General features: G+C 47.0%; 30 protein-coding genes, 10 long non-coding RNA genes, 2 other non-coding genes and 8 pseudogenes across 305 annotated transcripts, besides 158 other annotated features; 29 read left to right on the top strand and 21 right to left on the bottom strand.

Annotated features, from left to right (window-relative positions):
- On the top strand, nt 12,730-24,173 carry CD3E (CD3 epsilon subunit of T-cell receptor complex). The gene is made up of 9 exons (NM_000733.4): nt 12,730-12,776; nt 12,894-13,001; nt 15,288-15,308; nt 16,427-16,441; nt 20,153-20,170; nt 20,618-20,866; nt 21,707-21,874; nt 22,448-22,494; nt 23,486-24,173. Exons 2-9 carry the CDS (start codon nt 12,953-12,955, stop codon nt 23,540-23,542), a joined length of 624 nt encoding a protein of 207 aa, NP_000724.1. The 5' UTR covers nt 12,730-12,776; nt 12,894-12,952; the 3' UTR covers nt 23,543-24,173.
- Nucleotides 24,537-24,776: an enhancer, noted in NCBI's record as "active region_5588". NCBI's record gives its function as "activates an Ori minimal core promoter by ATAC-STARR-seq in GM12878 lymphoblastoid cells {active_cell/tissue: GM12878}" and the evidence as "EXISTENCE:reporter gene assay evidence [ECO:0000049][PMID:35858748]".
- Nucleotides 46,620-46,769: an enhancer, noted in NCBI's record as "active region_5589". NCBI's record gives its function as "activates an Ori minimal core promoter by ATAC-STARR-seq in GM12878 lymphoblastoid cells {active_cell/tissue: GM12878}" and the evidence as "EXISTENCE:reporter gene assay evidence [ECO:0000049][PMID:35858748]".
- Nucleotides 46,954-50,705, bottom strand: CD3D (CD3 delta subunit of T-cell receptor complex). 2 transcript variants are annotated; one of them, NM_000732.6, is made up of 5 exons: nt 50,553-50,705; nt 48,375-48,593; nt 47,775-47,906; nt 47,451-47,494; nt 47,075-47,227 (listed from the first exon to the last, which is right to left on the bottom strand). In NM_000732.6, the coding sequence occupies exons 1-5, from the start codon at nt 50,605-50,607 to the stop codon at nt 47,162-47,164; spliced, it is 516 nt and encodes a 171-aa protein (NP_000723.1). In that variant the 5' UTR covers nt 50,608-50,705; the 3' UTR covers nt 47,075-47,161. The 2 variants fall into 2 exon arrangements, with proteins under 2 accessions (NP_001035741.1, NP_000723.1); NM_001040651.2 differs by lacking the exon at nt 47,775-47,906 and having other exon boundaries at nt 46,954-47,227.
- On the top strand, nt 52,344-63,161 carry CD3G (CD3 gamma subunit of T-cell receptor complex). Of its 3 annotated transcripts, none has more exons than NM_000073.3 (7): nt 52,344-52,478; nt 57,027-57,050; nt 57,743-57,970; nt 58,552-58,683; nt 59,628-59,671; nt 60,404-60,487; nt 61,119-63,161. In NM_000073.3, the coding sequence occupies exons 1-6, from the start codon at nt 52,424-52,426 to the stop codon at nt 60,467-60,469; spliced, it is 549 nt and encodes a 182-aa protein (NP_000064.1). In that variant the 5' UTR covers nt 52,344-52,423; the 3' UTR covers nt 60,470-60,487; nt 61,119-63,161. The 3 variants fall into 3 exon arrangements, with proteins under 3 accessions (NP_000064.1, NP_001427248.1, XP_005271781.1); NM_001440319.1 differs by having other exon boundaries at nt 61,124-63,161; XM_005271724.5 differs by lacking the exons at nt 59,628-59,671; nt 60,404-60,487; nt 61,119-63,161 and having other exon boundaries at nt 58,552-59,619.
- Nucleotides 57,497-58,696: an enhancer, noted in NCBI's record as "BRD4-independent group 4 enhancer chr11:118220212-118221411 (GRCh37/hg19 assembly coordinates)". NCBI's record gives its function as "activates an origin of replication core promoter dependent on BRD2, P300/CBP, MED14 and CDK7 cofactors, and independent of BRD4, by STARR-seq in HCT116 cells {active_cell/tissue: HCT116}" and the evidence as "EXISTENCE:reporter gene assay evidence [ECO:0000049][PMID:35650434]".
- Nucleotides 67,537-67,606: an enhancer, noted in NCBI's record as "active region_5590". NCBI's record gives its function as "activates an Ori minimal core promoter by ATAC-STARR-seq in GM12878 lymphoblastoid cells {active_cell/tissue: GM12878}" and the evidence as "EXISTENCE:reporter gene assay evidence [ECO:0000049][PMID:35858748]".
- UBE4A (ubiquitination factor E4A) lies at nt 67,600-107,211 on the top strand. Of its 2 annotated transcripts, none has more exons than NM_004788.4 (20): nt 67,600-67,674; nt 73,040-73,201; nt 76,631-76,804; nt 77,423-77,535; nt 79,514-79,666; nt 80,507-80,687; nt 81,086-81,288; nt 81,494-81,685; nt 82,896-83,229; nt 84,574-84,694; nt 87,446-87,750; nt 89,391-89,523; nt 90,589-90,776; nt 92,635-92,735; nt 92,832-92,945; nt 94,438-94,612; nt 97,725-97,905; nt 98,657-98,804; nt 100,738-100,895; nt 104,314-107,211. In NM_004788.4, the coding sequence occupies exons 2-20, from the start codon at nt 73,081-73,083 to the stop codon at nt 104,438-104,440; spliced, it is 3,222 nt and encodes a 1,073-aa protein (NP_004779.2). In that variant the 5' UTR covers nt 67,600-67,674; nt 73,040-73,080; the 3' UTR covers nt 104,441-107,211. The 2 variants fall into 2 exon arrangements, with proteins under 2 accessions (NP_004779.2, NP_001191006.1); NM_001204077.2 differs by having other exon boundaries at nt 80,507-80,666.
- On the bottom strand, nt 89,220-126,815 carry LOC100131626 (uncharacterized). Of its 2 annotated transcripts, none has more exons than NR_046370.1 (4): nt 126,777-126,815; nt 126,515-126,622; nt 125,341-125,424; nt 89,220-89,507 (listed from the first exon to the last, which is right to left on the bottom strand). It is a non-coding gene; the product is annotated as an uncharacterized LOC100131626 (long non-coding RNA). The 2 variants fall into 2 exon arrangements; NR_046369.1 differs by having other exon boundaries at nt 89,220-89,560.
- Nucleotides 109,267-109,346: an enhancer, noted in NCBI's record as "active region_5591". NCBI's record gives its function as "activates an Ori minimal core promoter by ATAC-STARR-seq in GM12878 lymphoblastoid cells {active_cell/tissue: GM12878}" and the evidence as "EXISTENCE:reporter gene assay evidence [ECO:0000049][PMID:35858748]".
- Nucleotides 109,467-110,330: an enhancer, noted in NCBI's record as "H3K27ac hESC enhancer chr11:118272182-118273045 (GRCh37/hg19 assembly coordinates)". NCBI's record gives its function as "activates a minimal SCP1, AML or CMV promoter by ChIP-STARR-seq in primed H9 embryonic stem cells {active_cell/tissue: H9 hESC(primed)}" and the evidence as "EXISTENCE:reporter gene assay evidence [ECO:0000049][PMID:30033119]".
- Nucleotides 109,606-117,847, top strand: ATP5MG (ATP synthase membrane subunit g). 2 transcript variants are annotated; one of them, NR_033759.2, is made up of 4 exons: nt 109,606-109,717; nt 113,657-113,709; nt 114,937-115,097; nt 117,000-117,847. NR_033759.2 is itself a non-coding variant. In NM_006476.5 (3 exons), exons 1-3 carry the CDS (start codon nt 109,666-109,668, stop codon nt 117,096-117,098), a joined length of 312 nt encoding a protein of 103 aa, NP_006467.4. In that variant the 5' UTR covers nt 109,606-109,665; the 3' UTR covers nt 117,099-117,847. The 2 variants fall into 2 exon arrangements, 1 of the variants encoding a protein (NP_006467.4); NM_006476.5 differs by lacking the exon at nt 113,657-113,709.
- Nucleotides 110,789-111,379: an enhancer, noted in NCBI's record as "H3K4me1 hESC enhancer chr11:118273504-118274094 (GRCh37/hg19 assembly coordinates)". NCBI's record gives its function as "activates a minimal SCP1, AML or CMV promoter by ChIP-STARR-seq in naive H9 embryonic stem cells {active_cell/tissue: H9 hESC(naive)}" and the evidence as "EXISTENCE:reporter gene assay evidence [ECO:0000049][PMID:30033119]".
- Nucleotides 143,464-144,461: an enhancer, noted in NCBI's record as "H3K27ac-H3K4me1 hESC enhancer chr11:118306179-118307176 (GRCh37/hg19 assembly coordinates)". NCBI's record gives its function as "activates a minimal SCP1, AML or CMV promoter by ChIP-STARR-seq in naive and primed H9 embryonic stem cells {active_cell/tissue: H9 hESC(naive and primed)}" and the evidence as "EXISTENCE:reporter gene assay evidence [ECO:0000049][PMID:30033119]".
- Nucleotides 143,464-145,460: a biological region, named in NCBI's record as "H3K27ac-H3K4me1 hESC enhancers GRCh37_chr11:118306179-118307176 and GRCh37_chr11:118307177-118308175".
- Nucleotides 143,661-143,800: an enhancer, noted in NCBI's record as "active region_5592". NCBI's record gives its function as "activates an Ori minimal core promoter by ATAC-STARR-seq in GM12878 lymphoblastoid cells {active_cell/tissue: GM12878}" and the evidence as "EXISTENCE:reporter gene assay evidence [ECO:0000049][PMID:35858748]".
- Nucleotides 144,111-144,590: a silencer, noted in NCBI's record as "silent region_3944". NCBI's record gives its function as "represses an Ori minimal core promoter by ATAC-STARR-seq in GM12878 lymphoblastoid cells {active_cell/tissue: GM12878}" and the evidence as "EXISTENCE:reporter gene assay evidence [ECO:0000049][PMID:35858748]".
- Nucleotides 144,462-145,460: an enhancer, noted in NCBI's record as "H3K27ac-H3K4me1 hESC enhancer chr11:118307177-118308175 (GRCh37/hg19 assembly coordinates)". NCBI's record gives its function as "activates a minimal SCP1, AML or CMV promoter by ChIP-STARR-seq in primed H9 embryonic stem cells {active_cell/tissue: H9 hESC(primed)}" and the evidence as "EXISTENCE:reporter gene assay evidence [ECO:0000049][PMID:30033119]".
- KMT2A (lysine methyltransferase 2A) lies at nt 144,492-234,832 on the top strand. 9 transcript variants are annotated; one of them, XM_011542829.3, is made up of 37 exons: nt 144,492-144,944; nt 147,024-147,122; nt 176,775-176,844; nt 179,662-182,315; nt 184,805-184,982; nt 185,967-186,201; nt 188,174-188,238; nt 189,715-190,092; nt 190,422-190,495; nt 192,183-192,314; nt 192,862-192,975; nt 196,614-196,760; nt 197,792-197,887; nt 198,129-198,249; nt 199,196-199,318; nt 199,744-199,928; nt 201,057-201,230; nt 202,288-202,398; nt 202,694-202,767; nt 203,700-203,893; nt 204,261-204,367; nt 205,936-206,073; nt 206,370-206,528; nt 207,303-207,420; nt 207,835-207,913; nt 208,987-209,147; nt 209,672-209,857; nt 210,398-214,646; nt 215,529-215,609; nt 217,136-217,200; nt 217,948-218,118; nt 219,951-220,025; nt 227,618-227,792; nt 227,957-228,064; nt 228,802-228,885; nt 229,288-229,417; nt 229,897-234,832. In XM_011542829.3, exons 1-37 carry the CDS (start codon nt 144,513-144,515, stop codon nt 230,170-230,172), a joined length of 12,018 nt encoding a protein of 4,005 aa, XP_011541131.1. In that variant the 5' UTR covers nt 144,492-144,512; the 3' UTR covers nt 230,173-234,832. The 9 variants fall into 9 exon arrangements, with proteins under 9 accessions (XP_011541131.1, NP_001399526.1, XP_011541132.1 ...); NM_001412597.1 differs by having other exon boundaries at nt 199,196-199,309; XM_011542830.3 differs by having other exon boundaries at nt 197,795-197,887.
- Nucleotides 145,461-146,458: an enhancer, noted in NCBI's record as "H3K27ac-H3K4me1 hESC enhancer chr11:118308176-118309173 (GRCh37/hg19 assembly coordinates)". NCBI's record gives its function as "activates a minimal SCP1, AML or CMV promoter by ChIP-STARR-seq in primed H9 embryonic stem cells {active_cell/tissue: H9 hESC(primed)}" and the evidence as "EXISTENCE:reporter gene assay evidence [ECO:0000049][PMID:30033119]".
- Nucleotides 158,574-158,868: a silencer, noted in NCBI's record as "tiled region #11577; HepG2 Repressive DNase matched - State 14:Gen5'". NCBI's record gives its function as "represses a minimal TATA promoter and a strong SV40 promoter by Sharpr-MPRA in HepG2 cells {active_cell/tissue: HepG2}" and the evidence as "EXISTENCE:reporter gene assay evidence [ECO:0000049][PMID:27701403]".
- Nucleotides 195,989-196,217: a silencer, noted in NCBI's record as "fragment chr11:118358704-118358932 (GRCh37/hg19 assembly coordinates)". NCBI's record gives its function as "represses an EF-1alpha promoter that drives an FKBP-Casp9 reporter gene in an ReSE screen in K562 erythroleukemia cells {active_cell/tissue: K562}" and the evidence as "EXISTENCE:reporter gene assay evidence [ECO:0000049][PMID:32094911]".
- Nucleotides 219,918-239,094, bottom strand: TTC36-AS1 (TTC36 and KMT2A antisense RNA 1). 5 transcript variants are annotated; one of them, NR_120572.1, is made up of 4 exons: nt 238,504-238,775; nt 235,469-235,575; nt 229,266-229,314; nt 227,385-227,696 (listed from the first exon to the last, which is right to left on the bottom strand). It is a non-coding gene; the product is annotated as a TTC36 and KMT2A antisense RNA 1 (long non-coding RNA). The 5 variants fall into 5 exon arrangements; NR_120574.1 differs by lacking the exons at nt 227,385-227,696; nt 235,469-235,575 and adding an exon at nt 219,918-220,100; NR_120576.1 differs by lacking the exons at nt 235,469-235,575; nt 238,504-238,775 and adding an exon at nt 238,991-239,094.
- Nucleotides 235,474-238,993, top strand: TTC36 (tetratricopeptide repeat domain 36). 4 transcript variants are annotated; one of them, NM_001346096.2, is made up of 4 exons: nt 235,474-235,612; nt 235,922-236,056; nt 236,603-236,791; nt 238,654-238,993. In NM_001346096.2, the coding sequence occupies exons 3-4, from the start codon at nt 236,662-236,664 to the stop codon at nt 238,914-238,916; spliced, it is 393 nt and encodes a 130-aa protein (NP_001333025.1). In that variant the 5' UTR covers nt 235,474-235,612; nt 235,922-236,056; nt 236,603-236,661; the 3' UTR covers nt 238,917-238,993. The 4 variants fall into 4 exon arrangements, with proteins under 4 accessions (NP_001333025.1, NP_001333026.1, NP_001073910.1 ...); NM_001346097.2 differs by having other exon boundaries at nt 236,626-236,791; NM_001080441.4 differs by lacking the exon at nt 235,922-236,056.
- Nucleotides 237,654-237,948: a silencer, noted in NCBI's record as "tiled region #12917; K562 Repressive DNase matched - State 8:EnhW". NCBI's record gives its function as "represses a minimal TATA promoter and a strong SV40 promoter by Sharpr-MPRA in K562 cells {active_cell/tissue: K562}" and the evidence as "EXISTENCE:reporter gene assay evidence [ECO:0000049][PMID:27701403]".
- Nucleotides 238,470-238,749: a silencer, noted in NCBI's record as "silent region_3945". NCBI's record gives its function as "represses an Ori minimal core promoter by ATAC-STARR-seq in GM12878 lymphoblastoid cells {active_cell/tissue: GM12878}" and the evidence as "EXISTENCE:reporter gene assay evidence [ECO:0000049][PMID:35858748]".
- Nucleotides 238,870-239,309: a silencer, noted in NCBI's record as "silent region_3946". NCBI's record gives its function as "represses an Ori minimal core promoter by ATAC-STARR-seq in GM12878 lymphoblastoid cells {active_cell/tissue: GM12878}" and the evidence as "EXISTENCE:reporter gene assay evidence [ECO:0000049][PMID:35858748]".
- Nucleotides 239,192-255,286, top strand: TMEM25 (transmembrane protein 25). 44 transcript variants are annotated; one of them, NM_001144037.2, is made up of 9 exons: nt 239,192-239,234; nt 239,775-239,871; nt 240,150-240,461; nt 240,917-241,207; nt 241,420-241,551; nt 241,857-241,887; nt 242,029-242,129; nt 242,266-242,355; nt 254,119-255,286. In NM_001144037.2, exons 2-9 carry the CDS (start codon nt 239,802-239,804, stop codon nt 254,145-254,147), a joined length of 1,056 nt encoding a protein of 351 aa, NP_001137509.1. In that variant the 5' UTR covers nt 239,192-239,234; nt 239,775-239,801; the 3' UTR covers nt 254,148-255,286. The 44 variants fall into 44 exon arrangements, 43 of the variants coding, with proteins under 43 accessions (NP_001137509.1, XP_047283683.1, XP_047283695.1 ...); XM_047427727.1 differs by having other exon boundaries at nt 242,269-242,355; XM_047427739.1 differs by having other exon boundaries at nt 240,246-240,461.
- Nucleotides 239,340-239,439: a silencer, noted in NCBI's record as "silent region_3947". NCBI's record gives its function as "represses an Ori minimal core promoter by ATAC-STARR-seq in GM12878 lymphoblastoid cells {active_cell/tissue: GM12878}" and the evidence as "EXISTENCE:reporter gene assay evidence [ECO:0000049][PMID:35858748]".
- Nucleotides 252,543-284,898, bottom strand: IFT46 (intraflagellar transport 46). 6 transcript variants are annotated; one of them, XM_011542905.4, is made up of 13 exons: nt 280,596-284,898; nt 272,965-273,061; nt 267,785-267,864; nt 265,738-265,890; nt 264,906-265,045; nt 263,248-263,322; nt 262,990-263,083; nt 262,459-262,587; nt 260,214-260,335; nt 259,786-259,852; nt 253,793-253,853; nt 253,409-253,494; nt 252,543-253,011 (listed from the first exon to the last, which is right to left on the bottom strand). In XM_011542905.4, exons 3-13 carry the CDS (start codon nt 267,827-267,829, stop codon nt 252,916-252,918), a joined length of 1,068 nt encoding a protein of 355 aa, XP_011541207.1. In that variant the 5' UTR covers nt 267,830-267,864; nt 272,965-273,061; nt 280,596-284,898; the 3' UTR covers nt 252,543-252,915. The 6 variants fall into 6 exon arrangements, with proteins under 6 accessions (XP_011541207.1, NP_064538.3, XP_011541208.1 ...); NM_020153.4 differs by lacking the exon at nt 280,596-284,898 and adding an exon at nt 273,790-273,931; XM_011542906.4 differs by lacking the exon at nt 265,738-265,890.
- Nucleotides 268,617-269,638, top strand: RPL5P30 (ribosomal protein L5 pseudogene 30; annotated as a pseudogene).
- LOC124902764 (uncharacterized) lies at nt 273,061-276,599 on the top strand. Of its 2 annotated transcripts, XR_007062907.1 has the most exons (4): nt 273,061-273,374; nt 273,612-273,705; nt 274,202-274,286; nt 276,078-276,599. It is a non-coding gene; the product is annotated as an uncharacterized LOC124902764 (long non-coding RNA). The 2 variants fall into 2 exon arrangements; XR_007062906.1 differs by lacking the exon at nt 273,061-273,374 and having other exon boundaries at nt 273,506-273,705.
- Nucleotides 273,974-274,203: an enhancer, noted in NCBI's record as "active region_5593". NCBI's record gives its function as "activates an Ori minimal core promoter by ATAC-STARR-seq in GM12878 lymphoblastoid cells {active_cell/tissue: GM12878}" and the evidence as "EXISTENCE:reporter gene assay evidence [ECO:0000049][PMID:35858748]".
- Nucleotides 280,071-280,200: an enhancer, noted in NCBI's record as "active region_5594". NCBI's record gives its function as "activates an Ori minimal core promoter by ATAC-STARR-seq in GM12878 lymphoblastoid cells {active_cell/tissue: GM12878}" and the evidence as "EXISTENCE:reporter gene assay evidence [ECO:0000049][PMID:35858748]".
- ARCN1 (archain 1 coat protein complex I subunit delta) lies at nt 280,409-311,033 on the top strand. 13 transcript variants are annotated; one of them, NM_001425076.1, is made up of 11 exons: nt 280,409-280,550; nt 281,620-281,783; nt 289,246-289,509; nt 291,179-291,358; nt 291,809-292,014; nt 292,480-292,644; nt 298,341-298,506; nt 300,709-300,856; nt 301,590-301,698; nt 305,707-305,911; nt 308,625-311,033. In NM_001425076.1, the coding sequence occupies exons 3-11, from the start codon at nt 289,312-289,314 to the stop codon at nt 308,712-308,714; spliced, it is 1,467 nt and encodes a 488-aa protein (NP_001412005.1). In that variant the 5' UTR covers nt 280,409-280,550; nt 281,620-281,783; nt 289,246-289,311; the 3' UTR covers nt 308,715-311,033. The 13 variants fall into 13 exon arrangements, 11 of the variants coding, with proteins under 11 accessions (NP_001412005.1, NP_001412002.1, NP_001646.2 ...); NM_001425073.1 differs by lacking the exon at nt 281,620-281,783 and adding an exon at nt 302,004-302,066; NR_189131.1 differs by lacking the exon at nt 281,620-281,783 and having other exon boundaries at nt 292,488-292,644.
- Nucleotides 280,711-280,790: an enhancer, noted in NCBI's record as "active region_5595". NCBI's record gives its function as "activates an Ori minimal core promoter by ATAC-STARR-seq in GM12878 lymphoblastoid cells {active_cell/tissue: GM12878}" and the evidence as "EXISTENCE:reporter gene assay evidence [ECO:0000049][PMID:35858748]".
- Nucleotides 298,826-299,036: a silencer, noted in NCBI's record as "fragment chr11:118461541-118461751 (GRCh37/hg19 assembly coordinates)". NCBI's record gives its function as "represses an EF-1alpha promoter that drives an FKBP-Casp9 reporter gene in an ReSE screen in K562 erythroleukemia cells {active_cell/tissue: K562}" and the evidence as "EXISTENCE:reporter gene assay evidence [ECO:0000049][PMID:32094911]".
- RNU6-1157P (RNA, U6 small nuclear 1157, pseudogene) lies at nt 301,988-302,093 on the top strand (annotated as a pseudogene).
- Nucleotides 310,899-316,511, bottom strand: LOC124902765 (uncharacterized). The gene is made up of 2 exons (XR_007062908.1): nt 316,123-316,511; nt 310,899-315,188 (listed from the first exon to the last, which is right to left on the bottom strand). It is a non-coding gene; the product is annotated as an uncharacterized LOC124902765 (long non-coding RNA).
- Nucleotides 312,652-312,847: a transcriptional cis regulatory region, noted in NCBI's record as "candidate enhancer chr11.5498 targeted for multiplex CRISPR interference". NCBI's record gives its function as "positively regulates PHLDB1 gene expression with high confidence in K562 cells {active_cell/tissue: K562}" and the evidence as "EXISTENCE:mutant phenotype evidence [ECO:0000015][PMID:30612741]".
- Nucleotides 314,436-366,028, top strand: PHLDB1 (pleckstrin homology like domain family B member 1). 53 transcript variants are annotated; one of them, XM_011542709.3, is made up of 27 exons: nt 314,436-314,672; nt 321,816-321,896; nt 322,559-322,682; nt 324,041-324,211; nt 332,934-333,059; nt 335,305-336,650; nt 339,207-339,479; nt 339,913-340,053; nt 340,159-340,296; nt 342,923-343,051; nt 343,393-343,548; nt 346,891-347,001; nt 347,162-347,251; nt 347,861-348,004; nt 349,614-349,784; nt 350,254-350,394; nt 351,800-351,940; nt 352,072-352,174; nt 352,647-352,691; nt 353,356-353,650; nt 353,735-353,825; nt 355,930-356,076; nt 358,077-358,193; nt 358,445-358,547; nt 363,605-363,690; nt 363,860-363,892; nt 364,683-366,028. In XM_011542709.3, the coding sequence occupies exons 2-27, from the start codon at nt 321,837-321,839 to the stop codon at nt 364,821-364,823; spliced, it is 4,623 nt and encodes a 1,540-aa protein (XP_011541011.1). In that variant the 5' UTR covers nt 314,436-314,672; nt 321,816-321,836; the 3' UTR covers nt 364,824-366,028. The 53 variants fall into 53 exon arrangements, 51 of the variants coding, with proteins under 51 accessions (XP_011541011.1, NP_055972.1, XP_011541010.1 ...); XM_011542708.4 differs by lacking the exon at nt 314,436-314,672 and adding an exon at nt 315,615-315,699; XM_011542703.3 differs by lacking the exon at nt 314,436-314,672 and adding an exon at nt 317,703-318,526.
- Nucleotides 316,107-316,196: a silencer, noted in NCBI's record as "silent region_3948". NCBI's record gives its function as "represses an Ori minimal core promoter by ATAC-STARR-seq in GM12878 lymphoblastoid cells {active_cell/tissue: GM12878}" and the evidence as "EXISTENCE:reporter gene assay evidence [ECO:0000049][PMID:35858748]".
- Nucleotides 316,257-316,326: a silencer, noted in NCBI's record as "silent region_3949". NCBI's record gives its function as "represses an Ori minimal core promoter by ATAC-STARR-seq in GM12878 lymphoblastoid cells {active_cell/tissue: GM12878}" and the evidence as "EXISTENCE:reporter gene assay evidence [ECO:0000049][PMID:35858748]".
- Nucleotides 316,454-316,748: an enhancer, noted in NCBI's record as "tiled region #10010; K562 Activating DNase unmatched - State 1:Tss". NCBI's record gives its function as "activates a minimal TATA promoter and a strong SV40 promoter by Sharpr-MPRA in K562 cells {active_cell/tissue: K562}" and the evidence as "EXISTENCE:reporter gene assay evidence [ECO:0000049][PMID:27701403]".
- Nucleotides 316,786-317,460: an enhancer, noted in NCBI's record as "H3K27ac-H3K4me1 hESC enhancer chr11:118479501-118480175 (GRCh37/hg19 assembly coordinates)". NCBI's record gives its function as "activates a minimal SCP1, AML or CMV promoter by ChIP-STARR-seq in primed H9 embryonic stem cells {active_cell/tissue: H9 hESC(primed)}" and the evidence as "EXISTENCE:reporter gene assay evidence [ECO:0000049][PMID:30033119]".
- Nucleotides 317,461-318,134: an enhancer, noted in NCBI's record as "H3K27ac-H3K4me1 hESC enhancer chr11:118480176-118480849 (GRCh37/hg19 assembly coordinates)". NCBI's record gives its function as "activates a minimal SCP1, AML or CMV promoter by ChIP-STARR-seq in primed H9 embryonic stem cells {active_cell/tissue: H9 hESC(primed)}" and the evidence as "EXISTENCE:reporter gene assay evidence [ECO:0000049][PMID:30033119]".
- Nucleotides 318,842-318,901: a silencer, noted in NCBI's record as "silent region_3950". NCBI's record gives its function as "represses an Ori minimal core promoter by ATAC-STARR-seq in GM12878 lymphoblastoid cells {active_cell/tissue: GM12878}" and the evidence as "EXISTENCE:reporter gene assay evidence [ECO:0000049][PMID:35858748]".
- Nucleotides 323,451-323,968: an enhancer, noted in NCBI's record as "H3K27ac-H3K4me1 hESC enhancer chr11:118486166-118486683 (GRCh37/hg19 assembly coordinates)". NCBI's record gives its function as "activates a minimal SCP1, AML or CMV promoter by ChIP-STARR-seq in naive H9 embryonic stem cells {active_cell/tissue: H9 hESC(naive)}" and the evidence as "EXISTENCE:reporter gene assay evidence [ECO:0000049][PMID:30033119]".
- Nucleotides 323,969-324,485: an enhancer, noted in NCBI's record as "H3K27ac-H3K4me1 hESC enhancer chr11:118486684-118487200 (GRCh37/hg19 assembly coordinates)". NCBI's record gives its function as "activates a minimal SCP1, AML or CMV promoter by ChIP-STARR-seq in primed H9 embryonic stem cells {active_cell/tissue: H9 hESC(primed)}" and the evidence as "EXISTENCE:reporter gene assay evidence [ECO:0000049][PMID:30033119]".
- Nucleotides 326,038-326,553: an enhancer, noted in NCBI's record as "H3K27ac-H3K4me1 hESC enhancer chr11:118488753-118489268 (GRCh37/hg19 assembly coordinates)". NCBI's record gives its function as "activates a minimal SCP1, AML or CMV promoter by ChIP-STARR-seq in naive H9 embryonic stem cells {active_cell/tissue: H9 hESC(naive)}" and the evidence as "EXISTENCE:reporter gene assay evidence [ECO:0000049][PMID:30033119]".
- Nucleotides 329,347-329,436: a silencer, noted in NCBI's record as "silent region_3951". NCBI's record gives its function as "represses an Ori minimal core promoter by ATAC-STARR-seq in GM12878 lymphoblastoid cells {active_cell/tissue: GM12878}" and the evidence as "EXISTENCE:reporter gene assay evidence [ECO:0000049][PMID:35858748]".
- Nucleotides 338,827-339,335: an enhancer, noted in NCBI's record as "H3K4me1 hESC enhancer chr11:118501544-118502052 (GRCh37/hg19 assembly coordinates)". NCBI's record gives its function as "activates a minimal SCP1, AML or CMV promoter by ChIP-STARR-seq in primed H9 embryonic stem cells {active_cell/tissue: H9 hESC(primed)}" and the evidence as "EXISTENCE:reporter gene assay evidence [ECO:0000049][PMID:30033119]".
- Nucleotides 339,336-339,843: an enhancer, noted in NCBI's record as "H3K4me1 hESC enhancer chr11:118502053-118502560 (GRCh37/hg19 assembly coordinates)". NCBI's record gives its function as "activates a minimal SCP1, AML or CMV promoter by ChIP-STARR-seq in primed H9 embryonic stem cells {active_cell/tissue: H9 hESC(primed)}" and the evidence as "EXISTENCE:reporter gene assay evidence [ECO:0000049][PMID:30033119]".
- Nucleotides 342,870-343,540: an enhancer, noted in NCBI's record as "H3K27ac-H3K4me1 hESC enhancer chr11:118505587-118506258 (GRCh37/hg19 assembly coordinates)". NCBI's record gives its function as "activates a minimal SCP1, AML or CMV promoter by ChIP-STARR-seq in naive H9 embryonic stem cells {active_cell/tissue: H9 hESC(naive)}" and the evidence as "EXISTENCE:reporter gene assay evidence [ECO:0000049][PMID:30033119]".
- Nucleotides 351,975-352,474: an enhancer, noted in NCBI's record as "H3K4me1 hESC enhancer chr11:118514693-118515192 (GRCh37/hg19 assembly coordinates)". NCBI's record gives its function as "activates a minimal SCP1, AML or CMV promoter by ChIP-STARR-seq in naive H9 embryonic stem cells {active_cell/tissue: H9 hESC(naive)}" and the evidence as "EXISTENCE:reporter gene assay evidence [ECO:0000049][PMID:30033119]".
- Nucleotides 352,000-352,079, top strand: MIR6716 (microRNA 6716). Its single transcript, NR_106773.1, has one exon. It is a non-coding gene; the product is annotated as a microRNA 6716 (primary transcript).
- TREH (trehalase) lies at nt 365,316-387,650 on the bottom strand. Of its 2 annotated transcripts, NM_007180.3 has the most exons (15): nt 387,539-387,650; nt 371,339-371,439; nt 371,052-371,196; nt 370,881-370,968; nt 369,890-369,990; nt 369,637-369,729; nt 369,393-369,509; nt 369,160-369,282; nt 368,866-368,915; nt 368,539-368,733; nt 367,747-367,964; nt 367,370-367,481; nt 366,905-367,017; nt 366,680-366,733; nt 365,316-366,441 (listed from the first exon to the last, which is right to left on the bottom strand). In NM_007180.3, the coding sequence occupies exons 1-15, from the start codon at nt 387,625-387,627 to the stop codon at nt 366,289-366,291; spliced, it is 1,752 nt and encodes a 583-aa protein (NP_009111.2). In that variant the 5' UTR covers nt 387,628-387,650; the 3' UTR covers nt 365,316-366,288. The 2 variants fall into 2 exon arrangements, with proteins under 2 accessions (NP_009111.2, NP_001287994.1); NM_001301065.2 differs by lacking the exon at nt 369,637-369,729.
- Nucleotides 366,432-366,981: an enhancer, noted in NCBI's record as "H3K4me1 hESC enhancer chr11:118529141-118529690 (GRCh37/hg19 assembly coordinates)". NCBI's record gives its function as "activates a minimal SCP1, AML or CMV promoter by ChIP-STARR-seq in naive H9 embryonic stem cells {active_cell/tissue: H9 hESC(naive)}" and the evidence as "EXISTENCE:reporter gene assay evidence [ECO:0000049][PMID:30033119]".
- Nucleotides 366,640-366,934: an enhancer, noted in NCBI's record as "tiled region #11464; K562 Activating non-DNase unmatched - State 8:EnhW". NCBI's record gives its function as "activates a minimal TATA promoter and a strong SV40 promoter by Sharpr-MPRA in K562 cells {active_cell/tissue: K562}" and the evidence as "EXISTENCE:reporter gene assay evidence [ECO:0000049][PMID:27701403]".
- Nucleotides 366,982-367,531: an enhancer, noted in NCBI's record as "H3K4me1 hESC enhancer chr11:118529691-118530240 (GRCh37/hg19 assembly coordinates)". NCBI's record gives its function as "activates a minimal SCP1, AML or CMV promoter by ChIP-STARR-seq in naive H9 embryonic stem cells {active_cell/tissue: H9 hESC(naive)}" and the evidence as "EXISTENCE:reporter gene assay evidence [ECO:0000049][PMID:30033119]".
- Nucleotides 386,880-387,541: an enhancer, noted in NCBI's record as "H3K4me1 hESC enhancer chr11:118549589-118550250 (GRCh37/hg19 assembly coordinates)". NCBI's record gives its function as "activates a minimal SCP1, AML or CMV promoter by ChIP-STARR-seq in naive H9 embryonic stem cells {active_cell/tissue: H9 hESC(naive)}" and the evidence as "EXISTENCE:reporter gene assay evidence [ECO:0000049][PMID:30033119]".
- Nucleotides 387,542-388,201: an enhancer, noted in NCBI's record as "H3K4me1 hESC enhancer chr11:118550251-118550910 (GRCh37/hg19 assembly coordinates)". NCBI's record gives its function as "activates a minimal SCP1, AML or CMV promoter by ChIP-STARR-seq in naive H9 embryonic stem cells {active_cell/tissue: H9 hESC(naive)}" and the evidence as "EXISTENCE:reporter gene assay evidence [ECO:0000049][PMID:30033119]".
- Nucleotides 395,563-396,078: an enhancer, noted in NCBI's record as "H3K4me1 hESC enhancer chr11:118558272-118558787 (GRCh37/hg19 assembly coordinates)". NCBI's record gives its function as "activates a minimal SCP1, AML or CMV promoter by ChIP-STARR-seq in naive H9 embryonic stem cells {active_cell/tissue: H9 hESC(naive)}" and the evidence as "EXISTENCE:reporter gene assay evidence [ECO:0000049][PMID:30033119]".
- Nucleotides 395,776-398,600, bottom strand: TREHP1 (trehalase pseudogene 1; annotated as a pseudogene).
- Nucleotides 396,079-396,593: an enhancer, noted in NCBI's record as "H3K4me1 hESC enhancer chr11:118558788-118559302 (GRCh37/hg19 assembly coordinates)". NCBI's record gives its function as "activates a minimal SCP1, AML or CMV promoter by ChIP-STARR-seq in naive H9 embryonic stem cells {active_cell/tissue: H9 hESC(naive)}" and the evidence as "EXISTENCE:reporter gene assay evidence [ECO:0000049][PMID:30033119]".
- LOC105369519 (uncharacterized) lies at nt 397,549-417,304 on the top strand. 7 transcript variants are annotated; one of them, XR_007062909.1, is made up of 4 exons: nt 397,549-397,635; nt 400,952-401,115; nt 412,608-412,838; nt 416,382-416,843. It is a non-coding gene; the product is annotated as an uncharacterized LOC105369519 (long non-coding RNA). The 7 variants fall into 7 exon arrangements; XR_007062910.1 differs by lacking the exon at nt 397,549-397,635 and adding an exon at nt 398,350-398,390; XR_948069.3 differs by lacking the exon at nt 397,549-397,635 and adding an exon at nt 400,133-400,221.
- Nucleotides 398,078-398,197: an enhancer, noted in NCBI's record as "active region_5596". NCBI's record gives its function as "activates an Ori minimal core promoter by ATAC-STARR-seq in GM12878 lymphoblastoid cells {active_cell/tissue: GM12878}" and the evidence as "EXISTENCE:reporter gene assay evidence [ECO:0000049][PMID:35858748]".
- Nucleotides 400,249-400,508: an enhancer, noted in NCBI's record as "active region_5597". NCBI's record gives its function as "activates an Ori minimal core promoter by ATAC-STARR-seq in GM12878 lymphoblastoid cells {active_cell/tissue: GM12878}" and the evidence as "EXISTENCE:reporter gene assay evidence [ECO:0000049][PMID:35858748]".
- Nucleotides 410,342-410,447, top strand: RNU6-376P (RNA, U6 small nuclear 376, pseudogene; annotated as a pseudogene).
- Nucleotides 412,714-413,215: an enhancer, noted in NCBI's record as "H3K4me1 hESC enhancer chr11:118575423-118575924 (GRCh37/hg19 assembly coordinates)". NCBI's record gives its function as "activates a minimal SCP1, AML or CMV promoter by ChIP-STARR-seq in naive H9 embryonic stem cells {active_cell/tissue: H9 hESC(naive)}" and the evidence as "EXISTENCE:reporter gene assay evidence [ECO:0000049][PMID:30033119]".
- A 31-nt stretch (nt 417,305-417,335) lies between the features above and the next one.
- LOC124902766 (endogenous retrovirus group K member 7 Env polyprotein-like) lies at nt 417,336-437,412 on the bottom strand. 4 transcript variants are annotated; one of them, XR_007062912.1, is made up of 3 exons: nt 431,695-437,352; nt 428,193-430,075; nt 417,337-418,719 (listed from the first exon to the last, which is right to left on the bottom strand). XR_007062912.1 is itself a non-coding variant. In XM_047428000.1 (2 exons), the coding sequence occupies exon 1, from the start codon at nt 431,446-431,448 to the stop codon at nt 430,381-430,383; it is 1,068 nt and encodes a 355-aa protein (XP_047283956.1). In that variant the 5' UTR covers nt 431,449-431,531; the 3' UTR covers nt 417,336-418,722; nt 428,193-430,380. The 4 variants fall into 4 exon arrangements, 2 of the variants coding, with proteins under 2 accessions (XP_047283956.1, XP_047283957.1); XM_047428000.1 differs by lacking the exon at nt 431,695-437,352 and having other exon boundaries at nt 417,336-418,722; nt 428,193-431,531; XM_047428001.1 differs by lacking the exon at nt 431,695-437,352 and having other exon boundaries at nt 428,193-431,531.
- Nucleotides 423,596-424,401: an enhancer, noted in NCBI's record as "OCT4-NANOG-H3K27ac-H3K4me1 hESC enhancer chr11:118586305-118587110 (GRCh37/hg19 assembly coordinates)". NCBI's record gives its function as "activates a minimal SCP1, AML or CMV promoter by ChIP-STARR-seq in naive H9 embryonic stem cells {active_cell/tissue: H9 hESC(naive)}" and the evidence as "EXISTENCE:reporter gene assay evidence [ECO:0000049][PMID:30033119]".
- Nucleotides 424,402-425,209: an enhancer, noted in NCBI's record as "OCT4-NANOG-H3K27ac-H3K4me1 hESC enhancer chr11:118587111-118587918 (GRCh37/hg19 assembly coordinates)". NCBI's record gives its function as "activates a minimal SCP1, AML or CMV promoter by ChIP-STARR-seq in primed H9 embryonic stem cells {active_cell/tissue: H9 hESC(primed)}" and the evidence as "EXISTENCE:reporter gene assay evidence [ECO:0000049][PMID:30033119]".
- Nucleotides 425,210-426,015: an enhancer, noted in NCBI's record as "OCT4-NANOG-H3K27ac hESC enhancer chr11:118587919-118588724 (GRCh37/hg19 assembly coordinates)". NCBI's record gives its function as "activates a minimal SCP1, AML or CMV promoter by ChIP-STARR-seq in naive and primed H9 embryonic stem cells {active_cell/tissue: H9 hESC(naive and primed)}" and the evidence as "EXISTENCE:reporter gene assay evidence [ECO:0000049][PMID:30033119]".
- Nucleotides 426,824-427,629: an enhancer, noted in NCBI's record as "NANOG-H3K27ac-H3K4me1 hESC enhancer chr11:118589533-118590338 (GRCh37/hg19 assembly coordinates)". NCBI's record gives its function as "activates a minimal SCP1, AML or CMV promoter by ChIP-STARR-seq in primed H9 embryonic stem cells {active_cell/tissue: H9 hESC(primed)}" and the evidence as "EXISTENCE:reporter gene assay evidence [ECO:0000049][PMID:30033119]".
- Nucleotides 427,668-428,409: an enhancer, noted in NCBI's record as "H3K27ac hESC enhancer chr11:118590377-118591118 (GRCh37/hg19 assembly coordinates)". NCBI's record gives its function as "activates a minimal SCP1, AML or CMV promoter by ChIP-STARR-seq in naive H9 embryonic stem cells {active_cell/tissue: H9 hESC(naive)}" and the evidence as "EXISTENCE:reporter gene assay evidence [ECO:0000049][PMID:30033119]".
- Nucleotides 429,150-429,890: an enhancer, noted in NCBI's record as "OCT4-NANOG-H3K27ac hESC enhancer chr11:118591859-118592599 (GRCh37/hg19 assembly coordinates)". NCBI's record gives its function as "activates a minimal SCP1, AML or CMV promoter by ChIP-STARR-seq in naive H9 embryonic stem cells {active_cell/tissue: H9 hESC(naive)}" and the evidence as "EXISTENCE:reporter gene assay evidence [ECO:0000049][PMID:30033119]".
- Nucleotides 434,401-434,902: an enhancer, noted in NCBI's record as "NANOG hESC enhancer chr11:118597110-118597611 (GRCh37/hg19 assembly coordinates)". NCBI's record gives its function as "activates a minimal SCP1, AML or CMV promoter by ChIP-STARR-seq in primed H9 embryonic stem cells {active_cell/tissue: H9 hESC(primed)}" and the evidence as "EXISTENCE:reporter gene assay evidence [ECO:0000049][PMID:30033119]".
- Nucleotides 442,800-443,094: a silencer, noted in NCBI's record as "tiled region #1830; K562 Repressive non-DNase unmatched - State 3:PromF". NCBI's record gives its function as "represses a minimal TATA promoter and a strong SV40 promoter by Sharpr-MPRA in K562 cells {active_cell/tissue: K562}" and the evidence as "EXISTENCE:reporter gene assay evidence [ECO:0000049][PMID:27701403]".
- Nucleotides 455,763-499,744, bottom strand: DDX6 (DEAD-box helicase 6). 13 transcript variants are annotated; one of them, NM_001425146.1, is made up of 14 exons: nt 499,620-499,744; nt 494,052-494,518; nt 489,121-489,184; nt 487,632-487,736; nt 476,223-476,352; nt 473,209-473,355; nt 471,212-471,306; nt 467,922-468,044; nt 466,774-466,902; nt 465,171-465,287; nt 464,260-464,323; nt 463,402-463,503; nt 462,705-462,887; nt 455,763-460,097 (listed from the first exon to the last, which is right to left on the bottom strand). In NM_001425146.1, the coding sequence occupies exons 2-13, from the start codon at nt 494,249-494,251 to the stop codon at nt 462,712-462,714; spliced, it is 1,452 nt and encodes a 483-aa protein (NP_001412075.1). In that variant the 5' UTR covers nt 494,252-494,518; nt 499,620-499,744; the 3' UTR covers nt 455,763-460,097; nt 462,705-462,711. The 13 variants fall into 13 exon arrangements, with proteins under 13 accessions (NP_001412075.1, NP_001412076.1, NP_004388.2 ...); NM_001425147.1 differs by lacking the exon at nt 499,620-499,744 and adding an exon at nt 499,098-499,164 and having other exon boundaries at nt 476,223-476,349; NM_004397.6 differs by lacking the exon at nt 499,620-499,744 and adding an exon at nt 499,098-499,164.
- Nucleotides 490,446-490,646: a silencer, noted in NCBI's record as "peak1491 fragment used in MPRA reporter construct". NCBI's record gives its function as "represses an SCP1 promoter by STARR-seq MPRAs in K562 erythroleukemia cells {active_cell/tissue: K562}" and the evidence as "EXISTENCE:reporter gene assay evidence [ECO:0000049][PMID:32103011]".
- Nucleotides 497,764-498,321: an enhancer, noted in NCBI's record as "NANOG-H3K27ac-H3K4me1 hESC enhancer chr11:118660473-118661030 (GRCh37/hg19 assembly coordinates)". NCBI's record gives its function as "activates a minimal SCP1, AML or CMV promoter by ChIP-STARR-seq in primed H9 embryonic stem cells {active_cell/tissue: H9 hESC(primed)}" and the evidence as "EXISTENCE:reporter gene assay evidence [ECO:0000049][PMID:30033119]".
- Nucleotides 497,780-497,959: an enhancer, noted in NCBI's record as "active region_5598". NCBI's record gives its function as "activates an Ori minimal core promoter by ATAC-STARR-seq in GM12878 lymphoblastoid cells {active_cell/tissue: GM12878}" and the evidence as "EXISTENCE:reporter gene assay evidence [ECO:0000049][PMID:35858748]".
- Nucleotides 498,160-498,239: a silencer, noted in NCBI's record as "silent region_3952". NCBI's record gives its function as "represses an Ori minimal core promoter by ATAC-STARR-seq in GM12878 lymphoblastoid cells {active_cell/tissue: GM12878}" and the evidence as "EXISTENCE:reporter gene assay evidence [ECO:0000049][PMID:35858748]".
- Nucleotides 498,870-499,199: a silencer, noted in NCBI's record as "silent region_3953". NCBI's record gives its function as "represses an Ori minimal core promoter by ATAC-STARR-seq in GM12878 lymphoblastoid cells {active_cell/tissue: GM12878}" and the evidence as "EXISTENCE:reporter gene assay evidence [ECO:0000049][PMID:35858748]".
- Nucleotides 499,270-499,379: an enhancer, noted in NCBI's record as "active region_5599". NCBI's record gives its function as "activates an Ori minimal core promoter by ATAC-STARR-seq in GM12878 lymphoblastoid cells {active_cell/tissue: GM12878}" and the evidence as "EXISTENCE:reporter gene assay evidence [ECO:0000049][PMID:35858748]".
- Nucleotides 499,650-499,939: a silencer, noted in NCBI's record as "silent region_3954". NCBI's record gives its function as "represses an Ori minimal core promoter by ATAC-STARR-seq in GM12878 lymphoblastoid cells {active_cell/tissue: GM12878}" and the evidence as "EXISTENCE:reporter gene assay evidence [ECO:0000049][PMID:35858748]".
- Nucleotides 499,996-500,551: an enhancer, noted in NCBI's record as "H3K27ac hESC enhancer chr11:118662705-118663260 (GRCh37/hg19 assembly coordinates)". NCBI's record gives its function as "activates a minimal SCP1, AML or CMV promoter by ChIP-STARR-seq in naive H9 embryonic stem cells {active_cell/tissue: H9 hESC(naive)}" and the evidence as "EXISTENCE:reporter gene assay evidence [ECO:0000049][PMID:30033119]".
- Nucleotides 500,940-501,049: an enhancer, noted in NCBI's record as "active region_5600". NCBI's record gives its function as "activates an Ori minimal core promoter by ATAC-STARR-seq in GM12878 lymphoblastoid cells {active_cell/tissue: GM12878}" and the evidence as "EXISTENCE:reporter gene assay evidence [ECO:0000049][PMID:35858748]".
- Nucleotides 507,060-507,354: a silencer, noted in NCBI's record as "tiled region #5837; HepG2 Repressive non-DNase unmatched - State 21:Repr". NCBI's record gives its function as "represses a minimal TATA promoter and a strong SV40 promoter by Sharpr-MPRA in HepG2 cells {active_cell/tissue: HepG2}" and the evidence as "EXISTENCE:reporter gene assay evidence [ECO:0000049][PMID:27701403]".
- Nucleotides 529,061-529,140: an enhancer, noted in NCBI's record as "active region_5601". NCBI's record gives its function as "activates an Ori minimal core promoter by ATAC-STARR-seq in GM12878 lymphoblastoid cells {active_cell/tissue: GM12878}" and the evidence as "EXISTENCE:reporter gene assay evidence [ECO:0000049][PMID:35858748]".
- COX7CP3 (COX7C pseudogene 3) lies at nt 529,895-530,084 on the top strand (annotated as a pseudogene).
- Nucleotides 541,607-542,612, bottom strand: SETP16 (SET pseudogene 16; annotated as a pseudogene).
- Nucleotides 547,289-547,398: an enhancer, noted in NCBI's record as "active region_5602". NCBI's record gives its function as "activates an Ori minimal core promoter by ATAC-STARR-seq in GM12878 lymphoblastoid cells {active_cell/tissue: GM12878}" and the evidence as "EXISTENCE:reporter gene assay evidence [ECO:0000049][PMID:35858748]".
- Nucleotides 549,492-549,541: an enhancer, noted in NCBI's record as "active region_5603". NCBI's record gives its function as "activates an Ori minimal core promoter by ATAC-STARR-seq in GM12878 lymphoblastoid cells {active_cell/tissue: GM12878}" and the evidence as "EXISTENCE:reporter gene assay evidence [ECO:0000049][PMID:35858748]".
- Nucleotides 564,425-564,514: an enhancer, noted in NCBI's record as "active region_5604". NCBI's record gives its function as "activates an Ori minimal core promoter by ATAC-STARR-seq in GM12878 lymphoblastoid cells {active_cell/tissue: GM12878}" and the evidence as "EXISTENCE:reporter gene assay evidence [ECO:0000049][PMID:35858748]".
- Nucleotides 578,061-578,110: a silencer, noted in NCBI's record as "silent region_3955". NCBI's record gives its function as "represses an Ori minimal core promoter by ATAC-STARR-seq in GM12878 lymphoblastoid cells {active_cell/tissue: GM12878}" and the evidence as "EXISTENCE:reporter gene assay evidence [ECO:0000049][PMID:35858748]".
- Nucleotides 578,121-578,210: a silencer, noted in NCBI's record as "silent region_3956". NCBI's record gives its function as "represses an Ori minimal core promoter by ATAC-STARR-seq in GM12878 lymphoblastoid cells {active_cell/tissue: GM12878}" and the evidence as "EXISTENCE:reporter gene assay evidence [ECO:0000049][PMID:35858748]".
- Nucleotides 578,641-578,720: an enhancer, noted in NCBI's record as "active region_5605". NCBI's record gives its function as "activates an Ori minimal core promoter by ATAC-STARR-seq in GM12878 lymphoblastoid cells {active_cell/tissue: GM12878}" and the evidence as "EXISTENCE:reporter gene assay evidence [ECO:0000049][PMID:35858748]".
- Nucleotides 580,583-580,772: an enhancer, noted in NCBI's record as "active region_5606". NCBI's record gives its function as "activates an Ori minimal core promoter by ATAC-STARR-seq in GM12878 lymphoblastoid cells {active_cell/tissue: GM12878}" and the evidence as "EXISTENCE:reporter gene assay evidence [ECO:0000049][PMID:35858748]".
- Nucleotides 591,455-591,604: an enhancer, noted in NCBI's record as "active region_5607". NCBI's record gives its function as "activates an Ori minimal core promoter by ATAC-STARR-seq in GM12878 lymphoblastoid cells {active_cell/tissue: GM12878}" and the evidence as "EXISTENCE:reporter gene assay evidence [ECO:0000049][PMID:35858748]".
- Nucleotides 591,892-605,787, top strand: CXCR5 (C-X-C motif chemokine receptor 5). Of its 2 annotated transcripts, NM_001716.5 has the most exons (2): nt 591,892-591,992; nt 601,596-605,787. In NM_001716.5, the coding sequence occupies exons 1-2, from the start codon at nt 591,942-591,944 to the stop codon at nt 602,661-602,663; spliced, it is 1,119 nt and encodes a 372-aa protein (NP_001707.1). In that variant the 5' UTR covers nt 591,892-591,941; the 3' UTR covers nt 602,664-605,787. The 2 variants fall into 2 exon arrangements, with proteins under 2 accessions (NP_001707.1, NP_116743.1); NM_032966.2 differs by lacking the exon at nt 591,892-591,992 and having other exon boundaries at nt 601,392-604,271.
- Nucleotides 594,127-596,103, bottom strand: LOC124902767 (uncharacterized). The gene is made up of 2 exons (XR_007062913.1): nt 595,351-596,103; nt 594,127-595,254 (listed from the first exon to the last, which is right to left on the bottom strand). It is a non-coding gene; the product is annotated as an uncharacterized LOC124902767 (long non-coding RNA).
- Nucleotides 596,139-596,756: an enhancer, noted in NCBI's record as "H3K27ac-H3K4me1 hESC enhancer chr11:118758848-118759465 (GRCh37/hg19 assembly coordinates)". NCBI's record gives its function as "activates a minimal SCP1, AML or CMV promoter by ChIP-STARR-seq in naive H9 embryonic stem cells {active_cell/tissue: H9 hESC(naive)}" and the evidence as "EXISTENCE:reporter gene assay evidence [ECO:0000049][PMID:30033119]".
- Nucleotides 603,764-604,522: an enhancer, noted in NCBI's record as "H3K27ac-H3K4me1 hESC enhancer chr11:118766473-118767231 (GRCh37/hg19 assembly coordinates)". NCBI's record gives its function as "activates a minimal SCP1, AML or CMV promoter by ChIP-STARR-seq in naive H9 embryonic stem cells {active_cell/tissue: H9 hESC(naive)}" and the evidence as "EXISTENCE:reporter gene assay evidence [ECO:0000049][PMID:30033119]".
- On the bottom strand, nt 604,136-633,926 carry BCL9L (BCL9 like). Of its 8 annotated transcripts, NM_001378213.1 has the most exons (10): nt 633,238-633,926; nt 626,826-626,879; nt 617,914-618,015; nt 616,270-616,655; nt 615,483-615,602; nt 611,236-611,452; nt 610,990-611,074; nt 608,619-610,908; nt 607,917-608,198; nt 604,136-607,508 (listed from the first exon to the last, which is right to left on the bottom strand). In NM_001378213.1, exons 3-10 carry the CDS (start codon nt 617,937-617,939, stop codon nt 606,415-606,417), a joined length of 4,500 nt encoding a protein of 1,499 aa, NP_001365142.1. In that variant the 5' UTR covers nt 617,940-618,015; nt 626,826-626,879; nt 633,238-633,926; the 3' UTR covers nt 604,136-606,414. The 8 variants fall into 8 exon arrangements, 7 of the variants coding, with proteins under 7 accessions (NP_001365142.1, XP_006718878.1, NP_001365143.1 ...); XM_006718815.4 differs by lacking the exon at nt 626,826-626,879; NM_001378214.1 differs by lacking the exon at nt 617,914-618,015.
- Nucleotides 606,142-606,649: an enhancer, noted in NCBI's record as "H3K27ac-H3K4me1 hESC enhancer chr11:118768851-118769358 (GRCh37/hg19 assembly coordinates)". NCBI's record gives its function as "activates a minimal SCP1, AML or CMV promoter by ChIP-STARR-seq in primed H9 embryonic stem cells {active_cell/tissue: H9 hESC(primed)}" and the evidence as "EXISTENCE:reporter gene assay evidence [ECO:0000049][PMID:30033119]".
- Nucleotides 615,463-615,532: an enhancer, noted in NCBI's record as "active region_5608". NCBI's record gives its function as "activates an Ori minimal core promoter by ATAC-STARR-seq in GM12878 lymphoblastoid cells {active_cell/tissue: GM12878}" and the evidence as "EXISTENCE:reporter gene assay evidence [ECO:0000049][PMID:35858748]".
- Nucleotides 617,261-617,802: an enhancer, noted in NCBI's record as "H3K27ac-H3K4me1 hESC enhancer chr11:118779970-118780511 (GRCh37/hg19 assembly coordinates)". NCBI's record gives its function as "activates a minimal SCP1, AML or CMV promoter by ChIP-STARR-seq in naive H9 embryonic stem cells {active_cell/tissue: H9 hESC(naive)}" and the evidence as "EXISTENCE:reporter gene assay evidence [ECO:0000049][PMID:30033119]".
- MIR4492 (microRNA 4492) lies at nt 618,708-618,787 on the top strand. Its single transcript, NR_039713.1, has one exon. It is a non-coding gene; the product is annotated as a microRNA 4492 (primary transcript).
- Nucleotides 618,886-619,425: an enhancer, noted in NCBI's record as "H3K27ac-H3K4me1 hESC enhancer chr11:118781595-118782134 (GRCh37/hg19 assembly coordinates)". NCBI's record gives its function as "activates a minimal SCP1, AML or CMV promoter by ChIP-STARR-seq in primed H9 embryonic stem cells {active_cell/tissue: H9 hESC(primed)}" and the evidence as "EXISTENCE:reporter gene assay evidence [ECO:0000049][PMID:30033119]".
- Nucleotides 619,693-620,892: an enhancer, noted in NCBI's record as "P300/CBP strongly-dependent group 1 enhancer chr11:118782402-118783601 (GRCh37/hg19 assembly coordinates)". NCBI's record gives its function as "activates an origin of replication core promoter dependent on BRD2, BRD4, P300/CBP, MED14 and CDK7 cofactors, with strong dependence on P300/CBP, by STARR-seq in HCT116 cells {active_cell/tissue: HCT116}" and the evidence as "EXISTENCE:reporter gene assay evidence [ECO:0000049][PMID:35650434]".
- Nucleotides 619,693-621,051: a biological region, named in NCBI's record as "P300/CBP strongly-dependent group 1 enhancer GRCh37_chr11:118782402-118783601".
- Nucleotides 619,968-620,509: an enhancer, noted in NCBI's record as "H3K27ac-H3K4me1 hESC enhancer chr11:118782677-118783218 (GRCh37/hg19 assembly coordinates)". NCBI's record gives its function as "activates a minimal SCP1, AML or CMV promoter by ChIP-STARR-seq in naive and primed H9 embryonic stem cells {active_cell/tissue: H9 hESC(naive and primed)}" and the evidence as "EXISTENCE:reporter gene assay evidence [ECO:0000049][PMID:30033119]".
- Nucleotides 620,510-621,051: an enhancer, noted in NCBI's record as "H3K27ac-H3K4me1 hESC enhancer chr11:118783219-118783760 (GRCh37/hg19 assembly coordinates)". NCBI's record gives its function as "activates a minimal SCP1, AML or CMV promoter by ChIP-STARR-seq in primed H9 embryonic stem cells {active_cell/tissue: H9 hESC(primed)}" and the evidence as "EXISTENCE:reporter gene assay evidence [ECO:0000049][PMID:30033119]".
- Nucleotides 621,730-621,839: an enhancer, noted in NCBI's record as "active region_5609". NCBI's record gives its function as "activates an Ori minimal core promoter by ATAC-STARR-seq in GM12878 lymphoblastoid cells {active_cell/tissue: GM12878}" and the evidence as "EXISTENCE:reporter gene assay evidence [ECO:0000049][PMID:35858748]".
- Nucleotides 622,134-622,673: an enhancer, noted in NCBI's record as "H3K27ac-H3K4me1 hESC enhancer chr11:118784843-118785382 (GRCh37/hg19 assembly coordinates)". NCBI's record gives its function as "activates a minimal SCP1, AML or CMV promoter by ChIP-STARR-seq in naive H9 embryonic stem cells {active_cell/tissue: H9 hESC(naive)}" and the evidence as "EXISTENCE:reporter gene assay evidence [ECO:0000049][PMID:30033119]".
- Nucleotides 622,674-623,215: an enhancer, noted in NCBI's record as "H3K27ac-H3K4me1 hESC enhancer chr11:118785383-118785924 (GRCh37/hg19 assembly coordinates)". NCBI's record gives its function as "activates a minimal SCP1, AML or CMV promoter by ChIP-STARR-seq in naive H9 embryonic stem cells {active_cell/tissue: H9 hESC(naive)}" and the evidence as "EXISTENCE:reporter gene assay evidence [ECO:0000049][PMID:30033119]".
- Nucleotides 624,840-625,381: an enhancer, noted in NCBI's record as "NANOG-H3K27ac-H3K4me1 hESC enhancer chr11:118787549-118788090 (GRCh37/hg19 assembly coordinates)". NCBI's record gives its function as "activates a minimal SCP1, AML or CMV promoter by ChIP-STARR-seq in naive and primed H9 embryonic stem cells {active_cell/tissue: H9 hESC(naive and primed)}" and the evidence as "EXISTENCE:reporter gene assay evidence [ECO:0000049][PMID:30033119]".
- Nucleotides 625,922-626,463: an enhancer, noted in NCBI's record as "H3K27ac-H3K4me1 hESC enhancer chr11:118788631-118789172 (GRCh37/hg19 assembly coordinates)". NCBI's record gives its function as "activates a minimal SCP1, AML or CMV promoter by ChIP-STARR-seq in primed H9 embryonic stem cells {active_cell/tissue: H9 hESC(primed)}" and the evidence as "EXISTENCE:reporter gene assay evidence [ECO:0000049][PMID:30033119]".
- Nucleotides 629,710-630,250: an enhancer, noted in NCBI's record as "H3K27ac-H3K4me1 hESC enhancer chr11:118792419-118792959 (GRCh37/hg19 assembly coordinates)". NCBI's record gives its function as "activates a minimal SCP1, AML or CMV promoter by ChIP-STARR-seq in naive H9 embryonic stem cells {active_cell/tissue: H9 hESC(naive)}" and the evidence as "EXISTENCE:reporter gene assay evidence [ECO:0000049][PMID:30033119]".
- Nucleotides 631,334-631,874: an enhancer, noted in NCBI's record as "H3K4me1 hESC enhancer chr11:118794043-118794583 (GRCh37/hg19 assembly coordinates)". NCBI's record gives its function as "activates a minimal SCP1, AML or CMV promoter by ChIP-STARR-seq in primed H9 embryonic stem cells {active_cell/tissue: H9 hESC(primed)}" and the evidence as "EXISTENCE:reporter gene assay evidence [ECO:0000049][PMID:30033119]".
- Nucleotides 631,875-632,414: an enhancer, noted in NCBI's record as "H3K4me1 hESC enhancer chr11:118794584-118795123 (GRCh37/hg19 assembly coordinates)". NCBI's record gives its function as "activates a minimal SCP1, AML or CMV promoter by ChIP-STARR-seq in primed H9 embryonic stem cells {active_cell/tissue: H9 hESC(primed)}" and the evidence as "EXISTENCE:reporter gene assay evidence [ECO:0000049][PMID:30033119]".
- Nucleotides 632,643-632,712: an enhancer, noted in NCBI's record as "active region_5610". NCBI's record gives its function as "activates an Ori minimal core promoter by ATAC-STARR-seq in GM12878 lymphoblastoid cells {active_cell/tissue: GM12878}" and the evidence as "EXISTENCE:reporter gene assay evidence [ECO:0000049][PMID:35858748]".
- Nucleotides 633,084-633,585: an enhancer, noted in NCBI's record as "H3K27ac hESC enhancer chr11:118795793-118796294 (GRCh37/hg19 assembly coordinates)". NCBI's record gives its function as "activates a minimal SCP1, AML or CMV promoter by ChIP-STARR-seq in primed H9 embryonic stem cells {active_cell/tissue: H9 hESC(primed)}" and the evidence as "EXISTENCE:reporter gene assay evidence [ECO:0000049][PMID:30033119]".
- Nucleotides 633,781-633,830: a silencer, noted in NCBI's record as "silent region_3957". NCBI's record gives its function as "represses an Ori minimal core promoter by ATAC-STARR-seq in GM12878 lymphoblastoid cells {active_cell/tissue: GM12878}" and the evidence as "EXISTENCE:reporter gene assay evidence [ECO:0000049][PMID:35858748]".
- Nucleotides 634,031-634,170: a silencer, noted in NCBI's record as "silent region_3958". NCBI's record gives its function as "represses an Ori minimal core promoter by ATAC-STARR-seq in GM12878 lymphoblastoid cells {active_cell/tissue: GM12878}" and the evidence as "EXISTENCE:reporter gene assay evidence [ECO:0000049][PMID:35858748]".
- Nucleotides 634,991-635,050: a silencer, noted in NCBI's record as "silent region_3959". NCBI's record gives its function as "represses an Ori minimal core promoter by ATAC-STARR-seq in GM12878 lymphoblastoid cells {active_cell/tissue: GM12878}" and the evidence as "EXISTENCE:reporter gene assay evidence [ECO:0000049][PMID:35858748]".
- Nucleotides 635,738-636,239: an enhancer, noted in NCBI's record as "H3K4me1 hESC enhancer chr11:118798447-118798948 (GRCh37/hg19 assembly coordinates)". NCBI's record gives its function as "activates a minimal SCP1, AML or CMV promoter by ChIP-STARR-seq in naive H9 embryonic stem cells {active_cell/tissue: H9 hESC(naive)}" and the evidence as "EXISTENCE:reporter gene assay evidence [ECO:0000049][PMID:30033119]".
- Nucleotides 636,589-636,708: an enhancer, noted in NCBI's record as "active region_5611". NCBI's record gives its function as "activates an Ori minimal core promoter by ATAC-STARR-seq in GM12878 lymphoblastoid cells {active_cell/tissue: GM12878}" and the evidence as "EXISTENCE:reporter gene assay evidence [ECO:0000049][PMID:35858748]".
- Nucleotides 636,719-636,998: an enhancer, noted in NCBI's record as "active region_5612". NCBI's record gives its function as "activates an Ori minimal core promoter by ATAC-STARR-seq in GM12878 lymphoblastoid cells {active_cell/tissue: GM12878}" and the evidence as "EXISTENCE:reporter gene assay evidence [ECO:0000049][PMID:35858748]".
- Nucleotides 637,009-637,058: an enhancer, noted in NCBI's record as "active region_5613". NCBI's record gives its function as "activates an Ori minimal core promoter by ATAC-STARR-seq in GM12878 lymphoblastoid cells {active_cell/tissue: GM12878}" and the evidence as "EXISTENCE:reporter gene assay evidence [ECO:0000049][PMID:35858748]".
- RN7SL688P (RNA, 7SL, cytoplasmic 688, pseudogene) lies at nt 639,216-639,490 on the top strand (annotated as a pseudogene).
- Nucleotides 647,634-648,415: an enhancer, noted in NCBI's record as "H3K4me1 hESC enhancer chr11:118810343-118811124 (GRCh37/hg19 assembly coordinates)". NCBI's record gives its function as "activates a minimal SCP1, AML or CMV promoter by ChIP-STARR-seq in naive H9 embryonic stem cells {active_cell/tissue: H9 hESC(naive)}" and the evidence as "EXISTENCE:reporter gene assay evidence [ECO:0000049][PMID:30033119]".
- Nucleotides 648,416-649,195: an enhancer, noted in NCBI's record as "H3K4me1 hESC enhancer chr11:118811125-118811904 (GRCh37/hg19 assembly coordinates)". NCBI's record gives its function as "activates a minimal SCP1, AML or CMV promoter by ChIP-STARR-seq in naive H9 embryonic stem cells {active_cell/tissue: H9 hESC(naive)}" and the evidence as "EXISTENCE:reporter gene assay evidence [ECO:0000049][PMID:30033119]".
- On the top strand, nt 664,298-666,559 carry UPK2 (uroplakin 2). The gene is made up of 5 exons (NM_006760.4): nt 664,298-664,426; nt 664,883-665,014; nt 665,208-665,346; nt 665,598-665,668; nt 666,097-666,559. The coding sequence occupies exons 1-5, from the start codon at nt 664,351-664,353 to the stop codon at nt 666,231-666,233; spliced, it is 555 nt and encodes a 184-aa protein (NP_006751.1). The 5' UTR covers nt 664,298-664,350; the 3' UTR covers nt 666,234-666,559.
- Nucleotides 679,761-689,287, top strand: FOXR1 (forkhead box R1). Of its 4 annotated transcripts, NM_181721.3 has the most exons (6): nt 679,761-679,992; nt 686,782-686,856; nt 686,957-687,204; nt 687,442-687,668; nt 688,490-688,728; nt 689,208-689,287. In NM_181721.3, exons 1-6 carry the CDS (start codon nt 679,932-679,934, stop codon nt 689,234-689,236), a joined length of 879 nt encoding a protein of 292 aa, NP_859072.1. In that variant the 5' UTR covers nt 679,761-679,931; the 3' UTR covers nt 689,237-689,287. The 4 variants fall into 4 exon arrangements, with proteins under 4 accessions (NP_859072.1, XP_016873064.1, XP_016873065.1 ...); XM_017017575.2 differs by lacking the exon at nt 689,208-689,287 and having other exon boundaries at nt 688,490-688,856; XM_017017576.2 differs by lacking the exon at nt 689,208-689,287 and having other exon boundaries at nt 688,568-688,856.
- Nucleotides 679,781-680,281: an enhancer, noted in NCBI's record as "H3K27ac hESC enhancer chr11:118842491-118842991 (GRCh37/hg19 assembly coordinates)". NCBI's record gives its function as "activates a minimal SCP1, AML or CMV promoter by ChIP-STARR-seq in naive H9 embryonic stem cells {active_cell/tissue: H9 hESC(naive)}" and the evidence as "EXISTENCE:reporter gene assay evidence [ECO:0000049][PMID:30033119]".
- Nucleotides 688,141-688,659: an enhancer, noted in NCBI's record as "H3K4me1 hESC enhancer chr11:118850851-118851369 (GRCh37/hg19 assembly coordinates)". NCBI's record gives its function as "activates a minimal SCP1, AML or CMV promoter by ChIP-STARR-seq in primed H9 embryonic stem cells {active_cell/tissue: H9 hESC(primed)}" and the evidence as "EXISTENCE:reporter gene assay evidence [ECO:0000049][PMID:30033119]".
- Nucleotides 688,660-689,177: an enhancer, noted in NCBI's record as "H3K4me1 hESC enhancer chr11:118851370-118851887 (GRCh37/hg19 assembly coordinates)". NCBI's record gives its function as "activates a minimal SCP1, AML or CMV promoter by ChIP-STARR-seq in naive and primed H9 embryonic stem cells {active_cell/tissue: H9 hESC(naive and primed)}" and the evidence as "EXISTENCE:reporter gene assay evidence [ECO:0000049][PMID:30033119]".
- LOC124902768 (uncharacterized) lies at nt 699,256-701,934 on the bottom strand. Its single transcript, XR_007062914.1, has 2 exons — nt 701,600-701,934; nt 699,256-700,218 (listed from the first exon to the last, which is right to left on the bottom strand). It is a non-coding gene; the product is annotated as an uncharacterized LOC124902768 (long non-coding RNA).
- CENATAC-DT (CENATAC divergent transcript) lies at nt 704,801-706,002 on the bottom strand. The gene is made up of 2 exons (NR_186355.1): nt 705,728-706,002; nt 704,801-705,276 (listed from the first exon to the last, which is right to left on the bottom strand). It is a non-coding gene; the product is annotated as a CENATAC divergent transcript (long non-coding RNA).
- Nucleotides 705,314-705,403: an enhancer, noted in NCBI's record as "active region_5614". NCBI's record gives its function as "activates an Ori minimal core promoter by ATAC-STARR-seq in GM12878 lymphoblastoid cells {active_cell/tissue: GM12878}" and the evidence as "EXISTENCE:reporter gene assay evidence [ECO:0000049][PMID:35858748]".
- Nucleotides 705,581-706,106: an enhancer, noted in NCBI's record as "H3K27ac hESC enhancer chr11:118868291-118868816 (GRCh37/hg19 assembly coordinates)". NCBI's record gives its function as "activates a minimal SCP1, AML or CMV promoter by ChIP-STARR-seq in primed H9 embryonic stem cells {active_cell/tissue: H9 hESC(primed)}" and the evidence as "EXISTENCE:reporter gene assay evidence [ECO:0000049][PMID:30033119]".
- Nucleotides 705,581-706,183: a biological region, named in NCBI's record as "H3K27ac hESC enhancer GRCh37_chr11:118868291-118868816".
- Nucleotides 705,994-706,183: a silencer, noted in NCBI's record as "silent region_3960". NCBI's record gives its function as "represses an Ori minimal core promoter by ATAC-STARR-seq in GM12878 lymphoblastoid cells {active_cell/tissue: GM12878}" and the evidence as "EXISTENCE:reporter gene assay evidence [ECO:0000049][PMID:35858748]".
- Nucleotides 706,107-706,632: an enhancer, noted in NCBI's record as "H3K27ac hESC enhancer chr11:118868817-118869342 (GRCh37/hg19 assembly coordinates)". NCBI's record gives its function as "activates a minimal SCP1, AML or CMV promoter by ChIP-STARR-seq in primed H9 embryonic stem cells {active_cell/tissue: H9 hESC(primed)}" and the evidence as "EXISTENCE:reporter gene assay evidence [ECO:0000049][PMID:30033119]".
- Nucleotides 706,107-707,702: a biological region, named in NCBI's record as "CDK7 strongly-dependent group 2 enhancer GRCh37_chr11:118869213-118870412".
- Nucleotides 706,138-723,793, top strand: CENATAC (centrosomal AT-AC splicing factor). Of its 4 annotated transcripts, none has more exons than NR_104051.2 (11): nt 706,138-706,317; nt 706,430-706,593; nt 707,011-707,109; nt 709,613-709,825; nt 718,764-718,830; nt 719,221-719,311; nt 719,939-720,003; nt 720,149-720,254; nt 722,994-723,083; nt 723,307-723,439; nt 723,538-723,793. NR_104051.2 is itself a non-coding variant. In NM_198489.3 (11 exons), the coding sequence occupies exons 1-11, from the start codon at nt 706,198-706,200 to the stop codon at nt 723,596-723,598; spliced, it is 999 nt and encodes a 332-aa protein (NP_940891.1). In that variant the 5' UTR covers nt 706,138-706,197; the 3' UTR covers nt 723,599-723,793. The 4 variants fall into 4 exon arrangements, 1 of the variants encoding a protein (NP_940891.1); NR_104050.2 differs by lacking the exon at nt 709,613-709,825 and adding an exon at nt 721,232-721,262 and having other exon boundaries at nt 723,288-723,439; NR_104049.2 differs by lacking the exon at nt 709,613-709,825 and adding an exon at nt 721,232-721,262.
- Nucleotides 706,503-707,702: an enhancer, noted in NCBI's record as "CDK7 strongly-dependent group 2 enhancer chr11:118869213-118870412 (GRCh37/hg19 assembly coordinates)". NCBI's record gives its function as "activates an origin of replication core promoter dependent on BRD2, BRD4, P300/CBP, MED14 and CDK7 cofactors, with strong dependence on CDK7, by STARR-seq in HCT116 cells {active_cell/tissue: HCT116}" and the evidence as "EXISTENCE:reporter gene assay evidence [ECO:0000049][PMID:35650434]".
- Nucleotides 706,633-707,158: an enhancer, noted in NCBI's record as "H3K27ac hESC enhancer chr11:118869343-118869868 (GRCh37/hg19 assembly coordinates)". NCBI's record gives its function as "activates a minimal SCP1, AML or CMV promoter by ChIP-STARR-seq in primed H9 embryonic stem cells {active_cell/tissue: H9 hESC(primed)}" and the evidence as "EXISTENCE:reporter gene assay evidence [ECO:0000049][PMID:30033119]".
- Nucleotides 706,979-707,273: an enhancer, noted in NCBI's record as "tiled region #14267; HepG2 Activating DNase unmatched - State 1:Tss". NCBI's record gives its function as "activates a minimal TATA promoter and a strong SV40 promoter by Sharpr-MPRA in HepG2 cells {active_cell/tissue: HepG2}" and the evidence as "EXISTENCE:reporter gene assay evidence [ECO:0000049][PMID:27701403]".
- On the bottom strand, nt 710,953-711,593 carry RPL23AP64 (ribosomal protein L23a pseudogene 64; annotated as a pseudogene). Its single transcript, NR_003040.2, has one exon. The product of NR_003040.2 is annotated as a ribosomal protein L23a pseudogene 64 (transcript).
- RPS25 (ribosomal protein S25) lies at nt 723,717-726,343 on the bottom strand. The gene is made up of 5 exons (NM_001028.3): nt 726,282-726,343; nt 725,958-726,053; nt 725,362-725,545; nt 723,841-723,939; nt 723,717-723,758 (listed from the first exon to the last, which is right to left on the bottom strand). The coding sequence occupies exons 1-4, from the start codon at nt 726,282-726,284 to the stop codon at nt 723,845-723,847; spliced, it is 378 nt and encodes a 125-aa protein (NP_001019.1). The 5' UTR covers nt 726,285-726,343; the 3' UTR covers nt 723,717-723,758; nt 723,841-723,844.
- Nucleotides 726,065-726,134: an enhancer, noted in NCBI's record as "active region_5615". NCBI's record gives its function as "activates an Ori minimal core promoter by ATAC-STARR-seq in GM12878 lymphoblastoid cells {active_cell/tissue: GM12878}" and the evidence as "EXISTENCE:reporter gene assay evidence [ECO:0000049][PMID:35858748]".
- Nucleotides 726,155-726,384: an enhancer, noted in NCBI's record as "active region_5616". NCBI's record gives its function as "activates an Ori minimal core promoter by ATAC-STARR-seq in GM12878 lymphoblastoid cells {active_cell/tissue: GM12878}" and the evidence as "EXISTENCE:reporter gene assay evidence [ECO:0000049][PMID:35858748]".
- Nucleotides 726,625-726,744: a silencer, noted in NCBI's record as "silent region_3961". NCBI's record gives its function as "represses an Ori minimal core promoter by ATAC-STARR-seq in GM12878 lymphoblastoid cells {active_cell/tissue: GM12878}" and the evidence as "EXISTENCE:reporter gene assay evidence [ECO:0000049][PMID:35858748]".
- Nucleotides 726,625-727,337: a biological region, named in NCBI's record as "NANOG-H3K27ac-H3K4me1 hESC enhancer GRCh37_chr11:118889349-118890047".
- Nucleotides 726,639-727,337: an enhancer, noted in NCBI's record as "NANOG-H3K27ac-H3K4me1 hESC enhancer chr11:118889349-118890047 (GRCh37/hg19 assembly coordinates)". NCBI's record gives its function as "activates a minimal SCP1, AML or CMV promoter by ChIP-STARR-seq in naive H9 embryonic stem cells {active_cell/tissue: H9 hESC(naive)}" and the evidence as "EXISTENCE:reporter gene assay evidence [ECO:0000049][PMID:30033119]".
- TRAPPC4 (trafficking protein particle complex subunit 4) lies at nt 726,766-732,134 on the top strand. Of its 8 annotated transcripts, none has more exons than NM_001318492.2 (5): nt 726,766-726,970; nt 727,143-727,424; nt 728,150-728,253; nt 729,760-729,886; nt 731,321-732,134. In NM_001318492.2, the coding sequence occupies exons 2-5, from the start codon at nt 727,390-727,392 to the stop codon at nt 731,397-731,399; spliced, it is 345 nt and encodes a 114-aa protein (NP_001305421.1). In that variant the 5' UTR covers nt 726,766-726,970; nt 727,143-727,389; the 3' UTR covers nt 731,400-732,134. The 8 variants fall into 8 exon arrangements, with proteins under 8 accessions (NP_001305421.1, NP_057230.1, NP_001305417.1 ...); NM_016146.6 differs by having other exon boundaries at nt 727,143-727,317; NM_001318488.2 differs by having other exon boundaries at nt 727,143-727,317; nt 729,874-729,886.
- Nucleotides 732,112-738,877, bottom strand: SLC37A4 (solute carrier family 37 member 4). 5 transcript variants are annotated; one of them, NM_001164278.2, is given in 12 exon segments: nt 732,112-733,076; nt 733,191-733,329; nt 733,692-733,757; nt 733,967-734,080; nt 734,603-734,688; nt 734,937-735,095; nt 735,628-735,725; nt 735,727-735,872; nt 736,194-736,426; nt 737,222-737,564; nt 738,548-738,735; nt 738,849-738,877. In NM_001164278.2, coding segments are annotated over 10 exon segments (1,356 nt in total). In that variant the 5' UTR covers nt 737,370-737,564; nt 738,548-738,735; nt 738,849-738,877; the 3' UTR covers nt 732,112-732,909.
- Nucleotides 738,332-738,491: a silencer, noted in NCBI's record as "silent region_3962". NCBI's record gives its function as "represses an Ori minimal core promoter by ATAC-STARR-seq in GM12878 lymphoblastoid cells {active_cell/tissue: GM12878}" and the evidence as "EXISTENCE:reporter gene assay evidence [ECO:0000049][PMID:35858748]".
- Nucleotides 743,997-744,151: a silencer, noted in NCBI's record as "fragment chr11:118906707-118906861 (GRCh37/hg19 assembly coordinates)". NCBI's record gives its function as "represses an EF-1alpha promoter that drives an FKBP-Casp9 reporter gene in an ReSE screen in HepG2 liver carcinoma cells {active_cell/tissue: HepG2}" and the evidence as "EXISTENCE:reporter gene assay evidence [ECO:0000049][PMID:32094911]".
- On the top strand, nt 752,188-753,493 carry HYOU1-AS1 (HYOU1 antisense RNA 1). Its single transcript, NR_186315.1, has 2 exons — nt 752,188-752,745; nt 753,385-753,493. It is a non-coding gene; the product is annotated as an HYOU1 antisense RNA 1 (long non-coding RNA).
- Nucleotides 752,188-765,205, bottom strand: HYOU1 (hypoxia up-regulated 1). Of its 9 annotated transcripts, none has more exons than NM_001130991.3 (26): nt 765,153-765,205; nt 764,070-764,167; nt 763,750-763,843; nt 763,493-763,571; nt 763,185-763,339; nt 762,984-763,060; nt 762,494-762,675; nt 762,121-762,236; nt 760,637-760,829; nt 760,295-760,429; nt 760,090-760,172; nt 759,819-759,951; nt 759,438-759,625; nt 759,035-759,173; nt 757,777-757,837; nt 757,556-757,635; nt 757,018-757,203; nt 756,714-756,886; nt 756,476-756,563; nt 756,248-756,370; nt 755,947-756,080; nt 755,734-755,818; nt 754,562-754,802; nt 754,417-754,467; nt 753,781-753,831; nt 752,188-753,654 (listed from the first exon to the last, which is right to left on the bottom strand). In NM_001130991.3, the coding sequence occupies exons 2-26, from the start codon at nt 764,158-764,160 to the stop codon at nt 753,593-753,595; spliced, it is 3,000 nt and encodes a 999-aa protein (NP_001124463.1). In that variant the 5' UTR covers nt 764,161-764,167; nt 765,153-765,205; the 3' UTR covers nt 752,188-753,592. The 9 variants fall into 9 exon arrangements, with proteins under 9 accessions (NP_001124463.1, XP_005271449.1, XP_016872586.1 ...); XM_005271392.5 differs by having other exon boundaries at nt 753,781-753,834; XM_017017097.2 differs by having other exon boundaries at nt 765,075-765,205.
- Nucleotides 759,749-760,178: an enhancer, noted in NCBI's record as "active region_5617". NCBI's record gives its function as "activates an Ori minimal core promoter by ATAC-STARR-seq in GM12878 lymphoblastoid cells {active_cell/tissue: GM12878}" and the evidence as "EXISTENCE:reporter gene assay evidence [ECO:0000049][PMID:35858748]".
- Nucleotides 764,303-764,803: an enhancer, noted in NCBI's record as "H3K27ac hESC enhancer chr11:118927013-118927514 (GRCh37/hg19 assembly coordinates)". NCBI's record gives its function as "activates a minimal SCP1, AML or CMV promoter by ChIP-STARR-seq in naive H9 embryonic stem cells {active_cell/tissue: H9 hESC(naive)}" and the evidence as "EXISTENCE:reporter gene assay evidence [ECO:0000049][PMID:30033119]".
- Nucleotides 764,783-765,062: a silencer, noted in NCBI's record as "silent region_3963". NCBI's record gives its function as "represses an Ori minimal core promoter by ATAC-STARR-seq in GM12878 lymphoblastoid cells {active_cell/tissue: GM12878}" and the evidence as "EXISTENCE:reporter gene assay evidence [ECO:0000049][PMID:35858748]".
- Nucleotides 764,783-765,432: a biological region, named in NCBI's record as "H3K27ac hESC enhancer GRCh37_chr11:118927515-118928014".
- Nucleotides 764,804-765,303: an enhancer, noted in NCBI's record as "H3K27ac hESC enhancer chr11:118927515-118928014 (GRCh37/hg19 assembly coordinates)". NCBI's record gives its function as "activates a minimal SCP1, AML or CMV promoter by ChIP-STARR-seq in naive H9 embryonic stem cells {active_cell/tissue: H9 hESC(naive)}" and the evidence as "EXISTENCE:reporter gene assay evidence [ECO:0000049][PMID:30033119]".
- Nucleotides 765,153-765,432: a silencer, noted in NCBI's record as "silent region_3964". NCBI's record gives its function as "represses an Ori minimal core promoter by ATAC-STARR-seq in GM12878 lymphoblastoid cells {active_cell/tissue: GM12878}" and the evidence as "EXISTENCE:reporter gene assay evidence [ECO:0000049][PMID:35858748]".
- Nucleotides 765,663-765,712: an enhancer, noted in NCBI's record as "active region_5618". NCBI's record gives its function as "activates an Ori minimal core promoter by ATAC-STARR-seq in GM12878 lymphoblastoid cells {active_cell/tissue: GM12878}" and the evidence as "EXISTENCE:reporter gene assay evidence [ECO:0000049][PMID:35858748]".
- LOC124902769 (uncharacterized) lies at nt 773,262-775,755 on the bottom strand. Of its 3 annotated transcripts, none has more exons than XR_007062917.1 (2): nt 775,497-775,755; nt 773,262-773,971 (listed from the first exon to the last, which is right to left on the bottom strand). It is a non-coding gene; the product is annotated as an uncharacterized LOC124902769 (long non-coding RNA). The 3 variants fall into 3 exon arrangements; XR_007062916.1 differs by having other exon boundaries at nt 773,262-774,557; nt 775,497-775,727; XR_007062915.1 differs by having other exon boundaries at nt 773,262-774,561; nt 775,497-775,727.
- Nucleotides 775,806-775,855: an enhancer, noted in NCBI's record as "active region_5619". NCBI's record gives its function as "activates an Ori minimal core promoter by ATAC-STARR-seq in GM12878 lymphoblastoid cells {active_cell/tissue: GM12878}" and the evidence as "EXISTENCE:reporter gene assay evidence [ECO:0000049][PMID:35858748]".
- On the top strand, nt 775,818-789,972 carry VPS11 (VPS11 core subunit of CORVET and HOPS complexes). 16 transcript variants are annotated; one of them, NR_165452.1, is made up of 16 exons: nt 775,818-776,010; nt 777,196-777,344; nt 777,442-777,577; nt 778,234-778,397; nt 779,596-779,843; nt 781,198-781,540; nt 781,800-781,951; nt 784,897-785,083; nt 785,501-785,647; nt 785,878-786,066; nt 786,145-786,334; nt 786,565-786,704; nt 786,795-786,997; nt 787,129-787,300; nt 789,092-789,314; nt 789,459-789,972. NR_165452.1 is itself a non-coding variant. In NM_001290185.2 (16 exons), the coding sequence occupies exons 1-16, from the start codon at nt 776,069-776,071 to the stop codon at nt 789,621-789,623; spliced, it is 2,796 nt and encodes a 931-aa protein (NP_001277114.1). In that variant the 5' UTR covers nt 775,818-776,068; the 3' UTR covers nt 789,624-789,972. The 16 variants fall into 16 exon arrangements, 7 of the variants coding, with proteins under 7 accessions (NP_001277114.1, NP_001365147.1, NP_001365148.1 ...); NR_165447.1 differs by having other exon boundaries at nt 786,173-786,334; XR_947859.3 differs by having other exon boundaries at nt 781,198-781,399; nt 786,173-786,334; nt 787,115-787,300.
- Nucleotides 775,916-775,965: an enhancer, noted in NCBI's record as "active region_5620". NCBI's record gives its function as "activates an Ori minimal core promoter by ATAC-STARR-seq in GM12878 lymphoblastoid cells {active_cell/tissue: GM12878}" and the evidence as "EXISTENCE:reporter gene assay evidence [ECO:0000049][PMID:35858748]".
- Nucleotides 792,482-793,179: an enhancer, noted in NCBI's record as "H3K27ac hESC enhancer chr11:118955192-118955889 (GRCh37/hg19 assembly coordinates)". NCBI's record gives its function as "activates a minimal SCP1, AML or CMV promoter by ChIP-STARR-seq in primed H9 embryonic stem cells {active_cell/tissue: H9 hESC(primed)}" and the evidence as "EXISTENCE:reporter gene assay evidence [ECO:0000049][PMID:30033119]".
- Nucleotides 792,881-801,549, top strand: HMBS (hydroxymethylbilane synthase). Of its 17 annotated transcripts, NM_001425054.1 has the most exons (15): nt 792,881-793,066; nt 793,811-793,893; nt 796,255-796,308; nt 796,635-796,707; nt 797,082-797,131; nt 797,217-797,272; nt 797,683-797,760; nt 797,990-798,067; nt 798,190-798,265; nt 799,413-799,526; nt 800,125-800,163; nt 800,404-800,523; nt 800,758-800,811; nt 800,935-801,021; nt 801,110-801,548. In NM_001425054.1, exons 3-15 carry the CDS (start codon nt 796,273-796,275, stop codon nt 801,281-801,283), a joined length of 1,035 nt encoding a protein of 344 aa, NP_001411983.1. In that variant the 5' UTR covers nt 792,881-793,066; nt 793,811-793,893; nt 796,255-796,272; the 3' UTR covers nt 801,284-801,548. The 17 variants fall into 17 exon arrangements, with proteins under 17 accessions (NP_001411983.1, NP_000181.2, NP_001411981.1 ...); NM_000190.4 differs by lacking the exon at nt 793,811-793,893 and having other exon boundaries at nt 801,110-801,549; NM_001425052.1 differs by lacking the exon at nt 793,811-793,893 and having other exon boundaries at nt 792,881-793,157.
- Nucleotides 793,109-793,158: an enhancer, noted in NCBI's record as "active region_5621". NCBI's record gives its function as "activates an Ori minimal core promoter by ATAC-STARR-seq in GM12878 lymphoblastoid cells {active_cell/tissue: GM12878}" and the evidence as "EXISTENCE:reporter gene assay evidence [ECO:0000049][PMID:35858748]".
- Nucleotides 800,748-801,260: an enhancer, noted in NCBI's record as "H3K4me1 hESC enhancer chr11:118963458-118963970 (GRCh37/hg19 assembly coordinates)". NCBI's record gives its function as "activates a minimal SCP1, AML or CMV promoter by ChIP-STARR-seq in primed H9 embryonic stem cells {active_cell/tissue: H9 hESC(primed)}" and the evidence as "EXISTENCE:reporter gene assay evidence [ECO:0000049][PMID:30033119]".
- On the bottom strand, nt 801,874-803,465 carry H2AX (H2A.X variant histone). The gene has a single exon (NM_002105.3). It carries the CDS (start codon nt 803,392-803,394, stop codon nt 802,963-802,965), a length of 432 nt encoding a protein of 143 aa, NP_002096.1. The 5' UTR covers nt 803,395-803,465; the 3' UTR covers nt 801,874-802,962.
- DPAGT1 (dolichyl-phosphate N-acetylglucosaminephosphotransferase 1) lies at nt 801,874-809,853 on the bottom strand. 8 transcript variants are annotated; one of them, XM_047426508.1, is made up of 10 exons: nt 809,495-809,853; nt 809,018-809,138; nt 808,630-808,843; nt 808,262-808,408; nt 806,403-806,487; nt 805,855-806,043; nt 805,464-805,551; nt 805,142-805,297; nt 802,460-805,063; nt 801,874-802,261 (listed from the first exon to the last, which is right to left on the bottom strand). In XM_047426508.1, exons 1-9 carry the CDS (start codon nt 809,653-809,655, stop codon nt 804,998-805,000), a joined length of 1,227 nt encoding a protein of 408 aa, XP_047282464.1. In that variant the 5' UTR covers nt 809,656-809,853; the 3' UTR covers nt 801,874-802,261; nt 802,460-804,997. The 8 variants fall into 8 exon arrangements, with proteins under 8 accessions (XP_047282464.1, NP_001373.2, XP_005271479.1 ...); NM_001382.4 differs by lacking the exon at nt 801,874-802,261 and having other exon boundaries at nt 804,510-805,063; XM_005271422.4 differs by lacking the exon at nt 801,874-802,261 and having other exon boundaries at nt 804,510-805,297.
- Nucleotides 802,262-802,481: an enhancer, noted in NCBI's record as "active region_5622". NCBI's record gives its function as "activates an Ori minimal core promoter by ATAC-STARR-seq in GM12878 lymphoblastoid cells {active_cell/tissue: GM12878}" and the evidence as "EXISTENCE:reporter gene assay evidence [ECO:0000049][PMID:35858748]".
- Nucleotides 802,262-802,958: a biological region, named in NCBI's record as "NANOG-H3K27ac-H3K4me1 hESC enhancer GRCh37_chr11:118965105-118965668".
- Nucleotides 802,395-802,958: an enhancer, noted in NCBI's record as "NANOG-H3K27ac-H3K4me1 hESC enhancer chr11:118965105-118965668 (GRCh37/hg19 assembly coordinates)". NCBI's record gives its function as "activates a minimal SCP1, AML or CMV promoter by ChIP-STARR-seq in primed H9 embryonic stem cells {active_cell/tissue: H9 hESC(primed)}" and the evidence as "EXISTENCE:reporter gene assay evidence [ECO:0000049][PMID:30033119]".
- Nucleotides 802,572-802,701: a silencer, noted in NCBI's record as "silent region_3965". NCBI's record gives its function as "represses an Ori minimal core promoter by ATAC-STARR-seq in GM12878 lymphoblastoid cells {active_cell/tissue: GM12878}" and the evidence as "EXISTENCE:reporter gene assay evidence [ECO:0000049][PMID:35858748]".
- Nucleotides 802,712-802,851: a silencer, noted in NCBI's record as "silent region_3966". NCBI's record gives its function as "represses an Ori minimal core promoter by ATAC-STARR-seq in GM12878 lymphoblastoid cells {active_cell/tissue: GM12878}" and the evidence as "EXISTENCE:reporter gene assay evidence [ECO:0000049][PMID:35858748]".
- Nucleotides 802,959-803,522: an enhancer, noted in NCBI's record as "NANOG-H3K27ac-H3K4me1 hESC enhancer chr11:118965669-118966232 (GRCh37/hg19 assembly coordinates)". NCBI's record gives its function as "activates a minimal SCP1, AML or CMV promoter by ChIP-STARR-seq in naive H9 embryonic stem cells {active_cell/tissue: H9 hESC(naive)}" and the evidence as "EXISTENCE:reporter gene assay evidence [ECO:0000049][PMID:30033119]".
- Nucleotides 802,972-803,401: an enhancer, noted in NCBI's record as "active region_5623". NCBI's record gives its function as "activates an Ori minimal core promoter by ATAC-STARR-seq in GM12878 lymphoblastoid cells {active_cell/tissue: GM12878}" and the evidence as "EXISTENCE:reporter gene assay evidence [ECO:0000049][PMID:35858748]".
- Nucleotides 803,523-804,086: an enhancer, noted in NCBI's record as "NANOG-H3K27ac-H3K4me1 hESC enhancer chr11:118966233-118966796 (GRCh37/hg19 assembly coordinates)". NCBI's record gives its function as "activates a minimal SCP1, AML or CMV promoter by ChIP-STARR-seq in primed H9 embryonic stem cells {active_cell/tissue: H9 hESC(primed)}" and the evidence as "EXISTENCE:reporter gene assay evidence [ECO:0000049][PMID:30033119]".
- Nucleotides 803,552-803,651: a silencer, noted in NCBI's record as "silent region_3967". NCBI's record gives its function as "represses an Ori minimal core promoter by ATAC-STARR-seq in GM12878 lymphoblastoid cells {active_cell/tissue: GM12878}" and the evidence as "EXISTENCE:reporter gene assay evidence [ECO:0000049][PMID:35858748]".
- Nucleotides 803,952-804,061: an enhancer, noted in NCBI's record as "active region_5624". NCBI's record gives its function as "activates an Ori minimal core promoter by ATAC-STARR-seq in GM12878 lymphoblastoid cells {active_cell/tissue: GM12878}" and the evidence as "EXISTENCE:reporter gene assay evidence [ECO:0000049][PMID:35858748]".
- Nucleotides 804,087-804,648: an enhancer, noted in NCBI's record as "H3K27ac hESC enhancer chr11:118966797-118967358 (GRCh37/hg19 assembly coordinates)". NCBI's record gives its function as "activates a minimal SCP1, AML or CMV promoter by ChIP-STARR-seq in primed H9 embryonic stem cells {active_cell/tissue: H9 hESC(primed)}" and the evidence as "EXISTENCE:reporter gene assay evidence [ECO:0000049][PMID:30033119]".
- Nucleotides 808,981-809,694: an enhancer, noted in NCBI's record as "H3K27ac-H3K4me1 hESC enhancer chr11:118971691-118972404 (GRCh37/hg19 assembly coordinates)". NCBI's record gives its function as "activates a minimal SCP1, AML or CMV promoter by ChIP-STARR-seq in primed H9 embryonic stem cells {active_cell/tissue: H9 hESC(primed)}" and the evidence as "EXISTENCE:reporter gene assay evidence [ECO:0000049][PMID:30033119]".
- Nucleotides 808,981-811,121: a biological region, named in NCBI's record as "BRD4-independent group 4 enhancer GRCh37_chr11:118972216-118973415".
- Nucleotides 809,506-810,705: an enhancer, noted in NCBI's record as "BRD4-independent group 4 enhancer chr11:118972216-118973415 (GRCh37/hg19 assembly coordinates)". NCBI's record gives its function as "activates an origin of replication core promoter dependent on BRD2, P300/CBP, MED14 and CDK7 cofactors, and independent of BRD4, by STARR-seq in HCT116 cells {active_cell/tissue: HCT116}" and the evidence as "EXISTENCE:reporter gene assay evidence [ECO:0000049][PMID:35650434]".
- Nucleotides 809,888-810,197: an enhancer, noted in NCBI's record as "active region_5625". NCBI's record gives its function as "activates an Ori minimal core promoter by ATAC-STARR-seq in GM12878 lymphoblastoid cells {active_cell/tissue: GM12878}" and the evidence as "EXISTENCE:reporter gene assay evidence [ECO:0000049][PMID:35858748]".
- On the top strand, nt 810,249-826,544 carry C2CD2L (C2CD2 like). 12 transcript variants are annotated; one of them, XM_047427937.1, is made up of 16 exons: nt 810,249-810,375; nt 815,071-815,126; nt 815,375-816,095; nt 818,104-818,199; nt 818,561-818,680; nt 818,847-818,957; nt 819,052-819,168; nt 819,263-819,374; nt 819,521-819,629; nt 820,328-820,392; nt 820,482-820,609; nt 820,700-820,874; nt 821,611-821,712; nt 821,852-821,988; nt 822,080-822,365; nt 824,045-826,544. In XM_047427937.1, the coding sequence occupies exons 3-16, from the start codon at nt 815,742-815,744 to the stop codon at nt 824,254-824,256; spliced, it is 2,124 nt and encodes a 707-aa protein (XP_047283893.1). In that variant the 5' UTR covers nt 810,249-810,375; nt 815,071-815,126; nt 815,375-815,741; the 3' UTR covers nt 824,257-826,544. The 12 variants fall into 12 exon arrangements, with proteins under 12 accessions (XP_047283893.1, NP_001369542.1, NP_001369541.1 ...); NM_001382613.1 differs by lacking the exon at nt 810,249-810,375 and having other exon boundaries at nt 814,750-815,126; nt 821,855-821,988; NM_001382612.1 differs by lacking the exons at nt 810,249-810,375; nt 815,071-815,126 and having other exon boundaries at nt 815,344-816,095; nt 824,025-826,544.
- Nucleotides 810,409-811,121: an enhancer, noted in NCBI's record as "H3K27ac hESC enhancer chr11:118973119-118973831 (GRCh37/hg19 assembly coordinates)". NCBI's record gives its function as "activates a minimal SCP1, AML or CMV promoter by ChIP-STARR-seq in primed H9 embryonic stem cells {active_cell/tissue: H9 hESC(primed)}" and the evidence as "EXISTENCE:reporter gene assay evidence [ECO:0000049][PMID:30033119]".
- Nucleotides 815,179-815,628: a silencer, noted in NCBI's record as "silent region_3968". NCBI's record gives its function as "represses an Ori minimal core promoter by ATAC-STARR-seq in GM12878 lymphoblastoid cells {active_cell/tissue: GM12878}" and the evidence as "EXISTENCE:reporter gene assay evidence [ECO:0000049][PMID:35858748]".
- Nucleotides 815,699-815,978: a silencer, noted in NCBI's record as "silent region_3969". NCBI's record gives its function as "represses an Ori minimal core promoter by ATAC-STARR-seq in GM12878 lymphoblastoid cells {active_cell/tissue: GM12878}" and the evidence as "EXISTENCE:reporter gene assay evidence [ECO:0000049][PMID:35858748]".
- Nucleotides 829,314-829,593: a silencer, noted in NCBI's record as "silent region_3970". NCBI's record gives its function as "represses an Ori minimal core promoter by ATAC-STARR-seq in GM12878 lymphoblastoid cells {active_cell/tissue: GM12878}" and the evidence as "EXISTENCE:reporter gene assay evidence [ECO:0000049][PMID:35858748]".
- Nucleotides 829,580-844,059, top strand: HINFP (histone H4 transcription factor). 19 transcript variants are annotated; one of them, NM_001351971.2, is made up of 13 exons: nt 829,580-829,639; nt 829,783-830,013; nt 831,568-831,684; nt 834,935-835,125; nt 838,725-838,954; nt 839,535-839,646; nt 839,830-839,982; nt 840,243-840,297; nt 840,496-840,573; nt 840,661-840,781; nt 840,864-841,002; nt 841,095-841,219; nt 842,084-844,059. In NM_001351971.2, exons 9-13 carry the CDS (start codon nt 840,561-840,563, stop codon nt 842,496-842,498), a joined length of 813 nt encoding a protein of 270 aa, NP_001338900.1. In that variant the 5' UTR covers nt 829,580-829,639; nt 829,783-830,013; nt 831,568-831,684; nt 834,935-835,125; nt 838,725-838,954; nt 839,535-839,646; nt 839,830-839,982; nt 840,243-840,297; nt 840,496-840,560; the 3' UTR covers nt 842,499-844,059. The 19 variants fall into 19 exon arrangements, with proteins under 19 accessions (NP_001338900.1, NP_001338894.1, NP_001338889.1 ...); NM_001351965.2 differs by lacking the exon at nt 829,783-830,013 and adding an exon at nt 836,351-836,448; NM_001351960.2 differs by lacking the exon at nt 840,243-840,297.
- Nucleotides 856,434-856,493: an enhancer, noted in NCBI's record as "active region_5626". NCBI's record gives its function as "activates an Ori minimal core promoter by ATAC-STARR-seq in GM12878 lymphoblastoid cells {active_cell/tissue: GM12878}" and the evidence as "EXISTENCE:reporter gene assay evidence [ECO:0000049][PMID:35858748]".
- ABCG4 (ATP binding cassette subfamily G member 4) lies at nt 857,052-870,666 on the top strand. Of its 5 annotated transcripts, NM_001348192.2 has the most exons (16): nt 857,052-857,280; nt 857,954-858,203; nt 861,203-861,257; nt 862,026-862,143; nt 862,260-862,392; nt 862,525-862,575; nt 862,770-862,915; nt 864,329-864,452; nt 864,564-864,678; nt 864,872-865,014; nt 866,234-866,332; nt 866,557-866,725; nt 866,829-866,929; nt 868,227-868,385; nt 868,538-868,656; nt 868,881-870,653. In NM_001348192.2, the coding sequence occupies exons 3-16, from the start codon at nt 861,203-861,205 to the stop codon at nt 869,104-869,106; spliced, it is 1,758 nt and encodes a 585-aa protein (NP_001335121.1). In that variant the 5' UTR covers nt 857,052-857,280; nt 857,954-858,203; the 3' UTR covers nt 869,107-870,653. The 5 variants fall into 5 exon arrangements, with proteins under 5 accessions (NP_001335121.1, NP_071452.2, NP_001335120.1 ...); NM_022169.5 differs by lacking the exon at nt 861,203-861,257 and having other exon boundaries at nt 857,052-857,363; NM_001348191.2 differs by lacking the exon at nt 861,203-861,257.
- Nucleotides 857,151-857,230: a silencer, noted in NCBI's record as "silent region_3971". NCBI's record gives its function as "represses an Ori minimal core promoter by ATAC-STARR-seq in GM12878 lymphoblastoid cells {active_cell/tissue: GM12878}" and the evidence as "EXISTENCE:reporter gene assay evidence [ECO:0000049][PMID:35858748]".
- Nucleotides 864,647-865,147: an enhancer, noted in NCBI's record as "H3K4me1 hESC enhancer chr11:119027357-119027857 (GRCh37/hg19 assembly coordinates)". NCBI's record gives its function as "activates a minimal SCP1, AML or CMV promoter by ChIP-STARR-seq in naive and primed H9 embryonic stem cells {active_cell/tissue: H9 hESC(naive and primed)}" and the evidence as "EXISTENCE:reporter gene assay evidence [ECO:0000049][PMID:30033119]".
- Nucleotides 866,571-867,070: an enhancer, noted in NCBI's record as "H3K4me1 hESC enhancer chr11:119029281-119029780 (GRCh37/hg19 assembly coordinates)". NCBI's record gives its function as "activates a minimal SCP1, AML or CMV promoter by ChIP-STARR-seq in primed H9 embryonic stem cells {active_cell/tissue: H9 hESC(primed)}" and the evidence as "EXISTENCE:reporter gene assay evidence [ECO:0000049][PMID:30033119]".

Raw genomic sequence — 875,299 nt, forward strand, 5'->3', positions numbered from 1 at the left:
CAGAAGCATGAATGATATGAGGACTGAGTCAGAAGAAGCAAAAATTAACAAATAAATGCATAAATAAGTAAGACACGTGAGCGCTAGGAAAAGCAGGATGGGTATGTCCACATGCTGATATCAAAAATACATGCACGTTAGGCAGGGTGCAGTGGCTCATTCCTGTAATCCCAGCACTTTGGGAGGCCAAGGCAGGAGGATCGCTTGAGCCCAGGAGTTCAAGACCAGCCTTGACCACATAGGGAGACTTCATCTTTACAAAAAATAAAAATAAAAATAGCTCGGTGTTGTAGCACACACCTGTGGTCCTACCTACTTGGGAAGCTGAGGCAGGAGGATCATTTGAGCTCAGAAGGATGAGGCTGCAGTGAGCCATGTTCTTGCCACTGCACCCCAGCTTGAGTGGCAGAGTGAGACTGTTTCAAAAATATATCTATATTTCACATTAGATTCATACCTATTTGAAAATTAGCATCAATTATTCTTTTCTTTTTTAAATGTTTATCTTTAGTTATATAAGTAATAAATATTCATTACAGAAAATTTCAAACGTAGAAAAGTATACGAAGAAAATTTAAATTGTTCTATTTATATTCATGTACCATCTTTGTAGGCATTTTGCTGTAGTTTTTTCCAGTCACTTTCATAAATATACATTTGCATTGTACATGGTAAAGATTATACTGTGCAATTCTGTCTTTTTTGTATGATTAAATTGAATTGGTTTTGAATTTTTTTAGATTTAACTTGTCAATTCCTTTTGGTTCTATAGTTGTATAAAAGATATAAGCATATTGAGTTCTTGCCTAGTTTTATGTATCTATCATTAAAAAAAGAATTCCCATGAAATCACATCCCCTCCAACCAAAGCCCCATTCTCTGCTCTCTTTCACTGAAAAACTTCTCAAAAGAGATGTCTACATTCTGACTCTACCTCTTTACCTCTCATTTATGCCTAATTTTTTTTAGTGAAGAAGTATAAGGACATTGTTTTAAAAAATCAGTTTGCTAGGCCGGGCACAGTGGCTCATGCCTGTAATCCCAGCACTTTGGGCGGCTGAGGCCGGTGGATTGCTTGAGCTCAGGCGTTTGAGACCAGCCTGGGCAACATAGCAAGACTCTATATAACATTACAAGAATTAGCTGGGCATGGTGCGTGCCTGTAGTCCCAGCTACCTGGGAGGCTCAGGAATGAGCCTCGACCGCGTCACTCTACTCCAGCCTGGGCGACAGAGCAAGACCCTGTCTTAGAAAAAAAAAAAAAATCAATTTGCTGAAGGCTTAGAATGAAAAAACAACCAACCAATCCTTGCCCCTCCCCTTTTACTCTATGATCTATTACTTTGACATTGTTCTGTAGTCTTTCTCCCATGTGTGTATAGGTGTCTATTTGTACATTCTTTTTTTGAGGCTTGATTTACATACCATAAAATGCACCCTTTTAAATATACAGTTCAAGAATTTTGACAAATGTATGCACTCGTGTACCACCACCCCAGTTAAGATACAAAACATTCCTGTCACCCCTAAAGGTTCCCTCAAGGCTCTTTGCAATCAATCTTCCACCTACCTCCAGCCCCAAACAGCCAATAATTTTCTTTCTGTCACTGTAAATTAAATATTACTGTTCTAAGCCAGGCATAGTGGCTCACACATGTAATCTCAGCATGTTGGGAGGCCGAGGCAAGAGGATCATTTGAGTCCAGGAGTCCAAAAAAGCCTGGGTAACCTGGTGAGATCCTGTCTCTACAAAAAAGAAAATAAATTAAAAAATAATAATAAATACACTTTACTGTTTTAGAATTTCATATAAAAGAAACCATACAGCAATACACTTTTGTGTCTGGATTCTTTGCTTAAAATAAAGTTTTTGAGATGTAGTTTGCTACATCAGTAGTTTGCTCCTTTTTATTGCTTTAGTAGTATGCTCTGAATGTACTGCAATTTATTTATTCATTCATCTCTTGTTGAACATTTGGGCTGTTTCCAGGTTTTTGCCATTATTATTTTTTTAAAACACTGCTGTGATCATCATATACATGTCTTTTTGTGGATACATGTTTTCGTTTATCTCATTAACCTGGGTATGGTATTGCTGAGTCGTAACATAAAAGTATATTAACTTCATAAACAAAACTGACAACCATTTTTCCATTGTTATTTCAAGTGGTTGTACCATTCCACACTCCCACCAGCAAAGTAAAAAAGTTCCAATTGTTCCACATCCTCTTCAACACTTACTATTGTCAGTCATCCTAATTTTAGCCATTTTAGAATGTGTATAGTAGTATCTCATTGTGATTTGAATTTGCATTTCCCTGACAACTAATGATGTTGAGAATATTTTCATGTGCTTCTTGGCTATTTGTATGTCTTCTTTTATGAAGTGCCTATTTATATCCTTTGCCCAATTTTTTATTGGGTTGCCTTCTTACTAAGTTGTAAGAGTTACTTATATATTTTGAATACAAGTCCCCTGTCAGATACACATATTGTGAATTATTTCTCCTAGTCTGTGACTTACCTCTTCATTTTAATAGAGTCTTTCAAAAAGCAGGAAAGTTTTTAATTTTGACAAGGTCTAACTTACTCTTTTTTACCTTTTATTATTTATTAAAAATTACTATTTTTGTATCCTAAAATATGTTTGCCTACTCCAAAGCTATAGTGATATTATCCTATGTTTTCTTCCACAAGTTTTATAGTTTTAGCTTTTACATTTAGGTCCTTATTTCAAGTTCTCTCTCTCTCTTTTTTTTTTTTTTTTTTTTTTTTTGCATAGTTTGAGGTAAGGATTGAAATTCATTATTTTCCTTATGGATTTCTATCTAGTTTTTCCTAGACCATTTGTTGAAAAGACTATCATTTCTCCCGTTGTTTACTTTCCTTGAAAATCAATTGTTTATATATGTTAGGGTCTTTTTCTGGGCTCTCTACTCTGTTTTATTGAATTATGTCTATTCTTAATGCCAATTCCAGCAATACACTTCAAAATACCCCATGAGTCAAAGATAAATCAATGGAAATTAGAATGTATTTTAACTGAATAAGTAAAATACAACATATTAAAATTTGCGGAACGCAGCCCAAGCAACAACATATAAGATTTTCAGAAACCCAATGTTAACCAAAAGACACCAAACACAAAGTATGAGTGATATGAGTGATTTCATTTACATAAAACTCATTAAAAGGAAATGGAAATTAGTGTTTAGAGATGCATGCTGTAGCAGGTGTTGCTGGTGCCCTGTCGCATCCCCTTCACCTGCTCAGTGCACCCATCCCCTGGCTTCTGTGAGTATTGACTGCTAATAGCTTCACAGCAGCACACTTCGCCTGAGAATTGCCCTCCACCTCCAGGAAGCTGCCTTACCTGGCATCCTGCAGCCAATGACTGACAGATAGGGGAATACAGAAGTTCAGTCTCCTGCCTCTAGACGGGACAACTCCGCGGGGGCATTCTTGCTCTAGAGCTCCCCTGGAGATCAGATTAAGGATAGACCTCAGCTGAACCCACATTTTGAACTAGCTTTTTCTCCTCTTCTAATGTGCCATCCAGTGCCATCCTTACTCCCTTACAGAACTCATCTGAAGGCACTCCCTCACCAAATCACTTGAACAAGAATTGCAATCTCAAGCTCTGCTCTTGGGGGATCAATCCTAAACTAGTTGGTTCTAGAAGTGGTCCTAAAAAGTAGATTTTAAAGATGGGATTCTGGAGTTGGATAACAGATGGCAATGAAGACCCCATCATCAATGGTAGGAGGAGCTACAGCCCCTGTGATGACCTGGGCCAAGATTAAGGTGGAAGGAATACACTGGCTTACGAATGCTCCTGGCATGTGAGAAGTTCAGGTAAATAGTAACTATGAAGATTGTGAAATTGGGTGGCTCTTGCTTAGAACCACTGATATGTTAAAGAAAGAAAATGACAAGCTCATATCAATTAATCACCGATTTAAAACAAAGTGAGTCAGAGGCTGGCTTCCTTAGCAGCATTTAAAGAGCACCTCATCTCCTGCAGCTAGAGGGCACCCTCTGTAAAACTGGAAGAATTTCAGAGGAGGAATTCTTAGCCTAGGTAAGTTGCTTATGCCAAAATCAGGGCCATGATAAGGAAGATATGGGACCCTGAGGCTGAGCAAATGTGATTGAGACCCCTGAACTTCCAGTTCCCCCTGAACCCACTGGGCCTAGGCTTCAAATAAGAAGGTACCTTACAAGACATCATTAGCCCATCTCAGAATCTGCCCTCACCTCCCCTCCTGGCCATCAGATCAATCACTACAGTCAAATCTCAAGATGACCCAACTGAGGAAGTGCTGGGGCTGCTGAGAGAAGAGAGAGATTGATATGCCAAGGCCGCTGCAGGACCCCACTGATGTGGACTGGCAAGACCTGGGGCATTTGCCTGTGGGAGGCATGTGGATCAAGTGGGGTGGAATGTAAAGCTGAATGGAAGAGGCTTTGTCAATGTGGGGGCACTCTCATGACACGAGATTTAATACCTGGTATGGGCCCTAGGAGACTGATTTAATCTGCTGCTAGGAAGGCTCTTGAAATTTTGGTAAGAGTGGTGGCCCACATTAAATGAAGTAGAGTGTCTGAACTGCTGTGGCAGACTAGGGAGAAAGGACCAAAAAGGATCAGAGAGTGAGCATGCTAGAATGAATCTACTCTCAAATACCAGAAAACCCACCAGTTGACTCTATCCCTCGGGGGGCCTAGAGGATTTGCCAACACATTCTAATAAATGAGCACCAGCATTATTTTTTTTAAGTTTTTTTTTTAAATTTTTGTGGGCACATAGTAAGTGTATATGTTTATGGGGCACATGAGATGTTTTGATAAAGGCATGCAGTGTGAAATAAACACAGCATAAAGAATGGGGTATCCATTCCCTCAAGCATTTATCCATGAGTTGCAAGCAGTTCAATTACACTCTTTACATTTTCATTTTTTGGTTTTTGGTTGTTTTGTTCTGTTTTGTTCTGTTTTTTGAGACAGAGTCTTGCTCAGTTGCCCAGGCTGGAGTACAATGGCGCGCTCTCAGCTCACCGCAATTTCTGCCACCCGGGCTCAAGCGATTCTCCTGCCTCAGCCTCCTGAGTAGCTGGGATTACAGGTGCCCACTGCCATGCCTGGCTAATTTTTGTATTTTTAGTAAGACAGGGTTTCGCCATGTTGGCCAGGCTGGTCTTGAACTCCTGACCTCAGGTGATCCACCCACCTCGGCCTCCCAAAGTGCTGGGATTACAGGCGTAAGCCACTGTGCCTGGCCTCTTTAAGTTACTTAAAAATGTACAGTTAAGTTATTATTGACTATAGTCACCCAGTTGTGCTATCAAACAGTAGGTCTTATGCATTCTAATTTTTTTTTAACCAGTTAACCATCCCCACCCCAGTCTTTCACTACCCTTCCCAGCCTCTGTTAACCATCTTTCTACTCTCTAAGTCCATGAGTTCAACTGTTGCACCAGCATTATTGAGACAGTTAATATTAGTCATTTTCTGTAGGCCTGGGCTAATGGTATCATAGACCTGGTTCCTAGGTAGTAATGAGAATGAGAAGGTCCCGGAGAAGCAGAGGCCAGCTGGCGGCATTTATCTTCCAAAGCAAGGTGGCTATAAGGTCAAAACTGCCAGTCAGGAGGCCTGATTCACAGAGATCTATGGCAATGACTGATGGAATATGTTTTTCCTAAGGTGAGTTTGCCAGATTTAGCAAATAAAAATATAGGCTGCCCAATTAAATTTAAATTTCAGATAAATAACAAAGAATTTTTTAGTGTCAGTATGTCCCATACACATCTGACAATATGTGTGTGTATTTTTATTTCCCCAAAATTGATCCAAGAATGAATGAACAGATGGCCAAGTTGAGCTTACTAATGGAAAGCCATAATTCCCTTCTGAGTTTCCAGATCTTAGCCGATTCTCATACCCAGAACCAATCAACTGAAAGAAAGGCCAAGTCCCCATAAGAAAGGACATTACAACACCATGGCAAGTATATAAATTAGTGATTCCCACAGTCCTTCCCCACAAGGACTCATTTATTCGTGGAAAGGGGAATACCTGGACCTTTCAAGGGCTGTTGGATACAGGGCCCAAGTTGATGATTATAACCAGGGTCCCAAAGTGCTGTTTATGGCTGTTAGAGGAGAGGCACATAAGAGTCAGGTGGTAAATGGGGTCCTTGCCCAGGTCCATCTCACTGACCCACCCAGTCACCATCTACCCAGTTCCCAAAAGTATGATAATGGATATAGCAGTTGGCAGAACCCTCACCTTGGCTCCTTAACGTGTAAATAAGAGCTATTGCTTTAGGAAAAGCCAGTGGAAGCCCTTGTAACTTTCCATGACTCCCTGCCAAGACAGTAAATAAAAAATAATATTGCATCCTAGAGAGAATGGTAGAGATTAGTGTCATTTTCAAAGACTTAAAGAATTGTGGTCCCATTATACACCCTATTTAATTCACTGATTTGGCCTTTGCAAAAATTGAGGAATCATTGTGGATGAGAGTGGACTACTGCAAATTTAAACAAGTAGTAGCTCCAACTGCAGCAGTTATGCCAAATGTAATATTTTTAATCAGAGCATTCACTCATAGCCAAGAGACAATATACTTTCCTGGTCTTGCCTGGGGCTGTGTCAACTTGCCAGCTCTCTATCATAACATAGTCTGAAGGGACCTGGACAATCTGGACGTTCTGCAGAACATCACATTGGTCCGCTATATCAATGACATTGTGTTAATCACATCAAATGAGCAAGAAATTGCGAGTATTTGGAGGCCTTGGAGAATAGGAGATAAACTCTATGAAGATTCTGGGGCCTGCCACGTAAGTGTGTTTTTGGTTTTTTTGGTTTTTTTTTTTTAGATGGAGTTTCGCTCTTGTCACCCAGGCTGGAGTGCAATGGCACTATCTCGGCTCACCGCAACCTCCACCTTCCGGGTTCAAGCAATTCTCCTGACTCAGCCTCCCAGGTAGCTGGGATTACAGGCATGCACCACCATGCCTGGCTAATTTTTTTTGTATTTTTAGTAGAGACGGGGTGTCTCCATGTTGGTCAGGCTGGTCTTGAACTCCCAACCTCAGGTGGTCCACCTACCTCAGCCTCCCAAAGTGTTGGGATTACAGGCATGAGCCACCGTGCCTGGCCAGGTGTCCTTTTTAAGAGTGCAAGGTCTTGGACCATCCAGGTCATTTCTTCCAAGTAGAGGCTATGTTATTTTACCTTGCACCATCCCCTCAGTTAAGAAAGGGAATACCTTATAGGCCTCTTCATTTCCAAGTGACATAAAACTCTTACAGCTTTGAGTGGAGCCCAGAGCAGTAAAGTGCTCTGCAGCAAGTCCATGCTGTGGTACAAGCAGCTCTGCAGCTTGGGCCACATACCAGCAACCCTGATGGCAGTTAGAAGTATCTGTGGTGGGAAAAGATGCCTTTTGGAGTCTATGGCAAGTTCCAGCAGGAGAATCAAAATGTTGATACCTAGGGTTCAGGAACAAAGCCATTCTACCTACAGCAGTGAATTATATACCATTTGAAAAGCAGCTCTTGGCATGCTACTAGAGTAGATACACAGGAAGAAGTTGAGTAACTGACAATGGGACATCAGCTGACCATTAAACTTGATCTGCCCATTATAAGCTAAGCAGTGTCAGACCCTCCAAGTCACAAGTTTGGGTGGGCGCAACAATCCACTGTAAGAAGGAAGGAATGCAGTCTGGCTGAGGCATGAATAGTGCCAGAGGACACAAGCAGCAACTGCAGGAGCACATGGCCTCCATCATCCACCGCTACTACACTAATAATTCACCTTCAGTTCAACCTGTGGCTACCTGATGGGCTATTCTTGAAGTCCAGCTGACAGAGGAGAATAAAGCCTGAGCTTCCTTGACAGATGTCATCTTAGTATGTGGATGCAAGCCAAAAATGGAATGCTGCAGTCCTGCAGTCCTGCATTCCCACTAGGGAACGAGCTTGAAAGAGTAGTAAAGGGAACCGGGTGTGGTGGCTCACACCTATAATCCCAGCACTTTTGGAGGCCAAGGCGGGTGGATTGCCTGAGCTTGGGAGTTCAAGACCACCCTTGGCAACATGGTGAAACCTTGTCTCTACTAAAATACAAAAAATTAGCTGGGAGTGTTAGCACGTGACTGTAGTCCCAGCTACTCGGGAGGCTGAGACACAAGCATCGCTTGAGCACCAGAAGCAGAGGTTGCAGTGAGCCGAGATGGTGCCACAGCACTCCAGCCTGGGCGACAGAGTGAGACTGTGTCTCAAAAAAAAAAAAGAAAAGAAAAGAAAAAGAAAGAGGAGTAAAGGGAAATCCTCTCAAAGGGCAGAGCTTCTGCCATTGTACGTGGTTATTCACTTTATGTGGAAAGAGAAGTGGCCTAATGTTAGAATATACAGAGATCCATGGGCAGTGGTGAGTGGCTTGATTTATTGATTAGGGGCCTGGAACAAGTAAGAGTAGAAGATTGGGGACAGAAAAGTCTGGGGAAGATGCACGTGTATGGGCCCACGGGAGTCGTTACCAGATGTGAAGATCTTTGTGTCACATGTGAACACCAAGCAGAGAACATCCGTCGTGGGAGAAGCACCACAACACAAAGTAGAAGAAAATGACTTGGCCCGTTAAAGTCAACTAGCCTCTGTCCATGGCCATCTCAAGACTCAAACAGTGGGGTTATGAATGTAGTAGCTATGGTGGCAATGGTAAATGCTAGACCTCGGCACAACAGGGTGAGCTGTCACTCACAAAGGTTGATCCAGCTACTGCCACTGCCAAAACAGAGTTCAGTGCAGAGCCTCCAATTTGGCATCATCGTTGAAGGAAACCAACCAGTCATTTCTTGACAAGAGGATTACATTGGACCCTTTTCAAACCAAAATCTGGAAAGGGCTCAATTCATTGACAGGACAAATCAATTCATTTGACATACTCTGGGTATGAGTTTGATTCTCTTACCTGCAGTGCCTGAGCTAGCCCTACTATCCAAGAGTTCACATACTGTCTGATCCGTCAGCATTAGATCTTCCATAGCATCACAACAGACCATGGGACCCACTTTAAAACAAGGATGTGTCCGTGGACATATGACCATGGGATCCACTGGCCCTATCATATACCACAACACCCAGAAGCTGCCAGCCTGATGGATCCATGGAATAGTCTTTTCAAGACATAGCTAAGGTATCAACTTAGAGATGACACCCTGCTAGGATTGGGCACTGTCCTTCAGGATGTGGTGTACATATTAAGCCAATGACTGTTATATGATACTATGTCTCCAAAAGGTAAAACGCATGTGTGCAAGAGCTAAAGGTTAGAAGTAGGGATATTCATGCTTACCATTACTTCCAGTGACCCACTTAGGAAATCTGTGCTTCCTGTCCCGCTAACTCTAGGCTCTGAGCTTCTAGGGGCCATGGTTTCCAGAGACAGAACACTTTCACCACAGCACCCATTAAACTTTAAGCTACACCACTGCCAAGAGACCAGCATGCCAAAAAAAAAAAAAAAATGATTTGCTCCCCCAGCAGAGTGAATCTTTCCATATCTGATGATAAGGAGGAGGCAGGGCTGCAGGGACAACTCAGATAGAATCCAAGGGCTCCCCTGGGGCATTTTTTAGTGCAATTTTGATGGTAAATGGGCAAGTGCAGCAGCCACAACCCGAAAAGACCACGACGGCCAGGGGCTCAGACTCCTCAAGCTATGTCTTCCCTGAGGTCAGCAGAGGTGCTAACTGAGGCTAGGAGCAATCCAGAAAAGGGAACAAGCATTGCCTATCAGATGCGCCCTGGGGCAACTGTGCTAATGGGGCTGTAATTTGTCCCATTAGGAAACTTTCCTTTTATAAGCTTCTCCAAAAAAAGAGATAACCAGAATCCCGAAAAGGCTGTTTAAGGACAGGATGAAATTATCACATGAAGCGAATGGCTCCAAGCAGTGCAAGTGTTAAACTGCATGGATGCTGTGGCTGCACCCAGGTCATCACTCCAGGGCTGCTCCCTCCCCCAACTGCTGGGATTCTTGTACTCAGAGGACTCACAGTTGAGCTCTTTCAAAGACATTGCCTTCAGCAGAAGCAGCTGCCTCACCCAACTTCGCAGCCCCCTCACCCAACTTCGCAGCCCCTCAATTCATAATACCTGTATTTTTCATGGCCCCTTTGCTCAATTCAGGATAACTCAGGATAACTTGGGAAGGTGATCCCAGGCTAAGAACTCCCCATGGCTCTGGCTGAGGCTCCTGATATGTCTCATCGCAGTTCACCTCTCTCTGCCAGATGCTGCCCCTCTCTCCCTTACAGATGATGCTCCTGTGCTTCCTCAGAGAGCCACCTGCCCAAATCTCCATCTTTTTTTCCCAGAAAACCCGATGGATAGCAATGCACATTTACAGACACGAAGGTAACCACCAGGAAAAAAAAAAAAAAGTTGAAAAACTTAAAAGTTGTTTTCTCTAGGGAGAAGTGTAGGGGTGAAGCAAGGTAGAACAGGGGCTATTGTTATACAGCCCTTCTATATGCATTGTTTTTAACATGCACGTATTACTTCCATCATTAAAACTTTTTTCATTTTGGCCAGGCATGGTGGCTCATGTCTGTAATCCCAGCACTTCAGGAGGCCAAGGTGGGCAGATCGCTTGAGCTCAGGAGTTCGAGACCAGCCTGGGCAACATGGTGAAACTCTATCTCTACCAAAAATACAAAAATTAGTTGGGCGTGGTGGCAGGCACATGCAATTCCAGCTACCTGGGAGGATGAGACAGGAGGATCCCTTGAGCCCAGGAGGGGGAGGTTGCAGTGAGCCAAGATCGCACGATTGCATTCCAGCCTGAGCAACAAAGTGAGACTTCATCTAAAAAAAACCCCAACTTTTTCCATTTGAATATTATAAGAATTTGATACTGTCACTCACCTTTTTAAAACTATTTGAATACTTCCTACAGCCCTAAGAAAATCCTTAAGAATCCCTAACATAGCTTGCAAATCCCTTCCCATCTGGCCCCTGCTGAGTTTCCTATCTCTTTTATTTTTTTCATTTTTATTTTTTGACAGGGTCTTGCTCTATTGCCCAGGCTGGAGCATAGTAGCACAATCATAGCTGACTGCAGCCTCAACCTCCTGAGCTCAAGTGATCCTCCCACCTCAGCCTCCCGAGTAGCTGGGACTACAGGTGAGCACCATCACATCCGGCTAATTTTTTGTATTTTTTTGTAGAGATAGGGTTTCACCATGTTGCTCAGGCTGGTCTTGAGCTCCTGGCCTCAAGCAATCTGCCTGCTTTGGCCTCCCAAAGTACCATATCTGGCGAATTTCTTATATTATTTCTTACACTCCTCGTTCTCCCTGTTACCTGCCGTGCTGGATTTTCCATTTCTCTTCCTCATCTCTGGACTTCAAACATGCTGCTGCCTCTATCTGGAATGCTTTCCACTCCACCTGGTTCATTGCTGTTCCTCCATCAAATTTCAGCTTAGATGTCACCTGCTCAGGGGGACCTTCTCTTCCCCATCCCACCCCAGACTATCTTAGATCCCTTCTATCACTCCCACAGCACCTGAACGTCTTTTTTCTTAGCATCAATCTCCTGAAGTTATCTGGGGGGTTTTTTAGAGATGGGATCTCACTATGTTGCCTAGGCTGGAGCGCAGTGGCTATTCACAGGCACAATCACACTCACTGCAGTCTCGAACCCCTGGGCTCAGTCAGTCCTCCTGCCTCAGCCTCCTGAGTAGCTGGGAATACAGGTGTACACCATCATGCGGGGCATGGTTATTGGTTATGAGGTTATCTGTTTAATCTCCACATTTCCTTTTTTATCCAAGAGGACTATTTATCTTGTTTCTCCTGTATTACTAGCACCCAGCATATAACTACAGTACAGTAGACAGAAAATATGTATTAAATAAGTGAATTTCATCAAAATGTTTTCTAGAGTCCCAGCTCTGTAATCTGCAACTTAGATAACCTGCCTGAGCCTTAGTTTGCTCAAGTATAAAATGGAAATAAAAATAAAAATAATACTTACCTTAGAGGGTCGTTTTGAGGATTAAATAAGATATATCAGAAAAGCTCTTAGAACGGTGCTTGGATATAGTAAGCATTTGATTAATGCATGCTTAAACATAAAGAAAGGTTACATCAATTCACACTCATACCAGCAGACTTTGACACTATCACTCTTTACCCTGTTCAACATTGAGTCTTGTGTTTTTAAATATTTTTGTAAAGAATATAGGTAAAAAGTGGCATTTTTTCTTTGGATTTAATTCTTATGGATTTAAGTCAACATGTATTTTCAAGCCAACAAGTTTTGTTAATAAGATGGCTGCACCCTGCTGCTCCATGCCAGATCCACCACACAGAAAGCAAATGTTCAGTGCATCTCCCTCTTCCTGTCAGAGCTTATAGAGGAAGGAAGACCCCGCAATGTGGAGGCATATTGTATTACAATTACTTTTAATGGCAAAAACTGCAGTTACTTTTGTGCCAACCTACTACATGGTCTGGACAGCTAAATGTCATGTATTTTTCATGGCCCCTCCAGGTATTGTCAGAGTCCTCTTGTTTGGCCTTCTAGGAAGGCTGTGGGACCCAGCTTTCTTCAACCAGTCCAGGTGGAGGCCTCTGCCTTGAACGTTTCCAAGTGAGGTAAAACCCGCAGGCCCAGAGGCCTCTCTACTTCCTGTGTGGGGTTCAGAAACCCTCCTCCCCTCCCAGCCTCAGGTGCCTGCTTCAGAAAATGGTGAGTCTCTCTCTTATAAAGCCCTCCTTTTTCATCCTAGCATTGGGAACAATGGCCCCAGGGTCCTTATCTCTAGCAGATGTTTTGAAAAAGTCATCTGTTTTGCTTTTTTTCCAGAAGTAGTAAGTCTGCTGGCCTCCGCCATCTTAGTAAAGTAACAGTCCCATGAAACAAAGATGCAGTCGGGCACTCACTGGAGAGTTCTGGGCCTCTGCCTCTTATCAGGTGAGTAGGATGGAGTGGAAAGGGTGGTGTGTCTCCAGACCGCTGGAAGGCTTACAGCCTTACCTGGCACTGCCTAGTGGCACCAAGGAGCCTCATTTACCAGATGTAAGGAACTGTTTGTGCTATGTTAGGGTGAGGGATTAGAGCTGGGGACTAAAGAAAAAGATAGGCCACGGGTGCCTGGGAGAGCGTTCGGGGAGCAGGCAAAGAAGAGCAGTTGGGGTGATCATAGCTATTGTGAGCAGAGAGGTCTCGCTACCTCTAAGTACGAGCTCATTCCAACTTACCCAGCCCTCCAGAACTAACCCAAAAGAGACTGGAAGAGCGAAGCTCCACTCCTTGTTTTGAAGAGACCAGATACTTGCGTCCAAACTCTGCACAGGGCATATATAGCAATTCACTATCTTTGAGACCATAAAACGCCTCGTAATTTTTAGTCCTTTTCAAGTGACCAACAACTTTCAGTTTATTTCATTTTTTTGAAGCAAGATGGATTATGAATTGATAAATAACCAAGAGCATTTCTGTATCTCATATGAGATAAATAATACCAAAAAAAGTTGCCATTTATTGTCAGATACTGTGTAAAGAAAAAATTATTTAGACGTGTTAACTGGTTTAATCCTACTTCTGCCTAGGAAGGAAGGTGTTATATCCTCTTTTTAAAATTCTTTTTAATTTTGACTATATAAACTGATAAGTCCTCTCTACTTCACAGATTAAGAAATTGATACTCAAAAAAGTTAAATAACTTGTTTTAAACCACATAGTAAGTGCCGAAGCCAATCTGTGAGACCAGGACTGTTTGTACTCTAAATGGCTGCACCACATGAGGCAAAATGGCTCGTGATGGTTTTATTTCAAAGACCTAGAAAACACTATCACAGCTGGTGCTCCCGTCTCAGACCCACAGCAACGATGTCTCCACTTCCTGCTTCATCTTGGGTTTCTCACGTCTTGAATGTGCACACAAATCACCTGGGGATCTTGTTAAAAATGCAGCTTCTGTTTCAAAAGACCCAGACTGGAAATGGAGATTCCGCATGTCTAGTACGCTCTCAAGTTTATTAATCTGCTGCTGGTCCTAGGAACATATTGAGTAGCGAGGGGCAGGATGTGACTCCTGTAAGGAGTGGCCAGGCATTTTCTTAGAGACCTGTGTTATAAAGTATGCTTTTCCTTAAAAAAAAGAAGAAGGAGGAGGAGGAGAAGGGCCAGGTGCAGTGGCTTACGCCTGTAAGCCCAGCATTTTGGGGGACCAAAGTGGGAAGATCACTTGAGCTCAGGAGTTCAAGACCAGCCTGGGCAAAGTAGTGAAACCCCATTTCTACAAAAAATTAAAAATTAGCCAGGCAAGGTGGCACACACCTATAGTTCCAGCTACTTGGGAGGCTGAGGTGGAAGGATCACTTGAGCCCAGGAGGTCGAGGCTGCAGTAAGCCATGATCAAGCCACTGCACTCCAGCCTGGAGTGTCTCAAAATAGATAAATAAATAAATAAATAAATAAATAAATAAATAAATAAAAGAGACAGTATCAAAGACCCAATCACCTCTAGACATCTGGCATCATAGGAATGTGCCCAGTCTGCTCTGGGGATAGGAAAGTGGGGATCCTGTCTCCCCCTGTGTAGAGGTTTCAGTAAAAGAAAGGCCTAGGTGTGCAGAAAGCTTTCAGGCAATGCCAGGGAAACTGATCATTGTAATGAATCCAGGGTATTGCTGAGTGAGGGCATCCTGGAGGGCCCGGTGGAAATGTGGTCAGGCTCTTCAATGCACAGGCCCTAGTTGATGAGTAATCAGGGTTTCAAATATTTCCATCTCTGTCTCAAGCAGAAAACAAATGGAAAAACTGAACCACCAGAAAAGCAGAGCCAGAGATGGAACAAGAATCCCAGTGTTTGTACCCAACCAAGAGCGTGTTTTTCTTCCACAGACACCAATGTTCAAAATGGAGGCTTGGGGGCAAAATTCTTTTGCTATGTCTCTAGTCGTCCAAAAAATGGTCCTAACTTTTTCTGACTCCTGCTTGTCAAAAATTGTGGGCTCATAGTTAATGCTAGATGCTTCCTTCCTCTATTTCCCCCCAAATTTCCTGGGAACCCCTGGTCAATACCAGCAGTAAGTTCCACTGTTCTAGGGTGTAGAAATGGCTGTGACCCAGCAGCAAGAGGGAAGGACATCAGATGTCATCAGTGGTCATACTGCAACACAGCCCTTTTTCTGTTTAGGAATGCAGGTACCCACAACATTTACTAACACTTTTTTTTTCTTATTTATTTTCTAGTTGGCGTTTGGGGGCAAGATGGTGAGATATGCTTTCTTTCTTTCTTTTTTATGAAATCACCCCATCATTCTTTGTAGTTATGAATGGAGCTTTCTCTTAGGCCTCCCACAGAACTTCCACAGAGGTCAGGAAAAGGAGTTTCTGCCATCTACCCCTTTGACTTTCCTCACAAGTCTGGAGATATTTCTAGCCCAGAAGAGGGAAGCAACAGAGGCAGGAAATAATGAGTCTTAACCATACAAAAGAAAAATTGAGACTTAAATGAAGTTGAAAGCACTAACAGTTTTCATTTGTTTGCATTTCATATTTGATGTGAGATTCTGCAGAGGAGACGTAGCCAGAATGCATGCACAGGGTTACTCTGGATAAGCTGCTGGGGCAACATTTGGATGTGTGTTCAGAATCACATGTCTGAATACTCTGAATATATGTGTGTACATGTGTATTTATGCAAGTGCACATGCATATGAGTGTGCCCGGCCTGAACTTACTCTCTCAACCACAGCGGTAGAGTCAGGAGTGTTCCAACATTGGAAGCCCCTCTATTCAATCAGCTCTTCCAAACTGAGTGAACCAATGTTGTATTTAATGGCAACCATGGCTGGACACCATGGCTCACACCTGTAATCCCAGCACTTTGGGAGGCCGAGGTGGGCAGATCACTTGAGGCCAGGAGTTCGAGACCAGCCTGGCCAACATGGCGAAACCCCGTCTCTACTAAAAATACCAAAATCAGCCAGACATGGTGGTGTACGCCTGTAGTCCTAGCTACTCGAGAAGCTGAGGCAGGAGAATCGCTTGAACCTGGGAGGCAGAGGTTGTAGTGAGCCGAGATCACACCACTGCACTCTAGCCTGGGTGACACATCGAGACTGTCTCAAAAATAAAATAAAGACAACCATTATGCCAGCCTAGATTCCGCCATGCTGCCTAATTTGTAGTGTCCTTAGGAGCCATTTTTGTAAATAGTCATCAGATAAGATGTAAGGCCCATAACAGCTTTTTCTATGCAGCTGAGGGAATTGGAAGATCCATTGTTTCCTAAGAGTTGAGGGAAGAGTCCCAACCCACGGGAGCAGGGTCTGATCTTCATTGCCGATAGAAACATTACTAATGGCTTCTTACTGTTTCCTTTTCAGGTAATGAAGAAATGGGTAAGAAGATTTCCACTCTATCTAGCAAAAGTTTTCAAATATGGAATGAAATGCTCATAGAGTACAATCACAGTAACAAACCCTGAGAACTAAAACTATTAAAGGGAAAATACAAGTATCTTTCAATGGGATCCGTATGAAACTTGCCTGTATTTGTTGCTAGCTGTCATGTCAGATTATAGCTGTGCATATATGTATCTCTGATCATACACATATGGATGTGGGTTGGAGCTACCATGTGTTTTTGTATAAGCCATGAAATCTTTGAAGGCAGACAGAGACAGTGTCTCATTTACCTAGCCCAGTGTCTGGCACATAGTAGGTGCTCAATGAATATTTTTTGAATGAATAAATGAACAAACATATGAACACATTGCTAATTACCTCCCCTCAAGAAGCTGATGGTCTTGTGTGAGAGACAAATAATTGAAAATATAGTGAGTTGCATGTTATAATATGGGTAGATACAGAGTAAAATGAAGTATAAAGAGGGGAGTGGTCAACTCTACTGAGTGTCGTTGGGAAAGGTTCCCTGGGGGAGGTGGTCCTTGAGCTGAATTTTAAAGGATAAGCTTATGTTTTAGGGAAGAAAAATATTTTATGCAGAAGAGATAAAGCTGTATAGTATGAGGATAAGAGTCTAACTGAGCTAGATCAGAATGTTTGAATCTTGGCTCAACTCTCTACTTGCTGGGTGTGTTTGAGTAATTTACCTAACTTTTCTGTGCCACAGCATCATCATGGTACAATGGAAATAATAGTGCTACCTAACTTGTAGGGTTATTATGAGGACCAAATGAGTAATTCATTTAAGGCACTTAGAACATTATCTGACATAAAAGGCAGTAGGAGGGCCGGGCATGGTGGCTCACACCTGTAATCCCAGCACTTTGAGAAGCCGAGGTGGGAGGATCACCTGAGGTCAGGAGTTCGAGACCGGCCTGGCCAACATGGTGAAACTCCATCTCTGCTAAAAATACAAAAATTAGCCAGGCATGGTGGCAGGTGCCTGTAATCTCAGCTACTCAGGAGGCTGAGGTAGGAGAATTGCTTGAACCTGGGAGGCGGAGGTTGGAGTGAGCTGAGATTGTGCCATTGCACTCCAGCCTGGGCGACAGAGCAAGACTCTGTCTCAAAACAAACAAACAAACAAACAGACAGTAGGTGAATTTTAGCTATTAATACATGGAAAGCATGCTGACTATAGATGATAAGCATTAAAGTTTACTGAGCATGTATGTTTTAGGCATTGCTCTAAATATTTTACTTGAATTTCCTCATTTAATTCTTCCAACACCCCTACTGTACAGTTAAGGAAACAAAGCCTCAAATAAATACAGAAATAAACAAAAATAAGTAAACAATCCAGTCCTGGGGATATAAATGCAGATTTAGGCCAAGTGCCATGGTTCATGCCTATAATCCCAACACTTTGGGAGGCCAAGGCAGGAGGCTCGCTTGAGCTCAGAAGGTTGAGGCTGCATTGAGCAAAGATTGTGCCACTGTACTCGAGCCTCTGTGGCAGAGAAAGACCCTGTCTCTGAAAAAATTAATAAATAGAAATTTAAAAATAAAAAAATTTTAATGCAGATTTATATGATACCGAAGTTCATTTTCTCAACCATTATGAAATACTGTTTCTGGATATGTATAAAATCTTTGTGAGCACACATATCTTTTTTTAACTTAACTTTCATTTTAAATTCAGGGGTACATGTGCAGGTTTGTTATATAGGTAAACTTGTGCCATGGGGGTTTGTTGTATAGATTATTTCATCACCCAGGCATTAAGCCTGGTACCTGTTAGTTATTTTTCCTGATCCTCTCCCTCCTCCCACCCTCCACCTTCTGAGAGGTCCCAGTGTGTGTCATTTCCCTCTGTGTTCATGTGTTCTCATCATTTAGCTCCCACTTCTAAATGAGAACATGTGGTATTTGGTTTTCTGTCACTGTGTTAGTTTGCTAAAGATAATGGCCTCCAGTCCCATCCATGTTCCTGCAAAGGACGTGATCTCATTCTTTTTTATGGCTGCGTAGTATTCCATGGTGTATATGCAGCACATTTTTTTATCCAGTCTACCACTGACAGGCATTTAGGTTGATTCCATGTCTTTGCTATTGTGAATAGTGCACAATGAACATACGTGGAGCACATTTCTGTCTAAGCACAGACATCTAGACCCTTGTGTGAGCATGAGTTAAGTCTAAGCTCTGCTACTGAATTTGTGCCAATAAAAGTTGTGAGCAATTTTCTTTACATTTTTTTCAAACAAACACACCCAGCAGAGTATAATGTCTATGTACTTTATTTATGATTTCTAGTTCATTTAACATGTCTAAGAAACATCCGTGTTGAAAAATTATTTATAAATTAAAATAATATAAACTATCTACTGTCCTTATACTCAACTCCCAATTATAAGCAGGTGGAAAAACCTGGAGAATGTTTTGTTTACATTCTGTGCAGTCTTTGTCAGAGGGCTGCCTGAGCAACTGGGTCAGAGTTTAGTTCTGCTCTGGGAGTAGCAGGACCTCAAGAAGGAAAGGAGGAAAGGAAGTAACTTTTTCTTGAGCACCTGCTATGTGTCATTCACTTTCACCTTCATAATCCATTTAATTTTCGCAAAAACTTTGTGAGGTTGGTGTTTTATCTCCATTTCCCTGATAAAGAAGTTGAGGTTCAGCAAAGTTAAATGACTTGCCCTCAGTCACACAGACTAGGGCAGATCCAGGATTCAAACTCAGGGCTTCTGACTCTTGAGTCCAGAGCTCTGTCCCTGACAGCAGCAGCACTGCCTCTCCTCTCTTCCAGCTGTTATGTCCAGACTGTAGCAGAACCCAGTGTTCCAGCCACAAGTTTTCCAGGAAATAATAAAGGACTCCTAGCTCCACCTCCCAGGGCAAAAATGGCTGCTGTGGGAAACACAGGCTGGACCTACGAATGGCATTAGTGGTTTATTAGTTGATTTCAGTTGTCCACACTAATAGGCCTCCCTCTAACAAAAATAATTGAGAGCTGATTATGCTCAGATATAATGTAAAGTGAAGCCACTTTTTATTGGAAGAAGCATTCCCTCAAAACGTGTAGAGTATTTCACATTATTTAAAGGCAAATAGAGAGAAAATTATATGGAATAAGAACAAAGATGTTTCTTCTCTATTATGAGGGACTCAGTTCTGAGAAAGGATTTTAAATTGTAAGAAATAGGTAAGTCCACGAATCAGTGATTCAGTGGTGTGGAGAGCTTTATTTCTGAGAAGGCCAGTAGCGCTCCCTTCTGACAAGCAAATCTAAGACCTGGATGACAGATGACTTCCTGCATTTGGTTGGTTCTTTTGTCATTCATATCTATCTGTAATACAGTTCTGGCTAATTTAAGAGGATAAGCTTGAAGACCTCTGGAATTTTTCGGCTTTAGGACTTTAAGGCTTTCTGAGCTTCAGTAGATCTAGATCTAGGAGCTCATGCTGGTATATTCTGAATCCGATGTATCTGAGTTACATCTATGAGCTACTTAATAAATATATCTATGAGCTAAATCTCATAGGCTAAGCATGAACCTCACCTCCAAGACTCGGGGTTCCTAAATGGATGAGACCCTCTTTGGGAAGTCTTGTGGGCAGTGTCTAATTCCACTAGAAAAGTTTTACCTACAATTTAAACTTAAACCATGATATTTTCTTACTGCTGTTTCCTTTTTTCATTTTCAGGTGGTATTACACAGACACGTGAGTTTATTGGTCTTTTATTTATGCCCTGTCTGAGGATGCAGATTGGTGGGTAGATGAGAAGGAACTGATTGAGAGAGATTAACCCCAAGAACTGATATCTTCCCAGCATTGCATTCTCAACTCCATTTTAGAAAGGTTCCAAATAGGGACTTCTGTGGGTTTTTCTTTACATCCATCTTACCCTTCCCAAGTCCCCATGTCCCTGCGTAAACCCTAAAGCCACCTCTCAAAAGGTTCTCTAGTTCCCTTCAAGGTTCTCTAGTTCCCTTCATTCCACATATCTCCTCTTCCACACCCTCTAGCCAGTAGAGCTCCCTTCTGACAAGCAAGTCTAAGATCTAGATGACAGATGACTTCCTGCATTTGGGTGGTTCTTTTGTCACTAATTTGCCTTTTCTAAAATTGTCCTGGTTTCTTCTGCCAATTTCCCTTCTTTCTCCCCAGCATATAAAGTCTCCATCTCTGGAACCACAGTAATATTGACATGCCCTCAGTATCCTGGATCTGAAATACTATGGCAACACAATGATAAAAACATAGGCGGTGATGAGGATGATAAAAACATAGGCAGTGATGAGGATCACCTGTCACTGAAGGAATTTTCAGAATTGGAGCAAAGTGGTTATTATGTCTGCTACCCCAGAGGAAGCAAACCAGAAGATGCGAACTTTTATCTCTACCTGAGGGCAAGAGGTAATCCAGGTCTCCAGAACAGGTACCACCGGCTCTTTAGGGAGGACCATTCAAAAGGGCATTCTCAGTGATTTTCCCTAACCCAGCTCACAGTGCCCAGGCGTCTTTGCGCTTCCTCCCACACTCAATCCTGGGACTCTCTGGTACCACACGGCATCAGTGTTTTCTGGAATATAGATTAAACACCAATATGAGGCTTCTGGGTAACCCCAGTCTGTGCGAGATCTAAAATAGCAACTCCCTAAGAGACAGGACTGGGTCATTTGCACCGCATCACACCCAGGTTCATAGCACACCAACATGAGTTTATCTAATGCTTCCTCCAGAGATAAATTTTTCAGAAAGGTTTGCAAAAAACACTCAAGGCCACTATAGTAAAATGGCATAAGCTAAGGTATAATAATAAAATAATAACAATACTTAACATTTATTGAGTGCTTATTAAGTCTCAAGCACTGTCTGTACCCAACACTTATCAAGGATTCTTTTTCATGTAATCCTCTCAACAACTATATGGGTTAAGTATCATTTTATTCCCATGAGTAAAGGGATGAGGAAACAGAGGGTTTGTGAGTTGAAAACACATTTCACGCTTCTCACAGCTAGTGAGTAATAAAGCTGGGACTCAAACCCAGGGCTGTTTGACTCCAGTGCCTCTACCCACGGCCACCACTCTTTGCTTGTCAATGTTGTTCTAAACATATTGAAGGGGGGGCTCTGACCGTGGCAAGCGTGTGAGTAGTAAGGGGAGAATGGCCTTCATGCACTCCCTCCTCACCTCCAGCGCCTTGTGTTTTCCTTGCTTAGTGATTTCCCCTCTCCCCACCCCACCCCCCACAGTGTGTGAGAACTGCATGGAGATGGATGTGATGTCGGTGGCCACAATTGTCATAGTGGACATCTGCATCACTGGGGGCTTGCTGCTGCTGGTTTACTACTGGAGCAAGAATAGAAAGGCCAAGGCCAAGCCTGTGACACGAGGAGCGGGTGCTGGCGGCAGGCAAAGGGGTAAGGCTGTGGAGTCCAGTCAGAGGAGATTCCTGCCAAGGGGGACGACCAGCCTGGGCCAGGGTGGGTGGCAAGTCCACAGCTAGGTCAGAACAGCTTCTCTAGAGCTTCTATGCACAGCTTCTATTACTGTGATGACAAGATCTCAACAGACGGTTTCAAATCTCACATCACTCCCCTCCTTCCCATCCTAGAAAAGTGCAAAAAAGTTTATGAAAGTGATGGGCTTCCTCACATACCTGTCAATGCCTGCAGTCATCCGATTCCGCCCCTAAGCTGTGGGAAGAGAGACTTTGATATATTAGCTCCTGCCTTTTCCTTTCCCTTCCCCTATGGAGAGAAACAATGGGAGGATCTTGAGCTGAGGAAAGTCACAAAATGATGAGAAGAGTGTAGGGTCCTTAGAGATGAATGAAAGAAAAAAAAAGAGAAAGGACGTCTGAACAGAAAAGGGAGCGGTAGAGGAGAGAACAATGGGGTTTGCCATTCTCTATCTGGGTCTCACTGGCACAGACAGTGCTGCAAGATTGGTTCCCTCATGGGAATGAAATGTTTCCCCTCCTTCCTCCGCAGGACAAAACAAGGAGAGGCCACCACCTGTTCCCAACCCAGACTATGAGGTAACGTGGGATAGAAATGGGCCAGGACGCTGGAGGGGATGTCCCTCCAGGGGGGAAGGAAACAGATGGGATGGCCCATCTTGTCTGCCAGATGCCTCAAAGCCCCTCACTCAGGGCTTCCATTACAACCCTCTATGTGCCACCTCTGCGTCCTTCATGGTAAAACAGGACTGTCTCAAAGGCTGCATGGCTTCCACAACCATGGAGAGGTGGAAGCTTGCAGGAGACATACTCCTCTTTCTCTGGCTTATTCATTGACTGGGATACAGCCATGGAGAATATTATATATGCAAATTCTAACACAATAAATTCTGGGCTGATATTCCACCAGCATGCACCAGTATAGCGAGTTATTGAAATATTAAAATTATATAAATATTATATAAAAGTTATTGAAATATTAAAATACTCATTGGGAAATAGCCCCAAACTTTGCTCACCCCAACCCACCCTTACACACACACATACACACACACACACACACACACACACACACACACACACACGTGACCAGACATCCCAGTCCCTCCCCTACCGGGCTGCCTCTTGAGTTGGGGTAACAAAGAGTTAATGCCTGGCATGGCAGAGGATCACCAGGATTGTTCTAGTTGATTGGTATGTGTGCACTCCTAGTTGTTAAATATTTTCACTATCACACCTGGATATACTCAACAAATATTTGTTGAGCCAAATACTCAACACCAGCCAAACACGTAGTATTTACTTTAGCTTAAGCGAATTATTTAGCCCTGACAGAAGCCCTGGAATGTGGGTCTTTAAGTTCCTATTTTTGAGATGGGAAAGCTGAGGCTCACGGAAGGAGGTGACCAGCTCAAGTCTCCTACCGTCCATGCCAAATTAGAATTCCAGCCTGCCTCCTGACTTCAAGTCCAAAGTTCTTCCCACGCACTAAAGCTAGCTCTTCAGTGTCCTTTCTTAGGAGGTACTTCCTCCCGCACCACTGACCGCCCCCTCTCTATTTCACCCCCAGCCCATCCGGAAAGGCCAGCGGGACCTGTATTCTGGCCTGAATCAGAGACGCATCTGACCCTCTGGAGAACACTGCCTCCCGCTGGCCCAGGTCTCCTCTCCAGTCCCCCTGCGACTCCCTGTTTCCTGGGCTAGTCTTGGACCCCACGAGAGAGAATCGTTCCTCAGCCTCATGGTGAACTCGCGCCCTCCAGCCTGATCCCCCGCTCCCTCCTCCCTGCCTTCTCTGCTGGTACCCAGTCCTAAAATATTGCTGCTTCCTCTTCCTTTGAAGCATCATCAGTAGTCACACCCTCACAGCTGGCCTGCCCTCTTGCCAGGATATTTATTTGTGCTATTCACTCCCTTCCCTTTGGATGTAACTTCTCCGTTCAGTTCCCTCCTTTTCTTGCATGTAAGTTGTCCCCCATCCCAAAGTATTCCATCTACTTTTCTATCGCCGTCCCCTTTTGCAGCCCTCTCTGGGGATGGACTGGGTAAATGTTGACAGAGGCCCTGCCCCGTTCACAGATCCTGGCCCTGAGCCAGCCCTGTGCTCCTCCCTCCCCCAACACTCCCTACCAACCCCCTAATCCCCTACTCCCTCCACCCCCCCTCCACTGTAGGCCACTGGATGGTCATTTGCATCTCCGTAAATGTGCTCTGCTCCTCAGCTGAGAGAGAAAAAAATAAACTGTATTTGGCTGCAAGAGTTGCTGTCCCTGTTTTCTGAGAGACCCTCAGAGGCTGCCTTAACTCCCAAGACCATTCAGGTTCTCACTATCTTTGACTAAATTCTCAGCTATGACCCCAGATGCGAGCACTCTCTGTTTCCACAGCTGGTAGGGCCGTTACCTGAAGCTCTCTTTAGAGAGGGCATAAGGGAATAAGAAAAAAAAGAGAGAGAGAGAGTGAAGGGAGGGGAAAGAAAAGAAAAAGAGAGAGAGAAAGAAAAATAAAAGGAAAGGGAAAGAAGGGAGGGATTGAGGAAGGGAAGAAAGAAAGAGGATGGGAGGGAGAGAAAGAAAGAAAGTTTCACCAACTTCTCTTGGAGGAAAACATCAAACGTGGCAGAGAAAGACTGATGGGTCCCTGATGGAGTGGTTGGTAGAAAATGGACAAGACAGAAATAGGCCTTGAAAGACAGATGAAGGTACGGAAGAGGACGGTGGCGGTGGAAGCCGGGCTTGGAGATGGGACACAGATTTCCACAAGCTGCCAGGAAAAGCTGCGAGCCAGGGCTGGGGAAGTGAAGGAGGGAGGTGTCTCAAGCAGGCACACCCCCACCCTGAGGCAGCCGCCTGCAGCCAGAGGCGGGCTGTGGTTAAGCAGTGCAGGATGTGGGCTGCACTGCTAAGCGTGGCTTCTGGGAGTGAGGGTGGGAGAGGTACAGCGGCAGCTGGGCGGAGGCCCGTGTGAGAGCGCTTTGTTCTCAGTCTCCCACAGCACACTCTGCTTGCAGAGAGAGGAGGCTGGAGCATCCAGGAACTGTCCTAATCCAGCTCAAACCAGTGGGCTCTCTTCTCTCCCTCCCTGCACTAATAATTCACCCTGCTGATTTATGAGTGCGACCACCACTAAAAAGGCCATTCGTGACCAGCAGCCTCCACATACTGCTCCCCCTCAGCCTTGGGCTGTAGCTACAGCTTCTATTTGTTTTTGGTCGCTGTTGAAGAGTCACTTCCTTCACTCTAAGCATCAACACTTAGGTTCAGAAGATGCCTCCATGATGTTGTCCATCACTAGCTGCTGGATGGCAGTTTTGTCCCAAGTATACTTGATTGTGCCCTGTCAAGGGGAGGCATGGCTCAGCGTAATACAGGCAATAACAGCTGACATGTGTTGAGCATTTACTCAATACATGCTTCAGAAATTGTACGTAGCACTTTACCTGCATTATCTCATTTAATCTTTATGTTGACACAAGAAGTTAGATGTCATCCTCATTTTACAGACGAGGATACTGAGGCTCAGAGAGGTCAAATCATTGCCCAAGTCACAGATGGGGTGGGGCAGAGCTGGAACTAGCAGCCAATTTTAATGGTCAGAGCATCTACTCATTACTGACTGTGATCATAAAGAATGTTCCCCATTGTCGCACACTGGGGCCTGTCGGGGGTGTGGGGGCCAAGGGCAGGAAGAGCATTAGGACAAATACCCAATGCATGAGGGGCTTAAAACCTAGACGATGGGTTGATAGGTGCAGCAGATCACCATGGCACATGTATACCTATGTAACAAACCTGCACGTTCTGCATATGCATCCCAGAACTTAAAGTAAAATTTAAAAATAAAAATTTTAAAAAAGAATGTGTCGGGCACGGTGGCTTACGCCTGTAATCCTAGCACTATGGGAGGCCGAGGCAGGCGGATCATGAGGTCAGGAGTTCGAGACCAGCCTGGCCAACATAGTGAAACCCTGTCTCTACTAAAAATACAAAAAATTAGCCAGGCATGGTGGTGGGTGCCTATAATCCCAGCTATTTGGGAGGCTGAGGCAGGAGAATCACTTGAACCCAGGAAGCAGAAGTTGCAGCAAGCGGAGATCGTGCCATTGCACTCCAGCCCAGGCAACAGTGCAAGACTCCGTCTCAAAAAAAAAAAAAAAAAAAAAAAGAATGTTTCTCATTGTCCTGACTTAAAAGCTCTGTATTTAATTGTTTATGCATTCCTTCAATGAGTGCTTTTCTAATCACTCATGTGGCTATCAGCACTATGCTAACTGCTAAGAGGATATCAATAAACAGTTCTTGTCTTCAAGGAGCTTGCAATTATATAAAAGCGGTCAAACATGCAAAAAGTTAAAGAGCAACACAAGAACAGATGATGTGATTAAGCACTCATGCGTGTTACAGAGTGTTGCAGGTGTTCAGAGGCAGAAAAAGCTCCACGGAGGAAAGACTTTATCTAGGCCTTGAAGGGAAGGATGAATAGAACTTGGAGATAAAGAAGGCACTCCAGGCCAGACACGGTGGCTCACACCTGCAATCCCAGCACTTTGGGAGGCCAAGGCAGGTGGATCATGAGGTCAGGAGTTCAAGACCAGCCTGACCAACATAGTGAAAACTCGTTTCTACTAAAAATACAAAAATTGGCCGGGCACGGTGGCATATGCCTGTAGTCCCAGTTACTTGGGAGGCTGAGGCAGGAGAATTGCTTGAACCCGGAAGGCGGGGGTTGTGTGGGTGAGCCGAGATTGTGCCACTGCACTCCAGCCTGGGCAATAGAGAGAGACTTCATCTTCGAAAAAAAAAAAAAGAAGAAGAAGGCACTCCAGATTGCAGAGAAGGTTATGAACAAAGACTTCCAGGCAACCAGCTCCGCACTAGAGAAGCAAATCGACTTAAGGAAAGAAGAAGGAAAGTGGCTATTTGAGGGCACATGCTATGCTCAGGTCCTTTCTCAAGTTCTAGCCACGCCTTACTTACTCACTCCTTAATGCATCATGCAAAGTAGGTATTATTTTATCAGTTTCGCAAAAGAGAAAACTGACTTTCAGCAATAATAGGTAACTTCCTTAAGTTCCCAGAGCAAGGAAGTGAAGGCCCTGGAACCTAAACCCAGATCCTCTAGCACACTCTCCCACAAATGTCTGATTCTGCTTTGCTGAAATACAGTGAATATGGCAGGTCCCCAAAGTACATCCTAGGACCTTGTGGTTCCTGGCTGTGCCTGGCCACATCAAAGCAGGGAGGCTGACAATCTCTGTCCCTTCTTGGCTCCCTCTTCCACTCCCCTGAGTGGTTGGGCCACACTTTCAGTGCTCCTGTCAAAAGGCCACCCAATCCCTGCTCTCCTCACCGTGAGCAGCTGAGGGCAACTCCAGCTTCACGGAGAACAGAGAATAGGCCCACGGGGCCTGCAGCCAACCCCTTACCTACTCCCTCATGTGCTTCCTCACCTGCCCTTCCTGCCCCAAGGATGGGACTTTTCCCACTCACCTAAAACCTTGATAGCCTCCCCTTTCTTCTGCTCCAGTGTCTCATGACATCACCTCTCCCTCTCCCCAGTATTACCCAACTGTCCCCTTTAACTTGATCTTTCCCCTCCACTGCATGCTCACATCTCTCCCATGCTAAGATAAGCTCTCCCTTGACCCTGCATGCCTCCTGCCCAGATACTTCCCTTTCTCTCTCTGCCTTTTTAAGTCCCAAAGAGAAGTCTACTAGGCCAACTTCCTCATTTCCCTCTGATCCTCAGCCCTTTACAGTCGGGCTTCCTCCTCTCCCACTCCAGAAACTCTCAAAAACATCACAGTGCCCTCCTCCTTGCCAAATCAAAGAAGCACTCCATGAGCCTTTCAAGAGCAGACCTCTTGGAAGTATGTGAAAGATTGACTGCTCACTTCCTTGGCTTCCATGACATCCTCTGCCCCTCCTTACCTCTCTTGAAATTCCTCCTCCCTGCTCCTTAAACACTGGTGTTCTTCGAGGTTCTGTTCTCATTCCAATACCCTTCACACTTCACCTATTTTTCTTACTTTCCCATATCTCTACCCCCAGACCTGACCAGATCAGATATCCTCTTAGGCTTTAGACATATTCTGGATGTATCCATTGGGAGCCCACAGACTTCACAGACATTTCAAATTTGAGATGTTCAAAACTGAAGTCACCATTCCACCCCCCACCCACCCCCAATCCCTCAAACCATCTCCTCAACCTGCATGTCCTTCCCCAGCGAAGGGTACCACCATCTACACAGTGCTACTGGATCAGAAACCCTGGAATTGGCCTGGATGCCTCCTGCACCCTCATTTTCCACATCCAAATGGCACTCCCTAAATAGCTCTTCAAACTGATTTCTCTCTGTTTCTGCCTCCAGAATTATGTGTGCCATATCACTTCCTGCTGGAAGCTCTTCAAGGATGCATTACCTCATACAGAAAAAGCCCATACCCCCTACTTAGCCTTACACTCCAGGTCTTCCGCCTTTGGACCCTTACCACCTCTCCCTTATTTCTAACACTCTGCAACTTGAACTTCATGCTCTAGTAAAACTAAACCTCTTGAAATTCTCCCTGCTCTCCACCTCCGTGGTGTCTCTCCCCATCTTTGCTCATGCTTTCTTCTCTGCCTAGACTGTTCTTTCCTTGTCTCCACTTTTCTTTTCTTTTTCTTTTTTCTTTTTTTTTAGTTAAGCAGACTTTATTTGAGCAAAGAAAATTTATGAATCGGGCAGCATCCTGAACCAGTAAACGTTCAAAGTGCTGCACCCAGCAACATGGGCAGGCCGAATTTATTGGAAGTAACACACAGAAACAGTTTGATGGGGTACAGTTCAGCATTTGCCTTATATGGACATGGTCTGATCAGCCTGTGACTGGTTAAAGCACAGTGGCTGTGACTTGCTGAGATTCAACTATTTGTTACAAGAATATAGTCTCAGTTGGGAGGCAGTTTACTTAAATACTAAGTTAGGTTGCAGTTCAACAGATATGCCAGCAGCTTTGGGCCAAATTTAATTTAAACATTTCTGCCTTTTGGTCAGCATCTCAATTTTGAGAGATTGAACAGAACCTTGGCCCCTGACCCCATTTTCTGTCACCATCATAATGGACTTGTTTTGTTTCAATATTGAATTCACAATTCACAACTTCACCTTAGTTGGATGATTCTTTATGCTTTCTTCATGTTTTTGTTATACTAACCCTAATAGACCAGTTGATGTATAAAGAATGGCTGCATAGGAGCACTTAAGACCTCCCAGGGGAAGCAACACGAGAGACAATTATTATTATTTTAATTTTTAAGATGGAGTCTCACCCTGTCACCCAGGCTGGAGTGCAGTGGCACAATCTTGGCTCCCTGCAACCTCCACCTCCTGGGTTCAAGCAATTCTCCTGCTTCAACCTCCTAAGTAGCTGGGATTACAGGCACCCGCCACCACAGCCAGCTAATTTTTGTATTTTTAGTAGAGATGGGGTTTCACCATGTTGGCCAATCTGATCTTGAACTCTAGTCCTCAAGTGATCTGCCTGCCTCGGCCTCCCAAAGTGCTAGAATTACAGGCATGAGCCACCGCGCCTGGCCAGGGAGACTATTATGATGACTATGAGTGGACAATGCCAAGAAACTGAAGTACACTCCTTATCAGGAGTTTCCACAAACAACTAGTCAAAATCAAACAACTCAAAGTCCGTGCAATAAAGATAGTTCAGTAGTATTTGAGTCCAGCTGGTCAGTCTTGGTTCAGGAGATGATGGTGATTAGGGCCACAGTTCACTACAAAAAGACCTGATTTAAACTCACTCCATTAAATGAGAGAGCTATATTAGAGATGTCTCAGAGACCTCCACCCAGCAACAGTGGACAGCCAGTGTTTATAAACAGAAAAAGGAAGTGGCATTGGATATAGCCTGATCGGTTACAGGTCACCCTTTGCCTAATTTAGACACATCTGATCAGTCTGCAGTCTGCCCCTGGCTGAAAGCTGGCTGCTATGGTTGGAGGAGACTTCCTTTCTTCTTACAAAAATATGCCCTCAAGTCAGGTTGTAGTTTGTTTACATATTAAATGAGGTTACATCCCAGTCAAATCCTCCCTACAAAGTATCCCCTATTCTGACCTCTATCACCATAGACTAGTTTTTCTGGTTTTTCAACTTTAAATAAATGGAATCACACAATAAAAAAAAAAAAAGAAGAAGAAGAAGAAGAGAAAAAAGGAGGTTGCAGTTCACTGAATTGCAGCATTTTGGAACAAATTTAATTTTTTTTTTTTTTTTTTTTTTTGACGCGGTCTTGCTCTGTCACCCAGGCTGGAGGAGTGCAGTGGCACAGTCTCGGCTCACTGCAACCTCCACCTCCTGGGTTCAAGTGATTCTCCCTCCTCAGCCTCCCAAGTAGCTAGGACTACAGGCGCCCGCCACCATGCCCAGCTAATTTTCGTATTTTCACTAGAGGCAGGGTTTCACCATGTTGGCCAGGCTGCTCTCGAACTCCCCACTTCAGATGATCTGCCCACCTCAGCCTCCCAAAGTGTTGGGATTACAGGCGTGAGCCACCGCGCCCGGCCTGGAACACATTTAATTTAATTTAGCAGAACTTACTCCCTGGGCCCAGAGGACGTAGAGGCAAGAGTTGCTTCCCATGATGAGTGCACCTGATGAGAAGGCACCTCCAGATGACTCAAAGGAAAACGAAGAATCAGGAGAGAAAGAGAAGCGCAGTTCTTGCCTGCTTCAGGGGAGGACCCCAAACTCCTGGTTAATAGTAGGGACCTGCTTCCCCGTGCACCCCAGCTCCCTCTCCACCGTACAGTCGCCTCCTAGGACTGGCGACCACAACTTGAGGCCTCCTCTGAGGCCCAGAGTTCGCGAAGTCAGAAGACAACCAGCTGAAGTGGTTTGGGCCTTGTGACAGCACCAGATCCAGGGCGAGGTCGTGCTGCTGGTCCTCAGAGTACACGGGCCGGTAGTTCTGCAGCTGCAGTGCGCCGCCGCACACCTCCTGCACACGCAAAGGGCAGCAGGTGGTGAAGACCTTGGTGAAGGGCAGCGCGTGGCGCTGGGCCTGGGAGACGTTGAGCTCATTCCTAGACAAAGTCTAGAAGGCCTCAAGTGGCCAGCCGATCCCTGACCCATGGGTGATGTTGTGGATCCAGGCCTCGAGCTGCGGCATGACTCACCTTGCCTCTACTTCTCACATGACTTCTATTCATGCATCAAAACTAAACAGATGATGATTTTCTCCAGGAAGCTTTCAAAATCCCTCCCAGATGAGGCTAAAAGCCGCTACTCCTTGGTACCAAACAACTCTATAACTCTGTCATATTCCTACCATCATATTAGATGTATCTGTATGTTTAATGAAAGGATGGATGATAAATGGATGGGTGGATGGGTGAACGGATGGATGGATGATGGGTGGATGAATGGATGAATAGATGATGGATGGATGAATTTTTTCACTACTAGATAAGAGGACAGAATCTGTATTTTTCTTTGATATACCAGCTCCTACACAGTTCAGACCCTAGTTCATAATATATCCTCAATAAATGTTGACATGAACTGACCTTGAAGATGATGCTGATGGAATTTCCACAGAAGACCAATAAGATACTGATGGGAAATCCAGATATTACTAACATAGATAGAAAAATAATCAAAATGAACATACTAAAAACTTGCAAGCACAGCGTCCCTACTCAAAGGAACTTGCTATTCCTCTAACTCTCTGGCTTGGATTGATGTCTAGGAACAGCCAGCTAAAATCAACCTCATCCTAGGCAAAGATACTTTGGTTGGCAGTAGGGAATAAGAGAAAAAGTTTGGTGTGGAATGAGAAAAGGTAAGAGCTTTCTTTACTGGGGGAACCCATAGTTATAGATTATTCAGAAAGGGAAGCTCTCTAAAAACCAAGAGCCCCTTTTCAGATATGTCGACTCTTAGTTCCTTCAGACATCCCTGGTACAAGTCTTGGCCCCATCCCAGAGCTGGGACATGATTAGGAGACAGAGATCTGCCCCCCTGGCATTTGCCCATTCCCTGGTCATGTAAAGTACAAGCAACTAGATATAATGACAAAAATATTTCCCAACTTTTTCCAATGAGTTCTTGAGCTATTTAACCCTGAGCACTTATTTTATTTAAGAATATCTCAAAATGGAAGAATTGGAGGTGAAGCTGAGAAGCCAGGGAAACCCTGATAACTCAGAGACAATTCCAACATTGCAGTGTAACTATCACTCCATCATCACACCCTGTTCACTCAGCAGGCTATGGACTCAGGGGTTCTATTTACCCTAATCCCATATTCCTCCTCCCAAATTTAAAGCCGACCAGAACAACAGGTCTCTTAATTCCCTCTTTAGCTAAGAATTTCTAGCCCTGAGAAATGCAAAGCAAAACCACAATGCGATACCACCTTACTCCTGCAAGAATGACCATAATCAAAAAATCAAAAAAAAAAAAAGATGTTGGCGTGGATGTGGTGAACAGGGAACACTTCTACACTGCTGATGGGAATGTAAACTAGTACAACCACTATGGAAAACAGCATGGAGATTCCTTATAGAACTAAAAGTAGAACTGCCATTTGATCCAGCAATCCCTCTACTGGGTATCTACCCAGAAGAAAAGAAGTCATTATATGAAAAAGATACTTGCACACACATGTTTATAGCCACACAATTTGCAATTGCAAAAATGTGGAGGCAACCCAAATGCCCATCAACTAACAAGTGGATAAAGAAAATGTGGGAGGGGTGTGTATATATGTATATATATACGGGGGTGTGTGTGTGTGTGTGTGTGTGTGTGTGTGTGTATACATATGATGGAATACTACTCAGCCTTAAAAAGGAATGAATTATGAATTAATGGCATTCACAGCGACCTAGATGAGATTGGAGACTATTATTCTAAGTGAAGTAACTCAGGAATGGAAAACCAAACATCACATGTTCTCACTCATAAGTGGGAGCTAAGCTATGAGGAAGCAAAGGCATAAGAATGACACAATGGACTTTGGGGACTCAGGGTTGGGGATAAAAGACAACAAATTGGGTACAGTGTATACTGCTCAGGTGATAGGTGCACCAAAATCTCACAAATCACCACTAAAGAACCTACTCATGGCCAGGCATGGTGGCTCAGGCCTGTAATCCCAGCACTTTGGGAGTCTGAGGTGGGTGGATCACGAGGTCAGGAGTTCAAAACCAGCCTGGTGAAAATGGTGAAACACCGTCTCTACTAAAAATACAAAAAATTAGCCAGGTGCGGTGGCAGGCGCCTATAATCCCAGCTACTCAGGAGGCTGAGGCAGGAGAATCGCTTGAATTTGGAGGGCGGAGGTTGCAGTGAGCTGAAATCGCGCCACTGCACTCCAGCCTGGGTGACAGAGTGAGAATCTGTCTCAAAAAAAAAAAAAAAGAACTTACTCATGTAACCAAACACCACCTGTTCCCCAATAACCTATGGAAATTAAAAAATTTTAAATAAAGAATTTCTAGCCCTGAACATTGGTTTTATTTGTGAAGTCTGATCCCACAGGTACCTGTTGCTTACTGACATCATGGGCAGAAATATCCTAGCAAATGTCCTTGGAATGACAGGTGGAAGAGTTGGAAGTGGAGTTGAAATCTTGAGTAGGTTTCCTACCTGGACAGAAGCAGAGTAGTGCAAGATAAATGTAGATGCTGAGGTGAGAAAAATAAGCAGGATGAGGAGGCTGTAGATTACATATGGGATGCAGAGGATAGGAGGGATACACATTATAGAAGGAACACCACGTTGCATTTGAATGCAGTGTATAGGTGGGAAACAGTGGAAAGGAGGAATACAGAATAAAGGAAAGATTAAGAGTGTAGAAGGCCCAAGTCAAACTTGTAGAGATGAAAACTATGATATCTGAGAGGGAAAAAAATGAATTGGCCATATCTGGCCAGGCACGGTGGCTCATGCCTGTAATCCCAGCACTTTGGGAGGCCAAGGCAGGCAGATCACCTGAGGTCAGGAGTTCAAGACCAGCCTGGCCAACATGGCGAAACCCTGTCTCTACTAAAAAATATAAAAACTAGCCGGGCGTGATGGTGGGCGCCTGTAATCCCAGCTACTCTGCAGGCTGAGGCAGGAGAATTGCTTGAACCTGGGAGGCGGATGTTGCAGTGAGCCAAGATTGCTCCACTGCACTCTAGCTTGGGCCAGAGAGGGAGACTCCATCTCAAAAAAAAAAAAAGAAAAGAAAAAAAATGCATTGCCCATATCTAACCAGCAGATTTGATATTACAGAAGAAAAGATTAGATTAGTGGGCTTGAAGACATAACAATAAAAACACAAAGAGAAAATGAAACGCAAAGAAAAAAATTAAAGAATAGAAAAGAATATATCATGCTAACACTAATGAAAAGAAAACCGTATATTAACATCAGCCAAAGACATACTTCAAAGACCAAAGAATGTTACCTGGAATACAGAGAGATATCACGTCATGTCACAATGACAAAGGAGTCAAGAGAATATAGCAATCCTAAATGTTTATGCACCTAGTAACAGGGATGCAAAATTGGCAGGCATGGTGGCTCACACCTGTAATCCCAACACTTTGGGAGGCCAAGGTAGGCAGATCACTTGAGGCCAGGAGTTCAAGACCAGCCTGACCAACATGGTGAAACCCTGTCTCTATAAAAAATACAAAAATTAGCCAGATGGAGTGGTGGACATCTGTAATCCCAGCTACTCAGGAGTCTGAGGCAGGAGAATCACTTGAGCCCAGGAGGTGGAGACTGCAGTAAGCCGAGATCACGCTACTGTACTCCAGCCTGAGCGATAGAGCGAGATTCTGTCTCCAAAAAAAAAAAAAATTGAAGCAACTCACCACAAATCAATGATAAGCATTTGAGGTAATGCATATATTAATTAGCTTGATCTAGCCACTCCACAAGATATACATATTTCAAAACATCATACTGCACACCATAAATGTATACAATTTATATTAGCTTATTAAAAGTAAATAAATAATAAATTTTTAAAATAAAAAAACCCCAATTACACAATTTAAAAATTGAAGCAATCCCAGCATTTTGGGAGGCTGAGGTGGGCAGATCACCTGAGGTCAGGAGTTTGAGACTAGCCTGGCCAACATGGTGAAACCCCATCCCTACTAAAAATACAAAAATTAGCAGAGCATGATGGCAGGTGCCTGTAATCCCAGCTACTCTGGAGGCTGAGGCAGGAGAATCGCTTCAACCCTAGAATCAGAGGTTGCAATGAGCTGAGATAACGCCATTGCACTCCAGTCTGGGCAACAAGAGCGAGACTCCCTCTCAAAAAAAAAAAAAAAAAATTGAAGCAAAAACTAATGAAACTTCAAGGAATAATATACAAATTCACAACTGTAGTTAGAGATTTCAACATCCCTTTTTCAAAAGGTAGTAAAACAAGTACAATCAGCCCTCCCTATCTGAGGGTTTCACATCCACGGATTTAATCAACCATCAATCAAAAATACTTAGAACAAAAGTGGATGGTTGCATCTGCACTGAATGTGTATGGACTTTTTTATCATTTTTTCCTAAACAATACAGTATAATAATTATTTACATGGCATTTACATTGTATTAGGTGTTATAAATAATGTAGAGACGATTTAAAGTATATTAGACAATGTGCATAGATTATATGCAAATACTATGGCATTTTGTATAAGAGACCTGAGCATCCATGGATTTTGGTATCTGAGGATTCTAGAACCAATCTCCTGTGAATACCAAGGTACCACCATAGACCAAAAATCAGTAAGATACGTAAACCAAATTCACTTGATTAACATTTATAAAACCCCACACCCACCACCAACAGAATACACAGCCTTTTGAAGTGCACACAGAACATTTATCAAAATTGACCATATTTGGGGTCATAAAACAAATCTCAATATATTTTAAAAGATTAGTCACATAATGGAATTAAATAAGAAATAAATAACAGAAAGATAAACTAGGGATGTTAGCCAGAATAATGCTTCCTTCAAGTATGTCCACATCCTAATTCCTAGACCTAACAAGAGGTCACCTCACATGACTGAAGGGACTTTACAGATGTAACTAAAGTTAGAGACTCCGTGATGGGAAGATTACCCTGGATTATCTGGGTGTGCCCAATCTAATCATATGAGTCTTTAAAAAGGAAGAGGAAGGCACAAGCATGAGTTGCAGAGAAGAAACAAAAGGAGAAAAAGAAAAGATACAAAGTGTAAGAGGGCGTCAACTCACCATTTCTGGCTTTGTAGATGGAGGAAGGAGGTCATGAGGCCAACGAATGTGGGTGACCTCTAGAAACTAAAAATGGCTCTCATTTTACAGCCATTGAGAAAACAGGGACTTCAGCCATACAACCACGATGAACAGAATTCTGCCAACAACTCAACTCGGCAGGAAACGGAGTCTCCCCTAAAGCCTCCAAAAAGGAATGCAAGCTGCTGACACCTGAGTTTTAGCTCAGTGAGATCCATACTCTACTTCTGACCTATAGAACGATAAGATAATAAATTTGTGTAGTTTTCAGCCACTAAACCTACGGTAATTCGTTACAGCAGTAATAGAAAACAAATACACTGGGAACTCTTGAAATATTTGGAAAGCAAATAACACACTTCTAAGTAGCCTATGAACAAAAAACAAATCAATGGAAAAATTAGAAAGTATTTAAACTGAATGATAATGAGAACAAAACATCAAAATCTTGGGGTTCCTGCTAAAGCAGTATTTAGAAGGAAACGTATAGACAGAATTAAATGTAGATTAGAAAAGAATAAAGGTCTTAAACAATGAGCACAGCTTCCACCTTGAGAAACTAGAAAAAGAAGAGCAAATTAACTCAAAGTAGACCCCAAAAAAAGAAAGAAAGAAAGAAATAGTGAAGATTACTATTCACAATAGCAAAGATGTGAAATCAACCTAAATGGCCATCAACAGTAGACTGGATAAAGAAAATGAGGTACATACACACCAGGGAATACCATGCAGCCATAAAAAAGAATGAGATCATGTACTTTGCAACAATATGGATGGAACTGGAGGCCATCATCCTTAGCAAACTAATAAAGAAAACCAAATACTTCATGTTCTCACTTATAAGTGGGAGCTAAATAATGAGAACACATGGACAGAAAGAGGGAAACAATAGGGGCCTACTTCAGGGTGGAGGGTGGGAGGAGGGAGAGGTTCAGAAAAAAAACTATTGGATACTATGCTTAGTACCTGGGTGATGAAATAATCTGTACACCAAATCCCCATGTCACAAGTTTACCTATATAACAAACCTGGACATGATCCCCTGAACCTAAAATAAAAGTTAAAATATTTTTTTAAATAAAACTAAACCACATATAAATGAAAAATAATTTAAACAATTATAAACAAAGTTTAAACAAAAATAAACAATATGAGAATAACCATGAAAAATAAAATAAAGATCAGAGCTGACATCAATAAAATAGGAAACAGAAAAACAACAGAAAAAGCAATGAAACATTTCAGAAATAAATAATCTGTAAGTAAAAACAAAAATCAATGTGACCAAACAATGGTCCAGAGACCAATAAAACTGATAAATTTCTAGCCAGATTGATCAGGAAAAAAATAGAGAAGATATAAATTATCAATATTAGGAATGAGAAATAACATCACAGGTCCTACAGGTATTAAAAGAATAAGAAGTCAGGCACTGTGGCTCACGCCTGTAATCCCAGCACTTTAGGAGGCTGAGGCAGGCAGATCTCCTGAGGTCAGGAGTTTGAGACCAGCCTGGCCAACAAGGCAAAACCCCATCTACTAAAATACAAAAATTAGCCCTACCTGGTGGCTCATGCCTGTGATCCCAGCTACTGAGGAGGCTGAGGCAGGGGAATAACTTGAACCCGGGAGGCGGAGGTTGCGGTGAGCTAAGATCACGCCATTGCACTCCAGCCCAGGCAACATAGTGAGACTCAGTCTCAAAAAAAAAAAAACAATAAGAAAGGAATGTTATTGTCTTAGTCCATTCACCTTGCTATAACAAAAATACAGAATGGGTGGCTTGAACAACATTTATTTCTCAGTTCTGGAGGCTGGGAAATCCAAGATTTCCCAGATTTAGTATCTGGTAAAGACCCACTTCCTGGTTCATATCTTCTTACCATATCCTCACATGGTAGAAGGGGCAAGGGGGCTCTCTGGGTCCTCTTTTGTGAGGGCACTAATGCCATTCATGAGGGCTCCACCCTCATGACCTAATCACCTCCCAAAGCCTCCACCTTCTTTTTTTTTTTTTTTTCAGTTTTTTTGTTTGTTTGTTTGTTTTATTTTTTATTTTTTTATTTTATTTATTTATTTATTTTTTTAATTTATTTTTTTATTGATAATTCTTGGGTGTTTCTCACAGAGGGGGATTTGGCAGGGTCATGGGACAATAGTGGAGGGAAGGTCAGCAGATAAACAAGTGAACAAAGGTCTCTGGTTTTCCTAGGCAGAGGACCCTGCGGCCTTCCGCAGTGTTTGTGTCCCTGATTACTTGAGATTAGGGATTGGTGATGACTCTTAACGAGCATGCTGCCTTCAAGCATCTGTTTAACAAAGCACATCTTGCACCGCCCTTAATCCATTTAACCCTGAGTGGACACAGCACATGTTTCAGAGAGCACAGGGTTGGGGGTAAGGTCACAGATCAACAGGATCCCAAGGCAGAAGAATTTTTCTTAGTGCAGAACAAAATGAAAAGTCTCCCATGTCTACTTCTTTCTACACAGACACGGCAACCATCCGATTTCTCAATCTTTTCCCCACCTTTCCCGCCCTTCTATTCCACAAAGCCGCCATTGTCATCCTGGCCCGTTCTCAATGAGCTGTTGGGTACACCTCCCAGACGGGGTGGTGGCCGGGCAGAGGGGCTCCTCACTTCCCAGTAGGGGCGGCCGGGCAGAGGCGCCCCTCACCTCCCGGACGGGGCGGCTGGCCGGGCGGGGGGCTGACCCCCCACCTCCCTCCCCGACGGGGCGGCTGGCCGGGTGGGGGGCTGACCCCCCCACCTCCCTCCCGGACAGGGCGGCTGGCCGGGCGGGGGGCTGACCCCCCCACCTCCCTCCCGGACGGGGCGGCTGGCCGGGCAGAGGGGCTCCTCACTTCCCAGTAGGGGCGGCCGGGCAGAGGCGCCCCTCACCTCCCGGACGGGGCGGCTGGCCGGGCGGAGGGCTGACCCCCCCACCTCCCTCCCGGACGGGGCGGCTGGCCGGGCGGGGGGCTGACCCCCCCACCTCCCTCCCGGACAGGGCGGCTGGCCGGGCAGAGGGGCTCCTCACTTCCCAGTAGGGGCGGCCGGGCAGAGGCTTCCCTCACCTCCCAGACGGGGCGGCTGGCCAGGAGGGGGGCTGACCCCCCCACCTCCCTCCCAGATGGGGCGGCTGGCCGGGCGGGGGGCTGACCCCCCCACCTCCCTCCCGGATGGGGCAGCTGGCCAGGCGGGGGGCTGACCCCCCCACCTCCCTCCCGGACAGGGCGGCTGGCCGGGCAGAGGGGCTCCTCACTTCCCAGTAAGGGCGGCCGGGCAGAGGCGCCCCTCACCTCCCGGACGGGGCGGCTGGCCGGGCGGAGGGCTGACCCCCCCACCTCCCTCCCGGACGGGGCGGCTGGCCGGGCGGGGGCTGACCCCCCCACCTCCCTCCCGGACAGGGCGGCTGGCCGGGCAGAGGGGCTCCTCACTTCCCAGTAGGGGCGGCCGGGCAGAGGCGCCCCTCACCTCCCGGACGGGGCGGCTGGCCGGGCGGGGGCTGACCCCCCCACCTCCCTCCCGGACGGCGCGGCTGGCCGGGCGGGGGGCTGACCCTCCCACCTCCCTCCCGGACGGGGCGGCTGGCCGGGCGGGGGGCTGACCCCCCACCTCCCTCCCGGATGGGGCGGCTGGCCGGGTGGGGGGCTGACCCCCCCCACCTCCCTCCCGGACGGGGTGGCTGCTGGGCGGAGACGCTCCTCACTTCCCAGCTGGGGTGGCTGCCGGGCGGAGAGGCTCCTCACTTCTCAGACGGGGCAGCTGCCAGGCGGAGGGGCTCCTCACTTCTCAGACGGGGTGGTTGCCAGGCAGAGGGTCTCCTCACTTCTCAGATGGGGCGGCCGGGCAGAGACGCTCCTCACCTCCCAGACGGGGTCGTGGCCGGGCAGAGGTGCTCCCCACATCTCAGACGATGGGCGGCCGGGCAGAGACGCTCCTCACTTCCTAGATGTGATGGCGGCTGGGAAGAGGCGCTCCTCACTTCCTAGATGGGATGGCGGCCGGGCAGAGATGCTCCTCACTTTCCAGACTGGGCAGCCAGGCAGAGGGGCTCCTCACATCCCAGACGATGGGCGGCCAGGCAGAGACACTCCTCACTTCCCAGACGGGGTGGCGGCCGGGCAGAGGCTGCAATCTCGGCACTTTGGGAGGCCAAGGCAGACGGCTGGGAGGTGGAGGTTGTAGCGAGCCGAGATCACGCCACTGCACTCCAGCCTGGGCACCATTGAGCACTGAGTGAACGAGACTCCGTCTGCAATCCCGGCACCTCAGGAGGCCGAGGCTGGCGGATCACTTGTGGTTAGGGGCTGGAGACTGGCCTGGCCAACACAGCGAAACCCCGTCTCCACCAAAAAAATACGAAAACCAGTCAGGCGTGGCGGCGCACGCCTGCAATTGCAGGCACTCCGCAGGCTGAGGCAGGAGAATCAGGCAGGGAGGTTGCAGTGAGCCGAGATGGCAGCAGTACAGTCCAGCTTCGGCTCCGCATGAGAGGGAGACCGTGGAAAGAGAGGGAGACCGTGGGGAGAGGGAGAGGGAGAGGGAGAGGGGGAGGGGTGTTTGTTTGTTTTTAAGACAAGGTCTTGCTCTGTTGCCTGTGTTGAAGTGCAGTGACTTGATCATAGCTCACTGCAGCTTCTAACTCCTGGGCGCAAGTCTTTTTTTTTTTTTTTTTTTGAGACTCTCTCTGTCACCCAGGCTGGAGTGCAGTGGTACGATCTCGGCTCACTACAATCCCTGCCTCCTGAGTTCAAGAGATTCTCCTGTCTCAGCATCCTGAATAGCTGGGATTACAAGTGCACACCACCACACTCAGCTAATTTTTGTATTTTTAGTAGAGATGGGGTTTCACCCTGTTGCCCAGGATAGTCTCAAATTCCTGACCTCAAGTGATCTGCCCACCTCGGCCTCCCAAAGTGCTGGGGTTACAGGCGTGAGCCACCACACCCCACCTTCTCCCAAAGTCCCCACCTTCTAATACCATCACATTCAAGGTTAGGAATTCAACACAGGAATTTCGGGGGAACACAAACATTCAGCCCATAACAGTTATGAACAATCGTGCCAATAAATTTCACAACTCGGGTAAAATGGACACAGTCCTTGAAAAAGCCCACTGATGATGAAATAGATAGCCCAAATAGCCCTTTATCTATTAAATAAATTGAATTTGTAGTTTAAAAAAAAATTCAGACCTAGGTAGCATCACTGGTGAAATCTACCAGACATTTAAAGAAGAAATAATACCAATTCTACACAAACACTTCAAGAAAATTGAAGAAGGAATTCTTCCAACTTGTTCTGTGGAGACCAGATTTACCCTGTGTTGATTACCCTGGTTAATTTTATGTGCCAACTTAGCTAGGCCCAGATATTTGGCCTAATACATCAGTATGTTGTTGTGAAAGTATTTTTATAGATGAGATTAACATTTAAATTAGTAGACTTTAAGTAAGGTAGATTATTCTCCATAACGTGAGTGGACCTCATCCAATCACTTGAAAGCTTTAAGAGAAAACAGACTGAGGTCCTGTGAGGAAGAGGAAAATCTGTCTCTAGATTGTCTATGGACAGTTGCAACAGCAACTCCCTTGGTCTCCAACCTGCCAAAATACCCTGCAGATTTTAGACATGTCAGCTACATGAGCCAACTTCTCTAGAGAAACAGAACCAATAGGGTACATACACAGTTGTCCCATCCCTCGGTGGGGGATTAGTTCCAAGACCTCCCCATGGCTACCAAAAGCCATGGATGCTCAAGTCCCTTATATAAAATGATGTAATATTTGCATGTAACCTGCACACATCCTCCTATATACTTTAAACCATCTCTAGATTACTTGTAATACCTAATACAACATAAATGCCATATAAATAGTTATTGTACTATATTGTTTAGGGGATAATGACAAGAAAAATTCTGTATCTGTTCAGTACAAGTGCAGTCATCCTTTTTTTTTTCCAAATATTTTTGATCTTCAGTTGGTTAAATCCACAAATGCAGAACCCATGGATTCAGAGAAACAGACAAACTGAACCAATGGGAGATATATATATATATATATGTGTGTGTGTGTGTGTATATATATATATATATATATAAAATTAAAGTAGACAAAGAAATAATAAAGATTACTATTCACAATAGCAAAGTGGGATACACGCACACAAACACACACACACACATACACACACACACACACACACACACACACACACATATATATATCACATTGGTTCTCTCTCTCTGGAGAACCCTAATATACTGATACCAAAAACAAAGACATTACAAGAAAAGAAAACTATAGACAAATCCTCTCATGACTTAGAGGCAAAAATTCTTAACAAAATTTTAATAAATTTAATCTAATAACATATCAAAAGAATAATACCAAATGACTAGAGTTTTTTTCAGGAATGAAAGGTTGGTTTAACATATCGTGCCATCAATGTAATGTACCATATTAACAGACTAAAAAAGTAAAACCATATTATCATCTCAATGGATGCAGGGTAAGCACTTGACGAGACCCAACATCTATTTTTGATAAAAATTCTCAGCAAACTAGAAAGAAAAGAACTAGCTCAATCTGTTAAAGGACATCTAAGAAAAACCCACAGCTAATGTACTTAAAGATGAAAGACAATGCTTTCCTCCTAAGATCATGAACAAGACAAGGATGTCCTCTCTCCACTTCTATTCAACATTGTACTGGAGGTTCTAGCCAGTGCAATAAGCCAAGAAACAGAAACAAAAAGCACCCAGATAGGAAAGAAAACAAACTGTTTTTGTTCACAGACAACATGATTGTCTATGTAGAATACTCAACGGTCTTACAAAAAGTTACTAGAATTAATAAGTGAGTGTAGCAGTTTTGCTTTTTGTTTTGATTAATATTCAAAAATTAATTGTATTTTTATATACTAGTAATAAACAATTGGAAATTTAAAAAATTTTAATACCATATATAGCCTGGTACAGTGGCTCACACCTATAGTCCCAGCACTTTGGGAGGTCAAGGTGGGAGGATCGCTTCAGTACAGGAGTCCAAGACCAGCCTAGGCAACATAGTGAGATCCCGTGTCTACACAAAAATAAAAATATTCAGGCATAGTGGCACATGTCTGTAGTGCCAGAGCTACTTGAGAAGCTGAGGTGGGAGGATCACTTAAGCCCAGAAGTTCGAGGCTGCAGTGAGCTATAATCATGCCACTGTACTTCAGCCTGAGTGACACAGCAAGACCTTGCCTCTAAAAAACCAAAAAAAAAAAACAAAGCACATACAATAGCATCAAAAATATAAAATATTTCGGAATAAATCTGGTAAAATATATGTTCATGTATGAAAAGACTCAATAGTGTTAAGATGTTAATTCTCCCCAAATTGATCTATAAATGCAATACAATCTTGATCAAAATCCCAGCAGGCATTTTTGTAGTAACTGAGGAGCCAATTCAAATGGAAGTGCAAAGGACTTAGAGTAGCTAAAACAACTTCCTTTAAAAGTTTTGGGCCAGGCATGGTGGCTCACGCCTGTAATCCCAGCAGTTTGGGAGGCCAAGGCTGGCAGATCACCTGAAGTCAGGGGTTTAAGACCAGCATGGCCAATGTGGTGGAACCCTGTCTCTACTAAAAATACAAAAATTAGCCAGGTATGGTGGTGGGCACCTGTAATCCCAGCTACTCAGGATGCTGAGGCAGGAGAATCACTTGAACCTGGGAGGCAGAGTTTGCAGTGATCCCAGATCAGGCCACTGCACTTCAGCCTGGGCAACAGAGTGAGACTCCATCAAAAAAAAAAAAAGTTTCACCTGGCCAGGGGTGATGGTTCATGACTGTAATCCCAGCATTTTAGGAGGCTGAGGAGGAAGGATCACTTCAGACTTAGGTAGCAACACTGGTGAAATCTATCAAACCCAGGAACTCAAGACCAGTCTGGGTAACAAAGCAAGACTCTGTTTCTACCAAAAAATTTTTAAAAATTTGCCAGGTGTGGAGATCACTACTCCATCCTTGAACTCCTGGGCTCAAACAATCCTCTGGCCTCAGCCTCCCGAGTAGCTAGGACTACAGGTGCACACCAGCACACCTAGCTAGCATGAGTGTTTTTTGTTTTTGTTTTGTTTTGTTGTTTTTTTGTTTGTTTTTTTATCATGTGACATAAGATTTATTGACTTCATATCAGCATTTAAGTATTGTTAACTTTTTTTTAATTTTATTATTATTATACTTTAAGTTTTAGGGTACATGTTTGTTTTGTTTTTTGAGACAGGGTCTCACTCTGTCGCCCAGGCTGGAGTGCAGTGGTGAAATCATGGCCCACTGTAGCCTTGACCTCCCCAGGCTCAGGTGATCCTCCCACCTCAAACTCCCAAGTATCTGGGACTACAGGTGCGCATCACCACACCAGCTAATTTTTTTGTGTATTTTTGTAAAGATGGAGTTTCTCCAATATTGCCCAGGCTGGTCTCGAACTCCTGAGCTCAAGTGATCCACCCACCTCAGCCTCCTAAAGTACTGGGATTACAGGCATAAGCCACTGCACCTGGCCAGGCACCAGTGTTTTTAAAGGTCCCAGAAGATTCCAATGTGCAGCCAATGTTGAGAACTGGGGAATGAGGGATGTAAATGAATCCGAGGAATACAAGGTATTATGAATGTGTGGAACGCGAGAAGGATCCAAAGTTTTGGTTAGATACAAGCCATGGAAGGGATGCCCAAGGTAGAGAATCCAGTGGGAAAGCAGGATCTTGGGTTAGGACGACTGCAGGAGTAGGGATAAAAAGGATAGGGATAACTCAGAACTATGAATGAAACATGTGAATTAGACATTTGTTCTGTCTCTCATGAAATTAGGGTCTGAATGTATCTTGAGAAGATGGTGGGCAGAATCATCCAATTTTCTGGCTATGTGGTTACTAATTCTTTTCTCCTTTGGGAACCCAGGTCTATGAAATTCTCAGTCATTAAACTTTCCAGAGGCTCTTTAAATTATTTGTGTAATCAGAGAACAAAAGAAGGAATCCCCTGCTCTGGGATCCAGGAACAGGCATAAAAGACATAAGAGAGAAAGTGGCCTCTATTCTCCCTCTAAACAAGAGACTCTGAATTTGGGCTGTTTCAGAATCAACTGGAAACACCCTGCCTAGAGTGCGTCTCTAGCACTTTTATTTTATTTTATTTTATTTTATTTTATTTTATTTTGAGACCAAGTCTCGCTCTGTCACCAGGCTGGAGTGCGGTGGCGCAATCTTGACTCACTGCAACCTCCGCCTCCCGGGTTCAAGCAATTCTCCTGCCTCAGCCTCCCGAGTAGCTGGGATTACAGGCGTGCACCACCATGCCCAGCTAATTTTTGTATTTTTAGTAGAAACGGGGTTTCACCATGTTGGCCAGGATGATCTCAATCTCCTGATCTTGTGATCTGCCCGCCTAAACCTCCCAAAGTGCTGGGATTACAGGTGTGAGCCACCATGCCTGGCTGCATTTATATTTTTAATAAATCCCTCAGGCCTCCAAAGTTTCAGAACCATAGCTATTTTTTTTTTAAGATAGGGTCTCACTCTGTAGCCCAGGCTGGAGTGCAGTGGCACAATCATAACTCACTGCAGCCTCCAATTCCCAGCCTCATGCAATCCTCCCACCTCAGCCTCCCAAATAGCTAGGACTACAGGTGCCCACCACTGCACTGAGCTGATTTTGTTTTTTTTTTTGGTCGAGACGGGATGTTGCTATGTTGCCCAGGCTGGTTTTGAACTCCTAGGCTCAAGTGATCCTCTTGCCTCTGCCTCCTAAAGTGCTGGGATTACATGCATGAGCCATTGTGCCCAGCCTAGAACCACTACCATTAGAAGTAATAGAAGATGACATCTATTGAAAATATCCCTGTCTCAGCCAGGTGCAGTGGCTCATGCCTCTAATCCCAGCACTTTTGGAGGCTGAGTGAGTGGATCATTTGAGGTCAAGAGTTCGAGACCAGCCTGGCCAACATGATGAAACCCTGTCTCTACTAAAAATACAAAAATTAGCTGAACTTGGTGACACATGCTTGCAATCCCAGCTACTCAGGAGGCTGAGGCAGGAGAATCACTTGACTCCAGGAGACAGAGGTTGCAGTAAGCCAAGATCATGCCACAGCACTCCAGCCTGAGCAACAGAGCAAGACTCCATCTCAAAAAAAAAAAAAATCCCTGTCTCAAACTCCTGCTTTCCAGGTAGATGGAGCGGGATAATGTGCTTTAATTGGTGAAGGGTTTCTGATCCCCATTTATCATGCAGAAGGCAGGAGCAAGCCAGAGACAGGTCCTGGCGAAAGGAAGCTAAAATGGTGCCTTTGATACAGGGGAAAGGGATACGAAAGGGGCTTAGGTGAGACCTCCTTACAGCTAGTGGCACCTGGTCAGCAGGGCCGTAGAGTTGAGGCCATCCCCTTAGCAGCAGTGGGACTTTGTTACACACACCCTCTGAGTCTTGGTGAGAAACTAGTCCCAGGGCCCCTTGTTGTCTCTGCCACTCCCATTCATGACATCATGGAAACTTCTGTGCGGCTGGGCTCCTGAACACAGCAGCCTGCCCTCGGCTGGATGAGGCAGCCAAAACCCTAAAAGGGTTGTGATAGGGACTGGAGTCAACAAGTAGCTGTGGGAACGTGGTGGCGCAGACCCTTCACCCAGGGAGCCCTGTGGGCTAGAAACACCAGACAGCCAGGATGTGGCGAGAGACTGCCCAACACACTGTCTGTGTGAGGCAGAGGAAGGAAGGAGATGAAGGAAGAAACAGGTAGGTAGGAGGGCGAGATCCCAAGCAAGTCAGGACAACTCCCACGCCTTGCCCAGGAGCCTTAAGAAGCCCAGGCACCTGCTGAGTGAAAGAGGATATATTTATTGGCTGAGCAAGAAGGGAAGGTACAGTTGGTAATGGCTGCTTCTAGAAGCCACCAGTCTCAGGTTCACTTGTTCCGAGCCCAGTTTCCTCCAAGGTGGCTGTACTGAGCATCATCTCGATCTCGGAGGGGCTAAGAGAGGAGAAGAGAAAACGGTCAGGAGGCAGGGTTAGAACTCTTCAAGGAAGGGCCCCAGCAGGCCCTGACGATGAGAGCTCCTGCCTGACCTCTCCAGTCACACCCAGCAATGAACTCCCCAGTAGGACCCTTCCCACGTGCAAACAGCATTCAGTGTGAGCCTCTCTATCCCCACTTACCCTCCCTTCATTCCTGCCTCCTTCCCCTCAACGCTCACCTGATAGACCTGGTCATTCCTCAACAGAGCTTGTGTGTCGGCAGCTAGAAGAACCAGAGAGAGACATCAATGGCCTAGCAGATGGGACTGTGAGATCCACCCTCCCACACCCTCAGAAGTCTGCATGAGTGATATGAACACACAAGTTCTTTCAACAGTCAAAGTTCTAGGAGTCTTTAGGAGATTGCAAGAGTAACTCCCAGCTGAGACTAAACCTACCACCAGCCCCATTCCTTAGCTGGTGCATAAGCTCACTGGTACACACACACACACACACACACACACACACACAAACACACTCTCATGCTCTGCTCTTCCACTAACCCCCAGACAGCCTTCCAGTCTCATGTCCAGCAAAGCAGAAGACTCCCAAAGCAAGGAGCAGAGTGGCAATGACATCAGTGACAATGATGCCAGCCACGGTGGCTGGATCCAGCTCCACACAGCTCTGGCACACTGTGGGGGAAGGGAGGAGAGAGGAGAGGTTGAGAGCCTTTAAGATCAGGGAACCATCCTCTGCCTCCTAGGGCAACCCTTAGATCTCTTATGCCAAAACCCAAACTTCAATAAGACCCTGGGAGAAAGGCCTGGTGATGGGCTTGCCACACCTTCCTCCACCCTGCATCCTAAGGAATCCCTGGGAAGAGCCAAGAAGTAATCTCAGCTTTTGGGACCTTGAACAAGGTGGTGGGCCAAACCTCTCACCCAACCAAGGCTGCAGTAACATGACCCCTACTGCTCTGTCTTGCTGAGTTAAGCTCTCTCTTCCACTTTGAAGGTCCCCAAATCTGGCTTGTACCATTACAATAGTGACCTCACTTTGTTTAGAGAACAGATGGGTTCACCATATCCCTCTCTAGCCAGAAAGTTCTCACATCCAGAAGCCCTATCCATTCCAACCCAAAGGGTTCAGGAAGCACGTACTTCGATAATGAACTTGCACGGTAGATTCTTTGTCCTTGTATATATCTGTCCCATTACACCTATATATTCCTCGTGGGTCCAGGATGCGTTTTCCCAGGTCCAGTCTTGTAATGTCTGAGAGCAGTGTTCCCACCGTTCCCTCTACCCATGTGATGCTGGTATTGCAATTCACAAACACTCTGTCCTCAAGTTCCTCTATAGGTATCTTGAAGGGGCTCACTAAAGGGGAAAAAATATCACAGTTGGAGACAGCTCTTTGATCTGCACCAAGCCCTTTGTTCTGCGGAAGCTCATACTTAACAGAGACCATTTTCCTGGTCCAGGACAGTTTATGGCTTCCATCAAGAGAGACAGAAGTCACAAGAAAAAGCCTTCAGAAAGTTCCCCACCAACTGCAGGGGTCAAGGGGGACATGAGGATGCCATTCAAGCAGAGGACAGGTCTTGGGGCCTTGGTGCAAAAGAGGACCCCTCAGAGCAGGATTGACCCAAGCACCTTCCTGGAAATGAATCCAGACCACTGATGAGGAGTAGGGGGAGCACGGACCACTGAAGCACCTGGAAGATGTGGAAAGACAGAAGAACATTCCTCGATTGGAAATGTCTGCATTTTTTCTTCAAGGAAACATCTAATTCCACTTCCCAGCCATCTACAACACTCCCACTTCAGCTTCTTATCCTCATCCTTCCTCATTGCCCCTGCTCCATTGACAACCAAGAAAGCGGGGCTCTCAACACTGAAGCCTTTCCCAGGGCCAGGGATGGCTGTGGGTGGAGACCAGCTGGTTTACCAGCCCCTGAATTATCAGCCAAGTGGTCCAGAACGGGACCAGGGCAAATCCCATGTACAGTTTTCCACCCTTGGTTAGAAGGAGGAGAACAGGAAAAAAATTTTATTGAATCCATCCCTAGAGCTCCTCACAAGTCAAGTCTTGTGGGAGACTTTTAGGGCTGGAGGTGAGTGCAGCAACATTCCAGATGCAGTGAGTTCCTCTGACAGCCTGAGCACATCTCCACAGGCCACAGAGGCACTACAGTCTATGCCTCCAAACACAGGGAAAAGTGGAGGCTACATTCATTCATCCTGGGCTTCACACTAAGTCCCAAATTTGGATACAAGAGCATCTTCTAGAAAACCCTGAAACAGCTGTTGCTCACACTTCTGAAGCAGGTTGGAAGTATATGCATGTATCCTCAGGGAGACACATGCACATCAAATGCTTCACGTCCTACAGTCGCGTCCTCTTCAGGGATCTGTCTCCAGTGGAAATCCTGAGTGCCCTAGTGCAGCCAACTATTAGGTGACCATTGGACCCAGTTTGCTTAGTGTTGAAGGGGTTCCTCGGACATGGGACTTTCCATTTTAAAACTGAAATTGGCAAACTGAGATGAGTTAAAATCCTACCATGTAACAACCCCTCAAATCTTCCCTCCGTCCTGCTCAACCTAAAGTTAACTTCTCTTAAAGCATTCACATAAGTGCTAGGACATGCCTCCAGGGATGACATAATCATGGCCAAACAAACAAGAGTCCTGATTCCAGAGGCCATCAGGCCTAAAAGGAGTAGTGCAGGAAGCTGTGCTCCCATGGCCAGTCCCAGATTCAGGTACATACGTACTGAGCTATTTTCTGCAGATCTCTGGCCTAAGGCCTTCTGAGAGACATTCTAGGCCCACATGCACCCATGGCTGGAGTCAGTCAAAGCCAAGAGCCTGTTTCCCAGACTCTATGCTACATCCTGCCCCTGCCCTCCTGACACCCCTGGGGTGCCTGGTGAACTGAAGCTAGCACCGAGAAGCACTTTTTTTTTTTTTTGAGATAAGGTCTCACAGGTTGCCTAGGTTGGAGGGCAGTGGCATGATCACAGCTCACTGAAGCCTTGAAATCCCGGGCTCAAGTGACCCTCCTGCCTCAGCCTCTCAAATAGCTGGGACTACAGTTGTGCACCACCATGCCTGGCTAATTCTTTTGTTTTTTGTAAAGATAGAGTCTCATCATGTTGCTCAGACTGGTCTCAAACTCCTGGCCTCAAAGGATCCTCCCACTTCGGCCTCCCAAAGCTCTGGGATTACTGGTGTGAGCCACCGTGCCTGGCAAGAAACACTTTCAAGTGGGCCTCACTCCCATCAGTAATGTCCCTCTCAGGTCCCTTCCCCCACCCACCTGGAGTAGCCTTACCTTGCGAGAGAAGGGTAGCCAGTACCAGGCCAGAGAGAAACGTGCTATGTTCCATCTCCCAGCGGAACTCATCCAGTAGATAAAGCCAGGTCACCGAACTATCAGCCTGGGTGAGAGCTGCCCTCCCCTAGCTGACTCACAGGTACCGGAAAGAGGAGAGTGGGGGAGGAACTAGAAGATGTCTGCTTCTCTGCTTTCTGCCGTTGATGGTGGGAAATTTTCAGAGTGGGGGTGGGCTAGGGGTAGGGTAGGAAGGAAGCGGTGTAAATTGCTCTATCTCTGAGCAGGGAGCTGGCAGAGAATATGGAAAAGGTGGCCTGAACTTTAGCGTCCCTATTGACAATGCAACCACATTTACACACAACCTAAACACTGCCACATCTCGAAGCCCCTTGAGAGAAGCCGTCGGCCCCATAGCGCAAGCCGTAGCAGCTAGATTTCTCATGGAGGCTGATCTTTCTCAGGACCCTTCACTAGGCAGCCAGGGACACCAGATCTAGCAGCTTCTTGTCAGTGGGAGGTTGGGCTTTAGAGACCCCAGCCAGAGATTTGAATCCTGGGTCCAATACTGCCTACCTGTGGGGCCTGGGCCAGCCATAAAATTTTTCAGAGTCTTATTCCATTAGTACCATTATTAGGATTCAAACAAGATATTTGCATGGTGCCTCACGCATCATATGTGCTCATTAAGGGGTAGTTATTAATAATAATATAATTGACTGACAGGCAATATTGAGCCTCCCGGTGAGACAAATGGACCTTTTTCCCCTGTGGCCTACGAGGATCTGAAACTCTTCACGCTGCTGCAGTTAGACTGTCACTTACCTGGGGACAGAGTCATGCCTGTCTTGCTCACTGCTGTATCTTGTGCCTGGCACATAACGGGAGCTCTGCACATTTTTGTTGGCTCACTGACTGACTGGCTGAGGGAGATAGGGGCCTGAGATCCTGGACATTCAGTCCGGGCTCTGGCCCCTGAAAATGTGCTGGCCTGTCCTCGGAATTGTTCCACCTATTGCCTTCCAGGCGCCTCTTTCATGATCTCAAAAGAATAGTGAAACCAGGTGCCGTGTCTCACGCCTGTAATCCCAACACTTTGGGAGGCTGAGGCAGGTGGATCACAAGGTCAGGAGTTCGAGACCAGCCTGACCAACAAGGTGAAACCCCGTCTCTACTAAAAATACAAAAATTAGCCGGGCTTGCTGGCACGCACCTGTAATCTCAGCTACTCAGGAGGCTGAGGCAGGAGAATCGCTTGAACCCCGGAGGTGGAGGTTGCAGTGAGCTGAGATAGCGCCACTGCACTCCAGCCTGGGCAACAAAGTGAGACTCTGTCTCAAAAAAGAAAAAGAAAAAAAAAGTGAAAAAAATTCCTGAATGAAGGCCTGGACTGAGGTGGCTTTCCATTTGGAGGTCCAGCCCCAAGCATCTGAGAGTCCCTCCTAAATTCATTACCTACAGCAACAACAACTAGCAACAAGTAACAACTGGCTACGATCCTAACAACTAATGACAGGGACATTTATCTCCCTCATGAAGAAACGGTCCCAGGACCATCTCCCACCCAGCATCCATTGCGGTTCCCTGTGCAAGATGAGTCTCTGAGTGGGAATCCAGCACTCTCTCCCTCTTCTTCCCCACCACCTTCACCCTCCTTAACGGAAAAACAAAAGGCATCTGCACCTGCAGCCCTGCTGAGGCCCCTGCTGCTCACACTTGCAGCAGAGGGTGGAGGCTCTGGGTTCTTGCCTTCTCTCAAAGGCCCCAGCCCCAACAGTGATGGGTGGAGCCAGTCTAGCTGCTGCACAGGCTGGCTGGCTGGCTGGCTGCTAAGGGCTGCTCCACGCTTTTGCCGGAGGACAGAGACTGACATGGAACAGGGGAAGGGCCTGGCTGTCCTCATCCTGGCTATCATTCTTCTTCAAGGTAAGGGCCTACTAGGGGTCTGGAAGCCTGGGGAAGGGCTCAAGGGAAGAGCCCATCACTAGTGAGACAGGAATATTGGTATCCCTAACCTTCAGCCTACCTCTGCTGTCACCTTAGAGTTCAAAGAAGGGCAAAATGGAGGCTCTTAACTGTTCTCTGCTAGAGAGAAACAGTGTCCCATGGAGGAGAAGGAATCCTTGTCTCTGAAAAATGCAAACAGAGTACTTAAATGGCTGAAGAGAGGACCCTGTTACCGCCATCTTAGATTTGAATGCAGCCCAAAAGGGCATAGGCCAAGAAACTAAAAGGAAAAAGTATATGTTCCCTACTTCAGAGCTGGGGGCTAGCAGTCGACCTAGGAAATGTCCATTCACTCAGTTGGGCAGTTGGCCAATTGGTCAACAAAGATGGGTGAGACCCTAATATGTGATATGCCATGAGGAAATAAAAATGAATAAAACACTTATGCTCTACAGAACTCATAGTCTCATTGGAGAGATTAGTTTTCATGGTGCCAGACTGAGTGTACAGTATAGTATGGGTGCCTGCATGAATACTCCATTGGACTATCCAATAGGAAGTGGATGAACTGGGTTGATGCCTGGAGTCTGGACATCCTGGGAAAGTTAAAACCATGGAATTTGCTGAAGTCACACAAGTACTATGTGAGGAAGAGGGAGCTGAAGATGGAACAGTGAGGGCACCAATTTTAAGGGGCAGTTAGAGAAAAAAAAACATTCCAGGAAAGAGATAAAAGGAGAATCAAAGAGCTGAAATAATCAAATGTATGCACTACCTTGGAAACCAAGAGAGTAGAGAGCTTCTAGAAGAAGAGAATTACCAAGAGTATAAAATGTTAAAGAGAGCCCACTAATATAAGAATATATTTAAAAGTTTAAGTCTGCGGGATGTGGCAGAATATGCATCATGGGTGATTTAGCACAGTTTCAGCAGGGTATTGTGAGTGGAAGCCAAGTGAAAATTGGTAGAAGGTGAAGGTCAGGTGATGAGGTCAGCAAGTGTAGACTATTCTTTAAAGACATTTGGATGAGGAGGGAGAAAAGACTGGGTGGTAGGTAGAGGAGGAAGTAGAGTCTAAGAATAAATGTTTTTGAGGGTGAGAGAAACTTGAGCACATTTCTAGGCTAAAGGAGAAGATGATGAGTAGAGCAAGGTCCTGGAGTTGATGGTGGAAGGACAGAGTCAAGAGTGGGGTCAAGAGCACAGAGAGGAAGGCAACGTTACCCTCTAAGACCAGGAGAAAGGAAGTGCAAACGGCACTGGCCACAAATAGGTTTATAAAGGGAAAGGAAGCTAAAGGAGAAAGGACAATAACAACTTCCGTGTTCTAAAAAATCCAGGTGGGAGGCAATGCCACCTGCTGAAACTGAGCTGGGTGATGACCGGTTGGGAGACTTGAAGAGGACAGTGAGAGTTTAGAATAGAATTATTTCTGAGAGAAATGCAAGGAAAAGTCAGGTAAAGACAACACAGGTTGAGGAGCAACTCTCAAGCCTGGGTGAGGTGGCTGCATATCATGGAAAGAGCATTTGAGTTCAGCAGTAGAAAACCTGAGCTCTGGATCCAGCTTGGACACCAATGAGCTATGTGTACTTGAACAACTCCTCCACTGTCTGGGAGTTCTCATGCCAGCCAATCCAGAAATGTGGCAGGGACGGGCATGGTGGCTCATGCCTGTAATCCCAGCACTTTGGGAGGTCGAGGCAGGTGGATCACCTGAGGTCAGGAGTTCGAGACCATCCTGGTCAACATGGTGAAACTCTATCTCTACTAAAAATATTTTAAAAATTAGTGGGGTGTGGTGGTGGGTGCCTGTAATCCCAGCTACTCAGGAGGCTGAGGCAGGAGAATTGCTTGAACCCAGGAGATGGAGGTTGCAGTGAGCCAACACGGTGCCACTGCACTCCAGCCTGGGCGACAGAGTGAGACTCCGTCTCAAAAAACAAAACAAAAAAAAAAGAAATGTGGCTATATGAACTCTTAAGTCCTAAAAGGAAACCTCACTCAGATATGCAACATTAAAAGATGTCAATCAGCCAGGCACAGTGGCTCATGGCTATAATCCCAACACTTTGGGAGGCTAGGGAGGGAGGATCATTTGAGCCCAGGAGTTCAAGACCAACCTGGGCAAAATAGGGATACCCTGTGTCTACAAAAACTACGAAAATTAGCCAGGCATGTTGGCATGCACTTATGCCAGCTACTTGGGAGGCTGAAGTGGGAGGATTGCTTGAGCCCAGGAGCTTGAGGCTGCAGTGAGCCATGATCACACCACTGCACTTCAGCCTGAGTGACAGAGCAAGAAAAAAAAAAAAAGATGTCTCAAAAAAAAAAAAAAAAACTATGTCAATGATCAGTGCAATCTCCTTCCCTGAATCCAATTTAGAATGAGGGGTCTCTGTCTTCTCTCGGTCTTCTGACCAGGTGGTCAGGAGAAAAACTAGTTAGAAACCTCTTTAACTGTTTGTCTTGCCTTTTCTCCCATTTGCTCATTTATTCATTTGCACATTCATTCAACAAATAAAGTTCCTACCATGTTCCAGACACTGCACTGGATACTGTTCAAAAATAATCCCGCCCTGCATGAGGTTCTAAGACAGTTCACTTCTTGTATTTCCATTATACTTTGACTCATGACCGCCTCTCCCTATCACACACACTCCACCTCTAGCCACACTACCTCTCTTGTCCTTTTCCAAAGCTGCATCTTATTCAGCTATTCTTTCTACTCAGAATGACTTTCTCTATCTGGTATATTCTTGCTTACTCTTCAAGGCCCAGACAAATGTCGTTTCCTCTATTAAGCTTTCCCTGATCCTCACCCTTGGACAAAATTAATAGCTTCTACCCTTTTTTCATATGCAGTCATATAAGCACTAAAAGATAATGTATACATTCTATTAAATTAATTGCATATATGTTTTAATTTTTTCACTTCATTCATAAACTTTGGAAGCAGCAGTTGATTCTTCATATCAGCACTCTTTTCTTTCATAATATCTAATTATTTTAGGTCATAATAGTCCTCGTTAAATGTTTGGATTAAATCTAATTGAATTGAATTCAAGTGCCAGATCTCTGTAATATGTCTACCATGCAACTCTACTACCCTAAGGTTTTGTTTGTCTGTTTGTTTGTTTTTATTTTTTTGAGACAGCTTTAACACCTAGGCTGGAGTGCAGTGGTGCAATCTTGGCTCACTGCAACCTCCACCTCCCAGGCTCAACCATTCCTCCCACCTCCTGAGTAGCTGGGACTACAGGTGCATACCACCATGCCCGGCTAATTTTTTTGTATTGTCTGTAGAGACAGGGTTTCGCCATGTTGTCCAGGCTGGTGTCTAACTCCTGGGCTCAGGCAATCTGCCCACCTCAGCATCCCAAAGTGCTGGGATTACAGGTGTGAGCCACTGCTGCCAGTCAACTCTGAGTTATGAGACAGATTTGAGGACTAATTGAAAAGCTAACTTCCCTGGGACATCCAGGGTTTTTATAATAAAAGGATCACCAAGGCTGAATATTTTATAAGGAACTCAGCCTAAAGGTTTTGGATAGTGCACACCCACTCCTTGCCAGGGCATTAGCTGCTCAAGAAGCAGAGTGTTCTGGACTGGATAGGCAATATCCTTACTTACATATACTACAATACAATTCTGATGCTAACCCCCCAAATTAGTGTCAGACCCTACAGGTTAAGAGCATGGTTCCCAACCAGATTGCCCTCACTTTAAATGCCAGCTACAAGTTCAGGGTACCCCAGACCACTCACATTTCTGACAAACTGCCTGCAATCTTAAGGATTCCCATGACCCTCCTCATTGATAATTTGCTAGAATAACTCACAGAATTTAAGAAAGTGCTGTACTTCCTATTTCAGTTTTATTAAAAAATAAAATAAAATCAGAACCAGCTAAATGAAAAGGGCAAGGTCTAGGAGGGTCCCGAACACAGAGCCTCCGTGCCCTCTCCCCGTGGAATTAGAACACATCGCCCCCAGCACTCTCCCACACTCTGCCAGCACATTGATGGGTTCACCAACCAGGAAGCTCCACCAAGTTTTTATTGAGGTATCTTTACATAGGCATGATTGATTGAATCATTGGCCGCTTGACTGATCTCAATCTCTAGGATCCCTTCCTGGGGCTGATACCACTAGTTTCAAAGCTGCAATCCTCTTACCATATGGTTGGTCTTGACCAGCACCATCCTGAGTCATTGCCATGCATAAACTCAGGTATGGTCTAAGGATCCACCACAGATAACAAAGCCACTCCTGTCACTCATGAAATTCCAACGGTTAGAAACACCCTCCCAGGATACCAGGACAAAGATGAGACAAATTGTTTATTATCACCTTGAATTCAATTGAGTGATTTAGTCTACAATCCGGAAAACTAAGTATAGATACTACCATTTTCATGGATTTGGATCTTTCTTCATCTTGGCCTCAAATAACCATGGAAATACTTCAGGGCATCTGAACAACTCCATGCCCAGCTAATACTCTATCTCTCTTCTGTCTTTACAGGTACTTTGGCCCAGTCAATCAAAGGTAGGAGAAATGGCTTCTTTCTATACTCAGACTCAGAATATTGACGGAAATTTGGCTTCCTACAACAGTAGTCCTACAGGAGCGAACAGTTTAGAATGAATGAAATGACGGGGATAGAGAGGTGATGTCTCTATTGTCAACCAAATCAGTGACCTGACATAACCTGTTCCGGGCAGCTTGCCTGTAGCTAAGCATTTAACTGGTCTCTTACAGGAGAAGCAGGACCCTAGTAGCTAGGGACACATCTCAAACTGTGACCCATGAACCAGTAGGTATTGGCGTCACCTGGGATCCTGACGTTAGTCTCTGTCAATCCTTCTCTTTAGTTCATCTATTCTACCCAAAGTGATCTCATCATCTGGTATGCTGTTAGCAGTTTCTTACCTGTATAGTATCTTCCAAATAACATGCCCCAAAATCCCAAAGTTTTACCCCTACTAATTACAGCAATGTCTCTTTTATTCTTCACCCCCTGACGCAGATATTGGCGTCACCCGAGAGCATGTTAGTAATGCAGAATCTCCCCTCCCCAGAACTACTAAATAGCACCTGAAATTTTAACAAGATCCCCATGTGATTCATGTGCACATCAAAGTTTGAGAAACACTACTCTAATGATCTCCTGGTATGCAGAAGCAGGGAGAATTTCAGAGGCAAGATCCTTAATAGAACCACGGCTTTTCTCATTTCAGGAAACCACTTGGTTAAGGTGTATGACTATCAAGAAGATGGTTCGGTACTTCTGACTTGTGATGCAGAAGCCAAAAATATCACATGGTTTAAAGATGGGAAGATGATCGGCTTCCTAACTGAAGATAAAAAAAAATGGAATCTGGGAAGTAATGCCAAGGACCCTCGAGGGATGTATCAGTGTAAAGGATCACAGAACAAGTCAAAACCACTCCAAGTGTATTACAGAAGTATGTAATCCCCTTTGGTCTGTTTGTTGTGAAATTAATCAGTATTTGCTGTTCTGGTGAGCTTTTTATCTGGGGTGAAAGTGGAAATAGATCCTCAACAGTAATATTATCGCCTGTTCTCTTAATTTCAGCTTGCCTCTTTTAAAATACTGTAAGATACTTCCCTCACCCTATTGAAAAACTACAGCCAGTCCTGTAAAATTTTGTTTACCTTTGGGTGGGCTCCATGGATTCAAGCAATTCAGCACTGAGTTGAATGAAGGGGTTGGGGAGACAGAGGTGATCATAAGGTGAGCAGCAGTGAGAACTGGAGCGCAGTGGAGCATGAAGAGTATCTAGTCTTCCTTCTGTTCCAGATACTTCCTGGTAGTTAGACTACATGGGCTTCCCCAGGAATCCTGGGGGACTTAAGAGCATCAAGATGCATTGAGTTTTGGCGCAAGGATCTTCCCTTGCCCTGCCACCCACAGAGGAAAAGCCTGCTGCCCTCCACAGCGGCATTATTGCAGACAGGCAGGAGAAAACGAACCAGGAAAAACAACTTTCGCAACCTGAAGGTTTGTCTCTCCTTTTCCCTACAGTGTGTCAGAACTGCATTGAACTAAATGCAGCCACCATATCTGGCTTTCTCTTTGCTGAAATCGTCAGCATTTTCGTCCTTGCTGTTGGGGTCTACTTCATTGCTGGACAGGATGGAGTTCGCCAGTCGAGAGGTAAAAGAATGCTCTTAGATGAGAGATGGGACCACCTGAGACCCTCAGCTTTCCTCCTACCATTATGTACCCAATGGAAGAGACTGAGTTGGTGCTTCTTGCTAGTGTGCATAGTTGGGTGAGGCTGTATTTCTCTGAGACAGGAGAAAGGATACTTGGTGTTATCACAGCATGTTCACCTGTCTCAAGATACAGCTCCCTCTGTGAAAAAAAAAAAAAACAAAAACAGGCGCAGTGGCTCACGCCTGTAATCACAACACTTTGGGAGGCCGAGGCGGGCAGATCACGAGGTCAGGAGATCGAGACCATCCTGGCTAGCACGGTGAAACCCCGTCTTTACTAAAAATACAAAAAATTAGCCGGGCGTGGTGGCGGGTGCCTGTAGTCCCAGCTACTCTGGAGGCTGAGGCAGGAGAATGGCATGAACCCGGGAGGCGGAGCTTGCGTGAGCCGAGATCGTGCCACTGCACTCCAGCCTGGGCGACAGAGCAAGACTCCGTCTCAAAAAAAAAAAAAAAAAAAACTATTTTAAGTAAACCCTTACATACAGAAAAGTGAATCACAAGCATACAGCTCAAAAAAAAAATTCACAGAGCAAATACACCCATGCAGCCAGCACATAATTTAAGAAAGACAATATTACCAATGCCATTGAAGCCCCTCTTGTGGTCACTTCCAGCCACTACCCATCCTCAAGAGTGAGCATTGTCCTGACTTCTAACAACAAGGATTAACTTTGCTTGTTTTTGTCCTTTATGTAAATGGACTCATATACTAAGTATTCTTGTGAGTAGCTTCTTTCACTCAACAACATGTTTATGTGCTTTATCCATACTCTTGTGTATATATAAAACTCTTATTGTTATTTAGTATTCCATTTTGTGAATATAACCCAATTTATTATGCATTCTACCTTGTGTGGATTCTGTTTCTTTTTTGTGCAGCTTCAGACAAGCAGACTCTGTTGCCCAATGACCAGCTCTACCAGGTAAGGGGATGAAGAATAAAAGAGACATTGCTGTAATTAGTGGGGGTAAATCTTTGGGATTGAGGGGCATGTTATTTGGAAGATCCTATACAGGTAAGAAACTGCTAACAGCATACCAGATGATGAGATCAGTTTGGGTAGAATAAATGAACTAAAGAGAAGGATTGACAGAGACTGAGGTCAGGATCTAGTGAGCACAAGTTGAAGAACACACTGAGAGGGACACACGAAGAAACTCTCGACAGGCTGGGCACTCACTATAGACAGGCCATGGCTCATGCCTGTAATCCCAGCACTTTGGGAAGCCAAAACAGGTGAATCACCTGAGGTCAGGAATTCGAGACAAGCCTGGCCAACATGATGAAACTCTGTCTCTACTAAAAATACAAAAAAAATTAACCAGGCGTGGAGGCGCGCGCCTGTAGTCCCAGCTACTCAGGAGGCTGAGGCAGGAGGACCACTTGAACCCAGGAGGTCGAGGTTGCAGTGAGCTGCGATTGTGCCACTGCACTCCAGCCTGGGCAACAGAGAAAGACTCCGTCTCAAAAAAAAAAAAGAGAGAGAGAGAAAAAGAAAAAAGACAGAGCCTCCATCTCCTTGTCCTCTTTCCATCCTCAGGACCATGAAGTACCCACTCCAAATTCTCACATATAAAAAACATTCAATAAACATGCATCAAATTAATTAATAGAGGATGGAAAAAATGACTTATGACTGTGCTGTCCTTTCCAGCCCCTCAAGGATCGAGAAGATGACCAGTACAGCCACCTTCAAGGAAACCAGTTGAGGAGGAATTGAACTCAGGACTCAGAGTAGGTGGGTTCTTCAATGCCAATTCTAATAAAGGACCCTTGCATCAACTGCCCTCGCAATTGCTTCTAAGTCTAGCTCCCTTCCCTAAGCGGCTATAAGCATCAGACTCTGGGGATCAGGGATTGGGACGTGGTTTGGGGTACTCTTTTCTAAAAATTCTGGGGCCATACTGATTGTCTTGGCCTAGGTAAATATGAATTTTATGTATCTGTAAATCCTGTCAGAGCAGGGCCTCAAGCCATAGAGATGCTGAATATTAATCTTAACCTACATTTGAATTTCTCATTATCTACACTATTAACATTTTGGGCTAATTAATTATTTGTGATGAGGGGCTAGCCTGTGCATTGTAGGAGTTATGGAAGCATCCCTGGCCTCTCTCCACCAGATGCTGGTAGATTGTCCAGTGTGACAATCAAAAATGTGTCCAGACATTACCAAATGTGTCCAAACATCACCTCCAGGGCAAAATCACCCTTAGTTAAGAACCACTAACCCATATTAACCTTCCAATCAATAAATCAATCAGTCAGAAGTTATGATTTAATTAATCTATCTGAAGTTTCTATCAGGAAGACAGGGTTGAAAGCATTATTTGTTTTTTTTGAACAAATTGCAATTTTTCTTTTTTCAGTCCAGGTGTTCTCCTCCTATTCAGTTCCCAGAATCAAAGCAATGCATTTTGGAAAGCTCCTAGCAGAGAGACTTTCAGCCCTAAATCTAGACTCAAGGTTCCCAGAGATGACAAATGGAGAAGAAAGGCCATCAGAGCAAATTTGGGGGTTTCTCAAATAAAATAAAAATAAAAACAAATACTGTGTTTCAGAAGCGCCACCTATTGGGGAAAATTGTAAAAGAAAAATGAAAAGATCAAATAACCCCCTGGATTTGAATATAATTTTTTGTGTTGTAATTTTTATTTCGTTTTTGTATAGGTTATAATTCACATGGCTCAAATATTCAGTGAAAGCTCTCCCTCCACCGCCATCCCCTGCTACCCAGTGACCCTGTTGCCCTCTTCAGAGACAAATTAGTTTCTCTTTTTTTTTTTTTTTTTTTTTTTTTTGAGACAGTCTGGCTCTGTCACCCAGGCTGAAATGCAGTGGCACCATCTCGGCTCACTGCAACCTCTGCCTCCTGGGTTCAAGCGATTCTCCTGCCTCAGCCTCCCGGGCAGCTGGGATTACAGGCACACACTACCACACCTGGCTAATTTTTGTATTTTTAGTAGAGACAGGGTTTTGCTCTGTTGGCCAAGCTGGTCTCGAACTCCTGACCTCAAGTGATCCGCCCGCCTCAGCCTCCCAAAGTGCTGGGATTACAGGTGTGAGCCACCATGCCTGGTCTTAAAACCAGTTTCTTATATATCTCTCTGGAGGTATTCTAGGCATATATGAGCACATTCTCAAGTACATATTATCCTCCCTTCCCCTATCTTTTAGACAAATGATATCAAACTATACATCTTGTGAGATTATTGCATACCATTATATGAAGATACCATTATATCCTTTTTAATGCAACCATATTGTACAAATAGACTATGATTTATTTAACCTGTTATCTATCAGTGGATATTTAAGTTGGTAGTTGGTTCCAATCTTTTGCTCTTACAACAATTCTGCAATGACTAACATTGTATAAATATCATTTTTAAAAATAATTGCATTGAAGCATAATGTACATGCCATAAAATCCACCCATCTTAAGTGATTTCACCTGTTCTCAGAAATTTTTAGTAAATTTAACTAATTGTACAGCCATTACCATAATCCAGCTTTAGGACATTTTCTTTTTTTTCTTTTCTTTTCTTTTTTTTCTTTTTTTTTTTTTTTTGAAGTGGAATCTTGCTCTGTGGCCCAGGCTGGAGTGCAGTGGCGCGATCTCAGCTCACTGCAACCTCCACCTCCTGGGTTCAAGCGATTCTCTTGCCTTGGCCTCCCGAGTAGCTGAGACTACAGGCACATGCCACCACGCCCAGCTCATTTTTTGTGTATTTAGTATTTGTGTATCTAGTATTTGTGTACTTAGTAGAGACAGGGTTTCACCATGTTGGCCAGGCTGGTCTCCAATTCCTGACCTCAGGCGATCCACCCGCCTTGACCTCCCAAAGTGCTGGGATTACAGGTGTGAGCCACCGCGCCAGGCCCGTAACTGTATTTTAATATAGCCATTCTATGGATTTAATATGGTATTTTATTATGGCCTTAATTTGCATTTCCCTAGATACTAACCATGCTGAGTGTCCTGTCTTGTGTTTATTAACCATTCATATATTTTTAGTGAAATGTGTATCAAATCTTTTGCCCATTTTTAAGTTGACTTATTTGTTTGTCTTCTTACTATTGGGTTGCATATGTTTTTGATATAAGTCCTTTATCAGATATATGATTTGGAAATATTTTCTACCAATCTGTGGTTTGTTTTTCTTAATGGTGTCTTTTGAAGTGCAAAAGGTTTGAATTTTGAAGTACATTTTATTGATTTTTTCTTCTATATATTGTGCTTTTGGTATCATGTCTAATAAATCTTTACCAAACCCACAGTTACAAAGATTTTCTCCTGTCTTCTTTTTATACTTTTTACAGCTTTATGGTTTTAGCTCTAACAATAAATGTGATTTTGAACATACATAAGACTATTTGTAACAAACACAAATAAATTGAATTGTTGGGCACTTGTATTTGCATTTGTAATTTTATTAACTATTGCCAAATAGCAGTTGTAAACACGTACACACACACAAGTGTATATACACATATACATATATATACATATACATGTATGCATATATGCATATATACATATATGCATATATACACATATATACATATATACACATATACATATATGCATATATACACATATATACACATATACATATATGCATATATACACATATATACATATATACACATATACATATATGTATATATACACATATACGTATATGTGTATATATACACATATACGTATATGTATATATACATATATGTATATGTATATATACACATATACACATGTATATATACACATATACACATGTATATATACACATATGTATATATACACATATACACATATGTATATATACACATATACACATATATACACATATGTATATATACACATATACATATATGTATATATACACATATGTATATATACACATATACATATATGTATATATACACATATACATATATGTATATATACACATATACATATATGTATATATACACATATACACATATACACATACATATATGTGTATCTACACATATACACATATACACATATACGTATACGTGTATATACGTAGATACACATATACATATATACACACGTGTGTATATACGTATATACACAAGTGTGTATATACGTATACACACATATATGTGTGTGTATACGCATACACACATATATGTGTGTGTATACGCATACACACATATACGTATATATGACAGGGTCTTGCTCTGTTGCTAAGGCTGGAGTGCAGTGGCACAACATTGGCTCACTGCAGCCTCGACTGCCCAGGCTCAAGCAATCCTCCCACCTCAGCCTCCTGAGTAGCTGAGATTTCAGGCGTGTGCCACAATATCCAGCTAATTGCTTAATTTTTTTTATAGAGAGAGGGTCTCACTATGTTGCCCAGGCCAGTCTCAAACTCTTGGGGTCAAGTGATCCTCCCATCTCATCCTCCCAAAGTGCTGGGATTACAGGTGTGAGCCACTGTGCCCAGCCAGGTTGTACCAATATACACTACCAATAACAACAAACAAAAGTGCCTGTTACTCCATACATGTTCCAACAGTGTATTATTAAACTTTTGAATCATGCCAAACTGAATGGCTTCTCACTATAATTTTAGTTTACATTTTTCTTATTAAAAATTGGAGGCTAGGTGTGGTGGCTCATACCTGTAATCCCAACACTTCGGGAGGCCAAGGCAGGTGGATCACCTGAGGCCAGTAGTTTGAGACCAGCCCAGCCAACATGGCAAAACCCTGTCTCTACTAAAAATACAAAAAATTAGCTGGGTGTGGTGGTGGGTGCCTGTAAACCCAGCTACTCAGGAGGCTGAGGCAGGAGAATTGCTTGAACCTGGGAGGTGGAGGCTGCAGTGAGCTAAGATTGCACCATTGCACTCTAGCCTGGACAACAAGAGTGAAACTCCGTCTCAAAAAAAAAAAAAAAAAAAAAAAACTGGAGTAAACCATTTGTTTTTCCTTCTCATGATACATAAGTTCACATCTTTGGTCTTTTTCTTATTGACTTACACTAACCCCTTACATATTTGGGAAACTAGGTCTTTTGTGATATTAGTTGCAAGTCTTTTTCCAACTTTATGTGTTTTTTAACTTTGCTTTAAAAAACACATTGGTTAGTTTTTCACGCACACTTTACAATTATTTGCATGTAGTATAATTCACTGGTCTCCTATGGTCTCTAGGTTACGTTTCATATTTAGAAAGTCTTTCTCCATTTTAAAATTATCCTTTTTTAAAAGTTCCCCCATGAATTCCTCTAGCATTTTTATGGTTTTATTTTATGCATTTATATCTTTGACCCATCTCGAATTGATTTTAGCATCAGATCTAATGTAGTAACCAACTTTAAATACAGATAGTTACCCAGCTATTCCAGAAATATTATTGAATGATTCATTTTGCGTCCATTAATTTTAAATGCTGTTACAACCCCACTCGCCAGATTATAAGCTCCAAGAAGGAAAACACTTACGTTTTTTCACTATGGTATCCTTAGGAACTAGAACAGTGGTAGGCACACAAAGATTGCCCAGGGCTTTTTGTGTGTGTGTGGTAAAAGATATGTAACCTAAAATTTACCATTTTAACCTTTTTTTTTTTTTTTTTTGAGACAGAGTCTCACTCTGTCATCCAGGCACTCTAGCGCAGTGGCACGATCTCGGCTCACTGCAACCTCTGCCTCCCAAGTTCAAGCGATTCTCCTGCCTCAGCCTCCCAAGTAGCTGAGATTACAGGCGCACATCCACATGATCAGCTAATTTTTGTATTCTTAGTAGAGACAGGGTTTCACCATGTTGACCAGGCTGGTCTTGAACTCCTGACTTCAAGTGATCTGTCCACCTCGGCTTCCCATAGTGCTGGAATTACAGGCATGAGCCACTGCACCCAACCCCATTTTAACTATTTTTAAGTGTACCATTCAATGGCATTAAATATATCCACAATGTGTAGCCATCATCACTACCCATTTCAGAAATTTTTCATCCTCCTAAACAGAAACTTGGTACCCATTAGACAATAACTCCCATTCGCCTCTCCCTCCAATCCCTGGTGACCTCTATTATACTTTCTCTCTCAAGGAATGTGCCTATTCTGTGTACCACATATAAACTGAATCATACACTATTTAGTCCTTTCTGTCTGGCTCGTTTCAGTTAGCATAACGTTTTCAAGGTTCATCAATGTTTCAGCGTGTATCAGAACTTCATTCTTTTTCAAGGCTGAATAAGTCATCTGTAGCTATATACCATATTTTGTTTATGCATTCATCTGTTAATGAACATTCTGGGTTATTTCTACCTTTTGGTTATTATGAATAGTGCTACTGTAAATATATGTATACAAGTATCTGAGTTCCTGCTTTCAGTTATTTTGAACATCTATATCAAAGCGGAATTGCTTGATCATGTGGTTATACTATGTTTAACTTTTTGAGGAATCATCAAACTGTTTTTCCAAAAAGTCTGGACTATTTAACATTGCCATCAGCAACGCATACGGTTTCAATTTCTCCACATCTGCCAACAATTACTTTCCTTTTTTTTTATAGTAGCCATCCTAGTAGGTATTAAGTGGTATCTCATGATTTTTTTTTTCATTTCCCTAAAGACTAGTGGTGTTGAGCACTCTTTCATATGCTTATCCACCATTTGTACAGTTGGCCTTCCATATCTGTGGGCTCTGCATCTGTGGCTTCAACCAACCATGAATTGGAAATATTCCAAAACAAATTTCATCTGTATTGAACATGTACAGACTTTTTGTCATTATTCCCTAAACAATACAACACTATTTAGATTTATGTTGTATTAGGTATTATAAGTGATCTAGAGATGACTTAGTCATCTCTAGGATGACACAGGAGGATGTGCATAGGTTATATGCAAATACTGCATCATTTTATGTAAGGAACTTGAGCATCCTTGGATTTTGGTACCCAAGGGGGTCCTGAAACAAATCCCCCACAGATACCAAGTGGATAGTCATTCTCTTGGAATGTATCTTCTTTGGAGAAATGTCTATTCAAGTCCTTTGCCCTTTTTTGAACTGAACTGTTTGGGGGTTTTTCGTTCTTGTAGTTCTTTACATATTCTAGAGATGAATCCTTTATCAGATATATGAGTTGCAACTATTTTCTCTCAATCTGTGAATTTTCACTTGCACAGCGCTTTTAACTCTTGAAAATTATGCTGCTTCTATTATTTATGTGTATCCCGATCTCTTGCCCTCGTGACCCGCCCGTCTCAGCCTCCCAAAGTGCTGGGACTACAAGGCGTGAGCCACTGTGCCTGGCCATCTATGTGTATCTCAAAACAACCTTGTAGGATGTATACTGTCTCCACTTTACAGATAAGAAAACTGAAATCCAATCAAAGATAGCACACTCCAAAGATTGCTCCAAAGACAGCACAACAATAACAAACTTGTAGTTGTTATTGCTGTTAGTGTTATCCCTTTGAATAATAGAGAGTAACAGAAGCTGCTTCAAAAAGGTCTAGGACTGGTGGGAAAATAAGAGAGCAGACCCCCAACAGAGGTTGCGAGCAGAGCCAGGGATCACAGAGTTTTATCTGCCCTCGGTACGCTGATTTCCAAAACCCAGCCTCATATTCTATACTCCAAAGCGCACTGCCAGGTGGGCCAACTCCAGCCCCCACAATCCGATGCCAAGGCCACTTCTTGCCACTTCCTGCCCGCCTCCAGCCCGCCCCTAACAAGCTAGCGCATGCGCTGTAGGACTATTTGCGCGCCGTTCCCCCCGGTGAGCCTGCACACCGTGCTTCCGGCGCGGAGATGAACTTCCACATGCCCCGGCGCTTGTTGATGACGTAACTTCCGGTTGCTGTGCTGAGTCGGAAGTGGGAACCCTTCGGCCGCTGAGATTCTGTCGTGTCGTCGCTGCTGGCACTTCAGGCTCTGGTAAGACAGGCAATAGCTTCAGGGGACGGGGTCGTTGACTTTGCGTTGTGATATTTTCTGCTGGTCCAATGCCACTTCAAGCCTGTTCACTCTTATCTTCTCCAAATTCCTTCTCCTATGCTTTGCTAACCAGGGACCTTCTCCTTCTTGAACTTCGACCCTGTCTGATTTGGAACCCCTTACAGTGCCCCAGCTTCTGATGTCTCTTTGTACATTTCTGTCCCCATCTTTGCCAAGCCCCTCCTGGAAGAGGCCGGAGCGCTATCATTGCATTATCTTTTGACTTAACTTTCTCTAGAACGTGCCCCGGGCGGGTGGATCTCCCTCCTTCCCGCGAATCCCTTATGGAGCATGGAAGGATAAAATATAAAGAGTAGATAACAAATAGGCAGATGCCAAGAAGATAAGATTAATCGTGAGTCGTAAGCAAACCAGTTCAATGCATACGTCAGGGTGTTGATAATTCTTAAGGCAGGTGATGAGTTCACCACAGATAACTCTTGGGGCACTCTGCTTCATGTTTCCTTGGGTTTAGAAGACACTTCTAAAATTGAGTGACCATGCCTCATGACCTTATATTTGATGAGCCTTCCTTTTAGGATCAGTTTTATGCCCTGACAGCAAGCATGTGTTTAGTCTCGCTGTCATTTACTGTTTTGGTCTCACGTGGAAGCCCACCTGCGATAAAATGGGATCCAAGAAGGACTGCTGTCTGCTTTTTGACTTGAGATCCTTCTAGGCTGCAGATAGATGTGTTGATGGAATTTGTTGCCACATTAGCATGGCCTGATAGTGTTAGGTGAAACATACGACAACGAAAATTGTTTCTTAATTTCTATTTTAAATTGATATTTTAATTTCTATTTTATATTGATATATGTATTATTTGCCAGGACACAGACCTTATGGGAGTATGATTTGATAGAGCTTGATTTTGACGATCCCAGTTTTACAAAGTGTTCCAGATATTTCTGTTGAAAAACAATACCAAGTCTGATGTTAACACACTTGTGTGTTCATGAGAGCTGACAGTGGTCTTAAAGGATTAGTGGTACTATTCATAAACAAAAGCTTGTATTAGGAGGAAGTGACAGAATTTTGTAGGACAGCTATTATAGATATAGATCTTTGCAGCAAGTGTATCAGAGTGAAACTTGTTTTCAAGGAGGATATATTTTAAAAGAATCAAATCCAAAAGCTTCTAAGGTTGGTAGCTGTACCATCCCAAAGTGTCTGACAACAGGATAGTGTTGTATCTCTGTATGGCAGTTGAAAATAGGAAAAAAAATACATACATATATGTATGTATATATGTGTGTGTGTGTGTGTGTGTATTTTTTTTTTTTTTTTTTTGAGACAGAGTCTGGCTCTGTCACCCAGGCTCTGCTCTGGAGTGCAGTGGCACGATCTCAGCTCACGGCAACCTCCATCTCCCAGTTTAAAAGTGATTCTCCTGCCTCAGCCTCCCAAGTAGTGGGATTACAGCCTGGCTAAGGTGTGGTGGTATGCGCCTGTAATCGCTTTTAGTGGAGACGGGGTTTCACCACATTGGCCAGGCTGGTCTCAAACTCCTGACTTCAAGTGATCTGTCTGCCTTGGCCTCCCAAAGTGCTGGGATTACAGGCATGACCTACTGCGCCCGGCGCTGAAAATAGGAGATTATAAATCCCGAATGACATTATTGAATATTAAACAAAATATTTAGGTTTCATTTTATCGGACCTTTAGAGTGGGTGATTATCTGGGTACTCTTACTTTGGTAAGTCCATTGAACAAATCTAAACTGGCATCTCCACAAAGGTTCTCATCAAGTGATCAGTCCTCCTTTTTCCTGTAAAATTTTTCTATAAGTGACTACACAGTTTTAGCCCTTTTTTAATGAAAAAAAGTTTGTGCACAGATTTGACATACGTGTGAAAAAGATGAGCTTAGTGAAAGATAGGTGAGAACCTTTTTGTTTTTTACAGATAGTAGAGATGACAACAGAGACTTATTTCCATCCACCATTCTACACATGCCAAGATACCAAAGAACCAGTGTCTAGCCTGGTAGCTTGACCTTCCACTGCAACCTAAGACAAGTAGTAAAGCCCTTACCTTGAAGTAGGGTCATGGGTGATGCTGTTGATTACAAGGAGTTCAGAAAGAACTACATGTAAGATTGAAGCCATTCAATAACTACTTATTTAGGATTTTGTGATTGTGATGTATAATGCCAGACACAGAAGAAAGAATAATCAGATATGAACATGTAATCAGAAGAGCTTACAGCCTAGCAATGTAGAAGATCTGCTTAGAAATACAATGCAGAAAGTTTAAAATCCTAGTAAAAATAGAGGTAAAATGTAGAAAGCTAGTTTCTTTATACAGTGCAACAGTATAGTATTGAGAAAGAAGGAAGTAATGCAGTTTATGGTGATAAATTCTTTTTGTTTCTCTTGATAGTCTTTTTGTTTGTTTGTTTGTTTGAGACAGTTTCCCTCTGTTGCCCAGGCTGGAGTGCAGTGGCAACGATCTTGTCTCACTGCAACCTCCGCCTCCCAGGTTCAAGCAATTCTCCTGCCTCAGCCTCCTGAGTAGCTGAGATTCCAGGTGCACGCCACCATGCCTGGCTAATTTTTTGTGTGTTTTAAGTAGAGATGGGGTTTCTCCATGTTGGTCAGGCTGGTCTTGAACTCCTGACCTCATGATCTGCCCGCCTTGGCCTCTCAAAGTGCTGGGATCATAAGCATGAACCACTGTGCCCGGCCTTCTTGATAGTCTTAAGAGCTTCTCTGTCATATGTCCTATATTCCTGGCTTTCAGCTTCCTTTCTGCTTACGTGTTGCAGGTGATGCATGTCCTTTGTAATAATCTGGACACTTTTCAGTTGTGTTTTAAAAAACATCAAACTGGTTTAGGCATTTAGGGAAATTTTATTGGTTTTTATAACTGAAAAGTCCAGACTTATCTTTCCATCTCTCAATTCTGTTTTCTAGTGTATGTTGGCTTGGTTTTAGGCTAGGCCTTTTCTAAATGGTGTAAAGATGGCAACTCTATCTTACTGGCTTATCAACTCAATCAGGAGAAAACTCACTTTTCCGTAGATTCAGCTGAAGTCCTGAAGCTGGTATTCATTGACTCTGTTAGGCCTCCATAGTGTCTTGTGCCCACTCCTGGATCAGTTGCTTTGGCTGGAAAATGCTGTATTCTTTTTAGCCTGGCCAGACTTGTATGTTCATTCCTGGGGCTAGTGGGTGAGGTCAACCCCTTCTGAACTGGTCAGCCTCTTCTGGATTGAGTGGAGTGGATACCCAAAGGAAAAAAATGAATGTGATGTTTTAGAGAGAGAAATAACAAGAGCTCAATATACTTTTTGCATTCCTCTGGAATTTGTGGTATTTTAGGATGGAAGTAGAATGGTGGTCAGCTAACAATAAGACAATTCTTGGTGTTTTTACATTAACTACAGGTAATAATTAAACTTGTGCGGTAATTACATGGGGAAAATCCCTCTCATTAATTTCAATACTAAATATGGTATCTTTCCCTTTTTTTGCATTATTAAGCTTACTGAAATATACATAGCAAAAAATAAAATACAGAAGGCCAGGCGCAGTGACTCATGCCTATAATTCCAGCACTTTGGGAGGCCGCGGTGGGAGGATCACTTGAGGTCAGGAGTTCGAGACCAGCCTGGCCAACATGGTGATACCCCGTCTCTACTAAAAATCCAAATAACAGTTCAATTCCTTGAAGCAGTAAAGCTTTGAGCTGCACTGAGAGGAGACTAGACTGCCTAAGTCATTACAGCTAATTAGCCGTTAGCTCTTGTGTGGAAAAAATGGCAGAGGAGCATGAAGCAAGTGCTGAAGATGCCTCAGAATTGTCAAGAAATGTTATAAATAATCTCTTTCTCTGGTAAATAAGGGTAACTTTTTCGACCACATTAGCTTTTTTTTTTTTTTTTTTTTTTTGAGACGAAGTCTCGCTCTGTCACCCAGGTTGAAGTGCAGTGGCACAATCTCAGCTCTCTGCAACCTCTGCCTCCCGAGTCCAAGCAATTCTCCTGCCTCAGCCTCCTGCCTCCCAAGTAGCTGGGATTACAGGCACCTGCCGCCATGCCTGGCTAATTTTCGTGTTTTAGTAGAGATGGGGTTTCACCATGTTGGCCAGGCTGGTCTTGAACTCCTGACCTCAGGTGATCCACCTGCCTCAGCCTCCCAGGGTGCTGGGATTGCAGGCATGAGCCACTGCACCTGGCCCACATTAGCTTTTGTTGATATGATCCTGTGAGGAGTCTTGCCTCAATAAACCAAAGGTAGACCAAATGTTCTTTTTTTCTTCCTTTATACCCCTACTCCCGCTATTTCTAAGGTCTCTGTCCTTATAGCAGTTCAAGATCCTTATGAACAAAACATTCATACCCTTTGTCTCTTCCCACCCTTTTCAGTGTTGTATTTAATATTTCTATGTCATGGCCTTAAAATTTCAGAAAGGGGAGAAAGCCTTTCAGGGAGCCCTGTTTATTCTGTTGTGCCACTGAGTTCACTTGGTCTTGAATGAGGAAATGTAATCAGAAGAGTGTGAATGCAGGCTCAGCCAGCTCTACTAAACACCTTTGAGGTATCTATATTTCATATTACACAGTAGACCTGACCGTTGGAATTCGTGTTTCTTCAGTATTATTTTAAGAAATCAGGTAAACAGTGAAGGTTAGATATAGCATGAAGCAAAGACCATTTAATTTTTAGTGGAAGAAATATCAGTATTTTTAAGCCTAGAAATAAATAGATTGCTTAATCTATGTTAAAAACCCACAACATACAGCTGAACTGCTTCCAGTCCTGATTTGCCAGAGTCCAAATCTAAGATATGGGCTTTTACTTAATTTATATGTAGCTGAGAAATATCCATCCCCAGCCCTAAGTCATAGAAGTCCCTTGTCCTCACCCCAGTGAATGAGAACTAGACTGCCAGCTTAATTCTTGGGAAATCCATAATTCTTGTCTTATTATTTTTCAGTGCCACATTGTTATTACAATTAGTAGGTGAGTTCTCTCTTTGACTTCAATAATTCTTTCTACTTAACCTGTTTTCTTAAAGGTATTGCAAATAAAAGTATATCAACAGATTAATGCATTCCAGCTGAACGTTTTAGCCTTTTTAGTTTCAGCTATCCACAAATCAAGCCACCGAGTCCAGCTGGTAGGTTTGTAACCATTTTGCCAAAAATGTCTTGAGTTTGGGGACAGGAATTGGAAAATCTTAACCCAAAGTATTTTAAAATGTATTGTATTTGAGAAATGGGAAAAGAAACAACCACAGGTATATTACAGCTATTGTGTCATCTGCCCTCTTGTGTCTAATACCTGTCCTTTGAACAGCCTCTCCCACTAGGTCTGGATGGAGGATACCTTAAAGTGAAATGACAGACCAGGAGAATAACAACAACATCTCAAGTAACCCCTTTGCTGCTCTTTTTGGCTCCCTGGCTGATGCCAAACAGTTTGCGGCAATCCAAAAAGAGCAGCTGAAGCAACAATCTGGTAAGTGGAGGAGCCAATAGCAGCAAATAAGATGACCTAGAATGGGGTCTTCCCAAATTAAGTATTCTTTGAGTCCTTAATTGCAATTGGAATTTAAGTTTGGAACAAAAGTTGGTTTTTGTTTGTTTGTTGAGAGCAGAAATTGGGGTTTTTTGTTTGTTTGCTTTTATTGTTGGTTTTGTTGTGAGTCCCTCCCCTCCGCTGTCCTCTCCACTGTACAAAAAGAGACCAGGTAACAGGTGGTTCCATAGTAACAGATGCCAGTCGTGATCCCAAAGCTGTCAGGCTGTTTTCTTTAAAAGAAAAAAAAAATCACCTAGTAAAAGCTATTTAAATAAATGTTTTTAACATGGGACACAGAGGTGGTAAGTGTAGGTGTAGAAAGCAAGTCATGTGCAGCTATAGAAAGCAGATGTAAAAGGAAGAACTATAAAAGCTTTTTGACCTGTAGGCAAATGAGACTTGTTCTTAAGCTCAGCACTTCAAAGGCCCTCCCAAGCAAAGTGCTTCTTCTGTTCCGATGAGTGGCATCATTTGTAGCTTAGTCCTGTTAGGACAGACTTTTTTAAAAAATCTGATCCTTAGCCTTACTATGAAAAACATCAGAATAACATCTCAGTAATCAGAAAAAATGGTTTTCTTTCAGGCACCGAATTTAAGATCAAGTCCAGCTTCCTCCTATAAGGAGACATATACACTAGAAGAATTAGGATTTTTCTCAAATATGTTAGTCTTCTGAAGATATTCACAATCTTTCAAACCAGAAATTGCTCCCCTTCTCCTCTCTCCGAAAAGAATAATAGTGTTTTTCTTTTGAGAGAAGGAGAAGTGTTTGCATTTTCCCTTTATTTTGTTTATTTAAAAAAAAAAAAAACACTCAGGTGCATAGCTGACTTTTGGCCTTTCAGTTAGAAAGGGCTGAAGAAAAAAGAGGTAAAGGCAAGACAGATAAGTGATTGATGCAAGGGAAAAACAAAATCAATGTTGATTTTTTTTAACATGGTATTTTCAGTCTCTGAAATCTCTCCCAGATTTCTATGATACGGGGCCAGAATGGGAAACTCTGGTTTAGAAGATTGTAGGGGAAAAAGCAGAGTGAAAAATAGGAAAAATAAGGAATGAGAAAGTATGATTTATGAGTATGTGGTTGAGGGAAATTTTGCTAAACAGATTCTTAGCTTCTGTCACCATTGGAGGTCAGAGAAAAACTCAACAGTATAGCAGCTGAGCAACAGAACGCTTGTCCTTCTGGCTATAAACAGACATAAATCTGGCTAGAGTTGGGAGCATTGCAGGCACATGCCCTTCTGTTACTATTTTGGCACCTCATCATCCTAGTTTGTTTACACTGAGTTTATCATGCCACCAGGTCCAACCTGTTTCCACTAGCAATTAGTACTTTGCCAAAACCTTTGGCTTCCTATGTTGAGCTTATACTCACCACACTGAAACAACTCTTACTTTGAGAGTTTTACCTGGACTTTCAGACTAGCCATTCTGTCAATAGAGAAAAGTACATATAGACTCATATGTGGCATATAGTGAATAACACTACTTTTATGTAGTCATTCAACATGAATGATGGGGCTGGGCGCAGTGGCTCGCGCCTGTAATCCCAGCTCCTTGGGAGGCCTAGGTGGGCAGATCACCGGAGGTCAGGAGTTCGAGACCAGCCTGGCCAACATGACAAAACCCCGTCTCTACTAAAAACACAAAAATTAGTCGGGCATGATGACAGGCGCCTATAATCCCAGCACTCTGGGAGGCCAAGGTGGGCGGATCACCTGAGGTCAGGAGTTTGAGACCAGCCTGGCCAACATGGTGAAACCCCATCTCTACTAAAAATACAAAAATTAGCCGGGCGTGGTGGTGGGCGCCTGTAGTCCCAGCTACTTGGCTGAGGCAGGAGAATCACTTGAACCTGGGAGGTAGAGGTTGCGGTGAGCCGAGATCACACCACTGCACTCCAGCCTGGGCGACAGAGTGAGAGTCCATCTCAAAAAAAAAAATCAAAGGATGGGAGCAGATTTTGAGGACAGAAGTTTAAAAAAAAAAAAATCGAAGGAATTTCATCAATAAGAAAAAAATAACAAGAAAGAATAAAAAGGTACAAAAGATGTGACATGCAACTTATAACCAAATGATTAAAAAATTTATTCTCATCAATCATTAGAGAAGTGCCAATTAAAACAACCATTAAATTGTTTTTTTACCTATGAAATTTGTGAAGATTCAAACAGGCACTCTCTCATATACTGTTGGGTTTGCATGTAAATCAGACAGTCTCTTTGAGGGTAACTTGGTAGTAAATGTTAACTTTTTTTTTTTTTTTTTTTTGAGACGAAGTCTTGCTCTGTCACCGAGGCTGGAGTGCAGTGCAACCTCTGCCTCCCGGGTTTAAGCAATTCTCCTGCCTCAGCCTCCCGAGTAGCTGGGACTACAGGTGTGTGCCACCACGCCTGGCTAATTTTTTGTATTAGTAGGGATGGGGTTTCACCATGTTAGCCAGGATGGTCTCAATCTCCTGACCTCGTGATCCGCCTGCCTCAGCCTCCCAAAGTGCTGGGATTACAGGTGTGAGCCACCGTGCCAGGCAGTAAATGTTAACTTTTTAAATGTTCAAGCTCTTTGATCCAGCAGTTCTGCTACTGTGAATTTATCCTATAGAAATACTCATACAAGTAAACAAAAAGAGTTAAGTTGTATTGTATTCAGTGCAGTATTTAAAATCATGAAATATTAGAAACAACCCTATTGTTCATCAGTTGAAAAGTAGCTACATAAACCACAGGGCATGCAAAAGATGTGATACAATACAGCTATTAAAAATAGTGAGGTAGGCCTCTAAATGGCCTAACAGGGAAAGGTGTTGGTGCTGATTAAAAGGCAAGCTGAAAAGAGCTATGTATAGTATCCCATTTTTTAAAAAAATTAAAAAGATAGTAATGAATATTAGCACCAGAAAAGAAAAAAATTCTTGAACACTGTTAAGTGTCTTTAGGGAATTGGTTCAGGAGACTTTCTATACTATATTTTTCTGTACAGTTAAGAACTATTAAAACAAATGTTATCTCTTAAAATCAGGGAGAAAAGCCATACATTTAAAATAATTAAAGGCATTTTGATCTATTAGGTAATTCTTTGTTCACTAGGATTCTGTAGAGAAGATAACTTTGCTATTTCTGGCAGTGTGGAGTATAATTATGGATAGAAATAAAACTTTTGCTTTGTAAAATGTGGTAGGATTTATAGCCAGGAATTTCAAAACCCTATATTTAACTTCCCTGACTTGAGATGTTCACTAATTAGATGATTAGCTTGTTTTACATCTGAAATTATCATCTTCTTGGTTACATTTATTATTTTTGGTAGCATGCTTGGTTCTCTCTTAAAGGGGTGTAACATTTAACAGTATACATTTTCTGGCAGATGAACTCCCAGCTAGCCCAGATGACTCGGATAATAGCGTGTCAGAGAGCCTGGATGAATTCGATTACTCTGTGGCTGAGATTAGCCGCTCATTCCGATCACAGCAGGAAATATGTGAGCAACTCAACATCAATCACATGATCCAAAGGATCTTCCTTATTACTCTGGACAACAGTGAGTTACAAACTTATAGCATTATTCTACCCTTCCTATTTGAGCTTGGGCTAGGGGCTTGCTCTTTGAAACTGGTTACAGCTAATGGTTAGATACAAACCTACTCACTGCACTCCCTGGAACTCAGGGTTTATATTTCAGTGAACCTTTTGGTATGACCTAAAAACAGTATTTAGATGCAGATCTAACTTTTGTTCCCATTTCAATACTGACTGCACTATATAGCTACTTGCCTTTACTACCTTAAAAAGGAAATGGGAAGGGTAGCCAAACCCATTTTCTTCTCAGAGGTAACCTAAATATTCAGATGGAAGCCTTCAGAGGCATCAGAGAGTGTTTGCCCTCTGTGCCCTGTCTGTGTTTAAACCCCAAGGTTGGTACTAATGTCTGGGATTTACTCTTTAAATGTCATGATGCTAGGTTTATAACAAATCCCATTCTCTGTGACTAGAGGGGGAAAAAAAAAGATTTGAATCTTTAGATGTTGCTTTGTGTATCAGGATCATTCTGGTATTACTTGAGTCAGATTTGCAGTTCAAGAGTGATGCTGTCAAGATCAGTTGTCTGTATAAAACAGAAGCATTATCCTTAACCTATCATATTAAAACCATTTCCCAGGTGATCCCAGCTTGAAAAGCGGGAATGGCATCCCTAGCCGTTGTGTGTATTTGGAAGAAATGGCAGTAGAGCTAGAAGATCAAGACTGGCTTGATATGAGCAATGTTGAGCAGGTAATATTCTTACGTTCCTAATGTGTGCCCTTAGCAAAAATTAGCTATGCGGCTGAATTCTGCTCACTGTTCTCCAACTTATGCTTGTGTCCATATGTCCATCCCTCTCTCTTTTTTTTTTTTTTTTTTTACCAGTAGAAGGCCAAGTAACCTGGATGTGCATCTCTAACATTGTGGTGTTCCTCTTTTGGAATCTTTTCATCTACCATGGCCACATGCCCAAATCTACCCATCCTCTAAGAACCAGTTAAAATGCCTTCTTAATTACAAAGCCTTGGCCAGGCACATTGACTCACGCCTGTAATCCCAGCACTTTGGGAGGCTGAGGCAGGTGGATCACGAGGTCAGGAGATCAAGACCATCTGGCTAACATGGTGAAACGCCGTCTCTACTAAAAATACAAAAAATTAGCTGGGCATGGTGGTGGGCGCCTGTAGTCCCAACTACTTGGGAGGCTGAGGCAGGAGAATGGTTTAAACCCAGGAGGCGGAGGTTGCAATGAGCCGAGATCATACCACTGCACTCCAGCCTGGACAACAGAGCAAGACTCCGTCTCAAAAAAAAAAAAGAAAAAATTACAAAGCCTTGCCAAATAAAAGTTGTTACTCCCTCCTCTGGGTACCTAGAATAATCAGCCTCTGAATCTCTTGTGGGAATTGTCACTTTCTGTCTCATGTTGCGGCTTTCTTATGTACCTGTCTTATCTCCCCTATTAGACTTAAGTTCTTAAGGGCAAGGCCCATCGCTTTTTCTTCTTTATATCCTTTCTATCTTAGTCTGTTTTGTGTTGCTATAAAAGAATACCTGTGACTAGGCACAGTGGCTCACATCTGTAATCCCAGCACTTTGGGAGGCCAAGTTGGGAGGATCTCCAGGCCAGGAGTTACCAGCCCTGGCAACATAACAAGACCATGTTTCTACAAAAAATACAAAGAATTAACTGGGTGTGATGGCATGTACCTGAAGTCCTAGCTACTCAGGAGGCTGAGGTGGGAGGATTGCTTGAGCCTGGGAGGCAGAGGCTGCAGTGAGCCATAGTCACACGACTGCACTCCAGCCTGGGCGACAGAGCAAGAAAGACCCATCTAAAAAAAAAAAAAAGAACACCCAAGCAGTAATTTATAAAGAAAAGTTTATTTAGCTCACAGTTCTGCAGGCTGAGAAGATTCAGGGTATGTCCTTGGCCTCTGGTGAGGGCTTTTGTGCTGCCTCACAATGTGGTGGAGGAAGTCACCAAAGGACACATACCATGAGGACGCATGCAAGGAGGAGAAAACCTGAGAGGTGTCCTGGCTTAATAAGAACCCGCTCTGGAGGGAATTTGTCCATTCCTATGAGAATTAATCCAGTCTTGTGAGAGCAAGAACTCATTCAGCACCTTGAGAAAAGCACCAAGCAATTCAGGAGGGATCCGCCTCCATACCCAGACACCTCCCACTAGCCCCACCTCCAACAGTGCCACATGGAGATCAAATTTCAACATGAATTTTGTTGGAGACAAACATATAAACCACAGCACTTTAAAAATCAAAACAGTGCGTTGTACCTTGCAGGTGCCTGAGTAACATTAAAAGAATAAAAGTTTGGTAGGAAAGACAGTTGACAGCTTGCAGTTTAACTTCACATTTGGAGTATCTTTATATAAGTCTGAATGAGATCAGCAATCACACAGAATAGTAGATTTCACATCTAAGTTTAATCACTGATCTCAGCACCATTCAACAAATAGTCTTTTAATGCCTACTCTATGCTGGGGCTATACTAGACACTTGAGGCTTGATTTAGGATAACTTTATATATGCCATAATTTTCTAAAATTTTCTAAAGTAAAAATATACAGGGCCCTTTTTTTCTCCTTCACTCTACATTCAAATCTGTGATTCTTGCTAATAACCTGTGTCAGAATTACCTTTTACATCTTAATGTTCTCAGATTAATTTTGCAATAGTTTAGTATTTTTGTTTGGTTTTCTTTATAGGCCCTCTTCGCTCGCTTATTACTTCAAGATCCAGGCAACCACTTAATTAACATGACTTCTTCTACAACGCTAAATCTCTCTGCTGATCGAGATGCAGGAGAGAGGCACATTTTTTGTTACCTTTACTCCTGCTTCCAGAGAGCCAAGGAAGAGGTAAAGGAATAATCCCCATTGAATACTGTATTGTCCTCTTGGGTATGACTTCAGCATGTGGGCCAGAGTTGGATCAGTCTTTATTTCAATTTATATATGTCATAGTATGTCTAGAAGTGAATATCAGGGACACTAAAGCTTTTATATCAATTTATATATGTCATAGTATGTTTAGAACACTGGATATCAGATGCACTAAAGCTTTAGTCTCCTTTCCGTATCTTGGGGTCCACCCTTCTCCCCAGTTAACCAATGCCTCCTATTCTCTCTAAAACCTCTTTAGAAATCACATCCTTAAAAAAATCTCATGAGGCTGGGCACAGTGGCTCACTCCTGTAATCCCAGCACTTTGGGAGGCCGATGCAGGCGGATCACATGAGGCCAGGAGTTCGAGACCAGCCTGGCCAACATGGCAAAACCTTTACTGAAAATACAAAAATTAGCCGGGCATGGTGGCACACATTTATAATCCCAGCTACTCAGGAGGCTGAGGCAGGAGAATCACTTGAACCTGGGAGGTGGAGGTTGCAGTGAGCTGAGATCACACCACTGCACTCCAGCCTGGGTGACAGAGCGAGACTCTGTCTCAAAAATCAGAAAAGGGCTCATGAATTCATTTCCACTGAGATGTAAATATTAGAGTAGGCTAAGCCGGATATTTCCAGGTTTGGAATTTTAAATAGGCAGATAGATGATTCCTTAAGCCAAGGAAGGAATCTCTAATTAATTTTCAAGCATCCACAGGAGACCAGTATGTCTCTTCTATTGTATTCACTATGTCTACTTTCGTTCCAGATTACAGAGTTAGACTATTCCCTCTTTTCTTCATGCTGTTTGCAGATTACCAAAGTTCCAGAGAACCTGCTACCCTTTGCAGTGCAGTGCAGAAACCTCACTGTGTCCAATACCCGAACAGTTCTTCTCACCCCAGAGATCTATGTTGACCAAAACATCCATGAGCAACTGGTAGATTTGATGTTAGAAGCCATCCAGGGAGCCCGTGAGTACATGAACAAGATCTGTAAGCTTCTACATTTTGATTTTCAGATTTAAAATTTCACTAATTGCATTAGAAAGTCTCAGAGCCATTATGGTTCTGGTATAAATTAAGGAGGAGGGCTCACATCTTGATCTTTGAGGTTGAGTACCAATAGAATAAAGCTGGGCATGGTAGCACACCCCTGTAGTCCCATCTACTCTGGAGGCTGAGGCAGAAGGATCCCTTGAGCCCAGGAGTTTGAGGCTGTAGTGTGCTATAATCACACCTGTGAATAGCCACTACACTCCAGGCTGAGCAAAAAAACAAGACCCCCAGCTCTAAAAAAAAAAAAAAAAGAATTATTGAAAGTAAAGAGCTAGTGTGTAAAGGCATATAAAAATTCTTGTGCCCTCCTTTCTCTCTCATTTGTCTTCTGTTAGATTTTGAAGATGTAACTGAGTTTCTGGAAGAGGTCATTGAAGCCTTGATATTGGATGAGGAAGTTAGAACATTTCCAGAAGTCATGATTCCAGTGTTTGATATTTTATTGGGCCGAATAAAAGATCTAGAGCTCTGTCAGATCCTTTTGTATGCATATCTGGATATTCTTCTCTATTTCACTAGGCAAAAAGATATGGCAAAGGTAGGTCTGAAAGATGATATGTATTCAGTTGAGCTAGATGTGTAATACATGATGCTTCCCTATCCTGAAGACACTATAATACTACCTATAAAATAAGAAAAAGATAGCTTGGTTGTTGTATCAACTTAACTGTTTTGAGGCCCTCCCACCCCATCACCTTATCTCACCATGAAGATGAATAAGCAGAACTTGTCTTCTCTTACAGGTTTTTGTAGAATACATTCAGCCCAAGGACCCTACCAATGGGCAAATGTACCAGAAGACCTTGCTGGGAGTAATTCTGAGTATCTCCTGCTTATTAAAGACTCCGGGTGTTGTAGAAAATCATGGCTACTTTTTGAATCCATCTCGTTCCAGCCCCCAGGAGATCAAAGTACAGGAGGCCAACATCCATCAGGTGGAACTGTTTACCAGGGTATCCCAGCCCCCTGATCTTAAAAGAGTTTTCTCAGAAAGCAGATACAGATAAGGCTGCTCAAGCCTCTCTGGGAAAGCAAATTGATCTAGTTGGCTTTTACATCACATAAATAAATTAAAACTGGGCATGGTAGCTCAAGCCTGTAATCCCGGCACTTTGGGAGGCCAAGGTGGGAGGATCGCTTGAGCCCAGGAGTTCAATTTGAAACCAGCCTAGGCAACACAGTGAGACCCCCATGTCTACAAAAAAATACAAAACTTAGGTGGGCATGGTGGCAAGCATCTGTAGTCCCACCTACTCGGGAGGCTGAGGTGGGAGGATCACTTGAGCCTGGGAGGTCAAGACTTCAGTAAGCCATGATTGCATCATCACGCTCCGGCCTGGATGACAGAAGAAGACTCTGTCTCAAAAAAAAAAAATCCCCTCTTTGTAGCATATGCTAAGAACAGCACGTGTGGGGTAAGAATGAGCTGCTGCTACTCATTACCCTTTGCTGTAGCACTGCTACAGCTACTTCTCCCCAACCCTCATTTTTCTCACTGAGCTATAACTTTAGCTCTGAAAATCTTTTGACTGAACTCTAGCTTATAAACCCAGTTTTTCTTCCTTTTCGTGTCTCCACCTATGCCCTCTCTTTGGGCTTCTTCACATAAATTATAGTAGAGGTCTGGCCAACATGAGGCATTGAATGATTGAATTGGGGATAGTTTAAGTCCCCTAATCATTAATCATTACAACTCTCTAAGGCAAGGCATGGCAAACTAGCAGTGGCCAAATCTGGCCTGCCACCTGTTTTTGTAAATAAAGGTTTATTGAACATAGCCATGCGCATTAGTATATGTATTGTTTCTGGTTTGAATTCATACTACAGTGATAGAGTTGAATAATTGCTACAGACACTGTATGGCAAGTAATGCCAGAAATCCTTATTGTCTAGCCCTTTGCAGAAAAAATTTACAGACCTGTGCTCTAATACCGTGTAATGCCATCTGCAGTTGGGCAGCTGATCAGAAAATCTCTTATAAGTGCCCAGAAATATATTTTAAAATCAAATTAGGGGATGAGGCACAGAGAGTGAGGGGAAAGATTAGGATTAGCATATTTTTGGAAACTGCCAGTTGCTAAGGTTTGGGAATAAAAACTATTAGGATTGTGAAACGTTCTGTGGTTGTGTTTTCTGGTTGAACAGTTCATGGCTCAGTTCCACGAAAAGATCTACCAGATGCTGAAGAACTTACTCCAGCTCTCTCCAGAAACCAAACACTGTATCTTGTCCTGGCTTGGAAACTGTTTGCATGCAAATGCAGGCCGCACCAAGATTTGGGCCAATCAGATGCCAGAAATCTTTTTCCAAATGTATGCCTCAGATGCTTTCTTTCTGAATCTGGGTGCTGCTCTCCTGAAGCTATGCCAGCCATTTTGCAAACCCAGATCCTCTCGGCTCCTCACCTTTAATCCCACATACTGTGCCCTCAAGGAGTTGAATGATGAAGAACGAAAAATTAAAAATGTACACATGAGAGGTAGGAGAGAACCAGGCTTCTCAAAACTGTGTGTGTGTGTGTGTGTAACGTGTAAAGCATTCACTCCCTTATCCTTTTTCACAGAGTTCCTTTCTCAAAAAAAGATGAGGCAGAAACGAGCTATTTCGATTTTTTTTTCTTTTTTTTTGAGATGGAGTCTTACTCTGTCACTCAGGCTGTAGTGCAGTGACGCTATCTTGGCTCACCGCAATCTCTGCCTCCCGTGTTCCAGCGATTCTCCTGCCTCAGCCTCCCGAGTAGCTGGGACTACAGGCACGCGCCACCACGCCCAGCTAATTTTGTGTATTTTTAATAGAGACGGAGTTTCACCATGTTGGCCAGGATAGTCTCGATCTCTTGACCTCATGATCCATCCGCCTCAGCCTCTCAAAGTGCTGGGATTACAGGCGTGAGCCACCACGCCCAGCCAGAATTTTTAAAAGACAGATGTTTGAGAGAAAAAAAAAAACACCTGGTAGCTTTTAAATGTTGTACTTTAGTGAGACCTTCTCTCTGGATTTGGCAGCCTTGCATATTCATTCATTCATAGTTTATAAAAATGAATAAAGCAGAGTCCTCATCCTTTTTGAACTCAGGCTCCAGAAGGCAGATATATTAACTGATAATTATAATATGGTATAGGGCTAAGCTATGGGAGCACAGAGGAGGGAGTAAATAATCAATTCTGCAGAAGTTGGAGGTCTTCATAGCTGAGTCTTGAGAGACAAGTTAGGTTTTACCAGGCAAAGAAGCAAGAGGGTCCCTTTATACAGAGAGAAAAGCAAGTGTAAAGGTACAAAGCTATGGAAAATCTTGACTAAGGAATGGTGAGAGGCTCAATGTGGCTAGGGCAAGGGGTAGATGGGGTTGAGTTGGGGAGGAAATGGATCAAGGGAGGAAGATAGGTGGGGCTGGATTGGAGAAAACAGTACAGAGAAATGAAGAGAAAATAAATGACTCACAGTCCTACCATTCAAAGTGAAATCACTCTTAATTTTGGTATATTTCATTCCAGTTTTATAATTCTAATTGTAAACATGATAACTGCTCAAAAGCAAATAATCAAATTCAGAAAAGCACAAAATAAATACAAATGATCTATTGCCTATCACTTGAAACAATCTATAGTAGTATTCCTTTTAATTTTTGGTGATTTCATGAAAAAGATTTAACTGTATTTCTGTAGACGGTGAGAAACCAAAAGATATATTCAGACAAAGAACTAATATGACAAGATATGTTTTTAAGAAGATATCACTGCTAACAGTATGGAAATTGAATGAGTGTAAGAGGAGACTGGAGACCAAGACATTTACCCTCTTTTTTTTTTTTAACTTCTTTGAGGTTTGGACAAAGAAACCTGTTTGATCCCAGCTGTGCAGGAGCCGAAGTTTCCACAGAACTACAACCTTGTAACAGAGAACCTTGCTCTGACAGAGTACACCTTGTACTTGGGATTTCACAGGTAACTCCTCTGATGTCATTAGGAAAAAACAGTTTAGTTGTGTTGATAACTAGAAGGTAGAAATTGAGTCTTTGGCCAGGCACAGTAGCTCACATCTTTAATCTCAGGATTTTGGGAGGCCAAGGCAGAAGGATTGCTTGAGGCCAGAAGTTTAAGACCACCAACCTGGGCAAGAAAGTGAGACCCCCATCTCTACCAAAAAAAAAAAATTAGCCAGGCATGGTGGCATATGCTTGTGGTCTTAGCTGCTTCAGAGGCTGAGGCAGGAGGATTGCTCTAGCCGAAGAGTTGGAGGCCACAGTGAGCTATGATTGTGCAACTGTACTCCATCCTGGGTGACAGAGTGATAACCTGTTTCTTAAAAAAAAAAGAGAGGAAGAGTCTTACAGATATAATCTGAGCTTATTCTAAAGGTTCACATTAGAATCTAATAGAAAAGGGGCATTGTATGAATTTACTTGTGTTTCATGAATCAGCTTTGTCCAGATTCCTTAAATTTGTTTTTAACTTTTATCGTTGTCGTTGTTGTTGAAATGGATTTTCGCTCTTGTCACCTTGGCTGGAGTACAGTGGCACATTCTCTGCTCACTGCAACCTCCGCCTCCTGGGTTCAAGCAATTCTTCTGCCTCATCCTCCCAAGTAGCTGGGATTACAGGCATGCACCACCATGCCCAGCTGATTTTGTATTTTTTTAGTAGAGATGGGGTTTCGCTGTGTTGGCCAGGCTGGTCTCGAACTCCTGACCTCAGGTGATCCACCACCTTGGCCTCCCAAAGTGCTGGGATTACAGGCATGAGCCACTGTGCCTGGCCTGTTTTTTAACTTTTGACCTGTTAAACTTTAAAAATTAAATCACTGTCTTCCTATTGTGATCTGGGAAAGTGGAATTGTTTTCATTTTATATTGCACTTTCTGCTCTTAAATTTTCATTACTGGCCGGGTGTGGTGGCTCATGCCTGTAATCCTTTGCACTTTGGGAGGCCGAGGCAGGCAGATCACTTGAGCCCAGGAGTTTGAGACCAGCCTGGGCAACATGGCAAAACCCCGTCTCTACAAAATATACAAAAATTAGCTGGGCATGGTGGCGTGTGCCTGTAGTGTCAGCTACTCACGAGGCTGAGGTGGGAGGATCTCTTGAGCCTGGGATGTTGAGACTGCAGTGAGCCGAGATTGCGCCACTGCACTCCAGCCTGGGCAACATAGTGAAACCCTGTCTCAAAAAAAAAAAAAAAAATTTCATTACTACTCCTGGTGATAAAAGATGAAGTTCAGCCGGGCGCAGTGGCTCATGCCTATAATCCCAGCACTTTGGGAGGCTGAGGCAGGCAGATCACAAGGTCAGGAGATCAAGACCGTCCTAGCTAACATGGTGAAACCCCGTCTCTACTAAAAATACAAAAAATTAGCCCAGCTTGGTGGTACGCGCCTGTAGTCCCAGCTACTCGGGAGGTTGAAGAAGGAGAATCGCTTGAACCTGGGAGGCGGAGGTTGCAGTGAGCCGAGATGGTGTCACTGCACTCCAGCCTAGGCGACAGGGCGAGAATCTGTCTCAAAAAAAAAAATTAATTAAAAAAAAGAAAAAGACCAAGTTCTACTCTACAGATAGAGACAAAAGTGGCAAATATTAAGGAAATGTTTATAAGGGAGCTAATGAGATCAATAGGACCACAAAAGACATTAGATAAAGAAGATTCTAGAAATGTTAAGATTTTAGAACTAGAATGTATGACTTCCAAAAACAGTTCTGGTTCTGGCTATTCATTATTCTGTAATTTGTTTTCCTCTGATTTAGCTGATTATGACAGGTATAAGTAGAGGAAGAAAACAGCAACTCAGTCATAGAAAGGGACACTAAGAATAGCAATTTTTAATGCCTTCTCAAGATACCTGAATTGATGCAGAGCATTTTTCAAAACTACTCAGTCAACACATTGCCGGAAGAAGGAAATTATGTCTTTAGAGAGAAATCTCCATCATAGACATTTTAAATAAGACAGTAGATAAAAGTTCAGCATGTGCTTAAGCTGCTCAGCTGCCTAGATTCAAACAAAAAATGAATATCATCTAGTTTCCCAATATTAGCTAGCTCAAGACATTATCTACAGGGCCAAAGGAAATGATTTTGGACTATTATCCATAACTTTGAATTATGTGTCTTCCTTTCAGTAGAGAATATTAGGCTGACCTTTTCTGAAGAATAATTTAATTTAATATTGAACAACAGAGAGCTGGAAGCTGCTCTTAGATTGCATCTCAGGTGGCTACTAGTTTATATGTGGTCATTACTAATCTAGAGTCCCTTTTCACCAGCTTAGTTTTCTACTAACCAAAGAAAGACTATCCATATAACCCCATCAAAGTATGATCATTGCATCAAAGTATGATCATTGCCCTTGTGTGATGTAAAACTATCCTGCTGGCCTTCTTGTACTTTGCCTAATAATTATTTTATGTAATAACAACCCATTCTACACCCTACTCAACCAAGCTGCCTTTCTTTGGATAGTGCATTTCAACTGAAGGCTGCTATTTGCAATTAGCTTCAATTATGTTGAATACTTGGCAGCATTTTCCCATTGCTGTGCACCCTGCCTGTGTCCTGTCAAAAACTTTTGTGAGTGCCTTCTGTGTCATTGCAACTGCAACTCCCTACTATCCTTAAAGAGAAGGCTAGATAAATAATTGAGGATTTGTTTTTTTGTGACTTTCTGTTTTCCCTGACCCAGTCTCTTCTGCTTTCTTGGGGGCAGGTTGCATGATCAGATGGTAAAAATCAACCAAAATCTGCATCGGCTGCAGGTTGCCTGGCGGGATGCTCAGCAAAGTTCTAGCCCTGCTGCTGACAATCTTCGTGAGCAGTTTGAACGACTGATGACCATCTATCTTTCTACCAAGACTGCCATGACAGAGCCACAAATGCTACAAAACTGCCTAAACTTGCAGGTGTCCATGGCTGTTCTACTGGTTCAACTGGCCATAGGCAATGAGGGCTCACAGCCAATAGAGCTAACCTTTCCTTTGCCAGATGGCTACAGCTCTTTGGCTTATGTGCCAGGTAAGCAGGCTCTCCCTTGGGAATGTCCTGTTTATAGCCTTCTGAGTTTAAGTGGGTCACTTTGGAAGTTTAATCCTCAAAATACCCTTTCTTCGTTATCATTCAGTTGTTTTTGGAGAAACAACTCAAACTTAGATAATATCTACTGGTCAAAGTATTAGGGGACTAACAGTTTGTTCCCTCAACCTTGTGTCCCCCTGCTATGCATATCAGAAAATCATCTTCAAAGGATTAAGTGTAATCAGAGTTTTCAGAGCTGTTAGTTTCTATCATTAATATTTGTTCAACTTACACATTCATCTAACTTTCCCTGTCCTTTTTGTAGAAAAAAAATTAGCTCCTGCTGGTTAACTCAGAAGGGAAAGAGTGTGTGTGTGTGTGTGCGTGTGTGTGTGTGTGTGTGTGTGTGTGTGTGTGTGTGTGTGTCAGTGAGTCATTGAGGGGTGGGCAGGTGTTGTCAATCTAATCAGGTTATGTGTTCTTAACCATTGTATTGGCCATATCATGCTGAGTAACAGATTACCCCAAAACATAGCAGCTTAAAACTACAGACTGGGTATGATGGTGCACGCCTGTAATCCCAGCACTTTGGGAGGCCGAAACAGGATGATTACTTGAGCCCAGGAGTTCAAGATTGGCCTGGGCAACATAGAGAGACCCTATCTCTACAAAAAATAAAAAATTAGCCAGGCATGGTGGTGCACACTTGTAGTTCCAGCTACTCAGGAGGCTGAAGTGAGAGAATCGCTTGAGCCCAGGAAGTTGAGGCCACAGTGAGCCATAATTGCACTACTGTACTCCAGCCTGGGTGACAGCAGGACCCTGTCTCAGAAAATAAATTAATTAATTAATAAAATAACAACAACAACTGCAAACAGCTCACTCACCTGCATTGTTCTGACTCAGAGTTCCTCAGGAAGTTATATAGCCAAGCTGTCAATCAGGGCCTTAGGAATCTGAGGACTCTGCTAGGGCTGGAGGATCCACTTACAAGCCCAGTCATGTGGTTGTTGACAGGCCTCAGTTGCTTGTGCTATTGGCCAGCAGCTTCTTTTCTAGGCCATGTATGTGTCTTCTAAATACTACTCATGATATGGCAGCTGGCTTCCCCCAGAGCAAGTGACCAAAATGGAGACTGTAAGCTTTTATACCCTAATCTTGGAAATGACATACTATCACATCTGCTGTATGCCTCAGAGTTTATCTTCTACTCTGAAAGAGTGAATGTGGGAGGGGACTGCATAAGGTCATGAATACCAAAAGGCAATGATCATTGGAGGACCATCCTGGAGTCTGGCTACCACAGTCACCTAACATATTAATCTTTATTAGAGAGTCCTCACACATCTGAAGGGTTTAAACCACAGTTAACCTTGAGAGTAAAAATGTATATATTAGTATACTGGTGTGTTAACATTTTGTGTCATTACTGTTCATATATTTACTTGAATAAAAATTTAAATTGACTTACATTTAAAGGAGATTTTACATTTATTGACTTAACGACCATCTCTAGTACCAACAAAACATTTAGGGTTTTTTTTAACCTTCATTAAGTAGGGTGAAAGGAATTTAAATGTTGTTTATTAGTACAGATATACAGATGTTTGGCTAATTCCAGTGAATATTTTCTTTTTCAGAATTTTTTGCAGATAACCTGGGTGATTTTCTCATTTTTCTCCGCCGCTTTGCCGATGACATTTTGGAGACATCAGCAGATTCCCTGGAGCATGTCCTTCACTTTATCACCATTTTCACTGGAAGCATAGAAAGGTGAAGTGCTGAAAGCTTGGTTCTGTCACTGTTTAGGCTGTAAAACATTCAGAAGACTTCTAAACCAAGAAATAAACAAGCCTGAATCATAAGGGGTTGCCTTCAGAAGTTATGGTAACATTAAGGAATCACCTGACCATCCATATGGGTAGCCAGAAATCCCACTGTTGAGAGGTATAATAAACAAAGGACTTTGTCCACAGAGAATTTAATCCTGCATATAAGTATCTTATGGGAAGTCCACTGCCAGTCCCTGGTTAAAGTAGTTAACCTAATGCCAGAAACTTAACAGTGGCAGCCAGGTGCTAATGATCTTCTAATAATTATATGATAATAAAGCTTATTCTTGCTATTCTGAGTTGGATGAGCAGTAAACTTAAGTCAATGTTATTTCTCATTTCAAGTTTTCTCACTCATAGCTTCTAGTCCTCTTTTCCAAAGGAAGATACTGTGACTTGTAGAATTGCTTCCCTGATTTTTTTGATGCATAGGCTAAAGGAAGTGGAAACTCTGTGTACAAAAGTGAAGATTTGCTGCACAATGAAGAGAATGACCCACAATTCCCTGAGCCGTATCAGTGATAAGTAGAGAGAAGCCATTTCTTCACTGAGCTGAGCATACCTAATGAGAAGTCATAAGTCAACAAGTATTATGCATACACTGTATGCGTCATGGGTAATGTAGCATAATTATATTCTAGTCTTTACCCTCAGAAAGCTTGAAAAGGCAAGTTTATTCCACATGAAACTGTCAGAGAATAGGAAGCAGTAAATAATGCATTATTACAGAGAAGTAAACAATGGCTAAGCATTCAATAGAAACTTAAGTGCTCACCGTCATATTTGGTAAGCTGTCAACTCAAGAGTTAAATGATGTACCCTGCATCACCACCCCACCCCCCGCCCAGCCGCACCAAGAAACTGACAAACTTAAAACTGCAGAAGTGGATCCTTTTTTTTCCTGTAATATGGTTTAGGGTGGATTTTGATTCTTATGTGGAGAGAACAGAGTCATAAATTTGGAGTTAAGCTTATCTGCTCATCTTGCTTTTTGCCCATTTTGCAGAATGAAGAATCCCCACCTGAGGGCCAAACTAGCAGAGGTGTTGGAAGCAGTGATGCCCCACCTGGATCAGACCCCAAATCCCTTGGTATCCAGTGTGTTCCACCGGAAACGTGTGTTCTGCAACTTTCAGTATGCACCCCAACTTGCAGAGGCTCTAATCAAGGTTTTTGTGGACATCGAATTTACAGGTAAAGCAGTCATGAAGCTGAGCCCAGAACTGGGAAGCTGATACCAGTGGAGTTTCATAGTTTGATCCGTATTTGGATATCAAAGAAATGTCAAGCCATTACTTATTGAATACCTACTATATGCCAGGCTTGATGATAAGTGCTTTTTTTTTTTTTTTAACATTATCCCATTGTCACCATTGGAAAAGTTTCACTCTATTATCCCTGTTTTATTTATTTTTTATTTTTTAATTATTCTTGTTTTACATATGAAGACATGACTGCCCAAAAGATCAGTTTGTCCATGTCATAACAAACTACCAAGTGGTAGAATCAGGTCTGTGTCACCTAAAGAAATCTACATATTCAACACCCTTATTATGTTGCATCATCAAATCAGACTCAAATTAGACTATTTGGGTCTTTATATTTCTCTGCCTTAAAATTACAGAATAGTGCATAAAGAGGCAGTGTATTGGTTGAGAGATTCTTTTATCTTAACCAGACTATCTAACTCTCCAACAGTCTAATGGTTCGATTAAAAATACCAGCAGGCGGACAGGCACAGTGGCTCATGCTTGTAATCCCAGCGTTTTGGGAGGCCAAAGTAGGCAGATCACTTGAGCTCCTGAGTTTGAGACCAGCCTGGCCAACATGGTGAAACCCATTCTCTACAAAAATACAAAAATTACCCAGGCATGGTGGCAGGTGCCTGTAATCCCAGCTACTTAGGAGGCAGAGGCACGAGAATTGCTTGAATTCGGGAGGCAGAGGTGGCAGTGAGCTGAGATCGCACCACTCCAGCCTGGATGACAGAGCAAGAAATCCCTCTCAAAAAAAAAAAAAAAAAAAAAAAACCAGCAGGCAACATTCCCTCTCTATCTAACCCTGAGCCCCTGTGTTTGTTTAAACAGTACCCTGTCTCAATCAGTAAATAAGATATGTTAAGAAGTTGTTGAAGACCATTTTTTAAAGGGATATCTACCATCCAATGATAAATACAACTAACATTTAAAGAGGCATTTAACATTTTACTGGCCGCCTTTCCATATTTGGATTCTGGTTTTTTTTAATTCGCTCACCTATCAACCTTAGTTTCCTCATCTATAAAATGGGTCAAAGTGATGATTAAGTGAAATAATGCATGTAAATCTTTATAATACATAAGAAATTGTATAATAAATCATTGCAGTTATCTCGTTATGTGACCATACAACCAAAGTGTTGTAATGGAGTACAATTTCTGTTTTATTTCTGAGGAAGTGGAAGCTGAAGAAGATTAAGAGACTTAGATTAAGCAGAGCCAGAATGAAAACGTAGGTCTTTTGACTCCAAATCCTACACTCTTCCTTTATTATGACCCAGCCTGTGGAGCTCTAGTAATACCTTTGGTATTTCAAAAGCAGTATAAGCCTCAGATTTTTAGCTCCTGACCTGATTTTTCAGAGTAATCAAGAACCTGTTGGCTACACAGTTTGGGATATTGTCTGTGAAGAATGTGGGAATTGCTTAGTGTCCCGTCCTGCACATGGCTTTCACTGCCATAATGGCCAGCCCTGAGCCCTCATTTAAAGCCTGAGAAGTACTCATGTTTGGATATGGAAACATTTGTTTCCCTTAACTTTTATTTTACAGCTTGGTACTTGTCTCTTGCAGAGTAAGGTATCCTTTATCTCTGTCTCCCCCTTACTTCATCAGTAAGGAAATGAGCAAACACTTGGCGATAACTCTAGGCCTTTAGAAACTCCAGGGCAGATTTTGTTAGTAGCCTTAACACACTCAAAAGCAAATGACTACAAAGCAAATGGCTACACATAAGCATAAACTCTTCCTCTTATGGCACCGCCTTTGCTGATATTTCGCTCTTGCCTTACTCCAGGAGACCCCCATCAATTTGAACAGAAGTTTAATTACCGCCGTCCCATGTATCCTATCCTAAGATACATGTGGGGGACAGATACCTATCGGGAGAGCATTAAGGTGAGAGAGTTTTTGATGAAACCTGTTGCTTTATATAAGCCCTAATGAGTTGTAATTCAGTACTAAAATGGTTTTCTTGTGGGCTGGGACTTACAGGATTTGGCTGACTATGCCTCTAAGAATTTAGAAGCCATGAATCCCCCACTTTTCCTCCGCTTTCTTAACCTGCTAATGAATGATGCCATCTTCCTTTTGGATGAAGCCATACAGGTAAAAAAAAAAAAAAAAAAAAAGATTTAACTTCTCCATACCATCAAATCATCAGCAGTACATACATTTTACCTTTTAATCATAATAGAGCAGTCCTTATGCCCCTAGTACCAGACTTGAACACCAAAAATTTGTGATTAGTAGTGTACCACCAAGCTTGTCATTATAGAGCTTTCTAGTTCATTCCATTAGAGACCAAGATCAAGGGTCATTGAAGCATCATGAGATGGACATTTTGGCAGAGTCAAAAATACCATATGGTGAAGCCAAACTAAGTTGTACTGGCAGGAGTAATTCATCAGGCCAGCACTACAGAAAGAAATCAGAGGAGCTTGCTTTTGGTCAGTGACTTTCAACCCTTTTAATCCCAACATGTCAGTAAAATATCTCACTAAGACAGTGATTTTTAACCCACTTTCCTAAAAGATTCTGATTTTTGCACCACTACTTGAAAGAAAATCTCTGATTTGGGTTATTTTTTCATATAAAGGCTCCAAGTTGTCAATACTTCTCATATTTCCACTGCCTTCTAAATTCTTAGCTATATGGTGAAACAAAGGTTTCACAAAGTATAAAATGCAGCTGGGTGCCTCTCAGCTCCTTCAGTGTATTATTTCCTTAACCTTCCCTGGTGGAACTGCTTACTTCTCCCATAAAAACTTGGCTGTCTGTAGAGCAAAACTTCCCTTACCTGTGATGGGTATAGGATGGACAAGGCACTGACCTAAAGGGAGATGAAGCAGGTAAATCCTGAGGGTAGCCTTTAGACAGTCATGAGCTCCTCCTTATGATCAGCAATCCCCTGAGTAGCTTGTGTTTAATTTGTGAGAAAGGTTTGATCTGATTTCTTCATAATCCTACGCTTTAGGATTTAAGATAGGTTTTCTTCAAAAGCGAGAATAGGTCCTGTTACAAACAGGCCCTTTTAAGCAAGAGGTGTGTGACACAAAGCATGAAGCAGATGGTATTTTCATGAGACTGTAAGTTTAACAAGTTGTTTGCTACAACAGGAAGGATGACGTGAGGTAGAGAGTTTTAAATAATTATGGTTCTTCCACGCATCTTGCATATGTGATAGAGCTTTGATTTTTTTGTAAGCAATTTGGCAGGGGGGATTTGTTTTCATCTTTCAGGAAGGATTCATTGTTTTTTCACTATAGTGTGGGGTTTTTTAGTTTTTTGTTTCTTGGCCTGGGTTTCATATATTAAACTATTCATCCTTCTTTGCATTTCACAATGCTATACTATTTCTAGGGGAATTACCTGTGAATCTACCCAAGCTGAAACAAATCTGTATGAAGCCACAATTTCTTTTTTTCCTGAAAGTTCTTTTGAGCTTCAGCCTTATGCTGAGAAATAAAGGCTCATGTCTTTTACATGGTCCCTCGTTTTCCCAGCTTAGTTGACTGGATTTTGAATAGGACCTCTTAAATGTCACGTCCCTTCAACTGCACCTTTCTTCTCTGATATATCCCATCTCTGGTTTCTGCAGTATTTGAGCAAGATAAAGATTCAGCAAATTGAGAAGGATCGAGGTGAATGGGATAGTCTGACTCCAGAAGCCCGCCGAGAAAAGGAGGCTGGCCTACAGATGTTTGGACAGCTGGCACGTTTCCATAACATCATGTCCAATGAAACAATCGGTACCCTTGCCTTTCTCACATCAGGTAAGGACATGAAGTACTGCTTCCCCCCAAAAAAGTAATGGCCAAGATCAGCTTCACTTGGGGGATCAGCCCAGCTGAAACTAAGAATTCAGACCCTGGTGACAGTATCCTCCACATCTGGAAGGGAAACGAATCACTTGAGAAGCTTCAAAAAGAATGATGATGCCCATTGTTGACATGGAAGTGAGGAAATGGTCACCCTCACACAGCTGCCAGAGAGCATAAGGTGGTAAAATCTTTCTTGAGGACAAGTTAGCCATATAAATATATGTGTGTCTGTACACACACATATATACATATATGTTTGTTAATCTGAGAAATACGCTTGAATCCTGGTTAAATATGGTGGATCTAACAGAAATTTATCTCTACTCCTTCTATAGCTCCACTGTCCAATTCAGTAGCCACTTGCAACGTGTGGCTTTCAAGGATTTAAAATGTAGCTGGTCTGAATTGAGATGTGCTATAAGTACAAGACTTAGTGTTAAAATGTGAAATCTGTCCATTTTTATACTGATTACATACTGAAATTATCATTTTTAATGTCTCAGCTAAATGTGATATGACAATCAGTAATCACCAGACATTTGAGGAAATCCTCTAATGTGAAAAACAAATAGGTGAAAACTTTGTAAAAACTTTTTAAAAAAACTTTTTAATCTCAGAGGGATAAGAGAAGATACAGCAGCCACAAAACAAGAACAAAGAGGCAATGAAAGAGATTATTTGAAGAATAAGAAAGAGCCCTTGGATATTGAAATTTTTACCTCGGAAATGTTAAATATTCAGTAAAGGAGTTAGAAGATATAAATTCAAGGAACTCTTCTATGAACGTAGAACAGAAGGAAAAAGATGGAAATTAGAAGAGAAAGGATAAGAAAACAAAAGGATGGATCTAGGAAGTCTCAAAAGCGAAAAATGGAGGGGAGGAAGTTATCAAAGATACCAAAAAATCCCCAAGACTCAAAGACAGCCTCTAAATTGAAAGGGCTTGCCAAGGCCCCTGCACAGAGAATTTTTTAAAACCCACAGTGAGGTATGACATTGTGAAATTTTAGGAAATCATGGTAAAAACAAGACCCTAAAATAGCCCAGAGAAGTCAGGTAATGTTACCATAGTTTAAGTATCAAAATGGCTTTGCACTTCCAACAGTGTCATTTGAAGCTGAGACACATTTCTGAGGGAAAGTAAACCTAGGAGGAGGAAGGTGGAATTCAACACAAGGGAGACGCAAAGGAGATTCCCAGGATGACGGTGAAAGGAGCTTGTGTGGCCACTACATAGCAGGCCTGTAGAGCAAGCAGTCCAGGTTGGAGCAAAGGATGGAAACATCCAGAAAGAATGTTTCCAAAAATTAATCAGCAGCTGGAAATGACCATGTTGAGAGTTTTAAATTCCAATGGAGAGTTTGGAAAGGATTTAGTGATAAGAGGCTCTGAAAATAAGCAAATAAGCAAAAAGTTATACTAAAAAGGAACTATATACTCATTAGGACAGCACATGGCTCTGCTGTGAATAATATTTACATAATCTTAATAACAAACTAAATTATTTAAGCAAAAATTTGACTATATATTGAGGGCATCTGTGATAATGACTAAAACTGAAAAATCAAGAACTATCAGTACCAACCAAACATAGCATTATGATACTGTCTGACTTGTTAAATTTGGCATGTATAAATTTTTTTTAATTTTTGGAATTCATGCCCTATAACATAGCAGTTCCTTACAGATTTGTTAAGAAGAAGCGATAGGCCAGGCACGGTGGCTCACGCCTGTAATCCCAGCACTTTGGGAGGTCGAGGCAAGCAGATCACAAGGTCAGGAGTTCGAGACCAGCCTGGCCAACATAGTGAAACCCCGTCTATACTAAAATTACAGAAATTAGCCAGGTGTGGTGGCATGTGCCTGTAGTCCCAGCTGCTTGAGAGACTGAGGTAGGAGAATCACTTGAACTTAGGAGGCGGAGGTTGCAGTGAGCAGAGATCACGCCACTGCGCTCCAGCCTAGGCAACAGAATGAGACTCTATCTCAAAAAAAAAAAAAAGAAGCGATGAGTCTACAAGATGTATCCACAATGAAGTTCATTGATAAGTGTAGGAAAAAACTGAAAATAGTAAAAATGTCCACCAGTAAAGACATTAAATAAATAACTTATGGTGCAGTTACAACTGGAAAAGTCAGCCATTAAAAATGATGTAAAACAGACTGGGTACAGTGGCTCACACCTGTAATCTCAGCACTTTGGGAGGCCAAGGCAGGAGGATCACTTGAGCCCAGGAAGTTGAGACTGCCTTGAACCATGATCGTGCCACTGCACTGCAGCCTAGGCACCAGCAAGACCCTGTCTCAAAAAAATAAAAAATAATTTTTTTAAAAAATGATGTAAAACAGCTGGGCACAGTGGCTCACGCCTGTAATCCTCTAACCCTTTGGAAGCCGAGGCAGGAGGATCACTTTGAGCCCAGGAGTTTGAGACCAGCCTGGGCAATATAGTGAGACCCCATCTCATTTTTTAAAAAGATTATGTGAATCACCCCTATTCTATAGAACTTTCTGTGATGGTGAAAATGTCCTATAAATCTGGGCTGTCCAGAACCATACTTAACTAGCCACATGTGGCTAGTGTGACTGAGGAATGGATTTTTTATTTTTTATTTTAATAGCCACATATGGCCAGTGGCTACTATGTTGGATAGCACAGGGACATACACTTACTAAAATGATAAAGTATTTGCAATATAGTTACTGAAAACAGTAAGTTTCAGAATATGTAAAATATGATCATTTTTGTTTAAAAAATGTCTGTGTGTGTGTAAATAAGGACAGAAAAGCTAGAAGGACAAAATGTTAAATTAGCAAGATGTTAACAGTGTTTATCTCTGGATGGTAGTTTTTGTCTTTTCTGTTTTTTGTTTGGTTTTGGTTTTTTGCTTGTCTATATTTTCTGCAGTGAAAATGAATTACTTAGTTTTTTAAAAAAGTAGTTCCTTCAAAATGTTTAGAAATAAAATAACAGTAGTTCCCAGAGGTCTCCAAATAAACTATACCTAATAAGGAAAAGAGTGCTAATGGATTGAGTTTTCAGAGACTTTGGATTCTTTTCCAGAGATCAAGTCACTCTTTGTGCATCCCTTCCTGGCTGAGCGCATCATCTCCATGTTGAACTACTTCCTGCAACACCTGGTTGGCCCCAAGATGGGTGCCTTAAAAGTCAAGGACTTCAGCGAATTTGACTTCAAACCCCAGCAGCTTGTATCAGATATCTGCACTATCTACTTAAATCTTGGGTACCTGAGATTGAAATCTGTCAAGCCAGAGGGGATGCTGTTTTGATTTAGGGTTTTGATAGTAGAATGACTGGTTGGTAATTATGTGAAAATAGAAAAGAAATGGTTAATTCCTAGTTGCTTGATGAAGGAATCTTCTGTAGTTTTAAATAAGGAGATTTTATCTGGGCAAGGTGTCGTGTGCCTGTGGTCCAAGCTACTTGGGAGGCTGAAGTGGGAGGATTGCTTAAGGCCAGGAGTTTGAGACCAGCCTGGGCAACACAGCAGGACTCTGTCTCTAAAAACTAGTAAGATTTTGTGTGACCCATGGGACATTGAGATTTCCAGTATTCTGCTTTGATCTGTGCAAAGAGAAACTTTACTGGTTGTACCACTGTTTAGAAAAGTAGCATTCTTTTAAGGTCACATGATACTTGATAGACTTCCTAGAAAGTCTTTCTGTATCAAAAAGTATATATATTAAATATATAATATATTTAATATATATTATTTATAATTTATTATTATATTTTATATAATATAATTTTATATAATTATAATAAAATATATATTATATTTTATTATTATAAATAATAAATAATAAAATAATATTTATATATTATAAATAATATATATTGAAATAAGTCTTTCTATATCAAAAGAATGTTCATGGCTTTTAAGTGGTGAGAATGCTTGTTCTGCAGCCTACCTATTGTCTCTTCCATTGACCAACCCTCTGGTGATCAGTTTTTTTCTGATGCTAATGTTCCAGGGATGAGGAGAATTTCTGTGCCACTGTGCCCAAGGATGGACGTTCCTATTCCCCAACTCTCTTTGCACAGACAGTTCGAGTCTTGAAGAAAATAAATAAGCCTGGGAATATGATTATGGCTTTCAGCAACTTGGCAGAGAGAATCAAGGTGAGGAAGAGGAGGAATTGTTTGCTGATTTCATTAAGAACCACGTTGTCAGCCAGGCATGATGGCTCAAGCCTGTAGTCCCAGCTACTTAAGAGCCTAAGGCTAGAGGATCACTTAAGCCCAGGAGTTTGAAGCTGCAGTGTGCTATGATCATGCCTGTGGATAGCCACTACACTCCAGCCTTGGCAAGATAGCAAGACCCCATCTCCTAAAAATCCATGCAAAAAAAATCAGATTGTCACCTCAGCTGTGCTGATTTTTACTCTATTTCAGGGAGAAAAAGAGCATTACCAAGAGAAAATATAAACAGATGGTTCTTTTTGGACAGTCACTTAGAACTACAATATTCTTAGTTTTATTCTTGTCAACATGAGAGTGAGAATAGAAATTTAAGAAATCGGCTGGGTACAGTAGTGGCTCATGCTTGTAATCCCAGCATTTTGGGAAGCCAGGGTGGGCAGATCACTTGAGGTCAGGAGTTCAACACCAGCCTGGCCAGCATGGTGAAACCCTGTCTCTACTAAAAATACAAAAATTAGCTGGGTGTGGTGGCAGGCGCCTGTAATCCCAGCTACTCGGGAGGCTGAGGCAGGAGAATCGCTTGAACCTGGGAGGCGGAGGTTGCAGTGATCGCAACCACTGCACTCCAGCCTGGGCAACAGAGCGAGATTCCATCTCAAAAAAAAAAAAAGAAAAAAGAAATTTAAGGGCCAGGCGCGGTGGCTCACGCCTGTAATCCTAGCACTTTGGGAGGTCGAGGCGGGCAGATCACAAGGTCAGGAGATAGCGACCATCCTGGCTAACACGGTGAAACCCCATCTCTACTAAAAATACAAAAAATTAGCCGGGCGTGGTGGCAGGCACCTGTAGTCCCAGCTACTCAGGAGACTGAGGCAGGAGAATGGCGTGAACCCAGGAAGCAGAGCTTGCAGTGAGCCAAGATAGTGCCACTGCACTCCCGCCTGGGCAAAAGAGCGAGACTCCATCTCAAAAAAGAAAAAAAAAAAAATTTAAGAAACCTCAACTAGAAGAGAAGAATGTGCACATTTATGTAAGATGTTTTTATGAAAACGTTTATGCACAGTGTTACCAATAGATTTTAAAAGCTAGGGTGTTAATGCAGAATAACTTTTTAGAAAAAAAAAAAGATGAGTAGTTTTCAGTCATTAATTTTTATTTGGATTGTCTCTATGTTTGTAGTTGGTAGTTGGCTTTTATTGGAATATGCATACATTTTAAAGATTAAAATACTATATTGTATTTAGCTAAATCCCTTTGGTTAGAGTATGACAGAGCTCTATTAGCAGGTAAGAAGAAGGAAGATCATGGCACAAAAGTCTAATAGAAAACCTTCCTTATTGCTGTCAGTCTTCCCTCTATTGAGTTTCTTTTTTATTGAGTTGGACTTCATCTTTGTTTAGAGCTTAGCCAGGTGGATCCCTGAGGAACTCAAGTTGTGAAGGAATTAAATGTCAAAATGACTTTAAAATTCCTATACCTGTTTGTATCAAAAATCAAAAACTGCTTTTCATACGCAGGCTGCATGAGTGACTCTAATTATGCAAATAATACCCTCCTCCATTCTCCCTTCTCCATCCACTTTTGAATTATGGCATTTACAACAGAACTGTTGCCAGATGGATGTTATATCTGATGTATTTCTTTTCCTCCTAACATTTAAACCCATTTCCAGTATGACTGCCAGCAGCTGAGCCAACCTAAAGGTCCAGAGTTGGGGCTCAATGCTTAATTTGTTCTTAGAATATCTTGGCTTGTTTTTGAGAAAATGAAGCTCACGTGTGTCACTGTCACTGTCAAGGGTTATTAATGACCTGTTTTTTTATTTTTGAGATGGAGTCTTGCTCTGTCATTGAGCACGCTGAATTCAGCTACACTGTGAATTCACTTTAACTACCAGATGTTGTATACTCAGTCTCTTGCAGACCTCCAACAACAGGAAGAGGAAACCTATGCAGATGCCTGTGATGAGTTCCTGGATCCCATTATGAGCACACTGATGTGTGACCCTGTGGTGCTGCCATCTTCCAGAGTCACTGTGGATAGATCCACCATTGCAAGACATTTGCTCAGGTAGGCCAGTCCCAAAAACAGACTCAAGAGCATATATATATATTAGTTTGCTATCTTTTTCTCCCAGGCACCTAAGACAGTACTTTGCACCCAACACATACCACATATTATTGATTTACTGATATGTTGGAAGACATTTTGGTTTCAATTGCTAGGATATAAACATTTCAAAACAAAACATTCTGTTGAGAAATGCTAACTCTAACCTCACCTCTTCCTGCCTTAAGAAAATAATTTCTGGCCGGGTGCAGTGGCTCATGCCTGTAATCCCAGCACTTTGGGAGGCCGAGGCAGGTGGATCACTTGAGGTCAGGAGTTTGAGACCAGCCTGGCCAACATGGTAAAACCCCGTCTCTACTAAAATACAAAAAATTAGAGGGGCATGGTGGTGCGCACATGTAGTCTGAGCTACTCAGGAGGCTGAGGCAGAAGAATTGCTTGAACCCAGGAGGCAGAGGTTGCAATGAGCCGAGATCGCACCACTGCACTCCAGCCTGGGCTCAGGTGATCCTCCTACCTCAGCCTCTGGAGTAACTGGGACTACAGGCATGCACTAACACGCCCAACTAATTTTTGTATTTTTTGTAGAGACAGGGTTTCACCATGTTGCCCAGGCTGGTCTTGAACTCCTGGGTTCAAGCGATCCAACCGCCTCAGCCTCCCAAAGTACTGGGATTACGGGTGTGAGCCACTGTGCCTGGCCTGTTTTTTTATTTTTGCGACAGAGTCTCGCTCTGTCACCAAGGCTAGAGTGCAGTGGCGCGATCTCAGCTCACTGCAAGCTCCGCCTCCCAGGATCAAGTGATTCTTCAGCCTCAGCCTCCCGAATAGCTGAGACTACAGGTGAGCACCACCACATCTGGCTAATTTTTGTATTTGTAATAGAGATGAGGTTTCACCATATTGGCCAGGCTGGTCTTAAACTCCTGATTTCAAGTGATCCTCCCACCTCAGCCTCCCAAAGTGCTGGGATTATAGGCATGAGCCACCTCACCCAGCCTGCTTTTTCTAATTCAGGTTTTACACTATATTCACCATGTGGATTAACTCACGTTCTGTTGCTGTTGTTGTATCAGCTGTGGTAACCATGAACTTTCCCCAGCCTGCCTATTCTTCGGACAGTCTGCCCCATTATAACTATAGAAAAGACAGGAATGAAGCAATAAATGGTAGCTTATTAGCTGCTTAATGGGCCCCTTAACTTTTTTTAGTCCGGCATTAGAAAGAAATGAGTACTGAGAGACTCTGCCTATTTATATATTTATTTATCTATTTTTTTGAGACAGGGTCTTGCTCTGTCACCAGGCTGGAGTGCAGTGGCATGATCTCAGCTTACTGTGGCCTCACCCTCCCAGGCTCAAGCAACCCTCCCATCTCAGCCTCACCAAGTAACTGGGACCACAGGCCATGCACCACTGTTCCTGGCTTATTTATTTTTGTATTTTTTGTAGAGAAGGGGTCTCTCCATGTTACCCAGGCCAGTCTCAAACTCCTGGGCTCAAGCAGTCCACTCACATCAGCCTCCCAAAGTGCTGGGATTACAGGCATAGCCACCTTGTTTGGCCTCTCCATATTTAAAATTAAGTTATATCGAGCCAGGCACAGTGGCTCACGTCTGTAATCCCAGCACTTTGGGAGGCTGAAGCAGGTGGATCACTTGAGATCAGGAGTTCGAGACCAGCCTGGCCAACATGGTGAAACCCCGTCTCTACTAAAAATACAAAAATTAGCCGGGAGTGGTGACACATGCCTGTTGTAATCCCAGCTATTTGGGAGGCTGAGGCAGGAGAATCACTGGAACCTGGGAGGCAGAGGTTGCAGTGAGCCAAGATCACACCACCGCACTCCAGTCTGGGTGACAGAGCGAGACTCGTCTCAAAAAAAAAAAAAAAATTAAGTTATATCTCTACAAAAAATTATTTTTAATTAGCCAAGTATAATGGCACATGCCTGTAGTCCTAGCTACTCAGGAGGCTGAGGCAGATCGCTTGAGCACAGGAATTCAAGGCTGCACTGAGTTATGATGGCAGCACTGCACTCCTGCCTGGGCAGCAGAGCAAGACACCGTCTCTAAATAAACAGATAGATACATGTGGTATACTTTGACCCAAAGTTAAGGAAATTTTTAAATATTAAAAAGATGAATTTTTGGCCAGGTGCAGTGGCTTACGCCTGTAATCCCAGCACTTTGGGAGGCCAAGGCAGGTGGATCACCCTGAGGTCAGGAGTTTAAGACCAGCCTGGTCAACATGGTGAAACCCCATCTCTACTAAAAATACAAAAATTAGCTGGGCATGATAGCACGTGCCTGTAGTCCCAGCTACTCGGGAGGCTGAGGCAGGAGAATCCCTTGATCCTGGGAGGCAAAGGTTGCAGTCAGCCAAGATCACGCCACTGCAACTCCAGCCAGGGCAACAGAACAAGACTCCATCTCAGAAAAAAAAAAAAAAAAGAATTTTCTACCTCTTGGTATTTGGTATTAAGCATTCACTATATCGCTCGAAATGTGGCCCAACAAAAATTCATAACGTTTCTTAAAACATTACAAGAACTTATGTATAGGCCAAGACAGTTCTTCCAATGTGGCCTGGGAAGCCAAAAGATTGACATCTGTCATAAACCTTCTTATGTTTCAAGAAACCATAATCTGCATGTACTTGCATAACAATCAGCTGACTAAATCAAATGTTGGTCTACAAGGCTTTATTCCTTAACATCTCATACTGTTCTAAGAATCTGTCACTATAATTACAAATAGTTCTTTACACTGACATGAATGTATAGTGTCTCTGCCTTAGAGAAATCTAAAGGTGACAGAAGCATAGCATTTTTTAAGCCACTGTAATTAAATATCATCTGAACAGCAGTGTTGAGACAAAGTTTATTAAGAAATAGAGGCCAGGTGGGTGGCTCACGCCTGTAATCCCAGCGCACTTTGGGAGGCCAAGGCTGGTGGATCACTTGAGGCCAGGAGTTTGAGAGCAGCCTGGCCAACATGGTGAAACTCTGTTTCTACTGAAAATACAAAAATTAGCTGAGTGTCATGGTGCAGGCCTGTAATCCCAGCTACTTGGGAGGCTGAGGTCAGAGAATAGCTTTCACCCAGGAGGCAGAGGTTGCAGTGAGCAGAGATAACGCCACTGCACTCCATCCTGGGTGCCACTGCACCAGCCTGGGCGACAGGGCAAGACTGTCTCCAAAAAAAAAAAAAAAAGAAAGAAAGAAATAGACAAAGTAGCTACAAAAACTCCTGAATCATCTTGTTCTCACTCTTTCTAACCCCAACTCGGCATTTGACTCAAAGTTATAATGCACTCTGGCTTCATTCTTAAGATGCGACGCCCAGGTGTTCTGTTTTTGGCTTAGAATGTTAGAACTTATGGAAATAACCCTATTTCCCTTTCTCTCTTTGTCCCAGTGACCAAACAGATCCCTTTAACCGTAGTCCCCTCACCATGGACCAGATCCGGCCAAACACAGAACTAAAAGAAAAAATCCAACGGTGGCTTGCAGAGAGGAAACAACAAAAGGAGCAACTTGAATAGATACTGTGAACTAACCAAACCAAAACCAACCCCAGAGTGCAGATAAACAATTGTTTGTGGTTTCTCTCTTTCTGGTTCTGTTCCTTTTCTTTCTTCTTTTCTTTTTCTTTTTTTTTTTTTTTTTTACTAAATTAGAGAACTGCTCTTGCTGAAATTATGATAGTTAAGATTCCTAAGAACTTGACAATGCTCCCCTGGCTTGCAGGAAATTATACTTATTATAGCATCACCAAGTTTAGAAATCATCACTAATTTTCACCCTCTGTTGTCTCTTCATATTCTTCTTCCTTTTCCTAAATGAAATTATATTATTTCAACTACTAAAACTTCCCGCCACCCTGCTATTTCTCTTCCAATTACTGTTCAAACATTTTTGGTGAGTGCTGCTTTTATAAATATGTGATGTCACATATTTCAGTGACAGCTGATGTTATCAGAAAAATCCTGTTATCCTGTGTATTTACTAGTCCTCATGATCTAGACTTAACCCCTTTTCTGTGTTACAGAGTAACTTCACATAAAAGCAGATACCTTTAAGTTTGTGTAGACTTCTGAATAAGATGATAGACGAGAATTTTTTTTAAAAAAGGAATTTAAAGGAATCTTGTGCAACTTCTGTTGATAGCTCTTAATTTTGTTATACAGTCTTTTTAATGAGGATTGGTAGGGCAATCCTACCAATTGATGGGGGTGAGGAGACTGTTGGGCCCTTATTCTCTTATGAAAATCTGTTTCTACAAGGACTAGGCCTAAGTAGATTTAGGCAACGGGTATCATATCCATGAAAAATGTCATTTTAAGACACTAATATCAACAGTATATCTCAGTGTGTGAGATATATAAATACACATACACCCCATGTGCTTTTTTGTTGGTTTAGTGTAAACTGAGTACCACTTTATATTTTCTCTTCCATAGTGAGATGTATGCAGTATGTGGCCATGTTTACTAACATACTCATTCTTCACAAAATTCTGAGATTATAAAATGTATATAGTTAATATTTGTTTGAGCTTGTGACCTGACTTCTAAGAGCTACTTCTAACACAGCCTTAGGTCTTCAATTAACAAAGTAGGAAGTTGAGCACAACCTTGTCCACAGCCATTTTAAATATCCACTTAGCCCTGTGTAGTTGGTAGGTGGACACCACTTTCATAAGTGAACTTGAGCTCACTACTCAATTGTGCAGCTTAATATGCTGACTAGGGACATTCCCCTATGGATTATCTTTATATCACTGTCTTTCTAAGCCCAGAGATGTCATAAGTGACAAGAAAAGTGATAGGATCAAGAAATGGGTGTCACTGCTTCATTTGGAACATGTTATTAACTATGGTCTCTTTCAAATAAATAGTAGTTTTATATTTCAACACAAGTTGCTATAAGCAGTCCTTGATGGGTTTTTGATTGCATCAGCTGGAAAGCCTCAAATCTAAGAGGGCTTCCCATCCTAGATATAAAATAGGTGTTGCCTATTGCTGTGCTTATAAAATGAAAAAGGAAATTGAGGACACTTTTGCAAATGCCAGAATGTAAGATTCATTCAGTGTGCTCCCTGGGCCTTTATGGCATGGGTTGACAGGATTTGTTTATTTTCTAAAATTAGCTTCATTCAATATTTATCATCCTCCTTTCCCTCTCTGAGAATGAACTATGTATAAAATAAGCTTCTGCCTATTTGCATTTATCTTCCAAACCCAATCTAGTAGGATGTTCTCATTTTAAAAACGAGGGGAAAAGACCAGAGTTTTTCAGGAGAAAACTGGAGGAAAATGGGCACAAAAACTCAGAAGGCAGCTATTCCCAGCAGCTTCCTAGTTAACAACCCCCATGCTGCCTCCAGTCTTTGTCTGTATTCTTCTGTATTTAACCTTCAGATTGTAAGCCTTTTCTGGCAAGCTTTTCTTCTTTTTTTAAACTCTTTTCCTGAAACTTTTTATGAATGGCTATGGCACCATTAATGCTGCTGAATATCTTTAAACTCTGCACAAGCAAGTGTGTAGCTTAAGGCCACTACTGGTAAGGAAACCAAGTGTCCTCTGTGCCTTTTTTCTTTCTGTGAAGTAATTTAAGAATATCCAAAAAAATTAGACTTTAAAAAGTTATCTTGGTACAACACCGTGTGTATATACACTTGGAAGCTTAAAAAGGTGTTTTGTCTGGAACTTAGAAGCAGCTCTAAATCTAGTAGAGCAGACTTTCTAACATACCTAGTTTTGTGTATTGGCTTTGCTGGAGTATGATAGCAAAATGAAGACTCTTTTACTCAGCTCTGGTATTGCTCATAACTTACCAAGAGGCTAATACTAAACTTGGAAAATTGTTTAAGTATGTTTTATCAAGCAGTCTGGGTTTTGTTTTTTAATATACTTTTTAATGGATATGTGAAAACTGAAGGAAATGTTAAAGGTTTTTTAATGGTGCAAGTGAAGGTGCCAGTTGCTATTTGATATCACACTCTACAAAAGCTTCATTACTTTATTTGATGGTGGTTGCTAAGCAGCCATTGCACAGAGCATAAGTCTACTGGGTGCCTTTACATGCCAGAGGCTGATGCTGCACTGTTGATGTCATGTGAGGAAATAATGCACATGCTCTAACTGCTCAACAGGAAATGAACCTAGAAACAGAAAATGAAAAGGTTGATTGAAATAAAACTTGATCAACGCGACTGTATTTTGAAACATTCCAGGAAGGTTACTTCTTGTCAAACTTGCCTGGCAGTGTTTGTTCAAAACTTGTATTTAATAAATGAACATCTGACTTACAACCTTTGTTATCACTTTATTCCAGTATTAAAAGCTAGTGGCAGTTTCAGAAATCCCCCTGAAAACTTAGAGGATTCTGACGTTTCACTTTTTTTTTAGGTAAGTAACATCAAATATGTGTGACCTGGCTGACCCAGCCTGCCTTACCAGGCCTCTGGAGGGGACCCTGGGGTTACCCTCAGGAGATGAATCTCACAGTATGGTTTTCCTAACCAGCTCTCTTTTGGCTTCACTGTTTTTCTTTATCTGGCCTGAACCCCAGGTCTTTGTAATCATTTGCTGTTATCTTCCCCTTTCTTGCTCCTTGTTTCCATACCCCTGCCATGCAAGATGTCAGCCTAGATTAACTCAGCCATTCCCCTCTGCTGTAATATCCAAACTGCAGACCATTGTTGGAGGAAAAACACAATTTTTAGAATGGTACAACCACAAACTTATCTCTAACGTTGCCCAACAACCCTTCTGTGTGTCCTTCAGCTATTCCAAACTTTGGCCTCCTTCCTCAAATTCCTTCTCATACCCCCCTCCCATTGACCCCTCACAGTCCGATGACTTTGCCTTCATTTTGCTGGGAAGATAAAGACTTCAGAGACTTTGAAGACTTTCAGACCTCTCTCCCATAATCACATCTGTGGAAAAGGCCCCATAGATCCCTGGCTAGTTCTCTTTTCCTGCCTCATCAGGGCTCTTGTCAATATCCCTTTTTATCAGGCAGGATGGCCTGTGCCTGTAATCCCAGAGCTAAGCAAGAGGCTGAAGTGGGATGATCTCTTGAGGCCAGGAGTTTCAGGCCAGCCTGGGCAATGTGGCAAGACCCCATCTCTAAATAAATAAATGACTGCCTCTTCTCTGTCTTCAATTTCTCCCCTGAGTTCCACATCCCCCTTTGGTTTTCTGACTTGTAATCCTTTACAGCCATATTTCTTCACCATTCACCCTGGATTCTATCCTAATTTTTTGAAAAGGCGCTAGTTAGTTAAAGATTGCCATATTGCTAAATTAACTTTCCCATCCTTAATTTGACTTTTCTGCAGTATCTAGGGCAGCAGAATCACTCCTTCATTGAAAAGTTCTTAGTTCCTTGATTACACTTCTAATTTTTCTTTCCATCTCTCTAACCATTCCAAAAATCGGAGATTTACTTCTGCTCAGACTTCCCCAGGTTACATTACTTATAGTTCTGTTCCTCTCATCAAATGCCACTTCCCTACATACATCTTTTCCTCCTCATATTAAACTATGAAGTTTCAGCCCTCTGTAGTATACAGCTGTTCTCTTACACATCGGCTCAAGGATCTTTTCTAGGAAGTATGCTGAAATCAGCACCATGCCTAATCTGATGGAATGCCCCCTCTCTGAGTATACATTGCAACTTCAGATCTCAACTCTGCCACTTCCAAACTGTGTGGCCATTTTTCAAGCCCAGTCTCAATGGGGACAATGCCTTACAGGCTTTCTTTAAATTCCAAAATGCCTGGCATAGTGTGGGCGTTCAATACAGGTGATTTTTTCCTCACATCTGCACAGCTCCTTGTGGTTAACTAGGGAATTAGGGGAAATGGATTCCAATCGTGATACAGCACTTTGGGGAGATTGGGATTACAAAAAATCAACTTTAAAAGGGCTATGGGGCCAGGCGCGGTGATTCACGCCTGTAATCCCAGCACCAAGGCGGGTGGATCACTTGAAGCTAGGAGTTCGAGACCAGCCTGGCCAACATGGTGAAACACCGTCTCTACTAAAAGTACAAAAATTAGCCAGGCGTGGTGGCGGGCGCCTGTAGTCCCATCTACTAGGGAGACTGAGGCACAACAATCGCTGGAACCCGGGGGACAGAGGTTGCAGTGAGCCGAAGTCGTGCCACTGCACTTCAGCCTGGGCGACAGAGCGAGACTGTCTCAAATAAAAAGGGCTATGGGTTGAGCCTGGTGACAGCCTGTGTGGTGATTGCTCGGCCCCTAACTTTATATGTTTGGCCTTGGACCCTCTCTACCTCTGTACAACGATCGTGTTGGACTAGAAGAATCTCAGCGAATCCTTCTCCAGTACTGACTTCAAAGGTTCTCAGAATCGCGGCGAAAGCACCCTACGCAAAATAGCGGAGGTCGGCGCCAAGAAAAGCACTGCAGGTTCAGGGCGCATGCGCATTTCCGCTCCTTGCCGGTTTTCCGGACCTCTACGAGTGGCTGCCCCACAAAATGCCTGCTTCTCTGCGGAATCCTACTGTTCTTCACATGCTCTCTAATACCATCTTTTCATATCCACTTTCTCTTCCATGTTGAAAAATTAAATTGACAGGCTGGATTCTGCAAAGATCTTTGGACATTTAAGTATCTTCGACCGGCGCGAAAAGAGGCGGCCTGACCTTGGAAGTGGGACGGGGTCCTGCAGCGGGTCCTTCCGGCGGGTGACATTCAGCCGGCGGTTCGGGGCGACGGACTCTCCATTCCAGAACCATGGCCCAATTTGTCCGTAACCTTGTGGAGAAGACCCCGGCGCTGGTGAACGGTGAGCGCGATGTGAGACCGCCGAGGCGGGCACACGGGCGGCAGGGAGGCCTGCGATGGCCTGAGAGGAAGAAGCGGGCTGCGAAGACCCGAGGGGCCTGCGGGTGCCGGGGCGGGATGGCCTGCAGGTGGAGGGAGCAGGAAGCAGGTTGGCGACTCTTTTCTAGCCTTCCACTCGTCTGACCTGCAGATTGGGTTCTCTACACAACCTAGAAGTTCCTGAATTCTAACCACGACTGGGAAGAGAGGTAGTGTGAAGGAAGCCCGGCGTTGCCCGGCAGCTGCAACCATTACGCCCCCTGAGATCGCTAAGAGCAGGGATCTAGAGGGGATGGTTCTGTTAGGAGAGCTAAGAAAAGGAAGGGCAGAAACGTGAAAGTAAATCAATTCGGCCTCATTACATGTGGTGTTGTTCTCAGTGGAGTATTTGGAAGTCAACAGAAATGTTTAAGGATGGGTGAGCTTTTTTGAACGTTGACTTTGCTTTCTGTCCTAGACGGATTCTAAGATACTTCCGCTTTAATCCGAGGGAAATTTTAGGTGGAAATGGACTTCATGGATGAGTATCCATGCCCCGAGAAGCATAGGACGGGATCCGTATAAACAATAATCTTTGTTACGAAGCTTAGCATTCGTGGAATTTTTTCAGCTTGAAGAGCCTCACTGGTAGACCGCTGTATTTCACAACAACCCTGAATAATCACAGCCTCTGAGTACTAGTTTATTTGGCCAGTAAATATTTCAGTTGTCTTCTCAGTGGCAAGCTATTCATTTTATTCCTGAAGTGAGATAAGCTAAATTGACGTAAGTTTTTCCTAGATGTGCTGTATTCCAGTAAGTGACTGAAGGTCGGATCTCTTAACTTTTGCCTACGTTTATGAAATGTGAATAGAAAGCAGAACTTCAAAAAAAATGTAATACTTTCTAGCCTATTTTGCTGTGTTTGAGTTTGGTTTGGGTATTTTCTTTTTCTTTCTTTCTTTTTTTTTTTTTTTTTTCCTAGAAGACAGGGACTCACTCTGTCGCCCAGGCTGGAGTGCAGTGCAGATCACAGCTCACTGCAGCCTCCACCTCCTAGGCTCAAGCGATCCTCCCACCTCAGCCTCCTGAGTAGCTGGGATCACAGGCACGCACCACCACACCCAGCTAATTTTTGTATGTTTTAAGAGACGGGATTTCACCATGTTGCCCAGGCTAGTCTCTTAACTCCTGGGCTCAAGGGATCCTCCCGCCTCGGTCTCCTAAAGTGCCAGAGTTACAGGTGTGAGCCACAGCGCCAGCCGGGTAATTTATCCATTCTCTCCTCCCTTCCCTCCATCACCAGCCAAACTATGAGTTATTGAAGGCTGTCCTGCAGAACCTCACAGCCTACTAGTGAAACATTTTACACATTTTCCCAAATAATTTCATAAGCTTGCAAGAAAATCTTTTACTTTACTAAGATTGTTAAGATACCTGTCATAGAGCTCTACAATTTTATATAAATCAAAAGAGATGGCCCTGCGGCGGTAGCTTACGCCTGTAATCTCAGCACTTTGGGAGGCCAAGGCGGGCAGATCACTTGAGGGCAGGAGTTCGAGACCAGCCTGGCCAACATAGTGAAACCCCATCTCTACAAAAAATACAAAAATTAGGCAGGCTTGGTGGTGCATGTCTGTAATCGCAGCTACTTGGGAGGCTGAGGCAGGAGAATCGCTTGAACCCCGGAGGCGGAGGTTGCAGTGAGTCAGGATTGCACCACTGCATTCCAGCCTGGGCGACGAAGCGAGGCTAGGTCTCAAAAAAAAAAAATAATAATGCTGGACACTGTGGCTCACGCCTGTAATCCCAGCACTTTGGGAGGCCAAGGCAGGTGGATTACCTGAGGTCAGGAGTTAGACACCAGCCTCACTAATATGGTGAAACCTCGTCTCTACTAAAACAGAAATTAGCCGGGCATGGTGGCAGGCGCCTATAATCCCAGCTACTCGGGAAGCTGAGGCAGGAAAATCTCTTTAACCCAGGAGGCGGAGGTTGCAGTGAGCCAAGATTGCGCCACTGCACTCCAGCCTGGCGACAGAGCGAGACTCCGTCTAAAAAAAAAAAAAAAAAAAACTAAAGAGAAAAAAGGATTAGAGGCTTCACTCTGGACTTTGTGGGTGATTTAAGGCACAATTCTTAATATTTCAAGTGGATTTTTTTTCTGGTGTGGCTTTCACATTTTTTAGGTGGCGCATATTAAGGAATTGCAAACTAATTTTTGTGATCTAAAAAGAAAAGTAACACCAAGGTAATTTTTTTGTTATGAAATATATAATATGAACCCTTCCCTCCGTTGTAAATAATTGAAAGATAACTTGTTATTCTTCCAAAAGTACTTAGAAAGGAGGACTCAACTGGGCTGGAATGTTAACGTGGAAATACATTTTGCTTTATAACATACATAGGCTAGTGTATTAAATGTGAATGTTAAATATTTAATAAAAATTACTGACTATATCTGTTAATTCCCCTGGGGGTCAAAAAAGCTTATGGAAATAAGTAAATTTATCATCAGGTTTGCCTAGGAAGATCATAGAATCTGATTTTTTTTTCCCTTAACTGTAGACTTTATTTGTATTTCAATAGTTTTTCCAATAATCTTTCAGTTCCGGGATCCAATCCAGTGTACCACATTGCATTTAGTTTCTATGTCTTCCCAATCTCCTCTGGTCTGGGACAGTTTCCCAGTCTTCCCTCATCTTTCCTGACCTTGACAGTTTTAAGGTATCTAGGTATCTTGTCTGTCTAGGTATCTGTCTTGTCAAAGTATCTGTCTAGGTATCCTGAAGAATTTCCTCAATCTGGATTTGTCTGGTGTTTTTCTCATGCTTAGTTTGGCACTATGGATTTTGAGGAAATACCACAGTGAAGAGATGCCCTAATCACATGTCAGGAGGTATATGATATTCCTGTGACATCTCTGGTGATACAAGCTTTCATCACTTGGTTATAGGTTCCTCTACTGTAAAGTTACTGTTTTTCTCTCCGTGTTCTATTCTATAGAAGCAAATAACTAAGCCTATCCCATAAAGGCAAGGTGTGATTACAGTGGGGGGATTCCATCCCCTGTAGGAGGGAATATCTACATAAATAGAATTTTTCTGTGAGAAAGATTTGTCTCTTCTCCATTTATTTATCCAGTCACTTATTGTATGGACTTGTACATTGATTTCATACTTTCTGTATCAAATACTGTATTATTGCTCAAATTATTTCAGCCTTGGCTATTTGGGAGCTCTTTCAGGTTAGCACCTCTGTCCCTTTGACATACCGCCTCCCTTTCTGATACTACAAGATGCTTCAGATTTATATTGTATTTTCCCTGTCCCAGCCCTAGAATCAGCCATTTCTCCAAGGAACCTTAGTTCCTTTTATTGGACAATAGAATTGAGAAACTAAGGTCTGGGTGCTGTTTATGTTCCTTGCTACCAGAATATCACTACTTCTAGGTCCTCTCATTTGACAGGAATATAGATATGTATCAGTATAGATGTGTGTATGTGTATATACATGCATACTAAGCCATGTATATACATGCATATATGTATATATAATTATTTCTGTGTCTGTCAGTCTGTGTATATATTAAGCTAAACCTGAGTCCAACTCTAACCCAGTACTGTGGGATTTATTCTTGCTGCTTTTCTTGTTTACCTGTAACATCACTCAACCTCCACTGAGAAATCTAGCTCCCATTATCTACCATTCATTATGTTTTATCTCTTGTATACATGTAAAGCAGTTTCAAACTCTAACCTGTATCCCCTAAGAAACAAATTTACCACCTAAAATATTGTTTATGTACAGTATACTGATTCATTTTTTTTTTAAGGATGAAATGTCTGTGTGTTGGAGATAATATTGACAATTGATTGACTTATACAAGATTGTGCTTTTTTTTTATTGTCCCATCTTTCAGGCATTGGCAGTTCTGTTTGGAACTATCTCTTAGAGCTTTGTGTCTGCTTAAAGGTATGCCCATATCCCCAAACACAGAAGATGAGGGAGATAGTAATTCAGAAATACTCAAATGGAGGCCGTTAATATGAGGAAAACACCAAGAGCCTTGGGTAATCTGTCTTTGAACAGTAGACACTTTATGGGCTTTCATGCTATTTTTATTACGTTTCTCTTGTAATTTTTGAAACAGAGTCTCATTCTGTCCCCCAGACTGGAATGTCATGGTGAGATCTTGGCTCACTGCAACCTCTGGCTCCCGTGTTCAAGCAATTCTTGTGCCTCGGCCTCCCGAGTAGCTGGGACTACCGGCACACACCACCATGCCCAGCTAATTTTTGTAGTTTTAGTAGAGACAGGGTTTCACCATGCTGGGCAGGCTGGTCTCAAATTCCTGGCCACAAGTGATCTGCCCGCCTCAGCCTCCCAAAGTGCTGGGTTTACAGGCATGACCACTGCACTTAGCCTCTCTTATAATTTTTTAAATAAAAAATGTCTTCCTCTTTCTGAAATCACTACTGCAGTCTCACAACTACCCTGGTTGTTAATGATCTCTTCTCTTGAAATAGTAAATACCTTGAGGAATTCCAGCTTGGTAATAGATTCTAGTTTTGGCTCTTCTTAACTATACATGTAGATTTTACTTTTATTATTTGTGGTGCCTTTAAAAGAGGAGCAGCTGTGCTTTTGTCAGAGAAACATTTAATCCAGCACATATTGATGAGGATACCAAAATGGGTACCAGTTGTTTTAATTCCATCTGGATTTGTGGATAATATTATGATAACTTTTCATCTTGTTCTTAAGAGTGCCATTCTAAATCCTTCATCCCTTTCTTCACCTCTTTCTTCAAATTTGCTGGTCTCTCTCCAAGAAAATATGAATAAATTGACTGTTCTCTTGTTTTTAAATCCAATTCCTAGCATCTTTACAGTTAGCTAGATTTGCCATTCATAAATGAAGTACAGTACTAGCTGGCCACTAGTGAAGTACTGGCATAATTGAATGTGCTTATAGCATCCTGCCTGATTGAACATCCCTGTGGCACAGGTGTTCTGCATCTTTAAAAGCCTCTTGTTACCAGGGAGCAGCTTTGACTTTTCACACCGGGTGCACATTTGGTACAAGCAGTGAATGAAGGTGATGCATGAATAAATATTTGTGTCCAGCCCACACATCTGCTTCTTTCGGTCTCTAGTGAGTTCATCCTGGTTTTTTGTTTTGTTTTGTTTTGTTTTCCAGCTGCTGTGACTTACTCGAAGCCTCGATTGGCCACATTTTGGTACTACGCCAAGGTTGAGCTGGTTCCTCCCACCCCTGCTGAGATCCCTAGAGCTATTCAGAGCCTGAAAAAAATAGTCAATAGTGCTCAGACTGGTAGCTTCAAACAGCTCACAGTTAAGGTAACCACGGGCTAAATGAAAACGGATGTGCATAACAGAAAATGTCTTCCCTTGGGATTTTTCTGATTGTTTTGATTAATATATATGTTTCCAATGAGGCTGAATCCAGCATAATGAGGAAAAAAATTTTGACTGCTGAGGAAGATACTTACTTTTCTAATTTTGTCACCTGGGTAGAAATAATTAGCCCATTTTATGTCTTAGTTTCCTAAGAGTCTTAAACCTAGCAAAAAAGTGACCATTTTTATTGGGAAATTTTTTTTCCTTTCCTATATTAGATAGTATACTAAAATATGATGGCTTGCTTTGCTGAGTCTGTACTTTTTTCATCTGGAGTCCTGAGATTGTCCCCAATTCAGCCAAAACATCTCTTGAACTATGTCACAGTCAGGAAGCTAACACTTCTTATATATAAGATAAAAATACCAAACTGGGTTATTGAATTGTGTGAAGATAAAATCTAAAAACTGTAAGAATTAGAACTTGCAGCCATACGCAGTCACTTCCTGCCTGTAATCCCAGTACTTTGGGAGGCCAAAGTAGGAGGATCGCTTGAGGCCAGAAGTTCAAGACCAGCCTGGACAACATAGCAAGGCCCTATCTCTATCCAAAAAAGTGAAAAAAAATTGCCAGGTGTGGTGGCATGTACCTGTAGTCCCAACTACTTGGGAGGCTGAGGCGAGAGGATCGCTTGAGCCCAGGAGTTAGAGGAGGCAGTGAGCTCTGATTGTGTCACTGCCTGGGTGACAGAGTAAGACCCTATCTCTTAAAAAAAGGAAAAAAGGCTGGGCGCAGTGGCTCACGCCTGTAATCCCAGCACTTTGGGAGGCCGAGGCGGGCAGATCACGAGGTCAGGAGATCAAGACCATCCTGGCTAACACGGTGAAACCCCATCTCTACTAAAAATACAAAAACTTAGCCGGGCGTGGTGGCGGAAGCCTGTAGTCCCAGCTACTTGGGAGGCTGAGGCAGGAGAATGGCAAGAACCTGGGAGGCGGAGCTTGCAGTGAGCCGAGATCGCGCCACTGCACTCCAGCCTGGGTGACAGAGCGAGACTCCATCTCAAAAAAAAGAAAAAGGAAAGAAAAGAACTGGAACTTGGATTTTATTTGCATGATCCAAGCACAGAGTACAAAAAGCCTAAACAATTGCTAGTTTTAGAGCCTACATCCTGGGAAGTGTGGTTGTTTTTCAGAAGACTTCCATAAATTTCTGGTCTAATTTGATGGGGAAAATTCACTTCCAGAAGTGCTAAAAGGAAAAGGTCCAGTTTTGTTATGGAAAGTTATTTTTTCAACTAGAATTTCAAGATCCATATTATTGCTCCATGTATTAATAACAGTGCTTTCCTGAGCCATATGTGCATATTTCTCTTTGGGACAACAAAATGTTGATATGAATACCAGATACTTAGTCAGAGTTAAGTCAAATACTGAATGAATAAAAATGAGGTCTAAAGGGGAAGACAGCACTTCATCTTTCAGCAGATTTTCTTTTGCCAGACAAAAATGTCTATTCAGAGACTCGGCCTTCCTATAGCCATCCTATCTAAATGCGCCAGCTATATCCAGGATGTGGATTGTTTTAGGGCTCATAAAGTGTCTCATAAACTTATAATGAAAGGGTTAAGTCAGTTCAGGTCTTTAAAGAATGCTTTGAAAGAATTTATATAAGCTTTGACTACTTACCTTACAAAATTGAAAGTTCAAGGGTTCTCAGCAGTTGAAGAGAAGTAATGTTAGTAATTCTCAACTTTGACTAAAACTGCCTTCTAGTTTGAATAGCATCTTTTATGTTCTTTGTCTCCTTAATTCTGGAAAAGAATAGTTTCAAATATATATATATATATATAATTATATATATATATAAAAGGTACCTTAAAATGTATGCTTCTTTTTTCAGGAAGCTGTGCTGAATGGTTTGGTGGCCACTGAGGTGTTGATGTGGTTTTATGTCGGAGAGATTATAGGCAAGCGGGGCATCATTGGCTATGATGTTTGAAGACCAATCTTTAACATCTGATTATATTTGATTTATTATTTGAGTGTTGTTGGACCATGTGTGATCAGACTGCTATCTGAATAAAATAAGATTTGTCAAAACTCAGTGTTTTCTCCATCAGATACTCCATGAAAGGTCACAATTTCTCTTGATATTAAGCTGGGTTGTCTTTAAACAACCCTAAATACACGTCTGTTTAGCCCGCAATTGGAAAGGATATATGTGGCAATATTAACCTGGTACATGAATATATGGGGATAACATTTTAATTTGAAGGTTTGGAATATATATATTTAAGCTTTATTTCCAGAACAGTGAGGGTTAGGTCTTGGGAAAACTATAACTTGCCAAAGTAGAAGAAATAGTAGTACCATATGCCAAAGTGATAGAGATGAATCATGTCAGTAGTTAGAATAACATTTCAACTGTTTTCTTTGCTAAAATCACAGAAAGACCCTATTGACAACATCTATGTCTGTAAAAATGTTAGAGTACTTGTCATCTTGAATATAGCCTCCCCAAGAGAGAACAGGGTGGTATTCTAAGTATGTTTCTTTGTAACATCTTTAGCAGTAGGACAGAGCCATACATGTGAAATCTGATTTTTATGTGTGTTATTCGTTTGTCTGGTTTTACTACCTTTGCAAAAACAAAATACCCCAAAGATATTTAAACAAGGTTATAATTTAGCATCTTCCCTGGATCTAAATAGTATATTATATCCTGAAATAAATGAAATGATTGCTATAGTCTGTCTTCTGGAGCGATTTTATTGGGTATATAGGAGAGATTGATCATTCCTTAGCTTTTCCCCGGGATCTTAGAATCCTTAATTGACTCATTGGTACTTTCCTAAATCCACTGTTATTCTTGCAGCCACAGCAAAACATGCAATACCAACTGATGATAACCAAAAGGTGGTTGCATATTTATTACAAAAGCATTATGGCTCACAATACAGTATTAATCCTTTAATAGTGTTGAACCTTTATCCGGTCAATCCCAAATTTACCCACTGCATTTAGAACACTGCTATTTTAGCCTAATAAACGTCACAGCTTATCTAAGTGATAGGCAAGAAAGTCTCCATAGAGACTGCCACGCTGCTAAAATGTGAAGTAATGCCTAACTTACTCCTGCAATAAACAGGTGGTCAAAACTGAAATGACCTCTTTTCAAAAAGTACTCAAAAAGACTGATATGAGAAAGGCAATCAGTTTCTTTTTCATACAGTGCATGATTATTCAAATTAACCAGAAAAAAACAAGGTAGGAGATCAGCTAGTACTAGTTAAAACCTACAGACACCTAGTTGATTAATGATATGTAATGTGATTGTTTTTAACGCCACGGTCACACCAGAAGGTCCTCAAAATAAACATTTACTACTCACTTCACTGCAACTTCCTCCTGCTTTGCCATACACAACACCTCTGGTCTCCCCTGTGGCTAATAGTGCATGTACGGAATTTTCTTAGGTTAAAATAGCAGTGAGCTCCTTGAAGTGGCCACTTGACTTCACCAGGCTTGTTTCTCTTTTTTTTTTTTTTTTTTTTTGTCCTCATCAACCCCAAATATCTTCTAACAGAACTGTTGAGGCTTTCAATGAATGTGTGCTGCCAAGTGTTTGGCATTGGCAAACTCGGTGTTTATTGTGCACCTCCTAAGTTCTAGGCACAATTAAAATGGCAGAAACATTCATGAACAAGACTGTTACCTGTTTCACAGAGTTTGATCTGGTAAGACAGGTAATTAGGCATGCAATTACTGTAATAAGATGTGAGAAGTACTATAATGAGGGAAGGGGAAGGTATACTTGAAAGGCTAACCCAGGGCAGGGTGCAGTGGCTCACACCTGTAATCCCAGCACTTTGGGAGGCCAAGGCGGGCAGATCATGAGGTCAGGAGTTTGAGACCAGCCTGGCCAATATAGTGAAACCCTGTCTCTACTAAAAACACAAAAATTAGCCAGGCGTGGTGGCACACACCTGTAGTCCCAGCTACTCGGGAGGCTGAGGCAGTAGAATCACTTGAACCTGGGAGGTGGAGGTTGCAGTGAGCCGAGATCACACCACTGCACTCCAGCCTGGGCGACAGAGGGAGACTCTGTCTCAAAAAAAAAAAAAAGAAAAAAGAAAAGCTAACCCAGACGAGAAGGACGTTCAAGGGAGGTTGTCAGAGAAAATAGTAGCTATATAAACAAGGAAAGTACATTAGCCAAGAAGAATGGAGCAAGGTATGCTGGCCAAGTGAAACAACCTGTGCAAAAGCTACTGTCAGAAAAAGTGTAGTACATTGAGGGTCTGAGAGTGTAAGTGTGGCCAAATTGCCAGGCAGAGGAGAGCACTGAGAGGTAAAGCCAGAGATGGTGGGGACCAGATTGTATTTTATGCCTGTTAAGGCTTGGACTTCTTTAAGGACATTGAATAGAAAGCCATTGAAAGATTTTGACAAGGCACAGTCCTGCCCTGAAGTAACTTGGGTAGTCTAACATCAGCAGGTAATTTCAATTCCATGTAACAAAAGCCAGAATAGAAACCTGCAAACTTGCATAGGGTTCATATAACAGTGCATGTGGTCCTACAATTTTCTCAGTATGTAAAAGTAGAAGTACTCATTTAGTAGTAGGCATCACGAGGAGAGAGAACATAATGGTTAAGTCAAAGCCAGTTATGCAAATATTTGTCACTGTGGTCCAAAGGTTTATTCCTAAGGAAACTGCTATCTATATATAAGTAAATGAGGCTTTTTGTTGAGGCTTTCATCATTTCAAAACTAATGTGGCCAAGTGCGGTGGCTCACGCCTATAATCCCAGCACTTTGGGAGGCCGAGGTGGGCGGATCACGAGGTCAAGAGATCAAGACCATCCTGGCCAACATGGTGAAACCCCATCTCTAATAAGAATACAAAAATTAGCTGGGCGTGGTGGCACATGCCTGTAGTCCCAGCTACTTGGGAGGCTGAGGCAGGAGAATCGCTTGAATCCAGGAGGCAGAGGTTGCAGTGAGCCGAGATGGCACCACTGCACTCCAGCCTGGCACAGAGCGAGACTCCGTCTCAAAAAAAAAAAAAAGCTAATGTGAGGCCGGGTGCGGTGGCTCACACCTGTAATCCCAGCACTTTGAGAGGCCAAGGCTGGCGGATCACCTGAGGTCAGGAGTTGGAGACCAGCCTGACCAACATAGTGAAACCCCATCTCTTCTAAAAATACAAAATTAGTCGGGCGTCGTGGCACATGCCTGTAATCCCAGCTACTTGGGAAGCTGAGGCAGGAGAATCTCTTGAACCTGGGAGGCGGAGGTTGCAGTGAGCCAAGATCATGCCATTGCACTCCAGCCTGGGCAACAAGAGCGAAACTTGGTCTCAAAAAAAAAAAAAAAAAAAAAAACTAATGTGAAACTGTCCACATTGCATATTCCATCCTTTTTTTTTTTTTTTTTTGAGACGGAGTCTCACTCTGTCGCCAGGCTGGAGTGCAGTGGTGCCATCTCGGCTCACTGTAACCTCTACCTCCTGGGTTCAAGAGATTCTCTTGCCTCAGCCTCCCAAGTAGCTGGGACTACAGGCGCGCACCAGCATGTCCAGCTCATTTTTTGTATTTTTAGTAGAGTCAGGGTTTCACCATGTTGGCCAGGATGGTCTCGATCTCTTGACCTCGTGATCTGCCCGCCTCAGCCTCCCGAAGTGCTGGAATTACAGGAGTGAGCCACCACGCCCGGCCTCATCCTTTGTTTTATACATCTCAGCATTGTTCTTAGATTAACAGTTTCTCCTCTTTTCCATTCATCTCTTACATACCTAAGTATTCTACCCTGATTTCTAAGGATAGCTCAATACTTTCTTTTTAAATATTTCATATTTGTATAACACTTTACCTTTTCAAAGCACTTGCACCAACTATCTCATTTAGCCCTCAACTTTCCTCTGAAGCACGTGCCATAAATGATATACCATTTAACAAGAGAGGAACTGAGCAGAAAACATAAAACAATTTGGCTAGGATCCCAAGAGCAATAAGTGGTGGCAGCATAAGCTGGGCCCAGGTCATGATCCTGTGTTGTAGTCTGTGCCCTGACTCTACCTGTGACCAGCTTGTGGATCCTGCTTTGTATTTCCACAGTTCCATTCTGTATTATATATTCTTGGTCCTGCTTTGCCCTACTATTAAGTTATTTAAGATTTCTTGTCTCATTAGATATCAACCTCCCTAATCTTATGTAAAGTGATAGGTAGTTTAGTAGGACTTACTATTTCCTAATTAGTGTGGTTTTTGTTTCTACTAGGACATAAGATTGTGATCACCCTTGTGATGAATTCAGTAACAGTTCCACCAGAGGTAATCCCTTAGCAGGGAACTTACACTAGACCTGTTTACCAAACAAAAGGCCCTGATATAATAAAATACTAACATGCAAAGCCCTTGGCAATCTCCCTTCTGCCTCATCTTAATCTCACTTAGCTGCCAACCATTGTTTCAGCCACCATTTCTAACCAATCCCCATAAAACCTAGCTTTAAATATCATGTTATTAGAGTGTGTATCCACTGTCCCTGATTGTTGCAATTTTCCACTAATCAGTTCATTCCCCTTTCTTTCTTTTTGTCTTTTGAGACAGGGTCTCGCTCTGTCGCCTGGGCTGGAGTATAGTGGCATGATCACAGCTTACTGCAGTCTCAACCTCCCAGGCTCAATCAAGATCCTCCCATCTCAGCTTCCCAAATAGCTGGAACTACAGGCGCATGCCACCACACACGGCTATTTTTTTGTAGAGACAGGGTAGCCACATTGCCCAAGCTGGTCTCAAACTCCTAGGCTGAAAGAATCCCCCACCTTGGCCTCCCAAAGTGCTGGGATTACAAGCGTGAGCCACCGCAGCTGGTCCCCTTTATTTCTTGCCAATTTTGTGTCCTGGCTCACTGTCACTTTATAACACTACTTCTATCTTAATTCTTGACAATTGCAATTTCAACATACACATGGGTCAGTAGTTTCCAAAGTACAGTCCCTGGACCACAGCAGCATCAGCATCACCAGGGAATTTAGAAATGAAAATTACCAGGCTCTACCCCAGAAACTAGGAGTGAGATCTTGCAATCTGTATTTTTTTTGTTGTGTTGTTTTGCATTTTTTTAGAGATGGTCTCACTGTGTTACCTGGACTGGTCTCAAACCCCTGAGCTCAAGCAATCTTCTTCCCTCAGCCTCCCAAGTAGCTAGGACTACAGGCATACGTCATTGCACCTAGCACAATCTGTGTTTTAATTATCTTTCCATATATAAGTCTAATGCATGCTAAAGTTTGAGAACTATTAACATAAATGATCCTTCAACCAACCTGGCCTTTTGATTCCCTAAAAACTTAACAGTTAATACCTTTCACCTTCCTTAAATACTGATTCCCATCTTTTTACCAAAAACATCAACCATCTTAGTTTCAATTTCATGCATCCCTCTCTCTGACCACCTATGACCTTCCTAGCCCATTCTGTCAAATAACTACACAAATTCAGAGTTTTCATGACCATCAATAAATTGATCCTACCATCTCCCTCACCCCCTTGATTTCAGCTTTTCTCTCCTGTTACAACTTAGGTTCCATGATCAATCATAAGCATTCTCTTGAATACACCTTCAACTTCCTTGCCTCTCACTCACTTCGTTGTACTCACTTACCAAAACCACCTCCTTGGCTTAATTCAGCTGTCTACCTGCTCTGCACCTATGCAGCCAAATGAAGTTGGAGAAAACAAAGTAACTAGTCTGGCCAGGTGCAGTGGCTCACGCCTGTAATCCCAACACTTTGGGTGGATCCCTTGAGGCCAGGAGTTTGAGACCAGCCTGGCCAACATGGTGAAACCCGCTCTCTACTAAAAATACAAAATTTAGCTGAGCATGGTGGCACGCACCTGTAGTCCCAGCTACTTGGGAGGCTGAGGCATAAGAATCGCTTGAACCTGGGAGGCAGAGGTTGCAATTAGCCGAGATTGCACCACTACACTCCTTCCTGTTTTGGCGACACAGCGAGACTCTGTCTCAAAAAAAAAAAAAAAAAAAGTAGTCTCACTTTATATTCATGATGGTCAGAACCTTAAGAGAGCACTTAATACTACCAGCCAATCATATTATGTTTCTTCAGACCGCAATTACATCCTTCAACAGACGACCTTACTTCCTACTTGACTGAGAAAATTTAAGCAATTGGAGAACTTCCAGTTACTCCCACAACATCATTATCTCATCTTACCATATCTCCACCTATATATATACACCACCTTGCCTGTACTATATGGTTCGTATCACATGCTGCAAGCACACAGAAGTCACTCAATGCAAATGTGATGAATAAAGTGAATGTATCCATTAATTAATCTATATAAATGTTTTCCCCTCTGCCTTCATTCCTGGCACTTTCTACCTAGCACATCCACTTTCAAAACCACTTCATCACCTTTTCAGAGAAGTTTTTTTCTGATTTTCCCGAATTGCTTCCCTTTACCCTCCTGTCGATGCTTCTTGTAGCACACATCATTGCACTCTAATGCTATATTTACATTTATTTCCTTACTAAACTGTAAGCTTCTTAAGGGAGATACTGTATCTAATACACTGTTGTAATACTATCCCATCATGTAATCTGGCTTCTGTGTTTTTGGGTTTGTTGAAAACAGTGAAACAGCAGACTCATCCTACTGTGTTTGGTACTGGGTTGATAAACAGCAGAGTTTAGTGGCAATTTGCCACAGAGGGAGATGCAGGCCTGGAGGACTTACTTCCTGAAGGCCTGCAGGCTGAGACTGCTACAGAGCTGATGCCAGCTGAGTCACTCTTGCATCTCAACCTCCAACTCTGAAACAGAGATGTGGATCTCTGATTAGCCTTCTCTACTGTGCTAGCTAATGCAAAGCTACCTTTGCATATGTAAGGTCTAGCAGGGGAGAACCAGGAGGTAGGCAGCAGAAGATCCTTTATAAAAGACCAAGCCTGAAATCTGAAAATCCCTGAAATTCCTTAGAAATTGATCATCTTAACTCTTTCTTTGCCAAGCCCGCATTTCCTGATTTATATCCTTGTTACAGCTGAAAGAAGCTCATCATGTAAAGGTTTATAGCACCACCATTTTCCTCAGAGGATTTTACATATGCAACCTATGGATGGATTTTTATAAGAACTATACCTTGGACTTCTTGCATGAAGTTAGGAAGGTTATCTTCAGAGGCTCCAAGTTTTAATGCATTCCAGTGTTGTCAAATCCAAAAGCAATTAAATACTGTTGTGTGGTTTTGAATTATAGCCTGCTTGTTAAAATAGCTACTGTTTCCCCTAAGGACAGCCTGCATTTTTACCTGATGTCATCTGACTCTGGGTCTCAAGAGAGTGGGGAACCTAATAGAACAACTGAATAAATGTAGTTCTAAGACAGTGAATTATAAGGTGATGGTGGAAGAGTGGTTACCAATTTTAGTGACCTCCAGGTAGAACAATGGAAAGGAAGTCATGTAAGCCCCAGATTGGGGAAAAAATGAAAGTAATAATGACCAAGTAAACATTAAGTCAGGGGTGATGTGGAAGACAGTGTGGCGATTCCTCAAAGACCTAGAACCAGAAATACCATTGGAACCAGCAGTCCTAGTACTGGGTATATACCCAAAGGAATATAAATCATTCTATTCTATTCTATTCTATAGAATATGAATCATTCTAACATAAATCATTCTGTTATATCATTATAAATTATATAAATCATTCTATTATACAATGATGTGTGCTACAAGAAGCATCAACAGGAGGGTAAAGGGAAGCAGTTTGGGAAAATCAGAAAAAAACTTCTCCAAAAAGGTGATTAAGTTGTTTTGAAAGTGGATGTACTAGGTACATATAAAGATACATACATATTGCAGCACTATTCACAATAGCAAAGACATGGAATCAACCCAAATGCCCATCAGTGATAGACTGGATAAAGAAAATGTGGTACATATACACCATGGAATACTATGCAGCCATAAAAAAGAATGAGATCATGTCCTTTGCAGGGTTGGGGATGGAGCTGGAAGCCATTATCCTCAGCAAACTAACACAGGAACAGAAAATCAAACACCACATGTTCTCACTTACAAGTGAGGGTGAACAATGTCAACACATGGACACAAGGAGGGGAACAACACCCAATGGAGCCTGTCAAGGGGAGGGCAGAGGGAGGGAGAACATCAGGAAATACAACTAATGCATGCTGGGCTTATTACCTAGGTGATGGGTTGATAGGTGCAGCAAACCACCATGGCACACGTTCACCTATGTAACAAACCTGCACATCCTGCACATGTACCCTGGAACGTAAAATGAAATTTTAAAAAGTCAGGGGTGATATTTTGCTCATTATAGCTTTACCTTAAACCCCTGTATAGTTTCATCTGCCTTTAGAATATGCTGGCAGAAATATACTTTATTATCTGATACCCAAGTTACTACTGCAACAGGGAAACTAATTTCTACCTCACCCTAGGCTCCAAATTTCACCCCCACTGCACTGAGGGTAAACACTGAAGCCAAATGGGCCTTGATTTGGGACCTTTGTGTTCCTTTGCTCTCCCATCACCATCTGACCCCACCGCACGCCTCATATCCACCCATCCCAGAAGGAAGCTGCCTCTAAGGACTAAGTAGTAAATCTCTCAAAGTTATTTGTGGAAAGTCCTAAGGACACAAATCAGCAACAAAATCCGTTGGGTTTTTTCCCACCTCTCTTAAAACAATCTATAGTTGCATATTTTCCTTATTTGTTCATCTCAACTTCAGCAAAAGCCTTACAGGTTAGTCCAACCCACTCACCTAAGAAAATTTGAAACAAAATGTTACTCTCCTCACTTTTCAGTACAAAATGAAATGAAGTGGAACCATTTGCCTGAGGTGAATGAGTCAGGGGTAGGGGACTGGAATGCAGGACTTGATTCCTCGGTGTCCTAACTCTAACCACATTCCCTCTATTCTGCGATATTTAAGTTGTTTATTGTACTGTGAGGAGCAGGAATAGGTAAGGGAGATGGTTGACTTTTTATGTTTTTATTCAGAAACTTGCATCTGAACTCTAACCCGCATGTAAGACACTCCATTTTAACTTTAGCAGGAGTAAGTGAAGATTCGTAACATATAATTTGCCTTGGAGACAGTGACTTTTCCTGGGCCTTAAGCAAGACTATTGGCTATATATTGACAGAGAGAGCTCTTACTAAAGAAGAGAATAAGGCAAATAGGTGTTAATACCTAATCCTAAACATTTTAAAAAGTGATCATTTAACTCCCTAATCTCTACCCATAATGTTTACAAATAAGTTCTCAGTTTTTAAACTCGACACCAGGAGCTTATATAGCTTTTCATATGAGAGACATTAAGAAATGTAGCTTTTAATTCAGGCTTACCTTTTTGCATCAGAGAGTATGAGGCCTTGAACAATGATGGCCATGTTCTCTTGGTTTTATCTGTTTTTACTGTAACTATTAGCAAAATATATACTGTTTTTTTTAAATCTAGGAATAAACAAATAAACACAATGAATGCATTATAATGTATATTCAAAAACATATCAAAACAGGCTTACCCAACTAGCCTTGAAAAAGATAACCTTTGGGAAATCTTCCAGGCCAGTCATGACTGCTGGAAAGAAAATAAGCAAATACTTACTAAAGGGCTTTCTCCAAGCGACATATTTCTCTTAGAATTTCCAGTCTTTGGATACTGACACCTTCACCTTCATCTCAGATGACGTAGAAATTCAGCTCGGAATTCAGAAATGGATAGCTTCCAGTTCCTCTGAGAATACTCCTCAATCAACAAGTTGTCTACCTAGCTGAGGCACAGCTTCCTGGAATTAAGACTGCATAACCTAGGTTATAATTAACTCAGACTTCCTCCTCCTCTTGTACCTTGGCCATGACCTTAATCCTCACCTAGATTTCCGTCCCATCTATGGATACAAATTTGTTCTAAATTAGATCAACTGAACTCTATTCCTTTTAGCCTAAGATAAGTTGGCACTGGTGGCCGAAAGGAATCCTAAACCAATTTTAGACCATATAGTTAGACTTTAAGCATGACTCAAAAAAAGCTAGACATCTCAGTGGAGAGATAATATTGCTCAGTTTTATCCATTTTCCCTCATTAAAAAAAAAAAAAAACTTGGGAGGACTTTGAGAATGGTCAGTAGGATTAGAATAACGAGAGCAATTGAAGCTGTGGGAAGACTAATAGTTGATAGTGGTTTATACCTGTAATCCCAACACTTTGGGAGGCTGAGATGGGAGGATCGCTTGAGGCCAGGAGTTCACGACCAGCCTGGTCAACACAGCGAGACTTCGTCTGTACAGAAAATTAAAAATAAAGCCAGGTGTGCCTCATGCCTGTAATCCCAACACTTTGGGAGGCTGAGGCGGGTGGATCCCTTGAGCTCAGGAGTTTGAGACCAGCCTGGGCAATATGGCAAAAGCCTGTCTCTACAAAAAAAATACCAAAATTAGCCAGGCATGGTGGTGTGCACCTGTAGTTCCAACTCCACAAGAGGCTGAAGCTAGAGGATTGCTTGAGCCTGGGAGGTACAGGCTGCAGTGAGCCATGATCGCACCACTGCACTCCAGCATGGGCAACAGAGCAAGACCCAGTCTCAAAAAATAATAAATAAAAACTAAATTAAAAACTTAGCCAAGGGTGATGGTGCACACCTGTAGTCCCAGCTGCTCAGAAGGCTGAGGCAGGATGATTGCTTGAGCCCAGAAGTTCATGGCTGCAGTGAGCTATAATCGTGCTACTGTACTCCAGCCTGGTGACAGAGTGAGACCTATGTCAAAAAAAGAAAGAAAGGCCAGGTTCGGTGGCTCACGCTTGTAATCCCAGCACTTTGGGAGGCCGAGGCAGGCAGAGGCGAGGCGAGGTCGGCAGTTCGAGACCAGCCAACATGGTGAAATCCCATCTCTACTAAAAATACAATTAGCCAGGCATGGTGATGTATACTTGCAATCCTAGCTGAGGCAGGAGAAGTGCTTGAACCCAGGAGGTGGAGGCTGCAGTGAGCCAAGATTGTGCCATTGCACTCCAGCCTGGGCAACAGAGTGAGACTCTGTCTCAAAAAAGAAAAACAGTAATACTAGGCTTAGTGAATTTTTTCAAAGTAATTTGGAGGCAAACAAAATGTTTACAATTCTGGGAGCTGCAGCATTGATAATACACAGAAATAAAAGGAATGATAAAATGGGAGGGACTTTGGAATTTAGCTGCTTTCAACTGCATGGATTTAAAGTTAGATTTAAGTGATGATCAGTAGGTCCATTGCTGCTTACCTAAAGAGCTCAAAGCCCTATCCTATATGATCTTGTTGGTTCTCACAACTTTACAAGAGATATGGGTCAAAGAGTAGAATCAAGAATTTTGCTGGTATGAAAGTTGAGATTTAAAGAAGCTGTTACGTAACTTCACTGACATGCAGTGTCTTCCAAAAAAGAGGAATGCCTTACCTATTACGTTAAAGAGAAAATAGAAACCATCCAGCATGAACTCCTTCAGTTTTCTCCCTTTCACTTCGAACTGATGTACTTTTTTTTTTTTTTTTTTTTTTTGAAACAGAGTCTTATTCTGTCATCCAGGCTGGAGTGCAGTGGCATGATCTCAGCTCACTGCCACCTCAACCTCCCAGGTCCAAGTGGTTCTCCTGTCTCAGCCTCCCAAGTAGCAGGGATTACAGGCATGTTTCACCATGCCTGGCTAATTTTTGTATTTTTAGTAGAGACAGGGTTTTCACCATGTTGGCCAGGCTGGTCTCGAACTCCTGACCTCAGGTGATCCACCCACCTCAGCCTCCCAAAGTGCTGGGATTACAGGTGTGAGCCACTGCACCTGGCCTGAACGGATCTACTTCTGATTACACCCTCTTTCTGCTGTCCCTTCCCTTCTTTCTCCTATCCCAGAGGAAAACAGGACATTCTTTCCAAAACTGTCTTTCTATGTTTGCTCTTGATTCTCTTCCATTTCACTCTTCAGTGGTCTCTCCCTATTTATTCCTCATTTTCATTTGTCCATTTATTTATTTGTTCAGCAAACATTTATTATATTCTTGTTATGCATCAGATTGTGCTTCTGAAATTTTAAAAGACATGTTTCCTACCTTCGAGGGGCTCACAGTCTAGTGGAAGAGGTAGTAAAACAACTACAAATCATTCAACTGTGATACTGTGATACAGTATTTAAAGAGCAACGATAAAAGTCTACACATGATGCTCTGGTTGTGCATGTAGCAGAGCTGGGTCTGGAGCTTAACCAAGAGGACAAGAGGGGAAAGGCATTTAAACAAAGGAAACATGCACCAAAACATGATCACACAAGAGAATTCAAATAAAATTAGTTCACTAAGGAAAGAACACAAATAATAGATGTGTTTTGAAGACAAGGGGTAAGGGAGAGTTACACCAGATAATAAAGAATCTCGAAGGTGATAAGGAATTATTAAAATATATTAAGGATGGAAGTAATATGGTCAGATTTGCATTTTAGGAAATTCAATCACATATCAGAGGAGAAGACTGGGAACTGGCAGGGCGTGGTGGCTCATGCCTGTAACCCTAGCACTTTGGGAGGCCGAGGCAGGCAGATCACCTGAGGTCAGGAGTTCCAGACTCTAGCCTGGGTGACAAGAGCGAAACTCCGTCTCAAAAAAAAAAAGTGTCCATTAATTTTGGCAAATAGCCATTGGTGTTTTTTTGTGACAGTAGTTTCAACGGAGATGGCAGTCAGATGATATGGGCCTAAAGACTATATGGGGCCAAGATCATGTCACTGCACTCCAGCCTGGGCGACAGAGTGAGACTCCATCTCAAAAAAAAAAAAAAAGGTACATGGAACATGGCAAGGAATGGAGACTGTGAATGTAGGTGACTCTTTTCAGAAATGTGGCTGTTTTTTGTGTGTGTGTGTGAGATGGAGTCTCGCTCTGTCACCCAGGCTAGAGTGCAATGGCGAGATCTCGGCTCACTGCAACCTCTGCCTCCCAGGTTCAAGTGATTCTCCTGCCTCAGCCACCTGAGTAGCTGGGATTACAGGCATGTGCCACCACGCCCAGCTAATTTTGTATTTTTAGTAGAGACGGGGTTTCTCCATGTTGGTCAGGCTGATCTCAAACTCCCGACCTCAGGTGACCTGCCTGCTTCAGCCTCCCAAAGTGCTGGGATTAAAGGTGTGAGCCACCACGCCTAACCTATTTTTTATATTAAATATGAAACATATATATATATATATATTTTTTTTTTTTTTTTTTGCAATGGAGTCTCGCTCTGTCGCCCAGGCTGGAGCACAATGGTGCAATCTCAGATCACTGCAACCTCCACTTCCCGGGTTCAAGCAATTCTCCTGCCTTAGCCTCCCGAGTACCTGAGACTGTAGGCATGTGCCAGCCACCATGCCTGGCTAATTTTTGTTTTTTTTTGTTTGTTTGTTTTTTGTTTTTTTGAGACGGAGTCTTGCTCTGTCGTCCAGGCTGGAGTGCAGTGGCACGATCTCAGTTCACTGCAAACTCTGCCTCCGTTCAAGCAATTCTCCTGACTCAGCCTCCCAAGTAGCTGGGATTACAGGTGCCCGCCACCACCACGCCCGGCTAATTTTTGTATTTTTAGTAGAGACAGGGTTTCACCAAGTTGGCCAGGCTAGTCTCGAACTCCTGACCTCAGGCAATCCACCTGCCTTGGCCTCCCGAAGTGTTGGGATTACAGGCGTGAGCCACCGTGCCCAGCCTAATTTTTGTATTTTTAGTAGGGACCGGGTTTCACCACGTTGACAGGCTAGTCTTGAAATCCTGACTTCAGGTGTTCCGCTCACCTCAGCCTCCTAAAGTACTGGGATTATAGTCATGAGCTGCCATGCCCAGCCCCAATATTTAAATTTTTAAAAAACATTGGCCGGGCATGGTGGCTCATGCCTGTAATCCCAGCACTTTGGGAGGCCGACGTTGGCAGATCACCTGAGGTCAGGAGTTCAAGACCAGCAAAACCCATCTCTACTAAAAATAAAAAAAAAAAAATTAGCTGGGCGAGGTGGCGGGGCCTGTAATCCCAGCTACTCTGGAGGCTGAGACAGGAGAATCACTTGAACTGGGAAGTGGATGTTGCAGTTAGCCGAGATCGTGCCACTGCACTCCAGCCCGGGCGACAGAATGAGACTATGTCTCAAAAAAAAAAAAAAAAGTCTTCCCTTTACTTCATTCTCAAGCTACTGACTTATCTTTCATTACTCTTCCCTATAAGTGAATGGTAGGGTATGTGAGCGTATTTTGAATCCTCTTTCTTCTGTTGGTTCTCCTAATGTTTCCCAACTATTTATATTCTGACCTAATCATTCATTACTTATCTCTGCCTCCTTGCCTTCTCTTTCACACCCTACATTTAATACAATCAGCAAATCAGCAAATCCTTACCCTTTTTTTTTTCATTTTTTTCTTTTTTTAGAGCCTACAGCTATTGTACCATCTATCTTCAAAATGTATCCTGAATCTGACAATTTTCCATCACCTCAACACTACCACCCAAGGCCCAGACACCATCTTCTCTCACCCAGACCACTGCAATAGCCTTCTGACTGGTCTCCCCACTTTCACCCTTGCCTTTCTATTGTTTATTCTTGTTTTGTTGTTGTTGAGTCAGAGTCTCACTCTGTTGTCCAGGCTAGAGTGCAGTGGCATGATCTCAGCTCACTGCAAACTCTGCCTCCTGGGTTCAAGCGATTCTCCTGCCGCAACCTCCTGAGTAGCTGGGATTACAGGCATGCCACCACGCCCGGCTAATTTTTATATTTTTAGTAGAGACGGGGTTTCACCATGTTGGTCAGGCTGGTCTCGAACTCCTGACCTTGTGATCCACCTGCCTTGGCCTCCCAAAGTGCTGGGATTACAGGCGTGAGCCACCGCGCCCGGCCTATTGTTTATTCTTAAACCAGCAGACAGAGTGATCCTTTCAAATATTAAGTCATATTTTGTCGGTCTTCAGAAACTTCCAATAGCTTCTCCTATCATTTTGCGTTCTCGTATGCTCTGAAACCATCACCACCACAGACGTCCCTCGTCTAGTTTCCTACCACTCTTCCTCCAGCCACACTGGCCTCGTCACCTCCAAACACACTTCACCTCGGGGCTTCTGCATTTGCTGTTTTATGCTTGGAATGCTTTTCCCTCAGACATCATTTGGTTTATTCACATTTCCTTCAACACTCTGTTCAAATAGCCCCTTAACCCAAAGTCTGGCCACATTTTATAAACTATTGTACCTCAGCCGCTCCTAAGTCTCTACTTTCTATCCTGCTTATATCGCACTACTCACCACCTGGCTTGTCCTAGTTATTTATTTATTGTCTGGTTCCCTTCACTATACTGTGAGCACCCACAAAGCATACCTACCAAGAGCACCTCGCCTAAAGGAGCAGAGATAAAGATAGCCAGAGGCCAGGCGCGGTGGCTCACGCCTGTAATCCCAGCACTTTGTGAGGCTGAGGCAGGCGGATCACGAGATCAAGAGATTGAGCCCATACTGGCCAACATGGTGAAACCCCATCTCTACTAAAAATACAAAAATTAGCCAGGTGTGGTGGCACGTACCTGTAGTCCCAGCTACTTGGGAGGCTGAGGCAGGAGAATCACTTGAACCCGGGAGGTGGAGGTTGCAGTGAGCCGAGATCGCGCCACTGCACTCCAGCCTGGTGACAGAGCGAGACTCCGTTAAAAAAAAAAAAAAAAAAGATAGCCAGGAAACTATTCCTGCCCTTGAGGAACCCACACCTCAGTGAGTCATATAACCTAACAAGTAATTAGAATGGAAATACTCAAAGCAGTTGGATGCCACAGGCTGAGGCCCTGGGGAACCATGTGGTTTGGGTGGCAGTTATGGCACTTTTCAGCCTGGGTGATAGTTAAAACTATGAGTTCACTCTAAGAGAATGTGAGAAATGAGAAACACTCAGGAGACACCAGTGTTTAAGAGGCGAAGGACAAAGAAAGGAGGCTGAGACAGAATAATCAAAGAGGGGAAGAAGAGCTGGACCAGTAGGTCCCCAGATGGCGGAGCTCCTAGATTGCCTTTATCGAATACTACCAATAATCATGGCAGTGGACATTTACTAACAATTCTCTACCCGTCAGTTACTGTTGTAAGCATGTTCCATATTTTCACACATGAAGCCTCACAACAACCCCAGGAGTTAGGCACTAGTATAACCTCATTATACAGATGAGGAAACTGATTCACTCACCCAAGTGCACACACCTAATAAGAAATAAAGATTTGGGCCAGTCAGGGTGTCTCATGCCTGTAATCCCAGCACTTTGGGAGTCCACGGCGGGTGGATCACTTGAGGTCAGGAGTTGGAGACCAGCCTGGCCAACATGGTGAAAACCCATCTCTACTAAAAATACAAAAAAAAAAAAATTAGCCAGGCATGGTGGTGCTTGCCTATAATCCCAGCTACTCAGGAGGCTGAGGCAAGAGAATCACTTGAACCCAGTAGGTAGAGGTTGCAGTGAGCCAAGATCACGCCCCTGCCCTCCAGCCTGGGTGACAGAGCAAGACTCTGTCTCAAAAGATAAATAAATAAATAAATAAATAAACAAACAAATAAAAATACAAAAATTACCTGGGCATGTTGGCGGGTGCCTGTAATCCCAGCTACTCCGGAGTCTGAGGCAGGAGAATCACTTGAACCTGGAAGGCAGAGGTTGCAGTGAGCTGAGATCGCACCACTGCACTCCAGCCTGGGTGACGGAGCGATACTTCATCTCAAAAAAAAAAAAAACAAAAGAAAGCTTTGAACGCAAGCAATTTGAGCTTGCTCTTAATCGTTACATTGTTATCCATAAGACCACACTCTGCCCACTCTCCATGCTTCTTCATATTTTCTTGACCCTCTTAAGGGTCATGTGCTGTTCTGGGCTATGGGTATACAGCAGTGAAGCAAAGCCCCCTCCCTTCATGGAGCTTATATCCTTGTAGGGGAGACCGACATTAAACAAGTAAACAAATCTACGGTAATAAGTGCTGTGAAGAAAAATGAAGTAGTATAAGGTATCGTGAATGATAAGTGGTGACCTCTGAGGAAGTGACATTTAAACAGAGATCTGAAGGAAAAGAGAGACTGAGCCAAGAGGTTATCTGGAGGAAGAACATTCCAGGCAGAAGGAACAGTAAGTGCAAAGGCCTTAAGGTATAAGTGTGCCTGACGTGTTCCAGGAACTCCAAGGAGGTCAAAGCAAAAAGGGATAGGACGAACTAGGGGGAGAGAGGCAGGAGGTAAGCTTTCAGAAAGCTATGAAAGGTTTCCAAGACGTGCTGCTAACTGAAAAGATTAAATTACTCGGCATAGTAGCTTGTGTGGTATAATCACATTGACTAAAAAGATATATATGTGTGTGTGCTTATGTGTATATGCATACATACACATATATAGATATGTATACATACATACTTATTTATAGTCTGAAATATCAGACAACAAAGTTAACAGTGATTACCTTGTAGGAGTTAGACTACAGTTGAAGAGAAGGAAGGGATATTTAGACTTTTTATTTCATTTTATTTAGTTTTTGAGAAGGAGTCTCCCTCTGTCACCCAGGCTGGAGTGCAGTGGTGCGATCTCAGCTCACTGCAACCTCCGCCTCCCAGGTTCAAGCGATTCTCCTGCCTCAGCCTCTCAAGTAACTGGGACTACAAGCGCCCACCACCATGCCTGGCTAATTTTTGTATTTTTAGTAGAGACGGGTTTTCACCATGTTGCTCAGGCTGGTCTCGAACTCCTGAGCCCAAGAGATCCGCCCGCCTCGGCTTCCTCGGCTGGGATTATAGGTATGAGCCACTGCACCCAGCCTAGATTTTCTGTCTTGTATTTTTCCATAGTATTTGTAACTTCTTGCATATCCTACTTTTATAGTAACCAAAAATTAGCTTACAAAAATCAACATTTTTTTTTTTTGAGATGGAGTCCCACTTTTGTCACCTAGGCTGGAGTGCAGTGGTGTGATCTTGGCTCACTGCAACCTCTGCCTCCCAGGTTCAAACGATTCTCCTGCCTCAGCCTCCCAAGTAGCTGGGATTACAGGTGCCCGCCACCACACCCGGCTAATTTTTGTCTTTTTAGTGGAGATGGGGTTTCACCATGTTGGCCAGGCTGGTCTCAAACTCCTGAACTCAGGTGATCCACCCACCTCGGCCCAAAATCAACTCTTAACCATGTGTTAAGGGACTCCAGCTAAAGCCCCTTCTCCTTCTTTTTGCAGCTGAGCTTCCTGAAACAGTTTCCTACACATGTTCCTCCTTGCCTTCCCCATTTTCTTCTTAACCAAATGCCATCTGATTTAGACTTCACCTTTCCCCTACGCCTACTCTTCCTGGGAACACCTGTGACTTCCCTCTGACTATAACGAACACTTGCAGTCCTCTTGCTTCTTGACCTCTCTGCCACATTTGACATTGTTTACAGCTCCTCTGAAACATTCTCCTTTGCTTTCCTTCTTGCCCCCTTTTACCTTCCTGAGCTGCTTTCTCAGTCTCCTTTCATTGGCTACTTTTTATAGCCCATCACACAGACCTGGGTTTCTTCTGGTTCCAGTCTTAATGCCTTTGCCTCTGTGTGCTACACATACTCTTTTGTGTGGTCCATGCCCATAGTTTCAACTACCATCTCCATGCTTCCAAGTCCCAGATCTGTATTTTTAGCATTTTTTCCTGAGCCCCTGTCCAGTGTACCAACCTGCTTGTTAGACAGCTCCACCTGCAGATCTCACAGACATCTCAACTCAACTGTTCCAAAACCAAAGTCATCATCTCTAATTAAAAACATCTGCTTCCTCTTGTTCTCTTTAACTTACTTCGTGGTACCACCATCTGCCCTATTGACCCCATCTAGCAACCTGAGAAAAGCCCTTTTTCTTTATTTCCTGTATCTAAATGGACAACAAAAGTGATTCTATTTGCTAAATATCTCAGCAATCTGTCTTCATTCCTACATCTTCACTGTCACTGCATTCATTACCAATGATCTGGACTACTGCATATGGATATATGAGTCTGAACCCCTAGGAAGAGACCAGAAATATCCTAACTACATTTTCTGCCTCTATTATCACTACCAGCCTTATACTCAGCTGCCGAGGGATGTGGTACAAATTCTATCATGTCGGTTCCTGCTCAAAATTTTTCAAATGTTTCCTAACCTTTATAGAATAAAATTCAAACTCTTTAATATGCTCTGGCCAGTCATCTTCTGACACTTTCCCACATGTATCTTTTTTTTTTTTTTTTTTTTCCCAGACAAAGTCTCACTCAGTCTCCCAGGCTGGAGTGCAATGGTGTGGTCACGGCTCACTGCAGCCTCAACTTTCCAGGCTCAAGGGATCTTCCCACCTCAGCCTCCCAAGTAGCTAGGACTAGAGGCACATAACATCACATCCGGCTAATTTTTTCATTTATTTTTTGTAGAAACGAGGTCTCACTGTGTTTCCCAGGCTGCTTTTGAACTCCTAGGCTCAAGCGATCCGCCTGACTCAGCCTCCCAAAGTGCTGGGATTACAGGCATGAGCCACCTGCCCAGCCACCCACATATATCTTTTTTGTTGTTGTTGAGGCAGAATCTCAACCTCAGCTAACTGCAACCTCCGCCTCCTAGGTTCAAGCAATTGTCGTGGAGCTGGAATTACAGGCGTGCACCACCACACTCAGCTAATTTTTTTATTTTTAGTAGAGACATGGTTTCGCCATTTTGGCCAGGCTGGTCTCGAACTCTAGCCTCAGGTGATCTGCCCGCCTCGGCCTCCTAAAGTGCTGGGATTACCGTCGTGAGCCACTGCGCCCCGCCACATATCTTATGTTTAAATAATACCGAAGTACTCTTTGTTTCTCAAAAACCCCATGCCTTTTCCTGCTTCTGTGAAAGTTTTATGACGTAGCACCTTTGTATCTCCAGCTCTAACGTAGTACCTGGTACAAAGTAGGTGCTCAACAAATGCTTGTTGAATAAATAAAAGGACAAAAGAAAATCAGAAAGCACAAAGGTTGAAAGTAAGGACACTGACCAGAAGACTACTATGAGAGTACAATTTGGAGTAATCAGGAAGAGAAGGAAAGAAAATGCTTTAGTGTAACATTTCCTTCAAGCTTCTACAAGGTGAAACAATCATAATCAAATAATAATTACTCCTGTAATTAGTCTCTTTGAAAAATATGAACTTTTGTCATTGGTACAATTTCAAATGGGGACTGCTTAAGTGATTTGAAATAAAATGTTTCTTAAAAACACACACACACACACAAAAACCCAAACAGCCCAGGACATGACATGTAACTGCCAAAATCCTGACAAAACATGACCCTTTGGGTATAAATCCCAAGGTCCAAGAGTGCATCTGGGAAGAGTCATTTATTTTGCAAACATTAATTGGGTGGTATAGACACCGTTCAGCACAGGGGATAAAATGATAAGTAATACACGGTTTCCTGTCCTCAAAGAGCTCATGGTCCAAGAAGCATCTAGCCCTTGCCTTTGCGCAGAACTCTACTGAATTCTTTTCTTTTTTTTCGAAATGGAGTCTCACTCTGTCGCCAAGTCTAGAGTGCAGTGGTGTGATCGCAGCTCACTGCAACCTCTGCCTCCCAGGTTCAAGCGATTCTCCTGCCTGGGCCTCCCGAGTAGCTGGGACTACAGGCATTCGCCACCATGCCTGGCTAATTTTTGTATATTTAGTAGAGACAGGGTTTTGTCATGTTGGCCAGGCTGGTCTCGAACTCCTGACCTCTTTACAGAAAGCCAGATGCCTATGCTAGGGTTGTATTTAAAGTCCTTTTAGGCTGGGCACGGTGGCTTATGCTTATAATCCCAGCACTTTGGAAGCCGAAGCCGAACTCCTGACCCGCACTTAAGGTCGGGAGTTCGAGACCAGCCTGGTCAAGGTGGCGAAACCTTATCTCTACTAAAAGTACAAAAATTAAGGCTGGGTGCAGTGGCTCACACCTGTAATCCCAGCATTTTGGGAGGCTGGGATGGATGGATCACTTGAGGTCAGGAGTTCAAGACCAGCCTGGCCAACATGGTGAAACCCTGTCTCTACTAAAAATACAAAAATTAGCTGGGCTTGGTGACACACACCTGTAATCCCAGCTACTAGGGAGGCTGAGGTGGGAGAATTCCTTGAGCCCGGAAGGTGGAGGTTGCAGTGAACTGAGATCACGCCACTGCACTCCAGCCTGGATGACAGAGCGAGACTCTGTCTCAAAAAAAAAAAAAAAAAAAAAAGTACAAAAATTAGCCGGGTGTCGTGGTGGGCGCCTGTAATCCCAGCTACTCAGGAGGCTGAGGCTGGAGAATCGCTTGAACTCTGGGGCGGAGGTTGCAGTGAGCCGAGTTTGCACCACTGCACCCCAGCCTGGACGAGAGTGAGACTCTGTCTCAAACAAACAAAAAAGTCCTTTTAGTCATAGGAATAGCTATATATAATTTATTTTTTTGAGATGAAGTTTTGCTCTTGTTGCCCAGGCTGGAGTGCAATGACGCAGTCTCGACTCACCGCAACCTCTGCCTCCCGGGTTCAAGCGATTCTCCTGCCTCAGCCTCCCAAGTAGCTGGGATTACAGGCATGCGCCACCACGCCCAGCTAATTTTGTATTTTTAGTAGAGACAGGGTTTTCTCCATGTTGGCCGGGCTGGTTTCGAATTCCCAACCTCAGGTCACCCACCCACCTTGGCCTCCCAAAGTGCTGGGATTACAGGCGTGAGCCACCACGCCCGGCCAATATATATAATTTTTTTTTTTTAAAGCTCAGAAATGGAAATTCACGGATTCAGGGTAAAATGCAGCCATTGCTTCCTTAATTAGAAGAGTGTTTTTGTGGAAGAGTAATGGACTGTACCCTTTTTTCCCCAGAAAAAAAGCAGCACCTGAGGATTCTGAACAGTTCTCTGCTCAGTGATGATCAAGCCTTCCTTTGGACAAGCTTAAATAACTCAGCCACTGTTCTTTGTTGGAGGACTTTGGGACTACTGATGCAATGTGTCCACTTGGGGGCCCTTTGGAGAAAAAATTGCTAATTTCAGAGGGGCAGCCGCACCAGTGGTTAAGGAAATCCCTGGGGAGAAAATGTTTCTGTCTGGATTAGAGAGAAGACATCTTATTTACTCATTCAATCTTCATGATAATCTTGTGAAGCTATAATTAATATCCTTATTTTTGCAGATTAGGAAACTAAGACGTACTGAGGCTGGGTGCCTGGTTCAAGATCATATAGCTAACATTATTGGACATGCAAATCAAGCCCAGATTTGTGACTCTGAGCTGATGTTAATTCTGTCACAATATTGGTTCTCAAGATAAATCTTTCCAGGTGAGGGGGAAAGGGAATAAATATCTAGAAGTCCCCTTAAACAGAAGTAATTAATTCGTTTGCAGAAATTGGCAAAATTTGGGGTTCCCTTCTTAAAAGTTTCCTTCTGTCACTTGGAAAAAATTTAAAATATGTGCATTAGGTTGACAAAGATCAAAAAAGTTAAAAAAAAAACCCTTTTTGGAATGCTGTGGAGAAAGGAGCACTTTTATTTATCTATTATTTATTTTATTTTATTTTATTTTATTAATTAATTATTTTTTTTCTTTTTCTGAGACAAGGTCTCATCTCACTCTCTTGCCCAGGCTAGAGTGCAGTGGCCTGATCTCAGCTCACTGCAGCCTCAGCCACCTCAGCTCCACTAGCAGCTGGGACTACAGGCACATGCCAAGTTTCCCAGGCTGGTCTCAAACTCCTGAGCTCAAGATCCTCCCATCTCAGCCTCCCGAAGTCCTGGAATTATGAAAGAGGCACTCTTTTTTTCTTCTTCTTTTTTTTTTTTTTTTTTGAGACACTCTTCTCCGTCTTCCAGGTTAGAGTGCAGTGGGGTGATTTTGGCTCATTGCAACCTCCACCTCCCCGGTTCAAGTGATTCTGGTGCCTCAGCCTCCTGAGTAGCTAGGACTACAGGTGTGTGCCACCACGCCAGGCTAATTTTTCTATTTTTAGTAGAGACGGAGTTTTGCCATGTTGGCCAGGTTGATCTCGAACCCCTGACCTCAGGTGATTTGCCCACCTCTGCCTCCCAGAAGTGTTGGAATTACAGTCATGAGCCACTGCACCCAGCCAAAAGGCACTCTAGAACATTGCTGGTGGGAGTATGAATTAGCATAACCTTTACCGGGGACAACTTGGCACTGTCTATTAAAACTACAAATGTACATACCTTTTGACTCAGCAACTGCTCTTCTAGAAATCTATACTACAGATACATTTGAACATTTGCAAAATGACGTATATTAAAGGTTATGCACTGCAGCATTGTGTGAAATACATGCAACAGATTGGAAACAACTCAAGTGCCCACCGATAGAGAACTGATTAAAGTAAGCTCTATCTCTATTCCATACAGCCCCAATAATGAGGAAACTGTCTACTTATAGTAATATTTCCAAGATATAAGTGAAATAAGCAAGATTCAGGAAATTGGTTTGATATGCTTTTATTTATGCAAAAACTTCTATATGTGTATGCTTTTGTAGGCATAGACTATGTATGGAAGAATATACAATAGACTGATAACAGTTACTCCTACTAAAGGGTAAGTAATATTACTGAGGTTGGGGAGAGGATGATTCAGAGCAAAAATAAAGTGAGGACTTTAAGGACTTTAATTCCTTTAATTTTTTTTTTTTTTTTTTTTTTTTGAGATGGAGTCTTGCTCTGTCGCCCAGGCTGGAGTGCAATGGTGGGATCTAAGCTCCCTGCAACCTCTGCCTCCCAGGTTCAAGCGATTCTCCTGCTTCAACCTCCCAAGTAGCTGGGATTACAGGCACTTGCCACCACACCCGGCTAATTTTTGTATTTTTCATAGAGATGGGGTTTCACCATGTTAGCCAGGCTGGTTTCAAACTCCTGACCTCATGATTCGCCCGCTTTGGCCTCCCAAATTACGGAGTGAGCCACCACGCCCGGCCTCCTTTTAAATTTTTTTTTTTAATTTTTTTTTTTTAGAGATGGAGTCTCACTCTGTCGCCCAGGCTGGAGTGCAGTGGTGCGATTTCGGCTCACTGCAACCTCCGCCCCCCGGGTTCAAGTGATTCCCCTGCCTCAGCCTCCCGAGTAGCTGATTACAGGCACCCGCCACCACACCCGCTAATTTTTGTATTTTTAGTCGAGACGGGGGTTTCACCATGTTGGCTAGGCTGTTCTTGAACTCCTGACCTCAGGTGATCTGCCCAGCTCAGCCTCCCAAAGTACTGGGATTACAGGCGTGAGCCACCGTGCCCGGCCTTAAATTTTTAACCATATGAATGTATTAGGTATTCAAGAAAAATATGTTGAATGAAAATTTAAAATAAAAAATAAGTAAAGCACATCGAATTTAAGGTACCTAATGTGTAAGGCACAGAATGTCTTTTTTTTTTTTTTTTTTTTTTTGAGACGGAGTCTTGCTGTCGCCCAGGCTGGAGTGCAGTGGCGCGATCTCGGCTCACTGCAGGCTCCACCCCCCGGGGTTCACGCCATTCTCCTGCCTCAGCCTCCCGAGAAGCTGGGAATACAGGCGCCCGCCACCTCGCCCAGCTAATTTTTTGTATTTTTAGTAGAGACGGGGTTTCAGTGTTAGCCAGAATGGTCTCGATCTCCTGACCTCATGATCCGCCTGCCTCGGCCTCCCAAAGTGCTGGGATTACAGGAGTCGTAATGTCTTTTTATGATCAGCAGGATGGTTAACGGATATTTGCTGTCAGACCCCAGTGAGTTTTAGCACTTCTACTTACTAGCTGTGTGACTTTAGACATTATTCTAAGCCTCAGTTTCCCCATATGTAAAATCAAACTTATAGAATTGGAGAGAATTGAGTGCACATAAAGCACTTAGGCTCACAGAAAGCACTGAAAAATGTTATTATTAATATTTTCGCCCTAAAATCTCCAACAATAAACCAAATTCTGACTTGCTCTGGCTCCTTTTGGACTAGTCTAGAGGCAAAGAGACAAACTATATGATTTCTCAAGGAGTTTTTCTGCTCAGAGGCTTGAGTCTGGGGACTCCACACAATATTCGAAGACATTCTTCCTTCTTTCTGCTGCCTTGCAACCTGCAGACCTCCCACCTGTGTTAAATGAAGAATGCTTGAAGTGAGGTTACTCAGAACCCACCCGGTTCATGTTTTCTCAAGGGTAGAAGGCGGGAAGAAATCTGTTGACACAGTTATATAAAGCCTGTCATTCAGTCCCCTGCCTATTACCTCTGCAGACCGTTATGCATATTAAAGAAGGGGGGGCGGCAAATACAAAAGAAAAATAAGAGAGACGAGAGAGAGAGAGAAAGAGAGAGAGAGAGAGAGAGAACGAACAAATCAGGATGCTTGAGGGAATCCACGTGGTCGCCAATCTGTAACTGATCAGAGCAGCTACACTGAAGCAAAAACCCCAGCGCCCAACGCTAAATATATTGCAATGGAGAAACCGTCCACAATGGGGTGTCTCTGTCCTTAGCAGAGCCTTGGGGCTGCCGTTTAAGACCCTCCTGCTACTCCCACCCTTTTAGCATCTAGTAAACCACGCGCTGTAACAACGGAATCTTGTTCTGTGTATTGCGTTGTGCGAGTGTGCGCTTTGCAAACCATCTGGGCCCCATCCTGCGCGGTTGGAACGAAGATCGATTCGGGACGAGTTGGGGGAGTTGAGGCTTGCCTGTGTCTCCTCCCTTTCATTGCTCCTCTCCAGCCCCCATCCCATCGTCCGCTCTGCACAAATGTTTCGCCAGTGGAGGGACGTAGGTTTTCAGCACCAGGAGGCTGTGGACCTTCTCTGGAGGCGTGAAGTGCACCCTCCGGAGGGCCAGAGCTGAGTGCAACCTGCTCACAACGACCCTCTCCCTCCTTCCCAAATTCGCCGCCCCAGGCTGTAATATTACATGCAGTGCGCTGTACCGGTGCGGGAGTCCAGGAAGGCTGCATGACCTTCCAGCGAACTCCCCCTCGGCTTGGGGGATGGAGGCTGCCCCGGGGCCTGCAGGCTGTGTATCGATCCCCCAGCCTCAGCCAACGCAAGTTCTCCCGACACAAACCCCTCCCTACCCTCTCGGCTTTCCCAGCCTTGCAGGCGTCTAACGCTATGCTCGAGGCGCCCTCCCCTCTTTCCCGCAATAAAGTAAACCCGGTGGATATTCATTCCCCTCCCTAACTCGCCTCCTTCTTTCCCCCTCCCCCCTCAGCTTACTAACCCCGCGCACAGAGCTCGCCGCCGGCGGGCCCCTTCCACCCAGTGTATCATAATGCCCAACGCTCTCCTCCTCCCCCTCTCTTAATCAGAAACGTGCTCGCGAGCCCCCCTCCCTCTGCGTGCATACATTAGGGTCTGCTTTGCATGCAGCGGCAGGCAGAGACCGGAGGAAGAAGGGGCGGGGGCGCTTTTGCCCGCCTCTTCCCTCCAGGCCCCGTTAGCCACCCAGCTTCAGCTTCGTTGTAACACCGCGTCGTTAGCGGAGCACGCCGTGGCCTCAGTGCCCGGGCTGGAGAAACACAACCCAACTCCCTGCAGAAGGGCACGAAAGCCAGACGAGTGCACAGTAGAGCGAGGAGGTGGCAGGAGACCTGCCACTCGGTGTGTGCTTTTTGGAAAGAGCTCCAGCATGAAAATGGGAGGGGCTCCTTTTTTATTTTTTAAAGTGCGTTCATTGAGGGCCTTTCTGTTTTGCATATAGTAAACTGGGCAGCGCTTCTGTTTTGCATGTAGTACAATAAGGGCTCTTTTATTCTAGAAGCGTTCAATTCGGGCTAACCCATCTTGTATCCGTGCCCTGGGGCGGAGGAGAAGGCTCACTGCTCCCCGACCCAGCCGCCGCGTTATACTGGAAGCTGCTCTCCCGGGCTGTTCGATTCCCAGCGCGTCCCGGGAACGTGTGTAATCGGCCTCTCGGCGCTCAAGGCTGCAGGCGGCCCGGCTCCCTACGCCTCCATCCTCCGCGTAGTCCTCGCCCCCTCCCCCTCTCTCCGGAACCCGCGCTCTGCTCCGGGCTCCCGGGCTTCCTTCCCCCCTCCTTTTCCCGAGCAATGCCTCTCCCGGAGGGCGGGGCATGCAGTTATCCAGGTTGCGGGGCCGGCGGGCGGGCAGGAGGCGGCGGCCCGGGCCTCGGGATGGAGTTGCAGCGCCCAGGCGTCAGAGGCGGAGGCCCGAGGCCGCTATACAGATTGCGGGGCTGGCGGGCGCGGCCCGGCGCTCTGCATAGCGGCCGGCAGGGTGCAGGCGGCCGGGCGGCGCAGAGCTGGTTAGGCAGGTTCCGGGGCCCCGTGCCCCCCCCTCCGCCTCCCCGCCCCCCTGTGTTGTCGCCTCTCCCTCTCGCTGCTTCACTTCACGGGGCGAACATGGCGCACAGCTGTCGGTGGCGCTTCCCCGCCCGACCCGGGACCACCGGGGGCGGCGGCGGCGGGGGGCGCCGGGGCCTAGGGGGCGCCCCGCGGCAACGCGTCCCGGCCCTGCTGCTTCCCCCCGGGCCCCCGGTCGGCGGTGGCGGCCCCGGGGCGCCCCCCTCCCCCCCGGCTGTGGCGGCCGCGGCGGCGGCGGCGGGAAGCAGCGGGGCTGGGGTTCCAGGGGGAGCGGCCGCCGCCTCAGCAGCCTCCTCGTCGTCCGCCTCGTCTTCGTCTTCGTCATCGTCCTCAGCCTCTTCAGGGCCGGCCCTGCTCCGGGTGGGCCCGGGCTTCGACGCGGCGCTGCAGGTCTCGGCCGCCATCGGCACCAACCTGCGCCGGTTCCGGGCCGTGTTTGGGGAGAGCGGCGGGGGAGGCGGCAGCGGAGAGGTAAGGGGGCGAGGAACCCCCAGGTCCGGGGTCTCGACCCTCTGCGGAGCCCCCTCCCCTCCCCCATCCGGGATTGAGGAGCATCCCAATTCTGGGACCATCTCGGGGTCCCTGACCCGGGGCGAATGGCTCTCCCATCTTGGGACCCCCATGCAGGGCTGCAGACCCCCAGGCGCCCCCACCCCGGGGTTTGGGCCCATCTGGCTGAGGGCGTTTGCCCCCCGCTCTCCTCCCCCTGACCCTTCCCCAAATCCCTTGGCACAGACCCCCTCGCCGGGGTTTCCCATCCCGGGACTGAACCCCTCCTCCCTTTCACAGATTACCTCATCCGAGCAAGATTCCTCCCTCCCTCCCTCCTAGAGACCTGATCCCGCCACATCCCCGCCTCCCTCTCTGGGCAGATGTGTTACTCCTAGGGCAGTTTTCCTCTCGGGCGTCTCTCGGGTGATGGCCTCATCCAGGGCCACGTTCTCCTGGCCCTTGGGGATCGTGTCCCTTCCAGCACCTTGCTTTCGAAAACCCGATGAACCCTCGCGCCATCCCCGGGCCAGGTCCCTATACTGCCAGCCACTCCCCCTTCCTTCACCTCCACCCTCTACCCCCACCCCAAGCAGACCGATCCTCCCCCATCCCGCCCTACCCCACCGGGGAAAATCTCTCCTCTGCACCTTGCCTGGTCTCACCTCCTTTCCCTCTGAAGATAACGGTGATTCCTCATACAGCAGTCTCTTCCCCCCCCCGCCCCGTCTTACAGGGCTACAGTTTCTAGCCTATTGGTAGCCGGGAATTACTCTACCTTCACTCCACCCTTTCCCTCCTTTAGAATGAAGGATTAGTGGCATCTTGGAGGGGAAAATAGTCCACTGTCCCCTAGGCTTAGAGAAGAGCAGCTTTCCACCACTCCCCTTGGAGAGGAGGCAGGCTTTCCCTCCAGCTCTGGGGAAGGGGGCCCCTGTGAGGGGAGGTGTTTGTTGGGGGACTGAGGCAGCATCCTCCCAGGGGAAGCAGCTGCTCTCCTACCCCACCCACTGCGCCTGAGAGCACGCAGTCTCCAACCCGAGCTCCCTCCCGCCCTTCTCTTCTCGTCATTTCATTATTGATCCACCTTTTCCTAGGCCAATCCTGGGGCTTGGAAGGGGTGGGGGAAGCCAGGTTGGGGTGAGGAGAGTAGATAAGGGACAGTTATACTTTAGTGTGGTGGCGGTGGTTGCTTTGGGATGGGAGAAAAAGGATTATCAAGCAAAGTTATTCCTTAGAAAGGACTTGGGGTTGTCTCTGATTCTTGTAAGGGGACCCAAGGTGGATGAAGGGTCAGAGCGTTGCCCCTTCCCCATTAGTACTGGGGCAAGAACGGAGTTGCTTCTATAAACATTATTCGGCCCCCTTCAGCAAAAAGGAAAGTTGCCCAAGGAAGGGAAGTTGAGTTCAGGTTCAGCCAGTGGCGTTGCGCATTTGTTTTCCATTGGATGCAGAAGGGGGGAGTTCGAATTGTAGAGGGGGGAGGATGGCATGGGGGATGCTAGGAGGAGGAAGAGCAGCTGCTAGGGGCTGAAGCGAAGGGGGGTAGGGGGTTGCTGCTCTGGAGTGCTCTTGATTGAAACAGAAAGGGAAAGATAACAACCAGCCGTTTCCTGCGTGCTCTGCCGTTGGTGCACACAAAATATCCTGGGCAAACCCCTTGTCCCCTATTGTGCCCCGCACCCCTTTAGATTTACGGAAAGATCCTGGGAAGAAGGGGAGGGAGGAGATCCCAAGGACCCTGGCCCCTCCTTTCAAGGAGCTGGCATTTTTTAGTTGTTAGTCTTCCTGCCTCCTTTTTTTTAATCGTTTCTAAGGCAGCCTGATCAGGAGACTGACAACAACCCGCCTTCTGACAGAGCAAGGAGGACATGATGGGGGCGTGTTCCTTGCTATGTAGCTAGCTGCAGCGTCCCCTTTCCCTGCCTCTTTCTGCTCTATCTCCACCTCCTTTTCCCAGCCTTCAGAAGGCAGCTGCAGTCAGCAGGGTTGTTTGAGACTATTTATTGGTTGCTGTAGATTATTATTTTTTTTTGAAAGGCCAATTCTGTATTTTTTAAGCTAACAACACAGATCCCATGTAGTTGGAGAACCAAAGGCCACATACATGACAAAAAGACTGAACCGTTCAGGTTACTTGCATGGAGTTGGTGCTTAAATGTGAGTTGATTTTGCTTTTTTAAAAGATACAGCAGCAAAAAAAAAAAAAAAGAAAAAAAAGAAAAAACTGACATTTCATTTACCTGCTTATTTTCAAAATTGAGACTTGCCTGGTTATATGTAGCATTTTAGCCCCATGTATATTTGAGTTTAATAAGAAAGTCTCTATTAGGAGAAGTTAGTCCATTTTAAGGGGATCCTAAGAAGCATTTTCTTCTTGTTCAGTATGCTTATTTATTTTGTATAGAAGGACTAAGCATTCACATTCCAAATATTATCACATATTCAAAAGCAAAGTTTTATGCTGACAGCTTCCAATCATAGTTTTTCAAGAGACTGGTTAGAAAGAGAGCCACCTGGATTCAGGGACCTAATGTCTGGGCACCAGAATATTTTATCTGTTGGTCTTTGACAAATCACTTTTAAAGTTTTAATCAGGGGCTAAACGTTTTCTTATCTACTGGCATTATGAGATAATTGTAAACTACTGTTTTATTTTTCTTAACACTAGTATATAATGTAAAGCCTGTCAAGGAATTGCAGTTATTTCAAATAGGATCATATTTATAAGGGGTTTTTGTCTTTAAAACTTTTTCCTGAACAGTAGTTGCTGCTTCATTATGAGAAGAGTGGTTGACTCCTTACATTAAACTTGAGTATTTTTTCTGAATTGGACTTGAATGAGCTCTGTTCCATGGGTAAGCTTTTTATGTGGTGTTTGAGGCAATCCAGTATGAGTTGATGGTATGCATTGAGTAGTGGTAAACCTCTGAGCTGGTAGTTTTCAGTGTAGAAGCAAGCACTTTTTTTTTTTTTTTAACATAGCCTTACTAATCAATGATAAAGTTCCAAAAGGGAAGTTTAGGGTTCACCCTGGGCTGACATAGAATTCTAAAGACTGCTTCTCAGAACTCACTCATAGCTCTGTATCAAGTCTTATCTGGATTCATGAAGAAATGGTTATATGATCCAAAATGATTCTAACCTCTTTAAACTCTGGTTCGCCTTCAGTGAATAATGACTATAACTTGCCTATGTAACAACACCTATGTTAATACTTCTAAAACTAGGTAACAGAACTTCCAGATGACTTTGCTGTTTGAACTCCCTTAGCCATAGGAGACTTGTCCTTCACTGCTGTTGGTTCCTAACTTCCTTTGTATGACAATTAGGAAGTAGAATTGAGGTTTTGTTTTATTGAGCACTGTAAGAAATCAGAGGTCCATTTTTTGCCTTTCCCCTTCCCTCTGTAGTGTCAGTATCCCATTTTTCTAAGGATTCTCTCAGGTAATGTTCATACTACTGTACTTTGCCATCTAAATAAACATAGTACAGCAGCACCCTTTCTGTTGACTAGAAGTTAGGCTGTTGTAATAATAAACCCCTGAAACAGTGTGTTTATCAGTAACTAGTCTTCGTTTATTAATGTCATAATCCAGTTACCTTCCCTACTACTTCACAAAATATTAAAAGCAAAATTTCCATCCTGATCATAACATAGCAAACTTTAATTAGATACAAATTGAAACTGAGTTACAGCATTGGTGTGTATTTATTTTCACTTGAAATTGCAGTTTAGTTCATGTGGACTGAGACAGGCTTTTGGATTGGACTTGAAAAGATAGTACTCCTGCAGCTGAAAGGTAGTAGGAGAGCGTGATTTTTTTTTTTTTTTTTTAATGTTTACTGGTCATGTATGTACCAAGAGTGGGAGTTGCTCCTTCGTTGCCTTCACAGCTAGTCCTAAGATTGGCAGAAGGTAAATGAAGGAGGGAACACAAGCAGAGTGGAGTGCACGAAGCCTCCGAGTAGAAGTCAGTGGATGTGGGCTCTCATCTCCGTTACTGAACAGTTATGAGACCCTGGGCAAATTCACTTTTAACCTTAAATTTCTGATCTGTAAAATGAAAAGTTTGGACTAAATAGCTCATGAATCTGTTCTGTGTCAGTATTATGATTCCTTTCTGTTGTATTAAACTTTTGGTCAAATCAGAATTTCTTATTCTGAGTTTATTTCAAAAGTCAGAGTCAAGTGAGACGATTTGATAATTTTTGTTTTTTTTTTGAGTCAGGGTCTCACTATGTTGCCCAGGTGCATCTTGAACTCCTGATCCTCCTGCCTTAGCCTCCTGAGTAGCTGGGATTCTGTTTGGTAATTTTTAATATCAGATTATACATTTGCCTATATAACTGGCATTATTATTAGGAGGAGAAATTTCAACTTGGAAAGTTTTCGTTGTGTGGAAAAAACATAAGGACTTTGGGGAAGTTGACCAGTTTCATTTATAAGAAAAATGAGGATAAAGTTTTTACACATAGTTCTGAGAACCTACAGAATCCCAGGCATTATCTGGTGTTTAGAGGCCCTCTTGTTTGGCTAAATGTGTTGTCATTGTTGTGAATTCCAGACTATCCAAAAGAGAAGTTATTTTCAGTCTAGGTGGTATATTCCTGTAGGTGTATGAATTTTGAATGAAAAGAAAAATCCAATACATCAATGTATTTATAAATCTGAAGTGATAGTACCTACTTCATAGGATGTAGTTATTAATATGTTCTGAAATGGTTTATACTGAGCATTAGAAATTCAGTCTTTAGAACTTTTCTTCCTCTGTGACTGAAAACCAGATGACATGTCCCCATCTTTCACTTCCATTTAATTATCTTAAGGCACATACTCCTGGAGGAAATCATCATTCACACAATAGTGATCCATCTTCTTATTGGAAGTTGAGAGAAACTATTCCCATCTTGACTTAATTCTCATCTCTTTGCTCACCTTAGAGCTGTCCTTCCGTGGGGCAGCTGTGCAGACTCTATACCAATTGCCTCCCTTACCCTGTGGCTAGAGGGGGTGGCAACAGTGCTTTGCTTGCTCAGAGGCATAACAGACTGCAGTGCCTCTCTCTTTTGGAAACTCGCTGTGTTTTAATTGTAGGTCTCCTAATTAAGATCTCTTTGTGCCTGCCCACATTCCACTAGTGTTGGCACAGAGCTTCAGCTTCCTTCTAGCACTTAACTGAAGGCCTTCAATCGGGCCTTTTGTGAATATCTTGTCTCTTTCCATTCTTCCTCTGCCAAGGTGGAGAGCCCAGTGGCATAGACCTTTGAGAAGGGGGAAGCTTTGTGACTATCACTACTTTGGGAGGAATTTATTCGAGGATTGCTGGGATGGGACCTTCCTTTGTTTGCATATGTTATTTTCAGGGATTAAGAAAGGTTAAATTACTAATGAGTCTGGCATGATGTACCTACATTTTAATCAGATTCTTAACCCTGTAGGCACTAGTAGGAAAGAGGATGCCACAGAGTTCACTGTTACAAAGTATTTCCTTGGATCTTATCTAGACTGGTTTATGAAACTTGATGAGTAAAATATTGTCGTGGAGTAAATCTCAGACTCGTGATTTTTGTGGACTCTGAGGTTGTTGAAGACAAGACAATCAGATGAAATTATTGATTGCTCCTAAGTTGTATCGGCTTTGAGACACAGACTGAATTAAAGTTAGCTTTCAGATCTGAGTTAACTTTTGATTAGAAAGACTTTAGGAGGTTCTGGAAATTGTTGAGTTAATTAAGAATACCCTTGTAGGCTCCACTATTTCTTGAGATTTTCAGGAATTGTCTAGGCTTCTAGAGTATTTTCAGAATAAGATAAAATAGCTTTTCTGGAAAAAGTAGTTTGACTTTAGTTTCCAGGACCTTCGTATTCAAAATACAGTATGTTCTTTACTAGATCTACATGTGGCATGCTAGAGAAAATGCTATCTTTTATTAAGAAAAAGGAATCTTAAGTCCTTTACCTGGACCCAGATGGCTTCATTGATCACATCAGTATGAGGTTACGCAGACAAAGGGCTATTTTTGTTGTTGTTATTGTCATTTCATTGGTTGTTGAAGAAGGCCTGGGAGAAGGAAGTACAGGATCTTTTATGGCATGCATTAAATAAAGCTGGAGGCCTGCACTCTTATACCTGAGTGGGTGGTTTTATGGCCTAATTCTCTAATTGCTGGCATTTATGACAGTGTGGATGCTACTGGCCCTGTGGCTGAGGTAGATTATGCTGGGAATAGGGAGGAAAAAGGGGTCCTTTTGTTAGCCTTTTCATTTTGCCCCTCAATAAAGTCTCTGCAAAAACCCTGAGGAAATACAGAGACACTTGGACTGAGGGAATGACTTCCCATAAAATGGTTCTTTATGTTTTTAAAATGATGAGCCGCTTTTCTTGACCTATCCAAAGAAATCCATACCACCACTGTTAAATATTTCAATGAGTTTTTTACCTTGTCAGGTTACACACCAGGGGAAGCCAACCATGAGACTGTAGCTGCTGCCAAACATTCGCTTCTAAAGACTTAAGACATTTGAAAGAAGAATTTTGTTACGTGATTTGTAATTGTTGTGGATGATATAAATCCCCTTGAAGGATTAGTCCAAAACTTCTAAGAGGCCAAGCTTGGTTTAACTTTTAGATGTTGAATTGAATGTATTGCCCTAATGAGTTTTAGTTTTAAGGAAACAACAAAGATATAAGAGTTAGTTGGCAGTTTTGTGTGCAGTGTATGAAAATTCCCCTTCCCTTGAAATGAGTAGTTGTTTTTCTATTTGACAAATAGACTGAAGGGATTTCCCCAGATATCTTACCTTCAATTATTGCTGCAGCAGTACCCTGTGAAGTACCAGTGGGCAGCATCGGTCCAGTAGCATTTATTTCAGGAGCTGGAGTTTCTTCCGTATATAGTGTTTTATCCATTTTCTTGCATTTCTGGTTTTGTGTTTTGTTGGGATGTTTGGGTATAGATGTTTTGATGTCTTTCAGCAACAAAAGATATGAATCTTTCTAACATTCATACTGTTTTAGAGAGATCCACTTGTATTATCTATGCTTTGCTGAAGCATCATTGTTTCATTCTTATTTTACAGCATCAAGGTAATGGTAGCTTTCTGTCTTGAATTAGGAGAGTGATATTACTTGTGAGAAGGGTTTTGGAGAATAGTTTTTTCTTTAGGCTGTCCTTTATACTATCTCAGTTCTAAACACTAGGGAAAAGTTAATTCTTATCTCTAATAAATATCCTACACCTAGAGAAAGAAATATTTACACATGCCCATATTCAACTTCTGTCCATCCATGAGGATTGACCACTTTTTAGATCAAACACAAACATTGTCCCTAGATTATTGCCTTTAATTATAAGCAGTAAAACCTTGTGGATAACATCTCTTTAAGCTTAGCTAATGAGGAAATCCTTTTGTAATCTCTTTGGCTAGGATTTTTTATTTGTGCATATATAAATACCTTTACAGAAGAAAGGGAGAATCTCATAATCTAATCTGTAGTGGTGTGAGATCGTTTAGCATAGTAATTAAGAGTTGTTAAGACCATGGGCTCTGGATTTAAACTGCCTGAGTTCAAATCTAAGCTCAGCCATCTTGAAAAAGTTTTTTTTGTGTTTTGTTTGGTTTGTTTGAGACAGGATCTTGCTTTGTTGCCTAGGCTAGAGTGTAATGGCACAAACATTTCATTTCAGCCTCAACCTCCAGGGCTCAAGCAATCCTCTTGTCTCAGCCTCCTAAGTAGCTGGGACTACAGGCATGCACCACCACACTCAGCTAATTGTTTTATTTGTTGTAGAGATGGGAGTCTCACCATGTTGCCCAGGTTGGTCTTGAACTCCTGGCCTCAAGTGGTCCCCCTACCTCAGCCTCCCAAAGTGTTGGGATTACAAATGTGAGGCACTGCACCCAACCAGAAAAGTTTTTGAACCTCTCCATACCTCTGTTTCTTCATTTGTAACTGAGAGGTACTCATGCTTCATAGTCTCATTGTGAGGCTTAAGTGAGATCATGCATGTAAGCACTTAGCATTTTGCCTGGCACATAGGAAGCCCTAATTGTTAGAACCAAGAGATTGAAAGGAGAGCAGGGTTATAATCTTTTTTTTTCATCAAAATAACTGGTTTTTATTACATTAAGTTATACCTGTATATGTATGCATACATACACCTATTTGAGTGCTATAATCTTAGAATGTTCTTGATATTAGTCTGAGTGTCAAGTTCTTCTATAAACTAGGTGGAACCAAATTGAAGGCCAGCCACCCGTCTTGGTAACAACATTAGTGTCCAACTAAAGCATATTAAAGATAAGGCAAAAAAGAAGAAAGAGAACAAGATGGTAAATAGGCAAGTAAGATACCGAGGAACACAGTGCCTCCATGAGTTGCTAATTATCAGGCCAAGGCAGCTATAATGGGGTTGCTACCTGTTGTCTCTATAACTAGTGTTCCTGATATTTTTATGAGGAGGCACTTGGTCGTTCCTTATAACAGCTCTGAGGCTCTTCAGGGTTCTTGGGCTCCAGGTTCAGACCCATTAGTCTATACTTGATGACATTTGTTCTTAAGTGTCAGCTTGAGGAGAATGAGTGCTGGTCTACAGAGATCAATGCAAGTAACCATTTAATTATAGAAGAAATGCTGAATTGTAGGTTGCAATTTCTGGGGGTTGGAACTTGAGCAGAATGGTCAAAAGCAGATTAGAGTTTAAGAATAACTAGTAAAGAGTAGTGTGTTTAAGGAGGAAAAGTACAGTTTTGGGTTGGGCGCAGTGGCTCACGCCTATAATCCCAGCACTTTGGGAGGCCAAGGCGGGAAGATTGCCTGAGGTCAGGAGTTCGAGACCAGCCTGGCTAACATGGTGAAACCCTGTCTCTACTAAAAATACAAAAATTAGCTGGGTGTGGTGGTTGCGCACCTGTATCCCCAGCTACTCGGGAGGCTGAGGCAGGAGAATCGCCTGAACCCAGGAGGTGGAGGTTGCAGTAAGCTGAGATTCCGCCACTACACTCCAGCCTGGGCGAAAGAGCAAGACTCTGTCTCCAAAAAAAAGAAAGAAAAAAAGAAAAGTACAGTTTTGCTGTACTCTCTTTAAAAAGATTTGCAGGCCGGGTGGGGTGGCTCAATCCTGTAATCCCAACACTTTGGAAGGCCGAGGCAGGCAGATCACTTGAGGTCAGGAGTTTGAGACCAGCCTGGCCAACATGGTGGAACCCTGTCTCTACTTAAAATACAATAATTAGCTACATGTCGTGGTGCACACCTGCAATCCCAGCTACTTGGGGGGCTGAGGCATGAGAATCGCTTGAACCCGGGAGGCAGAGGTTGCAGTGAGCTGAGATCACACCACTGCATTCCATCCTGGAGGATAGAGTGAGACTGTGTCTCAAAAGAAAGAAAAGAAAAGAAAAGAAAAGATTTGCTAACATACTCAGTACACCATCAGAAACCATCAATACACCTCAGAAACTGAGGCACAGACAAGTTAAACAGTTTTCCTTAAGTTATATGGCTAGTAAGTGGCAGGGCTAGAATTTAAATCTGAACCTACATCTGTTTGAAAGTTGATTCTTGCTCTCTACACTGTGCTGTCTTTAAGTCCTTTCTCTTCCCACTCACATCCAATCAATTTCTGAGTCTTGTCCATTATATTATTGTAGTGTTTCTTTCATTTGTCCCTGCTGTTCTGTTCCTGCTGTCCTAGTTTAAATTTCCATTACTTTTGGATAGTTTATTGTGGTAATCTTCTCATTGGTCTTCCCACCTATCTTTTCACCCTACACAGTGCTTCACAATATGATAGTTTTCTTAAATACAGATCAGAGTATGTCACTTTATTCCTAAAATTCTTTGGCTTCTCACTGAATATGAAATAAAATTTCAGATTCTCAGCGCTGCATGATCTTGCTAGCCTGTATTTCTAAATTTTGAACCGTGTCTCCTGAATGTACATCGTTACTGCTTCAACCACATTGGACTACTGAACTATTAGGTGTTCTCCACAGTCTTTGTTTATCTGCCTTTGTACCTTTGCTAAAGCCTCTCCTTTGCCTTAAAGTCTTTCCCATTTTGACCTGTCTTGGGCTTATTATTCGTCTCCCATGGTTCAACTCAGATCCCCAGATCCTAACTCTTCCATGAAGTTTTCACAGATTGTACTGCTAGTTGAAACTGAACTTCTTTCCTGTTTTCTTTTTGTGTTTTGTATGTTATCCTTAAAAAATTTAACCCCGTATACCTTATGTCGTGGTACTTTTGAAATGTGTCTGTCTTTGTCCCATTAGATAGTGACTCCCTTAAGACACGGGCCATTTCTAAGTCATCATTTATGTTTTATGTTTTTTATAATGGTGACTTTTTATATAGTATTTGTTGAATTGAAAATTTGATGTCCATACAACTTTTAGGAATACTTTGCTGGGACACATTACATAAACTAGGAGAACTTAAGACTACGAACAGAATATTTGGACTAATCATTAAGAAATACTAATTTAAGTATGGCAAAGGAAAGCACAGGTGCCATGATGCGACATTTTTGTAAAGGTATTGATTGGGGTTTTGAAAGCGATGTTAGGGTATCCTGATGGGATGGCATTATCTTTTATGTAGATAATACTTAGCACTGATCATCCCCTTACTTGAGTGTTGTTTCCATTTCTAGGTTCCTCAACTTAAAAGGGATGAGGAGACCTTGGAGACGGTTCTGAGGAGACTCAAAAGATGATTATATGATTGGAAGTCAGTCCTATGAGGAAAGGTTGAGAGAATGAAAGGTTAAGAGGCAACTTAATAACTCTTCAAAAAACATGAATGGATCCATTATTAGGAATGGTAACCAGCGGTTTCCCAGCTCCACTGACAGCAGAATAAGAGAAAATAGGTTTAAACCGAAATCAGGAGTAGTTGTGTAAAGAACTTATTGGTAATGATGGTTGTCATTACAGTCATGGTAAAAAGGTTACCAAAATAATTTTATTATCTTCTCTGGAAGTATATTTTAAAAGTACAGTCCTGCCTACATATGTATAAAATGACCTCTTAAGCTACCTTTTCCTTCTGTGAATCAGTAAATAAATTCTTATTCAGCTCCTCGAAGCAATAATTACTTTCCAGTAGGAAGCTTCCAGAGATATTTCTTTAGGAAGTAATGGTTTTTGTAGTGGCTTTATAGGAGAATACAAATTTTTAAGTGGAGCTAAGAGAGAAATCTTAAACATCAAGAGAAACCAAGGAAAACAGTAGGTGTGGTATCAATATAGGAAACAAATAAGTATTTGTAGCTTTTATGTCCATTTTCAGTTGTCATTTAAAGAGGTATAGTTCAGAATAGCTCTTGTTAAGGCTGTCACTGCTTGTGGATACATTGTAACAAATGCTTATAAATCATTTCCAAACTAATAGAAGTTTGCTTCATGTTAGTTAGTATTATAAAAGCCTCTGACCCTTGGCTTTTGAGGCTGTGTAGAGGGCTTGCATCACTCAGAATGAAACCTTTTTAGATATGTTGGGTTGCAGAAAGCATTTCCTGTACAGTCAGAATGAAAACTTGAATTGGGATTATTCATATAGATTACCAAAAGTCTGGGCAGAGCTGATATTACCACCAGCCAGTTTTCCTACTAACTCTTAACTCCAAAACCTTCATTGGGTTATTGAAGCTTTAGGACTTTTGAATTTCCTACTGGAATTGTGTATGAATTCCTTCTTTCAAGTGAACTGATACTAGATTTATTTAAGATTAGTTATACATCTTAAGTATTTTTTAAGTGGCATATAATGAATGGTCTCTACTTTTAACCAGTCTCATAAAATGCCTGGGGTTCATAGGTGAAGCTGGATTGTTGCAGGAATTCTGCAATTGTTGGCAAAGCGAAGGGCAGTTTGACTCCTTAATTATAAAGTTGGATGTCATTTGAGAAACTCTGGGAATTGGAAGTAGAACAAATTCATACTTTCCCTATAACTTTTAATTTCTTGTCATACATTCAGAAAACAAGAGATGTAAAATTCATAAAACTGCTTGTATAAATTCAGAAAACGGGATTATAAAAGCAAAGACAAATTGTCTTACGATTCTTTGTTCTACTTGAGAGATTCAAGTGTTGGAGTAATAAAAAATACCAGGGACTTTCTTTTTTTTAATAGGTTAATGCCACCTAATGTGGGCTTCTCAGAATGTGATGGCAAACTTCCAAATATGATGTGGGAGCCAAAAGAGACCAACTGGTTTTACAAAATATTAAGAACACAAAATTTCCCAACTCATATATTTGAATATTCCTAAAAAATAATAAGTCAAAATTGTGTTGGTGGGCTGGGCACAGTGGCTCACAACTGTAATACCAGCACTGTGGGAGGCTGAGGTGGGAGGATTGCTTAAGGCCAGGAGTTCAAGACTAGCCTGGGCAACTTGGTAAGACCTGATCTCTACAAAATAAAAATTTTAAATTTAAAAAATTAAAAAAAAAAAATTAGCCAAGCATGGTGGCCTGGCGCCTTGTAGTCCCAGCTACTCAGGAAGCTGTGATGGGAGGATTGCTTGAGCCCAATGGGTCGAGGCTGCAGTGAGCCATGATCATGACACTGCACTCCAGCCTGGGCAACAGAGTGAGACTCCATCTCAAAAAAAAAAAAAAAAAAGAGAAAAAAAATTGCATTGGCCAACTTGGAGGCTTCAGTGTTATTTTGCCAAGAAGAATGTTCACTTTTGTCATCTAATTTTACACTGCTCCTTCAGCAAACTGACTTTATGGAGAGATAACCCTGTTTACCTTTAGAAAGAAGGAAGTTGTGGATTCCTCAGTCTTACTCCCATTACTATTGGTCATTCAACAGCCCATCTTCCCAGAAGGAAAGATGTAACCTGACTTTTGCGCCAGAATAAGAACAACAAACGGAAGAAAAAAACTGAGTTTTATAGTAGAAGTTTGTAGTTGAATGAGCATGTAGCTCAAAATGAAGTTAACCACTTAAACTTGTCATATGGGGGACCAAAATTTCTTATAATAAAAAGAACTATATCTGAAAATAAAGTTGGTGTTTGTTTAATTTTTCTAGCCTATTCAAATCAATCTGGTCATTTATGGTACTTTCCTATTAGAGAAAAATAAACCCTGTGATTGTGATGCTTAACTTAATTTTCTACAGTGAATCAGTTAAGTGGGCTTATTTTTTCTGCTTTAGCAAGTAGATAAACCAGTTCAGACTTGGAACCTGAGGATTCTGGAAATACACCTTTCTTGAGTTTTTGGTTTTTTTTTTTAAAGATTCTGCAGAATAATTTGGGACATTGCCAGGAATCAGAATAGTTTACTATCTGAAGTAGTGCATTCATTTTGCTGTTTTTTGTTTTTTTGTTTTTAAGACAGATAAGCTACTTTATGACTACCTCTTTTTCTGAAGCAGGGTGGGTGGAGGTCACCTGTCTCATTTGCTTTGCTGTTTTCAGCATCTTTGCTGCTTATTCTTGTTGACATGGAGTGGGGATGAGGGGTACTACCTATTTCTCTAGTTACAAAGTGAGTAGCATTTGTGTTTCTTAGGTGACAGTTGCTAGGTAGAATTGAATTAAATATTTGAAAACTGGACTTCATTCTTGTGTGGGTGAAATTTTTACCTTCTGTTGTTATTGAAGAACAGAGAATTATTGTCTTAGCGCTCTTTAATCCCAAGTGACCTTTTTGTGTTAACATTTCTCAATATCAGGCAGAGATCATATTTAAACAGTTTCAATCTCTTCCTATCTGTTATGCATTCAAATAATCATTGTTCTCTTGATGCACCAATAACCAGAGAGAATCTGCCCTTGTTCCTGCCCCTGACAATCTGTTCACAAGAGAATATGATGTCAGTTCAATAACAGCATACATTTCTTGACTGGTTGAATTTCATTAACTATTTGGCTTAAGAAGTTTGCCCCTTGATGTCTGTGTATTTGACTGTGCTTGGGTATATTATACTTTTCTTACTGATTGAGCAGCATTATTTTTATATTCTGCTTTTGGAAATGATTTACAGGTGTCACTACATTTTTTTTCTACTACAAATAATGAAAAAGTACCTGCAAAGAGGCTCATCTTCCTAAAAATGGCTATCATAAATATTGCATTACAAAGTAAGAAATAGAAATTGAAAAATCGAATTCATTTATCAAAGAACATCTTTTATACTCTAGGTGGATGACCAGCTACTGGGGCTCTACCATTGGAGACGTCCCTTCCCTCATGAAACTTGCTATCTAATTCTTTTTTTTTTTTTTTTTTTTTAGAGACAGGTTTTTGCTCTTCCACCCAGGCTGGGATGCAGTGGCACAAACACAGCTCACTGCAGCCTCAAACTCCTGGGCTCAAGGGATCCTCCTTCCTCAGCCTCCTGAGTAGCTGGGACCATAGGCTCACAACACCATGCCTACTAATTTTTAATTTTCTTTTCTGTTCTCTTTTGAGACAGAGTCTTGCCCTGTCACCCAGGCTGGAGTGCAGTGGCGCAATTTCGGCTCATTGCAACCTCCACCTCCTGGGCTCAAGTGATTCTCGTGCCTCAGCCTCCTGAGTAGCTGAGACTACAGGCACATGCCACCACATCTGGCTAATTTTTTATGTTTTTAGTAGAGACGGGGTTTCACCATGTTAGCCAGGCTGGTCTCGAACTCCTGACCTCAGGTGATCCACCCACCTCGGCCTCCCAAAGTGAATTTTTTTTTTTTTTTTTGTAGAGATGGGGTCTCACCATCTTATGTAGCTGGTCTCGAACTCCCAGGCTCAAGCAGTCGTCCTGCCTTGACCTCTCAAAGTGCTGGGATTATAGGTGCGACCCACCATGCCCAGCCTCTCATTCTTTTTAATGAGCTCAGCTTAAAATGTAGCAGGAATATAAGTATTCACATTTTTAATACTTTGCAAGATACTTTGGAAATTGATAATCTGAAGGTTGAAGCTCTCAGAACTAATGTTAACAGAATTGTCCTTGGGAGCAATTCAGCTATTCTTCATTTACGGATTTAGTGATTCTTGAGTCAGTTGTCTTACACCAAATGTAATACATGAATCAGGAGGGTTTTTCTTTGTTTGCTTTTTGTTTTTTTAAGAGACGAGGTCTCACTATGTTACCTGCGCTGGAGGGCAGTGGCTGTTCACAGGCATAATCATCATGTATTACAGACTTGAAATCCTGAGCTTAAGCGATTCTACTCCCTCAGCCTCCAAAATAGCTGAGACCATAGTGCACACAACTACGTCTGGCTCTGAATCAGGAGATTTTAAATGTTCTCAAAGTATGTAATAGCTTTTTCAGTCAGGCATGGTGGCTCACACCTGTAATGCCAGCACTTTGGGAGGCCAAAGAGGAAGGACCGCATGAGCTCAGGAGTTCAAGACAGTCTGAACAACATAGTGAGACCCCTTCTCTACAACAGAATAAGAATAACCAGGCATGGTGGTGAGCACTGTAGTCCCAGCTCCTCAGGAGACTGAGATGGGAGCATCACTTAAGCCCAGGAATAGGAGGCTGCCGTGAGGTATGATCATACCACTGCACTCCAGCCTGGGCGACAGAATAAGACCCTGTCTCAAAAAACAAAACTTTTTCCCTCCTGTTAAAATGGAACTTAGATGTGACTACATGCTCTGCTGCCTTCTACCATCAAAGAAGTGCCCCCTTCTTTTTTTTTTTCTTTCTTGTTTTTTTTTTGAGATGGAGTCTCACTCTGCTGCCCAGGCTGGAGTGCAGTGGCGCCATCTCGGCTCACAGCAACCTCCGCCTCCTGGGTTCAAGCGATTGTTCTGCCTCAGCCTCCCAAGTAGCTGGGATTACAGGCGCCCACCACCACGCCCTGCTAATTTTTGTATTTTTAGTAGAGATGGGGTTTCACCATATTGGCCAGGCTGGTCTCGAACTCCTGACCTCGTGATCTGCCCACCTCGGCCTCCCAAAGTGCTGGGATTGCAGGCGTGAGCCACTGTGCCTGGCGGAAGTGCCCCCTTCTATCTAAGGCCAACCTCTCCATTTGAGCTCTGGATCCCATCTCCTCTCATCTAGTCAGGGTTGTACCTGCAGTTATCTCATCTCTCCTGCTGCATAGGTAATTTCTCTCTCACAACTAGATTGGTCCCATCACCATATAAAACTATCTGCCTTAATATAATCCTTTAAAAAAACGCTTGACCCCACGTCCACCTCTAGCTGCTACCTGATTCTTTTCTCCCTTTTCACAGCAAAACTCCTTGAAAGTGCTGTGTGTAATTGCTATTTCTACTTTCTCACCTTTCATTCTTTCCTCAACTACTCCAGTTGGGCTTTTATCCCCATGATGCCTCTGAAATAGCTCTTATCAAGGTTCTCAAGGAGCTCTATTTTACCAGATTGAATAGATAATTCTCAGTTCTCATCTTGTTAAACCCTTTGGCAGCCTTTGAACCAGCTGACCACTCCCTTCTTGGATTTTTTTTTTTAACATTGTACTCACCTGTTTTTCTTCTTAACTCATTGGCTGTTAATTTTCAGTATTCTGTATGGCTTCCCTCCTCTGCTTAACTCTCCTGAATAAGGTTCCCAGGAGTCTACTTTTCACTGCCTTCTCTGTCTACACACTCTTCCTAGGTCATCTCATCCAGGCCTCATCTATACGCTGACAACTAAGAAATCTTTTTCTCTAACACTGACTACTTCTCAGAGTTCCAGGCTTGTATAGCCTGCTGCCAATTTGATATTTCCATTTGGCTAATATTTACTGAGTGTTTATTGTGGGCCAGGCTATATTCTGAGCACTTCACATGAATTATCTCACCTAACCTTCATGACCATTGTCTGAAGTATCACTAGTATTCCCATTTCATAGGCAAGGAAACACATATACATTGAAGCACTTGGATACCTAATAGGTATCTCTTACTTACCATATCTAAAAAGTCTTGACTTTCTTCCTCAAACCTTTTCCATTCCCAGTCTCTTTGTTTCTTAATTATTCCACCAAAAATCCAGTTGCTCAGGCCTAACATGTAAGATTTATCGTCGATTTATCTCTTTTATTCACATCTCACATCTATCCCATCAGCAAATTCTGTCTGTATTACATCCAAAATAAGCCCTAAATTCAACTACCTCTCAACAACTTTGCTACCAAAACCTCAGACTCTCCCATTATAGTCTCTTGGTTGGAGTTGCTTATGTTATTACCTCACTAAAGTTTGTTTCTCACATAGCAACAGTAAACTCTGGTATCAAATCCTATTCCTTCACTTTAAACCTATCTGTGTCTCCCCACACTGCTAGGATAAATCCAGATTCCTTACTATGGCCAACAAAGCCACACGTAAGCTGGCCTCTGGTCAAGCCTACTTCTCGAGCATTGTCTCTTCTCATCTCATCCATTCTGCTATATAGCCACACTAGCCTTTTTCTGTCTGTCATGCATGCTGTGCCTGTTGCTGTCTTGGGGCCTTTGCACTTGCTCTCAGGCTAGAACACTACTCCACCAAGGTCTTTATATGTCTGACTTTTTCTCATTTAGGCCTAACCAGGTTTGGCAAGTTTTTTTCTGCAAAGGGCCAGATGGCCTCTGTTGAAACTACTCCACTCTGTTGTTGTAAGTGCAAAAGCAACCATAGGCAATACAGATGCTCCCCAACTTACGAAGGGGCTACATCCTGAAAAACCCATACATCAAAAATGTCATAAGTCAAAGATACGTTTAATACACTTACAAGCTCGTCGTAAAGTCAAAAATTGTAAGTCAGACCATTGTAAGTCAGGGACTGTCTGTCCATTAACAACTGAACGTGGCCATGTTCCAATACAATTTTATTTATGAACACTGAAATTTGAATTTCATATAGTTTTCATGTACACAAAATATTCTTTTGACTTTAAAAAAATGGTTAATTTTTTTTTTTTTTAATTTTAACTTGCAGAACAATTGATGGTGGGCCAAATTCGGCCTGTGGCCCATAGTTTTCCAGTCTTCGGTAAACTATTGCCTTAGAGAAGCCTTTCCTGTCTACCCTAGCGAATATAACCCCACAGCTAACACCTCTCCACCCCCCACTCCTGTCAATTCTTATTGTCCTAGTGTCTTTTTTCTTCTTAGAGACAGGGTTTCACTCTGTCACCCAGGTTGGAGCGCAGTGGCTCAGTCAGTTCACTGCAGCCTCAAACTCTTGGGCTCACATGAACCTCCTGCCTCAGCCTTCCTGGTAGCTAGGATTACAGGCGAGAGCCACCATGCCCAGCCCCTAGTGTCTTTTATTTATTTGTTATATGTTTATTTTCTGTCTCTCCATTAGATTGTAGCTTCATGGGGCAGGAATTTTGTTAGTTCTTTACATGTATCTTGAGAGTCAAACAGTACCTGGCAATACTCAATAAATACTTATTGAATGATTGAGTGACAGTCATATTTGAATTATGCCTGTAGCCTGCTATCTGGTCCCCCTTTTTTAAGTCTTTCTTACTCTAGTTCATTATATATACCATTTCCAGAATAAACTTCACAGTTAATGCCTTCTCTACATTTGAGAACCAATGGTAGCAGTCTGTATTCATTGCATTTGCTTTGACCATACCATACAAGAATTAACAAGGTTCTGATTATTTCATTTGTCTTCTATCTTGGCCCTACTCTGGCTACCCCTTTTCAGCCTAATCAGTTTTTACCAATCCTCCAATCCTTGCATCTGATTTTCTTCCCCCTCTCTGCCCCTTATTATTATTATTTTTTTTTATTTTTATTTTTATTTTTATTTATTTATTTTTTTTTGAGGCAGGGTCTCACTCTGTTATCCAGGCTGGAGTTCAGTGGCGCAATCATGGCTCACTGCAACCTTGACCTCCTGGGCTCTGGTGATCCTCCCATCTCAGACTTCTGAGTAGTTGAGACTACACCACACCCAGCTAATTTTTGTGTTTTTCTTTGTAGAGATGGGGTTTCACATTGTTGCCCAGGCTGGTCTTGAACTGCTGTCTCAAGCAAGCTGCCTGCTTCAGCCTCCCAAAGTGCTAGGATTACAGGCATGAGCCACTGTGCCCAGCCTTGGCTACATTTTTAATACATTTTTAATTTTTTTTTAGACAAGTCATCTCCCTTTGTTGCCCAGGCTGATCTCAAACTCCTGGAATATCCCACTGCCTCAGGCCCCCAAAGTGCTAGGATTATAGATGTGAGCCACTGCACCTGGCCTCTCCCTGTTACTGTTAATCAGCCATTGCTCATTACCTTCATGATCTATTTTCTTCAGAGCTGCATTCTTTAAAACTTTTAGGGCCATGCATGGTGGCTAACACCTGTAATCCCAGCACTTTGGGAGGATTGCTTGAGCTCAGGAGTTTCAGACCAGCCTGGGCAATATAGTGAGACCTCATCTCTACTAAAAATTTAAAAAATGAACCTTTTTTTTTTTTGAGACAGAGTCTCACATTGTCACCCGGGCTGGAGTGCAATGGCGTGACCTTGGTTTACTGCAACCTCCGCCTCCTGGGCTCAAGCAATTCTCTTGCTTCAGCCTCCCAAGTAGCTGGGATTACAGGCACCTGCCACCACGCCCAGCTAATTTTTTGTGTTTTTAGTAGAGATGGGGTTTCACTATGTTGGCCAGGCTGGTCTCAAACTCCTGACCTCATGATTCGCCCACCTTGGCCTCCCAAAGTGCTAGGATTACAGGCATGAGCCGCCGCGCCTGGCATGCCTATATATTTCTAAGTATGTAGGTATTCCTCAGAACTCTGCCATCTACCCTCCTTTTCTTTCAGTACTATATTCTTTCCCTGGGTGACTGAATTCATACACAGTTTCAGCATTCATATATTCATTGAGTCAGATGTGTTTTCTTCAGATCATTATACCCTTTAGACAACGTGGATAAACATTTCAAATTCAGATGTCTAAAATGATCTCTCTTCCCACTCCTTTAAACCTGTCTCCTTTCTGTGTTCCCAGTCTTGGTAAATACCACCATAAACCTAATCAACCTAAGCCAGACATCCACAAGTGTTTTATTGATTCTTTGCACTCCCTTAAACCTTTATATCAAAGTCTTGTCCATTTTGCCTCCTAATGTCTATAGGATCTGTCCTTTTCCCCTTAATCCGTATGGCCACTACAGTCATTTTACAACTGTTCTTCCTGCCTCTACTTCTCTACTGCTGTCATAGCTTTTGGCAGCAAAAATCCAAATCTAATCATACTTCTCTCCTACCAGAGTCACTAATCTGCTATAGCCTTCAGGATGAGGTCTACACGTCCTCAAAGATAAACTTCAAACTCATGAAGGCATATAAGACCTTTCATGATACACCTCCTGCCTTTTTTTTTTTTTTTTTTTTTTTTTTTTGAGACAGAGTCTTGCTCTGTCACCCAGGCTGGAGTGCAGTGGCATGATCTTAGCTCACTGCAACCTCTGCCTTCTGGGTTCAAGCGATTCTCCGCCTCAGCCTCCTGAGTAGCTGGGACTACAGGTGCCCACCACCACGCCTGGCTAATTTTTTTTTTGTATTTTTTAGTAGAGACAGGGTTTCACCATGTTGGCCAAGCTGGTCTCAAACTCCTGACCTCATGATCCACCTGCGTTGGCCTCCCAAAGTGCTGGGATTACAGGTGTGAGCCACCATGCCTGACCGCCTTTTTTTCCCTTCAATATCTTTTGCCCCTTTCCCACATCAGCTAAGGCCTCAGTCATCCAGAACTATTTTTAATTTCACTCCATGCCACATTCTTTTGTGTCTCTGTGCCTTTGTATGTGTTATTCTCTCTGCTTGCACTACACTCCTCCCCCACCCCCCACCAGCTTTATCATCCTTCGAAAGATTAAGTTTTCATCCTCTCTGCAATGGCCTTCCCGATCCTTTCTCCTTGAGTGGGTTAATTGTCTTTCTGCTGTGCTCCTCCAGCAGTGTCTTCCTCTAGCATAGCAGGCAACATACGATACTTCATTAATTTACTCATCTGTTTTTAAGATTAGCAGGTCCTTAAAGACAGAAGCTGTCCTTTATCTCTGTTTTCATACCGTAGCCTAGGAATGGCCGATATATATTTTAATGAGTGAGTGAATGAATGAATTGGTACAGTCTGTCCTCCCAACCTGAGGGCATTCTCCCTATGCATTTTTTTTTGAGATGCTTTCAAATTTATTTTATTTTGGTTTATTTTTGAGACAGGATCTCACTCTGTCACCCAGCCTGGAGTGCAGTGTCTCGATCACAGTTCACTGCAGCCTGTATCTTCTGGACTTAAGTGATTCTCCCACCTCAACCTCCCAAGTAGCTGGGACTACAGGCACCCACCACACCCAGTTAATTTTTTCTATTTTTTATAGAAAGAGGGTTTCACTATGTTGGTCTAGAACTAGGCTGGTCTACAACTCCTGGGCTCAAGCCATCCTCCCTCCTCGGCCTCCCATTGTTAGGATTTCAGGTGTGAGCCACCTCGTCCTGCCCCTATACATTCTTAAAAGTAAGAATCATATTGTGTAATTCTTTGAAGTCCCTCAGTATTTTCTACTATAGTACTATTACCACAGTAGGTATTTAATGTTCTTAAAACAAGTTTATTGCATTTCTTTTATTTTCATTTTACAAACATTTATTGGGTGCCAAATTTGTGCTAGATATTAGAAATACAAAAATGAATAGGAAAACTGTTTCTATCCTCAGAGTACACACTCTAAAGAAGACAAATGTGTGAACACATTTTTTAAAATTCCTTCTGCTAATACTAGTAATTATGTGAGCATGTCTTTAAGGTGCAACATTAAGACCTTGGTATTTTGAAGCTTGTAGCAGTAGCCACAAGGGGAAATGTGCCAGCTGAAGTGATAGCTACCTGGAATAAATTCCCAAAGGGGAAGTGGTATTCTTTTTAAACTTATCGCTGCCAAGATGCACAGTTTGCCTCCTGGATATTTCTTCAACTTTAGTTGTTCTCAGTAATTTTGTTAGTTCTCCTGTGGCCTCCTCATTTGATGGAATGATATATAATGGTACTAGAAGCCTTCAAAACAAAGTATTTCAAAAAACAAGTGCATCAGGAGTGATTTTGATACTGTCTATGGTATTGATGTTATTTTCAATTGATTCATTGAAATTTGTTTTGTAATTGAAGGGATTTGATTTTTCAAACTCTTTTTTTTCCCCCCTTTGAGACAGAGTCTTGCTCTGTTACCCAGGCTGGAGTGCAGTGCACAATCTCAGCTCACTGCAACCTCTGCCTCCTGGGTTCAAGTGATTCTTGTGCATCAGCCACCCAAGAAGCTGGGATTAAAGGCATGTACCACTATGCCCACCAAATTTTTATTTTTGGTAGAGACAGGGTTTCACCATGTTGGCCAGGCTGATCTTGAACTCTGGCCTCAAGTGATCCATCCATCTCAGCCTCCCAAAGTGCTGGGATTACAGGTGTGAGCCACCATGCCAGGCCCTGATTTTTCATAAGACTAAAAATTTTGGAAACAGAAGAATGCTAAGATATAGCTGCTAAAGGGCATGTTTGAGATGCCTACCACTTAATTAAGTGCTGTGAAGTACCTAGGAGTCTCTTGCTAGAAAAGGAAGGTGAGGGTGTGAGCAAAGTCATCCTAGGCTGTATTCATCTGAGGCCAGGAGTATTGGAGCTTATTCAATAGAGGAATTCTCAAAGTAGCTCTGGAGCCTCCATCTTAGCCTGGTAGGTAAAGAACTCTAGGCGGGTGATTTTTGCTCTGACTATGGTATATTGAAAATAATTTTTTTTTTTTTGAAATGGAGTCTTGCTCCGTTGCCCAGGCTGGAGTACAGTGGCATGAGCTCTTGGCTCACTGCAACCTCTACCCGGCCCTCCCAACCCCCCGCCCCGGGTTCAAGCAATTCTCCTTCCTCAGCCTCCCGAGTAGCTAGGATTACAGGCGGGCACTACCACGCCCGGCTAATTTTTGTATTTTTGGTAGAGACAGGGTTTCACCATGTCTCTGGTCATGTCAGGATGGTCTCAAACTCCTGACCTCAAGTGATCTGCCTGCCTTGGCCTCCCAAAGTGCTGGGATTACAGGCTTGAGCCACTGCCTCAGGCCCAATTGGGAAGAATTTAAGGGAGGAACTAAAAGCTATGCATTTTAGTTGGGGATAGGGAAGAAAACATTACAGTTTATCAGTTGAAATTTTATCAGATCAGTGGTATTACTAGAAACTGTGTCACATCTAGTTACTATAGATAATTTAGGTCTTGATTGCCTAAACTCTGATTTCTAGCTCTGGAGTGCCTAGTTACAATACTGAGGAATGGAGATATACATTGCCATCCTTTGGAAGAATTTTGAAATTTGAATATTTCTCCATGAACCACATACTAATATAGAAGGAAGAATAGACTTTTTCTTTTTTCTGAGATAGGGACTTGCTCTGTCACCCAGGCTGGAGTGCAGTGGCACGATCTCAGCCCACTGCAACCTCCGTCCCCCAGGCTCAGGGATCCTCCTACCTCAGCCTCCCGAGTAGCTGGACCACAGGCATGCACCAGCACACCCAGCTATTTTTTTGTATTTTTAGTGGAGATGGGGGTCTCACCATGTTGCCCAGCCTGGTCTCAAACTCCCTGAGCTCAAGCAATCCACCTGCCTTGGCCTCACAAAATGCTGGGTTTACAGTCAGGAGACACCACACCCAGCCTTCAAGAGTTAAGCAAAATTTTTTATTCCAGAATATGAATATGAATTACACATAGTATTTTATCCTTCAGTAACATTGTTTTTTTAGAGACAGGATCTGGCTATGTTGCTCAGGCTGGAGTGCAGTGGATTCACAGGTGCAATAATAGGGGACCACAGCCTTGAACTCCTGGTCTCCAGTGATCCTTCTGTTTCAGCCTCCCAAATAGTTGGGACTACAGGCGCACACCACCATACCCAGCTATTCTTTAGTGACATTTTAATGCAACTGATTTTTAAAAGGAAGGCTGAAATTGCACACTGCCTGTCTGCCTTAGATACTTCTTGGGAGCAGGAATCATGTCTTACTCAATGTTGTATCTGGAACATATAGCCCTAGGGCAAGTGTATAAATGTTTTTTGAGTGAACAAATGAATTAAATATTGCTTTGTTTGAAAAGTTGTCTTAGTAGTACATAATTCCTTGAAACACAGAATTTCATGTATTTTTCTAATATACCTTATATTTTATACACAAACATTATGTTTAATACTTATTTAGGGTTCACTTAGGTTCTTTTGTGGGAGAAATATTCCTATTGCTTCGTCACTCACAGAAATAACTGGCCACTAAAGAATTAAAGTTTTGCCACTAAAATAAAATTTCTGAATATTAAGATATTTATGAATAACGTGAATTTAGTGGTAAAGGTATGCTTGGAAGCTCTCAAATAACTGGTTACCCCAGAGTGGAGATGCAGGGGTCAGAAAGAAATTCTACATGTTTATTATTTTTACAACTAGATTTCACTTAGGAAGTGACATTACATAGCTTAATTTGCTGTCTTAATCACTGGAAGCTAAATATGAGTTAACAGTATTTTGCAGTGCTCTACTTGGCAAGGGTGTTTTTCTATCTTTGCTGGTAAGAAAATGAAATATTGGTGATCTAGTCTCCAAGGACATCAGTGTCAGCAAGGTTTAGGTTTTGTGGCTATACTGTCTTGGAATGCTGTGCTCATCAGAGTAGGCCAAGTTGAAAGGAAAAGTGTGTGATGAATGGTTGCCTGAGCCCAGTTCCCAGGAGTCCCTAGTCATGTATAGCATGATGTCTCCTGTACCCTCTCTCTTCAGGGCTGTCCAGGCTTATGATGCCACGATGCCAAATGTGGATTTAATTGTAGCTTCTTTTGTCTTTTTTATACACATATTACTGTAGTCTTTTGATTTCTAGATAAGTTTAAATCCTTGGGAAGCCAACACTCTTACCTTGTTTCCAACCTCCAGGGATCCCATGTGCTTAAGGAGAGTGATGGAGCAAGATGAGAAGCCTGTTGCTCATGATAGTGCAGTGAAAGGAGGACTTTTTTGCAGCACCCTCTTTATTTATTTATTTATTTTTGAGACGGAGTTTTGCTTTATCACCCAGGCTGGAGTGCAGTGGCGTGAGCTTTTGGCTCAATGCAACCTCTGCCTCCCAGGTTCAAGTAATTCTCGTGCCTCAGCCTCCCGAGTAGCTGGGACTACAGGCGCGTGCCACCATAACTGGATAATTTTTGTATATTTTGTAGAGACGGGGTTTCACCATGCTGGCCAGGCTGATCTCGAACTCCTGGCCTCAGGTGACCCACCCATCTCTACCTTCCAAAGTGCTGGGATTACAGGTGTGAACCACCATGCCCGGCTGCAGCACCCTCTTGTAGCCTTCTTTCCCAGTGCTTTCTCAACTTGGCTTTACTTAGTTTTTTTGTTTTGTTTTGTTTTGTTTTGTTTTGTTTTTTAGGGCTCTTACATAGGCTTGGAAGTTCCAAGTTAGAAGACTGGAGCTCTTTAACATAACAATGACAGCTTTTGTTTTTGGCTAAGCTGTCCGGATTATTTAAACAATGGGTACTTATTTTTTAAAGCATGCTTCAAGAAATCAATCAATATTTCAAGTGCAAAGAAAGTTCTTGGGTAAAAGTATAGTTCATTTTGACTACTTATTTTTATTTATTTATTTATTTTTTGAGACAGAGTCTCGCTCTGTCGCCCAGGCTGGAGTGCAGTGGTGCGATCTCGGCTCACTGCAGGCTCCGCCTCCCGGGTTCACGCCATTCTCCTGCCTCAGCCTCCTGAGTAGCTGGGACTACAGGCGCCCGCCATCACGCCCGGCTAATTTTTTTGTATTTTTTTTAGTAGAGACAGGGTTTCACCGTGTTAGCCAGGATGGTCTCGATCTCCTGACTTTGTGATCCTCCCACGTCGGCCTCCTAAAGTCCTGGGATTACAGGCGTGAGCCACTGCACCCGGCCTGACTACTTATTTTTTATTTCCTTATTCCAAGTACAAGACCAGAAGGAAAACGAATTAATGCTTCCTGTCATTTTGGAAAGTACTTAGAAACTTTAAATATTGGCAGTTAAACTGCCTGACAGCTCAGTGGAACTCTTGTTTTGGAATACATTGCAGTTAGGATTATATAGTTACATTTTGTAAAAGTTTGAAATATATAAAAATGACTCATTAGGTTGTTAATAATGAACCTAACAGTGTGTATCTCTTACATTTATCTTTATTTTTTTTTTTTAAATAAAGATGGGGTCTTGCTATGTTGCCCAGGCTGGTCTTGCACTCCTGGGGTCAAGCAATCCTCCTACCTTGTCCTCCCAAAGTGCTGGGATTACAGGCATGAGCCACTGCACCCAGCCCATTTCTTTTAAAGATTAATAACTTTTTATTACCTGTTGAATACTTTACCTATTGATTATTATATGTATAGTTGCTTGAGCTGTCAATCATTGTAGCATTTGGAACATAAAATGCGTGTATTTAGCAATGTAGTCCCCTAGTAAGTGTTGGGAAATCCCCAGATGTCTTTGTGAAATGCATAGATTAGCAGGTTGTTCCACGAGTATAATTCAGGAAAAGAATGAATTAATCAGAAATTTGAAGGATCTGAAAATGGCCATCATGTGACTTTTACAGTAGCTAAAAGAATAGCAATTTTTGTACTTTAGACAACTTATTCAATTCCTTTAAATATTTATTGTTTTATATTGTATCTATTATGGTAGGAAAACTATTCTACAGCCAGTTTAGACACTTAGGTTCTTTGTAGCTAACTGTGTGATCTTGGGCAAGTCATTTGGCCTTTTAGAGCTTCATTTTCTTCAAACACAACAATAAGAACTACTATGTGAGGGGACTTCAAAGAAAACTCATGGAAAAATACATATTATGAAAAAACTGCAGAATTTCAAAATTTTGTATGCACCAAAATAAACTTGCACTAACTTGTCATAACATATCTGAACAGGATGTAGTTTGAGGCACTAAGAAGGATAAGACATCAGTTTGAAAAGAGCCCCTATCAGAGCAACATAAGTTCTGCTAAAATTGAAGCAAAAACAAACATAAAATTTATGGTGAAGCTGGGTGAAAGAATGGTGAAATCATTGATGCTTTACATAAAGTTTATGGGGACAATGCCCCAAATAAATAATTGGATGGCTCATTTTAAGAAGGGACAAGATGATGTTGAAGATGAAGCCTGTAGTAGCAGACTGTCCAGTTTGCAAGGAAAAAATTCATCTTGTTCATGCCGTAATTGAAGAGGAATGATGATTAACAGCACAAATAATAGCCAACACCATAGACATCTCAATTGGTTCAGCTTACACAATTCTGACTGAAAAACTAAAGTTGGCTGGGCGTGGTGGCTCACGCCTGTTATCCCAGCACTTTCAGAGGCCAAGGTGGGTGGATCACCTGAGGTGAGGAGTTCGAGACCAGCCTGGCCAACATGACGAAACCCCATCTCCACTAAAAATACAAAAATAACCAGGTGTAGTAGTGCATGCCTGTAGTCCCAGCTACTTGGGAGGTTGAGACAGGAGAATCACTTGAACCCAAGAGGCAGAGGTTGCAGTGAGTGAGCCAAGATTGTGCCATTGCACTCCAGCATGGGTGGCAAGAGGGAAACTCTGTCTCAAAAAAAAAAAAAAAAAACCTAAAGTTGAGCAACTTTCTACCAAATGGGTGCCAAAACCATTGCACCCAAATCAGCTGCAGACAAGTGTAGAGCATTCAATGGAAATTTTAAACAAGTGGCAGCAAGATCCTGAAGCATGTCTTTGAAGAATTGTAACAGGAGATGAAACATGGCTTTACCAATACGATCCTGAAAACAAAGCACAATCAAAGTAATGGCTACCAGGAGGTAGAAGTGGTCCAGTCAAAGCAAAAGCAGACTGTTTAAGAGCAAAGGTCATGGCAACAGTTTTTTGGGGATGCTCAAGGCATTTTGCTTGTTGACTTTCTGGAGGACCAAAGAATGATAGCATCAGCTTATTTGAAAGTGTTTTGAGAAAGTTAACCAAAGCTTTAGTAGAAAAATGCCCAGGAAAGCTTCACCAGAGTCCTGCTCCATCATGGCAATGTCCCTGCTCATTCCTCTCATCAAACAAGGGCAACTTTGTGAGAATTTTCATGAGAAGTCATTCAGTATCATTAAGTATGCTGATTTGTCTCCTTTGCCTTTTTTGTTTCCCAATCTTAAAAATCTATGAAGGAGGCGGAGCATCTAGGCTGAGGCAGGAGAATCGCTTGAACCCAGGAGACGGAGGTTGCAGTGAGCCAAGATTGTGCCACTGCACTATAGCTAGGTGACAGAGTGAAACTCTTATCTTAAAAAGAAAAAAAAGAAATCTATGAAGGGCACCCATTTTTCTTCAGTTAATAATGTAAAAAAGACTGCATTAAAATGTTTCAGTTCCCACGACCCCCAGTTCTTTAGGGATGGGCTAAATAGCTGGTATCATGGCTTACAAAAGTGTCTTGACCTTGGAGATTATGTTGAGAAATAAAATTTATATTTTTAATTTTTATCTTTTAATTCCATTTTCCATGAACCTTTTGAAGTCCCATCATATGTATGTTGCCTATAGCTTTCCAAGTGATTTCACATAAATTATTTATTCCTTACAGTGCTCAAATAAAAAATGAAATTGAGGGATAGATACAGTAAGTGAGTTGTCTAAGATTACATAGTCTGAGAGAATCAGACTGAGACCCTAAACCAACCCTTCTCTCCCCACATCCAGCACTCTCCTCACTGGCATCACGTATGAGAAGACTGGATTGGCCCCCTCTACAATTATAATATTCTATGATTTTTTTGTTTCTGAAGTGATTTGCCATTACCTATTTTATTTGCTTTTTCCTCAAAATATATTTTAGGGTTACTATTTTTAATGTCTTTTTTTTCTGCCTGAAAGTACATTTTAAAAGTTAACAGTATGGAATTTCATTATTGTGATAAGATTTTATATTAATTGTGCTGTTAGGAGTTTTGGCTGTTTTTGTTTTGTTTTGTTTTTTTGGTAACATTGTAGCCTACAAGTGTAAACCCTGAAAATGATTCCAGAAATTTATTTGGGGTTCAGATTCACATGTTGTAGGTTAGTTATATACTAACTTGTTTTAAGATGAAGAGAGATAATTTTTTTATTTTAAAATTACTTTTAGATTTTTTTTAGATTGGGAGGCCAGTATGGGAGGATCACTTGAGCCCAGAAGTTTGAGACCAGCCTGGGCAACATAGTGAGACCCCGTCTCTGTAAATAATTTTAAAATTAGCTGAGTGCTGGTACATGCCTGTAGTCCCAGCTGCCCAGGAGGCTAAGGCAGGAGCATTGCTAGAGCCCAGGAGTTTGAGGCTGCAGTGAGCCGTGATCACACCACTGCAGTACAGCCTGAGTGACAGAGTGAGCACTGGCAAATTTTAAAATTTTCTGTAAAGACTCACTATGTTGCCCAGGCTAGCCTTGAACTCCTGGCCTCAAGCAGTCCTCCCATATTGGCCTCTCAAGGCGCTGGGATTACAGGTATGAGCTACTGTGCTGGCCAAGAGAGAATTTTTCTTATTCACAAATAATGTTCACAGTAAGAATTTACTTAAAATTTTTTTAAAGTAAAAAGAACTGGCTGGGCACAGTGGCTCACGCCTGTAAATCCCAGCACTTTGGGAAGCCAAGGTGGGTGGATCACTTGAGGCCAGGAGTTCAAGACCAGCCTGGCCAACATTGCAAAAGCCCATCTCTACTAAAAATACAAAATTAGCCAGGTGTGGTGGCACACGCCTGTAATTCCAGCTACTTGGGAGGGTGAGGTATGAGAATCTCTTGAACCTGGGAGGCTGAGGTGGCGCCATTGTACTCCAGCCTGGGCGACAGAGCAAGACTCTGCCTCAAAAAAAACAAAACAAAACAAAACAAAAACAACAAAAAACCAACAAAAAAAGAACTTACGTGTAAGAATTTAAATTAGTGATGAAAGAAGAAACTGTAAAAAGTACTCCAGTAAGCCAGGCATAGTGGTGCATGTATGTAGTCCGAGCTATGCAGGAGGCTGAGGCAGGAGTATCACTTGAGACCAGGAATTAAAGACCAGCCTGAGCAAAATATGTAATTAAAAAAAAAATTACTGTAGTCTGTGTTCCTTAAATTTAGGTTTCATACATTCTTAGAATTATAATACTTTTTCATGGCTGGGCACAGTGGTGCATGCCTGTAATCCCAGCACTTTGGGAGGCCGAGGTGGGCAGATCACTTGAGGTCAGGAGTTTGAGACCAACCTGCCCAACATGGTAAAACCCTGTCTCTACTAAAAATACAAAAATGAGCTGAGCATGGTGACAAGGGCCTCTAGTCTTAGCTATTCAGGAGGCTGAGGCAAGAGAATCGCTTGAACCCAGGAGGCGGAGGTTGCAGTGAGCTGAGATCGCGCCACTGCACTCCAGCCTGGGTGACAGAGCAAGACTCCGTCTCAAAAAAAAAAAAAAAATTATAATACTTTTTCAGATGTCTTTGAAGAGGAGAATTTCAGCCTTTTCTTAAATAGTCCAATACTTTAATCTTAGCAATCTCAGAGCAAAAGCCTTTTTAGATGCCAGTAAGACTTTTCTCTCAGTTGCCTAGTATGCAAAGGCTGGGCCTTAAATGTTTTGCTCCTCTAAAGCATTTAAATTTAAGAGATGAACCTGCTAATTTGTCCTAAAAGTTATATATGTCTTTTAATATAGTCATGGCTGAAAAATGGCTAAGACAGTTAGCACCTGACTCTAGTTTTAAATTAACTGAGAAAATAATCCTTCAGAAAATCATTGATGTTGTCCACATACATGTGTTCTTACCTCTCGAGAGGAAAATGTTAATGCTTTTGTCATTGGAACTCAGTTTGGGACTTACCACTATAAATTGGAGGTTCCAGAATGTCTGTTCTTCATTCCTTATTTTGTTCTTGTTTTATGTGGATTTTGTTTCTGGAATCTGAAATTCTATCATTCTGTGTCTGTCTCTGGAAAGAACTCAATCTCTGAATCATTGAATTTCTATTAATCAGTTTGTTTAAATAGACCATCTTTCTTGAGAACTTGTGCAAAATAGGTTAAACAAATCCTTTTTTTTTTTATAGAGCAGGTTAAAATTAGAGGTAAGCAGAAGCTTTTGCTTTTTGTCCTTTCCAACTATAACTGAAAATAGGATGCTTCCCTAAGTTTTAGTAAAGGATTTCATCCTATATGCAGTCAATTCATGATCCCTTTCACAAACGCTGCTGCCCACCATTAAGTCTCTTATCACAGGCATTTTTAAAATTATACCATAAAATGCATGTTGAGACTCTCTGGATCTCAAATGTACAGAAATCACATCTAAATGTCAATTCCTGAGTTAAGGAACTGACAATTATGGCACTTTCAGTCTCTATTAATATTTAGAAGGCAAGAGATTATTATATTGTTTATATTACTCCTTATGTGTCTGTAGACTTAAATACTTTTTGAAAAGCATTTGTTTGTTGTATTGGGGCTGTATGTTTCTGCCATTATACTTATTTGCTTACCTGATTTAAAGTTGTCCTTTAATTGTTTTGGGCTGTATCTATAGTTTGAAATTAGGACTATCCTCTGTGTACTATGCACCAAAGATGACATTTCAATGCATTGTTCAGTTACTACACAGCTCCTATTTGTCTGTAATAAAGCTGTATGGCTGGGTCCATTTATTTCAATATTAGTTATTTTATAGTATCCATTGGAATGATGATAATTAATATATAAAGGCAACTTTTCCAAATTCATTTGTGTCTCCTCTGGGCATTTCTTTGGGATGTGTTTGTATGCACGTTTTTGCTTCTGATTTTAAAATAATTTTCCTTTGTTGTAGGATGAGCAATTCTTAGGTTTTGGCTCAGATGAAGAAGTCAGAGTGCGAAGTCCCACAAGGTCTCCTTCAGGTACGGCCAATTAAGTGCATGGTGCCTTTTAAGTTTTGTTTGTTAGGAGATTGTGGCTTCCTCTTGCCTTCTTTACATGTAAAGGATGCTCTACCATACTTGGGTTAGGAAATGGCTGATGAGCTAGACTTCTTTTTATTTATTTATTTATTTATTATTGTTATACTTTAAGTTTTAGGGTACATGTGCACAATGTGCAAGTTAGTTACATATGTATACATGTGCCATGCTGGTGCGCTGCACCCACTAACTCGTCATCTAGCATTAGGTATATCTCCCAATGCTATCCCTCCCCCCTCCCCCCAGCTAGACTTCTTTATGGGACTCTTATCTATCAGGCCACATTGGGTTTATTCTTTCTCTCTGGGAACTACTTGGGGCATGGGAAGTAGGTTTCCACAGAATTACTGGGAAATCTGGTAGGCAAAGTGAAGGTAACCTAGTAAGAGTATCCTCAGATTTACACATTTTGTGTTATGTGGTAGTGTATATGTCTTTGGGAATAATTTGGCCATTATTTTTTTTGGATGAAATTTGGTCCACTATTGTCAAAGAACCAAAAACAAAATATTGGCATTATGTGAAACATTTTTACCTGATTCTTGAAAGGCTGTATTAAAATAAAAAAATGGAAAATTAGCAATATTTGTCATTATTCTCACCAACAAAATATCTAGAATATCTTGAAATTCTAGACTTACAAGCAGTTTCCTAAGAGAAGACCCTCAATGGAAATAACATTTAATGGCTTGCCTAATTCAGTTCTGTATAGGAGAAAGCTATGTATCTTTTGATGAAAATGCATTCCCCATCTGTGCTGCCATTCTGACTTCATATATGGTTTTCTTTGATTTTATGTGGATAGACACTCCAGCTAAATATGATATTGTTAGCTGTTTCTGCTTTTTGACATTGACTTAGCTTGTGATGTGTGCTAGCATTAGGGTCTCACTTAAGAGTCATCATATATTATCATCTAATTCAAACATCCAAGTTGACAGTTTTTCTTTTCTTAAAGAGGAGTGGTATTGTCATTCTAGTTGGGGGCAGTTGGCCAGTAGTGTCCCAGTATCTGTGCTATTCAGACAGTAGCAGTGTTCTCTTTAACATGTGATGAAGTCTTAAAACTTCATATAGGAAAGGAATTAGAGAGATCATCTGGGATTTTTGTTTGTTTGTTTATAGATGAAAAAATGAGGTCCATGAAATACATGAGTAATGATTTATAACCAGTTTGAGAGTTCTTTGGATATGTTGTGGATCAGGGAAGTTAGCAGCAGTGCTGGGACTCTTCTCTGTTCTGCTGCTTCTACTTATCTACCAAAAGAGTTTTTTAAAAAGTAGGATAGAAGAGGTTTTCAGAATTGATAAAGCCCTCTGATTGGCCAGGTTCAAGTCTACCACAATGGTAAGGAATCTTTTGATGTATTTCCGGGCAGGAGTTGTTTTGTTTGTTTGTTGTTTTTGTTTTTGTTTTTGAGACGGAGTCTCACTCTGTCACCCAGGCTCTGGGCAGGAGTTTTATTTTGTTAATTCACAACTTTTTCATGGTAGTTTCCTCTTAAGTTTTTTTTCATGACTACCAGTCTACCTTGAATGTTGTCTTGTTTTCTAAGAAACCATCTCGATATGCTTCATTATTTGAGAAATGAGACATGGTTTCTCTGCTGTCTCCTAGTTTATTACCTTTGTTGTAATTAGGATATGTTGAGAAAGGAGCTGTGAATCCTTAATCTATTAAAGGAAGTCTCATAAATTAATTGATGAGGAATGCATTTATATTTAGAAAGCTCAACAATAAAACCTTTGTTGACTTCTGTTCTGTTAGCAAGCAGTTCCATTGTAAAAATGTTCATCTCTTTTGGTGCCTATTAAGGGAAGTTTTAGTCTCAGAAGAATGTTATCAAAAGGGAAAAGAAGATTTGATAAAATAGCCTAGTCTTACTACTTTTTAAAATACAGGTTTATACAAGGTGTTTTAGAAACAGTCTTGTTTTCTTGAATGGCTTGAAAAGCAGCAAACTGAGCTTATTTATAAATTGGCAAATTCCTTTTATTTAGAATAGAACTTTGATTTAATAAGTTGTCATTTTGCTGTTGACATCAGTTAAGGTTAAATCTTTTTGCAACTTGAGACTAGCTCAAGAACCTCTAAGCAGGGGAGTAGATTTAGTGGACACATTATGTCACTTCACTGATTAGTTCACATGCCACTGAGTTCAGTGGTCTTATTCTGATGTGTCATAAATGAACATTTTTCTATTCAGTAAAACTTTCTTAGTCTACTTTGGCAAAACAGATTGAAATATGGGACTCTGAGCTGCCCAAGGAGTTGGTATGTTGATGATTGAAGAGCAGCGTATTCAAATTTGTTCAAAGCCAGAATTCTGAATTGAAAAGATGGGATGACTAACTAGAAGCATATTCTTAAATGTTAATCTTGGTGGCTAGGATATGGCGAGGAAGTTCAGATGTTTTTTCTTTACAATTCCTTTGAATTCAGAAAAAACCTTCTTGCTCATCTAAAATTGTAAGAAAATCAGTTTTGTGGATTAATTGTTCAACTGAAAACTTTTTATTATCTTTTTGTATCAAAAAAGTAATTAAATGTTCTTTCAGGTGGAATGTTATTTGCTGACTTCTTTGAGGCAAATTTTGGGTGAAAAGAAACTAAGCACAATTAAGATGTTTGATTGACTCATTAGACTCAAGTTGAACTCAGTACAAAATGGCCAGTGCTAAGTTATATTCAGCTTAGTTAAAACCTAAACTACACAGCTAAATATATGCTCTTCATTGTTTAATTTCTATACACAGTTAAAACTAGTCCTCGAAAACCTCGTGGGAGACCTAGAAGTGGCTCTGACCGAAATTCAGCTATCCTCTCAGATCCATCTGTGTTTTCCCCTCTAAATAAATCAGAGACCAAATCTGGAGATAAGATCAAGAAGAAAGATTCTAAAAGTATAGAAAAGAAGAGAGGAAGACCTCCCACCTTCCCTGGAGTAAAAATCAAAATAACACATGGAAAGGACATTTCAGAGTTACCAAAGGGAAACAAAGAAGATAGCCTGAAAAAAATTAAAAGGACACCTTCTGCTACGTTTCAGCAAGCCACAAAGATTAAAAAATTAAGAGCAGGTAAACTCTCTCCTCTCAAGTCTAAGTTTAAGACAGGGAAGCTTCAAATAGGAAGGAAGGGGGTACAAATTGTACGACGGAGAGGAAGGCCTCCATCAACAGAAAGGATAAAGACCCCTTCGGGTCTCCTCATTAATTCTGAACTGGAAAAGCCCCAGAAAGTCCGGAAAGACAAGGAAGGAACACCTCCACTTACAAAAGAAGATAAGACAGTTGTCAGACAAAGCCCTCGAAGGATTAAGCCAGTTAGGATTATTCCTTCTTCAAAAAGGACAGATGCAACCATTGCTAAGCAACTCTTACAGAGGGCAAAAAAGGGGGCTCAAAAGAAAATTGAAAAAGAAGCAGCTCAGCTGCAGGGAAGAAAGGTGAAGACACAGGTCAAAAATATTCGACAGTTCATCATGCCTGTTGTCAGTGCTATCTCCTCGCGGATCATTAAGACCCCTCGGCGGTTTATAGAGGATGAGGATTATGACCCTCCAATTAAAATTGCCCGATTAGAGTCTACACCGAATAGTAGATTCAGTGCCCCGTCCTGTGGATCTTCTGAAAAATCAAGTGCAGCTTCTCAGCACTCCTCTCAAATGTCTTCAGACTCCTCTCGATCTAGTAGCCCCAGTGTTGATACCTCCACAGACTCTCAGGCTTCTGAGGAGATTCAGGTACTTCCTGAGGAGCGGAGCGATACCCCTGAAGTTCATCCTCCACTGCCCATTTCCCAGTCCCCAGAAAATGAGAGTAATGATAGGAGAAGCAGAAGGTATTCAGTGTCGGAGAGAAGTTTTGGATCTAGAACGACGAAAAAATTATCAACTCTACAAAGTGCCCCCCAGCAGCAGACCTCCTCGTCTCCACCTCCACCTCTGCTGACTCCACCGCCACCACTGCAGCCAGCCTCCAGTATCTCTGACCACACACCTTGGCTTATGCCTCCAACAATCCCCTTAGCATCACCATTTTTGCCTGCTTCCACTGCTCCTATGCAAGGGAAGCGAAAATCTATTTTGCGAGAACCGACATTTAGGTGGACTTCTTTAAAGCATTCTAGGTCAGAGCCACAATACTTTTCCTCAGCAAAGTATGCCAAAGAAGGTCTTATTCGCAAACCAATATTTGATAATTTCCGACCCCCTCCACTAACTCCCGAGGACGTTGGCTTTGCATCTGGTTTTTCTGCATCTGGTACCGCTGCTTCAGCCCGATTGTTTTCGCCACTCCATTCTGGAACAAGGTTTGATATGCACAAAAGGAGCCCTCTTCTGAGAGCTCCAAGATTTACTCCAAGTGAGGCTCACTCTAGAATATTTGAGTCTGTAACCTTGCCTAGTAATCGAACTTCTGCTGGAACATCTTCTTCAGGAGTATCCAATAGAAAAAGGAAAAGAAAAGTGTTTAGTCCTATTCGATCTGAACCAAGATCTCCTTCTCACTCCATGAGGACAAGAAGTGGAAGGCTTAGTAGTTCTGAGCTCTCACCTCTCACCCCCCCGTCTTCTGTCTCTTCCTCGTTAAGCATTTCTGTTAGTCCTCTTGCCACTAGTGCCTTAAACCCAACTTTTACTTTTCCTTCTCATTCCCTGACTCAGTCTGGGGAATCTGCAGAGAAAAATCAGAGACCAAGGAAGCAGACTAGTGCTCCGGCAGAGCCATTTTCATCAAGTAGTCCTACTCCTCTCTTCCCTTGGTTTACCCCAGGCTCTCAGACTGAAAGAGGGAGAAATAAAGACAAGGCCCCCGAGGAGCTGTCCAAAGATCGAGATGCTGACAAGAGCGTGGAGAAGGACAAGAGTAGAGAGAGAGACCGGGAGAGAGAAAAGGAGAATAAGCGGGAGTCAAGGAAAGAGAAAAGGAAAAAGGGATCAGAAATTCAGAGTAGTTCTGCTTTGTATCCTGTGGGTAGGGTTTCCAAAGAGAAGGTTGTTGGTGAAGATGTTGCCACTTCATCTTCTGCCAAAAAAGCAACAGGGCGGAAGAAGTCTTCATCACATGATTCTGGGACTGATATTACTTCTGTGACTCTTGGGGATACAACAGCTGTCAAAACCAAAATACTTATAAAGAAAGGGAGAGGAAATCTGGAAAAAACCAACTTGGACCTCGGCCCAACTGCCCCATCCCTGGAGAAGGAGAAAACCCTCTGCCTTTCCACTCCTTCATCTAGCACTGTTAAACATTCCACTTCCTCCATAGGCTCCATGTTGGCTCAGGCAGACAAGCTTCCAATGACTGACAAGAGGGTTGCCAGCCTCCTAAAAAAGGCCAAAGCTCAGCTCTGCAAGATTGAGAAGAGTAAGAGTCTTAAACAAACCGACCAGCCCAAAGCACAGGTACTCTTTTCCACCTTGCCTATTAAAACTAACAGTTTATTGAGCCCTTTCTATGGGCAAGTTTTAGGCTAAGTGGTTCAATTACATCCAGTTATGAGAACCAAGAAAAGTATGGTGGAGGCAGTGGTATTTGCAGTAGTCCTTCAAGGACCAGTAGGATTTTGATAGGTAGAAAGTGGCAGGACATAACATTCTAAGTAGAGGGAACAGTGTGGGTAGAAATGGAAAAGTAAGAAATATATTTGAGGAATACTGGATAGCTGGATTGGCATCTGTGGAAAACTGGTGAACTAAGGCTGAATGAACTAAGGTTGGGACTATATCACAGAGGATGCTGAGTTGTTTGTACCTTATAAGTTTGATGTAATTAAACCAGGGACTTAATTGTAAAGGTACATTTTAATAGTCAAATTGTTTTACTATCCCCGATAGAATAGAAAACCGGAGGGGAGCATTCTCTTCCTCTGAGTAGTGAGGGATTGGAGCAATAGATAATATGTTTTTGCAGAATACAAATGAGAAGTACTGGCCAGGTGCGATGGCTCATGCCTGTAATCCCATCACTTTGGGAGGCCAAGGTGGGCGGATCACTTGAGGTCAGGAGTTTGAGACCAGCCTGGCCTGGCCAACACGGTGAAACCTCATCTCTACTAAAAAAAAAAAAAAAATTAGCTGGGCGTGGTGATGCATGCCTCTAGTCCCAGCTACTGGGGAGATTGAGGCACAAGAATCTCTTGAACCCCGGAGGTAGAGATGGCAGTGAGCTGAGATCCCGCCACTGCACTCCAGCCTGGGCCAATAGAGTAAGTCTCTATCTCAAAATAAATAAATAAATAAATAAACAAACAGATTAGAAGCACTTAGCCTTGAGCCATGGAACAGGAAAGCTATAGAATTCAGTTAGTTAAGATGATGCCAAATATTTTTACAAAGACCAGCATTTTTGTTTTTTTTTTATTGTTTTGTTTATTTGTTTAACAAAGTAAGCTAGTCACTGGCCTTTTCTGAGAAAAGTTGCTGATCTTTAGGGTTTTAAAAAAATCGTCATGTAGTAGATGCCTATTTATGGCAGCAAATCAGGTTAGGTTAAGATGGCCATAAACTTATATTTGTAATGTTATTCACGGGCTGGGTACGGTGGCTTACGCCTGTAATCCCAGCACTTTGGGAGGCCGAGGCAGGTGGATCACGAGGTCAGGAGATCGAGACCATCCTGGCTAACACGGTGAAACCCTGTCTCTACTAAAAATCCAAAAAATTAGCCAGACATGGTGGCATGCGCCTGTAGTCCTAGCTACTCGGGAGGCTGAGGCAGGAGAATCGCTTGAACCCGGGAGGCGGAGGTTGCAGTGAGCCGAGATCACGGCACTACACTCCAGCCTGGGTGACAGGGCGAGACTCCGTCTCTAAAAAAATAAATAAATAAAATTAATGTTATTCAACCTAGGGCCATAGTTACATTTACTAATTCTGCCAGTTGAGAATTGTAGCAGGAATGTGATGGGACTTATTTTTAACACCATGTTGGATGTTTTTGTGATAGGAGCAGCGGCTCTTTAAAATCTGAGACATTTCTTTTGGAGCCTTTTATACTTTCTCTTTTTTTTGAGACGGAATTTCGCTCTTGTTGCCCAGGCTGGAGTGCAATGGCGTGATCTTGGCTCACTGCAACGTCCGCCTCCCAGGTTCAAGCAATTCTCCTGCCTCAGCCTCCCAAGTAGCTGGGATTACGGGCATGCACCACCACGCCCAGCTAATTTTGTATTTTTAGTAGAGACAGGGTTTCTCCATGTTGGTCAGGCTGGTCTCAAACTCCCGACCTCAGGTGATCTACCCGCCTCGGCCTCCCAAAGTGCTGGGAGTTGCAGGCGTGAGCCACCACCTATACTTTCATTTATAAGTTATTTCACCCCTACTTCTCTGATGATCAAGGAAATATAAGAAATAGTTTTTGGTTAGATAAGCCGTATTTATACCACACTGAACTTTTTGATAATATAGACTGGCAGCTTGAATTTTGAGGGGAATTTAAAATAGTAGTATAATTGGGAATAGAAGCTTAGTTGTTTGTTTGTTTTTAAGATAGGGTCTCACTCTGTCACCCAGGGTGGCTCAAGTGATCCTCTTGTCCCAGCCTCCTGAGTAGCTAGAACTACAGGTGTGTACCACCACGCCCAGCCAATTTTTAAATTTTGTGTAGAGATGGGTTCTCGCTATGTTGCCCATACTGGTCTTGAACTCCTGGCCTCAAATGATCTTCCCACCTCAAGCTGTTTTTTATTTTTTGATTAGAGGCCTTTTTTTGTGCTGCCAATTAGGATACAGTAATAGTTGATTTCTGTTTTGATATGATTTATCAGCTGGGAATAATTAGAGTTGTGTGTTTTGATTCTAAATCATACTGAAATTGATTAAGTATACCTTGGCTTCGTTCAGTTATAATTTCAACATGTATGGTTGTTATTGTTTTTGGATTGCCTCATATTCAGGGTCAAGAAAGTGACTCATCAGAGACCTCTGTGCGAGGACCCCGGATTAAACATGTCTGCAGAAGAGCAGCTGTTGCCCTTGGCCGAAAACGAGCTGTGTTTCCTGATGACATGCCCACCCTGAGTGCCTTACCATGGGAAGAACGAGAAAAGATTTTGTCTTCCATGGGGAATGATGGTAGGTCAAGAAGGTCAATCTTGGAGTCGGAACAGACTTTTGATTTGTTTGTTGATTATTCTGGGGATGCCCAGTAGGCTCTTCATAGTTAGTAGGTCCTCTGAAAAACAGATGGCAAGAGGGGATTAAATACATGAGGATTTTATTAGAAGAAATGCCTGAGAAGGAAAACGGGGAGGTAGCCAGGGAAGGCTGGGAGAGCTGTCAGACTGTGTTGCCCATCTCACCCCCATGAAGGAGCAGGGGAAGGAAGGCAGAATCTTCCTAGACTGCTGTGCAGGTGAGAAAGATTTGGCAAAGCTGTCCAGGAGTCTTTGAGTAAAAGTGGACTGTCAGGGGAGTGGGAGGCACATTCTCATGGCTGTCATATAGTTCTTAAGTGCAGAGTAGCCACTCAGAACAAATTTAGAGGTTTGAAGAATCCTTAGAAGCATTTGGTTTCTATTCTCGATTTTAGATTAGACTTTTGTTTTCAGTATTTGGAATTTTGCTTTCATCAAGATGCAAGTTATTGGCTTTTTTTTTTTTTTTTTTTTTTTTTTTGAGACGGAGCCTCATTGTGTTGCCCAAGCTGGAGTACAGTGGTGCGATCTCGGCTCACTACAGCCTCCACTTCCCAGGTTCAAGCGATTCTCCTGCCTCAGCCTCCTGAGTATCTAGGATTACAGGCATGTGCCACCATGCCTGGCTAATTTTTGTATTTTTAGTAGAGAGGGGTTTTGCTATGTTGGCCAGGCTGGTCTCAAACCCCTGACCTCAGGTGATCTGCCTGGCTCAGCCTCCCAAAGTGCTAGGATTACAGGCATGAGCCACCATTCCTGGCCAAGTTATTGGCATTTTTAAACATTTAAATAATTATTTAAAATAGATTCTGAGTTCTGTATATAAATATTTTATTTTAATGTATTTCATTTTTGGAGTACCAATTAAAACCAGGTTTGAATTCAGTACTCCCTTGGAACTAATGCCACATTTCTTTAACAGACAAGTCATCAATTGCTGGCTCAGAAGATGCTGAACCTCTTGCTCCACCCATCAAACCAATTAAACCTGTCACTAGAAACAAGGCACCCCAGGAACCTCCAGTAAAGAAAGGACGTCGATCGAGGCGGTGTGGGCAGTGTCCCGGCTGCCAGGTGCCTGAGGACTGTGGTGTTTGTACTAATTGCTTAGATAAGCCCAAGTTTGGTGGTCGCAATATAAAGAAGCAGTGCTGCAAGTAAGTGGGTGTTTCACTCTGAGATGTTGACCTCTCAACCATAAAGGTTGCTTATTTATCCCTAGTTTGTTGCAGAGATACATCAGGAAACTGAATGTGGTTGTAATTGAGTTGCAAGACTTGTTACAGTTAGATTTTGTGGTGTGGGCTGTGCTTAAATAAGAAATACTCTGGGGCCATGCTGTCATTAATAGAATGTTCTGCAACAATGGAAATGTTCTATTGGAATAGTAGACAACAATAATGGAAATGTTTAGTTCAGTATGCAGCCATTAGCCACATGTGGCTATTGAGCGCTTGACATGTGATTAGTGTGACTGAGGAACCACACTGTTTATTTCGTTTAACTTTAGCCATGTGTAACTAGTGGCTACCATATCAGACTGTAGCTCTGGAGGATTTCTACTTAAAACCTGACAACTTTATGTATAATTTTTGTTGGGTCTACTGAAATTATGTTGACCCAACAAAATTATGACAATTCAGGAAACATTGGAGATACCTTGCATAAATATCTGTGCTTTCTCACTCTCTCTTAGAATATGTTCATGCATATGGAATTTTTTTTTTTAAGAGACAGGGTCTTGCTCTGTTGCCAGGCTGGAGTGCAGTGACATGATCATAGCTCACTGCCAACACTGAACTCCTAGGCTCCAGTGATCCTCCTGCCTTGGCCTCCCAAAGTACTGGGATTACAAACATGAGCCACAGTGCTTGGCCTCATATGAAATTTCTTTTTTTAAGAAGTTTTGTTTTAATTTTTATGGGTACATAGTAGGTATATATATTTATGGTATACATAAGATGTTTTGATACAGGCATGCAATGCATCATAATCATATCATGCAGAGTGGGGTATCCATTCCCTTAAGCATTTATCCTTTGTATTACAAACAATCCAATTATACTCTTTCAGTCATTTTTAAATGTACAATTAAATTATTATTTACTACAATCACCCTGTTGTGCTATCAAATGCTAAGTCTTATTCATTCTTTCTGATTATTTTTTTGTACCCATTAGCCATCCCCTAATATGGAATTTTTTATGTGGAAATTTTTATTACTCTACTTTTTCTCCTCTTTTTTAGTCAGTTTGTGGAGGTACTTTCTGCCATCTGGCATACTTTATTTAAAATAGATCGAGATAGTAGCATAAACAGAAATTTTGGTGATTAAGCATCTTGTAAACTACTGGCACAAATAATAGGTGTCAATAGATATTTGCTGAATGAGTGAGTCACATGCAAGTGATTAATATAAAGAACAGTTGGGAGAAATGCTACATTATTTACTTCAGGGGAGATAATTTCTAGGAGACAAGAAGTAGTTCTGTGCTTTGGTTTGGTCTGACCTTAAACAAGAATCTTGTCTCAGTCCTGTTAGTGGAAAGAAGTAAACTAATTCACAGATCACAAAAAAGTACATGATAGCAAGATAAAGTTGCATTAAATTTAAGAGTTAAAGTGGATTCAGTGCAATTGTAGACTTCAGATTACATTTGAATTTTATTAAATCTAAATTTAGGGGTGAAGTATATATCAAAGCCACCAGATTTAATTATAGCATTATAGTGGTAGACAAAGGAGTTGTTTGATAATTTTAGTCTGTTTTGTGTTAAGATTACTTGATGGATATTAACATCGTAAGAGAGTAGGACTGATGCGACTACAAGAAATACTGACTGATCATTTTCTGTGTGGTGCTAGTCAGTGTTGGATTACAAGAAATTTGAGTCCCATTTCAAAAATAATTTGATATTTGCTCCTTTTAGATCCTAAAGGTAGGTGAAATTGCTGATCCAGGGATTCAAAGGCTCAGATTTAATCTGAGTAATGAGCAGTCCTTTTTTCAACTATAAAAATGTGAACCTGAATACAGATTCACTGATTGTTGCAGACAAAATGAACACTTGTTTCAGTGCTTTTCTTCTAAATTTAATTTGTTTCATGGTTTATTCGTTGTTTTCCTAGGATGAGAAAATGTCAGAATCTACAATGGATGCCTTCCAAAGCCTACCTGCAGAAGCAAGCTAAAGGTAGTGTTGTTAAAAAGGTCTTCCCCCAAATGCTCCTTGCTTAAATGGTGTATAGTTGTATACACCCAGTAGAAGAGAATACTTTTTTTTTTAAAGTACAACTCTTTCTCAGGGAGTAGATTGTTGAAGCTAGGTAATAGGTACATGGGGGTTGATTGGACTATTTCCTGTATTGGGGGATATTTTTGAAATTTTCCATAATAAATTTTTTAAATTTATATAAAAATCATAGTTCATTATATTTCCTAGAGCAATAAAGTATACCTATTTCACCTGATCAACTTGGCATTAACTTTCTTTAGCCTTTCAATGCTAACTTTTAACTGCAGGAAACTGAGAATGTTGTGTCACATTTCTACGCTTCTATTTTTTAAATGTATTTTTTTAACTTATTTTTAATTTTTGTGGATACATGGCAGGTGTATTTATTTATTTGTTTATTGAGACAGAGTCTCACTCTGTCTTTCAGGCTGGGGTGCAGTAGCATGATTATGACTCACTGTAGCTTCAACCTCCCACGCTCAAGCCATCCTCCCACCTCAGCCTCCCTAGTAGCTGGGACTACAGGTGCGCACCACCACGCCCAGCTAATTTTTGTAAATTTTTTTTGCAGAGACACGATTTTGCCATGTTGCCCAGGCTGGTCTTGAACTCCTGGGCTCAAGCAATCCTCTCGCCTTGGCCTCCCAATGTGCTGGAATTACAGGCATGAGCCACCACTGCACCTGGCCAGCAGGTGTATATATTTATGGGGGTACATGAGATATGTTGATACAGGCATACAATGGGTAATAATCACATCAGGGTACATGGGATGTCCATTACCTCAAGCATTTATTCTTTGTGTTACAAACAAACTAATTATACTCTTGTAATTATTTTTAAGGGTACAGTAAATTATTGTTGACTGTAATCACCCTGTTGTACTATCAAATACTAGATCTCATTCACTTCTATCTAGCTATATTTTTGTACCCATTAACCATCCCCACTTTCCCCCTCAACCTCACTACCCTTCCCAGCCTCTCATAACTATCATTCTCTCTGTCTCTATCTCCATAAGTTCAATTGTTTTAATTTTTAGCTCCCACAAATGAGTGAGAGCATGTGATGTTTGTCTCTCTGTGTCTGGCTTATTTCACTTAACATAATGTCCTCTAGTTCCATCCATGTTGTTTCAGATGATAGGATCTCGTTCTTTTTTATGGCTGAATAGTACTCCATTGTGGATATGTACCACATTTTCTTTATCCATTCATCTGTTGATGGATGCTTAGATTACTTTCAAATCTTGGCTATCATAAATAGTGCTGCAGGAAACATGAGAGTGCAGATATCTCTTTGATATACTGATTTCCTTTATTTTGGTATATACCTAGCTGTGGGATTGCTGGATCATATGGTGGCTCTGTAATTCTATTTTAAATAAAATTATTCTCACTATAGACAGATGATGTTGTTGTGTTTTTCCCTCAGCTGTGAAAAAGAAAGAGAAAAAGTCTAAGACCAGTGAAAAGAAAGACAGCAAAGAGAGCAGTGTTGTGAAGAACGTGGTGGACTCTAGTCAGAAACCTACCCCATCAGCAAGAGAGGATCCTGCCCCAAAGAAAAGCAGTAGTGAGCCTCCTCCACGAAAGCCCGTCGAGGAAAAGAGTGAAGAAGGGAATGTCTCGGCCCCTGGGCCTGAATCCAAACAGGCCACCACTCCAGCTTCCAGGAAGTCAAGCAAGCAGGTCTCCCAGCCAGCACTGGTCATCCCGCCTCAGCCACCTACTACAGGACCGCCAAGAAAAGAAGTTCCCAAAACCACTCCTAGTGAGCCCAAGAAAAAGCAGCCTCCACCACCAGAATCAGGTGAGTGAGGAGGGCAAGAAGGAATTGCTGAACCACAAGTACTAACAAAAAAGCACTGATGTCTCAAACAGCATTTGAAAGCAGGAAATGTATGATTTGAAGTCTTCAGTTCAAGAAAATCAGCTCTCTTTCTAACTATTATGTTTAATAATAAAGAAACAGAAACAAAAAAAACAGTTAAATTGGAGGTATTGTTTTAATTTCCTGTTCGAAGCCTAGAGTTTAAATAGTTTTTTTTTTTTTTTTCTAATGGCCCTTTCTTCACAGGTCAGTCAGTACTAAAGTAGTCGTTGCCAGCATCTGACTGCAATTTATTCTGAATTTTTTAGGTCCAGAGCAGAGCAAACAGAAAAAAGTGGCTCCCCGCCCAAGTATCCCTGTAAAACAAAAACCAAAAGAAAAGGTGAGGAGAGATTTGTTTCTCTGCCATTTCTCAGGGATGTATTCTATTTTGTAGGGAAAAGCCTTATCCTTGACTTCTATGTAGATGGCAGTGGAATTTCTTAAAATTAAGAAACTTCAAGTTTAGGCTTTTAGCTGGGCACGGTGGCTCACGCTGGTAATCCCAACACTTAGTGAGGCTGAGGTGGGAGGATTGCTTGAGGCCAGCAGTTCAAGACCAGCCTGGGCAACATAGCAAGACCCTGTCTTTATTTAAACAAAAAAAAAAAAAAGAAGAAGAAGAAGAAGTTAGCCAGGCATGGTGGCAGTTGCGTGTAGTCCCAGGTACTCAGGAGGCTGAGATAGAAGGATTGTCTTGAGCCCAGGAATTCAAGGCTGTAGTGAGCTATGATTGTACCACTGCAGTCCAGCCTGGGTGACAAAGCAAAACACTGTCTCCAAAAAAAATTTAGGCTTGGCAAGGCGCAGCGGCTCACGCCTGTGATCCCAGCACTTTGGGAAGCCGAAGCAGGCAGATCACTTGAGGTCAGGAGTTGGAGACCAGCCTGGCCAACATGGTGAAACCCTGTCTCTACTGAAAATACAAAAATTAGCCGGTTGTGGTAGTGGGTGCTTGTAATCCTAGCTACTTGGGAGGCTGAGGCAGGGGAATTGCCTGAACCTGCGAGGCGGAGGCTGCAGTGAGCCGAGATTGCATCATTGCACTCTAGCCTGGACAACAGAGCTAGACTCCATCCCAAAAAAAAAAAAAAAAGTAGCCGGGCACGGTGGCTCACGCCTGTAATCCCAGCACTTTGGGAGGCCGAGGCGGGCGGATCATGAGGGCAGGAGATCGAGACCATCCTGGCTAACACGGTGAAACCCTGTCTCTACTAAAAATACAAAAAAATTAGCCCGGCGAGGTGGCGGGCGCCTGTAGTCCCAGCTACTCAGGAGAGTGAGGCAGGAGAATGGCGTGAACCCGGGGGGCGGAGCCTGCAGTGAGCCGAGATCGCGCCACTGCACTCCAGCTTGGGTGACACCGAGACTCCGTCTCAAAAAAAAATAAAAAGTTTAGGCTTTAGCCTGTTTCTTTTTTGGTTTCTTCCTTGTTGCTTTTCCCTTCTTTGTGGCCCCACATGTTCTAGCCTAGGAATCTGCTTATTCTAAAGGCCATTTGGCGTAATTATTTTTTGACCCCAACATCCTTTAGCAATTATTTGTCTGTAAAAATCACCCTTCCCTGTATTCACTATTTTTATTTATTATGGATAAAGAGATAGTGTGGTGGCTCACATCTATAATCCCAGCACTTTGGGGGGCCAAGGCGGGAGGATCACTTGAGGGCAGGAGCTGGAGACCAGCCTGGGCAGCACAGTGACACACAGTTGCTATAAAAAATTTAAAAATCAACTAGGCATGGTGGCATGCACCTGTAGTCCCAGCTACTCTTGAGAAGCTGAGGCAGGAGGATCACGAGCCCACAAGGTCTAGGCTGCAGTGAGCTGTGACTGTGCCACTGTATTGCAGCCTAGGCAACAAAGCAAGACCCAGTCTCTTTTAAAAAAAAATTCAAAGATTATTTGTTTATGTTGGAAACATGTTTTTTAGATCTATTAATAAAATTTGTCATTTGCATTATTATCTGTTGCAAATGTGAAGGCAAATAGGGTGTGATTTTGTTCTATATTCATCTTTTGTCTCCTTAGGAAAAACCACCTCCGGTCAATAAGCAGGAGAATGCAGGCACTTTGAACATCCTCAGCACTCTCTCCAATGGCAATAGTTCTAAGCAAAAAATTCCAGCAGATGGAGTCCACAGGATCAGAGTGGACTTTAAGGTAAAGGTGTTCAGTGATCATAAAGTATATTGAGTGTCAAAGACTTTAAATAAAGAAAATGCTACTACCAAAGGTGTTGAAAGAGGAAATCAGCACCAACTGGGGGAATGAATAAGAACTCCCATTAGCAGGTGGGTTTAGCGCTGGGAGAGCTTTGGTCAGTGTTGTTAGGTCACTGTTTGTGAACTGACTGCAGAACATACATAATGAAACATTCCTATCCATCCTGAGCAGTATCAGAGGAAGTAATTCCTTCACATGGAAAGTATCAAACCATGATGATTCCTTGAGTCAGCAAAACTGTAAGAGAAATTCAATCCCAGTGTATTTTCGCAATATATTCAATATGAATTGAACAACTAGGTGAGCCTTTTAATAGTCCGTGTCTGAGATTAAAACTTTTTAAAGCAGCAGTTATTTTTGGACTCATTGAAATGAAATACTCTGACATTGTGATGTCACACTAATTTTATGCTTTTCATCCTTATTTTCCATCCAAAGTTGTGTAATTGTAAAACTTTCCTAAGTGACCTTTCTCTCTCCACAGGAGGATTGTGAAGCAGAAAATGTGTGGGAGATGGGAGGCTTAGGAATCTTGACTTCTGTTCCTATAACACCCAGGGTGGTTTGCTTTCTCTGTGCCAGTAGTGGGCATGTAGAGGTAAGGCATCCTGCTTCTTTGTACCCCAGGAAGTACATAAATTATTTTTCTGTGGATGAAATTACTATAGTCTGTTTTGTTGGTATTTAGCAGGTACTATTCCCTGTTTAAACCAGCTAAAGAAATGTTTTGAAGTATTTTAGAGATTTTAGGAAGGAATCTGCTATTAGAGTAGCAAAGTTATTGAGAGTGAAAAGATCAATAATCCCATCTCTCTTAAATTCAGTCTTTATTAGAGTTCTGATCTTTCTGTTAGATGTCTAAATAAGAGAAAAAATTATACAGTGGTCTATTAAAAGGGATGCTATTGATGGTTATTTTATATTGTATATCAAAGCCTCTTCATCTATAAGGAGCTCTTACCAATTAATAAGAAAAAGGAATGACATCCAGAAAAAAAAATAGGCAAAAGACAGAAATAGATAATTCACAAAATTAGAAATAAATACATGTTGGGTGGCAGGGGGAGGTGAAGGGAGGGTGTCTGTTTTTTAGCCCTCTAGTGACCAAAAACTGGAAATTAAAGCATGATAAAAAAAGAATCCTGAATAAATGGGGACTTTCTGTTGGTGGAAAGAAATATAGATTAGTTACAATCTTTCTTTCTGAGGGAATTATTTGGAAATATATATCTATCTTTAAAATAGGTATATCCTCTAACATAGCAATTGCACTTCAAACACTTATGGATATAATTAGATAAATTGGCAAATCTGTAGATATAAAGAAGTGTTCATTTCAATATTGCTCATAATAATAAAAAACTGGAAACAACCCGAAAGTCCATCTATAGGGAGCATGGGTTAAAATAAGCATAGGGCATATAGCTGGGCACGGTGGCTCACGCCTGTAATCCCAGCACTTTGGGAGGCCAAGGCAGGCGGATCACAAGGTCAGGAGATCCAGACCATCCTGGCTAACACAGTGAAACCCCGTCTCTATTAAAAATACAAAAAAATTAGCCGGGTGTGGTGGCGGGCGCCTGTAGTCCCAGCTACTCGAGAGGCTGAGGCAGGAGAACGGCATGAACCCGGGAGGTGGAGCTTGCAGTGAGCCGAGATCGCCCCACTGCACTCCCGCCTGGGCGACAGAGCAAGACTCCGTCTCAAAAAAAAATAAAAGTGTAGGGCATATATAATGGCAAATATGAAGTCCTAAAGATAATATATATTAATATTATTAGGTTGGTGCAAAAGTAATTGCAGTAATAACATGGAAAGATGTCCATGACATATCACTGAGTGAAAAGAGCAGGTTACAAGATAATATATAAAGCACAATCCCATCTTAGTTTGGAAAAGTGTTTTTAAAGTATATATCTAGAAAACAATCTGGAAGGATTCACACCAAAATATTAAGAGTGTGGTTGGATTATGGGTGACCTTTATTTGTTTCTCTGGTTTTTTTTTTTTAATCTTTCTGAGTTTTTTGCAGTATGTACCACCTTTACAATGAGGAAGGAAAAAGTAGCACAATTTTAAATAGGAAGCAGTAGTTTGTCATTTATAAGGGACATATCCTACATCCTTTACAGTTCTTAAATTCCTGGCAGATACCTCTTTGGCTTATTACTTACCACATAAGATATGTATTCAAAGGTGGTAAAGAAAATCCACGTCGGGTGCAGTGGCTCACGCCTGTAATCCCAGTACTTTGGGAGGCTGACGCAGGAGGACCGCTTGAGCTCAGGAGTTCAAGACCAGCCTGAGCACCATAGTGAGACCTCATCTCTACTAAAAAAAAAATAAAATACCAGGCATGGTAGCATGTGCCTGTAGTCCCAGCTACTCTAGTCCCAGCTACTTGGGAGGCTGAGGTGAGAGGATCACTTGAGCCCAGGAGATCGAGGCTGCAGTGAGCCATTATCACGCCACTGCACTCCAGCCTGGGCAACTAAGCAAGACCCTGTCTCAAAAAAATTTTTAAAAATTTAAAAAATAAGAAAATCCAAGCTAGGTTGAAATCTGAATGTTGAGCAGTCAGTGAGACACAAACTAGCTAAGAAAGTCAACCCTGCCCACTTGCCATTTGAAGTTATTACTAGCAAAATTACAAATTATTGCCTACTATTCATTTACTAAGCAAATATTCTCTTAGTCCCTATTACGAACAACTTATTGTTCTAAGTGCAGAAGTTCAGATATCATTGAGACTGAGAATATTCAGTCTACAAGTGCCAGGGGTCTACTGTATCCTCTTTTCCGTCTTAATACAGTGCTTTGCACCCATATATATGCCACCCACAGGAATAACTTTTTTTATAGCACCAGTCCTTCAACTTCTGGGATTAAACAGATTTTTTTTCAGGGTATAATTGTTCTGATCTAAATTCTTTATAGTTGTACATAGCAATCTCACAGGGTTCCTAAAATATAAATTAGAGAATAGCATGCTGCCTGCACTGCACTCCTAAAGCATGACCAGTGCTTGATAAACTCTCCTCCATGCGAATTTTTTAAACTTTTTATGTTGACATGATTTCAGACTTACAAAAAAACTATGAGTTGTACAGAGAATTCTAAGTACCCCTCACCCAAATTCCCTAAGTGTTAATATGTTTCTCTGTGTGTATATATTTTACAAAATAACAAATAAAATACATATACACATTTTACCTGTAGATACACATGTATCTAAAAATTTGAGAACAAGTTGCAGACATAAACCATTTTACCTCTAAATATTTTAGTGTATATTTTTAAAAATCAAGGACGTTCTCGTATTTAACCATGGTATAATTACCAAATCAGGAAATTAACACACTGGTACATTACTATTATCTGATCTATAGGCCTTATTTAGGTTTGACCAATTGTCCCAATAATTCCTTTATGGCAAAAGAAAATTCTGGATTATCCTAGTTAGTATTTTTGAAAATCCTATATCAATATGAAAATAACTTATTTCTAAAATTAGAAATGGAGGCTGGGCGTGGTGGCTCACGCCTATAATCCCAGCACTTTGGGAGGCCGAGGCAGGCAGATCACAAGGTCAGGAGATTGAGACCATCCTCGCTAACACAGTGAAACCCCATCTCTACTAAAAATACAAAAAATTAGCCAGGTGTGGTGGCACGCGCCTGTGATCCCAGCTACTCAGGAGACTGAGGCTGGAGAATCGCTTGAACCCAGGAGGCGGAGGTTGCAGTGAGTCGAGATCGCACCACTGCACCCCAGCCTGGGCGACAGCGAGACTCCGTCTCAAAAAAATAAATAAATAAAAATTAAAACAATTAAAAAAATAAAATTACAAATGGAAAGGACAAACCAGACCTTACAACTGTTTCGTATATTACAGAAAACGTTTAAACCCTCCCTATTTCCCCCACCCCACTCCTTTATATTCCCATAGCTCTTTGTTTATACCACTCTTAGGTCACTTAGCATGTTCTGTTAAATCTTGTATTATATTTATTTTGTTACTTTCTATTTCCACTGGTATTACCACTTTAGTACTCTGAATCTCCCGCAGTGTCCAATACTGTACTTTTTTACATAGTCATTGCTTAATGAATATGTATTGAATTAAATATATGCCAGTGGACTACTAAAACCCAAAGTATATAAGAAGGGTATGGTTGATTATGTTTTTCTACATATTATTTGACATACTTCTATCTTCCCATGTTCTTACTATAGTTTGTGTATTGCCAAGTCTGTTGTGAGCCCTTCCACAAGTTTTGTTTAGAGGAGAACGAGCGCCCTCTGGAGGACCAGCTGGAAAATTGGTGTTGTCGTCGTTGCAAATTCTGTCACGTTTGTGGAAGGCAACATCAGGCTACAAAGGTACAAAACTTGGTAATAGAACTACAGCTGGGCCTCTGTATCAGTGGGTTCTGTATCCCTGGACTCAACCAACCTTGGATTGAATGTATCTGGGAAAAAATGAGTAGTTGCCTCTGTACTCTATGTGAACAGACTTTTTCTTGTCATTATTTCCTAAACAATACAGTATAACAACTATTTACATTGTATTAGGTATGATAAGTAATCTAGAGATAATTTAAAGTATATGGTGGGCGGATCACTTGAAGCCAGGAGTTCGAGACCAGCCTGAGCCAACATGGTGAAACCCCATCTCTACTAAAAATACAAAAAATTAGCCAGGTGTGGTGGTGGGCACCTGTAGTCCCAGCTACTTGGGAGGCTGAGGGAGGAAAATCGCTTGAACTTTGGAGGCAGAGGTTGCAGTGAGCCACTCCAGCCTGTGGTGCAGTCTGTCACTCCAGCCTGGGTGACACAGTGAGACTCCATCTCAAAAAAAAAAAAAAAAAAAAACTATATGGGAGGATGTGCATTTTGTTATATGCAAATGCTGCACCATTTTGTCTAGGGACTTGGGCATCCATGGACTTTGGTATCCTCTGGGGGTCCTGGAACCAATCCCCCATGGAAACCAAGGATGACTGTGCTTAGAGTATTGCTTTCTTTCTTGATTTGTATTTCTGTCTTCCAGTTAAGATTTTGTATCTATATTATTTCTCTTTTTACTTAGTCTGTCTTTAGCATTTAATTGGGTGTAATCAGTTGCCTATTTTGTGTTTTAATTTTGGGACTATAGCAGAAAACATGATGTTGAATAAAATTCCAAAAATAAGTCAAATCTACCTAATATGAATACTCATCACTGAGTGCCTTTGGCAGGAAATAAATCTATCTCAATGCTTTAATTGGGAGTAAATAATGTATGAGGAAATTTAAACTCATAATTGTGTGCTGTACTTACTTGCCAGTAAATGTGAAATGGGGTACTAAGTAATAGGTGTTGGGTGAAGGTAATATGATGCTTATCTTTTTGCCATTATATTTTCTTACAGCAGCTGCTGGAGTGTAATAAGTGCCGAAACAGCTATCACCCTGAGTGCCTGGGACCAAACTACCCCACCAAACCCACAAAGAAGAAGAAAGTCTGGGTGAGTTATACACATGATGCTCTTTTATAGAGAACCACCATGTGACTATTGGACTTATGTAACTTGTATTACAAATATCTATGCTTGAGGATGTCAGTATGACAATCTTTTTGCCTCATTACTAGGAAATCATCTCAGCAGAGAAATTAAATCTATAAATGGATGCATTTAAGATCTTTTTAGTTAAGTAAAGATATTAAAAACAAGAAATTCCTATTGAATTTCTTTTCTTCTTTTCTAGATCTGTACCAAGTGTGTTCGCTGTAAGAGCTGTGGATCCACAACTCCAGGCAAAGGGTGGGATGCACAGTGGTCTCATGATTTCTCACTGTGTCATGATTGCGCCAAGCTCTTTGCTAAAGGTACCCAAAAAAGCCAGTTTTGCCAGCTTTCGGAGGTTGTACTTGGTGTTCTGGAGGTGAACTAGACTCTAGTGAAATGAAATAAAAAGTCTCACACATTATGTCAAGGATACCATTTAGACACATTTCCTAAGTTCCTGTTTAGAACTTAGCAACTAGAAATGTCTTGTTAGTTTATACGGGAAGTGTTAAGGGGACTTTTCATTATAACTAACCACAAAGAAATCCTCTAAGCTAGTATTTCCCAAAGTGTGATATATATATTATATATTTGATTATTTCAGACATTATTTTAGTTGCTACCCAAACATTTTCTTTCAGTAGTTATATTAGAAAAAAATATTAATATAACTAATACATTAAACCTGTTATATTACTGACTTAGGATAATCATATAAAGTTCACTGTTTTAAGTAAGATAAGCAGATCAGTTTGAAGAAGTTCATTAAGTAAAAAATAATATAGGAGATCTCTGTATATAAAGAAAATTTATGAAGGTTATACAGAGTACTGAATCTTAGGAAGTGCTCCTCTAAGCTCTAATGTAAATGCCCTAGAAATAAGGAAAAAGCTTACATGTACTGTTTCTGACTTCCATATTGCCACTTCTTTTAAATATTTAAATATTTCTTACAAATGTGTGAGAAACTTCTCTCTTCCATTCTTTTCTATTGTTTTATCTTTAAAATCTACCTCATGACCTTTATAAATGAAAACTAGTAAACTAAAGAAAACTAGTAGCATATGAAGCTTTTCTGTGAGTATTCGAGGGGCTCAGAATAATCTTGAGACTGCAGATGTGTGAACATTCCACAGTAGATCCATGCTGGTGTTCATGATCCCAGAAGAATATAGATTTAGATTGGGTTGGTAAATGCAAGTCGAGGGCCGTAAAAACACGGGTATGTGAGCCAAAGCACTGCTGTAAACTTTGCTTTGCTTTCAGGAAACTTCTGCCCTCTCTGTGACAAATGTTATGATGATGATGACTATGAGAGTAAGATGATGCAATGTGGAAAGTGTGATCGCTGGGTCCATTCCAAATGTGAGAATCTTTCAGGTACAGAAGGTTGGAGTCTTTTTATTTCAGTTTTCTTCTTTCTAGGTACTACTACATTTATTAGCCTCTAGAGCACTTTAAACCTAAAATTATGGTTGTGTTGTTATTTGAAATCTCTAAATTTATTTTTTAGTCTCTAGAATAAGCAGCATTGTATTATTTGTGCTCACTTATCTTGAATATATGCCTTTAAAGTATTTATTTGCTGTCCTTTGTGTGTTCCATAACCTGATTCTCAATAACCAAATTCAGGATTAGTGTTAATTAATAATGCCACTTTTTGAGATCAATATGTGTCATATCCATGAGGACATTAAAATCTTAATGTGGTTCCCAACATATGGCTTTATAGTAAGTTCAGTGGAATAGTTTCCTCTTCTTCCTCTCTCTCATTCTTCAGAGGACCTCATCATGGTAGGTTTTTGTTTTCTTAGATGAGATGTATGAGATTCTATCTAATCTGCCAGAAAGTGTGGCCTACACTTGTGTGAACTGTACTGAGCGGCACCCTGCAGAGTGGCGACTGGCCCTTGAAAAAGAGCTGCAGATTTCTCTGAAGCAAGTTCTGACAGCTTTGTTGAATTCTCGGACTACCAGCCATTTGCTACGCTACCGGCAGGTAGGCCAAGTCTCATTTTTTTCTGAGAGCTTGTTCTTAGGTAGTCTTTACCTAGTGTTTTTCTTTTGTTTTACTTCATTCTCCTCACTTAATTTTTAGTTACTTGTTTTGGCTATAACCATTAGGAAAATATTTAGAGCCAAGAATAGGACCTTCTTTAGCGTAAGAAATAGGAAGGAGCTGTATCTTCAAAGGTCTTGCTGTTACAATGAGAAATTTGGACTTTATACTCTGAAGGTGATAGGGAGCCAGTGAAGCACTTCACCCAAGACAGTAACCTGATCAGAGTTGCTTCTTAGAAAAAATATTGTTCTGACTGAGTGGAGAGGAAGGACTGGAGACACCTGAGCCTAGAGGCAGGATTCGTAGTTAGGGGACAGTTATAGTAATCAACTGGAAAAACACTTTCTGTTTATGTAAGTTGTGAACTTTACACATTTATAAAGTAGTCATTAGAAGAACCACACGGGGCCGGGCGCGGTGGCTCACGCCTGTAATCCCAGCACTTCGGGAGGCCGAGGCGGGCGGATCACGAGGTCAGGAGATCAAGACCATCCTGGCTAACACGGTGAAACCCCGTCTCTACTAAAAATACAAAAAATTAGCCAGGCATGGTAGCGGTCACCTGTAGTCCCAGCTACTCGGCAGGCTGAGGCAGGAGAATGGCGTGAACCTGGGCGGCGGAGCTTGCAGTAAGCCGAGATCGCGCCACTGCACTCAAGCCTGGGTGACAGAGCGAGAGTCCATCTCAAAACAAAAAAAAGAAGAAGAACCGCATGGATCACTTTACCTCAGAGCTAAGCTGCTGTTTTATCTTTTAATAGAGCTCCATTTTTTGAATAGGAAAATTAGCTGCTTTCTATGTTAAAAGGAACTGAACACAATTTCAGCTTCTTCATACTAGGTTTGGAATTATCAAGAAAAGCTCCTAAGTTACCCTAGCTAAGCTATTACATAACAGTCTCATTTTTAACTTTCCTTTTCTATTTGAGAAATCTGATTATTTTCATGTTCCTTGGGTTTTACAATATTAATCATTCAGTACCATCTTTATTAATTTTAATAGAATTTACATGGACACCTTGGTTTTAGTGTTAGATAAAAGCAACATATCTTTCCTGGCAATAGGCTGCCAAGCCTCCAGACTTAAATCCCGAGACAGAGGAGAGTATACCTTCCCGCAGCTCCCCCGAAGGACCTGATCCACCAGTTCTTACTGAGGTCAGCAAACAGGATGATCAGCAGCCTTTAGATCTAGAAGGAGTCAAGAGGAAGATGGACCAAGGGAATTACACATCTGTGGTATGTTTCTACAGTGAGCCATCAGAATTTCTAGTGCCAATAAAGCTTCTTTGGACCTTTGGGGCATGAAACTGAGTATAAGTAAATTTAAAAATGAATTGTATTATATTTAGAAATGTCACGTGGCTTTAGATACCTAAAAATGTATGAGTTATTTTAGCTTTGTGTTTCAGAAGAAGGGTTGTGATAGGGAAGATAATGTCTTAAAATAGTTCTTTTATTTGGCTTTCATCTCAGTTTTCTGAAAATTATTTTTATATTAAGAGGAAGCACTAAGAAACTGTTGATGTGGGAAATGCTAATATGAAATTAATTGGTTCTCCCTCCCCTTTTGAGATCAGATCTGAATAATGTGCCTTTCTTTATAAGGTCTTCATTTGTAGATAGATGCCTGTTAATTTTATGATTTTAAGTATGTATAGGAAATGATTATTTATTATCTCATGATCTATATTTGCGATTCTGTTGTTTATTTTTATTTATTTATTTATTTATTTGAGATGGAGTCTCGCTCTGTTACCCAGGCTGGCATGCAGTGACATGATCTCGGCTCACTGCAACCTCTGCCTCCCGTAATCAAGTGATTCTCCTGCCTCAGCCTCCCAAGTAGCTGGGATTACATAAGCATGTGCCACCATGCCTGGCTAATTTTGTATTTTTGGCGGAGATTGGGTTTCACCATGTTGGCTAGGCTGGTCATGAACTCCTGACCTTAAGTGATCCACCCACATCAGCCTCCCAAAGTGCTGGGATTACAGGCGTGAGCCACTGTTTATTTATTTTAATCCAAAATAAAAACTGTGGACCTGCTTGGATAATTTATCATGATACAGCCAATTTGTTTGCATTCTTACCTCATTAGCCTGGCATCTCTTAATTGCCACAGGTTAATCGTGAATTGAATCTCAAAGGTCTCAGCCAAAGAGTATTATACCACATTAAAATAGGGTGTGAGTTTTCTGTTGGATCTCTGTGCTGGATGATTAAGGAGGGAAGAGGAAATGGTTTTCAGAGCACACTGTTTTAAGAATAATTAACATTTTGTTTTTGTATACAGTTGGAGTTCAGTGATGATATTGTGAAGATCATTCAAGCAGCCATTAATTCAGATGGAGGACAGCCAGAAATTAAAAAAGCCAACAGCATGGTCAAGTCCTTCTTCATTCGGGTGAATGATATTACTAATTCATGTTTTTAATGCTTACCTATAAGTAATTACCCTGTGAATACAATGAACTTGTTCTCTTCTACTTTTTGCTTTGTGGTGTGTATAAAACATCTTTGGTTTAATTTGATCCCCTGATTCTTTGAGAGGAACTTGGTGAGGTTGCCAGAGTGGATGGATCTTTCTCTTGGTGGCCTGAAATTATCCTCGTATTAACAGAGAAGCTGGTTTGAAGATTTTTCATGTGGTATCTAAATGAGTGTTTACATATTTACATTTTGTTTGTGTTTTCTTTTAGCAAATGGAACGTGTTTTTCCATGGTTCAGTGTCAAAAAGTCCAGGTTTTGGGAGCCAAATAAAGTATCAAGCAAGTAAGTGAATTTAGCATAACTTTTTTTTCTCCTCATCGGCTAGAAATCTGAGAGTTCTCATATTTCTAGATTGCAGTTTTCCAAAAGGTTTTAATACTAGAAATGAATTGGTTGAAATGCCTTTTCGGTGTGGTTTTGAGGACTACATTTAATGTTTGTTATAAGCAATTGCCTTTTTGTTCTTTACTTTTATATTTGTTTTATTGTAGGGAGCTTGGTTTAATTGTGACAAATGTACAATACATGTGTGGTACAGCCATGTAGCTGGCCTTGTTATAAATGGGTTCTGTTTGACTGATAGTTCAAATGGTGCTTTGTACTGCTCTTGATTTTCCATATGTAACCTTTAATTTTTATTCCAGTAAATTCTTTTGATTTGATTTTATTTATTTATTTATTTTTTTTTTTTTGAGACGGAGTCTCGTTCTGTCACCAGGCTGGAGTGCAGTGACATGATCTCGGCTCACTACAACCTCCGCCTCCCTGGTTCAAGCGATTCTCCTCCCTCAGCCTCCCAAGTAGCTGGGAAAACAGGCGGGCACCACCATGCCCAGCTAATTTTTGTATTTTAATAGAGACTGGGTTTCACCATTTTGGCCAGGATGGTCTTGATCTCTTGACCTGGTGATCCGCCTGCCTCACCCTCCCAAAAGTGCTGGGATTACAGGCATGAGCCACCATGCCCGGCCTCTTTTGAGTTTTTGATAGGGTTATCATTTGTTTCAGCAAGTTTAACCAAGAGTCATATGTTGAGATATTTTTTAAAATATTGAGTTCTGTGTACTTCAGCAATTTTCAAACGCTGTGACTTGTTCTTATATTCTGTGAATGGCTCCTACATGGGGCAACAGGTGATATCAAGAATTTATTTTATACAGTTCTAGGTATACTGTAGGAGTTCAATAAATGCTTGTTGAATCAATTATTTTCAGCAGTGGGATGTTACCAAACGCAGTGCTTCCACCTTCACTTGACCATAATTATGCTCAGTGGCAGGAGCGAGAGGAAAACAGCCACACTGAGCAGCCTCCTTTAATGAAGAAAATCATTCCAGCTCCCAAACCCAAAGGTCCTGGAGAACCAGACTCACCAACTCCTCTGCATCCTCCTACACCACCAATTTTGAGTAAGCCACCAAAAGGAGAGTCGTCACCCATTTCCCTCTAGATGCAGATGATTGACTTCGTGAATCCAATTCACTAAAATTAGATATACTTGGATATCAGAAAGGAATTTTCAGGTCATCCTTAAATGTAATACCATCATTAATTTTGCTTCACTTGAGGTGTTAATGAGGACTTGATATAAATACTCTGGAGTATTGTAACATAGATGATGAGGTAGCGTAACTCTGAACACTTTTTGAAAAGTGGTTATTTTATAGGCTGTGGGCTATGTAAGCTGAATTATTTCTTTTTTCCTTGAAATCAGACATAGTATTGCCAATTTTAACTGGATCTCAAGGTATTGATGGGAGTCTTTTGGATTTCAAGGTACTGATAGGAGTCGAGAAGACAGTCCAGAGCTGAACCCACCCCCAGGCATAGAAGACAATAGACAGTGTGCGTTATGTTTGACTTATGGTGATGACAGTGCTAATGTAAGTACTTTGCAACACAGGGCCCTAGTTAATACATACTCCAAAAGAACTGTTTGTCCTTGTGTCCATACTTGATGACTGGGTGCCATTTATTTAATGAACTTACTTATAACTTACTAATTTATAACTTTTATTTACCTATAACTTATAACTTATTAATTTGTAACTTATTTTTTGTCACTTAGTTCATGGCACTTGGAGTTTTTTAATGACTGATTTTGTTGATTAAAAGGTGACTGATTTGCCTTAAATTAAACCCTTGATGTCTAGTAATTTCTAATGGAAGTTCCTCAAGAATATTTTGTGAAAGTTAATAAAATCTAAGTTGCATATTAAAAAGCTTGTGTTTCATATAGGATAGCAGAATCGTTAAGAGCCCGAGTTCTGCCGCCTGCCTGAATACATTTCTGTGCTTAACTGCCTACTTATTGACTTTGGCAAGTAGTTTAACCTCTCTGACCCTCAGTTTCATCTTTAAAATGAAGATAATAACGCTTACCTCAGAGTGGCTGTGAGGATTAAATGAAATAATGTATGTAAAGCCTCTATTTGGTGCCTGGCACACACAGTAAGCTACAATTTTTTTAAAAGTTTTTTGTGTTTTTTGTTTTGTTTTGTTTTGTTTTTTTGAGCGGAGTTTCGCTCTTGTTGCCCAGGCTGGAGTTTCGCTCTTGTTGCCCAGGCTGGAGTGCAATGGCGTGATCTCGGCTCACTACAACCTCCGCCTCCTATGTTCAAGCAATTCTCCTGCCTCAGCCTCCCGAGTAGCTGGGATTACAGGCATGTGCCACCATGCCCGGCTAATTTTGTATTTTTAGTAGAGACGGAGTTTCTCCATGTTGGTCAGGCTGGTCTCAAACTCCCGACCCCAGGTGATCCACCCACCTCATATCCCAAAGTGGTGGGATTACAGGCGTGAGCCACCGTGCCCGGCCAAAAGCTTTTAAATACCATCTGAGAGAACTGGCTTTGAAATACAGTTTATAGATGTCACTGCACATTTTTATAAACTTACCACCTATTGCTCTTTTTGTTTGTTTCCTTTTGAGACCAGGTCTTGCTCTGTCACCCAGACTAGAGTACAGTGGCATGCTTTTGGCTCACTGCAATCTCGGCTTCCGGGGCTCAAGTGATCCTCCTACCTCAGCCTCCTGAGTAGCTGAGACCACAGATGCGCACCACCATGCCTGGCTAATTTTTGTTTTGTTTTTGTTGAGACAAAGTCTCCCTATGTTGCCCAGGCTGGTCTCAAACTCTTGGGCTCAAGCGATCCTACCACTTCAGCCTCCAAAAGTGCTGGGATTACAGACGTGAACCACCATACCCAGCTCATTTTTTTATTCTCTAGATTTGTAAAATAGTTTCAGTCTATGGAAAAAGTAATCTTGAAAAGAAGGAAGTGGAAACAGAGCAACGTTGCAAAAAGAATTCTGATTTCTGTGTGCCTCCCTCCATTAAAGAATTATAGTTGCTTTCTTGAGGTTATCTTCACTGGAAAAGCTAATGCCGAGGAAAACCTCCTTTGGCATTATATTCTTTAGGAAAAAAGAAATCTCTTTATTTTATAGGATGCTGGTCGTTTACTATATATTGGCCAAAATGAGTGGACACATGTAAATTGTGCTTTGTGGTCAGCGGAAGTGTTTGAAGATGATGACGGATCACTAAAGAATGTGCATATGGCTGTGATCAGGGGCAAGCAGCTGGTAAGACCTTATGGGTAAATTTTATGAAAGAGATTCCCTCTCAGTTTCCAGATATTCTTCCTGTGGGTGAATATGGCCTCCCTGATATTTTTCACAGTGCCATCAGGGTAGTTAGCCAACAAGTATTGATATACATAATTCAACAGATAAAATGATAAATTTTATCTGTTTTCAATTTATCAATAGATAAAATGAATTGTAGGAACTGTAGAATGGGATGAGTCTATAGAGGAGACGGTAAACGTCTTAAAACATATGAAAGTCTGAATAGGACTCTGTTCTTTTTGGATTTTTAGAGATGTGAATTCTGCCAAAAGCCAGGAGCCACCGTGGGTTGCTGTCTCACATCCTGCACCAGCAACTATCACTTCATGTGTTCCCGAGCCAAGAACTGTGTCTTTCTGGATGATAAAAAAGTATATTGCCAACGACATCGGGATTTGATCAAAGGCGAAGTGAGAGAGCTTTAGTTGCTTTAAAAAAAAAAAAAAAGACTTTTTTAGAGCAGTTTTAGGTTCACAGCAAAATTGACTGGAAGGTACAGAGATTTCCCATATGCCCCCTGCACCCACATATGCACAGCCTCCCCCATGATCAGCATCCCCCACCAGAGTGGTGCATTTGTTACAGTGGATAAACCTACACTGGACACATGGTTATCACCCTGACTCCTGTAGTTTACATCAGCATTCACTCTTGGTGTTGTACATTCTGTGGGTTTGGACAAATGTATAATGATGTATATCCACCATTATACCATCATATGGAGTATTTTCGCTGCCTTAAACATCCTCTGTGCTCTGCCTATTCATCCCTGCCTCTCCCCAACCCTGGGCAACCACTGATGTTTTTACTATCTCCATAGTCTTGCCATTTGCAGAGTTTCACATAGTTGGAATCATATAGTACATAGCCTTTTCAGACTGGCTTCTTCTGCATAGCATTTAAGTTTCCTTCAAGTCTTTTCATGGCTTATTTAGTTGCTTTTTGAATTATTTCGAAATGCAAAAGAAAAACAAAAATACAGCAAGATGATAAACTGTTTTGCTTTTCTACTTGGTGTTCCTAGAGGCACCACCTCTTTTGGGAAATACAGAAGTGTCCTGCTAAGTGAAACAGAAGGATGCTTTTGAGATATGCTATGTGCCTTCCACTCTGAGACAGTCAGGATCATAAGTATAATGTGCAAAGGGACAGCCTATTAACAGCTACCATGGGTTTTATTTAAGGTGGTTCCTGAGAATGGATTTGAAGTTTTCAGAAGAGTGTTTGTGGACTTTGAAGGAATCAGCTTGAGAAGGAAGTTTCTCAATGGCTTGGAACCAGAAAATATCCACATGATGATTGGTATGACCTAGCCTTGGTTATTGGGGAAGGCTGTATATATCATTGGGGAAATTTCTGGTCCTCAGTTATAAAATGACCCTCAGCCAGGTGTGGTGTCTCACGCCTGTAATCCCAGCACTTTGGGAGGCTGAGGCGGGCAGATCACTGGAGGTTCAGGAGTTGGAGAACAGCCTGGCCAATGTGGTGAAACCCTGTCTCTACTAAAAAAAATTAGCTGGGAGTGGTGGTACATCCCTATAATCCCAGCTACTTGGGAGGCTGAGGCACAGGAATCACTTGAACCCCGGAGGCAGAGGCTGCAGTGAGCTGAGATTGCGCCACTGCATTCCAGCCTGGGCGACAGAGTGAGACTCTCTCAAAAAAATAAAATGACGCTCATAATCTTCTCTAATCGGTTCTTCTTTCCTTGGTCAGGGTCTATGACAATCGACTGCTTAGGAATTCTAAATGATCTCTCCGACTGTGAAGATAAGCTCTTTCCTATTGGATATCAGTAAGTAGCACTATAAAGAGAAGAGAGCAGCCCCACAACCTGAACACACTGAAGCCATGTGCAGGTCATTAAATGTAGAGGCATACCTGTTAGCTACTTTAAACTGCTACTAAAAATTAATCACTTATTTTGCTAGTTCTCGGATTCGTCTGCTTGTAGATTGGGACTATGTTAGCGGAATCCAGTTATAGAAGGAAAGTATTATTGACATAATTTCAGAATTACTTAAAAATAAAACCTTAGTAGAAAACACAAGGTCAGTCTCTTAAGATTCCTCCAAATTCCATTCATCTCCATGCAGAAGTGCAGATTGTTTTTATGGATAAAACAGCTCATGCCCTGTTCCCAACTTTACAGTTTATAAGTCCTTCTAAAACTATAAATCCACACAATAATGATCAAATTTTTCAATAAGAATTTATAATCTTACCTATATGAAGTAAGTTGTTAAAATGTCTAACAAGCTAACAATATAAGTTCAAAATTCCCCTTCTACCACTCCCGCGTTGGAGTCTCATTTTGCAATATATGCTCCAACTTACTCTGTATTCCTATTCCTATGACACAGTCTGTGCTCCACATTTAGCTGGCAGCTTTTCACACAAACCAGATTCCACTAGCATTCAGCAGATTTGAAGCAGTTACATTTCTCTTGTCTCATGGGGCTCTTCTCCCAAAGGAAACACCTCAGGTTTGCCCTTTGTTTTATTTTCAGGCCGTACTTTGTATACATTGTAAGGCAATAGTTCGGTCCTGAAGGCCAAAACTAATTTTTGTAATGGTTAATATTTTTCTTTCTCTTGCTTTTAGGATGTTTTACTATATTTGGTGCCTGCTTATGGTACAAGAAAAAAAGATCTTAGGCTATTTTCTGAGAGGCTAAGAAAAACCAAGGACTTCAAAAAGCTTGGAACAACCTAACTAGGGGAATCTATACTAAGAACCCATAAAATAAAGCTAAACTCTGTAATTAAGAGGGCCAGGGAACCTAGGATAAAGAGAGGTTTTGAAAAATGCTAGTTTCTGCTTCTATCCTCTCCCTTATGATGATTTTCCCAAATCTGTTTACCCAGGTGTTCCAGGGTATACTGGAGCACCACAGATGCTCGCAAGCGCTGTGTATATACATGCAAGATAGTGGAGTGCCGTCCTCCAGTCGTAGAGCCGGATATCAACAGCACTGTTGAACATGATGAAAACAGGACCATTGCCCATAGTCCAACATCTTTTACAGGTTAGTCTTGAATCAAGATGGGACTTGAGGCTGGGCACAGTGGCTCACGCCTGTAATCGCAGCACTTTGGGAGGCTGAGGCAGGTGAATCACTTGAGGCCAGGAGTTCAAGAACAGCCTGGCCAACATGGTGAAACCCCATCTCTACTAAAAATACAAAAAAATTAGCCAGGCATGGTGGCAGGCACCTGTAATCCCAGTAATCCCAGCCACTCAGGAGGCAGAGGCACAAGAATCACTTGAACCAGGGAGGCAGATGTTGCAGTCAGCCAAGATCACGCCACTGCCCTCCAGCCTGGGTGACAGAGTGAGACTGTGTCTCAAAGAAAAAAAAAAAAAGATGTGATGGAACTTGAATTCGATTCAGGGAGTACTATGATTGAAAGCTGGGGGAAAAGTCATTTACTTGGGAAGTCTCATTTGCTTCTAGTTTTACATTTACCTGATAGCTGACTTTTTATTGGTTAATTTGTTTGATATTTTAATTGGGCCTTTTTAGTTAAGAGTTTTTATTTCCTGCCACAGAAAGTTCATCAAAAGAGAGTCAAAACACAGCTGAAATTATAAGTCCTCCATCACCAGACCGACCTCCTCATTCACAAACCTCTGGCTCCTGTTATTATCATGTCATCTCAAAGGTCCCCAGGATTCGAACACCCAGTTATTCTCCAACACAGAGATCCCCTGGCTGTCGACCGTTGCCTTCTGCAGGTAAAAGACTTTATTGACCTACTTGACCTAAGAAGATCAGCCCAAAGACTAATTTGTAATTCTTTCAGGCAACTTTATCTTGGTGACTTTTACTGATTGAAAATGTAGATTCCGGGTGGGTGAGGTGGCTCATGCCTGTAATCCTAGCACTTTGGGAGGCCAGGGCAGGTGGATCACCTGAGGTCAGGAGTTCAAGACCAGCCTGGCCAACATGGTGAAACCCTATCTCTACTAAAAATTCAAAAATTAGCCAGGTGTGGCGGTGCATGCCTGTAATCCCAGCTACCCAGGAGGCTAAGGCAGGAGAATCGCTGGAACCCAGGAGGTGGAGGTTGCAGTAAGCCGAGATCGCACCACTGCACTCCAGCTTGGGTGACAGAGTGAGACACTGTCTCAAAAAAGTAATAATAAATAAATAGAAAATGTAGATTTCCAGTTACCTATAAATATATATATATATAGTCAAATCATTGAAACCAGTGACTTCTACACATTTGTTCTATCTACAATAGCATTTATTACTTTTTCTCTCTTGTTTAGGAAGTCCTACCCCAACCACTCATGAAATAGTCACAGTAGGTGATCCTTTACTCTCCTCTGGACTTCGAAGCATTGGCTCCAGGCGTCACAGTACCTCTTCCTTATCACCCCAGCGGTCCAAACTCCGGATAATGTCTCCAATGAGAACTGGGAATACTTACTCTAGGAATAATGTTTCCTCAGTCTCCACCACCGGGACCGCTACTGATCTTGAATCAAGTGCCAAAGTAGTTGATCATGTCTTAGGGCCACTGAATTCAAGTACTAGTTTAGGGCAAAACACTTCCACCTCTTCAAATTTGCAAAGGACAGTGGTTACTGTAGGCAATAAAAACAGTCACTTGGATGGATCTTCATCTTCAGAAATGAAGCAGTCCAGTGCTTCAGACTTGGTGTCCAAGAGCTCCTCTTTAAAGGGAGAGAAGACCAAAGTGCTGAGTTCCAAGAGCTCAGAGGGATCTGCACATAATGTGGCTTACCCTGGAATTCCTAAACTGGCCCCACAGGTTCATAACACAACATCTAGAGAACTGAATGTTAGTAAAATCGGCTCCTTTGCTGAACCCTCTTCAGTGTCGTTTTCTTCTAAAGAGGCCCTCTCCTTCCCACACCTCCATTTGAGAGGGCAAAGGAATGATCGAGACCAACACACAGATTCTACCCAATCAGCAAACTCCTCTCCAGATGAAGATACTGAAGTCAAAACCTTGAAGCTATCTGGAATGAGCAACAGATCATCCATTATCAACGAACATATGGGATCTAGTTCCAGAGATAGGAGACAGAAAGGGAAAAAATCCTGTAAAGAAACTTTCAAAGAAAAGCATTCCAGTAAATCTTTTTTGGAACCTGGTCAGGTGACAACTGGTGAGGAAGGAAACTTGAAGCCAGAGTTTATGGATGAGGTTTTGACTCCTGAGTATATGGGCCAACGACCATGTAACAATGTTTCTTCTGATAAGATTGGTGATAAAGGCCTTTCTATGCCAGGAGTCCCCAAAGCTCCACCCATGCAAGTAGAAGGATCTGCCAAGGAATTACAGGCACCACGGAAACGCACAGTCAAAGTGACACTGACACCTCTAAAAATGGAAAATGAGAGTCAATCCAAAAATGCCCTGAAAGAAAGTAGTCCTGCTTCCCCTTTGCAAATAGAGTCAACATCTCCCACAGAACCAATTTCAGCCTCTGAAAATCCAGGAGATGGTCCAGTGGCCCAACCAAGCCCCAATAATACCTCATGCCAGGATTCTCAAAGTAACAACTATCAGAATCTTCCAGTACAGGACAGAAACCTAATGCTTCCAGATGGCCCCAAACCTCAGGAGGATGGCTCTTTTAAAAGGAGGTATCCCCGTCGCAGTGCCCGTGCACGTTCTAACATGTTTTTTGGGCTTACCCCACTCTATGGAGTAAGATCCTATGGTGAAGAAGACATTCCATTCTACAGCAGCTCAACTGGGAAGAAGCGAGGCAAGAGATCAGCTGAAGGACAGGTGGATGGGGCCGATGACTTAAGCACTTCAGATGAAGACGACTTATACTATTACAACTTCACTAGAACAGTGATTTCTTCAGGTGGAGAGGAACGACTGGCATCCCATAATTTATTTCGGGAGGAGGAACAGTGTGATCTTCCAAAAATCTCACAGTTGGATGGTGTTGATGATGGGACAGAGAGTGATACTAGTGTCACAGCCACAACAAGGAAAAGCAGCCAGATTCCAAAAAGAAATGGTAAAGAAAATGGAACAGAGAACTTAAAGATTGATAGACCTGAAGATGCTGGGGAGAAAGAACATGTCACTAAGAGTTCTGTTGGCCACAAAAATGAGCCAAAGATGGATAACTGCCATTCTGTAAGCAGAGTTAAAACACAGGGACAAGATTCCTTGGAAGCTCAGCTCAGCTCATTGGAGTCAAGCCGCAGAGTCCACACAAGTACCCCCTCCGACAAAAATTTACTGGACACCTATAATACTGAGCTCCTGAAATCAGATTCAGACAATAACAACAGTGATGACTGTGGGAATATCCTGCCTTCAGACATTATGGACTTTGTACTAAAGAATACTCCATCCATGCAGGCTTTGGGTGAGAGCCCAGAGTCATCTTCATCAGAACTCCTGAATCTTGGTGAAGGATTGGGTCTTGACAGTAATCGTGAAAAAGACATGGGTCTTTTTGAAGTATTTTCTCAGCAGCTGCCTACAACAGAACCTGTGGATAGTAGTGTCTCTTCCTCTATCTCAGCAGAGGAACAGTTTGAGTTGCCTCTAGAGCTACCATCTGATCTGTCTGTCTTGACCACCCGGAGTCCCACTGTCCCCAGCCAGAATCCCAGTAGACTAGCTGTTATCTCAGACTCAGGGGAGAAGAGAGTAACCATCACAGAAAAATCTGTAGCCTCCTCTGAAAGTGACCCAGCACTGCTGAGCCCAGGAGTAGATCCAACTCCTGAAGGCCACATGACTCCTGATCATTTTATCCAAGGACACATGGATGCAGACCACATCTCTAGCCCTCCTTGTGGTTCAGTAGAGCAAGGTCATGGCAACAATCAGGATTTAACTAGGAACAGTAGCACCCCTGGCCTTCAGGTACCTGTTTCCCCAACTGTTCCCATCCAGAACCAGAAGTATGTGCCCAATTCTACTGATAGTCCTGGCCCGTCTCAGATTTCCAATGCAGCTGTCCAGACCACTCCACCCCACCTGAAGCCAGCCACTGAGAAACTCATAGTTGTTAACCAGAACATGCAGCCACTTTATGTTCTCCAAACTCTTCCAAATGGAGTGACCCAAAAAATCCAATTGACCTCTTCTGTTAGTTCTACACCCAGTGTGATGGAGACAAATACTTCAGTATTGGGACCCATGGGAGGTGGTCTCACCCTTACCACAGGACTAAATCCAAGCTTGCCAACTTCTCAATCTTTGTTCCCTTCTGCTAGCAAAGGATTGCTACCCATGTCTCATCACCAGCACTTACATTCCTTCCCTGCAGCTACTCAAAGTAGTTTCCCACCAAACATCAGCAATCCTCCTTCAGGCCTGCTTATTGGGGTTCAGCCTCCTCCGGATCCCCAACTTTTGGTTTCAGAATCCAGCCAGAGGACAGACCTCAGTACCACAGTAGCCACTCCATCCTCTGGACTCAAGAAAAGACCCATATCTCGTCTACAGACCCGAAAGAATAAAAAACTTGCTCCCTCTAGTACCCCTTCAAACATTGCCCCTTCTGATGTGGTTTCTAATATGACATTGATTAACTTCACACCCTCCCAGCTTCCTAATCATCCAAGTCTGTTAGATTTGGGGTCACTTAATACTTCATCTCACCGAACTGTCCCCAACATCATAAAAAGATCTAAATCTAGCATCATGTATTTTGAACCGGCACCCCTGTTACCACAGAGTGTGGGAGGAACTGCTGCCACAGCGGCAGGCACATCAACAATAAGCCAGGATACTAGCCACCTCACATCAGGGTCTGTGTCTGGCTTGGCATCCAGTTCCTCTGTCTTGAATGTTGTATCCATGCAAACTACCACAACCCCTACAAGTAGTGCGTCAGTTCCAGGACACGTCACCTTAACCAACCCAAGGTTGCTTGGTACCCCAGATATTGGCTCAATAAGCAATCTTTTAATCAAAGCTAGCCAGCAGAGCCTGGGGATTCAGGACCAGCCTGTGGCTTTACCGCCAAGTTCAGGAATGTTTCCACAACTGGGGACATCACAGACCCCCTCTACTGCTGCAATAACAGCGGCATCTAGCATCTGTGTGCTCCCCTCCACTCAGACTACGGGCATAACAGCCGCTTCACCTTCTGGGGAAGCAGACGAACACTATCAGCTTCAGCATGTGAACCAGCTCCTTGCCAGCAAAACTGGGATTCATTCTTCCCAGCGTGATCTTGATTCTGCTTCAGGGCCCCAGGTATCCAACTTTACCCAGACGGTAGACGCTCCTAATAGCATGGGACTGGAGCAGAACAAGGCTTTATCCTCAGCTGTGCAAGCCAGCCCCACCTCTCCTGGGGGTTCTCCATCCTCTCCATCTTCTGGACAGCGGTCAGCAAGCCCTTCAGTGCCGGGTCCCACTAAACCCAAACCAAAAACCAAACGGTTTCAGCTGCCTCTAGACAAAGGGAATGGCAAGAAGCACAAAGTTTCCCATTTGCGGACCAGTTCTTCTGAAGCACACATTCCAGACCAAGAAACGACATCCCTGACCTCAGGCACAGGGTGAGAGATCCAAATACTAGCTAGGCTGGGTCTGTGGGATTTCATGTTGTAAATTAGGGGCTGTTGATGTGGTAGTCCGGGAGAGACACTCTTCTGTTCAAGTTGCATTACCTGGGAGTTTTCCGGGTTTTGACTTTTTTTCTCTCTGAGTGGTGATTTATGTAACAAAATGTAGTTCCATCCATGGGCAGTTTGTCTCTTGAATAGAACCACATCTAATCACTTTTTGCTCTGATTTCAAACAGTGTTGCTGTTTGTTCCTGTTTCTTTTTTACTGAGGCTTATACTAGAATGATTATTCTTATCTTGAGGGCAAAGCTCCCTCTTGTAGATCCACAGAGTCCTTTTTTTAAAACTTTATCATTGAAAGCCAAGCACAGTGGCTCATGTCTGTAATCCCAGCACTTTGGAAGGCTGAGGCAGAAGGATTGCTGGAGCTCAGGAGTTCAAGATCAGTCTGTGCAACATAGTAAGACCCTGTCTCTACAAAAAATTTTTTAAAACAGCTGGGTGTGGTGTTGCACACCTGTAGCCCCAGCTATTCAGGAGGCTGAGGTGGGAGGATTGCTTGAGCCCAAGAGTTAGAGGCTAAATGATCCATGGTCATGTCACTGCACTCCAGCCTAGGTGGAGTGCACCTATGTAGCCACCACTCGGATCAAGATACAGAACATTTCTAGCAACCCACAAGGGTGTCTTCTCTTATAAGGTCAGTGCCCCCTCAAAGTAACCATTATTCTAACCTTTATGACCTTAGGTCAGTTTTGCTGGCTTATAGACTTTATCAGATCCTGATAGAGCCATTTCTTTCGACTCACCTCCACATTCAGTACATATTTACTGGTGGTTTGTCTTGAAAAGATACAAATGCCTGTGTTCCAGGACTCCAGGAGCAGAGGCTGAGCAGCAGGATACAGCTAGCGTGGAGCAGTCCTCCCAGAAGGAGTGTGGGCAACCTGCAGGGTAAGCTGAAGAATTCGTCTTTTAAGACTAAGCTCTCAGTTTTGTCCACCTCATTTAAAAAATAGTTCTTCCAGGCCGGGCGCAGTGGCTCACGCCTGTAATCCTAGTAGTCTGGGAGGCCGAGGCAGGTGGATCACGAGGTTAGATCGAGACCATCCTGGCTAACATGGTGAAACCCCGTCTCTACTAAAAATACAAAAAGAATTAGCCGGGCGTGATGGCGGGCGCCTGTAGTCCCAGCCACTCAGGAGGCTGAGGCAGGAGAAGGGCGTGAACCCAGGAGGCGGAGCTTGCAGTGAGCTGAGATCGCGCCACTGCACTCCAGCCTGGGCGATAGAGCAAGACTCCGTTTCCAAAAAAAAGGTAAAAAATAGTTCTTCCTGATTCACATTGATTTTTGTTTTCTTGCCAAAGTTTTTTAAATGAGAATAGTACAGGCTTGTAAACAAGTAAACAAAAAATATAACAAGAATTATTTAAATAATGGATAATAGTTTCCTATTTGTCCCCCTCACCCCCGCCCAATCTACTCCCTAGAGGTGGTCATTGCTAATAATTTGTTTTTATCTATGCAGACATCTCTCTGCATATAAAGATATAACGTGGTATATATATGAATATGTATACACTTTTTTACATAAAAGGAATAATACTGTACATACTGTTCTGTATTTGGTTTTTCACTTATGTACATCTTTCTGTGCCAATATATGTAGGTGTGCTTCACTTTTTAAATCGCTGCCGCCAATTCTATTGTGTGGATCTACAATATTTTAATGAGTCCTCTATTGATATACATTTGGATTGTTTCCAGAATTTATTTAGTTTAAAAAAGTGAAAACTGGGGCTGGACACAGTGGCTCATGCCTGTAATCCCAACACTTTGGGAGGCTGAGGCAGGAGGATTGCTTGAGCCCAGGAGTTTGAAACCAACCTTGGCAACATAGGGAGACCCTCTCTCTACAAAAATTAAAAGTTAACCAGGCATGGTGGTGCACATCCACAGTCCAAGCTAAGGCGGGAGGATTGCTTGAGCCTGGGAGTTGGAGGATGCAGCAAGCCGTGATTGCCACTGCACTCCAGCCTGGACAGCAAAGTGAGAACCTATCTCAAAAAAAAAAAAAAAAAGGTGAAAATTGATTGTGGTTTATAAGCTCATGCAGCTTATTTTTTAGTTTTAGTTAAGCCAGCTTACTTATTTAAGTAACTTTAGAATTGCTTCTGACAAGTGTCCTTTCATTTTTTTCTAATACTGAGTATGAGAAGAATTTCAAGGGCGCAATTTACAACTTTAAAAACAGAAACTTAATGTCAGTATTTGGTAAAGAATCTCACAAAAGAGTTTTATGTTATGTACCATACAGTGGTGTGGTGGTTGTATTCATTCAACAAGTTCTACAGAAAGCCCCCTGTGGCTCATTTTCTAGCAGTTATTTTGTATACCACAGCTGTATAGAAAATTCTGGGTTTTTTCTTTGAATTGAAGAACTAGCTGATATTATATCTTACATTTGGTTTTTATTTAGGCAAGTCGCTGTTCTTCCGGAAGTTCAGGTGACCCAAAATCCAGCAAATGAACAAGAAAGTGCAGGTATGTGGGTGGGTAAAAGGTTAGAATCAGAGAATATCAATGCTAAAAGGATTATGAGAATCACCCACTTTACCTACTTATTTTCTACATTTAAAAAAAAAAATCTAAGCTCCAAAGAAGTTAAGTGATTTGGCCCACATTGGACTGAAACTTGGCGCACCTGTCTCTCGGTGCAGTGTTCTTCCAGTACATATTGTGTGATCACCTGTCAGCTAAGGACTCAAGACCATACCCATACTCTTCTGCTGTACTGGTTTTACCAGCACTGAGGCTTAAATAGCTAGTAATAACCTGACTTCACTTTTTAGTTGTTACTAAAGAAAACTAAGAACCATTTTTATTAGATAGTCAGATTTTGGTTACAATACCAGATACATCTCCATGGCATTTTCCATCAGTTCTAATGAATTTGATTAGGAAACAAATGGTCACTTCAAGATTAGAGAGTTCTGGGTATAACTCTATTGAGGACAGTTGCTTATTGAAAAACTATCAGATCGTCATACTAGAAATTCTACCACAGAGAGCATAACTTCATGTAAAAAAAAATCTGGTTTTAGTCACCACTTTCTAGCAATGACCTAGGCAAGCTCTTTGAGTCTTGGGTTTGTTATCTATAAATGGGAATAATAAACCAACTGTGGAATGTTGTTAGGCTTAGAGATCATTTATGTAAAGTACTCTACATGTAGTCAGTGCTCAGTGAGCATTTGTTACTGCAACCACTATCTATTTTCTCCCTATTAGAACCTAAAACAGTGGAAGAAGAGGAAAGTAATTTCAGCTCCCCACTGATGCTTTGGCTTCAGCAAGAACAAAAGCGGAAGGAAAGCATTACTGAGAAAAAACCCAAGAAAGGACTTGTTTTTGAAATTTCCAGTGATGATGGCTTTCAGATCTGTGCAGAAAGTATTGAAGGTGAGTGGATTAAATCAGGTTGACCCATCAGCAGAAGCCCTGTTTCAGCTAGAGCTTCATTTTCTGAGTATTAGCACCATTTAGGTGGCTGTTTTATGCTAGATGGTAGGGGGATACCTGGAGGCATCATACATTTTCCTTGTCCTTGAGAAGTTTGTCTTATTGGAGAAATAGCCATATTTTACATGAAAAGTTAATGATACAGATTATGTTTTCAACATTGCACACACCTTAGCGGAGCCCCTGAGAACTCTGCTTCCCCCTCCAGCCTTGTTTTTTGCCATTCCCTCATGCGCCTTCTGTGCCCTTCTCTCTCCCTTGTGTGCCTTCACACGTGCTTTCTCCTCTGCCTGGAGTTCTCTCCCTGCCCTCAATCACCTGGTGAGCTCCAGCTCACCCTTCAAGATCCAGCTCAGACGGTCTTCCCTGACCTTCTGAGGTAGCTAAGCCCTCCCTCTCCCTCCTTTTGAATCTTACATGTTCTTCTCTCATAGCTTACATTTTGTTTTGTCCGTGTTTGTTTACTTTTATCACTCACTCAACAGCGAGCTCTCCATAAGGGCTGGAATTTTATTTTCTTATTCATCTTTGTATCGCAAGCATCTAAGTGTTCATCCACCTTTGAAGGACTAGTAAATGTTCTCTAGGCTGTAAGTACTAGAAGAGTTCAAAGAAGAGAAAGGTCACCATGGGTGAGTTAGGGTTATCAAAAACCCATGAAGATAAATAGAAGATTCTATTAAAGGAGAAAATGGAATTTGGGTTAGGCAAAGAAGAATGCAGGGCTCTCTAGGAAGAAGAAGGGAGGTAAGCAAAGTTAGAAAGGCAGGACTGCATTTGGTGGGTTTAGAGTAGTGTCAGGTGAGATGGCATTGAAATCCATGTGAGGTAATAGTGAAAGAGAAAATTGGGAAGGTGGATAGGGCACAGGTTTTAGAGGGCTTTCAGTGCCAAACCTTGAGGACTTTGAAAACTTGAGGGAGTGAATAGAAGCAGAATTTCAGGAAACATAATGTGATAAGCTCTCTATATGAGACAGATTGAGCATGAACTGGAGATGCTCAAAGACGAGAGTTTACTAATGAGAGTATTGCTAGAGTAGAGATGTCTGGTAATAAAGCCCACATTCGGTGGGAAAAGAAAGGAAAGGAAAGAAGAATGAGTACACTTGGTGGAATATGGAGAGGGGAGAGTCAAAGATGACCCTAAAGATTCAGGCCTGGGTGACTAAAACAAAAGATAATGCATGGAGAACAAAGGAGATAAGTAAGGAGTATGGGGGTTCCACAGAAGACATTGATGTGGAGTGATGTAAGAAATCCATGTGGAAATGCCTAGCAGACAGGAAAAGATCACAGAATCTTGGGTTAGAGCTGGAAGGAACTGTAAGGATTTTCTAGTTCTGCCTCTTAACTTTAAGGAACAGAGAGGTTATGATCTTCCCACAGTCCTGCTTAAATCATTATTACTAGTGCTGTTTTGATTAGGGGTACAGGGAACATAAAAATACCAAACATTCAGGTGTGAGACCCAGACTTCCATCAAGGGATGTGAATGCGTTGGGGATTCAGAGTTCATTTCAGAAGGTCTGACTTTCCTTAGTGCTTCTGTGTCCTCCAACAGAAAGAAGCCCTGCTGGGGAGTGTACCTTTTCGGCTCCTTTCACATGTAATGAACTGACTTAAACTCTAAGAAAAATAACAAAACACTGCTCTAGGAGGGCAAGTGTTCACACTGTAGGGATTCTAAGCAGTGCTTGTGCACATCATTGGTATTAAGAAGGGTTTACGTGCATATTTTCTGGCTTACGGGTTTTCTTTATTTCCTTTCAGATGCCTGGAAGTCATTGACAGATAAAGTCCAGGAAGCTCGATCAAATGCCCGCCTAAAGCAGCTCTCATTTGCAGGTAATGGCTGGAGGTGTTATTCCACTCCTGTCTCAGAATATTATGGTAAATTGTTCGCCTAAGGCAGAGTTGATTCTGTGAAAAAAAAATCAGTTAAAAATTTTTTTCACAGCTTTATTGAGATTTAATTCATATACCATACAGTTCACCCATCTAAAGCATACAATTCAGTGGTTTTTAATATATTCAGAGTTGTATAACCACCACTACTCTATAATTCTAGAACATTCTCATCATCCCTAAAAGAAACCCCCTATTCATTAGCAGTCATTCCTCAGCCCCTGGCCACCACAAATCTACTTTCTGTCTCTATGTATTTGATTATTCTGGACATTTCATATAAATGAAATCAGACAATATGTAGCCTTTTGTGACCGTCTTCTTTCACTCAACAGAATACTTTCCAGGTTCTTCCCTTCTGTTACATCTTCCCTTCCACATCAGTACTTCATTCCTTTTTATTGCCAAATATTCCATTGTGTAGATATACCATATGTTGCTTATCCATTCATTAGTCAGTGGACATTTGGGTTTTTTCTATTTTCTGCTACGAATAATGTTGCCACAAATATTCATGTTCAAGTTATTGTGTAGACATGTTTTTATTTTTTTTCAGTATATACCTCAGAGTGGAATGGCTGGGTCATATGGTAACTCTTTAACTTTTTGAAGTACTGCCAGGTTTTTTTTCCAAAGTGGCTATACCATTTTACATTTCCACCTGCAATGCACGAGTGTTCCCATTTCTCCACCTTTGCCAACACTTACCTGTTTTTTGTTTTTTTTTTTTTATTTTAGACATTGTAGTGTGAAATGTTATCTTTTCTTAAAGTTGAAATCATTTACCATTGGTATTAGACTTCATATTAAATTTAGGCAGCATACAAACTTATTAATACACTTGTTTTGAGCAAACACTAAAGATTTTAATCAGTGGATGCTGTGGCTCACACCTGTAATCCCAACACTTTGGGTGACCAAGGCAGAAGGATCATTTGAGGCCAGGAGTTCAAGACCAGCCTGGGCTTCATACAGAGAATACATCTTTACAAAAAATAAAAATATATATTAGCCGGCACCGTGGCATGCACACCTGTACTCCCAGCTACTCTGGAGGCTGAGGCAGGAGGATCACTGGAGCCTAGGAGTATGAGACTGTATTAAGCTATGATCTTAGCACTGCACTCCAGCCTGAACGACAGATAAATACTTTGTCACAAAAAAAAGAAGAAGAAGAAGAAGAAGGTTTTAATTAAGCTAAGGTAGAAACCTTCCATTGACTTTGTTTTATCCATATCTACCTCTCCTACCTCCTTTCAGATTGCTCCTGGAAAGGTGGGTGAATGGGTACTTACAGGAATTTTAACTTTTTTTTTTTTAGGAATTTAATTTTATCAGTGATGTTCTTCCTTTAAGAGGGAAGGGAAGGAAAATATTTGGATGCACTTTAGAAAATACTAACATTTGTTCATTTTATGTGACAGGTACATGCATGGCTATTATAACACCCTGTGTATTTTTTTATACTTAAAATTTTTCAGAACTTTTTTAATTAAAAAAAAGAGAAAAAGACCCAACAGGCAGTTTATCTCCCACAAAATACAAATGGCCCATAGCATGAAAGGGTACTCAATCTCAGCTGGACACAGTGGCTCACACCTGAATTCCAACATCTTGGGAGGATTGTTTGAGTCTAGGAGTTCAAGACCATCCTGGGCAATAGAGTGAGACCTCATCTCTATATAAAAAAAAATTGTTTAAATTAGGCAGGCATGATGGCTCATGCCTGTGGTCCCAGCTACTTGGGAAGCTGATGTGGGAGGAGCGCATTGAGCCTGGGAGGTCAAGCCTACAGTGAGCCAAGATTATGGCACTGCACTCCAGCCTGGGTGACAGAACAAGACCCTGTCTCAAAAAAAAAAAAAAAAAAAAAGAAAAAGAAAAAAAAGTCTTGCTCATAATTTTTAAAATTCTACCCCAAAAATATAAGTCACATCCCTTTCTTTTTCTCTGACATATCCCTTGTTATTCTCTCATGCAATGTTAAAAAGCCCTATAACTGAGTCTCCTATCTCACCTCCTTGTACCCTCAGAGTCTCCAGAGGTGCCTCAAAATCTTACTATTGCCTACTAGTTACAGAGTATAATCTTCAACCCTTACGTATTTGTTATTAGTAAATATTTACTGACCACTTGTAAAATGCCTGGTACCATGTTAAACACAGGATACAGTCGCTGAGTAGCGACCCAGCCCTGCTCTTTGAGGTTTCCTGTCTACGGATCCTTACATGGCGAGGTCCTCTTCAGCCGGATTCATCTGTTCAGTCTCAGCTTTCCCCACTTCCCTCACTGCTCAAGATTCTTTGTTCTGCAGCCACACTACACTATTTACTGTTCCAGATCCATCCATGTGTCTTTTTTTTTTTTTTCTCCAAGACAGAGTCTTACTCTGTCACCCAGGCTGGAGTGCAGTGGCGTGATCTCGGCTCACTGCAACCTCCATCTCCCAGGTTCAGGTGATTCTCCTGCTTCAGCCTCCTGAGTAGCTGGGACTACAGGCGCATGCTACCACACCCGGCTATTTTTTGTATTATTATTATTTTTTTATTTTTATTTTTATTTTTTGAGACAGAGTTTCTTTCCTGTTGCCCAGGCTGGAGTGCAATGGCGCAATCTCGGTTCACCGCAACCTCCACCTCCCGAATTCAAGCGATTCTCCTGCCTCAGCCTCCCGAGTAGCTGGGATTACAGGCATGTGCCACCATGCCTGGCTAATTTTGTATTTTTAGTAGAGTCAGGGTTTCTCCATCTTGGTAAGGCTGGTCTTGAACTCCTGACCTCAGGTAATCTGCCCGCCTCAGCCTCCCAAAGTGCTGGGATTACAGGCGTGAGCCACCACGCCCGGCCTAATTTTTGTATTTTTAGTAGAGACGGGGTTTCACCGTGCTGGTCAGGCTACTCTAGAACTCCTGAGCTTGTGATCTGCCCACCTCGGCCTCCCAAAGTGCTGGGATCACAGGCGTGAGCCACTGTGCCCGGCCCATCCATGTGTCTTAAAGTGTAGCCTATAGGTGTGAATCAGAATCCCTGGGCTTGGAGCTGAGAAAGCTGAATTTTTAACATGTGCCCCCAAGCAATTCTTATTACTTACCCTAAATGTGCTTTCATATCAGCATAACATGGTTGATGCAGTTCCCTCCACCAGGACCTATTTCCTCCATCTACTCTCTTCCCTCCAAATTCCCTGGTTTACACAACAAACTCCTGTTAATCCTTTAAGACTTTGCTCAAGGTCACCTCTTTTCTTTAACCTTTTTTGATCATTCTTCCTGTGCCTACGGAAATCCCAACTCTTAACTGATTTAAAGAGTGAGATAATTTATCATCTTATATAACAGAAAGTCCAGAGGTAGGGACAGACGTGTCAGGATTGATTGGTACAGGAGCTTGCAATGTCATCAAATACCTAGATTCTTTTCTTCTTTCCACTTTACGATCTATAGTAAAACTTCATCTTCAAGCTGATAGCAAATGGCTGCAGCAGTTCCCACAATAACATTCAGTCATCACAGTGTTCAGAGGAACAGGAGAGGCTTAGGAACAAATGGACATCTCACAGACCAGAATTTGGTACCATGTCCATTTCTTTTTCTGTCCTTTTTTTTTTTTTTTTTTTTTTGAGACAGGGTCTCACACTGTTGCCCAGGCTGGAGTGTGTAGTGGTGCAATCTTGGCTCACTGCAACCTCCGCCTCCCGGGTTCAAGCAATACTCCTGCCTCAGCCTCCCGAGTAGCTGGGACTACAGGTACACGCCACCACACCCAGCTAATTTTTGTATTTTAGTAGAGACGGGATTTCACCATGTTGGCCAGGATGGTCTCGAACTTCTGACCTCAGGTAATCTACCCACCTTGGCCTCCCAAAGCGCTGAGAGTACAGGTACCCAGCCCCATGTCCATTTCTAAGCCAGTCTCTGGCAAAGGGACTGGGATTCCCAGGATTGTCTTAGATTAATCATCTGGGGTGGAAGGTTTAGCCTGGAGGTTAACCACAATGACCCTTGTGTTCCCCAGTCCAAAACCTGTCCATTATACTCCATTTCCAGTGCTGCCACCTTGTCCTTACCCTCATGCCCTTATATTCTAGTGGTGTATATGTATATGTAAGTACCATGAAGAAGATAACATGGGGAAATGAAATAGAGAGTGACACAGAGGTGGGTAGTTGGTGACAGGAAATCTGGAATCTCTTGATGAGGCAACATTTGAGCTTAGACCTGAGTGATGATGAGAAGAAGCCAATCATGCATATACATAAAGCGAAAGTCCTCGAGGCAAGCTAGAAGGCTGAGGAAGGAGAGTTTGAGCTTATAGTGTGCCAAGATCATACCTGTGAATAGCCACGGCACCAGCTGAGCAACACAGTGAAACTCTCTTAAAAAAAATTAAATTAAATTAACTATGTTTTCTAAAGTCCTGACACAGAGGAAACAGCAGATGAAAAAGTCCTGAAGTGGGAATATCTTTGATGTGTTTATTGTCTGTCTCTTCCATGAAGTAAAAGCTCTATGAATACAGGTACCTTGCCTGTCTTGCTCACCTGTAAGTTCCTAAGGTCCTGTCTGGCACAGTGGAAAGATGGAAAGAGTGCCTGGGATATTTTAGGTGTGCTGTAAATATTTATTGAATGAATAAATGAGTCTCCCACAAGCAGAACAGATTGTTCCTTCTTAAGAGTTCCCATAGTACTTTATATTATACCTTAATTTGGACACCTGCACATTGCATGGTTTGTATACGTCTCTGCCTTCCTCTGCTGTGAGCTCCTTAAGAACAGACGGGGGCCCACACATAATGCATCTTTGTTTTCCCATTATCAACACAATATTAATCTCATTGTAATCTCTCTGGTGAGTGAGAGTTGAACATTCAGTGTACATATTAAAAGGAACTTTCTGTGAAAATATACTTGAGTATGTAGTATGTTTTTCAATGTCTTTTTTTTTTAACCTAAGAATTCACAGCAATCTAGAACTTCCAGGAAAAAATTATTAAGGAAAATTAGTGGTCTGTAGAAAAGAGTTTGCCAGCTGGGCGCGGTGGCTCACGCCTGTAATCCCATCACTTTGGGAGGCTGAGGTGGGCAGATCACGAGGTCAGGAGATCGACACCATCCTGGCTAACACAGTGAAACCCCGTCTCTACTAAAAAATACAAAAAATTAGCCAGGCGTGGTGGCGGGCGCCTGTAGTCCCAGCTACTCGGGAGGCTGAGGCAGCAGAATGGTGTGAACCCAGGAGGCAGAGCTTGCAGTGAGCCAAGATCGCACCACTGTACTCCAGCCTGGGCGACAGGGTGAGACTCTGTCTCAAAAAAAAAAAAAAAAAGAAAAGAAAAGAAAAAAGAGTTTGCCATTGCCTTATATGGCTTAAGTTCTTATCTTATACAGTTGTGTTACATAGTGTTACATACCTAAGCCAAATTCTTAAGGGACCAACAGTTGTGATCATAAGAATGTCACTTATCAGGGGCCAGTGCAGTGGCTCACACCTGTAATCCTACCTAGCAAGTTGGGAGGCCAAGGAAGGAGGATCACTCGAGGCCAGGAGTTCAAGATCAGCCTGGGCAACACAGTAAGACCCTGTCTCCACAAGAAATTTAAAAATTAGCCAAACACAGTGGCATATATGCCTGTAGTCCCAGCTACCTGGGAGGCTGAGGCGGGAGCAGCTTGAGCCCAGAAATTCAAGGTTACAGTGAGCTATGATCATGCTACTGCACTCCAGCCTGGGCAACAAAGTGAAACCTGTCTCTTAGAAAAAGAATATTGCTTATCTAGAGACAACATTCTTTTTGTTTGTTTGTTTGTTTGTTTTTGAGATGAGGTCTCACTCTGTTGCCCAAGCTGGAGTGCAGTGGCATGATCGTCTGCTTTTTCATCTGCTATTTCCTCTGCACCAGGACATTACACCAAGGTTACATCTCTAAATATGCTTCATAATGCAAACTGTATGTCTGTTGGAATTGCATATGTGCAATTGCAGTCCTAATACAATTACACTTATGAAATGGATACCTGATCCAAAATTAACACCATTACTGTTTCTATATCTATTAATAATACCAAACCAGTATTCGTAAATGAAATAATATTGTTTACTTAATAAAAATGTAAAGAACATTAGCTATTTGCTAGTGTCAAAAAGAAGTGTGGCAGTTGTAATTGTGCCCTGTCCCTTTAATGGAAAAAGCCAAATAATTTTAAAATGAAAGCCTTTCACCATCAATGCCAGCAGACTTATATAAATGTTGTTTTCATAAAATAAAAATAAATAAAAAATGCTCATTAACAGCATGAGACGGTGAGTAGAACAAAGCAGCTACTGAGTGTATTACTCCACACATTCATCATAACAACACAAGAGTTCTGTGTTAGGGGTGTATTAACATTGCTTTTAAACTTTAGTGAGGCTGGCTGGGTGCTGTGGCTCACACCTGTAATCCCAGCACTTTGGGAAGCTGAGGCAGGTGGATCACCTGAGGTCAGGAGTTTAAGACCAGCCTGGCCAATATGGTGAAACCTTGTCTCTACTAAAAATACAAAAAAATTAGCTGGGCATGGTGACGTGCCCCTGTAGTCCCAGCTACTTGGGAGGCTGAGGCAGGAGAATTGCTTGAACCCAGGAGGTGGAGTTGTAGCGAGCTGAGATCGGACCACTGCACTCCAGCCTGGGTGACGGAGTTAGAGTCTGTCTCAAAAAAAAAAAAAAAGCCGGGCGCGGTGGCTCACACCTGTAATCCCAGCATTTTGGAAGGCCAAGGCGGGTGGATCACGAGGTCAGGAGATCGAGACCATCCTGGCTAACATGGTGAAACTCCGTCTCTACTAAAAATACGAAAAAAATTAGCCAGGCGTGGTGGCGGCGCCCGTAGTCCCAGCTACTCGGGAGGCTGAGGTAGGAGAATGGCGTGAACCCGGGAGGTGGAGCTTGCAGTGAGCTGAGATCATGCCACTGCACTCCAGCCTGGGTGGCAGAGTGAGACTCCATCTCAAAAAAAAAAAAAAAAAAAAAAGAAAATTAAACTTTAGTGAGGTATCTGGGGGAACATAAGCTTATAGAACCTAGATAATCCATTCCTAGATGGATTATATTTGTAGTTATGCAGTCCAGAGTTCATATCTTGTCAAATCATGTAGCCTTGGGAGTGTTACATCAGTTCTCTAAGCCTGTTTGCTCACCTGAAAATGAAGCTAGTAATTCCTGCCCTGTGTGGTCATTATGAGCACGAAATGAAATAACACGTGTATATAGCATTAGCATATAGCATTTCTGTGTAATAAAGCAAAATAGTCCATAGTTTGGTGGCATGCTTTTTTCACTTAGCCGTCTATCACAAACATTTTCCATATTGATAGATCTGTATCAGCATCATTTTAATGGCTATCTGATGCTAATTTCGAGCTAATATGTACTATAATTCACCCTGGAGCAGCCTCTGGCAGAGTGACTATAGCATAGGCATTTCTGTAGGACCATGCTGTTTCCTGTTGACTGCGCTCCTCACTTCCCTGGTGCTTCTGATTCTTCTAGGTGTTAACGGTTTGAGGATGCTGGGGATTCTCCATGATGCAGTTGTGTTCCTCATTGAGCAGCTGTCTGGTGCCAAGCACTGTCGAAATTACAAATTCCGTTTCCACAAGCCAGAGGAGGCCAATGAACCCCCCTTGAACCCTCACGGCTCAGCCAGGGCTGAAGTCCACCTCAGGCAAGTTCCCTTCTTTTCTGTCAGCAGTTTTGGGTCTCGATTTTCTTATCTCATGACACTGTCATCTTCCCACATACCCTTTGAGATTTCCAGTTTTAATGCCATCATCCTTTACTGCTTTATTAAAGCATTTCTCTAAATATGTTTTAATCTTTTGGCCCCAGGAAGTCAGCATTTGACATGTTTAACTTCCTGGCTTCTAAACATCGTCAGCCTCCTGAATACAACCCCAATGATGAAGAAGAGGAGGAGGTACAGCTGAAGTCAGCTCGGTAAGTCTTGAGTGGGGAGCAGTCATTAGAAACTGCTTTCCCTCTCCTCCAGCTGGTCAGGGCACTACGTAGGAATTTGTTTGCATCAGAATTTCCTGGATAAGATTTAAAAGGACTGAAAACCATTTGTGTTGAAGTAGCAGTAGGTGCCTGGTAAGGAGTGAGGAATATAAGGTACAGAGGAGAAATTCAAAGAACTGTAAGATGCCTGTTTTCTTTAATGATAGTATACTCTGTCAGCTTTGGTTGTACCACCATAGTTGTCATGGTCAGAAAGTACTATATATACTAAAAATGGGACTCATTGGCCAGGCACAGTGGCTCATGCCTGTAATTCCAGCACTTTGGAAGTCCGAGGCGGACAGATCATGAGGTCAGGAGTTCGAGACCAGCCTGACCAACATAGTGAAACCCTATCTCTACTAAAAATACAAAAATTAGCCCGGCGTGGTGGCGCGCGCCTGTAGTCCCACCTACTCAGCAGGCTGAGGCAAGAGAATCGCTTGAACCCAGGAGGCGGAGGTTACAGTGAGCCGAGATCGCACCACTGGACTCCAGCCTGGGCGACAGAGCGAAACTCCATCTCAAAAAAAAAAGGGGGGCGCTCATTTTATAAGGCACTCGTTCAGTTTGGCATTAAACAAAGAGTGTACTAATTGTCTCTAGGAACCTTCGATTCAAGACTCAAAACATTATTTCCTGAAAAAAATTCGTTAATAGTATGTCTTATCTCTTAGGAGGGCAACTAGCATGGATCTGCCAATGCCCATGCGCTTCCGGCACTTAAAAAAGACTTCTAAGGAGGCAGTTGGTGTCTACAGGTATGACTAAAATTCTAGAAAGAATTACAGAAAACGAATGCAGTTTTTCAAAATCAAAGCAGACCAAATGCTGGAGTGACCTTCCTCACTCAGTAAGTGAGGATTTTACGGACACTATTTATTGACCCTCATATCCTGGGATCCTGCACCTCCTTGTGTTGAACAAGGACTTTAACATAATAAGCATTAAAATATTACTGCTTCCAGCGGGTCACAGAATGGAAATAACTTTCATCTTTGGCCATGTGTTAGATGGCCAAATCAAGTGGGTCCAAATTTTTATTTTCTCAAGTATATGTCCCTCCTGGGGAACTAACAGACCAGGAGAACTTATTCATGTATTCACGCACTTAACCTTACTTGCAAAATTTGTGTCTGACCTCTTTTCCATCTTTGTCCTAGGTCTCCCATCCATGGCCGGGGTCTTTTCTGTAAGAGAAACATTGATGCAGGTGAGATGGTGATTGAGTATGCCGGCAACGTCATCCGCTCCATCCAGACTGACAAGCGGGAAAAGTATTACGACAGCAAGGTAAGTCTCCCACTTGCACTCACACAGTTCTTTTGTTTTGCTGTAGAAAGGGACCAGTATGACCCCTGGATCACAAAAGAAATAGTGTATGTTATCAATTCAGAGACCTTTCTTAAAAAAATAAACTCTGAAATTTGTGAGGGGCCCAGTAAAAATACAGAATCCACTCTGAGGATTAGTACAGAAAGTTGCTCTTAGAAGGTTTGTCTGAGTGGCTCCTAGTATCAGAAGCAAATAGCTATACAAGTTTTAGGTTTCTCTCTCCTGCAGAGACATTAGAAACCTCTAGACTAGTGGCCTGTAATCTAGGAAATCCTCGTGGAAGCATCTTGAAAGATAGTACTGGGAGAAATCTGGAAATTTTACTAGAAGAAACTTTCTCAGCCGCTATAGGTAACATCAAGAGAAGATTGGGACATGTTCTTAAAGCTGAGTTTATAAGAAATGACAAGTTCTTCTCCCTTCTTCTGCATGTGCAGGGCATTGGTTGCTATATGTTCCGAATTGATGACTCAGAGGTAGTGGATGCCACCATGCATGGAAATGCTGCACGCTTCATCAATCACTCGTGTGAGCCTAACTGCTATTCTCGGGTCATCAATATTGATGGGCAGAAGCACATTGTCATCTTTGCCATGCGTAAGATCTACCGAGGAGAGGAACTCACTTACGACTATAAGTTCCCCATTGAGGATGCCAGCAACAAGCTGCCCTGCAACTGTGGCGCCAAGAAATGCCGGAAGTTCCTAAACTAAAGCTGCTCTTCTCCCCCAGTGTTGGAGTGCAAGGAGGCGGGGCCATCCAAAGCAACGCTGAAGGCCTTTTCCAGCAGCTGGGAGCTCCCGGATTGCGTGGCACAGCTGAGGGGCCTCTGTGATGGCTGAGCTCTCTTATGTCCTATACTCACATCAGACATGTGATCATAGTCCCAGAGACAGAGTTGAGGTCTCGAAGAAAAGATCCATGATCGGCTTTCTCCTGGGGCCCCTCCAATTGTTTACTGTTAGAAAGTGGGAATGGGGTCCCTAGCAGACTTGCCTGGAAGGAGCCTATTATAGAGGGTTGGTTATGTTGGGAGATTGGGCCTGAATTTCTCCACAGAAATAAGTTGCCATCCTCAGGTTGGCCCTTTCCCAAGCACTGTAAGTGAGTGGGTCAGGCAAAGCCCCAAATGGAGGGTTGGTTAGATTCCTGACAGTTTGCCAGCCAGGCCCCACCTACAGCGTCTGTCGAACAAACAGAGGTCTGGTGGTTTTCCCTACTATCCTCCCACTCGAGAGTTCACTTCTGGTTGGGAGACAGGATTCCTAGCACCTCCGGTGTCAAAAGGCTGTCATGGGGTTGTGCCAATTAATTACCAAACATTGAGCCTGCAGGCTTTGAGTGGGAGTGTTGCCCCCAGGAGCCTTATCTCAGCCAATTACCTTTCTTGACAGTAGGAGCGGCTTCCCTCTCCCATTCCCTCTTCACTCCCTTTTCTTCCTTTCCCCTGTCTTCATGCCACTGCTTTCCCATGCTTCTTTCGGGTTGTAGGGGAGACTGACTGCCTGCTCAAGGACACTCCCTGCTGGGCATAGGATGTGCCTGCAAAAAGTTCCCTGAGCCTGTAAGCACTCCAGGTGGGGAAGTGGACAGGAGCCATTGGTCATAACCAGACAGAATTTGGAAACATTTTCATAAAGCTCCATGGAGAGTTTTAAAGAAACATATGTAGCATGATTTTGTAGGAGAGGAAAAAGATTATTTAAATAGGATTTAAATCATGCAACAACGAGAGTATCACAGCCAGGATGACCCTTGGGTCCCATTCCTAAGACATGGTTACTTTATTTTCCCCTTGTTAAGACATAGGAAGACTTAATTTTTAAACGGTCAGTGTCCAGTTGAAGGCAGAACACTAATCAGATTTCAAGGCCCACAACTTGGGGACTAGACCACCTTATGTTGAGGGAACTCTGCCACCTGCGTGCAACCCACAGCTAAAGTAAATTCAATGACACTACTGCCCTGATTACTCCTTAGGATGTGGTCAAAACAGCATCAAATGTTTCTTCTCTTCCTTTCCCCAAGACAGAGTCCTGAACCTGTTAAATTAAGTCATTGGATTTTACTCTGTTCTGTTTACAGTTTACTATTTAAGGTTTTATAAATGTAAATATATTTTGTATATTTTTCTATGAGAAGCACTTCATAGGGAGAAGCACTTATGACAAGGCTATTTTTTAAACCGCGGTATTATCCTAATTTAAAAGAAGATCGGTTTTTAATAATTTTTTATTTTCATAGGATGAAGTTAGAGAAAATATTCAGCTGTACACACAAAGTCTGGTTTTTCCTGCCCAACTTCCCCCTGGAAGGTGTACTTTTTGTTGTTTAATGTGTAGCTTGTTTGTGCCCTGTTGACATAAATGTTTCCTGGGTTTGCTCTTTGACAATAAATGGAGAAGGAAGGTCACCCAACTCCATTGGGCCACTCCCCTCCTTCCCCTATTGAAGCTCCTCAAAAGGCTACAGTAATATCTTGATACAACAGATTCTCTTCTTTCCCGCCTCTCTCCTTTCCGGCGCAACTTCCAGAGTGGTGGGAGACGGCAATCTTTACATTTCCCTCATCTTTCTTACTTCAGAGTTAGCAAACAACAAGTTGAATGGCAACTTGACATTTTTGCATCACCATCTGCCTCATAGGCCACTCTTTCCTTTCCCTCTGCCCACCAAGTCCTCATATCTGCAGAGAACCCATTGATCACCTTGTGCCCTCTTTTGGGGCAGCCTGTTGAAACTGAAGCACAGTCTGACCACTCACGATAAAGCAGATTTTTCTCTGCCTCTGCCACAAGGTTTCAGAGTAGTGTAGTCCAAGTAGAGGGTGGGGCACCCTTTTCTCGCCGCAAGAAGCCCATTCCTATGGAAGTCTAGCAAAGCAATACGACTCAGCCCAGCACTCTCTGCCCCAGGACTCATGGCTCTGCTGTGCCTTCCATCCTGGGCTCCCTTCTCTCCTGTGACCTTAAGAACTTTGTCTGGTGGCTTTGCTGGAACATTGTCACTGTTTTCACTGTCATGCAGGGAGCCCAGCACTGTGGCCAGGATGGCAGAGACTTCCTTGTCATCATGGAGAAGTGCCAGCAGGGGACTGGGAAAAGCACTCTACCCAGACCTCACCTCCCTTCCTCCTTTTGCCCATGAACAAGATGCAGTGGCCCTAGGGGTTCCACTAGTGTCTGCTTTCCTTTATTATTGCACTGTGTGAGGTTTTTTTGTAAATCCTTGTATTCCTATTTTTTTTAAAGAAAAAAAAAAAACCTTAAGCTGCATTTGTTACTGAAATGATTAATGCACTGATGGGTCCTGAATTCACCTTGAGAAAGACCCAAAGGCCAGTCAGGGGGTGGGGGGAACTCAGCTAAATAGACCTAGTTACTGCCCTGCTAGGCCATGCTGTACTGTGAGCCCCTCCTCACTCTCTACCAACCCTAAACCCTGAGGACAGGGGAGGAACCCACAGCTTCCTTCTCCTGCCAGCTGCAGATGGTTTGCCTTGCCTTTCCACCCCCTAATTGTCAACCACAAAAATGAGAAATTCCTCTTCTAGCTCAGCCTTGAGTCCATTGCCAAATTTTCAGCACACCTGCCAGCAACTTGGGGGAATAAGCGAAGGTTTCCCTACAAGAGGGAAAGAAGGCAAAAACGGCACAGCTATCTCCAAACACATCTGAGTTCATTTCAAAAGTGACCAAGGGAATCTCCGCACAAAAGTGCAGATTGAGGAATTGTGATGGGTCATTCCCAAGAATCCCCCAAGGGGCATCCCAAATCCCTGAGGAGTAACAGCTGCAAACCTGGTCAGTTCTCAGTGAGAGCCAGCTCACTTATAGCTTTGCTGCTAGAACCTGTTGTGGCTGCATTTCCTGGTGGCCAGTGACAACTGTGTAACCAGAATAGCTGCATGGCGCTGACCCTTTGGCCGGAACTTGGTCTCTTGGCTCCCTCCTTGGCCACCCACCACCTCTCGCACAGCCCCTCTGTTTTTACACCAATAACAAGAATTAAGGGGGAAGCCCTGGCAGCTATACGTTTTCAACCAGACTCCTTTGCCGGGACCCAGCCCGCCACCCTGCTCGCCTCCGTCAAACCCCCGGCCAATGCAGTGAGCACCATGTAGCTCCCTTGATTTAAAAAAAATAAAAAATAAAAAAAAAAGGAAAAAAAAATACAACACACACACAAAAATAAAAAAAATATTCTAATGAATGTATCTTTCTAAAGGACTGACGTTCAATCAAATATCTGAAAATACTAAAGGTCAAAACCTTGTCAGATGTTAACTTCTAAGTTCGGTTTGGGATTTTTTTTTTTTAATAGAAATCAAGTTGTTTTTGTTTTTAAGGAAAAGCGGGTCATTGCAAAGGGCTGGGTGTAATTTTATGTTTCATTTCCTTCATTTTAAAGCAATACAAGGTTATGGAGCAGATGGTTTTGTGCCGAATCATGAATACTAGTCAAGTCACACACTCTGGAAACTTGCAACTTTTTGTTTGTTTTGGTTTTCAAATAAATATAAATATGATATATATAGGAACTAATATAGTAATGCACCATGTAACAAAGCCTAGTTCAGTCCATGGCTTTTAATTCTCTTAACACTATAGATAAGGATTGTGTTACAGTTGCTAGTAGCGGCAGGAAGATGTCAGGCTCACTTTCCTCTGATTCCCGAAATGGGGGGAACCTCTAACCATAAAGGAATGGTAGAACAGTCCATTCCTCGGATCAGAGAAAAATGCAGACATGGTGTCACCTGGATTTTTTTCTGCCCATGAATGTTGCCAGTCAGTACCTGTCCTCCTTGTTTCTCTATTTTTGGTTATGAATGTTGGGGTTACCACCTGCATTTAGGGGAAAATTGTGTTCTGTGCTTTCCTGGTATCTTGTTCCGAGGTACTCTAGTTCTGTCTTTCAACCAAGAAAATAGAATTGTGGTGTTTCTTTTATTGAACTTTTAACAGTCTCTTTAGTAAATACAGGTAGTTGAATAATTGTTTCAAGAGCTCAACAGATGACAAGCTTCTTTTCTAGAAATAAGACATTTTTTGACAACTTTATCATGTATAACAGATCTGTTTTTTTTCCTTGTGTTCTTCCAAGCTTCTGGTTAGAGAAAAAGAGAAAAAAAAAAAAGGAAAATGTGTCTAAAGTCCATCAGTGTTAACTCCCTGTGACAGGGATGAAGGAAAATACTTTAATAGTTCAAAAAATAATAATGCTGAAAGCTCTCTACGAAAGACTGAATGTAAAAGTAAAAAGTGTACATAGTTGTAAAAAAAAGGAGTTTTTAAACATGTTTATTTTCTATGCACTTTTTTTTATTTAAGTGATAGTTTAATTAATAAACATGTCAAGTTTATTGCTGCACATGGTTAAGCTTCCTTTTGGCTTTGGTTGGAGAGGGTGGAGAAAAGCGGGAGGGGCATGGCCTGTGACCTGGTCACAAAGTACCTTCCACAGTCCTTTACTTTAAGGTGGCATCACTAAATTATTCCCTGTAGCCCACCTTCAGGTCCACTCCACACTGGCTCTCTTGACTATTTTCTTCCTTTATTCATCAGTGATGTATGTTCAGGACCTAATTAATTGTGGATATGAGGCAGGGTCAAGAGGACAAAGGAACAGGGCCTTTACCTTCTACATAGCTCCCCTGTTTCATCCAAGGAGGTTAAGTATTGATTTTTATCGGTTTTCTCAACTGTGAATATAATAAACTGAAAGCATTTCAGGGAGAAGCTGGAGAACACCTTCTCTAGCTGCACTCCACCTTAAGGCTGAAGCTGGATTTGTTTACTGTTTCTCCTGGGGGCAGGGGCAGTTGAGAAATAACCAAGTAGTCTGCCAAGCCAGGGTCAACCCTCCAGGCCACAGGTTGAGCAAATGCTACAGCCATGGACAGGGAGACACTCCTCACGAAGGGGTGGTCCTCATCCTTTCAGATCAACTTCCTGCTGGAGGCTCCACCCTCACCACGTCCCTCCCTCTTCTCTCATCTGGAGTCACCTTTTGGGATTTTGGAGTTGAGCACCATGGGGACTCCAAATGATCAGGCAGTGCTGCAGGCCATCTTCAACCCTGACACCCCATTTGGAGACATTGTTGGATTGGACCTCGGAGAGGAAGCAGAAAAGGAAGAACGAGAAGAAGGTGGGCATTTGATCTGGAGTGTAGCTCTGCACATAGGCTGGCCTGCTGGCCTCCCGAGGTAGCAGAGAGGGAGGTGGTTTTATAAGGCCCCTTGTTCCATGATTATGATTGAGATTGGAATCAGAGAGGTTGGCTGCTCCTTAGCGCACTGATGGGGGTTTGGTAAGAGATGTCCTGCCAAGAGGAGTAAGCTGGGGTTTGTCTCTCGATCCATCAGCTCTCATGCCTCTGAACTTACCACTTAATTGACTGTATGATCCAAGCTTAACTGCCAGGTGATGTTAAACTCTCACATTTTTGTCATAACAGAGAATACCACCACCAGAACAGAAGACTGAAATAAGGCAGGGCATGGTTGCTCAGTTGAGTGGTTCCAATATAGCAAGCACAACCAGTAACCGTTAAACACTGTCACAAGCCAAGCTCCAAACTAACTCTTCCGCAGTGAGTGCGTTCACTGGCTTTTCCATTAATCCCTAATGAAGGAGTTTTTGATCCTTTGTTTCTAGAGGAGTAAAGCCTACACCTTACTAACTCAGGCCGAAACACAGAGGGATACGTCAGAAGTGATGTTCATGATCTGGGAATGTCATGGTGGCCTTTGCATAAGAGGCGGTGTAGTAGAGTAAAATGCAGACAGGAGCCAGAATGACCTGGGTTCAAATCCAAGCTCTGCAACGTATGGCCTGTTGAGGCCATACACAAAGAACTTGAGCAACTTCTTTAACAGATTGAGGAGTCTGGGCTTCATTCTCTTGGCAATGGGGAACCAACCAAGGCCCCTTCCCAGGTCTCTTGGAACTCAGGCAATGCTAGCTCCCAGCCTTAGTGACCTCATCTCCCCCTACCCCAAACACTGCAACTGACCCCTGCTGTGACCCATACCCAGTCAGCTCTGGCTCAGATCTCAGAATTCCAAAGCCTGAGGTGGCTTTTTCTTCTTGCTACCAACTGCACACCTGGCTTCTCCTGGCTCCTTCCCTGGCCCAGATGAAGTTTTCCCTCAAGCACAGCTGGAACAGTCCAAGGCCCTGGAGCTGCAGGGGGTGATGGCAGCAGAGGCTGGGGACCTCAGCACAGCCCTGGAGAGGTTTGGCCAAGCCATCTGCCTGCTGCCTGAGAGGGCTTCAGCCTACAACAACCGTGCCCAGGCCCGGCGACTCCAGGGAGACGTGGCAGGTAAGGGGAGATGCCCTGTATCCTCTGCAAAAGGGCCCACGGGAGGGCACAGACCAGAACTGAAGTGGCTGTGCGGCTGGGGTGGCCTTGCTAAACCCCTGTGGAGCCTGTCTTCTTACCTATAAGGTAGGAGTAGTATCAGGGGACCTGCTAATATCATGGGGTTAATGTGAAATTCAGAAGAGACTGCATTCCATTGATTAAGGAACAGTTAATGAGAGCCTACTATGTGGCAGTAGGCTGGTGCTGAGGACACTGAGATAAAAGGTATATGGATCACCAACATTTATATAGCAGTCACTATGTACCAGGCATTAATCACTTTACATACAAACTAGTAAATCAATCCTCACAACAACCCTAAAAAGTATGTACTATTGTTATCCCCAGTTTATAGATGAAGAAACTGAAGCATGAAGAGGCTAAGTAACTTGCCCACTATCATACAGTCAGGCAGCAGCAGAGCTGGGATGTCAACCAGGTGGTAGGGCTCGAGTGTGTGCTCTTAATCCCCACATGATACTGCTCCTCGAAAAGCTCCCAGTCCAGGAGGCAGGGCAGACACATAATTCTGAGACCAGCAAAACAAGTTCGAGAGGGGTCAGCGTGGGACCTGTTCCTGAAGGGCGAGTTTTGAAGGATGAGTGGGAGTTAGTTGGTGGGTGGAGAAGGTACAGTCTGTAGAGGTCCAAAACTCCTGCTGCATTCAGGTTATTCTAATTAAGTGAAGACAATGGGACCATGCTGGGGACCAAAGATGAGGCTAATGTGAAGGTATAAACCACGGAAACCTAGTACTACTTGACTGTTAGGAGCAGTGGTGACACAGGTGCTCCCAGAACCAGCAATGCCAGGCTAGGGAGTTTTGAGTCCACTCCAGGAACAATGGGAACCTCCCAGGAGCCCCTTATCCAGGCTTATCTGCCCCAGATCACTGGAGACAGCCTGCAGACCAAAACCCCAGAGAGATGCAGTGGTGATTCCAACTGGAGATTCCTCCAGACCAGCTCCTCCGAGGGAAACCAAGGAGTACTGCATTCTGAGCGCTTCTCCGGAGGCTCAGGCTCTTTGGGGGACTAGAGAACATGAGTGAATTGAAGCAGAGCCCGAAAGAAGCCAGCCTGGTGGACTTTAAGAAGGTGGCTGGCTGCCTGAAGTTCTGAGTTCAGAGTTCTGAGGCCCAACCCAAGTATTTTATGAGAATAATAACAATAAAAATGGTGCAGGCCAGCTCTGGCTCCAGGACCAAGGAAATTAGATACATGGAGATAACCAAAGAATGATGAAAGGCAATCAGTCCAGGATACAGGGGAGAGAGAAGGTGTTCTAAAGAAAGCAATGGAAAAGAGAAAACGGCCCTCAAAAGGAAAACAATGAGAAACTGTCTTGATTGTACTTGTAAGAAATGATTGTGCGGTTAATATTATTTTTTGAACCCTGACATTCAGAGTCAGTCACCTGGCACATAGTGGATGCTTAATAACAGGTGTGGAATAAATTGGCTGCTACTTGCCCGGGCAGTGGGCCAGACTCATAAACATAGTGGCCATTCAGAATCCTGCAACGTTCATGTTTTCGTGTATTAGCGGTGGAAAATAATAGGAACAAGGCGAGACCTGGACTTCAGTCCCAGCTCTGCCACTAAGTGGCTTGGCTGTAGAGCTTAACTCTTCCACAGTCTTCATCTGTGTAATGGGAATAACGATCCGTACCTCTAGCAGGTGCGAGGCGGGTTGTAAATGGCCACGCCCGGGAGCCGCAAGAACCACGGTGATCCGCGCGGCCGCAGGTGGGCTGGGGCTCGGGCAAGGCCGCCCTGGCCTCCGCTGACCCCCGCCCCGCCCGTCTCGTCGGTCCCGCAGGCGCCCTGGAGGATCTGGAACGCGCGGTGGAGCTGAGCGGCGGCCGGGGCCGCGCCGCCCGCCAGAGCTTTGTGCAGCGCGGACTCCTGGCGCGGCTGCAGGGCCGAGACGACGACGCCCGCAGGGACTTCGAGAGGGCGGCACGGCTGGGCAGCCCCTTCGCGCGGCGCCAGCTGGTGCTGCTCAACCCCTACGCCGCGCTGTGCAACCGCATGCTGGCCGACATGATGGGGCAGCTGCGCCGCCCCCGTGACAGCCGCTGAGCGCCGCGGACCCGGGCGTCCGCGGGCGAGGGGACGGGACTGGGCCCTGAACCAATAAAGCCGTCGGGCCTCACCGACTCCGCCTGCTCCTGCGTCCTGCCCGCGCCCGGAGAGAAGGGCACTCGGGGGTACTCGGCGCGGGCTGGGGACCAGCCGGGGGGTGGTGAGCCGCGGCCGCCCACCTGCCGGGTAAGGGCCCCTCGGGCCCGTGGTCGGGCATCGATTGGCCCCGCCTGGCGCAGCCCCCGCCCCTGCAGCGGACTGCGGTGCTCATCAGACCTGAGCAGTTGCTCCGGCGGCGCTCGGGGAGGGAGCCAGGTGAGCCGCCCCGGTGGCGGGGGGCGGGGGCGGGATGCTCGGCGACCCCACCCTCCGACCCTCTCCTCTTCCGCCGACATCCACCGGAGCCACCAACATCAGGAAAGGGGGCGTAGGGCGAGGGATGGGAGAGAGAACAGGGCAGGAGAGAGGATGGGAACAGGGCAGGAGAGAGAATAGGATTAGGAGAAAGGCGATCCCTTTGGGGGAGGGGCGCGTGGAGTATGTGTGTGAGTGTGCGTGTGTGCAAGGTGTGGTTGCACGGATGCTCGTTGCTTCTGCGTATCTGCGGGTGTGTGCCTCTTTGTATTGTAGCCTGGAGTCAGTGCTCGCTTCTGCGCCTGCAGGATGTCCATGTGTCTGCTGGGTGGGTCTGTGCCTTTGGGCTTTGCCGTTCGTGTCCGTGCCTTCGCCACTGGGGGCTGGTCTACATTTGCGTTTCCGTACATGGTTCTTTTTGTTTCTGGAGAGTAAATTCCTGGAGCAATTGCTAGGCCTGCCTGCTGTCACCTGGCTGACAGGCCCGCCCCCTTCTCTCAGCAGCCTAGGGCCTAGGCCCGGGCCACCATGGCGCTGCCTCCAGGCCCAGCCGCCCTCCGGCACACACTGCTGCTCCTGCCAGCCCTTCTGAGCTCAGGTACACCCCTGTTCAGTCGTTGACCAAGTCCTTCTGGGTTCCAAAGCCCCCTCTCTCCCCTGTCTGCACTTCTGTTTGGGTACCCACTCCAGGCCCCAAGCCCTGGAGTCCCTGTCCCCTTCACCCACCTACCCTAGGTCCAACCAGCCAGTCCCTGGTGAGAGGACTCAGGTGCCCTTTCCTTTGGCCTGCTGCTCTTCTCACTGGGCCAATTCCTGGTCACAGCACAGTACCAACCGTGCCTGAGCCCTTCCCAGAGGCCTCCTGCTGTGTTCCAGGTTGGGGGGAGTTGGAGCCACAAATAGATGGTCAGACCTGGGCTGAGCGGGCACTTCGGGAGAATGAACGCCACGCCTTCACCTGCCGGGTGGCAGGGGGGCCTGGCACCCCCAGATTGGCCTGGTATCTGGATGGACAGCTGCAGGAGGCCAGCACCTCAAGACTGCTGAGCGTGGGAGGGGAGGCCTTCTCTGGAGGCACCAGCACCTTCACTGTCACTGCCCATCGGGCCCAGCATGAGCTCAACTGCTCTCTGCAGGACCCCAGAAGTGGCCGATCAGCCAACGCCTCTGTCATCCTTAATGTGCAATGTGAGTGGCCCTGAGGTGGGCAGGGAGATAGGTTCTTTGCCCAGGGACCCCCAGCACCCACCAGGCAGGTGGTCCGCAGGACATTTAGCAGACACTTAAGCACTTTGCAAATATGAACTCATTTGATCCTCTGAGTAACCCCATGAGGTCATTACTATTGTCGTCACCATTTTACAAATAAGAAAACTGAGGCAGAAAGAGGTAAGCAATCTGCCCAGGGTGATGATCCCGCTGGTAAGAAGCAGAGCCAGGATTCACATCTGGGCATTTGGCTCTAGTATTTACACTCATAATCACTCCGAAATGCTGCCTCTCTGGCAGACCCAGCCATCCTGTTCCTCAGCATCCCCTCTGAGGAGAGGCCCAGGCCCCTGGCTCCCATCTGGGTTTGGGAAGAAAGGGCTAGAAGTATGAGGGGCTGTGGTGAGAGCATATTGGCCTCTGCTTTGTACCAGTCAAGCCAGAGATTGCCCAAGTCGGCGCCAAGTACCAGGAAGCTCAGGGCCCAGGCCTCCTGGTTGTCCTGTTTGCCCTGGTGCGTGCCAACCCGCCGGCCAATGTCACCTGGATCGACCAGGATGGGCCAGTGACTGTCAACACCTCTGACTTCCTGGTGCTGGATGCGCAGAACTACCCCTGGCTCACCAACCACACGGTGCAGCTGCAGCTCCGCAGCCTGGCACACAACCTCTCGGTGGTGGCCACCAATGACGTGGGTGTCACCAGTGCGTCGCTTCCAGCCCCAGGTGAGCATGGCCAGCAAGCGGCCCTGCAAAGCTTCAGGTGGGCTCAGGGGTCCCGTCCCCATACAGAAATGGGAATACTTGTTGCCCTGTGGTTGGGTCTTGTGGATGAACTGTCCCCAGCCACCCTGGGCAAGGAGGGCAGAGTAGTACCTATGGCATGTTGGGGCTGGGGCACTACCCACTTGGGACCTGACACAGAGGACATCCTCCAGGGCTTCTGGCTACCCGGGTGGAAGTGCCACTGCTGGGCATTGTTGTGGCTGCTGGGCTTGCACTGGGCACCCTCGTGGGGTTCAGCACCTTGGTGGCCTGCCTGGTCTGCAGAAAAGAGAAGAAAACCAAAGGTAGGCCAGGGACACTGGGGGCAGTGTGGATGAGGTCAGGCTGAGCAGCAGCCAAGACAGCAAGTGCAGCTGGGCAGAACCAGTCATCTCTGACGGTGGCAGAGCACTTCCAGGGGGTGGCCATGGGTACGGTGACATGCATCCCAGGTAGCAGGGTCAAGCACTGGGAACCCAGTCTCTGGCCCCAGGGCCAGGCCTGGGCATTTGAGAGACCCCTTGCCTGAGGGTCCTGGGTCTGAAAGGGTAGGACAGCCCAGCGTGGGAGGGCACACTGAGAATTAGGGACATGGTTTCTTTCTCCACAGGCCCCTCCCGGCACCCATCTCTGATATCAAGGTAACTCTTCCTTGGGCTGGGTGGACAAGCCTAACCGAAATGCAGGATGGGGACAGGAGGGAGCCTGGGGTTTCTGGTAGAGGCAGCCATGAGTGCCTGTGCCGGGACTCATATCCATCCCGAACTTTGTCCTCCCTGTAGTGACTCCAACAACCTAAAACTCAACAACGTGCGCCTGCCACGGGAGAACATGTCCCTCCCGTCCAACCTTCAGCTCAATGACCTCACTCCAGATTCCAGAGGTATATCTAGGGCCCTGCTCTTTGCCCCTGCTTAATCTCCAGAAGTGCTTCTGAGAAAAAGAACTTGGTGCTTGGGAGGGGCGAGGCCTCATCAGGCACACTCCTCGTCCTGAACACTGCCCTCTTTGTCAACCAGCAGTGAAACCAGCAGACCGGCAGATGGCTCAGAACAACAGCCGGCCAGAGCTTCTGGACCCGGAGCCCGGCGGCCTCCTCACCAGCCAAGGTACTGGGGAAGGGGCCTGCCACCCTCCTCCTCTGCCCCCCAGCCCTGTGCTTATGCCAGAGGCCTCCAAGTGCCCAGGAGGCAGAGAGAGCTCTCCAAATTCCAAGGAACAAGCGTTACTGAGTCCCCGCGGGCTTCTTTGATCCCGCAGGTTTCATCCGCCTCCCAGTGCTGGGCTATATCTATCGAGTGTCCAGCGTGAGCAGTGATGAGATCTGGCTCTGAGCCGAGGGCGAGACAGGAGTATTCTCTTGGCCTCTGGACACCCTCCCGTTCCTCCAAGGCATCCTCTACCTAGCTAGGTCACCAACGTGAAGAAGTTATGCCACTGCCACTTTTGCTTGCCCTCCTGGCTGGGGTGCCCTCCATGTCATGCACGTGATGCATTTCACTGGGCTGTAACCCGCAGGGGCACAGGTATCTTTGGCAAGGCTACCAGTTGGACGTAAGCCCCTCATGCTGACTCAGGGTGGGCCCTGCATGTGATGACTGGGCCCTTCCAGAGGGAGCTCTTTGGCCAGGGGTGTTCAGATGTCATCCAGCATCCAAGTGTGGCATGGCCTGCTGTATACCCCACCCCAGTACTCCACAGCACCTTGTACAGTAGGCATGGGGGCGTGCCTGTGTGGGGGACAGGGAGGGCCCTGCATGGATTTTCCTCCTTCCTATGCTATGTAGCCTTGTTCCCTCAGGTAAAATTTAGGACCCTGCTAGCTGTGCAGAACCCAATTGCCCTTTGCACAGAAACCAACCCCTGACCCAGCGGTACCGGCCAAGCACAAACGTCCTTTTTGCTGCACACGTCTCTGCCCTTCACTTCTTCTCTTCTGTCCCCACCTCCTCTTGGGAATTCTAGGTTACACGTTGGACCTTCTCTACTACTTCACTGGGCACTAGACTTTTCTATTGGCCTGTGCCATCGCCCAGTATTAGCACAAGTTAGGGAGGAAGAGGCAGGCGATGAGTCTAGTAGCACCCAGGACGGCTTGTAGCTATGCATCATTTTCCTACGGCGTTAGCACTTTAAGCACATCCCCTAGGGGAGGGGGTGAGTGAGGGGCCCAGAGCCCTCTTTGTGGCTTCCCCACGTTTGGCCTTCTGGGATTCACTGTGAGTGTCCTGAGCTCTCGGGGTTGATGGTTTTTCTCTCAGCATGTCTCCTCCACCACGGGACCCCAGCCCTGACCAACCCATGGTTGCCTCATCAGCAGGAAGGTGCCCTTCCTGGAGGATGGTCGCCACAGGCACATAATTCAACAGTGTGGAAGCTTTAGGGGAACATGGAGAAAGAAGGAGACCACATACCCCAAAGTGACCTAAGAACACTTTAAAAAGCAACATGTAAATGATTGGAAATTAATATAGTACAGAATATATTTTTCCCTTGTTGAGATCTTCTTTTGTAATGTTTTTCATGTTACTGCCTAGGGCGGTGCTGAGCACACAGCAAGTTTAATAAACTTGACTGAATTCATTTACATATCTCTGCTTCATTTCTTCTATTAATATGTTTTTGTTTTTGTTTTATTTTGTTTCGTTTGAGATGGAGTCTCACTCTGTCGCCCAGGCTGGAGTGCAGCGGCGCGATCTTGGCTCACTGCAACCTCCGCCTCCCAGATTCAAACGATTCTCCTGCCTCAGCCTCCCAAGTAGCTGGGACTGTAGACGCCTACCACCACGCCCATCTAATTTTTATATTTTTAGTAGAGATGGGGTTTTACCATGTTGGCCAGACTGGTCTCGAACTCCTGACCTCAAGTGATCTGCCCACCTCGGCCTCCCAAAGTGCTGGGAGTACAGGTGTGAGCCACCACACCCAGCCTTCTAATATGCTTTTCTTTTCTTTTTTTTTTTTGAGACAGAGTTTTGCTCATGTTGCCCAGGCTGGAGTGCAATGGCGTGATCTCGGCTCACCGCAACCTCTGCCTCCTGGGTTCAAGTGATTCTCCTGCCTCAGCCTTCCAAGTAGCTGGGATTACAGGCATGCACCACCATGCCCAGCTAATTTTGTATTTTTAGTAGAGATGGGGTTTCTCCATGTTGGTCAGGCTGGTCTTGAACTCCCGACCTCAGGTGATCCACCCGCCTCAGCCTCCCAAAGTGCTGGGATTACAGGCATGAGCCACACTGCGCCCGGCCTAATATGTTTTTTAAATGAAGTTTTCCAGTCTCACAGTGGAAAAAATATAGCAAGCACCTGTATACCCACCACTCAACTCTGACATTACCAAATGTGCTTCAGAAAAATAAATAATATTTCTTTAATTATAGTGTTCCCAATGGCCGGATTGGCATTTTCTATTTCAGGGGCTCTTGGCTATAACTAGCATCTGATTCTCACTTGGTCCTCACTCAGCTGCTTCTTCCCACCTCAGGACTGGGCTAAAGTATGCTGAGCCCCTTTGTCCTGCCCTTGGGAACAGAAGGCTCAGACTGGGATGTGATTTTTTTTTGTACAAAGTTATGAGGTTCATTGAAATTTTGTAACATATCTATGTATGTATGTGTATATACAGAGAGAGCGCAAGAGAGCACGTGTGTGTGTGTCTTGCTCTATGACTCAGGCTGGAGTGCAGTGGTGCAATCATAGCTCACTGCAGCCTTGAACTCCTGTGTTCAAGGGATCCTCCCACCTCAGCCTCATGACTAGTTGGAACTGCAGGTGTGTGCCATTGTGCTCAGCTAATTAAAAAAATTTGGAGGGGGCAGGCATGGTGGCTCACGCCTGTAATCCTAGCACTTTGGGAGGCCGAGGCGGGTGGATTGCCTGAGCTCAGAAGTTCGAGACCAGCCTGGGCAACATGGTGAAACCCCATCTCTACTAAAATATAAAAAATTAGCCTGGCATGGTAGCATGTGCCTGTGGTCCCAGCTACTCGGGAGGCTGAGGCAGGAGAAATGCTGGAACCCAGGAGGCAGAGATTGCAGTGAGCCGAGATCGCGCCAATGCACTCCAGCCTGGATGACAGAGCAAGACTCCGTCCAAAAAAAAAAAATTCGTAGAGACAGGGTCTCACTCTATTGCCCAGGCTGGTGTGACATGTGTATAATGTGTAGTAATCAGGTTAGGATATTCAAGGTGTCCATTACCCAAGTACAATACACTTTTGTTAACTATACTCACCCCACTCTGCTATCAAGCATTGAATTTATTCCAACTATATGTTTGTACCCTTTAACTCACTTCTTTTGTTTATCCCACATTTTCCTTCACCCACATTTTCTTCACCCATTCATCAGTTGATGGACACTTAGGTTGATTCTGGATATTTGCTATTGTGAATAGTGCAGCAATAAACATGAAAGTGCAGGCATCTCTTTGATATTTTGATTTCTTTTCCTTTTTGGAGATACCCGGAAGTAGGATTGCTGGATTGAATGGTAATCCTATTTTTAGTTTCTGAGAAATTACAGGCCGGGTGTGGTGACTCATACCTGTAACCCTAGCACTTTGGGAGGCCGAGGCGGGTGGATCGCTTGAACCCAGGAGTTCAAGACCAGCCTGGGCAACATGGTGAGAGTCCCATCTCTACAAAAACACAAAAATTAGCTGGGCGTGGTGGTGTGTACCTGTAGTGCCAGCTACTTGGGAGGCTGAGGCAAGAGGATCACTTCAGCCCAGGAGGCAGAGGATGCAGTGACTGAGATCACTCCACTGCACTCCAGCCTGGGCCACAGAGTGAGACCCTGTCTCCAAAGAAAAGAGAGAATCCCCATATGGTTTTCCATAGTGGTTGTACTAGTTTACATTCCCACCAATATAAGAGTATAAGAGTTCCCTTTTCTCCTCATCCTCATCAATATCTGTAATTATTATTATTTGTTTATTTTTTTGAGACAGAGTCTTGCTCTGTCACCCAGGCTGGAGTGCAGGGGTACGATCTCAGCTCACTGCAACCTCTACCTCCCAGGTTCAAGCAATTCTTCTGCCTCAGCCTCCCCAGTAGCTGGCACTACAGGCGTGCACCACGCCTGGCTAATTTTTGTATTTTTACTAGAGATGAGGTTTCACCATATTGGCCAGGCTGGTCTTGAACTCCTGACCTCGTGATCTGCCCAACTCTGCCTCCCAAAGTGCTGGGATTACAGGCGTGAGCCACTGCGCCAGGCTTTGTCTTTTTAATAATAGCCGTTCTGATTGGGGTAAGCTTGTATCTCATTGTGGTTTTGATTTGCATTTCTCTGATGATTAGTGATGTTGAGCATTTTCTCATATACCTGTTAGCCGTTTGTATGTCTTCTTTTGAGAAATGTCGGCCAGGCATGGTGGTTCACACCTGTAATCCCAGCACTTTGGGAGGCCGAGGCAGGTGGATCACTTGCACTCAGGAGTTTGACACCAGCCTGGCCAACATGGCAAAACCCCATCTCTACTAAAAATACAAAAAATAGCTGGGCATGGTGGCATGTAGCTGCAATCCCAGCTACTTGGGAGGCTGAGGCAGGAGAATCGCTTGTACCAGGAGGCAGAGGTTGCAGTGAGCTGAGATCATGCCACTGCACTCCAGCCTGGGCAACAGAGTAAGGCCGTCTCAAAAAAAAAAAAAAAAGGAAATGTCTATTCTTGTCCTTTGCCAACTTTTTAATGGAATTATTTGGTTTCTTTTCCTGTTGAGTTGTTTGAATTCCTTGCATATTCTGGATATTAATCCCCTGTTGGATGAATAGTTTGTGAATATTTTCTCCCATTCAACAGATTGTCTCTTCACTCTGTTCATTATTTATTTTGCTGTGCGGAAGCTTTTTAGTTTAAGACCCATTTGTCTATTTTTGTTTTTGTTGCTGTGCGTTTGAGGTCTTGGTCATAAATTTTTTTTTTTTTTTTTTTTTTGAGACGGAGTCTCGCTCTGTTGCCAGGCTGGAATGCAGTGGTGTGATCTCGGCTCACTGCAACCTCCACTTCCCGGGTTCAAGCGATTCTCCTGCCTCAACCTCCCAAGTAGCTGGGGCTACAGGTGCGTGCCACCACACCCAGCTAATTTTTGTATTTTTAGTAGAGACAGGGTTTCACCATGTTGGCCAGGGTGGTCTCGATCTCTTGACCTCGTGATCCACCTGCCTTGGCCTCCCAAAGTGCTGGGATTACAGGCATGAGCCACCGCGCCTGGCCAGGTCATAAATTTTTTGCCTAGACCAATGTCCAGGAGAGTTTTCCCTAGGTTTTTTTCTAGTATTTTTATAGTTTCAGGTCTTATGTTTAAGTCTTTAATCTATTTTGAGTTGATTTTTATATACCATGAGAGATAGGGGGTCCAGTTTCGTTCTTCTGCAGGTGGCTATCCAATTTTCCCAGCACCATGTATTGTGGAGGGTGTACTTTCCCAAGTGTAAGTTTTCATTGGCTCTGTCGATGGGCTGTGATTTTTTCTTTATTTTAATTTTTGGTCAGGCACAGTCATTCACACCTGTAATACCAGTACTTTGGGAGGCAGAGGTGGGCAGATCACTTGAGGCCAGGAGTTCGAGACCAGCCTAGCCAACATGGTGAAACTCCATCTTTACTAAAAATACAAAAATTAGCCAGGCATGGTGGTGTGCACCTGTAGTCCCAGCTACTCAGGAGGCTGAGGCATGAGAATTGCTTGAACCCGGGAGGCGGAGGTTGCAGTGAGCCGATATCATGCCACTGCACTCCGGCCTGGGCGACAGAGCAAGACTCCGTCTCAAAAAAAAAAAAAAAAAAATTACATTGGAGAATCATGAGGTGGGAAAAGCCTAGAAATGGGATGACGTTTTGAGCGCAGATTTATCTTCTGGTTTTTGTTTTTGTTTGAGACAGAGTCTCGCTCTGTTGCCCAGGCTGGAGTGCAGTGGCGCAATCTCGGCTCACTGCAAGCTCCGCCTCCCGGGTTCTTGCCATTCTCCTGCCTCAGCCTCCCCACTAGCTGGGACTACGGGTTGGCTTGGCTTCCATGGCTGTGGGGGCTTCTGGTTCATGCCCTTTCCTCCTTTCTCTCTTGTTCAGTGTTTTCCTCCATAGAATGGCTAAGGCCGTGCCAGCCACCTGAAAGGAGCTGAGTTCTAGCCTCTACTGATTTTGCGTGTGAGCTCCTTGCCACTCCAAAATTTTTCTTAGCCAGAGGGCCTTGCTGTCACTTCTTTTGACTTGCTCATCCATGCTCCCTCAGAAGGTCCTGGGGCTCTTCCTTTGATAGCCCCTTGGCAAGACTGCAAGCTCTGAGCTCCTCTCAGCTGCACCCAAGGTCTTAATTATCAGAAAGTTTACTCTTCCTGACAAGGCTTCCATCTTGCCAAATATTCAGTAGGGGGTGGACTGGCAAACTACTGTCCCAATTCTCGATACACATCCCTTAGATCAGGGATTCCTTGTTCCTTTGTCGGGTGACAGACCCATTGGAGAAGTTGATGAAAGCCAAACACTCTTTTTTTCAGAAGACACAGATAAGAGACTCCTGCTTGTTATGCAGATCAAAACCTAGCAGATTACAACATGAAAGAACCTTGATGACATTATGCCAAGTGAAAGGCCAAACCCAAAAGATCACACGTTGTTTGACTCCATTTATATGAAATGTCCAGAGTAGGCAAATCTGCAGAGTCAGAGAGCAAGTTAGTGGTTGCCAGGGTCTGGGGGGAGGGCAGAATGGGGAGTGACTACTGGTGAATATGGGGTTCTTTTTTGGGGTGATGAAAATGTTCTGGAATTCGTAGTGATAGATGCACAACTTTGTGAACATACTAAAAACACTTACACGAGGATGAACTTATGGTATGTGAGTTAGATCTCAATAAAGCTGTTGTTTAAAAACTGATCAAATGTTAATTTGATTTGTACTTTTCACTGTTTAGAAATTTCACCTAACAGGCCAGGCGCCGTGGCTCATGCCTGTAATCCCAGCACTTTGGGAGGCCAAGGCGGGCGGATCATGAGGTCAAGAGATCGAGACCATCCTGGCCAACACAGTGAAACCCCGTCTCTACTAAAAATACAAAAAATTAGCCGAGTGTGGTGGTGGGCACCTGTAGTCCTAACTACTCGGGAGGCTGAGGCAGGAGAATGGCTTGAACCTGGGAGGCGGAGCTTGCAGTGAGCCAAGATTGCGCCACTGCACTCCAGCCTGGGTGACAGAGCGAGACCCTGTCTCAAAAAAAAAAAAAAAAAAGAAAAAGAAACTTCACCTAACAAAAGAAGAATGTCTTAGTCCATTTTTTGTTACTTATAACAATACCTAAAACTGGGTCATTTATTAAAAACAAATTTTTTAAAAAAAATTCAGCTTTTATTTTAGATACACAGGGTACATGTGCAGGATTGTTACCTGGTATCACACCAGGTAGTGAGCATAGTATCCAATAGGTAGTTTTTCAACCACTCTAGTGGTCCACAGTGTCTGTTCTTCCCATGTTTATGTCCATGTGTGCTCCATGTTTAGCTCTCACTTATTTTTATATATGTTTTAAGACAGGGTCTCATTCTGTCACCCAGGCTGGAGTGCAGTGGCACAATCACGGCTCACTGCAGCCTCGACCTCCCGGGCTTAATCGATCCTCCTACCTCAGCCTCTCGAGTAGCTGGGACCACAGGTGTATACCATCATGCCTGGCTAATTTTGTATTTTTTGTAGAGACGTGGTTTCACTTCGTTCCCCGGCTGGTCTCAAACGTTTGGGCTCAAGCAGTCCTCCGGCTTCAGCCTCCCAAAGTGCTGGGATTACAGGTGTGACTCACTGTGCCTGGCCTTTTTAGCTCCCACTTACAAGTAAGAACATGCACTGTTTGGTTTTTTGTTCCTGCGTTAATTCGCTTAGAATTCTGGGGGCCGGGAAGTACACGGTTGAGGGGTACATCTGGTGAGGGTCTTTTTGCTTGTGGGGACTCTGCAGAATTCTGAGGCAATGCAGAGCATCACATGGCAAGGGGGCTGGACATGCTAAGTCAGGTCTCTCTTCTTATAAAGCCACCAGTCCCACTCCCATGATAAGCCGCCAATGCATTTAATACCCATTAATCTATAAGTGGATTAATCCACTCATCAGGGCAGAGCCCTCGTGACCCAAACACCTCTTAAAGGCCCCACTTCTTGATATGGCCGCATTGAGGATTAAATTTCAACATGAGTTTTGGAGGGGACAAATAGGCAAACAATAGCAAATCATAAATAAATATTGAGGGCCAGGCGCAGTGGCTCATGCCTATAATCCCAGCACTTTGGGAGGCCAAGACCAGAGGATGAGTTGAGGCCAGGAGTTGGAGACCAGCCCGGGCAACATAACAAGAACTTGTCTCTACAAAAAAATATATATATAAAAATTAAGCCTGGGCACAGTGGCTTACTCCTATAATCCCAGCACTTTGGGAGGCCAAGGCAGGCAGATCACCTAAAGGCAGGAATTCAAGACCAGCCTGGGCAACATGGTGAAACCCCTTCTCTACTAAAAATACAAAAATTAGCCAGCCGTGGTGGTGCATGCCTGTAATCCCAGCTACTGGGGAGGCTGAGGCAGGAGAATTGCTTGAACCCAGAAGGCAGAGGCTGCGGTATGCCAAGATCGCACCACTGCACTCCAGCCTCGGTGACAGAGCGAGACTCTGTCTCAAACAAACAAACAAAACAAAACAAAAAACCAAAAATTTGCTGGGTGAGGCTGGGCGCAGTGGCTCATGCCTGTAATCCCAGCACTTTGGGAGGCTGAGGCAGTCGGATCATGAGGTCAGCAGATTGAGACCACCCTGGCTAACACGGTGAAACTCCATCTCTACTGAAAATACAAAACAAATTAGCCGGGTGTAGTGGTGCATGCCTGTAATCCCAGCTACTCGGGAGGCATAGGCAGGAGAATCGCTTGAACCCGGGAGGTGGAGGTTGCTGTAAGCCTCAGTTTTGTCAGCTCAAAGTTTGTCATCAGCTCAAACGTGCCTGCTCCTTAAACTCAAGCATGATGATCATAGTTAAAGGGTTTGTAAGAAACAGTTCCTCTCCTACCCATGTGTTTATTGTGTATCTATTAGGCTGATGGTATCGATTTTGTTTTGTTTTGTTTTTTTAGACAGCACCTCTGCTACCAGCGCCGGCAATGACTACCACCCCTTTGACTTTTATGTTCCTCAGTACCCTCCGTTCTCCCTTTTGCTCCTTCAGCCTCTACAACACTTTTGTAACCAATTTATCATATTATTATATATTTTTTTGAGAAAGAGTTTTGCTCTGTTGCCCAGGCTGGAGTGCAGTGGCGCGATCTTGGCTCGCTGCAACTGCCACCTCCTGGGTTCAAGTGATTCTCCTGTCAGCCTCCCGAGTAGCTGAGATTACAGGTGCCCACCACCACACCCAGCTAATTCTTTGTATTTTTAGTAGAGACAGGGTTTCACCATGTTGGCCAGGCCAGTCTTGAACTGCTGACCTCAAGTGATCCACCCGCCTCAGCCTCCCAAAGTGCTGGGATTACAGGCATGAGCCACTGCACCTGGCCAATTCCCCATATTAAACACCCCCTTTTTTTTTTTTTTTGAGATGCAGTTTTGCTTTGTTGCCCAAGCTGGAGTGCAGTGCCACGATCTTAGCTCACTGTAACCTCCACCTCACGGATTCAAGTGATTCTTCTGCCTCAGTCTCCTGACTAGCTGGGACTACAGGCATGCACCAAAACACCCGGCTAACTTTTGTATTATTAGTAGAGGTGGGGTTTCACCATATTATTGGCCAGGCTGGTCTCGAACTCCTGACCACATGATCTGCCTGCCTGGGCCTCCCAAAGTTCTGGGATTACAGGCGTGAGCCACTGTGCCTGGCTAAACACCCTTTGTTAGAAATAACTAGCATGGTTTCAGACTTCCTGACTGGAGCTTGGCTGACATAACTCCAAAATATTTACTGAATCTGTCCATCTCTACTACTGCCACCCCAATCACCTCTCACCTGGATTACCGCAATAGCTACGCTCCCTGAGACCAGAACCAGACAGGTCTGGAGCCAGACAGCCTCAGGAAGGCGGCATTAACTGAAGAGAGACCCTTAGAAAAATTAAATTCCAGAGGAAAAATGATTCCCCTCGACTGCCAATCTTGGAGGATTGGGGTTTCATTTTATTTCACAAAATTTGTTTGCTTTAACTACTCTTCATTTAATGCCCATTACTAAGCAAAGTTCCTGTGTCTCTGCGTTATGCTCAGTCAGCCTTTTCTCTTTCATATTAAATAGCAGAATAATCTGACAATATAATAGAGCATTTGATTTATAAAATCTTTACTCACTAACTTTACGAATGAAAGAAAACAATTCCATCCCTCTCACAAAAAGGACATCTTTTAAGCTTTCCTCCCAATCTAACCTCCATGGGATCTCAGAAATTCCAATTCTTATAACTCAAATCCCCACAGTGGTGTAGATGCATTAACTCCCCGGGGACAGCAATCTGAGGCAGGCAGGTTCATTAAACAAACATGTTCTGTGCCCTCTGGCAGAGAGGGCAGCAGGACATGCACTGCCCCTGAGCCAAGCTGTGGCATGGGCAAGGACATCAAGTAGCTGACAACGATCTGTCCATCTCAGCTGGGGCAGAGGGGCCAGCTCAGCCTTGAAACAGCAGCTTGGGAAGTGTCTCAGCTGAAGGTTAATGTCTCCATGTCTCCAGCTTGGGAGGTGGAATTGGATGAAGGAGTGAATGCTTTCTTGCCTTCAGCGAGAGCTTTAAAATGCTGCAAGGAAGAGGAGAGGGAATATTGAGTATTAGGGATATGCTAATTGCTATATTTTAACAAGAATTAATTTCTTTAAAATGAACCCCCTTTATTTCCTTCCTGCTTCCATTCATGAGGGAACTTGGTTCTGAAAGAACGAGTGTCCTCTGTAGATCCTCACCTGATTTCATCTAAGGCCCACAACTCCTACTTCCACCCACCCTTTTTTTTCCTCCACTTTCCCCTTGAAAACTCCATCCCTGCCTCCTTTGCTCTCCTAATTATGGGAAAGGGCGAAGGTAACTGGGCAGAGACATCCTACATCGCTATAGGATGCAATCACAGCAGGCTCAGAACAGTAGAAACTATAGTGATCCTCTCTACAGCTTAAGTCAACCCCTGATGCTTGGCTCACCTGTGAGTTCTTGAATTCTGAGTAGAGGGAAAAGAGCAGATGGAGGGACTGGATCCGACTCTTGTAGACAGGGATGTCTAGAATGGCTGAAACGAAGAAGAACTTCCAGGAACAGAAGCAAACAAACTCCGGGAATTAGAGGCCCTTCTGTCTAGCACAGGCAAAGCCCTGGCAGATGGGGTGTCGCTATGACTTTGGGGGTTAAATACCCAGCAGGTAGTCACATAAGCCAAACACCACCTTTGAGTGCTGCCAAAGAGCACAACGGGCTTAAAGTGAAGGCTGAAACTCAAGATACTATCTTCCCAGAGTAAACAAGCCTGTCCAAAAGCCTAGAGTGTCTCTATCCAGAGATGGGGACGAGGAAAGGAAAGAGGAACTCACCACAGATCATGTCAATGTACTCTGCCAGGCTGCAATCAATCTCTGCCGTGGGCAGGCTTACCTGGAAGGGGCATGGAAGGACCAAAGTCAAAAGGATGGTGTCAGTGGTCCCAGAACCACTCTCTCTCTCTGAAGCAAAAGAGCTTCTAGCATAAGACACAGGTTATGGGCTGAAATGTGTTCCCCTAAAATTCAGATATTGAGTTCCTAACTCCCTGTACTTCAGAATGTGACTATATTTGGAGATAACATCTTTAAAGAGATAATTAAATTAAAACAAGGTCATTAGGGTGGGCCTTAATCCAGTATGACTGGTGTCCTTATAGGAAGAAGAAATCAGGACAAAGACGCATAACAGAGGGAAGACCATGGGAAGACACAGAAGATGGCCAAGAAGAGACCCCTCAGAAGAAATCAATCTTGGTGGGGCGTGGTGGCTTCACGCCTGTAATACCAGCACTGTGGGAGGTTGAGGTGGGCAGATCGCCTGAGCCTAGGAGTTCGAGACCAGCCTGGGCAACATGGTGAAATTCCATCTCTACAAAAAAATTAGCCGGGTGTGGTGTTGAGTATCTGTAGTCCCAGCTACTTGGGAGGCTGGGGTGGGAGGACTGCTTGAGTCCAGCAGGTTGAGGCTGCAGTGAGCTGAGATTGAGCTACTGCACTCCAGCCTGGGCATAGAGTAATACCCTGTAAAAAAAAAGGAAGGAAGGGAGGGAGGGAATCAACCATGCCAACAAATTGATCTTGGACTACTACTGGACTACTAGCCTCCAGAACTATGAAATAATACATTTCTGATGTCTAAGCCACTCAGTCTATGGTACTTTGTTATGGCAGCCTAGCAAAATAATACAACATGCTATTTTTTCCCCCGATCAGTATGGAATTGGTCATATGTTTTATAGGTAAAATACACTGCCATACTCTTTTCCTGTGGGAATCTGTGAAAAAGAAACTGATACCAAGTTATGGGCAAGTATTAACAGTTATATATGCATTACTTGGTGTTATAATGCCTAATGATTCCAGGACACCATATGAACAGAGAAAATGGGCATGACATCTAACTCAGGTAACAGGCTCTGGATCTAAACAAGTCACAGTGTGAAGTTTTTAAACTACTGGTTTCTTAAAACTTTTCTCTTTTTACAAAAAACAGAGTACATATAGTTCTGCAACTTGCTGCAATTTGCTTTTTTCATTTAACAACATATCACTGATATTTCTTCATATTAGAGCAAAATAAGGCCAAATAATATTCCATTGCATAGTATTTCACTGAATGGATGTACTGCAACCTAGCTATTCAATCCCCTAATCAGACACCTTCCCCTCAACTACAGCTTCAAAATGCTCTGAGGAAAGAGACTGTTTCCAAATTCTGTGTGTTTACAATCAATTCTTCATATACAAAAAAAATCTGTCTTTGTAGAGCTTACATTTTAGTAGGGAAGAACAAAATAAGTAAATAAAGTCTATGGTATGTTAGAAGATAAGTGTTATCAAGAAAAAGCAGGGACAGAGGGCGGGGAATGCTGGGGAGCTGGTGCAGCAGTTTAAACATGATGGCTAGGAAGGACCTGTTGGTCATCTTTGTTCAGTTTCCTTTTCTGTTTTGATACTTTAAAAAAATTCTTTTTTGAGACGGAGTCTTGCTCTGTTGCCCAGACTGGAGTGCAGTGGCATGATCTTGGCTCTCTGCAACCTCCACTTCCTGGATTCAAGCAATTCTCCTGTCTCAGCCTCCTGAGTAGCTGGGATTACAGATGTGCGCCACCAGGCCCGGCTAATTTTTTTGTGTTTTCAATAGAGACAGGGGTCTCACCATGTTGGCCAGGCTGGTCTCAAACTCCAGACCTCAGGTGATCCACCTGCCTCAGCCTCCCAAAGTGCTGGGATTACAGGCATGAGCCACCGTGTCCAGCTCCTTTTACTTTTCTTTTCTTTTCTTTTTTTTTTTTTTTTTTTTGAGACAGAGTCTCACTCTTTCGCCCAGGCTGGAGTGTAGTGGCGCTATCTTGGCTCACTACAATCTCCGTCTCCCGGGTTCACGCCATTCTCCTGCCTCAGCCTCCCAAGTAGCTGGGACTATAGGCGCCCGCCACAGCGCCCGGCTAATTTTTTGTATTTTTAGTAGAGACGGGGTTTCACCATGTTAGCCAGGATGGTCTCGATCTCCTGACTTCGTGATCCGCCCGCCTCGGCCTCCCAAAGTGCTGGGATTACAGGCGTGAGCCACCACGCCCAGCCTTTTTTTTTTTTTTTTTTAATAGAGAAGAGTCTCTTATTGTTGCCCAGGCTGGTCCTGAACTCCTGGCCTCAAATGATCATCCCACCTCAGCCTCCCAAAGTGCTGGGATTACAGGTGTGAGCTACCGTGCCTGGCCCAGTTTCCTTTTCTTATTAATATATAAGAGCTCTTTGCTTGGACGGTAATTTTTTCTATTACATACATATATAAAATATTTTTTCTCAGACTGCCACTGTCTTTTAACTTTGTTTATGGTGTCTATTGGTATGTAGAACCTTTCATTTCTATGAGTTTAAACTGTCACATTTTCTCCATTACGACTTTTTTTTTTTTTTTTTGGACAGAGTCTCACTCTGTCATGAGGCTGGAATACAGTGGCGCGATCTTGGCTCACTGCAACCTCCGCCTCCCGGGTTCAAGCGATTCTCCTGGCTCAGTCTTCCGAGTAGCTGGGACTACAGGCGTGCATCACCATGCCTGGCTAATTTTTGTATTTTTAGTAGAGATGGGGTTTCACCACGTTGGCCAGGATGGTCTTGATCTCTTGACCTCACGATCCGCCCGCCTCGGCCTCCCAAAGTGCTGGGATTACATTACAGGTGTGCGCCACCATGCCCAGCTAATTTTTCTATTTTTAGTAGAGATGGGGTTTCACCATGTTGGCTGGATGGTCTTGATCTCTTGACCTCTTGCCTCGCCCTCCCAAAGTGCTGGGATTACAGGTGTGAGCCACTGCACCTGGCCTTTTTTTTTTCTTTTAATAGAGATGGGTCTATGTTGCCCAGACTGGTCTCAAACTCCTGGGCTCAAGCAATCCTCCCATTTTGGCCTCCCACTCCATTATGACTTTTTTTTTTTTTTTTGGAGATGGAGTCTTGCTCTATTACCCAGGCTGGAGTGCAGTGATGCAATCTTGGCTCACTGCAACATCTGCACCCCTCCTGGGTTCAAGAGATTCTCCTGCCTCAGCCTCCTGAGTAGCTGGGATTACAGGTGCCTGCCACAACACCCAGCTATTTTTTTAATTTTTTTAGTAGAAACGGGGTTTTGCCATGTTGGCCAGGCTGGTCTTGAACTCCTGGCCTCAGGTGATGCGCCCACCTCAGCCTCCCAAAGTGCTGGGATTATAGGTATGAGCCACCATGTCCAGCTCCTTTTTTCTTTTCTTTTTTTTTTGTAGAGAAGAGTCTCCTATTGTTGCCCAGACCGGTCCTGAACTCCTGGCCTCAAGTGATCGTCCCACCTCAGCCTCCCAAAGTGCTGGGATTTACAGGTATGAGCTACCGTGCCTGGCCCAGTTTCCTTTCCTTATTGATATATAAGAGCTCTTTGCTTGGACAGTAATTTTTTCTATTACATACATATATAAAATATTTTTTCTCAGACTGCTACTGTCTTTTAACTTTGTTTATGGTATCTATTGGTATGTAGAACCTTTCATTTCTATGAGTTTAAACTGTCACATTTTCTCCATTATGACTTTTTTTTTTTTTTTTTGAGACAGAGTCTCGCTCTGTCACCAGGCTGGAGTGCAGTGGCACGATCTCGGCTCACTGCAATCTCTGCCTCCCAGGTTCAAGCGATTCTCCTGGCTCAGCCTCCCGAGTAGCTGAGACTACAGGTGTGCACCACCACGCCTGGCTAATTATTGTATTTCTAGTAGAGATGGGGTTTCACCATGTTGGCTAGGATGGTCTCGATCTCTTGACCTCATGATCAGCCCGCCTCGGCCTCCCAAAGTGCTGGGATTACAGGCGTGAGCCACTGTGGCTGGCCTTTTCTTTTGGTTTTAACAGAGATGGGTCTATGTTGCCCAGGCTGGTCTCAAACTCCTGGGCTCAAGCAATCCTCCCATCTCAGCCTCCCACTCCATTATGACTTTTTTTTTTTTTTTTGAGATGGAGTCTCGCTCTATTACCCAGGCTGGAGTGTAGTTGCTCAATCTTTGCTCACTGCAACCTCCGTGCCCTCCTCTGCCCCTGGGTTCAAGTGATTCTCCTGCCTCAGCCTCCCAAGTAGCTGGGATTACAGGCACACACCACCACACCCAGCTAATTTTTGTATTTTTTTAGTAGAGATGGGGTTTCGCCATGTTGGCCAGGCTGGTCTCAAACTCTTGACCTCAGGTGATCTACCTGCCTCGGCCTCCCAAAGTGCTGGGATTACAGGTGTGAGCCACCGCGCCTGGCCTAAGCCACTGCACCCGGCCTCAATATGACTTTTAAGTTTCTTATTACACTGAGAAACACCTAACTATCCTAATAGAATTAAATTTCCCTAAGTTATAAGACACTTGAATTTTTTAAAAAGAGATAATTAAATTTCTCCTATATTTTATTTCATTTATTTTTTCAGTCATGCTCCTTCTGTATCTCCTATATTTTATTATATTACTTACATGGCTTTATTTTTACAATAACTCTTTTTTTCCCTTCTTTTATTTATTTGTTTATTTTTGGAAACAGAGTTTCCTTATGCTGCCCACGCTGGTCCTGAGCTCAAGCAATCTTCACGCCTCAGCCTCCCAAAATTATAGGACTACAGGCATGAGCCACTGTGCCCGGCCCACATTAACTCTTTAATTCATCTGAAATTCACATATGTATACAGTTGAGGCAGAAACCTACTTTAATTTTTTTCAAATAATTGTCTCATTATACCCTAATTCTATCACCAATCATTTAAAAAACTATCTTTCTTGGCCAGGCGCGGTGGCTCACGCCTATAATCCCAGCACTTTGGGAGGCAGAGGCGGGTGGATCACGAGGTCAGGAGTTCAAGACCAGCCTGGCCAAGATGGTGAAACCCCGTCTCTACTAAAAATACAAAAATTAGCCAGGCACAGTGGCAGATGCCTGTAATCCCAGCTACTTGGGAGGCTGAGGCAGGAGAATTGCTTGAACCTGCGGGGGGTACGGAGGTTGCAGTGAGCCAAGATCATGCCACTGCACTCCAGCTTGGGCAACAGAGTGAGACTGCCTCAAAAAAAAAAAAAAAAAACTATCTTTCTTATATATCAAATTACCACATATACATGGGTTTCCTGTGTTACCATTAAAAAGTTAATGAAATCCTAGCACTTTGGGAGGCCAAGGCAGACGGATCACTTGAGGTCAGGAATTCGAGACCAGCCTGGCCAACATGGTGAAACCCTTTCTCTACTAAAATACAAAAATTAGCATGGTGGCATGGTGGCAGGCACCTGTAATCCCAGCTACTCGAGAGGCTGAGGCAGGAGAATCACTTGAATTGGGAGGTGGAGGTTGCCGTGAGCTGAGATCATGCCACTGCACTCCAGCCTGGGCGACAGAGAGAGACTCCATCTCAACAAAAAAAATTAATGATCGCTGGGTGGAGTGGCTCATGCCTGTAATCCCAGCACTTTGGGAGGCTGAGGAAGGAGGACTGCTTGAGCCCAGGAGTTTGAGAACAGCCTGGGCAACAAAGCAAGACCTCGTCTCTACCAAAAATTAAAAAAATGGCTGAGTGTGGTGGTGCATGCCTGTGGTCCCAGCTACTGGTAAGGCTGAGGTGGGAGGGTCACTTGAGCCCGGGAGGTAGAGGCTGCAGTGAGCCATGATCATGCCACTGCACTGCAGCCTGGGAAGAGCAAGACCCTGTCTCAAAAAAAAAAAAAAAAAAAAGTTACCAATAATAATAATGGAGGAAGAGAAAAAACACTGGGCCCTGGAGCGAATACTGTACTTTCTTACCCTACCTCCTGCTACCTTCCACTCACCTTGCCCAAAAGCTCTTCAAACTCCGGGGACCATTCCTGCATCAGCGTGTCAATGTCGGGCATGGGCCTAAAAGTATAAAGGTAAATATGAACAAGAAACGTGAACTGATAACATCAGCAACCTCTGGATCAGCATATTCTAGGATGAAGGAGAGGTCTTCAATCTGGCACATCAGGAAGGCTTCAGGAGAACCTAGACTGGGCATACCAAAGTTACCCAGGGCCTGGGGTTTGGAGGAGGTAGCTAAGTAATACTAGAGAAATTACAATCTTTATGTCTACAATCTCAGCCAGTAGTTGCCAGGATCCACAGGACCTCAGGTTGATCAAATATGTTCCCAGCCTCTGGGCCTCTTCTCAGGAGCAACAGTTCACAGGTAGTGAAGGTTACTATGTGTTACTGTTGCAAAGAATGTGGTATTTCTTACCTGGTGTAGTGCACAGTCGCAGGGGGCTTAGAACGGTGTAATTCAGAGATGCTCTCAATCCACGTGTCAATGGCTTTGGGATTCTTTTCTGCATCTTCTAGGCTTTTTACTTTCATATGTTGCTAGGAAAGTAAGGAGAAAGCCTAGCTGATGGCACTGAAGTAGCTCTCTTGTTTTTACAGTGTCTCATTATATCTGCTGCTGTTTCATATTCGAGCTTGCTGATGACAGCTGCTGCCACGTGAAACAGTAGCCAAATGAAGGGGATAGAAAACCCTGATAAAATCTGCTGCAGCCAGGCCAGGCATGGCGGTCACACTTGTAATCCTAGCACTTTGGCAGTCTGAGGTGGGAGGATCAGTTGAGGCTAGGAGTTCAAGACCAGCCTGGGCAACATAGTGAGACCTTGTCTGTACTAAAAATTTAAAAATTAGCCAGGCATGGTGGTGTGTGCCTGTGGTCTCAGCTACTTGAGAGGCTGAGGCAAGAGGATCACTTGAGCCCAGGCGTTTGAGGTTGCAGTGAGCTACGACTGTGCCACTGCACTCCAGCCTAGGCAAGAGCGAGATCCTGTCTTTAAAAAAAAAAAAAGCCAAGTGCAGTGGCTCACACCTGCAGTCCTAGCACTTTGGGAGGCTGAGGCAGGAGGATCACTTGAGGTCAGCCTAGACAACATAGGGAGACCCTACCTCTATAAAATAAAAATTAAAAAAAAAAAAAACCTAGCCAGGCATGATGGCACACACCTGTGGTCTGTCCCGGCTACTTGGGAGGCTGAGGTAGCAGGATTGCTTGCAGATCGAGGCTACAGTGAGCCCCAATCACACCACTGCACTCCAGCCTGGGTAACAGAGCGAGACCCTGTCTCAAAAAAAAATAATTTGCTGAAGCCATGGAAAGGCAGCAGGTCAAAATGGCAGGACTGACCATAATGAAATACCATTTAGGCTGGGCTTGGTGGCTCACACCTATAATCCCAGCACTTTGGGAGGCCGAGGTGGGTGGATCACCTGAGGTCAGGAGTTCGAGACCAGCCTGACCAACATGGAGAAACCCTGACTCTACTAAAAATACAAAATCAGCTGGGCGTGGTGGTGCATGCCTGTAATCCCAGCTACTCGGGAGGCTGAGGCAGGAAAATCGCTTGAACCCGGGAGGTGGAGGTTGTGGTGAGCCAAGATCACGCCATTGCACTCCAGCCTGGGCAACAAGAGTAAAACTGTCTCAAAAAAAAAAAAAAAGAAATACCATTTCACACCTACTAGGATGGTTAGAATGAAAAATACAAACAAAAAGTATTGATGAGGATGTAGAGAAACTGGAACTCTCATTCATTGCTGGTGGGAATGTAAAATGGTACAGCCACTTTGGAAAACAGTTTGGTAGTTCTTCAAATGGCTAAACATAGAGTTTCCATATGGCCCAGCAATTCTACTCCTATGTATATACCCAACAGAATAACAATATATACCTACACAAAAACTTGTATACAAATATTCAAAGCACCATTATTAATAAGAGTGGACAGAACTAGAGAATGAATAAAGCAAATCTGGTAAATCCATACAGTGGATATTATTCAGCCATAACAAAGGAATGAAATAATTACCAGGGTCTAGGAGGAAGTGGGAGAATGAGGAGTGAATAGTAATGGGTATGAAGTTTCTTTTTGAGGTGATGAAATATTCTAAATTAGGTAGTGGTGATGGCTACAAAACTGTGATTATATTAAAACTAATAAGTTGTACAATTTAAAAGGCTAAACTTGCTGGTATTTAAGTTATATATAAATAAAGCTGTCATTTAAAAATAGAGCTGGCCCAAAGCAATAACCATCTCTTTTTTTTTTTTTTTTGAGATGGAGTCTAGCTCTGTTGCCCAGGCTGGAGTGCAGTGGCATGATCTCGACTCACTGCAAGCTCCGCCTCCCGGGTTCACACCATTCTCCTGTCTCAGCCTCCTGAGTAGCTGGGACTACAGGCGCCCGCCACTACACCCTGCTAATTTTTTTTTTTGTATTTTTAGTAGAGACGGGGTTTCACCATGTTAAGCCAGGATGGTCTCGATCTCCTGACCTCATGATCCACCCGCCTCGGCCTCCCAAAGTGCTGGGATTACAGGCGTGAGCCACCGCACCCAGGCCCATCTCTTTTGACAGGCAGTAAGTCAACTGTATGAGTGCCAGCAAGGCCTCCTCCACTCTTGGCCCTCTCCAGCTGGGGCCTATACTAAGCTAGTATCTTACTGTGATGTTGTGCTGCTTAGAATTCTCTGTTAACCAGAGTGAGAGCACCGTAGGGTCTGACTGCTTTGTAGAAGGTTCATCCAATACCAATAGGCCAAGGTTGTCAGGCTTTCCATCAGGACGTGGGACCTGGTTAAGAAAAAGGTAAGAAAGCAGAAAGGAAAATGTTTCCAATAAGTTAAGAGGAAGAACACTTCTGGTTCATCATTATTACTAGTATTAAAAGCATGCTTATCATGCTGTACGCAATACTATCCAGAAAAAAAATATTATCCATAGCAGCTTAAATATGAACCTGTTGTCATAGATAATTAGGAAGCAAATACATGACAAACTGTTAATGTGTAATGAGATATTAAGTATTACTTAAGAGCAATGAGTGTAATTTGGAGTTGAGAGCAAGGTTAAGAACTCCAATGAAATGAACATGACTAGCCAATGCTAGTCAAAGAAATTAGGGAAACTGTTAAGAGTAACAGGGGCATCAGAAGAAACACTTAAGGAGTCATTTTCAGGATGTACTGACTATACCTTTAAGAATGCATCAATATCCCCGACAGCTGGGATAAAATCAGGAATGAAAGGCTTCAGTTTGTGGTCCAGGTCAATCAACTGAGGTGTGTACCTAGGAGATATTGCCAAGGGAAGGTGGAGACAGTCAGAAAAAGTTACTTTACTATTCAGGCTAAAAAAAAATCTAAGGGGAATGGCCCTGTTTCAGACTAGAGATAGGAAAGGTTTGGGGCAAGGTAGGGATAGTGGGGTATGGTGGGAGGTCCTAGTACTCACCTACTGATGTACTGGAAGAGTTCCTTAATTTCAGCAGAAACTGGCAAATGCTCATAGTCTGCAGGGTCATAGGCCCTGGGAAAAGGAAAACAGTTTGTTCGAGGTGGCCAGAGAAGAGCAGAGGTGGCAGGGTCCTAGGTGCTGGTGTGTTACTGACTATAGGGACATGATCCTGAAGCTAGCTTCTGCCTCTCCAATATCTGCCTTTCCTGGTGGCTTGCAAGGCAACTTTAAGGTTGATTGTACTTAACTCTCAATTATCTCTGACTCTGAAGGACAGAGGTGCAGAAAATCCAAAACATAATATTTTTTTGATGTTAAAATGTAGCATAAATGGTTTTCCTTTTTTTTAATGAAAGGATGACAAGAAAAGGTAGAACAAGAGATTTTAGGGCTGGGCGTGGTGGCTCACACCTGTAATCCCAGCACTTTTGGAGGCCGAGGCAGGCGGATCACCTGAGGTCAGGAGTTCAAGACCAGCCTGGCCAACATGGTTGAAACCCTATCTCTACTGAAAATACAAAAATTAGCCAGGTGTGGTGGTGCACACCTGTAGTCGCAGCTACTCAGGAGGCTGAGGCAGAAGAATCACTTGAACCTGGAAGGCAGAGGTTGCAGTGAGCCAAGATCGCACCACTGCACTCCAGCCTGGGTGACAAAGCAAGACTCTGTCTCAAAAAAAAAAAGAGATTTAAATATCTGACATGAAAATAGTTTGCACCAGAAAAAAAAAATTATAGAAGTGTTTTTAGCAGTGTTATTATTATTTTTTAAATTTAATTAATTTATTTTTGAGACAGGGTCTCACTCTGTTGACCAGGTTGGAGTGCAGTGACCCGATCATAGCTCATTGCAGTCTCAAACTCCTGAGCTCAAGTGATTCTCCTGCCTCAGCCTCCCGAGCAGCCGGGACTATGGGCACACACCAGCATGCTCAGCTAATTTTTAAAAAATTTTTGGGCGGCCGGGTGCAGTGGCTCACGCCTGTAATCCCAGCACTTTGGGAGGCCGAGGCGAGCGGATCACGAGGTCAGGAGATCGAGACCATCCTGGCTAACACGGTGAAACCTCGTCTCTATTAAAAATACAAAAAAAATTAGCTGGGCGTGGTGGCGGGCACCTGTAGTCCCAGCTACTCAGGAGGCTGAGGCAGGAGAATGGCGTGAACCCAGGAGGCGGAGCTTGCAGTGAGCCGAGATCACGCCACTGCACTCCAGCCTGGGCGATAGAGCAAGACTCTGTCTCAAAAAAAAAATAAAATTTTGTAGAGACGAGGTCTTGCTATGTTGCCCAGGTTGGTCTTGAACGCCCAGCCTTAAGCAATCCTCCTACCTCAGCCTCCCAAAATGCTAGGATTACAGGCTTGAGCCACCATGCCTGGCCACCACCTTTTTGATTTACTCAGCAAAATCTCATGTAACCCCCAAGCCCACAAACGTTTCAGATAGTAAAGTGATACTATAGGACTGGATAAGGTAGTGGAGTCAGAAAGGGAGGAAAACTCATTATTATGTTGGGTTTCTGAGACATCTGAAAATCCTAAATACAGGAGATCAAAAGAGATGCTGGAATTTCACTTCTAACTGACGTCCTCCCACTCCAGTGTTTTGAAGGAGGTATTCTGAAGAGCACCCTTGGCTTGGGTGTTCTTTCCTCACCCTTCCAGAGGGGCTCCATGCTCTTCATCATCATCATCAGAATCAGAATCAGTTTCAGATGAATCATCATCATCATCATCGTCATCCTCATTTTCACTAAAGCCCCGTTGAGGTGTCAACTGTGAGGTCTTCTTCTTCTCCTGTGATAGGGCAGGGCAGGCATAGAAAGCTTCAAGTAAAAAAATCAAATGTACCTATGCCCAGTTCTCTATTGCTCTAACCAATACACCAACCACCTGGCACCTCGTCACCAGAAAGAGAAGGGGGCACTTCCCAGAAGGGGCTTGAGAGCCTTCTTCTGCCCCTGCTCAGCTACAAATGGGGACTCCACTTTCTAGAACCCTATTCCATTTCTCTACTTGAGGCTGGGGTATAAATTCTAATTTTATCTATTGTACATATTACTTAGATCTTCAGGGCCCTGTGTACACTTTAGACAGCTTCGGCCCGAAAAGCTATGGACTTTCAAAGAAGAGGATGGCAACTCTAGTTATTTTGGAAGAAAATCAGGGAATATGAAGTGGGAATAGAAATTTTAGGGGTCTTAATACTCACAAAGACCATAGAGAGGAAATCTAATACTTAATTTGCAAGACTGCCCAGCATAAGCTGCTTGAAACTATCAAAAGAAGAAAGTTCAAAATCAACCTTGTGCCCATCAAACCAGCAGTCCCAGGGACTATGGACTTTCCATTTTTGTTCAGTGATATTTCTCTTCATGGAGTATCTGACCTATCTGTATTTCCCTTCCCTTACCCCATAAATTACATAAAATGACTACACATTCTCTCTCAAGATAAACAGCTCTTTTGTTCTTGACATTATAACCTACCTTTCTGTGCTTCTGGCTCTCTCTGTACCATCCCACCCTCTCAAGTACATGAGAAGGGGTCTGGTGGCACTTGAGACTTGCAGGGGCAGGTGGAACAGGGTCCATGTCTTTGCCTCTGTGGCCTGGAGCCTGTGGCATGCCCTCCCTTAGGACCTGAAGGATGACCAATTGGCCCCCTTTAAAAGTAGGTTTTCAAAACTTGGTTTCTATATACCGTATGGCTTATACTGAGGTTAACACGTTTGATTCCAGTTGTTTAAAATTAATTTGTTTTTATGGTAAAGCAGCTATTGGCACACAAAATTGTGACACGTTACAGGACACCAAAAACTGCTTTTAGTCACATTTTGCTCTAAGAATAACAAATTTATTATACATAAAGTATATTCTAACTAAGCTGTAATATGCATGGCAGATAATGAAACACAGTTGCAGAATTTATTCAGTGACTATGCCTTATTAGTATATGACTGATAAGAACTTTCTAGAGCATTCTTTCTCAATTCAAGATTTGCCAAAATTATCCTTAGTCACATAGGAAGCAGTTTTGGCAGAGGGAACTTTTAAGAATATTGTCAGCCCGGGGTGGTGGCTCATGCCTGTAATCCCAGCACTTTGGGAGACCGAAGCAGGCGGATCATGTGGTCAGGAGTTCGAGACCAGCCTGACCAACATGGTGAAACCCCATCTCTACCAAAAATACAAAAATTAGCCAGGCGTGGTGGCGCACGCCTGTAATCCCAGCTACTCAGGAGGCTGAGGCAGGAGAATTGCTTGAACCCTGGAGGCGGAGGTTGCAGCGAGCTGAGGTCATGCCACTACACTCCAGCTTAGGCAACAGAGCGAGATGACTCTGTCTCAAAACAAAAACAAAAACCATTAAAATGCAGCCATCAGGCTGGGTACAGTGGCTCACACCTGTAATCCCAGCACTTTGGAAGGCCAAGGCAGGAGGATCACCTGAGGTCAGGAGTTCAAGACCAGTGTGGCCAACATGGCAAAACCCCATCTCTACTAAAAATACAAAAATTAGCCAGGCGAGTTGGTGCAGGCCTGTGATCCCCCAGCTACTCGGGAGGCTGAGGCATGAGAATTGCTTGAACCCAAGAGGCAGAGGTTGCAGTGAGTCAAGATCACTGCACTCCAGCCTGGGTGAAAGAGCAAGACTCTGTCTCAAAAAAAAAAAACAAACAAAAAAAACAGGCTGGGCACAGTGGCTTGTGCCTGTAATCCCAGCACCTTGGGAGGCCTCCCAAGTAGCTGGGATTACAGGCACCCGCCACCACGCCCAGCTAATTTTTTGTATTTTTATTAGAGATGGGGTTTCGCCATGTTGGACAGTCTGGTCTCAAACTCCTGACCTCAGGTGATCCGCCCGCCTCGGCCTCCCAAAGTGCTGGGATTACAGGAGTGCGCCACCACACCCGGCCAACATAAACGGTTTTTAAGAAATCATATGTGCAACTCTAAGGTCCTATATGTTTCTAGAGAGGTGGGCCTCTTGCCATGTTTCTTTCAGAAGCAGGGTGATTCTCTAGGTACACAGAATAACAGCAGCCAACATCTGGGTCTTAAGACCTCAAAATTAAAATCTCCTTCACAAAATACTGGCAGTATCACAAGTATTGACAATGAAAAAATGCCTAGACTGATAATTTCAAACTCGCTTTAGCATAAAATTACCTGGACTGCTTCCTAAAAAATATAAATTCCCAGGCTTTTACTTTTGAGATTCTGGGCTGGGACTGGGAATCCGTATATTTAAAAATAAGTACCTCAGTTGAGTATTATGATCAGGAAAGTTTGTGAAACACTGGCCTACATTATGTGAAATTCCTCACCAAAGTCAATTGTAGTAGTAGGCTTTATTCCTGAAGAAGGGTCAAAATCTCAAGGCTCTTTGTAACTGATTTTCCTCCATGAGCTCAAAGGTCCCTAACCCCTGGAGGTGAGTGTTCAAGAAATGTTTACCGTTGAACTGGTGTCATCTCTAACTACTAAAAACCCAAAGCAGAAATTCTACAAGAAGCTGTGAGTTTTACTGTACCTTGTTATTTTCCTCTTCACACTCATCACTGCTGTTATCAGCCATAGCCTTGTTAGGAAGATGGGCAGAACGAGGAAGTCCTTAGAAAAAAAGTTTTTCCTTTAGATTATTGTTAAAATGATTTTTAAAAACAAGTATTTTTTAGTTTTTAATATTTTATGCTCTAACCATTTTATAAAACAAGGTTTATTGGAACATCTGGCTAAAGAGACAGGAGACTGAATTCTAGTCATGGCTCTGCCAGTTCAATTCAAGATATATTTACTAAACATTACTGTGCTTAAGGCATTGGGTTAGACATTATACTATTCAAATTATCTGCCATTACATAAATAATATAAACTCTGGCCAGGGGCAGTGGCTCATGCCTATAATCCCAACACTTTGGGAAGGGGAGGCAGGAGGATCACTTGAGCCCAGGAGTTTGAGCCTAGACTGGACAATATGGCAAGATCCCATCTACAAAAAAAAAAAAAGAAAAAAAATTAGCTGGGTGTGATGCCATGCGCCTGTGGTCCCAGCTACTCGGGAGGCTGACGCAGGAGGTCTGCTTAAACCCAGGAGTTCGAGGCTGCAGTGAGCAGTGTCCAGTGTTCATGCTGCTGCACTCCAGCCCGGGCAACAGAGTGAGAGCCTGTCAGAAACGGAATGGGAGGGGAAGGGAGGGGAGGGGAGGGGAGGGGAGGGGAGGGGGAAAAGAAAAGAAAGAGAAAAATATACACTCTGCCCTTAGTTTACACATTAGTCAAATTAGGTTAATAACTAGTAAAGTACAGAGTGCTGAATTCATACTAAGAGTGGGTTTGAAGAAAAATTACTTAAAATGATTTTGCCTTTTCACCCCCTAGCACTGCTGGGCCGGCAGGTCTCTGTCGAGCCGCAAACGCGGGTCTCTGTTCCGCAGAATGGGGTTTATTAAAGTTGTTAAGAATAAAGCCTACTTTAAGAGATACCAAGTGAAATTTAGAAGACGACGAGAGGGTAAAACTGGTTACTATCCTCAGAAATGCTTGGTGATACAGGATAAAAATAAATACAACACACCCAAATATAAGATGATAGTTCGTGTAACAAACAGAGATATCATTTGTCAGACTGCTTATGCCCGTATAGAGGGGGATATAGTCTGCGCAGCATATGCACACAAACTGCCAAAATGTGGTGTGAAGGTTGGCCTGACAAATTATGCTGCAACTTATTGTACTGGCCTGCTGCTGGCCCGCAGGCTTCCCAATAGGTTTGGCATGGACAAGATCTATGAAGGCCAAGTGGAGGAGACTGGCAATGAATACAATGTGGAAAGCATTGATGGTCAGCCAGGTGCCTTTACCTGCTATTTGGATACAGGTCTTGCCAGAACTACCACTGGCAATAAAGTTTTTGGCACCCTGAAGGGAGCTGTGGATGGAGGCTTGTCTGTCCCTCACAGTACCAAACGATTCCCTAGTTATGATTCTGAAAGCAAGGAATTTAATGCAGAAGTACACCAGAAGCACATCATGGGCCAGAATGTTGCAGATTACATGCACTACTTAACAGAAGAAGATGAAGATGCTTACAAGAACCAGTTCTCTCAATGCATAAAGAAGAGCGTAACTCCAGACATGATGGAAGAGATGTATAAGAAAGCTCATGCTGCTATATGAGAGAATCCAGTCTATGAAAAGAGGCCCAAGAAAGAAGTTAAAAAGAATAGGTGGAACTGTCCCAAAATGTCCCTTGCTCAGAAGAAACATCAGGTAGCTTAAAAGAAGGCAAGCTCCCTCAGAGCTCAGGAGCAGGCTGCTGAGAGCTAAACCAAACAATTTTCTATAAAGATTTTTCAGATAAAGACGATAAACATATGGACAGAAAAAAAAAAGATTTAACCTCTTTGAGTCTCAGTATTCCCACCTCTAAATGGGGTCACTAATATTTCTAACCCAGGCCTCTTATAAGGATCAAGTGAAAAAATTTATGTGCAAGGAACTGACCCAGGGCCTGGCAAATAATAGTCACAAGTTTGAATCCGAATCAGTATGCAAAGATAAGAGCAATTTTTAAATATTCTGAACAATTAAAAGGATAATTAATGACAGGCGCAGTGGCTCACACCTGTAATCCCAGCACTCTAAGAGGCGGAGGCAGGCAGATTGCTTGAGCCTAGGAGTTCAAGACCAGCCTGGGCAACACGGTGAAACCCTGTCTCTACAAAAAATACAAAAATTAGGCCGGGCACAGTGGCTCCTGCCTGTAATCCCAGCACTTTGGGAGGCTGAGGCGGGTGGATCACCTGAGGTCAGGAGTTCGAGACCAGCCTGGCCAACATGGTGAAACCCCGTCTCTACTAAAAATACAAAAAAATTAGCCAGGTGTGGTGGCACACTCCTATAATCCCAGCTACTCAGGAGGCTGAGGCAGGAGAATCGCTTGAACCTGGGAGGTTGAGGTTGCAGTGGGCCGAGATCACGCCATTGCACTCCAGCCTGGGCGACAGAGCAAGACTCCATCTCAAAAAAAAAAAAAATTAGCTGGACATGGGGGCATGGGCTGGTAGTCCCAGCTACCGGGGGTTCTGAAGCAGGAGGACTGCATGAGCCCAGGAGGTCGAGGCTGCAGTGAACCGTGATCATGCTACCGCACTCCAGCCTGGGTGACAGAGCAAAACTCTGTCTCTATAAATAAAAAATTAAATTAAAATAAAAGTATAATTAGATGTAAGGCATTAACTGGAATGAAAACATGATAAATGATTTCTATATCAAATAAATGCAAATTAAACCCTTTTTTTATTTACTAAATTAGCCCAAATTAAAAACAAATTATAATATCCACAGCTGTCAAGAGCATAAACACGCTCAAGTCAAAAACCTAGGTGGCTAGGTCCCAAAGAATTGAAAACAGGGACTCAAATGGACACTTGTACACCTCTGTTCATAGCAGTGTTATTCACAATAGCCAAAATATGAAAACAACCCGAGTGTCCATTAACAAATGAATGAATTAAAAAACGTGGCATAGGCTTGGTGCGGTGGCTCACGCCTGTAATCCCAACACTTTGGGAGGCCGAGGTGGGTGGATCACAAGGTCAGGAGATCGAGGCCATCCGGGCCAACATGGTGAAACCCCGTCTCTACTAAGAATACAAAAAATTAGCTGGGTGTGGTGGTGTGCACCTGTAGTCCCAACTACTCAGGAGGCTGAGGCAGGAGAGTCGCTTGAACCCGGGAGGCGTAGGTTGCAGTGAGCCAAGATCGTGCCACTGCACTCCAGCCTGGGTGACAGAGCGAAATTCAGTCTCAAAAAAAAAAAAAAGTGCAATATACATGCAATGGAATATTACTCAGCCTTAAAAAGAAAGTCTACATTCAACAACACAGATGAACCTTAAGAACATCACAATAAGTGAAGTAAGTCAGCCACAAAAGGATAAATACAGTATGATTTCACTTATGTGGTTCCCAGAATAAGCAAACTCATACAGACAGTAGAATAGTGGTTACCAGGGAGGAGTGGAAGCAAGCAATAGGGAACTATTGTTTTGAAGGGTATGGATTTTCTGTTCAGGATGATCTGGAAATAGTGGCGATGGTTAAACAACATTGTGAATGTACTTAATGTTATTTAATTGCACACTTAAAAATTGTTAAAATGGCAAATTTTATGTTATGTATATTTTACCACAATAAACAAACAGAAACCCTGGATGTCATCCTTGATTCCTAACTCGAGTCAAATCCAATCCATCACCAAGTCTTAGTGATTCTGCGACAATGTCTTATACCGTATTTGCCTCTTTTCTTTATTCTCAGCTTCCTCACCAGAGGCCAAGCCACTATCATCTCAACTCAGCCATCACAACAGTCCATTCCACACACGACAGCAACACAGCCTCCAAAGCTCTGCTTATTGTGCTTCCTGCCCTACCTCTCTGATCTGACCATATCATACGGTAGTGTCCCCTCTACCATAAGCTGGTCTCTTTCAGGTCCTCAAACTAAGCCAAGTTCTTTCAGGCTTCAAGGTTTTTCACATCTCACATACTGTTTCCTCTTCCTGGTCTACTTTTCCTCAGTGTCTGGATCCCTGCCATCTATCAGTCTTACATGTCACCCCTTTAGGTCTTCCCTGACCACCCTATCAAAAGTGGGTTTCTGGCCAGGTACGGTGGCTCATACCTGTAATCCCAGCACTTTGGGAGGCCGAGGCAGGTGGATCAGTTGGGGTCAGGAGTTCGAGACCAGCCTGGCCAACATGGTGAAACCCCGTCTCTACTAAAAATACTAAAATTAGCTGGGTGTGGTAATCCCAGCTACTCGGGAGGCTGAGGAAGGAGAATCACTTGAACCCAGGAGGCGGAGATTGCAGTGAGCCAAGATCGCACCACTGCACTCCAGCCTGTGTGATAGAGTGAGACTCTGTCTCAAAAAAAAAAAAAAAAAAAAAAAAAAAGTGGGTCTCCTTCCTCACTGTTATTCTCCTTAACAGCAAACAATCTGCCTCCATCAGTGTGCACTTACCACATTTGGCATGTGTTTACTCATTTGTCATCTGCCTCCCATGATTACCAGCATCGGGATGGCAGGGACATTGTGTCATTTAACACTATTTACCCAAGTGCCAGGCATAAGGCTGGCACACAGTAGGCATTTTAAAATGCTTGTTGGCCAGACACGATGGCTCACACCTATAATCCCAGCACTTTGGGAGGCCAAAGCGGAAGGACTGCTTGAGGCTAGGAGTTCAAGATCAGCCTTGGTAACATAGCGAGGCCTCGTCTCTATAAAATTAAGAAAAAAAAGTTTGTTGAATAAATAAATAGTGTTCAGTCCTTTAAAAACATTCCACTGTGATTTTGGTTGGGGTTGCAGGCTAAGGGGAGGTTATGAAGCATCTTCAAAGCTAGGAAAAACATAAGTTAAAAAAAAAGAAAAGAAAAAGAAAAAGAACAGTGAATTCCTGGCAGACAGTGAGCAAAGCAGTAACATGAAGTAAATGGTGACAGGGTTGGATTGGGGGAAGATCCTGTAATTTGGAAGGCTATGATTTCTCCCCCTTAACTAGTCAGAAAACAAACAATGGCAAGTGAAGTAAATTGACGCTGAAAGTCAACATTTGCTATTATAAAATAAGAACTTCTTGAAGACAACCGTGAATCCATCCTGCTCTTTCAGTAGCATTTCTCTTCTTTCCTCTCTTACCTTGGTGTCTTGGGGTTGGAGTATAAATACTTGCAACCTCTTCGGAGTCGTTAATCTCTAGACGCTCATCATATGTCTGGTTTTCAACAACCTTGGTCTAAGCAAAGGGAGACATAATTCATAGCTCCTATCATGAGACATAAAGCACTCTGCCAGGAGGTATATTCCAAACCAGCATTGGCTCCTCTTCCTTACTCAAGAAACCAGTTTTTCACAAAACCATCACCCCATCCAAACTTTCCTTCAGGCTTCCTGGCCCTCGGTCAAGCAGTTAAGTCATTCTGTTGCAGCCCTTATTTAGGAACTGCTGGCAGGCTGGCTGAGGAACCAGGGAATCGTGGAGGGAAAGAGAGCCAACTTCTGCAGCTTCCCAAAGCTGTACGACCACGCGCAAGGGCAGAACACTATTTGTATGTAGATGGCCAAGGCTGTTGAGGTTTCTCAGGGAAGGCTGTAGAGGTTCTAGAAAGAGTTCTGTCTCTGGAGTCACCTCTGGGGTGGGGTGGGGTGGGGTGGGGTGGGGTGGGGTGGGGTGGGCTGAGGCGGGGTAGGGTGGGAGGGTCCCCGAAGAGAGGGGAAACTCCAGTCTCTCAGTCCCATCCGATAATCCCAAAATCATCACCTCCACTTTCACCCTTATCTTGCAGATAGGATCCCACCTAAGTTTCTTGGGGGAATAAAGGAAGCAGGACGGTTGGTGGTGAGGTGACGAAGGAACAGTTACCACGGAGATTGGAAGAGGTAACCGGGAATGGGGTAAAGGGGAGTCCTCTTAAGCCTCTCTAGAAAGACAGTTCCCTTTTTGCTGGGATGAGTACTAATTACCTGTAGCCCTTCTGAATCCGTCTCCTCTATAATGGAAAGAACCCCAGCCTAGGGCTGGGGTCTCACTCCAGTCTCAAAGCCAGGCCACTTTAGGATTCCACGCCAAGCAACCAGCCTGTTGTCAGTCGCTAGGCAAAAAGATAAATTTTAAAATTCGCGAGAGTTGCTTCCACTCTCGTGAGACCTCCTGCGCGTTAAGCCTCACCCGCGAAGGCTCTCCACGCAGGAAGAAGATCAAGGAGTCACGGATAAAGCCTCTCTGGGCGGCCAAGTCGCCTGTTTGTCTATGGTTTCAGTAAATACGTCTGTTGCGGCATCTAGCGGCTATGGGTGGCAACGCGGCTGATAAATTTCGGGCTGGTGTAGAGTTAGCCCTTCAATCTGGAAACAAGGTGTGCGTTTGTTCCCCTAGGACAACAATCTCTGGGGATGCAGTTGCTCCCAGATCAGTCTTACCAGGATGTAGACACATTCCAGGGGAAATTTCGCAGCACTCTGTAAGTCCTTTTCTAGCACTATATTACACTATAGTCTTTCCCCTCCACAGGGTGCCATGGAATGGAACATACTTATAGCAATAAATTATTCCTTGGGTATCTGAGGTTCAAATTTAACTCTGTGGGCCGGGCGCGGTGGCTCACGCCTGTAATCCCAGCACTTTGGGAGGCCAAGGCGGGCGGATCACGAGGTCAGGAGATCGAGACCATCCTGGCTAACACGGTGAAACCCCGTCTCTACTAAAAAATTCAAAAAATTAGCCGGGCGTGGTGGCGGACGCCTGTAGTCCCAGCTACTCGAGAGGCTGAGGCAGGAGAATGGCATGAACCCAGGAGGCGGAGCTTGCAGGGAGCCGAGATCGCACCACTGCACTCCAGCCTGGGCAACAAAGCGAGACTCCGTCTCAAAAAAAATTTTTTTTCACTCTGTGTCCTGTCTTTCTTATTTGCTAAAGTAGACTTTTAACTTATTTAAAGCAAGACCTGTGTCTAATTAATTTTTAAGCTTTGTAACACCAGTGTATTGCAGAAATTAGACACTAACAATGCTCATTGGGTGGATGAATCGAGGAATGAGTGAATGGAGATGTAAGGAACAAATATTTTCAAACTGTGGACATAATTAATTTGGGAAGTCAGGGAGAGAGAAACATAAAATATTGGAGGCCAGGTGCGGTGGCTCACACCTGTAATCCCAGCACTTCAGGAGGTAGAGGTGGGACGATTGCTTGAGTTCAGGAGTTTGAGACCAGCTAGAGCAACATAGCAAGAACCGCCCCCCTCCACTCTATTAAAAATAAAAAAAAAATTTTTTTTAATTAGCCAGGTGTGGTGGCACGCACCTATAGTGCTAGCCACTCGGGAGGCTGAGGCGGGGGGATTGCTTGAGCCAGGGAGGCAGAGGTTGCAGTGAACCGAGATTGGGCCACTGCATTCACTCCAGCCTGGGCAACAGATCAAGACCCCATCTCAAATATAAATAATGAATAATAACAATAATAATTTTTTGGTCGGGCACGGTGGCTCACGCCTGTAATCCCAGCACTTTGGGAGGCCAAGGTGGGTGGATCACAAGGTCAGGAGTTCAAGACCAGCCTGACCAACATGGTGAAACCCCCGTCTCTACTAAAAATACAAAAATTAGCTAGGCATGGTGGCGCGCGCCTGTAATCCCAGCCACTCAGGAGGCTGCGGCAGGAGAATTGCTTGAACCCGGGAGGTGGAGGTTGTGGTGAGCCGAGATCGCACCACTGCACTCCAGCCTGGGCGACAGGGCGAGACTCCGTCTCAAAATAATAATAATAGCAATACATTTTAAAAAGAAAATAATATTGGAAATTTGACCCTGAAAACCTACCAGAGGTAAACAAGGAAAGTGCCTTTAAAAAATGAGAGACAGCTTTTCTGGCATACTGATAGTTAAAAATAGAACTGCATTTAAAAAAAAATTTGTGATCTGTTTTGCTCGTAATAGTGGATATGTAATGTGCAGTACTTACTATGTAGGAGCACTTAGTTTTTTTGTGGGGAGCACTTAGATTATATCATCTAATTTACTTCACAACCTTATGAGATAGATGTTACTGCCAATCTACAGATTAAGTAATTGAGGCTTAGACAGTTAAAGTAACTTGCCTAAAGTCACTCATAATAAGCGCTGAAAATAGCAGCCAAACACAGGTCAGTCTGATTCCTAAGTCTCTGCTTTTAACCATTATAAGATACTGCCACTATGGGACTCCTCAAGAAGCATGCTTACAGGGTTGCTTTTTCTTCTGTGGTTTAATTCAGCTACCGTTATATTTCCGAAGAAGCAGCATCAACTGGTCTTTGCTGAGCTTCTGAGATCCAAGTTGGAAGCCCTGGAAGGTGCTACAATAAGGCAATAGTTTCTAACAGGATTTTTACTTTTCTAAAAAAATAAGAATTTGTTCCATGTTTCTTAAAATATGTCTGCTTTTTGTAACAAAAATTAAAATTGGGCCAGGTGAAGTGGCTCACGCCTGTAATCCTAGGACTTTGGGAGGCCGAGGCAGGTGGATCACCAGAGGTCAAGAGTTCAAGACCAGCCTGTCCCAACATGGTGAAACCCCCATCTCTACTAAAAATACAAAAATTAGCCAGGTGTGGTGGTGCATGCCTGTAATCCTAGCTACTCAGGAGGCTGAGACAGGAGAATCGCTTGAACCCGGGAGGCGGAGGTTGCAGTGAGTTAAGATGGCACCACTGCATTCTAGCCTGGGCGACAGAGTGAGACTGTCTCAAAATAAATAAATAAATAATAAATAAATAAATAAAAAGTTACCCCATAAATGTGTACAGTTGTTATCTTTTTTAGGACATTTCATCATCCCCTAAAGAAAGTTTGTACCCATTGTCACTTTTTTTTTCTTTTTTTGAGACAGGGTCTCACTCTGTCGCCCAGGCTGGAATACAGTGACGAGACCTCAGCTCACTGCTATCTCTGCCTCGGGGTTCAAGCGATTCTCCCACCGAGTAGCTGGGACTATAGGCATGGGCCACCACGCCCAGCTAATTTTTGTATTTTTAGTAGAGATGGGGTTTCACCATGTTGCTCAGGCTGGTCTGGAATTCCTGACCTCAAGTGATCCGCCCACCTCGGCCTCCCAAAATGCTGGGATTACAGGCGTAAGCCACCGCACCTGGCCAGTGGGTACAAGTATTATGTGTCAATTAGAAAATTTAAAAATAGGCCGGGAGCTGTGGCTCACGCCTGTAATCCCAGCACTCTGGGAGGCTGAGGCAGGCAGATCACTTGAGGTTAGGAGTTCAAGACCAGCCTGGCCATGGTGAAACCCCATCTCTACTAAAAATACAAAAAACTAGCCAGGCGTGGTCGTCCATGCCTGTAATCCCAGCTACTTGGGAGGCTAAGTCAGGAGAATCCCTCCAACCCAGGAGGCAGAGGTTGCAGTGAGCTGAGATCATACCATTGCACTCCAGCCCGGGCAACAAAAGCGAAACTCCTTCTCAAAAAAAAAAAATTTTTTTTTTTAAAATATTGACTGGGCTCAGTGGCTCATTCCTGCAATCCCAGAACTTTGGGGGGACAAGATGGGAGTACTGCTTGAGGTCAGGAGTTCGAGACCAGCCTGGGCAACATAGCAAGACCCCCATCTCTCTAAAAAAGTTTTTTTAATGAAAAAAAACTTTAAAATACAGTTTGACATATATCCTCCCAGACATATAAAATTTAAAAATATTTGAGCTTTCTAAAGATTTCTATTAGAAGGCCATTGGAGATGGAATTGATACGGGTAAGAGCAAGAAGTCTATAATGCAGTGCTTAAGGGTATAGTCCAAAGTTGAACAGCCTTTGTTTGAATCCTCGCTTACCTACTTTTTAGCCATGAGACCTGTGGTGGGATAGTTTTCTTCTCTGTACCTTGATTTCCTCATGTGTAAAATGGAGACAATAAAGGTACCTATCTCAGAGGATTCTTGTGAGGATTAAATGAGATAATCTGTGTGAAGTTAGAGTAATGGCTGGTATGCTGTAAGTGTTCAATAAATGTTAGGGAACACACAGGAGATACAGAGGCAGTGTGTTTTAATGGAAAAAGCTGACTTTGTTTTTTTGTTTGTTTGTTTTGAGACTGAGTGTTACTCTGTTGCCCAGTCTGGAGGGCAGTGTTGTGATCTCAACTCACTGCAACCTCCGCCTCCCAGGTTCAACCAATTCTCATGCCTCAGCTTCCCAGATAGCTGGGAGTACAGGCATGAGACACCACGCCCAGCTTTTTTTTTTTTTTTTTTTTTTTGAGACGGAGTCTCCCTCTGTCGCCACGCTGGAGTGCAGTGGCATGATCTCGGCTCACTGCAACCCAACCTCCGCCTCCTAGCTTCAAGGATTCCCCCACCTCAGCCTCCCGAACAGCTGAGACTACAGGCACGCGCCACCATGCCCAGCTAATTTTTTTTTTTTTGTACTCTTAGTAGAGATGGGGTTTCACCATGTTGGCCAGGATGGTCTCGATCTCTTGACCTTGTGATCCGCCCACCTCAGCCTCCCAAAGTGCTGGGATTACAGGCGTGAGCCACCGCGCCCAGCCAGGAGAAAACTGACTTTGAACTTGGCTCTACCACTTACTAGTTGTGTGAGTTTGGACAAATGCTTAACTTTTTTGATCCTCAGTATCTTTATTTGGATTGATGTAAAAGATTGGAAATAACATGTGTAAAGTACCTGACACAAATGAAGCACTCAATTAAAAGTTGCTATTATACTTAATTGTGGACATACAGGTTTAATATGGATGAGTGCTGTTCGGTTGAGCTAAGGATGTAGGATAAAATGATTTAAGGAAGAACTACTGAATCAGCTATACTCTGAAAAATCTGAAATTTGGCATACAAGAAATAACATGAGAATCACAAGAACAGATTTTGAGTCTTGGTTCCATCATATACTGGTTTAGAAACTTTGGGTAAGTCACTTAAACTTTTCACCATTTTCTTCATATACAAAATGGACATGAGCACAACTGCCCTGCTTCCAGTGCATGTTTTTTTAAAGATATAATTTACAAATCATAAAAATTCACCTTTTAAAATTATACAATTTAGTGGTTTTTAGTATATTTGCCTCTATCTAGTTCCAGAACTATTTTTTTTTTAAGAGTCTAAGTCTCACAATTTGCACAGGCTGACCTTTAACCCCTGGTCTCAAGCCATCCTCCCAACTCAGCCTCCCAAGTAGCTGGGACTCTAGGATCATGCCACCATGCCTGGCTTAATTCCAGAATGTTTTAATTATTCCAGAAATAAATCTTACACTAATTAACTGTCACTCTCTATTCCTACCCTTCCTGAGCCCCTGGAAATCACTAAGCTAGTTTCTGTCTCTGTGGATTTTCTTCTATTCTGGATCTTTCGTATTAATGGAATCATATATGAGTGCCCCATTGTATCCGTCTTTTTTCACATAATATTCTCAAGGTTCATCCATATTGTAGCATGTCAGTACTTTATTCCTTTTTGTGACTAAATAATATTCCATTGCATATATATGCCACATCTATTGATGAATGGATTTGTTTGGATTGTCTCCACTTTTTGGCTACTATGAATAATGCTGCTATGAACATTAGAGTACACATTTTTGTGTTGACATATATTCAGTTCTCCTGGGTATGTACCTATGAGTGGAATTGCTCAGTCATGTGGTAATTTTGTTTAACTTTTTGAGGAACTGCCAAACTCTTTTCCAACGTGGCTGCACTATTTTACATTCATCCTCACCAACAATTATTATGATAGCCATCCTAGTGAGTGTGAAATGACGTCTCACCACGGGTCTGATTTCCATTTCCCTAAGGATATTCAACATTTCTTAATGTGCATATTAGCCATTTATATATCTTCTTTGGACACATATCTATTCAAATCTTTTGCTCATTTTAATTTTGTGTTTTCTACTCCCTCCATTTTGCAGATGAAGCCCATTTTTAGACAGGAATACTGTATTTGTCTTTTTATTGCTGAGTTATAAGAGTTCTTAGGCCAGGCGCGGTGGCTGACGCCTGTAATCCCAACATTGGGAGGCTGAGGCGGGCGGATCACTTGGGGTCAGAAGTTTGAGGCTAGCCTGGCCGACATGGTGAAACCCCGTCTCAACTAAAAATACAAAAAACAGCCGAGCGTGGTGTGGCGCGTGCCTGTAATCCCAGCTACTCCGGAGGCTGAGGCAGAAGAATCGCTTGAACCTGGGAAGTGGAGGTTGCAGTGAGCCGAGATCACGCCATTGCACTCCAGCCTGGGCGACAGAGTGAGACTCCATCTCAAAAAAAAAAAAAAAAAGTTCTTTATATATTCCGGATACTGGTCTTTTAGGCACACAGGTTATCCTGTATATTAAATAATAGTGGCTGTGCCAGCGGCTTGTTAAACTGTAAGATGTGACGCAAAATAAATGAAGGCGATGACAGTGAAAGGGGAGAGATACGAGGTTCCACAGCTGGAGGGTGAACGCCCCCTACACCTCCTGGGCTTAATCGTAACCGGAGCGGGGTACCCTCAATTTCCCCAGCCCACAGGCCCCGCCCCCCCCCCCGCCCTTTGACCTGCGCCGCTTCCGGTTGAAGACGTGGCTTGGGGCCGCCATCTTGGCAAGAGGCGAAGCGGCAGCGGTTCCTGTCAAGGGGGCAGCAGGTCCAGAGCTGCTGGTGCTCCCGTTCCCCAGACCCTACCCCTATCCCCAGTGGAGCCGGAGTGCGGGCGCGCCCCACCACCGCCCTCACCATGGTAAGATCCGAGCCAGGACCCGAACTCCTGGGGTCCGAGCCTCACCGTCTCTCCTTGTCGGCGGGCCTGGGGCAGGGGCCGGAGGAGCCCCGCCCTGAGGGTCTAGGGCAGAGTGCTTTTGCTCCGGGCTCGGGGAGCAGTGTGGCCTCCTGTGCCCGGTCTCCTGGAGATCCGATGGAGCTGACTCCAGTCCATCTGTCGTCGTGCCCGCTTCCGCACCACCCCCCAACCAGCTGGACTCCCTCGTTTGCTGGGACCTGCCCCTGAGACGGCCCGGCGTTTTTGCTCTGCGAGAACTTCGTGGTGGTGGTGCGGGTCCCAGGCTGCGGACCTCGGAACTGATGCTGTCCCGCCGGTTCCCTGGCGCTTAGGCTCAGCAGGCTGGGCCTGTCTCCGGAGGTTCTGGTCCTTCTGTTAATCAGAGCTTGTCTCCCACCCCCGGTGTTTGCTAGGCCGTTGATAACTCGAAATGCAAATCCACTGGTGTCCAGAAATTTTTCTTTTTGTTCAGAAGGGGGAAATGGAGACACAGAGCGGAAAGGAGTAACTTCTAACACTAATGTATAGGACCCAAGTGTCTCTGAAACCTTCCACTACTTCCGCAGAACTCACTTGTGTCCATTTGTTAGTGTGACTCGGGGTACATACACTGTGTAGACCACTGGGAAAATGTGAGCAGGTTCCAGAGAACACAGGGTTTGCCTTCAAGGAACTTATTGTCCAGGTGAAGAAAAATGTGTATGTGGCATGTCGTAGTCAGATGTCTCACAGGAGGTGGAGTAAGAGGGATGGGTTAGCCTCCGAGACCAGTTACTTGCCTTCCCATGCGTTATCTTTGTATACTCATCTGTTACAAGGATGAGAAAGGTTAATGTGGTTGAGGATGGAGGAAATCAGAACTGCTGACATCACTCAATCTTCCTTTATCGCTGTGATTTGTGGATATTCATGAAGTAGTAGACATTCTTTGGTTTCAAAAAAGCTAGTAATTTATTTTTCAGTGCACCTTATGTCCTTTAGTCTTTTGAAGGATGTTCTGTTCTGTTCTTTTTTATTCTTTTGTCAATAGATAACTTGATTTAAAACATCGTCCAGTGTACCTGAGAGATGGCAGAATGTAATTTGGTGGCAATCCTAATAAGTTCTATTGACAACCCTTTAGATAAGAACTTGGATAATGGGGGGAATTCATGCTTGGACTTTAGGCCACTGAACAGCTTTTCTCAGCCTCAGGTATATAAATTGCATCAAACAGGTTTGCCTCCTAAAATTTTTGTGTTGGACACAAAATTTCCAGAAACTTGTATTTTCAGTTTCTCCAGGAGGTTCTGTATTTGGTTAGTGATTTTGAAACTCAGTTCCCGTTTACACCCTGGAATTAATAATGCATTTTAGAGCATATTTTTATTTTAATAGTAAAGTTAAGGTCTTGTATTATATAAACCAGATAAAGGTAATCTTTCTAAAAATATTCTTTGTTAAAAGGTTCTTGGAACTTAGTATTTTTAATTCATTGATAACTGAGGGATGGTAAAGCCCTACGTGATATATATAAAATATAACTTTTGCATGCTATTTTGACATGTGTACGTATACATAGAGTTGTGTCACATATTTCTGAATTATTTGGGACTTAACATGATCCAGATACCCACAGATTTGTGTACTCTGGAGAACAATTTATCTCAGTACATTCTGCTCTGTAGAGTGTTAAGACATTGGTATGATTTCTGTGTAATGTTTTTGGGTCCTGCTCCTTTACAAACAGATCCCTGGACAGTAGAAATGTCCAGATAGGGTGAAATTTTTATCTAAAAGTTGTATCAAAATTTCCAGCGTTTATTTTAGCTCAACATTTCATTATGAAATTTTCCAACATCTGGAAAAGTTGAAAGAACTTTGTAGTGAATACCCATATAACCACCAACTAGATTCTATAACTAACATTTCACTATATTTTATCATGCATCTAATCATCCATCCATCCCTCTCTCCATTAAAAAAAAATATACATTTCAAAGTAAGTTGCAGATATCAGTACGTAAACATTGATTTTTTAAAAAATAAATTCCCTTTGGCTTTAGTTATTGAAGTGCAGAATGTCCTAGACTGCAAAGTTCCAATAGATAAATAAGTGAACAAATGCAGAAACAAATGCTTTCTCATGACTTCATCATAAAATAAAGTACAAAGAAAGGCATCTTTTGATTTTTTTTTTTTAAAGAGACAGGGTCTCACTATGTTGCCCAGGCTGGAGGGCAGTAGCTATTCACAGGCGCTATCATAGTGCACTGCGGCCTAGAACTCCTAGCCTCAAGCAATCCTCCCGCCTCCATATCCCAAGTAGCTGGGACTGTAGGCATGCGGGCCTTGATTTGATCTTTTTTTTGTATTCTGCAAATTAATGAGAACATGTTCTGACTTTTTTTCTTGTTTGTTTGGTTTTCGAGACGGATTCTCGCTCTGTCTCCAGGCTGGAGTGCAGTGGCACAATCTCAGCTCACTGCAACTTCTGCCTCCCGGGTTCAAGCTATCCTCCTGCCTCAGCCTCCTGAGTAGCTGGGACTGCAGGCGCCTGCCACCACGCCCAACTACTTTTTTGTATTTTTAGTAGATACGGGGTTTCACCATGTTAGCCAGGATAGTCTCGATCTCCTCACCTCGTGATCTGCCCGCCTCGGCCTCCCAAAGTGCTGGGATTATAGGTGTGAGCCATGGCGCCCGGCCCCTGTATTATTTATGTATCTTTTTAATTGTGTTTTGAGGGACAGCAAAGAAAGAAAATGATTCTCTTGAGTTTCCATTGATTTGCCATCTATTTATGTCTTCATATAGAAGTTCACTGCAGAAACTGATAACGGGTGTGTGTGTGTGTGTGTGTGTGTGTTTTAATTCTCTGCAAGCTTTTGTTTTAGAATAGAAATGTGATGGACTTAAAACCCTCACTGAGTAAATTACTTTTCAAGTTTTAGGTTTCGTATGTGGTCTACATTTTATTGTAATCTTCTCTCTGATTTTATCTATAATAGCTTCATATAAATAGAAAAGACAGAACAGTCCTCCCTGACAATTATAGAAACTAGCCTTAATATGACCATGAATTGTGTGTGCATGTATATGTGTATAAAATATTGCGGTGAATTACAAAGGAGAAGGTGACTATAATTCTGGAAGTAAGGGATCCTGAAGCATTTAGAGATTCAAGAAAGAACTTGACTTTTTTTGAGAGAGAGTTGTGCATATTTATCCTGAATTATTATACCACCTGTTATTCTTGTATCTCTCTTGCACACACAATTTGTTATGGTTAGACAATTTGCCTTCTGGCAGCCTAATGTTACTATAAAATATTGTTCCAAAGTGGTTAGAACTGGAGCAGTGGGTATAAAATGGAAGTATTGTACATTTTCTGTCACTGTAGTTGTTTTTTTTTTTTTCTGTTACTGTAGTTTTCAAATGCTTAGACTTACAGAACTTTAAAGACACAGAGCACTTTGGATTTCATGTAAACTAACCTCCTATGTTAGGGATATTTCAATAATCAATTAAGTGACTTATCCAAGGTCACATAATTAGTGGCAAAGGCAGAACAGAAACCTAATTCTCCAGGTTTTTTTACTTGAGGCACTTAACAATTCATGTAGTTAAGTCTGTGTAGGAGAGAGTTGTTATTTAGTCCAAAGATAGTGTACTCAAACCATGTAAGAATTATTAAAAGTTGTTTGGCAAAGCTCAACTTTATGAGGGAATTTTTTTTTTTTTTAACCGTCCTGGAGAGATCATCTAACTTATGGGCCCTCAGTTTTCACATCTGTAAGACAATCAAGGGCTCTTGCAAGTTCCTTTTAGATCTGGAATGTTTTTTCCAAAAATGTTAAAAAAAAAAAAAAAAAAAAAAACCAAAAACTTTGTAATCATATTTATTAATTCTTCCTCAGAGAAAATCAGATCAAATTTCAATAGGGAAAATTGTTAACTTACCTTTTAGTATATGCTATATTTTAATAATTGTTAAACCAGTAAACATTAATGTAAAGAGGTTTATTATTTCAAGAACTTTAAGAAGACAAATGTTAATTTAGGATAGGATAAATTTATCATGTTTAGAGGTGACCATACCTTCTAGCCATATTAGTAGCTGTAACAGAGAGACCTGTGTCAACTGCCTGGAACCTGTAATTTGTGGTGTCCTGGGTGTTCGGAGATTTATGCTATACTTAGTATGGGGAACTATGGTCCTATTTTGGAAGCCTTGTTTTGCTTGTATCTGGATAATGGAATGACTCAAAGAGAGACATATGATTTTACCCTACTTCTTTCTTCATCTTGACGTACTGAAAGCCTGGAATTCTGGCCAGGTGTGGCGGCTCATGCCTGTAATCCCAGCACTTTGGGAGGCTCAGGCGGGCAGATCACTTGAGGTTGGGAGTTTGAGACCAGCCTGGGCAACATGGCAAAACCCTGTCTCTACAGAAAAATACAAAAAATTAGCCAGGTGTGGTGGCCTGTGCCTGTAGTCCCAGATACTTGGGAGGCTGAGGTGGGAGAATCACCTGAGCCCAGAAGGTTGAGGCTGCACTGAGCCAAGATCACGCCACTGCACTACAGCTTGGGCAATAGAGCAAGACTCTGTTTCAAAACAAACAAATCCTGGAATTCATCAAAGCATGATCTAAATTCTGTTTCTTTCTTTCTTTCTTTCTTTTTTTTTTTTGAGGCAGAGTCTCACTTTGTAGCCCAGGCTGGAGTGAAGTGGTATGATCTTGGCTTACTGCAACTTCCGCCTCCCAGGTTCAAGCAATCCTCCCACCTCACTCTCCCCGTAGCTGGGACTACAGACGTGCACCACCAGACTTGGCTAATTTTTTGTATTTTTTGGTAGAGACAGGGTTTTCCCATGTTGACCAGGCTGGTCTCGAACTCCTGACCTCAGGTGATCTGCCTGCCCTGGCTCCCAAAGTGCTGGATTAAGGCATGAGCCACCGCTCCCGGCCTAAATGCTGTTTCTTCTATCAAGTCATCCCTGACTGTACCAGCTGGAAGTAATCTCTTCCTCTGAATTTCCACGCACTTTATCGGTTACTCTCTCATGTTACTTAACACATTCTGCCTCATATTACAGTTATTTGTGTTTGTGTCTTATCCCTATTAAGCTTCTTGTAGGCAGAATGCTAGCCTGTGTCATCTTAATTCTCAGAAAGCATGTTGTATGTATAGTAGATGTTCGATAAATAATTACTCAGTTAATTCTTATAATATCGCAAAAATGGAGATTACCAGTACCTATAATTAGTTTTTGAACATGCTCATCAGTAAAGTGGATGGGCCAGGTGCAGTGGCTCACTCCTGTAATCCCAACACTTTGGAGGCCAAGGCGCGCAGATGACTTGAGGCCAGGAGTTGGAGACCAGCCTGCCCAACATGGCAAAACCCTGTCTCTATTAAAAATAGAAAAATTAGCCAGGCTTGGTGGTGCTGGCCTGTGCCTGTAGTCCCAGTTACTCAGGAGGCTGAGGCATGAGAATTGCTTGAACTCAGGAGGCAGAGCTTGCAGTGAGCCAAGATGGCACCACTGCACTCCAGCCTGGACTACAGAGTGAGACACTCTCTCAAAAAATAAATAAATAAATAAATAAATAAATAAATAAATAAATAAATAAATAAAGTGGATAGTAACATACACCTTTTTGTTCCTTTTTCCCTCTCAAGTTGCTTTTGATGTTTTTACCTAAATTTTACTTGTATGGTATAGAGGTGTTTTTAACTCCAGTTGGAAACCTAAGAACTACCCTTGAGCCTGTAAACATTGTTTCTAACAGGTTTATTATTAGATATGGGGTTTCTATTAAATGCAGCATGTTTATATAGGTCTGAAGTTTTGGTCTGAGCTGTCCTTTCTTTAGGTGTTCATTTGATTTGTCTTATTTCTTCAAAACCTCATAAAATTCTAACATAGAGGACCATGACTTCCTAGAGCTATGACTCTCAACCTTTTAGGGATAGGAGGCTCTACAGGGATTACATTTACAATATGCTCCCATTTATTAATAATATTTCTCATCGCATGAGGGGATTTTCTATGGGCCATTTGAAATAACTTCTCTAGAGGATCGATGCATTCCCTGAAACTGTATGTAAAATTTTGGGGGGAGAGTCAATATTCATTATTTGAATATCAAAATATTGACAAAGGCAAAAATCCATTGCCTTGGCCGGATGCTGTGGCTCACACTTGTAATCCCAGCACTTTGGGAGGCTGAGGTGTGCGGATCACTTTAGCCCAGGAATTTGTAGCCTGGGCAACATGGCAAAACCCCGTCTCTCTTTTTTTTTTTTTTTTTTTTTTTTTTTTTTTTAATAAAAAAAGAAAAATCCATTACCTTGAAGTGGCATAAATTTTTTTCATGAGATGCATGTTTATTATTACTAATGGTGCTGTTTTACATCATGAATATATGTGCTACAAGTTGTATAGCACTTCTGAAGTACAGTTTCATTATAGTCATTTGGCCCTCATAATAGCTTGTAAGGTCATTAGATAATGCTGCATTTTATAGGAAAAGAAACGAGGTTAAGAGAGGTTGGGTAACTGAAGGTCAGGCAGATAGTAAATAGAAGAACAAAACTAGAAAATAGATTTTCTCACTCCCAGTCATTTAGTTTTTCTAATATCAGCTTGGTTCTTTGCAAATTTGGGACACTAGTTCTAAGTCTTTAGGAAAAGGAGAAACCAATGTGAAATGATCCCAAATATAAGGGAATTCCCTACTTTTCTGATGAAACTATTAAGAAGGAAAGCTTTTTGCCAATTGTATAAACTTTTTAAAATGCAGCCAAAATAGGCCGGGCGGTGGCTCATGCCTGTAATCTCAGCACTTTGGGAGGCCGAGGTGGGCAGATCACCCGAGGTCAGGCATTTGAGACCAGCCTGGCCAACCAACATGGTGAAACCCCATCTCTACTAGAAATACAAAAAAAAAAAAAAAAATTAGCCGGGCGTGGTGGCAGGCGCCTGTAATCCCAGCTACTCGGGAGGCTGAGACAGGAGAATCACTTGAACCTGGGAGGTGGAGGTTTCAGTGAGCGGAGATCTTGCCATTGCACTCCAGCCTGGGCAACAAGAGCAAAACTCCATCTTAAAAAAAAAAAAGGTAGCAAAAATAGTCAAATATGTTCTTAAAATAGTTAATAATTCACTTATATGTATATGTTTTAAATAAATAAAGTTTAATTTAGAAATAATTACTTTTTTCCATTTTCATATTAATAAAACAATTTTTTCTAGATTCTTTATGAACATCATGTCATCACTGGGGCCACTTTTTGAATCATCAGTTTGGTATTTAGCAGTTTTGAATCCATGTGTGATATATTGGCAGTTTGGGAAATTTTATCCCAAGTCATAAAAACCCATTTATATAATATTAGGATAGTTGCTTTTAAAAGGAATATTTTGTAACTGATATTCAACACATGAAATTGTGAGTTCTGGCTAGGCGTGGTGACTCATGCTTGTAATCCCAGCACTTTGGGAGGCCAAGGTGGGCTGATCACTTGAGTCCAGAAGTTCAAGACCAGCCTGGGCAACATGGTGAAACCCCACTTCTACCGAAAATACAAAAATTTGCCAGGCATGATGGCACCTGCCTATAGTCCCAGCTCCTTTCAGGGGGCTGAGGCAGGAGGATTGTTCAAGCCCAGAAGTTGAGGCTACGGTGAGCCAAGATTGCACCATTACAGTCCAGCTTAGGTGACAAAGTGAGACCCTGTCTCCAAAAAAAAAGAAAGAAATTGTGAATTCTGATCCTCAGGATAATTACTAAATCCAGTGACCTTTTGTTAGTACTACATGCAAAACTAGCGTAGTTTGAAGATAAGATGTATCCCAGACAATTATTTTAGTTCAATATAAAGTCATTGAGGGAGCACCTTTAATATGAGAGACTATGGAAGGATTCAAAACTACACAACTCTTTTTTAAAAATATATAAGTATTCCTTACATAAAAATATATTACCATGATAGCATATTTTCACACCTAAAAAATTAGCAATAATTTTTAATATTATCAATTATTCAGTCACTGTTCAAATTTGATTTATACATTGTGATTGATTGACATGTCTAAGTCTCTTAATGTGTTTGTATTTTTAGTAGAGATGGGGTTTCACCATGTTGGTCAGGCTGGTCTCGAACTCCTGACCTCAAGTAATCCACTCGCTTTGGCCTCCCAAAGTGCTGAGTTTACAGGTGTGAGCCACTGTGCCCGTGAAAGTCAGTATTCTATTACTTGTCATGTCAGCTGGTCGTGGTAGTTCACGCCTATAATCCCAGCACTTTGGGAGGCCAAGGCAGGAGGATCGCTTGAACCCAGGAGTTCAAGACCAGCCTGGGAAACATAGCGAGATACTGTCTCTACTAAAAGCTTTTTAAAAATTAGCGAGGCTTGGTGGCACACACTTGTAGTCCCAGCCACTCAGGATTTCTTGAGCCCAGGAGTTTGAGGTTGTAGTGAGCTGTGGTCTTGCCATTGCACTCCGGCATGGGTGACAGAGTGAGACCCTGTCTTAAAAATAATACTACTACTAGTCATGTCACTAAATAAATATGTCATTCTATGGAACATTTCCTGAGATGCTGAGAAAACAGATGTGAAGAAATAATTAGTACTTACTTATGCATATGTTCCTGGCAGGTGCTGTTGGCAGCAGCGGTCTGCACAAAAGCAGGAAAGGCTATTGTTTCTCGACAGTTTGTGGAAATGACCCGAACTCGGATTGAGGGCTTATTAGCAGCTTTTCCAAAGCTCATGAACACTGGAAAACAACATACGTTTGTTGAAACAGAGAGTGTAAGATATGTCTACCAGCCTATGGAGAAACTGTATATGGTACTGATCACTACCAAAAACAGCAACATTTTAGAAGATTTGGAGACCCTAAGGCTCTTCTCAAGAGTGGTAAGAGTACTGCTATAATACTGGGTTCCACTTTTTGTTTTACATTTTATGTGAAACTAGTTTTTCCTCCAAAGCAGCTGATGCTAACCAGTTTGCAGGTTCCTACTCCGCACCCCAGCGACTTATTGCTGCAGCACCTTGTTTATTCAGCAGACATTTATTGGGTGTCCTCTTAGACTATAGATGTCTCAAAAGAATATGGGAACTACTGTTTCATTTCCCAGTTCTTAAGCAGTTGTTCTAATCTGCCGTTCTAGTTCTGACACTTGTTTGGCTATGCTTTTTAGGTAATGTTTTTTAGGTAAGACTTACTGATCCAGAGACAGACACACACACACACACCCCTCTTCTAAGACTTTATGCCAAAGTCTTGCTTAAAATGAAGACTTAGGTAAGACTTACTGATCCAGAGACAGACAGACAGACAGACACACACACACACACACACACACACACACCTTTTAAGACTTTATGCCAAAGTCTTGCTTAAAATGAAGGCTAAGGCCAGGTGCGGTAGCATGTGCCTGTAGTCCAAGCTACTCAGGAGGCTGAGGCAGAAGGATTGCTTGAGGCCAGGAGTTCAAGTGCACAGGCATTATACTTTAGTGTGGGCAACACAGCAAGACCCTGATTCTTTTTTTTTTAAAGACGGAGTCTCGCTCTTGCCCTGGCTGGAGTGCAGTGGTGCAATGGTGCAATCTCGGCTCACTGCAACCTCCACCTCCCAGGTTCAAGCAATTTTCTGGCCTCAGCCTCCCGAGTAGTTGAGATTACAGATGTGCATCGCCATGCCTGGCTAATTTTTGTACGGGGTTTCACCATGTTGGCCAGGCTGGTCTCGAACTCCTGACCTCAGGTGATCTGCCTATCTTGGCGTCCCGAAGTGCTGGGATTACAGGCATGAGCCGCTGCACCCGGCTGTAAGAATCAGGGTCTTGGGCGTGGTGGCTCACGCTTGTAATCCCAGCACTTTGGGAGGCTGAGGCGGGTGGATCACCTGAGGTCAGAAGTTTGAGACCAGCCTGACCAACGTGGTGAAACCTCGTCTCTACTCAAAATACAAAAAAATTAGCTGGGCATGGTGGCGGGCACCCATAATCCTACTACTCAGGAGGCTGAGGCATGAGAATTGCGTGAACCCAGGAGGTGGGGGTTGCAGTGAGCCGAGATCGTGCCACTGCACTCCAGACCGGGTGACAGAGTTAGACTTTGTCTTAAAAAAAAAAAAAAAAAAAAAATCAGGGAGTTAGGCTGGGCGCAGTGGCTCACGCCTGTAATCCCAGCAGTTTGGGAGACTGAGGCAAGCGGATCACCTGAGGTCAGGAGTTCAACACCAGCCTGGCCAACATGGTGAAACCCCGTCTCTACTAAAAATACAAAAATTAGCTGGGCGTGGTGGTACACACCTGTAGTCCCAGCTACTCCGGAAGCTGAGGCAGGAGAATCACTTAAACCCAGGAGATGGAGGTTGCAGTGAGCCGAGATGGCACCACTGCACTCCAGCGTGGGCAGCAGAGCGAGACTCTGTCCCAAAAAATAAAATAAAGACTAGAAGTAGCTAATAAAGGGATTTAGGTTATTGAAATTTATGTACTCTAAAGGATAAGACTTGGAAATATAGCTGCTGATAAATTCTAAATCTTTCTTTTTTATTGGTGTCCACGCTTAGATCCCTGAATATTGCCGAGCCTTAGAAGAGAATGAAATATCTGAGCACTGTTTTGATTTGATTTTTGCTTTTGATGAAATTGTCGCACTGGGATACCGGGAGAATGTTAACTTGGCACAGATCAGAACCTTCACAGAAATGGATTCTCATGAGGAGAAGGTGTTCAGAGCCGTCAGAGAGGTAAATAGGATCTTCTCTGGGACTACCTGTTTGTATGTCTTTCTCTTAGGCTTCACTAATCTCATTTTCCTATTTTTACTTACTAATGTAGACTGTATTCAAAACTATGTCCAGGCTAGGCACAGTGGCTCATGTCTGTAATCTCAGCACTTTGGGAGGCGGAAGTGGGAGTATCACTTGAGTCCAGGAGTTCAAGACCAGACTGGACAGCGTAGTGAGACCCTGTCTCTATAAAAAGTAAAAAAAAAATTAGCCAGGCATGGTAGCACGTGCATGTGGGTCCCAGCTACTTGGGAGGCTGAGATGGGAGGATCACTTGAGCCCAGGAAGTTGAGGCTGCAGTGAGCTGTGATTGTGCCACTTGCACTCCAGCCTGGGTCACAGAGTGAGACCCTGTCTCAACAAAAACCCAAAAAAAAAAGCTACATTAATGTATGTCTTTTTCTGTAGACTCAAGAACGTGAAGCTAAGGCTGAGATGCGTCGTAAAGCAAAGGAATTACAACAGGCCCGAAGAGATGCAGAGAGACAGGGCAAAAAAGCACCAGGATTTGGCGGATTTGGCAGCTCTGCAGTATCTGGAGGCAGCACAGCTGCCATGATCACAGAGACCATCATTGAAACTGATAAACCAAAAGTGGCACCTGCACCAGCCAGGTATAATCCAGTGTACTTTAGAATACCAGGTGAAGGGTGTATATGTGTCTATCTTTGAAGTCATAATCTGATTTCTTGGAAAGCTGTAAATAAAGAAGGACTTGATGAAGTAAGATATGATGTTACATTTGGCCACATACAATATGAGGATAAAGAAGAAATCTGAATGTGGTGTTTTTCCTTTTGTATAAAAGAGAGTTATAAATTATGTCATGACCTCAGTTTCCTATGAGAGTTGCCTTATTGTGGGGAGGAAAGGGCTATTTAATGCTTTATGGAATGTAGATTTTTAATCTTGATGTTCATTGATTGATTTTAGGGGAAATCTGTGAATTACCCAAAATTATATACAAAATTTTGTGCACAGGTGTATTTCTCTGGACGGGAGATACAAAATTTTCATCAGATCATGTGTGCTTGTAAAAATAAACCTTTGGGTAATGAATTTCAAATTCTTCCACTTAGGCCTTCAGGCCCCAGCAAGGCTTTAAAACTTGGAGCCAAAGGAAAGGAAGTAGATAACTTTGTGGACAAATTAAAATCTGAAGGTGAAACCATCATGTCCTCTAGTATGGGCAAGCGTACTTCTGAAGCAACCAAAATGCATGCTCCACCCATTAATATGGAAAGGTAAGTAGGAACTTTGAGTAAGAATTCAAGCTTTGAATACAGTCCACATAATTTTTTAAAAATCTTATTTCAGTGTGCTATAAATTCTTTCTCTGTCTTTTAATCGTTCCTGATTTAAAAGATTTATTCAGAGCAGATTCTACATATTAACATAAGATCGTTTTTGGTTTTGTTTTGTTTTATTTACTTATTTTTTTTTGAGATGGAGTCTCACTCTGTCACCCAGGCTGGAGTGCAGTGGTGTGATCTCGGCTCGCTGCAAGCTCTCCCTCCCAGGTTCACGCCATTCTCCTGCCTCAGCCTCCCGAGTAGCTGGGACCACAGGCGCCCACCCCTACGCCCGGCTAATTTTTTTGTATTTTTAGTAGAGATGGGGTTTCGCCGTGTTAGCCAGAATGGTCTCGATCTCCTGACCTTGTGATCCGCCTGACTCAGCCTCCCGAAGTGCTGGGATTACAGGCGTGAGCCACCACGCCCGGCTGTTGTTTTGTTTTATTTTTTTGAGACAGGGTCTTACTATGTTGTCTAGGCTGGCCTCCAACTCCTGAGCTCAGTTAATCTTCCTGCCTCAGCCTCCCAAGTAACTGGGATACAGGCATGCGTTGCTGCACCTGACCTTTTCCTTTTTCCTTAAACCATGATTGGGGGCCCTCAGCCACCTATTTTCTATGAAGTTTAGAACTTTCCTTTTACAGCTAAATTAAAGTTACTTGTAGTCACACCTGGTATATAGCGTATCTCTTAGAATGCACTTGAATTAGGGGACTAGAGCTATGGTGACCCCACACTGTATTTTGGCATGACTTTTTCTAATTAAAGTCTAAGTAGAACCAATCTTTAATCCAAAACTTGTAGATATCTTTAATAGCAAATTAATATATTTTGCATTTTTATTTTATTTATTTATTTTTTTGAGATGGGGTTTCACTCTGTCACCCAGGCTGGAGTACAGTGGTGCAATCTCAGCTTGTTGCAACCTCTGCCTCCCAGGTTCAAGTGATTCTCCCACCTCAGCCTCCCAAGTAGCTGGGACTACAGGCATGCACCACCACGCTGGGCTAATTTCTGTATTTTGGTAGAGATGGGGTTTTGCCTTGTTGCCCAGGCTGGTCTCGAACTCCTGGACTCAAGCAATCTGCCTGCCTCGGCCTCACAAAGTACTGGGATTACAGGCGTCAGCCACCATGCCCAGCCATCTTTTGCAGTTTAAATATTTGAAGCCAGTATGGAATATTTTGATTCATCTCTTATCTCAGGGCTGTGGTACTGGTTGGTGACATTTTTAAGTGGTAGTTATCAAGTTCACATATTCGTGACTCAGATTTCTCGTCTTGAAGCCAGACCTTCTACTGTTGCTGATGGTTTTGAGGTCAAGTGAAAGATAATACCAGGAGGATACCTTTATCAGGTGTGCATAAAAGAGGAGTATTTACTCTTTTTCTTTCTTCTTTCCTTTCTTTCTTCCTTTCTTTCTTTCTTGACAGAGTCTTGCTCTGTCTCCCAGACTGGAGTGCAATGGCACGATCTTGCAACCTCCACCTCCCGGGGTCAAGCAATTCTCCTGCCTCAGCCTCCCAAGTGGCTGGGATTACAGGTGCACGCCATCACACCCGGCTAATTTTCTTATTTTTAGTAGAGACAGAGTTTTGCCGTGTTGGCCAGGTGGGTCTCGAACTCCTGACCTCAAGTGATCTGCCTGCCTCTGCCTCCCAAAAGTGCTTGGATTATAGGCGTGAGCCACCGTGCCCAGCCAAGTATTTACTCTTTATATGCCCTGTTCTGTATGAAATGAACAGGGTTACATTGGGATAAATTTCTTGATTCACTAAAGCCGCTGTGCTCTTCCTAGTGGTTGCTTTGAGTGAGACAGAGGCTTCACACTTTTAAAAAGATATTCCTGAGTGCAGTGGCCCACACCTGTAATCTTAGCACTTTGGGAGGCTGAGGTGGGCGGATTGCCTGAGCTCAGGAGTTCAAGACCACCCTGGGCAACATGGTGAAACTCCATCTCCACTAAAATACAAAAAATTAACCCCTTCTCCACTAAAATACAAAAAATTAGATGGGCGTGGTGGCACACACCTGTAGTCCCAGCTACTCAGGAGGCTGAGGCAGGAGAATTGCTTGAACCCGGGAAGCAGAGGTTGCAGTGAGCCAAGATGGTGCCACTGCACTCCAGCCTGGGCGACAGAGTGAGACTCTATCTCCAAAAAAAAAAAAAAAAAAAAAATGTTGGAGATCATCACATATTAAAGAGAATTTGAGACACTGTTTTTTTCTAAATGATAAATTGCCTCTTGAGCACAGAGCAAACTTTTGTGAAGGTAAAATGGTACCATGCATTGTCTTAAGATGCACTCCTTTATGGTCTTGACTCTGATGCCTTTGTTTCTAGGAAGACCTAAGAGGTTGGAACAAAGAACATGGTAGGATAACAAAATATTTTTTGTAGCCTCTGTAGTTCATCCAGCCAAACGTATGTCTATTACTGAATATGAATAGATTGTACTTAATACTTGCCTCTAGCAGCAGCAGTTTTTAATCTTTTAAAAATTGGATTATACATTCATATAGTACAAAATTCAAAAGTTGTTAACAGTCAGAAGTCTTCCTCTCACTCAGCCATGCCAGTTTCTCATTTTGGAGACAACTAGTATTAACAGAGTTTTTTGTGTATCCTTCTAAGGGGGATGGTCTGTGATATACAGATGAATAAAAAACATGTATACAGTGTGTCTATTTTTCCCCCTTTTATGCAAAGCAGTAAAACTAGACACGTCTTCCAATTGCATTTTTCATTTAATTATTTTGGAGATAAGAATCTCCTTATTTGAAACTGCAGAGATATGACATCTAAATGCGCAATACCTTACCCTAGACTGGATCCTCTACTAATGTAGTGTAGAAAAAACAACTCAAACTGTTTGTTTTTTCTATTTTCTCATTCAACAGCAACAATGAACACAGAAGACTTCTGTGATCAAGTGTGTTTAGATTTTTCCGCACACATCAAGCGGTCACACCTAGCTGGTGTCCTCCAATTCAATTCAATTCTGATGCTATCTACCTGGGAATAGCCTCAGATTCTACAGGTTGAGAGTTCAGTCCCCCAAGACTGATTCTTCCTTCCCACCAGTCATAAGTCCAGACTTTCAGAACTTCTTACTGACCTCAAGTTTGGCCTCCCACGACCCCCTCTGGGGTGTTCAATTAATCTGCTAGAGCACCTCACAGAACTCAGGGAAACTTACTTGACATTTATCAGTTTGTTACAGAGGACATTTTAAAGGATGCAAATAAGCAGCCAGATGAAGAGATACATAGGGCAAGGTCTGGGAGGGTCTTGAGCACAGGAGCTTCTGTCCCCAGGGAGCTGGGGTACGCCACCCTCCTGGAAAATAGATGAGACCTTGTTCATCTTCCTGTAAGCCTGCATGTGTTCAGCTGTCCAGAAGCTTCCCAGACCCTGTCCTCTTGAGCCTTTTATGGAGACTTCATTGGATAGGCATGATTGACAGGCATGCAGAAATGTGACTGGGCAAGGGTATGACCTAATACTGATAGGCTGAGTGGGGAAACACAGCAAGGCCTGTCCAAATTCTTGGCCTCTCTGTGCAGCATTAATCTTCCTCCAGGATATGGTGCAGGACCCCTTTTGGAGATCCTGCCTTGGGCTGGTGAAAGGAGGGCAGGAGAAGGTCAAAGAGAGGTTCTTTTTTCTAAGGGCTGCTCCTGAGGCCTAAAGTGCCCCAACATTATGTATAATAAGGGATATGGGAGTTATGAGCTAGGAACCATGGATGAAAACCGGTATGTATGTATATCATAATATCACAACTACTATTAAAAATATTATTAGGTCAACTGACGAAATTGACATATGGTTGACAGATCGGATACAATTATTGTATCATTGTTAGCCTGGCATGATGGCACATGGCTGTAGTCCTTCCTACTCAGGAGGCTGAGGCAGGAGGATCACTTGAGACCAGGAGTTCAAGGTTATAGTGAACTGTGATTGTGTCTCTGAATAGCCACTGCACTCCAGCCTGGGCAACATAGCAAGATCTGTCTCTTAAACAACAACAACAGGCTGGGTGCGGTGGCTCACGCCTGTAATCCCAACACTTCGGGAGGCCGAGGCAGGCAGATCACCTGAGGTCAGGAGTTCAAGACCAGCCTGGCCAGCATGGTAAAACTCTGACTCTAGTAAAAATACAAAAATGAACCGGGCGTGGTGGCAGGTGCCTGAAATCCCAGCTACGCAGGAGGCTGAGACAGGAGAATCACTTGAACCCGGGAGGCAGAGGTTGCAGTGAGCCGAGATCACGCCATTGCACTCCAGCCTGGGCAAGAAGAGTGAAACTCTATCTCAAAACAACAACAACAAAAAGCTAAAAAAACTATCAGTGTAAATTTGTGAAGTTAATAATGGTACTGTGATTGATTATGTAAGAGAATATCCCTAATCTTATAAAATAAGCACTGAAGTATTTAGGGGTAAAGTGCCGTGTTGTATATAATCTGCTTCTTAATGGTTCAGGGAAAAAAAATCAAATGTATAACATACATATATAATGTTTAGAGAGAGAGAAACACAAGTGCAAATTATAAAACAAATGAGGTAAATATTAACAATAGGTGAATCTGGAAAAGGGTATATATGTCTTCCTTGTATAATTTTAATTTTTTTAAGCTTGAAAATACTTACAAATAGAAAGTTTTTTCAGTTGTTTGTTTTCTCACCATTGCCTACTATTCATTCGGGTGGATATGCCTTTATTTTTTATTTTTTATTTTTTTGAGACAGAGTCTCACTCTGTTGCCCAGGCTGGAGTGCAGTGGCACCATCTCGGCTCACTGCAAGCTCCGCCTCCTGAGTTCACGTCATTCTCCCACCTCAGCCTCCTGAGTAGGCGCCCGTCACCACACCCGGCTAATTTTGTTTTTGTATTTTTAGTAGAGGTGGGGTTTCACCATGTTAGCCAGGATGGTCTCGATCTTCTGACCTCGTGATCTACCCGCCTTGGCCTCCCAAAGTGCTGGGATTACAGGCGTGAGCCACCACGCCCGTGAATATGCCTTTATTTGAGCAGCCCCCTATTGGCAGACATGTTTCTAAACTTTTGCCATTACAAACAATTCTTCAGTGAATAACTTAGCAGATTGTTTTGCACAGGTGAGAATTTATCTGTAGGATAGAGTCTGTTGAAGAATTGCTGTATCAAAGGGTATCGCCTTTTAAATGTTGATAGCTATAGCAGTAGCACCTTTAAAAAAACGTTGTTGATGGCTAATCATTAGACCTTGGAGAAAGGGAGTTCTGATTTCTACCTTTCTTTTTTCTTTTCTTTTCTTTTTTATTTTTTGAGACAGAGTTTCACTCTTGTTGCCCAGGCTGGAGTGCAGTGGGACAATCTCGGCTCACCACAGCCTCTGCCTCGTGGTTCAAGCGATTCTCCTGCCTTAGCCTCCCAAGTAGCTGGGACTACAGGCATGCACCACCACGCCTGGCTAATTTTGTATTTTTAGTAGAGACGGGGTTTCTCCATGTTGGTCAGGCTGGTCTCGAACTCCCCACCTCAGGTGATCTGCCCGCCTTGGCCTCCCAAAGTGCTGGGGTTATAGGCATGAGCCACCACGCCCGGCCATTGGTTTCTACCTTTCTGAACAAATGTATTACTTTCTCTTTATAGTGTACATATGAAGATTGAAGAAAAGATAACATTAACCTGTGGACGAGACGGAGGATTACAGAATATGGAGTTGCATGGCATGATCATGCTTAGGATCTCAGATGACAAGTATGGCCGAATTCGTCTTCATGTGGAAAATGAAGATAAGAAAGGGGTGCAGCTACAGGTGTGTAGAAGCTTTTGATAGGGAGTATTAACACTTTGTCTACCTATTATAGTCTTTCTCAACTAGAGTTCCCAATATGAACCACAGAAAATTACTTAAGTTATATAACTAGCATCACTCTAAACGCTTAGGAAAGAAGTTAATATATTGCATACAGTAGCTACCTGAGAGTGAGTAAAGCAGCTGTGTAAGGATGGCTTTTAAATATTGGAATTGAATAAAAGGTCATTTCGAAATCTAATAAATGACTTCATACTCACCAATAAAAGGTACAAGGAGGTGTTTGTCTTTTGCTGTTATGAAAACAGTAAATTAATCACTTAGGATCTTGCTTGAAATACAGTTTTAAAAAAACAAGGCTTTAGGCCAAGTGTGGTGGCTCATGCCTATAATACCAGCACTCTGAGAGGCTGAGGCTGAAGGATCGCTTGAGCCCAGGAGTTCAAGAACAGCCTGAGCAATGAGGGCTGAGCAACAAGACCCTATCTCTACAAAAACTTAAAAAATTAGCCAGGCGTGGTGGCACAATGCGAAATTTACTCATTCTGCTATTAAATAAACTGCCAGTGCTTGTTTTGTTAACTGAAGGGCAGTATCTAATGGTGTATTTGAAAAGTACATAAAATCCTTTCAATATAAGTGTGTGTGTTCCAACTATTGGATAGATATATATAAGCCCTGCTTTATGTTACAGGTGTTCTTGTAATTTCATTTCATTTAGCCGACATCTCGTCACAAGAACAAAGCCTTTTTACGGAAGAGTGTTTTTGTCTACTTTCCCCACCGTAGTCAGCACAGAATTGTCTTTTGGAAGCAGTGCTTATATTATTTGACATTTTTGCTGGCTTGTAAAGTGCTATCCAAAAGTGATTTCTGTTTTGTTTTGTTTTGTTTTGTTTTCCTGAGATGGAGTCTCTCTCTGTTGCCCAAGCTGGAGTTCTGTGGTACGATCTTGGTTCACTGCAACTTCTGCCTCCCCAGTTGAAGCAGTTCTCCTGCCTCAGCCTGCTGAGTAGCTGGGATTACAGGCACCTGCCACCATGCCCAGCTAATTTTTTTTATTTTTAGTAAAGATGGGGTTTCACCATGTTGGCCAAGCTGGTCTCGAACTCTTGACCTCATGATTCGCCCACCTCATCATCCCAAAGTGTTGGGATTGTAGTCATGAGCCACCATGCCCAGCCCTTCTGGGTTTTTTTTGTTTTTGTCTTGTTTTTTTGTTCTTTTTTTTGTTTTTTTTTTTGTTTTTGCACAGTCTCTCTCTGTCATGCGGGCTGGAGTGCAGCAGCACAACCTTGGCTCGCTGCAGCCTTAACCTCCTAGGCTCAAGCAATGCTTCCTCTTCAGCCTCCATAGTAGCTGGAACTATAGGTGTGCACCACCACACCCAGCTATTTATTTATTTATTTATTTATTTATTTTTTATTTTTTGAGACGGAGTTTCACTCTTCCTGCCCAGGTTGGAGTGCAATGGTGTGATCTCGGCTCACCGCAACCTCTGCCTCCCGGGTTCAAGCCATTCTCCTGCCTCAGCCTCTCGAGTAGGTGGGATTACAGGCGTGCGCCACCATGTCCAGCCCCAGCTAACTTTTGTATTTTTAATAGAGATAGGGTTTTGCCATGTTGGCCAGGCTGATGTCAAACTCCTGACCTTCAATGCCCCTCTCACCTCAGCCTCCCCAAAAGCAATTTCTTTTAAAAAGATAAGACTATCTTAATTGGCTTGGATTTTAACAACTTTAAGTCTCTAGGCAAAATTGCAACTAGACTTTACACAGAGCTTGCCCTTTTCTGCTACTTTATATAAGGCCAGAACTGCTGTCTGACCCAGGCAGCTGATCAGGGTCTTACTGGAGCCTTCTGCTTGGCAAACCTGGCCCCACCATGAACCTGCTCCCTGTGAAGTATTTTTGGAAAGAACTTGGTTAATAGTCTTTTAACTTTTTCAGGTGCAAACTTGTTCTGTAATGGCTTTTAGAGTTGAAATTAGCTTTTTTTTTAAAAAATTACTAGTTTTTAAGTATCTTAAATCATTTTAAAATAAGTCTTTGAAGAAGGGAAATCTTTCTTCAAAATGAAAAAGAATTGGAATTTGTTAGGTACTCTATTTTGGATGTTTAGATTGTGGGCCATATAAGCCTAGTGAGGGGTTGTTTCTCGTCTATCTGAACCTCAGGAGTTTTCCTTTCCCTCTCATTCTAGACCCATCCAAATGTGGATAAAAAACTTTTCACTGCAGAGTCTCTAATTGGCCTGAAGAATCCAGAGAAGTCATTTCCAGTCAACAGTGACGTAGGGGTGCTAAAGTGGAGACTACAAACCACAGAGGAATCTTTTATTCCACTGACAAGTAAGTGCCTCTGGCCAGTCCCACTAAGCTAGTTTGCATTGAGAACTAGAAATAGCCCTTGCTGGTACACTTTTATTTTTATTACCATAGCAAAGTTCTTTCTGACAAAATGACTTTCTTTTGAAATGGACCTGGTGCTGCATTTTGTATATTTTTATCATTAGTTTTCATTTTTAATAGCTTTCATTTTGAAACCATTGTAGTTTTGTTGTTGTTATTGTTTTAGAGACAAGGTCTTCTTCTGTTGCCCAGGCTGGAGTGCAGTGGGGCAATCATAGCTCACTGCAGCATCAAACTCCTGGACTCAAGCCATCCTCCTGCCTCAGCCTCTTTAGTAGCTGGGACTAGGACTATAGGCACATGCCACCACATCCAGCTAACTTTTTTTAAAAGACACAAACTCCCTCTGTCACCCAGGCTGGAGTGCAGTGGTGTGATCATGGCTCATTACAACCTTGAACTCCTGGGTTCAGCTGATCTCCCACCTCAGCCTCCTGAGTAGCTAGGAGAACAGGGAAGTGCCACCACGCCTGGCTTTTTTTTTTTTTTTTTTTGGTATAGGTGGAGTCTCACTTTGTTGCCTAGGCTGGTCTTGAACTCATGGCCTCAACCAATCCTCCCACCTCGATCCTACCACCTTGGTCCTCTAAAGCGCTGGGGTTACAGGCATGAGCCACTGCACCCAGCCATCTTTTTCTAATATTCTAGTATGACTGCTTTGCTTTCTCCTCAGTTAATTGCTGGCCCTCGGAGAGTGGAAATGGCTGTGATGTCAACATAGAATATGAGCTACAAGAAGATAATTTAGAACTGAATGATGTGGTTATCACCATCCCACTCCCGTAAGTGCTGTCCCTGTGTCCTCTACGGTGGACTTAGAGAACTGGTCTTTTGGAACTCATTTTGGAGTCAGCACCTACCTGACCTGACTGTCCATTCAAAGATACTTCTTTAAAAAGCTAGTTGTGAAAGAAGCCAGATACAAAAGGCTGCATGTTATGTGATTCCACTTCTTTGTCTTTCTGGAAAAGGTAATACTATTGAATAAAAATGAGGAGGTAGAGAAGAAGGTACTTCACTTCAGAGGGGCACAAGGGAACTTTTGGGAATGATAGGAATGTTCTAGGACTTGTGTTTGCTTTGGCAGCACAGGTACTAAAATTGGAACCATACAGAGAAGATTAGCATGGGCCCTGTGCAAGGCTGACATGTAAGTTATGAAACATTTCATATTTATAAATAAGTAAAGCAAGGAAATTGTTTTTTTGAGACAGAGTCTCACTCTGTCACTGGAGGTCACTGGCACGATCTCAGCTCACTGCACCCTCCACCTCCCAGGCCCAGGCTATCCTCCTGCCTCACCCTCCCGAGTAGCTGGGACTACAGGCGCACACCACCACGCTTGGCTAATTTTTGTATTATTTGTAGGGACGGAGTTTTGCTGTGTTGTGCAGGCTGATCTCAAACTCCTGAGCTCAAGTGATCTGCCCGCCTCGGCCTCCCAAAGTGCTGGGATTATAAGCGTGAGCCACCACACCCAGCCAAGAATTGCTCTGTGACTTGATTGTGGTGGTGCTTACTGCATACACTTGTTGAAATACATTGAGCACTTGGAAGGGATGGATTTTACTGACTTTAAAACCAAATTGAACAAGCCAGTTGTAGATCTGGAGCTGTTTTTATTTATTTATTTATTTTTTATTTTTATTGGAGACTGAGTTTCACTCTTGTTGCCCAGGCTGGAGTGCAATGATGTGATCTCGGCTCACTGCAACCTCCACCACCTAGGTTCAAGTGATTCTCCTGCCTCAGCCTCCCGAGTAACTGGGGTTACAGGCATGTGCCATCATGCCCAGATAATTTTTGTATTATTAGTAGAGACGGGGTTTCACCATGTTGGCCAGGCTGGTCTCAAACTCCTGACCTTAGATGATCTGCCCGCCTTGGCCTCCCAAAGTGCTGGGATTATGGGCGTGAGCCACCGCACCTGGCTATTTTTATTTTTATTTTTTTGAGACAGTCTCACTCTGTCAGCCAGGCTGCAGTGCAGTGGTGCAACCTTGGCTTACTGCAACCTCCACCTCCCAGGTTCAAGCGATTCTCGTGCCTCAGTCTCCCAAGTAGCTGGGATTACAGGCGTGTGCCACCACGCCCAGTTAATTTTTGTATTTTTAATAGAGATGGGGTTTCACTATGTTGGCCAGGCTGGTCTCAAACTCCTGTCCTCAAAATGATCCACCTGCCTTGGCTTCCCAAAGTGCTGGGATTACAGGCGTGAGCCACTGCACCTGGCCTGGAGCTGTTTTTAGATGTTGGTCCTCAGCTTGTTTGTGTAGTAATGAAGATTTCCAGAAGGAGGAGCCATTTGTCAGTCAAACTTTCTGTTTTGCAGGTTTCAAAGAAATTGAGTCTATCGGGCTGAATGTTTCATTTTCACGTGCTAGTCTCTAAACTTTCACTAAAGATGAGAGTGTGTTCAAGGGAACTGTTGATTCTTGTTGAACAAGATGTCTACATTAGTTACAGTAAATTTCCTAACAGCCCTTTTGGAGCATAATTTATATACAATAAACTACACATATTTTAATTGTATAATCTTGACATGTTTACACTTGTGAAACCACCACCATAATCAAGATAACAAAAATGTCATGTCAACCCCAGAAGTTGAGTTCCAATAAGCTTTTGTTGTACACTTAAATGGCCCACTATCTAGGATCAACTGGAAATGGTCTCTACCTTATCTTTTTAGTAACATTTACAGTGAGCATGCAGTTATTACTTCACAGTAAATCCTAGCTCCTTTCACCTACCCATCAGCCCTCATGATTAAGCACAATGTTTAATTATGAGCACCAGTAAGTGTATTCTTAGTGTATCTTTACTGTTATGTCGCTCAGTTATTGCTGCAGAGAAAATGGTACTAATTTGCCAGGCGCAGTGGCTCACGCCTGTAATCCCAGCACTTTGGGAGGCCGAGGCGGGCGGATCACGAGGTCAGGAGATCGAGACCATCTTGGCTAACACAGTGAAACCCCGTCTCTACTAAAAATACAAAAAATTAGCTGGGCCTGGTGGCGGGCGCCTGTAGTTCCAGCTACTCCGGAGGCTGAGGCAGGAGAATGGTGTGAAGCCGGGAGGCGGAGCTTGCAGTGAGCTGAGATCGCGCCACTGCACTCCAGCCTGGGTGACAGAGCGAGATTCCGTCTCAAAAAAAAAAAAAAGTACTAATTTAATTCATAGTTTTCTTCCCTTTTTGATAATTCAAGCCTTTACATTATCAGGTCTGGTTTTAGTCATTCTTGTTTCCAATTTTAAAAATATACTTTATTACCAGTATCCCCTTTAATGGGTAACCATCTTATCCTCTACAGTATGGTTATTGCTTCAGAACAATAGATGGCTGCCTTGAACTGTTGTAGGACTTGGGTGTTGGTGACAGGTAGAGTTTTGTTTGTCAAGATTTAGTTTACTAGACTATTTATAGAATGCTACAATTTTGAGGCCTGTCTACCCTATAATTGTGGTTGTGGTGGTTTCCTGTATTCTAGTTCAGTTTTGCAATGGTCTCCAGAAGAGACCCTTACACAACATTTTACTCCCGTTGTCTAGAACTGATCAAATTAGAAGAGATCAGAATCAGAATTAGAGCAAGGGCACAGAGAAGGAACATAAAAGAACCAGGACCCTGAAATTGATAGGGAAGAGTTAATAGTCTTATGCCACCCTTAAAGTTTACTTTGTCTCCCTTATTTACCCTATCCCTAATATAAACATTGAGTGTCACTGGTGAATTAAAAGCTGGTAAATTTAGAATGTGTAGGAGTAGGTGACACTGCCTGTCAGCCGTGTGTAGGGGTGCAGAGTAAATCTTAACTAGCCCTGCTTCTCTCGCAGATTAAGGACAACTACGGATCTGTTTCTCCCATCATGTTTCCATTTTGCCCCAGGGGTAATTGTGCTTTCACTTATCAAATAAAAGTCCATTTACTGGATTGTAAATCAAATAAACCCATTGGTGTCAACTTCAATAAGTTTGAAACATTCTGAAATCTTTAAAAACAAATTCTCGGCCGGGTGCGGTGGCTCATGCCTGTAATCTCAGCACTTTGGGAGGCCGAGGCAAGTGGATCACGGGGTCAGGAGATGAGACCATCCTGGCCCGCATGGTGAAACCCCGCCTCTACTAAAAATACAAAAATTAGCTGGGCGTGGCGGCACACGCCTGTAGTCCCAGCAACTTGGGAGGCTGAGGCAGGAGAATCGCTTGAACTGGGGAGGCGGAGGTTGCAGTGAGCTGAGATCACGCCACTGTACTCCAGCCTGGCGACAGAGCAAGACTCTGTCTCAAAAAACAAATGAACAAGAAAACAAATTCTCTCAAAGGCCTCCATTCATCTCCACTATTGATGTTTAGAGTTTTCCCCCACTATTATCAATCTGCTTGTTTCCCCATTGTCTCCTATAAAGAGTGCTACATTATGTTAAAATTCCTTATTTATAGGGCAGCAACCTATTGGTGCAGGGTTTTTGGAAACATAGCCATCTTAACACATCTGTTGGTCGCAGTCCCCAGATCTAGTCCTTAAGTTGGAGCAGCCCATAGGCATATCTGCCAAATACCTATTTTTGCATATTAACTATATCTACAGAGGGAATTGAGTGAAACTCTTAGCCCAAGGTGCTAGGACTTCATCGTTTGATCCTTGAAGTTATTAGCCTTTTTTTCCCCTGAAATTGTAGTCCTAGAAGGCAAAATTTGGGGATCATATATCAAATTTGGGGTTGGTTTTCCGTGGTGGAGTTCTAGCTCTGAACAGCTACCTTGACCAGAATGTTTCTCACAACAGGTCTGGTGTCGGCGCGCCTGTTATCGGTGAGATCGATGGGGAGTATCGACATGACAGTCGACGAAATACCCTGGAGTGGTGCCTGCCTGTGATTGATGCCAAAAATAAGAGTGGCAGCCTGGAGTTTAGCATTGCTGGGCAGCCCAATGACTTCTTCCCTGTTCAAGTTTCCTTTGTCTCCAAGAAAAATTACTGTAACATACAGGTACTCCATTTTAGTTGAGAACATATATAGGGAAAGTGGTAGGACAGTAGGAACACGTATAGGATGCCAGACAGGTAGCATGGCTTTTTGTGGTCAGATAAAGCTCAGAAAAAAACTGATGTCTCCTACAGGAATTCCCTTTCTAATTCATTGTATGATCGTGGTCAAATTCTTTTATTGCTTTACCTCAGTTTTCCTCTCTAGATCAGACAAAGTAAAGAAATGGAATGTTAATACAGATAAAAGTACTTGTGGATTATGCAAGATTCATAAACACTTAGTTGCCTGTTTTTTTTTAACCTTATATATTTTAAAGTCGATTTGCCAAAACACCCCAACACATGGTTTTTTTAAGGCCTTGCTGTCACTTGATTTATACCCAAAGAATGAAATTGTTTTATTTAGAAGACAAAATTACTACAAAAAAAAAATCCATTCTATTACAAATGGAAATTATTTGAGGGTTATTTATGTCACAGCTCCCTTTATTAGTACAAATAATCATGAGCCAATTCTGTTGCAAACTCTGTCCTTTAGGTAGGCAAAGCAATGGAGATGTGTGAGCTGTTCCTTCGGATTTTTTTTTTTTTTTTTTTTTTTGAGATGGAGTTTTGCTCTTTTCACCCAGGCTGGAGTGCAATGGCGCGCTGTCAGCTCACCGCAACCTCCGCCTCCCAGGTTCAAACAATTCTCTTGCCTCAGCCTCCCAAGTAGCTGGAAATACAGGAATGCGCCACCATGCCCTGCTAATTTTTGTATATTTGGTAGAGACGGGGTTTCTCCATGTTGGTCAGGCTGGTCTTGAACTCCCGACCTCAGGTGATCTACCCGCCTCAGCCTCCCAAAGTGATGGGATTACAAGTGTGAGCCACAGTGCCCAATGGATTTTTTTCCTTTTTTTCTGAGACGGAGTCTTGCTCTGTTGCCCAGGCTGGAGTGCAGTGACATGATCTCGGCCCACTGCAACCTCTGCCTCCCGGGTTCAAGCAATTCTGTCTCAGCCTCCCCAGTAGCTGAGATTACATGCGCCTGCCACCATGCCTGGCTAATTTTTGTATTTTTAGTAGAGACAGGGTTTCACCATATCGGTCAGGCTGGTCTCGAAATCCTGACCTGAGGTGATCCGCCCACCTCAGCCTCCCAAAGTGCTGAGATTACAGGCGTGAACTACCACGCCTGGCGGATTTTTTTTTTTTTTAAGACGGAGTTTCACTCTTGTTGCCCAGGCTGGAGTGCAATGGCGTGATGTTGGTTCACTGCAACCTCTGCCTCCCAGGTTCAAGCGATTCTCCTGCCTCATCCTCCTGAGTAGCTGGGACTACCGGCATGCGCCACCACGCCTGTCTGATTTTTGTATTTTTAGTAAAGACGGTATTTCACCATGTTGGCCAGGCTGGTCTCAAACTCTTGACCTCGTGATCCAGCCACCTCGGCCTCCCAAAGTGCTAGGATTACAGGCGCGAGTCACCGCGCTCGGCCCGGATCATTATTTTTTAACTCATCATTCTTCCAGTTTTTATTGTTGTTGTTGTTTTGAGACGGAGTCTTGCTCTGTCACCAAGGCTGGAGTGCAGTGCGATCTCAGCTCACTGCAGCCTCTGCCTCCCAGGTTCAAGTGATTCTCCTGCCTCAGCCTCCCAAGTAGCTGGGACTACAGGCGTGTACTGCCACACCCAGCTAATTTTTTTTTGTATTTTTAGTAGAGATGGGGTTTCACCATGTTGGCCAGGCTGGTCTCTAACTCCTGACCTCAGATGATCCGCCCACCTCGGCTTCCCAAAGTGCTGGGATTACAGGAGTGAGCTTCCACGTCTGGCTGTTCTTCCAGTTTTTTAATTTGCATTACTAGGACCCAGTTTATATTATTAATATTCCCCTCTTTTTGACTTGCTTGTTGTTCTGGCCCTACCTTAGCTTCCCATATGGTCTCCGTCTCCCCTGTAAATGCTTAGAAAATTGCAGCTTCCTCCCTTGAATGATTCCAAAGAGCAGTTCTCTCTCCCTATCCTGTTAGTGACATAACCCCATCAGTGTTGGAAGCAACTGTATTGAACTCAAGACATTAGATAGAAATGGGTAAATTTTCCTATTGGGGCTATTCAAAGATTAGGACATTATAATTGCTCTCCCAAAACTTCATTAGAAAATACGAATCAGTGGTTCAAGTGTTGTATTGGTGCCGTTATAGGTACCATTGTTACATGTAATTAATTAAGCTGGACATTTATTTATTTAAAAAGGAAAAACCTCATTGGACCAGCCATGCCTAAAAAATAAGTATGATAGAGCAGCTTACTGGGACTTTTAACACGAGACTTTGAGAGCAGAGCAAATGAATAATGTGAAGAGCTAGAACGTTGCCTTTTGGGTCAGAATGTTAATATATCATCCTGATAGAATGTCTATGAATTTCATAGGTTATACAGGGCAGGGCTGGGCTGTGGCCACTCATTTTGGAGCTTTTACTTAATACTACGGAACATCTCGTCCCAACAGTTGTCTTTTCTCCATCTAGAAGAAAAGCAGCTTAATCATTTTGGTGGGGAAGAGTGATGCTGTGACTTTCAGTTGTGAATTGAACATTTTTCTAGTATTTTACAGTTACTTTTAATACCGCTTTTAGGGAAATTGATATGTTCTGTAATGAGAATGTAGTCAACATGATGGAGACTCAAACCTCCTGCTTTACCTTACTCTTTGTTTATTTTCCTAGGTTACCAAAGTGACCCAGGTAGATGGAAACAGCCCCGTCAGGTTTTCCACAGAGACCACTTTCCTAGTGGATAAGTATGAAATTCTGTAATACCAAGAAGAGGGAGCTGAAAAGGAAAATTTTCAGATTAATAAAGAAGACGCCAATGATGGCTGAAGAGTTTTTCCCAGATTTACAAGCCACTGGAGACCCCTTTTTTCTGATACAATGCACGATTCTCTGCGCGCAAGGACCCTCGACTCACCCCCATGTTTCAGTGTCACAGAGACATTCTTTGATAAGGAAATGGCACAAACATAAAGGGAAAGGCTGCTAATTTTCTTTGGCAGATTGTATTGGCCAGCAGGAAAGCAAGCTCTCCAGAGAATGCCCCCAGTTAAATACCTCCTCTACCTTTACCTAAGTTGCTCCTTTATTTTTATTTTATTATTATTATTATTATTATTATTATTTTTTGAGATGGAGTCTCACTTTGTAACCCAGGCTGGAATGCAATGGCATGATCTCAGCTCACTGCAACCTCCGCCTCCTGGGTTCAAGCAAGTCTCCTGCCTCAGCCTCCGAGTAGCTGGGACTACAGGTGCACGCCACCACGCCTGGCTAATTTTTTGTATTTTAGTAGAGACGGGGTTTCACCGTGTTGCCCAGGCTGGTCGCGAACTCCTGAGCTCAGGCAATCCGCCCACCTCAGCCTCCCAAAGTGTTGGGATTACAGGCATGAGCCACCATGCCCAGCTGCTCCTTTATTTTAATCCCTAAATATAATCCCTAAATATAGTTATATTTCATACTTAGTTTGTTTTTAAAAAGTTTTCTCTGTAGAAAATTTTAATCATTCATACCCTTTACCTTTAGGTTTTTCTTTCTATACATTCAGTCAGGCACTGGGATCATCTGTTTACAGGCATTATATTTATTTGGCACTCCTGGAACAAGTATATCTAACCCATTCTTGATTTTTGGACTATTCAGGTGAACTATTTGAGGGGTATGGGGTCTAGAAGTTAAAAGATACGCATGTCTTCTGTTCTTTTCCCGTATCAATTCATTCCTTCATCTCTTTGCCAAGTTGTTTTCCTTTCAGGGCCTGTCCTTCCAGTTTAGAACAGTACCATGAATCCCACTTGTGTCAATATTAAAGATAGCTGAGAAGCACCTTTCAAATGGCACAGTCCCTCTTCAAGATGTCTAAAAGAATGGTTATGTCTGTCCAGTTAGGGATTTCACATCCACATGTAATCATGTCTGCTGCTGTTGCTACCCAAATTTTCATTTCTCCACATTTTGGGTACTTAAGCTAAAACGTAATGGCCACAGTCTGTAATCCATTCACATTCCTCAGTTTCACCACCTCCCTCTTCCAGACTGCACTCTCTGTCATCAGTCCCCTCCTTTCTAACAGAAATGGGGTTATGATTTTGAAGGCTGTGGGTTCAGGGAGTCTTTGCCAATCCTGTTGGCCCTAAACTATCAAGGAGGCTCCATTTCACCATTTGATTTTTTGCATTTCAGGAGGCAACTGATTGTTTCGATATGTACATATTACTCACGTATACCCCATTTCCTTCCAGTCAGCCCAACATTTTCCACCAGTCTGTCCCCATCTCTGAAATCCTTCCTTCTCTTTCCCCCTAAGTCTTTTGAGTGTCATCATGTACTGGTGGTTTCTCGGTTCCATCTCATCCATTTCCTTTTCAATGGAGACTACAGCGTCAGCCAGCTCAGCCTTGGCTTTTAACTCAATATTCCAGTCCATAGGGGTGGTTAAAAGTTGCTGCAAGGCTGCAGGCACTGGCAGTGGGAAGAGGCAGACGACTAGATGACTTCTGCACTTTTAGCTGGTTGAAAAGTACCACTCCCACTCTGAACATCTGGCCGTCCCTGCAAAGAGTGTACTGTGCTTGAAGCAGAGCACTCACACATAAATGGCTGTGTGTGGAATTGCTTGCCAAAGAAGTTTCTAGCCTTTCCCTTTCCCCTAACTGCATCAGGGAAGAATTCTTATCTCTAGCTTGGTTTCCACATGAGGTTTTTCTGAGAAGGGCTTGGGACAAGAAGTCTGTCATGTTAGTTAAGCAGGCAAGAAATCCTACTAATCCAGTTTTGTTTGAAAGTTGTTTGTCCGTATGATTTTTTAAAAGTCAAGTTTAATTTCAAAAAACCTTTTTTTTCTGAGATTACTTTTGGGGTAATATTTAAAATGAGAGACATTTTGTAACCCTGTAAAATACATAGGGAATATAACATTCCAGTGTATACAAAGAAGGCAAATTCTTTAATCAAATAAAGCGCATTATAAAATGAGATGTTTATTGGATTATTGACTCACTTTGGTGTCTGCTTGTTGATTCAGGATGCTGTAATGGGACCTAACATTAAAAATTAATGACATGTTTTTTTTAAGAGAAAGTAATCTGTGAGAGTATTCATTGCCTTTTTCCATCTTATATGTATTGTGCTTCCTTGCGTATTTTTCTACATTTGATACATGCACTCCTGACAGTGTAGCTTTTGAATTTGATGCTACTTCTGGCCTTTTTGGGGATTGGAGTCTTAATTTTGTCAGACGGCAGTTGGAGAGTCAAAAAAGTCAGGCTTCATCTTTAATCTTGGAGTCTTGGAGTCTTCTCTTCCCCATTAGACCGTGATGAGAAGTGATCCAGGGATGAGGGATAATGGGAACAATTTTTGGGAACTGTTGATAATTCCCTCAGATAAACCTGCTTACTTTTTTTTTTTGAGATGGAGTCTCGCTTAGCTGCCCAGGTTGGAGTGTGGTGGTGCGATCTCAGCTCGCTGCAACCACGGTCGCCCAGCTTCAAGCGATTCTCCTGCCTCAGCCTCCAGAGTAGCTGGGATTACAGTCACCCGCCATCATGCCGGGCTAATTTTTTTTGTATTTTCGTAGAGACGGTTTCACCATGTTGGTCAGGCTGGTCTTGAACTCCTGGTCTCAGATGATTCGCCCACCTCTGCCTCCCAAAGTGCTGGATTACAGGCGTGAGCCACCGCGCCCAGCCTTTTTTTTTTTTTTTTTTGAGACAGTCACCAGGCTGCAGTGCAGTGACATGATTTCGGCTCACCACAACCTCCACCTCCAGGGTTCAAGTGATTCTCCTGCCTCAGCCTCCTGAGTAGCTGGGATTACAGGCATTCCACACCACCACCCCCGGCTAATTTTTGTATTTTTAGTAGAGACGGTTTCACCATGTTGGTCAGACTGGTCTCAAACTCCTGACCTCGTGATCCGCCCGCCTCAGCCTCCCAAAGTGCTGGGATTATAGGCCTGAGCCACCGCGCTCCGCCAGAGCTGCTTACTTTCTTATGCTTTTTTAAAATTTAACTTGGAAAAACTATTGGGTGTCAAAAAATTGGAAGGCAAATTATTCTCACTTATTAAGTATCTGGGATGAGAAATTTCTAATGTTGAAAGCCAAGATTCTGATTTTTTTTTTCTTGGTGAAAAAAAGTATCTGGTCTAATGTTGCTCAAGTGTGGCTTAGCTGTCTGAGACTGTAGCCTTAATCGAATGAAATGATTAAGGTCTGTCATTCCTTTACTCACCATAGCTTCAAATTTGTCAACCCATGCATCTCTGATGGGAAACTTTGCCCTCCAATTAATTTTTAAATTGTGAACAGTTTTAAAGTTGTTCACACTGGCTAGGGTCTGAGATTTCCAGGGTTGATATAGAATAGCTTTTTATTAAACTTCACATCTGACAGGGCTTATTGGAAGGAGACAGGAGAAAAATGGAAAAAGTCATCCTCAAGAAGATTAAAGTCTAACTGGAAGCAATGACTATCTGCTTGTGAAGCCTTTTTTTTTCCAAGTTAGACAAGTGTTAACTACAGCTAGTACTAAACATGGATCTATATGAGAGTAGGTAACATGGCTTCTGTCTTGTAGGCTCTAGAGGAATCTCAAGCAAAACCTCACAAATGATTTTCTTTTGCTATGCACATCTGTCTTATTACAACCCCCTTACCCCCAATTCCCTTGTCCTAGAAGATCCACAAGTAGGTTGGTTGCTGTGCATTGCTGTTACCCAAGGGCAGACAGCAACACTACAAATAGCTGCCTTAACGTCTTATCCTGGGGAGTTGGGGATTGATACGGAGGTAGGCCTTTAGAAAAATTAGACTATCTTTCCAAACCAGGCTGTTTTCCCTCTCACAATCACAAGTCAAGCTATTAGGCAGTTTTCAGAAGCTTGGACCACTTCTCCCATCCCCCACCGCAGTTTTTTTGCCCTGCTGTTCTTAGGGCAGGGGCTAAGTGGTTATTTAGGGTCTAAACCAATACTGGAAAGCTTCCCTAGGTTTACTCTGGGTGATCAGATTGATTACCAAACCAGGACAGGGGCTGTTTGAAAGAAGCATTAGAAATTCAAGACAATGAGAGAAATTGAAATAGGTCTTGTCTCCCATTCTTTTGCCCAAATGAATGCTTGTTCTTTTAGCTCATTAGGAAAGCCCTTAGCCTTGGAGGTACACAAGACCAGTCTTCTGTCCTACCCAAATTTCCCACTTAGCTTGGATGCATGTTAGCTTTGGGTCGAAGCAGACTATGCAATTTCTAAGACAGCTGAAAAGAGAGCTTTGAACTTTTCCCCAAGTTGCTGCAGGGTCATTGCTACCACCACGCCTACACCAATGATGCCTGACTTCAGGATCCAGAGGCCAGAAACGGACAGCTTTCTGGAAGAGGGTGTGTATCTACAAGGATTGCTTGCTGTATGAGCAATAATCACCTCTCTGGGGCTAGAGGGAGTACAATTTGAGAGGTGGGACAAAGTGGGGAATGTGCCAAGGCAAAAGCAGGAGTATGGAAATTCACTCCTGACACTTGTAGCCAATGCAAAGGGCCTTAGAAAAATCCACTCTTCCTTCCACACCCAGGCTTTGCCCTCTCCCCCTGCTTCCACTTCGGAAAGTCTGAAGCAGGCCTGGAAAGCTGTTTTCTGCTTTCTTTCCCTCTCTTCCTCCCCCTTTCCTGAGCTCCCAGCTGCTCGACCTCTTGCGTAACTGTGAGAGAGCGCTGAGTTTTTTGATGGGCTCCAGATGTGGAGCAGGGCGGAGATGGAGAGTGGGGGCGGTAGGTCTTTAGTCCCCTGAGTGCTCTAACTGTGGGAACATAGAGGCCTGACACAGCAGGGGAGAGGACACATTGCACAGCGCCTTTATCATAGGGTCAGCTGGTCCCTGTGTTGGGAGGTCAGTGAGAGAAGTTGGGTGCTGTTTCGACCCTCTGCCTCAGCATCCACTGCCTCCATGGCAGGCTTGATTATTCCCTGAAATTCCTCCTGCCCAGTACAGTAAAGAGGAGCTGGGGGCCGTGAAACAGAATGAAGTGAAAAGCCTCTGAGGTACTGCAATCTGGACCCCTCCCCTCAGTGCTGGGTCTTGGCACATGGGATACAACAGTTTGGGTTTTTTCCTTCTTCCTTTTTTTACATACCCAAATAGCCTGAATATTACTGTTGTGATCTGCCTCATGAAGGTTCATCAGAATTACTTTCATGACTTCAAACAGTATGAAGAGAGGAAAAACTAGAGTCTCGCTCCTCAAATCCTAGGACTTCCTGGTACCCACAGCATATTCTGGATCTTGAGTGTTCCACCTCCATTAGCTATAGCAGGTGGCAGCAAAGGGCGGCCTCTCCCCTCCCCCTCCTTGTCTGCTGCTTGGCCCCGGTCAGCTTCAGTCTCCAGCCGTGGGGGGTCCCCTGCTAAGGCCAGCCCTGTCAATGAGTGACCAGAGATTCCTGTAGTTCAGCCTCCTGCTGTTCCTGGGTTAGGGAGAGACGGCACAAACTAAACTCATTGAATTAGAACAGCACTTGTCCATCTCAAAGAGGATAAATTATTTTTTGCTATCCACCCCAGCTGGAATTTAGACCAGACTTACAGGCTTTCTGCTCCTTCCTTCAGTGAAGAAGAGTCTCCAGGGTCCCTCTAGTGCAGGTCAAAGAAGTCCAGTCCAGCTGAGTTCAGCTCCCTAGGGCCTCCCCAGCCAGTCTCCTGGACCAAGAGCTGGCTTTGCAAGGTAAGGATCCACTGTCAGCGTTGGATTTCGGAGTGGAGGTTGAGATGGAGAATGACTTCAACCTAGCTCAATTTGGGGGCTGCTTTTAGGTGTTTAGTGCCTCCTTCTCTTCCTTATTAACTCCCACTCCTACTACAGGTTGGTGTGCTCAATTGTATGTCTATAGCCTGCCTCCATCTCCCAATCTGTAATCCAGCAAGTCTGTCGGGGTGGAGGGGTGTGGAGCTCCATGGGGGCAAGATGATAATTCCATTCGGTTTTCCTGTGCTTTGGAGTTTGCATGACACTTTAACGAGTCTTCTTGTGCCTATCCTTAAGAAAGTCTGTGAAGCCTGATGTGCGTGGCTATCAATGTCATTTACAGCTCTTCATGGTGGGGCTTGGAATAGGGCGAGGGGAGGAGGTGACAGGGAGAAGACCTGGGTACCCTCAGTAGATGTTCTGGAGATGTTGAGAGCATGTTGTAGGGGCTTCGATTTGGGAGGTTCAGTGGGAGCCCGTGGAGGTTTCAGGCATCTAAGGCAAAAAGAAAGAGGGGAGAGTTTGGGGGAGGGAGAACGGATTGTCAAAAACACCCTCTCAAAAGCGTGTTAAAGCCTGGGAGTGGAGGGTGGTCTAGGAGAGTCGGGAGGGCAGGGTGGGAGGAGAGGGGGATGTGTGGTGGTGGTGGTGGTGGTGGTGGTGGTGGTGGTGGTGGTGGTGGTGGTGGTGGTGATGGTGGAGAGCCCAGCTGCAAAGATGAACAAAGCGGGCGCTGTGCAGGCTGGGGGAGGTGCTGCTGTGGGAAAGGGTGGGTGGGGGGACCTTGGGCTCCAGCCCCACAAGGGCGTCTTCTTTGGCTGGCCAGGCGGACGGGACGGGGGACGGGGGCGGGGACTGGCGGGAGGGGGGCGGGACAGGCTCGCTCTCCTCCTACTTAGCGAGCTCCCGGGGAAAAGCAACGGTGTCCTCCTAAGCCTGAGGCCACCGCGACCGAGCCGAGCCAGGCTAAGGGACCAGTGTCTCCCTGCCCCCCCCCCACCTCTAGGTAAGAGCGCCCCGTCCCACTACACTTGCGGGTCCCATTCGCTGCGGTGCTAGGACTGGATAAGGGGAAGTCCCCGGGGCCTGGCGAGAGCCCTGAGATCAGCTCTAGGCTAGGGAGCTCGGCAGAAACCCGTGGGGGAGAGAGGGCACCCCAGGTGAGTGCGTGGGGGCGAAAGGAGCGTTATGGGGAGTTTTCCTGTGAGCCTCTTGCTTTTGCCTTCCTCGGCCGCTGCCAACGCCACCGCCAGAGGGGGCCGTGACGCTCTCCCCCCCTTGGAGAAACTCTGATCCTGGCCCTATCCAGACTCTCCCGCCGGCACCCAGGCGGCCGGGCGGACACTCGCGGGGTATCGGGCGGCGAGCGCGCGCGCGGGTTTTCGTCCTCCAGCGCCCCACACCTCCCCCTCTCCGCCCACAGCAGGACCTTGGGGCGGGGGTATCTCCTGTGACGTCTCCCCGCCTGTCCCCAGGCCGGCCGCCTTGATGGACCAGGAAGGGATTCGGAGTCCGGCTCAGAGTCTTGAGCGTCTAGGAGGGCTGCCTGGGGGTGTCCAGGAGATGGGAAGCCCGCCTGGGGCCTCCCAGGCACTCCCCAAGGCCCCACGTCCTCGGGGGCCGGGGAGGCCGCCTGGGGCGCCTTGCCACGCCCGCGCGGTCCCTATTGGAATCCCTAGCGGAGTTCCCCGAGCGGAGGCTGACCCAAGTCATCCGGGCTCCCCCGGGATAGGGAAGTGCGGGCGGGCGGCTGGGTAGGGGCGCCGGCGCAGGGTGGCCGAGTCGCCCGCTAGCGCTTCCGCCGAGGCAGGCTCGAGTGGGGACTTGGCCGGGCGACCGCACAGCCCTGCCGGGGACCCACGGCTCTGGGGCGGGGCTGCATTCTGGGCCGTTAGCTCAGCGGTCCTGGAGCCTCCCGAGGCTGACTCATCGGGCGGCGGGCTCACCCCCCAGCCGTCAAACGCAAACGCAGGCGCCCCACCACGCCGGGCTCCCACGCGGCACACACGCACGCCTCCGCGACACTTCGCACACCTACGTCCCTGCGTCACGCCACCCAGACACACCCGGACCCGCCCACACGCCGAGGCCTTCCCACGCACTCCATGCCTTACGCCTCACAGGAAAGCGCCCCGCGCTCACGCAGCCCCTCACACCCGCAGCCCCGCTTACACGCGCCCCAGCTCACACATGCACCCCAGTCACACAGCCTACCTCACACACGCACCCCAGTCACACACACAACCCAGCTCACACACGTACCCGTCACACATGAGGCCCCAGCTCACACACGAAGCCCAGCTCACACACGCAGCCCCAGCTCTCACACACACACCCCAGTCAAACACGAGGCCCCAGCTCACACACGAAGCCCAGCTCACACACACTGCCCCAGTTACACAGCCCAGCTCATGCAAGCAGCCCGTCACACACACAGCCCAGCTCACACACACAGCCCAGCTCACACAAGCAGCCCGTCACACACACAGCCCAGCTCACACACACAGCCCCAGTTATACACACACAGCCCAGCTCACACACGCAGCCCGTCACACACACAGCTCAGCTCAATACACAGCCCAGCTCACACACACAGCCCCAGTTACACACACAGCCCAGCTTACACACACAGCCCAGCTCACACACACAGCCCATCACACACACAGCCTATCACACACACAGCTCAGCTCAATACACAGCCCAGCTGACACACGCAGCCCAGCTCACACATACACTCCAGCTCACACACGCAGCCCGTCACACAGCCCCAGCCACACACACAGCCCAGCTCACACACGCAGCCCAGCTCACACATGCAGCCCCCTCACACATGCAGCCCCAGTCACACACACAGCCCAGCTCACACCGCAGCCCCAGCTCACACACGCGGCCCCTCACACACATTCAGCCGCCCTTCCCGCAGCTGCCAGGCTCGGAACGGGCGGTGTCTGTGGGGGCCGCCCCGTTTCCCGGCCGCGCAAACAAGCGGCTCCTTCTCTCTGCCCCGCCAAAGAAAGGCCGCTTGTCAGGGGCGGGCGGGCAGGCGGCAGCGGCAGGCGCCCAACACTGCGGCCTTGTCCCACGCGGGCAGCCTGGGCAGGAGCAGGCCGAGGGGTGCAAGGGGCCGCTACCTTGCGGAAACCTCCCTCCCTCGGCCCTGCGGACCGCGGAGAGGCACCTTTCCACCACCGGACACCCAAGCAACAGCCCTCGCTCCATCCGCGCTCTCCCGGCTCCCCCTCTCCTCGGGCCGCCCATCTCTCCTCTCTTCCGCCTTTGGGGTCCCGGTGGGCCCCAGCCTCCCTCTCCTTCGCCCCATCTCCCCGCCCGTCAGCCTCCCCTCCGCTGCCCTCGCGCATCCCCAGTGTTCCCGTCTGTCGTCGCCTCCACTTGAGGACCCGCCTGTCCTTTCTTCCCCCGACCCCTCCACCTCTGTGTTCTTCAGTCTCCCCGCATCCTCTGCCCTCGGTCTTCCCCTCCCCAGCTTGCATTTTTTCCCATCTCTTAGTCTGCCTTTCATTTTCCCCTTCACATCCCGGTGGCTCCCCTTCCCCGCCCCGTCCCTCTGCACACCCCCATTCATCTCTGTCAGGTTTTTCTCATCCTTAAGTTCTCTCGTCCCCCTCCCCACTCGGGCGTCCCCCGCTGGGCTCCCCGCCTCAGTTTCCTTCCCTTCCTGACTCCTTCCTCTGACGGCGGCCCTTTCTCGAGGGCGGATGTGCGCCTGGAGGGCGAAGGCGGCGGCCGAGAGGACCCCAGCTCGGCCTGGCGGGCCTCTGGCCACAGCCATGCACCGCTTGGGCCGAGGCCGAGGCCGACCCCCAGGGACACAGGTGAGGCCGGGCGACCCGCGGGGCTCCGGGGAGCGCCCGAGCAGTGGCCCCGCGAAGGGCCGGGTCTGGTGCTCTGGGGCTGGCTTTGGACCTCTCGTCCTGGGACTCCGTGGGAGCCCGGGAGCTGTGTCAGTGCCCGTTGGTGCTGGAGCCAGTCGGCCCTTCCTTGGCCTCCTTCAGGCGGGGGCCAAGACCCCCGAGAGTTCACTCTGGGTGCTCCACTCGGCGGAGAGGGCTTCAGACTGGTGTCCCGCGTGGCTGGGGTGTCGGCGCATTCCCGCGGGGGAGGAGGCCGAGGGCCCGGGCCGGGGTCACCTGCCGGCGCCCCGGCCTTGCGCACAGAGGGCCTTGCCTGTCGCTCGTCAAATCCAGACACCTGGGCCTCCGCCACTCGGCTGCCGGGGCGGCACTGGGGCGTCTGTACCCAGCGTGCGGGAGGGCACCCAGGGCCGGACGCGCACCGCAGGGGTCTTTTTTTGGCCGCGGGGCCGGGCGGGCGGGTAATGACAGCCGGGTTGCTGGGGAGCCGCGGGCCAGATGGAAGCGGGGCCGCAGGTGAGGGACGTCCCTCGCGTAGCGCCACTCAGCCGCCGGGGCCAGAGCGGGAGTCAAGGTGAGGGCGCCCCCAGGTGGCCGCTCTCGGCCGCGGCGATCGCCCTTTGGGAAAGCACCGCCTGAGTGCAGGGCAGGTTGGCCTGGTGTCTCTTTCCACTTCTCTTGGATCAGGTTACTGTGCTGGGGCCACAGCCTCGCACCTCCCAATCTCTCCATCTTTTCTTATCTTCTCCCCACACCTCTCTCCTTATCTCTCCCTTTACTTTCGCCTCCTTATTCTCTTCTCTCCTCTAATCACTCTTGTTCTCCATCGGCCTTACTCCTTTACAATCTTTATCTCCACTTGAAGTTCTTGGGTGTAAATAAATGAGCACACCACAGCTGCCCCACACGGCGATAGTGACCAATACTCCAATATGACAGATAAATAAACTAACGCCCAGACAGGTGAACTGCCTTGCTCCAGGTCACACAGCTCATAATAATAAACGGGGCCAGGCGCGGTGGCTCACGCCTGTAATCCCAGCACTTCGGGAGGTCGAGGCGGGCGGATCACCTGAGGTCGGGAGTTCGAGACCAGCCTGACCAACATGGAGAAACCCCGTCTCTACTAAAAATACAAAATTAGCTGGGCTTGGTGGCAGGAGAATCGCTTGAACCCGGGAGGTGGAGGTTGCGGTAAGCCGAGATAGCACCGCTGCACTCCAGCCTGGGCAACAAGAGTGAAACTCCGTCTCAAAAAAAAAAAAAAAATAATAATAATAATAATAAATGGCATTAAGTGCTTTGCTTTCACAGAATGCCATTTAATATAATACCTGAATTTCAGACAGTCCTTTTTAAAAAACTGACAGCTTTATTGAGGTATAATTTATATACTATAACATCCACCCAATTTAAGTATGCAATTAAAAGATTTTTAGTATATTTACAGAGCCATGCAATCATCACAATTTAATTTGAAAACATTCCCCCCACCCCACCCCCACCAAACTTGTGCCCTTTTACAGTCACTCCTCATTCCACCCCTAGCCCCAGGCAAGCACTGATCCAGACAGTCTTTTTTATTTTTTTCCATTACTCTAGTTTTATAGAAGAATAACTTGATAATCAGAGAAGTTAAATAACTTGTCTAGGATCTTATAGCTAATAAATAAATAAAGTCAGGGTAGAATTTAAGGCTTTATATATCCCAGTCTAAAGTTCTTTCTACCAAAGGATGATGTTTCTCCTTCACCATTATTTATTATTTTGTTTTTCTTAACCCCTTTTTTACATAAACTCCCCATTCCCAACCCACTCTCTTGCCCCTCCTCCCTCAGAAAATGCTGAGGGATTTCCCTGAGTCTAAGGAAGCAGTACAGCAATCTTTGTCCTTGGAAATTCTTCTCCATGGCCAGGAATTCTGGGGAGGTGCCAGGCCAGCTTGGGGCTTTGCATAGGTTAATGGCGTTTTCCCTCCCCTCTTCCCTGGCAGTCTTGGGGTGGGCCCCAGCCTGGGTTCCGGCCTCTCTTCCGCCAGCTTGGGTGGAAATGGTGACGGAGATGATGCAGTCCAGGTCCGGAAGGGTGGAAGCTGGGAGGGTAAATTTAGTAACACCATAGCTAAGGTCCTCGGGACCCACTGCCAGGGTCAGACACTCCTTGGAATGCGGGCTGCTGCCCCTACTTCCTTTCCAAGTCCCCTGGTAGATGGCTTGAAGAGAGAGTGGAAGGAAACCCTGTTTCCCTGGGTCTGCCTCCTTACCCCTCAGCCACACTCTTAGCTTTCCCCAGTAACATTTCAGCAGCAAGTGGGAAGTTTCTCAGCTTAGCTAGTTGGCCAAGGGATGGGCATGGGGGCATACATTAGTACACAAAGGTCCTCACATCTCAGATACCAAAAACATGAGCCAGGGAGAGAGGGATGCATGGTGGGTGAGGGGCAGTGGGGTGGTGGTGGGGAGTATTCAAGTTCTGGCTCTGGAATCTGTCTTACTCCTGGTTCTAATGGTTTAAGCTTCCTATAGCACCTAGCCAATTAAGAACCCAAGAGTTGAGCCCAATATTCCCAGTATTAGTTATCACTAAAGTTTTTTGTTTTTAATTAAAAAAAATTTTTTTAGCTGATTGTGTTGGGTTGAGGTTGCTTTCTGGGGAAGAAAAGGTGTAGGAGTTGAGACATCTGGAGATAGCAGGAATGGCTGAGTTTTTCTTTTGTGTCTCCTTTAAGAAAACATCCTACTAAAGCCCTGGGAAAAGAGACAAATGGTGAAGAGGAGAATGAAAGGTTGCAGGAGGGAGCTCCTGTTTTAGCCCTGCCACCTACCTGGGGGCCCTCTGGCTACCAGTGTCCTTGGAGGGGCTTCCTTGCTGCTTCTCCCACTAAGGTAGATTTTCCCCACCCTGCTTAAGGCTCCACAGGGCCAAGGGTCTTCAGCTGTCAAAACCCGGGTTCTGAGTAGCATAGGGCAAGAAAGCACAGAAGTATAGATTGGGCCCTATGGGACTGTTTGTGCTTACAGTGGCAGGGGGCAGGACTGGTATCCATGCTGTGGCTGGCTGGAGACTTGGCACTGCTCCCAGACAACTCCCACCCAAGCTCTTTAGCTGCCTCTATTTCCCTTCAGCATGAGCATTTGGGGAATGATGGTGACTGGTGACACCTCTGCCCTGAGAACCCTGCCACAGAACCTACTTCTTTCCCTCTCCTGCCCTGGCCTCCCCACTCACCACCTTTCTGCTGTGTCCCTAGGAGCTCTGGAGCCTTAGGACCATGGACGCTCTCAATAGGAACCAAATAGGCCCTGGATGCCAGACCCAGACCATGGTGCAGGTGAGTGGGATCAGGGCTGTGAGGCAAGAGAGATATAATAGGGATGGGATCAGCTCTTCTACCCCCTTGTGGTCCCAGCCCAAGGATGAAAGGAGCAATTCTGTTCCTCTCTGCCCTTCCCCAGGTCCCAAGCCTATTAACAGCTCAGTCTTTATCTGAATCAGGTTAATTGGTTCACCCAGAAACTACCCATCGAAAGTCCGAAAGCAGTTTACAGATTGACCCTGGGCTGTATCACTCTCCTTGATCCATGCCTCTATCTTCCCTGTACTTGAGCTTAGCAGGGGCAAGCAATGGCCACGTGGATAGCCATGGACAAGTCTGCAGGGAGCTTGATTGGCCTTCCTCTACAGTACCCCTGCTGCTTATCCAATGCCACCCCCACCCCCCACCCCTTTCTCCTTGCTTCTGTTTTAATAGACAAAAGGCACAGTTAAGCCAAGACTTGCGATAAATCCAGTGGGATGAGTTAGTGGCCTAGATTCAGATCTAATTACAATTTAGTGGAATCATGCTCTGTGTAAGATTTTGTGCTAAGCCTTTCAGCACCCTCAGAGCCCTTCGGAGAGGGGCGAGGGCTGGAGAGAGTGCTGGTGTGACTGGTTTAGGGTGGTAAGGTGCTGAATCTAATGATGCTTGTCCTCCACCCGTACTACCTACAGAAAGGACCCTTGGACCTGATCGAGACAGGCAAAGGGCTGAAAGTGCAAACGGACAAACCCCACCTGGTGAGCCTGGGCAGTGGGCGACTCAGCACAGCCATCACCCTCCTGCCGCTGGAGGAAGGTAAGTGTGAACAGGGCATCTCACTCACCACCCCTCTATCCTTATAGGCATTCCTGCCCTGGAGGCCCACCTCCTGCATGTGTTGGGGCCCTTCTACTGTCTGCTGGTGCTCGCCTCCCCACACCACCAGCTTGCTTCCCTTGTCTCTGCCTCCCCAGACTGCCTGCCTTCCTTGGTAGATGATCTGGTTCCACGACTGGGCTTAAAGATCAGCTTAGAAACAAGGAGGAGAGGCCAGGTGTGGTGGCTCACGCCTGTTATCCCAGCACTTTGGGAGGCTGAGGCAGGCGGATCACGAGGTCAGGAGTTCTAGACCAGCCTGGCCAATATGGTGAAACCCCATCTCCACTACAAATACAAAAATTAGCCAGGCGTGGTGGCACGGGCCTGTAGTCCCAGCTACTCAGGAGGCTGAGGCAGAAGAATCGCTTGAACCCAGGAGACAGAGGTTGCAGTGAGCCGAGATCGTGCCACTGCACTCCAGCCTGGGCAACAGAGCGAGACTCTATCTCAAAAAAAAAAAAAAAAAAAAAAAAGAAGAAGAAAAGAAACCATGAAGAAAGCACTGAGAGAAACAGGAGAACACATTGCTCTTAGCAACCAATGTGGCCAAGAAGAAAAAGGGCCCCGCTCCAGGGCATTGTCTTGCATGGGAGGGTATACCATAGATGGAGAATGGAGAGATGGGAGTCAGGGCAAGATCTCCCAAGATGAGGCCCTGGCACAGCCCCCTTCACCTTTCAGCTTCTGCCCGCCCTCTCTACTCTCCTGGCTGCACTTGTTGCCTGGGTGATACTACATTCTCCACATTCTCCAAATACCAGTCCCAGGGGCTCTGTCAGCGGGAGGGGCTGTTCTTGCTGCAGTTAGGGGAGAGCCTGCACTGAAGAGAGAGGTTGCACTGAAGAGAGAGGTTAGCAAGGGAGACGAAGTGTTGCAGGTAGCAGAAGCGGGGGAGAGAAGAAGGAGAGAAAGGGAGATTTAGAAGAAATGAGGAGTAGGATGAAGGGGAAAAAGGATAAAGGACAATAGGGAGAGGCAGTTGGGGGAATAAGGGAAGATCTGCAGAAAAGCAGTCTTCCTTCTCCATCTGTGGAGTCTAGGTCCTACTGTGTGCTGTCTGGGTCTTCCCATCTCTGGGCCTCCCATTCTCAGGCAGAGTTTTCTCTGTTTGAGAACAGCGTCCATCACTTACTGTATAGACCAGGCTCAGGGGCCTAGTAGGGGTGGCCAGTGGTGGGCAGAGATTCTCCCTGGAGTAGGAGGTGGAAATATGTTTCCACTGTGGCCCTCCTTGCCCTGTCACTGCCTCCTCAGCCTGGACAACCCCTCTGATTCAGTTTGCCTCTTGTCTCCAGGGAGGACGGTGATTGGCTCTGCAGCCAGAGACATCTCACTACAGGGCCCAGGCCTGGCTCCAGAGCACTGCTACATCGAGAACCTGCGGGGCACCCTCACCCTCTACCCCTGTGGCAATGCCTGCACTATTGATGGGCTCCCTGTCCGGCAGCCTACCCGGCTCACTCAGGGTAAGGCTGGACACCTCCAGATGGAGGGGGCCTCTGTTTAAAGGCTTGTGTGTATTAGGCACAGGGGAGGCTGGCTGTGGTGGTTGCCATGGTAACTGCCTGAGTGACCATACTGGGAATGGAGTACTCAGGTGCATCTGGATGTGCCTAAACAACATCCCAAACCCTTTCAGCATCCAGACATGTTTTCAACCTGCTTTTCTTCTCTGGTCACCCCCAACCTGTCTCCACATACTATGGGGAGAGAAGAGGTTCTGATTCCCGCCATCAGAGGGCCTGGGGCATGATGGCGTTGTTAATGGTTGTTGGGGAAGAGCAATTGGAGCAGCAGTGAGAGGGTATCAATGGCATTGTTCCATGATGCCAAGAGGAAGTTGTTTTGAGAAGCTGGAGAGGAGGACAATACTTCCTGATGGGGATGGGGCAAGGGTAAATCTCAGGACATGCCTGCTCCTGTTACAAGACTGCTGACAGTAACTTTTGGGTCACGAATATAACCCAAAGCAATAGGCCATTCTGTTGTGTAAGGTAGCTCTAAAAACTAGGCCCCTGGCTAGGCATGGTGGCTCACGCCTACAATCCCAGCACTTTGGTAGGCCGAGGTGGGTGGATCACTTGAGGACAGGAGTTCGAGATCAGCCTGGACAACATGGTGAAACCCTGTCTCTACCCAAAATACAAAAATTAGCCACACGTGGTGGCACACGCCTGTAGTCCTAGCTACTCGGGAAGCTGAGATAGGAGAATCGCTTGAACCTGGGAGGCAGAGGTTGTAGTGAGCTGAGATGGCACCATTGCACTCCAGCCTGGGCAACAGAGCAAGACTCCGTCTCAAAAAATAAATAAATAAAAAATAAAAATAAATAAAAACTAGGCCCATAATTACTATGGTTAGCAGGCAGGTAAGCGGTTGGCCCAGGTAGCACTTTGACAGACCAGGTGTGCTCACCCTGGAAACAGGGTTCTGGGCATCAGTTCATACAGTGAGTTGTCAGATTAGGAGAATGAGAAAAACAGATTTGGGTGGAGGTTAGAGGTGAAGTTAAAGGCTAACAGCAGGACAGGAACTTTGGGCTAAGCCTGGCTCTGAGCAGGCTCTGATGGTCTGGCATTGTTTTCTGGGGGCTCTTACTGCCTAGAAGCCCCTTGGAAGTGGCCATCCTACTCACTCCACTGTCTCCTTCTCTCCTCTTCATCCTCCTTAAGGCCTTTCAATGTCACTTCCTTCACAGCTGATCCAGGAGACCTGACATTTCCCCCGTCTTTTTTTTTGATACGGAGTCTCACGCTGTTGCCCAGGCTGGAGTGCAGTGGCATGATCTCGGCTCACTACAACCTCCACCTCCTAGGCTCAAGCGATTCTCCTGCCTCAGCCTCCCAAGTAGCTGGGATTACAGGCACCTGCCACCGCCCGGCTAATTTTTTTTTTTTGACCCCAGTCTTTTCTTCCTGCCCTCGGGTAGGGGGCAGGGCATGGACAATTGACTTCAGGGAGGCAGGTCCACCAGCAGCAGTACGTAGGCCCTTGCCTTCTCCAGGGATTCAAGGTCTCTGACTTTGGATGAGAGGAGGAACCCCCAAAAATTGGGGCTTGGCTATGATGGCAGTGGGTTCCTAACAGTCCTGTTCAGTCTCAGAGAGAGCATCTTCTCTAAGATTTGGGAGCATGGAGATGAGACAATAGAGCAGCAAGGAGAGGCAGGGCAAAGTTCAAAGAAGGCCCAGCACTTACCACCCCCGCCCCAAACCCATCACATTCATCGGTAAGAACATTGTTCCCCTGCATGTTGTGAGCAGGGTATGCTTCTGTTGTCCAGTCTTTCCAATGCATCATTTAGCTCCCTGAGAAGGGGAGAGCCTAGGGCTAAGATGGAATTCTGAAGCATTTCCTGTGGCCCCAGTGACCCTTCCCGACTCTTCTCCAGCCAGAGGCCTACCCAGCCAAGTATGTACCCTCCCACTCTCTTCTGACCCTAAACCCCTTCCCATTTTCCCTCCCCAACCCCCATAGCCTTCTTGTCTGGGCTCGCCTGTCTCAGAAGCTTGGCAGCCTGTGGAGGGGTAGGCAGAGGCACAAAGGAATGGGTGTTCTTCTCCCCAGTCCTCCCCCTCCCCTGGGCTCCAGGAGCTGAGGGTTTCCTTGTCTCATCTCTGGAGCAAGGCACCAAGCCCAGCCCTGCCTGGCCCCACTCCGGACATTCTTGGGAGTGTGTTTCCCTGGAAACTGGGTGGCTCGGGGGTGCATGTGCTATCTCTGTGTGTCTGTGTAACCGGAGTGTGTTTATGTAGCTCCGGATGTGTTTGTGACTCTGGGCTTACGAATCCTGTGTTTGTGTCTTTCCTTGTGTTTATCGATCAGTGTGTTCAAGTGGGCGGCAGGGGTGAACTCAGGACTGATGGTACCAAAATGTCTGTGTGTGTACTCCTATGTGTATATGAGACCCCACTAGTCATATGCCTATCTGTGAGCATATATACAAGACGATCATTTTCCCTACCTTGTTCCCCTAATCTGGCCTTGTAGACGGGACCCTCCTCTTTCAAAAACAAGGGCTACTCTGGGAATAACAAGGAGTGTGCTTTGGCCTTAGATGCATCATTCTGGGCACTGTGCCCAGCCATAGGCAACTTGGAGAGACACACTTCATGACAAGCAGAGATGGCAGTGACAGGCTCTTCCAGCAGGAATATGCCTGGGCCAGGGGAAAGGGGAGGCAGGCAGAAAACAGATGCCAACCTTTAGCACAGAGCTATGAACATAGGAGCATGAAGTGAGGGAGCCAGGAAGGTCCTGATTCCACCCCCTGTACCCAGGCATCTCGGCACATCCCACATTGCCCTCTTCTCTACAGAGCAAGGGGTGGAGCTGGGAATAGGACCAAGGGAATGAGGAGGAATCTCAATCTGGGTCTAGGCTGCCCCACCCTGGGACCACAGCGCCAGACCACATGAAAGATCTGGGAGGGAACCAAGCAGGGGAGGACCCAGAAAGCCACCAGCTCAGGGCCCAGGCTGTCTAGACAGTAGGTCCCCATCCACTCCTAGCATTTCCTCCGAGCCCTGGTCTCCAGTCTCCTTCATTCCCTAAGCCTCTCACTGGTGGGTAGGGGCTTGTGTGAGGGCCAGCAGAGGAGTGTGGCTGGGGAGCCGGATCTCTGGGTTATCCAGCTGCCTCTCTCTGGGATCTAGGACATTCAGCCTCTTTTTTTTCCCACCCAGTTATTCCATCTGTAAATTGGGAGTGAAGCCTTCAACCTTTTTCTGTTATGAGACTGATAACGATCTTGACTAATAAAGCTCAAAAGAAGGAGGGCAGAGCAAGGCTCCCAGCTTCCCACTTCTTTGTGTCTGCCTCCTGCCCTATTTCTCATTGGCGGGCATCCTCTGTGTCTGCCTAGGTCTATCCAGCTGGCCCTCACAGTTTCCAGACCGATGAATCACTCTTCCTGAGGAGATTTTTTTTAAAGCCTCCCTTCATTTTGCATTTGACCCTATATGGTTCTTCCTTTTTCCTCAGAAGGGAATAAGATACGTGTGCACATGTGAGCGTGTGCATGTGTATGCATATAGTTGGCAGCATGGGTGAGTGGGCTAGTGGGCTGTTTAGCAAGAATGGAAAACTTGCCTGATTATTCATCTAAGAGGTTGATTTTATTTCAGAGTTTCTCCAGGGACTAAGTGAAAGGAAAGCTATGCCTGGGTGAGTGTGTAACTAAAAGGAGTTGTCTGGGGGATGTGTGCATGAGAATAAAGGTGTGTGAGAGACAGTGTGTTTAATGAGGGTGTCTGTGTGACTCAGAGCATGCAGAGATGAAGTAGTGTCAGTGTGACTGAGCAAGTGTTGGTGTGTATCTGAGAGACACTGTGTCAGGCTGTGTGAGCTGCTGAGAGCATAAAACATTGTGTCCCGTAAGGCTCTGGTGTGCAGGGGCCAGGTCCCTGGAACAAGAGGAACTCTCTGGGGGACCTGGCTGGATGGTAGGTATTAATACCTGACTGGGCCGGGTGCAGTGGCTCACGCCTGTAATCCCAACACTTTGGGAGGCCGAGGCGGGCAGATCACCTGAGGTCGGGAGTTCGAGACCAGCCTGACCAACATGGAGAAACCCCATCTCTACTAAAAATACAAAATTTGCTGGGTGTGTGGTGGCGCATGCCTGTAGTCCCAGCTATGGGAGGCTGAGGCAGGAGAATCGCTTGAACCCCGGAGGCGGAGGTTGCAGTGAGCCGAGATCGCACCATTGCACTCCAGCCTGGGCAACAAGAATGAAACTCCATCTCAAAAAAACAGAACAAAACAAAACAAAACACCTGCCTGACTCAGAATCTCAGCCTGACTTTGCGGGCTCCAGATATCTGTTTCCCAAGTAGGATGGGTACCTTATTGGGGTCGGAGGGCTCTTTGCTGGGTCTAGCACAACTGGATGTTGTGGCTGGGGTGCGGGCTGGCTCCCAGGGGCCCAGGAAGTGGGCTGGCCGGAAAGGGCAGTGCCTTGGTCCACTCTGGGTCATGAGTTGAGCTATGGGGAGTGGGGCCGGAAGAGGAGGTGTTTAGGGTGGAGACAGGAGGTGGGCTGAGTGCTTGCATTGTACAGAGCACTGCTTTGGCCTGAACTCCCAGCCCAGGGTGACCTTGTTACAGTGGCAGCCTGAGGGCCAGAGCAGGACCCAGTGACCTAGCTGGATCCTGTAGAGCCCCTGCTCTTTTCCTCTCCCTCTCTCTCTCAGATATGGACCCATGGAATGTCAGAGTTGACTTTCTGTAGATAAGGAAGCCGAGGCCAGAGGGTGTGACTGGCCCAAGGTACTACAGCCAGTCAGGGCCGGCCAGCCCAGCTGCCACTGACCTCTTACCACAGGGGGCTGGGAATGAGACCTGTCCTTTGCTTGGCCTCACTCCTGCCTCCTGGCTCTTCACTCTGGCCTCTGTACTTACCTCTCACCTTTCCTTCACTCAGTCACCTCCCTTGAACCTTTCCTTCCCGCCCACTTTTCTTCCTGCCCTCGATGCAGGATCCCAAGCCGGCTCCCTTTCTGCATCCTCCCGCCCCGCCCTCTCCATCCAGCTCTCCACTCGTCTCCTCCATCACTTCCTCTTCCCCTCCTCCTCTCCTTTGTCCCTCCCTCCCTGGCTCCCTTCCCCCGCCGCTGGTGGCCGGCCCGCCCCTCCCCGGGCATTGGCGGCTGCTCGCTGCCTCGCTGCTCGCTCCGAGCCTAGAGCCGGCAGCTCGGGAGGTCGGCCCGCCCCCTCAAAGGCTCCGGGCGGGCCCGGGACCTGGAGGGCCCGAGCTAGCGGGGGCGAGCGGTCCGGAGGTCCGGTTTCGGCGGTGAGTCCTCAGCCCCGGGCCAGCCACAGTCCCCAAGCAGCCAAGCTTGGAGAAGCTCAGACTGGGAGGGGCGTCTTGAGGAGGGTGGGCGGGAGGAGGTGCATGGGGTCCTCTGACCTTCTTTGGGAGCTTGAGGCTGAGAGACTCGATTGTGTGTGTTCCCTGAACATTTCTAAATGGGGATTCTGGGCTTGGGGGCACTTCTCAGCCGGTAGACCTTATCTTCTCCAGCGCTCCGGCAGTCCCCTCCTTAGGACCCACCTCCCTCAGATGGGGTTAAAGAGTCCTGGTTAGAATGAGGGGAGTCTACCTTATGGCCAAGGAGGGTCTCTGATAGGAAGGACCAAGGCCCTTCCTCCCATATTCCCTTCACTCGGTCTCCCTTTGGACAATCCATTCTATTTGTGTGACCAGGAGGGCAGTGACAGTAGCTCTGAGAGTGTGTGAGCATGTACGCCCATAAGTCTGTTGTGTTACTATGAGTGTGTATGAGTGTGAGCCTGTTTGTGTTGGTGTTTCTCCTCTGCATCTCTCACAGATAGGATTCACCCTCTCCTTCGCCCAGTTTTTCCCCTCCAGATGTGCAGCTCCTCCACCCACCTGCACACAGCTGGACCCTGATCCCCCCTGGGCATGGGGGACACTGATCATGACTTTGGCAGGATGGGCAGGGATTCCTGGGCTCCCTGAAAGGGCTGGCCTTTGCGGGTTGGGGTGGGAGTGGGCAGAGAGGAGGCTTCTTCCCAGAAACAGGCTGGCCAGACCCCTGGGGGCTGTAGGGGCCAGCATCAGGGCAATGCCTGAAGCTTCTGCATGCAAATAGAAAGTTAATTTGGGCAGGAGCTGGGCTGCTCTCAGTCCTGCTGCCCTCCTGCCCGCTCTATTAATACGGATCCAGCTCTGCTGCCTGGCATCACTATTTATAGCCCAGAGGCAGCATGGCCACACCCCCTTATGCCGGGGAGGGTGAAGGGCTGAGGAGGGGGCAGAAAACACACAGCTATAGGGGCCCAGGCAGAGGATCCCTAGATGCCTACATCCTACTTGGGTGGGCCTGGGACTGCTGGGCTGGAATCCACTCAGACTCCCTGCCTCCTTCCCAGCCTGGACTGTGTGGTCAGGCTCCTGATCCCTACCACCCACGACCCTGGGTTGAGTGGCTCTGTCTAGACCCTGTGAACTCATCACCAGTAGGCTTGTTAAATGGCTAAATGGAGGGGGAGGGGCTTGACAGGGCTCTTTCTGAAACAGCTGTGGTTGTAATTAGGTGGACAGTGTGGTTGGCTATTATTTATTCCAGTTTTGAATACTCTGGGATCCTCTTCTCTGATTGGTGACTTGGCAGGGAAGGCTCCCTCTCTCTCCTTTAGAATTGTTGGTGTCTGGCTGCCTGGGAGGGCCTTTGTGTATGCCAGGATAGTGAGTGGCTTTATCCACTATGGTTATCTGCCATGGGCTTCTCAGCCTACTAAACCCCCAACCCAAGCAATGCCCAGGATCCCAGGAACAGGCTCCTGAGCTTCTCAGTAAGGGACCTGCCAAGGTACTCACGTGGCCTGGGATGCCTCTTGCCCTTGCGGCCTGCCTGAGCTGAACTGTCTCAGCGTCCAGGAATGTAGACTTCTCTGCCAGTCTTAGCTCAGACTGGCGTGAAGCTTGGGGTGCCAAGTGGCACCAGATTGGGTAGACAGGAGGCTGAGGCCGGGGGCCAGGGGTGTGGACAAATTGGAAGGATTGGTGGTAGAGAGCAACAGGGCTCTGGCTTCTCCCAACATAGTATCTTCTGCAGTAGCCCTCCAGCACCTGGTGTGGCTGGGAGGTGGAGTTCTGCTAGCTACAGTTAGGCGCCTGTGGGCACATCTGCCACTGTGCACACTCCAGGTGCCCCTGGCTACATTTTCCAGCTCCCACATGCCCTCCCCCTCCAGGTACTCACACTTCCCGGGCAGGACTGGGCTTGTGTCTACTGCCTGGGAATGTGCTTGGCTGAGGCCGGGCCTGGTGGCCTAGTCTTGGCCTGATGCCAGGGGAGACCAGGGAGCATGCAGAGGGTGCTTAGTCAGAAAGAAAGGTGGTGGTCGCTCCCTAGACTTGCAGTGCACAGCTCTCCTAAGGTCACAAAACAAGAAAGAGTGGGAGCAAATTCAGGACCCCCCCGGTTCATCTGACTGATCCATGGTTTTTCCCCTTGTTCCCTATCTCAGTTTTTTTTTGTGACCCTGGAAGTTGCTGCCTCTCAGACTGACTCTTCTACCCTTCTACCCAAGGGGCAGATAGATGGATCATGGATACAGGCTGGGGTTGGGGGACAGGTGTGTCTGTGTTCTCTGAACATTTGTGTGTGTGTGTGTGTGTGTGTGTGTGTGTGTGTGTGTGTGTGAGACGGAGTTTCGCTCTGTTGCCCAGGCTGGAGTGCAGTGGTGTGATCTCGGCTCACTGCAGCCTCTGCCTCCTGGATTCAAGCAATTCTCTTGCCTCAGCCTCCCAAGTAGCTAGGACTACAGGCGCACGCCACCACCCCCAGCTAAGTTTTGTATTTTGAGTAGAGACGGAGTTTCACCATGTTGGCCAGGCTGGTCTCGAACTGCTGACCTCAGGTGATCCGCCCGCCTTGGCCTCCCAAAATGCTGGAATTACAGGTGTGAGCCACCATGCCTGGCCTCTCTGAATATATTTTTACAGAGTACTTTCACATACACTGTCTTATTAACCCTACAAGATCAGTGGTATTGTCCCCATTTTTCTGATTAAGAGAACTAGATTCAGAGGTGAAGTTACTTCACCCAGAGATCTCACAGCTAGTAAGAAGAGGAATTAGGACGAGGACTCAGATCTTGGGACTCACTCACCAGTGCTTTTTCTACTCTGTCTTGTGCTGCGGAGCCCTGGAGGTGCCCATCTCAAGCACAGGCAAGGTCAGGTGTGGACTGTGTGGACTCTGAGAGCAGATGAGGATGGGTCTTTAGAGCTGAGGTGAGCCTGCTAGTGCTGTGAGGTGGGGTAACTTCAGTCCTGCCTGCCCTTCCAAGTGTTTTCTCTCTTTCTTCCTTTCTTTTTTTTTTTTTTTTTTTTTTTTTTTTGAGACAGAGTTTAGCTCTTGTCATGTAGGCTGGAGTGCAGTGGCATGATCTCAGCTCACTGCAACCTCCGCTTCCTGGGTTCAAGCTATTCTCTGATCTCAGTCTCCTGAGTAGCTGGGATTATGGGATTACAGGCGTCCACCACCACACCCGGCTAATTTTTGTATTTTTAGTAGAGACGGGACTTCACCACATTGGCCAGGCTGGTCTCCAACTCCCGACCTCAGGTGATCCACCCTCCTCCGCCTCCAAAAGTGTTGGGATTACAGGTGTGAGCCACCACACCTGGTCTTCAAGTGTTTGCTTTCTCTGCAGGCTGCATGTTGTGCCTGGGTCAGTCCACCTTCCTTCGCTTTAACCACCCGGCTGAAGCCAAGTGGATGAAAAGCATGATTCCAGCAGGGGGCCGAGCCCCTGGGCCCCCCTACAGCCCTGTTCCTGGTAGGTACCGACGGGGGCAGGGTGCTGGGTTGATGGTGTTCCTGCAGCAGTCCTCCTCCTTGCTCACTTCAGCCACACTTGGAGTGTTAGGGCAAGACAATACCTAAGGTCTGGGCTCACTGCCACCTGCCATGGGCGGGTGGAGAATGCCAGGCAGTGGGGCCACTGAGAGCTAACCAAGGCAGTGCTGCTTAGCTAAAATTGGGAAATTATGTGCCTCGAGGGATGGCAAGCTCTGCCAGCTTGTACCCCACTGCCCTGGAGGATGCCACTCAGTGTCTGGAACTCTGGCCCACTTGTGTCACCACAGGGAGCCTCACCCTCTAGGGTACCCTGAGGGGCAGAAGGAAGCATTAGGTTGAACTCCCTGTAAGCTGTGGTGGGGATCATGTCCTTGGGCCTCGCCCAACCCTCACTCCATGCCCTGCCCGCTGATGACTCAGTGGAGCAGCTGTATTTTGTGTGTGAATTATTGATCCCCAGAAGAGAATTGGTGATTGTTCTGGGGAACCAACACAGGCCCCCTCAGCCCAGCTGCACAGGGGGGCAGGAGGGGTGCAGACCAGGAGGCTATTATGGGTTTACCATCTCAGACTTTGCACTGGCATTTAGATGGCTATGGGGTGACAGGTGCTGGGACAGATGGACATGGATGTCAGGTACACCTAGTGGGGTGGTATCAGCAGCCTAAGTGGATAGCCTGGGGACCTGAAGAAAGGTGAGTGATCACTGGGATTATCAGTATCCATGGCATCCCCTCTGACTATATCCCACACAGTCTCCATAATTTTGGACCCAAACTCAGTCTTGCAAAGGCTTTCCCTTCTCTTTTCCCTACCCTCGATCTTTTCCAGTCCTCTGGGGGCTCAGAAGCCTGGGTTCCCAGTCTACTCCCTAGTTAATTTTACCCTGCCCCCACCCCAGCCTTGTCATGTCACTCCCTTAGCTGTTTGGGGCAGTGGTTCCAGGGACTCCTATATGGTTGACTAGTGCTGGGGCATGGCAAAAGCAGGCTCTTGCTGGCATGGCTTAATGGGATAATTGGAGGCACTGAGCTTCACCTCCTTGCTGGCAGCCTGGCTTCCAGGAACCAGCCATTAGCACTAGCTCCCTCCCCTGCCTCTGATTGGACGAAGTGGTGCAGCACACACCCCTCACCCAGCCCTGCAGGCTTTTTTCTTTTTCTTTTTTTTTTTTTACCCCTGGGCCTCTGGTTCCTACATTGGGAGGCCCTGACATCCTATTAGACTAGGAGCCCCTGGAACTTCTGGCCAGCTCTGCAGCAGGCGCCCATCTTCTTTGTATAATGCCTTCTGTTTTCTTTTTTCTTTTTTTTTGTTTTGAGATGGAGTCTCACTCTGTCGCCCAGGCTGCAGTGCAGTGGCGCGATCTCGGCTCACTGCAACCTCCGCCTCCTGGGTTCAAGTGATTTTCCTGCCTCAGCCTCCCGAGTAGCTGGGACTACAGGTGCATGCCACCACACCCGGCTAATTTTTTATTTTTAGTAGAGATGGGGTTTCACCATGTTGGCCAGGCTGGTCTCGAACTCCTGACCTCAGGTGATACATCCATTTCGGCTTCACAAAGTGCTGGGATTACAGGCGTGAGCCACCACGCCTGGCCTCTTTTTTTTTTGAGACAGTCTTGCTGTGTCACCCAGGCAGTTCTCAGCTCACTGCAACTTCCTGGGTTCAAGCGATTCTCATACCTCAGCCTCCTGAGTAGTTGGGATTACAGACATGTGCCACCATACCCAGCTAATTTTTTGTATTTTTATTAGAGGTGGGGTTTCACCATGTTGGCCAGGCTGGTCTTGAACTCCTGTCCTCAAGTGATCTGCCCGCCTTGGCCTCCCCAAGTGTTGGGATTACAGGCGTGAGCCACCGTGCCTGGCCTACGTGCCCTTCTTGAGGAGGGATATAGGATATAGATTGGAGGAGTCTAGTCTTGGGGTGAATTGACAACAATAGTCTTAGAAGTGCCTATCATTGTTAACTGTTTTAAGTCACAGGCAGGAAGGCCCTGCCGATTCCCTTCCTTTACAGAAGGAGAAACTGAGGACAAGTGACTTGGCTAAGGTTGCATAGCAGGTCAGTGGCAGAGCTAGCTGGTACCAGAACCACATCTCCTGGCTTCTTCTCCAGAGCCTTGTTAGCCTCACTGTGCTAGGAGGAGGGGGGCTAGTGCTCTGGCTTTTATGCATATGCAGCTCCCTAAAGTCAAAGACCTTTGCATTTCCCTCCAGCAGAATCAGAAAGTCTGGTAAATGGGAACCACACCCCACAGACTGCAACACGGGGACCCTCTGCCTGTGCCAGCCACAGTTCCCTGGTGAGCTCTATTGAGAAGGACCTGCAAGAGATCATGGACTCACTGGTGCTAGAGGAGCCTGGAGCTGCTGGCAAGAAGCCTGCCGCAACCTCTCCACTGTCACCGATGGCTAATGGTGGGCGCTACCTGCTGTCTCCCCCAACCAGCCCCGGCGCCATGTCTGTGGGCTCCAGCTATGAGAACACCTCTCCAGCCTTCTCTCCACTCTCTTCACCAGCCAGCAGTGGAAGCTGTGCCAGTCACTCACCCAGTGGGCAAGAGCCAGGACCTTCTGTGCCCCCGCTGGTACCTGCCCGTTCCTCCAGCTACCATCTGGCCCTACAGCCCCCACAGTCCCGCCCAAGTGGTGCTCGCTCCGAGAGTCCTCGGCTGAGCAGGAAAGGGGGCCATGAGAGGCCTCCCAGCCCTGGCCTCCGGGGTCTGCTGACAGACAGCCCTGCAGCTACTGTCTTGGCGGAGGCCCGGAGAGCCACTGAGAGCCCCCGGCTGGGTGGGCAGCTGCCTGTGGTGGCCATCAGCCTGAGTGAATACCCAGCTTCTGGTGCTCTCAGTCAACCCACCAGCATTCCTGGCAGCCCCAAGTTTCAGCCTCCAGTCCCTGCTCCCCGAAACAAGATTGGCACACTCCAGGACCGCCCTCCCAGCCCTTTCCGTGAGCCTCCAGGCAGTGAGCGGGTGCTAACAACCAGCCCCTCACGCCAACTGGTGGGCCGAACATTTTCAGATGGGTTAGCCACCCGTACCCTGCAGCCTCCTGAGAGTCCCCGCCTGGGCCGGCGGGGCCTGGACAGTATGCGAGAACTACCCCCCTTAAGTCCATCTCTGTCCCGGCGAGCTCTCTCCCCGCTGCCCACCCGGACCACCCCAGATCCCAAGCTAAACAGGGAAGTGGCAGAGAGTCCTCGGCCCCGGCGCTGGGCAGCCCATGGGGCTTCACCAGAGGACTTCTCCCTGACGCTGGGGGCACGGGGCCGTAGGACACGGAGCCCCTCACCCACACTGGGTGAGTCTCTGGCACCCCACAAGGGCAGCTTCAGTGGCAGGCTGAGCCCAGCCTACAGTCTGGGCTCTCTTACTGGGGCTTCACCCTGCCAGAGTCCCTGTGTCCAGAGGAAGCTCTCCAGCGGGGACTTGCGGGTGCCTGTCACAAGGGAGCGGAAAAATAGCATCACAGAGATCAGTGACAATGAGGACGACCTCCTGGAGTACCACCGGCGACAGCGCCAAGAGCGGCTCCGGGAGCAGGAGATGGAGAGGCTGGTGAGCGGGTGCCAGGGAGGCTTGCCACTGTCCATGGCAGAGTCTCTGCCAGGGCTCGAGCAGGCCAGCTGGCAGAGCAGGAGAGGCCCTCAAACAGGGCTTCGGCTTCTCAAGGTTCCCCACCTCCAGGATACACTTTAGTGATCAATATCTTATGGTTCTGGTGCCGTGAAGAAGAAATTCCTTTGAAATCTCTAAGACTTTATTTTAAATTCTTGCTAATTTTGCATTTATTCAACATAGCATTTGTTTTAATGTTAAATTAAATTTCACATTGTTTACCTGAGCACAGTGAAGCTCTAGGAAAACATACCACAGGTATGGTAAGACCTCGAACCTCCCAGTTTGAGAAGCAGTTGGTGATCATGAGTAGGCTGAAGCTCAGAGAGGGGAATGGCTTTGTCCAAGGTCACACAGCAAGTTCTGGCAGAGCTAGAATTGGAACCCAGGTCCCCTGTCTGACTCTTTCTGAGACTTGTTCTTTAGAAAAGTACCTTGTCCTTCTTTTTTGCTTGTCTTTGGCCTCTACAAGTGGGTGGGAGCTGCTCATCCTGGCCCAGGCAGTATCATCTAGGAGTGCAGGTGGCAGGGTAGAGGGACAGAGCAGGATAGGCAACCCTGGCCTGACCGTTAGCCAGCCTGTGTAATTGTGACTGTGTGTGTCCATGTGCATGCACGTGGGTGCATGCAGGGGCTGGGTGTGGCTCTAGGCAGCTGTCCTGGAGATGGCATCTGAGCTGGGTGGGGGCCAGGATTCCCCAGATAGCTCAGGGAGCTTAAGGGGCTCTGGCTGGTGTGTACACAGTCGAGCCCATGTACAGAAGAATGGATTCTGCCCTCTGTCCCTTACGAGCAGAACAGGGTTCTTTGGAAGGTGGGCAGGAACCCTGGGATTGGTTTGAGGAAGAGAACCAGAACTGATGAGAACCAGAACTGAAGCATCTGGAGATGCTTTTGGAAGAGGTTGGGACAGTTTTGGATGAGGGTATAGGATTGTGTGTTTGTGTTGGATGGGGGTGAGATGAGGCGGATCCCATCTTTTCCTTTGCTGCATCTTCTCTTCACTGTTTTTGCATTGGTCTAGACGGGAATGCATGGCCATTCTAAGCTGGGGTCTCATCCTGGAGAGGGGGCAGTGAGCCTGGCACAGGCAGAGTGGCAGGCACAGCCTCCCCCAACTCCTCCATCAGTTTTCCCACCCCCATTCCCACACATAAGCACACATCTTACCACTAGTCCTGACCTGCCTCACCTGCCACTTTAAGTCTTGGAGGCTGCCCGCCCTGCCCCTCCCACCTCAACCAGGCTGCTTATCTGGGTCCTGGGGCAGGGGTGGAGGCACTGGCCCAGCCTCCCAGGTGCCGAGGCTCTGTTCCGGTTTTTTTTTTTTTTTTTTGCCATGGAACTGGGCAAGCAACAGGAGGGAAGCTGGGTAAGTGTATGAGAACACCTCTCCAGCCTTCTCTCCACTTCCTGCGGTTTGGGTTCATGGCCAAACTGTAAGTGATGAGAGACACTTGAGGAGGTCTAGGGACCCTAGAGAGCCATGGAAGCCTCACAAACCAGGCTTCAGGCCTATAGGTAGGCCTGCGGGAAAAGGCAACAAAGACCAGGAATGTGATTGTGTCATCCCTCCTTTACCTCCTAGGCCCCTGAGAGGTGACTGTATCTGGGTGGGTGTGTATGTGGAGAGGGGTGGATGAAGTGGTAGGGCCATGGGAGTACTCACTCATGGGCCTGGGCATTCAAGGACTGGCAGCAGCCCATCCTGCTGATAAACAGCCAAGGGCTGCCTGAGGGTAACTTGGAGCTGAGGTGGGGACAAAGAGGGCCGTGTCCTTGGTCTACCTCTTCTCCATGTATGTCTGTGGTTGGGTGTCTGGTCCCTGTGGGCTCATGGGTCTGTTTTCCAGCACTGTCTGTCTGCATACATGCCCACCTGTCTGTATGCTAGACTGTGTTTATCTGTGAGTGTGCATCAGTGTGCATTTGTGCATGTCAGGGCTGGTGTCTCTGTACTTGCCTATTAATGCAGGGCCAGGGCACATGTTGTATCCTTGTGTGCCTGTGCATCAGTGCTGGTGTGTCAGTATGTGTCCTTGTGTCTGTAGATCTGTGTGTACCTGCGTCAGGACGAGCAACTGAGTTTATCTGTGTCTCATTGTGGTCTGTAGTCTGCTTAACAGTGTGTTTCTGTATGTGTTTAGTGTGTTACTGTGGGTCCATTTGGTGTGTTCCTGTGTGTCCTGGGGTAGACTGAAAAAAGAAAGGAACAGGAAGATGGAAGGGGCTGTCCCAGAAGTGGGCAGGAAGAACCAGGCTGTTATGCCATGTGGGCATGTGGCACAACAGCCTCGTTCTTCCTGCCCACTTCTGGGGCACCTTGTTTCCCTCTGCCTCCCCTAGGTCTTGGGGTCAGGCCTCTCCTGACTTGACACTGATGTCCTAGCCCCCTGTAACCCTGCTCTCCCTCCTGACAGGATACTGAACCTGGCTCTATCCCCACCAGGGCTCAGCTTCCTCCCCTTCATGTCCTGCTCTGTCCATCCTCCCCAGGAACGCCAGCGCCTGGAGACCATCCTGAACCTGTGTGCCGAATACAGCCGGGCTGATGGGGGACCTGAGGCTGGGGAGCTTCCCAGCATTGGGGAGGCCACCGCAGCATTGGCACTGGCAGGCCGGAGGCCCTCACGAGGCCTTGCAGGGGCCTCTGGGCGGAGCAGCGAGGAGCCTGGCGTTGCCACCCAACGCCTATGGGAGAGTATGGAGCGCTCAGATGAGGAAAATCTCAAGGAGGAGTGCAGCAGCACTGAGAGCACCCAGCAGGAGGTGAGATGGAGGGGTAGGCAAGACAAAGAGGCTGAAGTTGGACCTGCTGGGGGCAGAGGAGGCTGGTGTATCCAATGCCAAGGTCCAGTGAGGGGAAGGATCAAGTTTGGGAAGAGATTAGAGAGCAGAGGTGCAGAAATGAGACAAGGAAGAGAAGGGAGGTGTTGATGAGCTTCCCAAGCTGTAAATATGCTTTATGACCTGCCTTTCCATGGGGCCCCACCCAGGCCTGGCACTCAGTGGTAAATATTCTCTTCCGCAGAGCCCTTATTGCTCCCCTCAAAGGTGGGGGTTGCGGGGGGGCAGGGAATTAGCCTCCTGTCTCAGTCCAGCTATTCCTCAGCAAGTGCCTGGAGGAACAGGTGATCCATTTTCTTAGTCTGATTCCAAAAGGCTCTAGGCTTCCTCAGTTGATAGCTTCCCTCCCCTCCAGCACGAAGATGCACCTAGCACCAAGCTCCAGGGAGAGGTGCTAGCCCTGGAAGAAGAGCGGGCTCAGGTGCTGGGGCACGTGGAGCAGCTCAAGGTCCGTGTGAAGGAGCTAGAGCAGCAGCTGCAGGAGTCAGCCCGAGAGGTGAGCCGTGAAGTCCCTAGCTGGACTCTTCCCTAGGCCAACTGAAGGCCCCAGAGAGGGGCCACAGTCAGCTGCTTTGATGGGGACCCTGGTGTCTGCCCCCAGGCCGAAATGGAGCGGGCACTGCTGCAGGGAGAGAGGGAGGCAGAGCGGGCACTGCTGCAGAAGGAGCAGAAGGCAGTGGATCAGCTGCAGGAGAAGCTGGTGGCCTTGGAGACAGGCATCCAGAAGGAGAGGGACAAGGTAACCCACACCTGGCCCAGCTTAGTGCTGGGTACCAGTGGCCTGGGAGAGAAGGAGAAATGTCTTCTCTGGGGCCCTGTACCCTTCACCTCATCATCCATTCTGCAGTACAAGTGGTCTCTGTGGCTTTCCAGAGACAGAGTGACTTCTCCTCCTCTGTGGAAGGAACCAGCTTGGAGGGCACTGCCAGGGGCTGGGCTGGTGTCTGGGGTCTCCTCTGTCTGGGTCTGTGTGCTACCTCTGGGTGCCTGCCATCCTAGGCCCTTTATGGCCCTTCTAGGAAGTGCCAAAGCCCCTTCTTGGGCAGTGAGCACAGCCCAAGGGACTGACATTGGGGAGTGATTCAAGTTCGGGTCCCACCATCTGGAGAACATCTCCCTCCAAGCATGCCACAAGTGCTTACGTTGTGATCTTTGGGAGATGGCCCTCGGGCCTCTGCTTCCCTTGAGCCTTCAGGATCTGCAGCCTCCCATCCCAGGTGATCCTAGCTCCTGCCCCTGCCCCTTTCAGATTTCGTGCCAGCCTGCAGGGGCCACTCCCAGATGCCCAACACCGTGCCAAAAGCTCTGAAGTGGAGAGGGGTCATCTATTTCTGGATCTGACAGTATTTTTCCAATAATTTAATTTTCCTTCTGGATTTTTTGAGTTTCTTCCTCCTGCCCTCAATTTTGAGAATCTTAAAAATTCTTTGACCCTTTTTTTTTTTTTTTGGAGCTTTGGCTCTGGCCCCCAAAACCACACTCCCAAATTCTGTGCCAAATTAACTCCACGCTTGCCAACTAGGCCTACACTAACGTCCCTTCTAATCACTGACTTGGGCTTTCCGCATGCCCCTAACTGCCAGTGCCACCCAGGTAGGGCTGAGCCATGCCCGCTTTTGCACTAACTCAGTGGGTGCCTCTGTGCCCCTGGCCTCTCTCCTCTAATGCTGCCTCCTTCTTTTCTTGGTGTGGGACCCCAGAGTTTTTATATGAAAGGAATTGGCAGGAGGATTGGTAGCTCAACTTTACTCAAGGGGGCATTGGCAGGAGGGGTATGAGGGTGGGGGAAATGCTTGGCTGTGGAGCTGCTCAGACTGAAGAGTTCTTTCCATTGGAAATGCCTAGGCTGCTGTCTTAGGCTACTGTCTGAGGACAGCATGAGATAACCCAAGGAAGCTTCCTGGCAGCTTCCTGCACAGCAGAGTAGGCTGTCTTCCACCTATTCCCCTGCCTGCCCTCTGGAGCCAAGGAGTAAGGAGGCCCAGTTGTGGGCGTGGTCTTGGAGGGCTTGAACAGGACCTCTCTGCCAACATAGTGGCTACCCTTCCTAGCTTTCCCTTGGGGCTTCCCAAATTCAGATACCCATCAGAGGTTGGTAATGGGTAGCCCCTACTCTTCTCCTCACTCCTGAGCCACCTATAACACAGGGTATTTTAAAGGCTGAGTCCAAGGATGAGGAAGCACCTAGACCCCAGGAACTGGCCTGATTAGGTCCTCCTCTCTGGGGATGGGTAGATGAGTTGGGTAGAGGGATGGGAGTGACTGGGTTCAGCATAGGGCCTCACTCCCAGGGATAAAGCTCAGCATTTCAGAAGGAACCTGCCTAACCTCATTTCCCACTGACCTGGAGTTTTTTGGAGGCCTAGACTTCGCTTTCTCTGTGGGGAAGAGAGGTTATTCGAGGCTGTGGTAGTGATGGTGGTGGTGGTGATGGTGGTAGTGATGGCAATGGTGTGGAGGGTTCACTTGGCTTCCCTCCCCTGCCCTCAGCCCATGGCTCCACTCTGGCTTTGGAATCAGTAACCACAGTTTCTCCTCTGCCTGTCCTTTGAGGGGTGACTCACCAAACCCTCCCCTCGTCCCCCTTCCCACCCTCAGAGGTGTCATCTCACCCCAGAAAGAACCGTCCACCCCCTCTGTACCCACTCCTGGGACTCATTACCATGGAAACAGCCCGAACTAATTGCAACCCTCATCCCTGAAGTTCAGCCTGCAGGGCCAACACCCCACCCCGACCCTGGGCAGGAGGGGAGGGAGGCCAAGGGTGTTGGGTTGGGGTCCCCTCTGCCACACTGCTTTAACATCCTCAGCTCCTGATTGACGCCCAACCCTGGATTTAACCCTCACCATCACTACCCTTTTTCCCTGGGTTAAATTTTGGTCTCTGGGCTGTAGTAGAAGGGGAGGGATGAGAGCTGGAGGCTCTGTGATGCAGAACCAGCCTTGACTGGTTTGGAGAGAAAACAGAGGGCCTTTTCTCGAGACCTACCCAACAATTTCAGTTCAAGGGACTTCAGGAGACCAAAATCTGTGCCCTGCCCCCACACCTCTGCCTGTGTTACCTCATCCCCTGCACCTCTGACTGCCGTGTTACCTTCAGCTCCTGGCCTTGGGCCCTCTCCCTCTTCACCTCTTTCCCTCCTCACTTTCCCTTTCTGCCCTTTTCTTTCTCCTCGCCTGGTTATTCTCCTCTTTGATTCTAGCCTTTTTTTCTCCTCTCTCAACCCCCATTGCCGACCCCCATTCTGTCCCGCCCTGGCCGCCCTCCCGCGCTCCCCTCCCGCCGCTGCCGGGCCGGAGTTGAGGAGTGTGTGTTCTGTTTCTCCCCTGTGCCCCGCCCTCTCCCTCGCCCTCCCGCCGACCAGGAGAGGGCGGAGCTGGCCGCGGGACGGAGGCACCTGGAGGCCCGCCAGGCGCTCTACGCCGAGCTCCAGACGCAGCTCGATAACTGCCCCGAGTCAGTGCGGGAACAGTTACAGGAGCAGCTGAGAAGGGTCAGTTCCACCGCCCCCCCTCCCCCGGCCCCGCGGGCCACGCCCCAGAAGGAAGAGAGGAGAGCGGTGGGACGGGACCACCTGGCCTCTGCAGTACCTGCCGGACACCAGGGTCGGTGCTGCGGTTTGGAGGGAACCGGGAAGGTTGGGGAATCAGCGCTCCAGGCCATGATGCCCGCAAAAGGGCAAGGCCAAGTACAGCGGGAGCTGGGGGGAGGCAGGTTTCTTACCCAATTTCCCCGGGTCCAGCCCCATACAACGCATGCCCCTGTGGCCTGGTCTTCCAGGCCCAGAGTGGCATTGCAAGCACCACCCAACCCCCTTTGTCACTGTCGTTGAAGGAGGCAGAGGCCCTGGAGACTGAGACAAAGCTCTTTGAGGACTTGGAGTTCCAGCAGTTGGAGCGGGAGAGCCGCGTGGAGGAGGAGCGCGAGCTGGCCGGCCAGGGGCTGCTCCGGAGCAAGGCTGAGCTGCTCCGCAGCATCGCCAAGAGGAAGGTGTGCCCCACCTCGTTCCCTGCTGCGTGCTGTTGGAGGCCAGTGACCTGGGTTTGAATCCCAATGACCTCACAAAAGTTAACTTCGTCTTTTGTGCCTGGATTTCCTTGTCTGTAAAATGAGAATTACAACAGGTTGTTGTGAGAATTAAACAAGATGTAAAGACAGAATAGGATGTGATTGTAATGAGCACTCGGTGAAGAATAACTATTATTAAGCTCTGACTCCCCTCAGTCTTCCAGTGGAAAGTGGATTCTGCTCCCATTCAGAGCTTGGCACTGGCCCAGCAGGAAGGTGAAAGATGGAGGAGGAGGAGGCTTGCCCCTGTGCTTGCAGAGCTCTTGTCTGGTGGAAGTGCTGGGACACACAGAAAGATTTGAGATCTGGATATTAGAGCCAGCTAGGGGCCCTAGAAAGGGCATTCATTTCGGTTCCAGCCATGGCTCAGCCCTGCCTTGGCTGAGCTATAAAACAAGGGTTATTGGGTATTGTGGCCTGGCCAGCTGTGACACGCTAGCTAGATACTGTGATCACCTGCTCTTGATCTCAGCCAGACCACAGGATGGTGGCACAGGTGACTGTGTATGTTTGGGGAGTAAAGCTGGGAGGAGGTATGTGTTAGTAAGGGTTGGGAAGAGGTGAGGGAGGGATTGGAGAGGATGGCTCAAGCAGCTTCCACCCTTATGGCTGAAGCTTGTGGCCATGCACATGCACACATGCATGTACATTTTGCTTGGCTGGAGTTAGTGTGGGGGAAGTGAGGGTGGTGAGATTGGGGAGGGGTGTCTAAAATTGGTGACGTAGGGGATTTGCTGGTTAGCCTGGGGTTGGTGGTAAGTGGGGAGCTGCTGGACTTTCCTTGAGTCCAGATCCCATGCTTCTCTCCCTGAGCTGCTGTCTTACAAACGCACTTTCTGGATGTAAGACTGACTGATGAAAGGAGGGAAGAAAATTGACACACCTAAGCACATGGGTGTGTGTCAGGCACCTTGCTGGGAGCCTTCCTTGGATTACCTCAATGCTGTCCTTAGGACGGTATCACAAGACAAGTGCTGTTATTCCCATTTTATAGACAAGGAAACTAGGAGTAGGAGAAGCTACACATTTTGCCCAAAGCCTCCCATTATATAAGCTTCAGAGTCAGAATTGGAACCCAGGCCTGTTGGCCCAAATCCCACGTTCCTTCGACTGTACTGCACTGAGGCTAGGGGCGGGCACTTCTCTAGCCTCTTCCTCTTTCTTTCTGGAGGGAATGCGGTAGGGAGCTGTAGATCAGCTAATCTCATCCCTTTGGGGTTCTGGTGAGTATAAGCTCCAGGGAGTTTGGGAGGGCTTGGCAGTAGTGGATTCCTCTTCCCACACCCACCCTGCCTCCTGGGAAACCGGAGCTCAGCCCCTAGGACCTGGGGTGTCACATTCTTCCCCATGCTCCTCCTTAGGAACCTTATCCAGCTTTCATCCTCAGACCCTAGTGTCCCACCCTAGGCTCTGTCTGCCCTGGTGCCCTGTGCTCCCCTGCCCTTTCCACTCTGATTCAGAGTGACTCAGAGTACTGGTCTGGGAGTCCAATAGATGATTCTAATCCGTGCTCTACCACTTAGCTGGCTAAGAGATCTTAGCTCCTAAATATGTTGGTGTTCTCACCTATAAAATGGGTATAAATGCACCTGCCTCATAAAGGAGCTTATTAAATTACGTAACAAATGCAAAACATTTAGCAGAGTTCCTGGCTCCTAATGGGTTCTTAGTAGATGGCAGCTCTTGCGGTGAGGATTACTGCCTAGCCTACTTTGTTGTTGTTGTTGATTTTGAGACAGAGTCTCGCTGTTGTCGCCCAGGCTGGGTTGCAATGGTGTGATCTCACCTCACTGCAACCTCCACCTCCCAGGTTCAAGCGATTCTCCTGCCTCAGCCTCTCAAGTAGCTGGGATTACAGGTGCCCCCCCAACCCCACACCTGGCTAATTTTTGTATTTTTGGAAGAGGTGGGATTTCACTCTGTTGGCCAGGCTGGTCTCAAACTCCTAACCTCAGGTGATCCAGCCTCCTCAGCCTCCCAAAGTGCTAAGATTACAGGCATGAGCCACAGCGCCCGGCCAGCCTACTTTGGTCTTTTCTTGGACTGACCCCAAATTTAGGACATCTCCCTTCTTTAACTCTTCCTTTCCCATGATTTGTTCCTAAAGATGGTGGTTTAAGGCCGCCTTCTTCAGGAAGCCCTCCTGGGATTAACCCAGCCCATTTTTCCCATCTCTCATCCTTCCCCCTTACTTACTATCTTTTCATTTCCTTTTAGCACATGATTGTTGAGCCAGGTACTGTTCTAAAAGCCCTATTGGGGGTATAAAGACAGAAAAGACAATGTGGATCTTACGTTTGGGGCAGGCTGGTGGTGGTGGTAACAGATATATTCACAAATAACAATAATAAAGGCAGATGGTGATACAGAAGAATGTGAGCACAGAGGAAGGAGCAAAGAAATCGGCAATCAAGGAAGGCTTTGGAGAGGAGATAGCATTTGGTCTAGTCTTAGATGATAAGTAAGCTCTTGATAGGTAGAGAAGATTGGAACAGCTCTCCTGGCCTAAGGAAGCGACATAAGAAAGGCCTGAGAGTTTACAGCTACACAGCTGAGTGTACAGTGTGGCTGAGCTGAAAGGACATGGAGGCTGTAAGAGGGAGGGGAGCTGCAAAGGGTTCGGGAGCCCCGAATGCCTGGTAAGGAGTTTGTGCTTTATCCTGTGTGTAATGAGGAGCCACTGAAAGATTTTGAGGAGAGGCATGATCTGACCTTACTTGTGGATTTTTAAAAAATTATTCAAGTAATATTCCTTTTTAGAAAGTAATTTTTCTTTTTAGAAAGATTAGAAAATTCAGATAAGCAAACAAACCTCAAAGTCATCTTAGGAAGATATTTGTGACAGTGTGGAGTGGATCAGGAAGTTGAGAGAGTGGAAGCAAAGGCTGGTGAGAAGGTCCAGACCAGGGAAGCAGAGGGCCTGGATTTGGGTGGTGGCAAGTGGGGTTGGGACAGGGAGAATGAGGCAGATGGAGTGTCTCTAGGCTTTGGGACCCATTGGTTGTAGGGTAAGGGAAGGGAGATTTGAGGATCTGAGTGGTGTGCCTAATGGCACAGGGGTCATTGGTCAAGGGAGGGAGGGAGGCCCGAGGGAAGGAGCCCACATGGCAGCCTGTTTTCTTAGGGTGAGTTGAGGCCAAGCAGAAGAGCTGGTTGATCCCCTTCACCTGAGCCTTGAGTGTCTGGGCAGGAGAGCCAGCTAGTTCTCACCTTGGGCTCAGCCCTGTCTCCCCAGGGCCTGATCAACCACCCCATCTCCTTTAGGAGCGCCTGGCCATCCTGGACAGTCAGGCTGGGCAGATCCGGGCTCAGGCCGTGCAGGAATCAGAACGCCTGGCCCGGGACAAGAATGCCTCCTTACAGCTGCTGCAAAAGGTAGGGTCCCTGAGGTTGGGCCGGGAGATTTGGAGTAGGGTAAGTGGGAGGGGAGTGCAGAAGGACTGGGGTGTAAATGTGCTGGGGTGGAGCACAGGGCCCCCCTCACACAGTCTCCTGGCTCCCACTCCTCTTTGACTCTGCCATTCTGGGCTCGCAGGAGAAGGAGAAGCTGACTGTGCTGGAAAGGAGATACCACTCACTCACAGGGGGCAGGCCTTTCCCGAAGACCACATCGACCCTCAAAGAGGTATCATGATTGGATTAGCCCCAGCTTCAGGCCCAAGGCGTGTCCTGGGAGGCTCTGAGTAACACATGGCACTTTCACCCCAGTAGCTGAGGTTGTGTGGGGGCATCTTCCTGAATGGGAGAGATTTGAGGAGGAATGGCCCCAAGCTCTGGGATTTGATTTTCCATGGCTGCCAGCTGCCTCTGTTTAGTTGCCTCTGGGGTTCCCAGGAGCCTACAGATTTCACTGTTTTTGGTGGCTGAATATATGTGGGGGGACTCAGGGGCCTGGGTTGGGTGGGTAGACAGCTCAGAGGCTTGGTAGGGGCCGGGCTGGATGGACTCACCTTGAAGGGGAGCATAGGGATATAGGGGTGCTGATCCTGGGGCTCTTGGGCTTCAGTCCTGAGTTAGGCATTTGTCTCAGAAGAGGATATTGAGGCCCCTTAAGTGGTTCTTCCCCAAGTCTGTATGTCTGGTGTGTGAATTCCAAATAGAACATATCTGGTTTACCAACTTCGTTCCCTCCCTCCCTCCCTCCCTGCCTCACTACACAAACAATTTAGGCCTGCGGTGGGGAACTGGGCCAAGTGTGAGGGATGCAGCCCCTCACCATGTCCCCTCTCTGTAGGCCGAGCTGCTCATCTCCGAGTCCTCAGAGATGGGGCTGGGGACTAAGGCTCTGGGCCTTTTCCCAGGGTCTTCTCAGGCTGGGGCCTCCTCTGTCTCTTTAACCCCACCTGCTTCCACTCTTCTCTGCCCCAAAGCACAAGAGGTAATCACAGCTAACTGCGTGCTCTGCTTTGCCCACTGCCTGTCTGCCTGCCCGCTGAGCCCCTGCCTACAGCTCCTCCCAGGGCTTAGCTGAAGGGCATGTGGTGATAGTTTCTTGGCTGGCCAGAGTTTGGGAGAGTGTGTGCGAGCATGCCATGCCGCCATTCCATAGAGTGCCTGTGCAGCCCATTGAATTGCATATTTATTTGCCATGCAGAATATAATTCTGCATGCCATTCATTAGTTCTCACAACATGCTGGACCCTCTGACTGACTTTCCTTTTCCATGACCCCAGAGGACAACCTGGTTCTAGAGCTAGGCCTGGATGGGCCCCTTGGGTAGAGCAGGCTTATGATCCTGCGCTTTGATTCAGCATGCATTGTGGAGGTCTACCATGCTCCCAGCACCCAGATAAGCTCAGTTTCTAAGGACAGGTGATGAATACGACAGTCCCTATCCTCCCGACCCACAGTTGAATGTGTTGGCATCTTTCCAAGGACTCACCTTGGGCAGTGGGCCCATTTTTCTGCTAGGCTTTTAGCTGTTCTTGCTAAGGCCTCTTTCTCACAGCCCATCTTGCTCAGGCCCTGGTGATGTCTCCACCTTCCCCCACCTGTTTCTAGCTCCTGTCCAGGCTGATGGGGTGTGAGGGGACCCTGGGGAATGGTGTGACTGGTGCTCAATGCTGCATGTGTGTGCCCCACTGGGGACTGCCAGGTTGTTGGGGACGGGGAGGGGGTCTCTGGAAGCTGGGTTCTGATCCTCAGTGAACTCTTAGAAGGCCTTCTGTGGGCTTCTTTGCCTGCCCCCAGCCCAGGGCGAATTCAGGCATGGGCCTTCAGGGTCTGCTTGGGGCAGGACTGGATGCCAAAGTGGCTCTTTAAGAGTGGAGGGCAGGAGGAGCCTTCAGACAGTTGGTTCTGCTGCCCTTTTCTGGTCTCTGTCACTCCCTGCAGCCATCTATGGGCATAGCAGGCACCCTACCCCTGCCTTGGATTTTGTATTGACATGGAGTGATGGCCCTGTGGCCTGGCATGGAGTTTGGGGTGTTGGGCACCTTATTGAACCCTGTTAACCCCTTCTTTGCCCACCCCTACCCCTTCTACTGGGCACCCCAGGAATATGTGACCCTGGCAGAAGTTTTCCAGCTGTGTTCCCGCTTGGACCCCTATGCTTCTGCCACTTCCCCCAGTGTGCTCGCCCAGCCCCTGCCTGACAGTGAGGTACCAGCCACCGAGGGTGCCCACCAATGCCCAAGGACCTCTTTATGGATGGCCTAGATTCCCCCTTGGGCCTGGGTGGAGCTAGGGGGACAGAAGGGTCTGTGTTCGACAGTGAGGGAGAAGGGCAGCCTGCATAAGGGGAGGTTGGGAGTGGTTTCTTTTTTTCCCTGGGGCCTTGGGAGCTTTCTTTAGCTCCTATGGCCTGGGGAGGGGCACGCCTTCTGCTCTAGGATGAGGGTGTCGAGTTGAGAGGACTCTGGCTTTCCTAGGCTGCAGGCTCTGTACTTTCTGCCCTTTCCCTCCCTTCCCCTGTGGGTAGGGCCATCTCATGTGTTCTGGTTCCATTAACCTCTTATATTCCCTCCTGCGTCTGGCCTTGCTCCAAGTACGTGATGCTTGAGCAGCTAAAGGTGATGCGGGGCACCTCGCCCATGCCCCCAGCCCCTGTGCCAGGCCTTTCTCCCTGGGCCTCCGCCTCCCGGGACCTGGTTCCCACCACCTGCCTTCCTCCCATGCTGCCCTCCTCCTCGTTCGCTTCCATCACGCCTTCACCTAAGGTTGGTGGTTTGTGAGTTCTTGCTACCCCCACCCATGACTGGTGTGCTCTGTGTGTGTTTTGCTCCTGCTCACCTGGCCTCTTGGCTCTGGGCCAGCCCAAGGGGAGTGCCCAGTGCCTGCAGGCTCTGTCTGGTGGCTGGTTTCATGGCTGGTGTAGCACATGTCTGTGGTCTGGAAGTTGTACCCTGACTGTTTCTCTTTGCCCTTAGTACATTCAGGGCAACTGTTGTCTCACTGTTTTTCTCTTCTTTTTCTTGATGCTCTCCTTTCTCCCTTCCTTCCTCCCCTTCTTCCTTCACCTTCCTGTCCATTTCCCTGATGTGGCCTTCCTTTTTAACCTTCCCCTTCCTTCTTCCTCTTCTTTCTTCTTTCTCCCTTCTCCTGCCTTTTCCTTTCCCTTTATTTCCTGGCCTTTCCTCTCCATCCTCCCCTCCTGTCCCCTTTTCCCCTCCCCATTCCCACCTCCAGATGGAGAAGCTGCTGCTCCCTGCTGTAGACTTAGAGCAGTGGTACCAGGAGCTGATGGCCGGGCTGGGGACTGGCCCCGCTGCAGCCTCCCCTCACTCTTCTCCCCCGCCTCTGCCCGCCAAAGCTTCCCGTCAGCTGCAGGTAACCCCTCCTTCACTGCCCGTCCTCCCCAGCCTTTGCACCTGTCCACTCTGATACCTCCTGCCAATCCATCAGCCACACAGTACCACCTTGAGTGGAGGCGTCAGCCCAGTCAGGGCAATGAGGGCACCTCTGGGCCCTGAGAGGGTCACTCCTTGGGCAGCCATCCTGGCATGTGGGCAACCGGGGGGCCAGCCTCCATAGTCTAAAACTATCTGATTGAGTGTCTGGTGGAAGAGGATTCTGGAGCTGTGGTCAGTTTGGGATCTGTTTGGTGCCCTGTGCTGAGCTAGGCTGTGGGTCTGGCCTATGCTTGGCAGCCCCCAACACCTGGAGCTTCTCACCCAGTCTGGGGGCCTGACAGGCTCTTGGGCCTGTGGCAACTGGAACTAGTGTGTCCTGGGAAGAACTGCCAGTATTTTGTTCTCCTGGTCTCTCCAGCAGTGACACTTGGAAGCAGAAAACAAAGGGCAAAGACTCTGAAGTGACAGCCTAAGCCTCCTCAGAGTTGCCATGGAGGGCGTGGGCCTACCTGAACCTGCAGCAAGCAACTGACCATGGGGTGGGAAAGGGGGCTGGGCTAGTCTTCTCCTCAGGTTTCCTCCACTGACCAGCTGCAGTGCCTAAGATTGACCATTTAAGATCACCCCTTGAGTGAAGGCACTGCATCTGTAAGACTGTGACCTCAGCTAAAATTTCATGTTTCCTTGGGGAGGAGTTTGATCATGTAAGACTTCTACTGTGTACCCAGCTGGTTAGAGATTTTAACGTGTTTTGATTCTCTGATCATCATCATAGGCCTTTGAGGTAGATGAAGTTAACTCATTTTATAGATGAAACACTGGGGCCTAGAGAAGATAAGTAATCTCTCCAAGGCCACACAGCTAGGAAGTAGCAGAGCTTATGCCACGTCAGGGTTTGTGACACTAAAGGCCATATTCACCACATGCTAGTGCTGCAGGGGAGCTTGGCCATTATTTAGTCTAGTCCTACCCCCTTCTTTTGCAGATAAGGAAGCCAAGGCCCAGAGTAGGGAGGTGTGTGGCCCAAGGTCACACAGCCTGTTAGTGGCAGAGCTAGGACCAGAGGGAACCCAGCTTCTAGTTGGTCTCCTGCACAACTGCCTGACTGACATTAAATCCTTGCATGGGTCTGTTTACAGGTCTTTTCTTAGACCCAGGGTTGGGCTAGGGATTGGCCCAGGGAGGAACAGCCTGGAAAGGAGAATTGGCAGCTGCCAATAGCATCTGGCCATTGGGCTGGCTCAGGAGGCTTGTTGTCAGAGCCAGAAGGCCTCAGAGGCCTAGTGCCAGGGCGGTACGTCAGATCACAGCAGACTAGGTGACATGGGGGAGGTGGCCAATGGGGGAGCCAGGAATCACTGGGCACTATCTTTTCTTTCCAGGTTTACCGCTCCAAGATGGATGGCGAGGCCACCAGCCCCCTTCCCCGGACCCGCAGCGGCCCCCTCCCCTCCTCCTCTGGCTCTTCCTCCTCCTCCTCCCAGCTCAGCGTGGCTACCCTGGGGCGTAGCCCCTCCCCAAAGGTCTGAGGACAGTGGGTGGGGCTGCACATGTGGCTGGGGATGGAGACTTCCACCCTGGGGAGAGGCCAAGACCTTGGGAATGGGGGTAAGGGCCTTCTGAGCCCAGGTCCGAACTCTCCATTCCTCTGCAGAGCGCTCTACTCACCCAGAATGGCACGGGCAGCCTTCCTCGCAACCTGGCAGCCACACTGCAGGACATCGAGACCAAGCGCCAACTAGCTCTGCAGCAGAAGGGTGAGTGACTGCCCCGCCAGCCCACCTGCTCTCCTGAGGGGACCCTGGGTAGTTGCCATGCCTCCTCTATGCTCACACCTTTCACAGGATGTTTTTCCTTTAATTGGGATCTAGGCAAGACCAGAAAGGATTTAGAGTGGGTACCTAAAGAAGAGCTTCCTGGATATTTATCTAAAGCCTTCAGGGCAGGAGACTAAGGGCTTAGGGGGCTGTGACATCTTTCCTAGAGAGCCTAGCCAATAAGGGAACTGCTTGTTGACCTGAGTCGGGTTAGACATTGCCCTCTCTGGAGGGAGGGGATGGATTTGATGACTTCTAGAAATGGTTGCCTGAGATATTGGCTCTGGGGACCCAGGAGTCCTTGTTGCTTGTGTGCAATTTGGTTGTTTTGAAAGCCCATGTCTGTGCCTCTCTCTCCTCTTACCCCCTCTGTGTCTCTACCGTACCCTCTGCCTGGGGTCCCCCACGCCAGTCGAGTCGCTTCCCGCCGAGCCCCTCCCAACCGACGACCCAGCAGGTAGAACGTTGGTCATAGAGGGCATTGCTTTGGCCAGGCAGCCCCTGCCCTGGCATCAGCATGATGTGTCCTGCCCAGGTCCCCACTGCCTGCAGGCAGGGTCCCAGGCTGAGCTGGGTTGGGGTGTCTGCTGGCCTCACCCCTCCAGCTGGCCTCTCTTCTGCCCTCATCTGTGCTCTACCGTGTCTCCCCTGCCTTCTTTCTTGCGTTTGTTGCTTTTGCTTCTGCATTGCAGGGGGGTCTGCATTGGCAGTCTGGGTGCTCATGGGGTTTCTGCCATCTCTTCCTTCTCCCTTCTCCAGCAGGCAGGGTGGGTGCATGTATCCTGCCTAGACCTACTTAGGCCTTGGTTGTGAGCTGGAGCCAACTGGCTGTCGTGCTGCCCCAGCACTACTTGGGTAGGTTTGGTGTCCTATATGGACTCAGGGTGCGAAAGAGCACTGAAGCCAGACTGTGCATCTGTGGCCGGTTGTGCAGGCGACTGAAGCATTGGCAGAGCAGCCAGGCCTGGAGCTGCAGGGGCCTTAGGGAAGCTGCGGGGAGAGGGGGCTGCTCTGTGTTAACCTCTCCCTGCTTGCCCCTCCCTCTGTGTGTTGTGCTGCCAGTGGCCTGCTCCTTAGCTGCGTGGGGAGCCCACTGTGACTCCCATCTGTCTCTCCTTCAGGACAACAAGTGATTGAAGAGCAGCGGCGGCGACTGGCTGAGCTGAAGCAGAAAGCGGCAGCTGAGGCACAGTGCCAGTGGGATGCCCTTCACGGGGCAGCACCCTTCCCAGCGGGCCCCTCGGGCTTCCCCCCTCTCATGCACCACTCTATCCTACACCACCTGCCTGCGGGGCGGGAGCGTGGGGAGGAGGGTGAGCACGCCTATGATACGCTGAGTCTGGAGAGCTCTGACAGCATGGAGACCAGCATCTCCACCGGGGGCAACTCGGCCTGCTCCCCTGACAACATGTCCAGGTACACCCGACGCCTGGGCCCGCAGCCTCCCTCAGCCACCGCCTCAGCTCCTTGATGCACTTCCTCTTCCCCTTCTCTCCCCAGCGCGAGTGGTCTGGACATGGGGAAGATCGAGGAGATGGAGAAGATGCTGAAAGAGGCTCATGCAGAGAAGAACCGGCTCATGGAGTCGAGGGTGAGTCTGACCTGGATCGGGGAGGCAGAAGGTGTTGGGGCACAGAGCTACCTACTGCATGTCAAGGGCCTGTGCTCCACCCCAAGCCCTTCCACCCACATTAGCCTTGCCACATTCCCTTGGGGTAGAAAATGTTTTAAAAGGTTGTATTCTGGCCGGGCGCGGTGGCTCATGCCCGTAATCCCAGCACTTCAGGTGGCCGAGGCAGGCGGATCACGAGGTCAGGAGATCGAAACCATCCTGGCTAACACGGTGAAACCCCGTCTCTACTGAAAATACAAAAAATTAGCTGGGCGTGGTGGCAGGCGCCTGTAGTCCCAGCTGCGCGGGAGGCTGAGGCAGGAGAATGGCGTGAACCCGGGAGGCGGAGGTTGCAGTAAGCCGAGATCGCACCACTGCACTCCAGCCTGGGAGACAGAGCGAGACTCCGTCTCAAAAAAAAAAAAAAAAAAAAAAAAAAAGGTTGTATTCCTCAAACAGGCTTAGGGAGGCTTGGTTTGATTACAACTTCATAGCTCTTAGGAACAGAGAAGGCAGCATAGTAACCATTCTCTAACCAATAATTTCCTGTATGGAAACTTCCAGTTTTTGCATGTTTACTTCTGTAGACTTTTTGGCAACTACAGGAATTTTGATTCCTGTCTACCCGTATGGCAGGCCATTCCTCTTGGGGCTGATTAGGAAAAGCAGGAACTATGAGTGAAGTATAGACCAGAAGAGGAGGCAGATGTCCAAGTCAGTGTAGAGGTGTTGGCAGGGGAACCTTGGGAGCAGAGAGGGCTGACAGCTCCTTCACTTGGGCACGGAGCTGGGATTCAGCAAAGAGGGACCCATGGTTTATCCTGGGCATAGGCAGGCTGATGAAATGTGTGCCTAGGAAGGAGGATAAATAAAGGATCTGCAGAAGCTGTTCTGTGTCCACCATTGGAGGCACTCTGCATATTTGAGATGAGAGTGGGACGCAGAGAGTAAGGTCAGCAGTTTGAGGGATTTAATAAAAAACAGATACTGACAGTCTGAATGGAGGACCAGCCAGAAAAGAATGCCTCCTATCTTATTTATGTCTGAATATGGCAAATGTATAAGCATCTCCTGGCAAATGTGGGGAAAGGAGATTCTGCTAAGTTTTGAGCTGGGAAGAAATAGTAAATGGGAGTTAATGGTATAGGAGGTCTTTATTAGTAATTAAGACATATAAAGCATCACTGACATGCTCTGTATTTAATTATTTGTTTTAATGACTTCTAAAATCCTTTTATAGTGGCTTTTATAAGTTCAGTTCTGACCTTAGTCTCTAGTCACTTTTTTCCCATAAAGTTTGAAGTTCAATAGCAAATGTTTCTAATTTGAAGTTTCAGAAGGCCTTCAGTTAGTGATTGGGAAAGGACTATATATTAGCTGTCAAAAAAAGTTGTCTAGATAACCCATGTTGCGAGGATTCAGATACAATTGTAAGAGCCCCATTTATTTTTTGAGTGCTTTCCAACTGGAATCAGTGATGGGCATTTATCTACATGATCTAATTTCATTTTCACTATAATTCCAGGAATGGGCATTCTTAACTTCATTTCACAGATGAGGCAACTGAGGCTTAAAAAGTTTAAATGGCTGGGTGCGATGACTCACGCCTGTAATTCCAGCACTTTGGGAGGCCGAGGCAGGCGGATCGCCTGAGGTCAGGAGTTCAAGACTAGCCTGGCCAACCTGGTGAAACCCTGTCTACTAAAAATACAAAAAAGTTAGCTGGGCATGGTGGCAGGCACCTGTAATCCCAGCTACTTGGGAGGCTGAGGCAGGAGAATCACTTGAACCTGGGAGGCGAAGGTTGCAGTGAGCGAGATAAAAAAAAAAGTTTAAATGATTTTATCAGGATCACAGAGCCCATAGTGGTAGCGGGGCCAGGGTTTGAAGTCAGGACAGTCATGCTTAAAGCATTTCTCTTTAACCAGCCAGGGCTCTTGGAGAGGGTGGGCTTTGAAGATGATGCCTCCTCATGCCAGACTACCCTGAGGTGGATTCCTCCTGCAGCCCTGCCCAGGTGTGAAGAGGGCCAGTGGGGGGAAGAGGATGGCCATAGGTGCTGACCCCTTGGCTTTGGGGGCAGGAGCGGGAGATGGAGCTGCGGCGGCAGGCCCTGGAGGAGGAGCGGCGGAGGCGTGAGCAGGTAGAACGGAGGCTGCAGAGTGAGAGTGCCCGGAGGCAGCAGCTGGTCGAGAAGGAGGTCAAGATGCGGGAGAAACAATTTTCCCAGGTGAATGGGCAGTGGGGCACAGTGGTGGTTGGTTTGACGGTGAGGGCTGTAGAGAAGTGGGGAGATCCCAGGGTTTCTGTGTTGGGCTGTAAAACCTGTTCTACTCCAGAAAAGATTGCTGTTGGCTTAATACTAGCAGAATTCTACCTGGGACTCATTGACCCCAAAACAGACCCACCAGGACTATTCAAGTTGTGTGTGTGTGTGTGTGTGTGTGTGTGTGTGTGTGTGTGTGTGTGTGTGTGTGTTTGTGTGCTGGGGTAGTGGGTTGTAAGGATGTGGCAGGCCACCTTGCAGACATCCGGGGTCAGAGAAGAGGGTCTGGACAGGCATCCCAGAGATGGGAGCTGGTAGTCAAGAATCAGAGTGGCTCCCCTTGGCCTCTCTCCAGGGCCTCAGATCCGCTTCATGAGCCTGCGCTGCACCTTCCCGTCTGCTTCCCCTGCTGCCCCTCCTGCATGTGGAACTTCAGGGTGTGCTGGCCCACACCCCACAGGACCTTTCAGCTCCAGTCCCCACCATCAGTGGATGACCTCACTCTGACTTTTGGTTTACATCTCCAAGACAGAATTGTACTAGTTTCTCTTCGGGACAGAAATCCTTCCTTGCCCAAAAGCCAGCCCTACCCTTTCTCCTTAAACAGGAGACTTGAGCAGAACAATTGAAAGCAGAAGGAGAAATTGGTTTGGGCTGGGAAATCTGCCCATGTCTCTGGTCCCAAATCCTAACTCCCACAACCCCCCATGAGAATCTGTAGGACTTAGATAGCCTGTCCCTTCTGATTAGTAGGCTTCCCCAGGTTGGGAGTCCCCTGGAATCTTTCCCAAGCAGTGATCACAGTTCCCTCATTTCCTACAGTGCAACAAAATAAATCCTAAGGGATAGGTCATCTGGATTGGGTTTGGGAAATAATGAGAAGGGGCTGGGCACAGTGGCTCACGTCTGTAATCCCAGCACTTTGGGAGGCCGAGGTACACAGATCACTTGAGTCCAGGAGTTCAGAGACCAGCCTGGCCAACATGGCAAAACCCCATCTCTACAAAAAATACAAAAATTAGCTGGGCGTGGTTTCACACACCTGTAATCCTAGCTTACTCTGATGGCTGAGGCATGAGAATCGCTTGAATCCAGGAGGTGGAGGTTGCAGTGAGCCGAGATCATGCCACTGCACTCCAGTCTGGATGATGGAGTGAAATTCTGTCTCAGGAAAAAAAAAAAAGAAAAAAGAAGCTCTGTGAATTTTACCCCCGTGGTTGGAATATTTGTAAAATGCTTGGCTTCCCTTTCCTGCTTCAGTCAGTGACTGTTCTGGGAGTCTCTCTTCTAGCCCCTGTCCTGGGGCTCAGGCATTGCTGCAGTGGCCACTGGTGTCTGGTGTGGGAGATGGGTAGAATCAGCTATCTGTGGGGTCGTGTGTTTTGTTTTTTTCTTTAAATAATATATGATGTTTCCTGGCCATTTTAATGTTCTTCTGGGACAGGAAGAGTAGAAAAATATTCCGGTTGACTGAGAATTCTAGTTAGTATCAGAGGTAGAGTAGACCTTAGTAATTATCTAGTTCAAAGCCGGCGTTTTACATGGAAGGAAACTGAGGCCCAGAGAAGGGATGTGACCCAAACAAGGTCCCATGCGAAGTCAGAAACTAGATTTCTTATTGGGCTTTTCTTCCCAGACCACGTTCATATCTGGCCTCTTGCTGTATTCTCTTTGGCTCAGGAGGGAAAGGAGGGGCAGGGCAAGACAAAGATGCCGTGTCTTGGTCATAGGTGGGAAAACTGAGGCACAGAGTGACTTCGCAGTTTGCCCGGCCCTAGGTAGAGTCAACATAGGCATGGTAGGTCTCCACTTTTGCCATAAGCCCTGTGGAGCCACAGTGACCGCCATGGGTTAGGGAGGTGTGATGTCAGGCTGTTGGGGTTTAGAAGTGAAGCCAAGGGGCCTGGACAGGGGAATAATGAGGGAAGAGAGGAGACTCTCCTGACCCTCCCTCTTGCTCCCAGGCACGACCCCTGACCCGCTACCTGCCAATCCGGAAGGAGGACTTTGACCTGAAGACACATATTGAGTCATCGGGCCATGGTGTTGATACCTGCCTGCACGTGGTGCTCAGCAGCAAGGTACAAGGCGTGTGTGGCCCTGGGGTGCTGGGGAGAGGGAGAATCCCGTGGTGAGAGGCACCTCCTGGGTCGTTGGAATAGTGGCGTCAGTCTCTACCCTCACCTAACCAGATCTCTGTCCCAGGACCTGGTGTGCTGGCCTGAGGAGATGTTGGGGACAATCCCCCATGAATACAGGCACAGGCGATGGCACACACTTAAGGCTTAAGGGCTGCATATTTGGGTCCTTCCTTACTCCTGCTTCCTACCAGGTCTGCCGTGGCTACTTGGTCAAGATGGGCGGCAAGATTAAATCATGGAAGAAGCGCTGGTTTGTCTTCGACCGGCTCAAGCGCACCCTTTCCTATTATGTGGGTGAGTTCCCACAAGGCCACCCTGGGGGCCAGCCAGGATCCCTGGGCTCTGTTACCCAGGACGGCTGGTCTTCTAGAAGGAGGCCAAGCTTCCAAGTAGGGGACCAGAGTCTTGGGCTAGGCTTTGCCCTCCTTCCCTGAAAATGTACACAATGTACCTGGTTCACCTCCATTTTTGTGTTCATTCATTCATTCCTTCATTCAGCAATGTTACTAAGCATCTAGTAAGTTCTAGGCACTGTTCTAGGCTCTGGTGATGAGTAAGATGGCCACAGCGCTCTCATGGAGCTTATAATCAGGGAAGCAGACAAGAGTGATAACCACGCACAATGGGTATGCTGATAGGAGACATCCAGGCACTGCAGGAGCATGGGGTCTTATGGTCAGAGTTGGGCTGGGAACTCCCCCTTGGACAAATTCCATCAGAGATTCCAAGACAAGCAGTTGAACAGTGCCAAAGAGTGCTCAGGATAGCCCAGGAACAGGCCGACTAGACCCTCTTGCTCTCTCAGCTCTCTCCGTTCCAGCATCTAGCCTAGTTTCCCATCCCTGGAACTCCCTTGTACTTTTCCCACTTGGAGCGTGGGATGCTGTGTTATACCCTAGTCAGGAGGAGGTAAGGTATGCTGCAGTAACAAGAAGTCATAAAATCCCAGTGGCTGGACAGGTGCAGTGGCTCACACCTGTGATCCCAAAACTTTGGGAGGCCAAGGTGGGCAGATAGCTTGAGGCTAAGAGATTGAGACCAGCCTGGGCAACATGGTGAAACTTTGTCTCTACTAAAAATACAAAAATTAGCTGGGCGTGGTGGCATGCACCTGTAGTCCCAGCTACTCGGGAGGCTGAGCACGAGAATTGCTTGAACCCAAGAGACAGAGGTTGCAGTGAGCCGAGACTGCGCCACTGCACTCCAGCCTGGACAACAGCGTGAGACTCTGTCTCAAAAAAATAAATTAAAAGGCCGGGCATGGTGTCTCATGCCTGTAATCCCAGCACTTTTGAGAGGCCGAAGCGGGCAGATCACGAGGTCAAGAGATTGAGACCATCCTGGCCAACGTGGTGAAACCCCGTCTCTACTAAAAATACAAAAATTAGCTGGGCATGGTGGCACGCGCCTGTAGTCCCAGCTACTCGGGAGGCTGAGGCAGGAGAATTGCTTAAACCCAGGAGGCAGAGGTTACTGTGAGCTGAGATCGTGCCACTGCACTCTAGCCTGGCGATAGAGCAAGACGCCGTCTCAAAAAAAAAAAAAAAAGGAAATCTCAGTGGCTTACAAGTACTAGGCTTCCTTATGCCCAATACATGTCGACTGCACATTGTGAGTTGGTGGGGGCTTTGCTGTGCATCAGCGTTGTCTTTGCTTCAGCATGGCTTTTGGGAACATTTCTGGCCACAGTGGCAGAGGGAAAGAGAGGCTTAAGTGAGCCCGGCCTTGGTATTAAATGTCCTAGTTGGGAAGTGACACACATCATTTCTGTCCAGAAGTCATAGATGGGGCTGTCTGCCAGTCACACAGCCTCACCTAGCCACACAGCTGGGAAGAGCAATCCTGCTAGGAGCTCAGAAGAGGGGAAAGGGCTGCAGAGTTTGGTGCCAGAGATGCTCAGGTCTGGAGTGCCCACTTCCCCCCTAACCTGGTCCCTGATCACCTGCTGGCCCCTCTAAGAAACCTTCCCTGACCACCCTGGGTCTTGGGTGTTTTGAGGAGGCAGGAGGACCAGAAGCACAGGTGTCCCATGTTTCTCTCTGGGCCAGGAAGGTAGAGGGACTAGGGACTTTGGAGAGGAAGAAACATGCCTGGGGAAAGGAGTTCCATTTTAGGCATGTTGAGATTGAAGTGCCTCTGGGACATCTAGGTTTAGGAGGATGGTCAGGATTAGAGGTGGAGTAATAGTTGAATCAGGTGGAATAATAGTAATAGCAGATCACCTTTATCAAGCACTTGCATGAGCCAGGCGCTGTGCTAAGCACTCTGCATGCATCATCTCATTAATCTTTGAAATAATCCTATGAGGGAAACACTATTTTTATGCCATTTTACCGATGAGGAAAATGATGCTCAGAGAGGTTAAGTAAATTGCCCAAGGTCCCACAGCTCCTAAGAGACAGAGATAAGACTGAACCTGGGCAGTCAGACTGCAGAGCAGAGAAGAGGGGAGGGAGAGGGCCGAACCCTGGGGCAGGCCTACCCGTGTGGGGAAGGAGAAAGAGGAGAGACCAGCAGAGGGAGAAGGGGCAGGAGACAGGAAGCCAGCACTAACCACATGCCAGGTGCTGGGCTGGTGCTTGGCATATGTGGCCTTAGTTAGCGCCTGTGGAACAAAAGGAGACTAAGTTCAGATGGCAGGAATAGAAATGGGAGCAGAAACAGGGAAGGAAGCCAGCCAAAGGAGCAGACATTCACAAGCAGGAGGTGTCACCAGCAGTGATGGATGCTGCAGGAAGGCCAAGAAAGATGTGGCCCAAAGGCTGTTAGACTCAGGGATGGGAGCTTGTCAAGAGAAGGCTTTCTGCTGTGCATGGGGCCAGGAGCCAGACTGCACAAGATTGAGGATAGGTGGGTGGTAAGGAAGCGGAGGCAGGAGTGTGTTACTATTTCCTGTGAAGGAAGGGATGGGAGAGAACAGGAGCTGGAGGGCTGAGCAGGCCCAGAGCCAGGCAGGGCTGGTCCTTTACCAAGGAGGAAATGTCAGAAATGGGCCTGTGGCTGGATAAGGGCCATGGGTGCCTTGCCTATTCCGCTTGGACCCTCTTCCTGCCAACTCGATAGAAACCCCCTCATTGCATGGAGTCCAGATTACGTATTATATCTAGGAAGCCTTTCCTGACCCCACCTTACTAGGAGTGATTCCCACCCTCCTCTGAACCCCTGCATTATCCAGCATCTGTTTTTCCATGTGACATCAATCCAGGAGTGTAATGATATAATAACAGTGCCACGTTATGTGCCACACACTGTGCTGAATACCTTAAATGTGTTCTTTCATTTAATACTCATGACAACCTGTGATGCGTAGGTGGTCTCATGGGGTTCCTAGCCATGCCTTTAGTAGCTATTTACATAGCTGTGTGTCTGTATTTTCCTCACTGTGAGATTGTAGTTTCCTAAGAGAAGGGTCTCTGACTTCTCTCTGAATCCCAGTGTCTAGGACTCATTCCTTCAGTATTGGGTACCTACTGTGTGCCAGGCACATAGTTGTTTGTGTTGGGGGAGGTAGACCATGGAATGGATAAAGGAGGATTCAGATTCAGCATAAGTTCTATACAGAGGAGCATCTGTGCTTTGGGAACACAGGAGAGCACAACTGTGCACTGTCGTGGTGACATTTTGCAATGGGTCTTGAAGATCATTTAGGAGTTTGCTAAGGAAATGGGCTGGAGGAGATAGTTCCAGCATACAGGGTGTATTATTAAGGGAACAGTGAGAAGCTCAGATAGGACTTGGGACTCATGCAGGGGAAGGTTATGATACAAGGCTGGAGGGACATGTTGGCAGCAGTCCGTAAGTTGCCTTTACCAAGCTGCAGAGGTCGGGGAGAGGAGGAGCACTCGGGAAGGAACTTACTTCCAGCCGGCACCATTGAATTTAGTGATTCGCGTGACCTCTCCTGTAGGACGCAGGCTCACTGTTAAGGATGTCAGCTGTAGCATCTGAGCAGTGCCACAGACAAGTTGGCCCAGGCCCTGTGCTTTCCCTTGACAGGGATCCTGCCCCTTCTCACTGAATGGTCACCTCTGCTCAGGTAGTTTGCCCCTTTCCTGCCACCTCTGACCTCCAGAGGCTATATGCTATATGTATATGCTAACTGCTCTGTACACATCAAGGGAGTGTGCTTCCTATCTTTTTTTTTAAAAAATAGGTAAAAGTATTCATATAGTTCAAAAATAAAAAATATATAAAAAGGTTTAAATTGAGAATTATGCCCCACCCACTACAGTAACTAATTTTATAAATCTCTTGTGTATCCTTATAGAGTTTCTATAGGAGAATATAAACAAATACTTTTTCTTGCACAAAAGGTGGCATACAGTACATTCTTTTTACCTCCTAATGTGTCTTAGAGATCATTTTATATCAAATTTATCTATATCTAGACATTATATCTCGATATAAATTATAGACTTATTTCTGAGTCTGTATCTGTATCAGATATTTCTTTCTTTCTCTTTTTTTTTTTTTTTTTTTTTGAGACAGAGTTTTGCTCTTTTTGCCCAGGCTGAAGTGCAGTGGCGTGATCTCAGCTCACTGCAACCTCCGCCTCCCGGATTCAAGTGATTCTCCTGCCTCAGGCTCCCGAATAGCTGGGATTATAGGCATGCACCACCACACTCGGCTTATTTTTGTATTTTGAGTAGAGACGGGGTTTCACCATGTTGGCCAGGCTGGTCTCGAACTCCTGACCTCAGGTGATCCACCCTCCTCGGCCTCCCAAAATGCTGGAATTATAGGCATGAGCCACCATGCCTGGCCTATATCATTTTACTTAACAGCTGTATTTAGTCTTCCATGATGTGACACACACTAACTTATTAACCAGTCTCCACTTGATTGATATTTTGGTTGTTTCCAATCTTCTGTGACTGCAGACAATACTATACTTAATAATCTTGTGTGTGTTACTTTGTATATGTGAAAGAGAAATTCTCCTAAATGTAAGCATTGGATCAAAAGATAAATGCCTTTCTAATTTTGATAGACATGGCCAAATTGTTCATAAGGGTTTTACCAATTTATACTCCCACATGTCATTAGACTGCCTCCTTCACCATAGACTTGCCAAAAGTGTGCTGTATATTTGTTGTATGTTTTTGTCATTGGGGTAGGTGAGAAGTGGTATCTCAGTGGAGTTCTGATTTGTATTTCTCTGTGATTATGAGTGAGGCTGAGCATTATCCATATCTTTAGGATTCTGTATTGGGTTCTGTTTGGGGGTCTTGGGAGACTAGGATCTTCACCCCATTTCCCAGATTTGGAAGCTCAGGCCATGGAGCTCCACGTAAATGGAGCTAGACCTGAAGTGTGACCGGCTCCATAGCCCACCCTTACTTGCTTTGCAGACAAGCATGAGACGAAGCTGAAGGGAGTCATCTATTTCCAGGCCATTGAGGAAGTGTACTACGACCACCTGCGCAGTGCAGCCAAGGTCAGGGGTGGAGGGCACCAGAGGGGGGCCAGAGGGACAGCCATGGGGAAGGGGTGGCCTGGTGGGGCTCTGGGAGCAAAGGCCTCCAGCCTGCCCTCTACAGAGGCTCCAACCCAGTCCTTGTTCTCTTTGTCAACTTTCTCTTCCTTTCTCCCTCTCCCCTTCCCAGAAGAGGTTTTTCCGCTTCACTATGGTGACTGAGGTACCCCTCCCCACTTAGCTGTAACCAGCACATTAACACCTCCTGTACCCCACTCATCCCTGACCCTTGACCTCCCCTTCATCCCCCTCCCTTCCCCCAGGCCCAAGGGAGGAGCAGAAAGCAGGTTGCAAAGAGCAAGAAGCTCCTGTGGGCTTGGGTGCCTCTCTCTCCTTGTTGCCTCCCTCTCCTGGAAATGACAGCAGACCCCATGGGGGTCTGGTGATAGAGAAGGGATGGCCGGAAGGGGTGGAGGGGACCCTTAAAGACTAGATTTAATAGGGAGAAATTGATAAACAGGAGATATTGGAGGCTGGGGCCTGCTTCCCTAGTGCAAGTCAGCCTTCCTGCCCCCAGCCCTCTGGTGCCCACCCCAGTCCTGATCTCTGCTCCTCTGGGGTCCCAGGGCCTGGCATCCTACTTGTTGCTTTTTCTGTCTGCCGCTGTTTTGCTGAGAGGAAACTCTGGTCCTCACTGGAAAAGCCTTTGTGTTTGATCCTCTTGATACTCACTTTTGAACCTGGGGCGCCAAGGACCAGTGCCCCCCTTGTCAGGGTATAGCTCTGTCAGGGTCCAGGGAGTTTAGAGAGCCCAGGACTGCTGTGGTGTGAGAAGGGAACATTTCAGCCTGGGGCTCACATGGACTGGTAGGGTCTAGGCTCTGGACCTATTTAGGACTAAGCTCCAGGGCTTTCTAGGGGCTGGGAGGGGAAAGGGCAGATAGGGAGGCAGGTGAGAATATTCCTGGGCATGGGTGAGCCCCATCTTAGACCTTCCTCTCTTCCTTTGGCAGAGCCCGAACCCAGCCCTCACCTTCTGCGTAAAGACCCATGACCGGCTGTACTACATGGTGGCCCCATCTGCAGAGGCCATGCGTATCTGGATGGATGTCATTGTCACAGGGGCTGAGGGCTACACTCAGTTCATGAACTAACTGCCGTGGGCCTCCTGGCAGAGCACAACTGGGGCTTTTGTATAAGAAGACTTTAATATTCTGTAAGGAGCTTGGTCCTGTGAGTTTCTGGGCTCTGGCCTCCTGAAGAACCAGCCAGAAGAAGAAAAGTAGAGGTGGCTTTGCTGCCTCCTGGGAGCCCAGAACTTGCAGTAACCCTTTAGGGTCCTGCCCCAGGCCCAGCCAGGGCTGAGGAGCTGTCACAGAGAGGGCCTCAGCTCTGACCTGACACCTGCTCTCCCCAGCCTGTTTTCTCTTTTCTAAAAGACAAATTATGGTACCATAAGCTGCCAAAGATCCCCTCCTGCCTCAGACCCCTTTGCCAGGGGCTTTGGGGGCTGAGCAGAGCCACATCCAGAGTGGGGTAATAGCTCAGGCGGCCCGCTTCCCATTTCTCAAACCCCGCTCTGCCCCATTGTTCTCCTTTCCCTTATACTTTTTATTACCTTGCTCAAGGGCCAGAGATCTCAAGTGTCAACCTTGAGGTCCCAGCTCCATCCCCTAGTTGCAGACTCATCACCATGGTTACCATAGTGACTGCTTCATTGCCATGGTTACATACTAATTGCTGCAGCTCTGTGGCCCAGCCCACTGCTTCAGCTGTGGGCCATCTGAGGGTACGTGCCATCATCTCTCCAGCCCAGGCCCCTGGGCATCTCATGCTGGGGGGAAGGGACTGAATACCTTTTTCCTTCCCCCTGCCTGTGTCTTCAGCCCTGATGCACAGGCTGCCAGCCCCCCAGTCCAGCCCTCTCCCTTCCACTGGTGCCTTGCTTAGAGCCAGAAGGGATGAAGCCGGGGGATCTATGGAACAGAGGAGGAGCGATGCAGTTGGGAGAGGAAGCTAGAAGGGTTATGGTTGGAGTTCTGTACAGTGTTGAGTTTCCGACAGGGAAAGAGGATTCCTCCAATGCTCCTAGAGAGAAAGCCTGAGCAGGAGATGATGCAGCAGAGGGGAAGGGCCCTGTGGTGCCGCCGCCCTTCCTTCAGCCTCCGAAGGGTGATGGAAATGGAGAGTGGAGGACCAGGCCTCCAGCTGTCTGGCCTCGCCCTTCACGCCTTAACACTAAGCCCACCTCCCCTGCTCTCCTTCCCAGCATTGAGCCCTTGGTTGCCTGGGCCCAGGCTGGGGGTTTTCAGTATTTGTAAGCATTTCAGCAGAACAATAAAGCCTTTGGACTACGGAAGTGAGTGGAAGGCCGGTGTGGGGCTTGGCGCTGAGGCACTTGGGGATAGGTCTTCCCTCCAGAGCAGGATTTCCACCCTATTCAAGGTTCCAGGAGGGAGCTAGGCCCCTACCCATGACCTCCAGGTCGTGACCCTGCCCTCCACTTCGCTCTGAGGACAGGCTGGGAGGTAGGAGGGCATGAAGAGGCAGGGGAAGGCAGGAACTGGTGCAGAGGTTTAATGGGGCAGGAGCTGGGGCCAGGTGAGGAGAGGAGGGCTGTCACCATGGCAGGAGGCTGAGCAGGAGGCTGGGCAGAAGGGTGGCCGCCAGGCAGTGGGGCTCCAGGAAAGCCAGCTTGGCCCCTGAGGTCAGCCGGTCACCATAGCGGTCCAGCAGCATCAGGACCACGCCATTCGTCCAGCCAAATCCCTCCTGGGAGAGGCAGGGCAGTGGGGCCAGTTTCTGGGGAAGCCTCATACCCTTGGTGGGGGCTGTGGGCTCTCTCCCCAGGGGCACTGGCCCTGCCTAACCCCAGCGGTACAGGAAGCACCAGTCAGCTCCTCCCCCGGGCCCACATGCAGGTGAGCACACTGAGGCCTGGGGCGGGGGTCATGAGCAGCAGAGTTCAGGAGTTCCCTGGTGTTGGCCAGCCCACCCCTGGCCTGCTCACCTGAACTTCATATTCTCCTCCCCCACCGGGCTGTCCACCGTTGCTGACGTCATACTGGGGACAAGCGGGTGGGCTGTATGTCAGGTACTGCCCCCCAGCTCCAGGAACAACAAACAACCAGAGCCCCTGGGGAGAAGCTGCTCTGCCTGCCCAGCAGCCCCTGCAGTGCTCAGGAGTGGCCACTGGGACAGCCTGGGGGTGCAGGGAGGGCTTGGGCCAGCTCACCTTCTCATACATGGCTGACTTCTGCGAGTAGACATCAAAATTGGTTCGGATCCAATTCTGAGCCAGCTGGAAAGCCACTTCCTGGGCCCGACGTAAAGGTGCCTTGGCCAGGCCTAGACCCCATTGCAGGCAGGACTCAACCTCCAGGTCTCCCATCCCAGACAGAGCAGTGGCTGCACCCTACTCTCCCCAAGGAGGGAAAGAGGCCTGGGCCCTAAGACTTCCTTCCTGAGACCACAGGCCAAACTGCCCTTAATCGACGGCCCTGGTTTGAAGGGCGAACAGGACTGATTGCACTGGACAGGCTGGGTGGACATAAGTGTCAAGTGGAGGCCAGGAGAGCAGAGGAGCGAGAGAAAGGATACGGGGCCTCTTGTGTCTTTTGTTCATGCCTCCCCAGCACCAGGGAGGCCCACCTCTACACCCTGGGAAGGGTCCTTGGCTGTGTCAGCCCTGCCTCCCTACCTCTGATGACCAGGTCCTGCAGGGGGGCCCAGGCATTGGGGAAATCCCACTGCTGGCCTGTCTTCTGGAGAGAGGTCGGGATCCCATACTGGTAAGTCAGGATCCGGTTGTCCTAGAAGGTCCCAGACATTCCCATGACTGTGGGTGGGGCTGGACTGGGAGCCAGGACAGGACGCTGGACCCCGCGGGAAGCCAGACGTCCCCTTCCTGGCTCTTCTTTTCTCGGCTCACAGCTGCCCCCCGGTGGCTCTGGTGGGACCCGCAGGCTGGGACAAGGGGCATAGCCGGAGGAAGCGCCCTCCCCTGCAGGTCCTGTTCAGGGTCGGGAGGGGGCGGTGCTGCCTGCAGTGGACCCGAGCCACCTGCTGTGCCCTCACCTCCAGGTATTTCAGAGCCTTGTCCGCCACGCCAGGGTCAGAGAAACACCCGGCCCAGAGTGGAGTGAGGTTGGATGGGTAAAACTCCCGGTTTTTCTTCTTCTTCTCAAGGTCGTAATCGAACCAGGCTCCGGTCTGCTCATCCCACAGGACTGTGTTCAGGGCGGCCAAGCGCTGCGACCGCAGGATTCTGTACTTCGTGGCCTGGGAGTCGTTCCCTGGGGCAGTGCTGCCTTTAGAGCCAGCAGCCAGTGCCCTGCCTGCTGCCCCAGGCTTTTTTCGTGGTTCTACTTTAGCCTCCCCGCTTTGTGTTTCTCTGCAAAGGCTGAGACACCCTGATGACCAAGGGGATGTGCCGATCTGGAGCCCACCACATTTCTGGCCTATGGCCCCGCACTGCTCCCAGGGAACCACTGGAGCTGATCTGTCCCCAGGGTCTCCAGGGTCTATCCTCCCAAGGGTACTGGCTGGGTGGATTCCCCTAGCTCTTAGGGGGTCAAGGGCAGCTGTCTGAGGGAGAGGGAGTGGAAGGATTTTGGATGCGTGGACTAGGGTTCCCCTCACAGACCCTAGAGACCCTCACAGTAAGAAAGGGAGGAAGAGAGGATTAGGGTTGGCTCCGTTTGTTCTCTTGTCTGGTACGCAAATGTGAGTGCAGGCTTCCACTAGGGCGGGGCTCGACAGGCTAAGTTGCTGAAGGCCTGTCACACAAGGGTCCTACTTCCAGTTCTATTGCCAAGCCTGAGCAGGAAACCAAGCTCCCTGCTTTCCCTTCCCTACTGGGGTGCTCACCCAGCCTGGAATAGAAGTTGCTCATCAGCTCCTCTGCTTGGCATAGGAAGGCATTCAGGTCAACAGGCACCAGTTTGCTTGTTCGGATGCCGCTAAGCGAGTTGGGGTTTGGGCCTCCAATGAGCCAGCGTGAAGAGAAGTCCCAGCCAGACTCAGCCCCAGCCTTGAGCTCAGCCCACAGAGCCTCCCGGTCTCCTGTGAGGACAGAGCAGGGAACCAGCCAGTCCCGGCTGCAGGATAGGCAGCCATTGACAGGAGACCAGAGCCTGACACAGCAGGTGTGCAGCTGCCCTGCCCCCAGCCCTCCCTCACCCTCCTGCTGCTCACCTTCTGGCAAGGTGTCAGCCAACTCCACATCTTTGCTGTAGGACTCAGGCCTGGCAAAGAGGAGAGGTGGGCAGCCTGGCACTAGTAGCTACTAAGCCCCTCTGTGGTCAAGAAGAGGCTGAGCCATCTTGATCCAGCTGCCCTTGGGCCCCACAGCCCAGGATTGCAGAGGGCTCTCGGTGTCACCATCTGAGAGGCCAGGCTAAGTCACTCCTCCTCCTGCCCGGGGCATTGTGATGCTCTAACCAGAGTGAGCAGGTAAGAGATTGAGGGGTGGGCTGCCCAGTTCCTCACCTGGGTCCCCCATAAGGGACATAATAGCGATTCAGGAGGTAGTTCTTTCCCTCCAAGCTCACAGAGACAGTCCTGTTCTTGGTCCAAAAGTCCAATTCCAAGGCTAGTGTTTCAATGTTTTCCCTGGAGTGAAGCAGACAACACCTCAGCCCAGGCGTGCTGCCCATCCCCAGCCCTGAGAGGTCTGAGGGATGGGTGGGTCTGCAGAGCAGCACAGGGAGGGTGGTACCCACTGTAGAAAGGCGGTGTCATTGGTGTGAGTCAAGTAGCAATCCATCATGAGGGTCAAGAGTGGGGGCTGGCTCCGCTGCAGGTAGTACACGCGCCCACCATTGGGGACATGCCCATAGCTGCCAAGGGGAAGGCCTGCTGAGATGCCCTCTCCCCAGCAACTGGCACCAAGGCAATCCAGCTGCATGCCCGTGGCACACCTGCCTCTCCTCCCCACCTAGGCTGGAGGTGCCTGGCCCCCCTCACGTTTTCACCAGGTCCAAGAAGTTCTGCAGCATGCCCTTCACCGTCTCAGCCATCTCTGAGAGGAGCAGACCCTCCATGACCCAGTAGGAGTCCCTGGGGAAGGGGCAGCTTAGGCACCACCCTGCTGCCTCCCTCTGCCCTGCACACCAGCCAGTGGGGCACTCTGCCCTGCTGAAGACACCCTGCTGGCCCTGGGTTTCTCCACCACTGCCAGTCCTGCAGGCCCCTTGGTCTCTTGGGCCTGGGCGCTCACCAGTAGTAGAACTCAACAAAGCGACCGCCAGGCACAATGAAGGGATGTTCTGAGTAGATGAGAGAGAACCGCTCAGGGTGGCTGAGAACCTCTGGCTTCATCTGGAGTCGGGAGAGAGGGCAAGGGGAGCCTAGAATCCCCACGGAAGCAGAGGCTACAGGCAGCTGGGGGATCTGAGGCCCCGGGAGTCACAGCTTTGGAGCCAGGCAGTTGGGTTCAGCGCTGGCTCCACTGCTACTCAGCCATGTAATCAAGGCCTGGCCGCTGGGAGCCTTGGGGTCCTCATCCCTCACCTGCCGGCCTTGGGAGTCCCAGCTCAACTTGGTGCCGGGTAGAAGACCCGACCACTGAGCCAGGCACTGGGCAGGTATCCACCAAGCAGTGGCCATTACGAAGACCCAGGGTGGGCTGGGTGGGTGAGGGGGGTGCCAGCCCCCCATTTCCGCTCTACTCCCCATCCTTGCTGCCACCACCCAGCCGGGCCCAGAGGATTGGCCCATCACCCCCATTCTCTGAGCCAGGTGGGGATAAAACCCCAAACCCTTTCCCCAGGTGAGGGGATGTGGATGAGCAAAGTAGCTCAGGACAGGGCTGAACACAGGGCCTGGCCCCACGCAGCAGTAGCACTGATTCCTCCTGAGACGGAGGCCTGGCCCAGGAGCTCAGGGAAGGAGAGAGCCCAGCAGGCAGTGAACATCTACCCAGTGGTGCCAGAGGCAGTGCTGGGCAGCCTGGAGGTGGCAGGGCAGGCTAGGGTTTCCTGGGGAGGCTAGGGAGCCTTCCTGGAGGAGGCGAGATGTTAGAAGTAGATGCTGCCCTTCTGACCTCAGAAGTTCTTTCTAGAGGGCCTCTATTTGGGGACCCAGGGGCCAGGGACTGGTTTCTCAGGAAAGGAAACCTGATCTGTGCTCCGAAGACACTGTGGGCCCCAGGCACATTCCTCTCTTCAGTTCCCTTGGTCAGGCCTTGGGCAGGCCCAGGACGCTGATACCTTCTTCCCCAGCTTCTTCCAGAGCTGATGCAGCTGCCCTGCCCAGGCACGCAGTTTGGCATCTGAAATCTTCTGCAGGAACTGGGGGCTGAAAGAACACAGGCCCCACAGGGTTCAAGGAGGCAGCTCAGTTGGAAGGAACCCTCTCTTGTTCCCCTTCCAGAGTCATACCTGTCTTTCCAGTCTGCAGGGGTCCAGGGCTGCAGCTCCTGCCCCTTGGCCTGGAAGTGTTCGTGGACAAACGCCTGCAGCTGCTCCCTGGGGATGCTGTGATTGTGGTCCCTGGACAGCTCAGTGAAGGTCTGCAGGACTTGTTCTGGAGAGCAGGCAGCAGGGAGGGGTCAGCAGGGTGTCACAAGCCACTCCCTAATCACAGGGGCCTCTCTACTTGGTCTTGCCCCCTGCCTTCTTTGGAGAGAAGGTTCTCTGGAGAGGACGTTCAGCCCTAGGTGCTTCACCTGGAGCTATAGACAGTGGCATGTCCACAAACTGCTTGTCATCCTGGTAGAGCTTGGCCATTTGAACTTGGTTTAGGAGCTCCCCGTGGCAGTAAATCTCACTGCAGAGACAGGGATAGGAGCAGGTCAGGTCACCACCACCACCCCATTAGGACAGAAGAGAAGGCTAGAGTCTGTGGTAGACTGGTCAAGGCATGTTCCCTGGGACTGGACAAGGGCTGTGTGTGCGTGCGTGTGTGTGTGTGTGTTAGGAGTTTGTGGGTTGGAGTGACATACAGGGCTGAGGGAACAAGTAGGGTCTTTGGGCAGTAAAGTACCTGTCCGACTGCCTGAGCCCACACTGGTTGCTAATTTGAGATGGTGTAGAATAGCTGGTGGACAAAGGGAGGTTAGCACTTTAATCATACTGGTGTGGCCAATTCTCTGTACAATGGCCCTGTGTAGACTCGATCGGAAGGGCTTATGGCAGAAACCTGGGAGGTGCACTCAGTGGTGATGGCTGAGATTGGGCCAGAACATTTCCAGGCGGTGTATGGTATAGGCCATTTGAGAGACAATTACTAGCTGGCTCTTGGGTGTTTCCTGAAACTGCCTCCATGACGGCAGGACACAAAATAATCCTGAAACCTGAAATACCCATAATGTCTTGGGTGATGTCAGAGGAACACTTTGTAACGAAGGCAGTGCCCAGAAGAGTTCCTGAATAAAATGGAAATGGTTTATTCAGGAGTCTGCTGCTCAGGGAATGCAAGGAGGTGCTAATGGTATTCAGGAGCAGGAAGCCTCTTTCCCCCTAGGGCCAACTTTGGAAGCACCGAGGAGCTGATGGATCCTAGTGCCACATAGAAGGGGCCCTATGAACAGCTCTTGGTTGAACAACAAAAAGCTGCTTGGTTTATGGGTAGAAAGACCTTGTTTGGAAGGCCTTTGCACTCTGACTGAGGATGGAAAATCTTTGAAGAAGGTAAGAACAAATCACCTCAGTGGACTGAATTGCATGCTGTTTTCCTTGCAGTGATAGAAGAATCGAATGATAAAAGCCCCTGTGTTTGGGTTTTTGCTGACTTATGGGCAGTAGCCAATGGCCTGGCAGATGGGCAGTGAAAAACTGAACTATTAAAGTGTTGCCCACCTGGGGCATAACCCTATGGAAAGGTAAGGGGCACATTAAAGTAGCTTTGCATATCAGGTCGTAGATGCAAATGTGCAAAATACTACAAGATGCTATATTAGAACAGAAGATGCTGTACCAATATGGACCACCAAGTTACATTTCTTCAGATCCAAGAACACAACTGACAGCACCTAGTGTCCAACAATGGGCCAAGCAATACCACAGCAAATGGACATACGGTGTTGCATACCGTCCTCAGAGTAGCGCTTTGATAGAAAATTGGAAAAGAGAGTCGAAACATTTGCTGTCTACAGTGGGGGAGGGAGATAAAAGCATGAAGGGGTGGCTTACATACCTTCAAAAATGTGTGCTCTGGCCGGGCACAGTGGCTCATGCCTGTAATCCCAGCACTTTGGGAGGCTGAGGTGGGTGGATCACTTGAGGTCAGGAGTTCGAGACCAACCTGGGCAATATGGTGAAACCCCATCTCCACTAAAAATACAAAAATTAGACAGATGTGGTGGCACGTGCCTGTGATCCCAGCTACTTGGGAGGCTGAGGCAGGAGAATCACTTGAACCCAGGAGGTGGAGGTTGCAATGAACCGAGATCACGCCACTGCAATCCAGCTTGGGCAACAAAAGCAAGACTGTGTCTTTAAAAAAAAAAAAAGTGTGTGCTCACATTCAGCTTGAGAGGAGCAAAGGGAGGTCTCCATTGGTTGGATTCCCCTAATTTTTCTGGGGGATCTGGGAAGAGGGAGGGCGGAGTTGTTGGTATGACTATATGATTTGTTCCCACATCATCTCAACTACTTTTTTCCTACCCAATACAGTGGCCCCACGACTAGGACTGCAAATGTGGGTGTCAGAAGAAGGGACAATTCTCAAAGAAAAAACTGCAACTGGCTGGGTGCAGTGGCTCACGCCTGTGATCCCAGCACTTTGGGAGGCCGAGGAGGGCGGATCACAAGGTCAGGAGAACGAGACCTTCCTGGCTAACACGATGAAACCCCGTCTCTACTAAAAAGTACAAAAAATTAGCCAGGCATGGTGGCGGGTGCCTGTAGTCCCAGCTGCTCAGGAGGCTGAGGCAGGAGGATGGCGTGAACCCGGGAGGCAGAGCTTGCAGTGAGCCGAGATCACGCCACTGCACTCCAGCCTGGGCAACAGAGCGAGACTCCGTCTCAAAAAAAACAAAAAAAGAAAAAACTGCAACTGTACCTTTAAACCTTCATGCCAGATTTACTAAGGGCCTGATGGGGTGTGTTGTGGCTTCACAGCATCTGGCTAAATTTGGCTTCTTAGTGAATGCAGCTGTATTGCCTAGTGGTCAAGATAGCCCACTAGTTCCGCACCTTTGTAACTCTTCCTTATATGCATGGGAGCAGACTGAGGGCGAGGCACCTGCAACACTACTATTACTGCTGGCAATGTGGATCAGCACAGTGGCCAAGCCTAATGTCCCTTACAAAGGTGGAAAAATTTGGTAAAAATCAATGATAGGCCGGGCGCGGTGGCTCACGCCTGTAATCCCAGCACTTTGGAAGGCCAAGGCGGGTGGATCAGGAGGTCAGGAGATCAAGACCATCCTGGCCAACATGGCAACACCCCCGTCTCTACTAAAAATACAAAAATTAGCTGGGCATGATGGTGCCTGTAATTCTAGCTACTTGGGAGTCTGAGGCAGGAGAATTGCTTGAACCCAGGAAGTGGAGGTTGCAGTGGGCCGGTATTGCACCGCTGCACTGCAGCCTGGGCAATGGAGTAAAACTCCATCTCAAAAAAAAAAAATAAATAAATGACAGATGGTGAGGAAGAGACATAGTAGCTGAGGGTAAAGGAATGAGTAAATGGGTTATACAATGAGGGGAATCCAATATCACATTGGTGTCTGGAGAGACTCGAAACAAGAGAATAAGATTGTCTCTTAGCACGATTATACCAGATGCCTGAAAGGGGGAAGCCATGCATTTGCCAAGACGACTCCTGCTGTTGGGCCCTGACAAGGTCAAATGGCAGCCTGCAAACCTGAGTGGCACTGCTCTGAGATTTGGTCATGTGATATGATGATGAGCTGCACTAATTGCTGACAACAGGATGTAACTCTAGCAATGCGCCAGAGACTTTTGACTCTTAATTTTCAGGTTACATCTACTACGAAGGATACCATTTGGGAAGGAATTTCCAGGAACTACTCTTTTTGGGGCCTTTGGATTGTGTGATTTACAACTCATGGCAGACTAATCACTGTGTAACTGTAAACCTTGATCACTGAATGCTTAGAAAGGTCTCCAGTTAAAATGAGCGAAATACAGCAGCAGCATGGCCAGCCTGTCCCAATGAGCTCCATGCACAAATGCAGATCACCCTTGTTTTCGTGGATGAAAAGCTGTTAAACAGAATAGAAAAAAGTTTTATTTTATTTTTTATTATTTTTATTTTTTTTTAGACGGAGTTTTGCTCTTGTTGCCCAGGCTGGAGTACAATGGCATGATCTCAGCTCACCGCAACCTCTGTCTCCTGGGTTCAAGCAATTCTCCTGCCTCAGCCTCCCGAGTAGCTGGGATTACGGGCATGTGCCACCACGCCCGGCTAATTTTGTATTTTTAATAGAGATGGGGTTTCTCTGTGTTGGTCAGGCTGGTCTCAAACTCCCAACCTCAGGTGATCCGCCCGTCTCAGCCTCCCAAAGTGCTGGGATTACAGGTGTGGGCCACTGCACCCAGCCTATTTTTTCTTTTTTTAGACAAGGGTTCGCTCTATCACCCAGGCTGAAATGCAGTGATGCAATCACAGCTCACTGCAACCTCAATCTCCCAGGCCCAGGTAATCCTCCCACCTCAGCCTCCTGAGTAGCTGGGACTACAGGCATATGCCAGCATATCCAGCTAATTTTTTCTATTTTTTTTGTAGAGACAGGGTCTCAATATGTTGCCCAGGCTGGTCTTGAACTCCTGGGTTCAAGTGATCCTCCTGGCTTCAAGTGATCCTCCCGGCTTGGCCTCCCAAAGTGTTGAGATTACTGTGATGTGGGCCAGCATGCCCAGCCCAAATGGGTTTCTTATAGTATTAAAGCAGTAGACATCCCATGATTTGTCCAAATTCTCCTGGGGAACAGCCCCATACTGAGACAAGGAAGGCTATGGGAGGCCTTATGGCATACTCAAACTAATTACACCTAGGTGTGATGTCCACTCATCGAACCCTACTATGGGGAACTCACAAATTCTGGGTACAAAACATGTATGCTAACAGCACTCAGGCCTTTAATACAAAATGGCAACAGCATACATGGTGGAATAAACATTGGCCCATGAGATAGAAAAGGCTCTAAGGGAGATAAGTTCCCCCATCATGGAACAAGCTGAATTTATTAATCCTATTTTTATCACCTTAAAGTCTTTTATCCCTAACAAATTTTTTTTTTTTGAGACTGAGTCTCATTCTGTCGCCCAGGCTGGAGTGCAGTGGCTCCATCTCAGCTCACTGCAACCTCCACCTCCCTGGTTCAAGCAATTCTCATGCCTCAGCCTCCCAAGTTGCTGGGATTACAGGCGTGTACCACCACACCCAGCTAATTTTTGTATTTTAGTAGAGACAGGGTTTCGCCATGTTGGCCAGGCTGGTCTTGAACCTTCTGACCTCAGATGATCCAGCTGCCTCGACCTCCTAAAGTGTTGGGATTACAGGCGTGAGCCACCGCACCCAGCCTACAAATTTACTTTTAACAAGGAGAAGCATTTAGAGAAAAAGACATATTAGAGGAGGAGGGAATACTTCCAAACTCTTCCTACAAAGCCAGTATTACCCTGATACCAAAACCAGGATGAAGACACATCAAAAAAAAAAAATAAAACTATGGGCCAGTATCACCAATGAATATTGATGCAAAAATCCTCAACAAAACACTAGCAAACCTTGGCTAGGCATGGTGGCAAAACCCTGTCTCTACAAAAAAAATGAAAAAATTAGCTGGGCGTGGTGGCATGCACCATGTTGCTTGGGAGGCTGAGGTGGCAGGATCGCTTGAGCCCAGGCAGGCAGAGGTTGCAGAGCCGTGATTGTGCTGCCGTACTCCAGCCTGGGCAACAGGGTGAGACTCTGTCTCAAAAAAAAAAAAAAAAAAAAAAAAAAAAGATTTTCCATGTTCATTATTTATGGATTGGAAGAATCAATATTGTTAAAATGTTCAAATGTTCATATGGGCTGGGCGCAGTGGCTCATGCCTGTAATCCCAGCACTTTGGGAGGCCAAGGCAGGCGGATCACTTGAGGTTAGGAGTTCGAGACCAGCCTGACCAACATGGTGAAACCCCATCTCTACTAAAAATACAAAAATTAGCCAGGCGTGGTGGTGCATGCCTGTAGTCCCAGCTACTCGGGAGGCTGAGGCAGGAGAATTGCATGAACCTGGGAGGCAGAGGTTGCGCCACTGTGCTCCAGCCTGGGTGACAGAGCAAGACTCCATCTCGGAATGAATAAATAAGGAGCTCATAAAACTCTATTAAAAAAACTAACAATCCAATTAAATATGGGCAAAAGAACTGAATAGACATTACTCAAAAGCAGACATACATTCCCTTAAGTAAGAAAAGAAGTAAAAAAGAAGACATACAAATGGCAAACAAGCAAATGAAAAGGTGCTCAATATAATTGATCATCAGAGAAATGCAAATCAAAACTACAATGAGATAGCATTTCATCCCTATTAAAATGGCTTTTATCCAAAAGCCAGGTCATAACAAATGCTGGTGAGGATGTGAAGAAAAGGAAACCCTCATACACTGTTGGTGGGAATGTAAATTAGTACAACCACTATGGAGAACTGTTTGAAGTTTCCTCAAAAAACTAAAAATAGAGCTACCATATGATCCAGAAATTCCATTGCTAGATATATGACCAAAAGAAAAGAATCAATGTATTGAAGAGATATCTGCACTCCCATGTTTATTGCAGCACTATGGACAATAGCCAAGATTTGGAAGCAACCTAAGTGTCCATCGACTGATGAATGGATAAAGAAAATGTGGTACATATCCACAATGGAGTACTATTCAGCCATAAAAAGGAATGAGATCCTGCCATTTGCAAGAACATGGATGGAACTGGAGGTCATTATATTAAGTGAAATAAGCCAGACGCAGAAAGACAAACTTCATATGTTCTCACTTATTTGTGGGAGCTTAAAATTAAAACAATTGAACTCATGGAGATAGAGAGTAGAATGACGATTAGGAGAGGCTAGAAAGGGTAGTGGTATAGTGGCAGGAGTCGCAGGGAGGTGGGGATGGTTAATGGTACAAAAAAATGGAAATAATGCATAAGACCTAGTATTTGCTAGCACAACAGGTGACTGTAGTCAAAAATAATTTAATTGTACATTTAAAAATAACTAAAAGAGTATAATCAGATTGTTTGTAACACAAAGGATAAATGCTTGAGGTGGTGGACACCCCATGTACCCTGATGTCATTATTACCCATTGCATGCCTGTATCAAAATATCTCATGTAATTCATAAATATATATACCTACTATGTACCTCCAAAAATTAAAAAAAAAGAACAAAACAAAACAAAAGATTAAGTGAGGGGCTTCAAATGTCTTAAATATTAAATAAATGTAAGGTATTACTTTTTATTTAAAAAAAGAAATCAATTTCCAGTTCCACTCCCCTACCCAGAGATTGGGAGGTCAGGCTGATATCACTTGGCTCAAAGCCCCACCTCTCCAAACACACAGTTTGGTCTTTCTGGCATGTCCAGTCCTCGTCCTGAGTCAGCTAGTTAGTATAATCCATCTAGAGCCTCACCATGAATACCAAAGACACACCTATCATTTGGGAAATTCCAAGAGCTTAGAAGTTACTACCCAGCAACCTGGGTCAAAGAACAGACAAACTCTATTATACAACAGTCCAGTCCCTAGCCTTTACCCGTAGATCCCTTGTAGCAAAACAATTATGCTTTCCTGAGCAACTGCATTTGGGATAGCATTTTTATAACAGACAAAGAGATAATATCAACATGAATATGCCGAAAATTTAGAGGAGCTAATGTGGAAGTAGAGATAGGAGCTTTTAGCTCAATTCCCCAATACATGTGACCCTCAATATTAGAATTATAATCTTGCCAACAATGCCAGTGCTTTATTATGGTAGAAGTAACCTGAAAAATAAGAGTCAAAAGATGTTCACACATTACTAGAGTCCCATTGTCATTAATAATTAGTCCAGTTCATCACCAGATCATATGACAAAATGTCTCCCAGGATAAGGCCACTCAGGCTGGCAGGTTCCCCTTTGATCCTGTCAGCTTCCAGAGCAGGAGTGGTCTTGGCAAAATATGGCTTTACCCTTTCAGGCGTCAAGTATAATTGAATGAAGAGGCGGTATCATCTTTTTCTCTGATCTTCTTTCTAAGCATTAATGTAATAGTGGACTTCCCTCATTGCATTTCTTATTAATGCATGGATTCATTCATTTATTCCCAGCTACTACACCTCTTTCTCTCCATTTATACCCAAACTTTTCCACCTTTGGAAAGGACATTGGGTTAGGCCACTGTATTTATCCAGATTGTAGGTAGAAACACTTGTCTTGTAAATGCTTCTCCTTCAGTCCACTCCCATTCATATAGGGCAGGCTTACATAGGTACAGAACTAGTAAGCTATCTTGAGCAGTAGGCAATATATTTGTGTTTATTGTTAGCCCCATTTTTGCTAGATAAGGTGAAGGCACAACCTGCCCCATCAGACCCTTAGGAATTTTCACATAAAAGTTTAAGAATATAGTTATATTTTTTTGCTTAGGAATAATTCCTGCTTCTTGCATTTGTATCTGCAGTCCTAATTCAGAATTCTAGCAGATAAATGTAACAAAGAGATTAAAATAATTGAAAAGAATCAAGCTGAAACCCTAGAGCTGAAAAATGCAATTGGCATACTGAAGAATGCATCGGAGTCCTTTAACAGCCGAATTGATCAAGCAGAAGAAAGAATTAGTGAGCTTGAAGACAGGCTATTTGAAAATACACAATCAGGAGACAAGAGAAAATAAAAAACAAAGAAGCATGCCTACAGGATCTAGAAAATACAATCAAAATGCCTCAAAATGGCAAATCTAAGACTTATTGTACTTAAAGAGGAGGTAGAGAAAGAGATAGGGACAGAAAGTTTATTCAAAGGGATAATAACAGAGAACTTCCCAAACCTAGAGAAAGACATCAATATCCAAGAACAAGAAGGTTATAGAACACCAAGCAGATTTAACCCAAAGACTACCTCAAGGCATTTAATAATCAAACTAAAAGTCAAGGACAAAGAAAGGATCCTAAAAGCAGCAAGAGAAATGAAACAAATAATATACAATGGAGCTCAGTGGTTCAAACTGGTGAGAAGTCTGGCAGCAGACTTCTCAGTGGAAATCTTACAATCCAGAAGAGAATGGCTTAACATATTTAAAGTGCTGAAGGAAAAAAAAACTTTTACCCTTGAATAGTATATCTGGTGAAAATATCCTTCAACCATGAAGGAGAAATAAAGACTTTCCCAGACAAACAAAAGCTGAGGGATTTCATCAATACCAGACCAGTCCTACAAGAAATACTGAAGAGTATACTTCGATCAGAAAGAATAGGATGTTAACATGCAATAAGAAACCACCTGGGCCGGGCATGGTGGCTCACGCCTGTAATCCCAGCACTTTGGGAGGCCGAGGCGGGATGATCACTTGAGGAGTTCGAGACCAACCTGACCAACATGGTGAAATCCTGTCTCTACCAAAAAATACAAAAAAATTAGCCGGGTGTGGTGGCACGCACTTGTAGTCCCAGGTACTGAGGAGGCTGAGGTGGGGGAATCGCTTGAACCGGGGAGGTGGAGGTTGCAGTGAGCTGAGATCTCGCCCCTGCACTCCAGCCTGGGCAACAGAGTGAGACACTGTCTCAGAAAAAAAAAGAAAAAAAAAGTTAATGATCGCTGGGCTCAGTGGCTCATGCCTATAATCCCAGCACTTTGGGAGGCTGAGGCAGGCAGATTACTTGAGGTCCTGAGTTCAAGACCAGCCTGGCCAACATGGAGAAACCCCATCTCTACTAAAAATACGAAAAATTAGCTGGGCGTGGTGGTGCATGCCTGTAATCACAGCTACTCTGGAGGCTGAGGCATGAGAATTGCTTGAACCCAGGAAATGGAGGTTGTAGTAAGCTGAGATCGCACGCCACTGCACTCCAGCCTGGGTTGACAGAGCGAGACTCCATCTCAAAAAAAAAAAAAAAAAAAAAAAGAAATCACCTGAAGGTACAAAACTCACTGGTAATAGTAAGCACACAGAAAAAACACAGAATATAATAACACTAGAACTGTGGTGTGTAAACTACTCTTATCCTATGTATCTGCAGTCCTGGGACCACTGGGATTTACTGGAACCACTGAATCAGCTGGGAAAAAGAAAGTTTAATGTAGGGAAAAAAGAAAATGGTATAGTCATACCACATTGGAAGAATTGTTAGTCATTGTCTCCCAGCCCCTCTTCCCTTTAACTTCCAGAAAAGCAGAAGAATCTATCTAATAGGGACAAACCCTTGAGCCCCCTTGCGTTGAGTGTGAGCACATACTTGTGAAGGCATGTAAGCCAGCCTTTCATACCTTCATACCCTTATTCCCTGCTGTTTTAGATAGCACATGCTTCAACTGCCCATCCCAGTTCTCTATTGAACCACTCCTCTGAAGATGAAAGTGTTTCTTGATCTGAAGAAATGTAACTCAGTGGTTCAAATTGGTGGAGTATCTTTTGTTCTGACCCTTTTACAGTGTCAGTATTTTGAGCATTTGCATCTACCACTGGCCATGCAAAGCCCAGTCCAGAATCAGTGTCTACTCTTGTCAGGACCCAGGTAGCCCTCCAGGCCTACCAGCATCAGTCCACCTTGCCAGGTATGTGCAGGGCCTTCCCTCCAAGGTCATCTTCCCACAGCCATGTGCGGTCTTTCTCTTTTTGGCAGACAGAAAAGTACTTACTGGCATTTTGTGCCTCAGCGGGAAAACAGGACTAAGTCTAAATTCAGCTCTTCTCTGCATGGCTGCTGCCCTGCAATGTCCATTTATTTCATGAACACACGTGGCCACCTCAGGTGAGCACGCAGGGATGTCTGCTTGTTGCCCCAGTTCCTTTTGATCCTGGAAAGGGGTCCTTCTGATGGACATCAACATAACCTGCTTTAATGCACTCCTAAAATTCCTGTTGTGATTTCCATATAGACAAGGTTCCCATTGTCCTTCCGCCTGACCATATGGCCAGGCCATTGGCCACTGTCCAAGAGTTAGTAAAAACCTAAACAGTATGCAATTCAACCCACAGAGCTGATTTGTTTTTGCCTTCTTTGATCAGAGTAACAACCTTCCAAACAATAGGCTGTTCATTCACCTTGGGACTGCCATCCATAAGCCAAACAGCTTTGTTGGTCAATCGAGAGCTGTCAATAGGGCACTGTCCAATTGGCAATAGAATCTAACAACTCTTTGAGTGGGTCCAAAGTCAGTCCTAGGGGAAAAGAGTCTCTCTGCTTTTGAATACACTGAGTAACTGCATTCCCCCAGGAGCTTGTTCCTGATCCAGCCATTTCCATTTCATTATGGAACTCTTCTGGGCCCTGCCCACTCTCTGTGAGCATTTCCCCAAGATATTATAGGTATTTCAGGTTTCAAGATTATCTTACATCCTTCAGTCATAGGGGCAATTTCAAATAATGTCTGATAGCAAGCTAATAATTACCTCTCACATGGAAATTATCTAGTCCAAAGTCTCAGCACTCGTGCCAGGAGGTGCTCTAAGACTTTTGCTATAAAGTCCAGTCTATGCTCCAGAGAAGGCTAACAATCTCTGTGGACTTGGGCAATCTTATTGGTTCCCATTTGGAATGTCTAATCAATATTGCTTGATGAGTGGATTTCCATACCTTCTGTTTTACAATACTAGGTAGTGGAAATATTTCCTGGTCAGATACAATATCCATCCCTGTAATACATTCAGGTAGAAGAGATGCAACCACTCCACATAAAACCTGTTCAAGCGCATACCACTTTTTTGTTTTGTTTTGTTTTGTTTTTGAGATGGAGTTTCGCTCTTGTTGCCCAAGCTGGAGTGCAATGGCGAGATCTCAGCTCACTGCAACCTCCACCTCCTGGGTTCAAGTGATTCTCCTGCCTCAGCCTCCTGAGTAGATGGGATTACAGGTGCGCACCACCACACCCGGCTAATTTTGTATTTTTAGTAGAGACAGGGTTTCTCCATGTTGGTCAGGCTGGTCTTGAACTCCTGATCTCAGATGATCCACCCACCTCTGCCTCCCAAAGTGCTGGGATTACAGGCGTGAGCCACTGCACCTGGCTGCATTTTTATATTCTCTCAATCTCATTGCAGTGCCCATCAGGACTTCAGCAGGTGTTTTTGGTACCACAGTGCAGGACTGGAGGTTGTAATTCCACTGACCAGAATCTAAGCATGGCCCATCTTTTACTTTCAGTTTGGCTATTAGAGATAAAAGTCTATAGGGATTGTATATTTGCTTTTCTTCTTCTTAGTATACATTTCCCTATGCACATGAGTCAACTCCCCAAAAGTTAGTGATCAATCACCTCTAATTTCCATTGGTAACTTTTACCTCCAGTAACTGATTGCAGCATGACTGCTCTTCACACCATGGGTGACCCTGTATCCACTCGAGAATGAAAGGTTTCTCATCCCCTGCCCTTTCAACTTTTCTTTTCCCAACCCATATGTTTCAGTGAGTCAGGGTCATTCTAGTAAATCCACATTTTCTGACACCAACTGCAATACTGCAATTTAATCCTGGCACTAACCATCGGGAGTTAGTGCAGAATCCACACTCAGGTTAAGGGCACGGTCCTGAGTGAGACGGCCTCACTTCTGACACCAGCCACAAGTTCAGGGGTCCCCAGGCCACCTGCACTTATTACCAAGTGGCTACAAATGTAGGGGTTCCCATAACCCTTTCAGATTTGATAATTTGCTAGAACAACTCACAGGACTCAGAAAAGCTTACGGTTATGCTTAGGGCTATAGTTTTATTATAAGAATACAAGCCAGGATCAGCCAAATGAAGGGGTGCATGGGGCAAGGTCTAGGGGGGCCCTGAATGTAGAGCTTCTGTGTCCTTTCCCCATGGAACCAGGACGTTTCCCCTCCTGGCTCATCAATGTGTTCACCAACCAGGACTTGGTATTTATTTGTTTTATTTGTTTGTTTGTTGAGACAGGGTCTCACTCTGTCACCTAGGCTGGAGTGCAGTGGTGCAATCTCAACTCACTGCAACCTCCACCTCCCAGGTCAATGATTCTCACGTCTTAGCCTCCTCAATAGCTGGGATTACAGGCATGCACCACCACACCCTGCTAATTTTTGGCATTTTTGGTAGAGACAGGGTTTCACCATGTTGGCCAGGCTGCTCTCAAATGCCTGGCCTCAAGTGATCCATCCACCTCGGCCTCCCAAAGTGTTGGGATTACAGGCATGAGCCACTGTGCCCAGCCTACTTACCAGGACTTTGAAGTCCAGAGTTTTTATTGGGGTTTCATGACATACGCATGATTGATTGAATCATTGATCATGTAATTGAACTCCATCTCCAGCCCCTTCTCCTCCCTGAAGGTTGAGAAGTTGGGCTGATATCATGTGGACCAAAACCCCAACCCTCTACACACATGCTTGGCCTTTCTGGCACGGCCTGCCTTCATGTGGAGTCGTCTTGTTAGCAGAAGCTGTCTAGGGACCCACCATAAGTCACCTCATTAACAAAAGCTACCAAGAGCCTGGGAAACATGGCAAAACCCCATCTCTACAAAAAATACAAAAATTAGCCAGGCATGGTGGCACACACCTAGTCCTAGCTATTCAGGAGGCCAAGGTGGGAGGATCACCTAAGCCCAGAGAGATTGAGGCTGCAGTGAGCCATGACTGCACCACTGCACTCCAGCCTGGGTGACAGAGTGAGACCCTGTCTCAAAAAGCAATCAGGCCAGGTGCAGTGACTCATGCCTGTAATCCCAGCACTTTGGGAGGCCAAGGTGGGTGGATTGCTTGAGGTCAGGAGTTTAAGACCAGCTGGCCAACATGGTGAAACCCCGTCTCTACTAAAAATACAAAAATTAGCCAGGCGTGGTGGTGCGTGCCTATAGTCCCAGCTACTTGGGAGGCTGAGGCAGGAGAATCACTTGAACCCTGGGGGCAGAGGTTGCATTGAGCCAAAATGCTCACCACTGCACTGCCAGCCTGGGCAACAGAGCTAGATTGCTGTCTCAAAAAAAAAAAGAAAGAAAAAAACAACAACAAAAAAACACTAATCAGGGACCACTATTAATAACAGACATTCCTATCACTTGGGAGATTCCAAGGAGCTTAGAGGTTACTTTGGAGGAACCCAAGACAAAAATGAAACTAATTCCTCATTATACAAGAAGTGGCTTATACATGAAAGGATTGACTCAGCAGGTCTGCTGTGTTCAAACCCTGCACATTTCAGAGAAAATTCTGGCCTGTGACCAGCCCTGAGAGATGAGATTTAAATTACCAAAATATGCTGCCTGATAAGTCTTTGTTTTTCTGGGGCCTTGGGCCATGCCAGATATTTGATGCTAATAATGTGATTTGTGGCAGGGGCCTTTGGCCGCCCAGTATCAGTTTGAACTCTGGAGAGTGAGTAACTGAGGTCAGCCACACAGGTAGTCCACGCTTTCATCACTGACCTCCAATAAAAACACTGGACACCAAGACTCAGGTGAGCTTTTGTGATTGGCAATACTTCATGCGTGCTGTCACATGTTATTGCTGGAAAAATCAAGTCCTGTCCATATAAATCCACTGGGAGAGGAAAAACTGGAAGATTGAGATTATTTTCTCCTGGACTTGGCCCTAGAATATTTCACCTTTGATGGCTTTAACATGTATCTTTTCACTGTAAGAAACCATAATCAAGGCTGGGCACGGTGGTTCATGCCTGTAATCCCAGCACTTTGGGAGGCTGAGGCAGGCGGATCACAAGGACAAGAGATTGAGACCATTCTTGCCAACATGGCAACACCTCTGTCTCTACTAAAAATACAAAAATTAGCTGGGCGTGGTGGCAGGTGCCTGTAGTCCCAGCTACTGGGGAGGCTGAGGCAGGAGAATCGCTTGAACCCAGAAGGTGGAGGTTGCAGCGAGCCGAGATTGCACCACTGCACTCCAACCTGGCGACAGAGCGAGACTCTGTCTCAAAAAAAGAAAAAAAATGAAACCATAATCATGGTATAACCATTTGGAAGTGTTAGTGAATCACTGGCCTGAGGTTGGTCTTAGGGAACACCAGTAAAGTCATCTTCCCCTACATTTGGCAAACAGCCTAATGCTTGACAAAGCACTGGACCACCCAGCCTCTCTGAAGTCCTCATTACAATTGCTCAGGACAAAACCTATTAATTATCCCAGGTACACTTTTCCCCTTTATATTCCACAATTGTCATGGGCAAGCACTGTCAACTCTCCCTGTAACACACACCCTCTATTGAACCCCTTGTCTCTGTCTCTAGTCTAACCACTGGAACCCAAGCCCAAACCTTGTTGCCTGGAGCCCCGCTCTCCCCGGACCTGTTCCCACTCTGCCCCAATCACACAGGCCTTCGTCCCAATCCCTGAACAGTGCGTCAGGGCCTCTGCATGGCCCTTTCCATGCCTGGACTGTCCTCTCCCAGATCAGCTCAGCAATGGTTCCTGCCACAATTCTGCTTACACATCACCTCCTCAGAGACACCGTCCCTCCCCATCCTCTCTAACACACCCTCTGCTCACCCACACCAGCGGGCCCTAACTTCTCTCTACTTCAAACTGTGCTTCTGTTACTGTTTTGCTTCTATTATTATTATTATTATTATTTGAGATAGAGTTTTGCTCTTGTTGCCCCGACTGGAGTGCAATGGCATGATCTTGGCTCACTGCAACCTCCACATCCCAAGTTCAAGCGACTCTCCTGCCTCAGCCTCCCGAGTAGCTGGGATTACAGGCGTGCGCCACCATGCCCGGCTAATTTTGTATTTTTCATAGAGATGGGGTTTCACCATGTTGGCCAGGCTGGTCTCGAACTCCTGACCTCAGATGATAGCTCCCACCTTGGCCTCCCAAAGTGCTGGGATTACAGGCATGAGCCACCGTGCCCAGCTGTTTTTCTTCTATTATTATTGTTCTTGCAGGAGCTGGTAAAGTGGCTGATGTGGCCACAGCTCCATAAATCCATGTGGAACGAAGGGTGGACATCGCCTGAGTCCAGGAGACAGGACAGGGTCACTCATCTCTGTCCCTGGTGATGGAAACTCAGGCTCAGGAAAGAGCCTTGACCTGCCCTGGGTCACAGAGAGAATATGAGGGTCAGGGCTCAAGCCCAAGTGCTGTCTTCAGGCCCTTAGGCTGCCTCTCACACCCAGACTAGGAAGCTGGAGCAGAAAGTTTGCTAGAACAATCCTGAGAAGAGGCCTGCACAGTTCAAGGGGCAGCTTGGAGGAGGAGAGGAAGGGAGGGCGGGCTCTGGCCAGCAGGCTCTTGGACCTCAGGCCAGGCTCTGGCAGCTGCGTCTGGTATCAGGACTGCAGGTCCCGACAGGGGGCGGTGGCTCACGCTTGTATTCCCAGCACAGTCGCCAAGCCTAATGTCCCTTCCAACGGTGGAAAATTTTGGTAAAAATCAATGACAGGCTGGGCGTGGTGGTGCATGCCTGTGATTCCAGCTACTCAGGAGGCTGAGGCACGAGAATCTCTCGAACCCGGGAGGTCTAGGCTGCAGTGAGTGGAGATGGTGCCACTGTACTCCATCTGGACGACCGAGCAAGACTCTAACAACAACAACAAAAAAAACGGACTGCAGGTGCAGTGCCCAGCACAGAGCCTGCTACATAGGAATTCTCATTTTCTTCTCTTCCCTACTCTTTCCTTCCTTTATAATCTCTTCCTTTCCCTCTGAAGTACCGACCCCAGAGCTTGAGATCTCATCCCAGCCTCCCTCTTATTGCCATCCTCCCCTGCTGCCTTCCCCACACCCCTACCTCTCACAGGGTGGGGGTAGGGCCTCCTGGGACCCCAGTCCCAGCCCCAGCAGCAGTAGCAGGCACAGCTCCCAGGTCCTCCCTGGCATGGTGGCTGTGACTGTGACTGAATGAGCAAGCCCAGGCACCTTCGGCTTGCTGGGCACAGCCTGGCTCACCTGCCTGTCCAAGTCGGCCAAAGTCCAGCCTTTGAGGCGTGGCCACCTGAGGGGACGTGTGCTTGGTCTGTGTGTGGCCCGCTTGCCCCTCCTGCTCTCAGGGCACAGTGGCCACCTCCCTTGCTTCTACTTTGCCTCTTCTATTTCACAGTCTCAGCTGGTGCCAATGGCTCAGGCCCTTCCCTCAGAGCATGGTGGTGGGGGTGGGGAGTGGGCACCCAAAGGCCAGGGACACAGTCGAGGCCACACACCTGTAACCTGGATGCCAGGTTCCTTGGGTGGCCCCAAGACCACCAACCTCAGAGAGTTACCATTTCCCTTAACATTTCAAATGGAATGGCTCAAGATCCTGTCCCTGGTGTGGTGTGAAATTCAGGGCCTCTCACTGTTATCTGCAAGAGATACAGCGGAAGCACAGGACAGTAGAACCATTCTGTCTGGGGAGGACTAAGGGAGACCCACAATAGTGTGTCATTTGTAATGAGTCTTTTTTTTTTTTTTTTTGAGACTGAGTCTCACTCTGTCGCTAGGCTGGAGTGCAGTGGCGTGATCTCAGCTCACTGCCACCTCCGCCTCCCGGGTTCAAGCAATTCTCCTGCCTCAGCATCCTGAATAGCTGGGACTACAGGTGCCCGCCACCACGCCCAGCTAATTTTTGTATTTTTAGTAGAGACGGGGTTTCACTGTGTTGGCCAGGATGGTCTCAATCTCTTGACCTCATGATCTGCTCGCCTTGGCCTCCCAAAGTGCTGGGATTACAGGCGTGAGCCACTGCGCCAGTCCTAATGAGTCTTGATGACCGCATAGGAGTTTGCCAAGGGAAATGGGCTGGAGACCACTACAATGTATGCAGAGCATGTGAAGAGAAGAGCAAACCCCTCAGCCTAGCTGCAGAGAACTTGGTGTTCATGCAGGGAAGGGTTTTGAGATAGACTGGAGGAACATGTTGGCACCAGTCTGGAAATGGTCTTTGCCAAGCCAAGGAATGTAATTCCTTGTAATTCCCCAAAGTGGAACCAGCAGAGAAGTTTGTGAGCTTAAGAAGCAGATTCAGGCTGGGTGCAGTGGCTCATGCCTGTAATCCCACCACTTTGGGAGGCCGAGGCGGGTGGATCACCTGAGGTCAGGAGTTCAAGACCAGCCTGGCCAACATGGTGAAACCCCGTCTCTACAAAAATACAAAAATTAGCTGGGCATGATGGCGGGTACCTGTAATCCCAGCTCCTCAGGAGGCTGAGGTGGGAGAATCGCTTGAACTCGGGAGACAGAGGTTGTAGTGAGCCGAGATCATGCCACTGCACTCCAGCCTGGGCGACAGAGTAAGTCTCTGTCTCAAAAAAAAAAAAAAAAAAAAAAAAGCAGATTCGGTTACTTTAGGAGGCTCATCCCCTCAACATATGGAAGGTGAGCTGAAGGGACAGGGGACAGGGGGTGGGCAAGGCACATGGAGTTTAATGATAGGCATGACCTCTCCTGAAGGACTTAGGTTTGCAGTTAAGGATGTCAGTTGTGGCACCTGAGCAGTGTTTACTGCTATTAAAAAGAAAAACCTTAGACAAATTAAATTTAACCATTTATTCAAGCAAAGAAATGACTCATGAATCAGGCACCACTCTGAACTAGTAAAGGTTCAGATAGCTCCACCCAGTAATGTGGGCAGCTGGCATTGTTTTTTTTGTTTGCTTTGTTTTTTGAGACAGGGTCTCGCTCTGTTGCCCAGGCTGGCATGCAGTGGCTCCATCACAGCTCACTGCAGCCTTGATCTCTCAGGTTTAAGGGATTCTCCCACCTCAGCCTCCTGAGCAGCTGGGACCACAGGCACATGCCACCACGCCCAACTAATTTTTAAATTAAAAATAATTTTTTTTTTTTTAGAGATTGGGTCTCCCTATGTTGTCCAGGCTGGTGTGGAACTCCTGAGCTCAAGCAATCCTCCTGCCTCATCCTCCCAATGTATTGGGATTACAGGTGTGAGCCACCATGCCTGGTCAACAATTTTTAAGTGTACAATTCAATTTCCTTTTATTACATTCACAATGCTGTGCAACCACCCTTGCATTCTTTGGATAAATCTCACTTGGTCATGATGTCTAATCCTTTTAATAAACTGTTGGTTTTGGCTTGCGAGTATTTTTTTGAGGAATTTTGCATCAATATGTATAGAGCATATTTGACTGTAATTTTCTTTCCTTGTTTTGTTTTGTTTTTTTTTTTTTTTGGACACATAGTCTTGCTCCATCACCCAGCAGGCTGGAATACAGTGGCATGAACACAGCTCACCACAACCTCGACTTCCTGGGGCTCAAGTGGTCATCTGGCCTCAACCTTCTGAGTAGCCAGGACTACAGGTGCATGCCACCACGCCTGGGTAATTTTTAAATTTTTTTGTAGAGACTACATCTGACTGTGTCGCCCAGGCTGGTCTTGAACTCCTGGCCTCAAGTGATCCTCCCGCCTTGGCCTCCCAAAGTGTTTCTCCCCAAGTGTGAGCCACCATGCCCAGCCCTCTTGTGATGTCTTTATCTGGTTTTAATATCAGGGTAATGTTAGCCTCATAGCATGAGTTAGGAAATATGCCCCTCTTCTATTTGTGGAAGTGTTTGAGAAGGATTGTTAATTCTTTAAATGTTTGGTAGAATTTACCAATGAAGCCATCTGGTCCTGGACCGTATTAGGCAGAAACAATACATATATGGGGGATGGGGGTAGAGAGAGAGAGTTTGAGAGGTAGCTGGCAAGTCCAAAATCTCTAGGGTAGGCTGGCAGGCTGGAGAAACAGGGAAGAAGCTGCAGTTCAAGTCTGAAGGCAGCATGCTGAGAGAATTCCTTCTTCTTCTGGGGAGGTCAGTCTTTTTCAAATTAAAGTCTTCAACTGATTGGATAAGGCCCATCCAAGTTAGGGAGGGTAACCTGCTTTACTCAAAGTCTACAAATTTAAATGTTATTTTCATCTAAAAAATATCTTCACAGAAACATCTAGAATAATGCTTGACCAACTATCTGGATACCTTTGCCTAGCCATGTTGACACATAAAATTAAACATCTTTTTTTTTTTTTTTGAGATGGAGTCTCGCTGTGTTGCCCAGGCTGGAGTGCAGTGGCATGATCTTGGCTCACTGCAACCTCTGCCTCCTAGGTTTAAGCGATTCTCCTGCCTCAGCCTCGTGAATAGCTGGGATTACAGGCGCCCACCACCACACCCAGCTACTTTTTGTATTTTTAGTAGAGATGGGTTTTCACCGTGTTAGCCAGGCTGGTCTCGAACTCCTGGCCTCAGGTGATCCACCCGCCTTGGCCTCCCAAAGTGCTAGGATTACAGGCATGAGCCAACGTGCCCAGCCAATGTTCTTTAAAAAAACACATGACTCTACAGTGATTGTACTAACTTACATTCTCACCAACAGTATATGAGGGTTCCTTTTCTCCACATCCTCACCAGCATTTGTTATTGCCTGTCTTTTGGATAAAAGCCATTTTAACCGTAGTGAGATAATATCTCATTGTAGTTCTGATTTGCATGTCTCTGATGATCAGTTATGTAGCGCACCTTTTCATATACCTGTTTGCGACTTGTATGTCTTCTTTTAAGCAAGGTTTATAGTGATTCAGATCTTCTGCCCATTATGCAGACTGGCTTTGTTCTGGGGGAACACCTCATTATATTGCGCAGGCTGGTCTCAAACTCCTGGGCTCAAGCAATCCTCCCACCTTGGCCTCTCAAAGTGCTAGGATTACAGGTATGAGCCACCATGCCCAGCCAGTAGTGTTTTTTTTTTTTTTTTTTGAGACGAAGTCTTGCTCTATCACCCAGGCTGGAGTGCAATGGCATGATCTTGGCTCACTGCAACCTCCGCCTCCTGGATTCGAGTGATTCTCCTGCCTCAGCCTCCTGAGTAACTGGGACTACAGGCGCCCACCACCACACCCGGCTAATTTTTGTATTTTTAGTAGAGATGGGGTTTCACCATATTGGCCAGGCTGTTCTTGAACTCCTGACCTCATGATCCACCCACCTCAGCCTCCCAAAGTTCTGGGATTACCGGCATGAGCCACCACGCCCGGCCTCCAGCAGTTCTTTTTTTAGTATTATATGTTTACAACTAACCAAGTCTACTCAAATAACACTACATTTCATGGTAGTGCAAGTACCTTATGATAACAAAGTAGTCTTAACTTCTCCCTCCTGTCCCTTCTATCATTGCTGTCATTCAGTTCCCTTATCCATAAACTAGAATCGTTGAATACACAGTTGCTATTACAGATTGAGCACCCCAAATCTGATAACCCAAAATCTGAAATGCTCCAAAATCCAAAACTTGTTGAGTACAGACATAATGATCAAAGGAAATGCTCACTGAAGCATTTCAGATTTTGGATGATCAGATTTGGGATTTTGAACCAGTAAGTATATTGCAAATATTTCAAAATTCAAAAAAAAAAAATCCAAAATCCAAAATTCTCCTGGTATCAAGCATTTTGGATAAATGCCCTGTTTTATTTTGAACAAACCATTATCTGTTAGATTAACTAAGGATAAGAAAAGTAAAAGCTTTTATTTTACCTTCACTTATTCCTTCTCTAAAGCTCTTCCCTTGTTTATGTAGTTCAAAGTTTCTAACTTATATCATCTTTCTTTTCTCTGAAGAAGTTTTTTTTTTTTTAAATACTTCTTGCAAGACAGGTCTACAGATTCTCTCAATTTTTGTTGGCTTGTGAAAGTTCTCATTTCTCCATCACTTTTTTTTTCCTTTTTTTCTTTTTCTTTTCTTTCTTTTCTTTTCTTTTTTTTTTTTTTTTTTTAAGACAGATTCTTGCTCTGTTGCCCAGGCTGGAGTGCAGTGGTGCTATCTCGGCTCACTGCAATCTCCGCCTCTCAGGTTCCAGTGATCCTCCAGCCTCAGCCCCCCAAAGTAGCTGGGACCACAGGCATGTGCCACCACTAAAGTTTGTATTTTTTTTGTAGAGACGGGGTTTCACCATGTTGCCTAGGCTGGTCCCAAACTCCTGAGCTCAAAGCCATCTGCCTGCCTCGGCCTCCCAAAGGGCTGGGATTACAGGCATGAGCCACTGTGCTGGCCTCTCCATCACTTTTGAAGGATGGTTTTGCAGGAAAGAGATTCTAGGGATTATAGGTTGGTGGGGTCTTCTTCTCTGTCAATGCTTTAAATATCTCACATGGCTCTCTTCTTCCTTGCATGGTTTCTAAGAAGTCTGGTGTTATTTTTATCCTTGGTCCTCCATAGGTAAGGTTTTTTTTACTCCTCTGCCCTCTTCCAAGACTTTTTATCTTTGAATTTCTGCAATTTGAATATAATATGCCTAGGTGTTGATTTTTTCTTCTTTTTGGGGGGCATCTGTCTTCCTTAGTATTTTCTGAGCTTCCTGGATCTGTGGTTTGGTGTCTGATACAAATTTGGGGAAATTCTCATTCATTATTGTTTCAAATGTATCTTCAGTTCCCTCTTTCTTGCTCTGTATTCCCATTAATGCATATGTGATGACTTTTGTCATTGTCCCACAGTTTTGGATATTCTGTTCTGTCTGTTTCAGTCTTGCCTCTCTTTGCTTTTGAGTTTTGGAAGTTTCTATTGACATATCCTCAAGTTCATGGATTCTTTCCTCAGCTTTGTCCAGTCTACTAAAGAGCTGATCAAAGGCACTTCCTTTGTGTTTTTTTCTCCTCATTGTACTTCTTCTTTGTTTTTTTCTTAGAATTTTCATCCCTCTGCTTAAATTACTTATCTGTTCTTGCATGTTGTCTACTTTTTCCATGAGCACCCTTGGCATGTTAATCATAGTTGTTTCAAATTTCCGGCCTGATAATTCCAACATCCCCGCTATAGTTGAGTCTGGTTCTGTTACTCGCTCTGTCGCTTCAAGTGGTATTTTCTGCCTTTTAGTAAGACTTCTAGTTTTTTCTTGAAACCAAACCAGTACTGGGTAAAAGAAACCCAGTGTGGAGGTGTCTACTCTGGTAAGTTGTGACTCTCTGGATCTGCCTGTCTGTCTCCAGTTTTGGAGGCAGCTCTGTGACCTTAATTTGCTCTGTGACCTTAATTCTCTGACAGATCTAAGAAGAGTTGCGGGTGTTGTTTATTCAGCTTTTTACTGTTGTTAAGATGGAGTGACAGTTGCCACACTCCTTACACCCTAAGCCAGAAACAAGAAACCCCCATTTAGTTCTTTTTTTTTTTTTTTAATTTGAGAGTCTCACTCTGTCGCCCAGGCTGGAGTGCAATGGCACAATCTCGGCTCACTGCAACCTCTGCCTCCTGGATTCAAGCAATTCTCCTGCCTCAGCCTCCCCAGTAGCTGGGATTACAGGCATGCCCCACCACGCCCAGCTAATTTTTGTATTTTTAGTACAGACAGGGTTTCACCATGTTGGCCAGGCTGGTCTCGAACTCCTGACTTCAGGTGGTCCTCCCACTTTGGCCTCCCAAAGTGCTGGGATTACAGGCATGAGCCACCGTGCCTGGCCGGTTCTCTTTGTATTTTCTTTTTCTTTTATTTTCTAGAGACAGAGTTTTCCTCTGTCACCCATGCAGGAGTGCAGTGGCTCAATGACAGCTCCTTGCAACCTTGAACTCCTGGGCTCAAACAATCCTTCCACCTCATCCTCCCAAATAGCTGGGACTACAGGCATGTGCCATAATGCCTGGCTAATTTTAAAAATTACAGCTCACTATGTTGCCCAGGCTGGCCCTGAAATCCTGTCCTCAAGTGATCCTCTTGCCTTGGCCTCTCGAAGCACTGGGATTACAGGTGTGAGCCATCACACCCAGCCCTTTTTTAATTTTTATTTTTTTATTATTATGATTTTTGAGACAGGATCTTGCTCTGTTGCCCAGGCTGGAATGCAGTGGCACAATCACAGCTCACTGCAGCCTCCACCTCCTGGGCTTAAGCAATCTCACCTCAGCGTCCTGAGTAGCTGGGACTACAGGTGTGCACCACCACACCTGGCTAATTTTTTATTTTTGTAGAGATGGGGTCTCACTATGTTGCCTTGGCTGGTTTTGAACTCCTGGGCTCAAGTGATTTGCCTGCCTCAGCCTACCAAATGTTGGGACCACCGGGGTGAGCCACTATACCCCCTGGCCCTTTTTAATACTTTCCATCTGTTTATTGATACCCTTTCTTTAGTATATAGTGGTCACTTTTTTTTTCTGAGATGGAGTCTCGCTCTGTTGCCCAGGCTGGAGTGCAGCAGTGCAATATTGGGTCGCTGCAACCTCCACCTCCTGGGTTCAAGCGATTCTCCTGCCTCAGCCTCCCGAGTAGCTGGGATTACAGGCGCCCGCCACCACACCCAGCTAATTTTTGTATTTTTAGTAGAAGACAGGGTTTCATTATGTTGGCCAGGCTGGTCTCGAACTCCTGACCTCAGGTGATCCACCCATCTCAGCCTCCCAAAGTGCTGGGATTACAGGTGTGAGCCACCGTGCCCAGCCTAGTGGTCACTCCTATAAGACAATTTCTCTTGCCTGGTTGTGTGTGTGTGTGTCATACTTTTCTGTTTTTTTGTGTGTGTCTCGTAATTTTTTGTAGGAAAACAAACATTTTAGATAACATATTGTAGCAATGCTGGGTACTGGCTGCCTCACCACACTCTACCCAGAGCGTGCTATTGTTCATTTGTGTATTTGGGGAGCAACTGGCTGAATTATGGTCCTGGTCTATTTCCCACCCTCTGTGTTAAGCCCATGAGGTTGCTCCTCGGGGAGACACAGCTTTGGGGATGGCTACAGCCACTCTGGGGTGACAGTGGTCTTGGCAGGGCTCCCTTCCTCTCTTTCCCTGAGCACATCCAGCAGTTAAACTCCACTAATTGCCAGCTGATTTTACAATTGTTTTAATGATGCCCTGGGGGATAAATAGATCAGAGACAATCCATTCAAATTCAGACTCCTTTGAAGGAATAATATCAGGGGCAGAAATAAATTATACATATTTCTTCGGGCCCCACCTCCCCTGCTCTCCTTCCCAGCATTGAGCCCTTGGTTGCCTGGGCCCAGGCTGGGGTTTTCAGTATTTGTAAAGCCTTCAGACTAAGGAAGTGAGTGGAAGGCTGGAGGTGTGGGGCTTGGCGCTGGGGCACTTGGGGTAGGAGGGATAGGTCTTCCCCCCAGAGCAGGATTTCCACCCTATTGAAGGTTCCAGGAGGGAGCTAGGCCCCTACCCATGCCCTCCAGGTCATGACCCTGCCCCCCACCTCACTCTGATCAGAGGACAGGCTGGGAGGTAGGAGGGCATGAAGAGGCAGGGGAAGACAGGAACTGGTGCAGAGGTTTAATGGGACAGGAGCTGGGGCCAGGTGAGGAGGGGAGGGCTGTCACTGTGGCAGAAGGCTGAGCAGGAGGCTGGGAAAAAGGGTGGCCGCCAGACAGTGGGGCTCCAAGAAAGCCAGCTGGGCCCCTAAGGTCAGCCGGTCACCACAGCAGTCCAGTAGCATCAGGACCACGCCATTCATCCAGCCAAAGCCCTCCTGGGAGAGGCAGGGCAGTGGGGCCAGGTTTCTGGGGAAGCCCCAAACCCTTGGTGGTGTGTCCGGAATTGGTGGGTTCTTGGTCTCACTGACTTCAAGAATGAAGCCACGGACCCTCACGGTGAGTGTTACAGTTCTTAAAGCAGCACGTCTGGAGTTGTTCGTTCCTCCCGGTGGGCTCGTGGTTTCGCTGGCTTCAGGAGTGAAGCTGCAGATCTTCGTGGTGAGTGTTACAGCTCATAAAAGCAGTGTGGACACAAAAAGTGAGCAGTAGCAAGATTTATTGCAAAGAGCAAAAGAACAAAGCTTCCACAGTGTGGAAGAGGACGTCAGCAGATTGCCGCTGGTGGTTCGGGCAGCCTGCTTTTATTCTCTTATCTGGCCCCACCCACATCCTGCTGATTGGTAGAGCCCAGTGGTCTGTTTTGACAGGGCGCTGATTGGTGCATTTATAATCCCTGCGCTAGATACAAAGGTTCTCCACTTCCCCATCAGATTAGTTAGATACAGAGTATGGACAGGAAGGTTCTCAAAGGCCCCACCAGAGCAGCTAGATACAGAGTGTCGATTGGTGCACTCACAAACCCTGAGCTAAACACAGGGTGCTGATTGGTGTGTTTACAAACCTTGAGCTAGATACAGAGTGCCGATTGGTGTATTTACAATCCCTGAGCTAGACATAAAGGTTCCCCACGTCTCCACCAGACCCAGGAGTCCAGCTGGCTTCACCCAGTGGATTCCGCACCCCGGCTGCAGGTAGAGTTGCCTGCCAGTCCCGTGCCGTGCGCTCGCACTCCTCAGCCCTTGGGTGGTCGATGGGACTGGGCACCGTGGAGCGGGGGCAGTGCTCCTTGGGGAGGCTCGGGCTGCACAGGAGCCCAGGGAGGCGGGGGAAGGCTCAGGCATGGCGGGCTGCAGTCCCGAGGCCTGCCCTGGGGGAAGGCAGCTAAGACCCGGTGACAAATCGAGCGTAGCGCCAGTGGGCCTGCACTGCTGGGGGACCCAGTACACCCTCCGCAGCCGCTGGCCCGGGTGCTAAGTCCTTCATTGCCCGGGGCCAGCAGGGCCGGTCGGCTGCTCCTAGTGCGGGCCCGCCAAGCCCACGCCAACCCGGAACTCCACCTGGCCCGCAAGCGCCGCGCGCAGCCCCGGTTCCCGCTCTCGCCTCTCCCTCCACATCTCTCTGCAAGCTGAAGGAGTGGGCTCCTGCCTTGGCCAGCCCAGAAAGGGGCTCGCACAGTGCAGCGGTGGGCTGAAGGGCTCCTCAAGTGCCGCCAAAGTGGGAGTCCAGGCAGAGGAGGCGCCAAAAGCGAGCAAGGGCTGTGAGGACTGCCAGCACGCTGTCACCTCTCAGTGGGGGCTGTGGGCTCTCTTCCCAGGGGCACTGGCCCTGCCTAACCCTAGCGGTACAGGGAGCACCAGTCAGCTCCTCCTCCAGGCCCACATGCAGGTGAGCACACTGAGGCCTGGGGCGGGGATCGTGGGCAGCAGAGCCCAGGAGTTTCCTGTAGGGTGATGGCCAGCCCACCCCTGGCCTGCTCACCTGAACTTCATACTCCCCTCCGCCACCGGGCTCTCCACCGTTGCTAATGTCATACTGGGAATAAGAGGGCGGGCCGTAGGTCAGGCACTGCCCCCACCCCACCCACCCCCAGCCACAGGGACAACAAACAACGGGATCCTTGTCGGGAGAAGCCGCTCTGCCTCCCAGCAGCCCCTGCAGTGCCCAGGAGTGCCCACTGGGCGCCGCCACCATCCCAGCTGCGCTTGCCCTGAGCCCTGCCAAGCCTGACCCTCCCGCCTCACCACGGGGACGCCCTGGGGGTACGGGGAGGGCTCAGGCCAGCTCATCTTCTCATACATGGCTGACTTGCTGGTAGACATCAAAGTTGGTTCGGATCCAATTCTGGGGCATATTGGTAGATCAGGATCTGGCTGCCCTAGAAGGTTCCAGACATTCCCGTGACTGTGGGTGGGGCTGGACTGGGAGCCAGGACGCTGGGCCCGGCGGGAAGCCAGATGTCCCTTTCCTGGCCCTTCTCTTCTCGGCTCACAGCTGCCCCCCGGTGGCTCCGCGGGACCTGCCGGCTGGGACAAGGGGCACAGCCGGAGGAAGCGGCCTCCCCTGCAGGTCCTGCTCAGGGTCGGGAGGGGGCAGTGCTGCCTGCAGTGGGCCAGAGCCACCTTCTGTGCCCTCACCTCCAGGTATTTCAGAGCCTTGTCCGCCACGCCAGGGTCAGAGAAACACCCGTTCCAGAGTGGAGTGAGGTTGGATGGGTAAAACTCCCGGTTCTCCTTGTTCTCAAGGTCGTAGTCGAACCAGGCACTGGTCTGCTCATCCCACAGGACTGTGTTCAGGGCGGCCAAGCGCTGCGCCGGCAGGATTCTGTACTTTGTGGCCTGGGAGTCGTTCCCTGGGGCAGTGCTGCCTTTGGGCCCTACAGGAGCCCTCTAGAAAGAACTTCTGAGGTCAGACGGGCAGCATCTACTCTAACGCCTCACCTCCTCCAGGAAGTCTCCCCACCCTCCCCAGGAAACCCCAGCCTGTCCTGTCTCCTCTGGGCTGCCTGCACTGTCTCTGGCACCACTGGGTAGATGTTCACTGCCTGCTGGGCTCTCCTTCCCTGAGCTCCTGGGCCAGGCCTCCGTCTCAGGAGGAATCAGGGCTACTGCTTGCTCAGCCCCGTCCTGAGCTACTTTGCTCATCCACATCCCCTCATCTGGGGAAAGGGTTTGGGGTTTTATCCCGTCCCTAGTCCTACCACTGGAGCCCAAGCCCAGACCCTCTTGCTTGGAGCCCCGCTTTCCCTGGACCTGTTCCCACTCTGCCCCAGTCACACAGGCCTTCTTCCCAATCCCTGAACAGTGCCTCAGGGCCTCTGCACGGCCCTTTCCGTGCCTGGACTGTCCTCTCCCAGATCAGCTCAGCAATGGTTCCTGCCACAATTCTGCTCACACATCACCTCCTCAGAGACACCTTCCCTCCCCATCCTCTCTAACACACCCTCCGCTCACCCACACCAGCGGGCCCTAACTTCTCTCTACTTCAAACCGTGCTTCTGTTACTGTTTTGCTTCTATTATTATTATTATTATTGGAGACAGAGTTTCTCTCTTGTTGCCCAGACTGGAGTGCAATGGCGCGATCTTGGCTCACTGCAACCTCCACATCCCAAGTTCAAGCGACTCTCCTGCCTCAGCCTCCCGAGTAGCTGGGATTACAGGCGTGCGCCACCATGCCCGGCTAATTTTGTATTTTTCATAGAGATGGGGTTTCACCATGTTGGCCAGGCTGGTCTCGAACTCCTGACCTCAGATGATAGCTCCCACCTTGGCCTCCCAAAGTGCTGGGATTACAGGCATGAGCCACCGTGCCCAGCTGTTTTTCTTCTATTATTATTGTTCTTGCAGGAGCTGGTAAAGTGGCTGATGTGGCCACAGCTCCATAAATCCATGTGGAACGAAGGGTGGACATCGCCTGAGTCCAGGAGACAGGACAGGGTCACTCATCTCTGTCCCTGGTGATGGAAACTCAGGCTCAGGAAAGAGCCTTGACCTGCCCTGGGTCACAGAGAGAATATTAGGGTCAGGGCTTGAGCCCGGGTGCTGTGGTCAGGCCCTTAGGCCGCCTCTCACACCCAGACTAGGAAGCTGGAGCAGAAAGTTTGCTAGAACAATCCTGAGAAGAGGCCTGCACAGTTCAAGGGGCAGCTTGGAGGAGGAGAGGGAGGGAGGACCGGCTCTGGCCAGTGGGCTCTTGGACCTCAGGCCAGGCTCTGGCAGCTGCATCTGGTATCAGGCCTGCAGGTCCAGTGCCTATTATGGGGCCTATTATGACTGCACAAGGGGCCTCAAGTTCATTCAGGCCAAGCCTCTCATTCTGCAGAGAACCACACAGTGGTTGCCGGGATTTGCCCAAGGCTGGTGGGTTGGTCATGAGGGCAGGCCCGAACTCATCTCTATTTTCTTGCATTCCGGCTCTCCTGATGTTCCAGGCCCATCTCTGAGTCATCCTTGGACAGGAGAGATCCCAGAGGGTAAACAGGACATGAGCCTGCAGTGAGGGGAGACAGAGGAGGAGAGAACTCCCTGAAACAAGAGGAGAGGAGGAGCTGGTGGGGAGGACACAGGTAGGGCAGCGGGCAGACCACCAAGGGGCAGGCTTGCTGTTTCGCAGCCTGACCCCCAGCCTGTGTGCCTCATTGCCGCCTCCTCCTCCCAGAGCAGGGCCTACGCCTCAACCAGAGCTTGGAGCAAGACAAGGAAGGCTCCATTTCTCTCCTCCTACTCCTCTACTCAAACCACAGCCATCTGTACATCAGAAACTTTTTTTTTTTTTTTTTTAGCCCTCAGCTGCCTGATGCCCATGGTTGGGGTTTGGGCTGAGTCACCGAGGGCTGCCTGCACACACCAGGGAGGGCTCCTGAGCACCCACTCTCAGGCTTTGCACGTTTCCGAAATTCTGCACACGACAGCAATTTTTGCAGCAAGGGTGTGGAGGGTGCCTGTGGGCCAGTCACCAGCCTGCTGCAGCTGTCCGTGGTTGCCTCTGTCTGCCAGGGCTGCACGACCTCTGGTTTTCACCTCAACCACTGCGGCTTCCTCTCTCCCCGTGGGAACAGGGCATGGGGTGAGGGAGCTACCATGCCCAGACAACTAGGCATCTCCCTGCCAGGCCAGGAGTTCCACTGCCACAGCCCAATACCAGCAAATTCAGATGCAACCAAGTGACCCCAACTCAAGTTACATTCCCTTTCTCCCCCACAGGCTCTGCAGTCCCAGGGATTCGCAGTGTTAGTTGATCTCCGGGGACACTAGTTCCCAAGAGACCCCACTGAAGGCCTGGCTGTACCATCATAGGCTGTGTGCCCTTGGGCAAGAACCTCTACCATTCCTCGTTGCCTGTATATAAATTGAAGGCTTTGCTCTAGGTCAGTGTTGCAAACTCAAATTCCAGTAATAGGAATGTGCAAAATATGTTGGGGATAAGGGAGCCAACAGTGCAAGGGGGAAGTGAGTGTTGGGGACCTAGTCTTGGGGTGACGGGAACTGGGCTGAACCGGAAGCGTATTCCTGTGTAAGGGAGGCCACTGCTCAGAGGGTGGCTGCTATGGGGCTGGGGGATCCTGATTTGTCAAAGGAAGGTGGAAATTTATATTTCAGCTCACACGCTCCTGTTTTTAAAATGTCTCAATGTCTCTAATTCTGACTGTAAATCTAAGAGTGATTCCTGTGTGGGTACGGTTAGGAGGAGTCTGACCTCCACCAAAGGGGCTTTGTGGGCTGGGACTTCGTACTCCTGCAGAGCGCAGGACCGCACCCCTGAATGCAACCTCAGCCTGGAATGTTGACACAATCATTTGGTGTCCCTTTAAATTGGTATCCTATGTACATATTGGTATCTGTAATATGTAGAGATCTCTTACAAGTCTAAAAGGAAGATAGGGCTGGGCACAGTGGCTCATGCCTGTAATCCCAGCACTTTGGGAGGCCGAGGCAGGCGGATCACCTGAAGTCAGAAGTTTGAGACCAGCCTGACCAATATGGTGAAGCCCTAGCCCATAAGGACGCAGCTCTGGGCTGCCCTCGGGGTTGCGTGTACCTGAGTCCCCACCCACATCTCACCACTTAGCTTGTCTGCCCAGTCTTTCTTAACACATTTACAAGCAGATACATCATTGGTGGGAAAACAGAACACTTTAAAATATGGGTTCAGCTTTGATTTCAAGGAGAAGCTGCAAGCTGTGTGAAGGGCTGGGAAGGGCACCACAGGAGACGCAGCTCAGCCTCTTCTTCGTCCTCAGCAACTCAGCTCTGACCCCAAGTTTCACCCCATGCAGCAAGGGCTCTGAGCCCTCCTGGGCCCACCATCCTTAGAAAGCAGCTTAGGGGAGGGAAGTCTTATTGTCCCCACTGCAAATTATTTCTTTGAGGAAAAGCTACTAGTTTCCTTCTCAATGCCTGTTCTCAGGGTATCAGCGTGACCAGCTTTGTTTAAGTTGATTTTCCAGGCTCCCCTACAGTTCAGGGTGGCCAGGGACCCAGTTCTGGCAAATGAGACATAAGTGGACGTCACTGCAAAAGGATCTGAGGCAGGCTCCTAAAAGGGGAGAGACTCAACCGGCTCTGCGTTGAGTCCTTTGCCCTCCCTCTTCCTGCCTTGATGCAGATGAAAGGCTTGGCACTGCAGCAGCCACCTTGTATCCACGAGGCAGTAAACCTCAGCCGACAGCCACCTGCTTCAGATGGCAGCCCAGGAAGGTGAAAAGAGACTGGGTTCTCGATGGCAACTTCGAGTCACGACAGCCTTAGACTTCTGTGATATGAAAAAACAACCCTCATAGTTGTTTAAGCCTCTGGTTTTCAGATTTCTGTCACAGCTGAAGGGAATCTCAAGCAGATCCTTCCTCTGAGCATCTGCTCTCTTCTCAAGGGGCCTTCCGGTCACATGCTTTCCTTCATTCCCATTACATTTCCGTCCAGGTTCTAATGTCCTAGGGATATTGTAGCACGCCTCTGCCTGGCCTAACTTCAACCTCCCTCTGGATGTGAGAGGCAGACCTCACTGTAGGAAGAGGGTGAAGGAAGGGTGTCGAATAATGCATAAGGAACCAAGGACTAATATCCATATATACAGACCCAAACATCAGGTGACACTGAGCGTGTGCATCCACAGCTTCTCACACCTGCCTTGTCTGGTAGACACCAGCTCTGGATCCCCAGACCTCTCACCTGAGCTCTAGGGCAAACGCTTCCCGACATCCCCCGTGGCGGGCAGCGAGGCCGGGATGGTGTGGAGCTGCGCACTTCCAGCTTCTGGGATGCAAGGCCCTGTCACCACTCGATTTCCAGGTGTCTGCTTCACAGTGATCTGTTAAACTGCCATATGTGTTTTATGCACCTTCCTGGGTTGTGCTACAGCTGATAATAAAATCATTTGAGAATTTTGTGTTGTTGTTGTTTGAGACAGAGTCTCGCCCTGTCTCCCAGGCTGGAGTACAGTGGCGTGATCTGGGCTCACTGCAACCTCCACCTCCCGGGTTCAAGCGATTCTCCTGCCTCAGCCTCCCGAGTAGCTGGGACTATAGGCATGCGCCATGACACCCGGCTAATTTCTGTATTTTTAGTAGAGATGGCGTTTCACCATGTTGGCCAGGCTGGTCTTGAACTCCTGACCACAGGTGATCCACCCACCTTGGCCTCCCAAAGTGCTGGGATTACAGGTGTGAGCCACCGCGCCCGGACATTTTTGAGAATTTTTAAAAAGAGTCTATCAGAACCGAGCTCGGTGGCTTATATCTGTACTCCCAGCACTTTAGGAGGCCTACCTAGGTGGGTGGATCATCTGAGGTCAGGAGTTTGAAACCATCTTGGCCAACATGGTGAAACCCCGTCTCTACTAAAAATACAAAAATTAGCCGGCTGTGGTGGCGGGTGCCTGTAGTCCCAGCTACTGGGGAGGTTGAGGCAACAGAGCGAGACTCTGTCTTAAAAAAAAAAAAAAAGTTCACCACCATGCTTGGTTTGGCCCCATTTGGACGGGAGGGGAGAGCAGTGAAGCAGCCGGCACGTGAGGTGGCCTCCCGGGGCAGCAGAGCTGGCAGGGCAGGGCGGGCCAGGCCGGAGGGCTCTGACTGATCCTTGGAGCTCTAATAGGAAGCTGCACACCCATTCACTCTCTTAGAATAGCTGTGCACCTGCAGATAACCAGTTTCTGTTGTGGTGAGTGGTAGTTAAATAAATAAATAAGCAGGCAAAGAACAGGCTTGTCCTTACTGTGACAGTCATTTGCTGCTGTGAAACTACTATGGTCTAACACCTCCCACTCACTTTCCTCAATCAGTGCTGCCTGCAATGGCAGGAACTCGGGGCCAAAAGAGCACCTGCCCTAGCTCAGAGCTCGGGCCTGCCCACCCCACCACCCCACCCCCTGGGACCACCTGACTTTGACCTCTGAGACCACATTTGGCTTGCATGCAGGCAAGTTATATGACTTCTCTGAGCCTCAGTTTCTTCTTTGGCAAAGTGGGGATAGTAACAGCTCTCTTCAAAAGCCATTGTAAGAGTTGGAAATGATAAGCCGGGCGCGGTGGCTCATACCTGTAATCCCAGCAGTTTGGGAGGCCAAGGCGTGTGGATCACCTGACCTCAGGAGTTTCAAGACCAACCTGACCAACATGGTGAAACCCCGTCTCTACTAAAAATACAAAACTAGCCAGCACGGTGGCTTATGCCTGTAATCCCAGCATTTTGGGAGGCTGAGGTGGGTGGATCACCTGACCTCAGGAGTTCTGAGACCAGCCTGACCAACATGGTGAAACCCCGTCTCTACTAAAAATACAAAATTAGCAGGGCATGGTGGCACATGCCTGTAATCCCAGCTATTTGGGAGGCTGAGGCAGGAGAATTGCTTGAACCTGGGAGGTGGAGGTTGTAGTGAGCTGAGATCACGCCATTGCACTCTAGCCTGGGGAATAAGAGTGAAACTCCATCTCAAAAAAAAGAAAAAAGGTCGGAAATGATGTATTTTAGCCGCGCAGATAGTCAGCCATACGCCTGTTTCACTTATGGGTAGAAACACTGCAGTTGACTTCATTTCAGCAGCTGAGGGGCCCAGAGGACTGTGTCCTCTGCCTCACTGTGCAGGCCTCAGTCATGTTCCTGGCAAATATTCCAGAAGGCTCAGAGGAGGCGTGTTGAGAGTGTTGTCAGCCAATCACCACAAAGCTGCTCCTTCAGGAGCCTTCTCACTCTGAACCTCACATAACACAAGCCTGTGGCTGGAGGGAGGGTGGCAGGGGCCTACCTGGGCATTACTTCCACGCTTGCAGCCTCAGGGTAACCCTGGTGGTCAGATAAGCAAAGATCAGCCTCAAAGCAGCAAATAGGACCATGTCCTCTGGGGCCTTACCATGGTCCGCATGCAGTCCAGGCTTGGCTTCACCATTTGCATGAGAGCTCAGAGGACACCCATGGCCACAGAGGCTTAGCTCAGCCAGGGGAATGGAGACAGTCAGTAACATGGAGGTGAGATCATAGCAAACACCTTCATCTCCGGTTCAAGGGGGAAGGGGTCACCTGCTGGGGAAGGAGGAGGCTCTGGCAGGTGACGCTGAGCTGGAACGTCGACCACCTTCCTCACGGCCTTGGCAGTGAATTCCAGATGCCCAGACCTCTGCAAACAACTTCCAGCAAATGCAGCGAGGACAGCAGGGCACCTACTGTTGACTCAAAAAGACACTTCCAGGTTTCCCCAGAAAAGGCAGCCTTTGCTGCTGCAGCCCCTGCGGATGACGGCTTGTTTAATAGCTCAGATTCCCCAGGCAGTTTCTCCACCCTCCGCTGCTGGGATTCTTGCAATGGCGATGTGGTGGGTCGGCCTGGAGAGGGTGGGTCAGGAAGGATCTTCTGACTTGGAGACTTCCAGGGGAGACAACACCACACACAAGGCCCTGCTCCAGACTTGGCAAGGATGATGCCAAATACGCGGAGGCAGCTGCAGGAGGAGCTTGTTCCCAGGATAAAGAGGTGGTCAGCTGGCCAGGTACAGTGGCTCATGCCTGTAATCCCAGCACTTTAGGAGGCTGAGGTGGGCGGATCACCTGAGGTTGGGAGTTCGAGACCAGCCTGCCTAACATGGAGAAACCCTGTCTCTACTAAAAATACAAACAATTAGCTGGGCGTGGTGGCAGGCGCCTGTAATCCCAGCTACTCAGGAGGCTGAGGCAGGAGAATCACTTGAACCCGGGAGGTGGAGGTTGCAGTGACCCGATACGGTGCCATTGCACTTCAGCCTGGGCAACAAGAGCGAAACTCCGTCTCAAAAAAAAAAAAAAGAAAGAAAAACAAGCTGGGTGCAATGGCTCACGTCTGTAATCCCAGCACTTTGGGAGGCCAAGGCAGGTGGATCACCTGAGGTCGGAAGTTCGAGACCAGCCTGACCAACATGGAGAAACCCTGTCTCTACTAAAAATACAAAATTAGCCAGGCGTAATGGCGCATGCCTGTAATCACAGCTACTTGGGAGGCTGAGGCAGGAGAATTGCTTGAACGCAGGAGGCGGAGGTTGCGGTGAGCAGAGGTCATGCCATTGCGCTCCAGCCTGGGCAACAACAGTGAAACTCCACCTCAAAAAGAAAAAGAAAAGAAAAGTCTACAGTATAATGGTAAGAAATGTAAGCGTGTCAGATTCTGTTTTTAGAACGGAAGCATAACAGATCCACCGAAAGCATCCTGTGTTTGGTGTTCCCTTTCCTACCTGGGTTCCTCGCCCACCCAGGCATGACTGCGCTCCTGAATGTATGGTGTATCAGTCCCCTGCATGCTTTTATACCTCTGCTGTTCATGCGTGGATCTGCTAGGGTTGCTTGGCATGTTTTTTTGTTGTGGTAAAATATACATGGCATAAAATTTTCTATCTTAACCACTTTTAAGTGTACATTTCAGGGACATTAAGAACATTCACTTTTTTTTTTTTTTTTTTTGGAAACAGAGTCTTGCTCTGTCAACCAGGCTGAAGTCCAGTGACGCAATCTTGACTCATTGCAACCTCGGCCTCCCAGGTTCAAGTGATTCTCCTGCCTCAGCCTTCTGAGTAGCTGGGATTACAGGTGCCTGCTACCACGCCCACCTAATTTTTGTATTTTTAGTAGAGATGGGGTTTCACCATGTTGGCCAGGCTGGTCTCGAACTCCTGACCTCAGGTGATCTGTCCACCTTGGCCTCCAAAAGTGTTGGGATTACAGGCGTGAGCCACCGCACCTAGCCCTTTTTGTTTCTCTTCACTTTTGTCCTACTCCTGTCAAATTTTTCTTTTTTTTTTTTTGAGACAGAGTCTCGCTTTGTCGCCCAGGCTGGAGTGCAGTGGCGCAATCTTGGCTCACTGCAACCTCTACCTCCTGGGTTCAAGCAGTTCTCCTGCCTCAGCCTCCCCAGTAGCTGGGATTACAGGTGCCTGCCACCATACCCGGCTAATTTTTGTATTTTTAGTAGAAACAGGGTTTTGCTATGTTGGCCAGGCTGGTCTCGAGCTCCTGATCTCAGGTAGTCTGCCCCCCTCAGCCTCCAAAAGTGCTAGGATTACCAGTGTGAGCCACCGCACCCGGCCTCAAATTTATTGATTCTCTTACTGCTCGAACCCAGGAGGTGGAGGTTGCAGTGAGCCAAGATTGTGCCACTGCACTCCAGCCTGGGTGACAGAGCGAGACTCAGTCTCAAGAAAAAAAAATGTATTGAGTCTCTTTTATTACTTTTTCTAGTTTTATTTCTTTATTTGTTTATTGTTCATACATTTGTTTGTTTGTTTGTTTGGGCTTGGAAGTGATGGATTTCATTCCTAGTCTCTCATGCTTCCCTCCATCCACATTTTTCACATGCGCACTGAATTACAGAATCTAAAGCTAATCAGAAATTGTCCCCTGCAGGAGGAAAGGCACTCTTTAGCTCTGATCACACCTTCTGTCTTACAGACTGTCACTCGGCATCACAGGCTGACTTTGTTTTCATGCCTCCAACCAATCATCGTCATTGCTGCTGTGGTTCCCACCATCAGTGCTTCTGTGGACTTACCCACATGTTTACCAGTTTCTTTGCTCTTCATTGCTTTCATTGCCCTCTCACTCCTTTTGAGGTCAATTTCCTTTCTCTTAACAAAAATGTATTAGCAGCTCTCTTGCTGATGGTACTTTAGGATAAACTCTTTCAAAAGTCTTCCTCTGAAAAGACCTTGTTTTAATTTTTAAATTTTGTTTTGTTTTAGAAAATTTTCATGTGGAGCCTCCCATTGATGAAAAAATCTCCATTTCACTTTTACTCGTTGTGGTGCATTATCAACAAAGATGGCCACCAACAGTTTTGTTCATCCCTGTAATGTCACTCCTCCCATCAAGAAGTGGAATGTGGCCGGGCGCAGTGGCTCACACCTGTAATCACACCACTTTGGGAGGCCAAAGTCGGCAGATCACATGAGGTCAGGAATTTGAGAGCAGCCTAGTCAACATGGTGAAACCCCATCTCTACTGCAAATGCAAAAATTAGCTGGGCTACTCAGAAGGCTGAGGCAGGAGAATTGCTTGAACTCGGGAGGCGGAGGTTGCAGTGAGCTAAGATTGCACCACTGCACTCCAGTCTAGCTGACAGAGCTAGTCTCCTCTCAGAAAAAAAAAAAAAAAAAGAAGTGAAATTTATTTCCTTTCGCCCCTCCCCTTAAATCTGGGCCAGCCTTGTGACTCACTTTGACTAGTAGAAGGTGGAAGTGATATTATGCCAGGTCCAGACTTAGGCCTTAGGAGGCCTGGCAGTTTCCATTTTCACCCTCTTGGGATCCAGCCACTATGAAACCAAGTTCACCTGCTTTATTGGAGAGAGAAATGACCTAGAAGATGAAAGACAGCAAAGGGAGAGCAGGATGCCCAGCCAGCCACCAGCCATTCTGACCCCTTCAGCTGAGGCACTGCATGGGTGAGTGAAGCTGTGGGATCTCACAGTCCCAGTTGAGCCACCTCAGCCAAAACATCACATAAGAACACAGATGAGCCGTCCCAACTGAGCCCTGCCAAACTACAGAATTGTGAGCAAATAAATGGTGGTGGGTTTTTATTTATTTATTTATTTATTTATTTATTTATTTATTTGAGACATGGTCTTGCTTTGTTGCCCAGACTGGAGTGCAATGGTGTGACCACAGCTCGCTGTAGCCTTGACCTCCCAGGCTCAAGTGATCCTCCTGCCTCAGCCTCCTGAGTAGCTGGGACTACAGTCATGTGCCACCACATCTAGCTAATTTTATACATTTTTTTATAGAGATGGGGTTACACTGTATTGGCCAGGCTGGTCTTGAACTCCTGGGCTCAAGGAATCTTCCTGCCTCAGCCTCCCAAAGTGCTGGGATTATAGACATGAGCCACTGTGCCTGGCTGGTGGTGGTTGTTTTAAGTCACTAAATTTTAAAGTTATTTGTTATGGAGCAATAGGTAACCAAAACACTCCTGAATGGAATTTTGACATGGGGAGGGGGGTGGAATTCTAGGATGAGTTATTCCTTGTCAGCACTTTGAATTTGTTTTTATTTATTTATTTATTTTTTTGAGACAGAGTCTTGCTCTGTCGCCCAGGCTGGAGTGCAGTGGCGCAATCTCAGCTCACTGCAAGCTCTGCCTCCTGGGTTCACGCCATTCTCCTGCCTCAGCCTCCCGAGTAGCTGGGACTACAGGCGCCCACCACCACGCCCAGCTAATTTTTTGTATTTTTAGTAGAGACGGGGTTTCACCATGTTAGCCAGGATGGTCTCGATCTCCTGACCTTGTGATCTGCCCGCCTCGGCCTCCAGAAGTGCTGGGATTACCGGTGTGAGCCACCACGCCCGGCAGCACTTTAAATTTAGAATTCCACTGATCTCTGTCTTCTTTTGCTTTGCAGGTAATCTTTCAGGTTTTTTATTTTTGTTTATTTATTTTTTGAGATGGAGTCTCACTCTGTTGCCCAGGCTGGAGTGCATTGGCACAATCTCTGCTCACTGCAACCTTCACCTCCCGGGGTCAAGCCATTCTCCTGCCTCAGCCTCCCAAGTAGCTGGGACTCTAGGCATGCGCCACCATGCCTGGATTATTTTTGTATTTTTAGTAGAGACAGGGTTTCACCATGTTGGCCAGGCTGGTCTTGAACTCCTGACCTCAAGTGATCCGCCCACCTCAGCCTCCCAAAGTGCTGGGATTACAGGCATGAGCCACCATGTCTGGCCCCTCAGGTTATTTTTTAAATCATCTCTTTGTCTTCAGTGTTATTCGGTTTCTCTAAAATGTATTTAACATAGTCTTATTTATTCTGCTCCAGAATTGTTGTGCTGCTATACCTCCGCCTTCTTTTCCTCTTTTCTTTCTTTTTTAATTTTTATTTTTGTAGAGGCAGTGTCTCACTTTGTTGCCCAGGGCGGTCTTGAACTCCTGGGCTCAAGAGCTCCTCCTGCCCAAAGTGTTGAGATTATAGGGATAAGCCACCACTCCTGGCCCCCTCCTTTTTTTCCTGGAAATTTTTTTGGTGCTTATGATGTGCAGTAATAAAAATACGATTTTAAGTGTTGGGGATTAAATAGTGAACAAAAAAGAGAAAGTCACTATCCTCATGATAGTGATATTTTATTTTATTTTATTTACATTCACAGTGCTTGGTTCACAGCACATATGCTAAAACTGGAACAATACAGAGAAGATTAGCACGGCCCCAGCACAAAGATGATGTGCAAATTCATGAAGTGTTCCATATTAAAAAAATAAAATAAAAATAGCAATACATTTACATTTTATTTTATAGCGACAGGGTCTCACTATGTTTCCCAGGCTGGTTTTGAACTCCTGACTTCAAGCGATCCTCCCGCATGAGCCACCATGCCTGGCCTAAGCTTACATTTTAGTTAGAGAAAGAGCCTGGGAATGAAGCTAGCATGGAGAAGAGCAGAGCTGAGATTTAAAGGGAGCAGATCCTGAAGCCTGGTTGAAAGCTGCATCGTTTCCCACCTGAATTCAACCACATTCATTTTCAGTAACACGAGCAGTAACTGCTTCTTGTTGTTTAAGCCAATTTAAATATATTTCTATGTCAATTACAAATGAAAGGGTATTAACTGTTAGGTGCCCAGCCTCAGCCTAATCTAGATGTTCTTTCTCTGCAACTTTGTATCTTCACTTAATTAGTTTACTTGAAAATTAATTAAATTAGGCCTGGTGCAGTGGCTCATGCTTGTAATCCCAGCACTTTGGGAGGCCGCGGCGGGCGGATCATGAGGTCAGGAGATCCAGACCATCCTGGCTAACATGGTGAAAACACGTCTCTACTAAAAATACAAAAAATTAGCCCGGTGTGGTGGCATGCGCCTGTAGTCCCAGCTACTGGAGAGGCTGAGGCAGGAGAAGCACTTGAGCCCAGGAGGCAGAGGTTGTGGTGAGCCGAGATCTCGCCACTGCACTCCAGCCTGGCGACAGAGCAATACTCCATCTCAAAAAATAAATAAATAAAATAAATAAATAAAAAAAAACACTGACACAGTGGGGATGAAGTTTCAATGTAAATTGCAGAGAGGACAACATTCAAACCATGGTACCTAGTCATAGTATTTTACTCTTTTCTTATGCTTTTAATTCCTGAAGTATCTAGACTTTCTAATCCTATTTTATAATACCTTTGTAGTCCTTATATAACATCTGTGTTTTGGTATTTGTTTCAGGTTTTTTCCTAAGTATGTGTCAAGATCCCATTTTCCAAGTCAAAAATGGGATTTTGCTACACATTATTTCATAACCTGCTCTTTGTTTTTCACATGATAAGGAACTTAAAACAACACACATCTTTTTCTGAGGGCAGAAATTTGGGCCCAGCTCACCTAGGTTCTCCGCTTCAGAGCTTTACCAGGCTGCTGTCCGGGTGCTGGCTGGGGCTATGGTCTCATCTGAGGCTCAGCTGGTCTCATCTAAGGCTTAATATTGGCCCCCAAGCTCCCTCAGACTGTTGGCAGAATTCTTCTCCTTATGGTTGTAAGACTAGAACTGGGGTTCATGTTTTCTTGTTGGCTGTCAGCCAGGGATGGCCCTTAGCAACTAGAGACTACAGTAGTTCCTTGTTGAGTGGCCCTGTCACCACAGAGAAGCTTACTTCTTCAAAGCCAGTAATAGACGGAGAGTCTCTGACCCTCTGAGAGGGCCCAGACACTCTTTCAAAGACTTCCACCTGATTTAGTCAGGCCCACCCATGAAAATGCCCCCTTGACTTCAAAATCAACTGACTTAGGACCCTAATTATGTCTGCAAAACCCCCTCACCTTTTTCACAGTCTATTAGCTGGAAGTAAGTTGCAGGTCCTACCGGCGCTCCAGGGGAGGAGGTTACACAGGGTGTGAACACCAGGGAGTGGGACCACAGGGCCCATCCCTGGGTCTATTCATACCATGTTTACCTTTCCATGTCAGTATCTTTTCTTTTCTTGGTTTTTTTTTTTTTTTTTTTTTTTCAGATGGAGTCTCACTTTGCTGGCCCAGGCTGGAGTGCCGTGGCCCCATCCTGGCTCACTGCAACCTCTGCCTCCCAGGTTCAAGTGATTCTCCTGCCTCAGCCTCCTGAGTAGCTGGGACTACAGGCATGTACCACCACACCTGGCTAATTTTTGTATTTTTAATAGAGATGGGGTTTCGCCACGTTGGCCAGGCTGGTCTTGAACTCCTGACCTGCAGGTGATACTGCCCGCCTAGGCCTCCCAAAGTGCTGGGATTTACAGGCACGAGCCACCGTGCACGGCTGTTATTATGTTTTCTACCACCTTCTAATGTTAATGGCCTCACAGCATTCTACTATGTGGATGTGTCAACATTTATTTAATTATTTATCACTAAGCACTGAATAAACATAAACATTTTAGTTTATTCCTTTTTTTCTTACAGACAGCGCTGGGGAGAATGAACGCCTGAGTACTCATGTCTTTATGCACTGTAGTATTATTTCCTTACAACAGACTCCTGAACCTGGAACGGCAGTGTCAAAGGGTTCACAAAATGTTAGACTTCTGAAGCAAATCAGATGGCACCTTTTTTGAATAATGAAGAATCTTTACCCCTGGCATGAGGAGCTGAGGACAACTCCCACTCCACGATGTGAAGCCACAGAGTTTCGAGGTAGTGGTTAATGGTGGTTGTGATTTTTTTGTTTTTGTTTTTGAGACAGAGTCTCTGTCACCCAGGCTGGGAGTGCAGTGGCACAATCTTGGCTCACCACAACCTCTGCCTCCCAGGTTCAAGCGATTCTCCTGCCTCAGCCTCCTGAGTAGCTGGGACAGGTGCCCGCCACCATGCCTGGCTAATTTTTGTATCTTTAGTAGAGACGAGGTTTCACCATGTTTGCCAGGCTGGTCTCGAACTCCTGACCTCAGGTGATCCACCCGCCTTGGCCTCCCAAAGTGCTGGAATTACAGGCGTTGAGCCACCACGCCCAGCTGGTTGTGATGTTCTAATTTGGACTTGGAAGTCAAATAATCGCCCCATGCCCTGTGGTTGCTGTGGTTGCATGCCCTGCCCCGGTGGAAGCTGGGGAAGTGTTTCCTGTCTGTCATCCCACCCATTCACGTGTCCTTATTATGGGTGAAGCCCAGAGAGCGAGAGCTCTCATTGTGGCCAAGGCTGCAGCCTTGCCACTGTCACGGAGCACAGCTCACGTCTCCTCTGAGCCGTTATTTTGTTTGTATGAACCCAGAATGTATGTAAATTCTGATGGGGTAAGCGGGCAGACAAAAAGGTCACTGAAGTGTCCCAAACAGAATCTCATTGTGTACTGGAGAGGAGGCAAAATAATCACTTGCCAGAGGGCGGAGCTTGGTTTTGTGGGACCTGAAGCTTAAATAATTTGGGGAGGCCTCTTTAAGAAAAAGAATCAAATTATGAATACAAAATTAGGATGAGGGTGTTTGAAGGGCCTCATGCAAGTGCGGTGCCTGGGACTTCAGCTTCATTAACTTCGCGTTCAGTCTACGCCTGCTTGCCAGTGGACTGGGTTTGTCCTGCTTGGAGTCTGGTTTTGTTTGTTTCCAAACTTATAAAATTAGATGTCTTTTCTTCTTTCCTTTTGCATTTGCAAGTGTATTAACATTTAAGAATTGAGCAGGCCTTCAATAATATAGCTTCTCTCTCTCTCTCTCTTTTTTTTTTTTTTTTTTTTTTTTTTTTGCTAAGATGACTCTAACCCCTCCCTGCTTCAAATCACGAACTTGCATTATAGGCACACAAAGGATGCTGACTCCCTCCAGCAGCCTCGTTTGCAGTACGGAGCCTGGGGCCCTTAATGGGATAACAGGGAAATGGGGAACTGGAAAGAATCTTCCAGCAGTTGAGTCTGTTTGCCCCAGGCACCATGTTAGATGATTACATTGTGTTCCTTCGCCCTTTTGCCAGGGTGACGGGCAGGCACTCCCAGGCTCTCCTCAAAACAGCTCCGATTTTAAGAGGGAAAAGCCAGGACACCACAAGTTGCAGTTCAAATATGAAACTGTTAGCAGAGTCATTTTGGCATAAAACCCACTGTATTAGTTGGTCTCCCACCAGGAAACAGATGGCATATTCAAAATAGGATCACTGGAGGAGAGTTTATTTGCAAAGATGTGGGTGTCGGGGAACCACAAAGGATGGCGCAGTAATCCAGAGTTTAGCAGCAGCCAGGCGGTGCCCTCACGAAGCTTGAAGGGATGAAGGGGAGAACAGTCCCTGGCACCCACAGGGAGAGAGCGGTGCTGCGAGGCCCCAGGAAGAGAAGATGTCATTGTCCCTTGAGGGATACAGCCAGCCAGGGAAATAAACACCCTGACCTCCCTCTCCTGTCTCCCTCTGGCCACCTGCCACGGGAGTTGGTGGATGTGGACCACACTGGTCAGCCTCAGAGGGCAGGGTGGAGATGGTGAGGGGGTGCATACGGAGGGGCAAACAAAAGGTAAATAGCCCAGCCCAGCCCTTTGGCCTCTCAGCACCCGCTCTAGACTTTTGTCCAGGTGAAGAGCTTGTTCGCCTAACACAGGGGATCTATAAGTCGTAATAGCTACCATATCATTGTGGACTGATGTCAGCTGGTCATACTCTCAGCTGAAATCGCCGGTGTTCCTCAGTTAAGGTAATGAGTAAAACGGGGTGCAACGGAGTGAATTTTTTTTTTAAGATGTTTCTTGCTTTGTCCCCTAGGCTGGAGTGCACTGGCATGATCTCTGCTCACTGCAACTGCTGCCTCCCAGTCTCAAGTGACTCCTGCCTCAGCCTCCCAAGTATCTGAGGTTGCAAGTGCACACCCGGCTAATGTTTGTATTTTTAGCAGAGACAATGTTTTGCCATGTTGGCCAGACTAGTCTTGAACTGCTGATCTCAAAGTGTTGGGATTACAGGCGTAAGCCATGGTGCCCAACCCAACAGAGTGAATGTTTACGTCTCCTCGCAATTCCTGTGTTGAAATGCTGACCCTCAAGGGGATGGTGTGAGATGGGGCCTTTGGGAGGTGATTAGGGTACGAGGATGCGGTCCTCATGAGTGGGATCAGGTTCTTATAAAAGAGGCCCTAGAGGAATCCTTTGTGCCTTCTGACATGTGAGGCCACATGAAGAAGATGCTGGTTATGAGCCATGAAGCAAGCCTTCACCAGACGCCAAATCCGCTGGCTCCTCGATCCCCTCGATCTGAGGCTTCTCAGCCTCCAGAACGGTGGGAAATAAATTTCTGTGATTTATGCTACACCCAGTCTATAGTATTCTGTTACAGTAACCCAGATGGATTAAGATGGAGAATGGATTGAGATGGGGAAGAAAAAAAGCCCCAAATTCATGAAATGTAGCTGCTACAGTCCCCACCTCCTTAGCTGTCCCCAAAACCTAAGCAGGTAATCATAACTTCCATTCTGTGCTCACCTTACCTCTGCTGGCACCTTTTTGGACAGGGTTCTCTACTTGGCGAGGTGACCCAAATCTTCATTCCTGCAGGGTCTGAGTCCTCGGCCGCTGCGATCGTTTGAACATTGTTTGTCCCCACCGAAACTCATCTTGAGGCTTGGTCCCCACTGTAATGATGTTGAGAGGTGGCGGGACATTTAAGGGGTGTTTGAGTCATGAGGGATCCAGCTTCACGAAGGGATTAGCGCAGGAGTGCGTGAGTTCTTCTTGTGGGACTCGATTGATTACTGCAGTTGCCAGTTGTTACAAAGCAAGGCTGCCTCTGGCCGCGTGCCCTCTTCTGCTTCCTATTTTCTCCCATGCTAGAAGCAGCACAAGGCCCTCACCAAATGTGGCCATCCATTTTGGACTTCTCAGCCTCCAGAAGCGTGGGCTAAGTAAGCCCCTTTCCTTTGTAATTTACCCAGTTGGACTAAGACAGGTGTTTTGTTATAGCAATGGAAAACAGACTAAGACAGTTGCATTGTATTTGGGGGTGGCCACAGTTTTCCATTGACTAGGACTGTTGGACTAGGAGTGCTCCAGTGATGTCTCTGATTTCAGACACTGTCTTCCTCGCCCCTTTTCAACAGCAGCAATCCAGTTTCATCCTGTGATCAGGGTCCATCCTCTACCTACTACCATAACCCCTCTCTTTGCTTCTTGGTCTATGGCATGCAGAGCCCCAAATGAGCAGGGAGTAGCTTCAACTTCCGATTCATCAGAAGCATGACTGTTTCCTCTAACAGCATTTCTTTTCTAGGCCCCAGGACCTCCAGCGTCAATGTTGTGGGATGATGGGTGACAGAGCCAAAGCATCGCCATCTTGGACAAGCACGGTCATTCTGAAGTTCCCCTTGATCAAAAACTGCCTAAACCCAAAGGATATCAGCCTGATGGCTAAGGTCAGCATGACCATAAACCATAAATAACATCTCTGACCAGGAACATTCCAAACCCCTCCATGAGACATGCCAGCCCTGAGATAACCTCCCCTCCGGCCAGAAAGATGTCAGACCCAAGATAACCTCCCCTCCGACCAGAGACATCCCAACCCTGCCATAAACTTCTCCCCCACACAGAAACATTCTGAGCTTGTAATAAGCCCCCTCATCCTAAAACCAATATATACTCTTAGTCCGTAAGAGAAAGTGCTCCTGAACAAAATTGGCCAGAAGCCCCTCTCCGGCTTATTTTCTCTAAAATACATCTGTCGTTAAATTGAGCCACAGTTCGTGTTTCTTCCCTCTTTCTTTAACTCTTACAATGGGAAGCAAACTTTTTTAGTGGGTTATTAGGAATAATAGTGAAAAGCATAATTCTCCTCTCCAGGCCTTGCTTCCTGGACCCACACATCTCACCTGTGGGGAAGATGGAACCATATATTGGCCACTGGTTTAATGTACAAGATGTGTCTCCAGTCCCAATGGTAGACATCCTATAGCCAAGACTCCATCCAATTGCCTGACCTCCACATGTCCCTACTCTGACTGGAACCTTGTGGGTAGTTTAGGTCTCTGAGGATCAGTCAAGCTCAGAGCAAGATTGAATAACCCCTGGAAGGTGTGGATATTCCTATTTCCCCAGGATCAGAGGCATATTTACCATAAAGCTAATGATGCTTATGCTTCAAGACTGCTCACTTACTAAAGCCCTGGTGTTAACATGATCATATGCATTTATAAAATTTGCAAACATAAAAAATTTTTTAGTTGGGCTTTATTTTTTTTTTAATATTTTTCATTTTTCGAGATGGAGTTTTGCTCTTGTTGCCCAGGCTGGAGTGCAGTGGCACGATCTTGGCTTGCCACAACCTCTGCCTCCCAGGTTCGAGGGATTCTCCTGCCTCAGCCTCCCGAGTAGCTGAAATTAGAGGCATGTGCCACCATGCCCGGCTAATTTTGTATTTTTAGTAGAGATGAGGTTTCTCCATGTTGGTCAGGCTGGTCTTGAACTCCTGACCTCAGGTGATCCGCCCACCTCGGCCTCCCAAAGTGATGGGATAACAGGCATGAACCACCGTGCCCCACCTGGACTTTATTTTTTATTATTTATTGATTTTTTGGAGACAGAGTCTTGCTATGTCGCTCAGGCTGGAGTGCAATGGCAGCACTGCCTCCTGGGTTCAAGAGATTCTCACCTCTCAGCCTCCCGAGTAGCTGGGACTGCAGGGGCACACCACCAAGCCTGGCTAATTTTTGTACTTTTTTTTTTTTGAGACGGAGTTTCACTCTTGTTGCCCAAGCTGGTAGTGTAATGGCACTATCTTGGCTCATTGCAACCTCCGCCTCCTTGGTTCAAGCGATCCTCCTGCCTCAGCCTCCCGAGTAGCTGGGATTACAGGCATGTGCCACCATACCCGGCTAATTTTGTATTTTTAGTAGAGACGGGGTTTCTCCATGTTGGTCAGGCTGGTCTTGAACTCCTGACCTCGTGATCCACCTGCCTCAGCCTCCCAAAGTGCTGGGATTACAGGCGTGAGCCATGGCACCCGGCCTTTTGTACTTTTTTAGTAGAGATGGGGTTTCACTGTTGTTGGCCAGTCTCTCTCAAACTCCTGACCTCAAGTGATCTGCCCACCTCAGCCTCCCAAAATGCTGGGATTACAGGTATGAACCACTGAACCCAGCCCCCCGACTTTATTTTTGAGACAGGATCTCACTCTGTCGTCCAGGCTAGAGTGCAGTGGTGTGATCTCGGCTCACTGCAACCTCCACCTCCCAGTTCAAGCAATTCTTCCGCCTCAGCCTCCCGAGTAGCTGGGACTACAGATGCACACCACCACACCAGGCTAATTTTTTTGTATTTTTTGGTAGAGGCAGGGTTTCCCCGTGTTGGCTAGGTTGGTCTCAAACTCCTGGCCTCACGTGATCCACCTGTCTCGGCCTCCCAAAGTGCTGGGATTATAGGCGTGAGCCACAGCACCTGACCAGACTTTATTTTTTTATTATTATTTTTAGAGATGGTGTCTCACCTTGTTGCCCAGGCTAGAGTGCAGTGGCATGATCCTAGTTCACTGCAGCCCCGACTTCCTGGGGTCAGGTGATTGTTTCATCTCGGCCTCCTGAGTAGCTGGGGCAACAGGTCCATACCACCATATCCTGCTAATTAAAAAAAATTTTTTTTAGCAACAGTCTCACTATGTTGCTCAGGCTGGTCTCCAACTCCTGGCCTCAAGTGATCCTTCTGCCTCAGCCTCCCAAGTTGCTGGGATCATAGGCATGAACTACCATGCTGGGCTAGTTGGACTTTATTGAAATATAATGTTACACAAAATAAATTGCACAAGATTGAGGCATATTAATGGCAATCCCTGCCTCTTTCCACTCTCTATTACCTTCTCTCTCATCTTTCCTTAAGGCACTAGAATGGTTGTAGTTATTTTGGGGGACCATCTAAAGGAAAATTGAGGTGGAGATACATCTGTTTGGGTTTATTGAGTTTTGTTTGTTTGTTTGTTTGTTTGGAGATGGAGTCGCCCAGGCTGGAGTGCAGTGGTGCGATCTCGGCTCACTGCAACCTCTGCCTCCCAGGTTCAAGCAACTCTCCTGCCTCAGTCTCTCATGTGGTACATTTTTTGTATTTTAGTAGAGACGGGGTTTCTCTGTGTTGCCTAGGCTGGTCTCAAACTCCTGACCTCAGGCAATTCGCCCGCCTCGGCCTCCCAAAGTGCTAGGATTACAGGTTTGAGCCACTGCGCCCGGCGGAGATATGTTTATGTAGATATTTGTATGAAGTTCACAGTCACTGCTGTGTGTAGTTAAGTAATTGGTAACAATTCTGGTATAGAAATGGCTTCCAAAAATACTCTACACAGTAGGCACACCTACTGTGCCTATCATCCAGTACTGCAACATGAATGCAGGTTATAAGTAGTCTTCAAATATGAACCTGGCTTACAGTCCCTGGCACTGAAAATACAGGTAATGGAAGGGAACCAAGCTTTGAAACGTATGGAGCCATAAGTTAAACTATAGAAGATGCTTCCAAATATTATGGGGTTCACACCTGTAATCGCAGCACTTTGGGAGGCTGAGACGGGAGGATCACTTGAGCCCAGGGTTCAAGACCAGCCTGAGCAACATGGCAAGACCCTGTCTCTATATTAAGAAAAAATTTAAAGCTGGGGGTGGTGGCTCATGCCTGTAATCCCAGCACTTTGGGAAGCCAAGGCAGGTGGATCACCTGAGGTCGGGAGTTTGAGACCAGCCTAACCAGCATGGAGAAACCCTGTCTCTACTAACAATACAAAATTAGCCAGGCATGGTGGCACACGCCTGTAATCCCAGCTACTCGGGAGGCTGAGGCAGGAGAATTGCTTGAACCCGGGAGGCAGAGGTTGCTGTGAGTCGAGATTGTGCTGTTACACTCCAGCCTGGGCAACAAGAGCAAAACTCCATCTCCAATTAAATAAATAAATAAATTTAAAAATTAAAACAGCAACAACAACAAAAAACAAATCTTACAGCTCATATATGAAAGAAACCTGATCAAGATTTCCCCAACATTGACAACAACTCTAAAATTGCACTTTTCCAATAATGTGTTAGAAGCTGAAACTTTTCTAGACTATAACTTTAAAACAACAATTTTTTTTAATAAAAAAAATTTTTTTGAAACAAGGTCTCACTCTGTCACCCAGGCTGGAGTGCAATGGCGCGATTACACCTCACTGCAGCCTAGACCTCCCTAGGGGGCTCAAGGGATCCTCCCACCTCAGCCTCCCCAGCAGGTGTGCACCACCACACCCAGCTAATTTTTATAGAGACAGGGTTTCACAATGTTGCCCAGGCTGGTCTCCAACTCCTGAGCAATCTTCCTGCCTCAGCCACCCAAAGTGAGCCACTGCGCCCAGCATTTTTTTTTTTTTTTTTTTTTTTTTTTGAGACGGGGTCTCTCTGTTGCCCTGGCTGGAATGTAGTGGTGTGATCTCGGCTCACTGCAGCCTCCAACTCCCAGGCTCAAGTGATCCTGTTACCAGAAAGGGGTCCCAAACCAGATCCAAAGAGAGGGTCCTTGGATCACGAGCAAGAAAGAATTTGAGGCAAATCCATAGAGTAAAGTGAGAGCAAGTTTATTAAGAAAGTAAAGGAATAAAAAATGGCTATTCCATAGGCAGAGCAGCAAGCAGCATGAACTTATTACTTCTTGATTATATGCTAGACAAGGAATAGATTATTCATGAGTTTTCGGGGAAAGGGGTGGGCAATTCCCGGAACTGAGGGTTCCTCCCTCTTTTTAAACCATATAGGGTAACTTCCTCACGTTGCTACGGCATTTGTAAACTGCCATGGTGTTGGTGGGAGTGTATATATGCTAATACATACATACATATAATTAGCATATAATGAGCATGAGGATGACCAAAGGTCACTTCCATCGCCGTTTGGTTTTGGTGGGTTTTGGTTGGCTTCTTTACTGAAACTGTTTTATTAGCAAGGTCTTTGTGACCTGTATCTTGTCTGACCTCCTGTTTTATCCTGTAACTAAGAATGCCTGGGGCTGGACGCGGTGGCTCACGCCTGTAATCCCAGCACTTTGGGAGGCCGAGGTAGGCGGATCACGAGGTCAGGAGTTCAAGACCAGCCTGGCCAACATGGTGAAATTCTGTCTCTACTAAAAATACAAAAATTAGCCAGGCATAGTGGCAGGCATCTGTAATCCCAGCTACTCAGGAGGCTGAGGCAGGAGACTCACTTGAACCCGGGAGGTGGAGGTGCAGTGAGCCGAGATCGTGCCACTGCACTCCAGCCTGGGCAACAAGAGCAAGACTCTGTCTCAAAAAAAAAGGAATGACTGAACCTCCTGAGAATGAAGCCCAGTAGGTTTCATTTTACCCAGCCCCTATTCAAAATGGAGTCTAGGCCAGGCGTGCTGGCTCACACCTGTAATCCCAGCACTTTGGGAGGCTGAGGCAGGCGGATCACAAGGTAAGGAGTTTGAGACCAGCCTGGCCAATATGGTGAAACCCCGTCTCTACTAAGAAATACAAAAATTAGCCAGACATGGTGGTGCACACCTGTATTCCCAGCTACTCAGGAAGCTGAGGCAGGAGAATTGCTGGAACCCAGGAGGCAGAGGTTGCAGTGAGCCAAGATCACACCACTGGACTCCAGCCTGGGCAACAGAGTGAGACTCCATCTCAAGAACAAAAAAACAACAAAAAAACCTCAAATGGAATCTAAAGTTCAAACGCCTCTGACATCTTAGGAAGCCGAAGCAGGAGGATCACTTGAGCCCAGGAGTTTGAGAAAAGCCTGGACAACATAGTGAGACACTGTCTCTATAAAAAAAAATTTTTTAATTGGCCAACCATGGTGTTGCACACTGGTAATCCCAGCTACTCAGGAGGCTGAGGCGGGAGGACCACTTGAGCCCAGCAGGTTGAGGCTGCAGTGAGCTATGACTGCACCATTGCACTCTAGCCTGGGCGACAGAGCAAGACCTCATCTCTCTAAAAAAGAGAAAATAAATAAATAGTATTTGCTTTATTTACAACTGTTTATTTGTCATTTTGGGTTATTTTATTAAAAAATGGTACCTCAAATTGTATTAGTCTCAGGGCCTTGTGAACCCAAAAGTATCTGAGACAGGTCTCAATCGATTTTGAAAGTTTATTTTGCTGCTGGGCGTGGTGGCTCACGCCTGTAATCCCAGCACTTTGGGAGGCCGAGGTGGGCAGATTACAAGGTCAAGAGATTGAGACCATCCTGGCCAACATGGTGAAACCTCGTCTCTACTAAAAATACAAAAAATAAACTGGGCGTGGTGGTGCGTGCCTGTAGTCCCAGCTTCTCAGGAGGCTGAGGCAGGAGAATTGCTTGAACCCAGGAGGCAGAGGTTGCAGTGAGCTGAGATCACACCACTGCACTCCAGCCTGGTGACAGAGCAAGACTTCGTCTGAAAAAAAAAAAAAAGTTTATTTTGCAAAGGTTAAGCAGGGCCCATGGCACAGTCTCAGGAGGCCCTGATGACATGTGCCCAGGGTGGTCAGAATACAGCTGAAGTGGGCGGATCACCTGAGGTCAGGAGTCCAAGACCAGCCTGACCAACATGGAGAAACCCTGTCTCTACTAAAAATACAAAATTAGCCGGGCATGGTGACACATGCCTGTAATCCCAGCTACTCAGGAGGCTGAGGCAGAAGAATCGCTTGAACCCAGGAGGCAGAGGTTGTGGTGAGCCGAGATCACACCATTGCACTCCAGCCTGGGCAACAACAGCAAAACTCTGTCTCCAAAAAAAAAAAAAAAAAAAAAAAAAAAAACAGTTATCAGTAAAAAAGGAATGTCTGGGTTATGATAAGTGGATGTGGAGATCAAGGTTTTATCATGTAAATGAAGCCTCCATGTAGCAGGCTTCAGAGAGAATAGATTGTAAATGTTTCTTATCAGAGGTAAGGTTTGTGTTGATGTTGATGCTGGAGGGATAATGAGGCATGTCCAACCTCCTTTTCTATCATGGCCTGAACTAGTTTTTCAGGTTAACTTTGGAATGTCTTTGGCCAAGAGGAGGGGTCCATTCAGATGATTAGGGGGGCCTTAGAATTTTATTTTTTATTTACAGCCCCCAAACCCACATCTGCCCCTGCACACAGTGACTGCCCCCGTTACCCTGGGGAATGGCTGCAGATCCCTCTGTGCATATGGGGTGGGAGGGTGAGGGCGTGGGGAAGAGTCACAGGTTACCTGTGGCACATTGCAGGGTCCTTCCCAAAGGGGCCTGGCCTGTCTCAGGCCACAGGCCCTGGATCCCTGCACTAGCTTAGCTCTGAGGCCTGTGTAAAAGGTTGTGAAACCACACTGCAGTGACTTGATTTTCAGGGTTGCCCCATCTTTTGGCTTCCCTGGGCTGCTCTGGAAGAAGAATTGCCTTGGGCTGCACATAAAATACACTAACGATAGCTGATGAGCTAAAAAAAAAAAAAAAATCACAAAAAAATCTCATGATGTTTTAAGAAAGTTTGAGAATTTGCATTGGGCCGCATTCAAGGCTGTCTCGGGACACATGCACTCTGTGGGCTGTGGGTTGGACAAGCTTGATTTAGGTTTTGTTCCACCAGACTGGAGTGTTTCATCCTGCCTGTGTCTAGCAGCATGTTAGAAGGCTGCATTCTCTTAGCAGAGACCCTGTGATTGAGACAGAGCAGGATTCCTCCTTAGAGGCCTGTGGCTGCTCCCCCGACCACCCCAGCATGGAAATAAAACAAAAACCTTGAGTTCCTTCCTTCAAGGGAAATTCCAGGCACCTAGCTGACCTTGAGAAGTAAATGAGCAACTTGATAAGCCAGAAAGTGTGAAAGGAAGAATAAAATCTTGGGAGCCCAAATTCACTATGCCAAAAAGGAAAAGTTAAGTGTGGAAGCTGAGTCACGGGAGGGGGCGGGAACAAGTGCCTTTCCTTTTGTTTCTAAACTGATAGCTGCAGATGGAAGGCCACAGGTGGCCTCCTTCACCCTGACAATGTAAATTAACAGCTTATCTTTGCAGGCGGGGGATGAGGGTAGGTAAGGGACAAGAGGAGACTAGAAATCATCGTCCCCACCCACTCCAAGATAAATGCATATTTGACTGTTTCCTGTACTCTGTTTATTTTGTCTTATGTAAAGTGCCAATTTACCATGTGAGATGAATACAGAATTGACTGTTCCTTTTACCCCCCGCCCCCACCCCCTTTTTTTTTTTTCTTTTTTTGAGACGGAGTCTTGTTCTGTCACCCAGGCTGGAGTGCAGTGGTGTGATCTTGGCTCACTGCAACTTCTGCCTCCCGGGTTCAAGCGATTCTCCTGCCTCAGCCTCCCCAGTAGCTGGGATTACAGGCGTGCATCACCACGCCTGGCTAATTTTTGTATTTTTATTAGAGATGGGGTTTCGCCTTGTTGGCCAGGCTGGTCTCAAACTCCTGACCTCAGGTGATCCTCCCACCTCGGCCTCCCAAAGTGCTGGGATTACAGGCGTGAGCCACCGTGCCCGGCCTTCTACTCCCTTTTTTTCCTGTGCAACATGTGGATTCAGTGAGCTTAAACAAAGCCGCAAAACAAAGTGACCATATCCTCCCTCTTTTTTTTTTTTTTAATGTTCCCTTTCCCCTCCTGCCTGCTTTTTCCCCTTTACTTTTTATTTTTATTTTTTGAGATGGCGTCTCTCTCTGTCACCCAGGCTGGAGTGCAATAGCGTGATCTTGGCTCACTGCAACCTCCGCCTCCCAGGTTCAAGCGATTCTCCTGCCTCAGCTTCCTGAGTAGCTGGGATTACAGGTGCATGCCACCACACTCGGCTAATTTTTGTATTTTTAGTAGAGACAGGGTTTCACCATGTTGGTCAGGCTAGTCTCAAACTCCTGACTTTGTGATCCAGCTGCCTCGGCCTCCCAAAGTGCTGGGATTACAGGCCTGAGCCACTGTGCCCGGCCACTTTCATGCACGTCCGTGTAAAGAGACCACCAAACAGGCTTTGTGTGAGCAATAAAGCTTTTAATCACTTGGGTGCAGGCAGGCTGAGTCCAAAAAGAGAGTCAGTGAAGAGAGATAGGGGTGGGGCCATTTTATAAGATTTGGGTAGATAAAGGAAAATTACAGTCAAAGGGGGTTGTTCTCTGGCAGGCAGGAGTGGGGGTCACAAGGTGCTCAGTGGGGGAGCTTTTGAGCCAGGATGAGCCAGGAGAAGGAATTTCACAAGACAATGTCATCAGTTAAGGCAGGAACGGGCCATTTTCACTTCTTTTGTGGTGGATTGTCATCAGTTAAGGCAGCAACCAGCCATCTGGATGTGTACGTGCAGGTCACAGGGGATATGATGGCTTAGCTTGGGCCCAGAGGGCTGACATTCCTGTCTTCTTATATTAATAAGAAAAATAAAATGAAATAGTGGTAAAGTGTTGGGATGGCGAAAATTTTGGGGGATGGTATGGAGAGATAATGGGGGATGTTTCTCAGGGCTGCTTCGAGCGGGATTAGGGGTGGCGTGGGAACCTAGAGTGGGAGAGATTAAGCTGAAGGAAGATTTTGTGGTAAGGGGTGATATTGTGGGGTTGTTAGAAGAAACATTTGTCATTTAGAATTATTGGTGATGGCCTGGATACAGTTTTGTATGAATTGAAAAACTAAATGGAATAAGAGAAGGAGAAAAACAGGTATAAAAGGTCTAAGAATTGGGACGACTCAGGACATCTGATTAGAGAGTGCCTAAGGAGATTCAGCATAGTCCTGCCAGCAAAGATTATTTATTTACTTCAAGAGGTAAGAGTGGCAGTTTGGGGATAGCACCAGGAGATATCAGCTGTGATGGCTTAGAGAAACAGTGTAAACCGGCAGTGTAAACAAGAGCAGAGCATGTATGAGTAGTTGAGAACGGTGAATAGGAGTATGACTAGACAGAAGATAGTAGGGATGACAAGTTTTTTTGGGGGCACGGTGGAAGTTGGTCTGATGTCTGGAATGAGACTGGGGCCTAATAAAAAGGAGCATCTATACAGGAGCTCAAATGGGCTGTACCTTGTAGCATTCTGAGGACATGTCTGACTTCTGAGAAGGGAAAGTGGTAAAAGTATTGTCCAGTCCTTTTTAAGTTGGTGGCTGAGCTTGGTGAGGTGTGTTTTTAAAAGACCTTTAGTCCGTTCTACTTTTCCTGAAGACACAGGACAGTAAGGGATATAAAGGTTTCACTGAATACTAAGAGCCTGAAAACCTGCTTGGCTGATTTGACTAATAAAGGCTGGTCTGTTAACAGACTGTATAGAGGTGGGAAGACTAAACTGAGGAATTATGTCTGACAGAAGGGAAGAAATGACTGCGGTGGCCTTCTCAGACCCTGTAGGAAAGGTCTGTACCTATTCAGTGAAAGTGTCTACCTAGACTAAGAGGTATTTTAGTTATCTGACTCGGGGCATGTTGAGTAAAGCTAATTTGCCAGTCCTGGGTGGGGGCAAATCCTCGAGCTTGATGTGTAGGGAAGGGAGGGGGCCTGAATAATCCCTGAGGGATAGTAGAATAGCAGATGGAACACTGAGAAGTTATTTCCTTGAGGATAGATTTCCACGATGGAAAGGAAATGGGAGGTTCTAAGAGGCCGGCTAGTGGCTTGTACTATAGCATAACCTGCCTTTGCTGGTGTGTGGCGATTAGGCCTGGTGGAAACCACCATCAATAAATCAAGCGTGATCAGGGTGAGGAACAGGAAAGAAGGAAATATGGGGAAATTGGGTGAATGTCAGGTGGATCAGAGAGATACAGTCATGGGGGTCAGGTGTGGTATCAGGAATAATGTGGGAGGCCGGATTGAAGTCCGGGCCAGGAACAATGGTAATTGTGGGACTTAACAACGAGTGAGTACAGCTGAAGGAGCCAGGGAGCAGAAAGTATATGCGTCAGGTATGAGGAAGAAAATAGATTTTGGAAGTTATGAGAAATGTAGAGAGTAAGTTGAGCATAGTTTGTGATTTTGAGGGCCTCTAAAAGTATTAGGGCGGCAGCAGCCGCTGCACGGAGACATGAGGGCTAGGCTAAAACAGTAAGGTCAAGTTGTTTGCACAGAAAGGCTACAGGGTGCGGTCCTGGCTCTTGTGTAAGAATTCTGACCGCACTAACCATGCCTAGGAAGGAAAGGAGTTGTTGTTTTGTAAGGGATTGAGGTTTGGGAGATTAATCAGACATGATTAACAGGGAGAGCACGTGTGTTTTTATGAGAATTATGCCGAGATAGGTAACAGATGAGGATGAAATTTGGGCTTGACTGAAGTAATGGGGGCTGTCTGTGAAGCCTTGTGGCAGTACAGCCCAGGTAATTTGCTGAGCCTGATGGGTGTCAGAGTCAGTCCAAGTGAAGCGAAGAGAGGCTGGGATGACGGGTGCAAAGGAATAGTAAAGAAAGCACGTTTGAGATCCAGTACAGAGTAATGGATTGTGGAGAGAGGTATTGAGGATAGGAGAGTATATGGGTTTAGCACCATGGGGTGGATAGGCAAAACAATTTGGTTGATAAGGCATAGATCCTGAACTAACTTGTAAGGCTTGTCTGGTTTTAGGACAGGTAAAATGGGGGAATTGTAAGGAGAGTTTATAGGCTTTAGAAGGCCATGCTGTAGCAGGCGAGTGATAACAGGCTTTAATCCTTTCAAAGCATGCTGTGGGATGGGATATTGGCATTGAGCCGTGTGAGGGTGATTAGGTTTTAATGAGATGGTAAGGGGTGCATGATTGGTCACCAAGGAGGGAGTAGAGGTATCTTATACTTGTGGGTTAAGGTGGGGGAATACAAGAGGAGGACGCAAAGGAGGCTTTGGATTGGGAAGAAGGGCAGCAATAAGATGCAGCTGTAATCCAGGAATAGTCAGGGAAGCAGATCATTTAGTTAAAGTGTCTCAGCCTAATAAGGGAACTGGGCAGGTGGGGATAACTAAAAGGAGTGCTCAAAAGAGTATTGTCTAAATTGGCAGCAGGGTTGGGGAGTTTTAAGAGGTTTAGAAGTCTGGCTGTCAATACGCACAGCAGTTATGGAGGCAAGGGAAACAGGCCTTTGAAAAGTAGGTAATGTGGAGTGGGTAGCCTCCGTATTGACTAAGAAGGGGAAGGACTTACCCTCCACTGTGAGATTACTTAAAGCTCGGCATCCGCGATGGTCTACGGGGCTTCCAAGGCGATCAGGCAGCATCAGTCTTCAGCTGCTAAGCCGAGAAGGAGTCAGTCAGAGAGCCTTGGGCCAGAATTCCAGGGGTTCTGGGAGTGGCTGCCAGGTGAGTTGAACAGTCCGATTTCCAGTGGGGTCCCGCGCAGATGGGACACGGCTTAGGAGGAATCCTGGGCTGCAGGCATTCCTCGGCCTGGTGGTCAGATTTCTGGCACTTGTAGCAAGTTCCTGGGGGAGGAGGTTCTGGAGGAACGCCTGGCCACTGCGGTTTAGGCGTTTGGAAGTTCTTGTGGGCTGGAGATGTGGCTGGGGTTTGTCTCACAGTAAAGGCAAGGAATTGCGACTTTTTTCTATTATTGTACACCTTGAAGGTGAGGTTAATTAAATCCTGTTGTGGGGTTTGAGGGCTGGAATTTAATTTTTGGAGTTTTATTTAATGTCGGGAGCAGATTGAGTAATAAAATGTATATTGAGAATAATACAGCCTTTTGACCTTTTAGGTCTAGGGCTGTAAAGCATCTCAGGGTTGCTGCCGAACGAGCCATGAACTGGGCTGGGTTTTTTATATTTGATGAAAAAGAGCCTAAACGCTATCTGATTTGGGATAAAGAAAAAGGAGCATTAACCTTGACTATGCCTTTAGCTCCAGCCACCTTTTTAAGAGTAAATTGCTGGGCAGGTGGGGGAGGGCTAGTCACGGAATGAAACTGTAAGCCGGACGGGTGTGTGGAGGGGAGGTGATAAAAGAATTATAGGGTGGAGGAGCAGAGGCTTGAAGGGGTGGGTTGCCCCTCCACACCTGTGGGTGTTTCTCGTAAGGTGGAACGAGAGACTTGGAAAAGAAAAAGACACAGAGACAAAGTATAGAGAAAGAAATAAGGGGACCCGGGGAACCAGCGTTCAGCATATGGAGGATCCCGCCAGCCTCTGAGTTCCCTTAGTATTTATTGATCATTCGTGGGTGTTTCTCCGAGAGGGGGATGTGTCAGGGTCACAAGACAATAGTGGGGAGAGGGTCAGCAGACAAACACGTGAACAAAGGTCTTTGCATCATAGACGAGGTAAAGGATTAAGTGCTGTGCTCTTAGATATGCATACACATAAACATCTCAATGCTTTACAAAGCAGTATTGCTGCCCGCATGTCCCACCTCCAGCCCTAAGGCGTTTTTCCCTATCTCAGTAGATGGAACGTACAATCGGGTTTTATACCGAGACATTCCATTGTCCAGGGACGGGCAGGAGACAGACGCCTTCCTCTTGTCTCAACTGCAAGAGGCATGCCTTCCTCTTATACTAATCCTCCTCACACAGACCCTTTATGGGTGTCGGGCTGGGGGACGGTCAGGTCTTTCCCTTCCCACGAGGCCATATTTCAGACTATCACATGGGGAGAAACCTTGGACAATACCTGGCTTTCCTAGGCAGAGGTCCCTGCGGCCTTCCGCAGTGTTTGTGTCCCTGGGTACTTGAGATTAGGGAGTGGTGATGACTCTTAAAGAGCATGCTGCCTTCAAGCATTTGTTTAACAAAGCACATCTTGCACAACCCTTAATCCATTTAACCCTGAGTTTGACACAGCACATGTTTCAGAGAGCACGGGGTTGGGGGTAAGGTCATAGATTAACAGCATCTCAAGGCAGAAGAATTTTTCTTAGTACAGAACAAAATGGAGTCTCCTATGTCTACTTCTTTCTATACAGACACAGTAACAATCTGATCTCTCTTGCTTTTCCCCACATTTCCCCCTTTTCTTTTCGACAAAACCGCCATCGTCATCATGGCCCATTCTCGATGGTCGCTGTCTCTTCGGAGCTGTTGGGTACACCTGCAGACTAACAACAGACAAAACAGGCACACAAGGATTAATATGAGATTTATAATTGTAGTACTTCCGATGGTCTTAACCCAAGTGACAGGGTTAAGATTTGCGAGGCCATCAGCAACTCCTGCAATTGCCTCAGTTCCTGGCACCAAATTTAAATGGGCTTTTGATGCTTCAAAAATTTTTTCTTTTAATTTGGAAATGTCTAAAGTGAGATTATCTTCTCTTCCCTGTAGATGGTGTCTAACCATGTCCCAGTGATGCTCAGACTCATTATAAATTTGGGGTGTAATACAAAAGTCTGACGTATTGCAGTCACACTGTAACTGGAAACGACGTTCTAAGCTCATGAGTCTGTCTCCTATCCAAATGAGTTTGTCTAAGATGATTAATTTGATTTGCCAATTTTTGATCAATACTAGATTGTGAATTCCACAATCTTGCAGAATTCTTTTGCCAATCATTAACAAAGTTTACCGACTGAACAGAAGAGTGCAATGCAACTCCTGCCACAGCAGCCGTAGCTGTGACTGCAATTAATCCCATAATCACTGCAATTAAAGTAAAAATGAATCTTTTGGATCTATTTAAAATGCCTTTTAATACTTCAGTCAAAATATGGATGGATGGCGAGGCCTCCCACGGTCTGTCCATGGACACAGGGATCCACACGCCTTCTCTTGCTCTCACCAGCAGAATACGCTGCTGCCAATTAAAAGTTGAATCAATGCAAGTAAACAATCTACAATTTTCACAGGTTATAGTTTGGGAGTCTGGTTTAATAACTATATTTCCTACAACTAGCATATAAGGGGGCTTTACGCAACTCTGTAAAGGAACCGTTAGACTGGAATTTAGGTCGATAGTATAAAATGGCTTACGATCTCTTGTTTCTGAAGTTTGATTTCCAGACCAAATTCTAATGTGGTGTGAGGCCACAATAAGCCTCCATAATTCTGGATGTTCAGGACCAGAAACAGGACTTATTATTTTTGGTCTTGGGGTAGAGATTCCTTTTTCTCCCCATTCCCAAGGGTACAAAGACTGTAATTTTTTATGCTTATGTTTGTCTAGACTTTCTGTTAAGTCGCTATCAACAGCTGGACTCACTTGTGCACTTGGACACAACTGAGTTTGTCCTGAGCAATTGTGATCGAATTGACCTCGAGGTGCCCAATCTATAATAGTTCCGAATTCATTGTTTTGTAATATCACCGCACTATTGGCCACACATTCTTCCCAAACTAAAACTTCTGTATTTTTTGATTCTTTGGGAATTTCCTTGGGGCAAGGTTTTCCTTTAGGTCTAAATTTTAATGATCTTTGATAAGAAAAGTCCTGTAAATAATTTACTCGTGGCCTGAGTGACATCCCGCTTACCATGTGATAAGTGAATCTACCGTTAGGACTGACAGTAGGTACTTCTACCAACCAATTTTGGACTGCATGTATTAAACATCCTGGTGCTCTCCCTAGGCAAATAGGATAACGATACCCAGTGGAAATATTTATCATTATCCCTTCTTCCTCAGGTTTGATAGGGCAGCGATCGTCTGTGGGGCCAGGTACCCGTACACTATCATTAACATATACTTCTATAGGATTATCCATCCATGTGACTGGTGTTACCATCTCTGTGGAGGCCCTTTTCTTTGCATCTCCGATGGGTTCATTGTAGAACTTCAAATGTCTAGTGGGTATCCAAACAGGAAGCTGATTTTCTCCTGGTGAAACACAAGCAAACCTCTCCCCCACGTTATCACCTTCCCTATTTCCCATGTCTTATTTTTATTATCTTTCCACCAAATTAGTTTTCCTTCATGTGGGCTGTTCTTTTTACCAGTAAGATGTTGTTCTGCAGAAGTAGTAGTCTGATTTCTATAAATGTTTAAAAAAATTTAAAGTATAGAGTGCTAGATTAAGTTGCATCTGAGGAGTGGTACACTCCTTACTGTCTCCCCCTTCTTTTTGTTTAACTAATTGAGTTTTGAGTGTTCTATTAGTTCTTTCAACTATGGCCTGTCCTTGGGAATTATAAGGAATTCCTGTTGTATGTGAAATTTTCCACTGACTTAAGAATTTTTGGAAAGCTTTACTACAATATCCTGGTCCATTGTCAGTTTTGATTTTTTCTGGAACTCCCATGACAGCAAAACAAGACAATAAATGTTTTTTAACATGGGAAGTACTTTCTCCTGTTTGGCAAGCTGCCCATATGAAATGTGAAAAGTATCAACTGTTACATGAACATATGATAATCTTCCAAATGAAGGAACATGCGTGACATCCATTTGCCATAACGCATTAGGACACAGACCTCTGGGATTAACTCCTGCCTCTTGAGTGGGCAGGTGTAAGACCTGACACTGGGTGCAATGTTGTACAATATCTTTTGCCTGTTTCCATGTGACATCAAATTTGTTTTTTAATCCTGCTGCATTTGCATGAGTCAAAGCATGAAGTTCTTGTGCTTTTATGAATGCAGATGATACCAGTAAGTCAGCTTGTTCATTTGCTTTAGTCAAAGGCCCTGGTAAATTAGTGTGTGCTTGAATATGAGTAATATAAAATGGGAAATTTCTTTTTCTTACAGTTTGTTGTAATAAATTGAATAGCTGGTTTAACTGATCATCCATGCTATATTTAATTAGAGCTGTCTCAACATCCCTTGTAGCCTGTACTACATATGCAGAATCTGATATAATATAGATAGGTTGGTCAAAATCTTGTAACACTGTAATGACTGCAACCAACTCTGCTCTTTGAGCCGATTGATATGGAGTTTTGATTACTCGTTCTTTCGGCCCTGTGTAAGCCACTTTTCCATTGCTGGAACCATCAGTAAATACTGTTAGAGCATTTTCTAAAGGTTCACGTCTGCTAATTTTAGGTAGAATCCAAGTAGTCAATTTTAAGAACTGGAAGATTTTTGTTTTTGGGTAACGATTGTCAATAATTCCCACAAAATTAGCAAGACCAATCTGCCATGCACCAGAATTGATAAAGGCTTGTCTAACTTGTTCCTTTGTTAAAGGGACAACTATTTTGTCTGGGTCATTTCCACATAATTTTATTATTCATAATCTTGTCTGACCAATTAATGTAGCTATTTGATCCAAGTACAATGTAAAAGTCTTAACTGTACCGTGAGGAAGGAATGACCACTCCACAAGATCAGTATTTTGAACAATGATGCCTGTTGGAGAATGTGCAGTGGCAAAAATCAAAAGTTGGAATGGGGCTAAGGGATCTATTCTATTTATTTGCGCTGACTGAATTTTTTCTTCCACTAATTTAATTTCTTTTGTTGCCTCTGGGGTTAACATTCTTTTACTATTTAAGTCTGAGTCTCCTCTTAAGATAGAGAACAAATTTGACATGGCATAAGTAGGAATGCCTAGAGTTGGCCGAATCCAATTAATATCTCCCAGCAATTTTTGAAAATCATTTAGTGTTTTTAATGTGTCTTTCTTATTTCTATTTTTTGTGGCTTAATTTTTCTATCTGCATCCCTAAATAATGAAAAGGAGTAGAGGTTTGGATCTTATCAGATGCTATTGCCAGTCCTGCATTGGCAACCTCGGCTTGCAGAAATGTATAACAGTCAATTAATTTATCTCTCGTTTCTGCAGCACATAAAATATCATCAAAATAATGAATAATATAGCCGTCTGAAAACTTGTCTCTAACTGGTTGAAGAGCTTGACCTACAAAAGTCTGACAAATAGTTGGACTATTAAGCATTCCCTGAAGTAACACTTTCCACTGAAACCTGGTGGCTGGTTCTTTATTATTTATGGCTGGTATAGTAAAGGCAAATTTTTCGCAATCCTGCTCCACCAGAGGGATGGTAAAAAAGCAATCCTTTTGATCAATTATAATTAAAGGCCAATCTTTTGGGATCATGGCCAGAGAGGGTGACCCAGGTTGGAGAGGCCCCATGGGTTGAATTACAGCGTTTACGGCCCTCAAGTCAGTTAACATATGCCATTTGCCGGATTTCTTCTGAATTACAAACACAGGAGAATTCCAAGACGAGAATGAAGGCTCAATATGTCCCTTTTCTAACTGTTCATTTGCTAATAAATGTAAAGCCTCCAGTTTTTGTTTTGGTAGCGGCCACTGATTTACCCACACCGGTTTTTCTGTTTTCCAAGTTAATGGTATGTGTTTAGGAGGCTCTACAGTGGCCGCCCCTAACAAGGATACCCTATTCCTTCTCTTTCTTGATTTATTTTAGCCTCAACTGGAACTTTAATGCCATCTTCATTTTTCCCTAGTCCCTTTCCTGGTATATATCCCATCTTGGTCATGATTTTTTGACTCCTGGGGCTATATAATGGAGAGGGCATGGTGATTTCCACACCCCATTGTTGTAATAAATCTCGACCCCACAGATTAAGAGGAATTGAAGTAATCATGGGCTGAACAGTACTTTCTTGATTATCTGGCCCTAAGCAATGTAAAATCTCAGTACTTTGATACACTTCTGAGGCTGTGCCTATGCCGACAAATCCTGTAACAGCCTTTTGTTTAGGCCAATTTTTTGGCCACTGATTTAAAGCAATGATAGAGACATCTGCTCCAGTGTCTACCAACCCTTCAAACTGTTTTCCTTGAATAATGGCCTTACACACAGGTCTGTTCTTTGAGACCTGACTTGCCCAATATGCAGCCTTTCCTGTCAGATCAGTGCTTCCAAACCCTCCTGTTCTTTTTATTTCACTATTTCCAACCTTAATATATGGCAGGAGTAATAATCGAGCAATCCTGTCTCCTGGACTGGCACTCCAAGGAATTGAAGAGCTAATAACCAATTGAATTTCGCCTTTATAGTCTGAATCAACCACACCAGTATGAATTTGAACTCCTTTTAGATTTAGACTTGATCTTCCCAAGATTAGTCCTACAGTCCCCTCAGGCAGTGGGCCATATACCCCTGTGGGGATTTTTTGTGGGGGCTTCCCTGGAAGCAGAGAGACTGCTTGTATAGTACATAAATCTACTGCTGCACTGCCGCTTGTGGCGGGGGACAATTGTTGTATTGTGGTAACTGGCTTATTCCCTGAAACACTTGGGACAGTGGGGGTTTTTGTCCCTGAAAACCCTGAGGAACAAATGGCTGAATTGGGAATGCCCCAGTTTGTTGTGGGGCCTGAGGCTGGCCCGTTTGTTCATTTCCCGACAATGGTTGCCTGTTTTTATCAAATTTAGAATGACACTGACTAGCCCCATGTTTTCCTTTTTTACATTTTGGACATAAGTCAGGTGGCTCTCTACCTGTTGTAGTTGCTTGAATAGTTATATTCTGTTTATTTAAGACTGGCCAATTCTTTTTTAAATGACCAATTTGACCACAATTATAACATTTTCCTCCAAATGTTTTAACTTGTCCTCCTAAAACAACTCCTGTTATTGCTTGAGCCATAAGCATAGCTTTATGCATATCTCCTCCGATTCCATCACAGGCTTTTACATACTCTGAGATTACATCTGACCCTGTGGGAACCTTTCCTTTTAATGGCTTAATGGCTGATTGACACTCAGGATTGGCGTTTTCATATGCCATCAACTCCACTATGACCTTATGGGCTTTTTCGTCGGCAATTGACTTTTGAGCAACATCTTGGAGCCTTGCCACAAAATCAGGGTAGGGCTCTTTTGAACCTTGTCTTACTGTATTAAATGAGGGGCAGGCGCTTCCTGGGTCTTGGATTTTTTCCCAGGCTCTAAGGCAGATAGCTCTAACTTGCTCAATGGCCTCATTTTGCATGAATGCTTGTTGACTAATAGTACTCCAATTTTGACCTCTTCCTAATAGTTGATCTGCATCTATGTTAACTGGAGGATTGGCAGCCCTATTTCTTCGGACCTGTTCTTGTACCCCATCAATCCACCAAGTCTTAAATTGTAAAAATTGAGAGGGTGAGAGAGATGATCTTGCCAGAATCTCCCAATCATAAGGAATGAGTCTATGTCCATGAGCAATGGAATCTAATAATGTACTCATATAAGGGGAGTTGGGTCCATACTGTTTTACTCCCTCTTTCATATCTTTTAGCATTTTTATCAAAAAAGACTTGTATCTGGCCTCAACTGTGAGAGGCTCTCCCTCTTGGGCTTCTTCTCCAGGTGGCATCGGTTCTAACGTTACTGGGAATTGCCACGCCTCAGTATCTCCTTCCTTTCTTCTCAATAATTTCATGTAATTCACTACCCTGTCTACTAGGCGGTGCCGTAGGATTAAGTCTCCTAGTGGGCGGCTGAGGGTATGGCGCCCTGCCCTGTGGTGCTGGGGGCATTCCTGGATATCCATACTGACTTTCTGGGGGTGGCTGATACTGAAGTTCAGCCAGCGGCCAGTATTGATAAGCTACTGGTGGTTGGCTCTTATTTTCTCTAACCTGCGTTTGAGGTTGTAATGTTACGGGCACCTGACCTGCTGGAAGAGGACTTGGCCCTCGTGGTTTAGACTCTGATGGCCCCACTAATTCGGGACCTTTTCCTTCTAATTTTAACGTTTCAGGATATATCACCTCCTGTAATTGATTATAGTCAACATTTTGCATTGACTGAGCCATTACCGGCTCTGCTACATATTCGCAATGTAAACCTTCCGTTTCTTTCTGGGATTTTTTTCCTTGTCTTTTCATTACAATCTATTAAACAGCTTCCAGGGGCATCAGAAACTGAAACGCTATCTTCTTCTGTTTGAAATGGTTCTAAAGCTGCTTTAATAATGGCCCAATCATTCCATACTGTAAGTGGAATGATATTACCCTTCCTACTTGCTTGTTTTAGTTCCTTAACAATTCTTTTCCAATCTTTTAGATCTAAAGTTCCTTGTTCTGGAAACCATGGGCAAAATTGTTCTATTGTTTGAAATAGCTTGATTAGATTTTTTGTAGATACTTTAACTCCCCCTCTTTTTAAAAGAATTTTAATAAAGCTGAGAAAAGAGGCATATTTACTTTTAGTTTTACTTTAGTTTGCCCCATTATCACCCTAGCTTCTTCTGAGCCCACAAGCTTACCGTAAGGCTGACTGTAGACGTACTCGGGATCTCTCGTCGACTTGTCCTCAATGACCACGCTTGAGAGTACCTTCACCCTAGAGAAAAGCCTCCACGTTGGGCACCAGATGAAGGGGTGGGTTGCCCCTCCACACCTGTGGGTGTTTCTCGTAAGGTGGAACGAGAGACTTGGAAAAGAAAAAGACACAGAGACAAAGTATAGAGAAAGAAATAAGGGGACCCGGGGAACCAGCGTTCAGCATATGGAGGATCCCGCCAGCCTCTGAGTTCCCTTAGTATTTATTGATCATTCGTGGGTGTTTCTCCGAGAGGGGGATGTGTCAGGGTCACAAGACAATAGTGGGGAGAGGGTCAGCAGACAAACACGTGAACAAAGGTCTTTGCATCATAGACGAGGTAAAGGATTAAGTGCTGTGCTCTTAGATATGCATACACATAAACATCTCAATGCTTTACAAAGCAGTATTGCTGCCCGCATGTCCCACCTCCAGCCCTAAGGCGTTTTTCCCTATCTCAGTAGATGGAACGTACAATCGGGTTTTATACCGAGACATTCCATTGTCCAGGGACGGGCAGGAGACAGACGCCTTCCTCTTGTCTCAACTGCAAGAGGCATGCCTTCCTCTTATACTAATCCTCCTCAGCACAGACCCTTTACGGGTGTCGGGCAGGGGGACGGTCAGGTCTTTCCCTTCCCACGAGGCCATATTTCAGACTATCACATGGGGAGAAACCTTGGACAATACCTGGCTTTCCTAGGCAGAGGTCCCTGCGGCCTTCCGCAGTGTTTGTGTCCCTGGGTACTTGAGATTAGGGAGTGGTGATGACTCTTAAGGAGCATGCTGCCTTCAAGCATTTGTTTAACAAAGCACATCTTGCACAACCCTTAATCCATTTAACCCTGAGTTTGACACAGCACATGTTTCAGAGAGCATGGGGTTGGGGGTAAGGTCATAGATTAACAGCATCTCAAGGCAGAAGAATTTTTCTTAGTACAGAACAAAATGGAGTCTCCTATGTCTACTTCTTTCTATACAGACACAGTAACAATCTGATCTCTCTTGCTTTTCCCCACAAGGCTGAGGAAGAATTGGGACCTAGCTCAGCCTGGGGAGGAGCAGCCTGGGGAGGAGGGGAGAGGTTAGATGGGTCTGTAGAAAAGGAGGATTAGAAAGACTCAGCAACGCTTGGGGTTGGGACTGAAGGGACAGGCAGGAGGGAAAGAAGGAAGATTTGGGATGAGTTGCATTGGGAGCAGAGACTATGGAGAGACTGATGTATAAAAGAATGCCTGCACGTCAGGCACCTCAGACCATTTGCCTATTTTACGACAAGAAGTATTTAGATCTTGCAGGATGGAAAAATTGAAAGAGCCATTTTCTGGCTATTTGGAACTACTGTTGAGTTTGTATTGGGGTCAAGCAGCATTGCAGAAGAAAATAAGATGCTTAGATTTTAGGTCAGGTGAGAGTTGAAGAGGTTTTAAGTTCTTAAGAACACAGGCTAAGGGAGAAGAAGGAGGAATTGAGGGTGGAAGGTTGCCCATAGTGAAGCCTAGAGAAAAGAGAGAGTAGAGACATGAAGGGAAGGGGCTTGGGGGTTCTTACCCTCCAGAAAGCGGGAAAGGGGTCAGGGCACAGAGATATGAGGTCGGGGCGCAGAAATAAGGGATTGGGGTGCAGAGATATAAGAGGTTGGGGCATGGAAATTAGGGATCGGGGCGCAGAGATATAAGGGGTTGGGGTACTTGCCCCTCCCCCAGAAAAGTGGTACTTGCCGCTAAGGGTGAAGGAGAAGGGGTTGGGGGTTTCTTGCACCCCAGAAAGGTGGAGAAGGGGTAGAGACACGGAGAGAAGGGGTTGGGGTACTTACCCCTTCCCCAGAAAAGTGGGACTTGCCGCTAAGGGTGAAGGACCAAGGCAGGTGTCCCTGCGTGGTCTGACACCTCTGAAACATGGGTGAATAATCAGAGAGGCGTCCCTACAATGATTAAACACCAAGGGAAGGCTGCCTTCCCTAGTCCGTGATCGGCGCCGGAGTTTTGGGTCCACGGAGAAAACATGTCTCCTTTGTCTCTACCAGGAAATGAAAGGAATTGAAATTAAGAGAAGGGAGAGATTGAAGAGTGGAAAGGAGAAAGTGGTTGAGGGATAGTGAGAGAGGTTGGAGAAGAGAGTAAGAAGAGGCCGCTTACCCGATTTAAAATTGGTGAGATGTTCCTTGGGCTGGTCGGTCTGAGGACCTGAGATTGTAGGTGGATCTTTCTCATGGAGCAAAGAACAGGAGGACAGGGGATTGATCTCCCAAGGGAGGTCCCCCCTCCCCATCCGAGTCACAGCACCAAATTTCATGTGCGTCCATGTAAAGAGACCACCAAACAGGCTTTGTGTGAGCAATAAAGCTTCTAATCACCTGGGTGCAGGTGGGCTGAGTCCGAAAACAGAGTCAGCAAAGACAGATAGGAGTGGGGCCATTTTATAAGATTTGGGTAGGTAAAGGAAAATTACAGTCAAAGGGGGGTTATTCTCTGGCAGGCAGGAGTAGGGGTCACAAGGTGCTCAGTAGGGGAGATTTTGAGCCAGGAAGAGCCAGGAGAAGGAATTTCACAAGGCCAATGTCATCAGTTAAGGCAGGAACAGGCCATTTTCACTTCTTTTGTGGTGGAATGACATCAGTTAAGGCAGGAACTGGCCATCTGGATGTGTACGTGCAGGTCACAGGGGATATGATGGCTTATTTTGGGCTCAGAGGCCTGACCGCCACTTTTTCCCCTGTAAATATTGAAGCCCTCAAAGTCTTCTCTGGAAAAAGTATGGGCCACAGATTTTACTGTGGCTTGTGTCTTTTTTTCCCATGTACATCCTCAACCTTGGCAAAATAAACCTCTAAATTGATTGAACATTGCCTCAGTCATTTTCTTTGTGTGTTTTTTTTTTTTTTTTTTTTTTTTTTTGATGGAGTTTTGCTCTTGTTCCCCAGGCTGGAGTGCAATGGTGCTATCGAAGCTCACAACCTCTGCCTCCCTGGTTCAAGTGATTCTCCTGCCTCAGCCTCCCGAGTAGCTGGGATTACAGGCATGCACCACCACGTCCGACTAATTTTGTATTTTTAGTAGAGATGGAGTTTCTCCATGTTTGTCAGGTTGGTCTTGAACTCTCAACCTCAGGTGATCCGCCTGCCTTGGCCTCCCAACGTGCTGGGATTGTAGGCATGAGCCACTGCGCCCAGACCATTTTCTTTGGTAAAAGTAACTTAAAATAATTGCTAAGGAAATTAGGGTCAGGAGATGTTTTGTTTCCTATAGAAACTAAAGATAACATCTTACCATATGTCCCTGAGTTGTTTTTTCAGAAACCCTGACCAAACAGAAACCCACCAAGCAGATCCCACCAGCTTGTAAGCCTCACATAAGGGGAAACTGAGGACTGAACTCTGATCACAGTTCCTTGTTCTACATTTCTTCCTGAGGGGCCTGGAGGAGGTCATTCCCACATGCCAGGGCTAACATTTCTTTTTTTTTTTTTTTTGAGACAGAGTCTTGCTCTGTAGCCCAGGCTGGAGTACAGTGGCACAATCTCAGCTCACTGCAAGCTTGACCTTCTAGGCTCAAGTGATCCTCCTACCTCAGGCTCCCAAGTAGCTGGGACCACAGGCACAAGCCACCATACCCTACTAATTAAAAAAAAATTTTTTTTGTAGAGATTGGTGTTCACTGTGAGACCCCCATGTATAGCCATCATATATTGGTTTATGGCTTTGCCTGTAATCTGTGCCTCTCTGCCTTTGAAAACCCTTACCTGGCCAGGCGCGGTGGTCACACCTGTAATCCCAGCACTTTGGGAGGCCGAGGCTGGCGGATCACGAGATCAGGAGATGAAGACCATCCTGACTAACATGGTGAAACCCAGTCTCTACTAAAAGTACAAAAAATTAGCTGGGCGTGGTGGCAGGCGCCTGCAGTCCCAGCTACTTGGGAGGCTGAGGCAGGAGAATGGCATGAACCTGGGACGCAGAGGATGCAGTGAGTCAAGATCACGCCACTGCACTCCAGCCTGGGCAGCAGAGCGAGTCTGTGTCTCAAAAAAAAAAAAAAAAGAAGAAGAAAAAAGAAAACCCTTACCTAGGCCATGCACGATGGTTTAGGCCTGTAATTCCAGCAGTTTGGGAGGCCATGGCGGGCGGATCACCTGAGGTCAGGAGTTTGAGACCAGCCTGACCAACATGGAGAAACCCAGTCTCTACTAAACATACAAAATTAGCCTGGTGTGGTGGCACATGCCTATAATCCCAGCTACTCAGGAGGCTGAGGCAGGAGAATCACTTGAACCCGGGAGGCGGAGGTGGCAGGGAGCTGAGATCATGCCACTGCACTCCAGCCTGGGCAACAAGAGCAAGACTCCATCTCAAATACAAACAAACAAAAACCCTTACCTGTAAGCCATCCAGGAGTTTGGGTCTTCAGCATGAGCTGCTGGATTCTCCTTGCTTGGTGCCCTGCAACAAATGCCTCACTTTCTCTCACTGTTATCCCAGTGCCACAGTTTGGCTCTGCTACTGTGGGTGAGTGGACCACAGTTTGGTTCAAGAACATGATCAACTGCCTCGATCATAGATCCATGTGGTTCAAAACACTTACCACTGAGGCGCTGTGCTTGTTGTGATCATTGCACTCACCTTGTTTACTCTGGGTAAAATGAGGCTGAGACCTACTGGGCTGCATTCCTGGGAAGTTCGGGTGTGGTGGTGCACACCTGTAGTACCCGCTACTCGGGAGGCTGAGGCAAGAGAATCACTTGAACACGGGAGGCAGAGGTTACAGTGATCCGAGATCGCACCACTGCACTCCAGCCTAGGCAACAGAGCAAGATTCTGTCTCAAAGTAAAAACAGCAACAAAGAAACAAACAAAAAACACATTTGCAAGATGTGTATAAGAAAAAAGAAGGGCTGGGTATGGTTGCTTCTGCCGGTAATCCTTCTTTACTGCAACCTGTTTTATCAGCAAGGTCTTTGTGACCTGCATCTTGTGCCGACCTCCTATCCCATCCTGTGATTTAGAATGCCTGAACTTCCTGGGAATGCAGCCCAGTAGGTTTCAGCCTCATTTTACCCAGACCCATTCAAGATGGGGTCATTCTGGTTCAAATGCCTCTGACACCTGTACTTCCTGGAGGGCTAAAAAAAAAAAAAAATGAAAAACCCTTCCCTGAGGCATTAAGAAGCCACTGGTGTGAAGCTTCTTACAAGAAGCACCACCATCCTACAAGAGATCGGTGATAGCCAGGATAGCAGTTGGAGATGACAAGAGGGATGTTGGAACGGGGCTGTCTAATTTCAGCAGGAATCATGGAGATGCTGAGTGGGAAAGGCCAGGAGCTTCGCCATCAGAAACAGGTTTCAGTAAAGAAGCTGGCTAAAACCCACCAAAACCAAGAAGGTGATGAACATGACCTCTGGTCGTCCTCACTGTAATTATACGCTAATTATAATGCATTAACATTCTAAAAGACACCCTCACCAGCACCTTGACAGTTTACAAACGTCATGGCAACATCAGGAAGTTACCTTGTATGATCTAAAAGGGGAAAAGTCCTCAGTTTTGGGAATTGCCCACCCCTTTCCCAGAAAACTCATGTATAATGTACTCCTTGTTTAGCATATAATCAAGAAGTAACAATAAGTATAAACAGCTGAGCACCCCATGCCGCTGCTCTGCTGCTCTGCCTATGGCGTAGCCATTCATTTATTCCTTTCTTTTTTTTTTTTTTTTTTTTTTGAGACGGAGTCTCACTCTGTCGCCCAGGCTAGAGTGCTGTGGCACGATCTCGGCTCACTGCAAGCTCCGCCTCCCGAGTTCATGCCATTCTCCTGCTCAGTCTCGAGTAGCTGGGACTACAGGCGCCTGCCACCGTGCCCAGCTAAGTTTTTGTATTTTTAGTAGAGACAGGGTTTCACCGTGGTCTCGATCTCCTGACCTCGTGATCCGCCCGCCTGGGTCTCGGAAAGTGTTGGGATTACAGGCGTGAGCCACCGCGCCCAGCCCTCCTTTACTTTCTTAATAAATTTGCTTTCACTTTATGGATTTGCCTTGAATTCTTTCTTGTGCAAAATCCAAGGACCTTCTCTTGGGGTCTGGATTGGGACCCCTTTCCGGTAACAGCAGGTTGAGTATAATGAAGCCATTCCACCAAACCCATTTTCTGAAGTCTTAGGAATCCTTTCCTGACAACCTTATACCAGGGAAGATCTGGCATTACTTTTGAGGCAGGCTTTTGCTGTGTCACCTAGGCTGGAGTACAGTGGTGCAATCATGGCTCACTGCAGTCTTGACTTCCAGGCTCAGGTAACTGTCTCACCTCACCCTCCTGAGTAGCTAGGACTACAGGCATGCACCACCATGCCCAGCTAATTCTTTCTTTTTTTTTTTTTTTTTGAGGAAAAAAAAAAAAAAGTCTTGCTCTGTTGCCAGGCTGGAGTGCAGTGGCACAATCGCAGCTCACTGAAACCTCTGCCTCCCAGGTTCAAGTGATTCTCCTGCCTCAGCCTCCTGAGTAGCTGGGACTACAGGCGCCTGCCACCATGTCCAGCTAATTTTTTGTATTTTTAGTAGAGATGGGGTTTCACCATGTTGGGCAGTATGGTCTCAATCTCTTGACCTCATGATCCACCCACCTCGGCCTCCCAAAGTGCTGGGATTACAGGCGTGAGCCACTGCGCCTGGCCTTTTATTTTGAGATGAAGTCTCGCTCTGTTGCCCAGGCTGGAGTGCAGTGGCACGATTTCGGCTCAATGCAACCTCTGCCTCCTGGGTTCAAGCAATTCTCTTCCCTCAGCCTCCTGAGTAGCCCAGGCATACACCACCATGCCTGGCTAATTTTTGTATTTTTAGCAGAGACGGGGTTTCACCATGTTGGTCAGGCTAGTCTTGAACTCCTGACCTACTGATCCCACCCCACCCTTGGCCTCCCAAAGTGCTGGGATTACAGGCATGAGCCACTGCACCCGACCGGTTTTTTTTGTTTTTTTTTTTTGTATGGTTTATACACCAAAGAGGTAGAAGGTTTTGCTAATCTGTATTAGCAAAGCCTGGAGTGAAACATGTGGGAGTGAATTCTCAGTGTGTTGGATGAAAGGTGATGGAATATAAGACTTGATGGGGCCAAATTCAATAACATCGGTGCAGTCACCTGCGATTCAGAATTTAATGTTTTTTTTTTTATTTGTTTTTGTTGTTGTTGAGACAAAGTTTCACTATTGTCGTCCAGGTTGGAGTGCAATGGTGCCATCTCGGCTCACTGCAACTCTGCCTCCTGGGTTCAAGTGATTCTCCTGCCTCAGCCTTCCGAGTAGCTGGGATTACAGGCGCCCGCCACCACACCTGGCTAATTTTTGTATTTTTAGTAGAGACAGGGTTTTGCTGTGTTGGCCAGACTGGTCTTGAACTACTGACCTCAGGTGATCCACCTGCCTCAGCCTCCCAAAGGGCTGGGATTACAGGTGTGAGCCACCACGCCTGGCCAGAATTTAATGTTTTGACTGAAGCACCTGAGGCTGGTCTCTTTTTATTTTATTTTATTTATTTATTTTTTTAAGATGGAGTCTCACTCTTTCGCCCTTGCTGGAGTGCAGTGGTTCAGTCTTGCCTTACTCCAAACCTCCGCCTACCTAGGGTTCAAGTGATTCTCCTGCCTCAGCCTCCCGAGTAGCTGGGATTACAGGCATGCACCACCATGCCTGGCTAATTTTTGTATTTTTAGTAGAGATGGTTGCTCAGGCTGGTCTCAAACTCCTGGCCTCAGGTGATCTGTCCGCCTCGGCCTCCCAAAGTAATGGGATCACAGGCATGAGCCACTGTGCCCAGCTGGATCTGGCATTTTTACCTTATCAGTTGTAGGCCACTGGTTCTCAAACTTTGGTGTGCATAACATCAACTGAAAATACAAAATTAGCCAGGTGTGGTGGTGCATGCCTGTAATCGCAGCTACTCTGGAGGCTGAGGTAGGAGAATCGCTTGAACCTGGGAGGCAGAGGTTGCAGTGAGCCGAGATCGCGCCATCGCACTCCGGCCTGGGTGACAGAGTGAGACTCCATCTAAAAATAAATAAATAAATAAATATAAATAAAATTTACCTTCACTTATTCCTGCTTCAGCACTCATCCTTTTTTTTTTTTTTTTTTTTTTTTTGAGACTGAGTCTCACTCTGTCGCCCAGGCTGGAGTACAGTGGCACAGTCTTGGCTCACTGCAGACTCTGCCTCCTGGGTTCAAGTGATTCTCCTGCCTCAGCCTCCCAAGTAGCTGAGAGTACAGGTGCATGCCACCACACCCAGCTAATTTTTGTATTTTTAGTAGAGACGGAGTTTTACCATGTTGGCCAGGCTGCTCTTGAACTCCTGACCTAGTGATCCCCCCACCTTGGCCTCTCAAAGTGCTGGGATTACAAGCATGAGACACTGCACCCAGCCCCTTTCTTTATATAGATACAAATTTTTGACCTATATTATTTTCCTTCTCTCTAAAGAACTTTTTAAAGCACTTCTTTCAAGGCAGGTCTATTGGCAACAAATTCCCTCAATTTCTCTTTGTTTGAAAAAGTCTACTTTTGAAGGATAATTGCACAAGGTACAGAATTCTAGTTTGGTGGTTTTTCTCTCTGAACACATTGAATATTTCACTTAGCTCTCTTCTTGCTTGATTGGTGATATGGTTTGGCTCTGTGTCCCCACCTAAATCTCAACTTGAATTGTAATAATCCCCATGTGTCAGGGGTGAGACCAGGAGGAGATAATGGAATCATGGGCGGGTTTCCCTCATATCTCGTGATATTGAGTGAGTTCTCAAGAGGTCTGATGGTTTTATAAGGGGCTTTCTCCTTCGCTCGGCACTTATTCTCTCTCCTGCTGCCCTGTAAAGAGGTGTCTTCTGCCATGATTGTGTTTCCTAAGGCCTCTCCAGCCATGTGGAACTGTGAGTCACTTAAACCTCTTTTCTTTATAAATTACCCAGTCTCAGGTAATTCATAGTAGCATGAGAACAGACTAATACAATAAATTGGTACTGGGAGTGGGTGCTGCTATAAAGATACCCAAAAATGTGGAAGCAACTTTGGAACTGGGTGCCAGGCAGAGGTTGGAACAGTTTGGAGGGCTCAGAAGAAGGCAGGAAGATGTGGGAAAGTTTGGAACTTCCTAGAGACTTGTTGAATGGCTTTGACCAAAATGCTAATAGTGATATGGACAATGAAGTCCAGGCTGAGGTGGTCTCAGGTGGAGATGAGGAACTTGTTGGGAAGTAGAATAAAGGTGACTCTTACTTTGCTTTAGCAAAGAGACTGATGGCATTTTGTCCCTGTCCTAGACATCTGTGGAACTTTGAACTTGAGAGAGATGATTTAGGGTATCTGGTGGAAGAAATTTCTAAGCAGCAAAGTGTTGAAGAGGTGACATGGGTGCTCTTAAGAGCATTCAGTTAGGCTGGGCACAGTGGCTCACGCCTGTAATCCCAACGCTCTGGGAGGCCAAGGCGGGCAGATCATGAGGTCAGGAGATTGAGACCATCCTGGTCAACATGGTGAAACTCCATCTCTACTAAAAATGTAAAAATTAGGTGGGCATGGTGGTGCACACCTGTAATCCCAGCTACTCGGGAGGCTGAGGCAGGAGAATTGCTTGAACCCGGGTAGGTGGAGGTTTCAGTGAGCCAAGATAGCACCACTGCACACCAGCCTGGTGACAGAGCAAGACTCCATCTAAAAAAAAAAAAGCATTCAGTTGAGGCGGTTTGCAGTGGCTCACGCCTGTAATCCCAGCACTTTGGGAGGCTGAGGTGGGCAGATCACCTGAGGTCAGGAGTTCGAGACCAGCCTGGCCAACATGGTGAAACCTCATCTCTACTAAAAATACAGAGAAATTAGCCAGGTGTGGTGGTGCATGCCTGTAGTCCCAGCTACTTGGGAGGCTAAGGCAAGAGAATCACTTGAACCCGGGAGGTGGAGGTTGCAGTGAGTCGAGATCTTACCACTGTACTCTGGTCTGAGTGACAGAGTGAGAACCCTGTCTCAAACAAAACAAAACAAAACTCATAAAGGCTGGGCAAGGTGGCTCACATCTGTAGCCCCAGCACTTTGGTAGGCCGAGGCAGGTGGACCACCTGCAATCAGGAGTTCGAGACCAGCCTGGCCAACACATAGTGAAACCCCATCTCTACTAAAAAAATACAAAAATTAGCTGGGCGTGGTGGCACACATCTGTAGTCCCAGCTACTTAGGAAGCTGAGGCAGGAGAATCCCTTGAACCCAGGAGGTAGAGGTTGCAGTGAGCCAAGATTGCACCACTGCACTCCAGCCTGGGTGACAGAGCCAGACTCCATCTCTCAAAACAAAAAAAAGGAACATCCAGTTGGGGTGGGAACTGGGGAGAAAGACTTCTGCCTTCTACTTCCTGCCAAGATGAAATAACTAATGGAAGACAGCCCGGAGAAGTCATGGTCCAATAAGGGTGCTAGGAAGCCAACGGAAAAATCATGAACAGGCTCTCGTGAAACAGTAGCTTGGGGGCACAAGTTAATGCTTTCAGGGAAATCTGCAAGTGGGACACATCCAGCTGCTGTGTTGGGATCACCCAGGGTGCTGGGGCAGAAGACCATGAGAGCTTGTCTCTTTATATCTACAGTCTCTGTGAATTCACAGCCAAATATCTGGCAGTAGGTCTAGCGTTGCTGTTGGTCAGCAGAGCTGGCAAAAAGGAGCAACAGCTAAACACAAAGCAAGTATGAGGACATGGAGCAGGGAAAAGAGCAAGGAGAAACCAGAACCTTCTGCCACATCTACGTCTGTCGCTCATCACCACTAACGATGATGATCTTCAGATTGTAATGCCTGCTGCTTCACTTCCTAGGGGAGAAAAAATGTTCTTTTTCCTTTACTCATCTTAGGTTCATTGGCTAGAGCGTAGCAAATTAGACTGACAAAAAACAGATTAACAAGAGAAAAACAATTTGTCAGTGCATGCAGTGCACATCGCAAGGCAGAAAATTCAGTGGTGAACAACCCAAAGGGATGGTTAGCACTTGGACTTATATCACATCTTAGCAAAGAACAATACATTTATAGATAAGAGTTAAGACAAAGAAAAAGGGCTTTAGGCTTGAACGGGCAGAAAACTATGGGAAGATAAATGTATGGGGGAAACTAATGGAAGATAAGGATTATTTATGCAGGTCCAGCTCAACTGACTTTCCCTCTTCTTCATGGTCATGAAACTTCCCTAGGCGAGGGAATTTTCCAGAAGTTTCCACTTAAAGCTGAAGAGGGAAGCTCCAGGGGAAGGCTTTTTTTCTGCCCCTGTTGATTCCCATTTGCCTCCAGCTTAAGATAATCCTTTTTTTTTTTTTTTTTTTTTTTTTTGAGACAGAGTCTCGCTGTGTCACCCAGGCTGGAGTGCAGTGGCATGATCTCAGCTCACTGCAACCTCCACCTCCCAGGTTCAAGCGATTCTCCTGCCTCAGCCTCCCAAATAGCTGGGACTGCAGGTGCATGCCACTACACCTGCCTAATTTTTATATTTTTAGTAGTGATGGGGTTTTGCCATGTTGGCCAGGCTGGTCTCGAACTCCTGACTTCAAGTGATGCACCCGCCTTGGCCTCCCAAAATGCTGGGATTTCAGGTGTGAGCCACTGTGCCTGGCCAAGGTTAAACTTTGCTAACACATCTTATCTCAGTAGGAGAATGGGAGGGGATGAAAAGGAAAGAATTGGTTCATATATACTTACAAGATTTATGATAAAATAAGGAAGAAATACTCATAACTATAATCTCATTTCTGCAACTGGTCATGTGGTCATAAATGGTATTTATAACTGCCTTCTTCCACCACCCATTCTGCATTTCCTTTGCTTTCTGCAAATATCTTGGCTAGTCCTGATTCCTTGCCTGGTGATAAGATCTGAAACTTCATTCCTGAAGGGTCTGTTAGTGGTACAGCCTACCTAGTTGTTGTCATTTTCCATCAACATTTATCACATTTATGGTAGCCCTGAGGGATCTACTGCATTCCAGATATATTCTTCCTTATTTTCTTTGTGTGGTCATGACCCAATTTCACCTTTCACATCAGCATCAATCATCCCAACAGTGCTTTGCTTGTTGGTTCATTAGCATAAAAAGCCCAAAATAGGCACGTGGCTGTCTCAATTTTCAATTTAATGGAACCATTGTTGAGTTCCCTGACAGAGGTATTCCTCCTCTAGGAGCTCAGACCTCTGGACCAGGAGAGCCCAAAGTTGCCCTATAACTTGATAGGCCAAGCAACACCCAGTTCATGATGGGCAGCTCCAGTTATATGGTAACCTGGTAACTCTCAGTCAAGAGTCCAGGCTCTAATAAGGCCTGATACCCAGCCAGAAGTTGCTTCTCAAAAGCAGAATGAAGCTGGGTGCAGTGGCCCATGCCTGTAATCCCAGCACTTTGGGAGGCCGAGACGGGAGGATCACTTGAGCCCAGGAGTTCGAGACCAACCTGAGCAACATAGCAAGCCCCCATCACTACGTTAAAGAATAATTATATATTTAAAAAGGGGGAAAAAAAGGAGAATGTTACCTGTAGACGGCGGCATAGCTTTTCTTTACATTCCTAAAGGGCTGTGCTACCACACATCTGAAAAAGCCTTTCAAAGCCTCCATATAAGCATTCCTGTCAGCCATAGACACTTCTGCCAGACCATAAGACACAAGTGGCAGAGCTACTTGTAATGCAGCCTGGGCCTGTTTCAGAGCCTTCTCTTGTTCTGGGCCACCCTAAAAAATGGCAACAATTCAGATTTCTCAGCAGATGGGTTGAAGTACCACACCCAAATATATATTACCTCCAGAATCCAAAGGGGCCTACTAAGCATTGTGCCTCTTTCTGAGTGGCAGGAGGGGCCAATGCAGTAATTTATCCTTTACCTAGAAAGGGATTATTGCAACATGGCCCAGCCCACTGGATCCCCAGGAATTTCACTGAGGAGGCAGGTTCATGATTTTTTGTTGGATTTATTTTCTATCCTCTGGCAGGCTTGAGTTTTACTAAAGTATCCAGGGCAGATGCTACATCCTGCTCACCACGTCCATGATACCGTGGATCAGCATGATACCCCATAGAATTTAGAGGTGATGAAGGTCTCTGCACACTACGTAGAGGGATAATAGAGCCCTGACATACAACAACGAAGTTGTATTGCTGGTCCTGCTAGCTGAAAGAAAATGGCTTTTGGTAGTGTTTACTATCAGGTCTGGGGGAAAAAAAAAAAAAAAAAAAAAGCACGTTCACTACATCAATAGCTACATACCAGGTGGCAGGGGATGTTGATTTGCTTCCGTAAAAAGACAAACAGAACACAGTATCTGGGACAGCAGATTGCACTGAAGTCACCACATGATTAAGTTTACAATAATCCACTGTCGTTCTTGATGATCCTTTATCTTCTGAACAAACAAAATATGTGCGTTGAGTGGAGTAATGGCAGGAACCACCATCCGGCACTTTCTAAGTCTTTGTTGATGGTACTAACCGCTTCAGTCTTTTCAGGAATGCAGTGTTGTTTTTGGTTTACTATTTTGAAAGAGGCAGTTCTGCTGTCTTCCATTTAACCTTTTCTGTCATAATATTCCTTATTTCATGGGTCAGGGAACTAAATTGGGGATTCTGTCAGTTGCTGAGGCTGTCCATTCCCACTATGCTGTGTGGACCTGGGTTCAGGGACCCACTAGGCCAACTGTGAGATGGGCCCAAGCCAAAACTCCATGGATCACTTGACCAGCATAGTCTTTACTCTGAGCCGTATTATTCTGGGTCTACAGTAGTCCTCAAACGTCTATTTCCTCTTCCCTTGTCTCCCTGGTAAACAGTCACAAGCCCTTTTGGGATAAGGCTAGAAGGCCGGGCCTGGTGGCTCACGCCTGTAATCCCAGCACTTTGGGAGGCCGAGGCGGGCGGATCACGAGGTCTGGAATTCGAGACCATCCTGGCCAACATGGTGAAACCCCGTCTCTACTAAAAGTACAAAAAATGAGCCGGGTGTGGTGGCACGTGCCTGTGGTCCCAGCTACTTGGGAGGCTGAGGCAGGAGAATCGCTTGAACCCAGGAGGCAGAGGTTGCAGTCAGCCCAGATCGCGCCACTGCACTCCAGCCTGGCAACAGAGCGAGACTCCGTCTAAAAAAAAAAAAGGCTAGAAGGGGGACCCAGATTCAGATTCCCTTTTATTCAAGGAACTGGCCTTGTTGAGGGGAGTTCAACAGACTAGCTCAAGTCAGAATTCTCTTCAACAGATCTAGAGCTTTTCTGTTTATACAAATCAAGTAAAACTTGATTTTCAAAGGCTGCCATCTATTTCAGTCCTAGGGACAGTGGAATCAATTAGCTAACACCAAAAATATCTACAGATAAGGGCCCTTCACCAAAACTCCCAAGGAGGCCTTCTCTTTCTCTTTGAATGTTAATTGCATGTTCCTTCTTTTTTTTTTTTTTTAAGACAGTCTTGCTCTTGTCACCCAGACTAGAGTGCAATGGTGCGATTTCAGCTCACTGCAACCTCCACCTCCTGGGTTCAAGTGATTCTCCTGCCTCAGCCTCCAGAGTAGCGAGGGATTACAGGCGCCCACCACCATGCCCAGCTAATTTTTGTATTTTTAGTAGAGATGGGGGTTTCACCATGTTGGCCAGGCTGGTCTCGAACTCCTGACCTCAGGTGATCCACCTGCCTCAGCCTCCCAAAATGTTGGGATTACAGGTGTGAGCCACCGCACCCAGCTGGCATGTCCCTAATTTTTATTTCTCTTATTCTTCTGCATGCACTCGAGGGCCTATTGTCACTATAATTGTCACAGCTCCCTTTCCCCATGCCTTGCCCTTTACCTCACTCCATCCCATGGTACCACCAGTCAAAATTTGAATTGTGACACCACTGTATGCCATGGATCACTCATGTCCCATTCCCGGCCTCCCCTCCACCACCTCCCATGAGGAGGTTATTGAGCTCTTCAAGTATGACTAACCCAATCCCAGATCTAATTTTAAGAGTCTGTTTCCCAGGGCCACTTCTGGTACCAATTACTCTATCAGTCTGGATCCCAAAAAGAAACAGATGGCGCACTTGTAATAGCATAATTTGAAGAGGACTTATGTAGCAGAACTTAACAAAGGGAGGCAACAGTTACCAGAAAATGAGGCAAGAGTCATGTAGATTCAGACTCAGTAAGAGACCTCACGCTGAAGGACGAAGCAGCTAGAGACAATCTTGCAGGGAGGGAATTAGAGGCAGACACACTCTAATTAGGGAATTAGAGGACCTTACTGTCTTCCTTCCCACTGATTTCCTGGGGGGAATCCCTGGTGAGCAAACCCAAATGGAAGCCAGGGACCAAAGGGAATGTTAGTGTGGTTCATACGGGCCAATCTGTGGAGACAGTGAGCTTAGAGAACAGCCCTGAAGATGTAGGCACCTGCTACACTCTCTATTCTGTAATTAGATTAATGAGATAATGGAAAGACAACCGGGGAATCTAAGAATCAATACTTTCCCACAGAGTCTACAAGGAAGTCTGACCTTAGACCAGACTGTACAGTACTGTTAAGTGATTTTCATATCCGTTCTCTTTGCTCCTCTGATTGAAGACATGTCCCCCCACATTCCTTTATAGACAGGGTAGTGCAGTGAAAGAACTGAATTTGGAGACAGGTTATCTGACTTGACTTTTTTTGTTGAGACAGTCTCACTCTGCCCAGGCTGGAGTGCAGTGGCACGGTCTCGGCTCAATACAACCTCGACTCCTGGGTTCAAGTGATTCTCCTGCCTCAGCCTCCTGAACAGCTGAATTTACAGGGTGCATGCCACCATGCCCGGCTTTTTTTTTTTTTTTTTTTCTCGAGACGGAGTCTCGCTCTGTCGTCCAGGCTGGAATGCACTGGCACGATCTCGGCTCACTGCAACCTCCGCCTCCCGGGTTCAAACAATTCTCTGCCTCAGCCTCCCAAGTAGCTGGGATTACAGGTGCCCACCACCATGCCTGGCTTATTTTTTTGGACTTTTTTTTTTTTTTTTAGAGACGGAGTCTCGTTCTGTTGCCCAGGCTGGAGTGCAGTGGCACGATCTTGGCTCACCACAACCTCCGCCTCCCAGGTTCAAGTGATTCTCCTGCCTCAGCCTCCCGAGTAGCTGGGATTACAGGCATGCACCACCATGCCCGGCTAATTTTTGTATTTTTAGTAGAGACGGGGTTTCACTATGTTGCCCTGGCTGGTCTCGAACTCCTGACCTCGTGATCTGCCTGCCTTGGCCTTCCAAAGTGCTGGGATTACAGGCATGAGCCACTGCATCTGGCCAATTTTTGCATTTTTGTAGAGACAGGGTGTCACCACGTTGGCCAGGCTGGTCTCAAACTCCTGACCTCAAGTAATACCCCCACCTCGGCTTCCCAAAATGTTGGGATTACAGGTGTGAGCCACTGTGACTGGCCAATGTACTTTTCCAATGTACAATCTGTAAATCTTTGAAGTCTCCTTAACATTTTTTTTTGAGACACACACACACACACACACACACACACACACACACACACACACAGGATCTATGTTGCCCAAACTGGATTTGAACTGCAGGTACTCAAGCGATCCCCCAGACTTAACCTTCTGAGTAGCTGGGACTACGTGTGCCACTGGGCCCAGCTTTCTCCTTAACTTCTGAATTTACTTGAACTAAATTCTAATTCCTATTATTCTAAGTTACTACTTATTCTATATCCTCCACAGCTCACTTAATTGATAAGAAGATTTTAACAGCTGCTTATCAATCTTCTCCATAACATCGCATGTTCAGCTTTCTGCCAAACCCAAACAGGTCACGGATTCTCTCGTTTTCTTCCAGAAATTATAGTTTCATGTTCTACTTTTAGGTCTATGATCCATTTCTTTTGTTTTTTGAGATAGGGTCTTGCTCTGTCACCCAGGCTGGAGTGCAGTGGCGCAATCTTGGCTCATTGCAACCGCCCTCTCCCGGGTTCAAGCAATTCTTGTGCCTTAGCCTCCTAAGTAGCTGGGACTACAGGCATGCACCACCACGCCCAGCTAATTTTTATATATTCAGTAGAGGTGGTGTTTTGTGATGTTGGCCAGGTTGGTCTTGAACTCTTGGCCTCAAGTTATCTGCCTGCCTTAGCCTCCCAAAGTATTGGGATTACAGGCCTGAGCCACTGTGCCTGGCCGTATGATCCATTTTGAGTTTTTATAGAAGGCACAAGGAATGGGTGAAAGATTTTTTGCAACATATTCAATATCACTTATTGAAGACTCTATTTTCTTCATTGAATGGCCTTTGCACTGTCAAAAATCAACTATATTTGTGTGGGTCTATTTTTCGGCTATTCTGTTCCATCAATACATGTCTATCCTTTTGCTAATACGTTACTGCATCTTTATATTGAGTCCAAATCAGGTAGTGACTCCTCCAATTTCTTCCTATTACAGAATTGTTACAGCATAATTTGCCTTCCCATATAAATTTTACTACTTTAGAGAGGTCTATGTTGCCCAGGCTGGCCTGGAACCCCTGGGCTCCACTGATGTTCCCATTTTATCCTCCTGAATAGCTGGGACTATAGGTGAATGCCAACACACCCAGCATTCCACGTTATTTTATAGAATCAGCTTGTGGGTATTTACAAAAAAGCCTATTGGGATTGACTGGAAATGCATTGACCCTCTGGACCAAATTGGTGAAACTCAAGATTTATTCTTCCAGTCCATGAACCATGGCATCTCCATTTATCTAGGTCTGATTTTTCTGTCAGTTTATTTTGTAGCTCCAGCATATAGGTATTGCAGTTGTTTGCCCCTTGGTATCCATGGGGGTTGGTTCCAGGATTCCACCCTCCCTTGCAAATACCCAAACCCTCAGATGCTCAAGTCCCTTATATAAAATGATGTAGTGTTTGCGTATAATCTCTGGACATCATCTTGCACACTTTGTCATTTCCAGATTACTCGTATCTAGTGCAATAAGTGCTACGTAGATAGTTGTTATACTGTAGTTCAGAGAACAAGAAAAATCTGTACATACTCAGTACAGACCCAACCATTGTAGGCCTAACACTTTTGGTCTGCAGTTGACTAAATGTGCAGACGTAAAACCCAGATACAGGGGACTGACTCTATTTTCTTAGTTATACTTAAGCATTTCTTTGGGTAGAGAGGTAGTGAGAGTGATGTGCTCAACTTTAAGTGTCTGCTTTTCCCAACTTTTATTTCCCAATCTTTTATTTCATCAGTGGTTTGTAGTTCTCAGCATATGAATTCCATTCATACTGTTAAGATGTAGTATGCCTTGGTTTTGGGGGTATGTTCAGCTTTACATTTGAGAACAATTGTAGGAGGTGGTAATTACTGATGTATTTGGACATATTATGGACCACATCTCCCCTCTTCCCAACCGATTATCTTGGTTCTCCATTTAGGCTGTGAAATCTGACAGCATGGTGGAACAGTATCTACAACAGATGAAGGGGCTCTGAATTCAACTGGGCTTCACAGGAATGATGGGTTGAGAAATGTCTGTTTCACAGTATGAATTACCTGAGCAAAATGCTCAGATTCCTATGCACACAGCTGCTACTAAGGACATACCACACACACATTTGGAGTTCCAGTGGGCTTTTATTGAGATAAATTAACAAAAACCAAGATTTTACCATATTTTTGGAACCTTATAAACTCAGCAGACTCCGGTCCATATATGCGTACATACAACATAACACATCCCAACAAAAACAGAGCCCCCCCCCCCCCCACTGGAACATCTGCCAATTAAGAGAAAGCCAATTTTCCCTTCCCCCAATGTTTCTGAAATTTTGAGTTCCCACTGTTCACTTCTCAGTGGAACTGGTCCCTTGTGGCTAGGGACATTGGAATTCTCTACCATTTTTACTGAACAAAAAATAATTTTTTTTCCTGTTTCAAAAAAGGGAATAGTGACTTTGTTTTCTCCAGGCTCCCCTTCCCACACAACCAATGTAAAATACAGCAGCCTGTATCTTAATAACCCAGCCCTACCCCCTCCCTTACCCAGCATTGTCTACTGGAGAATTTAAATACACTTCTGTTGGAATCTGTCAGCTGTGGATGGGCAGAGTCCAGGTGCCAGGCTAGCTCCCTCTGACCTCATGAACTGTGACAACCTTTGGACACTTAACTCTTTACCCCAAAGATGAGTTTTTAGATCAGAAAGGAGAGCAGATTTTCTTTGGGAGTTTTAAAAAACTATCTTTAGATTTAGAGATACAAAGTACAACTACAATCTCACAGAAGTCCACTAAAGTTCACCAAAAAGCTGACTTACTTCAGCTCTCATGAGGCCAATAATTTTGATAAAGGTATCTGGCAGGAAAATGATTCCACAATAACAAATTTAAAGATACCTAGAACATTGAAAAAAATAGCAAATTAAAATAAATGGCTTAATTTCCAAGAACTTATTTCATTTTTTTGTTACTCATCTAGAAGGTCAGGAGTGTGGCTAAAGGCAGTTTCTGATGAGGTTATGAGCTTCCAAAGTGTTTCTAAATCCTTAGTGCAGACACCCTCCCTTCTGGGGCAAAGTACCCTCCCTCCCACCCCTATTAAAAAAAAAAATTAAAAAATTAAACCACGTCATCAGAATGAGATGTTTTGATTCCAACAATTTATACTCAAGGCTTTGTGCTGAGTTGTCGTTTGAACCAAGCATGATGTTATCAAGCACAAAGCACGTGGCAAAGGAAAGATGCTCCCATCTCATTCTGAAAACAAATACTGATAACCAAGCCCACCCTCCAACCCTTTGGGGCCAACCCATTTTATGCTGCTGGGACCAACTTCAAACAATTTAGAGGTATATTTAGGTTTCCCTCTCTCTTACTTCTGTGAAAGATCATTTTAGAATAAATGTATTCCATTCCTATGGGAGAGGCAAAACAGTATTTATCCCCATCAGAATATATGGGGAAAGAAAAAACATAGGCCTAGAGGTGGTAAGGTGTGTAACAGTCCATAGCCCATTACACAACTGTACAACCAAAGGCTAAATGATGAGTTGGATGTAGTTTTAATATTAAAAATAGAGGGTAGTTCTCATCCAAATGAGCCACTGGAAAATATTATCATTACTTAAAAAAATACATATTTAATATTGGAAAGAATGTGAAAACAACTTCCAATAGTAACAATGCTTATTATGAGGGCCCAAAAAAGAAAGAAAAAAAAAAAAAAAAAAAAAAAGACCAGGCTTTGACCTAGTCCTCAGAGCATCTTTCCATTTAACAATTCCTATTCAAGAGTCAAGCACCAAAACTGGACAGCTGCCTCTACAAGACCGTGTCCAGTAGTGGTGTCCCAGATAGTTTAAGTGCCACTCCTCATTAGAGGCTATACTTCAGTAATACTTTCCATTTTAAGTCTGTGCTTTAAGAGGGACCCACAGGCATGTGGCACCACGCAGTCTAAAGTTGGTGAAGGAGACTGCACTTTTTGTTTAGTCACCCACACGTTCTCTAGCGAGATACAGAATTGCATTTATACTCTTTTCTTCTACATGAATGATCCCTCTTATCTCGCAAGAGGTGGGGGAGAAAGAGAGCTGCATCGGTACAAGGGCACAATTTTTTTGGTCAAAAGTTGACACCTTTTAAATTCCCTCTCCCACCCCTCCCTGGAAAAAAGTTACTTCCTTAATTAGGTTTTCTATTTAGTAACCAACATTGACTGGACAGAAAATATGAGGCTTGGGTTCCAAATAGATGAGCTTGTTCTTTTTTGGGTTTGTACCGTGCAGTTCTTGCTACAGTTGTTAAGGAGTTAGGGCTATGTCCCATCAGGAGGCATCTGTAGGATTTTGATCTCCAAGGAATTGTGGGTGAGTCGCAAATAGTTTGCTCAGAAGTAGGCAGAGTCAAAAAAGCAACTTCAAGTAATTGATTCCTTTGTCCAAAAGAGTTAAAACATTAAAGTATATGCGGGACTTATTTTGTAATATTTTAGGGTTTTGAAAAATAAAATATGGAAATCAATTTTTTTTAATTTTGTTTTTTGCTTTTTTCCCCCCCTTTCCAGATGCCTCCTGATTGACCTAGTACACTGGGTTAAAAGGGAATTAAAAACATTAAAAAAAAAAGTTCACTGGTTTTGATTCATCTCACTCCTTTTGCCTGGAGATCAGGCCAAACATCAAGCATGTTGGGAGGGGCACAATTTAAAGCAACACTATTGACTGTAAAGCATCTGCCAGCAATTTACAGTGCAAAATGACAGGTAACAATTCTTGTCACAATGCAAGAGAATGGCAAGCAGCTTTCTGTAGCATGAAAGTTAACAGCTCTCAGGTTGCCCATTCCTGCAAAAGTTTATGTATCAAAGCGGGCAGAGGGCAACACATTTACACACTACAGGAAATGATCCACAGAAAATTAAGCTCCAGAACTGCTAACATTACCAAAGCTGGTACTGGCTAATATTCTGAAATGCAAATCTGTGCTTTATATATATACTGCTCAATGACACTGCCACTCAATAGAATTCCTACACTGCAAGGTAGATTAATCTTTGCCCCCTGTTGCAGAGCTTGAAATATTCCTCAAACTTTTAGAAAGGGGGAAGAAGCAAAATCAGAGCTTCTCAAAATAAATGTTGAATTATCAATGTTTTGAAGCTTCCTTGCTCTCTCTGGTAAACCTACTCCAAAGGTACTAGATGAGACAGTGTGGCAGCAAACAGTACATCCCAGATTTCTGGGCCCCTTTACTAACACAGGGTACCATAGAAATCTGCTCTCTACAGCACGAGGCCAAAGTACTTTCTAGAATTTAGTGTTGCGTAAAACTGAGCCCCTCTCATCTTTAGCTGCTCCCATAATCACTCTAATCCCCTTAATCCCAGCAACCTTCATCCAAAAAAAAATATATATATATGTATATATATATATATATATGAACCCAGAAAAAAAACTTATTTACAAAGTTATACAAGTATACACACCCAATTTTCTATGGGACACGCTTTGCCACAGAGGAAAGAGGGCCAAGGCTCTGACATGTCTACACATCAAGTGCCATACTACTACTGGAGGCATATGTAACCCAGTCTTTAGTGTCTGCTATAGAGCACAAAGGCTTGTCATATGGCTCCTGCAATGATAGACTGCTCTTTCCTTTGGGAGCGATGATGTTTTTTATCTACTCAGCCCAGAAGAAATTTTTACTTGGGATTGTTTTTTTAAATACATGTATTTACAGTGCGGATGAACTGCAGTTGCATATCAACTCCTCCCCAAAAAGAAAAAAAAAATGGTGTTTAACATTACTAGTGAGTTTCAACTTCTAGCCCTGGGCTCGAGTACTGGGTAGAAAGGGAAGAGACTTCAACCTGAAACCAAAATAAGAAGACATTTTTTAAAAGAAAAAGAAAAAAAAACGGAAAGAAAGAGTTACTATTGTTGATTCCTCGGGCTGTGTCTAAAAGATGATATTCTGAATGGTCTCATAGCATAAGGCACTTCGCACAAATAAGTAATAAGCTCTTCAGGCTTAAAAAACGGATGAGGAATCAGGGAGAAGTTGAAATGCACGAGAGTCAGCTGTTGGAGAATTTTGAAATCATTGACAAGCTTGTGTGTTCATTAAGATTCTTCTCTTTTTAGGGTTTCTCCCCTTCTCTTCTTTCTTTTCCTTCCTTGTCCCCTTTCCCCAGAAAACATTTTTTAAAAACCAGCAGTTAGTGCAACTAATGTTCAGTCAGCACACAGTGCAAACAAGTGGAACAAAAAAGGTATATTCCTTCTTTTCAGCCTTTTTCTCTTCACCAGTTAAAAAAAGAAAATGTCTGAGCTCTTTTAAGTCTTCATAGTTCCAAAATAAAAGATGAAAAACCCACAAAGAGAGGAGCATTCCCCCCAAAACGATGTGTCACAGATCCAAACGAGCCTTTTGTAATTTGTCAAAGCCTACAGAAGAAGAGAATACAAAATTAACATTCTGAAAGCAACACAAACTAGGATACATAGGTTTTCACAATCCTCATCCCAAATGCTCTTTTCTAGTAGTTTCTACTAACCCTGTGCCTACTATAGAATCTACTGGTTATAGGATTAAATAATTTCTGGTAGGCAACCCTGAGATAGATTGGGGGCCTGAATGAATGTGAATGTTCTGATAGCAGGCAGCCCTCACTCGTAACAAATCCGGGGGAAAAAAATTAACCTTACACAAACTGAATACTCTGCCAAAGTACTAGCAAACATTGGCTAGTTTCATGCTTGTCCAAGAGTTTGTGTTTGATGTTTAACTTAAGGAAAAAAAGAGTACAGAGTAATTTAAAAATTATTTAAGTAACAATTGGTTGGGTGAGGTGGCTCCTGCCAGTAATCTCAGCACTCTGGGAGGCTGAGGTGGGCGGATCACCTGAGGTCAGGAGTTTGAGACCAGCCTGGCCAACATGGTAAATCCTCGTCTCTATTTAAAAAAGAAAGAGAAAAAAAATTTAAGTAACATTAGGTTACTTAAATAGGTAAGATGTTCACCTATAACTTGGAAACTATCCTTTGTCAAATCAGATTTTCTTTAGGAAATACTGAAACAACCTACCTTGCTTAAAGCTGAGCCTTGTTTCATGCATTTCTAACTAGAGCCCAATAGTCACCAAAAGATGATAGAGGCAGGGCGTGGTGGCTCACACCTATAATCCCAGCACTCTGGGAAGCCAAAGTGGGAGGATCATTTGAACCCAGGAGTTTGAAACCAGCCGGGGCAACATAGTGAGATCCCATCTTAATAAAAATAAAAAAAAGATGGGAAGACAGGTTGTCCAGGAAATCAGAGTGGGTATTTTATTTATGTATTTGACGGAGTTTCACTCTTATTACCTAGGAAATCAGAGTGGGTTATTTATATATGAGGCAGAGTTTCACTCTTATCGCCCAGGCTCGAGTGCAATGGCATGACCTCGGCTCACTGCAACCTCTGCCTCCCAGGTTCAAGAGATTCTCCTGCCTCAGCCTCCTGACTAGCTGGGATTACAGGCGCCCGCCACCATGCCTGGCTAATTTTCTGTATCTTTAGTGGACACGGGGTCTCACCAGGTTGGCCAGGCTGGTCTTGAAGTCCTGACCTCAGGTAATCCACCCACCTCGGCCTCCCAAAGTGCTGGGATTACAGGTGTGAGCCACTGAGCCAGCCCAAGTGGCTTTTTTTTTTTTTTTTTTTTTGAGATGGAGTCTAGCTTTGTCACCCAGGCTGGAGTGCAGTGGTGCGGTCTCAGCTCACTGTAACCTCCACCTCCCAGGTTCAAGTGATTCGCCTGCCTCAGCCTCCCGAGTAGCTGGGACTACAGGTGCGTGTCACCATGCCCGGCTAATTTTTGTATTTTTAGTAGAGACAGGGTTTCACCATGTTGGCCAGGATGGTCTCGATCTCTTGACCTCGTGATCCGCCCACCTCGGCCTCCCAAAGTACTGGGATTACAGGTGTGAGCCACCGCACCCGGCCCAGAGTGGGTATTTTAAAAAGATGGCCATCCTCATAATCTGATTAAACATTTGCTAATAAGGTATTATGGATAGTTTTATCAGAGTGATTAATGTACTTACTAGAAATTAAGAGTAAATGCTAAAAACATTTTACATTTTCAGAAATGTAAATACTTTCATATTCAAAACTGCTGGCAGTGTGGTGGCTCACACCTGTAATCCCAGCCTCCCTTTAGGAGGCTGAGGCGGGTAGATCACTTGAGGTCAGGAGTTCAAGACCAACCTGGCCAACATGGTGAAACTCCAACTCTACTAAAAAATACAAAAATTAGCTGGGCATGGTGGAGCATGCCTGTAATTCCAGCTACTTGGGAGGCTGAGGTGCACCAGAATCGCTTGAACCTGGGAGGCAGAGGTTGCAGTGGGCCGTGATTGTGCCACTGTACTCCAGCCTGGGCAACAGAGCAAGACTCTCAAAAAACAAAAACAACAAAAATCCCCCCTACAAAACTGTCAAAAAAGGCCAGGCACAGTGGCACAGTGGCTTGCGCCTATAATCCTAACACTTTGGGAAGCCAAGGCAGGAGGACTGCTGGAGTTCAGGAGTTCTGGACCAGCCTAGGCAACAAAGCAAGACCTTGTTTCTACCAAAAATTTAAAACATTAGGCAGGCGTGGTGGCATGTGCCTACAGTTCCAGCTACTCAGGAGCCCAGGAGAACCAGGCTGCAGTGAGCTATGATTGCACCACTGCACTCCAGCCTGGATGACAGTGAGACCTTGTCTCAAAAAGAAAAACAAATTGCTGAAAAACATTCTTTTTTGCTTTCATTATTTTAGGACTCTGAATTTAAGTACTGCTAATCTACCACATTACCCGGGAAGCTGCATTCAAGAACAACATTTACAGATTCTCGAATGAGACTACAACCTCCCACAAGAGATATTATTTACTGTCATTTATGCTAGTGGGTATTTTACCCTTTATTGCTATTATATATGGTGTGACATCAAATTTCCCCCAGGAAAGAAGATTTTGATTTCCCTCATTTAAAGGTTCCTCTTAGCTGTTCTGTCAGGGACGTACATGCTTGTTAAGGTTTCTCATCTTCTACAGGCTCGCTGTGGTATTCTGCCACATACAGGCTCTTATCAATGTTGCTCGGAATAGGTTTAATTTCTGTTCCCAGCTGCTCCTCAATACTTTTCAGGTTGAAGCGATCATCATATGTGATCAAGTTGATGGCTAAGCCAAGATGACCAAAGCGACCTAAAAAACATGCGTTTAAAAATTTTAATGAATAAAATATGAAAATCAATGTGAATTGTGCAAGTCAAGCAGTGGCAAAACCACACAGGATTGATAATGATGTTCAGTGCCATTCTTAGTATGCAAAACAACTTCTTAATGGTCTTCAAACACAGGTTTCCCTACAACTTCAGGTTTCGCAGCCCAAAATAGTACTTCATTTCACCTTTCTCAAATGACAAAATGGCAGTCAAAACTGCCATAAAATACACATTAAACAACAGTCACAGAACATACCACCTAATGAGTGAAGTTCTCATGTGTTAATTTCATCTCAAATTAAGCAGTTATTTTAACTTTTCTTAATAAATGCTACAGAAGAATTAGAAATTAGTCTTAAATACCAAACAACTGAATTACTGTTAATTCACTGTTCTCATAGCTACTGTACTCTATTTCACAAAAGAACAAAATTTAGTCATTACACGCCTCAAAAAAGAACTTCTACCAAGAATATCACCTCTTTTTTCCTCACCTGATCTTCCAATACGATGGAGATAGGTCTCTGCCAGCTTTGGGAAATCAAAGTTTATTACCACATTCACAGCTTGTATATCAATACCTCGGGTAAACAGATCTTAAAAAAAAAAAGATAATTTTCATTTTTTCAATTTAGAAATGTCTCTCAGTACAATACTAACACATATTTCTAGCATAACCTAAGTTTATTAATTTAATTCAGTTATTCAAATGCATTTGCACATTACTGGCATTACCTTTCATAATCACATTATCATAAATAACTTTCTGCTCCCAAGTTACTTTTTTCCAGTAATTGTAAGCAAGTTTTAAAAAATGTGTCTAAAAGAGGCTGGGTGCACTCAAGCCTGTAATCCCAGCACTTTGGGAGACCAAAGCAGGAAGATCACCTGAGGTCAGGAGTTCGAGACCAGCCTGGCCAACATGGTGAAATCCCTGTCTCTACCAAAAATACAAAAATTAGCCGGGCTAAGCGGTAGCAGGCGCCCACAATCCCAGCTACTTGGGAGGCTGAGGCAGGAGAATCACTTGAACCCAGGAGGTGGAGGTTTCAGAGAGCCAAGATCGCACCACTGCACTCCAGCCTGGGTGACAAAGATTCCATCCCCCTCCCCCCCCCCCCCAAAAAAAAGACAGAGATGAGGTATGAGTGCCAGAGTAAGTCTTCTAAAGTTTCAGATATGGAACCCAGTATCAGGAGCTGACAAGAGTTCATTTTCAACTTCAGAAATCCTAGAAGTAGTGGTAGGGTGTGTCGGACTATGTCACAGGTTGCACTATGTAATATGAACAGAGAAAGCAAAAAACAACTTGGGAGAAAAACACTGGGTAAAGGAAATACAAAAATACTTACCAGTGCAAACAAGATTGCGGCATAAGCCATTTCGGAAATCATGAAATACACGATTTCGATGTTCCTAGGAGAAAGCAATGTATTCCATTTGATTAACACTCATATACAGCCCCAAATTTCCCATAATTATTTCTCCCAGACGATCAGTTCTACCCAAAATCTGTTTATAAGTGATCCATGATATTAAGCTGCTTTCAAAACCAAATGAGTTAAGTTCTTGATATCTTCGTCTACAGAAACTGTTTACTTACGAAATTTCATAATGTAGTTAACAAAAAAGTCATTTTTGTTACAGTTTTAAATTATTTTTTGCTAAATCAAATTCTGAAATTTAGATATTGTATCTTTTTCTAAAGGCAAACAGTAAAGAAAAAAAGAAAAATCAGCCAGCTGAGGGGCCATATTTAAAAATCCAGAGCAGTGCTGTCCAGTAAAACTTCTATAATAAAGGAAATATTTGTGTCTGTACTTCCAATTCCAATACACTATCCAGTAGCAACAGGTGCCTAACTGAGCACTTGAAATGTGGCTGTGATTGAGAAACTGACTTTTTATTTTAATTTTAACTGATTTAAATTGCCACATGTGGCTATTTACTGTATTAAACAGAGAATTAAACATGGAAAGGAAGGGAAGAATAAAATTTTACATTTGTATCATGCCTGACAGCTTCCAAAGTACTCATTTAAACATTTATCTTAATTTTCCTAACAACCTTGTAAGTTATGAATATGTACTATTATCCCTATTTTATTGCTAGAAAATTGAACCTGAGGGAGGTCAAAATGAAAGGTCCTTTGGCTACTAAGGAACAGTTTATTCTTAAACTCAGGACATTTAAAAGAACATTAAAACAAAATAAAGAAAGAGATTTCTTATTAAATTTGTGCAAGTTCTAGTTTTATACTCACCTGCCTCATTTTAGCATGAATATAGAAGCAAGAATAACCCAGTTGAGAAATCTTCTTGGCTAGCAATTCAACTCGCTGAGAGGAGTTACAGAAAATGATCGACTGGTTTATCTGAAGCTGAGCACAGAAAAAAATAAGTATGAGAAAAATAAAAAAAACCTTCATTTGGTTTGCCAAATCTTGAAAACACGAACCAGCAAAAAAGAAACATTAACATGGTCTAAAACTTAGAATCTCATGATATGAGAGAGATGGTAAATTGTAAAAATTGTAAATAATAGATGGAAGATAATAATATCTAAGATTTACCGTATTAGAGTATATTTCTTAAGGGCCACATAACTGTCAACAAGAGTAATACAATTGATTATCTGATTCAAAGTAGTTATGTTTTATGTGTTTCCATTTAAAAATATTTTATTTTATTTTTTTTTTGTGAAATGGAGTTTCACTCTTGTTGTCCAGGCTGGAGTGCAATGGTGCAATCTCAGCTCACTGCAACAGCTGCCTCCTGGGTTCAAACAATTCTCCAGCCTCAGCCTCTTGAGTAGCTGGGATTACAGGCACCCACCACAATGCCTGGCTAACTTTTGTATTTTTAGTAGAGACAGGGTTTCAGCCTGTTGGTCAGGCTGGTCTTGAACTCTTGACCTCAGGTGATCTGCCCACTTCGGCTTCCCAAAGTGCTGGGATTACAGGTATGAGCTACTGTGCCCAGCCAAGAATACCTTCTTTAATATACTCACAACCAATGCCACCAGCATTGGGCAGCACTTCAGCACCATGTGTAGGGGCCAATTAAAACTGTGAAATCAGCAACAAAAACTTGAAAAACATGGCAGACTGTGAAAAGGACCCTTGTTCACAGTATGAGAGCTAAACAAGAGGACAGAGATTGCTTTCTTCGACCTCAGCTGGGAATGTGCATGTCAGGTGACTTAAACTCTTTGCCACACTGTACACGTCCACAAATGACTGCTGAACTACCTTGAGTATTAATTCCGGAGTTACAAATAAATTCTAGTGACTAAGCAAATTCACAAATACAGAATATGTGAATAATGAGGATTAACCCTAGTTAAGGTCAAAGTATTTCAGAAACTATTCAAAAGTGTATCTGTGACTTGGTTAATCATTTAGTATCAACTTTAGGTCAACAACTAAACCTGCCTTTTAGGAAACACTATGAATTATTTTTTAATCTTTTTTTTTTTCTTCCCAAGACGGAGTCTTGCTCTGTCGCCCAGAGCTGGAGTGCAATGGTGCAATCTCAGCTCACTGCAGCCTCCGCCTCCTGGGTTCAAGCAATTCTCCTGCCTCGGCCTCCCAAGTAGCTGGGATTATGGGCACACGCCACCATGCCCAATTTTTTTGTATTTTGTAGTAGAGATGGGGTTTCACCATGTTGGCCAGGCTGGTCTCAAACTCCTGACCTCGTGATCTGCCTGCCTCAGCCTCCAAAGTGCTGGGAGGCATGAGCCACCGTGCCAAGCCAGAAACACTACGAACTTTTATACAGTGAAGACGGTGGGAAAATTGATGAAATCATCTGTTTTACTGGGACTCGAGAGATAATATTCAACAGCAGAAGCCTACTTCTTACCCTGGAGAAAAGTGTGTTGAGGCAGTGTACTTTTTGGCGCTCAGTTACATATGCGTAGTACTGGGTTACTCCCTTCAGAGTTAGTTCCTCCATCAGGTTAATCTCATAGGGTTTCTGCAAATGGGAATTCTGGGGGGGGAGCGGGAAAAAGATGAGTCGTCGTCTTAAATGAAAGCAGAGTTCATCTCAAATTCAAAATATACCCTATACGTTTCTGTCCGATAAACTCTTGCTGTAAGGGACGCAACTCTCTTCAAAACAAAATATATGATCTGTCATTACAGAATTTCCCCCCTGCCACCCTGAGACAAAATCTTGCTCTGTCACCCAGGCTGGAGTGTAGTGGCACGATCTCTGCTCCCTGCAACCTCCACCTCCCGGGTTCAAGTGATTCTCCTGCCTCGGCCTCCCGAGTAGCTGGGAATGCAGGCATGCACTGCCATAACAGACTAATTTTTGTATTTTTAGTAGAGACGGGGTTTCACCATGTTGCCCAGGCTGGTCTCGAACTCCTGACCTTGTGATCTGCCCGCCTCGGCCCCCCAAAGTGCTGGGATTACAGGCATGAGCCACCATGCCCGACCCGATAGAAATAAATTAAGATATAAGATCTCAAAAATGCAGCTAAGTTACTACAGGTTGAGTATTCCTTACCCAAAATGCTTAGGAACAGAAGTGTTTCAGGTTTTAAATTTTTTCTAATTTTGGAATATGTGCATTACACTTAGTGACTGAGCATCCTTAATTTGAAAATTCAAAATCCAAAGAACATTTCCTTTTAGCATCATGTTCGTGGCTCAAAAGGTTTCAAATTCTGCAGTATTTTGGATTTCAGTTTAGGATACTCAAGCTCTGTTTTGTATATAGAATAATACCGGAATCAATTCAGCTAGCACCAATGGCTATGTCATCATGACACCAAAAACTAAGTGAAAGATGAGGAATTTAATTAAGTTACTATTACAACCTTCTTAAAAAGTCAGTTAATTTACGTAAAACAAATCTTTAATTGATCAACTGAAGAAAGAGCCAAAGGCTTGAAATAATTAGCATAAAGTATATTCACAGATATGAAGATGTAATTACAAATAAAAGCATACTCAAAGGTCACAGGATGGCACTGATTCCAAGTACAGATTTATACTCACCATGAACTTCTGTACACTAAGAGGGAAAGTAGCGGAATATAGTAAAATCTGCCTGTTTTTAGGTAGCGTGAGAATAATATCCTCCATTATCTGCACAAAATCCTGTGACAGCAACTTATCTGCCTGCAGTAGAAAGAAAAGACAATTTTAAAAACAATAAAATAATGTCTAAGGTCTTGGTTAATACATGGTCAAAGAATAAGGCATCATCCAACAAAAGCATCCATGAAATGTTCCTGGTGGAAAACAATAAATTCTCTCCAACACTGCAGAGAGTCAAATATGCAGAAGGGGGCAAAATCTATAATCCCCATCTTCTAGGGGAAAAAAAAAATTCTACACTACACAGACAACCTCCCCCGCTTTCTGTAACAGAATTTAATTAATTTATTTATTTTTAGAGACAGCATTTCACTCTGTCACCCAGCTGGAGTGCAGTGGCATAATCGTATCTCACTGCAGCCTGAACTTCCTGGGCTCAAGTGATCCTCTTGCCTGAGCCTACTGAGTAGCTAGGACTACAGGCACATACCTCCATGCCCAGCTCCACAACAGAATTTTAATGTGATGATTCTCATTAAAGAGGTAGTATGGTGTAGTGTTTAAAAGTACGGGTTCTGGCCGGGCGCGGTGGCTCACGCCTGTAATCCCAGCACTTTGGGAGGCCGAGGCGGGAGAATCACGAGGTCAAGAGTTTGAGACCAGCCTGACCAACATGGTGAAACCCCATCTCTACTAAAAATACAAAAATTAGCTGGACGTGGTGGTACGCACCTATAATCCCAGGTACTCGGGAGGCTGGGGCAGGAGAATCGCTTGAACTTGGGAGGCGGACGCTGCAGTGAGCCAAGATCACACCACTGCACTCCAGCCTAGGCGACAGGGCGAGACTACTCCGTCTCAAAAAAAAAAAAAAAAAAAAAGTAAGGGTTCTGAGGCCGGGTGCAGTGGCTCACGCCTGTAATCCCAGCACTTTGGGAGGACCAGGCGGGCGGATCACCTGAGGTCAGGAGTTCAAGACAAGACTGGTTGATATGGTGAAACCCTGTCTCTACTAAAAATACAAAAATTAGCTGTGCACAGTGGCAAGCGCCTGTAATTCCAACTACTCAGGAGGCTGAGGCAGAAGAACTGCTTGAACCTGGGAGATGGAGGTTGCAGTTGAGCTGAGATCGCACCACTGCACTCCAGCCTGGGCAACAGAGCAAGACTCTGTCTCAAAAAAAAGTACAGGTTCTGGAGCTAAACTGCCAGGTTGAAATCTTGCCTCCTTCATTTCTCAGCTGTGTGGGAATGTTACAGAACTACTCTGTACTTCAGTTTCCACAACTCTAAAATTGTAAAACTATTAAAATTTGGATGTTTACATAATGTAGTAACTACTTTACCGGGATTTAGAAAAAACTTGGCTAAGGCCAGGTGTGGTGGCTCACGCCTGTAATCCCAGCACTCTGGGAGGCTTAGGTGGGCAGATCACTTGAGGTCGGGAGTTTGAGACCAGCCTGACCAACATGGAGAAACCCTGTCTCTGCTAAAAGTACAAAATTAGCCCGGCATGGTGGCACATGCCTGTAATCCCAGCTACTCGGGAGGGCTGAGGCAGGAGAATCGCTTGAACTTGGGAGGTGGAGGTTGCGGTGAGCTGAGATCGCACCACTGCACTCCAAGCGGGGCAACGAGACTCTGTCTCAAAAACAAAACAAAACAAAACAAAAAAGAAAAAACTTGACTTTCAAGTTATCCAGCCACTCCTCTTCTTAAAAATTAAACCTAAACTCTGGCATCTATAAGACAAAAAGCTGAATTCCTATGAATGCCTATCTATTGCATCTGAAGTATAAAACGTATTTTATAAGCAAATTAGAAGTTGGATGTCTACATACTATAGTAACTACTTGACAGGATACCTACCTTATAGGTTTCTTGTAAAAATTAAATGGAAAAAAAAAAAAAAAAACAAACCATGTAAAGCACTTAGTGCTGGTACCCAGTGATTAATAAATGTTCTCTCTCATTACTTAAAGATAAAAGTCTGATTTGAATTAAATCATGTTACCTAAAACACAAACCAGGCCGGGCGTGGTGGCTCATGCCTGTAATCCCAGCAATTTGGGAGGCTGAGGCAGTAGGATCACCTGAGGTCAGGAGTTCGAGACTAGCCTGGCCAACATTGCAAAACCGCGCCTCTACTAAAAATACAAGAATTAGCTGAGCGTGGGTGGTACATAATTGTAATCTCAGCTACTCAGAAGGCTGAGGCATAAGAATCACTTGAAGCGGGGAGGCAGAGGTTGTAGTGAGCCGAGATCACGCCACTGCACTCCAGTCTGGGTGACAGAGTGAGTCTGTCTCAAAAAAAAAAAAATAATAATAATAATAATAAACCTCAACCCAAATGTGAAAATAACCTCATGTCAAAACATTAACAACGCTGATCACTATAGATCCTCCTTGACTTACAATGGGATTATGTTCTGATAAATTCATCCTAAGTTGAAAATATTACCCAAACCTACTGAACATCATCGCTCAGCCTAGCCTCCTTTAAACATGCTCCACTTACCTTAGCTTACAGTTGGGCAAAATCACCTGCAACGCCGTATACTGTAGAGTATCGGCTGTCTGCCCTCAATCATCATGTGGCTGACTGGGAGCTGCAGTTTGCTGCTGATGCCCAGCATCATGGGAGTATCATATAGCATATTACTAACCAGGAAAAATATCAATCTTAAAAATTCAAAGTACAGTTTCTAATGAAAGCTTATCACTTCCACTGAAAAACTGTAAAGTGAACCATCTTAAGTCAGGGACCATCTGTACATGTACAAAACATGGCTAGATCCCAGGACTACAGATTTTAATAAGTTTTTAAAAGGCATTTATAACATGGTGAGATAATACATGTAACAGAGATTAAAAACCAAACAGTACAAAGTAGTATGCACAAAATGAGAAGAGACAATATATATTATATGCTTTTAAAAATTAATCACAGAGCAGAAAGAGACTTAGAATAAATTTGGCATTGAGGTTATTCACTCCTCTACTAAAAAATTAAAACCTAATGTCTGCTATCTCTAAGAAAAAGACAAAATGCTGAATTCCAATGAATGCCTATAATCTACTCCCTCTGACGGGTAAAACACATTTTATAAGCAAATTAATTTAAACTGATTGTTTATGTGTTTATTAGATCATAAACACAAGCAGCTTTTGCTTCATTCACTGGCAGTTATAAGCAAAGCACAGAAAAGTACAGAACAGTATAATGCCAAATGAAGAGACATTACCTCATCCAATACTATCATCTGGACATGATCAACCTTTGCTACTCCTTTCTTAATAAGATCCAGGATTCTCCCAGGGGTAGCAATCACCACGTGCACTATGCAAGATTTAGAAAACATACATTCTCATTAATTTTAATTTGAGCAAAGAGGATAAAGGTTTATAATATTACAGTCCTGAGCTGCTTAATGATAATTCTGAGAAATGCATTGCTATGTGATGGTATAGCCTACTCCATTGTATAGCTCCATTATAATCTTATGGGAACACCGACATACGTGCAGCCGTCACTGACCACAACATTGTATGCAGCACATGACTATCTTTTATTAGAAACAACTAGGCCGGGTGCAGTAGCTCATCCCTGTAATCCCAGTACTTTGGGAGGCCGAGGTGGGTGGATCACATGAGGTCAGGAGTTCGAGACCAGCCTGGCCAACACGGTGAAACCCTGTCTCTACTAAAAATACAAAAATTAGCTGGGTGTGGTGGTGGGAGCCTGTAATCCCAGCTACTCAGGAGGCTGAGGTAGGAGAATCGCTTGAACCCAGGAGGCAGACGTTGCAGTGAGCCGAGATCACACCACTGCACTCTAGCCAGAGCAACAGAGTAAGACTGTGTCTCAAATTAAAAAAAAAAAAAAAAAGAAAGAAAGAGAAGAAACACATTGTGTTATAGAGGTGGAAATAACACAAAAAGGCACAAAGATGTGTTTTAGGATAAAGACTTCCATTTCACCACAGGATGCTTAAAAAATATTTGTTTCACCTCTACATTGGGTGGGGTACAGCTTCCTAAATCACCTGCTGCTTTCAACAGTAGGCATACTTTCTTGTCTTAGGATAATTCTCAATTAATAGCAGAAGGCACACCAGACTTCTGACATAAGAGCAATGCCTCTAATCTAGAGCAGTGAGCCGAGTATTGTTAAAAGGATCAAACAAGATAATTTTTTAAAAACCTATGCAATACAAAGAATGTATCACATAATTATCATATATAATATTCTAACTAAAATCAAGATATAATTTTATATGAGTGATCTCATTCTTGCTGTTTTGTTACCTTTTTCCACTCGGCAATGTATCATGAAACCTCTTCATGAAAATGAATACAGGTCAACTTTACTCTTTAATGACTATGTAGAATCCTATTCAGATTATACCTTAACGTATTTAGTTAGCCAATCTCCTTCTAAGTTGGCCAATTTTTCGGCACGACAATACCACCCCATAGCAAACAACTTTGTACCTACAGCCCTGCATTTACCCAACTTTTTTCTTCAGGAAAGATTCTTAAAAATATACATTTATGGCCGGGCACGGTGGCTCACGCCTGTAATCCCAGCACTTTGGGAGGCTGAGGCAGGTGGATCACGAGGTCAGGAGATCGAGACCATCCTGGCTAATACGGTGAAACCCCGTCTCTACTAAAAACACAAAAATTTAGCCTGGCGTGGTAGCGGGAGCCTGTAATCCCAGCTATTCAGGAGACTGAGACAGGAGAATGGCCTGAACCTGGGAGGCGGAGATTGCAGTGAGTCAAGATTGCGCCTCTGCACTCCAGCCTGGGCAACAGAGCAAGACTCCATCTCCAAAAAAAAAAAAAATATACACACACACACACACATTATATATACATTTATAATTTTAAAATATACTCCCAAATTGCCCATGATAGAGATGTAAGTTTACACCCCCACATTTACAATGTAGCCTATTTGTCCACAAACTCACATTATCGTCTACTAATACTTTTAGCTTTACCAATTAAACAGGTAAAATTATTATAAACTTGCTGTTTTACAATTACTAATAAAGTCAAATATCGTTTTCAATTATGGTAATTTGTCTTTTTCGCTTGAATGCAGTGGTCATTTCCTTTTCTTACTGCAGTATTTCTGTTCCTTAATTCTTAAAAACAATTTTTAATAATTTACTGAAATACTTGTGACTAAAATAACAGAGAGCTACACTACCTTTTAGTAATCATTTCTTACCTGTATCATCAAGCCTCATTATGTCATCTCGTAAATTGGTTCCTCCTGTGGTTGCCATCACTTTGGCCCCTCCCATGTGTTTGCTGACCTGGATGCAAATTTGACTGACCTGTAGAGCAAGTTCTCTAGTGGGAACAATCACCATTGCTGAAACAGTATCAAGGAATATATAAGAAAATATGGGGTGAGGTGGGAGAACATGCTATACATCATTATTTACAAAATTTAAGAAGCTATAGAAATACTGCGCCTTATGATGCAGTGGCTCACACCTGTAACTGCACCTTATGATGCAGTGGCTCACGCCTGTAATCCCAGCACTCTGGGAGGCCAAGGTGGGCAGATCACCTGAGGTCAGGAGTTCGAGAGCAGCCTGACCAACATGGTGAAACCCCATCTGTACTAAAAATACAAAAATTATCCAGGCGTGGTGGCACGCACCTGTAGTCCCACCTACTCAGGAGGCTGAGGCAGGAGAATCACTTGAACCCGGAGGCAGAGGCTGCAGTGAGGCAAGATCGCGCCACTGCACTCCAGCCTGGGCGACAGAGTGAGACTCAGTCTCAAAAGAAAGAAAGAAAAAAAAAATAGCCTAGGCACGGTGGCTCACACCTACCTATAAGCCCAGCACTTTGGGAGGCCAAGGTGGGTGGATCACCTGAGGCCGGGAGTTTGAGACCAGCCTGACCCTATCTCTACTAAAAATACAAAATTAGCTGGGCGTGGGTGGCACATGCCTGTAATCCCAGCTACTTGGGAGGCTGAGGCAGAAGAATCGCTTGAACCCGAGAGGCAGAGATTGTGGTGAGCCGAGATTGTGCCACTGCACTCCAGTCCAGGCAACAAGAGCGAAACTCCGTCTCAAATAAAAAAAAAGAAAAGAAACACTGCCCCTTATAATCTAGATACCGAGATGTATTAAAAAATTGGGCTGGGCAGCACAGTGAGTAACTCATGCCTAGAATCCCAGCACTTTTGGAGGCTGAGGCAGGAGGATCGTTTGAGCTCAGGAGTTTAAGACCAGCCTGGGCAACATAGCAAGACCCCATCTCTACTAAAAAAAAAAATGAAAAAAATTAGCTGGGAATGGTGGCATGTGCCTATAGTCTCAGCTTCTGGGGAGGCTGAGGCAGGAGGATCACATCAGCCTGGGAGATTAAGACTGCATTAAGCTATGATCATGACACCACACTCCAGAATGGGTGACACAGCAAGACTCTGTCTCCCCCGCCAAAAAAATTAAGAAATAAAAATAAAAAGTTGAATCATTACACAGGACATTATGAAAACTCAAATGTACAAATCTCTTTATGAAAAGAGAACCTATTATAGTGTCCCAGATTTAGACTCTCCCTCAGCAATACTATTATATAAATATTAAACTCTTCCTCTTCTTTTTTTTGAGATGGAGTCTTGCTCTGTTGTCCAGGCTGAAGTGCAGTGGCTGCCATCTCGGCCCACTGCAACCTCTGCCTCCCAGGTTCAAGCAATTCTCCTGCCTCAGCCTACTGAGTAACCGCCACCACACCCAGCTAATTTTTTGTATTTTTAGTAGAGACGGGGATTCATCATGTTGGCCCAGCTGGTCTCAAACCCCTGACCTCAAGCAATCCTCCTGCCTTGGCCTCCCAAAGTGCTGGGATTACAGGTGTGAGTCACTGCACCTGGCCTTCTGCTGCTGCTGCTTCTTCGTTTTGAGACAGATCTCGCTCTGTTACCCAGGCTGGAGTGCAGTGACATGATCTTGGCTGACTGCAACCTCCACCTCCCAGGTTCAAGCAATTCTCCTGCCTCAGCCTCCTTGAGTAGCTGGGACTACAGGCACATGTCACCACACCCAGCTAATTTTTGTATTTTTAGTAGAGACAGGGTTTTACCATGTTAGCGAGGCTGGTCTTGAACTCCTGACCTCAGGTGATCTGCCTTGCCTCGGCCTCCCGAAGTGCTGGGATTACAGGCGTGAGCCACCACACCCAGCCAATACTGTTCTTAATTACAAACTTTCAGCATGTTGAGTTCGCAACTATTAGCTCAAAGTTTATTAACAATATTTCTAAAAGCCCCAACTACATTTGAGTCAGATTCACTGTGTAAAATACCTAGGTAGGAAACTCCTGCTACCTAGGCTCTATTTACATCATATGAAAGTGGGAAGAAAAGATAATTACAGATCACGAAAGCTAAAAATGTAAAGTTTCAGAGATGAAATCTTAATTCCATTAACTTACATTGAATATAACTATGAAAATTTTTTATTCCCCACTGCCTAGGCTCTTAAAATCCCAAAATCCACAGCCTTTAAACAGAAGTTCATGTTTCTACAAGGAATTCTGTTAACACTCATCTGCCACAAGAAATAGTTCCATAGTTTATAAGTAGCAATGTCAACTAATTTAACTTCTCATGACCTCAGCCGCCTTTTTTTTTTTTTTTTTTTTTTTGAGTTGAGAGTCTCACTCTGTCACCCAGGCTGGAGTGCAGTGGCACAATCTTGGCTCACTGCAACCTCCACCTCCTGGGTTCCAGTGACTCTCGTGCCTCAGACTTCTGAGTAGCTGGGATTACAGTTGTGCGCCACCATGCCCAGCTAATTTTTGCATTTTTAGTAGAGACAGGGTTTCGCAATGTTGGCCAGGCTGGTCTTAAATATCTGGCCTCAGGTGATCCACCCACTTTGACCTCCCAAAGTGCTGGGATTACAGGCTGTGAGGCACCGTGCCCAGCCTCAGCTTTCCTACCTATAGGGCACTAATACTTATTTTTCCTGTCTCACTGGAATGCTGTCACAAGTGTGTATCATATAAGAATACTCTTAAAACTAGAAATCTCTAAAAAGCTGGGAATCATTTTTAATAAAAAGACCATCATCAGGCTAAAAAAAGAAAAAACCTGAAAAGAAAGAATACAAATTTTAGATAATGTAAATTCTGACTAAAAAAAGAGTATCTTCTACACATGGCTCCAAGGCTGAAACTCCCATTTTTAGTTTAAAAACAAACTTTTATTCAACTAACCTTGTATATTGTCCTTCTTCAGGTCTAGCCGTTCAAGTAAGGGAATGAGGTAGGCACCGCTCTTGCCTGTTCCATTTTTTGCTCTAGCTAAGATATCCCTACCAGATAAAGCAATGGGAATGCTCTCCTCCTAAAAGAGATAAGACAATACAAAATTACTTCTGAATGTAGTACACAAGCAAATTCCTCTCTGAAATACACTGAAGGATACCTCTTTCGGTATTGCTTTAAGTGTCCTAAGTATCCTACATTTGAATTCTACATGAATAGCAGAGATCCAAGTAAATCAGCACGACCAGTCAACATCAACATCATTATAAACCAGTATTTACCAGAACTGCTCACAGAATTTTAAATTGTAACCCAATGTCATAAGAACTGTGTTATGTGTGTATCTGAAGAGAACAACAAAGAAAATGGAGGAACTCAGGCTGACCCATAAATAGCACTTGAAAATACAGACAAAACAAAAGCAAAGCCTCCTTCAAATAAAAATTGGAAAAATGGCCAGGCACAGCAGCTCATGCCTGTAGTCCCAGCACACTGGGAGGCAGAAGTGGGGGATCACTTGAGCCCAGGAGTTCAACACCAGCCCGGGCAACTAGGCAACATGGAAAAACCCCAACTCTACAAAAATTACAGAAAGTAGCTGGGTGTGGTGGTGGGTGTCCATAAACCTTGAGAGGCTGAGCCAGGAGGTCAAGGGTGAAGTGAGCCATGATTGCACCACTGTACTCCAGCATGAAAGAGACCTCGTCTCATCTCAAAAAAAAAAAAAAAAAAAAAAGGCTAGATACAGTGGCTCACATCTGTAATCCCACCATTATGGGAGGCCAAAGCAAAACGATCACTTGAGCCCAGGAGTTTGAGAACAGCTTAGGCAAAATGGTGAGACCCCATCTCTACAAAAATTTTTAAAGGAAAAAACAAAAACAATTCCAAGGTAAGACTATATATATTTTGAGACTAGCACACCAATTTGACCACAGTGAAAAATTGTAGCTTGGACACCTCATCCCTGCAACAAAACACGAATAGGCTGGGAAAGTTTAACCTCAGGTCCTATTTGTCATTTATTTATATAATAAGTAAATCTCCAATGTCTGTCCCACAGCCTACTTCTCTGTTCTGTAATGTGCTCTCTATTGAAGGTTCAATTCTATTGCAGCTACCTCAAATACGGTCACATCACTAAAGGTGACCTCTCATTTTAATATTTGGCTTACTTTGTTATCTATTTTGCAAATAATAACAGTAGTTCATACTAACTTAAATTTCCCAGACAACAGCAAAGGATTCCCAAAAGTTACTTAAAAATAAATAGACATATACAAAGAGAGGTCAGGAGTTCAAGAACAGCCTGGGCAACATGGCAAGCACCCCCACTCTTTGCAAAAACAAAACAAACAACAACAACAAACTATAAAATACAATAGATCGTTGAAAAAGCTTGATCGTTGAAAAATTGTTAAAAGGAAATTATGTGGAATTTTTTTTTTTGAGACAGAGTCTCGCTCTGTCGCCCAGGCTGGAGTGCAGTGGCACAATCTCGGCTCACTGCAAGCTCTGGCTCCCGGGTTCACGCCATTCTCCTGCCTCAGCTTCCTGAGTAGCTGGGACTACAGGTGCCCGCCACCACACCCGGCTAATTTTTTTTTTGTATTTTTAGTAGAGACGGGGTTTCACCGTGTTAGCCAGGATGGTGTTGATCTCCTGACCTCGTGATCCACCCGCTTTGGCCTCCCAAAGTGCTGGGATTACAGGCGTGAGCCAGCGCGCCGGGCCATGATGTGGAATTTTAATTTTTTTTCTTTTTTTTTTGAGACAGAGTTTCGCTCTTGTCACTCAGGCTGGAGTACAATGGTGCGATCTTGGCTCACTGCAACTTTCGCCTCCTGGTTCAGGCGATTCTCCTGCCTCAGCCTCCCGAGCAGCTTAGATTAACGGCGTGTGCCACCACACCCAGCTAATTCTTGTATTTTTAGTAGAGACGGGGTGTTTCACCATGTTGGCCAGGCTGGTCTTGAACTCATGACCTCAGATGATCCACCGACCTCGGCCTCCCAAAGTGTTGGGATTACAGGCATGAGCCACTGTGTCTGGCCTGAATTTTTAATTTCTAAAACTAAGATACTAGGAACCAAATTCACAGTCACTGACATTTGTCCCTTCTATGCCTGGGCTAACGACAAAAACAAACAAACAAACAAAAAACAGCTTTAGCCCTTTAAAGCTGCTATTGGTAGAAATGACTAAATAAGCAGGATGACTTCCATCTCCCACGACAACACTCTTTCTACCTAGAGCTCCAATCACAGGATATAAATGGGTTCCATATGGTCAGAACAACACAGCTGCCAGAACAACTGTGAAAATATTGTTGTTGGCTGGGAACGATGGCTCATGTCTGTAATCCCAGCACTTTGGGAGGCTGAGGTAGGCAGATCACCTGAGGTCAGGAGTTCGAGACCAGCCTGGCCAACATGGTGAAACCCCATCTCTGTTAAAAATACAAAAATGGTCATGGTGCGCACCTGTAGTCCCAGCTACTTGGGAGCCTGAGGTAGGAGAACTGCTTGAGCCCAGGAGGAGGAGGTTGCAGTGGGCCAAGATTGCGCCACTGCACTCCAGCCTGGGCAATGGAGCAAGACTCAGTCTCACAAAAAAAAAAAAAAAGAGAGAGAAAAGAAAAGAAAATACTGTTGTCTTGTTCTTACAGCCAGCATTAAAGACTCTGCTTATTAAGGTAAAGCAAACAAAGAAGAAAACCTTGGCTTTAACCCTTTGGTCTTAAATTTCTTCCCTCATCACAGATAAGTGAACCATTATTTCCAGTTGTTCCAGAGGCTCCCATTACCCTGTCACCTCAGGTTTTCTCTTTTGTGGTTCTGTGGTGCCAGTAGTCTGTAGTTTTTAACAGGCTGCCTGCACACTACTCAGTTTTACAGTATTGAAAAAGTAAGATAGGTGGTCTCTGATGGTCTCATAACGACTTGCTGGGTCAGGTTCTTTAAAGTGTAAACCTTTTTTTCAATCAAGTGAGGCAGAACAGAATTAGACTAGAGGTATCCTAATCCCCCTTTTCAGTTCATCTTTTGACTGACTTGATTAAGGCCATTGACTTCTATTCCTTTGCCCTCTTTGACAGGGATTATACCCTACAAAAACTGTTCAAGGATAAAGCTTTAACAAAGTACATGTGATAGACTGTAAGTTAAGACACCCTGATATTTTGCCTTATATGATGGCCATTATGATTAACAGTCAGTGAATTCAGCACATCCACACTGCCTCTTACCAGTGTTTCTCAGGAAATAATGAAAAGCAAGAGAATTCAAGTCAAGTTCAAAAAGCTGTGAAATACAAGAGGAAATTATGAGGAACTGCCAGGGAGAAGGCAAAGGAGGAAGGAAACGAAAACTTTTTTTAAAACTTACTATGTGCTCAGCACAACTTTCAAGTTAGGTACTTTGTTTTACAACTGACAAAATGGATCCTAAACAGGATTAGTTTGCCCAAGGTCACAAAGCAAGAAATGCTTTAGCCAGTATTTGAACTTAGATCTGCACATAACATGTAGGCAAGAAGTTGGAGAAAATGGAACTCTCATACACTGCTAGTGGGAATGTACAGCTACGCTGGAAACCAGCCTTGCAGTTCCTCAAAAGGTTAAAAAGAGTTACCATATGAACTAGCAATTCTAGGTATACAGCGAAGAGAAATAAAAACATCTCCACACAAAAACCTGCACCTGAATTTTCATAGCAGCATTATCCTTAATAGCCAGTTCCTTCTATGTTTTTTTTTATAATAGTACAAACTTTATTCATAAATAAAACTTCATAAGGTTAAAGCAGGGTCAGTTCCTATTTTAAAAAGGGAACAGGGGAAGGCAGCCTGCTATTTTATTTAAAATCACAAGTTAGGTTTTTCAGACGGATGACAGTTGAGATCATTAAATCCCCTTCCTACTTCTCAGATTTTCACAAAATAGCACATTAAATCCTCAGTCCTTGGAAAACAACCCCAAATGTCTACCAACTGATGACTGGATAAATCAGAAGTAATAGAGCCATACAATAAAATATTATTCAGGAAAAAGGAATGGAATATTGATACAAGCTACAACACAGATGAACTCGGAAAACATTACGCTAAGTCAAAGAAGCCAGTCACAAAAAAAACACATACTATAGGATTCTATTTATATGACATGTCCAGACTAGGCAAAGCTAGAATGACAGAAAGTATACCAGTGGTTGTTTAGGGGTGTGGGAAAATGAGGTGTGACTGCTAAAAGGGTTTCTTTTGTGGGACTGATCAAAATGTTCTAAAATTTATTGTGGTAATGGTTGCAGAACTCTAAATGCACTAAAAAGCATTAAATTGTATACTTTTGATGTGTGATGTCATTTATATCTCAATAAAGCTATTACCCCCAAAAAACAAAACCCCAAAAAACCAACCCCACAAGCTTAGGGCTGACATCTGCCACCTTAGGTCTCCAAATTCACATTCACTGTAACGTTTAGATAATGACTGAAGAGTATTTGTTGTGTTTTGGTTACTCTAGTATCCCTTTACTAAGTAACACCCCAATTTCCTTCTAAGGAATTACATATGCCCTGGTCTCCCCTGTCCCAACAGACCAAGCCTCACCAATTTTCTAAGCCAAGTGGTAGACACATAGCCCACACTGGGCCAGCGGAATGTTGCCTCCTAAGAATCTAAATTGTTATAGTGCATCCATTACAGCTTCCTAAGTCCTTCAGAGCTATCTCAATTCTTAGTCATTTCCAAGTATGTTTCTCTAGCCTTCTCAATCTTGTGAATTCCCGTTATTTTTCCAATAAATTTCCTTTTGCTTAAGTTAGATCGAGTTGGTTTCTGATGCCTATAATTAAAGAATGGTTTATTTTCCAATCTCCTAGCATTGAGAGGCATTTTACAAAAGTGTGGTACCAACAAAAGCTCAACATCACCCAACTAGCTGCATTTACACTGACTGCTTCCTCTTATTTTCCAAACCTTAATTTCCAAGAGGGAAAAAAAACCTATGGTTAAAGGCCGGGCGCGGTGGCTCACGCCTGTAATCCCAACACTTTGGGAGGCCGAGGTGGGCAGACCATGAGGTCAGGAGATGGAGACCATCCTGGCTAACATGGTGAAACCCCGTCTCTACTAAAAAAATACAAAAAAATTAGCCGGGCGTGGTGGCAGGCGCCTGCAGTCCCAGCCACTTGGGAGGCTGAGGTAGGGGAATGGCGTGAACCCAGGAGGCAGAACTTGCAGTGAGCCAAGATTGCACCACTGCACTCCAGCCTGGGCGACAGAGCGAGACTCTGTCTCAAAACAAAATAAAACAAAACAAAAAAACAACCTATGGTTACTCCAGACGAGGTAGCAATGATTGTTACAAATGTCCCCTGCTTAACAGGAAAAAAAAAAAGGGAGATGGTAATTTCTAATTATATCTCTAATTTAGGCTGGGGATGGTGGCTCACACCTGTAATCTCAACCCTCTGCAAGGCTGAGGCAGGAGAACTGCTTGAGGCCAGGAGTTCAAGACCAGCCAGTGTGACAAACTGAGACTCTGTCTCCCCGACCCCACCCAAAAAGAAAACAAAACAAAACACACACCAAAAAAAAAAACAAAACAAACAAACAAAAAAAACCTTTGAGTTTTTAGGAAATATTTTTTTCAATCATGATAAACCGATTGTTAGCAGGAAGAATGACTTATTTACAGGATTCAGAATGCTATAATTCCTAACTATAAATAGTAAACTATTAATCCTCATTAGACCTTAGCTGACCTGGCACAAAATTTTGTTGCCAACAGTACGGAGCTTCCATGTTTCCCTCAATAATCAACTACTTCTCATTTCTTCACCTTCTTAGAGTTTCGAAAAAGTCTTCAAGAGGTGTTCCCAGGGTTTAGAAGCAACGAGAGAGGCCATCTTTCTCAATCATAACCCCAAAGTTAATATAAAGTTTCAAATAATGCTAAGCAGACAAAAACAGTATATTCTTAAGCCTTCCAAAGAAGTCTAGGTTCCTATAAAGCTATACCTTTAGAATGGCAATTATTCTACTGGCCACAGCATCCAGACCTAGAACTGGTCACAGATGGCTCTAGAAATACGTTGTGGGAGCAATCTGTAGTATATCTGGTTCCAGCCTGTCAATGTAAAAGCTCTTTTGAGAGCATATAATTTTAAGTGCCTAATTCTCTAACAGTCTTTTTTTTTTTTTTTTTTTTGTGAGACAGGGTCTTGCTCTGTTGCCCAGGATGGAGTGCAGTGACACAATCCTGGCTCACTTACAGCCTCAACCTCCTGAACATCTAAGACTACATGTCCCCCATGCCCAGCTAATTTTTGTACAGTCAGGGTTTTGTCATGTTGTTTAGGCTGGTTTTGAACCCCTGGACTCAAGCAATCCACCCACCTTGGCTTCCCAAAGTGCTGGGATTATAGGCATGAGCCACTGCACCCAGCCAATTCTCCAAATCTCACAGCCAAACTGCAACTAAATTCCATCTCAAACAAATATTCAAATGCAGAAGACTCACCCATCTAATCAAGGCAGTTTTAATATTTAGGGGAAAAAAAATGCCTGGATAAAACTGTAAAACCAAGCATGATAGAAGAGATACTTTTAGGAATGGGGGAGGGATGACAAAAATAAAACGAGAAGGTAGATAAGAATGGAAAGAATACTAGAAGACAGCCTGCCATGAGGTTATATTTTACCAGGGGGGTGATGGGTGCACCCAAATCTCAGAAATAGCAACTAAATAATTTACTTGGCCAGGCGTGGTGGCTCACGCCTGTAATTCCAGTACTTTGGGAGGCCGAGGAGAGTGGATCGCCTGAGGTCAGGAGTTCAAGACCAACCTGGACAACATGGTGAAACCCCGTCTCCACCAGAAATACAAAAATCAGCCGGGTATGCTGGTGCCCGCCTGTAATCCCAAGTCACTTGGGAGGCCGAGGCACGAGAATCGCTTGAACCCGGGAGGCAGAGGTTGCAGTAAGCCGAGAGCACACCATTGCACTCCAGCCTGAGCGACAGAGCAAAACCCTGTCTCAAAAACAAAAGAATTTACTCATGTAACCAAACACCACCTGTTCCCCCAAAAAACCTATGAAAATAAAAATTTAAAAAATTTTTTTACTAGGGGATCTGTAAATTTTGTTTCGGTTCTAAAATCCTAATATTTGTGACTTGTAACTCTGATTGATTCTAAGAAACACATAATCTTGTGCTTTCCATGGATCCCCAGGACAAAACAATAGGAAAGAAAAAGGCAATAAAAAAAAAGAAAAAGGCAATACAAGTGGTGACCTTGAGTATCTAAAACAATATACTCATACAATACCTTGCTATTTCAAAATACTTTGGTTGTACACTACATTTGATCTTAACAATAAAAATCCTGTGAGGGAGAGTACTTATTTCTACTTTACAGAAAAAGCTGGATGTCAGATTGGTTAAGTGGCTGAAGAGTTAATTGCCTATATGCTATAACAACACTCAGAGTACAAGTAACAAAGTTAATTTTAAATTTTAATACAAGGTAAGAAATAGGAGTCAGCAAATATCCACTAAGAATGAGGACTGGGCTAAGTGCAGTGGTTCACATCTATAATTCTAGCACATTGGGAAGCCAAGGCAGGAGGACTGCTTGAGCCCAGGAGGTCAAGACCAGCCTGGTCAACATGGCAAAACCTTGACTCTACCAAAAACAAAAACAAAAACAAAAACAAAAAACAACCAGGTGTGCTGGTACTACACTATCATCCTTACTCAGGAGGCTGGGGCAGGAGTATCACGTGAGCCCAGGAGTTTGAGGCTGCAGTGAGCTAAGATTCTGACACTGCATCCAGCCCAGGCAACTTAGCAAGACTCAGTCTCTTTAAAACAAATTTAAAACAATTACGTCTCCTAAATTAACTAATTTCCTTTTTTGAAACTATTATATAAAATAACCCATAACATTTTTGAGCATTTATCACGTACTAGGCATTGTACTAAGCATGTGAATTATCTCACTTAATCTTTACAACAACCCTATGGTATTATACTATTACCTCAATTATATAGGTCAGGAGTCTAAGACTTATAGATCCCAAATAACCAATTTATGAAGGAGTAGAGCTGGGATTTAATCTGGGCAGTTCCCTACACCAAGTTCACCTGCAGACATGAGTTACCTAAGTTTCATCAAAGCACGCTAAATAAGCACAGGCACTATGCTAAGTACTAGAGATAAAAGTTGAATGATGCAGTTCCTACTGTAAAGGAACTCTCATAAGACCTCAGTGGGCCAGGTGTGTTGGCTCACGTCTGTAATCCCAACACTTTGGGAGACTGAAGCAGGCAGATCACAAGGTCAGGAGATCGAGACCATCCTGGCTAACATGGTGAAACCCCATCTCTACTAAAACACAAAAAATTAGCCGGGTGCTGTGGTGCACGCCTGTAGTCCCCGCTATTCGGGAGGCTGAGGCAGGGGAATCGCGTGAACCCAGGAGTCGGAGATTGCAGTGAGTGGACATCGCGCCACTGCACTCCAGCCTGGCAACAGAGTAAGGCTCTGTCTCAAAAAAAAAAAAAAGAAAGAAAAAAAAAGACTTCAGTGTAGATAAAATGGCTTAACATGAACTACATCATAGTAGATTCCTAGGTATTTCTAATACCTACACCCAAATTACCCCTCTGATGATGCATATCCTTGTTTTGATACTTTATCCAGCCAAAAGCACACTCTCAACTCTGGGCAATCATTACCCAGCGTTCTCTGCTTGGAACACAGCTCAATTCTTCCAGGTTGTCCCATCTTCCTCTAATGACTACATACATACGCAATTCCAACTAGAAAGGTACTCATCATATTACAGTGAATTACCTGTACAATTAGCTGTCCTTTCCAGACTGTAAGACAGCAACCATATATCTGTCTTATTCATTATAGAATTCCCAAGGTCAAACACTTTCTAGGTCACTCCACACATGTTGGCTCAATGAAAAAGTACTCAGTGATGTCACAGGGTTTGTCCTTAGCACAGCCTGAATTCAATCATTTCATCAATTTAAGTATGTCTGTTGTCATCATTTATCAAACTGGCCTATGTATAATGCATGTTTATATGTACGTGTATATTTATGTGTATGTGTGTGTGGATATGTATATACATGCATTTATTTCCTTGCTCTTTCCACTGAAAGGACCAAGTAGCAAACAGGGTACCTAATGCCTGGGTCTTGGTCCCTAATACTACTCCACACTAAAAAGAATCAAGGATCCTTGGATGCCAATGCTGGGCCAGGATAGGTATAAGATAAGCCTGCATCATGATATGTCAAAAAGCAAGAAAGGGGCCGGGTACGATGGCTCACATCTATAATCCCAGCACTTTGGGAAGCCAAAGTGGGCGATCATTTGAGGTCAGGAGTTCAAGACCAGCCTGGTCTACAGGGTGAAACCCTGTCTCTACTAAAAATGCAAAAATTAGTTAGGTGTGGTAGCACACATCTGTAATTCCAGCTACTGGGGAGGCTGAGACACAAGAACTGCTTGAACCCAGGATGGGAAGGCTGCGGTGAGCCAAGATCATGCCACTGCACTCCAGCCTCTCTGACAGAGCTAGACTCCATCTCAAAAAAGAGAAAAAAAAAAAAAAAAACCAAGAAAGTACTCAAGAAAAATGAAGGGGACACATCATAAAAACATAGGAACCAGGCTGAAAGAGCTTACATTGGCCAGATCTAGGCTATTTTTAGAATAATAATAAAAAAAAAATTGAAAAAAATTGAAAAAAATGGTGAGTATAAGTCCATACTGATAACAGATATATATGGATGAGGGGAAGGGAAGTTTCTTCTTTATAGGGGCAAATACAGAGGGAGTGCTAGAATTGGAAAGTCATCATAACCCATCAGAGCAGAGATGAGATCAAGCAAGAATCACCAATGGGTGCTAAAACTAGGGGGGAAATTTTGTTATTTTTTTAAAAAAGTATCATGCCATGAATTGCAAATCACAAGATACGAAGTTAAATCCCACCTCTACCACTCATGAGCTACAAGTATCTTTGGCTAAGTCAAGTTTCTCAAGCTCAGCACTACTGACATTTTGGGCCACAAAATTCTTTGTTGTAAGGGGCTGTCCTTTAGCATCCCCCCATTGATGATAATAAAAAATGTTTCTACAAATTGCTAAATGTCCCCTGGGGGACAAAAATCCTCCCTGGTTGAAAACAATACGCTAAGAGAACTGCTCTGAACTTTTGTTTTCTCATCCACAAAACGGGGATAATACCTAGCCTGAACATCTATCTTACTGGGTTGGAGGAGGAGGGTGGCCATAGTATTATTGTATTTGTATGGTCTTAAAATGCACCCCAGATTGCTTATTCGTCTCAAGGGAGAGGGGAAAGAGCAGTAATTATAGAAGGGAAAAACCACACAACATCTTGACAGGGTAATCAAAATTAACATCACCAAAGAGGAATAAATGGACACTAGGCACACCTTCAAACATGATACCCTGAGAAGGCCATAATGTGATTTCTGCATTATTCGGGCTGAGAAAGCCTACCTTGAATCTAATTACTTGGGAATATCACAAAATCCCAAAACGGGAAATGTACTATTAATAAAAAAAGGGGGCCAGGCATGGTGGCTAATGTCTGTAATCCTAGCACTATGGCGAACCCAGGAGTTTTAATCAGCCTGGATAACATAGCAAAATCCTATCCCTACAAAAAAATAGAAAAATTAGCCGGGTGTTGTGGCACATGCCTGTAGTCCCAGCTACTAGGAGGCTGACGCAGGAGGATCACTTGAGCCCATGAGGTCAAGGCTGCAGTGAGCCGAGATCAGGCCACTGAACTCCAGCCTGGGTGACAGGGCAAGACCCAGTTGCCAAAAAAAAAAAAAAAAAAGAGGGATGGGGGAAGGGGTTGTAGGCTGTATTTTTAATATGCTGATGTCATAAAAAGAAGAACAAACACTAGGGAAACGCTAATGACTAAAAAAGACATAATTACAAATAATACCTGACCCTAGACTGGATCCTGTATAGAAGAAAAAAACTGCTATAAAGGACATGTTTGGGTCCATTAATAATTAGAATGACAGATGAGATAGAAGTATTTTATCAATGTTAACTGAAGGTAACTGTACTGTGGTTACGTAAGAGAATATCCTAAAGAAATACACACCGAAATATTTAGAGTTGTAAAAGCCATGATTTTCTAATTTACCCTTAAAAATTTCAGAAAAAGTGTGTATACGTGAGAGAGAAATGTTAGTTCACTGTATCACTTCTGCAGAGCAAAAAGAAAACTGTTTAATGGTTGACACATAACCTTACATATGTGATAAAAAGGGTTAACATACCTGAATAGGAGATGGCTTTTCCCAGCCCATTTCAAAAATTCCCATCAGTAACTCCCGTTTCAAACAGTAATCTTCAAACTCATTTCCTTTTGTGGAGGTCACATCCTAGTCAAACAAAAAGGAACAATAAAAGAATAAATAACACTGTTGGTAAATTTGGTGTCCTTTGGTAAATTTATCTGTGTTTAAGAAAATTTATCTGGGCCAGGCATGGTGGCTCATGCCTGTAATCCCAGCACTTTGGGAGGCCAAGGCGGGCAGATCACCTGAGGTCAGAAGTTCAAGACCAGCCTAGCCAACATGGTGAAACTCCAACTCCACGAAAAATACAAAAAATTAGCCAGGGTGGTGGTGCACGCCTGTAGTCGCAGCTACTTGGGAGGCTGAGGCAGGAGAATCGCTTGAACCCAGGAGACGGAGGTTGCAGTGAGGTGAGATCGCACTCACTGCACAGCCTGGGGGGACAGAGCCAGACTCTATCTCAAAAAAAAAAAAAAAAAAAAAAAAAAAGGAAAGAAAACTTCTCTGACTTTAGTACTTTACCTGCCCAATCTTAAATATAAATATATGCAGATTACTTGTTTTAATCTGTATTTCAACTTTTCCTGAAGAAAAACCACTGTCCCTGCTTTGACACACAAGCTTTTTAAAAAACTATGTTTTGGGGAAAGAGCACTTGGTCATAGCCTTCTTTTTTTCTTCGAGAGATGGAGTCTCGCTCTGTCACCCAGGCTGCAGTGCAGTGGCGTGATCTCGGCTCACTGCAACCTCTGCCTCCCAAGTTCAAGTAATTCTCCTGTCTCAGCCTCCTGAGCAGCTGGATTACAGGCGCACGCCACCACACCCGACTAATTTTTGTATTTTTAGTAGAGACAGGGTTTCAACATGTTGGCCAGGCTGGTCTTGAACTCCTGACCTCAGGTGATCCGCCTGCCTCGGCCTCCCAAAGTGCTGGGAATACAGGCAAGAGCCACTGTGCCCGGCCCTTGGTCACAGTCTCCTAAGGACTGGTGGAATAGTGTTATTTTTTTACACAAATATCATGCCATGAATTGCAAATCACAAGATATGAAGTTAAATCCCACCTCTACCACTCATGAGCTACAAATATCTTTGGCTAAGTCAAATTTCTCAAGCTCAGCACTACTGACACTTTGGGCCACAAAATTCTTTGTTGTAAAGGGCTGTCCTTTAGCTTCCCCCCTATTGATGATAAGCAAAAATGTTTCTACAAATTGCTAAATGCCCCCGGGAGACAAAAATTCTCCCGGTTGAAAACAATAGGCTAAGAGAACTAACTGCTGAGCATTTGTTTTCTCATCCACAAAATGGGAATATATAGCCTGAATATCTATCTTACTGGGTTGGAGGAGGAGGGTGGCAGTGGTGTTATGGTCCTGAAACCAATTCCCTCCAGATACCGAGGGACAGCTATACCTCACTTCTAGTTCCCCACCATTATTCTACTTGTATTTTACAACCAACTTACCGAAGTTTTGATTCTTAGATCCTTTGGAGGGAGTTTTAAAGTCTTTTTCCAGTCATCACCAGGTCTAGAGAGAATACAGTAAACTTGAAGTATCAAAATTCATAGCATCCTAACAAAGATGATTCATCTCAATTATAATTAAGTGTTAAAAAAGCACAGTAAGTTTAATATATTCCATTTAATATATCTAACAAGATAATTAAACAACTTTAGAAAAAGTGTTCTTATAGAGAATCTCAGGAGGATAAAAAAATCAAGAACAGAAGGGATTAAGGCATCCATCCTCTTAAGCAATATTGTATACAGTGTAACTGTTGTCAAAAGGTGTTTTGTTTGACCTACACAGCATGTGTTTTAATTTAAATGAGTTTAAATTAGTTCTCAACATTTAAAAACTGTAAGATTTTATATATCTTATATAACTCCTGGGCTCAAGAAATCCACCTGCCTCGGCCTCCCAAAGTGATAGGATTATAGGTGTGAGCCACCATGGCCGGCTATTCTCATTTTTAAAATAGGTTAACAGGCCAGGCGTGGTGGCTCCCATCAGTAATCCCAGCACTTTGGGAGGCCAAGGTGGGCGGATCACTTGAGGTCAGGAGTTCGAGACCAGCCTGGCCAATATGGTGAAACCCCACCTCTACTGAAAATACAAAAATTAGCCAGGCATGGTGGGACACAACTGTAGTCCCAGCTACTCGGGAGGCTGAGGCAGGGGAATCACTTGAACCTGGGAGGCGGACACTGCAGTGAGCCAAGCTCACGACACTGCACTCCAGCCTGAGTGACAGAGGGAGACTCTGTCTCAAAAATAAATAAGGTGGGCGCACACCTGTAATCCCAACACTTTGGGAGGCCAAGGCAAGCGGATCACCTGAGGTCAGGAGTTCGAGAGTAGCCTGGCCAATACGGTGAAACCCACTCTCTACCAAAAATACAAAAATTAGCCAGCCATGGTGGCATGTGCCTGTAATCCCAGCTACTCAAGAGGCTGAGGCAGGAGAATTGCTTGAACCCGGGAGCCAAGATCCTGCGCCAGAGCAAGGCTCCGTTCCAAATAAATAAATAAAACAAAATAGGTTAACAGTTACATCAAACAATTGATATAATGCACTCAGCACAGTGCCTGGCAAAATAATAGCACAGTATTAGCCAATGAGCATCTCTTAATCTTTCTTTTTTATTGGAAATGCTAGAAATCATGAAAGAGAATAAAAACAAGGAGAATATAAATAAACTCTCTTTTTGGCCAGGTAAAAACCTCAAGTAATAAATACTCAAAGCATCTTTAAAAAAAAAAAAAAGATCAGGGAACATCTGCAGACAAAGTATTTAACTGTGACATCTTCGAAAAAGTTTTCACTGCAGCTGTTCTTACATAACCAGAGTCCCCAAAACATCTCAAATGCTCCATTCACAGACAAAAAGACCACTTATTTTACTTAAAACTAGGTCCTACATAATGCATACTCTAACATTGGTAACTTTTTGCTACCAATTCCAAGACTACTACTGTACTAAAGCCTTTTTTTTTTTTTTCTGAGATGGAGTCTTGCTATGTCACCCAGGCTAGAGTGCAGTGGCATGATCTCGGCTTACTGCAACCTCCACCTCCCGGGGTTCAAGCAATTCTCCTGCCTCAGCCTCCAGAGCAGCTGGGATTACAGGAGCTTGCCACTACACCTGGCTAGTTTTTGTATTTTTAGTAGAGACGGGGATTCAGCTGGTCTCAAACTCCTGACCTCGTGATCCTCCTGCCTTGGCCTCCCAAAGTGCTGGGATTACAGGCGTGAGCCACCTCACCCGGCCTACTAAAGCCTTTCATCTAAGCCTGTATCATCGAAGTTTCTGATGTCAGTTTGACATACCGTTGAATTCAACAAAATAGTGAATAATAATGCGTAAGATACAATGCAAAACCTGACCACAAGAAATTTATAATCTTATGAGATGAAAAAACTATTTAAAATGAGAAAGTAAGTGACGGAGGTTAAGTATTAGAAGTGTTCTGAGACACTTGATGGGATCTAGAGGACTTCATGGAAGAGAGGGCAGAGAAAATGAGATTTGAAGAACCGCAGAACTGAAAAGAAACCATTAATCGTAGGAAAACCAGAAAAGAAAAATCAAAATCCACTGTTGTCCCCAAATCAGAATTTATTTTTTATTTCTTTGAGATGGGGTCTTACCCTGTCACCCAGGCTTGAGTGCAGTGGTGCGATCATAGCTCACTGCAGCCTTTATTATTTGTAGAGACAGGGTCTTGCTATGTTGCCCAGGTTAGTCTCAAACTCCTGGCCTCAAGTGATCTTCCCACCTCAGCCTCCCAAAGTGATGGGATGAACGGCATGAGCCATCATATCCAGCCCCAGAATTTTTTAAATAGAAAATATTCTCATAGGCCAGGTGCAGTGGCTCACGCCTGTAATCCCAGCACTCTGGGAGGCCGAGGCAGGCAGATCACCTGAGGTCAGGAATTCAAGCCTAGCCTGCAAACATGATGAAATCTCATCTCTACTAAAAATACAAAAATTAGCCAGACGTGATGGTGGACACCTGTAATCCCAGCTACTTGGGAGGCAGAGGCAGGAGAATGGCTTGAACTGAACCCAGGAGGTGCAGGTTGCAGTGAGTCGAGATCACACCATTGCACTCTAGCCTGGGCAACAGAGTGAGTGAGAGTCCATCTCAAAAAAAAAAAAAATTAAAAATAGGCTGGGCGCAGTGGCTCACATGTGTAATCCCAGCACTGTGAGAGGTCGAGGTGGGCAGATCACTTGAGCTCAGGAGTTCCAGACCAGCCTGGGCAACATGACAAAACGCCGTCGCTACTGGTGCATGCCAGTAGTCCCCACTATTTGTAGGGCTGAGGCAGGAGGATCACTTGAGCCTGGGAAGTTGAGGCTGCAGTGAGCCATGATCGTGCCACCATACTCCAGCCTAGGCAACAAAGTGAGACCCTGTCTCAAAAAAAAAAAAAAAAGTTATAAAAAAAATTAAAAATAGTCTAAATTTTGCTAACCTACTTACATTCTGCCAAGACAAACTACAACTGAAGTAGTATTCATTTCTATACCAATTAAAGCATTCACCTTAAAAATAACAGAATATACACTAATACCAATTCTCCCAATGACCTAACCAATTCTGCTGAAAATTAGTTCTTAGAGGTCCTAGTGAACCACATACGGTAACTATATGACAGTCTGGTAGCTTGTATAAGCTATTTTTCTGTAGGAAGTGAAAAGATCTAGGTTGTAATAAAACATATACCTCAGTTCAGTAACCCAGTGTCAACATCTTATAAAGATTCCCAGGGTTAAATTATTTTATATGGCAAGTTTTTTTTTTTTTTTGAGATGGAGTATTTCTCTGTTGCCCAGGCTGGAGTGCAGTGACACGATCTTGGCTCTCTGCAACCTCCACCTCTCGGGTTCAAGTGATTCTCCCGCCTCAGCCTCCTGAGTAGCTGGGATTACAGGCGCATGCCATCACACCCAGCTGATTTTTGTATTTTTAGTAAAGACAGGGTTTCACCATGTTGGTCAGGCTGGCCTCAAACTTTTGACCTCGTGATCTACCTGCCTCAGCCTCCCAAAGTGCTGGGATTAAAGGCGTGAGCTACCGCACCTGGCCTTTTTTTTTTTTGAGATGGAGTTTCGCTCTTGTTGCCCAAGCTGGAGTGCAATGGTGCAATCTCGGCTCACTGCAACTCCGCCTCCCGGGTTTAAGTGATTCTCCTGCCTCAGCCTCCCAAGTAGCATTATGGGCATGTGCCACCACGCCCAGCTAATTTTGTACTTTTAGTAGAGACGGGGTTTATTTTTAGTAGAGACAAGGTTTCTCCATGTTTGTCAGGCTGGTCTCGAACTCCCGACCTCAGGTGATCCGCCCACCTTGGCCTCCCAATGTGCTTGGACTACAGGCGTGTGCCACTGCACCCGGACCTATATGGCAAGTTCTTAACAAAAGCCAAACATCAACTGGAGTCAAGAATCTTAAATGTTAATTTCCTATAACTGAATCTTTAAAGTGATGGTTACCATTCAAATATTGTAATTTAAACTATGCACTTAAAAGTAACAAATAGCCTACATACTTTCAGCTTTAAAAGAAAAAATATCCTCTAGTAAGAGGAGGCTCTTCAATTTTAAGGTTAACAAAAGGTTTCTGAGACTGTTCAGAACTGTGTTCTGTGAGTTCAAAATTCTTAGTTCCCTTTTTATATGTAAAAGGAGGAAAAAAATTAAAAATTTTTTTTTTGGGTAGAGACAGAGTCTCATTATGTTGCCTAGGCTGGTCTCAAACTCCTGGACTCAAGTGATCCTCCCACATTGGCCTCCCCAAAGTACAGGGATTACAGGCATGAGTCACCTCAACCAGCCAACTTTTTTTTTTTTTTAAAGTAAAAAAGCTAAGTTCCATAAGCTAAAAAAAGTTACGAGAAAATTTTCTGAGTGAATAATGCTTGGAGTTCAGAAGGCTGGGCAAGTCTTTAAAGACTCTAAAGACTCAGACTGAGTCTTTAAATTTAATACATAAAGTTGGCTTTATCTGCTGTTTAACTAGGGTAAGGTGCAGTCGTAAAAAAACTATACTGACAAAAACGAGATGACTAATAATTTTATTCATTTACAACAAACTAAGCTAATAACTTTTACACTAATTATGAAAGCCAGAAATGTTTCCAAAAACCATTTATACAAAATTTGTGTGTATCATCTGACCTCAGGATGACTACTTGCTGAACAAATTATGGCAGAAATATATTATTCTATTGCAAATACCTACTGGCCATAAAACAAAGTCATCTGTCCTCTATTTGGAATCAAAATGGTTAAATTAAGGCATAAGTATTAATAGTCAACACCAAAGTAACACAAATCTTGGTTCCCCACAAGTGTTTATTAATAATTTACTCTAACACTTACTTAATAGTGGTGGTCATACTCTGTGCTTGCTGCTGAGTGCCATTATTGATTGTGTTGGTGTTTTTCAGCTGGTTCATCTGTTGCTGTGTCTGTGTGCCCCCTCCTCCAGGGCCACCAGTGGGTTTCACAGGGCCTCTCAGCTGACCATTTTGACTGGACAGACCCATTATAACAGGGTTCTCTGTTCTGGCCGTGCTCATGCTGTTTTAATTGCAAAGGTCTTTCAAACTTCAAAACTTTTGAAAGTCAGTAGAGAAACTGTAATAACAGTTTATTAGGCTCTCCAAAATGAAGAGATAAATATAAGTCTTGCTCAATAAATGAGTCCTTTATTGCAATGCAGGCAAGCACCTGTAAGTCTCTGAACGGTAAGCAGCAGTAACTTGCTCTCTTGCACGGAATCAACTTTTTATTTTTAAAAAGCCCTCTAACAAGCTTGAGTTATATCTGAATTCACTCACGTCAATCTGAAACAAACAAACAAAATTAAATTAGCAAACACAACAGAAAAACTTTGTTTCCCTTTTAAAAGAACCCCTTTAAAAGAATTCTCATCTTTTATATTAAAGAATTAATAATACAGCTACACTTAGACCAAATCACGAGCCAAGCTAGGATAGACACAACTTTGAACTATCTCAAAAACACAATGAGGCCAATATCAAACATTTAAAATTGTTAATTCAAAGCAATCCAGAGATTAAGTAGAAAGAGACTAGTAAATTAGCACTACTCGTCAATGATAATCTCTTCTCTTCAGTTTCCTCCCCATGAATTCTCTAAGTCTCTGACATCTCTAAAAGTCAGTGATTCATTATACTTAATTGCATTACAACTCACTGAAGTATCACACAATTTAAACAAGACAATTCATTAATTTTCTTCTACTTGTAATAGCAACCGAGAGTCCTTATAGATTTAAGTGAGCTTTTGACTTGAACTTCACACTTCCAGAAAAAAACACCTTTGTGCCCTTACAAATTTCAACTATTAAACTTTATGGGCTGGGTGCTGGTGGCTCAGGCCTGTAATCGCAGCACTTTGAGAGGCCAATGCGGGCGATCTCTTGAGGTCAGGAGTTAGAGACCAGCCTGGACAACATAGCGAAACCCCATCTCTACTAAAAATACAAAATTTAGGCCGGGTGCAGTGGCTCATGCCTGTAATCCCAGCACTTTAGGAGGCCGAGGAAGGTGGATCATGAGGTCAGGAGTTCAGGATCAGCCTGGCCAAGATGGTGAAACCCTGTCTCTACTAAAAATACAAAAATTAGCCAGGCGTGGTGGCGAGCGCCTGTAATTCCAGCTACTTGGGAGGCTGAGGCAGAGAACTGCTTGAACCCAGGAGGCGGAGGTTGCAGTGAGCCAAGATTGTGCCACTGCACTCCAGCCTCAGCGACAGAGCCAGACTCCGTCTCAAAAACAAAAACAAACAAGAAAAAAAAAACAAAAAACAAAATTTAGCCGGGCATGGTGGTGCACACCTGTAATGGAGTCCCAGCTACTTGGGAGGCTGAAGCACGAGAATCGCTTGAACCTGGCAGACGGAGGCTGCAGTGAGCCAGGTGACAGAGACCTTGTCTCAAAAAACAACAAAAAACTTTAAGAAGAAAAATGTATTTTCTTTTTTCCTTTTTGTCCTTTAAAACAATAAATGAAGCAGTCAAGAGAATAGTGTATTTCTGCCATAATGCATCCAGCAAGTAATGATCCCAAGGACGGATGATATACACAAATTTTGTATAAATGAATTTTTATTTTGAAATTGACAAAACCAAGATGACTCTAATAATTTTATTCATTTATAACAAACTTAGCTAATAACTATTCTAATTTTAAATTTAAAAAAACAGGAAAATTCCTGTTTAAAAAAAAATCCGCGGAAGACTAAACACACTAGTAATTTTAAGAAAACTTTCCAAGAAATCCAGAGTAGTAAAGCTAATTAATAGTTTAAAAAAAAAAAAAAGAACTGGTAGGAGGGGCACGGTAGCTCACGCCTGTAATCCCAACACTTTGGGAGGCCAAGACTGGTGGATCACCTGAGGTCAGGAGTTCAAGACCACCTGACCAACACGGTGAAACTCCGTTCCACTAAAATACAAAAATTAACTGGGCGTGGTGGCCCTGTAATCTCAGCTACTTAGGAGGCTGAGGCAGCAGAATCACTTGAACCCAGGAGGTGGAGGCTGCAGTGAGTCCAGATCATGCCATTGTACTCCAGCCTGGGCAACAAGAGCAATACTCTGACTTAAAAACAAACAAAGCAAACAAACAAACAAAACCCACAAAACTAGTCAACCTCAGTTTAAAATTATCCCGTAAATGGAAATCTTACTTACTTTTATTTTTTATTGTATTTTTTGAGACAGAATCTTGCACTGTCACCCAGGCTGGAGTGCAATGGCGCGCTCTCAGCTCACTGCAAGCTCCGCCTCCTGGGTTCACGCCATTCTCCTGCCTCAGCCTCCTGAGTAGCTGGGATTACGGGCATGCGCCACCATGCCCAGCTAATTTTTGTATTTTTAGTAAAGACGGGGTTTCGACATGTTGGCCAGGCTGGTCTTGAACAACTGAGCTCAGGTGATCCGCCCGCCTCGGCCTCCCAAAGTGCTGGGATTACAGACGTAAGCCACCACGCCCGGCCTATTATTTTTGAGACAGAGTCTCACTCTGTTGCCCAGAGTGGAGTGCAGTAGCCCGATCTCAGCTCACTGCAACCTCCACCACGCAGGTTCAAGCGATCCTCATGCCTTAGCCTCCCAAGTAGCTTGGTGGGATTACAGGTCTGGCTAATTTCTGTATTTTTCAGTAGACACGGGGTGTTATCAAGTTGGCCAGGCTGGTCTTGGACTCCTAACCTCAAATGATCTGCCCGCCTTAGCCTCCTAAAGTGCTAGGATTACAGGCGAGAGCCACCGTGCCCGGCTGAAATCTTACTTTTAATTGGAGTTAATAAAAACATACAAAGACACGAAAACAAAGCCCTACTCTGTTGGCTTTTGATTTAACCCCGTTACACTTTTTTTTTTTTTTTTTTTTTGAGGCGGAGTCTCGCTCTGCCGCCCAGGTTGGAGTGCAGTGGCACAATCTTGGCTCACTGCAACCGCCGCCTCCTGGGTTCAAGCGATTCCCCTGTCTCAGCCTCCCGAGTAGCTGGGATTACAGGCGCCTGCCACCACGCGCAGCTAAATTTTTTCTATTTTTAGTAGAGACGGGGTTTTGCCATGTTGGCCAGGCTAGTATCGAACTCCTGACCTCAGCTGATCCGCCTGTCTTGGCCTCCCAAAGTGCTGGGATTACAGGTGTGAGCCACCGCTCCCAGCAACCCCGTTACATTTCTTATATAAAATACACTAGCTTACGAGTGCTGATTCTTTCTGCCATACACCAAGGCATGTGAAACTCAAAATTTTAAAGTCAACAGATCTCAACATTTATGAAGAAAATGCTCCTTGATTATGCCTTCCTTAAAAAAAAAATGAACAAGTTGCTCACAAGCAAATCCTGATTATCACATACACAAAGCTGTTTACTTCAGACTCTGACCTCTTAAGCAGATATGGTTAACAGCTACTTTCCTGTATTGACGGTTTTATATTATGATCAGCGATATCACGCAGTTCACAGAGACTTAGCTGTTTGCAGAGCACTAAGAGGATGAAAAGGGCAACCTCTAAAGACCGAACGATATCATCATTACTGTCCATCATGCACAGTAAGACCTCCTATATCCTTAAATCCAAAATGAGACTATGTGATAACTGCTCCCTTCTTAAACTGAAACCTGCACTGCAGCTTTTTCTCAGAGAAGGAAATATTCCTCCTACCCCTTCCCAATTTAGATTTGCAAGTTTTCTACATTTTCAAAAACAAAAAACAAAAAAACAAAAAACAAACAACAAGAAACGTAGACTAGTTGGGAGGAGCCCCTAGCGGAGTTAATTACAGCACTTCACAGATCGTAGTTAGCAATTGACAGTTTCACACCCAAAACAGTATCGTCATCGCCAACAAGAGCTTTTGTTTGCAAATGCAGCGCAGTTTTTCTAGCTTTGCCTGCAAGTTGGAGTGACTGGGTTTTATTCTGAAGGGAAATGGGGGCTGAGGAAGAGAAAGGAGAGAGATACGGGAAAGAGTCATTGACTAATGACTGGAACCCCGTAACTGAAAGGAAATTTCTTGTCCCCCCGCACCCCGCCCCACGCCCCAAACACACACACTTCTGACCATAAACACAAAAGGTTGGGGCTCTGCAATCTTATCTGCGCAATATGAGCCAGCAACCGCTCCATTAGTAGCAAACAATAGGGACTCCCCCAAGGAGGCCCCAAATGGACCCCCTAAACCAGAAATCCCCCTCCTTTCCTCCAAGAGTCGGGGGCTCCATAAATACCCTCTTGTTATTGACCCGCAAGGCCTACTGCAATCAAGCAGCGGCCGGTTTGCTTCTAAACCGAGCCCTCCAATACAGCATGTCCCTGCCGCCCCCTATAGGGCCGCCTCGTACCCTATAACCTCCACCATCATCCCCCTAAGTCCTTGCCGCCCCCTTCGGCCTCATATTCCCTCATCTTCGATAAAGCTACTCCGAGTACTTAGCCTGTTCCTCCTGCCGACCCTGCTGCGCACCACATTCCTATATTCGCCTCCTCTCAGGCGCTCCCACCCCACACAGCTGCCGACCGCCTTCCTCCCCAGGCCCGGCCAGGCCTTAGGCCTCCGCCCGAGAGTCCCCCAGAGCCGGCCCGGGGGGCTCCCCACAGCCCCCAAAGCACCGCTGACCTCGACCCCACCACCTCACCCCAAGCCTCGCGACTCGGGCCCGTGTCCTACCAACGAGGCCACTCCCGCTCGGCACCCTCGGTCCTTTATTGTTGACTCGAAGCTCCCAAAATGGCGGACGCTCCTTCCTCCTCGGAAACCTCCGCCCGCCCCCACCCAGCCCTCTCGCTACGGCCTCCTCTCGCCCCCGCCCCCGCCCCGCTCCGAGGGGCGCGCAGGCCAGCCGCCCGAGCCGCCGGCTCCCCCGGCTGTCCAGCCCTACCTCCTCCGCTGCCCGCTCTCGTGGCGCCGCCGAAGTCGCCGCCTGGCTGAGCTAACTCGGCTCCTCTGCCCCCTCCCTCGCTCGCCCGTTCGCCCGCCCGCCGCCTCCTCCCTCTTTCCCTGCCTCTCCGCATGGCGGCGACCGCGGCTCCTCCTCCACTCAAGATGGCGAAACCTCGGCCGCCGCGGCTATATTCGCCGCGGCGTCACTGCCTTCCTGGCCTGGTGGTGAGAGGAAGTCGGGCCGCGAAAGCTTCCTGAGGAGAAAATGGAGGGCCCTTCTCTCACACCGACGAGAAAAGTTCGAGGGGGAAATACGAGTTCCTTTCTGAAGGGACAGGACGGCTGCTTTTCCACAGCCGCGACGTGATTGAGAAATGGTGGCTGGCAAGGGTAGGCCTGCCTTCGCCCCTCCAAAGTAAAAATCGGGAGTTGAGACCAGAGGAACATCTCTTTATTACATGACTAAGGATATGTTTTGAAAACTGGCCCCCGGGCAGCTGCTCGGGGACAGGAAGCTGACCTGACTTCTCCAGCTGGCCGGGGAGGCTGATGCCGGGCCTAAGGGGCCGCGTCCGAGCCTCTCGGGGCGCGCCTCCATGCAGGAAGGCGCGGAACTAGCGACCCGGAGACGCCGGGCGCGCGTCTGAGTGTGGGGGCAGGAAGGGGGGCCGACCGGGCCCGGAGGCCGCACCAGGCAGGAGGGAGGACTCCAGAGAGTGCGCGGGGGGCGCTGCGCGGTGGGACGGGGCGAGCCTGTAGGGCGCGCCTGGCGGCGGGTAGGCTCCGGGCTTGAGGGTGCGCCTGGGGGCGCTGGTTGTGGGGGAAGGCACCGGGCTTGAGGGTGCACCTGGGCGGGGGAAGTCTTCGGGCATGAGGGCGCGCCTGCGGGTGGTATGGGGGGGTACACCGAGCTTGAGGGTGCGCCCGGGGGGCTCTCATGTGAAGGGTACCAGGCTTGAGGGCGCCCCTGCGGGGGGCGCAGAGGCACCGAGCTTGAGGGTGCGCCTCGGGGGTCTGCGGGGGGAAGGCACCGGACTTGAGCGTGCGCCGGGAGAGGACGGCGGGGGACCGGACTGTGAGGGCGTATCTTGGGGGACCTGTCTAGGAGGAACCGGGAGGTGAAGGCACAACTGGGGGTGAGGCGGGGGCAGGGGCCGGGCTGTGAGAGTGCGACTGAGGGGGGATTACTCCGGAGAGCACGGAGCTGGGGGCGTTGCGCAGGTGGAGTGGGGAGGCCTGGTGGAGAGGGTAGCAAACCGAGAGAGCGCACCGGGGTGGTGGGGGGAGAAGCTGGACTGTAAGGTGAAGAGTTAGTAGGGCGCAACCGTCTTCTCCTGCCCTCGAAGGGCAAGACTGAAGAAAGTAGGGGCGGAGGAGGCCGGGCCCTCCACTAAAGGGAGGGAAGCTAGTGAAGCGTCAGTTATAATAGAAATAGGAATTCAGTAAGGAAATGGAGAAGCTTAAGGCAAAGGGTGACTCTCCGGCCTGACCCTCACTATGAAGATATTTATGTATGTTCCCATAATACTTTTCAGATCCCAATGTCTGTGTTTATCCTTGACAGAAATAATAGAACTGCTGTCTTCTTCCAAGTTAAACAAAACTTTGGAGCTAAAAGCTAGCTAGGTCAAGAGAAACAAAATCTAATCCTCACCCAATTGAGAGACTGAATATACAAAGAATGGCCAAACCTAACCATGACCTCCTACCCATAACCTCTTCAGTAATCGGCCAGAAGGGTCAGGACTTAATCTTTAACCGGCAGCTTCCCTATTTCTTGCCCCTGCTTCCAGCTCTGGGCCAATCAGAGAAAGCCAAATGTGCTCCTCACACCAATCGCGTAAGAAGCCCTGCTTCTAGTATAGCCCTCCTCCAACTTCCCGATGCCAACATCCTCCAATCAGAGCCAACCTGAAGTTTCTCCCTTTTTTCAGTATATGTAAAGCTTTTCCACTCCCCTGCCTGCCTATGAGTCTGTTAAATCAAGTGATGGGTCGCGGCTGACTCTTGCCAGCTCTGAGTAAATAGCCTATTCTCATTTGGTGGTCGTTATTTCTACACAGCCGGTGGGAAGGTGGTGGAGAATAGTGAAGACTATTCTTAAGGTTAAAAAGAAGGTTCGGCTTACATTTTTTTTTTATTTTAAATTTACAGCATGGCGTCTCCAGCCCAGGTTTTAAAATACCTTCTAATGTAAGGAAATAGCCCTGCACCTTGTGCCCATCCTAGAGAGAAAATGGTTTCTTAATAAAAAATGTATGAGGCCTTTTTTGCCCCAATATCTTCCCAAGCAGAGGAATGTGAAGGGGGGTTGGGCCAAGAAGTGAGTGGTAGGAAGAGAGGCCTACGGATTTAAAACAGGCCACTGCTTGGAGGGGTGTCTTTCCTAAACCACTGAAGAAATTGAACCAGGCAAAGGAAGGGGGTTCACACCCACAAATAAACTATAACCTACAAAAGGAGCCCGGGTTCACATCCACAAATAAATTGTAACCTACACAAGGAGTCTGGTTGAGGTCACAAAACAAAAGCCAGGAGGCAACCAAAAGTAGAATATGAAATAGGTGCTGCCTTCTCACCTAGGAATCCTTCCAGGGCTAAAACCTTCAAATATTCTGCTTTTAAGGTAGTCAGATACCCTCACAACTCATTTACATCAGCCCTTCTCTGTTTTCAAGTGAGAAGCATAGATGGTTTAGAATTAAGCTATGAACTCTTGGATCTTTTCTTCCAAGTTTAGTGTTAGTGGTAGATAGGTCTAGTCCAACTATCTCAATACATTGTTTTCTCCCTAGTTAAAACAGATTTGCAAGAATCATTTGTATGACACTTTAGGAATACAGATAAATTGCTAGTGCAAATAATATCCTTATATTTATAAAATATATGTGTACTTTTAAAAAAGTTATATGAATCCAATCCTCTGGCCTTTTAGTTAGTATTGAGTGTGATAGTTGTGGGAGATCTGTAGTAAATACGGTTTCTGAAGGGTGTGCTATCATCCCTAATGAACTCACCTATTAATTGTGGTAAAGAGTTTTTCACTTGGGCTGGGCACGGTGGCTCACGCCTGTAATCCCAGCACTTTGGGAGGCCGAGGCAGGTGGGTCGACTGAGGTCAGGAGTTCCAGACCAGCCTAGCCAACATGGTGAAACCCCGTCTGTACTAAAAAAAAAAAAAAGAAAAAAAATAGCTGGGCATGGTGGCAGGTGCCTGTAATCCCAGCTACTTGGGAGGCTGAGGCAGGAGAATCCCTTGAACCTGGGGAGGCGGAGGTTGCAGTGAGCCAAGATCGTGCCATTGCACTCCAGCCTGGGCAACAAGAGCAAAACTCCGTCTCAAAAAAAAAAAAAAAAAGAAAAAGAAAAAGAAATGAAAAAAAAAGTTTCCCAACATGTATTAGCCGTTTTCATGTTGTCTGTATTCACCTTTGCGTCATCACCCCTCTTCAATTTCCTCCTGGAATTCAATCACAGTAATGGGTTATCTCAGCATATATTATTCGCCAGTCTCACATCCTGACCTCATTTATTTACCTAAAAATAACCAGAACGAAAAAAAAATCACAGATTAATTTACACTTGATTTCACTTTAACTTCAATTTAAAATACTTAGAATCCAGAATTCCTAGTAAGTTGAACCTGGAATACGCAGACCTGTGATAATATCTTAAACACTCAAATGTTTTCAACTTGCTGAAATGGAGTTCACACTTTTAACATTCTGGGCTTTTTTTTTAAAAGGGACTATAATACTTTAACTCAAATTACAATCAAATGTGTTCATTACCTATAAGAAAAAAATTTTACCTATCTCATATCTTCAGTGAAATGATTATATCACATCTGGCTAAGCTTTACCATTTGGTATTTGCCCTCTTTCAAGTGATTTGCAGTATAATACTTTGATTTCCCAAAATTTCAACATACAAAGTTATTTTCCAAATATGCTCAAGCAACATCTGATCATCACTAACAAGACTAAAGGCTAATATGCCCAAGGAGCCAAGTCCCGTTTTCTTGGGACTTCATAGCAGGTAAAAATTGCCTTTTCAATTTATACACCTGAAGAAAGTGAAGCAGCATCAGTCACTGAGGGCTTAGTAGAGATGTCCTCAGAGAGGTGCACATACTGCGCTGAAGTTGATGCATACTAAGCAGGCGTGCTTAATCACTGAGAGGTTACATCAGGCACATTTTGTTGGAATAAATGTTCCAACCCCTGAGTAAACTCAAATTGAAAAGTAGGAAAGTTGGCCAGCGCGGTGGCTCACACCTGTAATCCCAGCACTTTGGGAGGCCAAGGTGGGCGGATCACGTGAGGTCAGGAGTTCGAGACCAGCCTGGCCAACATGGTGAAACCCCATCTCTACTAAAAATACAAAAATTAGCCGGGTGTGGCAGCATGCACCTGTAATCCCAGCTACTTGGGAGGCTGTGGCGGAGAATTGCTTGAACCCAGGAGGCAGAGGTTGCAGTGAGCTGAGATTGCACCACTGCACTCCAACCTGGGTGACAGAGTAAGACTCTGTCTCAAAAAAAAAAAAAAAAAAAAAAGTGTAGGAAAGCAATAGTACAAACGAGGAGGGGAGTGGGTGAGTTAAACACATTTTCCCCAAACTGCCAGGTTTACTTTGCAGAATTTGTATTCTCTTTCACAGATAACATAACCCTCATTCCCAGCACACCACAACCAAGCTAGCTAGCTGGCTCAGCTCACGGTGTCCTTCGGCCACATCGGGACTCAGCATGGTATATGTTCTGGTCATCACCCAGAGAATTCTAGCTATTCATTTTGACTCTTCAGTTTCGCTAAGATGACTGCATGCCAGCAATTTTAACTTATTTATTAATTTGAAAATAATGTGTGGCTGGGCCGGGCACAGTGGCTCACGCCTGTAATCCCAGCACTTTGGGAGGCCGAGGCAGGCGGATCACGAGGTCAGGAGATCAAGACCAGCCTGACTAACATGGTGAAACCCTGTCCCTACTAAAAATACAAAAAATTAGCTGGGCGTGGTGGCATGCACCTGTAGTCCCAGCTACTAGGGAGGCTTAGGCAGGAGAATTGCTTGAACCCAGGAGGCAGAGGTCGCAGTGAGCCAAGATCACACCACTGCACTTCAGCCTGGGCAACAGAACGAGACTCCGTCTCAAAAAGAAAAAAAGAAAAGAAAAAAGAAAAAGAAAATATGTGTGGCTGGAAGACACTGAAATCTGGAAAACAGCTATTTAGGTATAAATTTACTTTGACTTACTGAGATCAAGAAAGAACTGACATCGTCCTCATCTAAGATACCTTGTTCTCCTTGGGTATTTTCCAAGTTAGTTCAGGGGCAGTTGCCGAGGAATAACACTGATGGGGGTTCACACTATGGCGATCTTGTTGAACTGCCTGATGTTGGTTTGTGTAATCTGCCCCCTTTGTGCCCAAGAACCTGTGACAAGATTCTGCTTCTGACAACCTTCTGTGCAGGGGTAGCGACAGGAGTCTGAACAATCATTAAGTGTCCAGCCCTGGTTTCCTGCCACTAGTCAATCTGCAGAGACTTTTATTGATTCTTGAAAATACAACTGTGATTGTAGGTTTGGGCCCTGGGAATGTAATTTATAGCTAAAGAATGGGCAATGTCTTCTGTCCTGAGTGCCATGGTTGGATTGTGTAACATCTGTGGCTACCAGGACAAGGAAGGAACAAAGGAAGACAAAAGTATTTCAGTGCAGAGATCTTCTCAGTGACCCTCCTTGCTTTTCATCTGCCTGATGAATTTTAAAGACTACTTTTTATCATATCTCCACACCGTAAACTACCCCCTCAGTGGCTCCCAGTTTCCTTTTACTACATCTAGTCTACACTCCATAGACCGACTGAGACTGCCAATATGCCTACCCAGTCGGATTTCCTACTCTTCCTCCCCCCATACATTTGCTGCTCTGGTCTCCTGAAAGGTTACATTCCCTCACCTCTGATTGTTTCCCTTAGAAACCCTCTCATCTCCTTTCCTCTGGGTCTATCTAAATCTCACTCAGAATCCTAGATATATTACCACAAGCCCCTATCCTCCTATGTTTCCCATTCCTTTGCTCCTGTGCAACCAGGGCTCAGGCTCTGGAGTCAGACAGATTTAGGTTCATAATCCCAGTTCTGCCACTTATTAACTATTACTCCATAAATGTGGAAACATTTCTCAACTCTTTTTTTTTTTTTTTTTTTTTTTGAGACGGAGTCTCGCTGTGTTGCCCGGGCTGGAGTGCAGTGGTGTGATCTTGGCTCACTGCAACTTCTGCCTCCCAGGTTCTAGTGATTCTCCTGCCTCAGCCTCCCAAGTAGCTGGGACTACAGGTGTGTGCCACCACACCCGGCTAATTTTTGTGTTTTTAGTAGAGATGGCGTTTCACCATTTTGACCAAGCTGGTCTCAAACTCCTGACCTCAAATGATCCACCCTCCTTGGCTTCCCAAAGTGCTAGGATTACAGGCGTGAGCCGCCGCGCCTGGCCATTTCTTAACTTCTGAACCTCAATTTTCCCATTTATAAAATGGGTAAAAAGTGGCCAGCACGTGGGTCAGGCCTGTAATCTCAGCACTTCGGAGGCCCAGGCAGAAGAATCGCTTGAGGCCAGGAGTTCAAGGTCAGCCGGGGCAACATATTGACATCCCGCCTCTACAAAAAATAAGCTGGGCAGGGTGGCGTGCACCTATTGTCCTAGCTATTCAGGAGGCTGAAGTAGGAGAATTGCTTGAGCCCAGGAGTTCAAGGCTGCAGTGAGTTATGATTGTGCTACTGCACTCCAGCCTGGGCGACAGACAGAAATTCTGTCTGTACAAAAAATGAAACAATAAAGTGGATAAGATGGGGATAATAGGACCTAGAGTGTCATGAGGGTAAGTGAATGAAATAAATCACTTATTTTAGTAGTTGGCAAATGGCACTCAAAAAAATTAGTTGGTGTTGCTATTGTTATTTTGTTGACTTTTGTCTGAACCTCTTCTTATTCTATCAGATTACAGCCTGAGGTTGGCCAATTCAATTCTATTTCCCTAGCCTCTATTGTCTCTCAGCTCTTCAGCTTTGTGCCCTACCAACCTTAATAAACAGGTGCCACACTCTAATTTCACAGCCTCTGCTCCAGGAATGTTGATGCTGGAGAGAGCCCTGTAACCAGGCTGATTGGTTCAACAATAAATTCTTGCTTCTGAACCTCAGCTGAGCCCTTTCTGCTGCTCCACAAACCCTTTACTGCTGGTTCTCAATTGTGGATGCTCATTAGAGTCAACAGAGGCGCTTATGAAACCACTAGTGCCTGGGCCCCATCCCAGGAGAATTAAATCAGAATCCTTGGGGCTGGGGTCCAGCGTCATTTTTTTGTGTGTGTTAAGGCTCCCTGGATGATCCTAATGTCCAGCCAGGAATGAGAACCACTTAATTGTTCTTCAAGGACAATTATTTCCTACTACAGCATTCCACATCTTTTCTTCTATCCATAAGCTTACCTTCAAATCAAATAGAAGCTTCATAAACTTCCCACCTTCATAAATCCACAGAAGCTTCATAAACTTTCCACCTCCCTCCCTGACAAACTTCATTTTGTTCCTTTCTTGGAAGATAGAGCATCACACCTCCTATGTAAGGCTAATCTATCCTTTTTTAAAATAAAATATTCCATTGATTACCTCCTTTCCTTTATATTTTTAATATTATTAAATGTTTCTCTCTCTGTTGCTTCTTCCTCTCAACCTGGATTTGTTCCCAAGTTTTTCTCCATTCTAAACAACAAACAAAAACAATCTTCCCTCACTCTGGTTCCAGGTTGAATGAGAGAAGAGGGAAGAACAAGTATTCACTGAAGGGCTCCCAGGGACAGGCGCTATGTTAGGTGACATCCGTTGCAAAATCTTGGCCATTCTTGCTCTGGGATATCACTTCCATCTCTGCTTCTCCATGATTACTGCCACTGTCTCAACCCAGGGTTTTTTTCTTTTGCTTAGACTATTTACTGGACTTCCTGCTTCAACCTCTTTTCCTCTCTAACCCATCCTGTACAGTAATGCCAGAGTAGTCTTCCCAGTCAGATCACTATTCTGTTGAAGAGTCTTTCATAATTCTCCATTAACTACTGGATAACATTTCGATCCCTCATCTCTCTTCAGAATAAGTAGGAGGCCCTTGGGACCTCCTTGCCCCAAACCCCATGAGTGATCTGACCTTCTGATCATTGCTGGGATAAGACAGGTCTTGTGATATTTTTATCTTTGAATTTCTTGGTTCTTCTCATAATTTGTTTCAGCTTAAATGTTACCTCCTCCTAGTTGCCTTCCCTGATGATATTAAAGTAGTGCCCCTCTCCCTCACTCTGTACCCCATTAAATGATCTGAAATTATTTTGTTTACATGTTGATTGCCTATGCCCTCCCCAACAGCAAGCCCAACTCAAATCCACTTCTACCATTGAGCTTTGCTGATTCATCCCAGTGCTCCTTGTGCTCCCATCACTTTGAGCTTGCTCATTGCTAAGGTGATAAAATCAGATTTCTTCAGAACACACTGGGATTTTCTAGGGTAATTATTATTAGTGCTCCTGTTTATCCTCAGAACTATCCCAATTGGGACAATAAATTATATAATCACTGGATTTATAGTCTTGTGTCATACCCATTTGTAAAGATGTGTTATTTCTAAGCTCACTGAGGACAGGAACAAAGTCATGTTCATCTTTCTTTCTTTTTTTTTTTTTTTTTTTTTTTTTTGAGACAAGGTCTTGCTCTGTTGCCCAGGCTGGAATGCAGTGGCACAATCACGGCTCACTGCAGCCTCAATCTCTGGGACTGAAGCTATCCTCTCACCCCAACTTGCCAAGTAGCTGGAACCACAGGCAGGCACCACCATGCCTGGCTAATTTTTAAATTTTATTTTATTTTAATTAATTAATTATTATTATTTTTTGAGACAGAGTCTCGCTCTGTCGCCCAGGCTGGAGTGCAGTGGCATGATCTTGGCTCACTGCAACCTCTGCCTCCTGAGTTCAAGCAATTCTTCTGCCTTACCCTCCCAAGTAGCTAGGACTACAGGCGCGTGCCACCATGCCCAGCTAATTTTTGTATTTTTTGTTTTAAATTTATTTATTTTTTGAGACGGAGTCTCACTTCTTCACCCAGGCTGGAGTGCAATGGCACGATCTTGGCTCACTGCAACCTCCGCCTTCTGGGTTCAAGCAATTCTCCTGCCTCAGCCTCCCCAGTAGCTGGGATTACAGGTATGTGCCACCATGCCTGGCTAATTTTTGTCGGTATTTTTAGTAGAGACAGGGTTTCACTTTGTTGGCCAGGCTGGTCTGGAACTCCTGACCTCAAGTGATCCACCCGCCTCGGGCTCGGCCTCCCAAAGTGCTGGGATTATAGGCGTGAGCCACCACGCCAGGCTATTTTATTTTTTTGAGATGGAGTTTCACTCTTGTTGCCCAGGCTGGAATGCAATGGCTCGATCTCAGCTCACTGCAACCTCCACCTCCCGGTTTCAAGTGATTCTCCTGCCTTAGCCTCCCAAGTAGCTGGGATTACAGGTGTTTACCACCACACCTGGCAAATTTTTGTATTTTTAGTAGAGATGGGGTTTCACCATGTTGACCAGGCTGGTCTTAAACTTCTGACCTCAAGTAATTCGCTCGCCTCAGCCTCCCAAAGTGCTGGGATTATAGGTATGAGCCACTGTGCCGGCCTTATTTTAAAGAGACAGGGGCTCCCTAGGTTGCTCAGGCTGGTCTCAAACTCCTGGACTGAAACAATCCTCCCACCTGAAGTGCTGGGATTATAGGCCCGAGCTACCCTGCCCAGCCTGTGTTCATCTTTCTTTCACCAATAACATCTAGTAAGGTATTTTGTATACATATATTAGAAGCTCAGGAATCTATTGAATGGGATTGGATAATTGATTAAAATAAGACAATGTATGTGGAGAGACTAGCACGATATCTAATACATGGTAAATGTGTTAAATTCTTTTTTCCCAAACGTGGTATGTGCTAAAAATTAAAATAAATAAATAGATAATGTTAAGTTGTTTTTTTTTTTTTTGGAAACAGATTCTGTCTCTTTCACCCAGGTTGGAGTGCAGGGGCCCTTTTTTGGTTCACTGCGAGCTCCGCTTCCCAGGTTCACGCTATTCTCCTGCCTCAGCCTCCCGAGTAGCTGGGACTACAGGCGCCCGCCACCGCGCCCGGATAATTTTTTTTTTTATATTTTTGATAGAGACAGGGTTTCCCCGTGTTAGACAGGATGGTCTCGATCTCCTGACCTCGTGATCCACCCGCCTCGGCCTCCCAAAGTGCCGGGATTACAGGCGTGAGCCACCGTGTCCCGCCTTTTTTTTTTAAGACAAAGTATCACTTTGCCATCCAGGCTGGAGTGCACTGGCATGATCATGGCTCACTCCAGCCTCAATCTCCTGGGCTCAAGCAATTCCTCTTGCCTTAGTCTCCTGAGTAGCTGGGACTACAGGTGCATGTCACCACATGCAGCTAATTTCTTTATTTTTTTGTACAGACGATGGTCTTGCTATGTTGCCCAGGCTGATCTCAAACTCCTGGGCTCAAGCAATCCTCCCACCTTGGCCTCCCAAAATGCTGGGATTACAGGTGCAAGCCACCATGCCCAGCCTTGAAGTTTAATAAATCTTACTTTCCCTTCCCTCAGATGGGTCCAGGTGTCATATCTCTCAAGACCTTTGTTTACCAACTACTCTACACAGTTTAGTACCCAAGTATGTACCAGCTTGTTTGCCTTTATTGAGCTTTTTGTGATGTTGTTTCTTTTACCACATCAGAAGCTTTCATGTATCATATCTTATAATTATCAATTCCAGATAGCAGAACTAGTTCTTTCTTGTAAATTGGTTGATATTGAGATGTTCAATATCTATTGGCTGGTTAATTTGCAGGAAGGAGAGAAATGATGACAAAGATACCAGGTTAGGTGCCCACAGTCAGTGGCACAAGCGTAAAGGATCATGTTCCCTGTTTGAAGATGCATGTATATGCGTTCTAGCAAGCAAAAGTTGGAGCTTCTAATATATCCTCTCAACGTTTTCAGTAACTAAAAAGATACAGATTCAAGTGATCAAGTAATCTTTACACAAGAGTATAATGCCGCTTGGAAGTAAGGGAAGAATGAAAAATATGCTTAGTGTAGAGATCTGACTATGGAATAGTAAGACTGGGGTTTGAATTCCTAAATTATTTACAAATAACTTCCCTATGCCTGTTCTCTCATCTGTTTAATGGGGATGGTACATCTGCCTCTGGGGAGCTTGTAAGAAGAGTAAATATGAAATATATATATATATATATATATATATTTTTTTTTTTTTTTTTTTTTTTGAGACAGAGTCTCACTCTGTCGCCCAGGCTGGAGTGCAGTGGTGCAATCTCAGCTCACTGCAACCTCCCTCACCCGGGTTCAAGTGATTCTCCTGCCTTAGCCTCCAGAGTAGCTGGGATTACAAGTGTGCACCACCACACCTGGCTAATTTTTGTATTTTTTAGTAGAGACAGGGTTTCACCATGTTGGCCAGGCTGGTCTTGAACTCCCGACCTCAAGTGATCCGCCTGCCTCGGCCTCCCAAAATGCTGGGATTATGGGCGTGAGCCACCACTCCTGGCCTTAAATGATAAATATTAATAGTTTACATAAAATGCTCAGCATAGGGACTGGCTCATTACAAGCCCCAATCAGCAATAGCTGTTTTTATAATAGGCAGTCTGAGCCACTACAAAACCTGGATGTGAAAGGTGAAGCTAGCTAAGATCATTAAGTTCTCAAATTTTAAGTTAAATCTTGTTTCTAATGCCAAGGACAAACTATAATTCTTTACTTGTTCGATTGATTCTTTTGTTCATTCACTTATTATTCATTCATTTATTCCATACCAGGTACACAATAAATGCTTATTAAATGCTATTGAGTGAATAATAGTAAGTAACTTGGGGGAAAATAGAGCTTTTTTTTTTTTTTTTTTTTTTTTTAAGACAGTCTCCCTCTGTTGCCCAGGCTGGAGTGAAGTGGTGAGATCTTGGCTCACTGCAACCTCCACCTCCTGGGTTCAAGTGATTCCCCTGCCTCTGCCTCCTGAGTAGCTGGGATTATAGGCTTGCACCACCACGCCCGGCTAATTTTTGTATTTTTAGTATAGATGGGGTTTCACCATGTTGGTCAGGCTGGTCTCCAACTCCTGACCTCGTGATCTGCCCGCCTCGGCCTCCCAAAGGGCTGGGATTACAGGCATGAGCCACCGCTCCTGTCCAAGAGCTTTTTAAGGATATGCCCTCAGTGATATCTGTCAATGAGTGTAAAATACCCCGTGACCAGGACCAGGACACCATGCTGGATGCTGAAGGTTCAAATCCAGCTGTGTCACCTATTGGGAACCCAGCCAGGGATGTGCAGCATTCATTCCTTCAAGCTATCTAACCTATTACCTACTCAAGGCAGATGACTGCCTCATATTTAATGGAAAAATCAAGGTCATAGTGCTGAATGTTCCTCAATTTCCCTTCTCCTCTAGACCCGTCTTCCACTGAATCTGGTCTTAACCTCATTCCCTGATATCTCTTCCCTCCAGTACCCAAGAGCAGAGTTAATCACTTCCCAGTCATCTGTGCCACCATCGTGCAAATTTCTATTACTGCAAAGTAGCAGAGTTGATTTGGTTGTAGGTTTGCCTTCCACAAGAACTGAGTCTGTCTATGTCTTATTCTTCTTTGTGTGTCCAGCACCTCACATATGGCCTGGCATTTAGTAGGTGCTCAGTAAATGCTTACTGAAGGGGCTTTTGAGTTTTTGTTTTGTTTCATTTTTGAGACAGGGCCTCACTGTGGCTCAAGCTGGAGTGTAGTGGTGCGATCTTGGCTCGCTGCAGCTTCTGCCTACCAGGTTGAAGCGATTCTTGTGCCTCAGCCTCCTGAGTAACTGGGACTACAGGCCCTCACCAACAGGCCCAGCTAATTTTTGTATTTTTTGGTAGAGGCGGGGTTTCACCATATTGGCCAGGTTGATCTCCAACTCCTGACCTCAAATGATCCACCCTGCTCAGCCTCCCAAAGTGCTGGGATTACAGGCATGAGTCGCCGCACCTGGCTAGAAAGAGCTTTTGAATCAACTACTTCCCTTTAGTCTCCTCTTCAAAAATAAACTTTCCAAAAGACCTACACACTACCTCAATTTCCACTTCCTTATCCTAGATCTCTGTACATCTAATCTATCACCAAGCCCTATGAATTCAACCTCTAAAATATTTTCTGAATATGTCCACTCCTTGTTGCCCCATTGCCTCCACCTTCATCCAGACAGATATCTTTCATTGGCCTGTTTACTGCTGTAGTCTCCTAACTAGGGCTCCCTATTTATTCTCGTGTTAGCCCCCATCTATTCTGCGCACAGCCTTAGTGATTATTTTAATGTAAATGAAAGTATCATTACTCTGCATTTTCAGTTGCTTCCCAATGAGCTGAGGATACACTCCACATTCCCTGCTCTGGTCTACAAGGACCTACACAATCTGAATTCTACCAATCCCTCCCTCTTCAACTCATGCCATGCCCTAGTTGCTCATTCGGCTCCAGCCATGCTGGCCCTTAGAGGTTCGGATCAGCTCAACTCTTTCCCACTTCACAACCTTTGAATTTACTGTTTCCTCTATCTGGAGCACTCCTCCCCTCTCCTCACACAGCTGCTGCTTCTTATTCTTTTTTTTTTTTTTTTTTTTTTTAGATGGAGTTTCACTCGCCCAGGCTAGAATGCAGTGGCACGATCTCGGCTCACTGCAACCTCCGCCTCCTGGGTTCAAACAATTCTCCAGCCTCAACCTCCCGAGTAGCTGGGATTACAGGCACCCGCCACCATGCCCGACTAATTTTTGTATTTTTAGTAGAGACAGGGTTTCACCATGTTGGCCAGGCTGGTCTCGAACTCCTGACCTCAGGTGATCCGCCCGCCTCAGCCTCCCAAAGTGCTGGGATTACAGGCGTGAGCCACCGTGCCTGGCCAGAACTGGCTTCTTAAAACAAATTTATCAGCCAATTTATCCAAACTTCATGGATTGGCACACAAGATGTCTTCTTCCAATCCTAATTCCTTCCTCCCTGTCTCTCTTGGCACCCTCTTTCCCCTCCCTCTTTCATGCCTCACCTTTACAGAAATTCAGTTCAGTTTAATAACTATTAACTGGACATCCACTGTGTTCCAGGCACTGTACTTGACTATGGGGGAGAAAATATGAATGAAAACAGATAGCTGACTTCAAGGAATTTATATTCTATTAGTAGCAAAGGTAGATAGACATATGAACAAATATAACACAATGTTCCATTCCATAATGAAGATATATACTAAGGCTAGAAGAAGTACTGAGGAAAAAGTAATTAATTCTGCAAGGGTACAATGGCATGATGCTTCAGAGAAGGTTTCAAGATGAAATTCTGAGGATTTTGAAAGTTGGGTAGGAAATGGTCAGGTGGATCAAGGACGGAAAAACATTACTGGCCGAGTCAACAACAGGTTGACTAGGATCTGGAGTGAAGTCCCGCAAGTAGCTTTAGTGTGTATGTGTGTGTTGGGGAGAGAAGTGGTGATACCTGAGGCTGGAGAGGCATCAGGAGTCACTATATCAACAGCCTCTGTTTTGGGCTATGAAGTTTGGACATTATCTTATAGGTGAGGGGAACCATTAAAGATTTCGAAGCAGCAGCAGGATGACTTAATGGGACTTTAAGGACTATTACTCTGACAACCAAATAGAGATAGATTAAGAAGGGCCAAGCATATCAGTGAGGAGGTCCCTCATCATCTCTCAGACTATGATGGAAAATGGCTCCTAACTGATCTCTTTGGCCATCTAATCCATCCTCTACCCAGCAAGAAGAGAAAGAAGGAGAGAGAGCAGAATTCACTGAGCAGATAAGTTAAATGACAGGACCTGGGGATAGGTTGGATTTGGGGAGGAAGAAGATGGAAAGAATGATGTCTAGGTTACTAGGTCTGTGTACTTGATGAGGTTGGAGGCAATAGCAACTGTCAGAGTCTAAGAGAAAGAGCAGGTTTCATGGCGGGCATGGTAAATAATGCTTTCAGAGATGCATAAGTTGAATACTGAATCTGGGGTGCCTCTAGGGAACCTACCTGGCAATATGGGACTGGAGGTAGGAGAGAGGTCAGAGGTGGAGATAGGGAAGGTACCTTCTGCATAGAGATGGCAGTTAGAACCACAGGAGTAGACATGATCTCTCAGGGAAAGGTGGGTAAAGCTGGGAAGGGGGAGAAAGGATGAGCTCAGGAAAGAGCAACACCAGGTGGAGTCAGACAGTGGAACAGGATTTGGCAAGGTGGCTGTGAAGGGAGAGACAGGCAGAGGACAGGAAAAGAGTGGTGTTCCAGCAGCCAGAAGGAGAGGGGACTTCAGGAAGAAGGAGTGGTTGGGAATTTTAAGGAAGTAAGACGAGGGCCAAAAACTACTGTTGGTTTTGGCAACTGGAAAGTCATTGCTAACCTTGGCAAGAGCATTTCCAGTATAGCACCGGGGCAGAAGACAGATTTTAGTACGGTAATTGATATTGATAATAATACCTAATGTTTATTGACTGCTTGTTATGTACCAGGTGTGCGCTGTTTTATATGAATGATCTTATTTAATCCTCACAACAACCCTCCAAAGTGAGGCAGGCACAGTTATCTCTCTCTTTAGGGGGAGGGAAACAGGCTTAATCGTAAGAATCAGTTGGGGTATAAACCCAGGTCTGTCTGTCAAGAAACTCCATACTCCACTTGATCTTAGCCAAAAGGCCAAGAGGCAATACAAACTCCATACTCTTCATGACTCTTCTTTATCCTTTCTTTCAAGTGAATGGAAGGTGAGGAAGTGGGGACACAGTCTTTTAAGAATCTTGGCTGAGGTGGGGAGCAGTGGCTCACACCTGTAATCCTAGCATTTTGGGAGACCAAGGCTGGTGGATCACCTGAGGTCAGGAGTTTGAGACCAAGCTGGGTAGCATGGTGAAACCCCGTCTCTATTAAAAATACAAAAATTCGGCCGGGAGTGGTGGCTCAGGCCTGCAATCCCAGCACTTTGGGAAGCCGAGGCAGGCAGATCCCGATGTCAGGAGTCCAGGACTAGCCTGGCCGACATAGTGAACCCCCGTCTCTACTGAAAATACAAAAATTAGCCAGGAGTGGTGTCCCGCGCCTGTAGTCTCAGCTACTTGGGAGGCTTAGACAGGAGAATTGCTTGAGTCCGGGAGGCGGAGATTACAGTGAGCTGAGACCATGCCCTTGTACCCCAGTTCTGGGTGGCAGAGTGAGCTCCTGTCTCAAAAAAAAAAAAAAAAGCCAGGGGCGGTGGCTCATGCCTGTAATCCCAGCACTTTGGGAGGCCAAGGTGGGCAGATCACCTGAGGTCAAGAGTTCGAGACCAGCCTGGCCAACACGGCGGAACCCCATCTCTACTAAAAATACAAAAATTAGCCAGGCATGGTGGCAGGTGCCTGTAATCCCAGCTACTCAGGAGGCTGAGGTAGGAGAATCGCTTGAACCCAGGAGGCGGAGGTTGCAGTGAGCCAAGATCGTGCCATTGCACTCCAGCCCGGGGGACAAGAGCAAGACTTCATCTCAAAAACAAAAAAAAAATAAAAGCAGGATTCTTCATCATATTAGAATTTCAGATAAATGAAGAAGAAAAAAGAAAAAAATCATTCTGCTATAAAAACACATGCGCATGAATGTTCATTGCAGCACTATTCACAATAGCAAAGACATGTAATCAAACTAAATGCCCATTAATGATGGATTGGATAAAGAAGATGTGGCACATATGTACCATGGAATATTATGCAGCCATAAAAAATGAGATCATGTCTTTTGTGGGAACATAACTGGACTGGAGCTGGAGGCTATCATCCTTAGCAAATTAAGACAGGAACAGAGCCCCAGATATCACATGCTCTCACTTTTAAGTGGGAGCTAAATGATAAGAACTTATGAACACAAAGAAGGGAACAACAGACACTGGGGCCTACTTGAGAGTGGAGGGTGGGAGGAGGGAGAGGAGCAGAAGAGATCACTATTGGCTACTGGGCTTAATACCTGGGTGATGCAATAATATGTACAACAAACACTCATGACACATGTTTACCTACGTAACAAACCTTCACATATACCCCCAAACCAAAAATAAAAGTTAAAAAAAAAGTGTAGACATATATGCATACTCCTTAGCTCTATGCACCAAGACAGTTTGGAAATGGTCATACTCTAATAGCAGTTAACACCCCTAGTCCCAAATCTTGGTCTCTAAATACCGTTCTCCACTAAAAGAAACCAGGGATCCTTGGAGAAATGATTGATTTCAGGGCTGAGACAAGGAAAGTACAAGATGAACTCAGACCATCTTGCTGTGGCAGAAAGTAAAGAAGTGCTTAAAGAATGACAGAGATATGTCAACAGGATGTCAAAGGGGCTTGAAGGGGGCTCCCCTAACCAACTCTGAGCATCAAAATAAATAATGACAGTAAAAGGTCATAATCTATCAAATGAAGTGGGAATCCACATGTTCATACTGATAAGAATAAAAGAATACATAAACAAATGAGAACATCTTTCTTTACAGCAGAATAACAACTAATAAATTTAGAAGGAACAATGAAATTGAAAAAACCACTATTAGGCAAACTTCATAGTAATAATTCATTCAGCAAAAAAAAAAAACTAAAAATAGTGAGGAAAACTATGATAAGGAACAGGATATGTACCTCAAAGAAGTACCTTTCCACAAAACACTTACTAATTACAAAGGGCAAAAGAGTAACTTTACAGTGGAAAGACCTAGCAGACACCACCTTAATCCAGGTCAAAGTTAACATTCTGGTGAGGTTTGGATTAAAAACAAATCAAATATGCAAACAAAATAAACGATTGTATCAAATTTTTTTTAAAAAGAGAACAAAGTTAACATTCTCAATAATGGTACAAATTGAAATCAGGTACCACCAGATGGGAGGCAATAACACAGTATCACTTCTGTCCTATTCCTGCCAAAAAAAAAGAAACACTGAGAAATTGTTCCAGATTGAAAGAAACATGAGCCAGGTGTGCAGTGGCTCACGCTTGTAATCCCAGCACTTTGGGAGGCTGAGGCGGGCAGATCACCTGAGGTCAGGAGTTTGAGACCAGCCTGGCCAACGTGGCAAAACCCCGTCTCTACTAAAAATAAAAAAAATAGCTGCGTGCGGTGGCAGGTACCTGTAGTCCCAACTATTTGGAAGGCTGAGACAGGAGAATCGCTTGTACCCAGGCTGTGGAGGTTGCAGTGAGCTGAGATCTCGCCACTGCACTCTGGCCTGGGTGACAGAGCAAGACTCCATCTCAATTAAAAAAAAGAGAGAGAAAAGAAAAGAAAGAAAGAAACATGAAAACAAATGCAATGCATGGTCCTGGAAGAGACCCTTTTAATATAAAGGACAGTATTAGGGCCGGGCATGGCAGCTCACACCTGTAACCTAGCACTTTAGGAGGCTGAGGGAGGAGGATTGCTTGAGCCCAAGAGTTCAAGACCAGCCTGGGCAATATAGGGACCTATCTCTATGAAAAACTTTTTTAAAAATTTGCCAGGCATGGTTGTGCACATCTGTACTCCTAGCTACTCAGGAGGCTGAGGCAGGAGGATCCCTTGGGAAGAACAGTTCCAGACTATGCTATGATGGCACCACTGCACTCCAGTCTGGGCAATAGAGTGAGACCCTGTCTGAAAAAAAAAGGGGGGGTAGGGGGGACAGTAGTGGGACAATTAGAGAAATCTGATCTGGGCCTGTGGGTTAGATGGCTGTCATATACTTGTTTGAGTGTGTACTCATGTTGGGAGGATGGGCATTGTGTTGGAAATTTAATCTTGGATGGTTCAGAAAAAAAGTTCTTGAAATTTTTTTTAAATTTAAAATTCTTTCAGCATAAAATGAAAAATAAAATTTTAAAATCTATCAGTAATTCCTCTGATAAATAAGATAAGCTATTGAATTAATGGAACAAAAACAGTACACATAAAGAGAAACTTTCATAAACAAGAAAGAGCTCTTGGAAATTAAAAATATGATAGAAAATTTGTTTAAGTGTTCAACAGAAAATGTACAAAGTAAAATTGAAGAAATCTTAGAGATAAAAGACAAACATAGAAAACAGAGGAGGATGGCCGGGTGCGGTAACTCATACCTGTAATTCTGGCACTTTGGGAGGCCAAGGCAGGAGGATCACTTGAGCCCAGGAGTTCAAGACCAGCCTTGGCAACACAGTGAGTCCATGTCTCTACAAAAAATTTAAAAATTAGCTGGGTGCGGTGGCAGTCACCTATAGTCCCAGGTACTAGGGGTTTAGGGGAGCTGAGGTGGGAGGGATCGCTTGAGCCCTTGAGTCAAGGCTGCAGTGAGCTATGATTGTACCACTGCACTCTAGCCTGGGCAACAGAGCTGAGACCCTGTCTCAAAAACAAACAAACAAAAAGAAAATGGAGGAGGAAAACACAAAATACAAGCTCCAAGGCAATTAGATTAGGCCAGGAGATCCAGCATCTAACTAATGGGTGTTCAAAAGAAAAACAACATAGAAATCAGAAGGGAAGAAATCATCAAGCAAGTAATAAAGACTAATCCCCATATTGAAGGATACGAATCGCTAGATTGAAACGTCCCATCTAGTGCCAGCACAGTCAATGAAAACAGACCCACAGCAAGGCACATCATCAAGAAATATCAGAAAATCAAAGACAAAGAGAAGAGGTCTCAGAAAGGGAAAACCTAAACTAAACAAAAACAGGCCACATAGAAGAGCTTAGGAATCAAAATGACTTTAGACCTATTAACAGCCACACTGACACCGGAAGGCAATGAAGGAGTGCCTTGAAGATTCAGAAGGAAAATTCTGTACAACCTAGAATCCTAAATAGAGCCAAACTTTTGTATGAAGTATGAAAGCAAACACACATATTTTCAAGCATGCAAGGTCTCCAAAAATTTATTTCTCATCTATATTTTATTCAGGAAGCTACTGGGGGATATGTGTCACCAAAATAAGGACATAAGCCAAGAAGGAGGAAAATATGGGATGAGGCGATACAATGGGAGAAAAAGGTAAAGGGGATCTCTAGAAGGTGATGAGGAGAGGTCAGAAGACAGCTCTGCACCAGGAGTAGTAGCAAATGACAGAAACCGAATGCAAACTAGTTTAAGCAAAATAAAAATATTGGCTTGGCATGATGGCTCACGCCTATAATCCCAGCACTTTGAGCGGCCAAGGTGGGTGGATCACTTGGCGCCAGGAGTTCGAGACCAGCCTGGTCAACATGGCTGATACGGTTTGGCTGTGTCCCCACCCAGAATCTCTTCTTGAATTGTAATCCCTATAATCCCCACGTGTCAAAGGCAGGACCAGTTGGAGGTAATTAGATCACGGGGCAGTTTCCCCATGCTATTCTCATGATAGTGAGTCTCATGAGATCTGATGGTTTTATAAGCATCTGACATTTCCCCTGCTTGCACTCACTCCATCCTGCCGCCCTGTGAAGGAGGTGCCTGCTCCTCCTTTGCCTGCCATGATTGTAAGTTTCCTGAGGCCTCCCAAGCAATGTGGAACTGTGAGTCAATTAAACCTCTTTCCTTTATAAAGGGTATTTCTTCACAGCAATGTGAGAACGGAATAATACAATGGTGGAACCCCGTCTCTACTAAAAATACAAAGATTAGACAGGCATGGTGGCACACACCTGTGATCCCAGCTTCTCGGGAGGCTGAGGCATGAGAATGGCTTGAACCTGGGAGTGGAGGTTACAGTGAGCCAAGATAGCGCCACCGCACTTCAGCCTGGGTGACAGAGTGAGACTGTGTCTCAAAAAATATATATATTTAAAATATATATATATATATATATATATATACAAAATGTTGATATGTGTGGTGGGGTAGGTGAAGGAGTTTGTGCAAACTGAAAAGTCCAAGATTCAGGTTTTCAAATGCTGTTGTCAAGTTTGTCTCTCTTTCGGCTGTTTTCCTGTATTTAGGCTCTTTGTGTGGCAGCAAGAGGGACTCTGGAAGCTCAGGTTTACCTGCTAGTTTATGCATAAGATAACAACAGGGCCAGGTATGGTGGCTCGCACCTATAATCCCAACACTTTGGGAGGCTGAGGCAGGAGGATTGCTTGAGCTCAGGAGTTCCAGACCAGCCTGTGCAACATGGTGAGACCCCCATCTCTACCAAAACTACAAAAAATTTTAAAAATTAGCCAGGTAAGGTGGCCTGTGCCTGTAGTCCCAGCTACTAGGGAGGCTGACGTGGGAGGATCCCTTGAGCCCAGGAGGTTAGAGGCTAGCATTGAGCTGTGATCATGCCACTGGAGGACTCTAGCCTGGTCAATAGAGCACGAGCCTGTCTCAAAAAATACAGAAAGAAAAACAAAAGCATCATGATAACGTCACGATAACACTTTCCTGATGACGCTCATGAAACTCCCAGGGCAGATTCTAACAGGCCCAGCTTGGGTCATGTGTCCATCCCACAACCAATCATTGGTAAGGGAGATGGAATATTCTGATTGGCCAGGCAAGGTCAAGTCCCCAGCCCCAGGGCTATGATCCAAAGACAATGATATCACCTGCAAAGGTCTGATGAGCACTTTGTAATTGGTAAAGTGTGCAAATGTAACAATTATCACCTGTCCATAGCAGATTAGACCGTATATTAGAAGGAAAGAGAGTCTGTATTAAGTAAGCTCTACCCTTACAGCAAAGAGAAGTAGAAGTGGATAACAGGGAGACTGACAGGAAAAACTATACAAATTCCACATAGAAGTGCAGCATTCTGGGACATTTGCTGTAGAAAAAAATGGTTCTACAAACTTTATTATATAACATTGTTATCACCATGATCTATTTAGAAAAGGTTTGGGGGTTTTTTGTTTTGGTTTTGGGTTTTTTTGGTTGTTTTTGTTTGTTTGTTTGTTTTGAGACAGGGTCGCACTGTGTCACGCAGGCTGAAGTGCAATGGTGCAGTCACGGCTCATTGCAGCCTCAACCTACCTGGGCTCAAGCAATCCTCCCACCTCAGCGTCCCGGGTAGCTCTGACTACAGGTATGTGCCGCAACATCCAGCTAGTTTTTAATTTTTTTGTGGAGACTGAGTCTTGCTATGTTGCCCAGACTGGTTTCAAGCTCCTGAGTTCAAGTGATCCTCCAACCTCAGCCTCCCAAAGTGCTGGGATTACAGGTGTGAGGCGGAAAAGTGTAATATACATTTTAAAATTCATGTCTGGAGAAGTCATCCTTGTCTGTGTGTTTAACTTGTCTATCCAGAATGACTTTTTCCAAAGTTGCCAGGTAGCTGGTGATTTAATAGGGACCCTGTCCTAGTGGAGAGTCAATCTCATTCAGAAGATGATGTAGGTTTATTACAGGACAGCAAACAGTGAAAACTAAATTGGCCATTTATACATTAAGTTCTATATACTAATTATGTTTTCAGTTCCACACTCCAAAACAGAATATCGAATTGGGTGGGTCCCTTAAAGTAGGGCAATTCTCATGTTTACATGTTAAGCTTGCTTGGCCAGAACTTGCTACCCTAAAAATATACTCACTCTACTCACATGTAGGATGTAAACACATCCCTCTTTGCAGATCTGTGTTTAATCTCTTGGGTTCTCTTTAGCAATTTCCTCATTAGTAAGTTGTGTGTTGGTGGAAAGTGCTCCCAGCAGCAAAAACACAAGCAGGTGCATAACATGTGGATTATCATGCTGATAGCACTTATCCCAGAAGATGACACATCTCACCCTTTTTCCATTTTACAAACAGCTCTGACATTAGATCCACCTGTTACTTCAGGACATTTCAGGAGCTTTTCCTCAGAAAGTCCAATCTCCTCCCCAGCTGATCTGCTTCTCATCCCATTAGCAATGTCACCACACTTTATGCCGTGTGCGATCATATCCTTCCCCAAGTTATGACTATATCGTAGGGAGAAGAAAAGAGAAGAGAGAAGGAGAAGGCAAAGGAGAGAATAATTAATTCATAGTTCATTTATTAACTTCCTAGGCTTTGATTACTTGCCTGAATCCATTTTCTTCATATTTGGGCTGTACAGTAACCTGATTCTTTTGTTTTCTTCTGAGACAGGATCTTGCTCTGTCGCCCAACCTGGAGTGCTGTGGCACCATCTCGGTTCATTGCAACCTTGACCTCCGCAGGCTCAGGTGATCCTCCCCACTCAGCCTCCTGGGTAGCTGGGACCACAGGTGCACACCACCATGCCTGGCTAATTTTTGTATTTTTTGAGACAGAGTCTCACTGTGTTGCCCAGGCTGGTCTTGAACTCCTGGGCTCAAGCAATCCTCCTGCCTTGGCCTCCCAAAGTGCTGGGATTATAGGCGTGAGCCACCATGGCCAGCCTCAATTAATCTTTATATTCTCATTTCCCAGTATATTCTTCATCCTTCTTCATCTGCTTATCCTCAAAACCTCAGCTCAAAGCCATAAGGCCTTAAGTCTGTTTCCCTCATTAGAACATAAGTTCAACCTGGCAGGGTGGCTCACACCTGTAATCCCAGCACTTTGGGAGGCCCAGGCGGGAAAATTGCTTGAGCCCAGGAGTTTGATACCAGCCTGGACAACATGGGAAAACCCCACCTCTACAAAAAATACAAAAATTAGCCAGGCATGTTGGTGTGCACCTGTGATCCCAGATACTCAAGAGGCTAAGATGGGAGGATCACTTGAGCCAGCAAGGTGGAGACTGCAATGAACTAAGATCATGCCACTGAACTCCAGCTTGGGTGACAGAATGAGACCCTGTCTCAGAAAAAGACAAAAAGAAAAAGAAAAAAAAAGAAAATCTATCACTCTTCCATCTTTTCCCTGTACCTATAATTTATTCATTCAGCAAATATGTATGGATTGCCTACTCTATGTCAGGCAGTGTGTGGCTGAATGGTTCTCCTGTTATAATAATAATGATAATAACTTAAAAGAGAATAATGTTTATCAAGGCCAGCCTGAGCAACATAAGGAGACCCCATCCCTACAAAAAATAAAATTAAGTTAAAAAAAATCAGGGCTGGGCAAGGTGGCTCACGCCTGTAATCCTAGCACTTTGGGAGGCCAAGGCAGGCAAATTGCCTGAGCTCAGGAGTTCAAGACCAGCCTGGTCAACATGGCAAAACCTCGTCTCTACTAAAAATACGAAAAATTAGCAGGACGTGGTGGCATGCCCTTGTAATCCCAGCTACTCAGGAGGCTGAGGCATGAGAATCGCTTGAACCCGGGAAGCAGAGGCTACAGTGAGTCGAGATAGTGCCACTGCACTCTAGCCTGGGTGACAAAGCGAGACTCTGTCTCCAAAAATAAATAAATGAATAAAAATAATTATTTTTGTTGAGACGGTCTCACTCTGTTGCCCAGGCTGGAGTGCAGTGGTGCCATCTTGCCTCACTGCAGCCTCAACTTCCTGGGATCAAGTGATCCGCCCCAGCCTCCCGAGTAGCTGGGAATACAGGTGCATGCTATCCTGCCCAGCTAATTTTTGTACTTTTTGTATACTCTGGGTTTCACCATGTTGACCAGGCTGGTCTCGAACTTAGCTTAAGCGATCCACCCACCTCAGACTCCCAAAGTGCTGGGATTATAGGCGTGAGCCACCGTGCCTGGCCAAATTAAGTTAAATCAAATTAAAATTTTTAAAAAAGAATGTCACAGAAATGGAATCATACAGTGATTAACTTTTTTCACATGCTGTATATAAATTCACAATCCATTTTGAATTAATTTTTGTGTAAGATGTGAAGTTTAGGCCGGGTGCAGTGGCTCACGCCTGTAATCCCAGCACTTTGGGAGTCTGAGGTGGGTGGATGGATCGCTTAAGCTAAGTTCAAAACCAGCCTGGTCAACATGGTGAAACCCCATCTCCTCTAAAAATACAAAAAATTAGCCGGGCATGGTGGTGTGCACCTGTAATCCCAGCTACTCAGGAGGCTAAAGCAGGAGAATCACTGGAACCCAAGAGGTGGAGGTTGCAGTGAGCCAAGATTTCACCACTGTACTCCAGCCTGGGCAACAAAAGCAAAACTCTGTCTCAAAAAAAAAAAAAAGTGACATTTAGGTCAAGGTTCTTTTTTTTTTTCTTTTGCCTATGGATGTCCAATTTCTACAGGGCTATTCATTGAAAAGACTATTCTTCCTCCATTGAATTGCTTTTGCTCCTTTGTCAAAAATCAATTTCTGGCTTGTTCCATTGACCTGTGTATCTGTCACTACTCCATACTGTTTAAATTACTATATCTTTACAGTGAGTCTGTAGCAATACAGTAAATCTTAACATCAGACAGAATGATTGCTTCCAGATTATTCTTCTGTTTCCAAATTGTTTTAGCTATTCTAGCTCCTTCGACTTTCTGTATAAATTTTAGAATAAGCTTGTCTTCACTTACAGAAAATCTTGCTGGACTCTTCAATTTTAATAATTTTAAAGTTTTCTTCATTTCATTTATTTAATGTGTATTAGCTTTTAAAATGATTTATTCTATTGTATGTCACACAGATGGTCAGAAGACACCAAATTTCCTATGTTTCTAAGAGGTAGGGCAAGCCCTCTTTTGTCATGGTAGTCATCAAATAATTCCATACGTTATCTTTACAAGTGTTCCTTAAACCTCACAGCAACCCTAAGAGGAATATACTAGTAGTCTCTCTGTTTTACAGATGAGGAAACTGAGGCATGGATAGATTACATAACATGTCCAGTGTCTCATAGCTAGAAAGTGGCAGAGTTGGGATTTGAACCAAAGCAATCTGGTTCCAGAACACATACTGTTATCCTCTGTGCTATGCTGTTCTGTTTGAATATAGTTATCTCATCCAAGAAATTTTTATTCAGTGCCTATTATGTGCCAAGGACTGTTCTAGGTGCTGTGTGTTCTAGGTGTCCTATGGCACCCATGAGTAAAATAAAAATAAAATAAAGCAGTGATTAAGACAAAATCCCAGCTCCCATGGAGCTTCTATTGTAAAGGGGGAGAATTTACTGTATTAATGCAATAATTATTGTTTTGTTGAAGTATTATTTTATTATTTGATTTATATTGAGAACACAGACACTTTAAATATAGGAGCTGGGATCTTACCCAAAAGATATGCTTATTCACTGGATATAAATACTCACCATAATTCTACCAATCTTCTGGAGACTGAAAAATCCCTCAGTTGGGAGATAGATAAAACCATCTTGGGCCGGGCGTGGTGGCTCATGGCTGTAATCCCAGCATTTTGGGAGGCGGAGGCGGGCGGATCACGAGGTTAGGAGATCAAGACCATCCTGCTAACACAGTGAAACCCCGTCTCTACTAAAAACACAAAAAAATTAGCTGAGCCTGGTGGCACGCGCTGGTAGTCCCAGCTACTCAGGAGGCTGAGGCAGGACAATCGCTTGAACCCAGGAGGCAGAGGTTGCCACGAGCCAAGATCACACCATTGCACTCCAGCCTGGGTGACAGAGTGAAACTCTCTCAAAACAAACAAACAAACAAACAAACAAACAAACAAAAAACCATCTTGACTTCAAACACCATAGATTAGTTTTAACTATTTTAGAACTTTAGATAAAATTATACGGTATATTTTCCTTTCTGACTTCTTTTGCTCAACATTATGTTGGTAAGATTCACACATTTGTCGCATGTAGTTGTAGTTTGTTCATTCTTGTTGTGCTGTTCCATTGAGTGAAATAACCTAGTTTATCCATTCTATTGCATGTGGAGATAGAGATTGTCTCCAATGGCCGGGCGCGGTGGCTCACGCCTGTAATCCCAGCATTCTGGGAGGCCGAGGTGGGTGGATCACTTGAGGCCAGGCGTTCGAGACCAGCCTGGCCAACATGGTGAAACCCCGTCTCCACTAAAAATACAAAAATTAGCCGGGCATGATGGTGCATGCTTGTAATCCCAGCTACTCAGGAGGCTGAGGCAGGTGGATGACTTGAACCCGGGAGGTGGAGGTTGCGGTGAGCCGAGATAGTGCCACTGCACTCCAGCCCAGGTGACAGAGCTAGACTCTCTCTCAAAAAACAAACAAACAAAAAATATGATTGTCTCTTTTTGACTTACAAATGTTATATATTTTAATAAAAATATATTAAAATACATTATAATATATTAAAATATATTATAATAAAAATAATATTAATATTAATATTTGACTTACAAATATAAATAGTATATGATTATGGTCAGTTTTAATACGGCCAAACAATTTTCTAAAGTCATACCATTGTTTCATACTGCTTTCAAAAATGTTCTTTTGTTTTCCCTTATATTTAGCAAAATATTTTGTTGAGGACTCCAACTCATTTCATCTACAAACAAAAGTTTAAAAATCTATGCTTAGACCAAAGGGATGGAAAAAGAACAGCAAAGACACAGGAAACCTGAGGGAGGAGGAAACTGGGACAGATTCAGGACTGTTTGGCCAGCCAGTTCTTCCTGTAAGATATTCTCTTTCAAGAGCTAAGCTTTGGGGGTTCTAATTCTGTTTTAATAAAACACAGTGTTCCTTTACATAGTTGAACTGAATTGTTTTCCAACAAATATGAATTAAATTGCCTCATTATTTATTTAGGTTAAACAATTAAACTGTAAGCTTAAGAGGAAAGGGACCTTGTACATTCTTCAACATTATAGCCTCAGACATAACAGATGCTCAATAAATGTTTGGATAAATGAATGAATAAATAAATGAATCAGTTTCCTAAAACTTAGCAACTATCTATCATGACCTGATGTAGCATAGTTGGTTCATTATGCTGTGTCTCAAATTCAATGATCCAGGCCTTTCTCCTGAGTCTACCCCAAATACCATGAGACTATATTGGAGCTCTCTTGGGATTATACATGGAGGATCAATAGGCTGGACAACCCCACTCCCTCAGACAGTCAGCCTGGCACTGCCCTTATAGAGATCCTGGTCAAACAGTAGACATAGGCCAAGCACGGTGGCTCAAGCCTGTAATCCCAGCACTTTGGGAGGCCGAGTTGGGAGGATCACTTGAGGCCAGGAGTTTGAGACCAGCCTGGGCAACATGGTGAGACCTCATTTCCATTAAAAATAAAAAATTTAGCCATGCATGGTGTCATGCACCTGCACTTCCCAGCTATTCATGAGGCTGAAGCGGGATGATTTCTTGAGCCTGAGAAGTCAAGGCTACAGTAAGCTGTGATTAGCCTGGGCGACAGAGCGAGACCCTGTCTCAAAAAAAAAAAAAAAAAAGAGATAATTTATGAAAGAATATGTACACACACTCAGAATGATGCATGTGGCTTAACTGTTTACAAGTGTGAATAAATGGCTCATTTACATAGAGTATCACATTTAATCCTCTCAAAGCCCTAAGGGGCTTGTTATTATAATCTTCATTTTATAAATGAGGCAGTTCAGAGAAATGAGGTGAGTTGTTAAAGGTCACAACCAGTAATTGTTAAAGCCTCAATTTAAACTTAGGTCTGTCTAGAGCCTGAGATTTTAAGAATTATGTGTGCATAAATAATTTAAAAATTAAATTTTCTTTGGCTCTCAAGGACATGTATTTTTGCATCTGATTTCAATTAAGCTAAATACATTTGGTGCCGACTAGGTACCGAAGACATTTATATAACTTAAGATAATATCACAATGTATTTACCTTCTCTAAGCACTCCTTCAGCTTCCCTGATTAGGAGGCGGCTGGGCCTTGAAAGAAAACTTCCTTTCTGATGTACGGAACAGAGGACTAGGAGCCTGCGTGAGTAGGTCTTAGGGTGAAGGAAGCCTTTTCAGAAGGGGAGATGAGGGAGAGAGGAAAATGAATTGGCAGGAAAAAGGCAGAAAAGGTATATTTCAAGAGGGAAGTCTGAAAATTATTTCCATCAGAGCTTTCTGTGACTTGTTTTAATGATAGCCATCCAGGCTTTTTATTTTATTTATTTATTTTATTTTATTTTGAGATGGAGTCTCACTCTGTTGCCCAGGCTGGAGTAGAATGGCGCGATCTCAGCTCACTGCAACCTCCGCCTCCTGGGTTCAAGCGATTCTCCTGCCTCAGTCTCCTGAGTAGCTGGGACTACAGGCGCCCACTACCACACCCGGCTAATTTTTGTGGTTTTTTTAGTAGAGACAGGGTTTCACTATATTGGCCAGGCTGGTCTCAAACTCCTGAACTTGTGATCCACCCATCTCGGCCTCCCAAAGTGCTGCGATTACAGGCATGAGCCACCGCGCCTGGCCAGCCATCCAGTTCTTGAAGGCCAAAGAAAGCATAATAAACCTGAAGATTCTTGGCAGATCCTGGCATTGCTGGACTGCAGGGTGCATAAACACCCTGGGTGACAGATGACGTGGCCGGCCATCTCAGGCCCATCCCTGTGCACTGGGTCTGGACGGTGCCAGCTCCTTGGCAACACTGCAGGCTGTTATGACCCTGTGCCAGGGCGGGGGAGGGGCCGAGCACCAGGTGACGTGGCAACACCGCAGTCAAAGGAAAGCCATGCTAAGAGGCCACTGCCCCGCAGTCCTGTGACAGGCAAGGGGAATGCAGGAATATTGGGGAAGAGGGGAGGGGTGGAGGGGAAGGATCATTGTTGCACGGCTCTAGCAAGAAAGAAAATCTAAAATTCTGCTTCATGGCTCAGCTCCCAGCACAGCTAATGCTTGGAATGGACCAGTTGCCTGGACAGTTTCAATTATTTGTCATAAGCAGCTCAGGCCTTGGTGTGCAGATTTCCTTTGCCCCTCAGTTTCAGATAGCCCACTGTGGCCCCTGCTCATGATTCAGACTGAAATAGCTGCCTGTTTTGCATGCCAGTTAAGCCTGCATTTCAGTTCTTGTTTCTTTGAAAGGACCTGTCAGGGAAGCAGTATGAAATGTCAGGTTCCGGTTTGGTATTCCCCCTCTACCTTCAACCTTGTAGCTTGACTTTTGTGGGATTCCCACTCATGCTCAGAGTCCCCTCATGCGAATAGGCTTATCTAATTCACAAGTAGCTCGGTGATGTGATGATGCCTGGCCCTGTGAAATCATATTTTTTCACCTTACATCACCTTCCATGGACTGGCTGGAATTCAGATTAGTTAGCCATCCCATTCTTGCTTGGACATGCTTATTAAAGATAGAGGATATTGGCCAGGCGCAGTGGCTCATGCCTGTAACCCCAGCCCTTTAGGAGGCTGAGGCAGGTGAATCATCCAAGGTCAGGAGTTCAAGACCAGCCTGGCCAACGTGGTGAAACTCCGTCTCTACTAAAAATACAAAAAATTAGCCGGGTGTGGTGGCACGCACCTGTATTCCCAGCTACTCGGGAGGCTGAGGCAGGAGAATTGCTTGAACCCAGGAGGCAGAGGTTGCAGGGAGCCGAGATCGTGCCACTGCCCTCCAGCCTGGGCAACAGAGTGGGACTCCATCTCAAAAAAAAAAAAAGGCATTATCAATTATCAAGGAATTATCAATTTCTTCCTACAAAATAACTGAGGAGTCCTACATAGATCTTTACAATTGTCTGTGTAGAAGTTCAAACTCCTGAAAGTTGGCTAGTCCTTGTTCATATCTACCCCATACCTGTGTTAATACCGTTTACATTTACTCTTTCAGACACAGGGGAACAAGGTCCTGAGCAAAGGAGGACTTGGTATGAACAAGTGGGTTTGGTGCCGCCATTGCTTCTGGCTTGGGTCTCTGCAACTTTGGTGGAGCTTCCAAGAGCTCCATGTGGGGACGGAGCATTAGATGGTTGACAACATCTGTGGTCTGCAGGAGCCACTATGCGGAGGGCCCAGGGAAGAATTTGCCATTTTCAATGAAAAACACGTGGCAGTTACTAATTATGATGACTTTGTACTGGGATCGGGATCTGCGGCACCCTTCTTTAAAGTAAAACACCAACTGCTTAAGAAATAAGAATGTTTTAGTTTATCCATTGAACAGACATGAAGAGTGTTTCAAGAGATGCAATCCCTTTGAAAAATGGATCAAACTCTTGAACTCATGTAGCATACTAGATATGTTTGTGAATAAACTCATGACATGAAAAATCAGTCAATCAATTTAGCCTTGGACATAAATAGATAATGGCTTCTCATTCCCCGTTTACAGTGGCCCCTCCTTCTCTTGTCTTTTCCAAATACAAGACCGCTTAGATCTTTATCATCATCCTGAGGAGCTGATATTCAAGATTATATGTAAGACATGGGGAACTTGAACTCAGAGGGGTTTTTTTGTGTTTGTGTGTGTGTGTGTGTGTGTGTGTGTGTGTGTGTGTGTGTGACAAGGTCTCACTGCTGCCCAGACTGAGTGCTGTGGCACAGTCACAGCTCACTGTAGCATCAACCTCCTGGGCTCAAGCGATCCTCCTACCTCAGCCTCCTGAGTAGCTGGGACCACAGGTATGCACCAGTATGCTCGGCTAATATTTTTATATTTTGTAGAGACAGGGCTTTGCCATGTTGTCCAGACTGGTCTTGAATTCCTGGACACAAGTAATCTTCCTGTCTTGGCCTCCCAAAGTGCTGGGATTACAGGTGTGAGCCACCGTGCCCAGCCAGAATTGGAGATTTTTAAATACAGAAATTCTCAAGTGCTTTGCCCAGGAAGGGCTACATTTGTCAACTTTTCTGGCTGCTGGAGCAGGTCAGAGAGGGCTAATATTCCTGTCAGAGGTGGTAGATTTCCTCTGACCCCATTTGTTCATCTCTACACTTTCTGAAGAAAAGTCCCTTTTCAGATGTCTATATATTTTTAAATATTCTCATTATTTAGAAAGCTCCTTTCTTTATGTTCTGAGTGAATTACTCCCATGTGTTAAGAGTTGGGAAGTGATAGGAAAGGTAGGGTCCAAGGAAAGTAGTCAAAATTGATCAAGGACCCAGCTGAAAGATAAATGAAGTTGAACAGTTCACAAAAGAGGAAATATATTGGGCTAAAAGACACGTGGGAAAATGTTCAACTTCACTAATAACAAAAGAAATGCAAATTTTAAGAACCAGGTACCGTTTCATCTATAAAATTTGCAAAAGTTAAAAATGTGTGGCCTGGCGCAGTGGCTCATGCCTATAATTCCAGCACTTTGGGAGGCCAAGGTGGGTGGATCATGAGGTCAGGAGTTCGAGACCAGCCTGGCCAAAGTGGTGAAACTCCGTCTCTACTAAAAATACAAAAAATTAGCTGGGCATGGTGGCAGGCACCTGTAATCCCAGCTACTTGGGAGGCTGAGGCAGAGAATTGCGTGAACCTGGGAGGCGAAGTTTGCAGTGAGCCGAGATTGCACCACTGTGCTCCAGCCTGGGCAACAGAGCAAGACTCCATCTCAAAAAAAAAAAAAAAAAAGGGTTGGGGGTGGTGAGAAAATACCCAGTATTGGCAAGCATGCAGTGTGGTGGCTGTCTTTATGCCCTGCTAGTGGTGGGCTAAATTGATGCCACTTTTAGGGAAACCATCTGGTGATGCGTATCAATCATATTCCTGTTAAATTATCCTAAGAAAGTTATCCAGAACATAACACAAATTTATTCACAATGATGCAGCGTTATTTATAAGAAAAAATGGGAATAACTTAAGTATCAAAAAATATGAGACTGGTTAAATAAATGATAATATATTCTCACAGTAGAACACTAATGCAACTGTTGGGAAAGATGCTTTGTGGGCCAGGTGCGGTGGCTCACACCTGTAATCCCAGTACTTTGGGAGGCCGAGGCGGGCAGATCATGAGGTCAGGAGATTGAGACCATCCTGGCTAACATGGTGAAACCCCGTCTCTACTAAAAATAAAAAAAAATTAGCCAGGTGTGGTGGCGGGTGCCTGCAGTCCCAGCTACTCGGGAGGCTGAGGCAGGAGAATGGCGTGAACCCGGGAGGTGGAGCTTGCAGTGAGCCGAGATCGCGCCACTGTACTCCAGCCTGGTGACAGAGCGAGACTGCACCTCAAAAAAAAAAAAAAAAAAAAGATGCTTTGTTAAGTTTTCTAGTACCACGAGAAAATGCTTTTTTTACAATCCAGGCTGGGGTGCAGTGGTGCAATCTTGGCCTCCCCAGTTCAAATGATTCTTGTGCCTCAGCCTCCCTACTGGGATTACAGGTGTGTGCCAGCACACCCAGCTAATTTTTTAATATTTTTAGTAGAGATGGGTTTTTGCCATGTTAGCCAAGCTGGTCTCGAACTCCTGGCCTCATGTGATCCACCCACCTGGGTCTCCCAAAGTGTTGTGGGCCACTGCGCCTGGCCTATTACAATGTTAATTAAAAGGTGCAAAATACAAAATTGTATTTGCAGTCATCCCTCAGTAGCTGTGGAAGATTGGTTCTAGGACTCCCCCTGTCCCCACAGATACCAAAATCCACAATATACAAGTTCCTTCTTTTTATGTTGTTGCTTTTTTTTTTTTTGAGACAGAGTTTCACTCTTGTCGCCCAGGCTGGAGTGCAGTGGCACGATCTCGGCTCACTGCAACCTCTGCCTCCTGGGTTCAAGCGATTCTCCTGCTTCAGCCTCCTGAGTAGCTGGGATTACAGGCAGGTACCACCACACCCAGCTAATTTTTGTATTTTTGGTAGAGATGGGTTTCACCATGTTGGCCAGGATGGTCTCAAACTGCTGACCTCAGGTGATCCCCCCGCCTCGGTCTCCCAAAGTGCTGGTATTACAGGCGTGAGCCACTGTGCCTGGCCACAAGTTCCTAATATAAAATAATGTAGTATTTGCATGCAACCTACTGACATCCTCCCATATACTTTAAATCATCTCTAGGTTACTTATAATACCTAATGCAATGTAAATGCTATGTGAATAGTAGTTTTACTGTATTGTTTAGGAAATAATGACAGGACAAAAAAACCTGTGCATGTTCAGTACAAATGCAGCCATCCTTTCCTTTTTCAAATATTTTCAATCTGTAGTTGGTTGAATCCCAGGATGCAGAACTCACAGTTACAAAGAGCTGACTGTACATTCTAATCTCAGTTATGTTAAAAAATAAAACGTAGAAACAAGAAAGGGATAAAACATATTAATTCGTTAACAATGGTTGTCTTGAAATAATTGGTAATTTTTTTCTTCTTCCCTTTTCCTCTTATTTATCTGTAATAATAATATACTGTCTTTAGAATAAAAATTGTATTTAGGCAGGATGCAGTGGCTCATGCCTATAATCTCAGCACTTTAGGAGGTCGAGGCAGGAGGATTGCTTGAGCTCAGGAGTTTGAAACGGGCCTGGGTAGCATAGTGAGACTCTATCTCTACAAAAAATTTAAATTATTTATTTATCTGTGAGACAGAGTCTCACTTTGTCGCCCAGGCTGGAGTGCAGTGGCACAATCTCGGCTCACTGCAAACTCTGCCTCCTGGGGCTCAAACAATTCTCCTGCCTCAGCCTCCCTAGTAGCTGGGATTACAGGTGCACACCACTGCGCTCAGGTAATTTTTGTATTTTTAGTAGAGAGGAGGTTTCACCATGTTGGTTGGGCTGGTCTTGAACTCCTGACCTCAAATGATCTTCCCGCCTCAACCTCCCAAAGTACTGAGATTATAGGCATGAGCCACCATGCCTGGCAAAATTTTTAAAAATGTTTTAAATTTTATTGAAAAATCATGAGCAGCTACAGTAATCAAGTCTGTATGGTACTGTATGGAACAGACCAGAAAGTTCAGAAATAAACTGTTAGCTTTATGGTCAATTGATTTTCAAAAAGGGTGCTCAGACAATTCAGTGAGGAAAAAAATCATCTTTTCAATAAATTGTGCTGGGACAACTGGATATCTACATGCAAAAGAAGAAAGTTGGACCCCTTCTTTACACCACATACAAAAACTAACTAAAGTGGATCATAGACCTAAATGTAAAAGCTAAAACTATGAAATTTTTAGAAGAAAACGAGAGTAAATCTTTATGATCTTAAGTCAGAGAAAGTCTTCTTAGATATGACACCAAAAACCCAAACAACAACAAAAATAAATTGGACATCATCAAAATTAAATACTTTTGTGCTTCAAAAGACAGAAACAAGAAAGTGAAAAAACTCACAGAATATGAGAAAATATTTGCAAACCATATATCTGATAAGGGACTTGTATCCAAAATAAATAAAGAGCTCTAACAACTCAACAATAAAAAGATAAATGATCCAATTGAAAAATGGGCAAAAGTCCGGTCTCAGTGACTCAGGCCTGTAATCCCAGCCCTTTGGGAGGCCAAGGCGGGTGGATCACCTGAGGTTGGGAGTTTGAGACCACCCTGACCAACATGGTGAAACCCTATCTCTACTAAAGCTACAAAATTGGCTGGGCGTGGTGGCACATGCCCGTAATCCCAGCTCGTTGGGAGGCTGAGGTAGGAGAGTCGCTTGAACCCAGGAGGCAGAGGTTGTGGTGATCCGAGCTCACCATTCCACTCCAGCCTGAGCAACAAGAGCGAAACTCCGTCTCAAAAAAAAAAAAAAGAAAGAAAGAAAGAAAGAAAAGAAAGAAAAAAAAATGGGGAAAGATTTGAATAGAAATTTCTGCAAAGAAGATATATAAATATTGCTGCCGTAACAAATGTAGTGGCTTAACCCAATACCACTTTATTATCTTACAGTTCTGGAAGTCAGGAGCTCAACATGGGTAGAAATGGAAAGTGACTGCTAATGAGTATAGGGCTCCTTTTTGGGGTGAGGAAAATATCCTAAAATTAATTGTAGTGATTTTTTTGGTAGAGACAATGTTTCATCATGTTGCCCAGGCTGGTCTCAAACTTCTGGGCTCAAGTGATCTGCCTGCTTCCGTGGTTGCACAGCTCTGTAAATAAACTAAAAAACCGTTTTGTATGTACCCCATCTTGGGTTGTTTGGGATTTTCTTGTTTGTTTGTTGTTTTGTTTTGTTTTTGTTTTATTTTGTTTTGTTTTGTGACAGGGTCTCACTTTGTCACCCAGGCACATACAGGCTGGAGTGCAGTGGTACCATCACAACTCACTGAAGCTTCAACCTCCTGGACCCAAGGGATTCTCCCACCTCAGCCTCCCAAGTAGCTGAGACACAGGCATGCGCCACCATACCTGGCTAATTTTGTTAAGAAATGAGGTCTCTCTGTGTTGCACAGTCTGGTCTCCAACTCCAGGGCTCAAGTGATTGCCCCACTTCCGCCTCTCAAAGTGCGGGATTATAGGCATGAGCCACCACACCCAGCCTGTATGTGTACTTTAAATGGGTACATTGCATGGTATGTAAACTACGTCTCAATAAAGCTGTTAAAAAATAACAAATGAGGCCAGACGTGGTGGCTTCTGCCTGTAATCCCAGCACTTTGGGAGGCCAAGGCAGGCGGATCACAAGGTCAAGAGATCGAGACCATCCTGGCCAACATGGCGAAACCCTGTCTCTACTAAAAATACAAAAACTTAGCCAGGTGTGGTGGCACGTGCCTATAGTCCCAGCTACTCGGGAGGCTGAGTCAGGAGAATTGCTTGAACCTGGGAGGTGGAGGTTGCAGTGAGCCAAGACCATGCCACTGCATGCCAGCCTGGGAGACAGAGTCTTACTCTGTCTCAAAAAACAAAAACAAAAACAAATAAACAAAAAAAACAAATGAATGACTCCTAAGTAGGATGCTGTATCAATTTAACAAAAACACACCACAAATGGACTTAAAGAATAAAGGAAATGTATTGGCTCATTTAACTGAAAAGTATAGAGGAAATAAAGACTTTAGGTGTGGTACAGTCAAAACCTCCTTCCCCAGCAGTTGGAGCTCCAACTGTACATGCTGCTACACAGTTGAGGGAGAGTGAAATGGATATTGTGGAGACAACACCCACTATGACCATCCACTATGGTCCTAAGGGCAAAGAGAAAACAGGTGGCTCACGGCTGGGCGCAGTGGCTCATACCTGTAATCCCAGCACTTTGGGAGGTCGAGGCAGGCAGATCACTTGAGTCCAGGAGTTTGAGACTAGCCTGGGAAACATGGCCTGTCTCTATAAAGAATACAAAAAATTTAGCTGGGTGTGGTGGCACACGTCTATAGCACTAGCCTGGGCGACAGAGTGACACCCTGTCTCTACATTTTTTAAATAAATAAATAAATTGAAAAAATATATAGTAAAAAAGAAGAAAACAGAAGGGCAGGCCTGGCATGGTGGCTCATTCCTGTAATCCCGGCATTTTTGGAGGCTAAGATGGGAGGATCACTTGAGACTTTGAGAACAGCCTGGGCAACATATGAAGACCCCATCGCTATAAAAAAATTTTTTTTAATACTTTGGGAGGCCAAGGCAGGCAGATCACTTAAGCCCAGGAGTTTGAGACCAGCTGGGCAACATGGTGAAACCTTGTCTCTACTAAAAAACAAACAAACAAACAAAACAATTTTTTTAATCAAAAAGAAGGGCTAGGCACGGTGGTTTACTCCTGTAATCCCAGCACTTTGGGAGGCCAAGGCAGGCAGATCATCTGAGGTCGGGAGTTGGAGACCAGCCTGGCCAACATGGTGAAACCCCATCTCTACTAAGAATACAAAAATTAGCCAAGTGTGGTGGCATGCGCCTGTAATCCCAGCTATGTGGGAGGCTGAGGTGGGAGGATCACTTGAGCCCAGGAGGCGAAGGTTGCGGTGAGCCAAGATTGCACCACTACACTCCAGCCTGGGTGACAGAGCGAGACTGTGTCTCAAAAAATAATAATAAAATAAATAAATAAATCAAAAAGAAAATAAAGAAAGAAAACAGAAGGGCAAGTTCAAAGACAAATAGCAGAGCATGTGTGTACCAGTCATAGGAGCAATTCTCAGGAGGGCGAAGCCCTCTTTAGACTAAAAAGAGAAACAACTAAAGACTGTAATAAAGAACACTGTCCTTTAGGCCGGTCGCGGTGGCTCACGCCTGTAATCCCAGCACTTTGGGAGGCTGAGGCGGGCAGATCACAAGGTCAGGAGATTGCGACCATCCTGGCTAACATGGTGAAACCCTGTCTCTACTAAAAATACAAAAAATTAGCCAGACGTGCTGGCAGGCACCTGTAGTCCCAGCTACTCTGGAGAATGAGGCAGCAGAACGGCATGAACCCGGGAGGCAGAGCTTGCAGTGAGCCGAGATCGTGCCACTGCACTCCAGCCTGGGTGACAGAGTGAGACTCTGTCTCAAAAAAAAATAAAAAATAAAAAGACACTGTCCTTTAAACACTTCAAAAGTGTTTAGGATTGACTGCTAATGGAGTATGAAAATGTTCTAAAATTAGATGGTAGTGATGGTTCCACAGGCTTGTAAATATACTAAAAAAGATTGAGGTCTAGCACGGTGGCTCACACCTGTAATCCCAACACTTTGGGAGGCTGAGGAGGTCAGATCACCTGAGGAGTTCAAGACCAGCCTGACCAAAATGGCGAAATCCTGTCTCTACCAAAAAATACAAAAAAATTAGCCAGGTGTGATGGTGCACACCTGAAGCCCCAACTACTCAGGAAGCTGAGGTGGGAGAATTGCTTGAACCAGGATGTGGAGGTTGCAGTGAGCTGAGATCTTGCCACTGCACTCCAGCCTGGGCGACAGAGTGAGACACTGCCTCAAAAAAAAAAAAAAGTTAATGATCGCTGGGTGCAGTGGCTCATGCCTGTAATCCCAGCACTTTGGGAGGCTGAGGCGGGTGGATCACCTGAGGTCAGCAGTTCAAGACCAGCCTGGCCAACATGGTGAAACCCCGTCTCTACTAAAAACACAAAAATTAGCCGGGCATGATGGTGGGTGCCTGTAGTCCCAGCTACTTGGGAGGCTGAGGTGGGAGAATCACTTGAATCTGGGAGGCGGAGGTTTCAGTGAGCTGTGATCACGCCATTGTGCTCCAGTCTGGGCAACAAGAAAGACTCTGTCTCAAAAAAAAAAAAAAAAAAAAAAAGATTGAATTGTACACTTGAATATGTGTATTCTTTTTTTTTTCTTTGAGACGGAGTCTCACTCTGTCGCTCAGGCTGGAGTGCAGTGGTGAGATCTCTGCTCACTGCAAGCTCCGCCTCCCGGGTTCACGCCATTCTCCTGCCTCAGCCTCCCAAGTATCTGGGACTGCAGGCACCTGCCACCACGCCCGGCTAATTTTTTGTATTTTTAGTAGAGACAGGGTTTCACCATGTTAGCCAGGATGGTCTTGATCTCCTGACCTCGTGATCCACCTGCCTCGGCCTCCCAACGTGCTGGGATTACAGGCATGAGCCACCGCGCCCAGCCAAGTATGTGTATTCTTTAAATGATATGTGATGGACCAGGCACAGTGTCTCATGCCTGTAAGCCCAGCAGTTGGGGAGGCTGAGGTGGGAGAATCACTTGAGCCCAGGAGTTTGAGACCAGCCTAGGCAACGTAGTGAGACCCCATCTCTACTAAAAAAACAAAATTAGCTGTGCATGATAGTGTATGCATCTGTAGTCCCAGCTACTTGGAAGGAGGCAGGAGGATTGCTTGAGCCCAGGTGATTGAGGCTGCAGTGAGCTTTGACCGTACCACTGCACTCCAGCCTGGGAGACAGAGTGACATGCTGTCTCAGAAAAAAAAAAAAACAAACTTAAATAATATGTGAATTCTACTTCAATGAAGCTGGATTTCATAGTTTAGAGCAAGTAGGTAAGATATTAATCTAGTGCTTGGGCACATGGAGCCAGGAGAAAGGAGTTAAATGTAAACTGAAGCCCAAAGTGTGGGAAAGATAGTAAGTGAGCCTCTGTGTATTTCAAGGAGTTCAAGACTCTTGGGCCCAGATAAATTACCTCCTAGGGCACTGAAAGAACTTGTAGGTGTAGTAATTATTTAAACTAATTTATGAGAAATTATGGAGAATTGGGTGAGAGAAGAAAAGTTTTGGAGACAAGTACACATGGATTTTTTTTTTTTTGAGATGGAGTCTCACTCTGTCCCCCAGGATGGAGTCCAGTGGCATGATCCCGACTTACTGCAACCTCTGCCTCCCAGGTTCAAGCGATTCTCCTGCCTCAGCCTCCCGAGTAGCTGGGACTACAGGCATGTGCCACCACGTCCAGCTAATTTTTGTAATTTTAGTAGAGATGGGGGTTTCACCATTTTGGCCAGAATGGTCTCGATCTCTTGACCTCATGATCCACCCACTTCGGCCTCCCAAAGTGCTGGGATTACAAGCATCAGCCACCGCACCCAGCCCCCAAACGTGGATTTATTTATTTTGTGTGTTTGTATATGTTTAGTTTTATTGTAACAAACCAACTTGTACATTTTTGTTTTGTTTTGTTTTTGTTTTTGTTTTTGAGACAGTCTCACTCTGTTGCCCTGGCTGGAGTGCAGTGGCATGATCTCAGCTCACTGCAGCCTTTGCCTCCCGGGTTCAAGTGATTCTACTGCCTCAGCCTCCCCAGTAGCTGGGACTGCAGGTGCACGCCACCACACCTGGCCAATTTATTTTTATTTTTATTTTTATTTTTAGTAGAGACAGGATTTCGCCATGTTGGCCAAGCTGGTCCCAAACTCCTGACCTCAGTTAATCCACCCTCCTTGGCCTCCCAAAGTGCTGGGATTGCAGGTGTGAGCCACTGCGCCTGGCCACAAGGCAACTTGTACATTTTTAACGTTTAAAACTGAGCATCTGGGCCAGGGGTTGTGGCTACCTGCTGTAATCCCAGCCCTTTGGGAGGCCCCAGCTGGAAGATGGCTTGAGTTCAGGGGTTTGAGATCAGCCTGGGCAACATGGTGAAACTCCATCTCTACAAAAAATACAAAAATTAGCCAGGCATGGTGGCACACACCTGTACTCCCAGCTACTAGGGAGGCTGAGGTTGGAGGATGGATTGAGCCTGGGAGGTTGAGGCTTCAGTGAGCTGTGATTGCCTTATTGCACTCTAGCCTAGGTGACAGAGCAAGATCTTGTATCAAAAAAAGAAGTAAGTAGGCCAGGCACGGTGGCTCACACTTGTAATCCCAGCACTTTGGGAGGCCGAGGCAGGTGGATCATGAGGTCAGGAGTTTGAGACCAGCCTGGCCAATATGGTGAAACTCCGTCTCTACTAAAAATACAAAAATTAGCCAGGCGTGGTGACACATGCCTGTAGTCCCAGCTACTCGGGAGGCTGAGGCAGAAGAATAGCTTGAACTCAGGAGACGGAGGTTGCAATGAACTGAGATCACATCACTGCACTCCAGCCTGGGCGACAGAGTGAGACTCCATCTCTAAATAAATAAATAAATGTAAAACTTTATTTTAAAAGTGTTATCTTGGCCAGGCGTCGTGGCTCACGCTTGTAATCCTAGCACTTTGGGAGGCCAAGGTGGGCAGATTATCTGAGGTCAGGAGTTCGAGACCAGCCTGGCCAAGTTGGTGATCTCTACTAAAAATACAAAAATTAGCTGGGCGTGGCATGCGCCTATAGTCCCAGCTACTGGGGAGGCTGAGGCGGGAGAATAGCTTGAACCCGGGAGGTGGAGGTTGCAGTGAGCCAAGGTTGTGCCAGTGCACCCTAGCCTGGTGACAGAGTGAGACTCCGTCTCAAAAAAAAAAAAAAAATCAAAAATTAGCCTGGCATGGTTGTGCATGCCTGTAATGCCAGCCAGCTACTCAGGAGGTTGAGGCAGGAGAATCACTTGAACCCAAGAGGCAGAGGTTGCAGTGAGCTGATATCATGTCACTGCACTCCAGCCTGGGCGACACAGTGAAACTCCATCTCAAAATAAAAGTGTTATCTTAACAATGTCTGTTAAACAATATCATTAAATATGCCAAAGGAGAAGCCATGTTGTCAAAATGCCTACTTAACCCACCGAAATATCTCAAATTCTCCCTTTGCTGATTTTCTATAACCCTGTTTTTTAAAGGTTTTTTTCTCCCTTTTTTTTTAATGAGATACAGTCTCACTCTTTTCCCCAGGCTGGAGTGCAGTGGCACAATCTCGGCTCATTGCAACCTCCACCTCCCAGGTTTAAATGATTCTCCTGCCCGAGCCTCCTGTGTAGCAGGGATTACAAGCATCCGCCACCATGCCCGGCTAATTTTTGTATTTTTAGTAGAGACAGGGTTTCACCATTTTGGCCAGGCTGGTCTCAAACTCCTGACCTCAAGTGATCCACCCACCTTAGCCTCCCAAAGTGCCGGAATTACAGATGTGAGCCACCGCGCCCAGTCTCAATTCACATTTAACTCCCTTCTCCTGGCCTTTTTTTCCTTTTTTTAAACAAGAGAAAGTAGATGGATACATGTTGGTAAATGCTAACTGTCCATGTTCACATAGAGACACAGTGAACTCTCTGAGCCCAATACACAGAGAAAGGAGGAAAAAAGCAAGAATTCTAAGCATAACTACATAGGGGCCTAGCACCCCCGAGCTTCCAGCAGAGCGAAGGAAGTAGGTTTTTCTTTTCTTCCACAGAGCTTGGTGGTGTTGATTCCGTACAGTTTTTGTTCAGACAGGAAGGGATAAAAATGAATTTGGGATGGAAAGGGATAGACTCTTTTCCCACTCTGTTCTGCTCAAGGTGCATCCCCCCAAAATAACACCCATGGTATAAATAAAAGAAACCTCAGGAACAGTGTGACTGGGCACAAGAGGGAAAAAACAAAAAGACCGCAACTTGATCCCAGAAAATGGGGAACATTTTTTAAAAGGAAGGTTGGAATCCATCAGTGTTCTATTAGCCATCTCCTCTTTCATCCTCCTCTCCTTTGTCAGTATCTTCCAACCCTTCATCATCATCATCTTCTTCTTTTTCTTTATCATCCGTATCAGGAACCAAGTAGAGCTGTAATGAGTTTGGCCAAATATCATCTTTGATGACCTCTCCTAACTCTCCAGCACCCGCATCAGAATGATCAGTGAACCAGGTAAAAAAGCTCTCCAATTCCTCACTCTGGCTGTATTCTGTGTCTGACTTGAATGCTTTATCAAATCCCCTCCAGATTTCCATTTGATTGCAGTGGACTTTGAAGATGGATCACCACTCTCATTCAGGTGAAATTCTTTGGAGAACTTTATTTTCATAGTAAGAATTTTCATCAAAACAAACATCTATTCTGTAATCTAATAAATATCTTCATATTCTGTCAATTCAACTCTGGTCAAATAATGCAGTGCCTCTTTATCCTCCTCCCTAAGCAGTGTAAACACTTGTGGATGGTTGACAAATATTGTTACCCCAAAATTTGGGATTTTGGCAATCAACTCTGATCTCTTTGGAAAAAATGGTTGGCGGAGTTTGCCATATTTCTTTTTCTAGCTTCAAAATCTCCTCACTGGCTTGTTCATTAAGTCTATTTCATTTTGTACTTTATCAATAAGTTCAGTTGCTTCCGCTGGTTTTTTTCTGTCTTCTTCTGCAAGCCCAGAGAGATGGATGTCTTCTCTGGTCTCAGAGCACAAGGCAGACTTGGTTTCTTCTTTTGAGGCAGTAGTAGAGACTGGCATTTCAGGGCCGTGCTGCTAGAAAAGTCCAACAACCAGACCACGAGTCTCATTGCTCAACAGAATGAAGCTCAGAAAACCACCCACAGATTTTTTTAAAGTGGTATGGATAGAATGAAAGTGAAAGGAGTCCTTCCAGAACCCTTAATAAAATCAAGCCTATTTCCAAGAAGATAAATTCTAAAAGGTAGGGACCTCATCTGTGTATTCACGACAGTACCCTCAGCTCCTAACAGGCCCCAAATATTTGTTTAAGGTTGAGTGTTGACTCCTCCAGGGTTGACCACGGAGAGAGATCCCTGGTGCACAGTAGAAAGTGGGGAAGTAAGGGTACAAGGTGAATCGTGGGCAAAAAAGTCTTGGTGAAAGTTTGGGTTTTGGGAGGTTTTCATTGTTATTGTTACAAATTTTGGTTTTGAATTTGGTTAAATGTTTTTTATGCATCTGAGATAATCATATGGTTTTTCTCCTTTATTCTATTAACATGGCGAATTACGTTAATTGATTTTCAAATGTTAAACCCAGCTTGCATTCCTAGAATAAACTCACTTTGGAAGGCTGTGTTATCCTTTTTACATATTGCTGAGTTCAATTTGCTAATATTTTGTTAACAATTAACTCACCAGGGCCTAAGATTTTAAATTTCAAATCCAGTTTATTTAATTGATATAGGACTACTCAGATATTTTATTTCTTCTTGAGTCAGTGTGGTCATTTGTGTCCTTCCAGGAATTTATTCATTTCATTTATGTTGTTAAATTTATATTGATAAAAAGTTGTTCATAATGTTCTATTATCTTTTCAATGTCTGTAGAAACAATAACGAAGTGCCCTCTTTTACTTGGACCAAAAACTAAATCTTGGGATAAGAGTCAAAACTTGGGGCTGCCAGGCACGGTGGCTGACACCTATAAGCTCAGTACCTTGGGAGGCTGAGGCAGGAGAATTGCTTGAGTCCAGGAGTTTGACACCATCCTGGGCAACATAGTGAGACCCCATCTCTTTAAAAAGTAAAAAGTTAGCCAGGCATGGTGTTGCAATCCTGTCATCCCAGCTACTCAGGAGGCTGAAGTAGGAAGATCATTTGGGCCCAGGAGTTCCAGGCTGCAGTGAGCCCTGATCCTGCCACTACACTCCAGCCTGGGTGACAAAGCAAGACTCTGTCTCTAAAAATAAACACATTAAATATAAACTACAGGGCCTAGCGTGGTGGCTCACGCCTGTAATTCCAGCACTTTGGGAGGCCGAGGCAGGCGGATCACTAGGTCAGGAGATTGAGACCATCCTGGCTAACACGGTGAAACCCTGTCTCTACTAAAAATACAAAAACTAGCTGGGCATGGTGGCAAGGGCCTTTAGTCCCAGCTACTCGGGAGGCTGAGGCAGCTGAATGGCGTGAACCCAGGAGGCGGAGCTTGCAGTGAGCCAAGATCTTGCCGCTGCACGCCAGCCTGGAGATGGTCCAAGTGCAGTGGTGTTACAACTAATTTATCACAACCAGTCACAGATTTATTTATTCCTTCTCCACTCCCTACTGCTTCACTTGACTAGCCAAACAACAACAACAACAACAAAAAACCATGGAATTCTAGGCAAATCAGTTCCACACATAGCAATTGGCTGCTACGCCTGTTAATTCTCCTGAGCTGCTTTTTCCCTCCGTTGCCAGCCTTAGAGGATCAGTTTTTTATTTAACGTTGTTAAGAAGAAAGGGGCTAGGCCGGGCGCTGTGGCTCAGGCCTGTAATCCCAGCACTTTGGGAGGCCAAGGCGGGGGGATCACGAGGTGAGGAGATGAAGACCGTCCTGGCTAACACGGTGAAACCCCGTCTCTACTAAAAATACAAAAAATTAGCCGGGCGTTCTGGCGGGCACCTGTAATCCCAGCTACTCCGGGGGCTGAGGCAGGAGAATTGCTTGAACCCAGGAGGCAAAGGTTGCAGTGAGCCAAGATCGTGCCACTGCACTCCAGCCTGGGCGACAGAGCTAGACTCTATCTCCAATCCAAAAAAAAAAAAAAAAAAGAAGAAGAAGAAGAAGAAAGGGGCCAGGCGCAGCGGCTTATGCCTGTAATCCCAGCACTTTGGGAGGCCAAGGCGGGTGGATCATTTGAGGTCAGGAGTTCGAGACCAGCCTGACTAACATGATGAAACCCCGTCTCCACTAAAAATACAAAAATTAGCCAGGCGTGGTGGCATGCACCTGTAATCCCAGCTACTTGGGAGGCTGAGGCTCAAGAATTGCTTAAGCCCAGGAGGCAGGGGTTTCAGGAAGCCAAGATCATGCCACTGCACTCCAGCCTGGGTGACAGAGTGAGACTCTGTCTGAAAAAAGCAAAACAAAATAAAACAAAAAAGAAGAAAGGGGCCAGGCGCAATGGCACACACTGTAACCCCAGCACTTTGGGAGGCTGAAGTGGGCAGATCGCTTGAGCCCAGGAATTTGAGACCAGCCTGGGCAATATGGCAAAACCCCTTCTCTACAAAAAAAAAAAAAAAAAAAAAAAAAAAAAATTAGCCAGGTGTGGTGGTGGGCATCTGTGGTCCCAGCTACATGGGAGGCTGAGGCATGAGGATTGATTGAACCCGGAGGTCAAGGCTGCAGTAAGCCATGTTCGTATCACTGTACTCCAGCCTGGGTGACATAGTGAGACCCTGTCTCAGAAAAAAAGAATAAGAAGAATGAGAGAGGTAGACTCCAGAAATGACAAATGGCAAGCTCAATGTTGATCTTTTTTTTTTTTTTTTTTTTTTTTTTGAGACGGAGTCTCGCTCTGTCGCCCAGGCTGGAGTGCAGTGGCGGGATCTCGGCTCACTGCAAGCTCCGCCTCCCGGGTTCACGCCATTCTCCTGCCTCAGCCTCCCAAGTAGCTGGGACTACAGGCGCCCGCCACTACGCCCGGCTAATTTTTTGTATTTTCAGTAGAGACGGGGTTTCACCGTTTTAGCCGGGATGGTCTCGATCTCCTGACCTCGTGATCCGCCCGCCTCGGCCTCCCAAAGTTCTGGGATTACAGGCGTGAGCCACCGCGCCCGGCCAATGTTGATCTTAAGTGAAATTCTAGAATGGAATTTGTGGGCAACACAAAAAAAATTTGGTGGTTCTGAGAGCTGTCACATATTCACTAAGAGCAATTTTGCTGAACTTTATTTCCTTCTTGTCAAAGTATCTGTCTCCCTTGCACAGTCAGATTGTTTACACTAGTAGTTACCGAGGGCCAATTTCGTACCCAGCATTGTGCTAAGAGTGTAGATAGATACAATAGGGGTGAACCAAAAGGACATCCCCCCTTCCCTTACAATGTAGTGAGGGACAATTGTTAAACCAATAAGCACGTGAATAAATATACCACTATAAACTGTGAGAAGGGGTATGAAGGATGGTAGAATGGTGGGAGAGTTTCACAGGAAGATCTGATTTAGATTTGGCAGCAGGCAGAAGGTTGGTCTAAGGAAAGCCTTTAAGAGGAACTCCTATTTAAAGATAAGTAAGAGGCCGGGCGTGGTGGCTCAAACCTGCAATCCCAGCACTTTGGGAGGCCGAGGTGGGTGGATCATGAGGTCAGGAGTTTGAGACTCGCCTGGCCAATATGGTGAAACCCTATCTCTACTAAAAATAAAAAATAAAAAAAAAATAGCCGGGCCTGGTGGTGCATGCCTGCAGTCCCAGCTACTCGGGAGGCTGAGGCAAAAGAATTGCTTGAACTCGAGAGGCAGAGGTTGCAGTGAGCCAAGATCGCACCACTGCACTCCAGCCTGGGCGACAGAGTGAGATTCCGTCTCAAAAATAAATAAATAAATAAATAATAAAATAAAATAAAGATAAGTAAGAGTTAGCCAGGGAAGTAGTAGCAGAAAGAGTATTCTTTTTTTTGAGACAGAGTCTCGCTCTGTTGCCCAGGCTGGAGTGCAATGGCACGATTTCAGCTCACTGCAACCTCCACCTCCTGGGTTCAAGCAATTCTCCTGCCTCAGCCTCCCAAGTAGCTGAGATTACAGGCACACGTCACCACGCCTGGCTAATTTTTGTATTTTTAGTAAAAACGGGGTTTCACCATATTGGCCAGGCTGGTCTTGAACTCTTGACCTTGTGATCCACCCGCCTAGGCCTCCCAAAGTGCTGGGATTACAGGCATGAGCCACCACGCCCGACCAAGAGTTTTTTTTTTTTTTTCTGCAATGGAGTCTCGCTCTGTCGCCCAGGCTGGAGTGCAATGGCTCGATCTCGGCTCACTGCAATCTCCACCTCCCAGCTTCAAGTGATTCTCCCGCCTCAGCCTTCTGAGTAGCTGAGATTACAGGCATGCATCACCATACCCAGCTAATTTTTTTATTTTTAGTAGAGACAGGGTTTCACCATATTGGCCAGGCTGGTCTCAAACTCCTGGCCTCATGTGATCCACCTGCCTCAGCCTCCCAAAGTGCTGGGCTGAAAAATATTCTGAGCAGAGTAAACAGCATGGGCAAAGACCTTGAGTCAGGAAAGTGATGAGTTTGAGGAACTGAGAGAAGGCTGATGTCACTGGAAAGCAGTAGGAGAGTGAGAGTTGGAGCTGGAGGGTGAACAGGTCAAAATTATGCAAGCTTTAAAGGGCACAAAGAGGTTGGCTTTTATCCTAGGGGTGCTAGAAAGTCATCAAAGTAGTTTGTGCAGGAATGTAGCCCAAATGATCCAGTTTTGGTTTGGAAAAATTTAAACATAGGCAGTGGCTCATGCCTGTAACCCTAGCACTTCGGGAGGCCAAGGCAGGCAAATCAGTTGAGGTCAGGAGTTTGAAACCAGCTGGCCAACATGGTGAAATCCTGTCTCTAGTAAAAATGAAAAAATTAGCCTGATGTGTCAGCAGGCACCTGTAATCCCAGCTACTCAGGAGGCTGAGGTACGAGAATCACATGAAGCAGGGGGGCAGAGGTTGCAGTGAGGCAAAATCGTGCCACTGCACTCCAGCCTGGGCAACAGAGTGAGACTCCGACTGAAAAAAAACTTTTTTTTAACTTATATGAGAATAGACACGGTTATATTATAGCACCCAAAATACCCATCAATGGCTTCAAATTATCATTTTATGGCCAATTTTTAGGATTTGGGAATAAAATAGAAATTCCCAGGAATTCTCAGAAATTCTTGATATTAAAAACTATTCCGTATTTTCATAACACTTTATTTAATGTTTTAAATGTTAGTATGCAAGATTGTCAAAGAAAAAGACTTTTTTTAATTTTTAAATTTTTTTGAGACATGGTCTCTCTCTGTCACCTAGGCTGGAGTGCAGTGTTGCGATCTCAGCTCACTGCAACCTCTGCCTTGTGGGTTCGAGCGATTCTCCCGCCTCAACCTCCCTCCCAAAGTGCTGGAATTAAAGGCATGAGTCACTGTGCCCAGCCAAAAAAGTTAACATTCTTAAAATAAAAAACATAAACATGCAGGCTGGGCGCGGTGGCTCACGCCTGTAATCCCAGCCCTTTGGGAGGCTGAGGCGGGCGGATCACAAGGTCAAGAGATCGAGACCATCCTGGCTAACCCCGTGAAACCCCGTCTCTACTAAAAATACAAAAAATTAGCCGGGCGTGGTGGCGGGTGCCTGTAGTCCCAGCTACTCGGGAGGCTGAGGCAGGAGAATGGCGTGAACCCAGGAGGCAGAGCTTGCAGTGAGCCGAGATCGCGCCACTGCACTCCAGCCTGGGCGACAGAGCAAGATCCATCTCAAAAATAAATAAATAAATAAATAAATAAATAAATAAATAAATAAAATAAAAATTGCCAATGAGCATTATTGACTAGCATTCAAATAATCTAACATTGAGCTCTCCTAACACTATACAGAATCCCAGATTAAAATTCCCAATTTTTGTATTTACCAAAATTTGTTACTTCTTGGATCACCACTCATTGGATTTATATAAAGCAAACTGTGCATATAAACTCATTACTATTTATTTTACTTGCAGAAATGCCTGTGCTTAGCAGCAGACAGGGCCATGAGCACATACTTCTGACATGGCAGTGAAGGCGAATTGACAGGGATGGGTTCATGCTATGTTTTGGAGTGGGCAACACCATCAGGATATTACAACTCTTTTTTAAAAAAAGTTTTAATTGTTTAAATAAATTTTTAATTTTAATTTTTGTGGGTACATAGTAGGTGTATATATTTATGGGATACATGAGATGTTTTGATATAGGCATGCAATGATTATACAACCCATTTTAATAGTCTCAATGCGCTCCATCATCATTTTGTTGACACAGTAACAGTCTGAGCTAACAGGATGGGTATTAGAAACTAAGAAGGAACCGGGCGCAGTGGCTCACGCCTGTAATCCCAGCACTTTGGGAGGCCGAGGCAGGTGGATCACCTGAGGTCAGGAGTTCAAGACCAGCCTGACCAACATGGAGAAACCCCGTCTCTACTAAAAATACAAAATTAGCTGGGGTGGTGGCGCATGCCTATGATCCCAGTTACTCGGGAGGCTGAGGCAGGAGAATCGCTTGAACCCAGGAGGCGGAGGTTGCGGTGAGCCAAGATCGTGCCATTGCACCCAGCCTGGGCAAAAAGAGCGAAACGCCGTCTCAAAAAAAAAAAAAGAAAAGAAAAAGAAACTAAGAGGGAAATAAGGCCGGGCGTGGTGTCTCATGCTTGTAATCCCAGCACTTTCAGAGGCCAAGGAGGGTGGATCACTTGAGGCCAGGAATTCAAGACCAGTCTGGCTAACATGGTAAAACCGCATCTCTACCCAAAATACAAAAGTTAGCCAGGCTTGGTGGGACACGCCTGTAATCCTAACTACTCGGGAGGCTGAGGCAGGAGAATCACTTCAAACCAGGAGGTGGAGGTTACAGAGAGCTGAGATTATGCCACTGCATCCCATCCTGAGTGACAGAGACTCTGTCTGAAAAAAAGAAAGAAAGAAAGAAAAGAAACTAAGAGGGAAATGAGATTGGATAGTTGGGGTGGGTGAGGACTCTCAGAAAGGAGGGAGGGCTTCCCAGCAGAAGAGGCGTGTTTTCGTGCGTAAGAAGTGGCTGGGGAAAGCGAAAGCAGTGGGGGCACCCATGATGAGACTGGCTGGCTCTAGAAACATTAGTGGGATTTCACCCACACTTGCTTGGGTAACTTTCTGTTGTCATTGGGAAGCCAGTGGGACTTTCTCGTCCAAGATGAACCAGGGCCCATACACTTGCCACTTTCACTTGTTCCTAGAGGCTGTGTCATGTCTTGGCTGCCTCAGGGTGCAGGGACTATGCTCATATAGTAGGAAGGTAACGGCATACACAAATTAGGTGATTACAGGTCTCACACTTGTCAGTTGGCTCCATTCAATTTCATACTTGGTTCTTTCTCTTCCATGATCTCTATTTTGTTTCTTGAACAGACCAGGACTCTGTAAGCTGAAACGTTTGGTAAATTCCCTTCCTTGCCAGTTTACACTGACTTTGTACCCACAGTTCAAGGCTAAATCCCTTTTTGTCTGGGCTAGTGGTTGCCAAATCCCTTTTTGTCTGGGTTAGCCATTTCATGTAGAGACTGCTTCTCTACCTATACGCTTATTCAAATGCAGTAGTGAAACAAAATCAATGCACAGCCATACAATTACTACATAGCCTGTGTAAAGAATGATGCAGATCTATTTATATACAAATATGGTAAGCTCCATAATATATTATTAGATTTTTAAAAAGTAAGTCTCCAGACAACATTTATAGTAGTGTTTTGCGTGTGTGTGTTTATAATTGCATAGATATAGTTCTGGAAGGATACATGGTAAACTCAACTCTAACAAGTGTGTATATGACAGGAATGAAATAACTCTACTTTTTAGTTTGTTTTAAAAGTATTTTAATTTGCAAGCATCACTTCTATAATGTGAAACAAAAATTAAAAACCTCAAACCGTTGCTCTTCTTGGAGTCACTTGAATTGGTAGCCCTGAAGAAAATTCCTAAATTAGACTTTCTTCTGTTCTTGACTGAACGAGGATGAATGAGTCACCCAATCCTGTGCCAGGTACAGGAATAAATGCTGGACAGTTACAGATGAAAGAGAGCATGTTGCCCTTTAAGGACTTCAAAGTTTACAGAGAGACCAGAAAACAAGAAATTAAAGTACAGTATGATATATGCCACAGAGCTATACCTTGGAAAGAAAAAGGATGGACAGCACAGACTTTAAAGCAGTAACAGGAGGTGGGTAGGAAAGCCTTCCAGAGAAGGTAAGAATCGAGAGGAGTCTTTTATTTTCCCTGTTACTTTATTATTAAAAAATGTCAAACATAACTGAAAGGTTGAAACATCTGCAGATCCACCACCTAGATTCAACGATTGAACATTTTGTTGTATTCACTAGATATGTAATACAAATAAACAAATGCAAAGCCATTTGAAGTTTCACCCCTAAATATTTAAACCCCAACTCCTAAGAATGACATTATCTTACATAACCACAATGCCGTTATCAAACATAAAAATAACATTAAGGGCTGGGCATGGTGGCTCACGCCTGTAATCCCAGCATGGTGACTCAGGCCTATAATCCCAGCACTTTGGGAGGCTGAGGCAGTGGATCACCAGGTCAGGAGTTCGAGACCAGCCTGGCCAACACGGTGAAACTCCATCTCTACTAAAAATACAAAAAATTAGCCAGGTGTGGTGGCAGGCGCCTGTAATCCCAGATACTCGGGAGGCTGAGGCAGGAGAATCGCTTGAACCTGGGAGGTGGAGGTTGCAGTGAGCCAAGACTATGCCACTGCACTCCAGCATGGGAGACACAGCGAGACTCTGTCTCAAAAAAAAAAAAAGGCAAAAATGAACCCCCCCGATTAGCTGGGACAACAGGCATGCCCCAAAACACCCAGCTAATTTTTGTTTTTTAAGTAAAAATGAGGTTTCACCAAATTGGCCAGGCTGGTCTCAAACTTCTGACCTCGTGATCCACCCGCCTCAGCCTCCCAAAGTGCTGGGATTACAGGCGTGGGCCACCACACCTAGCCACAAGTATTATTCTCTAAATGTCATTGTGGTTAGATGTGGTGACAGAAGTGTTAGTGAGCTCTAGCTTGTCCTTGCTTTGCTCTGATCAGTGTCCAGAAATGCTTTCCAATTCCTGACCCTGTTGACCACCAGTGACCACCAGACACTTGGTGATGGATCCACAGAGGTGGCGGCTGCCCAGATGGCTCTCCAGGAGCCTTCTCATCACAGCCCCATGTCAGTGGCCAGATGCACTTCCCTCCCCACATTGGTGACTCCTCTTTTGATTCTCTGACTAACCTCTTGGTCTTTCCTTTCCCCAGCTTCTTCTACAATTGTGTAAAGCATAGTTCCCATAATAAATTCCTTATCTCATCATTCATGAAGGTTCTACCTCCCTGACTGATACACTTACTGGTACTGGCCGTGGTTTCAGGGGACAGATCATTAAGGATAGGAATTGGAAACTGGTTCTCTGACCTGATTAAACTTAAGTGCATTCATGATTGTTGCCAGCAGTAAACTTAAATTCTTAAACTCTACCTGTAATCACTTGTGATACATGCTTATAGACGGCAAAGCTTTGGGTAGCCAAATATTTGCTGCTGTAGAACATTTTAGTAGAAATAGGAATGTAATGAGGAATGTTGGTTGCTTCTACATATGGGGAAAGTTTGGAGAAAGAAAATGATGAGCTAAAGGCTTTAAATTTCCATCTCAAGTTCTGGAAAATGGACCAAAAAACTTGAAGACTGCCTTTAAAAAAAACTCTCATCTCTGATAGCCTCAAGGTCAAGATTTCTGATCACCAAACACTAAGTGTCCACTTGCAGCAGACTGAATTTCAACGCAAAGTGAATTCATAACCTACCAGGGTGTCTTATGTTCAAAATAAGACATTGATTGGAAAGGAGTAAGACCCTGAGTCTTAGGATACAGACATACGGATGGATTCCTATGAGGTCAAAGACCTTAAACCAAGCTTGACCAACCTGTGGCCCTGCAGGCTGCATGTGGCCCAGGATGGCTTTGAATGTGCCCAACACAAATTCATAAACTTTCTTTTTTTTTTTTTTTTTTTTGGACAGAGTCTCCCTCTGTCACCCAGGCTGGAGTGCAGTGGCACGATCTTGGCTCACTGCAACCTCTGCTTCTTAGGTGCAAGTGATTTTCCTGCCTCAGCCTCCTGAGTAGATGGGATTACAGGCACGCACCACCACACCCAGCTATTTTTTTTGTATTTTTAGTAGATATGGGGTTTCACCATGTTGGCCAGGCTGATCTCGAACTCCTGACCTCAGGTGATCACCCGCCTCAACCTCCCAAAGTCCTGGGATTATAGGCTTGAGCCACCACACTCGGCCATAAACTTTCATTATGAGCTTTGGCCAGGCGCAGTGGGTCACACCTGTAATCACAGCACTTTGGGAGGCCGAGGCGGGTGGATCACCTAAGGTCAGGAGTTCGAGACTAGCCTGGCCAACATGGTGAAACCCTCTCTCCACTAAAAATACAAAAATTAGCCAGGCGTGGTGGCGGTCGCCTGTGATCCCAGCTACTTGGGAGGCTGAGGCAGGAGAATCGCTTGAACCCGGGAGGCTGAGGTTGCAGTGAGCCAAGACAGCACCACTGCATTCCAGCCTGGGCAACAAGAGTAAAACTGTGCCTCAAAAGAAAAAACAAAAACAAAAAACAAAAACCACAACAACAACAATAAAAAACATTATGAGGTTTTTTGTGATCTTTTTCTTTCTTTTTCTTTTTCTTTTTTTTTTTTTAGCTCATCAGCTATTGTTAGTGTATTTTAAGTGTGGCCCAAGACAATTCTTTCAATGTGCCCCAGGGAAGCCAAAAGATTGGACACCCCTGCCTTAAACCCTAAATTCAGCTAACCCTCCTTAGCCAAAAAAAAGTGACCTTCTTCTCTATCTGCAGTTAATCTTCCCTTACCTAAAGAACCTGGGATGACCTCCCCAGAGCTAGTGGCCTTTCAGGGGACTGTGATCCTCCTAGGAACCTAACCCTTCCACCTCTTTTAGATCTGTAAGCTCAGAGATTCAAGTCATAGCAGGCCCCAGGGTGACTCATGAGGAAATACCATACAAACCAAAAGAATATTGAGAGTTTGTCAATGTATACATTGCTTCATGTTTTTTTTTTGACATAGTTTCATATTTACAGCAAAGTTATAAGAATAGTACAAACAATTCCTTTTATATTTTACCAAGATCCTCAAATGCTGATTTATACTGACTGAAACTCAGGGAATAGGTAGGGGAATAGATCTTGAAAGAGTGGGATCAGGATGGAAGAAATATAATTTTGGATTTGGATAAATTTATTTATGTATTTATTTATTATTTTTTGAGAGAGAGTTTCTCTCTGTTGCCCAGGCTGGAGTGCAGTGGCACAATCTTGGCTCACTGTAACCTCTGCTTCCTGGGTTCAAGTGATTTTCCTGCCTCAGCCTCCTGAGTAGATGGGATTACAGGCGCCTGCCACCATGCCCGGCTAAATTTTGTATTTTTAATAGAGATGGGGTTTCACCATGTTGGCCAGGCTGCTCTCAAACTCCTGACCTCAGGTGATCCACTCGCCTTGGCCTCCCAAAGTGCTGGGATTACAGGGTGAGCCACCACGCCTGGCCTGGATGAATTTATTAATAAGAATGCAAACCCTAAAAAGCCTTTATCAGCCAGGTGCAGTGGCTCACACTTGTGATCCCAACACTTTGGGAGGCTGAAGCAAGAGGATTGCTTGAGGCCAGGAGTTCGAGACCAGCCTGAGCAACATAGCAAGATCCCATCTCTACGAGAAAACAAAATAAAATAAAATAAACCTTTCTGGCTGGGGAGAGACTGCCCCTCCCTGGGCTAGCCAGTTCTTAGAGATAGCAAAGAGCTCAGCCAGAAGCATGTCTTTGATATGCAAATGAACCAGCCCCAGAGCCACACCCCCTCTATCTGTCCTACACACCCCCAGAGGCAAAATTCCTCCGCCCAGGGCCAGGTCCCAGTCAATTAGGGACCAACCTATACCCCAAAGCCACTGAAATTATTCAAACTAGTCAATACTAAAGGTTCAACCCCACCCTACCTTGCCTTTCCTTCAAAACCCCCCACCCCAAAGAGCAGTAGCCTAAACCTTCCCCACACTTCTGTCTTCTGCCCTTTGACCACCCTGTGTCTTTTCCTTGGGGCCCTGCATGCTTCCTGTCCCTAGGATCCAAGAGTACAATAAACTCTGTTTTCCTGAGCCTCTCCTGTCTCTTGTGGCCATAGCTTTTATGAGACTGGCCATCTCATTAAAGAATGCAAAGCAGCCAGGCACACACCTGGAATCCCAGCACTTTGGGAGGCCAAAGCAGGAGGAACACTTGAGGCCAGGAGTTTAATACCAGCAACATAGTGACACCCTCATCTCTATAAGAATATATTGTGGCGCACACCTGTAGTCCCAGCTACTCAGGAGGCTGAGGTAGAAGGATCGCCTGAGCCCAGGAGGTCAAGGCTGCAGTGAGAGTTAGGTTCATGCCATTCATTGCACTTCAGCCTGAGCAACAGAGAAAAATCCTGTCTCTAAAAAAAAAATAAAAATAAATAAATGTAAAAAAAAAATTTAAAGAAGCAAAATGTGTACTAAGCAGAGATTCTGAATTTAAGGTATCTGTTCAAGTTGTTTGGGAATGGCTTTAGAAGTTTGCTTTTTTTTTCCCCTTGGGACAGAGTCTCACTCTGTTGCCCAGGCTGGAAGGCAGTGGCAAGACCTCGGCTCACTGCAACCTCCATCTTCCAGGTTCAGGTGATTCTCCTGCCTCAGCCTCCCAAGTAGCTGGGATTACAGGCGCGCGCCACCACGCCCGGCTAATTTTTGTATTTTTAGTAGAGACGGGGTTTCACCATGTTGGCCAGGCTGGTCTCCAACTCCTGACCTCGTGATCCATCCCCCTCGGCCTCCCAAAGTGCTGGGATTACAGGCGTCAGCCACCGCACCCGGCTGACTTCTGACAATAAAGAGTAAGAGCCCTTCAATCAATTCTTAGATTAGAGACAGTCCCCAAACCCAGTCCCCTTGAATGAAGGAAAGATCCTTTGAGGAAGGATTTACTACACTGTCAAAAAGTTACACGGTAAATCTTCTTAGCATTTCCTCAAAGAGACCTGAAGCCATAACGCAGGGTGACTGTGCTTTGAGAAGGAGAAATGACCAGATACTTAGGAGTTAGTAAACCTCGGCTCTGAACTGGTGCTAATCCCCGGAGAACCAAAATGGCACTGTGTCCCATTGTCAGAGCAGAGGCTCATGGAAGTTAGATGATCTATGAAGTTTTGGCTTGGCTCCATCTCACAGCAAGCCCAGTAGTTCCCAGAACTCATCGCATCATTATTTCCCCAGTTCCAGAATGCACAGGTGGGTATACATTGCAGTTTAGATATATTCAGTAGGTGTATGAGTAGACATACTCAACAACATACTCTTTTTTTTTTTTTTTTTTTGAGACGGAGTCTCGCTCTGTCACCCAGGCTGGAGTGCAGTGGCGCAATCTCGGCTCACTGCAAACTCCGACTCCCGGGTTCATGCCGTTCTCCTGCCTCAGCTGCCCAAGTAGCTGGGACTACAGGTGCCCGCCACTACGCCCGGCTAATTTTTTGTATTTTTAGTAGAGATGGGGTTTCACTGCATTAGCCAGGGTGGTCTCGATCTCCTGACCTCGTGATCCACCTGCCTCAGCCTCCCAAAGTGCTGGGATTACAGGCATGAGCCACCGCGCCCGGCAACAACTGGTAGACTTCTTGTATTGGTTCTCTGACCCATGGCACGAAGGCTATCATGATAAAAAAGGCCAAGTGGAATCCACTAGAACTGTGTCTACATACTAAAATAGTAAACCAAAAACAGTATCACATTTCTGGAAGGCTTGATGAGATTAGTGCCACTAACAAGGTCTTGAAAGACACAGAGGTGGTAATTCCTACCATATCCCTGCTCAAATCACCTGTTTGCCTGTCAGCAGACTGAAGGACACAGGAGAATGAAAGTGGGTTATCCACAGCCTTGTAACTCCAATTGCAGCTGCTGTTCCAGGTATAATTTCATCGCTAAAGCAAATCAACACATCCCATGGCACTTGGTCGCTTTTTCTGTTGTGTTTTGTTTTTTGAGATAGCACCTTTCTGTGTCACCAGGACTGGAGTGCATTAGCACAATAGTTCACTGCAGTCTCCACCTCCTGAGTTCAAGTGATCTTCCCACCTCAGTCTCCCAAGCAGCTGTGACTCCAGGCACACAGTACAAGTTGTTGCTGCTTCTCGGCAGGATGCCTCAGTTCCTCACCACATGTTCCTCTCCTCAGACCAGATTATGACAGAGGTTAGAGAGTGCATGGAGCCCTGAGGTAGCGACATGAAGGTGTACTGCAGCCCTGCCAACTAAAAGAAAACTGCATCTGGTGGTCTTTTCTAAAAGGTATAGAGTAGAAAGCATTTCATAGATCAATTGCAAACCAAGTACCACGGTTGGCCAGGTACAGTGGCTCATGCCTGTAATCCAGCCTTTTGGGAAGCCAAGGCAGGAGGATCTCTTGAGCTCAGGAGTTCAAGACCAGCCTGAGCAACATGGCAAGACCCTGTCTGTACAAAATATTTTTTTTTTGAGACGGAGTTTCGCTCTCGTCGCCCAGGCTGGAGTACAATGGTATGATCTCGGCTCACTGCAACCTCCGCCTCCTGGGTTCAAGTGATTCTCCTGCCTCAGCCTCCCAAATAGTTGGGATAACAGGCACCTGCCACCACGCCCAGCTAATTTTTGTATTTTTAGTAGAGACATGTTTCACCATGTTGATCAGGCTGGTCTCAAACCCCTGACCTCATGATCCGCCCACCTCAGCCTCCCAAAGTGCTGGGATTACAGGCGTGAGCCACTGCGCCTGGCCAAAAATAATTTTTTTTTTAATTAGCCAGGTGTGATGTTGCATGACTATAGTCCCAGCTGCTTGGGAGGCTGAAATGGGAGAATCACTTGAGCCCAGGAGTTCAAGGTTTTGGTGAGCTGTGATTGAGCCACTGCACTCCAGCCCATCTCAAAAAAAAAAAAAAAAAAAAAAAAAGCTTTCACTTAAATATTTTTAGGAAATAAAAAAATGAGCTAGGCATGGTGGTGGGCGCCTATAGTCCCAGCTACTCAGGAGGCTGAGCAGGAGAATTGCTTGAACCTGGGAGGCGGAGGTTGCAGTGAGCCGAGATCGCGCCACTGCACTCCAGCCTGGGCGACAGAGTGAGACTCTGTCTCAAAAAACAGAATAAAATAATAATAAACTCATTGTGTGTCAACATAAATAACATACATAAATAACTTTTGCTAGTATCTGAATGTTGGCGTACTCCCCAAAATTCATATGTTGAAACCTAATCCCCAAGGTGATGATATTAAGAGGCGGGGTGTTTGGGAGGTAATTAGGTAATGAAGGTTCCACCCTTATCGAGGGATTAGTGCCTTTGTAAAAGAGGCTTGAAGGAGCTTCCTTGCTCCTCACACCTTGTGAGGACACAAAGAAGGAGCCATCTATGAGGAACAGGCTTTCACCAGACACCAAAATTGCTGACACCTTGATCATGGACTTCCCGATCTCCAGAATTGTGAAAAATAAATTTCTGTTGTTTATATATTACTCAGCCTAAGGTATTTTGTTATAGCAGCCCAAACATACTCAAACACTTTTATGAAACACAACTACATTTCAAAAGGAAAAAGAAGTTGGTGAGAAAAGAGCAGCTTTGTTTTACATTTTTACAAATCTTATTCATCTCTGGCTTCACAGAAGACAGCTGGATTCTCATAACTGGTGCTGCATGTAGTCTAGTGTGATATCAGTCATTCTGTAGCCTCTGGAACATTCCACATTTTGTGATAGAACAAGAGTGAAAATGGCATGTAAGCACTATAACAGTTCACAGATAATTTTTTATTATTATTATTTTGTTAAGATGGAGTCTTGCTCTGTTGCCAGGCTGGAGGGCAGTGGTACGATCTCAGCTCATTGCAGCCTCCGCCTCCCGGATTCAAGCAATTCTCCTGCCTCAGCCTCCTAAGAAGCTGGAATTACAGGTGTGAGCCACTGTGCCTGGCCTAATTTTTATATTTTTAGTACAGATGGGGTTTCACCATGTTGGCCAGGCTGGTCTTGAACTCCTGGCCTCAAGGGATCTGCCTGCCTTGGCCTCCCAAAGTGCTGGGCTTATAGGCATGAGCCACTGTGCTCAGTCCAAATTTTTTTTCTTTTCTTTTCTTTTTGAGACAGAGTTTCACTATTTTTGCCCAGGCTGGAATGCAGTGGCGCGATCTCGGCTCATCGCAATCTCTGCCTTCCAGGTTCAAGCAATTCTCCTGCCTCAGCCTCCCAAGTAGCTGGGATTACAGGCATCTGTCACCACACTCGGCTAATTTTTGTATTTTCAGTAGAGACGGGGTTTCATCATGTTAGTCAGGCTGGTCTTGAACTCCTGACTTCAGGTGATCTGCCTGCCTCGGCCTCTCGAAGTTCTGGGATTACAGGCGTTAACCACCATGCCCGGCTTATTTTCTTTTTTAAAAAAAATTTTTGGGACCGGGCGCGGTGGCTCACGCCTGTAATCCCAGTACTTTGGGAGGCCGAGGCGGGTGGATCACGAGATCAGGAGATCGAGACCATCCTGGCTGACGCAGTGAAACCCCGTCTCTACTAAAAATACAAAAAATTAGCCGGGCGTAGTGGCGGGCACCTATAGTCCCAGCTGCTCAGGAGGCTGAGGCAGGAGAATGGCATGAACCCGGGAGTTGGAGTTTGCAGTGAGCCGAGATTGCGCCACTGCACTCCAGCCTGGGCGACAGAGCGAGACTCCGTCTCAAAAAAAAAAAATTTTGGGGCTGGGTGCAGTGGTTCACGCCTGTAATCCCAGCACTTTGAGAGGCCAAGGCGGGTGTATCACCTGAGGTTGGGAGTTCGAGACCAGCCTGACCCACATGGGGAAACCCTGTCTCTACTAAAAATACAAAAATTAGCTGGGCATGGTGGCAGGTGCCTGTAATCCCAGCCACTGGGAGGCTGAGGCAGGAGAATCTCTTGAACCGGAAAGACAGAGGTTGCGTTGAGCTGAGATCGTGCCATTGCACTCCACCCTGGGCGACAGAACGAGACTCCGTCTCAATCAATCAATCAATCAATCAATGAAAATAGTTTAGATTTCACAGACCCGCTGAAAGGGTCTCTGGGACCTCTGATATTCCCAGACCACACTTTGGGGACCCCTGTTGTAGCATTATGCCAGAGGACTCTGCTTGGTCCTGTTCAGCATTCTCACTACCTGCTAGGACAAAATAATCAATGTTTACCACTTTGGCAGATGATGCAAACTGGGAAGGGAATTATTACAAAAGATGACAGAATTAAAACTTTTAATTATTTCAGCTGACCAGAATCAAACAGAATTAAATTGTATGTGGGATATCTTGCATTTACGTTTTGCTTTATTTTAAATTAGTTGCACGTGTACTAGAAGCATGGGATGGAAGGAACTGGCCAGATAGCAGTTTGTATGAAAAAGATCTGGTGGTTTAGGCCAACCACAAGCTAAATATGAACCAACAGCTTGTAACATAATGTCAAGAAGTGTAACCATTGAACTGGGACAGACGGGCTGAGGGTTACTTGGAGGAGGGGTGGGTAGAGGAGGGAGTAGTTACATTTTCTTTGCTCCAGCCATTCTCACATTTGCTCTGACTCTCTGAACACTGCTTGCCCCCAGCAGTTTGCTCTGTCAAGAGGCCTCTGTCCAGGGGTCTGCTTGCTTCTGTAAAACACTAGAGCTCAATCTCAGCATCACTTGCAGTCTTCTTCAACATCACCCTTTGGAACTTGGCATGGCCACCTGGGACTCAACTCTTCCTGGCCTGGCCCACAGGAAGAACGGGTCATGGCTTCTTCCTGCTTGTCGCCAAGACGGTGTCTTTGTGCCTTGTGAAATGATTCCATCCCTTCCCTCTTGGGTCAAGAGAGAAGTTCCTCCCAAGATCAGCAAGGATGGCCCCGACTGGCACACACTTCAAGAAGGTGATGATTTCTCCTATTCTGCTCCGGTCTAAGTCAGTCAAGAATGGCATTCTAATCTTGTTACCGGAAAGGGGTCCCGATCCAGACCCCAAGAGAGGGTTCTTGGACCATGCGCAAGAAAGAATTTGAGGCAAGTCCACAAAGTGAAAGTCCACAAAAAGAAAGCAAAGGAATAAAAGAATGGCTACTCCATAGGCAGAGCAGTGGCTTGAGCTGCTCGACCGAGGATACTTACTGTTACTTCTTGATTATATGCTAAGCAAGGGGTGGATTATTCATGAGTTTTCTGGGAAAAGAGTGGGCAATTCCCAGAACTGAGGGTTCCTCCCCTTTTTATTTTTTTAAATTTATTTTTATTTATTTATTTATTTTATTTATTTATTTATTTATTTATTTATTTATTTTTATACGGAGTCTCGCTCTGTCACCCAGGCCGGAGTGCAGTGGCGCGATCTCGGCTCACTGCAAGCTCCGCCTCCCAGGTTCACGCCATTCTCCTGCCTCAGCCTCCCAAGTAGCTGGGACTACAGGCGCTCGCCACCACAGGCTAATTTTTTGTATTTTTAGTAAAGACGAGGTTTCACCATGTTAGCCAGGATGGTCTCGATCTCCTGACCTCGTGATCAACCCGCCTCGGCCTCCCAAAGTGCCGGGATTACAGGCGTGAGCCACCGCGCCGGCCTCCTCCCCTTTCGAGACCATATAGGGTAACTTCCTGATGTTGCCATGGCATTTGTAACTGTCATGGCGCTGGTGGGTGTGTCTTTTAGCATGCTAATGCTTTATAATTAGCGTATAATGAGCAGTGAGGACAACCAGAGGTCACTCTTGTCACTATCTTGGTTTTGGTGGGTTTTGGCTGGCTTCTTCACTGCAACGTGTGTTTTTTGTTTGTTTGTTTGTTTGTTTGTTTTTGAGACAGAGTCTCTCCCTGTCGCCCAGGCTGGAGTGTTCACAGCAACCTCCGCCTCCCGGGTTCAAGCCATTCTCCTGGGTTCAAGTGATTCTCCTGCCTCAGCCTCCCGAGTAGCAAAAGGCGCACGCCACCATGCCCAGCTAATTTTTGGTATCTTTAGTAGCGATTTCACCATGTTGGCCAGGTCGAACTCCTGACCTCGTGATCCGCCCGCCTCGGCTTCCCAAAGTCCTGGGATTACAGGCGTGAGCCACCGCGCCCAGCCACCTGCAACATGTTTTATCAGCAAGGCCTTTATGACCCGTATCTTGTGCTGACCTCCTGTCTATTCCTGTGACTAGAATGCCTAGCCTCCTAGGAACGTAGTTCAGTAGGTCTGAGTCTCATTTTACCCAGCCCCTATTCAAGATGGAGTCGCTCTGGTTCAAACCCCTCTGACAGTCTGGGAAAATTACTCACTCCATTAATGACCTGAAAAAATTCCAGAGGATGATGGAGGCAGAGAATAGGCTCTGGAGTCAGGTGTAGGTACAAATCCCTTCTCTGTCACTTGCCAAATGCATGCCCACTGCACAAGTTACTTAAACTCTATGAACCTCAGTTTGCTCATTTCATTTATATAATGAAAGTAATATTGGGTATTATGAAGGCTGAGTGAGATAATTCATATCAAGTGCTTATCATAGTATCTGGCACATAATAATCATTTATTAAATATTAATTGTATAAATTGTATTTTGTCTCAATTTTTTTTTTTTTTTTTAGATAGAGTCTCTCTATGTTGCCAGGCTGGAGTGCAATGGCATGATCTTGGCTCATTGCAACCTCCGCCTCCTGGGTTCAAGCCATTCTCCTGCCTCAGCCGCCCGAGTAGCTGGGACTACAGGTGTGCGCCACCACACCCAGCTAATTTTTCTATTTTTGGTAGAGATGGGGTTTCACCATGTAGGCCAGGATGATCTTGATCTCTTGACCTCATGATCCACCCCTGACTCGGCCTCCCAAAGTGCTGGGATTACAGGTGTGTGCCACCTCACCCGGCCAATTTTTTTTTTTTTTTTAAGACTGAGTCTCACTCTGTTGCCCAGGCTGGAGTGCAATGGCGTGACCTTGGCTCACTGCAACCTCTGCCTCCAAGGTTCAAGCAATTCTCCTGCCTCAGCCTCCCAGGTAGCTGGGATTACAGGCACGCACCACCATGCCTGGCTGATTTTTTTTTTGGTATTTTTAGTAGAGACGGGGTTTCGCCATGTTGGCCAGGCTGGTCTCAAACTCCTGACCTCAGGTGATCCAGCCACCTCAGCCTCCCAAAGTGCTGGGATTACAGGCGTGAGCCACCATTCCTGGCCTGTATCAAAAATTTTAAAGGGAAACCTGATCCGAAGAGGCACCTTTCTGCCTACAACACAGGCCCTTTCATCAGCTGACCACAGGAGGGGTGCTCCATGGAGCCCCAGGGCCACAGGCATCTCCATTTCAGAAGAGGAGTTCTGCCCTACAGGTACATAACTAAAAGTCCCTTCCAGAGGGTTTTCCTAGAATGAAAATGGATTAACTTCAGCTTTGAAATGACAAATTTCATTTCCTCTCCATTCCTATAAAAGCTTCAAAGATTTCAGGGTCAATTTTCTGTTGGGGCTCAAGCTCCAAGGGTCTGTGTGTGTGCATCCCCTGGATTCCCCAAGAAGAAGAACCCGGCCCAAGACCTCCATGCAGCCAAGCCTGTCTCTACCAAAAGCCAAAGCTTGGGCGAGAATACAGATGGAGGCTCATAGACCATATACCTGATAGTTACAAGTTATAAAGAGACTATTAGACCAAATATGGTTTATCCTCCTGTGATATTCTGAAATATATATTTGGTCTTTATCACCATTTCCCAGCATACAACTCCTAAAATCCTGGGAATCTACAAAGTGCTGTGTTTTGTTTTTTGCTTTTTTGTTTTGCTTTTTCTTTTGTGAGACGGAGTCTCCCTCTGTTACCCAGGCTGGAGTGCAATGGCACAATCTCACTCAACGTCCACCTCCCGGATTCAGATGACTCTCCTGCCTCAGCCTCCCGAGTAACTGAGATTACAGGTGCCCGCCTGTCACCAACATGGTGAAATCCCGTCTCTACTAAAAATACAAAAATTAGCTGGGCGTGGTGGTGTGCCTGTAATCTCAGCTACTCGGGAAGCTGAGGCCGGAGAGTCCCTTGAACCTGGGAAGCGGAGGTTGCAGTGAGCCGAGATCACGCCACTGCACTCCAGTCTGGGTGACAAGAGCAAAACTCCATCTTGGAAAATAAAAAATAAAAAAAGAACTAGGAAGCCAGCTGGAATTTAGAATTCTTGGACTCCTCAGTTTCTCCTCGGAATGTGGAAGTGCAGAGAGGTCTGGCCTGTCACAGTCAAGTCCCGCTCTTCCATTCTGTAACCGCCCAAGGGGTTCACCTTGCCTGCTGCCAATTAATCAGAGCTCTTTTATGTATAAACATCACACACACACACAACACATATAAATACAGACAGACAGAAGATTCAGCACTTGTAAGATTTTTCATTTGCCAGTTTCTTAATTGGATTACTGAGAGTGATTTAATTTATACTTCAAAAAGATTACTCTTGGCCGGGCATGGTAGCTCATGACTGCAATCTCGGCACTTTGGGAGGCCGAGGAAGGAGCATCGCTTGAGACCAGGAGTTTGAGACTAGCCTGGCCAACATAGTGAGACCCTGTCTCAAAAAAAAAAAAAAAAAAAAAGATGACTCTGGCTGCTGTGAGCAGAAAGGATTGTGGGGTGCACAGTGGAAGCAGGGAGACTAGCTGGGAGGTAGGGGCAGCAGTCCCAGAGTGAGAGAATGATGGTCTGGACTAAGATCAGGGCTAAGATCAGGTCTGGACTAAGATCTCCCTGTGGCCAGGGAGAAAGTGCACGAATGGAGGCAGCATCTGCGGGACTTGCTGTTGGGTTCCATGTGGGCGAATATGAGGAAGAAAGAGATGTCAAGAATAACTGGCCTCTTCTCTCCAGTGATGACCACATCCTGTCTGTCATAGCTGCCTTTGCCATATGTGGTCCCTATAACATATTTAAAATGTTGGTGTTCTCAAATTTGTTGATGTTTGCCTTTGTTATTTTTTTCATTATTTTTAAAATCTCAAGTCATTTCTCATTTCAAAACCTCCTATTATTTGGCCGGCTCAGTGGGTCATGCCTGTAATCCCAGCACTTTGGGAGGCGGAGGCGGGCAGATCACTTGAGGTCAGGAGTTCGAGACCAGCCTGGCCAACATGGTGAAACCCCGTCTCTACTAAAAATAAAAAAATTAGCCAGGTGTGGTGGTGCATGCCTATAATCCAAGATACTCGGGAAGCTGAGGCAGGAGAATAGCTTGAACCCGGGAGGCGGAGGTTGCAGTGAGCCGATGGTGCTACTGTACTGTATGGGTGACATACAGAGCAAGACTCTGTCTCAAAAATAAATAAATAAATAAACTCTCATATTATTTACCTATAATTTTTTCTTTTTTTAAATTAAAAATTAATTTTGGTATAAGAAATATTCTTCAAACTACTGGTAGCTATTCACTAGTGAGTTATTAGATCAATTTACTGGGCAGACACCAGAATTTTCTTTTTAATAATATAGGAATAGAATAGAATAGAATAGAATAGATCAGAGTCCATCTGACATAATAAGGATAAATATTGCTTTATAAACTTTTGTTTTAATTATTAATTTATATTCAGGCGAGATGTTCCACATATTTCTTACTGTGGGTCATAGTCCAAAAAGGTTTAAAAGCCTCTTTATAAAATGAAATAATAAAATCTGGTTATTTTAGTCCAAAACTGTAAGCAATTTTCCCAGTATTATTGAAAGACTAGTCTTCTCTTTCACCACTGATTTATGAGTCCTTCTTTAGCATGTATTACATTTTGGGGTTTTTTTGAGACAGAGTCTCACTTTATACCCCAGGCTGGAGTGCAGTGGCACAATCTTAGCTCACTGCAGCCTCAACCTCCCAGGCTTAAGCTGGGACTACAGGCACGTGCCACCATGCCTGGCTAATTTTTGTATTTTTTGTACAGATGGGGTTTCGCGACGTTGCCCAGGCTGGCCTGGGACTCCTGAGCTCACGTCATTCTCCCACCTGGGCCTCCTAAAGTGCTGGGATTACAGGTGTAAGCCACCATGCCCAGCCATGTGTATGAAATTCTAATACAACATACACTTTTTAAGCACTTCCTGTATGCCCTATATATGTTAGGCATGGGGAAAATGACACAATGGTGAGTACAAACATAGACTTTCTCTGCACTCCTGGAGCTTATGGAAATGCTGAGGTCTGTTTCTGGGTTATCTGTTCTGTTCCATTGGTCTTTCTACAGATTTTTGCCCAGTGGTGCAGTTGTTATCACTGTAATCGTCATTTGTTGAACAACTGTTATGGGCCAGGCATTCTGCTGAGTGTTTGACATATACTATTTCCTTTAATACTCATAAGGATGCTGTAAATGATATTCTTACTCCCATTTTACAGGAGGAAGAAACAGAGGCTACGAGATGTTAGGAAGGTTTCCCAAGATGGCAGCCTTAGTCTGCTCGGGCTGCCATACAAAATACTACAGACTGAGTGGCTTGTACAACAGAAATTTATCAATATCTTCTCACAGTTCTAGAGGCTGGAAGGTTCTGGCAGGGTTCAGCTTTGGGCAAGGGCTTTCTCCCTGGTTTGTAGATGGCCACCTTCTCGCTGTGTCTTCATGAAGTGCCCTTTCCTTTGTGCTGGGCAGGGGGTGGGGAAAGGAGACGGGGAGGAGAAGGGGAGGGCCTCAACATATGAATCTGAGGGGACACCATGCAGTCCATAGCAGTGACATGTTCAGGAAGTGGCAAAGTCAGATTCAAACCCAATTTTCTTCTTTTTTTTTTTTGAGACGGAGTCTTACTCTGTCGCCCTGGTTGGAGTGCAGTGGTGCAATCTTGGCTCACTGCCAGCTCTGCCTCCCAGGTTCACGCCATTCTCCTGCCTCAGCCTCCCGAGTAGCTGTGACTACAGGTGCCCACCACCACGCCGGGCTAATTTTTTTTTTTGTAATTTTTTTAGTAGAGGCGGGGTTTCACCATGTTAGCCAGGATGGTCTCGATCTCCTGACCTCGTGATCAGCCCACCACGGGCTCCCAAAGTGCTGGGATTACAGGCGTGAGCCACTGCACCTGGCCTAAACCCAGATTCTCTTTCTCCAGAACCTGAATTCCTCTTAACATCATTTCTTTTCTTTTTTTTTTTTTGAGTTGGAGTCTTTTTTTTTTTTTTTTTTTTTGAAACGGAGTCTCACTCTGTCGCCCGGCTGGAGTTCAGTGGCACAATCTCAGTTCACTGCAACCTCCATCTCCTGGGTTCAAGCGATTCTCCTGCCTTGGCCTCCTGAGTAGCTGGGATTACAGGCGTGCGCCACCACGCCTGGCTAATTTTTGTATTTTTAGTAGAGATGGGGTTTCACCATGTTGGTCAGGCTGGTCTCGAACTCCTGACCTCATGATCCGCCCGCCTCAGCCTCCCAAAGTGCTGGGATTACAGGTGTGAGCCACTGCGCCCAGCCATGAGATGGAGTCTTGCTCTGTTGTCCAGGCTGGAGTTCAGTGGTGCAATCGCAGCTCACTGGAACCCCCATCTCCTGGATTCAAGCAATTCTCCTGCCTCAGCCTCCCGAGTAGTTGGAATAACAGGTGTGCACCACCATGCCTGGCTTTTTTTTTTTTTTTTTTTTTTTTTTTGTATTTTTAGTAGAGACAGGGGTTTTATCATGTTGGCCAGGCTGGTCTCAGACTCCTGATTTCAGGTGATCTGCCCACCTCGGCCTCCCAAAGTGCTGGGATTATAGGTGTGAGCCACTACACACAGCTTAACATAATATCTAATAGGGGAAATCCTACCTTATTGTATTTATTTTCCAAAAGAAAAAAAACTCTATTCTTGTCTGTTTATTTTATAATTTTTTTTTTTAGAGTCAGGTTCTTGCTCTGTCACCCAGGCTGGAGTGCAGTGGCGCTATCATAGCTCACTGCAGCCTCAAACTCCTGGGCTCGAGCAATCCTCCTCATTCAGCCTCCTGAGAAGCTAGGACTATAGGCGTGCACCCATCAAGCCCGGCAAATTTTTAACAATTTTTTGTAGAAATGGAGTCTTGCTATGTTGCCTAGGCTGGTCTTGAACTCCTGGCCTCAAGGGATCCTCCTGTCTTGGCTTCCCAAAGTGCTGAGATTACAGATGTGAGCCACCATGCCCAGCCAATTTATTCTCTCAAATTAACTTCAAAAATCAATTTGACCTACACACACCCCACAATATGTACCAATATGTACCATCATGATATATCAATTTTGAAAAATATAGAGAAAAAGAAAAATGACAGTAGAAAAAAAAATCACTTTGATCCATTTCATGCGAGTGAGAATTGTCATCTTCCCCCCACTGAGTATTCCCATCCAGAAACACGCTATGTGCTGTCTCTCGGGGAAGTGGTATGGATTTCCTCTTATAGGTTTCACACACATTTCTTGCCACAGATTTTCTGAGCTCATAGTTTTTTAGTTTAGTGTTTCTCAGACCGTAATGTGCATACAATCACCTAGGGATCACTTTAAATGCAGTCTCTGATTCAGTAGGACCAGGGTGGAGCCTAGGATTCCAGTTTTAACAAGCTGTCAGTGACAGATCCAATGCTGATCTGTGGGCCACGCTGTGAACCACAAGGTTCTAGTTGTGCCATTGTGTGTGGAATAGTTTAGTCTCAGATCTCAGAACTGGCTAGTGGGATTATCTAGACAAGCTAATAACTTTTATTTAGCCAGTTTTACATACAGTTCCCTTTCTGAACCCAGGAGGTTTGTTTGTTGCTGTGGAGACTAGCTATGGTTAACAAGGGTTGGAAGAGAGTTTGGGGACAGGAAACCATCATGGTGGTACTAAAAGAGGACCAGTGGGGGGCTGGGCGCGGTGGCTCATGCCTGTAATCCCAGCACTTTGGGAGGCCAAGGCAGGTGTATCACGAGGTCAGGAGTTCGAGACCAGCCTGGCCAACACGGCGAAACCCCGTCTCTACTAAAAATACAAAAATTATCCAGGCGTAGTGGCGGGCACCTGGAATCCCAGATACTCGGGAGACTGAGGCAGGAGAATCACTTGAACCCAGGAGGAGGAGGTTGCAGTGAGCTGAGATTGCACCAGCACTGCACTCCAGCCTGGGCGACAGAGCAAGACTCCGTCTCAAGAAAAAAAAAAAAAAAAAGGACCTGTGATGTCCTTGCCTTTAATTAAATTAAATAATTTAATTTAATTTAAACCAGGCCCAGTTGCCTGGCAGCAGCCCTTACCCCTTGCAATGTCATCCTATTCCATGACCAAGACTCAGACCCCATGAATCCCAGAGCTTGACAGAGTAGGTGCTCAATAAATACTTGCTGGATGAAGGAATCTAGGGCAACCCCCCTACCCCCAACTCTTGTTGCAGATAAGGAAACTGAAGCCCCAAGAGTGGAAGTAACTCGGAGCTGTTACTAGCATGGCTGGAATAAGAACCCAGGTTCTCTGCCTTCTGTTCAGAGTTCCACTTTGTGCTGGCCCTGAGAAAGACATCAGGGAAGCACAGTGCATTAGAGCTGAGAGACCTTCAAGATCATCTAGCCCAGGGCTTCTTATTGAAGGGTGTTTTAGAGCCACCGTATACATGCCTGGGTCTCACCCCTGAAGAGTCTGATTCAATAGGTCTGTGGTGGGCACTGTAGGCTTTAAACAGTGCCCAGGTAGGTAGTTCAGATTCACAGCCAAGCTTCGGAACCAGTGTCCTGACCCAATCCTCTTGTTTTGCTGAAGGAGAAACTAAACTGGCAAGGAAAGCAAGTTGCTGTTGGCTACAGAGAACCATTCCACAGAACACCCTTAAGACCTGTGCTTTCAGAAGTCAGGAATCATGTCCAGTCATGGAATTCTTGCCCAGGAGAGGAGGAAGAAGCAGGGGAGCAGGAACTGACACTGACTTAGCACCTCGATCTGGTATCCCATTTCTCCAATAACAGTGACAAGCCAGAAAATTTGTCTTGTGTGTAGGTAGGAAAGGTAGTTGATTAAGGGTGGTGATTTGAGAGATGCGGGAGGTTTTTATCCCCATCTTTTTTTTTTTTTTTTGAGATGGAGTCTTTGCTCTGTCACCCAGGCTGGAGTGCAGTGGCGCGATCTCAGCTCACTGCAAGCTCCGCCTCCCAGGTTCACACCATTCTCCTGCCTCAGCCTCCCAAGTAGCTGGGACTACAGGCGCCCGCCACCACGCCCGGCTAATTTTTTGTATTTTTAGTAGAGACGGGGTTTCACCGTGTTAGCCAGGATGGTCTCGATCTCCTGACCTTGTAATCCACCCGCCTTGGCCTCCCAAAGTGCTGGGATTACAGGCATGAACCACTGCGCCCGGCCTTTTTTAAAAAAAATTTCTAGAGGCAGGGTCTCGCTATATTGCCCAGACTGGACTCTAGCTCCTGGGCTTAAGCCATCCTTCCCCACTCAGCCTCCCAGGCAGTTTAGACTACAGGTACACCCATCATTTAAATGTTGCATAGAGGCTGAGTGCAGTGGCTCACACCTATAATCCCAGCACTTTGGGAGGCCAAGGCAGGCAGATTGCCTGAGGTCAGGAGTTCGAGACCAACCTAGCCAACATGGTGAAACCCCGTCTCTACTAAAAACACACACAAAAAATTACCCAGGCATGGTGGTGGGCACCTGTAATCCCAGCTACTCAGGAGGCTGAAGCAGGAGAATTACTTGAACCTGGGAGGCGGAGGTTGCAGTGAGCTGAGGTCACGCCACTGCACTCCATCCTGGGTAACAGAGTGAGACTCCGTCTCAAAAAAACCAAAAACAAAAAATTAGCCGGGCGTGGTGGCAGGTGCCTGTAATCCCAGCTACTCAGGAGGCTGAAGCAGGATAATTACTTGAACCCAGGAGGTGGAGGTTGCAGTGAGTCGAGATTGCACCATTGCACTCCAGCCTGGGCAACGAGAGTGAAACTCTGTCTCAGAAATAAAGAAAATAAAAACTAAACGTTGCACAGATCATACAGCAGAGTAATTAAAAATGCAGAGATCTGGCCGAGTTTGGTGGCTCACGCCTGTAATCCCAGCACTTTAGGAGGCCAAGATGGTGCCATTGCACTCCAGCCTGGGCAACGAGAGTGAAACTCCGTCTCAAAAAAAACAAAAATGCAGAGATCTCTTAAAACAAAGAACCAGTGAGAGAGTTTATATCCCAGCTCTGCCACCGACCACCAATATTAACAAATTATTTAACCTAAAACTCAATTTCTCTACTTGCAAAGTATGCCATTTAACAGAGCCAACCTGTTATAGCCTAGAGGTGAAATATACAATGGTTTGAGCCAGACTGGCTGGTTCAGATCCCAGTTCTGCTACTTATTGGCTGCATGACTTTGGGCAAGTTACTTAACCTCTTTTTGCCTCAATTTCATCACTTTTTTTTTTTTTTTTTTGAGATGGATACTCACTCTGTCGCTAGGCTGGATTGCAGTGGTGCAATCTCGGCTCACTGCAAGCTCCGCCTCCCAGGTTCACACCATTCTCCTGCCTCAGCCTCCCGAGTAGCTGGGACTACAGGCTTGCGCCACCATGCCCAGCTAATTTTTATATTTTTAGTAGAGATGGGGTTTCGTCATGTTGGCCAGGCTGGTCTTGAACTCCTGACCTCAGGCGATCTGCCCACCTTGGCCTCCCAAAGTGCTGGGACTACAGGTGTGAGCCGCCGTGCCTGGCCCATCACTAATTAAATGGTGACACTACAGTAATAACAATTTCCTCAGAAGATTATTGTGAGGATTAAATGAATTCATATAGTTCCCTAACCTCTGAACCTTGGGGTGCCCAGGGCCACAATCCTTAATCCCTTCTCTGCCTACACTCACTTCCTTGGCTTTAAATACCATTTAGGGTCAGGCACAGTGGCTCACACCTGTAATCCCAGCACTTTGGAAGGCCGAGGCAGGTGGATCATGAGGTCAGGAGTTCAAAACCAACCTGGCCAAGATGATGAAACCCCATCTCTACTAAAAATACAAAAATTAGCTGGGTGTGGTGGCGGATGCCTGTAATCTCAGCTACTCGGAGGCTGAGGCAGAGAATTGCTTGAATACGGGAGGTGGAGGTTGCAGTGAGCAGAGATTGCACCACTGCACTCCAGCCTGGGTGACAGAGCAAGACTCCATCTCAAAAATAAAATAAAATAAAATAAAATAAAATTAAACTTGCTTTAAAAAATACCATTTATATATCAGCCATTTCCAAATTTATATCTTGAGTTCATTCCTCTGCTCTGAACTCTTTATTGGAATATATCAGCCTGCCTGATGGACACGTCCACATGGATACAAAGTAGATATCTTTAGACTAACATTCCCAAAACTGAACTTTTGTTTCTTTTTTTTTGATACAAGGTCTCTGTCACCCAGGCTGGAGTGCAGTGTCGCAATCATGGCTCTCTGCAGCCTCTACTTCCAGACTCAAGTGATCCTCCCACCTCAGCCTCCCAAGTAGCTCGGACTACAGGTGCATAACACCACACCAGACTAATTTTTTACATTTTGTAGAGACGGGGGTCTTCCTATGTTCCCCAGGCTGGTCTTGAACTCCTGGGCTTAAGCAATCCTCCTGCCTCAGCCTCCCAAAGTGCTGGCATTACAGGTGTCAGCCACCATGCCCAGCCCAAAACTGAACTCTTGATCTCTGTCCCTATCCCTGGTGGTCTAGTGATCAGGAAAAAAATTAATTAAAATAAAAAGATCTCCACCCCTAAACCTGCTCTTTCCAAGGTCTTCCTTATCTCATTAACTATCTCAGTTAATGGCAACTCCCTCCTTTAGTTGCTCAGGCCAAAGTCCTCGGAGTCATCCATCCATCCATCCAAAGGCCTTGGCTTTACCTTCAAAAGATACTTAAAAGATACTTGGAATACCCTTTCTCAGCACTGCACCGTAACTGCACTGGTCCAAGTCACAATCGCCTCTTAGTTGGATTAATGAAACAGGTTCTTGGTTTCCCTGCTTCCAAGTATACTCTCCTATGGTCTCTACTCAACATAGCATCCAGAGTGAGCCTATTTATACAGAAGTTGCATTATGTTACTCCTGCCCCGAACCCTTCAATACTTCCCAATTTAGAGTAAAAGCCAAAGTCTCTGCCAGAGCCTATAAGGTCTTCCATACTCTGGCCTCAACTTCTCTGCTGTCATCTTTACACAACCCTTTGCTTACTTGCCTCCTTGCAAGTTCCCGCCCCTGAGAATCTTCATACTTGCTCATTGTTCTGCCTGGAACACTTTTACACCAAGATATCCTCATGGCTCATGTTCTTAACACCTTCAGGTCTTCACTTAAAAGTCCCCCTGGGCCAGGTGCAGTGGTTCATGCTTGTAATCCCAGCACTTTGGGAGGACGAGGTGGAAGGATCACTTGAACCCAAGGGTTCGAGACCAGCCTGGGCAACATGATGAAACCCTGTCTCTACAAAAAATACAAAAATTAACTGGGCATGCTGGTGCATGGCTGTAGTCTCAGCTACTCAGGAGTATGAGGTGGGAGGATCACTTGAGCCCGGTAAGTTGAGGCTGCAGCAAGCTGAGACTGTGCTGCTGCACTCCAGCCTGGGCAATGGAGTGAGACCCTGATCAAAAAAAACCCAAAAAGTCCCCTTGGAAATGTTAGGTCTTTCCTGACAGTTCCAGCCCTCTCTATCCTCTGTTTCTGGGTCACCTTTTTAAAAAAACACATGTGCCCCATCTATATACTATTTAACCAACGTATTCTTTCTTTCTTTATTTTTTTGGAGACAGGGTATCACTCTGTTGCCCAGGCTGGAGTGTAGTGGCGTGATTTTGGCTCACTGCAACCTCCACCTTTTGGGCTCAAGTCGTCCTCCCACCTCAGCCTCCTGAGTAGCTGGGACTACAGGTGCACGCCACCAAGCCTGGCTAATTTTTATAATTTTTTTTAGTGGCAGGGTCTTGCCGTGTTGTCCAGGCTGGTCTCGAATCCTGAACCCAAGTGATCTGCCCACCTCAGCCACCCAAAGTGCTGTGATTATAGGCATGAGCCATGGCGCCCAGCCAATCTAACTAATGTATTATTTAATTTACTTATTTATTTTGTTTATTGTCTGTCTTTCCCCACTAGAAAGTAAGCTCCATGAAGACTTGAAGATAGGAATCCTTTCTGTTTTTTTCACTGCTATGTCCTCAGAGCCTAGACCACAACCTGGCACATAGTAGGTTCTTCATAATAATTGTTCATTAAATATAATAAATACATGTTAACTCTAATTATTATCTTGACATTTTGGAAACAGTAAGAGGCAGAAATTTTAAACATTGACATTTCGTGCTGAAAACCTCCAAACAATATTTTTAAGAACATGCTAAATGAAAATGTAGCTCTGCCTACTCTGCCTATGAAGTAGCCATTCTTTTATTCCTTTACTTTCTTTTTTTTTTCAAGACAGAGTCTTGCTCTGTCACCCAGGCTGGATTGCAGTGCTGCAATCTTGGCTCACTGCAACCTCCACCTCCTGAGTTCAAGAGATTCTCCTGCCTCAGCCTCCAGAGTAGCTGAGATTACAGGTGCCTGCCACCACGCCTGGCTAATTTTTGTATTTTTGGTAGAGACAGGGTTTCACCATGTTGGCCAGGCTAGTCTCAAACTCCTGACCTCAAATGACCCACCAGCCTCAGCCTCCCAAAGTGCTGGAATTACAGGTGTGAGCCACCGCACTCAGCCTATTCCTTTACTTTCTTAATAAACTTCTTTCACTTTACTCTATGGACTTGCTCTAAATTATTTCTTGTGCGAGGTCCAAGAACCCTCTCTTGAGGTCTGGATTGGGACCCCTTTCCAGTAACGTCTTCCTGGCTAACCATGAGGGGATTATACTGGGGAGACCCCAACCCAAAGGAAATAGACTTCAGCACTAATTGGCTGACTTTGGAGTCAAGAAAACTTTTATTTTGAGCTATTGACAGCTTCTAACAATTGAGTAAACACCTGTGAACAAAATTTGGAGCATATTTGTTTTTCTTTCTGATTTTGTCAGAATTTGGACACTATTTGTGAGTATTCTTAACTTATGGCAATATGGTTATTTGCATAAGTGCAATAAGAACATTTTCTTTTGCAACAGGACACAATTGGAGAAACTGGTTATTTTACCAAGGCTTTGAATGGAATGATGCGCTTTCCTTTAAGGAATCAAACTTGACTTATAGAGGCAATAAAGCCCCTTGGGAAAACTGGCCATGTGCCTTGTCTGCACAGTCCTTATACAGGGTTTCTGACCTGTGGTAAATAAAGAATGTCACTTTCTGACAGGCCCAGGAGCCCCAAGTTATCTCGGGACCTCAAGAGGAAAGGAATTTATGCAACTCCTATAGGTGTTTGACAGTACAAACCCATGGCTAGGCTTGGCTTTTAAAAAGGTATTATCTGAGATTCTTTTTATGGAAGAAAGTTCCATCAAAGTCAATTATAAAAATCCTATGTGAAAAATAATTATTCTTGCTGCACTTTATACAAATGATCAGACTGAATATAATAAAGCAAATTGGTCTTACCGTGATTTTTCTTTAGTAAAAACGGGAGACTGGAGAAAAAAAAATATGTTTCAGTAACTGTGGTACACCTGTTACTAGATTCTAGTCTTATCAGTTGTTTTTGAGCTTGTTTTCTGCAATTTAGACTCACCTGCTTATTGCTGTGAACCAATCAGTGATCTCTGACTGCAGCTCAGATGAAACAAGAGGGATGAGTAATGTAAAAATCCGGATCAATATTCTAATTCTAGGCACATATTGGAATCAGCTAGCAACCCACATCCACTTGGTTTCCAACAATTGCCCAGTTCATGGAAAGCCCAGGCTGCAGGGCAATGGCACGATCTCGGCTTACCGCAACCTCCGTCTCCCAGGTTTAAGTGATTCTCCTCCCTCAACCTCCCAAGTAGCTGGGATAGCAGGCATGCGCCACCAGGCCCAGCTAATTTTGTATTTTTAGTAGAGACGGGGTTTCTCCATGTTGGTAGGGCTGGTCTCAAACTCCCGACCTCAGGTGATCCGCCCGCCTTGGCCTCCCAAAGTGCTGGGGTTACAGGTGTGAGCCACCACGCCCAGCTGGAAAGCCTTCTTATTTAGTTTACTTGGGATAATTTTGTAGGAGGATCACTTGAGCTCAGGAGTTCAAGGCTGCACTGAGCTATGATCATGCCACTGCACTCCAGCCTGGGTGACAGAGTGAGACCCTGTCTCAAAAAAAAAAAAAACTATATATCTACATATATATATATAATAAAGAAAAAAGATGATGGACAAAGTTATATTAGTTCCCATCACAACATTATGACTGATTTTCCCCACTATTTTCCAATTATATGTAATGTTGATTCTAAAATAAAATAAAATGTTAACTTACTGAAATATGAATAATATATCCTTCATATAAAAAGAAAGCAGGCTGGGCACAGTGGCTCACGCCTATAATCCTAGCACTTTGGGAGGCCAAGGTGGGTGGATCACTTGAGGTCAGGAGTTCAAGACTAGCCTGGCAAACATGGTGAAACCCCATCTCTACTTAAAAATACATAAAATTAGCTGGGCGTGGTGGCGTAAGCCTGTAATCCCAACTACTTGGGAGGCTGAGGCAGGAGAATTGCTTGAACCTGGTAGGCGGAGGTTGCAGTGAGCTGAGATCGTACCACTGCACTCCAGCCTGGGTGACAGAGAGAGATTCCATCTCAAAAAAAGAAAGAAAAAGAAAGCAAAACTGGCCAGGTGTGGTGGCTCATGCCTGTAATCCCAGCAGTTTGGGAGACCAAGGCAGGCAGATCATGAGGTCAAGAGATTGAGACCATCCTGGCCAACATGGTGAAACCCTGTCTTTACTAAAAAAAAAAAAAAAAAAAAAAAAAATTAGCTGGGCATGGTGACACGCATTTGTAGACCTACCTACTCTGGAGGCTGAGGAGGAGAATCCCTTAAACCTGGGAGGCAGAGGTCACAGTGAGCCGAGATCTCGCCACTGGACTCTAGCCTGGTGACAGAGCAAAACTTGTCTCAAAAAAAAAAAAAAAAAGAAAGAAAGCAAAACTATACATTTTCCTTTTTTTACAATTTTTTTTCATGCTTCACTCTGTCACAATCAGGGCTCACTGCAGTCTTGAACACCTGGGCTCAAGCAATTGTCCCACCTCAGCCTCACAAGTAGCTGGCTGGGACTACAGGTGTGCGTCACTATGCCCAGCTAATTTGTTTGTTTGGTTTCTTTTTTTAGTAGAGACCGGTCTTCCTATGTTGCCCAAGCTGGTCTCAAATTCCTGGGCTCAAGTAATCCTCCTGCCTTGTCTTGCTAAAGTGCTGGGATTATAGAAGTGAGCCACCACACCTGGCCAACTTTATCTTTTGTATAGTGCATAGAACAGTCCCCACCAAAGGGCTTCTACTGCAAAGTCATTTACAAAAACAATGGGTAAATATTATTTTTTAATTTAGGCCAGGCGAGGTGGTTCACACCTGTATTCCCAGCACTTTAGGAGGCCGAGGCGGGCCGATCACCTGAGATCGGGAGTTTGAGACCAGCCTGACCAACATGGAGAAACCCCATCTCTACTAAAAATACAAAATTAGTTGGGTGTAGTGGCACATGCCTGTAATCCCAGCTACTGGGGAGGCTGAGGCAGGAGAATCGCTTGAACTGGGGAGGCGGAGGCTGCAGTGAGCCGAGATCGTGCCATTGCACTCCAGCCTGGGCAACAAGAGCGAAACTCTATCTCAAAAAAAAAAATAATAATAACAATTATTAAATTTAAAAATATTTTAACTTAAAAATATTATGTAATTAGATTTTTTTTTAATGCTGGAAGAAGCTTTCATTAACAGTTACAAGCCAGGCACAGTGGCTCATGCCTGTAATCCCAGCACTTTGGGAGGCCGAGTCGGGTGGATCACTTGATGTCAGGAGTTTGAGACCAGCCTGACCAACATGGTGAAACCCTGTATCTACTAAAAATACAAAAAAATTAGCCAGGCATGGTGGCGGGCACCTGTAATCCCAGCTACCTGCGAGGCCGACGCAAAAGAATTGCTTGAACCGGGATGGCGCCACTGCACTCCAGCTTGGGCAACAGAGTGAGACTCTGTCTCAAAAAAAAAAAAAATTGGTTACAGATTACACCTTGTTTTCTTTAAAGCCTTTAAAGAAAGTGTAATCTGTAACTATTAATAAAAGCTTCCCAAACAACGAAACTGTTTACTTTCCCGCGCAGGCTCAGGTTGCCTCCAGCTAAACACAAATGTGGGGGCTGGAGAAAGGCCTGGAGAGCTCCCAGCGCCCTCTGAGACATGGCTCCAGGTCACACAGCCCAAAGCCTTGGCCTGTTTTGTACGTGGACGGGGCAAAGAGAACACCCTCGCCGCTTCTCTCTGCCTTTAGCAGGGCTGTAGGAAACCCCCACCAGAGACCTCCAGCTTGGAGAGGAAAGAGTGGAACAGCCCTCTGGAAGCAAGTTACCCACAGGTTTAGTTTGCCTGGAGAGAAACAGGCCGGAGAGAGACTGCGGCCTCCCTAGGGTCTTCTGACGGCAAATTCCTCCAGCTCAGTGGCTGCTGGGCAGCAGCACAGCCGGTTTCTCTCAAGGGCACACCCCACACACCGCGTCACTGTGCACTAGCCTCAGATGACAGACAAGCCTTTCACAAGACTTTTGTGGCACTGTTCATTTCTGAGACCTTCTCTATGATGAGCTCAAACTGCTTACCTCAGAGAAGAAACTGCGTGCACAGAAAGCTGCTGAGGCCAGCTTGGGGCCCCTTCTTTCCTGTCCCTGGGCACTTCCCTGGCTGCTCTCTTTCCCCACTGCCCAGCCCAAGGAGTCCCCTCTGCAGCTGACCCGGGTTCAGCCTCCAGAACAGCGAGTTCCACAGCCCTGAAGCCTGGCCATCGTCCCTTTTCTGGACACTGGACTGGTTCATAGGGCTCAGTGCCCTGCGGCTTTCTCCTCCCCACCACAGGCCTGGGAGGGGCAAGAAGCACCAGTTTGTTTTCTGGGTCAGCCTGCAGCAAAGAGCGACTGCCCTCACCGACAAGCTGAGCCTCTCTCCCAGCAGCACCCCCACAGTAGCCAGCAGGGGACCCTGGAGGATCGTGGAGCTGGATCACCACCCAGAAGACATGAATTCCTCTTGTCCAGAGGCAGAACAACAGCAACAGCAGCCACTTATGCTCCTGTAGTTTCCAGAGCACCTTGCTTAATCGGAAGTAGGATGTTACACTCCAGAGACTACTGATTTACATATCACACATGTGCTCATCCATCCATTCACCAAACCTCTGTTGACTGCTCGCGCTGCCCTGCGTTCCTGGCACTGTGCAGGGTTATAATCTAGTAGGAAAGACCTGACAAGGTCACAGATGTCAGTACTGAAAGGAAGAGTAGGGTAGATGGCCACCCCACCCCCACCCCAACCTCAAAAAAGAGACTAAAAAATTACTGTCACTTGTGTAATTCATCAACAAACTTTACTGAGCACCTAATAGGCACTGAGTGTTTTCGTGTATTGATCACGCATTGATCCTCACAATAACCTTTGAGATGGGTTGTGCCATTTACACAGGGCGAAGAAGAGAGACTGGCCACTGTCACACAGCTACTGATATCCAAGCTGAGATCCAAAGCTCCTCTGCTTCTCCTGATGAGAATGAGCACCACAGGCAGGCCACAGAAAAACACCCAGGAGAGCCAAACTCAGACCCACCCCAGATTTCCCACCCCACCCTCCACTGGCTCCAACCTCACTCCCTCTTCATTCATTCAGCCAGTCTGTCAAACACAGTTATTGTACTCCTGTGGGGTGCAAAGCTCTTGAGGAAAGGGGAGGAAGGAAGAATCATAAATGGCTTTGTCACCCAAAGGCTGTGATATGGGCTTAGTGCGGAAATTAGAGTATCACTTATCAGCGTTGGGGCTGCCAGGGTTCAAAAAATACAGGTTAAGGGTGCCCGATCTCACCTTTGCGTTGTGGGTGGCCGGGGCGCAACGGTTTAACCTTGAATTTAGCAGGAGTCTCTTTGTACGAGAAAAGGGGCACCTGAGAATGGGCCCTTGAGGAGTAATTTAGGCTTTTCGGTCAATCCAGAGGAATATTATGGGAAAGGGCCGCGCCCGAATTCCCAGGAACTGGAGAAATCTTTAAGCAGAGGGGGTGGAGGGCACCAAAAAGAGGGAACGCTACTGGGGTTCAACTGGCTGGAGGACAGTGCACCCCCAATGGGGGAACCAAGAAATAAATTTGGGAAAAAACAGTAGACAATCTATAAAATTTTTTTTTTTTTTTTTTGAGACGGAGTCTCGCTCTGTCACCCAGGCTGGAGTGCAGTGGCGCGATCTCGGCTCACTGCAATCTCTGCCTCCTGGGTTCAAGCAATTCTCCTGCCTCAGCCTCCTGAGTAGCTGGGACTACAGGCATGCACCACCATGCCTGGCTAATTATTGTATTTTTAGTAGAGACGGGGGTTTCACCATGTTGGCCAGGCTGGTCTCGATCTCTTGACCTCGTGATCCGCCCACCTCGGCCTCCCAAAGTGCTGGGATTACAAGCATGAGCCACCGCGCCCGGCTGACATTCTATAAATATTTATATCTGGGAAACAAAAGCGGGGAATTGGGGCCAGGTTACAGAGGACATAAACTGTGGCACCAGGGTTGGCACTTGCTTCTCTGTTCACAAGAGCCGTTGGCGGGATTTCCCATTGTCCCCCTTGGGTAGGTAAGGCCAGGTGGCTGCTCCATCTCTGCCACCTCCAGCGCCGGTCCCACTGTGTCAGCAGCCCTGTCCCCTACTGCTGTGTCATCAATTACTCTCAGGTGCCTGGCCCCCACCCAGTGGCCCCCACCTTGCAGCCCCGAAGGCTTCCTTCCTGGGGCAGCAGGGCCGAGTCATTTGGAAACCTCTCTCGGAGGAGCTCCGTGATCAAGGTGCAGATGCGGCAGGTGGGCCGGCCTCAATCATGTCTCCAATTGCGACGGTGAATGCGGTGAGGAGTTTCGTTGGCCCATCACCTCTGCCTTGGGCCTGGCTCACTTTCACTGCTGAGTTAGTTCCACGGCCGCCTTTGATGATGCCGCTTCAGCATCTTTTTTCTTCGGCGTTTCCTGCTCCTTTGTTTTCAAGGTCACTCTGTCCTGCCTGCCCCACTCTGGGCCACCCAAGGCCAAGCCTCTAAGCTCCGCGTTGCTGACCACAGTTCTTCACACTAGCCTCACTGCGAGGCTCCGTCCAGACTGAACATGGGGAAGATGAACCTTTCACCATTTGATGTCTTGAGCTTCTCCTCTAGAACAAGCAGGCTAGCTGCCCTGCTCAGGGCCGGCTCATCTCTTTCTCCCTGGAGGACAGAGCTCTGGGCCCTGAGTCAGAACTAGCTGGGGTTCCTCACTAACTGGGTAGACTTATATGATGCATGAGACCTATAGACTCTTACTTAGTTTTCTCAGAAATAACATAGGCCAAGAACGCCTGCTTGCCTGTCTCCACAGGCTGGGATGAGGCCCTTATGAGACCAAGAATGGGAGAGGGCTTCATAAACTGTAAATTAATCTGGGAGCATTACAGTCATGGTTATTAGTTTACAGAGATTGAGTTCACGTTGTTATTTGCTCTCTTAGCACCCTGTTCTTTTTCTTCATAGCACTTTCACATTTTCTAATGATATTATAAGTTATTATTATTACTAAGCACGTAGTTTATGGGTCTAATGCCTCCCTCCTCACCAGGGTATAAGCTACCGCAGAGTGGAAGCCATGCTTCATTTTGTTTCTCATCACTCTGCCAGCACCTGGTTCAGAGCCTGTAATGTTGTGGGGGTTTAAGGAATACTAACGATAAACTGGTGAGTTATTTGAGGACCCACGACCATCCTCGCAAGAGACTTTTGTTAGGCCAGTCTGTCTTGTCCACTGCTGAAGCCTGGCATTTGGTAAGCCATTCATACCTGTTTTTTGGAAGTTGAGATGAATACACCTTAGCCGGGTGTGGTGTCTCACACCTGTTATCCCAGCACTTTGGGAGGCCGAGGACGATGGATCACCTGAGGTCAGGAGTTCGAGACTAGCCTGGCCAACATGGTGAAACCCCATCTCCACTAAAAAAAAATACAAAAATTAGCCAGGCATGTTAGCCCACCTGTAGTCCCAGCTACTCGGGAGACTGAGGCAGGGGAATCGCTTGAACCCAGGAGGCAGAGGTTACAGTGAGCCAAGATCTTGCCACTGCACTCTAACCTGGGTGAGGAGAGCGAGACTCCATCAAAAAAAAAAAAGAGAAAGAAAGAAAGGAAGAGAAAGAAAGAAAGAGAAAGAAAGAAAAGAAAGAAAGAGAAAGGAAAAGAAAGAAAGAAAAGGAAAGAAAGAAGAAAGAAAGAAAGAAAAAAGAAAAGAAAAGAAAGGAATGAAAACACCTTAAACACCACCAGCTTCATCGTGAAGTTCTGTTGCTGAAGTCCCTGCCATGTGTCTCAGTTGCCCCCTCTGCCATCCAAATGCCCAGACAGGCTCTCTGGGCCTCTCAGTATCCACCCTCATTGCCTTCTCCCACATCTTCCTCTGCTCCAGTCCAGACAAACTGCTCACCATCCCTTCCCCAAGATGTGCATTTACCGCCTGCGGACCTCCTTCCCTCAAAGTCCTGCCTGAAGTTCCTTCCTTTTTGACCTCCCTTTAAAAAGCATGAGTGGGCCTGACGCAGAGGTGCATGCCTGACATCCCCGTGCTTTAGGAGGCTGAGGAAGGAAGTTTAAGGCCAGGAGTTCGAGACCAGCCTGGGCAACATAGCAAGACCTTATCTCTACAAAAAAAAATTAAAAATTAGCCTGGCATGGTACACACTTATAGTCCCAGCTGCTCAGGAGGCTGAGGTGGAAGGATCACTTGAGTTCAGGAGTTTGAGACTACAGTGAGCGACAATTATGCCACTGCACTCCAGCCTGTGTGACAGAGCAAGACCTTGTCTCTAAAAAAAAAAAAAAAGCATGAGTGTGTGTGTGTGTGTGTGTGTGTGTGTGTGTGTATGAGAGAGAGAGATAGCACTTTGGACCTATGGAGGATTTCTATTTGGAAAGAAAAAGGCTTTTACATACAAGATATTATTTAATAGCAAAATTGGCCATGCAGGTATTTTACAATTGTACATATTAGGAAACTAATGCTCAGAGAAGTTATATTTGTAATTTTCAAACTGGGGATTGTGACTTATGTGTGGACCCATGAAAGCAGTGTGATTCATTGACCGCTATTAAAAATAGAAAGAGGGTCGGGCATGGTGGCTCACGTCTATAATCTCAACACTTTGTGAGGCCAAGGTGGGAGGATGGCTTAAGCCCAGGAGTTCCAGACCAGCCTAAGCAACATAACAAGACCCCATCTCTACAGTAAATTTAAAAGTTAGTTTGGTGTGGTGATGCACACCTGTAGTCCCAGCTACTCAGGAGGCTAAGGTGGGAGGATCACTTAAGCCTGGGAGGTGGAGGCTGCAGTGAGCCATGATTGTGCCACTGCACTGCAGCCTGGGTGACATAGAGAGACCCCATCTCTACAAAAAAGGGAAGAAAGAAAGAGTGAGAGAAAGAAAGAGGGAACGAAAGGAAGGAGGAAAGGAGGGAAGGAGGAAGAGTAGAAAATATGAGTATGCTACCCATACTAAGCAGTGTTTACAAAACTTACTGTGTATTTGTGTGTATATGTTCATCACACATGTCCAACTAGCTTGTGATATAAAATATATTTCTTCCTATGGGTCATGATCAAAGTGACAGGATTACATGACATGCTGAAAGCTAACTAGTAGAGCTCATGCATTACTTATTAGAGTAGAGCTGAGACCGACCAGAGAGATAGAGGTGCAACCTGTCAGAGCCCGGGAGGCACCACAGAAATCTCAACGGTGCCAGGGTGGGGCCCAGGGAGGCCGGTGTTCTGGGAAAACCAACTGTTGTGTGCTGGTTGTATGAAGTGCTGTGTTGTTGTGGGTTGTGTGCTGGTTGTATGAGGTGCTGTGTTCTTCCTGTTGTGTGTTGTGTGCTGGTTGTATGAAGTGCTGTGTTGTTGTGGGTTGTGTGCCGGTTGTATGAGGTGCTGTGTTCTTCCTGTTGTGTGTTGTGTGCTGGTTGTATGAGGTGCTGTGTTGTTGTTGTAGGTTGTGTGCCGGTTGTATGAGGTGCTGTGTCGTTGCTGTGGGTTGTGTGCTGGTTGTATGAGGTGCTGTGTTCTTCCTGTTGTGGGTTGTGTGCTGGTTGTATGAGGTGCTGTGTCGTTGTTTTGGGTTGTGTGCTGGTTGTATGAGGTGCTGTGTTGTTGCTGTGGGTTGTGTGCTGGTTGTATGAGGTGCTGTGTCATTGTTGTTGATTGTGTGTTGGTTGTATGAGGTGCTGTGTTGCTCTGGAGAGACGTCAACTATGGCACCCTTTGTGTGGAGGGACTGAAGGCCCTGCTGGGTGGTTGGGAGCTCCAGGTTGGAAAACAAGCTGTGTGGGGACGAGTTTACCAATTGGTATATGGCTGTGTACCAGTCCTACGTGGCCTAGAGCGGTGGTTCTAGGAGTGTAGTTCTCAGGCCAGCAGCATAGCGTCACCTGGACACTCTTAGAAATGCACATTATCAGGTCCCACCCCAGACCTCCCGAATCAGACACTCTCGTGGTGGGGCCTGGCAACCTGGAGGTAACAAGCCCTCCTGGTGACTCTGAGGCATAAAGTGTGAGGAGCACTCCCCTGGGGATGCCTGTTTGGCATTCTGTGTTTGGCGTGTCTTTGCGCAAGCAGGCAGGGTCTGGTCTCAGAGCGGCCTTGCTGGGAAGCAGACATGCTGGGCCTCCAGTGCAGCGTTTCTTCTGTCACCCACTCAGCCTTACAGCCTACCCAGCGCATGCGCCCACAGCACTTAGGTGCGAAGGAATGCTGCACGTTTCCCCCATTCCCTGTGCCTTCCACACTGCTGACTCCACCCACACTACCTTAGCAACACGGTAGAGTTTTGCATATTCTTTGAAAATGTGCCCAGTTGCATGTGAATATGAGCATGCCAACTTGCATGATGTGTCTGTTTTGCCTTCTCTGTTAGACAAGGTGCTCCTCCATCAGAATCTCGCCTCTGGCTGCCGCAGTACTCAGTATACAAACACCTGATCCAAGCACCAGACTCACTCTAACCCTGGCCACACAACCTGCCCCAGGCCGACGTTCCCAAGCTCATTTGTGGCCCCCATGACCTTGTGGTAACCTTGATGTGCCTACCCAGCACCTGCAGCCCATTTCCTCCCTGCAGGACTCTACCTGTTTCCTAACGAGAGGGGAGCTGTGCGTGGGTGCAGGCTGCCGGCAATGACAGCCTTTACCACCCCACTTCCTGTGTTGACTTGTAATGGGGTGTTGGGTCCCTGCTGTCTGAGTGAGCTGTGAACATTCATGCTACTTCCCATTACTGTCTGAAGCTTGGTTTCCACATCTGCAGTGTGGTAATAAAAATACCCAACACTTTGCCGGACGCGGTGGCTCATGCCTGTGATCCCAGCACTTTGGGAGACCAAGGCAGGTGGATCACCTGAGGTCAGGAGATCGAGACCATCCTGGCCAACATGGTGAAACCCCGTCTCTACTAAAAATACAAAAAATTAGCTGGGCGTGGCGGCACGTGCCTATAATCCCAGCTACTCGGGAGGCTGAGGCAGGAGAATTGCTTGAACCAGGGAGTCGGAGGTTGCAGTGAGCCGAGATGGTGCCACCACATTCCAGCCTGGCGACAGAGCGAGACTCCGTCTCAAAAACAAAACAAAACAAAAAACCCAACACTCAAAGACTGTTCAGGGAATGAAAAGAAATGATGTGTGAAAAACCTATCATAGTTCATGGCACATAGAAAGTACCTGATGAGGAGCCTGTGCAGGATTTAGCCATAGTTTTCCCCTTAGCCAGCCAGGTAAGTGCCTGTCCTTTGCAAAATGGCGCCTCTGAGAGACGGGCCGTGTGGTCTTGTGGAGGGAGCCCTGGATTTGGTGCCTACAGGGCTGACTTCAGGCTCTGACTCTGCAACGAACCCTCCCTGCAATCACGAGCAAGAAAATGAGACTCTGTTTCCTTGTCCTCACAAAATACGGCCAGGAGTGATGCCAATCCCTCCGGCACAAGCCGCTTCAAGGACTACATATAATTAAATGTGAAGATTAAGTGAAATATAAAGATTAAGTAACATTAAATTTAAACTTTCATGGGACTGTGTAGACCGGTGACTGCTATGCAAGTCTATGGCGAGTTTCCTTCAGTGCTGAGAGGTATACCCTACTCTTCCTGAGGCTGATGAGGTAGGGACCTGGGAGCTCTGTTCTCAGCTGTTGGGAAAGACCCAGAGAAAGAAGAGAACAAAGTCTCTGGCCATGTCAGAGAGGGAGAGAGTCCTAGGTTAATAGAAGGGGAAACCCCAGCCCGTTCCCTGTAGCAGCACCCCAAAACTGTGTGGAACAGCTTACTTTTTCTGTGGAATATAGAAAATGAACTCCAAGACAAGTGATTGTATCTAATCTCTGGAACAAATAGAAATTTAATGTAATCCATGGACTGTAAAGTATAATTACTGAGAAAAATACACCTGAGCTGATGTAAGCGGCCACCCTTGCCTAAACCAGACACAAACCCAGTCTTGGCGGAAGTATCAGTAGTCTTTCTGTCTTTTTTTTTTTTTTTTTTTTTCTGAGATAGGATCTTGCTTTGTCATCCAGCCTGGAGTGCAGTGGTGCAATCTCAGCTCACTACAACCTCGACCTCCTGGGCCCAAGCAATCCTCTCACCTCAACCTCCTGAGTAGCTGGAAGCACTAGTGTGCACCACCAGCTAATATTTTTATTTTTTGTAGAGATGGGGTATCCTATGTTGCCCAGGCTGGTCTCGAACTCCTGGGCTCAAGTGATCCTCCCCCCTTGACCTCCCAAAATGCTGGGATTACAGAGGCGAGCTACCATGTTCAGCCTCCAGTGGTCATTTTGACGAGAAGGCTAGAAAACAATTTAGCCTCAATTAGACTGCCTATGGGGTGGGGATTGGGATCCTGCATAGGTGAAATATAAACAAGTTGCACACTGAAATAAAACCTGAGCTGCCTGACCTGGAAGGGTCCTCTGCCATCCGATTGTCACACACAGATGGAACCTCTGACATCTCCTCTTCAAAGGCAAAGGATCGCAGCTTAAGCGTTGCCCTCTCTATCCTAGGGAGCTAGTCTGACTTTATGTGTGTGAAGATTGTAAGATCATGGTTTCTAGTAGAGGCAGTAACTCTCTGAGCCTTCTCAAAACAATATTAGAACTCACGGTTGCTGGGCATGGTGGCTCATGCCTGTAATCCCAGCACTTTGGGAGTCTGAGGCAGGCGGATCGGTTGAGCCTAGGAGTTCAAGGCCAGCCTGGGCAACATGGTGAAACTCTGTCTTGACAAAAAACATAAAATTAGCCAGGTGAGGTGGCATGTGCCTGTAGTCCCAGCAACTCGGGAGGCTGAGGCAGGAAGATGGCTTGAGCTCAGGAGGTCAAGGCTGCAGTGAGCCATGATCGTACCACTGCCCTCCAGCCTGGGTGATGAAATGAGATCCTGTCTCAAAAAAAAAAAAAAAGAAAAAGAAAAAGCCTCAAGGTCAGAAGGTATTTACCACTGGGGGCAAACTGAGTTGACTATCAAAGGTCAGAGGCTAACACAAGTAGACCCTGGGAAGCTGTAGTGTGTTCACCATCTGGAGAGAAGAATGGGATCTCTGAATAGGCCCAAAAAGTCAAAGACTTCAGGTGACAGTCACAGATGTGTCTAATGTGTGACGCCTGAGTCAGCCATAGAGAAGCTGGTAGGCTACCTCTCTGCTGCCCAAACCATCATAGCTGAAACTACTGGCCAGAGCCTGCTGCTATAGCACCTGGGAAGCAGTCTTAAGCCTCCCCCAAAACTCTTTTTCTAGGCCTACAGCACATGTGGAAAATATAGAGAACTGTGGAAAGAGTAGGAGAGGAGAAGGCCATAAGAGCAGCTCCTACCTTGTCCAGTACATGCTCCAACCACTTCCTTGCTCCTCCCCCTGCCCTATCTCATCATCATTATTGCCATAGCCACACCACCATACACAGAAGGCCCATGATGTGCCAGGCACAAGGTAATTCTTTTTTTTTTTTTTTTTTTGAGACGGAGTCTTACTCTGTCACCAGGCTGGAGTGCAGTGGTGCCATCTCGGCTCACTACAACCTCCGCCTCCCAGGTTCAAGTGATTCTTCTGCCTCAGCCTCCTGAGTAGCTGGGACTACAGGTGCCCACCACCACACCCAGCTAATTTTTGTATTTTTAGTAGAGACGGCGTTTCACCATGTTGGCCAGGATGGTCTCAATCCCTTGACCTCGTGATCTGCCCACCTCAGCCTCCCAAAGTGCCGGGATTACAGGTGTGAGCCACTGCACCCGGCCATGCCCGGGTAGTTCTGTCGCCCGCACTGGAGTGTGGTGGCGCAATCTCTGCTCACTGCAAGCTCCGCCTCCCGGGTTCACGCCATTCTCCTGCCTCAACCTCCCAAGTAGCTGGGACTACAGGCACCCACCACCACGCCTGGCTAATTTTTTGTATATTTAGTAGAGACGGGGTTTCACCATGTTAGCCAGGATGGTCTTGAACTCCTGACCTCGTGATCCACCCACCTCAGCCTCCCAAAGTGCTGGGATTACAGGCGTGAGCCACTGCGCCCGGCCAGATAATTCTTTCTACACATTTTTTCCAAGCAGTTCTCATCATGTCCCACACTGTCCACCCTGTCCCCCTCTCCAGGCACACCAAGCCTTCACTCTCTCCAAGCCTCCAGTGGCCAAGACTTCCATGAAGTCTTTCCTGACCTTTGGGTATAGTAAGTCTCTAATGGCATGAAGCAGGGTTCTGGTTTTGGCTTCATCCTGTCAATATTTGCCATCAGGACTTGGATAGACCCAAGGATGACTAATCTATGTTGTTATCACATCACCAGATGACAGAATTGGGATCAGAAAAATTTCCCTTTATAGGTTGCAACAATGGCCCAGAACCTTCAAAATGAAATCCTTTAGGCATGTTATTAAGAGGAGTAGGACCCTGCAGGAAAGTCCAATTGTATTGTAGTTACATAGTTATAGAAGTATGGAATCTTTTTTTTTTTTTTTTTTGAGTGTCACCAAGGCTAGAGGGCAGTGGTGTGATCATGGCTCATTGCAGCCTCAACCTCCTGGGCTCAAGCGATCCGCCTATCTCAGCCTCCTGAGTAGCTGGGACTACAGGTGTGTGCCACCATGCCCAGCTAATTTTTGAATTTTTTGTAGAGACGAGGTTTCACCATGTTGCCCAGGCTAGTCTCAAATTCCTGGGCTCAAAGGATTCTCCCATCTTGACCTCCCAAAGTGCTGGGATTACAGGCATGAGCAACCACGCCCTGCCAAGTATAGAGTCTTGAACAAGGAAATGCATATCGTCCTATATTTTTTCCTAGTCAGATAATATCTAGACCATTAACCAGAAATCACCCAGAGGTCAAAAAACAGGGCGTCAAAGGACCCAGAAACCAAGTCTGCAAATAACGACTGAAGACACTGTGGAAGTGTGTTTGGGAGACAACAAGACTCTCAGGATGTGCTGGCTGTCTTCAGAGGATGCTTATTGGAAGAGGAGTCAGACAGTCCAGACAGAAGGCACAGCCAGGACCTCTGGAGAGGAGTTACAGGAAGACATATTTTGACTCATCATAAGGAATAAGTTTCTAATCATGAAACCATCCTCCACTGAAACATGATCTATTGAAAGGAGCAAATGTCTCACCTTCATTGATGTTCGTATTCATTGATTCTGGGTGATCATCTGATAAGGATGCAGTGACGAGAATCTTGCATTTGCTGGGGGTGGGGGTGTGGTTGAGGATAGTCTGGTTTATATTCCAAAGTTCCTTTCAATTCCTCTATGATTCTATACGCTGTACTCCTTCCTGATCAATGTCCCTAGCCAGGGTGGCCAAGGCTAAGTCAAGTATGCTAAGGGATTGGAGGGGCAGGGATATTGAGAATAGGGTGAATGGAAGGATGAGGAGTTCCCAGCAAGCTTGGGACACAGGAAACCTTGGGGCAGCTTCCTCCTGGAGGTTTCAGGACTGTACGTGCTGGAGAAGAAGTGTGATGCCTTGTCCTGAAAGCCGTCTTCTTTGAAAGCAGCTTCTAAAGGCAGTGAATGGAGAAGAGCGAGGAAACGACCCCAATACCACCAACAGAGGCTGGAAACTCCTCAGGCTGTTTAATCCTAAGAATGATGCATCTGTTGGCCGGGCACGGTGGTTCACATCTGTAATCCTAGCACTTTGGGAGGCTGAGGCAGGCGGATCACCTTAGGTCAGGAATTCAAGACCAGACTGACCAACATGGAGAAACCCCATTTCTACTAAAAATACAAAATTAGCCGGGCGTGGTAGCGCATGCCTGTAATCCCAGCTACTCGGGAGGCTGAAGCAGGAGAATTGCTTGAATCCGGGAGGTGGAGTTTGTGGTGAGCTGAGATCTCGCCATTGCACTCCAGCCTGGGCAACGAGAGCAAAATTCTGTCTCAAAATAAATAAATAAAAATACAAAATTAGCCGGGCGTGGTGGTGCATGCCTGTAATCCCAGATGCTCGGGAGGCTGAGGCAGGAGAATCGCTTGAACCTGGGAGGTGGAGGTTGTGGTGAGCCAAGATCATGCCATTGCACTCCAGCCTGGGCAAGAAGTGCAAAACTCTGTCTCAAAAAAAAAAAAAAAAAAAAAAAAAAAGAATGATGCATCTGTTGGGGATGCAGTGGGGTAAGCATCTTCAGTAAGCAAGGTGTGAAGAGGGGAAAGAGGGAAGGTGAATATGGAGGAGAGGGTGAAGGAGGGCACTGGAAAGGGTAGTAGGATCCCAGCAAAGGGCGATTTGGCTGAAAGGGAGCGTGATAACAAGGGTGGGGGTGGGGCCAAGAAGCAGCCACCATGTGTGGGTGCCTCTGTGCGTGCAGTCATCTTTCTCACATCATTGTGGATCAAGAGAGGAAATGCCCACTTCTGGAAGAAAAAGCCACAAAATGAGACTTGGAAGGGAAATTGATCAACATCTACAAAACGGCTTCTTAAAGGAAGCGGCCCTCAGACAGGACAGAGTTGAGGGAAAGGACAGAGGTTATGAGTGCCTGCAAGAGTGGCAGCCTGGAGTAGAGAAAACACTAAAGGTGGAGTCAAAAGACCTGAGTTCAAGTCCCAGCTCTGCCACTGGTTAGCTGTGGGATCTCGGGTAAGTTGCTCTCCCTCTCGGCCTCACGGACCTCCTGAATAAAAATTGAGGGTTAGACTGGATGATCTCTGAAGCCATCTCTAGCTTGGTAGTTTATGAGGTTAATAATTTATGAGCAAACAAAGTTAATTTATAGATAGAACATCATTATTTTTGAGTCAGAAAATGACTCTGTAACTATGTGCTTTTCTTGGTGATTTCACTTTTTTTTTTTCTTTTAGAGACATGGTCTTGCTATGTTGCCCAGGCTGGTATCCAACTCCTGGCCTCAAGCCATCCTCCTGCCTCGGCCTTCCAAAGTTGATTTCATTTTTGTCTTCCAGTATTGTTTTACTGTTGTTCCCTTTGAAAAATTCTAACCTATCTTTTCTGAACTTGAGCTGAGAAGGGAAGGGGTTTTGCCTCTGTTGGGCAAAAGGATGGTGGCAAGTAGTGTGACCAAGTGCCCTAACTTGCCAGGACTTAGGGGTTTCCCAAGTCAAGGGACTTTTCAGTCCTTGGCAGACTGGAATGGTTGATCACCCTAGTGGTGAGGAAAATGAAGGTTTGGAGGTGGCTTGGAGGAGAGGTTGCTGGGAGAGCTCTTCTCCTGTTCTCTGTTGATCAGGAGTTTCCCTCATCAACCTGCTGACTTTGCGTGGTGGTTTCATTACAAGTTGTGAGCCCCTTATTGGGGGTATAGGGAGGAGAAGTGAGGGCAGCCTTTAAACTAGTCATAGGCCCCAGTTGAGACAATTATTGCCGGGAAAGAAGCTGAAATGCTTGACTAGCACTGATGCTGTGGGGGATTTTCCCTCTTTCTTCAAAAAAACAGAAAAGACCCAGTGGAAAAAAAAAAAAAAGTGATGAGTTGTGAGGCAGGTCGCGGCCCTACTGCCTCAGGAGACGATGCGCAGCTCATTTGCTTAAATTTGCAGCTGACGGCTGCCACCTCTCTAGAGGCACCTGGCGGGGAGCCTCTCAACATAAGACAGTGACCAGTCTGGTGACTCACAGCCGGCACAGCCATGAACTACCCGCTAACGCTGGAAATGGACCTCGAGAACCTGGAGGACCTGGTGAGTAGACACGGGTAGCTTCCTGTCGCCGAGGCCCTGTCTGGAATTCTAACATCCTTTGCCAGAGTCCGAGGGAGAGGGGACAGTGTGGGAATCCTCTCCCACTGTGGATCTGTAAAATCTAGACAGGTCAGTCAGCTCCCGCCCTTTAAGAGTTTATTTTCCATTCTGTGGAAGAAGCAGATAAGGAGAGCTGCTGTCCTTAGGAGACATCCTTTAGAGGAAGCTGGAAGACACGGGTTCAGGCCCTGCATCCTCCTCTGAGTTGCTATGTGACTGGGAACAGGATACTTCACCTCTCCATTCTTTCTCTCCTTTTCTCTTAGGGTCGGAATATGGAACTAGACAGGAAAGTACTTTGGAGGTTTTCTTACCGTAAGGAGGCTGGCATTGCTAATCAGTCAATGAATGCATAGCTGTTCGTCTCTGGCCATATGATTATGTCATCAGGGCACTACATTCTGTGTTGGGTGGAGAAGTTGAGGACCTGGTCTTTGCCCTCAAATAGCTTCTGCTCTGGCCAGAGAAAAAAATCACTCACTGGAAGCTATTAGGCAACAATTATGTGCTAAACTGAGGGAATGTGAGACCAGATGGTAGCAAGGAAGAGGATCCCAGCAGGCTGGAGTCAGGGAGCAGGGTGAGAAAACTGTTAATCTGACAAATGTCTTGGAACCTGTTGTAGAATCTCTAGAGATAAGGTATTCTTGGAAAGGTTTCTTGGGTGGGCTAAGAAAATGGTCTCCAGCACTACGCTGCCACCACTCAAGTCTCTCCAGTGAAGCGTAGTGGTGCAGTTGACTTGGTTGTCACTGGGCTCCCAGAAGATGTGTGTGTGTGTGGAGCAGCTCAACCAGAGAAACACAGGGTTCCTTGTGAGCCGACGGCAGAGGCTGGTTGTAAGGGTTTCTTGGAAACTTCTTCACTGTCTTTTCTCCCCCTGGAGAGAGGACTTGTTTCGGGGCTGCACTCTGGGTTAGATCATGAAGGAGCCAAACCCTGGCTCCTACCAACTCTCCTGTCCCAAACTTACCCTAAGATATTGTCTGACTCCCTCCTGCTCCCCCGGCTGGAGTGGACTTTGTGGAGTGGACTTTGTAGTTCCACCAACCATGTTCCCAGACTTGCTCAGAGAAGCCCGCCTCTCGCTTGCCCAGATCCCAAGGCTGGGAAGTGTAAGTAGGACACGGGGAGAAAGTGGGCAGAAGGGCTGACTACCCAAAGCCTGGCCCCTCGGATCCAAACCGTAGGTGGAATCAGAGCCGGACCATTCATCTAACCAGGACCTGCTACATAATTTGTGGGACCCAATGCAAAATGAAAACATGGGGCCCCTTGTTGAAAAATTATTATAAATAAGAAGGCAACAGCAGAGCACTAAACCTCGTGGGGGGTCCTGCTGGGTGCAGGCCCCCGTGTGACTGCCCCAGTTGCAAGCCCATGAAGCTGCCCTGAGTCTAATCACAGAGTCTGGGCAATACCCCAAATCAGACTAAAAACCCGCGGCCCCAAAGGGGCAATGTGCTCCCACCCTGGCCCCCGGTCACAGCCGCTGGCCTCGCCTGATTAGGTTACTGGGCGTCTTCCTCTGCCTGCAGCTTCAAACTGACCACGAGCCCTGACCCAGTTGGACATCTTAGTAACCAACTGGAGACCCGGCGGGTCCCAGCTTCTGAGAAACCTTAAGAGTTTCCCCTAACTGCACGCCTCACCTCACTGAGTGACCTACTAGGGACAGGTGGGGGCAGGGGGCAGGGGCAGCAGGGCATGTCCCAAGAAAACCTACATCTGGGGGAAAGGGACCCAGTGACTTTCTTCATGTCACACCTCAAATGAGTGATCCTCAGCCAGGCATTCCAATATCTGGATCCCTCACTCAGGGTCTAGCCAGGAGCCCAGGAGTCCTAGGACCATCTGGGCTCTGGAGCTCTTCAGCCAGCCACCAGTGCCTCGTTCCCCCTTCACGAATCTCCTACACACCCTGTCTCCAGGGCCAATGTCCCCTCAGAACACAGACCCTCTCCTCCGCCCCCACCCACTCACTGAAGGGCCGTGAGCAGCTTGGCAGACTGTCCCTCAGTGTCACAGTACAAAAACCTCGGGCGTAGTGGTACAGGCAGGAGAATCTTGCATGTAGCAGCTTCTCAATAAGTATTTATTGATTTGTGATGCAGTAAAGGTCTTAGCTCACCATTTTCCTCTGGAGTTAGTCTGGGTCCTTCTATTCCTTCTGCTTCCTATTCTCCTCCTTGTCCTTGCCCATACCAGGTATTGGTTCACATTCCTTGAACGCTGGGTTTTACACTCTCATGTTGAGCTAAGAACTGGGGCCTTTTGGTTACACAAACTTGCCAGAAAAAAAAAAAAAAAAGGAACTGGGGGCTCCTGGCCATAAGCCAGGTTCGTCATTCTGTATTCCATTTGTCCTCTTGAACTCGAAGACCAACTCGAGCCGCTTAAAATGTCCACTTCTTTAAGGCAGGGGCTGGGGGGTGGGGACGGGCTGCTAATTCTCATCAATGAAAGGTCCAAATAGAACAAAAATTAGATGGCTAAGAACCAGGAACAAGAAGATTCCAGGTCCTGGGGTGGGTATGCCAGGGACCCATCCTGCTGGAAAGGCCGATCCTGGCAGACCTAGAGCAGACCCTGTCTATGCGACCCTCGATCTGAGAGCCTCCTTCCAACAGAACCAGGGCCTGGGCTGGGGCATCCACAGAGGCTGGTCATAAACTATACCTCCAGCCCCACCCTGCACACCAGCCGGGAGGGGAAGCTGCTATAGCGCACGGTGAAGCTGGTCCAAGCCCCAGAGCCTGGCTTTCTATGACCCCTCTCCATAGACAATTACCACACATCATGACTTCAGTGTGACCAGAGCATCACAGGCGACACAGCCCGTCCACGTGGACCATCTCATTTCATCATGTAGGTGTGAAGAAGAGGAACCAAAACCAGCTCAGGCTGTTTCTGGGCTTCATCTAGGGGAAAGGGAGGTTCTCCACCCGCCCCCCGCAACCAGGTCAAAAGTCCCAGAGGAACCCCAGCAGAGGAGGCCCAACTGGGGTGTAGTTGGAAGGGTCAGAGATGAGGGAGAGCCCCAAGGCCAAGCTGAGGATGGGTCAGGGTCAAAGTGAATATGGGTTCGGGCATACAAACTGCAGAGTCTCCGTCAGGAACTCTTGCTTTCCCCAGGGACGCAGGCTGCAGCTGATCCCACTCCTCTAGCAGAACGGCAGAAACAGTGGCCGCATATGTGGACCTAAGAATCAGGACACAAGAATGAGCATTCTTTCAAGAGTGGTGGGGAAAAATATTTCCAACCCAGGAGATGGTTTCAAGAGGCTGCCACACACACCTGGGAGGCCTGTCTGCCTGCATCTTGGACTGTGTGACTCTGTATCCAAAGGGCAAAGAGACGCTGGGGTGCCAGGTGGGGCTCCCTTAAGCCTAAAGACTTGCTGCAGAGGCTTGGAGTAGCTTAAACTCTCCCCCTAACACCACATCCAGCACAGTACCTGCTTCTGATGGCCAAAACCCGTGGGTAGAGATGAAAGAGGAGTCTCACAGACTTGTCCCTGAAGGCTGTGGGTGCGGCAAGGGAGATGTGACAAATGGCAAGCCAGAGTCTCAGATGGTCTTTAGGGGCTGTGGGCCTCCTGAAGAAAGACGGGGTAAGGGGTACAGACCTACACCCTCACCCACAGCCCAGTCTCATTTCTCCAGACCCCTGCACCCCTTAAGCCACTGAAGGCTGGAATGACAGATACCCTGGCCAGCCCCACTCACAGCTCCTGACTCTCGGCTGGGAATATCCACACAGGGACATAAAAGGATATGGAGCTTGTGTGCTCCCCCCTGGCCAGAGCAATGACTGGCGTCTGTGTGCAGACACCTCCCGCGGCCAGCATGACTCAGGCCTTGGAGTCCTGGGGTTCGGCCTGAGTAAGCCACGCATGCAGGCAGCCCTGCCCCCTCCTTGGGGCTGAGAAGCAAGGTCAGGCTGGGGCATTCACTGGCGGCAGAATGGACTAGAAATACCAAGTCTCCGGCTACTGAGCTAGACGGAGATCATGCTGAGAACCAGCTCAGCCCCAGGCAGGGCAGGACAGACAGAGAATCTGGGAGTGGGAGCGAGGGGCATTTGAAGGCAGAGTCCAGCCTCCTTCTTCCCAGGGCAGGAATCTCTTCCCACACACTTGGGCTCAAACGTTCCTCTCCTTCCTAAAGGTACCATCTCATTGCTGGACAGTTCTGTCTGTTAGAAAGTTCTCCCTCCTTTGACTGAAACGCTACCCCCTCAGCTTCTGCCCAGTCCTTCTAGACTGCCCCCTGGAAGCTCATAGCAAGAGTCCATTGCTGCCCTCTTGCCCATGGAGCTTCTTTCCAAGCCTTGACATCAGCCCTCAGGGACTCAAGTCTTCTCTGTCCCAGACACTACACCCCTAGTACCTGAAAATTTCCTCTATGGGCAGGGTTTTCCAAGCCCCTCAACAAAGTGGTCATCCTTGTCCAGACCAACCAAACTGGGCTGGTGTCAGCTGCCCACTTACAAGCCTCTGTTCACCTAGATGAAGGTAACAGTGGCCCTTCGGCTGGCCACGTCACTCCCGTGACTCATCTTAAGCTTGTAGGTGACAAACTCCCAAGTCTTTCTGACGAACTGTTGTTACCTGGTCCTCCCTAACTTATCCCTGGACGGGTAATGTTTTAAACCTGAGTCCTGGCTTGTATATTTTTCCCCATGCAATTTCATCTGGTTAGGTTGGACCCATGGTTCCAGCTTGTAAAGAACTCTGTGTTGCCTGAGAGTGCCCCCAAAGCTGGGCTGAGAGTGCTGAAGAGGAGGGGACCCAGGATAGATCCCTGAGGCATGCTAGGCACCCCTGCCCAATGCACCTGCTGACATAGAATCCCCATTAGCAAATGTGAGCTGAGCTCCATGCTGGCCAGTGCTGGGCAGTGGGGCAGCCTCATTATTTGGAGAAGTCAGGTGGGGCTTGGAGACTTAATTATCCAGGGAGGAGCCTGCATCCTACAGTGGAGGGAAGGAGAAGAGTAACATTTTGGGCCCTACCACAGGCCAAGCACTTTGCATCTCCTTACACCCCCCACCTCCCGCTAAGCCCCTCAATACTGGACACTGTTACAGCCCCTGCTCCTCCCCAGTGCTCACAGCAATTTTCTAACTAGATTCTAGCTCCACTCTCAGCCTCATTCTGGTCATTGTGTTTCTTGCCTTCTTTGGGGCATGTGACCCTGGCCCATGACCAGGCTGTTGTCTGCTGGGTGCCTGTCTAGGCCACATGCTGGTGTGGCCCATCTTGGCACCTGTGTCTATGCAAGGTGCATGTTGCTGTCAAGAGTGTGTGTGTGCACGAGGGCCTCAGGTTTCAGAAGCTTTTCATGTCAAAGAATGGGCACACCGCTCACGCAAATGGTCTGCCCTGTGCTCCCTCTGGGCATGGGATTGGAGGGCTTCCTTCAGCAGCACATGCCCCATGGTATTCAGGATTCCTGATTCCTCAATTTCCCATGAGGCCGGAGCCAACCTTGCTTTATTGCCTCTCTCCATAGTTTGGGGGAGATTGGGGGAGCTAGAACTCCTATGTGTGGGAAGTGGCTTTAACATGTGCCACTCCCGAACCCCCAAAACGTCTGTTTGACACCTCCTGCTGAGATGTGCTGTCAATTCCCAGCACCCCTCAAACCAGCTTCCTCCCATCTTACCCTCTCTGAACGCTGCCAGACAAATACCTCTTGGCAAGGAGGAAGACACAGGCCCCTCCCAAGCCCCCTCTAAATCTGGTTCTCAGGAGATGGGAGCCCTAGGGAGATGTCCCACTGCATTGACTTTAGATGAGCAATAACTCAGTCAGTCTGGAATCTTTGAAGGGCAAGAACTTGTGTGGAGGACAAGCCCAGAAACCCAGGGCTTTCTGGGTCAGACAGGCTGGCTGGACCTAAGCCCTCACCCAGGCACGGCCAAGGTAGGTGGAGTCCAGCCCTGCTGACCGCCCCAGGCCCTGCTTCTCTCCTCCCTGTCTGAACGGCTTGGCTCTGCGTGAAGACTGCTGAATTCCAGTATTAGTCAAGTGGGTGTGCTCAGTGACGGTATTGGAAATAGCTCCCAATAGAGGGAGAGCACTCAAGATAGGATCTAGGATCAAGGCCATCAAGGTTATTGGGAGAAGGCAGAATGCAGAAGATTACGGAGTGAGTCCCTGCAGAGGCACTTGTCTAAGTCTCAGGTTATAAGGGCTCCTGGCCTTCTCTGGGAAACTGCTTTCAGAGCAGGTCAGCACACGTCTGTCCTACGTAAAACACGTGGCCTTGGGAGGGGGACACAGAAGGCCTGCTTCTGAGACCTTGCCATCTGGTTAGAAAGTGTCATCCCAACCCTGGGTGCTGTAATAAATGCACACGCATCATAAGGAGAAGAGAGAATTCCAAGAGGGGAGCCGGGAAGGATGTCTGAAGATGGGATTGAATTCGGCTTTGGAGGAAGGGTGGAAATTAGGCAAATTTGGAAAGAAAGACCTGCTAGACAGAAGGAAAAGGCCAAGCAGAGGTTTGGAGACAGGAATGTGTTGGGGTGTTGGGGAAAGGCCGGGGGGTGGTCTAGAGCAATAATTTATTAATAGAAGACAAAGTTTGAAAGGTCAGAGGAATATACATTTGGGAAGAACATAAAGGCTGTGTTGGGAGGTTAGACGTCTTCCCACAGGTCCATGGTTTTCAAATGAAAGTAGAACCATTTTCTTCAATGAAAGCTTATGTGTGAAGCACTGCACAAGTCAAAAGTGGAGAGCTCTAGTTTAAAGTCAAGGAGGGGAGCCTGGAGCCCCAACACCACTCCCCACTCCAGGGGAACCCTGTGACACACACACAGTCATGGGTACTCTAAAGAAAGTCCTTGGAGCTGGGCACTGTTGTCACATACCTGCAGTCCTAGCTACCCAGAAGGCTGGGGCAGGAGGAGGATCACTTGGGCCCAGGAGGTCAAGGCTGTAGTGTGCTATGGTCACACGTATTAATAGCCACTGCACTCCAGCCTGGGCAACATAGCAAGACACTATCTATCAAAAAACAAAAACAAAGGCGTGTGTTTGGGGGAGAAATTCCATGGAATCCTACTGCATGGGATGTTCTGCAATGAGTTCTAAACTTTATTTTTTAAAAAAATGTTTTGTAGAGATGGGGTCTCGCTATGTCATGCAGGCTGGTCTTGAACTCCTGGCTTCAAGCAATCCTCCCACCTAAGCCTCCCAAAGTGCTGGGAGCCACTGTGCCCAGGAGTTCTGAAATTTAGCGATGTGTGAATGGCACTAAGTTTGGCTTACTCCAATCATTTTCTTTTTTTTTGAGATTGGGTCTTGGTCTGTTACCCAGGCTGGAGCGTAGCAGCATAATCATAGTTCACTGCAGTCCCAAATTCCCTGGCTCAAGTGATCCTCCCGCCTTGTCTTCCCAAAGTGCTGGGATTACAGGCCTGAGCCACCATGCCCAGACTCCAATCAATCTTCTATTGATGAACATGATCACAAATATGACTTTTTCTTATAGCTGACTTTGCTATTAAATGTGAAATTGAGGCCAGGTATGGTAGCTCATGCCTGTAATCCCACCACTTTGGGAGGCCGAGGCGGGGGGATCACTTGAGGTCAGGAGTTTGAGACCAGCCTGGCCAACATGGTGAAACCTTGTCTCTACTAAAAATACAAAAAAATTACCTAGGTGTGGTGGCAGATGCCTGGAATCCCAACTACTTGGGAGGCTGAGGCAGGAGAATTGCTTGAACCCAGGAGGCGGAGGTTGCAGTGAGCCGAGATCGTGCCACTGCACTCCAGCCTGGGCAACAAGAGCAAAACTCCCCCTCAAAAAAAAAAAAAAAAAAAAAGTGAAGTTGAAAAAATAAGATAAAGACAAAAAGCAGAAGAAAACCACTGCTTACAGGTGATGGGGAACCAGTAAAGGACTTTAAACAGAACATTGATGCGATGGGATTTGTGTTTTAGAAAACTTACCCTGTCCTCTGTGCAGGAGGTGGACAGGAGTAGAGAAGCTGGTGGGGATGGGACCCATGGAGAGATGGTCTCCTGAGCATTAGAGTAAAGAGAAGGAAGACCAGACTGAGGCAATGGCAGAGGGATGCTGCGGGAAGGGTTGGCAGATGGCTCTACCCTTGCACTGATGTATCTCCCACACCTCCTTCTCACAGACCCTCATTCCCCCAGAGCCAGAAGGAAAGACCCAGGTTGGAGAATGGGTCTGCTCAGCATTAGGAGTGAGTGTGTGACCCACAACTGTGGCTCCTGAGAGGCAAGAAAGCCCTGTGGCACCCAGTGTGACCATCCCCTCCTTGTGGGGGTGCCTTGCTCTCCTGAAATGGGGGCACCATTAAGCCACCCGGAGCCTGGTGGACAGAGTACCCCATCCCATCCTCTGCCTCCCTGGGTTCATCATTTATAGTATTGCCATTTTGAATCCACATAGGTTGGTTATAATTGGTTTTGAATTGCCTGGGGAGGGGCTTGGGTAGGGAGGGTGGGAAGAACAGAGCTGGGAGGTGAGGAGGAACAGGTGCAGGGGACAGCTGTGAGTGAAAGGTGTGAAAACAGGCACATGTCTTCCTTTGTGGTTAGCTGGGTAAACAACCTGAGTGCTGGGGTGATGGGGGGGGGGTGATGGGGAGAGGAAGAGGAGGATGGGGAGGAGGGAACTTCCGGAGACATCACGGGCACACCCCCTGCACTTGGAGCAGGCTCTCTCCTTCTCTCCTGCCAGTCTCCCCGTGTCGCCCTCACTTTCTCCTGCCTCTCTCTGCCTCTGGGCTTTCTGCTTCTGAGTGCTCCTAGCTGCAGGGAGGTTGCCAGTGATGGGAAGTAGCAGGGAGCCTGCATCTGCTGCCCCTAGAAGGAAGCCCAGGCAGGGTTGTTCAGTGGGAGGTACTGGCTTTGGAAGTAGATAAACGTCGGTTCACACAAACCTGATCTTTAGCAAGACACATCTGTGAAATAGGAATAATATTACATACCTTGAGCGGGTTGTGCATATTGAACCAGATGGGAGGCTATTACTGCCATTTCAGTGATAACAGAGACAGTCAGGAACAGGAAGACCCATGAGGAGGGAGCCCACAGGCCAAGTCAGCACCCGCCCGCCCCTAGTCCCCAGCACAATGCTAAGTTGCAGTGCCCGACTGTTCTGCTCAGAACTGGAACAGATGGGTCCTTGTACCAAGCAGGTCCATTCCCCAAATTGAAGTCCTGTGACTCCAGCCGCCAAGGCTGCAGGCTTCCGTACATGAGGACCCAAAAACACAAGCTGACTTATGGGGTCCAGCCCTCCAGCACTTACAAAGCTCAGCCACCCGCACGCCTCCCTTCATCAGCACCACCACTCTAAGGAATGCGGTCCCTTTGACAGGCGAAAAACTGAAGTTGGAAAAGACAAAGTGATTTGTTCAAAATTGAAATTTGAAACTTGACATTTGGTCAGTGGGCCCTATGTAGGAAAAAACCTCCAAGAGAGCTAGGGTTCCTCTCAGAGAGGAAAGACAGGTCCTTAGGTCCTCACCCTCCCGTCTCCTTGCCCTTGCAGTTCTGGGAACTGGACAGATTGGACAACTATAACGACACCTCCCTGGTGGAAAATCATCTCTGCCCTGCCACAGAGGGGCCCCTCATGGCCTCCTTCAAGGCCGTGTTCGTGCCCGTGGCCTACAGCCTCATCTTCCTCCTGGGCGTGATCGGCAACGTCCTGGTGCTGGTGATCCTGGAGCGGCACCGGCAGACACGCAGTTCCACGGAGACCTTCCTGTTCCACCTGGCCGTGGCCGACCTCCTGCTGGTCTTCATCTTGCCCTTTGCCGTGGCCGAGGGCTCTGTGGGCTGGGTCCTGGGGACCTTCCTCTGCAAAACTGTGATTGCCCTGCACAAAGTCAACTTCTACTGCAGCAGCCTGCTCCTGGCCTGCATCGCCGTGGACCGCTACCTGGCCATTGTCCACGCCGTCCATGCCTACCGCCACCGCCGCCTCCTCTCCATCCACATCACCTGTGGGACCATCTGGCTGGTGGGCTTCCTCCTTGCCTTGCCAGAGATTCTCTTCGCCAAAGTCAGCCAAGGCCATCACAACAACTCCCTGCCACGTTGCACCTTCTCCCAAGAGAACCAAGCAGAAACGCATGCCTGGTTCACCTCCCGATTCCTCTACCATGTGGCGGGATTCCTGCTGCCCATGCTGGTGATGGGCTGGTGCTACGTGGGGGTAGTGCACAGGTTGCGCCAGGCCCAGCGGCGCCCTCAGCGGCAGAAGGCAGTCAGGGTGGCCATCCTGGTGACAAGCATCTTCTTCCTCTGCTGGTCACCCTACCACATCGTCATCTTCCTGGACACCCTGGCGAGGCTGAAGGCCGTGGACAATACCTGCAAGCTGAATGGCTCTCTCCCCGTGGCCATCACCATGTGTGAGTTCCTGGGCCTGGCCCACTGCTGCCTCAACCCCATGCTCTACACTTTCGCCGGCGTGAAGTTCCGCAGTGACCTGTCGCGGCTCCTGACGAAGCTGGGCTGTACCGGCCCTGCCTCCCTGTGCCAGCTCTTCCCTAGCTGGCGCAGGAGCAGTCTCTCTGAGTCAGAGAATGCCACCTCTCTCACCACGTTCTAGGTCCCAGTGTCCCCTTTTATTGCTGCTTTTCCTTGGGGCAGGCAGTGATGCTGGATGCTCCTTCCAACAGGAGCTGGGATCCTAAGGGCTCACCGTGGCTAAGAGTGTCCTAGGAGTATCCTCATTTGGGGTAGCTAGAGGAACCAACCCCCATTTCTAGAACATCCCTGCCAGCTCTTCTGCCGGCCCTGGGGCTAGGCTGGAGCCCAGGGAGCGGAAAGCAGCTCAAAGGCACAGTGAAGGCTGTCCTTACCCATCTGCACCCCCCTGGGCTGAGAGAACCTCACGCACCTCCCATCCTAATCATCCAATGCTCAAGAAACAACTTCTACTTCTGCCCTTGCCAACGGAGAGCGCCTGCCCCTCCCAGAACACACTCCATCAGCTTAGGGGCTGCTGACCTCCACAGCTTCCCCTCTCTCCTCCTGCCCACCTGTCAAACAAAGCCAGAAGCTGAGCACCAGGGGATGAGTGGAGGTTAAGGCTGAGGAAAGGCCAGCTGGCAGCAGAGTGTGGCCTTCGGACAACTCAGTCCCTAAAAACACAGACATTCTGCCAGGCCCCCAAGCCTGCAGTCATCTTGACCAAGCAGGAAGCTCAGACTGGTTGAGTTCAGGTAGCTGCCCCTGGCTCTGACCGAAACAGCGCTGGGTCCACCCCATGTCACCGGATCCTGGGTGGTCTGCAGGCAGGGCTGACTCTAGGTGCCCTTGGAGGCCAGCCAGTGACCTGAGGAAGCGTGAAGGCCGAGAAGCAAGAAAGAAACCCGACAGAGGGAAGAAAAGAGCTTTCTTCCCGAACCCCAAGGAGGGAGATGGATCAATCAAACCCGGCGGTCCCCTCCGCCAGGCGAGATGGGGTGGGGTGGAGAACTCCTAGGGTGGCTGGGTCCAGGGGATGGGAGGTTGTGGGCATTGATGGGGAAGGAGGCTGGCTTGTCCCCTCCTCACTCCCTTCCCATAAGCTATAGACCCGAGGAAACTCAGAGTCGGAACGGAGAAAGGTGGACTGGAAGGGGCCCGTGGGAGTCATCTCAACCATCCCCTCCGTGGCATCACCTTAGGCAGGGAAGTGTAAGAAACACACTGAGGCAGGGAAGTCCCCAGGCCCCAGGAAGCCGTGCCCTGCCCCCGTGAGGATGTCACTCAGATGGAACCGCAGGAAGCTGCTCCGTGCTTGTTTGCTCACCTGGGGTGTGGGAGGCCCGTCCGGCAGTTCTGGGTGCTCCCTACCACCTCCCCAGCCTTTGATCAGGTGGGGAGTCAGGGACCCCTGCCCTTGTCCCACTCAAGCCAAGCAGCCAAGCTCCTTGGGAGGCCCCACTGGGGAAATAACAGCTGTGGCTCACGTGAGAGTGTCTTCACGGCAGGACAACGAGGAAGCCCTAAGACGTCCCTTTTTTCTCTGAGTATCTCCTCGCAAGCTGGGTAATCGATGGGGGAGTCTGAAGCAGATGCAAAGAGGCAAGAGGCTGGATTTTGAATTTTCTTTTTAATAAAAAGGCACCTATAAAACAGGTCAATACAGTACAGGCAGCACAGAGACCCCCGGAACAAGCCTAAAAATTGTTTCAAAATAAAAACCAAGAAGATGTCTTCACATATTGTATTTATATATTTATATTTATATATATATTTATATAATGGTACAAAATGGCTGGGGGTGTGGCCATGGATGGAGGGAAGAGTAGGCTGGCCTGTGGCGTGGGTGGGAGGAGAGGGGACGGAGAGGGCACTCGGCCCGCTGCAATCTGACCCCTCTCTCCTCAGGGCAGGAAACACAGAGTCAGACAGTTTGGGGGGGTCTTGGGCCAGGGGTGGAGGGCTCAAGGGCACAGGGCCCAGGCTGAGGCAGGGCGGGCAAAGCGCCTGGCAGGATGAAGGGCAAGTGGCCCCCCAAACACAGAGGCCCTGGCCATGGACCCTGGGAGGTGACCGGGGTGAGTCAGGGGCCTGTTGTCAGCCCCAGAGGAAGCGCTGGACCTGGCCGATGGTGGGCCGAGAGGACAGCACCAGGCTGGGAGAAGTGGGGCGAGTTCCCTTTGTATTACAGCTGCCAGTGCAAGACCAGGCCCTCCAGGCCAGGAAGGCTAGGGACGGGTCCTGGTAGAAGACACCCTGTCTAGAATGGCCCTTGGTCCTGGAGGTGGGGCGCAAAAGGCCTCAGCCAGGGAACTGCCCTGCCACCTCCCGAGGCAGGAAAGGAAGTGAGAAAAGGAGAAGTTTTTTTACTCCTGGGGCCAAAGTAGGGGGACAAACACCCAGTCGTATATGGCTTCAGCTCTGACCAAAGGCGGATAGGGAGCTCTCCTGGGTAGGAGCAGGGAGCCAAGGGGGAGGCAGTGGCTGTGCCTGGGTGGGCACAGACAGATCTGGTACATGGCCCTGAGCCCTGGGCAGAGGGACAACCTTGCCGGTGAGTGGGCAGGCAGAGAGGAGGCGGCAGGATGCTGTTTCCCCGATTCCATCCTCAGGGAGTGGAGACTGGAGGGGAGGTGCACTGACTCAGATGAACTGTTCTCCCCCTTCTTTGATAAGAAGTAGGTGGCAGCAGCCTCTGGAAAAGTCAGGGCCCTGGAGGTTACCTGGCCCAGGGCTACTACAGCCACAGGCCCCAGTGGCACCATGCCACCCCTTCCATGGCTCCACTCAAGGGGGCCACACAGCCACCGCCTCTTCCTCCTTTCCTTCATCCCAAACTGGGACAAAAGACTTCAAGTTCTGGCTAAGATGTAGCAGCAGCGGATGCCCGGGCATCCAAAGTGGAAAGCCAGGGCCCCGTGTCACCGGTGTGGGCAAACACACATGCACGTGCACACATGTTCTCCCTGAATCACTCAGCAGCAGACAGGCTGCCGCCCTGGGGGTCTCAGCCCTGCTAGGGCTCACCAGGTGGAAGCCTAGGTGGTCTGACCTCAGTTTAGGAGTGGGTCATTTACGTCATCTTACCATTTGGGGACGAGACAGGAATGGTATCCCTTAGGGACCCAGAGACACTGCAAACAGTGGGTGGCCATGTAGGGCTGCATGTCCCTGGGTCCAGGGGAATGGAGGGAGCAATAACTTGAAGAAGGGGGGAAGGGTTTCTTTTATCCTTTTTTTTTTGTGTGACTTCTATCAAAACACAGAAATACAGCACACGCACAAACCAGCACAAAAGCGCAGCGCTCTATTTACAGCTCCGGCTGGCACCTGCCCACCTGGCCAGCCGCCTGCAGGGAGGGGTGGGAGAGGGGTCAGCCACATCAGCAGGGAAAGGATACGAAGCAGGTAAAGACAGAAGGAAAATGGGCGGGTGCGGAGAAACCAAGAGGGAGGTGGAGCTCCAGCAATGCGGACACGAGGAGACAGGAGCAGAAGGGGCTGGGGGAGACCTGACCTGTCCTTCCTCTCTCCCCCCAGATTCCCATCCAGGACTCCAAAAGCATAGCTGAAGGGGGTGTGGCGGGTGCAGGGATGCACGGAAAGAGGTAAAATAGAGAGGCTCCATAGGAATTGGGAGGAGTGGGGGAGGGGCAGTCCTGGTGGCCGAAATGGAACCAACCCCAATGCAAAATCCCCCACCCCACACTGCCACTTCCCCCTAAGCTGCCAGCACATCTGGTTTCCACAAATGCCACTCCCTACACAAGCCCCCTCCCACCCCCTCCACCCCACCCCGCGACCCAGGCCATCCCAACATTGAGGGGAAGAACTTTGTTAAGGTTATCGTATTTGCAACATTGCCCCGGCTCCAGCCCTGGCAGCGACTTCTAGAAGGGCAGGTTGGCCATGCCGCCTGGTGCCGGGAGGTAGCCCATCTGGCTGTCCAGGGACACACTGCGCTGCCGAAGGGGGTGGGACACCATGAGGTTCTGCTGGGGCGGGGGGCCCATGAGGGAGCCCTGCGGGGAGAGCATGTGGGGCGGCTGGCTGTAGACCTCGCCCCCCACGCCCCGCTGCTTCATCAGCATGAAATTCTGCTGGGTCATGAGGCCTTGTGGAGGGGACATGACCCCCTGGTGCAGGCCATGGGGCACCATCCCCTGCTGTGGGGGCACGCCTGTCCTGCCCAGCAAGGACATCTGTCCAGGGTGGCACATGGACATGTTGAGCCCCCGCTGGACGCCCTGCTGGCCTGGGAGGTTGGGAGGCCGAGAGGGAGTCTGCTCCGCCATCATGTTCTGCAGGTTCATGAGATGCAGATTAGGGGGCTGAGCCTTGGGGGGCTGGTTCTCGCTCTTGGGGAAGTACTGGAGGGTGCTGCTTGGCTTCTCAGAGGGGATGATCCTCGACAAGTCGAACTCGGGGATCCCCGTTGGGGTGGGCCGGATCACCTCGCTCAGCTCGGGGTCGTTCAGCACTGATGCCACCCCAGGGAGCACACCCGGTGGGTATGCGTCGCCCATGCGCCCAGCCATGGCTTTGCCCATCAGGTGCTGCTGGGGAGGCATGGGGCCTGGCGGCTGGTTGGGCAGGTCCTCGGGAGGCAGGGCCATGCCTGACGGGTAGTGCTGCTGCAGGCCAGGCCCCCCGCCCCCACCCCCAGTGGGGGCCATGGCACCATGGGGCTGCTGCAGCCGAGGGGGGAAGGGCATCATCTGGGAGGAGCTGGGCACTGGGCCACAGGGGGCATTCAGGGAGTCGGGGCCCCCTGGGGCCATCATCATGGAGTTTTGAGGGGGCCCCCCTGTCCCCTGTGCGTTGGGATGCAGTGGAATGTTGGAGCCCAGAGGGGTGGGGGAGGGCAGCATGGCGGGCGGGGGCTCATGGGACAGGGGCTGCTGGCCTGGCAGGTTCATGCCCATAGGGCTCTGGGCAGCGGCTGAGTTCAGGTGCATCTGGCTGGGCTGGCTGTTGCTGATCCCTGTAGGGAATAGAAGACAGGGGGTCAGGCACGGTGTGCCCAGCTCGGGGAGGGTGCAGGGCTCAGGCCTTCCCCACTCCCAAGCCAGGGGGTGCCAGAGGTCAAAGTCTTCACCACTGGCTTCCCCTGGCTGGGAGGGAAGGGACTGGAGGCATTGATGCTAGAAGCCAAGAGACCAAGTTCTGGCCCAGTTCGCCAGACACACCACCAGGTGTTGGAAAGACCACTCGAGTGCTCTGGGCTGGGTTTCCCTAATGACTCCAGCGAGTGGGAACAGCATCCCGGAGCCTCCACCCCCACACCCAGGGCCTTCAGAGGCACAAAAAAGCCAGCACAACCACAGCTGTGCTCCCCGCTCCCAGTGCCCACACCAGCTGGCCTCCCTGGGGCCCTGGCCTGTCCTCGCACCTGGCCCGGAGCCCTGCGGTGGTGGTGGGGGGGGCAGCAGGGGCCGGTCGGGCAGCAGCTCGTCGTCTGAGGTGGCGATGGTCTTGATGGCATTGTGGTAGAGCGGGGTGGAGCTGGGCATGGCGTACTTGGACATCTGGGTCATCATCAGTGACAGGGGGTTCTGGGAAGGTGTGGGGTCTGGGGAGGAAGTGAATGGTAGGCTGGGGTTCATGAGGCCGCTGGGAGGGTTGGCGGGAGGTGCTGAGGAGCTGCTCCGGGGGCCGCTAGGCGGGAGGGTACCTACAGAAACGGGGAGACAAAGAGAGCAGGGGTGACTGGGGAGGGGCAGATGAGTTTGGCTGTGGATATGGGGAGGTTTAGGAAGCGGTCAGTTCCCCAAATCACCTGGTCCTTCAGACACACCCACAGGCCCCCACTATCTCCAGAGCCCACCAGTCTTCAAGCAATTCCTGCAGCCTCAGGGCCCCAGGCAAGGGGAAGATCCCAGGCCCCAAGTACGATCACTCAAAATGCCTGGGAGACTCACGTGGTACCCCCTGAGAAAGCCCACAAATGTCATCATCTGCCCCATAAGCAGAGCCATCCACCTCTGGGCCCGTGGTACACAGGCCCTTACTCACTCACTGCCCAGCCCCAGCATGGACACACTGCTCAGCGCCTGCCTGCCTGCCTGCCTGCCTGCCTGCGCAATTGACTCACCCTGTTCCATGTTGCTCAGGGTGGTGGAAGAGTTCATGTTGAGAGGCGGCTGCTTGTTCTGGGAGACCCCCGGGCTGGGCATGGCCGTCTTAGGTGAGGCAACCCAGCCTGGAGAAGGCACCGCCATGGAAGGAGACTTGAGCCTGCTGGGCGAGCCAGTGGGTGAACGGACACTGAGGGAGGAGCCGAGGACCTGGGGCGACTTGAGAGGTCCTGGCGGGTTGGCAGAAGGCAAGGGCACCATCTGTGAGGGAGTCTGGGGTGACTTGAGGTTGGCAGAGGGCGAGGTGACCAGGGGTGAGTGCACCTGGCTAAGGGTGGGCGACTTCAAGTGCCCCATGCCCGGTGAGCCCATCTGATTAATACTGATGGTGAGGTCCGAAGGCCGCCTGCCTAGCCCCCGGTTTGGGGCTGAATGCACGGTCCCAGGAGGATTGGACGCAGGGGGCAGAGGCATGTGGCTGAGCCGGGTGGTGCCCACGTTGCTCATGGGCATTGAGCTCTGATCAGGGCTGAACATGTCTTGGGTATTGCCCATGTCCTGGGACATGGCTTGGTAGGGTCCCTGGCCTCCAGAGAATCCCTGCTGGCCCTGGTTGGGAAACTGTGAAGGCATCAGCATCTTCTGCGGGCCGCCCATCACGCCACTGCTGTTCTGGGCCCGAACCCGGGCCATCTCCTCAGGACTGAGGCCCTGGGGCCCCATCAAGTCCCCAGGGCCCCGCATCTTCTGCGACATCAGCATCTGCTGCTGCGGGGTCATCTGCACGTTCAGGTTCATGTTCATGTTCATGTTGACATTCATGTTCATGTTGAGGTTGCCTGGCCCCATGGGTGGGTCCACCTCCCTCAGCCCAGACTGCCCCATGGGAGGGCTCAGGAGGCCCCGGCCTCCACCAAACTCCATGCCCATGGGAGTGCCCGCCAGGCCCTCACCACCAGCCATCTGCCCGGGAAACATGGCAGGATCCATCTGTCGGTGCGCCTGCATCATCCGCTCCATCTCCATGCTCTGTCCCATGCCACTGCCTGCCATGCCCAGGGGGCGCTGCATGCCCATCGACCGCTTCTCCAGCAGCTGGTGCCGCAGCAGCTCCTCACGGACCCGGGGAGTCATGAATCGCTCCGCCTCACCCTGCCCACCTGGGTAGGGCATGGTGTTCTGGGCAAAATTGCTGGGTCCCCCCATAGGGGGCAAGTCTTCGGTCCAGCCCATGCCTGGTCTCACGGGCCTCTGCATGGCATTCATGGGCACCTCCATGGGCATACTCTGCATGCCCCCAAACCCAGGTACCCGTTGTATCTGGTTGCCTGGGAAACGGGGCCCAGGAAAGGGAGGTCCGCCCCGGAGCTGCATGGGATCTTGAACATCCATGGGCCCCCGCAGCTGCGCACCCATTCCAGGTGGCCACTGATCCCCAGGCTTGCTGTGGTAAGGAGGCGGGGGCCCCCTCACCATCATGCCCCCCATGCCCATCATGTCCTGCAGAGGACGGCTCCCATGCAGCCCAATCTGTTCCTCTTTCCGCCGTTTCTCTTCGTAGTACTCCTCCTGCAGCTTGCGCCAGGCCACCTGCTCAGGCGTGAGGCTGTCCTGGCCCAGCCTCTGTATCATCATGTTCATCTGCTGCCCCATGTCCCCACCCGGGGGGTGCCCAGGCACTTCATGCTCCAGCGGGGGGCCCCCTAGGCTCTGTGTCTGTGAAATCATGGACTGCAAGGGTTCCTCATATTTCTTCAGCCCGCTGGGAGGGGCCGTGGGTGGCTGCTGGGGGGGAGGGGGGGCTTGTGCTGGTGGGCCCCCCTCACCCGCTCCTCCTGGGGGCCCCTTGAGGAAGGGCTCAGTCTCTCCGCTGCGGAGCAGCAGTCGCTCAATGTCTCGCAGCGTCTGGAGGGACCGTTCCCGATGCTCCAGCTGCTCTTTGGACAAGCCCTCTGAGCCCACCAGGCTGCGCTGCCCATTTCCAGGGGCGGCTGCCTCCCCCAGCAGGGCAGGGCCGGGGGCACTGCTGGGGTCTCCTCCAGGAGGCAGAGGGTTGTTGGCGGTGGTAGCCGTCGGGGTGTTAGGGTGGGTGCCCCCAGTCCCACCACCTGTGCTGGCAGCTCCCACCGAGTTGGGGGCCAGGTCCTGACTGCTGTCCTCAGGAGGCCCCTCTGGGGGCAGAGCAGGCGGGGCACTGCCAGGGGCCGGGGGTGGCGGCGGCGGCAGTGGAGGTGGCTGGGACTGCGGGGTGCCTGCTGACGGCGTGCTCAGGGGTAGCGGTTCTGGGGTGGGGGGCACTTTAGGGGCCTGCAGAAGGACAAAGAGAGCATGAGACAGGTAAGGGGACGTTCCACCCAGTCCTGCTGCTCACAGAGGCGCCACGCTCACCTGGTCAAGCTTGGCCCGGGGCACGTTCTGCTGGTGGTAGGCGAGGATGGAGTCGGCCCGGCCCTGCAGCACTGCCTCTGCAGCCCTGCACAGAGTGGGGGCACCGACAGCTCAGAGAGGTGAGCAGGAGGGAGCCCCACCCTCACCCACCCCACCCTGCCCCTGCACGGGGCTCCCTCGGAACCCCAGGCTGAGAGGTGCTGGGCAGAGAGAGAGAGAGACTTGGCCTGCCCACCAGGCACTTACGTGTTGGCCAGGTGGGTGGTGAAGACATATACGAACTGCGAGGGAGGCTTTCCGGGGACGCCCCCGCCCCCGCCCCCGCCCCCAGGGGCATCAGGCCGAAGGCCAGGAGGAGGGCCGTGCGGGGCGCCTGGCACGCTGCTCTCGCTGAGGGGCAGTTGGGTGGTTTGGCCGGGACCCAGCTGTGGGGCCGCCATGGCTGGGTCTGCTACATTACAATCTGCAGGAGAGAGGACAGGGAAAGGGGCTAAGTGGTCTAGATACAAGAAGGACCAGCTGATGCCCCCTCCCACTGATGCTCACAGCCTTACAGCTCGTGCCCACAGGGACATTTGATGTCAGTATCTGGTGTTCTCACCAGGCTGGTTTCCACGATGGCAAGAGTGGTGACCATGTGGAGAGCAGGGACAGAGAAAATGTGTCCTCTCCACAGGCTCCCATGGGCCTGGCATTCTGCTGGGGACTTAACAGGTGTGATTTCATCTCATCAACACACCCTGGGAGGAACGTGTCACACACTCCACTTAACAAAGGAGGAAATAAGTTCCTCACCCACAGTTACACAGCCAGTTAGTGCAGAGCCAGAACTGAACCCAGGGCCGGGACTCTGAAGCTCCGCTCTGAGCTGCTGCCCCTCTCACTGGGTAAGTGTATGTGCACACAGTCTAGTGACCCAGTTAGGGAGAAGGCAGAGAGGGTACACAAGCTGATGATCCAAATGATGGATGGTTTTTCACTCTAGCCCCACCACTAACTGACTTTGTGATTTTATGAACCAGACATCCCTCTAAGCCTCGGTTTCTTCATCTATAAAATGTAAAATACTAACCTCCTCCTTGCACAGGGGGCAGGCCAAAGAAATATATTTTTTAACAGTAAGTTTAAATCAATGTCACAGACTAAAAAAATCCATTTGAAAAACAGAGAGCCGGGAGCGGTGTCTCACGCCTGTAATCCCAGCAGTTTGGGCGGTAGAGGCGGGCGGATCACCTGAGGTCATGAGTTCAAGACCAGCCTGGCCAACATGGTGAAACCCCGTCTCTACTAAAAATACAAAAATTAACTGGGCATGGTGGCGCATGGCTGTAATCCCGCTACTCAGGAGGCTGAGACATGAGAATTGCTTGAACTTAGGAGGTGGAAGTTGCAGTGAGCCGAGATCACACCATTGCACTCTAGCCAGGGCGACAGAGCGAGACTGTCTCAAAAAAATAAATAAATAAATAAAAATAAGAAAGAAAAAACAGTTAGAAAAAGCTGACATACTGGAAACACTCTCAAGACAGACCAGCTGCCCTCAGCACCAAGGGAAGTTTTGTTCCATGGTTAGACACTTGACTGTAAGTCTTAGCGTAGAAAAAAATCTACAACGGGTCTAGGTGAGTGGGTAGACCCATTCGCATGCCAAGAAAAGCAAGTCACAGTTCCTGGCCCGCAGACAGTAAGTACCAGCATTCTCAGTTAATGGGAGACAGATTGCCTGAAGTTGTCTCCATCCAGCCAGGGCAGTGACCACCTTCCCATGGGCCCAGTGTCAGGCTGCCCTCTTTGGAAAAAGTTTCTTCTGCACCTTCTTCTCTGATGGACCCACCCCAAAACGGCCCTGCTCTGGACCCTATCTATCCAATTTTACATAGAAGAGCAGAGCCAGAAATTTGCGGGGGAGCTTGAGAGCTGACCTCAATGTGTGAAGGCTGCTGAGTAGCTCTTGGATACGAGCTATGGGGAGACAGGCAGGGCTTAGTCCAACAAGGAACTTTCTAGTACAATAACAATGATAAAAGCTAACATGTTACATGTATAACCTCATTTACTCCTCATACCAACCCTATGAGATAAATAATACTTTTACAGATGAGGAAACTGAGGCCCTTTCCCAAATTTACAGAAATAACCTGGGTTGCAAACGAAGGCAGCCTGATGGCAGAACTAGTCCTGTCAATGTCTACGTTCTATCGCCCCTCCAGTAAGAACTCTTCAAGAATCTAAGGGCAGGCCGGGCACGGTGGCTTATGCCTGTAATCCTAACACTTTGGGAGGCCGAGGCGGGCGGATCACTTGAGGGCAGGAGTTCAAGACCAGCCTGGCCATAATGGTGAAACTCCATCTCTACTAAAAATACAAAAATTAGCCAGGCGTGGTGACGCATGCCTGTAATCCCAGCTACTTGGGAGGCTGAAGCAGGAGAATTACTTGAACCCAGGAGGTGGAGGTTGCAGTGAGCCGAGATTGTGCCACTGCACTCCAGCCTGGGCAACAGAGTGAGTGAGACTCTGTCTCAAAAAAAAAAAAAAAAAAAAAGAATCAGGCCGGGTGGCTCACGCCTGTAATCCCAGCACTTTGGGGGGCTGAGGCAGGTGTATCACCTGAGGTCAGGAGTTCAGGACCGGTCTGGCCAACATGCTAAAACTCCACCTCTGCTAAAAATACAAAAATTAGCCAGGCGTGGTGGCAGGTGCCTGTAATCCCAGCTACTCGGGAGGCTGAGGCAGGAAAATCGCTTGAACTCAGGAGGCAGAGGTTGCAGTAAGCCGAGTTCGTGCCATTGCACTCCAGCCTGGGCAACAAGAGTGAAACTCCGATTCAAAAATAAATAAATAAATAAATAAATAAAAGAATCTAAGGGTAGTACGACTAAAATAGTCGCCTTGAGTATGGGATGTTAGCAATTTCTACTTTGTATTTCCCTATGTTTGCCAGGCACAGTGGCTCACTCCTGTAATTCCAGCACTTTGGGAGGCCAAGGCATGAGGATCGCTTGAGACCAGGAGTTCAAGATCAGCCTGGGCAACATGGCAAGACTGTCTCTACAAAAATTAGCCAGGTGTGATACATGCCTGAGCCCCAGCTACTTGGGAGTCTGAGATGGGAGGATCACTTGAGCTCAGGAGTTTGAGGTTGCAGTGAGCTGTGATCACACCACTGCACTCCAGCCTGGGTGTCAGAGAGAGACCCTGTCTCTAAACAATAAATAAATAAAACTCACAAAGTTTCTACAATGGTGCAGTCTGATGTGACATAAGTGAACTGGAGGTGGTGGCTATGGGGGGAGGTGTCTGGTCTGGGAAGCAGTAAAGGCTTCTATCATCAAAGGGTTCAGCCAGAGGCTTGGCGACCACCAGGTTAGTCCCACGGGGGAGAGAGAACTGATACAGGATGGTCTGTGAGGTTCCAGCTAGCTGTAGAGGTTTGGTATTTGACCCTCTACACCCCTGTCACAGACATAGTCTGCTCACTCCATAACATTTGCTGACTCTCTCTCCTCCTCTGTAATTGGCATCATGATAACACTGACCTCACAGGGCTGTTGTAAGGATTAAATAAAACAGAGTAGCAAAGTAGCCAATGTACTCTTTTCTTTCTTCTTTCTATGGTCCCTGCCTTCAAGGAGTTCACAATTTAATAGTCTCTGGCTAGTTTCTTTTTCTTCTTTCTTTACTTCTTTCCTTTCTTTCTCTCTCTCTCTCTTTTTAGAGATGGGGTCTCCCTATGTTGGCCAGGCTGTTCTTGAACTCCTGGGCTCAAGCAATTCTCCGGTTTCAGCTCCCCAAATTCTGGGGATTACAGGTGACAGCCACCACACCCAGCCTCTCTGGCTAGTTTCTTATGTCTCTCTCCTCAAAAAGATGTAAACGTAAACTTTGAGGGAAAAAAAATATGTACAAGCTTCCCAGGGGCAGGGGTTACATCTGGCTCTCCCCCATCACTCATGGAAGGACAAGATATAGGCGAATCCATAAAAGAATCAGAGGAGGAGTGGGCATCCCTCCACACCCACTTCTTGTCCTGGTGACACACCCTGGGTACTTGCCAGGAGTCAATTAGAGGTTAGGGAAGGGCACTAGAGACACGGCCAAGTGGCAACTCACACCCAGGCTTAGCAGGGCTTTGCACAGCAGAGCCAACTGCCCGGCTCCCAGTGTCCCTGGACGCTTCACCGCCCTCCCTCCACTAACCAGTAGGTGGCAGCATAGGCCAGGAATTCACAGGTAGAGGTGCAGGTGACGTGACCAAGAAGGAGGCCACTCCACTCTGCCCCACCTAGGGTCCCTAGGGAGAGGGGGTCACTGAGCACCTGGAAGGCAGAGGCGAGGCAGTTGCAGTGTAGGGAGGGACAGAGTCTGAGAGGTAGGATGGGAGAGAAAAATCCAGGACTCCCAGTCCTCACTTCTTTCCCAGGCTCAGTCCTCTCAAGTCCATCCCCCAGGAACATCACGGGCTACAGCACCCTGGCATCGACAGGCACTCACTGTGGGTGGCCCCAATGGGCTTGTCGTCCTCCTCACTGTCCGGTCCAGAGCACCATTCGTCCCCACTGTACGGCTGCTTCCGCTCCAGCACACAGCGCCGCTTACTCCGCGGCGCCACCTCTGCCCAGGCAGGACGGAGGAAAGAGTGAGTGCCTAGAGGCCCCATTATTCTCCCACACCCAGGGTCCCTCCCAGATCCATTCTCTAAGATGCCCCACCCTAGAGGGCACTGCCCAGGCCATGGTGGGCACTTCGCCAGCCCGTGGCCCCCACCACGCCACCATTTGTTTCTGATTTCTCTCTATAGCCCCATGCCTGTCTCCCCTCCCCCCCAACACCAAGTACAGCATAATCCCCAACCACAACTGGTTCTAATTAGGGCTGGAGGGGAGGGGGAGCTGCTGCTACTCTTCCAGGCCCCAGTGCCTGCTCCCAAAGGGCTCCCACCAGCCGGGATACGGAGGCTCCTGGAAGTGTGTGGGTCTGGGGTCTGCTCCTCACTCCATGGCACCTCCCTCTCCCCTTCTGGAGCTCTGGTGGGAAAGCAGGAGGGGAAGGAGTCCAGAAGTCCGACCACTCTGTGTGGCCCCTCCATGGGTGGCATCATGGCCAACCCCAATCCCGAATGATCTGGTTGGTGGGTGTTGAAAGGTACCCATGCAGAAATACTGGAGAAGAACGTGGGATGAGGACTGGACAAGCAGGGAGCAGAGAGGTGATCTCCCAGAACATCTGAGCCTTGGACTATGGGAGATGCTAGGGTCTTAGGGATGAGGAAATGGGGTACCTTTGGCCTCTGAATCCAGGGATGGGGTCCCAGCCTCTCGCTGCTCTCCAGAGTCCACAGACACACTCCGGTCCCTCTTCACCTTGCCCTTGAGCGAGCTGAAAGGGGGCACCCCTGCCTGGGGGTTCTTCAGACTTGAGTTGCTAGGCGAGATCTGGTTGGCCTTGGCCCCATGGTTCCCCGCCCCCACGCCCTTCGAGCCCACGTTGCAGGTGGGTCCTTGGTTCACATTCTGGTGCTGAGATTGGGCCCCGCCATTCCCTGTCTTGCCATGATTGGTCAATTTATTTTCTGGGTGCATTGGCTTGGCTGGGGCAGGGGGGCAATGACCGCGGGGGGACAGCGGCGGGCTCCCTGGAGCTTCTCTCCTCCTGGGGTGGGGTAACCTGGGAGGAGGTGGGAGAAATGTGAAAAGTTAACCTTGCTAGGGGCTAGGCATGCCTGCAACTTAATTACCCCATCCTGCCTCCCCTAACAATGGGGGAGGGTGGGGGGAAGGGGTGGTATCTCAAGACCACCACCAGCTATTCTCTACCTCCCTCCATGGCTTCCTCAGACAAGGGCTGAAGCCCTCATCCACCTTGGGGAGTGGAGATGGGGAAACCCTCCACCCCCTAGCCTCCACAATTTGAATGGAAACCAGGGCCTAGAGTTGGCAGAATTCACCCACCTCAGCCCCAAAACACCCATCAGCCTGCAAGCTTCTGTGGCAACCCTGTCCTCTGTATCAGACTTAAGCATCCTCTCTTCTAAGATCTGCTGTCTTCAGACTCCTTCCAAGGTCTCAAACCTCAACTCCCATATGTCCCAACACCAGCAGAGAAGGGCCACAGGACCTGGGGTCACTGCACATGCCCGGGTCTCATTCCCCAGGGACAGTGGGAAAACGCACACCAGGGAGTGCTACCCACTGGTCCAGACAGCTGGAGGGGAAGGCCTGAGGAGGGGGGCTTGGCAGGCCAGGCCGGCAGGCAGAAGCAGGAGGAAAGGGGGAGGGGAGCGGTGTGTCAAGCAGATGGGGAGTGTAGCTTGAAGCCAAGGATTCCTGCAGCCTAGGCTGCGGGCCCTTTAAGCTCCAGCCCGCTCCCCCCGCCGCCTCCCCCTCCCCGGAGACCTATTAATAGCCGCTGGAAAGATCACATCACGGGAGAGGATATTTATCCCCCCTCATTCCACACCAGCTCAGATTTATTTCAGCTCTGCTGTCCTGCTGCTGCCGCCTGGCCCTGTCTGCCGGCTTCTCCGGGGAGGGGGGAGGGAGGCAGGCACCGCCCCCTACTCCAGCTCCCACCTCCAGCTAGACTGAGGCCAGAGGCGGCCTTCGGACCCCACAGTAGGGTGGGAGGGGGTCTGCTCAAACCATTTTAAGGAGGGAAGAACTAGAAGGGACCAGAAGCCGCAAGCATAGCTGGCTGCCAGTCCCCTCTGCCCCCCACCCAGGCCCAGGCACTAAGGCTGGCTGCGCCTCCTGCCTCGGGCCAGGCCTTCCCATGCTAACCCCCCTTTAGCCCACTGGTGGCCTGGGAGCCAGGTGCCCAGGGCGGCTCCTCTCCTGGCCAGCACAGCTTGGGCCCCATCACCACTGGGCCCTTCCCTTCCCGCACTCCACACACACACATCCCACCCGCCACGACACCCACACACCTTGTCTTGTTAGCCAGGATCCTCATGGCTCCCACACACAGTGGGGCTACGGCCCCTGTGCGTGCCCAGGGCCCAGCCAGGTACTCGGTACTGGAGCACGGACTGCAGCAACAAGCCCCAAAGAGAAAACTCGTGACTTGGGGAGGGGGTGTCAGAGGGGGAGGGGAGAAGGGAGGACCCAACAGCCCTGGGACTAGGGAGCTGGATAGGGTGGGGTGGCACTGGAAAAAGAGGATTACGAGATGGGGTCTCGATCCTGGAGGCCAGCCCTGTCCCCATCCCTCCCGCACCTTGCCCTCAGGGGGCTTGCAGTCTCCAGCAAGCCTCCGCCCCGACGGGCGGCAGAGACAGAATTCACTAAAAGGCTAGGTAGCAAAGGTGCCGTGTGGGGCGGCTGTGAGGTCTCCCCTGGCCCCCTGAGGGATTCCTGCTCCCAGACGCGCCCCTCACCCAGGGTGGGGTACCCCTCGTGCCCCACCCCCAGAGCGCTCCAGCCGTGGAGGGGGCCCGGGGTTGGGGCCACGCCCCGCCCCGTCCCCAGCTCGAGGCCTAGCCCGTGCCCATCCCAGCAGGCCCGGGCGGGCAGCGAGAGGCCTGGCGGGGCCCCGGGGCTGCAGCTGGGCTCTTCTGGAGACCAGTAACGCTGGCTCGGATTCCTCCCCGACCGCAAGAATGCAGGAGCCTCCCCTCCCCCCGCCCTGCACCCCCACCCCGCCCCCTTCGGCAGAGCCCGGGCGGAGAGGCAGAGCGAGCGAGCGACAGCCAGCGAGGCAGCGAGCGGGAGGCGGACAGGACTGCAGCGTGCTTCTCCAGGCCCCGCGCGCGGACAGACACACGGACAAGTCCCGCCAGGGGCTGGGCGCGCGCCAGCCGGCAAGAGCTTGGCGAGCCCCGGGTGCTGCCAGCAGAGGCTCAGAGACCCACAGACACCCGAACTCTGACTCACACACACTCACAGCTCACACGTGGACAGGGAGACAAGACACGCACGGAGCCCAGGAAGCTAGAGGCGCGCCGAGGCCAGGGAAGCGCCGCCGGAGCGGGAGGCGCGGAGACAGCCTGGGGCACGCGCAGACACCGGGGCTGCCCGAGGGCTGAGTGGGAGCGCCGGACCCATTGAACAGATGAAAAGACTGAGGCCGGCCACAAGAGAGCCGAAGAAAGTTGAGCCTGGTAGTCACAAAGAAACACGCACAGGGCCATAGATACAGCAACAGACTTACACAAACACAGAGGCCTCACCCAACCGCCCCCAGCCCTGGCTCCCCCCTCGCCTCCCCTACCCGCCCTCCAGCAGCCCTCCAGCAGCCGATCCCGGTCAAAGGGGAGGAGTCTTGGGCCCAGGAGCTTCGTCCCGGTGACAGGCCCGGCCAGACACCGGTGCACACTCCTGATGCTCCCTGCGGGGCTGCTGGAGGCTGGGCGGGGACCTGGGGGTGAGGGGGCCCCACCTGCCACCCTGCGGGAGTCTAACCCCAACTTAACCCTAGGGCACATTGGCCTTCGCCACTCCAGCCGTGTCTCTGGGGAGGAAGGCTCCTGGGGGAAGGTTCCAAAGTCCAGGACCTGCCTGGGAAGCAGCCCGCCACCCCCAGCTTCTCCATCACAACCAGGGAAGAGCAGAGGCAGAGGCTGGAGTCACTGAGATACCAGGGCTCTGAGCAGGCTCCTGGCTGGCATGCATCTCAGGCTCTCCCTTCACCAGCTCGCTGATTCTCAAAAGGATCGACCCCATTTCAACGAGGAAACTGAGGTCTGGGAAAAGGAAGTGGCGTGACCTTGAGTCACATATCCAGTATGTGGCAGTGTGGGGACGGACCCTCATTCCAGACACTGCAGTGACCCCACCTCCCCACGCCAGCCATGACTGCTCCTCTGAGCCTGCATCAGATAGTTGGGCTTCCCACATTCCAGCCACAGTGCCCAGGTCCCCCATAAGGGGGGAGGGGCAGGGCAAGGGCCACTCACTACCTATGTTCACAGCCTCAAAAATTGAGAACCTGTAAGAATTTGGGAAGGGGCTATTAGAAAATCAGTCCTCTCCAGTGGCCGTTCAGGCCTAGGCTCCTCCCCAGAAGACTCTTCCAGTCACCCTCCCCTCCGGGACTCCACCCCCTCTCTCCCACCCCGCCGCAGGGCGAGCTGAGTCAAGCGTGGATGAGTCAGGACTTTCCCATCTCACACCTCCCCCCTTTGCCCCTCAAGAGTCTGCCCCAGCTCCCGAAGACCCCTCCTCCTCCACACACTCACAGTCTCCGAAGACACCTGGAAGGCCTGGTGATGGGAAGCCAAGAGGGCTGATCCCAGCCCAATGCAATTTTAAAGCACCCAGTGAAGGGGGCTTGCTAGTACCAGGCCAGGGGCCCTTGAGGTACGAGAAAGCAAAGGGATGGGGCTCTGGGAACACGTCACCGTGCCTCCCTCTTAGGGGGTTAGGTGGGGAGGGGTAGCAAGCTCACAAACAGGGAGCAGGTGCGAGTCACCTGAGTGGAAGGCCAGGCGCATACCAGGAGAATGAATCGGAGGAGCGGAAGAGGCGGCTTGACAAAGGGCCTGAGATATCCATCCGCTCCCCCACCCCGAGTGACGCGAGGGTAGGAGCTAGCAGCCTAAGGGTTGCTAAGGGTTAAAGTGGACTTGATCCTAGCTGGGGGAGGGAGCTGAGGAAGGCTCAGATGCCCAGAGCCTCCAGGTATGACACACCGGCTCTGCTCCACACACAACTACCACAGGTAGGGCAGGCGTTCACACATCCAGTGGCAACCTGCCTGCTCCTAGCTGCCCCCACGTTGGGAGCCTCTGCTTGGCTCACCAGCTGGCCCAGCAGTGTCACTGCCTAGCTCAAAACCACCCCAAAGAGGCAGTGAGGAAATGTTTTGGAGGGTTCATGCTCCTGAGCTGCCAGGGCCCCCTGTGATGACGTGAAAGCCCAGGACCCTGCTGGGGACAACAGGGCGAACGAGATCCTTGGCCTCTGGCTCAGGGAGATACAGCGCCCGAGACGACAGGGTCCCAAATCCCCTTTCTCCTGGGTGTCAGGACCCCTCAGTCCTCAGAAGCTCTCTCCACCACTCAGGTCACTTCCTCTTCCTGAGGTGGTGACTCAGCGGGCAGGGAGGTCAAGGATTCGTAGCCCAGCAGGAAATCTGCTCAAGGACCAAGGTGCTGCTCTGGGACCCTCGATGTGGGGACTTCCAGGCTTAGGGGGCCTTCCCATGGCCCTGGTTCCTAGTAGCTCTCCACACTTCCCCCGACTCTGTGCCAAAGGAGACCATGCAAATCAGCCATTTTTGCTTGGGAGGTTTTCCCTGGGAGTTTCCAGCCCCACCCCACCTGCAGCCCTAGGGTAATGTCAGACAACCCCAGCTCCACAGGACCAGGGAAACTCCTGGTCCCAGACCTTTCTAGTCTGGGATTGTTGAACAGGGTACTGGGGGGTGATCGGCGGTTTTGCCCATTCTGGCCCACTGTCCCTTCTGGAGCCTGCACAGACAAGTGGCATTGCTTGGACAGGCCTGAGGTCACCTCACTTCTCTTGGCTCCTACAGTCATTGTCAGTGTGGCCGGGCCTTGGGAAGCAATCATGGCCTGGCAGTGGGGTGCCCCCAAAGACAGCTACCCAATCCCCAGCTGCTCCCTCCCACAGGGGGAGGGGTAGAGAGGGGGTGGGGGGCACAAGGAAACAAGACAGGGCAGGAAGCCCAGGCAGGCGGCGGGCACTCTGGGCCAGGCACAAACAACCAACACAGGAAACCACAGCCCACCCCCGCCCACCCCACCCGCCCAAGGCTCTGGGAGAGAGGAGTGCCAAAAGCTTGGTACCCCAACAGAGGCAAGGGCCAGGGGTTAGCCCAGGGCAAGGGAGGAGCAAGAAGCTCTCCAGTCCTCTCTCTGCCCCAGACCCTACCTGGGGAGGGTAGAGGGAGCCAGGCTGGCAGGGATGGTGCTGCCTCTTTAAATCCACCGAAATCCTGAGCTAGGCCCAACCTAGCTCTGGTTTCACAGGAAGGAAAGGAGCTCAGGAGCCAGTAGGGCAGGCAGTGGTGGCTGGAATTAGCCCCACCGGCCCAAATATATCTGGTCTCTGCCCGCCGCCCCACTGGTACTTCCTGTCCCCTGGCACCTGCACCAGGGTGGGGGTAGGAGATGATCCAGGTGCCACTCTCTACCCTATGGAGACTCCCATCTCAGGAGGTGGTGTGGTGCTGGGTTCACATGGGTAGAAGGTAACTTCCCAAGCCTGGGTTCCCAGAACAGGCAGAGATGGGCAAGGCAGCTCCCTGTGGGCCCTCACCTGGCCTCAGTCCTCCAAGGGGTTAATCTGTCCCCTATTTAGGGGGGTAGGGGTGGCCGAGGAACCTCCTCCAAACTGCCTGGCTGCTGGGAACAATGGGGCCATTGTGGGAGGATGGAGTGCAGCAGACTGCTGGCACAGCCAAGCGCACCACGGTGGGACCTCACCCAGCGCCCGCCCGCCTGCCTGCCTGCTCTGCTCTCTCCCCAGGTACAGCCAGAGGCAGAGGCATCCTCCTGGCCCCTCACCTCCCCTGATGGCTCACACTCTTGGCAGCAGCAGCACCTGGGGGCCCCACGAGCTCTGCCCACATTGACATCCAGACTGTCATGACCCTCCAGGATGCAGGGGCACGTGGGCCAGGCCGGGAGGGGTGGGGGTGATGAGACAGGATGTATGCCTGTGACCTCTGCAGGGAGACAGAAGGCCACACGGGGTTTCTGGTGTCAGTCCTGGCACCCTCAGGCAAGAAAGGCTTAGGGGATTGTGAGAGCAGTGACAGGCAGGGTCCCCTGTCCCCAGGCCTCCTCTCCCACACCCATTCAGTAAAGCTGCTCCCAGAGGAGGTCTGGTGCCTGGTGGCCTCGCCCTCTGAGGTTGGGGCCCTGGCAGGCAGTATGATGCAGTGGAATAAGAACTGAGTTTGAGGGCCGGGCGCGGTGGCACACGCCTGTAATCCCAGCACTTTAGGAGGTCAAGGCAGGTGGATCACGAGGTCAGGAGTTCAAGACCAGCCTGGCCATGATGGTGAAACCCTGTCTCTACTACAAACACAAAAATTATCCAGACATGGTGGTGGGCGCCTGTAATCCTAGCTACTCAGGAGGCTGAGGCAGAGAATTGCTTGAACCCAGGAGGCGGAGGTTGCAGTGAGCTGAGACGCACCACTGCACTCCAGCCTGGGCAACAGAGCGAGACTGTCTCAAAAAAAAAAACCAAGTTTGTAGTCAGACAGTGTCAATCACACCCTGCCCCTTCTCATCTATGGGGCCTTGTCCTTCCCTTTATCCCTCTGAGCCTCAGCTTCCTCATCTGCAAAAGGAGAATAATTTTATAGAGTGAGGTAACAGTAGTGAAACTAACAGAATGCCTAAGACACACCAGCCCTTGACAAACCACTTCTGGCCTCAATTTCCTTATCTCTACCTCCTGCCATGGCACCCAAATATGTGGGCATTTGGTAAAGGCAGGCACTGTCCAGATATTTTCCCTGTGAGTGTCCAAGAGAACAGGGCCTGTGGGCATCATATTAGTGGTACCAAGTAAAAAGACTTGGCTCCTCCCCTGCCCTCCTCTCAGAGGTCAGCTCCCTCCGCTGGCACACTCCTGGGCATCCTGGGCTCACCGACACACTCAAATCCAGAGCATGAACCCAGAGAGGGGCTGGGTGGCTGTCCACTCTCTTAGCCTCAGGACCATGTCTCAAAAGTCCAGGAGGCAAGTGAAGGGGGATTTCCCTTCAAGAGAGCCAGCCTCCCCTCTGCCAGGTCCCCTTCTCCCTGCCTGCCCCTTGGCAGTCACCCTGTAGTACTTGGGCTGGGAGAAAGCTTAAGCCTACTCTCTTGCCATGGATCTCAAAGGAAGGGTCTGGGAGAGAAAGAACAACTGACAAGCAGTTCTGGAAAGTAGGGGGCCCAGGGAGAAAACCTGTTCTCTTCTCAACTAGACAGGGCTGTATCTCTCAGGGTGGCCCCAGAAGCCCCCAAAGGGTTAACAAGGCCCTAAAAATAACCTGCGCCCAGCAGGACCCACTGATCGGAACCCTCCAGCCATCTGTTCCCATTTTCTCGTGTTCACATTGGAACATCTGAAACCGGCCCCAGAGCCCCAGCCCGATCCCAAAAATAGCCCCAGCCTGCCCAAGGAACAGGCCCCAGGGGCTGGGCACAGGAGGCATGGCCAGTCCAGTAGCAAGGCATGGCCCAGGCAGACCCTGAGCCCTCATCCCCCAGGCCCATGGATGGGAGGTGTCCTCTCTAGATCCAGAGGAACATGATAAGCAGAGCCAGGGGCTCCAGCCCACCCCTCTTGGTACCAAGCCAGAGAGAGCACCTGCTAGCTAAGTCCAGGCCTCAGACCCAGGGGCCCTGGGATCCTAGGCACTTCTACCACATCTTAGTCCCCAGAAGATTTTACCCACCTTGTCTGCATAGCTTCCCCACCTCATTGTGGGCACCCCATCCCTGCCGCCCACTCCTGGGCTCCTCATCCAGAAGTTCCCAAGCCTCAGCCCCTCCACCATCCCACTCTCACCCCAGGGCCTATAGGAGCCCTGGCCACCTGGCCCCACTCAGCATTCTCCCTTGCCAGCACACAGGGTTAAGGCAGAACTTTTCCTAGCACTGTCCACACTCCCCCTTGCAGCTCAGGGAAGGACTCTGGAGGTGTCCCTTGGACGCTGTAGATGCTGATATTACCCCACTCCCCTTCTGGGCTTCAGGATGCCCCCTCCCTGACCATCTGTGTCCAGCAGGTGACAGACAGGCCCATCGGGGCTCCCCCACATGATCATAGGTCTGGGCACTGCCCCTCAGAGAAATGCCCAGGCACGGCACAGGGAATCCGGGGTCCAGGGCCCTGAGGTGTTCCTAACAGCTGCCATCCAGGTCACAGCTCCACACTGACACTTCTCTCCCCAAGCCAGGTCCCTGACCCCTAGGCCAGGAAGGAGAGGAGGCGGCCATTTAAGCCATTTAAGGACGGAATGTCTTGTTTGCCTGGTGAGAGCAGAGCAGCAGGGGATGGGGCAGTGGGAGGAGTGCTGAGCTGAACTGAGCAAACAGCCTCAGGGAGGAGGGCTGGCCCTGGGAAGCCTGAAGATAGCGAGGGAGACGTGTCCTAAGCTCCCTGGGCCTTCTCCAGGCCCCTGGCTATTTGGCAAACTTGCAATCAAGAAGTCAGCAGGCACCAACGATGGGGAAGCGGCGGCAGCAAACAGTGGATCTGGAGGGGTATTAGAATCCAGGAATCTGGAGTGTGGAAAGGCTGTCTCTTCCCCACCCCCACACTCCCTCTCTCACCATCAATTCTTTCCCTGCTAAAACCCCTGGGAGGATCAAAAGTTCCTGTGAAGAGCTCTGACTAATCAAATGAGGGGAGGATCACCAACATTTATTGAGCATTTACTTTGTAACTTCACCAGTCCTAAATGCTTCACGTGCATCCTCTAGTTTAATCCTCAGAACAATCTGGTAAGAAAGTATTCTTATTATCCTCACTTTCCCACTAAGAAAAGGGACATGCCGAGAAGTTAAATAACTCGCCTAAGGCCCATAATTTTAGAAGAAGCAGGATTTGAATTCAGACACCCTGGCATCTGGGTTCTGGGCCATTTCACAATACTCCAGATGCACCACAGTATCAGTCCTCTGAACGATGACGAAAGAAAGCATGGGTGTCCAGGCCCCACCCTCTCACTCCTCACATCCTCCCTCCATGCCTGATGTGCCCGGGGCTTGCCCAGGGAAGATCAGAGAGAGAGCACCGCTCCCCACTCCCTCAACCCAGGTACCCGCCTGGCCTGGCCTGTGGTGCCAGGACAGAGCAAAGTTCTCCAGCCTCCCCCAGCCCCGCCCAACTCCAGTCCGTTACTTCCTCACCCATCCTTGTCCCTGCCGGTCAGAGGAGGGCACAAGGCTAGTCACCGAGACAACAGCACAGAGCCCCTGCCAAGAGTTACCACGGGCTCGTGAGAGGCCCCAGGTGGGGGTCAAAGGTCAAGTGGGACTCACCGGTGAGGGTGGAGTCCCAGCCCTGCCCCCCACCCACCTGTTCAGCCACACCTGGCCAATGCTCCCCATCTCTTTCATTCCTCAGTAGAGAGCAGGACCACTTCCTTGGTGTCCCTTGGGGGGTGGCTTCAGTGGAGAGGTTCGGGGCTGAGGTGAGGGGATGAGAAGCCCCTCCCTCCTGGGGATGGTCTAGGAGAAGTGCCTCCTCCCAGTCCCCAGCTTCCTCCAGCTTTCCCTAGTCGAACCGGGAGCCCTCAGGCGTGTTTGTTGTGAATTCAGGGAGTTGTTGCTAAGTAAGGAAGGGGGGCTGGCGGAGGGAAGAGGCTGTGTGTGTGTGTGTGTGTGTCTGTGTCTGTGTGTCTGTGTGTGTACACGCACGCATGTGTACGCTAGGGGACCAGGGGCCAGGGCAGAAACCACACTACTGTGGCTGGTAGCCACCCTGGCTTTGACTGAGCCAGAAGAGGCCAAGCCAGCGAGGAGGAGCAAGGACTTGGGATAACCAGGAAGTTGTACCTTGCCCTCCAGGGCGATTGGGCGGAATCTCCTTGCCTCCCGCAGGGTGGGGCGGGTGGGGGGTGAGATCCGCTGAGATAGAGAAGGGCTGGACTCTCACTGGAGCCTGGCTCTAACCCCTCCCAGCCCGGCCCCACTCCCCACCTGACTGGGTCTAGGGTTCTGGTCAGCCTGTTTGCCCACCAGGAGCCAGAGGAGACCTCCCTCCTCTGGAGGGAGGGGAATGAAAGGAGAGATGGGGGCAGAAAGCCAAGAGAAGGGAGCCCAAAAGACAAAACGCCAAGCAGGAGGCTAAGCCAGGGTGACGCGGCCGCCGCGGACAGAAATCAGGGAGGCTGAGAGGGACACACAGGGGCACACAGACCTCTCACCTCAGGAATAATGTCGGGCTCAGGCTCAAGGGTGTGGTCTGGGTTGGGGGCTCCCTGTGGAGAGAGGGTCAAAGCTAGAAGCCCCCTTCTAGCAATCTATGTCCCCGCTCCTCCCATCACCCCAGCACCCCCCACGAACACACCACAGAAACATGTACACACAGTCCACACAGCCTGCAGCTCCAGGAAGTCTCTGAGCTACTCAATTGCCACCCCCCACCCCCACCAGGACTTCTGTGGATTGGCTGGGAGCCAAGCCTGACCCCAGCTGCACCGCTGCCCCCCCCCCCCCGACCCCCCAACCCCCGCCCACCACACCATCCCCTCCCTAGCCTGGAAGCAGGAGAGGAGGAGGCACTGGAAGACCTTAGAGCTCCCTTAGAGCTTGGCCCCACGGGGAGGAGGAGAGGCAGAGGACTCCCATGACCTGGCCTGAGGACCTGGGGGAGGAGAGGGATGGGGAGGTTGGAGGACCCCAGATTCTAGCACCAGCCACCTCCAGGTTATCCTATGTCAGGGAAAAGAATGGCTGTGTATTCTATGTCCCTGTGTGGTCTCCCTGGCTATAGCCCTGGTTCCCTGAAGAGGCCAAGTCCTGAGGACCTGGTCTGGTTGGGAGGACCTGGGCCGAGGGAGTCGGTTTAGCAATTCAGTAGGAGGGGGCTGGGCGAAGCTCCCACAGCAGGCGGGAGAGAGGCTGGTGGCTGGGCTCAGTTTGTACTGGGGGGTCAAAGGGGAGTTCTTTTCCGAAGAATTCTGGGAGAGACGCCAACTAGAGCAAGCTGCTAACCACCCCTCCCTCTCTCTCACTGCACTGGGCGGGGGGTGTCCCTGCCAACCAGACTTAACCCTCTCCAGCCTGTGTTCCTCCCAGACCTGAGATGGGGTCTGCTGGGGAGGAGACCTTCGGCTGGGCTCAACTTTCCATTCTAAGGCTCATACAGAGCAGGGCATCTACCAGCATAAGGCTGGTTCCACATGGCCCCGTCTGGCACTGCCCTGCCCTGCCGCCACCTAGGTGACTTTTCTGAGCTCATCTCCTAAAGGTGTCTGCAGTGACGTGTGTGCGTGTCTCAGAGACAGAGATTGAGAAACAAGCTGAAAATTCCTTGCCCAGGCCCTCCCCCTGCTGGGTCACTGAGCACTGTACCAACCTGTACCCCTCCCTTCCTCCCACTGTGCTCTGGGACCAGAGGCCACTGGGGGTGGGGACGTAAAAGGGACAGCTTATCCTTATGTCCACCTCCTGCTGCTGTCTCCATAGGTCTCTGACTCACACAATCAGCCCCGGCCCCAGCACTCTGCTTCCTCACTGATTTGTCACAAGTGCTTCTGGAGAAATGCATTCCATTCCCATCCTGAGATCCCAGGATGGGAAACTGAGATGCAGCAAGGTTATGGGGGTTCTAGTGCCTGCATCCCATGCACTAACTCTGCTATCACCGTCCTTGCTTTGGCCCCAAATCAAAAAACCCTAGGAACCTCCTCTAATGTAGAATACTGTCTAAGTGCAGTAGGAGGGAATGAGATTAAACATCAAGAAGGACTTCCCACGATCGATCAAGGCTACAAGGGCAGCTGGCCCCACCCCAGATGCCTGGATTCCAGACCCCTCCGTCTTCTGCTCAGGCTGGAAATATGAGTGTCTTCTCTTGTTTAGCTATTTGACCCTAGCTGGAGAAGTCAACTTTTCTGAACCTTAAATTTGCCACCAAGCTCCCAAGTCCAATGTGATTGGCTGTTCCTTGCCCTCAATGAACAAGTGACCCCAGAGTGGGGGCTTAGCTCCCTTTCCCCACCCCTTTTCCTTTAGAACACCGAGCCTCTCTGTAACAACCACCACTGTATAATCAGGACAAGAAGAGGTGGACAGGTGGTATGAGGACCCTACAAGGTGCTAGGTGTCCGTGAGGGGTAGAGGGAGAGACCCCAGTCCCCAGGGAGAGTTTATCACAAAGTCTCCACTGCACCACTCTCTCTCCAAGGACCACGGAACTGCCAGAAGCCTTGGCCCCACTCCAGGAAACTTCCCTATCAAAGGGCAGAGGACTGCATGTCCCAGGGAGCTGTGGGGAGACCTGTGACTACATACCCCAGACATGTTCCCAGGGAGGAGAGAGGAGGGAAGAGAAGTGAAGCGCATGTGTGTGCCCGCACACGCACATACACGTGGACGAGACACGCCCCCAGCACACACACTCTCCAGAGGTACCCCGGACACTTACAACACAGACACAACTCCCAAAGATGCACATCCAAAGACGTTTCCTAAAAAGCACTCCAAATTCTCCAAGAGTGGCCCCTTCAGACCCACAGAGGCTCCCGTATTCATAGAGACAGCCTAGGGGAGCTCAGGAAACACACATGACATCGGCCAATCACACAGAACTGCCAAACAGAACCGCCGACAGAAGATACACCCACACTGAGACACACACACACACAAACTTATACACACACACAAAGTAGTACGCAGCCATGTGCTAGCACACAAACTCAGACACACAAACTTGCAGCGCAGAGTGTGTGAAGTCGGATTAGAAGGCAATGCTCTGGGGAGGAGGGGAGCCTGCAGGGGGTGGAGAACCACTCAGGGATTTCAAAACAATCCTGGTTTCGAAATGCTGGAAATGCTGGATTCAGGGCCATTCCGAGTTGAGGCTGGGGGTGGGGAAGTGGAGAGTGAGGAGGAGGGGAAGACGGGCCAGCCCAGGGCTACCAGTCCATTGGAGGAGGAACGGGAACGGACAGAGGGAGTCCCAGCTCTGGTGGAAGGGGGCCTAGAATAAAACACCAGGGTTAGGAGGGGGACCAGTCCAGGGCCAAGCAGGGAGGGCCTGGGCTGCAAAGGAGAGGCCTCTGCTTTTGCCACTGACAGGAAAAGTGAGAAGGCAGGGGAAGCCGCCCCTCCCCCTTGGCATGGAGAATCAGAGGGAACCTGTCTGTGTCCTTTCCCCTACTCCTGGGCAGTGGTGACCACCTTCTCCCCTCCAGAGTGGCACCCTGGCTCCCCTTCCCCACCAGCTAGCACAGCCCCAAGGTGGGTGGAAAGCTAAGGGGTCACAGGGGATGGGGAGATGGCAAGGGCCTGCAGGAGTCAGGGGTCTTCCACAGGTTCCAGGACCCCCCACACTCAGAGCAGGCTGTGGGCATCCCCCTGGGAACCCAAGGCTTTCTTCCTCTCCACAAGGATGCGGGACCCTCGGGGAGACTGAGGCAGTGTAACACATGCCCACACCCAGGAAGTCGCCCCTCCCACGGCAGCCAGAATGCCCTTACTGCCCCTCCCCCAGCCTCCAGGGAAAGTCAGGCTGAGTTCTCCCAGGAGGGGAGGGAGGGGAGGTCAGGCCAGGCTGGGGGTGGGGCTCAGAGGCCTGGCCCTGGCACCAGGCAGAGGAAATTCCAGGCTGTAAGTCCAGGCAGCCTTCAGGGCCGCCGAGCCAAGTGACATGCACCAGCTCAGGAGCTGCAGTGCTCTGGCCTTCCCCTCCTAGCCCTGGCCTTCCAGCCCTCCAACTGGCTCCAGCCCCAGCTCTGGGACTCAGATAGGCTCCTCAGCCCTGGCAGGAGCTCCCACCAGCCCCATCCCGGCTCCTCTGGCCAGTTAGAGCTTCCCTTCCTCAGTTCCCTGAGGGCAGCCCCCACGGTGTGTTTGTGGGTGGGCAGCTGTCGGGGCTGGCAGGCAGGGGCACACATGCGGAGCTAGAGCAGCCAGGCGCTCAACAGGTTGAGCCAGTCCATGGAACAGCCGGCCCCACCCCAGGGAGAGCGGGCCTGGCAGAGGCTCCCTGCCCGCGGCACCCAGCCTGTACCCGCTTGGCTCCCACGGCTGCCCACTTTCCCACGGTGCCATCCCCCTTCTGCCCCCTCCCCCCATCGGAGGTCAGCACCCGGGCAGTGCCCAGGGCTCTGGCACAAGGAAGGAAGGGATGCCATTCCCCTGTCACCCCTGGGTGCCCAGGCTCTTGAGCTACCTCACTCTCAGCACCCAAGGAGCCCCAGAAACAGCCAGCATGGCAGCAGGACCACAAGAACCCCAAAGGACTTCCCAGGCACCTCCTTGTGGGCCTCTTCTGATTCTGGGAAGACTGGAAACTTGAACACCCCAGCTCTCCAGAGCTGTCCCAGGGTCCTGGGACAGAACTTCAGCGTGTGGTACCAGAGGCAGTGTGGGGGTGCCCCCAGCTCCTCCTATTGGACTCCCTGGAGGAGGGGCTGCAGAGCTGGGTGACAGTGGCTCTCGGACTCCCTGGAGGAGGGCTGCAGAGCTGGGTGACAGTGGCTCCCTCCACTCCTGCCCCGGCAGCTGCTGCTGCAACCCTGGTCCTTTCCTCCCACTCCACTCCTGGGCTCCATGGAGCTCCATCGCAGTCACTCCCCTGATAGGCAGGCAGCTCCCCTTTGCTCGGCATCTCCTTTAATCTAAAGCAGGTGCCAGGCATTCCAGCCCTTGCTGAGCCGACACTGCCACCCCCTAGGCCCCTGCCCAGAGGCTACTGTCCTGCCTGGTCTGGAAGTTGAGACCCCAGCCTAGGGCTCCCGCTTAACCCAGGTACCAGGACTCCAAAGGCAGGAACTAGCTAAGCAGGGTCATGGGTACCCAACACAGATTCAACAGGCAAGATCAATAGGTCCCAAATTGCCACTGAGGCGCTAGATTTCTGTGGACTGCCAATCCCTCTCTAGGACCCTGTAGTATCTCTCCGGTCCCATGACTCCCCATCCTAGTAGAGACTCATTCTGAACCTCCATATGGGCCTCCAGAACCCATCACCAGTCATGGGACCCCTTCTACTCCAGGCACAAGAGTCACTCTGGATCCAAGATTTTAGGTATTCTACCTGCCCCTCAGCACCCTTCCTGCTGTGAACCATCACCCCACCCCACTCAGGAGCAACATGGGTAAGCAGGGAACCCCTAGAGGGAGGTGGCCAGAAGGCTGCTTCCAGGCCTGGCTCTCCAAGGCCAAGGAGGCAAATCACCTGGGGGAGGCGGCACCTTCCTTCCTGGCACCAGCCTCCCAGTCTCTCTCCCTGCTCCTCACCTTCCTCACCCATTCTCTCCCTGTCCTGTCCTGAGGCCTCTATCAGCAGGGCCTCAGAGCTGACACCAGGAAGACAGGGCCTGAGCATGCTCCTCCTCTGGGGTCATGAAATTGTGGTCCTGACCTGGAGAAGGTAGCCCGGCCCATGCTGAGAGGCAGCAGAAGAGCAAGGCAGCCCCTGCCCGGAAGTGGCTGCTCCCTGGAGAGACCAAGAAGAGAAGGAGAAGACAGTGGAAGCCCACTCACTGTGGTGGTCTCATCCAGAGAGCTGCTCAGAGGCAGCAGCAGAGTTGGAGCAGATACAGGGCACAGTCAGCTTTCACACTAAACCAAGGCTGGGAGTGAGGGCAGAAGATCCAGGGAGGCTTGGAACCCCTTTGTGAGGGCTCAAACACACGCCCAGTTCACCTCTCTCAGAGCAACACTTTTTCTCCTCGCAGCAGAGGTTCCCCCAGACACAGACACAGACACAGACACACACCCCAAGCAGTAGACAGAAAGAGAAGGGAGAGAGGGGGTGTCAGAAAAACCCGGAAGGAAGGAAGCTGGACAGACAGACAGTAGCTGATCCTAGCTTCATTGCTCCAGAGAGACACCCTCCAGACTCCTAGACTTCAAGGGACACTATCCTTCTCAGAAGGAGAGAGCAGCCCTCTGTCTCTTCTGAAACCAAATTCCAGCAGCCCTGGAATAGGACCTACCCCAGCGCAACAAGAAGCCTAAGCTCACTTCTCTTCCTACATTCTTCCCCGAGGGTTCCTTTGGATCAAGACAGGGGCCACCTCCCCTTAGCAGCGCAGGGACACTTCCAAGGAACTGTATGACTGCCCCACCCCCCAGCCAAGCCCACATCACTCAGAAGCCTTGGAAGAAGAGACTCCTCAGTCACAGCCCCCGCTACTCACAGGCAGTGCCTGGGAGAAAAGGGTGACCCCCAGCTCTCCCCAGTCCCAACCCACCTCCTTCTGGAGGCTCCTATCAGCCAGAGGAGGAGGGCTGGGGTGCTGAGACCCACGGGGTTGGTGAGCCTGGGAGGGGGACTACATCTCCCAGAAGCCCCCAGGGCAAGGTTCGCTGCTCCAGCTGGCCCAAGGCCGGCCTTGTTCTCTGCGCTAGGGTGGCAGGGTCCCCTGGCTGTCCCTAAGCCCTCCCCACGGTGTTCTGGAGCTGCCAACCTGATTGGGGGCTTAAGAGTAGCCTCCACTGACCCTGGGGGAGTCCCCCACACCTTAAACAGCCTGGGGGTACGTGCCAGAGAGCAAGAGACAATCAGACTGTGTTTCCCCTCCCCGATTCAAACTGGATCTCCCTCCTCGCGCCTCTGCTGGCCTGGCATGACTTTCGCCTTGCCCCCAGCCCACCCCTCACCTCACGCGGATTGGGGGGTCCTCACGCCAGGCCGGAGCTGGACGCCATGACCAGGTCAGGGTCGTTGTGTGGATGGGGGTCCTCCTGCTCGCCAGTTGGAGATGCAGAGGGGGCGGGCAGGCGGTGATCTTTTGATCCTGGACGCCTTGATCTCAATACCAGCCCGGCCCGGGAGAGGCTATCCGGGGATCGCTGGGTGCCTGGGTTCCTGCCTCCCAACCGCGGAGCATGGTCGCGGGCGCCGGGCAGTGGCGGGAGAGCGCGCACACCCGCCGGGGCCGGGGCGCGGGGCCGGGGTCTCGGCCCCGAACCTCAGGGCTCCGGCTCCTGCTCCTGCTCCTCCTTCCCTTGCTTGCTTGCTTGCTTCCTTCCTTCCTTCCTCGCCTCTCCTTTCCTTTCCCCAAAGCCCGCGGGAATGCCGGGCGCTGGGTGGGGAGGGGCTGTCTGGGCGCTTATTGTTGGTCGGACTCCGAGGGTCCGGGTCACAGCCCCCGGGCGGCGCGGCGCCGGGGGACCCAGGCGTGCGGGCGTCCGGCCGGCTGGCTCCGGGCGGCGGCGGTGGTGCAGCGGCCCCGGGTCCGGGGCATGTCCAGCCACTGGCTCCGCCGCGCGCCGCCGCCTCCCCGGGCTCCCCTGCGCTGCCGGAGCCTCGCTTGCCCCTCCACTCGGCTCCACTCCCCAGCCTGAATAAGCATCGGGGCTCTCTGGCTGCCTCCTTCTGCCTTCATACCAGAGCCCGGAGAGGCCCCTGTCAAAATAAGAGCTCCCCCATCTCGCTTGCCTCCTCGCCCAACCCGGCTCCCCCAGCCTCCCAGTGGTCTGACTCGGTAAGGCGCCCGGCCGGCTAGCGGGAGGCAGGTTGGCCCGGGGGCGGGGAGGGGGGTTTCTGCTCTCCTCCTCACTCCTGAGAACTGGGGAGGAGACGCGCCAACAACATCCCAGGCTAGGGAAAGGTTTGACAAACCTACCTTCCTATCTGCACTGATTGGAAGGAGTGGAAGTTGCCTGGACACACGCGCGCGCACACACACACACACACACAGCACTGGGTCCCCTCTTCGTTGTACCCACCCACATCCATAATGCACTGAGCATCTCTTTATTCATGTCTCTCCTAGTAGACCATGAGGTCCTTGAGGACACAGACTGAGTTTTTTCATCTCAATCCTCAGCAGCACAAAGTGCATGCTAAGAAAATGTTTGTGGAAGTGAAACCTTTGTCTTCTCAAAAGAACTCTCCTAACCTAACCTCAAAGTGCTTCTCTCTCTCTCTCTCTCTCTCACACACACACACACACACACACACACTCTCACCACCCTATAGGACGATCGAGGCAATGAAAAAGAAAATGTAAAGCCCTTTTTTTTTTTTGAGATGGAGTTTCGCTCTTGTTGCCCAGGCTGGAGTGCAAAGGCGCGGTCTCAGCTCACTGTAACCTCTGCCTTCTGGGTTAAAGCGATTCTCCTGCCTGAACCTCCCAAGTAGCTGGGATTGCAGGCACCTGCCACCATGCCCGGCTAATTTTGTATTTTTAGTAGAGACAGCGTTTCACCATGTCGGCCAGGCTGGTCTCGAACTACTGACCTCAGGTGATCAACCTGCCTTGGCCTCCCAAAGTGCTGGGATTACAGGCGTGAGCCACCGCGCCCGGCCCAAAGCGCTTTTTAAAAACATTTCACATGTTTCAATGCTCACCACAAACCTGCAAGAAAGAGGTTATGGTCCCATTACAGAGGTGAGGAAATTGAGGTTTGCATTACCTAAGGACTTACCCAGAGCTACCCAGCTAGAAAGTGGTAAGCCCAGGACTAGAATTTGGGTCTCCTTATCCCAGGGCACTTTCCCTGTTTCCTACTGTCCCCACCCACCCAGAATTAATAGCAAGTGACAAGCATTGACTGTGTCTGATAGGAAGAACACTAGCCAGCCTGCTTGTTCCTGCTGTTTCCTCGGCCCTCTCCCCTGCCCCTCCTCACAGATGGTCCCCAGATAGTTCTAGCCTCACTGACCTCCCTCTCTTCTGACCACCTATCCCATCATAGCATCTGAGTACTTCCTGATGTGTTGTATCTTGTCACACACACACACACACATATATATATACACACACACACCCCTATATATGTATAGGTGTATGCACACACACACATATATATATATGTCTGATTTCCCCCAAAAGATTCCTAAGGGCCTTGAGGGGTTGATGGTGCCAACAGCTGGGCACTGGACAAGGTTTAGGGAGGCACAGGTGGAAGGGGACAAAAACCTGAAAGAAGATAACATAGTAACCCCCCCCCATGTGTCCCATCACTGCTTACAAAGCATTTTCATGCACGTTGTCTCATGATGATGCTTTGATCCAATCACCAAAACTTTTCCAAGTGCCAGCCTGCTGTGCCAAGCACTGTCCTGGGTTAGGGGGTTGAATCACCACAGTCCTGAGAAGTCGATTTTATCCCCACTTAAAAGAAAAGAAAACCAAAGCCCAGAGAGGCTTCTAATGTGAAAGATCCCAGCACCTAGGCTAGTACCTGACCCATGGAAATAAGGTTTAATTTCTTATCTCCTCTCCAGAAAGACATAATATGGGCCCCCACTTCTCCAACAGGGTGCTTCTTAGAGGGGACCACTGCATTTATGTGGATCAGTCTCCCCTTACATATATGACAAGCCAAAGGGGCTTGTTATGATCTCTTTGGCACAATTCCTGGTTCGTAGTAGGTCCAAAACAGTGTTTGCAGGGGCAAGTGAGTCTGTGTTGCCAGGGGTCTCTTAAATGGTGCACAATACATGTCCTATGGAGCAGCCACGCGGAGCGCTCCCCTGGGTGGGGCTGTGACTCATTCCCCCAGCGGAGGTTCCAGGTTGGGATTCGGAGCTGAGCTCTGGGCAGCCACAAGTTCTGGGTGGAACCCTGGAGAGAGCCAGGAGGAAAGGAGAGAGGCAGGGGGCCCTTGCTGGAATCGAGCGGCTCCCTCTACTGGCCAACTCGGGGAACCTCTGTCTTTCCGTGTATCTGTGTGTCACTGTGTCACGAGGGGTGTCACAGGTGTGTCAGCGTTGGCGTTCGTCGGTGGAAGTGCCCGCATGGGTATGGGTGCGTGAGGGTGCCCGTTCGTGACGCAGTGTGGGTGTGCCAGCGCCACGAGGGGCTGTTTCTGGAAGCACAGTGTGTACACACAACCGTATCTTGTAATACAATTTACTTTGGGGCTGCTGGGGGTCTGAGATTAGGCATCCCGTTGCCGGGGTTACTAGGACAAAAGGATTCTCCAGCTGGTACTCCTCACCGGCTGGAGCACTAGCCCGAGAAGGTGGGAGGAGTCCAGACCAAACAGTTCCTGAAAAGGACTCTATCACCTAAAGCAAATAGGGACCCAAGAAAGAGTTAACGCAGAGCCCCACAGTGACTTCAATCATTGGCTCAGGGCACTGTCAGTCAGAGGTCTGGGGGCGGGGTTTGTGGGGCCTCCATCTGACTGCCCAGCGCCCCTCACTTGCCCCTCGACCCCCACATCATCTCACTGCTGGGCTGCGCCCGCACCCCCATCTTGGTGGCGACACCGTCCTGGGCCCTGGAGGAAGAGCCGATCCGGGCATCCTGGCTTCCCCACTCACTCCAGCTGCCTGGCTTCCTGATAGATGGTGATTATATAATAGACTTGCTGGACAGAACCGTGCCAGCGCTCGGAACACTTTGCCCCCTCCTCGAAGCCTGCCCCAGGGCCTGGCACCTGCCACACAGAGCCTGCTGCCGGGTTCTGCCGGCGCCCCCCAGCAACGCCTCCATTTCGGGGTGGGAGACCCCAGGACAAGGTCCTGGGATGGGGCGGGCGCCAAGCGGAGAGAAGCAGGGCGGGTGCCCCGCGGGTCTCAGGGTCGGCCTGAGGAGTGTGGATTCACAAGCGCCTCTCAGGATAGTGGGACCCGCCTGGCCCCTTCCAACCTGAGCTTGCAACTTGGGAGCCAATAGAGGAGCAGGGGCCAGGGTGGGAACGGGAAGGAGTTTGGAAAAGGTGTGGGGGCAGGAAAGGGAGGCTGAGAGAGGGGGCCGGCTGGGGCAGGGGGGAGGGACTCTTATCCCTCACCACTGCCGCCTTCCCCGACTGGAGGGTTTGGAAAAACTGAGCAGGCAGCAAGGCTTGGCTGGAAATCCTGCAGCCCACCCTCCTGGGGACACAAAGCTGGAGGGCGGGGGCAGGGCGGGGGGAGAGAGCACGACCCCGGGGAGGACAGGGCCTCTTTTGGGGCTGGGGGCCCAGGGGCCGGACCCTGGGGAGGGGGTTCCTGGCGCTGTCTCCCTGCAGTCTGCTTCCCCCTTCTCCTCTACCCCCTCCGCTTCCCCCTCCTCCCCCTCCGCGGCTCCAGTCTTGCAGATTGCGGGCAGACTTAACTCCTTGAGTGCCAGCCTGGTGGACTCGGTGGTGGTGACGCTGTGAGGGAGGGAAGGAGGAGGGACTCCGGACCCCACTCCCACCCACAGTTTAACACCTTGTGCCCCGGAACGCAATCCCGGAACTGGTTGGGTTCCAGTGCCCTGAAAGGCTGCTTGGTTCTGGAGTCGCCACACGCAAAACAAGGCACCTGACGGTTCGGGAATCGCCCGCTCTCTTGCCTAATCTTCCCTGCCTCCCCTCCCCACCGCCGCCTCAGGGACTCTCCCTCCACTTTTTGGCTACCCTTCCCCCACCCCACCCCCATCTCCAAGTTGCAGCCGACAGCCGAGGTCCCTGCCAGATTGAAGCAGGGGAGCCCGGAAGTCTGGGTTTTGTAGCTGCCTCAGCGCTCTCCTCTACATCCCACTTCTGAGGCCCAGCGCAGGTGACCGCAGCCCATGCCTCTCTTGCCCCCAGAGGGGCTGCTTCACCCATCTGGGGGGCTAACTACCCAACGGAGGCAGGGAACGCTAGCCTCCCCTAGCTCCAGCGAGGACTAAGGACCTGAGTAGCTGGAAACCTGACTTCACCTCTACCCTAGCCCCTCCCCTAGCGAACAGCCCCTCCCCCGTCCTCTGTGACCCTCAACTCTGCTGTGGATGACTCTGCCGAGGGAATACCGCAGACTAGGCAGGAAGGGGTTAACGCAGCTACTGCGCTCGAATGGAGCGCCAGGTGAGGCACCACCCATCTTGGCCTTCAGGTGTGTGGGTGGGGAAAGAGGAGGGACACTGACCTTAAGGGCTGCTTTTTTGCCCCCTGGTGGCTAAATCTGGCTTAGCAGCCGCTGGAAAAAATACGCTCACATGGGGATTCGCGGAAGAAGAACACTGGCGACGACAGTAGAGTGTGCCTCTTGCGGGAACAGCACCTTCCTAGGGAAGGAGATCGTTCTGGGAAGGCTGATGGAAGGAGGGAGCTCCCACAGTCCCTGCCACACCATCCCGCTCAGTAGGCTGCCTCAGCCAATTCCAGATCCTTGCCCTAGGGGCTCTACTTGTGGGTCCCAAACACCTGGAGGAGGGTAGGAAAAAAACAGAAGATACAGGCCCTGTCCTCCCAGGGTCTCCATCTAATAGAGAGGGTCTGTAGGAGGAAGTTGCTCCTACCTTTTCCTTCCGTGCCTCAGGCCTTCCCAGAGCACCCATTCCCTCCAGACCCCAGCATCAAATACAAACCAGCCAGGCTTCAAAGCTCCTACCAGCTACCCCAACCCCCTTCAGCTTCTCTCCCCTCCAGCCAAGCTGATTTCTAGGACCCTCCCTGTAAAAAGACTCCACTTGAGGGATTCCAGGTGTTCTTATCCCCAACATGGCTGAGACCCTTCCTCCCATCTACCCAAAGCCCTCCCTGATTAGCAAAGCCAATCATCTTGAAGGGCTCCTTCCCCCCCTCCCCTTCAATTGCCTTACTTTTCTCCCTGTCCTTATTTCCCACTACTTTCCTTTCAAGACTTCTTTTTGCATGGGCAGTTCACCCAATTGGGGACAATTCTGTCCTCCTTGTACCCTGTGATACCTCAATAGTTGCCTTTTCTCCCAGCTCGGTGGCAAGCCCTGTAGTCCCAGCTAGCAGGCAGGAGGATCACTTGACCCCGGGAGTTCTGGGCTGCAATGCATTATGCTGATGGGTGTCCACACCAAGTTCAGCATCGATATGGTGACCTCCTAGGAGTGGGAGACCGCCAGGTTGACTAAGGAAGGGTGAGCTGGCCCAGGTCAGAATGGAACAGATTGAAACTCTGGTGCTGATCATGGTGGGATTGGGCACACAAGCCTGACAACACCAGGACACCCTGTCTCTTTATTTATTTTTTCAAACACCAACTCAAACCAGATGAGACCTTGTCTCTTAAAACAAACAAACAAACAAAAAAAGTCTTTTCCTTCAGGAATCCTTCTCTGACCAACCCCACCTACTTATTCATCCAACAGATATTTATTGAGGACCTGCTATGTGCCTGGCACTTGACTAGACACTAGGTTGGTACATGTTGGTGACATAGATGTTTGTCCTTTTCCTCACACAGCCTGCAGCCTAGTGGGGGTCAGACAACAAGTGAGTGGGTGATTTCAATTCAGTGTGGGCACATTTAGGGGAAGTGGACACCAATCCCAGACTTGAGAGTTTGGGGAAGCTTCCTGCAGGGACCAACTGTCTGAGCTGGAACTTCCAGCATCAGGTATGGTTCTGTCCAGGCAAACAGTACATCTCACTAGAGCTCTAAAGATAGAATAGGAGGCTGGGTGTGGAGGCTCATGCCTGTAATCCCAGCACTTTGAGAGGCTGAGGTGGGTGGATTGCTTGAGTCTGGGAGTTCAAAATCAGCCTGGGCAACATGGCAAAACTCTGTCTCTACTGAAAGTACGAAAAAAAAAAAAATTAGCCAGGCATGGTGGCGCATTCCTGTAGTCCCAGCTACTTGGGAGGCTGAGGTGGGAGAATCACCTGAGTCAGGGGTGGTCGAGGCTGCAGTGAGCCGAGATCGTGCCACTGCACTCCAGCCTGGGCAATTGGAGTTAGACCCTGTCTCAAAAAAAAAAAAAAAATAGCATCCCACCAAAGGCTCTCCACCAGTTGTTATGAGAGGCCTCTAAGGCGGCGTTCCCAAACAATGCTTTTTTTGTTGTTTTTTTCCGAGACAGAGTCTTGCTCTATCGTCCAGGCTGGAGTGCGGTGGCGTGATCTCTGCTCACTGCAACCCCTGCCTCCCAGGTTCAAGCAATTCTCCTGCCTCAGCCTCCCAAGTAGCTGGTAGCTGGTGGCTGGGATTACAGGCATGTGCCACTACGCCTGGCTAATTTTTGTATTACTAGTTGTGATGGGGTTTCACCGTGTTGGCCAGGCTAGTCTCAAACTCTTGACCTTGTGATCTGCCCACCTCAGCCTCCCAAAGTGCTGGGATTACAGGCATGAGCCACCATGCCTGACCCAAACAACCCATTTCTGGTTTTTAGTTTTTTGTTTTTTTTTGAGATGGAGTCTCGCTCTGTCACCCAGGTTGGAGTGCAGTGGCGCGGTCTCGGCTCACTGCAAGTTCCACCTCCTGGGTTCACGCCATTCACCTGCCTCAGCCTCCCGAGTAGCTGGGATTACAAGCGCCCACCACCACGCCTGGCTAACTAATATTTTTTGTATTTTTAGTAGAGACGGGGTTTCACCGTTTTAGGCAGGATGGTCTTGAACTCCTGACCTTGTGATCCGCCCGCCTCGGCCTCCCAAAGTGCTGGGATTACAGGCGTGAGCCACCACGCCCGGCCCCAAACAACCCATTTCTAATTCTCCAAGTCCCAAAAGAACTTTGTTCTGAGAGTCCAAAGTACAAGACCTTGGCCTAGTCACTTCCTGTCTCTGGGTTGCAGCTTCTTCAAGTGTAAAACAAGAGGCTTAGGTGCCTTTATCTTCATGCCCTTCTTTATCCTATAGATAGCGATTAAATAGTTGGCTTGTTGACAGAAAAACCCTCACTTAGCTCTCATCTGCATGGGGCTACCAGAGCTCATAAACCCAGGAGAAGCTGTCATAGGCAGGACCTCAGAGAAAGCCAGTTGGTCAGTCACCTGTGTCTCGCCCACTGCCCCCTTGGTCTGGCAGTTCTGCGTCCTGGGAACATTTCATTCTTGCTGCTAATGGAAGGCAAGAGGCTTTCCGAGATTGTGCTGGAGGGGAGAGCATGCCCACAATATATTTAGTTACTGTATTAATCTGCTCTAATATGTAGCACTATAGGACTGTTATTTTTGAGAGAGGGAATGTTCTCAGGTGAGGAAACTGCTTGGTGAAGGTCCAGAGTGGTGAAAGGACTCGCCTAAAAGCATAGGGTTGGTGCTGATAGCTGGAAGAGCCTCCTGATTCCGTGTCCAGACTCTTTCCACGACACCACGGCAGCACTTGATCCAACTTTCCATTGGACTTCTTCCTGTGTCTGGCTCATTTCCCTGTGAGGCCATACGATCTGGGAAGGCAGGCTCAGCCTCCTTATCTGGACATCCCCCAGAGCCTGGAGGGGTGCTCAGAACCTGCCATCTCCCAGGCCCTCCTTTTCTCTCTCATCATGACCCTGTTTATATTTATGTAGCTCTCTTACTCATTCTAAAAAGCCTTCCCTGGATTGTTGACAAAGCCCTGGGCCAGGCACAGTCCCAATCCCAGCCAGATCTAAAACCTGCTCTGTGACTTAAAACAAACTGATTCACTTCCCTGGGCCTTGTGTTCTCCATCTGTCAAGACCTATAACCTGGCGGGGCACAGTGGCTTACGCCTGTAATCCCAACACTTTGGGAGGCCGAGGTGGGTGGATCACTTGAAGTCAGGAGTTTGAGACCAGCCTGGCCAACATGGTGAAACCCCGTCTCTACTAAAAATACAAATATTAGGCAGGCGCGGTGGCTCATGCCTGTAATCCCAGCACTTTGGGAGGCCAAGGCAGGCAGATCACGAGGTCAGGAGATTGAGACCATTCTGGCCAACATGGCGAAACCCTGTCTCTGCTAAAAATACCAAAAAAAAATTAGTTGGGTGTGGTGATGCACGCCTGTAGTCCTAGCTACTCGGGAGGCTGAGGCAGGAGAATCACCTGAACCCAGGAGGCAGAGGTTGCAGTGAACCAAGATCGTGCCACTGCCCTCCAACCTGGGCTACAGAATGAGACTCCATCTCAAAAATAGGCCAACCTATTCTAACTCCTAAGGCATTTGTAATCTCAGCTCTGAAATCCCAAATCAGGAAGTGTTTTTAAAAGACATAGCTCTGCCGGGCACGGTGGCTCATGCCTGTAATCCCAGCACTTTGGGAGACCTAGGCGGGTAGATCATGAGGTCAGGAGTTTGAGACCAGCCTGGCCATTATGATGAAACCCTGTCTCTACTAAAAATACAAAAATTAGCCAGGCATGGTGGCATGCACCTGGGAGGCTGAGGCAGGAGAATCACCTGAACCTGGGAGGCGGAGGTTACAGTGAGCCAAGATCGCACCATTGCACTCCAGGCTGAGTTACAGAGCGAGACTCTGTCTCAAGAAAAAAAAAAAAAAAGACATAGCTCTGAGATAAGGGAATAAGCCCAATGCTTCTGTCTTCCTGTAGGGTCTCACAACCTCAGGAATACATCTGCTTTATCTGCAGGGACTAGGGTGCTGCTTTTTTTTTTTTTTTTTTCCCCAGAGGTGGTTGTCTCACTATATTGCCCAGCCCCAAGTTCTTATCCTTACTAGTCATTGTACAAATAATACAGGTACCTGCCTTCAAGGGGCTTATAAGATGGGGACAGTGAGAGAACAATAAAAGATGCTGAATAGGCCGGGCGCGGTGGCTCACACCTGTAATCCCAGCACTCTGGGAGCCCTAGGCAGGCAAATCACCTGAGGTCAGGAGTTCAAGGCCAGCCTGGCCAACATGGTGAAACCCCATCTCTACTTAAAATACAAAAAAAATTAGCCTGGCGTGGTGATGCACGTCTGTAATCACAGCTACTTGCGAGGCTGAGGCAGGAGAATCGCTTGAACCAGGGAGGCGAAGATTGCAGTGAGCCGAAATCACGCCACTGCACTCCGGCCTGGGAAACAGAGCAAGACTCCATCTCAAAAAAAAAAAAAAAAAAAAGATGCTGAGTAATTAAATCATATGAAGTTTATGCAGTCAGTGCAAATTGCATCCTCAGGTAGACCTGGTGGAGAAAGAGAAAACTGACCTGGAGCTGGAAAGACAGGCCAGGGACAGAGTCACACAGAGGGCTCGGTGAGGGGCAGGGAAAGAGCAAAAGCAGGATTAATGTCAATAGGAAGGGAGTGAATCTCAAAGACCAACTACCTAGTTCAAGTTCTCTTTTTTTGTTTTTTTGTTTTTTTTTTCTGAAACGGGGTCTCACTTCGTTGCCCAGGCTGGAGTGCGGTTGCCACGGCTCACTGCAGCCTCAGCCTTCCTGGGCTTGGGTGGTCCTCTCACCTCAGCCTCCTGCGTAGCTGGGACTACAGGCACGTACCACAACACCCGCTAATTTTTGTATTTTTTGTAGAGCTGGGGTTTTGCCATGTTGCCCAGGCTTGTCTCTAACTCCTGGGCTCAAGCAACCCTCCCTCCTCAGCCTCCCAAAGTGCTGGGCTTATAGGTGTGAGCCACTGTACCCAGCCTTCAAACTCTTTCTGATGGTTACCTCCCTGCCAACATCTCTGGCCAGCAGTGTATTAGCATCTTCTTCTTTTTTTTTTTTTTTTTTTTCTTGAGATGGAATTTTGCTCTGTCACCAGGCTGGAGTGGGGTGGTCTCAGCTCACTGCAACCTCGACCTCCCAGGTTCAAGCAATTCTCTTGCCTCAGCCTCCCTAGTAGCTGGGACTACAGGCGTGCGCCACCATGCCCAGCTAATTTTTGTATTTTTAGTAGAGACAAGGTGTCACCATGTTGGCCAGGATTGTCTTGATCTCTTGACCTCGTGATCCACCCGCCTGGGCTTCCAAAGTGCTGAGATTACAGGCGAGAGCCACGGCCCCTGTCCATCAGCGTCTTCTTGAACACCTTTAGTAACAGGGAGCTTACTGTTACTCCCAAGACAGCTCACTCCGTTTATGGACATCTGTTTTTCCTTCCTCAAAGCTGAACTTCATCTACCAGTGGTCTCCACGGAACTAAACTTCATTTTGAGATAATCTCTTATCTCCTGGTGGTCCGTGCACTACCTTTTGGGGGTGCACACTGTAAATCTAATTCTTCCTCCCCATGATAGCCCTTCAGGTATTTGAGCTTTAGTGGTCCCTACTCTTTCTTTTTTTTTTTTTTTCTGAGACAGAGTCTTGCTCTTGTTGCCCAGGCTGGAGTGCTGTGGCACAATCTCAGCTCACTGCAATCTCCACTTCCTGGGTTCAAGGGATTCTCCTGCGTCACCCTCCCAAGTAGCTGGGATTACAGGCGCCCGCCACCACGCCCAGCTAATTTTTATATTTATAGTAGAGACAGGGTTTCCGCATGTTGGCCAGGTTGGTCTCAAACTCCTGACCTCACGATCCACTCTTTACTTTTGCCTAAACATTCCCAGGTCACAAAACAATGGCTCCCATCATAACACCTGGCCAACTTACAATAAAGCAAGATTATCTGTCTTCTCCTTTATTCCAAATACCATATCTCCAGTAACGTGACTTAACATTGGATTTGCTCCTGGCAGTCATGTTATGCTGATGTCCCTTTTTCTTTTTTCTTTCTTTTTTTTTTTTTTTTTTGAGACAGAGTTTTGCTCTTGTTCCCCAAGCTGGAGTGCAATGGCGTGACCTCGGCTCCACTGCAAACTCCGCCTCCCAGGTTCAAGTGATTCTCCTGCCTCAGCCTCCCAAGTAGCTGGGATTGCAGGTGCACGCCACCACGCCCGGCTGATTTTTTGTATTTTTAGTGGAAACAGGGTTTCACCATGTTAGCCAGGCTGGTCTCGAACTCCCGATCTCAGGTGATCCGCCCGCCTCAGCCTCCCAAAGTGCTGGGATTACAGGCGTGAGACACCGCGCCCGGCCTGATGTCCCTTTTTCTTTTCTTTTTTTAAGACGGAGTTTCACTCTTGTTGCCCAGGCTGCAGTGCAATGGCGCGGTTGGTCTCAGCTCACCACAACCTCAGCCTCCCGGGTTCAAGCGATTCTCCTGCCTCAGCCTCCCATGTAGCTGGGATTACAGGCGCCTGCCACCATGCTCAGCTAATTTTTATATTTTTAGTAGAGACGGGGTTTCACTATGTTGGCCAGGCTGGTCTGGAACTCCTGACCTCAAGTCATCTGCCCGCCTCAGCTTCCCAAAGTGCTGGGATTACGGATGTGAGCCACCGCACCCAGCTTGATGTCCCTTTTTCTTTCTCCCTATCCCCTCTGCCCCACCAGTGCTGATGTCTTAGACTGAACTTACTAAAACCCCGGATTCTTTTTCACCTGAACTTCTTCTAAGCCATGTCTGGCCCACTGTGTATTGCTGAGGTCTTACATAGATCTCTGATCACTTTATTCTGTTAGGTTTACCTAACCATTCTATACATGGAGATGATTCTTGGATCCTTATCTTTCAATGTTTACTATCCCTCAAGGGTTATATCTGTGAAATGTGATACTATATTTTCATATAAGCTGTTAATAAAAATATTTAACAGGAAAGAGATGGAGACAAAACCCTAAAGTATGCAAATGTTCTTCCGCTTGGTACCAATCCATGTCACACTGAGAAGTAGCAAGAATAAATGGTTTTGTAGGTGGGATGGAGTCAGATCAAAATGAGCCTCAAAAGAAGAAAATAGAAAGGCTCAGAAGGTTTTTGAGTGAAGAGTGATACAAGGAACAATCTGGTATAGCAAAAAAACAAAACACTAACCCTGGAACTCAACAGATCTGGATCTGATCTACAATTCCAGGTCTATTGCTTATTAGCTGTAGAACTTTGGGCAAATTAACCGCTCTGAGCATCTGTTTCTTCTCCTGTAAAATGCGATAACAACTACCTTAGGATTTATTGTGAAGATTAAAAGAGATAGCATATATGACAAGCCTAGTACATAACAGGTGCTCAATAAATGAAGAAGAAAAATGGGAGGGTGAGGAGGAGGAGAAGAAAGTCATGCTCAGGACAGGCCCAGGTCTAGTAGTGTCTCACTCTATTGCCCAGGCTAGAGTGCAGTGGCACGATCTCGGCTCACTGGAACCTCCACCTCCCGGGTTCAAGTGATTCTCCTGCCTCAGCCTCCTGAATAGCAGGGATTACAGGCATGTGCCACCATGTCCAGGTAATTTTGTATTTTTAGTGGGGGTTTCACCATGTTGGCCAGGCTGGTCTTGAACTCCTGACCTCAAGTCATCCACCCGCCTTGGCCTCCCAAAGTGCTAGAATTACAGGCATGAGCCATGGCACCTGGCCAGGTCTGGTTTCTGAAGAGGGACTACACTTGTGGTAAACCCAAGTGGAAAGTCCACCTCTGAGGCTACTGTGAGGGCCTGAGATGACTCACTGGGGCTGGGGCTTGGTCTAGGATAATATGTATGGAATGGCAAAGGGAAGGAAGCAGATCTGAATGACATTTCCAAAGGAGAATTGATCCACCTTGGACTCAAGTGAGGTGTGGAGGATGACAGAGAGAGGAGTCACACGTAGCACCAAGGTTTTTACTCTGGGTAGTGACAGGGAAGTACGAAGGGGGTGATGGCTTGGGGAAGATGGTTCATGGTTAGTCACTGCATTAGGCATGGCAGTAGGATACCAAGTGGACATGACCAGTGAGGAGGTGAAGCGATTCGATTAGAACTTCAGAGAAAGAGAAGTCAGAGCCAAAGTTATGTTCCTGGGAAGCACCGCATGCCAGTGGTAGCTGCAGGCATTGGGTGAGGTTTCTGAGGGTGAGCTGGGAAGCGAACCAAGGACAGGACCCTGTAGGACACATCCGGAGCCATGACTTAGGGCTGGAGAAGAAACTGCCCCACACTGCTTTCCCTCCCCACCATTCTCTGCCTCCTGGTCAGAGTTGCAAAGATCAACCCAAGCTGACACCCACCCACCCACTGCATCACTGCAGACAGAAATCTGTGCAGAGCCCACTGGAATCGAAACCCTCCAGGACTCTGCTTTTCTGTCCTGATATCAGAAAGGACACAAGTTCTTGTCTAATCAACAGACCCCAGCTTGTTGCTGCAATCGTGCACTTGAAAAGGGAGAGGCAGGAGGGATGCCACAGAGAGAGATGTGGACAGAGGCAGGCAGGGACACCTTCGTGAAGAGCAGGAGAGAAACAGAAGCTGAGGGACAAAGGGGAGGGGAGCGCTGTGAGTACCTCAAAAGGCCGACTGACAGAGGAGGAGAAAAAGAGACTTAAGGAGGGGGCAGGAGAAAAGATTCGCTGGGAAGCTGATGAAGTGCAACTGAGAAAACTGTTGCCATGGTGATGGGTCCAGAGGAGGGAGTAGGAATATAAATCGGATTATGAGTTGGGGGAGTCTGTATGTGCCGAGGGTGTTCAAAACCCAGATGCTGTCCCCCCAACACCAGGCCCTCCCCACGAGATCTTCCACTGCGAGAAGCCTTTCCCAGAGGTCCTCCCCAGGCCAGGCCAAGGAATGCAGTGAGCAGAGGCACTGGAGTGGCCCAGGGCTCAGCATTCCCTCCCCTCCTCCCCCAAAGGCCCCTCAGTGATACAAAAGAGCCCTGCACCCCCACACCAGGTGCCCCTAGCCTCTTGGAGAGTCCTCTGCACAGACCCTCTTCATCAGCATCCCGAGGAGGAGAGGAGGATGTTGTTTTAAGCACCTACTTGCTATGTGGCAAGCAGCGTGTTGGGCACTTCATTCCTTGTTCATTTGGTCCCCACCAGGGCTCTGTGGGGTGGTATTACCACCTCCATTCATAGACAGGAAGCGGGTCCAGGACACAAGCTGGAAGGCCGCAGGCAGAGGGCATGTAATCCTGGCCCATCCGCTCCAAAGCCCATTCTTTTTCTCCTAGCCCTGGCCTGCCTCACATGGCCTGCTTCCCATCCCCTGCTGCCATCTCCTGCACCCTTAGGGCACAGTGGGCATCTCGGGAGCTGCTCAGCGGACAGACTAGGGTGAGGCTCTAACTCCATTCTTGGAGATGAAGGGAACTGGGGAGGCTTGAGGCAAATATGCCACAGCCAGCGAGACTCCAGGCTGGGGAGGAGGTGCAGGGCAGCGCTGAGCTCAGGGCTGGGGAAATGGGGAGGAAGGGCTGAGGTAGAGAGGCCCCGGGGGGTGGGGGGAAGCTCCAAGGCCCAGCCATTTCCGGCAGAGCAGAAACTCCCAGCATGGGCCACGTGGGGAGCTGGGGAAGCTGCAAGTCTCGGAGTGGTGAGGGAGAGCGCTGGGGGTGGGCATTTCCCTGCAGGTCCCTGCAAGTGGAAGTGGCTGGAGGGAGGAAAGAGAGGGGAGCAGTTTCCCTCCTTCGTCTTCCCTCAGGTTTCTGTACAAGTAACAGTTTTGCAAAGGGCACCAGTATCTGATGTGCATATCAAACAGGGCCTGGGGAGGCGGGAGAAGGCCAAGCTCAGGGCTGCGGCCTGGGCAGCTGTGCCAAGACCACCCCCCAACCCCAGGAGGATGGGATAGGATTCCAAAGCATTCCCACCCCTTCCCATCATACCTGGCTGTTCCTTCTGGTGACCATGAAACATCCCCCACTGTTCTCTCAGGGGACCAGCCTGAGCCACACCCCAACTTGGAAGTCCCTGTTGGGGTGGGTGGGGGGTCAGAAATGCCTGGACTCCAAGAGGGGTTAAAGGTCACAATTCTGTTGGGTCCCTTGGCCACTGGGCTGGAGAGGCCAGGTCTCTGCCCCACCTCTCCAAAGGAGGATAGGGCTCCTTCCTCCGAAGGCCTGGAGGGAAGGGCGTCCCAGGATCGGCTTGCTTTGGTGCTTCATTCATACATTCTCCTCCACCCTCCACCCTCCACCAGCATCCCAGGGAGGCCCTCCTAACCCTATTTCCCTGTGCCCATCAGAGGTTCTTTCAGACAACTAAGAAGGGGGCCCAGCAGGAGCCAAAAAGATCTAAGGAAGTGCATGGGGTGGCGGGGTCGGGGGGTTGGATCCTTCTCTTTCCTCCTCCTGCCCTCCCGAGGCCCTCTGGTCTCTTACCCTTTCACTGAGTCCTAGAACCTCCACACAGCCATTTAGTCCTTCAGCATCCTCTTGCCCAGCTTAGTCCCTCTGATTCGCATGCCCTCCAGTTTGAAGAGATTTCCAGTGACTCCTCCGACTTGCCAAATCCAAGGAGCACATTTCAGCACATCTCTTCGGTTCCCTGTGGTCCTGATGCTGCTCGCTGTGCCTCCCACAAGCATCTTCCTTGGGCACCTGGGATACTGCTCCCTCCTGGCTATTCTTTTTCCTTTTAGGGAAGTTTCTCGGTTTCCTTTGCAGTCTCCTCTTTTCCTTTGCCCATAAATGTTGGGGCTCCCCAGGCTCTGTCCTTCACCTTGTCTTCTCACTCAGCATCCACTTGCTCCTCTCCAAGGCTTCAGCTGTTGCGCCTGTGCTGACCTTTCCTGTGCTCCAGACCACACATCCAGCCACCCTCAACATACCTCCATCCGGGTGTCCTTCAGGCACGTAAATTGGCAAGTTCAAGACCCAAATATCTCCACCCAGCCCCTCGCCACAGCCTGCCCCTCCCACCCCCCACTGTGTTCTCTAGCCCCTGACGGTTCTGTCATCCACCCTGCTGCCCAAACCAGGACCTGGGAGCATCCTCCTTAACTCTGCTCCCCAAACCGCACACAACTGTCCCTGTCAAACCATCACTAGACCCTGTCAATTTTGCCCTCTGCCTAGAGCAGTAGCCTATGCCTATAATCTCAGCACTTTGGAAGGCTGAGGCGGAAGGATCTCTTGAGCTCAGGAGTTCAATACCAGCCTGGGAAGCACATTGACACCCCATCTGTACAAATAAAAAGTTTAAAAAAATAGCAGGGCGCGGTGGCTCATGCCTGTAATCCCAGCACTTTGGGAGGCGAATGCAGGTGGATCACGAGGTCAGGAGTTCAAGACCAGCCTGGCCAACATGGTGAAACCCTGTCTCTACTAAAAAAAAAAAAAAAAAATTAGCTGGGTATGGTGGTGTGTGCCTGTAGTCCCAGCTACTTGGGAGGCTGAGGCAGGAGAATTGCTTGAACCTGGGAGGTGGAGGTTGCAGTGAGCTGAGATCATGCCACTGCACTGTAGCCTGGGCGACAAAGCAAGACTCTGTCTCAAAAAAATAAAAAAATTTTAAAAATTAGCCAGGCATGATGGTGCACATCTATAGTCCCAGCTAACTTGGGAGGCTGACACAGGAGGGTCACTTGAGCCCAAGCTTGAGCTGCAGTGAGCTATGATCATGTCACTAAACTCCATTGTGGGCAACAGTAGAAGACCCTTTCTCAAAAAAAAAAAAAAGCCCTCTCCCCAAATCTCCTCTTCTATCGTTTCTTGCCTAGGATCTGATTTCTTTTTGTTTGTTTTTTTTTTTTTTTGGAGGCAAAGTCTCACTCTGTCACCCTGGCTGCAGGGACATGATGCAGCCTCCGCCTCCCAGGTCCAAGAAATTCTCCTGGCTCAGCTTCCCGAGTAGCTGGGATTACCGGCAGGTGCCACCATGCCTGGCTAACGTTCGTTATTTTTAGTAGAGACGGTTTTGCCATATTGGCCAGGCTGGTCTCAAACTCTTGACCTCAAGGGATCCGCCCAAAGTGCTGGGATTACAGGCACGAGCCACCACGCCAGCCTAGAATCTGATTTTTTTTTTTTTTTTTTTGAGATGGAGTCTCGCTCTGTCGCCCAGGCTGTAGTGCAATGGCGCAATCTCCACTCACTGCAACCTCTGTCTCCCAGGTTCAAGCAATTCTCCTGCCTCAGTCTCCCAAGTAGCTGGGATTACAGGTGCGCACCACCACGCCCAGCTAATTTTTAAAATTTTTTAGTAGAGATGGGATTTCACTATGTTGGTCAGGCTGGTCTCGAACTCCTGACCTCGTGGTCCACCCGCCTCAGCCTCCCAAAGTGCTGGGATTACAGGCGTGAGCCACCGTGCCTGGCCTTAGAATCTGATTTTAACAGCCTTTAAAATGTCTCCCAGCTATCCATCCAACACAATCTCTACATTGCAGCAAGAGCCATCTGTATTCAATACAATGTGATCAGCACACTCTCCAGTTTAAAACCCTTCAAGGGCTTCCTTTTATCCTTAGGATCAAAATTAAAATTCCTTAAAGGGACTGTAAAAGCCTTCCATCTTTTCCCAGCTACTTCTCCAGTGACTTCCCCAAATTCTACTCTGACCCTCCAGCAGACCCATTCTCTGACCTTGTGCCTTTGCAGGTCTCTCAGCCTAGAACAGTCTTCCCTCTTTCTCCCCTCTCTTCACCTTCCTAACTCGGACTTAAATTTTAGGTCTCCACTTAGTTACCACTTCCTCCAGGTAGCTCTTCCACACTACTCAAGCTCGTGTAAGTTGCCCTTTAGTGAGAAGCCTCTCTTTTTTTTTTTTTTTTTTTTTTTTTTTTTGAGGCAGAGTCTCGCTCTGTCGCCCACGCTGGAGTGCGGTGGCGCAATCTCGGCTCACTGCAAGCTCCACCTCCCAGGTTCACGCCATTCTCCTGCCTCAGCCTCCCGAGTAGCGTGGGACTACAGGCACCCGCCACCACGGCCGGCTAATTTTTTGCATTTTTAGTAGAGACAGGGTTTCACCGTGTTATCCAGGATGGTCTTGATCTCCTGACCTCATGATCCGCCCGCCTCGGCCTCCCAAAGTGCTGGGATTACAGGCGTGAGCCACCGCGCCTGGCCTGGTGAGAAGCCTCTTTAGCAAGTTATTTAACTTCTTTGTGCCTTAACTTCCTCATTAATAAAATGAGGATAATAACATTGCCTGCCTCACAGAGGTTGTTATAAGGATTAAGCAAGAAAATATATGTAAAGGGGCCAGGCGCAGTGGCTCACACCTATAATCCCAGCACCTTGACCTCCTGGCCTCCAGGAATCCTCCCGCCTCAGCCTTCCAAGTAGCTGGGACTACAGACGCATGCCATCACACCCAACTAATTTTTTTCCTTTTTTTTTTTTTTTTTTGAGGCAGAGTCTCGCTGTGTCGCCCAGGCTGGAGTGCAGTGGTACTGTCTCCACTCACTGCAACCTCCGCCTCCTGGGTTCAAGCAATTTTCCTGCCTCAGCCCCCTGAGTAGCTGAGATTACAGGTGCCCACCACCACGCCTGGCTAATTTTTGTATTTTTAGTAGAGACGGGGTTTCTACTGCTACTGTTTTGTTTTGTTTTTTTAGAGGGAGTCTCGCTCTGTCACCAGGCTGGAGTGCAGTGGCGCAATCTCAGCTCACTGCAACCTCCGCCTCCCAGGTTCAAGAGATCATCCTCCTGCCTCAGCCTCCTGAGTAACTGGGACTACAGGTGCATGCCACCATGCCCAGCTAATTTTTTTGTATTTTTAGTAGAGACAGAGTTTCACCATGTTGGCCAGGATGGTCTCAATCTTTTGACCTCGTGATCTGCCTGCCTCAACCTCCCAAAGTGCTGGGATTACAGGCGTGAGCCACCGCGCCCGGCCAGGAATTTTTTTTTTTTCCTGAGATAGAGTCGTTGCTCTGTCACCTAGGCTGGAGTACAGTGGCCCGATCTCAGCTCACTGCAACCTCCACCTCCCAGGTTCAAGTGATTCTTATGTCTCAGCCTCCCAAGTAGCTGGGATTACAGGCGCATGCCGCCACACCCGGCTAATTTTTGTATTTTTAGTAGAGACAGGTTTTCACCATGTTGGCCATGGCTGGTCTTGAACTCCTGATCTCAGGTGATCCGCCTGCCTCGGCCACCCAAAGTGCTGGGATTACATGCGTAAGCCACTGCACCTGTCTGAAACAAGGAATTTTGCCAGCAGACTGCCTTTGGACTTAAACTGCAACTCTTTTCTGAGTCTCTAGCCTGCTGCCCTCCCCATCACATTTTTGGACTTGCCAAGCCTCCACAATCATGTGAGCTAATTCCTTAAAATCTCTCTCTCTCTGTTTCTCTCTCTCTCTCCATATATATGTATACACACACACAAACACACACACACACACACACACACATCCTGTTTGCTCTGTTTCTCTGGGGAACCCTAATACAGTTGGTGCCCCAGTAGTCCCCAAGCTCAGCTGGGCCATCACCATCAAATACAGCCTTCCTCAAGGCTATTTGTAGCTGCATCCCCTCCTAACAACAACTATTTCAAGCTCTTGCTCCTCTCTGGCCTCCAAACCCTTCTCCCTACTGAGCTTCCTATTTCTCAGAGAAAGCAGAGGCCTCCAGAAGGGAGCTCCTTTATTTCTCCCATCTTCCTGACTTTTCCACCCCAGCCCCCCAAAAAGCATAGCATTTTTCTGCATCATTGCCCCCATTCTTCTCTCTGCTTGGAAATGTCACCGTTTTGGCCAAAGGCTAACCTGAACCCCAATTTCTTCCTCTTTCAGAAGTCTCTCAGTGAATTTTACTCATCTCTCTCCTGCATCTTTAACTTTAAAAATAAAACACGCAGTGGTGTGCCAGTAGTCCCAGACATTTGGACGGCTAGGGCAGGAGGATCACTTGAGCCTAGGAGTTTGAGTCCAGCCTGGGCAACATAGTGAGACTCCCATCTCTAAAAAACAGAACAAAACCCAGGAAATCAATAGAGAAAATCAATGAAAATAAAATCTGGAAAAGAGTTATAAAATATATATATTTTTAAAAAGATAAGCCTTTCCTGTATTCCAATTTCCCCTCAAGTTATCCGTCTCTTTCCTTTCCTAGGCAAGCTTCTTCAAAGAGCTGTCTACACTAACTCTAGTGCCTCAACTCCCAGTTACCTCTGCACTCTTACAGGCAGCTTCTGCCTCCTCACCCGTAAGCAGCTGCTCTATATGCATAACCCCCAAGATACTAGGCCCAGCGGACATTTTAATAGTTCTTACCTTCAATCCTGATCTTCATACTATTTGACACCTCTTTTTTGAAACTCTCCATCCACTCCCTCCTGATTTTCCTCTTATCTTTTTCTTTTTCGTTTTTGGAGACAGGGTCTCTTTCTGTCATCCAGGTTGGAGTGTGATGGCATGATCAGAGCTCACCGCAGCCTTGAACTCCTGGGCTCAAGTGCTCCTCCTGCCTCAGTCTCCTGAGAAGCTGGGAGTACAGACCTGTGCCACTACATCTGGCTACCTCATAATTTTCATTCCTCCTTCATCAGCTCCTCTTGCTGTATCTGTCCTTTAAATGCTTTATTTCCCAGAATTCTGTCCTTGGCTGCCTTCTCCCACTCTCCTTCCACTGCTCCCCTCAAGGACTCTCTTCCACAGGCATGATTTTAACCAGTGCCACCTCCCCTGTCTGCATCCCACACCTCTCCTCCATGTTCCAGAATCCTATGCTCAATGTTGAGTTGCCCAAGATATTTGTATTCATTATTTTTTACTGTATAGTAAATTATCCCCCAAATCTAGTGGCTTATAAAAATAAACATTTGGCCAGGTGCGGTGGCTCATGCCTGTAATCCCAGCACTTTGGGAGGCTGAGGCAGACAGATCACTTGAGGTCAGGAGTTTGAGACCAGCCTGACCAACATGGTGAAACCTGTCTCTATCAAAAACACAAAATTAGCCAGGTGTGTTGGTGGGTGCCTGTAATCCCAGCTACTTGGGAGGCTGAGGCAGGAGAATCACTTGAACCCAGGAGGTGGAGGTTGCAGTGAGCCAAGACTATACCACTGCACTCCAGCCTGGGCAACAGAGCGAGATTCTGTCTCAAAAAAAAAAAAAAAGAATTTATCCTGAGAGTCAGGAGTTTGGGAGAGACCTACCTGGGTGGTTTGGGCTCAGAGTGTTTTGGGAAGCTGCAGTGAAGATATCAACCTGGGCCACAGTCATCTGAAGACTTGACTGGGCTGAAGGAATCGGTCTCCAATCTTGCTCATTCCCATACCTACTGCCTGGAAGTCTCACAACCTCATAGGTCTTTGGCAGGAGGTCTCAGTCCCTTGCCACACAGACCTCCCCACAGAGGAGCTCCAACATCCTCCAGAGTGAGCACCCCAAGAGAGGATGAGGAGGAAGGCACCCTACCTAGCCTCAGAAGTGATGTGTCATCACTTCTGTTGTATTTATTGGCCACACAAACCAATCCTGATGTGATGTGGGAGGGAACCATATGAGGACACGAATACAAGGAAGCAGGGATCATTCAGAGCCATGTGGGAAGCTGGCAGCCACAATACCTCAGACTTATCAGATCCACAAGTGAACTTTATTTTTTTTCTTTTTCTTTTTATTTATTATTATTATTATTATTATTATTTTGAGATGGAGTCTCGCTTCTTTGCCCAGGCTGGAGTGCAGTGGCGCGATCTCTGCTCACTGCAACCTCCGCCTCCCAGGTTCAAGCAATTCTCCTGCCTCAGCCTCTCAAGTAGCTGGGATTACAGGCACGTGCCAGCATGCCTGGCTAATTTTTGTATTTTTAGTAGAGACGAGGTTTCACCATCTTGGTCAGGCTGGTCTGGAACTCCTGACCTCAAGTGATCCACCCGCCTCTGCCTCCCAAAGTGCTGGGATTACAGGTGTGAGCCACTGTGCCCAGCCCACAAATGAACTTCCTTCTCCCCAGTCCTCCCTTCAAATCTGCTCCAAGCCATACATCTGGAAATTGTTCTTGATTCTTCCATCCTAAAATTACTCTGCAGTCAGTCACTGATTCCAGTCAATCTTTCCCTAAAATCACTGCAGTCTGTCTGCTTCTCTCCACTCCCATGTTCATTGCTTGGCCATGAACTTTTTCACCTGGATCATTTTGTTTCTCACTTAGTTTCCCTGCTTTATGTCTTACCTGCTGCCAATCCATTCTCCACACTGTTGCCAGAATGATCTTTACACATTTTAAACTCCTCTAAGGCTTGCTAAGAAACACGCTCCTTAGCGTGGGATACAAAGCCAGTGGCTGTAGCTCCCACCATGCCCATCTTTGAATACTTCTCTCCAGCCAAGATGTATTGTTTGCAGTTCCCAGAGGGTGTCAGCATAATTCACATCCCTAAGCTTTTTCATAGGCCGCTCCCTCTTTTTGGAATATGCCCTTCCACTTATCTCAACCAGGCTAACTCTGATTCATTCTTCAAAGCCCAGCAAGTTTTGAGAGCAGAAACTGTGTCTTGTCCTCTCTGTATCTCAGACCCTAATACAGTACCCACCATAGAGGAATTGCTCAACAAATGTGTGATGAGTGAACAAATGACCGGGCAGTTCTTGTGTGCCTGGCACCCCTGTGGCATGCTTGGCACACAGGAAGAGCAGGTCCACAGCTCAGTCACTTTCCCCCTCGGACTACCTTTCCCTGTCCAAATAGCTCCCTCTGCATCAGTAACACAGCTGGAAAAACAAATTGTGAATCATATCCAACTTCATTCCCTGTGACCTTGGGAAAGTCATTTATTGTCTCTAGTCTTCTTCTGCAATGAAGGTTAATAAAAAGATAAAGTGAATTACTTACATTAATGTTTATTGAGCCAGATACTGTGCTAGGCACTCATAAATAAATTCGCTTGAGGGGCCGGGCACATTGGCTCATGCCTGTAATCCCAGTACTTTGGGAGGCTGAGGCAGGCAGATCACTTGAGGCCAGGAGTTCAAAACCAGCCTGGCCAACGTGGCAAAACCCTGTCTCTACTAAAAATACAAAAAACTAGCTGGGCGTGGTGGCATGTGCCTGTAATCCCAGATACTCAAGAGGCTGAGGTGGGAGAATTCCTTGAACCTGGGAGGCAGAGGCTGCAGTGAGCCGAGTCATGCCAGTGCATTCCAGCCTGGGCGTCAGAGCCAAAATCCATTTCCAAAAAAAAAAAAAAAAAAATTGCCTTAGGGAGAGTCACAATATCCAAACGAGACAGGTTTTTAAATTTTATTTATTTAATTTTATTATTATACTTTAAGTTCTAGGGTAGTTGTGCACAACGTGCAGGTTTATTACATACGTATACATGTGCCATGTTGGTTTGCTGCACCCATTAACTCATTAGGTTCATTTACATTAGGTATTTCTCCTAATGCTATCCCTCCCCCTGCCCCCTACCCCATGACAGGCCCTTATATGTGATGTTCCCTGCCCTGTGTCCAAGTGTTCTCATTGTTCAATTCCCACCTATGAGTGAGAACATGTGGTGTTTGGTTTTCTGTCCTTGTGATAGTTTGCTCAGAATGATGGTTTCCAGCTTCATCCATGTCCCTGCAAAGGATGTGAACTCATCCTTTTTTATGGCTGCATAGTATTCCATAGTGTATATGTGCCACATTTTCTTAATCCAGTCTATAATTGATGGACATTTGGGTTGGTTCCAAGTTTTTGCTATTATGAATAGTGCTGCAATAAACATATGTGTGCATGTGTCTTTATAGTAGCATGATTTATAATCCTTTCGGTATATACCCAGTAATGGGATCGCTGGGTCAAATGGTATTTCTAGTTCTAGATCCTTGAGGAATCGCCACACTGTCTTCCACAATGGTTGAACTAGTTTACACTCCCACCAACAATGTAAAAGTGTTCCTATTTCTCCACATCCCCTCCAGCATCTGTTGTTTCCTGACTTTTTAATGACCGCCATTCTAACTGGTGTGAGATGGTATCTCATTGTGGTTTTGATTTGCATTTCTCTGATAGCCAGTGATGATGAGCATTTTTCATGTCTGTTGGCTGCATAAATGTCTTCTTTTGAGAAGTGTCTGTTCATATCCTTTGCCCACTTTTTGATGGGGTTTTTTTCTTGTAAATTTGTTTAAGTTCTTTGTAGATTCTGGATATTAGCCCTTTGTCAGATGGGTAGATTGCAAAAATTTTCTCCCATTCTGTAGGTTGCCTGTTCACTCTGATGGTAGCTTCTTTGCTGTGCAGAAGCTCTTTAGTTTAATTAGATCCCATTTGTCTATTTTGGCTTTTGTTGCCATTGCTTTTGATGTTTTAGTCATGAAGTCCTTGCCCATGCCTATGTCCTGAATGGTATTGTCTAGGTTTTCTTCTAGGGTTTTTATAGTTTTAGATCTAACATTTATGTCTTTAATCCATCTTGAATTAATTTTTGTATAAGGTGTAAGGAAGGGATCCAGTTTCCGCTTTCTACATATGGCTAGCCAGTTTTCCCAGCACCATTTATCAAATAGGGAATCCTTTCCCCATTTCTTGTTTTTGTCAGGTTTGTCAAAGATCAGATGGTTGTGAGACAGGTTTTATACCCTTTAATTTTTTTTTTTTTTTTTTTTGAGACGGAGTCTGGCTCTGTTGCCCAGGCTGGAGTGCAGTGGCGTGGTCTCGGCTCACTGCAACTACTGCCTCCCAGGTTCAAGCAATTCTCCTGCCTCAGCCTCCCGAGTAGCTGGGATTACAGGCACCTGCCACCATGCCCAGCTAATTTTTTGTATTTTTAGTAGAGACGGCATTTCACCATGTTGGCCAGGCTGATCTCGAACTCCTGACCTCGTGATCTGCCCACCTCAGCCTCCCAAAGTGCTGGGGTTACAGGCATGAGCCACCATGCCTGGCCTGGTTTTATACCCTTTTTACAGCAGAGGAAGCTGAAGCTCAGAGCAGTTAGTGAGGTATGTAACTTGGCAAAAGTCACAAAGCTGGAAGAAGATTTGGGGTAAGTGGTTGTATCAGAGGCTACTTTTTTTTTTTTTTTTTTTTTGAGACAGTTTCACTCTTGTTGCCCAGACTGGAGTGCAATGGCGCAATCTCCACCTCCCGGGTTCAAGCGATTCTCCTGCTTCAGCCTTCCAAGTAGCTGGGATTACAGGCATGTGCCACCACGCCTGGCTAATTTTGTATTTTTAGTAGAGACAGGGTTTCTCCATGTTGGTCAGGCTGGTCTCGAACTCCCGATCTCAGGTGATCCACCCTCCTCGGTCTCCCAGAGTGTTGGGGTTACAGGCGTGAGCCACCACGCAGGGCGGCTACATTTTTTAAAATGGAGCATTCAAGTCTCCTCCAACCCTGAATGACTGGTATTTTCTCATCCTCACAGCATTTTCCAGCCTCAGGTCTCAAGGATAGAGGTGCCACCACTTCCCAATGGACCAACATTTGGTGAGCACCGCATCTTACCTCCAAATCCAATCCTCCAGGACTCCCCCATCCCTGGCTGTTCCTAGGATTATGACAATGATCTCCAGCATTTCTTCCACACCTTTATTTTAAACCATTTTTACACCTGTCACATAGTTTGACCTCCTGAGTAAGGAAGGGGTCTTCTCTTTATATACTTTATTTCCAGCTCTGTCACCCAGGCTGGAGTGCAGTGGTGCAATCATGGCTCACCAAAGCCTCAGACTCCTGGGCTCAAGCCATCCTCCCGCCATAGCCTCCCAAGTAGCTGGGACTGGAGGCATGTGCCACCATGCCCAGCTCATTGTTTTTTTGTTGTTGTTGTTTGTTTGTTTTTTGAGATGGAGTTTCGCTCTTGCTGCCCGTGCTGGAGTGTAATGGCATGATCTCAGTTCACTGCAACCTCCATCTCCCGGGTTCAAGTGATTCTTTTTTGTATTTAGTAAAGAGGGGATTTCACCATGTTGGTCAGGCTGGTCTTGAACTCCTGACCTCAGGTGATCCACCCAACACAGCCTCCAAAAGTGCTAGGATTACAGGTGTGAGCCACCACCCTGGCCTGTTTTGTTTTTGTTTTTGAGACGGGGTCTCGCACTGTCACCCAGGCTGAAGTGCAATGGTGGGACCTCGGCTCACTGCAACCTCCGCCTCCCGGGTTCACACAATTCCCCTGCCTCAGCCTCCCAAGTAGCTGGGATTACAGGCGCACACCACCATACCTGCTAATTTTTTGTATTTTTAGTAGAGACGGGGTTTCGCTATGTTGGCCAGACTGGTCTCGAACTCCTGACTTTATAATCTGCCCGCCTCAGCCTCCCAAAGTGCTGGGATTACAGGCGTGAGCCACCGTGCCCAGGCTTTTTTTTTTTTTTTTTTAATAGAGAAGAGATGTCACTATATCACCCAGGCTGGTCTTGAACTCCTGGGCTCAAGCAATCTTCCCACCTTGGCTTCCCAAAGTGCTGGGATTACAGGCTGTGAGCCACAGCGCCTGGCCATAATTTTTTTTTCAGTTTTGTAGAGATGGAGCCTTGCTGCGTCACAAGGCTGGTCTCAAACTCCAGGTCCCAAGTGATCCTCCTACTTCAGCCTCCCAAAGTGCTGAGATGACAGGCATGTGTCACTGTGCCTGGTGAGTCTGCCATTTTTTATTTCATTTTATTGAGATGGAGTCTCACTCTGTTGCCTAGGCTGGAGTGCAGTGGCATGATTTCAGCTCACTGCAAGTTCCACCTCCTGGATTCAAGCGATTCTCCTGCCTCAGCCTCCCAAGTAGCTGGGATTACAGGCATGCATCACCACACCCGGCTGATTTTTGTATTTTTAGTAGAGACAGGGTTTCACCATGTTGGCCAGGCTGGTCTCAAACTCCTGACCTCAGGTAATCCACCCGCCTCGGCCTCCCAAACTGCTGGGATTACAGGCGTGAGCCACCGCACCTGGCCAAGTCTTCCATTTTAAATGTGAGAACATTGAAGTCCACCTAAAGTTACATGGTATCTCATCAACAAGAGGACAGTAGCTGCCATCAGAGGCTGACATGGCCATGCAGCCAAGTAGACATGTTTTTCTAATTGACTGGGAGGCAGAGAGTGGCACTCTGGAAGGAGAACCCTGGGCATGTCAGACGGACCTGGGTTCTGATCCCAGCTCTCCTGGTTGAAGAACTGCCATAGTTCAAGTGAAAAAAAAAAAAAAAAAAAAAAGGTGCCACAGTCCAGAAAGAAGTTTGTTTTAGGAGATAGTCTTCTAGGCTGAGCAGACTAGAGCTGTTAAGAGCTCCCTGAGGGCAGAGACTTATCTTACCTTTATATCCCTGGTGGCTAGTGCAGTTCCAAGGACATAGTTGGTACGCAATAGGAGTGCTTGAATAGGAGATTTGGAAGAGAGGAGGCAGGGGAGGGAACTCAAGAGAGTTTAGAATCAAGAATCCAAGGAGGAGACAGCCTAGAAAGAGTGGGTCCAAGACAGAGACTTCAGGCATGTGGCCCTGGTTCCCTTACTCCAAGCCATTGGGAAATCCTCCAGAGGAACATGGTGCTGTGGCTTTAACTGACTTCAGCATTGTCAATGAATCTGCTCTGCTAAAAGAGTTATCCTCTTGCTCCTGGGCTTGGCCTCCCCCTCCTCTCAGCTCCCCAAACCCTTCTCGGCTGCTGTGATGGGATAATTAGATGCGAGAGCTCAGCACAGATGATGCTCCAGTTGCTTAGCAACTAATGGTTTCCATGGAGACCGCAAAGCACAGCCTCCAGAGCAGCCAGTGAGCAGCTCGGCAGGGCAGGGAGAAGACGCAACTCCCCGCTCCTCCAGAAACCTGGGGAGGGCTGGGGTGGGGAAGGTGGGGGGGGGGGATTGGAGGGAGAAGGGAGAGCTTAAAGGCACAGGGCCCTCTTATCCCTTTAAAATCTGATCAGAGATCTGCCCTCCCCTACTCCACTCTGTACCACTCATAATTTTAGATGGGGATGGGGGCTTAAGAGTGGACCCAACTCAACCCACCCTGCAATAAACCCAACCTCTTCTTTCTGCTTCTTGGTTGTGAATGAGGAGAAAGACCTCCCAGTTCAAGTGTAAACAACTTACTGGTGGGTGACAGGTTTTGAGGAGTACCAGGAAGATCCCCTCACCCTGGCATTCCACCATTTAATCTGTCCCCTCTCTCCCAAGTTGTCCTTAATGTGCAAGAGACCCTCTTTCCATTTGTGCAGTGGTGGTGGAATCAAAAGCCAAGGTGCAGGAAAAACAGAACCAAATTCTTCACCCAAAAGCAGCCTGTTCGGGCAGATTGGGAAGGAACACCTGCCCTGATCCCTGATGTCCGTGGAAGAGGATCCAGCTGGGGGTGGGGATGCTGTTTACCAATACAGAGCAGCTGGCAACTTCAAGTGTGGGCCTTTCAGACCGGCATCATCAGTGTTACGGGGAAGTCACTAGAAATGCAGAATTGATTGGGCACGGTGGCTCACACCTGTAATCCCAACACTCTGGGAGGCCAAGGCGGGTGGATCACTTGTGGTCAGGAGTTTGAGACCAGCCTGGCCAACATGGTGAAACCTCATCTCTACTAAAAATGCAAAAATTAGCTGGGAATGGTGGCACATGCCTATAATCCCAGTTACTCAGGAGGCTGAGGCAGGAGAATCGTTTGAACCTGGGAGGCAGAGGTTGCAGTGAGCCGAGATCACGCCACTGCACTCCAGCCTGGGTGACACAGCGAGACTCTGTCTCAAAAAAAAAAAAAAATGCAGAATTTCAGGCTTCACCCCAGACCCACTGCATGACTGCATGAGAAGCTGCATCTTAACAAGATCCCTGGTAATTCATACGCATATTAAATTTGGAGATGCACTGGCGTAAGACCCTCCTACTCTCTGCTTAGGCCCATGAGTTCTTCCTTTACTGTCATTCTCCACTCACCCCAAACTTTGAGCCTACCCTTCCCACCTTGGCGGTAAGGACACAACCTCCCTCACATTCCTACCAGGACCCTAAGCTTCCCTGGGACTGAGGAAGATAGAATAGTTCGTGGAGCAAACAGATATACAGCAACAGTCTCTGTACAGCTCTCAGGCTTCTGGAAGTTCTACAGCCTCTCCCGACAAAGTATTCCACTTTCCACAAGTAACTCTATGTGTCTGAGTCTCAGTTTCCACTTTTCTCTCTCTCTCTCTCTCTCAATTTTCTGAGACAGAGTTTCACTTAGTTGCCCAGGCTGGAGTGCAGGGGCACAATCTCGGCTCACTGCAACCTCCACCTCCTGGGTTCCAGTGTTTCTCCTGTCTCAGCCTCCCGAGTAGCTGGGATTACAGGCACACACCACCGCGTTAGTTTTTGTATTTTTGGTAGAGATGGTGTTTCGCCATATTGGCCAGGCTGATCTCGAACTCCTGACCTCAGGTGATCCGCCCACCTCGGCCTCCCAAAGTGCTGGGATTACAGGCATGAGCCACCACGCCCGGCTGATCTCTTTTCTATTTTAATAGAGATCAAACTCTCTGTGTTGCCTAGGCTGGTCTTGAACTCCTGGCCTCGAGTGATCCTCCCACCTTGGCCTCCCAAAGTGCTGGGATTACAGGCATGAGCCACTGTGCCTGGCCTCAGTTCTACTACAAAAGGAAGCCAGTACCAGCTACCACCCAGGGTGGCTGTAGGGCTACAATGGAGCACACAGAACCCCTACCCAGGGCCCGGAAGACGTCCTGACTCCTCTCCCCTCCCTCTGCTCAGAACTCCTCTGCTTCTTTCTGATGTAGCCCAGGGCTGGAGGAGGCAGTCAGGGAAGTTCTGTCTCTTTTTCATGTTATCTTACGAGGTCTCTTTTCTCCATTCTCAGTTCAACAAATGGTTGCTGCCCAAGGCTGACTGTGCCCACCCCCAACCCCTGCTGGCCAGGGTCAATGTCTGTCTCTCTGGTCTCTCCAGAAGTCTTCCATGGCCACCTTCGTCCCCACCCTCCAGAGGAATCTGAAACCGCATGTGCTCCCTGGCCCCCACAGCCCCTGCCTCTCCCAGAGCAGCAGTACCTAAGCCTCAGTGCACTCCAAGAATTGAAACCCTCAGTCTGCTGCCCCTCCCCACCAGAATGTTTCTCTCCCATTCTTACCCACTCAAGGCCCTTTCAGTAGCCCCTTGGAGTATTCTCTTCCTACATATCAGGGCAACTTCCAAACTCATCACCCTTCTGAGGGGTGGGGGAAAGACCCCCACCACATCGGGGGAGCAGTCCTCCAAGGACTGGCCAGTCTCCAGATGCCCGTGCACACAGGAACACTGCCTTATGCACGGGAGTCCCAGAAGAAGGGGTGATTTCTTTCCCCACCTTAGTTACACCATCAAGACCCAGCCAGGGCATCCCCCCTCCTGGCCTGAGGGCCAGCTCCCCATCCTGAAAAACCTGTCTGCTCTCCCCACCCCTTTGAGGCTATAGGGCCCAAGGGGCAGGTTGGACTGGATTCCCCTCCAGCCCCTCCCACCCCCAGGACAAAATCAGCCACCCCAGGGGCAGGGCCTCACTTGCCTCAGGAACCCCAGCCTGCCAGCACCTATTCCACCTCCCAGCCCAGCATGGCACCCCTGCTGCCCATCCGGACCTTGCCCTTGATCCTGATTCTGCTGGCTCTGCTGTCCCCAGGGGCTGCAGGTCTCTTCCATCTCTGGCAGGGGTGGGAAGGGGGCTGGGGGCCTGGACAGGGAGCACTGTACCTTCCAGGGCTCTCAAAGAGAGGTCTGGACAGTTGGGAGTCAGGGCTGGTGATGGCAGTGACTGGGTATCAGACACTGGGCTCAGGGTACACTCCTGATCCTCCTCCAGACCTAGGAGGCAGAGAGGTGTGGGCAAGGATCCGATGCTGCGGGGAGGGGTGAGGTTGGGCGCTGCCCGACTCCTGGCATCCAGGTTCTGGCTCTGGGGACCGCTTGGTGGAGGGTGCAGCTTCTGCAGCCCAAGCCTGCCACCTGGTGGTCATACTGGCACAGGCCTGGCTGTTCTGCCCAGGGTTCACAGAGTGGAAAGGGAGATGGCTCCAATGGGACCGGGCCAGATCTGTTGGCCAGGAGGGGTCAGTCCCCATCGGAGCTCCCTCCTGCCTCCCATCAGACTTCAACATCTCAAGCCTCTCTGGTCTGCTGTCCCCGGCGCTAACGGAGAGCCTGCTGGTTGCCTTGCCCCCCTGTCACCTCACAGGAGGCAATGCCACACTGATGGTCCGGAGAGCCAATGACAGCAAAGGTCTGCTACCTTCTCCCAAGGCATCCCTCTAGTCCCCAAAGACCCCTTCCTGCGACACCCTCTGCACCCTTTTCCCCATTCATGCCTTCCTGTCCACCCGTCTCCTGGGGTACCCACACTCTAAAAGCTGCCCCTTCTCCTTGGGGCCTCCAGAAACTTGACCCAGTCTTCCCCTCCCGCCACTTCTGCCCAGTGGTGACGTCCAGCTTTGTGGTGCCTCCGTGCCGTGGGCGCAGGGAACTGGTGAGTGTGGTGGACAGTGGTGCTGGCTTCACAGTCACTCGGCTCAGTGCATACCAGGTGACAAACCTCGTGCCAGGAACCAAATTCTAGTAGGTACTGGGTCCAGCCTGAGGCACCTAGGGAAGGGGGTGCAGGAAGAGAGAGAAGCTAGTGTGGGGGAGATCTGGTGGGCATGAGGAGAGGGTGAGGGCACAGCAAAAGGGGGTGAAAGCTGGGCCTCTTGGAGGAGTGCACATAGGGGAGACACAGCTGTGAGGGTAGGTGGCCCAGGCTGGAGCCCCTCTTCCTGTAAGTCCCAATACTCACTGAGGGTTCTCTACTCTCTCCCAAACCACAAAAGCATTTCCTACCTAGTGAAGAAGGGGACAGCCACTGAGTCCAGCAGAGAGATCCCAATGTCCACACTCCCTCGTAAGTAACACTCCCGCCTCCCTTTCCCATCTCAGCGGCCACAAACGCTTCCCTGACCATTCCTGCCTCATCCCCAGTCTGGGTTGCCTGTGCCTCCCCGTGCGCCCTCGGGGCCCCTGCTTACCTCTATCCTAGCACGGAACCTTCGGCATGGCTACTGCACACTCAGCTAAAGGTTCCTCGTGGGCAGGGACTGTGTCCTCTTAACTTTTCCTCAGCGGCTGACATAGGAGATGCTTCATAAATGTCTATGTGATGGGTGTTTGGATCCATCAGCTGGTTGGTTGGTTGGTTGGTTGGCTGGCTGGCTGGCTGGCTGGCTGGCTGGTTGGTTGGGCAGTCTGTTGGCTGGATGAGTGTGAGGCCGTGAGCCTCAGGCAGGCTGGGGGTCTCTCCCGCCCACAGTGGTCTCCCCTCTCTTTTGACAGGAAGGAACATGGAATCCATTGGGCTGGGTATGGCCCGCACAGGGGGCATGGTGGTCATCACGGTGCTGCTCTCTGTCGCCATGTTCCTGCTGGTGCTGGGCTTCATCATTGCCCTGGCACTGGGCTCCCGCAAGTAAGGAGGTCTGCCCGGAGCAGCAGCTTCTCCAGGAAGCCCAGGGCACCATCCAGCTCCCCAGCCCACCTGCTCCCAGGCCCCAGGCCTGTGGCTCCCTTGGTGCCCTCGCCTCCTCCTCCTGCCCTCCTCTCCCCTAGAGCCCTCTCCTCCCTCTGTCCCTCTCCTTGCCCCCAGTGCCTCACCTTCCAACACTCCATTATTCCTCTCACCCCACTCCTGTCAGAGTTGACTTTCCTCCCATTTTACCACTTTAAACACCCCCATAACAATTCCCCCATCCTTCAGTGAACTAAGTCCCTATAATAAAGGCTGAGGCTGCATCTGCCACATGTGTTTCCCTTTAGTGGGCTCTACCTTGGCTCAAACCTGTGGAATCTATGTCCAAGCTGCAGGTGCTCCTGGTCCCCTCCCTGCCCCACAGCCCAGAGTTACTTTTCCCATGAGGCAGGCAGGGGCCAGTAAGAGCCCAGCAGTCAGAGTTCTCAGAGACACACCGGGGCTGTGGGTTTGGCAGCATCCACAGTACACAGTGGGCCACTCAACTAGGGGTGCAGGTCAGGGCAGAAGCTGGGGCTGGTGCCCCATGTGGAGGCCTGGAGGCCTGGGGGTGGGGGTGGGGGGCAGGCAGAGCAAGGGAAGTGCTAGGGAAAAGAGGAGAGGATCTGTCTGGGAAAAGACAGGCCAGGTGCAGTGGCTCATGCCTGTAATCCCACCACTTTGGGAGGCCAAGGCGGTCAGCTGGCTTGAGGTCAGGAGTTTGAGACCAGCCTGGCCAACATGATGAAACCCCGTCTCTACTAAATATTAAAAAAAAAAAAATAGCCAGGTGTTCGGGCAGGTGCCTATAACCCCAGCTACATCCCAGCTCTCATCCCAGTGGCTGAGGCATGAGAATCGCTTGAACTCAGGAGGTGGAAGTTGCAGTGAGCCAAGATCACACCACTGCACTCCAGCCTGGGTGATGGAGTGAGACCCTGTCTCAAAAAAAAAAGACAAAGACGAGGCCACCAGGCTGAGACCCAAGAATGGGGCATTGGGGTCAGGAGAGAGAAGAACAGGCTAAAAGTATTCTAGGAGGTGAGAACGAAAGCAGAAGAACCCTGGTTGGAGTGGGCCAAGAGTGGAACAGCCTAGTACTGAGGGAAAAAGGCAGGAGTGGCCACATTCCTTCACTTTTGTCCTCTGCAGTATATAACATATTCTTTTTAAGGATCAGTGATCTTTGCATTGTACTTAGGGTAAAGACCTTCAAGGCCAGGCCTGATCCCGTAACTGTTCCTCAGCTCTTACCAGATTCCCTCCAATTTCCCAGGCTCCCTCTTGCCTCAGGGCCTTTGCACAACTATTCCATACAGCCACACTGATATTGGCACCACCCCCCAACACCTCCATTCCGGTTTTCATAGTTAGCTTACTGTCCCTTCTCCAGGGAAGCCTTCTCTGACCTCCATTTTCTCCTATTTGGTTGGGTTCCACTCTCCTGTCTTTCATAGCATTACCACGGTTTATAACCATGGGTTTGTGTGATTATTTGGTTGTCTCTCCCATCAGACTGTAAGCAGTTGCTTTGCTCCCAAGGGCATATGGTATCTTTGCTCCACAGTGCCTGGGACACAGCAGATACTCAATAAATGCTTGCTGAATAAGTGAACAAACAAATGCACAAATGAATGAACCAGCCTCTAAAGAGAAGGACAGAGCTAGGAAAGTGCCCAAAAGAAAGAGGAAGGAAAGGAAGGAAGAAAGGAAGAAAGAGAGAGGTAAAGAGAGAGAGAAAGAAAAAGAGAGAGAGAAAGCAAGCAAGCAAGCAAGCAAGCAAGCCGGGCACAGTGGCTCATACCTGTAATCCTAGTACTTTGGGAGGCTGAGGCAGGAGGGTTGCTTGAGCCCAGGAGACCAGCCTGGACAACAAGGCAAAACCCCGTCGCTCTGTCGCTCTGACACCCAGGCTGGAGTGCAGTGTCTCAATTTTAGCTCACTGCAGCCTCAAAATCCTGGGCTCAAACAATCCTTCCGCCTCAGGTCTCTGCATAGCTAGAAATACAGGTGTGTACCACCATACCCAGCTAACGTTTAAATGTTTTTGTAGAGTTGGCATCTCACTATGTTGCCTAGGCTGGTCTCAAACTCCTGGGCTCAAGTGACACTCTTGCCTTAGCCTCTCAAAGTGCTGGTGTTACGGGATCTCTGGGATGTCAACTTTTCTGGCTGGAAACCTCTGTGGCCATGACGTCTTTGCCTGAGTTCTTGTCATGCATCCAGGAAGAATGAAGTATGCAGACAAGTGAAGGGTGAAGAAAAGGGTTTGTTTGTTTGTTTGTTTGTTTGTTTTGAGACGGAGTTTCGCTCTTCTTGCCCAGGCTGGAATGCAGTGGTGCCATCTCAGCTCACCACAACCTCTGCCTCCCAGGTTCAAGCAATTCTCCTGCCTCAGCCTCCTGAGTAGGTGGGATTACAGGCATGTGCCATCATGCCTGGCTAATTTTGTATTTTTAGTAGAAACAGGGTTTCTCCATGTTGGTCAGGCTGGTCTCAAACTCCCGATCTCAGGTGCTCCAACCACCTTGGCCTCCCAAAGTGCTGGGATTCAGTTGTGAGCCACCGCGCCAGGCCAAAGAGTTTTATTTAGAGTTCGGACAGCTTGGAGGAGTGCTCAGCTCCTAGCAGAGAGGAGGCCCTGGAGAGGGTGGCTCCTCTCTGCAGACAAGTCATTCTGATGTCTCTGCAGGTCTCTGAAGCTCTCAGAAGAGAGGGTAGCTCCTCTCCACCAGCAGGTCGTCTCTATGGCTCTCAGCAGAGAGGGTACACCCTCCGCAGCTGGTTGTCCCATCGTCACCTGCTATCAGCAGAAAGGGTACTCCTTTCTGCAGCTGGTCGTCAAATCCCATTGTCTCTCTGCCCTCTTCATCCTCTGGCCATCCTCTGCCCTGCTCTGGCTGAGCCCAGGGCTTTTATGGACATCAGAGGGGAGAAAAGTCCATAGGCAGCCGTGGGCAAGCCCATAAGAGGCATCACAAGTCCCCACTCCGGTCAGTGGGACTGGCAGCCCAGCCCCCAGCTTTCAGGCCCTCCCTGGCCTGAGGGTGGGGACTTACTGAGGGCCCCACCCCTTCCCACCCAGGACTCTGTCTGCCTCCCACTGCCATTCATGACCCCTGGGCTTGGCCCCAACCCCGCTCCTTTCTGAGATCGGAGCAGGTGCTGGGAGCAGAGAGAGGCCAGGCAGTGGGAGCAGACACCCATAAGCCTGCAGGGATGGGGGCTCAGGGTGGGGGGTTCTTCCTGGGGCCCCTGAAGGTGCAGAGACACCAGGGTCCTGTGTCTGGGAGGGGGGCCGCAGCTGCACCCAGGACCTCCCACCCTGCCAACTCAGAAGGGGCAGGGCTCCTGCTTTTCCCTGGCTCCTGCCTGCTTCCTGGAGCAGGAGGCCGAGGTCTGCGGCCGCACCCAGGAAGGCAGATCCTGCCTGTTCCGGGCTCCCCCAAAAGCACAGGAAGGCAAGGATCCACAGCTGCGGTTTGGGCAGCTGTAGCCTCCTGGGCAGGGCTCCTGCCTGCTCCATAGAGCAGGAGGTCTGGGTCTGCAGCTGCGTTTGGGTGGCTGCAGCGGCTCGGGGAGCTCCCTTCCCAACTCAGAAGGGGCAGGGCTCCCATTGGCCCCACAGAGTATGCAGACCCAGCCGCGGTTACCTGCTGCAGCTGACATGATGCCAGCAGCCACGGCCATCACTGGGATTACAGATGTGAGCCACCACACCCACCTACACATTATTTAAAATTGTGACAAAATATACATAACATAAAATGTACTACTTTGGCCAGATGCAGTGGCTCACAGCTGTAATCCTAGCACTTTGTGAGGCGGGCAGATTGCCTCACCTCAGGAGTTCGAGACCACCCTGGGCAACATGGTGAAACTCCATCTCTACTAAAATACAAAAAATTAGCTGGGCGTGGTGGTGCGCGCCTGTAGTCCCAGCTAGTTGCGAGGCTGAGGCATGATAATTGCTTAAGCCTGGGAGGCGGAGGTTGCAGTGAGCTGAGCCGAGATCATGCCACTGCACTCCAGCCTAGGCGACAGAGCAAGACTCTGTCTCAAAGAAAAAAAAAAAAAAAAGTACTACTAATTTAACCGGTTTTAAATGGACATTTCAGTGGCATTAAGTATATTGACATTGCACAACTATCACCAGTGTCCATTCCCAAATTTTTCATCATCCCAAATAGAAACTCTATACCCATTAAACAATAACCCTCTACTACTAATCCCTTCAGCCCCCGGAAACTACCATTTTACTATGAATTTGGGTCACTGTAGGTACCTCATATAAGAGGAATTATATAAAATTTATCCTGTTGTGTCTGGCTTATTTCACTAAGGATAATGTCTTCAAGGTTCATCCATGTCCTAGCATGTATCAGAATTTCATTCGTTTTTGTTTTTGTTTTTGTTTTTTTGAGACCGAGCCTCAAAAAAAGGCTGATTCCAGAATAGCTGGGATTACAGGCGTGCACCACCATGCCTGGTTAATTTTTGTATTTTTAGTAGAGACGGGGTTTCGCCATGTTGGCTAAGCTGGTCTAAACTCCTGGCCTCAAGTGATCTGTCCACCTCGGCCTCCCAAAGTGCTGGGATTACAGGTGTGAGCCACTGCACCTAGCAGCATTATTCCTTTTTATGGCTGAATAATATTCCATCATATGGATATCCCACATTTGGTTTATCTGTTCATCTGTTGATGAACACTTGCGTTATTTCCACTCTTTGGCTATTGGCTATTGTGAATAATGTTGCTGTGAACATGGGATGCAAATATTGGTTCAAGTCTCTGCTTTCAGTCCTTTTAGGTATATAATCAGAAATAGAATTGCTGAATTATATGGTAATCCTATGCGTAATTTTTTTGAGGGACTGCCAAACTTTTCTTTTTCTTGTTTTTAATTTTTTTTTTTTTTGAGACAGAGTTTCACTCTTGTCACCCAGGCTGGAGTGCGGTGGCGTGATCTTGGCTCACTGCAACCTCTGCCTCTTGGGTTCAAGTGATTCTCCTGCCTCAGCTGGGATCACAGGTGTCCACCACAACTCCCGGCTAATTTTTGTACTTTTAGCAGAGACTGGGTTTTGCTATGTTGGCCAGGTTGGTCTGGAACTCCTAACCTCAAGGGATCCACCCGCCTTGGCCTCCCAAAGTGCTGGGATTACAGGTGTGAGCCGCCATACCCAGCCTGTTTGTTTTTTCTAACAGCCATCCTATGAAGCCATCCTATGAAGTATGAAGTGGTATCTCACTGTGGTTTTGATTTGCATTTCTCTAATGATATATACATCTCTTCCTGTGCTTATTGATTATTTGTATATTTTTTCTTTGGATAAATGTCAATTCAAGTTCTGTGCACATTATTTTTTTTCTTTAGAGACAGGATTCATGCACAGTGGCTCATGCATGTAATCCCAGCACTTTGGGAGGCAGAGGCAGGAGGATTGCAGGAGTCCAGGAGTTTGAGACCAGCCTAGGCAACATAGTAAGAGCTCATCTCTACAAAAATAAATCAAAATTGGCCGGGCGCGGTGGCTCACGCCTGTCATCCCAGCACTTTGGGAGGCCAAGGCGGGCGGATCACCTGAGGTCAGGAGTTCAAGACCAGCCTCAACATGGAGAAACTCTGTCTCTACTAAAAATACAAAATTAGCCAGGCATGGTGGTGCATGCCTGTAATCCCAGCTACTTGGGAGGCTGAGGCAGGAGAATTGCTTGAATCTGGGAGGCAGAGGTTGCGGTGAGCCGAGATCGCACCATTGCGCTCCAGCCTGAGCAACAAGAGTGACACTCTGTCTCAAAAAATAAAAATAAAAAAAATAAATAAATCAAAATTTAGCCAGGCATGGTGGTGCTCAGGTAGTCCCGGCTACTCAGGAGGCTGAGGTGGGAGGATTGCTTAAGCCCTGGAGGTTGAGGCTGCAGTGAGCCATGATCACGCCACTGCACTCTAGCCTGGGTGACAGAATAAGACTGTCTCAAAAAAAATAAAATAAAACAATAGAGAGAAGGTCTTGCTCTGGAGATCTTCCTACCTTTGTCTCCCAAAGTGCTGGGATTACAGGCTTGAGCCTTGGTACCCATACCAAACATATATTTGTATAATTAGGGTAGAAAAATTATCATTAAACTTATTATTGTTGGCCAGGTGTGGTAGCTCACACCTGTAATCCCAGCACTTTGGGAGGCTGAAGAAGGTGGATCACCTGAGGTCAGGAGTTCAAGACCAGCCTGGCCAACACGGTAAAACTCCGTCTCTACTAAAAATACAACAACTTTGATGGCAGAAGGGAAAAAAAAAAGTATAGTACCAGCCGGGCGCAGTGGCTCACACCTGTAATCCTAGCACTCTGGGAGTCCAACGCGGGCAGATAATTTGAGGTCAGGAGTTCAAGACCAGCCTGGCCAACATGATGAAACCCCGTCTCTACTAAAAATACAAAAATTAGCCAGGCGTGGTGGCAGGCCCCTGTAATCCCAGCTACTCGGGAGACTGAGGCAGGAGAATCGCTTGAACTCGGGAGGCAGAGGTTGCAATAAGCCGAAGAGCACGGCATTGCACTCCAACCTGGGCAACGGAGCGAGACTCCAACTCAAAAAATAATAAAAAATAAATAAATAAATAAATAAAAAATAGGCCGGACACGGTGGCTCAAGCCTGTAATCCCAGCACTTTGAAAGGCTGAGGCAGGCAGATCACCTGAGGTCAGGAGTTCAAGACCAGCCTGGCCAGTGTGGTGAAACCCCATCTCTACCCAAAATACAAAAATTAGCTGGGTGTGGTAGCACACGCCTGCAATCCCAGCTACTCGGGAGGCTGAGGCAGGAGAATCGCTTGAACCCACAAGGCAGAGGTTGCAGTAAGCTGAGATTGTGCCACCGCACTCCAGCCTGGGCAACAAGAGCGAAACTCCATCTAAAACAATAAAAAATAAATAAAATAAAATAAATAAAAAATAAAAATACAAAAATTAGCTGGGTGTGGCAGTGGCAGGCACCCGTAATCCAAGCTACTCGGGAGTCTGAGGCAGAAGAATCGCTTAAACCCAGGAGGCGGAGGTTGCAGTGAGCCGAGATCACACCACTGCACTCCAGCCTGGGCGACAGAGCGAGACTCCATCTCAAAAATATATATATATAGACACACAAAAAATTAGCCAGGCGTGGTGGCGGGTGCCTGTGATCCCAGCTACTCAGGAGGCTGAGGCAGGAGAATCGCTTGAATACAGGAGGTAGAGATTGCGGTGAGCCAAGATCATATCACTGCATTCCAACCTGGGCGACAGAGTGGAACTCTACCTCAAAAAAAAAAAAAAGATTATTGTTATTGCAATTAAAGGTAGACTCCCAGCAAACTTTTTTGTTGTTGAGACAGTCTCGCTCTGTTGTGCAGGCTGGAGTGCAATGATGCGATCTCAGCTCACTGCAACCTATACCTCTCGAATTCAAGGGATTCTCCTGCATCAGCCTTCCAAGTAGTTCGGATTACAGATGCGTGCCACCACACCTAGCTAATTTTTTTTTCTTTTTTGAGATGGAGTCTTGCTCTGTCGCCCAGGCTAGAGTGCAGTCATGCGATATCAGCTCACTGCAATCTCCGCCTCCCAGGTTCAAGCAATTCTCCTGCCTAAGCCTCCCGAGTAGCTGGGATTACAGGCACATGCCACCGCGCCTGGCTAATTTTTGTATTTTTAGTAGAGTCAGGGTTTCAACATCTTGGCCAGGCTGGTCTCGAACTCCTGACCTCGTGATCCACCCGCCTCAGCCTCCCAAAGTATTGGGATTACAGGCGTGAGCCACCGCTCCCGGCCAATTAATTTTTATATTTTTAGTAGAGACGGGGTTTCACCATGTTGGCCAGGCTGGTCTTGAACTCCTGGCCTCAGGTGATCTGCCCACCCCTGCTTCCCAAAGTGCTAGGATTACAGGTGTGAGCCACCATGCCTAGCCAAACTTTTTTTCTTATTATGATTATTAGAGATGAGGTCTTGCTATGTTGCTCGGGCTGGTCTCTAACACTTGGGCTCAAGTTTGAGTTTGAAACCAGCCTAGGCAAGAAAGGAGATGACTGTCTCAAAATAAAGCAAATTTTAAAAAATAAAAAATAAGCTGTTTCCAATCACAAGCATTTGCAGAGTGGGAGAGGAAACTGCTGATTTCACTTTAGTTAAATCAACATCTATTGAGGGTCTCCTATGTACCAAATCCTAAAATACTATGCAAAGTTTCTGGTCTAGGACACAGGCAACAAGCAACACAGTACCGGGTGGATGGTCTCTGCTAGGGGAACCCGGGATGCCACACCAAGGAACCAGAGGAGGATGCCTCACCCCCTGGGCAAGTCTGGGACAGTTTTAGGACTAAAAGAATAACAGTAATGAATTATAACCTAATCAACAAAATAAGGATCCATTGAGTTGGGCCAGGCGCGATGGCTCACGCCTGTAATCCCAGCACTTTGGGAGGCTAAGCCAGGTGGAACACTTGAGGTCAGGAGTTCGAGACCAGCCTGCCCAACATGGTGAAACTCCGTCTCTATGAGAAAAAAAAAAAATTAGCTGGGAGTGGTGGCACATGCCTGTAATCCCAGCTACTTGGGAGGCTGAAGCAGGAGAATCACTTAAACCTGGGAGGTGGAGGTTGCAGTGAGCCGAGATTGCCCCCTGCCCTCCAGCCTGGCGAAAGAGCGAGACTCCGTCTCAAAAAAAAAAAAAAAATCCATTGAGTCTATTCTTATTTTTTACTTTTTGACACAGAGTCTCATTCTGTTGCCCAGGATGGAGTGCAGTAGCATGATCACAGCCCACTGCAGCCTTGATGACCAGCTAATTTCTAAATTTTTTGTCAAGACGGTGTCTTGTCATGTTGCCCAGGCTGGTCCAAAACTCATGTGCTTAAGCCATCCTCCCAACTCAGCCTTCCAAAACGCTGATATTACAGGAGTGACCCACCGTGCCTGTCGAGTACATTCTAACAAATACGAGAGGAGAAAAAGCTCTTCTTTACAATAGAATGCTGACTAAATAAATGGAGAAGGAATGATAGATTTAGAAAAATTATCATTTTATAACCATCATACTAATGATTGATTCAGTCAAGAATCATAAATGAATGTTATTGAGTCCAAGTTTAATAAGGAACAGGATTTTAGATAATTTCAGAATATCTCCCCACAAATTACTTACTAATTACAAAAGGGAAGAAAGATAACTTTACAGTAGAGAAATCTGATAGATACCACTAAATGAAGTGATTGAAGTTAAACATCACGAATAACGAGACAAACTGACACCATCTGCTTCTTGATGCCATGCACTAAGAAAGAAACATCACTTCTTTGGCCCAAAAGCTCCCTCAGCTGGTAAACAACTTCAGCAAACTTTCAGCATACAAAATCAATTTACAAAAATCACTAGGCCGGGCGCGGTGGCTCACGCCTGTAATCCCAGCACTTTGGTAGGCCGAGGCAGGCAGATCACGAGGTCAGGAGATCAAGACCATCCTGGCTAACGCGGTGAAACCCCGTCTCTACTAAAAATACAAAAAATTAGCTGGGCGTGGTGGCGGGCGCCTGTGGTCCCAGCTACTCGGGAGGCTGAGGCAGGAGAATGGCGTGAACCCGGGAGGTGGAGCTTGCAGTGAGCCGAGATCGCACCACTGCACTCCAGCCTGGGCGACATAGCAAGATCCGTCTCAAAAAAAAATAAAATAAAATAAAATACAAAATAAAATAAAAATTGCCAATGAACATTATTGACTAGCATTCAAATAATCTAACATTGAGCTTTCCTGACAAAGACACCAAAAGCAATTGCAACAAAGGCAAAATTTGACAAATGGGATCTAATTCAATTTAAGAGCTTCTGCACAGCAAAATAAACTATCAACAGAATAAACAGTCAACCTAAAGAATGGGAGAAAATACACATCTGACACAGGTCTGATATCCAGAATCTACAAGGACCTTAAACAAATTCACAATGAAAAAAACAAGCCCATTAAAAAGTGGACAAAGGATGAAACACTTTTCTTTTCTTTCTTTCTTTTTTTTTCTTAGATGAGGGTCTCACTCTGTCACCCAGGCTGGAGTGCAGTGGTGTAATCTCAGCTTAGTGCAGCCTCCGCCTCCCAGGCTCAAGTAATCCTCCCACCTGAGCCTCCCGAGTAGCTGGGACAACAGGTACACGCCACCATGCCCAGCTAATTTTTGTAGCTTTTGCAGAGATGGGGTTTTGCCATGTTGCTCAGGTTGGTCTTGAATTCCTGAGCTCAAGTGATCCACCCGCCTGAGCCTCCCAAAGTTCTGGGATTACAGGCACGAGCCACTGTGACCAGCCAACAGATGCTTTTCAAAAGAAGATATACACGTACATGAGAAAATGCTCATCACCACCAATCATTAGAGAAATGCAGATCAAAACCACAATGAGATACCATCTCACACCAGTCAGAATGGCTTTTTTTTTTTTTTTTGAGATGGTCTCTCTCTGTTGCCCAGGCTAGAGTGCAGTGGCACGATCTTGGCTCACTGCAACCTATGCCTCCGGGGTTCAAGAGATTCTCCTGCCTCAGCCTCCTGATTAGCTGGGATTACAGACGCGCATCACCATGCCCAGCTAATTTTTGTACTTTTAGTAAAGACGGGGTTTCACCATGTTGGCCATGCTGGTCTCGAACTCCCGACCTCAGGTGATCCACCCGCCTCGGCCTCCCAAAGTGTTGGGATTACAGGCGTGAGCCACTGCGCCCAGCCAGAATGGCTATTATTCAAAGTCAGAAAATAACACATGCTGGCAAAGTTGTGGACAAAAGGAAAGCCTTATACACCGCTGGTGGGAATGTAAATTACTTCAGCCATTGTGGAATGCAGTTTGGTGATTACCATTCAACCCAGTAATCCCATTTTCGGGTGTATACCCAAAGGAATATAAATCATTCTACCATAAAGACATATGCATGGCCAGGCGCGGTGGCTCACGCCTGTAATCCCAGCACTTTGGAAGGCCAAGGCAGGAGGACCACTTGAGGTCAGGAGTTCGATACCAGCCTGGCCAACATGGTGAAACTTCGTCTCTACTAAAAATACAAAAATTAGCTGGGCATCATTGGGGCCGCCTGTAATCCCAGCTACTAGGGAGGTGGAGGCAAGAGAATCGCTTGAACCTGGGAGCTGAGGTCACGCCATTGTACTCCAGCCTGGGCAACAAGAGCAAAGGAAGGGAAGGGAAGGGGAGGGGAGGGGAAGGGAGGAGAGGGAAGAGAAGGGAGGAGGGAAGGGAGGAGGGAGGGAGGGAGGGAAGGAAGAAGGAAGGAAGGAAGGAAGGAAGGAAGGAAGGAAGGAAGGAAAGAAAGAAAGAAAGGAAGAAAAAGAAAGAAAGAAAGAGAGAAGGGGTACATATACAGCACGGTACATATACATCATGGAATACTATGCAGCCATAAAAAAGAATGAGATCATGTCTTCTGTGGGAACCGGGATGAAGCTGGAGGCCATTATCCTTAGCAAACTAATGCAAGAACAGAAAACCAAATGCCACATGTTCTCACTTGTAAGTGGAAGCTAAAAGATAAGAACTCATGAACTCAAAGAGGGGAACCACACAGACACTGGGGCCTACTTGAGGGTGGAGGATGGGAAGAGGGAGAGGAGCAGAAAAAAATAACTCTTGCGTACTAGGTTTAGTACCTAGGTGATGAAATAATCTGTACAACAAACCCCCGTGACATGAGTCATATGTAGCAAACCTGCACATGTACACTTGAACCTAAAAGTTAAAAAAAGAAGAAACATCACTTCTGTAGTATTCTTGCCAAAAATGCATACTCTAATTAAGAGGAAACATTAGCCAAATCCAAACTGAGGGCCATTCTACAAAACAAATGGCCAGTGCTCTTCAAAAATGTCAATGTTATGAAAGATTATAAAGACAGAGAGCCCGGGTGCGGTGGCTCATGCCTGTAATCACAGCACGTTGAGAGGCTGAGGCAGTTGGATCACTTGAGGTCAGGAGTTTGAGACCCAGCCTGGGCAACATGGCAAACCCTGACTCTACCAAAAATTAGCTGGGCATGGTGTCGCACAACTGTGGTCCTAGCTACCCGGGAGGCTGAGGTGGGAGGATTGCTGGAGTCTAGGAAGTTGAGGCTGCAGTGAGCCGATTGCACCACTACACTCCAGCCTGGGTGACAAAGTGAAACCCTGTCTCAAAAAAACAAAAAAGTAAAGATGGCTTGTCTGATGGTAGTGGGTTATCAGAACTTATTATTAATAACATTAGTGTCACTAAAGTTGGTATACAACCCCCTATTGCTAAATTTGGCTTTAAAAAAAAAGAGAAAGAAATTGTTCCAGATTAATGGAGAGTAAACAGACATGGATATTAAATGTATTGCATAGTGCTAAAAGGGATAACGGCCAGAAAAAAAAATTTACATAAATGACATTGTTGGGACAATTGGTAAAATCTGAATAAGAACTGCATATTAAATATAACATTGAATCAATCTTAAATTTTCTGATTTCTGATTTTCTGGATACATAAAACAATATCCTTGTTTTTAGGAAATACAGAAATATTTTTGGGTAAAGGGACACGATGTCTGCAAATTACTCTCAAATTGTTAAGCAAAACATAATGTATTTGTAGTATATATGGAAATAAAAATATAAATGTGATAAAATGATAATAATTGGTGTAATTGGTCAATCTGGGTGAAAAAGTATACAGGAATTTTTTGTAGCATTCTTGGGATTTTTCTGCAAATCTGAAATTATTAAAAACAAAATTTTTATTTTAATTTTATTGTCCCCCAGGCTGGAGTGCAGTGGCACCATCTCGGCTCACTGCAACCTCCACCTCCCGGGTTTAAGCGATTCTCCTGCCTCAGCCTCCCTAGTAGCTGGGATTACAGGCGTGAGCCACCACGCACTGCTAATTTTTTTGTATTTTTAGTAGAAACGGGGTCTCACCATCGGTCAGGCTGGTCTCAAACTTCTGACCTCAGGTGATCCGTCCACCTCGGCCTCCCAGAGTGTTGGGATTACATGCGTGAACCACCGCATGCGGCCAAAAGACAAAAAAAAATTTTTTTAATCAAATCACCATCCAATGTAATTCCATCTCCACCATCTACTACAGATGTGATCGTGGATAAACCATAAACCTTTCATAACTTCTAGAAAGTAACTACTAATACTATTATGGTAGAAAGGATCAATGTTAAAGCAAAACTATAAAAATAAATAAATACGATCACTTGACCATGGCGCCTTTTCAATGAAATAAGGGGCAAGGGGCTTGGGCAAACGAGGATGCGTAAGATGATCTGGGGTCCCTTCCGGATCCCCAGGTCCTCGACCCCCGGCATGTAAGGGTAGAGTCAAGGAGGGTCTTCTTAAGCGTTCCTCGGCGCGGTCCTGAAGAGATTAAAGGCGTCAAATGGACCGCTCCACACCTGAGCTGCCGCCAAGCTAACTCAATCCGAGCCGGCGCATTTGAGAAGGCGCCTGTGAGGGTCGCTCCTCAGCCGCCGCGCTCCCACTCCGCGTCCCCACTCCGCGCCGCCGCGCCTCTGCCAGCCCCGAAGGTGGACGTGAAGCTCCAACACCTCGACTTCTGGGCCCGCCTCCATGGCCAGGTCCCGGGACTGCTGGACTGGGACATGGGGAACGAGCTCTTTCTGGCCTTCACCACATCTCACCTCCCCTTAGCGGAGCAGAAACGTGAGTAGCGGGTGGGGTGAGGTGGGGGGCTGGGCGTGGCGGAGGGTGGCCTAGGGGCTCGCGGGACCCCGGGGCAGACGGCTCCCCAGCCTTCGCCCCCACCTCCCGGGGAGGCTTGGGGGGCCGAGCGCCCCGCGCCCCCCCCCCCCGACGGCTTAGCTCCGCCGCCCCCGCTCCACCCCCACTCGCGAACTCTACTCGGGAGTGGTTTGGGGGGTGGGGGGGTTCGCGCCTGACTCAATTGGAAGCTCCCGGAGGACAGCTGGTCTCACCTAAAAACGGAGGCTTTCCACTCTACGTCACCCGCCAGGCTCCCAGAACATTCCAAGGCCTCTTCTGGGTCTTCTCCTTGGCGCTGGTCGCCATTTGCTATACTGTATATTTCAGTTACTTTTCCGTCTCTTAAAAAAACAGGCCTCATCGTTTTATCCATGGCTGTATTCTCACCTCTTAACATATTGCCTGACACCTACAAGTGCTCCGTACTTGCCAAATGCTTAGTTGACCATCGCGATCTTTTAGGTTTTCTTTTTCTTCTTTGGACGTCAAGTGTGGAGAGTTGACATAATTACTCCCCACATTCATGGTACCTTTTCGCCTGCAAGACCCTTGGATTAACTCTTTTTTTTTTTTCCAAATTTTTTTTTTGAGACGGAGTCTTGCTCTGTCGCCCAGGCTGGAGTGCAGTGGCGCGATCTCGGCTCACTGCAACCTCCGCCTCCCGGGTTCAAACGATTCTCCCGCCCCAGCCTCCTGAGTAGCCTGGATTGCAGGGGTGCGCCACCACGCCCTGTTAATTTTTTTTATTTTTAGTAGAGGCAGAGTTTCACCATGTTGTCCATGTCGGCCTCCCAAAAGTGCTGGGATTACAGGCCTGAGCCACCGCCCCCGGCCTTAACTCTTCCTTTTGCCCCTTAAGTCTCCACCCCTCCTTCCATTACCTCTGCTGCTCCCATTACCAACCCTAATCCATTTAACGTCTGTTTTCTCCACTCATTGTTTTTGAGAGCTGTTGTTTTAGGTTGCTAAATTCAGACCTGATTCATTATTTCTGATTGTTGTTAGTATTCTATCGGCTGGGTGTCCCACCTTTTACATTTTAATTTTCTTTACCCTAGATTGCTTCCAACTCTTTGCCACCATAATTAATGCTAATGAACATTCTTTCTTGTTTCTTCATTCAAGAAATATGTATTGAGCACCTCCAACTGACCTGGCACTGTTTTAGACACTCATGATACACAGTGAATAGAACAGACAAGGAACCTTACATTCTACTGGGGGCAGACAGATAATCCACAGAAGTATAATAAATGGGTAGATCATATAGTATGCTATAAAGTGATAATCTGCAATGGGGAAAGAACAGGAGAAGGAGACTCAGGAATAGGGGAAGGGTGTGGTGGCAGCTACAGTTTGTTTTTTTTGTTTTTGTTGTTTTTTGAGATGGAGTCTGGCTCTGTTGCCCACGCTGCAGTGGTGCGATCTCCTCTGCCCCCCGGGTTCAAGTGATTCTCCTGCCTCAGCCTCCCGAGTAGCTGGGACTACAGGCACGCGCTACCATGCCCAGCTAATTTTTGTATTTTTAGTAAAGACGGGGATTCCCTGTGTTGGCCAGGCTAGTCTTCAATTCCTGACCATGATCCGCCGTCTCAGCCTCCCAAAGTGCTAGAATTACAGGTGTGAGCCACCGCACCCGGCCTTCTTTTTTTTTTTTTTGTCATGGAGTCTCACTCTGTCGCCCAGGCTGGAGTACAGTAGCGCAATCTCAGTTCACTGCACCCTCTGCCACCCAGGTTCAAGCGATTCTTGTGCTTCAGCCTCACCAGTAGCTGGGATTACAGGCATGCATCACCACACCCAGCTAATTTTTATATTTTTAGTAGAGACAGGGTTTCACCATGTTGGCCAGCCAGGCTGGTCTCAAACTCCTGGCCTCAAGTGATCCGCTTCCCTCAGCCTCCTAAAGTGCTGGGATTACAGGTGTGAGCCACCGCGCCAGGCCACAGCTACAGTTTTAAATAAGATTGTGGGGTTGAACTCAATTAGGAACATAATATTTGAGCAAATAGTTGATAGGAGGGGTGGAGTGAGCCCAGAGGATACTTGAAGGGAAAGTGGTAAGGTCAGTAAGGCTGGATGACAGTAAATAAAGAGCTCCAAAGGGTGTGGTTGAGAGCAGGAATGCCTGTCCTCTAAGGACTTTAGGGTTGACTTTGAGTCAGATGAGGATTGATTGTAAGGTTTTGTTTGAGATGGACTCTTGCTCTTGCTCAGGCTAGAGTGCAGTGGCACAATTACCTCCAGGCTCAAGCAATGCTCCCACCTCAGTCCCCAAAGTAGCTGCAACCACAGGCACAGGCCACCACACTGGCTAACTTTTTTACTATTTGTAGAGATGGGGATCTCCCTATGTTGCCCAGGCTGGTCTTGAACTCCTGGACTCGAGCAATCCTCCTACCTCCCAAATTGAGCAGAGGAGTGACATGCTCTCAGGGTCTGCTTCATGAGTGTGTGACCCGTGCAGTTGCCTAGGTGCCTGTGTTTGGTTTAATACACTGCTGTCACTGTCTTGAAATTTTTAATAATTTTTCAACGAGGAGCCTCATGTTTTCTTTACTGGACCCTACAAATTATGTGGCTAGTCCTGCATGATCTAGATTTGAAAAGATCACTCTGGCTGTTGTGTTGAGAGTAGACTGTGGATGTACAGAGTCTAGGAGGCTGCAGTAGTAATCCAGACAAGAGATGATGGTAGATTGGGCCAGGGTAGTAGCAGGGAGAACCAGCTGGCTATGCTGATGGATTGGATATGGCGTATAAGACAGACAATTGAGTATGAGCCTTCAAAGTGTTTTGACCTAGTGGAAGGATAGAGTTGCCTTGTACTGAGTGGGAGACAGGTTTAGGAAGGAAGATCAGGAATTCTGTTCTGGATATGCTGAGCTGGAGATCCTTAGACATCCAAGTAGAAGCATTGAGTCTGCAGTTGGATACATGAGCCTGGAGTTCTGGAGAGAAGTGGGGACTGCAGATGTAAATTTTGGGTCTTTTGGTATATGGGTGGAACTTAAGGAGTAAGAATAGAGGAGGAACAAGAATGAGCCCTGGGGGCAGTCCATTGTAAAGAGATTGGAGAGAAGAGAGATAACTAGCAAAAAAGACTATTGAGAATCAAAACTAGGGCGTCTGTGGTATCCTGGAAACCAAGTGGAAAAAGCCTTTCAAGGAGGGAGGGGTTGGATGAGTGGAATGTAAGTGATGATTGGACTTAACAAAGCAGAGGTCCCTGGTTAGTGGTTTTAGTAAGTGGTAGAACAAAAAACCTGACTGAAGGGGGTTTAAGAGTAGAAGGAGGGGAAGTAGAGGCAATGTGTTATGCCTCAACAGGAAATAAGATGGGATAATCTTTTTCTTTTTCTTTCTTCTTTTTTTTTTTTTTAGAGACAGGGTCTCTATCTGGTGCCCAGGCTGGACTGCAGTGGCACCAGCACAGCTCACTGCAGTCTTGAGCAGCCTTGAGCAGCCTTGAGCAGCCTTGAACTCCTCGGCTCAAGTGATCCTCCTGCCTCAGCTTTCCAAAGCAGGCTGAGATTACAAGCATGAGCCACTGCACCTGGTCCCTAAAATGGGAGAATTAACAGCATGTTTGCATGCTGATGAGAATGACCCAACAAAGACAAAAAATTAGTGACACAGGAAAGAGAGGGGAAGATTTGTGGAACAACATCCTTGAAAAAGCATGGGGGATCTGTGCCAAAGAGAGACACAGACATACAAAGGTGCTATCCTTGGGTCGCAATGAGATCACCAGTCCATTGATCCTATCACCTTTTCACTGTTTCAATCACTTGATATGTCCACCCTTATTTAACTAACTTGAATCCCATGGTCAGATATTACGCAGGTTCCCTGGATCATCTGTGGCTTTGGAGCACTTTGTTGGCCAAACCACAACCCTGACTAAATCCACCTCTGCCAAACGAGTGCGCCAAAACCATAATTCAGTGGACTGGTGACCTCAGTGGGATCATAGTTGGGGTTGAGGGAGTTAGCCAGAAAGACACGAGGTGGTGCGTTTTTATGTGGTGCATAAATGAGGTTACGGAGAGGTTGCAGTTGTTGGTTTAGGTTATGCCTGAGGGAGTGTCCACAGTAGAGTAGAAGTCAAACTCGCTGGAGAAGAGTTCAATAAATAGCAAAGATCATGTTTTTGTTTTTGAAGCAAGGTCTGGCTTTGTTGCCCAAGCTGGAGTGCAATAGCGTAAGCTTGGCTCACTGCAACCTCCCTTTTCCCGCTCAAGCCATCCTCCCACTTCAGCCTCCTGAGTAGCTGGGACTACAGGCTCACGCCACCACACTCGGCTAGATTATTATCTTTGTATTTTTTATAGAGATGGGGTTTCACCATGTTGCCCAGGCTGATTTCAAACTCCTGGGCCCAAGCAATCCGCCTGCCTAAGCCTCTTAAAGTGCTGGGATTACAGGCATGAGCCGCTGCACCTGGCCAGCAGCCAAGATTTAAGGCAGGAGTAGTGTTGGAGAGTGACAGCTAAACCAGGAGGTCAGTAGATGGTAGTAACAATGGAGATTGATTAGTATATAAGTTCCTGTATTAACTTGAATATATACATCCAGGAGCAGACAGTAAGGTCGAGTAAATTGTGGTCCTGCCTGATTGCTCTTAACAAGGGCTGCTCCAGTTGATACACAGAACTGCAGTAAAATAAGAGATTCTGTCTCTTTGCATGTTTCTCAACACTTGGTATTATCTTTATAATTCCAGTCAATTTGATTATCTCATTATCTTACAGTGTTTTTCGTATTATTAATAATGCTGATCATCTCGTTAGCCATTCAGTTATCCCCTCCTTGTGAATGCTGATTCATATCATTTGTCCATTTCTAAGTTTGTGTTGACCTTTTACATATTGATTTGTAGGAGCTCTCTATGTATCAGAGAACTGAGAAATTTGGATTGAAGTTTTGCTATTTTGTTTGTTTGTCTATTTGTTTTTTGCTTATGGTGATTTTTACTATGTTAGAACTTTTTTTTGAGACAGAGTCTTGCTGTGTCACCTAGGCTGGAGTGTAGTGGCACGATCTCAGCTCACTGCAACTTCTGCCTCCCAGGTTCAAGTGATTCTCCTGCCTCAGCCTCCCAAGTAGCTGGGACTACAGGTACACACCACCAAGCCCGGCTAATTTTTTGTACTTTTAGTAGAGATGGGGTTTCACCTTGTTGGCCAGGCTGGTCTCAAACTCCTGACCTCAAGTGATCCACCTGCCTCGGCCTCCCAAAGTGCTGGGATTACAGGTGTGGGCCACCGCACCTGGCCAAACTTTAATTTTTGTGCTATAATATGTGCATAAAACTTACAGATTCATTTTGAGGGTAACTGGCATCTTAATAGTATGTATTATAAGTCTTTGTTCAAGTATTTTAAGTTCTTTATTTAAGAGCTGAGATGGGAAGATTGCTTGAGTTGGGAGGTGGAGATTGCAGTGAGCCGGTGTCACACCACTGCACTCCAGCATGGGCAACCAAGCAAGACCCTGTCTCCAAAAAAACCCCAATTTTTCTATCTTTTGCTACTTTTTCCTTTTTTGAATACTATGTTGAATATTAGCAACATAATAGGCATCCTCTCTAATTACTGAGCTCTCCGATAAGTATATCATTTCTCAAACAAAAGCCTAGATTCATCTGTAATATAATGACACTCATAGGGACAGTGAGGGGGCAAAAATAGTTTTTGTCCTGAACAACCATTAATGGTGGTGCCACTTGCTAAGACAAAGAATACAGGAAGGCCAGGCATGGTAGCTCACGCCCGTAATCCCAACACTTTGGGAGCCCGAAGCAGGAGGATTGCTTGAACCCAGGGGTTCGAGACCAGCCCAGGCAACATAGACCCTCATCTATACAAAAAATACAAAAATTGGGCTGGGCGCGGTGGCTCAAGCCTGTAATCCCAGCACTTTGGGAGGGTGAGGCAGGCAGATCATGAGTCAGGAGTTCGACACCAGCCTGGCCAATATGGTGAAACCACGTCTCTACTAAAAAATACAAAAATTAGCCGGGTGTGGTGGCGTGCGCTTGTAGTCCCAGCTTCTTGGGAGGCTGAGGCAGGAGAATCACTTGAACCTGGGAGGCAGAGGTTGCAGTGAGCCAAGATCGCGCCACTACACTCCAGCCTGGGCGACAGAGCGAGACTCCATCTGAAAAAAAAAAAATACAAAAATTAGTGGGGTGCAGTGGCATGTACCTGTAGTTCCAGCTACCTGGGAGACTGAGGTGGGAGAATCTCTTGAGCACACCACTGCACTCCAGCCTGTGCAACAGAGCAAGACCCTGTCTCAAAAAAAATACAAGAATACAGGAGGAAGAGCAAGAAGATGGAATTCAGTTTTAGAAGTGCGTTTGAAGTGCCTGTGGGCTACCCAAGTAAAGACATCCAGTAGGTAGTTCTCCTTAAGGGCTAGCACAGAATGCTAGGCTAGAGGTGAAGATTTGAGAGCTCTACATTTTTTTATAGATGTTAACTGAAGCCACGGACATGCATGAGATCATTCAGGGATAGTATACGTAGAGTGAGAAGAAAAGAATGCAGAGGGGAATGAGAAGGTCAGAGAGGTAAAGGGAAAACCCGTAGAAGTAGAATGTGATGTTAACTCCCAAGGCAGGGCCCACAACCTTCTCCCAGAGAAGCCTTAAGGCCTAGGATCCTAGGGTCACAAAGGGATATTCTAGGATGTTTTGACTCTCTCTGTCTTTCTTTTTGCCAGTTGCCAGGTATAAACTCCGAATTGTTAAGCCACCAAAATTACCCCTAGAGAAAAAACCCAACCCTGATAAGGATGGTACGTATTGAGTTCTCTGACCTGTTTCTGTGGCCTGGGCTGGAGACCAGGGGCACCCAAAGCCAGTGGGCTGTGGCACACAATCTTTTGTTCTGCACAGGTCCAGATTATGAGCCCAACCTCTGGATGTGGGTAAATCCCAACATTGTGTATCCCCCTGGAAAGCTGGAGGTCTCAGGACGTAGGAAGAGGGAGGACCTGACAAGCACACTCCCCTCCTCTCAGCCACCCCAGAAGGAGGAAGATGCCAGCTGCTCAGAGGCCGCAGGGGTGGAATCACTGTCCCAGTCCTCCAGCAAGCGGTCTCCCCCTCGGAAGCGGTTTGCCTTTTCCCCCAGCACCTGGGAGGTATGCATTTTTGGGGATGGGAGTGGGACTTGGGCAGTAGGCGAGGGGCATGGGGAAGAGCCATTACAGTTCTGCTCTCTTAGCCATAGCAAAAGGTGAATGGGTTCAGAAATTACCTACATGCTTGGGTTGGGGAGAAGCCCAAATGGTGGCCTTAGACCACCCCCCCTTCCTGCCACTGCACCCTGGAGTAGAGGCTGAGGAGTCAGGACCAGTTCCTACTCTGTGCTCCTCTAGCTCACAGAAGAGGAGGAGGCTGAGGACCAGGAAGACAGCTCCTCTATGGCTCTCCCATCCCCTCACAAAAGGGCCCCCCTCCAGAGTCGGAGGCTTCGGCAAGCCAGCAGCCAGGCGGGGAGGCTCTGGTCCCGGCCCCCTCTCAATTACTTCCACCTAATTGCCCTGGCATTAAGAAACAGTTCCCCCTGTGGCCTCAACGTGCAACAGATCTACAGTTTCACTCGGTATGTGCCGGGGGCCCTGCGAGGAGGGGGAAGTGGGGGCCAGGGCCCCGGGCTGATGCCTTCCAATCCATCCCAGGCCCTGGGTTGCTGACCTGGTTTCCCTATCTGGGTCTGAGAGGACAAGTATGTTCCCAGTTCCCTTTTCCCAGGTGCATTTGTGCCCACATTGTGCCCACATTTTATGGCTTTAGTTTTTTTTTTCTTTTTAACAAGTTTTCAGTGTTCTTTGGGTATAGTTCTCCTTTAAAACATACATTCACTTGGGTCAGGTAACAGTTTCCCCACCATCCTCTGAAGATCAGCCAGTCTAAAGTCAGGTTTCCCCAACGGTTCCCACCTGCTTCTGCTAGGACTGGACTGCCTGGCACAGCTCCCTGCACCCCCAGGGGTGCAGAGAACCCAGTTGAGAAGGATTTTCCATTTAGCTCAGATAGTCCTGCTCACAGGAGGGTGAGGAAGGGAGTTTCTTGGGCCCTTTCCCAGTGTTAGGAGAAGTGCCTAATGTCTCAGGACAGGAATTTTCAAGTGGTGTCCGTCCTCAACCAAGATTCCTCTTACAGGAGCTGCTTGGCCTGATTCTGCTTTGTTCATGCTGTGGTCCAAGCCCTGGGCCCTCAGAGGGAGGGAGGGTTCAGGTGAGCCACGCACCACGTGGATGCTTTGCCACGTGCTCAGTTAGCAAAGAGCAACTCCAGGCCAACTTGCTACTATCCCCCTGGAGAGAAGGGCTAAAGCCCCTGGCCCCTGGGTAGAACATGCCCCAGAGAAGGGCATTCCCCAGACATAACATGCCTTTCCTTACCTCTCCTCCCTGTCCATAGAAAGCACTTCCCCTTTTTCCGGACGGCCCCGGAAGGCTGGAAGAATACTGTCCGTCACAATCTCTGTTTTCGAGACAGCTTTGAGAAAGTGCCTGTCAGCATGCAGGGCGGGGCCAGCACACGGCCTCGATCTTGCCTCTGGAAGTTGACCGAGGAGGGACACCGCCGCTTTGCGGAGGAGGCCCGCGCCTTGGCTTCCACTCGGCTAGAAAGTATCCAACAGTGCATGAGCCAGCCAGGTGTGAAGACTTGTTGTGCGTGGGCCCAAGGGGAAGAGACCTGAGGATCCTGACCCAAGGCCAAGTGTGGAAGCCTGGGTCACACCGTGGGGGTGGGGGAATGCATCTTCTATAGGAAACAGGGAGATTAACAGTGATCTGAGACCCTCAGGTGATGCCTGCCTGAGGTGAGACCTCCCCCACCAGTGTGGGGCGTGATGTGCCAGGAATCCATGGGCAAACAACTAAGGGGCAACTGGCCTTACCAAGACCAGCAGTCTAGGCAATAGTGAGCACACAACATGAGAAGCACAGTTAATAGAGGTTATGTACAAAGAGTACTTCTACTTTCCCTGGAGCAGTGCAGGGAGGCTTCAGAGAAGAGGCAGCATTTGAGCCTTGAGTGAAAGAAGCAGATGACCTGCTATGAGAGAGCATCCCAGGCCTAGGAAACAGCAATTGTGAAGTATAAACTCCTGAACTCTCTCCTTTTCTTACAGATGTGATGCCCTTCCTCTTTGATCTTTAACCCCAAGAAGCAACAGCCAGCTAATGCTTTATTAAAATTACCCTCACTAGCCTTCTGTGTGTGTCTGTGGAGGTGGGGTCTCTAAGGATGGGGTTAAGGGTGGAGGTGGAGATCAACTCCAAGGTTGGAGATGGAATGCCTTCAGCTTACAGATGCTCCTGAGGCAATGGGGCAGGTGCCTGCCGTGCAGCAAAGGGAGTCCGTAATTTTCTTTCCTCAAAGGAGGAAAATGCACAGCCTTCTAAAGCATCTTGGAGCAATTTCCATTTTTCTGGATTATGAAGATAATCTTGGCTGGATGCAGTGGCTCACACCTGTAATCCAGCACTTTGGGAGGCTGAGGCAGGAGGATCCCTTGAGCACAGGAGGTCAAGGCTGCAGTCGGCCATGATCACACCACTGCACTTTAGCCTGGGCAACAGCAAGACTCCATCTGTAAAAATTATTCTGGGAGATGCCCGTTTGTAGCAGCCAATTCTGTAAGCACCACACATTCATTCAATTGATACTCCTTAAGTGGCTACTGTGTACCAAGCTCAGGATAGAATACAGGTGCCAGGGAGAACTGCGCTGCATTCTCTTAGCTGCAATAGCGTTGAGGGCATTTGCTAAGGGAGCATAGAAAGGTGCTTTGGGGAGGCGCCATGTTTTGTTTTGTTTTGTTTTGTTTTTAAAGCTTACAGATGACTTTTTTGTGTGTGTGTGACAGTTTCACTCTTGCTGCCCAGGCTGGAATGCAATGGTGCAATCTCGGCCTACCGCAACCTTCACCTCCTGGGTTTAAGCGATTCTCCTGCCTCAGCCTCCCAAGTGGCTGGGATTACAGGCATGCACCACAAAGCCCAGCTAATTTTGTGTATTTTTTAGTAGAGACGGGGTTTCTCCATGTTGGTCAGGCTGATCTCGAATTTTCGACCTCAGGTGATCCACCTGCCTTGGCCTCCCAAAGTGCTGGGATTACAGGTGTGAGCCACCACACCCAGCAGGTGACTTTTTTTTTTTGAGACGGAGTCTCACCCTGTTGCCCAGGCTGGAGTGCAGTGGCACAATCTTGGCTCACTGCAACCTCCGCCTCCCAGGTTCAAGCGATCTTCCTGCCTCAGCTTCCCTAGTAGCTGGGATTACAGGCATGCACCACCAGGCCCAGTTAATTTTTGTATTTTTAGTAGAGACAGGGTTTTGCCATCTTGGCCAGGCTGGTTTCCAACTCCTGACTTCAGGTGATCCACCCGCCTTGGCCTCCCAAAGTGCTGGGATTACAGGCGTAAGCCACCACACCTGGCCTCTTGAGTTAATTTCTGTATGGTCAAGGTTCATTTCTGGCTTGTAGATGTCCAATTGCTCAGCCTCCCAAAGTGCTGGATTAAAGGTGTGAGCTGACTATAGCCTCGAACTCCTTGGGCTCGGGCAATTCTCCCACCTCAGCCTCCCAAGGAGCTGGGACTACAGGTGCGTACCACCACACCAGGCTAATTTTTTTTTTTTTTTTTTTTTTTTGAGACGGAGTTTTGCTCTTGTTGCCCAGGCTGGAATGCAATGGCACGATCTCTGCTCACTGCAACCTCTACCTCCTGGGTTCAAGCCATTCTCCTGCTGCAGCCTCCCAGGTAGCTGGGATTACAGGCATGCACCACCACACCCAGCTAATTTTGTATTTTTAGTAGAGATGGGGTTTCTCCATGTTGGTCAAGCTGGTCTCAAACTTCCGACCTCAGGTGATCCACGTGCCTCTATCTCCCAAAGTGCTGGCATTACAGGTGTGAGCCATCTCACCCGGCCACACCCGGCTAATTTTTTAAATTTTTTGTAGAGATGGAGTCTCACTCTTTCCCAGGTTGGTCTTGAACTGCTGGGCTCAAGCAATCCACCTGGTTTGGTTTGATTTTTTTTTTTTTTTTGAGATGGGAGTCGTGCTCTGTTGCCCAGGCTGGAGTGCAGTGGCACGATCTCGGCTCACTGCAACCTCCGCCTACCGGGTTCAAGCGATTCTCCTGTCTCAGCCTAGCAAGTAGCTCGGATTACAGGCACATGGCCACCAGGCCCCACTAATTTTTCTATTTTTAGTAGATACGGGGTTTCACCATGTTGGCCAGGTTGGTCTCGATCGCCCTGACGTTGTGATCCGCCTGCCTCAGCCTCCCAAAGTGCTGGGATTACAGGCACTAGCCAACTGATATTTTGTTGACTGAAGATTTCAAACACATACAAAGTCGGTCTAATGAACCCTACATATCTGTCATCCAGCTTCATCTCCCCACAGGCAATGTTATTAACACATTCATTCCCCTTTCCTGGAATTATTGTGTGTGTGTGTGTGTGTGTGTGTGTGTGTGTGTGTGTGTGTGTGTGTGTGTGTTTGAGACGGAGTCTCACTCTGTCACCCAGACTGGAATGCAGTGGCACTATCTCGGCTCACTGCAACCTCCGCCTCCCGGGTTCAAGCAATTCTCCTGCCTCAGCCTACCATGTAGTTGGAATTACAGGTGAGCGCCACCACGCCCAGCTAATTTCTGTATTTTTAATAGAGGGTTTCACCATGTTGCCCAAGCTGGTCTTGAACTCCTGACCTCAAGTGATCCACCTGCCTTGGCCTCCCTGGATTATTTTGAATCAATTTCTAGACATCATTTCTTTTCTCTAAAAAGACTGAACATGATACAATCATCACATCCAGGCCGGGCGCAGTGGCTCAAGCCTGTAATCCCAGCACTTTGGGAGGCCGAGGTGGGCGGATCACAAGGTCAGGAGATCGAGACCATCCTGGCTAACACGGTAAAACCCTGTCTCTACTAAAAATATAGAAAATTAGCTGGGCGTGGTGGCGGGCGCCTGTAGTCCCAGCTGCTTGGGAGGCTGAGGCAGGAGAATGGCATGAACCTGAGAGGCGGAGCTTACAGTGAGCTGAGATCGTGCCACTGCACTCCAGCCTGGGCGACAGAGCAAGACTCCGTCTCAAAAAAAAAAAAAATCACATCCAAAATTTTTAAAAATGTATTAGGAATCATATTCCTAATTTTCTAACTTTTTAAAATTTTTATTTCTTTTAGAGATGAGGTCTCCCTATGTTGCCAAGGCTGGTCTTAAACTCCTGGGCTCCCAAAGTGCTGGGATGACAGGTGTAAGCCACTGTGCCTGGCCCTAATTTTCTATTTTCTTAGCTTATTAGCTGAAATACTTCTGTAGAAAAATCTTCCTCTCTCAGGCCGGGCACAGTGGTTCATGCCTGTCATCCTGGCACTTTGGGATGCCAAGGCAGGCGGATCACCTGAGGTCATGAGTTGGAGACCAGCCTGGTCAACGTGGTGAAACCCCGTCTCTACTAAAAATACATTAGCCAGGCGTGGGGCACAAGCCTGTAATCCCAGCTACTCGGGGACTGAGGCAGGAAGATCACTTGAACCCAGGAGGTGGAGGTTGCAGTGAGCAGAGATCACGCCACTGCACTCCAGCCTGAGTGACAGAGGGAGACTTCGTCTCAAAAGAAAAATAGGGCCTGAGTTTCATTACCCTTCGCCATGCTGTTTGTCTCCAGCACACCCTCAGGAAAAGCTACTTGTGGAATAAGAGTCCTTGAGGCTGCAGGTCCCAGCTGGGGGGCTGTGGCCTCCCTGGTTGCAGGGGACAGCCTCAGGGCAGGGACAGCTGGCAGCCTTAGATCTGTGGGGAATAGGGAGAAGCCTGAGGACAAGGAAGGAATGAGTGAGGTTCAGGGCTGTTTAGGGATCCCACAGACACTCAGTGCTTAGAGACGATGCCAGATCTCACTCCCTCTCCGCTCTTCCCTCCTGCCCAACAGGCCTGCACAGAAACAAAGCTCTGCCTTCAAGGCCACCACTGCCCACCTGGGCTGGGCATAACTCCTGTCTTGAAGTGGCAGTGGGTGGTGCTTCACTCTTGAGAGAGTGGCTCCCTTGTCCAGAGGGCTCCCAGGTCTCTGCAACTGACCAGGGTTGAGGTAGTCTCACTTTTTCATTTTTCCTCCCTGCTTTCCTTGCTGGTAACTCCAATCTGATGTAGCTCCCGCCTCCTCATTTAAATTTTTATTTATTTTTCGTTTTGTCTTTGAGATAGGGCCCTTCAGTGGCACAATCACAGTTCATGTGCAGCCTTGAACTCCTGGACTCAAGCAATCCTCCACCTCCTGGGTTCAAGCAGTTCTCCTGCCTCAGCCTCCCGAGTAGCTGGGATTACAGACGCCCGCCACCACATCGGCTAATTTTTTGTATTTTTAGTAGAGATGGGGTTTCACCGTATTGTTCAGGCTGGTCTCAAACTCCTGACCTCAGGTGATCCACCTGCCTCGGCCTCCTAAAGCGCTGGGATTGCAGGCGTGGCCACCGCACCCAGCCTGGATGCTGATTTCTAAGTGATAGCCACTGCAGGAGTGGGTGAGGGGGACCAGGTCAGGTCATTTGCTCTGGGCCCACCCAGAGCTATCCGGCAGCCAGAGCCTCTTTCCTGCCACCCGAGTCTATTCAGCTCCCAGGAAGGAGGGGTCCTGAGTCCCAAGCTCTGCTTTCATCTGATTTGGCCTCAATTTGTCCCCATCATCTGCACTTCGTATACAGCCTTATCGCTGTGCACATTCTTGTTAACATCAGGGATTTTTTTGCTTTGTTTTTGTTTTTTGAGATGGAGTCTCACCCTGTTGCCCAGGCTGGAGTGCAATGGAGCAATCTCATCCCATTGCAACTTCCGCCTCCCAGGTTCAAGCGATTCTCCTGCCTCAGCCTCCCAAGCAGCTGGGACTGCAGGCGTGCACCACCGTATCTGGCTAATTTTTGTATTTTACTAAAGACGAAGTTTCATCATGTGGCCCAGGCTGGTCTCAAACTCCTGAGCTCTGGCAATCCACTCGCCTCGGCCTCCAACAGTACTAGATTACAGGTGTGAGCCACCACACCTGGCCAACATCAGGTTTAAGTTGCAAGTGGATCCCAAAATGCAGCAGATCAGAAAGAAAGTACAAAACAATACAGCGTTTACTAAGAAAAAATCTGCCTTTGCCCACTTTGCTCTCAACTCCTATACTTGCACCTAGTTTTCACTTATCAATTATTTTGTTATTTTTCTTTTTTTAGGCAGGATCGCAATCCCGGCTCACTGCAACCTCCACCTCCCAGGTTCAAGCAATTCTGCTGCCTCAGTCTCCTGAGTAGCTGGGACCACAGGCATGTGCCATCACGTCCTGCTAATTTTTGTATTTTTAGTAGAGATGGGGTTTCACCATGTTGCCCAGGCTGGTCTTGTACCCTCCCTGAGGTCAAGTGATCCACCCACGTCAGCCTCTCAAAGTGTTGGGATTACAGGTGTGAGCCACCGTGCCTAGACTTCAACAATTATTTGTTACGCATTTTCACTATACCAGGCCCTTGCCAGGTGTTAGGGATACAGCAAAGAAACCCAAATGGTTCCTCACAGTTTTCAGTCTAGATGTAAAGATACTAAACCAATACACTAATTATGTGCAATAATGCACAATGGTAATATTGAGTAAAGATTGGGTTATTGGCCAAGCATGGTGGCTCATGCCTGTAATCCCAGCACTTTGGGAGGCCAAAGCAAGATCGCCTGAGGTCAGGAGTTCAAGACCAAGCCTGGCCAACATGGTGAAACCCTGTCTCTACAAAAATACAAAAATTAGCTGGACATGATGGTGGGTGCTTATAATCCCAGCTACTCGGGAGGCTGAGGCGGGAGAATCACTTGAACCTGAGAGGCGGAGGTTGCAGTGAGAAGAGATCATGCCATTACACTCCAGCCTGGGCAACAGAGTGAGACTCCTTCTCAAAAAAAAAAAAAAAAAAAAAGATGGAGTTATTTTGAGAGAAAGCAATATTGGCATCTAATTTAGATTGGAGGGGAGATCAGAGAGGACCTTTCTAAGAAAGTGACATTTTAACTGAGACCTGTAGCATGAGGAGAAGTTAGCCAGGCTGAAGAACAGAAAGGAAAAGCATTCCTTTACTTTTTTTTTTTTTTTTTGAGACAGAGTCTTGTGCCGTCACCCAGGCTGGAGTGCAATGGCACAATCTTGGCCCACTGCAACCTCTGCCTCCCGGGTTCAAGCTTCTCCTGCCTCAGCCTCCCGAGTAGCTGGGATTACAGGGGCACACCACCACACCCGGCTAACTTTTTGTACCTTTAGTAGAGACAGGGTTTTACCATGTTGGCCAGGCTGGTCTTGAACTCCTGACCTCGTGATCTCCCTGCCTTGGCTTCCCAAAGTGTTGGGATTACAAGCATAAGCCACCGCCCCAGGCCGGAGGAAAAGCATTCTAATAGAGGCATTAGAATGGACAAAGCCCTGGAGGTAGAGACATACCTTGGCCTTTTGAGCAAACGGGATAAGACCATGGAAGAGAGAATACACTAAACAAGGGCAGAAAGATCCAAGGTAAAACTGGGAGAGGGGCAGGGTAGGCTTTCCTAGGCTATGACAGGGCATTTGGATTTTTTTCCAGTATGGTGGAAAGTAATTGAAGTAACTTACATAACTGTTTGTTGTTGTCGTTGTTAATCACAATTAGCCATTCATTGAAAGTGGCTTGTTGTGGGGAGAAGCCAACATGGAAGCAGGAACACCCATTAGGAGGTGACTGCGGTAAATCAGGCCGGTTGGAGGAGTAGTGGCAGTAGAGATGGAGACAGGGAGAAGAACAATTTGATGATGCATCGTGGAGGTCGAAAAAACAAGTCAATAGTAGTGACTGCAGGAGAAGAAAAGGCAAGAATGGCCGGGCGTGGTGGCTCACGCCTGTAATCCTAGCACTTTGGGAGGCTGAGGCAGCCGGATCACGAGGTCAGGAGATCGAGACCATCCTGGCTAACACAGTGAAACCCCATCTCTACTAAAAATACAAAAAATTAGCCGGTGTGGTGGCAGACGCCTGTATTCCCAGCTACTCTGGAGGCTGAGGCAGGAGAATGGCATGAACCTGGGAGGTGGAGCCTGCAGTGAGCCCAGATCGCGCCACTGCACTCCAGCCTGGGTGACAGAGCGGGACTCTGTCTCAAAAAAAAAAAAAAAGAAGGAAAAGGCAAGAATGACTCTGAGGTTTTTGGTTTGAGCAAGTAGGTGAATGGTGAGGAGAGGAAGCCTGCAGGAGTAGCAGGTTTGAGCGTTCTGTGTTTAGTATCTGTGAGACAAGTCCGGGCACGATGGCTCACACCTGTAATCCCAGTACTTGGGGAGGCAGAGGTGGGTGGATCACTTGAGCCCAGGAGTTGGAAACCAGCCTGGGCAACCTGGTGAGACCTCCTCTCTACAAAAAATAAATAAGCTGGGCGTGGTGGCGTGTGCCTGTGGTCCCAGCTACTTGGGAGGCTGAGGTGGGAGGATTGCTTGAGCCCAGGGGGATCAAGCCTGCAGTGAGTCATAATTGTGCCACTGCACTCCAGCCTGAGTAGTGACAGAGCAAGATCCTGTCTCCAATTAAAAAAAAAAAAAAAGGAATCTGTGAGGCCAGGGGCGGTGGCTCACACCTATAATCCCAGCACTTTGGGAGGCTGAGGTGGGAGGATCACTGAGTTCAGGAGTTTGAGACCAGCCTGGCCAACATGGTGAAACCCCGTCTCTACTAAAAATGCAAAAATTAGCCAGGTACGGTGGCTCACGCTTGTAATCCCAGCACTTTGGGAGGCTGAGGCAGGCGGATCATGAGGTCAGGAGTTTGAGACCAGACTGGCCAACAGGGTGAAACCCTGTCTCTACTAAAAATACAAAAATTAGCTGGGCGTGGTGGCGGGCGCCTGTAATCCCAGATACTTGGGAGGCTGAGGCAGGAGAATCGTTTGAACCCAGGAGGCAGAGGTTGCAGTGAGCCGAGATCGCGCCACTGCACTCCAGCCTGGGTGACAGAGCTAGACACTGTCTCAAAAAAAGAAAAAGAAAAAAAAAAATAGCCAGACGTGGTGGCACGCGCCTGTAATCCCAGCTACACAGGAGACTGAGACAAGAGAATTGCGTGAACCCAGGAGGCAGAAGTTGCCCTGAGCTGAGATCACACAGCTGCACTCCAGCCTGGGTGACAGAGCAAGACTCCATCTCAAAAAAAAAAGCGGGGGGGTGGGGCCGGGCACAGTGGCTCACGCCTGTAATCCTAGCACTTTGGGAGGCCGAGGTGGGTGGATCACCTGAGGTGGGGAGTTCGAGACCAGCCTGATCAACACGGAGAAACCCCGTCTCTACTAAAAAAAAAAAAAAAAATACAAAATTAGCTGGGTGTGGTGGCACATGCCTGTAATCCCAGCTACTTGGGAGGCTGAGGCAGGAGAATTGCTTGAGCTTGAACCCAGGAGGCGGAGGTTGTGGTGAGCTGAGCTCACGCCATTGCACTCCAGCCTAGGCAACAAGAGCAAAACTCCATCTCAAAAAAAAAAAAAAAAGGAATCTGTGAGACATCAGGGTGGTTATGTCAATGTCAAGTAGATATTTATAAGTCTAGAGTTCAGAAGAGAAGTCTGAGCTGAAAATGTAAATACACTGAGAGTCATCAGTATATAGATAGCACTTAATATCAAGTTCTATGTACTGACATAGAAAGATATCCACAAGGCCAGGCACGGTGACTCACGCCTGCAATCCCAGCACTTTGGGAGGCCGAGGCGGGTGGATCACTTGAGTTCGAGAGTTCGAGACCCGCCTGACCAACATGGAGAAACCCTGCTTCTATTAAAAATACAAAATTAGCCAGGCGTGGTGGTGCATAGCTGTAATCCCAGCTACTCGGGAGGCTGAGGCAGGAGAATCGCTCAAACCCGGGAGGCGGAGGTTGTTGTGAGCTGAGATGGCACCATTGCACTCCAGCCTGGGCAACAAGAGTGAAACTCCATCTCAAAAGGAAAAAAAAAGATAACCAAAATACAATTTGAGGAATTAAAAAAGAGTAGGAGAACAGTGTGTTCAAAATTACTCCAAATATGGCAGAAATTATGTTCACATATATATGAAGTCTAAACAGAGAAAACATCTTGATCAATATAGGTGTCAAAGAGCAATGGCCATCTTTGAGGACTGGGTAGGCAACATAAATGGGGCAATTGTTTGTAGCCTCTGTACAGTTTTTGTTTTTTACAAGAAATTGCTTTTTACAATTTTTCTTTTTTTTTTTTTCTTTTTTTTTTTTGAGACTGAGTCTTGCTGGAATGCAGTGGTAAGATCTCAGCTCACTGCAACCTCTGCCTCCTGGGCTCAAGTAATCGTCCTATCTCAGCCTCCCTGGTAGCTGGGACCACAGACACACACAATCCTGCCTGGCTAATTTTTTATATTTTTAGTAGAGAAGAGGTTTTGCCATGTTGCCCAGGCTGGTCTCAAACTCCTGAGCTCAAGCAATCTGCCCGTTGGGATTACAGGCATGAGCTACCGTGTCCAGCCTATAGTTTTTGTTTGTCTGTTTGTTTTTTGAGACAGTCTAGCTCTGTCACCCAGGCTTGAGTGCGGTGGCATGATCTCAGCTCACTGCAACCTCAGCCTCCTGGTTTCAAGTGATTCTCGTGCCTCAACCTCCTGAGTAGCTGGGACTACAGGTGAGCACCAACACACCTGGCTTTTTGTATTTTTAGTAGAGACCAGGTTTCGCTATGTTGGCCACATGTTGGCTAGGCTGGTTTCGAACTCCTGATCTCAAGTGATTCACCTACCTTGGCCTCCCAAAGTGCTGGGATTACAGGCATGAACTACCGCACCTGGGCTACAATTTTTGTTGTTGTTGTTGTTGTTTTGGGTTTTTTTGTTTTGTGTTTGTTTTTTTTTTTTTGTTCTTTTAGTATTTATTGATCATTCTTGGGTGTTTCTCGGAGAGGGGGATTTGGCAGGGTCATAGGACAATAGTGGAGGGAAGGTCAGCAGATAAACATGTGAACAAGCATCTCTGGTTTTCCTAGGCAGAGGACCCTGCGGCCTTCCACCGTGTTTGTGTCCCTGGGTACTTGAAATTAGGGAGTGGTGATGACTCTTAATGACCATGCTGCCTTCAAGCATCTGTTTAACAAAGCACATCTTGCACCGCCCTTAATCCATTTAACCCTGAGTGGATACAGCACATGTTTCAGAGAGCACGGGGTTGGGGGTAAGGTTATAGATTAACAGCATCCCAAGGCAGAAGAATTTTTCTTAGTACAGAACAAAATGGAGTCTCCCATGTCTACTTCTTTCTACACAGACACAGTAACAATCTGATCTCTCTCTTTTCCCCACATTTCCCCCTTTTCTATTCAACAAAACCGCCATCATCATCATGGCCCGTTCCCAATGAGCTGTCGGGTACACCTCCCAGACGGGGTGGCAGCCGGGCAGAGGGGCTCCTCACTTCCCAGACGAGGCGGCCGGGCAGAGGCGCCCCCCACCTCCCTCCCGGACGGGGCGGCTGGCCAGGCGGGGGCTGCCCCCCACCTCCCGGACAGGGTGGCTGCCGGGCGGAGACGCTCCTCACTTCCCGGACGGGGCGGCTGCCGGGCGGAGGGGCTCCTCACTTCCCAGACGGGGCGGCTGCCGGGCGGAGGAGCTCCTCACTTCCCAGACGGGGTGGCTGCCGGGCGGAGGGGCTCCTCACTTCTCAGACGGGGCGGCCGGGCAGAGACGCTCCTCACCTCGCAGACTGGGTGGCGATCGGGCAGAGACACTCCTCAGTTCCTAGACAGGGTCGCGGCCGGGCAGAGGCGCTCCTCACATCCCAGACGGGGCAGTGGGGCAGAGGCAATCCCCACATCTCAGACAATGGGCAGCCAGGCAGAGACGCTCCTCACTTCCTAGACGGGATGGCGGCCGGGAAGAGGCGCTCCTCACTTCCCAGACTGGGCAGCCGGGCAGAGGGGCTCCTCACATCCCAGACGATGGGCGGCCAGGCAGAGACGCTCCTCACTTCCCAGACGGGGTGGCGGCCGGGCAGAGGTTGCAATCTCGGCACTTTGGGAGGCCAAGGCAGGCGGCTGGGAGGTGGAGGTTGTAGCGAGCCGAGATCACGTCACTGCACTCCAGCCTGGGCAACATTGAGCACTGAGTGAGCGAGACTCCGTCTGCAATCCCGGCATCTCGGGGGGCCGAGGCAGGCAGATCACTCGCGGTCAGGAGCTGGAGACCAGCCCGGTCAACACGGCGAAACCCTGTCTCCACCAAAAAATGCAAAAACCAGTCAGGCGTGGCGGCACGCGCCTGCAATCCCAGGCACTCTGCAGGCTGAGGCAGGAGAATCAGGCAGGGAGGTTGCAGTGAGCCGAGATGGCGGCAGTACAGTCCAGCCTCGGCCTTCATAACTTTGGTGGCATCAGAGGGAGACCGTGGAGAGGGAGGGGGAGGGGGAGAGGGAGAGAGAGAGGGAGCTACAATTTTTAATAAAGGAAATTTTGTACAATTTTTTTTTTTGAGATGAAGTCCCGCTCTGTCACTCAGGCCGGAGTGCAATGGTGCAATCTCAGCTCATTGCAACCTCTGCCTCTGGGTTCAAGCGATTCTCTTGCGTCAGCTTCCTGAGTAGCTGGGATTACAGGTGTGCGCCAGCATGCCTGGCTAATTTTTGTATTTTTAGTAGAGACACGGTTTCACCATGTTGGTCAGGCTGGTCTCAAACTCTGGACCTCGTGATCCACCCGCCTTGGCCTCCCAAAGTGCTGGGATTACAGGCGTGAGCCACCATGCCCGGCCCATTTTTTTACAATTTTTAAGGAAAGCTACCCATGAGCCCATTTGGTAGCTTGATACTACTAATTAGCAGGCTGTTAGCTGCATGCTTCCTGGGCTCCTTCCATGCACTAACTCCCACCACTAAAGGGCATCTTAACCTCAGGGTGCCTGGGTTTTGATGTTTTCTACTTAATTTGACAAGTGTACATAGAGAGCCGCCATCTGTTAATTAAGAGTCGGGCATGAATAGAACACAATCCCTGCACTTGAGGAGCCTTTTTTTTTTTTTTTTTTTTAGAGACAGAGTCTCGCTGTGTCATCCAGGCTGGAATGCAGTGGCGCGATCTCGGCTCACTGCAAACTCCGCCTCCTGGGTTCACCCCATTCTCTTGCCTCACCTCCTGAGTAGCTGGGACTACAGGTGCCCACCACCATGCCTGGCTAATTTTTTGCATTTTTAGTAGAGACGGGGTTTCACCGTGTTAGCCAGGATGGTCTTGATTTCCTGACCTTGTGATCCGCCTGCCTCGGCCTCCCAGAGTGCTGGGATTACAGGCATGAGCCACCGTGTCCGGCCAAGCTTTTCAATTATTGGTTTTCAACTGACTACTAGACAAAAATGATGACAGGATGAGCAAAGGACCTTGGAGTTGAGAAATTAATTCTTCAGGGACAACTCTGGAAGGCTTCACAAAGGGGTGACATTTCATTCTTTCAATAAACATTGATTCAGAGCTTACCATATGCCAGATAAAGTCATCAGCTTCACGGAAATTACTTCTAGTTCATATTTCGGAGCCTTATATAATAGAAAATTTGTGAGGCAGGATTGGAAAGATGTAAATTCCAGGCAGAGGGGCCGAAGATGCTGAAGTTCGTAGGAGCAGACTAGAGTATGGAGGATATACGGAGCATAATAGAGCAGACACTTGGAAACCAGTTAGAAAGATTTTACATGAACCCAAGCAAGAGAGGAGGAAAATTGAAATGAGGTATGCTCTGAGTTTAAAAAAAATGTAAGATAGGCTGGGTGCAGTGGCCCATGCCTGTAATTCCAGCACTTTTGAGGCCAAGGCAGGAGGATCCCTTGAGCCCAGGAGTTCAAGACCAGCCTGGGCAACATAGCGCAACCCTGTCTCTATTATATATATATATAATTTTTTTAAGGGTAGGGGGCTGGGCGTGGTGGCTCATGCCTATAATCCTAGCACTTTGGGAGGCCAAGGTGGGCAGATCACCTGAGGTCGGGAGTTCAAGACTAGCTTGGCCAACATAGTAAAACCCCATCTCTACTAAAATACAAAAATTAGCCGGGCATGATGGTAGGTTCCTGTAATCCCAGCTACTCAGGAGGCTGAGACAGGAGAATCGCTTGAACCAGGGAGACAGTGGTTGCAGTGAATGGAGATCACACCACTGCACTCTAGCTTGGACAGCTGAGTGAGGCTCGGTCTCAGAAAAAAAAAGGAAGACAGCTGGGCGCGGTGGTGCACCCTGTGGTCCTAGCTACTCAGGAGGCTGAGGTGGGAGGATCCCTTGAGCCCAGGAGTTCTAGACTGTAATGCATTATGCAGTTTGGGTGTCCACACTAAGTTCAGCTTCAACATGGTGACCTCCCAGGACAGGGGACTATCCAGGTTGTCTATGGAGGGGTGAAACAGCCCAGGTCGGAAATGGAGCAGGTCAAAACTCCCAAGCTGGGCTGGTCTGATGGTAGTGGGTTATTAGAATTTAATAACATTAGTGTCACTAAAGTTGGTATACAACCCCCCACTGCTAAATATGACTGGCTTAAAAAATTTGTTTTAAAACCCCAAAGCTCCCATGCTGATCAATAGTAGGTTGGCACCTGTGAACAACCACTGCACTCCAGCCTGGGCAACACAGAAAGACCCCGTTTCAAAAAATAAATGGGGACAGACCCCTTAAACATATTAGAAGTCCAGTGAATAAGACAACTTGTGCGCAGTGAATGTTGGGTGGGGTTTAGTAAAAGGGAAGATGTTGAGTTCCATTTGACACAAGCCAAGTTCCAGGTGCGTTGTCTTATGCCTGTAATCCCAGCACTTTGACCAGCCCAGCATGGGAGTTTTACGCCTGTAATCCTGGCACTTTGGGAGGCCGAGGCGGGTGGATCACCTGAGGTCAGGAGTTTGAGACCAGCCTGACCAACATGGTGAAACCCTATCTCTACTAAAAATACAAAATTTAGCCAGGCATGGTGGCGCACACCTGTAATCCCAGCTACTCAGGAGGCTGAGACAGAAGAATCACTTGAACCCAGGAAGCGGAGGTTGCAGTGAGCTGAGATCTAACCACTGCACTCCAGCCTGGGCGACAGCAAGACTCCGTCTCAAAAAAAAAAAAAACCTGGAAGTTTGGGGTGAGTTATTCTGGGTTTTTTTGTTTTTGTTTTTTGAGACAGAATCTCGCTCTGTTGCCCAGGCTGGCAGGCTGGAGTGCAGTGGCGCAATCTCGGCTCACTGCAACCTCCACCTCCTGGGTTCAAGCGATTCTCCAGCCTAAGCCTCCTGAGTAGTTGGTACTACAGGTGCGTGCCACCACACCCGACTAAGTTTTTGTATTTTTAGTAAAGATAGGGTTTCACCTTGTTAGCCAGGATGGTCTCGATCTCCTGACCTTCTGATCCGCCCGCCTCGGCCTCCCAAAGTGCTGGGATTACAGGCGTCAGCCACTGCACCCTGCTTTTTTTTTTTCTTTTTGAGACAAGGTCTCATTTTGTTGTCCAGGCTAGAGTGCAGTGGCACAAACACAGCTCATTGCTGCAGCCTCAACCTCCCAGGCTCAAGCAATCCTCCTGCCTCAGCCCCCCAAGTAGCTGGGACTATAAGCACATGTCACCAGACCCAGCTAATTTTTGTTTTGTGTTTGGTTGTTTTTGAGATAAGAGTCTTGCTCTGCCACCCAGGCTGGAATGCAGTGGCGCAACAGGTTCAGTGCAACCCCCGCCTCCTGGGTTCAAGCAGTTCCCCTGCCTCAGCCTCTCGAGTAGCTGGGACTAGACACATGCCACCACACCAGGCTAATTTTTGTATTTTTAGTAGAGATGGGGTTTTGCCATGTTGGCCCAGCCTGGTCTTGAACTCCTGACCTGAGGTGATCTGCCTGCTTAGCCTCCCAAAGTGCTGGGATTACAGGCGTAAGCCACCGCGCCTGGCAGTACTTTTTTGTAGAGACAGGGTTTCGCCATGTTGGCCAGGCTGCTCTCAAACACCTGGGCGCAAGCCATCTGCCCACCTCGGTTTCCTAAACTACTGGGATTACAGGCATGAACCACTACACCCAGCCTCCAGGCTTTAACTTGGTGGTGTCATTCACTGGGAGGATGAAAATAGGGGATGTCCTGAAGAGGAAGATGTTGAGTTCCATTTGACACAAGCCGAATTCCGATGCCAGCTGACTACTTGGTGGTGGAGAACTTCAGTGAAGCAGTTTCATAAGCAAAACTGCTGAAGGCTTAGACGTTACTAGAAGTTGAAGCAGATAGTGGTGTAGACTACTCTGACCAGCTTTGGAACACATGAGGGAAGCATGCCTGGGTTGATCCAAAATTGGGGTTTGACAGAACGAGAGGTCTTGGAAGGTCAAGTGAAGTAAGAAGTTGCCTTGAGAGGGCAGCTGAACATTCCTGAGATCCAATGACGAAACTGAAGCAAGAGGATCTAAGACCTAGACCAGTGCTTCTCAAATTTGATCCCGCATCAGTATCCCCTGAAAAGCTCATAAAACCACAGCCGGCTGGGCCTCACCCTGAGTTCTTTTTTTTTTTTTGAGACGGAGTCTCACTCTGTCGCCCAGGCTAGAGTGCAGTGGTGCAATCTTGGCTCACTGCAACCTCCGCCTCTTGGGTTCAAGCGAGTCTCCTGCCTCAGTCTCCCGAGTAGCTAGGATTATGGGCACACGCCACCACATCTGGCTAATTTTTCTATTTTTAGTAGAGACGGGGTTTCACCATGTTAGCCAGGCTGGTCCTCAACTCCTGACCTCAGGTGATCCACCCTCCTCTGCTTCCCAAAGTGTTGGGATTACAGGCATGAGCCACCACGACAGGCCCTCACCCCAAGTTTCTGATTCAGTAGTTCTGGGTTGGGGCCCAAGAATGTGCGTTACTGACAAGTTCCCTGATGCTGATGCTATAGGCCCAGGGGGAATGGGGAAGCACACTTCGAAAACCCCTGGTGGAGAGTAAAGCATCAGCAGCAGGCAGACGTTGAATCATTTCCAGAGTGAATGGATGAAAAGAGGCGTCTTCTTCAGGAAGAGAGGTCTTCCTGTAGTCAAAGACTAGGCTGACGGTAAGGCCACATCGGATAACTTAAGGTGGTAGGCAGAGCCGAACTTCAGAGTCTGGATTCAGAGACGAAGCAATTTGGGGGGACAAGGTCGAGGACTGACCCTGCCAGGGGAATGATAGGAGATCAAGGAATTGGGTGTTACAAGGGTATTCAAAATGAATTATTTCTGGCAGAGGCTACAGTCTAGAGGACAGTTCCAACAGGAAGTGAAGATCTGAAGGGTTGGAAGTAGCTACGCCGGGCCTGAATTCTGTAGCGCTGACCGTGGGCAGGCCCTACAGACAGCAAGCAGTCCATCCACGTTAGTGCACCAGAACTAGCAACAAAATCTACGGGAAGTGTGCGATCCCTCAGCAACAACGCTGCACGCTGTGTAGCCTCCCTTACAGCTTTATAGGAACCACGGCGAGCACACCCTGTGGGGGCGATTGAGTTTAGTTCGTGGTCCCCTCCAGCAGGCATTCCCCTCCAACCGCCGTACTGATGAGTGACGGGGATCAGGTGCTGACCGCGCTACTTAACACCCGTGCAACCCTCCTCAAAGCTCCTTACCTCCTCATGCCTCAGGTTTCCCGCTTAAAAATGCGCTAATAGCAGTAATAGTAAACCACACAACCTCAGCGAGATGACACAGTGAGGTGGTTAACGTAAAGCTCTGGACACACAGTGCGCACCTATACATCAGTTATTAAGTGTCCTGTTGGCTACTACAGGTCCTGGCCAATGCTCAGAGTTGCGTGTGGCCTATGAGCCTCACGTTGCGGCGGGCGCGCGTCCCCGCACATCTGCAGGACGGCGCCATCCTCCTCCTTAACCCGCCCAGCTCTGGGATGTTGTTGCCTGGGCGGGACTAGAGGCCCGGGAGGAGTCTGCGCAGCCGCAGAAGGGCTTGCAGTGGCGCCTGCCGGGCGCTGAGGGCCGCGGGAGCCGCCGGGTTAGCCCCACCCCGAGGGGTCAGGGTCAGAGGCCGCCGGATGGCGTAGGATCGGCCGCTGGTGGTGGTGATACCGGGTACCCGGGCTATGGCGCCGGCGCAGCGCTGCCCTCTGTGCCGCCAGACCTTCTTCTGTGGTCGCGGGCACGTTTACAGCCGCAAGCACCAGCGGCAGCTGAAGGAGGCTTTGGAGAGGCTCCTGCCCCAGGTGCGGAGGCAAGGCTAGAGATGGGATGGGAGTGCGGGGCAGGTCAGTGAAGGCCAGAGCGGGTGTGATTTGGGGGTCCCCCTCGGGGTTCTACTTGGCCTCTCTGCGGCAGGTGGAGGCGGCCCGCAAGGCCATCCGCGCCGCTCAGGTGGAGCGCTATGTGCCCGAACACGAGCGATGCTGCTGGTGCCTGTGCTGCGGCTGTGAGGTGCGGGAACACCTGAGCCATGGAAACCTGACGGTGCTGTACGGGGGGCTGCTGGAGCATCTGGCCAGGTGAGAGCCGAGCTAGGAGCCTGCTCCAGCACAGACGCATACATATACGGGAGGAGGGTTTGGGGTGGGTGAGAAAAAGGACGCTTTTGTGATTTGATCAAGAAGGATGGATTGAGTCACTTCACAGGTTTTGCCAGCCTTGTTAGGGTAGGGGTCATATGCTGCCACGGTCCCAAGTGGTGCTGGTGGTCTGGCTGCGAGAGCCCGCTTGGTTACCGCCCCTAACCTCCCCTCAGATTCTCACAATTTTATGGGAAGAAGAGACACGAGATCTTGAAGAGATGGTAACAGTGTTCCTCTCTCAGCCGTGCCCCAGGCAGAAACCCAGATGTCAGTTTGCATTACAAACCTAATGCTTAATATCTGAGTAATATTTTATAATCTATAGCTGAGATTACTTATCCTCTCCATTTTCAGCCCAGAGCACAAGAAAGCAACCAACAAATTCTGGTGGGAGAACAAAGCTGAGGTCCAGATGAAAGAGAAGTTTCTGGTCACTCCCCAGGATTATGCGCGGTGAGTCACTGGTATGGAACGTGAAGTAGCAGAGTGAATTCTCTGGATCTTTGTCAGGTATGGGAGCTTACTCTATTAACTGGAAAGTTCAGGAGGGACTTACGAAGAATCTGCTGTCTTCATAGCACTTCTTATTCTAGGTACTATATTGGACACAAAAATGTGACAGTTCTTGAGGTTTAGTTGGGGGATAGGATTTAGCAAATAGAGAACAATACTAAAAGTTGACTGTTATCAACTACTTAAATATGAGGCACCGAGAATACTAACGTTAGAAGAGGCTGTTTATAGTTTGTAAGAAACTGCTGCTCAGCCAGTACCTACTTTTAATAGTTTTGGACTCTATTTTATTTTATCTTTTCTTTTGAGACAGAGTTTTGCTCTTTTCGCCCAGGCTGGAGTGCAATGGCACAATCTCAGCCCACTGCAATTTCAGCCTCCTGGATTCAAGTGATTCTCTTGCCTCAGCCTCCCAAGTAGCTGGGATTACAGGCGCAAACCACCACACCTGGCTAATTTTTGTTTTTACGTTTTTTTCTTTTTTTCTTTTTCTTTTTATTTTTCGCTCTGTTGCCCAGGCTGGAGTGCAGTGGCGCGATCTCCGCTCACTGCAAGCTCTGCCTCCTGGGTTCGCGCCATTCTCCTGCCTCAGACTCCTGAGTAGCTGGGACTACAGGCGCCTGCCACCACGCCCGGCTAATTTTTTGTATTTTTAGTAGAGACGGGGTTTCACCGTGTTAGCCAGGATGGTCTCGATCTCCTGACCTCCTGATCCGCCCACCTTGGCCTCCTAAAGTGCTGGGATTACAGGCGTGAGCCACCGCGCCCGGCCAATTTTTGTATTTTTAGTAGAGATGGGATTTCACCATGTTGGCCAAGTTGGTCACTAACTCCTGACTTGAGGTGACTCACCCGCCTTGGCCTCCCAAAGTGCTGGGGTTATAGACGTGAGCCACCATGCCTGGTCTCAATGATTTTCTTAATGGTATCTGGGAATTCATCTGCTGCCTCTTGGTTGGCAGAAGCTGCCCCTTCTGCTATTTTGACATATTTTAAGCCAACCTTCTTTCTAAAATTATCAAACCATCCTTTGCCGACATTAAATTATCCAGCTTTAGATCCTTCACCTTCCTTTCGCTTTAAGTTGTCATGTAATGATTTTGCTTTTTCTTGAATCCTATTAGAAGCTGTAGGTAGGACTTTCTAATAACAACCCTGTACCCACATAAAAGCTGTGTTTTCAATATGAAGATAAAAAGGTATTGTGCAAAGCATGCAGGGTTTTCATGCCTCCTGGCATAGGTGCAGTGATAGCTTCATGAATTTCCTTTTTTTTTTTTTTTTTTACAGTGTTCCTTAGGCTGGATTTAGTTATTTTTTTCTTTGCCTTTAAAAAAAAATTTTTTTTGTCCAGGCATGGTGGCTCATGTGAAGTCAGGAGTTTGAGACCAGCCTGGCCAACACGGCAAAACCCTGTCTCTACTAAAAATACAAAAATTAGCTGGGTGTGGTGGTGGGTGCCTATAATCCCAGATACTCAGGAGGTTGAGACAGGAGAATCGCTTGAACCTGGCGAGGCAGAGGTTGCAGTGAGCCGAGATCGCACCACTTCACTCCAGCCTGGGCAAAAGATCGAAACTCTGTCTCAAAAGGAAAAAAAAAATTCTTTTTTTTAAATTGAGATGGGGTTTTGCTATGTTGCCCAGGCTGGTCTCGAACTTCTGGGCTCAAGCAATCCGCCTGCCTCAGCCTTCCAAAGTGAGCCACCATGCTTACCCCTCACCCTTTTTTTTCCACATAGATTTTGTCAATGTGCATGGATTCATTTATCTTGAAATGCTGGGCAACTGCAGCTGTAGATCCTAATCTACAGTACATATCAAACAATTCAGCTTTTTCTTGTAATGTCATGACTTTTCTCTGCTTCTTTGGAGTGCTTCAGGCATCACTAGTGGCACCTCCTATAGGTCCCACGTTACTATTTGAGGTTAATGGTATGACATTACTGAAAAATATGCAGGAACCATGAGTGATCACTTTTACTGTAATATGCAATTTACTGGTGAGACAACTGCTTACAAGATGATCAGCATTACTGTGTTTTAAGCAGATACAACACTTGAGTTCACTGCAATAGGTGGCTACAAAATTGTGACAGTTGTAGTTTGGATTATAATTTTATACAGTTATGTAATATTGCATCTTTACATTTATTTTCATTTCTCTTGACCGCGAATGTCACCATGTACAGTCTGTGTTTCTGTGTGTAAGTTTTGATAAATTTTAACTTTTTTTTTTTGGAGAGGGAGTTTTGCTTTGTCACCCAGGGTGGAGTACAGTGGTGCGATCTCGGCTCACTGCAACCTCTGCCTCCCGGGTTCAAGCGATTCTCCCGTTTCAGCCTGGATTTGTGTATTTTATGGTAGTAAATCATAAAAGACTAGTATCTACATATATTTTATGCATTCATGACATACCTTTTTAATTTTTTCCATATTTCTAGGCTATGTGGTTCATCTGCAAGTTTTTTCAAATTGTTGCAAATCTCCAAAAAAATTTTCAAGTGAACTCGTGCAGTTCAAACTTGTGCTGTGCAAGAGTCAACTGTATTTGCTTATTTTCTCAAAAAGGAATGCCTAAAGGATAATCAAGAAACTAATGAAACTGCCAGATGTGGTGGTGCACACCTGTAGTCCTAGCTACTCAGGAGGCTGAGGTAAGAGGATAGCTTGAGCCCAGGAGTTTGAGGCCATCCTGGGCAGTGTATCAAGACCCCATCTCTAAAAAGAAATACGAATTTTTTTTTAGAGAAGTTAATGAAATTGATCACATGGCCATGCTCAGTGGCTGACACCTGTAATCCCAGCACTTTGGGAGGCCGAGGTGGGAGGATCATTTGAGGTCAGGAGTTCGAGACCAGCTTGGTCAACATGGTGAAACCCCATCCCTACTAAAAATACAAAAAATAGCTGGGCGTGTTGGTTTGTGCCTGTAATCCCAGCTACTCGGGAGGGTGAGGCAGGAAAATCGCTTGAGCCCAGGAGGCAGAGATTGTACTGAGCCAAGATCATGCCATTGCACTGCAGCCTGGGCAACAAGAGCAAAACTCTGTCTCAAAAAAAAAAAAAAAAAAAAAAAAGAAACTGATCACATATCAGTTAGTGTAACCAGTTGGTGTGACCCAGTTTGTGGGTCAGTAAAAATGTTTAGAGTTGATAGGAATAGAAAAAAGATTTTTTTTTTTTTTTTTGGACAGTCTCACTCTGTTGCCCAGGCTGGAGTGCAGTGGCACAATCTCAGCTCACTGCAACCTCCACCTCCCAGGTTCAAGCAGTTCTCCCATCTCAGCTTCCAGAGTAGGTGGAATTACAGGCTTGTGCCACTACGCCTGACTAATTTTTGTATTTTAGTAAAGATGGGGTTTCACCATGTTGGCCAGGCTGGTCTTGAACTCCTGACCTCAAGTGATCCACCTGACTCGGCTTCCCAAAGTGCTAGGATTACAGGCATGAGCCACCACACCCGGCCTAGAAACAAGATTTCTATGTATACTTTTAAAAATAAGCTGTTGGTTTTTTTTTTTTTTTCTGATGGTACATTTGGGAATTATACTGTAACAGGCATAAGAAGTAAGATTTCTCCCATGCGAAATTTTGTATTCAGAATCCAATAGAAATATTTCAGGTTTTTTTTCAAGATGGAGTCTCGCTCTGTTGTCCAGGCTGGAGGGCAGCTGCGTGATCTCGGCTCACTGCAACCTCCGCCTCACAGGTTCAAGCAATTCTCCTGCCTCAGCCTCCTGAGTAGCTGGTATTACAGGCATGCGCCACCATGCCTTGATAATTTTTTTTTTAATGGTGAAAAGATATACATATATTTAGAATTAGCCAACTGGACTCAGTTGAGATGATCCCTATTTTGTTGGCAACATCCAAAGCATTGTAATCAGGAGCCAGTCGAACATGTTCCTTCTCTCCATCAGGCCGAATCAGGGTGTTGACCTTGGCCACATCAGTGTCATAGAGCTTCTCTGGTGCTGTGGCTTAACATTCACAGTGAACACAAGTGCGTGTGTCTTCTGTCTTCTTCATGGAGACTCAGTGGTCAGAGGAAACTTGATGATGCATAGTGGTCAAGCTTGTTTCTCCTGGGGGTGCTCTTAAGATATTTGCACTGCCTCCGGAGTCGCAATGTCTTGGGCCGCCAGAAGGCTAGTGATACGCGGATCTTCTTTTTTTTGTGGCTGTGGACACCTTTCAACACTGCCTTCTTGGCCTTCAGAGCCTTGCTTTGGCTTTAGGAGGGGCAGGAGCTTCCTTCTTAGCTTTTGGTGCCATCTTGTGAAAAGGGGCTGATTTTTGTATTTTTCGTAGAGATAGGGTGTCACCATGTTGGCCAAACTGGTCTCGAACTCCTGACCTCAAATGATCTACCCACCTTGGCTTCCCAAAGTGCTGGGATTACAGGCGTGAGCCACTGCACCCGGCCAATAATTAGAAATATTTCTCTCTCTTTTTTTTTTTTTTTTTTGGGAGACAGAGTCTTGTTCTGTTGCCCAGGCTGGAGTGGCATGATCTTGGCTCACTGCAACCTCCACCTCCTGAGTTCAAGCGATTCTCCTGCCTCAGCCTTCCGAGTAGCTGGAACTACAGGTGCATGCCACCACACCTGGCTAATTTTTGTAATTGTAGTAGAGATGGGGTTTTACCATATTGGTCAGGCTGGTCTCGAACTCCCGACCTCAGGTGATCCGCCTGCCTTGGCCTCCCAAAGTGCTGGGATTATAGGCGTGAGCCACCGAGCCCGGCCCAAATTAGAAATATTTCTAATCAGATATTTCCATGGTTATAGATATTTGGTTGCTTGGTTCATATGCATAGAAACAGTTGTCATAACTGTAAAAAGCAGTACTTAGCAAGTATTTCTAAGTGATTGGAATAGCTTTCCTTTAATGTTACAATACTGCCTATTGATTTGGAAATTAGATCACGCTCTATGATGTTTCGATTTTACTCAAAGGCATCATGAGTACTCTGCTCATTCTTTCATTCTTTATAGTTTTCTAGTTGAGTTAGGAACTATTTTATCAGAAATCATTTTAGCATTATAATAAGGGTAGATGACATACCATAATGATTTTCAGATTTTTTTTTTTTGAGACAGAGTCTTGCTCTGTTGCCCAGGCTGGAGTGCAGTGGCACGATCTCAGCTTACTGCAACCTCCGCCTCCTGGGTTCAAGTGATTCTTCTGCCTCAGCCTCCCGAGTAGCTGGGACTATAGGCATGCGCCACCATGCCCAGCTAATTTTTGTATTTTTAGTAGAGATGGGGTTTCACCATATTGGCCATGCTGGTCTCGAACTCCTGACCTCATGATCCACCCACCTTGTCCTCCCAAAGTGCTGCAATTACAGGTGTGAGCCACTGGTCCCAGCCTGATTTTCAGATTTTTAATAAAAAGGGTATCTGGATTAGCTGGGCATATAGTCCTACCTACTCTGGAGGCTAGCCTATAGTCCTACTTACTCTGGAGGCTAAGGCAGGGGGATCACCTGAGCCTGAGGGATCACTTGAGCCCAGGAGGTTGAACCTGCAGTGAGCTGTGATCCCACCACTACACTCCAGCTGGGCAGCATAGCAAGAATGTCTCTTTAAAAAAAAAAAGGCAATTCAGTTGCAGTGGCTCATGACTGTAATTCCAGCACTTTTGGAGGCTGAGACAGAGGATCATTTGAGCCCAGGAGTTTAAGACCAGCCTGAACAACATAGTGAAACCCCATCTCTAAAAAAAAAAAATTATATTAGCCAAGCATGGTGACATTTGCCTGTAGTGCTAGCTACTGGGGAGGCTGAGGCAGGAGGATTGCTTAAGCTCACAAGGTTGAGGCAGGAGTGAGCTGTGATCACACCACTGCACTCTAGCCTGGGCAACAGAGCAAAATACCCTGTCTCAAAAACAGCAAGAAAAAAAAAGCCAATACCTGGAAACTTTGAACAGGGTGAAAAGAAGAAAACACGGAGGAGTCTGCTAAAGCACAAAACTTCTCTCTGGTCCTCAAATAAATAAAAATTTTTGGCCGGGCACGATGGCTCATGCCTGTAATCCCAGCACTTTGGGAGGCCAAGGCCAGCAGATCACGAGGTCAGGAGATCGAGACCATCCTGGCTAACACGGTGAAACCCCGTCTCTACTAAATATACAAAAAATTACCCAGACGAGGTGGTGGGTGTGTGTAGTCCCAGCTACTTGGGAGGCTGAGGCAGGAGAATGGCGTGAACCCAGGAGGTGGAGCTTGCAGTGAGCCGAGATCATGCCACTGCACTCCAGCCTGGCGACATAGAGTGAGACCCCGTCTCAAAAAAAAAAAAAATTTTTTTTTTTTACAATTCCACATTGTCATTTTCTTTTCCTCTGGTCTCAAACTCCTGGTCTCAGGCAATCCTCCCACCTCAGCCTCCCAAAGTGCTGGGACTACAGACAAGCCACTGTGCCCAGCCAGCTGCCTAGAAATTTCTGGACTTCAACCACACTGTAATTTTTTTTTTTTAATCAGTTTCTTCTATTTCCTTGAACTCAGTTTCCAGGAACTTCTGGTTTGGAAATTAGAGACCTGCCTTCCAGGTTAGTCTACAGAAAGTCTAGTTGTGTTCCACTGTGTCTTCATTGTCCTGCACACTCATGTGATACACTCAGGTGTTGTGGATTATGAGACCCAGAGAGAAACTTCCTGGTGATAATCGCACAAAGTATAGGAAAGAAACCTGGCAGTCTGTACAGTCCATTATTATTATGTGCTTAGTCCATTTGGTTAAATAATTTGAGATGCTTTTTTTTTTTTTTTTTTGAGATGGGGTCTTGCTCTGTCACCCAGACTGGAGTGCAGCGGTACAATCATGGCTCACTGCAGCCTCAAACTCCTGAGGGCTCAAGCAATCCTCCTGCCTTGGCCTTCAGAGTAGGCAGGATTTTTTTTTTTTTTTTTTTTTTTTTTTTTTGAGATGGAATCTTGCTCTGTCGCCAGGCTGGAGTACAGTGGCGTGATCTCAGTTGACTGCAACCTCTGCCTCCCAGGTTCAAGCGATTCTCTTGAGTAGCTGGGACTACAGGCACAGGCCACCACACCCAACCTTTTTTTTTTTTTTTGAGATGGAGTCTTGTTCTGTCACCCAAGCTGGAGTGCAGTGGTACGATCTCGGCTCACTGCAAGCTCCGCCTCCTGGGTTCACGCCATTCTCCTGCCTCAGCCTCCCTGAGTAGCTGGGACTACAGGCGCCCGCCACCATGCCTGGCTAATTTTTTGTATTTTTAGTAGAGACGGGGTTTCACCTTGTTAGCCAGGATGGTCTTGATCTCCTGACCTCGTGATCCGCCTGCCTCGGCCTCCCAAAGTCTGGGATTACAGGCGTAAGCCACCATGCCCGGCCTAATTTTTGTATTTTTAGTAGAGATGGGGTTTCACCGTGTTGGCCAGGATGGTCTCGATCTCTTGACCTCGTGATCCACCCGCCTCGGCCTCCCAAAGTACTGGGATTACAGGCGTGAGCCACTGCGCCTGGCTTAGTCCACCTATTTCTAATGTGACTGGGTCATTCATCAACCTCTGTGATATGGTTTAGCTGTGTCCCCACCCAAATTTTTTTGACTGTAGCTCCCATAATTCCCACGTTGTGGGAGGGACCCAGTGGGAGATAACTGAATCATGGGGGCGTTTTCCCCCATGCTGTTCTCATGGTAATAAGTCTCACATGATCTGATGATTTTATAAGGGGTTTCCCCTTTCACTTGGTTTTCATTCTCTCTGGCCTGCCACCATGAGACATGCCTTTCACCTTCTGCTGTGATTATAAGGCCTCCCCGGCCACATGGAACTGTGTGAGTCTATTAAACCTCTTTTTCTTTGTAAATTACCCAGTCTTGGGTATGTCTTTATCAACAGTGTGAAAATGGACTAAGACACCCTGTCAACATCATCTCTCTGCTCCAGTGCTGCATCTTCAGGAGCCCAGGTTCCAGATAAATGAACTGTAGTGGCAGCCAGTGGCCAGGAGATACCGGCAACCTAAATATAGTTTTCTTTTCGTTTCTTTTTTTTGGAGAGAGTCTCGCTCTGTCACCCAGGCTGGAGTGCAATGACATGATCTTGGCTCACTGCAACCTCCGCCTCCCAGGTTCAAGTGATTCTCCTGCCTCAGCCTGCTAAGTAGGTGGGATTACAGGCACGTGCCACCACGCCCGGCTCATTTTTGTACTTTCAATAGAGATGGGGTTTCAGCATGTTGGTCAGGCTGGTCTCAAACTCCTGACCTCATGATCCGCCCACCTCGGCCTCCCAAAGTGCTGGGATTACAGATGTGAACCACCTAATCTGGCCTTTTTATTTATTTATTTATTTATTTTGAGATGGAGTCTTGCTCTGTTGTCCAAGCTGGAGTGCCATGATACAATGACAGCTCACTACAGCCTCAACCTCCCAGGCTCAAGCAATCCTCCCACCCCAGCCTTCCAAGTATCTAGGGCTATAAGTGTGCACCATCACACCTGGCTATTTCTGTATTTTTTGTAGAGACAGGGTCACTATGTTGCCTGAGCTGGTCTCAAACTCCTGGGCTCAAGCAGTCCTTCCACTTTGGCATCCCAAAGTGTTGAGATTACAGGCATGAGCCACTGTGCCCAGCCTAATTTTTACTTTTGAACCTTGTAAATTGTCAAACATACACACACAAGGCAATTCCAAGGTTTGGTTGATTTGACTGGTAAAGATAGGAGGAGGCACTTTTAGATTTAGATGGTTTCTTACATAGACAGTGAAAAGAAAAGGAAGACCAAAGAGCCAGCTTCTCAGGTCCTTGTTTCATACACCAAAAAGGACAACACTGAAACAAAAAGGACTGGATGACCCCAGTGTGAGTTGTGGGATATTCTGTTGCTGGGGAATCAAATCTAGACTGTAGTAGCTAAGTGGCTTTTTTGTTGTTTTTAAATTTTACTTATTGAAGGGGTGGCCTGCCCCTCCACACCTGTGGGTATTTCTAGTCGGGTGGGATGAGAGACGGAGAAAAGAAATAAGACACAGAGACAAAGTATAAAGAAACAACGGTGGGTCCAGGGGACTGGTGCTCAGCACACCAAGGACCTGCACCGGCACCGGCCTCTGAGTTCCCTCAGTTTTTATTGATTATTATTTTTCATTATTTCAGCAAAAAGGAATGTAGTAGGACAGCAGGGTGATAATAAGGAGAAGGTCAACAAATTACATGTGAGCAAAAGAATGTATATCACGATTAAGTTCAAGGGAAAGTACTATGCCTGGACGTGCACGTAGGCCAGACTTATGTTTCTCTCCACCCAAACATCTCAGTGGAGTAAAGACTACAAGGCAGTATCACTGTAAACATGTCTCGCCTCCCGCCACAGGGCAGCTTTTCTCCCATCTCAGAGTTGAACAAATGTACAATCGGGTTTTAAGCCGAGACATTCAGTTCCCAGGGGCAAGCAGGAGATAGTGGCCTTCCTCCATCTCACCTGCAAGAGGCTTTCCTCTTTTACTAATCCACCTCAGCACAGACCCTTTACAGGTGTCGGGCTGGGAGACAGTCAGGTCTTTCTCATCCCACGAGGCCATATTTCAGACTATCACATGGAGAGAAACCTTGGACAATACCCCGCTTTCAAGGGCAGAGGTCCCTGCGGCTTTCCACAGTGCATTGTGCCCCTGGTTTATTGAGACTAGAGAATGGCAATGACCTTTACCAGATGTACTGCTTGTAAGTATTTTGTTAACAAGGCACGTCCTACACAGCCCTAGGTCCCTTAAACCTTGATTTTATACAACACATGTTTTTGTGAGCTCCAAGTTGGGTCAAAGTGGCTGGGTCAAAGTGGCTGGGACAAAGCTACAAATCAACAACATCTCAGCAAAGCAACTGTTTAAAGTACAGGTCTTTTTCAAAATGGAGTCTCTTATGTCTTTCCTTCCTACATAGACACAGTGACAGTCTGATCTTTCTTTCTTTTCCCTACAACTTATTATTATTTTTGAGACAGAGTCTTGCTCTGTCACTGGCCTGGAGTGCAGTGGCCCGATCTCGGCTCACTGCAACCTCCACCTCCGAGGTTCAAGCAATTCTCGTCTCAGCCTCCCAAGTAGCTGGGATTACAGGCACCTGCCACCACATCTGGCTAATTTTTTGTGTTTTTGTAGAGACAGGGTTTCACTATGTTGGCCAGGCTGGTCTTGAACTCCTGGCCTCTTGATCCACCCGTCTCGGCCTCCCAAAGTGCTGGGATTACAGGCGTGGGCCACACCGCGCCTGGCTTAAATGATTTTTTAAAACTAAGTGGCTTAATATTCTGCAATTTTAATCTGAGAGGGGTGGAACAGAAAGCCCCATACCTCATCAGAACCTGGGAGTTGATGAGAAACCATTTGATGACAACCTCCTAGGGGAGATGGGGAGGGAAGTGGGAGATGGCCTCATAGCAGCTTCTGGCAGACCTTCCACCCTCGTGTTCCAGGAGGATTAAACAAGCCTTTCAGCCACAATTCGGTAAGGTGTGGCTCAAGCCATTGTCTCCTTGGATATATTCAAGGCTCTCAGGGAACACTGTTGATAGTGGTATTGGTATTATACTGAAACTTTGTGTTGAGAACCAGGGTTTTGAGAACCAGGGTTTTCACTATGGCAAAAGGAAGATACAAGTAAGGAATGGAGGCATTTGAATAGGGAGGTGACAGTACAAATTACTGATTTAAGGCCAGGCATAGTGGCTGATGCCTGTAATCCCAGTTCTTTGGGAGGCCAAGGCAGGAGAATTGCTTGAGCCCAGGAGTTCGAGACCAGCATGGGTGACATGGCAAAACCCTGTTTCTACAAAAAACACAAAAATTAGCCAGGCATAGTGGTGCTGTCCTGTAGTCCTACCTACTCAGGAAGCTAAGGCAGGAGGATCTCTTGAGCCTGGGAGCCTCTTGAGCAGAGGTTGCAGCGAGCTGAGGTTGTGCCACTGCACTCCAGCCTAGGCAACAGAGCGAGCCCGTCTCAAAAAAAAGACAAAGAAATTTAGGACAGTATGCAAGATTTGGCCTGGATTCTTCTGAGGATGTGAAGTAATGGAAACAGTAAGACTGTTCCAGACTAGGGGAAGACTAGAGACCTAATAGCTGGATTCCATGTGATCTTTTGTTGGACTTTGGGATTGGAGGTGAGAGTAGAGAAGGCATAATGCACGTTTTTGAGACGAGGGAAATGTGAATATAGCCTGTATGCCTACACTCAAGTCTGAAGACATGTAAACCATGTCTATACTAACCAGCCAAATATTTGAACACTAAAAGGAAGAATTTTCTTAATGTGGTAATGGTATCATGGTTGTATAGAATGTTCCTCCTCTTGGGAGATGTGTGTTGAAAATAGGGTTTGACGTCTAAACCTATTTTGTTTTGGCAAAAAGGACGTGTGTCTGTACAAAAGAAGTGGAGCCAGTATGGCAAAATGTTTACAAGGACTCTGGGTGAGAGGTACATAGGTGCTTACTATACTGTTTTGTTTCTGAATTTGGAATTTCTCAAAATTAAAAAAATATCTACTGAGGAGCTTTTCGTTTTAACTGGTGGGGAATGGGTTCTGGGTGGTTTTGCCCCTTTTCTTTTTAGATTCAAGAAATCCATGGTGAAAGGTTTGGATTCCTATGAAGAAAAGGAGGATAAAGTGATCAAGGAGGTAAGTTAAAGTAGCAGTCCCTCACCCTTTTTGCACCAGGGGCTGGTTTCGTGGAAGACGGTTTTTCCACAGATGGACCCAGGCAGGGGATGGTTTCAGAATGAGACTGCTCCACCTCAGATCATCAGGCACTAGATTCTCATAAGGAGCACGCAACCTAGATACCTTGCATGCCCAGTTCACAATAGTGTTTGTGCTCCTATGAGAATGTAACACCACCACTGATCTGACAGGAGCTCAGGCGGCAGTGCTGTTGCAGCCTGCTTCCTGACAGGCCACAGACCAGTACTGGTCCACGCCTGGGGGTGGAGGGCCCAAGTTAAAGGAAAGGCCTCTGAAGAAACTGGCCCCCATGATCCTGTACCTGTCTAAGCAGCCTCTCTCCCACAGATGGCAGCTCAGATCCGTGAGGTGGAGCAGAGCCGACAGGAGGTGGTTCGGTCTGTCTTAGAGGTTGGTTTCCCTCGGAGGATCCAGACCAGTATCCAAATCCACTGATCCCTGGCATTCCCAGGTCCAGCATTTCATGGACTAGTGCTTCTTCTTCTTCTTTTTTTTTTGGAGACAGAGTTTCGCTGTGTCACCCAGGCTGGAGTGCAGTGGCACGATCTCGGCTCACTGCAACCTCCACCTCCCAGGTTCAGGTTCAAGCGATTCTCCTGCCTCAGGCTCCCGAGTAGCTGGGATTACAGGTGCCGCCACCACGCCTGGCTAATTTTTATATTTTTAATAGAGGTGGTGTTTCACCATGTTGGCCAGGCTGGTCTTGAACTCCTGACCTCAGGTGATCCACCCGCCTCAGCCTGCTGGAATTACAAGCATGAGCCACTGTGCCCGGCCATGAACCAGTGCTTCTAAGAGAACTCTGACTGCATTCTCATCTGCTTGGCTTGAATTCCCTTACCTGTGTGCCAGGGGGCAGGCCTAGTCAGTGAATATGTGGACAGGACTGGGAGGGAGGGAGGGAAGAGTCTGTAAAAGATGGGCAGTACCTTCCATATGCTAATTTGTTTCCTTCCTGTGATACTGGGGTCTGGAGGGTGGAGGCATGGCCTAGGCAGGCTCTTAAGCATCCCAGACACATTTATTTTTCCTGAATCAAACTCAGCCTCAGGCAGTGCCAGACCCAGAAGAGGGCTCTTCAGCACCTAGAAGCTGGAAAGGGATGAACAGGTAAGACTATTAGGGAATCTCTTGTTGGGAATTTGACATCTTAGAACATTCTGCAACCTTTTGCCTGGGAAATGGAAACAGATCTAATCTTTACCACCCTCATGGCTCAAGGACCTCATCTGGCAGCCTGGCTCATGTTTTTCAGCCAAGTAGCTTCCAGCTTACAGCAGCCCTCAAATTTGGACCTGCCACCAGCTCCAGAGCTTGACTGGATGGAGACAGGACCATCTCTGACATTCATTGGCCATCAGGTACAAAGGATAAGCAAGCCAGAAGAGGGCCAATGGTCCCTCAGGTCTCAGGACCCCTTTCTCCTGATTTTCTACCTATTCAAGCCACTGCTGCCTCCACTGCAGGCTTTTCCTTCTTCCTTCACTGTTCCCTAGTAGTGTTCTCAGACCTCTTCTCACCCTCCAAAGCGATCCTATTCACATGTATTGACACTTAGGAGTGCCAACTCCTAAATCTTGCCCTCTGTAGAACTCATAGTTCCAACTCAACACAGGACATTAAATATCCCACAGGCATCTGAAACTAACCCCCACCACTCCTATATTTCCAATCACTAGATGCAGATCCTTTCCTTTTCCATCTCCCATATCCTGTCAACAAGCGGTCAATTTTAACCTGTCTGCCTCCATTCAGCCTTTGGGCAATTTCTACTCCCCCTTCAATCCTGCCTCACAAACAGAAAATCATTGTACCACTTATGATTTTACTCTACACTTCAGCTGTATTGTGTTGCTTCGGGCTTTTGCAGTTGCCATTGTCTAAAACCTGCTTTCCTTCCCTCATCACCTAGTTTACCTTCAACTGTTAGCTCAAATGTCACTTTTTCATAAAAGGCTTATCTGAACAGGTTATCTCTATTTCAAGTGGATGTAGCACCATGTAAAGTTGCAAATGTAATTTACGTAACTTGTGCTTAATGCTCTTCCCCAATTATATGTATGCTGTGAGGGCAAGGTTTTGCTCCCCTGGCATGTAATAGCCACTCTACTTACAGACATCTCCACTGTTATGACTGTGAGCTTCCTGAGGACAGGGTTGTCTTAGAGTGACTTACTGTGCTTTCAAAGTTTAACATCAGCTGGGGTGCAGAATTAGCATTGTGGCAGCAGTCACACCCACCTCTTTTAAAGTGTGCTTTGTCTATCGTTTCTAGGATTTTTTTTTTTAATCATGCCTAGACTTTAACTAGCACTTTTTTTCCCATTTCCAACTACAGGATATACCAGGAGTTGGTAACATCCACTCAGGTAAGGTCCAGGGCAGTGTTTTTAAAACCCTGGGAGATTTTTTTTTTTTTTTGAGATGGAGTCTTGTTCTGTCGCCAGGCTGGAGTGCAGTGGCGCAATCTCAGCTCGCTGCAACCTCTGCCTCTCAGGTTCAAGTGATTCTTCTGCCTCAGCCTCCCAAGTAGCTGGGGTTACAGGTGTGCACCACCACACCCAGCTAATTTTTTTTTTTTTTTTTTTGAGACGGAGTCTCGCTCTGTCGCCCAGGCTGGAGTGCAGTGGCGGGATCTCGGCTCACTGCAAGCTCCGCCTCCCGGGTTCACGCCATTCTCCTGCCTCAGCCTCCCAAGTAGCTGGGACTACAGGCGCCCGCCACTACGCCCAGCTAATTTTTTGTATTTTCAGTAGAGACGGGGTTTCACCGTTTTAGCCGGGATGGTCTCGATCTCCTGACCTCGTGATCCACCCGCCTCGGCCTCCCAAAGTGCTGGGATTACAGGCATGAGCCACCGTGCCCGGACTTTTTTTTTTTTTTTAAATAAAGTTGGCCAAGATAAAGCGTATGTATCGGTAAAAGCCTTATATCCAGAATATATGAAGAACTGTCAACTTGATAAGGAAACAACCCAATAAAAGCATATGAATAATGTTCAACATTAGTCATTAGAGAAATGCAAATTAAAACCACAGTGAAATACCACTACATATGTATTGGAATGGCAGAAATTAAAGACTGATCATGCCAAGTGTTTGGCAGTGTAGAAAAACCAAACCTTCATACACTGCTCTTAGAATGTAAACTGGTACAGTCACTTTGGAAAACAGTTTGGGATACACCTACCACATTATCCAACCGTTCCACCCCTAACTAGAGAAAAGAAAGCCTGTCTACATAGACTTGTACACAAATCTTCAGAACAGCTTCACTTGTAGCAGCTCCAAATTGGAAACAATTCAGATGTCTATCAACAGGCAAATGGATTAACAATGGAATAGTATTCCAGGATGAAGACAGAATTATTGATACGTACGACACAGATGAATCTCAGAAGTCCAGACCTGGCCGGCGTGGTGGCTCATGCCTGTAATCCCGACACTTTGGGAGGCCAAGGCAGGCGGATCACGAGGTCAGGAGTTCAAGACCAGTTTGGCCAACATGGTGAAACCCCATCTCTACTAAAAATTCAAAAATTAGCTGGGCATCGCAGCGCACGCCTGTAATCCCAGCTACTTGGGAGGCTGAGGCAGAATTGTTTGAACCGAGACCTGGGAGGCGGAGGTTGCAGTGAGCTGAGATTGTGTCCAGCCTGGGCTAGAGCGAGACTCCTCTCAAAAAAACAAAAGGCCAGACCCCACCTCAATGTCCACACACAGAAAATCCTAAAAAATACAAACCAATAAAGCAACTGAAAGATCACCGATTGCCTGGACATGAAAATATTTTAATGGGGGCAGTGATACTTACAGGGGGATGTTTGGGGTCTAGATTGTAATGGCTTCGCTCAAAAGTCACCAAATTTAAGTGTGTATCGTTTATGTCAGTTGTGCCTCAAAGCCATTTTAAAATGACTGTCACATATGGGGTATGTCGCTTTAAATTAGCCTAGGGCCTTCTAAAGCTCCAGAATTCCTGGGCTTTGCTTTTAGACATTTCTAGCTCTTAATGAGGAGAGGTAAGCTAACAGCTAGGACATGTTTCACAATAGCCTGAAGACTTAAAAAAAAAAAAAAAAGCCTTAATTTTTTTTTCAGGTGCCACACCTCCCTGGATGATCCAAGATGAAGAATACATTGCTGGGAACCAAGAAATAGGACCATCCTATGAAGAATTTCTTAAAGAAAGTAAGTAAACTAATTCAAGAGAGGATCGTCTAAATCTTCACACTCAAAAATGGTTTCCTTGCCTGTGTGTGGTGGCTCATGGCTATAATCCTAGCATTTTGGGAGGCTGAGGTGGGAGGGTCACTTGAGCCCAGAAGTTTGAAAACAGCCTGGACAACATAGTGAGACCCCATCTCTATATTCTTCAATAAAGAAAAATAAAAGTTTCCCTATCATTGTACAGAGGAAAAACAGAAGTTGAAAAAACTCCCCCCAGACCGAGTTGGGGCCAACTTTGATCACAGCTCCAGGACCAGTGCAGGCTGGCTGCCCTCTTTTGGCCGCGTCTGGAATAATGGACGCCGCTGGCAGTCCAGGTATGTGTGTTCAGTGCCGGGTCTCCAACCTACCCATCCAACCTCCTTTTTGGAGATGTCACCCTTCATCATCGTGTTAACCCTTTATTTCCTTTCAGACATCAATTCAAAACTGAAGCTGCAGCAATGAAGAAGCAGTCACATACAGAAAAAAGCTAATCATGCTCTCTACCAACTACCATGAGGCTAAAAGCAAAGTCAACAAACCCCTATTATACCTTCCACCAAATTCTTTATCATTGTCTTTCTTAGGAAACAGACATACTCATTCATTTGATTTAATAAAGTTTTATTTTTCCAAATGTACAGCTGGTTGGACCTGTAAAAAAAAATTAAAAGAATCAGAACCATAAAGCTTTGTATCTACCTCCTACACCATGAGCCCACACATTCCTACTCACCTATTCATGCATCTTCACCAGCAGCTGGAGCATCTCCACCCTTGGTATTTCTGGTGTAAATTACTTGAGCTCTGTGCTTTGAAACCAGTTTGATAAGTCCTAGGGGGAGAGAATAGCACGATGAGATGCTTAACAGATGCTACAATAGAAACTAGTAAGGTTTTTGGCTGGGCGCGGTGGCTCATGCTTATAATCCCACTGCTTTGGGAGGTGGAGACGGGCAGATAGCTTGAGGTAAGGAGTTGCACACCAGCCTGGCCAACAAGGTGAAACCCCATCTCTACCAAAAATACAAAAATTAGCTGGGCATGGTGGCACATGCTTGTAATTCCAGCTACTTGGGAAGCTGAGGTGAGGACCACCTGAACCCAGGAATTGGTGGTTGCATTGAGCCAAGACTGCCCCTCCGCACTCCAACCTGGGCAACAGAATGAGACTCTAGTAAGGTTTGTTTTGGCCGGGTGCAGAGGCTCATGCCTGTAATCCCAGCACTTTGGACAGGTGGATCTCTTGAGCCCAGGAGACCAGCCTGGGCAACATGGCAAAACCGCATCTCTATTTAAAGAAAAGGAAAACAAAAAGACAGAGTTCTCTCAGAGGTGCCCAGAATGGTCTTAAAACTCCTTGGCTCAAATGATCCTCCTGCTTTGGCCTCCCAAGTAGCTAGAAATACAAGGGTACCACTGCACCTGGCTCCAGAATTGCTTAATCTGACGTTCGGTAACCGAGAATCCTAGTTTTTAACGATCATCTATCCTTACTTTTCCTTTAAATTAGGGCTCCATTATCTTCCACCCCCCCCCCCTTTCTGAGACAGTCTTTTGCTGTCACTAAGGCTGGAGTGCAGTGGTGTCATCTCGGCTCACTGCCACCTCCATCTCCTGGGTTCAAGGGATCCTCATGCCTCAGCATCCTGAGTAGCTGGGATTACAGACGTGTGCCCCCACGTCCAGCTAACTTTCAGTAGAGCAGGTTTTCACCATATTGGCCAGGCTGGTCTTTAACTCCTGACCTCCGTTGATTCACCCGCCTTGGCCTCCCAAAGTGCTAGAATTATAGACGTTCAGTCACTATAGTTAGCTGAGCCTTATTATTGTGGAATTATGGTAATCAGACCATACTACTGAGTAGACCGTACTAAATTTCTGGTTTTAAAATTTAATACATCAACAAAATATTTACCATAAAGGTTTTAAACATTTTCAAAGTTGTTTCAAAATAGTAATCTAATTATTTCAAAAACGGTTGTCCCTGTAATTCTATGCATCCATTTACTCGAAACATAAAAGATCCTTGGGCTTCACTAAACTGCCACAGGGTCCACGGCACAAAAGTGGCTAAGAACCCTGAGAATTCATCTCAGGATCAGGAGTAAGACGTCAGAATTACATTACTAACAGCCAATGGTCAAGCCACGCTTTTTTTTTTTAATTCTGCTTTTCCAGCAAAACCACTGAAGATGCTTAACATGGTCAAGACAATTTAACCTACAAAAACACACATGTAGGATACACCCCTCACCTTTACTAAGGAGCTCCTGAAGGGCTGCCCTGGCCAGGGAGCCTCGAATCTTCAGTCTCTCAGAGACCACAGCTGGGGTTATAAGTTTATAGTTGGGAACTTCCTTACAGAGTTTATCATAGGTAGCTTTGTCAAACAAGACTAAGTTATTGAGCTTGTCCCGAACTTTGCCTTTGGACCACTTCTGCTCACCAAAACAAAACAGAAACAAGTTAGTATTTCTGGCAGAAGCACCCTTTCCCTCTCGAGTAATCTGCGTCAGAGAAATCTGTTCCACCGTTATCAAGGATAAATTACACATTACTAAAACAAAAACAAAAAAAAAACACCGACACGTTTTTGGCCTTCAAACAGGGGCCGAGCCCCACTAGATCAGTTAAAAATAACACAGCAGGCACAGCGGCAGACACTTCGCACAACAGACCCATTTTCATGATCCTAATGGGAAAAAGAACGAGTGGTGACGGGAAGATAAACTCTCACATTTTGACTCTAGAAATCTACACCTGAAAAACCACTTACTATACAAGTTACCTATTACTAGAGGATTACGAGAGAGTTACCCCTAGTCTCTTTCAGAGAGGTCTTATTTCTACCTTCTTTTTGGCCTTGCCCCCGGATTTGTTCACTGGGTCTTTGTCTTTCTTGGCCGACTTTCCAGCGTCCTTCTTCTTCTTGTCGTCCTTAGGCGGCTGTAGGAGGGCAGCGGGAATGCAACCAGGTCCTCAAATAGCGCCAAAGTCCCCTAATACTGCGCCCTCAGCCCCCGCAAACTCCACCACCAGAGCACATGGGCCAAGCAATAACCGCGCCCGCCCTGCAACCGAGGCCGGCAGGCCAAGGAGCGCTCCCGCCGAAGGCTCTCCCCACTGAGTCCTCAAACCCAAGAACGCCGGCGACTTCACACCCCTGAAGCTTACCATTGCGAAGCTCGGAGAATAGCAGCAGACACCGCAGCCTCGTCAAGATGTCGGACAAAAAGGAAGCGCTGCTCAGAAACGGGCCCAAAAACCACCGTCCGCTGTGAGTACTTCCGGGGCAAAAGGCGGAGCCAGGCAGAAGAAGTCCCACGGCGAAGCGCTCGCCCTCTAGCCTGAGGCGGAAGACAGGAAGTGGATTCTAGTTCCCAAGCCGCACCGCCTAAATACTGCCGGAGTCTGCGCTAGTTGTGACGCATACTATAGCGCTGTTTTCCTGCACTGATAAACGAAAAGCAATCCACCAGGTCTCGGCAGCTAACTTTCCGGCACTACTTATGCCCGAGCGTGTCGCTCCCAGTGCGCAAGTGCAGCAGGTGGCTGCACGGGGGGCGCGGGAGGAGGAGGAGGAGGAGGAGGAGGCTGGGGTGGGGCCGGCGGCAAGTGCTGTGATGCGGTTCCGGGGAGGGGCCGTCGGGTAGAGGCTGAATACCAGTTTCCGAGCGGCAAGGCAGCGATGGCGATTTTTAGTGTGTATGTGGTGAACAAAGCTGGCGGCTTGATTTACCAGTTGGACAGCTACGCGCCACGGGCTGAGGCTGAGAAAACTTTCAGTTATCCGCTGGATCTGCTGCTCAAGCTACACGATGAGCGTGTGTTGGTTGCTTTCGGCCAGCGGGACGGCATCCGAGGTGGGCTAGGCTCGGGCCCGTGGCGGGTGCGGGGGTGGGAGGGCCCCAGTGCTGTAGAAGTGGGCTGGTTGTAGGTGCGGGGTTGGGGGAAAAGGGGTTGTGTCGGGTCCCTTGTCCCCTCGGCGGAATCCCCGGGCTGCACCTTCGCTGACCGTTAGCTTCACCTCTGCAGTGGGTCATGCAGTGCTGGCCATCAATGGCATGGACGTGAATGGCAGGTACACGGCCGACGGGAAAGAGGTGCTGGAGTATCTGGGTAACCCTGCTAATTACCCGGTGTCCATTCGATTTGGCCGGCCCCGCCTCACTTCTAATGAGAAGCTTATGCTGGCCTCCATGTTCCACTCGTAAGTCCCCCGTCTCCTGAACGGCAGCGCTTGTAATTTGTCTACCTTTTCTTAAATCGTCGTTCTGGTGTTATGAAAAACGCAACCGATCCAGATCTAGATTTTAGGTAATAACGGCAGTGGTGTCATCTTTTTTTGCTGGGTGGGGAGGGGCCGCGGAGTTACCCAGGCTGGAGCGCAGTGGCGGGATCTCGGCTCACTGCAGCCTCTGCCTCCCAGGTTCAAGCGATTCTCCTGCCTCAGCCTCCCGAGTAGCTGGGATTACAGGCGCGTGCCACCACGACCAGCTAATTTTTGTATTTTTAGTAGAGAGGGGTTTTGCCATGTTGGCCAGGCTGGTCTCAAACTCCTGACCTCAGGTGATCCACCTGCCTCGGCTTCCCAAAGTGCTGGGATTACAGGAGTGAGCCACCGCGCCCGGCCGAGGTGTCATCTTACTTAAAGTCAACTTCTCTTCTCTGAGCCTTAGTTTCTTCATATTTAAAGAAAGCCAGTTTAACTAAATGACCTTTAAACTTTTTCTGCTCTCAATTGTGATATCAGATGTGCCGGCCTTTGCTTAAACACAAGCTTAGTAAGCGTGGCACATATTCCTAGAGTATTCATTTTACCCAAAGTTTTAGATGTAAAATGTCTTGTAACAAAGTATGAATGTAAAATATTCACAGAATTCAAATGAACTTAGAAATTTTGACACTACTGCCAGTCAGTTCACACTACTTCTCCTGACTGTCCCAGGCTGTAATGTGAACTCCTCAGCAAATAGGGACACTTCAGTGGAAGTTTGAGAAGCACTCCTTCCTTAGAGCAACTTTGCCTCCTTTGCATATAGGCTCTTTGCCATCGGCTCCCAGCTGTCTCCTGAACAGGGAAGCTCAGGCATTGAGATGCTGGAGACAGACACATTCAAATTGCACTGCTACCAGACACTGACAGGTATGCATCTCCACGGAGGCCAGAGGAGTGTGATGGAGAAGGTGGGGAAGAGATACTGATAAGTTTGCATCTCCAGGTGGGCCAGAGGAGTGTGGTGGAGAAGGTGGGAGGAGGGGGTTGACCAAAGACACCTTTGGTAAGCAAGAAGAGGGGGTGTGCTTTTCCTGGCACAATTCTTTTTTTTTTTGAAATGTTTCACTCTTGTTGCCCAGGCTGGAATGCAGGGGCATGATCCGCCCCCTGGGTTCAAGCGATTCTCCTGCCTCAGGCTCCCAAATAGCTGGGATTACAGGCATGTGTCACCACACCCGGCTAATTTTTCTGTTTTTATTAGAGATGGTGTTTCTCCATATTGGTCATGGTGGTCTCAAACTCCCGACCTCAGGTGATTGCCCGCCTCCCAAAGTGTTGGGATTACAGGCGTGAGCCACCACACCCGACCCACAGTTCTTTTTTTTTTTTTTTTTTTTGAGATGCAGTTTCACTCTGCCACTCAGGCTGGAGTGTAGTGGCATGATCTTGGCTCACTGCAGCCACCACCTCCTGGGTTCAAGCAATTCTCCTGCCTCAGCCTCCCAAGTAGCTGAGACTACAGATGCCCGCCACCACACCCAGCTAATTTTTTGTGGGGTTTTTTTGTTTTGTCTTGTTTTGAGATGGAGTCTTGCTCTGTCACCCAGGCTAGAGTGCAGTGGCGCGATGTTGGCTCACTGCAGCCACCACTACCCGGGTTCAAGCAATTCTCCTGCCTCAGCCTCCTGAGTAGCTGGGATTACAGGCATCCGCCACACGCCCAGCTAATTTTTGTATTTTTTAGGAGAGATGGGGTTTCACCATGTTGGCCAGGCTGGTCTCGAACTCCTGACCTCAGGTGATCCACCTGCCTCTGCCTCCCACAGTGCTGGGATTACAGGCATGAGCCACCGCGCCCGGCCTTCCTGGCACAATTTTATAGACACATCTGTTTGTTTGTTTTGTGAATACAAAACCAATATTTAATCTGAAACTGATTTTGTCCATGCCACCCAGCATGTTCAGCAGAGGTTATCTTGTGTTCAGATAAAACTCACCTTAATGCTATTTCCTGTTGCGTGTACTTTGGAAGGTGTTAAGTGTTTTTCCAAAATGAAATTTGAAAGCAAAATGGATATGACCTTTGGATTGCCAGTGTCATTGCTTCACCCTCTTCATTTATTGAAAACTGCCTGACTTTGTCCCCTGCCTGGCAATGTTTCTGCTGAGGGACTCCAAAACTGTTAGTAAGTGGCAGAGCTAGAACTCAAAGCCTGGTCTTAATCAGGTGGGTGACATAACAAAGTTACTTCACTTCTCTGGTCTCATCGGTAGATTCAAAGTCTTGCCTTTCCTGCATTATGTGGTAAAAAGAATAAAATTAAAATAGGCTTATGAAAGTGTTTTGCAAAATTGAAAGTGCTGTACAAATACAGGATGACACTATTTGCTCCAGTGTCTACGCTTTGGTAACCATTCTTGGTCTCTCTCCAGGGATCAAGTTTGTGGTTCTAGCAGATCCTAGGCAAGCTGGAATAGATTCTCTTCTCCGAAAGATTTATGAGATTTACTCAGACTTTGCCCTCAAGAATCCATTCTATTCCTTAGAAATGCCTATCAGGTAAGTGGCCCCACTTCCCAGATACTGTTTAAAGCGTCCTTGCCCCTCCCTGTGTGCTCTGTCCAAAGTTAGCTGAAGCATAGTAGAGTATTACTTTTTTTGTTTGTTTGTTTTTGAGACGGAGTTTCGCTCTTGTTGCCCAGGCTGGAGTGCAATGATGCGATCTTGGCTCGCTGTAACCTCTGCCTCCCGGGTTCAAGCGATTCTCCTGGCTCAGCCTCCTGAGTAGCTGGGATTGGATGCATGTGCCACCACGCCTGGCTAATTTCATGTTTCTAGTAAAGACAAGGTTTCACCATGTTGGTCAGGCTGGTCTCAAACTCCCGGCCTCAGGTGATCCACCTGCCTTGGCCTCCCACAGTGCTGGGATTACAGGCGTGAGCCACTGCGCCCGGCCGAGTATTACTTTTAAGTAAGACACAAGGAAAGGCCGGTGGCTCACGTGTGTAATCTCAGCACTTTGGAAGACGGAGAGGGTAGGATCACTTCAGCCCAGGAGTTTGAGATCAGCCTGGACAACATAGAACCCCATCTTTACAAAAAAAAAAAAAATTAGCCTGGTGTGGTGGCGGACACCTGTAGTGCCAGCTATTAAGGAAGCTGAGGCGGGAGGATTGCTTAAACCTGGAAGGTCAAGGCAGCAGTGAACCATGCTCGTGCCACTGCATTCCAGCCTGGGCAACAGAACAAGACCGTGTCTCTAAATAAATAAGACAACAGTAGCTGGGTGCAGTGGCTCACGCCTGTAATCCCAGCACTTTGGGAGGCTGAGGCGGGCGGATCACTTGAGGTCAGGAGTTTAAGACCAGCCTGGTCAACATGGTGAAACCCCATCTCTGCTAAAAATACTGAAAATACAAAAATTAGCCAGGTGTGGTCGTGTGCACCTGCAATCCCAGCTACTCAAGTAGGCTGAGGCAAGCAGAATCGCTTCAATCTGGGAGGAAAAGGTTGCAGTGAGCTGAGATCGTGCCACTGATTCCAGCCTGGGTGACTATTTAGAGAAAACAGACTTTCCTTGGTGTTTATGTCATTTTTGTTTGTTTGTTTGTGGGGTTTTTTTTGTTGATGTTTTTTTTTTTTTTTTTTTTTTTGAGACTGAGCTTCACTCTTAACCACCCAGGCTGGAATGCAATGGTGCCATCACGGCTCACCACAACCTCTGCCTTCCGGGTTCAGGCGATTCTTTTGTCTCAGCCTCCGGAGTAGCTGGGATTACAGGCACCTGCCACCATGCCTGGCTAATTTTTGTATTTTTAGTAGAGACAGGGTTTCACCATATTGGCCAGGCTAGTCTCAAAGTCCTGACCTCAGCTGATCCGCCCACCTCAGCCTTCCATGATATATGTTGTTCTTCAAGCAGTTTCCCCTGGCTTAAGTGGGGAGAAAGCCTCAGGCCTCACACTTTTTTTCCTCACCCTGGGCCCGGCTTAGGTGTGAGCTCTTTGACCAGAACCTGAAGCTAGCTCTGGAGGTGGCAGAGAAGGCTGGAACTTTTGGACCTGGGTCATAGGCTGAACCTGTTATGGACCCCCAAATTCTGAGAGTTCCTGCAACAAGAATACTGCTGTTGACACTCCAGTGGAAATCCCAGCAGCCTTGTTAGTGCACTTGAAAGTGGGAGAATGCTGACCCTGATGACTTGTACTGATTCCTGAGCCTTAACACTGTGCTCTTTCCTTCTGTATATACCATGGTCTTACTTTCCAACTCTGTACAGATTTATTTATGGAGGAGCTAGGTCCATAAATGTTGTAATAAATATTCCTTTGATCTTGGTGTTTGCAATCTGTCTTAATCGATGGTTTTGGGGGAAAGATACAGGAAGTGAGTCAAAAATGGTTAGGGAATTCTGGGAAGATGATTATGTGCTAGTAAAAAACATAACAAATATGTGTTCATTAAATAAATGAACATAAGATTTTGAAGCATGAGCATTGGATCTAGTCCCAGAATTGCTGCTGATTTCCTGGGGTCCTGGGGTGGTGGCAGCAGTGGTGGTGGCTGTTATGATGATGATGATGATGGAACATATTTCAAGCACTTACAGCCAGGCATTCCTGCTTTATCTCACTTGATCTTCACCCTAACTCCAGGGGGTACATTCTGTTACAGATAAGAGATTTAGCAGACTTTCTGCCTCAAAGTTTCCAAGCTAGTTACTGACAGTCTGGGTTTGAACCAGGCTTTCTGGCTACACACTCAGTAAACCACTGTTACACTTCTTCCCTCCATCAAGTTATTTAATCTGTCCACAACCCAATAGCTTTATCTCTAAAATAATCATTGAACTATTCAATGTTCAGGTGAAGGCAGAGGAGGCATGAGTTTTAAAGGAGTCCATCTACACTTCAGCTTCCCCATTCCAGGGAAATGAAGTCTTTCCATTTTGGGGTGGAAAGAGCAGGTATTGACAATATTTCCCAAGGAAGCTGTCTCACTTTGAAAAAATGAATCACTGACAGTGTTCAGTATCAAATCTAGTTTTAATCTTCTATAACAAGTCACCTTTTCTTCCCACCTATATCCAACTGCGCCTAGTGGTACAGTGAGAATGATGGCCTCCTCTCTTTCCCTGGAGTCTGAGGTATTGGCAACAGCAGTCACCCACTGCTGAGAGGACTTAGGACCCAGCAGAAGTCAAGGGTCATTAGTGCCCTGCAGCTGCAGGGATAGCCTCACTTCAGGTGGGGATGGGGTAGGATGCGGGCAGGACAGGGCCTAGGAAAAGAAGAAGGGTACAGGAGCCTTCCTGACTGCAGAAGTTTCCTGTTTGTCTGAAGGCAGGAAATAGGAGCTAACGGAGTCTAAGGCCAAAGGTTATCTTTTAAATAGAGCATAGGATCAGGGAGCTGGGACCTCACTAGCCACTGATAACTTCCAGCGCCACCCGGGTGACAGAAAAGGCGCAGAAATGGAAAGTGAAAGGTTCAGGGCTAGCCAGGCAGGCCCCTCCTTTTCTCCCCGCAGAGCGTGCAGGGGGAAGGCCACCGTGGGATGGTGCTCCGGAACCTGGACTCTCTTCACTCAGCCTTCTTGGACACTCGGCCCATCTTGGTGCGGATGTTTCGTAGGAGGAAGAAGGCAGCCGTGCTGGCCGCACAAATCACTTCAGCCACCCAGAAGGCTGTGCTCCAACTGTAGTGCTTGGCAATGGTGCTGAAGGGCAGCCCAGCCAGAAAGCCGCCCACTGTCAGGGGGAAAGGGAAGAACCTAAGCCAGTGGTGCTAGCTCCAGCTTCTCACTGGTCTATATGCAAAGCACAGGTGGGGGTGAGGGAGAGACTCTAGAAGTTAACACTTACCATTGGCCATGAGTCCCACAATGGCGTGGGAGGTGCCACACAAGTTGGGAGGGGCACTCTCGTTGGCTATGACTCCAAACAGGGCAATGGGGCCATACGAGGAGAAACCAAATACAGCTCCCAATACCAGGATCCAGAGCTGCCAAGGGCAGAGTGGAGTGGCATTCAGAGTCGGAAAGCCGACCTGCCTACCCACCCCTGCCAAAGCAAGAAGAAGGCTTGGTCCCCAGAAACAAACAGTAGTCATAAAAGGACAGTAAGTAAGTGATTCTTTTCCTTCCACTCCCCAACACAACTGACAATACAGAGCTAGAGTAGGAGATGCCACATTGAGCAAACCCAGGGACCTAGGTGGGCAAGGAAAGGAGGTACAGAAGTCATCCCTCTGAGCTAGAGGCTGTCCTCAGGATTTACACAAACTGGATTGGCTAGGGGTAAGGCAGAAGGGTAGGACAAAGGTGAGACAGACCAGGAGAAAAACCAGAGATATCTTTAAGGCACCTCATGCTCTGTAAAGCCTGTGAGCTCCGCGAGAGGGTGAAGAGCCAGAGTCCAGAAAGCAACATCCTAGAGGAGCACAGGGAAGAAAAGAAAACCAGGCCCAGAGTGGAGGAGGAGAACCCAGACACAGAGGAACGGTCCAATCAGAACTGAAAAGGGTATCTGAGAGGCGAAGAAAAGATTGGCCCAGGCTGAAGCCAGGAGAGGGAGACAGAGTCAGTGGCCCTTGCGTTCTCTCCTTGTGCCCTGCCGTGAGCCAGGCCTTTCTTAATTACCTTGGGGGAGTCACTGGTCACTGTTACCCGGAAGAGGTACATGGACACTGTCATGCCAGCCATCATGAACAGCAACAGGCCATGGCGAGGGTTCCCGTAGTTGGACAGTCCCGCCTATGGATACAGTCCCGGCAATGTCACGTCCTCAGAACAGGGCAGAGAACACCCACCCCTGGACTCTGACACAGCAGGGCCTCTGCTGACGGGTCTTTGGCAATCCCACCACAGTTCTTGGCCCTGGGCAGCTCTGGGAGGCCCTGGGACCTGCTCATTACATTCTGAGGCCAAACTCTACAACATCCCCTCCTCCCCCGTCAGGCAGGACTAGGACACGTGCTGGGGAGGGCACCTAGTCTGTTCCCAGCCCATTTTCCTGGGGCTGTGGAGCAACCTACAGCTAAGCTAAGAAATATTCTGGCTGTCCTTCACATCAGTTAAAACTCTACCCAAGAGCCTTACTTCCACAACCGTAGGAAAGCTAAGACCAGCCTGGAATCATTCCCTCTTCACCCGGTCTAAACCAGCAGATGCCAACCTGCCTGTGCCCTGGGACTCCCATCTCTCCAGTGCCTGTCCCAGCCACGCCGTGAAGACTGAAAGGGACCCTTCTCCTTCCTGTCCCTTCTGCCCGCTCACCTTTGCCATGGCCCGGTCTGACAGGTAGCCAGCTGCGATGCTGCCTACAAGGCCCCCAACTTCCAGGGCACTCATGTAGGAGCTACCTGCAGTAGGGAGTTGTGGTGGGAAGAGGGAAGGGAAGGGTGGGAGGGTGTTACACATTGGGGTTGTCCCACAATGGCTTAAACCTGGAGAGGTACAGGGTTCCCATAGGTGACTGGCCATAGCTGCCTGAGTAGCGCCCGGCCTCAAGGAACGAATAAAGAGGATAAATGGAAGCAAGGCCTGAATTTGCATCCCCTGCATTGGTTCCTGCTCCTTATGCCCACCCTTGTCCCCATGCTCATCTTACCTACAAGGGCTGACTGTCCTTTCTCCTGGATAAGGAAGAACTGGCCCCAGTCAGTACAGCAGGTCTTTACTCCAAACACCACAAGGTAACCAGTGGAGAGCACCCACAGGTAAGGGGACAGCAGCAGCTCCTGCAGGGTGCTCTCCTCCTTCAAGGAGCCTGGAGGTGGGAAAAGGCTGGGCGTCAGGCTCTGCCCTGACTGCTCTCCCCAACCTGAACCCCCAACATTCATTAACCAGCCACAGGGGCAGAGTCCATCTGCACAGCCAGGATCAGCATGAAGGGTATTCCCTCACCCCACTGCTCTCCTCTCCCCCTCTCCGCTGCAAGGTCAATGAATGAGAAACAGGACCAGGGAGGACCAAGCCACTTAAGGACCAAGCTCAATGAATGAAAGACAAACAGGACCAAGCCACTAAAGCTCATGATTCTATCTATCCAGGACAGGGAAGTCTGTGCTGTTGTGAGGAAGGGCCAGAAAATAACGAGTCACAGCACTTGCTGGCTCTGCCGCTTGTCCAGTACTTGACTGCCTCTTGGGATGGATTTGTGTTTGCTACCCATGCAGCCTACATCACCACCTCTTCCCCCACATCCACTGACCAGCACAGGACCGGGCAAACGCCTAGTCTTCAACAAACATCTGCCTGCTAAATGAGTGCCCCAGTGGTCGGTCTGGGTGGGGGCTCACCCTTCTTGCCCTCAGAGGGCATGGGGTCCAGGTTGCGGAGTCCAACATCAGCAGGTTCATTGTGGATGAGCAGGAGACAGAGGAAGGAGACAACCACACCACAGTGCCCCAGATAGGGCCAGCGTGCTGCGCCAGCTGTAGCTCTGGGCAAGGATGGTTGCCAGGATAGGGCCCAGCCCTCCAGCCAGGTTCATGCTGGTTGACAGGATGGCCCACCAAGTGCCAAACTGAGATGGCTCAAACCACTGTGGGGCAGAGGGCGACACGTAGGTGTCCAGCCTACTGCCCATGTTGAGGGTGGGGTCAGATGGGGCAGCCCCAGAAGCTCACATTACAGGGAAGAGGGAGAGGGCGCTTCTGTTTGGCAGGGCAGTTTCCTCCTCTGCCACCTGATCCCACCACTCTCAGCCTCCTAAAATATCTTGACAAGCAATAGGAGCTGGCCAGGAACTGCTCAGGAACCTGCTCTGGGTTGGGTGTGGAGGTGGTGGGTAAGAAAGGGCGCTCCCACATGCTCTTTAGGCATCCTCTATGACAATCCAAACAGGCTCTTTGGAAGCACTCACCTTCCGCAGGACCTTCCCACATGGGGGCCAGCCCAGCCCCTGGGCCAGGCCATTAAGGAACCAGAGGGCAGCAAAGACAGGTACTGTGGAGCTCCAGGCAAAGAATATGTTGACCAGGCCAACCAGGAGCAGCCCAGAAGAGAAGAGCCAGCGAGCACTCATCTGGTCAGACAGCACCCCACTGACAAACTTGCTGATAGCATAAGCTGCCGACTGGCTGCTGGTGATGAACCCTGCAGGGAACATTACACTTAGGGGTTAGGGACCAGGGGAGAAACACAGGAGCAATGAAAGAAGGCATGGGGTCAGGTGTGCAGGGGTGCCCAGTGGGGTGAGACAGGTTACTTCCCAGAGGAACAGGAGGAGCCTGTGCTGCAATCTGACACTCATGGGGCCCTACTACTTCGGCCACTTCTCCTGCCTCACCATCGGCACTAGCCCCAGACTGACCCATGATTCTCAGCTACAGTTGTCAGGGAACAAAAAGGGAGCAGGACGTGGCAGTTCCCCCTCCCTGGGATTTGCATATGGGATTTCCCACCTCACTCTGGATGCCAGTCCCGGGCCTCTAGCAGTTCTGTTGCTCCACCACCCAACATGGGGCAAAGGGCTCAGGATTGGAGTCAGGGACCTTGTCCCTCCTGAAGGGTAGCATGCCAGGCCACATGAAGTCGTTGTGCCAACTTTTTAGTTCCCAGTGCTCACAGTGTCAGTAGCCAGCACTCACCCTGAAGCCTCCACATGCACCCACACAGGTGTGAAAACCATGCTCAGAAGCCCCTCAAACACTCTCGGAATAAACAGTGCCTCCAGGGCATGCACACACACGTCAAATAAGCAGCCCTCCTTAGCCCCGCAGGCACCCATGTCCATGGATCTCAGAGCTTCTTTATCTGGCATATGCAGACTGGCCCCTGGCCTCTACTGTGCAGACAATCCACCCACACCACATGCCTGTACACAAACACCCAGTGTGTCTGGCTGGTTCTGTGTCCCCAGGTCCACCACCCTGCTGTTTCAGGGCTCACCCAAATCATCCTTGTCCAAAGGGATCTCTTCCACCAATGATGGCATGACAAAGGAGAAGGTCTTGCGATTGAAGTAATACAGGCTGTAGCCCCCAAACATGGCTGAGAAGATCACAGTGCGATAATAGCCATAGCCCTGGGCTGCCATGGTAGAAAAGAGCAGGCCCTACCAGCCAAGACGCACAGCCTCTGACCACAGTTCCTGCTTGCCGCTCTCACAGTTCCCAGATCTGCTGAGTTGGGTTTTTTCTGCTCCCTCCTCCACCCAGCCTCCCAGGCTCCCTTTATAGCCGCCTTCTGGACAATCATTAAGCCTGGGGAGGCTCCAAGGGGACCCAGTGTCCTGAGGGAGACAAGAAAACAAGAGATTACTGAGCGCCAAACTGTAGGGGGTGGAGGAGGTCCCGGAAGGAGGCATGCCTGTGAGCCAGGCCAGCACCCTGTGTCCCCAGGATTTCTGCCTTTACCTCCTCTATCATGTCTGCTTGCCTGTGAAACCAGCTTTGATTAAAGGTTCAACCTAATTACTTTTGTCTGCCTGAGCCCAGGGGAGGCAGGGGTGGGATGAGCAGAGATGCCCTCTCTAGCCCTGCTCCCTCAGTCACAGAACCTTCTCATTCATTCACGGAAGGTTTATTAACTTACTAGTTGACAGGCACTGCACTTGGCACTATTAGTTTCTACACCCACTCACCACCACCGCACCAAAACACAAAGTCAGACACATACCCCGGCTACCCCACTTCTAAGCCTTCTAGAGAGGGCCTCAATCCGTGGAACTCTCAATACTTAGCACATAATAGATTTAATTGTTTCCTACAGTTGCCCCTTGTAATTCTGTGCAAGGGGGACCTCCCCAGTTCAGGTCCCACGGTGTCACACAGAAAGCCCCGCTAAGGGCTGAGGTCCTGATGGGGCCCCACAGAGCTACCTCTGGGTCCCCATTACCCTGCGACGTCAGTCTGGGCTTCCTTCGGGCTAGCTGGGGGCTGCAGGGTCTGGTTTCCAACCTGTGGGACGTTGGCAGGGGCCGCAAGCAGAGGGACTGGGCAGCTCGTGGGCGGGAAGGTGCCCCGGCGGGCTTCGGGCTGCAGGGCACAACCGTCCCGCCCAGGGCCCCGGCAACATGCCCCGGCTTTTCCGCTCAATTGGGAAAGCAACTGGAGCAGAAGGCGTAGGCGCACGCGGAGCGGGCGACCGCACGTATTCTCCCGGAGGCCCCGCGCTTCTGGCACCCAGAGGCTCAGCCTGGTAGGGGAGGGCCAGGCGGCGGGCGGGAGAGGAGGAGAGGCGGCGGGCGGCGAAGAGGCGGCGGGCTCGTGGCACCTGCCCAGCCCCGTGGGTCCTCACGCTACCCAGGACACGCTACTGTGCGGCTGGGAACCACGGGGGCCGGGGGTGCAGGAGCTGGAGAGGTGCGGAGACCACAGGACTGGCGCGATAGAAAGGGGTCTCGTGCTGGTGGTCAGGGACAGCGCCTCGGTGGCCCCAAGACCCATGAATTGTCTCTGGAACTGCAGGAACAGCTCCGGGTCGTATCGGAAGTTGGGGTTCGCCAACAATGGCTCCCCAAGACCTGAGATCCCCGCCCTCAGGTGACTCCCCTCCCCCGCATACCGCCTCCTACCTGAACAGAGGCGGGAGCCCGAATAGGACGGGGCGGGGCTAGCGAAGGCTGCGCAAGCGCGGCCGGCGGGGGCGTGGTCTTCGCCTGCTGCTTCGCTTGCCGGCCAGTGGAGTTCCCCGCCCCACATGCCGGGGACGTCGACTTACTCCCTCCCGCTGGTCACGCTGCTCCTTGGACGAACGAGCATAGCGCCCCTTAGGGGCTGGGCACGGCATGTCCAATTCTTAAGTGGTTGCATTCAACAAACCAGTTTTTAGTGAGTGCCCTCCTCTACAAAACACACCGAACACTAAGGTGATAATCATTGTTCCCAAGTTGCTCACAGTCTGGGAAAGGTGTTGTAGGAACACACAGTATTTTCTTTTTTTCTTTTTTTTTTTTTTTGAAACAGTCTCGCTCAGTCGCCCAGGCTGGAGTGCAGTGGCGCGATTTCGGCTCACTGCAAGCTCCTCCTCCCGGGTTCACACCATTCTCCTGCCTCAGCCTCCCGAGTAGCTGGGACTACGGGCGCCCACCACCACGCCCGGGTAATTTTTTGTATTTTTAGTAGAGACGGGGTTTCACCGTGTTTGCCAGGATGGTCTCGATCTCCTGACCTCGTGATCCGCTCACCTCGGCCTCCCAAAGTGCTGGGATTACAGGCGTGAGCCACCGCGCCCAGCCCACAATTTGGAATTTTAACTTGTGGTTAGATTGTTGGGGACAGAGACGGGGCCTGGAGTAAATATCAAATTCTAGTCCTAGACCCACAGCATTCTAACTGTATGACCTTGGTTAATCTCTATGAGCTCCCGTTTCCTACCAGCCTGGTAGATCATTGTGAAGACTCAACAGATGATTTAGATAAGAGCTCAGAAATTCTATAAGAGTTCTCAACAACAATGGTTTTCACTGATCCCAGTTAAGAGTTGTGAGGAGTAACAGTAGTGATGCTATTTTACAACAATGATGACTGTGTTCTCAGAAACAGAGCAAATGTTAACCCTGCCCATAGCTTCAACAGAAGGTAACATAGCCTAACAAAGTCCCCAACAGTCCCAATCAGCCAGCACTTCCCGACCTCTCCCCAATAGAAACGATATTATAAAAGCCTCAGCTTGTAAGCGATCAGGGTCTCAGCCAGACTCCTGACTGGAACTCCTTGCAGGCTTATTCCTGTGAATAAACCTGTTTGGCCGTTGAGTTGCCTCCTGTCTCTCGCTCTCTTCCCTTATATCTTCCTAACAAGAGTGGCTGAAGGAATTGTAAGTGTTCCAAAATTGAGAGCAAAGATCTTTTACTCCAGAGAAGATGGTCAGGGAAGGGAGGAGGAGGAGATGAGATAAAATAGGATGACAGGCCGGACGCGATGGCTCATGCTTGTAATCCCAGCACATTGGGAGGCCAAGGCGGGCAGATCACTTGAAGTCAGGAGTTCGAGACCAGCCTGGCCAACATGGTGAAACCCTGTCTCTACTAAAAATACCAAAATTAGCCAGGCTTGGTGGCACACGCCTGTAATCCCAGTTACTGGGGAGGCTGAGGCAGGAGAATTTCTTGGACCTGGGAAGCAGAGGTTGCAGTGAGCCGAGATCGTGCCACTGCACTCCAGCCTGGGTGACAGAGCGAGAGCCTGTCTCAAAAAAAAAAAAAAAAAAATAGGATGACGATGTCACTGAACTTCGTTAATTCAAAATCGGGGAGGAGCCTAGTTTGTACCAGGCACTGTGCTTTCAGCCAGGTAGATCCAAGGACCAGGAAACAGTTCCTCCGAAACCAAACCAGAGCAGATTCTTACTTTACCTAATAGAGGAGTAGGAAGCCATCAGGTTTTTCTCCGCTTTTATTTTTAAGATTTAACATACACATAATAAAATACAAAAAGTGCAGGAATCTTACATGTACAACTCAGTGATTTTTTACACATGTTAATACCCGTGTAACCACCACCTAAATTAACAGCCCTATCGTTTTGTTTTGGAAGTGGAGTGATCTCAGCTCACTGCAACCTCCTTCTCTGGGGTTCAAGCGATTCTCCTGCCTCAGCCTCCCGAGTAGCTGGGATTACAGGCATGCCCCACCATGCCCAGCTAATTTTGTAATTTTAGTAGGGGTAGGGTTTCTCCATGTTGGTCAGGCTGGTCTCAAACTCCTGACTTCAGGTGATCTGCCCCCCTTGGCCTCCCAAAGTGCTGGGATTACAGGCATGAACAACTGCACCCAGCCAACCCGGTTAATTTTTCTATTTTTTGTAGAGACAAGAGTTTCACCATATTGGCCAGGCTGGCCTCGAAATCCTGAGCTCAAGGGATCCACCTGCCTTGGTCTTCCAATATCCTGGAATTACAGGCATGAGCCACTGTGCCTGGTCGATGGTGTTTATTTGTTTGTTTGTTTGTTTTTGAGACAGAGTCTTGCTCTGTCGGCCAGGCTGAAGTGCAGTGGCAGGATCTCGGCTCACTGCAACCTCTGCCTCCTGGGCTCAAGCCATTCTCCTGCCTGAGCCTCCTGAGTAGCTGGGATTACAAGCATGTGCCACCACGCCCAGCTAATTTTTGTATTTTTAGTAGAGACAGGGTTTCACCCTATTGGCCAGGCTGGTCTCGAACTCCTGACCTCAGGTAATCCGCCCACCTCGGTCTCCCAAAGTGCTAGGATTACAGGCGTGAGCCACTGCGCCCGGTCTGTTTTTTTTGTTTGTTTGTTTGTTTGTTTGTTTGTTTTTGAGACAGGCTTGCTCTGTTGCCCAGGCTGGAGTGCAATGGTATCTTAGCTCACTCTAACCTCAAATTCCTGAGCATTGAGCGATCCTCCCAAGTAGCTAAGACTACAGGACCAGGCCACCTGGGTTCAAGCGATTCTTCTGCCTCAGCTTCCTGAGTAGTTGGTATTATAGGTGCCCGCAAACACGCCTGGCTAATTTTTGTATTTTTAGTACAGACAGGGTTTCTTTCTTTCTTTTTTTCTTTTTCTTTCTTTTTTTTTTTTTTTTTTTTGAGACAGAGTCTCGCTCTCTCGCCCAGGCTGGAGTGCAGTGGCACCATCTGGGCTCACTGCAAGCTCCGCCTCCCAGGTTCATGCCATTCTCCTGCCTCAGCCTCCCGAGTAGCTGGGACTACAGACACCCGCCACCACGGTCAGCTAATTTTTTGTATTTTTAGTAGAGACGGGGTTTCACTGTGTTAGCCAGGATGGTCTCGATCCTGACCTCGTGATCCACCCGCCTCGGCCTCCCAAAGTGCTAGATTACAAGCGTGAGCCACCGCACCCGGCGTACAGAGGGGGTTTCGCCATGTTGGCCAGGCTAGTCTCAAACTCCTGAGTTTAGGTTATCCACCTGCCTCAGGCTCCCAAAGTGCGGCGATTACAAGCATGATCCATCGCACCCAGTCAGTGGGAATTAAATGGAAAAACATTTTAAAGCACTTTATGATCAGGATAGTAGGGACTCAAATGCTAGTTTGCTCACTGTATTTCCAAAGAATGTTAAGAAATGAGAAGATAGGCCGGGCATGGTGGCTTACTCCCGTAATCCCAGCACTTTGCGAGGCTGAGGCGCGCGGATCATGAGGTCAGGAGTTCGAGACCAGCCTGACCAACATGGTGAAACCCTGTCTCTACTAAAAATACAAAAATTAGCCGGGTGTGGTGGTGTACACCTGTAATCCCAGCTAATCAGGAGGCTGAGGCAGGAGAATCACTTGAACCTGGGAGGCAGAAGTTGCAGTGAGCTGAGATGGCGCCATTGCACTCCAGCCTAGGTGACAGAGTGAGACTCCGTCTCAAAAAAAAAAAAAAAGAAAGAAAGAAAGAAAAGAAAAAGAAATGAGAAGATGACATCCCAATACAGTACAAAGACTTTACTAAGGGATAATAAAAGGTAATTTGAACAAACGTAAATCATACTACATGCCTGAAAAACAAGCTATGACTTTGATACTGTCCAAATGTCAATCCATTCAAAATTCATTTGGCATTTTAAAACCATCCCAATCTATATCCCAACAGAATTTGTTGGAAACTGGACAAAGTTTTTATTTTTTTTTCAGAAGCCATAGAAATGAATGGACAACATTATTTTAAATATCATCCGAGGTTGGGCCCAGTGGCTCATGCTTACAATCCCAACACTTTGGAAGGATGGCTTGAGGTCAGGAGTTTGAGACCAGCCTGGGCAACGTAGTGAGACCCCATTGCTACAAAAAATTTAGAAATTAGCCAGGTGTGGTGGCATGTGCCTCTAGTCCTATCTACTCAGGGGCTTAGACGGGAAGAGACCTTGAGCCTAGGAGTTCAAGGCCTCAGTGAGCTATGATTGTAGCACTGCACTCCAGCCTAGGCTACAAGAAAGACCTTGTTTCAAAAAAATTTTTTATCTCATGTATGATTTTAACTATGATAAAAGGGACATCCTGCACAGGTGCAGTGGCTTATGCTGTAATTCAACCACTTTGGAAGGCTGAGGTGAGAGGGTTGATTGAGTCCAGGAGTTCAAGACCAGCCTGGGCAACATAGGGAGAACCCCCCGCCATCTCTACAAAAATATAAAAAATTAGCCAGGGTCGGGTGCAGTGGCTCATGCCTGTAATGCCAGCACTTTGGAAGGCTGAGGCAGGCAGATCACCTGAGGTCAGGAGTTCGAGACCAGCCTGGCCAACATGATGAAACCCAGTCTCTACTAAAAATACCAAAATTAGCTGGGCGTGGTGGCATGTGCCTTTAATCCCAGATACTCCTGAGGCTGAGGCAGGAGAATCGAATGAACCCGGGAGGCGGAGGTTGCAGTGAGCCAAGATCGCGCCACTGCACTCCAGCCTGGGCCACAGAGCGAGACTCCATCTCAAAATAATAAATAAATAAATAAAAGTAAAAATTAGCCAGGTGTGGTGGCATGTACCTGTGGTCCCAGCTAATTGGGAGACTGAGGTGGCAGGATTGCTTGAGGCAGGAAGGTCAAGGCTGCAGTAAGCTATGATCGCACTACTGTACTCTAGCCTGGGTGAAAGCAAGACCGTGTTTCAAAAGAAAAATTTTTTTTAATTAAAAAAAATGACACTCCTGGACGGGTGCAGTGGCTCACGCTTATAATCCCAGCACTTTGGGAGGCCGAGGTGGGTGGATCACGAGGTCAGGAGTTCCAGACCAGCCTGGCCAACATGGTGAAACCCCGTCTACTAAAAATACAAAAATTAGCCAGGCGTGGAGGCGTGCACCTGTAATCACAGCTATTCAGGAGGCTGAGGGAGGAGAATCGCTTGAACCTGAAAGGCAGAGGTTGCAGTGAGCCAAGATGGCACCATTGCACTCCAGCCTGGGCAACAGGGTGAGACTCAGTCTCAAAAAAAAAAACACAAAAATTAGGCGGGCATGGTGGCACACACCTGTAATTCCAGCTACTAGGGAGGCTGAGGCAGGAGAATCACTTGAACCAGGGAGGCGGGGGTTGCAGTGAGCTGAGATCATGCCACTGCACTTGAGCCTGGGTGACAGAGCAAGACTCCGTCTCAAAATTTAAAATAAATAAATAATTTTTTTTTTAATTAACCAGGCATGGTGGCTCATGCTGATAGTCCCAGCTACTCAGGAGGCTGAGGTGGGAGGATTGCTTAAGTCTGGGTGGTCAAGGTTGCACTGAGCAGTGATTGTGCTACTGCACTCCTGCCTGGGCAACCGAGTGAGACCTTGTCTCCAAAAAAGTAAAAAAAAAAAAAAAAAAAAAGGAAGCCATCCCAAATCAATAGAGTGGAGTGGATTAACTAATAAATAATGCCAGGCACAGTGGCTCATGCCTGTAATTGAAACACTTTGGAAGGCCAAGGCAGGAGAATTGCTTGAGCCGAAAAGGTTGAGGCTGCAATGAGCTGTGATCACGCCACTGCACTCCCTCCTGGGTGACAGAGTGAGACCCTGCCTCAAAATAAATAAATAATAAATAGATAAATGAATAAATTGTTCTAGGTATTTAGAAAAAATCAACTTAGATCTCTATTGCACACTCCACACAAAATAAATCCCAGATAGATTTAAAAATGCCATTTAAGACCTGGCACAGTGGTTCACGCCTGTAATTCCAGCACTTTGGGAGGCTGAGGAGGGCAGATCACCTGAGGTCAGGAGTTCAAGACCAGCCTGACCAACATGGTGAAACTCTGTCTCTACTAAAATTACAAAAATTAGTTGAGCGTGATGGCACATGCCTGTAGTCCTAGCTACTTAGGAGGCTGAGGCAGGGGAATCACTCAAACTCAGGAGGTGGAAGTTGCAGTGAGCTGAGATTGCACCACTGCACTCCAGCCTGGGCGACAGAGAGAGACTCCGTCTCAAAAAAATAAATAAATAAATAAAGAGGCTGGGCGTAGTGGCTCACGCCTGTAATCCCAGCACTTTGGGAGGCCAAGGCAGGCAGATCACCTGACGTCAGGAGTTTGAGATCAGCCCAGCCAACACGGTGAAACCTCATTTCTACTAAAAATACAAAAATTAGCCGAGTGTGGTGGCAGGTGCCTGTAATCCCAGCTACTTGGGGGCTGAGGCAGGAGAATCGCTTGGACCTGGGAGGCGGAGGTTGCAGTAAGCCGAGATCGCAGCATTGCACTCCAGCCTGGGGGACAAGAGCGAGACTTCATCTCAAAAAAAAAAAAAAAAGAAAGAAAAGAAAAAAGAAAATGTCATTTAAGAAAATAAAACTGCTAGGCGTGGTGGCTCACGCCTGTAATCCCAGCACTTTGGGAGGCTGAGGCAGGTGGATCACGAGGTCAGGAGATCGAGAACATCCTGGCTAACACGGTGAAACCCCGTCTCTACTAAAAATACAAAAAAAAAAAAATTAGCCGGGCTTGGTGGCAGGCACCTGTAATCCCAGCTACTCGGGAGGCTGAGGCAGAAGAATGGCATGAACCTGGGAGGCGGAGCTTGCAGTGAGCCAAGATCGCGCCACTGCACTAAAGCCTGGACGACAGAGTGAGACTCCGTCTCAAAAAAAAAAAAAAAGAAAAGAAAGAAAATTAGGCCGGGCGCGGAGGCTCACGCCTGTAATCCTAGCACTTTGGAAGGCCGAAGTGGGTGGATCACGAGGTCAGGAGATCGAGACCATCCTGGCTAACACAGTGAAACCCCGTCTCTACTAAAAATACAAAATTAGCCAGGTATGCTGGTGCATGCCTGTAATCCCAGCTACTCGGGAGGCTGAGGTAGGAGAATTGCTTGAACCTGGGAGGCGGAGGTTGCGGTGAGCCAAGATCACACCATTGCACTCCAGCCTGGGCAACAAGAGCGAAACTCCGTCTCAAAAAAAAAAAAAAAAGAAAATTAGAGATGGTATCAACATGGGAGAGGTAACTTGATAAATTAACACTGAGGAATTTACTTGGTAAAGGGGGATAATATAAATTTTGAAAGCTTAAGGAATTGACAGAAAAATAAACATAAGAATAGGTCTTAATCATTAAAGAGTAACCACCAGAATAATCCCAGCTGCCATGCTTGGCTAATTTTTTATTTTTATTTTTTGTAGAGATGGGGGTCTCACTATTGTTGCCCAGACTGGTCTCGAGCTCTTGGGCTCAAGTAATCCTCTCGCCTCAGCCTCCCATAGTGCTGGGATTACAGGCGTGAGCAACCACGCCCAGCCATGTGAGAGTTTTAATTCCTCTACAGCCTCATCAACACTAGTTTTCTTTTTTTTTCTTTTTTCTTTTCATTTATTTATTTATTTATTTATTTATTTATTTATTTATTTATTTTGAGACAGAGTCTGGCTCTGTTGCCAGGCTGGAGTGCAGTGGCGAGATCTTGGCTCACTGCAACCTCCTCCTCCTGGGTTCAAGTGATTCTCTTGCCTCAGCCTCCCATGTAGCTGGGATTACAGGCGTGTGCCACCACACCCGGCTAATTTTTGTATTTTTAGTAGAGATGGGGTTTCACCATATTGGCCAGACTGGTCTTGAACTCCTGACCTCAGGTAATCCGCCCGCCTCGGCCTCCCAAAGTGTTGGGATTACAGGTGTGAGCTACTGCGCCCAGCCAATTTGTGTATTTTTAGTAGAGACAGAGTTTTGCCATGTTGGCCAGGCTGGTCTCAAACTCCTGGCCTCAAGTGATCCACCCACTTTGGCCTCCGAAAGTGCTGGGATTACAGATGTGAACCACTGCCCCCGGCCTACAGAGAGCAGTTTTATTAATCAAATGCTAACAGTTGAGATATGGCCAGACTCATGCCTTTAAAAGACTGTTCCAGCTTTTTGGGCTCAGTGAAGAGATTTCATAAGAAAAACTTGGCATGGGAAACATATGGGAGTGGTACAGGAGGGTATCTATGTGTCTTGTTCCGATAGCTCTCTTGAGTAATTTCTTGTCTGGAAGCCCAGTTGGCATCATCTTGACTTCTACCTGGTGGTTTTGGATTAATTGGTCGTGACTCCCCCTAAACAGGAGGATTCGGTAGCTGAAGGGGTGGGTTGCTCCTCCACACCTGTGGGTGTTCCTTGTTAGGTGGAACGAGAGACTTGGAAAAGAAAGAGACACAGACAAAGTACAGAGAAAGAAATCGGGGGACCAGGGGACCGGCGCTCAGCATATGGAGGATCCCGCCGGCCTCTGAGTTCCCTTAGTATTTATTGATCATTATTGGGTGTTTCTCGGAGAGGGGGATGTGGCAGGATCATAAGATAATAGTGGAGAGAAGGTCAGCAGGTAAACACGTGAACAAAGTTCTCTGCATCATAAACAAGGTAAAGAATTAAGTGCTGTGCTTTAGATATGTATACACATAAACATCTCAATGCCTTACAGAGCAGTATTGCTGCCCGCATGTCCCACCTGCAGCCCTAAGGCAGTTTCCCCCTATCTCAGTAGATGGAATATACAATCGGGTTTTACATCGAGACATTCCATTGCCCAGGGACGAGCAGGAGACAGATGCCTTCCTCTTGTCTCAACTGCAACGAGGCGTTCCTTCCTCTTTTACTAATCCTCCTCAGCACAGACCCTTTACGGGTGTCGGGCTGGGGGACGGTCAGGTCTTTCCCTTCCCACGAGGCCATATCTCAGGCTATCACATGGGGAGAAACCTTGGACAGTACCTGGCTTTCCTAGGCAGGGGTCCCTGCGGCCTTCCGCAGTGTTTTGTGTCCCTGGGTACTTGAGATTCCTTCAAGCATTTGTTTAGCAAAGCACATCTTGCACAGCCCTTAATCCATTTAACCCTGAGTTGACACAGCACATGTCTCAGGGAGCACAGGGTTGGGGGTGGGGTTACAGATTAAAATGGAGTCTCTTATGTCTACTTTCTATACAGACACATTACCAATCTGATCTCTCTTTCTTTTCCCCACAGGTAGCTGGGTCTTTATTCCTGGCTTGTTTCAAAATTAGCCCCTGGCTGAACAGGATGGCTCATGCTTGTAATCCCAACACTGGGAGGCACAGGCAGGAGGATTTTTTTTTTTTTTTTGAGATGGAGTCTTGCTCTGTCACCCAGGCTGGAGTGCAGTGAGTGATCTCCGCTTGCTGCAAGCTCCGCCTCCCGAGTTCATGCCATTCTCCTGCCTCACCTTCCCAAGTAGCTGGGACTACAGGCACCTGCCACCATGCCCGGCTAATTTTTTTGTATTTTTAGTAGAGATGGGGTTTCACCGTGTTAGACAGGATGGTCTCGATCTCCTGACCTGGTGATCTGCCTGCCTCGGCCTCCCAAAGTGCTAGGATTTCAGGCATGAGCCACTGCGCCCAGCCCCACTACGCCCAGCTATTTTTTGTATTTTTAGTAGAAATGGGGTTTTGCCATGTTGGCCAGGCTGGTCTTGACCTGAGGTATCCTGACTGGGATTACAGGCGTGAGCCACTGGGCCTGGCTATTTGTTTTTTTTGAGAGAAGTCTTGCTCTTATCCCCCAGGTTTGAGTGCAATGGCTTGATCTCCACTCACTGCAACCTCTGCCTCCCAGGTTCAAATGATTCTCCTGCCTCTGCTTCCCAAATAGCTGGGATTAAATCGCCTGCCACCAAGCCCGGCTAATTTTTGTATTTTTTAGTAGAGACTGGGTTTCACCATGTTGGCCAGGCTGGTCTCGAACTGCTGACTTCAGGTGATCCGCCCGCCTCGGCCTCCCAAAGTGCTGGGATTACAGGTGTGAGCCACTGCGCCCGGCCGGGCCTGGCTATTTTTTATTTTTATTTTTGAGGCAGAGTCTCGCTCTGTTGCCCAGGCTGGAGTGCAGTGGCATGACCTCAGCTCACTGCAACTTCTGCCTCCTGGGTTCAAGTAATTCTCAAGCCTCAGCCTCCTAAGTAGCTGGGACTACGGGCACACACCACCACACCCGGCTAATTTTTTGTATTTTAGTAGACATGGTGTTTCGCCATGTTGCCCAGGGTGGTCTCAAACTTCAGAGCTCAGGCAATCCACTCACCTCGGCTTCCCAAAGTGCTAGGATTACAGATGTGAGCCACCATCCCTGGCCAAAATAAATATTTTAAAAATATTTGGTAGAATTCACCAGTGAAGCCATCTAGTCCCGATTTTTTTTTTTTTTTTTTTTTTTTTTTGAGACGGAGTCTTGCTCTGTTGCCAGGTTGGAGTGCCGTGGCCCAGTCTTGGCGCACTGCAACCTCTGTCTCCTGGGTTCAAGTGATTCTCCTTCCTCGGCCTCCTGAGTAGCTGGGATTACAGGTGCCCACCACCACGCCAAGCTAATTTTTGTATTTTTAGTACAGACAGGGTTTCACTGTGTTAGCCAGGCTAGTCTCAAACTTCTGACCTTGTGATCTGCCTGCCTCAGCCTCCCAAGGTGCTGGGATTACTAGCCCGAGCCACCGTGCCTGCCCCCCACCTCCCCACCCTTTTTTTTTTTGAGACAGAGTTTCGCTCTTGTCGCCCAGGCTGGTCTCAAACTGTTGACTTCAGGTGATCCGCCTGCCTCGGCCGCCCAAAGTGTTGGGATTACAGGCTTGAGGCAAGGCGCGCCGGGCCTTTTTTTTTTTTTTTTGAGTCGGGGTCTCTCCCTCCCAGGCTGCAGTGCAGTGGTGCGATCATAATCTACTGCAGCTTTGAACTCCTAGTTTCAAGTGATCCTCCTGCCTCTGCCTCCTGAGTAGCTAGGACTACTATTTTTTGTAGAGATGAGGTCTGGCTATGTTGTCTCAAACTCCTGGCCTCAAGCGATCCTTCCACTCCTGCCTCCCCAAACACTGGTATTACAGCCATGAGTCACTGCACTTAGCTTCGCCTTTTTTTTTTAGAGCACTTTTAGGTTCACAGCAAAATTGAGGGGAAAATACAGAGTTCCCGTATATTCCCTTCCTCCATACACTCACAGCTTCCCCCATAATAAACACTTCACACCAGAGGTCTACAGGTGTTACATCTGAGGAACCTACACTGACTCATCATATTTGCCCAAAGTCTACACTTTCAGTTGTCTTGGTGTTGCACATTCTATAGGTTTTGACAAATGTATATGTACCCACCATTATGGTGTCATACAGAACTTTGGGTGATTGTAACAAATGTACCACTCTGGGGGAGATTGAGTATGTGGGGACAGGAGGTATATGGCAACTCTGTACCTCCTGCTCAATTCTGCTGTGAATCTGAAACTGTCTAAAAGTCATCCAAAAAAAAAAAAACAAAAACCCAAAACTTCCACATTCAAAACTTATCTGACTTGTTCAACTTTTAGAGAAAAAAGACAACCCTTCGTGGTTATTTTTTTTGTGTGTGACAGAGTCTAGCTGTCGCCCAGGCTGGAGTGCAGTGGCACGATCTCAGCTCACTGCAACCTCATCCTCCCGGGTTCAATTGATTTTCCTGTCTCAGCCTCCTGAGTAGCTGGGACTACAGGCGGGTGCCACCATGTCCGGCTGATTTTTTGTATTTTTAGTAGAGACGGAGTTTCACTGTGTTAGCCAGGATGGTCTCGGATCTCCTGACCTCATGATCCGCCTGCCTTGGCCTCCCAAAGTGCTAGGACTACAGGCGTGAGCTACTACACCCGGCTGGGCCTTCATGGTTATTAAATGTAAATACAACGGGGCCAAGCTCAGTGGCTCATACCTGTAATCCCAGCACTTTGGGAGGCCAAGGCAAGCAGATCATTTGAGTCCAGGAGTTCAAGACCAGCCTGAGCAACATAGTGAAACCCCGTCTCGACCAGAAAATACAAAAATTAGCCAGGTAGTCCCTGCTACAGGGCTGAGGTGGGAGGATTGCTTGAGCCTGGGAGGTCGCGGCTGCAGTGGGCCAAGATGGCACCATTGCACTCCAGCCTGGGTGACAGAGCAACACCCTGTATACCGTATACAACTGCTTAGATATGTACATGATTAGTGACAAGAGGGATCCTCCCTTGGTAATAGAAAATTTGGGCTAGGCATGCTGCATCCCAAACTGATGAACCGAAACTGCTACAAATGGTCTCTACCAACACATTCCCACGGCTAAGTACGAAGAACAAGGGCGAATGGTCAGAATTAAGCTCAAACCTAGCTGAAGCACTCAACATTGATTCATTCCTTGGACCAATTACTTGCTAAATCTCTATGAACTGGTATCTTATTTGTACAATGAGGTTGCTATTTTAAAAATTAATGTTACCAGCTGGGCCCAGTGGCTCAGGCCTGTAAACCCAGCACTTTGGGAGCCCAAGGCAGGTGGATCGCTTCAGGTCAGTTCCAGACCAGCTTAGCCAACATGGTGAAACCCCGTCTCTACTAAAATACAAAAAAAATTTAGCTGGGTATGGTGGCAGGTGCCTGTAATCCCAGCTACTCAGGAGGCTGGGGCAGTAGAATCACTTGAACCCGGGAGGCGGAGGTTGCAGTGAGCCTGGATCGCATTACTATACTCCAGCCTGGGCAACAGAGCAGGACCCAGTCTCAAAGAAAAAAAAAAAAAAAAAGTACGTTACTTAAAAATGCCTGGGATATAGGAGTCCAAATAATGTTAGCAGTAAAATAAAACCAGTATTTTGTTTCCTTGAAAAAAATACATATACAAATCTCAACTAAGTCCAAAGTGTCAATAACATTTTGATGATGTAATTATTCAAACTTTTTGAGGTTTTCACTGTCACACATGCTGGAGTGCAGTGGCACGATCATAGCTCACTGAAGCCTCGAAGTCCTGGGCCCAAGGGACCCACCCTCCAGCCTCAGTCTCCCAAGTAGCTGGGTCTACAGGCACACATCCCCACACTCAGATACTTTTTTTTTTTTTTTTTGAGACAGAGTCTTGCTGTTGCCCAGGCTGGTCCGACCTCAAGCTATCCTCCCATCTTGGCCTCCCAAAATGTTAAGATGACAGGTATGAGCCACCATGCCTGGCCCAAAATTTTTCTATTTTTAAAAACTCACAGCACAAAAACTGTAGAAAAGAATATTTTATTGAAACAGTTTCTCAATTAACAATGGAGCAAAGTACAATTTGACTCAAACCTGTCCAACCAGCATCAACAGCTACTGAAAGAATTCAAACATACAGAAGAGGTGGGGGTGGGGTGAGGGGTGGGACCCTTAGGTCCCATCTCTGCCAATGTGGCAAAAAAAAAAAAAAAAGGAAAAGACAAAATGACTGACACAGCCAGGTTCATTCTTGTCTTGGAGCTGAGGCAGCAGCCCTAGCTCCTGCTACAGACGGAATACTGGAGGACGGGCTCCCTAGGCGTAGGTATGGTGGGTCGGGGGCCCCCAACCTAGCAGAGTGATGCACAGAGGAAGGCCAGCCCTGACCCTCCTCCTTCATCCACAGGCCTGCCTCAGAGAGAGGGAGGTGGCATCTCTACATTCACACCATGGTCTCTCCTTTCCCCAGGATCTTGGGATAGGGACTCACAGTAGAAAGCACATTTTGGTCAGCCCAGGGGGTCAGGGGGTGAGGGAAAGGCTCTGTCTGGGAGGAGCAGAACAGCAGAAGAGAGGAGGAGGCAGGGAGTTACAGGAACCTGGGGTACCAGGCTGCTGGGAAGATGCAGATTATGACAGAGCTTGCACGATGCTGGCACCCCATGCCAACCACTCTACGTGGCTTTCCTCTTCGGAGAGGTGGTGGGCTCCCTTCTTCACTGTGCCCCTCCCTCCTCTGGCCACTAGGGGTGGGAAATACGAGTGAGAATCCTTCCAGATTTACTTCCGCCAATCCAGAGGTACAGGCTTTTAGGCAAGGGGCAGAGAACTGCCCAATTTGCTGCAGGAAGCCAAGGAAACCCAGGGGGAAAGGAGCTGGATGGGAATGGGGAAGGGAGGCTCAGAGCAAGAGAAGCCCGCAGAGGGAGGAAAGAGCACAGATAGGCACTCAGAAACCAAACCTGGTAACTGAGGCTCTGCAGACACTGGCCTGAAAGGATGCTCATCGCATGGTGGGAGAGGAAGGGAGGGAAGGAACAATCACCAGAGAAGAGTGGAAACTCCCCAGCAACCTGATACCCTTCCCATCACCGGGACCCATCAGCCACTGGCAGCCATTCTCTTCCTACCCACAGGCAAAGGATTCAGAAATTAATAGTGATTTTTCCCAAATTTAGGGCCTATATGGGTAGGGAACAGGGAGTGGGGCTGGGGAGGAGAACAGTTTCCATTTTTAACCACAGAGGTACTGCAGAAGGAACCAGTGAGCTGTCCCTCCCTTCCCCTTCTCCACACCTCCAAATCACAGGGGTGAGAAAGGAACTCCAGCCGAGGGCAGGACCAACCCCTCCCCCAACCCTCGATGTTAAATAAATAGAAGTGGTGGGGGAAGGGGGTGGAGATGAATGGGGAAAACAGAGGTGGGGGTTATAGTTCGTCGTTCTTCAAAGGCCGCTTCTGTCCTGTCGATTGTTCTTTCTGTTCAGGTTCTGTTGGGAGTTTGGGGGAGCAAAGGAATCACCGCAGGTGAAACAGAGGAACCAACCCCAGTTCTTTGCAAAGGATTTCCTGAGACCCCACCAGGCTTCCCACCGTAGCCCCGGCTCCATCCTCACCTGCTCCAGGACCTCCTAACTCCAAAGGCTCAGTGTCTCCTGGCTCGGATCCTGCTTTGGGAAGAAACAGGTTAGTCTCCTCAGAAGGGAGGAAGAGGCTAAGGGAAGGCTGGGCCAGTTTTTCCATGAAGAGCCAGCTAGTAAATATTTTAGGATGCATGTACCACATTTGGTCTCTTTGCCTACTCTGTTTTTTGAGACAGAGTCTCTGTTGCCCAGGCTGGAGTGCAGAGTGCAGTGGCGCCATCTTGGCTTACTGCAACCTCTGCCTCCCAGGTTCAAGTGTTCTCCTGCCTCAGCCTCCTGAGTAGCTGGGATTAAAGGTGTGCGCCACCACGCCTGACTCTTTTTTTTGGTATTTTTTTAGTAAAGATGGGGTTTCACCATGTTGGCCAGGCTGGTCTCGAACTCCTGACCTCAGGTGATCTACCCGCCTCAGCCTTCCAAACTGCTGGGATTACAGGCGTGAGCCACCGTGCCTGGCCTTTTTTTTTTTTTTTTTTTTTAAACAACCCTTTAAAAACGCAAAGGCCATTCAAGCTCATGGGCTGTCTAGAAACAGGCTGTGCCTGCCAGTTTGCCTACCCCTGGGCTAATGCAACATCCACGTGCTCAACCATGGTTGCTCCAACTCACCAGTCTCTACTTTCTCAGGTTCTGAAATGGGCTCTGCATCTTCAGTCTGGCCTAGAAGGAAACCAGGGGTAAGACATAGCCTCAGGAAGGAAAGGAGGCTGTCTCCCTGTCCAGCAGAACATGCAGCCAGGTACCCTGTTCTCACCTGCTGGAGGGATGACCTTCTCCCCCTGGTCACTGGCACTGGCATTGAGGGGTGGCTCTGCCCGGGTCCCATTCTTGTCCTTAGGCCGGGGCCGGGGCTTGGTAAACTTGGCCTTATTGAGCAGATACTGCACCTCTCGGTCCAGGGCCATCATCTTAGCTTCAATGTCTTTTGAGAGCAACACAGGCTTCTCTGTGGCGGGCAGCTTAGCCTGCTCGGCCAGAGTTGCATTCTTCCAGGCCTGTGGGTGAGACCAGGAGAGGCTCCAAGCTAGCCATGGAGAGAGCAGACATCTCTGTCCCAGATGGAATCACACCCCCAACCAGCCTCTTCCCTCAGACTGCAAATCACTGCCACCCCTGGCCTCAGCCCCAAGAGGCTAACAGACTCCTCAGAAGGGTATTAAAGGTTCTCCACAATGAAGTCCCAACCTGCAGGTTTCTGGTTTACATCCTACTACTCTGGAGTGACTACAACTGAACAAACCCCTTGAATAGTCCTTTTTTTTTTTTGAGACGGAGTCTCGCTCTGTTGCCAGGCTGGAGTGCAGTGGCGCGATCTCGACTCACTGCAACCTCCGACTCCTGGGTTCAAAAGATTCTCCTGCCTCAGCCTCCTGAGTAGCTAGGACTACAGGCGACCACGCCCAGCTAATTTCTGTATATTTAGTAGAGACGGGGTTTCACCATGTTGACCAGGATGGTCTCAATCTCTTGACCTGGTGATTCGCCCACCTCAGCCTCCTTAAGTGCTGGGATTACAGGCGTGAGCCACCGCGCCCAGCTGAATACTCATTTCTTGACTCTCCACTTTACTGAGCTCTGGCTCAAGAGTCCCCACACATCCAAAACAGTTTCTGCTTCACATGACACATCAGTTTCACCTAGCCAAACCCTGGCCCATGTTCTGAACCTAGCTCAAATCCCAGCCCCTCAAAGCAGCTTTCTCTGTCCTCATGGGATGGGCTTTTTTGCTCCTCCAGGCTGATGACTCTTATGGCCATGGCCCTTGCTTGGGACTAATCAGAGGTGGGCTCAAATACAAACATCTTTTGTCTTCAGGTTAGATGCTAAGCCAGGAGGCAGGGGCTGCTGTGGCTTCATCTCTCCACCTCTCCCACAGTACCTAGGATGGCAGCTAAGTATCTGGTTAAGTATTTACGAAGTGATTACCCAGGTCTCATTGATGACTTTCTCTAACGTTGTCATCTCCACCTCAGTGAAGATCTGGTCCATCTCTGGGATGAGCCGGGCCCCCCTGGAAGCCAGAAAGGAGACCATTAGCCCCAGAGGGAGAGGGGCCTGGAGTGTGGGGAGTGGGAAGCTGGTAGGAATGAAAACCAGTGGCCTTGGCAGGACTGCAAAAAGGGTTCAGGGGCTGCTCACTTGAGGAACATGCTGGAATGGTTGAGGAGATTATCGAGGGCAGACAGCCGTTCGGGCCACTTCTTGCGCTCCTCTACCCGAAAAAACAGCCCTTGGCACAGCTTCCTCAGCTCAGCCAGCTTCTCCTTCAACATCTGATGGATGTGCGATTGGGCAGAGGGGTGGAAGGGACGACAGCAGAGCCTGGAGTCAGCCCCATGTCCTTCTTTATGGGCTCAAGCCCCAGCTCTTCTCTCTCTCTGACCCTGGGAGAGGAAGGAGAGCTCCCACTCCACCTGCCATGTCCTGAGAGGCCCCTCACCACTGTGGTGGCTCCAACACCCTCATCCTCCAGCCAGGTGGATGCGGCGCTGAGCTTCCCAGAGATCTCCTCACGCTGCTCCTCTGTGGACACTTCCTGGTACTCGGGCTGGTACAGCTTGTCCTGGGGAGGGGGACATGTAAACACATGCACCCACAAGCCCAGAGGCAAGGCCCACAGAGCCAGGTGTAAGCCCAGTGGGGGGGCTGCTGCCTCCTGCCCACTGACCTGGGTCTCAAATATGAATGCTTCCAAGCTGTTGGCAGCTTTTTCCCGTTCCTGCTTCTCCAGGTCTCGGAGTGTCAAGTCCTGAAGTCTATGGGACAAAGGAGGGGTAGGGATGAGGGAGAGGGCAAGTGAGAACTTGAGACTCTGGGTCCGACAGCCCTCCCTCCCAGGGCGCCATCCCACATCCTGCCCACCTTGCACACACATGTACACACACACACCAGCTGTCCTCACTTACTTCTGCACCGACTGAGCCAGCTTATCCTCTGGCAAGTCAGGCAGGTCCAGAACAACCAGCTCCACCCCGATCTCCTCTACCATTCGCCGCTTCCTGGCGGGCTTCTGCTTCTTCTCTCCCTCTGGGGCTGGAGCGACGCCCTCAGGCCCTGCCTCTGCCTTCTCACTTGGTTTCTGGGTGGGAAGAGTCAGGGGTGTCAGGAAAAGCCTCTGCCCTCCTACATTCTCCACAAGGCCAGAAACAAGGCAGGCGCCTGCTCCCTTAGCCTCTGGATCCACACTGGCCTTCCTCTGCCACAGCTCACCTGGGCCTCAGACTTGTCCCCATTTTCTTTTTCTGTGGCCTTTTCTCCCTCAGGGGTTGCATCTCCCTTAGGTTCAGGGGGTGGGGGCTGAGAGCCATCCTCCACTGGGGCCTCAGCTTCCTCCTTGAGCTCCACCTGCTCCCCAGGCTCGTCCTTGCTCCCCTCTGCAGGGCTCTCCTCTTCCTCCTGGGAAACACCACAGGCGCCCCAGGGAACGATCAGGAGCAGAGCCTCCAGGCAGGCCTGGCTCGGCACCGCCGACCCCATGGGGGTTCCATACAGGTGACTGCTGTATGGAAACGGTCAATGGCCTGCTTGGACTGTGGCAATCTAGCTGGACAAAGGAAGAGCATCTGCAATGAGGGGAATGGGCCTTGGGAGCACCAGTCAAGAAACAGCTCAGAGCCCAGAGGATCCTGGGGAGTGAATGGTTAACACAACAGGGGCAGGGGTGGCCTACCCTCACCCCCTTCCTCTGCGGCTACTACCTGCATCCCCCACCGTCCTCCATGCTTCCCTGGCTCCATCCTGAACTCACCTGGACAGTATCAGTACCATTCTCCTTGGCATCTGGTGTGGTACCGCCTCCAAACAGGCTGGAAATGGTGTTGCCAAGTTCTAGGGGGAGTAAAACCCAAAGACTCAAAAGGAGACCACAGCAGTGACTCCACCTTCTAACCCAAGGGCCATGCCCTGTCCACCTCCCCAACCTTCACACAAGTATATTCTCTCCCATACACACATGCATGCTCATCTTACTGGTGAGAGTAGATTCCTCTTCTGCGCTGTCCTCTACCAGTGTCTCAAATACAGACTCCACCTGAAAACAGGTTCAAAATGAAAAAATACACAGGCTAATCCACCTTTTCTCCACAAACATCTGCCAAAGTGGGTGTTTGCTTATGCACACTCCATGCCGTCACAGGCCTAGTCTCTCACCTGCCTTTTCTAAGGACTTGGAGGTGGCTGCCCATCTCCTTTGATTAAGAGCCCTCCATGAATAGGGTCCCAGCTCCTCTTTCTCCAAAGAGCCCCCTACTTCTCCACTCAATAACTGTATTGGCTATTACATCCATATTACCCCCAGATTTGTTCTTCAAAAACGGATTCCTGGCCGAGTGCAGTGGCTTATGCCTGTAATCTCAACACTTTGGGAGGCCAAGGCAGGTGGATCACTTGAGGTCAGGGGTTTGAGACCAGACTGGCCAACATGGTGAAACCCTATCTCTACTCCAAATAACAAAAATTAGCCAGGTGTGGTGGCAGGCGCCTGTAATCCCAGCTACTCAGGAGGCTGAGACAGGAGAGTCACTTGAACCCGGGAGGCGGAGGTTGCAAGATCACGTCACTGTACTCCAGCCTGGACAACAGAGCAAGACTCTGTCTCAAAAAAAGTAATAATAATAATAAGTGGATTCCTGAGGCTGCGTGGCTCCCACCCATAATCCCTGTACTTTGGGAGGTTGAGGCAGGATGATCGCTTGATCCCAGGAGTTAGAGACCAGTCTGGCAACATAGTGAGACCCTATCTCTATAAATAAAGTACAAAAAAATTTCGCAGGATATGGTGGCACATACGTATCGTCCCAGCTACTCAAGAGGCTGAGATGGGAGGATCATTTAAGCCCAAGTGTTCAAGGCTGGAATGCGCTATGACCATGCCATTATATTCCAGCTTAAGTAACAGAGCCAAGACCCTCTCCAAAAAAAAAAAAAAAAAAAAAAAAAAAAAAAAAAAAAGAGTGGATTCTTCAAACCATTCAATTGTTCCAAGAAATTTACAATGCCTATATCAAACCATTCAATAGTTCCAAGAAATTTACAATGCCTATAAGCATTTATAGGCTATAAGGAGGTCTGCACCAGATCATCAGTTAGCTCTGTTCAGAGCCAACATTTTTCTGATTCCTAAACCTTTTTTGGTTATCTTATCCTAATGCCATGTGGAACCCACTTTGGAAATGGCTGGCAGGGCCTGAGCCCCTGCTCTGCACACAGGGTATCCTTTAGCTCTCACCCTGTCTAGACTGAGCACGCCACTCTCATCCAGGTTGAAGTGAGCCTTGATGCCCTTGGACTCGTAGTCAGGATACTTCTTGAAGCTGTCACCCACCCCTTTTAGCTTCACTGTGGTCAGATTCTGGGAGCCAAATACCCTGGTTGGGAAGGAAAGAGGAGTTCAGGGGGACCCACCCCAGCCCATCTCGCCCTCTAGACTACATGGCCTCCTGGCACAAGGTGTCAGGGGCACTCCCCAAGGGCACACTCAAGAGGACGGATGCATTCTCCAGCGAAGCTGATCATAGCTGCCCTGTTTCAGCCCCGCAGGCCCACATCCTCCCTCACCCCCAGTCCTCAGATTATCCAGCAGCCACGCCTCCCCCTCCCTGGAGCTCCCATCCTACACCCCTGCCCCTCACCGAAGATCTTCAGGCCCCAGGAAGCCCAGGTCGCCGTAGTTGATGTGGAAGTTGAAATCATGGCTGTAGCGGTTAAAGGTGATGACTTTGCGTTGAGGGTAGGGCCCCATCCGAGAGAAGAGTACCCGTTTATTGTGCTTCAGGCTGTGAATCCCAGGCTCCTCCTCCACCTCCCTCGTGAACTCCACCTACACAGCAGGCAGACAGAGGCACACTGTTGCACACTAGAGAACCCGAGTAGGTTCTGGGGTAAGGATGGGGGTGGGATGGGGGAGACCTCTTAGCAGAAAGACAAAGGGATGAGCCAGAGCAGACAGAAGGGGAAACCCTACTTGGGAGAGGTAAAGGGAGCTTGTCACCTGCTCAGTCAGGCTCACTCACCAGGATGGGGTAGACCACTGCATCTCGGACGACAAATGGCTTCACTTTAAAGGCTTTGCTGAGCGCAGCTGCCTGGTACACTGCCCCCATGGCGGCTGCTTCATCTGCATTGATGTTCTTCCCCAGCTCCTCCCTGGGAAAGCCCCAAGCCTCAGCACGGTCTACCCTGGAGCATGCAACCGGGACTTCCCTCCCCTCAGCCCTCCAGCTGCTCAGCCCAAAGCCCTGCCCCAGGCAGAACTCAGCCAAGCGCTCTAGCCCCCACACTCACTTGCCCACGGCCTTCAGCAGCACCTCCTGAACTCTGGGGACCCGAGTGGCCCCACCCACCAGGATCACCTGCTCAATCTCATCCTGCAGTGGGTAAGAATGACAGGTGCAACAGCATGCAGTTAGCACTGACTCGTCCCTTGACGTCCCATGGGTTTCCTATGCCCTTTCCTACGGGGCATTCCCGCCTTCCCCTACTCGCTCACCAGACTCATTTCGGCACTCTGGAGGGCCTGCTGTACAGGCCCAGGCACCCGCTCAAACAAGTCTGCACACAACTCCTCAAATTCCACACGAGTCACTTTTGCCTTGAAGTCCACATCATCCATCAGGCCTTCAATCTGGGAGAGGATGGGGACTGTCAGGGGGTTCTTGCCCAGCTCCCGCTCTCTTGGTGAGTAGGACAGAAACAAAAAGAATAGGTCTTTGGGAGGATGGTAGCGGGAGGAGCATGGGCCATGCCAGGCACGAGCAGCCCAGTTCAGTGGCAGGGTCCCCCACCCTCTACGTGGGACAAAATATAGCCTCAACCAGCCACTTGTGGGCACCTGTGCCATGTGGTCAGCGTTGGCACTGAGGACGGTTTTGAGCCGATTAGCCTCACGCAGCAGCTTGGCCATGGCACGCGGGTTCTCCCGCACATCCTTTGCTCTCTGACCCTTGCGCTGCTCATTGAAAAGCCCAGCCAGGCGTTCTCGAAGCCGGAGCTCCATCTCCAGGCCCCCCAGGGTACGGTCAAATCTGTTGAGAAAAGGGAGCAGGGAAAAAAGTGAAGAACACATGGAGTCCCCGCATCTGCACAGGAGCCTCTCATCCCCACATGGCACCTTTCCTTCATCTCAGGGGACCTTGTTCATCTCCAGTGCCCCATGTGTGGACACACACTCTGCCCTCAACTCTCTACAGCACAGCTGACACCTCGCAGTGACCCTTCTTCCACTCATTCATTCGACAGTGTTTACTGAGCATTACTTATGTACTTCCCTCTGGGAATACAAATGTGGCGGTGGGGAGAGAGACAGGGTCCCTGCTATGGAAAAGTTGAATAATCACACAAATGTGAAATTATCACTACGTCACATGTTGTAAAGGTGAGGGGACAATGCCTGCAGAACATGCATGGGGGGAGATTCAGGCTACTGAGGGAGACCCAAGAACATGTCTCCTAAAAAGTGATGCTTGAACTGAAACCTGAAGGATGAGTTCAGTGCAAGCATCACTTGAACTGAAGAGTTCAGAGTTCACTAGCTGGAGGGGAAAGAACATTCTAGACAGAGGCAACAACGTTCATAAAGACCTTGAAGTGGGAGAGTGCATGGCAAGTTCCGGAGGAGGGCAAGCATCACTGGGGCTCAAAAAGCGAGAGGGCTCAGGGCTCAGACAGGCTGCAGAAGGCAGGGTTGAGACAGGCACAGGGAAAGTTATGGAGCCAGCGACAGGTTTTTAAAGAAACAGGTAATGATTAGGTTGGATTTTAAGAAGAACCCTCTGGCTGCAATATGAAGAAAGAACTGAAAGGAGACGTCACTAGGAACAGGGAGATGTTTTTAATTCTGCAAATAAGAGGTGATGGTAACTTGGGCTGGGTGGTAATGGTGAAGACGGAAAAAGATGATTTCAAGAAATAAGACAACAGGGCACATGTTCTCAGGATCTCCTGAGGGCTATGTCACAGGCCATAAAAAAAAATTTAAAAAGAGGTAAGACAACAAGAATGGTAAATTATTTAACTGGAAATGACAAGAGAACAAAAACATGATTGAATCTGACACCCTACATATTGCCTGCGGCTCCATGGATTTCCTTAGAATACATTTTGAAAGTTCCATGTCTTCCAGTTTTCCCAAACTGTCCTCCCCTGAGCCTCAGCTTCCCCTTACTCTTTGTGAGTGGTCCCCTACAATGACTGATGCCTCAATCAGGAGACCATTCCTGCAGCATGCAGGAAAGCAAAGCAGTGTGTCTCCTCCAAGAAGAAACCCCTGACTTGAGGGTCTTCACAAGCAGCCCTCCCTGCCAAGTATCCACTTACCCTACTCCCCGGATCTGCAGCTGTGGCTGCATCCCAGCTTCCTTAGTCTTCACCATCTGGTAGGTCACAATGGTGCATACGGTGCTGCCTGAGCCCATGTCATAGAACATGATATTCTGTAGAGATATCAAGGCAACTGTCACAGGAACCTTCTCAAACTCCAGGGGGCCTGCCTGCCCACCCACCTGCTTCCAATGGGCTGTCTGACTCTTAACACAAAACTAAACAGCTCCAACAGGGGCTGGGAGGAGGCTATTGGTGCATTTTGCCAAGGGTCAGCCCAGCCATGCAAACCAGATGCAAAAGGGACCAAGTGGCCTCCATCCTTAGATTCAGTCACCCTGCATGTCTGGTCAAGGCTCCCCTGGCTCACCTGGGCAGTGGTGTTAATATCTTTCCGGCGGAAGACACCATAGCTGAGGGCAGTGGCGGTGTTGTCATTGATGAGCTGCAGCACTTTGAGGCCAGCCATACGAGCAGCCTGCAGCACAGCTCGGCGCTCGGCCTGGTTGAAGAAGACTGGCACGGTGATCACTGCATCCTTGATGGGCTGCTCTACAGATGACAACAGAAAAGGGTCCCGCCGGCTCCATACCTTAGATGAGGGCTTCTAATCTGGTCACTAATGACATTTTGGACTAGGTAATTCTGTGTTGTGGGGCTGTCCTGTGCACTGTAGGATGTTGAGCAGCATCCCCGGCCTCTACCCACTAGATAGCAGGTGCACCCCTCAGATGTGACAACCAAAATCTATCTTCAGATGTTGCTAAATGTTCCCTGGGAGGCAAACTTGCCCCTGTTGGAGAATCACTGCCCTAGATCCTGGGGAGCCTGGCCCTAAGGGCCCCACCTTGACCACTCACCTGCAAAATCTTCAGCTAGAGAACGAGAATAATTGAGAACCATGCCCAACACTTCCTCAGGTGAGAACTGCAGCTGCCTGAGGGGAAGGAAGGTAGTTGGAGCCAAGGAAAGCCAGGCATTAAGGCAGGACAATCAGGAACACACACCAATGAGGAGCCCAGCAGCGTTGCCGAGACCACCTTCCCCAACAGAGCACTCACGAGCTGATCTGAAAGTGCACAGTCTGCCTCTGTGGGTCGAAAGTCAGCTCGTGCTCCGGGAAGCGGGCCTGGTAAAGAGCTACATGGGGGTTATCTGCCTGCTTCCCCAGGAGGTGCTGGAAGTAACGTAGCGTAGCCTTTGGATTCTTAATCGCCTGAGGGGTGAAGAAGGAGCAGACTAGTATTAGGCTCCCAAGTCCACCATTACCTACCTCTTACATCACAGAGACTGATAAGGAAACAGACTCTGGGGGCTGCCATCTCCTCTCCTCTGCCCACCACTCTGGGAAGAGGGACTGCTAGCTCACCATGCTTGCTGCACTGTCTCCAAAGAATCTTTCATTTTCTTTCAGGGTCACGATCACCGGTGTTTTCCTCCGAGATTCCCTGAGGAAAAGAGATTTTGGGCCCAGGTGCCTGCAGCAGAAGGACTCAGAAGCCTCGACACTCACACACATTTAACCACTCAGATGCCGAAGTCTGCTGTGGGCACTATGACTAACACATTCACACTTGGAGCCCAGACTCCCTCGTTCCCCACCCTTAACACGGGGGCCACCCTCACTTATTCAAGACAATTTCCATGGGCACTCCAGGTTTGACAATGGCCACCTTCATGGACTCACTGCCCAGGTCCACAGACATCACTGCCAGTGTATCTGAAGGGAAAAGAGGTTTGTCAGTTAGCTCTCCCTTCGCCCACCTTCCTGGGACTCCCTCTAATCAAAGCATACCACTTTCCATGGGTAAACGAAGATGGCAAAAGACAAAAAGGCCTGGACCTAACAACTCAAGAGACTTCTGGCCAACAGCCCCAAGCTCAATTCCCATCATGCATCCTTCAGTCATCATTTATCCATTTGCTCCCTCTACTGGGGTACATACCACTCAGTGCCAACAGGTCTGCCAAGAGCACAGCCACCAAGGCCCAACAGACTCGCCTCCTCGGCCTCTGCCTCCTAACTTTGTCTGCCATAGTGCCCCTGGGGGAGGCGAAGAAAGAAAACACTTAAAACTGGATACCCGGAGTGAAGGAGACAGAATCACATCCCAGAACGGAGAGGCTGTAAGATTCATATCTACTTCATTCTTACCCAGGGCAGATCAGCCTACTTCTCCCCTTCTCCCTCCTGATGGGTACAAACCATTCTCTAATCATCCCAGCAGCGCCCACACAAAGGCCCAAGTGAAAGAGCATGGGTCCTCGGCTTTGCCACATCCCTAAACAGAGAAGCTAACAGGACAAGAGAAAGGAGACCCGAGCCTTTTGTCCACCACACAGGCAGTGAGTGGCGCACCGCAGCACTGTGCCTGTTGTCAGACACCTGGGGTGCGGCCAGGGATCCCCGCCCAGGGCTCAACCACCTCCCCACACCTGGAGCTCCCCCGCTGACGGGGAAAGCCAGCTGGGCCTGGACGGGAAGAGAAAGGTAATGACGTTGGGGGTAGCTAGGATGAAGGAAAGGCCTATCTCCTCCTCGGCATCCCTGCGGGTTGTCCCGCCCCCTCCCCTTTCCCAGCTCACTCCCCGGCCCCGCTGTGCCCACAGACGCAGTGCCAGGGGCGGTAAGGTTCCCCGCCCGGCGGGTAGCCGTTACCCGGTGTTCACCTAAACCCCACCTGACGAAGGCGGCGGCTCCCACTCCCGGAAACGGATCCCGGCCCGCCCCAGCAAGTGGGGACAGACCGGGGGCCGAGCTGCGTGCCCCCCGGTGCGAGGCCGAGCGCCCGGCGTCCGCGCGGCCCTCCCTTGCGCTCCCGACCCGCCCCCGGAGCTCGCACGCTGTCTCCCCTAGGAGGGGTGGCCGGCCCGCACCTCCATCCACCCCCGCTACCTCTTGCCTCCGCTCCTGCGGCCCCAGCTCTGGGACAGACGCGGCACGAACGTACCCACGAGGCCGGCAGCGCCCCCCACCCGCGCCCTTCACAACTCCTCTCGGTTTGCAAACTGTTACATTAGCCACCAACCTCTCGGCGGCGTCTCGCGCACCAGCCGGCCCCGGACGCGGCGCGCGCTCATTGGAGCCTCGGCCGCCCGGCCCTGCGCTGCGCGCCCGGCCCCGCCCCCGCCGCCCCGGCGCGCGTACTCATTGGACCACGTCCCAGGCCCCGCCCCCTCCCTTTGCCAGCCTTGTAATGGGGCGGCGGAGGGGACCAGCCACCGGTTGGGCAGAAGCAGCCGGCGTCGGCCTGGGATTGGACCACGTCACGGGGCCAGCGCGCTCCACTCCTTCCTCCCCAGCGCCGGCCCCGGGGCGACCGCGGGACCTTTTCCGGCGCTGGATGCTTTGCTGCCGGGGTTCGGGAGTGACCTGCGCCTAGAGCAGGTCGGGCGCACTGCAGTCCCGCACTCGGGGCTCTTCTTCCGGTCACCTGTAGAGCCCGGCCGAGGAATGGAATAACAGGCGTCCTGTCCGCAGCCCCGCGGAGGGGGCGCTGGCCTGCCGGTTAGTATTGAGGTGCCCTAGGCTTTGGATAGACGTTGGAGAATGGCTGTCCCTCGGACTGAGTCCGTCGCAACCCCCTCTGTTTTACTGAGGAAACTGAAGCCACAGAAAAAGATGTTTGCTGATGGGTCAGAGATAACCGATGCATTCGTCGCAGAATCTGGCCAGGATTTCTTAGGTTAAGCCCCACTCATTTGTATAAGAAAGAATATTCCAAACTTAAGTACTACACACAAAAGACACTTTTATTTGTGAGGCTATAGTTGGTTGAGCTTGTGTGCACCTTCTCCTATTTCTGTTCTATTAAATCTTGTGAACATTTCTCTACTCTTTAGCTGTTTCTGTCATAGAATGACAGAAGCACCTCACTGCCTTCTCTTTTAACTTACAGCTCCATAGAAATGTGCGCAGTCGCCCGGGCGCGGTGGCTCACGCCTGTAATCCCAGCATTTTGGGAGGCCAAGGCGGGCGAATCACTGGAGGTCAGGAGTTCGAGACCAGCCTGGCCAACATGGTGAAACCCCGTCTCTACCAAAACTACAAAAATTAGCCAGGCGTGGTGGCGGGTGCCTGTAATCCCAGCTACTCACGAGGCTGAGGCAGGAGAATTGCTTGAATCCGGGAGGCAGAGGTTGCTGTGAGCCCAGACTGCGCCACTGCACTCCAGCCTGGGCGACAACAGCGAGACTCCTTCTCGAAAAAGAAATGTACGCAGTCCTTGGAGACTGCATTTTCCTTAAGTGTGGATGGAAATAAGTCATCTGTTTTCTCTCCTACTAAGTTGATGCCTGGCCACCCTTCACAGAAAGGCCCGCTTGAAGACCCTGGCTGTCAGGGCCAGGGTTGTGTCAAGCCTGAACTTGTTTAAGGAGCTCTTAGCTCTTCCTTTCTCTACATTTTTCGTGATGCTTAGGTGGAGAGTGGTCCGGTGTCTATGCTTAGAAGGAAAAATTATTGGCAGTCCCAGAGAGAGTCTATTCTTCCTTTTTTTTTTTTTTTTTTTTTTATTGATCATTCTTGGGTGTTTCTGGCAGAGGGGGATTTGGCAGGGTCATAGGACAATAGTGGAGGGAAGGTCAGCAGATAAACAAGTGAACAAAGGTCTCTGGCTTTCCTAGGCAGAGGACCCTGCGGCCTTCCGCAGTGTTTGTGTCCCTGGGTACTTGAGATTAGGGAGTGGTGATGACTCCTAACGAGCATGCTGCCTTCAAGCATCTGTTTAACAAAGCACATCTTGCACCGCCCTTAATCCATTTAACCCTGAGTGGACACAGCACATGTTTCAGAGAGCACAGGGTTGGGGGTAAGGTCATAGATCAACAGCATCCCAAGGCAGAAGAATTTTTCTTAGTACAGAACAAAATGAAGTCTCCCATGTCTACTTCTTTCCACACAGACACAGCAACAATCCGATCTCTATCTTTTCCCCACCTTTCCCCCTTTTCTATTCCACAAAACCACCATTGTCATCATGGCCCGTTCTCAATGAGCTGTTGGGTACACCTCCTAGACGGGGTGGTGGCCGGGCAGAGGGGCTCCTCACCTCCCAGAAGGGGCGGCCGGGCAGAGGCGCCCCCCACCTCCCGGACGGGGCGGCGGCCGGGCGGAGGCGCCCCCCCACCTCCCTCCCGGACGGGGCGGCTGGCCGTGCGGGGGCTGGCCCCCCACCTCCCTCCCGGACGGGGCGGCTGGCGGGGTGGCTACGGCGGGGCAGAGGCGCTCCCCACATCTCAGATGATGGGCGGCCGGGCAGAGACGCTCCTCACTTCTTAGACGGGATGGCGGCCGGGAAGAGGCGCTCCTCACTTCCCAGACTGGGCAGCCGGGCAGAGGGGCTCCTCACATCCCAGACGATGGGCAGCCAGGCAGAGACGCTCCTCACTTCCCAGACGGGGTGGCGGCCGGGCAGAGGCTGCAATCTCGGCACTTTGGGAGGCCAAGGCAGGCGGCTGGGAGGTGGAGGTTGTAGCTAGCCGAGATCACGCCACTGCACTCCAGCCTGGGCAACATTGAGCACTGAGTGAACGAGACTCCGTCTGCAATCCCGGCACCTCGGGAGGCCGAGGCTGGCGGATCACTCGCGGTTAGGAGCTGGAGACCAGCCCGGCCAACACAGCGAAACCCCGTCTCCACCAAAAAAACACAGGCGTGGCGGCGCGCGCCCGCAATCGCAGGCACTCGGCAGGCTGAGGCAGGAGAATCAGGCAGGGAGGTTGCAGTGAGCCGAGATGGCAGCAGTACAGTCTAGCTTCGGCTGGGCATCAGAGGGAGACCGTGGAAAGAGAGGGAGAGGGAGACCCTGGGGAAAGGGGGAGGGGGAGGGAGAGCTATTCTTCCTTTTAAGAGTAGTTATGTATTCAGGCAGTAGACAAATTGGTAGAAATAGAAATTCAGTTAAAATTTTAACAGAATTTAATTACACAAATAATACACAAATGTAATCTTTAAAAAATTCATTCTACACAAAGGCAAATTTCCTTGATGCCAACCCAAACCCCCACTCTCTCTTGTGGAGGCACCTGCTATTGTCAGTGTGGTGTATAAGTTTCCAGGTCTTTCCCTCTTTTACACATATAGATATCCTAGAAACATGTAGCTTTTATCTTTTCATAATATACATTTTTTATTTTTTGCAACCAACACCTTGTTTGCCTTTTATCTTTTTTAAAACCATAAAATGTTACACAATTACATTGTTTGCAATTTTTTTAAACTAATAATAAAGTGTGGAGCATTTTCCATGTAACTGTGGTTCATTTCCTCGTTTACTGCTGTAGAACATTCCATAGCATGGGGTTCGTTCTGCCATAATGATAGACATATACGCTGTCAGTTCAATTCCACAGGGAAAGATTTTGTTTCTCAGTAATAGACTCCACTTTTGGCCAACTATCCAGTAGAGTCTTTCCATCCATTTTTTATTTTTTTTTGCGACAGAGTCTGTGTCATCCAGGCTGGAGTGCAGTGGTGCAGTCTTGGCTCACTGCAACCTCCACCTCCCGGGCTCAAGCGATTCTCCTGGCTCAGCCTCCCAAGTAGCTGGGACTACAGGCACACACCACCATGCCTGGCTAATTTTTGTATTTTTAGTAGAGTCAGGGTTTCACCATGTTGGCCAGGCTGGTCTCGAACTCCTGACCTCAGGTGATCCGCCTGCCTCGGCCTCTCAAAGTGCTGGGATTACAGCGTGAGCCACCACGCCCAGCCTTTCCATCCATTTCAAACAGAGAGTATGCGTTTTAACATTTATTGGGCCACTCTGATATGCAAGCACTGGGCTAGGTGCTGCTAATCCAGAGATGGGCATGAGCTTGTCCTTACCCTCAAAGAAGTCATAATGTGTTGGGAAACTGGGAAACAAATATGTTCATCGTTTCATGCGCTTATTAAAAATCTATTTGGGGGGCCGGGCACAGTGGCTCACGCTTGTAATCCTAGCACTTTGGGAGGCCGAGGCAGGCAGATTGTCTGAGCTTAGGAGTTCAAGACCAGCCTGGGCAACATGGTGAAACCCCGTCTCTACTAAAATACAAAAAAATTAGCCCAATGTGGTGGTGCATGCCTGTAATCCCAGCTACTCAGGAGGCTGAGGCAGGAGAATTGCTTGAACCCAGGAGGCAGAGGCTGCAGTGAGCCGAGATTGTACCACTGTACTCCAGGCTGGGCGACAGAGTGAGACCCTGTCTCAAAAAAAAAAAAAAAAAGAAGAAGAAGAAGAAAGCTCTCGAAGCTCCTAAGAGAGCTCCAACCATGAATACCCCTGGTGGGAGCATGGTTCTGCCACAGCTACAGTTCTCAGCCTGGGTATCTGTCCCCCTGGGTAGTGAAGCAGGTGCAAGTGCTCTGAGGAGTCAGCTGTTTTGTTCTGGGACCAGAGGGTAGAATAGTATTTCACAAGAACAAGCTGAAGAACAATGGGAAATTTTTAATGTAAAACACCTGATTTAGATTGACCTAGGCAGGTGAACTCATTGGTTCTTCTCCAGAATAACTTGTTAACATTGGAGGACTATATCCCTTCCCCAACACTGCAGAAACCTAAGGGAAGAAAGTTGCCGTCTTGCAGAACATGTGCCAAACTGACAGAGGTGTAAAATAGACATATCGGTGAGGGTATATATGCACATAAACCATGCAAATTACATGATGGGCTGAGGGCAGTGTTGATCAGAGAGAATATCCTACACCAGAAGAATTTTTAAAAATTAGTTGTCGGCTGGGGGTGGCTCCCGCCTGTAATCCCTGCACTTTGGGAGGCTGAGGCAGGTGGATCATGAGGTCAGGAAATCAAGACCATCCTAACACGGTGAAACCCCATCTCCACTAAAAATACAAAAATTGGTGGTGGCATGTGCCTGTAGTCCCAGCTACTCAGGAGGCTGAGCCAGAAGAATTGCTTGAACCCAGGAGGTGGAGGTTGCAGTGAGCCGAGATCGCGCCACTGCACTCCAGTCTGGGCGACTGAGCCAGACTCCATCTCAAAAAAAAAAAAAAAAAAAAAAAATTGGCCCGGCGTGGTGGCACGCACCTGTAATCCTAGGTACTGGGGAGTCTGAGGCAGGAGAATTGCTTGAACCTGAGAGGTGGAGGTTGTAGTGCGCCAAGATTGTGCCACTGCACTCCAGCCTGGGTGACACAGTGAGACTCTGTCACAACAACAACAAAAAAAAGTAAACATATGTTCACCCAGAGGCTGTTGGTAATAGCTTTATTTATAACAGCCCCGGGCTGAAAACTATCCAAATGCTCATCAACAATTGGATAGATAAATGAATCAGAGATTCATACAGTGGAATTCTATACAGCAATAAGAATGAGTGGACTATTATTACATAGGACAACTTAGATGAATTCTACAAACATAATACTGAGTGAAAGAAGCCCAAGTACATACTGTATGATTTAAATATCAAGTTTAAAAGCTGGCAAAACTAAGCTACAGGGATAGAAGTCAGGATGCTGCTATCCTTTAGATACAGGGTCTTGCTCTGTTGCCCAAGCTGGAGGGTTTAGAAGAGGACATAAGGCAAGCTTCTAGGGGTGCTAGATATGTTCCCCCCACTCCTTTTTTTTTGAGAGAGAGTCTCACTCTGTCACCCAGGCTTGTGTGCAGTGGCACAATCTCAGCTCACTGCAACCTCTGCCTCTGGGGTTCAAGCCATTCTCCAGCCTCAGCCTCCCAAGTAGCTGGGACTGTAGGCGTGCAACACCATGCCCAGCTAATTTTTGTATTTAGTAGGGACAGGGTTTCACCATGTTGCCCACGCTGGTCTCGAACTCCTGACCTCAGGTGATCTGCCTGCTTCGGCCTCCCAAAATACTGGGATTACATGCCTGAGTCACTGTGCCTGGCTGCTAGCCATGTTCTCATTGCTGATTACGATGGGAGTGTCCAGTTAGTTTGTGGAATTTCAGTGGGTTGTACTACTCTACAACTTTTTTGTATGTTGTTACTTCAATAAAACATTTAAAAATTATTTTGTCTGTCATACAAACAACTCTAGGGTTTGTTGTTGTTGTTGTTTTGAGACAGGGTGCTCACTCTCTTGCCCAGGCTGGAGTGCAGTGGTGTGATCACAGCTCACTGCAGCCTCCATCTCCTGGGCTTAAGCAATTCTCCCTCCTCAGCCTCTCAAGTAGCTGGAACTACAGGTGCACATCACCACACCTGACTACTTATTTCTTTATTTATTTTTAGTAGAGACGAGGTCTGCCTATGTTGCCCAAGCTGGTCTTGAACTCCAGGCCTCAAGTAATCCTCCCACCTTGGCCCCCCAAAGTGCTGGATTATAGGCATAAGCCACCTTGCCTGGCCTCAAGAGACTCTAGGTTTGACTTTGCTGTAACCCTAGGCAGGAGAGAGCCCATTTTCAGCAGGAGATAAACCAAGATAAATTTTTTCCTACTTCTATAACAATATTTTTAGAATTACAAAAGAAATATGTGGCTAGGGCCAGGCACGGTGGCTCACAGTACTTTGGGAGGCCCAGGCGGGTGGGTCATTTGTGGTCAGGAGTTTGAGACCAGCCTGGACAACATGGTGAAACCCTGTCTCTAGTAAAAATACAAAAATTAACTGGGTGGTAGTGGTGTGTGCCTGTAATCCCAGATACTTGAGAGGCTGAGGCAGGAGAATCACTTGAACCTGGGAGGCAGAGGTTGGGGTGAGCTGAGATCGCGCCATTGCACTCCAGCCTGGGCGACAGAGTGAGACCCTGTCTCCCCGGCCCCCGCCTCCAAAAAAAAGAAAGAAATATGGTGGCTTACACTTGTAATCCTAGCACTTTGGAAGGCTGAGGCGTGTGGATTGCTTGAGCCTAGCAGTTTGTGACTAGCCTGGGCAACAGGGCAGAACACTGTCTCTACTAAAAGTACAACAACAACAAAATTAACTGGGCATGGTGGCATGAGCCTGTAGTCTCAGCTACTGGGGAGGCTGAGGTGGGAGTATCTCGTGAGCCTAGGAGGTGGAGACTGTGGTGAGCCGTGATTGTGCCACTGCACTCTAGCCGTGTCTCAAAAAACAAAACAAAACAAAAAAGAACGAAAGAAATATGCGGTTATTGACGAAAACTGGAAGAACATTAAAACAACAACAGGCCGGGCGTGGTGGCTCATGCCTGTAATCCTAGCACTTTGGGAGGCAGAGGCGAGTGGATCACTTGAGGCCAGGAGTTTGAGACCAACCGGGGAAACATGTCAAAACCATGTCTCTACAAAAAATACAAAAACTAGCCGGGCATGATGGCGTGCGCCTGTAGTCTCAGCTACTTGGGTGGCTGAGGCACAAGAATCGCTTGAACCTGGGAGACGAGACAGAGGTTGCAGTGAGTCGAGATCGTGCCACTGCACTCCAGCCTGGGCAATGGAGGGAGACTCTATCTCAAAAAGAAAAGAAGGTAGTTTCTACCTGGAGAGCCAGATGATAAAAACGGAAAATTAAAGTTTGCTGAGGCAACTACACAGGAGGCTGAGGCAGGAGAATCACTTGAACCTGGGAGGCGGACGTTGCAGTGAGCCGAGATCACGCCACTGCACTCAAGCCTGACGACTGGCGACAGAGCGAGACTCCGTCTCAAAAATAAAATAAAATAAGATAAAAATAAATTAAAGTTTGCATTTGGGACAAGAAGTGTTCCTGTTTTGTTCCAGTGGATGTAACTGTTTTATATCATGGGCAGCAGTTTGCTAAAGGGAAAAGAAAATACTGCAAGACAATTCTTGCATTCTTGATTCTGAGTTATGACCTCTCTAATTCGAAACTAAAGACTTGTATTTCTTCTTTATCTTTAGTCCATTCAGAACTCGAGTTCTCAGTATGCAGAACTAACTGTAAGTGAACAGTCATTTTCTGTGTAATTTGCTTGGTTATATTCCTCACTATCCTGAAATTCCTGGGTTCAGACCAGTGTAACTAAGAGACAAACCCTGGTGTATGTTCTGACAAGCATAATCTAGCTTTACACCCATCAAACTATCTAATTAGAGGGTAGGGGACTGAATTACTCATTTTATTTCCAAAGAACTTTGAAGTTTTTGCCCAGAGAGAGCCACTTTAAGTTAAACTCTTTGAGACTCCATTTCTCATCAGGGATAATGATACCTCTTCTGCAGATGGTTGCTACGAAGATTCCATGAAAAGCGAAGGCACTTTATTAGATATAATTTACTACATGAAATTAGGGGCTTGTTACTGTCAGTTCTTTTTATGCCTGTCTCTAGGGTGGTGGTTGAGGACCATGTCTTGTTCATTTATATTCTGGGCATTTGGTACAATTCCTGGACTAGGAGTGCTCAATACATATTTGTCAAAAGAAGGAAAGGAAAGAAGGTAGTAAGTCTGAAGAGGTGCTGTGGGTCTCTCTGGCAGGCCAATCTCGGCCTTTGTAACCCTCATCAATAAGAGGATCCAATGGGCACAAGTAGAACCAGATTCAGCCCTCAGAGGAAGACGTGGAGCTTCTGCCATTGGACAACAGGGGGAGCACCCAAGCAACAAAGATGCACTCTATCTCTTGTTCACATCTCTGCTTTTACATTTCTTCTTTTTTGAAGCCTGTTGCCCACGCTGGTCTTGAACTCCTGGCCTCAAGGGATCCTCCTGCCTCAGCCTCTTAAAGCGCTGGGATTACAAGCATGAGCCAGCTTGCCTGGCCACATTGCTTCTTTTAACATATATTCTTCATAGGCTTAACAACTGACATATTAACATACTATCTAAACATTCTGATGACCAGTATGGAATATGCTCAGTAGGTGAAAGTGGGTTCAACCCGCTCCCATTTGTGCTTCTGCCCAACAGTTGGTATCCTGAAACAGTTGCAATGAATTGGAGATATCCTGTGTGATGAAGAGGAAAGAAACTTGAGTTGGAAGTCAGGAAATCTGTGTGCATGGTGGTGGCTAGAGTTTCTTCCTATCATTTACCTCTTCAGACAAATGGACGCCACCTGCCCATCAACCAGATTGAGGAGAGGAGTGGATAAGAGGAGAGGCATCCACACCACATTCATTCCTTCAACCAAACATGGAACTTCTACCAGGCTCTGCTAGGCCTCGTTCACAGTTACGGTACAAGATGTAGCCCCCGCTCTCAGGGAACTCTGGCTGGTGGAAATACAGCATCAAATATTCTGAAATAAGTTGGGGGAGGGCCGGGTGCGGTGGCTCACGCCTGTAATTCCAGTACTTGGGAGGCCGAGGCGGGTGGATCACCCGAGGTCAGGAGTTCGAGACCAGCCTGGCCAAAATGGCAAAACCCCAACTCTACTAAAAATACAAAAATTAGCCAGGCGTGGTGGCAGGCAGCTGTAATCCCAGCTACTCAGGAGGCTGAGGCATAAGAATCGCTTGAACTCGGGAGGCGGAGGTTGCAGTCAGCTGAGATTGTGCCACTGCGCTTCAGCCTGGGGGATAGAGAGAGACTCTGTCTAAAAAAAAAAAAAAAAAAAAAGAAAAAAGAAAAAAAAGGAAGTTGGGGGAGTGCAAACAATAAACTTCACAAATACCACAGGGTCACTTTTCCATATGTCCCTACCATCTCAAAATGATGCTATGTCACTTCTGTCTATAGGTTCTCATGGCACACAAACAGTAAACCTGCAGTAGTTGTCCATGAGGATAGATCTTGCTTGGATTCAAAGATGGTTTAGCCAGAGTTGGGAGTGGAGAATGATCATGTAATATCTTGGACACCTGCCACTTCTCATTAAAACACTCAGCTCTCAAAGCTGCCACTTCCAGGTTTTTGCTCAGTTCTATGTCCCCTACCCTGCCACTATGAAAGGGGGAGAAAGCCCAGGGCCTTGGGAATTCCTGCCCCACCAGTATTTCCCAGTTTCCTTTTTTTTTTTTTGAGACAAGGTCTTGCTCTGTCGCCCATGCTGGAGTGCAGCGGCTCGATCACAGCTCACTGCAGCTTCCAACTCCGGGGCTCAATCGATCCTCCCACTTCAGCCTCCCAAGTAGCTGGGACCACAGGTGTCCACCACCATGCCAGGCTCATTTTTGTATTTTTTGTAGAGATGGGGTTTCACCATGTTGCCCAGGCTGGTCTCGAACACCTGGGCTCAAGTGATTCCCCCACCTCGGCCTCCCAAAGTGCTGGGATTACAGACAGGCATGAGCCATCGCGCCCAGCCCGTTTCCTTAAGAAACGTTTTGAGCGTCTGTTAGGTGTCATACGCTCTGACGGGGGAAACAAAAACGAATATAAAACATTGACTATGGTTCACAATCTGCGTGGTGGCAGACACAAACTTCTAATTTTATTTCTCCTCTCATACAGCCGAAAACCTGGTTTAACATACACTGTTTCATTTATGCCCCAAAACAGTCCTGTGAGGTCAAAACGTCATTCACTTACGCACGGCGGGTGACAGTTCACAAGGCACATGACATCCCTCATCTTGATCTCCCGGTATCCGCGCATTTTAGGAAGAAACATGCTCAAAGGGATGAAGGGTCCGCTCTCAAGCATTTTAGCTAGCGAAGTTACAGTCACATCCGGCAAACTCGCACACTGCAGATCTAGGACTACCCCGCGCGGCCCCGCCCACTTTCCCAGCAGCGGGACGCTGTCACCCCGACTCAGGAGCTCCTGGGCCCGCGGGCTCCCGGAAGCTGCCGACCACGTGATTCGCTGGCTCAGCTCACGTGACAAAGCTCCCGGAGGTGGGAGCCCTGGGCCAAAATGGCGGCCTACCTGCAGTGGCGGCGCTTCGTTTTCTTCGACAAGGAGCTGGTGAAGGAGCCGCTGAGCAATGATGGGGCCGCTCCCGGGGCCACACCTGCTTCTGGATCCGCTGCTTCCAAGTTCCTTTGCCTCCCTCCTGGCATCACTGTCTGCGACTCAGGCCGAGGGAGCCTGGTCTTTGGAGATATCCTTCGTTTGGAGCTGTCTTTTCCCTCCCGGGATCCCGAAGAGATCGAGTTAGGATGAAATCTGTTTGTCGGAGGGGTCCGTGCCGCGCGCCTCTTTGGTTTAGCTGGTCATCCAGAGTTGTTCTGTGGTCTACGGGAAGAAAGAAGGAAGTCCATCTCCTAACTTGTTATCAACTGAGCAATCCTGGGCAAGTCATTTAACCTCTCTGGGTTTTAATTTCCTTATCTGTAGGAGATGTGTGCATGCCAATTTGACGAGGTTAATTTGAGATCAATAAGAAAAAGAATGCAAGTTGGCTTTAAAAGATGAATATGTAAAGTGACATGATTTCCCCTGCCCTAATATTATCGTTGGCGAGGAGGTAAATGAGCCTAGCGGTTTGTTGCTTTCATCTTCATGTTGCTGCTACTAAATTCTGGCCTTTTTACCTTTTTTTTTTTTTTTTTTTTTTTGATACGGAGTCTTACTCTGTTGCCCAGGCTGGAGTGCAGTGGCGGGATCTGGGCTCACTGTAACCGTCTCTTGAGTTCAAGCGATTCTCCTGCCACAGCCTCCCGAGTAGCTGGGACTACAGGCGCTTGCCACCACACCCGGCTAATTTTTTACATTTTCAGTAGAGACGGGGTTTCACCATATTGGCCAGGCTGGTCTCGAACTCCTGACCTCGTGATCCACCCGCCTCGGCCTCCCAAAGTGCTGGGATTACAGGAGTGAGCCATCGCGCCCGGCGCACTAAATTTTTTTCTTTTTTTTGAGACGGACTTTCACTCTTGTTGCACAGGCTGGAGTGCAATGGCATGATCTGGGCACACTGCAACCTCCGCCTCCCGGGTTCAAGCAATTCTCCTGCCTCAACCTCCTGAGTAGCTGAAATTACAGGCACGCACCATTATACCTGGCTAATTTTTGTATTTTTAGTAGAGACAGGTTTCACCATGTTGGCCAGGCTGGTCTCGAACCCCTGACCTCAGGTGATCCGCACCCCCCCCCCCCCCCGGCCTCCCAAAGTGCTGGGATTACAGGTGTGAGTCACCGCGCCTGGCCTCACTCTTTTTAAGATAAGGAGTATGTGGGAAAATCCTTGAAAATTTTAGAGTTATATACATGTAATTGTTATCTGAGTTCTGGTCTGAATGTAAGTATCTCTCCTTGGAAAGGAGGCTCCTTGACTACCCTGCACATATGGAAGGCCAGATCTGGTTCTTGCCACGTTCCCTACAGCTTACAGGCTTCCAAGCCTACAAACTACGGGTGACACACCTGTACCAACTGAAGCAGCACAATATTCTGGCATCTGTTGGAGAAGATGAAGAGGGCATCAACCCCTTGGTGAGTCCCAGCAGGGAAATGGGAAAGATCCAGAAGCCTAGGAATGATTTTTTGTTGGAGGATGACTAGCATTTACACTTCTGAGGTCTGTCCACAGGTTAAGATCTGGAACCTGGAGAAGAGAGATGGTGGCAATCCACTCTGCACTCGAATCTTCCCTGCTATTCCAGGAACAGAGCCAACTGTTGTATCTTGTTTGACTGTCCATGAAAATCTCAACTTTATGGCCATTGGTAAACAGAAGGCAAAACTAACCCTCCTAGATTTGTTATAGATTTTCTTCAGAGTTGCTTCTGCCTCTCATCTTTACTGTTTTCAGGAGACCACTTTGTACTGAACTGAGGCCTTTGCGATATTAAATTTTGGAATGGGGGCCAGGCGCGGTGGCTCATGCCTGTAATCCCAGCACCTTGGGAGGCTGAGGTGGGCGGATCACCTGAGATTGGGAGTTTGAGATCAGCCTGACCAACATGGAGAAACCCCATCTCTACTAAAAATACAAAATTAGTTGGGTGTAGTGGCACATGCCTGTAATCCCAGCTACTAGGGAGGCTGCGGCAGGAAAATCACTTGAACCTGGGAGGCGGAGTTTGCAGTGAGCCAAGATCGCGCCATTGCACTGTAGCCTGGGCAACAAGAGCAAAACTCTGTCTCAAAATAAATAAATAAATAAATAAATAAATAAAATAAATAAAGTTTGGAATGGGAAGGCATTTAATTTTGTTCTTTGAAAATGTGTCAGTGAGTACCAATATTCAGGTTAACCATTAGAGAGGTTGGGTATATGGAGAAAGCTTGTCACTTCTGAGTGCCTCAAGTGGTCTTTTTTCCCCTCTCCACTTCCTGATCTTTTCAGCCTTACTGAAGTAATTTTCTTGTTTTCTTACAGGTTTCACAGATGGCAGTGTTACATTGAACAAAGGAGACATCACCCGGGACCGGCATAGCAAGACCCAGATTTTGCACAAGGGCAACTATCCTGTAACTGGATTGGCCTTTCGCCAAGCAGGAAAGACCACTCACTTGTTTGTTGTGACAACAGAGAACGTCCAGGTATGACCAAGGCCTCCACTCTTAGGAGCAGGCAGGGAGGGCTTCTCCATTGTTCAGGGGGATAGGGTAATGAAGTGACAGGAAAGGTGGGAGTGTTAAAGTTTTAATCATATAATTCGAATCATTTGCCTAGCTTTGTATTTTATTTTTTTGCCTAGGAAGCTGGAAAGAGTTAGACTCTGGGCTTGTAGTAAAAAGATGTGAATTTTCTTTCTTTTTTTTTTTTGAGACCGAGTCTCACTGTGTTGCTCAGGCTGGAGTGCAGTGGCGAGATCTTGACTCACTGTAACCTCAGTCTCCCAGGTTCAAGCAATTCTCCTGCCTCAGCCTCCTGAGTAGCTGGGATTACAGGCACACACCAGCATGTCCAGCTAATTTTTGTATTTTTAGTAGAGACAGGGTTTCACCATGTTGGCCAGTCTGGTCTCCAACTCCTGACCTCAGGTGATCCACCCACCTTGGCCTTCCAAAGTGCTGAGATTACAGGCGTGAGCCACCGCACTCGGCCTTGAATTTTATTTCTAACTAGCTTTTTTTTTTTTTTTCTTTGAGACAGGATCTTGCTGTGTAACCCAGGCTAGAGTGCAATGGTGCTGTCTCAGCTCACTGCAACCTCTGCCTCCTGGGCTCAAGTGATCCTCCCACCTCAGCCTCCTGAGTACGTGGGATTACAGGCATGTGTCACCATGCCTGGCTAATTTTTGTATTTTTTCTAGATATGGGGGTTTCACCATGTTGCCCAGGCTGATCTCGAACTCCTGGGCCCAAGCAATCCACCTGCCTCAACCACCCAAAGTGCTGGAATTACAGGCATGAGCCACTGCACCGGCCTATTTTCTAACTAACTTTTTAAATGACGTTGGACAAGTATCTTTACCTTTCTTGTTCCTGGTGCCCCAGATTTACAACAGTCTACTCTCTCAGGAATACTCTTGATAAAGTAGTAGATTATTACATTTTTCTTACTTGCAGAATTTCTGTACTAGATAGTGATAATATATACAGAGAAAGAAATTGTGATCTCTGGTTATATATTTAATAGATGGGTAATGGTTAATGAAGAAGGCCAGCAGCCAAGAGAAAGACTTTAGAATGCCAAGAGGGAAAAAAGAGCCAGTATGGAGATGGGAATACCTTTGTGAAGGCTTAGAGTTACCTCCTCAAAGGAGCCTGTTAACCCCTTTGTTGCTTCTGGCAGTCCTATATAGTTTCTGGAAAAGACTACCCTCGCGTGGAGTTGGACACCCATGGTTGTGGCCTGCGCTGCTCAGCCCTAAGTGACCCTTCTCAGGACCTGCAGTTCATTGTGGCCGGGGATGAGTGTGTCTACTTGTACCAGCCTGATGAACGTGGGCCCTGCTTCGCCTTTGAGGGCCATAAGCTCATTGCCCACTGGTTTAGAGGCTACCTTATCATTGTCTCCCGTGACCGGAAGGTTTCTCCCAAGTAAGGACTCAGTGAGAAGGGACAGGGAGAGGGCTGGACTTGTTCCCCAGAATCCGCCTGATTTTAAAATCCTAATGCCTGGATACTGCCAATCTCCTACTCCTACTCCGGTGTTATGTAGGTAACATTTCTGTTTTTTTTTTTTGAGATGGAGTCTCGCTCTGTCACCCAGGAGTGCAGTGGCGTGATCTCGGCTCACTGCAGCCTCGCCTCCTGGGTTCCAGTGATACTCCTGCCTCAGCCTCCTGAATAGCTGGGATTACAGGCATGTGCCACCACGCCTGGCTACTTTTTGTATTTTCAGTAGAGACGAGGTTTCACCATGTTGGCCAGGCTGGTGTCAGACTCCTGACCTCAAGTGATCTACCCGCCTCGGCCTCCCAAAGTACTGGGATTACAGGTGTGAGCCACTGCACCCAGCCAGTGACACTTATAGCTAGAGTTGGTTACAATGCTTTTTTTAACTGAAAAATGGATGTTTTTACTGCAGGTATTTGCTACATAGCCCTAGCATACTAGAATGCTCCAGGGAATTTGGACCTGCTTTTTTTGTTCTGTTTTGTTTGAGATGGAGTCTCGCTCTATTGCCCAGGCTGGAGTGCAGTGGCGCGATCTCGGCTCACTGCAAGCTCCGCCTCCCGGGTTCACGCCATTCTCCTGCCTCAGCCTCCCGAGCAACTGGGACTACAGGTGCCCGCCCCCATGCCCGGCTAATTTTTTGTATTTTTATTAGAGACGGGGTTTCACCGTGTTAGCCAGGATGGTCTCGATCTCCTGACCTCGTGATCTGCCTGCCTCGTCCTCCCAAAGTGCTGGGATTACAGGCGTGAGCCACTGCGCCCGGCCTTGTTTTGTTTTTTAACTCTTTTGTCAAAATAAATTGGGCAGAGGAACAAGGGATTCAGCAGTGGAGAAATTAGAAAGTGCTGGGAAACGTAGGATGCAAGTTTTCTGTTTTGTTTTGGTTTTATTTTTTTAAGGGGTAAGTGGGGTCTTCTGCATGATGAAAGTACTCCCTGTTAGATGCTGGTTTGTTTTGCTTTCATTCAGTTCCAGGCACAGTGTTTTACATATACCATGTATTGGATTATTATTTTCTAAATGAATGGATATGTTAGTGTACTTAATTTTCTAATCTGTTACTTGGGTTAATTGTAGGATCCTAAAGGGTAAGATCAGGTTTATGTGTTCTCTATGTACAACTACCGGCACAGCGCTGCATGTTATGGGATGAGAGGGACCAGAGAGGTGATTTGTGCTGGGTGAAATGTGCACCAAAGTTATCATGGGAAAGGAAATAGGGGAGATAAGACAGAGATGTCCAAACATCTGGTGCTTTTTCTTTCCTATGCAGGTCAGAGTTTACCAGCAGGGATTCACAGAGCTCCGACAAGCAGATTCTAAACATCTATGACCTGTGCAACAAGTTCATAGCCTATAGCACCGTCTTTGAGGATGTAGTGGATGTGCTTGCTGAGTGGGGCTCCCTGTACGTGCTGACGCGGGATGGGCGGGTCCACGCACTGCAGGAGAAGGACACACAGACCAAACTGGAGGCAAGGCCACCAGGCTCGCAGAGCTGGCCACAGGCACCTAGAAGCAGCTGCAGGAGCAGGTTCCCCAAGTCATATTGGCCAGGGTGTTTCCCTCCTTGTGGGTCACAGCCTTACTCAGCTTCCTTAGGGTAGGATTATAAGGTAAATGGCCTGGGATGGGGCTTTAGAGGGAAGTAGTGGCTGGGAGCCTGAGCCCACTCTAAGGGTTCACTTTGTTTCCAGAGAACCTTATGAAATAAGATGATACTGATCTTGGGGATATCTGGTAGCTCTTGGTTTGTCTAGGATCTAGGCAGATCAGAAATCCAGGACTTTCTGTTTTGTGTGTTGTGCGCACATTTTGGGAAAGTGTCTTCCCAGGACCACTTCTACCAATTTTCTAATCTCTCTTCCCTTCTAGATGCTGTTTAAGAAGAACCTATTTGAGATGGCGATTAACCTTGCCAAGAGCCAGCATCTGGACAGTGATGGGCTGGCCCAGATTTTCATGCAGTATGGAGACCATCTCTACAGCAAGGGCAACCACGATGGGGCTGTCCAGCAATATATCCGGTCAGTCTGGAGGCACTTTGGGATATAGCTGTGAATGCAGGGACAGGCAGCTAGATAGCTAAAGCCCATCCATGCTCCAGGTAGGGGCTAGAATTCTACCAGGAACTGTTTTTGTTTTTGGTTTTTTGTTTGTTTTTGTTAGTTTTTTTTTGAGATGGAGTTTCGCTCTTGTTGTCCAAGCTGGAGTGCAATGGCGCGATCTCGACTTACTGCAACCTTCCCTCCTGGGTTCACATGATTCTCCTGCTTCAGTCTCCCGAGTAGCTGGGATTACAGGCGCGTGCCACCACACCTGGCTAATTTTTTGTATTTTTAGTAGAAACGGGGTTTCACCATGTTAGCCAGGCTGGTCATGAACTCCTGACCTCAGGTGATCTGCCCGCTTCAGCCTCCCAAAGTGCTGGGATTACAGGCATGAGCCACTGCGCCCGGTGTTTTTTTCTTTGCTTTTTTTGTTTGTTTGTTTGTTTTTGAGACAGATTCTCGCTCTTTCACCCAGGCTGGAGTGCAATGGTGTGATCTCGGCTCACTGCAACCTCTGCCTCGGGTTCAAGCAATTCTCCTGTCTCAGCCTCCCAAGTAGCTGGGATTACAGGATCATGCTGCCATGCCTGGCTAATTTTTTGTATTTTTAGTAGAGACGGGGTTTCACCACGTTCTCTAGGCTGGTCTCGAACTCCTGAGCTCAGGCAATCTGCCTGCCTCGGCCTCCCAAAGTGTTAGGATTACAGGTGTGAGCCACAGTGCCTGGCCTTTTTAATTTTCTTTATAAGAACTATGATGCCTTAAATGAGAGAACAAGATTCCTTGTTGAAAAGGGAATTTTAGGGTCAAATATTATATGACCAGTATGCAGTTGAGCCGATGATTACCTCTCATTTTAACCTTTAGCTTGGCCTTTGTAAATATTCACTTTGACCTGGTTCTTTAAGGGGGAAAAGGTATTCATCTCTTGCTTCCATAATTCCTTCCATCAGTACTAATTCTTGGAATTTTCTGCCTTAAGAAGGGGTTTTAGAAATCTGTCTAAGGTGGCCGGGCGCGGTAGCTCACGCATGTAATCCCAGCACTTTGGGAGGCTGAGGCGGGTGGATCACGAGGTCAGGAGATCGAGACCATCCTGGCTAACACGGTGAAACCCCGTCTCTACTAAAAAATACAAAAAATTAGCTGGGTGTCGTGGCGGGCGCCTGTAGTCCCAGCTACTTGGGAGGCTGAGGCAGGAGAATGGCCTGAACCCCAGAGGCGGAGCTTGCAGTGAGCCGAGATCGCACCACTGCACTCCAGCCTGGGTATCAGAGCAGGACTGTCTCAAAAAAAAAAAGTTTGTCTAAGGCTGGGGTGCAGTGGCATGTGCCTGTGATCCTATCCCTTTGGGAGACCGAGGTGGGAGGAATGCATGAGCCCAGTCTGAGCAACATAGCAAGACCCCATTTCTAACAATAAATAAATAAATAAAATTTAAAAATATGGCTGGGCGCCGTGGCTCATTCCTGTAATCCCAGCACTTTGGGAGGCCAAGGCGGGTGGATCACTTGAGGTTAGGAGTTTGAGACCAGCCTGGCCAACATGGTGAAACCCTGTCTCCACTAAAAAAAAAAAAAAAAAAAAAATACAAGGCCAGGCGTGGTGGCTCACGCCTGTAATCTCAGCACTTTGGGAGGCTGAGGCAGGTGGATCACCTGAGGTCAAGAGTTCAAGACCAGCCTGGCCAACATGGCGAAACCCCATCTCTACTAAAAATACAAAAATTAGCTGGGCATGGTGGCGGGCGCCTGTAATCCCATCTTAAAAAAAAAAATTAGCTGGGTGTGGTGGCATATGCCTGTAATCCCAGCCACTCGCAAAGCTGAGGCAGGAGATTCACTTGAACCTGGGAAGCAGAGGCTATAGTGAGCCAAGATCGTGCCACTGCACTCCAGCCTGGGCAACAGAGCAAGACTCTATCAAAAAAATAATAGTAGATAATAATAATAATAATAAATAAATAAATTGCCAGGGGGCAGTGACTCACGCCTGTAATCCAAACACTTTGGGAGGCTGAGGTGGGCGGATCACGAGGTCAAGAGATTGAGACCATCCTGGCCAACATGGTGAAACCCCGTTTCTACTAAAAATACAAAAATTAGCTGGGTGTGGTGGCATGCACCTGTAGTCCCAGCTACTCGGGAGGCTGAGGCAGGAGAATAGCTTGAACCCAGGAGGCGGAGGTTGCAGTGAGCCAAGATCGTGCCCTGCACTCCAGCCTGGCGAAATAGCGAAACTTCGTCTCAAAAAAATAATAATAAAAAAAGGCCGGGTGTGGTGGCTCACACCTGTAATCCCAGCACTTTGGGAGGCTGAGGTGAGTGGATCACCTGAGGTCGGGAGTTCGAAACTAGCCTGACCAACATGGAGAAACCCTGCCTCTACTAAAAATACAAAACTAGCTGGGCATGGTGGCACATGCCTGTAATCCCAGCTACTCAGGAGGCTGAGGCAGAAGAATCGCTTGATCCTGGGAGGCAGAGGTTGCGGTGGGCTGAGATCGTGCCACTGCACTCCAGCCTGGGCAACAGGAGCGAACCTCCCTCTCAAAAAAAAAAAAATTAATTAAATTTTAAAATAATGTAAAAGAAAGAGAACAAAAATACAACAATAAAACAACAACAAAATAGTAATAATATAAAAAGAAACCTGTTTGGCCTCTTCCCCGTTCTCTTTAGAATTCCTATTTTTAGCCAAATTTAAGAAGCAGTGCTCTGGAGCCTTGTTACCCAGTGTGGTCCACAGTCTAGTAGCACCGATATTACCTGGGACTTTGTTAGAAATGTAGAATCTCAGGCCCCACTCCAGATCCACTGAAATAGAATTTGCATTTTGAGAAGATCTGCAAGTGATTCCTGTGTACATGAGCTGGAGAAGTACACTGATTCAGATGCTATCGGGTGCACATGTCTCCCTAGAACCATTGGAAAGTTGGAGCCATCCTACGTGATCCGCAAGTTTCTGGATGCCCAGCGCATTCACAACCTGACTGCCTACCTGCAGACCCTGCACCGACAATCCCTGGCCAATGCCGACCATACCACCCTGCTCCTCAACTGCTATACCAAGCTCAAGGACAGCTCGAAGCTGGAGGAGTTCATCAAGGTGCAGGATGTTGTTGGTGGGGAAGTCTTGGAGGCCCCACTGAGCATGAGGTGGCTCCACCGGGACTTGTTCGTTTCAGCAAGACATAGGGAGAGGAAAGGGCTGACCTTATTTAGAGGAGTGGCTGTTCCTGTTAGTTCGGTGCCATCTCCCCTCTTGTTTTATGATTCTAGAAATTCCCATGGTATCTAAGCCCAGGGTGGTGGCACTGGGGAAGTCCTGTCCCTAGCGGTGTCCCTCTAATGGTAGGGGCAGAGGAAAACTTTAGTCAGAAACTCCCACAGGCTGAGTAGCATAATATTTTCAAAGTGTGAACGTTATGATATCACCTTAGGAATCTGAAAGTCAGGTGCCTGTTTCCTCTCCCTTCTCTATCTCCCTCTGTGTAAATGATTTTGTCTCATGTCTCCCTGGCAGAAAAAGAGTGAGAGTGAAGTCCACTTTGATGTGGAGACAGCCATCAAGGTCCTCCGGCAGGCTGGCTACTACTCCCATGCCCTGTATCTGGCGGAGAACCATGCACATCATGAGTGGTACCTGAAGATCCAGCTAGAAGACATTAAGGTAGGTGAGACTGTCTTTTTTCCCCAAGAGACAGGGTCTCACTATGTTGCCCAGGCTGGAGTTGAATTCCTGGGCTCAGGTGATCCTCCCACCCCATCCTCCTGAGTGGAGGTGAGACTCTCAACTTGGGCAGAGCCCTGTCGTTTTTGAAGACATCTCCAGAATGGTGAAAGTGCTTCCTGGTGGCTGAGGCAGGAGTATACACTATTCTGCCCTTTACTTTTCCACAGAATTATCAGGAAGCCCTTCGATACATCGGCAAGCTGCCTTTTGAGCAGGCAGAGAGCAACATGAAGCGCTACGGCAAGATCCTCATGCACCACATACCAGAGCAGACAACTCAGTTGCTGAAGGGACTTTGTACTGATTATCGGCCCAGCCTCGAAGGCCGCAGCGATAGGGAGGCCCCAGGCTGCAGGGTGAGGCTGCAGGGAAAAGAGCTTCAGACTGTGGGGATCACCTTAAGGGCTTCCTGTATATCACGCCCACTCATTCAGCCTCCTTTTTCCTCTCTTGCCATCCTAGGCCAACTCTGAGGAGTTCATCCCCATCTTTGCCAATAACCCGCGAGAGCTGAAAGCCTTCCTAGAGCACATGAGTGAAGTGCAGCCAGACTCACCCCAGGGGATCTACGACACACTCCTTGAGCTGCGACTGCAGAACTGGGCCCACGAGAAGGATCCACAGGTGAGGCCTGGCCAGGGCTTCAGGAGAAAAGACAGTTCGTGCCGTCTCCATTCTTCCGTCTTGGTGGCTGCCTTTCACTGCATTCCTTAGACCAGTAACACCTTACCTCGGGGCTCAATGGTCCTCTGTGAAGAGGGAATGGACTGAGGGAAAGAGTTGACTGGCTTTGTCCCAAGAGACCTTGTGATTTTCCCCTTTTGTCCAGCAGCTCTGCCCTCCTTCCTCTCCAGGTCAAAGAGAAGCTTCACGCAGAGGCCATTTCCCTGCTGAAGAGTGGTCGCTTCTGCGACGTCTTTGACAAGGCCCTGGTCCTGTGCCAGATGCACGACTTCCAGGATGGTGTCCTTTACCTTTATGAGCAGGGGAAGCTGTAAGAGTTTGGGGAATTTCAGGGAAAGGGGAAGAATCCAAGTCATTTTCCAGAGACAGCCACTGAGGTGTGCCCTTGCCCCGGCCGCAGGTTCCAGCAGATCATGCACTACCACATGCAGCACGAGCAGTACCGGCAGGTCATCAGCGTGTGTGAGCGCCATGGGGAGCAGGACCCCTCCTTGTGGGAGCAGGCCCTCAGCTACTTCGCTCGCAAGGAGGAGGACTGCAAGGAGTATGTGGCAGCTGTCCTCAAGCATATCGAGAACAAGAACCTCATGCCACCTCTTCTAGGTACTTGGGAAGACAGATGGGTGGGTGACAAGCTGCTGACAGCTGGGCTCTGTGGCAGGGGCCCTTCACCTTTATCCAGAGAGTGCCACACGTGGTTGATTGTCTTGTTTCCTCTTGGACCCCAATCTCAGTGGTGCAGACCCTGGCCCACAACTCCACAGCCACACTCTCCGTCATCAGGGACTACCTGGTCCAAAAACTACAGAAACAGAGCCAGCAGATTGCACAGGATGAGCTGCGGGTGCGGCGGTACCGAGAGGAGACCACCCGTATCCGCCAGGAGATCCAAGAGCTCAAGGCCAGGTACCCGGGGCATGGATATGTGGAGGAGTCCAGGGGATAACTTGCCCTTCACAGGGTATTCATTACTAAGTACTTTCCGTAGAGGATACTATGGAGTGCTTTTGAGCATTTTGATTCTTCAAGTTGTGTTTTAATTGAGGAATTCCAAAAAATGGTTTATTACATAGATCATTATTTATTGGGCTTTGGATGATATTATTTTGTAGCAGGTACTTTTTGTTCTTTATATGCCTGTATTCTACCACTTCTAAACACATCCGTATTGTGGTTGGAAGCCGTTCTGGTGTTTTTCTTTTTTGAGACAGGATCTTGTCACTGAGGCTGGAGTGGAGGGGTGTGATCACGGCTCACTGCAGCTTTGATCTCCTGGGCTCAAGTGATTCTCCCGCCTCAGCCTCCCAAGTAGCTGGGATTACAGGCGTGTGCCACCAAGCCCAGCTAATTTTTGGATTTTTAGTAGAGATGGGGTTTATAATGTTGGCCAGGCTGGTCTCGAACTCCTGGCCTCAAGTGATCCTCCGGCCTTGACCTCCCAAAGTGCTGGGATGAGCCACGGTGCCCGGCCATAATCCCAACTCTGAAATCTTACCTGCCCTTAACATTCTGTAAAATATTTATTAGAGAACAACAGTTTCTTCATTCTACAAATATTGAGCCTCTGTGGTGTCCCAGACACTATTCTGAACAGCACAGGCAAAAAGCCTTCATGGAGCTTTATGTTGTAGAAGAGACAGACAGCAAACATGTTAAATAGGCAAACTTTTTTTTTTTCTTTTGAGATAGAGTCTCACTCTGTCACCCAGGCTAGAGTGCAGTGGCGCGATCTCAGCTCACAGCAACCTTTACCTCCTGGGTTCAAGCGATTCTCCTGCCTCAGCCTCCTGAGTAGATGGAATTACAGGCGCCTGCCACCATGCCTGGCTAATTTTTGTATTTTTGTAGAGACAGGGTTTCACTATGTTGGCCAGGCTGGTCTTGAACTCCTGACTTCAGGGGATCTGCCTGCCTTGGCCTCCCAAAGTGCTGGGATTACATGCGTGAGCCACTGCACCCGGCCAAATAGGCAAATTTTTTTTTTCTTTTTTGAGACGAAGTCTCGCTCTTGTCCCCCACGCTGGAGTGTGATGGCGCAATCTCGGCTCACTGCAACCTCTGCCTCCTGGGTTCAAGCGATTCTCCTGCCTTGGCCCCCTGAGTACCTGGGATTACAGGTGCCTGCCATCATGCCTGGCTAATCTTTATATTTTTAGTAGAGACTGGGTTTCACCATATTGGCCAGGCTGGTCTAGAACTCCTGACGTCAGGTGATCCACCTGCCTCGGCCTCCCAAAGTGCTGGGATTACAGGTGTGAGCCACTGTGCCCAGCCAAATAGACAAAGTTTTGTAGTATGTTAGGTGGTGATAAGTTCTGAGTGGCAAATGAATTGAGCAAGGGGAGTGGGAGAAGTGTGTTAACAAGTTTAGAGAAGGTGGCCCAGGAAAGGCCTCAGTGAAAGGGTCACATCTGAGTACAGACCTGAAAGTTAATTTAGTGGCAGTTGTGAAAATGGAGACAGAGGAAACAATCCCCAGGCTGAGTTGGCCTTGTTGGGAGCATGCTGAGACTCACTGCAGGTCCAGGGCTGTTGTATTCATTTGACTCCCTTAAGGCGATAAGAAGAGCAGGGCAGGGCCTTCAGGGGCCTTACCAGGGACCTTGCCCTGTGCACTTCAGCTGCCTTCTTTCTCATCCTTGACTCCTGGCCTTGCCCTCACTTTTGCCACTCACTTCTGGTCTTTCTTCCCTGTAGTCCTAAGATTTTCCAAAAGACCAAGTGCAGCATCTGTAACAGTGCCTTGGAGTTGCCCTCAGTCCACTTCCTGTGTGGCCACTCCTTCCACCAACACTGCTTTGAGAGTTACTCGGAAAGTGATGCTGACTGCCCCACCTGCCTCCCTGAAAACCGGAAGGTCATGGATATGATCCGGGCCCAGGAACAGAAACGAGATCTCCATGATCAATTCCAGCATCAGGTGGGGATGAGTGGGCTAGATGGGCCAGGGGATTCCCACTAGTGTCACAGAGTCACTGGAGGGCTTGTTTCCTTATCACCTCCTCATTTAAGAAACAAGCACTTTGATTCTGATTCGTATTCCTTCCCTCCTCTTCTCCTGCAGCTCAAGTGCTCCAATGACAGCTTTTCTGTGATTGCTGACTACTTTGGCAGAGGTGTTTTCAACAAATTGACTCTGCTGACCGACCCTCCCACAGCCAGACTGACCTCCAGCCTGGAGGCTGGGCTGCAACGCGACCTACTCATGCACTCCAGGAGGGGCACTTAAGCAGCCTGGAGGAAGATGTGGGCAACAGTGGAGGACCAAGAGAACAGACACAATGGGACCTGGGCGGGCGTTACACAGAAGGCTGGCTGACATGCCCAGGGCTCCACTCTCATCTAATGTCACAGCCCTCAGAACTAAAGCGGACTTTCTTTCCCTGCCTTCTTATTTAGTCAGCTTGCCATCCCTCCTCTTCACTAGCAGTGTAGATCATTCCAGATCAGTGGGGGAGGGCACCTCAGCAACCTCTGAGTGTGGACAATAGCTGCTTTCTTCTCTATCCAAGAGCACCAGGCTGTGCTTGGGTCCTTGCTCTCAGAGTCTATAAATAAAAGAATATAATGATTTGGGAGCTTAAGGATTTTTTTCTGGGGACTTCCTGGTGATTCTTAACTGCATGATGGACTTCCTTCCCTCTGCTCTCCTGGCGTTCCACTTCCCTCCTACGGTTTTCTTGGAGACCATGTTGACTCAGTCTCGTTCTGGTAATGGGTGGGGCCTGTGGCATCGCATACAGTTCAATTTACTGAAGAACCTCTGCAAAAGACCTAATGACTGAGCTCCAGGAGCAGCCTGGACCAAGACCCCCAAAACAGCTCTTACTCTTTCCTCTTCCTGGTCTCTATGGCTGTAGTTTGGGCAAAATATTCAAGCAGGAGGCAGATTCTGGTAGGGAGCTTTGGGCTTAACCTACCTTAAATAATGGGTAGGTTGGTGTCTTGCTATACTTAATACCAGATGATAAACGGGATAAAAGGTCCTTTCTGGAAACACCTTTCCCTCTCTGAAATTGTCAGCTAAAGTTTATGTTGCTAGGTGTCCCCGTGTAATTTGGGTGGTGCTGCCTGTCTGAAAATTGCTCCTATGTTGTCGTTTTCCCCACAGCCTCACCTAATTTCATCTTCTACGTTGTTTAATTGGAGGACGTAAGTTTGACACTGTGGTTTAGGTAGTATTTAGGATTGCCATGGGCTGGGCGCGGTGGTTCATGCCTGTAATCCCAACACTTTGCGGGGCTGAGGTGAGAGGATCGCTTGAGTCCAGGAGTTCAAGACCAGCCACCCAGGCAACATAGTGAGACCCCGTCTGTGCAAGAAATAAAAATAAACTAGCCCAGCCTGGTGGCGCTTGCCTGTGGTCCCAGCTACTCAGGAGGCTGAGGTGGGAGGATTGCTTGAGCCCAGGAAGTTGAGGCTGCAGTGAGCCTTGATCACACCACTGCACTCCAGCCTGGGTGACAGACACCCTGTCTCAAAAAGTAAAAAATTAAAAAACAGTGGCAGTATTGTAGCTGCTATGCTATGAGTAGACTTTGCATCTACTGAGCTGGGTTTGAATCCTAGTTGTGCTGTTTGACTTAAGGCACATCTTACCTTCTCAACATGTTTTTTTTTTTTTTTTGAGATGTATTTTTTTCAGTGGGTTTTTGGGGAACAGTTGGTATTTGGCTATGTGAATAAGTTCTTTAGTAGTGATTTCTGAGATTTGGTGCCCATCACCCAAGCAGTGTACACTGTACCCAATGTGTAGTCTCTTATCCCTCACCCTGCTCCCACCCTTTCCCCCTCAACCTGTGTCTTCATCTGTACGTTAGGGATTATAACACCTATGCTGTGTGGCTATTATGAAAGCCTAAGGATCAAATAGGTGTTCAGTTCTTTGTACAGTGCTGAGCACATGGGTGATTTTTTTTTTCTTCTTAAGACAGGGTCTCACCGGGCGCGGTGGCTCATGCTTGTATTCCCAGCACTCTGGGAGGCTGAGGTGGGCGGATCACCTGAGGTCAGGAGTTCAAGACCAGCCTGACCAACATGGTGAAACTCCGTCTCTACTAAAAATACAAAAACCAGCTGGGTGTGGTGGGAGGTGCCTGTAATCCTAGCTACTCAGGAGGGTGAGGCAGGAGAATTGCTTGAACCCGGGAGGTGGAGGTTGCGGTGAGCTGAGATTGCACCATTGCACTCCAGCCTGGGCAACAAGAGTGAAACTCCATCTCAAAAAAAAAAAAAAAAAAAAATGGGCGTCTCACTCTGTCATCCAGGCTAGAGTGCAGTGGCACCACCACAGCTCACAGCTACCTCGACCTCCTGGGCTCAAGCGATCCTCACACCTCAGCCTCCTGAATAGCTGGGACTACAGGTGTGTGCCGCCACACCTGGCTATTTTTGTATTTTTTGTGGAGATGAGGTTTTCACCATGTTGCCCAGGGTGGTCTCAAACTCCTGGGCTCAAGCAATCCTCCTGCCTTGGCTTCCTAAAGTGCTGGGAATATAGGTGTGAGCCACTGCACCTAGCTGGGTGATTATTAATAATCATGATTGTTAATTATGTTCATGATTACAGGCGCGGTGGCTCACGCCTGTACTCCCAGCACTTTGGGAGGCCGAGGTGGGCGAATCACCTGAGGTCAGGAGTTCAAGACCTGCCTGACTAACATGGAGAAACCTCATCTCTACCAAAAATACAAAATTAGCTGGGTGTGGTGGTGCGTGCCTGTAATCCCAGCTACTCGGGGGGCTGAGGCAGGAGAATTGCTTGAACCCGGGAGGCGGAGGTTGCAGTGAGCTGAGATCGTGCCATTGCATTCCAGCCTGGGCAACAAGAGCGAAACTCCGTCTCAAAAAAAAAAAAAAAATTATGTTCATGGGAAAGCACTTTTCCTAACAAGCCCTTTTCTCACTACATGTAGCGTTTGTGCTCCCACTTCAGTTACTTGTCTTTAGGCATGACCTTTAATCTCTCTGAACCAGTTTCCTCATTTTAAGAATTGAAATGCTGGCTGGGCCAGTGGCTCACGCCTGTAATCCCAGCACTTTGGGAGGCCAAGGCGAGATGACTGCTTGAGTCCAGGAGTTCGAGACTAGCCTGGGCAACATAGTGAGGCCACCTCCCCGCTGTCTCTATAAAAAAATCTAGAAATTAGTCCCACGTGGTGATGTGCGCCTGTAGTCCCAGCTGCTTGGGAGGCTGAGGTGGGGGGATCGCTGAAGCCGGGAGGTCAAGGCTGCAGTGACCCGTGGTCATGCCGCTGCACTCTAGTCTGGGGACACAGTGAGACCCCGTATCAAAAAGAAAAATGCTGCCTATTTCAAGGTTGTAGCAAAGCTAAGTTTGAACAGAGCAAAGGAAGCGCCATAGAAGCTGCACTACTTGCTCATGTCACAGCTGGGGAATGGGGTGGTCGAATGGGGAGGTCCACTGTCGCAATGTTCCAATTCCCGCCCAGAGGGAGGGACCTCCCCTTCGAGGGAGGGCGCCGGAAGTGACGCGAGGCTCTGCGGAGACCAGGAGTCAGACTGTAGGACGACCTCGGGTCCCACGTGTCCCCGGTACTCGCCGGCCGGAGCCCCCGGCTTCCCGGGGCCGGGGGACCTTAGCGGCACCCACACACAGCCTACTTTCCAAGCGGAGCCATGTCTGGTAACGGCAATGCGGCTGCAACGGCGGTGAGTGCTGAGCCGGTGACCAGCACACTTTGGGCTTCTGGACGAGCCGTGCAGCGATTGGCCCCAGGTTGCCATCCTCAGTCGTCTATTGGTCAGAACGGCTATCTTTTTTTTTTTTTTTTTTTTTTTTTTTTTGGTCCGAGTAGCTTTTAAAGGGCCAGTAGCTCGGTTGCCCTCCGGAAGGAATGGGGAAATCAGAGAGCGGTGATACTGGGTTAAGAGTGGAAGGATTGTTTGGAACGGAACTCCGGTCCCTGCGGGCATCTGGGTGGGATTCCCATCAGGCCTGGGATGCACGGCTCTAGATTTAGTGACCCAGACCAAGAACGTTCGTCTACACAGACGGGGTCCTTTCATTCGAGGCTGGGCTGAGGCGGATGCAGATACGGCCCCTTTGGGAAGACACGTTCCACTTTTGATTCATAGGAGAGAGTATCAGCCAAGCCTCCGAACTGCACACAAACGTCTTAGAAGTGCGCCTTCTTTTTGTGTTATAGTGGTCTCCCAGCCACAGCCAACGCTCCAAGTCCCCAGCTGTGACACACCTACTGAATTACTACCGTGGGTGGGAGGCCGCCGTGGGCCTTTCCATTACGAGCCTGCTTGCCGAGCCCTGGGCTTGTGCACAGACAAACTGCAGAGCTGGTGGAGGCCACTGCCAGGCCGAGATAAGAAAGAGATGGGGAGCTGCTAATCTCCCCCTGTCCAGCCTGTTGGTGAGGGCTGGGATCTTTGCTCTTGCAGTCATTCCAGAGCCCTGGACTAGGAGTAGGAAGATCTGAATTGTGGCCCCAACTCTCTTTCGGTTATTAGCTCTGTGACCCTAGGCAAGTCACCTCATCCCTTGATGCCACCCGTTGCTTCTGTAACATGGTCCCAAAGGTGCCTGTCTTGTCCACCTGATAGGATTTTTGAGACGACAACAATATGCAAAAGCAATAGCTTCAACATAGAAGTGCTCAGTGTTTTATTTTTTAATGAAACGGTTTGACTTGGATATGCTGTGCACATTCAATGAACTTAAGGAATTGTTTGAACCTAGTAGTTCTGGGACCTTAGAGTCCTTTCTGTGGGCTCCCTGTGGCCCAGAATTTTGGTGGCCACGTTTAATATCAAGCCTAGCCTAATTTGCAAAGGGTCTCCCAGGGTTAATTTATTGGAGTGATCACATGGAGTAGACCAGAGTCTGAGGGCAGAAAGCTGTCACCTGCTTCGGCAATAGAGGCCCCAGATGTCTGGGTGCAAAAGAACTCCATAGCACCCCGACCAACATGGTGAAACCCCGTCTCTACTAAAAATATAAAAATTAGGCCGGGCACAGTGGCTCATGCCTGTAATCCTAGCACTTTGGGAGGCCGAGGCAGGTGGATTGCCTGAGCTCAGGAGTTCGAGACCAGCCTAGGGAACACAGTGAAACCCCGTTTCTACTAAAAATACAAAAAATTAGCCGACGTGGTGGCATGCGCCTGTAGTCCCAGCTACTTGGGAGGCTAAGACAGGAGAATCGCTTGAACCTGGGAGGTGGAGGTTGCACTGAGCCGAGACCGCGCCATTGCACTCCAGCCTGGGTGACAGAGCGCGACTCCCCCTCAAAAAAAGAAAAAAAAAAAAAATATATATATATATATACACACACACACATATTTTAGCTGGGCATGGTGGTGTGCGTCTGTAGTAGTCCCAGCTACTTGGGAGGCTGAGTCAGGAGAATCGCTTGAACCTGGAAGGCAGTGGTTGTAGTTAGCTGAGAACATGCCACTGCACTCCAGCCTGGGCAACAGAGGGAGACTCTGTCTCAAAAAAAAAAAAAAAAGGAACTACATAGGATGAACATCCCAGATCAGGGAATGTTGACTGTCGACAGTATCAGTATCTACAGTGGCTACTGTCTGATGTAGAAAGAAATGGGATCAGGCTAGGCGTGGTGGCTCACGCCTGTAATCCCAGCACTTTGGGAGGCTGGGGCAGGAGGATCACAAGTTCGAGACCAGCCTGGCCAACACAGTGAAACCCCGTCTCTACTAAAAATGTGAAAATTAGCTGGGCATGGTGGAACATGCCTGTAGTTCCAGCTTGAACCCAGGGGTGGAGGTTGTAGTGAGCCTAGATCACGCCACTGCACTCCAGCCTGAGCAAAACAGTGAGACTCTGTCTAAAAAAAAAAAAAAAAAAAGAGAGAAATGGGACCTCCGTCTTAGACTGAAGAATTCAGTTCTACGTGCTTAGCAGTGAATACTTTTGTCCAAGGTACTCTGGCAGGAGGAAGAGGCGTGTCCTCTTGAGTTCTTGACTTGGGCTCTGGCCTGTTAATATTTCCATGTTGGTGAAACCAGAGGCAGCACTCTAGGTGCACGAACTTTAGGCAGCGCAGCCTCCTAGTCTTATGGAACATCTGAGGCAGAAGAAACCTGAGTCCAACCTTTTCATTTTATAGATGAACAAACAGATCCTGGTGGGACAGTGTACCCAAGGTCACCCAGCCAAGAGGCTGAGCAGGACTGTACGTCAGATCCGTTTACCTCAGTCCTTAATGCATGCAGTCCAGCCAGATTAAGGGACCCTTAATACTGTCAGCTTTCCCCACTGTGGGATCTTCATCCTCTTGACTTCTTTTGTAGCCAGACATCTGGGCCTCTTGCTGGAGAAGGTGGCAGCTTGCTGCTCTTAGACTCTAGTCTACTCCATGTGGCATCTGGATGGCACTGAAATTTTCTCAAGTGCCTTGTCTGTTGTAGATAATGAATCTATCCTCCAGTGACTCAGCACAGGTTCCCCAGTGTGGTCCTGGCTGCCCTGCCCCTGCCAGCTGCAGGCCCCACCCTTCCTGTGGCCAGGCTGATGGGCCTTATCTCTTTACCCACCTGGCTGTGCACAGCACTCCCACTGACAACTGCCTTGGTCAAGGTGGGCTTCAGGGCTCAGTGTCCTGGTTACTGCAGCGGCAGCAACAGCAGGTCCTACTATCGCCTCCCTCTAGTCTCTGCTTCTCTGGATCCCTGAGGAGGGCAGAAGGTACTGAGGAAGGTTAAAGGGACCAGCCTTGGAGTATTTCCCCACTCTGAGACTCAGCTGGCCACAGGCCAGGTTCTGAAGTTCCTTTCTTCCAAGCCAGTGATTCTGGTTCTTGGACAAGGTGTTGAGGAACACTAGAAACAGAGGGGACTGTGACCTGGGGACTTTTTCTGCAGGAAGAAAACAGCCCAAAGATGAGAGTGATTCGCGTGGGTACCCGCAAGAGCCAGGTGGGTGCAGGAGCCGGGGTGGAGGAGGTTTGTCAGAACAGTTATGATGCTCACAGCATCACAAATTGGGGGACTCAGAGGGTTAGTTCCTAGTATGAAGGAGATGGGGTGGCTGGGCGTTAAGTTCCCCGGGAAATGGCAGATTACATTCTATGGCAAGATCATCCCTAGGCTGGGAAAATTGTTGGAGTGCAGAGGGCTCCCAAGCCCCTTCTCATGCCCAGATGGAAATTCCAGTCCCTTCAGGATCTGCCTAACCTGTGACAGTCTAAAGAGTCTGAGCCGTGGCTGGGAAGGGCAGGACTAATCCAAGTCTCTACCCGCAGCTTGCTCGCATACAGACGGACAGTGTGGTGGCAACATTGAAAGCCTCGTACCCTGGCCTGCAGTTTGAAATCAGTGAGTTTTCTGGAAAGGAGTGGAAGCTAATGGGAAGCCCAGTACCCCGAGAGGAGAGAACACAACATTTCTGGCTTTGCCTATAGCTAAAGCCCGTCCCGCTGCCCCGAGATTCCTTCTGGGCTGCTCCCAGTTCTGAAGGTGCTTTCCTCTGAATACCTCCAGCTCTGACTACCTGGATTAGCCTGGCATTTAACATCTTGAGCTTTGGGTCTTTTTATGAGTGTTTCTGGTCTTCCTGCTCGATTGTATATACTCAGAGGGCAGGAACCAGGGATTATGTGCCTCTGTCCCCATCATGAATCGTAGCACAGCGCTAGGCTCAGTAAATGCTGATCAATAATGAGCACCTGATTGATTGACTCTCTCCTCAGTTGCTATGTCCACCACAGGGGACAAGATTCTTGATACTGCACTCTCTAAGGTAACAACATCTTCCTCCCCAGTTCTTGTCCCCACTCTTCTTTCCTTCCCTGAAGGGATTCACTCAGGCTCTTTCTGTCCGGCAGATTGGAGAGAAAAGCCTGTTTACCAAGGAGCTTGAACATGCCCTGGAGAAGAATGAGTAAGTAAAGATAGGAGAGTGTGGTGCCCTCCCAGTCTCTTGCTGGGACCCTAGTATGCTAGGTCTCTTGCTGGGACCCGGGGTGTCAGATAGGCTGCTGGGCTTAAACCCTCAGAGAGGCTGAAGGCAGCTCATAGGTGGGTTTTTTCAGGCTTCAGAAAAGGAGAGTGTCTGGTTCTGAGCCATCTGGCTGCCTGGACTGCAAGAATGGCTGGGGGAGGGAGGGTAGGAGGGAGAGTAGGAGGGAGAGTGAGAGGAGAGCAGTTTTCATGCTCCTGAGATCTTGAGAAGGTGTGCTTCCTGAACTGCCCTAGGCTCCACCACTGAAGTAGAGGCAGGGGTGGGTGGAGAAGGGGTGAAGGCTGGCTGCTCATACCCTTTCTCTTTGCCCCCCTCTCCCATCTCTATAGAGTGGACCTGGTTGTTCACTCCTTGAAGGACCTGCCCACTGTGCTTCCTCCTGGCTTCACCATCGGAGCCATCTGCAAGTAAGAGTCTTGCAAGTAAGGGGCTTGGGCAGGGGTAGGCATCATGTGAACCTTTGCCTTTCCCTTTGGGGCCTGACCCTCTGCTTCAGGGTTATCTCCTCTGCCCTGAGGAGTGTTGACTGGTGGCAGAAAACTCAAGAAATACCAGTGAGTTGGCAATCGAGAGAGAATAGAGGTGATCTGAACTTAAATCTCTTCCCTCATTCTGTGCCCTTCCCTCCTCCCCCAGGCGGGAAAACCCTCATGATGCTGTTGTCTTTCACCCAAAATTTGTTGGGAAGACCCTAGAAACCCTGCCAGAGAAGAGGTAAGTGGGGCCTGGATAGGCAGCTTGGTGGGATGTGCCCAGAAGATGCAGGGATGGGAGGAGGAGGAAAGGAACAGTGACTGCCTAGTGTTAAAATCTCATTGTAACTTCTCTCTGGGCAGTGTGGTGGGAACCAGCTCCCTGCGAAGAGCAGCCCAGCTGCAGAGAAAGTTCCCGCATCTGGAGTTCAGGAGTATTGTATCCTTTTAGAAGAGTGACGGATCCTTTTGGAAGAGTGACGGAGACAGCAGCCAAGGAAAAAGACAAGGTCTAGAGGGCTCTGGGAGTCCGGAGAGTGGAAGGGGCTTCCAGCAAGCAGCCCGTGGGGTCAGTGGCCTGTCTGTCTTTCCATGCACTCATCCGTCCACTCATTTACAGTCTAATGTTTTCTTAGCCCCAGACAAGTGTTCAGAGTGCAAGGCATTGGGGATAATGGTGAGCAAGATAAACATTTCCCTGCATATGTAGAGTTTACGTCTTACTTAGGGATAATGCAGTTATACTGAACTGAATAGTGACTACTTCTGGAGGGATAGGGAGTACTTCCTTTTTTTTTTTTTTTTTTTTCTGAGACGGAGTCTCGCTCTGTTGCCCAGGTTGGAGTGCAGTGGCGCAATCTAGGCTCACTGCAACTTCTGCCTCCTGAGTTCAAGCAATCTTCCTGCCTCAGCCTCCTAAGTAGTTGGGATTACAGGTGCCACCACACCTGGCTAATTTTTGTATTTTTAGTAGAGACTGGGTTTCACCATGTTAGTCAGGCTGGTCTCAAACTCCTGACCTCAGGTGATCCACCAGCCTCGGCCTCCCAAAGGGCTGGGATTACAGGCTTGAGCCCCGCACCCGGTCAGTACTTCCATTTTTATATGCTACTATATTGTCTTGACTTTTACAATGAATATGTAGTACATTTCATAAAACTAAATTTAAAAATAGTATGTGCTAAGTGCTCCAATAAGTGAAGTTGGGAATTTTCTGGAAACTTCTAGTTGGAACATCTAAACACAGAAGTCTGGGGTGTCAGGGAAGGTTTCTCAGAGGTCTTGTAACCTTGGCAAGTTATTTAGCCTCCCTATGTCATTTTCCTTATCTGTAAAGTGGGGATAATAATACTACCTTCCTCACAGGGTTGTTGTGAAGATGAAATGAGCTGACATATGGAAAGTACTTTTAGAGCAGTGTCTGGCATGTAGTAAGTATGATGTAACTGTTAGCTGTTAACATTAAGCTGAGAGCTGGAAGATGACTGAAAGTCAGCCAGCTAGAGAGGGAAAGACAGACTCAGGCAGAGGGAACCGCACGAGGCCCCAGATTGCCCGACACTGTGGTCCTTAGCAACTCTCCACAGCGGGGAAACCTCAACACCCGGCTTCGGAAGCTGGACGAGCAGCAGGAGTTCAGTGCCATCATCCTGGCAACAGCTGGCCTGCAGCGCATGGGCTGGCACAACCGGGTGGGGCAGGTAGGGCCTGCCCCTATCCTCTCCCCAGCTCATCTGCATCTCCTTTCTGCCTTACAGTCATCCCCAATTTAGGATTTTTAGACTTTATGATTGTGTGAAAGCGATATACGTTCAGTAGAAACTGTACTTAGTACCCATACAGCCATTCTGTTTTTTACTTTCAGTACAGTATTCATTACATGAGATATTCACTTTATTGTAAAACAGGCTTGGTGTCAGATGATTTTGTCCAACTATAATAGGCTAATCTTAAGTGTTCTGAGCACATGTAAGGTAGGCTAGGTGTATTAAATGCATTTTCAGCTTGTTTTCAACTTAACAATGGGTTTATCAGGATGTAACCCTATTGTAAGTCAAGGACCATCTGTCTTCACTTCTTGACCACCCCACCTCTAACACCGTAGGCTGGGAAGATTGTGAATCAGAGGCCAGACTCTAGGCTTTCATGGAGAAAATTTACAAAAAAAAAAAAAAAGAGGCCAGACTCACACTTAGGCCTACCCAGGCTTTCTAGATGATAGGGAACTCCCATCTCACTGCCAGGTGCTTTTAGACACCCCCGTGTCCACCCTTTTGACTCCCTGTTCCGCCTCCACAGATCCTGCACCCTGAGGAATGCATGTATGCTGTGGGCCAGGTACACTTGACCAGGGAAGCCACATGGTGACATATGCCTTCCCTTTGTTCTCAACCAAGAAGCTTGTCTCACAACCTTCTGCATCTGCTTCCCCAGAATAGCATTCTCAGGGAGGGGCAGACCTTGGGATGCTACCGGTCCAAAAGGCGCTGGGGAGCAAGTAGATAGAGGTGGTCCCATGCTTTGCGCCATTGGTTGGGGAAAGATCAGGCCTGATGTCCTAGGATGTTTTTCCATCAGGGGGCCTTGGGCGTGGAAGTGCGAGCCAAGGACCAGGACATCTTGGATCTGGTGGGTGTGCTGCACGATCCCGAGACTCTGCTTCGCTGCATCGCTGAAAGGGCCTTCCTGAGGCACCTGGTAGGGCCTGTGCTCCACCTGTGGAGGGCTGGGGACTTGGAGAGCTGGGAAAGGTGGCAGGGAAGATTTCTTACATGAATGCTCTGTATACAGTGCTAACTCATTCTTGTTGAATGTTGTGTATGGATAGGACCAGGTCTGGGCCCACAGTTGCCTTTTCAGTGATGTCCTCAGGTCTGTGGTCACAGGGTGGTGTTAAGAGCCCTTGCAGCTCACAAGAACTTCTTGTTACAGGAAGGAGGCTGCAGTGTGCCAGTAGCCGTGCATACAGCTATGAAGGATGGGCAAGTAAGTGGGGGGAAATGGGCGGGAAGCCAGGGAAAGGAGGACTGTGGCATTTCTTCCTGTGCATCCCAGGTTTCTAGGTAGTCCCCTCTCAGACTGTGCTGAGGCAACTGTTTTCTTCCCCAGCTGTACCTGACTGGAGGAGTCTGGAGTCTAGACGGCTCAGATAGCATACAAGAGACCATGCAGGCTACCATCCATGTCCCTGCCCAGGTACCAAAGCTGGAGGGCGAGGGGGTAATAAACAAGAGTGCATATAATCTCTTGTTCTCACCAAATCCCACCTCCTTCCCTCATACAGCATGAAGATGGCCCTGAGGATGACCCACAGTTGGTAGGCATCACTGCTCGTAACATTCCACGAGGGCCCCAGTTGGCTGCCCAGAACTTGGGCATCAGCCTGGCCAACTTGTTGCTGAGCAAAGGAGCCAAAAACATCCTGGATGTTGCACGGCAGCTTAACGATGCCCATTAACTGGTTTGTGGGGCACAGATGCCTGGGTTGCTGCTGTCCAGTGCCTACATCCCGGGCCTCAGTGCCCCATTCTCACTGCTATCTGGGGAGTGATTACCCCGGGAGACTGAACTGCAGGGTTCAAGCCTTCCAGGGATTTGCCTCACCTTGGGGCCTTGATGACTGCCTTGCCTCCTCAGTATGTGGGGGCTTCATCTCTTTAGAGAAGTCCAAGCAACAGCCTTTGAATGTAACCAATCCTACTAATAAACCAGTTCTGAAGGTGTTGTGTGTGCGCGTGTGGAGTTGGCGGGAAGATAGGAACAAACACAAAGCCCTTTCATCCTTACCTCAGAGGCTGGGACTTTTGCCCAGAGTTCTCCTGGTACGTCCTTTCTGCTTCTGCCTCAATAGTTTTCATTTCACACAGAATAAATTGTCTCCCAGGAACACCAAGAAACAGAGCCACAATCTTAAATTCCTATGGTTTGCCCCTTCAGTTAACAGTAGAGCCTGTTTATATTGCATGGCCCCTCCCACCCCTATTATCAGGAAAGTATAGAAAGTCACTAATTCTACAACTCTCTTGCAAAATGAAAACAAACGCTCCATTTAAAAAAAAAACAATCCTTTAATAAAATTAGTCCATCTAAAACTCCCCAATGCCTAAGGTTCTAGTCGTGGAAGGGTTAGCTGCAGAATTCCAGTTCAGAAGCCAACGGAGGCTCAGTCCAGACAGGGATTAACCGACTTGTGCTGGTATCTAGGTGCTTGGATTGCCGAGTTGAGTTTGCTGGAAGGGAAATGGGGCGGCGTCGGGGGGCCCGACAGGCCTGGCTGCCAGTCGGCTTCCGCGAAAACGACTCTTGCTGTCCACATAGCCAGCCGTGAAGCCAAACTGCAGGCCTCTGCCCTCCCCTAAATGTCCTCCTAGGAGGCAGTCACTCGGGAGGAAGATGTGCCTGTTACCAAGTGCTTCGTCCCGGCCCCAGCGCAGACCTATGAATGAAGATGGAGGGAGAGCTGATGTGAAAGGCCTGGGTCCCGGCCGCAGAAGGGGCGCCAGACCGAAATCGGCGATCGCGTCTCTCCCACCAAAGCCTCCCGGCCAGCGGCCGCGTCTGAAAGTCCTGGGCTAAGCACCACGCCGGGGGGGTACCAGACACCCCGGCTGCAGCTGCCGAGGGCCTCACTCACCTTCAGGGCCGCCGGCCTCTCGGCCTGGACTGCCCACCTCGGCCCTGCGTCAGAGCGGAAGGCCAAGTCTTCCAGAAGGTGCTGCGGCCTCCCCGCAGCCCCTTAGCGACTCGGGATGGGGCGGCTGAGTCACGAACGCCGAGGCGGGCAGGTGCGGCGCCGCCGGCCTCCCCCCGGCAGGCTCGGGTCTTCCGCGCCACGGAGGTCCCCGAAGAGCGCCCAAGCCGCATCCGGAAGGCCCGAACCCTACCGGAGGGCGGACGGCGGACAGGGCAGGGCCCGAGGCCGACGCGGCAGGCGGTGCGGGACGGGAGCGGGGGCGGGCGGGGACTCGAGGCCGGGCGGCGAAGGCGGGCGAGGGGAGGGGAGGGGAAGGGAGCCGCGGCCCGCTTGCCCCGCAGTCTGAAGCGGCTCAGCTCTTTCCATGAGGGCGGTGGTGGCCCTTAAAAGGGCCTTTGTGGTGGCATGGGGAGGCCTGGCGGCCGGCCGCGGCGCGGGCCCTCTTAGTACTCCTGGGAGGCCTGGGTGGCCTTCTTGCCGCCCGAGGGCGCCTTCGGCCCCACGGTGGCGCTGGTCTTCTTGGGCAGCAGCACGGCCTGGATGTTGGGCAGGACGCCTCCCTGGGCGATCGTCACGCCGCCCAGCAGCTTGTTGAGCTCCTCGTCGTTGCGGATGGCCAGCTGCAGGTGGCGGGGGATGATTCGCGTCTTCTTGTTGTCGCGGGCCGCATTGCCCGCCAGCTCCAGGATCTCAGCGGTGAGGTACTCCAGCACTGCCGCCAGGTACACTGGCGCGCCGGCGCCAACGCGCTCGGCGTAGTGGCCCTTCCGCAGCAGCCGGTGTACACGGCCCACTGGGAACTGGAGGCCGGCGCGCGACGAGCGCGACTTGGCCTTGGCGCGGGCCTTGCCGCCAGTCTTGCCGCGGCCCGACATGCTAGCGAGGTAGACCGGTGAAGCACGACGGCTCAAACACTAGAACAGACGCCCGCCGCAGTGTAACTGCTGTCGCGCGCGCGCCGCGAGGCCGCCTTTATAAGCCCCCAGGACACACCTCTGCGCCCTCCTGATTGGCTCTTTTCTCCAATACCCGCCTCCGGTTGGTTGCGGTTAACCCTTGGGTGTCGCGGCTCGGCTGAGGGAGCGCGCCCGCTGATTGGTCGAATTTGAAAACCTTTTGCCCGGGGAGAAAAGGCGAGGAGGAGGGGTAGCACGCAGACTGCCAACTATCCGCTGATGTAGCCAATCCTTGTAAAGCGCGCGAGATTTAAACACTACAATCGGAAACCAGAAGCGGAAGACCAAAGGGGTGGAGTCTGAGGCCACCTAGAGAGCGTCTGGGAAATCTGTGCCGGCGTAGGATTTTTAAAGGAAAGGGGTCAATATTATAGCTACTGCAGCCCTCCTTTCCAGGTCCAGTCACTCCCTACTCCCTTCTCCTACCTGACAAAGGGAGAATGGAAAAGTGAAGAAATTAGACCCCTTAAAAGTTTTCTTTTTTTTCTTTCTTTCTTTTTTTAATAGACCGGGTGTCACTGGCTCTGTCACCCAGGCTGGAGTGCAGTAGTGTGATCTCAGCTCACTGCAGCCTCGAACTCCTGGGTTCAAGGAATCCTCCCTGCTAAACCTCCCTCGTAGCTGGTACTACAAGTGCTCCACCACACTTGGCTAATTATTTTATTTTTGTAGAGACGGAGTCTCGTTTTGTTGCCCAGGCTGTCTTGAATTCCTGGGCTCAGGCAATCCTCCTGCCTCAGCCTCCTAAAGTGCTGGGATTACAGGCATGAGCCACTGCACCCGGTGACTCTTTGAAAGTTTGTTCCCATGCCAGGAAACAGGATAACTTCAATTTTGTGGCCCTCCATGCCACCTCTAGTATCAGGATTTAAATATTTATTCAATATGTTCTGTTTGGTCTCAGTTCTGTTCACTTCTTGTTAGACGGGGTCTGATGGGGCAGAGAGATAGGCATCCTGTTGGAGGAAGTACCCCCACCACCCCTCCCAATCTACCCAAAAATGCCCATATAGGAAATATACCTACATAAACAATAAGAAAAAGACAACACTTTATTGTCTCCATTGAGAGCATGTGGCCCCCTGCTTAGTTCTTACTAATCAGAACACTTAATTTACAATCAAATGACATGTCACCGTGGAGCCTGTGTTCCTAGCCCTGGCCCAAGTTCTATCCCAAAAACCAGTGGTTCCTTGAGAGTCAGGACTCTGAAATGTGAGTGTGGATAACTGCAAAAAAAGCTGCTGTATCCCACCCTATGAGGCTGCAAAGATGGGATGGAGAGGGAGAGAGTAGCAAGTTGCAGAAAGCCATAGGTAAAATCCAATCAGTAGTCAGCAGAGGGCAAGAAACGCCCAGGATGCCAATGATCACAGAGAAAGGAAAATGCTGAGAACAAAATCTGGAGGAGTATGAAGAGTGAGAGAGGCCTGGGCAAGGAGGCAGTCTGGGACCAGAGAGAGAGGTCAGCCTGAGTCAGGAATCCTAGAGACTGTGAGGTAAAGGACAATGATCAAGGGACTCAGACATCATAGAAGAGTCGAACGAGCTGATATCGAATGGAGAAGGTGATGGCACTGCCCAGGATCTGCAAGGAGAAATGGACTGGAGTAAGAATCACGCAGAAAGGGAGACACGGAGGTATAAACTCGATTCCCATCCTCACCTGCAGCAGCAGCAGGAGCAATGTGAGGTTTCTCTCATGTATGGGCCCAAGGACTTTAAGTAGCAAGTTGATGAGGGTCATGTTGTTACATTCAGTGAATTCACCATCTTCAGTCTCACTCTGGTGTACTGTCACCAGCTGGAGGCTCTCTGCCACCTGGAGGGACCAGAGGTGAAGAGAACCTCAGCTAATACCTATGCTTTAGGAATGTGGATCTATTTAATGCTTTCAAGTTCCCCTTGGATCTGATGTAGGACTAGGTTCCCCATTCCTCAAGGTCAGGATGGCAGCCTAGGGCCTTACCTCCTTGTTACCCTGTTACCTTTAAAATAAAGGTGCCCAAGAAAGAGAGGCTCTTGGTCTTGAACTTGGAATAGCTCATCTCCAGTTTGCCTGTCTTGATATTGAGTCTGCGGGGGGAAGATAGCTTCATGTGACTGGGCCACTATTTGAACCCTCCTCCCTGTGGCTAATAGGAAGAGCATTGAATGTGGAGTCAACCTGAGATCTATTTCTGGCTCTGCTGCTTACTGTTATCAGAACCACTGTAGCAGATTATGCAAATAAATGTGCTTTGTAAGTTATAAAGGGCTACTCACATGGAAATAGCCCTTCTTTGGGCCCACTCCCTTTGCACAGCAAATGTATAGGCTGGCATTAGATATCCCAAGTGAAAAGGCTATGATGTCCATTTCAAGCCAAAAAGCGGCTACCTGGGTATGCGGTGGCGAGGGCAGGGGATGATATGCAGGAGCTGAGGCAGTGAGTAGAGGAAGTTGAACACCTGGGGCATGAAGAATAGTAGCATGGTCTTGCTGAAGTGTCCCAAGATGCCCACCACGGCAAAGGTCATGCCAGCAAAGTAACAGAAGGTATCTCCCACAAACACCCGTGATGGGTACCTGTGTGGGGGAAGAGGATCCGAGCCAGTGGCAAGAGGCATTACCAATCCCTTCTCTCACATCACACCCTATGGGCACTGGACTAGCCCTGACCCTAGTTCTGACTCAGAGGAGACTCCAGTTGTGCAGCAACTCTGCAGGATCCAAGGCCCTGAATTCATCTATTCCTGGGGCCTCCACGCACTCATCCCTAACTACTACTGGGTAGAGAGAAATTTCAGAATACGACCAACTGAAGACGCAGAAAACTCCATAGAGGTATGCGCAGGTTTAGCTTCACCACCACAAGGTGGGTTATGATAAGGGCCATCTTTGCCATGTGTTCAGGTAGTTGTCCCCTTATCCACAGGCCTACTTACCAGTTGTGGTAGAGCAATCCCAAAGTGGTGAAAAAAAAGGGTATCATGAAGTAGAGGGAAAAGACATGATCATCCCGACAATCACCTTTGGAAGCAAGGAAGAAAGAAGGAAAAGTTAATACCCACTTCCTCTGCAAACCTTGGTCCTATTTTTGTCTAAGTTCTGTTTACAGCTGTTATCATCCACCTCACCCAAGTCACTTTTAAGAACTCAATACTCCTTTTATGTCACCCAAGGCAATTCCCAATATTCCACCTCTTTCGTGCAGCCTTCCAAACTAGTTACTATCTTAAATTTGGTTTAGCCCATTCTGATGTAAGTTTGGATACCAACTTTACTTCTTAGCTTTGTGACCTTGATCTTGATCATGACACATTTAACTTCTCTAAGCCTGTTTTCTCATCTGTAAAACAGGGCTGATTATAACATCTGCCACATAAAACCATTACAAGATTTAAATAAGATAGTGTTTAAAAAGTACTTAGCTTTAATAAACACTTGTTGATGTTCATCAGCCAAAGACCATCAGAAACACATCTATAGTTCAAAGCTAGGTTTAATGACTTGTTGTAAAAAGGGAGACTTCAGAAACCACACACCATTGGGAACCACGGAATGTCTCAGTAAGAGGGTGTTAGGAGGGGCTTGTAGTAGCGTTTGTTTTGGGTATTTTGGGAGAGGGTGAAAGAAAGTAGTTTTGCTCTGGACTGGGTGCTGTTAGAAAGCAGGAGTAATTCATGGCCGGGTGCGGTGACTCACGCCTGTAATCCCAGCACTTTGGGAGGCTGAAGCAGGCAGATCACCTGAGGTCAGGAGTTCGAGACCAGCCTGACCAACATGGAGAAACCCCGTCTCTACTAGAAATACAAAATTAGCTGGGCGTGGTGGCACATGCCTGTAATCCCAGCTACTAGGGAGGCTGAGGCAGGAGAATCGCTTGAACCTGGGAGGCGGAGGTTGCGGTGAGCCGAGATCGCACCATTGTACTCCAGCCTGGGCAAGAACAAAACTCCGTCTCAAAAAAAAAAAAAAAAAAAGAAAAGAAAAGAAAGCAAGAGTAATTCTATGATCAAGCATTTTAATGTTTATTTAAGAAATGGTAGGAACTGGCTGGGCACAGTGGCTCAAGAGTGTAATCCCAGCACTTTGGGAGGCCTGGCAGATCACTTGAGCCCAGGAGTTCAAGACCAGCCTAGGCAACATGGTGAAACCCTGTCTCTACAAAAAATACAAAAATTTGCCAGGTGTGGTGGCACATGCCTGTAGCCCCAGCTACTTGGGAGGCTGGGGCAGGAGGATCGTTTGAGTCAGAGGATGCAGTGAGCTAAGATCGCGCCACTGCTCTCCAGCCTGCATGACAGAGGGAGACCCTGTCTCAAAAAAAAAAAAAAAAAAAAAAAAAAGAAGTGGTAGGAACTGAGTTGTTATTGGAGAGCAGCAGCAGTCGCTCATGTTAGCCGAGAGAGGGGATCTTGGCCATTTTGTGGGTTGCTCAGTGTTCTTGTGGTTTTGCCTGTGCTCAAACATGATTACAGAGGGAGGGGTCTAGTTTTAGTCTTGCTCCATCACGGTCACAGAATGACCCTGTGTAACGTTGGGGTTCTGTGAAACTGTTTATATTCAATGGGAGAAGATCATGGCCTAGCTATTAGTGCCAATCCAGCTATAAATGACAGGGCTACTATTTTTCTTTCTCACTTTTAATAAATCTGCATTGTTATTTGCAAAGTAAGTAGCTTCCCTTATCTTCTATAATTACTATGCATATTGCTTTTTTCCCCTGAATTTCCCAAAGTCATATATCAGGCCACACCTTTAACACTCAGACTTCTCTCTCCCCACCCCCAATCCCACCTACCTTCCAACTCTACCAGGTTGAAGACAATGATGGAAGCAGAAATGACTAGTGACTGGCCAGCCTCTAGGCCGTTAATTCCTGCTAGGATATTGATGGCATTGGTACAGAACACTGCCAGCAGCCCCATGTAGACATAGTACAGGATTCCTGCGGGGAGAGATGGTAGGAAAAGAAGTAGTGCCACCTAGGGGAGGAGGATTTAAGAATTTTTAGAAAAGTGGTGAGGACGGACGATAGGATGAAGGGCTACCAGAAAGGATCTGGGAAGACACAGAGACAAAAAAGGAACACTTGGAGGAGAATGTGGAGCACCAGGAAGGGTTCCCTGAAGTAGGTGCCATAGGGGCAGCAGTGGTAGGACTACCTACCCAAGTCCAGATGCAGGCCAAGTATCGGGCGGAAGGGCTTGGGCACCACAATGGTCGTGTTGCCAAAGTTGGTGAAATAGACCATGAGGAGAGGTAGTGAGGCAGCTGTAGGTAGCAGCAGCTTATGGCGCCAGCGCAGATTCAGTACATCATCCGCAAAGCCCAGGAAGATCATGCAGCAGATGGCAAGGAGGGCACCTATCAGGGCCACAAACTGGGGGAGGCTCGGGCAGGTCCATGACTCAAGCCTGCTCCCATTCCACCTTTTAAGAATTCCTGTCTTTTCTGATAATTTCTTAGCCCCTCCCCACAAGCCCAAATAACCCCAGTTCTCTCAGGTACCTCCCAGGTCCCAGCCACAGGCAATCACCCCCACGAACCCACTTACTTCATGGTGGGGGAATGCCTTACACTGCTCCTTCACAAAGCAGTTCAGGAAGGGGAAAGGGATGAAGCAGAAGAGGATGATAAGGAAAACAGCACCGCTGATCACTCCCTGGGATTCTGGGCTGTGGCCCAGCAGCAAGGGGGCGAGGGGGAAGAGGAAAGGGGGCGTGGTCACTCACTAGTGCAGGTGTTACAGTAACCCAAAGTGGTCTTCTCATTCCCGGTTTTTTATTCTGGTAAGTGGTGAGGGGGGCGGAGGGAGGAAAGCACCACTGCCAGAGTCCCAGATATACCCAAGGGTCCCTACCCATCCTTTCCCCAATGCGAGTAAGTTCTGCTCATCACCTCTCCGAGTTCCAGGCTGCCTGGGTTAGTTCTGAGTCTTCACGTGTGGTCAAGCACCCCGGTTCCCGCCCCTGCCCTAGCCACTCCTTCCTTAGCCCTTGCCCCCTGCCCGGACCCGTGTGCCGCTGCTCACATCTGCTGTCGGCTGGTTTTGTTGAGGTCCTGACCACAGAGGCGCGCAGCAATGAAGTGGCCCCGGAAGGCCGGGATGAGGGTGACTGTGGCCACAAATCCCAGCAGCGAGACGATCAAATTGATCAGCAGCGGCATGGGCAATTCCGAGAAGGCCCACATGGTGACCGGTCAGGGGCCCGGCTCCGCCGCCTCTTCAGGTAACGGGCAAGCTGAGCAGCAGTCCTGAGGCCTCAGCAGTATGGAGTGGCCGCTCCCCACAGGCAGGCTCTTCCCACACCAATCTGAGCAAAACCCAGCAACTCTGACTTGAGCCGCCGTCGGGACACCGGGGAACCTCTCTAAGGCAACCTATGTTCTGCCCCGCTGCACCCGCCTATCTACTGTTTCCGCCCGGATCTTGTTCGCTGAACAACCATTACTGCGGAAGGCGGCGGCCGCCATTTTTAATATGGGCATTAGAGGGTGGGGATGGAAGTGGAAGAGAAGTGTGATTCCAAATTTCATCCTATGTTCAAGAGTAGAATCACCGAGAGAGTACTGGAAACGCAATTAAAGAAAGGCAGCCAAGAACGGATACTTCCCTAACATTATGTTAAAGATGTACTACCCAGAGCGGAAATGCCAATTGCCCGGTTCCAAGATGAATGCCTCCTTGTACCACGTGTCTGACACCGCTCACATTCCGGTTCCACGTCAGTTTTAGCTCCGTCCGCCTCCATAGGTCAAGCTTAAAGGGCCCGTACCTCTCCCTTAATCTGGGATGCCTCCGGCTCCAGGAAGATGGCTATTGAAAGGCAGGGGGTGGGGAGGAGGGACGAGGGTGTGGAGACGCGCCTGTTTCTTGCAGGAAACCTGTTGCCAACATAGTCGGAAGCCAAGGTAAACACAACTCAGTTCCCGGAAACAAAGCTACGATTTGGAAGGATGGTGTAAATTCTAAAGCGTAGATCCTTGAAAAGCCCCTCCCACTCTGTTTTTCTTGTCCTCGATTCTGGTATTTTTTTCTCAGCATCCCACCCACCTTCTGCCCCAGCTGTAGCAGTTAGTTGCCCGGCAACCCAGCGCAGCACTTCACTGAGGGATTGGGAGTACCCTCAGGTCTTGGATTTAACTCGAGACTTCAGCTTGGCCGTGGATCACTGCATTGTACCTAGCTCCCACAAGGAGGAGATGGAGATTTCCAGGCTGAGGCTCTGGAAAGAGCTGAGGAGGGAGAGGAATCAGACCCACAACTGATTTCCTGTGAGTCTGAGGAACTCCCAGTCAGGTTTCTTCCTGTAGGTCACTGTGCATTTTGCTTGGCCTCCTGCAGGTTGCTGTGCATTTTGCTTGGCCTGTTCCCCTGCAAACAACAATTCACCAGCTTTTTTTTTTTTTTTTTTTTTTTTTTTTTGAGACAGAGTTTCGCTCTTGTTGCCCAGGCTGGAGTGCAATGGCGCGATCTCGGCTCACCGAAACCTCCACCTCCCAGGTTCAAGAGATTCTCCTGCCTCAGCCTCCCGAGTAGCTGGGATTACAGGCAGTAGCTGGAATTACAGGCATGCGCCACCACGCCCGGCTAATTTTGTATTTTTAGTAGAGACGGGATTTCCCTATGTTGGTCAGGCTGGTTTGGGACTCCCGACCTCAGGTGATCTGCCCGCCTTGGCCTCCCAAAATGCTGGGAGTACAGGCGTGAGCCACCACGCCCAGCCAGTTCACCAGCATCTTTATTACCTTTCATTCCCCGACAGGCTCTTAGGCGGCAAATGATTTCCATTTGTCAGAGAGGAAGTCACCACCAGTGAGTTAGGGAAAGGACTCCAATAGCCTAGCGCTTTGTCCACTCTTCCCTCTATGGCATGTTCCAGGAGTCAGGGTCATGTTGACCGTTTTTAAGCCGAAGATAGTTTCTTCTTTCCCTCAAAATCAGATGTGAGGCCGGGCGCAGTGGCTAACGTCTGTAATCCCAGCACTTTGGTAGGCGAAGGTGGGTGGCTCACTTGAGGTCAGGAGTTCGAGACCAGCCTGGCCAACACGGTGAAACCCCGTCTCTACTGAAAATACAAAAATTAGCCGGGTGTGGTGGCACATGCCTGTAATCTCAGCTACTCAGGAGGCTGAGGCAGGAGGATCGCTTGAACCTGGGATGAGGAGGTTGCAGTGAGCCGCGATCATGCCACTGCATCCCAGCCTGGGCAACAGAGGGGAAACTGTCTCAAAACAAACAAACAAACAAACTAAATCAGATGTGAAATGGCTTTTCTACTTGAAAATGGCTCTAATTAACAACAACAAAAACCCAGATATGTATAAAATACATAAATTTTCGTAATTTACTTGCTAGTATTCCACCAGATTTTCAGTACTTATCCCACTGCTATTATTTTTCTGTGTGTGTTGTGTGTATGCACGTGTGCCCCTTTTAAACTAGAAACTCCCGGGAGGCAAGTGTTTTCTCTTCCACAGGGTGTCCCCATGGGGCTAGGAACACAGACATCTGTGTACAAGGAAGGCATCATCACACATAATGAGGCTGAGGCTGAAAGGAGGACTGAGGGCAATAGGTGCATATGGAGGGAGCAATTAGTTGTGACCAGAGTAAGTGGTCTTGAGGAAGAGAAGTATCATTTCAGTAGATTATAAGAGTAGAAGGACCTTTCACAGGCAGCGACAGTGAGACACCAGAAGCTGGTGGAAAGGAGGAGCTTGTGGGATCCCAGAGGAGGCAGCATTCAGTTATCTTGTTGATGACGAGTATACTGAGACTCCCTGGAGGTCTGAGAGCCAGTCTGTATCTATTTCCTTTTTTATTAGGAGGCCAATCCTAATAAATCTTCCTTCCCAGCCTGGTATTGGGAAGCTTTATCTCTTTCTTCTCCAGAGATCATTAGCCCTCCCTACCACCACCCTCCTGGGGAGGGTGGAAGGATGTAATCAAAGACAAGAGAGACTAAGGATTCATCATCCACATATACATGTTACTATCAGAAAATGGTTACTAAGATACTTGTCAGATAATCTGAGTATTTTTGTTCCCATGATGATAAAGTCCCAGTTGATGATCAGACTAATCAGAAGGAGAAACAAACACATGACTTTTGGCTTCACTTGAAATTGTGTGCCTTCCCTGGTAAAAGTTCAAAGCGTTTTCCTGAATGCTGAAGCCGGCCCTAGGATTCACAGACCAGTTGACTTGTCAGTGGCCCTGGACTGAGCAGACAGTGTTTGAGATGCACACCTCTTCTAAGTAGCCTTGAGTGGCTCCCAATGAGCAAGGCCAATCCACTGAATGTGATTGCTAGACAAAGCCTGTCCCAAAAATGTTTCATAGTGCCACAAAGACAATGAGACCCCTCTGGATAGTCTGGGGCTGTGATACTTGCAGGACTCTATCTGTGGCTCTGTCCAGTCAGCTGAATCACTCTTTTTCCTTTTCCTCCCACCTCTCCCCTCTTAGTCTAGAAAAAAGTTGTTAATTAAAAGCAAGCCCCAGGATTTCCCATTCCACTGGTATGGCATGAATGATATTTCAAAAGACAGAAATGGCATAGAAATTCTCAAAGCATACTTGAGTATTTTCTGTTAGACTTCTTAAAATTACAAAGTTTGTTAATCCCTACTATGTGCATAGGAAGCTCTTCAGTACTGTGGAGGATACAAACTAATATAATTGCAGTTGCTTGCCCCCAGGGAGTCTACTTCAGCATATTTGGAGCATCTTGGTTGAATTTGAGGGAAAAGAGATGACTAAGACATGGTTCCCACCCCTAGGCAGCTTCCTGATGCATGGAAAAAGCAGACATATAAACAATCAGCTAGACTCTAAGGCAGAATGTAAGTGCTAGAGGTCTAAGTAATGGAAGAAAGAAGGAGGACTAGGCTGGGCACAGTGGCTCTCACCTGTAATCCCAGCACTTTGGGAGGCCGAGGCGGGAGGATCACCTGAGGTCAGGAGTTCGAGATCAGCCTGGCCAACATGGTGAAACCCTGTCTCTACTAAAAATAACAAAAATTAGCCAGGCATGATGGCGCATGCCTATAGTCCCAACTACTTGGTAGGCTGAGGCAGGAGAATCACTCAAACCTGGGAGGTGGAGGTTGCAGTGAGCCAAGATCTCGCTACTGCACCCCAGCCTGGGCAACAGTGACTTTCTGTCTCAAGAAAAGAGAAAAAAAAAAAAAAAAAGAGGGAGGACTAACTAGGGAGACTCATGTAACTAGGTAGACTCACAGTTCAGATACTGAATTGTGAAGCAGTATCTGGCAGCATAGGACCAAGCACTCAGTGGAGAAGTTGAGGGAATAAATCAAAGAAGTCAGAGAATGGAGATCACTAGGGGGTCTGAGGGTTCCTGAAGGATTCTTGGGGGAAGAGGGTCTTCATAGGGAAAGCTTCTACCTGGACAACTTCCTGCATAACCTGCTCCCCTAAACCCTAGCTGCTCTTCCCACTGACAGCTTCCTCCTGCATCCCTGGTTCTGGCCCTGAGTTCTCTCCTCCCTTGATTTCATGTCTTCTCCTCCCTTTGAGATTAGAAACCCAGACTCTAGGAATCTCCACTGATTTGGCAGTCCAGTGACAATGCATGGGCAGGGCCACAGGAGGTTACCTCATTCACCCCCACCTCTCCCCATCATTCCTTACAGGGAAATCTAGGGAGGCCCAGGCTACCCCACCACCTCCTCTGGCTCAGACAAACCTGTTGCTGACCTGTCAGTTTCTGTCTAGCCCTGCCATCCCACACTTCAGAAGGCATTGTTTATTCTCTTATTCTCATGTGCTCATTCCTCAGACAACTACTTGGGTTTGGGAGAAAGATACTTAACACCTTTCCATCCTACCTCTTTAAGAAAGGGACTGTGTGCCAAAGACCTTCCCACATGTATGAAGAAGGGGCTCTTGGGAGAATGTGAATTCCCCCAGGATTCCTTTGAATCCTTTTGCAGGTATTTCCTTCCCCTGTCCTCAGCAAGCATTGATGAGCCCCAGTCCTGTAGAGGTTGAATCAACTCCTTGAGTCTAGGAAAAGATGGCTTCTGAGGCCAGAGGTTGGGCAGTGTACCTACAGCACCATTTCTTGGGAGCTTGTTGGGATATCACATACTTAGAGTGGCAAGGTCTTGTGGCTGAATCTATTGATAGTCCAGTGCTACATTGCCAGCTCCCTTGTCATTACCACCCCCTCTACACGTGCTCCATAGGCAGGAGCTGTTACTATGGAAATACATTATTTTTAAAAACAGACACACAGCCTGGGCTTGGGAATCTCCAGAACAAACCTACACGAGCAAGGAGGTTAATGGGGCTGTTTCTGGGTCCAAGCTCCAAGAGGAAGGAGGGTGATGATGGTGGGGGGAATTCAAATTCGGTGTTCTACTCTCAACCTCTCCCAGCTTCAGGTTCTGCTTTCTCTCTGTTGACATCAGCTGGACCTCTGCCAGACACTTCTATCTGGGAGGGACGCTCTGCGTCTCCTTACCCTGGGCCTAGCTTCCCCCAGGAAATGGGAAGCTAGAAGTCGCTGAGTCTGGGGGTGTTGGGAGAAGGGGGCGGTGATTTCCACAGGGGTCACCTCCTTCTTAACCTCACAGGCGTCCGACCTGTGGAAATCTAACAAGCATAGGGGAAAGCAAAGGCAGCATCTTAGGTAAGTGAAGTTACTCTTGCCTTGAGCTGAGTGTGGGAGCACCGCGATTGCAAGATGGGGCGAGGTGATCAAAGATCCCGCCTATTTTCAACCCCGGAACCTCCTCCGCTCGCTGCTAGCCCTCCCGCCCTCCTCCAGCGAGGGAGCGCCAGGCTGTCCTGGCCCCGCCCGGCGCGGGTGCGGCTCCTTTAAGGGCGGGTGGGGGCGGGGCGCCGGCGGTGTTGTCAGTGTCAGCTCTGCGCACGCAGCCCTCCCGGAGCCGGTGCCGGCCCGCGAGCCCCAGCGTCTCTGCAGACCAGTCCCCTCCAGGGTCCGGCGGGGCCCGCGCGGTGGGAGGAGTCGGGCACTGGCCGGCGACTAACGGGTCCGACTGCTGACCAAGCTAGGAGAGACCCGGACCACGGAGACAGAGACCCCGGCATCGCGACCCCCGAGGACCTCCTCTCCTCGCCCTGTGGCACCCACTAGTCCTGGGCACTCAGCCGCGGAGAGCCCCCGACCCCGCGCGCCCAGCCCCGGGGGAGCCCACCTCCTCCCCGCGGCCCGCCCGGGCCATGCTCCCCCGGGGCAGCGGGTGAGCCCCAGCCGGGACCGGGATCGGAGCCCGCGCGGAGCATGGATCCGGGCTGGGGGCAGCGGGACGTGGGCTGGGCGGCCTTGCTGATCCTCTTCGCCGCCTCGCTGCTCACGGTGTTCGCCTGGCTGCTGCAATATGCCCGGGGCTTGTGGCTGGCGCGGGCCCGCGGGGACCGGGGCCCGGGACCCGCCTTAGCCGGGGAACCCGCGGGTTCCCTGCGGGAGCTGGGCGTGTGGCGCTCGCTGCTGCGGCTGCGGGCGACTCGGGCTGGCGCCGCCGAGGAGCCAGGAGTCCGGGGCCTCCTGGCGTCACTCTTCGCCTTCAAGTCTTTCCGGGAGAACTGGCAGCGGGCTTGGGTGCGAGCGCTGAACGAGCAGGCCTGCAGAAACGGGGTGAGTTGGACCAAGCGCTTGGGTGGTCCCTTCAGCCTTTCCTTCCAGGGGAGGGACTGACTGCTCGTGCTAGGAGGCCAGACGAGGGTGGGCATAAACTGGGGAACCCTATGGCTTCTCTTCCCCTCCCGGATCAGAGAAAAGGGTGCCGCTAAGGCTGGAGGTTGTAGAAATCCAACTGGGTCCCCAGACTTCCATTTCTGTGGGCAAGGTACTCTGGTTCCAAACCCATGCACAAGTTGCTGTTCTCATAGCAACGCTAATCCCTGTGCCTGAGGGCACTTCCGCCTTGCCTGGGTGCTGGTTGTGTTGGGGCATGGGAGACAGGTGCACCTGCAGAAGGAATTTGCCTGCTTCTCATGCCACCACACCCATTTAACATTTCATGCCCCAAATCCCTGGTGTGGTCAGGCAGATCCCCAAGGAGCCTGAATCACCCCCCTACCCGACAGTAATTTCACTGCTACAGTCAAACACATCCTTCTCCTCCATGCTGGCCTGTGGTTCACTGGGGGTTGGGGAGTGTTCAGGTGGAGAGCAGATTGACAGTGCCCCTACCAGTAGATGAGCTTGGAACTGCCCCTTGAGGGTCAGTCACAAACCAGTCCAGCCTACTTCCTCCCATTGCACCATGGGCATCTGGCCTCCCAGGAAGTGGGGCAGGAAGCGTGGTCATGAGATGGAGATAAGGTGGGAGGTAGAAGTCTCTCTTTTCTGGAGCTCCCTCCCATCCTGACCCAGCAATCTCTCCTTGCTCTCACAGTCCATCAGCTCCTTGCTCAGAGGGTTCTCTATTTCCAGCCACTATGAGTTTGGAGGCTTTACCTTACTAGTTCCCCAGATGCCGGAAACAGAAATGTCCACAAGAAATTGCTCTATTTACTCTGTCCAGCTGGCTGGCTAAAAGCCAGATGGCATCTGTCAGTTTACACCTTGAACCCACCTCTTCATCCAACTCTCCCTGTACCTTGTCCCTCGGTCAGAAGCAACTCCCCAGGATAGCTGACTCAACTGGACATTGGCCTCCCTTGCAGAGGGTGGGGAGATTGAGGTTTCAAGCATCCATCTCCCCATCTTCCTTGGCCTAGCCTTTGAATGAGACAGCTACCAGAGCAAAGGAGTTGGCTTCCCCTGGTTTGCCAAGCAAATGAACCCTATGGATTTGTTTCCTCCATCTCAAGACCCAAGGAAGAGTTGCCAGCCAATTCTGTGCCCCTTCCTCAATTCTGTGTCCGCACTGCTCTCCAGGTGGGGCTGCGGTAGGTTGCTTCCATTACTGTGGACGAATTAGGGAGCAGCTCTTTTGAGATCTAAGCAGCTTTCTGCTCTCTAATACCGTCCTGCTATCTGCCTTGAGGAATTAGCCAGGCCCCTGGACTCTTGGGTCCTCTGAGCTTGTATCTCTTCCCAGTCCCCCTGGTACGGATCCCCAAGGCCATGCTCATCTTCATCTCCAAGAATATGAAGCATCATACTCTTGAAGCCTCCACATCTTATTTATTTGGAAGAAGGCTTAGCTTCATTTCTGCAGCTCTTATCTTGAACAAGGTGGCTCTACCACCTTTACCGGGGCTTAGCCCTTTCCCTCTGCCCAGCTATTATATATAGGTGGCAACCAGCACCTTAACTTTTTTCTATGTAGGATTTTTTGTTTGTTTGTTATTTGTTTTTTTAGGGGGTAGGGTAGGGGATGAAAGGGATTGCAGGGAGAAGAAGAAGGAAGCTCTTGGTATTCCAGGAGGAAGCCAGGGTCTTCAGCTTAAGGTGATCTAGTCTCTGAGGTGGACTACCTCCCCATTGCTCAGTGGCTCCTAGCAGCTACAGGCCCCTGGAGAGGCAGGCCTTGAGGGGACTACCTCCTGTCTTAAAGCCCTGAGCCAAGGAGGGGCCAGAAGCCAGCCTGCAGCTGAGGCCTCCGCAGTGGCAGAGTCCAGCCAGCAACTGAGCAGGCCAACCCTGTGGGGGGCAGCTCCAGAGACCTGATCCAATGCCCACATTACTCCCTCAGAGCTCCATCCAAATCGCCTTTGAGGAGGTGCCCCAACTCCCACCCAGAGCCAGCATCAGTCATGTGACCTGCGTAGACCAATCTGAGCATACCATGGTAAGGGTCTGATGGGCACTGCCCTCTTTGGGGTCCAAGAAGGACTGACCCCAAGGGCTCCCTTTAGTCCAGAGGTTCTTAACCTGGAGTCTGTGAATGCCTTATGGATCTAAGGATTGGTTTCAGGAAGTCTGAGAATCCCATTGAAGTTATGTGCAAAATGTTGGATGTGTGTTTATATGCATTTTTCTGGGGAGAGGAGTCTTTGGCATTTATCTGATTCTTTTAGGGATTTATGATCCTGAAAACATGAAGTCCTTAGGAAAACGGAAGTGGGGAGGGGTCTGCTGAACTATTACAGGGCAGTTCAAAGCAGGGTGAGCACCCTTCCCCCACATCTGACCCACCTCGCCGGTCTCAGGTGCTGCGTTGCCAGCTCTCTGCTGAGGAGGTGCGGTTCCCAGTCTCTGTGACCCAGCAGTCCCCCGCTGCCGTCTCCATGGAGACCTACCACGTCACTCTGACACTGCCACCAACACAGGTAGAAGGGGATGTGGGAAACTGAGTTGGGCAGGGGCGGTTCCATTGGCTCAGCTTCTTCCATTTGTTTCCTCTCTGGGATGGAATTCAGGAAGGGAGAGTCCTCGAATTAGGAGTCCTTGGGTAAATGGGGCAAGTCAGCCCAGTCACTTTGTTCCTGTCTGTAGTTGGAAGTCAACCTGGAGGAAATCCCTGGTGAGGGGCTGCTCATATCCTGGGCCTTCACTGATCGCCCAGATCTCAGCCTAACGGTGCTTCCCAAGCTTCAGGCCAGGGAGGTAAGGAGGCAGAGCTGGCAGAGAAGAGGCAGAACGGGGAGGGAGGCAGAGGTGGGGGATCCACCTCCTTGTTGTTCCCTTCTTCTCTCTGCAGAGAGGTGAAGAACAAGTGGAGCTCTCCACAATTGAGGAACTGATCAAGGATGCCATAGTCAGCACCCAGCCAGCCATGATGGTCAACCTCAGGGCTTGCTCTGCCCCAGGAGGCCTGGTGAGTTGGCACCCAAAGCAAAAGATTTGCATGCACCTTGTTCCTAGGGTGCTATGTCAGGATTCTTGCTCTTTGGACCTTCTTCTGCTCTTAGGTACCCAGTGAGAAGCCACCCATGATGCCCCAGGCTCAGCCAGCCATCCCCAGACCTAACCGGTTATTCCTACGGCAGCTTCGGGCATCTCACTTGGGAAATGAGCTGGAAGGTGAGAGCTGGAAGTGGCTGCGGGACTGCCAAGGCTATGGTTGGTTGCAGATGCTCTCTGCCCCTCTGCCAAGGGTACAGCCTCTTTATTCTGCAGTGACTTCCCATCTCTGATCTGAGCATCTTCTAACTTCTGGTTCATCACAGGCACCGAGGAACTGTGCTGTGTAGCTGAACTCGACAACCCCATGCAGCAGAAGTGGACCAAGCCCGCGAGGGCTGGATCCGAGGTGGAGTGGACAGAAGACCTGGCACTGTAAGGAGTAACCCTGCCCCGACCCCATGCTCCAGAGCAGAGAGGATCAAACCTTTCCAGCACAGTCCTTGCAGGAATCAGCTCTGTTTTCAGTAGCCTTTGGCGTGAGCTCCTATTGTATGCCAGGCCCTGGCGTGGGTCTTAGGGATACAGACTTGACCAAGATACAGCCCCCACCCCTGGGTCAATGACAAGCTTGAGGCAGAGACAGGTGTACATAAAGAAGATGGTAAAACCGCTCCAGTTGAGGTTTATGTAATGTGCCGTCAGAGTGCCTAGGTGGGGGGGAGATTAATTCCCATGAGGGAATAAGGATCAGAGTAGGCTTCATGGAGGAGATGACATTTAAACCACACTTTAGAGCAAGAGTAGGATTTCATCAGAGTGTGAAAGTATTCTCGGCAGAGGGAAGAGCTGGAGCAAATGAAAGAGGGTGGCTTGCAACTGAGAGACTGGCAAGACAGGAAGAGCAGGACCAGGGAGGATTTGAATGCATAGCTGAGAAGCATGGTTTCCACTCAGGCCCTGTCCCTTTCTCTTGGGACGAGAGAGAATTTGGAGGCCAGGAGAATCTGATTGGAGCATTTATGCCGTTTTATTTATGTACACAGCTCTCTGCCTCTGGCCTGTGATCCACTCAAGTGTGGGTTCAGCTTGCTAATTTTCTCCTTCCTGCCCCATCTCCTCTTGTCCCACAGGGATCTGGGCCCCCAGAGCCGGGAGCTGACCCTCAAAGTGCTGAGGAGCAGCAGCTGTGGAGACAGTAAGTGAGGGGTGGGAGGGGCACCCCTGGGTGGGTACAGAGTGGGGTCTGGCCATGGGCCCAGCTCACAGTGCCATCCCTTTCCCCAGCCGAACTCCTAGGCCAGGCCACACTGCCTGTGGGCTCCCCCTCCAGACCACTGTCTCGAAGACAGTTGTGCCCACTCACCCCAGGGCCAGGGAAAGCCCTGGGACCAGCAGCCACCATGGCAGTGGAGGTGAGAAGCTGACCCCTGGGGTAGGTGGGAGGACACAGGGGATGGGCAGTCTCCGAGGCTCTGTCTCTTCTCTCTCCCACCCCTGGGCAGCTTCACTATGAGGAGGGCTCTCCCCGGAACCTGGGTACTCCCACCTCCTCCACTCCACGCCCCAGCATCACACCTACCAAGAAGATTGAGCTTGACCGGACCATCATGCCCGATGGCACCATTGTCACCACAGTCACCACTGTCCAGTCCCGGCCCCGTATAGACGGCAAATTAGGTAAAGAGAAGGAGCCTGGGAGCCCAGCTCTAGCCAGGGGCCCGGGACTGCAGACCCAAGGCAGGACAGTGAAAGAGGAGAGAGCCTTAATTCCAACTCCCCCTGTTTTCAGACATTCCATTCCAGTCCTACCACATCTTCCTCCCAATCTTTGTCTCTTCCAAACTTTCCCTTACCTCCTGCCATTTCCCCAGCAATTCCTCTCACTCTGCCACCCTTCTGGATCCTCCTGCCCCTCCTCATACAGGACTGTTGCACTCCTACCTTCCAGCTTCCCCTCTGGCTTTTCACAGGTGTCCTTAGCCCCAGCTGACTATAATTGTCCATCCTGCTACCCTCAGCCCTCCAGCACCCCCTGGGGTCCTCCAACAAACCCAGAGGCCTCTGTGGCATTTCTACCCCACTCAGTGGGCCCCCATGGCACTTCTGCCATTATAGGGGCCCCACTGAATTGCCCCAACTTCAGGGAGCCCCAGTACCCCCTCTGTCCCCGCTCCATATTTTCATAGCATCTCCCCACACCTTCAGCAGGCCCCATGGCACTTTCCTACACTCCCATTAGCTCCTGGGGTGTCTTTTAGTCCCCACGGCATCTTCCTAATCACCCTTGTGATTAATCACCCTTTAATCATTCTTGCCCTCTGAGTCACCCAAAGTCTGCATCTCAACAAAGACAGTAGGGGTGGGGGCCACTCTGAAGCAACTCCCAGCTCACTGACCCTCCCCCACCCACCAGACTCCCCCTCCCGCTCCCCGTCCAAGGTGGAGGTGACCGAGAAGACGACAACTGTGCTGAGTGAGAGCAGTGGCCCCAGCAATACCTCCCATAGCAGCAGCCGTGAGTGGGGAATGGGGTGCATGAGTGTGGGTTGGCCCTGGTGCCCCAGCATCAAAAAGTACTCTGGGTGGGATAGGAGGAGTTCCAATCCAAGAAAGAGCCAGGGAGAAGTCAGGTTATTCATTCTCTGCACCCCTAGCAGGGGACAGCCACCTTTCCAACGGCTTGGACCCTGTAGCAGAGACAGCGATTCGCCAGCTGACAGAGCCCAGTGGGCGGGTGGCCAAGAAGACACCCACCAAGCGCAGCACTCTCATCATCTCTGGTGTTTCCAAGGTAACAGGGCTCTGGGGAGAGGAGCTGGGATGGGGAGAAAGCCCTAATGGGTCGGTCACTCCTGCCCATTAAAACCCGTCCCTCCTGCCAGGTGCCCATTGCTCAGGACGAGTTGGCGCTATCCCTGGGCTATGCGGCATCCCTGGAAGCCTCAGTGCAGGATGATGCAGGGACCAGCGGAGGCCCCTCTTCACCTCCCTCAGACCCACCAGCCATGTCTCCAGGACCGCTAGATGCCCTCTCTAGTCCCACAAGTGTCCAGGAAGCAGACGAGACAACCCGTTCGGATATTTCTGAGAGGCCATCTGTGGATGATATTGAGTCGGAAACGGGGTCCACTGGTGCCCTGGAGACCCGCAGCCTCAAGGATCACAAAGGTAGGGGGACGTTGGCAGGGTGCCCCTCATCTCTTCTTTTATACACATATCATGACCTGGGGGACCTCGAGCCAGTGTGCCTTCTCCTTCCTCCCCTAAGAGATAGCCGGATTCCCAGCCTAGTTCAGCCAAGCTAGCCTAGAGGGGGATCTTGGTGCCTTGGTTCCTGGCCTAGATCTGACATGCTTGTGATAGGAAGGGATGCCAAATTATTTCCCTTTACCTCCATTGTTCTTTCTTCCTGAGTCTAAGTGCCATTTTTCCTGCCCTTTAAAAAAAAATTATAAAAATTTATTCCTAGGCAGGGTGTGGTGGCTCACACCGGCACTTTGGGAGGCCAAGGCGGGTGGCTTACCTGAGTCCAGGAGTTCAAGACTAGCCTGGGCAACATGGCGAGACCCCATCTCTACTAAAAATACAATAAATTGGCTGGGCGTAGTGGCACACACCTGTAATCTCAGCTACTCAGGGGGCTGAGGAGGGAGGATTCCTTGAGCCTGGGAGGTTGAGGTTCAAGGAGGTTGAAGCAGTGAGCCGTGATTGTGCCACTGCACTCCAGCCTGGGTGACAGAGTGAGACCCTGTCTCAAAAAAAATTTTTTTTTTCCATGGCTGGGCACGGTGGTTAATGCCTGTAATCCTAGCACTTTGGGAGGCCAAAGCGGGTGGATCACAAGGTCAGGAGTTCAAGACCAGCCTGGCCAACATGGGTAAACCCCATCTCTACTAAAAATACAAACATTAGCCAGACGTGGTGGCAGGCGCCTATAATCCCAGCTACTTGGGAGGCTGAGGCAGGAGAATCGCTTGAACTGGGGGGTTGGAGGTTGCAGTGAGCCCAGATCATGACACTGCACTCCAGCCTGGGTGACAGAGTGAGACTCTGTCTCAAAAAAAAAAAAAAAAAAAAAAAATTCTTCCCTTTCAATCTGCACCCTCTCCCCAATGAGTATAAGAAATCCTACCCTTGGATTATCCATCTGGCAGCAAGACAGGCAGTGACCAGTGGTGGTAGTTCTTCTAACTTTAAAAGATGAGAGGCTCACCCTAAAACATCTTCATTCCTCTACCAGTGAGACTATCAACCATGGATCTATCTATCTATTTTTTAAGCCTGCATCACTTCTTGAGATAATGAGGTTTCTACCTCCAAAGCCTGCTGGGTGAGCACCTTGCTCATTATACTGGTTCTGAATTTACCTCTTTGAAGTTTCTAGATGCACCACTTCCTGCTCACAGCCTGGAATTCGGTTAACAAGTCAGTGTCAACCTACCTTTCCCTTCATGATTTATAGACTTTTGGGAGTACCTTCTGGTAGCTTTTGTCTTCCCATAGGAAAGAGGCCCAATCCCAGTTTGTCCTCACAAAGCGGCCAGCTCCGTGATATCTCTTTTGCGGGCAGAGTTAAGATTGTACACAGATCCCCACAAGTACCACGATTTTTGCCTCAGGAAGGATAAAGCACATGTTTGTTTCTGCTTTCGTTTTCTTTTTTCTTTTTTTCACGAAGCCTTATGGAGAAGTATGTTTCTGCTTTCTTTCCTGAGGAAGCCTGGCTTCTGGGCCACGGGACTGATCCTGTCCACATCCTCTTTCCCTCCATTCTCCATCGTGTCTCTGCCCCCGTCTCACCCCACCCCGTGCCCCTCTCTGCCTCAGCTTCCCCTCTTCCCCTGCAGTGAGTTTCCTGCGCAGCGGCACTAAGCTCATCTTCCGCCGGAGGCCTAGGCAGAAGGAAGCTGGCCTGAGCCAATCACACGATGACCTCTCCAACGCAACGGCCACGCCCAGTGTCCGAAAGAAGGCCGGCAGCTTTTCTCGCCGCCTTATCAAGCGCTTTTCCTTCAAATCCAAACCCAAGGCCAATGGTAACCCCAGCCCCCAGCTCTGAGGACCCAGCTCTGAAAGGGCACGAGTTCTCTCAGCCCATTCCCCACCTCCCCTTCCATACCCCTTCCTGGATCTCCAGTGCCTGGGCCAGGAAAGCCCTCTGGGTTCCGGGAAGCCCCGTCCACCCTGGGCCATGGGGCCGGTTGGAAGGATACTTGGAACGGGAAGCACATGAGAGGTGGGCACCCGGTGCCGAGGACATGGACGAGGGACTGGTGGCTGGGAGGGAGAGGAGGGCCCTGTCCGGCATGTGTGGGTATTCCCCAGAAGCATTTGCCTCCTGCTGAGCCTGGTCCCTGAGCGGAGTCCCAGGGTGCTCAGCTCTTCAGCTGACCCTTCTTCCCTTATTTATTCTCTTTTCTATTTATATGTGTGGCTTAGGACCCTCCGTGAACAGATGATAGAGGGCATCTCTCCCAGGTGACCCTTCTTTTCTGTCCCAGGAGGGTGGGTAATTCCCTTTGGGATGGGGCTCCCACACCTCCCTCAGGTCCCCACTCAGACCAGCACCAGTGTCTGCCTCTGAGAATGTTGGCAGCTCACAGAGAGCAGGGCCGGCCCGGGATGGGGGGCAGGTACTCCCCACCTTCCTGCCTCCCCTCCTGCTCCTCATCCCTCCCTCCCCCTTTATTACCGTTTTTTGTACTTGATGCCTTCTCTGTGAGCAGTGGCTCTGTGGGAAGGAGGGAGCCGGGAGCCTGGTGGGAAGCCTTCCCCAGAGAGATGGCTTTAGGGGCTTTATTTAAAGACTGTGATGATGGAGCCACGCAAGGCTGCACCTCTGTGTGTTGGGAGACGATGATGATGTCCATTGCTGTGTGATGGCTTGGAATTTAATTTATTAAAGTCAAATTGGAGTTTATAAACTGGACAACTGGTTATCCTTTGAAAGGCAGTAGGCAGCCAGGCTGTGACATGGATGGTGTGGGAGGATGAGACAGGGGCCCGGATAATGAGGTTGGGTAGATGACACACATTGTGGATCTGCTAAGAAGTTCCTGCAGGGAAGAAGGGGTGTGCAGAGAAAGGATGGAAGAGACAGGAGGCTCTGGAGTATGAAATTGTAGCAAAAAACTCAATCAACTAGTACAGGTTAGTCTTCATTCCCCTTTCTGGAACAGGCTGCTCCTTCTAGGATGTAATGGAGATCAAAGCTTGGACCCTGTAACTAGACTGCCTGCCTGGGTTTGAGTCCCAGCTCTTCTAATTACTTGTGTGACCTTGGGCAAGTTATGTAACCTCTAAGTGCCTCAGTTTTCTCATCTGTAAAATGGGAACTTCAATCATCATGGCTATCATTTGGTTGTGGATGAGAAGTAAATGAAGTGCTGAGTGTTAACTGTTGCCTCAGAAGAAACTGGGAGGGGGAAGTCTTAGAAGTGTTTCAACATAATAAAAGCTCTCTCATTCTGAAATGTGGGCAAATTTCAGGGATTGATAGATCCTAGCAAACTGTGTCCCTGGTTCCCGTGCTTGAGATCTTATACAGGACTTGAACCAGGTAAGCTGCTACAGGATATTGGGCAGAATGCAGGACCAGGAAGCAAGAAAACTGAGTCTGCCACAGACAAACCAAGTGATCTTGAGCAGGCAACTTCTCCTTTGGGGACCTCAGTTTCCTCATATCTAAAATAAGGGTGACCTGGATAAACATTCAGGTCACTTCCAGCCTTGACATTCTATGACTACCTATATCTCAGGGTGTTTAGGGCACATGCCTTTGGGTAGATAGCATGTGGAAATTGTTACTATTCCCCATGCTCCTGTCCACACTACTCACCAAATATGAGATATCCGGGAAGAATGGAGGGTATAGATTTTTTTTTTCAATTAGATAATTTAGTTTTATATATTTGGGGGGACAAGTGCAGGTTTCTTACATGCATATATTGCATGCATAGAGGTGAAGTCTGGGCTTTTTTTAGTGTGCGCATCGCCCAAATAGTGAACATCATACCCAATAGGTAGTTTTTCAACCCTCACCCTCCTCCCACCTTCTCACCTTTCATAGTCTCCGATGTCTTTTATTCCACTCTATATGTCCATGTATACCCATTATTTAGCTCCCACTTATAAATGAGAATATGCCATATTTGACTTTGTTTCTGAGTTATTTCACCGAGGATAATGGCCTCCAGTTCCACCCATGTTGCTGGAAAACACATGATTTCATTCTTTTTTATGGCTGAGTAGTATTCCACTGTGTGTGTGTGTGTTGGGCGATGATAATGATGTCCATTGCTGTGTGACAGCTTGGAATTTAATTTATTAAAGTCAAGTTGGAGTTTATAAACTGCATTTTCTTTATCACTCACTACATTAACTACGTTTTCTTTATCCAATCCTCCATTGATGGACACATCGATTTGGTTGATTTTTATGTAGTGAAATGTTCAATTCTAAGTCATGAAAATTCAAAGAGATTTTTCAAGCTGTTTCCCCAGTCTAAGAAATGTAACTCTTAGTGGTTCACAGAGGAACAGTTTTTCTACCAGTATGACACGACAACCAAACACAGTGAACTTGTGATTGCACAAGAAACTTTTGTTGATGGGAGAACAGGTATTCAGAGTTCTACAGGACCTGGGGAATGAGTAGATGGTAACTGGAATCTGTATTGAGCTTCCAGTACTGAGCTGCCCAGAGTTCCATGGAATCACATATTTTAGTGAAGAAGAGCCTGATCACGTTTCAAAAATAGGGAATTTTTAAATGAATGAAAAAAATACGAAACATATTTTCATCAACTTAATCCATTTCACACTTTCAGAAGGGATCCACAGCTTTTAATGAGTATGAATTATGCTTTCAGTTTTTGTGGCAGCTTTTAAAGAACAAATCTCAGGATATGTCTGAATTACCCAGCCAAAATTGTGGCTTGTTTTCAAGAGAAGCAGATTGAGATAGAAGTAAACTATGCTAGACAGAATGACACTGCTTTAAATTTTGGAAACATATATATGGATCCCAGAGCAATCCTGAAATTTTTGCTCTGTAACCTATGTTTGAGTTTACACAGCTCTGTGAATGAACTTTTTCTTCATAAAATTGCTAAATAAAGCTAAAAGCTATTTTCAGTGGTGTAAATCTGAATTAAAATGAGGATGGCATTTCATGAAGTACTACTATATGCATTTTTGAATGAATAAAGTTGGTAAGATATATTTTGTTACTTTTGAATTACATTTTTTAAAACGCTTTTTTTTTTTTTTTGAGACAGAGTCTCTCTCTGTTGCCCGGGCTGGAGTGCAGTGGAGTGATCTTGGCTCACTGCAACCTCTGCCTCTCAGGTTCAAGCGATTTTCCTGCCTCAGCCTCCTGAGTAGCTGGCACTACAGGCACCCACCACCACACCTGGCTAATTTTTGTATTTTTTGTAGAGATGGGGTTTCGCCATGTTGGCCAGGCTGGTTTCGAATTCCTGACCTCATGATCCGCCCGCCTCGGCCTCCCAAAGTGCTGGGATTACAGGCATGAGCCACCGCGCCCTGCAAAACCCTATTTTAAAATAGGGACCAAGTTATAACTCACTGTTGTTAAAACCAAAATTTATGCACAAGTATGACTTTACTATCTTAATGGCATTTTAAATTTTATTTTATATATATTGAACATTTAATGTGTTTTCTGATTGTACAAATTATATAGGTTTATTTTTAGATTAGAAGATACAGAAAACTACAATGCAATAAAATATCAGTCTTAACCAACTTTATTAAGGTATATTATTTAACAAGTATGTCTTGAACCCTTACTGAGTTTCAGCCACTGGGCTAAGTGAGTGATGGGTTTTTTGTTTTATTTTGTTTTTTGTTTTGTTTTGAGACAGAGTCTTGCTCTGTTGCCCAGGCTGGTGTGCAGTGGTGCCATCTCAGCTCACTGCAACCTGTGCCTCCTGGGTTCAAGCGATTCTCCTGCCTCAGCCTCCCGAGTAGCTGAGATTATAGGCGCCCGCCACGATGCCCAGCTAGTTTTTGTATTTTTAGTAGAGACGGGGTTTCCCCATGTTGGCCAGGCTGGTCTTGAGCTCCTGACCTCATGTGATCCACTCGCCTCGGCCTCCCAAAGTGCTGGGATCACAGGCGTGAGCCACGACACCCGGCCCACTGATGGAGTTATAAAGGTGAAGAACTAGTCTAGTGAAGAATGCAGACTGAGAGTAAACAGACAAATACAATGTGACTGAGCTGTATTGTTAAATACAAGAAAGGACTATCAGGAAGACTTTTTGGAAAAAGAAGCATCTACACTGAGACCATAAAAATTAGTAGGAGTCAGTCAAATAAATGTGGGAGGAGGAGAAAGGGATTATTCCAGGTAAAGAAAACAAGTTCAAGGCTTGAGAGGTAAAAGGTGGCTTGGTGTGGTGGAAAAGGTGAAAGAAATTTGCGACTGGAGAGCAAGAAATATGGTCGAGAAGGACTAAAAAAAAGTAGACAGGGAGAGCCCAGATGCTGAAGGGTCTAGAAAACCTCAGTATGGTTTTGGAGCTTTGCCCTGAAAGCAATAGAATGCCTTTGAATTGTCTGAAGCAGATGGTAACTTGATCAGGTCTGCTTTTTGCAAAGTGGAGAATGCTTTGGAAGGAAGCAAGTGTGCACGCAGCGGGACCCATTAGACTAATGTATAAATCCTGCCTGGAGGTCATCACTGGACAGGGGAGGTGGGGGAGGCGGTGAAGATAAACAAAAGGGGATAAATTTGAAATATCCTGTTTTAAAAGGAGGTAGAATCCACAGAACTTGGCAATGGATTGGATGTGAGAAGTGAGAGGAATCAGTGATGACTGCCAGCTTTCTGACCTGAACGAGTGGATGAAGGGAAGCCGAGTTTTGGGGGGAAAGAGAAACATATAATACCAACATTTAAAACATAATAAGACTAAGAGGCTGAAGGAAAGGGTAGAACCTTCAATCTGAGCCGAGCGGGGCCGACAGCGCTGGGCAGCATCCCACGCCTTTTTCTCCGCGAGGCCCACGCAACCAGCCAACTAAAGCGAAGAACCACGTGAGGGAGACCCCACTGCGCACCAGGCGCGAGCCCTGCGCATGCCCGTTGGGTCCCGGAGGCCGAGCCTGCGCAGTTAGGGGAACTCAGGCCCATAGGCTCCCCGCCTTTGCGTTGCCCTGAGCAGCGAGGCGCGGTCACGTGCTACCTTTTGCACGTATCCTGTCGCCCCTCTGTCCGCCCGGGACGCCTAGCCCCACCCACTGTTCCCGCCCCTTCCGTGTTTTGGTGCGCACGGGTTCCGCCAGACACAGCTACCATTGGCTGTCAGTCGGATCCGAGAACGACGATTGGCTTTCCTTGACCGTCCCTCAAGCGCCTCTCCGGAGATGGTCTGAGGTGGGAGAAGAGCTGAAGAGACCTGGAGCCGACAGACGGTAAGCTGGGGTATGTGCTCTGCAGGGGCTGCAGGAGGCCAAGCTCTTCCCGAGCCACCTCGGCGAGTATTCTTGCCGCTTGGCCACGCTGGTCTGCCCTGGTCCGGTCCCCTCACCCCGACTGGAACCTCCCTGCTTTCTAGTCTAGGGGCTTCGCTGCGGCTGAGACTCGGTCGCCGCCACGCCTTAGCGTGAAGGATTCCGGGAAGCCTGCGGGACTGCGAGTGGAGAGGTTTTGCCCAACGGGACGGTCTCCTTCCTTCTGTCCAAATTCTACCTGTCCTTCGAGGCGTGGTGCGGGCCCCACTGCTTAGGGGAGACTTCCTTTTCGCCTGACCGCGGAGGTGTCTCTCTGTCCTGGTCTCCCTCATCGGGTACTTTGTTTCGGTCGTTGTCTTCACGTATCAGTCTTATCTTTTTGGCCAAATTATGAGTTCTTAGGCGTTTAGGACCCTTTTTTTCTTGAATACCACAGTTCATTCATTGTCTTGCGTTACAGTATATGCCCTCTTAAGTGTTAAGAGGGTAGAGTGAAGATCATGCCCCTATCTCCTCAGAGTAGAAACAAGAGACACAGAAAGAGAAATTAAAGAAGACAGGAGGACAGTCAGAGAGCGTCAGGGAGTTTTGCCTAGGTTTCAGATCATTCTGTATCGCCAGCTAGCTTGCCTCCTTGGACTTACCCACCAGTCTAACAGCAGGTGTATGTTTAGAATATTTGTGCTCGGCACAGTGTAGGGACACGGGCAGGTGTGATATGGTTTCTGCTCAGAAGCTTCTTATAGTCCAATTGGGTAAACGAGACTAGAACACATAAAACGACCATGGCAACATGAAAATAGGGTTGAAGTTTTATGGTGTCAGCTGTGCCAGCCATAGAACTAAGGAGCAAGAGTAGATTCAGGGATGGGGTAGTTTAGGAAGGCTTCCCGGAATGTGATTATCTCCTGATATTTATTGAGTACCTGGGGTGTGCAAAGCTCTGTGCTGAATCTGAGAATGAGAAGTGAATAAGTGATGGCCACTGTCCTGAGAAACTCCTAGTCTAGGGGAAACAAGTTTCATTGCATTGATAGCAAAGATGTGTGTGGATGCCGTGGGCAAGAGATGGGATATGCCAGCTGTACCTGGATGAATTGGGAAGGGGGTCATCAAAGAGAAGACTTTGGGGTTTGAAAGGCGAATAGAAGTTGCATAGGTAGGCCTGTCGCGGTGGCTCACACCTGTAATCCCAGCACTTTGTGAGGCCGAGGCGGGCGGATCACTTGAGGTCAGGAGTTTGGGACCAGCCTGACCAACATGGCAAGACCTCGTCTCTACTAATACTACAAAAATTAGCTGGGCGTGGTGGTGCGTGCTTATAGTCCCAGCTATAATACTTCGGAGGCTAAGTCACGAGAATCGCTTGAACCTGGGAGGCGGAGGTTGCAGTGAGCCCAGATCACAGCACTGCACTCCAGCCTGGGCGACAGAGCAAGACTCCATCTCCAAAAAAAAAAAAAAAAAAAAAAAGAACTTGCGTAGGCAGAGAGTTTTAGGAGAATGTAGAGTATTCAGAGACAAAGATGATTGAATCAGAGGAAGAGGGAATGAAGTATGGGTGAGGAAGCCAGAGAACAGCATCATGTGGGAGAAAGAGCATGATCTTTGGATTGGAATGAGGGTGCTCTTACATCAGATGAAGTGTAGAGAGGACTCACCACAGGGCTGACACACTGTAGCTTCTCAATAGATGTTCGTTTCCCTACCTAGAACTGGAGAAGTAAAATTGAGACCACTTTGAGAAGAGCCTTGCATTTCATACTGTAATAGTCAGAGGAGGTGTGGGATTTTATGACTTTTGAAGCTTTTTTCTACTTTTCTTACCACAACATTATAAAAGCAGTCAATATTCAATATTTCTTTCTTCTTTTTTTTTTTTTTGACAGGGTCTGGGTCTGCCGCCCAGGATGGAGTACAATGGTGTGATCTTGGCTCTTTGCAACCTCTGCCTCCTGGGCTCAAGCCTTCCTCCCACCTGAACCTCCCAAGTAGCGGGACTGCAGGTGCATGCTACCACATCGGCTGTTTTTTTTTTTTTTTTTTTTTTTTTGAGATTGAATCTTGCTCTGTCACTAGGCTGGAGTGCAATGGTGCGATCTCGGCTCACTGCAACCTCTGTCTCCCGGGTTCAAGTGATTCCCCTGCCTCAGCCTCCATAGTAGCTGGGACTACAGGCGTGTGCCACCATACCTAGCTAATTTTTTGTATTTGGCCAGGATGGTCTCAATCTCCTGACCTTGTGATCCCCTCGCCTCGGCCTCCCAAAGTGCTGGGATTACAGGCATAAGCCACTGCGCCCGGCTGATTTTTGTATTTTTAGTAGAGACGGAATTTTGCCATGTTGCCCAGGCTGGTCACAAACTCCTGAGCTCAAGCCATTTGCTCACCTCAGCCTCCCAAAGTGCTAAGATCGTGAGCCACTGCACTCGGCCCAGCAGTCAATATTTGTAATAGGGATTCACTAGTAGTCTGTGAGCAGCTCAGCAACCCTATATGCACCCCAGAGTGTTAAGGATGACTGGATTCTTCTCTGAGGAGGAGAAAAGGCTATGTAGGTACAGTAGGTATAGTGGGTTCAGAAAAGCCTGTATTGGGGGCATGAAGGATCTTCTGTTTTTTCGTATTTTCTGTTTTTTTTCCTTTTAGTATTCAGTAAAGGCCTTTTTTCAGAGTTCCCACCTGTCTCAGGTAGGCCAGAGAGAGCAACATGGTGGGGTCAGCAAGAATCCGTGAGAATTCCTGAGGAGAAGGTGACACTCAGGAGACAGAGCCAAGGCCGGCTAGTGTCCTCTCTCTAGCAGAAATTTTGCTTGCAACGTCACCCTCTGTTCTGTGTTTCGTTTATTCTTTAATTGTTACTCAAAGTATGCTTCTGGAACTGCTTGCATCACAACTGGGGTGCTGAGTTAAAAGGGCAGATTTCTAGGCTTAACTCCTGCCTTCCTGAATCCGAACTTCTCACGCAGGCGCTGGATAACTACATTCGTGTGCAGATCTAAAATTGAGAGCTACCTGGGCATGGTGGCTCACATCTATAATCCCAGCACTCTGGGAGGCTGAGGCGGGTGGATCACCTGAGGACAGGAGTTCGAGACCAGCCTGGCCATCATGGTGAAACTCTGTCTCTAGCAAAAATACAAAAATTAGCCAGGCGTGGTGACACACCTGTAATCCCAGCTACTCAGGAGGCTGAGGCAGGAGAATCTCTTGAACCCGGCAGGTGGAGGTTGCAGTGAGCTGAGATTGCGCCACTGCATTCCAGCCTGGGTAACAGCGAGACTCTGTCTCAAAAAATAAAAATAAAATGAAATAAAATTGAGAACCTTTAGTTTTTTGTTTGTGTGTGTGTGTGTGTTTTTTTTTTTTTTTTTTTTTGAGACAGAGTCTTACTCTGTTGCCCAGGCTGGAGTACAGTGGCACGATCTCGGCTCATTGCAGCTTCTGCCTTCCAAGTTCAAGCGATTCTCCTGCCTCAGCCTCCCGAGTAGCTGGGATTACAGGCTTGTGCCACCACGCCTGGCTAATTTTTGTATTTTTAGTAGAGACAGGGTTTCACCATGTTGGCCAGGCTGGTCTTGAACTCCTGACTTCAGATGATCCACCTGTCTTGGCCTCCCAGAGTGCTGGGATTAGAGGTGTGCACCAGTGCGCACAGCCGAGAACCTTCAGTTTCATGTTTATCTTTCTTCAATAAATATTTATTACAGACTGGGTGCAGTGGCTCATGCCTGTAACTCCAACACTTTGGGAGTCTGAGGCAGATGGGTTGCTTGAGTCCAAGAATTCGAGACCAGCCTGGGCAACATGGCAAAACCCTGTCACTACAAAAACAAAACAAAACAAAAATTAGACAGATGTGGTGGCGCATGCCTGTGGTCCCAGTTACTTGGGAGGCTGAGGTAGGAGGATCTCCTGAGCCTGGGGAGGTCGAAGCTTCAGTGAGCTGTGATTGTGCCACTGTACTCCAGCCTGGGTGACAGGGTGAGACTCTGTCTCAAGAAAAAAAATATTTATTACATGCCTAAGCATGCCTAGCAGTGTATAGACACCCAAGGTGCAGTATAAACTACACAGATACGGCTTTTTATGTTCAAATGGAATCTACATTTTAACAGAAGGTATTAGCAGAGTGGTGGAGTAAACCGTTGGATAGGTTAGGTAAAGGCAGATTGTATGGCACTGTGAAAGTCTGGCAGGGGACTTATGATTCAATAAGAAATAAGGAGCTTCTAGGCTCATCTGTAGGCTCTATGGAGTAGAACCGTATATGGACTAGAGTCAGCCCAACATGACCCTACCATTACCACTAGTGTGTGGCCGTGAGCAAGTCAGTTGACCTCTGGAACTTCAGGTGTTTATCTATAAATGAGGTTAAAAATAGCACCTACCAGCTGGGCGTGGTGGCTCACACCTATGATCCCAGCACTTTGGGAAGCCAAGGTGGGTGGATCACCTGAGGGCAGGAGTTTGAGACCAGCCTGACCAACATGGGGAAGAAACCCTGTCTCTACGAAAAATATAAAAATTAGCCAGGCGTGGTGGCGGGCGCCTGTAATCCCAGCTACTCAAGAGGCTGAGGCAGGAGAATCGCTTGAACCCGGGAGGCGGAGGTTGCAGTGAGCCAAAATCGAGCCATTGCACTCCAGCCTGGGAGATGAGCGAAACTCAATCTCAAAAAAAAAAAAAAAAAAAGCACCTACGGCAAAGGGTGGTGTTGGTAATTAAATGACATAATGCAAATAAAATGCTTACTGTGGTGCTTGACATATAGTAAGTGTGAAATTAAAAACAAAAAGATTTATTATCTTCATTTTGCAGATGAGAGTATTCAGAAGTTAAGTTCTTGACAAAGGTCATACAGCTAGTAGATGGTAGACAGTGGAGCCAGGATTTGAACCCTGATCCTTCTCAAAAGCCATCTGTTTGAACCTGAGCATTGTTCTGCCTCACAGAGGAATAATTCCTTCTTGGTGGGTTGCTCTGAAGCTTCATGAGAAAATGTCTGTTAAAGCGTTTAGCTCAGTGCCTGGCACACACTCAATAGTGTTAGTTTTTGTTTTCCCTTTCCACAAACACCAGACATCTTCCAGGGATTTAAGGAATTACTCCATCCTTACTGTAAAAGGGCAGGGTTTCTCATGGGTCACTGGAACAACACGTGCTGATTCTAGGCAGGCTGCCTGCCCAGCTTTTTGCCCTCAGCAGCACCTGGGTGGAATTCTTGCAGCTGTGGATTTCTTCCTCTTCCTCTAGGGTGAAGGCCATGCCGCCTCCTGGGAAAGTTCCCCGAAAGGAGAATCTGTGGCTACAGTGTGAGTGGGGGTCCTGCTCCTTTGTGTGCTCAACCATGGAAAAGTTCTTTGAGCATGTCACTCAGCACCTGCAGCAGCACCTGCATGGCTCTGGGGAGGAGGAGGAAGAGGAAGAGGAGGATGACCCACTTGGTAAGAGAGCAGGACACAGGAAGGGGAGGAGCTCAAGGAAAGGTGGAAAATCTGACTTTCTTTTCCTTAGAGGGAGAAGGCGGCCTAAGAGAATGGTGGTTTATTTTCCTAATTGTGTTTTTGTTGTATATAAAAACATTGTAAACTCATTTATAGAAAACTCAGTCAACAAGGATATAAGGAATAAATCTGCCATCCTGCCATCAAGAAGTAATTGCTGACAGTACTTTAGTGAACATTGTTTTTGACATCTCTCTGCCTGTGTTTACATATATTTAAATACAGATGAATGTGCTTTTTTTTAATCATTCTGTACAAGTTGTTGGCAACCTGTGTTTTGTTGTTGTGTTTTTTTTTTTTTTTTTTTTACTCTTCTAGTATTCCCAATTTTTTTTTTCTTTTACTGCAACCAGTCAGAAATACATCTTACTTTTTAGAGACAGGGCTTCATCTTGTCACCCAGGTTGGAGTCCAGTGTCATGATCATAGCTCACTGCAGCCTTCAACACTCAAGGGATCCTCCTGCCTCAACCTCCCGAGTAGTTAGGACTGCAGGCATGTACCACCACCACACGCCAATTTTTAAAAAAATTTTTTTTAGAGACAGGATCTTGCTTATGTTGCCCACTGATCTCAAACTCCTGGCCTCGAGCAATCCTCCTACCTTAGCCTCCTAAGTAGCTGGGACTATTGGCTTGTGCCACCAAGTCCAACCCCACTCCCACCTTCCAATTTTTTTTTTTTTTTTTGAGACGGAGTCTTGCTCTGTTGCCAGGTTGGAGTGCAATGGTTCGATCTCGGCTCACTGCAGCCTTTGCCTCCCAGGTTCAAGCAATTCTCCTGCCTCAGCCTCTTGTAGCTGGGACTACAGGCGCGCGCCACCACGCCCAACTAATTTTTGTACTTTTAGTAGAGATGGGGTTTCACCATGTTGGCCAGGATGGTCTCAATCTCTTGATCTCATGATCCGCCCACCTCGGCCTCCCAAAGTGCTGGGATTACAGGCGTGAGCCACCGCACCTGGCCCCATCTCTCACTTTTTAACCTTTGTCTGACTTATGTTTTAGGTATGCCTTTTATCAATAGCAAATAACTGGGATTTTAATAAAATCCAATCTGAAAACAATAACAATAGTGAACTGTATTCTATAGTACCTACTGTGTGTTAAGTATTGCTGGGTACTTTATTTTTTTTTTGAGATGGAGTCTCATTCTTGTTGCCCAGGCTGTAGTGCAGTGGTGCAATCTCGGCTCACTGCAACCTCTGCCTCCTCGGTTCAAGCGATTCTTCTGCCTCAGCCTCCCGAGTAGCTGGGATTACAGGTGCGTGCCACTACGCCCGTCTAATTTTTTTTTGTATTTTTAGTAGAGACAGGCTTTCACCATGTTAGCCAGGATGCCCCTGTTGGCCAGCCTGGTCTTGAACTCCTGACCTCAGGTGATCCGCCCGCCTCAGCCTCCCAAAGTGCTGGGATTATAGACGTGAGCCACCATGCCCGGCCAGTACTTTTTTAAACCTACATTAAAGCACTATTTCCCAAAGAGCCTATGAGATAGGCACTATTATTATTATTATTTATTATTATTATTTTTAGATGGAGTCTTGCTCTGTCGCCAGGCTGGAGTGTGGTGGTGCGATCTCAGCTCACTGCAACCTCCACCTCCCAGGTTCAAGCAATTCTACTGCCTCAGCCTCCCGAGTAGCTGGGATTACAGGCACATGCCACTATGCCCAGCTAATTTTTTTTTGTATTTTTAGTAGAGACGGGGTTTCACTGTGTTAGCCAGGATGGGATAGGCACTATTATTATACCCATTTTACAAATAAGGAAACGGAGGCACAGAGGAATAAAATAACTTGCCCAAAGTCACGGTACTAATAAGTGTGGCAGGATTTAAAAGAAAAAGGAAAAAAAAAACTTTTTTTCAGAGTAAGATGGAGTCTTACTCTGTTGCTCAGGCTAGAGTGCAATGGCATGATCTCGGCTAATTGCAACCTCCGCCTCCCGGGTTCAAGTGATTCTCCTGCTTCAGCCTCCCAAGTAGCTGAGATTACAGGTGCCCGCCACCACGCCCGGGTAATTTTTGTATTTTTAGTAGAGACAGGATTTCACCATATTGGCCAGGCTGGTCCCAAACTCCTGACCTTGTGATCTGCCTGCCTCGGCCTCCCAAAGTGTTGGGATTACAGGCGTGAGCCACTGCGCCCGACCAAAGCCACTTTTTTTTTAGAGACAGAGTCTTGCTATGTTACCAGGTTGATCTTAAACTCTTGGCCTCAAGTGATCCTCCTGCCTCAGCATGCTGAGCAGCTGGGACTATAAGCATAAGCCACTGCATCTGGCAGGAATACATTTTTCTTTTCTTTTTTTTTTTTTTTGTGGGAGTGCAGTGGCTCGATCTCCGCTCACTGCAAGGTCCGCCTCCCGGGTTCATGCCACTCTCCTGCCTCAGCCTCCCAAATAGCTGGGACTACAGGCGCCCACCACCAAGCCCAGCTAATTTTTTTTTGTATTTTTTAGTAGAGACGGGGTTTGACTGTGTTAGCCAGGATGGTCTCGATCTCCTGACCTCGTGATCTGTCTGCCTCGGCCTCCCAAAGTGCTGGGATTACAGGCGTGAGCCACCGCACCCGGCCCAAAATGTGGTTGATAGTTCACTGAACTGATTTCCTAACCCACTAGTGGGTCACAACACAGTCTGAAAAACTCTATTCTACAGGAAATATGGAGGCAGCTCTCCTTCTCCCACCCCAAATTCTGTTTTAAGTCTGATGACTATGAACCATAATTGATAGTTTCAAAATTCAAGTCATATTTATACAAAGGCAAAATTGGGGAATGATTATATTTTCTAAAGTATCTGTGTTTCAAAACAAGTTAACTTATATAAAGCGCTGAAAATACAGTGCTTAGGGATGCTAGAGAGATAGGAAATGGATTGGAAGAGTTGATGGGGCCTTCTTGGAGAAGGCAGATCTTGAGCAAAACATGAGGGGAAGGAGGAGTGGTGGTTTTACAAGGAGAAGTGGGAGGTGTCAGATCGAGAGGCAGCATCTTCATCAGGAACTGCAGAAACTCAAGTCAGAGGACTTGCGTGCCGGCCATTTCTGCTGTCTGTTTCTGGCATAGGCCTTGCACACACTCTCACCTCTGCCTAGACCACACTTCTTCACCTATTTACAGATACTCATCCATCGTACTTCAGAGTTCAACATGGGGACGTTTCTCAGAACACCATGTCAAATGACCTCTGTTTAATGCTTTTATAGCACCATGTATATCCCCGCTTTGTAACACTCATCACTGGTTGCAGTTTTATATTTATAGATCTGATTATTTGATGAATATGCTTTCTCCCTGACTGAAAGCTATGTGAGGGCAAGGAGTGGGACACTTTTTACTTGTTATAGTCCCTCTAACTGGCACACAATTTATGGTCATTAAATACTGGTATTTGCTAAATGAACCCTGGTAATTTGGTTAGAGTCCAGCCTCCTCACGAGTCCAGCCTCCTCACTCTCTGTTTAGTGCTGCAGGTGGAAGGTGACCTGAGCCTTGGAAAGTGTCAGACTCTTCCTTTTAAACCCCTTTCTACAGAGGAAGAATTCTCCTGCTTGTGGCAGGAATGTGGCTTTTGTTCTCTGGACAGTTCTGCTGACCTCATCCGCCATGTCTACTTCCACTGCTACCACACCAAGCTGAAACAGTGGGGGCTGCAGGCCTTGCAAAGCCAGGCTGACCTTGGCCCCTGCATCCTGGACTTCCAGAGCCGGAACGTCATCCCTGATATCCCTGACCACTTCCTGTGTCTGTGGGAGCACTGTGAGGTCAGCAGGCAGTGCCAGTAATTGGGGTGGAAGGAAGCTGGGGGTCTTAACTCTGATGCCTTGTCCCTTTCAGGGATGCCTTATATTTCCAAGATTCCTGCTAGTATCTCTCTTCCATTTCTTTTGCTCTTTTAAAATTTGTTTATTTTTTACACACAGGCTCTTGATCTGAAGCCCAGGCTAGAGTGCAGTGGTACAATCATAGCTCACTGTAACCTTGAACTCCTGGGCTCAAGCAATCCTCCCACCTCAGCCTCCCAAGTAGCTAGGACTACAGGCATGTACCACCATGCCCTGCTAACTTCTAAATTTTTTGTAGAGACAAGGTCTGGGTGTGTTGCCCAGGCCGGTCTCGAACTCTTGGCCTCAAGTGATTCTCCTGCCTCAGCCTCTCAAAGTGCTGGGATTACAGGGTTTAGCAACCGCACCCGGCCACTCCTCCATTTCTGTGCAGTGCCTTTCCTCAAAATTTCCCATCCCCATCAAGTTAATTTGGGAGAGAGCCAAGAATTCTTCGGGCACATAGGGGTGAGTCCCTCTACCCACCCTCAGTCCTCACCCCAAGTTGCCCCTGGCACAGAATTCCTTCGACAATCCTGAGTGGTTTTATCGGCATGTGGAAGCACACAGTCTGTGCTGTGAATACGAAGCAGTCGGCAAGGACAACCCGGTGGTGCTGTGTGGCTGGAAAGGTAGGGCTGCTTCTTAACTTGTGGCTTCTGGAGGAAACGCTGGGGTTCCTGAAGAGCTGGGACAGAAAGGGATAGGGGTCCTACAGGGGCAAGGTTGACTGCCGGCTGGAGAGACTCAGGGGTACCAGATCCTAGGCAAAACTGGGGTTTTGTGGCAGGAGACTGATAGGGCTTCCTTCCCAGGCTGTACCTGCACCTTCAAGGACCGCAGTAAACTTCGAGAGCACCTCCGCAGCCATACCCAGGAGAAAGTGGTAGCCTGCCCCACCTGTGGGGGCATGTTTGCCAACAATACCAAGTTCTTAGATCACATCCGTCGCCAGACCTCATTGGATCGTAAGTAGTCAGAGGAAGTGGGGTGGATGCAGGCTGTCCTGCTTGGAATGGGTTAGGGGCATGTTTCTAGTGGGGGTGGCCACTGAAGAGACCTGCCTTTTGGCTGCCTCTTCTTTTTGGGCTCAGGCACCTCCCATAGTCTCTTTGCTGATTCAGATTCGTAGGCATTGTTATTCAGTACTTACTGTACCTCGTATCAGTTACTTAGGGAATCCTCACAACAGCCCCATGAGGTAGGCTTCTTATCCCCCTTTTTGCAGATGAGGAAACTGAGGCTCAGAGAGGTTAAATCACTTACCTGAGATCACACAGCTAGTAAGTGGTGAAGCTGGAATTCTAACTCAGGTTCTCTAAGTCCCATGCTCTTTCCATGATACTGTGTCCATTCATAGCTCCCTAAGCTCTCCTTTTCTCCTTGGGTGGTTCCCTTCTGCCTGGGATGGTTCCCCTCTCCTTTCTGTGCCTCTCCACTATCACCTACAGCCCTCCTTTCTTCTGCCTGCCCCACCCCAGAGCAGCACTTCCAGTGTTCTCACTGTTCCAAGAGATTTGCCACAGAGCGGCTATTGCGGGACCACATGCGCAACCATGGTGAGTGGCCTGCGGCCCACAGCCTCCCTCCTGCCCTCCAAGGTTCCACAAGTTCTCACATCACAGCCTCCTCTCTGCTTCTCTCAGTGAATCACTATAAGTGCCCTCTGTGTGACATGACCTGCCCGCTGCCTTCCTCCCTCCGCAACCACATGCGCTTTCGTCACAGTGAGGACCGGCCCTTTAAATGTGACTGTTGTGACTACAGGTAAGGGGGACCAGGGACCAGAAAACAGCTCATGTTCCAGTGTTCCCCATGTCCTCCAATCCCTCCTGATTTCTCATGGCAGCTGCAAGAATCTTATTGACCTCCAGAAGCACCTGGATACCCACAGCGAGGAGCCAGCCTACAGGTGTGATTTTGAGAACTGCACCTTCAGTGCCCGATCCCTCTGCTCTATCAAGTCCCATTACCGCAAAGTACATGAAGTGAGTGGGGCTGGTGTTGGGAAGGACTAGTGGAAGTATGGGGGACCCTGGGGTGAAGAGCTGGTCTCATTTCTCCCTTCCTTCCCCATCAGGGAGACTCTGAGCCAAGGTACAAATGTCATGTGTGTGACAAATGCTTCACACGGGGCAACAACCTCACCGTGCACCTTCGCAAGAAGCACCAGTTCAAGTGGCCCTCAGGGCATCCCCGTTTTCGGTATGTCTCTCAACCCTCCTTCCCAGATTAACACACTTGTTTTTATACCTTTTCAACCAGTTTTAAAAACCTTAATTTGGGTCGGGCGCGGTGGCTCACGCCTGTAATCCCAGCACTTTGGGAGGCCAAGGTGGGCGGATCATGAGGTCAGGAGTTCGAGACCAGCCTGGCCAACATGGTGAAACCCCGTCTCTACTAAAAATACAAAAAGTAGCTGAGCATGGTGGCACATGCCTGTAGTCCCAGCTACTTGGGAGGCTGAGGTGGGAGAATCACTTGAACCCAGAAGGCGGAGGTTGTAGTGAGCTGAGATCATGCCACTGCACTCCAACCTGGGTGACAGAGCGAGACTCCATCTCAAAAATAAATAAATAAATAAATAAAACCTTAATTTGATGGTGGTTTTATGTCTGCCATTTCCATTTAGATTCAAAGAATCCTAAGAATAATGGTGGAGCAAAGCTTATTTTTCTGTTTTTTGAATCTTGTAAGGCATGGTGCCAAACCCAATAAATGGTGCCAAAAAGTCCTGCAGCTGGAACTAGAGCTAGAGTCTAAGGGTTCTGATCCTTAGCTCCAAGGCCTTCTCATAAATCCTTTGACACTTTCACCCTCCAACACAGTCAGTCAGTCTCTGTTTTTCTGGTTGGGTTTCTATATAAAACTTTCCATTTTGAGTAATGATCTTTCCCTCTTGCCTTTTCTTCTACATATTCCAATAAAGACCTTTTTTGTCTTCAACTCCTGTCACTTGGATTCCAGGACTTCTTCCATCCCTCATGTTTGTTCCTTACTTTGCCAGCCTCGGCCATTTCTGTATCCCCCTGCCTGGGTTTGCTGCCCTTTATGCTCCTACCTCACCAGGTACAAGGAACATGAAGATGGCTATATGCGGCTGCAGCTGGTTCGCTACGAGAGTGTAGAGCTGACACAGCAACTGCTGCGGCAACCACAAGAGGGATCGGGCCTGGGAACGTCGCTGAACGAGAGCAGCCTGCAGGGCATTATTCTAGAAACAGTGCCAGGGGAGCCAGGACGTAAGGAAGAGGAAGAGGAGGGCAAGGGTAGCGAAGGGACAGCCCTCTCAGCCTCTCAGGACAACCCCAGTTCTGTCATCCACGTGGTGAATCAGACCAATGCCCAAGGCCAGCAAGAGATCGTCTACTATGTGCTGTCTGAAGCCCCAGGGGAGCCTCCCCCAGCCCCTGAGCCACCTTCAGGGGGCATCATGGAAAAGCTTCAAGGAATAGCTGAGGAGCCAGAGATCCAGATGGTTTGAAGGCCGCAGAGCCAGACCATTTCTTCCCCAGGTCCTGAAGTTTGAGCCAGGCAAGTGGCAGTGCCCCTAGTGGGCAGCCGTTGCCAATGGATGCCTTTAGGAGTGGTGCCGAGAGCAGTGTGGTCCACTCTGGCCTGGGTTTGCATCATTCTGCAGACTCTAAAGACTTCCCTTTTCTGCCAGACTACATTTTGTGGGGAGCCTGAGGACTCTGGATTCTTTGAGGGGATCCTGGATGTGTGTGTTCTTGTTAAAGAGGCTGTTATCAGGCTTAACCATAACCCTCAAGATCTGCTTGACAGTGATTAAATCCTTAGCTCACATCCATTCCCATCTTTCGGGCTCCTTAGGCCCAAGGATGGCATGTGACTGGTCCCTGCAAGGGTCCTTTCTTTGTCACCAGCCAAGGCATTGATAACCAAGTAGCCATTTTCCTCTTAAGGTTTCCTCTACAACCCCAAGGACTTTCATGATTATCCTCAGGGACAGGATTGGAGGCATTGAGCGTGTTTATTAACAAATTGTTTTTGGTAATAAAATAAATGCTTGGACTCTTATTTATTTCTTCTTACATTTGGTGGCAGTTTACTAGGTAATGAGGAGATACAGCCACCCAGAAGAGGAGCTGAATAGTTAGGCTTGTTCCCCTTCTGGTGACTCAGGTGGTTTGTTTTTTGTTTGCTTAACTGTCCTGTTGTCTTCTCCTCCTCCCCTTGGTGAAACTTCGCTATTCTCAGAGCGTATGCCATTTCCATGGAGGTCCCAGGTGTTTGGCTGTGAGTGGGCAGTAGTGGTGCTATAGAATGAACAAGAATGGGCTCACTGGGAGGATAGGGCAGCTGACCATGGCCTCACTCTGAATACTGATTAGAACCCAGTGCCTCTAGGGTAGGGGTTCTTTACCTGGGAGTGGGAAGGAAGCTGGGGGGTGGAGAGGATTGGGAAGCCTCCCAGGGAAGGGAGGCAATCAAGTGGTCCAGGAACCAAACTAGAAAATTGTGTGTCTGAATGTGCATTTTCCTGGGGAAAGGATCTGTTTTTTGCTAGATTATCAAAGAGATTGAAACCTCCCAAAATAAGAATCATCATTTCGTCTGGTTCAGCTGCTTCTCAGCACCCTGTGTCCATTTTTATGGTCTACTGCTATGCTGGAGAGGTCAAGGAAATAGTCTTGGGGACAGGAAGCTGCCCAAAAAGGATCTCTGGGCCTTTTTTTGTAAGACCTAATTCTATTACTAGAAAAACTAAGGCTGAATGCAGTGGTTCACGCCTGTAATCCCAACACTTTGGGAGGCTGAGGCGGGCGGATCACAAGGTCAAGAGATGGAGACCATCCTGGCCAACATGGTGAAACCCCGTCTCTACTAAAAATATAAAAATCAGCTGGGCATGGTGGCACACATCTGTAGTCCCAGCTACTCGGGAGGCTGAGGCAGGAGAATTGCTTGAACCCGGGAGGCTGAGGTTGCAGTGAGCCGAGATCATGCCACTGCACTCCAGCCTGGCGACACAGTGAGACTCCGTCTCAAATAAATAAATAAATAAAGAAAGAAAAGAAAAACTGTGTGTGTCTATTTGTGGAAAGAAAAAGATCTCTTCATTAATCCCATCAGCCATTTATTGAGTTCCTACTATAGTCCAGGCACAGGTGCTAAGGATACAAAGATGAATAAAACCCAGGACCTTCCCTGGAGGGACTTGCAATGCAGAAGCAAGGAAAGACTAGGTAAGCTGAGTGATAGAAGTTAATCAGGGTACATTTAGAAGGCTCCAAATAGGAGTAATGGTACTACCTGGGCAAGGGATCAGGAAAGGTTTCATCCAGGAAGAGACCTTCCACCTAACCAAGACTAGATGAAGACTTTAAAGGTTCTAAACTCTGAAAAGATTGTGGTGTCCCATTTTTCATATGTAATCAGAATGAAAATATTAAGCCATGAAACATTTAAAGTTCAACATGATTATACTTAAAACATATATTGTATATAGATTAACTATCAAATTCTGTTTCTAATTTTTTCTTTTATTTTTCAGTTCCCCAGTTTTGCTGGTGTCTAAGCACTGGCGTGGGGTGTCCCTTGAGTAATGCAGCACTAATGACTCTATCCATTCTTCCATGAGCAGTGTCTTCGGGAGCAGGCCAGCATTCTATGAAAAGGACCTTCCCTACTAGTCTTCTCAGTCATGCCCACACCAAATCGCATTGCTCTATCTGGACCATGGAGACAGCAGAAGAGATTCTGGTCTGTTACCATGTGATTCCATTCCCTAGGAGGAGGGGTGACTTGGGATCCTGGACTCAGTATGCATGGCTTAGAAAGTACTGGACCAGGAGTGAGGGGTCACTGTTGAGTAGTCTAGGCAGCCAGAGGCCTCTGGAAGGATACTAAAGGCTGTGGTGGGTGACAGTGGGCTCCTGGAGGGAGGAGGGTGATGATACTAATTTGGTTACCTTAGAATTTCACCTAGAGTCAACCCTGGTCCCAGCATCATGGTGTCTGAAGATTAAGGAGACACCCTGTCTTAGTCTTCCTTAAAGGGGGTAGGGATAGGAGAGAAGGCAGGTGGCCCAGGAGTTGGAAGCAGATAACTTCTTTTCTCTTATTTGTGGCAAGTCCACAACCACAGAGGACTTAGAAGAACTGGGTGGATATAAAAAAGTGTCAACTATGGCCGGGTATGGTGGCTCACGCCTGTAATCCTAGCACTTTGGGAGGCCGAGGTGGGCGGATCACTTGAGGTCAGGAGTTCCAGACCAGTCTGGCCAACATGGGGAAACCCTGTCTCTACTAAAAATACAAAAATTAGTTGGGCATGGTGGCACATGCTTGTAGTCTCAGCTACTCAGGAGGCTGAGGCAGGAGAATTGCTTGAATCTGGGAGGCAGAGGTTGGAGTGAGCTGAGATCACGTCACTGTACTCCAGCCTGGGCGACAGACCAAGACTGTCTCAAAAAAAAAAAAAAAAAAAGTGTCAACTAAAAAGGAAAATTGAAAAAGAGGCCAGGTGCAGTGGCTCATGCCTATAATCCCAGCACTTTGGGAGGCCGAGGTGGGTGGATGGCTTGAGCCCAGGAATTCGCGACTAGCCTGAGCAACATGACAAAACCCCAATTCTACAAAAAATACAAAAATTTAGCCCAGGCGTGGTGGTGCATGCCTGTAGTCCCAGCTACTTGGGAGGCTGAGGTGAGAGAATTGCCTGAGCCTGGGGAAGTTGAGGCTGCAGTGAGCTGTGATTGTGCCACTGCACTCCAGCCTGGATGACAGAACAGTGTCTCAAAAAAAAAAAAAAAAAAAAAAGAAAAATGATTTCTCCAAGATGAGAAGGGAGAGGAATGATGAATGGTCATGGGGAATAAATAATTACTGTCAGATTATGACCTAGTGAATTTGGACACTCAATGCATGTTAAATGAATAAATGAAGTTTGCTCAAGATCAGGAATCAAATGAGGAACATATCCATTTCATGTACAGTAGCAGAGAGACTTAAGGCTGAGAGGGAAGGGTGGAGGAGATGGTGAAAGCTTCTTCATACCATGCTAAATAGCTTGGATTTCTTGGCTGGGGAGGGAATGTGGAGGACAAGAAAGTAGATGAAACTTGGAAAGGAATGGGGATGTCCCCACCCTCGTGGAACTTAAGGCTAATTTCCTGAGGGGAAGAGACTAGAGGCCAAGGGGAAGAAGCCAGTGAGAGAAGATTTCAAAAATACAAGAGAAGCCTGGTGCGGTGGCTCATGCCTGTAATCCCAGCACTTTGGGAGGCAGAGGCAGAGGCAGAGGCAGGGGCAGAGGTGAGAGGATTGCTTGAGCCCGCGAGTTCGAGACCAGCCAGGGCAGCATGGCAGAACCCAAACTACAAAAAACTACAAAAAGCAGGGCATGGTGGCACGTGCCTATAATCCCAGCTACTCGGGAAGCTGAGATGGGAGGATGGCTTGAACCTGGGAGGTCCAGGCTACAGTGAATTGTGATCGTGCCACTGCATTTTAGCCTGGGCAACAGAGCCAGACTCTGTCTAAAAAAACAAACAGCAACAACAACAACAACAACAACAAAAAAGAAAAATACAGGAGCGAGGATATTTGATAGGGTAAAGCCCCTAGATTTGGGGTGGGAAGAATATAGAGAACAAGTAGATAAATAAAACTTGGAAAGGAATGAAGTAGAGAGAAGAAGGTAGGAATGGGAGTGGATATGGATTTTGTTCATAGGCATAAGGGGGATTTCATGCTTGGTGGTCTCTATTTCATTGATAAAGTAGGAATTAAAGTTATTGAAGATAATCTGTTGGATTAAGGATTTATACAAATTGACACATTTTAGAAATGCCATTAACAGATATAAGAATGAGATAGAAGACCTGACGACCCAGCTGAAATTGAAGACCAAGATCAGGCAGGGGCAACTTCAATACAACCATAGAATTTTTTTTTTTTTTCAGCAGACAGGAGCACCCCTGGAACACAAACAGAAAACAGACCACTGGGTGTATCACAGCAATGGTGTGGTGGCCAGGACATGGGTTGCACAGGGCCAAGGAGCAAGGCAATTAGAGCAGCTAGAGATGGATCATGAAGTCCAGACTGGACGGTGAGGGCCTAGGAAGCTGGAGGTAGTACAGCAGTTACAGTCACACCACTGGAGGTTCCAGTGAGGCTTCTGAAGATTAGTGGGCAGAAAGGAAAGTTTGTGGTCAAGAAGGGAACTTTTGTTTAATTGATACATAATAAGTATACATATTTATGGGTAATATGTGATATTTTGATACATGCATACAATGTGTAATCAAGGTAATTAGGATATCCATCACCTCAAACATTTATCATTTCTTCGTGTTGGGAACATTTCAAATCCTTTTCTAGCTGTTTTGAAATATACAATAAGTGGCCAGGCAGAGTGGCTCACTCCTGTAATCCCAGCACCTTGGGAGATCGAGGTGGGCGATCACGAGGTCAGGGGCTCGAGACTAGCCTGGCCAACATGGTGAAATCCCATCTCTACTAAAGGTACAAAAAATTAGCTGGGCATGGTGGCGCTCGCCTGTAATCCCAGCTACTCAGGAGGCTGAGGCAGGAGAATCGCTTGAACCCAGGAGGCGGAGGTTGCAGTGAGCTGAGATTGCACCATTGCACTACAGCCTGGATGACAGGGCGAGACTCCATTTCAAAAAAAAAAAAGGAAAAAGAAAAAGAAATATACAATAAGCTGCTGTTAACTAGAATCACCCTACTGTGCTGTAGAATGCTAGAACTTATTCCTTCCATCTAACTATATTTTTGTAGTCATTAACCAATCTCTTCATCCCCCACCCTTCACTTCACTACCCTTCCTAGCCTGTGGTAACCATCATTCTACTCTCCACCTTCATGAGATCAACTTTTTTAGCTCCCACATATGAGTAAGAACATGAGATATTTGTCTTTCTGTGCCTGGCTTATTTCACTTAACACAATGTCCTCCAGTTCCATCTATGTTGCTGCAAATGACAGACTTTCATTCTTTTTATTTATTTATTTTTATTTTTTTGACAGAGTCTCGCTCTGTAGCCCAGGCTGGAGTGCAGTGGTGTGATCTTGGCTCACTGCAACTCCATCTCCCAGGTTCAAGCAATTCTCCTGCCTCAGCCTCCCAAGTAGCTGGGATTACAGGCACCTGCTACCATGCCCAGCTAATTTTTTGTATTTTTAATAGAGACGGGGTTTTGCCATGTTGGCCAGGCTGGTCTCGAACTCCTGACCTCAGGTGATCCGCCCGCCTCGGCCTCCCAAAGTGCTGGGATTACAGGCATGAGCCACTGCGCCCTATTTTTATTTTTATTTTTGAGACAAGAGTCTGGCTCTGTTGCCCAGGACAGGGTGCAGTGGCGCAGTGGCACGATCTCGGCTCACTGCAACCTCCACCTCCCGGGTTCAAGCAATTCTCCTGCCTCAGCCTCCCAGGGAGCTGGGATTATAAGTGCGCACCACCACGCCCAGCTAATTTTTGTATTTTTAGTAGAGATGGGGTTTCACCATGTTGGCCAGGCTGGTCTCGAACTCCTGACCTCAGGTGATCCACCCGCCTCGGCCTCCCACAGTGCTGGGGTTACAGGCGTGAGCTGCCGTGCCTGGACAAATTTCATTCTTTTTTATAGCTGAATAATATTCCACTGTGTGTATGTACTATATTTTCTTTATCCATTCATCCACTGATGGACACTGAAGTTGATTCCATTTCTTGGCTATTGTGAATAGTACTGCAATGAACATGGGAGTGCAGATATCTCCCCGATATACTGATTTCCTTTCTTTTGGATATATACCCAGCAGTGGGATTGCCGGATCATATGGTAGGTCTATTTTTAGTTTTTTGAGAAACTTTCATACTGATTTTTTTTTTTTGAGACGGATTCTCACTCTGTCGCCCAGGCCGGGGTGCAGTGGCACAATCTTGGCTCGCTGCAAGCTCTATCTCCTGGGCTCAAGCAATTCTCTTGCCTCAGCCTCCCAAGTAGCTTGGATTACAGGCACGTGCCACCATGCCCGGCTAATTTTTTGTATTTTTAGTAGAGACGGAGTTTCACCATGTTGGCCAGGCTGGTCTTGAACTCCTCACCTCAAGTGATCTGCCTGCCTCGGCATCCCAAAGTGCTGGGACCACAAGCGTGAGCCACCGTGCCCGTCCCATACTGTTTTTTACAGTGGTTGTACTAATTTACATTTCTACCAACAGTGTACTAGCGTTCCCAGAAAGGGGACATTTTTAAATGGAGCTATTCAGAGTCTAGAGTACGTCCACAGGGAAGTAGGCTGCTAAAGGGAGACAGGTCACTGGAGTAGAATAGACCAAGAGAAATAAGGCATTTTGAATGCCTACTAGGAGTGACCTTTCTGACCCACCCATCAGTGACGTGGATCTTTATGATACTGTGAAACATATCAGGTGGCCCTCCATATCCGTGGGTTTCACATCCATGGATTCAACCAACTTCGGATTGAAAATATTCAGGAAAAAAAATGGCAGGTGCATCTGTATTGAACGTGTACAGACTTTTTTTTCTTGTCATTATTCCCTAAAAATATACAGAATAGTATAACAACTATTCACATAGCATTTACATAGTATTACGTATTATAACTAATCTAGAGACGATTTAAAGTATATGGGAAGGGCCGGGTGCAGTGGCTCATGCCTGTAATCCTAGCACTTTGGGAGGCTGAAGTGGGCAGATCACTTGAGGAGTTCAAGACCAGCCTGGCCATTATGGCAAAACCCCGTCTCTACTAAAGATTCAAAACTTAGCTGGGCATGGCGGCACGTGCCTGTGATCCCAGCTACTCAGGAGGCTGAGGCAGGAGGATTGCTTGAGCCCAGGAGGTAGAGATCACAGTGAGCTGAGATCGCAGTGAGCCGAGATCACACCATTGCATTCCAGCCTGGGTGACACAATAAGACTGTCTCAAAATATATATATATATATTATATATAAGTATATATGATATATAAGTATATATTTAAGTATATATAAATATGTAAGTATATACTTATGTATGTATAAGTATATATAATATATAAGTATATATAAAATATATAAGTATATGTTTTTATATAAGTATATATAATATATAAATATTATACGTAATATTTATGTATGTGTGCAGGGAATTCAAAGCCAGCTTTCAAAGATCAGATCAAAACTACTATAAAGTCTGCTTTAATACATGAAATTAAAAAAATATAAAGTATATGGGAGGCTGTGCACGGGTTATGTGGAAATACTATACCATTTTATATTGGGACTTGAACATCTGTGGACTTTGATATCCAAGGGGAGTCCTGGAACCAATCTCCCACAGATACTGAGGGACGACTGTACAAATGTACAATATTTGGTCTTTTCCTCATTTCCTGGCATACAACTTCTAAAATCCTTGGACTCTTCACAGTGTAAGTGTCTTTTTGTGACCCAATGAGTTGATTGAGGGCTGGCAGCACCTAGGTAGCTTCAGGATGGGCGCTGATCATTGGAAAGACCAAGGCAGAATTAGAAGGGTGAGACTTTCAGCCCCACCCCACAACCACCAGGAAGGGGAGAGGGGCTGAAGGTTGAGTTGATCACCAATGACCAATGATTTAATCAACCATGCCTATGTAATGAGCCTCCATAAAAACTCAAAGGAGGTTCAGAGAGCTTCTGGATAGCTGAACATGTGGAGGTTCCTGGAGTTCCTGGAGGGTTCTTGGAGAGTGCATAGAAGTTCTCCACCCTCTTACCGGGCGCGGTGGCTCACGCCTGTAATCCTAGCACTTTGGGAGGCTGAGGTGGGCGGATTGCCTGAGCTCAGGAGTTCGAGACCAGCCTGAGCAACACAGTGAAACCCCGTCTCTACTAAAATACAAAAATTAGCCGGGCGTGGCGGCATGCACCTGTAATCCCAGCTACTCATGAGGCTGAGACAGGAGAATCATTTGAACACGGGAGGCGGAGGTTGCAGTGAGCTGAGATCACACCACTGCACTCTAGCCTGGGCGACAGAGCAAGGCTTCGTCTCAAAAAAAAAAAAGAAGCCCGGGCGCGGTGGCTCACACCTGTAATCCCAGCACTTTGGGAGGCCGAGGCGGGCGGATCAAAAGGTCAAGAGATCAAGACCATCCTGGCTAACACGGTGAAACCCCGTCTCTACTAAAAATACAAAAAAATTAGCTGGGCATGGTGGCAGGCGCCTGTAGTCCCAGCTGCTCGGGAGGCTGAGGGAGGAGAATGGCGTGAACTTGGGAGGCGGAGCTCGCAGTGAGCCAAGATCGCGCCACTGCACTCCACCCTGGGCGACAGAACTAGACTCCGTCTAAAAAAAAAAAAAAAAAAAAAGGAAGTTCTCCACTTCTCTCCTCTTCCCACATGCCTCACCCATTGCCTCTCTTTGTCTGTATTCTGTGTAATATCATTTATAATAAGCTGATAAGTGTAAGTAAAGTGTTTCCCCAAGTTCTATTAGCCACTCTAGCAAATTAATCAAACCCAGTGAGGGAGTTGAGGGAACCCTGATTTATAGCCAGTTGGTCAGAAGCATGAACAGAAACAACCTGCGGCTTGTGATTAGCATTGGAAGTGGGGGGTAGTCTGTGGGACTGAGCCCTCAACCTGTGGCATCTGACACTATCTCCAGGCAGGTAGTGTTGGAATTGAATTGAATTAGAGGACAACCAGCTGGCGTCCACTGCAGAATTGATTGCTTGCTTAAAGTGTGGGGCAAAACACCCACACATCTGGCATCAGAAGAGTGTTGTGAGAGTATAGTAAGAGAAACTGAGTTTGTGTATTTCTGTGTATTCTCAACCCAGTATTAGGGGTAGGAGAACAGGGCCCAGAGAAAAGCTGGGGAGACACCTGATCTGTAAGGCTGGTTCCACCCAAAAGATACAGCCAAGAGGTGTGGTGTGAGTTCAAGTTTTAAGAGAAGGAAGAAAAAGAGATAAGAGACTTCGGCAGAGACCCTTGGCATTCTGCAGCTTTGGAGAACCCCAGTTTCTTCTTATCAAAGGAAATGGTGGTACATAATTATCAAAGGAAATGGTGGTACATAGCAGGAGAGAGAGGGAGAGACAAACACTGCACTTCTATTTTATTTTTATTTCATTTTTTTTTTTTTTTTTGAGACAGAGTCTTGCTCTGTGGCCCAAGCTGGAGTGCAGTGGCACGATCTTGGCTCACTGCAAGCTCCGCCTCCTGGGTTCATGCCATTCTCCTGCCTCAGCCGCCTGAGTAGCTGGGACTACAGGCGCCCACCACCACGCCCGGCTAATTTTTTGTATTTTTAGTAGAGACGGGGTTTCACCATGTTAGCCAGGATGGTCTCGACCTCCTGACCTTGTGATCCACCCGTCTTGGCCTCCCGAAGTGCTGGGATTAGAGGCGTGAGCCACAGCGCCCGGCAACACTGCACTTTTAAAATTCACTTCAAAATTGCTTGATTTTGTTTTGTTGTTATTATAATTTTTTTTTTGAGATGGAGTTTCACTCTTGTCATCCAGCCTGGAATGCAGTGGCGCGATCTCTGCTCACTGCAACCTCTGCCTCCCAGGTTCAAGTGATTCTCCTACCTCAGCCTCCCAAGTAGCTGGAATTACAGGCATGTGCCACCACACCTGGCTAATTTTTGTATTTTTAGTAGAGACAGTGTTTCACCATGTTGACCAGGCTGGTCTTGAACTCCTGATTTCAGGTGATCCATCCGCCTCAGCCTCCCAGAGTGCTGGGATTACAGGCGTGAGCCACTGCGCCCAGCCTATAATTTTTTAAAAATGCAACAGCAACAGCAGAGACTCTGTCTAGTCTCTGAGGGGTCGGGAGAGGCAATCAATAGTTACCCCTCCACGGCCTCCACTCCAGCGCCTATGCACATTTTTCCTTTCTGCCTTGGGGAGCCACAGGAGGACTGGAGAGCTTTGCTGCTGCGTACCGGCAGGAACCCTGAAGCCAGCTGAGTGGGTGGGGCAGGGTGGGGGTTTGTAGTCAGTCTCCTCTTTATCCACCCCTCCTTCCTGGTCCTGGGCTGCATCTCTCCAAGTGACCAGCAGAGGGGCCTTCATTAACAAATACACTTTAAAACCATTCTGTCCAGAGGTGACAGACCGTCATGGTGGGCAAGGGAGGCACAGTGGAAGAGAGACCTGGGATGGTGGAAGCAGAACTGGTCAGTTCCAATATCCCCCCAGTCGAATTCCTTTCCAGCTCCCACAGGACCCTGTTAACCCTCCTTTTTTTCCATAGGCCCACAAAGCTGCTTAACAACTGCTTCTCCCACAAATCCCTGCCCACAGCAGCCTGTGTCTGTTAGATTAGCTCCTGGCACTAAGCTGAGATGGGAATTTTCTGCTTCTGCCTTGCTCCTCTTAAGCCAGTTATCATCAACCCTTACATGTCTGGGCCTAGGGAAACATGCCCTGGATGGAGGCTCTGTCCTGATGGTGGGGGTGAGGAGATCTGGGGTGGGAGTTGGGAGAATCCTAGAGAAAGGGGAGAATCCGTCTCAGGGAATGGGAGGAGGTCTGTTTGGAGGAATAGGGGAGGATCCACCTGGACGTTGAGGGAAAGTCTGGTGAGAAATAGAGGGTTTGTTCTGGGGATGGGAGGTCTAGACTAAGCAAAGAAGGTTCTTTTAAGCAATGGTTCTCAGAAGGTGGTCCCTGGACTAGCAGCATCAGCATCACTTGAGAACTTATTAGAGATGTAAATTCTCTGGCTCCACCCCAGATACTGAATCAGAAACTCTGGGAGTGGAGCCCAGTAATCTAATCTGTGTTTTAACAAGCTCTCTAGATGATTTGGATGTGCGCTCAAATTTGAGGACCACTGCTCTTGAGTTACAAGGTCTACTCTAGGAGTTGGAAGTGTGTGTTCTCAGGAATCAACGGTCCATCTTGGGGGATATGTGGTGGGAGTGGGGAGTATCTCTAGGATGGAGAAGGTCTGTGCTAGGACCTCTGGAAGGCTGGAAAGGTTCTATATCCTAGAATGAGAAAGGTCTGTTCAGGGCAACTGAGAAAATCTGCTTTATAAAGTGGGAAGGTGACAATAGGTAATGAGGAAGTTTGACATCGTAGATAAAGCCATGGTTTAGAATCACTGAGACCTGGATTTGAATACCTACATCCATCACACTAGCTATGTACTTCATACTTGTACTTAACATTTCTGAGCTTCAGTTCCTTATCTAAAACATGGAAGAATAATACTGACTTCATAACATTGTTACAAGGACTGGTTAGACTGTTCAGTCAATGGGTATTTATGGAGTGCATTTTCTTTTTTTTAATTTTTAATTTTTTAATTTTTTTTTTGTATAGAGAGGGTCTCCTTACATTGCCTAGGCTGGTCTCAAAATCCTGGGCTCAAGCAATCCTCCTGCCTGAGCTTCCCAAAGTGCTGGGATTACAGGCATGAGCCACCACACCCAGTTTTGACTGCAATTTCTGTGTCCAAGTTCTAGGAATGTAGTGGAGAAAGACTGGCCTAGCCCCTTACTCAGAGATCAACCATATCTCCATGCTATGTGCCTAGCAGGTAGTAGACATTCAATAAATGTAGTTTCCCCTCGTTTGCTAAGGAAAGGAAGATTCATCTGGGGGAAGGAAATGAGCCTGAACCGTGGTGTGACCTGGGAAGTAAGAATGTATGGTCTATGCAATGGCATGATTATGGCTCACTGCAGCCTTATCATCCCAGGCTCAAGTGATCCTCCTGCCTCAGCCTCCCGAGTAGCCGGGACTACAGGCACACACCACCACGTCTGGCTTATTTATTTATTTAATTTTATTTTTTGAGACAGAGTCTTGCTCTGTCGCCCAGGCTGGAGTGCAGTGGCACGATCTTGGCTCACTACAACCTCCGCCTCCCAGGTTCAAGTGATTCTTGTGCCCTAGCCTCCAAAGTATTATAGGCATGAGCCACCATGCCCAGCTAATTTTTGTAATATTAGTAGAGATGGGGTCTCGCCATCTTGGCCAGGCTGGTCTCGAACTCCTGACCTAAAGTGATCCACCCACCTTGGCATCCCAAAGTGCTGGGATTACAGGTGTGAGCCACCATGCCTGGCCTATAGTCTACTCTTGAGAATAAAAAATCTTAATCTGCTGAGTGTGGTGGCTCATGCCTGTAATCACAGCACTTTGGGAGGCTGAGGCGGGAGGATCACTTGAGGTCAGGAATTCGAGACCAGCCTGGTCAACATGGTGAAACCCCATCTCTACAAAAAATACAAAAATTAGCCGGGTGTGGTGGTGTGTGCCTGTAGTTCCAGCTACTCAGGAGGCCGAGGCAGGAGAATCGTTTCAACCTGGGAGGCAGAGGCTGCAGTGAGCTGAGATCTCACCACTGCTCTCCAGCCTGGGTGACAGAACGAGACTATATCAGAAAGAAAGAAAGAAGCAAAGAAAGAGAGAAAGAGAGAGAGAGAAAGAAAGAAAGAGAAAGAAAGAAAGGAAAGAAAGAAAGAAAGAAAGAAAGAAAGAAAGAAAGAAAGAAAGAAAGAAAGAAAGAAAGTTGTGTGCCAAAGAATAAAGCTGGGTGGCATTAAGACATGGAGGTTATCTCAGGAGGATGAAGAGCCTGTCTAGAAAATAGAGGGAGACAGTCCATTTGGGAATAAGGTTCTGAGAGGCCCAATTAGCAGGGTAAAATCAGGGACTTTGGGATTCAAGCCCTGCTTTGCCACCAACTATTGCTTAACCTCCCTATGCCTCAGTTTTTCATCTCTAAAGGGGGGTTGTAAAACCTGTCGCATAGGGATATTGTGAAGATTAAATAACATAATGCCTGGTACAAAGTAGTTAATAAATGCAACTGTTGGGGGATGGGGAGGTCTATAGTAGCTGATGAGAAGTTGACTTGGAGAATGGAGGGTCCATCTGGAGAACAGGAGGTTGGTCCTGAGGAATGGTGGTGATGTGGGGCATGGAGTTGGGGGAAGATAGGAAAGACTGGATCCAAACCCCACACAAACCTCAGAGTAACAGGGCGGGGCCTAGAGAAATCCTCCAGGGATCGCCAGCTTTTAGGGCTGTGGAGAGGTGGTTGGGAGGGGGGCCAGCAGGGGAGAGGTTTGACTGCTAGTAACCCTCAACTGCTGCAGTAAGGAGAAGCCTCAGCGGTGGCAGTCACACCAGCAGCCTCAGAGCCTTCCCTCCCCATCGTCTCTGCTGTGTGACAGGTGGGAACTTAAAAGCTCAGATCACGTGTCTTGGCTAGCTAACCTACTTACCCCTTGAAGACATAGTGGCTGGGACAGGCAAGGGCCAAGAGGAATTGGCTGAGAAAGGGGCAGAGCAGGGGAAAGCCCCAAGTGTGTTCTGGGGACCTACATTTGAAGGCTTTGGGGGCAAGGGAGAGAATGTGCAGGTGCATGAGATGCCCAGGGCATGTCTGCGAGCCCTGTGCATGCCCTGGCACACAGGTCCCTCCAGGATATGGCATGTGCCTGTCTTGAAGGCCTGTATCTGGCTAGGTGACTACAGTCGGAGCAGGCTGAGCACTGGGTTCCAGTTTAACTCTGGAGCTACTGCAGGCTCTCCCAAAGCTGCTGCCATTTTCCCTTCTTTATTAGTGTCCTAACTCAGAGAAAGTGTGAATGGGGAGACAGGAGGATGTTCCAATGTCCCAAGGCTCCTGCGTTTTTGAAAGCCTTTGCACCTCGTTTGGGGATTCCTGGAGGGAGGCCTGCGCTCATTCATGGGCTGGAACTGAGGGAAATTGTTGGGGGACTGGTATCGTGTGTGAAGACAGACTGACACCTTTACAATCCCTCCACTTTCCCCCACCCCCAACACCCTTGCCTAATCTGTCTTCCAGGGACTTGTCCCCACGGAGTGACTCCAGCTCTCCTTTCCTCACTGCCTCCAAGTCGGCCCTTTGCCATCAACCCCCAGTCCTGAGTTCACCCCTGCACCTCCTCCGGCCCCCGCGCCGCAAGCGCTGCTCTCTCCTTTGCCGTCCTCGCCCCCCGCGGGCTGCCGGGCGGCGCGGGCCCTTTAAGAACGGCGGGACCGGCGAGCAGTAGCTGGTAGGAGAGCGCAGTCGCCCCGCGGGCTCGGAGGACACAGCGTCCGGGACCAGGCTCTGGGAAGCGGGTGTGCACAGCCCAGCAGAGTCAGGGCGCGACCCCAACCGCCTCTCACCATCCTTGCCGTCTCCTCCGAGCCGAGGGCCGGCCCTCCTGCCTCGCCTGCCCCGCCCCGGCCCCGCCCCGGCCCGGGCCGCCGGGACCGGGAGCCGGGACGCGGGTGCCGCAGCCCGAGGCAGGTAAGGGGAGCCCCGGCTCTCCGTCCCCGGTCCGTGGCAGCGCTGAGCATCCCGGCCCCGCACCGGCCCGGGGGCGCGTCAAGGTGACTAGGCATGCGGGAGATGGGGCGGGGGCTTGAGCTGCCGTGGGGCGCTTAGTTTTGAGTCCGGGTGGTGCGCCTGGCTTTGGGGACAGCCCGGGGCACGCGGGCCCGGGGGTGCCGGCGGGAGGGGCCGGCCTGGGCGTCGCGCCAAGGGATGGGGAGTGGGACGCAGCCGGAGGCCTGAAGCCTCCTCCTCTCCGCCTTCCCCTGGTCCGCCCTGCACTCACCCTGCTACCCCGACCTCCTAGAGCGGGCAGCCTCTGCCGGCTGCCTCTTCTCCCCCGCCCCCTATTCCTTCAGTCCCCAGGGGCTGCTGGCCTGCGGGGTAAGGAGATTAGAGAAGCCGCCGGGAGGAAGGAGCGATTGAGGGCTTCAAGGGGACGGGCTGGGGTCAGGCTGGAGCTGGGCTGCCCGGGACTGAGCGTCTCCGTGCGGAGAGTGGGGGGCGGGGGCAGAGTGCGGGGCTAACAGTCGCGGATCTGCCCCGAGAAGGAGGTGGGCAGTGGGGGCGGGGGAAGCATTAGAACGCCAGGGAGCTTTGAGCCGGGCTCGGTGGTCTGCCCCAAACTGAGCAGGCCCTCCCCTTGCAGGTCGGCGGCGTGATGGCGGAGAAGGCGCTGGAGGCCGTGGGCTGTGGACTAGGGCCGGGGGCTGTGGCCATGGCCGTGACGCTGGAGGACGGGGCGGAACCCCCTGTGCTGACCACGCACCTGAAGAAGGTGGAGAACCACATCACTGAAGCCCAGCGCTTCTCCCACCTACCCAAGCGCTCAGCCGTGGACATCGAGTTCGTGGAGCTGTCCTATTCCGTGCGGGAGGGGCCCTGCTGGCGCAAAAGGGGTAGGGAACAGCCTGGTAGGGGGAGTCCGTGGGCCCTCTCTGAGTTGCCTCTCCAGAAGCATGAGGCCTGGGTGTCCCATGTTCGGAAAGTCCTGCACCAGTGGGCTCTGTGGAAACACTAAAATCTGGGCCCCAGCCCGTTGCTCACTGTGCACTCTTGGGGTGTCAGGATCTACGCTCCCCCACACCTGTGAGCACCATGGGATACTAGGTGCAATTGGTTATTGAAGCTGTATCTTCTAAAGAGATCCCGTGACCTCTGGTCCTTGAGTGGTCCTTGATGAGTTTTCCTTCTTTTGTTTATGGAGGATTCCTACCTGTGAGGGCTGGTATGAAAAAGTAGGGGGCTGTGTCTGCAGGGTTGAGCAATACCCTTGGACCTAATTATAAAGACGTTCTCATTCCTGTCATCTTATTCCATTCTTACCACAGTGCTCAGAAGCAGGGAGGGTGGCGGTTTGGCAGGATAGATGTCATCTCCATGTTACTAATAAGGAAACTGAGGCCCAGGGAAGTTGAGTAACTTGACCAATGTCACACAGCTAGTAAGTGGTAGAGCTGAGACCAGAAGCCCGGTTTCCCAGCTCTCCATGCATTGTTCCTTTCTCTCTCTTCCCTGTACAGCAGTCCCATCACTTCCCTCTTCCCGCCCATGAGGACAGGTTCCCCTGAACCCTGACTAGCCCCTGCAGCCCCTACCCTGAGCAGCTTTAGCTGCTAGTAGGGAAGCTGAGGCTGTTTCCCAGAGCCTGGGTGTGGGCCAGGGGTGGGGCTGGGACATTGTTCTCTGAGGTTCAACAAATAGGTTTGGGGTGCTTCAGAGCAGGGCTGAGCATGATCTGCCTCTGCACTCTCCAAACCCTCACTCCCATGAGTGACCAAAAGGTCACATGGCTGAACCAATGGAAACTGAGGCATCTGGGCTTCCTGCCCAGTGGGCCCTGTCCCTAAGCAACCTCTTTCGGTCCTGAGACCAGCTCTGGGCAAAATCATGAGGCAGTTGTTATTTCTTTAGCCCTCTCATTTCCTCATAATTTTAAGAAACTAAGATTTTTTTTTAAAATGTGTCTAGACGGGCCAGCTCTCCAGTTGCTTCCATGTGCCAGCCACAGATTGATATCCCTCACCTGGCCCTTCCCTCCTTTTGACCTTGCCAGCCTCATTCTGCTGTACTGGCCATTTTGCCATTTCTTTCATCCGTTGTCCCTTTCTCTGCCCCCTGCCCTCCCCTCGATGACTTCTGTTTTCCATTGAATCCCTCTCCCCTTCTCCAGAGGACAGAAAGCAATTAAGGGTAGGCAGAAAGGAAAGAAAGCAAGGAGGATGGAGAGAGGGAGAGTTCTACCTTTCCCAAGTAAGGATTTGTTATCATCTCCCCTAATTATGTATAGCATTTCTTATTTTTTCAAAACAGCTTCCTTTTAATTATTTTTAATAATCTCACTTAACATTCGTAATAACCCTGTAAGTCCTTGGGATTAGATATTACTATCCTTCCCTTATAGATGAGGAGTCAGAGGACTTAAAGATTAAGTGACTTGACAAAATTGCAAAGAGAGCTACTGACGGCGGCAGAACTAGAATACCAGTGTCTCTCCAGCCCAAGGGCCTGGCTGGCCTCTTCTGTGCTGAGCAGTTGTGGGACATGGGTTCCTAGTCACTTATAAGCTGTGTGACCTTGGGCAGGCTGCCTACCCGCTCTTGGCCTTGCTTTTCTCATCTGTAAACAGGGATGATAAGAATACACAGACTTGTGTGAAGCTCAGCTGAGACGGTATCTGTGAGAGGCAAATGTAAGATGACTTTTGTGTTAGGCATCAGTGTTCAACCAGCTACTGTAATTAATTGAGGGGAAGGTTCGTCGTTGCCAGTTTCTTCTCCTGCAAGAGATCACTTCCTGTGAGTGGCTCTGAAAGGCATATGCTGGAGTGCGCCACCAAATGTCTCTGATTGATGGCGAGGAGGACTGAGGCAGAGGGCTAGAGCCCACGGCTTCCCTCTCCCAGGAAAGAACTTGCTGTGTGACCCTGGGTGAGTCACTAGATGTCTCTGGGCCCCAGTTGCCTCACCCATGTTGTTAGAGAAACAGTTGAAGCTTTGTAAACCATGGGTACCATCCAGGCAGTTGCTGTGATCAGGACCTGGCAGCGGGCAGGAGCTGCTCCCCCTTCTGACGGGAAGCATCCAGAGGGAAAGCCGGGCCCAGAACACAGTCCTGGGTGTCGTGGAGGGAGGGTTAAATATGCCATCCCTTCACTGTCTCCACTAAGGACACTAAGGAGGTGGAGTGGGGAGGGACTTGGGCTCTGTGGGGGTTAGAGGGGGCAGCAATGAGCAAGGTGCTAGGTAAGGGATTGGCACGTCCTCACCTATGAGGCAGGTCTGCCAGCATCGCAGGCAGGGCCCTCCTTGGTGGCTTCATCCTTCCCCTCCACTTCCATGTCTCACCAGGTCACTCCATGTAGGCTCTGCCCTCTGTTCCTTGGATTGTGAGTGTATATACACATACTTTTATATCACAGAGCTTTTCCTCCCAAAGCCTAGAAGGCCTCTGCTTTCCCTTTGCCTTTTAGAATCCTGCTCATCCTTCAAGGCTTAGCTCAAACGCCACCTCTTCCATGAGGCCAGTCTTGATTTTCCTCTTTCCCCCCGACTCACGTCAATTCCATTCTTTGCGTTCTCACAGCACATTTTTTGTACTTCTGTTATAACCCTAATTTTATTTTTCTTCATAGATTTTTTTTGTTTTTCTGTCTTACTTAGACTATGACCTTCTTGAATATAAAAACTGTGTCTTCCTCAATTTTTATCCAGTGTTTGGTACAGAGCTTGGTATATAGTAGATATCAATAAGCATTTATCAAGTAGAATTAATAGTAAAATGTCACTTTTTAATGCATTCTATGTGCCAAGCACTGTGTCATGTGTTTTACATATATTATCTCATTGAATCTTTACAACAACCCTATGAGATAGGTACTATCATCCTCATTTTACAGATGAGGGACCTGGAGCTCAGAGAGGTTAAGCAACTTGCCCGAGGTCACACAGCTGGTAAGTGTGGAGCCAGAATTTGAACCCAGATCCACCTGACTCCAAACCGTGCTCTAAATGCATATGCTGCCTTCCAATGAATGAATGAAAGGTGAGATTTTACTGGGCCATGTAGGGGCTAGAGAAACAAGCCTGGTAGGCAGAGAGAGCGCAAAGAAGAAGGCTTTTTCTGAATTAGGGAAAAGCTCTGAGAACTCACGCTCGTGGAACAGACACTTACTGAACATCTACTACAGGCCAGACAGTCTGCTGAGATTACCAAGATGAGTGAGAACTGCCCCCAAGGAGCTCACTGACTAAGAGGCTGGGAGAGCTGGTCAAGTGACAGGCACATCAAGTAACAAACATGCTGGCATAGGAGAGGTGCTATGGAAACACAGGGGATAGGCAGCCAGCTCGGGCTGTAGTAGTGGGAGTTTTCCTGGAGGGGGCGAGACAGTGGCCACTGTGATTACAGAAGAGGACCAGGGTCTTCTACAGCTTTGATCCCCTCTCCACGCCCATCCATGAGATGTGTGGATTTTCCCACGCCTTTCAGAAGAGGATTGTTGCCTCTGGTACTTTGATATTAGTGGTGGTCGTTTCTAGGGGGACGGGATGAGAGGGATGGGTTCCTGCCGGGGCTATAAGGGTTGTTCCTCCATCCTAACCCAATCACACTGAGTAGGGGCTACCTATTTCACTGATAGCCATGGCTGCTCCTAAGAATTTTGGGGGTACCTCTGTTCACTGCAGCCTGACTAAAAATTCCTCCCCACCTCACTGCAGGTTATAAGACCCTTCTCAAGTGCCTCTCAGGTAAATTCTGCCGCCGGGAGCTGATTGGCATCATGGGCCCCTCAGGGGCTGGCAAGTCTACATTCATGAACATCTTGGCAGGATACAGGTAAGGAAGAGACTGGGGTGGAATGGAGGCAGGACTCAGGAAGAAGTATCCCTTGGGGAACACAGAAGGTATTCTGAAAGGGCATTGACCCCCATCCTCAACCCACATCCCTGCAGGGAGTCTGGAATGAAGGGGCAGATCCTGGTTAATGGAAGGCCACGGGAGCTGAGGACCTTCCGCAAGATGTCCTGCTACATCATGCAAGATGACATGCTGCTGCCGCACCTCACGGTGTTGGAAGCCATGATGGTGAGGGCTGGATAGTCACCCCTCCTCCCAGCAACCCCCTCTGTCTGCTGTCGCCACCTTCACCATTGGCGGAGGGTTCAAGGCAGAGCTCCCTCCCACACATACTTTTCTTGCTTACTCTCTGGGCCCCAGGTCTCTGCTAACCTGAAGCTGAGTGAGAAGCAGGAGGTGAAGAAGGAGCTGGTGAGTGGGGAAGGGAGGCAGTGGGACCACTCCCTTTTGTGGTGCTGCTGAGCTCAAGGCCCCGAGCTGGGAGTGGGAGAGTGGTGGCCTAGGCCGAGACAATGCACTTAAGGGAGATGCTTTTTGAAGCTGGGGTGGTGCCTGGGGGAAGCAGAGACTCCGAAGCTGACCTGGCATGGGTGGGGTGGGGCCAGGTGACAGAGATCCTGACGGCACTGGGCCTGATGTCGTGCTCCCACACGAGGACAGCCCTGCTCTCTGGCGGGCAGAGGAAGCGTCTGGCCATCGCCCTGGAGCTGGTCAACAACCCGCCTGTCATGTTCTTTGATGAGCCCACCAGGTAGTTCTCTCCACCCTTTCCCACCAGGATACCCCTCTCCTCTCGGCCCTGAGCCAGGGCTGGAGGCTGCATCTTCTCCATGATCCAGAGCCTCTGTTCACAGCCTCCTGGGGCCAAGATAAGGGCTTCTTCCTCATCTCCACCCTTGCCAATTCTGTTGCTGTGAGCTGCCCCATCCTTCGCCTGGGCAGAGATCTAGGTGTCCTCCTTGATTGACACCTCCCTCTCCAGTCACCCTCAGCCATCAGTCACCAAGTCCTGTTGATTCTGCCTCCTTTTGATATCTCTCAGATTTGCCCTGCCCCATCTCTAATGTTGATGTTAAGTTCAGGACAGCAACAGATTCTTATCTGCTTGTCTCCAGTGTCTCCCAGTCAATCCTTTCTCCAAACTGCAGCTACAGTGAACTTTCTTTTATTTTTTTAAGATGGAGTCTCGCTCTGTCACCCAGGCTGGAGTGCAGTGGCACAATCTCGGCTCACTGCAACCTCTGACTCCCGGGTTCAAGCGATTCTCCTGCCTCAGCCTCTTGAGTAGCTGGAATTACAGGCGTGTACCACCACACCCAGCTAGTTTTTGTATTTTTAGTAGAGATGGGGTTTCACCATGTTGGTCAGGCTGGTCTTGAACTTCTGACCTCAGGTGATCCACCCGCCTTGGCCTCCCAAAGTGTTGGGATTACAGGCGTGAGCCACCGTGCCCGGACAGAGTGAACTTTCTAAAGACAAGTCTGCAGTGCTCACTCCCCTGCTTAAAACATGCAGTGTTTCCTTTCTGACTTGTCCTCGAAATAAAGTCAGGTGACTTACAAGGGCCTGGTCTGAACCTACTTCTCCAGCCTCAAGTCATGTACTTTATGCTCTAATAATACTGAGTTGCTTGTAATTCCCTGGTCAAGCCACATGTTTCATGCCTCTAAGCTTTGCCCATGCTGTGTCTTCTGCTGGAATGCCCTTCACCACTGTGCCTGCCCTCTCCCCTTCACCTGCTTAGCTCTTACTCCTGGGCTCGCTCAGGAACCTTCTCTGACTACCCTCCAACACCTGCTACAGCTGAGCTGAATCCGCCCCCTCTTTCACCCAGTGTTGCTACAGCACTTTCCACATTACCCAAAATCATCTGTGTGCTTGTCTCTCTCTCCTTCCAGACCAGAGTCTATGTCTTATTTATGCATCATTGTAATCCCAGTGCCTGGCATACAACAGGTCCTCAATATATGCTTATGAAACTGAACAGTGCTCTTGGCTTCTGGGTATCCCTCCAAGTGCCTGAACCGTAAAGGATACAGATGCGGCCAGAGTGCCCTCTTCCTGCCAGCTTCATCCCCTTCACAGCAGCTGCCCCGCCCCAGACACTCCCTTCTTTTGGCCTCACCCACCTCACGTGGCCCCCTGGTGGCCTCTCTCTGGACAGTGGTCTGGATAGCGCCTCTTGTTTCCAAGTGGTGTCCCTCATGAAGTCCCTGGCACAGGGGGGCCGTACCATCATCTGCACCATCCACCAGCCCAGTGCCAAGCTCTTTGAGATGTTTGACAAGGTGAGTGTCTCCAGGCCTCAAGGAGGATTGGCCTGAGATGGAGGGATGGAAGGGGGTCAGTAGGGGTGCCTGGCCCGCTGTTCCTTCCTTACCCTTCTCTTTCTGCTGCAGCTCTACATCCTGAGCCAGGGTCAGTGCATCTTCAAAGGCGTGGTCACCAACCTGATCCCCTATCTAAAGGGACTCGGCTTGCATTGCCCCACCTACCACAACCCGGCTGACTTCAGTGAGTGGGGGTCTGTTGGTAGGGGCTGGGAAACAGCAGTGGGCCGAACCTGGGGTCTCTGGTCTTGCACTCAGGCCTCCTAGGGGTAGAGATCTCACCGTCGCCTGCCTTCCCCACACACCCAAGGCGGGACTGACTTGCCCTTGGGAAGTGAGTGTGAATCTAAACTGAGCTCTCCACTCTGTGTCCCCAGTCATCGAGGTGGCCTCTGGCGAGTATGGAGACCTGAACCCCATGTTGTTCAGGGCTGTGCAGAATGGGCTGTGCGCTATGGCTGAGAAGAAGAGCAGCCCTGAGAAGAACGAGGTCCCTGCCCCATGCCCTCCTTGTCCTCCGGTGAGTAGGGGTGGAGAGGGCAGAGCAGGCATAGTTGGGGAGGGGAGACTGGACCATGGACAGTGGCCCTGCCAAAGAGGCTGTTCCCCAGAGGCATTGCAACCAATGGGTGCTAGGAAGAACCTAGGACTTGGAATCGACCTACTAGGAACAGCACTGTGACCTTAGGCACATTATTTAACCTCCTTGAGCTCCAGTTTCCTCATTGACTTATTCATTCAGCAAGTTCTTGTTGAGCAGCTACAGTGTGCTGTCCTCGGTCCTGGCATAGTGCCCATCTGGTAAGCAAGATCAACATGGTCCCCAGCTTAGTGGCCAGTGTGGCTTACTGTTCTCTCTAACTTAGAGATGATGATACTCACCTCACAGGGTGATTGGGAGGACTAATTAGATAATCACATAAAGCTCTTAGCACTGTAGCTGGTACAGCAGGCGTCTGCCCAGTGCTAGTTCTCTTCCTTAAATGAGACACTGTAACCCCTGAAAACCAGATTGATTAGTTTTTGTTGTTATTGTTGTCATTATCATCATTATTAAATAACATTACTGTAAAATTGGTGGCATAAAGGAATTATACCTGGCCGGATACAGTGGCCCACGCCTGTAATCCCAGCACTTTGGGAGGCCGAGGCGGGTGGGTCAGGAGATGGAGACCATCCTGGCTAACACGGTGAAACCCCATCTCTACTAAAAATACAAAAATTAGCCGGGCGTGGTGGCGGGCGCCTGTAGTCCCAGCTACTCGGGAGGCTGAGGCAGGAGAATGGCGTGAACCAGGGAGGCGGAGCTTGCAGTGAGCTGAGATTGCGCCACTGCACTCCAGACTGGGCGACAGAGCGAGACTCCGTCTCAAAAACAAAACAAAACAAAACAAAAAAAACCCAAAACAAAACAAAAAAGGAATTATACCCTTAGAGTTCATGTGTTTTGATGGATTAAAAAAGTAACCGATCTATTATTAGCCACCACGGGTGTCCATTACTTTCTTTCCATCTCCTCCCTCCCAAGTTTTTGCCCCCTTTTTGTGTCTGAATCTTGCTCTGATTCATACCCCTAAGCCTAGCTTTCAGGTACACAACTTAATGGTACAAGATTCTCTGTAGACCTGGAGGACCCCTACCCTGGGGAAGAGCTCTGAGGTTTTTCATTCACTGAGCTGGGTGTTCTGTGGGTGAATGGGGTAGGCTCACCTGATCCCGATCCAATTTCTTCTTCCCAGGAAGTGGATCCCATTGAAAGCCACACCTTTGCCACCAGCACCCTCACACAGTTCTGCATCCTCTTCAAGAGGACCTTCCTGTCCATCCTCAGGGACACGGTGAGGCGTCAGGCTGGGGGAGAGGAGGCTGGCACAGGCCTGACCTTTTGGGCTGTAGGATCCCAGCAGCTGAAATGGGAATGGGGACCCTCCCTCACAGCCCTGCAATGTGCCTGTGGGGTCTCTGTGCCTGTGAGGGCAGCTCCGAGTTCCTACTCCAAGTCTACTCTGTGGCTTGCCCTGGCCTGTAACACATCCCTCTCCTGGTGATGACCCCTCCCAAGGTCCTGACCCACCTACGGTTCATGTCCCACGTGGTTATTGGCGTGCTCATCGGCCTCCTCTACCTGCATATTGGCGACGATGCCAGCAAGGTCTTCAACAACACCGGCTGCCTCTTCTTCTCCATGCTGTTCCTCATGTTCGCCGCCCTCATGCCAACTGTGCTCACCTGTGAGCTGAGCTGCCCTGGGCATGGGGCAAGGGTGTGGGTGCTGGGGCTTGGGGCAGGGGCCAGGGTGTCGGCCGGGTGTGCCTAAGCAGCCTGTGTCCTCAGTCCCCTTAGAGATGGCGGTCTTCATGAGGGAGCACCTCAACTACTGGTACAGCCTCAAAGCGTATTACCTGGCCAAGACCATGGCTGACGTGCCCTTTCAGGTGGGCCTCTTCCTCCCACCTGCCCACTGCCTCCATCTTGTCTTGCTCCTTCTATCCTTGCTTTCTTGCCTCCCTCAAACTTGTCACTTTCCTTCCTTTGCTGTCCTTCTACTCACTTAGCAAATAGATGGTGAGTACCTGTCATAGCCCAGGCTCTGTACCAGGCCCTAGGGATATAGCATTGAACTAGACTGATGTAGTCTTGACCATGTGGAACTTATGTTTTAGTGAGGACAACTGACAACAAACAGAAAATGATGAAAATAACCCTATAGGGCCAGGCGCAGTGGCTTGCGCCTGTAATCCCAGCACTTTGGGAAGCCGAGGCTGGAGGATCACTTGAGCTCAGGAGTTTGACACCAGCCTGGGCAACATGGCGAAATCCCATCTCTACTAAAAATACAAAAATTAACCAGGCTTGGTGTTGTGCACCTGTAGTCCCAGCTACTGGGGGCAATAACCCTACAAATGACTCTGTAACTCTTATTAGGGGCAGTAGAAAATGGTGTACTCTCTGGCTCTTACTGCCACTTGCTACCTGCAAGATCTTGGGCAAATCACTCTCTTTGCTAAAGTGTACCCATCTATAAAATGGAATGACAATAGTATCTACCTCAGGATTGTTAGAATTGAATGAGTTAATGTATATAAAGTACTTAGAATAGTGCTTGGCACATACGAAGTGCCCAGCAAATGTTAGCTGGTTGTTGTTACCGCCAATACCACCCTGTTCCAAGCATCAGGGCCACCAGTAATCCATAGGGCACATCTGTGCAAGTTAGAAAAAGGTGCCCCTTCCTCAGGGTGGACACCGTCACAGGATGCTTGGCTTAATAAGAAGAGCACAAGCTGGACCTTTGGCCTGGTTGGCTCTTGGTTGGATGCCCTTGAGCAGTGGATGACTGTACTTAGTAAGCTCAGACCCTGCCCCCTAGGAGTTGGTAGCTCATGGGGGAACAAAATGGCTCTCCTATGGAGAGTTAATTACTTAACAATATAACGAATAAGCTGGTCCAGGTGGGAAGGACTTTAGGCGCTCAGGGAAGGGAAGAGTCACCGTGCCTGAAGCAGTCAGGGTGGACCAAACGGAAGACGTGAGACGAGATAAGTGATGGTCATATGGCCAGGGAGGAAGGGGACGTGTGTCAATCTGGGGGACAGCTTGAACAAGAATGTGGAGGCAGGATGGACACCCTGGGAATAGGTATTCTAGAGGCCCAGCCTTGGGTGGAGTGGAGGTCTTGGCTGCTGTGCCCCTGGCTTGAAGTCCACTGTCCAGCCCGTGCCCACTCCCCAGGTGGTGTGTCCGGTGGTCTACTGCAGCATTGTGTACTGGATGACGGGCCAGCCCGCTGAGACCAGCCGCTTCCTGCTCTTCTCAGCCCTGGCCACCGCCACCGCCTTGGTGGCCCAATCTTTGGGGCTGCTGATCGGAGCTGCTTCCAACTCCCTACAGGTGGGAGGGCTGGCAGTTGGGAATTCCCAAGGCGGGATGAGGTCTTGTGGGAGGAAGCAGGGCCTGGTGCAAGGGTTAGGGTGGAGCTCTAGGAAACCTGGGTTTGTCCTGGTCACCCCTATGATGGCCTGGCCCCCTCCCTTCCCCTCTAGGTGGCCACTTTTGTGGGCCCAGTTACCGCCATCCCTGTCCTCTTGTTCTCCGGCTTCTTTGTCAGCTTCAAGACCATCCCCACTTACCTGCAATGGAGCTCCTATCTCTCCTATGTCAGGTCAGTACCCCTGCCCTCCTCGTTGGCCTCTGCTCCTCCCTGGAGGAGTCCATACCCAGGGCTTCCTGGGTTGTGCCAAGTCTGCTGCCTGCCCCATTATCCTTTGGGCAGGGGCACCCTGGCTGCACCCCAGGGATGACAGCATTGCAGCTGGGCTCTGGCAGTTTTCTCAGAGAGCAGGGACCCTGTGTGCTGTATCCCATCTGATATCCCTGCCTGCCTAGGTATGGCTTTGAGGGTGTGATCCTGACGATCTATGGCATGGAGCGAGGAGACCTGACATGTTTAGAGGAACGCTGCCCGTTCCGGGAGCCACAGAGCATCCTCCGAGCGCTGGATGTGGAGGATGCCAAGCTCTACATGGACTTCCTGGTCTTGGGCATCTTCTTCCTAGCCCTGCGGCTGCTGGCCTACCTTGTGCTGCGTTACCGGGTCAAGTCAGAGAGATAGAGGCTTGCCCCAGCCTGTACCCCAGCCCCTGCAGCAGGAAGCCCCCAGTCCCAGCCCTTTGGGACTGTTTTAACCTTATAGACTTGGGCACTGGTTCCTGGCGGGGCTATCCTCTCCTCCCTTGGCTCCTCCACAGGCTGGCTGTCGGACTGCGCTCCCAGCCTGGGCTCTGGGAGTGGGGGCTCCAGCCCTCCCCACTATGCCCAGGAGTCTTCCCAAGTTGATGCGGTTTGTAGCTTCCTCCCTACTCTCTCCAACACCTGCATGCAAAGACTACTGGGAGGCTGCTGCCTCCTTCCTGCCCATGGCACCCTCCTCTGCTGTCTGCCTGGGAGCCCTAGGCTCTCTAGGGCCCCACTTACAACTGACCAAAGTGGCCCCCTCTGGGGGTCCCCACCACACAAGTGTTTGTAAACTGGGCTGCTATAAGGTTGGAGTTCCAGGGCTGGGCCCTGGTGGAGTCCACTGGAAGTCCCATTATGGATGTTGAAATGGACAGGGAAGGACTCTGGAAGTCTCTTCCTCCTCCTCCTCTTCTCTCCACCCCTAGACCCTGGCTGACTTGGACAATCTGCCAGGACAGAAGCTGGGTTTTCTGTCTAGGTCACCACTCCCAATCCTGGGGATTGGAGAGGCCTGGGGCTGTGGGATGCCCCATCCCCCTCCCCATCACCTTTGGTGGGGGCAGGGCCTGGTGGCACCTGTGCAATAATGTCTGTGTTTCTCTCCCACCTGCCACTGGAACTGGAGAATGCACTTTATTCTGGGCGGGGGGTGAGTGGGGGAAGACCCAACCCTCCTTTCTCGCTGCCCCTAACGCATGCACGGTCTCGTGATGCTCCCTCCCTCTCCGGAGTGACAGGCACATACATGAGAACAGGCCATCTCAGCCCTACACACTTGCCATCCCCTACAGCACAGAGGAAGAGTGATGGTGGCATGCTGGTGGTGGCGGGTGCTGGTGGGAGGACAGTGCCAACCTCCTCCTGGGGATCCCATGTTGGAGACTCTAAGGATAAGGCTGGTGCTGCCCAGGGTGTCTACAGGAACTGCAGGTGTCTACCCCCAAGTCTTCCCTCCTCCCAAGCCAGGGGTGGCACAGGGCACTAGATCCCTGGAGTTCAGGAACCAACACAAGCACAACCACGGGCATAAGTTGGCCTTGGCCACTGCCACCCACGGCCCTCCTTTTGTGCTCCATGCTGGCATCTTCACTCCCCTACCCCTTCCCCAGCCACTGCTGCTCATTCAAACTTCTGTCCATGTCCCTCCACTGTTCCTATCAGCAGGTGGCCCCTGGGCATCAGAACAGCCTGCCCTGGGCACCAGGTGGCAGACACACTCAGAGCATGTCTGGCTTTCCTGGTGGGTCCAGGCTCATTCTGCTTCTGATTTCCCCTCCCCCAGGGCTCATTTTCCCCCTTTTTCCTGTACACATCCCTGTCTACCTCCTCTCACCCTGCCACAGATTCTTCCTATCACACAGGGATGCCAGTTGTATTTGTGGGATTTCACCCATTATTAATAAAACCTATATTTATACAGTATGCAATGTGTAAATGTGTGTGGATCTGCCACCTGGTACTGTGCCCTGCAAGGGGGCCTTCAAAGCATTTGGCATGAGGCCTGTCAGCTGTAGGGAGTCTGTGGCAGGGGATGGTAGGTCCCAGGTACATGTCAAGCTAGTGAACATGTAGCTTAAGAAATATTTGTGTCACCGGGCATGGTGGCTCACGCCTGTAATCCCAGCACTTCGGGAGGCCGAGGCGGGCGAATCACGAGGTCAGGAGATCGAGACAATCTTGGCTAACACGATGAAACCCCATCTCTACTAAAAATACAAAAAATTAGCCGGGCGTGGTGGCGGGTGCCTGTAGTCCCAGCTACTCGGGAGGCTGAGGCAGGAAAATGGCATGAACCCGGGAGGCGGAGGTTGCAGTGAGCCGAGATCGTGCCACTGCACTCCAGCCTGGGCGACAGAGCGAGACTCCGTCTCAAAAAAAAAAAAAAAAAAAAAAGAAATATTTGCATCATGCTGTCCATCTCACAGAGGCTTCACATTCATTATCTCAAGGGAGTCTCATGCTGACCCTGCACCATCCTTCATGACAACCCGTTTTGTAGATGAGAGAACTGAGACTTGGGTTAAGTAACCTACCCAAGGGCCCTCAACGAATGGAGGAGGAGCCAGGCCTGGAGACCAGGTCTTCTGCCTCCAAAGTCCTCTTTCTTGGCATCGGTCAATGGCACTTGTTCATGGTGGACCCACATGCTGTGTGGGGGAGCTGCGTGTCTGTTGTATGAGTGAGTTCTTGCCCAAATGATGCCTGCCTCTGTCTTCAGGACTCACTGAGCCCTGGGTGTGCCTGCAGGGGTGGGGTGTGTTAATGGTTATGGAGGGCAGTGAGAAGCAGGAAAGACCCTGGAGCCCCATCCCTAGGATGGGAGTGGCGGGGGCCTCGCTGGGCTTACTCGCCTTTCCCCTTGGCTTCTCCTCTCTTCCCACCCAGCCACCCTTACTGGGGCTGAACTGTCAGCCACCAGGAATACAAATGGGTCTGGTGGCTGGGGGTTTGGAGCAGGCAAGTGTCCAGAAGTTCTTGAGGACTGGGGGCAGGACAACCCAAGAAGCAGCGCACTGCCTCACCCTCTTCTCTCCTGGGCCTGAGGCTTGGGGACTGAAGGAAATGACTGGCATCAACCTGCCAGCTGCCTGGAACACCCTAGTTGTGCCACATGTAGACTTAAGTGACCCAAACTAAACTAGGGTCCAAGTTATGAGTGGTTGGGTGCTCACCTGGAGGTGAATGACTTTTTTTTTTTTTCTTATGGAGGTTTGTGATGGGAGTGGAAAGCATGAAGAAGTCTGAGTTCAAGCTCCTGGAATTCTAGTTAGATTTAGAGGGCATTCTGGGTGCCTCCTTCTCCCTGGAGTGATGCCAACAGATGGCTTTTGACGTATCAAAGGGCATGAAATCCCACCATTAAAGCATCTGTCTTAAGATTCTTATTTTACTCTCTCTCTCTTTTTTATTTAAAGACAGGGTCTCACTCTGTCACCTGGGCTGTAGTGCAGTGGTACAAACATAGCTCATTGCAGCTTGAACTCCTGGGCTCAAGGGATCCTCCTCCCTCAGCCTCCTGAGTAGCTGGGATGATAGGTGTATGTCACTATGCCCAGATAATTTTTAATTTTTTTTTTTTTTTGAGACAGAGTTTCACTTTTGTTGCCAGGGCTTGAGTGCAATGGCGCGATCTCGGCTCACTGCAACCTCCGCCTCCCAGGTTCAAGCGACTGTCCTCCCTCAGCCTCCGGAGTAGCTGGGATTACAGGCATGCACTACCACGCCCAGCTAATTTTGTATTTTTAGTAGAGACGGGGTTTCTCCATGTTGGTCAGGCTGCTCTTGAACTCCTAACCTCAGGCCTAATTTTTAAATTTTTTAAAATGTAGAGATGGGGTCTCATCACGTTGCCCAGGCTGGTCTCCAACTCCTGGGCTGAAACGTTCCTCTCAGCTCAGCTTCCGAAAGTGTTAGTATTACAGGCATGAGCCACCATGCCCGGCCCTCTTTCTCTTTTTAAAACGTAAATACTAGGGCATGGCATGGTAGCTCACATCTGTAATTCCAGGACTTTGGGAGGCCAGCCTGGGCAACACAGTGAGGCCCCATCACTACAGCTCTCTATAAAAACAAACAAACAAACAAACAAACAAACAATTAGCTGGGCATGGTGGCAATGCTTGTAGTCCTAGTTACTTGGGAGGCTGAGGTGAGAGGATCACTTGAGCCCAGGAGTTTGAGATTACAGTGAGCTATGATTGTGCCACTGCACCCCAGCCTGGGTGATAGAGTGACACCCTGTTAAAAAAAAAATCCAGTAAATACTTTTTTTTTTTTTTTGAGATGGAGTCTCTCTCTGTCGCCCAGGCTGGAGTGCAGTGGTACCATCTCGGCTCGCTGCAAGCAAGCTCTGCCTCCTGGGTTCACGACATTCTCCTGCCTCAGCCTCCCAAGTAGCTGGGACTAGAGGTGCCTGCCACTACGCCTGGCTAATTTTTTTGTATTTTTAGTAGAGACGGGGTTTCACCGTGTTAGCCAGGATGGTCTCAATCTCCGGACCTCGTGATCCACCCGTCTCGGCCTCCCAAAGTGCTGGGATTACAGACATGAGCCACCACTCCCGGCGAGATACTGTACTCTTGCCACTGTGCCCTACCCCATGTTCCTCCCACCAGTCCCAGTAACCTGCTGAGTTGGAGCATAAATGCTCCCTGCCCATCTAAGTATGTTTTGAAGTGGGCCCTCTCTCCCTAAGTGCCAAAGTACCTAAGTACCTGGGCTTACAGATCATCTTTTTTTTTTTCTTTTTTGAGACGGAGTCTCACTCTGTAGCCCAAGCTGGAGTGCAGTGGCGTGATCTCGGCTCACTGCAACCTTCGCCTCTGGGGCTCAAGCAATTCTCCTGCCTCAGCCTCCCAAGTAGCTGGGACTAGAGGCGTGCGCCACCACACCTGGTTAATTTTTTTTGTATTTTTAGTAGAGGCGGGGTTTCACCATGTAGCCCTGATGATCTCGAACTCCTGAGCTCAGGCAATCCACCCACACTGGCCTCCCAAAGTGCTGGGATTACAGGCGTGAGCCACCACGCCCATCTGATATCATCTTCTTTAACACAGTCACCTTCTCTGTGTCCAGACCTATGCAAAGTGCTGAAGACCAGAGTTGACTAAGACAGTTGTCCATGCAATAATTCTTTTTTTTTGAGACAGGGTCTCGCTCTGTCACCCATGCTAGAGTACAGGGTGCAACCATGGCTTACTGCAGCCTCAACTTCCTGGGCTCAAGCGATCCTCCCATCTCAGACTCTAGAGTAGCTGGGACCGCAGGTGCGTGCCACCATGCCTAGCTAATTTTTTAAAAATTATTTTTGTGGAGTCAGGGTTCTATTATGTTGCCCAAGCTGGTCTCAAACTCCTGGGCTCGAGTGATCCTTCTGCCTTAGCCTCCCAAAGTGCTGGGATTACAGGTGTGAGCAACCACACCCCGGCCTCATGCTATAACTTTTTTTTTTTTTTTTAGACAGAGTCTCACTCTGTAGCCAAGGCTGGAGTGTGTAGTGGCATGATCGCGGCTCACTGCAACCTCTGCCTCCTGGGTTCAAGCGATTCTCCTGCCTCAGCCTCCTGAGTAGCTGGGACTACAGGTGCCTGCCACCAAGCCTGGCTAATTTTTTTGTATTTCTAGTAGAGACGGGGTTTCACCACGTTGGTCAGGCTGGTCTCGAACTACTGACCTCAGGTGATCCACCCACCTCGGCCTCCCAAAGTGCTGGGATTATAGGGTGAGCCACTGCACCGCATCCTAGGTCAGACAACAGAGGACATGCCCACGGCATGACTCACAGTACTTCTGTCTGCAAGAGGCCAGTCAAAGTATATGTTATTAATAAAACCTACATGGTTGTCGTACCCATGGGGAAGGTGACAGGGGAGGAAAACAGATTGCTCTGAGCTGTGTCCAGGAACTGCTGCCAGGTGACTGTCTTGCATGGCTAGGTAAGTGGAATGAAGCTAGAGGAGATTACCAGGCCCAAACTGTCACCCATGAGACTACATTCATGGGGTTCCTATACTTCCCCTCCCACATCCTATTCTACTCCCCTTGAAGAACCTCTTTTAAAATGCAAATGTGTTGTTCACCCTGCTGCTGGGATGCCCTGCCTTTCCTTTCTCTGATTTATTTATTTATTGAGACAGGGTCTCTCTCTGTTGCCCAGGTTGGAGTGCAGTGGTGCAATCTTGGCTCACTGCAACCTCCGCCTCCCAGGTTCAAGCAATTCTCCTGCTTCAGTCTCCTGAGTAGCTGTGATTATGGGCATGTGCCACCATGCCCAGCTAATTTTTTGTGCTTTTGTTTTTATTTTTGAGACACGGTTTTGCTTTATCTCCCAGGCTAGAGTGCAGTGGCATGATCTCGGCTCACTGCAACCTCTACCTCCCAAGTTCAAGCAATTCTTGTGCCTCAGCCTTCTGAGTAGCTGGTACTACAGGCCCATGCCACCACGTCTGGTTGATTTTTTTTTTTTTTTTGATACAGAGTCTTGCTCTGTCTCCCAGGCTGGAATGCAGTGGCGTGATCTTGGCTCACGGCAACCTCCGCCTCCTGGATTCAAGCGATTCTCCTGCCTA

The sequence above is a fragment of the Homo sapiens genome, chromosome 11, assembly GCF_000001405.40.
Source record: "Homo sapiens chromosome 11, GRCh38.p14 Primary Assembly".
In the NCBI taxonomy this organism is placed as follows: domain Eukaryota; kingdom Metazoa; phylum Chordata; class Mammalia; order Primates; family Hominidae; genus Homo; species Homo sapiens.

Bases quoted from the DNA above. Each gene is read 5' to 3' on its own strand.
- CD3D (NM_000732.6), bottom strand. From the start codon at position 50,607: ATGGAACATAGCACGTTTCTCTCTGGCCTGGTACTGGCTACCCTTCTC. The intron at 47,907-48,374 runs GTACGTGCTTCC...CTTCCCCCACAG, and splicing joins CGTGCAAGTTCATTATCGAA to TGTGCCAGAGCTGTGTGGAG. The intron at 47,228-47,450 runs GTGAGCGTTGAG...CTCCTCTCTTAG, and splicing joins GGAATGACCAGGTCTATCAG to CCCCTCCGAGATCGAGATGA.
- TREH (NM_007180.3), bottom strand. From the start codon at position 387,627: ATGCCAGGGAGGACCTGGGAGCTGTGCCTGCTACTGCTGCTGGGGCTG. The intron at 368,916-369,159 runs GTGAGGAACTGG...CCTCTTTGCCAG, and splicing joins GTCCCTTATGGGGGACCCAG to GCCTGAGTCCTACAGCAAAG. The intron at 366,734-366,904 runs GTGAGCTGGCCC...GCTTGTCCCCAG, and splicing joins AGTCAGCCATGTATGAGAAG to TATGACGTCAGCAACGGTGG.
- FOXR1 (XM_017017575.2), top strand. From the start codon at position 679,932: ATGGGGAACGAGCTCTTTCTGGCCTTCACCACATCTCACCTCCCCTTA. The intron at 687,205-687,441 runs GTATGCATTTTT...GTGCTCCTCTAG, and splicing joins TTTCCCCCAGCACCTGGGAG to CTCACAGAAGAGGAGGAGGC. The intron at 687,669-688,489 runs GTATGTGCCGGG...CCCTGTCCATAG, and splicing joins CAGATCTACAGTTTCACTCG to AAAGCACTTCCCCTTTTTCC.
- TTC36 (NM_001080441.4), top strand. From the start codon at position 235,495: ATGGGGACTCCAAATGATCAGGCAGTGCTGCAGGCCATCTTCAACCCT. The intron at 235,613-236,602 runs GTGGGCATTTGA...TCCCTGGCCCAG, and splicing joins AAAGGAAGAACGAGAAGAAG to ATGAAGTTTTCCCTCAAGCA. The intron at 236,792-238,653 runs GTAAGGGGAGAT...TCGGTCCCGCAG, and splicing joins ACTCCAGGGAGACGTGGCAG to GCGCCCTGGAGGATCTGGAA.
- TRAPPC4 (NM_016146.6), top strand. From the start codon at position 726,796: ATGGCGATTTTTAGTGTGTATGTGGTGAACAAAGCTGGCGGCTTGATT. The intron at 727,318-728,149 runs GTAAGTCCCCCG...CTTTGCATATAG, and splicing joins CTGGCCTCCATGTTCCACTC to GCTCTTTGCCATCGGCTCCC. The intron at 728,254-729,759 runs GTATGCATCTCC...GTCTCTCTCCAG, and splicing joins CTGCTACCAGACACTGACAG to GGATCAAGTTTGTGGTTCTA.
- LOC124902766 (XM_047428000.1), bottom strand. From the start codon at position 431,448: ATGGTAAGCGGGATGTCACTCAGGCCACGAGTAAATTATTTACAGGAC.
- HYOU1 (XM_005271392.5), bottom strand. From the start codon at position 764,160: ATGGCAGACAAAGTTAGGAGGCAGAGGCCGAGGAGGCGAGTCTGTTGG. The intron at 762,676-762,983 runs GTGAGTGGTCAA...TGTCATCTGTAG, and splicing joins TCTAGCTGAAGATTTTGCAG to AGCAGCCCATCAAGGATGCA. The intron at 754,468-754,561 runs GTGAGAACAGGG...GTTTCCTTCTAG, and splicing joins GAAGGTCATCCCTCCAGCAG to GCCAGACTGAAGATGCAGAG.
- HINFP (NM_001351957.2), top strand. From the start codon at position 834,945: ATGCCGCCTCCTGGGAAAGTTCCCCGAAAGGAGAATCTGTGGCTACAG. The intron at 839,983-840,495 runs GTAAGTAGTCAG...GCCCCACCCCAG, and splicing joins TCGCCAGACCTCATTGGATC to AGCAGCACTTCCAGTGTTCT. The intron at 840,574-840,660 runs GTGAGTGGCCTG...TGCTTCTCTCAG, and splicing joins GGACCACATGCGCAACCATG to TGAATCACTATAAGTGCCCT.
- CD3G (XM_005271724.5), top strand. From the start codon at position 52,424: ATGGAACAGGGGAAGGGCCTGGCTGTCCTCATCCTGGCTATCATTCTT. The intron at 52,479-57,026 runs GTAAGGGCCTAC...CTGTCTTTACAG, and splicing joins GGCTATCATTCTTCTTCAAG to GTACTTTGGCCCAGTCAATC. The intron at 57,051-57,742 runs GTAGGAGAAATG...TTCTCATTTCAG, and splicing joins TTTGGCCCAGTCAATCAAAG to GAAACCACTTGGTTAAGGTG.
- DPAGT1 (XM_005271422.4), bottom strand. From the start codon at position 809,655: ATGTGGGCCTTCTCGGAATTGCCCATGCCGCTGCTGATCAATTTGATC. The intron at 808,844-809,017 runs GTAAGTGGGTTC...AGCCTCCCCCAG, and splicing joins AGGCATTCCCCCACCATGAA to TTTGTGGCCCTGATAGGTGC. The intron at 805,298-805,463 runs GTAACAGGGTAA...TGGTCCCTCCAG, and splicing joins TGGGCACCTTTATTTTAAAG to GTGGCAGAGAGCCTCCAGCT.
- ARCN1 (NM_001425073.1), top strand. The intron at 292,015-292,479 runs GTATAATCCAGT...TCTTCCACTTAG, and splicing joins GTGGCACCTGCACCAGCCAG to GCCTTCAGGCCCCAGCAAGG. The intron at 301,699-302,003 runs GTAAGTGCTGTC...TTGCTTTGGCAG, and splicing joins GTTATCACCATCCCACTCCC to CACAGGTACTAAAATTGGAA.
- VPS11 (NM_001378218.1), top strand. From the start codon at position 775,824: ATGGCGGCCTACCTGCAGTGGCGGCGCTTCGTTTTCTTCGACAAGGAG. The intron at 787,301-789,091 runs GTACCCGGGGCA...TCTTCCCTGTAG, and splicing joins ATCCAAGAGCTCAAGGCCAG to TCCTAAGATTTTCCAAAAGA. The intron at 789,315-789,458 runs GTGGGGATGAGT...CTTCTCCTGCAG, and splicing joins ATGATCAATTCCAGCATCAG to CTCAAGTGCTCCAATGACAG.
- UPK2 (NM_006760.4), top strand. From the start codon at position 664,351: ATGGCACCCCTGCTGCCCATCCGGACCTTGCCCTTGATCCTGATTCTG. The intron at 664,427-664,882 runs GTCTCTTCCATC...GCCTCCCATCAG, and splicing joins GCTGTCCCCAGGGGCTGCAG to ACTTCAACATCTCAAGCCTC. The intron at 665,015-665,207 runs GTCTGCTACCTT...ACTTCTGCCCAG, and splicing joins GAGAGCCAATGACAGCAAAG to TGGTGACGTCCAGCTTTGTG.
- ABCG4 (NM_022169.5), top strand. From the start codon at position 857,966: ATGGCGGAGAAGGCGCTGGAGGCCGTGGGCTGTGGACTAGGGCCGGGG. The intron at 864,679-864,871 runs GTGAGTGGGGGT...CTGTGTCCCCAG, and splicing joins CCACAACCCGGCTGACTTCA to TCATCGAGGTGGCCTCTGGC. The intron at 866,333-866,556 runs GTGAGGCGTCAG...ACCCCTCCCAAG, and splicing joins TGTCCATCCTCAGGGACACG to GTCCTGACCCACCTACGGTT.
- CD3E (NM_000733.4), top strand. From the start codon at position 12,953: ATGCAGTCGGGCACTCACTGGAGAGTTCTGGGCCTCTGCCTCTTATCA. The intron at 13,002-15,287 runs GTGAGTAGGATG...TTTATTTTCTAG, and splicing joins GGGCCTCTGCCTCTTATCAG to TTGGCGTTTGGGGGCAAGAT. The intron at 21,875-22,447 runs GTAAGGCTGTGG...CTTCCTCCGCAG, and splicing joins TGCTGGCGGCAGGCAAAGGG to GACAAAACAAGGAGAGGCCA.
- ATP5MG (NM_006476.5), top strand. From the start codon at position 109,666: ATGGCCCAATTTGTCCGTAACCTTGTGGAGAAGACCCCGGCGCTGGTG. The intron at 109,718-114,936 runs GTGAGCGCGATG...TTTGTTTTCCAG, and splicing joins GACCCCGGCGCTGGTGAACG to CTGCTGTGACTTACTCGAAG. The intron at 115,098-116,999 runs GTAACCACGGGC...TTCTTTTTTCAG, and splicing joins TCAAACAGCTCACAGTTAAG to GAAGCTGTGCTGAATGGTTT.
- DDX6 (NM_001425146.1), bottom strand. From the start codon at position 494,251: ATGAGCACGGCCAGAACAGAGAACCCTGTTATAATGGGTCTGTCCAGT. The intron at 473,356-476,222 runs GTTAGTTGAATA...ATACTGTTTCAG, and splicing joins GAAGAAGGACAATATACAAG to CAATGGTGATTGTTCCCACT. The intron at 462,888-463,401 runs GTGAGGAAAAAA...CATGTTTTTTAG, and splicing joins CCATCGTATTGGAAGATCAG to GTCGCTTTGGTCATCTTGGC.
- RPS25 (NM_001028.3), bottom strand. The intron at 725,546-725,957 runs GTAGAAATAAGA...TTTGGTGAGCAG, and splicing joins GGGGCAAGGCCAAAAAGAAG to AAGTGGTCCAAAGGCAAAGT. The intron at 723,940-725,361 runs GTGAGGGGTGTA...CTCTCCCCCTAG, and splicing joins TCAGGAGCTCCTTAGTAAAG to GACTTATCAAACTGGTTTCA.
- BCL9L (XM_047426800.1), bottom strand. From the start codon at position 626,016: ATGAAAGAGATGGGGAGCATTGGCCAGGTGTGGCTGAACAG. The intron at 611,453-615,482 runs GTGAGTGCCTGT...TCTCTCCTGCAG, and splicing joins GCCCATTGGGGCCACCCACA to ATTGTAATGTAGCAGACCCA. The intron at 611,075-611,235 runs GTAAGTGCCTGG...CACTCTGTGCAG, and splicing joins ACCACCCACCTGGCCAACAC to GGCTGCAGAGGCAGTGCTGC.
- CXCR5 (NM_001716.5), top strand. From the start codon at position 591,942: ATGAACTACCCGCTAACGCTGGAAATGGACCTCGAGAACCTGGAGGAC. The intron at 591,993-601,595 runs GTGAGTAGACAC...TTGCCCTTGCAG, and splicing joins TCGAGAACCTGGAGGACCTG to TTCTGGGAACTGGACAGATT.
- UBE4A (NM_004788.4), top strand. From the start codon at position 73,081: ATGACAGACCAGGAGAATAACAACAACATCTCAAGTAACCCCTTTGCT. The intron at 76,805-77,422 runs GTGAGTTACAAA...ACCATTTCCCAG, and splicing joins CCTTATTACTCTGGACAACA to GTGATCCCAGCTTGAAAAGC. The intron at 92,946-94,437 runs GTAAAAAAAAAA...TGGTTTCTGCAG, and splicing joins TTTTGGATGAAGCCATACAG to TATTTGAGCAAGATAAAGAT.
- H2AX (NM_002105.3), bottom strand. From the start codon at position 803,394: ATGTCGGGCCGCGGCAAGACTGGCGGCAAGGCCCGCGCCAAGGCCAAG.
- CENATAC (NM_198489.3), top strand. From the start codon at position 706,198: ATGGCGCCGGCGCAGCGCTGCCCTCTGTGCCGCCAGACCTTCTTCTGT. The intron at 706,318-706,429 runs GTGCGGAGGCAA...TCTCTGCGGCAG, and splicing joins TGGAGAGGCTCCTGCCCCAG to GTGGAGGCGGCCCGCAAGGC. The intron at 720,004-720,148 runs GTAAGACTATTA...CATGTTTTTCAG, and splicing joins AGCTGGAAAGGGATGAACAG to CCAAGTAGCTTCCAGCTTAC.
- TMEM25 (XM_047427720.1), top strand. From the start codon at position 239,802: ATGGCGCTGCCTCCAGGCCCAGCCGCCCTCCGGCACACACTGCTGCTC. The intron at 241,208-241,419 runs GTGAGCATGGCC...GACATCCTCCAG, and splicing joins TGCGTCGCTTCCAGCCCCAG to GGCTTCTGGCTACCCGGGTG. The intron at 241,552-241,856 runs GTAGGCCAGGGA...CTTTCTCCACAG, and splicing joins AAAAGAGAAGAAAACCAAAG to GCCCCTCCCGGCACCCATCT.
- IFT46 (XM_011542905.4), bottom strand. From the start codon at position 267,829: ATGGCTGATAACAGCAGTGATGAGTGTGAAGAGGAAAATAACAAG. The intron at 259,853-260,213 runs GTAAGAAATACC...TTATACTTTTAG, and splicing joins GCGACTGTGCACTACACCAG to GCCCATGCCCGACATTGACA. The intron at 253,012-253,408 runs GTGAGCCAAGCA...TCTTCCTTGCAG, and splicing joins CAGAATTCAAGAACTCACAG to CATTTTAAAGCTCTCGCTGA.
- HMBS (NM_000190.4), top strand. From the start codon at position 793,034: ATGTCTGGTAACGGCAATGCGGCTGCAACGGCG. The intron at 797,761-797,989 runs GTAAGAGTCTTG...CTCCTCCCCCAG, and splicing joins ACCATCGGAGCCATCTGCAA to GCGGGAAAACCCTCATGATG. The intron at 800,164-800,403 runs GTACACTTGACC...TTTTTCCATCAG, and splicing joins GCATGTATGCTGTGGGCCAG to GGGGCCTTGGGCGTGGAAGT.
- KMT2A (XM_011542829.3), top strand. From the start codon at position 144,513: ATGGCGCACAGCTGTCGGTGGCGCTTCCCCGCCCGACCCGGGACCACC. The intron at 202,399-202,693 runs GTGAATGATATT...GTTTTCTTTTAG, and splicing joins TCAAGTCCTTCTTCATTCGG to CAAATGGAACGTGTTTTTCC. The intron at 215,610-217,135 runs GTAAGCTGAAGA...GTTTTTATTTAG, and splicing joins GAGTGTGGGCAACCTGCAGG to GCAAGTCGCTGTTCTTCCGG.
- C2CD2L (XM_047427937.1), top strand. From the start codon at position 815,742: ATGGATCCGGGCTGGGGGCAGCGGGACGTGGGCTGGGCGGCCTTGCTG. The intron at 816,096-818,103 runs GTGAGTTGGACC...TTACTCCCTCAG, and splicing joins AGCAGGCCTGCAGAAACGGG to AGCTCCATCCAAATCGCCTT. The intron at 820,610-820,699 runs GTGAGAAGCTGA...ACCCCTGGGCAG, and splicing joins CAGCCACCATGGCAGTGGAG to CTTCACTATGAGGAGGGCTC.
- PHLDB1 (XM_011542703.3), top strand. From the start codon at position 318,410: ATGTGCGCCTGGAGGGCGAAGGCGGCGGCCGAGAGGACCCCAGCTCGG. The intron at 318,527-321,815 runs GTGAGGCCGGGC...CTGTGTCCCTAG, and splicing joins GCCGACCCCCAGGGACACAG to GAGCTCTGGAGCCTTAGGAC. The intron at 347,002-347,161 runs GTAGGGTCCCTG...CTGGGCTCGCAG, and splicing joins CCTTACAGCTGCTGCAAAAG to GAGAAGGAGAAGCTGACTGT.